This window comes from Globicephala melas, chromosome 2, assembly GCF_963455315.2.
Source record: "Globicephala melas chromosome 2, mGloMel1.2, whole genome shotgun sequence".
NCBI lineage: Eukaryota > Metazoa > Chordata > Mammalia > Artiodactyla > Delphinidae > Globicephala > Globicephala melas.
This window is the reverse complement of record NC_083315.2, coordinates 2,227,448-3,380,880: the sequence shown is the minus strand read 5'-3', so window position 1 is coordinate 3,380,880 and position 1,153,433 is coordinate 2,227,448. Positions and strand designations below refer to the sequence as shown.

Genomic DNA, 1,153,433 nt, shown 5'->3' with positions numbered 1-1,153,433 from the left:
CGTGTCCCCTGCATCGGCAGGCGGACTCTCAACCACTGAGCCACCAGGGAAGCCCTTACTTATCCTTCTTTTTTTTTTTTTTTTTTTACTTATCCGTTTTTAACTGGCTTATTTCATTTATCATAACCTCGAGATTCATCCATGTTGTAACGTGTGTCAGAATTTACTTCCTTTTTATGGCTGAATAATATTCCATTGTATATACACCATCTGTTGTTTATCCATTCATCCACTGATGGACACTTGGATTGTTTCCACCTTTGGCTGTTGTGAATAATGCTGCTATAAACACGAGTGTACAGGTGTCTGAGTCCCTGCTTTCAATTCTTTTAGGCATATGCCTAGGAGTGGAATTCCCGGGTCATATAGTAATTCTGTGTTAACTTTTTGAGGATCTGATCATGTATGTTTTTCATTGAAGTATAGTTGATTTACAATATTGTGTTACTTTCAGGTGTACAGCAAAGTGATTTCATTTTACATATATATGTATACATCTATAGTCTTTTTTTCAATTCTTTTCCATTATAGGTTATTACAAGATATTGAATGTAGTTCCCTGTGCTACACAGTAGGACCTGTTGGTTATCTATTTTATATATGGTAGTTTGCATCTGTTAATCCCAAACTCCCAATTTGTCCCTCCTCCCTCCCCTTAACTGTGAGTGTGTTCTCTATGTCTGTGAGTGTGTTCTCTATGTCTGTGAGTGTGTTCTCTATGTCTGTGAGTGTGTTCTCTATGACTGTGAGTGTGTTCTCTATGTCTGTGAGTGTGTTCTCTATGACTGTGTGTTCTCTATGTCTGTGAGTGTGTTCTCTATGTCTGTGAGTGTGTTCTCTATGTCTGTGTGTTCTCTATGACTGTGAGTGTGTTCTCTATGTCTGTGAGTGTGTTCTCTATGACTGTGTGTTCTCTATGACTGTGAGTGTGTTCTCTATGTCTGTGAGTGTGTTCTCTATGACTGTGTGTTCTCTATGACTGTGAGTGTGTTCTCTATGTCTGTGAGTGTGTTCTCTATGACTGTGAGTGTGTTCTCTATGTCTGTGAGTGTGTTCTCTATGTCTGTGAGTGTGTTCTCTATGACTGTGTGTTCTCTATGACTGTGAGTGTGTTCTCTATGTCTGTGAGTGTGTTCTCTATGTCTGTGAGTGTGTTCTCTATGACTGTGAGTGTGTTCTCTATGACTGTGTGTTCTCTATGACTGTGTGTTCTCTATGTCTGTGAGTGTGTTCTCTATGTCTGTGAGTGTGTTCTCTATGACTGTGTGTTCTCTATGACTGTGAGTGTGTTCTCTATATCTGTGAGTGTGTTCTCTATGACTGTGAGTGTGTTCTCTATGACTGTGTGTTCTCTATGTCTGTGAGTGTGTTCTCTATGTCTGTGAGTGTGTTCTCTATGACTGTGTGTTCTCTATGACTGTGAGTGTGTTCTCTATGTCTGTGAGTGTGTTCTCTATGTCTGTGAGTGTGTTCTCTATGTCTGTGAGTGTGTTCTCTATGACTGTGAGTGTGTTCTCTATGTCTGTGAGTGTGTTCTCTATGACTGTGTGTTCTCTATGTCTGTGAGTGTGTTCTCTATGTCTGTGAGTGTGTTCTCTATGTCTGTGAGTGTGTTCTCTATGACTGTGAGTGTGTTCTCTATGTCTGTGAGTGTGTTCTCTATGACTGTGTGTTCTCTATGACTGTGAGTGTGTTCTCTATGTCTGTGAGTGTGTTCTCTATGTCTGTGAGTGTGTTCTCTATGTCTGTGAGTGTGTTCTCTATGACTGTGAGTGTGTTCTCTATGTCTGTGTGTTCTCTATGACTGTGTGTTCTCTATGTCTGTGAGTGTGTTCTCTATGTCTGTGAGTGTGTTCTCTATGACTGTGAGTGTGTTCTCTATGTCTGTGTGTTCTCTATGACTGTGTGTTCTCTATGTCTGTGAGTGTGTTCTCTATGTCTGTGAGTGTGTTCTCTATGTCTGTGAGTGTGTTCTCTATGACTGTGAGTGTGTTCTCTATGTCTGTGTGTTCTCTATGACTGTGTGTTCTCTATGTCTGTGAGTGTGTTCTCTATGTCTGTGAGTGTGTTCTCTATGACTGTGAGTGTGTTCTCTATGTCTGTGTGTTCTCTATGACTGTGTGTTCTCTATGACTGTGAGTGTTCTCTATGTCTGTGAGTGTGTTCTCTATGTCTGTGAGTGTGTTTCTTTTTTGTAAATAAGTCCATGTGTACTACTTTCTTAGATTTCACATGAGTGATATATTACATTTGTCTTTCTTCATTTAGTATGATAATCTCTTGGTCTATCCATGTTGCTGCAAATGGCATTATTTCATCCTTTTTTACGGCTGAGTAATATTCCATTGTATATATGCACCACATCTTCTTTATCCATTCATCTGTTGATAGACACAGGTTGCTTCCATGTCTTCGCTATTGTAAATTGAATGATATATTTCTTGAAGTCAGTTTTTCTGACTTGAACTCCATGCCCTGGGCTCCTCCTAGCACAGCTCCTCAAGGCTGATCCTCTCTGCAACAGTGTCCTGCCTGTGTGGTCCTGTAACGCCTACACTGGCCCTGTGACCACACAGACTTAGGTGCATCTCCTGGGGTTTCCAGCAGGGCGAGGTCTGTGTCTACTGGACACGGTGCCTGGCAAGCTGAATGAATTCTCTTTGACGGCTATTTTATACTCTCCCTTTCAAGGGTTGTGGCTTTGGAACACGGCCTCTGAGAACTGTTTCCCCGTCAACTAGACTTAGTGCGGACGCAGCCTGATCTGAGTGCTCTGAGCTCAGCCCTGCCCTGACTCTGGCCCCATGGACACGGCAGCCTTGGGTCTGTCCTGGCTTCTAAGGGTGCGGGCAGAGGGTGCAGCAGGGTGCCCCGAACTGAGGCACGTGCCGGTGCTGGGCACCACTCGCTGGCCGGGGCTGGGAGCTCGGCTGGCCTGGCCCTCTGGGCTCAATGCTGCTCCAGGCTCCTGGGAGCACAAGGGCTTATGCCATCTCTCCAGAGGCCAGATCTGGAAACAATGGACCAGTCTTCTCTTTATTCCCCTTAGGGGTTTTCCCCATTTAAAAAATGATGGTAAAGTTCACAACATAAAAGCTACCATTTTAACCCTTCAGTGTCCAGCTCAGCAGTGTTAGTGCACTCACAGTGTTGTGCAACTTTCCCATCCGTTTTGGAAAGATCTTTATTTGTGCTCAGTAGAGGTTTTGCCTTTCTAAATGCTAAAGGGTTTCACGTGAAGGAGGCAGAGTGCCTCCCAGAGTGTGTGGCTCACTGGGCTGGTGAAGAGAGCATGTGGGCCACAATGGGCAGGGCGCCTTCCCTGGGCTCCTGTCACCCAGTCCTTCCTCCCCCCCACACACACTTTGTTTGCACAGTATTGGAAGTCGGTGTTCACCTCCCAAGGCTTCAGCATCGTTGAGAGGCTGCAGGAACAGTGCTGCTCTGTGAATAGTAGTGATTAATTCCCACTTTTGTCTGCAGGAGGTGGTGAGGGTTAGTTGAGCCATGGCAAAACTGAAGAGCTGGAGCTGAACGCGTTCTCATTTTTACCAAACAGTCACTATTTTAAGCTGAAAACCCGTTAGCTTTTATTTCAGTGTCATTGTTTCAGAGCGCAAGGGCCATTTCAGAAATTAAGCCGCCGCAAAGCAGAGCCTTGTTGCCTCGGGCTCTGGGAGGCCACCGAGGCGCCTGGGTCCTGCTCGCAGCTTCATCCTTAACCTTGGGCATGTGACATCTCTGCAGCTCAGGTCTCCTCTTCTGCAAAATGCAGGAAGTAGGCTCAGTGCCTGCCGGGGTCTCTCCCCGCTCCGAGGTGCTGGGACCATCTTCCTTCCCACCATCAGGGGGAATCTCTGCACAGTTGTGGACTCAGAACTGGAGGAGCTGGAAGGGTCAGAAAGGACTAATCCTGAGCCCATTTTGTAGATGAGTTCATTGTGGTTCTCGGGGAGAAGTGCCTTTTAGCTGCAGCAGATGCAGGAGCAGAAGCAAACGCCCAGAGGGAACAAGCACACCTTCTCCCTGGCAGCTGCAGGACTGTCTGCACCAGGTGGGGCAGCTCTGGGCCCAAGTTGGCTGCCCTAGGGATTCTGTTACCAAACCGAACTTGGGTCCGCTTGCCCTCGGCACAGCAAAGCCAATTTACTGACACCGGGTTGGGGTGAAGCAAGGTATAGTATTTATTGCAGGCATCAAACAAGGAGAATGGGCAGCTCATGATCAAAAGATCCAAACTCCCTGATGATTCTCAGGGGAGCGTTTTTAAAGGTCACATTTGGGGGGAGGGCTGCAGGATGCATGACTTCCTTCTGATTGGTTAGTGGTGAGGTAACAGGGCGATGTTGCAGGAATCTCAATCATCAGCCAGTTCCAACCAGTCTGGGGTCTAGTGCTTGTGGTCAGCATCCTCCCCTTGGGGGCAGGGTGTCCTTAGTTCCTAAAGAACAACTAAAAGGTACCCACCAGATTGTTACCCACATCCCTGGAGGAGGAACTAGGACCCTGTTTTGTTTCTTTTTGGCTGCGCTGCACAGCATGCAGGATCTTAGTTCCCTGACCAGGGATTGAACCCGTGCCCCCTGCAGCGGAAGCACGGAGTCCTAACCACTGGACCGCCAGGGAATTTCAAACTAGGACTCTGTTTTATCCCTGAACCATTGTTGTTACTTTTCTTTTTTTTTTCAAATAAATTTATTTATTTTATTTGTTTCTTTTTGGCTGCGTTGGGTCGTCGTTGCTGCACATGGGCCTTCTCTCATTGTGGTGAGTGGGGGCTACTCTTCGGGGGCTACTCTTCGTTGTGGTGGCTTCTCTTGTTGCAGAGCATGGGCTCTAGGCACTCTGGCTTCAGTAGTTGTGGTGCATGGGCTTAGCTGTTCCGGGGAAGACGTGGGATCTTCCCCAACCAGGGCTTGAACCCATATCCCCTGCATTGGCAGGCAGATTCTTAACCACTATGCCACCAGGGAAATCCCTGTCATTACTTTTCTTGTTTAACTGCTTTTCCTTTCTCTCTGCATTCCCTCACCTCTCTAATTAGTAACTGCTTAAATCTGCTCTTTGGAACTCAGGGAAGGCCTAGGAGACTAAAGCCTTTTTCTACAAACAAGAAATGGAGGAGCAGAGGGGCTTTTGTAGCCAGGAGGGCCCCGAGGGGTCCTGCTTGTTTTCAGTCCCGCCTTTCCTTTGACACTCCTCTGTCCTGAGGGGAGCTTGTGTAGGACAAGAAGGGGAATAAAGTTTTGTATAGAGAGGGTAATCATGAACACAGCAGAGGAACTCCGTTTTAGGGGGACTCGGGTTCAGTTCAGAGCCCCGGGATTCTCCCAGGGGCTCAGGACTGGGAGACTGGGGACCCCTGAAGTTCTCACTCCACCTCTGCCCTCAGGGCCCTGTTCTCAGTGTTGAAGGACAGCCACTGACCCCTTCTTCCTTTTCCCCGTCTTTTCTTAGGCAGGAAGCCTGTTTGGGCCCCCGGTTTGCAGGAGCCTTCCCAGGACCTAGGCCTGATGTTGATTTATGGGGACACGGCTCCCCTGTGTGTGCTGGGCAGCATCCCTTAACGGGATCTGTCACCTTCCCTAACCGCCACGCATCTGGGGCCAGAGCAGCTGCCTCTGTGCCTTTGTCTCTGCTCTCACCCGCCCAACAGCAGTGGCCCCTCTCCTCCCGCCTGCCCGGAATGAGAGCTCAGGGCCCTGCCCACCAAGTGCTCGCGGTACACACAGTTTACATGCTCACGGTACACACAGTTTACAAGAGTGACGGTAAGCAAGTGTCCTTTGTAAACAGAGAGTCGTGGGTGGTAGCATTAGCTCTTCAACATCATAATCAACTCTCCTGGTGGCCTCTTACATTTGTGTGAGGCTTTTCTTCTCCATGAAATAGGAGGAGGCCCCAGAGCTGGTGAGAGTGGAGAGCACATGTGTGGCCTTTGGTGCCTCAAACTAAAGTGCAATCCCTAGCTCGGGCTGCTGAGAATCTGGGTCCCCCTCAACACACACTTGGACGTGCACTCACAGACACACACATGCACACACACACTGCCACACACACAGATGCATACATGAACACACACATTCACATATGCACACACACACGCACACACACACACATTCACACATGCACACCCCACACACATGCACACACATGCAAACACACACACATTCGCATATGCACACACACATTCACATATGCACACACCCACATGCACATACACACGCATTCACATATGCACACCCCACACACATGCACACACATGCAAACACACACACATTCGCATATGCACACGCACACACACTCACACATTCACATATGCACTCACACACACACGCACACACACATTCACATATGCACACACACCCACAATGCACACACAATGCAACACCCACATTCACATATGTACACACCCACCCACACATGCACACACCCACACATTCACATATGCACACACACACACTCACCCACACACATGCACACACACATTCACATATGCACACACACATGAATACACCCCCCCACATTCATATACGCACACACTCATACATGCACACACCCACACACGTACACATACACACTCCCTCGCGTGTATCTCAGTGGGCTGAGCTGGGGGCCCAGGAAGCTGGTTCGTCAGCCACGTGGGTTCATGGCAGACTCAGTTGTATTTCCCTGCATCCCGGCCCCCTCCTCCTGTCAAATCTCAGAGGAGATCAGGTATGGACTGGGAAGGCCTGGTCCGGGGACTTCGGTGCTCGCAGCCCCGCCTGGGTCTGGGTGGGGAGTGAAGTCCCACCAGGGGGACGGGGTGTCTCTGAGAGCTATGTGCCCAGCTGCTGGCCCCGGTGGCCTCGTGCCACATAGGCCGATCTGCCCCGTCCTCGGTGGGTGCCAGAGTGTACCTTGGGACAGAGTTCACGACAGACACCCCAGTGACCTGCCTGCCGACTGGTCGGAACTCCAGCTGCACTGCCTCAGAAATGGACTGCAGGGTCCCCAGACACACACGTGGGGCTCGCAGGTCCAGCTTCCCACTTCCGGGCTGTGAGGCGTCGGGCAATTTATTTATTCAGCTTCCCTGAGCTTGTTTCCTCATCTGTAAAAGTGAAGATGAAAGAGCCCACCTGGCCCGGGCTGTTGATGGGATTAAAGGGCAGCACGTGTGTAAAGGGCCTGTCGTCTGGGGCTCAATACCCTGCAGGTGCAGGCAATAACATCTTCAATTCCTCGCCTCTCTGGGCAGAGGCTTTGCCCCGCGAGCAGGCTGCCGGGCCCAGCGCTGGTTTCCGCGGCGGGGCCCATGGAGCCTCAGCTTTTAGGTGAGAGTCTGAGAGGGAGCAAGCCCAGGCCTTGGGGCGGGGGCGGAGACGGCACCCAGGGCCCCCGGCTCACCCGCTTTGTCCCCCGGTCTCCGCGCTCCGGTGGGCGCGGGGTCTGAAGCCACCGGGATGTGCGGTCAGTCCCGGGTCACCCCAGGGATGTGCGCTGGGCCCGTGCCAGCCCTGGAAGGCCTCCCAACGCGGAGGTCAGGACGGAGGCCGGGGGCTCGCACCGGCTGCTCCAGGCCACCTGGGCGGGAGGCCAAAGCCAGCCCGGCTGGAGCGGGGGGGCAGGCGGGACCGAAGGGCTGAGCAGGCCCGGCGGGGAGCAGGGAGTGTGGCACCGCAGCCCTGGGCCAACGGCCTAATGTTCCCCAGGTGCTGGCGCCTCATGTCTGCGTCGGTTGTGAAGACCGTCTCTCTCCTGACCCAGCACCCAAACCACGTTGTCGGACATGCGAGGCCACGACGTGAAGTCTGGTGAGGTCCCCTTGGAAGAACCGTGTTAGAATAACACAGGTCGTTGCTAAGACCAAGCTGACAGGCAGTCTACCGCCGGGGACAGGGCGGGAAGCTGGGAAGTGGGCCGCCGCCCTGTGCTCGCCCTCCGCCGGCACCTGGTACCCGGCCGGGCTTCGCGCAGCTCCTGGCTCACGGCCTGCCCTCGTTAAGCCGAGTCCTGACTGCAGCCCCCCATCTCCCATCCCCCAAGCACAGAAGCACAGCTCTGCTGCTGTGTCCGCTCCCTCGCTTCCAGGAGGACGTGGGCACCCCGCACCCACTTACCTCGAGGGGGCAGGCAGACACAGGTGGTGACAGCGTGAAGCATTTGCTCCCTGCCGTGTACGTGAATAAATGTCACGTGTGTGTATACACTTTTTTCGTTTTATTTTAAAATTTATTTTATTTTTATTCATTTATTTTACGCCAGTGTGTCATTTTCATTGGCCCATTTCTGAACTTCACGGCCAGTAAAGTGGATCCCTTGGTTGGTATGGATGTCCCAGGGGTCCTATATGTCGTGCACAGCTGTTCTAGATGCTGAATAGTGGTTTTTTGCATTGCTCGACAACTCGAGTAGGCCTTTTATAATGTCTCCCACCAGCTACGATGCTTTATGGACCGCATGTGGCTGCTGTTCCACCACACTGCATTGCTGCTCTGCCCCTTCCACAGCTGGGAACAGAAGCCCAAGGGTAGTCTTATTACTTTGCCATTGCCACAGGCCTGGGCCAAACCCTTCCAGGTAACTGGCCATGTCCAATTCACAGGCCTGTCCCTGAGTTAATGTCCCTAAAGCCTGTGTCTGTAGTTGTTTAGGGCTGGTGGCTTGGGAGTATGCTTGTCCTTCGTAGATAATTCAGGTCCTTGCGTTCTGTCTGTGTTCACCAGCCATCCCCGTGCAGTCAGATGAGCCACGAGGATGGGGCTTCTACTTTTAAACTGGAAAGAGACTGAGTTTAACAGGATATCATCGATATTATATAGGTGATTTACAATGTTGTGCTCGTTTCTGGTATACAGCAAAGTGATTCAGTTATATATTGATATATATATATTCTTTTCATATTCCATTATTGTTTATTACAAGATATTGAATATATCAATAGTTCCCTGTGCTATACAGTAGGACCTTGTTTATCCATCCTATATATAATAGTTGGCATCTGCTCATCCCAAACTCCTAATCCATCCCTCCCCCACCCCCCTCCCCCTTGGCAACCACAAGTCCGTCCTCTATGTCTATGAGTCAGTTTCTCTTTCATAGATAAAAGTCAGTTTCTCTTTCATTTGTGTCATATTTTAGACTCCATATATAAGTGATATCATGTGGTATTTGTCTTCTCTTTCTGACTTCACTGCGTATGATAATCTCTAGGTCCATCCATGTTGCTGCAAATGACATTATTACATTCTTTTTTATGGCTGAGTAGTATTCCATTGTATATATGTACCACATCTTCTTTATCCATTCATCTGTTGATGGACATTTAGGTTGTTTCCATGTCCTGGCTATTGTGAATAGTGCTGCTTATGAACATAGGGGTGCATGGATCTTTTCGAATTATAGTTTTGTCTGAATATATGCCCAGGAGTGGGATTGCTGGATCATATGGTGGCTCTATGTTTAGTTTTTGAGGAACTCCATACTGTTCTCCATAGTGGCTGCACCAATTTACATTCCCACCAACAGTGCAAGAGGGTTCCCTTTTCTCCACACCTTCTCCAGCATTTGTTATTTGTAGACTTTTTAATGATGGCCATTCTGACTGGTGCGAGGTGATACCTCATTGCAGTTTTGATTTGCATTTCACTAATAATTAACAACGTTGAGCATCTTGTCATTGGCCATCTGTATGTCTTCTTTGGAGAACTGTCTATTTAGGTCTTCTGCCTATCCTTTTGAGTGGGTTGTTTTTTGTTACTGAGTTGTATTAGCTCTTTGTATATTTTGAAAATTAAGCCCTCATTGATTGCATCATTTGCAAATATTTTCTCACAGTCCATAGGTTGTCTTTTTGTTTTGTTTATGGTTTCCTTTGCTGTGCAAAAGCTTATAGTTTGATTAGGTCCCATTTGTTTATTTTTGCTTTTATTTCTATTGCCTTGGGAGACTGACCTAAGAAGACATTGGTATGATGTTATGTCAGAGAATGTTTTGCCTATGTTCTCTTCTAGGAGTTCTATGGTGTCATGTCTAACATTTAAACCTTTAAGCCATTTTGAGTTTATTTTTGTGCATGGTATGAGGGTGTGTTGTAACTTCATTGATTTACGTGTGGCTATCCAGCTTTCCCAACACCACTTGCTGAAAAATGTTTTTTCACCATTGTGTATTCTTGTCTCCTTTGTCAAAAATTAATTGATCGGGGCTTCCCTGGTGGCACAGTGGTTGGGAGTCCGCCAGCCGATGCAGGGGACCCGGGTTCGTGTCCCGGTCCGGGAAGATCCCACATGCCACAGAGCGGCTGGGCCCGTGAGCCATGGCCGCTGAGCCTGCGCATCCGGAGCCTGTGCTCTGTAACAGGAGAGGCCACAGCAGTGGGAGGCCCACGTGCCACACACACACAAAGAATTAATTGATCTTAGTTGTGTGGGTTTATGTCTGGGCTCTCTGTTGTGTTCTGTTGATCCATATTCTGTGTTTGTGCCAAGACCATGCTGTTTTGATTACTGTGGCTTTGTAGTATGGTCTGAAGTCTGGAAGGGTTATGTCTCCAGCTTTGTTTCCTTTCCTCAGGATTGCTTTGGCAATTCTGGTTTTTTATGGTTCCTAAAATATAAATTTTAGGATTATTTGTTCCAGTTCTGTGAAAAATGACATGGGTAATTTGATAGGGATCACATTAAATCTGTAGATTGCTTTGGGTGGTATGGCCATTTAACAATGTTAATTCTTCCAGTCCAAGAGCATGGGATACCTTTCCATTTCTTTGAATCATCTTGAATTACACTTTTATATACAAAATAAAATTATTGTGTATATCCTGTTTTTGAACCTGATCTTTTCCATTTAGCATATTGTGACTCTGTTTCTGTATCTTTGTATATAGTCTTCTATAACATAATTTTTAAAAACTGCAAAGTATTCCCTTGTGGTCTCCAAAGTGAGGCACATGCAAGACAGTCCCCTGGGGTGAGGGAAGAAAATGTTGCAACTTCCTCTGCTATTTATTTTTATCCCCAAATAAGCTGATGTCTGGACTCACCATGGTGCTGCATGCAGTCTGTGAGCCTGATGGTACCAGGTGGTGCCCATGGTCCTGGGGGAGGCTGTTCGGGGTGGGGAACCCCACAACTTTCTTTGCTTTTAGCAAACTGCAATTTACTGCAGTTTTTGATTTTTGGTTAGAGAGATCTCCAGATCATACTCTTTAATAACTGTCACAAAATGGACAGATGGCTGAAAAAGCTGCCTGCAAAGAAAATGTAGAAAGTGAGAGGAAAACAAGAAGATAACAGAATAGGTTCTTCAGTGTCTGGTATGAGCTTGTCATAGTTCTTGTTAGATGTAAGAACACCACCAACATAAACAGACCTGAAAATAAGTCAGCCTCAAACGTATCAACGTTTTGAGAGAATAATGGATATATTAGCCATTCCGTTTGTAATGGCCTTACTCTAAGTGTACCTTGAGAGCTAATAAGAATATCACCATAGGCAGGACATTAAAAAAAAAAAGGCATTGAGACTATAACGACAAATTTCACCATTTTCCACCGATGTTTAAAGACAAGAAATATTTCTGAACTTATACGTTTTGACTCAACTACTACTAATAAATGTTTAGAAGCTTAAAAGCCACTTACCAGGGTAAAACTGGCCAAAATAACACGTGGGGAAAATGTGGGGATGAACTTAAATGTAGTTTTTGCCAGAAAATACTACTGGATGATGCATAGAAAGCAGTTGCTGAATATTTGGAGAAACAAGTATTCGAACACACAACACAGTGTGGAAGTTTTGCTCTAGAGGTGGATGAAATCTCACACGTTTTCAACATGATTCGGTTACAGCATTTGCTGAGTTCTGTTTCAAAAACAAAACACATGAAGTATGTTTTTGTAAGCCAGTACAAGAAGGATAACTGAAGGATATATAGTCTCAATATTAAATACTGTTTGCGATAATGGTTAAAACAGCAACAACAAATGTTGTTCTTAGACATAGGTAAAAGAGCAGATAGAAAATAGAGCGCCCGCTTTTTTAAAAAAAAATTCATTTATTTAATTAATTTATTTTTTGGCTGCATTGGGTCTTCGTTGCTGCTCGCGGGCTTTCTCTAGTTGCGGCGAGCGGGGGCTACTCTTTGTTGCGGTGCATGGGCTTCTCGTTGGGGTGGCTTCTCTTGTTGCGGAGCACGGGCTCTAGGCACATGGGCTTCAGTAGTTGTGGCAGGCAGGCTCAGTAGTTGTGCCTCGCAGGCTTTAGAGTGCAGGCTCAGTAGTTGTGGCGCACGGGCTTTGTTGCTCCACGGCATGTGGGATCTTCCTGGACCAGGGCTCGAACCCATGTCCCCTGCATTGGCAGGTGGATGCGATTGTTATGGCAGGTGGATGGCAATGTTATGCAATTTTATTGCTGGAAAAAATGCAGTTATATATAAATACTCTCATATTTGCTCAGTTTAAAATGTGGAAACAGAAATTTCTAACTCGTTGAAAGATTTTCCCATGAAAGTTTTCGTGTTTTGGATGCCTTTGTTAAAAGTATTAAAAAAATGTAGGATGGATTAATTGACATCATAGAAATGGAAAATTTACTTAGCCCCATTCCAGAACAAATCTCTGTATGCTTAGGAGATGAGAACGAAAAATTAACTGATTTATTGTGTGCCCAATTATGCCTTCCTCCTATTTGTATCTGCCTTCATAAAAGATTACTTTCAATCATGGCAGCTTTATAACCAAGCAGAGAAATATATTGAACTTTCAACAGTTGCATCACAAAGTGGTAATTACGACGATTGAGCATGTCCCAAATCACTTGCTCTCTCAAAGCCTAAACATTGCTGTGGTATTAATGAATAAAATAAAAATTAAAATATTGCTTAGAATGCCCATATTGTATGTTTTTAAATGCACATAACATGTGTAGTACCACAGTACCCATACACAACTTATTATAAATAAATACACATTTATTTATCAGGATGTGCTCTCAAACATTATGTTTGCTAGGGGTCTGTAGCTGTTGACTCAAAGTAGAAGAGACCATTCAATCCTCTCTGATTGGGCACGTAGGTTGTTTCCCATTTTTTCTGTTTGCCACATTCCTGGCTTATTTTTCTGGGGATGGATTCCTAGAACTGGAAGTGCTTATTCAGAGACCCTATCCATTTTCAGGGAGTATTTTATATTTATTTATTTATTACAAATTGCCGGCAGAGACGGAGGAAATCCACAGTATCCGATGTGCCCACAGGCACCCGTGAGAGTGTTTCTCCCCAGCCCTGGTGGAGGAGAGGACCGTGGTCTGTCTCAGGCAGTCGTGGAGCCCAGGGGCCCCAGAGAAGGCAGCTCTGGGCAGGGAGCCTGGGTGACCTCAGACAACGGCCACCGAGAGCAGCGTTTGCCTCAGGCCTTTCCTCTCTGCCAGGATGAGCTTCCTGGGGACTTAGCGGTCCAGCTCCAGGTGGTCAGGGGGGCGGGTGCCGGCTGGTGCGGGGATGCGGTCACCTCCCTCAGAGGCGGGAGTGGGGTCAGCCAGTGAGGTTCTGTTTCTGGAAACTGTCTGTGGGATGATGACTGTTTACACGCTGCGGTGTCCAGGGATCAAACGCAGGGGGAAAGAAGCCTCCTGCACTCAGACCATGTGGAAAGCATTTCTCCCTCACAGGAGAACAAAAGCAACCTTGCCGAGGACGTGGGGCCCTGTCTGTCTGTCTGTCTGTCTGTCTGTCTCTCTCCCTCCCTCCCTCTCCCTCTCTCCCTCTCCCTGTCTTTTTGCCAACAGAGCAGAGTGGGACTTCCCACCAGAAACCGAAAAGGCCGATTTCGCAAGCAGGGTGGCCTCCCGGCAAAGTGCTGGCATTTTCTTCTCCGTTTCTGGGTAGCCTAAGTCGGCACATTGCTCCACGTCAAGCTCGTTTCTCCCTCTGGAGGCCCAGACCCCACGAAGGAACAGCCGGTCCGACGCAGGGTTCCGACCAACGTATTGAAAGCGGCTCCTGGTGGAAGGTGTCAGCCTCACCCATGGCAGGCGCCTGGTGGCCTGGATCCCCTGCGCAGGGGCAGCCTGGGCCCTGGGGGACGATGGCGCGGTCAGGGAGCCTTTGGCACCGACCCTCAGCACTCTGGCACCCACCTGTGTGCAGGGAGGGTGCTTGGGGATCCAAGGGCCAGCCTTGAGGTTGGGATGGGGGTGGATTCTGCTTCCACCTTGTCTCTGGCCTCACGGGGAGCCCTGACCTGGGGTCTCTGCAGCCACACCCCCTTCTTCCTTCCTGGGCTCTCCTAACCCCGCTGCGGCTAGAGGGGACATCTAGGGATGTGGAAAAAGCCTGGGCTCCCAGAGCGGGCTGGATGCAGTTGTGGGGTCTGAAGAGAAGGCGATTTATCTGCCCACTGGGCGCAAAGCACCTGGGGAGATTTTGACGCTTGCTTCGGGCCATTTACGTAGCCTGTCTCCAGGCAGCCAAAGAGCCTGGAAGGCAGACTGAGCGCTGTCCCAGAATAAGCAGGCGGCGCTTAAGAGGTGAGATCAATCTCTCCGCTGGGGCTCTTGACCCATCCCTCCTCCCCGGGGACCCTTCCCTAGCTACCTCCAGCGCTCCCTCATTCTCTCTCTCTCTCTCTCCCTTCACACGTACACACACACACACACACTCTCTCTCTCTCCCTCTCTCTCTCTCTCTCTCTCACACACACACACACACACACACACACACACGTTCCTGCCAGCCAGCCATCTACTTGCTTTTTCATTGGTTCATTCAGCAAACATGACGATGGTTTAAAGCAGAGGGCTCCAATCCACTCACTGCTCACAGGACCTCACAGGCGGGCAGGACTTTGGACAGAATCTAGTTCATAGCTTTGCATAAGAGGTTGATTTACAAACCTGGAGGCCCAAAAGCAACACCCCAAGCTAGACTGGGTGGGATAACCGTCCCCTCCTGGGGCAGATTAAAGTGCAGGAGGGGATGTCTACTCAGGCGGCTGCACGGAGTTCTTCTCGTGCCAAGAAGATTCCTCTCTGGATAATGCTACAGGAGCCCCAGGGCAGGCAGAGCGGGGTTTACAAATGTAAATCAGGTCATGCCTCTCTGCTGCTGAAACCCCCCGCAAAGGCTCCCGGCGGTCCAGTGGTTAAGACTCTGCGCTTCCACTGCAGGGGGCGTGGGTTTGATCCCTGGTCAGGAAGTCTTGCATGCCTCGAGGTGCGGCCAAAAATAAATAATAAAAATTAAAAAATAAAGAATTCATTGTACTTAAAATTCCAACTCCTCTGAGTACGAGGCTCTGGGGGATCTTGCCCTGCTTGCTCTGCGCACTTGGCTTCAGCCATGCCTCTCTCTCTGCTCCTGCACCATCCAGCCTGAACCCTTCACGCTGTCCTGTGCCGGGAGCCCAAGCCTGCGCGCTCCGTGAGGCCTGGCCTTGCCTATCTCCTTCGCCAGTGTACCAGGGCCGGCACAGAGCAGGTGCTCGAAGTGTTGTTTAAATGAACGTGCAGTGCCCGTTAGTGACAGGGTAGGCTCTGCTTTGAACCGGGTGGTAAAAGATTTTGGACTTTGTAGGGTGGAAAAGGATGCATCTTATTTTATTTTTCATTTTTGTTTTCTCCTGGAGTCTAGCTGGTTTACAATGTTGTGTTAGTTTCAGGTGTACAGCAAAGTGATATATATACATATATCTATTCTCTTTCAGCTTCTTTTCGAAAGGGATGCCGTTTAGCCCTTTGCCTTTTGTTCTTCTTCCGTTCCTCCTACCCCGCCTCCTCCTTTTGGCTAGACATCACCATCACCTTGCAGCTTTTATGCAGATGGTGAACCAGTCTGGCTGACTGCTGTGTGGCTGTCTCAGAGCAGCCCTGGACAAACCAAGGAGGCACCAGCTTCCTGGAGAAGCTGGATTCCAGGAATTAACCAGAAAACTAGGAGAAACCACGGGAACCCTGGGAAGCGTTTTGAATTGGCGCATGTGATGGGAAGGGAAGAGGCTGCAGCCCGGGTCAGAAGGTGGGCAGAGGCAGCGGGGCAAGAATAGACCTGGAGGCTTCTGAGATTCTCCCCTTGTCTCATGAGTGCTGAGATTGTACTGGAGTTCAAGAAACACCTGTTGCTGGGGTAGAGGAGGTTGTCCGAGACGACAGGGAATGAGGTGGGTTTAGTAAAATAAAGGAATGTATCCTGGGATGGCGGCAAGACTTTGCAGGTACCAAACCCAGTGGATTGTGTTTTGTGGATTTGGGAAGTAAGAGGATCTGCTATACTGCTGAGCTCCATCACTCTGATCTTTAAGGCTTCGAGAGTTTGTGAAAGCAGTTGCAAGTCCTGTAAACCTGAAGCCTTTGTGCTGCAGAATCACTGGAATTTTCAGAGTTTCAGATTGTGGCCAAGTTAAAGGCAGCCTCTTCCTTCTTTTGAAAAGGAATGCACCAGAATCTCAGCTTGGTCCTGGCCTCTGAGGTTCCAGGGCTGGACTGTATGTTGCCAGTTATTACTGGACAGTGTGCAAGGAAGAGGAGGAAGACGAGGGGAGGCACAGCAAAGGGGGGTCCCCGAGTTAAGCAAGCGGCCAGAGCTGTCCACGATGGTGTGGCAGAAAGGACACTGATTTCCACCTGGCCCGGACAGCTGGGCAGCCTTGCACAAGTGCCCTAGCATCTCCGGGCCGCACTCTCCTCATCTGTAAAGCCAGGGGGCTGGACGGGATTGTTTACGGCCGCTGTCGGCTCTGGCATCGGACACTTCTATCAGTCCTCAGCCCAGAGCAGTCCCGGATCTCCTCGGCTTAGATGGGAAATTAATCTCCCTTGCAGATTAAACACCTATCGATTTTTTTTCCTCTGGCAAAGGGGAATGAGACAGCTATTTCTTTTCCTGCAGATAGAAGCAAAGAAAAAAAAGCAAAATTAAATCAGGCTCCCATTCAGTGCTTTCCTGTTCAAGTCTGAACGCTAAGCATCATTGGCTCCCCCCCGGGGGCGGGGGGTGTAACTCAGACTCTGCAGCTCAGAGAAATATGGAGTTGGAAGGGTCCTGACAGACCATGCAGTCCTTCTCTCTAAGCTGAGGAATCAGAGACCCCCGGATGGGAAGTGACACGGAATCAGGTAGTGATGGAGCCTGAACTCCCGTCTAGAGAGACAGACGTCCAGGATCAGCACAGTCTGTTGGCTCTTCGCACAGACACCTTTCCAGGGCCGGTTACTAGGAGCTGCTCGGACTCTCAGATTGCTCCCTTACATATGGGCGATTAGATAATCTTGCTTGCTTTTTGCTTCTCCAATTGAAGTTTACGTTGACCTCAATTAAGCCATCAGCCTAGGTTTCGTGTACAGAGCGCGGTTTCTGGCCTGAGGGGTCTCTCCACTCTTTGTAGGGAGACGCGGCCGGTGATTGGTGGCTTCGGGGAGCGCCGGGGCGGGCGGCCAGTGGGGAGCGCAGGGAGGCGGGGCTTCCCGGGGCGGGGCGTGCGCGCGGTCGCCGTGGTTATCGCTCCCGCGGCGCCGCGCGGTGGACGCCGGTTCAGTCTCCGCCCCGGTGCCGGGCCGCTTGCAGGAGGCTGAGAGCTCCTCAACGCCGCCCGGACTCTGCAGTGGTTTTAATTTCACGGCTCCGTCCTCGAGTCTGTGCGAGCGCATCTGCATCACGTGCAGGGCTTCCCGACGGGACTCTGATGGTTGTGGCTCGAAGGGAGGCTGCTTCCTCGCAGGGCTCTCCCACCACGGGCCTGGTGGGAGAGCCCTGCGGCGCCTCGGGTGATCCCTGATGGAGCAGAAACACCACCGCTCCCCATGCGAAGGCCGTGGTCGCCCACCGGGACGCCTGCTAGGGATGCGGGGTGGGGCCTCACCTCGAGCCCCGCCCCCACTGCCTCCGCCTGTGCTTGCCACGCCCACCCTCCCGCGCGCAGGTGGGCGCTTACTGTCCCGCTCCCCCGGGGGCGGGCGCTGGAGGGACTTGAACCCCGCACCGCGCCGGGACTGAGGCAGTCTTGGGTATTTATCACCCTGCTGACCCCCAGGGCGAGGGCCGCGTCGTCAGACCACCAGGATGCTAAAGGTCAAGGCAATGAACATTCCTCAAGAACGTGGCTTCACAGCTCTTGTTCTCGGGACAAAACCTGGCAGTCAGTACTTAAGGAGAGTTTCCCTCCTATCTTCCGGCCACTGAGAGAATAAAAAACTGAAAATAAAAACGAACCTGTAAGTAGAGTGTAGACGTCAGTCTCCTGTCATCTAGGACCTGTCTTGCATCCTGAGTGAGCACTGATGTGAGGGGAGTTGGTCTGCATCCTTTGCATTCAGAGTTTGTTTTCCCTCAGATTTTTAGAGAATTCCATTTTTTCCACAAGCTCTCATGACACAGTCTAACTTATGAATTGCACCAAGTAGAAAATGGACCCGTTTGACATACATCAATTTTGCAGTTTCAAATTTCACGGAGCTGGAAGGCCAGGAACAAGGTGTGTGAGCCTTTCAGGGCCTTGAACCTCCTCTCGGTCCCACCCTGGGAAAAAATGTGCTTTCATCATTACTTCTGTGCTCGAAAACCTAAGCTGATGCCCGGTTTGGCCCTCAAGTACTAAGAACACTAAGGGCTGCCTCTACCACCTGAGGCTCTAATGAAACCAAGCAGATGTGCTGTGTTGTCCCACGTCCAGACTCAGCCCCGCCCGGAATCCCTTCCTTTCCTCATCTGATTCCTCTCCACCCTGCAAACTCCCCCTTCTCCATCCGCATCTGGTCAGTCCCGCCCTTAACGGCCTTTGCCTCATTAAGTACTGGAAGAAAGGGCCTTTCAAATGGGAGGGCTGGTCCAGTCCTGGCAGAGGGCCTCCTGTTCCCACAGGGGCTGCCCCTGCCCTTCGTGTGGTCCTGGGTTTGTGGGGCAGCGTGGGAGGGGTCGAGGAGAGAGGGGTCCGTTTGGTGTCAGTGAACGGGGTGTGAAGGTGAGGTGGGAAAGTCGAGAGAGGTGTCAGCACAGGTCAGCATCCCTAACTGCTGAGACCTGTTTGGGGTTTGTCCCAAGCTCCACAGTAACCCTGGACAAGACACCAGAAGAATTTGGAGAGCTGGGTTCTTCCCTGTCAGTTTCTGACTGGCCGCGTCTGGCCAAGGAAAAGGAGTTCGAGGGAGAGCGTGCCAGCAGTGATGGGCCACAGGCTCCGCCACTAAGGCTGACTCTGAGACCCAGGCAGGGCCAGAAATTGCAATTAGCTTGCAAGTGATGATCATTTCAGGAAAGAAAAAGGCCCCAGCGCTGGTTCCCTGTTGTCTCTCCCCTGCGCTGGCGCCCACCCAGACGGCCCTGGAACGGCCCCTCGGGCTCGCACGGACCTGCTGCTCACCTGCTGCCGCGGGGAACCACGCCCTCAGGCTGGGGGCAGGCCCCCCACGGCGGCAGGAGGAGGGCCTTCTCCCCCGGGGTCCTCGTACTTTCGGGCAGCATTTGTAGCCGGCCTCCCAAGGAAACCCTGTCGCCAAATCGTGCAGAGTTTAAAACAGGGTCGGAGACCATTCACCACCTGAGAAGCAGGTGGTCTCCGTGAGAAGGCTGGGGCGCTGAGCTAACGTCAGAGGACACAGAGCTTTTCGCCGTTTTTGGCGATGGAGAGGATCGGGTGTGTTTTCGCCTTCATCCTCATTTTGCTTGTAGGCTGTGGGTGGAAGGGCCTCCGTGACACCTGCTCTAGGGATGCCGTCCATCACTTGACGGCTCACGCGGGGCGCATGCCCTGCACGCCTCGCACCCCTCTCCTCCATTAAGTACCGGGGTCGCAGGTGATTGTGAGTGGACCCTGGCATCCAGTCAGCTTAGGGAGCCCCCCCCAGGAAGGCCTCCCCTAAGTCCAGGAAGAGAACGAGGTAAGGGCGTGGGCGGAGAAACAGGCTGGGAGGAAAGCGAGGGTTCTCTCGGGCCGGCCCAGACGCCCGGCGGCATCATCCGGGCGGGCACTGCCTTCTCCTCTGGCGGGGCTGCCGGGGGTCCTGGCGCAGGTACCGCTGCCTGCCCAGCCCATCAGGTGTCCCCGGAGACCTGCCAGGAGGGACCTGTGGGCCCGGCACAGAGAGCCGGCAAAGCCAGAGGCCATGCGGCGGGGCAGGAAGGGCTCCTGACCCGGCCGGGCTGTGGCCACAGAGCGGACGCGTAGCGTCCCTGGTGCTCCTGGAGCCTGTCCAGCTCTCGGCCGCCGTTTAAACTGTACAGGCTTCTTGTCCCCAGATGATGGGCCACCTGGGGCTTGGAGGCAGACAGACTGGGGTGAGCCCTGGCTCCAGCTTTAGGGTCTGTGGGATGTTGGGCAGGTCTGTGTAACATAAAATGTGGAAAACGAGGTCTAAGGAGACAGGGTCACCCTGTGGATTAAATGAGATGCTGCCTGTGACGTGCCTGGCGTTCAGGGGGCCGGGGGGCCCCAGCGGAGCCCCTCAGGGTCACATGCAGAAGACCGAACGGTGCTCAGGAGCTCCCTGGAGAAGGCGAGGAGCCAGCGGGGCGTCTGGAGACCTGCCTCTGGCTCAGTGGGTCACGGTCCGGGCGCGGCTGCCCCGCCTGGAGACTGGTCTCTTGCAGGTGGTTGGAGGGGCTTGGACTCCGTGACCCTCTCGGTGCCTTCCAGCTCCAACATCTTGTGATTTGTGACTCGGGGCAGAGATCAGTTTTAATGGGGTGCCACTGAAGGCTGGAAATAGCAGCAAGGGCCCGTCGGACGTCACAAAGGGGTTTCAGAGGATTTCCCCAGAGTTGGGGGGCGTTTTGTGTCAATGCACTCTGCCCTTGGAGGAGCTGTTGGTTATTTATTTTATATATATTAGAGTGTATATTTTAATCCCAAACTCCTGATTTATCCCTCCTACCCTTTCCCCTTTGGTAAGCATAAGTTTCTTTTCTATGTGACTCTATCTCTGTTTTGTAAATAAGTTCGTTTGTATCATTTATTTTAGCTTCCATGTATAAGCGACATGATATGACATTTGTCTTTGTCTGGCTTACTTCACTTAGTATGATCATCTCTAGGTCCATCCATGTTGCTGCAAATGGCGTTATGTCAGTCTTTTTTTTTTTTTTTTTTTGCGGTACGCGGGCCTCTCACTGCTGTGGCCTCTCCCGTCGTGGAGCACAGGCTCTGGACGCGCAGGCTCAGCGGCCATGGCTTACGGGCCCAGCCACTCCGCGGCATGTGGGATCTTCCCGGACCAGGGCATGAACCCGCGTCCCCTGCATCGGCAGGCGGACTCCCAACCACTGCGCCACCAGGGAAGCCTTATGTCTGTCTTTTTTTATGGCTGAGTAATATTCCATTATATATATATATAAACAACATCTCCTTTATCCGTTCATCTGTCGATGGGCATTTAGGTTGCTTCCGTGTCTTGGCTATCGTATATACTGCTGCAGTGAACAGTGGGGTGCATGTATCTTTTCGAATTATGGGTTTCTCCAGATGTATGCCCAGGAGTGGGATTGCAGGATTGTATGGTAGCTCTGTGTTTCGTTTTAGGAGTCTGCATTTTGATCAGTCCCCCACCCCCCTGCAGGTGATGCTGACAGCTACACAAGGGCACACCTTTGGGACCCCCTGGAGCACCATGTCTGAGAAACAGAGGACACACTCTCCCAAACGTCTTAGCAGCGGGACAGAAATTGCCCCTGAAGCGGCCTTTGACTCAGAGTGTCCTGGCCAGACAGACAGGAGGGCTCTGTGACCAGGTGTCGTGAGCGCTTAGCAGAACTGGCTGGGGGAGCGCTTCTGTGGGACAGCACCAGTGGGGCAGAAGGGGCTGTATGCGTTCGCCAGGGTGGCTGTTACGTAGTAGCACCGGCGGGGGGCTTAAGCACAGAAATCTATTTCCTCTCAGTTCTAGAGGCTGGAAGTCAGAGATGGAGGTGTCGACAGGGTAGCTTTCTTCTGAGGCCTCGCTCCTTGGTTTGTAAACGGCCGGCTTCTGCTGAGCCTTTCACATGGTCGTCCCTCTGTGAGCATCTGTGTCCCAATCTCCTCTTCTTTTTTTTTTTTTTTTGTGGTACGCGGGCCTCTCACTGTTGTGGCCTCTCCCGCTGTGGAGCACAGGCTCTGGACGCGCAGGCTCAGCGGCCATGGCTCACGGGCCCAGCCGCTCCACGGCATGTGGAATCCTCCTGGACCGGGGCACGAACCCGCGTCCCCTGCATCAGCAGGCGGGCTCTCAACCACTGCGCCACCAGGGAAGCCCCCATCTCCTCTTCTTATAAGGACACTGTCGTATTGGATTAGGGCCCACCCTCATGACCGTGTTTTAACTTGATCACCTCTTTAAAGACCCCGTCTCCAAATACAGTCACATTCTGAGGGGCTGGGGGGTAGGACTTCAAGCTACGAACTTTGGAGGGACACTTCAGCCTGTGGCAAGAGCACCTGGCGGAGAGGTGGGGCAACGTCACACTCCCTCCCAGACTTGTCCCGGGGCCCACCCGGCCTCTCCTGTGCCCCGGCCTCTGAGGGCCCACCTTTGCTTGGAAGGGAGCCCTGGGCTTGCTGGAACCCTCTCCTAGTTCCTGTCCCATTTGCCCTTCACAACCATGCTGTGAGCGGGCAGGGCACGTTTATCTTTATTTTGCAGGGAAACAGACGTTCAGAGAAGTTAAATGGATCCGAGGACACCACGATTGGCGCCCGGAATACTGTTCTTTCCACGGGTCCACTGGGCTCCTGCTGTGCCTTCTGCGTCCTTATCCTTGGCTTCCAGGGACTTGGGTGCAATGTCTGAGGACAGCTGAGAGCTGCAAGGGGCCCACGGGATTCCATTTCTCTTTTGCTTTGATCACCTCTCATGCTCTTGTCTCTAAAGGAACTCCTGGGAGAATTAAGCCCGTTCTGTGTCTGTAGCTAAGTGTTTTTCCCTTTTTGCCCCTATTAAAAGCACAGGGCTTGTCTCGCTCGTTAAAAAGACATGTTCCATTTGCCGTGGCGGGGATGCCGAGATAGCTGAAAAGCGGAGGAGACCAGGCTGGCTCACGTTGGGCTGGGCCGCGGGGCAGGGCCTCAGCCAAGCTGGGGATCAGTGAGCCACCTGGAGGACTCGTCCACTCCACGGGCACTGAACACGTGCTGTCCTAGGCCGCAAACAAGCACCGCCGCTGCTGCTGTCCTCGGAACTAGAAGCGGAAACCGTCAAGCAAATGGACGAGGACGTGGCAGCGTAGTGAGCAGAGTGCTGAGATGCGAGCATCAAGGTCCTCAGTAATGGCAGCGCACACAGGGCAGCAGACGGGGAGGACGGGGGAGTCAGGGGATAGGGAAGGAGCTGGGCAGGGAGTGATGCCTTCCTCAGCTGTGTGTGTGTGTGTGTGTGTGTGTGCGTGCGCGTGTGCACGTGTGGACACACACGTGCGCACACACTGGCTCTTGTGATGTCCTAGTCTGCGCTGTGTTCCCTGGAACCCGAGCCGTGCAGAGGGGAGCTCCGTGTGATTCCCAGGATTCCCAGGCCGCCCAGCTGCCCTTGGCTGGGGCTGGGCTTCTTGGAGGCCAGCTGGAGGTGCTGCAGGCAGCAGGTGGCCAGTGGGGGAGTGACCAGGACTGGTGCCATAGGGCTCCCCACCCTGTGGTCCCCTGGTTGACAAGCTCCTCTGCCTAGGAGTTCTCCCGACACATCTCTGAGTCACCGGGGGTGGGAAGGAAGGTGGAGGCATGATCTGCAAAACCCAGAAACCGGCAGCAAGTGGGCAGGCGTGGTCCCAAGCCACCAGCCTGTGCAGGGCTTGCGGGCAGCGTGACCATCTCTACTGTCGCACCCTGACTCGGGGACTTCCCCAGAGGCACGTCCTTGATGGCCTGGGCCCTCAGGACAGGGCTTTCTCCTAGACAAGGGTCCCACTAGTCACTGGGGAAGGGGTTCGCGCAGTGACAGGGCCTGGAGGTCACGTTCGGCGCCACGCCGTCAGCAGTTGCCTGGAGAGATGCAAAGCCCAGGTTGCCCAAGAGTCTTGGGCCACAGAAAAGTCCGGGCCCCTCAGTTTATAAATCGCTCTCTCTGGCCAGGCCAAGGGCAGACCTGCTTGCCTGTTGGCTTGTACACCCTTGTGCTAATCAGGGGGCGATGACAGACTCTTACGCTCTCCCAGCCAGGATCATAGGATCGGGTCTGGATCCTTGATATTGGTTTCCTCCAAAAGCCAATTCCCCATCCCAGGGCCGAATCCCCGCCCCCTGCTTCCCCATTTGGTCCAGGCTCTTCGGCCAAGGGCAGGAGAAGAGCTGCCGGGCTCAGGGGCTGCTTCTTCACCAGCCGCCAGGGAGGCTCCAGGCTGGTGACGTGGGGGGGCCCTCGCTCATCTGCCGCTTGCGTCTCCAGCCCCGCAAAGCCCCCATCCCTGCGTCAGACCAGGCTGGATGGGACCCTGCCCCCAACCCCCCCACCCGGGCGCTGGCCGGGGCCCAGAGCTGCACGTCAGGGAGAGGCCCGAGGCGGAGGGGGGCAGGGGACCGGGCAGCCTGGACGGCCGCCAGCAGACAGCTTTGTCTGTATGCTTCTCCTACCCCAGACGCCAGCTGAGGGGGAGGGGAGGGGAGACAGGCAAGAGCGGGGCGGGCTGGGCACAGCTGCGGGGTGGGCCCGCTCGGAGCTCCTGCGTCCGCCCTCCAGAGCCCGGGGCCAGGGGAGCAGATGTCTCGCCGGAGAGGCCCCCCATCAAAGCCCCCCTGCCGGCCTCCCCGCTCCCCGCAGCCCAGCGGGGCAGGCGCCGGCCTGAGGGCCGGCCTGCCAGCTGTTGGCTCCCTCGGGCGCGGGCCTGGCCCTGCCTCGTGGGTGCCAGGCGGCAGGTGCTGGGCAGGGGCCGCGGGGTGGAGGCATCAGGGATGAGGGGCTGCTGGCGGGGCAGCAGGTGGTGGGGACGAAGGGCAGCTGCTTTCTTCAGGATTCAGGCCCGGAGGGGGTCCGGAAGGCCCCCCGCCAGCAGCAGCTCCGACGTGCGCTAAATGCCAGGTGGACGAGGGCATTAAGTCTTGGCCTAAGCCTAGGAAGCCACGCCATTCCCTTTTCACTTGGAGAAACGCCCTCCAACCGCGGTCTCCCCCGCAGGCCTCAGACTTTCCCAGGACAATGCGACGCAGAGGAGGCAGCGCGTGGGTGCCGGGGGGCATTTCTCAGGCTGGTCAGGCACAGCCGGCTCTGAATCGGCCCCTGAAGCCTGCCGGGAGCCGCAGGAGAGGCTGAGCAAGTGGCCAGGCCTCTGCTGGGACCGCCCTGGCCGGACCTGCCTCAGGAGCCCTTCAGACACCTTCCCGATGGTGGGCACCGCAGCAGCTGCGGGCCGCGAGGTCGCCATGGCGACAGGCGACAGCCTGCATCCCCCCACCCCGCAGGCCGGCTCCCAGCCTCCAGCCCACCGGCTGCCTCGGGGCCTCTTTGCAGGACAGCGTTCCCTCTGGCAGCATCAGTGCAAAAGCAGGTTCTAAGTTGAGTCGCAGGGGCACAAAGGTGTCTCTGAAGGACTCTAAGCCTTTACAGATGTAAGCTATTGTCCCCGTGCTAAATAAAACCAAACTCATTGCTCAGGAGGCAATAAACATTATGATGTTACAAGGAAGCTCGCCTGGTCCGAGCAGCTGCTCTTCCTCCTGAGGGTCCCCAGGCCTGGCGACTCATGCGTTTGTTTTCTGGTGTCCTGCTGAAGATCGTTCACTTTCATTTTGTCTTCCGAGGTGAACAATGACCGATAAGCTCCCTTCTCAGAAATCTTGAGCTGTTTTAAGGCCAATCAAATCTCCTCTTCCTTAAGCTGAGCCACCCCAATTATTCTGGCTCGGGCTTTTAATGACTGAACATCTTTTTATTCTTTCAGGAGGATATTGACGTATCTGCTCAGTAAATTAACATCAGCTGACTTTTTGGGCGCTTCCAAGTCCTCCTGCCCATAGGAAAAAGGGAGAGGACGAGAGGATTAGAGGAAAGGGTGGGGGAGCCATCTCAACATTTATCAAGGTAAGAGGACCGGCACACATTTTTAAAAAAACGCATTACTTTTATCCGTTTTTTGAGGGTCTATTGCTCATATCTTTAATCATCTCTATTGCTCTTCCCTGAATCCCTTCTGGTTCTCAACGTCCTTTTCAAAGGATGTTCAGCAAAATTCCCCATTATTCTGGTCAGGGCTCAAGGAGCTACATCAAATCATGGAAGAATTACTTTCAAACCTCTGTAAGTCATACAAGCGTCCTTTATTATAGCCCAGGTATCAGGCTAGCTTGCTTTCTTTGCGTCTAGTAACACTCACTTGTTACTTCACGTGCAGCTGGTGGTCCACGGGGGCCCCTGGATTTTTGGTTTTGTTTTCTCTCTTCTATACCTGTGCCTAACTAGCAAGGATTTTTGTGTTTGTATGATCTCTCTGCCATTTTATTTAAAATAGTTTCACTGAAGCAGAATAAACACATGCAGAAGTGCTCATATAAGTGTACAACTTAAAAAGTTTTCACAGACAGGAAGAGCCCATGTAACCAACATTCAGATTAAGCGACATTACGTTGTCAACAGCCCAGAAGCCCTTCCTGTGGTCTTTTACCACCTTCACCCCCAGTCCGCCTGTGTTAACCAGTCTGCTGATTGATAATGCCATAGATTGATTTAGCCTGTTTTCATTCTTTATAAAATGCCGTCAGTGTGTGCGCAGTTCTGTGTCTGGTCCACTCATGGTGCCCTCCGTTTCCGCTCTTTTATTAAACTCACCCTTTTCATTTGTAGGCCTAGGAGGATCTAGGGACTTGAGGACCAAAGCATTTTAGCCTCAGACCTGTCAGTGTTGGCTGCAGCTAACTAAATTAGTCCCTGTGACACACCAGAGTTCTAAGTTAGTCCCTGTGACAGGCCAGAATTCTAATTTAAAATTTTACTTTAACCATTTATTGGTTATTTTATCCCTCTTTTTCCTCAAATCAACCATCTCCTCCCAGGTCATACTTTTATGTCAGGGTACTCTCAGAAGACATTGTGTGTGTGTGTGTGTGTGTGTGTGTGTGTATGTGTTACCATATAAAAAACACAGAAGGGGGTTTTAGCCCTATGGGGAATTATTTCTGCTACTATGAAGGAAATGAGTATAGAGAGCTGAGGCTACGTTTAGGGAGACCCTTAGTTCAGTGGTTCCATTCAGCGTTTAGTCCCTAGTTGTGGTTTCTCTAATACACTGTAGGCATGGCAGAGGTCGAGGCAGGGAAATGAGGGTCCTCAGTACCTTAGGGCAAAGCTTCCCAACCTTTCCCACAACACGGCACCACAGAAAATACTACTACTTACATTGCAAACTGGGCACATAGAGGAGATGTTTTTGTAGTGGTGGGTCACAAAATGCAATACAGTGTTTTACACCATTCAGATATTTACAACAGTTACATTTACGTGTATATTTATATTTAAATATATTTAGTAAATGTATGTAACATATGTATTTCTATTATTATATGGATTTATCTTTAAGGAATCGAATAACGCCTCCTTTTTCATGCCACATATAATGTTGACTTTTGTGTAGGTGATGATGTGAGTAGAATTTCAAATCCAAGCTAATTTATGTCCCATTAACCATTTTATTTTTTAAATTTAAATTTTAAAATTAATTATTAATTATTTTTGGCTGCGTTGGGTCTTCATTGCCGTATGTGGGCTTTTTATTGCGGTGGCTTCTCTTGTTGCGGAGCACAGGCTCTTGGCGCACAGGCTTCAGTAGTTGTGGCACACGAGCTCAGTAGTTGTGGTGCACGGGCTTAGTTGCTCCACGGCATGTGGGATCTTCCCGGACCAGGGTTCGAACCTGTGTCCCCTGCATTGGCAGGTGGTTTCTTAACCACTGTGCCACCAGGAAGTCCTGATACTATTCTAGAATAAAGCAGTTCTAATTTGCAGAGTGAACATGCCTTATTAGAGCGATGCTTCATCAGTTAGCTTAGACATGACTCAAAGGCACGTCACCCAGAATTGCAACAGAACTGTCCAATGTAAGTGAAGCTGGAGGTTGAGCTGAGCCTGCCCGGAGCCCCTGCCCACCCCCACGGTCCTTCTCCAGGCACATGGAACACAGGGTCCTCCAGCAGCTCATGGGCCCCTTGTCCATGAGCAGCAGCTGCAGACTTCGTGGCCTGCTGCCCAAGTCCAGGGCCAGGTGGTGGAGCCACGGGTGCGGGGCGTTGCTCTTGTGTGTGTGCCTGCACGACCATGCAGCATGCCATTGGACCCCGCTCCCCCTGGCCGCCTGCCCAGGAGCCTCTGGTGAGGTTGCTCCAGCTGCCCTGGAGGTTGGGGTCCTCTCCCGGGTCATTCCCGGAGCTCATTTGCAGCACACTCCAGTTGGCTCACCATTTGGGACCTTCTTCCTAAGATGTTTCAGTGCTCCAGAACCCTTGACCCAGTCTGTTTGGGCTCCTGTAACATCTACTCCATAGATGGAGTAAATTTTCTTCTCAGAGTTCTGGAGGCTGGAAGTCTGAGATCAAGGTGCCAGCACGGTCGGGTTCTGGTGAGGGCCTCTTCCAGGTTGCTGACTGCAACTTTTCGTCGTAACCTCATACGGCGGAAAGAGAGGATCGCGCTCCTAGGAGTTTTTTGGTAAGGTCACTAATCCCACTCATGAGGGTACCACCCTCACGACCTAATCACTTCCTAAAGGCCCCATCTCCAAATATCATCACGTTGGGAGTTAGGATTTCAACATATGAATTTCGGGGAGACACATTCAGTCTGTGGCACCCCTCCAGCAAGCAAGCTAGTGTCTGAACCAGCTGAGACCAGTAGAGCCCTGTTGGGCAACTTCTTGATCATCTATTCAAAAGCTGGTGAAAAGGTGTCTCAACATGCGTTGGGCTGAAGACCTTTACACAGGTTGCAGACAGGTGAACCATGGATTTACTTCATTGGAATAAACGCTCTGCTGCACTTTCTTTGCACTTAAAGAACGTTTTTTTCCTTGTCTCAGGCAACATGAGGTCTATGGTAATGAATAAGGCATTCTGTAGGGAATGATGGTGCTGGCAGTGTCTTATGATCGGGGAAGCGAACACTTATATAGACTATGCATCTATTCATACAAGGGCAAATCACTGCCCCCACGGTGATGGAAAGGATTCAGTGTCATCAACCTGTCACCAGGTGATTGGCTATTCAGCTCAGGGAATAATACCATTTTGGGAGTCTATTCATATATTCTTCCGATCAATCTTCCGATCTCATTCTTTCTAAGTCCTTGACTAGTTGGCCAACCCATTAGTCTCTGCTCATGAAGCAGTAGATCCATACTTCAGTCGTTTCCCCTGTAATGGGTCAGAGCAGCAAACCCAAGTATGGTGTATGTTATCCCCCAAACCCACAGGTCTATCAAATACTGTATCTCTTTCTTTGTATTAGGAAGTGCATTTTCTCACTCATTCCTGACATCTTTCAGACCCCTGGGTGCCTAGAAACTTTGCAATATGGAATGCCTCTAAACTTTCATGGGGTTTGCCTCCTGTTGCCTGAAATGCATGTATCTTACTAAGACACCTAAAATATTTGCTACTTCCTGGTCACCAGGTCCAATTTGTACAGTGTCATGAATTAAATACAGTAATGTTCTCTGAGAATCAAGATGACCAAGTTCTCGTGGACTATAGTACAACAGAGAACAAGATAGTCGATACAGCCCTGATATAAAGCCTCAGGTGAAAGTGTACTGTTGTCCCTGCCATGTGAAGGCCATCAGCTTAGCTGCTTGGAATTGAAGAAAAGCTACCTCTAGGACTGTAGCTTCATAGCAGGTGCCGGGGGTGTTTTTGATTTGTCCTAGTAAAGATATCCATCTGGAACTGCTGTTGGACTTGGCATCAGCACGTGACCAAATTCTCTATCATCTATACTCATTCTCTATGATCTATCTGGTTTCTGCCCCAGTCAAACATGAGTTAAATATTAATGTGGTCAGAATCACCACTCCTGGATCTTTTAAGTATTTGATGGTTACACTAATCTGTGCCATTCTCCCAGGGTTATGATATTTCTTTGGGTTCATTATCTTGGTAGTGGGGGGAGGGGGAAGTTCCACTTGAAAGGAGACAGTTTCCCACTTGGTCCTTCCTGCCATGATGGGCTGCGTTCCGTGGGTCAGGGAGCCACTGTGAGATTCTGTGAGTTACTAATGTATCTATTACTATTATGTATTCTGGGAAGATAACAACAGGATAGAGCTTCAGTCCTACTGAACCCACTGTAAGACAGACCTGATTTCCATGAGCTCATACTCTCACTGTGGGACCACTATGGAAATTTGAGTCTCCTGTGGTTAGCATGAGTTTAGAAACGGTATCTACTAGTCCCTGGAAGGTCTGGGTATTTCCCTTTTCCTGTTCTGTTCAACGGAGCCAGGTGTCTTTGGGGGAGGATTGGGGGAAGATTCATAGACCTATGGCTGCATTGCAGGCATGTGCTCAAAGAGACCCCTACCCCCACGCCCCACCCCAGCTCCACCCCCCAAGTCAAGGGATTCTGGGCCTTTGGGTCCGAACACTGGGGAAGTTTTGATTCTCTACTATGATTTTGCCCACCAGGCCCAGAATTTTTCTGCTTATATATGTCAAGCAGCATCTTAATAGTCCGTACATCTACTGCAGGCATAGTGACCCCATGATCAGGTAGCCAGGGCCACAGATTCCTAGAGGCCCAAACAGTCCAACGACCGCTCCAGTCTTACGTTATTGCAATGTGCACATTGTGTCTTTGAGACACCTGACCCCTCCTCTGCAGGGATCCCACTTTTTCCATTAACACCAGAGACCCTAATTCTGTTGCCGTCTTTCCCACTATCATTTCCTGCCTACAGAAAACAGCCAAGAAGAGCTTTTCAAGGAGGCCTGTGAACACTTGACAATGGAATTCTTCTGGCCTCATGAAGGGAGTTATCCTCTAGCCCTCTCAGGGAGTGTGGTTAGGTGTGGCTATGATGTTGTACAGAAGAGACCCCTCCAACATTCTTAACTACCTGAGCCTTCAAATTTCCTCTCCTTCAGAATGTTAGAAAAGTCCTCCTTCACTGCCAGCCTCTGTTGAGTCCAGCATAGCTCTGAATGCCCCTCCCTGGGGTTCACGCCAGCACATGAAATCCCGAATCTTCAGCGAGCATGACTGTATCATCAAATTCTCTCCGACCCAGTTTTAAATTTTGTCCATCTCCATCCAATGCCCTTGGAACTCCCTCCAATGAACACGCCATGATTCCTGCTGGTTTCCCTGTGAACCTTTTGGCGTACAGGCTCTCTCCTCCTGTACCAGACTTTGTCCTTCTCCATCTGGGCTATCCTAGGATACAACTCTGATTATGGGCCTGGAGACACTAAGTGTGTGGGATGGGTCCCGAGGCAACTTGGCAGCCACATCTGTCTCTGCTCCAACGTTCCAACCAATGAATCAGGGTCCCACCCTTGCAACCAGTGGAAAACATGAGAAATCTGGTGGGGTTGAAAATCTAATTGACTCTGTATGTCTGTCACCTTGTCCCCTTTATAATCAGTCCCTGGGCATATCTGCCCAGCAGGAGATCAGTAACTCCCTCAAGGCTACCATGGAGGATTTGGGGGTTTCCACCCATGTTCTGAGTTGGGCATTCAGGACCTTCACTTTGTCCCTTCTTTGTGTAGGTGTAGTCTCTGGGGCTGTCAGAAAAGCCATCCACACCACAGACCTGTAATCAGCATTGTCAGCACAGCCAAGCACTCCATCTGCCAGCATCTTGCCTTCCTTTTGCACTCTTCCAATGCACTGCTGGTGACGATTTGAGCAGCTTTGATGCCACCGTATTTTATAGATTACCTGTGTTCTATCTCCCTCTGGTAAGGGGGTTATCCCTGTACATCTCCAGTATGTGAGCAACCCCATCCTAGAACCTCACATGAGAGTTATTTTCCTCTGGGGCCATCTCTGGTACCGACGAGTTCATCAGTCAGGGTCCCAGTGGGAAAGGGAAAGCACAGTGAAGTGGGGTAACTGAAGAGGGTTTTTACAAAGAGAGATTTACAAGGTGTGAGCAGGGTAGCACCCTGGGGCTGGAAAGAGCTGGGATCCCTTGTCTTATCTAGGTCTCAGTGGTTCCCAGAACCTGGAGAGAGAGCTGTAGGTATAGGAAGAGGCCGCAGAAGAGGATCTGTGGTCTTGGGAAGGGGAATGCTGTTACTGGCAATCCTCAGCTCAAAAGGGTGAGAGCCTGGGAGGGGGACTGCGATGTTGTCAGGCCCGGGCTGGGGAGGGGAAGGGGAGGGAGAGGGACCAGCCTTTCGTCTGCGTGCTCTTCCGTGGGTACAGGAAACCTAGGGGACACTCATCAGCAAGTCACCCTGAAAATCCTCAAACTCTGTCTAGACTAGTCACCTCAAAACTGGTAGCGCACACTTCCTGATTTAAAAAAAGAAGTCACCTATTAAAGACACTTGGGGGGAAATTGGGGAAATTCTTATTAGGTAATGTTGAAGACTGAAGTCATTCTTCTTCATTAGAACGTCTTAAGAAGATGTTGAAGATGTTTTGTTAAGTGTGACGATTTCTTGTGGATGGTAGGAAAATGTCCAATTTTTAGGTGCAGTTTAAAAAATGTCATGTTGTCTGTAACATATGTTAAGTTGGTCCAGCCAAAAAGGAAAATATGTGGATGTAACATAGATGCTGCAACGCTAGCAGCTCTTTATTCTGGGTGGTGACTCTGTGGGTGGTCATTGATGTAGTCTTTTTCTGTATGTTTGAAATTTTTCAAAATAAAAAGTCAACAACATGGTAGGATTCTGTGGCCTCCCGTATCCTCAGAGAAGTGGTAGCAGATGGAAGCATTCGACAGCTCACAGCTGTTTGGCAACACGGGCGGCAGCATCGCTCACCGTGAGGTCACTGTATCAGCCTGTATACGAATAACAAGGGAGCTGGATGAAATGCAGATTCCTGGGCACCGCCTGCCTGAATCAGGTTGTCCTGTGGGTGGGGCAGAGGCATCTGCATACGGAACAGATTCCCTAGAAGAGAAGCATAAGTGTGGTCAGTTACCAGTCCAACTAAGGGTCGAGGGCGAAACATTTGGATTCTGTTTCCCACTAAATGGCTGTGTGACCTTGGGCAACTTGCTTAACTTCCCTGGGCCTCAGTGCAAAGTGGTGACCTTACATAAAAGCTACCTAACCAGAGCTACCTCGCTGGTTAGTTTAATTCCATATTGTATTTTTCTTAATGCTCTCTAAGGTGCTTTCCAGGTAAAGGTGATAAGCTAGGCGGTCAGAAAGAGTAAGTGTTGTTTATCACATACTCATTATGCGTATTTGTAAGCATGGTACGTACAACACTGGGTCTGATGCTCAGAACAGTGGGAGAGACAATGGTGACCCTCTCTTTCCAGATGAGGAAATGTGCTTGTCTAGGTTTGTGTCAGTTTCCTGCCGCTGCTGTAACAGATTACCACAAACGGAGTGGCTTAAAACTACACAAATTTGGGACTTCCCTGGTGGTCCAGTGGTTAAGGTTCCACGTGCCCAGTGTAGGGGGCGCAGGTTCGATCCCCAGATGGTTGGGAAACTAAGATCCCGCATGCTGCACAGCGTGGCCAAAGAAAAAACGACACAAATCTGCTCTCTTACAGTTCCGGAGGTCAGATGTCCTAAAATCAAATTCAGCAGTGCTGTGTTCCTTGTGGAGGCCCTGAGGGAGAATCTGTTTCCTTCCCTTTTCCAGCTTCTAGAGACAGCCGGCATGGCTGGCGAGGGCCCCTTCCTGTATCTTCAGCCTGGCAGCGCAGCATCTTCACATCTGCCTCTTGCTCTCTCTCTGACCTTTGCTTCTATTGTCACATCGCCTCCTCTGACTGTGACCCAGCTTCCCCCTTAAAGAACCCTGCGATTACACTGCCCCTGCCCCCCGAATAATCCAGGATCGTCTCGCCACCTCAAAACTCTTAATCACACCTGCAAAGTCCCTTTTGCTGTGTAAGTTGCATCATATGCTAGGCTTACACTTTAAAATCAAAATGTAAAGCAAACATCGAGGACAGGTAAAACTAATCTTGAAAAAAATCCTTAGATCAAACTTAATTCATTAAGGCCACGGGAAGCTCAAAGCTGAGAATTAACCATTAGTAGGTCTCTTTGTTTTTCAGCTGTGGCTTCTTTCCCCAGGGGAAAGTGGGGAAAATATGGTTGACTAGGAAAGGTTAATGGAACAAATAGACATTTCCCTCCCTCTTTTCCTTCCTGTTTCGCTTCCTCTGCATCCCCTCCCCCCCCCCCCTTCCTTTCTCAGGTGTAGTTAAATGCACATCCGCTCCATATTAGATCCTTCCCCTAGATGGACGCTCTGAGGGGTAATTCCGAGACTGTCCGCTGGGGGCATCAGCGGGGCATCAGTAATGGCATCTCTTCCCATTACTGTGATGAGCATGGTGTAGGTGCAGCCTGAGCGCGCCTCCCCCTGGTCCCTAGATCCCTGCCCTGGGGCTCTTCTGAAGCCTCGGCATGGGCGGCTGCTGCAAGCTGCTGTCACCCCCAGGTGTGCGATCTGGAAGCGTCGTTGTCCGGGAGGCCACTTGGATCTGTGGCGACGAGAGCCACTGGGTCACGGCTTCCCCTTCATGCCCAGGTGGACACTTGCAGAACTGGGTACCGGCATCCACCTCAGGGGACTTGATGACACATCCTCGGCCTGGCTTCCCTCCTTCCCTGTTTCCCATCCCGTGTCCTGCGCTGCTGCTTCCTGGGATCACCCCCAAGTCAGCCGTCTCGGGCTCTGCTTTGGGTGAGACAGGCGGGGACCTGGGACGCGGGACCGTTTGCTGCAGTGCTTACAGCTGGACAGACGTGTCCTCCAGCAACAGAACGCAAAGAAACTCTACGGGACGAGAAATAACTGCACACAGGCGCAGTCAGGGTAATTACGAACAGTAAGATTCAAAAAGGCCACAGGTCGACTGCCACTTCTGAGGGGCTGGGTGCACAAGCAGGGGCGTACTGCGCACGATCCTCACCAGGGCACCACCGAGGGGGTGGGCCGACCAGCTAGGCCACGCCTCCGGCCCCACCCACCGATCTGTCTCCACCCTCACCTTCTTTAAAGGAACCAGCCCGCCCTCCTACCGGCGAGCAAGGGCACGCATTACTTGCTTTCACTCCCTCCTGCTGCAGCAGGAAAGTCATGCCCGAATTCCTCATCTGGCCTCTTATCAACTGCTGTTGACTAAGGAGTCCAAGGACCCGCGTCGGTAACACGGGGGCACTGAAGGTAAGCCTCCAGGTGCGCCCCGCTAGCAAGGTGCCAGGGGCTCTTATCCTCCGTCTTAGTACCGCGAGGATCACCCTCTTCTAATCTTCACGCACCGTTACGCAGAGCAAGGGAAGCTCAGTGTTGTCCGAGCTTACGTGTCTTTGACTACCAGTGAGGCTGAGCATTCTCTTTCCGTGGAAAGATTTTCTTCCATGTTATGTAATTCCTTCTTTTATGCTTTAATTATTGAAAGTATACTTAGAATTCTGGGGTTCTGATCTCACTGTGGATTGAGAATTATTTTTTCATACATGTTGTAATTTGGGTCACGTACCCTGTTATCTGGCTACTTGGGGGCCCCTCAGAGCAGTTCTTTTTTTTTTTTTTTAACGTTTTTTGTTTTTAAACATCTTTATTGGAGTATAATTGCTTTACAATGGTGTGTTCGTTTCTGCTTTACTCAGAGCAGTTTTGCATCTGTTTCTATCAGACAACAAAGGGGGATTACCATTCTAGGGCCACACTGTTTGGAGGTCTAATTGACACGCAACATTATATCCGTCTCAGGTGTGTGACATAATGGTTCGATATTTGTATACATGTGGGCTGATGGCCACAGTGAATCTAGTTCTTGACTCCTAACCCTACCTCTGACAACCACCGATCTCGTGTCTGTAACTATGAGTGTTTTTTTTCATTTGGTTTTTAGATTCCACATATGAGTGAGATCATATGGTATTCATCCTTTTCTGTTTGATTTATTTCACTTAACATGATGCCCTCAAGCTCCATCCATGATGGTGCAAATGGCAAGATTTTCTTCTTTTTTATGGCTGGATAATATTCCACATTTTCTTTAGCCGCTTATCTGTTGATGGACACTTAGGTTGCTTCCATGTCTTGGCTATTGTAAATGATGCTGCTGTGAACATTGGGGGGTTATATATCTTTTCAAGTTAGAGTTTCTTTCAGATAACTAGCCAGAAGGGGAATTGCTGGGTCACATGGTATTTTTAATTTTTGGAGGAACCTCCATACTGTTTTCTACAGTGGCTGCACTATTTCCATGCCCACCATCAGTGTAAAAGGGTTCCCTTTTTGCCACATCCTGGCCAGCATGTTGCATTTCCATTTGCACTTGTCTCAAGAGTTTTAAGTTCTTCTTTTGATTTCTTCTTTGACCTGTTGGGCGTTCAGTAGCGTGTTGTTTAATCTCCATGTATTTGTCAATTTTCCAGTTATCTTCTTGCAATTGATTTCTAGTTTCATACCATTGAGGTTGGAACAGATTCTTGATACAATTTCAGTCTTCTTAAATTTATTAAGACTTGCTTTGTGGCCTAACATATGATCTCTCCTGAGAACATTCCATGTGCCCTTGAGAAGAGTACATGTTCTGCTGCTTTTGAATGGGAAGTTCTGTAAATGTCTGCGAAGTCCCTCTAGTCTGGTGTGTACTTTAAGTCCATGTTTCCTTATTGATTTTCTGTCTAGATGATCTGTCCATCGCTGGAAGCAGGGTATTGAAGTCCCCTGCTATTATTGTGTTTCTGTCTGTTTCTCCCTTTAGGTCTGTTATCAACCCCTTTAGAATGTAAGCTCCATGTAGGGAGGGATATTCTCTCTTGTGGTCATTGCTGGGGCCATAGCACCCAGCTTGGTATGTAGTCTGCACTCGATAAATATATGCTGAGAGAGAGAGAGAGGGAGGGAGGGAGGGAGGGAGGAGGGAGGGAGGGAGGAGGGAGGGAGGGAGGGAGGAGGGAAGGGAGGGAGGGAGGGAGGAGGGAAGGGAGGGAGGGAGGGAGGGAGGAGGGAAGGGAGGGAGGGAGGGAGGGAGGAGGGAAGGGAGGGAGGGAGGGAGGGAGGAGGGAAGGGAGGGAGGGAGGGAGGAGGGAGGGAGGGAGGAGGGAAGGGAGGGAGGGAGGGAGGAGGGAGGGAGGGAGGGAGGAGGGAAGGGAGGGAGGGAGGAGGGAGGGAGGGAGGGAGGGAGGGAGGAGGGAAGGGAGGGAGGGAGGGAGGGAGGAGGGAAGGGAGGGAGGGAGGGAGGAGGGAAGGGAGGGAGGGAGGGAGGAGGGAAGGGAGGGAGGAAGGAAGGGAGGGAGGGAGGGAGAGAGGAAGGAGGGAAGGAAGGGAGGGAGGGAGGGAGGAAGGCAGGCAGGCAGGCAGAAATGGGAGTTCCCTGACGGGGGTTCAGCATCCTCAGCTGTTACCCTGGCTCCCCAGCTTCCTCTCTGTCTCCAGCCTCCCTGCCTCCATCAGCCGCCCATTCTCCTCCCACACCACCTTCAGGTATTCTGTGTTCTCTGCACTTTTGCTGAGTCCACCAAACGCACCTCTGGGAAGCTTCAGGACCAATCACTGTCCTGTTAATATCATGCTTGGGGCTGAAACACATAAAACCCAAAGTTTGCTGTGACTTAACACAGTAACAGTTTATTTTTCACTCACATTGTCATCCAGTGTGGCCATGTTTGTAGGTGACTGTAGTGAGTTGAACCACAGCCTCCAGAAAGGTGTGTTGAAGTTCTAACCCCTGGTACCTGTAGATGTGAACTTGTTGGGAAAAAGGGTCTTTGCAGATGTCATTAAGTAAGGCTCTCGAGATGAGAGCACCCTGCATTAACTGGATGGACCCCCACTCCAATGACAAGTCCTTATAAGAAGCATGACAGGAGGGCTTCCCTGGTGGCGCAGTGCTTAAGAATCTGCCTGCCAATGCAGGGGATACGGGTTCGATCCCTGCTCTGGGAAGATCCCACATGCCGTGGAGCAGCTAAGCCCGCGTGCCACAACTACTGAAGCCCGCGAACCTAGAGCCCACGCTCTGAAACAAGAGAAGCCACCGCAGTGAGAAGCCCGCACACCGCAACAAAGAGTAGCCCCCGCTCGCCGCAGCTAGAGAAAGCCTGCACACAGCAACAAAGACCCAAAGCAGCCAAAAATAATAAGTAAAGTTTAAAAAAATTAAAAAAAAAAAAGAAACACAAGAGGAGAAGACACAGAGGAGCAGACCACGTGAAGATGAAGGTAGAGAATGAAGTCATGTAGCTGCGACCCTAGGAGCACCCGGAGGTGCAGAGGCTGGAAGTTTCAGCGAGTCCCCTCGAGAGCTTTAGGAGCGCGTGCCTCGGTTTTGAACTTCTGGCCTCCAGAGCTGTCAGACAGCAGATGTCTGTGTTTTCAGTCATTAGGTAAGTGGTCCTTTGTTAGGCAATCCTAGGAAACTAACACGGTGACCTTCCTTGTGGTCTCCCGGGACCCAGGCCCCTTCCTTCAGGGGCTGTGCTTTTGTCTAGCTACACAGAGCTGTCTCATGCTGCCCGCGCCTGGGGAAGATGACCATGCAGAAGGCGCCTTGATGTCTTAACCCCTGTAGCTGGGAGGGGGCACGCAGCCCACCGGGTGCAAGGCCGTCTGGAGAACATAATTCCCTGCTGGGCAGCCACTTTCCAGTAACTGCTTGTCACCATGAAAGGCCAGCACAAATCTTTGGTGGCATATTTATTGTACGTTCAGATCAGTGTTCAACCTTGGCCTCAGCCGTCTGCCCTTTACTATTTAGCCTGATTGGTGTCTGTCCCCCATTAAGGGAATTGATGGTAGCTGCAGGCAGATGGGTGAGGCAGAGTCCTTGAGGGCTCCTCCTTTGGCCTCTGCGATGTGAAGAAGATAATGGGTTAGAGCAGTTTTCAAAGACAGCCTTCAAAGGGGAAAGGGAGCATCTCAGAAGCCCACCTGAGCGCGAGAATTTTGTGAAACGGGAAGGGGAGGACAGCCTCGCTCATGTGGGTCCAGGGACCATGGTCTGGGCTTAATATCGCTTCCCCTCTTACCAAGAACTGAAGTCCTAGCGCTGCTACAGGGGACTCAGGGCAACTGCTGGGACCCTTCCCGGCCCCGCGCTTAGCATGGGAGGCGTGTAAGACTCAATCATTCCCGGCACCTCCTGGGCGCACCTCCTGGCCTGCCCACAGCCGCGGTCGTGTAACCCGTGTGTTCACGGGCAGGACTTGTGGGTGTGTTCACAGAAGCAGTTCTGGTTTTGGCCTCCCACTGTCCCTCTGAACTTGCTCACAGCCGCTACCCTCCTGCTGCCCTGAGTGAAAAGTTCCGGTGGGTGCCCTGACTTTTCTGAGCACTGTTAGATCATTAAAATTGCCGTGTGAACTTAAGTCCCAGACATAGCCTGGGTTCAGTCACTCCTAGAGAAGACCCGTCCAGACCCAGAGCAAAACTCCATCTTCACCCGCAGGTCACGCTCTGCTCAGCTCCCTCAAGAGGCCTCCGCTGGCCGCAGGGGAGGTCGCCTCCATCCCAAAGGCCTCCTCTTCTTTTTCCTTAGTTTGCACATCTTCCTTCCCCAGCTCGGTAACCTCTTCTGCCCTCTCCGAGGCCGTGAGGGGGATGAAGAGAAGGGGACCCAGAAGTTCTTAGTCCGGTGGTGCCTCTGACTCGCTGACACCGCTGCCTTGGCTTTTCCAGGCTGGAGTCGGCACCAGCCCTGCGCCCCCAACTGCAGGGACACATCAAGCTTCCTGACGGTCCCCTCGAAGCCTCTCCCAAGGCAAAGGGCAGAGACCTCCCCGCTACAAAGCCACCCTTGAGATGAAGGTGGGACCCACAGCACCCAACTCTTGTTGTGAGTGAAGGGGTTCGAGGTTGGGTCACCAGTTTTCAATGATCTACTTCAAAATTCTGCAAACGGCCTCAGCTCTCCATTATAACGTAGCAGTTACTATAGCTTTGGTGCCTTGGCGGAAACGTCCAGTTTCACATTCTACTACGATAAGCACCATATCAAGGTGCTACGCTAGGGGTTTTAGGAGCTTTGATCTTCACAGCCAAATTTCTAGGTGAGTGTCGTTATTCCCAATTTACAGATGAAGAAACTGAGGCCTGGTTCCTGAAAGAGCCAGTGCCAGAGTCTGAAGCCAAGTGTCTCCTGCTACGTGTGCTCCTTGCTGTGTCACACCCCTTAAAAGTGGTTGGGAGGAGGACCGTCCCCTGCACCCCTCTCTGAGGAAAGATGAAATGTGCTTGTCACAGTTGTCCTTAATCATTTATGTAATCATTTGCTGATAGTGCATTTTCCCGCCAGAATGTCGGCTCCATGAGCTCCAGACCCCTGGGTCTGTCTTGATTACAGCTGGTTCCCCAGCCTGGTCCAGCACCTGGCACCAGTGAGGGCTGCAGAAGTGTTTTTTCTATATCAGGCAGGTAGGTGCTTGGAGTGGAGATGGGCAAGGGTGGGTCTATGTGGGACATTAAGGAATCGGAGGAAAAGGGAGGAAGTAAGAGAAGAGAGGGCATTGTTTTTGTTTGTTTGTTTTGAATTTTATTTAGTTTATTTTTTTATACAGCAGGTTCTTATTAGTTATCCATTTTATACATATTAGTGTATACATGTCAATCCCAATCTCCCAATTCATCCCACCACCACCACTCCACCATTTCCCCCCCTTGGTGTCCATACGTTTGTTCGAGAAGAGAGGGCGCTGTTGTGTGAGAAGGACAGAGGGGAGGAAAGTTTAGTTTGCTTGCAGGAAAGGATGTGTCAGCAGCAGAACCATGAGGCAGAGCCTGGAGAGAAAGGTTGCAACGAGAGTGGGAGAGGCCCTCGTTCCAAGGAACTGAGGCTCAGATGGGACACCCCAGGGTGGGAGCATGGGTTTCCTGAGATGGAAACGCTTTGAACTTTTCTCTGGGCTCTACAACCAGTAAGAGTGAAATCAGCAGCAGACAACCAGGGCATCCCATGATTTGTAGAGATTATTATCTCTTGGAGGTCCCTGAATGAGATCTGCCCTGATTTGTTTTTTTTTTTAAGACAAAAAGCCTATTGAGGGCCAGCACCAGAATTCTTCTTAGGGAGGAAATTCTTTTTTGTTTGGGAAAATATCTGGACTAAGCTCTTTGGGACACAAAACGAGACTATGAAAGGCACATTTCATTTGCACAGCAAATGAAAGAGCTGTTTAAACTGGACTGCAGGAGAAGATGAAGAGAACTTGATCTCAGTGTGAGAGGCACAGAGAGGAGGGGAGAGGACACATAAGTTGGTGAAAGGCTGTGTGGCCGCAGGAAGCAGGAGGTCTCTCAAAGTGGCTGAAACCTGGGAGCTTAAATGGTCTCACATGAGGAGTGTCCTGAGGTCAGGGGTTCCGGAAGACCCAGGCTCTTCCCATATCTCTGCCCCACTGGCCTTGGCCTGGGGACTCTCCCTCCTGGTTGTGCCGTATCTGTCCAACTCTGGGAAGATGGTCCTCATGTAGCTGCATTCAAAGGCAGGGCAGAGGGCTTCCCTGGTGGCGCAGTGGTTGAGAGTCCTCCTGCCAATGCAGGGGACACGGGTTCGTGCCCCGGTCCGGGAAGATCCCACATGCCGCAGAGCGGCTGGGCCCGTGAGCCGTGGCCGCTGACCCTGTGCGTCCGGAGCCTGTGCTCCACAACGGGAGAGGCCACAACAGTGAGAGGCCTGCGTACTGCAAAAAAAAACAAAAAACAAAAAAAAACCCAGCAGGGCAGAAAGGGGAGTGGAAGAGAGCTTTTCCTTTCGTATCTTATTATTTTTACCAAGAAAGAAAATACGCTCCAGAAGCTTCTAGGAGACTACTACTGGCTAGCTCTGGTGTCCTGTGTCCACAGCTATTCCCATCCCTGGCCAAGGTCAACGTGAGGGTCGCTCAGGCACATGGTTCACCCCCTGGTCCCGTCAAAGGGCTCACCTTTGAGAAGCAGGGCCCCACGCTTGACTAAAAATGAGGTTTCATTAGATGGGAAAAGGCAGGAGGTGGCTGTTAGGGAGACATCTAATGGTGTCTGACATGCGTGAAGAGCTCGTGAGGTGGGCGCTGTGATGGGGGCGTAGCCACAGTGAATCTTCCAGTGAGAATGATGATATAAGATCGCTTGGTACACAGATGACCCTCTTCTGGGCTTTCAACAATTTGTACAGCTCCCTGTCCTCGCCAGGACCACGTGTGTGTGCCTGTGGGCACTCTGCCTGCTGGTGTTCATCTGGTAGCCGTGGTGGGCTTGCCCCGACGTTAACGCTGGCATCTACCTGATCGTCAGTGCCTGTGCTGTGTCACCCTGGGTGTGTGTAAGTCAAGGATGGTGTGACCGTCGTGTCTTGGTCAGAAAAAAGTGAGTCCAAGATTTCAGAGGTGGAGGCAAAAATGACATGACAACTGAAGCCCCCCAACGCACGTGTGAGATCTCCGGGAATGCTCTGAACACCTGCGAGTCATGGAGAAGAAGGAGAGCCAACCTTATCTAGATCTGAAGGGACGCGAAGGTTTAGCTGACCTGCAGGTCATTGCTGCTCACCACTGAGGAGGAAGTACAGGCTCACGGCCATTTCAGAGAAGACTCCAATGGGTTTCCCAGGTGTACTGTTAAGCACGCCTTCCGTGATCTGGATTCTTCTTGCTCCTTCTCTTCAGAGACCATCAAGTTTGGGGGAGGTCTGTGCAGCTTCAGCCCCTCGAGTCCCCCCCAGCCCCCCCAGCCACAGCTTGCAGAGGAGTGGAGTCCCATTTCCCTCTCCCAGCTCTGGAAAGGACAGTGGGAGCTTCCACTTGGAAGGACCCTCTGAGAGCATGGAGGCAGGAGTCAGAGGTCCAAGGCTGGGAGGATTCTCTTGAGGTTGTCAGACAGGGGTCCCTACACCAGCATATTTCCCACGAACTCGGCTCCTTCCCTAAGAGGAATTTTCGGGCACATCCTTCCTCCCGTATGAGCTTCTGAGGCACAGCTGCATTGGATTCTTGCACGTAGAGCCAAGGAGTTATTTGACGGCAATTGTGAGGAGCTCTGAACAAAACCTACAAAGACAGTTATTAAACGAATCCAGGACAAAGGCAAGAAGGGGTGTTAATTGTACCCGGCTTGACACCAGCCTAATTTCTCTGGCATCATTCTACAAGTTGAAAGTGGGTAGGAGGTCCAGCTGATACAAAGAAGAATGGCATCTAGTTATGCAGAGCAGGTGACAGCTGCTCTGAGGAACCAGACTCCTCTCCTAGCAGGCAGGAGGCAGAACCTCCCCTGAGGAGGCCAGTGCTGGGCCCCCACCTTCCAACCTCTTCTCCTCTTTGGTGGCCCCAGATTCACACAGTGTTTGGGGGAGTTGTGCTCACCCTAAGGTTAGCCAGCTCCGTGGGCTCCTTATATCTTACTGCTCCACTGTGTTGGGCTCTGTTTCCCAAGTTTACCTCATGGCCCAAGATGGCTGCTTCAGCTCTAGCACTCACGTCTGCATTCCAGCCAGCAGGAAGGAGAAAAGGGGAAGATACGGGCCTGTCTCCTCCTTTCATGACATCTGGAAATTGTACACACCACTTCTGTTAATATCCAATTGGCCAGAACCCAATCTCATGGCCTCGCACAGCTGTAAAGGAGGCAAGTTTGCCAAATGAGGCAAAGAGGCACCTGAGAGTAAAAATTATAATAAATGACAAAGGAGTCAGGAGCAGTACGACAGAATAAGCACAGGGCCTTAGGGAAGAAGGCAGCAGGGGCTCTGGGCTTAACACCAGCCTGCCCTTGGCCCATCCAGACCTGGCCCTGGGCTTTCTACAGGCCTGGGAAGCAGAAACTGAGGCATGGAAGGTATTCCCTGCCAGAAATCGGTGCCTGACATCAAGGGTGGGTTGGCAACACCTCTTTCTGCGGATTTCATGATTAGAACTTATGAGGTAATAGCATATAATAAGGTTAATCATATAAACACTGTTTTGTTCTGATAATATTTCGTCATAAATGATCATGTCACCAAGTTCAAGCTCATACTGCTGACCACATGAGAGGCCAATAAATCGGGAGACAAGTTGTTGGGGGAATGAATAGCAACTTTCTTCAGAAAGCCAGCAGACTGAGAAGACGGGGGACTGCTGTCCCAAAGACCCATCTTACCCGAGTTAGAATTCAGGTTAGAATTCAGGCTTCTCTTATACTAAAAAGGGGCGGGGTGTGGCTGCTTGTTGCAAACTTCCTGGTGCCGGAATCCTTCGTTCTTGCAGCTGCCCATGTAGGTCAGGTCATGATGTTCCTACAAACCTCCAACAAGACACATGTTATTCTCTGTTCTGCAACGTTTTATCTCTATATGAATGGAAAGGTGTTATGCCTTTAAAGGTCAGGACCTTGAGGATGGGCTATCCTGTATATTTCAGGCAATAGGTAACATTCTTAACTTGTAGCAAAAGCATAGAATACAAAAGTTAGAGTGAAAGAAACAGATCTAATATGGAGTCAGATTTGTTCTTCCCTGTCACAATAATGCTACTGGCAACCAAGTTATACCCTTCATGGTGTACGTCACACTCAGGATGCAGAAACATAAAGAGTTGTTTCCAGAAACGTTTAAAGTTTCTGTTTCCACTTCCTCTCACAAACTCCACTCTCAGCATTAGTCCATCTGTCGCCAGGGAAGTGTGTGTGTGTGTGTGTGTGTGTGTGTGTGTGTGTGTGTGTGTGTGGTGGGTTTGTGGGTGGTGCAAGTGTTGCTAGAAGGATCTCACTTCTTTAAAGGCTTCACATCTACTCTTGATTATCTCCACATGATGCTCTAATAGTGCTGCATTTATTTATATTTTTGTAAGTATTTAAAGTGTTTGTTAACTGTTATTATATTTAAAAAATTGCTTTGGCCTTTCTTAATTTTTTTTTACATGGAGAGGCTCAAAAATGGAAGTGACTCACGTCTTCCTGTGTCCACCCTGCTGGGTGTATCTTGGCATTTCCTCTCTCTGCTCAGCACCACTGATCAGTGATCTGGGTGGTGTACCGCCCTCTCTCCAGCCTTGCTCACCCTGCACCAAAGATTCTCTGCCCTTCCCTCAGCCATTTTCTTTCCACCTTCATTAGATTTTGGTGTCAGGGTTATGTGATTTATTAAGTAAATTGAGTTACTTTCCTTCCACTTTTTTGTACCCTCTGGAAAAGTTTATGTGACATAGGAGTTACTCACACATTGACAATTTAAAGAAATCTATCAGGAATTCCATCAGAGTTCCAGGTCTGCTTTGAAGGTAGTTTCTGCATAACTTTCTCAGATCTTGTTCTTTTCATGCCTTCTACGCGTTGTTGCATTGCAAAAGCTTTGGTTATTTATATTTACTAGGAGAAGCATTTTGGTTTTTGTTAGAGATTCCCAAATTTAATACCATAAAATTGTGAATAGTTTTAATCTCCTTTGTACCTTTATCTCAGATGTTTATCACTTTCTCATTCTAATTTATTAATTTTTTGTTAAAACTGTTTTCTTTATTATATTTGCCAAATGTTTATCAATTTTGTTTGTTGTCAAAGAACCAGGTTTTTAATTTACTTATTTAATTCATTTTTCTACTAATTTATTTTTTTCTGCTTTTATGTTCATTTTTAATGTATTTTCCTTATTACATTTTTTTAAAATAATAAGAATATTTAAGGCTATGATGTTGCCTTTGAGTTTAACTCTTTGTAAAAAGACTTTATTCTTTAGAGCAGTTTTAGGTTCACAGTAAAATTGAGTGGGAGGTACTGAGATTTCCCATAACTCCCCTCGCCCACACATGCATCCCTCCCCCATTATCAACATCCCCCACCAGAGTGGTATGTTTGTTACAATTGTCCAGCCTACACTGACCCATAACAGTTACCCAAAGTCCATAGTTTACATTAGGGTTCACTCTTAGTGCTGTACATTCTGTGGGTTTGGACAAATGCAAAATGACATGTATCCATCATTATAGTATCATAAGGTATTATCACTGCCCTAAGATCCTCTGTGCTCTACCTATTCATCTCTCCTCCCCTTTTATATCATCTTTGAGCCCAGCTGGTTTCAATAGTGATCTCATTATTATTATTTTTTTTCAAAATAACCTGCCATTATATCCTTCAATTTCTTCTTAAACCACTGCTACTTTGAAGAGTATTAAGGGTACTTAATACTTCTTAAACCATTGCTACTTTGAAGAGTATTAAGGTACTTGCTACTTTGAAAGTATCCCTAATCCATGGGATTAAGGTTTTAGAAATCATTGTTTTAGTGTAAAACATTGAATTTTGGATTTTTTCGTTTAAGATGACAGATGAAGGACTGAAAATTTTATGACCAAAATTTAATTAGGAGATTTTATTTTTCTTAATTCACATTTCATCAATTTTATAACTGTTTCACATAAACTCCAAAAGAATGTGCATTATGTGTTTTTAAGAGCCATCAAATAAGTCAAAATAATACCATAGTGGTCAGAAAATACACTGTGTATTATTTCAATCCTTTGATATGCATGGAGACTTATTTACTGCCCAGTTTATGGTCTACTTGCTGAATGTTTCATGTGCACTTAGAAAGAATGTACACTATAGACTTGGGAGTTGTGTTATAAAAATATTAATTACGTAAAGCTAATTGATCATGTTGTTCAAATAATCTATATTTTTACTAGTATTTTTCCCCATCAATTATTGAAAGAAGGATGTTAAAAAACCTTCCACTATCTTTGTGGCTTTGTCCATTCTTCCTTTAGTTCCTTTGATTTTTAAAAAATTTTTAAATTAAATTAAATTTTTTTTTATACAGCAGGTTCTTATTAGTCATCAGTTTTATACACATCAGTGTATACATGTCAATCCCAATCGCTCAATTCATCACACCACCATCCCCACCCCACCGCAGGTTTCCCCCCTTGGTGTCCATACGTTTGTTCTCTACATCTGTGTCTCAACTTCTGCCCTGCAAACCGGTTCATCTGTAACATTTTTCTAGGTTCCACATACATGCGTTAATATACGATATTTGTTTTTCTCTTTCTGACTTACTTCACTCTGTATGACAGTCTCTAGATCCATCCACGTCTCAACAAATGACCCAGTTTTGTTCCTTTTCATGGCTGAGTAAAACTCCATTGTATATATGTACCACATCTTCTTTATCCATTCGTCTGTCGATGGGCATTTAGGTTGCTTCCATGACCTGGCTATTGTAAATAGTGCTGTGGTGAACATTGGGGTGCATGTGTCTTTTTGAATTATGGTTTTCTCTGGATATATGCCCAGTAGTGGGATTGCTGGATCATATGGTAATTCTGTTTTTAGTTTTTTAAGGAACCTCCATACTGTTCTCCACCAATGTGCAAGAGGGTTCCCTTTTCTCCACACCCTCTCCAGCATTTGTTGTTTGTAGATTTTCTGATGATGCCCGTTCTAACCAGTGTGAGGTGATACCTCATTGTAGTTTTGATTTGCATTTCTCTAATAATTAGTGATGTTGAGCAGCTTTTCATGTGCTTCTTGGCCATCTGTATGTCTTCTTTGGAGAAATGTCTATTTAGGTCTTCTGCCCATTTTTGGATTGGGTTCTTTGTATTTTTAATATTGAGCTGCATGAGCTGTTTATATATTTTGGGGGTTAATCCTTTGTCCGTTGATTCGTTTGCAAATATTTTCTCCCATTCTGAGGGTTGTCTTTTTGTCTTGTTTATGGTTTCCTTTGCTGTGCAAAAGCTTTGAAGTTTCATTAGGTCCCATTTGTTTATTTTTGTTTTTATTTCCATTACTCTAGGAGGTGGATCGAAAAAGATCTTGCTGTGATTTATGTCAAAGAGTGTTCCTCCTATGTTTTCCTCTAAGAGCTTTAGAGTGTCTGGTCTTACACTTAGGTCTCCAATCCATTTTGAGCTTATTTTTGTGTATGGTGTTAGGGAGTGTTCTAATATCATTATTTTACATATAGCTGTCCAGTTTTCCCAGCACCACTTATTGAAGAGACTGTCTTTTCTCCATCGTATATCCTTGCCTCCTTTGTCATAGATTAGTTCACCATAGGTGCATGGGTTTATCTCTGGGCTTTCTATCTTGTTCCATTGAACTATGTTTCTGTTTTTGTGCCAGTACCATATTGTCTTGATTACTGTAGCTTTGTAGTATAGTCTGAAGTCAGGGAGTCTGATTCCTCCAGCTCTGCTTTTTTCCCTCAAGACTGCTTTGGCTATTTGGGGTCTTTTTTGTCTCCATACAAATTTTAAGATTTTTTGTTCTAGTCCCATAAAAAATGCCATTGGTAATTTGATAGGGATTGCATTGAATCTGTAGATTGCTTTGGGTAGTATAGTCATTTTCACCATGTTGATTCTTCCAATCTAAGAACATGGTATATCTCTCCATCTGTTGGTATCATCTTTAATTTCTTTCATCAGTGTCTTATAGTTTTCTGCATACAGGTCTTTTGTCTCCCTAGGTAGGTTTATTCCTAGGTATTGTATTCTTTCTGTTGCAATGGTAAATGGGAGTGTTTCCTTAATTTTTCTTTCAGATTTTGCATCATTAGTGTATAGGAATGCAAGAGATTTCTGTGCATTAATTTTGTATCCTGCAACTTTACCAAATTCATTGATTAGCTCTAGTAGTTTTCTGGTGGCATCTTTAGGATTCTCTATGTATAGTATCATGTCATCTGCAAACAGTGACAGTTTTACTTCTTCTTTTCCAATTTGTATTCCTTTTATTTCTTTTTCTTCTCTGATTACCATAGCTAGGACTTCCAAAACTATGTTGAATAATAGTGGTGAGAGTGGACATCCTTGTCTTGTTCCTGATCTTAGAGGAAATGATTTCAGTTTTTCACCATTGAGAATGATGTTTGCTGTGGGCTTGTCATATATGGCCTTTATTATGTTGAGGTAGGTTCCCTCTATGCCCACTTTCTGGAGAATTTTTATCATAAATGGGTGTTGAATTTTGTCAAAAACATTTTCTGCATTTATTGAGATAATCATATGGTTTTTATTCTTCGGTTTGTTAATATGGTGTATCACATTGATTGATTTGTGTATATTGAAGAATTCTTGCAACCCTGGGATAAATCCCACTTGATCATGGTGTATGATCCTTTTAATGTGTAGTTGGATTCTGTTTGCTAGTATTTTGTTGAGGATTTTTGCATCTATATTCATCAATGATATTGGTCTGTAATTTTCTTTTTTTGTAGTATCTTTGTCTGGTTTTGGTATCAGGGTGATGGTGGCCTCATAGAATGAGTTTGGGAGTGTTCCTTCCTCTGCAATTTTCTGGAAGAGTTTGAGAAGGATGGGTGTTAGCGCTTCTCTAAATGTTTCATAGAATTCACCTGTGAAGCCATCTGGTCCTGGACTTTTGTTTGTTGGAAGATTTCTAATCACAGTTTCAATTTCATTACTTGTGATTGGTCTGTTCATATTTTCTATTTCTTCCTGGTTCAGTCTTGGAAGGTTATACCTTGCTAAGAATTTGTCCATTTCTTCCAGATTGTCCATTTTATTGGCATAGAGTTGCTTGTAGTAGTCTCTTAGGATGCTTTGTATTTCTGCGGTGTCTGTTGTAACTTCTCCTTTTTCATTTCTAATTTTAATGATTTGAGTCCTCTCCCTCTTTTTCTTGATGAGTCTGGCTAATGGTTTATCAATTTTGTTTATCTTCTCAAAGAACCAGCCTTTAGTTTTATTGATCTTTGCTATTGTTTTCTTTGTTTCTATTTCATTTATTTCTGCTCTGATCTTTATGATTTCTTTCTTCTGCTAACTTTGGGTTTTGTTTGTTCTTCTTTCTCTAGTTCCTTTATGTGTAAGGTTAGATTGTTTATTTGAAATTTTTCTTGTTTCTTGAGGTAGGCTTGTATAGCTATAAACTTCCCTCTTAGAACTGCTTTTGCTACATCCCATAGGTTTTGGATCGTCGTATTTTCATTGTCATTTTTCTCTAGGTATTATTTGATTTCCTCTTTGAGTTCTTCAGTGATCTCTTGGTTATTCAGTAATGTATGGTTTAGCCTCCATGTGTTTGTGTTTTTTACGTTTTTTCCCTTGTAATTCATTTCTAATCTCATAGCGTTGTGGTCAGAAAAGATGCTTGATACGATTTCAATTTTCTTAAATTTACTGTGGCTTGATTTGTGACCCAAGATGTGATCTATCCTGGAGAATGTTCCATGTGCACTTGAGAAGAAAGTGTAATCTGCTGTTTTTGGATGGAATGTCCTATAAATATCAATTAAATCTGTCTGGTCTATTGTGTCATTTAAAGCTTCTGTTTCCTTATTTATTTTCATTCTGGATGATCTGTCCATTGGTGTAAGTGAGGTGTTAAAGTCCCCTACTACAATTGTGTTACTGTTGATTTCCCCTTTTATGGTTGTTAGCATTTGCCTTATGTACTGAGGTGCTCCTATGTTGGGTGCATAAATATTTACAATTGTTATATCTTCTTCTTGGATTGATCCCTTGATCATTATGTAGTGTCCTTCTTTGTCTCTTGTAATAGTCTTTAAAGTCTATTTGATAGGAGAATTGCTACTCCAGCTTTCTTTTGATTTCCATTTGCATGGAATATCTTTTTCCATCCCCTAACTTTCAGTCTGTATGCATCCCTAGGCCTGAAGCAGGTCTCTTGTGCACAGCATATATATGGGTCTTGTTTTTCTATCCATTCAGGAAGCCTGTGTCTTTTGGTTGGAGCATTTAATCCATTCACGTTTAAGGTAATTATCGATATGTATGTTCCTATGACGATTTTCTTAATTGTTTTGGGTTTGTTTTTGTAGGTCCTTTTCTTCTCTTATGTTTCCCACTTAAAGAAGTTCCTTTAGCATTTGTTGTAGAGCTGGTGTGGTGATGCTGAATTCTCTTAGCTTTTGCTTGTCTGTAAAGCTTTTGATTTCTCCATCAAATCTGAATGAGATATTTGCTGGGTAGAGTAATCTTGGTTGTAGGTTCTTCCCTTTCATCACTTTAAGTATATCATGCCACTCCCTTCTGGCTTGTAGAGTTTCTGCTGAGAAATCAGCTGTTAACCTTACAGGAGTTCCCTTGTATGTTATTTGTCGTTTTTCCCTTGCTGCTTTCAATAATTTTTCTTTGTCTTTAATTTTTGCCAATTGATTACTGTGTGTCTTGGCATGTTTCTCCTTGGGCTTATCCTTTATGGGACTCTCTGCACTTCCTGGACTTGGGTGGCTATTTCCTTTCCCATGTTAGGGAATTTTTGACTATACTCTCTTCAAATATTTTTTCTGGTCTCTTCTCCTTCTGGGACCCCTATAATGAGAATGTTGTTGTGTTTAATGTTGTCCCAGAGTTCTCTTAGGCTGTCTTCATTTCTTTTCATTCTTTTTTCTTCATTCTGTTACACAGCAGTGAATTCTACCATTCTGTCTTTCAGGTCACTTATCTGTTCTTTTGCCTCAGTTATTCTGCTATTGATTCCTTCTAGTGTAGTTTTCATTTCAGCTATTGTATTGTTCATCTCTGTTTGTTTGTTCTTTAATTCTTCTAGGTCTTTGTTAAACATTTCTTGCATCTTCTTGATCTTTGCCTCCATTCTTTTTCCGAGGTCCTGGATCATCTTCACTATCGTTATTCTGAATTCTTTTTCTGGAAGGTTGCCTATCTCCACTTCATTTAGTTGTTTTTCTGGGGTTTTGTCTTGTTCCTTCATCTGGTACATAGTCCTCTGCCTTTTCATCTTGTCTATCTTTCTGTGAATGTGGTTTTCGTTCCACAGGCTGCAGGATTGTAGTTCTTCTTGCTTCTGCTCAGTTCCTTTGATGTTTTAAATGTGTTTTCAAGATCTCTTATGAGTTGCATGCATTTGTCTTATTGAGGAATTAATCCTCTTATTATTAGGAAGGGATCCTCTTTAGTAATACTCTTTGACTAGTAATACTCTTTAACTTAATCGTCTTTGACTTAAAGAGTCAATACTCTTCAACTTAAATACTCTAGTAATACTCTTCGGCTTAAAGTCTACTTTGTTTGATAAGTATATAGCCATACCAACTTTCTCATGCTTAAAATTTGCATGGTATGTTTTGTTTTCTACCCTTTTATTTTCAACCTGTCAGTGTCTTTATATTTAACAGTATATACTTCATCTTGCTTCTGTATTCAGTCTGTCAAACTCTGACCCTTAATTGGAATGTTTAGTCCATTTTCATTAAATGTCATTATTATATGATTGGATTTATGTCTCCCAATTGAATTGGTTATTATCCATCTCATTAGTTCTTTATTCTTTTGATTCTTCTTTCCTAACTTAAAAAAACATTTTATTGAAATATGATCGGCATAGAAAAAACTGTCCATATTTAATGTACATACTTTATGAGTTTGGAGATAAGTACACATCTGTAAAACTGTGACCACAATCTATGCCTTAGACCTATCCATTACCTCCAGAGGTTTCCTCTTACCTTCTCTTTTCTTCTTCTCCTTTTTTCTTTTTTCTTCTAGGACCACTTAACATAAGATCTATACTCTTAGCAAATTTTGAAGAATACAATACGATATTATCAACTGTAGCCTTTATGCTATACAGTAGATCTCCAGGATTTATTTACCTCACATAGCTGAAACTTTGTACCTTTTGACTAATACCTCCTTGTTTCCCCCTCCCATATATTTTCTGCCCTTTTTGGGGTGTGGGTGAACTGTGTAATTGTTAGTATTCCATTTTATATCCTGTATAGACTTTTTAAATCTTTGTGATATTTCTTGTAGTGGTTGCTCATGGTCAACCTTCTAATAATACACTACTTCATGAGCAGTATAAGAATTCCATTTGCTCCAGCCCATATTTTGTGTTCTTATGCTATAAAACCCACAGTACATATTATTATTTTTGGTGTAAATGGTCAATAATGTTTTAAAAATTATTTTAAAGTATTATACACATGTATGCACATGCATATATGCATTACTACAAAGATGAAGTCTTTTATTTTAACTATTAGCATGGATATTTACCCTTCCTGCTGGTCTTCATTCCTTCCTGCAGATCTGGGATTCAATCTGTTCTATCTGGTGTACTGTTTCCCTTCAGAAAGAAATAACTCTTTAAGTCTGAAAAGTCTTTTAGCATTTCTTGCAATGTAAGTATGCTGGAGACAACTTTTTAAAGTTTTTATGTGTCTGGAAATACCTTCATTTTGACTTCATTTTTGAAGCAACTTTGTATGGGGTATAGTATTCTAGGTTAACAATTTTTTCTTTCAGTGTTAAAAAAAAACCCATACTATTGCATTGCCTTTTGCCCTCCATTGTTTCTGGTGAGAAATGACATGTTCTTTTTCTCTGGTTGCTCTTAATATTTGATTTCCAGTAGTTTGATAGTGATGTGCTGAGTTGTGGTTTTCTTTTAACTCATCCTGCTTGAGATTTGCTGGGTTTCTTGGATTTGTGGATTTAGAAGTTTACTGACCATTATCTGCCCAAATATTTTTCTGCTCGTTTCCTTCTGTCCTCTCTTTCTGAGACTCCAATTACACATACATTAAAATGTTTGATATTTGATATTGCCTCACAGATCTCAAATTCTTTGTTTTGTTCTTTTCACTCATTTTTCCTTTTGTTTCAACTTTAAAATTGCTATTGCTCTGTCTGTAAGTTTACTGTTTTTTTCTTTGCTGAGTCTAGCCTGCCATTGAGGCCATCAATTGAGTACTTTATTTGTAATGTACTTTTTAATTTCCAGCATTTCCATTTGATTCTGTTATAGTTTCTATGTCTCTAGAAATTCCTCATCTCTTCATGCACGTTTTCCACCTTCCTACTAGGTCCTTTAGCATTTCTATCATAGTTATTTTAAAATCCCTGCCTGAAAAATTTTAAATCTGTTTCAGAGATGACTGTCTGTTTCTATTGACTGTTTCTTCTTTTGATCATAAATCATATTTTCTTGATTCTTTAGGTGTCTTGTAATTTTTTATTGATGCCAGTCATTTTATATAAAATAACAACAGAGAGTGAAGTAAAGAATGTCTACCTCCAGGAAGGGGTACTAGAATTGAGGGGCTGAGTTAAAATTTGTGCGATTGGGTCTGGGTTTTATTTATTTATTTATTTATTTATTTATTTATTTATTTATTTATTTATTTATGGCTGCATTGGGTCTTCATTGCTGCACATGGGCTTTCTCTAGTTGTGGCGAGCGGGGACTACTCTTCGTTGCGGTACGCAGGCTTCCCATTGAGGTGGCTTCTCTTGTTGCGGAGCACGGGCTCTAGGTGCACAGGCTTCAGTAGCTGTGGCTTGCGGGCTCTAGGGTGCAGGCTCAGTAGTTGTGGCGCATGGGCTTAGCTGCTCTGTGGCATGTGGGATCTTCCTGGACCAGGGCTTGAGCCCGTGTCCCCTGCATTGGCAGGCACTACCTCTCAATCACTGTGCCACCAGGGAAGTCCAAAATGACAGATATCAGATTTTTAAAAAAAATTTTAATTTTTTGGCCACACCATGCGGCATACAGGGTCTTAGTTCCCTGACAAGGGATTGAACCCGTGCCCCCTGTACTGGAAGCGCAGTCTTAACCACTGGACCACCAGGGAAGTCCCTTGGGTCTGGGTTTCATTGCAGCTTTATTTGATTGGCAAATAGATGAAAATGTTTTCAGTGTATAATCAGGACTTTCCCTTCTCTAGGCCTTGGGGATCTGAGTACTGATAAGATTCTGAGAATTCTTTGTTCTTTACAGCTTCTTTACAGGTTTCTCCCACTGCTTTATAGGTTATCAGAATTTTGAGTTATGAGGCGTCCCCCTTGCTCTCTGCTCTTGCCCCAGGCTTTTTATTCTATATAGAAAGGTTTTCCCAGAGCAGTTTCTCTCAGTTACCCTTCCCTGCCTTCGTCTCTTGGCAGTTGGAAATCCAGGGCACCTCAGACTGATTTTTCTCAGCTTTCCTGCTCTGCTCCCCACTTCCTTCCCAGATTGGCTGCCTTGAACTTGGAGGGGGCCCCACATACTTCAGGCGATATCCTCCGAGATCTCCTGTCCTGCCTCTCATCCTTTGGCGCAGTGCTCTGAGGACTCAGTGGAAGCATCGGTGGTTGGGAACAGACTGACTTTGTGGCTGGGACTCACACATGTTGTTAAAAGGCTTCTGCAGTTTCAGCTGGGTTCTCTTTATCCACAACTCTGGAGGATTCTCCCTCCTCCTGACTCTTTCCTAGAGACCAGGAGTGAGAGCAGCTGTAGGTGTCTTATCTCCCTCAAATAGCTTCTTACTTTTGGTGGTTGAACTCACTTAGGTTACTTTGCATCCTCAGCTCCAAAAAACTATGGTTTTGTAGTTTATCCAGGCTGTTTTGGTTGTTAGGGTGAGAGTGAGGCTCTCTTGTGACTTTTACACCCTAATCAGAAGCAGACTCAGCACAATATATTACCATTATTGTTTAAATCTTTCGATTTACTTTATCCACTATTGGTATATCACAGATCCATTGAAATATCCCCTGGCAATTGTGTTTCTGTCAACATGTATTTGTAGTTTTCTTACATTATGTGATTTTTGCCATATTTGGCAAATAAACCTTTTGGTTATTTTGCTCAGAAAGCAATGGATTGAATAAATAAATCCGAGAATGGTTCTTTGGCACACCCCTAAACAAACAAATGAAAACCCATAAAAACAAATAATTCTCTGGCAAATTCAGTTGATTTTACCTTTGACAATATAAAATTATTTGATTCAATGATTTGTCTTAAATTCTACTTCTTCTGCTATATCAATATTGCCAGTTCTGTTTTCTCTGTATTCATGTTTCTTTTTAATCTTCATGACCACAATCTTTTTATATTTAGCACTTTTGGGCCATTTATTTATTTTTAAAATTTTATTTATTTTATTTATTTATTTTTGGCTGTGTTGGGTCTTCCCTGCTGTGCACGGGCTTTCTCTAGTTGCGGCGAGCGCGGGCTACCCTTTGTTGCGGTGCGCGGGCTTCTCATTGTGGTGGCTTCTCTTATTGTGGAAAACGGGTTCTAGGTGTGTGGGCTTCAATGGTTGTGGCACATAGGCTCAGTAGTTGTGGCTTGCGGGCTCTAGAGCGCAGGCTCAGTAGTTGTGGCCCACGGGCTTAGTTGCTCTGCGGCATGAGATCTTCCCGGACCAGGGCTCGAACCCGCGTCCCCTGCATTGGCAGGCGGATTCCTAACCACTGTGCCACCAGGGAAGTCTGGGGCCATTTCTTTTATATTTTAGGTACAACTCTTATAAGCAGAAAAATTTTAGATTTTGTTTTTCAATTTAATCTGAGGCTTTGGAGAAATTTTAGCTGTTTATGTTTATTGTCATAATTTGATGCTTAGCATGACTTTATTGATGTATTTATCAAATATTTATTGAACACCTTTCTGGAAATAAACACATGAACAAAGCAAAATCCTTGCATGTGGGGAGATCACAGTCTAGTAAGAGAGTGTGGTAACCACCACTAACAATAACTTTAACCAGGGAACATGAAAGAGTGATGTGAAAACTGGCGCGTGAAAACTTACTCCAGAGAAAAACTGATTTTAAGTTCTAGTATATTATTCAGTCGAAATGATATGAGGATACAAAACATATGCTTGTTCCTTGTTTCTTTTTATGGTTACACGGAAGACTTTCTTCCCTATCAAGTAATATGTCGTATATATAAAGGAGTTTTCTTGGATCCTGTACTTGGCGTACCATGTTTCTGGAAGAATAATTTTATCTTTGCAACCATTGGATCAGTTTAATGTTATTTCAATGTAATTTTTGCCTAGAGGTTGAGGATAAGATATGTTATAGAATACTATTTTGTAGGCCAGTGGAGTGTTTCTGCCCTAGAAAAGAAGAATCTTTTTCATGTGAATGAACACATTTCCATCAAACAGTTAAGGCCTTTCTGATTCTGGGAGGGTGGTCTGAGGAGAGAAAAGTTAAAATGTAACTACTTCAGATAATTTGCCTCTGAAGATAGAAGAAGTTGTCTTTTACAAAACTGCTGGCCGGCTGGGTTAATGGGAGGCCTAGAAGGAGATGGCATCTGATCCTCTAGCCTGCTCAGGATGGGGCAAGAGTCTAGAGCAGTGGCTCTGTCACTGTGTCTGTTAGAAGGGATGATGGAGAATGCCTTCGGCCTGGACCTTTAGACCAAGAGCCAAGGATGAGTGAGTGTGGCATCCCTGAGTCTGTCTTCTGATAGACACCCCAGAGGCTGGCTTGGAATTCCAAGCTCTGGACTCAGGACTCTGCTGTGTTTTGCAGCTGGAGAGAGGACGCTGGCAGAACTCAGGTACTTTGCTGAGAGCAGCTGGCAGCTCAGACAAGAAAAGGAACCTGGGTTTCCCCAGTCTGGAGCAGAGCCCCCTTTTCTGGGATGAACAAATCCCCGTTCTCCCCATTCCTGACCCCCGCATGGCTGTCAGTCAGGCGTGGTGGCTGCACCGCGCCTTCATGGCCGTCCTCAGCCCCTTCCACCCATCAGACGTAGGGTCACTCAGGTGTTGTACTGAAAACGAATGGACGCCCAACATTGGAGCCAGCACCGGTTTAGAGCTCACAGTTCACAGAGTGACCAAACGTGCCAGTTTGCCTGGGACAGTCACCCTCTACACTTGGTGTTTCAGCATAATTATTAATAGCTTTCCTTTTCACTCTCAGCCGTGTCCACATTTAGACAACAAATGATATGGGCACTTTAACCGCTCATCTGTGACGAGCCCCGTTCTTTAGCTTATACTGACACCTGTAGGCATGCAAAACGGCTTTGAAGAAAATGCAAACGTGGCAGGTTTTACCCATCCTCAGTCTCCAGGATTTCTGCCCACCTCCTGAATATACCGAGAGCCCTAACTGAGGGGCATGTTCTAGAAAGTGGTCCAGGCAGGGAAAGACGTCCACTGGAAGATGCTGCACGCTCCACTACTGTGAGCGTCCAAGGGTGTACTGACACTCGGAGTAACGTTTTGATCACTCCTATTGGTGACAGGAGTCACCCTCAGCTTCAGGTGAGAATATGAGCCCAGATGGCTCTGTGAGCCGCGACAGATGTTGCCCGGGTTGGGAGGTGCGATACGTGGGGCCGGTGAACCTTGAAGCTGCAGGTGTTCACAGCTGGGGAGGCTTGAGAGGAGAGTGTAGGCAGGTCGGTTTCAAGGCCCCCCGCTCCTCTGCTGGAAATCAGGTGACCCTGGGTCTCCCTGGACCAAGAAGACACGCACAGTGGAGCGCGGATGTGAGCTGTGGTACCCGAGGGCCTCACATTCTCATCTCCCTCAGGCCCCATCATGACACCTGGATTCCAATCTGAACATCAAAAACAACACGATACACTTAAAAAAAATTAAATTCCGAGGTCAGGACAGCTTCGGGCAGGCCTAATTTGTGTGCTTGGCTGTCATAATGATGGATCTGAGACAGATTAACCTGTGGGCTCCTGAGCCTAACAGCCCTGTAGGGCCCCCTCTCCCTCCACGAAACTGCCTTTAAGGGGGGCCCCTGTCCCCCCGCCCCGAGGCCACCCCTCCCGCTGCCTGACAGCCCTGAGCCAATGGCTCCTGCGCCCGGAGAAGTGAAAATAGACCGTTGTCGAGATAAGAAAGGAGGCTTAGCAGGCGTGTTTGCCCTACTCAGAGCAAATCAGGATGGGGAAGGGAAACACAGGATGTCTGACTTCCAGCTATTCTTGTAGGATTTTACTGCAGTTCTTGTTTTTGTCTTCTTCTTATTTTTTAAATGATGTTGTAAAGTCCCTGGCAAGACAGAGACCTTGGGCTTCACCAACTTCCTTCGAAAGGGCTGGCGCTGGATTCTTCCAGACTCTGAGAAAATCTTGGCCGTGCCCCCTGACCCGCATCTTGGGGATGGTGGCGGCTGAGCGGCCTGCCTCCTGGCTGTCGCTCGCTGAATGAACAGACCATAATGAGTCAATTCTCTGCCGTCTGCTATTTAAAACAACGGGTTCCTTCCTGTTTCCTACGCGCTGACTGAGACTTCTTCTGTGTTAGGGGAAAAAAAAGGAATTCCGGGATAAAGTGGGCCCTCTGCGACTGAATGAGCCATACATCTCGGCCCGCGGCGGCACAAAAGCTCCTAACTGTTTTATCTGTACAGATGGCTCTAATTTGGTGTTGGTGGCATGACTCCGTGAGCTAATTTTCCAAATACTTGGTTCATTGAAGTGGAAGAAAAAAAAAACACAAAGCCCTTTAAGCCAAACGAGACTCCCCCAGAAAACACAAGTCCTGAATGTGTAACTGCAGCGTTGCTTCCGACGGCGCAGGAGGGGGAGTGAAAACCTCCAGGCTGCATCTGAGGGCGCCCTGGGCTCCGGTTCCTTTGCCCGCCACCCCGGGGAGATCCAGGCACCCACTGGGAGTGAGGCCCGCCCCCACCCCGCTCCCGCCACGACCCGGTCCCCGGGGGAGCTGGACCGGAGAGGGCCGAATGTGGCCTCAGATGATGGGCTGGGGTCTCAGCGATGCCACATCAGGGCCTAACTCGGGCTGCTGCTCTCTTTCTCCGGCCAAGTGTAAGGATGTAGGAGGGGCGTAACGGTGGTGAGTCTCAGCCGTACCTCCCGCGGCCGCTGCCTGGCCGCTACTGCGGCCCAATGGGCACCGACACCGTGCCGCTCCGGCCGCCCGGGGGCTGGGACTTCCTGGGGGCGACAGAGAAGCTCCGGGAGTGCTCGGAACACTGCGGGGACCTCCGACCCCTCGTGCATGCAGCAAGCGCGCTGGGCCCCGTACCGGCCGCGGGGGCTTGAGATTAGTGATTCCCACCCCCAACCCGAAGGGGCAGTCATCTCACCGCCCCAGGCAGGAGGGTAGGAGTTGCACCAGGGTCTTCACTTGCCCAGGAAGCAGGCGAGGCGTCACAAAGGAGACGCTGTAGAGCCGAGTCCTGAGGAAAGGGGGTGGGACCATATTAGGTGGAAAAGCACAGAAAAGCTGTGTGTGATATGCTTAAGAAACGGGGGCTTCCCTGGTGGCGCAGTGGTTAGGAGTCTGCCTGACAATGCAGGGGACACGGATTCGAGCCCCGGTCCGGGAAGATCCCACATGCCGCGGAGCAGCTAAGCCCGTGCACCACAACTACTGAGCCTGCGCTCTAGAGCCCGTGAGCCACAACTACTGAAGCCTGCCCGTCTAGAGCCCGTGCTCTGCAACAAGAGAAGCCACCGCAATGAGAAGCCCATGCACCACGACAAGAGTAGCCCTGCTCACTGCAACTAGAGAAAGCCCGGGCGCAGCAACAAAGACCCAACACAGCCAAATATCAATCAATCAATACATTTATTTAAAAAAACAAAAAACAGTACCTACTTTATAAGAAGAAAAAGAAATGGTGACAGTGTCAGTGTCGTCTCCCAAGTGTAAATAATCGCACATGTGAAGGAATAGATGGCCGCCGTCTACATACATGTGCGTGTGTGTGCACGTGGGTGTTCACGGGGGGGGGCAGGGGGAGGAATATAGGACACAAGGCTTTGCCAGGTAGGCTGGAACCAGACTGAGAAAAACCTGTTGGCAAAGAAAAGCCTAGAAAAGTTTTCAAAGTCTCGAAATAGGTAAGAGTTGGCTAGAAGGAAACAACCAGACAGGTATTTCTAAAGCTCATCGTGGATACTGTCTGGGGAAGGGCTGGAGGGGTGCAGATGAGAAGGTGGCCGCTCGGGCTGAGGGGAGGGCAGTGGCCGTGGAGGCACAGCTAGCGGCCAGGCTGGAGCTGGACAGCAGGGGCAGCAGGGAAGGCAGGGGTCAGTGACCCTCAGACCCCTGGTTCGGGCAGAGGGAGGGGCTGGACGCGCACTGGGTGCTGAACACAGGAAGCAGCAGGGCAGGGCAAGCAAGTGGGTTCAATGTCGTTGAATCGAGGTTCACAGGGGCAGCGGGACCAAGCCCATCCCGGGGTCGCTGGGCTTGTAAACCTAGTGGAGGGCAAGGCAGGGCCCTGGAGGCAGGGCAAGGTCTCAGCAGCGGGGAGGGGAGGCCAGGAAGGAAGCCGGAACCGCCGGAGGAGACAGATGCTGGGGCCGAGCGGGGCGCAGAGCCCGCCCGGGGGTGGCGGCGGGGGCACGGGCTCCCAGCCACGGCCACGCGGCCCTCCTGCTTCTCCGCTCAGGTTTGGGCATCTGGACTCAGGGGGCTGGTGGGAGGGCGCAGGCACGGGGCCAGGGGCGGGCACGGGGAGGGACGTGTGTCCCCCCGACATGCTCACCCACACTCGGACCCCGAGGCCAGGTCCACATCCCGGGCCTGAGCTCTGGCTCCTGGTTTCAGGAGGGTCCCCCTCAATGGGGTGGGAGTGAGGGCTGGAGGGCCCAGTCTCCAGGGAAGGGCGGGCACTTTCTACCATGACTCTCTCAGGACACAGGGCTCCCCCCTTTTCTCAGGGGCGTGGAGCGCAGGGGGCAGGTCCTCACAGGGAGAGGAAAGGGGAGAAGATGGTAGTTTGGACAAAGCAGAATGGCCCGAACCAGGGGGAGCTGGGAGCCCCCGCTGCGGTGGGAGCACGCCCTTCCTCTGGCCCCACTGAAGGGCCACAGGCCTTTGCGAGAAAGGGTGACCTCGGAGAAGACTTCAAAGAATAGAAGGAGGACGGGCACCCTGGCGGGGTCTCTGCTCCCTCCCCTCCAACAGCCGGATGGGCCGCCACGTCTGGATGAGGCCGGACCACCTACTCGAGACAGGGGCAGAGTGGGTGCAGGGCTGCTCTCCAGCTGGGATGGGAGAGAGAGGTGCAGGGAGGCCACAGAGGACTGGAAGGTCAGGTCTGAGCCACCCTGGAGGCGTCTCCGGCAGCCAAGAATGAGGTCGGGGAGAGGCCGGTGGCCAGGTGGCCAGGAAAGTCCGAGGCGTGAGCCAACACCCAAGGGTTGTGTGCACAAGGAAGGGAACAGAAAGCCAGTCCTGGGATGCAGCTGTGGGCGGGAGGCTGGCGGTCAGGGTACCCCACTGAATTCACCGAGAGCCACGATCACACGCCAGTGGAGACGCTGGCCTCCTCCGTGGTCGGGGAGAAAAGAGCAAGGAGCTCTAGCTCGGTCTGGGGGATGAATAAGGGTGGAGTTAGAATGAGCTCAAAAGAGCAACGAAGCTGGTCAAGCCATTAGGCTGGTGCCTCTCGGCGACACTGGGGGCCCTCACTCTCTGATGAGAGTAGCTTAGTCGCCTACAGGACTCACTGGGCACACGTGCTCCCTGAGGAATTCCCTGCACGACGGGGGGACCTCTGCCCCAAGCTTGTGGTCTGAAGGAGAAACCCTGGATCCCTTCAGAGAGGCTGGGGGAGCCTCCCGCCCCAGGGGCCGGCACCCAGTAAGGAACCAGCACTGCTGAGGCCCCCCCAGACTGCTTCACACGTACAGGAGCCAAAAGGGCGCCCACATTTCAGGGCCTTCTAAGCCGTTTTGTGTGTGTACGTGTGGACCACTGGACCGCTTTGTCAGTTTGGTGAAGCCTATAGATATCTTCCCAGAAATGTGTGTGTTTTTTGAAAAATAAAAGGCATCTTTTGTGTGTGTGTGTTATTTTTAAATGGATAAACTAGAACACTAGATTAAAATTCATACTCAAATATAGTTATTAAAGTATAAAAATCGTGATAATTTAATATGTACACCTCTTAATTAACCCATTATTTAATAAGATATAGGGGGAGGTTTCATAACCACCATCCTTTTGAAGTAGTGATGAGTATAAGTGATATTTTGATATAGGCAAAATAACTGTATTATGATGTGAAAATATCTGATTTCTTTTACAAATACTGCCAGTACTGATGTGACTTATTGACTACACTTATTATTGAAGAAAGTGCTAAGTTTAGAGAAAATAAAGATGTAAATGTTTTTCCCATCCAGGTTCACAGTGCTCTTGAATTCTATCTAAGGCCCCTCTGGGGATGCTGGACCTCTATTAAGAGCCTCTGTTTATCGTATAAAGCCGTGGAGATTTGGGGGTCCGTATGTTCCAACAGCAGCGATAACATTAATTATCCTAACACATCCGTTGGTCTTATTTGGCCTGGAAGGGGCACCATCCCTATACAAGGAGCTCGACCTTCACATCATCTTATTGTGGAGGCTGAATAATGCCCCCCAAAAATGCCCATGTCCTCATGCCCAGAATTATGAGGATGTGACCTTATATGGCAAAAGAGACTTTGCAGCTGTGATTAAATTAAGGATTTTGAGATGGAGAGATTATTCTGGATGATCCAGATGGGCCCAAAGTTATCACAAGGAGACCAGGGACCCCCCTCCTGGTGGTCCAGTGCTTAGGACTCTCTGGGTTCAATAATCCCTGGTCAGGGAACTAAGGATCCTGCGAGCCGCGGGGCGTGGCCAAAAACAAAATAAAAAAGAAGGAAACTGGACAGGAGTGGGGATGTGATGACGGAGGCAAGAGGTTGGAGTGATGTGAGAAGAGGCCACGAGTCAAGGGACGCAGGTGGCTTCTAGAGGTTGTGGGGGGCTCCCTGAAGGCTCCAGAAGGAACTCAGCCCTGCTGACGCGTTGGTGATAGGCTTCCGACCTCCAGTACCATCATAAATCTGGGTCGTTTTAAGCCACTATGTCTGTGGTAATTTATCACAGCGGCAGGAAGCGAATACGCTTACATAAGACGCATCATCCCAAGACATTTTGTGGAGGTGCCCTGTGTGCGTGAAGTGCTGTGGTCTCACTCACAAGCTGAGCGACTTTTTACACTTTCTACTCTGTGTAGCCACCCCGGAGCCAGGATATGGAGCAGCGCGGCTCCCAGAAGCTTCCCTCAGGGTCCCTCCCGGGCAGCAGCCCCGTGGACCCCTCTTCTGACCTCAGTTCGTCTGCTGGTAAATAGGTGGAATCGTGCCTCACACACTGTCTGCTTCTTTCACTCAGCGTTGCATCTGCGAGATGCATCTTCGTTGCCGCTTCTCGATGTCCGTGTTCAGTTTAGTCCTTTTATCAGCTTGGTAGGAAATTATTTTATTTATTCATTTATGTTGAAGTATAGTTGATTTGCAATGTAGAGTTTTAGGTGTACAGCACAGTGATTAAGTTATACATACATGTATATCTATTTCTTTCAGATTCTTTTCCCTTACAGGTGATTACAGCACACTGAGTAGAGTTCCCTGTGCTACACAGTAGGTCCGTGTTGGTTATCTGTTTTATACACAGGAGCGTGTATATGTTAATCCCCAACTCCTAATTTACGCCCGCCCCCCAGGAAATTCTTACAACCTTGCCCCCAGAAAAAGGTGGAAATAGAGACACTGTCCTCTACTTCCCCAGTTTCATGGCTGCCCTGAAATGGACTCCAGCCCTCAGATCGCGTCCTCGTTCCTCCCCCCAGAGACCAGGGCCTTGCTCAGCGGCCACAGGGGTAGCTATCTGGACTTGGGTTTGTCTCCCTCCAGGACCCCTCTGACACCATTGCCTGAGCTTTTTGTGGTGAAGGTTGTCTTCAACACCAGAAGGTCCTGGGGACCTTTTATGTTCTCTGTCCTTCCTGCCGCCTCTGACCTTTCACGTAGGGTAACCCTACCCAACCCCCCGGAACCACCCTGCACTTTGTCCCCTTCTCTCTGTCCTCCATCTGAGCCCTCCCCAGGGAGTCCCCTAGTCCCTCCCCACTTTGGCAACATTTCTTTAAGGCAACAGTCACCCTGACCTTTCCAAGAATCCACCCAGAGGGTCCCTCACTCTGCGAGGTGACATCTTCATTGTATACAGCCAGGGAAGCCTCACGGTGGGGGGGGGGGTGGCCCTTCCTGCCCCCTCGCCCCCGCTCAGGGTCCCCTCTGGCCTCGGCTCTGCCTGGAGAGGGTCCTCGCTGGGCCATGGGCCCCCCAGCCTGCGGCTTCCGGTTGCCAGAGCGACTCAGTGTGGCCGCGCTGGGGGTTGGTTGGCGGGACAGCAGAAGAAGACGTTTCCGGAGCCGCAGGGCCTGGGCCCGGAGTCCAGGGGGACGGGCCTGCTGCCGGACAGGCAGTCACCGCCCTCAGCCCCCGGTCGGCACCCTCGCCCACTGGCAATTCGCTGCTTCTGTTCTTAAGATCAAAATATCCTATTCATTCCTAATAAAGCTGATGGGTGAATTCGGCCCTCGATCTGCAGTCAGGAGGGTTGCCAGTATCCCTCACCCCCTAGTTTATTTTATTGTTTAATTTTTATTTTGTTTTGGGGTACAGTTGATGTACATGTTGTGTTAGTTTCAGGTGTACAGCAAAGTGAATCGGTTATACACATACACGTATCCACTCTTTTTCAGATTCTTTTCCCAAATAGGCTATTACAGAATATTGAGTTCCCTGTGCTCTACAGTAGGCCCTTGTTGGTTATCTATTTTATACGTAGTAATGTGTTTATTTTATTTTATTTTGTTTTAAGCTTATTTATTTCTTTTTATTTTTTCCAGACGCGAAATCCAGTTTTAAACCATTTTTTTATGGCAGTGTACTTGATTTGCAACGTTGTGTTAGTTTCAGGTGTACAGCAAAGTAATTCAGTTATACATACATATATATACCTATTCTTTTTCAGAGTCTTTTCCATTATAGGTTGTTACAGGATATTGAATGTAGTTCCCTGTGCTCTACAGTTGGTCCTTGTTGTTTATCTATTTTACGTATAGTAGTGTATTTCTGATAATCCCAAACTCCTACAAGAAATCCAGTTTTAGAGCTGTGGCCGTAGAGAATTTTGCATTATTCCTAGTGTTTCTCAAGCACTTTTTTTTTATGTCCAGCATTGACAAGAGTCTATTTTTATTTGTTTATTTTCTGGCTGCGCCGCGCGGCTTGCGGCATCTCAGTTCCCTGATCAGGGATTGAACCCAGGCCACAGCAGTGAAAGCCCGGAATCCTAACCACTAGGCCACCAGGGAGCTCCTATTTTTAATTTTTAAAATTTTAATTCCATTTTTAAAGGTTACTTTCCATTTACAGTTATGACAAAACATTGGCTGTCTTCCCCGTGTTGTACTGATACAGTAGTCCCCGAGCCTGTCTTACACCCAGTAGTCTGGGCCCTCCCCTCTCCCACCCCGTGTTGCCCCGCCCCCTCCCCACTGTAATGGCTAGTTTGTTCTCTAGATCTGCCTCACTCCCTCTTTTCATTGAACTGACTCCCCGCAAACTTCCAACCGGCCCGTGTGAGAAAGAACTACGGCCTGTGATTTGAGAATACGGGTCACAACCCAAACGGGGAGACGCAGGGAGAGTCAGGGGGGCCTTTACGAGTTTTATTTAGGGGATGACGGGGGTAGAACAGAAGAAGGGAAGCAGCTCTACCCGTGGGCATCTCCCCCTCCCTCTAAGAAACTCCCCCGCGCCAGGACCACGGACAAACCCCTCCCTGGAAGACAGCCTGCAGGGTTCTGTTTCACAAGCCGCTCCCAGGTTGCAGAGGCAGGCGCCTGCCTCCTTCTGCCGTCCTCGCCTCCTGGGAGTTCAGGTGCCTTGGCCTCATCAAGGTTTCAAATAAGAAAGATTTGTCGTCCTTGCCCTCGTTAGTTCTTTTTTTTTTCTTAAAGAAAAATGAGCTCAAGAAAGAGAAGTCTGTGCATAAGAACGTCTCTAGGCCGGGCTGGAGAGGCTAGGAAGGAAAGCTACCTAGGATTCATTCTTATAAACATCATAATAAATAACACGGATTTCAACAGACGGCTATAAATAACATCTAATGTTTGCACTCAACAGTTTCAGCTCTCAGGTGATGGCCTGGGACAAGTGGCCGCCCGGTCCTGCCCTGCTGGCTCGCCGCCCGGTCACCTAAGCCTCCCTGTTTTCAGAGGTTGTTTTCTGCATCTCTCTCAGAGACTGTAGGCGCACCAGCCCCTCCCTCGCTGCCCCGGGCGATCTTGGGGACCTGCCCCTTGGTGGGAGGACATCTGACAGGGAGGCCACTGGGTTACCGGTTTCCTTCCTCAGCGACTCACAGGCCCGCAGCCTCGCAGATGTGCTCCCTGGGTTTGTTTTGATAGCTTGTTTAAAAAACAGTTCCTATCCACCAGCTGTTCAGATAATCAGATTCCAAGTGGCAACCAACTGGGATTACTATGGCGGCTGTTTACCCTGACCAGCATGGCTCAGCTGGAAGATATGGGCCTGGGTTGGGGGTCCCCTTTCTTGTGCTTGTGATTGCTGCCCAGATTGGCCGTAAGGAAGCCTCCTTTTCCGCTTTCCTCCCCTGGGAGCCCTGCGTTCCCCGGGGAGACAACGACGAGGGGCAGGGATCTGAGGGAAGCTTCGGGAACGTGGGTGTTCTTGGCATCGGTGACCCTCACCCCATATCAGACCGTTTCACCGTCAGTACTGGGACTTTGTGTCCCCACTTGTGCAGGGTTGGAGGGAAAGCCTGGCTCAGAGGTTGAGCGTGTCCTCTGAGCTCTCCCTCCGGTGCCCCAAACCTTCCAGGCCTAAAATCAAACTTCCCACGTGCCCACCCAGCCCTAGCACCCCTACCCTCTTCCCTCAGCGTGCAGACGGCACCCACTGCTCCCCACGCACCCACACCAGGCCTGCTGTCCCCCCGGCTTTCCTGTCCCTTGACCCCCAAAGTCAGGGATTTGCCAAGCCTGGCTGAGTTTCCTGGGGCCTTTTCTTCCTCTGCCTCTATGCCTTCTTTCCCATCTCCACTGCCTCTGCCCACAGGTGCCCCGTCACCTGTCCCTTTCAGGTGCCCCGTCACCTGTCCCTTTCACCGTGGCAGGAACTTTCCATCACTGTCCCAGCCATCTTTCCTCCTCTTCAACTGCACCCTCCCACCACTGCTAGGCCCGGCTTCCTAACGCTGCCCTCTGTTGTCACTTACCTGCTCAAACCCCCTTAGCCCCTGCCCGCTGTGTGCAGCTTGGAGCGACGGGACCTTGTCTGCCATCCCAGGCCCTCGGCACCCTGGTTCCAACCTCACCTGATCTCCCTCTTTTGCTCGGTCCTGCTCTCTCCCCCTGTCTTGTCAAGCTCACATCTGTGCTTTCCAGCAGGGCTGATTCCAGGGGCTGCCCCTCCCTTGACAGACTCCATGAACGCACTTCCTGGAGTTGTACGGCCTGTGTGACAAGGGGGCCTCCGGGCCTTTGCCCATGCTGCTTCCTTGTTCTGGAGGGCCGTCCTCCCCCAGTTGCCTGTGAAAGCCAAACAATTCTTCAAATGTCACTTCTTCCATGAAGCCTTCGGTGATCATCATTGCTTGAAAGGGTAGCTCATGTTCACGGATCTCTGAAAAAAAATGTACCTTACGCTTATAATTTTCTTTGTATTTCAGATTTTGCTTAGAACACAAACCTCCATAAAGACTATTGATTACTTTCCTGTATATCGTTTGCTGTGCCTAGCGCTGGGCCTGGCACATAGTAAGTGCTCCGTAAGTTTTTGTTGGACGAATGAAAGAATGAATGACTTATGTTGGGCTTGGCTCCACCCCAGCTCACTGTTCACCTCTGGTTGCATTTAAATTCAGGTACATGGCCTCTCCTCGTGCTTATTTACTACTAGAAGCAGAGAAGGATTGAGTCGAACCCTAAAGATGGTCCCTCCATTACCCAGACTCACTTAATGCGAAGCAGCGATTCTCAGGCACGTGAGTCCACAGAATACTAACTGGTCCAGTGCTTTGCAAACCATCGCTCAGAACGCTGGGCCCCAGGATATGTCTCCAGGGCACGGGGGTCCGGGGGGCAGAGGGCTGTGGATGAGGGAGCGTTGTGCCCCTGCCCCACTTCAACAGGTCAGCTCTACTTGTCTCTGTGTCACACCTTGAGGTCTGGTAGAAGCTCTATTCAACCAGAGGCCCCCCGAAATTTTTTTAGGAAAAACAGAAACTAAAAAATATATATATGTAGTTCAACCGGGTAGCCATCTTACAAGAAGTGCCTGTCCAAACGTATTTGTAAGGCCCTTAAAGCACATCCCGCAGTATCCAATCCAGAGCAGTCCCCCACTGCAAAGAGTCATCGGGTCCAAGTGGCCCCTTTGTCCAGGGAAAGAGCAGGAGGGTGGGAATCAGTGCCAGGCCTTAGCTCGGCTCTGCCACGAACAGGTCGTGTAACTTACACCAAGTGCTTTCCCTCCCTAGACTCTGCAGCTCATTTACAAGTGCAAGTGGGGGGTGGCCCCCCTTGGGAAGGCTGGGCTGCACAGTGGTTAGGGGGCGTCCCGGGTGAGCCTGATGGGGGCGGGGGCCGCTGGGAGAGGCGCACCAGGGCAGGAGTGCCAAGTGCTGGGCGCCCCGGTCTCCGGCGAGCCTGTGGATCTGGGAGGCCCACTCCAGCTCTGTCACTGAGAGACTGACTCAGCTGGCAGCCGTAGGGCCCGGTTGCCGGGGGAAATGCTGTCGGCACATTTATTCTGGGTTTGGATATTTAAAGAGCTGGGTGTGTGGCACGACATTTCGGAAGTGCTTGGGGAGGGAGGGGTTGCGGACCAGGGCTTTTTTTTTAACCGTTAGAGATATCCTGTCCTGATCTCTCGGGTCCACAAAGAGTGATTTTCTTCCCTAAGAATCGGACGTGGGTTCTGCCCATTGTGTCTACCTGGCTGTGCAGCCTGGCAGGAAGCAGGTGGCCCAAGGTGGGACCTGGCTGCCGTGGGTCCCCATCCCAGTGCCACCCTGCCCCCTGGACGAGAAGCCTGGCAGTGGCCCCCGAGGTACCGGGAAGGAGGTAGAGCGGTGGTCTGGTTCCCCAAGGGCACCTGGGCAGCGCCATCCTCCACCTGGCGTGACACGATGGAGTGGCCTGGGCCCTCAGGAGTCTTGGGGCCCGGGTGACAGCACAGGGCCCCCGGGGACGCTGGGAGCGCGGGCTTCCTCTTCCTCACGGGCTGTTTGCACTGGCTCCGGAAACGCTGGCTGAAAGCTGGGACTTTGCGTCATTTTTTACTATTTGAACGGCCTCTTTGGGCTGCTTTTAGGAAGGTGGTTCTTTTGTCCCTTTTCTCACTCAGGATGTTGTTGCCAATAGATTTCCTCACAGACGCTGTCTGCTGCCTTTGTTTTCCTTTCCAGATGCATATGGAGAAATCTTCCAGAACTGAGGCCCCCGTCAGCAAATTGCACCTGTGGTGCAGTGAGTGGCACAGGGTAATGCTTCTCTCATGACATTTATTGTTTTCATTTCTGCTCACAGAGGTCATTTTGTCCACATGCTCATGGTAGCACATTTGAGAAACAGAGGAAATAAATATAGGTGATATAGGAGGGAAATTAGTACCATCTGTAGTTCCAGCCAGAGATCTACGCTTGGCAATCTGGCGTTGGTTTTTTTTTTAATTGGGCTCGTCCTGCACACAGTGTAACGGAACTGGCGTCTCACGCCCCGCACTGTAGCGTCAGCAATGCACCCTGCCCTCGGAGCCTTGTGGGTGCAGATTACAAGCCTCTGTGGCTCTCCTTTAGCTCTGCCACCAGCAAAGCAACATCCGAGACGTTAGCCCGCGTTAAGGAGGAAGGAGGACAGGAGAGCCGCCCCGCGTGATCCGTGTTTGTATGTAGAGCTGAGACGGGTGGGATTGCGGGTGACTTTTATTCTATCATCGTTATCTTCTTTCTCTTCTAGAGTTCGCACGTTTTTCTGTAACAGACCTGAGAGTAGAGGCAGGTGATGTGATCCGAGGTGCAAGCGCAGTCCTGCCTCCCAACCAGGTGAGTTTCTTGGCTGCCCTGGGCCTCAATTTCCTCACCTCTAAAGGGTGGACGCTGATGCTACCTACCTCACAGGTACATTTTGAAGGTCAGGTGTAGGTGAAATGATGCATTAGAAGCCCAGTGAAGGCCCAGGGATGGGAACAATTGTGGCTTTACAGTATAATCCTACAAATTCTAGAAGTTACAGGATTATAGGCTGAATTATGTCCCCAAAACATTCATCTGTTGACGTCCTAACCCCTAGGAGCTCAGAATGTGAAAGGATTTGGAGACAGGGGTCTTTACAAGGGTAATTACATGAAAATGAAGTCCCTAGGGTGGACCCTAATCCCATGTGACTGGTGTCCTTAAAAGAAGAGTTGGTTAGGATGCAGACGCACATGGAGGGAAGACCACCTGAGGACACAGGGAGAAGACGGCATCTCCAAGCCAAGGAGGGAGCCTCGAAAGGAACCATCCCTGCCGACACCCTGACCTTGGACTTCCAGCCTCCGAACGGTGAGAAAATAACTTCTGTTGTTTAAGCCTCCAGCCCTTGGTCCTCTGTGATGGCCGCCCACGTGAACTGACCACAGGTCCTTAACTGGAATATCGGTGTCACCGTTGTTCATTGTCTGAATCTCCACCCTGAGGTCCTTACCATCTAAGCACGCTGCTGAGAGAGCTCGTCTGAGCAGGACACGGCCCCGGCCCCCTTCCCACTCCTGGAGCCCCTCATCTTCCCAGGGGCCCTGCTCTCCTTCTTCCCAGGACCGTCTCTCCCAGGTGACGGCTCTCGACGCCCCTGGAGGGAATTTGCTCCTTGCCCTTTCGGGAGCCTCACTCCGCCGTTTCCCGCCCAAGATGTCCCTCTGGAGGGCACATCTGCCCTTCAATGAGGTGGATTTAAAACTCTCCAAATACCAACAGGAGACTGTGTTCGAGCCTGCTCCACTGGGATCACCAACACGATGGTCTCTTAGGGTGGGTTTTTTTTTTTAATGTCTAACTTTATTTATTTATTCTTAACTTTGAAAATGTTTGGTGTGGTAAGAACACTTCACATGAGATCTACCCACTTAACAAAATTTTGTTTTTGTTTTTGATTTTGTTTCTTTGGCTGCACGGCACAGCTTGTGGGATCTTAGCTCCCTGACCAGGGATTGAACTCGGGCCCCGGCAGTGAAAGCTCTGAGTCCTAACCACTGGACCACCAGGGAATTCCCAGCAAAATTTTAAGTCTATAATCCATCATTGTTTTTTTAAATTTATTTTAATTTTTATTGACGTAGAGTTGATTTACAATGTTGTGTTACTTTCTGCTGTACAACAAAGTGCTTCAGTTATATATATATATTCTTTTCCATTATGGTCTGTTATAGGATATTGGATATAGTTCCCTGTGCTCTACAGTAGGTCCTTGTTGTTGTTTATCTATTTTTATCTATAGTAGTTTGTATCTGTTAATCTCAAATTCCTAATTTACTCCTCCACCACCCCCCTCCCCCTCGGCAACCACAAGTCTGTTCTCTATGTCTGTAAGTCTGTCTCTGTTCCGTAAATAAAGTCATTGGTGTCGACACGTATCGTGTATCATGTAAGTGACATCATCTGGTTGTAATCCACGACTGCTGACTATTGGTACAGTGTCGTACAGCAGATACTTAGAGCTCGTTCATCTCATTTGACTGAAACTTTATGCCTATCGATCAGTAATTCCCCATAATTCCCCTCTCTTTCCAGTCCCTGGCAACCAGCATTGCACTCTGATTCTATGAATGTGACCTTTTAATTTCAGATACCTCATGTAAGTGGAACCATGTCTTTCTGTGACTTGCTTATTCACTGAGAGTAATGTCCTCAAGGTTCACCCATGTTGTCCCATTTTGCACAATTTCTTTCTTTTTAAGGTTTGAATGGTGTTCCATCGTACTCCTCTATCATATTTCTTTATCTGTTCACCTATCGATGGACATTTAGGTCGCTTCCGCATCTTGACTATTGTGAGTGACGTCATAATGAATACAGGAGTGCTAATACCTCTTTGAGATCCTGAATTCAATTCATTTGGATAAATACCCATTAGTGGGATTGCAGGGTAGGATTCTGAAGATACAGAGAGGAGATCCCTGGAGCTGTGCCTGCAGTGCTTCCTCAGGTTACAAAGGCACCGCTAGCCCTGCGCTGGGAGCACAGGAAAGTGGTTGGGGGTGAGGTTATTTTTGTCTTGCAAACTGCAGGCCAGGTCTTTCTCCTGGGCCAGGGAGTTAACCAGTGCACCTCGTCTGCTAAGTCATCCCCTGTTTTCTCAGGAGACAGTCTTATAAATCTGGCTAATAACTCCCATTTCATTTCCCCAAACTCCGTTAGAGGCAAGTTATAATGAAGCTCAAATACTCGCCAGGTTATTCACGGGAAAGACCTTTGGCTTTTAAAAAATGCATTTTAGGTGGCCAGATTAATCTAGCGGCACATTACAGTGCAGCCCTGCTGAAGTTCTGCGGGAGATCCCTGGCACCCGGCATTGTACCTTGCACAGTGCTGCCAGGAGCGTGAACTATCTTTACAGGAAGAGGCGAGAATTAATATGTCAGATGGAAAAGACCCACTGGCAGCACCCGATGAAAACCCAGGACCCTCGTTCCTTGTCAAGGTTCTTCAAGGTTAGAGTCATAATCCCACGACTGAGGACCAAGCACCCTCGGCCGGCCGCTCCCCGAGAAGGGCACCGGGCAGAGCAGCAGAGAATTTACGCGCTGCCTCCCTCCATCTGGCCCTGCTCGCCTACAGCCTTGGAGAGAGGCACCTCCCTAGATGCGTAACTTACGGCAGCCACGTGGAAAACAACATGCTGATCTCATTCCTTTCATTACCTCCCTGGCAGAGCAAGTTAATCAAAAAAAAGGTATGATCGCTGCTTTGTGTTCACTTAAGAGGTTGATTTGCAATGTAAATATATGCATTTGTATGGTATATACATCAATATAAAAGTAATAATAACGATGATGGTATCTATCACTAAATGAGCTCCGGACCCTGGGGAAGGATAACTACACAGATTATCTATAACCCCACGAAGCCAACATTATTCAGTTCATTTTATTGATGGAGAAACCGAGGCTCAGAGTGGTTAAGGAACTTGCCCAAGGTCACACAGCTGCTATGTGACGGGATTCAACCTAAGTTATAAGGTAGTATTTGTGGCAGGGTGAACCAAAGCTTCTCTCTGAACACTCGGCCCCAATCCCACTTGATCCCCACCAAGGTCAAGGGAAGAACTTGGGCATGAGAGATAGACAGGCCCCTGTTCATTGTTGTGTATATGAGGAAGCTGAGGACTGTAATGGGGAGAAGATCATATCTGCCTCCAAGAAATGCAATGTTATTAAGACACAAGTAGGTTAAGAGTGAGAGGATGAAAAAAGCTATGCTATGCTAGTCAGTAATCAAAAGATAGCTGGAGAGAGAATATTAGTATCAGACAAAGCAGATTACAGAACAAATAAAATATCAGGAATTAAAAAGTCATTTCATAACGATAAAGGGATCAATTAAGCCAGGGGACATAACAATTCCAAATGTTATGCACTGAATAACAAGGCTTCAAAATACACAAAGGAGAAATGAATAGAATTGCAAGAAGAAACAGACAAACCCACAATTACCGTCAGAGATTTCAACACCACTCTGTCAATAATTAGTAGAACAAGTGGACAGAAGATCAGCAAGGATGTAGACAACCTGGGCAACCCTCCACCAACTCAGCCTGATTGACGTTTATAGATCACATCACCCAACAACAGCAGAATACACATCGCTTGTTAGTGCACACGAAGATTTACCAAGATGCATAATACTCCGGTCCATGAAACAAGTCTCAACACATCGAAAAAGATTCAAGTCATGCAAAGTATGTTCTCTGACCACGGTGGAAGTAAATCACAAATCAGTAACAGATATTTGGAAAATCTCCAAATAATTGTACATGGACTAATACATTTATAACTAACCAATGAGTCAAAGAAGAAATTATATGATCATCTCAGTAGCCATAGAAAAAGCATTTAACAAAGTCCAACATTCGTTCCCGATTAAAAAACAAAACTTTAGTAGTAGAAGGGAACTTTCTCAGCTGAATAAGAGGCAGCTACAGAAAAAAAAAAAAGTATAGCTAACATAATGAATGGTGAAAGGCTAAATCCTTTCCTTTTCTAAAGATCAGAAATAAGACAAAGATACCTGCCTTCACAACTTCTACTCAACATTTTACTGGAGTTTCTAACCAGGGAAATTAGGAATGATTTTGTTTTAAGGGACTTTGGGTCACTTGCAAAAGTAAGCCCATGTTGCAAAAGTGAAAATGTGCTATTATGTACAATTAAAAAGAAACCTTACTGACCATGAAGATGTTTCTAGGAGCAAACTTATAGCATTGTTGCTGAAATGCATGCTGTCCTCCAAGAGAACTTGTTTATTTGGAATATCACTTCTGAAGAGATTGTTTGTCAAACAAAACCAAACAAAAATAAGTCAACTTCCTTTAGACCTAATCTCTCCCGTCTATCTTCAGTGGGTCATGGGGACTCCTGGGGGCTTCTGTATTCTTATGACTTCCTGGAGAAAGGCCAGACTTTGGCCTCAAATAAATCAACAAAAATGTGTTGTGCGCCCAGCATGGAGGTGCTGATGGAAGCAGAACATTGGCTTTATCCCTGGAAGGGTTTCAGGACTCAGTGACCAGTTTCTCCTGCAAATAAGTTCCCATCTCTTGTCAGTATGACAATTAATTACCAGGCACCTGCAGGCTACGCTTAACAAGAAGTGCTGCATTTCTGCTAACGTTTTCTTTTCCAAACCTTCATTCATTTACTCATTCGACAGATATATACTGGGCACTTCTCTTGTGCCAGGCAGTCTTCTAGGTGCTGGAGATACAGGATTGAAGAAAACAGACAAAATCTCGCCTTCATGGTAGCTTGCATTCTAGCGGGAGAAACATATGACAAGCCTAATATAAATGAAGTAGATGGTATGTAAGAGGGTGATAAGGGCTCTGGAGGTGAATGAAGCTTGGGGAGGGAAATAAGAAGTACCTGCGGGTGGGGGAGGATTTGCAACGAGGGAAAACCTCATGGAGAAGGTGACGTTCAAACAAGGACTTGGAGGAGGTGGGGAGTGAGACGTCTGGATCCCAGGGCAAGGACAGCCGGGCAGTAGTAATGGCCTTGAGCTGGGAGGGCTCCTGGTCTTTTCAAGGGACACCAAGGAGGCAAAGGAAAAGACTGTCTGCACGAGTGAAGTCCTAGTCAGGTCAAATAAAGACGAGTCTTGCAAAGCGGGGTCCTCCAGGGAACCACCAGACAGCTACGGGAATAGGGTTTTGACCCTCTTCTGCCAGACGGCCGCTTTTCGCTGGGATTGAAGGCTGTTGGTTTTCAAGGCTACTGGGGAACTGGGGAGAGGGGGGACGAGAGTAAGGCAAGTTACAACACCATAAGGCTCACGGTTCTTCCTGAGATTCTGCCTTTTCCTTTTCCTAGTAAACACTCCCCGGTTGCTGCAAGCCTTTGGTTCATTTTCTGAATTCTGCAGAAGTTGATGGTGATGATTTTTGCCACAGTTCTCAGAGAGAACGTTCAGAGGTCTTTACGCCATCCTTCCCGCCGACACTACTCTAGAAGGGACACTTGAGGCTGGAAATGGACATAAACGGAGTTGACTAAGCAGGGTGCACCCAGAGTTTTCCGTGTGTGTGCAACTGTGAGAGGGGAGAAATATTTCGTTGGCCCAGGGGCCCCAGGCGGCAGGACAGTGGGAATCAGGCAGGATGGGTAGCTTGGGGCCATATCCGAACTGGCATTTGAAGCTTTTGAGGAGATAAGTGAACATGAATCTTTGAGGAAGATTAAGCTGGCAGTGGGTCCAGGAGGTGAGCTGGAATAGACGGAAGAAGACCAGTCACTTTAGGCAGAAGGGAATATTGTGTGCCTGAGAGAAGCAATGGTAGCTTGGATGGGAGAGCATCCCCAAGGAAGCTTTGGTCGATGATGGGTTATTGCGGGGTGGGGGGGGGCTTCTAAGTACTGTTGTTTTTTGGAGTTATTGACAGTGAGACACCCCGGGCCCTAAGTTTCCCTCTTGCCGTCCCAGAAATTATGTAGCTTCCAGTGGGGCCCTTTTGGCCTCACCCTCTTATACTGCTTGACCCCATTAAGGACCCTCACGTCTTGAATATCTTGAGTATCTTGCAGTTCATGGCCAGTAATTCCCCCAACAGTACTGCTCCTGTGTGGGGAAGCACAGCTGGGTCCGCATAGCCAGGCTCTACCGTAAACACACAGGAAGTTCTTGAACACTATGGGGGGCCCTCATTTCAGGAAATCAGTACGTTTGTCATCCATTTGCTGGTGGGGTCACTGTGCAGAGAAAAGAGGGGCTTGGCGCTTTGCTTCGGGGATCCCCGATAATCAGACCCTCTCTTGCAGGTACCGTGGCCCGAACGTCAGGGTTGGGGGGGAGAACACACGAGACCCAGCTGGTGCTGAGATTGCCCTGTGCCGCCATGTCTCCCAGGTAGTAGGTCCAAATCCTTCTTCAGAACATCTGGGTCTTTTCAGACAACCTGGGAAAGACCTCCGGTCCCAGGCCAGCTCCGGCCCACAAAAGTGGAAAGAATGATTTGGTCAGACACTCAGCGTTTCCCCAGGTGTGTCCCATGGAATTCTGGTCCCACAAGTGTCTCCTCACAGAGAGGTGTGACGAGTGAGAAAGTGCTTCTTCTCCATTTCTTTCTAGAAGCCACGCAGTACATGTGAGCACATCAAAGCTCGGAGAAGTCCTGCAGTAAAGGAACTCAGTGTATTTAACTGAGCATTTCCTAGTCGCCACTGACCCTGGGGCTGTTTCTCCACCCAGTTTGGGGTGAGGCCTTTAACAAGGGCCTCTTCGCCTACCCTGTCTTTCTCTGGTCCTACAGATACGGCCGCCCTCTCGCATTGATGTCCGAGGGCTTCCATCAGCGCGGGCCCCTTGAAAAAAATGAGGATTTCAGTTAAGTACGTAGCAAGTCACTCACCCAGAGGTCACAGCCCCGCTCTGCTTAATTGTCCCCCCGAATCCTGAAGGGCTTCCAGTTGCTCAGAAACTTGGAAGGCTCTATCCGCCGTCCTCCCTCAGACCTTCCTCCATGGAAAGGGGGGTAAATGGTACCAGCACTAACCTCCCAGTATCGTGGAAGTTACCTAACACGTGTTCACGCAGGAAACGTGCTCGGAACAGCTCCTGGCACCCAGCAAGCTTTCTACGCAAGGAATGCCCACGCTTTAGCCGTTATCGGGAACTTACTATTATTCTGTGATGTTAGCGTGTGGCTCTAGTATTGTTTTCTTTTTTTTTGCACAAATGGTCAAATAGTCCAAAGCAACAAGACATGACTGCAGGATGTGGGCAAACTCCCCGTCTCTGTCTGTCTGTCTGTCTGTCTTTTTATACACACACACCCACACACACTCATTTACTCTGAATTCACCGACTCCCGTTCACCTGTGTCTCAGGCCTGGGGGCCCAGTGACAGACCCGCTGAGGTATGAACTCAAAAGATGACCGAAAGCAAGAACAGAGGCTCTTTGGGGCAGATACAGAGGGGGAAGGGGCGGGGCCTGCCACCGTGCAGGACTGTGGTTCAGGGAAGGTCTCGACGGTTTTGCGGGAACAGCTCAGTGAGCTCTGGGCCAGCCCTGCCCATCGAGGGGAAGAAGCCCCTGGTCTCCCTCAATGTCTGGAGAATGAGGTGTGTGCGTTGCCTTTTAGAAAATACTGCCCCACACAGGAGGGAAAAGGATGTAAGCTCGGGAAGGACATTCTCCCTGGAGGTAAAGGCTGGGGAAGGCCGGGCTCCCTGCCTCCGGAGGAGAGGAAAGGGCAGTTTGGGAAGTGCCCAGCGCTCCCACCCTTCCCCACCGCCCCTTTACTGGAAGCCGAGAGCTGGCTTTCCCCTGTAAAGGCACCGCAGGACGGTGGGCCTTCTGCCTGTCACCAGCTAAAGAACATTTCTGAGAAAGCACAGCCTCCTTGAGGAATGGGAGAAGGGGGGAAGCCCAGGAGGCCAGGTCGAAATTTCCAAACAGAAAAGGCGTGTCCGTGACCCTCAGAGAGCAAAGAACAGGGCTAGCCGAGGAGCAGCCTGGGGAGCCGGGCTGCAGGGCAAGGCGCCCTTGTCTGTGCGCGCTCGGGACGCCCGCCCCCTGAGCCTATTTCATGACAAACGCTCCCCCCCCCCCCCCCCCCCGCCATGACGCTTCCACTTCCATTGTCACCAGCTTACGAATTAAAGATGACAAAGGAAAAACATACTTCGGTGGCTGGCCTCTCTCCAGGCAAGAGGGAAGCTTCAGTTGGAATCGCTCTGCATGGGAGGTTTCCTCTTCCTTTTACCCCGTCCCCAGGACAAGTACAGCGCCTCTGACCCTCATCAATGCCGGCCACCTAGGCCTGGAAGTTGGGCAGATGCCCATCACCCTGCCACCAAACAGAACGCAAGGGTGGGTCCCCTGTGAGCACCTGATGTCTCGCCAACAGAAAAGGGACACGTCCAGTTGACAATGGGTCACCGTCTCCGTGCCCAGGCTGGGCGGGGCAGCAGTGCCTGGAGGGCGGGCCCCATGCCGGGGAGGCTCGGCGCTCTCGAGACGCCTGCATGCCGCCGCGTTACAGCCCAAACCCTGCTGTGGTGCCCAGGGGCCTCTGGAGGTGCTCCCCAGCAGGCTGCCAGGTCTCTCACTGCAGGGCGGGGGGTGAAGATGAGCTCCCAGCTACCTCTGGGTTTACTGCTGCTCTCAGGAGGGCTTGGAGAGGACCTCAGACTGGACCCTCACTGCATCTCACAGCATCTCCTGCAGCCAGGCCCCCCCCCCGGAGCTGGCCCAGTCACCCTGGCGCCTCCAGAGAGCTGGCTGGCTCGCACGCTCTGCCCCGATTTGTGTCATTTGGTTCTGTTGGGGGAGCCTGTCCTCCGCTGAGGCTTCTGCTGGGCCGGGGCAGGGGGGATCCTGCAGTGCCCCGCACGCCCCCAGCCAGTCCCAGGGCTCTGCTCACAGAGGCTGCGTATCTCCCATCTGTTCTGGAAAAAGTTCCCGCAGGCAATCTGGGCCTGCCTGGGAAGCCAAAGCCCGGGTTTCCAGGATGGCTGGGGTCTGTCACAAAGCTCAGCTCGGTCTCTGCGCCACGACCGGGAGGCATGTGGACGCCAGTTCTTTGTGTCCGCTGGAAGAGACCGAAGGCCTGTGTGAGGAAGGGGGCCGCCCGGCTGGGACAAGCCATTTCATCTCGTCTTCCTGGAGGGTTAGGCAAGGCAGGACCAAGCCCTGGATCTTCCAGCACATTCTGTGCCTGGTGAGCACCCAGAGGCCCCAGCCACGTGGGGCCCGAGGCTGGATGCAGGGGGCCCGGGCTGAGCCGTGACCTGCGGGCCGGTGGCTTTTGTCCTCAGGGCTGGCTGACCACCTGCAGAGCTGGGCATCCACGGGCGTGGTGGGCGCCCACCTGCCCCAAGCCCAAAGCCTCCAGCGCCTTTGGTCCATATCACCCCTTATAGATAGCACTCACCTAGTCCAAGCGCTAGGTTAGACTAGGCTTAAAATAGCCACACAGGCAGCACCTGGTTTACTGCTCCCGGTCACTCACAGCCCCCTCATTGCTAAATGATCATTTTCTGTGGCCAGGTCCGCTCTTTCCAAAGCTCTCGTGCTTGAATCACACCCAAAGCTGTTTCTCTTTGGGGCCAGCTGTCGTCACGTGCTAGTAGGCAGGCCTCGTGCAGAGCAGTTTGGGAACTGTTGGCACCTTGTGTGTAAGCCTGCGTCTCCGCACTGAGTGGCCCCGGAGACGGGAGAGCTGCCGTCTATTCCTCTTTGTCCCCGGCCCCTCCCCTGGACCTGTCCCTCGGGGTTCACAGTCACGACCTGCTCTAACTCCTGGCTCTACCCCCCGTAACCAGAAGTCCCAACACTCGGGACTTGGTTTCAGGTCAGCCTCCCCACTCTGCTGGGGCCACAGCACCGGGCCTGTCAGCCACGGCGGGGTAGCGGGGGCCCCGTGTGCACGGCTGTACTTGGGTTTTCAGCAAACACTGATTCGGTGTCCGCTAGGTGTCAGGCGGTGTGTTATGTGCTGGGGACACGAGGGAAGAGCCATGGTTCCTGCTCGTGAGGCGGGAGGCCTTGAACAGAAGAGGTAGAGCTGGTCCTTTACGCTTGTTTATTATTCATTCCAGCTTTACTAAGGGCCTTTCAGGTACCAGATTCAACACGAGGACGCTCCAGGTCCGACAGGGAGTGAAGCTAATCCCTACCCCACAGGAGCTTGCAGCCCATGGGCAACGTTAGATTCAGCAATGCATACGGCCCAGGGCACCACGCACAATGGCAGAAATGTTCACAGTGGACGGGGGAGGGGGGCACCCAGGGGTCGTCTGCCGCAGAACACTCCGTCCGGAATTCTGGACATGATGCTGGAGTGGAGTTTTCAAGGGCAATGTGGTAAATCAGAGGTGGCCCCAGGGTCTTTGCACTTCCGTCACTGAGACGTAGCCTCTGTCTGTCCTAGAATCTTCGCGGGGCTAATTCGCTTGACCAGTTGGATGCAGCAGAAGTGATGTGCCGGAACTCCCAGGGCTAGGTGAGAAAAAGCCTTGCAGCATTTACTTCCAGGCTTTTGGAACTTGTAAGCAGTCTGACCGTGCTGGGGAGGTGACATGTAGGGGCTCTGACTGGCAGTCCTCGCGGGGCCTGTCCTCCCAGCCAAGGCGCCAGACATGCGAGTGAAGCCATCCGGGTCTCTCCAGACCAGCCCATCTGCTGGCTGAGTAACACTGAGTGATATCACTGATACCAGAGGAATGGAAGAATCGCTCAGCTGAGCCCAGCCCAAGTTCCTGATCGGCAACATGTAAGGTGTAAGTATGAGGCCTCGGGGCCTGCACGGCGGTGGCTGGTACCCCTGTGGTCATCCTCACATAACAGGGGCAGGGAGGGGGCTCTCCTGTCTTCCTGATCGCAGGGCTAGCACAGCCTGCGCCTCGGTTCTCCAGCCTGTCCTCACATAGGTCACCACCCTCCCTACTCCACAGTTTGGCATTCTTGCATTCACTGATTCATCCTCTGATTTGTTTGGAAGATAATAGTTTGATGTCTATTCATTACACTAAAAACAGGTATTAACCACTTGTCAGGCCCTGGGTTCAACACGTACGTGAATTATCTAATGTCATCCTCAGGACATCCCCCCATGAGGTCGTTAGTATAGCCAGTTCTGCTATAACACTCGTTTTAAAAATGAGAACTTGTTTCGACGTAATTAATATACTAGGGAACACCTCGAGCATGGTGTGAATTTTGCGTTTGCTTCCGTGTGATTTTGTCCACACGCACCCAAAGCTAGGTGAACGCAGAAGACTGCACCCAGCCGCCCTGAGCTGCACGGGGATACAAGACGCAAACACACACAGACCCCCGCCAACACCTCCAGTTACCTGGGTTCACGGCGAACAGGGAGCCACGCCCCTGCACACCAGGTGCTACTACTTTCCGTCCGATTTCAGGTAATCCTCCCCCACCTCACAACAACTCACTCACCGACACCCGCTTCCCAAGCAACTTCAGGTCTTATTCAAGGTAAAGCGCCAGACGTATTCGCAGTGGTTAGGAATTTCTAAACCACGGAACCTGTGTAAACCAGCGCTGTCATTTTTATTAGCTTTGGGTGTGTCCCTAGCCCCATTTCCCCCGTAAGCCCTGTAGTTTTAATCGTGCGATTTTGCGTAGAGGGGTGATTTCCAGGAACGCCCCTGTCGGATTGGGGCAGAACCGACTGTACCCTTATCTCCACTTTAAAGTTGAGGAAAGTGAGATTCCGAAGAGGCTGGTCCACGCTGGTAAACGTAGGACCCCAACTCAAATTCCTGGCTGAGAAGCTGGACTCCGACTGGCCCTGTGCCCCTTCCCCCGCCCCCAGGTGTTCAGCATCCTTGTGATGGGAAAGGCCAGGTGGGGGAGGAGCGCTCGGGACGCTTTCCTCACGGGTCCTTGCTCCCGGCCCCGCCCCCGGAGCAGAGGCCCCGCCCACCTGGCCGCACACCTGCCAGCACCTCCGGCGAGAAGGGAGGGCTGAGCGGCCTCTCTCCCCTCGGGCTCCTCGGCGTGCCGGGCGGGGCCTGGCGCCTGCCCGGGCCTCCGAGATGCTTCTGGAGCCCGACGGGCCTGAAGGCGAGGCTTGGCTGCGGAGAGCCGGCAGGCGGAGCCAGGCTCTCGGGCAGCCCCGCGGAATTCCAGGCACAGTCAGGACCCCCCACTTCTGATCAGAAGCCGGGAAGACGGTACCCTGCGGCCTGAGGCCATGGTAAGCTCCCCTAAGGGGAGAGTCAGACGCCGGCCCCTCCCGGCCACTCGTCCTGGATCTAAAGCTCTTCACCCTCCTTTGAGGGCTCTGTCAGGACCCCGCTTCCCTTTGACAGCTGAGCGCACACTTCCTGGGCCTCCAGGGAACCCCCTACCCCTGCCATCCGCAAGACCCTCTGTGTCGTCAGGCTCAGTGCCCTGTGCTTTCCATGCTCCTTTGGTAATGAACCGTGTCCCCTTTGTGATGACTGGGCTCCCGCGCACAGGCAGATGCCAGTTACGCACGAGCTGTGTTCTCAGGCCAGTTGTAAGTGGGCCGCTGCAATCAGAACGCGTGTTCCCGTAGAAGCTCTTAGGATGGAGGGTGGGGCCCCAGGTGAACGTCTACAGGCCTGACAACCCATAACGCGGCCGAGCGGGGCCAGAGCGCGGCTCTGAGTGCCCGGGCGCGCAGGACGGGGAGAGGAAAAGAGTTGCTTCTGCCTGAGCGCAAGAGCAGCTGTCAGAAGAAACCCAAAACATGGGAAGGGGAGGATGGAAGTGCTTCCATCTCTCCTGTAGCGTCTTCCCATTTTCTGTTACCCTCCGCGGCCCCGGGCCAGTTTTGACACATTTTCTGAAGAAATGAAATGAGAAGCGGTCGGGAGTTGTCTTCAAGCAGGCCTTCAGCTACCACGTTGAAGGGGCTTTCGATTTTTTTCCCTTTGCGTCGTAACGGACAGACTTTGGGGGGGAGACAGATTTAGATTCAAATATCTGAAGGAAGTTTATTGTTTTTTTTTAAAAACTGAAGTATAGTTGATTTACAATATTATGTTAGTTTCAGGTATACAACAAAGTATGTGTATATATTTTTTCCAGATTATTTTCCATTATAGGTTATTACCAGATATTGAATATAGTTCCCTGTGCTATACAGAAAATTCTTGTTGTTTATGTGTTTGATGTACAATATTTACCTTGTATGTGTTAATCCCTTCTCCTAATTTAGCCCTCCCTACCTTCCCTTCCCCTTGGGTAGCCATCAGTTCATTTTCTATGTCTGTGAGTCTGTTTCTGTTTTGTATGTAGATTCATTTCTATTATTTTTTAGATTCCACATGTAAGTGACTTCATAGAATTGTCTTTGTCTGATTTAGTTCACTTATTATGATGATCTCTAGGTCCATCCATGTTGCTGCAAGTGGCATTATTTCATTCTCTTTTATGGCTGAGTAACATTCCATTGTATAAATATACCACATCTTCTTAAACCAATTGTCTGTTTTGGTTTTTTTAAATAATTTTTTTAAAATTTATTTTATTTTTAGCTGCATTGGGTCTTTGTTGCTGCGCGCGGGCTTTCTCTAGTTGAGGCGAGCGGGGGCTACTCTTCGCTGCGGTGTGCGGGCTTCTCATTGCGGTGGCTTCTCTTGTTGCGGAGCACAGGCTTTAGGCGTGCGGGCTTCAGTAGTTGTAGCACGCGGGCTCAGTAGTTGTGGCTCGAGGGTTCTAGAGCACAGGCTCAGTAGTTGTGGCTCACGGGCTTAGTTGCTCCACGGCATGTGGGATCTTCCTGGACCAGGGCTCAAACCCATGTCCCCTGTTTTGGCAGGTGGATTCTTAACCACTGCACCACCAGGGAAGCCCAAACCAATTGTCTGTTGATGGACACTTAGGTTGGTCCCTTGTACTGGCTACTGTAAATAGTGCAGCTATGAACATTGGAGTGCACATATTTTTCCAAATTAGAGTTTTCACCTTTTCTGGATATGTGCCCAGGAGTGGGATTGCTGGATCATAGGGTAGCTCTATTTTTAGGTTTTTAAGGAACCTCCACACTGTTCTCCATAGTGGCTGCACCAATTTACACTCCCAACAACAGTGCAAGAGGGTTCCCTTTTCTCCACACCCTCTCCAGCATTTATTGTTTGTAGACTTTTTCATGATGACCACTCTGACTAGAGTGAGGTAATACTTCATTGTGGTTTTGATTTGCATTTCTCTCATAATTAGTGATGTTGACCATCTTTTCATGTGGCTGTTGACCATCTGTATGCCTTCTTTGGAGAGATGTCTATTTAGGTCTTCTGCCCATTTATTGATTGGGTTTTTTTTTTTTAATTGACTTGTATGAGCTGTTTGTATATTTTGGAAATTAATCCCTTGTCGGTTGCATCATTTGTAAATATTTTCTCCCATTCTGTAGGTTGTCTTTTTGTTTTGTTTATGGTTTCCTTTGCTGTGCAAAAGCTTTTAAGTTTGATTACGTCCCATTTGTTTGTTTCTGCTTTTATTTCTGTTGCCTTGGGAGACTGATCTAAGAAAATATTGCTACAATTTATGTCTGAGAATGTTTTGCCTGTGTTCTCTTTTAGGAGTTTTATGGTGTCATGTCTTATATTTAGGTCTTTAAATCATTTTGAGTTTATTTTTGTATGTGGTGTGAGGGAGGGTTCTAACTTCATTGATTTATGTGTGGCTGTCCAGCTCTCCCAACAGCACTTGCTGAAGAGACTGTCTTTCCTCTGTTGTATATTCTTGCCTCCTTTGTTGAAGATTAATTGACTGTAGGTGTGTGGGTTTATTTCTGGGCTCTCTATTCTGTTCCATTGATCCATATGTCTCTTTTTGTGCCAGTACCACACTGTTTTGATGACTGTGGCTTTGTAGTATTGTCCACAGTCTGGAAGGGTTATGCCTCCAGCTTTGTTCTTTTTCCTCAAGATTGCTTTGGCAATTCTGAGTCTTTTGTGGTTCCATATAAATTTTAGGATTATGTGTTCTGGTTCTGTGAAAAATGTCATGGGTATTTTGATAAGGATTGCATGAAATCTGTAGATTGCTTTGGGTAGTATGGCCTTTTAAACAATGTTAATTCTAAATATATGAAGGAATTTTAAATGACCCCCGAGCTGTTGGAGAACAGCATGGGCTTCCTTCAAAGATGGTGATGCGTCCCTCATGGCTGCGTGTTTGGGAGGTGCTGGAGGCTGAGGGTCATCAATTGGTCAGAAAGTGAAAGCAGTGAGGGAATGTTTTGGTTGATGGGATGTTTTGGTTGACCCACGTGGTTTAAAAAGTTTGAGCCAACATTAAAGTTTGGGAGCTTATACATAAAATATCAGATTTCTGGTGTCTGCTGAAAAATTAGAAGATCTGCCAACATGAAGCCCTCTTTTCTGCATGTTGACCAATCAGCCAGAGCTAGTGGTCTCTTTCCCTTGACCCCAGGCTGCGTCCTCTAATTCCTCAAAGTCTTTCCCACTCCGGCAGTGCATCCTCTTGACCAGGTCGGTTTAGCTCATTTCCATAGCCTGCCTGGCTAGTGCAGGCCTTGGATTTGACACCCCTGCTGTAGAGCTTCCACTACAGCACCCGCTCAGCCTTACTAGCCCTGCTTTCTAACGGGAACTGCCCACCCAGAGCCCCTGCGGCCAAGACGGCTGTGTTTTGTGTTATGTTCCACCACTTTGGACTGAGCAGTTTGGGTTGACACCGGATCCCAGGGCTATCAATTCACTGACTGATAGTGACACGTAATTACGTCCATCATGGGGCCTGGCGTGGGAAAGTGTGCTGAGCCAATCAAACTTTCCCTCTCAGCTTTCAAAACTGAGAAGTACAGTGTGAACCAGAAAGTTGGCAACGGTTTGATGTCAGGGAGAGGCCAGAGAAGTCACAGAGGGCCACGAGTAAGCTGAAAGTGGGAGGCGGTGGGAAGAAGGGGTTGGTTTTGGGAGGGATGGGAGGGAGTGTATGGCCTGAGAGGCAAGTCTAGTCACTGGTCCCCAGAGCTGTCTTGGTTCCTTAGAGGTTTTCAGCTTCAGACCCAGTTGATGTGTTTTTCTATAATAAGCTCCTATGCCCTGCACTCAGGATAAGCTCATCAGGCCACTGTTCAGGCCTCTGCTAACTGGAGAGTCTGTGGTTCTACAAATTGAGCTTAAGGGTTTACCTCCATGGTATGCGCCCCACACTGTAGGCGCATAACACGTGGTGGACAGACAGCAGGTGCATTAGGAATCGATCTCTAAGACTATTTCCTCTCCTTTGTCTTCAAGTTGACTTTTATTTTAAGTTGAAATATAGTTGATTTACAATGTTGTGTTAATTTCTGCTGTACAGCAAAGTGATTCAGTTATACATATATGTACATTCTTTTTTATATTCTTTTCCATTATGGTTTATCTCAGGATACTGAATATAGTTCCCTGTGCTGTACAGTAGGACCTTGTTGTTGATCCATCCTATAGATACTAGTTTGCATCTGCTAATCCCACACTCCCACTCCATCCCTCCCCACACCCCCTCCCCCTTGGCAACCACAATTCTGTTCTCTATGTCCATGAGTCTGTTTCTGTTTCTGTTTCGTAGATAGGTTCGCTTGTATCATATTTTAGATTCCACATATAAGTGATATCATGTGGCATTTGTCTACTTCCTCTCCTTTTGCGTCTGCAGCAAAGGTATGCATACGATTTTCAAGGCATAAACATGCAAGCATCTTAAGATCTAATTTTATTGCATTATCATATTCCCAACAAGAAAAAAAAAGCGTGTAGGTAAAGCTGCTTGTTATATACATCTGTCAGCCCTAATCAGACAAACCCCGCTTAAGTGATAGAAAACTATTCAGAGGTTGTCATCATTCTTGTGAACCTGAAGAATATTTAACTTGTTGATTAAGTGCTTAACATTACAAATGAATGCAAAACTGTCTGTCAGTTCTGGTGTGATTATTTTGGAAATGGTGTAAGTGTTCAGGTTGCCGTGACAATGAATGACCTCTGGGATATTTCAGGCTGCCGTGTTGCATCACCTTTTCTGTGGAGTTGCCGTGCGGGTTCCAGGGAGAAGAAAGGAATGATGCGTATTATAATTCATCATAAAGTCGCTGATTTGTCTTCTTTAAGCAACTGCTGTTGAAATGAGATAACGAAGAACTTCAGGCCGTAGCTGCCCCAGCGAAGGGAACTGAGGAAGGGTAAAGACAGCGTGTCACTGGGGAAAGCTGCGAGCTATGGTGGCGTCTCCCTGGCACCAGCCGAACAATCTGAAACCTGAACAGCCACGTCGATGGGGGACACACAGAGACAGAACAGCTGGGGAACTGAACGAACTTTCCACTTGGTAGCCTAGTCTCTTGGCGTCATAGAGATTAAGATTTTACTGATCTCACTGGACAATTGTTCAAACCTTTGCCACGCTCTGTTTTCGCAGATACTCGTTTCGCGTTCCCGGGAAAAAAAAAATCCACACCTGCTTAATCATTTCAAACACAATAGATAGAGGGCATTTATTACAAATTAGTGAAAAAAGCGGTCTCCCGTTTTTTGCTAGAATTTCAAAGGTTTCCTCTGTCAGAAAACCATGGCTTGGCAATTTCTAAGGATAAAGACAAATTAAAAGGAAAAACTGAGAGAGAACACATTTTATTCTCTTTTTACATTTATTTTTAATTTACGTAAAGTGCAATACAGTAAAATTTGCCCTTTGTGGTGTACAGTTGTGTGGGTTTTGACAACTGCATATGCCCACGTATTGTGTTTCCACGAGCATAATCATATGGGAAGAGTTCTACCAGTCCCAGATTCCCTTTGGAGGAGTAGCCCTTCCCTCCATCCCCACCGCTGCCAGCAGTGATCTGTCCTCTGCCTTTATAGTTTTGCCTTTTCCAGAACGTTATATAAATAGAATCATACAGTGTATAGCCTTTTCGTTTATAGTAACTTAATTTATTAACTGACTTTTGCTAAAGTTCTACCCGATATAATGTTCTGTGCAGAGAAGAAAAGTGGGAAAAATATTTGGGGGGCTGGGGGAATCTTGGAAGACAAGAACGAGGAAGTGGGGAAGTGGCCACCAGCCTCACCCACAGAATTATCTTCATCTGTGCACAGAATGTGTCTTCAAGGAGGTGAGAACCCACTGCAAAGATTTGGACACCCCAACTTAGCTCCTGTGCAGAGCTCAAAGGAAGAACCCGTGGGCTTAGCCTTTGGCTGTCTGTAACTGCTGGGATCTGACCCGGGGCTGGGTAATTAACATGTGTAATTAGCTCCTGTTTGGTTATGAGGGCAGTTGTGGTGTAGGCAGCATCAGGCTGGTGGAGAAAAGCGCAAATGAACTCTGCGGTTGTGCTCCGGAGCGGCCGCCCTTGTTATGCTTTATCAACACAGCAGCTGGATTAGCCCCGCATTCAGTTTGCTTTGCCTCATTACGATAATTGCCTTGTGAACAATGGCATGTTTCAGCGTGCTCCTCCTTACCAGGGGACAGGATTAGTTTGTACAAGTGAACCTGCTGGCGGGAGGGGCAGCTGGCTGGGCTAATATGTGGGTCTTGAGGTCGATATTACTTTTTTTTTTTTTTTTTAAGAAAGCGTTTGAATTCAGGGCTGAGTTTGGGAAGGTGAGTTTATATCAGAACTATGTTCTGCCCTCCAGTCATGCGATGCACACTGGTTGCCTTCCTGTTGGGAATAACGTGGTCAGTTGCATGATGTCCGGGGTCTGGGGCTTAGGTTCCGACTCTTCCATGCATGTGCTAGATGGCTTTAATCCCTCTGCTCTGTAGTCCTGAATTTTTATTTCTATTTATTTAAAAATTTTTTTTCATTGAGGTATAGTTAATTTACAATGTTGTGTTAGTTTCAGGTGTACAGCAAAGTGATTCAGTTACACACACGCATATAAATATATGTTCTTTTTTCACATTCTCTTCGTTATACGTTATTACAAGACATTAGAGTTCCTTGTGCTATACAGTAGGTCCTTGTTGTTTATCTATTTTATATATGGTAGTGTGTATCTATTAATCCTGAAATCCTGGTTTATCTCCTCCCTCACCCCCTCGCTATCCCCTTTGGTAACCATAAGTTTGTGTTCTATGTCTGTGAGTCAATTTCTGTTTTGTAAACAGGTCCATTTGTGATAATTAAGTTTTAAAAATCAAGTTAGATCTGCTCTACTAGAGATTCTTGGAAGGCTCGCTATACATCTAGGCCCTGTGCTGGATGTATCCACACACTCACATACGATTAGCCCCATTTTTCAGAGGAAGAGATCTATGTTCCAAGGATTCCCTTCCAGCTTTTCTGCCCCTCAAGGTTTCCCCCGTGTTTGTGGTCTCTTGATGATACTGCCCTTTCAGGAGCTTTGAGAGACACCTTACGAGATGGTCACCGTGGTGACCAGCTTCTACTCAGAGATGATGACACCTTCACAGGAGTCATACACTATATTTTGTCAAAATCCATCCTCCCAGGACACCTTCTGAGAGCTTCACAGCCACCCTGTGAAGTAGACTAAGGGCAGGGAAGCCACATCACTTGAGCTTCTTAGAGTCTCCTTAGAATGGCCGCTGCCCCAGCCTCTCCATGGGATCCTCCAGCTGTGGCTTGCAAGGAGGTTTAGGAAAGACGGCCGAGCCCTCCACCATCCTAACACACAAGGGAGTGGTCCCACCTCAGACTCTCTCGAGGGGACCTTGATCCTCACAGCAGTGAGTGAGCCACTGCCTGGAGGTGTGCTGTCCTGTGGCCCCAGCAGTGTCTGAAGCCCTCGTTAGTCTCTTTGCAAGTGGTTATTTCATGAAGACTGTGTGTGTGTGTGTGTGTGTGTGTGTGTGTGTGTGTGTGTGTAAAGTGGGAGGGAAGGTGCAAGAAAAGGGGAAAGACAGTGTGGTCTGTTCCTTGGAAAGTTTGTTGGGAAACAAAACCATGGTCATCTCAAACATGGTGACATTGGTCCTTAGGATGGACACATCCCCACTGGGCCTGATCCTTGTAGGAGTGGTGGGGCTAACCTGGCAGGAGACAAAAAGCACAGGGTCTGGGGTCAGGGAACTGTCGCCTCAGTTTCCAACTTCCACTTACCTGAGCAAGTTTCTGTGAGCCTCAGCTTCCCCATCTGTAAAATGGAGCGTGGTATGAATACCCTCGTAGGGTTAGTGTGATAAATAAAATCACACCCCTAAAGCTAGTCAGCTGAAGACCATTTGACTCCAAAATCCACGCTCTTAGGCACTAGATGGATACGAATGATTTCGTGTAATTGTATTAGATAGATGACCCTGTGGGCTCATGGGTTTCTATGACGGTGAGCTCAGCTGAGAACGAAATCCATCGAAGTTTTTTCAGTTCTGAGGGGCCGAGGATAAAGCCAGGAGGCAGCATGTGGGTGTGTAAGCGTTGTTAAAAACTGCTAATAAGCATTTCGAGTACAAGACAGCATCTTGGCTTCAACGAGGCTTCCACTTAGTAGGGCCGAGAGAGAGGTGGTCTTTTGGAGCTTTGTGACTAAGTGGTTTCTACCCAACCTCAGGCAGCAAACGGTGAGCATGTAGTGATCTGGACTGAGTATAAAAGCCTGATTATGGAGGGATCATGTGGCCTGGTTCCAGCCAGCTATTATCTAGTGGGTTTATTTATGGTTAGTCAAGTGAGAATGACAACACAGACAGCCACCCTGGGTGTGATATTATGTGAGCAGCGTGGTGTGATCCGAAACCACGTGGGCACCTCCCATCCCTCGGCTACACTGCAATGAAGCGACATAGCAATAAACAACCACAAACAACGTACACGTCCTCCCTAAGCCGTTACCCCCATGCCTGCCAACAAAACCCCTAAACCGTGGGTTTTCAATACCTGTTTATAAGAAACCTGCCAGGTGCTCTTTTAAAAAAGAATATTAAAAAATTACCTAAGTTATATGTGTTTACTATAGAAAGATGGGAAAATACGGTTACGAAAAGGAACTATAATAATAGTCGCCTTTAAGCCCCCTCCCCCTCCCCGCGAGGTAGCCGTGGCTAACATTTCGGTGTGTGTCACTTCGGGATCTTTGAAATGTACGTGCACACGTACGCAGCACATGGAGAGCCACGTGCGTATGTTTATTTATCGGAATGCGTTTGCTCCACACGCACGGTTTCTAAGCTGAATGCTTCACGTACTATCTCATGGATGTTTCCCAAGTTAGGAAGTCTTTGAGGTCCTGTGTCTCTTTATAAGGGGAGCTCCCTCCAACATTAGACATCGATCGTGTCCCTACAGAGCGTAGCCTTCCCGGCCCCCGAGTCTACCCTTTGGGTGGAGTGTGAATTCAGGGAGCTTGCGTTGGCTCTTGGAGCCCCACGTGCAAGAAGTCAGCTTCCACAGACACTGAATCAGAACCAGGGCTCTCGTGGCTGCCTCCTAAAAGTGGACTGGTCAGCTCAGCCTGCAGACACCCTGGGCCACATGTGCACATTTGCAATCCAAATAAGGCATCAGACCCTGAGCAGAGAATGGGCAGCATAGCCTGCGAGGCTGGGAGATGCTTCTTTGTCACTTCTTTGGCAAGGGACCCGGTCTTCTTACCTCCGACCTACCACAAACCTGCATCTCTATTCCCTCCGCGGGAAACCTCCAGCCTGTGGACCCAACTCGAGCGCGACTTACTAGCAACCTCTGTGTTCCTTTGCTCTTTTAATTGAGGTATAGTTGATTTACAATATTATGTTAGTGTCAGGTGTACAACATAGTGATTCAGTAGTTTTGCAGATTATACTCCATTATAGATTATTACAAGATAATGGGTGTAATTCCCTGTGCTGTAAATATATCCCTATAGCTTATTTATTTTATACAGAGTAGTTTGCGCCTCTTAATCCCCTACCCCATCCTGGCCCTCCCCCTTTCCCTCTCCCCACCGGTAGCCACAAGATTGTTTTCTATATCTATCAGATTATTTCTGTTTTGCATATATTCATTTGTATTATTTTTTAGATTCCATATGTAGTAATGTCATACAGTATTTGTCTGGCTTATTTCACTAAGCATAATAATTTTCTCCAGGTCCATCCATGTTGCTGCAAATGGCACTACTTCATTCCTTTTTATGGCGGAGTCGTATTCCATTGTGTATATGCACCACATCTTCTTTATCCATTCGTCTGTTGATGGGCATTTAGGTTGCTTCCACGTCTTGCCTATTGTAACTAGTGCTGCAGTGAACATTGGGGTGCATGTATCTTTTGAATTACGGTTTTCTCAGGGTATATGCCCAGGAGTGGGAGTGCTGGGTCGTAGGGTAGCTCTAGTTTTGGTTTTCTGAGGAACCTCCACACTGTTCTCCACAGTGGGCTGCACCCATTTACATTCCCCCCAACAGTGCAGCAGGGTTCCCTTTCCTCCACGGCCTCTCCAGTGCTTGATATCTGTAGACTTTCTGATGTGAATTCCTCTGCTCTCGAGGGCTGTCGTGCCAGGTCAGACCAGTGAGTCTTGGTGCCTTGATTCTGACACGAGCTAATCCTTGAGGTTCAGTAGAAGAGGGTTCTGATGTCATTTCGAAAGGAAATGGATGGAATTAACCACAAGTTATCAACCTGCAAAACCTAGAGATTTCAAAAGTGCTCGCCAGCAGGTAAGGGTGGACTGTTTCTGAGGTGTGGGCTGTCTTCCTGGCTCCTTGCAGGGGTTCCTCCAGCCTCCCCTGGGGTTGGGCGGGGGGCTGCCTCTCAGCCCGCCGCTGAGCCCCAGCGGTGGGCGGGGCTGTTCTCTGCTGCCACCTGGCCGTGTGCTCAGGGCTCTCGGTGGCAAGGGATGCTCGGCCGAAGCCGCCGAGGCCTGAGGAGGAAAGAATATACCGGAGGCTTCGTGCACTGGAGCCCCGGGAAGGACGGTGGTGTGGGCAGGCCCCAGGTGGCCTCGGGGCTGGGGGCCCGCCGCCCGCCTCCTGCCTCTGCTGTTCCCCGAGGGCCCATTTCATTCTCTCCGCGAGAGCATCTCTGTAGCTTCTGCCAACAGGGCCCTCGGGGCTGGGGAGGGGTGTCCGGCTGGCCTGGTTGGGGTCCCACAGCCCCGGCGGGTGGGCACGGGTACCGTGACAGCAGCCCCTCTACCGCCTCGTGGATGGAATGCAGGGAAGGGTCACCGAAAGGCAGTGGCCCTTTCTCAGAAGCGGGCAGATATAAAAGGAGATAGACTCAAGCCTTCCCAGCCAGCTTTATTTTTCAGCTCTGTGAGACAAAAGCCGCCCTCACCCTGGTCTCTCCTGGGTCCCCTTCATCCCCTGACCACCTCTGGTCACTTGCTCTTGCCTATGCTGGTTCCCAGGCCCAAAGGCCTCCTCCCCTCCCCGTTTATGCAAATCCCGCCCGGTACCCGGTATCCGGTACCCGAGGGCTGCATCTCATCAGGCAGTCAGTTCTCCCCCACCTCTTGCAGCCTCTGTGTGTCTCCTTGCCCCACTTGGAGCGACAAAGTGCCTCGCGTTCTGTTCCTTCTCCTGTTTCCCAAGCCCATCTCATCTGCACGGCCCTCGCTTGGCCCCTTGCAGGGAGAGCTGACCCCTTTCCAGCTCTGCTTCCTCGTTTCCACGACAACTTTAGCCCGTCTCACTCTGGGAGCTCTTCCGCTTCTCCTGCACACTCGCCCCTGGCATCCATCCTCCCCACCGGCCACCTCTTGGGTTTTATCTCACTCGACCTTTCAGAAGTTCAAGTTTTCAATGAAAAGCTAACCACTCTTTCTGTCTTAAACACTCTCTTCTCTGGGATTTCATGACACCAAGCTCTCTTGTTTCTCCCCACTTCAGATACTCCTAACTCAGTCTTTTTAATTTTTTTTTTTTTTTTTTTTTTTGCTGTACACGGGCCTCTCACTGTTGTGGCCTCTCCCGTTGCGGAGCACAGGCTCCGGACGCGCAGGCTCAGCGGCCATGGCTCACGGGCCCAGCCGCTCCGCGGCATGTGGGATCTTCCCGGACCGGGGCACGACCCGTGTCCCCTGCATCGGCAGGCGGACTCTCAACCACTGCGCCACCAGGGAAGCCCAGTCCTTTTAGTTTTTAAAAATATTTTATTGGAGTCTAGTGGATTTACAATGTCGTTTTAGTTTCAGGTGGACAGCAAAGTGATTCAGTTATACATATACATCTATTCATTCTTTTTTAGATTCTTTTCTCACATCCGTTGTCACAGAATATTGAGCAGAGTTCCCTGTGCTCTACAGCAGGTCCCTGTTGGTTATCTGTCTTATATATAGTAGTGTGTGTATGTTCATCCCAAGCTCCTAATTTATCCCTCCCCCGACACTTCCCGTTTGGTATCCATAAGTTTGTTTTCAATATCTGTGAGTCTGTTTCTGTTTTGTAAATAAGTTCATTTGTATCATTTTTAAAAAATTAAATTCCACGTACGAGTGATATCATATGACTAACTCGGTCTTCTTTAAAAAAAACCAGATTCCTTGTCTTCTATGACCAAGGCTCCTGCCCTCTTTCTGTCTCTTGCCGCATCACCATCACCAGTTCCATGCCAATTACGTGCCCTTGACTCCCAGATTTGTACCTCACCTGCCTCTCCTGAGCTCCAGCCATATATACCCTGCTGTCCAGTTGACGACTCGACTTGTGTGTCTCACGAAGTGTTAGCGCGATAAATAAGATCGTGTGCTAAAGGTAACCAACTGATTAACGTGCCAATCTCCAAGTTCAGACGTCCAAAAATGAACTAATTCACCAGAAATTTGCCTCTTGTCCAGGCTCCCCTCTCTGAGTAATGGTGCTTCTGTGTCCCCAGCTGCTCGTGCCAGAGTCCGGTTTGACACGGTCCTCCCCTGTGCTACCCGAATCCATCACCAGGTCCCAGCTCTGAGCTGCATCCCGCTCGCCTCTTTCTCTCTGTCACCACTGACACCTCTCATTCTTCACCACCATCCTCTCACTAAACTCTAACTCACCTGTTTTCTTCCTAGTCTCCCTTGCCATCCAGTAGCCAGGGATCTCTTCCCATCCTCCCTCTGCTCCAGGGGGGAGTTACTGCTCTCAGAAGAAAATCCCAAATCCAAACCCTGTCCTGTTCAGAGCTGATGAGATGCCAACCTCCTTCTCCAGCTTGATTTCCACACCGGCCTCCTGCCGACACTCCCAGCCGCACCGACAATCTTGTGTTCCTTCGGCCTCCCAGCCCCTTCGGCCCTCGGCCCCTCCCATGGCCTCTCCTATGCTCCTCAGTCTGGAACTTTCTTTCCTCACTCTTTTCCTGCATCTCTCAGGTCACAGCTTAGGTCACTCCTAAGAGAGGCCGTTCCCGCCCTTCCGCAAACTAAGCTGAGACTATGTATGATTCTGTGTCACAGTACTTCTCCTTTCCTACGGAGCATTAATGACTTTTTGTTCTATGTTACTTGTGTGATTGTTTTATTATATATTACTTGTGTGTCCCACTAAACGTCCCGCTTCACGAAGGCAGGGGGTCGGTCTTGTTTCCCCAGGAACGCGGTGTCTGCGCAATAAAAAAGTACTGAATGAAGGAATGAATAAATAAATACAACTACATTTTAGTATCCCCCCCAGGGACAGAGTGGTTTTTCATTGTTTTCACCCACAGCCAAGAGTTTAATAAATACTTATTGACCTCGATACTGTATTGTGAGGAAAAAAAACAAAACACAAGAGTAGCAACAACAAGAACAAGGGAAAGAATCACAGCGTTAGAAGTCTGTGTGATGGAATGAAAGTCATGGGCTCTAATATAATTAGTCTTGGCAAATGAGGGACAGGATTACACCCACAGGATCCCTGAGTTTGTGAAATAGCAATGTGCTTAATAATGTAAGTTTATTATGTTTGGGAATAGCAGATGAATTGGACGCACATCTGGGTATCTGGCATCGTGTAGACAAAAACATCTGGATGATTGGCCAAACGCTTCAACTTAACTAATGTGTTTTGGAGCTGTGTAAACAGTCGCAGAATGACTCTGAAATTATATTTCTTGGGAGGTGGCCACGTGAATAAGTGGAGAAGGAGAGTTCTCTTTCCAGAAAGATGATGGACTAAGAGACCTGAACTCCCTCCTGTCCCAAACACACAGATGTTCTGGGTAGGTGTGACCCTTGAAAATTGCACAGCTGAGATCGTGAGTCTCTGAAACAAGGAGACTGAAAATGAGAGCAACGTGGGCCCATGAACTGACCTGGGAGTTTGTTTTCGGTCCTAGTAAACCTGGGGGCTTGGGTTTGAGTTTGTTTTCGGTCCTAGTAAACCTGGGGGCTTGGGCTTTAACACGCATTTGAGGACAGGAGACAAGGTCTTGGAATCCTGAGAAAGGTCTATGTCAGGACGTTTGAAGAGCTGAACTCTCAGTGGAAAGGGGGATTAGGAGAAATCTGGCTCTTGGCACAGGGAGGAGACAAGGAAGCTGCCTCAGCTTGAGTTGAAGGAAACAGTCTCCCTAGAGAAAATTAAGCCCTGGGCTTGCCCTTGGGTTTTGGGTCCAAAACATGTCTTTACTCCACTCAGAAAACCTGCAGATATCTCTGCAAGGCTCAGGAAAACTGTGAGCAGAGAAATAAACATGCAAATCTGTCCCAGAGCGGACACCCCTGGAACGTCTACCATACTAAGTCACCCAGCAGAGGTACTCTGACAGCACTGGCCTCACTGTGCCTTCTCAGAAAATAAGCCTCATTAACGGTGAGCTCATGAGTTTAAAAAATTAGGAAACATAGAGTGAAAGAATTTGCTGTGAGCAAGAGACAGCAGACACAACAAACAGCAAGATTCCAGTCCCATGAACTCAAGCTAATAAAGGCATAATCAGAGGGGGAAAAAGGTATGGTAAAAATGCTTAAAAGCATAATAGATGGAATCAAGTCCTGGAGGGAGGATCAAGATGCTGTAAGTAAGGAAGGTTTGCAAAATAATGAAATAGGCCTTCTAGAAATGTGAAACATATTCATTGAATGAAAGTCTCAGTGGATGGATGGGACCCTGAATTAGCTCACTGGAGGAGAGAATTGTTGAACTAAAGATTAGAGGCTATGACCTAGAACACAGCACAGAGATAAGATGGCAAACGTGAAAGGGAGTTTAAGATAATGAAAATGTCCAATACAAAGCTAATAAGAGTGCTGGTATGTACTCACTGGTGGTATCTCTTAGCTAATAAGACCTAAACAGAGAGAAAGAATCAGAGGAAATATTTGAGGAGAAAATAGATGATTCGGAACTGATTAAAGACATGAATCCTCAGTGGAAGAATTCCAAGAATTCCCAAGCTGGGTAATCCCACACCTAGAGACTTCCTTGAATAACCATTAAACACTAAATAAAAGGAGAAAATCTGCAAAGCAAAGAGAGATATAAGATCACATACAATGTACCAGTGATTAGAATGACAGCAGACTTCCCAATGCCAACAGCAGAGATCAGAAGACGATAGAATGATACCTTCTTAGAGTTATACTATTAATCAAGAGTGAGGGGAAAAAATGAAAACCGTGTTAGGTAAAAATCATGTAGAGAATTTGCCACTCACAGACCTTCATTAAAAGAATGATCAAAAAATGTGTCTAAGAAGGAAGTAGATGGAAGGAAGGATAAGCATTTACTGGGTAAAAACAATAATGAAGACTTATTTGGGGACTGTTACAACGAGAAGGATTGATTCACGTGTTTCAGTGATTAGAGTGGACATCTTTGGAGGCCACTAGTCTGCCTGTCATAGTGTGCTTGGTACTTTTACTTTCAGCATCCTCGTGGGCATGTCACCGGTGGTATCTCCTTGTGGTTTTAATTTGCTTTTCCCTAGTGACCAATGATGTTGAGCACATTTTCATTTGTCTATTTGCCATTTATATATTTTCTTTTGTAAAGAGTCTGATCAACTTGTTTCCCATTTTTATTGACTTATTATCTTTTCTTTAGTGAGTTTTAAGTTTTCTTTGTATATTCTGGATTTAAGTCCAGAACAAATAAAAGTTTTATGAATATTCTTCCCAGTCTGTGGCTTGCTTTTTAATTGTTGAACACTGTCTTTTGAAAAGCAAAAGCTTTAAATTTTGATGAAGTCCAATTTTTCAAGGATTTCTTTAATGGGTCTGCTTAATTTAGCCTACCTAAAAGGTCTTAGCTTAATTCAGAGTCATAAACATTTTGCCATATGTTTTCTTCTAAAAGTTTTATAGTTTTGGGTCTATATTTAGGTCTGTGATCCGTTTGAAGTTAATTTTTGTATAAGGTGTAAGGTAAGGGTTGAGTTTCATTTTCTTGCATATGGCTATCCAATTATTCCAGCACAATTTGTTGAAAAGACTGTCTTTTCCCATTCAGTTATTTTGGTACTTTTCTCTTAAAATAATTGACCATGTACGTATGGTCTATTTGGGAGTCCCTATTCATTTCATTGTCGATACCACACTGTCTTATTTACTAGACTTTATTAGTAAGTCTCTAAATCAAAATAGTATAATTCTTCCAACTAGTTCTTTCTCAAAATTGTCATGGCTACTCTAGATACTTTGCATGTCCGTATAAATATTCAAATCAGCTTATAAATTTCTACCAAGAAAAACTCTTCTGGGATTTTATTGGCATTTCCTTGAATTCACAGATTAAATTCAACAGGAACTGACAGCTTAACAATATTGAGTCTTCTGATCCATGAACATGGCATATCTCTCCATTTTTTTAGGTCATCTTTAATTTCTCTTGGCAGTGTTTTGTAATTTTGGGTGCATTGGTCTTGAACATTTGTTGTTGTTGCTGTTAAATCTCTCCCATAAAACTTTGTACATTTTTATGCCATTATAAATGGTATTGTTTTTCAACTTCAGTTTCCATCTGTTAGTTCCAGTATTTTGTATGTTGACCTTCGTTTCCAGCAGCTTTTTTGTAGATTCTTTAGGTTTTCCTCCGTAGATGATCATATTGTCTTTATGCATTTTATTTCTTTTTGTTGCTTAGTTTCTTTGGCTAGGTACTCCAGTATAATGTTGAAGAGAAGTAGTAAGAGTGAATACTATTGTCTTGTTCCCAATCTTAGGGATAAAGCATTCAGTCATTAAAGGTGATATCCATTGTAGGTTTTCATATATGTCCTTTATCAGGTGGATAAAGTTTGTGTAGAATGGGTACTGTTTCTTCCTTTAAAGTGTATTAGAGTTCACCAGTGAAGCCATCTGGGCCTGGAATTTTCTTTGTGAGAAGGGTTATAACTACAACTTTATTTAAAAACAAACAAATACTGGGCTGTTCTGCTTATCTTAGTTTTTGAGTGGGCTTTGGAAGTTTGTATATTCCAAGGAGTTTGTCTATTTGATTTAATTTGTCTAACATATTGGTGTAAAATTGTTCATAATGTTTCCTTATTGTCCACTTAATGCTGCTGGATCTATAGCAGTGGCTTCTCTTTCATTCTTGATATTGGTAATTTATCTTCTTTTTTCTGACCACTTTGGCTAAATAATTGCCAATTTATTGAGCTTTTAAAATGACCAGCTTTTGACTTTGTTTTTCTTAATTGTTTTTAAGTTTCCTTTTTATTTCTATTTCATTGATGTTTGCTTTTTTATTACTTCTTTCCTTTCGCTTATGCTGGGCTTAATTTGCTCTTTTTTTTTTTTTTTTTTTTTGCTTTCTTAAGGTAGATACTTAGTTAGCTGACTTGAAACTTCTCTCCCTCATGAGAGCATTCAGTGCTGCAGACCTCCTCTGACTGCTGCCCTGGCTACACCTCGTAAGTTTTGTTACGCTGTGTTTCCATTTTCATTCAGTTCCAAATACTTTTTCTTTGACTTGTAAGTTACTTAGAAGTGTGTTCTGAAAATCTTGAGTATTTGATCCTACTCCAGATATATTTCTGTAATTGATTTCTAGTTGTGTGGAATTACATTGTGTTCAGATGAAGCGCTTTGCATGATTCCAATCCTTCTAAATTTATTGAGACTTACGTTATGGCTCAGAATTTGGTTTATCTTGGAGAATGATCTGCAAACCCTTTAAAATCATGTGCGATCCTGCTGTTGTGGGGAGGCGTATTCTCTAACTGATCAATTAGGTCCAGCTGGTCAATAGTGTTATCAAGTATTCTAGATAATTACTGATTTTCTGTTTGTTCTAACAATATTGAGAAAGGAGTGTTGAGATCTCCAACGATGATTGTGTACTTGTCTACATTTCCTCTCACTTCTACTAATTTTGGCTTCATGTATTTTGAAGCTCTGCTATTAGGTACATTCATATTAAGATTTATTATATCTCCATGGTGAATTGACCTCTTTATCATTATGAGATATCCTTCTTTATCTCATATAATCTCCGATAATATTTCTTTCTCTGAAATCTGTTTTACAATAACATAGCCCCTCCAGCTTTCTTTTATTTTTTTTCAAGTGAGAGAACAATGTATTAAACAGGATCTCATCCATGTGAAATTGGCAAACCAAATCATTAACATGGTATATCTGGGGGGAAAGGAGACAAAAAAGGGACTTTTGTTTTGACTATATATTTGTTATTGAATTTGAGTGTGGAGCCAGGGGTGATTTTTAAAATATCTTTTCTGTATTTTCCAGATTTCCTACAATAAACATATATTAGTTTTGTAATAAATGTCACCCTTTTAATAGTTGAAACCAGTTCATTCATCACCAGTTCACTCATCTTTATACTTCAAAGCAGCCACAAGATTAATCAGCTGAATGTTATGAGTTTATCATTTAGTCCATAAGGGAAATGGCATATACTATTATTTATAGAACGTGGTTCTCCTCTTCTGCTGTTTATCAATGTTTGCCTCACAATAACTTTTTTTTTATCGTAAGTGTATGCCTACTATTATTAGCCAGCTGACTTTTTTTTTTTTTTTTACGGTACGCGGGCCTCTCACTGTTGTGGCCTCTCCCGTTGCGGAGCACAGGCTCCGGACGCGCAGGCTCAGCGGCCATGGCTCACGGGCCCAGCCGCTCCGCGGCATGTGGGATCTTCCCGGACCGGGGCACAAACCCGCGTCCCCTGCATCGGCAGGCGGACTCCCAACCACTGCGCCACCAGGGAAGCCCGCCAGCTTACTTTTGATTACTGTTTGCATGGAGTATCTTTTCCATCTTTTTATTTTTATTTATTTATTTATTTTTAATATAAGTTTATTTATTTATTTTTGGCTGCATTGGGTCTTCGTTGTTGGGTCTTTGTTGCTGCACGTGGGCTTTCTCTAGTTGCAGCGAGCAGGGGCTACTCTTCGTTGCAGTATGCGGGCTTCTCATTGCAGTGGCTTCTCTTGTTGCAGAGCTTGGGCTCTAGGCACGCAGGCTTCAGTAGTTGTGGCACGCAGGCTCAGTAGTTGTGGCTTGCGGGCTCTAGAGCACAGGCTCAGTAGTTGTGGCGCACAGGCTTAGTTGCTCCGCGGCATGTGGGCTCTTTCTGGACCAAGGCTCAAACCCATGTCCCCTGCATTGGCAAGCAGATTCTTAACCACTGCACCACCAGGGAAGCCCCATCCTTTCATTTTTAACCTGTCCGTGTCTTTTCTAAAAATTAATTAATTAATTTACTTATTTATTTTTGGCTGCATTGGGTCTTCATTGCTGCGCATGGGCTTTCTCTAGTTGTGACAAGTGGGGGCTACTCTTCGTTGTGGTGCGCAGGCTGCTCATTGCTGTGGCTTCTCTTGTTGCAGAGCATGGGGTCTAGGTGCATGGGCTTCAGTAGTTGTGGCACGTGGGCTCGGTAGTTGTGGCTTGCAGGCTCTAGAGTGCAGGCACAGTAGTTGTGGCACATGGGCTTAGTTGCTCCACGGCATGTGGGATCTTCCCGGACCAGGGCTCGAACCTGCGTCCCCTGCATTGGCAGGCAGATTCTTAGCCACTGCACCACCAGGGAAGTCCCTCTCTCTGTGTCTTTACACACAAAGTGGATTTCTTGTAGACAACATATGGTTGGGTCTTGCTTTTTTCCCCCCCAATATGACAATCTCTGCCTTTTAACTGTGGTGTTTGGAACATATGCTTTTAATATATTTGATTATGTCATTGGATTTAAATCTATCATCTTACTATCTCTTTTCTGTTCATTCCATCTTTCCTATGTTTCTTTTTTCTCCTTATCTGTCTTCTTTTGGATTAGGTATTTTTAATGATTCCATCTTATCTCCACTTGTGGCTTATAACGTATGCCTCTTCTTTTGTGTGGTTGATCTAGGGTTTAAAATGTACATTGTTAACTTATAACTGTCTATCTTCAAATAATATTAAATCACTTCAAGTCTGGTGCAGGACATTTATAACATTACAGTCAGGTTTCCCTTGCCCACCCTTGCCCATCCTTTATGCTGTCGCTATTCTTAATTATCCTACATAGGTCATAAACCAAACAATATACTGTTATTTCTTTTATTCAGTCAGTCAACTATCAATTAAAGAAATGTTAAACATGAGAAAATCCTTTTAAATTTACCCATTTTCCCCATTATGGCCGCTTCATTCCTTTTGTGTAACCATCTGCTGTCTGGCGTCGTTACCTTCTACCTGAAGAACTTGTGTTGATGCTTCTTGTAGTATAGGTATGATGACAATTCTCTCAGCTTTTATTTGTCTCAAATAAGAATGAATGCAAGGAAGAATGAGAGGGATAAATGTAAACCTAAATATTTTACTAATTGTGATACATTTTAATATCATTTTGATGCATTTTGTATCAGACTGGATTTTTTTTTTTTTGATGTGGACCATTTTCAAAGTCTTTGTTGAATTTGTTACAATATTGCTTCTGGTTTTTTTTTTTTTTTTTTTTTTTGGCTTTTTTGCCACGAGGCATGTGGGATCTTCACTCCCTGACCAGGGATCAAACCTGCACCCCATGCATTGGAAGGCCAAGTCTTAACTACTGGACCACCAGGGAAGTCCCCAGACTGGATTTTTAAAAATCGTGTTCTGTGCTTTTTACAAGAAACATACCTAAAACATAATGACACAGAAATGTTCTCAGTAAAGATACATACTAATTAAACTTATGAAGCTACATTAATAACAGATAAAATACACTTTAAGGCAAAAAGCACTATTAGGAGTAAAGAGGTTTGTTACATAATGATCAAAGAAAAATTCAGCACAAGACATAAATCTGAAGTTTTAAGTACCTAATAATTTAGCTTCAGATCTTATAAATAAAAAATGGACAAAATTATAAGGACACATTCACAAAACTACAGTTTGGTAGGAGATTTTAACACCGTTTCCCTAGTTATTGATGAAATAGGCAAAAAATTTAAATGATATAGGGATTTGAATAGTGTAATGACAAGGCTTATATGTTGAATATAAATCTATATCTATATATCTATCTATATGTAGAGAGAACCTCAGATCCAACAATTAGAAAATACACATCTTTCATTCATGTAATTTATAAAATTTATAAGATTTATAAAAACGGAGAAAACTTTTAAAATGTTAAACATTTAATATCCCCCATGTTCTCTACAATGGAAAAAAGGAAAAAAAAATAACACAAGAAAACAAAAACCAACATTGGTAAAATTAAAAACCCAGTTCTAAATAACTAATGGTCAAAGAAAGAATCATAATAAAATTTTAAAAATTAAATTAAACTTGTGGGATACAGCTAAAACAGTTTTTAAAAATAAATCTATACCTGTAAATGAATATAATAGAAGTGGAGAAGTATAATTATTAATAAAAGAGCAACAGATTAAGTAGAAAGTGTAAGAAAAGAAATAATCAAAATGAGAACAGAAATTCACAAAATAGAAAACAAAGATAGAATTGAAAAGATTAACAAATCAAACAGCTGTTTCTTTGAAAAGACTACAAGGATAAAAATATCTCTAGCAAGGTTTAGCTAGGGAAAAAAATAAGGATACTTAACATATATATGATTATGTATATACATATATATAATCATATATACAATATATACAAAACATATATAAGCAAATTCTGTGAACAAGAACATGACAACTGAAATTAAATAGACAGTTTCCTGGGAAAATTTAACTTATAAAAATCTACCCAGTGATAGAAAACCTATCTGGGTCTATAACCCATAAAGAAAATGAAATTGAAATTAAGTATCTGCTTGATTTCTATCCTTTGTAAAAACAAAATCCACTGAGTTCTGGCAACAGTCTAAGGGACAGATACTTTCTATGTTATGCCAGTTGTTCACAGAATATTAAAATAAAGGGAAAGTCCCCCTCCAACTCATTTTATGAGATTAGTGTAACCTTGGTACCAAAACTCAGAGAGGAGTAATAAGTAAATCATTGACAACCTCAATTATGAATATTGATACAAAATTCTACATAAAATATTAGTAAAATAAACCTATCAATATACAAAATACATTATTATCAAATTCTTGGGTTTTCTGAGAATACAAGAGTCACCCACTTTAATAAATTAATCATTTCAGTAGATGCCAAAAATAAATTTTATGTAATTTAAAACCCATTCCTAACGAAAATCCTTAGTACACTGTGAATAGAAGTGAACTTTCTTAACCTAATAATCTACCAAAACCCTATGGTAAACATTATACTTACTGGTGAAATATCAGAAGCATTCCTTTTTTTTTTTTTTTTTTTAACATCTTTATTGGGGTATAATTGCTTTACAATGGTGTGTTAGTTTCTGCTTTATAACAAAGTGAATCAGTCATACATAAACATATGTTCCCATATGTCTTCCCTGTTGCGTCTCCCTCCCTCCCCCCCTCCCCATCCCACCCCTCCAGGCTGTCACAAAGCACCGAGCCAATATCCCTGTGCCATGCGGCTGCTTCCCACTAGCTATCTACCTTACTGCGTTTGTTAGTGTGTATATGCCCATGACTCTCTCTCGCCCTGTCACAGCTCACCCTTCCCCCTCCCCATAACCTCAAGTCCGTTCTCTAAGAGGTCTGAGTCTTTATTCCTGCTTTACCCCTAGGTTCTTCATGACATTTTTTTCTTAAATTCCATATATATGTGTTAGCATACGGTATTTGTCTTTTTCTTTCTGACTTACTTCACTCTGTATGACAGACTCTAGGTCTATCCACCTCATTACAAATAGCTCAATTTCGTTTCTTTTTATGGCTGAGTAATATTCCATTGTATATATGTGCCACATCTTCTTTATCCATTCATCCGATGACGGGCACTTAGGTTGTTTCCATCTCCGGGCTATTGTAAATAGAGCTGCAATGAACATTTTGGTACATGACTCTTTTTGAATTCCTTTTTAAACCAGGATAAAGATGAGGCTATCTGCCGTCACAACTTATGTTTAACATTAATCTTGAAGTTCTAGCAATAAGAAAAAAGAACTGTATTGATTGGAAAAGAAAAAAATCCTAACTAGTAATAGTTCAAGATTATACGTTTATTTGCAGATAAACTATTAGTTGAGTATGAGTATCTAAGCTGTTTAGACTATTAACTAAACTGCGGACAAACTAATGGGAGAATTCAGCAAGGTTGCTATGTAAGGCTTACGTACAAAACTTAATAGTTCTTCTATATACCTGCAATAAACTCTTAGGAAATGCAATTACAGACAATATTTTCTATAGCAACAAAAAATAGCAGTAGGATATGATGTGACAAAATAATAGGTCTTTATAAAAAATTATAAAATGTATCAAAAAATATCAAACAAGACCTAAATAAGTGAAGAGATACTGTCATGACGGAAAGGCTCAATATTATAAAGTTAATAGTTCTCCTAAATTAATTTATATATGCAGTGCAATTCCACTACTGACTGGGAATTTTCCAAATTGATCCTAAAATTATTATGGTAGAGTGGAAAAGGCCGTGAATAGCAAAGGTAGTTTTGTGGAAGACGAATGGTGGGCCAAGGTGGGGGATTGTTGTAGATACCAAGACATTGTGAAGTTATGACAATAAAGACAGTAGAAGGGGTGAGGGATGGACGAACAGACCAGCGAGACAGAAAAAGATCCCATATTTGGTAAGTAACTTGGCATTTGACAGAAGTCTCATTACCCATTAACAGAGAAGACATGGACTCTTCAATAAATAGTGCTGGGACAATTGGCTCTCTAGAGAAAAAGAAAAGTACGTTTTTATGTTACTTCAGTCCCAGATCACAGACTTGTATGAAAAGCTATAAAACTTTTAGAAGAAAACCTGCCAGAATACTTCTATGACCTCAGGGTAGGGAAGCTGTTCTTAGGATAAAAAAAAGCACAAATGACACAGGAGGGGCTTGGTCATTGGATCAAATTAGTGTTAATCCTGCATCACAAGTGAGACCCTAGACAAAAAGACACGCCACCGAGAGGGATAACGTATCCGCAGTCCCCGCGAGTGACAAAGGATGAATCCACCCCGTATAAAGGAATCATATTGTATAAATGAGTACAGTTAAGACAAATGCCTCCACAGAAAAATGAGCGAAGGATGTGACCAGACCACTCCAGAAAGGAAACCAGAGTGCTCAATGTGGAGATCTCAGCCATAGTAATAATCTGGGAAAAAAATTAAAATGGCAACAAGTTATCATTTATACCCTTCAGAAAGGCAAAGGTTAGAAGTCTGATAAAAACTGGCAAGGATGTGGGGGAATGGAAATCCCAATAGCCTGCTGGTGGGAGTATACATTAATACAATCCCAGAGGGAAGTGGGGTGCTCTTGTGTTTGAAGATGTGCATATGCTACGACTTGGCAATTCTTAAAGGAGCCATGAGCAAGGCTGTGCATGGCAGTCAGCCCTCTGTGTAGCAGAGTCATTTCACCAAGGATAATACCACGTGGTGTTTAACCTGAAACACATGGTCTAAATTACCAACCACGCTCCCCACCCCCAAATACACACTTCTTATCCCCTTGTCTTCCTTAAATGTTCTCCTGCGCACTTACCACTGCCTTAGTATATTTTTCATATATACAATACTTCATATAAATCAGAGTATATATTTTACTTATCTTTTTTATTGTTCATCTCATAGAATAGGGGTTTTGTCTCTGTCCCTTTTTTTTCAATTTCAGTACCCCGAAAGTTGCCTGCTTTATTGTAGGCACCCTATAACTATTTGTAGCAAAAATAAATAAGTGAAATTGCAAAAACATAATATTGAGTAAAAAAAGAAAGAGGCAAAAGGGTGTGGGTACCACACATGTAAATTTGAAAACACATAAGAGCACAAAGTTTGTGGCTACCTTATGTGTATGTATTAAAAAGAATTAAAACATGCATGTTCACTTCAAGATAGTAGCTCTCTCTGGGGAGAGCATGTTGGGGAGGCTTTGGAGTGGGACTTTGGTCCCATCTATAACATTGCATTTCTTAGCGAGTCCAGTGACCTGATGCAAATGTGGCAAAATGTGAACTTCTGTTATCTCCGGTGTCGGAAGCATTTTATATATATTTTTAAAGTTGCAGGTAAATAAAGAAAGAAGAGAAAGGTTATCTCCTTGTATTAAGGTTGTTCCTGGGGTTCTGACGCTAAGGCCGCCTTGGGTAGATGGAATTCTTCACGTTAACCCCTCTCCTGAAGGTCACAGACGCCACCCTAGGCCATCACGAACAGGTGTTTCTGGTTCTCTTCATGTTGAAAGATCTAATTCCGCCGTGTCTTATTTAATCAGGGCTCTCTTTTCCTGTGAGGAGAGGCCATCAAGTAACCGGAAGTGAGCCCTTCCTCGCAGTCAGCCCCAGCGGCCTGTCCCCCTCCCTAGGGCGGAAGAGCAGACACAGTCACCTCGTTGATCAGATGATGGGTGTCTGCCAGCGAAACAAGGCTGGAGCAGACACAGACATTTATTAACACAGATAAGTTTTTATTGCATTAAGAGGGAGTACTTAGAAGGCAGACTCTAGAGAGTAAAAGGATTAAGTCATCTTGAAACACTGTTCTCCTGTCACGGGGGCTAGTAAAGCATCCTCGTGGCCATCTGATTCTGACTCTGATTCCGATCCACTCAAGGGCGTGGCATGGCAGCCAATGGCGGCAAAGCAAAGCGCTCACAGGCAGTTTCCAAGGAAAGCCTCTGTTGGAGAGCGTCAGAGATCACCTACCTACAGGACAGTGCAGTGACCAGAGTATCCAGAGAATACACTACTCTGATTCCAGAGGAGGGTGACATGTAAGGTACCAGGATTTATTTAATTATTAAAAATACAATTAGAAGTGTCGATGTACTTTCCTTCCTTGATCAGTTTCTATCAATAAGGTTACACGATATTACATAAAATGTCCACCATCTTCACCGTGTCGTGGTCATTATCATCCTCATTGTACAGAAAGGTGTGAAGCTCCAGGGAGGTTAAATACTGCTGGTCGTGGAGCAGGGGCGGGACTCCGGTGCCAGTACTTCCACCCCTTTCCGCTGCTTCTGCCCCTCCCCCTCTCGCCTCCCCACCCTCCCCGACACAACACAGATCTGCGACTCTTCGATGACCAAGCGTCTTCGGCTCACATTGTGAACATGAAATTGTGTGTGAGGGATGGTTGAACATGTACTGAACTCAGATAATACTGTATAAACTGCTATTCCAGTGTTCATTTCTCTTTTCCAAGATTTCTAATTGGTTCTCTTTCCCTGTCCATCTTTTTTTTTTTTTTTTTTTGTCTTATAGACCTGGTTATTTATTTAGTCCAGGGCCCAAGCAAGGTTTACACATTACGCTGTTTTTTTTGTTTGTTTTTTTTTTAACATATTTGTTGGAGTATAATTGCTTTACAGTGGTGCGTTAGTTTCTGCTGTATAACAAAGTGAATCAGCTATACATATACATATATCCCCATATATCCTCCCTTTTGCGTCTCCCTCCCACCCTCCCTCTAGGCGGTCACAAAGCACCGAGCTGATCTCCCTGTGCTATGCGGCTGCTTCCCACTAGCTATCTATTTTACATTTGGTAGTGTATAAATGTCCATGTCACTCTCTCACTTCGTCTCAGTTTACCCTTCCCCCTCCCTGTGTCCTCAAGTCCATTCTCTACATCAGCATCTTTATTCCTGTACTGCCCCTAGATTCTTCAGAACCTTTTTTTTTTAAATTCCATATATATGTGTTAGCATATGGTATCTGTTTTTCTCTTTCTGACTTACTTCACTCTGTATGACAAACTCTAGGTCCATCCACCTCACTACAAATAACTCAATTTCGTTTCTTTTTGTGGCTGAGTAATATTCCATTGTATATATGTGCCACATCTTCCTTATCCATTCATCTGTCGATGGACACTTAGGTTGCTTCCATGTCCTGGCTATTGTAAATATGCTGCAATGAACATTGTGGTACATGACTCTTTTTGAATTATGGTTTTCTCAGGGTATATGCCCAGTAGTGGGGTTGCTGGGTCGTATGGTAGTTCTATTTTTAGTTTTTTTGAGGAACCTCCATACTGTTCTCCACAGCAGCTGAATCAATTCACACTCGTACCAACAGTGCAAGAGTGTTCCCTTTTCTCCACACCCTCTCCAGCATTTATTATTGGTAGATTTTTTGATGATGGCCATTCTGACCGGTGCGAGGTGATACCTCATTTTAGTTTTGATTTACATTTCGCTAATGATTAGTGATGTTGAGCATCCTTTCATGTGTTTGTTGGCAATCTGTATATCTTCTTTGGAGAAATGTCTATTTAGGTCTTCTGCCCATTTTTGGATTGGGCTGTTTGTTTTTTTGATATTGAGCTGCAAGAGCTGCTTGTATATTTTGGAGATTAATCCTTTGTCAGTTGCTTTGTTTGCAAATATTTTCTCCCATTCTGAGGATTGTTTATTCGTCTTATTTATGGTTTCCTTTGCTGTGCAAAAGCTTTGAAGTTTCATTAGGTCCCATTTGTTTATTTTTGTTTTTATTTCCATTTCTTTAGGAGGTGGGTCAAAAAGGATCTTGCTGTGATTTACATCGTAGAGTGTTCTGTCTATGTTTTCCTCTAAGAGTTTTATAGTGTCTGGCCTTACATTTAGGTCTTTAATCAATTTTGAGTTGATTTTTGTGTATGGTGTTAGGGAGTGTTCTAATTTCATTATTTTACATGTAGCTGTCCAGTTTTCCCAGCACCACTTATTGAAGAGGCTGTCTTTTCTCCATTGTATATTCTTACCTCCTTTATCAAAGATAAGGTAACCATATGTGTGTGGGTTTTCTTCTGGGCTTTCTTACCTTGTTCCTTTGGTCTATAAGTCTGTCTTTATGCCAGTATCATACAGTTTGTTTGTTTTTTTTTAGTATCATACAGTTTTAATGACTGTAGCTTTATAGTATAGTCTGAAGTCAGGGAACCTGATTCCTCCAGCTCCATTTTTCATTCTCAAGATTGCTTTGACTATTCATGGTCTTTTGTGTTTCCATACAAATCATGAAATGGTTTGTTCTAGTTCTGTGAAAAATGCCAGTGGTAGTTTGATAGGGATGGCGTTGAATCTGTAGATTGCTTTGGGTAGTATAGTCATTTTCACAATGTTGATTCTTCCAATCCAAGAACATGGTATATCTCTCCAACTGTTTGTATCATCTTTAATTTCTTTATCAGTGTCTTATAGTTTTCTGCATACAGGTCTTTTGTCTCCTTGGGTAGGTCTATTCCTAGGTATTTTATTCCTTTTGTTGCAATGGTAAATGGGAGTGTTTCCTTAATTTCTCTTTCAGATTTTTCACCATTAGTGTATAGGAATGCAAGAGATTTCTGTGCATTAATTTTGTATCCTGCTACTCTACCAAATTCATTGATTTGCTCTAGTAGTCTTCTGGTAGCATCTTTAGGATTCTCTATGTATAGTGTCATGTCATCTGTAAACAGTGACAGCTTTACTTCTTCTTTTCTGATTTGGATTCCTTTTATTTCTTTTTCTTCTCTGATTGCTGTGGCGAAAACTTCCAAAACTATGTTGAATAATAGTGGTGAGGGTGGACAACCTTGTCTTGTTCCTGATCTTAGAGGAAATTGTTTTAGTTTTTCATCATTGAGAATGATGTTGGCTGTGGGTTTGTCATATATGGCCTTTATTCTGTTGAGGTAAGTTCCCTCTATGCCTAATTCCTGGGGAGTTTTTATCATAAATGGGTGTTGAATTTTGTCGAAAGCTTTTTCTGCATCTATTGAGATGATCATACGGTTTTTCTCCTTCAGTTTGTTAATAGGGTGTGTCACATTGACTGATTTGTGTTTATTGAAGAATCCTTGCATTCCTAGGATAAACCCCAATTGATCATGGTGTATGATCCTTTTAATGTGCTGTTGGATTCTGTTTGCTAGTATTTTGTTGAGGAGTTTTGCATCTATGTTCATCAGTGATATTGGCCTGGAGTTTTCTTTTTTTGTGACATCTTTGGTTTTGGTATCAGGGTGATGGTGGCCTTGTAGAATGAGTTTGGGAGTGTTCCTCCCTCTGCTATATTTTGGAAGAGTTTGAGAAGGATAGGTGCTAGCTCTTCTGTAAATGTTTTATAGAATTCACATATGAAGCCATCTGGTCCTGGGCTTTTGTTTGTTGGAAGATTTTTAATCACAGTTTCAATTTCAGTGCTTTTGATTGGTCTGTTTGTATTTTCTATTTCTTCCTGGTTCAGTCTCGGAGTGTTGTGCTTTTCTAAGAATTAGTCCATTTCTTCCAGGTTGTCCATTTTATTGGCATATAGTTGCTTGTAGTGATCTCTCATGATCCTTTGTATTTCAGCAGTGTCAGTTGTTACTTCTCCTTTTTCATTTCTAATTCTGTTGATTTGAGTCTTCTCCCTTTTTTTCTTGATGAGTATGGCTAATGGTTTATCAATTTTGTTTATCTTCTCAAAGAACCAGCTTTTAGTTTTATTGATCTTTGCTATTGTTTCCTTCATCTCTTTTTCATTTATTTCTGATCTGATATTTATGATTTCTTTCCTTCTGCTAACTTTGGGCTTTTTTTGTTCTTCTTTCTCTAATTGGTTTAGGTGTAAGGTTAGGTTGTTTATTTGAGATGTTTCTTGTTTCTTGAGGTAGGATTGTATTGCTATAAACTTCCCTCTTAGAACTGCTTTTGCTGCATCCCACAGGTTTTGGGCCATCGTGTTTTCACTGTCACTTGTTTCTAGGAATTCTTTGATTTCCTCTTTGATTTCTTCAGTGATCCCTTGGTAATTTAGTAGTGGATTGTTTAGCCTCCATGTGTTTGTATTTTTTACAGTTTTTTTTTTCCTGTAATTGATATCTAGTCTCCTAGCATTGTGGTCAGAAAAGATACCTGATACGATTTCAATTTTCTTAAATTTACAAAGGCTTGATTTGTGACCCAAGATATGATCTATGCTGGAGAGTGTTCCATGAGCACTTGAGAAGAAAGTGTATTCTGTTGTTTTTGGATGGAATGTCCTATAAATATCAATTAAGTCCATCTTGTTTAATGTATCATTTAAAGCTTGTGTTTCCTTATTTATTTTCATGTTGGTTGATCTGTCCCTTGGTGAAAGTGGGGTGTTAAATTTCCCTACTTTGATTGTGTTACTGTCGATTTCCCCTTTTATGGCTCTTAGTATTTGCCTTATGTATTGAGGTGCTTCTATGTTGGGTGTAAATATTTACAATTGTTATATCTTCCTCTTGGATTGATCCCTGATCATTATGTAGTGTCCTTCTTTGTCTCTTGTAATAGTCTTTATTTTAAAGTCTATTTTGTCTGATAGGAGAGTTGCTACTGCAGCTTCCTTTTGATTTCCATTTGCGTGAAATATCTTTTTCCATCCCGTCACTTTCAGTCTACAGACTATGTGTCCCTAGATCTGAAGTGGGTCTCTTGTAGACAGCATATATACAGGTCTTGTTTTTGTATCTGTTCAGCCAGTCTATGTCTATTTAATCCATTTACATTTAAGGTAATTATTGATATGTATGTTCCTATTACCATTTTCGTAATTGTTTTGGGTTTGTTATTGTGGGTCTTTTCCTCCTCTTGTGTTTCCTGCCTAGAGAAGTTCCTTTAGCATTTGTTGTAAAGCTGGTTTGGTGGTGCTGAATTCTCTTAGCTTCTGCTTGTCTGTAAAGGTTTTAATTTCTTCATCGAATCTAAATGAGATCCTTGCTGGGTAGAGTAATCTTGGTTGTAGGTTTTTCCCTTTCATCACTTAAATATGTCCTGCCACTCCCTTCTGGCTTGCAGAGTTTCTGATGAAAGATCAGCTGTTAACTTAGTGAGGATTCCCTTGTATGTTATTTGTTGCTTTTCCCTTGCTGCTTTTAATATTTTTTCTTTGTATTTAATTTTTGATAGTTTGATTAACATGTGTCTTGGTGTGTTTCTCTGTGGATTTATCCTGTCTGGGACTCTCTGTGCTTCATGGACTTGATTGACTATTTCCTTTCCCACATTAGGGAAGTTTTCGACTATAATCTCTGCATATGTTTACACAGTCCCTTTCTTTTTCTCTTCTTCTTCTGTGACCCCTATAATTCGAATGTTGGTGTGTTTAATGTTGTCCCCGAGGTCTCTGAGTCTGTCCTCAATTCTTTTCATTCTGCTCTGTGGTAATTATTTCCACTATTTTATCTTCCAGATCACTTATCCGTTCTTCTGCCTCAGTTATTCTGCTATCGATTCCTTCTAGAGAATTTTTAATTTCATTTATTGTGTTGTTCATCGTTGTCTGTTTGCTCTTTAGTTCTTGTAGGTCCTTGTTAAAGGTTTCTTGTATTTTCTCCATTCTATTTCCAGTGGATCATCTTTACTATCATTACTCTGAATTCTTTTTCACGTAGACTGACTATTTCCTCTTCATTTGTTTGGTCTGGTGGGTTTTTACTTTGCTTCTTCATCTGCTGCATATTTCTCTGTCTTCTCATTTTGCTTAACTTACTGTGTTTGGGGTCTCCTTTTTGCAGCCTGCAGGTTTGTAGTTGCCATTGTATTTGTTTTCTGCTCCCAGTGGGTAAGGTGGGTTCAGTGGTTTGTGTAGGCTTCCTAGTGGAGGGGCCTGGTGCCTGTGTTCTGGTGGGTGAGGCTGCACCTTGTCTTTCTGGGGGGCAGGACCACATCCGGTGGTGCGTTCTGCGGTTTCTGTGAGCTTATTATAATTTTAGGTAGCCTCTCTGCTAATGGGTGGGGCTGTGTTCCTGTCTTGCTAGTTGTTTGGCATGGCCTGTCCAGCACTAGAGATTGCTGGTCATTGAGTGGAGCTGGGTCTTAGTGTTGAGATGGAGATCTCTGGGAAAGCTCTAGCTGATTGATATTATGTGAAGCTGGGAGGTCTCCGGTGGTCCAGTGTCCTGAACTCAGCTCTCCCACCTCAGAGGTTCAGGCCTGACACCTGGCCGGAGCACTGTCAGCCACACGGCTTACATGTAGATGGGTTAAATTCTCCAATCCAGAGGCACAGGGTGGCCGGCCTTCTGAGCTCCTCTCGGTCCTCCAGCCGGGTGTTGTCCTCCAGGCCTGGGTGATATGGACAGCCTGCTCTGGATCCAGGTCCAGCTGCATTCCCTAACGTCCAGAAGAAGCAGCTGACACCCCCATCCTCCCCTATCCCTGCCTCAGTTCATCACGATCCTGTCCATCTTTTCTTGTTTCATTGCTTCCTAGTTTTGTTTCAGAAAGTCTTGTTAATGTTCTTGCCTGGCCCTCCTTCATGTCTTCAAGAGCTAAACGTGCTCATGTAAATGCCTTTGGAGAGAGTGCTTCTATTCCATGCATTTGCACAGAGGAGGTTTCTCTGTTGATCATTGCTTGTGGGAGCCCTTTCTTGGGGCTCCATTTCTGGCATTCTTTAGAACTTTGTTTGCAGGGTGGCCTGGACTGGAAATTGTTTCTGATTTCTCTCTCCCTGGTTTTATGGTTGCCTCCACCGTCCACCTGAGATGGCCCGTGTCCCTGACTTGGGGCTCTGTTCCTTGGTGGTAGGAACCCAGGTGAAGCTCTCTGTGATTCTTCCTCAGCTGTGAGCATGCTTTATGGTACCAGCCACGCTCTGCCCTTCCTGCCTTACTCCCTCGAGCCAGCTCTGGTTTCGCACCAGGAAAGGGAGGCCTTCAAACCCATTCCCCTGCAGGATTGAGTTTGGCTTCCTCTGCCTGGAGCCCCACAGACCTGTGACATCAGCATTCACCACTGTGTGTCTGTTCAATTTCTAGTCCTTGTTTCTTTTGGTTCTAATCGTGACCCTGTCTTTTTTATATAAAGAAAAATTCATCTCTAAGTGTCCTGCTTAGAGAACAGAGGGGACTCCAAGGGTAAACTCACAATATCACTTTGACCTGCAGGCCCAAAGCTGCTATTAATTTCTGTTTTATTTTTTGAACAGGAATGAATGTTTTGTTTAGCTGTTTTTCCTGTCTCCTTTTATTTTTATTTCACCTAAAAGGAGAATGCAGAACATACTCCACTCCCGGTGGAAAGTCTCGATTTCTGAGGGTATTGGCAGGACGGTGTGGATTTTTTTTCAGCGTTTTATGGTAGCACATTCAGCTGCAACGGGTGGAGTCTGGCCCATTCCTGTATTAAGAGGGCTAAAAATTGGAGGAAGGGAGGGAGGGGATGAGAGCTACATTCCACGCCTTATCTTTAGCATTTACAAGAACCATATAAATGTATTCAAAACCCCTCAAGCAGGAAGAGAGTAGTAAAACCCATGTGTTCATAGGAAATTCCCGGGCTATTTGCTCTGCAGTGGGGTTTGGAAAGAACCAAGAGGTAAACAGCCAGAAGGGAGGTGGCCTGGGGGCCTAGAGGGGCCCACGGTAGCTCCCCCCGGGGCCACCATGCCGGGTCACCCCTCTCCAGCTTCTCCTGGGTCCCTGTGGATGCAGAGCGACATTTGTGAGCCAGGATGGGTTGGTGGCCTGCTCTAGGCCTGACGCCTGCATCCTTGTGTCTGGATTTTAAAGGGTCTCAGGGTTGAGCAGTTGGGGAGACTGTCTTCATACTTGGCCGCCCTCCACTTGCCACAATAAAATAGACAAATATCTGAATCTTCAGGCAGCATGGCGCAGAGCTCGAGAGCACAGACCCAGGAGTCAGGAGAACTAGGTCAGCCTCGCAGCCTGGCCACTCACTGAGCTGTGACGCTGGCTACTCAGTCTCCCTGGATCTCAGGCCCCTTGGCTGATGGTAAAATGGGGCTAAGTAGCTGGCTCAAGGGAAACCTCTTGTGAAGATTAAAGGAAGGAATGCATAGTAAGCACTTAGCATAAGGTAAATTGCTCTTATTTGCATTATTTTATCATCTGGACTCAGAAAGGCATGGCAGGCAAATTAGAAAGCCAACATTTTTGTTCCTGGGCCAAGTTCCGAGCACTAAACTCTCCCTCCCCCGAGTCCCCGCCCCAGCCCTAACCGGGATGCTCTTTCAAATGAATCTTGTAATTCTAATTGCACGTCTGTGTCTCTTAAGGCTTATTGGGTCTTGATTCCCGTTCCCAGTCTACCCGAAATGCCACTGTTTCCATTAAAGTCAATGAAAGAACACATCTCCCCAGGGACTCAAAAGCCTGCTTGCCCGGCGGCCGTGAGGGCCCTGAGCCTGGGTGAACCCGAATCTCATCACACTCCCGCCCCCACCCTCAGCCCACTGAGAAAAGACACTGTCCAAAGGAAGCACTAGTGACCACTCGGATCTGTGGGTCCCGTGCTGCAGTGCTGCCCGCCCCACAGCCTCCACCCTGGAGGAGCTACGTGGAAGGTGAGAAATTGTTCTCTCCACAAACTGCAAAGGGCCCTGTGCCTCCGTTTTCAGCGTGAACCATGTCTGTTGAGGAGAATCACAGAACTGCCTCTAATATGACTCCTGCTGTAATGGAAGCGAGGGCGAGAATATTTGTGCCTGTTTTCAAGCACATTATAGCTAGACTGTTTGTGCTCCAGGAACGTAAATATGGTTAATCTTCAAAATAGGGTTAATCTTACTTATTTATTTATTTATTTATTTTGCGTTACGCGGGCCTCTCACTGTTGTGGCCTCTCCCGTCGTGGAGCACAGGCTCCGGACGCGCAGGCTCAGTGGCCATGGCTCACGGGCCCAGCCGCTCCGCGGCACGTGGGATCTTCCCGGACCGGGGCACGAACCCGCGTCCCCTGCAGCGGCAGGCGGACTCTCAACCACTGTGCCACCAGGGAAGCCCGCATTTTGGCATTTTTAAAGAATTGATTCCAGGGCTAATTTGTATATTCCTTTGGCTTTTTTTTTTTTTTTAACTGGAGACAGAATCTCATTCATAAAATGGAGATAAAAATAATACTTCTATTGTCCTGATGAACAAAGGAAAACTATGTAGGATTTACTTGGCAAAGTGTAAAACAATAAACAAATCTTATGTTTTAAAAAATTCTCTGAGGGTGGATTAGAATTTTTAAATGGCTCCAAATCATCATGAATGAAAGCTATTAAGCTAGATGGATAATCAAACAAGGTAGTGTCGTGTAAGTGGTCCAAAACTAGGAGTGACTAATGCAATGGGGTTGACTTTCTTGGTGGTTTAACCTTGACTCTGAACGCAATTCCAGAAGGATGGCTTTCAAGATTAGAATAATGCTACAAGGCAACGCCTTTTTATTTTTTATTTATTTATTTTTTTCTGCTGCAGCATGCGGCATGCAGGGATCTTAGTTCCCCGACCAGGGATGGATGGACCCCTCGCCCCCTGCCTTGGGAGCACAGAGCCTTAACCACTGGACTGCCAGGGAAGTCCCCAGGCAGCACCTTTGAAAGACACCACTGGTGGACATGCTCTGCTTGTTAACATTGTAGCCCCATTTCCGGGTATGGGGCTTGGAGAGTGTGGGTCCCCTAAGGCAGTGACCATCCCTAATCCTTGCCCCCAGAACCTGGCACGGCAGCTGGCAGGAGACAGGTAAAGAACAGATGTTGGTTGAAAATAAAGCTTTTTCAAGGCTAAGTATGTACATATTTATAGAAATATTGATTTTTAAAATATTTTTATAAATAGCAAACAAGATTTGAAACCTTTATTTCCCTCATATCTTTGCTCTTTGTCTCAGGTTTTCAGATGACCCAGAGACGCTAAGCGCCTCACGCATAGTCACACAGTAAGCACATGGCAGGGTGAGGACCAAACCCGGGGCTGCTGCCTCCCGGCTCAATGCTCCTTGCATCCTACCTTGTTGCCCAGGACCCAGGCCAACTTCCTGGACATGTGGCCTGTGCATTCCCCCAGGGCCCCATGCTTGGTTTAATAATCTGCTATGCCTGTCTTGATATTTTTAATAACTTTCAAAAAAGGGGCCTCACCTTTTCATTTTCCTCTGGGGCCCACAAATCATATGGCTTGTCCTGCCAGGACCTTTGCGGGTATGATTTAAGGATTCCTCATGTCTCCTTGGAGGACTGTGTTCCAGAACCACGACTTTCTAATGCTCTACCTTGAGGATCAAAGACAGAAGCTGACAGCAAAGGAGGATGACCCAGGGCTCGCTCTCCTTGGCCTTGGCTTCCCTTTGGTGCTCTATTCATGGTAACTGCTTACCGGCGACGTCTTCCAGGCCAGCTCTTCCTGGGGCACCTCCCTGTGCCGGGAGGTGGCCTGGAGCAGATGCCAGCGTCAGGGTAGCTGGTGGAACAGTGAAGAATCCTCTCCTTAGGCACGAGCACTGGCTGTTTGGTATACTGCCAAGGGAGTTTAGCTATTGGTTGTGTTTATTTTCCTACTGACTCAGCTGATTTTGCAGTGAAATTCCTGAAATGAACCGTTGTTCTCCACGTTGCGTGGGGACAGCTGTTGCTTTTTGTTGTACAGGGTTGGTTTCTTTTCTGGTGGGATCGCGCCAGGTCATAGGCTCAGCTGGTGTGACTAAGCGTGGAGCCTGCTCATAAAAGCTAAGTTATCAGCTTAACCGTCTTCTTCCCTCCAAGGCTGGTCCTCGGCAGTGCTAGGAGATGGATAACGCCTGTCCACACTCTCCCCTTTCCTCTGGGCATTCCCTGACATTCTTCCTCATACATAAAGTGCCCACACGCTCAGGGCCACCACCACGGCCCCGCCTCGGCCTAGGACATTGCTCTGCATTTTCAGTATTGCTTCCCCATCGGTTTACCTGTGCTGGTCCTTATTTCCTTGGAGATCGTGCTATCTGCTACCTGACGGCGAGTGATCTGCAGCTGATGCCTTTATCCCAGTGCCTGTCTGTGTCGGCACGAGAACCACCCAGGGGCTCACCGGTGACCGTCCTCTGGGTCATCGTTGGTGGGTGCGATGCTCTTAGGGAACTGGACTCCCCAGAATTGACACATAGGACAGAGGCCACACTTCTGAGAACAGAGAGAACTTACGCATCAGAGGCCAGTCATCACTGTAACTGAGCAAGGACAGGTTGGCCTCTGGGGACACGGACCCACAGAGGTCTGTGGCAATGGCGAACAACCATGGAGTTCCCAGGGGCAGGAGAGACAGGAAACCAGTGGGTGTTGCTTGACCTATAGCAGTAAACGAGATCAGGGGGTACTAGGCAGAAGGTGATGGCGACCACGAGGTGGACATGGCCATCCCTTGCCCAGCGTCCGGGACTAAGCCTGTTCTCAGACCCAGAAGCCAGTGAAAGGGGAGGCCGGGCTTCCAGAGGAAAGACCCTGCCGCACCAGCCAGGTGTGCAGCGTGGATATCCTCTGATCTGTCCCCAGAGGAGCCGATGGCTATTCCAGAAAACACACACTGGAAGAAGGGATCAGTCAGGGTTTTGGAGGGCTTTCGGACCCATCACTCTCAGATGCATCAGTTACCTGTTGTGTCACAAGTCACCCAACACTAAATGGCTTAAAATGACAGTTATTGTTATTATGTCGCTATTTCTGTAGGTCAGGAATTTGGGGGCCTTGTGAGGCATTATTGCCAGGAAGCAGCCCTCGGCCGGGGATGAACAGGAGCTGAGCCTCAGGGGCCCGTTGGGTAACCGCGCCAGGTGCTGGCTCTCTCCCTTCCAGCCCCGTGGGCCTACTTCCTGTTGGTACCTCCTGAGATATGCCCCCCACACACTCGCACCCCTGCACCCAGCCCAAGATGCAGGCCCTCGCAGAATAGGATGAGGGCCACTCTCTCACCTGCCTGTCTTTGGGGCAGAGGAGGGCAAACCTGAGGACAGGCTGCAGGAAGAGCCCCTGGGTTTTAGCTGCCCTTTAAGGAAAGTAGTGAAAAATCAGCCCTTCCCGGGATATGCTGCTACTCAGAGTAAGGGACAGCATCGCTGTCACCCTCACCGCAGGAAACAGACCAGGGGTTGGTGACTGACTCAGAGACAGTGATGCCACAGGTTGGACACTTCAGAAGTGGATGGTACTCCAGACTGTGTGATTATGCTGACAGATGAGCCCAACAGATCCACTGTCTGGGAACGTAATGCTGGGCAGACAGAGAGGGCAGGTCAGTGACTGTGTCTGGCTCCGACTGCCCAGCAGGTCTGTGGCACACCGCAGGCGGCAGTGCTGCACATCCCATCACCTAGGATGTGCTGGGCACCTGCTGGCCTTGTGACCTAACGCGCCACCTGCAACATCAGCATCTTTCCAGCCAAGGTCTGAGTGACGTCCCAGCCACAGTCCCAAGGCAGCATCGCCCCTTGGGTCCATCAAGGGGTAGCACAGCCAACCCTCCCTCTCTCCAGCCAGGTGGCCTCCATGGTGCTTCTCCCGTGCAGGACTCCAACTCCAAGGGGATGCTCTGAGCAGGAAGGTAGGAGGCCCAAAGCTCCAAGTCCACATTGCTATCCACATGTTTTCCTGCGGAACCCGGTGCAGTGGTTCTCAGCTCGGCCCACCCAGTATTCTCATTGAGGGGCTTTTAGAAAATATATATTTGCCTGGGTCCCACCCCTAGAGATTTTAACTACATGTCCTGCTTTGAGGCACAGGCATTGCCGAGTTTTAAAAGTTCTTCAGGTGACTTAAAAAGAAGACTTTATTTTGGGATTTCCCTGGCGGTCCAGTAGTTAGGACTCCGCACTTTCACAGCCGAGGCCTTGGGTTCGATCCCTGGTCGGGGAACTAAGACCCTGTAAGCCGGCAGCGAGGCTAAAAAAAAACCCCAAACTTTATTTTGAAATAATTATAGATGCATAGGAAGTTGCAAAAAAAAGTCCAGAGAGGTGCTGTTTCCTCTTAACCCAGCCTCCCGAGTGGTAACATTTTGTGTAACTACAGTAAACTATCAAAACCAGGAAACTAACACTAGTACAACGCACAAAGTGTGTGCAGATGTCACTGGTTCTGCCAGCATTCTGCGTGTGTGCCTGTGTGTGTCTGGGCGCATCTCTGTGTGTGTAGACCACCTTGCACCAGCTAGCCTTCAGCTCTCCGCACTTCAGTTCCATTGTTTATAAAACCAAAGAGCTCAGTTCTGTTGTGTCTGAGGTCTCTTCCAGGTCCGTTGGTGAAAATCGGGCAACTTGGGTTTGGTTGCTCTGAGTCGCACGGGTAGAGCCCTGGGGTGGGTGTGGTTGGGGCATCTCGAGGGGCCTGCCACTTGCCGGTGGTGGCCTAGAAGCCTATGACCTTGACCAGTTGGTTCCTCTTGACCAAAGGGACCACAGCCTCATTGCTCATTGGCTTTGCAGGTAGAATCTTGCTTGGCAGCCTCTTGGGTGGAGGTTAGGTGCCCCCGGTAAGAAACCAGGACCTGAGTCACAGGGGCTCCAGGGAGACTCGGGAGTGTCCAGAGATCAGGAAGGCGGAGGGAGCTCCCAGGCCTTCAAGGTCAAAGGTCAAGAGTTGAGGTGCGAGTTTCAGCCCCCTCCCTGGGTAGAATTAACATTGGAGCTTCTTTGGAAACGACTTAGAAAACTGCTTTTGGAGTCAGGCCAGATGTCACTCTTTACTAGCTCTGTGACCTTGGGAAAGTTGTTGCATAGCCCTGGGCCTGTTTCCTCGTCTCTAACGGGAGGGTGACAGTGTCACTCACCTCCTGGAGGAGCTGGGGCTTAGGCAACATATAGCCCCAGTGCATGCCTGGCGTAGAGCAAGTGTCCTGCATGAACCACGTGCTGCCTTCCTCCCCTCCCCACGCTGTATTCTGATGCTTTGACATCTGGGGTCTTGCTGACCCGGAGGGACTGCCCCTCCCATGCTTAGCCAGTTCCTAGAGACAGTAAACAGCCTGGCTGCAAGTGCAGTCTTCAAATACAGACCAGCCAGTCCAGAGCCACACACCCAGCCACTTTCTTAATCGGCTCCTGCACTCGGGGCTGCTCTCGACCTGCCCTGATCACCCCGAGGCCAGGTACCAGGCAACTGGGGCAGCCCCTATGGCTCAGCCTGCGGGAGTGATGCAAGCCAGCCAATCCTAAGCTGCTTGGCTTCCCTCACCCTCCTTCCCACGGGAACCACAGTAAAGGCTCCGCCCACATTTCCCCTCCCTGGCTCTGTCTCCTGACAGGTGCTTCCCTGTGTGACCCCATGGCCCCCCATGGCACGTGTGCATCCTCTTCTTGAGAACTGTGACAAACTGTCGTTTCACCGGCAACCCCTCCTGATCTATTGGCCTGATCGTACTTCAAATTTTCTATTAATACACTGCTTTATTAGACTTTATTTTTTAGAGCAATTTTAGGATCACAGCGAAATCAAGTAGGAGGCGGAGGTCTCCCATATACCCCCTTCCTCCATACGTGCATGGCCTCCCCCATTATCAACACCCCGACCAGAGCGGTACCCTTGTTACAGCTGGTGAGCTACACTGACACATCCTGATCAATACACTATATTTTAAAACATCTAAAAATGCACACTACTAATGCTGCTTGTGTATACTTGTTTGCGTTGGTTCGTTTGTCAGTGTATTCGTCTAACCTTCCTGGGATGACAGACCCCAAAACAGAGGTAGTCCCCGCCTCGGAGGCATTCTGGGTCACCGATAGTTGGAAGCATTAGGGGATGAGAGCAAAGTGCTGGGACAGAGGCAGAGCAGGTGAGCGGCTGGCAGCCCTTCTGTAGCTCATTTTTCAAGGAGAGATCGTCAGAGATGATCAGTTTACCGGGAAAGTATAACAACTCGGAATCTTTATGTGTCTGTTTTCACCTACCAGCATCACCTTCAGATACCTAAAGCAAAAACTGACAGTCATAAGGAAAAGTCGACAGATCCACATTCGTAATGGGAGAATTCAAAATATTTCCCTCACAAAACGGCAGATCAAAATACTACCAAATAATTGGCAACAATAGAAGATCTGAACAACACCATTAGTCCATATATAGAGAGAGCCCTTTACCCAATGCTTTAAAAATAAACTTTTTTCTTCAAGTGTACATGGAGCATTTTCCTTTTTTTTAAGTTCTTTTTAAATTTCATTAATTTAATTTTTTTTCAGTTTTAATATTTTTAAATTGAAGTACACTTTATTTACAATGTTGTGTTAATTTCTGCTACACAGCAAAGTGATTCAGTTACATGCATTATATGCATTCTTTTTTATATTCTTTTCCATTATGGTTCGTCATAGGCTATTGCATATAGTTCTTTGTGCAATACAGTAGGACCTTGCTGTTTATCCATTCTGTATATAATAGCTTACATCTGCTGACCCCAACCTCCCACTCCATTCCTCCCCCAACCCCCTCCCCCTTGGCAACCACAAGTCTGTTCTCTATGTCTGTGGGTCTGTTTCTGTTTCTTAGATAGGTTCATTTGTGTCATATATTAGATTCCACATATAAGTGATATCATATAGTATTTGTCTTTCTCTTTCTGACTTACTTCATTTAGTATGATAACCTCTAGTTGCATCCATGTTGCTGCAAATGACATTATTGCATTCTTTTTTATGGCTGAGTGGTATTCCATCATATAGATGTACCACATCTTCTTTATACATCTGCTGATGAACATTTAGGTTGTTTCCATGTTTTGGCTCTTGTGAATAGTGCTGCTATGAACATAGGGGTGCATGTATCTTTCTGAATTATGGTTTTGTCTGGATATATGCGCAGGAGTGGGATTGTTGGATCATATGGTAGTTCTATTTTTAGTTTCCTGAGGAACCTCCATACTGTTTTCCATAGTGGCTACACCAACTTAAACTTCCACCAACAGTGTAGGAGGGTTCCCTTTTCTCCGTGGAGCATTTTCAAAAGCTAATCACACCTGAGGCCACCCACCCACCCTGATAAATACTAACACTTCTGTACCATCCCAGCCATGTTCTCTCAATACAGTGCAATGCAATGAGAAAACAAGATGGGAGGGGAAAATCCCCACATTTTCCATGTATTTGGAAATGTTCAAGCACTTCTAAATAATTCACGATCAAAGAAGAAATCACTTGGAAAAGAAGTAGGAGGGAGAGAAGAGGCAGACAGGTGAGGGGTCAATGGGAGCAGGTGGCTTGGGTGAAAATGGCCATGGATGAAAGAAAAATGGATTTGTGATTTGTTGAAGAGGTAAATTTGGTAGAAAGAAAGCGCACTGTGGCTCTCTCCCATCTTCCTGACTAAAGCATGGAATCTCCTTCCGATTTTCTGTGGCATGTCGGTCAGGCCTGGGGAGATGCTGGCCCCCTGGCATCTCCAGCATCTCCAGCTCAGTGTCTGGAGGCACTGAGCACAGCCTGGATCTCTCCTTCCCCCTGCCCTGCTCTGCACGGGTGTCTGTACGTTTTCCACGGCTCTGAGTCTGGGAAATCTGGTGTGTGTGGCTGAGGGACACGAGCTCCACTCATCCCCATGGTGCTTTCCTGGAAACCTGATGAAACAGTGTTATAATTAAGGTCACATCCTGACCAAGGACTTAGCAGCAGATAACTCATAGACCTGATGCCCCACCAGGTAAATATTAATGCAATGGTTATAGAATTCAGAGATCACCTAATCCAACCTCCTTAATTTACAATTATACTAAATGTTCCATAAAGATAACCATGCCAGAGTTGCTCACCACTATATTTTCAGGACTAGCACAAAGAGTAAGATACAGGTGTTCTAATTGTGTTTTCTTAGATTCTGTCTTTGTCTGCTTGACATCCATTCATCACTGGGCCAATTATGTTAACTATATTTTCTCCCCCCAGCTTTATTGAGGTATGATTAACAAATAAAAACTGTACATATTTAAGGTATACAGTGTGAGATTTTGATATACCTTGGGAAATGATCAAGCTAACTAACATATCCATCACTTCATGTAGTTAGTTTTTATGTGTGTGGTGAAAACATTTAAGATTTACTTTGAGCAAGTTTCAAGTATACAATAGAGTATTTTAGTCACCATATGGTGCATTAGATCTCCAGAACTTATTCCTCTAGCATAACTGAAACTTTGTGCTCTTTGACCAACATCTCCCCATTTCCCCCACCACCCACCTGCCAGCCCATAGCAACCAACATTCTACTCTCTAGTTCTGTGAGTTTGACTTTTTTAGCCCCACGTATAAATCAGACCATGCAGTATTTGTCTTTCCGTGCCTGGTTTGTTTCACTAAGCCTAACATCCTCCAGGTTCATCCAGGTTGTTGCAGATAAAAGGATTTCCTTTTTTTTTGTATGGCTGAGTAATATTCCAGTGTGTGTGTGTGTGTGTGTGTGTGTGTGTGTGTGTGTGATATCTTTTATCCATTCATCTGTTGATGGATACTTGGAATGGTTCCATATCTTGGCTGTTGTGAATAGCGCTGCAATGAACATGGGAGTGCAGATATCTTTTCAAGATAGTGATTTCGTTTTCTTCAGATATATACCCAGATGTTGGATTGCTGGATCCTATGGTAGCTCTATTTTTAATTTCTTCAGGAACCTCCATACTGTTTTTCATAGTGGCTGCACCAGTTTACATTCCCACCAACAGTGCACAAGGGTCCCCTTTCTCCACATCCTTGCCCACACGTGTCACCTTTTGTCTTTTGATAATAGCCATTCTAACAGATACAAGGTGATACCTTTTTTTTTCTTTTTTTTGGTTTTGATGTGTATTTCCCTGATGATTAGTAATGATGAGCATTTTTCATGTGCCTTTTGACCATTTGTATGTCTTCTTTTGAGAAATATCCATTCAGGTCCTTTGTCCATTTTTTACAGGTCATTTTTTTCTTGCTATTGAGTTGTTTGAGCTCCTTGTGTATTTTGGATATTAACTCCTTATCAGATATGGCTTGCAAATATTTTCTTTTATTCCATAGATTGTATCTTCACTCTGTTGATTGTTGCCTTTGCTGTGCACAAACTTTCTAGTTTGATACAATTCCATTTGTTTATTTTTGCTTTTGTTGCCTGTGCTCTGTTTTCATATTCAAAATATCATTATCTACACTAATGTCAATAAGCTTTTTCTCTATTTTTTCTTCCAGTAGTTTTATAGTTTCAGTTCTTAACGTTTACGTCTGTAATCCATTTTGAGTTGATTGTTGTATATGGTGGGAGGCAAGGGTCTAACTGCATTCTTCTGCTGTTGATATCCAGTTTTCCCAGCACTATCTGTTGAAGAGACTGTCTTTTCCCCCATTGTGTGTTATTGGCACCTTTGTTGAAGATCAATTGACCATAATATGTGGATTTATTTATGGACTCTCTATTCTTTTCCATTGGCCTATGTATTCGTTTTTATGTTAGTATCATACTGCTTTAGTTATTATAGCTTTATAGTATATTTTCCTGCTAAAGATTGCTGTGGCTATTCATGATCTTCTGTGGTTCTATACAAATTTAAGGATTTTTTTTTAATTTCTGTGAAAAATGTCATTGGAATTTTGATAGGGATTGCCTTGAATATGTAGATCACTTTGGGGAATGTGACTATTTTAACATTTTGATTAATTCTCTAACATGGGATATTTTTCCATTTATTTGTGTCTTCTTCAGTTCATTCTATCTGTGTTTTATAGTTTTCATTGTACAGATATTTCACCTCTGTGATTACGTTTATTCCTAAGTGTTTTAATTTTTTGATACTTACTGTAAATGGAATTTTCTTAATTTCTTTTTCAAATAGTTCATTGTTAGCATATAGAAACAGAACTGATTTTTGTATGTTGATTTTGTATCCTATAACTTTACTGTATTTATTAGTTCTAACAGTTTTTTGGTGGAGTCTTTAGGGTTTTCTATATACAACATCACGTCATCTGCAAACGGAGACAGTTTTACTTCTTCCTTTCCAATTTGAATGCCTTGTATTTATTTTTCTTGCCTGATTGCTCTGGGTAGGACTTCCAGTACTATGTTGAATAGGAGAGCATCCTTGTCTTGTTCCTAATCTTAGAGGAAAAGCTTTCAGCTTTTCACTATTTACAATGATGTTAACTGTGGGCTTGTCATATGTGGCCTTTATTATGTTGAGGTACATTCTTACTATACCTAATTTGTTGAGAGTTTTTTTTTTTTAATCATGAAAGCGTGTTGAATTTTATCAAATGCTGTTTCACCACCTATTGAGATGATTATGATTTTTATCCTTTCTTCTGTTAATATGTTGTATTGTCACATTGATTGATTTGCGTATGTTGAAACATCCTTGAATCCCAGGGATAAATGCCACTTGATCATGGCATATGATCTTTTAAATATGATGTTGAATTTGGTTTGCTAGTATTTTGTTGAGGATTTTTGCATCTATCTTCATCAGGGTTATTGGCCTGTAATTTTCTTTTCTCATAGTGTCCTTGTCTGCCTTTGGTATGAGAGTAATGCTAGCCTCATAAAATGAGTTTGGAACTGTTCCTTCCTCTCCAGTTTTTTGGAAGAGTTTGAGAAGGATTGGCATTAATTCTTCTTTAAATATTTGCTAGAATTCACCAGTGAAGCCATCAGGTCATGGACTTTTTTTGTTGGGAGGTTTTTTGGTTACTGATTCAATCTCCTTACTCACGATTGGTCTATTCAGATTTTCTATTTTTTCATGATTAAGTCTTGATAGGTTGTAGGTTTCTAAATGTTGATCCATTTCTCTAGGTTAAGCAATTTGTTGGCATATAATTGTTCATAGTACTCTTTTAATCCTTAGTACTTCTGTGGTATTAGTTGTAATATTTCCTATTTCATTTACAATTTTATTTATTCGAGGCTTCTCTCTTTTTTCTTGTCTAGCTAAATAGTGGTCAATTTTTTTTTTTCTTTTTAAAGAACGACTCTTTGTTTTATTGATCTTTTAAATTGTTTTTCAAGTCTGTTTATTTCTTCTCTGATCTTTATTTTCCATCCTTCTGCTAACTTTGGGCTTAGTTTGTTCTTTCTTTTCTAGTTCCTTGAGTTATTAAAGTTAGGTTGTTTATTTGAAATCTTTCTATTTTCTTATAGTAAGAATTTATTTCTATAAACTTTCCTTTTGGAGCTGCTTTTGCTGCTTCCCATAGTTTTTGTATGTTGTGTTCCATTTTCATTTGTTTCAAGGTAATTTTTTTTTTTTTTTTTTTTTTTTTAGCGGTACGCAGGCCTCTCACTGCTGTGGCCTCTCCCGTTGCAGAGCACACGCTCCGGATGCGCGTGCCCAGCGTCCATGGCTCATGGGCCCAGCCGCTCAGTGGCATGTGGGATCCTCCCGGACTGGGGAACGAACCCTCATCCCCTGCATCGACAGGTGGACTCTCAACCACTGTGCCACCAGGGAAGCCCTGTTTCAAGGTAATTTTGATTTCTTTTTAAATTTATTCTTTGACTCATTGATTATTCAGATGCATGCTATCAATTTTCCATGTTTGTGAATTTTCCAATTTTCCTCCTATTATTCATTTCTACTTTTATACCACTGTGATTGGAAAAGATACCTGATATGATTTCATACTTCTAAAATGTGTTAAGATGTGTTTTGTGGCTTAACCTATCATCTATCCTGGAGAGTGCTCAGTGTGCACTTGAGAAGAATGAGTATTCTGCTGCTGTTGGATGGAATGTTCTGTTTGTCTGTTAATTCCATTTGGTCTAAAGGGTAGTTCTAGTCCAATGTTTCCTTAGTGATTTTCTGTGTGGGCCATCTATGCATTGCTGAAGTGAGATATTTAAGTGCCCTTTTATTATTATATTGCTGTCTATTTATCCTTCCAGCTTATTAATATTTGTTTTGTATATTCAGGTCATTCAATGTTGAGTACATACACATTTACAACTGTCATATCCTCTTAACGAATTGACCCCTTTTTCATTGTATAATGGCCTTCTGTCTCTTATGACAGATTTTTACTTAAAGTCTATTTTGTCTTGATGTAGATTTGTCTGGTCTGCTCTGTTTTGGTTTCCATTTACATGGAACATCTTCTTCTATACCTTCCCTTTCACCCTATGTGTGGACCTAAAGCTAAAGTGAGTCTCTTGTAAGCAACATAGAGTTAAACTGAGTTTTTTAATCTATTCGTCCACTCTGTGTCTTCTGATTGGGCAATTTAATCCATTTATATTTAAAGTAATTATTAATAGGTAAGGACCTACTATAGCCACTTTGTTAATTTTAAAAATTGCTTTGTAGTTCCCTTGTTGGTTTTTTTCTTTATGATTACCATGAGGCTTACATAAAGCTTCTTATAACATTTATTATAGTCCATTTTATGCTGATAACAACTTAACTTACAACCACATACAGAAACTCTACATTCTTTCCTCTCCTTATCCTACATTTTATGTTTGATGTCACAGTTTACATCTTCTAATATTGTATATCCATTAACAAATTATTGTAGCTATAGTTTAAAAAATGCTTTGTCTCTTAACTTTTATACTACAGTTAAAAGTGATGTATGTACCACCATTACAGTACTAGAGTATTTGAATTTGACTATATTCTTGCCTTTACAATGAGTTTTATACTTTCATATGTTTTCATGTTGTTGGTTAGTGTCCTTTCATTTTAACCTGAAGAACTCCCTTTACAACTTCTTATAAGGCAGGTCTGTTGGCGATGGACTTCAGCTTTTTAATTTTTAAATTTTTTTGGTCTGGGAAAGTCTTTATCTCTTTTTAATTTCTGAAGGACAGCTTTGCTGGGTATAGTAATTTTGGTTGGCAGTTTTTTCTTGTGACACTTTGAATGTATCATCCCACTCTCTCCTGGCCTGTAAGATTTCTGATGAGAAATCCACTGATAGCCGTATAGGAGTTTCCTTGTATGTGACAAGTCACTTTTCTCTTGCTTCTTTCAAAGTTCTCTCTTTGTCTTTAACTTATGAGAATTTGATTATGATATGTTTTGGTGATGATCTCTTTATGTTTAGTCTATTTGGGGTTCTTTGGGCTTCATGGATCTGAAGCCCAGATCCAGCCCATGGATGTTCATGTACCTTTCCAGATCCAGCCCATGGATGTTCATGTACCTTTCCAGATCCAGCCCATGGATGTTCATGTACCTTTCCAGATTTGGGAGGTTTTCTTTAATTTTTAAAAATAAGCTTTCTGTCCCTTTCTCTTTCTCTGCTTCTTCTGGGACTTTAATAGTATCAGTAAATTGGTTTGCTGATGGTGTCCCATCAGCAAATTCTTGTAGGCTTTCTTTTTTTCCTGCTTCACTTCATTTTTGTTCCTCTGACTTAGTAATTTCAAGTGACCTGTCTTTGAACTTGCTGATTCTTTCTTCTGCTTGATTGAGTCTCATGTTGAAGTTCTCTGTCAAATTTTTCAGTTCAGTCACTGCATTCTTCAGCTACAAAAATTGTTTGGTTATTTTTTATCGTTTCTCTTGGTTAAGCTTCTCATTTTGTTCATGTATTGTTTTTCCGATTTTGTTTAGTTTATCTGTGTTCTCTTGTAGCTCACTGGGCTCCTTTAAGATGATTATTTTGAATTCTTTGTTAGGCACTTCATAGATTTCTGTTAATTTAGGATCAGTCATTAGTGCTTTATTTTGTGCCTTTGGTGGTATCATGTGTCCCTTATTGCCTTCTGTGTATTTGAAGAAGTAGTCACTTCTCCCAGGCTTTACACACTGGCTTTTGCAGGGAAAACTCTTCACCAGTCAATCTGTCCAGAGATTCTGGGCAGGCCAGCTGATGGGTTCCATAGGCTGGCTTGCTGCTGGATGGAGTCCTTAAGGGGCTGGCCTTTTGCCTAGGCCACTGGGTGGGTGGGCCTGGCACCTGGGTCCATTGGAGCAGCCTGGTGCCTGGGTCTTCAGGGGTGTACCTGGAACATGAGTATACTGGGATGGGCCTGGAGACTGGTCCACAGGTGTGGGCTGGGATGCTGGGTCCATGGAACTGGCCTGGTTGCTGGGGTCCACAGGGTCAGGCTTGGAGACTGGGTCTGCAGGGATGGTCCGGGAACCTGGGGCTGTGGGGGCCAGCCTGGAGCTGGGGTGGGCTTTGAGCCCGAGTCCTCAGGCCAGTTTGACATTGGGATGGGCCTGATGCCTGGGTCTACAGGGATGGACCTGGTCCTGAGTCTTTGGGGGCTGGCTTGGTACCAGGGCCCGCAGGAACAGGTATGGAGCCTGGATCCATGGAGGCTGGCCTGGTACTGGGTTAGCCTGGAGCCTGAGATCATGGTGACGGGCCTGGAGCCTGAGTCTGTGGGGGTTGACCTGGGGCCTGGGTCCATAGGGGAAGTACTGGAGCCCAGGGCCTTACATGCTGGCACAGCACCAGGGTTCACTGGGACAGGCCTGATGCTGTGGTCCACAGCAAAGATGGGTGCTCATTTTACTCTCCTTCCTCCATGAAGTGGGTATCTTTTTCCATGCTGCACTGTAAGGAGTTGGGGGAGGGCTGGCACAGAGCCTTATTCCATTCAGGCTGCTCTACCAAAATACTATAGACTGAGTGGATTATAAACACAGAAATTTATTTCTCATGGTCCTGGAGGCTGCACACCAAAATCAGGGTGCCAGCATGGTTGGGTTCTGGTGCACTGCAGAATGCTGACCTCTCTCTGTGTCCTCACGTGTTGGAAAGGGCAAGGGAGCTCTCCTGGCCCTCTTTTATAAGGACACTAATCTCACGCATGAGCGCTCTACCTTCCAAAGATCTCCCAAAGACCCTACCACCTAGCACCATCACAGGGGACATTAGGTTTCAACATACGGATCTTGGGAGAACACAGACATTCAGACCATAGTACATGGGTGATGTGAAAATGTCCTTCCTACCATCTTCATTGCATCTTTTCTTATTTCTCTGCTCTACTCAGGTGCTGTAAACTCTCACCTGGATTCCTCAGCCCTTGTGAAGGTATTTCCACGTGTGGATGCCTGTTCAGATTGATGTTTTTTGAGGGACAAGGGCTGGGAACGATTTTGCCGTCTCGCTGGTGTCACTCCTAGTGAGTACACTTTCCTACTTTATACATTCTTTTTTAAAAATTAATTTATTTATTTGCGGTACGCGGGCCTCTCACTGTTGTGGCCTCTCCCGTTGCGGAGTACAGGCTCCGGACGTGCAGGCTCAGCGGCCATGGCTCACGGGCCCAGCTGCTCCGCGGCATGTGGGATCTTCCCAGACCGGGGCACGAACCCGTGTCCCCTGCATCGGCAGGCGGACTCTCAACCACTGCACCACCAGGGAAGCCCTTTTTTTAATTTTTAAAAAATTTATTTTATTTTTGGCTGTGGTGGGTCTTTGTTGCTGCATGCGGGCTTTTCTCTAGTTGTGGAGAGGGGAGGCTACTCTTCGCTGCGGTGCGTGGGCTTCTCTTGTTGTGGAGCAGAGGCTCTAGGCGCGTGAGCTTCAGTAGTTGTGGCATGTGGGAGTTGTGGCTCTCGGGTTCTAGAGCACAGGCTCAGTAGTTGTGGCACATGGGCTTAGTTGCTTCGCAGTATGTGGCATCCTCCCAGACCAGGGCTCAAACCCATGTCCCCTGAATTGGCAGGCAGATTCTTAACCTCTGCACCACCAGGGAAGCCCCTATTTTATGCATTCTTGATACTCTGGCATTTGGGGGTCTTATAGACCCTGGGCGAGACTGCCCTTCCCAGAACTAGCCAGTTCTTAGAGCTAGCAAAGGCCTTGGGCGGGGGCACACCTTTCCCAGGCAAATCAAACAATCCCAAGTCTATCCTCAACCAGCGCTTTATCTAACTCTCACACACCAGGTCAATATTTTCTCGGCCCTGAGCCATCCCGGGGCCAGGTACCAGGCAACTAGAGACCACCCATATTGCCCAAAGCCCACTGGAATTATTCAGTCTAGTCAATCCTGAGCTCTTTATCCTACACTGCTTCCTGCAGAAGCCCCAGTACAGGCTCTGACTCGGCTTTCCCTCACTCCCGTCTTCGGCCTCCTGAGCATCCGAAGTTTCCCCTGTAGCCCTGCTTGGAGTGGTGTGTTCCTTTCTCTTGGGAAAGGTATGTAATAAACTCTTCTCTCAATGGCGTTGGCCTCTCTGTGTCTCCTCCATCAATTAAAATCCCACAGTACATTTCAGAACAGAAGGTGCCTAATAAATACACGACTGTCTCAATGAATGAAAGAGTGAACGGATGAATTGAAACTAATGTCCACAGATCTCAAGTGGCTTGTCCAAGGTCACCCGGCCAGGCAACAGTCAAAATCTGAAACCCTCTGTCTCTCAACTTTTATTTGTTGCTGCCTTCCTTTGGGACTCAGAGTACTTGCCCTGTTGGTGAACAAGGAGCTGGCATATCTAAAGAATACACACAGTCAAAACAAAACACAACTCTATCATATCGTAAATTTGATCTCTCGAAACCATTTTTTCAGGCTATCGCAAAATGAAATGTGTATTTCCTTCCTAACTGTATTTGCTTTTTCAGAATTTAAGAGGTTTTTAGGGATGATTCCTATGTTTCTTTTTAAAAGCTGTTTCGGATTCTTGTTAGTGTCCTTTGATGCATAAGAGTTTTTAATTTTGATGAAGTCCAATTATCAGTTTTAATTTATTGCTTGAACTTCTGTTGTTATATTTAAGAGACCATTGCCTAATCCAGGGTCATAAAGATTTATCCTATATGTTTCCCTCTAACAGTTTCACAGTAAAAAATTTAACATTTGTGTATGCCAGCTGTAGTGCTGTACTACTGTACTTTTCAGGGTACTGTACTATAAGATTAAAAATGTTTTCTTTAAAAAAAATTTAACATTTGGAAAATAAAATAAAATAAAGCTGTTTCGTGGAGAGGTGAATGGAGGCCCTCTTTTTCTTGCAGTAAGTTGCCCCACAGCAAGCAGAAGCTTCTAGAACTGTCCCACCAGTGAATCTTCTCAAAGGCAGTTCTTGCATCTTCCAAGTTTTTGAAGGCATTGCTATGGGACTTCAGCTGGGAGGGCTTGAAGAACAGGGTCTCTGGAATCTTTTTCATGTTGTTTCGGTGCTTTACCATCTTCTACTACCAAGGGCAGCCTGAAGGGTGAGAGTGAAAGGGAGGCAGCAGAAGCAAAGGTCTTAGAGATTGAAGACCTTCTCTTGTGACCTTTCTTCCCCTCATTGCTGCCCGACTGCAAGAAGCCCTGCAGGTTAAACCAAGGAATGACTGTAGGCTTTGGGGAACTGCTGTTCTATGAGATGATCTGAGTGGCGGAGGATGAGAGCAGGGAAATGCAAGCTAGAGACCAGGGGCTGTCTATATACTGTGACGGCTCAGAGAGGAGTCCTCACGCCAGTCAGACTTGGGTTTGAATTCTACTCGTATAACCTTAAATATGCTGACTAAGCCTCAGAACGTGCATCTGTATAATGGGACTTACAACACCCACCTTCCCCCCTTATTTTCAGAATTAGATGACATAGTAACACAGAATCAATTAAGTGCTCACCAAAAGGAAGCTGCTGTTGCATTTCTTGGGCAGATCTACAGGGAAGAGATAGTTTCACAGAAAAGGTCTTAAACGTTTGATGTTGATGTGAGCGTGGCTGGTATCTGCCCAGGGCCAGATCACCTTAAATGCCCAGGCTTGGAGACTTCAAGGCGGGGGAGAGAATTGCAAATTTGGACAGACTCGCAGAATCACTCCTTCCCGGAGCTGGGAGATCTGCCAGGGGAGGCCCAGCAGTTGCTGATCTCATTTCTGTGTTCCCTGTGTGCATCCTGGGACAGAGTTTGGCTGGTCCCCAGCTCGCACCACAGTTAATGGGATGTGCTCAGTTCTAGGAATTTGATAGTCAACACTGGACAGGCGTTACCGATCACCTATTGTGTACAGTGTGCTAGGCTTACAGAGTCTATTCTTGTCCCTCCTCATGAACCAAATGAGAAGCTGAACTTTCCTGGAAGCAAACAGGCTGGAAACTACCTGCTTCTGTCCAGGGCTGAGGTTGTCCAGAGCACTGTGGAAAAGAGTCATTGTTGATCATAAAGTCAGTGGCTCTTTGTGACTTTCCAGTACAACTTAACCAAAGGTCATTGCAAAACTTCAGGAGGAAAAGGTAGAACAAGGTGATTTTCAAAGCTGTGAGTTTCTGAGAATTAAAAAAAGTAATAATTCAAGGGTAATTTTTCAAAGATAAGTATCATCCTATTGAATTTTTTCTTATTTGCATAAATGTTGATTTTTAAACTTTAAAAACAGTGTATGCACTCTTACCATATGCAAAAATTAACTCAAAATGGAGCAAAGACCTAAAGATAAGAGCTAAAACTTCTTTCTTTTAGGAGAAAACATAGGGGGAAAGCTTCATGACATTGGAGTTGGCAACAGTTTTTTGGCTGACACCAAAAGCACAGGCAATAACAACAACAACAAAAATAGACAAACTGGACTTCCACAAAATTAAAACTTTTGTGTATCAAAGGACACAATCAACAGAGTGAAAAGGCAACCCATTGTATGGGGAAAATATTTGCAAATTATATATCTGATAAAGGATTAATATTTAGAATATATAAGGAACTCCTACAACTCAACAACAAAAAACAATTTGATCCAAAAATGGACTTGAGAGAAAGGACTTGAATAGACATTTCCCCAAAGAAGATATTCAAAGAAGACATAAAATAACCAATAAGCACATGAAAAGATGTTCAACATCATGAGTCATTAGGGAAATGCAAATCAAAATCACAAGATACCACTTCACACCCATTAGGAATGGCTATTATCAAAAAGTCAGAAGATAGCAAGTGTTGACAAGGAATGAAGAAATTGGAACCCTTGTACTTTGCTGGTCAAAGTGTGAAATGCTGTGGGAAACAGTTTGGAAGTTCCTCAAAAAGTTAAAACTGGAATTACCATATAATCCAGCAATTTCACTCCAGGTAATATACCCCAAAGAACTGAAAGCAAAGACTTGAACAGATACGTGCACACCAACGTTAATAGCAACATTATTTACAGTAACCAAAAGGTGGAAACGACACAAATGTCCATCAACAGATGAATGGATAAGAAAACATATGGTATATATATTCAATGGAATGTCATCCAGCCCTAAAAAGAAATGAAATTTTGACACATACTGCAACATGAACGTACCTTAAAGACATTACACAAAGTGAAGTAAGGCAGACACAAAGAGACAAGTATTGTATGAGTCTACTGGTCTGAGGTACCTGGAGTAGTCAAACTCCTAGGGATGGACGGAAAATGAAATGGTGGTTTCCAAGGGCTGGGATCAGGGAGATGGGAAGTTAGTGTTCAAGTGGTACAGAATTTCTGTTTGAGAAGATGAAAACGTTCCGGAGATGATGGTGGTGATGGTTGCACCACAGTGTGAATGTACCACTGAACTGTATACCTAAAAGTTATTAAAATGGTAAATTTTATGTTATGTATATTTTAACACAAAAAGAGATGAAATTCTGATATACAGGATGCAACACGGATGAACCTTGAAAGCATGCTAAATGAAATAATCCGGACAGGGACTTCCCTGGAGGTCCAGTGGTTAAGACTCTACACTTCCAGTGCAGGGGGCGCAGGTTCGATCCCTGGTCGGGGAACTAAGACCCCACATGCCAGGTGGTGTAGCCAGAAAAAAAAAAAAAGAAAGAAAAGAGCCCATGGTGTCCGACAACACACACAGTTGGGGCATAAATGACACACGGGCAATCCAGATACATTTCATTGCCTAAGATGCCATCGGCTTAGATGCATATACAAAAGGACAGATATTGTAAGATTCCACTAACATGAGGCAATGAGCATAGGCAGATTCGTAGAGACAGAGAGTAGCACAGCAGTTACCAAGGGCTGTGGGGAGAAGGGGTGCTGGGAAATTATTGTTTCATGGATTTCTGTTTGGGATGATGAAAAAGTTCTAGAAATGAATAGTGGAGATGGTTGCACAACGTTGTGAATATACTTAATGTCACTGAACTGTACACTTAAAATGGGTAAAATGGTACATTTTAGGTTGTTTCTATTTTACCACAATAAAAAAAAGTAACACGTGCTCAAGTTAAAACCATCGCACAATACAAAATAATATCAAATGAGAAGGGGACACCTTGCCTCCCTTCCTCTCTCCCCTCCTTTTACGTGTCTCTCGCGGTTCTCTCTGTAACTCTGAATCACCCGTGTATGTCTCTGTGCCTTGATTCTCCCAGTGTAGATGGTGTCTGGGCCTCCTCTCAAGGATGGATGAGGGACTGAGAGTACTTCCGTTAACTCCCATCCACCCTCTGCCTCTATCACCTGATTGTGGATATTTACACTATACTTTTGGATATTCTAGTGATTAATTTTTAGCTTTAAATAACACACTTAAAACTTTATCTTCTAAAACTTTTTTATTATGAAAATTTTCAAACATATGCAAAAATAGAAGAGTGTAGTAAGTCCCTGTGTATCTGGGACATAGCTTCTACTTGGAACCCATAACCAATCTTATTTTTTCCATATCCTCACTTACTTCCCTCTACCAATTATTTTGAAACAAATGTTAAGACATTGTATCATTTTACCTGTAAATATTTCAGTATGTATTTCTTTTTTGTTTCGTTGTGTTTTGTTTTTTTGCGGTACGCGGGCCTCTCCCTGTTGTGGCCTCTCCCGTTGCGGAGCACAGGCTCCGGACGCGCAGGCTCAGCGGCCATGGCTCACGGGCCCAGCCACTCCACGGCACGTGGGATCTTCCTGGACCGGGGCACGAACCCGTGTCCCCTGCATCGGCAGGCGGACTCTCAACCACTGCGGCACCAGGGAAGCCCAGTATGTGTTTCTTCAAAGTCAAAAAGATACAACATAATTGCAGTGCCATTACTGTACCTAAAAAAAAAAAAAAAAGGGAATAATTCCTTAATAGCCAGTTACTGTTGATATTTCATTCTCAGTTTTTTTCAGTTTGTTCAAATCAGGATCCAAATGAGGCTCTTACATTGCAATCGCTGGACACGTCTCTTTAGACTCTTTTAGTCTGTAGCTTCCTTACTCCTCTTTTGCTTCCTCTTGCAATGCAATTTGCTGAAGAAACTGCGTTGTTTGACCTGTAGAGTTTCCACAAGTCTGGCTTTTGATGATTGCATCTCAGTGATGTCATTTAAGTTGTTTTTCCCTTGTATTCCGCACCCCCCCTTTTTTTTTAAAGAATTGGCTTTTAAAATTTTATTTATTTATTTTTGGCTGTGTTGGGTCTTTGTTGCTGCACACGGGCTTTCTCTAGTTGTGGCAAGCGGGGGCTACTCTTCGTTGCGGTGCGCGGGCTTTTCATTGCGGTGGCTTCTCTTGTTGTGGGGCACGGGCTCTAGGCATGCGGGCTCAGTAGTTGTGGCACGCAGGCTTCAGTAGTTGTGGCTCGTGGGCTCTAGAGCACAGGCTCAGTAGTTGTGGCGCATGGGCTTAGTTGCTCTGCGGCATGTGGGATCTTCCCAGAACAGGGCTCGAACCCGCGTCCCCTGCGTTGGCAGGTGGATTCTTAACTGCTGCGCCACCAGGGAAGTCCCTCGTATTCCCTTTTATTTCCTATAATCTGGTGATTACAGACTTGCTCAGACTGAGATTTGATTTTATTGCAAGAATATATATAGTTCTGTTAACTTCCACCAGGTGGTACATCATATCTGGTTGTACCTTTGTAAATGATTCCCACAGCCACCGATGACCACTGCCTAGATCCTTCGATTCCTTAGGGGTCATGTTGATCTCACGGTCCTTATTCACTTGGTAGTAGGAATGCTTCTATAAGAAGAAATTTCCCCTTTGACTCTTTGGTTATCCTAAAACACAGGAAAAGCAGAAATAATTGATTGACTCTTTTAATTACTGAAAAACTTTTTTCATTACCAGTTTTGAAAATGTTGAGTGGATTCCCGGCATCCTCTAATGGTTACCTTTGAGTGCCTTTTCCTTTCAGGATCATGAAGAACCCACATTGGATTTGTTTCAAGCCATTGCATTTCAGTTCTTACTGATGTTCAAACTGTCCTGCCTTTGGCCCATGAGAACCTCTTCAGCTTTGGTCCTGAGTCTTCTTGGCCTGATTCTAAGGCTCTTTGGTAACTTCCTCATTTTCTAGGATGAGTAGATGTCCCAGGCTCCTGTGATACATTTGCTGCCCCAGGCCTGGATTAACCATTTCTCTTTTAGTAGAAAATAGTATTTAGAGATCACAGTTTGGGCATTTGAGTGCTCATTCCTACTAGTTTGGTTATTGTTAAATCTTTATTTCTAAATCCATAAAATCCAGACCATATTTGTTAACTCCCTTCCCCAGAGCCTCATTCCCAAGGGGCCTACTTGTTTTCTTCAACCTTGTCCATTTCTGTCAGTTATAAAATGACGTTTACACATCTTCAAGACTTGCAGCCTTGACATCTGCTCTGAGACTATGATTAATCTTCCTCACTTTGTCTGTAGACTGATTATAAAAACTGGAAGCCAAAACCCACCATTTGCAAAATTATAATTACGTAAATATCATCTACTGATGAGCCTCAAAACAGGATGATTAGATCTATCACAAAGGAAAATGTGTTCCTATTCCACTATGCTGGAGCTCTGGAACGAAATCTTTGCAAACTTCACGGCTGAATGGATTCTTTTTTTTTTTTGCGTTATGCGGGCCTCTCACTGTTGTGGCCTCTCCCGTTGCAGAGCACAGGCTCCGGACGCGCAGGCTCAGCGGCCATGGCTCACGGGCCCAGCCGCTCCGCGGCATGTGGGATCTTCCCGGACCGGGGCACGAACCCGCGTCCCCTGCATTGGCAGGCGGACTCTCAACCGCTGTGCCACCAGGGAAGCCCTGAATGGATTCTTTTTATAATTACAGTCAATTGCTTAATGTCATGCTCAATGTCACTTTTTATTCTGATTCATGTTTGTACTATGATGTTGTACGGCTATTTTCCCTGGAATTTCTAGCTGTTTTATTTGTTGTTGTGTTGAAGAAAGAAACATATACGCTTTCATCTGATTAAAAATTTCTAGGTTCCTAATCATAGAATTATGTAATGGAAGTCACTTGCATTTTGAAAACTTACATGGTGGAGAACTTTGGTACTTCTCATTTTAATTTTGACACACTGTTTTTCAGGCCTGTTGCAGAGTTTCAAGCTAAGATTTATTTCAGTTGCACTCCTGAGTTAACTTCACTTTTTTGTGGATCACAGATATTCCTCTCTCTCGGATTCCTATTTGCTGTGATGGCATGCATCTTCAAATACTTTTTTGTTTTTTTTTTTATTTTTGAGGTTTATGGAAGATAAACTTTCTGATTTCTTCCCACCTGAAACTATTTGATCTCCTCTTTGATCGATAGTTTGGCTAGGTATAGATTCTTAGGTCTGAAATATATCTCTCCTAGAATCGTAACTGAATTTCGCCGTTGCCTTCTAGCATTTAGTGTTGTCAGTTATAAATCTCATATCTGTCTTTGTAGCAGCTCTTGGTAGTAGACTACTCACCATCCAGTCTTCCCTTTTTCCTTCTTACCGAACCCTGATTTTGTCCAAGTGTCAAGACCATTGTTTTGCCTTCTTCCCCAACCCCAGGGGGGGACTCATGATTTATTTAAACCAATCATGATAAATCCATTCTTCACATCAGAGATTGATTTAGTAATAGGCTTTTGAATGTCTCTGCTTGAGGATTTGATGATTCTAAATTGTTGCAGCCATCCTGTGACCATGAGAACAGAATGTCAGAGACAGAATAAAAGACTAAAAGAATCTGAGTTATTGATGATGTAATCACACAGTTGAATTTACCAACCCTAAAACTATCTAACTTGATGCTTGAACAACGCGTCGGTCAGTTAGGAGCACCGACCCCAACCCCATGCAGTGGATTATCCATGTATAACTTTACCGTCGGGCCTCCCGTATCCGAGGTTCCACATTTGGGGATTCAGCCAACTGCAGATCGTGCCGTACTGTAATATTACTTAACCAAAAAAAAAATCCAAGTATAAGTGGGCCCACACGGTTCAAACCCGTGCTGTTCAAGAGTCAGCTGTACTTTACACGGTCAGAGTTTTATTTGTAAGTAGATTTTAGACTGTCTCTTAGTTTGAGGATCACTTTGCCTCTTGAAGAGATCAGATTTGTTACTGTTCATAACTCTTATTTTGAATCTTTGGCACCTCAACACGGCTGATTTTTGTGTTCAACATGAGGCATCTCAGGCCTAATGTTTCTCCGACCTCTTCTTCATGGAGGGATAAGGAACTTAAAAAAAAAAAAAGTAAAGCGTCCGTACAATAAATGTGATAGGCTTGCAGAACTGAAGAGGCTGTCGAGAGTTAATTTAGTCTGCTGCCCTGACTCTAAGCAGGTCTCATGAGAAACTACCCCGTAAAATTGCTTCATATGCTTTTCATAGACACAGAAATGTCATCACCTCCCTTTGCCGTGGTGCATTCCAGTGCGTTGATGCCAAAGAAAGAGGCACGGTTTTAGAGTTTCACCGTGAAAGAAATGGGGCGGCATTTGTCCTAGTAGAACCAGTTGTTAGTCTTAGCATGTGGAAGCATTTCTTGTTGCAAGAAAACCAGCTCATGTGCAAATTGATAACATGGAAAGATTCAGGGAAGTGAGAGTCTGAACTGCAGAAATGACTTGGTTTTGCGACAGGTTTCCTAGAAGGTTCTTTAAAACACACAGCTCACCAAATGGATTAAAAATGGAACTTCATTTCGAAAATAAAAATCCCAATTACTGCCTGTCTAATGGAGCGTTTGTTTTAAGTGACCGTGCCGTCAGATTTACAGCACCCCTCTATTAAGCGGTAGATGTGGGGAAACCTCTATTTTGGGAGTAGCACTTGCCTTTCCCCACGGGGGACTTTCCTAGGGTGGGACCTGCTCGGCTACCCTAATTCCTTCCACATGGAGGCTCCGCTATCTGCAGTTGTAAACCGTGATTCTCTGACACGCAAATCCCAGATGGTGCTTTGAATTTAAGGCCCATATTGCCTGCAGATTTCCACCACATGTGGTTTAAGTTTTTTCTGCATTGTTGCTCAATGCTTGCTCGTTGAGGGGGAAGAAAAGTAGATAAATATGTAACAAAAAGAAAAAACTCTCATAGCTCTATGATTGTTAATATTTTGAAACTGATCCTTCTAGAGGTTTTCTAGGTATATTCATTAATATGTATAACTTTCTTTTTCCTTTTTTTAATTGAATTTTTATTTATATTATAGCTGATTTACAATGTTGTGTTAGTTTCAGGTGCACAGCAAAGTGGTTCAGTTATGCATATACATATATCCATTCTTCTTCAGATTCTTTTCCCATATAGGTTATTACAGAGTATTGAGTAGAGTTCCCTGTGCTATACAGTAGATCCTTGCTGGTTTTCTATTTTATATATAGTAGTGTGTATATGTTAATCCCAAACTCCTAATTTATCCCTCCAAGTTTCCCCTTTGGTAACCATAAGTTTGTTTTTTGAAGTCTGTGAGTCTGTTTCTCTTTTGTAAATAAGTTTATTTGTATCATTTTTTTAGATTCCACATAGAAGTGATATCATATGATATCTGTCTTTCCCTGAGTTACTTCACTTAGTATGATAATCTCTAAGTCCATCCATGTTGCTGCAAATGGCGTTATTGCATTCTTTTTCATGGCTGAGTAATATTCCACTGTATGTATGTACCACATCTTCTTTATCCATTCCTCTGTCGATGGACACTTAGGTTGCTTCCGTGTCTTGGCTATTGTGAATACTGCTGCTGTGAACATAGGGGTGCATGTATCTCTTCAAATTATGGTTTTCTCTGGATATATGCCCAGGAGTGGGGCTGCAGCATCATATAGTAGCTCTACTTTTAGTTTTTAAAGGAACCTCCATACCGTTCTCCATAGTGGAGCTTTATTTTTCCTTACGAACACGGTGTTGGGCCCTGCCCTGCTCAGGGCTGCTCCCATCCTGCGTGTCACACCGTAGGCACTGCGGCTTACAGGTGACCTGGATGTACCTGTCACGAGTTACTGCTCATGAGCTGCTACTGGGCAAGGGTCCACGAGCCCATCATAGTCAACTGTGTTTATCAACATGAAGGAAAGAGCAAGGGGGCCATTGCACCCCAGAGCTACCATGTATTAAGTGCCTACTGTTTGCTCACGGAGACTGTGCCTGCGTTACCTCTGTTTCCCAGACTTACCTGAGGGAGAGTTGGTTCCCACCTCTTTGCAGATGAGGACACGAGACTTGGCTGTGTCAGGATTTAGACTCAGATAGATTTGGCCCCAGCACCTCTATTTCCTGGGGTCCCACAGTGCGTCCAGCTGGGCAGACCAGCGGCATCTGGGGTGAAGGCGGCAGGGAGGGGAAGACGCTGTCCCTGGAGGAGGATGGAGGTGGGGATGGTCTACACTTACCTGTGACGGACTGAGCGGGCGCCCGGAGGCTGCCTTCTGCTCAGCGGGAGGGGCCGCCAGTGACCAGAACTGAGCCTCAGGGGGAGCGTCTAGGGTAGGTGAGTCAAGAGGCAGAATGAGTTCTTCTGGGCAGGGTTGGCCTGGGGAAAGCCACAGGGCTGGGAAAGCTTGGTTTGCACCCATCTGCAAAGCCCTTGAGCTTGCCCAGTCCCTGAAGGCCCGTCAGGGGCCCCAAACACCATGCCTGCCTCTCTGGCCTCCCTGGGTGAGCCTCTCCCACAGTGTAGGTCTCCTTCCTGTCACGTCAGAACTTGGTGTCACGTGCGGCAGTCAGTCTCTCAAAAGGCTTTTCCTCCGCTAGAGTTAACTAAGGAGGTGCACGCACACTGTTGGGTTAATGGATATTATTGGCTCAGTATTGCTTCTCTCTCCCAAATACTTGCACTGGAACAGCGTTGCTGGAAATACAAAGATGAAGCTGCTACCTCCTCTTAAGCAGCTCATTACAGTGGGAGACATGACACATATAGTGGGCAGGACACGGGTACGAGGGGATGTGATAGATGTACGTGCCAAAGGTTATGTTGCTTTGTTGTTCTTGTTCTTGTTTTTTGGTTTTTGCCCCTGGAGAGAGGTGGCTGAGGACAGCCCTGGAAGGACATAATTGAGTGGGGCTTTGAGGGATGAATAGGAGCTGTATACCAGGCTGAGGGGTCACTGGACTGGGAAAGCAGCTCACCCAATGCCTGGACGTAATAATGGCTTCTGCCCCAGCTGGCTCAAGTAGGCAGAGGCCAGTAGGCTGGGCCAGACTACAGAGAGCCTCGTGTGACATCCTAAGCCGCCGGGGTTGTATCCCGTGGGCAGCTGCCCCATCAGATTCTAAACCGTTTTAATCAGGAGAGACTTAATCTGACTTGTGTTCTGGAAAGATATTCTTGGCAACAACGAGGAGGCTGGATGAGTCACCTGGAGAAAGCGAGGCCGTATTGCAGAGACTTGGGTAATCTGGATGCTTTCAGCAGATGCTGAGAGTGCGTTTGGGTCAAGCAGGCTTTGTCCCGGGGTTCCAATGAGAGGAGACCAGCTCGGGCCTCAGGGAGAGAAAGACAGCCTCAAGGACATGTGGGGGTGGCGGCAGGTCCCCAGGGAGGTAAGTGGGGCCGTCACCGCCACCTCAGCCCTCAGCCCCTCTTCCTCCCTCTGGGGGGCGACAGGGCCCTGACACTGCCTTCACAGTCCCTCAAAGAAACGAAGGCCTCGGGCATTCATGAATCGCAGTAAATCCTGGCCGGGGCCAGTGGCAGGCCCTGGATCCCTTCCCTGTGTTCATTTTTAATGGCCATCAAGCTTTGTGAAACTCTGTTGCCTCCGGAGGTGGGGGGCAGCACAAGAAGCAGGCCCCGAGCTGGGCATGGGTGTCCGGGTGGGCAGAAGGGCTCCGGCCCCAAGAGACAGCCAGTTACAGAGAGTGGGGAGACTTCCAGGCCAGGAGAGCCAGGGTGGGCAGGGTGTGCTGTGCCAGGTGCCTCCTGGGCAGAATAGTTGGTTTCAAAATGCAGTTACAGAGACGGTGGAGAGTCTCGGTTCAGAGCCGGGGCTGTGGAGCCAGACTGTGGGCTCAGATCCTGGCCTCGCCACTTCCTTGCCGGGTATCCTGGGAAAGCCACCTCTCTCTCTGTGCCTCGGTTTTCTCGTCTGTAATAGGGGGGCGATAATGATACCCACATCGCAGGTTTGTTGTGAGGATGAAATGAGTTGATACACCCACAGCGTTTAGAGCAGGGAGCCCCTTGCCCAGGGGCCCATTTGCTTTTCCAGAGACCCTCCTGAGGCAGGGCTCTCAGGAGGCCAACCACCCAGACCGACCCTGGCTCCCGGCTCTTCCTCCCCGCCCAGGTAGGCGCATCTGCACCCCGAGACACCACCTTCCCCCGCCCCACTTCCTGCAGATCCAAGGACCAACTGATGCCCAGATACACCCGGTCAGTGGGCGGGGGAGGGGTGGCGTGGCGCTCCCACCCGGCCGTGGAGCCTCGCCCGGCCGAGTCCCACGCAGCCCAGCCCGTCCAGCCGTACCTGGACCCTCCCCCATCCCAAACTCACCCGTCGCCTGGAACTTCAAAGTGGTTTATTCTTTTCCGTTTGCATTTGGATTCCAGGAATATTTAATGGGGCGTGTTAGAGGGAACGGCCCTACTTGCCGTCTTCCTCTCGAGATTAAACAGGTGCTCGGGCCTTCTTTAGCCAAGCTCGTCAGCTGCGGCAGCTGAGGGCCCCGGGGGCCTCTGTGGCTTTGGGGCCCCCCAAATGCTCCTCTCTCTGTTCGGGGCCTCCCCGCGACTGCCCCGCCGGCCTGGCCCAAGCTGGGCAAAGGCATCTCAGCTGTGAGGCACAAAGGAGAAAACAGGTTGCTGTCAGCAGGCACCTTTGGGGAGGGGAGGGGGAGGGGGAGGGGAGGGGAAGGGGGAGGGGAGGGGGAAGGGGGAGGGGAAGGGAGAGGGAGGGGAAAGGGGGAGGGGAGGGGGAGGGGAAAGGGGGGAGGGGAGGGGAGTAGCCAGGACCCCAGGGCCTCAGGCCCAGTACCGCTGAGCCAAACCCTTGGCTCCGTGATGGGGCTGGACCTCGAGGCAGGACCTAGAGGCTGGAATCCCCTTGGTCCCTTCCAGAACTGCCAGCCCACGCAGAGGCGACGGGGTGAGGGCTCTCCCCACCCACCCCGTGCCCCCGGGACCACCTGCACCAGGGAGCCTCTGGGAGCTGGCTCGGCCTCTGGGGCCTCCCAGGCAGTGTGTCCAAGTGAGTAGGAAACTTCCAGAGCCCAGAGATGAGCCAGCAGGGTCAGCCAGCACGCAGAGCGCTGCCCTCAGAAGACCTCGCTTCTCCCTGCCCAGGCAGGACCCTCAGGAGCCTCTAGTGGACCCTCGAGGGCCACAGGAGATCGGGACTTGCCTGCCATGGTCCCAGCAGTGTCTGTGGACTTGGAGTGCTTCCTACTGGGGGTAGGTCCTGTGTCGGCTTCAAAGCTGTCTCTACAGCGAGAGAATTCCAGTCTAGGAGATGTCAGCCCAGGCAGGATCCCCAAGGGGCACAAGGAGGCTACCTGGGGACACAGTTGCCCCTGACTGTGGCTCTCCGGACGACCCTCCCAAAGGAGCGGCCAGCCTCCGCTAAGTCCAGATGCTCCCCTCCCTTCACCTCCCAGTTCCTCTCCCCGACAGCGTGTGAGGAGGGGACGCGGAACGTGAGGACGCTGCCCGACACGTGTGCTCACACGCACATGTGTGTGCAGTCACAGTCCCTGACAACGTGACCACACTGCAGAGCACTTAGGAAACAGAAGGAGGAAACACCCCCAGTGCTGCCAGGATCTCACCTAAGAGCTGCTGACCAATATCAAGAGTATTTCTAAAGAAAGCAATACAGGTCACTAAAAATGAAAAAAATTTTAAGTGTCAAAAAAAGAGTATTTCTACTTACCCTTTTTTTCTTCTTTTTGTTTTTTTATTTTTCTACTTACCCTTTAAAAAAATTTTATTGACGTATAGTTGTTTTACAATATTGTGCTAATTTCTTCTGTATGGCAAAGTGACTCAGTTATACATATATATATATATTCTTTTTGTATTCTTTTCCATTATGGTTTATCACAGGATATTGAATTGCACAGATGCTATACAGTAGGACCTTGTTGTTTATCCATTCTGTAGTTTGCATCTGCTCATCCCAAACTCCCAGTCCATCCCTCGCCTACCCGCACCCGCCCCTTTGGCAGCCACAAGTCTGTTCTCTATGTCTGTGAGTCTGTTTCTATTTTGTAGATAAGTTCATTTGTGTCATATTTGAGATTCTACATATAAGTGATATCATATGGGGTTTTTCTTTCTTTCTCTTTCTGACTGACTTTGCTTAGTACGATAATCTCTAGGTCCATCCATGTTGCTGCAAATGGCATGATTTCGTTCTTTTTTATGGCTGAGTAGTATTCCATTGTATGTATGAACCACGTCTTTTTTATCCAGTCCTCTGTCAATGGACATTTAGGTTGTTTCCATGTCTTGGCTATTGTGAATAGTGCTGCTATGAACACTGGGGTGCATGTATCTTTTAGAATTCTACTTACCCTTTTTAATATGCAAATACTAATTTAATATGCAAATACTAAAACACAATTCAGTCATTCTTCCCCTGATCCGTGGTTTCAATTACCTGCAGTCAATCACAGTCTGAAAATATTAAATGGAAAATTCCAGAAATAAACAATACATTTTAAATTGCATGCCATTCTCAGTAGCGGGATGAAATCTGCCCAGGACATGCATCACCCCTTTGTCCAGCACATCCCACCTGTTGGTCACCTCGTAGCCATTCGGTTGTCAGATACACCGTTGTGGTACCGCAGTGCTTGTGTTTAAGTGACCCTAATTGTACTTAATATTGGCCCCAAAGCACAAGCGGAGTGATGTCGGCAATTTGGATGTGCCAACGAGCAGCCGTAAAGTGCTTCCTTAAGTGAAAAGGTGAAAGTTCTCCACTTAATAAGGAAGGCAAAAAAATCATATGCTGAGGTTGCTATGTATGGTAAGAACGAATCTTCTACCCGTGAAATTGTGAAGAAGGAAAAAAAATTCCTGCTAGTTTTGCTGTCACACCTCAGACTGCAAAAGTTACAGCCACAGTGTGTGGTAAGTGCTTTCTTAAGGTGGCAAAGGCATTACATTTGTACAATAAGATGCTTTGAGAGAGAGAGACCAGATTCACATAACCTTTATTACAGTGTATTTTTATAACTGTTCTATATTATTATTAGTTATTATTGTTAATCTCTTACTCTGCCTAACTTATAAATTGAACATTGTCATAGGTATGTAAGGGAAAAACATAGCATATACAGGGCTGGGTGCTCTCACAGGCATCCACTGGGGTCTTGGGACGTATCCTCTTTGGATAAGGGGCGGGGGATGACTGTAGAAGCTTTACTGTTTTTCTTTTTTCTTTTTTTTGGGGGGGCTGCGTTGGGTCTTCGTTGCTGCATGCGGGCTTTCTCTAGTTGCAGCGAGTGGGGGCTACTCTTTGTTGTGGTGCGTGGGCTTCTCATTGCGGTGGCTTCTCTTGTTGCAGAGCATGGGCTCTAGGCACGTGGGCTTCAGTAGTTGCAGCACTTGGGCTCAGTAGTTGCGGCACGTGGGCTCAGTAGTTGTGGCACATGGGCTTAGTCGCTTGTGGGATCTTCCCAGACCAGGGATCAAACCCATGTCCCCTGCAGTGGAAGCGCGGAGTCTTAATCGCTGGACTGCCAGGGAAGTCCCTGTTGGAAGAATTTCAGATGTAGAGTCTTAACAGGTATCACTTAAAATGAGAGATTAATATTCCAGGAAATGGATGTACAGTGGATAATAGTCCACATGTTGTGTTGGGCATTTAAGAGAGTTCTGTTTTTTCGGGGCTCCAAGCTTGGACCACATTTTAAACGGGTCTCTGGGAGAGATGAACCACAGCCTTCACGTTTCTTGTACGAGTCCAGCACCACAGACTCGGGCCACCGTCTTTCATCCCTGGGCTGAGAGTGGGGGTGAGTCAGTGCAAGCCCAGCACCCCTGCTGGGTCAGCGCAGCTGCCTCTTGGGACGGACGTTAGAGATTATTGTGCCATCTCGGGCAGGGGACACTTTCTCTCTGTACTCCCCCACCTGGGGGCCCTCTTTGTGGTCCTTGAGCTAGCCCTTCCTGCCGGCATGGGACCCTCCAGCTGTCTGTCTCCTCGATAGAGCGTGAGCCCTTGAGCACGGGGACTACGTTATGCTCATCTTTGAACCCCGCATGCCTGGGAACAGGACGTGGTAAATTCTTTTTTTTTTTTTTTAACTTTTTATTTAAAAAGTTATAGGCATATTCCAAAAAAATCTGCAAACAACAAATGCTGGAGAGGCTGTGGAGAAAAGGGAACCCTCCTGCACTGCTGGTGGGAATGGGAATTGATACAGCCACTATGGAGAACAGTATGGAGGATCCTTAAAAAACTAAAAATGGAACTACCATACGATCCTGCAATCTCACTCCTGGGCACATACCCAGAGAAAAACATGGTCCGAAAGGATACATGCAGCCCAGCGGTCATTGCAGCGGTGTTTATAATAGCTAGGACTTGTAAGGACGTGGTAAAGTCTTCACAAATACCTGGGCTGGAAGGAAGGAGGGTGGAGGGGAGGTGGGACAGTCACTTCCTCTTGCATGGTAATCGACATTTTCATGATCGAGTGATCGAGTTTTTGGGGGTGGTGGGGAGCTCTGTTTATAGCTTGCCAAGCTTTTTTCTTTTGAATTGGAAGAGTGATATAAAAAGCAGTCGCAGACAAGCCTGTCTTCACCAACCTGGGAAATGGAGAGACTGGAGGACCTCTGCACTTAGCCCCGCGGCCGCAGGAATCCCAGCGAATACCATCCCCAACAAAGGTATGTTTCTCGGGCCTCTCCCTCTTAGAGCCTCAATTTCCTAATGTGAAAATGTGAATAATAAAATCGCCCACCTCGGGGCTGTCAGTGCGGATGAACTGAGCTGCTCCCTGTCGTTCACTCAGAAATCCTGGGCACATACAAAAGGTCCAGCCCATCTGAATTGAACCAAAGTCAAAATCTGACCTTAACCCCTGTAGGACCCCAGCCAGCAGCCGTGAACAATGGGCCATGATGCGGCCATGGACCGGTTGCTGAGGCATTGCACTTCTGCCCCCATGCTGTCCAGAAAGGAGCTGTGGGAGACGGCCCTTCGAGGAGGCTGCTTTCCTTTGATCTGCACCTTCTAATACCTCTGAAGCACTTTGCCATTTTCTGCCTGGGTCTGTTCAGGGCTGTCTCCAGGTGACTGGATCCTTCCTGTTCCTGGGCAGGGCCGGCTGCCTCAGGCCATTGGGAACGAGACCTCCGGTGGGACTCCCTGGGTGGCGTTTTTTGTTTTTTTTTTTAAACATCTTTATTGGAGTATAATTGCTTTACAATGGTGTGTTAGTTTCTGCTGTATAACAAAGTGAATCAGCTATATGTATACATCTATCCCCCATATCATATCCTCTCCCTCTCGCATCTCCCACCCTCCCACCCCTCTAGGTGGTCACAAAGCACCGAGCTGATCTCCCTGTGCTATGCGGCTGCTTCCCACTAGCTATCTATTTTACATTTGGTAGTGTATACATGTCCATGCCACTCTCTCACTTTGTCCCAGTTTACCCTTCCCCTCCCCGTGTCCTCAAGTCCATTCTCTATGTCTGCGTCTTTATTCCTGTCCTGCCCCTAGGTTCTTCAGAACCTTTTTTTTTTTAGATTCCATATATATGTGTCAGCATACGGTATTTGTTTTTCTCTTTCTGACTTACTTCACTCTGTATGACAGTCTCTAGGTCAATCCCCCTCAGTACAAATAACTCAGTTTCGTTCCTTCTTGAAGCCTACGGCGGCTCCTCTCGCTGTGGGCTTCGGCCCCGAGGAAGCAGTAAGAACAGTCGCGGCAACAAAGGCCCTTTCTGACCAGTGGCGTCTCGTGATGCCTTTGGGTTGCTGCCCTTGGAGGATGCTGCGGCGTCTCTGAACTGACCGGCATGGAGTCCGGCGACATAAACAAGAACTCTACAGACTGTGATGTCGCGGGACGCTGTTGAGGATGTTTGCAAGGCAAAAATATCTGAGGTTTCAGCAAAGAGAATGCGCCGTGCTTCCTCTAAACCGGGGGTTCGCTTTTGCCCTGTGAACACCACAGCTCCTGTTACCTGATGCTTTCACTCCTTGCTTAAGCTGCTGGGGAGCTCACAGCCAAAACTGTGTCCTGCTTCCCTGCACCCGAGGCAGGACATTGAGTGTGCCCTTCTGTGAGGTCATCTAACCTTTATTTTCCCATTCATGGTCCTCTTCAGTCCCTCGAAGGTTTTGATGGCCGTTATCCCCAATAAAACCGGTTGGTACGAGGCTCACAGGATCATTTCTCGACGGTCAGCAGCCAGAACAACAAGCACCCCAGCGTCTGTCCATCCCACTGTCCGCAGCCCAAAGCGCTCGGGTTGCTCGCGGCGTATTGACATTCATTTAAAATCCTGCCCTGTCGTTTATTCCCTTTCAGTCCCACGTGGGGCTGGGCTCATTTTCACAGCTCTTCACAGGACTCAACACCGGCGGTAAAGAGGACTGAAAGGGGATCTGTGTGCTGGGCACAGTTTTGCTGAGTCAAACCGATTTTCAAAAGAAATCCTCTGAGCCTTCTGACAGCCCGTTTCTAAGATCTTCCTCCCGCCCTCTCTTGTTCCTTTCTTCTCTCTGGCCCTTCTTTCCTTCCCCTCCACACATATGTCCCCTAGTAGCTGAACACGTTACTTCATTTATTTGAGCCTCAGTGGTTTTTTTTCTTTTCATCCATGAAAGAGGGATATTAAAAAGTCATAGGATGATTAGGTGGATTAAATGAAATCATTCCTGTAAAACCCTGAGAAGCAGTAGAAGTGCAATGAATGTTAGCTCTATTCATTTAACAAACATTTATGAAATTATGTTAAATGCTGGACACACACAAACATTTCTCAAGGAAAAAGAATTCTCCGTATTTAAATGCGTGCACGAGCACACACCCATCCTCCGCCCTCCACCCCGCACAGCAGCCCAGGGGCAGCGAGGGACGGAGTTCCTGCTCGTGGTGAGGATTGTTGGACTTCTGGGACAGGCTGGGAGTGGCACCCTGCTCTGTCCTCCTCCAGAAGCCTTCAGGAGGCTGCTTTCACTACTTCTCATCTCCTTGCCTCACCTGAGTTTATGGCATCCCCCTCCTTTTTGCCTGTGAGACCCGCCGTCTCTGGTCTGGGGCTCCCTTTAAGGCCCCAGCCCTGGGCCACACGTGAGGCCGGGGAATTCCCAGGCCTGAACCCCACTGTCCACTCCCACCTAGGTGACTTCATTGTCACTACCTTTGTGCAAATCAGCCTAAAAAGGATGGGTCTCAGTGCTTCGTTTGTCCCTTTTTTCCCAATCCTGGCCCAGTGACTTTCCGTTTCCCTCTCTGCTTCTGTGGACCTGTTGTCCCTCTGGTCCCACAGGTGCTAAACGCCCTCCATCCAGTGACAGTCGGAGTGACTGATCTGGAGCTCGTTTCCTCCCGTCTTCCCCAGAGCGTGTGCAGGGCCCACCCATCAAGATGCCCGGATAACTGAAGCCATCCACCTCCACTCAGGGCCGTGCCCGGGCAGGGGCGCGGCCTGGACATCTGCGCTGTTGCTGTAATTACTTCCTGAGCGAATCCCCGGGGCTCCTCCCTGCCGCCTGCAGGGCCTCATCACCTTGACCGGCGTCTCTGTAAAGGCCTCTCTTCTCCTCCCCACCAAGACTTTAATCCTAGACTGGCCTTAGCAGTCGTTTCACCCCTGACCCTAAGAAGAGCTGTTTTCACTGAAGAACCAGACGGACGGAATCAGTTCAACTGCAGTTTGAGGGAGCTGAGTTGGCTGCTAGAAAGAACTTTCTTCCCTGAGACTCGAAGAAACTGAAATAGACTACTGACAGTGGTGATGGGATCTTTCCAAGAGAGCTCTAGGGAAGGGACTCAGAGCGGACCTCTCTTGAGACCTATTAGAGAATTGAACATCCTCCCTCAGCCCCTCCCCAATCTAAGGAGAGTTCTTGCACTTGGAAGAGACCTAGCAATCATCTATCCCAACCTCCCTCTCAGTGCCACGTTTGGGATACCTTCTCTTAGCATGAATCCTCCTTAATTGTTCATTTATTCATTCAGTCACTCATTTCACAATATCTGTGACTCACGGCATCCTATGCCCAGACCTCCAGTGTCCCAAGCACAGGGTGGGCACAGGTGACAACAGCAAGGTAGTGTCCGACTAACCCAGAAGGGTGAGAAAGTTGGATAACCGTTGTCTCCAGACTGTCAAGTTAATCAAAGCAATAAACCTCCTCGGTTGTTTTAGGGAATATTCTGCAAGAAAGGCTTTGCATTCGAGGGGACATTCTGTCTTCCAGCCAATGCCAATCAACAATGGCAACGAAACGAAGAGGTATAATCACTGCCATGAAGAAACCTCTCACGTGTGTAGCCCTGGAAGCGTGCACCGTGCAACAAAGGATCTGAAACCCTGAATTAATCTTGGTGAGTAACTCAGAGCCCAGAGAATCTGAGGCAGTCATTGCCCTTTGGGACCGTCTGCACATCAAGACATGCAGTGTGTAGCTGCCGCACTTGGAATTCAAGTCGCCCAAAACACGGCCTCAACTTAACGTTCTCCTGAAAGGCTGCGTTAGACCTTCGGAGGACCTAGCCGCTGGTAGTGCCCCCTCTACCCTCCAAAGAAGGCGAATATACAACACTGTTAAAAACCATAACACAAGCATAAGGAAGTCCAACTCCGTTCCGATTTTTCCCATAATGTCTTCTTGATGCTGTTTGTAAAATATCAAATAAGAAATTCTTGAACAAAAATGGTGGGCGTCCTGGCCGTGTTGATGGCCTGGGTATGTGCTCAGTTTGATGGAAGGTAAGCAAGCGTTGTCTGTTGTGTCCCCGTGAGAACCCTCCATTCAGTCCAGCCTGATCGTGACCCCAAGCTCAGGACCTTGCAGGCTCTTGGACTTCTTTGCACCAAGCATCCCTCTCTCTTTCTTTTCCTCCATTGTTCTTACTTTTCATCTAAGGCCCCCACTCACCTCCCAGACCAGTAGCGCCACCAACCGAGGAAGCCTCGGCTGGTTATTCCCACATGGGCAAGGCTCTCCCGCCTCTGATCTCCCGTGGAAAAAGCGTTGTCTGCGTCACCCTATATCACACCACGTGTGCCACGTCTCACATTCTTGCTTTATGCTTATAATTAACTTTTCAAGTGTGCTTGTGGTGTTTTTCTAATGAACCTATGAATCTTTGAGGGCAGGACTGAGGTCTTCTTTTCCATCTAGTGCCGCTAGGAACAGAGACAGCTCTCACATTTCAAAGATGCTTATCCCTTGAGTCAGTCCTTTCCAATGTGAGGGAGAAAGGGACTCACTTTAGAAGCAGAAATTTTCTGAAACACTGAGCATACATTTCACTTATGAAATATGGCACTAAAGGTTGGTGATTACTTGGCGCCGATGGGATGGTAAATTGAAACACACCATCAAGCACAGATTAACATGAAAGTGAAAATAAAACCTTAAATGTCGTAAAACTGTTTAGAATCTCAGTAATACGTCTTTAACCCCATTCCTGCCCCCCATCCCCTTCCACTGTAATCCACATTTGACAGTGTTATCACAAGAGCAAAATGACTCGCCCATTACCACCTCAACTCCAGCTGTTTCCTGAGATGAGTCAGCCTCCCTCTGTGGGGCACCGGAAGAGCGGGCACAGGGCAGTTGCATGTTTATGGGATGAGAGGAAGGTTGAAAGAGTCGAGAGCTTTAGATCCCTAGTACCTTTAGATCCTGGTACCACTTCTGCAGGTCAAGCTTCTCTGTGTTAAGAGCAACAAGAACCAGGAGGAAAAGCCTCAAGAGAAGTGTGAGTTTCAAGACAAGGTGGTTGCTGATGCCAGGTCTGCAGACAAGCAGCACGAGGCTAGCAAGTGGGCGTGGCTTGCAATGCTCATCGGGAAAGAGGGAAGGGGGCGGGGAGCCAGGGCACGCAGTAGATTGGGTGCGACGTGGGAGGTGAGAAAATGGAACTGGCGAGAGCAGAGGGGACAGGGACAGAAGCTTCTGGATCCTTTGCTTATTTATTCAGTTTTGGGATGGGGAGATGAGCATATTTGTAACACGACTGAAGGTTCAAGAGAAGTGATGCGAGTGATAAAACAAGCATGGCCAGCGTGGGGACTGAATTGAGGAGGAACTCAGCCAGAGACAGGAGGGAAAAGCAGCTTGCGTTATATAAGGGGCCTTTGATTATAAGTGAGAGAAACAGCTTGCGTTATCTAAGAGGCCTTTGATTATAAGTGAGAGAAACCAATTTATTCTTTATTTTTATTTAAAACAATTTTATATTGGAGTTGATGTACAATGTTGTTAGTGTCAGGTGTACAGCAAAGTGATTCGGTTATACATACATACACCTATTCTTTTTCAGAGTCTTTTCCATTATAGGTTATTACAGAATATTGAGTAGAGTTCCCTGTGCTATACAGTAGGTCCTTGTTGATTATCTATTTTATATACAGTCGTGTGTATATGTTAATCCCAACCTCCTAATTTATCCTGCCCCCACCCAATGCTTTCTCCTTTGGTGACCATAAGTTTTCTAAGTCTGTGAGTCTGTTTAAGAGAAACCAACTTAAATCAGTTAAGTTAAAAAACAAAAACAAAACAACAACAGAAGCATGGCTGGGCCTCAGGAGCTTCCAGAATGTTCCAGACTCTCCCTACTTGGCTCTCAGGCCCCCTCCGAATCCTCCTCATTCTTCTCTTGGCCCCTGCAGGTCCTCGGCTTCTTCAGTCTTCGTGGGAAACAAGGCTGAGGCTGCAGCCACAGGAGAGGCACTAGACTGACCCTCTTGGCCCCAAACCCAGAATTCTAGGGAAAGTTTCTCACTGGTCCATCCTGAGTCTGTAGGAATCCAACAGGGGTCAATAGGTTGTGCGAGGCTGTGCAGAGGCGGCCGGACGTGAGCACGTGCCCCTGTGGGGACCACGCAGATGGGGGGAAGGAGGGGCAGTCTTCCCTGAAGAGGGGCGTCTGTCGATCCGTGTAGTTCAGAGGTGGAGGGGAGTTTAGAAAGTCTGACAGGTTCGCATCTCAAGTTTGTTTTGTTTTTGTTTTTTGTTCTCAGGGAAGTTGGGGCACCTGGCAAGAATCGGGGGTGGATGGGGATTCGGGCTAGGGAAGGTTTGGAACACTACCCTGAGAAATGAGAAAGCCAGCAGGACAACAGAGCGATGTGGAGGAAGCAGTCGAGGGTAGAAAGCCTAACTGTGCAATGGGGTCCACCCAGATTTACTCACTCGAGGAACATGACTGATCACAATCTCTATTTAATCTCCCAGCATCCTGGAGCCAGTACCAATAAAAACAGATGGTTGGGCTGATCCAACGCTGGAGAGTGGAAATGCAGGTGCTTCAGGTACAGGGGGCAGAGGAGCAGAGGAGGGGGCAAGGGCTGGGGTAGGTGGAGACCTGTCCACAGAAGGGGGCACGGGGACATCATCAGGGAGGGGCCGACACTGTCGAGTCTCCGTGGTGTCCTGGTCATGGCCCTTCCCAGCGGAGATGACCCCTCAGGTTAGGTGAACGCATCCTGGTTTGCTCAGGAAAGTCCCATGTAATTATCCACGGGGCCTCTTCTCATTACGGACAGGTCCCGATTCGGATGCTGGATCGCGTGGTCAGCCCACCCCGGCCAGGCCTGAGTGACTGGGGATTATGGCCTCCTGGGGATGTCACTTCACTGTGGCTTCCAGGCCTGCTGATCTGGAAAGAGTAAGTCCTGGCTCTCAACCTGCATCACTCCTGTGGATCCCACCCAGGGAAATGGAGACTTCTGGAAGTGTCCAGTGCCTGCAGTTATGAGGTCAGAAGAGAATGAATCAGAGAAGGAAACACAGCTGCCCTGGCCTCTCCGGCTGCTCACGGGAGGGAGAGGCCCCATCAGCAGAGGCCAGAGGAGACAGCTCCCTTCCTTGTTGGCAGCAGGCTTGGAAATACCACCCAAACCCCAGCTGATTTCCCCGAGGCCACCTGATACACCCGGGCGCCTCAGGGCAAGAAGTCCCAGAAACCACGCACAGTTTGTGGCCTCCCACTTCAGCGTTTCTTGGCACAGAAGTGACAAGGGCCGTGCAGGAATCAACTTTGTTTCTGCCACAGTGGGGACTGACGTCTTGCCCGAAGTAGATTCCTCACACGTACTCACGTGACTGAGTGGATGTCTTCTCCAGCACAGACTGGAGCTGTCCTGTCTCAGAGGTGCCTCCGTTGGTGGCCGTGAACTTGGTTTGCGGACAGAAGTGCAACACTGCACCACAGGAGACGGGGCAGGTGAGGATGGGTTGGGGCAGGGTTTTTTTCCTGACCCCAGCTGGTGATCCGCTTATATCCTAAAGCAGGAGGATTAATAACCAGGGTAGGTGTATCCCTGTTAGACTGTAACTACAGATGTGGGCTTGCTGGGTGAAACAGCTAATCCTTTCTACATGTGGCTCACTCTGGAAATACGATGCCTGGGGTCGGCAAAAGAGCTCTTTGCACAGGGGCCTGCTGCTGGGTGTGGCCTCTCTCTCCTGGGCCGCGTGGACAGCTGGCCGGGTGCGTCTGTGCTCTTACCTCTCGGGTGAGCTGACTTCTCACTGGACTGGTGATGGATGGGAAGGCACGAGGCCTGTGTGTCTGTGGACCTGAAGCGGGGCAGGGTGTAGTTGAAGGAAAACGTCAGGTGTAGGAGTGGGTGGGTGCACGGAGAGCCTGGAGGGGGAAAAAAAACTCTTGGAAAAATCAAGGATTATTGCGACTGCAAGTCCCTGAGTCTTGAGGCAGCAGGAGGAGGGAAGCCAGATCGGAGCCAGCAGGCACCCAGGGGTTTACAGCATGGTATGGCTGGAGGCTGCAAAGCCACGAGACACAATTCATCAAAGAGCTGCTGCTGCTGCTAGAGCAGAGATGGAAGGCTTTCCAGGCCAGTCGGTGATGCACTCGGAGCTTTCCCCGGGGCAGCCACCTGCGGTGAGTAACAGGAGACACGTCTCCTCCCGGCGCTGAGGCCTGCGGGTCCAGAGCCCCCGGCTGCCCGGGGAGGAGGCATCCGGGAGCCCTGGGGAGGTTGGGAGGTGGGCGGGGCCTGGGCGGGGGCGGGGCCCCGGTGAGCAGGCGCACGTGACCGCCCCCTCCCTCCCCGCGTAGCCGCCGGGCGTGGCTGCGCCGTCCCGGGGCCGGGCCTCGTCCGTGACCCCGGCCCCTCCAGGGCCGCGCAGGAGGCCCCGCCTGCCTGCCCCCCGCCTTCGCGGGACCGGCCGGTCGCCTCCCCCTCCTCCCTCTCCTCACCCCTCCCGACTTTTCAGTCTGGACTGCGGGGGCCGGAGGTTAGCGCTTCTTTCCTGAGTGCTGCGTTCCAGAAACTTTTACAGATGCCCTGGCGTTCTTGGAAGACGCTGGGAGGAAATCGGAGCGTCCGACATCCCCACCCAGACGCTCCAGAACCAGAGGCGGCATCTGCCCCTGGACCCGAGGGGGCTGGAAAGGGCAGAGCGGCCAGGGGGCTCGCAAGCAGGCCTTCCTCCCCTTCCCTCTCACCTGGGTCCGTCGTTGACGCCGCCCTCCCCCACGCCGCGACCCTCTCCAGCGGGCGGGGGCGGGCCGTGCTGGGGGAGGACTCGGCCTCCCGGGCGGTCCTGGGGTTGGGAGGCTCGCATCGCCATGGCAACGAGCTCTTCCCGTGGGAATACCGAACTCCTGAATGTGCCGCAAATTGGAAAGGGACCCGCTGAGTGCCAGCTGGGGCTCTAGGCGGGCGGGGGCAGGGCTGTGTCTGCAGGGAGGCGGGGCGCGACCGAGCCTGGATGCTGGGCTGCGCGCGTTTCCTCCGAGTCAGCTGGGGCCACACACGCAGGACACGTGACGCGCGCTGCGCGCCCCCCTCCCCCCCACCGCCCGGCCTCCGGGTCGGCTGGCTGGCTTAGAGCCGCCCGGCCCAGCGTCGGCCGGCTGAGGAGGATGCCTCCCTTCTGGGGGTCTGCCCCAGTCCCCTAGCCGATGAGACCAGTAGCTCCTGATGGGAGGACAGGCGGGGTTGGCTGTGGAATTCAGTTCTACGTGGCTGAGGCCACTGGCTTCTCTTTACAAATTTTTTTTTTCAGTTTTAAAAGTTGTATCAATCATTAAAAAAGCATAATTCATTTTCTTAGTTCAGAAAGGTGTAAAGAAGGAAATGAACATGAGCCGCAATCCCCGTCTTTCCAGCCAAAGATGACCAACCACTGTTAACATTCTGCTGTCATCCTCCAGATACGCCCACACGGTCACCTAGGGAGGTACTAGTGACAAAAGTAGATTCCATGATGTTTTGTCGCCTGCGTTTTCACTTAACTTACCAAAGACATAGAAAAATCTGCAGTTATTTCTAATGGCAACATAGGGTTACTATAACTTATTAGCCAATTTGCTGTTGCTGGAAATATAAATCGCTTCCCCATTTTTACTCTTCTGCATGATGACAAACGTCCTTCTGCATACATTTTTGCACCCAGTCTGTTAGTTTCCTTAAGGTAAACTTCTAGAAGTAGGATTACTGGGTCAAAACATATGGGCATTTAAAATTTTGATGCATATTTCTGAATTATGGGTCGTGAGTGTGTGGTTTTTTCTTTTTTGAGAGCTGGTGGACTTTATTCTCGCCCCCCGCCCTGCCCCAATCGGTCTTGGGAATAACAGGGAAAAATTCCTTATACAGTCTGTATTGCCCCCTCAAAGCAAGACCTGAAACAGAGTTTGGGTGTGAATAGTTCCTTCCAGGGGCCATCCAGGAAGCGCTCTGAGGGTCAGTAATGAACGGGGAACTGCTGGGGGCCATGGGGTCCAATGCTGCCGGGGACCCTCTGGGCGACCATGCGGAACACCCCAGACTTGACCCCCATTCGTTTCTGCAGGGCATTAACTGTCCAGATGGTTTGACTTTCCCCACTGTTATTTGGAAAACGTCTGCGGGTAAATTCTGAGGAAGGCCCGGGGGTATGGCTGGAGCACCTACAGCCTCAGTTACAAATGAATGATCGCCCCTTCCCCCGAACCCAAACCAGGGGACGAGGTAATCCAGGGCAAAATTGCAAAATGGGTTAAGATTTCATCAGCCCCGCCACCTTCCCTCTCTGCTCCCTAAACCATCTCTTGGTGCCAACCGTGCCCCTGCCCCAGGCTTCCGAGGTATTTGATTCTCCAAGACACATCAAAGAGGTCTTCGAATGATTTTCTCCGCAGTATTAGAGACAAAGGCTGTTGGTTACCCTTCCAAGCATGTTTACATTTGAAGACAGGTACCAGGAACTCTTCACCAAAGGAATTGGTGATAATGTTGGCATTTCAGGCACGGTGGCAGCGGAAGCCTTTTCTGGCGGAGCACCCAGCCTGAGGCCGGTCCAGCACAGGAATTCTGCTCGTCCTCTCCTGACCTACGGCAGGTGAGAGGCAGCAGGAAGGCGGAAGTGGAGGGGTGGGGGGAGGGAGGGAAGAGTCCAGAGCCTTGCTTTGCTCACATGGATGACACTCCCTGGCATGTGGATTTCATTCTTTTTTTAATTTTTGAACTTTTTAAAAAAAATTTTTGGCCACACCATGCGGTACGTAGGATCTTAGTTCCCTTGCCAGGGATCGAACCCGTGCCCCCTGCATTGGAAGGTGGAGTCTTAGCTACTGGACCACCGGGGAACTCCCTGGCCTGTGGATTTTAGAAAATGAGGCAGGAAAGAGGAAATCAGGCTGGATCTGTTGCTGGAGGGGAGGGGAAATAAGTGAGCCGCCAAGGCAAGCGGGGTGAGACCGTTGTTAAGAAGAGGACTGAGCAGGCGAAGAGGATGAAGACTCATCTCCACTGGCTGTGGGTGCGATGAGGCACTTGAACGAGGAGCTCGTGGCCACGGTCTGCATCTTCCCTTCCTCCGGTGTGTCTGCCCTCCTTCCTCCCTGGCTGCTGCTTCTCGTGTCCATCAGGGGCTCCACTTTCTTCTGCCTGTCCCTGCAGGCTGATGCTACCTAGTGTTCTGTCCTGTACCCCTTTTCTTCTCCAGCTGCACACGCAGTCTGGGCAGTCAGCATCCCTCTGTGGCTTCTGCTGCCGCCACCGCATGCAGACACGCACAGACGCTGGCCCAGTTCGTCGGGAGCTCAGGTTCCGACTGTCCAGAAGTTGAAAGCATTCGGGGCAGTGGGAGGAATCTTGGGCCAGACACGTACTCCCTTTGGTGTGTGGTCTCTGGTTGTCACATTCGAGAGCTAGTGTCCCCAGTGGAGTTGTGAGCTGCGTGAGGACAAGGGCCTTGGATTTGACTTCCCTGATTAGCCTCCTGCAGTGCCCACGGTGGAACGGCCCTCTGTAGGTGTAGCCTGTAGGGAACGGCAGAAGAAAGCGGACCCCCTAAGGGACACTGAGAAGGGGAGCCAGAGAGGAAGGAGGGCAGACACACCGGCGGAAGGGAAGATGTAGACCGTGGTCACAAGCTCCTCATTCAAGCGCCTCATCGCACCCACAGCCAGTGGAGGTGCGTCTTCATCCTCTTCGCCTGCTCAGTCCTCTTCTTCTTCTTCTCCTCCCCCTCCCCTCCCCTCCCCTCCCCTTCCCTCCCCTCCCCTCCCCTTCCCTCCCCTCCCCTCCCCTCCCCTCCCCTCCCCCACCCCTTTCTTGCCTTGACGGCTCACTTCTTTCCCCTCCCCACCAGCACCGTTGTGGGGACCTGAGAAAGATGGGGTCCAGCACCTTCCTATGCAGCACCTTTGTTTTTTTTTTGTTTTTTTTTTTTGCAGTACGCGGGCCTCTCACTGTTGTGGCCTCTGCCGTTGAGGAGCACAGGCTATGGACGCGCAGGCTCAGCAGCCATGGCTCACGGGCCCAGCTGCTCCACGGCATGTGGGATGTTCCCGGACCGGGGCACGAACCCGTGTCTCCTGCATCAGCAGGCGGACTCTCAACCACTGCGCCACCAGGGAAGCCCAGCACCTTTGTTTTTAACGACGAGCCCCCTCCTACGGTCCACAGCCCCTAGGAACCCTCCTCTCACCACGTCGAGTAGGTTTCCTCTTCTCACTCTCTCTCCTCCCTTTGCAGTGTCTGGCGCTGTGTCCCACCTCCACCATCTTGAAACTATCCTTCCTTGGCCTCCATAATAACAGCACACCCGCTCCCCGTCCTTCTGTCCGGTGAGCTGTGTCCTTCGTCTCCTAAACAGAGTTCTCCCTGAGACTCCATCCTCTGGAGCGGCGTGAGATAGTGGAAAGAATAGAACGCAGGTTTGGGAGCCAGAGTGACCCTCTGATCCTGGGCTGTATCATTTATTGTTGGGTGATCTCTCTGAGCCTCCACTTTCTCAACTGTAAAGTGCAGATTAATCCCAAGGGTTGAAGGTACTGTAGGGAAAGGGCCTGACACAAAGTCGTGGCTAAATGCAGGGCAGCTGTGGGTGTTCTCTGCGACTCTGTCAGGCATTACACAGGCCCCTGTTGACTCGCCTCTCGCCTCTCACCTGGGGGAGCCAACACGCTCTCTCCAGCCCTGAATTCTCTCCCACATCTGGTCCCCAGTTCCACGTATCTGTAGGTGTTTCCACTTTTGACGTCCTGTCATGACCCAAGTGGTAGCCTGCATAAACCAACCTTGTCATTCTTTTTTCTCCAGAGCTCTTCCTGCTGGGTTTTCCCTGATTCAGCCGTCCACGCCGCTATTTCCCAGACTCTTGGGATCCAAAAGCTTGGGAGTATCTTTCATTCAGCTGTCGCTTTGGCCTTTCATGTTTGGAAATCGCCATGATTGTTGGTCCAGTGACTTCACATGCATCTGTGACTTCATCTCAACAGGATTTTGACATCGGCTGTTACAGAAATGAGGCCTGGAGACGCAAAATCATCTGCCCGAGGGGTGAAAAGGAGAGCGGGACTCGACTCAAAGCCTGGGCTCATCCCATTTCTTGGAGGCTCCCTCCCCGGCGTGACTGGTAGCCTGGCTGGTCTCACACCCCACTAACTCAAAATGCTGAGGTCTCTCCATCTTAAAGACAAACTGATGAACCTTTCCCAGTGCCTGTCTCCAGCTCTTAGCCCTCTCCTGCTTCCCCCTGTACATACCCGCAAGCCTGCCTTACACTCTTGGGTTCCTCAGTCACTGCAAGCTAGTGTCCGCCTCCCTGGCATGGCCCCCACCAAGTTCCCTCTGTCCCCAGGACACTCCGTGGCCCTGGCCATACCCGAGTCCTGTCTAACCCCATCACAGCCCCTCTTCCACCCAACGTGCCTCCCCTTAGCTTCTCTCCTGATTTCCTTCTACCCCTCCGGCCGTCCTGCCCTAGTGCCCTCGGCCTCTCCGGCCATCCTGCCCTAGTGCCCTCGGCTCAGCCCAGCACCTGGATGCTGCACATCCCCAGGTTTGGGGTCCAGGCCATCTGCTCTTGACAAACCCCATGTTCTCCTTGGTTGGCTCATTTCCTCATGTGGCTTCAGTGACCACCACCATGTTGACAGCTCCCCAGCCTCTCTCTCTAGCTCAGATATTTCCCTGTAGCTTGAAATCTTCATATCCCTCTGAACGTGGAGTTCTAATCCTGAATCCACCACATCCCAGCTGGGTGACTGCGATGGTTAATTTTGTGTGTCAACTTGACAGGGTGCCCAGATATTGGGTCAAACATGATTCCAGGTGTGTCTGCGAGGGTGTTTCTGGATGAGATCAGCATTTGAATCCACTGAACAAAGCAGGTGGCCCTTCCTAATATGGGGGGGCCTCATGCGATCCAAGGAATACCTGAAGAGAACAAAAGGGCTACCCCTCTGTGAGTGACGGGGGTCCTCCCGCTGACCGTGGAGCGGGGACATCGGTCTTTTTCTGCTTTTGGACTTGGACTGAAACAGTGGCTCGTCTTGAGTCTGTTGGGTTGGAACTCACACCATTGGCTCTTCTGGTGTCAGAACTTCAGACTCAGACCAGAGCTGTGCCATGAGATCTCCTGGGACTCCGGCTTGTTTTTGTTCTTGTTGTTTAAAGGTGTTTTTTTTTTTTTTTTTTAATTTATTTGTTTATTTTGGCTGCGTTGGGTCCTCATTTCATGAGGGCTTTCTCTAGTTGCGGCGAGCGAGGGCCACTCTTCATCGCGGTGCGCGGTCCTCTCTTGTGGCGGAGCACAGGCTCCAGATGCGCAGGCTCAGTAGCTGTGGCTCACGGTCCCAGCCGCTCCGCGGCATGTGGGATCTTCCCAGACCAGGGCTCGAACCCATGTCCCCTGCATCGGCAGGCAGATTCGCAACCACTGCGCCACCAGGGAAGCCCTAAAGGTGTTTTTTTTGACGTGGACCATTTTTTAAAGTCTTTATTGAATTTGTGACAATATTGCTACTGTGTTATGTTTTGGTTTTTTGGCCACGAGGCATGTGGGATCTTAGCTCCCTGACCAGGGATCAAACCTGCAGCCCCTGCACTGGAAGGCAAAGTCTTAACCACTGGACCGCCAGGGAAGTCCTCTGACTCCAGCCTGTTGACTGCAGGTCTTGGGACTTCTCAGCCCCCAAAATTGGTAAGCCAGTTCCTTATAATAAATCTTTTAGATATAGATATATAATAGATAGATAGATAGATAGATAGATAGATAGATAGATAGATAGATAGATAGATAGATAGATATAAATAGATACATCTCCTATTAGTACTTGAGTTTTCTTACTATCCTAGGGTTTACTCTATAGATCAAGGAACCAGTGAGATTTCTGTCAACTTCTAATATCCGTTCCCATTGTGCATTTGGGAAGCAGGAAAATGACCACAGGTGGGATTGTGGACCACAGTGAGGCATACATGGATTGGAGCCCTTTATTACTAGATCATCATACAACTCTAGTCTAACAGGGGCCGTAATGGTACTTTGGGTCCCCATCATTTCAAAGCCTGTATCCAACAGTCCTCAGAAGATCTGGGCAGTCTCCTTTCCCCACTGTATGGGTATCTGGGTAAATGGTCATAAGTCCCTTTGGAGGAAAGAGTGAGGTATCACGAGTGACCCAACCTTTCCTTTAGTTGATGGATGTGGGTCTGAAAACGGGCTCAGATCTGGAAACTGCGAAAAGGACTGTGACTTTGCACCGGGTCTCCTGACATCCTTGTGCTTGTTATTCTCGGCCTCTTTTGCTCACACATATGTACCAGGCAGTGACTTTGCTGCCTGTCCATCTGTCTTGCCTCTGGGAGCGCCATGTTCTATTAGTCACACCCACAGCTCCCCGCAGGTCAGGGTCTTTGGTTGCCATTCTGCCTTTGCTGCCTGTTACAATAATTTTATCCTGTTTCTCATGGTTAAGTGCTGCCACTGGCCTTTGATATTCTAGGGTCCAGTATCATCCTCATTACCACCAAAAAGCCCAGACTAAACCACGTCTCTTGTCATCGGCCCCGGACTACAGAGGGGTCACCACTGACTGAAGCATCTTAATGATGGTGGTGCTCTCCCGGCGCTCTCTCCTCAACACCTGCGCGGATGCCTGTCCCTCAGACCCTTCTGAGGGAGGGTCAGCTGGTGTGTCCGGCCTAACGGTAGATTAGTCCCAGTGCATCCATGTCTGTAGCCTTTTGACCCCTCCTTCCATGGTTGAGCACAGTGATCCTGATATTGCTTTTTCCAAGCTTGTAAGAGCCATCAGGACTTTCCTCTCTCATCCCGCCCCTAGGCCCTTGCCCATCATGTGAAATGCTTGTTCCGGGAGAATAGTTCCGTATTAATGAACGTGCCCTGACTCGGACCCTTCCCTCCGTGAGCCGGCGTTCTTCAGACGCGCCCCCAGCACACACTTGCAGCTCCTGCCCTTGCACGGTCACCCAGTCCTGCGGCTCCTCTGGTATAGAATGCTTCCCCCTTCTCAGGCCCAGTGACGGAGCCCTCACCCGGGTTCTCCTGACCCTGACCCTAGTCATTGGTCCGGTGGCCAGCAAGAAGGGGAGGGGGAGACCCTCAGAGCGCAGTCATCATTGTGGCGGCTTTTGCCTCGTTGGAGGCTGGTGCAGAATGTACGAGGAAAGGCTGCTCTCCTTTAAGGAGGTGGAGGGGCCGCTTCTGCAAACTCAGGAGGTTCAGGGGAATCTGGGGGCTTCAGGGCTCTCCAGTGCATCCACCCAGAAATACCCACTCCCCCCTTTCAGTCCCTCAGTCCCTCCCAGTCTGTATCAGGCCCCGACGTGGATGGAAGAGAGTCGCTTTTCTGAAGGTCTTGAGTTTGGTTCTCAGCTTGGTCTACCTTCTGGCTCCAGGAGATGTCTTTTAACAGTGCCAACGAAGCCTCTGTCTCTCACAGAGGCCTTGGATTAGTCATTGATTTCCCCCACGCCTGTCCTTTTCTCTTTTCAATGCCTCAGCTGATGGTCAGCAATGGCCACCAACCCCACCATCCTTTAATGACTCTTTGCCCCGTACCTCCCATGTGCCAGAGATATTGCAGTAAACTACATCTCTTTCAACCTGTATTCCCTTTCAGCTCACCCCCCAGTGAAGGTCTCAGCAATTACTCTGCTACATCAGGCCAGGGTCTTTCAGTACTCCCACTCGACCACCCGTGATGAGGGTCCTCATTGCCAGCTAGGTGGCAAGTGGTCAACTCCGGAATCACAGTTTCCTCTGGAGTGTACTCTTGGTACCAACGGTCTTAGGTAAGCATCCTTCAAGCAGAGTCTGAGACAGGGATTTGGGTTACTGTGATTTACTGAGGGAGGACTCTTAGGAGAAAGGGAGTGTAAGGGAAGTAGGGTGAGCGGGAGAGGACAAAGGCATGGAGGGGGTCTCACGTGGGACCCAGATGCAGCTTGATCTCTTGGGTAGCCCTGGGGCGTGGCCTGCACCACAGAACCAATCCCACCTTGAAGCAGAGGAGCCAGGCTTTTGCACCCTCGTGTCAGCTGGTCATTAGCTGCAGATTTCTGGAGTGGGGTGGGGCGTGCGACTCCCTGTGTAAGGTGGCCCCTGGCTCCCGTTCAGCTGAGGACAATTTTCTGGTGGTTCGCAGTTAGGTTCGCTGGCCGTGGAGTCATCCGGGCAGGACACCAACAAGTCCTAAGACGATTTCAGTAAATAACACCCAGTCCATCAGTTGCTCAAGCCGGAAAGCTGGGACTTATTTTCGTCTTCTTCCTTTTCTTCTGTTCTCAGTCCAATCGATCTCCAAGATACGTCTTTAATTTCCTAATCACCCCGGTCCCTTCTCTCTGTTCTCACTGTCACGACCCGAGTCGACACCACCGCCATCTATTGAGTATATTCCTGCAACAGCCCCGAACGGGCCTCTGGCTTATCATCTGCAGGACAGCCAAGTTCAGCTCTCTAGAATCCCCGTCTCTTCATATCACTTCCTTTATTAACCCTTCAGTGGCTCCCATCACTCTTATGATAATTTTAAACTGCTTCATGTGGCTTAAAATATCCTGCCTGACCTCGGTTCTGCTCTCCTTTCCTGGCTCAGCTCTCAGTACTTAAAACCTCAACAAGCTGACCCAAACGGACCTCTTTTAGTTATATTCAGATATGCCACACACTGTCTTTACTCTCTGTCTTTGCACGTATTTTTTCATCTGCCTAGAACACCTTTGCTACCTCTCGCTTGATTACCTCACGTGCACCTTTAAGACTCTGCCAAGTTACACTTGCCCCTGAGAAGCCCCCGAACACCTTGTACTCCAGTATCATCCCCTGCGTCATGTGGCACTGCAGTGGCCTAGATCTCCTCACTGCTGTGCTTTTCCTCTAGCACCCCTTTCCTGAATGTTTAAAGACAAGTTTCCTTCCAGTTTTCTCTTCTCTAGTAGTTTGGCAGTAATACATCCAACTTCTATCTTTAATGGTTTAGCACGAACTCACGTCTACATAAATCTCAAGCTCTGTGGCAGCAGGGATGATGCTCACATTACTTACTGCTGTGTCATCAGTGCTTGGTGTATGGATGGAGCACAGTGTGTTTGTTATGTAAAATAATAAATGAATAAAAGTATCTCATGTCCTCTTCAACTGCTGCTCTAGATGCCAGCACCTGCAACTGTGCCTTGCAGACAGTAAGTGCTTAATAAATATTTGTTGAACTCAGTGGTGAGCTTAGCTTTTTCCTTTCCATTTGTAGGACAGCTGTTCTGCCTGATTCAGGTTCTCAGCACCTGTGTCCAGAGTCACGTAGCAGAGAGTGACATCAGCAAATTGTAGACCAGGAAGTTCCAAGTTCTCATTTCCCCACAGAAACACACACACACACACACACCCCCAAACAACAGCAAAAAGAAATGGAAGCTGTCTTAAACAACTTTGCAGGAGCTCTAGAAAACAGTCAAATGTTTACAGCAACCAAGCAAATGCCCTCCAAAAAAAATCCATTCTCAAAATGGTGGGAAAATGATGTGATATTTTTACTCACTCTAGCTCCAGCCCACGTCACCCCTCCCAGCACAATGGTGATTTTGGTCTTAAGAAGGTGGCAGACCTGTTTCCAGTTTTCTTCCTCAAGCCAGAAAGGGTATACCTGGAGGAATGATGCAAGTCACTAGTCCCTGTTCCACACAACTTGAAATGCAGGCGGGTATAGCTTGTAAAAGCTACAAGGCAACTACAAACTGAAAGATATCTGGGTGGAGACATACGGTGGACCATCTAAGGTCAGGAGGAGAAGCTGAAGTTAGATGCTTTTGGAAATTAGGACATTTAAAAGTAGCCTTGTGTCCAGGAGAATTTAGAAACACATGTGCGTATTCAGGGAAGGTACATGCTCAGAAAAACCCTGAGAAGAGCTTAAGCATTTACATTGGGCTGTTCCTTAGGCTCAAAGGAAGCCTAGGTAAGTGGTGAAGGAGTGTCCCTAGAACAGAGCCAGTCTGCAAAGGCTAGGAAAGGTGGCTGTTCTCTCATTTGGGAATCTACTTTTGGTGGTTTTGTTTGTGTGTTTGGTTGAGCTCCTGGCATTTCAGGAAATCTCTGTCAAGATCCTAGCTGAACACAAGCAGAAGAAATAGAAACTTCAGTGATTACACGTGATAAGGCATATAATCTTTGCAAAAATATTTTGGAAAAGTATCATAAATGTACTACTATAGGCTTCAACAATAACCATAGGAAGAGAGGGAAGAAGGAAGGAAGGAAGGAAGAGAAAGGAGAGAGAAAACCAGCAAACCCTGAGGAAGGGGAAGAAGTAGAATCTGATTTCCAGAGTTACCACATTATAGTAGTCAAATGCACAGTTTTCAACAACAAAAAAAGAAATCACAAGGCATAAAAAGAGTCAGGAACACATGGCCCATTCAAAGGAACAAAATTAATTGACAGAAGCTGTCCCTGAAGAAACCCAGGCATCAGAATTACTAGATAAAGCCTTTAAACCAACTCTCTAGGGAAAACATGGGCAAAGAACAAAAGGAAATTAGGAAATCCATATGTGAACAAAATGAGAATATTAACAAAGAGAAAGAAATTACAAAAAGGAACCAAACAAAAATTTTTGAGCTGAAAAGTACAATAATTTATATAAAAAATTCACTAGAGGGGTTCAGCAACAAATTGGAACAAACAGAAAAAACAATCAGTGAACTTGAAGATAGAATGATTAAAAGTATTGAGTCTGAGGGCTTACCTGGTGGCGCAGTGGTTAAGAATCTGCCTGCCAATGAAGGGGACACAGGTTCAATCCCTGGCCCGGGAAGATCCCACATGCCACAGAGCAACTAAGCCCATATGCCACAACTACTGAGCCTGCGCCCTAGAGCCCACGAGCCACAACTACTGAAGCCTGTGTGCCTAGAGCCCATGCTCTGCAACAAGAGAAGTCACGACAATGAGAAGCCCACGCACCACAATGAAGAGTAGCCCCCGCTCGCCACAACTAGAGAAAGCCTGCGCACAGCAACGAAGACCCAACACAGCCAAAAATAAAAACAAATAAATTTATAAAAATATATAAATAAAAAAATAAAAGTATTGAGTCTGAGAAGCAGGGAAAAAGAATGAATAAAAATGCACGGACCATAAGGGATTTGTGGAATGCCATGAAATGCAACAACTTATGCCTTATGAGAGTTTCAGAAGAAGAGACAGAGAAAGAGGCAGAATGATTATATGGAGAACTAGTGGTTGAAAACTTCCCAAATTTGACAAAAGACGTGAATTCAAGAAGCTCCATAAACTCTAAGTAGGAAGAGCCCAGAGAGATCCATCCTGAGACACATAATCAAACTGTCGACAGCCAGAGACAGAATCTTGAACACAGCAAGAGAAAAGTAACTTGTCACATACAAGGGATCCTCAACAAGATTTTTAGCTGATTTATCATTAGAAGTCATGGAGGTCAGAGGCAATAGTATAATTTGTTTAAAATGCTGAAAGAAAAAAAAAATTGTCAACCAAGAATTATATATCTGGCTAAACTGTTCTTCAAAAATGAGGGAGAAATTAAGACATTCTCAGATAAACAAAAGCTGAAGGAGTTCATTGCCACTAGACCTGCTCTACAAGAAATTCTGAAGAGAGTCCTTCAAGTTGAAATGAAAGGACTTTAGACAGTAGCACAAAGTGATATGAGATCCCCAATAAAGGTAAATATATGGGCAAACATAAACTTCATCGTTATTGCAATTTTGGTTTGTAACTCCATTTTTTATTTTCTATCATATTTAAAAGACAAACACTAAAACTAATTATAAATCTGTTACTGGGGACACAACATATATAATAATAAAGTTAATAATCAATATCAGAGCTAATCGGATGCCCACTGGGGATCCAGAGCCAGGAAAGAAAGCAACAGAGATCAGGTTACGTGGTGCCCGGGGCTCCGTTCGCTGTGAGCTGAGCCTGTCACAGAGAAGTATGGGATGTGCTCTTCTTTGAGTTTCAAATCCCAGACAAGCTGTCCATGGCAATGGCTGCTTGTTTTATCTGTTAGGAACCGTGCACACTTTCCTTCTCCCTGGTTGACCATTCACTCCTGTGTTTGTTTGTTCACTCATTTGTTCATTTGTTGCTATCATGCATTTAGAATAAAACTCAAAGTCCTCATCACGGCTTTTCAGGCTCCTAGCTGCTCCTCCAGCCTCATTTCGTACCACTGTTCCCTCAGTCTGGCCTCCTGTCTGATCTTCACACATGTCAAACATCCTTGGGCCTCAGGGCCTTTGCATGTGCTAGGATGACTAATCTCCATGCATCTCTCACCTTCCAGCAGGCTAACCTGGGCTTGCTTTCATGCTAGCCTAAAAAGTTTCAGAGAGAAAGAGAGGACAAGGCCTCCCAAGGCCTAGGCTGGCAACTGACAGTTGGTCACCTCGGCCACCTTCTACTGGCCAAAGCAGGTCACAGGGCAAGCCCAGATTTAGGGGATGGGGAAAATGCCGAAGGCTGTGTGGTGGAGAGACTTCAGGGTGGCTGCTGGGACCCCTGCCTCCTGGTGTCCATGAGCTCGTATGATGCCCCTCTGAGGGTGAGCAGGACCTGTGCTTCTATCTACAGAATATGATAAAGGTAACAAAACATCGCTCCTATGATTAGGTTACATTACACAAGACTCCCTCTTAGCAAACAGGGGCTAGAGACTCTCCTTATGAGCTTAATGAAAGATGCAGCCGTGTTGGAGAAGCTCGCACGTCAAAGAACCGTGGGCAGCCTCTAGCACCCGGGGGTGCCCCCAGCCAACAGCCAGCACGGAGCTGGGCCCTCAGCACAGCCGAGCAAAGGAAGCCTGTCAAGACACTGAATGAGCCTGGGGGCAGATTCTTCCCCAGCGGAGCCTCCTGGTGAGGACTCAGTCCAGACTCCTGCGCATGGAAAGTCTGAGATAATAAGCCCATGTTATCTTAAGCCATTAAGTTTGTGGTAATTTGTCAGGCAGCGCAGAAAATGAATGCAGCCTGGGTTCAGCTGATAAGCAGTAGCTGAGAAATGGAGCGTCCTTAAAGGAGTCTGATGGTTCCTTCCAGCTTTACCGGGGAACCCGGAGCCCTCAGCAGGTGAGTTGCGATGGACCATGTTTGCCTGGTACTGGCTTTCTCACGTGAACTGACCTACCTAAAATTCTAGAGTGGGAACACACAGAAAGACCGTATTGATGGATGGAGCCCAGCATGGCCATTCCCTGTAGAATGGGATGTTATGAGGTCCAGACTGGTCCTCCCTTCCCACCCACAAATGCACTCAGACCCAGTTTCCAATGGAATTTCTAGGGGTGATGTGACTGGGATACCGTCTTAATCCCAGTAACCTGGAAGGCACGAGAGGAAGAGAAGCTGGTCTCAAATTTGTGATAAAACTAAATAAAAAAAGATTTCAAAATAAGTTCTGTCTTGTCACTTGCAAGCAATTAAAAGAAGATGCAATGGTTAACGAATTCTTGTTAGACTTGCTTTTATGATTAGGGAAGCACCCTTTGTAATTAGCATATTAATTGCTGATATTCATATGAGAGCTTGAAGATTTCAGTTAAAAAAAATAGATTAGGGTTTCCCTGGTGGCGCAGTGGTTGGGAGTCCACCTGCCGATGCAGGGGACACGGGTTCGTGCCCCGGTCCGAGAAGATCCCACATGCCGCGGAGCGGCTGGGCCCGGGAGCCATGGCCGCTGAGCCTGCGTGTCCGGAACCTGTGCTCCGCAACAGAAGAGGCCACAGCAGTGAGAGGCCCACGTACTGCGGAAAAAAAAAAAAAAAAAGATTAATATTATCACAATCTTCTTTATATTATCAGTTTGTGTTTTGAGAAAGAGAGATGGTGCAAGGGTAAACAGCATAGCCCCTGTTTCAAATCACAAACGTCAAATGGGCTGGATACAGATGATCGAATTTTTACTCTATGCTCCAGTGGCCGGCCTGAAGCTGATTTTGCCACCCAAGTGACAGACGAGGAGGCCATGATCGTGTTTGTCCACTGAAGCCACGGGAACAGTGCTTCCCCTACGACTCCATTGGGCTGCCTGCAGTGGTGGGATTTAACGTTTTGCCTTCTCCCGTTGGAAGGCTCTCGAAGAACAGCCCACAGTCCACGTAGGATGTGGGATCCTGGGGCACCACATGGCATCGGTTAATCAGATTCTTTCCAGAGAATTTGAAAGTGTGATGCAAAACCCAAGTCAGGGAATGTTGGCAGTTAGAATTACGAGGTTGCATTGCTTGATGAAGACAGACAAGCAGGTGCGGTCCTGGATTCTGGGCCTTTGTTTCCTCCCTTCTTTCACTGTCACTCCAGAAACCTGAGCCGATGGGGAGCACCCCAAAAAGCCACTGCAAGGAGGGAGCAAGACTCTTCCCTCCAGCACCCAAGGCAGTTCCTTCCACCGGAGAGGGGGCCAGGCCTTAACACCGACGGCCAGAATGGCAGCCGAGGGGCTTGACGTGAAAGAGCGAAAACTCAGGTTTTGCTAAAACTCACCCCAGGACTGCCTTTCCTCCAGAAACTTGACCCCGGGGCTCCCGGTGCGGCCCTGGGAGGAGGACAGGCTGCTCATATCCCGAGCTGTCTCTCTTGCAGCCAGGCCTCTCTGCCATGGAGGTCCTGCGGCCAGAGCTGAGTTCAGCACCGCGCAGGGCCGGGTTCCAGTCCAGAGGTCCGGGCCTGGTGCGCCCGTCACCTGCTGTGTGAGTGACTCACCTCCGTGAGGCTCTGAGCGGCTCTGGGCTTCAGGCTGCTCTCCCTCCTGTGGAACCCGGTCTGTTCCCGTGTCGTCCTGGGTGTGGCGTCACAGCAGAATCTCATGACCAGGAGGAAGTCTACTTTTTCTGTGTCTTACACGAAGGAGGGTTTATTTGCTGCACGTAGAAGACTCCAAATAATAGTAGCTTGAACAAGACCAAAGTTTCTTTCCCTTTGACGTCGAAGCCTGGAGGAAGGCGCTTCAGGGCAGTGTGACGGCTCCCGGGCCTCCCTAAGCCTGGCTCTCCACGACCCTGCTCAGCTGTCCAGAGGGTGTGGTTTTCAGCCTCAGGGTCGAAGGTGAGCTTCTGCTGGCTCGTCCACAACCCCAGAGCAGGATGGAGGATGCGGGAAGGAGATGCACGACCCCCACCTTTAAGGGATCTTGTCCCAGCAACTACAAACGTCCCTTCCTCACTCTCTATATGCCGGCCGTCAGCGGGCTGCAGGAAGGCAGAGAAACGTGGCCTCAAACCCAGCTAAATATCTGCGGATCTGTTATCGTGCAAGAAGCAATACATGATTACTGAGGGAACGGCACTCGGCCTCCGACATGGATTTTTCTGTTCTCCTTTTCTATACTGATTTTTTAAAATTTCAAAATACTTGCTTACAACGCATCAGGCAGTACAAAGATACATAGAGAAAAGCTCTAGGCCTCCAAGGAAACCGGACAGTGTGATGTGTATTCTTTCATGTCTTTCTTGAGAGACATGAAAAATATACAAACCTTTCTGTCTCCCCAACCACTTTTAATTTTTTTTTCAACAGAACTACATTTTAGAGATAAAATATTTTTTCTGCAATTTGCTTGTTTCCAATACATAACGAATCTGTTTACCGGTAACTGTATGTGGCTCTAACCTGTTCTTTGTGATAACTGCATAACAGCTCAAAGTATGGATTTCATAGTTGAATGCACGGTAATTTCTTCTACCATTCCCCAACAGAATATGTAGGTTATTTCCTTTTATTGTCAATAACGTTGCAAGAAACAACCTTGTACACATATCCTCAGGTATGTCTGTCTGTAAGATGCTTGATCAAAGGGGTTGTACAATGCAAGCCGCAGTCGGTTCCACGTGGTCACTTCCTGAAGACTCAGGATTCGCAGGTGGATCTGGGACCCCTGCACCACGCCCCTCGCTGCTGGAAGGAAGAGGAGAAAGGCGAAGACGGGGTGGGGGGGGGGCAGAGAAAACAGCACGATTTCTGGGAACCCGTTTCCAGGTCCAGTGCCCTGAACGTGCTTCATTCTGTCTGCTCTTGGGGAGGAAACAACGAGGCATCGTCCCTCCCGCTGCCTGAGCAGCAGATGAAGTCACGGTGCCCGCCCCACGGGGCAAACCCCCTGCTCTGGGGAGGCTGAAATGACGCTTCACAGCGTGAGGAGAACGGCCTGGGTGCCCCACGGAGGCACGGGGACCTTCCCAGCCCGGGGCGCACAGAGCCGGGGGCTCGGCGGAGGATCAGGCTTCGCCCATCCTTCCTGGGACCCGCCCAAACACCCCCTTGCCCCCGGCCAGACAAGGAGACCCAAGCTCGGGGGGCTGCGGGACCAGGCCAGGTTCGCGGGGGCAGGGTCTGGGGACCCGCGCCCACGGCCCAGCACCCCCAGCGTTCCTGTCCCTCGTAGTCCTGCCCTGGGCCAGCACCTCCGCCCTTTGTTTGGGGCTGTCCTACGCTCGGTCCAGTCGAAGGCCGCGGGGCGGCCACACAGGCCCGTGACTGATGGGGGGCGGGGCGCGGGGCGCGGGGTCGAGGAGGAGGCGGGGCCGCAGTGGGGCGGGGGCGGGGCGGGGCGGGGCGGGGCGGGGCGAGGCTCCGTCGGCTTCTCCGCGCAGCCGGGCCTTCTCTGCGGGCTGAAGGCCCCGGCGCTGGGGGGCGGGGCCTGGAGGGAGGCACCGGGCCGGCGGGGAGGGCCAACGTCCCCCACCCCCACGCCGGCCAAGGCAGGGAGGGGTCGTGCCGCACCCTCAGCCCCCTTTCACAGACGGGGGACTGAGCTGCACACCGCTAGCTAGTGAGTGACGAAGTGGGACCTTGAGCTCAGGCACTGGCCACCCCGCAACCCGCACCCTCGCTTCCTCTCGCCCGCTGGCGGCTCCTGCCTCTCCGCGGAAAGGGGAGGGGCGCCGGGGACGGCGGGCTAATTCTGTAGCCGCGTGGGCACGTTGCGGGCGTCCTGTTCTCCTGTTGGGGTGTGAACACCCCCGTTGGTGAGGACGGGTGACCGTAGGTCAGAGGGGCAGCCGCGCCCCTTCACAACCACCCAGTGCTTCCTGGATTCCTGGGATCCCCCCTCGCACCCCACCCCCACCTGAGGATGCGCACGATCGTGCCCTAGGCCTGTAACAGGCACTGACCGTAGTCTGTGCATCTTGTGTCTTCTAGCGAAATAAGTGTCACTATTGTCCACGGACAAACCAAAGTTATTAAGTGTGAATAAGGCCAGTTCAAGAAACGGCCTTCCTCACCCAGGCCTGTCAGCTCTACCTGAAGATTCTCAGCACTTCTCAGCCTGGGCTTAGCGCTCAGCCCCGCCCGGCCCGCAGAGCCGGGAGCGGGGCCAGCGCCACTGCTCCCTCACCTTTTATGCGCAAGTGGCTTTTGGATAGGAGTAAACCTGGGACACCTCGTTCCCACCAACCTACCGTCTGTTCCTCAGGAGCTTATATTTAGCTGTTGCTTTTCTCTCATTTTGGGAAGTGCTGACGTGGTGCTTTTCAGGGTGAAGACAGAGGCCTGAAGCATCTCGTATGTTTGGCTCGGCAGTTGGAAAGCTGTCGCGTCTAAGGATGTTTCTGAGTTTGGAAAAGGAGGGGAACAGGACTCTGCAGGATAGCCCTGGATGGGCGGGGCAGGGCAAGAGCTGGGGCCTGTCTTCTCCTTTGAAGTAACGAGATCGTGAGCTCCCTGAAGGGCAGTGGCCGTGTCTTATTTCTGAATCTCCAGCACCGTGCAGGGCCTGGCCCAGAAAGTGCTGGAGAAGTAGGACTGGGCAAATGCAGACAGAAGCTGAGCTCACAGGCAGGTGCCAGGCCAGGAATGACTGGGCCCAGGAACCCAGTGTCTTGGGGGTTTGGGGATCCAAGGGCGGCTGCAGCCCAAGCAGGAGGGGACCCCATGGTACCACAGCCCTGGAGCAGGCTTCTGGGGGAACTGGGGCATCAGCGGCATGTTTGTACCATGGCTTCCCAGGCTGGGCCTCCCTGGATGGGGAGGCTGCAGGCTGTGCCAGGTGAGCAGCTGTGCCCACGGAGGCCCCGTGTGCTCTGGGGCGGTGGGCAGGGAGCCCTCCTCCTGAGAAGCTGTCTGGGCTGTTTATTTCTGCAGCACCAGTTCTGCACCAGGGGCTGAAATCCACTGGTGGGGCTCACAACAGTCACCAAGATAAGCAAACAGCAGAGGAAGCCTGGGTCACAGCTGGCTCCCTTCTGGGGATGGCCCTGAAGGAGGTGTGTCGGCCCCCAAAGGGTGGTCTTATGGGAATGGGTAGAGGCAGGGAGCCGACAAAGGACCCTTGGGGTGGCTGTACACGCAGCGATTCGCGCAGCCACTTGTTATGTGTAATTAGATTGAGCTAATTTCCTTCTGTGACACAGAGCCGGAGACCCAAGCTTCCCAAAAAACACTGCCTCATTTTGCGTAAATGTCGTCGCGGCGCGGCTGCCCTGGGAAGAAAGAACATTTCTGAGATGTTCCTGGGCCCCTACATGGATTGTGTTCCTTTCCTTCGTCGTTAAAGTCAGTCTAACGCCAAGGTCTCCAGGAGCCCGCGCGGAGGTGACGCTGCATTTACGTATCAGTCCACAGATGCACAGGAAGGTGATGTTTGTGGATAAATCTAACACCTGAGTGAGGGAGGCTGAGGGCTCAGATGAGGGAGCCCCCGGGGCCCCAGCATCTCTGCTCAGGAAATTGCCACAGTCACTGATCTAGGTTTGTCCCAGAGGGGAAATGACAGAAACGGAGAAATAAACCCAGGGCAGCCGAGTTCCACTTTTCTTTTTTAAAAAATTAATCATTATTATATATTTTAGCATTTATTTTAGTTTATTTATTTTTGGCTGCGTTGGGTCTTCGTAGTGGTGCACGGGCTTCTCATAGCGGTGGCTTCTCTTGTCGTGGGGCACGGGCTCTAGGCGTGCAGGCTCAGTGGTTGTGGCTTGCGGGCTCTAGAGCGCAGGCTCAGTGGTTGTGGCGCATGGGCTTAGTTGCTCCACAACATGTGGGATCCTCCCGGACCAGGCTCGAACCTGTGTCCCCTGCATTGGCAGGTGGGTTCTTAACCACTGCACCACCAGGGAAGACCCTGAGTTCCACTTTGAGTCACCGTCCTTGAGTGACTCTGTGAAAGTAGGCAGCCCTCCGAGACTGATAAATGTTGAGGAACAAAAGAGAATGACTGTGCACTTTATTTTTTACATCTTTATTGGAGTCTAATTGCTTTACATTGTTGTGTTAGTTTCTGCCTTATAACAAAGTGAATCAGCTATACATATACATATATCCCCATATCTCCTCCCTCTTGCGTCTCCCTCCCACCCTCCCTGTCCCACCCCTCTAGGTGGTCACAAAGCACCGAGCTGATCTCCCTGTGCCATGCGGCTGCTTCCCGCTAGCTGTTTTACATTTGGTAGTGTATGTATGTCCATGCCACTCTCTCACTTCGTCCCACCTCACCCTTCCCCTCCCCGCGTCCCCTCTTCTTTGCAAGATGAGAATATGGCACAAAGACCATATTCTGGACCCCCGGGCAGGCAGCGGCAGCCTCCCCACCGTCCTGGCTCCTGCAGGCCTGGCCTCACCCTCCGCGTAGTCTCTCTTCTCCAGCTGTCTGGCTGCTGTCATCACGGGGGACCAGCTGTTGTAGACGCTCGGGTGTCCCCCAGGGCAGTGTGTGCCTGTGTCAGGCTCCCTAGAAGAATGGCCTGGCTGGAGGGACCGATGGCCGTGCCGTCGCCGGAGCCCTGCCCTTCCCCCGACGGCTGGACGCTCTGATGGCCCCTCGGAGCCTCTGTTCTTACTTGTCTGCCCTCTGGCTCTTGCAGTGACTGTGGGATGCCTGCAGGTTGGGCTCCGAGCACAGCGGCCTCCCACAGTCCTCTCCCACGTGTAGGTTTCTGGAGGTGCTGCAGTTTGCTGTGCTAGAAAGATGGATGATGGATTCAGATCTTAGGAGTGAACAGGCCAATAGGAAATGCCCGCAGCTTCCCAAGGAGGTGTCTCCGTGTCTCGCATACTGAGGACCACACACGTCATTCTGTGATGTGCTGGCGTTTCTCCACGTGACAACATTGGCCCCTGTGATGGCCACGTGCTTGTATCATCAGGAAGATGGCCTGTGGCCGTCCAGCTCCTTCCTCCACTGTGCCGCCCATGCCCCCTGCCAGGTCATCACGCCTCTGTCCTCTCCTAGTCTGGATTTCACAGAAACGTATGCATATGACTTAGGACTGGAAGGGACCTCGGGAAGTAGCTGGTATGCCTGTCATGTTACTAGTTTTACGTTGCCTTCATGTACATTTTCTCATTTCCTTATAAAGACTGTTGTCCACCCCGTGGACAGCACGGACATGGACACTGACACCAGGGTCTGGGGAGCACCAGTGACTTGAAGGTCATGCTAACTCCACTCTATGCCCTCCTTGGAGTTGCAAACCCCTGGCCCTTCTCATCCTCTCCCTCCTTGGATCAGCTCCAGCCTCCGGTGTTAAATGCCTCACCACACCTCGGTCCAGCCTTGGCCGTCCCGGGATAGGGCTGTGGGAGCAGCAGTCTGGCTCGAAGCCTCCTGACTTGAACGGGAGTTTGCGTAGCAGCAGCTGGTTCTCCTGAGCCCCGTCCCGGCTGGGAAGTCTGGAGGCCTTTGCATAAATGCCCCACCATGGGGTCCAGGGCAGGGGCAGCCCAAACGCAGACGGTCTGGAATCGTCTTTGGCCACGGGTCATCCTTGTTGAGCCTGAAACCGGCTAAGCACACGTGAAGCCCTGGTTGTAACCCTAAGTATGGCTAATGATTTCATTTTGAAATCCTCAGTCACTCATTGGCACATGTGTCCGATGGCCCATATGCCCGGGACTCTGACCAGCCTTCTCACACACACAGACTCTCCCACGGACCTCGGCTTAGTGAGGTCCGTGTGCTCGGGACACCCTCCCTGGACAGTTTTCCAGTGTGAGGATGAAATGCCCAGGACCCGGCAAGGGGAAAGGCCGTGTCTTGGGACTCTCCACTGTGGGTGTTCACAAACTCAAGATGAAAGGAAGGTCCCTTGTTCCCCCAGGCCAGGTCATCACTGACCATCTGCTCCCCGTGGTCTGACAGGGATTTAGTTCAACCTCAGGAAGTCAACTCTGCTGTCCCCCGCCCCCTGGGAGGCCAGATAAATGGTGGCAGGAAGGGCAGAGTCCAACCTGTGTTTGAAGACCTGGTCAGCCAGGAGGTCGCAGATGAAGGACACTGGTTTGTGGTGTTGCTTCCTGACGCCAGTGGGAGTGGGCCGTCTGGTGGTGGACGGTGACTAGGGCTAGCTTGGGGGTGTTAAATTCCTGGGGGGGCAGCTAAGTGAGCTGGGGGAGAGAAGCAGTTGAGGAGTGAGGCGCTTCTGCCAGCCTGGGAAGGGGTGGGGCAGTGGGGTGTGCCTCTCTGGCTGCAGAGAGCGAGGAGGGGCCGGCAGGGGGGCCAGCAGGGGCCTCAGACGTGGCTCGAAGGGAACCCGTGGGCAGTCTAAGTCGGGCGGGGACATCCCGGCCGTGCCAACACCACGCTGAGCTGCTGATTGGCAGGAGGGTGACGAGGGTCCACTTGCAGATCTCTGGCAGAGCGCTGACGCCCAACCCTCAGCCCTCGATTTACAACAAATGAGAGGAGACATCGTTGCTCCTCCAGGGCAAGGCGTCTTTGCCCAGAGCCAAGAGACTCAAGCTGGCCTTCTCCCCACATGAGAAGTCGGTGTCGTTACGGAGCCAGATGCTCTGGTCTACAAAACGTAGCCAACCTGTAGGCGGCGGGGACGCTTCTAGGGGGTTATTGAGACGGGAGACGCTTTCTAATCGTGTGCTGATGGAGAGATTCAGCTCTTCCTAACGGCTTGCAACAGCAGGGTTGGAACTCTGGCCGTCACCAGTGGCCCCTGTGTTCACAGCTTTGTGGATGGGCTTTGGAACCAGAAGGATGCTGAGGCTGGGGGAGGGGGGCCTGGGGCGGGGGAGAGACTCCTTTATGCATCAGTGGGCTGGGTGCTCCACGGAATACCTATTTCAAGGTTTCAGATACACAAGAACCTCCGCCCTCGCCGTGCCCCCCCCCACCCCCCCACCCCCCCACCTAAATCCACTCCTGCACTTGTGACCTGAGAGGCTCTGGTTCGGGCTAAGCCTTCTTTCGCTGATAGATAGTAAGGTCCCGGTGAGGCCGTGGGTTAGATCCATTTCACCTGCCTTCACTAATCAAGGTCGTTTCAAGGCTCCCTTGACCTCCAAGAAGCACGCAGCCTCAAGAGTAAGATGTTTGCCCGAGGTGTTTCCCGGGAACTTGGAGTCAGCTGACTCATCCGGCTCAGTTTAGTTGCAGCTGAGCTGGTTAAGATGGGGTGGGACCGCCGTCCTCCCAACTGGGCCTGCGCGCGCAGCCGCTCTGTTACCGTCTGAGGCTGGTAGCGGAGTTACGCCTGCGCAGAACGGCCGTGTCACACCTTTTCCTGATCACCCTGATCACCCTTTCCTCGCTCCCTGCGCAAACTCTCTGCTGCCCACTTAAGCCTCGCAGCAGCCAGGCGTGCTGTGCCTCGGACGAACGGACCTGGCTGGGGACGCCAGAAGTCCTTTCTTCCCTCTCACGGGCCTTCGCAGCTTGGAAGAGCTGGTACGAAACTTTCCAGGTGAGCTTCTGTACGGTGAAGGCGCCAGGGGGCTGGATGCGCGAGGGAAGAGGTGGCGGTCCGCCGAGGGGGTGGGAGAGCGGAGAAGGGCCACAGCCTCCACGTGATGTCCATCTAATCTCCATCGGCCTCACAGTCTGTCTGGGCTGACCTGGGCCTTGCCATGTCTCTCCTTAGGCCCAGCAGAGGTGGGATGGCATGACCCCGGGCCTCCTGCTAGACCTGCCTACACCTCAAGCCCCACTTGAAACCCCAAATGGTAAGTTGTTCCAAGGAGACCGAGGCACAGACCGTCCTCGGCTTAGGGCCGAGGTGTGCTCTGAGCGCCGTTTGTTAATGAGGTTACTTCCCTGTAGAAGCAGTGCTCTGCTCGGGGGTGCTCTGGGGTCTTGGGTCCGCCCGCAAAGGCTTGACTGAGCCACGAGGTGTCCGGTACAGTTTGGACAGTGGTCCTGGGCCCCGAGCTTTCCTCAGGAGCTCAACTCCATAGGGGCAGGAGCAGGGCCCTTCCTGGGGAGAGCTTGGGCAACGGAGTGGAGGGAGAAGGGGAAGGAAAGGGCAGGGTGTGTGTGTGTGTTGGCTGGGGTACGGGGTTGGGGGAAGCCAGTCTCACAGCAGGTGCTTGGGGCTGCTCCAGGGACAGAATTGGGCAGGATCGGAGGTGGGCCCTCCCCAGAAGGTACAGGGCAGCTCCCAGGGCTGCGGGAGGCCTGTGCCCTTCAGTGCTTCGGGATTTGGTGTCCCTTTACATCTGGTGATGATTCTTCCTACTTCAAAAAAAAGTTATAATTCACATACAGTAAAATGAAACGTTTTAAAAATTGAAGTATAGGTGGTTTACAATGTTTTGTTAATTTCTGCTGTAGAGCGAAGTGATTCAGTTATACATACGTACATTCTTTTTTTAATATTCTTTTCCATTATGGTTTATCATAGGATACTGAATATATTTCTCTGTGCTATACAATAGGACCTTGTTGTTTATCCGTTCTCTGTATAATAGTTTACACCTGCTAACCCCAATCTCCCACTCCATCCCTCCCCATCCCATCCCCCAATCCCCCTCCCCCTTGGCAACCACAAGTCTGTTCTGTATGTCTGTGATTCTGTTTCGTAGATAGGTTCATTTGTATCATATTTTAGATTCCACATATAAGTGATATTATATGGTATTTGTCTTTCTCTTTCTGACTTACTTAGTGTGATAATCTGTGGGTCCATCCATGTTGCTGCAAATGGCATTATTTTGTTCTTTTTTATGGCTAAGTAGTATTCCATCATATCAGTATATATGTACCACATCTTCTTTATCCATTCATCTGTTGATGGACATTTAGGTTGCTTCCATGTCTTGGCTATTGTGAATAGTGCTGCTGTGAACATAGGGGTGCATTTATCTTTTAGGATTATAGTTTTCTCCAGATATATGCCCAGGAGTGAGATTGCTGGATCATATGGTAACTATTTTTAGTTTTCTGAGGAACCTCCGTACTGTTCTCCATAGTGGCTGCACCAATTTACATTCCCACTGTTGTGTAGGAGGGTTCCCTTTTCTTCATACCCTCTCCAGCATAAAATGAACCCTTTCAGTGGACAGTTCTGTGAGTTTTGATGTAATGTATACAGTTGTGTAACGATGATCACAATCAAGAACATTTCATCACACCCTCACTCCAGGTACACAATAGTTTTTGTAACTGTTATGAATGATTTTACTATTTATTTCTAAATTGGCTAACATAGGTGAAGAACATTATATTAAATTTTGTGAGTTAATATTTTATCTTGCAGTATTGATGAACTCTCTTATTAGTTATAATTCCTGTTGAATTTTCTAGGTAGATTAACCATCTGCAAATAAAGACAGTTTTCTCTCTTCTCTTCAGATTCTTTTAGCTCTTATTTCCTTTTCTTGTCTCAGGATTGCCAGAGTCTCCAGATTTATATTTAGTCATGGTGATGGGAGGCATTTCTAAACTTTAAGGGAATATTTAGGCTTTTCTATTAAGTGTAATGTTTTTCTTGACTAAATATGTTGATTTTTTGATATTTAGATTTTGTGAAAATAAGAAAGTACTTTTATATTCCTAGCTTTTTGAGATTAAAAAAAAATCATCCGTGGGTGTTGAATGTCATCTGATACTCTTCTGCATTTATCATCATAATAAGCTGATATTTTTTTGCCTTTAATTCTTGGTACCTTAGCCCTTAATGTTACTGCTTTCCTGATCCTAACTTATGCTTAAATTTCTAGAATAAACTTTTCTTGCTGCTGTTGCATCATCAGTACCTATTGGATCTGATTGTCTAATATTTTGTTAGGGTTCATAAGTATAAAGGACTGTTAGCTTTTCTTGTACTCTCCTTATCCAGTTTCAGAATCAAGCATATGATGGGGATTATCTATTCCTTGGAAGTTTGGTAGATTGCACCCACGATACCTGTCTTAGTCAGTCTGGGCTGCTGTAACAGAAATACCATAGACTGGATGGCTTGAACAACATTTATTTCTCATAGTTCTGGAAGGTGGGAAGTCCAAGATCAAGGTGCCAGTGGATTCAGTGTCTGGTGAGGACCTGCTTCCTGGTTCATAGACCACTGTCTTCTTGCTTTACCCTCAAATGGCTGAAAGTGAGTGAGGGAGCTCTCTGGGGTCTGTTTTGTAAGGTCACTAATCCCATTCATGAGGGCTCCATCCTCATGACCTAATCACCTCCCAAAGCCCCACCTCCTAATACCTTCACATTAAGGGTTAGTTTCAACATATGAGTTCTGGGAGGACACAAACATTCAGTCCATAGCAATACCCTTTGTGTCTGGGTACTTTTTGGAATGTTTAATTCAATTTCCCTAATAATTATTGGTCTATTCAATATTTCTCTTTTTTCTTGTGCCATTTCAAAAGAATTTTTATTGAGTTAAAATGGACATACAACATTATATTATTTTCCGGTGTACAACAGTATGATTTGATATTTGTATATATTGCAAAATGATCATGATAAGTGTAGTTAACATCTTTCACCACGTAGTTACAAATTTTGCTTGTGATGAGGACTTTTAAGACCTACTGTCTTAGCAGCTTGTAAATATGCAACACAGGATTATTAACCGTAGTCACCGTGCTGTACGTTATTCCATCACCAATGATTGATTTATTTTATAGCAAGAAGTTTGTGCCTTTTGACCCCCTTCATCCATCTTGCCCACCTCCCATTTTTTTAATCTTATATTTTTCCAGAAATGTATTTTGTCTAGATTTTCTACATTTGTTAAAGCTGAGTACTTAATATTTTTACTATTATTATATCTCTGTTGTGTCATAGTTGATCATCTTTTTATTTCAGCGTTTATTTGATTTGCATTATCTCTTTTTTTCTTGAACAGTTGTGCCAGAGGTATATATACCTGATTAGACATATTTATATTTTGATTTGTTCCTAATAGCCAAAGCAGATCCAATGTTCCTTAAAAATTAGCCAGACCTTTCCCACCTACTGGTAGTTCTTGTTCTCTTTTCAGTTTTCAGTTTGGGGGAATTTTCCAAAAATACTTCTAAGTTTTGGGCAACTTTCCAAACCAGATAATTTCATGGGCATCACATTAAAAGGTTTGAACTATATAAATTAAATGTGGTTTAATATACTATATGATAGAAAAGATATACCAAATTCCTTATCTCACCATCCATCCCCATAATTCAGGGAGATTAGGATCCAGGGCAAATCAGGTTACTATCAAATAATCACATGGATATGAAAATTACAGCAGTGGTAGGATTTAAGGAGTGGGGAAAGGCTATGAGAGGTGATACAGGAAGCACTGACTCAATCACGACAGTCAAGGAAAGATTCTCTGAGTAAGTGATAGGAGTTAACCTGGTGAGCAGGGGGAGGAACAGCATTTCCTATAGAAGGAACAGCATGAACAAAGGTCCTGAGGCCAGGAGCCAATGAATGAGGAGAAGGACTAAATAAATAAATTCCAGGATTCCTGCAGTCAAGTCTGAAACAGTGGTGTTGGTTGTATATTTAGACAGAGAAGTGTTGAGAAAAAGTCCTGTGTTATAAACTAAAAGGGATATGCATTAAAGTTGGAAAAAACCAAAAGACAAATTGAAAGATAAAAAATCTTATTTGCATCCTGAGAAAAATAACTGCAAAGAAATATTTTTTGGAGGAGAAAAATCATTTCTTTATTTTTTAAATTTGTATGTCATATTGGAGTATAGTTGATTTACAGTGTTGTGTTAGATTCAGGTGGATAGCAAAGTGATTCATTATACATATACGTGTATCTGTCATGCCCTCAGGAAACTCTCCTCTTTCACTCACTACAAATGCCATCACAAAAATGTCTCTGGAAGGGTTAGAAATTGTTCCTACATTGATCTGAAATAATCAAAACTCAAAACGTTGCAGGTTAAAATTAAAAATAATTTAAAATGATTCTTTGGGATGAGTTAACCCAAGGTAACATGTTAGATCCAGAGTAAAATTTGTCCAGCTTTCCCATCGTTGCATATTGAAGATGAATATATTTTCAACTTATAAAATAGTATTTGATTTTCATTTAATTTGAGTAAAGAAGAACTGATTAGTTAAGTTTCAAAATGCAACAACCAGCCTTCCCCAAGAGCACAGACTCAGTGGTGTGCATACACGGACACTTCTGTCTGCATCGTGCCATATACCAACTTTTTGGTTGAAAGATAATATCCACAAACACTAAATATCTCTTGACATGAGTAAGCTTCAGGTTTGCCTAAAGGATACAAACTTCAGTTGCCCCTGAAGTGGGCAATATGTGAGTGTCTGCTACAAATCTGAACCAAAAAAGAGGCAAGGAATTGAGATGATGTAATTTACAGCTTCTTTTCCAAAGAAGTCGATGCAAGATAATTTGTTCATCTTAATGGCATTTTAGTAGATTCTTTCCATGACACATATTGCAAACCAGCACATGAAACACTGAAGAAGCCTTATTAGGACTGTGGATTTAGCAATGTGACAGACAAATTGCCTTGGTTATAAAACCTGAGATTGCTTCATTTGGTTTTGCAACATATGGAATTCTTCTCGGCAAACCACCACACATGCACCATGCCTTTGTAATTAAAACTAATGATTCCCTTTGTCACCATTTATTCCATCATTTCCTGGTGCAGAAACCTTCATAGCATCCTAGGATAAAGGCCAAATACCATAGTCTGAAATACAGCTGCTCCACGACTTCCTTCCTGGTCTTGCCATCCTTCAGGTTCTTGTAGGACCCTAATAGATAAACAGTCTATATGCTTTCCCTGAATGTAACTTGTGCCTTCCTACCTCTGTAGTTTATGAAATGCTTCCTGGAAAGTTCTTTCTTTCTTCCGTCTTGGCCTGCTGAAATCCTTGCAATTCCTTCAGAATCATCTCAGATGCACCATGCATTCTGGAAGGTTTACCTGGTCTTCCTAATTACAATATGCCTCCCAAACTGGGTTTTTCGGAACACAATTCTGTGATCGTATAAGGAGGCTGCTTCCTGGAGAGTCACAAAACAAAAGCAGCATCTTAAATGCTCTGAGAAGTTGTATAGTTGTATAGTAACAGATGGAAGCTGAACATCTGTTAATTTCTGTTCAGCTCAGCAGTTCCTAAACTTATTTGACCATGGAATTTTTTCCCCCCCAAATGGCATTCATTAACATCCCAGCGAGCTTTGAGAAATGCTAGACTGAGTTCCCAGTTCTCAGGTCCTTATTTATTCATTCACTTAGTCAAAAAATATTTATTGACAATCTACTAAGTGTAGAGAAGGCTAAAATAATGACTCAGGCTTAGAGCCTTGAGGGAAGCTTAAAGTGTAGTAGGGGAACTAAGACAGTAATGGCCGTCCAAGGTCAGCTGTGTCACATGTGCTGAGACAGGCACTGATGAGATGCCATGGAGTCTCAGGGGATGGAAAGTATTCTTTCACCCCAGGGAATATGTCCGTCTGGGTTCTTCAAGAAGCAGATTCCAAGACAGGACTAATTGTGCAAGGATTGATTAGGGGGTATCAGCTCTGAGAAAACAGGGAGGGAGCAGAGAAAACCTGGGAGAGCCACCAAGCCCACCTGCAGCCCGACCCCTGAGTGAAGGAAAGAGGAATTGAGGGTTGAGAGGAAGAGAGGGCAGCCCAAGGAAGTTCTGGCCCGGCCATCAGGAGTCCTCTACCCAGCGCCAGCCTCAGAGCTGTCCTGAGGCTCCTGTCACACTCAGTCATGGCCGGGAGCAAGCCAGGGGCAACGTGGCCTCCACACGGGGACGGCAGTGAGGTCCCGAGTGAAGCCACGAGTCTGGAGGTCAACCCTGTCATGGCGGGTGCGTGTGGTGTGTTCCCACGGCTGCAGCTGGGAATCGGGGCGGGGTGTGTGTGTGTGTTGGGGGGGGGCTTTGTTCACAGGCTGGTGCTGGTGCTTGACCTTGCTGTAGATTTAGAACTTGGGGATGGGAGGGGAGAGTGTTCCGGGTAAGATGAGCAGTAAATAACACAGAAGCAGGAAAGTATGGAATTGCCCACGGAAAACAGAGCATTTCATTTATGATTAGAATTTAAGGTATGGGACAGTTATCAGCGTGGATTCTGGGGTCAGGCAGCCTCGCTAGACTCTCAGCTGCTCCCTGAAGTTGGATAAGCCCCTTAACATCTCTTTCTTCCAAACGTGGGAATAGTGATGGGGTGCTTGTGTCATTCCAACAACAACCAATTCTCTGATCCTCTGAAATCAACTAGGTACCCTGCAATTCAATTCGATTCTGCCAGTGATGACCCCGAGTGAGCACAGACCCCAAAGGTGAGGGCTCCGTACCACTTAAGCGACTGCCCACGTTAGGAAGGCAGCTGCCAGTGAGGTCCCCAGGCAACTTGTATGTCTGCCCAGCTGGCTGTAAATTCAGGGCTTTCCACACTCCGCACTCAGCTTTGATAAGTCACTAGAATAACTCACAGAACTCAGAATGGAGCTTTACTTACAATGACCACTTTTTTTTTTTTTTTTAACAAAGGATGCAACTTAGGGACAGTCAAATGGGAGAGATGCATTGGGCAAGGTTTGGGGGTAGGGTGGGGTACAGGGCTGCCATCCTTTCTGCAGGCACAGCTACTCTCCCAACATGATCAATACGTTTACCAACCTAGAAGCTCCTCAAACCTCATCGTTCACTGTCATTGAAGCTTCGTTACGTAGGCAGGATTGATTACATCGTTGAACGTTGGTGACTGAACTCAACTTCCAGACCAACACCCCCACTGGAGGTCAGGGCATGGGGTGGACGTCCTAGCCCTCTAATAGTGTGCATGGTGGTTCTGGCGTGGCCAGCCTTGCCCTTGAAACTACCTAAGGGCCCACCTTAAATCACCTTGTTAGTATAAACACAGGTGTGGATGAAAGGGGATTGTTATGAATAGCAAAAGACACTCCGATCACTCAGGAGTAATGTAATGTTTATGTAAAATACACATAACATGAACTGTTCCATTTTAACCATTTTTAACCGTACGGTTCAGTGGTGTTAAATACATGCACATTGCTGTGCAGTCATCCCCACCCATCCATCCCCGTAACTCTCTTCAGCTTATAAAACTGAAACTCTACACCCGTGGAACAACTCCCCTTTCTCCTCTTTCCCAGACCCTGTCAACCACCATTATATTTTCTGTCCTTATGATTTTGATTAAGTAATTCCTATCAGTGGGATCATACAGCATTTGTCTTTTTTGTGACTTAGCATAATGTCCTCAGGTTCATCTCTGACATGGCATATTACAAAAGTTATTTACTTTTTAAGGCTAAGTAATATTTCATATGTATCGACCATATTTTGCTTATCCATCATCTGTCGGTGGACACTTGGGTTGCTTCCATGTTTTTAGCTGTTGTGAATAATAGTGCTATGAATGTGGGTGTGCAGATAACTCTTTGAGACTTTGCTTTCAGTTCTTTTGGGTATATGCCCAGAAATGGAATTGCTGGAACTAATGGTAATTCTATGTATAATTTTTTGAGGAACCAATATACTGTTTTTCATAGCGGCTATACCATTTTACATTTCCACAAAGAGTGCACAAGGGTTGCAGTTTTTCCACATCCTTGCCAGACTTGGTATTCTTAAAAAAAATAGTAGCCATCCTATTGGGTGGGAGGCGATACCTCGTTATAGTTTCTTTTTTTTTTTTTTTGGTACGCGGACCTCTCACTGCTGTGGCCTCTCCCGTTAGGGAGCACAGGCTCGGGACGCGCAGGGTCAGCGGCCATGGCTCACGGGCCCAGCCGCTCCGCGGCATGTGGGATCTTCCCGGACCAGGGCACGAACCCACGTCCCCTGCATCGGCAGGCGGACTCTCAACCACTGCGCCACCAGGGAAACCCTCGATATAGTTTTGATTTGCATTTCCCTAATGATTAGTGATGTTGAGCATCTTTTCGTGTGCTAATTGGCCATTCACATATCTTCTTTGGAGAAATGTCTTTTCGAGTTCTTTGCTAATTTTTGAATTGGGTTGTTTGTTGTTGTTGAGTTTTAGTAGTTGTCTATATATTCTGGATATTAATCCCTTATCAGGCATATATTTGCAAATATTTTTTTACCATTATGTGGTTTGCCTTTTTACTCTGTTGATTGTGTCTTTTGATGCATGAAATTTAACATTTTCACAAAGTCCAGTTAGTCTATTTTTCTGTTGTTACCTGTGCTTTTGGTATCATATGGAAGAAATTGTTGCCAAGTCCAATGTCATGAAGTTTTGTCCTGTGTTTGCCTCTGAAATTTTTATTTTATTTTTTTTAACATCTTTATTGGGGTATAATTGCTTTACAATGGTGTGTTAGTTTCCGCTTTATAACAAAGTGAATCAGTTATACATATGTTCCCATATCTCTTCCCTCTTGCGTCTCCCTCCCTCCCACCCTCCCTATCCCACCCCTCCAGGCGGTCACATAGCACCGAGCCGATATCCCTGTGCTATGCGGCTGCTTCCCACTAGCTATTTACCTTATGTTTGTTAGTGTGTACATGTCCATGACTCTCCCTCGCAATGTCACAGCTCACCCTTCCCCCTCCCCATATCCTCAAGTCCGTTCTCCAGTAGGTCTGTGTCTTTATTCCTGTCTTACCCTTAGGTTCTTCATGACATTTTTTTTTCTTCTTAAATTCCATATATATGTGTTAGCATACGGTATTTGTCATTTTCTTTCTGACTTACTTCACTCTGTATGACAGACTCTAGGTCTATCCACCTCATTACAAATAGCTCAGTTTCGTTTCTTTTTATGGCTGAGTAATATTCCATTGTATATATGTGCCACATCTTCTTTATCCATTCATCCGATGATGGGCATTTAGGTTGTTTCCATCTCCGGGCTATTGTAAATAGAGCTGCAATGAACATTTTGGTACATGACTCTTTTTGAATTTTGGTTTTCTCAGGGTATATGCCCAGTAGTGGGATTGCTGGGTCATATGATAGTTCTATTTGTAGTTTTTTAAGGAACCTCCATACTGTTCTCCATAGTGGCTGAACCAATTCACATTCCCACCAGCAGTGCAAGAGTGTTCCCTTTTCTCCACACCCTCTCCAGCATTTATTGTTTGTAGATTTTTTGATGATGGCCATTCTGACTGGTGTGAGATGATATCTCATTGTAGTTTTGATTTGCATTTCTCTAATGATTAATGATGTTGGGCATTCTTTCATGTGTTTGTTGGCAGTCTGTATATCTTCTTTGGAGAAATGTCTATTTAGGTCTTCTGCCCATTTTTGGATTGGCTTGTTTGTTTTTTTGTTATTGAGCTGCATGAGCTGCTTGTAAATTTTGGAGATTAATCCTTTGTCAATTGCTTCATTTGCAAATATTTTCTCCCATTCTAAGGGCTGTCTTTTGGTCTTGTTTATGGTTTCCTTTGCTGTGCAAAAGCTTTGAAGTTTCATTAGGTCCCATTTGTTTATTTTTGTTTTTATTTCCATTACTCTAGGAGGTGGGTCAGAAAGGATCTTGCTGTGATTTATGTCATAGAGTGTTCTGCCTATGTTTTCCTCTAAGAGTTTGATAGTTTCTGGTCTTACATTTAGGTCTTTAATCCATTTTGAGCTTACTTTTGTGTATGGTGTTAGGGAGTGATCTAATCTCATACTTTTACATGTACATGTCCATTTTTCCCAGCACCACTTATTGAAGAGGCTGTCCTTTCTCCACTGTACATTCCTGCCTCCTTTATCAAAGATAAGGTGTCCATATGTGCGTGGGTTTATCTCTGGGCTTTCTATCCTGTTCCATTGATCTCTCTGTTTTTGTGCCAGTACCATACTGTCTTGATTACTGTAGCTTTGTAGTATAGACTGAAGTCAGGGAGCCTGATTCCTCCAGCTCCGTTTTTCGTTCTCAAGATTGGTTTGGCTATTCGGGGTCTTTTGTGTTTCCATACAAATTGCGAAATTTTTTGTTCTACTTCTGTGAAAAATGCCAGTGGTAGTTTGATAGGGATTGCATTGAATCTATAGATTGCTTTGGGTAGTAGAGTCATTTTCACAATGTTGATTCTTCCAATCCAATAACATGGTATATCTCTCCATCTATTTGTATCATCTTTAATTTCTTTCATCAGTGTCTTATAATTTTCTGCATACAGGTCTTTTGTCTCCTTAGGTAGGTTTATTCCTAGATATTTTATTCTTTTTGTTGCAGTGGTAAATGGGAGTGTTTTCTTGATTTCACTTTCAGATTTTTCATCATTAGTATATAGGAATGCCAGAGATTTCTGTGCATTAACTTTGTATCCTGCTACTTTACCAAATTCATTGATTAGCTCTAGTAGTTTTCTGGTAGCATCTTTAGGATTCTCTATGTATAGTATCATGTCATCTGCAAACAGTGACAGCTTTACTTCTTCTTTTCCGATTTGGATTCCTTTTATTTCCTTTTCTTCTCTGATTGCTGTGGCTAAAACTTCCAAAACTATGTTGAATAAGAGTGGTGAGAGTGGGCAACCTTGTCTTGTTCCTGATCTTAGTGGAAATGCTTTCAGTTTTTCACCATTGAGGATGATGTTGGCTGTGGGCTTGTCATATATGGCCTTTATTATGTTGAGGAAAGTTCCCTCTATGCCTACTTTCTGCAAGGTTTTTATCATAAATGGGTGTTGAATTTTGTCAAAAGCTTTCTCTGCATCTATTGAGATGACCATATGGTTTTTCTCCTTCAATTTATTAATATGGTTTATCACATTGATAGATTTGCATATATTGAAGAATCCTTGCATTCCTGGAATAAACCCCACTTGATCATGGTGTATGATCCTTTTAATGTGCTGTTGGATTCTGTTTGCTAGTATTTTGTTGAGGATTTTTGCATCTATGTTCATCAGTGATATTGGCCTGCAGTTTTCTTTCTTTGTGACATCCTTGTCTGGTTTTGGTATCAAGGTGATGGTGGCCTCGTAGAAGGAATTTGGGAGTGTTCCTTCCTCTGCTCTATTTGGGAAGAGTTTGAGAAGGATAGGTGTTAGCTCTTCTCTAAATGTTTGATAGAATTCGCCTGTGAAGCCATCTGGTCCTGGGCTTTTGTTTGTTGGAAGATTTTTAATCACAGTTTCAATTTCAGTGCTTGTGATCGGTCTGTTCATATTTTCTATTTCTTCCTGATTCAGTCTTGGCAGGTTGTGCATTTCTAAGGATTTGTCCATTTCTTCCAGGTTGTCCATTTTATTGGCATAGAGTTGCTTGTAGTAATCTCTCATGATCTTTTTTATTTCTGCAGTGTCAGTTGTTACTTCTCCTTTTTCATTTCTAATTCTATTCTTCTCCCTTTTTTTCTTGATGAGTCTGGCTAGTGGTTTATCTATTTTGTTTATCTTCTCAAAGAACCAGCCTTTTAGTTTTATTGATCTTTGCTATTGTTTCCTTCATTTCTTTTTCATTTATTTCTGATCTGATGTTTATGATTTCTTTCCTTCTGCTAGCTTTGGGGTTCTTTGGTTCTTCTTTCTCTAATTGCTTGAGGTGCAAGGTTAGGTTGTTTATTCGAGATGTTTCCTGCTTCTTAAGGTGGGCTTGTATTTTTTATAAACTTCCCTTAACACTGCTTTTGCTGCATCCAATAGGTTTTGGGTCGTTGTGTCTCCATTGTCATTTGTTTCTAGGTATTTTTTTATTTCCTCTTTGATTTCTTCAGTGATCACTTCATTATTAAGTAGTGTATTGTTTAGCCTCCATGTGTTTGTATTTTTTACAGATCTTTTCCTGTAATTGATATCTAGTCTCATGGCGTTGTGGTTGGAAAAGATACTTGATACAATTTCAATTTTCTTAAATTTACCAAGGCTTGATTTGTGACCCAAGATATGATCTATCCTGGAGAATGTTCCATGAGCACTTGAGAAAAATGTGTATTCTGTTATTTTTGGATGGAGTGTCCTATAAATATCAATTAGTCCATCTTGTTTAATGTATCATTTAAAGCTTGTGTTTCCTTATTTATTTTCATTTTGGATGATCTGTCTATGGGTGAAAGTGGGGTGTTAAAGTCCCCTACTATGAATGTGTTACTGTCGATTTCCCCTTTTATGGCTGTTAGTATTTGCCTTATGTATTGAGGTGCTCCTATGTTGGGTGCATAAATATTTACAGTTGTTATATCTTCTTCTTGGATCGATCCCTTGATCATTATGTAGTGTCCTTCTTTGTCTCTTTTAATAGTCCTTATTTTAAAGTCTATTTTGTCTGATATGAGAATTGCTACTCCAGCTTTCTTTTGGTTTCCATTTGCATGGAATATCTTTTCCATCCCCTTACTTTCAGTCTGTATGTGTCTCTAGGTCTGAAGTGGGTCCCTTGTAGACAGCATATATAAGGGTCTTGTTTTTGTATCCATTCAGCCAATCTGTGTCTTTTGCTGGGAGCATTTAGTCCATTTACATTTAAGGTAATTATCGATATGTATGTTCCTATTCCCATTTTCTAAATTGTTTTGGGTTCGTTATTATAGGTCTTTTCCTTCTCTTGTGTTTCTTGTCTAGAGAAGTTCCTTTAGCACTTGTTGTAAAGCTGGTTTGGTGGTGCTGAACTCTCTCAGCTTTTGGTTGTCTGTAAAGGTTTTAATTTCTCCATCAAATCTGAATGAGATCCTTGCTGGGTAGAGTAGTCTTGGTTGCAGGTTTTTCTCCTTCATCACTTTCAGTATGTCCTGCCACTCCCTTCTGGCTTGTAGGGTTTCTGCTGAGAGATCAGCTGTTAACCTTATGGGGATTCCCTTGTGTGTTATTTGTTGTTTTTCCCTTGCTGCTTTTAATATGCTTTCTTTTATTTAATTTTTGACAGTTTGATTAATATGTGTCTTGGCGTATTTCTCCTTGGATTTATCCTGTATGGGACTCTCTGTGCTTCCTGGACTTGATTAACTATTTCCTTTCCCATATTAGGGAAGTTTTCAACTATAATCTCTTCAAATATTTTCTCAGTCCGTTTCTTTTTCTCTTCTTCTTCTGGAACCCCTATAATTCGAATGTTGGTGTGTTTAATGTTGTCCCAGAGGTCTCTGAGACTGTCCTCAGTTCTTTTCATTGTTTTTTCTTTATTCTGCTCTGTGGTAGTTATTTCCACTATTTTATCTTCCAGGTCACTTATCCGTTCTTCTGCCTCAGTTATTCTACTATTGATCCCATCTAGAGTACTTCTAATTTCATTTATTGTGTTGTTCATCATTGCTTGTTTCATCTTTAGTTCTTCTAGGTCCTTGTTAAATGTTTCTTGCATTTTGTCTATTCATTAAATGTTTCTTGCATTTTGTCTATTCAATTTCCAAGATTTTGGATCATCTTTACAATCATTATTCTGAATTCTTTTTCAGGTAGACTGCCTATTTCCTCTTCATTTGTTAGGTCTGGTGGGTTTTTATCTTGTTCCTTCATCTGCGGTGTGTTTTTCTGTCTTCTCATTTTGCTTATCTTACTGTGTTTGGGGTCTCCTTTTTGCAGGCTGCAGGTTCGTAGTTCCCGCTGTTTTTGATGTCTGTCTCCAGTGGCTAAGGTTGGTTCAGTGGGTTGTGTAGGCTTCCTGGTGGAGGGGACTAGTGCCTGTGTTCTGGTGGATGAGGCTGGATCTTGTCTCTCTAGTGGGCAGGTTCACATCTGGTGGTGTGTTTTGGGGTGTCTGTGGCGTTATTATGATTTTAGGCAGCCTCTCTGCTAATGGGTGGGGTTGTGTTCCTGTCTTGCTAGTTGTTTGGCATAGGATGTCCAGCACTGTAGCTTGCTGGTCGTTGAGTGAAGCTGGGTGCTGGTGTTGAGATGGAGATCTCTGGGAGATTTTTGCCATTTGATATTATGTGTAGCTGGGAGGTCTCTTGTTGACCAGTGTCCTGAAGTTGGCTCTCCAACCTCAGAGGCAGAGCCCTGACTGCTGGCTGGAGCACTAAGAGCCTTTCATCCACACAGCTCAGAATAAAAGGGAGAAAAAGTAGAGAGAATTAGTAGAAGTATGAGGAAAGGAAGAAGGAAAGGAGGGAAGGAAGGAAAGAAGGAAGAAAGAAAGAAAGAAAGAAAGAAAGAAAGAAGGCAAGAAGGAAAGAAAGGCAGGGAGAGAGGGAGGAAGGAAGGAAGGAGGGAAAGAAGAAAAAAAGACAGAAAGAAGATACAGTAAAATAAAATAAAGTATAATAAAGTTATTGAATTAAAAAATATTTAGAAAAAAAAGGGACAGATAGAATCTTAGGACAAATGTTGGAAGCAAAGCTATACAGACAAAATCTTACACAGAAGCATACACACACACCCTCACTAAAAGAGGTAAAGGGGGAAAAATCATAAATGTTGCTCTCAGAGACCACCTCCTCAATTTGGGATGATTCGTTGTCTAAAGGAGGGAAGGAAGGAAGGAAAGAAAGAAAGAAAGAAAGAAAAGTATAATAAAGTTATTAAAATTAATTATTAAGAAAAAATTTTTTAAAAAAACCATGGACGGATAGAACCCTAGGACAAATGGTGGAAGCAAAACTATACAGACAAGATCTCACACAGAAGCATACACATACACATTCACAAAAAGAGGAGAAGGGGAAAAAGTCATAGATCTTGCTCTCGAAGCCCACCTCCTCAATTTGGGATGACTCGTTGTCTATTCATGTATTCCACAGATGCAGGTACATCAAGTTGATTGTGGAGATTTAATCCGCTGCTTCTGAGGCAGCTGGGAGAGATTTCCCTTTCTCTTCCTTGTTCGCACAGCTCACAGGGGCTCAGCTTTGGATTTGGCCCCGCCTCTGCGTATAGGTCGCTGGAGGGCGTCTGTTTTTTGCTCAGACAGGATGGGGTTAAAGGAGCCGCTGATTTGGTGGCTCTGGCTCACTCAGGGCGGGGCGGGGGGGGCGGGGGGGGGCGGGGGGAGGGAGGGGCACGGAGTGCGGGGCGGGCCTGCGGCGGCAGAGGCCACCGTGACGTTGCACCAGCCTGGGGCCCGCCGTGCGTTCTCCCGGGGGAGTTGTCCCTGGATCCCGGGACCCTGGCAGTGGCGGGCTGCACAGGCTCCGCGGAAGAGGGGTGTGGAGAGTGACCTGTGCTCGCACACAGGCCCCTTGGTGGCGGCAGCAGCAGCCTTAGCGTCTCCCGCCCGTCCCTGGGGTCCGTGCTTTTAGCCGCAGCTCGCGCCCGTCTCTGGGGTTCGCGCTTTTAGCCGCGGCTCGCGCCCGTCTCTGGGGTTCGCGCTGTTAGCCGCGGCTCGCGCCCGTCTATGGAGCTCCTTTAAGCAGCGCTCTTAATCCCCTCTCCTTACATACCAGGAAACAAAGAGGGAAGAAAAAGTCTCTTGCCTCTTCGGCAGGTGCAGACTTTTCCCGGGCTCCCTCCCGGCCAGCCGTGGCGCACTAACCCCCTGCAGGCTGTGTTCACGCCGCCAACCCCAGTCCTCTCCCTGCGCTCCGACCGAAGCCGAGCCTCAGCTCCCAGCCCCGCCCGCCCCGGCGGGTGAGCAGACAAGCCTCTCGGGCTGGCGAGTGCCGGTCGGCACCGATCCTCTGTGCGGGAATCTCCCCGCTTTGCCCTCCGCACCCCTGTGGCTGCGCTCTCCTCCGCGGCTGCGAAGCTCCCCCCTCCGCCTCCTGCAGTCTCCGCCCGCGAAGGGGCTTCCTAGTGTGTGGAAACTTTTCCTCCTTCACAGCTCCTTCCCACTGGTGCAGGTGCCGTCCCTATTCTTTTGTCGCTGTTTTTTCTTTTTTCTTTTGCCCTACCCAGGTACGTGGGGAGTTTCTTGCGTTTTGGGAGGTCTGAGGTCTTCTGCCAGCCTTCAGTAGGTGTTCTGTAGGAGTTGTTCCACGTGTAGATGTATTTCTGGTGTATCTGTGGGGAGGAAGGTGATCTCCGCGTCTTACTCTTCCGCCATCTTCAAGGTCCCCCTCTCCTCTGAAATTTTTATTGTTTTAGGTCTTACAGTTAGGTCCTTGATTCATTTGTAGTTGATTTTGTATATGGTGTTATGTATGGGTCCAATTTCATTCTTTTGCATGTGTTTATCCAGGTTTTCTAGCATCATTTGTTGAAAAGACAACATTGAATGGTCTTGGCACCCTTGTCAAAAATCATTTCACTGTATATGTGAGAATTTATTTCTAGGCTTTCTATTTTATTCCATTAGTTTATACATCTGTCTGCCTGTACCACACCCTTTTGATTACTCTAGCTTTGTAGTAAGTTTTGAAATCAGAAGGTGTGAGTCCTCCAGTTTTGTTCTTCTTTTTTGAGACTATTCTGGCTATTTGGGGTCCCTTGAGATTCCATGTGAATTTTAGATTGGGTTTTTCTATTTTTGTAAAAAAAAAAATTGCCGTTGGGATTTTGATAGGAATTTCTTTGAATCTGTAGATTTCTTTGGATAATATGGAAATCCATGAACATGAAATGTGTTTCCACTTATTTATATCTTCTGCAGTTTCTTTCAGCAATGTTTTGTAGTTTTCATTATACACGTCTCTCACCTCCTTGGTTAAGTTAAATCCTAAGTATCTTATTCTTTTTGATACTATTGTAAATGGAATTGTTTTGCAATTTCCTTTTTAGATTGTTTATTGTTCGTGTGTAAAAATGCAACTGATTTTCGTATGTTGACTTTGTATGGTGCTACTTTGCTGAATTCATTTATTATCTCTAATGGTTTTTTTTGTGGAATTAGAGTTTTCTATATATAAGATTGTATCATTTGCAAACAGATCATTTTACTTCTTCCTTTCCAAATTAGTTGTTTTTTATTTCTTTTTCTTGCCTAATTGATCTGCTATAACTTCCAGTATTATGTTGAATAGAAGTTGTGAAAATGGGCATCATCACCTTGTTCCTGATCTTAGAGGAAAAGCTTTCAGTTTTTCACTGTTGAGTATTTTATTTACTGTGAGCTTTTCATAAACTGCTTTTATTATGTTGAGATAGTTTCCTTCTATTCATAGCTGTTTTTTTTATCATGAAAGGGTGTTTTATTTTGCCACATGCTTTTTGTACATCAATGGAGATGATTATGTGGTTTCTTCCTTCACGTTGGTGATGTGCCATATTGCGCTGATCAATTTTCATATGTTGAACCGTCTTTGCATTCCAGATGCAATAAATCCTATTTGGTCATGGTGTATAATCCTTTTAATATGCTACTAAATTCTGTTTGCTAGTATTTTATTGAGGGTTTTTGCATTAATGTTCATAGGGATATTGGTTTGTAGTTTTCTTGTAGTATCTTCGTCTGTCTTTGGTATCAGGGTTAAACTGGCCTCATAGAATGAGTTAGAAAGTGTTCCCTCTTCTACAATCTTTTTGGAAAAGTTTGAGGAGAATTGGTATGAAATTATTATTTAAAAGGTATTATAGAATTCACTACATGAAGCCATCAGGTTGAGAGCTTTTCTTTTTTGGGAGATTTTTTTTACCACTGACTCAATCTCCTTACTAGTTACGGGTCTGTTCAGTTTTTCTCTTTATTCATGATTTACTCTTGGTAGGATTTGTGTTTCTAGGAAATTTTCCAGTTCATCTAAATTATCCAATTTGTTGGGGGTACAGTTGCTCATACTACTCTTATAATCATTTTTATTTCTGTAGAATTGGTAATAATGTCCACACTTTAAATTCTGGTTGTAGTAATTATTTTCTTAGTTCATCTAATGGTTTATCAATTTTGTTGATCTTTTCAAAGAACCAACTTAAAAATTTGTTTTTTATTGAAATATAGTTGATTTCCAATGTTGTTTTAGCTTCAGGTGTACAGCAAAGTGATTCTATATATGTGTGTGTGTGTGTGTGTGTATTCTTTTCCATTATAGGTTAGTACAAGATATTGAGTATAGTTCCCTGTGCTATACCATAGGTCCTTGTTGGTTGTCTATTTTATATATAGTAGTGTGTATATTTAAATCCCAAACTCCTAACTTATCCCTCTCCACCTTTTCTCTTTGGTAACCATAAGTTTGTTTTCTATGTCTGTGAGTCTTTTTCTGTTTTGTAAATAAGTTCATTTGTACTATTTTTTAAGATTCCACATATAAGTGATGTCATGTGATATTTGTCTTTCTCTGTTAGTTCATTTAGTATGATAATCTCTTGCTGCAAATGACATTGTTTCATTCTTTTTTATGGCTGAGTAATATTCCATTGTGTACATGTACCACATCTTCTTTATCCATTCATCTGACGATGGACATTTAGGTTGCTTCCATGTCTTGGCGATCGTAAATAGTGCTGCTGTGCACATTGCGATGCACGTATCTTTTCGTATTATAGTTTTCTCCAGATATATGCCCAGGAGTGGGATTGCTGGATCGTATGGTAACTCTATTTTTACAAAGAACTAACTTCTAATTTCATTGATTTTTCTCTATTGTTCTCCTATTCTTTATGTCATTTATCTCTTCTCTAATCTTTGTTGTTTCCTTGTTACTCTTAGCTTTGGGTTTAGGTCTTATTTTTCTAGTTTCTTAAGTTATAAAGTTAGTTTGTTCGTTTGACATCTTTCTTGTTTTTAATATGTTTATAGCTATCAGTTTCCCTCTTAGCACCATTTTTCGCTGCATCCTGTAAGTTTTGGTATATTGTGGGTTTATAAAAATAATTTAAACAAAATTAAAACTTACAGAAAAGTTGCAGTGCTTCCATATATTCTTTTAACATATTTTCACCAATTATTAGCATTTTGGCACATTTTTCTTTTTGGGGGTGTTATTGAAGTATAATTGACTTACAATACTATATTAGTTTCAGGTGTACAATGTAGTGATTCAGTATTTTTGTACATTACAAAATGAGCACTGTGATAAGCCTAGTTTTCATCTGTCAGCATACGACGTTATTTCAGTTGTAATTTCTTCTTTTTCATTTCTGATTTTATTGATTTGGGCCCTCTGTTTTTTTCTTGATGAGTCTGGCTAAAGGTTTATCAATTTTCTTTATTTTTCAGAGAACCAGCTCTTAGTTTCATTGATCTTTTCTATTGTTTCTTTTTAAATTTATTTATTTATTTTTGCTGTGTTGGGTCTTCGTTTCTGTGCGAGGGCTTTCTCCAGTTGTGGCAAGCGGGGGGCCACTCTTCATCACGGTGCGCGGGCCTCTCACTATCGTGGCCTCTCTTGTTGCAGAGCACAGGCTCCAGACACGCAGGCTCAGTAGCTGTGGCCTACGGGCCCAGTTGCTCCGTGGCATGTGGGATCCTCCCAGACCAGGGCTTGAACCCATGTCCCCTGCATTAGCAAGCAGATTCTCAACCACTGTGCCACCAGGGAAGCCCTCTGTATTGTTTTTTAAGTCTCTATTTCATTTATTTCTGCTCTGATCTTTATGATTTCTTTCCTCTTACTAACTTTGGGTTTTGTTTGTTCTTCTTTTTCTAGTTCCTTTTAGATATAATGTTAGATTGTTTATTTGAGATTTTTCTTGTTCCCTGAGGTAAGCTTTTATTGCTAAAAAAATTCCCTCTCAGAACTGCTTTTGCTGCATCACATAGATTTTGAATTGTTTCTAGTGGCCCATTGGTTGTTTAGTAGCATATTGTTTAGCCTCAGTGTGTGTGTGTGTGTTTTGATTGTTGTTGTTTGTAGTTGATTTCTAGTCTTATACTTTTCTGATCTGAAAAGATGCTTGATATGATTTAAGTCTTCTTAAATTGATTGAGAGTTGTTTTGTGGGCTAGCATGAGATCTATCCTGGAGAATGTTCCATATGTACTTGAAAAGTGTATTCTGCTGCTTTTGGATGGAATGTTATCTATATACCTATTAAGTTCGTCTGATTTAATGTGTCATTTGAGGACAGTGTTCCCTGATCGATTTTCTGTCTGGGCAATCTGTCCATTGATTTAAGTGGGCTATTAAAGTTATTATTATTATTTTTAAAGTTATTATTATTGTGTTACTGTCAGTTTCTCCCTTTATATTTGTTAATATTTGCTTTATGTATTTAGGTGTTCCTACGTTGGCTGCATGTATATTTAAAATTGTTATATCTTCTTGTTGGATTGATCCCCTGATCATTATGTAATGTCCTTCTTTGTCTCTTGTTACAGCCTATGTTTTAAAGTCTATTTTGTCTGATATAAGTATTGCTACCCCAGCTTTCTTTTCATTTCCTTATGTATGGAATATGTATTTCCATCGTCTCATGTTCGGTCTGTGTGTTTCTTCACATTTAATATGAGTTTCCTGAGTGCAGTGCATTATTTGGGTCTTGTGTTTTTGTTTTTTGTCCATTCAGCCACTCCATGTGTTTTGATTGGAGCATTTAGCTCATTTACATTTAAAGTAATTATTGATGGGCAGGTACTTATTGCCAGTTTGTGAACTGTTTCCAGGTTGTTTTTGTAGTCCTTTTTTGTTTCTGTGTTTTAATTTTGTTCTCTTTCCTTGTGATTTGATGACTATCATCAGTGTTACGTTTGGATTCCTTTCTCAATTTTATTTTTGTGTATTTTTTATAGATCATTTGTTTAAAGTTCATATTTACATATATAGTATAGTTATGCAATATATTACATATAGCATATATGATTATTATATATATTGATTTTATATATATATATATAAAATAAGTTGCTGATCTCTTAAGCTTGAATGCATTCCAACAAGTCTGCATTTTTTACTCTCCTCTCACCATGTTCAAAGTTTTTAACATCATACTTTACAACTTTTTGTTTTGTGGACCCTTAACTACTTATTGTGAATACAGGTGATTTTACTAGTTTTGTCTTTAAACCTTCTGCTCTCTTTATAAGTGGTCGATTTACTACCTTTACTTTACGTTTGCCTTTTCCCATGAGGTTTTTGTTTTTATAATTTTCACATTCTAGTTGTGGTCTTTCTTTTTTGCTTAGAGAAGTCCTTTTAATGTTTCTAGTAAAGCCAGTTTTAGTGGTGCTGAACTCTTCTAGCTTTTGCTTGTCTGTAAAACTCTTGATCTCTCCTTCAAACCAGAATGATAGCCTTGCCAGGTAATGTATTCTTGGTTGTAGGTTTTCTCCTTACATCACTTGAACTTATTGTGCCACTCCTTTCTGTCCTGAGAAGTCAGCTTATAGTCTATGGGAGTTCCTTTGTATATAACTATTTGCTTCTCTCTTGCTGCTTTTAAGATTTTCTCTTTTTCTTTAATTTTGCCATTTTAATTATAATATGTCTTGGTGTGGACTTCTTTGGTGTATCTTGTCGGGCATTCTCTTTGCTTCCTGAACCTGTTTGTTTCCTTTCCCAGGTTAGGGAATTTTTCAGCTATTGTTTCTTTAAATATGTTCTCTGCCTCTTTCTCTGTCTCTTCTCCTTCTGAGACCCCTATAATGTCAATGTTAGTATGCTGGATTTTGTCACAGAAGGCTCTTAAATTATTCTCATTTAAAAAAATTTTATTGGAGTATAGTTGATTTACAATGTCGTGTTAGTTTCAGGTGTACAGCAAAGTGATTCAGTGTTACATATACATATATTCATTCTTTTTCATATTCTTTACCCATATAGGTTATTACAGAATATTGAGTAGAGTTCCCTGTGCTATACAGTAGATCCTTGTTGGTTATCTATTTTATATATATTAGTGTGTGTATGTTAATCACAAGCTCCTAATTTACCCCTCCCACCCAGGTTTCCCCTCTGGTTTGTTTGGCTTTGTTTTTGAAATCTGCGAGTCTGTTTCTGTTTTGTAAATAAGTTCATTTGTATAATTTTTAAAAATTAGATTCCATATATGAGTGATATCATATGATATTTGTTTTTGTCTGACTTCACTTAGTATGATAATCTCTAGGTCCATCCATGTTGCTGCAAATGGCATTATTTCATTCATTTTAATGGCTGAGTAACATTCCATTGTATATATGTACCACATCTTCATTATCCATTCATCTGTTGTTAGATATTTAGGTTGCTTCCATGTCTTGGCTGTTGTAAATGGTGCTGCAATGAACATTGGGGTATGTGTATCTTTTTGAAGTATGGTTTTCTCCAGATATATGCCCAGTAGTGGGATTGCTGGATCATATGGTAGTCCTATTTTTAGTTTATTAAGGAACCACCATACTGTTCTCCATAGTGGTTGTACCAGTTTACATTACCACCAACAGTGTAGGAGGGTTCCTTTCTCCACACCCTCTCCAGCATTTATCTTTTGTAGAGTTTTTTTTTTTTTTTTTTTTTGCGCTATGTGGGCCTCTCACTGTTGTGGCCTCTCCCATTGCGGAGCACAGGCTCCAGATGCGCAGGCTCAATGGCCATGGCTCACGGGCCCAGCCGCTCCACGGCCTGTGGGAATTTCCTGAACCAGGGCACGAACCCATGTCCCCTGCATCGGCAGGCAGACTCTCAACCACTGCGCCACCAGGGAAGCCCTGTAGATTTTTTGATGATGGTCATTCTGACTGGTGTGAGGTGATACCTCGCTGTAGTTTTGATTTGCATTTCTCTAATGATTAGTGATGTTGAGCATCCTTTCATGTGTTTGTTGGCAGTCTGTATATCTTCTTTGGAGGAATGTCTATTTAGGTCTTCTGCCCATTTTTGGATTGGGTTGTTTGTTTTTTTGATATTCATCTGCATGACCTCTTGTAAATTTTGGAGATTAATCCTTTGTCAGTTGCTTCATTTGCAAATATTTTCTCCCATTCTGAGCATTGTCTTTTTGTCTTATGGTTTCCTTTGCTGTGCAAAAGTAAGTTTAAGTAAGTTCCATTTATTTGTTTATATTTTTATTTCTGTTACTCTAGGAGGTGGGTCAAAAAAGATCTTGCTGTGGTTTATGTCAAAGAGTGTTTTTCCTATGTTTTCTTCTAAGAGTTTTATAATGTCTGGCCTTACATTTAGGTCTTTAATCCATTTTGAGTTTATTTTTGTGTCTGGTATTAGGGAGTGTTCTAATTTCATTCTGTTACGTGTAGCTGTCCAGTTTTCCCAGCACCACTTACTGAAGAGGCTGTCTTTTCTCCATTGTATCCTACTTTGTCATAGAAACTATCCTCATTTTTTTAAATTCTTTTTTTCTTTTTTCTGTTCAGCTTGGGTGATTTCCACTACTGTCTCCAGTTCACTGGTCCATTCCCCTGTGTCATCTAATTTACTGTTGATTCCTTCTATTGTACTTTTTAATTTCCATTATTGTGTTCTTCAGCTCTGTTTGGTTCTTCTTTATACTTTCTAACTTTTTTAAACTTCTCACTGTGTTCATTCTTCTGGGTTCATTGAGCATCTTTATGATCGTTACCTTGAACTCATTGTCAGGTAGATTGCTTATCTCCACTTCACTTAGTTCTTTTTCTCATTTTTGTCTTGTTCCTTCATTTGGAACATACTCCTCTGCCTCCTCATTTTGTCTAATTCTGTGTTTATTTCTGTGTATGTGTAATCCAGTTATGTTTCCTAATCTGGAAGAAATTGCCTTATGTAGAAGACGTTCTGTGGGGCCCAGCAGCCCACTCCCCTCTGGTCACCTCACGTAGGCTGTGTAGACTGTTATGTTGGGGTTGGTTTGACTACTGTGGGCACACTGGTCGGTGGGCCTGATCCCTGGCCCAGTTGGCTGCATGGCCCTAGCTCATGTGGAGGCTCCTGGCCTGCTCTTAGGTGGCGTGGGGTCCTGGCACAGCTGGTTGCATGGCATGGCGGGGGCAGAGCTGGTGCTGGCCTGCTGGTTGGTGGAGCCTAATCCCTGGGTGGCTGTCTGCCAGTCCTGAGGGGTCCTGGGACTGATGCCAGCCCACGGGTGGGTGTCCTGGGGCTGATGTCAGTCTGCTGGTGGGTGGGTAAGCCCCTGCTGCTAATAGGCTGGAGGGAGGATTCCAAAATGGTGCTCGTTAGCACCAGTGTCCTGGTGGTAGAACGAGCCCCCCAAAATGGCTGCTGCCAGTGTCTGTGTCCCCAGGGGGCACCAGTTGCCTCCTGCCTCTTCATGACCAACAAGTGGGTTTGACCCAGACGCCCTTCAGGTTACTGCCTCTGCGCTGGGACTTGCACTGTGTGAGATTTACTGTGTGCCCCTTATGAGTCTCTGTTTCCTAGATTCCTCCAGCTCTCCCATGCACAAGCCCTGTTGCCTTTCAAAGCCACACGTTCTGCAATCTTGTTTTCCTGGTGTAGGACCTCCAGGCTGGGAAGCCTGATGTGGGGCTCAGACCCCTCACTCTTTGGCAAGAACCTCTGCAGTTGTGATTATCCTCCCATTTGTGGGTTGCCTACCTGGCGGGTGTGGGTCAGATCATCGTGTATCTCTACCATCCCTAACGATCTCATTGTGGTTCCTTCTATGTGTCTTTAGTTGTGGAAAACCTTTCTGCTGGTCTTCAGGTTGTTCTCATAGATAGTTGCTCTGTCCATAGTTGTAGTTTTCACATGCTCGTGGGAGGGGCTGAGCTCAGGGTCTTCCTACTCCACCATCTTGGCCCCACCTCCGTCGTGTTCTCATTTTTACTCATCTCTGAGTATTTTCTAATTTCCTTTGTGATTTCTTTTTTTTTGATCCATTAATTGTTTAAGAGCGTATTTCTAAAATTTTGTGAGTTTTCCAATTTTTTAGTTACTGATTTCTAACTTTCATCCAGTTGTGGTTAGAGAAGATCCTTTGTATAATATCTATATTTTAAAATGTATTGAGACTTAACCTGTGGCCTAACATATGGTGTATCCTGGAGAATGTCCTATGTGCACCTGAGAAAAATATGTATTCTGTGGTTGTTGGGCAGAGTGTTCTGTATATCTCTGTTAGACTCGTTGGTTTATTGTGTTGTCTTCTGTTTCCTTCCTTATCTTCTGCCTGGTTATTCTATCCACTGTTGAGAGTAGAGTAGTGACGTCTCCAGCTATTATTATGGAGCTCTCTGTTTCTTCCTTCAGTTCTGTCAGTTTTTGCTTCATTTATTTTGATGGGCTATCATTTGGTATATAAATGTGGGTAATTGCTGTACCTTCTTGCTGTATTAAACGTTTTATAATAAGTAATGTCATTCTTTGTCTCTTCTAAGCTTTTCTGATTTAAAGTCTGTTTTGTCTGATATGACTATAGCCCTATCCCCTGCTCCCTTTGGGTTGCTGTTTGCACATAATATCCTTTTCCATCTTTTCACTTTCAACCTGTTTGTGTCTTTGGATCTCAAGTGATTATCCTGTAGACAGCATATAGTTGGAACATGTGTTTTTATACACATGCCAGTATCTGTTTCTTGATTTGTGAATTTAATCCATTTATATTTAAAACAATTACTTATGAGGAGGGGCTTACTTCTGTCATTGTTTTCTATATGCTTTATAGCTTCCCCCCCCAATTTGCTACATTCTTGTCATCTTCGTGTTTAGTTGATTTTTTGTAGTGAGATGTTTAAATTCCTTTCTCATTTCCTTTTATGTATATTCTATAGGTATTTTCTTTGCGGTTACCATGGGGATTACATTTAACATTTTAAAGTTATACCAACTTAACTTTATTAACATACAAACACTGCTCCTTTACAGCTCTGTCCCCACCGTTTTTGGTTGTTGATGTTACAGAATTACATCTTTATACATTGTATGCCCCCAAACATAAACCGATAATTATTTTAAATGCATTTATCCTTTATATTATGTAGAAAACAAGATTTGGAGTTACCAACCAAAGTTACAGTAGTATTAGCTTTTACACTAATAATTTTTTCTTTAAATGTGTTAATTTCTTAAACCATGTAGAAAATGAAAAGTGCAGTAACAAATCATGGTTACATTAATACTAGCTTTTATAATTTCCCATCTGTTACTTTTATTGAGATATTCATTTCTCCATGCAGCTTCAAGCTACCACATAGTGTCCTTTCATTTCACCTTGCAGGACTCCCTTGAGCATTTATTGCAGGGCAGGTCTAATGGTGAAGAACTCCCTCAGCTTTTGTTTATCTGGGAATGTCTTAATGTCGTCTTCATTTTTAAAGACAGTTTTTCAGGGTATAGGATTCTTGGTTGACAGTTTTTTCTTTTAGCACTTTGAATATATCAGCCCACTGTCTTCTGTCCTGTAAAGCTTCTGATGAGAAATCTGATAATCTTATTCAGGGTCCCTTGTATGTGATGACTTGCTTCTTTCTACATGCTTTCAAGATTCTTTGTCTTTGTTTTTTGATAGATTGATTATAATGTGTCTTGGTGTAGGTCTCTGAGTTCATCTTACTTGGAGATTACTGACCATCTTGGATGTTTATACTCATGTCTTTCATCAAGTTTGGGAAGTTTTCAGCCATTATTTCTTCAACTATTCTCTCTGCCCCTTCCCTCTCTTCTCCTTCTGGGAATCCCATGATGCATATTATGTTGGTCCACTTGGTGGTGTCCCACAGGTCCCTTAGGCTCTGTTCACCTTTCTTCAATCTTGTTTCTTTCTGTTCTACAGACTTGAAAATTTCTGTTGCCCTATCTTCAAGTTTGCTAATTCTTTCTTCTGCCTGCTCAAATCTGTATTAGAATGCCCCTGGTGAATTTTTAAACTTGTTATTGTTCTTTTCAGCTCCAGAATTTCTTTTTGGTTTCTTTTTAGGTTTTCTATATTTTCATTAATATTTCCATTTTGTTCACTGTTTATTTTCTTGGCTTTCTCCACATCATCCTTTAATTCTTTGAGTATCTTTAAGACAGTTGTTTTAACATCTCTGTCTAGTAGATTTGCCATCAGGTCTTTTTCAGGGACAATTACGTTGATTTATTTTTTCTTTTGAATGAGCCACACTTTCCTGTTTCTATGCCTTGTGATTTTTGCTGTTGTCATTGTTGTCGAATACTAGACATTTGAATCTAATGATGTAGTAACTCTGGAAATCAGATTCTCCCCTTTCCCCAGGGTCTGCTCTTTGTTATTGTTTTATTTTTATAATCTGTCTCTGAGACAGGGATTGGTCTGAGGTGTAAACTTAAGGTTTTTCTCAAGTCTTTTCTGAGCCTTGTCCTGGGCATGTGCAGTCACTTTCTAATTTTCCCCATATATTAGTTGTTTTTGAATGTCCTCATATCTGGCTCCTAAAGTGAAAAATGAATGGGGGATGGAAGTCACTTCATCCAGAAGGAGAGGGGCTTGTGACAATTGGGGGAGGAGTAACAACAGTACCTGCCGCCTCTGTGATCAGAAGCAGGAATCAGCGAACAGAGCACAGGTATCTGCTATTTGGAGCACAGCGTTCTTTTTGTCCACCCTGGATCCTGCACACTGTGTGCAAGATACTCCAGCGACATGCGTGCAGGTGCCTTTCACAGGCTGGGGTTGGGGGATAGGTAGCTGCTCCTGTTGACCAAAAATTAACTTTGGAAATTGACCAAAATTAGCTTCAATTTACTCTCCAAGTGTTCCCTTGGACACTAGTGCCCAGGGTACCAAACGAGTTACATCAGACATATTCTGCCTATCGGTAATTGTTGTCTAGGTGGGGAGACAGAGCCTGGCGCTGCCTACTCGACCATCTTCCCACAATCCTTCCCCAATATGTACATTCTTATTATGCCACAGGGCCTATCTCACAGTGCCATTATGAGGATTAAACAGGTTATAAGTATAATACAAGCATCCCAGTGTCAGACATAAAGTAAGTGCTCAGTAAGTATGAGCTACTAATTATATTAGTGGAAATTCAGGTGTAACTGCTAAGGAATTTGGCTTTTACTCCATAGGCAGTGGTCACACATGAACAGGGAGCTATAATCAGAGCTGTACTTAAGGAAGATTAATGGGCAGTATGTGAAGATGAATAGTTAGGAGAGAAACTCTTCTATTAAGCACCTACTACGTGTGCATATGCTTGAAACATTTGTACACATTTTCTCATTTAATCCTCACGAGGGAGCATATTAAATACATTTTATAAACGAAGAATCTGAGAAGTGATTCCTAACATTCTGAGATTTAAACCTAGGTCTGTCTGACTGGAAGAAATAAGTATTATGTATCGGAATAAGTATCATCAAAACAAAATAACAAGTGTTGGCAAGGACATGGAGAAATTGAAATGCTTGTGCTTTGCTGGTGGAATATAAAATGGTGTACCACTGTGGAAGACAGTTTGGTAGCTACTCAAAAAGTTTAGCTTAGAATTGCCATTTGATCCAGCAATTCCACTTCTAGGTACACACCCAAAAGCATTGAAAGCAGGAGCTCAAAGAGATACTTGCAAGTCAGTGTTCACAGGGGCATTATTCACAATAGCCAGAAGGCGGAAACAACTAGATGTCTATCAATAGATGAATGGATAAACAAGATGTAACATATACATACAATGGACTATTATTTAGCCTTGAAAAGGAATGCAGTTCTGATACATACTACAGCATAGATGAACCTTGAGGGCTTTATGCTAAGTGAAACAAGCCAGACACAAAAGGACAAACACTGTGTGATTCCACTCATATGAAGTATGTAGAGCAATTCATAGAGATGGAAAATATAACAAAGTATAATAGAGGTTAAAGAGGCTGGGGACAGGGAGGGATGAGGACTTTTGGGTACAGAGTTCCTGTTTGCGATGATGAAAAATGGGTGGTGGTGATGGTTGTGCAACATTGTGAATGTACTTAATGCCAATGAATCGTACACTTAAATATGGTTCAAATGGTAAACTTTATATTGTATATATTTTACCGCAATAAAAAAGAATATACAAGCCCCAAAGTAATAATAATAGAATATAGCGTTTTCTGAAGCTCCAGATGATTTTTAAAAAATTCTAACTTGCAATTTGCCTTGAATATGTCTGCATTTAAGAGATAGTCCCCTTCCCACCTTCTAGTACTCTAAGACTGAAAGAAGAAACCTACTCCAATAATAGAAATACTGAGTTACTGCAACACAACTCAAATATATACTTAGAACACAAGGACAGCGCTTACTACCTGTTGTTTTGATCTTTTAATTAATAAAGGAAATGGAGGCTTGGCAGCAAAAAGGATACTTTTTACAGTTTTTACAGAGGTGTATCCCCGTGTGGCCACCACACTTCCTGTTATACTTTGCATATCTGCTTTTCAGGTTCATCCACGTTGTTATATGTTACTTATTGCTTATGTGTTACTTGTTCCCGTGTATGGAAATTCTGCAGTTTGTTTAGTTGTTCCCTGGTTGATAAGATATTTGGGTTATCTCCAGTTTGGCTATTATGACTAAAACTGCTATGAACATGTTAATGCAGTTTTTGAGTGGACATATATTTTCATTTATCTTGGGTAAATACCAAGGAGTGGGCTTTCAAGGTTGTATATTAAGTATGTGTTTAACTTCATAAGACACCGACAAACTGTCTTCTAAAGCGGTTGTACTGTTTCAAATTCCCACCAGCAATGTAGGAGAGCTCCAGCCGCTCTATAGCCCGTGCGGTATTTGGTGTTACTGAGAGTCTTAAATTTTGGCCGTTCTCTTGGGTGTGTAGTGGTAGCACATTGTGGCTTTGCTTTGCCTCCCCTAATGCCTGATGATGTGGACCATCTTTCCATGTGCTCACTTCCCATTCGTATGTCTTCTTTGGTAAAGTATCTGTTCAAATCTTTTGTCCCATAAAAAAAAATTGGGCTGTCTTATTAATATAGATACATATATTTTAACAGTTTTGTTGAGATATAATTCACATACCATAAAGCAACCCATTTAAAATGTACAATTTTATGGTTTTTGTATATTCACAGAGTTATGCAGATATCACCACAATCTAATTTGGAATTTTCGACTGTCCCCAAAAGAAACCCATACCCGTTAGCAGTCAGTATCCATTCTCTCCCCACCCCCAGCCCTAATCTACTTCCTGTTTCTTTAGATTCGCCTATTTTGGATATTTCCTATGATGGAATAACAGAATATTTTATCTTTTGTGACTAGCTTCTTTCACTTAGTGTAAGGTCCTCAGGGTCCATCCATGTTGTAGCATGCATCGTACTTCATTCCTTTTTACTATGAAATAATATTCCGTTGTATGGACATACCACATTTATCTATTCATTAGTTGATTGACGTTAGGACTGTTTCCACTTTCTAGCTATTGTAAGTAATGCTGCTATGAACATTGTGTACAGGTTTTTGTGTAGACACGTTTTCATTTCTCGGGTATATAGATATACGTGTGCAAATATTTTCTCCCTCTTGAAGAAGTCTGTGTCTTCCCTCTTGATTTTCTTGACAGTATCTTTTGGAGAGCAAAATTTTAAAGTTTTCATAAATTTTAATTCATCAATTTTTTTCCTCTATGACTCATTCATCCTTTTTGTATCTTATCTAGGAAATCTTTGCCTAATCGAAGGTCACAAAGAATTTATGTTTTCTTCCAAAAGATTTATACTTTTAGCTCTTATATTTAAGTATGCAATCTATTTTGAAACAATTTCTGTGTCTGGTGTGACTTAAGGATCGAGTTCATTTTCCTGCATATGGTTATCTATCAGCAGTACGTTTTAAAAGATGATCAATTAACCATTGGATTATCTTGGCACCTTTGGCAAAAATCAATTGACTATGAATATGTGGATCTCCTCCTAACTTTTAACTCTGTATTCTTGATCTGTATGTCCATTCTTATACAGCCCTCTATTGTCCATTCAATACAACCCTGTATTGACTACTGTAGCTTTATAGTATCACTAGAAATCAGGTAGTCTAAGTCCTCCAACTTTATTCTTCTTTTCCAAAATTCTTTTGCTTACTTGAAGTCTTTTGCATTTCCATATAAATGTTGAATAAGCCTGTCAGTTTCTACAAGTATGTGGCTGCAGTTTTCACTGGAATTGTGTTGAATTAATAGATAAATTTGGGGAGGATAGGGACTTCCCTGGTGGCACAGTGGTTAAGAATCCACCTGCCAATGCAGGGGACACAGGTTTGATCCCTGGTCCGGGAAGATCCCACATGCCGCGGAGCAGCTAAGCCCGTGAGGCACAACTACTGAGCCCGTGTGCCACAACTACTGAAACCCACGTGCCTAGAGCCCTTGCTCCACAACAAGAGAAGCCACAACAATGAGAAGCCCATGCACTGCGACGAAGAGTAGCCCCCCGCTTGTCACAACTAGAGAAAGCCCACACACAGCAACGAAGACCCAACAGGCAAAAATAAACAAATTTTTAAAAAAGTAAAAAAAATAGATAAATTTGGGGAGGATTGGCACAGCAATGACATTGAATCTTCTGATCAATAAGCATGGAATATCTTTTCATTTTCATTGCACCTTTAATTTCTTTCAGCTGTGTTTTGTATTTTTCAGTGCCTGGGTTTTGCCCGTAGTTTGCTAAATTATCCCTAAATATTTCATACATTAAAAAATTAAATTTCCATTTTACCCTTACTATAAGAATATGATAGATTTTTGCATAATGACCTTATATCCTGTAACCTTGCTCTCACCTTTTCTAGATTTTTTTGTAAATTCCTTTTTTTCGACACAGACAACCAACCTGTCTGCAAATAAAAAGTTTTACTTTTTTTTCCCCGATCTGTATGCCTTTCATTTTTCTTGTCATGTTGCACCTCGTGGGACCTCCAGTACAATGCTTAATAAAAGGGTGAGAGCAGATATTATTGCCTTGTTCATAATTTTAGGAGGAAAGCATTTAATTTTTCAAAATTATTAACTATGGGGTTTTTTTGCAGGTGCCCTCTATCAGGTTGAGGAAACCCCCTTCTATTCCTAGATTGCCAAGAACGTGTATGACTTGGTGTAGAGTTTAGTCAGATGCTTCTTGTACACTATTAAGATGATACAGTTTTTCTTTTTGCTCTGTAAATATGATGTAAATATGTAAAAACTGTAAATTTTTGGTTTACAAGGTGGTGTTTGAATGCAAAAACAACCTTGCAGTCCTGGGATAAATTCCACTTGGTTGTAATGTACTTTCCTTTTGATAAACTATTCAAAATGATTTCCTAATATTTTGTCAAGGATTTTTTTTTTTTTTTTTTTTTTTTTTGCGGTACGCGGGCCTCTCACTGTTGCGGCCTCTCCCGTTGTGGAGCACAGGCTCCGGACGCGCAGGCTCAGTGGCCATGGCTCACGGGCCTAGCCACTCCGTGGCATGTGGGATCTTCCCGGACCGGGGCACGAACCCGTGTCCCCTGCATCGGCAGGCGGACTCCCAACCACTGCGCCACCAGGGAAGCCCCATTGTCAAGGATTTTTGCACCTACATCCAGGGAGCTGTTAGTGTGTAGTTTTTGTTTCTTGTAATATCATTGTCTGGTTTTCCTATCAGGTTAATGCTGCTGCTTCACAGACTAAGGCGGGAAGTGTTTTCCTCTTTTATTTTCTGGATGAGTTTGTGTAGAATTGGTACAATAACTTCTGTAAATTTTTGGTAGAATTCACCAGTGAAGCCATCTGGGCTTGGAGTCTTCTTTGTGGGAAGATTTTTAACTAGAAATTTCTTTGTGATTGGACTAATCAGGTTATCTATTTCTCCTTTAGTGAGTTTTGGTATTTTGGACGTGACATTTTCATCAAAGTTGTCAAATTCATTGGCATAAAGTTCATACTACTTCCTTTTCATCCTTTTACCCTGTAGAATCTGCAAGAAGATCTTCTCTCTCATTCTTGGTGATTTGTCTCCTTTCTTTTATTCTTTGATCTGTCTGCCTAGAGGTTTAGCAATTGTATTAATTTTTTCAAAGAATCAGATTCTGATTTCATTGATTTACTCAATTGTTTTGGTTTTCTATGCCATTGTCTTCTTTTATTATTGCCTCCTTTCTGCTTGGTTTGGGTTTAATTTTATTCTTTTCCTAATTTCTTAAGGTGGAAGCTTAGATGACTGCACCTTCTATTTTCTAATAAAAGTTTAATGTTATAAATTTTCTTACATGCACTGCTTTACTGCACATTGCAACTTCTGATGTTGCATTTTCATTTTTACTTAGTTCTTCATAATTTATAACGGTCATATTTTACCTAGAAATGTGTTGTCTAATTTCCAGTAGTTTTGCGGAGGGGGGTAGATTTTCCAGATGTATCTGTTACTGATTTCTAGTTTAATTATTTTGTAGTCAGAGAAAAACCACTTTGTTTGCAATTCTTTTGAATTTGAGGGTTGTTTTATGGCCCATAAGATGGTTTCTCTTCATGAATGTCCCATGTGTTGTTGGGGAAAAATGTGTATTGAGTGGAATGTATTTGTTCACTAGAACAGAGGAATTTATGCTTTTTTTTTAGGTTCAGAAGACAAAGACCATATTGTGGTTGTTCTAATTGATCTTAAGAGATCTGTTCTGAGTTTGCATTTTCACGTTTTCAGGGCTAATTTTAAGTTTGCACACAGATTTGAAAAACCCTTGCCCTTGCTTTTCTTTTTCACCATGTTATAAAATGTATATTGGCCTTGCTGACATTTTCTACTCATGTTACTTAAGACCAGGATTGAGTTTAAATGTAGATGGTGTAAGCTGCTCTTAAGTGAGATGTGAGGCAGGCTAGTTGAGGGCATGGCTCTTAGAGTTGGGTGGACCCATGTTCCAGTCTTTATTCTGCTACTTAATATGTCTGTGTTCATGGGCACATGGTCTTTCAATCTTGCAAGGCTTTTGTGAAATCAGCTTTGACAACAGCAGTGAAGCACCTGTGTGCATGGTACAAGTCAGGGACAAATGACACTCTTGCTGTTACGGGGCTTGGGGGAGTAATGGGAAGCATTCGCGCGGTTTCATTTTCAGAACCTGTCTGATGAACCTGGATCCCTTTCTTAGCCGTTTACCCGTATGTATCGAGAACTCTGCCTTCTTTGAGCTGCTCCTTAGTGATTATGGCACCAATGTCTCCTAAGAAGGGTTATTTACTCTTATTTTCTAACCCTATACAATGCATTTGTTTATTGGGTAGCTCTTCTCAGTGACGGGAGAAATGAGGCACCATGCTGATAGCGATCACCTAGGAACATGAGGCCGTAAGAAGGGGAGGGTCGTCCCATCAGTTCCTACCAGAGGCCTTGAATGCCTGTGTCGTGTACCATTGGGTTAAGCACCAGAAAGACGACACCTAGAAATAAGCTCGCAAATCAGAGGAGAAAGGCGACGGGAAAGGTATAGTTTACAATTTGTCTGCTATGTCGTGTTCCGTAGGGCCTGAGTAAAAAAATTATTAAATTGCTGAAATCACTGAACATACATAGAAGCAAAAGAGTAGTAAAGACAGACACAGCTGAGCCCTGTTAACGTGCAAATTATATTCTCGTTTGACCAACGTGGCGGCATGCACTTGGGCCGGGCACTCTGCCGGGCGGGTGACCCAGCGGCCGACACGGCCCGTCCTGGTGGGCGGCGTGCGAGCCACAGCATAAGGGCTGAGATGACGAGGCAGGTACAGGGGCTGTGGGAGCCCAGAGGAAAGGCACCTAATGCAGGCTTCCCGAAGGGTGAGAGGCCACGGGGTCAGGAGTGAGGGGCGAAGGGGTTCGGGAAGAGGAAGCAAGCTCTGGGGAGGCCGTTCGTTAGTTGTCACCTCTGACCTTCCCAGAAACACCCAGCCGCGGGGAAATGCACGATTTAGCAGGGAACGTCTACACCGTCCAGTCTCCCCAGACCCAGCCCAAGATACACCAAGCACAGGATGACGGTATAGTACCCCCATGTGTGTTACAGAGTTTTCCAGAGAAAATCTTGATAATGATTAAAAGAATGACCGCAAGTAAGTCAGGCTTGTTGATGCATTTTATTGTGAGATGGGGGAGTCTGGTAAAAAACTAGAAAATGACCATGGTGTAACAAGGAACTTAAAAATGAAGAGTCAGGTTTGTAACTTACATACATGAATACAGGAACAAATTGGCACAAAATGTTAAACGTTGTTCCCAACACTGTTTACATAAGGTCGCCCTAGCTTGGCTTGTAAGGAACGAGACTTCATGGTTAGACTAATCTCTTCATAAAACCGCAGAGCAGCATGCTGTTAGTCACACAGTGAATTTCAGAATTTAATAGTTTTATAGTAAAAACTGGGTAAAGGTAAAATGACTTGATTGTAGTTGTAAAACTAATACATTCCCATTTAAATTCTGTTCTACAGTCCAAGGCAAGTATAAATGTTAACATAACACTGTTAAATCAAATCTCAATGCAAGAGAACCAATTGCATCTCTACTTTAAATCTTATCAACTTTCCAAATTTTCATACTAAAATATATTATTGTATTAATACAAACTACAGTATTATACACTACACTGTGTAATAAATAAAGAAATATAAAAATAAGACACATAAATATAAAAGTTTTCTAAAACTAAAAGTACATGTCAGTTAAGAAGGGTATTAATACTGCCAGGTTTGAAGACATACAGTACAAAAATGTTGCACAGATCTATAAACTAAAAGAAATAAAATAATACTGATAGGTAAGAATCAGCTAATGTTGTTAATAAACTGGGTCCATAATAACTAACATTTGGAAACAATTATGAGCCAAATAACAATGGCAGGTCCATGTTTGAAATGCAAGTACATGGATAAAGCAGATTAGAAAATTTCCCTTTCATTTCTGTAGAGAAATTCTGAAAGTCAATTAACGCAAAATGAATACGGAGGAATTATTAAAGGGTGAAATGTCCCAGTGTTTGGCTTCTCTGACAGAGTCAGTGGTTCTGAGTTTTATTTTAGAATTTCGATACAAGAAACAAATCAACAAATGCTAGTTATTGTAGGCCACGCATGAACGGAGGCTGGTCAGAGCCTTGAAAATACTGATAAATGGCACTTAGAGCACACAGGTCTTGCTTAAGGCCAAAGGAGATACAAAGCTTCATATCACATCCTTCATATTTGTTTACCACGTACTCAAACACAATTACGAACACCGATCTCTGCTGTCCTCACCAGTATCAACACTGTTAGTCCCTGCAATCAGAGCTCAACGGCAATCTTTTCAACTCCATTTAAACCACATGAGTAAGAAACTTCAGCTCTTCTATCGGCTGCTTTCTTAAGGCTAACGATACACTTTAAATGAGAATACGCTCTACTATGACAGCTAAATATTAGAAGTTACTACCTTCTAGACTGAATTTAGAAATGGTAGTTAGCACGGTTTGGAACTGCATTATACTTCTCCGTGAAGGGAATTTTGTAGTGCAGAAGTTCTCACATTTTAAAAAACATAATAAAATACTGAAGCGGATTTAGCATATGTTTACCAATAAAAAATTATAAAATTTCTCCCAATTGTACAGCTTAAGAATAAACCAACGTTAAGAGTGATAATTAATACTGATAAAATGAAACAATGCCAGATGCTTGTCTAAGTAATCAGTTTCCTTTAACCTGTTGCATCTTTGCTTTCTGAATCATTAAGTTTTCTAATCTGCTTCATGTTACAAACTTGTTCCTAACTTTGAAAAATGCATGAAAAATTACTAGGTCTGAGGTTCAGGCACACCCGGATTTTTTTTTGTGTGTGGTTTTTTTTTTTTTTTTGGTATTTTGTATTTTTTTAAATTTTTACTTTACACAGTAGTGAACAGAAATCACAGTATACAGGTTACTGTGTTTCCGTGAAAAGCATGTATAACATAGAACAAACTTCATTACCAATTAGAATTTTCTTTCTTTCTAGAAAAACGATCAGGCTTCATTTGTTTTCTCTTCAGACACCTGCTCAGCGCCCTGGCTGACTTTGTGTTCTAAGCTGTGGGCTGGGCTTCCAGCTCCTGCGCCCTCCCTCGCACCTTCTTCGGAGTTGGCTCGCCCCTCCCCCTCGCGCCCCTCCCCCTCGCGCCCCTCCCCCCCCTGCGGTCCTCCACTTTCCTTTTCCTCCTGCAGGTCTTCCATCTCCCTCTCCTCCTCCTCCTCCTCCTCCTCCTTGTCACTGTCCTCGTCCTCCTCCCGCGTGGAGCTCTCCCTCTCGTCCGAGTCGCCCTGCGAGGGGGAGGCGCGGGCCCCCGCGTGGTGCGTGGGCGGGCCCCCAGGGCCCGCGGCCCCCGGCTCGGGCCCCTCGGCCTCCCTCTTGCAGTAGGAGTAGCGGTGGTTCATGTGCTGGGAATAGGAGCCCGAGTGGGAGAAGCGCTTCCCGCACTTGTCGCACTGGTAGGGCTTCTCCCCGGAATGCAAGCGCGTGTGCTCGATCAGGTGATGCTTGTGTTTAAACGCCTTTTTGCAGATGCCGCACTCGTGAGGTCTTTTACCTGAAAATAAGGGCACAGCTATGAAATAAGATGGCATTAAGCCGACAGGCTTCGGGGCACTTCAGGTTGGAAATGGTTATAAATTTGTTTTTCCAAAACTGCCAGGTTCACGAGCATACATACCTGTGTGTTCGTATTTATGTCTCAACAACGAGCTACTCTTCTGGAATATCTTGTCACACAAATCACAAGCATACATTCCATTTTCTGTCTTCCGCATTTTCTTTTTGGGTGGCGTGGAGTCAGAGTCGTTCTGATCTTCTACATTGGATACTCCTTCGGAGCTAGTGTCTTGCCTTTCATCCTAGAGGAGACGAAGAAGGAGGAAAACTTCCTTTAAAATTACAAGATAAATGAGAGACATAAACAAAAGCACAGATTAAAGAACGACTGTGATGTACACTTTCCACAACTTGACCAAAGCAGGCTCCAAGGGGAGGGCCAGGTGACAGGTGGGGCTGACACAGACAAAAGGGAGGGGCGCTACAGCCGCGACCGCAGCAAACCCAGGGCCAGCTGGCGCCGAGAAGGAAGGACACCAAAAAGAAGTAATACAGAACGCAGTACTAACACAGTCCACCTAGTTCCGTATGAATCGTTACTTTATGAGAAGTTGGCAGAAAGTTTTAACTTACGAGTTTGCGGAACAATCACAGGTTCGTGACTGCATCACTTACCTTCACTCTTTCATTCTGGGTTTCACTGAACAAAAATTAAGATTCTGTTTTTTAAAAAAGTGGTCTTTAAATTTTATCTTCCAGAACCTTCGAGTTTTGTGAACTAAACTCCATTGTCTCCCTATCACTCTTCTAAGGAGCAAGATGGAAACAATGTAGGAGGGTCCACATCTCTAAACAAGGACACTCGCTAGACAACGCATCTTCCGAGTTTCGGGTTAGGGATAGGGTTGGGGCCTCCTGCCGGTAGAATTCTTCTTCAGGGAGCCTGTGGAGGGATTGGGCCCCTAAGATCCTGTGTCTTTTCTGCAGTCTTCCATTGTAAACTCACAAATTTTCTACAAGTTCAAAGGTTTTCCACGTTTCTCACGGCTTTGTGAGGCGGGAGAAGCGCCGACATATTTCTGGCATTTGCGAGCTGCTAACGGTGCTAAAGGGACTCGATTTTCAACGTTATTTGATCTAGTTGGATGATTAACTGAAATGCTTGTGGTTCCCTGTTTATTATTCAAAGGCATGAAGAGTGTTTTATATACCCAAAATTTAGACTTAGTGAGAAATTTAGCCGTGTGAAAACTTTTTCAAGAGAGAAATTTAGCCGTGTGAAAACTTTTTCAAGAGTTACCACAATTACGGGAAGCCCATTGGTAGCAATAGTTAAGGAGGAGAAAGCAGCAAAACACGAGTGAGCAGGATACTGTAATTATTTTAGCTGCACCTACTTACAGCAAATATTTGGAAAAAAGATTGAATCAAATGAATACTAGAGATAAATTCAATCAGAAATTGACGGAAAGAAATGGAGAGACATCAAGGTCAGTGACATAGAAAAAGCCCGGACAGTGAGACACACACAATCACACACATTGGTTCTATCAAAACCGTCATGGATTTGGGGGGAGTTAAAGAGGAAACTGCAAACATAGATTCACAAGTATATTCCCTCATATATCATTACGATTGAACACTATTTAGTTTACAGCTTACAAAATCATTGGTAAATTCACTAGATGAATTCTTTATATACTTAATTTTTGTTTGTTTAAAGTTTTTTTTTACAAACAGAGGTGTTAACACATAAAAAGTGATAGCTAAGTTTGCCGGGTGTGAAATGTCTGTGAACAAATTCTCATTTACGAACGATCATAATCGACACAGAACGTTAACGAATTTTGGGATCTGACTAGAAAACAGAAGTCTGATTAGTAAGCATTCCAGGTTTACTTTCCTCTTCTGTCTCTAGTTTCAAACAGTCAATATTTAGCTGAGACTCATCGACCCTTTTCTCAGCAGAATAACAAAACTGCCGTTGAAAAGTACTAAGGCACACATTCATCTACTTCCTTTCAGAAATGACAGCTTAACCAGCTGCTTGGCTCTCTTGGGACTGATTTTTATTAGAAAAATTCACTGAAAAAAGTCAAACGAGCACTTGACCAGTAGAGGCCGAGGGTGTGGGCATTCTTTACCTGATTTCCGTTGGGCTGGGCCGCCCTCAGGGCTGCTTCCTGGGCCGCCGGGCTGACTGCAGTCGAGTACGTGTAGGCGACCTGGGGGATCAGCAGGGTCTGCTTGTTGGCCGCCAGAGCTCGCAAGCACGGAACGCTGTTCTGGTCGGCGATGGCCACGATCGTGGGTAACTGGGCAGTGACTGTAGGTATAGCAATATTTATGGGGTTGGCACTTGGTGGGATTACATTTACAACTGGTTCTGAGTCTGTGACACAACTGTCCTTTTGTGGCTCCTTTTTTGCACAAGACAAGTTCAAGGGTTCTTCCTGGACAGAATAAACACTGTTCTGGTAAACACTAGTGATAGTTGACCTTTCCAATAACTCTCCCTGTTGCTTTGGTAGTGAAAGATCAAGAGGTTCGACCTGTGGCTCCTCCTGTGCCCCTTCTGCCGGGTACGAGTAACCCTGTGCGTTTCCGGAGGAGGAGAGGTTGAGGGGGGATGGGGACGATGCGCTGCCTCTGGAACCGTTGACCGCGGAGCCCACTGGTAGGACGGGGGAGCCGGTTATCTTCAGAGGACTCTGGAGATTCCTCGTGCCGTCCTGGGATTCATCTGCGTTTGTGGGCTGAGGCTGGTCATCGTTCTTAGCAGGGATGTTGGCTTTGCCTGGCTCGGGAGAAGATGCCTCAGAAGACTGCACTGACGTCTGTCCCGTCTGCATCTTTTCAAACCACTTTTTCACTACATCCGGCGGTAGGTTCACTGAGTCAGCAATTTTTGAGAGCTCTTCCGCACTTGGCTGTGCATTCAGAGCATAATATGCTTTCAGAAGAGACAGGAGGTTCTTTAAAGGTGGCTGGCTGGGAGACAGGCTGCCGTCTCCGGACCCCGAGGGAGCAGAGGCCTCGGGCTTGGCACCTTCTGGCGCGGGGGGCAGATGGGGCTGGGCGGGCTGCTTCAGGTCATAGTGCTTTAGCTCCGGAAGTGCGCTGATGTCCCCTGGACAGTCGTCACACAGGAGGCAAGTGCTGTCGTTCCCTCCTCCTTCAAAGCTTTTGTCCTTCTCAGATTTAACAGTAAGATCTTCTGGTAACTTTTCACTTTTGCAACTGTTGGTGGGGACTGGATTTTCTTTTTTTAAATTCTGAGGAACAACTTGAAGTTGGCTAGGTTGTTCAAGACTGTAGTTAATGATGATTTTGGTGGTTCCATCTTGATCCACCAGAGGAAGACTGATGGCTGAAATAACAGAATGGCCACCTTGCTGGATGGATGAAGCGCTGATTGTTTCTTGTTCTTTGGATGCAAGATTGGCTTGATTATTCTCCAAAACTTGCCTGATTACATTACCATCTACTGCCACTTTAAGTACATTCTGAATATCACTTAAATTGATACTGATGGGGGACACCAACCCCACCGTTGGCAGAACAACGGCTTGCACCACACCCTGAGGAGTACTGGTTGCCTGCAAGGGGCCACCACCACTGAAAACCCCATTCTGTAAAGGGGTTGAACAGTTGATTCCTGAAGCAACCACTATGGGCTTGAACTCATAATCCACAGGCTCCGTTTTGATTTGGTTTACGGAAAGTTGTTCTTGGAAGGGCTTATTCTCTATCTTCTGCCGTATCTGTGGTCGCGTGGGACTGCCTGGTGATGCCGAGAGAGATGGTGAGGGACACTGCGAGGTCTTGAGCCCTGTTCGTGGTCGCCCGTTCACAGGCATCAGGCTGATACATTTCTTACTGCTTATGTGTGAGCTATAGGAACCGGAATGGGAAAAACGTTTCTTGCAGTTTGGGCATTCATATGGCTTCTCTCCTAAACGACAACAAAAAATTACATTCATAAATTTTTACGTATCCACGTTTTTCCTAAAACAAGCAGTATCAATTTCAAAAGAGGTTACCATGTATATTTGTAATATAATTTTATTTAGAATCATCACTTTACGTTCAAAACCTACGTAGATGTCATAAACACCAGTAAAACGTGAGTCTGAACTACGTGCTAACCAATTAAAGAATCTTCTCAGCATATGTGTCCAACATTTCTGCAAACTTTTAAAAGTTCAAATCATTCTCAAATACCAAAAAATTATATCCTACTCTTTGAAGTAATTTTTTTCTTATCCTGTTTCACCAATTTATGTAATTTTCTATACTTTATTCTACTTAACCATCTGTAGGAGAAATTAATATTAGAGGAAAGAAAAGTAAATCTCCCATAAGGCTTAGCATGCATGAACATCTCGCCTTAACTGTGTGAGTCGTGAAGATCTATCCTTCCCATATCCACAGGTTTCCTTGAAAATATCTTTTTCAATGGGAAGAAAACTTGAAATACAAGGTATTGTTAGAAGCCGTGGCTTATTAAACTGGGGTGTATGTACTTCTGGATGTATCAGGCAATGTTTTACTGGGTATGAAAAGCATCTTACAGTTTCAATTTAGCGATAGTGGTTATGGTAATTTAAAACATGTAAATATTAAGACACAGATTAGACTGTGTTGCACAAATGCAACGTTTCTGTGAAACGTTAGGAAAAAAACAAAGAAGCTTCCTGCTTACAGAGGCCTCCTTTAAGTTGCTTCCCTAGACCTTCCAGGGCACAAGGCATTTATTCTTCTTGGCCAGTAGGGATACTTGGACAGAAAATTTTGAGAAGCACTGAGCTACATGAAATATTTACATACAGCCTATTTCTTTTTTCCTTTTGCTTTAACTTATAGTTCATCATTTATAATTTAAAAGTTACTGATGCCCATTTTCAGGGAGGTAGCAAACTCCAGGTGTTGTGGGCCGTTTACCTGCACCTGTTACAGTGCAGCTCAGCAGCTCACAGAGATGCTCTTTAAAAACCTTCTTTAGATGAATGAATGGCTAATTATGAAAATTATGAAATGTGACGATGCTGATTATCTACTCAGTAGCAAAATTAAAGCTCTTTATCTCCCCCCCCCCTTTTTTTGATGTTTATAGCCACTTTATTTTTTTTAATTGATGTATAGTTGATTTGCAATGTTGTGTTAGCTTCTGGTATATTCAGCTTTATTCTTTTTTTGAATTTTTGAAATTTATTTTTTATACAGCAGGTTCTTATTAGGTATCTATTTTATACATACTAGTGTATACATGTCAATCCCAATCTCCCAGTTCATCCCACCCCACCCCCAACACATTCCCCCTTTCTTTTTAATAATTAAAAGGAAAGCAGCAGGAAAGTCAATGTAAGCTCTGCTAGTAATGTAACTTCAATGTTGTAAACTTTAAAACAAGTGCATTATATTTTCATAGAAATTTATATCTAAGAAATCAGAACTGGAAGGAATCTAATAAGCCCTCTATGTAGCCTCCTTCTCAATGAAGAGTTCATTTTGTATCATCCTTGACACTGGCTCATCTCTGCTTAACCTCCTTTATTAGAAGGAGTCTCCTGCCGCTGGACAGCTCTGTGGAGGACAGTCTCGTCTGGCTCTGCTGAGGACCGTGGGTCTGGGTTCAGATTCTGGCTCTGTCGCAGGCTGTTCTCTTAACCTTTTTAAGCCTCAGTGTTTTGGTGCATAAATGTAGGTACATCCTCGCTGGACTGTTGTAGCAGTTATGTGAGATTATATAGCAAACCTCAGTGTGCTCTCGAGAAGTGTTAGTGATTCCTTCCAAAGGCGGTGAGACAGAGGCTCAGTACTAAGCCAGAGTCCGCTGCTTGGAGCGCCTACTTCCCTGCACTAGTTTGCTTCTGATGCCACAGAATTGGGTTAACTTTTCTTCCACGAGCCAGACTTCCAAACTGATGAAGAGCTGTCACGTGTATTCTTCAATTTCCCTTGTGTACGTTGAACATATCCGGGTCTTTCACGCGTTCCTCGTGGGACGTGGTTTTTAGAACCCTTACTCGCTTGTTAACTCACCTCTGGAAATTCTCCAGTTTAATCAGTATCTTTCCAGTGGGATGCCTGAAATATGATTCATTACTCAAAATGCATCAGATAAAAATTTCCAGTGGGGGTAAAATAAGGGATATGTCCTAGTATCTCTCCTATTTTAACATTCTTAATTATTCGGTGGCATTTTTAGGTGAGCTACGCTTGTTCTCCTGCTCTCTAGGAAAATAAGCATATGTAATACAGGTTACTTCTGTCTTTACAAACAGGGAGGTAGAAGAGCACAGTGGGTACGGCAGTGGCTTTGGAGACAGGATGCCTGTGTCAGAGCCCCAGCTCTGCCATGTCCCAGCTGAGTGACTGTGGACAAAGCTAAGCTTGCTGAACCTCCATTTTCTCATCAGTTTAAAAAAAAAAAAAAAAAAAGAGGAAACGGTAGCATCCACCTCACAGGGTTATTGTGAGAACTATATGACTTAATGCATGCAAATAACTAGAGTGTGGCTGTACAGAGTTAAGTGTTCAGTAAGTGCTAGTTATCATTATGCTTATTGGGAATCACCCTGATACTTTACCACTCCTGCAAAGAAAGTCTGCAGGACAATTATTCTAGAGCCAAAGTCACTACGTTTGTTAGAAAAACTCTTGTTTCTAACTCTGACTTCATAGCTTACGGATGATAGATGAAGCACATCAGCTCGCTTACCAGTCGACCTGGGTCAGTGTTTGTAACCACTCAGCCCTGCAGGTCGTATCAGGAGGGTGTGCTGCTCAAAGTTACATGTACTGCGAACACTGACTTGCTTTTAATGGCTGGGTGGGTGTTCGGGTGCACCTGATGTAAAGGTTTTCCAGGCTAAAATGACTGTGAGGCCGTGGAACAAACCCAGGTTACTTGCTGGGAGGATCCCAGCCCAGGTGCAGGGGCTCCTTTGCACCCCCGTGTGTGGTGTGGTGGCCTTCTCACAGCTCAGTTCCCACCCATGTGTGAAGTTCACATGACGCGTGACACACGTCTCTGCATAGGGTTCATTTCATGGGTATCAGAAGAGACCAACTATCCGGGCAATTTTAGGGCATATAATCGAGGACCCTGACCCTCAAGGCCTTATGAAAACTCAGCTGAGAAAAAAAATTACAGAGGATTCCTGAAGGATATGCAGTTCATTCATTACTAGATACTCTAAACAGTGCTTTCAAAACCATCTGTGGTGAAGGATCATTTGTTTTTTCATTAAAAAAACTTTCCAATCTCCTATGGACCAATATTGTATAAAATACAATGAAATTGTCACAGCACTGTCTTGGTATACTAGTTTCTCAATGTATCTGCAATGACACTGAGTAGCCCTGCTTGAACTCTCCCCTTGGAATAAACCATCCGGGAGCCGTAGACTGGGACGGCATCCATCGGCCACCCTGGGACAATGCTTTTTCTGAATTGCACTTTGCTGAAATATCATTGGCCTCTATTGAAGAATCTTATTTTAGAGAGAAAACACTATCAAATTCTCTGCTGTATTATTTTAAGGATATTTCTCAGGATATAAATATTTTGTTCTTTATTCTTTTTTAACTTAATTTTTAACATCTTTATTGGAGTATAATTGCTTTGCAATGGTGTGTCAGTTTCTGCTGCATAACAAAGTGAATCAGCTATACGTATACATATATCCCCATATCCCCTCGGTCTTGCATCTCCCTCCCACCCTCCCTATCCCACCCCTCTAGGTGGTCACAAAGCTCCGATATGATCTCCCTGTGCTATGCGGCTGCTTCCCACTAGCTAGCTATTTTACGTTCGGTAGCGTATATATGTCCATGCCACTCTCTCACTTTGTCCCAGCTTAACCTTACCCTCCCTGTGTCCTCAAGTCCATTCTCTACGTCTGTGTCTTTATTCCTGTCCTGCCCCTAGGTTCTTCATAACCTGTTTTTTTTTGATTCTATATATATGTGTTAGCATATGGTATTTGTTTTTCTCTTTCTGACTTACTTCACTCTGTATGACAGACTCTAGGTCCATCCACCTCACTACAAATAACTCAATTTCGTTTCTTTTTATGGCTGAGTAATGTTCCATTGTATATATGTGCCACATCTTCTTTATCCATTCATCTGTCGACGGACACTTAGGTTGCTTCCATGTCCTTGCTATTGTAAATAGAGCTGCAGTGAGCATTGTTGTACATGACTCTTTCTGAATTATGGTTTTCTCAGGATATATGCCCAGTAGTGGGATTGCTGGGTTGTATGGTAGTTCTATTTTTTAGTTTTTTAAGGAACCTCCATACTGTTCTCCATAGTGGCTGTATCAATTCACATTCCCACCAACAGTGCAAGAGGGTTCCCTTTTCTCCACACCCTCTCCAGCATTTATTGTTTGTAGATTTTTTGATGATGGCCATTCTGACCGGTGTGAGGTGATACCTCATTGTAGGTTTGATTTGCATTTCTCTAATGATTAGTGATGTTGAGCACCCTTCCATGTGTTTGTTGGCAATCTGTATATCTTCTTTGGAGAAATGTCTATTTAGGTCTTCTGCCCATTTTTGGATTGGGTTGTTTGTTTTTCTGATATTGAGCTGCATAAGCTGCTGGTGTATTTTGGAGATTAATCCTTTGTCAGTTGCTTCATTTGCAAATATTTTCTCCTTTCTGAGGGTTGTCTTTTCATCTTGTTTATAGTAACCTTTGCTGTGCAAAAGCTTTGAAGTTTCATTAGGTCCCATTTGTTTGTTTTTGTTTTTATTTCCATTTCTCTAGGAGGTGGGTCAAAAAGGATCTTGCTGTGATTTATGTCATAGAGTGTTCTGCCTATGTTTTCCTCTAAGAGTTTGATAGTTTCTGGCCTTACATTTAGGTCTTTAATCCATTTTGAGTTTATTTTTGTGTATGGTGTTAGGAAGTTTTCTAATCTCATTCTTTTACACGTAGCTGTCCAGGTTTCCCAGCACCACTTATTGAAGAGGCTGTCTTTTCTCCACTGTATATTCTTGCCTCCTTTATCAAAGATAAGGTGACCATATGTGCGTGGGTTTTTCTCTGGGCTTCTATCCTGTTCCATTGATCTATCTTTCTGTTTTTGTGCCAGCACCATACTGTCTTGATCACTGTAGCTTTGTAGTATAGTCTGAAGTCCGGGAGCCTGATTCCTCCAGCTCTGTTTTTCGTTCTCAAGATTGCTTTGACTATTTGGGGTCTTTTGTGTTTCCATACAAGTTGTGCAATTTTTTTGTTCTAGTTCTGTGAAAAATGCCATTGGTAGTTTGACAGGGATTGCATTGAACCTGTAGATTGCTTTGGGCAGTATACTCATTTTCAGTGTTGATTCTTCCAATCCAAGAACACAGTATATCTCTCCATCTGTTTGTATCATCTTTAATTTCTTTCATCAGTGTCTTATAGTTTTCTGCATACAGGTCTTTTGTCTCCTTAGGTAGGTTTATTCCTAGGTATTTTATTCTTTTTGTTGCAATGGTAAATGGGAGTGTTTCCTTAATTTCTGTTTCAGAATTTTCATTATTAGTGTGTATATAGGAATGCAAGAGATTTCTGTGCATTAATTTTGTATCCTGCTACTCTACCAAATTCATTGATTAGCTCTAGTAGTCTTCCGGTAGCATCTTTAGGATTCTCTAGTACAGTATCATGTCATCAGCATTACTTCTTCTTTTCCGATTTGGATTCCTGTTCTTTTTCTTCTCTGACTGCTGTGGCTAAAACTTCCAAAACTATGTTGAATAAGAGTGGTGAGAGTGGGCAACCTTGTCTTGTTCCTGATCTTAGTGGAAATGCTTTCAGTTTTTCACCATTGAGAATGATGCTGGCTGTGGGTTTGTCATATATGGCCTTTATTATGCTGAGGTAAGTTCCCTTTATGCCTACTTTTTGGAGGGTTTTTATCATAAATGGGTGTTGAATTTTGTCAGAATCCTTGCATTCATGGGATAAATCCCACTTGATCATGGTGTATGATCCTTTCAATGTGCTGATGGATTCTGTTTGCTAGTATTTCTTTTTTTTTTTTTTTTTACGGTACGCGGGCCTCTCACTGTTGTGGCCGCCTCTCCCGTTGCGGAGCACAAGCTCCGGACGTGCAGGCTCAGCGACCATGGCTCATGGGCCCAGCCGCTCTGTGGCAGGTGGGATCTTCCTGGACCGGGGCACGAACCCGTGTCCCCTGCATTGGCAGGTTTACTCTCAACCACTGTGCCACCAGGGAAGCCCTAGCCTTTATTTTAAACTCTATTTTGTCTGATAGGAGAATTGCTACTCCAGCGTTCTTTTATTTCCATTTGCATGGAATATCTTTTTCCATCCCCTCACTTTCAGTCTGTATGTGTCCCTAGGTCTGAAGTGCACCTCTTGCAGACAGCATATGTTTCTGTATCCATTCAGCCAGTCTGTGTTTTGGTTGGAGCATTTAATACATTTACATCTAAGGTAATTATTGATATGTATGTTCCAATTACCATTTTCTTAATTGTTCTGGGTTTGTTATTGTAGGTCTTTTCTTTCTCTTGTGTTTCCTGCCTAGAGAAGTTCCTTCAGCATTTGTTGTAAAGCTGGTTTGGTGGTGCTGAATTCTGTTAGCTTTTGCTTGTCTGTAAAGGTTTTAATTTCTCCGTCCAATCTGAATGAGATCCTTGCTGGGTAGAGTAATCTTGGTTGTAGGTTCTTCCCTTTCATCACTTTAAATATGTCCTGCCACTGCCTTCTGGCTTGCAGAGTTTCTGCTCAAAGATCAGCTGTTAACCTTATGGGATTCCCTTCTGTGTTATTTGTTGCTTTTCCCTTGCTGCTTTTAATTCTTTGTATTTAATTTTTGATAGTTTGATTAACATGTGTCTTGGTATGTTTCTCTTTGGATTTATCCTGTATGGGACTCTCTGTCCTCTTGGAGTTGATTATTTCCTTTCCCATATTAGGGAAGTTTTCAACTATAATCCCTTCACATATTTTCTCAGTCCCTTTCTTTTTCTCCTCTTCTTCTGGGACCCCTGTAATTCGAATGTTGGTGAGTTTAATGTTGTCCCAGAGGTCTCTGAGACTGTCCTCAATTCATTTCATTCTTTTTTATTTATTCTGCTCTGTGGTAGTTATTTCCAGTATTTTATCTTCCAGGTCACTTATCCGTTCTTCTGCCTCAGTTATTCTGCTATTGATTCCTTCTAGAGGATTTTTAATTTCATTTATTGTGGTGTACATCATTGTCTGTTTGCTCTTTAGTTCTTCTAGGTCCTTGTTAAATGTTTTTTGTATTTTCTCCATTCTATTTCCAAGATTTTGGATCATCTTTACTATCGATCACTCTGAATTCTTTTTCAGGTAGACTGCCTATTTCCTCTTCATTTGTTCAGTGTCGTGGGTTTTTACCTTCTTCATCTGCTGTGTATTTCTGTCTTCTCATTGCCTAAGTTACTGCGTTTGCGGTCTTCTTTTCACAGGCTGCAGGTTCTGTTTTTGGTGTCTGCTCCAAGTGGCTAAGGTTGGTTCAGTGGGTTGTGTAGGCTCCTAGTGGAGGAGACTGGTGCCTGTGTTCTGGTGGGTGAGGCTGGATCTTGTATTTCTGGTCGACAGGACCGTCCGTGTCCAGTGGTGTGTTTTGGGGTGTCTGTGACCTTATTATGATTTTAGGCAGCCTCTTTGCTAATGGGTGGGGTTGTGTTCCTGTCTTGCTAGTTGTTTGGCATGGCCTGTCCAGCACTGGATCTTGCTGGTCACTGAGTTTAGCTGGGTCTTAGCATTGAGACGGAGATCTCTGGGAGAGCTCTCGCCAATTGATATTACATGGGGCCAGGAGGTCTCTAGTGGACCAGTGTCCTGAACTCGGCTCTCCCACCTCAGAGACTCAGGCCTGACACCCAGCTGGAGCACCAAGACCCTGTCAGCCACACGGCCAGGTATGTGGGGAGAGTCTTGCCTATTGGGAAGTCTGTGGTCTTCTGCCGGCATTCTGTAGGAGTTGTTCCATATGTAGATGTATATCTGATGCATTTGTGGGGAGGAAGGTGATCTCCTCGTCTTACTCCTCCGCCATCTTGAAGGTCCTCCCTGTTCTTTATTCTTAGTGATGCTTCAAGGAACAACTTTCTCTATGGACTTAGTATCAGGAAGGGTTGTGCTTTTTCCAGCAACTGATTCTTTTTACTTACAGTCAGTCTGGGTCTTGGTTACTAATTGTAGTTTTCTTACTTCCGAAACCTTAGGGTCTAATTTGTGGTCACTTCTAGCATGTGCAAAGGATTTTATATATTCCTTTTGTTCTCATGTTTACTTCATGCCTGTCTTACTTTCTTAACTTTATTTTTCTTAAATGTTTTTAAAATTTTTGCTGTATTGAATGTGTACAAGCCTCATAGTAAATAATTTTAAGAATAAGAGACATAAATACATAATGAATGGAGAGCAGAGCACAGTGGAAGTTTTGGTTCTACGATGTGGCCTAAATTTGCCTTATCTTTTAAAGCAGCAGCATACTGTTAGCTTATACAAAGCTCTTCACCATCGAAACTCCTAAAGTTTTTCTGTAGGTACTACAGCTACTAGCTCCCTACTTGATTGAGGTTGATTTTTGAATATCAACGTAGGATTCTGTGATTATTAACTTCTTGTTTCTAGACTTATATTTTAATGTTTGGTGTGATCTGTGCGTCCCAACTGCGTATCATCTATAGATCTGATAAGTCCTCTTGTATGACTGCAATAGGACCATATGACATTCACTTTGTAAGTGAATCTTACTTTAGGAAGGGATGCTTCTGAACTCATTCTACAAGGCCAGCATCAGCCTGATACCAAAACCAGACAAAGACACTTTATAAAAATCTACAAACTCACAGAAAAAGAGATCAGATCTGTGATTACCAGAGGCGGGGGGTGGGGGGGACCTGGATGAAGGTGGTCAAAAAAGGTACAAACTTCCAGTTATAAGAAGTTATAAGGTAAGTAAGTACTAGGAATGCCATGTATAACATGATAAGTATAATCAACACTGCAGCATGTTGTATATGGAAGCTGAGAGTAAATCCCAAGAGCTCTCATCACAAGGAACGTATTTTTTTGTATAATTTTGCGTCTGCATGAGATTATCACAGTAAGTTTAGTGAACGTCCATCATTTCATGATGTACGTAAGTCAGATCACACTGTACACCTTAAACTTATACAGTGCTATATGTCGATTATAAGGCCGGAAGAAAAAAGGACAGTGGTGTAAGAGGAGAAAAGGTCCATTTAATATATATATAAATATATGTTAATATATATGTATAAAATTGATGAAAACTGTTCAATGGCACAGGAGCTGAGAAGCTGAGAAACAGGATCCTATTCCAGGCTCTAAAAGACAATCTTTACTTTCCAGACACATTATAATGTGTAAAAATTTTAAACTGTATTTGTATGAGTCTTGGTTTAAGTGGTAACTTTAACATTATTTAGCCCTCAACAACCAATTCAGCACAACGTCTATAAATGCAATTCCAAAATAAAACACAGATATCACCAAGCAGCCCTCATAAGGCCACCCAACTCTACTCTTCTTGCAGGACATTTGTGAAATCTTCACAAAATAAGCGTGTGCAGACACATAATTTCCCACTCATGAGCTAACCACTGTTTTTCATTAAAATTATTTAAGTCTTAAGTAATACATCAGAATTAATCAGGAGACGAACAGAGTTCATAATGCAAATGTGGGATACTTTCTAGGTTTTGAGAGCTTTTGTGGAAACAAGTTTCTAAACAGACATAACATTTTTACCATATAGTAATGTTCATTCTGTACATAAAGCTGCAGACAATGACTAGAAGGGAAGGGTGAGAGGAGGGCGGAGCTAAGTCCCCCTTCACGCCTCAGTCCGCGCCCTGCTGTGCTGCCCTCTCCCGCTGACTCCACAGCACCCACTGCCACCTCCTGCCTCGAGTTCCATTTCTACTTCTCTCAGGTAGAGTGTCTTCATCTCCTCCTTTCCTTGTGCACATGGTACCCCGTACCCTTTATCATTCCCTTGTTAACTGTGCAGACATTCACCAGAAAGCTGAAGTGTTTTCAGGTTGTATGTCTGGTTAATGCATGCTATTCTGATGAGGAAATTTGGAGTATGTCCTATTGACTTGCTATACTTTAGTATACTTGCTATACTTTATACTTGCTATACTTTAGTCAAAGATTAAGATTCCAGTAAAATACCATTTACAAGCAGAAGATTTCTCCAGATTAGTCTTTATCCTAAAAGAAAAGCAGCATTTCTAATCGTGTGTGTAGATCGCATGTGATACTAATTTATTACCGTAATTGCTATGATATTCACCATAGACAAAGAAAACAAATATTTACCACTGTGGATTCTTAAGTGCTCTTTTAGATGGTGTTTGTATTTGAAAGCTTTTCCACATTCAGTGCACTTGAATTTACGATTACCCCCAGACTGCGTCACATGTCTCTGTAAGAAAGAATTGGTGTTTTATTTATAAAGCAAAAAGGCTTTAGAGATAAAGAACATCCAATCTACTAAAAGTAAGGTTTTGGTGATTCTCAAATTTTAACAGTCACAAAAATCTAACACTAGGAATATTACCAAAAGGAGGTTGATCATGGCAACAGAATTTTGACGTAAAGGAAAATCTCCACTTCCTAAAGGATCAGAAGTGTGAAGCAGCACAGCATTAGCACAAACACTACGCACTTCGCTAGGAACTAGAGGCCACGTCGCCTGCAGTCTGACTCACAGATAACGGAACTGCAGTCGAGAACATCCGTCATCTGTCTGTAGCACAGTTACTACGCAGAAGAAAAGGCCGGGCTTTTTCAGCACCGTAGCCTGTCTCTAGTAAGTTTGGTATTTCCAAAGTGTGCCTTAATCTGATGATTTAAAAAGCGCCCCCATGTTTTTCAGCCAGCATGGGTGGTTGTACTAGCTTTCTGCCTGGCTCACCAACCCCACTTCTGTATGCTTCGAATCTATCCTGCACCCGCTGTTACTCTCACAGAAGCACCACTGGAATTGACTTACTCAACAATTCTGCGCACAGATTTCTAGAGGATTCCTCTCCACCCCTGAACCCAGATTCTACTACTACGGACGCCAGGTTCATAGCCCCTGAGTTTCCAGGCTTCTTCGCCAGTCCCCTCTCAGGAGCCTATGTCCCAGTCGTCCAGTGGGTCCCAACCTCCTGCACATGTACTGCTCTTCGCCTCCTTGCTCTGATTTATACTATGCCTTACTTCCTGGCTCTGCTTCCCCTGAATTCTGACAGTTAAGATTCTACCCATCTGTCAAAGGCTCAGGCTCTGCTTGCTGCGTGCTCTCCCTCACTGGACTCTCCCTTCTTCTGTCCTTCGTACAGGAAGGACAGAGAATGAGCACGCACCGTGCTCTACTTCACCCAAACCCCTGGCTTTGAAAGCGAACATACGGTGACAACTCCCAAACGTCTCTCGCTCGACGTCTCCCATCCCCTCAATGCCAGGCCCTCGCAGCCGGCCGCTCCCTCGATGGTCCCCACTGGGAAGCAACTGGCCACTGTCAACAGGCCTGCGGTGACGCCTGCATTTCTCTCCTGAAGAGTCGGCCCTCCCCTCGTGTGTCTCTTACCTCTGTGAATAACCCCCTCATTGATCTGATCATCATTTAAGCCCTGAACTTCGGAGGAATCCCTGATCCCTCTCTTTCCCTCAGACCCTTGTTCAATCCCGCAGCAAGCCATCCCGCCCCCACGGTCCCTCACGATGTTGCGTCTGCCACACCGACCACCTCTGGCCTAGACCACAGCCTCTAAGTGGGCTCCCTGCTTCCTTCTTGTCTCTCTGTCTACTTTCCACCCAGGAGCCCGAGCTGCCTTAGAATTTAAAGACAAAATGCAGTATCTTTCAGTGGCTTCCCTATCACACTTATTCTCAGAAAGGTCTCCCTACCCTGTAAAAAAAGAAAAACTTTCTATCCTCTTACTCTTATTTTTTCATCATTCTACCTGCTTTTATAGCTTACATTTCGGTCACCTACTAATTAATACACGCCTTCTACTGGCAGGGACTTGGCTCATCTTTTTCACCATTGTGCCTTTAACACCTACAACAGGCCTCATACAGAATCGAAACTCAGACACTTTTCAAAGGCCAGCAAGGCAGATGGTCTGCCCTTTGGTCCTAACCTAAATTGTTCCCAATTCTGTTTCTCACATTATTACATTTATCACAGCTCCTTTCTGACGTTGGTCTGACTACATACTTCACATATAAAACCGACTACCTTTGCAAAACCCATCAGACAAATCCTCACAGAAAGTGGCCTTCACCCTCATCAGAGATCTTACAATTTTATAGCAGCATCTCCTGCTTTCCCCACCAGTTCCATCTGTCCTCTGAAGGTCCCCTCCTTTGACAAGGGCCCTCAGGGTAGAGGATGTGGGGCAGCAGAGGCAGGACGGAGCTGCTCCCCAAACATCACCTGGCAGGCCCTTTCCCCAGGGCTTGTCTATAGCATGGTCATGTCGGGACACCAGGGTGGCAAGAGCATGCGTCTGTATTGTCCCTGACAAGACTCGTGCGGGGCAGATGCGAACAGATGGGCTTTGTCTTCCGTGTGTCAGTTTTCTCCCCTCCTGGCGCTCGCTCCACCCCAAGTGCCCTGCGTGGACTGACCCACCTAAGGAGAAGCTTGGTTCTTGCTCCCTGCCTGCCACCCTCCCACACCCCTTATCTTAGTTCGTGAGTGTTGTCCCCAGAGTCCTGAGAGGACAGGCTGACCCTTCTCATCATTCTGTTGCAGTTTTCTGGTTTGGGGTAACTTGTCCTCTAGGGGATCTGTGACTTAGGTGCACACAGAGCAGACTCTCATGCACTCAGGTGGACAGATGTTCACATCCTTGGATATAAGAAACTGGACATAGCCTCAACATACCCTGTGCAGCTGAATATTTACTTGACTTTTAAATCTAGAATTAAGTAGCTAAATTTCATTACTTGCAGTTGATAGTTATCAGGATCTTATAAAAGGACAACTGGCAAAAGCTTCTTTAACTTTAACCTGTACTTAAGTACAGAGCCAACAATTTAAATATAACTTACACTTACAGGATAGTCTTGGTCTATGCTTCTAGAAATTGAGGCAAAGTGAAACAAGTAGAATAAACCATATGAAAATTGAATCTTCAGATTAAAAATGGTTTAGACTCTGAACTTTAGATTTTTAGAGGCATGCAGTTTATGTAATCAGTTGTTTTCTCTACACTGAACATTCCAGTAGTATGTATTCTGAAATCCTAAACGTAAGAGAAATATTTGTTATGGTATAAGCAAAACAATTAAATTGAGATGAAAGGGACCTACCTGAAAAAGAAAACTTAGTTACCTCTAACATAGTGTTCATATGTGCTTTTAAAATCAGAAATGACCAGATAATCCAAATGAATAATCACTTTCCTTTTCATAAGGCTGTAGACCAGACACATCCCCTAAATTTTTCAGTATATTAAAACCCTCGCCTTCTGTGGAGGGGTGAGTTTTCAGTGTGGAAATTTCGTGAATGCAGTCATTCCACTTACTTGATCTCTTCCTGATTTGTGGGAGGTCATGTGACGTTCGAGCTGGGTTCTGTACGCAAAGGTGTAACTGCACAGGGAGCAACTGAAGTTGTCTTCGTTCTTTTCATGGCGATATTTAATGTGTTCTTTCAGAGAGGTAAAGCGTTTATATCCTCTGTCACAATATGGGCAGGTGAGTAACTGGGAAAATGCATCTGGTGTTCCTGTAAAAGAAGGATCATATATTTTAAAGTTAAAACGTTAAAAAAATATTGCCAGGACAGACTGTCAAGATGGCGGAACAGTAAGACGCGGAGATCACCTTCCTACCCACAGATACACCAGAAATACATCTACACGTGGAACAGCTCCTACAGAACACCTGCTGAATGCTGGCAGAAGACCTCAGACCTCCCAAAAGGCAAGAAACCCCCCCCATGTACCTGGGTAGGGCAAAAGAATAGGGACGGGATCTGCACCAGGGGGAGGGAGCTGTGAAGGAGGTAAGGTTTCCACACACTAGGAAGCCCCTTCGCGGGCGGAGACTGCGAGTGGCGGAGGAGAGCGCAGCCACAGGGGTGCGGAGGGCAAAGCGGGGAGATTCCCGCACAGAGGGTCGGTGCCGACCGGCACTCACCAGCCCGAGAGGCTCGTCTGCTCACCCGCCAGGGCGGGTGGGGCTGGGAGCTGAGGCTCGGGCTTCGGCCGGATCGCAGGGAGAGGACTGGGGTTGGCGGCATGAACACAGCCTGCAGGGGGTTAGTGCGCCACGGCTGGCCGGGAGGGATTCGGGGAAAAGTCTGGACCTGCCAAAGAGGTAAGAGACCATTGTTTCCTGGTGCGCGAGGAGAGGGGATTAAGAGCGCTGCTTAAAGAAGCTCCAGAGACGGGCGTGAGCCGCGGCTAAAAGCGCGGACCCCAGAGACGGGCGGGAGACGCTAAGGCTGCTGCTGCCGCCCCCAAGGGGCCTGTGTGCGAGCACAGGTCACTCTCCACACCTCCCTCCCAGGAGCCTGTGCAGCCCGCCACTGCCAGGGTCCCGGGATCCAGGGACAACTCCCCCGGGAGAACGCACGGCGCGCCTCAGGCTGGTGCAACGTCACGTCCGCCTCTGCCGCCGTAGGCCCGCCCCGCACTCCGTACCCCTCCCTCGCCCCGGCCTGAGTGAGCCAGAGCCCCCGAATCAGCGGCTCCTTTAACCCCGTCCTGTCTGAGCGAAGAACAGACGCCCTCCAGCGACCTACACGCAGAGGCGGGGCCAAATCCAAAGCTGAGCCCCTAGGAGCTGTGAGAACAAAGAAGAGAAAGGGAAATCTCTCCCAGCAGCCTCAGGAGCAGCGGATTAAATGTCCACCATCAACATGATGTACCTGCATCTGTGAAATACCTGATTAGACAACATATCATCCCAAATTGAGAAGGTGGACTTTGGGAGCAACTGTAGACTTGGGTTTGGTTTTATGTTTATCTTAGTTTAGTGTTTAGAGCTTGTTATCACTGGGTTTTTTTTTTTTTTGCGGTACGCAGGCCTCTCACTGTTGTGGCCACTCCGGACGCGCAGGCTCAGCAGCCATGGCTCACGGGCCCAGCCGCTCCGCGGCATGTGGGATCTTCCCAGACCAGGACATGAACCCAAGTCCCCTGCATCAGCAGGCAGACTCTCAACCTCTGCGCCACCAGGGAAGCCCACTGGTAGATTTTTTATTGATTTGGTTGCTCTCTTCCTTTTAGATATTTTTCTTTTTCTCTTTTTGTGAGTGTGTATGTGTTTGCTTCTTTGTGTGATTTTGTCTGTACAGCTTTGCTTTACCATTTGTCCTACGGTTCTGTCTGTCTAGTATAGTTTTGAGCACTTGTTATAATTGGGGGATTTGTTTTATGGTTTGGTTGCTCTATTCTTTCTTTCCCCTTTTTTTAAATTACTTTTTAATTCATTTTTAATAATTAAAAACTTATTTTAATAACTTTCTTTTCTTTTTTCTTTTTTTCCCTCCCTTTTCTTCTGAGCTGTGTGGCTGACTGACAGGGTCTTGGTGCTCCAGCTGGGTGTCAGGCCTGTGCCTCTGGGGTGGGAGAGCTGAGTTCAGGACACTGGTCCACCAGAGACCTCCCGGCTTCACATAATATCAGTCAGCGAAAGCTCTCCCAGAGATCTCCATCTCAACGCTAAGACTCAGCTCCACTCAATGACCAGCAATCTCTAGTGCTCGACAGGCCATGCCAAACAACTAGCAAGACAGGAACAACCCAGCCCATTAGCAGAGAGGCTGCCTAAAATCGTAAGTAGAGAGGCTGCCTAAAATCATAAGTCCACAGACACCCCGAAACACACCACTGGACATGGTCCTCCTGCCCAGCAGAAAGACAAGATCCAGCCTCATCCACCAGAACACAGGCACTAGTCCCCTCCACCAGGAAGCCTACACAACCCCACTGAATCAACCTTACCCACTGCGGGCAGACACCAAAAACAACGGGAACTACGAACATGCAGCCTGCGAAAAGGAGACCCCCAAAACAGCAAGTTAAGCAAAGTGAGAAGACAGAGAAACACACAGCAGATGAAAGAGCAAGGTAAAAACCCACCAGACCAAACAAGTGAAGAGGAAATAGGCAGTCGACCTGAAAAAGAATTCAGAGTAATGATAGTAAAGATGATCCAAAATCTTGGAAATAGAATGGAGAAAATACAAGAAACATTTAACAAGGACCTAGAAGAACTAAAGAGCAAACAGACAATGAAAAACAGATAAGTGACATGGAAGACAAAATAGTGGAAATAACTACCACAGAGCAGAAAAAAGAATGAAATGAATTGAGGACAGAAGAAGAAGAGGAGAAAAAGAAAGGGATGTCCAAGAAAATACTTGAAGAGATTATAGCTGAAAACTTCCCTAATGTAGGAAATAATCAAGTCCAGGAAGCGCAGAGTCCCATACAGAAACATGTCAAGACACACATTAATTAAACTAGAAAAAATTAAATACAAAGAAAATATATTAAAAGCAGCAAGGGGAAAACAACAAATAACATACAAGGGAATCCCCATAAGGTTAACAGCTGATCTTTCAGCAGAAACTCTGCAAGCCAGAAGGGAGTGGCAGGACATATTTAAAGTGATGAAAGGGAAAAACCTACAACCAAGAGTACTCTACCCAGCGAGGGTCTCATTCAGATTCGATAAGAGAAATCAAAACCTCTACAGACAAGCAAGAGCTAAGAGAATTCACCACCAAACTAGCTTTACAACAAATGCTAAAGGAACTTCTCTAGGCAGGAAACACAAGAGAAGGAAAAGACCTACAATAACAAACCCAAAACAATTACGAAAATGGTAATAGGAACATACATATCTATAACTAGCTTCAATGTAAATGGATTAAATGCTCCAACCAAAAGACGTAGACTGGCTGAATGGATACAAAAACAAGACCCATATATATGCTGTCTACAAGAGACCCACTTCAGACCTAGGCACACATACAGACTGAAAGTGAGGGGATGGAAAATGATACTCCATGCAAATGGAAATCAAAAGAAAGCTGGAGTAGCAATTCTCCTATGAAGCAGACACAAGAGACAAAGAAGAACACTACATAATGATCAAGGGATCAATCCAAGAAGAAGATAATAACAATCGTAAATATTTATGCACCCAACATAGGAGCACCTGAATACATAAGGCAAATGCTAACAGCCATAAAGGGGAAATGGACAGTAACACAGTCACAGTAGGGGATTTTAACACCCCACTTTCACCAATGGACAGATCATCCAAAATGAAAATAAATAAGGAAACAAGCTTTAAATGATACATTAAACAAGATGGACTTAATTGATATTTATAGGACATTCCATCCAAAAACAACAGAATACACTTTCTTCTCAAGTGCTCGTGGAACATTCTCCAGGATAGATCATACCTTGGGTCACAAATCAAGCCTTGGTAAGTTTAAGAAAACTAAAATTATATCAAGTATCTTTTCTGACCACAATGCTATGAGATTAGATATGAATTACAGGAAAAAAAAAACCATGGAGGCTAAACAATACACTACTAAATAACTATAACTAAGATCACTAAAGAAATCAAAGAGGAAATCCAAAAATACCTAGAAACAATGACAGTGAAAACACAACGGCCCAAACACAACGACCCAAAACCTATGGGATGCAGCAAAAAGCAGTTCTAAGAGGGAAGTTTATAGCAATACAATCCTACCTCAAGAAACAAGAAACATCTCAAATAAACAACCTAACCTTACACCTAAAGCAATTAGAGAAGAACAAAAAAATCCAAAAGTTAGCAGAAGGAAAGAACTCATAAACATCAGATCAGGTATAAATGAAAAAGAGATGAAGGAAACAGTAGCAAAGATCAGTAAAATTAAAAGCTGGTTCTTTGAGAAGATAGGCAAAATTGATACACCATTAGCCAGACTCATCAAGAAAAAAAAGGGAGAAGACTCAAATCAATAGAATTAGAAATGAAAAAGGAGACAAGTGACACTGCTGAAATACAAAGGATCATGAGAGATTACTACAAGCAACTCTATGCCAATAAAATGGACAACCTGGAAGAAATGGACACATTCTTAGGCACAACCTGCCAAGACTGAATCAGGAAGAAACAGAAAATATGAACAGACCAATCACAAGCACTGAAACTGAGACTGTGATTAAAAATCTTCCAACAAACAAAAGCCCAGGACCAGATGACTTTACAGGCGAATTCTATCAAACATTTAGAGAAGAGCTAACACCTAACCTTGTTAAACTCTTCCGAGGGAGGAACATTCCCAAAACTCATTCTACAAGGCCACCCTCACCCTGATACCAAAACCAGACAAAGATGTCACAAAGAAAGAAAACTACAGGCCAACACCACTGATGAACATAGGTGCAAAAATCCTCAACAAAATACTAGCAAACAGAATCCACAGCACATTAAAAGGATCATACACCATGATCAGTTGGGGTTTTTCCTAGGAATGCAAGGATTCTTCAGTATACGCAAATCAGTCAATGTGATACATCCTATTAACAAACTGAAAGAGAAAAAGCTGTCGACAAAATTCAACACCCAACACCCATTTCCCTCCAGAAAGTAGGCATAGAGGGAACTTACCTCAACATAATGAAGGCCATATATGACAAACCCAAAGCCAACATCATTGTCAATGGTGAAAAACTGGAACCATTTCCTCTAAGATCAGGAACAAGACAAGGGTGTCCACTCTCACCACTATTATTCAATATAGTTTTGTAAGTTTTAGCCACAGCAATCAGAGAAGAAAAAAGAAATAAAAGGAATCCAAATCAGAAAAGAAGTAAAGCTGTCACTGTTTGCAGATGACACAATACTATACATAGAGAATCCTAATCTAAAGATGCTCCCAGAAAACTACGAGAGCTAATCAGTGAATTTGGTAAAGCAGCAGGATACAAAATTAATGCACAGAAGTCTCTTGCATTCCTCCCATTTACCATTGCAACAAAAAGAGTAAAACACCTAGGAATAAACTTACCTAAGGAGACAAAAAACCTGTATGCAGAAAAGTATAAGACACTGATGAAAGAAATTAAAGATGATACAAACAGATGGAGGGATATACCATGTTCTTGGAGAGATATACCATGTTCTTGGATTGGAAGAATCAACACTGTGAAAATGACTCTACTACCCAAAGCCATCTACAGATTCAACACCATCCCTATCAAACTACCAATGGCATTTTTCACAGAACTAGAACAAAAAATTACACAATTTGTATGGAAACACAAAAGACCCCGAATAGCCAAAGCAGTCTTGAGAAAGAAAAACGGAGCTGGAGGAATCAGGCTCCTGGACTTCAGACTGTACTACAAAGCTACAGTAATCAAGACCGTATGGTACTGGCACAAAACCAGAAATATAGATCAGTGGAAAGAAAGAACAGAGATAAACCCATGCACATATGGTCCCCTTAATTTTCATAAAAGGAACCAAGAATACAATGGAGAAAAGACAGCCTCTTCATTAAAGTGGTGCTGGGAAAACTGGACAGCTACATGTGAAAGAATGAAATTAGAACACTCCCTAACACCATACACAAAAATTAACTCAAAATGGATTAAAGAATGTAAGGCCAGACACTATAAAACTCTTAGAGGAAAACATAGGCAGAACACTCTATGACATAAATCACAGCAAGATCCTTTTTGACACACCTCCTGGAGAAGTGGAAATTAAAACAAAAATAAACAAATGGGACCTAATGAAACTTAAAACTTGCACAGCAAAGGAAACCATAAGATGAAAAGACAACCCTCAGAATGGGAGAAAATATTTGTAAATGAAGCAACTGACAAAGGATTAATCTCCAACATTTACAAGCAGCTCATGCAGCTCAATTTCAAAAAAACGAACAGCCCAATCCAAAAATGGGCAGAAGACCTAAATAGACATTTCTCCAAAGAAGACACACAGATTGCCAACAAACACATGAAAGGATGCTCAACATCACTAATTACTAGAGAAATGCAAATCAAAACTACAATGAGGTATCACCTCACACCAGTCAGAACGGCCATCATCAAAAAATCTACCAATAATACATGCTGGAGAGGGTGTGGAGAAAAGGGAACCCTCTTGCACTGTTGGTGGGAATGTATATACAGCCACTATGGAAAACAGTATGGAGGTTCCTTAAAAAACTACAAATAGAACTACCATATGACCCAGCAATCCCACTACTGGGCATACACCCTGAGAAAACCATAATTCAAAAAGAGTCATGTACCACAATGTCCATTGCAGCTCTATTTACAATAGCCAGGACATGGAAGCACTAGTCTCAGTGTCCATCGACAGATGAATGGATAAAGAAGATGTGGCACATATATACAGTGGAATATTACTCAGCCACAAAAAGAAACGAAATTGAGTTATTTGTAGTGAGGTGGATGGACCTAGAGTCTGTCCTAGAGTGAAGTGAGTCAGAGAGAGAAAAGCAAGTCCAAGTACAGGAATAAAGATGCAGACATAGAGAAGGGACTTGAGGACACGGGGAGGGGGAAGGGTAAGCTGGGTGGGACAACATGAGAGTGGCATGGACATATATACACTACCAAACGTAAGGTAGATAGCTAGTGGGAGGCAGCCGCATAGCACAGGGAGATCAGCTCGGTGCTTTGTGTCCACCTCGAGGGGTGGGATAGGGAGGGTGGGAGGGAGACGCAAGAGGGAGGAGATATGGGAACGTACGTATATGTATAACTGATTCACTTTGTTATACAGCAGAAAGTAACACACCACGGTAAAGCAATCATACGCCAATAAAGATGTTATAAAAAAATTACCAAAGCTACCACCAAGGTCCTCTGGTATGTACCAGACATTATGCTTTGTATTTGATCCTCAAAACAACACACTGATCTCCCCCTCTATTTTATAAAGAAAGACCGTGAGGCCCAGAAGAGGCTAAACAACTTCCAGATCACACAGCAGTAACGATGGAGTCAGAAGTCAGACGTGCTGTGCGACTTCTTCACTAAAACGTATTTCTTCTCTTCGTTTTCAAGGTTAATTAGAGAAAAACGACACTCTAGTTATAGTCCTTGGAGAGTAAGCAGCACATGGACTATGTCTCTAAGACTCCCTTGCAGGTAGGTGTGGCCCTGTGCCCGCGTTCAGACCAAAAGAGTCGGGGCCAGACCAGGCCTGGCCCCCTGAGACGCCCCCTGCACGGCTCTTCATGTTCTTTTTCCTCCTGAAACACACCAGCACATTTTCTGTATAGTTTTAGCTGGGTGACTATTACGATAGCTTTCAGAAAATAAGGGCATTATGGATGAACTGTTGTTTGTGGAGTGAACTAGATACTTTTTATATATGGAACCATCTAAGCCTGCCAATTCTAAAAATGTAATACTTCTTTGGCCAATTAATATTTAACTAAGAGTAGATTTCCATATTTGATGTATTTCTTCAAAGAAATAAGTTCGTAAGTGACAGCTTATTGTAAATATCATCTTCCCTTCATTTTGGATTTCTTACAGAAAAAGACCACCAAAGAAAGTTTCGGAACATTCTTCAAATGCTTCATAAACATGTGGCCCCATTATTGAAATTCAAGTCTATGTAAATTAAAAGTCTTGCTTAAGGGCAGGCCTGCAAATACTAAGCTGAGCACCTGACACTACACAGCTAAATACGCCGAAATATGTATCAAATATACAAATAAAATCACACAACCAAGACCCCCATGGTTTATGCTGTTTTTTGCAAGTCACCTGGAACCAGAGTTTTTTTCTCTTAGTGATGACTCTGGCATGACCCCCCCTTCTTTGGGGACTAGAGTAGCCACATGAGGACATTTTGGGGGGAAATCAAGTTATATTTTGTCTAGTATCAATTTCCTATTTGTACAGACAAGTGGGAAATCAACATTTGGGACACTCTCCTTGCCAGACTGTCTGTCTATCCTACTGGTCTCAGCAGCTAATGTCAGAGTCCACCGTTACAGGTGTTTGGTCATCAGTACCACAGTCACAGTGTGATTCCATGATTCAAGCTCCTTGTACTCCTGGGTCATAAGCGGTCTGCTTGCATTATTCTATTTTCTTCTTTACCTTCATTAATCCTTCCAATCAATCAGTAAACAAAATATCCATAAAATGACAAGTTTATCATATTCAAATAGCAAGTTCTTTTCATAAATCAGTATCTATTGAATGTTCATACTCATAAACCAGCACTGGAATATTATTTTTTAAAAACTCACTTTTTAGCAATGAAGACTTGTCATGTAAGGAAAAAAATGTTTCTTTTTAGAATTCCTATAATAAGCTTATGGTAGCAGTTCAATACTACTAAAAAAATCCAACCTATATCTGACCATTTTTTGAACAATAATTTCTTTATGTATCTGTGACCATGCATATACTTATTTAAAAAACATTTTAAATTTCTGTATCTTAAACTTCCTTTAGTAGGCAGACTGATACAAAACCTGTGAAAAATTTCCTGATTTGTTCCCCACTGAACCAGAATTTGTGATAAATCCATCTGTTGAAGTTTCCCTGTTTACAACTTACGACATGCAGACGGTATGTTTAATCTGTTAAAACACTAAAAACCTAAGTGCTTCTGAAGATAATCACTTTTTCTATGTAAACAGATGTTGCTGGTGTGACAGAAAATCTACTGTGAAATACTGTGTTAGCAGTTAAATTAGATTATATACCTAAAAGTAATGAATTCCTGAATTAAAAACATATTGAATAATAATTAGACAAAGAAAACAAAAAATGTTTTACTAATTCAGAACAGTTAAGGCCTCAATTTTTATGGGATTTTACTGCATTGATTTGTAACAATGGACTTTACAAAGTTTAACCTTATTTGATCTATGCAATGGAACATTTCTTTAGTTTTCATTATTTTCTTTCACTGATACTTTCTGAAACCCTCTTTGTTACACAGTTATACACATCTGCATTTAAAATGTTCTATTTCCCTTTCATATCTATGGTAAGCTACTGCTTCTTCAGGTGAAATGTTATCACATTTTCTTTAAGAGAAAAAAAAAACAACCAAGAAACAAAAGTAGAAAACGAAGGCCCAACAGGATTATAATGCCAATAACTACGGACTCTGCAAATACGCAAACAGATCAACAGAACGCATATCATTAAGCTGAAATGCAGTGTCCCCGGGGGTAATTACTTATAGTTTTCAGAAACGTGTCCTTTTGCCACACTGCAGGAAACAATTCCTAGAGTACCCTACTTCTTTTTCCTTTGTCACCAAATTAGTTACAGAAATCCTATCTATTCTGGAGTGAAAGTTCTCTTTCTGCTCTTTTGCATAGCTGATTCCTGATTTAAGGAAGGTACAGTTGACTCTTCACAATGGAATCTGTTTTGTTTTCTGTACCATCCTTCTCGATTTCATTCAAACATTTAAAAGTTGATTGATACAACACCATTTACACTAGCACCAAAAATACTTAGGCATAAATCTAACAAATTATGTATAAGATTTATTTGAGGAAAACTACAAAAGTCTGATGAATAAAATCAAAGAACTAAATAAATGGAGAGATATTCCATGTTCATGGATACTCAACATTGACTCAATATTGTCAAGATGTCAGTTCTCCCCAACTAGGTCTACAGAGTCAATGTAATCCCAATCAAGTCATTTTATGGATAATGACAGACATTCTAAGTTTATACAGAGAGGCAAGAGACCCAGAAGAGGCAACATAACATTGAAGGTGAAGAGTAACGTTGGGAGACCAACACTATCTGACTTCAAGGCTTACTATGTAGCTATAATAATCAAGAAAGTGTGGTGTTGGTGAGAGAACAGACAAATGGGTCAGTGGAACAGAACAGACAGCCCAAAAAGCAAAGGCAACTGGACATCCACATACCAAAAAAAAATGTAAACACAGACCTTACACCCTTTACAAAACTCAAAATGGATCACAGACAACAACAGGAGAAAACCTATGTGACCTTGGGTATGGTAATGCCAGTTTAGATACCAAAGGCATGAGCCATGAAAGGGATACTTGATATGCTGGACTTCATTAAATGAAAAAGTTCTGTTCCATGAAAGACAATAACAAGAGAACTAGAAGAGAATCAGAAGATAAGCCATGGACTGGGAAAACTGTTTTCAAACGACACATCTGAAAAAGGACTAGCATCCAAAATATACAAAGAATTCTTAAAACTCACTGCTAAGAAATCAAATAATTTAATTTAAAAAATGGGCCAAATCATAGCCCCCTTCCTCCTCCAACTTCATGACGGAGAATCAGGAAATCAACACTGGAACTACTGAGTTCAAGAATACATACTTGAGATTAAAGTAAACCTGGAGGACAAGATGGTGGAGTAGAAGGACCTGAGCTCACCTCCTCTCACAAAGACAGAAAAATCACAACTAACTGCTAAACCACCATCAACAAAAAAGGGCTGGAACCTACCAAAAAAGATAATTCTACTTCCAAGGACAAAGCCACAACGAGATGGTAGAGGGGCACATTCGCAATACAATCAGATCCCATACTAATTATTTTCTAGTTTGACCCACAAACTAGAAAATAACTATATCACAGAGGTTCTCTCACAGGAGTGAGAGTTCTGAGCCCCACGTCAGGCTCCCCAGTCTGGAGGTCTTGCATTGGTAGGAGAAGCCCCCAGAGCATTTGGCTTTTAAGGCCAGTGGGGCTTGACTGCAGGAACTCCACAGGACTGGGGAAACAGAAGCACCACTCTTGGAGGGCACAAATAAGGTCTCATGTGAGCTGGGACATGGGAAAGAGTAGTGACTTCATAGGACCCTGGGCGAGACCTACCTGCTGGTCTTGGAGGGGTCTGCTGGGGAGGTGAGGGATGGCTGTGGCTCACTGTGGGTAAAAGGACACTGGTGGCAGAGGTACCGGGGGGTACTCATTGGCATGAGCTGTCCTGGAGGCCGCCATTTTGACACCAAGACCTGGCCCCACCCAGCAGCCCTTAGGTTCCAGTGCTGGCACGCCTCAGGCCAAACAACCGGCAGGGTGGGAACACAGCCCCACCCATCAGCAGACAGGCTGCCTAAAGTCATCCTGAGCCACAGCCACCTCTAATCACACTCCTTGACACGGCCCTGCCACCAGAGGGACAAGACCCAGCTCCACCCACCAGTGGGCAGGCACCAGTCCCTCCCACCAGGAAGCCTGCACAAGCCCCATGACCATTCCTCACTCACCAGGGGGCAGACACCAGAACCAAGAGGAACTACGATCCTGTGGTCTGTGGGACCTCAAACAGAGAAAGTGAGACAAAATGAGATGGCAGAGGAATTTGTTTCAGATGAAGGAACAATATAAAACCCCAAAAGAATAATTACATGAAGTGACAGACAATCTACCTGAAAACAAATTCACAGTAATGATAGTAAAGATGATCCAAGATCTCAGAAAAAGAATGGAGGCACAGACCAAGAAGATACAAGAAATGTTTAACAAAGAGCTAGAAGATTTAAAAAACAAACAGAGTTGAACAATACAATAAATGAAATGACAAATACGCCAGAAAGAGTCAATAGCAGAATAAATGATGCAGAAGGATGGATAAGTGAGCTGAAGACAGAATGGTGGAAATCACTGCTGCAGAACAGAATAAAGAAAAAAGAATGAAAAGAAATGACAGCCTAAGAGACCTCTGGGACAACACTAAACGCACCAACGTTTGCATTATAGGGGTCCTAGAAGGAGAAGAGAGAGACAAAGGGCCTGAGAAAGTATTTGAAGAGATAATAGTTGAAAACTTCCTTAACATGGGAAAGGAAACAGTCACCTAAGTCCAGGAAGTGCAGAGAGTCCCATAAGGGATAAACCCAAGGAGGAATATGCAGAGACATGTTAATCAACTTGACAAAAATGAAAGATAAAGATAAAATATCAAAAGCAACAAGGGAAAAGCAACAAATAACATACAAGGGAATCCCCATAAGGTTATCAGCTGGTATTTCAGCAGAAACTCTGCAGGCCAGAATGGAGTGGCAGGATATATTTAAGTGGTGGAAGGGAAAAACCTACAACCAAGAATACTCAGCAAGGCTCTTGTTCAGAGTCGATGGAGAAATCAAAAGCTTTACAGACAAGCAAAAGCTAACAGAATACGGCACCACCAAACCAGCTTTACAACAAAGGCTAAAGAAACTGTTCTAGGCAGAAAAGAAAAGCCCATGAGAGAAAACAAGAAAATTATGAATGGGAAAGCTGACTGGTCAAGGCAAATATACAGTAAAGGTAGGAAATCATCCACTCACAAACATGCTATCAAAACCAGCAATCATGAGAAGAGGAGAGTACAATGCAGGATATTTGGAAATGCATTTGAAATTAAGAGACCAGCAACTTAAAACAATCTTGTATATACATATATAGACTGCTGTATCAAAACCTCATGGTAACCGCAAACCAAGAATCTACTTATAGACAGATCCAAAACCTATGGAGTGCAGCAAAAGCAGTTCTAAAGAGGGAAGTTTACAGCAATACAGTCATATCTCAGGAAACAAGAAAAATCCCCAATAAACAACCTAACCTTACACCTAAGCAACTAGAGAAATAAGAACAAAAAAACCCCAAAGTTAGCAGGAGGAAAGAAATCATAAAGATCAGAGCAGAAATAAATGAAATAGAGACGAAGAAAACATTAGAAAAGATCAATGAAACTAAAAGCTGGCTCTTTGAAAAGATAAACAAAATAGATAAACCTTTAGACAGACTCATCGAGAAAAAAAGGGAGAGGGCTCAAATCAATAAAATTAGAAATGAAAAAGGAGAAGTTACAATGGACACACCACAGAAATACAGAGGATCTTAAGAGACTACTACAAGCAACTATATGCCAATATAATGGACAACCTAGAAGAAATGGACAAATTCTTAGAAAGGTACAATCTCCCAGAAATGAACAAGGAAGAAATTGAAAATATGAACAATAATCACAAGCACTGAAACTGAAACTCTGATTTAAAAATTCCCAATAAACAAAAGTCCAGGACCAGATAGCTTCACAGGGGAATTCTATCAAACATTTAGAGAAGAGTTAACACCTATCCTTCTGAAACTGTTTCAAAAAATTGCAGACGAAGGAACACTCCAAAATTCGTTCTATGAGGTCAACATCACCGTGATACCAAAACCAGACAAAGATACCACAAGAAAAGAAAATTACAGGCCAATCTCATAGATGAACATAAGATGCAAAAATCCTCAACAAAAAAAAATACTGGCAAACAGGATCCAACAATACATTAAAAGGATCATGCACCATGATCAAGTGGGATTTATCCCAGGGATGCAAGGATTTTTCAGTACCCACAATTATTCAGTGTGATACACCACATTAACAAATTGAAGGGAAAAAACCATATGATCATCTCAATAGAAAAATCTTTTGGCAAAATTTCAACACCCATTTAAGATAAAAACTCTCCAGAAAGTGGGCATAGAGAGAATATACCTCAACATAATAAAGGCCATATATGACCAACCCACAGCTAACATTATACTCAGTGGTGAAAAGCAGAAAGCATTTCTTCTAAGATCAGGAACAAGACAAGGATGTCTACTCTCACCACTTCTATTCAACCTAGTTTTGGAAGTCTTAGCCATAGCAATCAGAGAAGAAAAAAAATAGCAGGAATCCAAATTGGAAAGGAAGAAGTAAAACTGTCACTGTTTGCAGATGACATGATACTATACACAAAAAATCCTAAAGATGCTGCCAGAAAACTACGGGAGCTCGTCAATGGATTCAGTAAAGTTGCAGGACACAAAATTAATGCAGAGAAATCTGTTGCATTCCTATACACTAACAACGAAAGATCAGAAAGAGAAATTAAGGAAACAATACCATTTATCAGTGCATGAAAAAAGAATAAAATACCTAGGAATAAACCTACCTAAGGAGGCAAAAGACCCGTATGCAGAAAACTGTAAGATGCTGATGAAAGAAATCGAAGATGACACAAACAGATGGAAAGATATACCATATTCTTGGATTGGAAGAATCAACATTGTCAAAATGACTATACTATACCCAAGGCAATCTACAGATTCAGTGCAATCCCGATCAAATAACTAATGGCATTTTCTGCAGATCTAGAACAAAAACCTTAAAATCTGTATGGAAACACAAAAGACCCTGAATAGCCAAAGGAATCTTGGGAAAGAAAAACAGAGCTGCTGGAGGAAGCAGGCTGACTGATACTATAAAGCTACAGTCATCAAAACAGTATGGTACTGGCACAAAGACAGAAATACAGATAAATGGAACAGGATAGAAAGCCCAGAAATAAACCCACACCCCTATGGTCAATCTATGACAAAGGAGGCAAGAATATACAATGGAGAAAAGATAGTCTCTTTAATAAATGGTGCTGGGAAAAGTGGAGAGCTACGTGTAGAAGCATGAAATTAGAACATTCTCTAACAGCATACACAAAAATAAACTCGGAATTCATTAAAGACCTAAATGTAAGTCTGGATACTATAAATCTCTTAGAGGAAAACATAGGCAGAACATTGTTTGACATAAATTGCAGTAATACCTTTTTGGATCCACCTCCTAGAGTAACGAAAATAAAAACAAAAATAAACAAATGGGACCTAATTAAACTTAAAAGCTTTTGCACAGCAAAGGAAACCATAAAGAAAATGAAGACAACCCACAGAATGGGAGAAAGTATTTGCAAATGAAGTGAACGACAAGGGTTTAATCTCCAAAACATACAAACAGCTCATGCAGCTCAATATCGAAAAAACAAACAACCCAATCAAAAAAATGGGCAGGGCTTCCCTGGTGGCACAGTGGTTGAGAGTCCGCCTGCCGATGCAGGGGACGCGGGTTCGTGCCCTGGTCCGCGATGATCCCACATGCCGTGGAGCGGCTGGGCCTGTGAGCCATGGTCGCTGGGCCTGCGCGTCCGGAGCCTGTGCTCCGCAACGGGAGAGGCCGCAGCAGTGAGAGGCCCACGTACCGCAAAAAAAAAAAAAAAAAAAAAAAATGGGCAGTAGATCTAAATATACATTTCTCCAAATATATATTTACATTTGGAGAAGTGTGTATTTCTCCAAATATACAAATGTATGTTTATCTATTTTGTTTATCTTTCAAAGAAGATATACAGATGGCCAAAAAGCACATGAAAAGATGCTCCACATCACTAATTATTAGAGAAATGAGAATCAAAACTACAGTGAGGTATCACCTCACACTGGTCAGAATGGCCATCATCAAAAAATCTACAAACAATAAATGCTGGAGAGGATGTGGAGAAAAGGGAACCCTCTTGCACTGTTGGTGGGAATGTAAACTGATACAGCCACTATGGAGAACAGTACGGAGGTTCCTTAAAAAACTAAAAATAGAACTACCATATGATTCAGCGATCCATCTCCTGGGCATATATCCAGAGAAAATCATACTTCAAAAAGGTACATGCACCCCAATGTTCACTGCAGCACTATTTACAAGAGCCAGGACATGGAAGCAACCTAAGTGTCCATCGACAGAGGAATGGATAAAGATGATGTGGTGTATATATATAGGTATATATACACAATGGAATATTACTCAGCCATAAAAAAGAATGCAATAATGCCATTTGCGGCAACATGGATGGATCTAGAGATTCTCATACTAAGTTAGACAGAGAAAGATAAATATCAAAGGATATCATTTATATGTGGAATCTAAAAAATAGTACAAATGAACTTATTTACAAAACAGAAACAGACTCACAGACTTTGAAAACAAACTTACGGTTACCAAAAGGGAAAGGCGGGGGAGGGATAAATGAGGAGATTGGGATTCACATGTGCACACTACTATATGTAAAACAGACAACCAACAAGGATCTACTGCATGGCACAGTGGACTCTACTCAATACTCTGCAATGACCTATATGGGAAAAGAATCTGAACAAGAATAGATATGTATATGTAAAACTAAATAACTTTGCTGTACACCTGAAGCTAACACAACACTGTAAATCAACTAACTCCAATATAAAGTTAAAAAAATGGGCCAAGGACTTTGTTACCTCATCAAAGAAGATATACAGATGACAAATAAGTGTGAAAAGATGCTGCACATAATGTTTCATTAGGGAAATACAAACTAAAACAGCAAGATACCACTACACACTATTAGAATGGCCAAAATCGGGAACACTGAGAACGTGAAATATTGGCCATGACGTGGAGCAACAGGAACTCTCATCATTGCTGGTGGAATGAAAAGTGGTGCAGCCACTCGGGATGATAGTTTGGCCGTTTCCTCTAGAACTAAGCATACCCTTATCATATAATCCAGCAATTGTGCACCTTGGTATTTACCCAAAGGAGCTGAAAACTTATTTCCAGACCAAAATCTGTGCACGAATGTTTACAGCAGCTTCATTCATCATTGCCAAAACTTGGAAGCAACCAAGGTGTCCTTCAGTAGGTGAATGGATAAATAAAATGCAGTACATCCAGACTATGGAATATCATTCAACGTTTAGAAGAAATGAGTTATCAATCCATGAAAAGACACAGAGGAAAGTTAAATGCATAACTAAGTGAAAGAAGCCAATTTGAAAAGGCTATATGACTATGTACTATATGACTCCAACTATAAGACATCCTGGATAAGGCAAAACTATGGAGGCATAAAAACATCAGTGGTTGCCAGGGCAAGGAGGAGGGCAGGATGAACAGGCAGAGCACAGAGGACTTCTCGGGCAGTGAACATACTCTGTGTGATACTATAATGACGGATACTTGTCATTGTACATTTGTCCAAACCCACAGAACGTACAACACCAAGAGTGAACCCTAATGCAAATTAAGGTCTTTGAGTGATTATGATGTGTCAGTGTAGGTTCATCCTTGGTTAAAAAAAAAATTACCGCTCTGGTGAGTGATGTTGATAATGGGGGGGGGGCAGGGGGAATATGGGAAATCTCTGCACCTCTGTACAATTTTGTTCTAAATATAAAACTGCTCTAAAAAGTCTTTTAAAAAAGTTGATTATTGAGCTCTTAAGCTAAATCTATCCATTAAACTGGGAACCCTGGAGAAACCAAACCAGATTTAGGATCTTAATACTTCAAATATCCTCAAACATTCCAAGCATCTTCCTAGTTCTTGGTACAGATACTGTGTAAAATTTCTTACAGGAGTATTTTCATCTGTTTCTAGTGCATGGAAGGCAGAATGACAGCATCTTTCTTTTCAGGAGAGTATGAACGCATTATTATTGTATTTCACCACTCTTTATATACTGGCTGTTCATATCAGAGAGGACCAAAGTAGATACAGGAAAACCATCTGTCTCCAAATCAGTATGTTTTGAACCAGACAGCCACGCTTTTCTTGCCAGAACAGTGGAGAATAATCAAAGGGCACTAAGGGTCACCCTAGTTCCCATTTCTACTACTTGCTACCATGTAAGTGAATGGAAATCGATGTCCAGGCACTGCCCTAAGCATTGCACATGTGGTGGCATCACACTATATACACGAGAGGCCACTGACACAATGCTATACTGTTACCATGGACAGTGTTCCGCTCGTTAAAGAGATCGCTCTCTACAGCCCCCTGCAATAAATGTTGGTTTTCAAAAGTGTTCCCGCTAGTAGAGTGGGTTCCCACATAGAGTAATGGAAGCAATAATCCTCTGGAGATGAGAACAAAGCGGCCGTGATGCTTGTTACCGTTTTCATCGTGCCCGCTGGCCTCCGGCGTGCCCTGCCTCTGGTCCTCCTCGGGCGCCTCGGGGTAGATGACTGCAGTGTCTTGTTGCTGCAGGAACTCTTCAACGTTGGGATCATGGTTTTGTTCATTTTCTGCATCTGAGTCGCATTCATCATCTTTTACTAGAAGAAACGCATACTCTATAAAAACCAACTTCACCACCAAGTTGTTACACAGTTTTCCTAAATAAGAAATTGTTTATCTTGGGAGAATAAATCTGTTCTTGAATTTGCAGGAAATATTTACAGAACATTAAAAATTTACTCGTTCTGTTCTAAGCTATTAAGAAGTCCGTTTTCATAAGTTTAAGATGTTATAAAAGTCTTGACATTGTCACGATATCCCTTGAAAGCTTTAGGGTTGTACTTCCATTCCATTTTACTGATGAACAAGACACAGAGAAGGTTGGCTGAATCCTTAGTTTCTGAATCAATGATAAAGCAAGGAAAACAGGAAAAGAGAAAAATGTAGTTCTCAAACCTCAGTCCTTCCTAGCAACCTACTGTTCATATTTAGTTGGAGTTGTGCTTGAAATCTGAACCATTCTCTGAATAACGAACTGCTCTGAAGTTCAGTTCAGTTATGTGATTTCTCAGAAAATAGCTTTAATAGTTCCCTACAGTTGGAAAGACTTCTAATAAGAGTCAAAGAGTATCAAATTGATAAAATTGCTTCCTATCTACCCTGGTATTCAGATACAGGCAGGGCTATTCTTTCTGTGTTTCTTCCTCAGTAAATGTTAATTGTGGGGTGAAGGAGAGGCATTTTCCCTGAGTCAGAAGGTTCCGAGCATTAACAGCACGTCTTCACTTGGAGAAGGCAGCCCAGAGCGTTGCCGTGTTTGCAGAGCGGGACTGGTATCCTGGGGTTCCCGTCCGTTTCCTCCCGGAGGAGGGTCTGCTCCACACTGCTGCTAACTGTCCTGGGTCAGGGTGGCCCCCGGGTGTCTCATGGCTGACCTCTTCACACACTTCAGACTGAACTCAGTTCTAAATTTATAAAGTAGCAGACTGAACTGGTGCTTAAAATGGTGGGACTTCCCTGGTGGTGCAGGGGTTAAGAACCCGCCTGCCAACGCAGGGGACACGGGTTCGAGCCCTGGTTCGGGAAGATCCCACATGCCGCGGAGCAACTAAGCCCGTGCGCCACAACTACAGGGCCTGCGCTCTAGAGCCCGCAAGCCACAACTACTGAGCCCGCGCTCTAGAGCCCGCAAGCCACAACTACTGAGCCCGCGCTCTAGAGCCCGCAAGCCACAACTACTGAGCCCGCGCACCTGGAGCCCATGCTCCACAACAAGAGAAGCCACCGCAGTGAGAAGCCCACGCACCACAACGAAGAGCAGCCCCCGCTCGCCTCAACTAGAGAAAGCCCGTGTGCAGCAACAAAGACACAGCACAGCCAAAAAAATTAATGAAGAAAAATTAAAATGGTAAATGTAAGGGCATCCTTTTGTTCGACAGTTACCAAAGCAGTCTTGCACAGGAGCAGTAACCCAACTCCTCAGGGTGGCTGCTATTAACAGACTTAGAGCCGATGACATAGTAATCATGATGACTCGTCATTTTTTCCTCCTCTTCAATGCAGCCAAGAGCTATCAATTATTTAGTATCTGCTGTACACAGCTGACCCCTGAACAACATGGGTTTGAGCTGAGTGGGTCTACTTATACTCGGATTATTTCAATAGTAAATACTATGGTACTACATGACTGTGGTTGGTTGGATCCGTGGATGTGGAACTGTGGACACAGAGGAACCTCGTGTTGCAAGGGCTGGCTGTAAATTACACACAGATTTTCCACCGCGGGGAGGGTCAGGTGCCTCTAAGGCCTGTGCTGTTCAATGGTAACTGTACTGAGAACCGTAGTTTTTAGTTGACGCCTCTGAGCCACCAAACCAGGGTTACTGGATCCGGTGGTGTGTGCGGTGGGGGGGGAGGGGGGGGAGGGGAGGCTCTTTTAAAGGGAAGCCAGTACTGTTGGTTTAAATGGAATCTACTTCCAGATCCTCAGCTTCCATGCACGGTCCTTCCTAGAATCCTGAAGGTTCTTCTTTCTACCCCTGCTTTTCACAGTCCTCTGCTCTGACTTCAAAGAGGCAGATCCCTCCCCCTCCATCCCTTACGTTAATACCGTGCATCGCCTCGGAGTGTAAAAAGCCTCCAGGTTGCCGAAGGAAAACGATTCAAAATACCGATTGGGGAAAACCTTCTTTGTTGATCAGTCAGGGCAACATAAGAGCGCTCTAGGCGTCCAGCCTTTCCTGTTTACATGGATTTCTATCAGGGATAAAGTGTGGCAATTGAAATGGGGATTATTTTGGCCCTAGTTACAAAGCTCTGAACTCAGCTATATAATATATCCAGAGGGAGTGAGAGTAATTTTCCTTTAATGATCTCACCTGTTTCATTCCCTATTATTAAAACATTCACTGCTATTCAGGAGGCTGGTGAGAGCAAAGCAAAGAGTATTCTCGAAAACCCTTCCCAGGATCTGTCATTAGCTAGAACAATAAGCACTTCTGAATAACTAAAGCAGTGCAAGTCTGTGTTATTAGGTCTTTTCAATGTAACTTCAAAGTTTCAAGTTAAACTAGATTAAACTCATGAATGAAATTTATATTTTATGTGATTTCCTATACAGAAATATAGATTTGACAGGTTACTTAAAAATATTTTTATCAGATTATATTAAAAATATTTATCTCAGTTAAATAGTCTCCACTTTTAAAATGTTTATATTTTCTATAGCCTAGTAACTATATATATGCTAGATGATGGTATGATGAGGTTTTAAATAGTATATGTTTTTCAGAATTATATAATCTGTATTTTATACACAAACCTTTCATCTTCAGTAAGTTATAAGTTTATCTACACACTGGTTGTAAAGGTACCCATTTGGAGACCAAGATTTTTATAAAGCATAACGATTAGATTAGATCTAAATAATCTTAATCTCATTACTGAATAAGCTATTTTAAAGATGTATTTATTTATACTTTATATATTCCTCATTATTTGTAACATATATTTTTCATAGAAAATATTTTATAAAATCCCTCAAAATGTGTATCGATGCATTTATTTTAATTAGAAAAATGAAGACGCCCTTTTTCTTCTGAGAGAAAGTCTGATTTGGCTGATTGGTCTAACAGTGATAACTGGTTTTACTAGTAAGGTTATTAGGTACAGATTTTCCAGAAATTGAATGAACTAAGTCTATAGCTCTAAGGTATTGATCAAAATATAGTTAATTCACATGTTAAAAGGATTTTTATTTAAAAATGTACTGACAGAAGGTACTAAAATTAGCAAGATTTCAATATCTCCAACCATTTCTGAATATATTAAACAAGGTGCCTCAAAGTGAGGGGAAAAAAGTAAGAAAAGCCAAAACAGGTATCATTAGTCCTTTGATAAGTAAGTATTGGTAAAGCCTTTTGGCATATGTCCCAGGAAAGGAGGGAGTCAATGATTCTGGTGACTGGGAAACAAATCCTTTAGGAAATTAAGTGGCTTTCCATGTTTGCTTTCAACAAAACTGAAGGAGCATTTAATAGAACTGTCAGTTGACAAGACATCAAAATATTTTTATTAATAGATAACCATAATTCTTTGCAAATCTGAATATGTAAAGAATCGAATAAATCATTTATAACAAAAATGTATTTCACCTTTTTATTTATGAGAATAAGGTTATCTCAGTGCTAAAGAAAAAAAGGAAACAATTAATGCTGAACACTTATTCTTCTAGAATAAGCAACATTGAACTACTGATATATGGGCTAATTGAAGAATACTTCAGCTCCTTTAATCTCATTTCCAGTAACATTTTTCTTTAATCAGTAGTTGACCCCTGAACAACACAGGTTTGAACTGCACAGGTCCACTTACACTGGGTTTTTTCAATACAGTAAATACTATCGTTCTACACCATCCATGGTTGGTTGTGGCCACGGGTATGGAACCGCGGACAGGGAGGGGTCCTGTGTACGGAGGGGCTGCGTACACGGGAGCACTGACTCTCAGTTATGTGTGGACTCTGACTGGGCAGAGGGTCGGCGACCCAGTCCCCATGTTGTTCAAGGGTCAACCATATTTATTACAATTTGTCATGTATGCTGTGATCAACTATGTAGGACTAATAATCATAGGATAAATCAATCCATAACGTTTTTTTAATCTTAAGAGCCGTATGGTTCCTGGGAACTTAAGAGAAACTTAGATTTCAATTTCTGTACATGTTTTTCTTGCAAGGAAATGAGAGTTGATCAAAAATATCTTCGAACAGGAAATATACACTATGTTAGCATCAAATTCTATGGGCTACATAGAATGGAAATATGAGTTCAAGGGGTAAACATTATGACATAACATTTCTGACTCTTAAAGAAGAGCTTATTCATATTTTAAAAATGAATGGTATTACACTTCTTTGGATTTCAAATATAAGAGTGATGTTAGAAATGTCATTTTTAATATGCCAGAGATTAGGCTGTAAGTACAGCTGACCCTTGAACAACTCGGGGCAGGTTACTGGTGCCGACCCTCCATGCAGTCCAAGGTCCATGTGTAACTTAGCGTCGGCCTCTGCGTACGTGGGTCTGCATCCTCGACTCAGCCAAGGCCAGACTGCAGCACTGCCGTGTTTACTATCGGGAAAAATCTGCATGTAAGTGGACCTGCACTGTTCAAACCCATGTGTTCAAGGGTCAGCTGTACTTACACTTAAAATGAAGAACTTTATATGTCCATCAGAAACTTGGGGAGTAATACACGATCCATGTGTATAATATAACATCTGGAGAATAATAACAGCACCTCTTAGGGTAGTTGTGAGAATTAAATGAATTACTACAGTATGTGCTTAGTATTGCACCAGGCACACAGTAAGTGCTGTATAATTGTCATCTATTTTCCTCAAAGCAGTCCTGGTAAGGTGAACATTAAATTGGAGCAGATGATTCAGTATTAGGAGTCTGCTTTCAAATTCTGGCGTCTTTCCAACTAAAGTACACTGTCTCCACGAACCTGCATTTACCAAGCCAATTTCAAGCTAAGACCAGACATTCCACAGTTTCACCCATAAAATTTAAAGTGTTGGGAAGTGCATGTTGTGAAAAGGTCAATTATAAAGCAAAATTCCTCGTCCTAAGACTGATAACCTTACGTGTTTAAACATTAAAGAGATGAGCAAACACAGAGAAACACATAATGATAATTTGGTTTTCTTTCAGGTGTGACAAAACTCAGAGCTAACTGTCAAAGTATAGAACTATAATCATTTGACGAAGTGCAGAATTACAGGGTTATCATCGCAGATTGGAGAAAGCAAGGAGAGAGAGACAAATGTTTAGTGTAAAGACTAAATAACATTTTTAACGTGGCCATCAGTATTTCACTCCCATCAGAATAAAGTATCCTATCTTTATCCTCCAATTTTAAAACTCTGCACAATATCAGCTATATAAACAGAAGAGGGATGCTTAGAAGAACAAAGCCTGTTTTGGGTGATTTTTCACTCTCTGAATACTAAGCTGAGACCATAGTTCTCTTCACTTCGTGAATTGCAGAAGGAAGTCAGCTACAGAAAGAAGCTGACAAAGTTCTAAACTAATGATGGTGACCTTTGTGCCAGGTTTTTGTTGACTCTGTCAGCACATTATTCCCTAGAAGTCAAGGAAGTAACAAAAGCGAAGGCGAAACATAGTTTTAAAAGTTTAACTGCTCAATAGTCTCAAACGTCTAATTTCCATCCTTCTTTGCTGAAAACTGCACTTGTCGGGGTTTCACTAAATGTCTGTCTACTCCTAACTCCCCATGTTCCAAGGAAATAATGCACAGGACTCATCGTCTTGTGGCAGAGGGTCCTGTGTTTCAGTGGCAGCTCTGGCTGATACACAGTGACTGTATCTCCCAGATGTGACTGTTTTGGCGGGGGGAGGGAAATTATGTATTACTCAGTACTTCAAACTGAAAGAATTCATTCATTTTCGTAGTGAAGAGCAAATTGTGAGGTAAAATACTGTAAACTTGGAACTGTAAATGTCTTTTTTGCTGGCATTTTGCCTAAAAGGGCAAACGATCTTTTACAGAATAACTTATATTACCCTGGTAATGTAAGTCATCAAATTTTAACATTAAATAAAAGAGTAATGAACAGCATTCTTTTGTGTTCATTCACACTATTTTACTAATAACAAATACCTCGTTTAAATATTTTATATAATGTGTGAGTTAGCCTGACAAATATTTGATAACAAGCATACCTGAATACATTATTCATGCAAGTTCAACATAACCATATTAAAGGCAGAATACAAAACCTTTGGCTGCAGGCACCATAAATTATCACATACTCCATTATTATTTAGTTAATCTGGAATGCACCTTCAGGAACAGTACAATGACTTGCTCTTTGTTTTATAGAACTGACAAGTAGGGGAGGGCTGACGCTTATATTATGGATGAAAATCTATTTTTGACACATTACTATAAAACACACTCATCTTACACAACACAAGGTAATTTATAAGGCTCTGTGGAATACTCCTAAAATGTACTGCAAAGAAAAAAAAACTATAAACGTTAAACCAAAGGAAAAAACCAAAATTTAATTAAAACTATATGATAGAAATATCTAATTTATGGTTGTATATACAGAATACAGTTATACTACTTTTAAGTACAGAATTTTGAGGAAATGTTTTAATAATCTGGAATTTATTTTTGAAGTTTACATTCTAAGACTGACTTATGAGACACAATAATTAAGTGCCTACTCTTATCATATGTAAGATCTGGATTTAAGATTTGCACTTATTCTTTTGCTTCTTAAATCTGATTTGACTCCATTACAGAGGAATAGCCTTAAGTCTCAGAGAGTATGTACTTTTAGTCACCTAGAAGCAATTTTCAACGTCATTTTGGCCTTTTTCAATCACAGTAATTACAAGAAAAATGTTTATTCTCTTGTTTGCTGTGACATGTTCACTCATCAGTGTCCATGATTCTCAGTCTGGTTTCTGGATAAGCGATTATATCTGCTTATTTTTCTCTCTCTTGTCTTGTGGGCAATTCAATGTAGAGCCTTGTAACTAATAATGAAACTCAAAATAGTTAGATCTGTATTTCTATAACTATGGTAAAAAAATTTGACAGAAGTTTAAATTATCATTCAGATACTTATTTGGGGATTATCTGTAGATTACACTTGTCATCCTGATGGATGGAAACCTGTATTACATGAATCTGTAAGCTTACGCTGTATTTGAAGAATATAGAGAGCTAACTTTCCATACAGTGTCCCACACGCCTAGGTATTTAAACATTTAAAGGGGACAAGATAAAGAGTAGGAAACAGACTAAATTCAGGACTCACAGATGCACAAACCAGTGACACAAAAGGCCTTGTTCAAGGACGACAGTGTGCATGAAAAAGGCAAGAGTTACCTGTACCTCCCACTTCATCTGCCCGAGCTTCAGGCCCCAGGATTTCTTGTCCTTCCTTTCCTGCTAAAATCAAAGAACAAAGCATTAAAATAGATCCACCTCTCACCAACATTTTAACTTCTAGAAATCTGAAAAGGAAACTTTCAGATTATATTTGGTTTGGATTTTTTCCCTTTTATAAGTATAGTAATATCTCCTAGTAAGGAAAAGCTTTTTAAAGAAATTAAGCAGATAAGTTTTACAAAACTCAGATATTTTAGTGAAGCAAAATAAGTGAAGATGTATATGTAATTCTGAACGCATACATGTCTTAGAATTACAAGCATACTAGGATTTTAGCATTTTCTTTTAGGAGAGGAGACCTACCTACAGGCAGCAGGATTCGCTTTTGCATCTCCTTCCCGAAGCACAGATTGGTACGTACTGGGCACTGCACTAGATGCCTTATCAACTCATTTCCTTTAATCTTCATAACTACCTTCTTATAAATTTAAAAATCCCACCCAAACATGAGGCTTTAAGAGGTCAGACCACCTGCCTAAGGACACACGTTGCTGGGTCGTGGAGGCGGGACTTGCGTGCAGGTCTGGCGGCTCCAAAGCCTACTTGCTACCCCACCTTGGCCCCCTCGCGAGACGGAGTCCCGGGCAAGCAGAAGGCAGGCTGGACCGAACTGCAGTGTGCCCAGAGCAAACACCTGTGGACGACACTTTTTCTTTCACTGTATTTATTCTTCTAACTACTGACGAGTAGTAATAAATGATAACAGTGTAGGTACTAATAAGCATTTTAGGTGTCTGTTATCTGTCTCTGCCACCTACATATGTTTGTAATGAACTCATAAGATCAGAGTAGATATGCACATTATTTAGGGCAAGCAGAAAGTTGGCTTTATATATTTAGGTACATTTTATTCATTAAATAGTGCACATACAAAAGATAAGTTAAAAACTGCTTTCAGAGTATGTATCATAATTATGATCAGAAGACTTACAGTCATATTAAAACACTGTGTAGTTATCTTCACTCCAATCAATCCCATTGAATATGTCAGTCAAAAATCTTGATTTACATTTCCCCTAAGTTTGATAATTGAATTGAGAAATAGAGCACTAATCAAGTAAAACGTGCTCACATTAAAGCATGTATTTCCTTAAGTGTCCCGGATTGTCGGGTGGATTTACTCAGCGGATTATCTATACTCGTTAACTGTTATGTTACTACTTAAAGATGATCATTATGTGAAAAACAGTTAAAACATGCACAGACCTCTCTAGATCAGCATAAAGACCACTGTCTAAAGTGGATAACGATGAGACTAACTTCTGCCGAAGAATTCTCATTTTGTATTTGCCATCAGCAAAATGACAATTTAAAAATCTCTGGTCAAGTGTTAACAATACTGTAGGATAAACACTAGTATTTGGTAAGTGTCTGAAAATCTCTAATGTCTTTTATTCCTCTTCCTCCAAAGCATCTACTTAAACTAAAATAAACAGTGTGCCAAGTGGGCAATTATATGATAGTAATACAGGTACTTATTATTGCATATGCGCATTCTCTATTTCTCCTCAAATGAAGATCAAAGCAGGCAGAGTTACGACTTGCTAAGGTGGAAGATAACACTGATGTTAAAGTTTAAAGTGATACTTTGGACCTTATTAATTTTACTACTTACAGTTATTATTATAGCTAATTTAAACACTGTGTGCGATTCAATTAAATTATTCACTTCTTCATTCCTTCTGCTGGAATAAAATCTAGGCTGCTTAGATGAGTACGCGGCATGTCAGAATCTGGTCCCACACTCACCACAATTCGAAACCCGGAAGTGTCCATTCTTTCCCTCATTACTGGGGCTGGAATTTTGGTTCAATGACTAAAACCATGTCAACTAATGAAAACAGAAACGGTGCTGATGCTGGGCTGTAAGGTGGGCACACTCCTCTTGCTGCAGACTGCTACCTGGGGCAGCCCCCCTACCGCCCACTGCTCTGTCCAGGGATCAGCACGAGGGTGTCTTGGAACAGGGGCTGTTCTAAATATTTCTCAAGCAGCGTTCTCCCTCATGTGTTCTGATCTTACTTCTAGTTTTAAGAAATGTATGAGGGGTAAAGTAGTTGAATCTACTTGTATATAAGACTTTCTCTCCTGTAAGACTTAATGTCAACACATTATGACTGACCCACCTAAATGCAACTCAGGAAGGAAAACTAGAATGCTGCTGAGGCTTTGGCTTTTAGTCTAAATTCCAAAGCAGATACATAAAGGAAAAACTCCTCAGTAACAAGACTTTAGTTTTTTAAAAAGGGTAAAATATAGCTGCAATAAGTCATAAACTACGACTCAGCAACAAAAAGGAACAAACTACTGATACATACAACTTCAGTGGATCTCCAAGAAATTACGGAGAGTGAAAAAAGCCAATCCAAAACGTTACATACTGTACGATTCCACTTACATAACATTACTGAAATGACAAAATGACAAAAATGGAGAAGAGCTTCGTGGTTACCAGGGGTTAAGGGTGGGGTGGAGGGGAGGAGAGGGTGGGTTGTCTGAAGGCAGGTAGGGAGCCCTGTGGTGACGGAATGCTCTGTATCTCACCTATGTCAGCGTTAATATCCTGGTGATGATACTGCACCACAGTTTTACAAGATGCTACCCCTGGGGGAAACTGGGTAAAAGGTACAAGGGCTCTCTGTATTATTTGTAGATCTAAAACTGAACTATTGGTGAATCTGTAATTATTTCAAAACTGAAAGCTTAGTTTTAAAGAAGTCAAAGGCAGATAGCACACATTTGGATCAAAATAGACAGCACTTGTGCATTCTGCCGGAGGGTGAAATTCCTAGCAAGTAAAAGTAAGAATGACAGATGCAATCGATTCTAATTAAAGATCCAGAAGCTTACCATCAATGGCAAGATAGAACAGTGCAAAGTACAGGGCTGATTTAACACACGCTCTAAATCCTAAACCTCGCATTTCTGAAATTCATACCAGGGTGTTTCTAACCATTTCACATGTTTCTGTGGGAACACTTTGTAGCAACGGCTAATAAGGCACAGTAAGTGGCTAAATGAATCAGATTTTCCTTTCCTGCTTTTGTCTCTTCCTTGATGACACACATCCACATATGCCATGCACATTTATACCTGCTTCTTCTCAAGCTGTTTTCTCTGCCACAGTGCTGTTACCCATTCATCTGAGTAACTTCTACTAATCTGATTCTTTAAAGATCAGTTCACATGTCTCTCATTTTGTAAGTCTTCCCTGACCCTGCTCTCTGCTATCCCCACCCCGCTGTTCCTATTATAGGAATACTATCCAAAAAGCAAACGCCGATAGTATAGTATAGTATAGTATAGTATAGTATAGTATAGTATAGTATAGTATAGTATAGTGTAGTATTAGTATAGTATAGTATTAGTATAGTATAGTATAGTATAGTATAGTATAGTATAGTATAGTATTAGTATTAGTATTAGTATTAGTATTAGTATAGTATTCAAACTTTATTTAGGGGTGAAACATTTGTTTCATTATGTACTTTTTCAGAACCTTTCCAGACAGTGCCATCTTCCCTTCTAATATCCTTTAGGTTCTACATATGTATTAATATGCTTTTGGTATAACTGCCCATCAATGTCACAGTAAATATAATTCACAACCTCCATGAATACCTGTTAACTTAGATAATGGTAAAAAATATATATATACATCTGGGGTCAGCTTTGGTTAAGATGGAGATAAACCACCTGTGTGTCCCACTGGATGCAGCTAGAGCACCTGGGGGGATGCAGGCAGGGGCAGTGTGAAGCCTCTGGAAGGCGAACCACAGCAGGAAGGCAGGCAGGGGAGGAAGACTGGGCCACTGAGCTGGAAGTGACCCCTCCCACCCCAGCCTGGGTTCAGGGAGGCCCAAAAGCTGGACGTCAACACTGAGGCACGAAGAGCGTGCTAAGAAAGCCCTCTACTTTAGGCTCAGGGAGCAGGAAGGGGCTCAAAGAAGGGAGAAATATGCATTTTTCCCTCTTTTGTCTTGTGTCCCAGCCCCCAGGTCATTCCACGGTGGTGGGAGAGGCCATGGGGACAGAAGGGGCCTAAGGGTACCTAAAACTCCAAGGGAAAGGGACCTTCTTCTCCAGTCAGAGGACCAGAGCCTGAAGACGGTGCACAAATGTCCACTGAGTTCCTCCTCCCTGTCTTCTCGCGGCCCTTCTTCTCGCAGTCACAGTTGCAGGAAGTACGCATCAGGTACGGCAACAAAGTCCCAGGTTTTTGTCAGAAGACTGAACAGGGGAGTCCCAAGGAACTGGAAATACTGAGGAGACGGTGGAGAGGGAGGGGCGTGGGAGAGAGACTGCACAAAGCTGTCTGTGAGCTCCAGGGTGCATCCCAAGCTTCTCATATGTGGATCTGACCACAGACTCTGAGAACTGAAGTGTGGGATAAGATCACTACTCATGTCCCAGACTGGCCACTGCATGGCACAGATCTGAAAAGCACTGCAAAGGCTTGAAAACTGAACTGATGTTGGAACCACAACCCACAGAAAGCTGCTTGGAACTTACAGCCTGATACACTGAATTGCCTGCTAAACCAAAAATACAAAAATTCTCCACAGGATTTAAATAACAACAAGGGTCTCATAAGACAATACTCAGAATGTCCAGAATACAATCCAAAATTACCCAGCGCACAAAGAACCAGGAAAATCGCAGCGCCTGTGGGAAAAGGTGATCAAAAATGGCAACACGGAGATGACACAGATGTTGAAATTATAGGACAAAGACTGTAAGCCAGCTACTGGAAAGGTGTTCCAAGAAGTAAGGCTGAACACTCCTGAAAAGAGTGGAGAGATAGAAAGTCTCAGCAAACTCTCATCAGCAAATAGAAGATATAAAAAAGAATCAAAGGAAATTTAGAACTAAAATTACAGTGACAAAAATGTAAAAAAAAAAAAAAATCACTCGATAGGCTCAATAGCAAAATGGAGATGAAAGAGGAAAGATCAGTGAACATGATGATAGAGCAATGAAAAAAAATTATCTAATCTGAAAAACAGAGAGTAAATGATTAAAGAATAATCTTGAGATGTGTAGGATAATAATAAAGTATCTTTCATGCCACGTAAGTCCCAGAAAGAGAATGACACAGAAAAAAATATTTGAAAAAATAATGTCTAAAAACATCCCAAATTTAACAAGACACAAATTAATAGATTCTAGAGTTTAACCGAATCTCAAATAGGGTAAAGCCCCCCAAATCCAGGCCCAGATCATGAGTCAAACTCTGAAAACTAAAATTAAAAAAATCTTGAAAAGAGAGAAAATGTAGCATGACTATAAAGGGAAGAATGATTCAAAAGACGGCATATTTATCATTAGAAATTAAGGATTCCGTAAGAAAGTGGAACATTTTTAAAGCGCTAAAAGAAAGAAAAGCCTCTCAACCCTAAATTCCACATCCAGTGAAAATACACTTCAGAACTGGAGGTAAAATAAAGAGATTCTTAGATAAAAGAAACCTAGCAGAGTTCGTTGACAGGAGACCTCATCTAAAAGAACTGCTAGAAGGATATCTTCATAAAGAAGGGGAAATGCTATTAGAGGGAAACTTGAAATGTCAGGAATGAAGGAGAACATAAGAAATGACAACTACATGTGACAACTACAACATGAAGGAAGGAGGGTAAAGGGACCCAGTGGGTGCAAGGTTTCTATATTTCACTTGGTAAAATAATGATTCTAAGTAGACTGTGAAAAGCATGTAACATTCAAATCTATAGAGCAAAGTAAGTCAGAAAGAGAAAAACAAGTATCGTATATTAACTCATATATGGAATCTGAACAAATTGGTATAGATGGTCTTATTTATAAAGCAGAAATAGAGACACAGACGTAGAGAACAAATGTATGGATACCAAGGGGGAAAGGGGGGGCGGGTTTGGGATGAAGTGGGAGATTGGGATTGACATATATACACTACTGGTACTATGTATAAAATAGATAACTCATGAGAACCTACTGTATAGCACAGGGACCTCTACTCAATGCTCTGTGGTGACCTAAATGAGAAGGAAATCCAAAAAAGAGGAGATATATGTATACATATAGGTGATTCACTTTGCTGTACAGCATAAACTAACACAACATTGTAAAGCAACTATACTCCAATAAAAAATTTTAAAAAACAGAGCAACTACTAAAAAAAATCTATACAAAGAGATAGTCAAAAATGAAATAAATAAGTGAAAATGTAATACTAAAACATATTCAAATGGTCCAAAAAAGACAGGAAAAGAAGAAACAGAAGAATGAAAAAACAGTGAACAAATAATATGCAATCATAAACCTAAACCCAAACACCAAAAGTTACATTAAATATAAATGGCCTAAGCAAGCCAATTAAGGGACAGAGATTGTCAGAACAGATTTGAAAAACCAAGCTCCATCTGTAGTTCTCTACAAATAAGTTATCTCAAATGTAGTGATACAGGTATGTTAAAAGTAAAAGGATGGAAAAAGATATACCATACAAACGCTAATGAAAAGAAAGCTAGGGTGAGTATTTTAATATCAAAGTAGGCTTTGGAGCTAAGAAAATTACCAGAGATGTAGAGAAACATTATAATGATGAGGTCAATTCACCAAGAAGACATAACAATCTTAAATTTGTATGAATCTAGCAACAGAGCTTCAAAATAGGTGAATGAGAGAACAGAAAGCAGAGGCAAATCCATGATTATAACTGGAGACTTCAATAGTCCTCTCACATTAATTGACAGAACAAGCAAACAGATAAAGTCAGCAAGGATATAAAGAACTAGGCAACATTAACAACTACCAGATCCAATTGACATTTATAAAACATTCAACCTAATCTTTTTCAGATGCACATAGAACATTCATGAAGACAGATCACATCCAGGATCATACAACAAAACTTAACAAATTAAAAAATATATATAATACAAAGTATGTTCTTACCATAATGAATACAAACTAGGTATCAGTAGAAGAAAGAGGAGAGAATCTCTAAACACTTGGGAAATTAACACACTTCTAAAGAATCCATGGGTCAAATAGAAAAATGAAAAACAATGTATCAAAATTTGTGGAATGTACCTAAAACACTGTTTAAAGGGTAATTTACATTATTAAATGCTTATGTTATAAAATAAGGACTCAAATCAAAATTCTATGCTTCCATGTTAGAAATGGGAAAAGAGGAGAAAAATAAACCCAGGGCAAACAGAAAGGAAGAAGTATTAAGATCAGAAATCAATAAAATTCAAAAAAGAGTAACAGAAGAAAACAATAAAACGTTCTTTGAAAAGATCAATAAAATTGACAAACCTTAAGTAAGACTGACAAAAAAAGAGGGAAGCCACAAATTCTAACATCAGGAATGAAAAGGGGATATCACTGAAAAGCCAGAAGATATTAAAAGGGTTATAAGGGACCACTATGAGTCCAAGGAGTAAACATTAAGATATACATTTCTGACTCTTAAAGAAGAGCTTATTCATATTTTAAAAAAATGAATGAAAGTATTAAATGAAGGTATTAAATTGCTATGGATTTCACATATAAGAATGATGTTAAAAATGTCATTTTTAATGTGCTAGAAATTAGATCGTTTTTGTAATTATTTACACCTAAAATGAAAAATTTTGTATGTCCATTATGAAATCTGTGAGGCAGTACATAATCAGTTTACAAAATATAAATTTGGAGGATAGTAACCGTACCTCTTAGGGTAGTTGTGAAGATTAAATCAATATAGTATATGCTTAGTACTGTACCAGGCACATAGTAAGTGCTATGTAATTGTGAGCTATTTTCCTTAAAGCAGTCCTGTAAGGTTAACATCTCTAACACACATGAATTTGAAAACTTTGAAATGGACCATTTCCTCAAAAGCCAGAAACTACTACAAGTCATCCAAGATGAGATGGTTAACTTGAATATTCCTATAACTGTTTTAAAAATTGAATTTGGAGTTTAAAACCTTCCCCCCAAACAATATAAAATTCTAGGTCCAGATGGTTTTACTTTAAATTTTTCCAGACAGTTAATGAATTACACTAAATTTAAATAATATTTTCAAGAAAATAGAAGAGAAAGGAAGACTTTCCTACTAATTTTATGAGGTCCACATTACCCTGATATCAAAATAATGTAACAATATTGCAAAAAAAAAACCCACCTATAGACCAATATCTCTCATGTACATTGGCACAAAAATCTTCAACAAAAAATTACCAAGTCATATTAAGCAATATATGAAAACACAATGACTAAGAGGGGCTTTCTAGGGAATCAATCTAAGGCCGGTTCAATACTGGGAAGTCCAGTAATGCATTCTACTGTGTTAACAGGCTAAAACTGCATGATCATCTCAATTGATGCAGAAAAATCATTTGAAAAAATTTCACATCTCTTCATGATGAAAACTCTCAGCAAACTAGAAATGAAAACTTACTCAGTTTGATAAAGAGCATCTACAACAAAGCTACAGTTAACATTAGATTTAAAAGTAAAAGATCAAATACTTCCCCCTCTAAGATTGGGGAAAAGAAAAATGTCCACTCTCACCACTCCTGACATCTTTTAATAGAAAGAAATAAAAGTTATACAGATTAGAAAGGAAGAAAAACTGTCCCAATTTGAAGAGAAGACTGTCTACATAGAAATCTCAAGGAATCTACAAAAAATTTCTAGAACTAGCAAGTCTGCAGGATACAAGGGCAACACACAAAAATGAATCATATTGCTTGCTATATAACAGCAATGAACAAATGGAAACTTAATTAATAACAAAACATTCACAATAGTTTCTCCCTTCAAAAATGAAAGACATAGGTTTTAAGTCTCTCAAAACATGTTAATGACCTGTTTTAAGTCTCTCAAAACATGTTAATGACCTGCATTTTGAAACTACAAAACACTGATGCAAGAAATCAAACAATACCTGTGCAGGACAAGAAAAAAAATCAACATACAAAAAATCAGTTGCATTTTTATATACTAACGGTGAACTGCCTGAAAGAGAAATAAAGAAAACAATCTGTTTACAACAGTGTCAAAACCAATAAAATACTTAGGAATGAATTTAACCAAGGAGGTAAAAGATCTGTACACTAAAAACTGTAAAACACTGATGAAAGAAATTGAAGAAGACACAAATAAGTGGAAAGATATCTTCTCTTCATGAACTAGAAGAATTAACATTGTTAAAATGTCCACACTACCCAGAGGTATCTGTAGATTCAATGCAATCCCTATCAAAATCCCAGTGGCATTTTTTACAGAAATAGAAAAAAAAAATCCTAAAATTTATACAGAATCACAAAAGACCTTGAATAGCCAAAACAATCTTGAGAAATAAGAACCAAGCTAGAGGCCTCACATTTCCTGATTTCAAACCATATTACAAAGCTATAGTAATAAAAACAGTATGGTACTGGCATTAAAAACACAGACTAATGGAAAAGAATCAAAGGCCCAGAAATAAACCCACGTGTATACAGTCAACTAATATTTGACAAGGGAGCCAAGAATACTCAATGGGCAAGAGATGGTCTCTTCAATAAATGGTGTTGGGAAAACTGGACAGTCACATGTAAAAGTGAAACTGGACTCCTATCTTGTATCACTCTCAAAAACTAACTAGGAATGGATTAAAGACTTCAACGTGAGACATGAAACCATAAAAATCCTGGAAGAAAACATAGGGAAGAAACTCCTTGACACTGGTCTTGGCAGTGATTTTCTAGATATGACACCAAAGCACAAGCAACAAAATAAAAAATAAACAAGTAGGAAGAAATACATCAAACTAAAAAAGCTTCTGCATAGCAAAATAAATGATCAACAAAGTGAAAAGGCAACCTATGGGGTGGGAGAAAATATCTGCAAACAGTACATCTGAAAAGGGGCTAATATTCAAAATATACGAGGATCTTATACCACTTGACAGTAAAAAAAATAAATAATGATTTAAAAATGGGCAAAGGACCTGAATAGAAATTTTTTTCAAAGCAGATCTACAGATGGCCAAGAGGTACATGAAAAGGTGTTCAGGATCACTTACCATCAGGGAAATGCAAATCAAAACTACAGTGAGGTACCACCTCACACGGGTCAGAATGGCCATCATTCGAAAGTCTACAAATAATAAATGCTGGAGAGGGTGTGGAGAAAAGGGAACCCTTGTGTACTGTTGGGCATGTAAACTGGTGCAGCCCCTATGAAAAACAGTATGGAGGTTCCTCAAGAAAATGAAAAATAGAACTACCACGTGATCCAGGAATCCTACTTCTAGGTATATATCTGAAGGAAAAGAAATTACTGTCTCAAGAAATATCTGTACTCCCATGTTCACTGAAGCATTATTTACAATAGCCAAGACATGCAAACAAAGTGTACATCAAGAGATGAATAAAGAAAATGTGGTATGTATACACATACACACACACAATGAAATAGTATTCAGCAGCAAAAAAGCAGCAAATCCTGCCCTATGCAGCAACATGGATGAAACTTGAGGGCATTATGCTGAGTGAAATAAGTCAAAGGGAGACAAATACTGCGTGATCTCATTTATAGGCAGAATCTTAAAAACATAACTCACAGAAACAGAATGCAGATTGGCGGCTGCCCAGGGCTGGGGAAAATGGGAGATGGTGGTCAAAGGGTACAAACTCCCAGTTATGAGTAAGTTCTGGGGACCTAATGAATGGCATGACGAATGTAGTTAACAATACTGTATTACAGTTCGAAAGTACTAATAAGAGAATAGATCTTAACTGTTCCCGCCATACACACAGTTGTAACTATGTGAGGTAATGGATGTGTTAACTAACCTTATTATGGCAATCATTCCATAATAAAAACATATATCAAGTCATATTGTACATCTTAAACAATGTTACATAGCAAATACATCTCAATAAAGCTGGAAAAAATAAAGATAGGGACTCCTCAACATAATAAAGATGTTAGTTCTCTCAAAATTCATCTACAGATTTAACACAATTTAAATAAAAATATCAGCAGGATTTTTTTATATATATATAAGATTATGTTAAAATTCACATGGAAAGGCAAAGAAACTATAATAGTCAAAACAATTTTTAAAAAGAAAATTAAAGGTGGAGGAATGTCATTGCCTAATTTTAAGACTTAGGATAAAGTCATAGTAGTCACATGATGTGGTACTGGCAAAGGGACAGACCCACAGACCGCCAGAACAGAGTCCAGAGACAGAGCCTCACAATATGGACATTAAGTTTTGACACAAGTGCAAATGCAATTCAACAGAGAAAGGACAGTCTTTTCAACAAACAATATCAGAACAAATGGACAACCATATCCAAAAAAATGAACCTCACCTCAACCTTGTCTCTTATAAAAAATTAACTGAAAATGGATCATAGAGCTGATAAATAAGTGAAGGACACAAAGGAGAAAATTCCAGTAATCTTGGGGTAAGCAAAGAGTTCTTGGACATGACACCAAAGCATGATCCATAAAAGGAAAAACTGTTAGAGGACCTCAATGGATCTAAGAGTTTTGCTCTGTGAAAGGCTAGGATAAGAGAATGAAAAGCTATAGGCTGGGAGAAAATATTTGCTACAACTAAAAGGATCACTCAAAACTTACAACTAAAACCCTGTTTATATAAATGCACAAAAGACACGAACAGACACTTCGCTGAAGGGGATATCCAGATGGCAAACAAACACATGAAAAATGTTCAACTTCACTAGCCATCAAGGGAATGCACAGGAGAGCGACACATGATAAAGACACACTTATTACAATGGCTGAAGTAAAAAATAACCAGTAAAACCAAGCAGTGGTGAGGATGTGCAGAAACTCCATCTTCCTGCATTACTGGCACTTTGACATTTTCTTAAAACATTAAACGTACACTTAACATTTTATTCAACAATACCACTACAAGTTAGCCTTAGAGAAATGAAAACTGTTCACAAAACCCCACACATACACCAGTGTTTACAGCTTTATTAATGATCCCCACAAACGGGGAACAGCCAAATGTCCTTCAGTGGGTGAACGGATAAACTGTGGTGCGTCCATACAATGGAACACTACTCTCCAACGAAGGGTACAGTATTTATCCTTGCAACAGGATGAATGGATCTCAAAGGCATGCAGCATGCAGGAAGCCAGACACAAAATGTGTTATGCTGTGATTTCATCTATATGACCTTCTCAAAAAACCAAAACCACAGTGACGGAGAAGAGGCCGTGGCCGCCAGGGTTTGCAGTAGGAGGAAGGTGTGACTAAAAAGGGTACAGTGAGGAGTTCTTTGCTGATGGAACTGTCCTGTGGGGTCCTTGGTCCCACAACCAAAAGGAACTGATTCCACCAATCTCCAAATGAGTGAGGAAATTGATCCTCTCCTAGGATCTCCAGAAAAATACGCAGCTCTGTCAACACTCAGATTTTAGCCCAGTGAGGTCTGTCATGGGCTTACAGCCAACAGTGCTGTAAAGCCATACATTTGTGTTGTTTAAGCCATTGAGTGTTCTGGTAATTTGTTATGGCAGCAACAGAAAACCAATCAAGTGGTTAAATAGTCTTAGAGCAAGGAGAAGAAAGAGGGTAACATCTATTTGCTGGCTAGCCAAGAAGAAGATTGTGATGTAGGGTTCGATATCAGATACCGTAGGCCTGAAAACCAAGCATCATCTAGCAATTACTAGGTCCTGGCCTTGCTGGAGGCCATGGGAATGTTTATAGTCTAGAGGGTGGGCCAAAAGGTTCCTTCAGATTTTAAGTAAAAATAAAAGACACACTTTTCATTTTCACCAAGAACTTTGTTGAACAACATAGTCACCTTTTTGTTCCACTACCTTCTGCCATTTTTCAGACAACTTCATAATTCCATCTTCCCAGAACTTTCTCTTGAGCAAAGAACTGTTCCAGGTGCCTTTTACGGTCTTCCGGGGAATTGAAATTTTTTCCATTAAGAGAATTTTGTGAAGACCGAAATAAATGGAAACCTGAAGGTGCAACGTCTGGTGAGTACGGCGGACGAATCAGAACCTCCCAGCCGAGCGGGAACAGTTTTTGCCTGGTCGTCAAAGAAACATGCGGTCTTGCGTTACCCACATGGAAGATTGTGCGTCTTCTGTTGACTAATTCTGGACGCTTTTTGTCGAGTGCTGCTTTCAGTTGGTCTAATTGGGAGCAGTACTTGTTGGAATTAATCATTTGGTTTTCTGGAAGGAGCTCAAAATAGAGGACTCCCTTCCAATCCCACCATACACACATCACCTTCTTTGGATGAAGACCGGTCTTCGGTGTGGTTGGTGGTGGTTCATTTCGCTTGCCCCATGATCTCTTCCATTCCACACTGTTGTACAGAATCCACTTTCCATTGCCCGTCACAATTTGTTTTAAAAACGTAACGTTTTCATCATGTTTCAGTAGAGAATCACATGCAGAAATATGGTCAAGAAGGTTTTTTTTCCGCTTAACTTAACGTGGAATCCAAACATCAGAGCAATTCACATAACCAAGCTGACGCAAATGATCTTCAGCGCTTCATTTGGATATTTTGAGTATGTCGGCTATCTCCTGCGTGGTGTAACGCTGACTGTTCTCAATTACTGTTTCCATTTGATCGCTATCAATTTCAACCGGGCTACCCTGGAGCACCGTCCAGCGAGAAATCTCCAGCATGAAACTCTGCAAACCACTTCTGACGCGTTCGGTCGCTCACAGCACCTTCTCCGTACACCATACAAATCTGTTTTTGCATTTCAGTTGCATATAATAAAGCATAATATGCAGAAAATGTTGCTTTTTTCTTCCATCTTCAATATTAAAATGGCTACACAAAACTTCACCAATTTTGATAAGTTTTTTTAAAAATGCATACTGATATGACAGCTGTCACAATACAATCTAACAAAATTGTTTCGAATGAAGTTAAAGACAACTATGCACTGCTAGAGCAATCTTATGGAAAAAACCGAACGCTCTGGCCAACTCAATGTAACTTGCCTATGAGAAGAAGGGAATGAAGGCTTTTATATTTAAAATATAAAAATGAAATACAAACAGATATATGAAGGAAACATAAAGATAGAAATTTAAAATAAAATTAAGATTTGGAGGTCATTAAGTCAATTAGAAAGGGGAGCATGAAACAGAGAAGAGTTCAGTGCTGACAGAAGCACCACAGAAGAGATCTCTATGGATGTATCCTATGATGAAATTACATCCTGTTCCTCTATACATGTATGTCACATATGATGTTATATTCAACGTATATATATATTTTTCTGTTGGTCTATAAGGAAAAGAAAATAGCATACTTTTCAGTCAAATAGATTTGGATTTAAATCTTGGCTTTCCATATTTAATGTTTCATCTTAACAAGATACTTAACCTTTCTGAGGCTCAGTTTCCTTACTTGTAAAATGGAGCTACTACGCTATCTCACAGAGTTGTTATAAAAATTAAAGAAAATGATGTTTGGGAAAGCAGTCAGCAGCAGGCCTGTACAGGTGCATCCACCCGGTGTTACTTCTCTGTGCTGATGTGTGGAAGTTGGCTTTACAGGTGAATGTTCATGATTGTGCCAGCCTTCCCAGCCCTCCAGTGTTTTTCAGAAAAGATGCATATCTCTCCAAACCCAAACTAGACCCGAATACAAAAGCCCGGATGAAAGGCAGAATGAGCCTGACTCATCCTTGCCCCCAAAGTTCCAGGTATGGAGACCAGCTCTGGGATAAGGCTGCCGGCAACCTGGAGCAGACCGGGAGGACAGTGACGGCCGTGCCCGAGGCCTTCAGGGACGGGACATCAGACATTCTATCAGACAGGCTAAGGCAGGGATGAAGGCCAGGGATCTGGCCAGAGATTCGACAGCACATGCACTCTGTAAGCTGAATTATTACTATGTTTCAGTGTTCCTCCTTTTGTTCTATTATTGTTTATTGAGAAAAATCTTTTTGAAAACTCCAACTTTTTTTTTTCAGATATACTAATGAAACTCAAAGAAAAGGGGGTTTTGCTTCATTTTGACCAGGATTAAAAAAAACCTTTTTGATGGATTAAAGACCTAAATGTAAGGTCAGAAACTATCAAACTCTTAGAGGAAAACATAGGCAGAACACTCTATGACATAAGTCACAGCAAGATCCTTTTTGACCCACCTCCTAGAGAAATGGAAAGAAAAACAAAAATAAACAAATGGGACCTAATGAAACTTCAAAGCTTTTGCACAGCAAAGGAAACCATAAACAAGACCAAAAGACAACCCTCAGAATGGGAGAAAATATTTGCAAATGAAGCAACTGACAAAAGATTAATCTCCAAAATTTATAAGCAGCTCATACAGCTCAATAACAAAAAAACAAACAACCCAATCCACAAATGGGCAGAAGACCTAAATAGACATTTCTCCAAAGAAGATATACAGACTGCCAACAAACACATGAAAGAATGCTCAACATCATTAATCATTAAAGAAATGCAAATCAAAACTACAATGAGATATCATCTCACACCAGTCAGAATGGCCATCACCAAAAAATCTAGAAACAATGACTGCTGGAGAGAGTGTGGAGAAAAGGGAACACTCTTGCACTGCTGGTGGGAATGGGAATTGGTTCAGCCACTACGGAGAACAGTATGGAGGTTCCTTAAAAAACCACAAATAGAACTACCATATGACCCAGCAATCCCACTACTGGGCATATACCCTGAGAAAACCAAAATTCAACAAGTCATGTACCAAAATGTTCATTGCAGCTCTATTTACAATAGCCCGGAGATGGAAACAACCTAAGTGCCCATCATCGGATGAATGGATAAAGAAGATGTGGCACATATATACAATGGAATATTACTCAGCCATAAAAAGAAACGAAACTGAGCTATTTGTAATGAGGTGGATAGACCTAGAGTCTGTCATACAGAGTGAAGTAAGTCAGAAAGAAAAAGACAAATACCGTATGCTAACACATGTATGTGGAATTTAAGAAAAAAAAAATGTCATGAAGAACCTTGGGGTAAGACAGGAATAAAGGCACAGACCTACTAGAGAATAGACTTGAGGATATGGGGAGGGGGAAGGGTAAGCTGTGACAAAGCGAGAGAGAGGCATGGACATGTACACACTAACAAACGTAAGGTAGATAGCTAATGGGAAGCAGCTGCATAGCACAGGGAGATCAGCTCGGTGCTTTGTGACCACCTAGAGGGGTGGGATAGGGAGGGTGGGAGGGAGGGAGACGCAAGAGGGAAGAGATATGGGAACATATGTATATGTATAACTGATTCACTTTGTTATAAAGCAGAAACCAACACACCATTGTAAAGCAATTATACTCCAATAAAGATGTTAAAAAAATATTTCATTCATTTTCTTCTTGTTGGTTTGGTTTCTGACGAGAAGTTGGCTGTAATTTTTAATTCTTGTTCTTCTGTATATAAAGTATTTTTCTCCTCTGATTTTTTTTCAAAATTTTACCTTGCTTTTGATTTTCTACAGTTAGAATATGATATGTATAGGCATATTAAAATATTTTTTGTTTATTTTGTAAAAAAAAAAAACCTTTTTGATTTAAAATAATTTTAGGCTTATAGAAAAGAAAAATAGCACTGAGTTCCTGTATACCTTTCAACCAGTTTCTCACATAATCACCATACTATTACGACCACCATTATAATAACATTAATGCCATACTATAACTCACGTACAGATCTTATTTGACCTTCGCCAGTCTCCCCCCTTAACGTCCTTTTCTTTTCTGGTTCAGAAATCAATTCTGGATCCCACAGTGCATTCAGTTGTCATGTCTCCTCGTCTCCTCCAAAATTTGACAATCCAGTCAGTCTCCGACAAGTCTTTGTTTTTTATGACACTGACACTGACAATTTTGAAGAGTACTTCAAAATTGCTGAGTTTAAAAAGTGATCCCACTTATTTTGTAAGATGCCCTTAATCTGATTTCTCTGACGTTTTCTAATGATTGGATTGAGGAAATACATTTTGAGCAAAACTGTCTCTGAAGCGATGTGCCTTTGTTAGTGCCTCTCACCAGTGGTGTGTGGTGTCAGCGTGTGCTACTACTGGTGACAGTAACCTTGATCACCTGGTTAAGATGCTGTCACGTTTCTTTATACTAGTTATTATGCCTTTCTTATAATTGTCTGGTGGGGAAATACTTTGCGGTTATGCAGATACGCGCTTTTCTCATTTTACTTGTACCCACTAATTTTAGCGTTCATTGATGGTTCTTGCCTGGAACAATTATTACCAAGGTGTTTGCCAAATGGCGATTTTCCATTCCCCTAATTACTTCTTAATTTACAACTGGAATTACACTGTAAGGAGGAGCTTTCCCTTCTCCCCCATGTATTAAGTATTTATATCAATATGGATGAATGGGTATTTTATTTTATAGATTATAATCCAATACTATCATCATTATTTTGCTGCCAAAACTGTTCCAGATTTGGCCATGGGGAGCTCCTTCAAGGTAGCTCTTGTGTCCTTTGATATGCCTTCATAAACTTTTTAGCACTTTCTTACTTATGTTCCAGGCTTATCTCATTTTCCCCCCCCTCAGTTCTAGAATCATTCATGCAAGGAGCCTGGGTACAGTCACTCTGCAGGAGATGGTATGCGAATCCCAGGTCTGCACACTAGATACACTCACTGCTACTGGCTCTCACTGCTTCCATGCCTCCTCAGCAGACAGAGCTGGGAGATACATATACGTACCCTAACACCTGCATATACCCATGTATAATTTTGTATTTATCTTTATAGACATAAAGAACGATGAGTTCACTCTGGTACCTCTGATTCCAATCGGACACCACAGCGTTTATTCTAGCCTCCTTTCTTCCGCTTGTTTGTAACTTCTTTCTGACAGTGAGCAATCTGGGTCTCATCATCCTCAACAAACTTCTTTGTTCAATTCCAGGGTACACTTTACATATAAAATAGTCTCAAAATAATGCATACCTCTGTGAGTAGCATTTTTATTAACTAGGGGGAAAACAGGGACGGGGGGGGGAGCGTGACACTCGTTTGAGTGTATCTTTCTGCACAGTACACCTTTACAGCCACGACAATGTCCCTGTTCCCCGCTCCACCCCCCCAAAATAAATCACTCAGCAGACAGAATAAAAAATGAAATACAAACATCAACAAAGGAACCTAACTGTATTATAAATGAATGACATCACACACTGAAGGGGGTGGGGAAGACAAGAAAGAACCTAAGTAACTTGGAAAGCAGTACTTGGAACACGCGCAGTAGAGCTGATGACAAAGGAGCTGCACACACTGCTCTCCAGGCAGCTCCTGTGTTTGGCTGGGATTTGCAGGAGGGCAGAGGGCACGGCTGAGGCTCACACTGTGGGCACAGCCCAGGCTCCTCCGCCAGGGCTGTCTCTTAACACTTAGGTATTTAGAGGCACTTAAATACTACGGTTGCATATTAGCGCAAATGGAGTGGGATCCCCTTATAAGCAGAGCTGAAAAGTACCTCCGTGGTCGTCTGGCCCAGTCTTTTCATTTTACAGACGCAAAAGAGGCGCTCGAGAGGCACAGAGTACAGTGACGACACGGAGCCGCGGGGCGGCTTTGTCCACATCGCACACCATCCTTGGTTGAAAAGTTTCCAAAGAGTAGGTCAGGCTGAATCTTGAGACATGAGGATAATTTGGCTCGATAATGCGTTATATAGTGATTGATGCACTGTTTGCACAGATTACTTATTTTATTACAACTTGTATTCAAGAAAGCCTTATTGCTATGGACTACAAGATCAGAATTTCAGATGTTTTTATTTTAGAGAAGTTTTCACTGACTTGGCATTTTTGTAAACACGTACATTTCTACAGAGTTTAAAAAACTTCAACTAGAAAAATGGTTAAGTCGCTATTACTTGGGATCACTTTTTAAACTCAGCCATTTTAAAGCATTAAGAAATAGCCAATCTATTAAACAATATTTTATACTATTGGATTAGTTTCATATACTTTTTAAAAGCTAAAAAAATGAGGGGCCTATAAAACAGGTGTCCCAAAAGTTAAGAGTGTATACATTTAAGAACGTTTAACTGACACAAGCAGGAGAATTTTTGTCTGAACCACAAGAAACTCTTGTCAGATAAGTACAACATGTTGGAACACTGCCAGGTTACACTATCTTCCCTACAAAAAAATGTCAAGTTTATAGTATTTTAAAACAACAGGGCTTAAAGAACCTAGAAATTTCGTTTTTAGAAGTGAACATGTCCTAGTTAATTTAGTATCTACAAAGACACTGTTGTGTCTCTATAATCTAAGAACTTGCGATTTCACTCCCAGATAAGAAGAGATTCTTAAAGGCGCTTACTGCATGATTAACATCTCGATAGCATATATTTTCCAGTATATTTAGACCCTTGATTTGCACTCTGCTGCAGCTGTGTATCAGTTTCATGTGCTGGTCTCTGGCACAGCTAAATGGCACTGACTGCTTTCTTCTTTACTGCTCCCCCTTTTTCTTAAAAGTCTTTAAAGTAGCTGATTGGCGTAGATGGTGTGGCTCCTGTGGCTTTCCTTCCTTGTTTTTGTTGTTTGTTGTGTCACACTGGGTAGCAGTTTATTAACAGGATGCACCAAAAAAGGAAAGAACACAGACCAGCAGTGGAGCTGGGATCCTGAGAGAAACGGTGACCAGGCAGGGGGACTGTCTGCCTCTGGGAGCGAGCTCCACTGGCCGTAACTCACGTGTTCTGCTTCTGCTCCAGGATCAGGCTGGTTTGGTCAACCAGGTCCAATTCGACAGATAATTTTTCAAATTCAGCCACAAGGACCGCCTTGAGGAGCCATAAAACAGTTCAAGGGTAGAAGTGCTCTGGACCCGAGGTCTCATTACATGAACTTTCATCTGAAGGCATGATTAAGGGCCACAATGGTAGCCAACTGAATAAACCAGTAACCGTTACTAACCTGGAACGTCATGAAGTTAAATTAATTTATTTATTCTGAACCAGTATTCCAGCACAAAGTCTTGGTGGCCTTGCACTGCTGGGCAGTGTTGCAAACCTGCTGCGCCCCTTTTCACAGATGAAATTCTGAACTCCAGCAGTGGGAAAGGGTATCTTTACGTGGTGGAAGGCCAGAGTTATCCAGACTGGAGGTTTTCAGTGGCTTATACCGATTCTTCACTTTGGTCAAAACTATTTGTCAAAAGAACGGTTTTATGTTTATTGGTTTGTTCTACTTGGTCAGGCAAGATTGTTTTGAACATGGTGTGACACACATAAACCTTTATTTACTTATTTAATTAGCTAAGGTAAAGCCTAGAAATTAGCCCTTTATGTTGGTTTAGAAATACAGTTTATTTATGAAAGGAATGTATCTCCAAATTGAGGGATTTTTCTTCAGAGGAGTTTTAAGTAGTTTTCAGTGTCTCTTTAACATACGTTCTCTAAACAATGCATGTTGAACAATAATGGCTCAAATGAAAATAGTTATGTTCAGGTAGGAATTAACGTGTAATTCTCAATACCCTATGACTTGAGTATCAAATTTACCATGAGATTTGGTCAAACAGAACTTGAGGTAGCTTGTACACAATACAAATGAGAAAGTATTGATACGTACTCTGTCTCATTAATTTTTCCTACCCACACTCATGTTGTTTGCTTTGTCATCACACGTAATTGGAAAATCCAGAAGAGGATATTCTACTGCATGTAGTCATACGTTCACTCTTGCCTTTGCGCTTTCTTCCTTCCTGATGTCCCAGGATTTCTTTTCTATCACTTCCTTTCTGTTCAGAGAGCTGCTTTTAGCCATTCATTTAGCGTAGGTGTGCTGGGGACAAACCCTCTTCGTGTTTCTTCATTTGAAAGTGTCCTGATTTCTTCTGCATCCTTGAAGGATCTCTTTTCAGGATACAGAGCTCCAGGCCGACAATTCTTCTCTTCAGCAGCTGAGGTGCCCTGTTTCTGGCTGGCTCCATGGTTTCCTATGAGCAGTCTGTCACTTAAACTGTTTTCCCCTAAAGGTAAAGGCGTCTCCTCTCTCTACCTTCAGGATTCTTTCTTTGGCTTTAGTTTTCTGGAGTTAGCCTACGATGCATCTTGGCCTGGGTTTCTTTGGATTTATCCTGTTTGGGGTGTGGGTGCGTGTCTTTTGCCACATTTTGGAAAATTTCAGCCATTAATTCTCTGAATACTTTTTCAGGCCCTTCCTCGTACTTCTCTGGAATTCTGATGACAGGCACAGCAGATCCAAAGAATTCTGATGACAGGCACAGCAGATCCAAAGAAGTCGCTTAGGCTCTGTTCTTTTTGCAGTCTGTCTCCTTCTGTCGTTCACGCTGGACGACTCTCCTGTTCCAGCTGCAACCTCGCTGATTCTCCTCGCATCCTTCCATGCGGCTACAGAGTCTGCGTGCTGAGGTTCTGAGTTTCAGTTATTGTATTTTTCAGTTCTAAACTTTCCGCCTGGTGCTCCCTCGTACTTTGTTTCTTTGTGAAGACTGTATCTTTTAGCTTGAAGCATGCTCACAATTGGGAGTTGAAGCACTTTTATCACGTGACTGCCCACGTCAGATAATTCTAGCATCTTTGTCACCTCAGTGCTGGTGTCTGTTGATTGTCTTTTCTACTTCAGTTGAAACTTTCCTGGTTCTCAGTGTGACAAATGAGTTTTGAATGACACCTAGATATTCAGCTATTCTATAGGGAGACGGAGACCCAGGATCTCCCGTGGGGAGGCGGGCACGCTCCCATCCTGGGCCGTGGCGGGGGAGGTGCGGGCTCCTCCCTCAGCCTCTGTTCTGCACCTGGGGAGAGGCGCTGCTCTTTACGGCTGAGCGGGTGGGGTCCAGGCCCCGGCCAGGCTCTCCTGATCCCGCTCAGGCTGTGAAGGGCGAGGCGCCTCATCACCGCGCTCCGCTCCACGTGGCTTCCGCTGGCCCTGCGGGCGGGGGTGAACGCCTTCAGTCTCCACCAGGCTTCCTAGCACGAGCGGGTCACCACTGCGGGCGGTGGGATGGAAGGCCAGGCTCCCGCGTAGTTTCCACGGTTACTGCTGCTGAGTGGGGACCCAAGTCCCAGCTCCCTACTTGGTCTCTGACATCACCATGGGGGGAGGTTCCTTTCAGCGAGTGTGGAAGGCTGGGCTCCCCACTAGCCTCTGCTGGTGAGGGTGGGCAGTGGGGCTGCCGTCTTCCCGTGGCTGGACTAGAGCAGGTAGTGTCCACAAGCCGCCTGCTTACCAGGTGTTGAGGTTCTGATCCACGAGGGACACATGGCTGAGAGAGAGCCCAGGGGACTCACTGCTGGGTTGTTCCTCAGGACCTGAGGCAACGAGCCTGCCTTCTTCCCTCCACCTACCTTCCAGAGTCTTCTTGTTTACATGTAGTATCCACAGGTTTTGGCTGTACTTAGCAGAAGAAACAGGGAAAAGTATATCTATTCCATCTTACCAGAAGTCTCTATAGTTCTTTTTAAAACAGTTGATAAAGGATTAAGTGATTATCTTATTTTACTACTTCCTAGATGCCTTATACATGGGCCAGCCAAGAATACTCCTTAACCTCTATTCATATTTTATATAAGAAAAGTTTAAGAAAAGGAAGAAAGCAAAGTGCCACCCAGATGGAGCTTCCAGGTTGCTCAGATTTCAAAAGTAAATTTACAAAGAGCAGAAAGAATGTCACATAACCAAGGATGAATACAGGAGTTTAGACAACATAAGGTCCAAATAGTGTCAGGAAGATAAAAAATGGAGAAGAACTAAAGCTCTCAAAATGTTAAGGAAAGCAAGGAAGGGAAAAACATTTTCTTGAAACTGATGGTATAACTGATGAAGATTAAAAATAAAAGAAGGAAAACGTCTTACGTCTTAACTCATTCACTCACTTGCAGGAGATTTCTTAAGCATCTAATACGTACTAGGCGTTAATGGTCACAGACAGAGGTCAATATGATACAGTGTGTGGCCTCAGGAGTGTTTGGTGGAACAGAGTGGTCAGTCAGTCACAGCACGATGTGGGAGAGTGACAGACAGACGCAGCTTTGCTGACACTTACTGTGTCTGCGGGGGTCAGACAATGTTTCACAGAGGAGGAGACAGACAGGACAGAAGGACGCCCAGGAGAGGGGACAGGATACGGAAGCTTAGAGGAACGGGCTGGACACAGGGCGTGGTACCACTCCAAGCCTGGGAAGACGTGGTGGAGCTGGGCCGTACCGGCCCTGGTCTGTCATGTTGCAGAGTCTGGATTCAAATCCCACAGGCAGCCAGGAACTAAAAGAATTAGTTTTGATCTTCTCTTCCAGAAAGTATGAAGTTCAAGAAGCAAAAGAGAATCAAACTCATGATAGATACGTCACTGTACGGGAACTCTTGGTCTCCTGGCTCATACAAAATTATCTTCAGAAAATATAGAAGACTTTGAAGATAAATCACTGACCTGATCACTGGTTATGATCTGTGAGTAACAGTGGAGATTAGGAGATATGGACAAAGTCATTCAATTTGCATAGTCTACCTTTGACTTTCTTTTGTAAACTACAGATCAGAGATATTTAACTTCCATCCTGAGAATGTTTTCTAGAATAGATTATAAAGGTACTATGTTGTCTGCACTTAAGAAGAAAAAGAAAACATTGACCACTAGCATTTGGAATGGGTTCAAAGAAAAAAAGTCATATAAACTGGCCTCATATCCATTTTTTAAAGTATTACTAGGAGGCATGATCTCATATGATATTTATTTTTGAAGACATGGATGGATTAAAAAATGGTTGAATAAGTTTATTTAAAAAGTGGTGGTTTAGAGAGTGATGACAACAGAAGAAAGCTAGTGCCACTAGGTGTGTCGTTGGCCCTACTCATCACACTTCTGGATGACAGAGGGAAATGGACAGGACAAAAGACAGAATCAGACTCAAAAACAGATACAAGTGGGACTGGTTCCAACAAGATTACGAGTAATAAATGTGTCATAATCAGCTCCCTCCAAACCTAACTGTAAAATGGAAGAATCCATGGGATCATCTTAAACCCCTCTTCCTCTCACAATCCTGATATAATCCATCAATAAACCCTAGTGACTCTACTTTCGAAGTATAACCAGAATTTGGTACCCCTCACCACCTTTACTTCTACTGTCCTGGTTCAAGTCACTGCCCTGGAGTATTGTAATAACTCTGTGCCGGTCTTTGTGTCCCTACCCCTGACCTCTAGGGTTTATTCTCAATACAGCAGCCAGAGTGCTCCTTGTGAAATGAAAATCAAACCACACCACGTCTCCATTCAAATTCTTCTAATGTCTCCTCATTTTAACAAGAGTACGAGTGTGTCCAGTAGCTTCTAAGACCTCTCAGTGCTCTGGCATCTCACTGCCTCTCTGGCTTCATGTCTGCGGATCCCTCCCTCCCTCCCTCCCTCTGCCCATGAGCCTGCTGGCCAGGCTCCTCAGACGCCAGGTTAAAAATCACAGTGATTCCGGGACACAGACACACTACTAAATGTAAAATAGATAACTAATAAGGACCTGCTGTGTAGCACAGGGGACTGGGAGACTCTACTCAATACTCCATAATGGCCTATATGGGAAAAGAATTAAAAAAAAAAAAAAGAATGGACATATGTAGATGTATAACTGATTCACTTTGCCGCACACCCAAAAGTAACACAACATTGTAAATCAACTATACTCGAATAAAAAAAGACTTTACTACGTTATTCTCTGAAAAATCCCACACCCTCAGTCTAATTATGGAAAAATATCAAGACAAACCCAAATTGAAGGATGTTCTGCAAGTACCTGACCAGTACTCCTCAAACTGTCAGGTCACGAGAAACAAGGAAAGATGAGAAACCGTCACAGACTGGAGGAGACTAAGGAGACCAAACCAAATGCAATGTGTGCCCTGGACTGGACCCTGGAACAGGAGGACATGAGTGGGAAAACCCGTGAGATCCAAATAAAGTCTGGAGTGTAGGTAAAAGAAGATGGAGTCTTCTGACCCATGGACATGATACACTGCTCCATGCGCTGAGGTACTTGCTAATGCCTCTGATAAGGGCTTATAATTTGTTCGTGTGCTCTTCCACATCTATTTTCATTTTTTAACTCTTGCTGACGTATAAGGATGACTTTAAATTCAGTATATCATTTGTAGTCAGCAAATTTGTCAAATTCTCTTACTAGTACTAATAATTTATCTGTAGGTTCTTTTTTATATACACAGTTGTATTATCTGTAGATAGTGAGAGGTGTTCTTTCCTTCTTAACTGCGATCTTTCTGTGTCTGTTCTGTCTTACTGTGCTGGCAGCACCTCCAGAAGAAGGCTGAGGAGAGCGGTAAATGTCCTAATCACCAAGGAAATGTTCTCATCATTCTGTCATTAAGCATGATGTCTGTGATAGATTTTACATAGACATACTTCCTTCGATCAAGGAAGTACCTAATTCATTAGTTTTTATTATATCCATTCACAGGTACTGAGTTTTAATAAACACTTTTTTTCCGTGTCTGTTGAAGTGAATTTCGAGTGTTCTCCTTAAGTCTGGGTTAAAGTGGTATTTTTAAATTTTTATATTTGTAAAGATATTTTTTTGATGTGGACCATTCTTAAAGTCTTTATTGAGTTTGTTACAATATTGCTTCTGTTTTATATTTTTTGGTTTTTTGGCCACAAGCCATGTAGGATCTTAGCTCCCTGACCAGGGATGGAACCTGCACCCCCTGCATTGGAAGGTGAAGTCTTAACCACTGGACCACCAGGGAAGTCCCTAAATTGTTTTAAATGTTACTCTGACCTTGCATTTCATACACGTACATGCATGTATACTGTATCGCTAATATCTTGTTTGGGATTTCTGTGTCTGTGCTCTGAGCAAGTCTGTAACTTTCCTTTCTTATACTTATCTGGTTTGGTATCAAGATTAGCCTCATTTAAAGAGTTGGGGAATCTTCTCTCTTACACTAGTCTTTGGAAGCACTGTCTAAAATTCTAATTATTATCTCCTTGACTATTTAGAAGAATTTACCAGTGATGTCATTTGGGCCAGTTTTCTTTGTAGAGGAGGAAAAAATTTCTCTCTCTATATATACATACGTACACATATCAAATTATCATGTAGAAAAATTTACTGTTTTTTCTTTTGGTGTACAGTTCTATGAACTTTAACACATGTAGACTCATGTGACCACCACCACAAACAGGACGCGGAGCAGTCCCGTTATCCCCGACACCCCCTGGTGCCGTCTATCCCTTCATGGTCACACTTTCCCTTTAGCCCTGGGCAACTACTGATTTGTTACCCAGCATACAGTCTGTCTTTTTGAAAATGTAAGGTATGTGGACCCGAACAGTATACAACCTTTTGAGATTGGCTTCTCTCATTTAGCATAAGGCCTTTGGGATTCATCCAAGTTGTTGCTTGACCAGCAGCCTGTCCCTTCTCATCACTGAGCAGCATTCCATTTCACGGATGTACTACAGCTTCCTTACACTTTCACCTGTTGAAGGACAATGGGTTGCTTCCAATTTTTGGAACTTATGAATAGAGCTTCTAACATCAGTGTACAAGTTTTCCTAGGGAAAATACCCAGGAGTGGGATTGCTGGGTCATGTGCTAAGTGTATACTTAACTTTATAATAAACTGCCAAGCTGCTTCCCCGGGTGGCACAGCATTTGCAATCCTACGAGTCTCAGCTGCTCCATATCTTCACCACTCCTTTGTGGTCAGGTTATAGAACTATTCCTGTTTTCCAATTCTTCCTGAGCCAGTTTTGGCTAAGAATTTCTAATATCCTGTCCCACATTTCCCCTGTAAACTTGTTAATGTCTGTAGTATCTGTAGTTATGTCCACTCTTTCATTCTTGACTTTAGCTATTTATATTTTATTTTTTCCTTGATCAATCTCATCAAAGGTTTGTAAATATTAATGTTTTCGAAGAATAAAGTTTTGCGTATGTTGATTTTTTGTACTGTAGGTTTATTTTTTTTCAAAAAAAATTTTTTTTTGACATGGACCATTTTTAAAGTCTTTATTGAATTTGTTACAATATCGCTTCTGTTTTATGCTTTGGTTTTTTGGCCGCAAGGCATGTGGGATCCTTAGCTCCCCGAACCAGGGATCGAACCTGCACCCCCGGCATTGGAAGGCAAACTCTTAACCACTGAACTGCCAGGGAAGTCCCCTGTAGGTTTATTTTCAATTTTATATTACAGTTGATCCTTGAACAACATAGGTTTGAACTGCACAGGTCCACTTACACGCTGACATTTTTTCAGTAGTAAATACTACAATACTAAGCTATTTGCAGTGGACTGAATCCATGGATGAGGAACTGCACCAACGGGGGGGACCTGCATGCACTGAGGGACTGCAGGCATGGGGGGACAGTACACATGGCGGGGACCACACACGTGGTTGGGGGAGAACTGCAAGCACGGAGGGCTGACTAGGCTGCAAGGAGGGTCGGCACCCTGACCCTCACATTGTTCAAGAGTTAACTGTACTTATTTTGTTTTCTTTTCTTTTACTTTCAAACAACTCAGTTTGCTGTTCTTTTTCTAAGTTCTTAAGATAGATGCTTATTAGTTCATTAACTTTTAGCCAGAAACTTTCCTAAAATATGTACTTAAAGCTCTAAATTTTCCTCTAGAAACTGCTTTAACCACATCCTACAAATTCTGATATAGAATATTTTTACCATTCAGTTCAAAATATTTCCTCATTTTCATTATGATCTCTTTATTGATCCATGAACATACATTCAAGTGTATTCCTTAAAACTCCCAAACATAATATTCTATGTATCTTATTTCATAGCTTAATTGTATTGTGTTCAAGGAACATGCTCTGTATGATTTTATCCTTTGAAATTTGTTGAGATTTGCTTTATGACCCCGTATATGTTCAATTTTTACAAATATTCCAAATAGCTTGAAAAAATACTTATTTTGCAATTACTAAGTACACTGTCCATATATCTTTTCAAATCTTCCGTATCCTCATTGGTTTTGTGTGATTATTCCATCAATGACTAACCAAGGCATGTTAAATCCTCAGCAATGACTGTATATTTGTCTTTTTCTCTTTGTAGATTGTCTATTTTTTCTTCATATATTTTTGAGGCCTCGTTATTAGGTACAAACACATTTAAAATAATATCTGATCAGTGAATTTAATCTTTCGCCATTATAAAATGATCCTGTTATCCATAATAATGCTTCTAACCTTCAAGTCAACATCATCTGAAATAAATTTAGCTACACCCGTTTTTTTTGTGAGTATTTTCATGGGAAATACTTCTTTTTTTTTTTTTTTTTTGCCGTACGTGGGCCTCTCACTGTTGTGGCCTCTCCCGTTGCGGAGAACAGGCTCCGGACGCGCAGGCTCAGCAGCCATGGCTCACGGGCCCAGTCGCTCCACGGCATGTGGGATCTTCCCGGACCGGGGCACGAACCTGTGTCCCCTGCATCGGCAGGTGGACTCTCAACCACTGCGCCGCCAGGGAAACCCGGGAAATACTATTTGTTTATCTATCTTTACCATGTACTTGTCATTTTCTCTGTTCTTCTTACACCTCAGACCTCTAACAAGGATTTCTCTCTTCACGCCTAAATAAGGGTCTACTGAGAACACATTTTCTGTTTTCATTGCCTGAAAGTTGTCTGAAATCATCACCTCCTTTCTTAAAAGATATCTTGTGAAGTACAGAATTCTGTATTGGCGGGCATCTTTTCACTATGTTTGGCTTCCACTGTTTTTACAGAGAATTCAGCTGTCGGTCCAACTGCCACCCTCTCAAACATAATCTGAATTTGGGGGGTTACTTTTAAGAGTTTTATTTTTGTCTTGGATAATCTGTAATTTCACCATAATGTGACTGGGGATAGATTTATTTATCCTTCTTGAGATCCACCGAACTTCTTGAATCTGTGGTCCGGTGTCCTTCATCAAGACTGAAGAAAATCTAAGCCATTATCTCTTCAAATACTGCTGCTTCCCTGTTCTCTCTTCTCCTAGAATTAAGAGTAGAAGAAACTTCTATTCTATCCTTCATGTCTCTTATCAGGATTTTTCTATCTGTCTCTCTGAGTTACATTTAGTATAAATTTCCCCCTATATTCCAATTCATTAATTCTTTCTTCAGCTCTGTTTACTTTAATGTTAAACCTATCCTTTGAATTTGAATTTCTATTATTCTATTTTTTTAATTTTTAGAAGTTTTATTTGGTTCTTAAAATCTGTTGATTCTACTGTATTTTATTCTACCACAGCAGGTAATTTCAAGTTTGCATGTGTTTTCTTTAAACATGACAGTCATTTTATAATCTGTATCAGATAGTTAAAGTCCTTATGGGTCAGTTTCTGCTTCCTTTTGTTTCTGGTAGCTCTCACTCACACTGCTGTCCTCTTGCTGAATTATCTGGGAAACTTCTACAGTGCTACGATGAAGGTATGCTCCTCCAAAAGATCTGGCTTTGCTTCTGCTTGGTGTCTATGGGTAGGGCAGCAGGTCCACTTTGGACTCAATTATGGCTTGAACTTTATCAGGCTGCCCAGTGATGTGAATCTGAGCTATAAATCAATGCATGACAGCTTGTGGTTACTGTTTCTCAGAGACAATCCTCCATTCCCCCAATCCCTAGTCAAGGCAATTTTGTTTGCTAACTCCTGAGGATGGTAGGGGTGGTAGAGGGTTTGCTTTTAGTTCATCATAGTCAGGATGTAGTCCATACTAGGGGAGGATCTGCTACTAACTCTTTGGTGGTCCAAGGCTTTGTTTCTTCTCAGAGGCCTGAAAACCACATCTTAGGTTTACCCTTGTGAGGCAAATGTCCTCGAGGCCGAAGAGTCTTCTATGCTGTGCTCTGCTGACCTCTATGGCTTCCTGTATCCACTTAGATATATAATCTGTTAATGTCTTACTATCTAGTTAGCTCTTTAAATCTTTCAAGAAGATTTCTTTCTTTATTTAAAAATTTAATATCATTAGTTATTTTCAGTGAGAACGCTGGTCCAAATAATCTATCCGAATGTATTTTCAGAAACAGAACCTCTTCATTGATTTTTTCATCTTTCTTTTTACCTCTATCTCATTCTCTTGATCTCCCCCTTTTCCAGACAAATCATTTCCTTCTTGCTTCTGTATTAAGACTTCATATCAATGACACCAATGGATCAGTTCTGGCTACCAACAGTAAATACTTAAGCAACAGCTGCTCCCCAAATTTCTGAGCTCAGTATTACAATTTAACAGGTTATCAGCCCTGCTGTTAACCAACTGTGATAATGAATAAGCAAGTTAACTTCTCTGGGTTCTACTTTCCAGAAACCTGGGAGTTATGTCAGCCTTTCTTTCTCAATTACACAGAATTACATGGAATCAACCAAATTTAATATATTTTACCCCCTACGTTTCTGTCAAATCTCTCCCTTTTATTCCCATCCCAAGGCCCACTTCTTTAGTTCCAAAACTCTCATCACTGCCTGAACTATTAAGCCTCTTTACTGAGGACACTACCTCCTGCCTCTAGACACCCCTGTTCCCAGGATTCTTTTTCCATATTGCTACCAGACTTATTTCTAAAGTACATATCAGTGCTGTTATTCTCATAGCTTCCACGATAAAGTTCAAATTCCTTGACTTAGCACATGATGCCCTTCATAGTGTTTCCCTTGTTTACTTCTCTGAGCTCATTTTCTGCCAACCCCATTTGTTCAAATCTTTGTGGTTCCATGTATGTCGTGCCTTCTGCTGCAAAACCACCTCCTGTGCCTCTCCTCTGCCTGCTGAACCTCTGCTGGTCCTTTGTAACTCAAGCCCAGCACTGTTTCACTCGGAGATCCTTCTAGGACTTCTCCTCTCTCAGGTGTAGGTGTTCCTTCCTCGTGTTTCCACATAACTCTTAAATTTACACCTACATCGAACTATAATGACTTTGTGACTTACTTCCCTCTCCCACATTAAACTGTAAGCACTTTTCACACAGAGACAGTCTTACTCCAGTTTGCAATCCCATTCCTGCAGAGCTGCTGAATGGACAGATGAGTAACGCCATAAAACAAGGGGCTGATTACGTGATTCCAGAGGTCCTCTGTTAGCTATAAAACTTGTTAACTCCTGTCACCCTGTGCCTACTCTTTGGACTCTTATCTCAGCTTCCACATTTGGTCACCCAGATTCTTGGGCCTGCATACCTGACCCATTTCCCCTGACTGTCTAGCCTGAGTTTTGATATCCTGTTGAGATGACTTCCCTGCGTTTGAATCTTGCTGGGCAGCTTCTCTTTGCCTGACCTTGAACTTGGTCCCTTCACCTGCTCCTCTCTGCCTCGGTTGATGCCCCGAGCCTGACCCCCGATCCCTCTAATTCACAACAGCTGCCACGCCCACATCCTTCTCTTTTTATCCCACTGTTGCTTAAATTCTCACAAGACAGGCTAAATAGTTTACTGGGAAAAGTAGAAAGGAGACATTTTAGAGCTGGAAGAAAAAGCACCTTCATCTGACAGATGGGGAGGAAGGTTAGACACAATGCTCACTCACTGCAAGGGCACTAGTGGGGGCTCCTGGCTTTCACAGCTCCTTCCACTCAACCATGCTTTACTTTTGTAAAGGGTTCACTCGGGGAGAAATTTAAAGCAAGTGAAAGAACCATGAGAGAGAGACAGAGAGAGGGAGGGAGGGAGAGAGAGAGGGAGGGAGAGAGAGGGAGGGAGGGAGAGGGAGAGAGAGAGAGACAGAGAGAGAGAAAGAGAGAGAGACAGAAAAAAGGGAGAGAGAGGGAGGGAGGGAGGGAGGGAGATGCTTACAAACACTAACAATATTCCCATGATTTACCTGCATTTGGGATTTTTGCACACTGAATTACCTTATAATGTTACTATACCAAAATATACTTTGTTGGTAGATTCTTCATTTGAGGTCACAGTATGAAATTAAAGATAGGTTCAATTACGTCAACAGTATAGGGAAAGCTTGATTCTGGTTTTTGAAAAACTACCAAAATTCAATATATTATATGGATCAATATATTACATGCACGTTATGGTCAAAGTAACTTTCATCTCTCCTAATAAAATAGCAATGCATCATCAAGTTTAACACAATGAAGGTATTTTCAAATTGTCAATTAGGCCCATGCATTTCCTATTAATCCCACACTGACTTTAGAATGTACTTTTTGGTAAGTAGAAGGAGACGTTCTACTGATTAACAGCAAATAAGTTACAGTTCATTTCAAACTTTTCATCCAATTTATCGTTTCAGTTAATATATTTTTTAAAAGAAGACGGAAGAGATGTGGAACATATGTATATGTATAACTGATTCACTTTGTTATAAAGCAGAAACTAACACACCATTGTAAAGCAATTATACTCCAATAAAGATGTTTAAAAAAAAAATCCAGAGAATAGAACATTACCAGAAAAACTGAACTCACCATCGTCTTCCCAGCAGCTCTTCACGTCCCCTTCCCTTGCGCTGCTCCCAGGCAGCACTGCCTGGTCTGTCGGCAGGCCGTCTTCTGGGGCGCCACCTTCACAATCTGCCGCATCCGTGATACTTTCTTCTTCCACAATGTGGAGTTTGTCTTCATCGTCTGAATCTGAATTTGTTTCTACCACAGTATTATAGTTTGTAACTGTAATACAAACAAGAAACAAATAATCAAAACCAATTAGTACAAAAGCTGGTTTTCACACCTTAGTACAAAGAAATTTTAAGAAGTACTTAAAACATTGGTGTTCAGTAATAGGTTTAGACTGTAAAATGTAAGCAGCTAATTTCTTTGATAACATGCACGCACACAGCACTTCCTAGATACCAGGTGGACAAAAAGGCAAGTAACAGTAGCCACGCTTATTAAATGCTTAGCTACGCGCACGGGCGTTTTACGGAGAGTAACTCGCCAATTCTTCCAAAAACCTTTTAGCAGTCCCATGACCACAGGATCTACCTACCGCCTACTGCTTATATCCCTGTTCTACAGAAGCGGAAACCAAGGCACAGGGAAGGTAAGTATCTTGTCCAAGACCACACATCTAGGAAGTGGCAGGGTGGGGATTTGAACCCTAGGAGTCTGGTTCCATATTCTGTGTTCTTAACCACTACATCAAACATCTTCTCCAATCATAATGAGTTTATATGACATGACGCTGCTTATGTAGAACAAGGGCTTCAAATCTTTAAAGCATTGCAATTTAAGAAAAGAGTTCATCTCTCCTAATAAAATAGAAATGCATCATCAAGTTTAACACAATGAAGGTATTTTCAAATTGTCAGTTAGGCCCATGCATTTCCTATTAATTCCATACTGACTTTAGAAAGAATCAACCAATTTAACCAAATTTCCACATAATTAAGACATGATTTAAGTAATGTTTATACGTAAGTCCATCATTCTGAAGGAAAAAAGACCATGACATTTAGTTTTCAAACGGGCACCCTTTCCACATTTTTAATGAGCTTCAATAAACTTTAACACACCAGTATTATAAAGACATATAATAATTCTGAATAACTACAGCTCACAGAACCAAAACAACTTATATAGTACAGTCAATATTTCTTCTTTAGAGTCCTTGTAGTAGTCACTCTAATGCGATAAATTATTTAGAACCTCATGGGGTATGGTCACGGGAATACCTCTTTTCAACAATTAGCCGGGTGATTCTTACTTGCTAAGATAAGTGTGAGAGGAAGGGGGAAAAAGAAAGCTTTGTTTGCGTAGCTAAGCAACAATCACTTCCAGTTATTCTTTCCATTTCTTCCTTAAATTTTCCAAGCTTTCTTGAAAGAAGATAATCACCTAAACGCTTAAAACAACATGTGTGTGTATATATATATACACACACACACACATATATATATATACACACACACATACCCCTTCTCATACACACACACACACCCAAGAACACAAAAGAAGAAACACAATCAAAAGCATGGATGTGTATGTCAAGGTGAGAACTAATAACCACGTCTCCAAAACTGCTCTGACAGACCCTGGGAAAAGCCCTCTGTCCAAGAGAGTACTGGAGTTACTCTTTTGCCCACACTGGGAATTCTTCCATATCTGAAGAATAGTGTCAAGTATTGTTGTGTCTGTAATACTTCAGTGTGAATACAGTTTCCCAGATCTTGCCCCAAGAGCAAATAGTTTTCTCTCTAGTTTTAATGTAAAAGTAATACATGTAAAAAATTCAGACAATACAAAACATGTAAAATTAGTAAAATCCCCCTCTCGCAATTTTTCCTTCCTCAACTCACTCTTTCAAGGTAACAATAACAGCAAGGTTTATTAATTACTTTATGCACTAGGCAGGCATGATACTAAGCATTTTACATACCTTATCCTATTTAATTGTAACACAGACCTCACCTTATACACATACATATCATTTAATATCAATCCTATATATAAGTGTATGCGTGCATACTTAAAATACACACACATGGGATCACATTATACTGTTCTGCCACTTAGTTTTTTGCCACTTAATTACATATCCCGGAAGCTTTTCTATGTGAGCATCTGTGGAGCTTTCCCATTTTCCTCTGGATGGGTACAGAGCATTTCACTGTAACAGACAGAAACTAACCAATCACCTGTGGACAAAATTTAGTTTGTTTCCAGTGTTTAAGTATTGTCAATAACATCATAATAAATTTTCTTGTAAATGTATCTTTGGACATTCCTTAAATACATTTGTCAGATACATTAGTAGGGGTGGAATTGCTGAGTCAAAGGAAAACTTATTAAGTAGATATGGAAACACGGGGAATTCCTTGCACTCCAGCCACACCAGGAGCAATGTAAATTGTGAAACTGTGTGTGTGGGTAAACAGCGTGATTCTCAAAGGACAGTCTGCAGTTGGGAAAGGGTTTCCCACCGAACCTTTAACTGAGAGTAAGATAGAGGTGTGTGTGTGTTTGAATGAGGGAAAGGGTTTCCCACCGAACCTTTAACTGAGAGTAAGATACAGGTGTGTGTGTGTTTGAATGAGGGAAAGGGTTTCCCACCGAACCTTTAACTGAGAGTAAGATACAGGTGTGTGTGTGTGTTTGAATGAGGAAAAGGGTTTCCCACCGAACCTTTAACTGAGAGTAAGATACAGGTGTGTGTGTTTGAATGAGGGATCTTACCGGCAAATGATGCGCAATGCTATTAGCTTTATTTTTACTGTCAAGGGCTCCTTAGTAGTAGCCTACTGAATGACTTACTAAAGTCACTGAAAGTTGGGACAGTATATAAAGGCATTTCTATGCCACAAGCTAAACTTAGAACACAGCTAGTGTTTCCTCAGGGTTAATCGATTCTGTATTCCACTAGACCTGGATGCCACGGAAGGTTCGGCTCACTGCAAAGCTCTCATCGCGCTTGGACATTCACAGACAGCTGAAATTCCTACTATTTTCTGAAGGGAGGTTTCAGTGCTTCTTCAGTGTCTTGAGTTGACCATGGGTTTATATTGGTGCTATTCTTGCCTTTTAATGAAGTATACTCCAGTTTAGTTTTATCATTATCAATTTTGTTAGCTGTAGGTTTTTTTTTGTCAACCCTAGATATTTACATGCACACTTAAGAGTATTCTAGGCTTGAAAATTTTCCAAAAATTGGGCTTTAAGACATGTATGCATTATGGTTCAAATATTTACTCGCGTGCTTCATAGTTTTCATTGAGTTCTTTTTACTCTGAGCTGTTTTATTCTGTCTGAGTCAACTGTAGCCTGAAGTCCTCTGAGAACACCTGTCACCGTCCAGGACTCTAGCAAAACTCCCTCCTGTCCCCCAGTGCAAGCTGCCATTGTGGTATGGAAGATTATAAGCCAAATGACCAAAACACAGAGACGGCAATATATTTTACTATTATCTTGTGAATTTTCCTAGAGGATGTTTTGAAGAAGTGGTATAAAACTTGAAAAATCCAGAAGAGCAATACATTTTGCTGGCTAAGATGGAAAAAAGACCGATAACTATTTTTCCAAGACTTCACACTGTCTTCTGCTTCAAAGTCACTTAGTGGAGAGAAAAAGTTGTGCAAAAGTAGTGCAAAACACTTACATTAATTATCGTAACTCAGATAACAGGCAAGCCTCCCCGTGTGTCTGGATCTATCCTGTGGTGGATCTACAGAGCTAATCTCAAAAGTACAGCCCCAGCACTAAAAAGCAAAGAGAATAATACAGGACCTTTATCAATTCTGATAGCCAATGAGAGTGTCAGTGATCTCAACTGTGCCCATCTATCTCCGTATCTCTACACTGTTGCACCCTTTGGCTAAAAAAGTAACATCTAAAGAGAGGAATATTATTAACCATCACAGGTGATCATCACCTCTTGCTTCTGAGTTTTCACTGAAATAACATTTTAAGAAAGAAAAGACAAAGGAACAGAAAAGGTAAACAGCTTTTTAAAATCTTTAAATATAATTTATAATACACAATACGAATTTAAATTTCAATAAAAATAGTAACATTTTCAATGCATTCTAGAATGGGACAAGGACACGCTGACTCTCGGTGGTGATTCCTGTTCGTGCCATTTGCTACCATCAACGCCAGGTGTAACAGCGTCTCCCGCACAAGGCGGCTGGGAGGAGCTACTGACTTAGAAACGCGCTGTGCTTATTAGAGCAGCACCTCGTAGGCAGTAAAGACTGCAGAAGTGCCTGCTGTTACCATCAGCAGCAGCAACATCTCACTGAAGCTTACAACAGTTCCTAACAAGTAGGTACTATTACAGCTTCCTTTCATAGACAAGAAAAGTAGCTGAGTAACGTGTCTGAGGTTATGTAGCTACTAAGTTGAAAAGCTGGACTCCAAACCTGGTCTGCCTGATTCCACAACCCATACACTTTTACTGCTACATACAAAGCCTGCTGACAGAAGATGGTTGCACTAATCATAAATATTTTTAAACTTGTATTTTTGTGTCTAGCCTATTCTGGGGCCCTGTAATCCCAAACTTAACAATTTGGCACTAAAAACATTTGCAAATGACTAAAGAATTTTAACCATTAGACTCTCAAAATAATATAACAAACAGTATATACCACGGGGTAATATCATCATTATAATCAATAAACTTTAAAAGACTAGCACATAGCGTATTATTTCTAGTACTGATTGCACGTAGCACCACATCAACTGTGCTAAACTCCTACGTACCTGTTTCTTAAGTAATGTACAATAATACAAGAACTAGCTAAATTAGACGAAGACAGTTCAAGAAGAGAGCAATACAATCTCAACTTCCATCACGAAGATATCTGAAGGCTTTAAAAATAGAGACCCCACCAGACACTGTCTACAGTTGCTCTGAACAGCAGGTTGGGTTCCTGCACGTTAAGCGGGAGACTAGGGGTGGGTAGGGGAGTGGGCGGTGGTCAGGTCTGACACAGGTTTTCGGTTCCTGTCCGGTGACAGCGGTGGCATGTGTCGGTTAAAGCCACAGGTAAGGCCACGTTTCGACATATTTTTGGATGTACAAAGGTGTTTTTCCTTCCAGAGGAGGGGTATTTCATGCTTAACTATGTCCCACTCATTCCTACCTAACCCCCAACACACACTCATCCGCACGGCAGAAAAGAGAGATAAAATCTCTCTTAGAAAAAGACCTAAGACTGGTCCTTAAAAACTAACAGACTCCTTCTAACAAACTCTTCCATATACATCAGTCTAACCTACTGGTATAATTTAAGAAAGACCTAGAAAAAGAGGTACACTGCACGTCTGCTCAAGATCATAGCTGGACTGGGGAGCAGAATATTTTACACGTGTCTGCACTAGGCTGAGAACAATGTGACTTAGGCGTGAGTGCATGAAACGTGGAGAGAAAGGCGGAGACCAGCACAGGTGCTTCCATTACCCCTCGACATCACTGGGACGGAAATGATGTCACGTCACGTATTTTTCTTGTCCTGAGCAGAGTCCCTGGCACACTCACTGCCTTCCACACGGTAGGTACAGAATTATTTGCTGAACTGAATCTGAGGCCACACTTTTCTTCTCAGTGAAGTCAGTGAGTATATTTAAGTGTTACTGATAATTCAGGAAAATGAAGACAAAGCTGCAGTGACAACCATATAAAGAAACTTGTAAATTAACACATGAAATAGAAAGGAGAGGTTATTTGACAATTCATAAGGTTATAGAAAACTTCTGCAAATACTACTCCAAGAGAGAGGAGCTCACGCTGTCCATAAACACTACGCTCAGTCTACACCGTCAGTATTTGTTAATCTGGCTTTTGACCTGATTTACAGATAAGATTAACTTACTATCTATATTATTTACTGCATAAAGTTATGATATAATATGCATATTTAATATCACATACAAGTAATCCAGTAAATAATGTACAATGTGTATATTATCTAATTTTATATTTAAGTCCCTTAAAAATAGGCATCACAGTGACTGTAGAGCGCTCCAAGCCCTATGAACATGTGAGGTTTTAATAAACACTAATGGTTCAGCCAGTTTTGCGGGAAGTTATTTCAATTCCTCTCTAGGTAAAATCTTTCTTAACTTAGGGTATCTAATGAACAATAATCATCGACTCTTTTTACATTTTCAAAATAATTTGAAAAACATAACTTCAGTGAAAGTCAATGATTCTGAAGTTGACCCCATGCAAAAGGGCTGGTGGTTTTCAATGCCTCCAGATACCAGCTATTAATAGACTGAAAGCTGACTTGTCTTCTCCCCTCTCTCATCACACAAAAAATACTAGGTTTCCATGGGATCCGTCTTTGGTCCTCTCTCCATCCTTAATCTGGCCCTTCCCCCATTCTCCACGGGTCCGCTGTCTATGGCCCCCAACAAGAGCCAGCCCAAGTGACCTTCCCCTTGTCCTGCCGTATCAAAACTCCCACTCATCCAGGGAGCTATTGCAGCCAGTGTTAGTACAATTCACAAAAAGGTTGGTGGAACAGTTAAACAGCAAAGTTCTCAGCAGATTAAAGTAAATTCAGTCTCACGAACAGGTGAGGAAAATATATGGACTAAAATAACTCACACTAAATTATTAATAACTAATATTTCCTTCATAGGTTAATTCTACATTTATAAAAGGATGCTTTTTAATTTACATTACTTGTTACCTCTGGAACACAGGCAGTATGACAAAATGCAAATAAAGTGTGAAAAAGAAATTAAAAATATAAACATGGAAATTATTGAGTCAAAAAGTAGAGAAGCCATATAATTGATAAATCAATCCAAAAGCCAGATCTTTGAAGTATCAGTAAAATAGACAAGTCACTAGCCCACTTAACACTAGAAAAAAATCGAGAGGCACAAATATTCGATATTAAAATGCAAATAGAGAAGTAACTCCAACTAAAAGTAATTTAAGCTACTTCCTGTATAAATATTTTGCACAAATCTAAGCAGGTAAATGTGTAAACATGGATGAAGTAACTTTTCTGGACACTGTAAATGCTTATAGCTACATCTGATAGAATTTATAAAATTATGGAAGAGAGACCAATGGTAGACAGACCATAGAATAAATTTAGGAAGTTATCAAATAGTTAACCAAAAAGTGCCAGATAAGTTTTCCCAGGTGAACTTCAGATCTTCAAAGGACTGATAATTCTGTTGCCTTTTAAAAAGACAGAGGAAAATGCAAAGAGTCCAAATTCTTTCTATGAAGCCGCATAGTAACAGTCAACTAGAATCTGAGGAACAGGGACTCCCCTGGTGGCACAGCGGTTAAGACTCCGCCTGCCAATGCAGGGGACACGGGTTCGAGCCCTGGTTCAGGAAGATTCCACATGCCGTGGAGCAACCAAGCCCTGTGCCACAACTACTGAACCTGAGCTCTAGAGCCCATGAGCCACAACTACTGAAGCCCGTGCACCTAGAGCCTGTTGCACCCTATGCAACAAGAGAAGCCACCGCAATGAGAAGCCCGCGCACCTCAACAAAGCAGCCCCCGCTCGCCACAACTAGAGAAAGCCCACGCGCAGCAACGAAGACCCAACGCGGCAATCAATCAATGAATGTCTGAGGACGAGTACACACATGCCCACTCATAAAATCAGTCTCACTGGTAATCACTGATGTAAAAACTCCAAATAAAATATACTCAACATTAAGAAATATATGAGAGTTCACTACATTAACACAGTAAAGGAGACAATATGACTTGTATAGAAACCGAAACGCTTTTGAAAAAAATCACTATTCCTTGCTGATAAATGCTTTCTCATAAAAATAAAACTGAAGTCAGTATCATGATAAACTATTATGTATTGGAGGCAATTTTAAGATAAAGATGTTTAATGTCATTAGAAGTTAGCAGTATTCTAAAAGAACAAGCTGATTTTTTAAAAGAACAAAAGAAAAAGCACAAATACTGGAAAAAATAAAGCAAAATTATTATTTACAGGTGATATGTTTCTGGAGAATGCAAGAAAAAAATCATTAAAAAACTATTAGTAATTAGAAAAATTGGTAAATGACTAATTATGAATTTAACAGAAAAAAATCAATAGCTTTCCAATAAACCAACAATAACCTGCTAAAGACATAGGAAAATAAAAATTCTATTAATAATAGCTACTCAAAGGATAACACATGAAGGAAAAAAAGAAGCCTGGAGGACAGTGGGGAGCTTGCACACCCCCACTGCGTGTGGAAAGATATGGATGAATGAAGACATCCCTCTTGGGGGTGGAATGATTTCATATTGTAAAGATTCAATTCTACCTAAAATAATCTACAAACTCAATGTAATTCTGGTCCAAATACTAACATGATACTTTAGATTCTAAATCTAGATGATTTAGACCAAATGATTCTAAAGTTTACAAGGAGAGCTAGGAGCTCAGTCTCTGGAGCCAGACTGCTTGGTTCAAATCACAGCTTCCCCACTTACTGGCCATGTTACTCAACCTTCTCATGCCTCGGTTTTCTCATCTCTAAGATGGGAATGATAACAGTATGTCCCTAACAGGGTTGGCATAATGATAAAAATAATTATATATGCAAAAAACTTAATGTATTGCATATGAGTGCTCAATACATGATGTTAGTAGTATTATTTTCTGGGAAAATAAACACAAAAATATTCAGGGAAATTCAGAAAACTAATAGTAACGGTGGTGGTAGAAGAACATGGACTAGCCATACCAGATAGGGAAAGCATCTCAAAGCTATAGAATGGAAAGACATTTTTACAGGCACAGGGACAGGCAAACGATCAATGCACTTGCATAGAATCCAGAAACAGACCCCCAAACATATGGCAGTCTTGCTAATCAGACTCCCACCTCACAACTTTAACCAAAATGAAATCTGCATGAATCAAAGATTTTAATTAACACTAATGAAACCACAGATACAACAGAAAAAAGCACAAGCAAGTCCTTCTACAGACTTGGAATAAGGAAGGCTGTTACAAACACGACGTGAAACCCATGATTATATATAGAAAAAATTCAAGTCGAAAGACAAATGACAAACTGAAAAATATCTGCAATGCATGTTATCAAAGGCTGACTTCTTTATTATACAAAGAATTCTTAAATGTCCATGAGAAAAAAGATGAACCACCCAATAAGAATATGCAAAGGTAATTCACACACACAGCAATATGAATGGCCAATAAGCATGTAAAAAAGACATTCAACCTTGCCAATTAAAAACATACCTACTTTAATCCTACATTGTTATAATATCATTACTTCTTACACACACCTTTAACTCTCCTGCCTTTCTCCGACTTCAAAGCCCCTATTCTGATTAAATCTCACTTTTCCAGACTATACCTCAGTCCCTGTTCCCTGCAAAGCCTCCTGAAAACACTGCCTACACTTGCCTCCAACGTTTCTTCCAATTTGCTCTTATCTTGTGGCTGTGAAGGATGTTTACATTGCTAAATCCATCGACAATCGTCAGGCCTCATGTTACACGACCTCCTAGCAGCATCTGACATCATCCATCACTCTATCCTTGTCAAAGCCCTCTCTTCTTTTTTTTCTTTTTCTTCTTATTTAATTAGTTTATTTTTATTTAAGAAAATGACCAATCCCAGAGCCTATATACAATAAGGAAGTAACGTGATCTATGGACATAACATGAACAGCTTGCATTTATGTAGCTTTGACTCTCCTGGTTTTCCTCCTAACCCCTTGCTGCTTTTCTGTTTCTTTCCTCCACCTCCGGGCCTCCATCTGTCTCACGGCCCCAAACCTGCTTCATATCCGAGTCCCGTTTCTCCTCGGAACTCCGGACCTGGGCGTCCACTGCCTACCTGACGCCTCCACCTGGGTGACCAAGATGCAAACCTGCTGTGTCCCAAAGCCGACCCCTGGGCCTCTTCCAGTCCCCTCACTTCAGTAAATGGCAATTCTGTTCTTCCAGTTGCTCAGGCCAAAAATCTTGGTGTCAGTTTTGACTCCCTATTTTCTCTTATATTCCACGTCTAACCTAGAGGGGATGTATCTTAAAACCCATTTGGCATCTGACCAGTTTCTGCACCCCCCTGCCCCCCCGAATATCGTTAACGGGCTCCTCTCAGGCCTTCTTACTGCTTCCTTTGCTTCCCTACGGTCAGTTCTTGGGATGGCAGCCAAGCAACCCTTCCACCACATCAGGGGGACCCTGTCACCCTTCTCCCAACTCAGCCAGTGGGTTCCCACCTCATCCACTGCAATCCATAGGCCCTTCGGGAGAGGTGCCCGCCGCTGCCGCCGCCTGGACTCCACGTGCGCCCTTGCGCCCGCTCCCTGCCCTCCGGATGCTCTGGCCAAGGCTTCTGCAGACTGCCCTAATTACAGTTACAGACCTCCTGCACCGCGAGAGCACGCCCCGCTCCTGCGACTTCTCTCTTTTTCAAGTACTTACTGCCCACTGCCGTAATACTTTACTAGTTTTTAATTGTCTCCTCTCACTAGAATGTAAAATGCACACGGGCAAGATTCTTTGGTTTGCTCACTGCTGTGCCCCCATGCATGTGCGATACTGCCCATCAGTACTAACTGTTCATTAACTCACGGTACACGCAGGGGTTGAGGAAACAGATACACGCTTTCACGTTGTTGTGTCAATTGGGCAGTGTTTTCCAAAATTTAAAACGTTTACCTGCTGATCCAGCAATTTCTTGGAATTTACCCTTTAAATGAACTTACACAGGTGTGCACATACGTATACATACGTTTCTCTGCAAACTTGTTTTTAATTACAAAAAACCTGAATAGCCACCCGAGGTATATCCATTTGTACTAATATAGAGGAGTCCTCCAAAACAGTCTGATCCCATTCCGGTAGAAAATACACAGAGTACATATACATGCACCTAAATAATGCACGACACTGCCTAGAAGGACACACACATGAAGCAATGGAGGAAGAAAGAGCGACCTGTTTTTTTTCTATTTTATTCCTTCTATAAGACTGTTTAAATGTTTGTATTACTTAAACTTTTTTTTTTTTTTTTTGGCTGTGTTGGGTCTTTGTTGCTGCACGCGGGCTTTCTCTAGTTGCGGCGAGCGGGGGCTACTCTTTGTTGCGGTGCGTGGGCTTCTCACTGCGGTGGCATCTCGTTGTGGAGCACGGGCTTCAGTAGTTGTGGCATGAGGGCTCAGTAGTTGTGGCACACGGGCTCAGTTGCTCCGCAGCATGTGGGATCTTCGGGGACCAGGGCTCGAACCCGTGTCCCCTGCATTGGCAGGCAGATTCTTAACCACTGTGCCACCAGGGAAGCCCTACTTAAATTTTTTTTTTAAAGATACAAGTTTTAAATGTGCAGGGAGAAAGTCTGAAATAATATAAGCATACTGTTGCTAGTGGTGAACATCAGAAAACTGAACTGGGGGGCTTCCCTGGTGGCGCAGTGGTTGAGAATCTGCCTGCCAATGCAGGGGACACGGGTTCGAGCCCTGGTCTGGGAAGGTCCCACATGCCACGGGGCAACTAGGCCTGTGAGCCACAACTACTGAGCCTGTGCGTCTGGAGCCTGTGCTCCGCAACAAGAGAGGAAGTGACAGTGAAAGGCCCGCGCACCACGATGAAGAGTGGCCCCCGCTTGCCACAACTAGAGAAAGCCCTCACATAGAAACGAAGACCCAACACAGCCACAAAAAACAAAAAAAACCCAAAAAAACAAAAAAAAAGAAAACTGAACTGGGATCAGGGGAAACGTTTTCTTAATATTTCTGTTACTTGAATTTTAATAACAGTAGATAGGAGGGTATGATTAGAAACAACATGAAGTGAAATCTTAAAAATAAAGGTTAAAAATAATATTTAGGAAGAAAACAAATAAGTTGTAAATATACATCCTGTAGGTTTTGAAATAAAACAACTTAAGTTCTTATTAGAAAATAACAGCTCTATTTGTCTTACATATGTGAAAGACGGCTGCCTGCTTTACAGTAAGAATAACATTCACCTTTTCTATCCATAGCTACCTAAAAGTGTGACATCACGCAAAACGAAAAAGGAAAGTGACGCTTGCAGAGAGACGTAAGTGACCACCCAGGCCTGTGCCTCCTGACCTTCCCGCCGGTGCCGGTGCCGAGGGCAGCTGCTCTCGTACTCCGCAGGCGCCCAGGGAGGCCTGTGGAGAGCACTCGCTTCGCCTTGTCAAAGGCAACTAATACTCCCAAAGCACAGGTTACAGCAACACACACACCCATCCACACAATCATATGTTAGTAGCTTCTACTGCAGGAGTTGGCATGATTCTAAGTTTTCCTCGATTTACAAAAAAGTTTTAAGACATATCTTGTCATTTACCAATCCCAGAAGGCACTTCTTCCCTGACTGGTTTTGAGACTCACCGACTTGTGGTTGAACTGGTTATGAAAAATAAGATGAAGGCAGAGGACGAGAATTTTATTCTAAATCTTTTCATGTGAGTTTTTCACGTTCCCTTCAACTAGTATACAGTGTGTTTAACTGAAAACTCCTGGCCGTGTGCTGGACACCACTGCTCACAGCTGGAAAGGAAGTCAGGAGAAATGGAACGAAACAGATTGTAACCCCAAGGATGGGTGGTCCCTTGCTTCCAGGGGGGGCAGCACACAGTAATCAAGCAGGGCTCAAGGCACCACTGGGGGACCTCGTCTTTGAAGCATTCCTGAGGGCACTGCACGTACTCATTCCCCAAGTCTAGCCTCATAAAGGAGCTCTCTTCACTTCGTTATGGACTCATCACAGAAGAACAAGAATCACAGCAGTAAGATCTGAACTGGAATTTATTCTTAATGAAGCATTAAAAACAATTTAATAGGTAACTAGATATTAGTTTTACTGAGATCTTCTAAACATTACATGTTACAAGCTTGTGAGTTATCAAAGTAGAATGAAGACTTTAGTTCTGACCTAAGTGCTCCAGAAGGTGGGAGGATGAAGACATATGTGGTCTACAGTCTCTGCTTCCGAGATGCATGCAATACTCACAAAATATGAATGATATATGTTGAATATTATGATGAGAATGTGACAGTAAATAAATGCTAAGAGTGACGTAGAAAATAAATACTATAGGATTCCCTACCTCATTGTGTCTAATCTTTTACACCTTGTTAATATGCTACAGAAATAAAATTTTGAATACTTTGGGTTTTTAATTTGAAATACATTGTCGAGAAGTTGAATGTATTTGAACTTTGTACTAAAGAATTTCTAGTATTTTCCTGTACCTGATTTATCTGAGAAGCAGTTGGAATGGTAACCATCTTCGGACAGAACCTATTCAGAAAATAAACAATATCCAGTAAACAAGATCACGTGAACTCACCACACCTAAGTTTTCATATAAACTTTATCTTAGCGAGTAAATGGCCTTCGTGGTGAAAGAAGTGGAGAATCTTGGAAAAACACACATCAATGGAAACTTTAATATCATAGACAGAAACAGACAGAGAAAGGAGTATTTTAAAAGTATTTAAAAAGACATTATGACCTACTGAATTTCTACTACTGGTGAAAAGGAAAGTTAAACTAATCAATGCCACTTACATAGTTTTGCACCCTGCCCCAAGAAGTACTAAGTATTCTATTTTTTAATTATTTATTTATTTTTTTAACATCTTTACTGGAGTATAATTGCTTTACAATGGTGTGTTAGTTTCTGCTGTATAACAAAGTGAATCAGTTATACATATACATATGTTCCCATATCTCTTCCCTCTTGCGCCTCCCTCCCACCCTCCCTATCCCACCCCTCTAGGTGGTCACAGAGCACCGAGCTGATCTCCCTGTGCTACGCAGCTGCTTCCCACTAGCTATCTATTTTACAGTGTTTTATAAGCACTGAATCAGTTAATCCTTACAAGAGCCACATGAAGAGCTACTAATATTCTTATTTTATAGATAAGGAAACTGAGACTTAGGTTATGGAACCGCCAAAGGAGACCAGTTACACTGGAGCCAGGACCCCAACCCAAGCCCACGTGGCTCCCGAGGTCCTGCCTGAGCCTACGTCTACTGTGCCCTCCCCGGAGCAGAATGCCAGGGCCAGCGAACGAGCCACACGCCCTCACAAACAAACCAGGAAGAGAGAGAGGGTCACGATGAATTATTAGACACTTCACTGACAAGCACTTAATCAAGCCTTTCTGACCTCAGAATCTAAGAAAATAAAACTTCAAATGTCCTTATTATTTGTCTTTACATCAGAATGACATTGGAAGACACAAATAACTACAAATCTCAGTTCAGAGACTGTTTTATTCTCGATTTAAATTTCCATTGCATACACCATGAATTCCAAAATCCTATATGCAGCAAATAAGGGTCTGTAGACTGTGAACATTACGGCCTCAATTACCTCTTTATCTTCACCCCTACCACTCTGCCCAAGGTCTTCTATTCCCTAGGCAACTCTGTATGTTCACGTTCCCCTTCGCCCCTTTTCCTCTACTGCCGAATTCATACTCGTCTTTCAGAGCTCACATCCAAGCCATCAACAGATCCTGTTGGTCATGCCTCTCCACGCCCTTCTCTGGATCCTGTAAGACCTACCTCGTCGGTATCCCTGTCTGTATTTACCAGTGGCAGCTAGAACGATCTTTTCAAAACATAAAAGCAGAAGATGCCACTCTCCTTCTTGAAATCTTTTAATGGCTCTGCAGCGTTCTGTCATGGCCTGCATGTTCTGCAAGTTCGGGCCCACACCTTCTTTTCCCCTCTTCTTACACATTCTCACTGGATGATCTTGCACTTGGCATGTGTCCAGGCTTCCTGCACCCCCAAGCCCTTGTCCCCGCCCTCCCCTCTGCCTGGAGTGATGCTCTGCTCCCAGCTCCTTCCTCACTGGCTCTTTTCTCCACATCTCCACCCCAAGGTCACAGTGTCAAATGATCCTTCCATGGCCACTCAACCTAACCTGCTCCACCGGGGTTCTCTCACATCATCCTATTTCCTTCACAGCATCCAATCCGTAAATGTCTAAACTGTTCAGTTACTTGTTTATTTTCTTTCCTTTATATTAGTTTTCTGTTGCTGCTGTAGCAAATTCCCACAAACTTAAGAGGTTTAAAATAACACACATTCGTTATTTTACAGTTCTGAGGTCAGAAGTCCAAGACAGGTCTCACTGGGCTAAAATTAGGGTGTTGGCAGAGCTGTGGTCTTTCTGGAGGCTCTGGGGGAGCCTATTTTCTTGTGTTCTCTAACTTCTAGGGGCTTCCCGCACTCCCCGCAGGTGACCCCCTTCTCCCTTCACAGCCAGCGACGGCCAGCTGAGACTCTCTCACGTCACATCGCTGACACTGACCCTCCTTTTGTCTCTCTCACCTCCACTTTTAAGGGCGCTTACCCCTGGGCCCAACTGGATAACCCAAAATATCTCCCTATTTTAAGTTCAGCTGATTAGCAACCTGAATTTCTTCTGCTACTTTAATTTTCCTTTGTCGTGTAACGTAATGTACTCATAAATTCTCCCTACTATACTTTCCCACTAAAAATGTAAGCTCCACGAGGGCAAAGACATTGTCTCGTTCGCTCCAAGAGCTTAGTTCCAAGCAGTACAGGGCCTCTTGAAGGCACTTCAGAGACCTGTGAATTCATTAAAATGCTACTGCTTTGGTGGAGCTCTTCTTGCCTCGTCACGACTCTTGTTTCAATCTTTGTGCTCCTTTACAAACTCTTACATTCTCTGCAATAGTGCATATCTCATGATGTTCTCATTATGTTCACATATCTCATGATGTTCTCATTATGTTCACATGCTTATATTAGGTCTTTGGTCGAGTGTGAAGTGTTCTGACAATATGTCAATAAAGGATTAAGTGCTGTGAAAGATGTCTACAATCAATGAATTTTAAAGTGAAAGAGACTTTAAAAGGTTTCAAAAAGTTTGTTAATGATTCTGTAACTGTTTTTACGGTTTCCTAATAAAGTGTGGAATATTCTAATAACGTGTCAATAAAGGATCACCCTGCTGTGAAATATATGTTAAATTAATAAATTTTAAACCTGGAAAGGATTTGAAGATTAAGTTTCAGTCCCATATTTTACACTTAAAACCCAAAGAAGCTAAGTAATTTGCCTATTTACACAAAAAAATTGTGAACCTGGCAAAAGATCCAGTGGACCTTCTATAAAAATCTACCTCCTGAGGTTGCCATGAAGATTAAATAAATACATTTAAAAGCACACAGGGACTTCCCTGGTGCTGCAGTGGTTAAGAATCCGCCTGCCAATGCAGGGGACATGGGTTCGATCCCCGGTCCGGGAAGGTCCCACACGGCGCAGAGCACCGAAGCCCGTGCGCCACAACTACTGAGCCTGTGCGCTAGAGCCCGTGCTCCGCAACAAGAGAAGCCACTGCAGTGAGAAGTCTGCGCATCGCAACAAAGACCCAACGCAGCCAAAAATAAATAAATTTACTAAAAAGGAAAAAGCACATAAATGCAGTACCTCGCACAGAGCAAGTGCTCTATAAATAGTAGGGTCAGTAAGATGCTCTTATTGGCATGATCATTATCATAAACACTATATATTTCCAATTTCTCAACGATGAAAATAACTTATGCAAAGTAGATATTCAATGAATACTTGAGGTAATGAATGATTAAAATGTAAAATACAAATGAACATGGTTAAACGGTTTTTTACATGTTAACTGCTTTCCTACTCACTTTTTTTTTTTTATGGGAAAAGGCAGGTAAAAGACAAGCAAAGCAGAGCACGCATATCACACTGACCTCTGTCGTGATGCCTTCCCCAACCTGTCCTTGTTAAAGGTACCTTCCCTCCTCCCTCATCGTCTATACCAGCAAGGTCAAAAGCGTTGCTATAGTACTACTAAGATGCTACATTATTTGCCTTATTTACTACTCTTTTGACATTCTGCACTGATGCAAAGGCAGTGGTGGGTAAAACTGTTGGTTTTGTAGCACAATTCAAAGCAATGGCAACAAACTGTATCCTTGTATCCTTTACTGCCACTCATTTCCAGCTTAAAAATAATTGCCATTTCACCTAATAATGCCTTGATGGGGGCTTCCCTAGTGGCGCAGTGGCTGAGAGTCCGCCTGCCGATGCAGGGGACACGGGTTCGTGCCCCCGTCCGGGAAGATTCCACATGCCGCGGAGCGGCTGGGCCCGTGAGCCATGGCCGCTGAGCCTGCACGTCCGGAGCCTGTGCTCCGCAACGGGAAAGGCCACAGCAGTGAGAGGCCCGCGTACCGCAAAAAAAGAATGCTTTGATGAAGTAGTAAAAATTATTTTATTAAATCTTTATTCATTAGAACATGTCTTTTAAATATTCTGTGTGACAAAATGGGATGTACACATAAAACATTTCTGCTGGATATCAAAGCATGTAATTGTTTTGAGTTGCCAGCTAAACTAGCTGCTTTGCTCATGGTACACCAATTTTACTTGAAAGAACAACTAATTATGTTTTTTCAGACTTAAGAGTTTGAGAAACATTAAAAAAAAAAAAGTAAGCCTGTCACTTAAAGGAAAACAAAAGCCCAAATTTGTTTCCAATGATAAAATTTGAGCTTTCAAATTCCAAAAGTTAGAATTTTGGAAAACATGTGAGTTTCACAGCTTCCCAATTTTAAAGACTCTTCTGAAGGGACTAGGGCTAATACTGATTTTTTTGACATGGTAAAATGAAAAGGGTCAACATTTGGAAGATCTATACAACTCAGTGAACCAATATATTCCAAATGAGTAATGCATGATGTTACAGACTCATGACTGTACAGAAGATCCATTTAAAGTTCAAGATAGACCAATGGATTTTCATGTAACAGACTACGAAATCATTATATGGTTTCCTGTTCCACTCACACTGCAACTAATGAGCTGCTGCTTGATGAGTTTTGGGGTAGTAATCAAAGAATACCCACAATTATCTGAAAAAGCTAATTCCAGCTACATAACTGTAGTTGTTCCAACTACATAACTGTGAGGCTATGTTTTAACATACTTCAACCAAAACAAATTACAACAGATTGAAGACAGAGCAGATACGTGAACCCAGCTGCCTTTACTGTTATTAAGAATCAATTAATATTTTAAGTGTTTTCAGTTTTAATTTTGAAAAGAATAAATATTAATCAACAAACCCAGATAATCAAAAGCACTTTGAGGTCTTAAAGGATTCTGAAGAGTGCAAAGGTGTCCTGAGATAAAAAAGACTTTGAAAGGTGTGCTGTTTAGTAAGGTAGCCACTAGTCACATATTATTCTTCACATTAAAGTTGAGTAAAATTATAAATAAAATATAAAGTTCAACCTCATTCGTCCTAGACACAGCTTAAGTGCTCAATAACTACATGTGGCTAGTGGCCATTAGACAGAATAGATATAGAACATTTCTATCATCACAGAAAGTTCTATTGGACAGTGCTGATCTATAAGTACACTTGGGAGGCAGTTAATCAGCATCTTACTAAACATCACTGGTATAATATTCTTTCAGTATTTTCACACCTGTTTTTAACTCTCTAAAAAGAATATATGCCTTTTGAGGGCAGGAACTAAAACACTAATATCTATACGACATGATAATGTTTTATACACATATATATTTATATTATATTATAGCCCATGACGCCTTAAATATACATTACTAGAAATAAATATGCTGAATAAGATACCTGCTGAGCCGAGTACTTACTCAGTAAGTATTTATTGAGGGTTTTACATAAGACAGACCCACGTGATTATGTTTATCATCTTTCATGTTTCAATATATTCCTGCCCAAATTTATAAGCATTGGGTCTCCACTTTTTCTCTTCTTATGGGTTTACAATAAACTACTTTGTCAAGGGTCAAGTTACGTTGTTTCACTTCATTTGCATAAATAAGTATTTAAAGACAGTCTTTTCCTTTTATTATCTATTGCTTATACTATATAGGTCTTGCAGTTCATAATCATGAACTACTAATTATGACTTTCAAGTCTTCCAAAGACTTGTGGGTGAAAAAAGGCAGTGTTTTTAAAGTTATATTAAAAGTTATAATAAACAATAAAATGATTAAACTTGTTTTGAATAAATTAGTATCACCTGGGGTTTACAGAATGCTTTTATTTCCTGTATAGCCTTGTAGGATTCCTAACTTTTTAAAATTTTAGCGTCTAATTATTTTGATTTGACAATCCTTATATCCTACTAAAAGCAGGGAATGGGATTTGTGGAAGCATATTAAAGTTAAAATTTTAAATAAATTTTGTTTAAATACACTTCTGAGATTTTTACATGCCAAGATAATTGCAAAGTACTTAGGGATACCAAAGAGCTAGAGCTGGCCTGTATTTGCCCTCTGTTACTCCTCACTTAGTAGTTAACAGATTTATAGTGTAGAGTGAACATTGCTTCCTCTTTCCTGTTTAGTTTAAAGCAGTGCTCCCTGGCAGGCATAGGAAGGTGAACAGGAGAGATACACAGGCTTCTGGCGGGTAGGTACGTCTCTGCTCAACAACCAAGATCTGTACCTGGAGCTAGGGGAGCGGTCAGCTGCTTGCACCCATACAAAAGCCCTCTGCCAATTTAGGACTCTGCATCAGCCCCTCCATACACCCCCTGAAAGATTCTTTTGGGAAAAAGAAGACAATATTTTTTCTTAAATCTACTTTCTGGGTGAGAAGTAAAAACATGATCCATAAAACTAACATACTCTTTGTACAGCGCGGAGCAGGTACTGATTTGGGGGCCTTACACAATCACCCCTCCTCCATGCAAAAGAATGTGTACCATAAGTTGAATCACAAGAATTTTTCAATAAAAGCAAATAAAAATAATTGCTATTAAATGAAGTAATTTTTGTAAACTGTAAACTTTATACTATGCTAGCTTCTAAAGCCTCTGTTTTCAATTTTGTCTTGCTATGTAAGTTCATTCTAAATAATGTTCCTGTAATTAGAAAGGGTTATGATCTAAGTAAGAGTTAACATATTTTCATAAACTGCTTTATTTTCCATATAAAGTGTTTGTGTAGCAAATTATTTTGCAAGGAACATTATAGCTAAGGGCAAAAATGTGACACTATATTGGCAGTGGTAGAAATTTTTTAAAAAGTAAAATCAGAGTTTATGGTTCAAATTGGCTTGTTAAATTTTAATATGGAAAAATTAGGAAATTTAGATAAAAGTCATATGACTACTTAAATAATTATTAAACTGAAAAAAGAGGCAATTTTTAGTAAATTCACATCATGCCACTAAATAGTAGCAATCTAAGACACTATACTAAAGGGCAGTATTTGGTTCACGTAAGGAGGCAATTCATTCATAAAAGCCATAAAAGTATAATCTAACAATGTAATAGAGGCTTTGGGGTCCAGCTGATTTGAGTTCAAATCATGGGTCAGACACTCAATGGCTGGTTGTTCTTGGATAAGTTTCCTTCTTAAGTCTTGGTTTCCTTACATGTAACACAATAATAACCACTTATAAGAGTGTTTTAAGGACTGAATTAGGCAATTTCTGTAATCTGCTTCACACAATAAAAGATGCACGGTAAGCGATTAATAAATGATCCTACACACCACACACACAGTTTCCCGAGGACGCAAATATATTTACAAGCATTTCACTTTGATTCATTTTAGTAATCCATACCTGAAATAATATGCTATTTAAATTTTTTTTTTTTTCTTTGCGGTACGCGGGCCTCTCACTGCTGTGGCCTCTCCTGTTGCGGAGCACAGGCTCCGGACGTGCAGGCTCAGCGGCCATGGCTCACGGGCCCAGCCGCTCCGCGGCATGTGGGATCTTCCCGGACCGGGGCACGAACCCGTGTCCCCTGCATCGGCAGGCAAACCCCCAACCACTGTGCCACCAGGGAAGCCCTATTTAATTTTTTTTACTTTGTCAAGTATCACTGGGAAGTTTAAATAAGAAATTAAAAGATTTAGATTTAAAAATCATATGCAATTGCCTAATAAGTGTATCAAAAACAGACCCTCAGAATCCTTTGATTCACTTTCCCTCAAGTAAGAATTCTGTCTACAGTATTCCTGACAGATTTGTTGACTTTTAAAGCAACTAGTTCAAGTTTTTTATATTGCAGATAGGGGATAAGGGGGGAGGGGGGAAGGGGGAGGAGGGAGGGGGGGAGAGAGAGAGAGAGAGAGGGAGGGAGAGAGAGATCCCTCTAGAGGAAAGAGAGAGAGAATGAGAAAGGAGGAGACTGAGATTAAGTCCTGGTAATATAGTTTGAGCCCCTGGATGGATCAATACCTGAAGTCATCACCTCTTGTACTTTGAAGTTATACAAGCCAATAAAATCCATTCCCTGCCCTCCTCCCCTCTTTTTGCTTTTGCCTACTGATTGAGTCAGATACCTAAAACTTACAACCCAAACAGTCTTTGTCAATACACTAATTATGGGTGAGAATACAGCAGGTAGGAAAACGGAGGCTTTCTTTCCACAATATCCAGTAGAATTCTTTAGTAAATGATGGATTTAGCACATTCATACTAAGGTACTGATTCCAGAGCCTGTGCCCTCAATCACATTGCTGGAGTAAATGGCAGCACTGTTACATATACCCCTGAGATGTAACAATGGAATTCCTTTCTGAATTAAGACAAGGTTGCACACACCTATAGGCATCTGTTTTGTAACCATACACTTTGACAGTTCGTAAAGAAAATCAAACAGCAACAGAGAATACAAAGATGCAAATGGTATTTTCCTATTCTCAGCAATTTAGACAAGAAGATAATTAAGACATTCTTTCTTTTTCCAGAGGTTTCTGCTACATTCATAGCAAGAGGTGTACAATTGAAAACCTATTTTCTCAGTTATACAGAAAGACTACAGCCCTGTGTTTGTACTTTAGATATGTCTCCCATCCAGATCAACGGGAAGTGCTCTGCAAAGTGTGACTGCAGACTGAGCTAAGGATTATTTAATTATATAATCTTGCCTTTTTGAGCTAAGAGACTCACCTACAAAAGGTGTTTGTATAGGGAGAAGGTAAATAAACACGCAAACTAGAGATTTCTGTTGCAGAAGGTGCTATACAATCTGGCATTAGAATTTCCAGGCATCCATCCAATTATTCACAAACAGGATATGGGTGGGATTAGCTAGTGCACCAGGAACAGTCAGATCACAGGACGTCCCAGTTGTAAAACTTCAACAACACGAGGGTTCTCTGTACTACTCCCAGGTTATAAAGTTAGACTGACTCTATAATCATAATATCTTGGTATAGTCTAAAGACTCTGGAATGAGTTACAGACATAAAACTGTCTTTCAAGAGAAGTGCTTCAGAAGGCCAAAACGAACTAGAAGTCAGTGAAATCCATAGAGAGCTCCCCAAACTGTCCTGTTTATCCCAAGTATCTCTTAACTAAGAACAGCTGTCACCCTGAGTCACTCTGGGGAACAGAGAGTAGAGACTCATGTTTTCTCTAGGTCACATGTTTTGTGTTTCAGCTGGAACCTTCAGATTGACAAGGAGTAAAACAACCCACAACGTCTCCAAACCTTACAACTCTATGCTGCGGTTTATAAACGACAAAGCACTTCAACCAGAACATCCTTAGAACAAAACAGTGAGACTGGAGAGCTGGTACTCTCATCACTTTTTAAGGAAAAGGCGTATGAAGTATAGTGAAGTTAAAAGCAAACTGCTTAAATTCACACAGAGAGTAAGTAGGAAAGTAAGGATTAAAAGCCGGTCTCTGGAGTTCTCTCCAAAGTTCCATGGTATTCCAGGAATAAATATGTCTCTTGCTAGGTGCTTTGAATTTCACATTTAACTTTTCACAAAACCTCTGTGCTGTCTATATGCATGCATCTACAACTCTGTTTGATAACTGCAAACAATTATTCCATCCTTTGGTAAGCATCTGTATTCCAATTTCTCAATATGTGGGTAGATGTTCAGCTCTAGAAAAATACACCCTTAAGTGCCATGAAAATGCAAGCTGCTACAATAATTTTTGAGACCTGCAAAAACGAAACAAGGGGAAAAGCAAGTGAAAAGTAAGCTTCAAGCCAGACAGTTTAGAAGCTTTCAAATAGGCACTATTTATATAATTCAAAATTCGTGTGAGACTGATGCTGTAGATCACCACTGAGGAAAGCGGGTCAGGTGAAGAGTTATTTAGTGGAGGAAGTCTGTCATGCTGAGAAATGTGGGGGTTTTGGGGATTTTTTTAGATTAAAGAACTTCTCAGGTTTACTGAGGAATACATACGTAGCAATTTTTCTGATGATTTCCCTAGGCTTTGTTTTCTATGAGGCCTGATGGTCCCTGCTGCACTTCTGTCAATCCCACTCTTTCTAGAAACCTCACCTCCTGGCTGGTAGGAATCACTGAGTCGTCCCATTAGAGTATATGTCAGTGCACCTCCGTGTTACCAAATGACAAAGTGCTCTGAGTCTGTGAGGATGGTGGGAAACTCATTCGGTTAATTACTGGCTTACTCAAAACTACTTAAAATCTATTCAAAATTTTAAAACACTTTCCTACAGATCCTTTTATTCTTAAATAAAAATACTGTCTAATCTAAATCTGATTAATTCAAATTCATGTCTTCTGGTCTCTGTATTTACAATTAATAAAGGTTTACTGAAACACCACCAGAAGAGGTACACAACTCTTCTTTTTCGGATACATTGTGCTTTCTCAAATTTCTTCGGGAGTACTGACATTCCTCCCAAACTAACAACTGCTGAATATCAACCTTCCAAATGTTTTCAAATTTTCTGTAATAAAAGGTTTTTTTCCCATTAAAAAAAATTAAACATTGGTTGCATTTATTGTATAGGAAAGTTGCAGGTAGAAGGCCAAGGCCGTGCTTAAGGCACAGTCCTCTGTCTGTACTGACCGTGTGATTGATAACCTACACTAAGGTTACTGTTATGAAGCATAAAATGTTGATTCATAGGCTGAAGAAGATTTAAAACATAAAATAAATCAATAAAATACTATGATTTGGTAAACCACTTTAAAGAGAAAAACCTACAGAATATATTATGCCAATAACCCACATGTCAAAAAAGAAATTCCCACCTTAGAAAAATAAAGTCCATGTGAGCAGCGTAAACGTTCTAACACGAGTTTAGCTGTCAAGTTCCAATAACCTGTCATTCACACCTCTTTAATCACTGCCACAGAGTCGATTATAAACAGCCTCATACATTTTAAAATAAGGTCATTCTGAAATGAAACAAAGAAGGTAGTAAATATTCTTGTACATAAGGAACTCAAATTCTAATGCACCACAGAACTGTGACTTGCTCAACGTTCAATCTAGAGAAAGCTCAACCACACCTTTTATTAACTATGTCAACTGTGCGCTCTGCGTAGATTCAGTGGAATAACTAAATTGCAGCACCATTTAAACCCAGAAGTTTAAAAAAAAATCCCTCCCCAACAAATTTCATTACTGAGACCGAAGGCGTTATTCATGGTATAATAAAAGTAAAATATAATAATCAATTTGTTGATCTACCTGAAACAATGCTATGCAAACTCAGGATGAAACGTCTACAAGGAAACTGTGTAGTTTCACTGAGGACACTGCTGGCTACTAATTACTCCACACAACTGATAACCTGAATGTACTCCTTCAGTGCGACTTTATCTAAACATGTGTTAGAGAAGAAGGTATAAAATATTTTAACAGAGTGGCAGAATACTTTTCAGAAAAAAATTAAAATTGAGAATAAGGAGATAAAGTACCACTTAGAAGGCAAGGATCTAAAACGATAAGCTGAAACCAATAACTGAAATGAAAGACAACAGAAACAAAAAAAACAGAAGTAACAATTTGGAATTGTATCAAGTGTCCTTCATAACAACTGGTCATCACAGAATTACTAAGTAAAATCTAAAGCATCCCCGTTACTCCAGAATGGTGCTCCACCATCACTGCACCTGCTGAAACGGGAGCAGTATGTTATTAAAATCCTGCATTTGAGAACTTTAAAGACTAACAGAATCAAAAGACTGGGCCCGAAGAACATTTGATTCCAAGTAACTATTGATACAATCAGGTTTGCGTTTAATTGACTTTTTTTTTTTTTTTTTTTTGCCGTTCGCGGGCCTCTCACTGTTGTGGCCTCTCCCGTTGCGCAGCACAGGCTCCGGACGCGCAGGCTCAGCGGCCATGGCTCACGGGCCCAGCCGCTCCGCAGCATGTGGGATCCTCCCGGACCGGGGCACGAACCCACGTCCCCTGCATCGGCAGGCGGACTCTCAACCACTGCGCCACCAGGGAAGCCCTAATTGGCTATTTTAAGATTTCCCATGAAGTTTTCAGACTAAAAATCCTAAAGTTTTCTGGATGAACAACTCTCCCGCCCGCCCCGCCATTTCTCCATTTCTTCATTTCTTCCTACAAGTGTGCCTGCTTATAGATAAAAATTACATTTGGGGAAGAGATACATTGGAGATTGGTGACTACTCAGTTCCTGAACACTGATCCTTATACATTTACATTATGCAGTAACACATCCTTTTTGGAGTATACCTACTGCATAAACTCTTGTTATCAGAATAATCTGAAAACAAGAAAGAAGTTAGAAAAACTTTTTACAATCTTAAAAAATTCCATGCATGTCCCAATTTCTACTGAATCATTAATTTCCTTCACCTGGTTTTAGAACTGCTAGCTTAAAAACATTATTTCTTGCCTAATATAAAGTCATTCACCTTCCGACTCTGTTTTTCATCCAAAACAGATTCATTTTTAAACAAAACTTTTAGTTAACTGTAGTCAGATACCTTACCTCTGACAAGGTAAGTACCCAGAGAAAATGGCTGACCATAGAGAAAACCGGGAGACTGCTTTCTGCCAATATTCCAGAAGAAGAGCTACATAGAGCTTTCTGAAATTAACTCGGCATTGTTATCCATATCAAATTCTCTTAACTCTATACTCCTATGATACAGCCATCAACATTGGATGGAATTAATTCTCACATTAAAAAGTACACTTCTGATATGGAGGTGATGTTCTTCCAAGGCCGTATGTCTAATAATGCTACTGCACTATCTTTAATGCTGCTTTTCAACAGTAAAATATATAAGGATCTTCAGTAGACAATAATCTAAAGATACTGTGACTTAGCTCTCTCTGTTAAGTATGAATATAAAATTAGTTTCCTTAGTAGTCCAAATACTATACAACCCTCAAATTCTTCTGCATTTACAACCTTAAAAATATAGTGTATATTTCAAAATTTGGGGATTTCCAAAGATAATCTTTAGTCTATCCCCCAAACCTACGGATGCTGGCATTGTCGTCCCTGCTCTTCTATTTCATATCCTCGGAAGTTCACCCGAGTGTGAAGAATTATACTGAAAACCCTTGTCTAGTGCTTCACCCTGTGCCAAGCACTTTAGTTCCCACACTTTCTGGGGTGACTGAGGGCTTCAAGACAACAGGCTTTGCCCAGCCATAACATCTTTCTGGAAGACTGGTCTTACGACTTTAAAACATGCTGGTCAGTAGCGGGGAGGGGGAGGGGAAAAAGCCGAGAACTCTATGCTAGAGTAACCAAACTAGCTCCAGAAAGGCTGGCTAGTATGTAGTTCAAATACATACCCATGGCGCCAAGTAAAAATAGGGTTATCAGGGTCACTGTCTGTATCTGAGGGAACCAGATGTGGTCACTTGAAGTCATATGGGTGGAAATATTGTGACCTGGGTTGGGGCAATGACTGATTCATCCATTTATTTAAAACATTTATTGAGCATTTGTCATAGGTCTGACACTATAGTTAAGAAAATGAATAAATCAATTTATATCACCAAGGATCTCACGAGTAGGGTAGACTAACATCTTAAATAAATAAGCTATAAAACATCACGATGGGCGTACTTGATATAAACATGTATGACCTGATAGAAAGCAAAGAGAGAAGAAGAGGATGGACAATGGGGCAGGTTTCGAGAAATGAAAATGCTTTAGCAAGGAGATGATAATGTCTAAGCTTTCTTGCTAAGCTGGTTCTTAATGGATAAACCAAGTAGATAAAAAAAGAGAGATGAAGGTCATTTCAGAAAGTGGCAAAAGGAACTGCTTCTTTCAGACAAATTCCACCAAGCTATTCCTAAGTTAGGGCAACTGCAGAGGACTGAAGGCGTTAAGTTATACACAGTATACCCGGTTTTGCTAGAGGACCGAAGGCTGAATTCAGGTGCAAATGCTACACTTAAAACGTAAGAATGTGTTTCCAGCAATATAACTTGAAATCATTGTGGGTTAATAATAACACACAGTTGCCCCAACGCACTCATGTCTGGCCCCTCTCAATAAAAGCCATGAGCGCACCCACATTCTTTGAAGGTGCCCGGGCACTCCAGGGCAACACTCCTCCATGGCTCCGTCTTCTAGACCCCCTGCACAACTGCCTAGCCCCTGGGCTGGTCAAGTTTTCCCAACCATCCTCAGGGTTCTCGCCACCATCCATGCACAGCTTACCCTACCTTGAGTGGCGGGAGCTGTAACCAATCATGATAAGATAGGGATCTTCCCCTCTCTTCCCAAATGGATCCTAGAATGGCAGGAAGTAGTATAATAGATAGCTTTTGTTTTATTCAATATCCGATAAGTCTGTGTCGTTCAGCAAGTGATTGGAAAGAAAAGAACCTGCTCTTAGTTTTGTTTTTAGGAGAAGGAAAATGGTCCTCGTCCAGTGGAAAACAACAGATACAGGGTCAAGAAACAGGCTGGCTGGCTAACAGGATGTTCTGGAAAATGTGAACATTTATGGAATGGATGAAGAGAATGGAGAAGGAACCATCGAAGATGTGGAGAGGCTAAGAAGACCACGCCTTGTGGGCGGCCAAGAGACTGGAGAAATTCACAGAGGGGCAAGTGAGGCAGGCAGGATTCTGAGTGACTCCCCTGTGTGAACCCTGCTGTGTGCGTGTGGACGGAGATATCACTCCCATTATGATACCAAGTTACATGATGAATGTGAAGGGGTTTTGCAGATATAATGAGGGTCTCTAATCAGTTGACTCTGTGTTTATCAAGAGATTATCCTGAGTGGGCCTGACTTAATCAGATGAAACCTTTCAAAGAGGGCTTAGGCCTCTGCTGAGCTCAGAAGCTCAGAGATTCAAAGCAGTGGAGACTTTCTCTCTTCTGCTGTCCCTGAAGAAGCAAAAAGCCATGTTTTAACTGCCCATGGAAAGGAGCAGCCTTCCGACAAGGACAAGGAAAGGAATTCCGTCAATAATCTGGAAGAGCTTGGAAGACGATCCTGAACTCCACGTGGGAACGTGGCCTGGCCCAGAGAGGCTGTGCCTGGACTCCTGACCCACAGGAACTGTGAGATAGTACATATGTGCTGTTTAAGCCACGACATTTGTGGTAATTCATGCAGCAATGGAAGGCTAGTCCGTTAAGTAGGGTCCCAGCTTTTCTGAAAGTGAAGGAGAACTGGAATTCAACCCTCAGGCTGTCAGGTCCCTGACACATTAGGACTTATGAGGGACTGTATCTTCAGCAAAAATATTCCAAGTACAAACCTAGTAGTACAGGTTAGAACTAGTAGGGTCTCCTGGTTCACCCAGGACATTGCAGATCCTGAGGGTGGGACAGCCAGGCTAATTCCACATGGCATCATTTGACAGGCACGAGGCCAAGCTACTGCTCATTCAGCTCGGGTCTGGCTAGCAGAGCGGCGGTCACCTGCCGGCAGACGTCATGCCTGTCTTATACACGATTCCGTATATTCAGCTCCCGGCCAGCACCAGGCACGTCTCAAACACTCAAATGTTTGTTGAATGAATGAACGACTTTCACACTGGCCAAGATGAAGAAGCAAGTCAAAATATCTGAAGCTTTATGAGGAAAAATTAGTACAAGTCAGCACCACTCTTTGTGACTTCTTAAAAATAGTCAATTTAACTCACGGTCGAAGTATGAATTATTTGAGATGTTACGACAGACAGTGATCCAGTCATCACGCAGTAAGCCCACACACACCTGCTGCGCCCGACGCTGGGCTCAGACTGAGGTCTCAACTGAGGTCTCCGTGTCCATCCTAGCTGTTCTCTCGGCCAGTTTCTACACATCACCCAGAGCAATCTTTTTAAGACAAATCATCTCGTTTCACTTCCCTGTTCAAAACCTTGTAACGGCTTCTCACGATACTGAGGATAGAAGCCCAGGTCCTCAGTGTGGCTCTCCATCATCTGGCCTCTGTCTCCCCCTCGAGCTTCTTCCCTTGTGCATATGCTACACCCCTGCCTGGAACCTTCTGCCTTTGCCCACCTCCTCCTCATCCTTCAGACCCCAGCTTAAGCTCCTACTTAAATGTCACTTCTTCAAAGCGCTCCCGATATAAATTCCCTCTTCTGCACATCAGTTATCACACAGCTCGCGTGATTCCCTCCACGACACTGGAAGCTCCATTAGGTCAGGGACTCTGTCTGCTTTGCTCAGAGAAGTACCACCAGTACTAAGCATAATTAGTACACATACTGTTGAGTACATAAGAGTAAAGGCCTAGGAGACTAGCAACCACAAATCACGAAGGCTACTGCCACCACCAGTCAGGAGCCCAGAGCCCTACCGTCACTGGAGAACGCGATTCTGAACCTCAGTGTGGGGCGGAGGCAAGCAACGGAGACAACGCCCAGCAGCCCGGTGCTCCCACAGACGCAGCAGAACGAGCCTGAAAGCACCACAACTGGAACAGAGAACTTCTCCTTCTGTCTGTCTGTAACATACTGAGCTAGAAGTTTTAAAATTTAAGAATTCCACTGCTAGGAAAACCAAAGTTTTAAAATCACTGATTTAAGGGATCTAAAATGCTTTTTTCAAAAGATGTTTTTAAGAGTAAGAAGGTATAGAATAACATTTTTAAAAATCTGATTAGTATAAATGGGAAAAAGAAAGAATCTAAATTGGGCTTAGAACAACGCTGGTAATTAAACAGGGTCACGTCATCTTTCTTTAGCTTAGAACCTGTCAGTGACTCCCCACTGCCCTCCCGACAGAATGCCAGCTCTCACCAAGGCCCGCAAAGGCTGCCCCCTTCACAACCCGGCCCCTATCAGGACCATCCCCTCACCACCTCCGGGCTCTGGCCTCGGAGACTACTTCCCCCGTGAGGCTCTCCGTTCACCACGCTCCCTCCCCAGGAGCGCTCTGGCTCCTCTGTCCTGCAGGATGCCTTCTACTCGCCTGGGCTTAGCCAGCCCTTCCCCTCAAAGGAGCTCCAGAACTTCTACCCGGGTAAGGTTAGGGGTGGCACTCTGGAGGGAGAGAACCCTGGAGACTTGTCTTACAGCTGTGTTTGCAAAACGACACACACCGTACTTTGATGGTCAGACTCAGGTGGTATAGTTTTGGGGTCTGAAGGAGAGTCTCGGGGACTAAACTGTCTTCATTCTCTTCTTGGTGCTGACACTGCTTCTACTGGAAAAGTTTGCTGGGCAGCCCAGCCCTGTCCAGGTACTACACATCACTGTGTATTTCCCTCGATCAGAGAACTTACACTGCATTGGGGTTGTCTGTCCACCCGTCTCTTCTGCTAGCTCATGTACCTGCAGGTAAGAGCACAGACTATGTTTTCATGGCTCTAGTACTAAAGTCCTATGTCTTGGCACATGGTAGATGCTCAATTAAAAAAACAGTTTTGTTTTTTTTTTTGACAGAATGAATCAAGTGTTTTATGAAAACCTGTTTGCACAAAGTACCCTATTAGGTGTTCAGAGTGGGGAACAGAGATACTGCCTGGTTAAAACTAGGAAACATAAAATATTTACAATAGCTTCAAATAAAGAAACTACCAGCAAATATGAAATAGATGATAAAAACTAGACATTTCTATTAACCAGTATTCCCATACAACTGAATTTCTAAGTGAAACACCTGCTATATAATCAAAGAGGCATTAAAGACATTGCAGTACAGTATATTTTGTTATGATGTGAATTTGACTGAAGAGTGCTGTGCACTGTCAACCTATGAAGAAAATGTGATAACCCACTAATTAACTAGAATACTCAATTTCCTGATATTGCTTTCAGAATCCAGAATAAAACGATGATCCAGATTGATGACTAAACCCAACCTAAACCTCAAACCTCACCAGGTACTTCTGGCTGTGTTTTTAAAACTTGTAAGGGAGGAAGAGGAAGAGGACGAAACACCAAGAAGTGGAAACAGACACAGACTGTGCTGAGAAGAAACGTGACCACGAAGAGACGTGTACCGAACAGCAAGAATAAGTGAGACTCGGACAACTTTGAATTCTAGGTTGAGTTTAGTTTTGATTTGCTAGTCAGTTAAGGACTATTAACACTCCTAACTTGGGAACGGAAGATATAAAAACATTGCTTAAACAAATGCATGGCACATGGTAGGTTCTCAAATGCATACGGAACAAACAGATTGAACGTATCAAAGTCTGAGCCAGGGCGAGACTGAGGCACGGATCCCAGCACGGAAGATACGGTAAACTAGGTGTGAAAAGATGAGAGTCGGGGCTGTGGCAACAGCTGCGGAACTGGACAATAATGGTTTTGCAGATTTTCTAACCGCCCAAACGTTTGCCCTGGAACTGATTTCATTAATCAGAGTAATGCCACAAATAGAAATTTCTAGGCTGTTACGGTACAATCAAGAAAATACCTGCTTCCTAGAATCATGTTATTTGGCAAGTACGTGCCGTGTTGCTGAGCCCTTGGATTAACTGTAAAATACGTAACTGAATTCATTCTTTCTATGTACTCCTGTGTTTCTCTCCGGTGCTCTAAAAATAAAATTTAGATACACCTGTAACATCTCCCAGTTTGTAAGGGGCTTTGACTCTTTGGTCAAATAATATATTTTAAAATTTGACTCAATATCCTCTAGGAAAAATGACTAAACAGTTCACAAAGAATTCAAATTCAACATTTTTAATTTCTTGTTTTCCATTTTAAGCAGACTGGTGCGTTACCATCATACAGATAACTCTAAGCTTACAGCAAGACTAGAAAATATACGTCACCACATCATCACGTGAGAATAAGAAATAATACTATATTTCTTGAATATTTTTCCTGGAATTTGTTTTTATATTTTAACAGCTTTACTGAGGTATCATTGCCATATAAAAGTTACATGTAGTTAAGCTGTACAACTTGATGTTTTTTGTTTTATTTATTTTTGGCTGTGTTGGGTTTTCATTGCTGCGCTCGGGCTTTCTCTAGTTGAGGCGAGCGGGGGCTGCCCTTCGTTGCGGTGCATGGGCTTCTCATTGCGGTGGCTTCTCTTGTTGCGGAGCACGGGCTCTAGGCATGGGCTTCAGTAGTTGTGGCACGTGGGCTCAGTAGTTGTGGCTCACGGGCTCTAGTGTGCAGGCTCAGTAGTTGTGGCGCACGGGCTTAGTTGCTCCACGGCATGTGGAGTCTTCCCGGACCAGGGCTCGAGCCCACCTCCACTGCACTGGCAGGCAGACTCGTAACCACTGTGCCACCAGGGAAGTCCCTGATGTTCTGATATATGAGAAGATCACCGCATTCAAGCTGAAGTATTCAACACCTCCACATAGTTACAATTTTGTGCCTGTGTGCGGTAAGATTTAAGATCTAACTTCTCTGCGAATCTCAAGTATACAATACAGTACTGTTAACTATCATACCCATACTGTACATTAGATCTCTAGAACTTACTTGTCTTGCATAATTGAAACTTTGTACCCTTAGACCTCCATCATCCCACTTCCCCCTACCCTCAGCTCCTGGCAAACACCATTCTACTCTCTGCTTCTAGGAGTTTGATGATTTTAGATTCCACATAGATGTGATATTTCCTTATTTTTTAAAACCTGAATATTCCATAAATAATATTCCATTTATATATTCCAATGACATTCCATATATGTATGTATTTATAACATTCCATTTATATATGTAAACATTCCGTTGTGTGTATATCACATTTTCTTTATCCATTCATATGCTGAAGAACATTTAGGCTGTTTGCATATCTCAGCTATCGTGAATAGTGCCGTGTTCAACATGGGAACGTACGGGATCTCGTTGAGATCCTGACTTCATTCCTTTGGGTATATATCCAGAAGCGAGACTGCTAGATCACATGGTAGTTCTATTTTCAAATGTTTAAGCAACCTCCATATGCTTTTCCATAGTGGTTGTACCAATTTATGTTCCCACCAGCAGTGCACAAGGGTTTCCTCTTCCTACAACCTCACCAACACTTGTGTCTTCTCTTTGTGGTAACTGCCATCTTGACAAGCGTGAAGCAGTATTCTTGGTTCTGACTTGCATTTCCCTGATGATCAGAGATGATGAGCATCTTTACATATACCTCTCAGCTGTCTGGGTTACTTCTTTTGAAAAGTATCTTTTTAAATTGGGTTATTTGTACTTTTGGTATCGAGTTGTATGAACTGATTGCTCACGTATTTTGAGTATTAACTCTCTACTGGATATGTGGTTTGCAAATATTTTTCCCATTCTGTAGTTTGCCTTTTCATTTTGTTGATTATTTTCCCACTTCCAATAATGGATAGAACATCCAGCAGAAAATTAATAAGGAATTCTTCCTTTGCTGTGCAGAAGCTTTTTAGTTTGACGTAACTCCCCTTGTCTATATTTTGCTTTTGTTGCCTGTACTTTTGGTGTCATAGCTAAAATAATTAGTGCCAAGACTAATGTAAAAGAAGCATTTCTCCTATATTTCTTCTAGGAGTTTTATAGTTTCAGGCCTTACTTTTAAGTTTTAATCCATTTTGAGTTGATTTTTGTGAATGGTGCAAGATAGGGGTCCAATTTAATTCTTTTGCATGTAGATAACCAGTTTTCCCAGTACCATGTGTCGAAGAGACTTGTCCCCTCTCCCCATTGTGTGTTCTGGGAAACTTTATCAAAGATCAGTTGACTGTAAATGCATAGGTGTATTTCTGGGTTCTCTATTCTCTTCCACTGGTCTAGGTCTAGATGTCTGGTTTTATGCCAGTCCTCTACTATTCTGATTACTAATTTCGTAATGTAATTTGAAGTCAGGCACTGTGACGCCTCCAGCTTTGTTCTCCTTGTTTGAGACTGCTTTGGCTATTTGGGGTCTTCTGTGGTTCTATATGAATTTTAGGCTTGTTTTTTCTATCTGTATAAAAACAAAATCATTGGGATTTTGATAGGGATTGCATTAAATTTGTAGATCACTTTGGGTAGTATAAACATTTTAACAATATTAGTTTTTCCAGTCCATGAATGTTGAACGTCTTTTCACTTATTTGAATCTTTGAAAATTTCTTCCATCTACGCTTTATGATTTTCAGCATATACCTTTAACCTCTTTGCTTAATACCTAGGTGTTTTATTCTTTGCATAGCTATATGTGAATGGAATTTTTTTGGTAGTTACTTTTTCAGATAGTTTGTTGTTAGTGTACAGAAATGCAACTGATTTTTTTAATGCTGATTTTGCATCCTGCAACTCTGAAGAATTTATTGGTTTTAACAGGATTTTTTTGTGGAGCCTTTAGGGTTTTCTACACGTATGATGTCATTGCAAAGAGGTAATTTTACTTCTCTTCTGATTTGGATGCCTTTTATTTCTTTTTCTTGCCTGATTACTCTGGTTAGAACTTCTATTACTATATTGTTAGCAATATTGTCCTGAGACTTAGAGGAAAAACTCTGTTTCTTCCCCATTGATTCTGATGTTAGTTCTTTGTTCTTCTTCTTCATATATAGCCTTTGTTGTATTGAAGTACATTCCTTCTATATCTACTCTGTTGAGAGTTTTTAACCATAAAAGGATTTGGATTTTGTCAAAAATTTTTTCTGCATCTACTGAGATTGATCATGTGGTTTTTGTCTTTCATTCTACTAATGTGGTAAACCACACTGGTTGATTTTCGTATGTTGAATAATCCTTGCATCCCAGGGATAAATCTTATTCAGCCATGGTGTATGGTCCTTTTAATGTGCTGTTGAATTCAATCTGCTAGTATCTTGAGGAGTTTGCATCTATGATCATCAGAGATACTAGCCTATAGTTTTCTTTTCTCGTGCTATCTTTGTCTGGCTTTAGAATCAGGGTGATGCTGGTCTCGTAAAATGAGTTTAGGAATATTCTCTCTACTTCTATTTTTTCTGGAAGAGTTTAAGAAGGGTCGGTATTAGTTCTTCTTTGAATGTTTGGTAGCATGCCTTCCGTGAAGCCATCTGGTCCACAGTTTTTCTCTGTTGGCAGGTTATTACTGATTCAATCTCTTTTTTATTGGTCTGTTCAAGCTTTCTATTTCTTCTTGATTCAGTTTTGGTAGGTTGTATGTCTCTAGGAATTTACTGATTTCTTCTGGGTTATCCAGTTGTTGGCATATAATTGTGCCTAATAGTCTCTCATGATTCTTTTTAGTTCTCTGTAATGTCTCCTCTTTCATTTCTGATTTTATTTGAATATTCTCTTTTCTTTCCTTAAACTAGCTAAGGGTGTGTCAATTTTGTTTATCTTTTCAAGAAACCAATTCTTACTTTCATTGATTTTGGGGGTAATGTTTTTATATTCTCCACTTCATTTATTTCTGCCCTAATATTTATTATTTCATTCCTTCTGCTAATTTTGGGTGTAGATTGTTCTTCTTTATCTAGGTCCTTGAGTTGTAAAGGTAGAATGTTTACCTGAGATCCCTCTTCTTTATTTTTTTAATTTTTAATTTATTATTATTTTTTTTAATGGCTGCGTCGGGTCTTAGTTGCAGCGCCCAGCCTTCTCTCTAGTTGTGGCGTGAGGGCTCCAGAGCATGTGGGCTCTGTATTTGTGGTGTGTGGGCTCACTGAGCTTCTTCAGGACAATTATTTTGCATTCTTTTAGGCATTCTGTGGCTCTCCATTCTTTGGGGGTAGGCTAATTGGAAGTTTATTCAGTTCCTTTGGTGGCGTCATGTTTCCCTGATTTTTGGTGTTCCCTGTTTCCTTGCACTGGAGTCTGTGCATTTGAAGAAGCAGTCACATTTTCCAGTTTTCATAAAGAGGCTTCCATAAAGAAAGACCTTCACCTGCAAGACGGTCTAAAGAGTAGGTGTGTGAGTGCCACTGGAAGGGTGTGCAAGAGTGCACTGCTGCACCAGGTCTAGTTGTACACAGGACATCGAGTGCAGGGGTGTATGGCAGCTCCAGGTTTCGGGGAGGGATCCAGTGGTGCAGCAGCTGAGGTCATCAGTGGCTGTGAGGGCTGGGGTCCTCAACAGTGATTCCACCCACGTCCAGTAGTGAGTGTCCTTGGCTAGGCAGGGGCTAGGGTTGGCTATGAATGCATGCGTAACCGTTGGAGTCGGCTGCAGGCATGCATGTGGCAGCGGGGGCCAAGGCCAGCTGTGTGCAGTTGTTCTGCTGTAGGGGTCATCCACAGACACACGCTCAGTAGTGGCAGCCAGGATGGTGGCAGGGGCCAGACAAGGTCGTGAGTGGGTGTGTGTAGTGGCGATGGCCAGCTGAAAGCACCTGTGCGGGGACAGAGTTGCAGAGTGTGTTCGCAGCTGTGAGGACCGACCACTGATGCACGCGTGCCAGTGAACACTGAGGCTGGAAGCGGGAGCTGGGCTGACCATGCTTGGCAACGGAAGCCGGGAGCTAGCTTTGCGTGTGTTACGGTAGCAAAATATAATAATGAGGGCGCTCGGCATGTTTAGTTATTCCAATTTTGGCTTAGAAACCTACATCACAAAGGAGAAACAGATTAAGAGCCTACCGATAGGTATACCTAAAACTAAATTATCTTTTTTCTTTTCCAAATATATGAAATATTCAATTACAACCAATCAAAAGGAACAAAAATATTTAGTCAAGACAGTCTTTAAAACTATGTATTAGTAGTAACCAGTACACCATATTTAAAATCTGGAAAAAAAAATCAGTCCTCAGATAATCACACCTCTACATAGGACACAAACTGTAACAGAGGAAATAACTTCAAACATTTCAACACATTTTTATACCAACAACGGTAAGGTGAAGCAGAAAGCCAATAAGGCATTAGCATTTATATCTAAGGTGATTACAAGTGAGTCCGGCCTTGATTAACAATTAGGTGTCTCATGCTCTGAAGCCCTCTTATATTTCTGAGTGTCAGCTTGGGTAGCCCTTAAAACACTGGGTAATTCTACGTTAACTTTATCGTTCGTGTTCACAATTGAAGAGAAATCAACACTTGTTGCCAATAATCATTCACAAAGTGTTATGAATCAAAACAACCGATCAAGATTAGTGATTCTAGGTTATCTTTAGAAGGCAAAAAGGGCAACGGATATCCCAAATACAGGTTTTACATTCAAATAGCAACTTCACTTTTCTATATTCAGAATCCCTCAAACTGTATCTACAAAACTGTTGAAGTGTCAAAGTACTGAGTAAATGGTAAAGGGCTCTCTATCAATGTCAGAAATGCAACCATAAATGGAAAATGACTGATGATTTAATGAAGTCCAATAAGACGGGACTCTCACTTTTTAAAATAAAAAAAATTTTAAAGTACAAGAGAATCTAACTTCTACTTGAGAAAAATTAAAGGTAAGGAAAAAGACGTTAAAAGAGATGTGATCTCACCACCCATCATGCTTTCTGCCCCCCAACCCCGTGAACAGAGACCTTTTTCTACACTATTAGTGTAGCTATGCTAGTCCTAGTAGTGTCAACAGCAGCCAGGATGATTAAGGTATCCTTGTCTAATTTACATAATATACATGGGCTAAATACTCCTGGCACTACTTCTCAGAAATGTAATTTCTTTATACACATGTATCACGCCAGCTGTCCTTAAGAACTTTTTTGATATTTAAGTTTCTAGAATTAAGTGAGCAAGGTAAAACAAATCTCTCTTTATAGGACCATGCTGTCTTTTCACAGAAATCATGTTCTCTCTCTTGAATAGTAATTATATTGGAAACACAGACTTCGTAGTCCATTGCTGACACTTCAGCAATGCCGACCGAGTCAAAGTTCTTTGTAAGGATGATGGGGGCAGGCAGAGAGAACAGTAAAATGATTCTGAATGAAAAACAATACAGAACTTATAAAACTGTACTGGCTAAAACCTATGACTCTGTTTCTCAATAATCTTGTTTGAATAAAGCTGGTGCGCTCATGTTAAGTTTCAGTTCCAATCTTTCATCAATGGTTAAGTGTTATGAAGTATGAGCAGTGCTTTTATCATTCTTTGCGATGTGTGCTCAGTCACTATATCAAAAACTCTAGTTGACAATGCTGCTACTATTTATAACCAAGTGAGGACTGAATTTTTCTTTGCTGAGGGATCTTGAAAGACAGAAGGGAGATAGTTGTGACAGGTAAAGCCTTGGTATAAATGTGATGAAGCCCAATATGATGTCAAGATGACAGGGATATCATGACTCAGATCATCTATATTACAGGCGGGGACGTGCAAACATTCATTCACAACTTCGAGAATCACTGAGTCATCGATGGGGATATGGAATTAGAGAGGTTGCCTTAGTCTCAGGAGCAAGTAATTTCATAACTAAAATTAGAATTAAGTATACCCTGTCTCATGTAACAACCCCTCTCACTAATTTTCAAACTTACTTTAAGATAATTACGATTTTATGGGTCCACTGTAGGACAGTGATGCTATATTTTGTTATGCCCCAATTAACCTTTTAAAACAAGTAAGGTAAAGACAGAACACTTGATAATCTATCTAATGAGAACACATTTACACATAATCCACTGTATAAATGCGAACCAAAATTTTGGCAAACACAATTCATTTAAAATTTTTTCTCTAAATTCTCACATTTTCAGTAGAGTTATGATTACCGGTCGATAAGAGAGGAAAAACAAATAACATCTGCTGACAGAAGCTCAATGACTGTGTGCTATGAACTATGCTGGGTGCTTTCAAACATTAGCTCATTTACTTTTGAAAGAGCCAATAAAGTTTTATTATCTCCATGTGACCTATCAAAAAACTGAGGTGCAGAGAGATTAAGTCACCTGCAGAAATCATATCTAGGACTGAAAAGGGTTAAGGGAAGAGAGAAAATAAAAAATGACTCACAGTTTGCTAGTCCTTGGGTACACCACTAGGAGGAAAAGGGAGTCTGGGAGGGGCCGGGGAGGAGCCTGTAGCAATGGACACACTGACGCAGAGCAGGCGACCAATGGAGCTGTTTTAGGGGCAGCTGGAAACACGGACTGGCACAGAGACCAAGACATTTTGCCTGTTCACGGTTACGAATATCAAGCTTAACGACTATAAAATTATAAAGATGTTCCGTCTACAAAGTTAAACTGTAAACAAATCTCAGTTTAAAGACACAAACCACCTCTGTATTCGTAGCAGCAGTCAGAAATGTTACAGGCAGCCTTAATTAGAGGCTGTGCTTCATCTCTCTCAAACTCTCTGTCCTGAAGGGAGACCCACAGAGGTGCCTGCTGGTGAACGACACTGTCGCTGAGCCCACCAGCCTGCTTCTGCCTCCGCTGCCTCCTCAGCTGCGTCTGTCTGTCCCGGTAAGTTTTGTTTTTGGTTTCTGCACCAGCACAAGCCCGTGACCTCTGACTCCTGAAGCAGTGCTTTCCACCCTCTACACCTGTAATCACAATGCCTGTCCTCTTTCACTGCACTTGTCAAAAGCACTTTTCCCATCATCTATACACCAACCATCTACAATTCCACCTCCTATGTAAAGTTTTTTGAGGCTAAAGCAAAAGATGCAATTTTTGCTAGACCCTTCCAGCAGAATCCAGGGTTTATTACCTGGGAAGCCCAAAATGCACTCACCACTCTGTTCTTTGATTTACGCTACTGGTCTAGTTGTTGCCTATCTTCCACATGCCTATGTTGATGCTGGATGTTTCAGGCTTATGATGGGCAGACATATATTTAACTTCATTTTTACAGGTATTAATTACCCTGTACAATGTCATGAAAAAATAATGCTTCTAATGTTGTTTATCGTCTATATAATCTAAATATGTAATCTTGTAATTATGGATAAAAATAAGTGAAATAAAAGAATTCTTGTCCATAATTTAGACTCTGTAACTTAAAAAAAATTATTAGCTCTATGACTGTTTAAAAACCTTCTCTTGCAACGTACGGCGAGTCAGCTGACTTTAGGTTGGTTTCCGTCTCTTAGTTATACTTCCAGGATGTAGAAGAGTTTCAACACCTTCACTAGGCTGAGAGCAGGACCCCTGCTTAAACCTTCAGCTTGATGCTTCCTGACAGCTGTTTCAGGATACTTTACAAACCCAGGAAAGACTTTCCTAAGGACTAATACATTTTCGACGGAAGCCAAGGAGATCTAAAATCGACCCAGTGAATCCTTAAAATTACATAAGAAGGAGTCTTAAAGAAATGTATTTTGTCCATTTTAAAATAAAAATTCCGCAAGTGTAGTCACCCTACAATGAAAATTTTGGTATTCCCTCCTCTAGCTTTAAAAAGTTAGTTCTTAACTATGTTATTGGACACTTTATAAAAGTGAGCACGTACTTTTTCTCCATCTGCAGAGAAGCCGCAGTGTTACTCCGCCCTTCTCCCCCACCTACAGCTTTTTCACAGTTTTGCTCCTAAAAGAAAGTACAATCTTATTCTAATTCATGTGGTTTTAAATATAATGAATTCTGGCTGAGGTCTGTGAATGGTTAATTCAACTTTCAGGAAATCTTATATTGGTTCACTCAGTTTGCAAGGATCCTTATGAACTGAGGCAATCCCGTCCCTCACCCATTACGCCACAGGATGACAGAACGCTCAGCTGAAAGAATGTAAAGAAAGGTTGGTTTTATGTTTTAGCTTGGTTATGCAGTTAAATGAAATCAGCAAACTTGAACAAGGAAGAGATCTGGAAAACGAGTGCAGGTGTGACACAAAGCAATATCTTCCATCTTAAATAGGCAAGTACTATGTCACTACCAAATAAAAGAAAGACACTGACAGAGTTCCCTAAAAACCGTAGTATTTGGGATTTTGAATTTCTAAATTTTCATTTCCAAAATCTTTTAAAAATAAACTTTACAAGCACTATAAAGGCAAGAAACCATCACCATGTTAGACATAATAACAACATTCAAAGGAAAAAATTACCAAGTAATAAAGTACTACACTGAGTACAAAATATCAGGCTTTACGGGTGCAGGAAAAGACTACTATGGTCTGCATAAACATGCAGTAGGTTAATTCAGGAATAAAATTCTGTAGTTCCAATCATTGGTACTTCTCAAACTGTGTATATTATGTATTTACTTGGCAAAGTCTCTACTGGAAGTCGGGCCATCTTTGATATGTCTATACGATCATTCTAACAAGCTCCTAATCTCCCTCTGCCCAATTCTCTGTTAAGTGGCTGGAGTACACAGGTGCGCACACGCAATCACTTTCAAATTAGGCTCATCTTGCACAAGTTTTCATGTCTGTAAGTCAGCCTTTTAAAAACAATCCCTATCCTGGCACTGGGAAAAGGAATGAAGAGCCAAGAATGCAGCAGAATCTCTGCTTTTTTCTCTTGTTATTTTCTGTTGCAGGATCAGCGACAGAAATTGGGAGATCCAGTGCAATGAAAACGCAGGGACCCCTGTTTGCAAAGTATTTGAAGACGGCGACAGCGGAGCATTCAGCCCAGGGCACGGCCCCTCAGCGTGCTTGGCCCCTGCGACCTTGCCCTCGCTTCGCACCCTCGCCCAGTCTACTGCCGAAGACTCACCTCCTCTCCGGTCAGCCCCTCCGCCCTCACCTCTTCCCGCCACCACGAGGCTGACTGGCAGACCACATTCTCTCTCTGTGCTGCTTCCGCCTTCAGACCGAAATCACAAAAGGAGAGAGGCAAAGGGCAAGGTGCACGGTTTAAGGTCAAATGGCCTGTGAGTGATTTTAATTGTAACCTACACTTTATAGGATAAGAACAGGATATAATAGATGCATAAAAAGATCAACTCGCTAGACAAACTATACAAAGTGCAAAGTAATACTTGAAAGCAAGCAGATGTAAACTTAGAATGTGGTCAAATATATATATTTTTTCCCCTACGAAGGTAAACCGCTCAGGTTGAGGTATGCATTTTGCTTTTAACCGGAGTATTAATCAGTTAACAGCATTTAAAAAAATATTCTCAAGGCCACAAAGTTGGTAACATTTTTAGTAAATTAATACTTGCATAGGTAAGTGCTCTGTACAGACAAGTAAAAAAATGTATAAAGGCAGATAAACAGAAGCCTACATTTACTATTAACAAAAATAACCGTTTATCCCTTCTGAAACAAGAAAGAGAATCACTATAATAAAACAGACTTTAAGAAGAGTGAAAAATGAAGCGGTTGTGGAAGAGGGTACACACAGCAATCAGAGAGGCAATGATTCACTGTATTAACATACAGCCTTCAACTATAACCGCAATCATAACATGAATTTGTTATCTCAAACACATTGTTTCTGTTCTGAAAAAGAATGAGTTTTACTATTTTTAAGTGTCCAAAAGGATAATATACTGGATCTTTCATAACTTAGGTGGAAATTTAATATAGTAAATATAGACCAATCTGTCCATAGTCAACACTTCCATATTTTATCCCTTAAAGACTTTGTGAATTTTCAGCAGTAATTTGCCTTTCATATTTTCTCCATCTATTTTAAAAGGTACTTTTATTATTTCAGAAAAGAAGACTTCTGCAAAAACATGACAGTTTTAACCATTACCGTATCATCAGCATTATCAATCTGTGTTCCTAGTTAAAGCAAAGCATAAAAGCTGTTAAGAAGTATCTAAAGTATATTTCTGAAATTTTAAAATAAATTTCATGAAAGCAAAGCTGAATATGTAATATAAATAACAGGCCAGCAAACAATCTTGAATGCCCGCAATACTGGTGACCTTTTACAGGAAGCAGGGTAAGAAGGATTCTGTAGCACGCTGTTTCTGTTATTTTGTCAGATCTAGCAGATCACTAGTCTACTCTTACTTTCAAAAATGATTTTTTATATTAGTCTCAGAAATAATGCCATTTTAAATGCAAAAAACAGAAAGGAAAGTCATCTTAATTTTACACAAATAATTCCTCTCTAATTTACAAAAGAGTAATTTTGGTGTTTAAAATAGCAGAAGAAATTAGTTCCAACTCCTTGGAAGAAGATCATTATTTGTCACTATGGTATAACCTGGTAAAGAAAGAGTCATGAGAGCCTTGCCTGGTGGTCCAGTGGTAAAGAATCTGCCTTCCAATGAGGGGACACGGGTTCGATCCCTGGTTGGGGAACTAAGATCGATCCCACATGCCGTGAGGCAACTATGCCCGTGCGCCACAACTACTGAGCCCATGCGCTGCAACGAACGAACCCACAAAGAAGACCCCGCGTGTCGTGTCGCAACTAAGACCTGACACAGCCAAAAATAAATAAATTTTTTAAAAAAGTCATGAAATTACCCTTAATGCATGCAATTCAAACATCACTAATTTTTAACTCTTTGGGGGGTAAACTAAAGCTATTTTGTTATTAGTTAAGTGTAGCGGTTCTCAAGGTCCGGTCCCTGGAACAAGAGCATCAGCACCGCCTGGGAACCTGTGAGAAGTTTCTTGGAAATTCTGGGGCCCCACCCCAGACCTACTAAGTCAGAGACGATGGGGGAAGGGTCCCTCAACCTTTGTTTAAACAAGTCCTCTGGGTGATTCTGATACAGCTGAAGCTTAAGAACCAGTGGTTGAATGTTTTCAAAACGGATTATAAGGTATTTGAGATAAAACTGTCCAAATCTTGGAGGAAAGATGACGTGAAGACAGGAGATGGTCAACTATAAGCCAAGGAGAAAGGCCTCAGAGTAAACAACCCTGCCCACACCGTGACCTCCCAACTTCTCGTCTCTAGAACTGTGAGAAAACTTTCTGTTGTTTAAGCCACCCAGTCTCTGGTACAGTACTTTGTTTTGGCAGCTCTAACTTAGAACGTAACATTAAAAAATGTTATTTTGGTGGGGAAAAAAAAACTGTCCAAATTTCATGTATGGTTTATGGATGAAGTGTCCCTAGACCACATGAATAGTGTAAGTGCAACTTAGAAGAAACAAGAAATCAATTTTACAAGTACATTAAATCTACTCTCTTCAGCAATGATGTAATCAAACTGTAAGAGAGAGCAATTAGGACTGAATGCAATGTCTTGGTCAATAACAGGTAGGAAATTTTTTAAAAGCCACCCCAAATGCTTTACGTAACAGCTGTATAATGTATCTTACGCAATGAGAAGCGCTAAATGCGCAATACGACTGAGCTGGCACCGGGTACGAAGTGCAACAGAGGAAAGAGAAAGCAATATGCCTGCTCCTTAAGGACCCTGGGAAGAAAGGCATCCATCTGAACACGTAGTTACCTTTCTTCGCTTTGAAATCAATTCCTGCATAAAATAGGTCCTCTGATCACATCAATTGGCATAAATAATATTTCCATGTTTTAAATTATTCAAAATGTATTTTCTCTTGAATACAAACAAGTCTTTCTGTTTCGCTTACAAAATACAAAGCATCAGGGTCTTTTTAAAATTTCCTTCTGATTTTTCATCTTTTCCTCTTTTGTCTTCCTGACAAACGTCTTTCTTGATAAACCAAAAAGTCATTTTCATCCATATTTTCTTATTAGTTTTGAAGCTCATGATATGTCTATATGGTCACTGTTCCCTCACTTATTACTCTTCCTTCCTCCATATGTATCCGAATAAAGAACTTTCTAGTATAAATCAAGTCAGTGAAGCACATCTACTTTTTTCAGATCCCTGAACAAAAAAAAGTTCCTAAAAGAGGCCACTGAGAAGCACAGGAACCCTCCTCTAATTAAACACCTAGGGCAGTTCTTCTGGCTCTGGCGTCAGAAAATAATAAATTTGTATACAGTATGACAATTCACTGTTATAACATTATAGAATACAATCGGTAATTTTTAAGGAGAAGAAAATTAGCGCTTCTGATTCCCAAAACATTTTACATTATACGACCTAAACTCCCTAAAAAGTGCACTTCTAGTAATTTTATTGGACTACCGTCTGAATCTAACAAATGTTTCCACAAAGGCAGCAAAAGACAGAAATTTATAGGGAAGAAGCATTTCTTTAAAAATAAACATTATTCCATCTGAGACTTGAATATGCCTAAGCTCTAGAATAAGAATTTTAAAAATTAATTCTTTAGTTCTACCAAATCATTTAAGCTACCAAAAAACTGAATATTAGAAACCCATGGTGTCTTTCTCCCTCCCTCCCTCCCTCTCTCTCTCTGTCTGTCTGTCTCGGACTCTGTCTCTGTCTCTGTCTCTCTCACTCACACACACACACACACACACACACACACACACACACACACACACACGATCCTAATTACAGGACAGGAATACAGAATAAGTACTTAATACAGGCAAGATTTTGAAAAAGTATTAACTAAGTATATATTATAATAGCAATAGCAATAACTGTTACTGATAATCGATAAAGGTTAGTGTTCACTGAATACCAGGCTATACAGTTAGTACTTCACAAACATTCTCTCTGATCCTGATGACAAGTCTGCAAACTCAGTACTGCTATTCCAATTTTACATAGAAAGAAACTAAATCACCCTCTAAAATCAAGCTTTTCATTGCAATTTGCCTAAGTTACATAGCTAGTAAAGTAGTAAAACTGATAATTGAACATGAAATGACTAATTCCAAAGCCTGCTCTATTCTCTACAGGCTACTGCTTTCTCCATAGGCTAGACTGTATTTATCACATATACTTTATGTATATACTTATATGACATTATTATATTTGTATTGCATTACATTATTCCAAATAATTTATTGGGATTTATGGTGGCTAAGATAAATAAGAACCCCAAAAGTATGTATTAAAGAAAACTCCAGAATGTTTTTTCAAAGTTTGGCCTTAAATCCAATCTTCTCTGTTCTAAATTTTGATCCATAAGAAGTTGCTCCTGGCAGAGAAAGACAAAATGCAGTGGCAGTTCTGTACTTCCTGTGTTGAAGTGTTTTGAGTATTACGGAAAGTTTCATCTCCAGCAGACTCAGGATTGGGCATTTTACGCTTTTTCATTTCTTGTAAGCCAAACTTTTTACAAAAGGGCGCTAGAAACCAATGAGAAGAAACAGTAACGGAGTTCAGATGAAACAAAAGACACAGCAATCATTCCAAAGTTGGGAGAGACTTCAGCCACCACCTAGCAGTGGCCCAACACTTGCTTCACAAGTGAGAAAGCTCAGAGCCAGAGGAGTGACCGGCTGTCCATGGTCCCCACGCGATTAATCAAACACTGCAACACTGGCCTGTCTCAGGACACAAGCCAGTGATGGGTCCACTCACAGTGAGGCTTCCTCATAAACTGAGCTCATCATTTCAGGAGGACCCCCTCCTCCAACTCAGAAAGTCCTTCTTCCTGATGCTCTATTCTTTTCCTTGGATCACTACTCCTTAGCCACTAAGGATAATACTTTGGATCAATCTTGGACAAATGTTTATTTTATATCCTTTTTATCCTACATTTATGGGAAGAGAAATCCTACTGCTTATATTTATACTTTCTTTTCCATTCTTACTGCCACCTCACTGGACAGCAACCTCTAACAGGAGGAGAATACTTTATTACTAATGAACATCAGCATTCAAAGAAATTGACAGATTTTCCATGCTCTTGGACTGGAAGAATTAATGTTAAAATGACCATACTACTCAAAGAAATCTACAAATGTAATATGATCCCTATCAAATTACCCATGACATTTCCCACAAAACTAGAATAATCCTAAAATTCATATGGAACCATAAAAGATCCAGAATTGCCAAAGCAATCCTGAAGAAAAACAACAAAGCAGGAGGCATAACCTTCCCAGACTTCAGACAATATTACAAAGCTACAGTAATCAAAACAGCACGGTATTGGCACAAAAAGAGACATATGGATCAATGGAAGAGAACAGAGAGCCCAGAAATAAACCCACACATCTATGGTCAATAATCTTTGACAAAGGAGACAAGAATATACAACAGGAAAAAGACAGTCTCTCAGCAAGTGGTGTTGGAAAAGTTGGACAGCTGCATGTAAATCAATGAAGTTGGAACAAACCCTCATCACACCATATACAAAAATACACTCAAAATGGCTTAAAGACTTAAACATAAGACTTGATACCATAAAACTCCTAGAAGAGATCGCAGGCAAAACATTCTCTGACATAAACTGTACCAATGTTTTCTTAGGTCAGTCTCCCAAGGCAATAGAAATAAAAATGAAAATAAACGAATGGGACATAATCAAACTTACAAGCTTTTGCACAGCAAAGGAAACCATAAACAAAACGAAACAACCATCTACAGAATGGGAGAAAAAAATTGCACATCATACGACTGACAAGGGCTTAATTTCCAAAATGTACTAACAGCTCATACAACTCAACAACAACAACAAACAACCTAAACGAAAACTGGGCAGAAGACCTAAAGAGACATTTCTCCAAAGAAGACATACAGATGACCAACAGGCATGTGAAAAGCTGCTCAACATCACTAATTATTAGAGAAATGCAAATCAAAACCGCAGTGAGGTACCACCTCACACTGGTCAGAACGCCCATCATTTAAAAGTCTACAAATAACAAATGCTGGAGAGGGTGTGAAGAAAAGGGAATCCTCCTACACTGCTGGTGGGAATGCAAGTTGGTGCAGCCACTGTGGAAAACAGTATGGCGGTTCCTCAGAAAACTAAAAATAGAATTAGCATATGATCCAGCAATCCCACTCCTGGGCATATATCTGGAGAAAACTATAATTCAAAAAGATACCTGCACCCCAATGTTTATAGCAGCACTATTCACAATAGCCAAGACATGGAAACAACCTAAACGTCCATCAACAGATGAATGGATAAAGATGTGACACATATATACAATGGAATACTACTCGGTCATAAAAAAGAATGAAATAATGTCATTTGCAGCAAGCAACATGGATGTAACTAGAGATTAACATACTAAGTGAAGTAAGTCATAAAGACAAATACCATGTATCACTTATATGTGGAATCTAAAATATGACACAAATGAACCTATCTATGAAACACAAACAGAATCGGGGACATAAAGAATAGACTTGTGGTTGCCAAGGCAGAGGCGGGTGAGAGAGGGATGGATTGGGAATTTGGGATTAGCAGATGCAAACTGGTATATATAGAATGGATAAACAATAATGTCCTACTATATAGCACAGGGAGCTATATTCAATATCCTGTGATAAAGCACAATGGAAAAGAATATGAAAAAGAATATATATATGTATAACTGAGTCACTTTGCTGTACAGCAGTAATTAACACAGCATTGTAAATCAACTATACTTCAGTAAAAAATAAACAAAACATTCCAAAAACGAACATCAGCAATATTATTACTCATCTACAAAGATAATGATGAAACATGCAAAACTGGATATCATACTTTAGAAACAAAATGAAATGCATCTTATGACTATAATTATTTAAAATTGTTATGCATGTAGTCAAGACAGACAATAAATATGGAAATTGGAAAACAGCAGTTATTTGGTGGTTTCATGATGGTTATTAAAAATCATTATCTAAAAAAGCAATAACTTTAACAAAAGCTATATTAGTAGGTCGACTTAGTATCCGTGTTATGCTTTCTGAAGCTTATAAACTTACAAAACATAAAATAAGGATCCTAGGGCTTCCCTGGTGGTGCAGTGGTTGAGAGTCCGCCTGCCGATGCGGGGGACACGGGCTCGTGCCCCGGTCTGGGAAGATCCCACATGCCGCGGAGCGGCTGGGCCCGTGAGCCATGGCCGCTGAGCCTGCGCGTCCGGAGCCTGTGCTCCGCAACGGGAGAGGCCACAGCAGTGAGAGGCCCGCGTACCGCAAAAAAAAAAAAAAAACAAAAAAGGATCCTGAAGAGTACAGTATGTACTATCTTTATAACTCTTCTGTAAATCTAAATTATTTCAAAATAAAAAGTTTTAAAAACAAAAAAATTCTTAGTATTGTACTAAATGACCAACACTTTTAAAGACAAAAAAATTCTTTAAAAAAAATTCCACATTGTAGCATACTCAAATAACGATCATATGTAATTTCAAATAATATTTTTTTTAGTATTCTACACTTTAAAATTGAATAAGTAAATGGTCAAAACCAAGGACCTGTTCAAAGAAGCTCTACATATGTTATAATATCAGTATATACAGTCATATTTCTAATACCTTGGTTCCATGCATGTTGTTCACTGAAATGCTTGAGTGTTTATTAAATCACCTCTGAACTACTTTTAATTTGGAGGCTATTTTTTATTTTATTTATTTATTTATTTATTTTTTGCGGTACGCGGGCCTCTCACTGTTGCGGCCCCTCCCGTTGCGGAGCACAGGCTCCGGACGCGCAGGCTCAGCGGCCATGGCTCACAGGCCCAGTTGCTCCGCGGCATGTGGGATCCTCCCGGACCAGGGCACGAACCTGCGTCCCCTGCATCGGCAGGCGGACTCCCAACCACTGCGCCACCAGGGGAGCTCTGGAGGCTAATTTTTAAACGGCATTCATTCGTTTAGCAAATATTAACCGAGCAGCGTATAACATGAACCAGGCCCTGAACTTCTATGTGCTGAGGACAAAGCAGTGAACAAAAGCAAACAAAATCCTTGCCTTTACATTCTATGTGGAAAAGGCAGAAAATAAACAGGAAAAGTAAAATCTACAGGATGGTAGACAGTAGCAGGGCTCACAAGGAAAGAACCATGAAGGGGCAAGAAGAATGGTGATGGAGAGAATTTGCAATTTTACACTGAGTGGCTGAAGAAAGCCTAAGCTGACATTTCAGTAAAAATCCCCAAGTGATGAGGGAATGAGCCACAGGTAACAGGGAAAGAGATTTGCAGGCAGAGAGAAGAGCCACTGCAAATCCTCTGAAGCAAGAACTTGCCTACACGGTCCAGGACGAGCAAAGAACCAGTATGACTAGAGCAGAGGGAGGGAGGGAGAACAGGAGCTGAGGTCTGGGAATATGCAGGCGCCTAGAGGACGAGCCTGGTAGGTGATTTATCGGGTTCTAGCTTTTCTTCTGATTGAGATGAGAAGTCAGTGGAGGATTTTCATCCAGGTGGTGACATAATATGACACATTGTAACCTAACTGCTCTATGTGCTGTATTCAGAACCGACTGAAGTAAACCACAGGCAGGAACAGGTAGACCCACTGTAGGAGGCTTCTGCAATAATACAGGCAAGACGTGAAGGGGACCTGGATCAGAGACGCAGCAGTGGAAGTGGTGATCTGTGACTGAATTCCGGATATTTTTAAGGGTGCGGACGACAGACTGGTGACAGACATCTGGGGGATGGTCAGACACGGGATGAAAGAAAGCTAGGAATCAGAGGGGGCACCAAGGCTGACCGGAAAAACGACACTGCTTTACTGAGACTCGGAAAACTCAGGAGGACGTGGTGAGGGGGCTAAGATAGGGAGTCTGGTTTACTGCAGTACGTTCTGAGCTCAGAAAATGACTTCTGCTCATGAGCAAATCGATGGTCATCTAAAACCATGGGGCTGGGTGAGGTCACCAAGGGCGTAAGTGTGAAGAGAAAAGAGGTCCAAATTCCATATGTTGATGCATTCCCAGTTTAGAGGTTGGAGAGGAGAGAAGGACCCAGCAAAGGAGACTGAAACAGAGGCCAGAGAGGTGAGCGCAGCATCTGGAAGCCAGATGAAGACCGCGGTCAATGCTGCTCCCAGGTCACGGGGGCTCAGGGCCGCAAAGCCCACCACGGGGGTCAGTGAGAAGGACGGTTCTGAAGGGGTGGCAGAGGCTACACAAGCTGAATTCCCAATGTGCGGGCAACTCTTTCAGGGAGGTTAGCTGCAAATGAAAGGACCCTGGGCAGTGACCGAAGGCAATATTGGGAACAGGAATTATTTTTAAGGTGGGAGAAAAAAACAGCATTATTTGTATGTTGATGGAAAATATCTAGTAGTGAAGGAAAAATTAACGGTGCAGGAGATGGAAGTCAGGTGTTTGATTTAAAACATTTTAAGTCAGGAGAGGAAGAGCTGTTTTTATTAACATCTTCTGGATTGTCAGACCCTTTAAGACTGATAAAGTCAACGAGTCTTCCTCCAGAAAAGATATACATCTAAACTTCTGCTCTCATTTCAGAGAGATCCAGCCTCACTGAAGCCAATCCACAGATCCCAGGGCAAGATCCTCTGAACTTAAACAGTGTAATCACTTTGTTCCTTCAGGTAATTTCACAGATAAAATCTAAATAATTACACATAATAACAAGTAAAACCTAAGTAATTAACTGATGACAAGTAAAGTAAAATTATACTTACAGATAATCTAAAAATCAATAATCCGTGTTGTTATGTCTGCTGACTTATTGAGCAATTCAAATCCTACTTACCCATCAAGACCTAAAATGAATTCTACCACATCCATCATTTCTTCTGATATCATAGCCCATAATTTTCCCCCCCTGGATTCAATGCTTCTTCAACACCATTCAATCAGTTAATCCTGTAATAATTTGCATCAACTCACTGTTTCTGTATGTTCTGAGTTTCCCAACTAGAGCACTAGTAACAAAGTCAGAAATACTTCTTGGCATCATCGCCTTCAGCTATAACACTGTTGTAAAACATGATATATATTTCATAAGTATATGTTAAACAAACTAGTTAACTTCAATGGCTTCTGAAAGTACTGGTCTGATTTCACTAGATCAATGTCGATTACAGGCAAAAATCTGAAGGAAAAAAAAAAAACCCCATGAAATGAAATGGAGTGTTTATTTTAAAAACAGTACCATCTACTAAGTGACAGAGCCCAAAGCTGGGTAAAACTCTATTAACTGAAAATCGTGATCGTGATTGCTTAGGTTTTTTTTCGCTGACATGATAAACTGCCTTGATTTTAGTTCAAACTTTATGGTCTAGATACAGCAGTGAATCCTGATTGGTGTAACAGGGGTAAACGGCCACGTCTACTTGGGATTCCACTGTCAGTGCTATACCTATTACTCCTCTTCCGGTAAAGTCTCCCAAGGGGACACCCAGTCCCGGCAGCACTGTAAAGGAGGCAAAGTTCCTTGCTCACAATTCCTATCCCACCCTTTGGCATTCCACGCTGTTAAGATCAGGTTCTTTTGTCCGTGCTCTGACACCCAGGGCCTTCCCCGTGGCACCTGCCATGGCTTGTGCTCAGGCGGCAGGTTTCACAGCATTCTCATCTTTCTTTCCTTTGCCCTCCCAAAATTTAATGAACATTTATTTCAGTCATGTTAAGTCTTGCCAAGAAAATAGGTTAATCATTTCACAGAAATAAACGCACTTTAAGGGGTGCTTATTGTGCTAATTAAAAAAAATTATGACAGAAACCTAATTTAAGCTCCAAAATACACAAACAGCTCATGCAGCTCAACACCAAAAACCAACAACCCAATCCAAAAATGGGCAGAAGATCTATAAAGACAATTTTCCAATGAACAATACGGATGGTCAAAAGGCACATGAAAAGATGCTCAACATCACTATTGATGTGATGAGAATTATTAGAGAAATGCAAACCAAAACTACAATGAGGTATCACCTCACACCAGTTAGTCTACAAATAATAAATGCTGGAGAGGGTACAGAGAAGAGGGAACCCTCCTGCACTGCTGGTGGGAATGTAAATTGGTGCAGCCACTATGGAGAACAGTATGGAGTTTCCTTAAAAAACTAAAAATAGAGCCGCCATATGATCCAGCAATCCATCTCCTGGGCACACATCCAGAGAAAATCATACTTTGAAAAGATACATGAGCCCCAGTGTTCACTGCAGTGCTATGTACAATAGCCAGGACACGGAAGCAACCTAAATGTCCAGCAACAGATGATGTATACGATGTGGTACATACACACAACAGAATACTACTCAGCCATAAAAAAGGATGAAATAATGCCATTTGTAGCAACATGGATGGACCTACAGACTATCAGACTGAGTGAAGTAAGTCAGAAAGAGAAAGACAAATATCATATGATATCACTCATATGTGGAATCTAATTTAAAAAATTATATAAATGAACTTATTTACAAAACAGAAACAAACTCACAGATTTCAAAAACAAACTTATGGTTACTGAAGGGGAAACATGATGGGGAGGGATAAATTAGGAGTTTGGGATTAACAGATACACACTACTATACATAAAACAGATAATCAACAAGGACCTACTGTAGAGCACAGGGAACTCTACTCAATATCTTATAATAACCTATAATGGAAGAGAATGTAAAAAAAAGAATATATATATAGGTATGTATAACTGAATCACTTTGCTGTACACCTGAAACTAATCAACATTGTAAATCAACTATATTCAATAAAAATTTTAAAAATCCTAACACACACACACGCACAGAGCATGAAGGCATTACAATGCCTTTCATATCATGTATATAAGAAAGTGTAAGTCTGCTTGCATATGAAATTAGCACTATTTTAGGGGGGGAGTTTTATAAGATGTGACAAAATCACTCCTACAAACACTTAGAAAGAGTATCTGATGAGATTTAGAAGTGAAGAAAGACAAGATTTACAACATTCCCTATGCAGAAGAGCTCCTTGTTACCACACTATTATGAATGAATGTAAAGTCATGCATTCACTCAGTTAATCAACTGGTATTTTGTTGTATGAAGCAGACCTATCCACAGTACCTCACACAGATCGGATACTGAATTAATTATCCCCCTCTATCACTACAACTCAAACAACAATCCATTCCCCTCAAGTGTGAGGGCTTAAAAAAGGGACCACCATCCATTTCTGCCCAAGTCGGAAACCCATGAGTTACCCTTGGTGTCTCTGTATTCTTCATCTTCTCATCTAATTAAGCCCCAGGGCCTATAAATTCTGATTCTTAAATCTCTAATACGCCCACTTCTCTTCATCCTCACTGTCACCACACTAGTGCAAACCCAAACTGACTGTGAAGCTTACAACGTCACATGTTTCCTTCCTTCCTAGGGCAGATGTGGCAGTCTCAGAAAGCGCAGGTCCTGTGGCACATCGTAATCCACATGACAGAACACACAGGGCCGTGAGAATGACCGGCAGCTACACTCAACAACACGGATGACTCTCGCAATTGTTAACGCTGCGTCTGGCTTCTTTCCTTGAAATGAGCGGAGAGGGGATGCTCCCATTTCTATAACATAAGAAGAAGAAGGTGGGGGACTTCCTTGGTGGCGCAGTGGTTAAGAATCCGCCTGCCAATGCAGGGGACACGGGTTCGAGCCCTGGTCCTGGAAGATCCCACATGCCGCGGAGCAACTAAGCCCATGCGCCACAACTACTGAGCCTCTGCTCTATAACCCGCGAGCCACAACTACTGAGCCTGTGTGCCACAACTACTGAGGCCCGCGCGCCTAGAGCCCGTGCTCCGCAACAAGAGAAGCCACCATAATGAGAAGCCTGCGCACTGCAAGGAAGAGCCCCCGCTCACCACAACTAGAGAAAGCCCACGCGCAGCAACGAAGACCCAATGCAGCCAAAAATAAATAAATAGAAAAAGAAATACTTTAAAGAAGAAGAAGATTGGCCAGAGGTCTCCTTGGGGGCATGGGGGGGGGGCAACACTGACCAGAAAGGAAAGGTGAGACGGGACTTCTGTTTCTTCACCCGGACGATGGTCTCATATGTGTATCGGTTTGTGGCGATTCATGGAACTATATACTTAGGATAGGCTCACTCTTCTAGATGTGTATTAGGCTTTAATTAAAAGTTTTAGAAAAAAATACTAACGTGATGTTCAATGTCTTCCGGCTGCTCTTAGCTAAAGCCCCAAATCTAATGTCTAATACCTAATAATGACCTGAAATATATTTCACCTTCCCCTCCCTCCATAAGCCTCTGTCTTCAACGTGCTGGCTCTCTTTCTTCCTTCATGGCTTTCACATATGCTTATTCTGCCTTCCCATTTTGTTTGACTAACTCCTAATAATGCTCAGATTCAGCTAGAATTGCATTTTTGCCAGTGAGCCTTCTCTGACTCGAGATGCACTGCTTCCCTCTGCACTGCTCCACCACAAATCTGTAGGAGACTGTACATTCTCTGAGGGCAGGGAATGTGTTTTATTTCCCACTCTATTCAATGAGTTCTTTATATATGTGATAACTGGTTGAATACATTTATTTCCTATACAAGAACATGGTAGGTAGTGGTGGCAAAGTTTCAGTCCATGAACTGCAGTATAAACAGTGAAATTGCTAAAAGAGTTTTCAATACAGGAACTTAAATGAAGTAAGAGTTAAATGCTAAATTGTTTATACACAGCAAAGACGTAAGCCATGCACGTGGGCACAGAGAGAGAAGCCACTTTTAATACAGTTCTTAAGTTTATTCACAAGTTCTACTTTAAATACAATCTATGATAATAAACTTCTGGGATAGAATTGACCATAAATAAGCTTTTACTGTCTGCATTCAGATCCCGATTATTTTTAATCTGCTATGAAAACCAAGGCTCCACCGCTGAGTGAACTGACTGAGTAGGTCAACTGTTTCAGTTTCTTTGAACACAAAGAGAATATTTAATATCTGTCTATCTCAATTTAAAAAAAAACTATAAATATTTGCAATTGTTCCTAAGAAGAATTTGAGCTTTTCTATTTTAAACACTAAATGATTTGTTGAATGAAAAGTAAAAATTTAACTCCTTATTTGTTATAATTACCCATGGTAAGTAATATAGGTGGCCTACTGATTCACAAACTGTTCTTCCTGGAAAAAAACACATTCTGGCTTTCTGAAAAGGTTACTGGCTATAAAGGCCGACAGCATAAGTGATAATCGCCTTGAGTGCTAATGCCCAAAGGAGAGAACAAAACAACACAAAACAAAACGGTCATCTATTTTGGAAATCAATGCCATTTTCTATAATGAGCTTTATGCTACAAATTTTAGAATCTTTAAGTATAATTAAATTTAAATAAAAAATACAGGTAATATCCTAAGTTGTCTTACTTTTTTCTATTCCTTTTGGGAAATAATTGCTTTCTGTGTATCATCCCTCAAGTTTCTTTTTATTCTAATATTCAGTTCATTAAAATTCATTAAATTCATTAAATCTTGAATCAGACAGACTTTACTGGCCAGTACCAGTACAAGAAAAAGATACTTCCTTTACTTTGAGAAAGAAGTATTAGTTTCCTTAATTAATATAGGCCTTACTTATCATTTCTAAAGTACTACTGTAATTTTTTTTATTTTATTGGAGTATGGTTGATTTACAATGTTGTGTTAGTTAAAAGCATCTTACAATAAAAAGAATAACCTTAAAATACTCTATCACTGAACCACAACTTGAAGCATACACAGTCTACTACAGAATTTCTTTAACCAGGGCTCAGAACCAGAAGGGGTCCCAACAATGCTCTGTGTGATGTTTATTAAGGCAATTAACTGCTTATTTAAAATAATCTGAAAATAACAAAAATAACATTCATCTATTTTTTTGAGTTTTAACTCTTTTTGAAGGGAGGATTTGAAAAGAGAAAAATAGGATTTAAATGATAATAGACAGTTCATTTTTTCTTTACTCCATCTTCAGGAATCTACCACACAGTCTCATGTACTTTACTGAGGAGTCATTTTCATGTGATGACTGGCACAGACTGCAGTCAAAGGGGGGAACAGAAGAACCTACTAGCAAGCTAAATGCTCCCATTTAGGCTGGTATTTCTCAAGTTTAATTAATTCAAGTTAACTCTTTTTCCTTCTAAAAATAAGTACAGTGTTTCTTAGAAATAAACTTTAGTTTTTATGCGTATTAAGTTTCAAACGAATGAAGGCAAGTAATATATTTTTTGAACCCCAGTTTATCAGCGAAGTGATAATGTTAGTCCAGGTCAGTGTTTGTTAACCAAATTTTTTGTTACAAAAACCCTTCAAGAATATGATGAAAAATACAGACATTCTTCCCAGCAAAAAACACATACATACAAAATTTGATTATAATTTCAGGGTGTTTACAGCCTCTCTGGAGCTCATCCAAATACCACTTGGTAAAAAGGGAGCTAGGTTATATTTAAGGTACTTTGTAGCTTTAAATTTTGGTTTCAGAAATGAGGTTAAAGTCTTTAAACAAAAGAAAGTCAGTCTTGAGAATGTGAAAACCCAAATACAATTCATTAATTTACTCACTGCTGTTAAAGATATTAGCTTGGAAAGGCTGAACACCTTATCTACATATAGATGCAGGTGTTAATTTGACAAAATAATTCATACTTTAGACATCAGAAGTTAGGTGAAGTAAGATTCTTATGTAAAGCTAGGGTATTTCTAGACATGGAAATGTGTGACATTCACAGCTTTCAAATGACAATAAGCTGTCTCCTTCCAACCCTCCCCATCACCATGTTCAACTCCTTCTTAGAGTGAGGAAGAAAAATATTACATAACGTAGGCTATATTTGAGATCTTTTAGGTGACTGATTTGAGGGAAAGGGAATACTTTCAGATCCTTAAATTTCTTATTTAAAAATAACTGTTGGATCACTGCCAGAAAAAAGAAGAAAACTTACCTGTAATTCTTGTTCTCTGAAGGAAATGCAGTAATTTTAAACACATCCACACTCTTGGGTACATTCTCCTAAGCGTGAATGGATTTGGAATGCGCCATGGCTTACACCCAACTGCTAAACTGCCAGACTGCACTGGCAGTGGCTCTCCCTGCCTGGCTGGGAATGAAGTGGAGATGTCACCTAGTCATTCACCCTGGGAGGCAGGTGCGCCCCCTAGAGGGAGTGTGGAGCTGGTGTAATTACTGTCCTTAGAGAACACGAATTATGGTCTCTTCTCTACAGCTTAAGGGGGATGGAGCCACTACTAGAGAAGTTGTTACCTGCTTCAAAAATGCCACTAAAATATGAACACTAAAAACTGGTAAAGAGTAAGAATGGAAAGCTGTTCCTATGTAAAAGAAGCCCTGAGGGGGAGCGAATGAAACTGGTATAAGAACTGACTGGTTGTTGACCAGGTTGGGATCTACTGGTCAGCTCCAGAGCAGGGCATCACAGGTACTTAAATACTTTCACCTTGGCATTTAGCAACCTAGAATTTCGTGTTAATGCTTGCCAACTTGAGAGTTATGTGACAGCTGCAGTGGAAACCAATGGTAAGAAAGTAACTCAAAACAGCCAGGACCCTAAAAACTGCTGAGATCGTCACCAAGGGTGAATTGTTTTTCATACGGTCTGATACCAGTAATGTGCTGTTAGACAAGTTCTCTTTTATAAACTCAAGCAACTAATCATTCAATTTATAAAATTTAATAAACCTTACAGTTTAATGTGATAATTTAGATTTTAAATGTTTAACTATATAAGGACTGAGTCCCTGTCATACACGCCCCTCTTTTGTCTCTTAAACATCTTAGAGAATTAGGAAGAAATGGGCTACAAATAGTTCCGGGTTGCATACTGATTTTCAGAGGGCTGTAAAACTTCTCCACAGAGGAAAAGATTCTCTATCCTCTAGTCCTGCACGTTTATAGGCAGTCTGATGTCTTCCACTCAGTGAAACCAGGGTAGGACTGCCAGATAAAATACATGACACCCACTTAAATGTGCATTTCAGATAAATATTTTTTTTTTAGTTTATACTAAATATAGCATGGGACATAATTGCTCTAAATTATTTTTTATTTATCTGAAATTCAAATTATGCTGGGCATCCTGAATTTTTTTTTCCCCCCTGTCTTCTGCTAAATCTGGACACTCTTAACCCAGGGGAGCTCACAGGGTTACCATGGACATCAGCATGGAGGAAGCTAGAATGGGCCCTCGACTCTCAGTCTTTATCTGTACCAACACGGTGGCCACAAGCCACGTGCGGCTATGGAGCGCTCGAACTGTGGCTAGTCCAATATTAAATGTTCTGTAACTGTAAAAGTCACACCAGATTTTGAACGCTTAGTATTGAAAAAGGTAAAACATCTCATAAATTTCTGTACTAATTATATGTTGAAATATTTTAGATATATTAGATTAAATAAAATATAATTAAAAGTAACTTTGCCTGTTTCCTTTTACCTGTTTCATGTGGCTACAAAGAAAACAGAAACCCTTAAAATTACACATGTAGCTTGTATCTGTGGCTTGCATTACATTTCTACTGGACGCTGCTGGGCTGCACGGCTCCAAGGAGAGGACTGGTCTAGAACTTCCTTGCTGTTCTTTCTCTAAAAAAAATCAATATTGGTAAACACAGGACTGCCTCTCTCACTTGTGTCCTGCTCTTAGAGTAGGTAGGGAACATGACCACACCAAGGAGACAAAACTTCTAGCAGGGCTGTTCCCACGGATTGGCTATTATGCTTTAAAAACAAAAACGAAACATGGCATCCAAATACTAGTGAGAGACAAATCAGAAACTTGGTCTTTGATAAGGTCTTATGTAAGTCAAAAGAAGAAATAAACCCTTGTTATGTGCGTGTGTGTATGACTAAGTATGTGCAGGTATGTACAAAAATAAAATCTCCGGGATCCCAGTCCCAGTGGAAGAATCTCTCAGTACTCTCATGTTGGGTTTTCACTCCTATATATTATCAGAATCATAGAACAATAATTTATCTTGTTGTCTAATACAAATTGAGATGATACAGTTATTAATAAGAATTATTGGGAAAAGATCTGACTTATGATGCTCTAGATACTGAAGGCAAGACCCAAAGGTCCCCAGTTTTTGTATTCATGCTATGTAAATGATGTGATATTAGACCACTGGTTCTAGAACGATGAAATAAATTTTTCTATTTAAAAAGTGTGTTGCCAATACTATAGTAAGATAAAGCTCATTTTAAGAAAGACGGGATGGGGGAGGGGGTCTTTTTAGATTAAAAAAGTTTCAGTTATAAAAAAGCTTTAGCTTAGGTAAAAAATAATAACCTGGTTAGTTATTTTTATACCCCACCTTACATTTTCAGTAGGTTTGACTTTCAATTCAAATTTTTTTCTCAACTGGCCCAAAGAGTTAATACATTTGTCTATTCTGTTCCATGCTGTTATAAAGGTTAAAAATATTCAACATGCTCTCAAATTAAAAATTCAAAGAAAATTATATATAGAGATTTTTCCCAAATACTTAATAATCTCCATTTTCACTAATATAATCTATATCATATCTACTTTGGAGATTGAAATCTTTTAAAGTCACCTGCAGTTATAATAAGCAAGACTGGTTCCAACTCCTCAACTGTATAACATACAAAAAAACTGGTTCTCAAGGTTTTTCATAAAAGGTCTCAGTGGTATTTTTACTCATTCTAACAGCAAACACAAGTGTACTTCTCCTTCTTAATATCTTTTATTATACAAATATAGGAAAAACTGCTTTGAAAAGAAAGTAAAATTATCATAAACCAAAGATAGGGCTACCAGACAAAAATCAGATTTTTCCCAAGTTTAATAGTTCATAAAAATTTCGCATCTTTTAACGTTTCCAAGATCACTTTAAGAGTTTTAATAAAAGATGAGTAAAATTGGATATGGACGGACTTAATTTCTTCATCAGCACTTTAAGTCCTCACTGACAATACAAATGTCCTGGTGATTATAATCTGAAATGTTCCATAGACATTTGGTCTCCTGGTGGTCAATTAGGATCTGACGAAAATTTTATGACCCTATACCTATTAAAGATTAAGAAGACGTTCGCCTTCACACTTTCTGAAGCTTAACAGAGATTTAAAAAATGGTTTGAGGGACTTTCTCTGAAGTAAAGGTAAGCTTCAAGAAGATCATGAAAAGCAATTCTTCAAAGCTGGTTATACCAATTTAAGCTATTAAGTCACCAGATTGCTTAAATGCTGTCCTCATGTCAAAATTCTTGAATGCAAATCTTAATACATCCAAGAAGAGGTTTTGATGAAGGATCAACTGTGGTAGTTATTAAACTGATTTAAGTGTAGACTGAAGTGGAAGACAAGTTTTACTGTAACTGGAATTTTTAAAAAACAAAACGAAACAAAAAACACCCGTACATCTCCAGGACATGTGGACTTCTCAACAAGGAGAAGCATCTCTTCCTGATGGGTGTGGGTGTCCTGCCCACAGGTGCTGCCTACGTGCTCTTCTACGAGAGAAGTAACGGTCTCCGAGCCACCATGGAGCATTCCAAACCCAGTCCTGCGTGGAGCCTGGCCCTGAGCGTGCGCTCGCTACTCGGAGCTTACCTTTAGAGAACAAGGAGGCTGACAGAAAGGGACCAAGGGCTCACCGCCCACACCTCCAAGAACACTGAAAAAGACCCGCAGCGCTCTCCTGGTGCAGGAGGGACCTCTTTTTAGTCTTCTGGTGATGGAAGTTTAAGATTTTCCTGAAGAGGAGAGAAGAGTCAAATATTACACTGAGACCATGTCATGTGGTTCAGGTTTATGTATCTAGAATACAAATGGTAGGCGCTGAAGAAATAAATTAGATAAAATCATGAGTCTTCCAAAAGCCATATTCTCTTCTTTCACAAAAAGTATCTTCCCTAAAGGATACTGCCTGCTTCAAACATTCCTCTTTAAACTCCAAACCTTAAGTGACTAGTTCAACTTCTACATTTGCACTGAACTAATAGTTGGAAGTTGAGAAAAATACAGAAAAACTCTGGGTTGCCAAATGATTATAGTTGTAAATGCCACTAAAAAAAATCAGGAAAGCTAAACTCACTGAAAAGCAATGAGTTAAAAAGAACAAATAGAAATTTTGTCCTGCCTCTATCTCTCTTTAATGACATGCATTTCCTGACAATTAACAGAAAAGTAGCCCTTTGAGTTAAATGCCACATAATCATATATGAAGCAATCTACTAAGTGTAAGCTCCTGGGGGAAAAGAATTTTGGGTGCGTTTTCTTCCTTACACAGATTATCTGCAGAGCCTTAAACAGCTCCAGGCACATACTAAGCACTAAAAAAAATCTGATAAGTAGAAAGAATATTAACCAATTAGTCAATATTCTCAAGGTTGAAACTTACACAGAACGAAACAATTAGAAGCCTACAAATGTTCCAAAGAATTTGAAAACACGTTACTTAAAAATACTATTAACAATATCAACCCCTAATCACACATCAAATAACTTGAGAATATAATGTTTTTAAAATGCTATACCTTAAAATATTTATGAGACAATGCTATAAATATATTATTTCAACCCAAATTCCTGAAAAGGAATGGAATACCTTGTTAAGGTCAGGAAATCACACATCGTACCTTCAAAACATATTACTAAATATCAAACATAAGAATATTAATGTAGAGAAAAAGAAACATGCCTTCTTAATGCTTCAGTATTAATTATTTTTCATCCTCTGAAGAGTAGGTCTACATAAACCAAGTGCTAATACGGTTATCTATATGCATAATTCTGCTTAAGTAAATCATTACCGTATTTTAAAACTGAAATCAGAAGATGCCATTCTATCGGTATGATTTTCATATATATTTTAAGTAAATCTTCTTCAATCTCAAAAAAGAAAACGTAAACAGGAAGTGCTGGATATTATTCGCTTATTTGCTTTCCTATAACTTACAGACTATTACTAAGAACAGAGATTGATTTCTTCCAGGTAGTTTTAACGACTCTTTCCAAATTTGATAAATTAGGGAGAAAACGAAGAAATGCTGAAATCAGTAACATATACAACAATCCTATTGATAAAGGAATAGCATGTATATGTTTTTTAAGTCCAAAATGCAAGGCCACTAGAAGAACAAACTATTACGAAACACCTGATTTCATTTGACCCCAAATTCCACAAATGTGGAACTGGTCCTCAAAACACACTGGACGGTGCACATGGGCATCTCATCTCAGAGCACAGGCAACCATTTAATGTACGGTCAAAACCACAGTCACACAAGACAGGTAGGAAATCTAGGATCGATGCTGACTCTGTATCAGTAAGACAATGTTTTAGCTGACAGATTACGCCTTAATTATAGTAGTAAAGAGCTTTTTGTATTTCACAAAGAGTTCAATTTAATATCTCATATCAGGGAATCAGGATTAAATGTGAAAATGAGGAAGAAATTTTAGAACAAAACTTTAGAAGCTCACTTAATTTAGAACAATTTTCCTATTTAGGTACCTTGAAAAACCTTCGAAACTAACTTTGGAGGAGAGGGGTGAAAACAGCTATGAAGAACTAAGTGTAATATGTCAAAAAGAGCTTAAAAGGGGTAAAGGAAAATACAAAGTCGGAAATTTTGCTGAAAGAAAAAGATTCCGCTACCTGGTTGAATCCCCAGGCTCAGGAGGGTGAAAAGAGGAAATCAGTTCCCCGGACAGAGGCACTGACTAGGAGGAACTCCTTTAAAATCCTGGTTCCCACTAGTGGGTAACGGATCCTTTGCCTCATTTCCACTGGCAGGAGGGATGACGTCTAAGTTGACCACATTCAGAGATTTTGTGTTCTACTCTGATTTCACTTGCAAGTATAGATTGTTAACCTATAGTAACAAGTGATTTAAGTTTCTTACACAATTGCCCTAAGCAATCTGCTTTCCCTTTTTCATCCTGACCAGTGTTTAACATAGTGGAGGACGGTTTTTGGACCCATGCTCACGGCCTACTGCTCATAGCTATTACTCAGCTCAGACCACATGGGGCTTTCCAGGCAGCTTCCTCCAATGAGATAAAACAGGTGATGTGCTTGGATGACACAGAAGCATGACACTGCTGTGAAAGGTTCTAAGCAACTACTGAAATTGAGAGGACGCAGTGAGTCGTGGACAGTATAGCCATCACTACTCCACTGCCCACACTTCATGGAATGCTGATCCGGGTTAAAAAGTAGTGTCTTCTGATACTATCCCTTATACTTTTTTACTGGCTCGAATTTCCAGTTCTCACTCATTTGTGCCCTTCGAAATCTACTGATCAGTTATCAGGGGCTGGTTCCAGTATATCCCTCCCATCAGTTCCCTCTGCAGCACTTACAACAGAACATTCTGCAGTGGTCGATGTTCTGTATCCGCTGTCCAAACGGAAGCATTAGCCATGTGTGGCTACCTGAAATGTACCAGTGTGACCGAGTGACTGAATTTTTTATTTTACTTAAGTTAAATTAATTTGTGTTTAAACTGTCACATCGGGCTGGTGGCTACCATACTGAACAGCACAGTGCGGAGTGCTGCGTTGTTTTCACTTATCTTCTAATCAGCATTTTAAAAAATCACCCATTTCCTTCAAACCTAGAACAAATATTTTAACTGTGGATATCACTTTCCACATGTACATATAGGTATATACACACTTGTAATCATGGCATATAAACTTACTAGTTTATTTTCACTCACACCTAACATTTCTCCACATTTCTAGAACTGCAATGCCCAGTAATGTGGCCACTAGCCCCACATGAGTATTTAAATTTAAATGCTGCTAAATACAATGAAAAACTCAGTTCCTCAGGTGCCCCAGCTACACTTCAAGGGCTCAGCAGCCACGTGTAGCTAACGGCTATGATATTAGTACAAATAACAGGATATTTTCATCCACACAAGAAGTTCTACTGGACAGTTGTTCTAGAGTCCTCAAAACTAGCCATTTAAAGACAACATAATATTTACACTGATGTTCTATAATTAGTCTCTAAATTGGGTACCTTTCTCTCTCTCTATATCATTAGCACAATATATATTTCCTAAATTCCTACTAGTGAAATATCTAAACATTGCTGTGACTCAGAGCATTTTTGCCTGTATCACTTCCCAGAAGAGTTTGGTATCACTGCTTATCTTGCCAAGATTAGATTTCTTTTAAGAAAATTCAGCCCCTTTAATACAATGAAAAACCTGTATCTCTAAGTCGTAATTTGCTCAAATTTATTGCTCAACTTATCAAAGTTTTTTGATAAGTGCATGGGTAAATATTTCCCCTCATATTTATTTATTTTCATATTCTTAATCTGTCATACTTTTTCTCATACGTTAGAATCCTGAAGCCTAAATTTGCATATTCTGCAATAACATAAAACTGCCACAGCTATTATCACTTCCTTTGTAACTTCTGATTTAGATATTTCCACAATCTTCAGTGATCCTTTGAATTGCAATATTTTAGTCTGACAAACATTTTTAATATTCAGGTGTATCTTTACCTTGCTGAGTTCTACTAATGCTTCAAATATGAGATGTAAAGGCATTTTCTATGCTACGTTTTAAAAAATTCCTATGGTGGTATGAAATACGGATGAAAGCCTTTTTTTGTCTTGTCACTTCTGCAGTTATACCACTATCTAATACTGGTGAATGAATATTGTTTAAGTGGCCTCTCCTATAGGGAAGGATATTAAGCTGTTGTAAGTAGATGGGACTAATTTTGGACTCCTCATAACACTCCAGTAATCCATGTTTCACAAGACAGGAAAAAAGTTTACTTTTCAGAACTCCTCTTAAGAAGGCAATTGTATTAATTTAGTAAAGTGTGTGAACAGAAGTGGGGTGAGGGTGTGGATGGTGATGTTTTGCTCAAAGGCTAAGAAAAAATTTGCTGATTATAGCACCTACTCAGTTTCTAAACCGACAAAATGCTAAATTTTTAAAAACTAGTAGAAGGGGTTGATTTCACATCTGTATTGGCACTGGCAAAAAACAGGGTGGGCAGAGAAGCAAGAAACATGAGCATTAAGTGAGGGACAGGGATCTGCATAAGTCACAGGACGAAGGGTATTTCTCTTAATTCTCACTGACCAGGAAGTCAGGGGTTCAAGGAAAATTTCTGTCTAAATCTCCAAGGAGCAGAAAAGTCTCCTCTACTATCTGGGTTACCCATCTATTCCTGCATCATTACCACTGTTGCTGCTTTAGAAAAGTTTCTGGTATGTAGTAGGGTGAGACTTCCCCTCAGTGTAGAATCACTATAAAATAAATCACTAGAAATTCTTAAAGTTAGAAGTAAACTTAGAAATCTATAAATTGCGTATAGTCAAATAATTTGCCAATATTCTCAAGATTCAGAAACAGTTTCTCTTCATTTACTTGAGTCTTAAAATGTTCTCAAATGTTTTAATAATTTCTTTCTAAAGGCTTAACATTTTTCTCAAATTTATTGTTAAGTATTATACTTTGTTACAATTCTGAGTGGGGTCTTTCTCCATTATTTTTTCAGCTGGTATAAAGATATAGTATATCCAGAACTTTATTTTTATTGTTTCTAAAAATGGCTCTAAAGCTGACTGCCATAGATTTTCTTAATCAATCATGTCATCTAAAAATGAAATATTTGTTTTATTTTTTCTTCTTATTTTGTTCATTAACAGTATTAAATAAAAATGGAGTTAGTGGTGGTTGTTGAATAAACTAATAATAAAAATGGTAATTGTTTTGCTCCTGAATTTAAGTTTATTAATCTGGCAATATTAAATCATCCCCTATATGCTACCCACCTATATGCTACTACTCTGCTCCGTGGTACTGTTCAGCTTGCTGACTTAATGAAGCATCTTATTCCTTGAAGTTCAACTTGTCACTCATTACTCAGTGGAAAGCAATATATTTAACCAAGTAGGACTTGGTAGAAAAGGTTCCCAACTCCTAAATGATCAACACTGTATATGCTGACTATATAAAGTTGTCCTAATACTGACAATGTTCATGACAATCAAATAAGAAATATCTTTATTCTATAAAAATCCTATAATTACATGGGCACTTCAGTGTTGTATGCTCTTCGTACCTAAAGTTACTCTTGGATAGTAAACTAGGTATTTAAGAGATGGTACTGAAAGTACCAGGTTTCTTTCTAGGATGAAATACTTCAGGGAAATCAAAAAGCCACAGTTTATGAGGGAAATTTCTTCTTTATAGAAATTTCAGTAATAAATAATATTACTTATTACTTTCAGTAATAAATGTAGATGGGGTAGCAGATTAAAATATTCGTTATCTTGCAAACCCTGATGACAGAACTGATTCAAAAACAATCAGCAGTGGGACTTCCCTGGTGGCGCAGTGGTTGAGAGTCCGCCTGCCGATGCAGGGGACACGGGTTTGTGCCCCGGTCCGGGAAGATCCCACATGCCGCGGAGCGGCTGGGCCCGTGAGCCATGGCCGCTGAGCCTGCGCGTCCAGAGCCTGTGCTCCACAACGGGAGAGGCCACAGCAGTGAGAGGCCCGCGTACCGCCAAAAAAAAAAAAAAAAAAAATCAGCAGTGGATGAAACCACAGAGGAAAGGGGGGAAAGTCTCCCTGGAGAGACTGGTCAGCACTGACTAATTCTAGCCTCGCAAAGAGTGCGACAAGCAGACATCACACGCTACATGACGTGATCCAGTGTGAAGGCACAGCCTCACGTTCGAAGTATTCCTGTCCACCCCACCACAAACCCAAAATCAAAGCGGAACCTGGATCTAACTAGGTCTTTTGCGCTAACTTCTAATTTGCGGGAAATTTAGAGGTCAATGGAATAAATAACTGGGAAGCCACCGAAAAAATCCAGAATAGGGGCTATTCTATGGGACAGCTTACTCAGCCTCTTTAATAAGTCACGAACAGGAAGGCAAGAAAGACGAAGAGAAGAAGGGAAGGAGGGAGGGAAGTAGGTAGTGGGGAAGAAGAGATGTTGCAAATTATGCTGCAGAGTCCAGACAACCAAGCACTACATGGATCTTGCTGGGATTCTGAACAAACAGCCCAAATGTGACGGGACAATGTTGAATCAAAAGCGGGGGGGGCTGAATAGGGAGACAGTATCAGGTGATAAATAAATGTTGTTAATTTTGTTTGATGTGATAGAGGTATTATGGTTATATTTAAGAAGTCTTTCTTTCCCTACTGTAGAGCACAGGGAACTATATTCAATATTCTGTGATAAAGCATCATGGAAGAGAACATGAGAAAGTATGTGTATATATGCACATATATGTAACTGAAGCACTCTGCTGTGTGGGAGAAATGAACACAACATTGTAAATCAACTCTACTTCACTAAAACACATCTTTTAAAGTCTTTTTTAAAAAAGAGATGACTACTGAAGAAGGCAGGAATAAAAAGACTTGAGGTCTGGGATCTGCTTTAAAATAGCTGAGAAAACAGGAAGTAGATGAAGCAACTGTGGCAAAAATGTGCTAATTGTTAAATCTGGGCCACAGATAGAGGGAGTCTCTCTTCCTTTACATGTTTGAAATTTTTCATAATTAAAACAACTCAGGCCCCCAGAAGATCATCTATTAAGCCAAACATGGTATGAGTAAAAATAGAACTATTATCTACTACCCTGCCAGACATCAAACCTTCTCACCCTGTACAAAGCAAGGGCGCAAAAGATATGACAGACTGCCCTGTGGTTGGCATGGATGTGCCCACGTTGTAAAAGATTCATTTTAAAATTAAATTTGACTTGCATATATTGTTACTGTGTGTATGTGTATTTGTAGAGAAAAAAATGGTAAATTCTAGTCCAACAATACTTTAGGAAACAAAATATCAGAGAAACAAAACAATTTGTACCCTCAAAACAAAAGATACTATGGCTTGTAGGGTACACTGAACCAATCAATGCAAAGTAAATTATTTTGCTATCTTACCTCCTTCATATCTCAATAAACTCCTGCTGCCTTCCGATTTTAATGGTACATATTACTTAGGTCTATATTTTCAAAAACTATCCCCTGATTCAAATGCCGCCCCCTTTAACCAACTGATACTCTCTTCTCTGCATGTGGCTGACTGGTCTCACCTAAGCGACAGGAGGTTGTGTGTTACAGCCTCACTGTGCTAAGTATAAAATAGCATAATATTTTACACACAGCAGGTACTCAGGTATTCAATTGAAAGAAAGATATAAGTTTAACACCCACACAGATATCTGGATTTATATGCTCCTCTTAAACATTTAAATGACTCTCTAAGGGTAAAGTATGTGGCAGAGATCCCCTGAAACCTGCCCCTCATATGTTCCACCACAGAACCTCAGTCATCATTTATCTGTCCTCACATAAAAAGTATTCTACAGCTTAAGAGAGAATTATCTACTTATCTTGTTTTCACAGCAATTAGAAACGTTTTTTTTTTAAGGTTTTGGCTGCACTTTTACTATTAATGATTGCTTAGTGATGGATAAGACTTTTTTCCACTTGATACCACAGTAAGCAAATCCTCCAAAAAAAGTTCTTTGTTAATTTTATATTCTTATAAACTTCAGTCTTCTTTCATATGATTGCGTGTTAATATTTCCTCCAGATAACTCGTAAATTTAAGTACTATCCTTGTCCAGAAATTGTTTGCATTTAATGCCCTTGTAAGATTTTCACATTTTAAATGTAGTAGCTGACAATACAGGCATTCTTAAATCTTCTATTAAAGTCTATAAAAGGCAGCTATTTTAACTCTTTGATTTTTTTAATATGAAGAATTATTCTAATTATGACTACAGTAGCATCTAGTAGTTCACTAGGCGTACCAACCAATTTCCTATGTTCACTTGGCTCGGAACCCATCGGGGCCCAGACGCCTGCCACACTAGAGCAGAGCTGGGCGATACAGGGGCCTTCAGTTAGCAGCTCCTAGCCACTCCACTCTCCTTTAGCAGGAGTAGGTGGTCTTTTATAGGATTCAGTGAGATCATCTGGTAAAGCAAGTAAGTGCATATATATAAAGCATATATAGATCATGCTTGCTTATGTCTTTTCCCTTAAAATGCTATAGTCTACTTGAATTAGTAAATTACTCTGAAAACTCATGACACCATTTATACAACTATAAATGCCCTATATTGTTGCAAAGGGCAGAGTTGGTAAGAACTGCTGTAACTATTTAAAACTGGTTTATAAAAAGTCCAGATGTGTAAAAAATAATAATTTGGTACCTGTTTGAAACGTTTACTAGAAAAAAGTTTTAATCATGTAACAAGGAAATGAGTTTGAAATTAGGCAGACTACAGGAATTTTACACTTCCCTTGTGAAGTTATGGAACAGTATGTAATTTATATGGGAATATTTGAGAGGCCCTGAAATAGTATATGTAAAAATCAATAATGTATTTTTACTTGAAGGCATCATGTAAAATACCTTGTAGAACAGAATTCTTTACTCAGTATATTTAAACATTAAAAAACGTAATGAATTCTTAGCTTTTCATTTCAATTTGGAGCAATAGCATGGACTGGATATATACCTACTGTGTGTGTACATATGCACAGACACGTGCACGCGTGCACACACACACACACACACAAATACATAACACATACATATAAAAGGAGGCGACTGAGAGCTGAGACAGCCGCATAATTCTAACAGGTTCATACATCTGAGATCCCTCTACTTATTAGTGGCAGAGCAGGAACTGGGTCTCAACTCTTCTGCTTGATGTCTAAGATCTTTCCATGGTTTTAGTCTTCCTGAGGCCTAAGCACAGTGACAGCATAATTCTTCTGGCTACCATGACACTACTGTTAGCAAGTGCTAGGTAGCTTAGTAAGTTCTCAATAACTTACTAAGTCGATTAATTCTATTCTGCTCTATTCTATTACTTATTAATTCTATTCAGCTAATTGTGGTCACTGGAAACGATACTTGTAGTAGTGAAATAATTTTCTCTCATTGAGATCTTACAATGGAAGAAATATTTCTGTATTGTAAACAAAAATAAAGACACTAGGTTATGAAATTCCTATTTTAGATTTAATTCAAATACTTCATCTGAAAATGATTCATTGAAGTACTTGCACTTATTATAATAATTAAATTGAATTAATCCACAAATATAAAATTTTTCTTTGTACTCTTTTTATCTCCATTTTGCAGATGAGGAAACTGAAGCACAGAGGAGCTATACAACTTCCCTAAGGCTGCAAAGCTTATAAGTATCTCAGTTAATACTCAAGCCCAACCAGTCTGACTCTGGAGCCCAACCTCTTAACCACCGCAGTTTGGAAATTTTTAACGTAAAACTGCTTCATATAATTGTATTAAATGATCTGTGTAATGTACAACATACAGGATAGGCTTTATGAGTTTGCTCTGCTCATATTCACATTTCTTGGTTCCTTAGAAACTTGAAGATTTTCCCACAGTAGTTTCTTGCTTTAAATAAGCTGTACAAAAGCCAAGACTATATATCAGTCCCCACTAATTTCTGAGATCCATCCTCAAAGAGTCTCTGTCCAATTTTATGTCAAAATGAATAACCTCATTTCATGAGGAAAGTAAACTGACTGAATGATGAGCATACTACAGATCAATTCTCAAGGTATCCTGAAGAACGGACTGCTTTGTTTTTTTAATGTCACAACTTGAAAGGGAGGTGGGTGTCCTTCTTTTGAGTGTATCTAGGAAAAACTTAATTTAGAAGTCATTGCAAAGACTGAATTCAACGTAATAATCTGGAGGAAAAAATTAACAACAGACAATTTGGATTTTTGCCACTTGAAAAATACTTACATTTATTTAATATTTTAAATAGCTTACATATTTTAGTAGTAAATTAGGGAAAGATCATTTCTATTATAAAAGTAAACTTTTTTGATTTTAGGTTCATACTAAATAGTATACTCTGATTCAATCTGTTTATACTATCAGCTGAATAAAGAAAAGCTAGTCCTTCCATGAGAGTTTTTTTAAAATGTTGACAGAGCAAACACAGAAAACAACTAACTTCATCAATTTTCAAACATCACTTCCCTTAGACAAGATTCTCTGTGTCCTACAGAAAAAGCGTAAACATTTAGGCATCCAAATGGTCTATCATATGTATTTTCAAAAATGTAATAAATATGTTTTAGAATAAATTATAAAAGAAACATAAATTTTATATTCTTTTCTTTCAAAAAGGAATAAAAGTTGATTAAGGAAATCATACTATCATTAAAAAATGTCTGCATGTAACAACTCAATGATATAAAGTGAGTGATGGCCTGACACCAGAATGGAAGAGGTGCTAAGGAGGACAGTGGTTATTTTATGATTGACATACTTTAATAAACTTAAATTCGGTTGAAGAAATCAGGGTCTTCATTCACTGCATGCAATCCTACAATGTTAAAGGATCCTATAAGAATTCTCCCCAGAAAATGAAATTCTCACATAAAAACACTACTTTGACAAGACTTTGTTGTAAATTCTTAAGAAATCTAAGAAAATAGAATAGTAGCATAAAAAAATTTCTCTCTCCATGGTTGGAATTTAGTCTTTCTGCATGTTTCAATTAGAAGATATTCATTTAATAAATGATAAATTTTAAAAGTTCAGAAGACAAGTCATCAGTTCATCTTAATACATAAATGTGAGCTCCCTGCTTTACTTACATGCCAGCCATACTGCTTCTACTCTCACAGCTACTTACACTTTTCCAGAGTGTTGGTTCCAGTTGCAATTTTACATTCATCTGTGTAATTTTATCTACAGTGTAATCACTGTCTACACTGCAAGTTCAAGAGCAGTCAGGAAGCACCTCTGTTTGGAATCGCACCATTTTCTTCTCAGCACTTGGCTGAATGGCTGGCACGGAGCAGAGAGTCTATATGAACCTGAATTACTAAGCAGGCGGATTAAAGGACAGATGCTGCCATCCAGAGTACTTAGTTCACTGTCAGCGTGTGAATGTTTACATGATGACAGCTGCTGTGCAGAGGTGCTTGTCACACGTGCTATTCCTGACATGCTTGTTATTAAGCTCTAGAAAACAGTTAAGAATATGGTCACATTCAACTAACATCATTTTGACACCTCTAATCGCAAAAAAAAAAAATTCAAACTATGTCAATCTCAAAAATTGTAAGTTTGACAACAGAATACAATCTACTATTAATATCTGGCCTTCATCACCATTATCCAGTTATCACAAAGCTACTATGTCCACAGACGCTAGAGTAAGCTCGGATAAACAGTGCTTTTAGACTTCAACCTTTATAAGATACTAATTCCACTCCTGTCCAAAGTTAATATAACTAATCATGGATCTGATAAGACACAGACGTCCAAATAAAGGGATATACAGGAACCAAACACAAGGAGGATAAAAATATTAAGTTTAAGGTCACCTGAAAGATATAAAAATGCAGCTAAATTTGAACTTTTTTCTCAGTGCAAATGTGTGTATGGCAAGGGAGAGATGTCTGATTTTATCAGTACAATTTGATACTGTGCTATATTGTGAACAGCTACTCTATTTTGGCTATACAAACATCTTAAGAATCTAATATTTTTCACAGAGGTATAGTAATAATGGTACATTTTAAAGGCCTAATGTTAAACTAAGTCTATTTTATTATTAGATATTATACATTCTTTCTTCTTCCCTATCACTTTATAATGGAAGTAAAAAATGAAACAGGAATCAACAGACTACTTTTTTGCAAAATTTATGACATTTACTGTAAATGAGAAACAGCTATGAAACTAACAGATAAATTCAGTTTGGTGAAAACTTTACTGAAGCAACACTGAAAATAGGCTATTTTTAAAAGACGATTAACTACAGTCAAACCACAAAAAACTGAACCTGTTAAACTGATTTTCACACTTAATACTGTTTTCTTATCAACATTAAGCATATAAAATCTTTCATAAAACGACTCCTTGCATTTATTTCATTATAAGTTCACCAATAAGCAACAGACATAGAAATTCAAACACTTGGCATTAATTACGTCCTAGATTTTAAAAGCTCTAGAATTTTAATTCAAATACAACGTGGGCTGGTAAGCTTTACACACACGCACTCGCGCACACGCTGAGTTAATGGGAAACTCTTACCATGGGTTCCCTTTGGGCAACTCGTCCCTCCACAGCTCTCTGGGTAGGCCTTCCTCTGTCGAGCAGACAGTAGCGAAATCACAACACGGCTTTTGGACGCTCCTGTCTTCAGATGGGAGTTTTCGGCCAATTGCCAGGTGAGAATTTAAACTGAAACTAAATTACCCAAACTTTATTAAGTTGCTTCCACACCCACCAACTGATAATGAACAAAGACTCTAAGCTGGAGAATTAAGTGAGTTGAGTTTGATTCACCTCCTTCCAAGCAGTCTTAACATGTTTAAGAAGTAATGCTAGGGCAAAGAAAAAAAAATCTCTTCAGAGAGCAGTTTTAAGTAAACTTCATTTGCTTCCAAAAAAGTTCCCTCAATTATTCTGTTAACCCAAGTTAACACACGATAAAGATGGTATTTATTCAATGATGTATCTATAAACTATAGAGTCACAAACTTAAATTCTGTCAAACAGTGACTCTACCTGAAAACTATTTGTAATGTTGGGAAACACTTTGACAGTATCATCTGTAGTTATAAAGTATTTATTAAATCATCAACTACTTGCAGTCCGTATCATAAGAAGTTAAAGGTTACATGCCCTGCCTGCAAGCCTCATCCTCTGTACTGAGAAGAAAAAGTATCTGGCTACCACTTCCAACAATAGTGCACAAACAACTCGGGCCCTTTTCTGCACCAGCTTAGGCTCCTTTTTTCTTAGTTATTATACCTAATCTTTGCAGTGCCTGTCAGCTACATATGATCTTCAACCATCAGGCTTTCCAATTAGGTTTTTACAGTCTCTGTCTTGACACTTCTCAAGTATTCGGCATATTACATTGCTCCCAGATGTCGCTGAGGTATACCCCAGAGTCCCAACAGCATTTCTGCCCAGCTAGAAGTTGGCCCATTTCAATAATTATTTTTTCCTATTTACAGCTTCAGCAAATACACAATAAAGCTAAAATGAGGACAGGAAAGAAAAGAAAAACACGGTCTTATTTTCCTAAAGTATTGTGTTTACTACTGATTAAAAATTGTTTCCGAATGTCAACTATAACAGGTCCGAAACTCAGTGCGCATAACTAGACAGTCATGCAGACTCAGATCGTTAACACTGACCGTGACGCGTCGCCCATCCACATTCCAGACCCGCCCTCCTCTCACATGCACATGAGGGCGTGTGCGCGCGCGCCTCTATCCCTCCTACATCCTGACAACTCTCCCCATCAGTAACCTGACACTGAGGCATTACATACAAGAGAATATAAGGTGAATAATCAATTTATGGTTAAACTAGGAGAAACTGACTTCAGAACACAAAGCCTAAAGCTTGACGAAACAGCAGTGACCCCAAACAGTTTGACATCCTAGAAACAGGCTTACTTCATTCTATCCAATAATTTTAATCCCAAATCCTCAGTAGCAATAACACTTATGAACTATTCAGAGACTAACAGAGTTCTTTCCTGGGTACTACGAGATACACAGGAAATGTTAAACTCCTTTCTCAAGGAGTTTTGTAATACACAGCTGAACATGGGGGTTAAGGAGGAGAAAACAGCTCATGAAGACATATGAATGGCTAGACTTGCAAGAAAGAAACAAGCACACAGTGGCAGCTTACATTGTTTGAAGAGACTTGTCACATGGCGGTTGATCTGAGAAGACTTTGTATCAAGAAGCATTTTTAAAAACAGAAAATATACAACCACTTTAGTTAGCCTGATGAAGCCCACAAAGCAAAACTTGATTAAATATGGACTGTGACTATGGAAGTATGCACGTCCTCACTCTGGAAAAAGATCAAGGATAAATTCCTTAGCCAATTGAAATTACACAACACGAAAATACTTGAAAAATCATGCATTCAGGATAAGAGAAGCAAAAACTCTAAATTTGTTCATGTCACTCATCCTAATGATTCCGATCATCATGGCAGTAATTTAATTTTCAGTACAAGAGACGTAATTCTGAAAAGTTACTATCAGAGTAACAAAATCATGAACCAAAAAGCAGAGAATGCAACTCTCTTGGTGTGAATAACATTATCGGTAACACACCTACACAACAAAGCTGTTTCACGGGCTTCCCTGGTGGCGCAGTGGCTGAGAGTCCGCCTGCAGGGACACGGGTTCGTGCCCCGGTCTGGGAAGATCCCACATGCCGCGGAGCGGCTGGGCCCGTGAGCTATGGCCGCTGAGCCTGCGCGTCCGGAGCCTGTGCTCCGCAACGGGAGGGGCCACAGAAGTGAGAGGGCCGCGTACCGCAGGAAAAAAAAAAAAAAAAAAAAAGCTAGTTGGTTTCACATTCTAGCAATGACGACTTGCCAGTGTGTTTATGTGCTTGCGTATAATCTTAAATATATTCAACTAGTCCACTTATAACAGTTTCAACATGTGACACCACGCTTCATTTTAATGAAGAAACAGGTCCAGAATAAGAGGACATTATTTGCCCAAAGTCACACAGCTAGTCTGCAGCAAAATCAAGACCCCTTAAGAACAAATGCTTCTTTTATTATAATCAAGGAAAGAAACAGTTATGCCTCAGAAGGAAATACAATTTTATTAGGAAGATTTAAACCTTTTAACCTCAATACTAAATCTCAAACATACACATCATTAGCCCCAGAAAAAGGCAAAGAATCAATTCGCAAAGTTAGGGGAAGAACAGTGTATGATTAATTTAAACCTGATACTCCCTCTTTATAAGCTTTAAGGCAGGCAATTAGTCTTACATCCAACTCTTACAGACTCAGAACATGGGTCTAAGGAATACACAAAATTTTATCAAAAGTTTCTATACAAAAGACAATTCGGTAGATTTTCCCCTGGCATCACATCTATTTTTATTTTACCTCCTGGCACTCTATTTATCCAGTTTTTCTTAGGATTTAAGCAATTAAATCCTAAGAAATTCTAGCAATTTAAGCACAGCACATGGACAGCATTAGAATTGAAAAGTCTTATCTTGACTGCTTGATATAACTCATCCCAACTATATATAAATCGGCAGTAAGAGAAGTTCAGAAAATGTGTAAATGGGAAATATAGAAAGAAATAGTCAAAAACTGCTTAGATTTAGTTGTAAGGATAAAAGTTGGCCACTAACTCAATTTAGCTTTGTAAAACACAGCACACTTTTTTTTTAAGTACAACTGGTATCCGAAGCCAGAGTGCTCATTAGGCAATACCTAAAATCAATCACCAAAACTCTTAGAACAGGTAACGACACCAACAAATTAGTTCCACCCACCAGCATGACACACTTCCCCTGACCAGAGTCTGGGAGACAGCCAAAGAGCGTGAAATACTCTCACCATTTATTATTAAAAATAGAATAAAATATTCTAGAATATAAAATCCAGATCTATCTTATGCTATTTAAGCAAAAAATATGTGCTTAAGGAGTTTTACTTATATTCCATTTGGTCACAAAATAACATCTCAGTATATTATATGTATCAATATATACACGTGTATATGTACGTCTATATTTATAGTAGAGAGCGGTTGAGTTGTGTCACAACTAAGACCCAACGGAGCCAAAAAAAAAAAAATTCATGCGAGTTTATTAGAATGTGTAATTTTTAAAAGTCTTCCTCAACGTGCTAAGTTTGTGTGTGTGTGTCTACTTTTTCACCAAGAATTGTGACTGGCCTCCTTAAAGCAACATAGGGTTATCTATGTTTAGGTCTAGCTGTTGAAGTATTCTATATAGGGTTAGGATATTGATATACCAATACACGTAAGAAGAAACAGCTTCTTTATATCATTCACATTATTCACAGCAATCTTTGAGAGAATAGGATTTTTTAAACCAACCAAAGAAATATGCCTCATCCTTTTCATAAATTTACCATGTTTATAGGAAAGTCATCTGGGGGGCAAGTTATTTGACTTATCTCTACCTGAGTTTCTCCATCTGAAAAATGAAGCTAACAATAGCATCTCACCTCACAGGCTTGCTGTGAACATGAGGTAAGTTAACAGCTGTCCACCGGCTGAAGGACTGCGCCAGGCACACATCAGCCTTCAAAGCCGTCACAGCCATGGTAAGCACCATGACCACCACCATCACCACCTTTGGAAGCACCTTCAAGGAGTCTTAGTAAGAAAGCAGACTAGGCCACACTCCCAGAGATCCTAATTCAGGATCACACCAAAGTCTGAAAATACGGCATTAAAGAGAAAGCAAATAAATACGCGAAGCACTGCTTGTACCGATATGACATCATGAAGACAGTATCCAGAAGCAAAATACTTTACAACAGGAAAGGCTCCAGCTTTAAGAGTCCAGTAATAGTGTTACTTCCTTCTCTAAAACACACAGAACCCACCCCCAAAGCCAAGCGTTATTTTCTAATAAGCCAACTGCTCTACAGGGTAGACAGGAATGCAGAAGTAAGTAAGGGGTCCTGGGTTCAACAAACAGTTAAAGAAGCTTAAATACTTCATTCCTTCTTGGGTACAGAGTTGCAAGCAATTTTACAAAAACTTCCTGTGAGTAAGGCAGTTACCAAACATTTGCACGCTCACTTGAGGTGGTGTTCTCTGCTAGGTATTAAGGGGGATAGAAGCACGAGATACGAAGCGTTACTGGAATCTCAGCAGGAAAATCACCTCTCATCACGGAAGTCCGGCTCCAGCTCATGAGTAGTATGTGCTCGGAGCTCAGAGAAGGGATTTTGATGGGGAAGGCTTCATAGAAAAGATCTTTGCTAGACCTTATAACAAACAAGATTTTTACAGGTAGAGATAAACTCCATTTCAGGTCGAAGAAGTGTGAGCAGGAAGCAGAAACTTGGAAAACCACCGCTATCCCAGGACAGCGCACACACCGCAAAGCACCTACACTGCACCCCGCAGAGCCTGATCATCTACCTCACTTTCTCTGCTCAGAAACCCAACCAGTCCTTCAGAAAGCTTGTATTGGCAACGGCGTGCGTAACGGGGTATGTTACGACAGTCCAACCCTGCTTTTGAAAAGGGACAGAGACGGGAATCGAAAGGGTTATTTTAATCCATCAATTGACGGTGAGGAACAAAACAGGTACTAAAGATGGTTTAAGTTTTAAGTCGGGTTTTTCCAGCAACTCTCTGTTCTGCCCTGTCAGCCTAGGATGAAGGAAATGGTAGACAGCAGAAGCCGTGGAAAGCGGACTTGGGGTGGTCTTGGCGGCAGGCGGTGAGGACTACCCCGTGGCAGCAAAGGCAGAGCAGCTCCAGCAAACACTTGGAAGCCTGCTCCGGTTTACCAGAGCCAAGCGCTCACAGCTGCTTTTTCTTGACGACACTTCAAAAGGCCTTAAGGGTGTGACTGACGAAGAAAGAAAAGGAACAACAGTTTGAGACACGGAATGCCTAAAAATGTCGATCATCTGGTCTAAAGATTATGTTCCCTATATTTAGTAGGGCACACAAACGCATTCTACTACAGTTTATGACACAGTCACAAATTCCGCCTGCCCAACAAAAACGGATCAACAGTAAAACTGCTTTATTCAGTACAAATAAACGTATCAAGTACTTGTGAACAAACCTCAATAATAAACAAAGCTCATTTATTTCACTGGAAGTGAGAATTTTTGCTTTGTTAGACTGGACTCACCTTTAAATTTCATATCATTATTCCTGAACATAAGAAAAATATAAGTCATATGTGATTCTCATTTAAACCCTACCTCACCCCACCCTCCGCCCCCTGGCCTTTTTTGGAAAGTTGTTCATAGGTAACGTTCGTAGACATCCATGATATCACATGTCTGGATCTTCTCAGTCAAGCAGGTCACATCACTGAGATGGCTCCTTAAAAGCAAAGGCTGTGCTTTTCTGGGTTTTGTCTATCAAAACTCAATGGCACTAGGGGACTTCCCTGGTGGCACAGTGGTTAAGAATCCGCCTGCCAATGCAGGGGACACGGGTTTGAGCCCTGGCAATTAGGAAACTAACAAGTGCCCAGCTCTATGTAAATACTTTTAGAAAATTATAAAATTATTTTTACCTATCCCTGGCTTTTAAAGAAAAGTGCTATATATTTTTTTCTATATTTTCTTAATTGCCTACTATGACTGTGTATTACATGTGTTACTGGGAGGAGAGGATTTAAAACATCGGAATGTACCAAACAATTTGACATCTTCCTGATCATTAATATAAAAGTTAAATAATGCTTTCAATATAGTAATGCTTTCAAGGGTCCATGACCTACTCAGACTGCTCTTTTCTTATACTCTGAGTTTTCTCTGACATCAACTGTGTCTTGTTTCTGCTGTACTTTGCTGGGAACTGGTTAAGAGAGAACCACTAAAAACAAAAAAAAAAAAAAAGAGAGAAAGAGAGAGAGAACACCAGACGCCCATCTATATAGCTCACTGGCTCCCTGCTCCCCACACATCCCGCTCTTGACTTCCCAGTTAAGCACATTCAGACAGCTGAAGCTGCGAGAAGCGTGCTCTGAAGCACAGATGAATTATTCTGGTGACAGTGAATCTCTTTTTGAACTTAAACTAAAAATCAAACCTAGATAGTTCTGTACTTTATATAATATAAAAAAAATTCCTCATTTCCTCTTTCCTTTTCTTCTTTCTTTCCTTCCTTCTCTTGGCATTTACTTTACCTAGAAATAATTCTGACCTTTTATCTTTGTATTGTGATTGCAGACCTCTATAAAGCAGAGGCTGTAACATGAAGGCCTGAGGGCTAAATATATTCTACCGTCACATTTTTCCCTGTAGTGATGGTTTTAAAAAACATTTGAGGGCTTCCCTGGTGGCGCAGTGGTTAAGAATCTGCCTGCCAGTGCAAGGGACATGGGTTCGAGCCCTGGTCCGGGAAGGTCCCACATGCCGCAGAGCAACTAAGCCCATGCGCCACAACTACTGAGCCTGCGCGCCACAACTACTGAGGCTGCGCTCTAGAGCCCGCGAACCACAACTACTGAAGCCCGCGCGCCTAGAGCCCATGCTCCACAACAAGAGAAGCCACCGCAATGAGAAGCCCGCACACTGCAATGAAGACCCGACGCAGCCAAAAATAAATAAATAAAAATAAAAAACATTTGAATTAGTTACTAACTAATTTACACACAAATCTGTATTTCAGGATACTTTTGAAAATCTGGAAAATGTGGGAACACTCAGCCTGAACACTCGCATGGCCACGATCAGGTGGAAAAGAGTACTAGCCGCTCCCCACCCCCTCACTTAGAGGAGCATAAACTCCCAAGAACCCCAGGCTCCAGATCATTTCCCTAAATGCTCTAATTCTTCCTGTCAAAGCTCTTACAGATATTTGTCTATACGACCCCGATACAACAGACTGACAGAAGCCGTAAGTACACAAAAAAATACTGCTGGCTAAGAAAACAGAGCAGTTCGTAAGGCATTCAGGCAAGCATGCTTTTAAAACTTTTCCCTTCTGAATCTTCTAATTTAATTAGGAGCCTATTTCTAGAACCAATGAGCCAACTGTAAATTCTGATCATTACAAAGGAAAAAGTGTTTCTTAATAAAATGCTATTTGAAACAAAATGGTTTAAATCTCAGTTTCAACCAACCAATCAGCAATAATAAAATCCTAAACATTCAGTCACCTTTCTAATCTGATGTTGATTAATAAGTGAACCAAGTAACATGCACTACATGGGTCCACATCGTGTACGTACAGAACTGCTTACATGCTTCACCATATAAAGAAGATGTAAAATTCTCTTTTAAACTAAGTTCTCCATAGACTACTTAATGGAATCCACCAAAGAGTAACAGGAATTAGCTCAATACACAAGTTATTTTTAAGGAGCAGTGCTTTCTCAATTACATTCTGTGTCACAGTCACTCCCTGGCATTGAGCGCAGGTCACTCAGAGGATTCTGGAAGCGACCTACAGACGGGACAGCGACAGGACTAGTGCTGCGGCCCGTCAAATCCCTAGGCCTGGTCGAACCTCCCACAGTTCACAAAGCTGCCCCTCTCCCTCCAGCTCAGCTGCTGGACCCATCATCTCCAGCCTGGTCTACGGCAGCAGCTTCTAACGACAGGCTTCTACTTGCACTGAGGTCAGACTCAATGGTTTTCAAGTGAAAACCGAATCAGGTCACCCCTCTGCTTACAACCCTTCCATGCCTTCCAATATCCTTTAGGAAAAAGGCCGAAGTCCTGAACAAGGTCGCATGATCTGCTTCCTGAATTCCTCTCCACCTTTACGCGTCCTCTTTCTGATGCTCAGCCGCACTGGAATCCTTTTAGTTCTTCTCTTGCTTTCGCAGAGGCTATTACTGCTGCCTGCAGCGCTCTGACTCATGCTGATTCCTGACAACCTCAGCCTAGAGGTAACTCGCCTTGTCCTTCCCTGACTTGCCCATCAGCACTGCCCACCACCAGTCCAGGCCGGGTTAGGTCTGCCTGCTACATACTCTCCTATCACCTTGTGACTTACTTCTCCCTTAACGCTCATCTGAGTTGCCGCTACTTTGGTCTTTTCCAAAGTTGCTGGTTTCCTGAGGACACAGACCTTAACTTCTCATTTACTGTCTTACGATATCATTTAACAGAATGCCTGGCACACACTAAGAGCATTTAGTAAATATGTGTTGAATAAATGCACCTCACTAAATTTAAGTTGAAAAGGTGGCACAGTACAGTAGACAGTACGCGCATCTGGACGTCCTGAGGAGCCGGTACGTAATCCCAGAGCTACCGCTCACTGCGCCACGAAGTCTCAAACCCTCAGATTCTTTGCCTCAGTAAGAGCAGTGTCCAACGCCCTCTCTGTCCTCCTTACGTAGTTGGGGGGAGGGAAAAAAGGAATAGTCTGTTTTCGAAATTTTACAATGCATGTATTTTTCACTTTAACACTTTTCAAATCAAGAGGAGTCTTACAGTAGACGTGAAAAGAAACTTGCCGGTTGTTACACGTCATAACACCTTGTCGCTGCCTATCCATGTGTGAACTTGGACATGATTAAGAATATACCTTTTATCTATCACCTCAATTATCTGCATTGATAGAACCACATACAGTTGAGTTTTAACTTAATGTTAACTCCCTAATTACCTCTTAAAATGCCTTTATAAAGATCGCTATAATGCAGCACTGAAATAAAAAGTTATTGTACATGCAGAGCTGCCTGTAACATGTGGCTAATTTATGTTCAGTGAAGATTTACTAAGTGATAATTCTGAGCAGGTACCAAATACCTGTCTGTGAAATTCTCCTGGATGACTTTCAAGAGAAGTTACTTAACTTCTAGTGATATGTAATATAACTACTAAAAAAAACAAAGCCACAAGCTTAATTAAATAGGAAATGGAAGCGAAACCAAAGTAATTCCTGGGTGTGCCTCAGAATTATGCTATCGACCTGAAAAGTGCTTGAGGTCAAGAGCAGCACCCCTACAGCTGAAAGAAATTCAGAATAATCCTTAGATAGAACGCTCCTCCCCCCTCCAAAATAAGTGCTTGATTTTTTCGAAAAGGAGAGTAAAAAATGCACTAAAATCAAAGGATATGTCTTACAATCGTCGTCTCTCAGAATCAAAAAAAGTAGTAATATGCATGAACATGCTCTGCAAATTAAGTGCCACAAATAGGTAATTTTAAAGGCACCCATTGTGTGCCGTGTACAAAAAGCAGTGCTTTCCATAAAACTTAGAAGCTTCTGCCATAAGTCACTTACAAAGTCAATGTTTAAAAATAAGAAGGTGAACAAGATTCCAATGTTATTGATTTTTTTAGAGGAAATGAAACGTTCCCTCTAACGTTCAAAAGACAAATACACTTGACGAAACTAAGTCCACTTCTTTTGCCCTGTTCGCACTTTCAGCACTTTCCACGTAATCCATAACCCTATCATACGTTCAATTCTTTAAAATATTCTCCTGGGAAATCTATTCTAACATCTAATGGTTATCACTGTCCAAAAGTTCTTCCTTACATCTATCTCCATTCTTCCAATTGTCTACTGTATTTAATATAATATTTTATTTGGTTTTATCTTTGTAGATACTGTTTAAAGCCAAATCAATATCCTCTTCAACCTGATCCTGAACAGCAAAAAGCAGGACTTGTGCTTTCACTTATTTTTTATAAGTGGCACTGATTTTCTGACTCTCTTACCTGGTGACCAAAACTCTGTAATGACAACATGACAGGTTGGTGGCACTGGTGACTCCCAAGACTAGAACAAACAGCCGACTCAAAGTGAATCAATCTTTGACTGTTAGCACCATGGTATCAACCAAAGCAGCCAGTATTCACATCCTTCATATAAATGGCCAGTGGAAAATGACGTATCTCTTCAGACTTCTTCCTCTGATTCGGTCTGGTAAGCCCTACAGCAAGGGACTTGTCAATCAGATCATAAACAAATTCTGGCGACCTGAAAAGACGGCGTGGGAAAGTCACACGACTTCTCTGCAAACTGGAAGGCGGATGGAATGCAGAATGATGGCAAATGGAAACAGCCGATTTGCTTAAACACTTCGACCAACCAGCAGCCCCCTACAGTGGGAACAGTCTGTACAGAACAGTTATAAAGAACTTCTGCACGAGGTAGATGCTTACATTAGAGCTATCCATTAGATGACTACTGTAAACTTTATTCAGATTAGAGCTAGCAAAATACCTTGATAAGACGGATAAGACGAGATGAATTATCACTTGTCATTTAAAAAACATACTTCCAAGGACCCTCATCACAAATACAAATATTAATCAAACATGCAGGACAGGGGAAAGGGACGTGCTGGGAGCAGCTGGTGCTCCAGCACGCCGCCGCGCGCCTCCACACAGCCATCTCATTTAACTGTCGCATGATCCTGCGGGGTTGACACTACTACTGCCCCGCCGAGAACATGGCCGCGAACAGCTGTTCCGTGATTCTCGTGTGGAGCCAGCACACGCCCCACACGTGCCCGGTGACGCCAGCTTGTGACACGTGGTAACAACGAGAGCCTACGTCCCACGAAAGAAAAGCTCGACTCCCCTGCGGTAGTCCAGGTTCCCAAGGAGGGCTGCGACAGCGCCGTCGCCCCACCCGGCAGCGGAACCACCCCCCGCCCCCCCTTGACCTGAGCTGGCCTCGCGACCTCTTCTGGCCAACGGAACGCGCAGGAATGGCTCCGGGTCGCTCCAGAATCTGGGCCTTCACCTTCCGGGGCCCTCCTCCCTGAAAGCCAGCTAACCAACTGGGAGAAGCCCGAGAGGAGCCCCCCCCCCCCGGAGAAGCCGCCCCCGCTGCAGCCTGCGTCCCGGCCGTCCTTCGAGCACCGCGACCACGACCCCGAGAGGCATCAGACTCGGCCGGGCAGCCCTCAAGGGCACGAGGGATGAGCAGCCACTGTCGCGTTAAGCCAGAGCCTCAGTGGCGTTTGCTGCGCAGCAACTGATCAGTGAAAGGCGCTCTGTCCTCTCAGGAACGCGCTTCAGCGATACAGCATCAGCACGTAGAAGGCCAGTGAAACCCCAAAATATTTGGTCTCTGGGACTAGTGAAGTAGAATTGTGAAACACCACAGTAAAGCCTAAGTTTTAAGAATTACTAAGGATCACACCTAATTTAGATCAAAAAAACCCAACATGGTTCAGCACTTAAAGTCAGTGTGAATATCACAATGTTTATGAATAAAGGTAATATTGACTGAATCTCCAAGTCCTAAAATAAGCAAATAAGAAGGTATCGCTTGAAGTTTGAAAAAGGCAAATAGGTAACACGGCAAAGTTTGGTTACATCACAATACAGCATCTAAATCAGCTTTATCAGCCTACACATTATGGATTACTGTCATATGGAGAAGAGCACACGATAAAATATGTAACACTGAATTACGCTAAACGTATTTATCTTACTTAAAAACTTATTCAAGGATAAACATTTCACTGGTGAAGTATCAGTACACTACAGAAGCAGCAAAATATCAACTAATAAATATTTCCAGTTGATGGAAGTGTGGATTACAGTCTAATATCTTACTTTAAATTTCCATCACATAAATGTAAAGTATTATTACATCATGAAATGTGCTGAATATACACAAGTTTGAAGAAATATTTTTGGATAATCTCTTAAGATATCCGGATACTAATTTATTACAAAAAATAAGTATGCAGTTGATTTATGAAAGATAGCCACCATCTCCAGTGGTGTCACCGACCAAGAGGCTATCGGGCTGTGGGAGAAATCGCTTTGATCCAGTAAAACACTGAGTCTCTTACGACTTAAATAGCAGAGAAAATAATCTAGCATAATTCCTACTTTGGTGCTGTAATAAAAGGTAGAAAAATGGAATTTCACATAAACATTTAATATTATCTTCATAATTCTTAGAAAATAAAAAATTCTCAAATGGCATGTAAAGAATTAAAACTCTGACAATGTCACAGTCATAGTGAAAACGTTTCTGAAAAACTAGAAGAAATGCAATGATTTACTCAATTTTAAAATTCAACTTTGTCTTGAGGCAGACACTATGAAAGATACTAAAGCCAAAAAGAAGAACGTGTTTTGCTAAAGAAAATGCCCCAGGCAACTTCACCTAGGGTAGGGTCTGACAACGTGTAACTACGACAATGCATAACTTCTCTGCACCTTTCTAGCCGCTACGAGAGAATATACATTTAAGACAGATTCCTCCCTTTCTCTGGTGACCCCAGTTATGCAGCTAACACTGAGGCCGCAACCATGCCCGAGCCCTTGCACATTCACACAAAGTTACTCTTTGGCTGTAAAGGATCCTTTTAAAAGAGAGAAAGCGAATAATGGGGGAGAAAGGAACTGGGGAGAAAGAAAAAGCCGCTTTTGTGCCATATGAATTATTTATTCAGTCAAGCAATGAACTCACTATTTCTACCGCTAACAGTCCATCAGGGAACTCTAAATAGTGAACTCAAAGACTAACAAAGTTTAAAAACTATCACTATTCAGTAAACTTCTGCTTTTTTTCTACTTGAAAACACTTTTAACACTGTAAATTATATTTTTCTAATTTATAAATTTTATAAATCAGAACAAAACTGTCAATTTTAAAACAGACCAGCAAATCAGCTAAAAATTTTCATCACGGGATATTAGAAACCAAACTATTTTTTGTTATTCTTAATTGAGGAAGCTAATTACAAAATGCTCATTTATCAATCTTTTAATTTTTATCATTATTTGTGTCCATTTAATAATTAAACGTCTTAAACTGGTTCAGGAAAACCTCTCTCCACTGGTGACAGTGTCATCGAGATTTACTTTACAGAAGTCTCTGCTGGGTAGTCCCGGCACTTGATGCGCACAGCCAGGCTACGGGTCAGGTTTCTCTCACAACTCTTAATGATGTCTGGTTGCCTAAATTATTAATAGAGCTTAAGTCTTCTTTGAATATAGGCAGAGTTAAGGTGGTTGCTTCTTGAAAAGAGAAATAACCAGGTTTATTCTCTGCCCAGGTCCCCTTTTCCTACATATTTGAGATCACACACAACTTCTGCCCCCTTTCTCATCACAGAATGAATAATTTACTCTAAAAATATGAAAATAGTTTGCCTTTGTGTGAATATCTGAATCTTTAACAAAATTCTCTCTTTTTTCTTTGGCTTCGACTGAGTCATTTTGTAACCTACAACCTACACAGGACACAACTTCCTTCGAAAAGTTATGTACATGTCTCCTTATACTTTCATTCTCTACTTAAAATTATTTGAAAATCCTTCTGTCTCAAGAGAAGTTGTCTACATGATGTAATTAGACTGGATCCCATTTTTCTTCTCCCGCTAAACCACCTGAAGAGTGAACCACACGTCTTGTTCCTTCGGCCCGGTGCCCTCCCTCCTCCAGGTACATCTGATACTCCCTACTCCTGCCTCCTTCCAGACAGATCACCTGGTCAGATGCCAGCACTCGTCCTCCCTGTTCAAACCCGTTTTGTAATAGAATGAGAATTAGAGCTGGGAGAGCACTTAGAATTCATCGAAGCTTATGGTGAGGAAACCGAGGCCCACACAGCTCAGGTAACTAACTCAGACATCTACATTAGCACGTGGCGGGACAGAGACTAGAAACCATGCTTCCAGACACCACCTGGTGCTCTGTGCTACGCGTCCTCACCAACCTCTCAGGAGGATTCCAAATTCATACTGGAGAGTACCGACTGACGAAGCCTTTTGCAAAGAGCGTTAGCAATATGTATTAGGAGGCTTAAAAGGGTCTGCCCAATAATTTCACTCCTGGGACTCTATATCCCAGGATAAACTGTCAAACCAACTTTATATACAAATATTCATGTCAGGTACTTATAATAAGGAAAACAATTTTCATAACGTATGTCCAATAAGAGGAGCCAGTATATCCACTAAAAGACCTATAATGGAGTAATCTGAATTGTTTATGAAAGTTTTATAAACTTTATAAAAGGTGCTTTCCTATGTTAAGTGGTATATGCGTGTGGAGGGGACAAGTTAAAAAACTCATGAATGTTTTCAAACAAATGAACCCTCAGCTCTTCACTGAGTGAGATTCGATTACATTAAGACTGACAGAAATAAGAGAAGAAGAATCTTATTTTAATAAGAGGAGGTTATGGGGGGGAGGGGAGGGAGGGAGCGAGAGATCTTCCTCTAAGAAGTACATTTGTTTTTTTTAAATCGGCATTTCACAATTCATTTTCTTTCTCTAGCACTTTATAAGGAATAAAAACCTGCCCTCATAATCACTTTAGAGTAGAAATAAAATGAGTTTCCTAAACCCTGACTAAAACCTCAAAAACTTCCTTATCTAAAGCTGAACTGCATTTTACTTAGAACCAGAATAAATACCCTCCAAGTGTTTGGAAAATTTTTAAAGTTCTCTTTTAAAGCACCAAATCTCACTTATCAAAGCTTCAAACAATCCTCAGTGGTTAGAGGCCTTTCAAAAATCACACTCTTAAAATTCTGTAAATATTGTCTAACCTTAACTCCAAGGAAAGGGCTGAATGAGCAAAAGTACAGTGTTAGGGTAGAAAAGTATTTTGTGCATCTATTAAATGGGCAGAGCAGAAAAATGTGCAAAGAATATTCACATTATTTAAGACTCAAAGGTCTGATAACACATTTACTTATTCTGTAACCTACAGTGAAAGAAAGACCTGATAACTGACATCATTAAACATGTATGGTTATACCTGAAAGACAGAAAATAGGACTTATGTGTAAGTTGACAAGATTTATTAAGTTCCTTTTACACAATAAAGAATAACCAGACTAAAAGACAGTGAAAAACTTTATCTTTTCTCTGACAGGATTTTTTTCTATGTTAGTTACTATTTCATGCCTCTCTTCAACAAGTGGTCTGTCCTTAACTAATCAAGACATAATAGTAACATTAAAATGCTTTATCCACCTCCAAAAGCGAAAAGAAAAGGGATACATGAAAGTTGTTTATATATTTACTTTTTGTTAAAAGAAATACTATTAGTCCCAAATCCATCTAATTCAAGATAAATTGTTAAGGGCAACTGTTAAAACATCTCAAAAAGTTCCTGTTTCATTCAAATTTTAAGTACTAAACTCATATAATTCTGCCTTTATTTTGGGTCTAGGGTTTCCATATATCAACAACTCTTATATGCTTTTGTCTCCCTAAAAACTATCCAGTTCCTAGAAATAACCCTAATGGAGTTGAAATACTCAAGTCAGCAAGACATTTCCCATAATTCATGTTTGTACAAAGGTCAGTCTTTCACACAAGTCAATGAATAGAGTTTTACTTCTGAAACAGTGTATAAGGAACAGTGAACAAGCTGTAAAGGTAACTAGTAGTCCTTTTGTCATATGATCCCCTATAACCTCCTCACATTTTAACAATGACTGTTCACACTTTTACCAACCAAACCCAATGAGGAAATGGTACTTTTGGCTTCAAACTAGCTCTATGATCTACACACCAAACCACCTAGCTTTCTGACGTTCTCAGAAAGATAGGTAGACAAATTCCTATCTATAAAATGACCAAATCAGCTGGATTTGTTTAAGGACCTTTCCAATTTAAAAATCTGTATTTCATTTCTCTCACTCTTTTTCAAACCCTTTTCAAAAGTGATAGTAAAAGAAAATGTTCTCACCTTTTTCTGTTAGTCTGCACAGAAAAGTCTTCTAGGATCTCCCAGCATCTTCAAAACCCTCCTTAAGATCTAGAGAAGCTGATTTCCTTACAAGATAATGATTCTCATAAACGAATGAGGCTTCTCTGCTAACAGCCTCCTTTTTTTTTTTTTTTTTTGGCGGTATGCGGGCCTCTCACTGTTGCGGCCTCTCCCGCTGCGGAGCACAGGCTCCGGACGCACAGGCTCAGCGGCCATGGCTCATGGGTCCAGCCGTTCCACGGCACGTGGGATCCTCCCGGACCGGGGCACGAACCCGTGTCCTCTGCATCGGCAGGCGGACTCTCAACCACTGTGCCACCAGGGAAGCCCAACAGCCTCCTTTTTTGATCTCCCTCCCTTTAGACTACTGGTCCCCTCGGTGTTCTGCTTAGGCAAGACAAGTCACATAACCCCCATCAGGGTTTCTCTCCCATAAAAGGTGTTAGGATTGGGGTTTTTTTGTCTTTACAGCTTTATGGGAAACATCAAGGCTTCTGGAAAGTAGTTTTGTGCAGCTGGACAACTTAGAGCATGTAAGGGTCTATATTCACCATACTGGCCAAAAAACTGGATGAACTTAGAGAAAAAGAATTAATTCTAGGTTGCTAGTCTACCTTCCTGCCACCACACAATTCTGATGAGGGAAATTAGTGCTCCTGTTTTAAGCAGCTTTAATAATAACACAATGCCCTCCCACAGCTGTTTTCATCTATCGCAATGTATGCTTTAAGCTTCAGCTAAACAGACTTAACTAAAGGAAACGACTTCAGAGCCCTGTGAGTGAAGAAACTCGTCAACAGAGATGCTGCGAACACAAGTGGCTCAGTGAGATGCTACAGGCTTGGATACTGAGCACGTCAGTGGTTAATCTGGGCTCAACCACCTCTTCAGCTTCCTTCCCCTACTCCAAAATGTTAAAATCAGAAAAACCTCTTCTGGTAGAAAATGCTTTCTTCTAGTCAAATCTTATTATCTAGAGAAATCATCAAATATTTTGATTTTCTATGTTCTCTCATATCAAAATTATTCAAGATCTCCTTTTATGTTACTAGTTTTCATTAAGTTTCAAATCGATATTTATTAAGTCTGTTAAAAGAGCTTTAATCACTAAACAACTGATTCAGCAAAACAAGAAAAAATGAGTTAAGTTCTGAACCATTCTGAGACTACGGTTCAATATGTTCAAAATAGCCCTGAACAAGCCGAAATGTCCAAGTTAGCAAGAAATCGCCCACAATTCTTGTCTAAAAGGAGGAAGAGTCTTTTCACCCAAGGCACTGAATAGAGCTTTTCTTCTGAAACAAAGTGTATGAGGTACAGCGAACAAACTGTAAAGGTAACTAGTTCTTTTGTCATATGGCCCCCCTACAACCTTTTTATATTTTAACGATTAGTGACTATTTGTAGCTTCTAATCAACTATCACCAATAAGGATGTAGCAGAAGCTTCTGCTACTGAAAGTCATGCGAGCCTAAGTATATTCTTAATTTTCAAACAGATTATCAGAACCTAAATCAGAAAGTTTAAAAGAGTAAGATTCAAGAATTTTCAATTTCATTATTGTAAAATTAAAATACTAATTACTTAACTATATTTATATTTAAGCATTTTACACTTAACAGTTGACAAACTGGCATAATTACCAGGCTTACAAAAATCCTCACAGAAAAACACACATATAATCTTTTATTATATATACTATACACATACTTGGACACATGAAAAACCTCTTATGCTATTAACTACTGTGAGGCAATCTAATCTAGCTTACTGATAAGGGAAAAGGGAGATGCCCCCAAATACAGTGCCTTGATACAGAATCCTTAACGTGTTTATGATAAAACAGGAGTACCTGGGTCAAATGGGAACCACAAATACCAACCAGCAGCCCTGGTCTGCTCTCCATTAGTGTATGGAAAGTATAGAGGAGAGGACAGCAAGCCCACCTACACTTGGCTTGCACTTCCTCCTCTGAAAGGACCATCACCCCATCCCACAGCAAGCCTCCCTAACAGAAAAAGATAAATGGGGTGGAATTATGGCAAGTTGGCTCCAAGCTCTGTTCTCCTCCTCAAGACACGTTCAGTAAAAGACTGGAGCGCACATCTGGTCTGACAAGCACTTAAGCTTACAGAGGAGGTAAAAGTGAAATCATACGTGGGGCACTCCTGGCTTCTGGGTCAAAGGTCGCTTAGCAGTATTTCAGCTGCTGCTTACTAAGACCCAAAGTAGGCCAAGCACAGAGAACCACAAAATCATGGTACATCTGCTCCAAAAGGCACCTTTGGAAATCATGGGCTCCAACCTTTTCGTTATACAAACATATTGTATAGCATATTTGATTAACTCTGAATTTCCTAAGAGCTATTACTCATCTGTCGAAAGACACACACATACATAAATAAACAAAAGGATAGGCGGGCATAACTGTCCAACCACAAAATGAAAAAAGTCTATAAATCAAAAGCTATGATTTAAATTATGTAATAAATAACAAAAATTTAGGTTTAACACAATCCTGTAATAAATTACTGGGGTTTTGTATTTTTCTAAAGGGAAATATTCAGGACAGAAATAACAATGCTATGAAAATAAATTAAAGCCTTTTAAAGCAGATGAAATATCAGGTCGAATAATCTTTTTAAAATGAACCAGAATTGACTGCTTAGGTTTACTGAAACATGCTGAAAACGTTCAACTGAAAATGTTAACTCTAATTCAGTGCTAAAATAAATTTTGCTTTTTTCTGTGCCGCCAGTGTAATGTAGAAAGCTCTCAAGAGCTTTTTGAAACAGAAGCATTCAAAGGGCCTTGGGGGAGGGGCAGGGTAAAGGGCCAGCAGGGAACTGGGGACAAATGGCCATCCACTGGGCAGTGCCTGAGGATTAGAAGAGCAAGTGCGTTTTGTTCCTGCCATTCTTGGGATGTGGACTCAACAGCCACCAAACAAAAATCCCTGATGCTACAAACACAAAAAAATTGCCCTACTACTATAAAAAGCGAGGTAGGGGTTTTTCTTTGCAGGGGAGAAATGCAACATTCAGAATTCATACTTTAAGTATGGCTGGAATGTGAGGCCAAATTTACAATTTTTGTATTTTTATTCTGAGTACTTTTGCAGCTTTCCCGCAGGACTGTCCACGTGCGGGAGGCAGTGAAGCCAATCTCTCCCTGTCTCTTCAGCAAACCAGCTCTCACCCTTATGTCCAAAAGCTGGGAGTCAAAGAAAGAAAACGGCACTCACCTCTCCACCCTCTGCGGCCCCTCATCTGCACAGAAGGGCGCCTCACCTACTGAGGACTGGGTCACTCTCTTCCTTGCCATCCAAACGTCTGCAGAGAACATCCTCCACTCCACTCCACTCCGCCCCCGAGACCTGCCCCTTGGTCACCACCCAGAACAACCCACCTTCACCTGCAACACCTAACTCCCTGACCATCCCTCCTCTCTGTCTCTCAGGACTTGGTCCCCACCACACGTCCTAGACAGTCCCAGAACGCCTCCATTCTCTACCAGCTCCGGGTCTCGGCTCACTTCCTTCCCTCCCAGCTCTGTCACTGAAGAGCATGAGTTTCTGAATCTCTCCTTGCCCAGCTTCCACCTCCGTAAAATGGGAAAGATAATATGTACTTCGTATTCACTCATTTATTCAACGAGTATCTGAGCACATTCTGCAGGTCAGGCACCGAGAATACAACTCCTGTCCTCATGGAACTGATGCTATAGACTCTCCTGGGACAACGATGGTTGTTGTGAGGATTAAATGAGTGGATACATATAAAGAATAATGCACAGCACATAATATGCAATATTTGCCACAGCTGATCATCTCAACTGCTCTAACTCCAGCACAAGCGTTTCCCCAAACTCACAGCTTTCCACTGTGCCAGAATGGTGAAAGCTCAGTCCTGGATCAATGCTACATTCTGACCTCCATCACTGGTTTAGGCTAGAGAGGGCATCACAACTGTATCGATCTGTTCTGTTAAAAATGTGGCTCACGTTACCAGTCTCAGGTGGACCCTCAGGCGGGCTCACTGATTACTTCATTTGCTCTCAGCTGATTCCTTCTCTCCTTTGTGGGGCTCCTCCTTCCCTGCTTGACTCTGAAACACTGAGATTCCCCAAGAGCCCGTCTCCTGCCCTCTTCTACGTTCTCTGCGCACAGGCGCTCCGCGCAGGGGCTCGTGATTTCAACGGCCTCTGACACGCTGGTTCTTCCAGCCCAGGATCCTCAGCCACATCCCACAGGGTCAGATTCAAAAAGCCAACTGCCTTGTTAGACCCGAAACTCAAAATGCCCCAAACTGGCTCCCTTAGCTTCGAAACTGGTCCTTACTCATCATGTATTCGCTCTGTTTGGTGTCATCACCACCCACGCAAGCACCCGGCAAGAAACCCTGGAGTCAATCTTATCTACTCCTGCCCACCACCTGCCCCGCCATTCCCAAGCATCAAGTCCTACTGAATTTACTATTAACCAAGAACAAACGCACAGAGTCTGAAATCTGTTCCCTCTTCCCCATTTCTGTTAACACCGCCCTAAAGTCCTCATCAGCTCTGATTAAGCCAACCACCTGGCCTCCCTGCCCCCCATCTTTTTCTCTTCCAATTACCATCCACGACAGCTATCAGCGTAACCCATTCATCTTGCCTGCAATCGAATCAGCGCCTGCTTCAAACTCTTCGATGGCTTCCCGAAGCCCAGAATGAGAGATGAGTTCAAGCTCCTACAAATGGCATAAAAAAGCTTTCTGTGATCTGGTTCCATAGCTCTCCACCCTCTCGGTCCCTTACTTATACTCCTACCAACACACACACCTGCGTGCACTTCCAGAACACATCTGCTGTTTCTCACCAACATGCCCTCACTCCTCTTCTCCTATTCCCTCCCCCCCACCTCCATTCTCATACACACACAGACACGTGCACAAATGCTAATTCTCTCTCTCTGATCCTTTAATATTCAGTTCAGACATTATCTCTTCCAGTAGTGCTTTCTTTGGCCATTCTTTCCATTTCTCTGTATTACAGTGACTGTACTGTATCACAAATATCTGTTTTTGTGACTCTATCCATTGTCGACTGTGAGTTCTCCTAACTGCAGGACCACAGCTCTATCCATCATTGTAACCCTAGCAATTAGCACAGTGCCTACCACACAGATGGAAATCATTAAACGCTGGTTACTTACACTGTCTAGTCTCATATCAAGAACAGCAAGTAAGTCATCAAGCGCCAGATTGTCAAATCATATAAAACTGCAAAGGAGAAGTTAGGTGATTTACTTCTCCTTTCTGAACGTTACGTGCTGTTACTAAAATGTTATGAACAAGGCTTAAAGATTAGCTGCAGCTCCAGTCAACAAAAGTAAAAAAAAAATCAGACTTTTGCGATAGTTTATCCTCCAAATGGTTTCAAGTCTGTACCAAAGGAAAAAGTTAACAATTCATACAATGTATCCCTCAGTGTTTTGACATCTGAAAGAAAGAGGTCTTGTGCCCAAAGCAGGATGTGCCTGGTAGGGGAAGAGTAAGAACATGGAGTTATAAAACCCTTGAATTTATATTGCAATTTCCATAAGCTAATATCAGATTCTCAAAAGGGTGTGACCCTCAGTGGGTGAAGAACTATCGCTCTGAAGGATCTGATTCTTCTCTCTTTACCTCTGGTGCCTTATTTCCAAATATTACTACTAGCTTCTTCACAAACCACTTACAATTGCCCAATTCTCTCTATTCACAGTCTAACTCTACCTGATTATAAGAATTTCCCAAAAGTATCATCATGTCAACATCCCTGAATCAATATTGCTGTCCCAAATTTACACATGCTACCATTAAACTTTCTTATTTTAGACTATGACTCCATCAACTCATCTTCAGAAAAAGAAAGAAAGGTCACTACCACCATTTGTGCACGTGGTCAGACCTGCAGTTAGACTACCAGGTACTTTGACCCATCCACTCTTCTCATCTCATGAATACACGGACACAAGTTTCATTTAGGAGTAAATTTAAGCAATGGCTGGAAATATATCATTTACTCATGTTACTTTTCACATTCTAGATAAAAGAAAGGGAATTACATAGTCTCATAGTCTGATAACATGCTGGCAACCTTCAGCAACAATACCCTATTTATTAAACAATGTTGAAAATGCTGGCATGTTCCCCTTAGAGATCTACTTCACATGAGCTTTTGTAGCTCAGTGGTCTGGAGCCAAGCTGCCAGGCTTTCAGGCTCACTTACTAGCTGTGTGACCTTAGGAAACAGCCTCTCTGTGTCTGTGTCCTTGGCTATAAAATGAGAATAACAATCTCCTCCTCACGGGATTTTAATACAGATTAAATGAGTTACTATTTTCTAAGTGCTTAGAATAGTGCCTGACACATAAAACTATTAAGTGTTTTATAAATAAATAAAACAAAACGGTAATATTGAATGCAAGTGCAATTTGCACCCACAAATGCAACCGCAGGAATAAAAGACATCATACATGTTTTAAGTTAGAAAAATATAAGGTAAGGCAAGGCCTTTCTCAAACTTCTTAAAATGCAGTCAATAAGTGGAAAACATATGAAAGTAGAAAACTACGTAAATTCAATGCTTAGAAAAATGTAAAAGAATTAAAGTTATCTGTACCCCTTGAAATAAATGACTACATGTTGGATGGAGTACCTCACAACCAGCATTAGAAACTGTTATGCTCTATTAGACACAAAGATCATATTAAAAACTCAAGATACCCAAAAGGATTCACTTTTCTGTTTCCAGTTACTATTTTCAATTAAATATTGACTATCAGTGATTAATTTTATAAGTAATTATTAATGGGAAATACTAAAAAACATTTCCATAAAATAAGTTTAAGGTATAAAGAATAATACAGTACATATGAGTATTCACCATCCAGTTTGGGGAAAAAAAAAAAATTACCCTTACCTCTTATATTTACTCTGTGTCCTCCCCCAAAGTAATGTTATTCACTTATCCCAAAATTCTGTATTTATCATTCCCTTTAGAGTTGTACTACGTTGGTATCCTTTAACAGTATATTACTTCACTTTGCATGTTCTTGAATTTTATATGAATGCAACCATGCTGCATATTCTTCTACGATTTGTTTTGTACCAACAGTACATTCCTCAGATGATCTAAGTTGTTGAACACAGCTATAACTCATCCATTTTCAGTAATGAACAGCATTCCATTGTATGAATATACCACTTTGCATCCTACTGTGGATTTGAGGGTTTTTTTGTTTTGTTTTGTTGTTATGAACAGTGCTGTATGGACAACTAGACACATGACCTGATATGTCTATAGAGAGATTTCCCTAAAACATACTTGGGAATGGAGACACTGGATCATAATGTATGTGCGTCTGCATCTTTATTTAATATCACCAAATTTTTTCTAGTGGGTATTTTTTCTAGCAAGTGTTCTAGTCACTCCATATTTACATGAACAGAAATATCATTTGGCTTTTAATCTTTGAGAATCTAGGAGAAATGAAATGCCTTCTCATTGCGGCATTTGGTTAATAATATGGTTTTAATATGCACTTCCCTGATTACTCATGAGGTTGAATATCTTATAATATGCTTACTGGCCAAATGACTTATTCTTTTATGAAGTACACATTTAAATCCTTTGCCCAGTCTTCTGTTACCTTTATTCCACTGCGTGGCAGATCTTTATTTGTGAATACTAATCCCTATTGTCTTTAGATATCTATTAGTGAAAAGAAATTGTTAATTTTGATGTAGTCATGTTTGCTCACCTTTTGCTCTACTTATGCATTTTTACCGTATTTATTCAGTCATTAAAATACTCTGCTCTGTTATCTTTAGAAAGTGGTGTGGTTTTACTTTAACTATGCCTTCACCTCACCTACAGATTTAGATCTATAATCCAGCCCAAGTGATTTCTCTGAATATTATGAGGTGATGCTCCAGCTCAACTTTCTTCCACTTAATTAACCAACTACCCCAATTTTTTTTTTTTTTTTTTTGCAATACGCGGGCCTCTCACTGTTGTGGCCCCTCCCATTGCAGAGCACAGGCTCTGGACGCGCAGGCTCAGCGGCCATGGCTCACAGGCCCAGCCGCTCCGCAGCATGTGGGATCTTCCCAGACCGGGGCACGAACCCGTGTCCCCTGCATCGGCAGGCGGACCCCCAACCACTGCGCCACCAGGGAAGCCCCCAACTACCCCAGTGTTTGAAAGAGCCATCCTGTCTCCACTGACTGGCAATACCAATGCTGTTACTGATGATCACGTTTCCTTAATGAGCATCTCACTATTACCCCTTGGATATTTTGTAGAATTTTCTAGTAACCTGTGTGGAGCTAGTATTTTTGAGAGAGTATTTTTCCTTTATGTTTTAAGAACATTCAGTTTTCTATCCCTTCTTGAGCCAATCAATATGAGATATATTTTTCTAGGAATTTGTCCATTTGATCTAAACTTTCAACTACAGGAGCATAAAGCTGGCCATTCCCGAAACAGCTATCGGAACACACCCCCTTCTTCATTCCAGAAGTATGCTGCTTTGTGACTTCTCTCTTCCCTTGACTAATCTTGCCAGCAGTTTTCAATTCTGTTAGTCTTTTCAAATAATCTACTTTTAGTTGCATTGTTTTCCTCTCTGGTTTACTTTTGTTTTCTATTTCACTAACTTGCATTTATTTCCTTTTTATGTTACTTGAAGTACTTTTATTCTTCTTCTAATTCTTAAGAATTCAGTTATTTTTCAGCATTTAGTCCTGTAAATAAGCATTAAAGTCTACAAGTTTCCATAAAGTACCACTTTAGCTATATCACACAACTTCTGATATACAGTATTTTATACTGTTAAATTATAAATATTTTCTAATGTTCTTTTTGAGTTTTTCTTTGGCCTAAGAGTTATTTTGTAAATAATACATCTGAATTCCCAAATATACAGGGAAATTATGTTATAGTTATTGTTATATATATTGTTATGTACTTATAGTTAATGGCACTGTAAACAGAGAATGCAGTGATGCCAATATACTGAAATTTGTTAAAACTGGCTGTATTTGACCAGAATATTATCAGTTTTTAAAAATGTTCCCCATGTGCTTGTAAATGCTATTATTAAAATCTTCTATATTTTTGTTGATTTTTCTCTGCTTATTCCAACACTAATAAGCAGAGAAATTATTTTAAATTTATTAAAAATCAATTTAAATCTCTCTTTAGTAAGGGGGACTGTTTTTAATAACTTACAAGGCTGATGGATTTGCCTGTTTTTTCTGTGGTCCTACTGTTTGCTTAATATATTTTGAAAGCATATTATCAGGTACACAGCAATTTTAAATTACCGTTCTTTTTATCTTTTTGTCATTATTTGGTGACCCTCACTGTCTAGGATACTTTTTTTCTCCCAAAGTCAACCTTACACCATATTAACATAGCCACGTAACAGAACCTTTCTTTAGTATTATCAGGCATGTCTTATTTTTATCCTTTTTATTTTCAAGTTTTTATATCCTTTTTAAAGGTATGTTTCTTATAAAGAGCACATAACTAGATTTTGTTATTTTATCCAATCTGACAATCAGCTTCTGTTAACAGGAGCATTTTTCCAATTATATGCATTTAATTTCTAATATATTTGCATTTATTACTACTACTTTATTTTGTGCTTTCTACTTGTATCCCCTTTTCTATGTTTCTTTTCTTCTTCCTTGTCTTTTTAAAAAAATTGAGTATTTTTTCTCATTCTATTTCCCTCCTCTACTAGTTTGGAAGATACACATACTATTTCTAGATTTTTATTCCTTATCTCAGAAATTTTAACATGAATATATAACTTATCAGGGTCTACAGCTTATCAGTAATTTTACCCTCCTCCCAAATTTTACAGTGTTTGTCTAAACCTACCCTTACTTATCATTTCCTGGGTTTTCTATCCTTACATCTCAGACCTTCCATCTGCAACCACCTTCCTTACCCGTGAGACTACGGTGATCAGAAACTCAGAGAACGTAACGGTGGAAGTATGACCACGACTGATAACTGACTGCTGCCTCAACCCAATACACTAAGGACAGGTGGCAACCCCAGGCTCTCACAACTCAGGTGACCATGAACAGGTGGGGGTTAGTGTGGCCCTGAACCCTGAAAATAGCCAACACCTTGCTTCCCTCCCCACATGCCTAAGGTACTTCCGAAGAACAGACTGCCGAAGTCTGCCTTCCTGCCATAAACCATTGCTGAAGTTAGTACCGTAAACTCCACACTCGTCCACTACGGATAAAAAGGAGGCGGCCGCTCCTCACTCAAAAAACCAGCTTGACGTGGTAAGAGCTAAAATTACGAAGCACTTTACAACAGTTAAGTTTTACTAATGTCACACATGGTATTACGTTTTATTGTTGTCACACATGGTAAGTTAAACATATAAATAAGGTACAAAAGGTACAAATGAATACTAGTAAGATGAGGTTAGTTTTCTAAGTTTTGATTTAAAATACAGTTTAACATATAGAGCGCAAAAGCCCCTTAATTAACATAAAATTAGGTCCAATGTGAAATACTTAGAAAACATATATAAATAAGATGGTATTTTTTACGTAAGAATTATTACCTTAGTGGATGAAACATGACAAAAGTGTGCTTTCTCAGCACGAGGTCTAGAGAAAGGCACTAGTTTTCATCTATCCTGCAGCATACAGTGAAATTTCCCAAAGAAGCCTGATTTTTGTTCGTTTGTTTAATAAGAAAAACACACACCAGTCCTACAGCTATTCTGAATCAGAAACATTCAGGTAAACAAATGTTATTTTATTTGGAATATGGAAGTTTTGTAGATGCCTAGTTATTTCCATGTAGACAGTAAAAGAGCCAGCTCACTACCAGCCTCGTCTAACATAGGGAAGCAGGTACTGGATCATGCCAGCCAAGAGAACGGCAAGCATCATCTACCTTATTTTACTAGATACCTATGGTAGGGAGCCGGTGACAAAGTACATATAACAGGTTCACGAGACAGAGCTCTACACAGACCATTAAGGAGTGCCAGGAACGATCCAGAAAACTGTCTCGTAATAATAAACGCAAAGGATTTTACATCTCTGGAGAACCATAATTCATGGCAGCAAAACCATCTTATTCCATAGGACTGTAAGTCCACAACACATTTGCATTGGTTGTGATTTACTGATTTGAAAAGAGGAAACAAATAAAAATACAAAATCCCTCCAAATAGTGCAGAGCTCAGAAGCAGCCAGCTTGGGGCACAGACTTTAGCAGTCACCTCCAACCAAGGCCACTTCCGCTTCTAGTGAAGTAAGCCTTTTATTCATAGATGCAAAGTGGTAGTGGTGACAGTCATGATGGTGGCCACACCATCAGAGCAATTACTGTGTGACTCTCTTAGTGTTATAGTATACAAGCAAAAACTCGGGAACACAGGAAAAATCAGTGTTTACTTTTATACTTTTCCCACTTTTAGTAAAGCAAGCGTATATCTTCTTGGATTTTTAATCATTTAACTTTTTTTTTTTTACTTTTTTGCGGTACGCGGGCCTCTCACTGTTGTGGCCTCTCCCATCACGGAGCACAGGCTCCGGATGTGCAGGCTCAGCAGCCATGCCTCACGGGCCTAGCCGCTCTGCGGCACGTGGGATCTTCCGGACTGGGGCACAAACCCGTGTCCCCTGCATCGGCAGGCGGACTCTCAACCACTGCGCCACCAGGGAAGCCCTAATCATTTAACATTTAATACATAAAGAGGATGATGAAGTATATAATCGTTGTCACTCTCTGCTTCAAGACCTTTGGCAATTCCCCACCACTTCCAAGATAAAAAACGATCATGGCAGTATAAAGCTTTCTTTTCATTTGCTTCCCATCTAATTGTTTAGCCTTATCTCTAGCCATTCCTCCACTCACCCTACAGAGTTTGCCCAAACATGACTTGCAGGTCCCAAAATGTGTGTGTGTGTGTGTGTGTGTGTGTGTGTGTGTGTATGTGTGTGTGTGTCTGTGTGTGTGTGTCTGTGTGTGTGTGTGAGAGAGAGAGAGGGAGAGGGAGAGGGAGAGAGGGGAGGGGGAGGGAGGGGGAGGGGAGGGGAGGGGGGGGAGGGGAGGGGGGGAGGGGAGGGGAGGGGAGGGGAGGGGGAGCGGAGGGGAGGGGAGGGGAGGGGAGGGGAGGGGAGGGGAGGGGAGGGGAGGGGGAGGGGAGGGGAGGGGGAGGGGAGGGGAGGGGGAGGGGAGGGGAGGGGAGGGGGGAGGGAGGGAGGGAAGGAGGGAGGAGGTGCTTTTGCACATACAATACCCTGTCTGGAATATTATTTTCCACATCTTTACTAAGACAACAGACACACATCCTTTAAGACGTGGCCATCCCCTCCATGTGTATGGGACAGAATATCACATCAGTTACCAAACTAAATTCTTAAGGTTTGTCTTCCTATGTTTCTTCCCTAGTACACTGGAAGCTATTCAGGGCAACATACTGTATCTTTCATCCTAAGAGTCTCACTGCCTTGCACACAGTAATCCATCATGTTCATTCTACAGATGAACACACTTGGGCCCAAATAAATTGAATTATTTTCCCAATTTCATAGGCCAATTAATGGCAGATTTAATATTAGAATCTAAGACTTCTATCTTCCAGTTCAATGCTCTTTCTGTAAGTGCACCAAAGGATACCAGATCAGAAGGAATTATGCATTAATATCTATAATGTTCAAGCCAGACACAGAGCTAAATGGAGTATAAAAAAGTGAGACCTTTACGAACAAAAATAAGATACAAGTTAGTTATAAAGAATTTTCAAGGAATAGGGATAGGTGATAAAAATAAACAGAAAAGTTAGATAGAAAAATACTATCTTAAAAATAAGAATCACATAGGAGTTAGTCCAGTGACATATAAACATTTTAGGACATGAAAAAGATAAATAATAAGTAAATAAATATATCTGTAATCAACTTCAAAGTAACTAAACATTTCTTTCCTTAAACAATATAAGGGGTAAAGTATGTAGCTAAAAATCAACAAGATCAAGCATTTACGCCTCGGTAAAAGGAAAGTAGCCTTATTTGGTGTATAAGTTACCTTTTATGGGAAAAAACTTACAGGAAGCAAGATTTTAACTTAAATAAAAAATCACCAGTCCAAGAAGAATGAACTGAAAAAAGCTCTCAATTGAGTAAAAATAATATTAACCAACTCAGATGTATACGCTTTTAAATATTATAAAATATATAAAATTTTTATCTAGTCTTTCAAGTTATCCTTGGGGCAGAGGGGAGCAGGGCAATAAAATTCTTCTCCCAGGGTTAACCTTCATTCAACACGCACTGAATGCCCACCATGTGCCGGTTCACTGAGAGGCAAGAAAGGGCGCTGGCTACAGGAGTAGAGACTCTAAATGGATTCAAATCCCGCTTCTACTGCTTATCAGCTGTGTGAACTTGGGTAAATCACTTAATCTCTTTGCCTGTTTGCTCACCTACAAAAAGGGTCTAAAAACCGTAACAGGATCACTGTGAGATGCCAATGAGCTAGTCAGATGTAAAGCACCTGGCACGCGGACAGCAGTGTAGATGCGGTAGGGCTGTGCCTGCCACATCATTACTACCACTCGACTACCCCCTGGTATGCCAGGGTGAGGAAGACAGTCTCCATCCTAAAGGAAACCAGGGTCAGATAGGGAGGATGACACAGAAACACACCATAACACAGCAGAAAAAGCACAATAATACAAGTATAAAAGATGGATCCGGGCTTCCCTGGTGGCGCAGTGGTTGAGAGTCCGCCTGCCGATGCAGGGGACACGGGTTCGTGCCCCGGTCCGGGAAGATACCACATGCTGCGGAGTGGCTGGGCCCGTGAGCCATGGCCGCTGAGCCTGCGCGTCCGGAGCCTGTGCTCCGCAACGGGAGAGGCCGCAACAGTGAGAGGCCCGCGTACCGCAAAAAAAAAAAAAAAAAAAAAAAAAAAGATGGATCCACCGGTGTAACAGAAGAGAATTAACTTTTTCTGACAAATGGAAAAGGGATCACAGAAAGCATTTCAGATGAAGAAATACCTGAGATGAACTCCTGTCCACCTTGCAAAACATACCAAAACATATGGGGTAGTGGGGAAAAAAGTGTGTATTAGGTAGAGAGAACAAAAGTACCTCCAAAGACACGGAGAAAGACCCAGACATCTGTAGGTCGGAGGGGCCACCAGAGAGAGGAAAGAAACAGCAGGGCAGGACCATAAACCAGGGCCTGGGATCTCATGCGAAGGATCTTGGTTTTGTCCTGTAAGTTAATAAAGATCCAAGGGGGGGTTTAATTGGGGTAATGACTGAATCAGACTTTTTCCACAGAGATAATTTTGGCAGCAGCCTGCGTGACAGACCAGAGGAAGGAGAAGTAACTGGCTAGTGTAAGAGTGAAGTGCTAAGCTCACTGACACCACACAGGAGTAAGAGGCCATCAAGAGAACATCCACACTCAGCTCAACTCCGGCTACTCTCTCTCAAGCATCCTTCCCGGAAACTTTAGCCTTGAACGTCTCCATGAAGTCAAAGTGTGTTCAGGACACAGAAAACTTGAAAACGCTGACTAGACACAATGGAACTGTGCTGTTTAAAAATGTATAAAACCAGGAAAGCAGGATTTGTGTTCCTCTACAATCAAGAGCGTTGGTTCTTCGGTTCTGAAAAATATTCTTAAAAACCTGCAACAGAAATTCTCATACTGAATTTTGATGAGTAAGATCAAGTTTTTGTCTCTTGCAAACTACTCAAGGCTATCTCAAGCAGGGTTGCAGATGAAGATCAAAACAAGGTAGAGACAAAAATTAACCTGAAATGGATCACAGACCTAAATGTTAAAGCTATAAACTTAAACAAAACATAGCAGCAAATCTTCCTCAACTCGGCAAAGATTTCCTAGAATACAAAAAGCACAAAGCCTAAAAGAATAAAATTATAAATTCGACTTCATCAAATGTGGTACAAGCCACAGAAAGGGAGAAAATATTTTAAATATCTATATACAACAAAGAACTTGGATCCAGAATATAAAAAGAACTCTTGCAACTCAATAATAAAAAGACAAGCAACCCAATTAAAAGTAGATAAACGATTAGAACAGATATTTCAGAAAAGAAAATACAGAAGTGGCCGTTAAGTACATCAAAAGATACTCCAACATCATTAGTTATCAGTGAAATCCAAATTAAAACCAAAAGGATACTACTACACACCTACTGGAATAGCCTAATTTATTTTTTAACATCTTTATTGGAGTATAATTGCTTTACAATGGTTAGTTTCTGCTGCATAACAAAGTGAATCTGCTATATTCCTACGTATATCCCCATATCCCCTCCCTCTTAAGCCTCCCTCCCACCCTCCCTTATCCCACCCCTCTAGGCAGTCACAAAACACCGAGCTGATCTCCCTGTGCTATGCGGCTGCTTCCCACTAGCTATCTATTTTACGTTTGATAATGCATATATGTCCATGCCACTCTCTCACTTCGTCCCAGCTTACCCTTCCCCTCCCCACGTCCTTAAGTCCACTCTCTAACATCTGCGTAGTTATTCCTGTCCTGCCCCTAAGTTCATCAGTACCATTTTTCTTTTAGATTCCATATATATGTGTTAACATACAGTATTTGTTTTTCTCTTTCTGACTTACTTCACTCTGTAGGACAGACTCTAGGTCCATCCACCTCACTACAAATAACTCAATTTCGTTTCTTTTTATGGCTGAGTAATATTCCATTGTATATATGTGCCACATCTTCTTCATCCATGGAATAGCCTAATTTAAAACGTGGACAAACGTTTGCAAGGACTGGAGCGACTAGAACTTTCATACACTGTGAAAGGTGAAATGCCACAAGCACTTTAGAAACTAGTTCGGCAGTTTCTTGCAAAGTTAAACGAACACTTACTACATGAGCCAGCAATTCTACCCAAAGAAACGTAAGCATATATTCACAAGAAAAATTGGATGTGAACACTCATATCTGCTTTATTCTACAGCAAAGGACCAGAACCAACTCAAATGCAGGCATACCTCGATTTATCGCACTTCACTTTACCGCACTTCGCAGACACTGCGGGTTTTTGTTGTTGTTTTTTTTTTTTTAACAAATTGAAGGTTTGGAGCAACCTTCTGTTATCAGATGATGGTTAGCATGTTTCAGCAACTAAGTATTTTAATTAAGGTATGCACACTGTTTTTTAAGACAATGCTATTGCACACTTAACAGAGTACAGGACAGTGTAAACATTTTATATGCACTGGGAAACCAAAAAATTCATGTGACACACTTTATTGTGATATTCATTTTATTGTGGTGGTCTGGAACCAAACTCCAAGGTCTGCCTGTAGGAAGCCCATTGTAGATGAACAGAGAAACCAATTCCATCACACAATGGAAGACTACTCAGCAACACAGAAAGAATGAACTACTGATACATGCAACAACACGATGAAAACGTTATGCTGAGCAAAAGAACACAGACAGCACATACTGTACGATTCTGTTTATATGAAACCCTAAAGCAGTAAATCCACCTTCAGGGATCAAAACCAGATCAGTGGTTGCTTGGGCAGAGGCAGGGAGGATTGACTGAGATGAGGTACAAGCAGGAAACATTCTGTATCTTGACTGTGGTGGTGGTTACACTGGTAGCCACAGGTATGTCAACACTCACCAAAATGGTACATGCATACTAGTGTATACATACAGCCTTCCTCAAGCTAAAAAACATATACTAATAGCTATAAGATGAAGCTTCAGTGTAGAATGCAAATTATACCTCAATAAAGTTTATTAACACACACACAAAACATGGTAGCGTTTTAACTTTTGTCTTAGGATTGCCTTGATCCACAAGCACAAGAACATACTATGTTTTAGGAAGACATACAACTGTCTTCTTCAATATATTCCAAACTAAATGAATGAAACCATGAAAAGTTGTGGATGCCACATTCATTAAGCTACTCAATTTTTTTTTCATCTTTTTTGGAGTATAATTGCTTTACAATGTTGTTAGTTTCTGCTGTAAACAAAGTAAATCAGCTATACGTATACATATATCCCCTTATCCCCTCCCTCTAACCCTCCCTATCTACCCTCCCCAGGTCAAGGTTCTTTGTTTTATGCAATTGAATAATACTGGGACATTACCCGTGAAGTTCAGGTCAATATTATACATAAAGTAATATGGTGAGGTCTCTCTCAATATAATGCTCTTTAAAAAAGAGTTCAAGGCCGCCTTCCTCAAGCTAAAAAACATATACTAATAGCTATAAGATGAAGCCTCAGTGTATATTACTATTCTATTACTGATTTAACAGACAGCCTTGTTCTTAAGGCCAGAACAACTAAGCAATGTTTAAGGTCAAAGTTATAGAAGCAATGAATAAATTTTATAACAACATCCTTTTAGATGGCAGTTATGTCAGCTAAAGTTAATTGTGGACAAGAGAGTAAGGAATTAGGTGTCAGTTGATGCAAGATGCATTTAAAACGAACATAATCTAATAATATAAATAAAACTTTAAGCAAACATTTACTGAATGCTTAAAACTGTGCTAAGCGCAGTGCTTCATAAACTCTAAGGTTACCATCCCCATTTTACATATGGGAGAATTCAAGCATACGGAGACTAAGTAACTTGGCCAAGGTGACTCATCTAGTAAATTACAGGATCAACCCAAACCCTTAACCACTACGTTTGCTCCCCTTCAGAAAGAAACACTATATTCAAAAAATGAACTCCAGATTCACCAGAGACCTAAATATGAAAGGTAAAACTACAAAACTATTAGAAGAAAATCAAAGAAAATATTTTTGCAATTCATGGATTAGGAAGGACTTCTTACTACCCACAAAGTCAAAAATTTGACAGATGTAAATATATTAAAATTAGGGATTTCCATACCACAGGCAAAGTCAACAGGTGATTGGGATTACTATCTCAAATACACAAGGAATTCTAGGAAATCAACAAGTAGAAACCGAGCCAAAAAGGAGGGCAAAGAGTATGAATAAGCCAGACATGGAAAGGGAAACTCAGATGGCTAGCAAGGATATGAAGAAATAATCAACCTCGCTAGTAAACAAGAAAATACATATTAAAGCAACTACAATATTCTATTTAACAACTGTCAAACTAGCCAAATGCAGATGTTGTACAATACCAAAAGCTGACAAAACTGTGAGAAAATAGGAATTTTGATGTTAACACTGGTGAAGGTAAAAAGTGGTGCAGCCGTTTCAGAAATAATCTGGCAGAATTTAGTGATATTAACTATGTGACTAACCTATAACTCAGCAATACTGTGCCTGGATGTATGTTCCCTAAGAAACTCTTCCACAGCCATTAGCAACATGTAAAAAGATGTTTTTTACAGAATTATTTGTACCCAAGAGTTGGAGTCAACCTAGGCATCCATCATTAGGGGAACTGATGAGTAATTGACAAGTGCTGACACAAACCATGAAATACTGCACAGCTGGAAGCAATGAACTAGATGTACTTGCAGGAACATGAACAGATCAGATCTCGAACAACACTGGTGGCGAAAGTAAAATATACAGCAAAATATCAGGTATACAGATGCAAAACACACAAAGAACTAGATAATTTTACAAGGAAAGAGACATAGCCAAGGACGTATATAAAACACCCTAGACTGGGTGGAAGTGAGGGTTGGGAAGGACAGGGTGGGACAGGGTGAATGGGAGTTGAGGTAGGGAATGAAGAGGGAAAGTTACAATCCAAATAATGGGAGCATATGCCTCTAAGCAGACCAAACCTACTCTCTGCACCCGAAATGTTTTAAGTGGTATTGGCACATTAACTGTTAAATTTGATGGATTTATGGGAATAGATTAGAAATCCATTTTTATGAGATGATTGAGTATTCTACACAATGCATTTGGTTTTTACTTTGACAAATTGGAAAATTCGCAGCTTATACTTCTTCATTGTTATCATCATAGATAAAACGGTCTAACAAAGGAACACCGAGCTACCGGCCTGAGAAGCTGTAACTTGGTCCAAGCAAACTAGTAATAGAACTTGGCAAAGTCCTTTTACCTCTTTGAACCTGTTTGCTTATCTGAAAAAAATGGATTTGGATGACTGTCCCGAATCCCTCCAGCTCCACAATTTTTATTTTCTTTTTTTAAATTTTTATTTTCTTAATTTTTATTCATATGAAATTATTTTCTCTCTGCTCCAACTATTCCCTCCCCTGCAATCAAAAAAAAATAAAAGAGTATCAAAAGAGATTTAGAAAAGTGATGTAGCAATAGGAATGAATAGCAACTTCATTTTTTAGGGTAGAAAGGAGAAAACATCAGAGATACAGTGATGTTCAGAGAGCCTTGGCAAGTACCTAAGTCAGAGTGACGTTAACTTGAGCCCAGGTTCAGACACTCTGTTCCGTTAAGGATTTTACTACCCACTATTCCACGCGTCACCACTGCCCCTTCTCAAAACACACGTTATAGTCTCGTATGGAGTTTCTACTTGAAGGCCCTAAATTTCAGCTTACCTATATCAATTTTCAGATTAAAAATGATGAGTCCCTAAAAGCCCTTCCATATTAAAAATGTAAGATTCCAAGAGAATGATGAATTTTTTAATCAACAAACTGGTCCCCTTGAGCATTTAATAAAAAACCAAGCATTCAATTAGATCTGTGGATTAAATGGATATAAAGACATTAAAAATAAGGGAAATTAGACTATATTGTGGCTTGGTGACCATGAATAGTAACTGAGGTATCTAAAAATTAGTGGTGTCACATTTTATAAAAAGAGAATTGATATCACAATATTTAAAATATCTCAAAAAAGCTGGAATTAGAATATACCTAAAATCTTGAAACTGGAACATTTTAAAAGAGAAAAGAGATGTCTTGCAATATTTTTAGAATACAATAATAAACATGAGAAACTGACATCATTCCCATATTTATCTTCATTCACACTGAAGTTTAAATATGGATGGGGAAGGGGAGGGGGAAGGGGAGGGGGAATTAAGAGGTCACGAAACATCTGTTCCTAATAATTCCAGCACAGATGCAGTTGTTGCAGCAAAATCGAGGATGAAGGTCCTCCAGGCTGCCCTGCTATGAGGTCTTCCACCAACAGCTACAGTGCAGACCCCAAACCCTGCACATCAAGTCCCAGGAATACACAGAGTTGACTGTAGGAGAAAAATGTATGTGTACATGGACAATTAACTGCATTCTCTATGTCTCCAGAGCACCTGTATTAAATAACAAGGAAACGTCTGACGAAATAAACGAGAGGAAAACAACTTCTTAGAGAATGAAAAATAAGAATCTAATAAAACGTTTCATAGCTTGGACTTGAATTCCGCTTTTCTGGCTGTTCCTTCTGGAATCTTTGGATTTATCTACACCTAAATGATATACTCCAAAATACGTTTTAACAAAATTAATGAAGTGAGTTGTAAAAACTAAATTTTTTTCTCTGAACACAATCCACAGGCAAACTTTACTCATTAGAGAGCACCGTGCTATTGAAGTATGTTGCCGAACTTCCAAGAAACTCCGTTTCACGTTAACAAGCAGTATAACCCATCCCATCACGTGCACAGCATACTGAAAAACTGTATTTGGTAAAATCCACGTCCTAAGAATGCTTCCTTTGCAGATACAATTCTTCAAACGCTGTCCCATAGAGATGTCTGTCAAAGGGTACAAACTTTCAATTATAACACGAATAAACTCCGGGGAACTGATGCACAGCACGAGGACACTAGTTAACAGAACTGTATGCTGTATGTGAACGCTGCTATGAGAGTAGTTTTAATGTTCTCACCATGGCGACAACAGAGTGTAATTACGTGAGGTGAAGGGTGTGTTAACTAACCTTATCGTGGCAAACATGTGCAATATACACATGTATCAAATCATCACACTGTACACCTTAAACTTACACAATGTTGTACGCCTATTACATCTCAATAAAGTTGGAAAAACTTAGAAAAAAAGCCACTGTCCCATCCAAAGGAAAGATTATTTCCTATAGCAATGCTTGTATAACAGATCACATTTAATTTTAACCAGGGTTGCTACAGAACTTTTCCTACTATGTGTATATCCATTTATTTTCTACTTTTAATATAACTAGTTTAATGATCATTTAGCTAGTTATAGGCACAACATACAGCCTTTTAAAAAGTATTTAAAAATACATTTTATTATATTTCCTAATCAGGGTATCTTTCTAACTTAAAATATTTTACTTCTCTTTCAACAATGAACTTTTGTTTTATTTAGCTTATAGCTCTATTTGAGATGGACATACATTTCCCCATTAAATTAGTGATCATACTGCAAGGATTAAGAAGCCTTTTTCAGTCCTAAATACTATTTCTACCATTTCACCAAGTCCTCTAACCTCTCATTGCACTTTCGCACACCAATGTGTATCTTCTTCTGACATCTGCATGACTTTTCTTCTCCTCCATTGCAATTCACTACAGGTAGTTAAGAGTAGCTAACGATATAATTCCACGATATTGCATCTGTGTTTACATCTGCCTCTAATCACATGCTTAGTAGTGATTTATACAGGGGAAAGCAAAAAAGGAGGGGAAAAAAACACAACTATGAGAAACAAGTTGTTATTTTAAATGTATCATTCCCAACTTGATATAACTTTCTCACCACAGGCTTCAAAGTTACTGAAATTGCAAACATAGGGTATGGCATTTCAAAAACACTGGATATAAGAAAGAAAAAAAAGTACTAACCAAATATTTCATATGCTTTTATGCTAGGATCATTTTAACAAGTGATTGGTACCTTCAATTTGTAAGACAGTTTAAGTTTTGCTCCATGCTACAACTGTATATGTCATGGCTCTGTGGTAAAGTTCCTCAGTTCATAAAAAAAATAAGTTGATAGTAACCAAACTTATTCACTACTGAACTCTAGGAATTAGAACACCACACTCAAGAACTGTGTCAGGAAATGTAAAACTATATTTACACACACACACACACACAAACACACACTCTCTCTCTCTCTCTCGAAGAACTATGACACCCTAAAATGAGAAATTCACACAGGTTTACCTGATAATTCACATAATTGCTACTTATTTCAAGATAAAGAGTATTACTGTTGCATTATGGTACTGGTGTTGGTGCATTTACAGAAATACCATTAAAAAAATATTTAGGTAAAAATACCTAAAAAACATTAGGGAAGTAAATACTTCTAACATTTGACCTAATGAAAGGCTTCTAAAAGTTTACAGTAACATTAACATAATTATATAGACACAGGCCAAAAAGACATAACTAAATACATTAAACCTCATGGAATATAAGTTACAATACCAATCTATATTTGCTGAAAAGAATTCTTTGAAAACAAGCACACAATAATTAGTAAACTACAGAGACTCTTAAATGCATTTAAAACTTCAAAACAAGTTTCATTCCTTAATTTATAATTGGTAAATTTAAAATTTATACACTACCTGATTCTGAATCTTAATCAGAAGCGGAAGGAAAAGATAAAAATCGCTAACATCTGAGTGACCGCTGTTAAATACCTTCTTCAGTAGTTGTCTGCCAACCCATGTATAGTTTTAAGTCTATCTAAGTTATGAAAAAATAATTACACAATATCACCAATTAATTTCAAATTTTCTTACCATATCCAACCATTTACATTTTTTAATGTCTAAAAATATATATTTCCAGGGATCTTACCATGAATGAAAAAGGAGATTAAAAAATATAGTAAGAATGCAAAACAAATACGGACCGATCATTACATATTCTTCTCTAAACCTAACAACATAAAACTTTCTTTAAAACAGCAGTAATACAACTGGTCTACAGCAAGACTAAATTGACAAGCAATCTCAGCTGCAAGATTTAAAAAGACCAAATTTATACAACTGTTCAAGCTAAAACAATCCTACTTCTTTCCAGTCCTAGCAGACTAGAAAATGCTTTTGCCTAATTTACCCAGGGCTAGTTTTAAATAAGGGTAAGACCCGGAATTATACTGAAGGTCCCTATCAAAGCAGAGGTCCCAAATCAACAGGAGATAGACAGATTTATGGTATACTACACCAATAATAATTTTTGTTAGCATCCTCTACTGGTGGTTTCCAAAGACAGCAAGTAGAAATGCAAATGACAGAAGATATGTACCTGCCAGTCCATCTAGAGTGAATTAATCAGTATATGGTCATTAGCAGCTAGAGTACATTTCTCAAATAGATAAATAAATAAGTAACCACAAAGAGTAGAAGTGGAAAATGAGAAGGCAGATTTTTAAAATACAGCAAACAAAGCATTACATTATAAACGGTAAAAAAAAAAAAAATCAATTTAAACCACTAACATCATCACCATAGAGTTACTACATAAGGTTTCAGGCTTTGGCCAAACCTTGCTCAACTGTTTTACCCCTGTCAAGTTACATTACTTGATGCTCCCATTAACATCCTACTCTGCAGATATATTCCAGAAAGGAAATTAAAATGTTTTACTGAAGGCTTAGCAGAAAATCTGCATGCCTTATTTTAAAATGAACAAAAAATTACTTACATATAAATTACAGTATAAAGTATCTCTATGACCACCTCCCACTGTATACATCATTTATTCCTTCATTAAAAAGATTTAAGAGTTAACATTTTCCAAGCGATTCTCTCCAATAAACAACTGCAACTTAAATATGACTGCGTTGCTAAGAAATCTTAACCAGCACCTATCATGAGGTTTCACAACACAATGGCATACAACTTCATTTTTAATTTGCAAATCATGAGGCTTAATCAAATAGCGTGGCTGTAATAATCAGCAATGGATGAAATGCATCTGAGAACAAAAAGAAATACAAGGACAGAGCCAACACTGATGAAAATGGAAGATACCTGTAATAGCACAGTGCTATCTGAAACACCTTTTGTTTTCTGAGAGTGATGCACACTGCAGACGAGACATTTTGTGCTAAACAGCCCCAAATCTGTTTCTCTAATAGTAAACACAAAGGAAAAACACTGACAGCAAGCGCGGTAAATAAATCGCTCCCTTGAGAATGAAAGCAGCAGACTGGAGGGGCTGACACGCGCAGGGGAAAACTAAACACCATCTTTTTCTACCTGCGCAAGTTGCCATTTGCTGCAGCCGTCCAGCAGCTCTCTTTCCTCCTGATTTCAAGTACCTTTCGGGATCGCTTTTTCCCCCTAAGTCAGCTGTTGATATGCCTTATGGGTGTAATATTCGTATCACAGGATCTTTAGGAGGAAAATCCATCCTTTCCTGCTCAGGTAAACATGTTTACAGCAGCTGCACAGACGCTGGGTGGTTCAGACTCACATGTCACACACATGTCGTCAGCAACAAGAAAAGCCCCTTTCTCTGGCGACGAACATTTTAAATAAGGTAAAACGCGAACAGCCCTTTCCAAACCAACTTACCTTTCATAAAGCCACAGCAGCAACAGCTCGATATAGCACACACACTATTTGACGCTAAAACAGGAAATTAAAATTGCAATAGCCTGTGCTCCGCTGCGGCCGTAACAAGTCATCTCTCCACAATGAGGACGCCCAGTATTAGTTATCGATCATAACTAACGGAGGTCTTTAAAATACAAACGTGTATTTGGATAACTAACACCGTTCATGAAAGCGGTGATTCTAATGTCGACTCGAATATATTAAAATTACGTTTACGATTGGAAGGAAACATCTTGAAACCGCCTAAAACCTTCGTATCTGCTTCGAGACAGGAAATCCCACACAAAATCTGAAATTGCCAGGAAAGGTTACAAAACCTCGCGTTTCGCATCCCAGAGGGGAGGGAGAAAAGGGGCCCAGGCGTGGGGGTGGGGCGAGCGCCGGGTAGTTCTGACTTAAACCCGCATTTCCTCATTTTCTGGCGGACACGGCGATCCCATTTCAGGCGCCTTTATTTCCCGACTCTCAGAAACTCGTTTTAAAAATAACGCAGGAACCCACACGAGCCCCTCGGTCCGCTAGGTCCGTGCAATTCCTTATATAGACTCGGCCTCAGCCGGCGGCAGGGCCGTTGCCGCCCATTATTCTCCAAACAGGTACCGGGCGGGCGGGGGCCGCGCTCCAGCCTCGGCCCTGTCGCCGCAGGAACTGTCCAGACAATACCCACCAGCAGACGTTCGTTGCCGAGCGGTGGGCGGGCGGGCGGGCACAGCGGCGCCCGAGATAAGCAGACATGCAGTCAACTTACACCGTCTCTCCCAACTGCAAAAGGCGACTGTGCAAACCACCACCACATGTTCGGGGCTCGCGCTCGCTCTCTCGTCATTATTGTTATTTTTCTAAACTCTCACGCCAGGCAGGGCGGGTGTGCGTCCCCGGCGCAACGGCACTCATCAGTAAACACCGCGGCCCGCAGCGCAGGCAGCGGCGCCCCGCGTCCGTCGGTCCGGCCGCCCCTCCCCCACCCTCCTTCCACCCGAGACCCGGAGCGCCGTCCAAGCTCCGTTCGCCGGCTTCACGCCCCGCGCGTCCGGCCCAGGTAACAACTTCCCCAAACCGAAAGAGCACAAGGGAGGCGCACGCTCGGCACCCCATCCCGGCGCGGAGGAGGCGTCCTCCCGGGCGGGGACCTGTCTGCGGTGCTTCCCGGTCCCGAGACCAGGTAACAACTCCGCAAACCCGCCGGCCCCCGCGGCTCCCGCGGCCGCAGCTCCGCGCCCGCCCCGCCCGCCCGCGCCCCCGCCGGCTCCCCGCGGGACGCGGACCGCGCTCGGGGCGCGGCGGCGGCCGCGGGCGCGGGAGAGGAAAGGCGCTTAGGCACCCGCGTCCCGCGCCGCGAAGCCCCGTCCCGCGCCGAGCGCGCCTCGCCGGCCGGTCCCAACTTTACCGCCGCCGGCCCAGCCCGTCCGCGCGCTCCGCGCCGCCCGCGCACACGCGCGCACGGACGACACGCAGCCCGCGGCCGCCGCTCCCGCCGCCGCCCGCCCGGCCGAGCCGCGGGGCCCGAGCGCCGGCGCCGGCGGGGCTGGGGCGCGCGGAAGCCACTCTACACAGGCAGCGCCGGGCACAAGTTAGTTCCTCGGCTCCGGGGCCTCGGCGCCGCGGGGACGAAACGCCGAGGGCGCCGAGGAGGAGGGGAGGGGGGCGCCGAGGGGCACAAGAGTGGGGAAAAGTGCGGAAAGAAGCAACAGACGCTCCCCCGGAGCCCAGAAAAGTGGACGCCGTGTCCCGGCCGCCCGCCTGCGCCGGGGATGCGGCGGCGGCGGCTAACGGTCCAGCGAGGCGGCAGGGGCGGCGGGAGCCGCTAGGCGGAGAGACCAGGTAAGAGACATAACGGTTCAGGGAGAGCGGGCGGCCGCGGCGCGGCTCCCGAGGCGGCGGCCCGGAGGGGGGCAGAGAGCACTACTTTCTACTTTCCCACTCCACTTGGCCCGTCCCTACCCGGCCGCCCCCAGCCCGGCTCGCCCCCCTCGCCCCCGGGGGCGCCCCAGCCGCCCGGCTCCCCCTGACTCCGCCGCTCCCCGGTCCGCTCCGCCACTCACCGTTATTGCGCCGCGGGTTCGCCTGCTTTCTGCGCTTACACCTGGGGCCATCCGCCATGATCCTCTCGCTTGTGTCTAAATGCTCGAGTCACCTCCTCCCCCTCCCTCCCTCCCCCTTCCCCCCCGCCCCTCCGCCTCCACCCCTCCCCCCTCCCCACCGCACCTGGTTTACGACACTCGCGGCTTTACGACATCACCTTCCTTACACCTAGAGCCGCTCGCTCTACGGCCGGAACCTTGTTGCTAGGGAGAGGACGGTTTGCGGCCGCTGGGGGAGCGGCCGAGTTTGCATTGAGGGGCGAGGGAGAAGTTTCCCCCAGGTGTCGCGGGTTGGGGGCGGGGGCGATGGGGATCGGTGCGGACGTGGTCCGAAGGGCGACTGGCCGTCGGAGTGAGAAAGGTAAAGTAGGAGGCTCTGAACCGGCCACACCCGCCGCGGCCGCCAGGGGCACGATCGGGTCTGGCTGATTCTCCCCGGGATCCGGTGTCCTCGGAGCTGCCCCCGGAGTCGCCGGAGCGACCTGTCCTCCCTCCTCCTCACGGGGGGCTCACGCACCCCGGGCCGCCCGGGGACGCCCCGGGATCGGGGCAGGCAGGTCCGGGGAGCGGAGAGGGGCTAGTTCGGGACACGCGGTGCCAGGGGAGAGGCCACCTGACCCCCGCACGTCTGCCTCTCTGCCCCTCCTCGGACGCACGGTTTTCCCCCGCGCGACCCGGGATGGGAAGTGACTTCAACGAGATAGAAGTCCAGCTGGAGCGACGGAGGGGCGAGGAGTTCCGCTTGCGAGCCACCTCGGCGGTAACGCGGCCTGAGTAATGCCCACGCCGGCCTGTCTCACTTCCTCCTCCGCGCCGGGCGCTCACCTGCTGTCACCTCGGCCGCCCCCGCCCCCGGCCGGCCAGATCCGAGGCTTCCAGACTTAGAGCTGAGGTTATCGACAGGCCGCGATTTAGTACCTAGACGGGCAGCTGTGGCTGCGAAGGACCTTCCGGCAAGAAACGAGGGCCGGCGGGGGCGGTCTTGGGGGCAGAGCGGTTGCGATCTTCTCTGAGTTCTTTGTACAAGTTCGGGGACTTCTGAAGGGCCACGTAGATAACACCACAAATACCAAGAAAGTCAGGTCTTAAGTGCTCGGTAGGGACTTAGCTTTCCCCTCCTCCCCGCCTTCAAATGAGGAAATGTCTTTGGGACCAACCTTACGGAATAAATGAGCCGGGCTGCACTTCGAATCGTGCAGTTCCAAGTGAACACGGTAAGAGATGACAGAGAAATTGAGGAGACCGGAGCGTGACGAAGTATGAGAAACAACCCAGTCACCTAGCACAGTGCTGTCACAGTAGGTGCTCAATAAATTCATGCCTATAATTTCTGCCGTGCCTATGGCTGGACTTTTTTATTATGTTAATCTTCTAAACACTCTCCAGACTTTTAGAAGATTCATTAATAATCTCTTCACACCTTTCAACTGAAATTTACAGCTGAAGTCTGGTAATTTAAAATTAGAAAGTTTAATCCTGAATATAGATGAAAATTCTCTCCCACGTTTGCTGTGGCATTTTGAGAAGTGAATGCATTATTTATTGGTGCGTGAAATGTGACTGTAAATATCCTTTGCTATACATTATGTCTATATGTCTGCTCCCTTCCTCAAGGCCACAACTAGAATTATCCGTCTTAATGATCATCTTAAGTACAGGCAGCCCTGCCTTTCCTCAGCACCATGTTAATTGACCTTGTACATGTGAGGACCAGAACCATGTTGGTGCTTTGCTTGGTTCAAGTGGTGCTTTTTCCCGACCCTCTTAAGAGCTGTGTGATGTTCTTCAATTTCCTTCTGCATCAGCTTGTAGACTTTATCCTTTGCTGGCATCTCCCCGCTCCCCCCACCCCAGCACACAGGCAGACACACGCACAGCTTTTTTACAGCTACCCTAATTTCCAGTCCGAAAGGAAAAAACAGAATAAAACAAAACTTTCTAACTCTAGTGCACGTTTCACGTACTTTTAAACTTAGAAAGTGTCCAACGTCTTTCTGAGGTGCCTGTCCTGACCCCCCGACTAGGCTTTCTTCGTTGTTCATCCTTACCTTGAAGTCAGAGAGACCAAGTCAAGCGATAAGCCAAGTGGAAGTCATCTTCCTTACTTTAGTGGTTACTGGTTTAGTTAGTTTGGGCCAGACTATTCAACTTCTTGCGGACAGGTACCTTTTTTGCGTTTTGTTTTTGTTTGTTCATTTCTGTGCCCTTAGCACTTAGCAGAGTACCTAGTCACAGAGCAGATGCTTGGTAGGTAAATATTTCTTTTAAAAGTGAGTATCGTTGACTTTTTCTGAATCTCTTCTTGGCTCTAACATAAGGGTTGTTTATCTGCCTTCATCACATTAGTTCTTAGGAGCAGTTGAAATCATGAATGTGAAAGCCATTTTCTGTCGTTTATATTCTGCCTTATTTTGCGGCTAATTGCTCTTGATTTTAGATTCTCCATAATCATTTCTCCCAAATGATTAATCCCGATCACTTCTGGTTTTTAAATATGCACAGGAAATATTGATGTTCCAAATTGTCTAATACAGAATTTCAATTTTGTAAAATCCTACAGTAATTAGATATAGATTATAAATTTAATATGTGGTTAATGCGCTTTATTTACTGTAATGTTCCCAAAATTATTGAACGCTAGACTGGAAAGAAAGCAGGCAAAAGTAAATCTCAAGATAGATTGCTGCTTTAAACCTGATGCGTATGTGATGGTTGCTTTCTCTCTTAAATGTAACTAAAGAATTGGAAAAAATCTTGAGAATAACTTTAGAAAAGGAATTTCTAAATAAATGTGTTAAACTTTAGGTTTATTTAGTCAATTATACCTCAATTAAAAAAAATTAGGCTCACTTTATTCAAACATGGTGGGTATACTAGAGTTTAGCATGTGTCCTGTATTGTTGTTGGTTTTTAGTAATCGTAGTGTCATTGTACAATATGTATTCAATATGTTCTCCTAGCTCTAATGTCACTGAAGTGGTAACCCTGCTTCCAGGGAGTGCTGGGATTGCACATGTTGAAGGAGAGGTAGACTGCTAAAACTGAATTCCTGTAATCTTTTCTAAATTCACAGGGAAAATGTAAATGGGTAGAACATTTTCAATATTGAGTTTTTTCTATAAATTTTTCATAAACCCCTTGCACCTGCTGTTTGCGTTTCATGTAAGATTCATGTATAAGCTAGGATAAAATTTGACATAAAATTATTTTAAGTTTAAAATGTACATACTGCACAGTGTTCCACGTGGAGCATATGATTTCCGTGTACCTCACTTCCTGAACACATTTGAGAAGTAGAACATAATGTGATTCTATAATCTTTGTTAAAGTAAGAAATCGGTTATTTTCACGGCAAGTTAATATATGTATTTCATGAAATAAGTTGACTTCGCTAACTTGTCAGGCTTTAATCTTAAAGTCTTGAGACATGTTGTCCATCAAAGGACAGCATGGAGAAGCCCCTGGAGAGCGGCCCCGCAGTCCGTGCTCAGTAGTGACTCTGGGTGTACATGGGTCACCATGCGTTGCAAGAGGGCAGTTCACCAAATTCTGTGTCACCAGATCAGGAAGGAAACAAGGCTACGGGGTGGCACAGAACCAACAGTTGTCCTGAGGACCCACACATGCTTTTCTAATGAAGCCTCCCGGGAGGTAATAATAGGGACAGGTGTTTTCCCCAAACCTCCCTGTGATTTTATTATATATTGCATCACAAAACTGTTTTTCCCTCTCTGGGGAATAAGGCTCCTATTTTTAATATAAGTCCGTGAGATGTTAACCCATGGAGCTTCTAATCTGGGGGACAGTTTTTTGGGAACATGTCTAACATAGAGAGATGTTGAATATAAATAAACGTAGAGAGAGAGATGTTTGAAGGCTGTTAATGAACATCCAAAAAGTAAAGCTGATCTTTCCGTAAAGTCATAGTGATTAAAACGATTGCATTCAAAGGCTGCCTCTACAGAAGATAGAGTAGTTTCTGTTATTGAAATCACTTGTGAACGTGAGTGGCATGTTTTTTCTTATACTTAACAACTATAGGTAGGTAATTTGTACTAGAGAAAGCAACATGCATATTTTGGATTTGAGGGAATTTTAAGAATCTACCGTGGTATCAGGGGTCTGATATCAGGTTTCTTATATTGTTTTGCTGTTTTTTCCCCTTTGTCTCAATGCATTTCTTTTCTCTGGCATCTTGGCTTATTTTTAGCAGCCGACTGGTTCTGCTGCAGAGTATTGCTATTTCTTTGACCTACAGTCCTAGCCTTCTGGATTCCACAGACCTTCAGTCATAATCACTGCCACTATTCAATCCTTTGAGTATACATGTTAAAAATATTTGCAGTCAATAACAGGTTTTAGATGTCCCACCACCGTGTTAAACTCACGTGGAAAAGTTGGCAATGAGAAACACACTGTGTTCAGACATAGCCACAACTTTAAGGCCCCTGGTCAGGCCCTTCAGAAGTTCTTTCGTCTTACGCCTCCATTTTTCTTCGCTCACTCTCTTTATCCCACTTACATTAGTAGAGCACACCTGGGCCCCTCTCTGCTCTTTCACGTTTTAATCATTCTCTTCCTCCATCTTTCTTCGTCCCAGGTCTTGCCCAGATCTGTTTGGATCGATTCCCTTTTTCTTTTTGTTCAAGGCCTTTTGAACCATCCCCACCCTGTGAAATATCAGTACTTTTCCATATTATGCTGGTTATATCCTCTGTCCCTCAAAGTCCAGTCTCTGCCTTTCTGTGCTCTGAAAGGCTGATTCCTGTGGACCACATCACCCAGGCTCCTTTGTCCTTTGGTTTCTATTTGATTTCAGCCCATTTGGAGGCATTGGCAGATGATCAGAGGAAGGAAAGAGAGAGAGGTCAGGATATTAATTTCACCTTCCCCCACACTCCCTCCTGCCTGTCTGTGGCTTTTGGCAGGCGCCTGGCTCCTCTACCTAAGGCCGTGGCTCGGGTCAGACAGTCCTGTCCCATGGCTACAGGTCTTGGCAAGTTCCAGAAACCGTGCCTTCCCTTTGTCCTTTCAGGCCTAGAGAGGGTAATGGTTTCCTCCTGCTGTGAGTCCTTGGGTACTTCATCCCTTATTGGTTCCCCTAGAGCCTGCCCACGTCCATGTAAGTAGTCTCTTCATCAAACTCTCTGCGATTTACCCTTGGGGCATGCCATCTGCTTCCTGTCAGGCCCCTGAGTAGTACACATCTAGAAATAAAATACGTTTTTAGCCTTACTTCTTTTTTTTTTATGATTAAGCATTTTTTAAAATTTTATTTATTTTTGGCTGTGTTGGGTCTTCGTTGCTGCGCGCGGGCTTTCTCTAGTTGCGACGAGCAGGGGCTACTCTTCGTTGCAGTGCACGGGCTTCTCACTGCGGTGCCTTCTCTTGTTGCGGAGCACGGGCTCTAGGCACACGGGCTCAGTAGTTGTGGCACACGGGCTCAGTAGTTGTGGCGCATGGGCTCTAGAATGCAGGCTCAGTAGTTGTGGCACACGGGCTTAGTTGCTCCGCGGCATGTGGGATCTTCCAGGACCAGGGATCGAACCTGTGTCCCCTGCGTTAGCAGGCGGATTCTTAACCCCTGCACCTTATTTCTTATTAGTCAAGAATTCTGTTTCCATCGATTACAACACTAGAGTTTGAATGTGATGTCATCACTGACAGGCATATACTCATGTTCTAATATGTGTACATGCAAAATCTGGCAGAGCTTAGGAATGTGCCGGAGCCAATGCATCGTAATTATTCAGTTACTGGTTTTGTAATGAGGGCCCCTGCCTTGGTTGACCTAAAAGTAGGAGAGACTACTTCTATATACTTAAAGCAGTGAGTGGGAGGGCATCACAGCACTGCAGTATTAAGGTAGAGGTGGCTGGTTGTCCCCATAGGTTTCTTCCCCTTTTAATAATGGAACCCGCCACACTTGTCACGTGGCCCCTGGCATGGCCGTTGCACGTACCTCGCTGCTGCTGTGCCTCTCAGTTCTGGCCCGTGAGATGTGAGTGATGCCCTGGTTGGTGAGGTCCCTCAAGAGGGAGCGGTTCACCATTCCTCAGAACTCCTCTTCTTGCTGGCTGGGATCAGACGTGCCGACGAGCGCTCCTTCAGGTTAAGGGAGGCACAGCAGCAAGACTGAAGGAGCCCGAGTCCTTGATGGTGTGGGAGAGCATTACCAGCCCTCGACTTCTGCTGCCAGAGCCCTGTTCTGGAGAGACAAGTAAACTTCGATCTTCTTTCAGCCGCCACTGTCTTCGGTTCTGTCACATGGAGCCAAGGTTAACCTTGTCCGATGTGTTGTAGGTATTGTAGGTTAGTTTCCTGTTGCTGCTATAAAAAAAATGACCACCAACTTGGTGGCTTAAAGCAACACACACGTATTATCTTACAGCTCTGGATGTCAAGAGTCCGGAGCGGGTCCTGCTGAGCTGGAATGAAGGTTTTGGCAGGATTGGGTTTTTTCGGAAGGCTCGAGGGGAGAACCCGTTTCCCGGCGTTTTCCAGCTTCTGAGGCCGCCCACGCTCCTTGACGCCTGGGCCTCCTCCATCTTCTAGGCCATCAGCCCGGGGCCGAGCCCATCAGCCCGGGGCAGAGCCCATCCCGTGCTGCCAGCTTGCTGGCTCTCTTTCTGCTCGGCTCTTCCAAGTCTGAGGGCTTTTGTGGTTAAATTAGGTCCACCTGGATCATTCAAGGTATCGTCCATTTCAGTGTCAGCTGATAACGATTAGTGAGCTTAATCCCATAGGCAGCCTTAATGTCCCTTTGCCGTATGACCTAACATAACACACAGTCTGTGCCCAGGGGATTAGGGCATAGACATCTTTGGGGGCCACTATTCTGCCTACCAGAGCATGCAAGCTCTCAGTTTCGTGATTGAGAAACATGTTTGTATCGATTAATTTGTTCATCTTTAATTGATAAGCAGCTCTAAAGCCTTTTGCTAAGTGGTCATTACGTTTTATATAACATTGAACATTGTGCCACATGGAAGTTCTAATAGTAATTCATTGGTTCATCTATTCACCTAATATTCTAGCATTCTAATGTGACAGGCACTGTGTGGGGCTAGGAATGCCTAGTACGGTCCCTGACTTCAAGCAGCTCACAGGTCTGTGGAAGAAACACACTGACAAAGAGCCTGTTACACAAGGGTCAGGTTGGTATAGTGCACACAGGAGAGACATCTGAAGTACCCTGGAGTCAAGGAAGTCTTTCTTGAAGAAGTGATGGAATTTGTCGGGAGGAGCAGGGAAGAGTGTTAAAGGCAGAAGTGACAACAGAAGTCTCCGGATGAAGGTCCTGTGCTTTGGGGCGGGGGATGGGGGGGCAGTAGGGGGTGTGAGGAGGTGGCAAATCCCATGGAGGAACCACAGCAAATAAAACCCCGCGTGCTCCCGAAAAGGCCGCAGAGGTGGGTAGGCAGGAGCCAGATCCCGGGAAGGCGCTAAGGTTTGGGGACCTTATACTGACGAATTGTAAGCCACGGAAAGGTTTTTGTAAAATCAAGGGTGTCCACGTTATATGTGTTGATTAGTGTCGTGGGTGCCGGGCATGGGGAGCGGGTGAGCAGAGCAAGCGTCAGGGGAGCTGCAGAGGTTTCTTCCTCTGGAATAATCGGTCACTGAGGAAAAACTCAGCAAGTAAAGGTGCACGTACGAGCTGTGACGATCCACATGAAGCACAGGTGAAAGAACATTTCCACAGCAAGTAGTGTAATCCTGCTGTGAAAAGCAATGCAAAGCATCATCACTATTGAGTATTTACATTATTAATAGAGTTGTTTCAGTTTGTACATTCTCACAGTGCTCTCACCAGCTCCCAGTACTGCAGTAGTACACGGCAGACCCTCGAAATTGTATACTAAATGAATGAATATTTTAAAAAAGGGTCTCCAATGTGTCTTTTAACACTTGCTTTTCTTCCCCAGTAGTATGTTTACTACAGCCTAATGCACAAAAGCTAACATCCTCCCCGTCCAGATTCTGCGGTCTTCCGATTACCTGACATATTTCCAGGGAGGCAGGATCGTTTTCTTTCCGTAGATTGCACATTCTCTCAGCAGTTTTCTGATACAACTTATCAGAATTCGTGGGAATTGGGCAACCAGCCCCACATAGCTAGTAATTCCCTCACACCCTTCAGAGCACTTCCTACCTACCACTGTTGTAGCATTTACTACCTTTACTGGGTGATTGACATCTCTCTCCTCCCAGCCTGAGCTTTTCATCTTTGTATTTCTGATACCTAAAGCAATGTCTGTCTAATGGGAAGTCCACTCAGTTAATTATGGAAAAGAGTGAAAGTTCCTGCCATTTGTGAATCATTCTGGTGGAGGGGTTTTGTGAAGAGCAAATGAGAATACTGTATGTGAAGTTTACATGGTACGTGGCACATGGCCAACAGTAAATGGTAGATAATACGGCAAAGGTAAATTCTTGGGCAAAGAGCAGAGTCAGATATTAAGAGCATAATCCACTAGAATTCCTACACAGTGCCTTTCTGTTCAGGATAAAAGCTAAGGTGATTTTTATCCCTGAAAATGTCACTTCAGGTATAGGTGGAATGATTCTAATTAAAAGGCAGAAAGAAGAGATGATATTAACATGCTGTTTGTTTAACATTAGCTGGAATATTTGTTATATTGTCTAGAGATACTGTTGGCTCCCATTAGCTATATTATCTATGGAAAATCTATCTACACAGTAAGTGAACTTCCTTCCCTAGTATGAGTAACGCTGTTTGCAATGCAGTTAGATGACGTGTGGCACTTTTTAAAAATACAGGTTAAAAATTACGAAAGGAATGTAAAAACTCTCTTTGTTTTGTTTTCTGGTTTGTGTGTAGCAGACACCAACTCAAAGTGGCCCAAGCGAAAAAGAGAGGGATTTTTAATAAGGATGTAAGTGTGTGGGCTTTTGGCCATGGAATCCGAGAGCAGGGGGGCAGCCAGGTCTCAGGAGGGAGGAGCTGGAACACCTGTAGACCTGCAGGTGGTGTCCCTCCCTTTCTCACCTCTGCGTCTCTCTTGCATCCGATTCATTTTCTTTGCAGACCTCCTGCTGGGCACGAGGGTGGGATGGACACAGGAGAGGTCTATTACGCAAGACTTGGGGTGAAAGCAGTCATCCCTACTCCTGCACCATGTTGGGATTATTCACTTTTCACATGTAGTTTATACAGTTATAATAATGCCTAGTTTTTGCCATATTCATATATAAGAACCGTGTATAATTTAGTAGTATTATACTGTTTTCACTTAACAAACACATTTTCCCAGGTAGGCACAGAACCTTTATGCTTGAATTTTTTTTTTTTTACTTAACTATAACATTCCTCAAATTGATATACTATAACTTACTAAACCAGTTATATATTGTTGAACATTTACATTATTTCCAGTTTTTTTGTTTTGTGAAGAATGGACACTATTGTATGGTTTTTGATCATTTCCTAGGGAAATATTCTCAAAACTGGAATTATTTTGTCAGTGGGAATGAACACAGTTGTATCTTTTTAAACCTATTGTCAGCATGCTTTTGAAAAGGGTTGTACGAACGTATGATGCCGCTAGAAATATATAAGAATTTGTCTCACCAAGATAAAAATTTTTGAAAGTTGGTAGCTTATTCACACTGATTGGAAACATACGAATCACTCTGTGTTTTAGAATATGTATACAGGAAGACACTTAAATGGACTAAGGAAGAACATATATGACTATATAGTAAATTCCATACTGGATTGAACCATTAATAATTCCAGCCCTGGACCTTGAGACCTATTCAAGCCCTCTCATACCTAGTGTTTTTAAAATATATGTATGTTTATTTATTTGTTTATTTAAAATTCACTTATTAGTGAAAGAACACTTTGTATTTTAGATTCTAATTAAGCTTATCACTGGATTTTTAAATAAATGTCTAGTAAAATAACAGTATTTAGAATTTTTGTGAGTTTCACATTCTCACTTGCTCTTATGAAATAATCAGTTAACTGCAAGTATCCTTTTTCTATGGGATAGCAAAGGTTAGCAATTTTGGAATACTTGAAAAAGTATACTTGGCTATCAAATAAATTAGAGCAGGGGCCTCCCTGGTGGCGCAGTGGTTGAGAGTCCGCCTGCCGATGCAGGGGACACGGGTTCGTGCCCCGGTCCGGGAAGATCCCACATGCCATGAAGCGGCTGGGCCCGTGAGCCATGGCTGCTGAGCCTGCGCGTCCGGAGCCTTTGCTCCGCAACGGGAGAGACCACAGCAGTGAGAGGCCCGCGTGCCGCCAAAAAAAAAAAAAAAATAGAGCGTAGTCCAAAGGAATTCCTAGGAATACTGTGCCATCACTTAAAAAGAATGAAGCAGCCGATCTGAAATTAAAGTCAGATAAAATGGCATGATAAAGGACAGCGTGAGTGGTTAGCTACCATTTATTGTATACACACAATTATACACACACACGGCTGTGTAAGCTAGAAAGATGACGATACTCAAAATCATGATAAAGTGATTCCATTAAAAGCTGTAAGGTAGTGATACAGCCAGCTCTTAGCCGTAGGCATAGCATGGTCTGACAGAACTGCAAATCACTGTTAGCCAATATTTTTACTTTTTATCCACATCTAGACTGTACAACTCTGGCCAGTTTCCCATTTTGCTGAATTTCCATGGCGAATTCTTAACTCAGGTGGTTTTTCTTTCTCTGTCAAGATTGCCTTCATCTGGCAAAGGGAACTTAGGGAAGGAAGAACGTTAGCAAAAGGTGGATGAACGAGTGAATGAATAAATGAATGAGATTTGAGAGTCCACACTCAGTAGTTTACTGTAGGCATAACCTTGGGCAAGTCACCTCACTTCCTTGAGCCCAAGTTCCTTCTCGGTGGGATTAAGCCTAATTTCCCTACATAAACCAAAATTCCCTACATATTCACAGGGTCTTGGTGAGTATGACGTGAGATCATGTGTGTGGACGTTATTTTGAAAACTGTTAAGACATCGAATTTTGAAGTTTTACTGTACAAACCTGTATCATTATAAAAAATTCTTCCTAAAGCCAAATATTAATGAGTTTTGAATAATTAGCTCCTTTGTATTTTATTTGAACCTCTGTAGTATTAACTCATTTCAGCAACATATACTGAGTTATTTTTAATTTCTTTCGTTTCTCTTGCTCACCCTCTAATGGAAGTGCCTTTAAACAATGAAAAGGTCAAAAACAAAATAGATGCAAAAGACAAAGTAACAAGAGGTCTGAACTAAAAAGGTGTATCAAATACTTGACGATTATGTCACAACCACCCTGATAAACTTTTGAAAAATATTTGCTTTTTATTTCTGAAGGTATTCGCAAAGGACTGGCTTTGGTTTTACGACCAGTTTTGTCTCTGAAATTGCCTGCCAGGATTTCAGCCAGCTGTCAAATGCAATTGACTTTAGTCACGTTTTTCCTTCTAGGTTACTTTATAAAGTGTTCCTACAGACCATTTTAAAAATGCCCACAAATAACACAATTATTGTTTACTCCTAACTTTGAGATTGTTTTACATTTTTGTTGTATAACTTTAGAGAATTATGTTTTTTTACCTTCAGTAGCAATATTTTAGTTATAGGTAAAGTCATTCCTATTTAAAATAGTATGGAACGCATGCACATTTGGAATCAACGTTATTCAACGTGTTTTGCTGTTACTTACAACTAGCAATTAATACCATTTTAATGTAAGCAGTTGTGGAGTTTAGTCATTTTATGTACATTGAATTAATTAGTCATTAAATAAGTATCTTTTCTCTTTAGTGGCTCAACTAATTTCCTGATTCTGCCCATCTGATATGTGCTTTTGATTGGGAAAGTCACTGACAGATATCTGTTATGGTCTTTCGGATACTGTTACAGTGATATGAAAGATCTTCTGGCAGATATCTTTATTAGCTAACCGGTGGCATATTTAGTAAATGCCAAAAGGTAATATATGAATATAAAACATCCAGTGCTCAGCAGAAACCTTATAAATGGCAGAAATGGTGACTAGGAGAAATCACTCAGAAATTGTTCGCTACCAGAAAAAGATAAAAAAACATGGACTATGTGAGAAAAATGTAATTAGTCTCGTGGGATGGTCGAATAAACTGATTCGTTCTTCCCTGTTTTATTTTATTTTCTGTACCTATAGAAGTCGTAGTAAATCAAGAGAACATATGGCCTGAATTTTTGTTTTCCTTATTCCCTAGTTTACTTATATTTTTGTCCTCCCTCGAACTTATTTTCTCCAGACTTCGGGTATGTTATGGACGTAAATCAAACCACTACAATCCACTTTGGGGGTTAATGTTGGTTGTAAAGCCCGTCCTCGTTTGCATCTGCTCCCCTTCCATTGCTGGTCAGCATCGAACTGACCAAAATATTATCAACCAGACAGAAGCGCTAGATGTTGGACAACCCATTAGCTAGAAACCCATCCCCTGGATAATTCAAGATCTATTGAAGCTCTTCCCCATATACAAACTTGTGCTGTAGTTGCATTCATTGTTGCAGTTTTCCTTTGCACAGCCTTGGAAAACACAGATCAGTGGGGTAGCAGCAAAAGACATCGTGATACCAAATAGGGAACGAGCTTAACCTCTTAATTTCCAGGCCACTTGATAGCAGATACAGTTCATTACACAGGAAAATTGCTTGATCTTGGGATAAGAGGGTGCTGGAGGTGAGGGAAAATGAGTTAGTCACCAACACAGTTCACCTTGCAATTCAGTCATTTAGATCTAACTGGAGAATGATTGCTGTCGCATTCCAGGTGAAGAATGAAAGCTTATTTCCACAATAAAATGGTGAATCATGTATCCACTGTGTCTAGATTCGAGAGCAAAAAGGAAGGAGGGAAATATCCTACGTACGCTGATGCACACTTACCAGCATAATAGAGAACGTACAATTTGTAGAGCCTTTGTAACCTATCACGATGGTTTTATCTGAGCTTTGTTACAGCACTAATAGATATTATTTCCGTCTCATATGTGTGGAAACAGAATCAGACAGGCTACCGTCACCTAGTTGATGATAGTCTAGACTGGAATTCCAACCCAGATTGTAACTACAAATCCTACGTTCAAATTCTCTTGTACTCGATAAACATTAAAGCATATCCAGGGCTTTGCCAAAACAAAGTTCTAAAGCATAAAGGAAATGTTAACATTCAGAAAAATAATTAGGAGCAGAAATATTTTGGTGAACATTTTGTTATACATCAAGCATTTCTATAAGTTTTCTCATGATGTACAAAATTTTGAATGACTTGTAATTCTTTCTCTATCCCCTCTTCTCTACTTGAGCAGTTCCATGAACACGAGACATTCTCTCTTTCTCTCATGTTTCAGAAGATCCTTTTTCCCCCCATCCGCATCCCTCCTAATCTGCTTCATTGATTTCTCTAGTCTCCAACAGCAAAGTTTTTAATCACCTTTATTTCATAATCAATTGTTCCCTGTCTTCTCTCTCATGCTCCATTATAAACTCTTTTATGATAGAGACCATGGCTGATAACTCCTGTTATAGTTGATGACTATGTCTGGAACGTATATGTATTTTTAAATATCTTCTATGATAGATAACAACCATCAATGGCTGGTATAAGAAGAGGGTCCTGATTGGAAGCTGATACAGAAGGACCGCACAACTTGTCTCAGAGTAATTGACCTGAACTTAACCCGATAGGAAGCAAAAACCTGGAAAAGGGGCAGCCCTTTTAAAATGAGCTACTGGGGATGAGGCATCACATTTTATACCATTACATGTGGTATTAGTACATCTGAATTCTGAGAGCCAAGGAGGAAAAGATTCGTTTGGGGAGCAGACGTCTTTGACATAACTAGACCAAAAGGAGGAAGACAGCAGTCAAAAGTTGAAAGATATCCATCACCGAAAACAACTTAAATTCTGAATTAGAATTTAGGAGCCCTGGAATAGAAAGGGATCTAGATTGTCCATGAAAGTGGGGACACATGACAATACAGCTTGGGAGTTACGGAGACAGAAAAAGTCAAGAATATATCTTCTAGAGTGAATACTTCTAACAGGCAAAACTAAGAGTTTGGGGGAAAAAATCTAACATCCCATTGTTGCTAGCATAACCCACAAACATAATACAAAGATTCTTTTGAAACATAATTTTAGAGTTTTTATCTTAATATGATACCTGGGGCCAAGAGTTCATAACTATGGTAGCTCCTCTTGGACCAAAAGAAATGGCCAACCGGATAACAGAATTAATTGCTGGGACTGTCGAGGTTCTGTGCCTTCAATGTGTACATTTTAAAGTAGCCAATAGAAAAATTAAGGACTGGCAGAAATACAGATGTCGGGGAGGAAACGTTTTTTCAGATAGCACAAGATGCTTCAGTTGTCATGGAAGGCAACTCCAGCAGCAGGGCCAGACCTCAAAAACACGCACCACTCGCAGCATCCTGTAACCTACTTTTTCAAACCAGGGCTCTCTGTAGGCAAAAACAAATGACTGCAGAGTAGGAAGAAATCTCAAAAGCCTACCCCCAAACAGCTTTAAAGGTAAAAGTCAAAATGTTTCGAAGTAATTGTGTCTCAACTAAGACATTACTACAAGAATAAAGATGGTTTTATATAGATGCACATACACGTAAGATGTAATGATTAAGGATTTGACAGAGTACAATGAGATAATGTATTAACTGGATGTCTAAGAGTAATGATAAAAAGATAAGGGTCTAGTCACACTATCCAAGAAGAAAATTTGGAACAATATAGATACAGGCGCCAGTAATTTTCCGCAAAGAAACATCAGCAGAGAAAGAATGCCTTTTAAAAGTCATCCAAGTCATTAACAAAGGTCTTAGAACAAAAGAAATCATAGTGAAATAGAAAGATTTCTGGGTGGAGCCAACTATTGGTTTAAGGCGTAAGAATTATTGTTCTCTCAGTATCAAGAAGGTCAGTGTGGTAAGCTCAGTACAGGAAATACTGCCGGATTGTTTTTAGAAAACTGGACAGCGCCGTGCGCCAAGTAAGATAAAACAGGTCAAATATTAAGCCCAAGATGTCAAAACATGCCATTTAACCTTATACATCTACCTTGGGACCAAGGGAGAGTGTCTAATCTTTTTAAAGAGGGACACTTAAGAAGAATTCATTTTTTTTCATTCATTTGACAGATATTTATTGATCTGCTTCTGCGTGCCAGGCACTGTTCTAAGTTGCTGGAGACGCCAAGGAACCAGACAGACAAAAATCCTTGCCCAGGAGAACTTAAGCGCTAGTGGAATGAGACAAATAATAAGCAACGAATACAATAAGCAAATTGTATGACGTGTTAGAAGAGGATTAAATGCTATGGAAAAGGAGAACGGGGTAAGAGTAGTTGGAGACGCAGAGCGGTCATGATTCCCTCTGGTAAATTACTGAACAGAATTCCAGTGCGCTGGTAACACGTTCTCAGAAAGGTGTGTGCTGGTATGGCCAGGAGGGTGTCGGGAGAGCCAGGCAGGTAGGATGTGTTCAGTCCACGATTGCTTGATTTTAACTGCTTGGTAAGTCTCGTTTGGTTCAAAGCAAGTGTCAGAGCAGAACATGTAAGGTGCGGAATTCTCATAAGAATATATAGTTTGTTACAAATGCTATAATGAAACCTGTGGTGTCTCCCATTAATTGACTCCCTAACACCTGTTCTCTTTGTTTACTTTTGTTTTTCATTATGTTAGATACCATTTCACTACTGTTTTAAAACAAAGTAAGTGAACATATGTGCAGTTTTCCTTATAAAACGTTTACCTTCTTTCCATCAGTGTTAATGATGATATAGTTGCCTGTGTTCGTGTGTTGACGAAAATAGGGCTAATGTCTTTAATTGCCGAGACGGAACATGTAGAGCTTCATCCATTTGCACAGGGCCCTGGAGAACGTGGAGGAGTTTGCTGGCTTAGGCCAGGGGCCGCAGGCTTCATGTACCTTTGCATGGCTCTTCTAATGTCATCCAAGTACGTTATCCGTGACACTAAAGTCCAAACCACATCGATGTGGGGACTTCTGCCTCCTTTCTCAACTCTTGAAAGATCATTAGAATTAGGAAGCTGATGGATTATTCTTAAACTAGTCATCATAGTTCAAAGAGCTTTAGGCTTTGACCACTGAACATCTCGCTTGATCCTGATAATAACATCATGATGTCAGGAACATTCGTTGGGAAACTGAGGCGCAGAGATGTTGTTTTCCCAAGGTCCCTCACCTAGTGGGGTGGACGTGGAGAGCACAGTGTGTGAGGCCCAGATGAATACTACACTGATCTTAAGAAGAAGAACCCCGTTAAGTTATTTAGGGTTAAGAGATTTGGTTTTGTTGTGAAAACCGGAGCAGTATTTAACAGAGCTTACCACATCTGGGTGCTGCGACGCCTAGGTGAGCCTCGTCCTTGAATGACTAAGCACCTTTCCCCGCTTTGTCCACAGTTGGTTCCTGTTTCTCAGCAGCTCAGCTTACCTCACCCCACCCCTCCTTTTCATCCCCGGGGAGCAGGGTGCGGGTAGGATCAGGACTGTTATAATCTCTAATAAAGGAAGCAACCAAGTATGCACGAGAACTTTAGTTGGCTTCTTTTAATGTTATGGTCACCTAGGATACAAACTCTAGAATTTTTTTTTTTTTTTTTTTTTTTTTTAACTTGGCCGCACCATGGGGCTTACAGGATCTTAGTTCCCCAACCAGGGATTGAACCCATGCCCTCGGCAGGGAGAGCACGGGGTACTTAACCACTGGACCGCCGGGGAATTCCCCTAGAATTTTTTAAAGAATGAAACATCTCCTGTACAGTCATTCTTAACAATTCACGATTTTTTTAAGATTGAAAAAAGTTTCAAACTGGATATTGTAAAAAATTAACATTTGCAAGTCAGTGTTTTGCTGCTTTGTATGTGATGTATGGATCGAGCCAAGATTTTAGAATTTAAATGTGTGGAATGTTCCAGTCTCAATACTCGTGTTAGTACAGAAGCCGACCTGCTAAACCCTGGGTCATTGTAGTCCTTTACTGTGTATTAATACACGTCTGGAACGTCCACGGCCATAGGCTTTGCCTCAGGTCTCTATTTCCAACTTGGTCATGAAGCTTGCAAGAGAATATCCTACCCCATTTTGTTTAGGAAACAGTGAAAAAAAGAAAAAATACTCTCCTTGAACTCTAAAGTTTTTTTCCCCGTGCTGTTCAAAAATGTTCTCAGAGGGTGTGTGTGTGTGTGTGTGTGTGTGTGTGTGTGTGTGTGTGTGCGCTCTGCTGAGGGATTGGTAAACAAGTTTAATTGCACATTGGATAACGGGATGAAATTTAACATTATCCAGCAGGAGTGCCCGACCCCACTCCCAGGTGCAAAGCATTATATTATTTATGGAGCGTCTCTAAAGATTGAAGTAACTCCCCCCGGAAAGGAGACTTAGGACCTCATTCCAGACTTCTACAGGTTTATTAGGATATTCTTCCGTATTGCTCACTGCTTTGTGTTTTTGCCTTTTCTTCTGGTTTCCTCCTTAACTGGCAATAAGGCCAGAACCAGACCCCACTGCGTATGTACTGAACCTCGCAGCCTCTCCTTCACCCAGGGACGGAAATTACCCCCTCTCCTCTGCATCACGTCCCCTTCAGCAACACAGCTGCTGCAGCATCGTGAGAGCCGGAGGTTACTTCTCAGTCCTTGTGGCAGCAGAGCTCACGGCTGACCCTCTGTCCTCCCTGAAAGACCTCCTGCACTTGGCCTTTACGAAGGCACACTGGCCTGGATTCCCTCCTGCTTTTCAAGCGACTCCTTCTCAGTCTGTCTGACTTGTTCATCTTCCTCTCTCCAGTGTCTAAATATTAAAGTGCCAGGGGTCAGTCCACGGACATCTTTCCTTCTCGGTCTGCATGCCTTCCTGAAGTGATCTCCTCTGTGTCCTTGGCTTTAGTTCTGATCTCTTGGCCAGTGGCTCCCAGATAAATATTTCCAGCCTGGCCCTAATCTGTGAACTCTGGGCTTACTTGGCCTCTCCATCTGGATGGCCAGTAGACAGGGCTGCACACTTAAACTGCCCCAAACTGAGCCTCTGGTATCAATCCCCCTCCCCCAGCCTGCTGCTCCTGCGGTCTTAATCTCTTATTTCACACAACAATAATCCCATCCTTCTAAAAGGCTCAGGCCTGAGTTAAGCTTGAGTTAACCTTGGAGTTAATCTGGACTCCCCTCATTCTTAAACCCCTTGTTCAATTTTTCAGAAAATTCACATGTTCTCCTTTCAGAATACATCCAGAATTTGACCACTTTGCATCAGTTGCCCTGCTGCCGTCTGGGCCGAGCTACCGTTATCACTCGCCTGGACCATTGAAGTCACCATTGTCCCTCATGGGGTTTCCCCTGCTTCTGCCTTTGTCGCCCTCCGGCCTGTTTCAGTAGGAGCGGTCAGAGTTACCCTGTTAAAACAAGTCAGCTCACGGTCTTCCCTCCAGCCCTCCAATGGCTGCCCCTCTCGGTAAAGTCAATCCAGATTCCGTACAGTGGGCTTCAAGGTCTGCAAGATCCGCCCACACCCCGCTCTCCAGCCTTACCCCTGCAGCCCCATCTTCACTCCTTTCCACCACACCGGCCTCCTCAGTGGCCCTTGTATGTGCCAGGCGTGTTCCTGCCCTAGAGCAGGGTAGAACCAAGGTCTCAGATTCCAAAGCCTATTCGTAAATCTAAATAATTTAATAGAGAATCTCCAGAAATCCTAAGCAGAATGTTCTCATAGAGACATAGTACCTAACTCATATACTAATTTTAAATGCTTTTGTTGAAAGGAATTCTAAACATACGCTTCATTGTGCCGGGCTGTTTCCTAACATGTGACATAAACAGTTATGGGACTGAAAAGAAAAAGATCTAACAGAGTTCTGTGATGTATGATATATACAGTCTAATTAATATAAAAGCATCTAAATGCTATCAACAAATGTTTAGTGTCTATTAAGTGCTAGCACCTACGATGCCACCATGGGTATTAAGCCCCATCTTGGGGGAGATGCAATGGTGAATGAGAGAAACAGACAGAGACAGAGAAGGAGGGAGAGGAACTGGAGAGGCCCAGGTGATTTTGCAAAAGGGACTGTCAGGTACCTTTGTCCAAAAGCGAATAGGACATACGACTGTTAAAAGAATCTGGGAATGCACGTCTTATTCAATATTATATTATCAGTTAATGAATTCATCATATTAACAGGTTGAAAGATAAAAATTGTTAGATACTCAGTAAATGCAAAAAAAAAAGCATTTGATAAAATTCAGCATTCATTTGTGATTTCAAAAAAACCCCAAACTCTCAGGAAACTAGAAATAGAAGGAAATTTACTTAATCTGACAAAGAGGACCTATAAAAATAGCTTATATCGGTCGTTGTATTTATTGATGAAAACCTTCTCACTAAGATCGGGGTGAGATAACCATGCCCATTGTCAATGTCCAATCAATATTGTGTTGAAGGTTCTTGCCAGTAAGGCAAGAAAGAGACATGAAACACAGAAGGATAGGAAAGTAAAAAGTAAAGGACATTGTTCACAGGTGATATGATTGGGTCAAAGAAAATCCAAAAAGATCTTCAGGTAAATTTTTAGAATTAATTAGAGTATTAGCAAGAAGGCTGAGTATACAATCAGTATACAAAAATCAGTTGTATTTCTCCATACCCAACAGTAAGTAAGGCCTAGAAAAAAATTAAAGATACCATATAGCATAGTTTTAAAAGCATCAAATGCCTAGGAGTAAGGTTAATAAAAGATGTACACCTCTACATAGAAAAACCATAAAACATTCTTAAAAGCAAAGCATAGAAGACCCTAATAAATGTGTGTGCATCGGAAAACTCAGTGTTGTAAAGATGTTAGTTCTCCCTAAATTCAATGAGTTTCATGTAATGAACATATTCAGACAAACCCAATAAAAATTCCAGCAGGTTTTTATGAAACTGACAAGCTGATTCTAAAATTTATATGGAAATGCAAAGGGCCGAGAATAGCAAAGAATCTTAAAGAAGAAAAAGAAGTATGGAGGAACCATGATTTACGTTAAAACAAAGTAATTAAGAGTGTGACCTGGCAAAAGGATTGTAAAAAGACCAATAGACCAGAGAAGATACTTCACAACTAATACATATACGTATATGGACTCTTGTGTTGTGACAGGTGGCATCTTTGATAAATGGTATTGAGTCAGTTGGCTACCCATACGGTAAAAGATGAAACTGCACCCTGGCTTCATACCATACACAAAAATCCATTACAAGTAGATCGTAGATATAAATATGGAGCGTTAAACATTAAATCCTGCAGGAAATGAAACAGAGGATTATCGTTAGGGTATTAGGATAGGCAAAGTTTCCGTAAACAGAACACAAAAAGCACCAACTAAAAAGAGTGATTGATACATCACATTAAATAGATTACATTCAAATTAAGAACTTACTAACACTCAGAGAAATAGAGAGTGAAAATGAAAGCCACAGAGTAAAAGGCAATATTTGCAACCTGTATAACCAAGAAAGAGCTCCTATCCAGAATATGTAAAGAACTCTTAGACATCAATAAGAAAAAGATAGATAACCAAAAGAAAAGTGGGCAAGAGACTTGAACTTCACAAAAGAGGATATCCAGATGGCCAATAAAGATATGAAAAGCTGACACCACTGCCCTTCAGGAGAATGGAAATTAACAGTTACTTCAAATCTACCAGAATGGCTAAAATAGAAAAGCCTGGCAGTACGACGTGGGGATGTGGAGCAATAGGTACCCCTATGTTGCCTGTAGGAGCGTAAATTGATACTGGTAAACTAGAAAACTATTTTGTACTATCTACTAAAACTGAGCAGAGTCATACCTTATGACCCAGTTAATTCCACTCCTTGGTGGAAATGCATACACATGTGCACATGCACCAAAAGACATGTATAAGAATGTTCATAGCAGCATATACGTAAGTAACAGTGTAAGATGTCCATTCAAGCAATGCAAATGAACTAACCGTTGTTATTCCATCTATATAATGTTAAAAATAGGTAAAACTAATCTATGGTGATAAAAATCAGAATATTGATTATCTTTCAGGAGGAGGGAGGATTTAGAAATGGAGAGGGACCAAGAGGGGGATTTTAGGGTGGTGGTAATGTTCTATTTCTTGACCTAGGTGGTAGTCATAAAGGTGTTCGCTTTGGGATAATTCACTGACATATATTAAAGTGAGTTTTCACTTTAGTATATGTCTGTTATACCTCAGTAATTTTTAAAAGATTTTTTAAAATTCCCACTGCAATATAGCAACTATTACTTATTACGTACCATTTTTACCGATTTCGTCAATTGATTTATTTCTGTTAACAATGTCCTGCAGTTCTCGGGAACAGCATTATATGAACTAATAAATATAATAGCACCTCAGGAAATTATACCCTTGGCCCGAGAAATGACTGGGTTATTTTACTGGATATTTTGTGTTAGCAAGCATGGTTACAAATAAAATTTTAAGAGGCACTTATCAAGTTAACACTTTTTCAAATAATATTTTAATTCCAAAGTAATACATTGTTCTATGGCTCCACAATTAGGCCATGCCTGTGTTTATCAATACATGTAAAATACATACGGTTTTTAAAAAATGAAATGTGATCATAACTTACATACCGTTTTGGGGTTTATTTGTGTACCTGAAATATACATGTGAAATCATTCTGTTCATTTATTTATTTTTATAAAGTACATGTTGTTATTCAAACTCAAAAAGCTATAAGAATGAAAAGTAAATCCCTCTTTACCCCTCCCCTCACCCTTCCCTGCTTCCCAGAATTAATCTTGTTCACACTTTCGTTTTTTGCATCTTTCCGTAAATTCTCTGTGTGTATGCCAGTGCAGTTTCTTTCTTTTTTTTTTTTTAACAGAGTTTGAGACCATGCTCTTCTGCAACTTAATTTTTTCATCAGTATAGTTTTAGCATATTTATGTGTTTGCATATCAGTGCATAAATAACCTGCTTTTAAATATATCTTGTTTTAAGTATAGATAACGTCTGTATCGTATTTTTAATGGTTACATAATATTCCAACATCGGGAAATTTCGTAATGTATTTAGCTTTTCTCCTACTAATAGGTATTGATATCACTTCTAGTTTTTGTTATTACAGAAGTGTTACAAGAAATATGTTTGTGTGTGTGTATGTGTGTCTTTATGTGTCTGAGAGAATATATGTATAGGAATTCCTAGGTCAAGAGTATAAATATTTTTTGACATTCCAAATAACCAGAACCACACTTTTGTGAGTAGTCTTTGAGAATTGGGTACAGCAGCATAGCAAGACATTAATTTCATCAAGAATTAAAGGCACCAAAATGGGAACCAATGAGAGTCATTTAAGGCAGGTAAGACATGTTAAATGTTAGTGGTACGAGGTTTTAGTGGAAAGGAAGACATGTGGCAGGTAGTGTTCCCTGCCCCAAAGTCACAACCACAGGCCCCATCTGAATGTCAACTATAGAATGTCAAACAACTTAACACGAATCTACAGCCAGTACTCACAAATGGAGATTGTAATACAACATAATTAAATCATCAATTTATAGTACCTAATAGTCAAGTAGGGTATTTCACTTAGATTCCTTAAATTTAGAAATTGTCTTCTCAGAGTCAGGCTACATTTGCTCTAAAAAGCCATCAGTTTTGAGTCATGCTGTTCTAAGAATTGAGTTTTTCTTCTAATGGAAAACTGTTGATCGTTTAAGTCTGTACCTACTGCTGATAGCGGTTCTTAGTTTAACACCAGGAAATGAAGGTATCAGAACCTGTTAGAAATGAAGCAGCAGACACTATATGTATTAATGTGCTCTGAAAATTGTTGGATTTAGAAAAGAATAAATAATATTTCTTCTTTACAGCTAGAAAATTCGTTCCCCGGCTCTGTGTTACTTACCTACACTGCGCGTCAAAATGAAATAAAAGGTTGTTAATTGTAAGAGAACAGAGGACATGGCGGACTCTATATACCTGGATGATGTTAGCCTTTGTGGATAATCACAGCTAATATTTGAGTGTGTGCCATGCTTGGTGCACTGATAAGTGCCCATCGGTGTCATTCCACTTACCTGTCGTGACAGCCCTGTGAGTTGGGTGTTACGGTAAGCACCGTTTTGCAGATTGGGAATAGGAAGTGTAGAAACGCTATGCCAGGCAGGAGACCAATGAGTAGCCGACCCAGTGTTCAGACTCAGAGCCCCTCCCCCTAACCGTTTCACCAGAGCTGGAGTCTCATCTGGTCCCGAACTTGTGAAGCCCAAGGCTCCACATCTTTCCTGCCTTTGCAGCACACAGCCTCAGTGGTCATGAGATTTCCCCCTGACATTGGGAAGGGGAGCTGGACAAGGGCAGAGGTTTCTCTCTCTGTGTGTGTGTGTGTGTGTGTGTGTGTGTGTGTGTGTGTGTGTCGTTTGTAAGATGGGTGTCTTCACCTTGCCTTGCCTTTTAGCATGCCTTGTTATTTTTTTGCAGAAAGCCAGATATGAGCCAACTGGCAATAGGAACTGGGTTAATCAGGCTTTTAGTGTGAGGTGTCAATCTGGCCAGGAGCTGGGCCAGGGGCTTCTGTCTCCTCTAGGGTTTTTTGGTTTTGTTTGTTTTGTTTTGGGTGTTGTTTTTCCCTCCCCTGATGTCTTTAGGTTTCCCTAAGGGCTCCTTCTTAAATAGAGCCTGTGTCTTGCAGCTCCCTTGATTGTAATCCACTGATATTACACTGGAGCCTTGTTGACGTGGTGGTTAGCTATGGGGGAGGGAAAGTGTGCTATAATCTTAATGATTAAGTCTCTGCCACTTCTCATGGAAAATTGCATAGCTGTATACTGTAGACCTGATGGTATCTGAATGAGGTGACGGCAATGTCCAGTCACACACATAAGCTGTGGTGGTACCTGGTAGGCCTGGCATGCCTGGCTGTGCCCAGTGGACCCGGCAGTGCCCAGGAGGTGAGGTGCCAACTAGTCAGGGGGCCATCGGAAGCAAGAAGGTGCTAGAGCCTTACACGATGACTAATTCTCTTCTTCGACTCTAACCTCATGGTGAAAACTGACCAGACTTGTTAAGGAGCTCGTGTGAGACAGCCCTTGTGAACTTCCAGAAGCCCTTCAGGCAGATTTGCAGAGACCTAGGGTGTTGTATTAGCAAGTGACAGAAAGATCCCCCAAAAGCAGGAGTGCCGCAGTTAGCTAGAGGTAAATTTTTAACGTTAGTATTAAAATCCATAAAATAAGAACTCTTAAACATTCTCTTATTTTTGTCTGTTTTTGCTCTCTGAAAATCCTTATTTGCCATTAATCCAGTTCTTTGATGCGACTGCAAACCTGCAGAGTAGATAGTTTAATTATCTTGGTTCAGAGCTCAGATCTGCACTAGAAGCCCGTGCAGAAGGCAGCCAAGGACGTACCTCCAGGACTTGGAGCTTCAAATGCAAGCACAGGAAGTCTCATCCTCTTTCAAAGCTCTTGGCTCAGTGGGGAGCAGGACAGGCTGAATTTTTATTTATCTTTTCTTCTGCCCCTTCCCTAAACTCCATCCAGGCTCAGTATCCTGTGGTCTTGTTAAAGGTAATGGATGTTGAAAATGTGATGTCAGTAAATGATGTTTGCAGCTATGCTTCCTTAATTTTCCCTTTGGGAAAGTTTCTGTCGTTTGTTCTGAAATAATTGTGTGTTTTGTTTTGTTTTTCATGATTGTTGACTTAGGAAGTCAGTGGCTATGTGTGGTTGCCTCCCCATCAGCCATTATTACCGTAGTTCCCAAATTGCACTGATGTGCTCTGGGGCACCACAGAGAACTCACAGGAGCACTGTGAGATATTTGACACTTTCAAGGGAAGCACTGTAACGTTTGTTGAATGCTGCATGAACTACAATTATTAAGTTGTTTGGACCTGACTACTTAATAATAAAAGCAATAAAAAAGGATCTGTAGATTCTTTCTTTTGACCTAGAGGCACCATGAGAAAATTACTGAGGCACTAAGGGCACTGTGAACAGAGGAAGTTTAGCACCTCTGCATTACCTTCTTCCCAACAACTCTTTGGGGATCCATGTGAATCTGAGACATTGGATACACCACCAGATTTGAGGGATGGTCGGCATGATCAAGCTAAATTAATCAGTGCGGTCTACCTTCCAGGCCTTCTGAAGAGGTGAATATGTGTCCCAAACCAGCCCAGTCAGAGTAAATCTCAAGTCTCGTACAATCTCCATCTCAATCTCCCTGTCTCTCTCTCTCTCTCTCTCTCTTTCTCTCTCTCTCTCTCTCTCTCTCTCTCTCTGTCTGTGTGTGTGTGTGTGTGTGTGTGTGTGTGTGTGTGTGTGTGTGTGTGTGTGTGTCTTTGGCTGAGAAAGCATGTAGCCGTTGGAGCTATTGACAACCATCTTCAGACTGCAGTGAGAGCCAAGTTTGAATGAAGTTGACACTGCATAAGATAGAGTGGAGAAACTGAAAGAAACTGGGTCCTTGGTAACATTCTTGAGCCCCTGGATCAAGCCTTGCATGAAGCCTGCTAGTTCTTTTCATTTAACTTTTCTTGCCTTATTGCACTAACTAGGATCTCTGATACAATGTTGAATATAAATGGTAGTATTGGACATCATTGTCTCATTCTCAGTCTCAGAGAGAGAGCTTTCAATAATTCACTAAGTGTTATACTTGCCGTACATTGTGTTTTGTTTTTGTAAATACTTATCAGATTAACAAAATTCCCTTTTATTTCTTGTTGCTAAGAGTTTATATCATGAATGAATGTTGAATTTTATCTTTTGAAGCAGCAGTCATTGCTGGACCTGCTGCCTCTCTCCTGGATTGCCCAACAGTGCTCTGGGCCTAGAACATTCTCTCATCTGGAGGCAGGGTTCCAAGTTGTCACTTGGCCCTTGATTCGTCTTCTTTATTAAAGAAACCTTTCCCCTGTTCTGGGTACACAGTGAACTTCCTTTTATTTCTTAAATGTGTGTCACATGGCACGTGGATAATCCCACCAATGTATCTGCCCCTTCTCCTTGGGAAGGGAGTGAGGTCTCCACCTGCAGCATGAGAGAGGTGCCTGAAGTCCATAGCCCTGCACTGGCTCTCAAGAGGGACATCCTGGCCATGGGAGACCAGCACACTCTGCAGATACTGATTTTGCTGCGTGTATTCTCCTTTCTGTGAGTAAAACATTGTTCCAACCACTGCCTTATATGCTGAGTCCTTCTTGGCGGCTTCCAACCCATAGAAGGTGGAGTAGGTTGAGGTCTGTGGGCTCCTCCTTCTCCTGGTCGGCGTTGTTATGATCTTTGCTGTCCTCCCCTTGGTGGGAATCCTCTCTGGGGATTGGTAGCTGCATCTTCCTGCTCAACATTATCAGATGCTTTTTCTGCATCTACTGAAATGACCATATCATATTTTTTTCTCCTTTTTTCTCTGTTAGTGAGGTAAATTATATGAACTAATTTTCAAACGTTATACTACCCTTACATTTCTGTAATAAACTCCACTTAGTCATAATCTAATGCTGTTTTTATACATAGCTGGATTTGACTTGCTATTATGTGCTTTAGGAATTTTGCATCTGTGTTCAAGAGAGAGATTGGTTTGTGATTTTCATGCAATATCCTTGCAAATTTCGATATCAAGATTATTCTGGCCTCATAGAAAAGTTGTGATTCATTCTGTCTTTTCTTGTTCTCTAGAATTTGTTTATTTGCGACATTTCTTCCTTACAGTTTTTGGAAAACTTTACCAGTGAAGCCATCTGGCCTTGGAGTTTTCTTCATGGGAAGGTTTTCAAAAACATGGTTAATTATTTAACATATATACGTGTGTGTGTGTGTGTATGAGTATTCAGATTTTATATTTATTCCCTTGTCAGCTGTAGTAAATTCTATTTGTAAAGAATTTGTTATTTCATCCAAACTGCCAAATTTCATGGCATAAAGTTGTACAGATTAATACCTTAATACATTCTTTATGTCTGTAAGATCTGTAGAGATGTTCATTTTTTTATTCCTGGTGTTGTAATTGTGTGCTTATTTTTTAATGATTGGTCTTGATAGGTTTTCATCAGTTTTATTTAGGGGATTTCTAACCTCGTGTTTATTATTTCCATTCTTTTATTTTTCTTAGGCTTTAAATACTTTTCTTTTTCTAGCTTCTTGATATTGAAACTTAAAACATTGTTTTCCAGCCTTTTTTCTTTGCTGATAAGTGTGTTTAAGGACATAGTTTCCAAAGTAAACCTTTAGCTGCATCCCATGAGTTTTGATATATTATTGCTTCATTATAATTCAGTGCAAAGTATTTTATATTTATTTTAATTTTCTTTTTTTCCGTGAACTATTTCATAACATAATTTTGTTGTTGTTTTGTTGTTGTTTATTTGTTTGCAGAGAGTTTGGGTTAGGATCTATTTCCAGCTGAATTCCATTGAGGTCAAAACACATCTAAGTGATTTCAGTCTTGTAAAATTTATTGAGACATTTTGTGTGACCCAGAATATGGTTGAATTTGGTAAATATTTCATGTACATTTAAAAAGACTGTCAATTCTCTCCTTCTTGGTGTATTAACTAGACCAACTTTGTTAATTATGTTGTTCAGATTTTTCTATAGTCTTCCTAAGATTTGCTTACCCTGTCAGCTACTTAGATGAGGGTATTAAAATCTACCCCTTTTATTATAATTTGGACCATTTTTGTCTTTTAGTGCTGCTAATTTCTGCTTTATATATTTTAAATCTTTGTCTTTGTGTGCAAATAGACTTAGAACTTTATATTTCCTGGTGGACTGATCCCTTTATCATTATGAAAAGTCCCTCTTTATCTCTGATAATGCTTCTTGTCTTAAAGTCTATTAATCTGATACTAGTATTACTAAAGCAGCTTTTTCCATACTTTTACTTTCAACCTATGTCTTTATATTTAAAATGTATCTTTTGTAATCAGAATGTAATTGAATTGTTTTTGTTTTTGCCCTGTGAGTCTTTTACTTGGAACGTTTAGCCCGCTTACATTTACTGTAACTGCTGACACTGTTGGGTTTAAATCTATCTGCTTCCTGTTTTCTCTCTTTGACTCACTTGTTTCATATTCTTTTTTCTCTCCTTTCTTGCCTATTATTGTACTAATCAGTTTTTTATTATTTTGTTTCTATGTGTTCATTTGTTAGGTAGTTATCCTTTAACTCTTCTTTTGTAACTACCCTAGAGATTACAATTTATATCCTTGTTTTATTACAAGATAATAAAAGTATTACTTTTGATACTTCCCAGGTAATCCATTTATCCCCCTCCTGCCTTTCGTACTATTCTTATATGCATTTTAGTTCTTTATATAGTTTAAACTCTGTAAGACATTATCACCATCGTCGTTTTGTACAGTCAATATTCAGTTGTATTTATCCAAAATGTTTACCCTTTCTCTAACTCTTCATGACTTTATGATATTTGGTGTTTTCATCTGTGATAATTTTCCTTCTCTTGGGCTACTGACAACAAATTATCTCAATGTCAGTTTTTGTTTTCTAAAAAGTCTTTATATCACCATCATTTTTGAAGGACTTTGCAGAGTACAATTCTAGATTGGCAGTTATGATTTTTCACCAGTCTTATTTATGTCATACTAACACTATCGTTTTTTGGTTTCCATTATTTCTGTTGAGAAGTTACCAAACAATCTGTGGATCCTTTTAAGGTAAATTTTTCTCTGGCTGCTTTAAATATTGTCTTTTTGTCTTTTTAAAGGCAGTTTTATTCTGGTGTGCCTGTAATATTTATCCTTTGTATTTTTCCTTTTTGAGGTTTAAAGGCCTATTGATCTGCATTTTGATGTCTTTCATCCTTTGGGATCTTCTTCTTTATCTCTTCCTGTTTTGTTTCACTCTCTCTTCCAGCTCCTAATGAGACTCCACTTACATGACTGTTGAACCTTTTCACTGCACTTCACGTGCATTTCATATTCTTGTTTCTTATTCTTGTTGTCCCACTCATTTTTTCCTCTGTTCTTTAGTACTGATGTTCTACACTGACTTGTCTTTGAGTTTACTTTTCCTTTTAATCTCTGTAATCTGTTGTTAAACCCATATGTTGAGTTCTTAATTTCAATTCTTGTCTTTTTCAGTATTTTAGTATATTTTTGTCTTTTTTCTTATATTTCATTGAACATGTTAATTACAATCATTTCAGAGCTCTTGTCTGCTAAGTCTAGTCACCAAATCTCAGAGGTCTTTTTTATCTCTTGAGTTTGGGTTGTATGATCTTTTTCTTGGCATGCTAAGTAATTTTGTATTAATTCTGGACATTGTGTGATAAGAAATCATAGAGGCTCCAGATTATGTAATCTTTCTCCAGAGCAGTTCTACCTTTTCCTCTGCTGGGCAGAGAGAGTGAAGACTGACCATCTAAACCCAATCAAGGACTGTGTGGTGTTCACAGGAGGTCACAGTCTCCCCAGATTCCTGGTGGAGGCCTCCTGTGTTCACCAGAGCCTCTCCTTCCATCTAGTCCCTAACTTTCTTTTCTTTCTTTCTCCTCAATCAGAAACTCAGATCTGATTTTTGCAGTCTTTTTTGTTCTTAGATTCTCAGTTTCCCACCTCTTGCAGCTTCAGAATTCAGCAGATGTCCTGGGGAAAACCGACCATGTGCCAACGCTGGTGCTTCATGTGCCCCTGCTCTGACTTGTTAAATTAACTTTTGTTAAGCTTCCCACGGGGTGCTGGCGTGGTTCAGCAAAAAGCCACAAGAAATCAAAATAGGGAAGTTTATCACTCACAGGTCCTGGAGGAAGTTCATGGTACGCTTTGAGGGGTTACACGGGGAGGTCAAGGCAGGGGGCAGGCAGAGAAAGAGGCAGGACCTGGGCACATGCCTTTATTAGGGTCTGTGGGCAGAGTGCTTTGGGGTTCCTGGGCTGAGATCAGATTGGTCAATTTAAACCAAAAAGAGTAAGGTTTGGTTAAGCTCCAAGGGGCACACAAAGAAGGCCTTGAGAGGCAGAGAGACTGCTGGTGGGGAAGTCATATCAGGAACTCAGGTTGCTTGTGACTCTGGGGCTGTTATCTAGGGAATGCTCTTGCACGAGGGGCTAGTGTCAGTGTAAGGCCCCTGCAGGCCCCTTGGTCAAACCAAATGTCCACGGGGGCAGTGATACCGTGCAACAGCTAAGCTATACTCTCAACGGTCCCTTTTCAGTCGAGTACTGGCCCTTCAAGTCTCTGATTTTGTGTCCCAGTGCTGCAAGCCCACCCAGAACTCTGCTGGTGTCTCTCCCCAGTAGCCCTCTGTCCAGGCAATCCTCAGACTCTAGGATCCAGCATTGGCAAAGTTTCCCAGGGAAGAAGCAGCTACAGACTCTCACCTGCTCTTTCCCTGGTTGTCCCTTTTCCAAGAGCTTCAGAGTCTCGGCCTCCCTTCTTCCTGGTTCCTTCCATTGGTCACTGATGCATTTAAATAGATGCGTGTTTTGTGCATCTCATTTTTTTCTATTTTTCTGTTTTTTCTTAGTGGGAACATTGATATACTCTAAGGTACCCCATCACATCCTGAAATGGACGTTGACTTATTTTTTCACATTAATCTTTATAACTGAACCGTGTTTTAAGGGATCCAAGCTAGCTTTGTGTTGCTGAGTGAGGTCAACTAACACCATTACTTAAGTACTAAGCACTTATTTCAGATAAGTTTCACGTACTTTAGAAGGAGTCTGGAAGTAGTTCTTACTTAAAGGAAATATTACAATATTTTTAGTGTTTGTAATCCAAACAGGACATTTCAAAAAATGTTTTCGAAATTACAAATAATTTAAGAGAAATCTCTGGACGTTTTGGGAAGGAGGTGCTAGTCAACAACATACAGAATCTGCATTATCTCTTTTCTTCCCCGTGATACCCCCTAGGATTAGGGACAGGGAAACATCTGACCCATATCAGAAAGACAGCAATTCTGCTGACTCACAGGAATTGGTCTAATGGCCAGTATCAGAAAAGCAGACTGAGAATTTTCTATCATTAGAAAGAAAGAGCCAAGAAGATAGAATTCCTCCAAACAAAGACCAAATAGGCAATGAAGGATACGCTACTGGGCTACACCACCGATCTAGGGTTAAGGGTCAGTAATAAAGGTTAGGATAAGCTGTCGCTAGCATATGTGAACAGCTAGAGAGAGAAATATAGTAGAGATCTCCAATTTGCCGTGAAGGTTATCTTTCTGAGTCTAAAGGGATCCTGTCCCTCACGTCACCCCCATCTTAATGTCCCCAAACACACATTGATATTTAAAATCAAGGTACTACACGTTTCTGGAACCACCCTGGACCTGGTAGCAGAGAGGAAGGGATCTGAGGCTGTTAAATCATCAACTTAATAGTGTCCAGTCAGTCAATTCTGCAGTGATATCCCGGACTCCCACCTGCTTCTCCCAGTTACTGATCCTTCTTTGACATTTAGAAGCCTTTCCAGCCTACTTTTCTGGCCTTACCTTCTCCTGCTGCACTGCTGGTCCATATACTCCAGCCACATGGGACCGCGTGCGTTCTGCAGATACGCCCTGGATTTGTTACACCTCTAAGCCTTTGTTTATTTGGTCTGTCTTCTTCGAAAATAGCCTCTCGTTTCATCCAACCCCTGTGCTTTCCTTCTTCCAATCTCTCTGTTTGTGGTGATCTGACTTATTTTTTAGTCCCCTCTCCCATGACTCTTTCCCAGCCAGATGTGACCTGTTCTACCTTTAGACTGCCGGAACACTTTGCTCAGGTCTCTCTTAGGACTTTTTTTTACTGTCTGCCTTGAAGACAAACTTGGTGCTCTTGTGTTTTCCTTCTTATTAGACAGTCTGTCCTCTGAAGAACAGAACTGTGATTTTTTTTTTTCAGTCCATAGAAGGGCCACTAGATTGTTACAAATACTAGTCATTGATAAATATGTGTCCAGCTAAATATAGGTGGCATGTGGTCCCCACAGCCAGCGCACAGTAGGATGTTGCCTTCTTCCAGGCCAGCTGAAGCGTGCTTCTCTGACTCCTCACAGGCCTTTAAAGACCCGCCTGATTAGGTAAGACCCACCCAGGATAATCTCTCTTCTGATTACTCAGAGTCGACTTTTTTTTAAAAAAAAACTTTTATTTTATATTGGAGTAGAGCCGATTAACCATGTTGTGATAGTTTCAGGTGTACAGCAGAGCGACTCAGCCATCCATATACATGTATCCGTTCTCCCCCAGACTCCGCTCCCATCCAGGCTGCCGCATAACACTGAGCAGAGTTCCCTGTGCTATGCAGTAGGTCCTTGTTGGTTATCCTTTTTAAATATAGATATCCCTTCCCTCCACCCTTCCCACCTGGTAACCATAAGTTCATTCTCTAAGTCCGTGAGTCTGTGCCTGTTTTGTAAATACGTTCATTTGTATAATTTCTTTTTAGATTCCGCATATAAGCGATATCATACGATATTTCTCTCTCTCTGTCTGACTCACTTCACTCAGTATGACAATCTCTAGGTCCATCCATGTGGCTGCAAATGGCATTATTTCATTCTTTTTTCATGGCTGAGTCATATGTCATTGTATATATGCACCACATCTCCCTTATCCATTCCTCTGTCAGAGTCAACTTATTATTACTTAACCATGGCAGTGATATCTCATCATATTTCCAGGTTCCATCTGTACTCAGGTGGAGGGGCACAAAGATAATGGGGGCCATTTTAGAGTTCTGCCACCCATATGCCCCTCCCTTTTCTGCATCGTTTTCTTTTTAATTTATGTATTTATTTTTTACTGAAGTATAGTTGATTTACAATGTTGTGTTAGTTTCAGGTATACAGCAAAGAGATTCAGTTATATATGCTCATATATATATGTGTGTGTGTGTGTGTGTATATATATATATATATATATTCTTTTTCAGATTCTTTTCCCATGTATAGGTTATTACAGAACACTGAGTAGAGTTCCCTGTGCTACAAAGTAGGTCCTTCTTGGTTATCTGTTTTATCTGTGGTCGTGTGTGTCTGTTCATCCCAAACTCCTAATTAATCCCTCCCACCCCCCACCTTTCTCCTTTGGTAACCAGGGCTACTTATACTTCTAGAATTCTCGTGAATATAATTAGAAAGGATTAAAACATGACGTGTAAATTGTGGAATAAGCCGTCTGTGTATATGCTTGCCTTATAGAAAAGGTAATGCAGTTTTCTTCTTCTTTTCACCCAGTTGAAAGGGCTTCAGACTTCAGGAACTATAAATAATGGTGGTGTCAAAATGGCGACCTTTGCTTTAGAACCACCTACCTGTGACTTAGAATCTCCACAGTGTTGCACAAGCTTTCAAACTTCACAATGCATTGGATGAATGGAAACGAGGCTTGAAATATCATTTTACCCAGAAACTCAGAACACTGGGAAATTGATGTAGCACAAATATTTATTAAAGTAAATTTAATTCAGAGTCAAAAATTCAGAAAGGAAATTTAATTCAAAACCTGTTGCCAATTAGGGGGAAAAAAGAAGAACCCTACATTTCCGAGTAGGCTTTTTCCCAGATCTTCATATCCCCTACATCGTCCCGTGCCCCAAAGAAGACCCGTCTCCTGCCTTGGAATCCCGCTACTCACACACACAGGGGAGAGCTCTCAGCCTCTTTGGAAATGCTTTTTCCCTCTCAAAGTGTGTTAGTTTTCTTCACTCTTTTAGGTATATGTTTTCATGAGCCTCCGTTTTAAGGCTCAAAAGAAAAAGAAAAAATCAACAACTAGTTTCAAATCAATTGCCAGTAATCTTAAAAATGCTTTATTTGGGCTTCCCTGGTGGCGCAGTGGTTGAGAGTCCGCCTGCCGATGCAGAGGACACGGGTTCGTGCCCCGGTCTGGGAGGATGCCGCGGAGCGGCTGGGCCCGTGAGCCATGGCCGCTGAGCCTGCGCGTCCGGAGCCTGTGCTCCGCAACGGGAGAGGCCACAACAGTAAGAGGCCCGCGTACCACCAAAAAAAAAAAAAAAATGCCTGCAAAATTTGCCTGCATTACATCTTTTCCTTCCCATTACTTCCCGTCTGTGCACCACCCAGGTGGGGACAACCAGCACATGTGTCCGTGACTCTCGCTCCTTTCCCAGTTCCTGCTGAGTAATGAGCCTGTCCACAGTCCCTCAGCCTTCAATGTTTACTTCTTTCTCAAGTTCTTCTTTCTAACTTACTTGCTATTCTTTTGCTTTTCGCTCTTTACTTCTCTTCCTCTTACTAAGTATCTCTCATCCTTAAATTTTCTGCTCCTTTTCTATCAGTCTGGGGCATCACAATCAACTTCCTAAATTCAGATTTTTTTTTTAAAGAGCAGAAAACTGTAATCTTTAACCATCAGATCGGAATCACCTAGTATGGCTCTAAAAGCAACTTCTTAATGTTAGTAGCATCTCTGATGAAGCTACCTACTCAGGATGAGCCCTTCTTAAATGTATTATTTTATGTGTTTATCTTTATACATGAGCATATTTACATCTTTTGAAATTAAAAAGCCTCAAAGTTCGAGCACCTGGAAATAATATATTTTTATATGTCAGTTATACCACAATTAAAAAAAAAACAAGCCCTGAAAGTCTTGTTGAAAACAATCCCCCTCACTGTCCCTCTCCACCTCCCAGACTGAGGATCCCAGGGCAGCCAAGTTCAGTCCTTTTACCTGCTTCTCCACCTTGTAAGTAATATACTTAGAATACAGTTCCTTGGTTTGTGAATTCTAGGCAGCGTCAACCTGCTGTTTTGTAGATGAGGCTATAGTTACAGTCTCACCCTCCCTCCATCACCCCGCCCCCCCATCTTCCCAATAGAGTGAAATTTCAATTTGTGGCTAAATGAGCAGTCACGGTTTACATTTACAGGACTACATAAATCTTTTCTGTTGCTCATACAGGTAGTGTACTTTGATTGTTTCCTTCTTTGTACAAGTTTTTATTCTTCCTAGAGTTCATGATTGCCCTGTTTATATTTTTATTTGCTTAGTTTCTGTGTATCTGTCGCTCTATATATTTTTTCTAATGCTGTAACATACCTGTCAAACAACTAAAAATTAACTTTTCCAAATGCCACACATAGCAAATCAATGAGTTCCCTTTCCCCCCTCTCTGGAGATTTCTCTCCCATGGCTTTCCATCTTGCCCAAACATGGACCTGCTGTCCAGGGCTGCCACACAGCTGTCATTCCGGAACATTCTTTCAGTGCCCCCTGGGAATTTCCATAGTCTCCTAAATCCTCTGTTTCCTGTATCACACGTCTTCCTTTTTCTTCATTTACTTCCTCTTTTTTTTGTGGAGCAGATGCTCTAGTACTTTCCTGAGAAAGAGAATATATAGGAGGTAAAATTTTTGAGCCTCTAAAATATTGGAGATACAGCCTCTAAAATATCGTAAAATATTGGAAATAATTAACAATTTGTCTGGGAGTAGTGTTTTAGGTGGGAAAGAATTTTGCCTCAAACCTTTGAAGAATCTTCCCCATTGTCCTCTAGTTTGTCCTGTGTTGGCAGTTGGATGCTATTTGACACCTGACTCTGCAAACGGTGTTTGCTTGCTTGTCCTTTGGGGTTAGATTTTAGGATCTTCTCTTCTTTCTGATTTTCCTAAATTTCACTGGTGCTGTGACTTGGTGTGGGTCTTTTCTTCTTTGTTGGGCTGGCCTCTTCAAATGTGGAAACTCTTTTTTTTAAAAATTAATATTTATGGCTGCATTGGGTCTTTGTTGCAGTGCGCGGGCTTCTCTTGTTGCAGAGCACAGGCTCTGGGGCGCACGGGCTTCAGCAGTTGTGGCACGAGGTCTCAGTAGTTGTGGCTCGCAGGCTCTAGAGTGTAAGCTCAGTAGTTGTGACGCACATGCTTAGCTGCTCCGCGGCATGTGGGATCTTCCCGGACCAGGGCTCGAACCCGTGTCCCCTGCATTGGCAGGCGGATTCTTAACCACTGTGCCACCAGGGAAGCCCCAAATGTGGAAACTCTTATCTTTTAATTTGGGGAGAATTATTTGTTTATATTTTCCCCTGTCCATTTTCTCTGTTGTCTCTGGGACTAGCAAATAATTTCAGTTTCTAATCACATCTTTATAGAACTGTTCAGACCATAAGGCTCATTTATGGCAAACAGTTTTCATGACTACCTATTAATTTGGAGAATGAGGCATAGGGGGAAGAAATCAAGTGTACATCTAAAGAATGTTTAGTTTATTCAATTTTTTTCTTACTCAGTTTTTCTTATGTTTCTCATTTCTCTTACTTAGTTTTTTCCTATATAAATCTTGCTTTTATAATTTTTTAAAGTGAAGAAATTCCTGTTGTTTTACTTCCTTTCCTCGTTAAACGTGAATACTTCTAACAGTGATAATGACATTGTGGTGATTGATGGTAACGGCTCCCGTTGTGGCTATCATCATGACTCAGGTTCCTCACTGTAAAATAGGATCACAATAGAATCTGCTGTCCCTTAATGCTGTTGTGAATATGAAGGGAGTGTCACACATAAAGTGCTTGGGCCAAACGCTGAACACAGTGAGTGCTCAGTAAGTAGTAGTTAACCTATTTTTATCACTATTCATGATCCAGCTTCTGTAAGGCTGGTATTGTCCCCATTTTACAGAGGAGGAAGCCGAGGCTCAGAGAGGTTAAATCACTCGTACAAGGTGACACAGCTAGCAGGGGCTCTTCCCATTTGGCTGTGTTACCAGTGGGGAGGCCTTCTTGTCTTTGCATCCATGTCCTTTTTCTACTCCCTTATACAACGCACTCACCTGCCCATCCTAAAACCCAACAGTGTGCAAGGTCAGCATTGGATCACCAAACGCTAGCGTCAGCAGACTTTCTTGAAGGCACTCAAGAAGCACGTAGAGAACTTTGCCCCAAATACGTCCAGTACCCGCTGTGTGGAGGCAAGGCCTGGAGCAAACGTTCTCCACACGTGCTGTTCCGTGACATCACGGAAAGCCTAGGGTGTGTCTCAGTTAAGACCGTGAGGATTTCCCCGTTGGTGCACAGGGTAGGATACCTGCAGCACGTGCTCCACAAGCAAGACACGGATGGCATCCTCTCCAGGAGAACAAACAGACTGGCCATCCATGTTCTTTATGACACTTCCCAAAAGAAAAGGTTCCATGTGTGACTATATAGGCAGTGACCACATTTTCCCAGTCAGGCACACAAAGTCAGTCCCTCAAACCTCACCTGAAATATCCCCACATTGTGGCCAAGCGCACTGGGGGCTGAACACCCTGCTCACCGTCAGACCTCGCCCTGGAGAGCCAGCTCCACCCCGGGCCCAGGGGCATCCTGTGTGCTCAGCACAGCTGACTGCTGTGGGTTGCCTTCTAATTTTGGAACTGGACAATGTTCTTTTTGATAAACGTGGACCCACTTTTGGACAGGCCCATTGCACTAGGCAATTTTTGCACTAGAAATAATGTAAATTAGTATGAGATGAAAAGTACCCTTGCCTCTCTCCCCATTCAAAACCTCTTAAAAGTTTTAGCAAATGGAAAAAGGAACCAGCATCGAAGGAGGTGATGGGCTGTGTTATTGTGATCCTGAAAGGAATCATGTGTCCTAGAAAGGAAAATTCCCGGGACAAAAAATTAAAGTTGCTGGAAACACAAGAAACAAGAACACACAACATTCTAAATACTGGTCCATCCATTTCCTTATCCTACCCCATCCTTTTCTCACTGCAAATCCAGTTCCTCAGGACTGCTTTCATGGTTTTGACACTAATGAAACACCCAAGAGTCTGGAAGCCAAAGAATCAGGCTGAGAGGAAGGCCATCATTTCTGGCCTCAAGGTTTGCCTTCGTGAAAATGACGGGCCACTGAGCCAGAGTGAATAGAGCGGAGAGAAGGGGCACCAGCGGGGGTCCCGCCCGCCTGGACCCCGTCCCCACACGTCCTCCTCAGTTCCTCAGCTCGGTGAGGTGGTCATTTCTGTTCTCACATTACATGTGAGGAAACTAAGGCGCTTAGAACTCACCCAGAGCGTCTAGAGGAAGAGCTGGGATTAGTCTCATGTGTAGTTTTCCAAGGACCTGCAACCCAAAGTCAGAATACTAGCTGAGTCCCTCACGGGAAAAGATCACATTAAGAAAAATGCAATCCTGAAGGTAGGCAGGGGGATGGAAAGAGCTTTTTCCATTTCGAATTCTAAATGCCACACAGCCATCCTAGTCTTAATTATAGGACAAATAATCATTATTTGTTGAAATTCTTCTGCGAGTAACAGTTCGTTAAGGCTTTTGAGGAGAAATTATTTGGGAAGTGTGTTTAACTCACTTCTACTTAAAATTCACATCAGAGCAACTGTTTTAAGTACAATGAAATGCCATTTTAATAATTTCATAATATGTTTTAGTGATGGATAGCTACTTTAAATTTACATGCCAGCGACGTAAATGGCCGTAAGTGATTTTTTTGTCATCCTAAATGAAAGGATGGTAAGTAGCTCGAGATACCAATGTGAGTATGACGCAGGCGTGCCATTTATAGTTGATTAGACTAAAAGGATGCTAATCCGTCTGTATATTTAAAACAACACCCATTGGGGAAGGAGATTGATTTGCTAGGATAAAAAGTTATTTTTTAGAATTAGAATGAACTGTAACAAGGACTTAACTTTAATAAGTATATTTGCTAAGGATTCTTAGTTTCACCTTAAGAAATGATTGTACCCTTAGAGCTGAGTGGAGTGAGATCTGGGGGGAGTCTTTGTAGGATTTCCTAGTAGACAGACTGGCAATTTCTTCTCTTCTCTGGCATAAATAAGACACTCATGAAAGCATCAGCCCTGAAAATCAGTGTTTGTATATTGACATCTACGCTCCACACTATCTTTGGTTTTACTTTTTTTTTTTTTTTTTTTTGCGGTATGCGGTCATCTCACTGTTGTGGCCTCTCCCGTTGCGGAGCACAGGCTCCGGACGCGCAGGCTCAGCGGCCATGGCTCACGGGCCCAGCCGCTCCGCCGCATGTGGGATCTTCCCGGACCGGGGCACGAACCCGTGTCCCCAGCATTAGGCAGGAGGACTCCCAACCACTGCGCCACCAGGGAAGTCCTGGTTTTACATTTTTAAAAAAGGCTCTTCACAAAGCTTTACTATTAGAAGTAGTGACATCAAAGCAGAAGTAGTTTAGCCTTGAGCAAGCAGCAGTGCAGCCTTTTAAAAATCATTATTTGTGAAACAACATGAAATTCTGTTGACTCTTCTCGCGTAAAAAAAAAAAAATTTGGCTGAAGTCTTTAAGTTACCTGCAGTGACTAGAGATGAATTAAATAACATTTTTAAAGTAAATCTGTTTTTTCACACAGCTAATTTTTCCAAGGAATGCAGGATAGATGTACAAATTGTTTTGGCCGGGTTTTGTCAGCAAAGAATCGGGTTTGTTTCAGTGGAGGATCGAGCTCTTTGATGCATATTGATTACCTTTTATGGAAGACATATTTGCAGTTAATTGTTATAGCAATATTTTAGCTGATTTGGAAGTTGATAACTTTTCTTGGGAAGAAGAAAGGATAATTTTGGATGTAAAATTAGTTTAAATGTTAATCCATAATTTATCCTTGAGTGTATTACTTTACAATTCTATGATACTTTAAAAACTGGAAAAAAAACAGAACCCAAAGCATTATCATATAGGTACCATCTTTAAGAGTCATTTCATTTTGTGTCCTTTCTGCATTTTACCAACGTTAATTGTAGGCCTGTTATGATGTGTGAAGGACAAACCTGGCAGAACATAATTTTGTCTGATGTCATTTAAAAATTAAAAGTATGTAGGATTTTAAGCTTTTAAATACTTCTCTTGGGGCTAACATTACACATATATGGATTTCATTTATTCCATCTTCATCCCAATAAGCAATAAGCTACTGAAAGCTTATTCCATATAAACCACTGAGCTGAGTCATGATGAGGTTACAGAGAGGAATAAATACAGCCCCTGCTGCATGGGGAGTGTTCATTAGGCTTATTACGTAGCTGCTGTAACAAAGAGATCCAAAATACAGTGGCTTAAATAGGATAGAGATGTATTTATTCCCCCTGTAGCAACCCATAGGTGAGTATGTCCAGGGCGATGGAGGTGTTCTGCCGCCCTGAGTGTGTGGCCTCCAAGGGGCATCCAGCCACCAAGTCTTCCAGCCAGCAGGAAGGAGACATTCAGGACAAGCAACTTGCCATTAAGGGGGTGGCTGGAGCTCACATAAATTATTTCTTCCCACTTCTGTCACCGGAGTGAATCTAGTTTTGCGGCCACACCTGAGGCGTGTAGTCTCTAATCGGCAGTGGGAACCCAGCTAGAACTTAGGGGACTCCGTCACTGAAGGGGACTCAGTAAGTAAAGGGGTCAAAATATCTTTGTTAATTGAAGTAGAGTTGATTTACAATGTTTTTTAATTTCTGTTGTACAGTAAAATGATTCTGTTTTTATATATGTGTGTGTGTGTGTGTATGTATATATATATATATATATATATATATACACACACACACATTCTTTTTTATATTCTTTTCCATAATGGTTTATCTCAGGATATTGACTATAGTTCCCTGTGCTCTACAGTAGGACCTTGTTGTTTATCCATCCTATATATGAGTTTGCATCTGCTAATCCCACACTCCCAATCCATCCCTCCCCCTTGGCAACCACAAGTCTGCTCTCTATGTCTGTGAGTCTGTTTCCATTTCATAGATATGTTCATTTGTGACGTATTTTAGATTCTACATATAAGTGATATCATATGGTGGTATTTGTCTTTCTCTTTCTGACTTACTTCACTTCGTATGATAATCTCTAGGTCCATCCACGTTACTGCAAATGGCATTATTTCGTTCTTTGTTATGGCTGAGTAGTATTCCATTGTATATATTTACCACATCTTCTTTATCCATTCATCTGTTGATGGACATTTAGGTTGTTTCCATGTCTTGGCTATTGTGAGTAGTGCTGCTGTGAACATAGGGGTGCATGTATCTTTTTGAAGTGTAGTTTTATCTGGATATATGCCCAGGAGTGGGATTGCTGGATCATATGGTAATTCTATTTTCAGTTTTTTGAGGAACTTCCATACTGTTTTCCATAGTGGCTGCACCAACTTACATTCCCGCCAACAGTGTAGGAGGGTTTCCTTTTCTACACACCCCCTCCAGCATTTGTTATTTGTAGACTTTTTAATGATGGCTATTCTGACCAGCATGAGGTGATACCTCATTGTAGTTTTGGTTTGCATTTCTCTAATAATTAGCGATGTTGAGCATCTTTTCATGTGCCTCTTGGCCATCTGTACACCTCCTTTGGAGAAATGTCTGTTTAGGTCTTCTGCCCATTTTTTTCAATTGGGTTGTTTGCTGTTTTGTTGTGGAGTTGTACGAGCTATTTGTATATTTTGGAAATTAAGCCCTGTCAGTCACATTGCTTGCAAATATTTTCTCCCATTTCGTAGGTTGTCTTTTTGTTTTGTTTATGGTTTCCTTTGCTGTGAAAAAGCTTGTTATCTGGTACTGTTTTTAAAGTCAAAAGGGTTTGCTGCTGCCTTTGGGGAAGAGACATCACTTGTGCCCAGCAAAGGGGCCTAGAACTGGAGGGTGGGTTAGCATCCTCTGCCCTCACCCCAGTCCCTTCTGAGCTGCCTTCAGGCAACTTCCCTTCTCCCCAGATGCTTGTGAAGGTCCCTCAGGGCCCCATCCTTAGCAGTAAGTTACTCTTGTTGAAAAAGTGGTTTGAGAATGGGCAATGGATGTCCTCCCAACTACCCCGCTCCCACTCCGTCCTGCCAACCCCCAAAACTTAAGCTCTTGTTGGACCAGCATTAATACCCTGGGCCCTGTAAGCATCTCCAGTGGATCTGTAGAGGGAATCGCCTCGTTTTTTGACACGCCGTGAGCCTGAGCGTCTGGGGTGATCATTTCACGTTCAAGAGAATAGACTGTGCAGGTCTGGTTTTCCTTCTTCTTCAAAGGACTTAATGAGAGCCAGGTGGAAAGTTTCTGGCCTGTGATGCTGAGCTGTACACGGGGGTCTAATATGTGCAACCCATACCCGTTCTTTGTCGTGATGATTATTCTGGGATGTTCTGAGCTTTGGGTTGGTCCTTGTCTGACCACAGAATTGCTGCATGCCCTTCAGAGGTATTTTACTATGCTCCCCCGAGCCTAGCTGTACTAGTGTTATTATATGATATCAGATTTCTCCACAAAATGCCGTTGCCATTGGCTATTCGTTTGTGCACAACAACAAGATGATTTTACTGTGCTGAGTCCATTTTGTAGTATTTGGTGACCTTCACCAGAAGTTCAGCGTTCTTGGCAGGCATCTTTCCCCTTGGCCACAGAGGAACCCTGTACTTCCCTGGATCCTTCCAAGAGATGGGAATGCAACAGCAGCAGCTGAAGATATGAAAATGACTAGGAGCAACACAGACACAAATTCAGAAAAGTACTGGGAAAGAATGGTCAGCTGAAGTAGTTCTCTTTTGACCCCGAACATTCTGTAGGAATCATTGGTAGGTTGGCTGTCACACAGCAGTTTTTTGTTTGTTTGTTTGGTGGGTTGGTTTTTTTGCGGTACGCAGGCCTCTCACTGCTGTGGCCTCTCCCGTTGCGGAGCACAGGCTCTGGACGCGCAGGCGCAGCGGCCATGGCTCACGGGCCCAGCCGCTCCGCGGCATGTAGGATCTTCCCGGACTGGGGCGCGAACCCGTGTCCCCTGCATCGGCGGGCAGACTCTCAACCACTGCGCCACCAGGGAAGCCCACACAGCAGCTTTAAACAGGAGAAAAACAACTGCCTGTGTCCTGACATGTGATTTCATATTTTAAACACAGATGATAGAGTTCTGACTACAGATTTGACTCTTAGGCCCATGTGAGTGACTACCATTATATGCTGAAATCCATGAAATAATGAGAATCTAACAGAAACTTCTAATATATATATTTTTTAATTCTGTTGAAGTATAGTTGATATAAATGTTGTGTTAATTTCTGCTGTACAGCAAAGTGACTCAGCTATACATCTGTATGTATTCTTTTTCATATTCTTTTCCATGATGGTTTATCACAGGATATTGAATATGGTTCCCTGTGCTATCCAGTAGGACCTTGTTGCTTATCCATCCTATATATACTGGTTGGCAATTGCTGACCCCAAACTCCCACTCCATCCCTCCCCCAGCCCCCTCCCCCTTGGCAACCACCAGTCTGTTCTCTATGTCTGTGAGTCTGAGAAACTTCTAATATATTTTTAATCAGACACAAATAAAACTTTAAGATTTCCCAAAAAGAAATGAATCGAGTGGGTGGATGATGTCAGCACCTAAATTTCTCTCAATGCTTTCAAAGTGGGCTTTTTCTTAATGTTTAACAACAACAAAAAAATGTTCCACTGATTGGAAAGCCAGCGCTTACTGAGATACACAGTGCCTTTGAGCGAGCGTTCCAAAAAAGTGTATACATCCTTCTGGCCTGGATCGTCCTCTCCTCGGCGTTCCCAGCTGACACAACCGCATTCCTCCAGTTACATGTTCTGTTACCCTCGAGACTCCGGCGCCGTCCCACCCAAAAGCATTAGCGTTGCTCTATTACCATAAAAGTCCGCCCTGTGAGTGCTGTGTAAGAGACAAAGCAAATGGGCTGCACCGACACATAAAAGCAGCCCCCCCTCCCGGATTGAAGAAAACGCGCCCTCCACACTCTGACTGCTGGAGTTTCTGTCTTCCCGGAAGGATGATGGCTCCTCGAGTGCAGAAAGCTTCGCCCCAGCACACAGGGATGGCCACGACCTCTGCTTCTGTTTCTCGCATTTTCCCGAAGGTATTTTAACGCACCAAATCTTAAATCTAAAGCTGTGTTTGAGATCAAGAGAAATATTTATAACATTTATGCGTTCAGTTCGTGATTCAGAGATTTATTTATAAGACCGTTGACTTGGGGACACCCCACTCTTGCCTTTAAACGGCCGAAGTGAGTCATGTTTGTACGAGGTAATTGTACCAGAAGGTACAACTAACTTGTAAGCTTCTCTTTAAGATGTCCACTCACAACCTACAATCGCTGTAAATAACAGGCTGCCAGGAATTTTGCTCGGTTTTATGGCCGTGTATCTTTATTATGCGTGCATTAGGCGGTACCCAAACAGACTTTTGTCACAGAGGGGTTCTTGGAGGAGAAGCGAGTCCCTTTATTGAAGTATCAGTATAGAGTCCTGAGGGTGTAGGACTGGAAAGATGCAACATCTCAAGGTCTCCCTCCCATGACAGGGAACGAAGCCAAGGAAACAGCTGGTGCAGAAGAGAAATAATAGATTCCGGTCGGTGGAAGGTGTACACGTACGATTCGAGCATCATTAAATCGCAGCTGCAACCCACTGTCATCATGGCGGGCGCTCCCCTCTTTAGCACCTCAGTGCCTCGTGCTGGCTGGGTCTGTGTCCTCCTGGGAGGCTCTCTGACTCTCCACTGAGAGATTGATGAAGCCCACGCCCATCTGACCCCCAGCACAATGGGAAGCTTCTTGTGGCCACAACGCCAGAGTTTCTGAGAACATCCTGCCGTTCGAATACCCATGACTTAGGAGGAAGACCTCACCAGCCAGAGCTGGTGTTGCACGAAGGAGAAAGAGTAGGAGGGGATTTGGTGTCTGAAGTCAGCTTGTTACACAACGGACAAAGGCCCGCTCTGGCCGCGTCGAGGTTTCACTGTGCCCTCGCTTCACCTGCGTTCGACTCAACCTTGCTTAGCACAGACACCTCAGCTGTGATACCGAGGCCTCCCGGTCTCCCCTGAAGCTCCCTTGACTCCTGAGCCAGACACACTTCTTTGGTGGGTTTGAGACTCAACCGGCTCTATTACCAGCCTCCTCAGGCTGCCTGTGACCCAGCCTGTTCACATTCATTCATTCATTCGTTCATCCACTCATTCTTCACTCGTTTACTCACCATTCATTCAATAATGATTTACTGTCTCCCCTGTGTGTGTCAGTCATGCTGGGTCCTGGAATGTACCTGAGAGCAAAACCCAGCCCCTGTCTTTGAGGAGTGTCCTGCCTGGCTGGGGAGATAGCCGTGAAAAGTGGCAACTTCAAAACCACATGATAACTGCTACGTAGGGGTGAGTGGATGCTACGGGGACACATCAGAAAGGTGTCCTACCTGATCTTGGGGAGCCGAAAGCACTTCCCATGAGAGCCCACGTTTAAGCCAAGCTGGGAGGGAAGAGCAGAAGACAGGCAGGAGACCTAAGGGGGAACGAAGATAAGGAGAGAAGGTACAGTATTCTATGGGGAAGGAAAGGGGCAAGCCAGAGCCTGTGAGGGCCAGGCAGATCCATGTCAGAGAAGTGTGAAGAGTTCACAATGCGGGGCGGGGAGCAGAAAGGAGAACAAGTAGCGGAGAGACGACAGAGGAGATGACGGTCCGGGGGAACCAGACGTGAAGGGCCGCATCTGCCACGGTAAGGCGTTGGAGGTAATTGGGATCAGTCAGGGGATGAACCCCATGGACCGTGTTTCCATCAGAGCAGCCGTTTCCTGATTTGTCATAAGCTCGTATCTAAGCACGCAGGCTCTATCCTGAACAGGTTAGTGGACTCTAGCCATCTGGCTGGCTTTCATGCCCTCCTGTCTTTCCACAGTTAACCAAGGCTGTGACCACAGCTCGCCCACTGTTTGCGTCCCCTGACTGGTGGCCTCGCCCAGTTTGTTGTGCCTCCTATGGTCACACGCTCTGTGCTCCATCTGGGCCCACGACACACCTACAGTGCTCCTATTTTATGCACTTTCATCAAGATGTCTCTCTTAATTTTAACTCACATTTAAATCTGAAACGTGTAAAATTATAGGAGCTTACCATTCCTTCCACAAATATTAGCGTAACTACTCTGTGCACGAGAATGCTCTAGGAGATACAGTAATGACTAAAAAGGACTCAGCCTCCAGCTTCGCGGGGTTGCAGACAGACAAACAAGACAGCAGAGGGTGACAGGTGTTACGTAGAAAATCGTTAGGAGATGATGCTTGTTCTGTAGAAAACTTAAGCAGCAAGGGTTGCTGGACCATGCTATTTTTCTGTAGGGTTGTAACATATACACACAATAGAAAAGACAGGCTACCATTACTGTAAGCCTGTCTCAGGAAGTTTTTTAATGACCTCAGGATTCAAAAATCAGAATTCACGTAACTAGTTACAAATCATAGATTTGGATAGTAATGTTATTGTCGCTTATCAATTTCAGTTTTTAAGAATCTTTCTGATTTTAATTTTATTAAATTCAGTGTATGATTATAATTTTAGCCTTGTAGTGGCATAAACAGGATTTTGCCATAATCTTATGGTCTAAATGTCCCTGATTTAAATGCTGTGACTCAATGCATTTCTGAATTAGGATTTTGCTTTAAGCAAATAGTAGTTAAGCACTTCACTGTTTATCTTGTATCTTAATTTTCCACTTGGAATGATGGGGAAACATTAGTGGTACAACCCTGTGGGCGATAGTAGGGACTTTGATAGGGAGGGACACAAGTCCTCCAATATATGCCCAGTAGGGGTGACAGGAAAGAGGACTGGAGAAGCAAGATTTGAAGAAAGAAGAGCTGAAATTTTCCAGAATTGTAAGACAGCATGAATCCTCAGATTAAAGGGACAGCCAGTAGCAAGCAGGAGGAAGAAAAATAAGTACAGTAGAGAGGTTGAAGAACACCAAAAATAAAGAGAAAAACTGTAACAGAGAAGAACAGATCTGACTCCATATTAGATCTGTTTCTTTTGCTTTAACCTCCGTGCTCCATTGCCTGTGCTTAGTCCTGCAGGCTCTGTGCCATTTTAAAAAGAATGTTGCCTGTAGCCTGAAATACATCCCATTCTCAAGGCTCTGACCTTTAAAGGTGTAACACCTTTCTGTTCATATAGAGATAAAAAGTTGTAGAACAGAGAATCACATGTGTGTGGCTGGAGGTTTACAGGAACATCGTGACCTGATCTACGTGGACAGCGGCAAAAACAAGGGATTCCGGCACCAGGAAGTTTGCAACAGCTAACCACGCCCCTCCCTCACCTGGCCTTTAATATGCTTAGCTGAGAGTTTGGGGTTTTGGGGGCGCAAGCCACCTGTCTTCTTGCACGGCCCTGTGATAAACCTCTCTCTGCTGTAGCTGTGACGTTTTGGTTTCTTTGGCCTCACTGTGCGTCAGCACACAAACGTGGGTTCGGTAGCAAAAACTTTAAAACTATCAGAGACAAAAAGCAGATTCCACGCAAAGGAGCACTCAACAGACTGACAGCAGACGTGTCATTATTACAACAGATGTGGGGAGACAGTAATGTTCTCATCACCTGAGAGAAATTAACCCTCCATCTAGCATTTTAGACTCTGCAAAACTATTAAAAATGCAAAAATAGACATTTACATACTTACAAAGATTTAGAAAGTTAACCAATCATAGACCCTCATTATAGGATATACTTTAAAAAAAAAAAGAACCCAGGAAGTATGGACCACAAGATAACAGCAAACACAGATGTTGATAGAAATAAAAGATAGTATATCAACTATTCCAGTCCCTGGGAGCTCCATCTCAAAATCAGGAGAAAGTCAACATTCTTATCAAAACAATCTATTGTAAAGACAACACAAATCAGAATGAAGCCTTTCCGATGTGGACCCAGCTGCCAGGAGGGATGAGCATTGGCCGGCCTGTGTGGTGACCCTGGGGCTCATGGTATAAGAGGTCAGGCTTGGGAGGAAGCCAGCACCTCTCAGCGGCCTGAGGGTGAGCGAGGGCCCTGTGTAACCATCCGTTTATCTTTTAGTCTTTAATAGTACAATATGATTATTAGAAAAGTTTTTGGTGTTATATTAGATGAATCTGAAGTTCTAAATAACAGTATGAAGTATTTAGTGGGAGAAGGTTAAATGCTGACCAACTTTAGACTTGGCATTAAAAACATAGGGAAGAGACTTCCTTGGGGGCGCAGTGGTTGGGAGTCTGCCTGCCGGTGCAGGGGACACGGGATCGAGCCTTGGTCTGGGAAGATCCCACATGCCGTGAAGCAGCTAAAGCTCGTGCGCCACAACTGCTGAGCCTGCGCTCTAGAGCCCGCGAGCCACAACTGCTGAGCCCACGTGCCACAGCTGCTGAGGCCTGTGTGCCTAGAGCCCGTGCTCCGCAACAAGAGAAGCCACCGCAATGAGAAGCCCATGCACTGCAACAAAGAGTAGCCCCCGCCCGCCGCAACTAGAGAAAGCCCGCGTGCAGCAACAAAGACCCAACGCCGCCAAAAATAAATAAATAAAAATAATTTTTTTTAAAATAGGGAAGAATATATTTAAAAATTTTAACAGTAGTCACCAAAAGAATAGAATCTATAGCTTCCAAAAAAGTAGCAGGGAGAAACAGGAAGACCGAAAACTTTTATCAGTCCAGCAGAAGACAGAAAAGGAGAAAATTGCAAAGGAACATGATAGTAAATTAAAAGTAGAAATGTTATGAATATGCAATGAAGCAGCAATCACAATAAATATGAGTGGATTAAGCCAGGAGTTGGCAAACCTCTTTTCTGTAAAGGACCAGATAATACTTAGGTGCTGTGGGTCACATACAACTTCTGCAGTTCTTTAAAAACCTTAAAACCATTCTTAGCTCGTGTATGGCTTGAAAGCCATACAAAAACGTATTTCAGGCCAGATTTGCCCCTTGGGAGTAGTTGGTCAACTTGTGGATTAAATTTTTATCAGACAAGAAAAGTTTTTCCATTTATATTTATTTATTTGCTTAATATTGAAGTATAGTTGATTTACAATGTTATGTTAGTTTCAGGTGTATAGCAAAGTGATTCATACACAAATATATATATATATATTATTTTCCAGATTCTTTTCCCATATAGATTATTACAAAATATTGAGTATAGTTCCCTGTGCTATACAGTAGGTCCTTGTTGGTTATCTACTTTATATATAGCAGTGTGTATATGTTACTCCCAAATTCCTAATTTCCCCCCCCCCACACCTTTCCCCTTTGGTAATCATAAGTTTGTTTTCTATGTCTTTGAGTCTGTTTCTGTTTTGTGAATAAGTTCATTTGTATCATTTTTTTAGATTCCACATATAAGTGATATCATATGATATCTGTCTTGCTCTGTCTGAATTGCTTCACTTAGTATGATAATCTCTAGTTGCATCCACGTTGCTACAAATGGCATTATTTTGTTCTTTTTATATGGCTGAGTAGTATTCCATTGTTTATACGTACCACATCTTCTTTATCCATTCATTTGTCAGTGGACATTTAGGTTGCTTCCATATCTTGACTATTGTAAATAGTGCTGCAGTGAACATTGGGGTGCATGTATCTCTTCAAATTATGGTTTTCTCTGGATATATGCCCAGGAGATGGATTGCAGGATCATATGGTAGCTCTGTTTTTAGTTTTTAAAGTAACCTTTGTACTGTTCTCCATAGTGGCTGCACCAGTAGTGTAGGAGGGGTCCCTTTTCTCCACACCCTCTCCAGCATTTATTATTTGTAGACCTTTTGATGATGGCCATTCTGACTGGTGTAAGGTGGTACCTCACTGTAGTTTTGATTTGCATTTCTCTAATAATTAGCAGCGTTTAGGTATCTTTTCCTGTGCCTTTTGGCCATCTGTATGTCTTTGGAGAAATGTCTATTTATATCTTCTGCCCATTTTTTGATTTGGATTGTCTGTTTTTGTGATATTGAGCTGTATGAGCTGTTTGTATATTTTGGAGATTAATCCCTTCTTGGTTGCATCACTTGCAAATGTTTTCTCCCATTCTATAGGTCGTCTTTTCATTTTGTTTATGGTTTCCTTTGCTGTGCAAAAGATTTTGAGTTTAATTAGGTCCCATTTATTTATTTTTATTTTCATTACTCTGGGAAATGGGTCCAAATAGACCTTGCTGCAATTTATGTCAAAGAATGTCATTCCTATGTTTTCCTCTAGGAGTTTTATAGTATCTAGTCTTACATCTAGGTCTTTAATCCATTTTGAGTTTATCTTTGTGTATGATGTTAGAGAATGTTCTAGTTTCATTCTTTTACATGTAGCTGTCCAGTTTTCCCAGCCCCATTCATTGAAGAGACTGTCTTTCCTTCATTGTATATTCTTGCCTCCTTTGTCATAGATTAACTGACCATAGGTGCATGGATTTATTTCTGGGCTTTCTGTCCTGTTCCATTGATGTATATGTCTGTTTTTGTGCCATTACCATACTGTTTTGATGACTATAGCTTTGTAATATAGTCTGAAATCAGGGCAGCTGATTCCTTCAGCTCTGTTTTTCTTTCTCCAGATTGCTTTGGCTATTCAGGGTCTTGTGTGTTTCCATTCAACTTTTAAAATTCTTTGTTCTAGTTCTGTGAAAAATGCCATTGGTAGTTTGATAGGGATTGCATTGATGGGGATTGCAATGACTGCACTACCCAAGATTACCTTGGGTAGTGTAGTCATTTTGACAATATTGATTCTTCCAATCCAAGAATATGGTATATCTCTCCATCTGTTTATGTCATCTTCGATTTCTTTCATCATCATCTTATAGATTTCACAGTATAGGTCTTTTGTCTCCTTAGGTAGGTTTATTCCTAGGTATTTTATTCTTTTTGATGTGACGGTAAATGGGATTGTTTCCTTAATTTCCCTTTCTGATCTTTCATCATTAGTATATAGAAATGCAGTGTATTTCTATGTATTAATTTTGTATCCTGCACAGACAGAAGTTTTCAGATGGGATTTTTTTTTTTAAAGCTGGCTGTGTGTTTCTCACAGGATAAGAGCCTTTAAAAACACATAAAATATTTATAATAAAGGGTGGGAAAGATACTCTATGCAGCTGACCCTTGGACAACACGGGTTTGGCCTGTGCAGGTCCAGTTATATGTGGATTTTCTTCAATAGTAAATACTACAGCACCACACGATCCCTGGTTAGTTGAGCTGAGGATGCGGAACCACAGATAAGGAGGAATAGGGAATAGGAGAACCCAACTATAAGTTAAATGTTGTCATTGTGCACTGACCCTCTGCACAATCAGGTTCACCCTGGCATCACTCACTCAAGGGTCAACTGTATTAAGCAAAAGAAAGCTGGTTGACAGACCTGGAAGCAAGGTTCCAAGTACAGATTGTTTGGGAGGTGATTCCGGGAAACACAGGTAGGGAGAAGGGAAGAGAAGGAAGCCAGTCCGAGATGTTATTCGCCACTTAGCACCATGGCCACTGGAGCTCCGCCCCCCGAGGGCTCTGAGAGTCAGAGCAGGATGTGGCTCCAGGCTTCCACCTGAGGAGCAAAGGATCTCGAGCGCTGGCTCTGGGGACACTGGCTCTTCGGCTGTCCTGTCTTGCCTTGTGGGTGAGTAGAGTGTCCTCCCATGGCCAGAAATGAAGCAGCCTTTGCACACAGAGGTGAAGCTCAGGGACTCTGAGTGGGGCAAGGAGCGCCTTCAGCTACGCCAGTACCGCAGCATCAGTATGAGTCAAGACTGAATTCAGGGCAAAGGGCACTACTAGGGATAAAACGGGAAATGACCTAAGAATAGAGGAGTAATCCACCAAAAACCAAACCAGTCCTGAGTTAGCTCAAGACCTAGCATCACAGTAGGCAAAGCAAAAAGTGACAGAATTACACGGATACATTGGAAAGTGCACAGTTAGAGCTGAAGGTTTTAAACAAACTCTATTAATAGACCAAGCAAACCAAAACGAGTAGAGAAAGCAGAAGATACCGTGGGAAATACTAAATTGTGATATAACTCAAACTAAGAATGAAAATGGGGGAACAAGTTCCGAGTCAAATGGGTTCCGCTGGGCTAACACCCAGGTGTGGGTAGGGCTGCATTCCTTCAGGAGGCTCGGTGGGGGAGACCCACTGCCTTGCCTTTTCCAGAGGTCACGTGCGAGCCCCTTCCTCCATCGTCAAAGCCAGCTGCTAACACCTTCCAAAAGGTGCTGACTCCCTTGCCTTTCTTTTTCACTTCTGAGGACCCTTGTGATTACTTTATCCTATTGGCCAAGTCCCTTTGGCCATGTAAGGTACCATATTCACAGATTCCAGGATTAGCACGTGGACTTCTTTGGGAGGGTCACCATTCTGTCTACCACACAAGCTATGTCAGCTGTTGCAAAATGTATATTCAGAGACAAAGAGACGCATCAGTGTACTCTTGAGATCAGGGAAAACATAGGAAAAGGAAACCATAGACCCATTTTATTTATTCTGAATAAAATAGTAGCAAATTAAATTCAGCAGTGTTTATGTTCAGGTTGGGTTCATTTCAGGAGCAGAGGGGTGATTTCAGAAGGGATTCCAAAATCTTTTGATGTAATATGCTGCATCAAGAGATTTTAAAAATCTCTCTGATCATCTCAGTAATTCCATGATAAGCATTTGATTTAAAAAATCAGCATTCAGCATGATTTTCTAAAGTCTTAGCAAACTAAAAAAAAAATAAATAAATCTTAGCAAACTGGAAATAGAAGACAACTTTCTATACCTAATATCCAAAACCTACAGCAATCGTGTATTGATGAAACTTTAGAAGCATTCTCATTAAAGTCAGGGACCCCCCCCCCAAAAAGGATATTTCATGTCATCGCTCCTTTCAGTAATGTACTGAAGGTTCTAGACAGCCCAACAGATGGATAAAAACATAAGATCCAAGTACTGGAAAGAAAGACATGAGGCGTATTTACATACTACAAAACCTAAGAATTCGTATTTTTCCTAGTAATGAACCCATACAAAATTCTAAAACTAATTTGAAAGCTGGTGCATATTTTTGGATAAAGCTGAGCCTAATAACGTTCCTAATAATCCATTAGAAAAGCAATACACAAAACATACTTTCTGCAATGACAACAAAAACGATAATTTACCTAAGACTAAATCCAACAAAGATGTATTTGATAATCAAAAAGAAAATACAGGGCTTCCCTGGTGGCACAGTGGTTGAGAGCCCGCCTGCCGATGCAGGGGACACGGGTTCGTGCCCCGGTCCGGGAAGATCCCACATGCCGCGGAGCGGCTGGGCCCGTGAGCCATGGCCACTGAGCCTGCGTGTCCGGAGCCTGTGCTCCGCAACGGGAGAGGCCACGACAGTGAGAGGCCCACGTACCCCCACCCCCCCAAAAAAACAAAAAAACAAAAAAGAAAATACAGCATTATTGAAGTAATGGAAGTCTCAAATAAATGGAGAAGTGCTAAGTAAAAACCGTGTTTTTGGATTGGAAGTTTTACTATAGTAAAGATAGCAGTTTGCTCCAAATTAATTTAGAAAATCAGTTTAAAATGTAATTCCATTTAACGTATCATCAGAGTTTTATATACAATTTGATAAGTGTCCTTAACATTTATATGTAGAGGAAAGGACAAGAATAGCCCCCAAAAAATCTTTAAAGAAGAGCAAGGTAGGGAAGAGATCAATACTTTTTGTAAAATTATAGTGATTAATACAAGGTGATTTTGGCACAGATATGGAGGAGGTGCCCAGTGGAATAGAATACACAAATAGAATATTTGTCAGGAGTGGCATTACTGATCAGTGGGTTAATAAAATGGTGGTGGGAACATTAGTTATCTGTATGGAAAAGATAAAATTTAATTCTTACCTCATTCCCCTGGCTGGATTAAAAACTCAGTGTGTGGAGCAGTATTTTAAAAATTCAGAAGATAGCATAAAACAATATTCTTAAGACCTGAGGATGGAGAGAGAGCATTCTTAAACAATATACAATAGCAGTCAAGGAAAGAATTGATAAATTTGACTCCTTTAAAATGTTAAACTCCTTTAAAATATATATTTTTTAATGCTATAAATAAAGTTAACATAAAACACAGACCAAAAGAAGACATTTACAATGCACATAGTTGACAAAGGATTAGTTGTCAGAGTATGTAATGATTGCCTGCAAATTAAAGAGAGAAAGAACTGACTTGATAAAAAAAAAAATAGGCAAGGTTTCTTTTTTTGGAGTGGAGAGAGATGAATAAACGGAACACAGATGACTTTTAGGACAGTGAAAATACTGTCTGACACCATCATGACGGATACAAGTTGTCATACATTTGTCCAAACCCATAGAACGTACAACACCAAGAGAGAACCCTACTGTAAACTATGAACTTTGGGTGATAATGATGTGTCAGTGTAGGTTCATCAATTGTAACAAATGTACCTCTTTGGTGGGGATGTTGATAATGTATGCTTGAGGGCAGGGGGCATACGGGAAATCTCTGTACCTTCCCCCTATCATTTTGCCGTGAACCTTAAACTGCTCCAAAAAAAAAAAAAAAAGTCTTACTTAAAAAAAAAAAATTAGGCAAAGTTATATGAGGTTGCAGTTTATAAAAGAGGATTGCCTAATGACCAATAAACATGAAAAATTGTTTCATTTTTACTGGTAATCAGAGACATGTAAAATAAAAAAGTAAGTTGCTGTTTCACATCATGAGGTTAGAAAAATATTTAAAGCCTGACAATACCACATGGTGACTTGAATGTGGAGCAAGGAGAACTTTCAAATATTTCTGTTGGAAATGTTAGTTAGTACAAAATATTTGGAGAATAATTTGACCATGTCTCTCAGAGATGAAACTCGGCATTCCCTGTGTCCCGGCATTCCAGATCATTCCTGAAGGAATTCTTGCAGATTGTTGCACAGAGGCACTTGTACAGGAATGTTCACTGTAGCGGTGCCAGTAATGGTAACAGTCTGGAAATCGTGTGAATGTCCATCAATAAGAGCATGAATAAACAAACTGTGATACAAGCAAGGGAAAAGGAACCCTACACAACTTTAAAAGAATGAACTGGAACCACGGGTAGCAACCTCTGAAAAACATGATGTAGAAGGAAAAAAAGTTGTAGAATGATACGTAGAGTATGGTGCCACTTATGCAAAGCTATAATCCTTCACAACAATGCTATATAGTGTTATGGAACTCCCTAAATAGGTAGTAGCAAAGCGCAAAAACTTACATGAGAAAGATAAATGCCAGATGACTGACAGCAACTATCATTAGGGATAGAGAGAGGGGAACAGGATCCAGAAAGGATACACAGGGGTTTCCGCTTTGTCTGCAGTATTTAATTTCACAAAAGAAAAAATGTGGAGCAAATATGGCAGTATGTCAACATTTGATGAAGCGTGGGGGTACCACTGCGCTTTCTGTTTTGATTTATGTACTTCTCAGTGCCCATTCTTTCAAAATGAGTATCTCGCATGTGCCAAACACTGTTTTAAGAACTAGGGATAGAGCAGAACCCACCAGCCTCGTAGACTGTATATTCGAGCGTGTTTAAGATATTTCCTAATTTTTAAAGGGAGAAGCAGAGCAAGAGAAAAATGAAGACGTGAAGATGAGTTTTTTGAGAAAGATTGGTTGGAACTGTGTAGATTCAGTTGTGCTTGTTGGTCATCAGTCTGTAGTCACTGGGGTTAAGCAGTCTGCTCAGTAACGTGATTTTCTCCCGTGGGATCCCACTGCCTAATTGCAGGCGGGTAGAAGAAGAGCAGTTGGGTTAGTTCAAAGGTTTTTCCAGGTAGGGAAGTGTAATTACCAGGCCGAGGTTCAGAGAGGGTTCTGGGAAGGTGACAGAGGAGGGAGCATCAGGAACCTGTCTCTGCACCCAGACAGCAATTGCACTGGCGGACTCCGTCCAGTGTAACCATCTTGGAACTCTGGAGTCCAGCAACTGCTAGTGGAAGGCTTCATGGTAAATTGTGGTTAAATGCAAATCAGTTTCAGCGCCCAGCATGGTAGCAGCTGTCCATCCTCCGTCTCTCCATCCCTCCCCCATCCCACCCCCACCCCCGGCAAGCAGCCTTGCATGTGTTCCGGGAGCAGCTCGTGTAGCTTCCGGAGCCGGGGGATCTGTGCTCTGACTGCTGGTTGCTGCTTTGATCATAAAGGTGCAGGTGAAGAGGTGAGCAGGCATTGTTGCAAGCCCGCCTCCTCTGGCTGAAGTGACTTCCAGGGCATTCAAAGGGCTGGTACCTCCTCCCTTCATTTTTCCCTTTGTACCCTTTTGGGAGCTGGACACTGAAGACTAGAATGTTCAAAAGCAACTGCATATATGGGACAATTAGAAAGTTACCACACATATCCAGGGAAAGGGAAAGGTACAGACTCAGAAAAGACCTGAGAAGACCCTAAGTTTACACCTCAGGCTGATCCTTAGCATGGAAACAGCCTATAACAACAGACAGAGAGGGGAGAGAGAGAGAGAGAAATCAGCAAACCTTGGGGAAGGGGGAGAATCTGATTTCCAGAGTTAGCACATCATTAGATGCAATGATGCATTGCATAATTGCAATGCAATTAGATGTGATTTTCTGATTTTTAAACAGAAAATCACAAGCAATACTAAGGAACAGCGAAGTATGGCCCATTCAAAGGAAAAAATAAACCAACAGAAACAGGCCCAGAGAAACACCAGATGGTAGACTTACTAGGCAAAGATTTAAAGTAGCTGCCTTAAAGATGCTGAAAGAACTAAAGGAAGATGAGAAGGAAGTCAAGGAAATGGTGTATGGACAAAATGGAGATATCAATAAAAATATATAAAATGTAAAAAGAGAGAGAGAGAAATCTGGCCAACATGTGGAAGCAGAACAAGTGTCCAGATAAGCAAAGTGTGGTATATATGTGTGTGTGGTGTAAATGATACCATGGAGTGTTATTTAGCCTTAAAAAGAAAGGAAGTTCTGACAGACGCTACAACATGGATGAACCTTGCTAAACGATGTTACGTCAGTCTGGAAGTTCAATGTTGCTCCTCTTGCTCAGTGATTTTAAAGAAATTGAGCAGTTCCAGTGTGATTTCTTTCTTTCTTTTCTAAGCTGCATTCCTGTTCCCACCTAAGGCATGCCTCTATGTACGTATCGGCTACTATGGTGTTTCAACGTGTTTGAGACATTGAACAGCATCCCTTAATTCTCTATGTTATTTGTCAGAACTGTTATTTAAAGAACGAAGTATGTGTTGCATGAAAACACGTGATTTTTTCCCTTGGTTTAAATAAACTTCAAGATAACTGGAAAAAAATTATTATAGTGAAATACGCCAGTCACGAAAAGACAATGCTATACGATTCCGCTTATGTGAAATACCTAGAGTACTCAAAATCATAGAGACGAAGGAGAACAGTCATTTCCAGGGACTGTCAGGAAAGGGGAATGGGTATGTGTGTGTGTGTGTGTATGTGTTTAACGGGTACAGAGTTTCAATTCTGCAAGATGAAAAGAGTTCTGGCGATGGATGGTGGTGATGGTTGCATCATTGTGAATGTACTTAATGCCACTGAATTGTACGCTTAAAAATAAATAAGATGGTGAGTTTTATGTTTTGTGTATGTTACCACAATAAAATAGATGGCAAGGGCTTCCCTGGTGGTGCAGTGGTTAAGAATTGCCTGCCAATACAGGGGACACGGGTTCAAGCCCTGGTCCTGGAAGATCCCACATGCCGTGGAGCAACTAAGCCCATGCACCACAACTACTGAGCCTGCGCTCTAAAGCCCGCGAGCCACAGCTACTGAGCCCACGAGCCACAACTACTGAAACCTGTGTGCCGCAACTACTGAAGCCAGCATGTCTAGAGCCTGTGCTCCGCAACAAGAGAAGCCACCGCAATGAGAAGCCCGCGCACCGCAACGAAGAGCAGCCCCCGCCCTTCACAACTAGAGAAAGCCCGCGTGCAGCAACAAAGACCCAATGCAGCCAAAAATAAATATATATATATATATTTTAATGGTGAAAAACAAGCAAAAGTACAAGGGCCAAGGGAGTTTAGTGTCCCTGCAGGAGAGTAGTTGAAATAATGGGCCATGGACTCCAAGCTGGCTGGGAGGGATGTCATGAAAAGGAGGACGTGGAGGGGTCAGTGGATGGAAGTTTCACCAAGGCTACAGGGGACCGGGTGTTTGTAGGGTTTCTTGCGCAGGCCAGCAGGAGGGACAAAATACTGCTTGGAGAGGTTTGGACTGGCGATGATATTGGAGGGGGGCTTTTCCCGCTCCCCCGCATACATCATGGATGTTTTTCCGTTTCAGAAGTCAGAGTTCTATTATGTGCATTTTAACAGAGCATTTCATTGTATAGACGTGCCATAACTTACTTAACCAATCTCTTACTGTAAATCATAGTCACACGTTGATTATTTAAGCTAATAAATTACAGTCCTTACAGAAATCCTCACCAAGCCGTCTCTGACCTTCTTGACTTGACCAGTGGAAGAAACCCTGGCGCTCCAGAGAAACTCAGGACCAAAGCTACCGATAGGTGTCCTCTCCACGAAGATGGTGGGCAGCCCAGATTCTCTGCACACTTAATCACGTCAGAGCAGAGATCAGGTTACTCTAACTTGCTCATTGATATATATGAATTAGTTAATTGATTAACTAATTGATATATATGAATTGTGTATTGATATATATGAATATATATGAATTAGTTAATTCAACAAAAATTAACTGAGTATATATGAATTGATACATATGAATTAGTTAATTGATATATATGAATTAGTTATATATGAATTGATATATATGAATTAGTTAATTCAACAAAAATTTACTGTGTCGCTTCTGTGTAAAAAGAACTGTATCAGGAACTGGAAATGTGAAAGTGCTCTCAAAGATGGAAGGCATAATTAGACGAGGATGTAAATTACTGTAAGATCAAGTTCAAGCAGCGGCAGATTTAGCATGAAGTGTGTGGTGCCTGGGCATCAGTGCCCCTCACTCCTTTCCGACCCCAGGGAGAGACCCTATCAATTCACTTACCTGGCCATACATTTTGGTAAAATTTGAAAAAGTTGAGTTTTTGTTTTTTTTTTCCACCTGTGTCTCCCTTCTTGCTTTTCCCCATTGCTGAAAAAGCCAAGGATATTTTTGAGATCCAGCAAAGGAGAAGTTGTGCTGAGGACACATCTAGCTGGGTTTTTTGAAATGTATGAGTGGGGCTCCTGGACACTGCATTGTGGAATGAACCACTTCCCACTTGCACCGGTGCAGGAGTGATTTCTAGAAACATCTCACCCCCCCCACCCCCGTGCTGATGCAGGTGCCAAGCAGTGGCTTTATCACGACAGGAGCAGGCCCCGTGGCGCTCAGCACAGGAAGTGGGTGGGCACGGAGGAGACACCAGCTGTAAAGTAAATGGAACCCAAAGCGAGTTGGTGGGAAATTCTTCTAATCAGACACATAAACCTGCAAACAGAAGATTCAGTTCACAGCAGTGCCTGGTCAAAATAGAACTTTCTGAAGCCAGGAATGCTCTCGATAACACAGCATAAATAGTTACAGTTATACACGCATCATACATTTTCTGGTTGTTGATGATGTGTAGGTATCGAGGTACAACCTGGTGGCTGTAGGACAAAGAGTGGGTACTGCGCCTACATGTGAAGTTGTATGTTTTATTTATTCCAGTTATTAACAATAGTAAAATTGTGACCAACCTTATAGAAGAAACACTGAATTATCTTTCCATTTTCTCTATAAAAAATAGTTAAGTAACTCTGACAGGTACTTACTTCATGAAAATGTGAATTTTCTTCTAGATTTTGTAATGTTTGTTTTATTCATTAACTTGTTAAAACTTGATTTTGTTGTGATTTCTTTATTTTAAACAAATAATCATTTTCACATCTAATTTTTACTAATTACTGTGATTTAGTGAATTTTAACTAATCACTTATAATTATTTTCCCCAAGGAGGTGCCCCCCCCAATTGTTTAAACTTTAGGTCCTGCAGAACTGGATCTACCCCAGGACAAATTAATGAGTGTGATAAGAGAAAAAGATAAGAGGGGCCGGAGGGCGGGGTATTGAAAAGGAAGAAGTTATTAATGACAGACGATAGAGGAAGGGTTTCAGCTAAGCTATGATTGAGTGGAAGACTTTGAATTCAGAAACATGGCGAATGGGGTTCTAAATGAAGAAGGGAATTCTTCATAGCTTTTAGATAATGTCTATCCCCAGAACCACCCACTCAGATATTCTCAGTTTGTTATTGACATATCTTCTCTACCTTCACATCCTTTCTGATTCCGCATCCCAAAGCCTTTCCGTTGATGTTTTGTGCTGATGGCTTCAAGTAACAAACTAGTGTGAATTTGGTGGGTGTGAAGGAAGAGACTTTCCCAGGATGGATTCTGGGTAGGAGTTCAAACCAAGAAGTTGGTGACAGTTCCGCATTGCCACCCAGACCCTATGACATGAATGATGCAGAAACAAAGCAGACTTTCTCCCTGCTTTTCAACTGTGGTTCAATTTGTGAACAGGAGTCAGAAACAGAAAAGCCCTGTTTTTAGGCTCTAGGCCGGAGTCGCCTTCCTTCATGAGAAGGAAGCAATAGTGATATTCAGAAGCCACGGGGAAGAAGCGTTTTCATGTGGGGCCGTGGGGCCTGGATACCGTGACACCACATCCCTGACTTGTTGAGGTCGTGCTTGTGCATGTGTGTGTGAGAAAGCAAGAGACACAGAGAGACAGAGCCTGAGACCAACCGTGTCCTGCGCAGGCTCGGGGCCCCTGAAGGAAGGGCCACTTGTCCCACCGGCAGCTCAGCCTTCACAGGTCCGGTGACTCGCCGAGCACCTCTGGGGGCCCTGGACTTTGCACGACTCAGCCCCGAGCGAGCTCACCGTGCACCTAGCTGACGTGAACCTAGCTGATATCGGCGGGGAGAGACAGCATCAGAGACACAGAGGGTCAGGGAAACGAGGCTAGAGGCAGGTGGAAACCGCTGAGGAGTTGCTGAGTCACAGGAGGAAGAGCTGAGAGCCGCGACGCCTGGAGATGGGGCTCTGGGAGCAATGACTTGGGGCCAGGACTTCCTTGCTTCGGGGGCTGAGGCCGTGGGTCCTGCTGAAATGCAGCAGCGCTCTTGTCATCCAGCCCGAGGAAAGCTGGTCATGCTGTGCTAATGCTAATGACTGTCTTGCTCTTCCAGCCCCTCGGGACTGGGGGCTGAGCTCCGGCCGTCCCACGCCAGCTCTGGCCGGCTCAGGGTTGTGTGTGTGTCACCCGGGCCAACTCTGGCCGCTCAGGGTTGTGTGTGTGTCGCCCGGGCCAGGCGTCATCCTACTGCTCCGGCAGCCTCCAGGGCATCGTCCTCCGGTGGGAATGCAGGAGACACACACTTAGCAACCGTTTGCCAGGCGTGAAACCTTAGAGTTGGGACTTTTGTATTTGCATGTAATGCAATTTCCTTCCGTACAACTGTCCTCCAAGACGGGTACAGCTATCCATTTTCCAGGTAAGTGAGCAGAGACTCAGAGGTGGTACCTTGTGTGGGTCCCATCGATGATCAACTTCACTCTGGGTTTATTCCTCTTTATCCTACTTTCATGAAATGTGCTTTCATTCATCAGAACTGGGGAGAATAATATCTACGGGATTGTTTCGAGGATCAAATGGAATCCTCACTACGAAAGTACCTGCCACGCGGTAAATACTTAAATAACAATTTCCTTCCTTCACCCTAACCTGACTTCTGCCTGGAAAACGAGCTCCGCTGACAGAATCTGGGCTTGGCGCATGCCGAGTCCAGCATCAGAGTATGTAGTGGGTTGTAATACATGTTGGATGGATGAATTAACGGTTAGTCAGTGGAAGCATTTAGGGTTTGCAAGCACCTGAAGACCATCCTTTTCCGCCTGCACTGGGCTCCTCTTGGGTCTATAATCTGAACATCAGACCTGCTCTCTTGCTGGATTTCTCTTCACTTGCAGCTGAACCTCCTCGCGCATCCTCACCGGTTCACGAGAACATGCTTGTCTGTTTTGCACGTGCCTCACTGCCGGGTCAGAGGCTCTCCTAGCTTGCCTGTACCTTTTCTTTCCGAGTTGCCATCCTGATGTTCTGGACTAAGGAGGCTGGACCAGAGAGGATGTGTTTAGCTGAGCAGGTGGTCCCGCAGGGGCAGGTCTCGTGTGGATGCAGGCGGCCCTCGGCGCTTCGACCGGGCTGAGCCAGGCCACCTGCTAGCTCAGCACCTTTCCAAATAATTAGGCAATCTACCGAGAGCCTGGAGCTTAGAATCAGAGGGAAGAGCTTTGGATGGAAGTACAAGCAAGGCTTCTGTAGAGATGCTTCCTCCTCTAGCCAACAGTTCCATTAAGGAAATTTATCACAGTGTTTTGGCAGCCTGAAGATTTTAGTTCAGTCACGGAGACGTCCAGTCATCGCTGTCGTCAGTCAGCAGATTCAAAGGCGGCTCAGAGGGGAAAAGGCAGGGCCCTGGGCCATCCGTAGGACCGAGGCACACCTGCAGCCATGCCAGGGAGGGGATGCCTGGTCCTCTGTTGAGCATCTGTTCAGGGTCGCCAGAATGATACCTGGTCAAGGTAAAAACTGCATCTGGAACTTGATTAATCTCCAACATTCATTAATCTGCAATTCTCCAAGAATTCGGAAAGGAATAAAGAAATCCACAAAGGTAGTCGCTGAAGAAGGATGTGGCGACCAGGGAATTCCCTGCTCTCGAAGCCCTCGTACCCCACAGCTGGGACCTCTTAGTGATTACCTGGAGGCTCCGCTCTGCCTCGGGCTCTGTGATCAGGTCAGGGAGAATGGAGGAACCGTTTAGGTATCAGTTTGGGGGTTCCGCATCAGGTCAGCCGTGCTCTCACGCCTGCTCTGACTTGCAGTTCAGAGTCTGGGAAGCGGATTCTCACCTCATGCTTTTTGATCAGGCGCACCTGTGAGTCAGAAGTTCCAGGCCTGCACCCTTATCTGACCCTTGCATACCTGAGCTCCTACCTGCCTCGGCATTTTCCGGACTGGAAGCTTGCCTTGCTATCTCGAGAATTTGCAGGAAGTAGACTCCTCTGTTGGTTTGTCAAGCCTAAGGTCGATTTAGCTTACTCGGAGCTGAAATCTTCCAGGACAACCTGCTCTAACCCATTGGATCAGCCAAGTTTTGTATCACGGCCCCGTCACAACTCCATGTGACCAAACCTGATGTTTGACTGCCCTCTGATCATGAAAGAGTACAGTTGGGTGGATTAACCCATCCACGCCCAACTTCTCTATCTGCGTGTAGAATCCTGGGGCGTGGGTGGAAGTAGCAGGACATCCGGGAGTCCCGAGGATATCACGGAGCATGAAAAAAAATGAACACTTCTACTTCTGAACCAAATCCTACCAACCATTCCGGGAAGCCTGGCTTCTAATTCTGCATATGTCATTCACGTCAACCTTGCAAGGTTTGGGTCCTTACCGTATGCCTTCATTTCAAAGAACCAGCCAATTAAGGATCTTAAACTGCCATGAAGCAATAAAAATTTCCCTAAACATTAACCGTACAGAGGATCACTTCCAAGACTGAGATTTTGTTATCTCATTGCGGGCATTCTAGATTAAGCCCTGGAGGAAAATCTTACTGCTAATAAGTAATCACTTGTAGTAATATGCGTTATTGCTGAGATAATAGGCTCAGTATCAATATCTTCTCATGTCGTTGTAACTGGGAAGTAAGATGGGAGAATACTGCTCTGTGTCACAGGATTGAGGAAAACCAAATGTTAATTTTCAGAGTGTCATGTTTGGTTTAAATTATCTATTCTAAAATAAAAGCATGTGTTCACCTTCAGTGCAGTGAATTCGTTTGTTACCCAGCCACATGTGATTTCTATCAAATTTCTCTCCAAAACAATTCTAAAGGATAGGACACAGAAGAACAAAAACCGTCCACAACTTATCAGTTGACAAATAATACACTGAAATTCACTAAAAGAGTGTTGATGAAATCTTCGTATTTTAAAAAAGGAGCTTCATAATAAACTTGACAATTCATATGGTGAAAGGTCTAAAAAATCTTAGATTCTTGTGTGTTTTTTCCACGCAGAGCAACTTTTCAGAATGTGTTGGTTTTTGAAAAATCCTGTATGTTGTATATATTCTGATATTTAGATATTGTCAAATCTTCAGGTGGAAAATCGCAGTCTCTGATTGATCTCCAAGGTTTGAGTTTTTAATTCACCAGAAGGGATTGCTGAAAACTGAACTGTTTTTTTCCCTGTGATTATTTTAAAGCTTACTTTAAAAAGGCATTTTTTCAAAAATAAATTTGGATGGAATGAGACTCATGAAATAATGAATCTAGGAGAATCTATGGCCACTCCAAGACTTTTGTTTCCAAAAGACTTATGGAAACAAAACTTATGATCAAGCCCCTAAGGCCATATAACTTGGTGGGGATTAATAGGGAGTGAGTCGACCATAAGTAGTCAATTCAAAGAAAGCAACTTAGTACAATGATTTTAAATCCAGGTTCACAGTTTTCCTGACAATGGATAGTCCAGGGAGATTCACAGTGGCAAAGATATAAATCTCCACTAAGGAAGCGTTCTAAAAGAAACACTAAACCAACTATATTCTGGAAAATGGGATGTTAAATAAAAAGAGCTTGCGTTTGCTGATCGTTGTAATCGTGGAACAGCATTAGTCAATGGAATATAACCCTAAAAGTATTGGATTTTCTTTTCAAACCACGGAGTAAATTTGGCTTCTGTCACTGACCAATGATCCTACCAAAGTGTCCGGGACTTGAAGGACCAATATCCCAGAGAAAAGGGATATTGCGGAAAGCTCCACATTTGGCGTCGTTTTCCTCTGACCCTATTGAAGCTTATGCTGTACAGGGCAAAGTCTAGGAAGCTAAGCAGAAAACACTGAAACACAGTGTGGAATTGTCAACAGGCTCACGGTCCTTGGGAAACAAACGTTGGATTTCAGCATCTGCCAGAAGGGGAGGGGGCCCTAGTGACCTTCCCCTGGAATCTCTGGGTTTTACGCTGAGCCTGTGGGTAAACCAAGCCTTACAAAGGCCACAAGTCCGCCTCACGTCCCCTCCGTCCTGGTTGGATTGAACTCATCTGATTCCGTTCCATTCTGGATGCCTCACAGAGGGCAGGGGAAAAGCCTCTTTGAAGAAAAATAATGGCATCCAAGGCCATAAATTTTTAAAATCACGATGTCTAACATTAAATAAAATACCAGGTGGACTCATCTGTGACTCAGCTATTGGTCAGACACATACTTAAAAATAATAAATGTTATTATGTTAAGAAACATTGAAATCAAGATAGAGAATTTTCCAGAGTACTAGATCTTTAAAAAATATCAAATGGAAATTCAAAACCTGAAAACTATAATAATGTAAATTAAACTGTAAACGGATGTATTTTATAATTAATTATATACAACCAAAGAGAGGACTAGGAAATGTGAATGATGTGATAAGCAAAACTAACCTACGTGACAATGCACCTAACTGATGGAATGTACTTTTTTTTAGAAAAGTCAACTTTTTAAAATTTTATTTATTTTATTTATTTATTTTTGGCTGGGTTAGGTCTTTGTTGCTGCGTGCACGCTTTCTCTAGTTGCAGCCGCTCCGGGGGCTACTCTTCGTTGCAGTTTCACGGGCTTCTCATTGCGGTGGCTTCTCTTGTTGCAGAGCACGGCCTCTAGGTGCACGGGCTTTAGTAGTTGTGGTGCACGGACTCAGTAGTTGTGGCTCATGGGCTCTAGAGCGCAGGCTCAGTAGTTGTGGCGCACAGGCTTAGTTGCTCCATGGCATGTGGGATCTTCCCGGACCAGGGCTTGAACCTGTGTCCCCTGCATTGGCAGGCAGATTCTTAACCACTGCGCCACCAGGGAAGCCCCAGAATATACTTTTTTCAAGTCATACATGCCAAATTTTATCAAAATTGATCATTTGCTAGGTCGTAAGTCTCAACAAATTTCAAAGGATTGAAATCATGTTCTCTTACACAGCGAAATTAAACTGAAAATAAGCAAACAGAAATAATCACTAGAAAATTCTCAAATACATGGAAGTTAAACAATTCATTTAAAAATAAACCTTAGGTCAAGAAAGAAACCCCAGTGGAGGTAAATGATACTTTGCACTGAATGAAAATGAAAATATGGCATATCAAGATATGTTGAGTGCCACAAATGTTGTGCTTATGGAAAACTGTACAACCATCAAATCCATATGTTAAAGAAGAAAGTTTAAAAAACAGTGATCTCACTATCCAGCTAAAAAGCCTAAGGGAAAAAAACCCCACAAACTCCCAGCCAAGTAAACCCAAGAATATAGGTGGAAGGAAATAATAAAGATAAGAGCGGAAATTAATGAAATAGGAACTCTAAGCACCATAGAGAAATATCAACAAAGCTGAAATTTGGTTGTCTGAAAGACTAAGTTCGTTTTCTGAAGACTGAAGAAGGAAAAAAAGAGAGCCCTTATAATCAATATCAGGAATCAAAGAAAAAGACATCACTACAGATCATATAGACATTTAAAAGATAAGAAGAGATACTGGAACTAAATTTAGGCAAGAAATTTACAACTTTTGATGAAATGGACAAATTCCTGAGAAAGTACAATTTACCACAACTGTTACGAAAAGAAAAATGGAAAATCTGAATATCCATTTAAAACTTAAATATGTAATTAAAACTTAAATTTGTAATTAAATACCTTTCCACTAAGAAATCTCAAGGCACAGATAAACTTCATTTGTGAACATTTCCAAACCTCAAGTAATATATAACACCACTCTTAAAAAAACACTTCCGAAGGGCTTCCCTGGTGGCGCAGTGGTTGAGAGTCCGCCTGCCGATGCAGGGGACACGAGTTCGTGCCCCAGTCCGGGACGATCCCACATGCCGCGGAGCGGCTTGGCCCGTGGGCCATGGCCGCTGAGCCTACGCGTCCAGAGCCTGTGCTCCGCAATGGGAGAGGTCACAAAAGTGAGAGGCCCGCATACCGCAAAAAAAAAGCACTTCCCAAGTATAGAAAAAGAGGAAAAAAATCCCAATTTATTTTTATGAGGCCAGCATAATATTGATATCAAAGCCTGGCAAGAATAGTACAAGGAAAGAGAATTATAAGCTGGTTCTTCTCATGAACAATCGAGGCATGATCCTAAACAAAATATTAGCAAATTGAATTCTGCAATTTATAAAAACAAAACCAAAAACACGTCATGAAAAGTTGGATTTATTCCAGGAATGCAAGGTTGATTTAACACTATAAAAATCAATGAAATGCAATTCACCAGATTAACTGAATAAAGGAGAAAAATTGATTATCATGTCAGATGCAGAAAAAGCATCTGATAAAATTCAAATTCCAGTAATGATTAAAAAGGAAAGAATTTACCAAAGTGGATATAGAAGGGAAGTTCCTTAATGGGATGAACAAGTATATATAAAAAACTTAGAGTAAGCTTCATACTTAATTTTGGTATGTCAGAAGTTTTCCTCCTTAAATCAGGAATAAGACAAAGATGCCTAATAGCACCATTTTTTAAAATAATAATTATTCTTTATACAGTGTTATTTATTTATTTATTTATGGGGCTGCGTTGGGTCTTCGTTGCTGCGTGCAGGCTTCTCACGGCAGTGGCTTCTCTTTGTGGAGCACGAGTTCTAGGCGCGTGGGCTCAGTAGTTGTGGCTCGTGAGCTCTAGAGCACAGGCTCAGTAGATGTGGCGCATGGGCTTAGTTGCTCCGCGGCATGTGGGGTCTTCCCGGACCAGGGCTCGAACCCGTGTCCCCTGCATTGGCAGGCGGATTCTTAACCACCGTGCCACCAGGGAAGTCCTAAATCACCATTTTTATTTAATGTTGTAATAGAGATCCTAGACAGTACAATAAGGCAATAAAAAAGTAGAATGATTAGAAAGGAAGAAATGAAGCAGTCATTATACATAGAATATTCAAAATAATCTACAAGCTATTTATAAGTTAATTTAGTAAAGATGCTAGATAAGAGAACAATACAAAAATCTTTATTTCTGTATATTAGCAATAAAGAATTAAAGGTGAAAAAATTAAATCTACCGTTTATAATAGCATCAAAAATATCATATATCTAGGATGTAACTCATGAAAATATGCAAGAGTTCTATGTAGAAAATTATAAAACATCATGGAAATAAATTAAAAATACCTAAATTGGGCTTCCCTGGTGGCCCAAAAAAAAAAAAAAAAAACCTAAATAAATGAGATTTACACCATGGTCATGGATTGGAAGACTAAAATTATTAAGATAAAAGTCTCCACAAATTGACTTATAGAGTAACTGCAAACTCAATCAGAATTTCAGCAGATATTCTTTTGTGTGGAAATCAACAAACTGATTCTAAAATTTGTGTGAAAATACGAAAGTCTAGAAATAACCAAAGTAATTTCGAAGAAAAGCTAATTTGAACTTATACTCTGATACATTAAAACTAATTATGAGGTTATCATAATAAAGTCAGTGTGCCATTCACACAAGGAGAGACAAATTGAGAAATGAAACATAACAGAAAGTACAGAAACAGACCTAAATACATAGTCATTTGATTAAATGACAAAGATGATACTGACGTGAATGAGAAAACATGGTCTTTTCATTTAGTGGTGCTAGACCAATTGAATATCCATATTGAAAAACAGAAATCGTACTCAAAATCAACTCTAGGTGGATTATATATGTAAATAAGGAAGGCAAAACCAAGAAACTTCTGGAATAAATCACAGGAGAATATCTTCATGCTTTTGAGGTAGGGAAAGACTTTTAAAAGGCACTAAATGTAATGGATAAACTGGACATAATAAACAAGTAAATAATACATAATAATTGATAAATAGGGCTACACAAAGCTAAGAAACTGTTGATCTAACAACATTAGGAGAGTGAAAAGGCAAGCTGAGAAGTCGGGATGTGATTTTTTGCAATACATGCAACCTGGAAAGGACACATATGTAAATGTGTAAAAAATATATGAAAAAATATATAAGTAAAAAACCTCTTACAAAGAAAGAAAGATAGTAGAGAAATGGACAAAATATATAGACAGATACTTCACAGAAGAAGCTATCCAAATGGCAAACAAACATATGAAGAGGTGCACAAAATCATTAGTTATCAGATAAATGCAAATTCAAATCGTAAGATACCACTGCACACCTACCTGCAGGGCTAAAATAAAAAGGACAGACAATACCAGACATCCTTTTGGCAAGGATGTGGACCAACCGGAACTCTCATATACTGCTGGTGGGTATGTAACTTGGTAAAAACCACTTTGGAAAACTGTTTAGCATATCAATAAAAGTAGACTAGACTTACACCCTAGGGGCCAGCAATGTCCCTTCTTAAAGTATTAATCAAATTGATAAATACCTAGCAAGGCTGATTAAGGAAGTAGACACTAACCATTATTACAATCAAAAAGGAGACATCAGGCTTCCCTGGTGGCACAGTGGTTACGAATCCGCCTGCCCATGCAGGGGACACAGGTTCGAACCCTGGTCCGGGAAGACTCCCGCAATCCACAGAGCAACTAAGCCCATGTGGCACAACTACTGAGCCTGTGCTCTAGAGCCCACGAGCCACAACTACTGAAGCCCGCGCGCCTAGATCCTGTGCTCCGCAACAAGAGAAGACACCGCAATGAGAAGCCTGTGCACCGCAACGAGTGGCCCCTGCTTACTGCAACTAGAGAAAGCCTGCGCGCAGCAACGGGGACTCAACACAGCCAAAAATAAATAAATAAAAAAATAAGTAAAATAAATAAGTGTATTTTTAAAGGAGACATCACTAGCGATATTTCAGAAATTGAAATTAGTACTTCAGGATATTGTGAAAAAAATTTATGCCAAAAAAATGAAAACTGAGGTAAAATGGACAATTTTCTATAAAAACACAGCTTTTCAAAACTCATATTAAGAAAAAATAGAAAATCAGAGTAGTCCTGTAATTAATAAAGATATTAAATCTGTAATTAAAAACTTTCCCACAAACAAAACTCTATGCCACATGATGTCCGTATGGCATCCCAAGTGAATTCTACCAAACATTTATTATTATTTTGAGCAACAGATAGAATTAAGAAAAAATCCATTTGATCTTACATGATGCTAGCATATTGTCTTTTAAGGCGAATGGCACTGTGCTTGTGATCTTGGAACAAGGGAGAAGGAATTTGGCCCTAGAATAAAAAATAACTATACAACCATGATAAATAGTTTATTGATTTCCAGTATTAGAATCAATCTATAGGCAAACCTCGAAATATTTAACTATTCTATCAGTAGAGGCAAAATGTACATAACATCAGCCTTGACCACGTAAAATAGGATCTATCAAAAGTGGAAGTTTAAGGGACTTCCCTGGTGGTCCAGTGGTTGAGGCTCTGCGCTTCCACTGCAGGGGGCGTGGGTTCGATCACTGGTCCGGGAACTAAGATCCCGCATGCCGTGCGGCACGGGCCCAAAAAATAATAATAATAAGTAGAAGTTTAAAATTTGTAGGAAAGGATAGAGACAGTGATATCCTCATATTGCAAAGTAACAAATCAAGGTACACCATTGCAAGTTGATGGAACACGAAAGGGAGGTTTAGATGTAGCATTTTAATTTACAAAGGTAACCAAAAGAGAGGGGAAAATTAATGGTAAAACTGTCAAATAGAGAGGAGGGAAAGGAGATAAAATAGTAAAAATGCACTTGAATTTGCTGCCCTCTGGCAACTCTTTACGTAGCATTCACAAACATTTACATAGCATTTACCTTGTATTAGATCTTATAAGTAATCTAGAGATGATTTAAAGTATACTGGCAGGCTGTGCGTAGGTTATGCAAATACTGCATCATTTTTTTATATGGGATTTGAGCATCCTCGAATTTTGGTACCCACAGCGGTCCTAGAACCAATCCCCTCCAGATACCGAGGGAGGACTGGATGGCTTTAGCAGATGAGAAAAAGATACAAATAAACATATATGTATATATACTTATAGGGTGGTCATGAGTCTTCAGTGCAATGAAGTATATAACAGTGCTTGGCCAAGAGCAGGCTTTCAGTGCGTGTCAGTTTTTCCTTTTTATTGCAGAGTCTGAACACTGATTTGGTCCTTTGCTGTGTTCTCCCTCTTTCCTCTTGCATGGTTTGGTCTGTTACCATCACATTTTTGTATTTCTGTATAGTAAGAATATTTTAACTTTCAATGAAAATTGCCTTTATTATTAAACGGCTTGCCTATTATTTTTAGAGAATTCCCGTTACTTTAAATAGTTCAGCGAGGACTTTAGGAGAGGAATCTTCTCAGGTAGAATCGTTGCCAGAACGCCTCAAAGTATTCCACGGAAGGAGTTGCTTTCCTTCCCATGGAAATAAGATCAATGCTCTGTTGCTATGGTTACTCTTCTTCTTTCATTAATGCTAAAAATCGTAGCATTAATGAAAGTAAGGAGATGTGCTGATCTTTAATGGCACGAATGTGTCATTGACAGTTTCCAGGCTACTTTTACTTACGGCGCTATTCTTTGTGTAGTGCGGCCAGTACTGTCGGACTTAACACGTAAACTCCAATTTTCAAGAGTTTCTCAAACAGCTAATATAAACCTCCATGCTTGGCAGGAACTTCCCTTAAGACGTGCCATCCATGGGCATCTTTTCTAAGTATAGGTGATCATTTAGCCTATGGCCTTCAGATTTCTACTATCTACAGCACATGAAGTAGGACCCCTTTCTTCTGGACGTTTACCAGTTTCTTGAGATTTTCACTTAATCATATGGGTTATGCTGCAGCCTGGAAATGTCTGGCTCGTATCAACTTTCTTTTCATTCTTACCTCATTACAATGTTGATTACCTGGTCATTTTAAGTGAGAACTGACAGGTACATTGGGAGGGTACCTGAGGGGATCAATCTGGACATTTACACACTAGGTCGCGAGTTGGTACGTGCGCAGCGAAGGACTGAAGGCTGATGAAATGCTGCCACTGCGAGCACATCAAGCACTGGCCTCATACAGAAAGCCAAGAAGAGGGCAGGAAAGAGAGAGAAAGTGTGATCCCGTTTATGAAGTTCAAGTTCAGGCGAAAGCTCTCTCTACTGATGATGGTCAGGTGGGCTCCCCCTGGCTTTTCAGTCCTCTGTTTAGAAATCAGCACAAGCCTAATTGTAGTTCTTTTGTAAGTGACCTTTTTTTCTCTGGCTGCTTTTAGGATCTTCTGTTTTTCTTAGGTTTTCCTGTGATTTTTCAGAAATTCATCCCGGTTGGAATTCATGGGGCTTTACTGCATCTAAGGATGGACGTCTTTCAACAACTCTGAAGCTTTCTCTGTTTGGACAGTGCCTTGTCCACACCCTGTTTTCTCCCTCTGGAACTCAAATTAGACATATGTTAAAGCTTCCAACTCTATCCCCTTCCCCCGTAAACTCTCTTTCCCATTTCCCATCCCTCTCCTCTCCAGATCTTTTTCATTTCTTTGGGTTTATCTGCCATTCACAGTTTCCTCTCCGAATCAACTGCGTCTAATCTGCTACAAAGGCAGTTCATTGAGTTTATTATATTCACTTTAAGCCTATTAAATGAGTTATTCTGGGCCAGTTATTTTCAATATCTAAAGCATTTGGGGACTTGTTTCTGTTTTGTGTTGTTTCTGGTGGATTTCACCTGTGACGGCTTCTTTCCTCAAGTGTTTCGTGAATGTTGCCTGATGGTTTGGGAAAGTTACCTGCGCAGGAATTTTCCCGGCTGGATTGGAAGCCGAGCTCCTCTGGAGAGGATTAGCCCTTGTTCCTCAGAGCCACCAACCCTGGACCATTTTAAATTAAAATTTCAACCTGAGTTTTCTGTACCACCCGGGTAGGGTGGATTTAGACTGCTGGCTTGTGGGTACGAATTCTCAGGGGGAGGAGGGGCATTTATTTTTCCCAACCTTCAGTTCAGAGTGGAGCCAAGTTTCCCTTCTGTTCCCTCCTGAATCTCAGAGTTTCCTTCTCACTCGTCCTTCCCTTAGGACTGTGGCCTAGAGGCTTCCGGATGACTAGGGGTCTCCTATTAGATCCCCCTCGGGCAGCCCTCTGCCTTACCTTCTGTCCTCTGATAGCAGAGACCATCCGAGCAGCGACTCAGCATCTCTAGGGTTTGGCCACACCCCTTCAGGGCATAAGTGGGATTTGGTGTCGGCCCACCTCCCAGGATGCCCGTTGTCACTCTCTGTAGGATTCTGCACATTCCTTGATTCAGTGCCAGCTCAGCAATGCCCCTAAATGAATGGGGTGTATCTTTCAACATTTAATCTAGTATTTCAGTTTTTAGTGCGGGAGGTCCTTCAGGGTATCTTATCAATCACACCTGTGGAAACAGAAGCCCCAAAGCCTGTTCTGTCGAGGTTGATTGTTTCCTGCTAGGTGCTAAGCCTGGAGTTGCTACAGGGCTCCAATTTCATGAGTGCATCGTTCTACAAGCAGCATACAAGTTACTACTAGAAGAAATGATTCTTTCTTACCTAACCTCAGACCTTAATTAGGCAGGTGATTGAGACTTATTTGGGGGGAACGTTTGAGTGGCAGGAAGCCTCAGGAATATGGGAGCGACATCTTCACATCTTCAATCAGCCCAAACATGCTTCACTGTTTCCATTGTTGGAACAGTGGGAAGCTTGGAATGGGGTTTATAATGCAATCATTCTTCCAAATGCATAACGTGGCACCAGTCCGAGCACTTGTAACCATCTCCAGAACGAGCAGAATGAATCCAGATTCTACTGCAACTGTCTGGCTGGTGGGAAAATGATTTGTTGATTTACAGGGAAGGATAAAGCCCATTAAAGTTATTGTTTGAGTTTGTTCTGTACATTGTCTTTCCTTTCTCTCCCTCCTCTTTATTTCCTACTTCTTCCCACAGTACATCATATTTTTATAAAAGTCACTGGTTTCAAAATTCCATTTAGAGATCGATAACAGCATTCCTAAGTCCAGCAAGATGAAACAGTACATCCCAGTTAGCTATTTTCCGGAATTAGAATCTTCTCTTTTATAAGGAATCTGTTTCTAAACAATTATTCTATGATTGTAAGCCTGGAAGGCATTCAGATTAAGAAAAAGGAAAAATAAGTATTTCGTAATAATTCTCTTAAATGGGAAATGCGTAAGACATAGTTAATGTCAATAGCATTCTGTTAAGATATGTTTTCTTTTTAATTCTTTGGGACACCTGTGAATTCACTGCCAAGCCATTATTTATAACTTACCAGTGTTCTACTCGCCCATCTCGTCCCCTTACTTCCCCACTCGCCCAAATCACCACTATCCTGGATTTTGTGTTTAATCTTCTCTTGACGTTTTTAGTTTGTAGTTTTTATCAAGTACCTTTGTATGTTTGAACAATGTATTGTTTAGTTTCATCCGTCCTTGAACTTTATAAAAAGGGTATGTAATGTTCTGAGACTTGCTCTCCAGTGGTTGCAAAGATCAGTCATGTTGTGTGTATCATTCATTGTCCCTGCTGTAGAGTATCCTGCTGTTTGAAAATACGATTCCCTTGCCAATGGTCACTGGTGTTGCTTCTAATTATCTTTTGCTATTTTGAACAGTGCTGCTAAGTACATTCTTACATCTGTCTCTGGACGCACGTCAAAAGATTTGGGGGAGTTCTTATCTAGAAGCGGAATTGTTGAATCGTAAAATGTGTAAATATTCAACTTTACAAAATAATGCCAAATTGTGTTTCAAAATGATTGCGCCAATTTCTGTCCTAATCCTTGGTGTGTAAGCGATCTGGTTCCTCTGCATACCCTTCAGTATTTGGTGGTGTTACACTTAATTATTTTTGCCGGCGGAATGGGTGAAAGCAGTCTATCCTTTATGGTCTTGATTTGTATTTCTCTGACTCTTGAAAGTTGAGCATCACTTCATATGCTTATTGGCCTTATACATTTGGTGATGTGCCAGTTCACATCTTTTGCTCAGTTTTCTATTGATTTGTTTGTCTTTTCAGTATTATTTTTTGTTGCTTTGTAGAAGACTTTAATACAGTCTTCATAAGAAACCTTTCTTTGTTATGTGTGGCAAATATAGTCTCTTAGATTGTAGTTTGTCTTTTCATTTCTTTTAAGTAATAATCTTCAGTAAACAAAAAACGAGCCCCCCGCCGCCCAAAATGTGAAACATGCATTCACCAGACAGTGAGCATTCATTTTGTGCCAACTGCTGCTACAGGCCCCAGGGATGTTGCTGGGAGCACAGCAGACCAGCACCTTCCTTCTGTGGAGCTGACTTTGGGGAGGTCCACTTTTGACTTCACCGTCCAACAATGTGTGGGAACTTGCAAAGCTATTTCAGTTTTTGTCTCTATAAATGGAGTTTGTGACTCTCAGCGCTGCCTTCCTGATGGACAAACCAGAGGCTCCTGCTGACTTTGGTGGAGGGGGCAGGACTCGCCCTCATTGTCTGTGCGTGTGGTGCGTGTCTGTGCGTGTGTGTCTGTGTGTGTGTGTGTGTGTGTGTGTGGTGTGTGTGTGTCTCTGTGTGTGTCTGTGTGTGTGTCTGTGCATGTGTGTGTGTGTCTGTGTGTGTGTCTGTGTGCGTTTGTGTGTGTGTGTCTGTGTGCGTGTGGGTGTGTGTGTGTCTGTTTTTATTTTATTTTTTATTTTATTTTATTTTAGAGTATAGTTAATTAACAATGTTGTGTTAGTTTCAGGTGTACAGCAGAGTGATTCAGTTACACATATGCTTGTTACCTATTGTTTTTCGAATTCTTTTCCCATTTAGGTTATTACAGAGTATTGAACAGAGTTCCCTGTGCTGTACAGCATGTTCTTATTAGTTATCTATTTTAAACATAGCCATGTGTACATGTCAATCCCAAACTCCTAGTCTGTCCCTCACCTCCCACCCTTCCCCCAGGTAACCGTAAGTTTGTTCTCTAAGTCTGTGAGTCTGTTTCTGTTTTGTAAATAAGTTCGTTTGTATCATAAGCAATATCATATGGTATCTGTCTTTCTCTTTCTGAATTACTTCACTTAGTATGATGATCTCTAGGTCCATCCATGTTCCTGCAGCTGGCATTATTTCATTCTTTTTTATGGCTGAGTAATATTCCATTGTATACATGTACCACATCTTTTTTATCCGTTCATCTGTTGATGGACATTTAAGTTGCTTCCACGGCCCACATTGTCTCATGGTGCCGTCACAGGCCTTTCCTTGGGGTGCTGTTCTCGTGTTAAGGACCTTATTCTGCCTTCTAGCTCCCCCAGGAAAAGCATGAGCTATCTTACAATGAGGTCCGATTCTTTGCCATGCACCACGGGCAGTGTTCAAAGAAAACAAATACCCTTAGATAATTTCAACCCAATACTCTGAGTATTGTTTCAATGTTTGCTGAACATTCTCTCGTTGAAAAAGTCTCATTTAACAACCTGACGGTGGCACAACCACAGGTGACAAATGTGACATCTCCAGGCTCTGGCATCCCCCCATCATATACGGGCATGTGTGCGCTCCAGTGAGGTAAGATGCTGCCTGAGACCCTGGGGCCGGCAAGCAGGAGCCTTAGAGTTCTCTCTTTGGAAAGATCGCCGCGTTATTCTGTAGGAAATGTCTTCTTGGCACTTACCTTGAGGATAAAAGGTGATGCTCCTCGAGTAGCTTGGGCATCAGTGAACTTTCCATATTGGATTGAATTCACCAATGGTCAGAGGTACACAGGGATGACTGAGTTCCTCCTGAGTTCCTCCTGAGCGAGATCACCCCCTGCTACAGCCTCCGCCGATAGTAAACATTTACTGAGCGTTTACCTGTATTCATGGGTATTCAGTCTTTCTGTTTTCACAGCAACCATACGAGGCAGCTGTATTTATCCTCATCCTACAAAGGGAGAGGTCAAGGTCAAGCACTTTGTCATCTTAAGGCAGGAAGGACCCCCTGCTCCATCTTGTGTCCATTGAGGGAAACCATTGACACTCCCCCGACAGTTAATCGCAGTTGGACTCAGCCTGCGAGCGGAACATCATGGCCAGGAACTTAGGCAGCATCTCAGGGGGGTGGGCGAGGGATGGCATAGCGGCAGGATGCTGCCGCGGACAAGTTATCCGATGCCAGGGGACCGCTCATCGCGGGATGGACGCCTGACCCCCCCAGCCTCACCCTTCTCCACCCTCTGAAAGGTGAAAAGAGAGACAGTGACCAAGTTTTTTTTAATTGAAAAATTTTTTGAAACCTTTTTTCAACTGGATTCTAAAGAACTCAGGGCCTTGCAAGCGTGTCCCAGGAGAGCAGGTGATGGCTGGGCTGGGAGGAAACGGTAACACGAATCAGCCTGGTAACGGCGCTGATTGGCTGTAACGGTTTCTGAAGCGCTCGCTGCCCGGGCCTTTGCCCCGCCCACTCCCAGCCTCATTAGCCTGGTGGCCTGAGCAGCGGTGCCCGGCCACCCTGCGCCCCGCTCCCTGGCCGAGCCTCCCCGCAAAGGCATAAATTCAGGGGCCCCGCACAGACGCTGAATCACGGCCCCGTAAGCGCCTGCCGAGGAGCTGCCGTCAGCCACTTGCTCTGGAACACGCTGTGTCATCTTGAGGGCTTGCTTAGCGCTAAGCAGGTTTACTGCAAGGCAATAACCACGAGGGAGCAAATGAACCTTTCCTGGACGGAAGGCACGGAGAAACTCCCCCACTTTCCTTCTTTCTGTTCGTCCTTTAGGTATTGCCATTATCCACTGCGAATAAGATTTCCTGTCGCCGCCGGCAGCCGGGAGGCCAGGGTCTCCGGCTTCTAACTGGTTTACCTAAAAGGATGCAACGTTCGGACTCTTGTCAGTTTTAATGCCTTTGGCACCGAGCGCTAGTTCCCTCTGAAACGTACGCTTGACGTTGCGGCCATAGGAAGGTGCTTTCACAGCGAGGCCAGGAGTTCTGCAGGGCTTTCCCTTTGGGTTTACTAGCATCGTCATCCGAAGTTTATGAGGTCTGTCTGTACGTGACGCCGCTCCAGATGTCACCTCTCCCTTCCACCTAGGAAGAGGTGCCAGAGTTTCTCCTCTGGGATCCTCTAATTTGTAAACGCTTTGCTGAAGATACTAACACAGGAGTATGCCAACAAGCAATGGAGAAGGTATGGCCGATAGAAACTGTTGAACTAATCGAGTGCGCTGGAGAACACATTAGGCACATAACCATCCGAACCAATTTGCAAAGAACTGGAGTTCCAGACATAGCAAAAGTGTGCCAGAGATCACGTACCCATTCGTTGATGAAATCAGGAAACGTCTGAGGAGCTGGTGAAAGCAGCTCTTTTGGCGCCCGAGGGGAGCTGCAGGGCGGGCTGACAGCGGAGACAGTGATTGCTCAGAGCTTAAGGGTGCCCAGCAAGGAATAATTATTTGATGGGGGAGTTTGGAGAAAAGCGATCAATCATGGTAGATTTTATAATCGCCAAGAACAGGATGTGGTATGTAAGCCATTCCAGGAAACGGGGTCAGAGTCAGAGCCTGGGCTGACCGTCGCAGGAGGGCAGGTATCCAGGGCTCCCAGGGAAAGAAAGGCTGCAGGGGGAAGCAGCAGAGCAGCCTGGGCCGCAGGGAACATGTCACGAGGAGAAGGCAGCCCGGATCGTTAGGGGGGCTGCCCCGTGAGCCAGGCTCCATCCAGATCCTGAGGACTGGAGGGGGCGGCAAGGGCCACAGTCCCGGATGAGCAGGGACACTTGGACGGGTTCCAGGACAGAGATGCAGGCACGAGGGAAACTTGGGCTGGGGAACGGGCATTGCCGGGGGAGAACGATTTGATGCGGGATGCCCGAGGAGGGAGCACGTTCGAGAAGGGGGCCCGGGAGGAGCAGACGCAAGAGCCCCAGTGAACGCACGTCCTCTCCAGGACGCTGAGGGGTCAGCCTGACTCGGGGTGGGGGCTTGTGCCGCGTCGAGCTGCTGCCTGAACTTCCCCCAGCCGCGGTGGCAGGGGCTTTGCCCGGGAGCCTCGGCTGTGGAGACTGGCAGCAGTAGGGGCAGGAGATGAGGCAAATCATCACAGAGGAGAGAACACCCGTCACAGGAGCAATGGGCTCCCCAGTCCCCCACCCCCCAGCACTGCCAACAGCCCCCTGGGCACCGTCTGAGAAAGACTGGAGCCCCGATGAGGCCCCCAGCACGCGGACCCAGTGAGGTCCCCAGAGCCTGGAAGTGAGAAGGTGCTCAAAGAATGGTGGAGAAATGTCAAAATGACCCAGGGGCCCACCTGCAGTGGCTCCCACTGGCCAAATCTGGGATATTTTGATCATCAAAATATATAATGATATGAACAGATTATAACTCAGTGAGTAAAAACAAGAATGTGTGAGTCCACTCACATGAGTAAATAATCAAGGCACAAGGGAAAGCCCTCCTTACAAGCAAGTGCTGATGCGTAAATGCAGAACGAATGATGGGTTTAGGAGAGTCACCGTTTGCCAATGATCCTAGTGATGACTGATTCAAGCAAGGATCATCCAAAGCTTGATGAGGTAGAGGATACTTACAGCATCTCAATGTGTCTCCCCCCAGATTCCTTGTTAATTACAAAAGGGAAAAGTAACATCGTCCCGGGGGAAACCTGATGGACTGCACTTTCACCAAGGCACCGGAGTTCGCACACTCTGCCTCCAACCCGACAGAAAATCCTTCAAACCGTATCCCGGCAAACCACCGTCGTCCCCCGCGGAGGGATCGCCGATCCCCTCCCCACTCGTGTCCCTGCTCCCCGCCCCGGCCCGTGCACCCAGAGGCCACTGTCAGCACAGCAGCCCAAGGGGTCCTGTGAAAATGGGAGTCAGATGGCGTCACTCGTCTGAACAAACCTGCAGCCCCTCATCTCACTCGCAGCCGAAGCCCAGGTCCTCAGAGTGGATGAGGGTCGGGTGCTGCGTCTGCAGCCTCCCACTGCCGCAGCCTTCGGTGCCTCAGGTGCACTCGCATCTCCGGGTCGCGGCCCTGGGGGCTGCCGCCGCCACGATGCTCTTCCCTCGACAAGCAGGTGCCTGTCGAACCTGCTCCCTCGCTCCTCCAAGGCCTGGCTCAGCCCAAACCTCTGTCGACACCGCTTTCCATGGACACTGTTTAAAATGGCAATTCCCTGCTGCCCACCCTGGGCAGTCTCCCCTGCTGTGCATCTGCTGACACTTTCTGACACACCGTGTGTTTAGTTATGTACTTTTGCTGACTGTTTCCTACACTAGCATTTGAGCTGGGAGCGATATCTCCCCGCAACCCAGAGCACAGTGGACACTTAACCCACACTTGCTGAGATGTTGAGTGGTTGCATCCCCACCGTGTGTCACCAGGGCTGTGCTCAGCGTAGCATGGGGCACAAAAGAAGAAAACCTGAACGAAACTAAACGAAAACCATTTGCCCCGGTCTCTAGCTCTCCAGAACCTGACAGTCCCGCTGGAGCAGTGAAGCGGGTCCAGACTAGCATCAGCGAGGCATCAGGTGTTCAGTGCTTGGTCCCTTGTGGCGCGCAAGCCGGCTTCCAGGAAGGGAACGTCCCGGGGCTGGCCTTCTAGACTGGGTAAGCTGGCTGCGTTTGGGGGAGAGGCAGGGAGAGTGACACCCCAGACCCAAGGAGAGATGCTGAGGTGCTTCTTCCGGAGCCCGTGGTGAGGGAGGCCACGGGGAACACAGGTGCCGGGTGGCAGAGTGTGGGTCAGGCCAGGCCGCAGAGGTATTGCGGCTCCCAGGGCCCTTCACACTCCCCACAGCTCGGCCCAGCCTGCTGTCCTGGGCCGGGATCCTCCTTAGTGTGCATCTCCTGGGAGCACACCTGCGACCGAAGAGAGGCTAGTGCCGCGTTCCTGGAAGCCATCCCAGGAGAAGTGAGCCAGGCAGGAGGAGGAAGCTGGTGCTGGTGCCACCCGAGCGGGGTACCACAGGGCACCACGGCGGCCAGGGGCCCAGCCTGCAGCAGACTAGGCTCTGAGGGCTCTCTGCTGGGACGCGGGAGCATCATGTCCCCCGGCACCCCCAGCCCGAGAGGCAGCCGCGGCTCAGAGAGCTGCAGGTGACGGGGCACCCAGAGGGGCAGCAGCAGGGACCTAGAGGCCGGACGTGGCACCAGAGCGTCAGCGCTCGTGCAGTCCACGCGTTCCACAGTAAGGAGGTGCGTACGCCGTAGACCCCATAGCAGGATTTTGGTTTGATAGAGGGGAGTGAGAATTCTCCGTGCATCACACAGTGCCTTTTGCCCAATTTAGAATTCCTGTGAAACCTGGTCCCTGAAACTTTTTTATAAAGACACGGAAAGAGCTGGCCCATCCAGTAAGGCAGACAGAGGGGACTCAACCGTCCTTCCAGCTAAAGACTCTGTAAATCAGGATCAGCATCACGGAGCCTTGAAGAGGCATTCTCCCCCGTGGTGACAGAGTGTGGAGCGAAGAAATCACGCGCCAGTAACCCCCAATTCATTCACAAGGGCAGTGGCGCTTGTAATTAGTATTCAAGTTCAATTCCATAATTTCCCGATACCAAGGTAAAGCAAAACCCACATGGCTCCTGGCTGACTGTCCATTTTCGAGAAGATGGAGAAGCAAGATCACAAGGCCGCGGGCAGCTCAGTGCCGCGGCCGCTGGCTTCCTGTGGGAATCTTGGCACAGAGGCGAGGAAAGGGGTCTGCACGCGGCTCTCAGTGTCCTGGCCGGCAGACCCTGGGGGCAGAAGCTCGGACTCCATGAGAGCCGTGTCTCCAAAGGAAGACGGGCCAGCACTCAGCCCTGCGTGCTGAGCGGGAAACGCCCTTGAACTCTGGAGGTCCGTCAAAACCATTTCCATCCGGAGCGGCCTCCCTTCCACCTGCTGGTAACTGGAGAACGCAGAGGCCCTTCTTGTTCTGGTGGATTCTTCTTGATTCCTGGACCTGCCGGGAATGCGGCTGTGGGGGCGGCCAGCCGGGCCCGAGGTGTGCGAGGCTGAGGCATTCCGACAGCTGCTCTGGGGCGGGGGCACCAGCACGTTTCAGTTGTCTCGGGGCAGTTGCTGTAGAGTTGAGTTCCCCCTCTAACCTTTAAAGCGACCCTTTATAATCCTGTTTGGGAATCCTGTGAATGAGTCAATAATCGGGACCATTCACTTAATCGAGGAGGAGGGAGGAGCCACCGTTTCATCCTTCCCTTCAGGGATGCTCTGGGAAGCTCTGTCCAGGGATCTCCCGCCTCTCTTTGGAGCTCTGTGTCCAGGGTGCCCGGAAGGAAACACTCTACTCCTTCCCCGCAGCTCTGGGCACAAAATGGGCTCCCCGATGGGGATGGCCCAGCGATGCCTGGCGGTGTGCATCAGATGTGGGCCATGGCTGGGGGCCCCAGGGGGCTTCTCCCCTCCAGGCAGCCACCCGACGCCCCAGGGCCTGGGCTGGGCTCTCCCCGCCTCTGCCGGCCTCCGTGGTCTTGGTATCGTCCATCTCAGAACCTCTGCTGCCTTGCCTCTGCCTTCACATTCGTATTCAGACAGGCATCCTCTCACTGGTCCGCACGGAAGCCCTGGGGCTGGTTCCATCAGGGAGGGCAGTGAGGCACAGAGAGGTTGCAAGTTGGCGAGGGACACGCAGCTGGCGGTGGAAGAGCTGAGGTTCAGAGTCGGGGCTTCTCTCTCCGATCCCAGGGCGCTTCCCATTTTACTCCAGGGCCGCCGCCAAAGTCTCCCAGAGAAACAGCCACTTAAAACTGCTGTCACGTATTAACAGGAAAGGGATGGGTGTTCCCCTCCCGCGTCCCTGTACGGGTCGTGGTACCCGAGGACGATTCCCACGCGGTAGGGGTGGGGGCTGGTTCCCAGGTGGAAAGATGCTGAGGGCAAGGGTAAGGGCAGCATCACTGACCAAGCTCCCATCCCAGAGCTCAGCGAGGTAGAGGCATAAGCGCTTTCTTCGGATTAGTCCTTTGCACAGCCCTACGGCTTCAGTAGTATAATCATCCCCGTTTACAGTGAAGGAGCCGAAGCGTGCTTAAACACCGTGGCCCTGGGTCCCAAAGTGGTACCAGGGGATGCAAGCCTCCAGGTCCTGCCACCCCTGAGCTACCGCTGGGGAGGTACAGGGAGGTGCAGGGCGCGGTCCTCGTGCGTGCACACGCTAGCGCAGCTCCAGCCGCTCAATGCACGCCGCGCCGTTTCTCCCCATTTTACAGGCAGGCAGCCTGAGGCACAGAGTCTCAGTAACTCGCCCAAGCGTGCAAGCCGCCAGGGCGAGCTGGGGCCCCGGCGTCGTGGTCTAACCACTCACACTTGTTGCTCCTCTGTGGACGTGGCAGGTCACACCTCGAGGTCAGGGGTGAAGGAGGATCCGGTTCTCTCGATGCCCTGTTCAGAAACCAGGTCCTGTTTGGATTGTTGATGGTGATGATTTAAAGCAGAGGGTTCGCTGTGGCAGGAACTTGAAAGAGCCTCTGCCTGTCCCGCCTCCGGAGCCGCTGAGAAGCTCTGTGCTTCTGGAACTGGGCTGGAGGGCGGTGTAGACAAACTCTCTGCTCACGGCCCCGCTGGCAGGGGGCTCCATGGGGCCGTCACCTTTAAAGAAAAGGTGAAAATGAGAGAGAAAATTGACCTGCCTCCATTTTTCTAGGGGCGTATATTTCTACGTGCTAGTTGACAAACAGAATGGCCCTGGGTCAGTGCAGTGGTTACGCGCTGACTGCTGGATAAGTGCCGTTCTCAGACGATGCTTTGGACCTGAGCTGCTCCCTACCACGGTGGGAGAGGCAGTGCCGCTCTACCTCGGTACAAAGCTCCTCCTGAAAAAAGGCAGTGGCTTTCACAGAAATCAAAGAAGGCATTCACCAGCAGCATCAATAATTAACTTCTGTTTCTTTACTGTCATCCCCCAAGGAGGGCGCTTTTAAGGGAAGATGGTCAAAAGACAACAAAGAGAGCTAGATGGTGGTGACATTACAGGAGTCCGGGACCTCCCTGGAGGAGGTGCCCCTTGCGGCCGAAAAGACATTAGTCAGGTAGACCAGCTCCAAGATCACACGATCAGTATTTGGTAAGAGCTGAAGCTGAGGCGTGTGAAGCGAGGAAGACCTCATCCTGCCCACCCGCTGCTGAAACAGCACAGAGGGCCGCGGCCAAGCTGGGTACGCCGGACAGGGGCTCAGCTGTCCTTAAATCCACCCACCCATTCCTCCCGTCCGTCAGGAGGCTTACTCAGCTACGCATGAGGCACTGCTTAAGCGCTGGAGGTGTAGCGACGAGCAAAACAAAGCCCCTGCCCGGATGGCATTTATATTTTAGTGGGTGAGAAAAAAAAGATACACGTACATAATACACTTACATACATATATAATATACTATGTTAACATACAATGTGATTAGTATATGTGACACTAATGTATCATAGTATACATTATTCTATACAATTTAATACTATTGAATGTGTTTATTAAATATTAAATAAGTATTGAATCTAAATTTAATGCAAATATTAAATGATATCTATGTTTCCTATATATGAAATCTCAGCTAGTGGTAAATGCTGGTCAGTGTAAGTGACACGCGGAACAGCCCCGCTCTACGTGCCTCTCCTGGATCTTACCGTGGAATAAAGCGGGGGGGCAAGCAGGGGTGCTACTGTTTCATGATGGATGGTGTCCGGGAAGCCACTGGGATAAGGTGACATTTGAGCAGGGACCTGAAGGAAGGACGGGAGGGCCGTGCTGATCTGGAGGAAGAAGTCTTCAGGCAGAGGCTCCAGGGGCAGAATCTCGGAGGCGGGAACAGGCGACGTGTGTGTCTGAGGGGCCGGGGGGAGGCCCCGAGGCTGGAGCAGAGGGAACGGGAGAGAGGTGTCAGCAGGTGACGGCAGGGAGGTGATGGGGCCACCATAGGCACGTCGTGGACCAGTGTCAGGATCCTGGCTTTTACCCTCAATGAGCTGAGATGCCTTGGAGGGTTATATCCCCCGAGGCGAGACAGGATCCAATCCACTGAAGATGAAACGACACAGGAGCGCTCGGACTGCCGAGGAGAAAATAGACCCAGGGCAGCAAGGGGAGCTGGGAGGCCGTTTAGGAATATCTGGCGATCATTCAGGCCAGAGATGATACCAGCTGCTGCCAATGGGCCAAGTACGACGTGACGGAGAACTGACCCCTGGGTTTAGCTGTGGGGAAGCCCTGGTGACGTGGCCAAAGGCAGTTTCAGGGGTGAGGTGTGGATGCAAGGCTGACTGGAGTGGTCCAGGAGAAGATGGAGAAGAGGAGGAAGTAACAGCAGTGGGGACACAGGGACAAAAGAGTTTGCTTTTAGAATGGGGAATAGCAAGGTGTTCGGATGCTATATTCAGGAGAGGATCCAGTAGAGAACGGAAAGGTGACTTCACGGGCACAGAAGGAGACAGATGCTGGAGAGGTGTAAGGGGACGGCTCCTCTGTCCCACTGGGGGGGCAGAGCTTAGACGCCGCCAGAGATGGTTCGCAGTTATGGAAGAGAAGGCAGTGTAGACACGCGGGGGCAGACGAGATGGCGGGGTGTGAGGAAGCACTCCTCTGACTGTCTTCTCTCTCAGTGGGATAGGAAGTAAGGTCATGTTCACGCAAAATCAGTAGAGGGTGAATTTGGTGACTTGGAGAAAGAGGATTTGGAGATTTCCAGAGAGAATAGAAATGGTGAAATAGTCTCCTAGGAGAGCGAGAGGGTGAGGGGACCACAGAATCCTCGTAGGGCCACAAAGGTCCTTCTCGAGTTTGACGTGAAACCAGTCAGGTTGGTTGTGTGTTTTTTTCCAACTACATTCAGCCCGCAGGTTCAAGTACAAAATCGGTGGAGGGCTGGATTCAACTAGAGCTAAGATTTTGCTCGGGACAGGACACAGGGAGTGAGGTCACGGGCTGTAGGGTCAGGGGACTGTAGGTCTTCGTGGGGTCAAAGCGTTGCTGGAACTGGGTAGTAGAGAGTAAACTGTAAAGACAGGAGAGTGGGTTGCTCGGAGGCAGCATGACCTCACTTGCTAATGGAAGGAAGGTGTATTGGCTTCCTCTTGCTGCTGTAGCAGGTTATCAAAATTTATTGGCTTAAAGCAATACAGATGTATTATTTTATCATTATGAGAGGTCAGCATTCTGGAGTGGGTCTCGCTGGTCTGAAATCACGGTGTGGGCAGGACTGTGTTCCTTTCTGGAGGCTCCAGGGAAGAAGCCACTTCCTGGCTCTTTCCGGCCCACAGAGGGGTCACCCACATTCCAGGGCTCAAGGGTGTCCTCCTCCGTCTTCAAAGCCACGTTCTCACGTAGCATCGTTTTCCCGTCCTCTTCTCTTGCCTCTTCCACATTTGAGAACGCCTGTGGTTACATTAGGTCCACCTGGGTACTGCAGTATACTCTCTCTGTTTAAGGTCAGCTGATTAACAACCTTAATTCTGTCTGCAACCTTTATTCCCCTTTGCCATGTAATGCAACATATTCATAGATTCTAGGGATTAGAGTGTAGACATCTTTGGGTGGCAGGATCATTACCTACACAGAAGGAGTGTAGTTACTGGTAAAGACAAGGTCTAGGTATGACCGTGGGAGTGAGTGGCTTAAGTGGGGTAGAGGACAAATCATTGGAGGAGAGAAGGTTCGGGAGATGAGAGGCTAGGGTATTGCAAGGGGTATCTGAGAGAGTACTGATATCACCAAGCATTAGAGCGGGAATAGTATTGGAGAGAATGAGAGTCAATCAGGAAATAAAAATCACCAGTGAATGGAGAGTAATGACCAGGGGATGAAGCAATTTTCATTGACAAGCTGTTGGGTGAGAGGAGGTATTGATAAAACAGATGCAGCTGAAGTTGGTGTCAAGGGAGAAGACATTTTCCAAGCTCTGCTTTTCTGGAAGATTCTTAAAAGGTAGTCAAATGACAGAGAATTTCATCAGTGCAGACTTCCTTTATTCCATGTCTCAAGGTGAGCTCTCATACTTGTACGGTATTGTTTTATATTTTTCCAAACATTTAAACATCTATTATCTCCATATATGCTCAACTGTGAGATGGAAACAGACAAGCCACGTTGTCCCTCTTTCTTCGTTTGGAAAATTAGGGATTCACTGGTAGCAAATAAGTGGAAACATTAGATCGACCGTGTGCCCATTCAGTTACTGAGCTGAGTTATTGAAGATACTGTGGAAAATACAACAAAGAATAGCATCTAGTTTCTGTTCTGTTGGGTCAAAAATCCTCTGGAGAATCTGATGAAAGATAAGAAATTCTGCCCCTAAAAAAGCGCATACACACAAAATTTTACTTACAAGTTCATGACATCCCCAGTTTCCCTGAAGTCTCAAGGGGTCTGTGTATCCCAGGATAGAAACCTCTTATCTAAATGCTGGGGTAAAGCCATACCCAGTAGAAATGGACCTAACAGCATCAGGTCACAAGGGAAGGTATGGTTAGGCACCAATTAGTGGTACAGAAAATAGGAGTTCTGAGTCCTGAAGAATAAAGCATCACTGAACTGGGCAGCAAGAGGGAGAGGAGAGAAATTGGAAATTAGCTTGGAATGTTTGGGAGACAGTCTGACCATCTGTGAAATGTGGGCAAAATGACTTCTAAGGAATATTTGTGAAAGAGAAAACTCTCGGTGAAAGCAACCTCCACCCCCCAAACATTATTAATATGGTAGATGGATTTGGTCCAGGATGAACAGTGCATAAAATTATTATTGTGATTGATTCCGTAGGGATTTCTAACTGTGTGGTAAACACTTATAAAAGGCCTCTCTATCTTTAAAAGAAAATGTTGAAGCAGAAAAAAGTAACTTTCTCCTATTCCAAGTGAGAAGGTTCTCATAAGAGCTCCTTGAATATTACGTTTTTTCCTGTGACTTTTATGTACCTTTTAAGTGTTTGTAGCTTCTTCTGCAAAAGTGATTTATGAAGACCAAACAAAAGCCTTTGTTTATAACTGGGAAGAAGGCTTCCATTGCTCCAAGAGTTGGTGTAGGGTCCCAAGGTCATCTTCTGCTTCTCTTTCCTCCAACTTTCTTTTACTTTCTACAGAACAGGAGCGGCCATGTGGCAGGGAGGAAGTAAAGTGGTTAGTACACTGTGGCTACTTTAATAGCATTTAAAGAGGAGTCAGATCTTTGCAGAACACAATATCAAGTGAAAAACAGAGGGACGGTGATTAATAATTCTAGCTAGAGCTCTGAGTTGCCGCCCTGGAATCCAGCTCTGAGGTATCACAGGGAAAAATCCTGTGCAGGACTCATCAAGGGACTGAGTTACACCAAAATGAGATCCAGGTTAGCAACGTGGAGACCGTGGAGAAACCCCCTAAAAGCAGATTCTTCTGAGCTAAATTCCCCCTGGCAGCATAGCCATCGAGAGTCATTATGAGCATCGCAGAATCATAGCATGTTAGGACCGGAAGGGATCTCAGTGTCCTCCAGTCTGACTCCATAATTGATGCTTGAGGTTCCTCTCCAGCACGGCAGCTCCTCTCTGAATAGACGTATCTGGAGACGGGCAAAGTCAGTGGTGTGCTGGTAGGTGCTTAACAACTGGATCCCCAGAGAAAAAAGAAAGACTCTGACTGGTAGCATTTGCCAATTTCCATGGCGTATATGCTCCCTCCATGGCCTATTTGAGCTTCCAACAAGACATCTCCTTACGTCGTATTTCCACCGTATTACATCCGATACAAGTAAATAACCTTAGGAACATAGGTAATAGTAAAACACAGTAAAATAATTAGAAAATGATGAATTTGGAATATTTTTACCTTTTTATGGAAGTATAATTTAATAATGATGTTGTAGGATTCAACTTATAATAATGGCTGTATGTAATAATTTGGCCAGGCTGGCTCCATCACACCGCTGACAACAGCCCTAGAAAAGGACCGAGTTCACCCTCCCTAGGAAGGCCATCAGCTGGTTCTGATCAGTGGAGACACCACCCAAGCACTCTCTTCTTGGCCTGTTCTCTCTGCCCCACTCCCACTTCTCTGTAGTTTCTTCCAACAACAAACACCGTCCACAAAAATAAACTCCAGCTGGATTAGTGACCTAAATACAGAAGTGAAATCTTAAAGAACTAGGAGATACATAGATGGATACTTTTATAAACTTGGGGCAGGATGGACTTAAGCATGATATAGAATCCAGAAACTATGGAGGAAAAAAAAAAGAAGAATGAGCAGACTTGATTTAATAATTTAAGACCTTTGTATAAGAAAATATTTCATTAGAATAAAGTTCAAGGGAATTCATAGAATGGGAGAAAATATAAGTGCCGTATCTAGCAGGTTAGTAGCCTTACTCAATAAAAAAGCTCTCAGAAACTAGTCAGAAAAGGTATATGCACCCCTGTGTAAATCACATCATTATTTACAACAGACAAGATATGGAAACGACCTAAGTGCTCATAACGGATGAATGGATAAAGAAGATGTGCTATATATATACGACAGAATACTACTCAGCCATAAAGATAAAATCTTGGCATTTGTCAAAAACCTGGATGGACCTTGATGCTATTATGCTAAGTGAAATAAGTCAGACAGAGTAAGATGAATACCATATGATTTCACTCGTAGGTGGAATGTAAAAGACAAACAAAATAAGTGAACAAATCAGACCAAACAAAGACAAACAGGTCGATACAGAGAACAGAGTAGTGGTTACCACAGAGGAAGGGGTCGGGGGTGGGATGGCAAAAGAGATAAAGGGGGTCAACCGTATAGTCACGGCTGGAAACTCAAATTTTGGTGGTGAGCTCGCTGTAGGGTACACAGAAGTAGAAATGTAACGTTGTACACGTGAAACTTACCTAACATTATAAACCAGGGTTACCTCAAAAAATTATTTAATTAAAAGCTCTTAGAAATCAAAAAGAGGACAAAAAATGCAATTGAAAAATGGGTCAAGGATATGAACAAGTAGAAACCACAGTAAAATGGTATGGCGTCTAACAGATTAGTAAATGTTAAAATGTTTGACAACCCCAGTGTCAGGGAAGCCATGGGAAACAGGCATTCACACACTGTTGATAAGAGTGTAAATCAAAGCAATTAACTTCAAGAGGGAAAACAGTAATATCTAAAATAGAAAAATAAGTTAAAACGCATATACCCCTTGACCCAGCAGTTCTGTTATGAATTTATTTAAAACTTTTAAACTGAGGGACTTTCCTGGTCGTGCAGTGGATAAAATCCACCTGCCAGTGCAGGGGACACGGGTTTGATCCCTGGTCCGGGAAGATCCCACATGCGGTGGAGCAGCTAAGCCCGTGCGCCACAACTACTGAGCCTGCGCTCTAGAGCCCGTGAGCCACAACTACCGGGCCCGCATGCCACAACTACTGAGACTGTGCTCTAGAGCCCGCGAGCCACGACTACTGAAGCCCACGTGCCTAGAGCCCGTGCTCCGCAACAGGAGAAGCCACCGCAGTGACAAGCCCACGCACCGCAGCAAAGAGTAGCCCCTGCTCGCCCCAGCTAGAGAAAGCCTGCCCTCAGCAACAAAGACCCAATGCAGCCAAAAATGAATAAATAAATAAAATTTTTTTTTAATGAGCTAAGTTCTGTGTACAAAAACGTTTGTCATAGCATGGTTGTACCTGTGTAATATTAGATACAATAAATGTTCTCTCATAGGAGACTGGTTGGAAACCTATGCGGTGGCCACAAAATATAAGGCAGTTAAGCTGTTACTTAAAGACCTTGTATGTGCAAATAAAAATGTCTCCAAGACTATAGCATTACGTGGGAAAAAGGTTCCAGGCACAGTGTTTAGAATTATTCCACTTATGTAAATTTAAAAGGACATGTGTATATATTTGTGTAGTCATATCTTTTTCTGGAAAGAAATAAAGGACACTGTGAACAGGCATTACTGTCAGGTAGAGAGACTAGAGGTTGGGAGGTGAAAGATGTTTACCTTTCATTTTCTATCTTTTTATACTTAAAAAATACCAGGTTCGTGCATCACCTTTATTCAGAGAAGAAACTCTTTTTTTCCCCCAGAAATAAATCAGGGTGTCTTAGCTTTGGCTCTCCAGAAGCAGACACCAGGACAGAGATTTGAGCGTGAGGGTTCATTTTGGTGGTGAACTTGAGAAACATGGGCAGGGAATGGAGGAGGAGAAGAGCTGGTAGGAAAGGGAAGGCTGTCGATCAACAGTGTCTGTCAATCAGGTTACCACTGAGAGCAAAGGAACGCCGAGATCCAGTGAAAGACTCAAAACGCAGTTAACCCTCCAGCGGGTGCGTGTCCATTAGCTCCTGTGGGTCACTGATTGAAGTCTGCTCTGGGGTGTTCGTTCCATGGCTCACACACAGACAGAGCAAGGTCTGGTGGCTCTGGGAAACCTCAGGCAAAGAGTCAGGACAGCCTGCCTGGCAATGGTGGGTGGCGGGATGTAGGTGAGGCACTGGCCACACCTGCTACAGAGACCACAGCCGTCGTACCAGATTCTAATATATCAATGATATGTGCATATGTGCTGACTTAGGAATCAAGTCTAGGAATGTCCCTCCTGATATACACTAACCTACCTGGGCCCTGATCAACAATATATATAGGAAGACAGGTTTTATTACAGAATTGTTTTCGATTTTTTTAATTGAAATATAATTGGTTTACAGTGTTGTGTTAATTTCTGCTGTACAGAAGTGATTCAGTAACATATATATATATATATATATATATATATATACACACACACACATATATATACACACACATTCTTTTTCATCTTCTTTTCCATGACGGTTTATCACAGGATACTGAATATAGTTCCCTGTGCTGTACAGTAGGACCTTGTTGTTTATCCATCCTATGTATACTAGTTTGCATCTGCTCATCCCAAACTCCCACTCCATCCCTCCCCCACCCCACCTTGGAGACCACAAGTCTGTTTCTGTGTCTGTGGGTCTGTTTCTGTTTCATAGGATAGGTTCATTTGTGTCATATTTTAGAATCCATATATAAGTGATACCATATGGTATTTGTCTTTCTCTTTCTGACTTACTTTGCTTAGTGATAATAATCTCTAGGTCCATCCATGTTGCTACAAATGGCATTATATCATTCCTTTTTGTGGCTGAGTAGTATTCCATTGTATATATGTACCACATCTTCTTTATCCATTCATTTGTCGATGGACATTTAGGTTGTTTCCATGTCTTGGATGTTGTGAATAGTGCTGCTGTGAACATAGGGGTACGTGTATTTTTCTGAATTAGAGTTTTGTCTGGATATATGCCCCAGAGTGGGATTGCTGGGTCGTGTGGTAGTTCTATTTTTAGTTTTCTGAGGAACCTCCATGCCGTTCTCCATAGTGGCTGCACCAACTTACATTCCCACCAACAGTGCAGGAGGGTTCCCTTTTCTCCACACCCTCTCCAGCATTTGTTGTTTGTAGACAGAATTGTTTTTAATACAAAAAATCCAACGCAAATGTGAACCAGTAGGTAATGAATCGAACACATCGTGGTGTGTCCTATGGAAGAAACCAAGAGAAAGAGTAAGGTGTATCTTGTTAACTTTCATGACAAAAATCTCTGAGGCGCATTACACTGTATAACGATGTCTGTAGCAGGTGTCATTTTTATAAAGGAAAAAACAAAACAAGCAGGTGAAAACACACACAAACTCCCAGTCCAATATATGTGCCCTTATGTGTACACAGAAAAAGATCAGGAAAGGGCTTCCCTCGTGGCGCAGTGGTTGAGAGTCTGCCTGTCGATGCAGGGGACGCGGGTTCGTGCCCCGGTCTGGGAAGATCCCACATGCCGCGGAGCGGCTGGGCCCGTGAGCCATGGCCGCTGGGCCTGCGCGTCCGGAGCCTGTGCTCCGCAACAGGGGAGGCCACAACAGTGAGAGGCCCGCATACCGCAAAAAAAAAAAAAAAAAGATCAGGAAAGATAAACAAGTTGCAGGAGTAAATGCAATTTAAAGTGTATGTTGTTGTATGTTTGAATGTCTTATTATATGATTTAATTTACTGTAAAACCCACACTGTATTGCAAGGGGGGCCAGAAATCATACATATTTCATAGATTACTGCAGAGACTAGCTGAGGTGATACATGTAAAATGTCTAGCACAGAGAACCACATGCATTCTATGTTCAGTAAATGATTGGTATCAAAGGAGACCGCTTTTCCAGCCTGAAGAGCCCTTGGGTGTAAAGTGAGGCGGACGTCCTTCATCTCCTCCCACACCTCTTGACTGGTCCATCGTTTGCGAGCCTCCTACCAGCCAGCTGTGGGGGATTATTTAGGGAAGAGGACCAAGTCCCACCCTCGTGAACTCACATTCTGCCAGGCAGGCCGTAATCAAATAAATGTGCGACAGGCCATGAGGTATCAATGCTCTGGAGGAAGATGAAGTGGGGGTGGGGTGGGGTGGGGGGAGGGGAGAGTCGTGGGCAGGGCTGCTGTTGTTTACAGATGGTCTCTTATAAAGTGGTGTTTGAGACTTTGAAGAAGAGGAGAATACTTGAGGTATCAGCTCTCCGAAAATAGGGAAGAGTGAGTGCAAAGGCCCTGAGGTAGGTGTGCTTGGCCAGTCTGAGGAAGAGCCAGGAGGCTGACGCAGCTGGAGCAGAGGGGACAGGGGAGAGGGGCCGGGTGGTCCCACAGGCAGCAGGCTGTGGGGCGTGGGGGTCTGGGCAGGCTCACGGCAAGGCAGGGGCTTCACTGAATGAGATGTGAGGTGATTGCTGGGGGTGGGGGCGGTTAAGCGGCCTGGATGTCTCAACATCACTGTGGCTGCAGTGCAGACAGTGGATGGGGAGAGGGGCAGGTGGGCAAGGGAGACGGGAGGAGGTCCTCCTTTACAGGTGGGAGAAAGAAGACCCTGGGTATGACCATGCAGTGAGGGCGGGGAAGGAGTGGAGGGGGTCACGTGAAAAAGAGTTGAAAGGTGAAAGCAGCAGAACCTGGTAATTCATCAGATGTGAATTATGAAGGCGTGAGGCCGAGGTGACGCTGAGACTGCTGAAGGTGACAGCTATGAGTAAGTCTTGAGGGAGGGGGCTCCCAGGAGCCCTTGCGCACTCAGAGCCTCCAGCCTCTTGCCCAGCCAGGTCCCCTTCTGCCTGACGCACACTTGAATTCTCCAGCTGCACCAAGTCACTGAGTTATCCAGAATGCCTCTGCCCTACTTGGCTGCTAGGAACTCTGCTTCGTCCTTCAAAACCCAGCTCAGGCATCACCGCCTCTGGGTGGCTTCACGCCACAGCTCAGCTGAATCGTGTGCTTTCCTGCATCACTCCGGGCCTCGTGCACCGTCTAGCGCACAGCTTCCCAACCAACGTGACGTAGCACGTCGGGCACGCAGATAGATCCCGGGCGCGCCCTCGGGCCTTGAGGTGTCCAGTTGGGCCTAGAGTAGCTGGAGCTCCTGGCCAGTCACCTCCAGCTGCCAACGGCACATCCGCTGACCCTAGAGGACCACACAGATGCTTCCATTTTCTGTACATGCGACGCCCTGGGGGGAAGAGGGATGCGCTAAGGTTGCTAAATTGGAACCTTTAGTCTCTGTTTCAACTGAGGCCACAAGCAATAGCTAAGATGTTCCAAAATGAGCTGCAAGCTTTGCAGGGAATGCTCGTGAAGACCAGGTTTCTGTACCTTCAGCCCACCACCCACCTCCAGACTGTACAGGGTGATGCAGACGCCGAGGAAAGAACTGCAGTGCTCAGGAGAGAATTAGGGGGAGAAGGCTACGCGGCGGGTCCCACCCGGGAGAGAATTGGGGGGAGAAGGCTACGCGGCGGGTCCCACCCGGGAGAACGGGGTGACTCCCTCAAAACTGTACACAGGGGCTTTGAGGAAGTACTGGAGGCTTAGCCTATGTCCCTGAAGCTGGCGGGACACAGTGGGCTGGAGCCTGGCTGAGTCTGGAGGGAGAGCCTGGTGGGTCAGCCACCCTGATGGCCAAGCAAGGAGAGGCGGCCGCCCGGGGACCAGCTTGCGCTCAGAGTTGGTGGGCAGGGGGCTCACAGCGTTTCCAGATGGCGGGATGAGGCCCATTCAGCAGAAGGAGGGAGCAGGGGGGCCAGGTAGAGAGTGGGGCGACCCTAGTAGGACGCGACCGTAGAGTCCAGGAGCCAAGGCAAGAGTGGAGAGTGGCCAGCCAGAGGGGATGCACCCAGCAGAAGGGGCTGCGGTGAGACCCCGGCTGGACTGGGGCCGAGCTGGGGACGGTGGGGGGGGGCGGGCTGGACGGTCTGGGAGAACCACTGAAGGCATCGCACGAGAAAGAACCTGCTGGAACTTAAGCGGGGCCGAGAGAGAGGCCGATGCACTGCCGCTGGTGGTCCTGGAGCAGCTCCCGGCTCCCTGACCTTCTCCCTCATCCCCGCTGCCTCACCCCTCTCCGCGGTAGGCAGGAATCCGAGCCACAGCTGGGGGTGGGCCAGCTGGGGGGCACCTCGCCCCTGCTGCCCTCAGCCCGCGGTCCGTGCCAGGGGGAGGGGCGAGCGAAGTTTTCCTGTGCAATGAACTGTGGAGCTTTTGATTATCACACTTGCCTGGCCACAAAAATCACCGAAATGAGCTGGTGTTCTGAGATTTAAATGACTGGGACGTTTCTCACGTCTAAATGTGATCAGGAAAGTCACGGGCCCCTGATTTTTCCCCGCTGAGAGCTCTAAGGGGAGGCTGCAGGGAGAATGCACGTCCCCGCCCGTTGCCCGCTACGGTCCGAGCTTGTCCGTCCTCACAGGTGCGCCGCTGGCCGCGTCCTCCCCCCTCTGCATCCGCTCCTTGAGGGCAGGAGCCACACTCACACCTGTCGGCTCCTAGGATTTGGGGCAGCGCTGGGCGCACAGGGGGCACCGTGGAGCTTGGGGGACGGACCCAAATGCCATCCCGTGGCGCTTCATTTCTGTTTCTTTGTCCCCAGTTTTCTCAGTTGGAGCCCCTCGCCTCTGTGCCTGGAAGGAGTTGCAGGTGTGTGTGAGGAGAGAGTGGTCACCCACAGGGCTCCGGCACAGCTCGGGGGGCCCTCAGGTGAGTCCGGCGGGGCTGACAGCCAACACCGGTTCCCTTCATCCGCGAGCACCCCTTCATCCCAGCGGCATCCCTCCCACCTCCCTGCTCGAAGTAGTTTTTTCCAGTCTCTCCCCCAGCGGACACCCCGCTTCCCCGTCACCTTATGCAGCATCACCTCTTTCTTACCTGCGCGAGTTACATTTGACATCGCTTCTTCTCCATCTTCGTTCACTGAGAATTCCACACACGTGGTGATACCGGCGTCCCTACGTCTACGTCACTACGCCTGTGTTACAGGCATCACGGCGGAATGAGGATGCAGGGACCGCCACCTGGCTTCCTCTGAACCACTGCCACGTGCGTCGTCCCCATGTCGCTCCAGACTCTGGGGACGGCCGAGCTCCGGGACCAGTCAGCCTCCAAGGTGGGACTCGATTTAGCCACGGGGCAACAGCTAAGTCATTTTGCTGAATACCCGAAACTAACGCCACATTGTAAATCAACTCTATTTCAATAAAAGCAAGTTAAAATAAATGATGGCGACAGAGTTAGGAGGTGAGAAAAATTGTCTGATGCCAAAAAGCACCTGAGCTGAACTGGAAAGAAGGTGTTTCTGAGGAACTTGGTCAGAAAACGTGGCAGGCAGTCTTCGGGCTTGGGTTGTCTGTCTGCAGCTGTGACACGTGGTCCTGACCGCCTGCACCATTATTTGGAGACTCAGGCAAGACTAAAAATGTCTAATAAAGTGTGCTTCACGTTGATAAGACTCTGGAAGCAAGAAGAGAATTGTATTGTTTAGTCTGGCAGAAATGACTAAAGCAGTCATAACTGAAAACCATGCGCCTGCTTCTTTGAGCTTTGTACACAAAACGCTCTTAAGTCCATAGGGTTTGGTAACGGGGCGATTACTTGCAGTATGTGAATGGACTGATTTCCTCTTGGCCAGAGAATACACGAGGCAGGGAGATTACCCGCCTTACGGAGTATTTGCTGTGCCCCCCTCTGTGGATGGGCCCACCGCTATCCCTTCACTTCCTCTATCGAATACAAACCCTGTCACACACCTTGCCAACCACTCCTCACCTGTGGCATCGTTCCTCGGAGGCACGCAGAGGATGGCCCAGCCGGAGGTGGGACCACAGGAGAGGCAGGAACCCCCAACCCACTCTCTCCGCATCCCAGTTCCGGGATCCAGGCCAGGCAGCACAGGGGCTCTGCCTGTGGCCCTCTCCCCTCTCAGAGGGAGGACAGGTGCGGAGTTGAGAAACCGAGGGCTACGGGCGCTCCCCTTAGCTTCTGCCCTGGCGCAGGGCAGGCACCGGGGTGCCCTCTTCCACTTGGGGTACCTGCCAGGGATTCCCAGTCCCCCCCAGGACTGCAGTCTTCTCCTTCTTCAGGCCTCGCACGGTCTCTGCTTTCCCCCAACAGAAGACCTCGGCACCATGACCTCAGGGCCACGCAGAAGATGCCTGCCCTTCCAGATCCTTCAGTGGGGGGCACAGGCTTTCATTCCTGCAGCAGAGCTTCCCCGCCTCTGTGCCAGTTGTCAGTGTATCGACAGACGGGTGCCCTCAGGTGTCGGGCACCTCGGCAGGGCCCGGAGCCTCCCTCCTCTTCGCTCTCCACGGTCCCTGAGATGTACAGGTATTACCATTCCCTGTGACAGCCATGACGTGCAGACAGTCTGAATGCAGCAGAGCGTCCTAGCGAGGAGATTCTGGTGAGGATGGGCCCAGTTCCGCCGGAGGCATCTCTGCCCCTCGGCTTTTTAGCCAGAGCATCACTACACGCCGGAGGGGCGGCTGGGTGCAGGGCTGGGGGCTCTGCCCCATGCCCAGGGCGCCGGGCGGACCTGAGCCCTATGGTCCCCACTGAGCTTTTGAAGTGGAAGGTCCCCCATTCTTCTAACCACTCCAGAATATCCTCCCTGTGGCCGCTTCTCTTTTTCTCCAGTTTCACCCAAGGGTAGAGTTGCCCTCAGCCCATCATGCCCTCGCCCTTCTCTGGCCCTGTGCTGGGAACTCAGAAGCAGGTGTGGGAGCCCGTGGCTGTGCCCTTAGCCCTGGTCGCAGGGGACACGGCCTCCCGTTAGCACGCCGCAGGAAGACTCCAGAACTGACACCCACACTCGGCTTTGGGGGGTTTACAAAACACATCCTGCCCCCCAGAATTGCAGGGATATTTTAAAATTCAAATGGGTTATATTTTCTAAGCAAGAGCTACATCGCTTTCCCCAAAGGAGTTTTCAGGCATTTGAAAAACGTTAGCTGGTGAGTCAGAAGTCTCCTTTTACTCCTTCTGTTTTCTCTGGCTCTGAAAATATATACGTATGTATACATAAGCACACGTCACGCTTGGAGGCGTATCTTCTAGGATGTAAGAGTGTGGCTGTTGGAATCCTGGTGCTTGGAAGAGATGGGTCTGTGCTCTGCATCCCAGCACAGCGTTTAGCACATTGTGACGTACGGAGCGTCTGTTCCGTACGTGCACCCTCGTCTTCCCCTGTGCTCGCTGACCTGACCCGCGAGGCCGCTGGGCTGACTTCCCGCGCTCGCGCCACGTGCTTGGAGAGTTCCCAAGGCCGGCAAGCCAAATGTTGCGGCCAGGTCATCGCCTATTTCCAGCAAAATGAGTTCATATCCATTTAGGCCCGTTTTACTGCTCTTTGTTATAACTATTGCCAAGGAGAAACGAGCAGGTTTGGGCACCACAAGGCAAAATAATATTTGAAATTTTAACATATGCTTGTTTCTTAATATTGTAAGCACCCTATTGTGACTTGGGGACTTTTTGTGTTCGTCTTCGATCCTTCTCCCACAGAGTCCGGGAGGACTGGGTGCCCTGGCCTTGGCCTTGGGATGCGTGGTCTCACTCCCCGTGCACAGAGGCGGCGTCCTTTGCGCCCGGCGGGGCTGAGTGGAGGCTCCAAGCTCGTGTGGCCTGAGACATTCCATCGCAGAGGCTCTCCTAGCAACATGGCAACGCCAGCAAACCCAACAATGACCTTTTGTCGTTAGCTCTATAAAGCCTGTGGCATGAGTCTCGCCAGAAAATTCAAAGGATATTTTGCAAGCGAAGAGCGATTTCCAGCTGAAGCTTTGAATCGGTTGCTTTTCCTCCAATCTGCAAATATCAAACTGGACCGGCACCAGATGGTCGCTTCAAGAGCAGGACGGACCCAAAGAGGTGAGTCTGCACCGTCCCAGTCCTGGCTCTGGTTAGGGAAGCACCTGTGTACCACCGGCAAGTCACTTAACTCTCTAGATCTCCACGCATGAGCAACTGCTCCTTGGCAGTGCAGGGTACTCGCTAACCGTCCAGATTCCTGGGCTGACACCCGTTCTCCTGCTGCATCAGAATCTCTGGGGCTGTGCTCCACAAACGTGACTTTCAACCAAAGGCAAATAGATGACATTGCTGAACAATCGTAAAAGTGCTTAGGTAACTAGCTTTCTAATTTGTTTACTTGGCATAAAGAGGGCCCACGCACCCTTAGAATTGGCCTGTTGTGTATATGGTAGGGAGCGTGTTTTTCTCTAATAGATTTTATAAAGGACTAAACCAACCCATTTTCTTTGCTGTTTCTGATTAGCTATCCTCTATAACAGACTATAAATCATGCACCCCTATCAGGAAAACACTTTAGAGCATGTGTTTCCAATATTGGCACTTTCAAAATATTGAATATTAATATCTGTATTTATTTATATACTGTATTGTGCTTTAGTAGGGACATATTTGAATATGTTCCTAATATTAAAAAAATGTTTTTAAAGGAAAAACGTTGAAATAAGCTTTAAGATTTTGATCAGTGAAATTTTTGGTTTAGTACTTTGCGATACAGTGAGATCAAAACCAGTTTGTAAACAACAGAGATTTACTGTATAGCACAGGGAACTGTATTCAGTATCTTGTAATAAATTATAATGGAAAATAGAAAAAGAATATATATATATGTATGTATAACCGAATCACTTGGCTGTACACCTGAAACTAACACAATATTGTAAATCAACTCCAATAAAACAAACAAGAAACAAATTTCTGATGTTGGTTTTGAATTCGCTATCTTCTATTACTTAGTTATAATAAATGAAAACATGCTTCACAAAGATACATAGATTTAAGTGGAAGAAGCACCCTTTTTCCTGCACTTACTAAATTATGATACTGATCTTTTAATTCCCTCCGCTAATTATCCCAAGGTTTCTTATGTGCTAGTAAATTTCCACTTTTTCTGAATGTCAAATTGATGTTGTTGAAAATTAGAAAGTGTGGCACTGTTTTACATTTCTAACAAACATATTTAAAACGTGATAAAATTCTTCATTTGGAACAACTGGGGGCAGGTTCGAAAATTCTGTTTCCAGAGTTTTCATGTTTGCAGATATGAGTTTTTACATGGTTTGTGACAGTAAAAGCCGTGTAAATCAGAAACATTCTCAAACATCCAGTTTCAAAATGCTCTTTCCGTAGCATGAATTTCTTTCAAAAGTTATTCCTTCCTCACTCATTTTAACATCATTTTCGCAAATGGACAGATTAAACGTATTTACTTTTTGGAAATGTCTGCCAGACTGTGTGTCAACCCCTTATAACCACACCCCCAAAAAGCCAGCACATTTGGAACATTTGTATTTGTAAAAGAATAATGACCATTTCAAATTTAATCACGTTTTTAAGCGCTTTGCCATCAGATATCTTACAACCATCCGAGGGCACAAGAGATTTTCATGGTCATTCCCCTATTTCTTTCTTTTATGACATCCGGTAGCATTTGGGGGGTCTCTGGTTCAGTGTTTTTGCTGCAGTGACATCCTTGTGACTGATGCTGTCAACGAACGTCCAGGGAGGGACCAGTTCTGGGCGTTTTCCTCGGTGTCCTTTCTTTTTTTTAATTCTGCCAAAGCTGCCACTCCATGAGTGATTATACTTATATGGATACCACCCCACTCCCACTTCTTTTTATTTTCTTTCTATCTTTATCTTCTCCTTCCAATTTTATTGAGATATACTTGACATACATCACTGTGTAAGCTTAAGGTGTACGGCATCATCATGTGACTTACATCCATCATGAAAGGATAATCGCAATAAGTTTAGTGAACATCCGTCATCTCCTACAGATAAAAAATCAAAGAAATAGAAAAACAATTTTTTTTCCTTGCGATGAGAACTTGTGTTAGGATTGACTCTCTTAACAAATTTCCTATATAACGCACAGCAGTGTTGATTCTACTTATCATGTTGTACGTTGCATCCCTAGGACTTATTTATCTTAAAACTGGGAGTTTGTACTTTTTGACCACCTTCATCTAATTAAAGAAGCCATACTTTGATGAGCACGTATCTTTGTCTGGTGCGTCTTTTCTTTGGCAGCCCATATGAAAGCACTTCTGCAGGTATTTCATTATTGAAACAATCCAGCCGCTCAATTATGGAGTCGTGTTAGAAGGCTTTCAACGTTCATTCTTGCGGCAATCAGCCCACAGTTTGTAATTTTTTCTAACACTTTGCTTGTGTCTTCTAAAGGGTTTTCTAACTAAAGAGAGCGCTTTCATTTTCCATTATTGCTTTATGTAAATTATTTCTCTGCTGCAGTTTCTCTAACAGTGTATTTGCTATTAGATAAGAAATCTCAAAAGTAGCTTCTAAATATTATAAAAATTTCGTAAATTATTTTAAAATCCTGGATGGAGAGTCACACAACCATACACTTCAAACAAAACAAGAGGCTTAGTTTTTTATATTCTGGAATTTTGATTTTAAATTGCTTGCTAACCATGATAATTTTGTTCTGTCATCTTCTAATATAGCAAAGGAACGCTATGCACTTAGGTCAGTGTTCATTGTTAACAATAATAGGTGTAAAAAGCTGTATTTCAAATAGACTTTTTGTAAGAACTCTTTAATTTGAGAGAATTTTAGATTTACAGAAGAATTGCTAAGATAGAACGAAGAATTCCCATATACCCTTCACTGCAACTTCCTGTAATGTGGGCGTCTGACATAACCATAGTAAATCCATCAAAACTAAAAAATTAACACTAATAAGGTATTATTAACTATAGACTTTATTTGAATTTCTCCAGTTCTTCCATTATTGCCCTTTTTTTCTGTTCCAGGATACCATGTCACCAAAAGAGTCAGCAGCCAATGCCACGTAATAATTTTGTGAAGATTTGTTTAGTTAAAACTAGATGATATTATTTGGCATTCCAGTTCATCAAGAAGAGCTCACTGCAAGTGTTACAAGATGCTGAAAGCAGGGGTGGCTTTGTCCCTTTCTTTCCTGCTGTGGAACCAGGACTCTGTTTTCCACTGGACCGGAAATAAGGTTGGTCTAGCTTGTCGGCCGAATTAGGGGCCAGCCTTCGTATGTTTATTAAATATTGGGGAAACGTTACTTCTTCCTTGCCTTTCCTTTTTAAAGACAAAAATTTGTATCTGTAAAAATTCTCAAATTTCCTTTCTATAGCAAATGCCCCTGCTATAAAGAGAGGGCCAGGGTCTTCTGTACCCCCTGGAGCACCCACATCCCATTTTGGGGAACACGGCTCTATATTATATTCATGCTCCTTTGGTGGTCCAGAGAGTCAGCCCTAAACTTGTGCTCATGTTCACAAGGGCTAAACTGGGAAAACTGGACACTTTCAGTGTCTTGTTCTGACATGTGCCTGAATTATGGTCTATAATAAACAATTATCGAGTAACCTATTGAGGCAATGAGTACACCCAAATAAATTTCTCCAGGAAGCACCTCTTAGACCATCGCTCAACAAATCGTTAAAACTTCTGGTACTTGTGGCAGGGTGGTGTGGGGAAAACCCGGGGGTGGGGGCTGAGGGCCGATAGCCCTGGGGCACCGTGTCAGTCACACCACAAACTTGTGTGACTGGAAATTGAATCCTCGATAGCTATGTCATTCACTTACTGAAGGAACAGATAATGTCGTGGGTACTGTTCTGTGCTGCCTGATCCCCCTTCAAGAAGGAGCGACTTCTCCCGCAGCTGCTGGGGATGTGCTAGAAGGCCCTTACCGTCGACCCCCTTTGGGGATTGCCTCAGCTGAAGAAAACTGCCTCACCCCAGGCCCGCCTCCTCCCAGGACCAGCCAGCATCCAGTGCCCGATCGATGGGGCATGAAGGCCTGGCTCCTCCTCCCATCTTGGAGCAGCTCTGAGGGGCCATCCAGTTTCTGACTCCCCAGGGGTTGGCTTTGCTGGGAATCCGTCGCAGACCAACTTCTCCCTCCATCCAATCCTGCTTCCCCCCTCGCCTCCACAGGAGCACCCCCTAACAGATGTTCTGTACACGAGTCTCAGCTCAGAGAATCTGCCTCCCAGAAGACCCACCTGCCACACAGAGAAGTCAAACAAGCCAAAACAGTGTGCAAAGGAAAATAAGCACACCTGTGCTTGCGGATGCATCCAGAGATGGTCCTGAGTGTGTGAATGTGTACGTATAAAACAAAAATACGTGTTTTGGGACTTCCCTGGTGGCACAGTGGTTAAGACTCCGCACTCCCAATGCAGGAGGCCCAGGTTTGATCCCTGGTCAGGGAACTAGATCCCACAGGCATGCCGCAACTGAGAGCCCGCCTGCCGCAACTAAGGAGCCCGCCTGCCGCAACTAAGGAGCCCGCCTGCTGCAACCAAGACCCAGTGCAACCAAATAAATACTTTTTAAAAATGTGTGTATGTATATATGTGTTGGCCATTTTCTTAGAAAAATGGTAGCATCTTATGCTTTTTTACTTATATCATATTTTAAAATCTTAAAATCTATTTTTACATAGTGATACATAAAGTTTTAAAATCACTCGGGCTTCCCTGGCGGCGCAGTGGTTGAGAGTCCGCCTGCCGATGCAGGGGACACGGGTTCGTGCCCCGGTCCGGGAGGATCCCACGTGCCGCGGAGCGGCTGGGCCCGTGAGCCATGGCCGCTGAGCCTGCGCGTCCGGAGCCTGTGCTCCGCAACGGGAGAGGCCACAACAGTGAGAGGCCTTCGTATCACAAAAGAAAAAAAAAAAAAATCACTGCCTACTATGCCATTGTATGGACACACCATGTAATGGCCACCGTTTGAGTCCGACTGTTTGCTGTGCACTCTTGCACCCTCTTTGTATTTATTCAACACGTATTTATGGAGAGCCTGTTATGTGGAGACACTCTTCTAGGTGCTATTCTCTCAGGCTTCACTTCAGCCTTAAAAAGTAGCTCCTGTGATTATCCTGATTTTACAGAGGAGAAAACTGAAGTTTAAGCAACTTGCCCAAGGTCACAGGATTAGTGAATTCATAACCAGGCAGCTGGTCTCCGTTGCTTCAGCTTTTAACCCCCCCACTAGCCCCCTCCCCAAGCCCCCTTCTGATGGGTAGTCAGGCTACATGCAGCTGGCGGCTGCTATAAGCAATGCTGCAGTGAACATCTTTTCTCATGTGTCTCTGGGTGCCGTTTCCCCACTTGTAAAAAGCGCTGAGAAGGGAAACAGGTGAGCTCATTATCTTCCCGGATATCTGTTAGCAGTCCCAGGTCATTTTAAAAGGTGCCTTTCTCCAAAATTAGGGATTTAAGGAATCAAAAAATACTACGTTCCATTCTTAATATGAAAATCTTGGGTTAAGCCTTTGAAATACTTCCATGCTGGCCCTGCGTGTTGGATGCATATTTGCAGATAGGGTAATACCTGGATTACCATCACCAGCATCCCTGGTGGGAAATGGAATGTTTTTATTAAAATTTCTCTTGTTTGCGTTTCAGGAAAGAAATGAAAGCGGATCCACAAGCCAGGTCTGGTTTTAATCAGAGCCTAATCTTTATGAGACAACGCAAGGCTGAGAATTTTTTAATCTGATATTTTGAAAGAAAAATCCGTGTTCCAAAATGATACAAACCAATCAGCCTTAGAAGAACGATGGAGAAAAGAAATCTCTTGCATAAAAGAGAAGCAGGAAATTCCAGAGAAGTTTCACAGGGAGGAGGGGAAAACCCAAGGTCTGTATCGCTATTTATGGTCTTACTTCTTCGTACAGGGTAATAATCTGGTTTTGTTGAACAACCGAAATTCAGTTGAGAGGGAATCACAGCATTCTGTCTCCCTGAAGTGAGAACATAACTGAACATATTACAAACCCACTCTGTGTCCCATGATCCATCGGCCCTTTAGATAAATATTTCGTCCTCTTCAGGGACTCTTCCCATTGTGGTCACAGATCCATCTCATATTAGATGATTTAATACCTTAGTGATTTGGAACGTCTCTGTAGACATTGCTGAACTTTTTATATTTTCATGTACCTTCCACTGATGGGGGGCAAAAGTTCCGATTGGCAGGACTTCAGGGTGGGTTGTTGAAATTTATAATCATTTTCATATAATGCTCGGCTAGAGTGGGGATAGTACAATCTCTATCTTCCAATAAGCTGCAAAACTATTAATGGATTTCTAGGTCATGTTGTTCAGGGTTAACACTCAGTGGAATATATTTTCCATTAAATATGAAAGTGCTCCAAGTACGTTTTATACGAGGTGTGTTAACTTTACTGTTTCCTGGAGTGTCTATAATTTCAAAATTAATCAAGTCTTCTTTTATGTGCTTTTGCATGAATTCTGGCTTTCTTTTGAACAGTCATAATGACTCAGAGATGGAGACTAAAAATTGGCAAGAAAAAGCCAATAAAAGCATAAAGTCCAGAGTTTCAGAGAAATGAGATTTACCAAATGATATACAGTATAGTTCCCTCGACCGGAGCTTTCAACGTTATATTTATTTGAAAGTGCCTCCTTTAGTGTTTATTTTTGCCAGTTTCATAGCAGGAATCAGATCACAAGGATTCAACGAGCAAATCAAACACCATTTTAAAATTCATCCTTGGAGCATAGGCGTGTCTCTTCTTATTCCATTGTCTTATCTCTTTCCAAAGCAAGACATTTAAATTTTTATGTGACTAAAATCGTCACACGTCAGAATACCGTAGGACCTAAAACTCCAAATGTTTTGGCTTACACATTTCAATTTCCTAACTCCACTGCAAAAAGAAAAAGAACACTGGATAAATTAAAATAGCTGGTGTCTTCCTATCGTTAGTCTTCATTTATTCCTCTTTGCGTACATCATGCGTGTTTACTCGGATAAATACAATTGCCTTTTCTTCGGTTGCTTAAATCTCTTTGTCTATGAAAAGTAGAAAGAGCTCATCCATTATTTAAGTTACTATTTCTGTAACTGAATTAATACATACATCTACCCGAGCAAAGAGGTTGGCAGAGTGAAGGTCCGCACAGAGGTTCCGCTTGAAGTCCCACCTGATCTCTGTATGGATACGTAATAGTGAAAGCACGTTGCCAGAAATACCAGGTTTTAGTGCTATGATGATTCCGTAAATGATACTGTAAAAGGAAGAGACCCTCAAATATTTTCAACATTTAAAAGGACGTTCTCCTAGTTTAAAAGATGCCTCTCTTACTCTCTTAATTCTCCAGGGCACAGAGCAGGAAGTCAGAGCTGTTACATTCTGCTTTGTTGAGTGTAGGTCAGGCTGATGTATATCGATTGCCCTGGACTTTTCAATATAAAAACTTGGAGTTTGAGCTTTCCTTCAAGTTATCAGTCCAACCTCACTCTGCCACTGCTTGGGTTCCCCCAACTTCAGTTTCCTGGCTGTGACCCCCAAGATTTACACTGGCCCCAGTGGCTGCCTCTGTGAAGGGAGGACGTGAAGCGGAAGAGAATTTCAGGGCAGCCCCGGACAGGGAGTCAGGGGAAAAACGTGAAGTTTGCGGGAAAGTAGGGTCAGGCCCTTGCCCCATAGGCCTCCACAGCTGAACCTGCGTTCGTGTATTTGTTTCATAGATGAATTGACATACTTTAAGGGAAGATGTATTCTCTTCTGAAATAGTGCCTTGTACATTGCAGCTCATGGAAGATGGCCCTCTGTAGTGGTAAAGTGAAAGCACACACACACCTGAGCTGTTGGCAACGTGTATTTTTAAAACAAATACATGGGGCTTCCCCGGTGGCGCAGTGGTTGAGAGTCCGCCTGCCGATGCAGGGGACACGGGTTCGTGCCCCGGTCCGGGAAGATCCCACATGCCGCGGAGCGGCTGGGCCCGTGAGCCGTGGCCGCTGAGCCTGCGCGTCCGGAGCCTGTGCTGCTCCACAATGGGAGAGGCCACGGCAGTGAGAGGCCCGCGTACCACCAAAAAAAAAAACAAAGAAAACCCAAAAAACCCCCACAAATACATGGTAGGGGGAATGTGGGAAAGAGACAGAGAACAGAAGAACTGCTCAGTAACAGGCGTCCTGCTGAGAGAGGTTCATTTAAGGAATTGGCCCATGTGATTGTGGAGATGGGCACGTACAGCGTTTACAGGGCAGCAGCGGGTAGGTTAGGCTGGGGCTCAGGCAAGAGTTAAGTTGCGATCTTGAGTCCAGAAGCCGCAGGGCAGGCTGGCAGGACTTGTGTGTGGAGTCTTGAGGCAAATTCCTTCTTCTCCCAGAACCCTCAGTGTCTGCTTCAGCTGATCGGATGAGGCCCACCCACATTACCAAGGGTAACTCCCTCCAACGTCAGCCGCTCGTAAGTGTTGATCGTATTGACAAAGTATCTTCACAGCAACATCTAGACTAATGTTTGACCAAACAACTGAGCCCCATAGCCAGGCTGACACATAAAATTAACCCTCGCAGTATTTTCCCCCATTATAAAGGAGGAGACTGGGGCTTGAAGAAGTTAAGAACTCGCTCGAGGTCAAACCACGAGAGTGAAATAACACTGTGCAGCCTCAGTGCTTATGCTCGTAATCACAGACCCTGGCTGCCTGCTTAGGTTACTTGCTAACTTAGGGAAGACGCTCTAAAAGAGAGGCACTTGAACCTGGTAGGTTTTGATTTAAGGCAAGGGTTTGAAACACAGGGCAGACAAGATAGGGTAACAAGGACCAGATTTACCCTCTTGCCTGAAATGACTGGAAACAGAGATAATGTATGTGAAACAAGAGTCTGAAAGACCCTGGATATCGGGTAGTAAAGGATAGCGATCCTTGAGAGACGAGAAGCAAACCGGGGTTGGGGTGGGGGGCATCCCTAAAGGAGGGTTTCCAAGCAGTGGGGCAGAGGAGGGCACCCAGGCAGGTCCCTGTGATCTCCCTAAGTTGAGGAGACAGCTGAGAGTCTGGGGAGGCCAAGGTGGCTAGAGTTAGCGGGAGAAGAGGGGGCCATGTGGAGAAAGCCTCCAGAAATGTCCAGAGTGTCTCCCCTGAGGCTTCAGCTGACAACCTATCAGCAAGCGTGTGTGAGGAAACCCCCGAGGCTGGGGAAAGAGCCACCCAAGAGATAAAAGTAAATAGTCTCCGGAGATAACACAGGGCCAGAGCAAAAGAGGCGTCGTCATTCATGGAGATCCAAGTGTGTGCCTTGGTGGTGAGGCAAAATTAGACCTGGACCACATTCTCTGTGGTTCTGCCCAACAAACCTTCACAGCAAACTTGAAAGGATTGAACCATTTCCAAGTAATTTAACTGTGCTCCGGAGTTCGGAGTTCAAGAATAGTTCAAGCAATACAAAAACAGGTAGTACCCAGCAAGGTAAAATTCACAGTGTCTGGCATCCAATCTAGATTACTAGGCATGTAGAGCAACAGAAAATTTTGACCCATAATCAGAGGAAGAAATAAGCTCATGGAAACTGATACACAGATGCCATAGGTGATGGAATTAGTGGACAAGGATATTTAATAGTTACTATATCTGTATTCAGTGTGTTCAAGAAATTGGAGGAAAGATCACGCATGATTAGCAGAGACATGGAAAATATAAGATACAAACTGAAATTCTATGAAAACTACAACATCTGAGACTAGAAACACACTGGATGGGATCAGAATAGATTAGACATGGCAGAGAAAAAGATTAGTGAATTTGAGGACTTAGCAATAGAAAGTAAATACAGTGAAACATGGAGAGAAAGACTGGAAACAATAAACTATCTGTGCACTCTGGGACAGCTTCAAGTGGTCTGATAATGTGTACTTGGAGGTCCTAGTCTCGGCAAACTAGGCATCGAAGGGAATTCTACTTGATAAAGATTATCAAAGGAAAATGTATAGCTAGCCTCCTACGTGTGGTGAAGGACCGAACACCTTCCCCTGAAGATTAGAAACAAGACAAGGATGTTCACTCACCACCTGTATTCAGTACTGGAGGTTCTAACCAGATCCACTGATAAGGCAAGAAAAAGAAAGAAAAGCCATCTTAATTGGAAAAGAAGTAAAACCTTTTTTATGCGTTGATGACATTATCATCTGTATAGAAAATCTTATGGAACCTGCGAAAAAAGGCCAAAAGAACCAATAAGTGGCTTTAGGAAGGTTGCAGGATGTAAAATCAATATACAAAGATCTGTTATTTCCAAATACTACTAATGAACAGTTCGCTATTGACATTTTTTTAAATTCCACTTACAATAGCATTAAAAAGTGTTATATTCCTAGGGATAAATCTGGCAAAACGTGATTAAGGTCTGCACATTTAAAACTATAAAACATTGCTGAGAGAAACGAAAGGCCTAAATAAATGGGGTGATTTACAGGTTTCATGGGTCAGATAACTCAATATACCGAATATGTCCAATTTCCCCCAAATTCATCTGTAGGAAAAAAAGCATTCCCAATGAGAATCCTTTTTGTATAAACTGACAAGCTGATTCTGAAATTCATTTGGAAATATAAAGAACCTAGGGAAATCAAAACAACTTTGAAAAATAGGAGGAAAGCTTTCATACTACGTTACTTTGATATTTATTATAAAACTACAGTAATTAAGATACTGTGGTATTGGCATCAAGATAGATAAGTAGATCAATGGAACAGAATAGAGTAATTAAAATAGTATGATACTGGTGTCAAGACAGACAATAAGGTCAATAGAAAAAAATGGAGAGTCCAGAAATAGACTCACATCGATAAGGTCAATTTTTTTTTTTTTTTTTTTTTTTACCTAATCCTTGGGTTTAAAGTTCAGGGCTGCAGGTAAGGGGCAGAGTGGCAAGGCTGGTACAAATGGTAACAGTGGCAAGGAACCCAGCTGTCATTGGCAGGAGCCTGTGCCAGGGTGTTGCAATGCCTGTGTCTTGCTATCCTGGCTCTCTCTTTCTGGTTTTCTTTCTTTTGGTAGGTGTCCTGTGGGATACACCAGAGACAGGTGTCAGCAGTTCTCAAAGGTCAACTTGTCTCATATGTCTCTTTACACAGGTGTAAAGGTAATTCAGAAGAAAGTACAAAGTTTTCAACTAACGCAGATGAAACAGTTGGATATTCTTATGCAAAAAATAATTCCAGTCCAATCCTGGCACTTATACGAAAAGTAAGTCAAAATAGATTGGAGATCTACCTGTAAAAACTAAAATTATAAAATTTCTAGAAGAAAACATAGGAGAAAATCTTTGTGGCCTCAAGTTAGGCAAAGATTTTTTTACATTCAACGGCAAAAGAATAATACACACACATACAAAATTGATATATTGGACTGCCTCAAAATTAAGAAATGTTGTTCAAAGGGCACTGTTAAAAAGTGAAAAGATAAGCCAGAGAGTAGAAGAAAATGCTTTTAAATCACATATCTGATAAAGAACTGGTATCCACAATATATTAATAACTCCCAAAACTCAGCAATAAGAAAACAAACAACTGTATTTTTTAAATGAGCTGAAGATTTGAACACACAATTCATCAGAGAAGATAAACAGGCAGCAAATAAACACATGGAAAGGTGCTCAACATCATTATGCACTATGGAAACGTACACTCAAACCATAGTGAGATACTGTTGTGTGCCTATTTGTACGTCTGTAGTTAAAAAGACTGACCCTGTGAATTGCTGGTTAGGATGCGAACGAACTAGACCTGTGACACACAATGTAAAATGGCACAAGTACCTGGAAAACAGTTTGATACTTTCTTAAATAGTCATAAACACACACTTTCCATAAGATCCAGGCTTTCTCCTTCTGGATATTTATCCAGGTGAGATAAATGCCTCTGTCCATACAAAGACGTGTATACAAATATTTGTAGCAGACTTGTTTGTAATAGCCTTAATTAATTAATTAACTAATGAATTAAAAGGAAACCAAGCACAATCGAAATGGTTGTATCATTAGGTGAATGGATGAACAAATTGTGGCACATCCTCACAATGGAACAGTACTTAGCAACGAAAAAGGAACGAACTGTGGACACATGGAAGGACGTGGATAAAGCTCAAAGTAATCATGCTGGCGAGGAAGCCAGAGAAAAATCAGCACAGACTGTGTGATCCCATTCATACCATAAACTGACCTCTGGGGACAGAAGGCAGGTGCGTGGTTCCCTGGATTGGGAGCAGGGGGTGGGAGAGTGATCGCAAAGGGTCAGGTGGAAAGTTTGGGGGGCTGGGCATGTTGGTCCCTTTGTGGGGCGGTTTCGTGGATGTACACGTATGTTGGCATTTCAAATTGCACACTTTTTTTTTAAAGAATTATTTATTTATTATTTATTTATGGCCGCGTTGGGTCTTCATGGCTGCGTTGGGTCTTCGTTGCTGCACGCAGGCTTTCTCTAGTTGCGGCGAGCGGGGGCTACTCTTCGTTGCGGTGCGCGGGCTTCTCATTGCGGTGGCTTCCCTTGTTGCGGAGCCGGGCTCTAGGCGTGCGGGCTCAGTAGTCGTGGCTCACAGGCTCTAGATCGCAGGCTCAGTAGCTGTGGCTGGCGGCTCTAGAGCGCAGGCTCAGTAGATGTGGCGCACGGATTAAGTTGCTCTGCGGCATGTGGGATCTTCCCGGACCAGGGATCAAACCCGTGTCCCCGGCATTGGCAGGCGGATTCTTATCCAATGCGCCACCAGGGATGTCCCCAAATTGTATACTTTTAAAACACACCGTGTACTGTTTGTTCATGATACGTGAAGCAACGTGGTGTTGGCCCTGCGACTGGAAGAGGCGAGACTGAGGCAGGAAGACCACTCAGGAAGATGCTGAGAAATCCAAATCGTCCTTACGCCTAGAACCCGCCTTACAGCAACCAGATTTACATAAATAACTCTAATATAAGCATAAGATCCTGGTCTGTTAGGGGTGAATTCATTTGTAGGAAAATAGGAGCTAGTAATGAGTTAAGTAAAGCCTAAGCCAGTACATTAGGGGCTTTGGTGCTCCTTACAAAAGGACCCCTGGTTCCTGCTGCCCCGTCACCCGTCACCTGGGTGCCTTTGTGCAGTGCACAGGCCGCACAGCCATCCACGGCAGCCCTGATCCTATAGACCACGTGGTGTGATAGAAACAGCCCTGACCGCCGAATCTTGGCTCTGCCATTAACCATACGGCCTTTGGTGAATCACCTAGAAGTCGTCATACCTTAGCTTCTTCATCTTGGATTCTGGCCCTGTGGGGCTTGGTTGAGATAAGGACTGTGGTTAGGCTTTCAAAACAGGCATGGGCCCATCAACCTGTTCTGACCAGAAGTGAGGGGAGAAAGGCTGGTCTGGAGTTCACCCAGAGAACATCCCCGGGCTCTTTATTCATCTTTATTAAGATGCGCATTAAGCTACTAAGCAGGGCTGTCTTGGATCAAACTGTGAGAGCCGCGTTCCCACTTCTGTCCCCACTGCTACCTTCTGGGGCCTTTTGTGATGAACAAGCATCACACCCGGTTCCCCGTGTCACCCCCTCAGCGGCCCAGGGCCCACTGGGAATTCCTTCCCAGAGAGGTTTGCTGCCCTGAATTCCCGAGTCAATCCATTCCTTGCTTCCATCTTCCCGTCCTTTCGGTGTGTAGATCACAGCTGGGAGGAGTGAATGTTACTAAATGGAGTCATGCTCGGGTTGGTATATACGACTAGGGCTATAGCTCTCTTAACCTTAACCTTTCAAGAGACACTTATTTTAAACGAGATGCTCATTTACTCCAAAGAATGACTTTCTAATGGTGGAATTTGGTATCAAGTAGCTAGCTCTTTGGGCATGGGATGGAAGGGGTGTCTCTCGAAACAAATCTCCACGTTTAGTGCCGCCAGATCTCCAAAACGATCTCCAAAATGCTCAGCCATTTACGCTGACTTTCCAACACGATAAGTTTCTTTCTGTATAATCATGTTTATATCTATTTCTATATATCTGCTACAAACTCTGCACGGGAAATAATGGAATCAAACGTGGATTTTTTTAATGTAAGAAACTGATACACTGATTGAAGGCTGCTGTCACAGTGTCTCAGATGCTGCTCGTGGCTGAAGTTCAGGTTGGTATGTTCCAGTCATGTAGCTCGATACACTTGTCAGTGGTCTAGAGGATGAAGTGAATGGCCGTGTGAAAGAATTTGCTGATGACACAAAAGTGTTCAGGTTGGTAAGAGCTAGGAGGGTTGTGAGGACCTTAAGGTGGCTCTAATAAACTGGATGACGGAACAAACGTGAAGACTGATAACGTTTTACAGAGAAGGCCCAAAGGCAATAGATACTGAAAGAAATCATTTAAGCTCTACATAATTTAAGCAGTACACACCGATGGACTTAGAATTTATGTTAGTTTCAAAAGGAAAAGACTTGCTGTAGGAATCAAATTAATAAAAACATTTCAGGAAAGCCATCTAATCTGCAGTGGTCCTGAAAAAGGGGCCAAAAGAGTCTAGGTATGTACTCAGAAAATGCAGGGAAAGATACAGGAAAGCATGAGGTGGTTGGGACTGGGTACCGACCTAACAAGCCCCCTTCTGCCGACTTGGTCCTGATGTGTTCCTCCTGTTACCCTCAGAAAATGAATCAGGACCTGTCTAAACCAATAGTCCCCAAAGTATGATCCCCAGACTGGCAGCAGTGGGATGACCTGGCAACTTATTAGAAATGCAAATTTATTAGGCCCCATCCCCAATATACTAAATCAGAAATTGTGGTGGAGGAACACAGCAATCTGTATTTTAGTGAACCCCCCAGAAGATTCTGATTCATGCTGAAGTTTGAGAACCACTGGTCTAAACCAGTTGTGATAAAATCCCATTCCCCTTTTTTGCCAATGAGTACATGAAGGATAAGAATGAACTCCCTTCAGGTCATTGAGATACAAGTGAAAGTCTGCTGGAGGATTTTAAGAAAGGTATTTCTCTCGGATGAAGAGAGTAAAGACATTGCAGCCTTTGGCCTTAGTTCCGTGAAGATGTGATGTTCGGAGCTTCAGCATCCATCTTGTGGCTATGAGGAGGCATGGCTGAGGACCACAGAGCAAAAAGATCATGTTTTTGTGCCACTGAATTAGCCAACCTTCCCATGACTCGACATCCAGGATGTCTGGCTATGTGAGAAAATAAACCTCACTTTTGGTCAGATATGCTATTCCTCGCATCGGAAAGCATCCCCCCAAAAGCACATGCCTTTCTTCTCCACTGTGGTAGAGAGGAAGCAAACCTGAAGAGGTAAATGTTCAGAAATAGTGAGAAAAAAAACAACAACCCAGATCTCAGCCCTCTCACCTGAACACGAGAGAGCTACGTTCCCTAACCTTAAAGCAAGTGTATTATTGAGCCTCTCCGCTCTTATATACTGTATTAATATAACAAAGATTTACTTTTCTCATAGTTATCTGTAAAGCATCTTTAGTAATAGAGCTATGTGCAAACATAAAAAATCCCTCCTGGGGTCAGCATACCATCCATCCAGTTCAGGGCTGTGTGACTGAAAGATACACTGGGAGGAAAGTTGGAAGGTGTGATCGTTCTTGATCGCAACCTTGGAAAGTTAAAGTTGCACACAGTGCACTTTCATTTCCCCCGCATCCCGTTACGAATGACCATTTATGGATCTGCTCAGCTCTTCATGTTGTTAGTCCTACTAGGAATGAAGAGGTCACGCAGTGGACGCACACCTCAACCCAAGGACCGCTTTCATGGGAAATGAAATGCCAAGACAGATGTATGGGTGGAAACCTACACTTAGAGGAGGCAGAAGGTATCTCCTGCTGACTGTGTCTTCACACCTCGGCAACACACATTCGTGGGCCTGTGAGCAAAGTCACAAGGAAGAGTGCAGAGTGCGAGACTCAGCCCAGTGAGTGCATCCTTTTCTGTACCATCCAGCTTAACCTCTGACACACTCTTAACAGTGAAGCCCCTCATGTGACTAACTGCAAACACAGGTGGGATTGTCATCATGTCCTACAGGTCAGGAAGATTGGGCTTCACAGGACTGACAGCAGGAGTTGTTCCAAAATCAACTGTCCTCCTCGGAGAATTCCCTGTCAGCTGTCAGAGAAGGCTGGCTCCGTTGAATTCAGCCCTCGAAGCGTGCAAAGGGGAGAGAAGAGCTCTCAGAGACGAAAAGCAGACCCCGCAGGATTTTACGGCTTAAGACCAATACCTTCCCCTGCCCTCGGAGCCATTAGGGAAGCCAGCAGCATCTGGGGCCCAGATGTTCTGAGCAGATCTCCCTCTGGGCAGAGGCTGGCCTAGTCTTCCCTGGAGCTCAGAGCAGGTCACGAGAGAAAGGAGTCTTGCCCCGGCCAGGGAAGTGGAAGGGCAGCTCCTGGCCACAGTCTTTTATCTAGGCTGTAGCCTTGAGTTCAAGGTTTCTCCCATTTCCTACCCTTGGAAGGCAAGGCAATTCCTGTTGCCTGGTGGAGGGGAGATAAAATGGGACAGGGGATGGGAAGAGCACTGACTGTGTGGCTTATAAAATCCCTGTGGCAGAAAACACTGTTGTGAACTCACCCAAAGCTATTTCTCAGACTCCTTGGTAGCCAGGTGGGGTCATGTGACCGAGTCTTGGCCAATGGGATGTAGGTGGAAGTGAGTGACGTGCATCACTTCTGCGCCTGGCCCAGAAAACACACCTGGGCCGTCTCGCAATCCCACTCCCCGGGCTTCTGGTCACGTGCATAGGATCCGCAGACAAACCCCCAGCTGACGGGGATGGGGGCCCACCCGATGGAAGGAGCTCAGTTCCCTCATCAGCTGCACAGAAGGCCACCTGCCTAGTGGTCTCAGATGGTGCTGGAATGCAAAATAGAGCTCTGACTGTGCTCAACCGTCTCAGAGTTTGTTGTCCTATCAAGCACTGTTTACCCTACTTAATGCAGGCTCGGGATGTGTCCCAGAGAAAGCAACTGAGAGGGTGACTGGAACCTGGGGCAGGGGTGGGGAGCCAGGGGCAGCAAATACGTTTAGAGAGATGGCTCACAACGTCCAGGTGGCATGTGGTCTGCCGCTCACTTAACGACCCTCCCTTATCAATGCTTTATGCTCTGGATGAACCTCTGTGAGGCTGCCCGGGGGCCCCTCACCTCTGGCTGGCTGTCAGGATCTATACAGACAGCCAAGGAGGCATATTAAACAGACCTCAGGCAGTTCAGGATCTGAAAGAGATTAGCCCAGGCAAATCACCACCGAGTACATTTTTCTTTTCTAGAAGACAACATTGGCGAACACAAGCCCCACCATCTCCTGAAGCCTGTGTGTTCACTGCCCTTGAACGCATCCATGTGGATGGCTGACAAGTGTAAGGACGGCTGGTGCACGTACAGCAGGTTAATAGCAATCTTCATTGGCTTGGTAATTAACCTGGGAGATTTTTTTCTATGTGAGCTCTACAGTGTTCTTATTCCAGAGATGGCAATCATTTTAGATAAATTTTTTTTTTTGCGGTACGCGGGCCTCTCACTGCTGTGGCCTCTCCCGTTGCGGAGCACAGGCTCCGGACGCGCAGGCCCAGCCGCCATGGCTCACGGGCCCAGCCGCTCCGCGGCATGTGGGATCCTCCCGGACCGGGGCACGAACCCGCGTCCCCTGAATCGGCAGGCGGACTCTCAACCACTGCGCCACCAGGGAAGCCCTAGATAAATATTTTCATGCAAAAGATTCTTCCAGATATTTTTTATGCGTGAATAACCTGATCTGAAGAAATGCAGTTCTGATGCTCAGATACTACCTCCCTTATTTTGGTATTGTGGCAAAATATACATAGCATAAATGTACCATTTTATCAATTCTTTTTTTTTTTTTTTAAAGACCATTGTTTTATTTTATTTATTTATTTTTGAGGTACGCAGGCCTCTCACCGCTGTGGCCTCTCCCGTTGCACAGCACAGGCTCCGGACGCGCAGGCTCAGCGGCCATGGCTCACGGGCCCAGCCACTCCGCGGCACGTGGGATCTTCCCGGACCGGGGCACGAACCCGCGTCCCCTGCATCGGCAGGTGGACTCTCAACCACTGCGCCACCAGGGAAGCCCCCATTTTACCAATTCTTAAGTGTACAGTTCAGCGGCATTCATTACATTCACAGTGTTGTACAACCGTTATCACTGTATATTTCCCAAACTTTCTCATCATCCCAAATAGAACCTCTCAAAACAACTAAGTAATATTTCCCCTTCCCCACTTTCTCCAGCCCCTAGTAAACTCTGATCTATTTTCTGTCTCTAGGAATTTTCCTGTTCTAGATATTCCATGTAAGTGGAATCACAAAATATGTGTCCTCTCGTGGCTTATGTTACCTAGCATAATATTTTCAAGGTCTGTCCATGTTGTATCATACATCAGAACATCATTCCTTTTTACAGCTGCATAATTTTCCATCGTATACATACACTTTGCTTATCCATTCATTTGTTGATGGACATTGGGTTGCTTCCACCTTTTGGCTGTTGTGAGTAATGCTGCTATGAAGATGGGTGTATAAGTATCTTTTCCAGTTCCTACTTGCAATTCTTTTGGGGATATACCTAGGAGCAGAATTGCCGGGTCATACAGTAATTCTACACTTAGCTTTTTGAGGAACTACCAAACTGTTTTCCATAGCAAACCTGCAAGATTTAAAAAACCCAGATTAAAGAAAAAATGTAGTAGGCTCTTGTTATGCCATGGGGATGCCTGCGTGATGAGTGCCAGCTGCGTCTGGAACCCTCATTAGCACAGAGCACAGTACCTCTTGGACCAGCTCTCTCTGGGCAATCGCATTAAAGGCTTCACACCTGAGTGACTCCTCTATCCAGAGGTAAATTGCCGAGCAGCTGATAAAGCTAAGCTTCGGAGCCCCTCACTTGCCCTGACTCCTTCCAAAGCCCTGGGAAGGGCCCTTACCATATGGTAATTTGTTTTGTTTTGTTTTGTTTGCAAAAGTAAGAGATTTGAAGCAAAATCCGTTAAGACCACTGTCTCTTTTCACTCTAACTCCCCCTTGAATTGGGTGGTGTTGGGATGCCCGTGGGCATCTGGGAGAATGTTGATGATTTATTCTGGAAGCCACTGGAAGAAAAGACTCCCAGTTTTTGAGTCAAGTAAGTCTCCAAATAGCTATTGAATGACACTGCAGGGAGCTGGGTTAAAAGAGCTTAAGATGGTTGAGACCTGGCTCCCGCCCTCCGGGAGATTCCAGACTCAACCGGGATGGGAAACACACATTAACACTTACAATAAAAGTCAGAACTTGCAAAATGCCATAACAGTGTGTGATGGGTCCAAAGCAGGGAGAGACGGCATTGAAAGTGTCTGTGAGTGGGTCCACTTGGGATGGACCTGGAGGGTACATTTCCCCCAGCAGAGAGTGGACTAGTGGAAATCAAGGCCCTAAAGGCAGGAGCGCCCAGGCTCTAAAGACATGAAACTGCAAAAGGAAATATGGGACCACGTTTTAGAGCAGGGGTCAGCCGATGTTCTCTGTGAAGGGATAAATCGTACTTTAGGCGTTTCAAGCCACGTGCTCTCCGTCACGATGACTCAGCTCCGCCGTCAGAGCATGGACGCAGCTGTAAACAATATGTAAATGAGGGGTGTGGCTGCGTGCCAATAAAATTTTATTTACGCAAACAGGCAGCAGGGCCAGGGCACCCAGCTACGGAAACTCCAGGCCGTGAGAAGCCGCTGGAAGTCTGTGAGCAGGAGAATGACATTGTAACACGACCCGAGGTGTGTATTTGTTTGTTTTTGTTTGTTTGTTTGTTTTGCGGTACGCTGGCCTCTCACCGCTGCGGCCTCTTCCGCCGCGGGGCGCAGGCTCCGGACGCGCAGGCTCCGGACGCGCAGGCTCAGCGGCCACGGCTCACGGGCCCAGCCGCTCCGCGGCACGTGGGATCTTCCCGGACCGGGGCGGGAACCCGTGTCCCCTGCATCGGCAGGCGGTCTCCCAACCACTGCGCCACCAGGGAAACCCCAGAGGTGTGTACTTGGAAAAGAAAGTTGGTTATAGGGTAATCCTTGAATCGGAGGACGTGGAATTGAGTGTGGAGATCATTGCTGAGAGGCTTTTAGAGTGTCTGGGGTCAGAGGCTGGCATTGGGGCGTTGAAAACAGGAACCAGAAGTCCAGTTTGGTAGGGCAAGGGATCTTATTCGGTGTAGAGAGAAATGGAGAGAGAGCTGGATTAAAAACGGGGCCTGGGGGGCCGGGATTTAGGGAGTCTGCAGGGAAAGCTTGTGAGCGATGAGGGGCTGTCGGGTTGGATAGGCCCCTGGATGGTCTCTGCGCTCTGGGTGGAGTCGTTGGGCAGCTGGCGCCAGGTGACTGAGACCCCTTCCTGCCGCCCAAGGCCACGTGGGGCACGGCTGCCACGGGCCCCTGTGTCACTCCCAAGGCTCCGAGCAGACAGCGCCTGGCACTCCGTGAGTCTGGCCGAGCCTGGGCTCCGGGCGAGCCACGCCCTGGATCGCTGGGCCACTAGACACCTCTGAGGACAGCCAAGGCAGAGCCATTGCCGCCCCGCCAGAGGCGGGCGGAGGCTGTGCGGAGCGACCGTGGCTGCTGGGTGGGAGGGCCCGGCTGCTTTCTCATCACACGGTGCTCCAGACAAGACAAGGCTGTGTCTCTTGGAAAGCATGTGTGCGGGGTCAGGGTGAGTCCAGAGGAGGTCAGGCCTCGTGGAAACCGCAGCAGCCAGTGAGGTTACAGAGTTCCTTAGCATCCCGGGGACTCTGTGTGCGACCCAGCGGCCCGGCAGGCACACGTATTCCGGAGACTCGAACGCATTTAAAGAGAGCAGGGGGTTCGGAAAGAAAATGTGCCGTTTCACCGCGAAAATCTCGTCATTTCTCCCAGGAACGTAATATAATACCCTCCTGGAGAAATCATCTGAAGTTTGGGTTTTTGCCTGGGTCCCGTAGCAAACCCTGTCCCCGCTGCTCTGCGTGCTGAGACAATTCAGTGGAAGAGGAGCCGCCTTAGAATTTGCCACATTTATGTTTGACAAGGAGGCACTTTACTCACTCGTTGCATGCTTTCTTGCTGAGATGCGAGCGTGAGGTTGGCAGATACTGAAAATGCTATTTTGATACGTTGCGCACTTTCTTGGGAATTTATTTTAGAAGCAGAGTAATAAGAGAAATCTTACGACGCTACCGCGTGCGGTTATTTATTTCCGAGGCAATCAATGAGGAAGTGTTAGGAAACACATTCAGAGGGATTTCAAATCTGATTCCAGTCAAGTGAGTAATCTTTCCATTTTCTTTCCATATGTTATACGATTTCTTAAAAAGATGAAATGCTAAAGAACTAAAAGGCACTCCGGAACTCAGACCCTAACTATGGATATAAGATTGTACATTTTTTCAAGGAATGAAATGGCTTTAATTATGCTGAAACACATGTTGATAGTGAAACCAAATACTGTGCATTGTGTTCATAGGCACAATATTTTATGTTATTTTAAAAATTTATTTTATTGAAGTATAGTTGATTTACAATGTTGTGTTCATTTCTGCTGTACGGCAAAGTGATTATATATATATGCATTTTTTTTATATTCTTTTCCATTATGGTTTATCACAGGATATTGAATATAGTTCCCTGTGCTGTACAGTAGGACCTTGTTGTCTATCGTTCCTGTATATACTAGTTTGCATCTGCTAATCCCCAAACTCCCACTCCATCCCTCCACCACCCCCTCCCCTTTGGCAACCACCAGTCTGTTCTCTATGTCTGTGAGTCTGTTTCTGTTTTGTAGATAGGTTCATTTGTGTCATATTTTAGATTCCACCTATAAGTGATATCATATGGTATTTCTCTTTCTCTTTCTGACCCGTCAATACTTTGCTTAGTATGATCATCTCTAGGTCCATCCATGTTGCTGCAAATGGCGTTATTTCATTCTTTTTGATGGCTGAGCCATATTCCATTGTATATATGCACCACATCTTCTTTATCCGTTCATCTGTCGATGGACATTTAGGTCGCTTCGGTGTAAATAAACTGTAAATAGACTGTTATAAGTAGGCTACTGTAAATAGAATAGGCACAATACTGTAAAATACAACTGGTGATTCCAGGCCTTTGGGCAACTCTTGCAGTTTTTTCAAGGTGAAGAGTCAGCCAGCTGGGATCCAGTCCCTTCAACTTGGTCCCAGGTGGTCTAGACCAAGTACATCCCCAGGCGTTTCAGCAGTTGAGTTTCCGTTGTACGTACACACCATGGGCTCTGCCTGTACTTGTTGGCAAAAGGGTTAAGAAGTGATTATGAGCAAAGGTTACGTGCGGGTCCTTTACGTTTCGTTCCCACCAGGGCCATCAAGGAGGAGAACAGACGAGTAGAGGAGCTTGCCTCGCTAAGTCAGGGAAGGGAAGAGGGGGGAGTGAGCTTGGTCTTCTTTCAGCCCTCTTTCTGATAAGATCCTCTTCCTGGACCGTGTTAAAGGTTATTTCGGCCTTCTGGAGGACCTGATGGAAAGGGCCAGGTGGTTGGAGATTGGATCTAGAGCAGATGCTGCTTTAATATTACTTCTCCCAATTTGGAGACCCACGGGCCTGTGGATACCTGCCCTTGAAGGCACGTCAGGAGCAAAGGTTTGGAAACCCATGGCTGCGTCCCTGTGTCTATAACCAGGTGAATGGGAGCTGGATCTCGCGATCGAGTCAGCTCCTCCCGGCTCTGCTGGGGGCAGGGTGGTCAGCAAAGTTCAGGGTGAACCGGACACAAAGGCAGCTTTGTTTGCCGTTGACCTTGGTGTGGAGAAAAGTAGCTTCCCATCCACTGAGAGCTCTCACCCACAGGCCTGCTCTGCTGATGCCGAGAGAATAACCCACCGATGCCCAGGCAAGGTGTGGCGTAGGTGAAGTTGTCTTCCTTTCTCTGCGTGTCCCTTCTGGTGCCCTTCCAGATACACTTTTCTTTTTTCTGGGACCCACGGACCGCCTGTTCTTGACCACCCCTTTCCCACCCCCGCCACCAGCTTCCTTCAGAGCTTAACCTCAGGCAAGAATCCGCACATCATCGAAAATCTCGTGGGATGTTTTCCACAGGCATCTTTTCCTCTTGGCAGAGGCCTTGGCTCAGATGGTAGAATTAAAGATTTCGTTTCCTGTTTGAGGTTTCAGGCAGCAAACTGGCAGAGGAGGACATATGAGGAACACGTCTGCACACAGATGGCCACCCAGGTTTGGCCCCAGTGTATCCACACCCTGCGCACACACGCTTGGCAATATCTGGAGACACAAGATCACAAGACAGAAACACGCTGATTCTTAGAAAAGAAATTTGGATGCAAAAATCTAGTTCATCTGTGCAGATTTCAGTGAATTACATGGTTTGGACCACAGTGCATGACCTTTAGGAACTGAAGGCAAATGGAGATAATCCCCAAGTCACTCTCAGCAGAGAGGAGGTATCTGTCTCTCTGTGGATCACAGACGCCTCCAAACACACCCCCTGGTTTTCCTCCAGTTCTGGTTTGGCCTACTTTCCCAGCCCCAGTTGACACCGCTCTTGTGGCTGTAGCCTGAGAAAGGAAGTGACCCTCTGAGATGAGAGGGTTCCCCGGTGACATCCATCCAGCTGGCCACAGTGTGGGCTTGTCTGGGGCCCACACAGGCGGGCTGTCGGAATGTGCCAAGATCAGCAATGATAAGGTCTTTGCACAGAATTCCTTCATCGTGAGGGGCAAAAAGGCTGGACTGAGTGACATATCTGAACCCAGCCCTTGCTTCTAACATCTTTGGCCAGTGGAACCAGACTACACTCAGAGAATAGTCTGGTTCAAGAGACAAAAGAAGAAATAAAAAGAAGCGGAAAGCCAAGGTCATGGCTGGAAAACTTCGCGTATTTTGCAAATCAGACCAAAGCAGCTCTATCAGCTAAAAGGTCAAACATCTTATAGATAACTTCCAAATGGCTTTGATGCTGGAAAGTGGCTCCTGCCAGAAAGCTCCACTGGGATCTATGAGCGAGGGCTTTTTTTTTTTTTTATCTATTTAGCCCTGCACACTCCCGGACTTTATCCTTATTCTCTTCTAATTGGTCTTGATGCCAAGCTCAGGGACCTAATGAAATTAGCCAGAGCAACTCTGAAGGGAAAGAAGAAAACCAACTTGTGTCTGGCATTTGGCAAAATACCTGCCCTAATTGGATACGGAGCTCCGGACCTGGTGTTGCCGGATCTTCCCACAGTGGCTCTGTAGCTGGGAGGTGGAAATTCCCATCTGATGCCCACGGGGGCTCCTTGGGCTCCCCCAGAACAGATGGTGAAGGCTTGAATCTAGTGACCTCAAAGAGGTGACTCTCCACCTGCACCTCAAACTGTCCCTACTTGATTAGCTTCAAGAAACACACGACCTGCCTTTGGAAGGAGAAATATTTGATGGGGCTGGAAAAGTGGGGAAAGGTTTCTGCTCACTTAGGGAGATGGGCTGTGCTTTCTGACGTTTATTGTTACAGAGAGCAGGGTAATGACCCCTCGGGCTGGAGGACCACCCAGGCTGCCCAGGGATGCTTGCTGACACTCCTCAACTAGTTCTGTCGTCACAGGGACCCTCCACCAACTTGTTCTAGAAGCTGACTGTCCTGACTTGCTATTCTCAGTCTCCACACTGGTGCCCTGGACCATTTGTTGTAGCTCGGATTCTCTGTGCGTGCATTAAAAAAAAAAAAAAAAAAAAAGCCACCTTGCCTTCTGTTAGTGCCCTGCTGTACGGAAACAAGGACTGAGAAAGTTGGAGGAGTTGAAGAGTAGCTTTAACTTGCACAACAGATGTTTTTGCATTTATTTTCCCCCGGGGAGGAGAGGAAATGCACGTTGTTCATTTGAGCAATTTCCATCCTTTTGGATGGCCCCTATCCCCTCGCTGTAAAATGTGCGTAGCTTCTCAACCAAATTGTATGGGATCATCTTTCTGAAGGGAGAAAACCTAGTTTGCATACTTCAGATTAGAGGGCTGCGTTCAAGTGCGTGGAAACCAGAGACTCACACTGTCCCCAGTCACAGCCGACTCGGGCCCTTAGGGAGGGTGATGCTTGACGCTTAGAGGTGGTGGCAGGAGATCTAATGACACTTGTGAAAAAAAATGTATAGCTCATTACACAATGTTTTGGAATTCTCAGTCTTTCTGAAATTTTCAGATCTTTCTTCTGCAGGTATACCAGGGATGAAACTTTCAAAGCCTGCCTCTGCACACAGGCTGTGCTCAGGCCAGCTCCCTCGCTCGTCTCAAGAAAGGGGAAGGAATCCGAATTGGGTTTTCTTTTCCTCAGCATGAAACTACCTCTGCGGCCAAACAGCTGGCGCTCGCTTCCTCAGCAAGTTCAGTTTTCCCTGGAACTCCGAGGCCAGCAGAAAACTCCGGAAACTGAAACCATGAAACCTCCAGGGTTCCCAGAGGAAACTGGACCACCCCAAACCTTTCTAAAACGGATGATCACCGACCCAATTACAAGTCAGGAAAATGGTCTCCGGGGGAATGAGTTTTCTGAGGTCTCAGAACGTTTTCCCTGCACTGAGAACATTTGGACTCAAGGTCTTGGGTTTGCATCTGGAACGGGAAGAATGCTTGGTGCCATTCTCTCCTCGGGAGGTCAGAGCACAGTGGCCCACGACCGGCCCTGCGGGCCCCAGGGCAGGCGGCAAGGCGGGGCGCGCTCCCCAGTCCTGTACCAGCTGCTGACGGTGCTCCATCCCATGACTCTCTGCAGCCACTCCAGCTGGGCAGCCACGTCACCAGCGTTTACCGCTGGGCTGGCCTTCCAGAAGCTCAATCCCATGGACTCTCGATGACAGGGATTTTCAGTGTTTAGCTAGTCAAGTTTCACTGTTTTTCTCCGGTGGATAAAAAGCCCTGACTTCCTTTGTTTCTAATTAAAGGCAGATGGGCAGCGGATTGACCTGCTCCTTCGTTTTCCCTCCGTGTGAGAGTATGGCCGAGGGCAGCCCACTTTGCCTGTCACCAATCTGTCGGGCACTTTTAAACAAGTCACCTGGTCTCTCTGCAACGCGAGAGGAACACACACTTCTCGGTTGGGGTGCTGGGCTCTTTCCCTGCTGAGTGATGTTCAGCGCTCATAAAAGCGCCCTCGAAGCAAAGCCCTGGGTTGTCCAAAGGCCCATCCGTCACCATAAGCAGATTTATCCCATAACACTTCAGGTCTTTAGAACTAAATGGAATAACTGCAAAAAATCTCTTTGGAATGAAAGGGAGAAGGCTCAAGTAAGAGCCTGAGCCGCGCGGTGAGTTAATGACCCCCCGGGAGCGCAGTCTTTTCCTACTTGGCAAAAGCTTTAACTCTGCTGGTGCAAGAAGCACAGCCTAGTAACTAGGCCACCAAACGGCAAGCTATTTGCTCGTCACTCTGTGCCTTTTCCCCCCGAAATATGCATCAACACAAGTCATGGTTCTTGTACCGCAGCTGTGGTTAATGCCGGGTCTGTCTTTCCAAATGAATCGGTGTTTAGTGAACATAAACTATGGGTTTCAGAGCTATGGGCCGGGAATGATATAACTGGAGAAGGAGTTCGCGTTTCCCGAGCACGTCCTCTGTGCTGGATACCGTGCTGACTGCTCGAGGGTCAGCTCACGAAATGCACACAAACCCGTGGAGCAGGTGACTCGGCGTCTCCACGAACCTGGACCGCGTGACCTCAGGCTGCAGCCTTCACACACGCTACCTGTCTCCAGGTGTCTTCAGCTAGTCCGATGGAGGGGACCTGCCCACGTTAGAAATCTGCTTCACTGGCTGTTCATCGAACCGGAATCCAGCGGTCGCTTAGGAAATACTAATTCCCTCTCCCGTCCTTTCCCGTCAATCCCATCTTACAGCCGTCAAGGAGGATGTATTTGGAAGAAAGACTCTTCTCCGGGTCGGGAAAGAGCAAGAGAACAATCTGTTTAAGAAGATCTTTTCCTCTACGTGGGGATTTTAAAGAGTAGGGCCTTGTCAGTTACATCTCCACGAAGCTGGGGAGAAAATGGAGTGCCTCGCTTGAGGTAAATCAAAAGAATAGAGAAATGAAAAGTAAGAGGGTAGAGCCTTTCCGTGTTTATAAAATGTGTGCGCTCCAAAATGTTGATGGCAGGTGCCCTAGGGATTCCGGTAACGATCCTTATCAGAGTCTAAAACTGAGTCACCCCCCTCAGCATGACTCACCAGCAATGTGCTCAGAGCGTCTCAGGTTTCACACACTTGGTTGGAAAAGAGCTCATCCACCTGCTGCTAAGAGAAGCCCCCTGAAGTGGTTCCCTGGGGACGCAGGGGTGACTATGTTGCTCTGCCTTCCTGGAAGCGGCTTTTTGCTCTTCTCTTCAGGAAGGAGTTCAGAAGCCAAGAGGAAGTGCTTTTTCTGCCCTAGAACACACTGAATCAGGACTGAACCCTATTCCCATTCCAGTCCCTCGGACCCATGTCCCCTGGATGAAACTATGCCAACGGTCAGCGGACGGGCTCCACGGCTGGAAGGGCGGAGGGGAGAGGTGTTGGCAGGGAGGGGCTAGAAAAGGGACTCCTGCACCGTCACACACCGGGCTTGGCCAGGTCCTTTGCAGGTCAGCACCGAGAAGTTGTTGCTCTGGGTTTTGGCCATCACTCACGTCCGTCAACCTGGGACACGTGTGGCTTTATCAGGGTACACGCTGTGTTTTTCACGGCCTTGCTGATGTCTGTACATACTCAGAAGATCCTGAAAACCAAGAGCTGGCCGCCCGCTATGAGAACTGCCCCAAATCCCAGTTTCCACTGAAGGAGATTAAAGCAAAGAGCTGTTCGGGGGCTGTGTGTGTGTGTGTGTGCGCGCGCGCGCGCTCTTTTGTTTTTTCAAACTGGTTAGCACTGTTCAAAGCGTCTGTAGGAGGCTTTTTGCTGGGAGCTGGCCCTGCAGACCGCACACGGCCACTGCACCACATCCTGCCCGTCTTTCCCAGCTCCCGGAGCCAAGCTGGGAAGTCTCTCACGACCCTGAGGCTTGGCCTGAAATTGCTACAGCTGCCTTTCCTGGGGCCTGCAAAGCACACTGATCCCTGAGCCGGGGCTGCTCTGCTCGCCTATTCTTAGCCTCGCGCCACAGACCTCTCTGAGGGCTCAGGACGTGTTTCCATCGGGGCCGCACCCGGAGGAGACCCGTGTGCTGCCAGGTCTGTGGGACACCTGCACGGGGATCCCAGCAGCAGTTCGGTGTGGTTTGTTTCAACGGCCAGAAGAAGAGAAATAAACGCCCGCCGCCGGCTCCCTCCCTGTGTCCCGAGAACAAGGGGCTGAGTTTTCTCTTCCAGCTGAGCTGAGGCCCTGGAGGGCGGCTGCGGGTGGACCGTGGTCACGCCGAAGTGCCCGAGGGGCGGGAATGGCACACGCAGGACAGCCACTCACGGAGCAACGGGTCAGGCTTCGGCGCGGAGCTGCCTCCCGGCCTGCCCTCCGTGCACGCCCCCGATCTGACCGTGCGCCACGGGCTCTGCAGAGCGGTGCTCCTGGCTTCTCCGCTCTGCGTCCTCAAGCCCCCGGGCAGACGCTACCACAGGCTCCATCACCTTGGAACGGTTGCTCTGTGGCTGTCACCCTCACCCGACGGGGCGACTTGAGGGACAGGGAACCACGTCTGTTCACTTTATCTGCATGTGTGCCTGGTGGTCCATGTATGAGGGGAGGGGGTGTGGCCATGAGGAAGGAGGCGTGGTTTGGGGTCGGCTTCCGAGGCACCGCCTGTGACACCCCCCCCCCACCGCAGGGAAAGCCGAGCAAATGAACCCACGGATGACGCGCTGCGAGAGGATGTGATGATTGAAGGTCAAAACCCAGCAAATCGCCACAGTTAGCAAACATACAGCAGCTAATTCTGGTTTTACTTGTACTTTTCCAGCTTATTTGGGTTTAAGTAAGACTCTCTGGAGTGACCGCATTCATCCATTCAGGAGACCTACGGACCCTAAACCCTGGCTGGCCGGCCCAGGCTCTACATACGCAGCCTTACGTTGTAAAACGGTGAACGCACCATCTCTGACTCGTCCCCAGTGTCAGCCGTATTCAGGCCAGAACGTCATGTCCAAAATAATCAGGCGTGACGCTAGCAATGAGAAACAACACTCAGCCGTTCACGAGCTGAGGCAGACCGTTGCCGGTCACTCAAGAGTGACGGTCCTGCAGCGACTGTGCGGTGTTCGGACCGGAGCTTGGCCACACTGACTGCTGCACGGGGCAGAGCGGGAGGGCGGTGCCCGGCCCGGCGGGGCTGCGACCCTTCCGAGGCCTGCTTTGCGCCCAGGCCTTTAACTGTCCCCGCCCCCCACCCCCCACCCCCACCCCGCGCTCGGAAGCTGCTGTCAGAGCCCGGCTCACCCTCTCTGTTTACCTTCCTCGGTGGCGGGGCCTCCCTGCCCAGCACCTCCTCTGAGCTTTGACACTTCCCTAAATGCCACTTTTCTGACCTCTTCGGCGTCTCCACGTTCCTCAGCCCACAGAGCCAGGTGCCCTGGGTCCCCACGGCACTGAGAAGGGGGCTGAGACAGTCATGAGGTGTAACCTCAGAGCCAACCCCAGAAGGCGGGCTTTCGGAGCCAGGGAGGAGGTCAGGGGACCAGGTAAGCTCAGCACAAAGGGGTGCTCCCGGCCAGGGACAGACTACAGCAGAGATGCCCCAGCCAGAGTCGGCATGAGAGCAGGTGGCCGGTGCAGGCCCGACCCCGTGCCCGGGAACAGGCCCTCGGGAGCCCGTGTTACCCCTGGCCCAGGGCAGCTCCTGACATCTTGGGCCAAGAGGGGCTTGCGGACCTACTGCCCCACGAAAAGGAGCTGATTTCTACAGAGTTCTGGAAAGATCACTAGACCAGTGGTTCACCACCCAAGGGTGTAATCAGAACTATCGTAGGAGTCTTGTTTTTTCATAATCCACACGCCAGGGCCTCTCTCTGGACCTGGCAAATCCAAATCTCGGACGAGTCTGGGGTGAGAAGAGCAGACACATGTGACTGCCCAGGTGACTCGGATACAACACCTGCCCCAAGGGGGACGCCTTCCCAGCCGGGCAGTTTTGAGGCCAGAGACCATGCCTTTTCGAGGTTTTTAAAATTTACTGAAGTATAGTAGGTTTACAATGTTGTGTTGATCTCTGCTGTACAGCAAAGTGATTCAGTTATACACATGTATGTATTCTTTTTCATGTTCTTATCCACGATGGTTTATCACAGGATATTGAATATAGTTCCCTGTGCTCTACAGTAGGACCTTGTTGTTTATCCATCCTATAGATATGAGTTTGCAGCTGCTCATCCCAAACTCCCACTCCTTCCCTCTCCCACCTTCCCTCCCCCTGACAACCACAAGTCTGTTCTCTATGTCTGTGAGGTTGTTTCTCTTTCATAGATAAGTTCATTTGTGTCATATTTTAGATTCCACATACAAGTGATATCATATATTTGTCTTTCTTTGACTTACTTCACTTAGTATGATATTCTCTAGGTCCATCCACGTTGCTGCAAAATGGCATGATTTTGTTCTTTTTTTATGGCTGAGTAGTATTCCATTGTATATATGTACCACATCTTCTTTATCCATTCGTCTGTCGATGGACATTTAGGTTGCTTCCACGTCTTGGCTATTGTGAATAGTGCTGCTGTGAACATAGGGGTGCACGTATCTTTCAGAATTAGAGTTTTGTCTGGGTAAGTGCCGAGGAGTGGGATTGCTGGATCATACGGCAGCTCTATTTTTAGTTCAGAGACCATGCCTTTTCACCTTGCACTTAGTACAGTTCCTCCCACGTAACAGACCTAAAATTGTCTTTGTTGATTGATCGAATGAATGAATATGTGAATAAATGAATAAACACTGCCAGTGACCAAAAGAATTATTGATAATGCCAACACATCAGCGAAAGAATAGAGTTTCCCACGGTGGCTTTTAGCCCCAGCTGTAAGTCAGTCACCAGTTCCCCACTCGGAACAACAGCTAAATATGACGACATGGACGTGGATCTTAGGGGCTTGTGTGGTTCGGCAGTATACAGTGTTGCTGCAGGAAACGAGGATTTGTATGAACGTCGCAGAAGAGGGCATACAACGAAAGAGGGCACTCCACTTAGCTCACAATTAATCGTATCATCTGAGGTTTCGTTCTGGCTCTGGAAACAATGGGAACCGTAATTACATGTCTAAAGCCCCAAATGGAATCCCACAAGTGTTTGACAAGGAGAACAGAAGGATGATGGAGTGCTTCACCCATCAGCCTGACCACAGGGCAGCCCTGGTGAGTCACGCTTTCAGGCCGCGGTAGGATTTCTCATTACCCTCCATTCTTCTCCCTGAGTATATTGAGCTCATAGCTGTTTGATGGATGTGACTCTGTTTGTGAATCCAGGCTGGCCTGCTGTCTTCCTGGATCTGACCCCTATGGAAGAGCCATGTAAATTAGCATGGGCCTTGGGCCAGGAAAAATGAATCCAGGCCTCAATGCAATCAAGTAAGAGGTGTCAAAGGGCAAACAGAGAGGGAAGTGTGACTGGGGCCAGGGATGCCCTCTTTTACAGGTTTCGCTACTTACCACCTGGTGATCATTTTTTGTTTCTGTTTTTGTCACTAGAAAAGTCGCAAAATGTAAGAGGAGCTGATGGAAGTCTTTCCAAATCTGTATGGGATGAGAAAAGAGTTCTTGCTGAAAGTGGGATTAAGGCATTCAGGGAGGGCTTCCCTGGCGTCAGGTCTGAGTGGGCCTACAGGCCGGGACCCCTCGCCTTGACCTCAGCACCCAGGCCATGCCTGGACAGCGCTCGCCACACTGGGTTGTTTATTCACGTGTTTTGTGGTGTTCGTCTGTCTCCCCCGTTGGACTGAGTTCCAAGGAGGCTGAGAATCACGTCTGTCTTGCCCACCTCTGACCCCAGTAAGTGGCACAGGCGTTGCAGGAATGCACAGAGATGCCAGATGCTACCCAGCCTCCCTCTAACGAGAGCAGGCTCCAGGGTTGGCCGTGCCCACGGTTCGCTGTGCGCCTGTCCTTCACAGAACCCCCTGCTGGCTGGCAGCTCTCACGTCCTGCTTGGGCGTGGGATGCCTTGAACACTCATCAGGTTTTCTTCTAGCTGCCCTGGCGAGCTGCCTGGTGAAACACCACCCAGAGAAACAGAGACAGAACGTAAGGAGCCCTGGCAAACTGGAGAAGGGAAGGCAGGGGCTGGGGCGAAGGGTGGGCTGGACCCAGAGAGTAGCAGGTCGCGAGAGAGCTGGGGGCCCAGAGGGGCTGGAGGTGGAGGGCAAGGCCACGTGGAGGGCAAGGAATCAGTGTAGGCTGAGCACGCTGGGGCGGAGACCCAGGCGCAGCAGCTCCCCGTGTCACAGGACCCCACTTCTCCGCCTGCAGAGCCCGTGCTGAGAGCAGTAACAGTAACTGGCATCCACTGAACTCTCACTCTGTGTCCTCCACAGACTCTCCCCGTGGGAGTGACCGACCCAGGCTGGGGACGGGAAATTGTCAGAGCTTAGAGGTCACAGAGGTGAGGCTTTGACATCCGGGATGGTATCGTCGTTCGGGAACTAGCAGTGTCCCAAGTCTCTGTCAGTCAGTCCCCCTCCCCTGAGGTGTGATTGTGTGTCACCGCGGAACACCTGTGATAGCACGCAAGGAACAGTGGCAGAATGGCATCCCAAACACAGGGCCTTGTGATATCCCAGGGACCCCAACACAGCGCTCACGGGTTGAGGTGGATCAGAGCCTGCCATCTAGACTGACGACCACACAGACACGAAGACCTCCTCCCCCGCAAGGAAATGTAAATGATAGAATTAGCGAGTTAGGACCCTCTGTAGGGAGAGAACAAGCACAGGCAGCCAGCAGTGTCCTGGACGAGGTGCGTCAGAGGGGCCTCTGCCTGGGAACACGCCCTCGAAGGGTGGCGGCCTCTGAGCCTCGCCATTCTGTTGGAAGCTCTTCCTTGGAGGACAAGGATGTGTCACAAGGAAGGGGCCGGGCCAGGGTGCAGGTGGACGGGCAGAAGCAGGAAGACGCGGGAGGGGAACCGTCTTCCCCTCCAGCAGTCGCAGTAATAGTAATGATGATAATAAACATTTAGATGCTATCTGCAGAGTGCATCTAAACGTGCAGTTTAACCTATAGGATGATCATGCTGGGAGCTGTTCTTTGCCTTGAGATAAGCACATTGCTTTAGTGACCCATCCGAGACCACAAAGCCAATAAGTAGCGGAGAGAGAACTCAGTACCACCAGCGTAACGTCCACCACGTGGTGACCGAGTTAATCTCGCCGGGGAATGGGATTTGGATACAAGGGCAGACCTGACGCTGTGCCCATCATCCCAGCCAGGCCCTCTCCTTCCTACCACCCGTCCTTGCCAAAGCATCTTCCTTGCTGACTCCCAGTAGAGGAAATTCTCTGTCTGGCTGTACCTTTCCAATTTATAATTCTACGTAATTTAAAATCTTTCCAATGATGGATCAGCTCTTAAAGGCAAGTCACTAGTATAGGATGTATGGCAGTAAGCACCATCTGAATGTATTGGTAACTCGCTGTGCGCAGAACGGCACGTCTAGGTGCTGGGATGGATAGAGCAATGAAATGGGCCTCAGAATATGACTGTTCATTACAACAAAAAGATGTCATTTCAAGTTCCTGAGAGAAAAGATGGACTTTATAATAAACAATGATAGAATAACTTGTCTGTTAAAAGAAGATTCAGTTGGCTCTTTGCTGCTTACCATCAACATATAGATGCATCAAATATAAAAATACAAAGCCACAGATGTCCTGGATAAAAGCATAGATGACTATTTTTATCATCTTGGAATGAGGGACTTTTTCATCCCAACATTATATTGATACAGCACATAATTTTAAATTTCATACAGCAGAAAATTACAAATAACATTTAAAGAGAAATAATAAACTGGGAAAAATATTTGCAAACTGTATAACAGACTAAGAGTTAATATCCTTACTGATCACAGGTCTTCTACAAATCAATAAAAGGAAACAAATAGCCCAATAAAAATGGGAAAGGAAACACATAAGCTTTTTACCAAAGAAGAAATGCCAAACATATAAAAATATACTCAACTCTTAGTACTAAGTATAGTGACACAAATGACTATATTGTTGTGTGTGCGTGTGTTTACCTACCAAGTACAAAGAATAAAGAGACTGAGCAAAGAATGTTGCCAGCTTGCTGGGAAATGCTTATTCTCCTGAACTGGTAGTTGGCGCGTAAACTGACATAACTTCTGGAGGAAAGTTTATTAACATATACCCAAATGTAAAATATACACACTTACCCTTAGCCCAAGAATTTCAATTCAAAGAATTCATTTATTTTTCTTGTGGTAAAAGACAGGTACTATAAAATTTACCATTTTAACCATTTAAAAATGTACAGTTCGGTGGCATGAAGTGTATTCACGTTGTTGTGCGCCCATCACCTCCATCCACCTGCAGAACTTTTTTCTCTTCCTCAGTTGAAACTCTGCACCCATTAAACACGAACTCCCCATTCCCCCTGCCCCCCGCCAGCCCCTGGCAACTGTGTCCTACTTTCTGTCTCTAGGAATTTGACGACTCAAAGAATTAATCTTAAGGAGAAAATTGTCTAAGAGCAACATATACATCCACGAAAGATGGATTCATTCAAAAACCATTTCCTGAGGACCTACTGTATGCTAGGTAATAAACAAGATAGACCAGGTTACCTGATTTACGCACAAGTCGTGATCAAGAGAAGGTAGACCGTGAACAAACGTGTAAGGAATAGAGCATTGGGTTGCCATAAAGACTCTGAAGAATAGAAACAGATTTATGTGACAGTGATTTTGGGGGGTGGGTGCTTTAGATAGGGCAGTAAGAAACAATCCTCTCAAGCACTATTTATAATAGCCAACGAATCAGAAAAACTAAGCATCCAGGCAACACCCCTGCTAAGGCGGAGAATACATCTGGCCAGATGTCAACATGTGCCAGTTCATTATAGGCCGCAAGAGACTTTCTCAGAACGAACTCCCTTAATTCAGTGTGTCTTCTGTAGAGTATTTTCCTGGAGGGCAAAAGTTTCCAACATTTGGGGATAGAAAATAATTTAGCAGGGGCGCACGCCAATGCTGCTTTATTCCGAGAAGGAATGTGTGGATGACAGTTTCAAGTGTTTGATGTCCAACCCCTCCTAAAACTGTAAACTAACAGCCAGACGGGGAAGAGGCTGATCTAAATCTTCTTTCTGTGGTTTTACGTTTGCTCTGGCAGGCTGAGCAACACGAAAAAAATTACAGTGCGTGCATGGGAAACATTCCCCCCTTTTTCTTGAGTAACTGACATGTTGGAGGGCGGGCGTGAGTTAGGGGCGATGGCGTTGCTGTGATACACGGACGATCGAAATAGCATCAAGGGCCCGGCCTATCCTGAGCCCAGGCAGGAAATTCAAGGGTAATATAACACTTCACCGTTAAGTAATGCCATTGGAATAAAACCATGTTTGGGATGACTTTTGGCTTTCACTTGGAATTTCTGTTTCATTTGCTTCCAGAAAGAACTTTCCCCCCTAACGTTCTTAACTTGCATTTCAAAAGTTTTTGTAGCTTTATAAATAGGATGTATACGAACTGGCCTTGAATTAAAGCTGTATGTCACAGAACATGCTGAAAAACAAATCCAATCCAGGACCTCCGTTTTCACTATGGGCTCCAGGGCAGCAGCTTCAGGAAATGGAAAGCGTAAGTCACAGGTTAGAGACCTCACTCTGCTACCTATTAGCCGGGTGACCCCGGGTGGATTCTTTGACCTTGGAGCCTGCAGTAGAGGAATAACAATAGTACCCGCTCAGAAGGGTTTTGTGAGGATAAAATGCAAGAGCATGAAGGCCCGGTGCTAGCTAGCAATACAGCGCTTTCCTTCTTTCCTGGGCTTCAAAACTGAGTCGGGCATGACTGCCACAGAGTAGAAAAAGACTAAAATGGAAAATCAAAATTTATTTTTGTCTGAATAACTTGGCCGTGGTTTGCTTTTCCCTGTTGGTTTTAAGCCATATTCCTCCCGTGCTGCCTCCTAGGCTGAGTTTCTGCATGATTGAAACACCATCTTCAGTTTCAAAGGAGCTCAGATGCACTGGAGCATCTCCAGATACTCGGATGGTGCAGGAGACTCAGACCCACGGCAGGAACTGGTGAAGGATCTGCAGGTATTTAACTGGGAGAAAACGCTGAGGGGACATGGGAGTTGCCTCCAAATACCTGAAGGGTAATATCATGTGGAAGAGAAATTAGATTAATTCCGCCTCTGGCTCCATAAGTGGAGACAGATTCTAGTTTTATGGATCGAAAACCTTAAAAAAAAATCAGATTGTCAAGGAAACATGCTATCTTTTTTTTTTTAACATCTTTATTGGAGTATAATTGCTTTACAATGGTGTGTTAGTTTCTGCTTTATAACAAAGTGAATCAGCTATACGTATACATATATCCCCATATCTCCTCCCTCTTGCATCTCCCTCCCACCCTCCCTATCCCACCCCTCTAGGTGGTCACAAAGCACCGAGCTGCTCTCCCTGTGCCATGCGGCTGCTTCCCACTAGCTATCTGTTTTACGTTTGGTAGTGTATATATGTCCATGCCTCTCTCTCACTTCGTCCCAGCTCACCCTTCCCCCTCCCCATATCCTCAAGTCCATGCTCTAGTAGGTCTTTATTCCCGTCTTACCCCTAGGTTCTTCTGATGTAGGGAATTCCTGAGGGATCCTATCCTGCACTTCGTGGGAGTCCTACAGGGAATTCTGCATCAGAAAAGGCTGGGTGAGCTGCCCTTTGAAGGTTCTTTCCAGGTCAGGGAGGCTGCAATTCAGGTAGCTACATAAATGCAACATTTTGCAGCAGGAACTTAAGGAAGAACAGCCCGGGGAGGTGTAAGGCACACACAGGGGCACACACATTGTGCGGACGCGCGAACTTTAGCCTTCCATAACAAAAGAACGTCATGCCACGTTAGAAAAAAAGGCCTTTAACTGCGAGAAGCGAAAACGTTCATGGTTTAGCGGATCATATTTTACAGGTTCCTGTAGACACAGGGGCCAAATGAAACCGAGCCACGGTCTTAGGCATCAAATTACACTTCACTTTTACCTTTTCCCCATGTGATTCTGACATACGTGATTAAAAATGAACCCGAACCTTTGACCTACCCATTTGGGTTTAGGGTTCCCCCTCCGTTTATTTTCTCTGTTCACCTGCAAACCTTTGCTGGTCGTTTCATAGAGACTTGGTCAACTGCTTTCAACAGCTTAACATTAAAGCCACTGAGAGCATAAACAGGAAGCTGGTGTTTAGGTGGGAGTTCCTAGGAATTTTATACCACCGACCACAGAGGCCAAGAGAGAAAGGAAATAGGAAAAACAGTGTAAATACCTGGGTGACTAATGACTTAGCGCAGCTCAGCTGGCTTTTCTGAACACTTAGCAGGAAGTCCTTCCAGGGGAAACACCCTTCACATTTTTCAGGACCCCGCAAGGCACCGAAGGGCCAGATCGGGGCGTTTGCTGGTTAGCCTGCAGACTCTGCCCACGTCTCCAAAACGCCGGCTCTATTTGCATGCGCGCTGCAGACCGCTCGCCGAGCGCCTGGGCTCCAGGCCTGGGGCTGCAAAGGCTCGGAGGGCCACCCCCTTCCCGGTTCACACGGCGAGCGCCTAAGAGGATTTAGAATCAAGTGGGCACGTTTGCAGGCCTCGCTGTGAAGAGGCAGCTGGAGCGCGGCGCAGCCCCCCGCGCCCCGGGGCTTTATTGTCCTCCGAGGGGCCGCCGCCGGGGCTCCTTTGTGCGCGGGGCCGGCCCTGTCCTCCCGCCTGGCGCCCCCGCCAGCCCCCGCCCCCCCGACGCAGACGGCTCCCTCCGGCCGCCGACCCGCCGGCTGCCGCGGTCCCCGCGCGGAGGAGCGGGCAGGGCGGCGGGCGGGCCATCTGCACGGAGACTGACGGCGGCCCCGGAAGGTCAGCGCCCCGACGACCGTCGTCTGAACAGCAGGCCACCCGGGCCTCCCAGCAACACAGGGACATCTGCTCCCCTTCATTCGGAGTCCCGGTTCCGATTTCACCAGAGGGCCCCCCTCCCGCCGACCCGGGCTCCGCGGAGGCGGGGGAACGGGGACCCCCGAGGGGCCAAGCAGACGCGCCGCCCGCGCCCCCCCCCCCATCTGGGGCCGAGCGGCTGAGTCCGGCGGGGCGGGGGAGGGGGGTCGCCCACGTGACCCAGGTGACGTCGTGCGGGGGAGGGGCGGCTGGCCGAGTGGGCGCGCGGGTCTCCGAGCTCGCGGCGCGCGGAGGCGTCCCGGGTCTGCAGACGGGGCGGACCCGGATCCCGCCCTGCGAGGAGGAGGGGTCGGGCAGCCCCGCGGACAGAAGGGTTTGGGGCTTTCCCACTTGCGCTGGGAAGAACGGCGAAGGCGCGGGAAAGTTCATAGCGAGCAGAGAGGGGCATCCATCAGGGTTCCTCGTGCAGGGCCCCGGCGGGCAGTTGTAAAGCCAGCTGTCAGCGGGCGAGGCCGGAATCTTGCCTGGACGGCTGGCACCCAGACTCGTCCTGCCTTTCCTGCTTCATATTTTGGCGAAACGATGGAAGGATGAGAGGACAGCGTTTCTGTTGAGTTTCCACCCCTAGATCATAAGCTCCCTGAACACAGACGCTGCATCTTATTCATCATTGTCTCCCCGCCTCACACAAATGTTTGGACGACGCTAGACTAATGTGCGAAGGGCTTGGGGTGTGGTCCTTGTGACCTCCGGGTCCAACTGCTGTCGTTTCCCATTTGACTGAAACCAGGGCGTTGTGGAGAATGAACTTGTGGCTGCAGGGAGGTGTTATTTCATCGCTTTGCACCCTCTTTCCTTCTTCCCTGCTTTTCCACAGACGTTTTATGGAGTGGCTCTGTGAACGAGGGAAATAAAGAAACAGGACACCCAGGCCTCAAGGTGTGGGCCGTTTGCCAGGGATGCTGTGCAAAAGTAAACAGCTAACCAGGACTCTGGGTAATGAGTGCTATTGACAGGAAATGGGGGGGGGTCCCTAAAGCCAGCTTCTAGGGAGGGAAAGGGTCTAAGCAGAGGTGGGAAGCCGGGGTGGAAGTGTACCAGGAGAAGGCCTGCTGCTGACGCCGTTCCCTCTGCATGGATCCCCCCCTCCCCAGATCGGTTCATCTCCTGTTCATTCTTTAGGCCTCGGGTGAAATGTGACTTCCCTGGTGCCTCCGTAAGAGAAGGTCTTCCTATTAAGTGATTCTGTAGCACCTGGCACTTTTTTTTTTTTTTTAAATACTCCTGACCGGTCCAGTTGGGCAATGTTCATCACCCCTGTTCTACTGTAAGCTCTGGATGCAGAAACCGGCCTTTCTGTTCGTGAACAGAGTCTGCATACCCAGCCCGGTGTTCCCTAAATAATTTGTTGGGCTGATGAATAATCAGGCTTTCCTTAAGTTAACGAGCTGCTCGTTGCTAGAGTTTCTGTTCTGGGCATGAGGGCAGGCGGTGAGCGTTCCACGCCGGTCCCCCCGGGGGGGACCACCTGGAACAGAGGAGCCGTGGTGCAGCATGTATTATTTTCGTGGTCTCATGCAGCTCGGTGATCTCAGAACTGTTTTCTGTAGAACCGTCGTGAGGTCGGGTGCTATCATGAAGTGAGCCTGAGGACAGGGCTTGAGGCGGGACAGACAGGGCTCTGCGCTGCAAGGAGTTTAGAGCCTTGACGGGCCTGCTGCCCTGTGTCCCGGCCAGGAGCATCTGCGTAACACTTCGCAGCTGGGGGTGTGGATGGAGCTAAATGGTAACTTCGCTGCCCCGGTTCCCCCATCTCTTCCTGGGCCCCGGGGCTGGAAGGGCCGGCCATGGGAGAGCCAGACAGGATTAATTTGCCCCCATCAAGGTTGGCTCCCTCATCCTGGCCTCTTGGTCACATCCTGGGACAAATCCCTCCCTTGGTTTTTGGTGATAAGGGGAGAATCGAGGTCGTGGAGTAAAGAGGCAGACCTCAGTGGCTGGTGTTGCCTGACTTAAACTCAGCTCTACCACTGCTTAGCTGTGTGACTTTGGAGGCCTTCCTTAGCCTCTCTGTGCCTCAGGCACTTTGCAATGAGAGATAATAGTATCGAATTTATGTGCTGTTATAATTTTTAAAACTCTGGTATGTACAGCTGTCCCTTGAACGACATGAGTTTGAACTGCGAGGGTCCACTTATATGCAGATTTTTTTCCCCAATAAGTACAGTACCGCACGATCAGCAGGTCGTTTGACCCGTGGCTGCTGAGTTGTGGATACAGAGGAACCTCAGTTACGGAGGGCCGACTATAAATTACGCTCGGATTTTCACGGAAGGTCGGGGCCCCTAACCCCCTGGGTAGTTCAGGAGTCAACTATATTAGAATTCTCATGATAAGCGTACATTTGACTTAAACGCTAGTAGCTGATTAATTAAACTTTGAATAGCCAACCTCCATTAGGTTAGCGTGACTACTTAAGTCAAGTGTCAGTAGAACAGATCACAGAGGACTATGGTCTGAGAGATGACATTTTCTCCGCCATTGCCTTTGGAACTCAAATGATGCCTTCTGCACTTCATCATTGCTCTTCCAGCCAAAAGGATTCTAATTCTTTTTTTTTTAATTTTTTAATTATTTTGAGATTTTTAATTGAAGTATAGTTGATTTACAAGGTTATGTTAGTTTCAGGTGTACAGCAAAGTGATTCAGTTACATATATATGTACATATATGTATATGTGTATATATATTCTTTTTCAGATTCTTTTCTCTTATAGGTTATTGCAAAATATTAATATAGTTCCCTGTGCTGTAGAGTAGAATTCCAATTTTTTACCCGTGTTGGCTGAGCTCTCCCTCTAAGTAAATTTAGTTGTGATTCCATTACCCGTTATTCTCACAGAGAGGGGCAGAGCAGCTGTACATCAAGATTCAGACATTTCGCCCGCAGTCCATTTCCCAGGACCGGTTAGTAGCCCAGTGCTGAGTTCCTCGGCCTCAGGGTGGTGATCCAGGAGACCACACTAGTTTAAACAGCAGAGACCTGCTTACAATGAAAAGTAAATAGGATCTTGCCTTGTTTGTTGCAGCTTAATTTGACCATGAAAAAAGTCAGGACTGGATTCTCAGAGAAGAAACGTTTTCAGGGGTTGTAGGTAAGAGGACAGTGGGACAATTCACACTGTTCTAAAATTGCATTTAAACCAGCCAGCCTAAAAGAAAGCTGCTTCTGGAAATTCAGAGGTGGTCTGAAAATGAGTGTAGAAATGGCTTCTTACCCACATGCGTAATACGAACAGTTTCACTCCTTCAACTGTTCATTTTCTGCAAAGGACGTTAACTTGTGCGGAGTTTGCTAGACAAGATGTTTGGCGTAAATCTGGTTCCAGATATGATCCCCGATGCATTCATGAAGCGTCAAACTTTGAAACAGGAAACAAAGGACATACTTTTCAAATATTGGCTCTATACGTAAATAGAATCTCAATGCCCAGAATGGTGTGTGGCTCAAATATCCTCACATCACATAACTCTTCCTGGCAGGGGGGGCGGGGGGGTCACTACTTAGGGATTTCTAAAGATCAAAAGATTTTCTCTAAGGTGCTCTTTTAAAAAAAATATTATTGAAGTCTAGCTGATTTACAATGTTGTGTTAATTTCTGCTCTACAGCAAAGTGACTCAGTTATACACACACACACACACACACACACACACACATTCTTTTTCATATCCTTTTCTGTTATGGTTTATCACAGGATGTTGAATATAGTTCCCTGTGCTCTACAGTAGGACCTTGTTGTTGATGCATCCTGTACGTAATAGTTTGCATCTGCTAATCCCCAAACTCCCACTCCATCCCTCCCCCACCCCCCTCCCCCTTGACAACCACATGTCTGTTCTCTATGTCCTTGAGTCTGTTTCTACTTCGTAGATAGGTTCATCTGTGTCGGATTTTAGATTCTACGTATAAAATATGGTATTTTTCTTTCTACCAAGAAGATGCTCTTACAGCAGAATCCAGTTTTAGACCTGGAGTACCTCGTGGGTACCACCTCAGTGCCTTCGGGCATCTCTTGTCCTTTATTACAGCCACTGAGGCAGGCTCTGAGCCGCTTCCTACAGGGGCCGCCTGACAGGGCCGTGCCCTTGCCCACACCTCACATCTCTGCTGAAGCTTCCAGCGTCTGCCGCGGAGCTTCTCCGGAGCCACGTGGGGCCCATGCGTTGACTAAGCCAGAAGCTCTGGGGAGTAAGTTTTGGGGGCAAACCTTTGACTGGTAGGGGCATAAGCGCTAATGGATAAACGCTTTCCTTTGGTCCCCCAGCTGCTGGGAGCGCTGTCAGATGATGGCCCTCAGCTGTTAGCCTCTGGGGTTTGCTGCAGCTAAAGGAATCTGCCTGGTGATCTGAAGATCACACCTCCTTCTAGTGACAACCTGCTTTGAAACGCCCTCTTGCCCTAATTTGGGACAACTCTAAAAGGCTGCCCCGGGTCCGGAGCTCCACATGGGCTGGCTGATGACTGTGTCACTCTCCACTTCTCCCTTTGTCTAATTCTGCTTCCCCCTTTCCCTTCACAAGTATTGAGCCTGAGAGCAGTCCTCAATCAGCTACTTCCCTGGGAACACGACCTACAACAGCCCGTGAAACTTGGGTCGTGACCAGATGAGATAATTTGTATTCATAGGCTGGTGAGGTCAGTGAACGACAGAACTTGGGTTATGAAAAGTGCTCCATCTTATTCATACCAAACTCTAATTATGAGCACCTTGCTAGTTGTCAATTGATTTTTTTTTTTTAGTTGTCAATTGATTTTGGTTAAAATATACATACAGGGAGCAAAGGGGACTCTTTCTGAGAGTTCCCAAATACTTGCAGCCTGGACACACCTCACTTCAGATGCCAGATTTCCAACTCTGCTTGCAATTCTCAGTTTGGATTTTAGCCATTTCATAAAAGAGAATGCATTTCACAGAGCTAAGTAGATGCAGACATTCCCTGGAGTTTTGACACATGGTCAGAAACTGTAGGACCTTTGTGGATTCGTATATTCATGTCCGGAATCCTAAGGTTCTCTGCCTCCTTTGCACGTATGGCTTGTTCAATCCGTTCTTGAAACGGAACCGTCCCGATCAGGTAGATGTGTAACATAATTCAGATATATGCCAAGGTTCGCATTCAGTGGGCAACTGCAGAAACTTAAAAACATTAATTTTTATAAACCTCTCTGAATATTTTCTTGACTTATGACTCCGTATTTACCCAATAGCAGCTCTGTGAATTCTGTGGAGGTGTTGGGGAACTCAGGGTTGATCAGAAAGGTAGAATCGGTGTCCCAACCTGCCATCTGTTTGCACACGAGTCCACTTAGGTCTGAGTGCCTGGACAAATCAGCAAGGCACGTTTTTCTTCCTCGACCCTTCAAGTTCAGCTCTCGTCTCATCCGCAAGAAATGTCTCATCCCATTTGGGATCCTTTGGGAAAAGAACAAGGTGGTTCCTCTGAGTTCTTTCATGACCGAAGGTTATTGATCTGAGGAAGTAGTTTAGAAACCTTCTCCGACAAGTTCGTACAACTCAGCACTGATTATACTAATTCCATACTCCAGTGCCTATTCTTCTGTACAGCCTCAGCATCACAGAGGGGACCGGTATAAAGAAAATGCCCACACGATCACTGCTGATACATGTGATGAGCCTGAATGGCCATGTCCACAGGCTGGTTCTGACAAGGATGCTGTGGAAGCTGGGCTCACCCCTTCTTTTTTTTTTTTTTTCCTTAAATTAATTAATTAATTAATTTTTGGCTGCATTAGGTCTTTGTTAGACCCATTAGAAAGCCTGCACACGGGCTTTCTCTAGTTGTGGCGAGCAGAGGCTTCTCTTGTTGCGGAGCGCGGGCTCTAGGCGTGTGGGCTTCAGTAGTTGTGGCACATGGGCTCAGTAGTTGTGGCTCACGGGCTCTAGATCGCAGGCTCAGTAGTTGTGGCGCACGGGCTTAGTTGCTCCACGCCATGTGGGATCTTCCCAGACCAGGGCTCGAACCCGTTTCCCCTGAATTGGCAGGCGGGTTCTTAATCACTGCACCATCAGGGAAGTCCTCACCTCTTCTTAGGGCTTGAGTAAAGAGCTGAGAACTTCTCCCCTTTTCATACGATCCTTCTGAGGCAAGCAAACTGGCTTTTCCACTTGATATCAAGCTTCTCAGATCTTTTACTGGAAGGGGCATGAGGGCTAATTCGTGGAGGGATGCTGACCTTGCACATGGTCCCGGTGAGCCCCACCTCCCATCTTCCCTCCCCACCCTCCTCCATGCGCAGCTCTGCTCTTCATGGTGTGCACGATCCTATCAGCTCTAAACGTCTCTGGTTAGCAGGACTGTAAGAATGAACCCCCTCACGCTCCCCAGCTTTGAGGGTTGCCCTGTGTGCTGCACTCCCGCCGTCACAGGGGCGGCAGAGGCCGGGAGCGGCGGGCGGACCGGACAGGAGAGGCCAGGAGAACAGAGCAGTTCAGGGGAGTGACGAGCCCAGGAGCTGTCAGAGCCCGAGTCAGAGCTTGCTTCTGCTGGGCCCTGTCGTTTCTCAGTGAGGTTAGGCCGTCTCCCAGGGAGATGGTCTATGGGAATATTGAACCCAGTCCTCCTGTCGGCCTCATCAATGTACATTTGGATGCCAACATACTTGCAGTTGTACTTGTGTTTGTCCTTTCCCTTGGACTTTTCCATTGAAAAAGCCACTGTTGAAAATGATAGTAGACTTTTCCAGTATTGGCACCTCTGTCATTTCAGCTCTGATGGGCCATTGTGTGGACCAGCTGTGCCCTCTGGTCAAGCCGGATTTAGCTCCTCACATAGTCACAGGTGGAACAAGGCAGCAGCCCCCAGCTGAAGTCTCTGACTTGACTCACATCCAGAACAATCTTCCTTCCTTTCTCCAGGTTGGCTGTGCATACGTGTCTAGAATGGTTCCTTGTGGCCTGTGTGTTCCAGACGATCAGGGGCATGGTTTATGTTTTCCACCGCTGTTTCCTTGGCTACTGGAACAGTGCTGGCACAGGTGACCCTCGGCTACTCTTGGCTCAGTAAATGAAGTCTGCTTCAGGTTCAAGCAGCAGCCTGGCAGGCTCCGGGCTGGGCTCTGAACGCACTACAGGGCGGAGTGACTGCATAGATGCAAGAGATCAGAGTTGGGGACGCGGGGAAGTGGAGAGACTGATGTCTGAACAGATCAGTACAGCATTTTTAAGTGCTATGAGGCTAGGGGTGGAGATCAGGGAAAGTGACCCAGAGTCCTGAGGACAGTAGGAATTGATCAATCCATCCACACTCCTCAAGCTAGCGACAGGGGCCATTTGACATCTGTTCCCCTTCCTGCACTTATCTTTTTTTTTTTTTAAATAAATCTCTTTCTTTCTTTCTTTAATTTATTTTTGGCTGCGTTGGGTCTTCGTTGCTGCGCGCGGGCTTTCTCTCGTTGCGGCGAGCGGGGGCCACTCTTCGTTGCGGTGCGTGGGCTTCTCATTGCTGTGGCTTCTCTTGTTGCAGAGCATGGGCTCTAGGTGCTCAGGTTTCAGTAGTTGTGGCGCATGGGCTTAGTTGCTCTGTGGCATGTGCGATCGAACCCATGTCCCCTGCATTGGCAGGCGCATTCTTAACCACTGTGCCACCAGGGAAGTCCCCCTGCACTTATCGTTTTAATCTAAGTTCTCCTTACTTCCCAGCCAGCCAGCCCTTCTGTGCCAGGGAAGCTGATCTGCTTTCTGTAACCCCCAAGGACTGGCTGGATACTGTCTGGCCACTTGCGTCCATGCTAGCCTTTCACTGTGAATTTATGTTCGTTACATCCCCAGAGGTTTTGCTCAAACCCAAGGGGACAGCCTTCCCTAATGAACTCTCTTCTGATTCCTTTATTTCCCTCTTACGCAGAGCTTATGCTTCTGTCTTGTACAATCACACCGGCACAGAGTGTGAGCTGGATGTCTACAGATAAAAATCGTTCAAAGAAAGGTGTCAGGATTCTCCTCAGGTATTTTTATAAGGACAGGAAAGGTAGAGCTTGTGCATTGCATTTCAATGCGGAGATGAACACCGTGGGAGGTGTCCACCTCCTTTTCCAGAGACTCCTACCCTCCCTCCCATCAAGACATAGTTCTGTATGTAAATTTAGCACTGTTTATAGATATGAATATTTGAGGGGAAATCTGGAGGGGAAGTGTATTAAAATGGGCTTTATAACCACTATCAAATTTTTCTATTTGACTCCCAACTGAGTTATAGTCTCTTTAAGAATTTATCCATCTTTGTATTCCTATAGGAGAACAGTTAAGGAAACTAATAATAACAACTTTATAATTACGTAGAGGGCGTTACAGTCCACATCTCAAGTAGATGTCACCTCCTCTGAGAAACTGTCCTGAATCTCCAGGACTCTACTATTCATTGAAACAAATCCGCAGATTAGTGAACCTGCACAGTCTGAACCTGTGTTGCTTTAGGGTCAACTGTGATTTACGTTCCATGCCTGACTCCGTAGCAGACAGACTTCTCCAAAGGGGAACTTGGCCTTTTCATTTGCAGGCTTTTGTGATCTGGCTCATGATACATAAATAAGATAAATAAATGAATGAACGGATTAATGAATGAATGAATGATATTCCCGGATTAATTATTTGATTATGATAGAAAAAAGAAAAAAGCAGATAAATCGTGCTAAGAACGGTGGGGAAAATGTTTGTGGGAGAAAGTTTGGAGTTGTAGATAAAAGCCAGTCTCTAAATTTTCCTGAGTTCCTTTATCCCTAGAGTAGATGAGAGTTCGTGGAATTAATCCGGGCCAGCACTTCCGCGGTGTTGTGAGACTCATTTAATTCCGTCCTATCTTTCCCTAAGACGTAGGAAAGAGAAAGTTCCAAGATTCACAAAAGTATAGAACCAATAGCTGCCACGTAAATGACAGAGTATCAGGTGCTTCTCTGCGTATTTTCTCCTTCATGCTTAAATGTGAATCTCTGAGTTATGCCCTATAATAATAGATCCGACTGAAAACGTGTTTCTGGAACTAATGCATAAAATATGTGCATGCGGTCTGAAGACTGAAAAATGGTTCATTCTTGGGGGGAAAAAGAATGGTATGAAAGTTACTACCACTCTTGGGAAACAGAACGTGATTCTCTACAAGGTTAGCTGATTTTATATACTGATTGCCAAACTGTTCAATAAAATATGAATACTTATTATGGCAATCCACATCACTCGTTACATATCCTGTTTCGGGGGTGATGGGCGCCTTCTTGAAGAAACGTACACTAACTGGGTAATGTCAGACATTGTGAAGTGAGTGGAAATTGAGCCTGAGGTTCTTCCTCCCTACTGGTGGCCCAACTAGACTTGAACCTCTAGGAAAAGACTAAAACTATAAACAATTCTTAGTATCCATGGTAACATGCATAAGAAGGTAATTATTTTTTCTTTACGTTCTTGAATTTCAGAGTTTAATAGCATATTATATGCGTTGCCTCAGGCCCACAGTTCCTCCAGTTGGTCATTAAGTATCAGGAAATGCCCTCCCTACCAGTCATTGTGGCTTAAATAAAGTGCCGCTTACAAGCCCGCTGAACAAAAGAGCTACAGTGTCAGCGGCAGGCACACCTTGAGTGTTTAGCGAGTTGGTGTAGGAAGCGAGGACCCTCAGAGCACCTGGCCCGGGAGCCCGGCAGTGTCCTGAGAGCAACATTCACTAGGGAACCTTTTCAGTTACGGTTAACTGGACTCAAGAAACAGCTCCATCCTTCAGGTGAACCCACCAGAAGACAGGTCCCAAGCCCACATTCTCATATGGTCACTGACTGCAGGAGCAAAGCATTCTGGGCAAATCCAACCAATGTACATTAATTCCACGTGACTACGAAGAACTACTCTCTGATAGGCCAATTAGGAAGTTGTGTTTTGTACTATTTAGCTTTTTTTTTTAAAGGAAAATTCATATTCACAACAAATCAGATAATTGAGAAGGTATAAAGGCAGAATTTACTTAGCAAAATCTATCTGATGTGAGTTCTACACAGGCAGAGTGATGACAGTGTTTTAAACGAATCCAGAAAAATCCAGTCCAAGTTGAACAAACTCCTTTCTTGATTACGGAGGCTCCTTTTTCCTTGGCCCCTGGGCACCTGGGTGTCTGACTCCAGACAGGTGCCCCGTCATGGCTTTGGTTTGCCTGCAGAGACGGCCTCAGTAAACCCGTACCCAGATGACTTGTGCAAGCGAAAGGAAAAATACGTGCTGAAAACCGAGAGCTAATCTAGGAAGTTCTAAATTTAGATGAGACATTTTCTTCCAAGAGTTTGTTTGTAAATCAGTCTTTGGAACGCAAACATTTTCCCATAAATGTGGCTGTGTAAATGTCACCCTAATGGAAATGAACAAGTACACATTAGCAAAAGCATCTTGTATCAGCTGCGTCTTTTTTCACTCTTTTCCAGCTGCGTTATGGATTAAGCAGGCCATTTTTGTGGGCTGCTCTGGGAGCTAGACTACCATGTGCAATGGTTTCTATGGGAAATTACTCCAACTCAAAAAGCTGGACGAGAGGAACTCTCCTCCCGCTGCCAAAACTTCACAGAGAACAGGAATTCTCTCCCGCGGTTCTGATAACGCCGCCCACAAGCAAGAAGGAGCAGCCCTTTTGGTGTAAGGGACATTCATAAATTGGGTGTTTGTACTTTGGGAATTGCCAGAACTTAATTTAGAAAGTACTACAGCTGTAATTGGCTGGAGTTGAACTTCACAGAGTTTAGACCAGGAAGTTGAGTAAGAAAACATAAACAGTAAAGCAAAATATAGAACCAAGATCTGAACAGAGGTAAACCCTGGAACGAAGAACTTCAGAGCAGGGCTATGGGCAAGACCAGTGTTCCTGGGCCAAACAAGGCAATGCATGCATCTCTTTACTAGGAAAAAGAGAGGAATTCAAGGGTAGCAAAGTGACGGATTGCGATGCGGATAACACCAACTCGGTTCTTCTTTTGTCTCTGTCTGTGTTGACTGTAGAAGTTAGTAAGTCCTGAACAGGCTGAGCTGCCATGAAGTCCTGTGGCCACTCTGCTCCCCGTCTGTGACCCACGTCCCAGCTGCTTGCCCCACCCCAAAAAGCTGTGAGCAGCCTAAGCCCTCCTTCTAGACAGTTCCCCAGTTGGTTTTGCTTCCAAATGACAAGCATGATAGAGAATTGTTTTTTCAGCCAGAATGAGGGGTGAGGCAGGCTGGGGGGAGGGGAGCAAACGATGGAGCCGCAACCCATGAGAAAGATGAGTTAAGAGACCGCCAGGGCCCGGAGTCCTTTTGGAAGACAGGGAGTGTAAGCCTGGGGAGCGGAGTTAAAGCAGAGCGGAAGCAGGAAGGCAGAGGAGGGCTGTGTGCGGGGCATGAAAGGATGCTTGGAATCTTCCAGAAGAAGAACAGCAAAAAGGAAAAACGTGTGTGATGAGGTCACATTTCTCGTGGTAGCTACGAGGGAGCGGAATGTAAATTCCTGAGCCAGGGCAGCAGCTGTGAGGCTCACCAGGGACTCTGCAGATGGCCGTGGCTGGGAGTCTGTGCCCAGATAACCTCAGATCCAAGGTGCACAGAGATCTCTTCGTGCTCCTGGGGAGTAACTTGGCTTCTCTCTTGTTCACCCTCCAGCTTGGGCAGCTCTGGGAGCTTGAGTTTACGCTCCCAGCTCTAGCCATGACCCCGAGGAACCACACCAGCTGGGTTGGGGTCCAAATCCCCTATGATTTTGAGGAAGTGGAGGGGGGTTCAAACACTACGTCCTTTGACATCACCTGTGTCCTATCATTTGGGGCAATTTACTCCAGTTGCCACCAAGAAAACAAAATGGCGGATGAGAGAGATTTTTCAAAGCTGCTTTTTTTTTTTAACTGAAGTATAGTTGATTTACAGTGTTGTCTTAATTACTGCATACAGCAAAGTGATTCAGTTACACATACATGCATCCTTTTTTATATTCTTTTCCATTATGGTTTATCACAGGATATTGAATACAGTTCCCTGCGCTCTGCAGTAGGACCATCCAACAATATAGGATGTTGTTTATCCATCCTATATGTACTACTTTGCATCTGCTCATCCCAAACTCCCACTCCATCCCTCCCCCAACCCCCTCTCCTTTGGCAACCACCAGTCTGTTCTCTATGTCTGTGATTCTGTTTCTGTTTCACAGATAGGTTCATTTGTGTCACAGTTTAGGTTCCACGTGTAAGTGATATCATATGGTATTTGTCTTTCTCTTTCCGACCTACTTCACTTAGTATTATAATCTCTAGTTGCATCCATGTTGCTGCAAATGGCATTATTTCATTCTTTTGTTATGGTTGAATAGTATTCCAAAGGTGCACCACACCTTCCTTATCCATTCATCTGTTGATGGACACTTAGGTTGTTTCCATGTCTTGGCTATTGTAAATAGTGCTGCTGTGAACATTGGGGTGCAGGTAACTTTTTGAATTAGAGTTTTGTCCAGATTTATGCCCAGGAGTGGGATTGCTGGATCATATGGCAACTCTATTTTTCATTTTCTGAGGAACCTCCATACTGTTCCCCATAGTGGCTGCACCAACTTCCATTCCCACCAGCAGTGCAGGAGGTTCCCTGTTCTCCACACCCTCTCCGGCACTTGTTACTTGTAGAGGTTTTAGTGATGGCCATTCTGACCGGTGTGAGATGGTACCTCATTGTAGTTTTGATTTGCGTTTCTCTAATAATTAGCAATGTTGAACTCGGAGCTGTTTGGAAATCACTTCTCGGCGTCAGTTAAGAAAAGGCCCACATAATATGCTATTTCCACTGCACCAAGACACAAAAGTGGCTGTATGCAAAGATGCTGTTGGAAGAGAAGGGGAGATAGCAGTCTGATGGTTCAGGTAGATTGAAAGCATAAGGTAAAATGCTTCGATGATAGGAGATTTTTCTGCTCCTTTGGACCTGGAATTTTAAGCATCTGTGGGACTGGTCCCTGTCTTATTTTTCAGTTTAGAGCTTTCAAATACGTTAATTTCAGAAAAACGCTTCTTGCTACTTAGTTCAAATAATTCCTCCTCAGATGAATGAAGAGAAAAGGAACAGGAGAGTCAATTTTAAAAATCCAGGACATGGAAGCAACCTAAGTGTCCATCGACAGGTGAATGGATAAAGAAGATGTGGCACATATGTACAATGGAATATTACTCAGCCATAAAAAGAAACGAAATTGAGTTATTTGTAGTGAGGTGGATGGACCTAGAGACTGTCGTACAGAGTGAAGTAAGTCAGAAAGAGAAAAACAAATACCGTATGCTGACGCATTTATATGGAATCTAAAAAAATTGGTTCTGATGAACCTAGGGGCAGGACAGGAATAAAGACACAGACACAGAGAATGGACTTGAGGACGCGGGGAAGGGACAAGTGAGAGAGTGGCATGGACATATGTACACTACCAAATGTAAAATAGATAGCTAGTGGGAAGCAGCCGCATAGCACGGGGAGATCAGCTCGGTGCTTTGTGACCACCTAGAGGGGTGGGATAGGGAGGGTAGGAGGGAGATGCAAGAGGGAGGGGATATGGGGATATATGTACACATGTAGCTGATTCACTTTGTTATGCAGCAGAGAGTAACACACCATTGTAAAGCAATTATACTCCAATAAAGATGTTAAAAAAAAAAAAAAGATGCGTCCCAAGGTAATGAGATTGTTGGAAGTCTGACTTGGTGGGAAACCCTAGCCTCTGGGCCGTGGGCCACTGCAGCCGTGCCCTGTGGCACAGCGACTTCTCAGCTTCACGATGTTTGGACAGCACAGTTTGGACACACGCATCATCAGAATATATTATTAGTCTCCTGAATATTCCACCCAGAAAGTTCACGGTTAGGGGAACCCCGCCCTTGACATCCGCCTCAGAAGGGCTTCATCAGAAGGGGTCGTTCTATGCTCTTGCGCATTTCAAAACAGGATTTGCGTCGGGCAAAAGGGATTGTATTCGCTATCCTGTCCATTATTCCTAAACCTAATTGTGTTTATTAATGTATATTATCAGAGTAATTTTTTAAGTCCTCACTGATTCGGATAGGCTGGAAGAAGGTCTTTCTGAATCGCCAGTGTCTGGGTGATGAAACCATTTAGAGCCCGCATGGAGTCTGGTTGTTTTAAGTAGTTCCACTTGACTGTTATTACACTTCCATAAGCAACAGTGACTGAGGACGCTGCGTCAACGAAAGAATGTGACTTGTCTTGACTCATCCATCTTTTGCTTCTACTCCACCTGTGCCCTTGAATGTGCCTGGGTTGCCTTCTCTGCCTCTGAGAATCATCAAGAGATGGAAAGGGGGCGGGGACCATTTGGTCAGGGGCTGGCAAACTTTTCTGTAAAGGGGCAGAGAGTAACTATTTCCACCTTTGCGGGCCCTATGGTCTCTGTCACAACGACTCAGCTCTTCCCTTGTGGCAGGAAAGCGGCCACAGATAATACAGGAACAAATGAGCAGGGCTGTATTCCGACAAAACTTTATTTATAAAAACAGGCAATACGCAGAATTTGCTGGTGGGTTTTAGTTTGTTAACCTCTGATCTAGTCCAAATTCCTCACTTTACAGATAAGGAAAAAGAAACCCGGGAAGATTGGGAATTTCCCAAAGTCACTAGATGGTTCAAAGCAAAGGTCCCAAATCTAGACATTGAAACTAGAATCCAGCTTTATTTCTACCATGCTGTATCAGTCTGTCTTATTTCATGAAGCTGCTTCTGCCCTGTAGATGGCATAGGTTTGAATCAGAAAGTGGTATTTGAGGAAATGATGCTCTGGTAACATCAGTTATTTAATAAAAAGTACTTTGAAGGAGAGATTTTTATGGGAGATTGTCACTAATTATTGACACTGCTCTCGTGTGCCACTGTTATGTTTCAAGATGGCATCAAGGGCTTCCCTGGCGGCACAGTGGTTGAGAATCCGCCTGCCAATGCAGGGGACGCGGGTTCGACCCTGGTCTGGGAAGATCCCACATGCCACGGAGCAACTAAGCCTGTGCACCACAACTACTGAGCCTGCACTCTAGAGCCCGCGAGCCACAACTACTGAGCCTGCATGCCACAACTCCTGAAGCCCGCACGTCTAGAGCCTGTGCTCCGTAACAGGAGAAGCTGCCGCAATGAGAAGCCTGCGCACCGCAATGAAGAGTAGCCCCAGCTCGACGCAACTAAAGAAAGCCCGCACGCAGCAACGAAGGCCCAACGCAGCCGAAAATAAAAATAAATAAATAAATTTTAAAAAGATGGCGTCAAAGGAGTGAAAAACTGAAAGATTGTTATTATGTCATAGGGTCTCATTTTAAGAAGGCTTTTCACTAGAGTTGATTTGAATAAGGCTAGAAAACTCGAGGTTCCCATTCACCAAAGAACAACCAGCCCCCAAAGCAGAAGTTCTTAACGTGGGATTCAGGGGGGTTCATGAAGCTCTGAAATTCACGCACTAGTTTCTGTGCGTGTACGTTTTTTTCTCAGGACAGGATACACTGTTTTCTTCAGATCCCCGAAGGGATTTGTGACCCGCCGCCAAGTTACAGGATTCTAGATGGTGAAAGATTCTTGTCCAGCCAGCCTGCCTGAAGAAAGAATAAGGAAGCTCTGATCAACCAAGTTCCTTCCTTCACATGTGCCCTCAGCGGCTGGCTCTCCGGAGGGAAGTTAGCAGGCCACCAAAAGTGTTCCAGCGGGGAAGGGAAAAGTAGTCACGATCCAGTCAACACGTGTGGACGCACAATATAATCAGTGGGGTGAATTCAGCATCAGAGGTCCCGGGAGCAGTGACACTCAAAGTTAGCGGACAGCGGTGTTGTAGGCAGGTTAGCGGCTAGCTCAGAGCAAGCCCTCCACCAGGGACTGACACGCGGAAGGCGAAATTCAACCCCCAGAGGCTGGTACGTGGGCTCAACTTCTGGCAACATGGTGGAGTGTGTTGACTCATCCACTCCTTCAGGCGCAAATACAGTGAGATCCTGGATGGAATAGAATCTTTAAAAAATTGTTGTTTAATGCAAGTTGAATTTAAAAAAAAAGAAATGGAAACTCTCATACGCCAGAGGCAAAGTGAATTCCAATCAGAATATGGTCCACTCGAGCTGAAGCCACATGGCTAGAATGTAATTCCCGCGCACAGATGAGAAACGTGGCCCCGAGGCTACTCAAAAGTAGAAGGAAGAGAGGTTTCAGCTGAAAGCCAGGACTCTTGAAGGGCTGCTGGTTTATGAGAAGGGCTCCAGGAAACTCCATCCAATGGCCCAGACAGGTATTAAGAAAGCATTGTGCCCTCTTCAGAGCTCTGAGTAGGAAAGACTGTCTACTGTGAATAATATTAACAGCCAAGGGCTTCCCTGGTGGCGCAGTGGTTGAGAGTCCGCCTGCCGATGCAGGGGACATGGGTTTGTGCCCCGGTCTGGGAGGATCCCACATGCCGCGGAGCGGCTGGGCCCGTGAGCCATGGCCGCTGAGCCTGCGCGTCCGGAGCCTGTGCTCCGCAACGGGAGAGGCCACAACAGTGAGAGGCCCGCGTACCACAAAAAAAAAAAAAAAAAAAAATTAAGAGCCAATCTTGCACTTCATATTCAGGGATGGAATCTGAATTTACATGACACACGTGGATTGGGACTCTCTAGCTGCAGAAAATATTGTCCAAACTGGAGAATGCCGGATGCCCAGTGGATACCTGCACAGAACCAGGGCACGGATCTCAGCCCATGGCACACAGCCTCCCAGAGGACGATGCTCTCCACTGAGGATGAGCTTATACAAGAAGATTACACACACACACACACACACACACCTGAACCACCATGGGAGAAACAAAACCTGAAGACGACTGAACAATCTGGAAGAGACTCTAAAGTGAACATTTAAAAAATATAAAATAAGATGTTGAAACTATTAGGAAAGAAGAAATGAATAACAACAACAAAGGTTTGAAAAAGAACCAAACAAATGATAAAAATGAGAATCATAATCACAGTGAAAACCTCCATGGACCTGGAACACAACAGTCTCTATCTAGCTGAGGCAGAAGGCAGACCTGAGGGAATCTCTCCGAATACCCCGCAGAAAGTTAGAGGCATGGAAATCTGATGTGAGTCCGCAGAAGCCCAGGGCCGCTGGGCCATGACGGCAGGACCAGCTCCAGACCCATCCAGCAGCTTCCTCCCTTCCACCCCAGGGCTAGGGGTCCTGCTGAACCGGTCAGAACTGCTTCAGGAGGGAGGGGGGCCTGAGGCTGAAGGTCTGGGGAGCTCCCGGTGCGCAAAGCTTGGGGAAGGGGGCATCTTCCTGTCGGGCCTGACGCACCTGCCATCACCTGCCCACCCAAGGTCGTCCTGTCCCGAGATTAGCTCCTCTCTGGAAAGGATGAGGGAATCATCCAGCTTCCTCTGGGTTTTCCTTACCAGGCCTGTGGTCCTCCCTCCGGCTGAGGAGAGCCTCGCCGGGGCCTTCAGAGCTTCACAGATGGTTTTCTAAAAGCCATGCTGCTCAGTGCAAGGACCTGACCCCACGGGGTTGTTGGGGGACAGTCACCAGGCCTGGGATAGATCTTGTTAGGAGCCTCCCCTGAGCAGGGTGCCCCACGAGAGTATGAACTCAAGTTCACTGACAGCCTCTCTCTGTGGAGTCCCTGGGCCAAGAGTCAGTCCCTGACCTACTGCCGGCCCGACTCCTCCACCCTGACCCCACTGACCCCTCCTGGTTCGGCCCTCAAATAGCCACCCTCTCCTGCCTGCCTCTCCCAGGCCTGGGACCACCTCGGCTTTGGCCCAGCCCCCGGCCCTGGCTTGGTCACACCCTGAGTACGACCTTTGCATAGCCAAGCAGGGTCTTTCCAGAAAGCGACCCCACTCTTTGCTTCTGTTCCTAGGTGTCCATTCTTGTTCTGAGAACCTCTTGACATACAGGACAGCATTAGAGGAAACACACTTACCCCAGGGGTCCCAGAACAACTGGATTTGGAAGTTGGAGGTGAATTTTCACAGGCTCATCGCGCAGGAGAGCCCCAGAGAGCTGGGCCGATGACGCCCACTAATGGCCCGAGAAAATAACACCATTAGCGCCGTAATGGTGCGGCGTCACCTCTGTCCTCAGGACTCCCGTTGACTGGAGAGGGACCCAGCCACCAGGTGATGTTAAGATGCCCTCTGCCCCTTTCCTTGTTCAGCGTGTACTGGTTCCAAAGTGAGTCAGCAGTCTGAACTCATCCTGGAACAAAATGAGGACCTTTGTTATCTGAAACTACTTGTGCCGTCTAACTCCCTAGACAAAGCCAAATGTCTCTTAATCAGATCACCCTAATTTCATAAGTACGTAGCACATTATCACAGCGAAGATTTTATTAGGCTACCGGAAGGTACCCTCAGAGACTGTTAAAAGGGGGGCACAAAGCATGTCAATTTAGCAGGGGGGAGGCTGAGGGTCCAGTTTCCTACCAGATGCTAAAATCCTGACTCTGGCTATCTGAACAGACCTTCCTACGAAATGATATCTCAACCCTAAATCTGTGGTCAAGATAGTCCTTATAATCCAAAATAAAATCCCAAAGAAACCTTCCCTAAACAGGCTGCTTCTGTCAAAGGATGATGAGAATCAAATGTTTCAATTCAGTTTTTGCTCCTATGTAAAAAGTCACAAGGAAACGGTGTCTGTAGTCAACAAGAATGTTCTGCACAGTTAAAAACTTGTTTGGAGGGTAGGTCTCGTATTGAATAATCTTACAACAATAACACAAAACAAAGCAAACAAAACGCGTCACAAGCAAGCAGACGGCCTGTTTCAGCTCCCTCCTCCCTCTTCCCCATCAACCGGAGCCAGTGCATTCTGGGCCTGGCCTGCACTCTTCACGTGTGCACACGACATGTTTTCCGAGGTCTTTTGGTAGGAGTGGAGCCAGAGGCCTGGACCATTTGGAGGATGGGTGGGATGCAGGGAATAGCAACGCCCTCACTGGCGAGTGCCTTCTAAGGAAGCGGTGAGGACGGAGACCCGGTCCTGCCCTGAATGGGCTGTGTGACTTTGGGCCATCGCTTAACCTTTCTGCGCCCTGGACGACTCATCTGGAAAATGAAGAGAATAGTCTATCTCAGAGTTGTTTGAAGGGTCAGTGTATAACACCTGTAAAGCACTGACCTTGTAACCAGCTACTTATTAGCGAAGTGGGCCTCCCTTCGTTGCCAGAGTCAGTACGTAATACCCCACAGCTGAGAGAGGGGTCCCCACTAAACTTCATGTGCAGAGGAGATCCGTTGTGGCCACTGAGGAAGATACAGACATTTCCAAGAATATTTTGGCATTCGGAACCAAAAGGACATATATTATTAATCAGGGAACAGGATTCTGGTGGATTCGGGTTGTAGAATATCAAGTAGGGACTGTTTAGACTGTCCTAAATGCAGGTTCTTTTTTTTAATTGAGTCGAGTTGATTTACAATGTTGTGTTAATTTCTGCTGTACAGCAAAGTGATACAGTTATACATATATATATATACACACACATATATATACATTCTTTTTTATATTCTTTTCCATCGTGATTCTAAATGCAGGTTCTAGATTAGCACCGCACTCATAGAGTTATCGAAAGCTAAATACGGTGGCCCATGTAGAGGCCATTAGCCCAGGGCTTGGTGCAGCAAAGCTCTCCGTACACATCGGCCGTGTGGTGTCCTGAGTCAGACTTACCCCGGTCCACCGCAGAGTGCGTCTTCACAGGCAAGGAATCAGGGGCCCGCGGCCATGAAGGGAGAGTTTACAGCAGACGCTGGGGTCAGCGCGGGCCCCAGGGCTGCGGGCTCCCTGGCCGGCGGGTCGCACAATAGGCCTCTCTGTTCTTCCCGTGGTATCCTGAGAGAGTGAGGGCCTTCTGACCCAGTCACAGGACGTGACTCCCTTATGGGGCAGGACTTTTACTGTGCGGCCTCCTCAGCCAGCAGGGTGGCCGGAACCTACCCGAGTAACTCCTGCCTCTGGGGACTCAGGGATGCCCTGCTGGGGGGCTTGCCCACAGCTTTTAATGATGGAGTTTTCATTTCTTTTCTTTTTTAATTAATTTATTTATATTTTACTTATTTATTTTTGGCTGCGATGGGTCTTCGTTGCTGCACGCGGACTTTCTCTAGTTGCGGCGAGCGGGGGCTACTCTTCGTTGCAGCACACGGGCTTCTCATTGCGGTGGCTTCTCTTGTTGCGGAGCACGGGCTCTAGAGCGCAGGCTCAGTAGTTGTGGTGCACAGGCTTAGCTGCTTCGCAGCGTGTGGGATCTTCCCAGACCAGGGCTCGAACCCGTGTCCCCTGCACTGGCAGGCAGATTCTTAACCACTGCGCCACCAGGGAAGCCCTGATGGAGTTTTCTTCTCCTCTCTCTCACCTGCTGCTCATACATGGAATTCATTAATTCCTGTTCATTCTTGCAAATGACCGCAGAGACCGGTGATGTGGTGTTTCTCACTTAAGAAACTCAAAGACCTTAATGATGACAGGATCCAGCCACCTGGCTTTCTTGTTTTTCTAAACAAACAAACCAAAAGGAACAGGAGGCAGGGAGGTCCCTAAAACCTATACTTAACCTGCACGTGGATCTTGGCATTATTAGGAGAAAAATGCTGATGAGCATAGAATTATGGTTCCGTTTGTTGATGAATCCGCCTTTGAAGTGGCGACTGGCATTGTACCGTTCAATTTAGAGAGGATTTTCGTGAGCATTATTGCACGTGATTGTACCAAAACCCTGTGAAGTTGGTAGGAGATTCTACAGATAAAGAAATGGAACCTCCGAGAGGACGGGTGACTTCCCAGGTACAGAGCTCAGCGGGTGCTCTGACTTTTGGTCCATCACCCAGCACCCCAGCACAGCAGAAAATGTAGGCAGTCCTGCATCCCAGCAGCCCCCCGGAGAGAGATGCAGTGAGAGCCTGGGCAGGTTATTAGAACACAATTTGAGCAGCTTGATGGGATTTAATTGTTTGGAAGTTATTCAACACGCTATTTCCAAACGCAAAAGGAGAATGCTGGAGACTGTTTCCCCAGATAATGACGCTGCCTTCATTTCGGAGAGTGCTTTCGTGTTTACAAAGCACTTTTGCAATTTTCTTATTTGATTCCAGATGCAATCTGGGATTGGCGTGAAAGGTTTCATTTTCATTAACAGTCGGACAACGTATTGGAAAGAAAAAAGATGATGGGGGTGAACAAAAGGGAGAGAGGAAGGCCTTTTTACATCACCTCCCTCCCTGCTTACCTGCACCTGCAGGCCAGGTGTGCCGATGGGCAGGGCACGGGGCCCAGAGCTGTTCTTCCTGCTTATAGGCACCACCCGCTTGCCTCTTGCTGAGGAAGCTTTCTGACCTCAGAGGGAGCCGCGTTTTGCTGCCTGCAAAGGTGTTATTGTCCACAGGGGCTTGTTTGAAACAAGCTTATGGGTGAGTCAAGGAGTACAGACGCAGCTGCTAGGAGAGGGTCTGCGGAATGCGTTGCAGGCCTGGGGGGGTCTTAAGGCCTGAGGTAAGGGTCCTCCCCCAGCTGTGGATTTAAAGGACCCCCAGGTCTAAAGCTAGCTCTTTTTTTTTTTTTTTTTTTGCGGTACGCGGGCCTCTCACTGCTGTGGCCTCTCCCATTGCGGAGCACAGGCTACAGACGCGCAGACTCCGCGGCCATGGCTCACGGGCCCAGCCGCTCCGCGGCATGTGGGATCTTCCCGGACCGGGGCACGAACCCGTGTCCCCTGCATCGGCAGGCGGACTCTCAACCACTGCGCCACCAGGGAAGCCCAAAAGCTAGCTCTTTTTTAAAAGAATCTTTAGCTAAGGGGATACCCTCCCAGGCCTTGGTTGGATGGATTTAGCTGCAAACGCTGCTGAAGCCTTCACACCAGGAGGCTCTGAGAAACAAGTGGGAAGAGATGGGGCGACTGCTGGGGCCCCAGCCGGGGCAGAAGAGCTCTGAGGGCCTGAGTGTGAGACGGGGAAGTGACGCCGTCTGCCCTCAGCGTGTCACTGTCTAGCCCTCCCACAGCCAAACTTGGTTTGGAGGTGGTGACCCCACCATTCATCCCCAGGCAGGGCTCTCGCTGTGGTCACACCCAGATAAAGGGGAGGGTGTCTCCATCCCCCCTCCCGGCTGCTTCGGACCACGTCCACTATCACTGACAACTGTTTTCTTGCTATACGTTTTGGGGACACAGACGAGCATGACTTGGTGTTTCAGAGCACACGGCAGAATCCGATTCGATTTTAGCAGATGGACACTAAAGAAACGTGCTCCATCTTGTTCCAACCAGAAGAAGCTCTCTGGGAGCGCACGCTTCCCTCTGGGTTATTGCACAGGCTTCTGGCTGGTCGTTCCCCTCCCTGTGCTTGCTCTTCTGCGGTCTGTTGTCACACAGCAGCCGGAGGCATCCTTTGAAGCGGGTCCTGGCGTCCCACTGCTCCAGCTGGTGTGACAAGCCCGCCCCCCCCCCCGCCCCCGGCCCCCCCCCGCTCGCCCATCCCCGCCACGTGGCCTCCTCGTCAGCCCTCTCACTCCATTTGAGGGGCTTTTGCTCCAGCCGTAGCCTCTGCCTAGAATATTCCTTCCCCCTGAAATTCACAGCTCCTAATGCAGCCCTCCCCATGGGCAGGGGCATCTCTGCTGGCCTGTGGAGGTGTCCCCAGGGCCCATGTCACGTCTGCCACACGGTTGCCATTCAGTTAGCCTTGGTTGGGTAAACGGATGGCATCCAGCAGGCTGCCTGCAGACGGATGGTCCTCGGTGCCCAGTGTCCCCCTCGTGTGGGAAGAGGACTCTGCTGGACACTACAAGGGGCCACATCAGCCTCCAGGCTTCTGGAGGAAGGGCCAGAAATGCTACCCAGAGGGCCTGGCTGTTGTTTCACACGGACCCGAGGCTCCGGGGGCGGGAGGGGGCTCTGGGGGCGGGAGAGGGCTCCGGGGGCGGGAGGGGGCTCCGGGGGTGGGGGAGGGCTCCGGGACAGGAGGCCAGTACCGGCCCAGGGTGGGGCAGGCAGACTCGCTCTTAACCCCTCCGCTGCAGACATCGTAGCCCGCGTCACGGGTGGCTGGAGTGCTCAGCGGGCTTGTCCCCAGTCGTCAGGGCCAGCGGGGAAGAGATCAGGGCCAGAACCTGTTATTACACACAATTTGTAGGGATCAGAGTCCAAAATAAAAATATGGGCTGGCCTCTTGTTAGGAATGTATTCAGGGGCTTCCCTGGTGGCGCAAGTGGTTGAGAGTCCACCTGCCGATGCGGGGGACACGGGTTCGTGCCCCGGTCCGGGAGGATCCCACATGTCACGGAGCGGCTGGGCCCCGTGAGCCATGGCCGCTGAGCCTGCGCGTCCGGAGCCTGTGCTCCGCAACGGGAGAGGCCACAGCAGTGAGAGGCCCACGTACTGCAAAAAAAAAAAAAAAAAAAAAAGAATGTATTCAGAATTTCAAGGTGCCGACAGCCCAGCATTAAATTGGGCTCAGGGCCCTTCCGAGGACAGACCACGCTCACAGCCTTTCACAGATCTCTCTGGGGAAAACTCCCCTCGGCAAACGTATATCACTGGCGCCAAGGTGTGCAGCCTCCTTCTTTGAGGAAGGAAGCCCAAGGGTGCAGTGGGGGACAGTGGGGGACAGTCTCAGAGAAAACCTGAAGGTACCAAAAAACGGTATGCCTGCAGTGCACAAAAGGCCCTGAGGTCACGTTGCAGGCGGGGGAGGGGGGTGAGGGTGGCAGAGCAGGTGACATCAAAGTGGCATCCGGGGCCAGACAGGGCTGATGTCCATGGACAGCCAAGACCCCGGATCATTCTCCTCTCACAACGGTGCTCCGTGTTCAGTAATGGGCGAGAGGAGCGGAAGCAGAAGACGCAACCAGAAGAAATGAAGCAGGATTGGGTCGTGCGGTGCTGGCTTGTCGGGCTGGGAAGCCCAGGCCTCTCCCCGCGGCCGCTGACGGGGGGCGTGTCCTTACGCGCCTGACAGCGCTCAGCGGGCATCCGTGGACGCTGAGGCAGGCACTACCTGCTTCCATTTGGAGGACGTGTTACAGTTTTAAAAGTGCCTTATGTGATTTCAGTGGACCCTCTCCGTAAGCCTCTAGCTTAGCCGAGTGTCGGGAAGGGCCAGAGAGGATGCTGGAACTCGGTTCTCCTGGTGCTGAATCCAGCACTTTCTTCCTTTCCTCCACGATGCTCCAGCCCCTGCTGGCTGCCATCTTCCCAGAGTCCAAGGCCAGAGACAGATGCAGGCCAGGGCATCACAGGCACATGGCAGCACGTCGCTTGATTGCCTCCAAAGTACCAATGACCTGCCAGCACAGCCAGAGGGATCTGTTGGTGACGCAGAAGACTAACCCCGCCCACAGGAAAAGGTAGACTTTCAGAAGGATCGGATGTTTCCCTCTTACAGACATTACGGGAGCTGCTTTCCGGGGTCATCCAGTAAATGTGAACGGCAGATTACGTGAACATGAGTAAAGGGATGCTATTCTGAGCGAGCATGCATTTTGAAACGGCCCATTAACCTCTTATCAGGAAGGATTCCTTCCTTCGAAACGTTGGTGGTTTCCTGCACTAAAAGCTGTGAGGATGATTTGCCAGATCACGTTATGATGTGCAGCTAACGGCTTTGCCGAAACTGGTACCCACAGATGTGAAGTCAGGGGGTTGAGTTCCATACCTCAGCCACTAACGTCTCCTCTAAAGACTGACAAGTGCAATTAGCCCGTATTAATGGAATAATCTCCCCAGGAGTTTTTTTTTTTAATCTGAAACTCCATTTGAATCACACAAAGAGAATATGCACCTTCCAATCATTTCCGTTTTAGGACAGGCACATGTTAAAAACAGCTGGCCTTATTTTTCCCCCTCTTCAAATTCTGCCAAATTCACTCCCAGGTTTCCTTTCTAAGCCAAGTTTCAGAGCTGAGCACATTTTTATGGTCTAGTTATAAACCCTAGAAAAACAAGGTTTATAGGAAATGTTGACACAACCTTAACTAAAGTGGTGCTGGCTGACACCTATTTTCAATTTGGGGATTTCTACTGGGAAAATATAAACGCTAATTCAGCAAAGGAAGCCAACGATAATAAAAGTGTTGTAGTCTTCCTGTTCACCCCACGAAGCTCGGCTTCAGGAGATGCCAGGGCGGCGTGGAGGGGAGTTAGAATGAGGACGCTCAGTTTGCGAGAGGCACCTGCAAATAGCTCAGCCCCCCAACTACTATAGACCTCGCCTGGGAATGCATGACCTCACCGTGAGTCACCGCTGCGCATGGCGGCCCAGGCGGAGGGGTGGCAGAAGATTCCGGATCTTTACGTCAAAGGTGCCTACCATCCTCCTGCGACTCACTTCCAAAGCTACCCTTGAGCTACCTTGAGGCACACCGGATTTTTCATAGGCCAGTAAGACCAACCTCCAAACATGCAGAGAAGCCCAAAAAGATGAAAGTTGGAGAAAAGGCAGGCCCCAGAGGTGGATGTTGAGTGATTTCGGCCTCAGGCTGGGGCCAGTAGCAGTGCCAGGGGGACCCAGGTGGGAGGGCAGCCCGAGACCCGGGGACAGAGGGCCAGTGACAGTTCCCGTTTCCCCAGTCCCGCTCCACAGCCCAGCTGAGAAGCACATGTGTTCCATATTTAGGCTTTGGGTGTTTTTTTGTTTTTTTTTTTTCTTCTTCTTCTCTCTTCTGAACCAGGAGGTGGGAGAAAGGAGTGAAGTTTGACTCAGGTCCAGAGATAAAGACTGACACACACAAATGGCCCATAATAGGGGGCAAAGCGAGTTAAGCCGGAGTCAATGTTTTCAAATCCTCAGCTAAGTAGACTAAACAGCACTGGCCGAGGAGCCGGCAGGGACAGCTGCCGGCCAGGCGCCCCCAGCTAGGAGAGGGGCAGCCTGCGAAGCCCCCCGGGTCCCCCTTTGTCATCTGTACAATGGGGGCCCGCATCCGCCCAGCCGTCTGGACAGTGCAGAGAGTAAGGCCGGTCCCCGGTCGGGCTCTGCAAAGCTGCGAGGCGAAGGGGGAGTGTTGCTTGGTGTTGCTTTATTCCTACTCTGGAAAACTACATTCAGAAAATAGAAGTGTTTTCAATCGAGGGAGCAATCCATCAGGATAAAGGAGAGAAAACCTCTCCCTGGCATATTTGTAATTGCTTTTTGTTCATCCTGGGGCTGATCTGGGGCTGCGTCCGCTGCCGATGACTTCGCTTTCCTGTTCGGTCTAGGACTCTACTAACGAGGCCGTTTGGGTTAATGCCCCAATTACCATCACGTATTTCTAGCCTTGCCCAGCTCACAAGGGGCCACTCACTTACATATCTTCATGGGCACAAAGTATTTTTTCGGATGATTATTTTTTTCCTCCTCAGCTTCTAAGCCTATTGGCAGAATTTTCCCAGAGTGTTTTCAAAAGCTTTCACAAGATATCCTCATAACATTGGCAAAAAGAAAAAAAAAAATAGGAAGCATACTTCAATGCTTAACTTCTGCAGGCCCTGATTTGTTTTTTTCAGGTTGAAAAGGAAGACTGAGTTTCTGGATGTACCTGTCAAGACTAAATGATTGTTCATTTCCTGTGAATTGAAAATCACGTAATAGCATGCAGCTGGGGAGCTAGCCTGGGTTTCTTGCTTCTTCCTCTTCCAGAAGCGGGGTCCATTACCAGCTGGGAAGTATTACTGTACGAATGTGCTGAAAAACTTAAGGGAAGTGAGAAGGGGAGCGTTCTCGATGTCAGCAGTTTGATGGTCTTACCTGTACCCACCAGAGAAGATTTTAACAGCAAACGTACAGAAAGATTAATTTAACTAGAAATGAGCTCAGGAGAAAAAAAAAAAAGGATTGACAAAGCCACAAAAATCTTTCTCTAGCATTGAGCTGATTAGAATGAGCCCTGCTAAAATGATGCTTGCTAGTGATGGGGTGAGTTGGAGAGAAACCATTTAAGATAATAAAATGTTTTCACCCAAGAGAAAAGGATTACTACGAATCAACATAGTCATGTCTTGCTAATGAAGTTGTTACCTGGAACCAAAAAAAAAAGAAAAAAAAAAAACCCCACATAATTTCAATGCTGAGTTTAAAATTGGAATTCAGCAAAATGTCATCCCAGACACTTACTTGAAATGCATGCCTATATCTTTTTGTATAATAAAGTTCATTCTGTGTTTCATTGCCATTATACTACTCATGGTGATTGTGTCAGACGTTAGCTGCTGAGAGATGGAGCGGACATTTACTTCAGGTGGCTCCTATTCCAAGTCATCATAACAATTAATTAGAGAAAGAGGAGGTAGGATGGGAGCAGAATTGATGCTGGGAAGGTAGCTTCTCCTGGGAAGGTAAGGAAAAGAAGGAGAGGCCAGGGCCAAGCAAAGTCACTGCCAGTGGAATGTTACAACATCGCTGCCCATTGCACCCAGACGTGTGCTTGGGAGAAAAGAGATCTGGGGTCTGAATGGAGTGTAGGGTTAATACAATGGCCCTGAATCACCTGGTGTGTGGTTCCCAACCCTGGCTGAGCAACAGGATCGCTAGTGGAACTTTTAAACATAGAACCCACTGGGTCCTGTCCAGTCCTGGGCTAAAGCTTTGCATGACTTCTCTATGTTTAAGAAATGTTTGGGGGCTTCCCTGGTGGCGCAGTAGTTGAGTCCGCCTGCTGATGCAGGGGACGCGGGTTCGTGCCCCGGTCCGGGAAGATCCCACATGCCGCGGAGCGGCTGGGCCCATGAGCCATGGCGGCTGAGCCTGCGCGTCCGGAGCCTGTGCTCCGCAACAGGAGAGACCACAGCAGTGAGAGGCCTGTGTACCACAAAAAAAAATGTTTGGGTGTTTGTTGTTGTTTTGTCAGTACATAGTGAAAATTTCATTTTATTTTTTCCAGTTTTTAAAAAAATTATAGTTGATTTACAATGTTATGTTAGTTTCCTGTGTTAGTTTCGATGATTCAGTTATACATATATGTATAAAAAGAATATATCTTCTTTTTCAAGAATGCATACATGTGTATAACTGAGTCACTTTGCTGTACAGCAGAAATTAACACAACATTGTAAATCAACTATACTTCAATAAAAAATTTAAATAAAGAAGGTATATTCTTTATCAGATTCTTTTACCCTATAGGTTATTGCAAAAGTAGAGTAGAGTTCCCTGTGCTGTACAGTAGGTGCGTGTTGGTTGTCTGTTTTATATATAGTCGTGTGTATATGTTAATGTCAGCCTGCTAATTTATCCCCCCACTCCCCGCCTTTCCCCTTTGGCAAGCATAGGTTTGTTTTCTATGTCTGTGGGTCTATTCTGTTCTGTAAGTAAGTTCATTTGTATCTTTTTTTTTTAGATTCCATATGATATCACTTATAAGTGGGATCTTCACAAATGTATGTGTTTAATAAACTAAAACCTACGATTAATTCTGAGTGCTGAGTCAGGGTTGAAAACCATGGGTAGGTGGAGGCTGGAAATAAACCAGAAGGTGAGTTTGACAGTATTGCACTTTATCTAAATCTCTCTTTCATCTTGTTTGAATCCAAGAAAGAGTTGTATGTCCTGAAGTTTATCAGATAGACATAAGATGATAAGGATGACAATAAAAGAATACCTCGCACTGGCTCTCTGGGGACTCTTGCCCTAGCTGCCAGAGCGCTTACACATGCGTGATGTCATTTCTCTCCCCTCCTCCCCTCCCTGGATGCTGCAAAGCAGGCTGTGCAAGAATCATCACCCCATCTTACAGAAAAGAAGACAGGCCACATCCAGCCGAATCCCCCAACAGTGCTAATGAGTGGGCTGAGTCCTCTGCTCTCAGGTGGCTTAATGCTCGCGGAGCAGAAAAGAGAATCCAGCAAACACTCAGCTCCCACGTTCACTGCAAATGGAGAAGTGCTCTGTGCCTTGCTTTTACCTTAAAGAGTTGGCTGGACTTCCCTGGTGACTCAGTGGTTAAGAATACGCCTGCCAATGCAGGGGACACGGGTTCCAGCCCTGGTCCGGGAAGATCCCACATGTTGTGGAGCAACTAAGCCCGTGTGCCACGACTACTGAGCCTGCGCTCTAGAGCCCGCGAGCCACAACTACTGAAGCCCGCATGCCGAGAGCCCGTGCTCTGCAACAAGAGAAGCCACCGCAAGCACAAGCCTGTGCACCGCGATGAAGAGTAGCCCCCTCTCGCCGCAACTAGAGAAAAGCCCACGTGCAGCAATGAAGACCCAACGCCGCCAAAAATAAATAAATAAAATTATTTTTTTAAAAAAAGAGTTGGCTTACATCCAGTGTGTGTGATAGATTTTTGGCTTCCCCTTTTACACAAATCCTTTCCTTAAGTGAACACCTCATGCCTCCCAGGTCTCTTCCGTTGCTTCCTGGGGTGCAGTAGAGACAGGAGACAGGGACACAGGAGGGACAGTAGGTAGCCTGCCCCACACCTGCCCCCCAGCTTCTTCCACATCCCAAGAAGGAGATGGTCCCCAGGTTAAGGATGGCAAAGAAGCTGAGAAGTCTTCCAGTCCTGTTTGGGTTATTTCCCTGCCACCTGTGTAAGCTCTTAGTAGCCTTGGGCTTATGGTTCAACTATTCCAATGGAAAGAAATAATGATCACAGCATTTGAGGCTGTTGATGTTTAGAGCCGGAAGTTACCCTCCTCTGAGGAAGGCTTTTCTGGGAATGGACTTGAGGATAAAGATGTTACAAAGCATGACACTAGAATCTAAGCTTTTGCTGATACAATTTACCTAATAATCAAGTTACTTTGCAGTTTATGATAACATAAAAAAAACCTTCCTAGATAAGATTATTTTTTGAAGACGATTATGTTTTCGTGATGTTATGATAGCTACTGCCATGGCAAAAAGTGCAGTGTTAAAGTGTGATAGATAAACAACAGGGATATATTGTGCAGCACAGGGAATTATAGCCATTATCTTGTAATAACTTTTAATGGAGTACAGTCTGTAAAAATACCGTATCGCTATGCTGTACACATGAAAATAATATAATATTGTAAGTCAACTATACTTGAATTTAAAAAAGTATGATGAATCGATCTCCTCTCAGATACTAATATTCCACAGATCAATAAAACTTAACTGTGCTTACGGGTTTACTCCATTATACAAAAATATATTTATAAAAGGTATCACTCAGGTTTTTATACATGAGTTGGCTGACCATTTTATCATATTTTATCTTCTACATGTGTGAGTTTAAAAGATTGGTGGTGTTTTAATTATGTATAATCACATCTGGTTTCCCAATAACCTATTGAGAAACACTTTTGACAGTCATAAAAAGAAATTTTCTAGAGAGCTGAATATATGGAACGTAGCTAACTTTTAAAACCAGGTCTGTAGAGCTATCTTGGGGGACAGGAAGGGCAACTATGTTTCACCCAAGCACCGACCCACTGGCCTATCACTGAGGTGTTATCTCTGGAAAGCTGGTCTGGGCTTAGCAAGCAAGTATGCCGAGACTGACTAGTGACGCCTGCCGGGGAAGAAGCGAGATCCTGGTACCATGTTTGCAATCTCTGCTGGCGGGGAGAAAGGGAAAAATACTGAAATACGTAATGAATGCCCATTTCACTGGGAACAGAGACTGTTGAGATATGTAAAGAATTCTCCCAATGGCACAGTTTTTGCCAGAGCCGAGCCCCAGTCGATAGTCTCAAATAGTTTTAGATATAAGAGCATTATTTAAAATGCTTAATGCATATCTGGGTGTCTAAAAGAGTAAGGATTATTCACTTTTCTCAACACGCTACACCGTTATGTGAAATTCTGGAATTAAGTCTGTCATCGTCACGGCGGTGAATGTCAGTCAGGATCTTCCAACTATTTAAGCTGCTCACAAATAAGGCTTTTTCCGTGAATTCCATCAGCGCTCAAGAACGTGTCAGCCTGGTCAGTTTCATTAATGTGTCGTTGCCATTGCACCCAAAGCAGTTGCCGTCTTTTCCACCGGCGATAATGGTGCCCATGTGTGATTGTGGCGCCCACAGGGAAGTCATAACGCCCATCATATTTCTGAATTCCATCTTACAGTGTTAGCGAGGATACTAGTCTAGTAATGTGGTTTCTTTCCTGTAACAAAGTGGTAATAATCCCTCTGGAGAAACTCTGAGCTTAAGATGATTAACGTTGCACAGAAATAACTTCCTTAGTGAATAAACGGTCCTTTCATCAGAGTGACTTGTCTTAAATTGCAAAATTTAATTTCAGAGGGAAGAAAGCACTCCTCAGTTATATGGTAAATACTGACATATGTAGACACACATCTTTAAGCACGTTTTCTACCAAAGTTATCATTTTAGATCACCTTCATTGTGTGTTTCTTAGTCGCAGATTATCCCTCTTTTCAAATGGACGGGCACTTAGTATTATCTATTGATTGGTCCTTGAAGACATGGGTTGACTTGGAAGGGGTTGGTGCTGGTTATTTTAGACACAGCCAGGCGGGTGGGCAGAAGCCTCTGGGAATTTGTCATTCCTTTCTATATACTCTTCCTCCTCTTCTCTATGAGCCATCAAATCCATTTTCTGGGACCCCGATCCCCACATCGTAGTTCCATATTTCCAACCGCCATTTAAACGGGACCTTCGATCATCTTGCCACGTTCTCCAAACCCGCGAGAGCCCAACCTGAGGTCTCTTGACTCATGCCCTCCTTTTCACTGAAGGCATTCTTCATACGGGGTTTTGTGTGGTTTGTTGGGGTTTTTTTTGCTTTAAATTATGAAACTAGTTTGCTTGAGCTACAGGAGGAAGCAGGGCATGATTTTTCTGAATTCATACATTACCTTTTCTGTATCCATGTCTCATTGGTCTTTGGGGGTCTCTGGGGACTGAATGCCTTTGTGGTCATGTTTTCAGAGGTGGTTGTATTCACCAAAAAGGAAAATTTCTCCGAACTGTGTGCAGAACCTCGGGCAGAATAGATGTGGGGAATATTTGGCCTTTATTCAACCCCAGAGGGCCAGCACAGAAGGTCCCCCTGGCAAACAGCCTTCGTCTCATATGGAGATATTCCAAGCTGGGTGAGCAGAAAGTGGTCGTTTGCTTTCAGCCCAGCATTTGAGCAGAGTCTTCCTTTCGAGTCTGTGTCAGGACTGCTGGTGCCTCTTCAGATCTACCCTCCCTTCTTACCAGCAATGCGCCCGATGACAGAACTCCATTTGCTAGCCTCCCTGCAGGTGGGGAGGGCAGGGGGGCACAGAGATGGACGCCGACGTTGGGGGTGGAACTTCTTCTGACTGGTCCTCAACTCCCTCCTTTCATCCTCTGTCAGCAGATTGCTGAGCCCTTAAAACTCGTCTCAGCTCACATCCATCCCTGCAACTGTGAGGCTTCGCCCTTCCAGGGGGCAGTTTGATGAAGGTTGTTAGGAGATAGAAGGGGCGGGAAATCTGGTCGCGTTAGTGCCACAGCCTATGAAACAAAAATGCAAAGGTGTCACTGAGGATCGTACTAATTTAAATCTGATTACAAACACATTGCGGAGGAAAAATTTAGGTATAATAAATCCAAGTGGGGAGATTCCATTTCACCATTATCTGCATTAACAAGGATAGATCTGTTAGCTTAATAGTTACCAGCAATAGTGCTAAGAGATGTGGTCTGGGACTTTCTGGAGTTGTCAATCTAATGGGGGAAGGCATATAAAACAGGCAGTCAGGGTGAAGATGTACAGCTGCACAGGGTGTGCACTGGCCAACTTCAGGGGACATTATTCCCATAGACTATGGTATAAATGGCCCCCCACTGTAAGGTGTGACCTGTCCAACCGTAGATGGTGACCCTTCAAGCAAAGCTGTCTAAAGTGAGCTAAGTAATCCCACTCCTGAGCATATACATCCATACAAAACTATAATTCAAAAACATACACGCACCCCATGTTCATAGCAGCACTATTGACAATAGTCAAGACATGGAAACAGCCTAAAAGTCCATCAACAGATGAATTGATACAGAAGATGTGGTACATATATACAATGGAATACTACTCAGCCATAAAAAAGGAACGAAATAATGCCATTTGCAGCAACACGGATGGACCTAGAGATGATCATAGTAAATGAAGTAAGTCAGAAAGAGAAAGACAAATACCATATGATGTCACTTATATGTGGAATCTAAAATATGACACAGATGAACCTATCTACGAAACAGAAACAGACTCACAGACATAGAGAACAGACTGGTGGTTGCCAAGGGTGAGGAGGATGGGGGAGGGATGGAGTGGGAGTGTGGGATGAGCAGATGTAAACTAGTGTACATAGAACGGATAAACAACAGGTCCTACTGTAGAGCACAGGGAACTATAGTCAACATCCTGTGATAAACCATCATGGAAAAGAAAAATAAAATGAATAAAAAATAAAGTGATCTAAGTGAACAGTGATAGGGGACATGTTGTGCACCTGACCCAGCCGAGGAAGTGGGTTCTTGGGGTAAAGGACATTACTGTTGGGACGTAAAGATCAGCCCCAGTTAGCCAGACCAGAAGGAAGATGAGCTGTCCAGGCGAGGGAGCAGAATGTCCAAGACCGGGGACAGGGGCTGTGAGGCTGAGCTGCCCGAGGAATGAGCAGGAGGGGCACCGTGGCTACTTCGTCCTGCTGGCTGTCTGGAAGCCTTCTTGCTCTGCCTTTCCAAATCCAGATCAGCTGCACCCAAACTTGATGGATTCCAGAAAAAAAAAAAAAAGGAGGAACTCCTCACCTTCCAGCTCTGTTTTCTGACTGTCTCAGCAGCATTTGTCCCCTACAGTGCGGGTGATTCAAAAGCTTAGACTAAACGCAACACTCGGGGAAGATCCCCTGCCTTCAGACAGATGGGGCCCCGAGGCTGGCTCCGTTCCCGCCACCTGTTCAACTTCATCAATTGTCAAGCCTTTTGACTCAGACAAACTCCTTCAACCTGACGGTGACACTCCACCGCTTAAAGTCTCCTATTTTAAGGCTGTGGGCATTTAAAAACAAAATGAAACATAAAAACATTTTGAGGGATAAAGTTCCAAATTCTTAGCATGGCTTACATGGTAGAGTCATCTCACATGGGGCAGGGACCCTTTCTATCTGGTCCTCTCTACTGTGCTCTGTCGTTGTATCGAAAGCAGCTTGGGGGACAGTGGCCTTGGTGCGAATGTGGTGGTGAGTCTGGAAGAGAAGCAGCTGGGTCCCCTCACACCAGACGATCCAAGCAGTACTTTTCCACGGCTGCCATTGCCGGGAACACGGCAGAGTCTCTATACATATTTGTTCTAAATAAATAAATAAATGAATAGAACATTTAAGATAAATTATATACTCAAACCACGTAATTTTTATTTTCCCATAAAGTTTCTCTTCCTGAATTGGGTGATGGTATTTCAACTTCATCTCCTTGACAGTTGATATAAGAAACATCTTCACAAAACTCATTGAGAAAACCATAATTCAGAAAGAGACATGTACCACAATGTTCACTGCAGCTCTATTTACAATAGCCAGGACATGGAAGCAACCTAAGCGTCCATCGACAGATGAATGGATAAAGAAGATGTGGCACATATATACAGTGGAATGTTACTCAGCCATAAAAAGAAATGAAACTGAGTTATTTACAGCGAGGTGGATAGACCTAGAGCCTGTCATACAGAGTGAAGTAAGCCTTTTGAACTTTTAAAGGCCACCGGGACACATCATGTATCACTCGGTGTCTTCTTTATGAAGGTCCACAGGGAAAAATTCTTTCTCAGTAGCATGAAGAGTTGTGTTTTACGTGGCTGATTCAATGGTATATTTAAGCAATTAATTAAGTACAATAATTAAGTGATTGACAATGTGATCAGAGTTCTTTTTTTTTTTTTTTTTTTTTTTGCGGTACGCGGGCCTCTCACTGCTGTGGCCTCTCCCGTTGCGGAGCACAGGCTCCGGACGCGCAGGCTCAGCGGCCGTGGCTCACGGGCCCAGCCGCCCCGCAGCACGTGGGATCTTCCCGGACCGGGGCACGAACCCGTGTCCCCTGCATCGGCAGGCGGACTCTCAACCACTGCGCCACCAGGGAAGCCCCAGAGTTCTCTTTTTTTGTATGCGTACCTGAAAGCTTGGAACCAAGTTGTGGCCCATCTTTGGCAAATGTATAGGGACTCCTACAAATGGTTTTTGTGTATTATTTCAACAAATACTGATTTTGGACCAAAACTTACTCATGGGTTAATCTTACTTTTCTTACCCTAATTCTCTTGCCCCCTGCTCACAACTTATTTTCTCTTCCAGTATAATATACATTTTAATAGATCACTTTATAGTTTTGAAGTATGGTGGAGTATATATAAATTGGTTGTTGTTTAAGGCTAAGGATGGTAACCTTGAGCTATGAGTGAACACCAGCCTGGAGCCTCACATCCCCAAACATTCCTCTTCGCCTCTGCCCTGATGCTCACACTGTTTTCTTCTTGATCTTCCAGGAGAGTCTTTTGTTTTTTTTTAATTGAAGTCTAGTTGATTTACAATGTTGTGTTAATTTCTGCTGTACAGCAAAGTGATTCATTTATACACATGTATATATATCCTTTTTCATATTCTTTTCCATGATGGTTTATCACAGGACATTGAATATAGTTCCCTGTGCTCTACAGTAGGACCTTGTTGCTTATCCATCCTATATATAATAGTTTGCATCTGCTAACCTCAAACTCCCAGCCCTTCCCTCCCCTTTGGCAACCACAAGTATGTTCTCTATGTCTATGAGTCTGTTTTTGTTTCATAGAAAAGTTCCTTAGTGTCATACTTTAGATTCCATGTATAAGCGATATCATATGATTTTCATCTTTCCCTGTCTGGCTTACTTCACTTAGGAAGATAATCTCTAGTTGCATCCATATGGCTGCACATGGGATTATTTCATCCTTTTTCATGGCTGAGTAGTCTTCCATGGCATGTATCTACCACATCTTCTTTAGCCATTCATCTGTCCATGGACATTTACGTTGTTTCCATGTCTTGGCTATTGCAAATAGTGCTGCTGTGAACATAGGGGTGCATGTATCTACCACATCTTCTTTATCCATTCCATCTGCTGGTGGGCATTTAGGTTGCTTCCATGTCCTGGCTATTGTTCCACTGGAGTCTTTACCACATTTTATGGCAAAGATGTGCTTGGGGGCCTCGCCTGCCCTGAAGCAGAGCATTTTGATTCATCCCTACTACTGTAGCCTGAAAGTAAACTCACTGTTAATTACCAAGGATCATGGGCAACCAAGCCCCCTCTCTTATTTCTTCTCCAACACCCGCCATTGCTAATTGTGGGAAACTTTCACTTTCTACTTTATTCATTCCCATCGGCTTGTAATTTGTATGGGTACACTCTCTTTATCATCAGAGGGAAAAAAGAATAAAGATGTAGGAACATCTATATCTGGGTTAACCCCTCAAATGTTTTAGTCTTGTCTTCCCAACCCTCATCATAGTGGAGTTTTAGAATTTTAACCAAGACATGTGCACACGACAGGGAGTACCAAAAGGACAGTTAGAAATTTATTTAAGTTTGGATTTGAGAATAGAAGATCCTACTGTGGACAAGTCATTCCCTCCCTCTGATGTCCTGTGTGTACTTAATAAGGACAATCAAATCAGAAAGGATACCAAAAAAAGCAGGAGTGTCCATATCAAGAATGGAATGGCTTCCATTACTAATCAGCTAAATCTGTTTATTACTAGGAAGCAAATGCATTTGACCACTGCAGCTTTAAGGGGGAATCAGAGAATCTGATACGTGGACCGTTCCATGTTCATGTGAAACCAAGAGAGTGAGCACACCTCTTATTGAGAATGATTGACGGCCCCTGCTGTGATGAGCAAGTGTGGAAAACACATGCTGCCTGGTTTTATGCATTTTGGCTGCCAGATGGTGCCTAACACCCCCCCACCCCGGAACCGTCCCTCACCCCACCCATGCCAATCCGGCCTTACCCCAAACCCTCATCCTTCCCAGGCCCCGAAATCCATCCCCCACCAGAAGCAGGGGCTGGGGGGCACTGATGTGTGAGGCCCAGGTATAAAATACAGATATCTCTTTTGCATAGTATTAGGTAAAATAAAAAGCTTAAAGTGGAAGAGTTTATTTTCTAGGACATATGTTGACAGCATCTGAATGTCATGTACCTTTTCTCTCCTACGAGAAGCTTGTATTTCTGTCTTCATCGCCAAGACAGTTCCCGGAGCGTAGTTCGTGGAACATTTACGTAATTCATGTCTGTTCGATGAATGAGCGAACGAATAAATAAGTGAATACATGATCAACCCATATAATAACCCAACAAAGAAGGAAATGAGGGGAATCTGGCATAATATGGTGTCTGTAAACCCAAGCTTTCTCCCAGCGTTCTCATCTACGCAATAGGCTGTCGTAGAATTTGTTGGAGACCCACATCAGTCTTCTCATTTCGTTATCTCTGAACTGTACCATTTTCGCCCCTTGGAGAGCTGGGACACCACTTCTCTTTTTCAAAAGATACCCGCGATGGAATTGTGATCACATTGGCAATCACTTTTCATTACCCAGATTATAATTCACCTGGTTTTATAGGCCCATCTCTCTTCAGGCTACATAGTCGTTTATCGGGCATCAAATCCTCTTTTTTAAAATATATAAAGATACACATTCTTAGTACGAAAGTCATGTAACCACCTTACCAAAAAAAGTCTCAAAAGTAGGAATGAAGGGAGGAAAAAAAATCGCCGTAAGACTAACCCTCTAATACAGCCACTTGTTAGGATTTCGGTAAATTTCCTTCTGCTACTTTCGCCCGTTCCCCATCTGCTTTTACGTAGCTTCATACGGTTGTTTCTGTATACGTGTAATTCGATTTCCTAATTTTCCGAACTAGTCGGGAAACTAGAAACAACACTATTTAGCAGAGAGAATTTAATATAAGAAATTGGTTAAACAGGTATTGGAGAACTCCAGATGTATAAGGCAGACCCTGAAATAAGAAAGGAATAATAAGTGCAGGAAGCAGCTTCCGTAACCAGGGGCTGGAGGAACAAAGGGAAGAAGTGGGTGTCATCAGACCTAGAGGCTTGGGGGAGGGGCTGCAGAACTGGGACCTCCTGGAGGGGACAGCAGCAGGGCCAGGGCTGAAAGCTCTGAGGGGAGGGGTGATGGGGCTGCTGCTGGGTGTGGGGAAAGGGCCAGAGACTGGGACCAGCTGCTGGTGGACTCAACGGCCAGCGTCCAGGTCCAGAGGGAGGGGCCCTGGTGCGTAACTGGCAAGCCAGGAAGCAGGCAGGAAGGGGCCTGCTCCTTCCCCCGACCCCTGCCTCCGATCTCCCTCTAGTGCCCCCTGTTGGTGGAGCCTAATCGGGAGGCATCCAGCAGAGCAGAAACTGAGCGTGCTGAGTTCCAGCTCCAGCAGCACAAAGCCGTGGGGGTTCCAAGATGGGGGCCAATGGCTTCACAACCAAGCCATACCTTAAGCTTTGCTTGGGGTGTTACTACGCTGCCTGCATTTTTGGTTGTTGTTGTTTTGGGGGTTTTTTGGTTTTGTTTTAATTGAAACATAGTTGACTTACAATGTTGTGTTAATTTCTGCTGTACAGCAAAGTGATCCAGTTATACAAATATGTTCATTCTTCTCCTTTTTTTTTTTTTTGCGGTACGCAGGCCTCTCACTGTTGTGGCCTCTCCCTTTGCGGAGCACAGGCTCCGGACGCACAGGCTCAGCGGCCATGGCTCATGGGCCCAGGCGCTCCGCGGCATGTGGGATCTTCCCGGACCGGGGCACGAACCCGTGTCCCCTGCATCGGCAGGTGGACTCTCAACCACTGCGCCACTAGGGAAGCCCATTCTTCTCCTTTTTTAAAAAAAAAATATTTATTTATTTATTTGGTTGTGCTGGGTCTTAGTTGTGGCTCGCAGTTTCCTTAGTTGTGGCAGGTGGGCTCCTTAGTTGTGGCACGTGGGCTCCTTAGTTGTGGCATGCACATGGGATCTTGTTCCTTGACCAGGGATCGAACCCAGGACCCCTGCATTGGGAGTATGGATTCTTAACCACTGCGCCACCAGGGAAGTCCCATGTACATTCTTTTCCATATGCATTTCCATTATGGTTTATCACAGGACACTGAATATAGTTCCCTGTGCTATACAGTAGGACCTTGTTGTTTATCCATTCTCTCTATATAATCGTTTGCATCTGCTAATCCCAAACTCCCAGTCCATCCCTCTCCCATCCCCATCCCCCTTGGCAACCGCAAGTCTGTTCTCTATGTCTATGAGTCTGTTTCTCTTTCATAGATAAGTTCATTTGTGTCATATGTTAGATTCCACATATAATTGATAGTGTATGGTATTTGCCTTTCTCTTTCTGACTTACTTCACTTAGTATGATAATATCTAGGTCCATCCATGTGGCTGCAAATGGCATTATTTCATTCTTTTTTGTGGCTGAGTAGTATTCCACTATATATATGTACCACATATTCTTTATCCATTCATCTGTCGATGGACATTTAGGTTGTTTCCATATCCTGGCTATTGTAAATAGTGCTGCTATGAATACTGGGGTGCCTGTAACTTTTTGAATTAGAGTTTTGTCTGTGTATATGCCCAGGAGTGGGATTGCTGCATCATATGGCAACTCTATTTTTACTTTTTTGAGGAACCTCCATAGTCGCTGTACCGATTTGCATTCCCACCAGCAACGTAGGAGGGTTCCCTTTTCTCCACACCCTCTCCGGCATTTGTTATTTGTAGACTTTGTAATGATGGCCATTCTGACCGGTGTGAGGTGATACCTCATTGTGGTTTTGATTTGCATTTCTCTGAAAATTAGTGACGTTGAGCAGCTTTTCATGTGCCTGTTGACCATCTGTATGCCTTCTTTGGAGAAATGCCCATTTAGGTCTTCTGAACCAGAAGATGTTGTATATAAATGCAGACACACCGTATGTCCACACACATAACACCTACAAGTTGTGCACGCATGTCTACGTGTATATTCACAAACTATTCCTTGGAGGGCTGGATTCTGCTAACACATGAGCATTTCTACTTCCTTTAATTAACTTTAAGAGGACAGATTTCTTGTAGCAGCTTGTTCTATTAAATCCAGGCAATCTCTTCTTGGTTCCCAAATTTATGATCTCTAATTTCAGCACACCTCATATTTATCAAAACCACGAGAATGAGGGCCCAGATTTCACGGTGACTTAATGGTTGTTGTAAAGAGATTTTCTTTGTTTTGTCCTCGGGCCAGGCAAGGTCGATGGAAGTCCGCCGAGCGCTTTTCTTTTTTCTTGAAGGGGATGGAAGGAAGCAGAGAAGACCAGCCACAGACCTTCCTCAGCGTGAGAGGAGTGACAGCGTGTGGGGTGTGCAGCTGTCGCTCGCTATTTTACGGTCCTTCCCAATTTACGTGCTAGTCCACAGCTGAGCCCGGGAGAAGGAAGAGGGGCCGACTCTGTGGCCGGCATCGGGTTTCAGAGCTGATGACTTTATGCCTTAAAGATAAATAAGTAGAAGCAATGTTTAAAGCCAGTTCTGAGGGACGGTCACAATTCTGCAGATATGGCGTCGATAGGAAAGAAGGGTCGTGGAAGAAAATAGAAGTAAATTCACAGGCACGCCCCTCAGAGGCCTGGAAGGAGCGGCAGATGCCCTAGAGCAGGGCTCTGGGAGGCGGGTGGGAGAGCAGAGGGGCAAAGCGGGGGTGACGCAGATCTAGGAGGGAGCCCGACTGTGCCCCTCTGTTGACAGAAAGGACGCGTTCTAGTGACACGCCAGGTTGTCAGAAACATGGGCATCGGAAGGAAGAAAAGATACAAGGAACTTAAGAACGTCCTTTGGGATGAGAGCAAAGAGGATTATTTAGAAAAAACTTCTCGAATGCTCTGGAAACATAATCGAACGAGTTAAGATGTGTAGCGTGTTTGGATAGTGAATACAATGCGTTTGCCGTTTTATTCTCAGCAGCAGCACGTGGGCCGTATGAGGAAGGGGACCGTTCAGAGGGAGGGCAGGAGGCAAAGCATGGAGCACGAGTGTGTCTGAGGTTTCGGGGCTGGGGTGGAACGGCGTGCTCCAGGCCACAGGGCACGTCCATAAGAACATGAGCCAAATACGTGCAGGCACTGGAAATAGGGTTGGCAGGGGCCCGGGCAGCCCTGAGCTGCTTCTCCTCCCAGACCCTGGAGGAAGTGGATCAGAGCCTCCCAACCTTTTCAGAGCACTCACTCCGGTGGTCCTAAAAGGATAACCAACCCCCCTGCAGCACACCTGGCCTTAGGCAGCCTCACCCCCTCTGTCACCCAGCCCTCTCCCTCCTGCCTCCCATCCTTTTAATTTGGGACCCAAAACAGTAACCGGCACACAGACCTAGAGAACAGACCTGTGGTCGCCAAGGGGGAGGGGGGACGGACTGGGATTGTGGGATGAGCAGAGGCAAACTATCATATAGAGAGAGAATGGATAAAGAGCAAGGTCCTACTGCAGAGCACAGGGAACTATAGTCAGTATCCTGTAGCAAAGCATAACGGAAAAGAATATATGTGTGTATAACTGAGTCACTTTGCTGTACAGCAGAAATTCACACAATGTTGTAAATCAGCTATACTTTCAATGAAAAACTAAATTAAAAAAATAATTTGGGACCTAAACTTTTGTTTCACACCTGAAGGTAAAACATATGAATATAAAGTATATTAAATGTAAATATTTTACATTTATATGTTTTATAAATTAAAAATATAAATTACATCTGTATTGAAATATAGATCCTGAGAGCAGGGCCTAAAACTTACATTCCCTGGGTGTAATTAATCCATCAGCAGCTGTAACCCATTCTCATTAGAACCTCAGCAGAGTGGTCAAAAGCCTGGGCTTTGGTGTCAAACAGACTTGGATTTAACTCCAGATCTGCCCATTGCCGGTGACCTTGTGCAAGTTGCTTCACCGTTACGAGCCTCAGTTTCCTCATCTGTAAAACGGGAATAATGACATCATTTACCGTGGGGATCGTTGCAAGGATCCTACCATGTATTACGAGTAAAGGAGTTAGCACAACCTACGACTCCATACGTGGGCATAGCTGTTGCTGCTACTGTTCATAAGGTGAGTGGTTTAGAAAGCAGGATGCTGCTGGCCACAGAGCGGATCAAGGGGTGAAGACAAGAATAAAGATCCTGGATGGGCGGGAGGTTAGCATGTGCAACTTCCGCCTTGTACGACAGCACCCTGTGAACATAGAGAACTTCGGTCGTTCAGCTACGTGATGCCCAGCACTGTGGCTCACGTAACTTATGCTCTCACTGTTGTTCGCGTAATGTCATTTTAAGGGAGTTTTGTCCCCAGAGGCATCCTTCATTGATGTATGGAAGCCTGGGGAAGGGAAGGGGCTGGAGATTAAGTTTTGAGCCTGTTTACTTCAATCTCAAACTTCCAAAGGTCTGTGTGAAGTCTCTGAAGAAATGAGAATTCCCTCCCAACCCAGATTATTAAATAGTGTAAATACTGCCCCTCAGAATACCTTAAGCAAAGTCATTTGCAAAGGCCTTCAAACTGGAAGGCCCATCCCCACCTCCTACTGTTGGCTCTGATCCAAAAGGCGCCCGGCACCCTCCCCGTGCTCCCAGGCTGCATCCTGAAATATTTGCCTCGGTCCGTCTTGCTGGCCACTTCCCTTCCCCACCTGGTCCTGACTGGCCAGGTCACAGCCCTAGACCTGTTTCCTGCTCCTCTGACCTGTGGTCTGATACTGCTGCCGTCAGGCTGACCTCTGGCTTCCTTCCTTAGCTGCACTGTTCACTGGTCCCTTTGTCACAGTGCTTCATGGCTGCTCGGGCCCGGGGTCCAGCCTCTCCCTGGTGCCAGTTGTCAAGCCAGAGTGCCTGCCGTCCAGGTCCACTCTGCTTCTGGGAGTGGACAATAGACCCACGTCACCTTTGTATGAAAGAATTTTGGAGCCACTTTAAAGAACTGGCTGACATTCAGACTTTAGAATTTGGTCAGCAATGAAACATCACTGTGGATCGTATAGCTGGAAAGGCCGTGTGTATATGAGAATTGACCCTCTAGGTGTGGGTGTTGTGAGCACCAGACCTCACCCATCTATAATTTTTACAAAAATTTTTGACGTATAGTTGATTTACAATGTGTTCATTTCTGCTGTACAGAAAAGTGATTCAGTTATACACATATATACATTCTTTTTTCATATTCTTTTCCATTATGGTTTATCACAGGATATTGAATATAGTTCCCTGTGCTCTACAGTAGGACCTTGTTGTTTATCCATTCTCTATATAATAGTTTGCCTCTGCTAATCCCAAACTCCTAATCCATCCCTCCCCCACCCCTCCCCCTTGGCAACCACAAGTCTGTTCTCTATGTCTGTGAGTCTGTTTCTGTTTCATAGATAAGTCCATTGTGTCATATTTTATTTATTTATTTTTTTTTTGCGGTATGCAGGCCTCTCACCGTCCCGGCCTCTCCCGTTGCGGAGCACAGGCTCCGGACGCGCAGGCTCAGCGGCCATGGCTCACGGGCCCAGCCGCTCCGCGGCATGTGGGATCTTCCCGGACCGGGGCACGAACCCGCATCCCCTGCATTGGCAGGCGGACTCTCAACCACTGTGCCACCAGGGAAGCCTGATTGTGTCATATTTTAGATTGCACGTAAAAGTGGTATCATACGGTATTTGTCTTTCTCTGACTTAACTCTGCTTAGTATGATAATCTCTAGGTCCATCCATGCAAATGGTATTATTTCATTCTTTTTTTATGGCTGAGTAGTATTCTATTATATATATATATACACCACACCTTCTTTATCCATTCATCTGTTGATGGACACTTAGGTTGCTTCCATGTCTTCACATGGCTATTGTGAATAGTGCTGCTGTGAATATTGGGGTGCATGTATCTTTTCGAATTATAGTTTTGTCCAGATATAAGGCCAGGAGTAGGATTGCTGGGTCATATGGTAGTTCTATTTTTAGTTTTTTAAGGAACCTCCATACTGTTCTCCATAGTGGCTGTATCAATTTACATTCCCACCAACAGTGCAAGAGGGCTCCCTTTTCTCCATACCTTCTCCAGCATTTATTGTTTGTAGAGTTTTTCGTGATGGCCATTCTGGCCAGTGTGAGGTGGAACCTCACTGTAGTTTTGATTCGCATTTCTCTGATAATTAGCAATGATGTCATTCATCTATAATTAAAGAACAGTAACACATGGTAGATCTTTGCATGTACAGCAGTCAATCCACTATTCAGGGAGAACTTTTAATTGGTTGCTTAGAAAAGGACAACTTAAAGATGATTTTAATGACTCCACATCAGGTGATGCAGTGCCCCAGCCATGCCTTATAGTGACTTTCCAGGCATACTGTCCACATACCGGAATATGCAATATTTTCTGAGATCATCCTCATTTACAGGTGGGGAAAGGGAAGCACAGAGGCTAAAGACATGCCCAAGGTCACAGCTTGTAAATGTCGGAGCTGGATTTGAACCTAGGTAATTGGGCTCCAGATTCCATGCTCTCAACCCTGACATTAGGCTACCTCTCAAAAGAAGAATTTCCTTCAAACATCTTGCAGTAGTAGTTATTTTTATTTGCTTGCTTTATACAATTCTTCAAGCTGGGGGTAAGTTTATAGAACAAGTGGAGCTGCCTTCTTCAAGGTGGTTACTGGCTGTTTCCAAATGCTAAAATGAATGAAGCTTTAAGGAACCATAAATACCAGGAAGTGAGATTTTTAAATCCATTGATCCAGGCATGGGACCTGCAAGCCATGAAAGACTAAATGTTACCTCAGATGTTCAATAGTTCAGGGTTCTAAGTTCTTATCCATGTTTGGGCAACTAGATATAGAAAAACCTAGAATTATCTGCTCCTGGCTTACCAGAATGCTCAATTATTGAATTTATTTTTCTTTACCGGGTCTTTTCATAAAGTGGTCGCTCTCAGCAAAATTCTCCTAGAGCCCAGATTGGTTGGTTAGTTATGTATTTATTTATTTAAGAGCAACTTTTGGTGGCCACCTGAGTTCGAACAACTTTGACCCAGTCTCCATCCAAATAATCTTTAGTGTGAGGGACCACGAGGTGCTAGCACAGCTTGCATTTGGCCCTTTGGACCGTGTTTACCGAGTCAGGAAAGTGGCCATGGGTGCTTGATGGGTTCCTAAAAGCACTGGCTCTGAAGAAAAATCAATTCCCCCAAATTTCTGGTTGAATACAGCTTTACTATCGATCAAAATGTATTCTTTTCTATTAGGACAATTACTGAGAAAAATATTTTGTGTACCTTGTCTATATTGAGTGTTATATGCACAGGGGTTGCCATGGGCATTGCGTTTGTAAAGTCGTTCCATAATTTTAAGAGAGCACCCAGGTTAGAAGCGCTCAGCTAAATGGTATATAAAGTCAGTTGAATTCTAACGACATCTACTGAGCCCCTTTGGTGCAGGATGTGGCTGGGCTAGGTGAGATGAGTTACTCAAAACTGTGTAAGATAGAGTTTTCCAGATGACTACAATATAGGTGACTAGAGCACAAAGCAAACTAAAGAGCTGCAACACCATGGAGCTCATAGAAATGATCTAACTCGAAAAGGCAACTACCTGGCAATACACTGCCACACCCCCTTCCTGTATCCAAGACAGACATTATCAATCAATCACACACTCTTTCCACTGAGCCCAGAAGCAGCCTTAAGGAAAATCATACCTACAATAAATCTCTCTCGTATTCACTTGCATTTCCTTCTTGAAAGGGACAGAAAGGAGTGGAATTATAGCTACCAAGCTGGGAACACTCACTGGGTTATGCATGCAAACACAAACATTAAACTGTCACATGTTACAGCGGTAGAGAAGACTGAGTTTTTTTTTTAGGGGGGGGTTGCTGTTTTTAAGTATCCAAGTTTTTATTATATTCACTTTAAACATTTTGGTGGCTTCATTTGCCCACTTTTGGTAATTTTAGTAAGAAATTATAGCGCCCCTCCAAACTCATTCCAATTTATTGGGGACACCTCTGTTGAGAACAGCTGCTCTGAAGGATTAAACTCCCAAGACTGTTCCAGACCAAGGTGAAAGAACAAGCTAATTAGGTCAAGTCACCTTAACACGTTGAGAAGTCACTAACCCCGTCCAAAGCAAACTTTCCCTTCCCTCCACATTCCTGACAGATGTGCATGGTCTTCCTACACTTCGATGCTTTCAACTCTTGGTCATCAAGTCAATTACAAGTCAGAGCCAGCACGTTGCGTTTATCCTTTGCAGACACCCCTCTGAAACGTGAGGGGGGCAGGCATGGCCGTGCTCCCTGGCACCTCTGTGCCTCGACCCCGTGCCAGCCTGGACAACATCTCAGAATCCTTCCCTACCCTCTTCAGGAGAAAATGCCCTCCACAAGGCAATGAGCCCCTTCACGGAGGGTTCTTGAGGGCCGGTGTCTGCCTTGTCTCCAGCATCTAACAGAGCCTGGTGCACAGCAGTGCTTAGGAAAGACGTTTGAATGAATGAATGAATGAAGAATCAGTAACACTTGCCTTATATTGAGGTGCTCCTATGTTGGGTGCATATACATTTGCAATTGTTACATCTTCTTCTTGGATTGGTCCCCTGATCGTTACGTAGTATCCTTCTTTGTCTCTTGTAACAGTCTTTATTTTAAAGTCTATTTTGTCTGATATGAGTATTGCTACTCCAGCTTTCTTTTGATTTCCATTTGCATGGAATAACTTTTTCCATCCCCTCACTTTCAGTCTGTGTGTGTCTCAGCCATAAAGAAGAATGAAATAATGCAACATGGATGGACCTAGAGATAATCATACTGAGTGAAGTAAGTCAGACAAAGACAGATATCATATAATATCGCTTATATGTGGAATCTTTAAAAAGATGATACAAATAAACTATACTTCAATTTAAAAAAAAAATCAAGAAAAGTCCCCATCGTACATCTCTGGTCCCCTTCCAGAGCTTCTCTTCAGCCACAGGCGGCCTCACCTTGCTCTCCTTACTTGCCCTTCATAGCTCTGGGCCAGCATCTCCTGCTTCCGGGATCTCCCCGCACCCTCCCCCCCTCCAATATGTCCCCTTCCCAGGCAGAGCTACCGCTCTTTCCCCAGCCCAGCATCTTCACACCCATCACCTCCCCCTAAACGGTCCCTTCGGGATCCCCCCTTCCTTCAAAAACAGCCAGAAAATTGTGAATAACAAGGAACGTTTCCCTCTCACAAAAACACTGTTCCCATCACGCACATATCTGTCACATTCCTGCTCCCCAAAAGGAGTAAGCTCTTTAAAGGCAGGGACCTCGCCTTTCACCTATAGTTCTATGTGCTCCGCGTGAGTGTGTGTGCGTGCGGAAGGGGCACTATTAATGCCAAACTCTTCGGATGTTCTTTGATTCTCAGAACAAACCTTAGTCATGTTAATACTGTGTTTGAAAATGAACGTGTTGGCAGTTAGGGGAATTAAGTTCTTACCTTGTTTCCCAACAGAGAGAAGGCCTCTTAAGACACGTGGGATTTCATGGACTTTGAGTAAGGAAACGTAAGTTTTCTTTTCTTAAGACCATAATCTAATGAGTATAAACACATTCATTTAGGCAGACTTTGTGACAGCTCTGTAATTCTTTCCAGTAACATTCAAAAAGAAAAAAGAAATTCCTATTTCACTAGCTCTTTTCTCTTACCTCTTTCTTTCTTTTTCTTTAATTTCTTTATTTCTTTCTTTATTTTTGGCTGCGTTGGGTCTTCGTTGCTACACGCGGGCTTCCTCTAGTTGTGACAAGCGGGGGCTACTCTTCGTTGCAGTGCGTGGGCTTCTCACTGCGGTGGCTTCTCTTGTGGAGCACGGGCTCTAGGCGCACGGGCATCAGTAGTTGTGGCCCACTCAGTAGTTGTGGCACGCCGGCTCAGTAGTTGTGGCTCGCGGGCTCAGTAGTTGTGACATACGGGCATGTGGGATCTTCCCAGACCAGGGCTCGAACCCGTGTCCCGTGCATTGGCAGGCGGATTCTTAACTCCTGCGCCACCAGGGAAATCCCTCTTCTACCTCTTTCAAATGTTCTCCGTCCCTGTTCCCTTCTCTTCCCTTCCCTCACCACGCCCGCCCACACACACACACACACACACACACACACACACACACGCAGAGGGAGAAGCAGAAGGAAGACGTGTTAGAATTGCAGAAAGAGAATTCCACCAAGTCAAAACTATATGATTTACAGTTGAAAAATCTATTTTTCTGTAACCATTTTCTGCTTAGAAAACCAGTTCCAATAATTCAGCTCCTTTTCAAATGGACTTTATGTTGTTTATCTCCATTCCGTCCCCTGGAACTTAATTTTTATTTGATTTTATTGACGCTGCTCGATTGGAATGTGTATTGCTGGAGCCCCCATGGAGAGCCGAGCAGGTGTGAGTAAAGCAAAACATCTTTTGTTAATAGAAGTACACCCTGGGAGTTCATGGAGACACTGTAACTTCAATTGCTTTTATGAAAATTCTGTAAATTCCCATGTTGTGAATTTCGAACAGAGCTTGGGAGACCAACAGCCTTTAATACAAGCCAAAGATACGGTTATTTCTGTGACTGAAATGAAGGTTCTGCTTTCTTTCTTCCAAAAAATTAAAGCCAGGTATTTAATTAGTATGTTGAAACTGGTAGAAAATCATATTAACTTTGAGTTTGGCTCTCGTGGAGAAAATGGAGCTCTTACTGTGATCAGCCTACAGAAGGATGACTTGGAGTTTCCCAGGTAACTTCTCCAGGTGAAGGAGAGCTCATCCCACCTTCCTCGGGCGTCCAGAATGACTTAAGAGGATTGCCCATTCCCAGCCCAAATCTTCACACATATTAATGTTTAGAAACCAAGGGAACAGGAACAGATTCCCCAAAACTCTCGGCTTAAGGGGGTGGTGTATGGTTTCTCCGTCTGCCTCTTGGACCAGCTGCCACAGAGGACCAGGGGTGAAGCCAAGCCCAGCTTTCTTCCTGATTTGGGGCCAGACTCAGACGATGTTGCCTTCTCCCGAGCTGGAAGGAAAGACGTAAGCTCGGTCTATTACAAAATTGCATGTGTCATTAGAAAAAGATGTCAGAGTGCTTTATTTAAAACTTTGTTTTCTCAGGTTGTATTGCCCAAGTGTATCTTGGCACAGACGATCTCAGCTTCAAAAATTCCAAGATATATAAAGAGGTTCACATAGCTGAAGCTATTATAGTTGGTTATATGCCACTGACACCTTTCCCCCCTTCGTTCTTGCAGAGAAGTGAAGTGATGACTGAATTTCTACTAAAAAATTTGTTCTCTCCTCCTTGCAACCGTAGGATCTATTCTTGACAGAATCATTTACTTGTTCCAAAAAGAAAAATGGGGAGTTCATAGGGATGTGGGGCCCTTGGGGATTTCTTGGACAAGACCTGCAGAGTCAAAGATTTCCACCATTCTTTTAGAAGAATGATCTAGCAGCCTGTCCTGGTGAGCTTGCCAAATTGCTCATCCTCGGCTAAGAACCACAGGCCCTTGAAAGGACTTTTTCCCCGTAGAACAATAGAGCATCACTTGACGGAAGGTAAGCACACTTGTGTGATGTCTCTGGGCGCTTTTATGGGCTGAGGATAAGCTCTTGTAAAGGGCCTGTACCACCTGCCAGGTTGACACATTCACATCCACTTAGGCTGAAAAGAAGATCACTTGTGAAGAAGAACAGACGTGCCTTTTTAAAACACAAGCCTTGCTTGGTTTTCAATGCTATTTGCTAAGTAGGTGGAGAAATAAGAAGGGCTTTGATTATTTTTTCCCCAAACTTTAGAGTGTTACGGGGCATGGCTATTCTTAAGTGGAAAGTTCTGATAGACTTGAGGACGCTTCTGTGCAACACATAAACTTCTCTGGGAACAGTCCTTCTGGGCAGGGACTTTGTCTGTCTCTTAGGAAGTCCCCAGCCCTGTTGATGACCTCAGCACAGAGAAATGTAACCAGGCTGAGTGTAGCCACGTCTGTCCCCAGGACCTCACTGTATTTCCAAGCTGCATGGCCTCAGCTTCTCACAGTTACCACAAGTAATGTTGGAATCTATTTTTGGTCCCCTTGGCCGCACTAAGAACATTTGCTAGAAAATAACAAACAGGGGTCCAAAAAACGATGTTCAATAATCTGTCAGCGGAAAGTAAGAGATCTGCCATGTTGCTTCCCCCAGGGCTTAAGATCCTGCCACCAATGCCAATTCTGAGTTGTGATTTTAATATGCCAATAAAATGGAGTGATGCCTAAGAGAAGCCATCTGGCGATGTGCGGAAGAGCAGGAAGCTATTCCCGGGCCCAGCTGTGCCTGGTATACAATTCTTGTGAGTCAGATGCTCGCTTTCTGCCCAGCTGGAGCCAAACAGCTCAGGGATAGATGGAAAAGAAGGGGAACTGCGTTAGGAGTTAGGACCCGAAGTCAAGGTGCAGAGCTGCCCTGAGTGAGTCCTGTGCCCTCAGGTGAGCCACGTTAATCCTCAGAGGCGCCCGCTCTCTCCAGCAAGATGAGAGGCTCTTCTGTCCTGCGATGCGAATCTTCCGCATCTTCCTTCGGGCTGTACCGCTCAAGGTGGCTGACCCGACTCTCCTTCCCAGCCCAGGGAGCCCAGGGAAGAGGCTAGCGGGCCCAGTGGTCAGTGTGCTGGGCTCCTGAGAAGGGCCAGGGAGCTAGGGCTTCAGAGAACACCCACACGGCACAGGAAGCCGAGACTGGGGCCTGGCTCCACCTTCCATGCAGGAAAGGAAGCGATGACCTCTCCTATCGTGGGCGTCCCAGCTGCAGGAACGGCACACCCAACCCGGATCCTATGCTGGTAAGAGTTGATATTCTCCTTACAGCACCCTCCAGCTCCCGCCTCTCTCCCCTGCTGCTGGCAGAAATGCTGGCTTGAAATGTTTGAAAACCACATGAATCGCAGTCATTTGGGGAAACATTCACAATGACGCCTAATTACCAAGTAGCACAATAGCGATTGTGTGCGTTAGGGACGTTGTAAGGGGAATGAGATCTATTCAGTTATAACCCTATGCACGGCCTGTGCGTGGATGTCCAGTCTTCAGAGTTCTGGGAAATAACTGGGCAGTTGTTCCCATTTCTCATCCAGGCACCCAGATTTCTAGAGGACAAAACCTAAGCCAGGGGTTCTCCGGTATTAACATGCAGAAGAATGGGAAAGTTTTGGAGTGGCTGTTACTATGCTGATTCCAGGGCCTCGCCACCAGGGGTGCTGGCTTAGTAGGTCTGGGGGAGAGGCTGGGGGTCTGCCTTGTCAACCAGTACACCAGGTGAGCTCAGTGCTCGTGGTCGGAGGAGATTCACCTGGGGAGATACCGACCCGAAGCCCACCCCTCTGCCGGCTGCCGTTACCTGAATGCCCGTCTCCCGTTCTAGAGCTTGCCTGGTTCTTCCTTCCTCCAGGCTCCAAGCTTAGTGAACGCCAGCTTCCTGAGCACCAGTGTGGCCGCAGAGCCAGACATCATGCCTGGTGGCTCAGGAATCACCTCCGATAAGCGAGAGCTCCAGTCTTTCCCGTTACATCCTTTAGCTGTCCCTTCGGCCTCATCACTTCCTGTATTGAGCTAAAAGTGGTACCCAGCATGTTTCTACTGTTACATTATTTGTGCTTATACACCCTAAAATTTCCTTTGGGAGAACGCCTGCTGGTTCTAACGTGGGATTCCAGAGTCTCTTTTCCCAGAGCAAAGACCCCCTCAGTCGCCCCACACATCCTGGACAATGGAAACAGGGTCCCCTCACTCCCAGGACGCAGTGAGCGGTTCCGAGGGAAGGGGCTGCCCCTGGAGGGGAGTGGCGTCTCTGTAGGCGCTCAGCCTCCAGACGGCAGTCCCCTGGGCTGCTTTTTTGCCTGAGGTCAACTAATTCTTTTTTTCCCAAGAATTCTTGGGTTTGCCCCATGGCTTTGATTTCCACCGCACCCACCTGTTTCTTGGGGTCATGGTTTTCATCCTTCTCTTGCTTCTAAGCCTTGGGATCAGCCATAAAGACCCTCCTGCTTTCCAACTCCTGAAGTCAACCACAATCCGTTCATCCTTTTGAAGTTGGAAACAGCTGGAAACAGACGGAGGGTAAAAAGAGCTGACGGAGACCCACAGATGTTAAGAGCAAAGGCTCCCAAGCAACTCTGTCCCTCAGCCTCCTCGGCTTGTAACCGGAGCCGAGGCCGGGATCATGGTCTGGACGCTCTCGGCTCTTCAGAGGCGCCTCCCTTGATGTTCAGATGGGGGGGGGGGGCTGGTCGTCCCCGTCCCTCTCTTCAACAGCCCTTCCTATCTCAATTTGTTATTTACTCATTTCGTGCTCCACCCCCCCAGTCCCAACCTCCCCAGGAGAGAAGGAAATGGGAAAATGCTAAAGATGGATTTTAGGACTCCCAAAGATCCCCTCGTACAGTCATCCCTCATCACTCCTGGGGGATTGGTTTCACGAGCCCCGCCAGTACCCAGATCCACGGATGCTCGAGTCCCTTATATAGAACGAGGTAGTATTTGCCTAGAACCTACGCACATGCTCCTGTACGTTTTAAATCACCATGTAGGTGCTCTGTCAATAGTTACTGACACAGCAGATTCCAGGTTTGCTTTTTGGAACCTTCTGGAATTTCTTCTTCTGAATATTTTTGATCTGTGGTTGGTTGATTCTGTGTATGGGGAACCCACAGATACTGAGGGCTGACAGGATTAGACATCGTCTAAGCATTAAGCCTTATTATGATGGTTTGGCCTTCATCTACCTCACTCACCGTGCTTATGTCTCAGTTTCCCTCCAGGATCCCCAGCACTTTCATTCAAACTGTAGCTCTCTTTCCCACAGCCAGAAGCAACCTGTTTCTTAGCAAGTTGCTTTGTAATTTTTCTAAAAACGTATCCGATTTAATACCATCTTGATCACATTAGATGACCCACAGTGCAAGTTAACTCCCATGCAATTGATCACTAGGAAAGGAGATTAGCAGGACCTGGAAACATGGGTTCACGATCTCTTCCTGGGCAAGGGGCACTGTTACCACAGCAACAGAATGATAACCTGTAGCAGAGAAGGAAAAATTAAACAGCCTGATTACCACCCTAGCACTAGGAACCTATAACCTGTACCTTTAAGGAAATAGATATCGTGGGCCTCTGGGAGACCCTCCCCTAGAAGCGAGGCACAGCCTCTGTGGCCCGCGCCTTGGGGCAGTAGCAGGTCCTGGGTCGCCCACCTTCACAGCAGCCCACAGCCTCCCCGATCTGTGCTGCCGCGGCCCTGCCAGCTCTGTTCTGATGTAAACGTCACCCGGGATGCCACTCACTCGTTTGCTGTGGCATTTTCTAGACTCCCCGAGAGCTGCCTAACTGGGCTCTGGAGATTATTACTCCGGGAACCAATTTTTGTTTTGATACTGCTCTGGTTACAAGGTTGCATAGTTTAGAATGGCCTGCTGTAATCTCATGTCTTCATAAACTCAGTTCCTTCAGTAAATCATTTTGCAGGGCACAAAGCTTTGTAAGGAAACACATCACCTTAGAGCCGAAACACCTGTCTTATCTTTACCTGGAAGACACATGTCAACACTTAATTTCGATGTGTCTCTATGATCTCTGTAAACGGATTGCAAGTCGTTATTTTAAGTCTTGAAGTTACCAAAAAGGTAACGTAGAGGTTCATTTCCTGGAAATGAGATGCTGTTCTAATGCCCTTTCATCCAAGGTAGCCTGGATTCAGTGTTGACTAGTTTCTAAGGTCAGGTGTAGACACCACGTAGCCTTCAGTTTCTAAGTTGCACGTTGATATCTTTATGAAACCATTTTATTTTTGTGTCCTATTCATTCACTCTCATAGTCTCTCTCCCTCTCTGTCTCTGACTTTCTCTTTCTCTCTCTCGGTCTCTCCCTCTCCCTCTTTCCTTCCTTCCTTCCTTGTCACTCTGGGAGAGGAGGGCTAATTTTATTCAAGGCTGTTTCTTAGTGACTGGTTCGTTTTCGGTTTTGTCAGTATGATCCATCATGCTAAGATAAGGGATATTTTATATTCTTGGAAAAAGAAATGAAGAAAGAAGATACACCGTATTAATAATGAACTTAGACAGATCTGTCAATATTTCGCACAGAAGGCCTCAGTTACCTTGTCATGCGACGTGTGAGTTATTTGTCCTTAGTGCTGGTGACGTCAAATCAGAAACATTTAGTTGGTGTTCATATATAATATACCACTTGCCATGAAATACATACAGGTCAAATCGTTGTTTTAACATTTATTGACCACTTATCATTTTCTTTATATACATTAGTTAATTTAAAAATCATGATAATATCTAACACATTGCAACCAATGTTGTTTTTTAAATTTATCTTATCGGAGTCTAGTTGATTTACAATGTTGCATTAATTGCTGCTGTACAGCAAGGTGATTCAGTTATACATATACATGTATATACGTATACATTCTCTTTCACATTCTTTTCCATTATGATTTATCACAGGATGCTGAAGCAGTCAATGTTGTTTTAAGGCTTGTTACATGCCAAGTATTCTTCTAAGCATTTCAGTGGTTTTAACTCATTTAATTCTCCAATCATCCCCTAGAAGATAAGTACTCTCATTATACTCATTTTTTCAGGAAAGGAGACTGAAAATGGTTATTGAGTCTAAGGTCAAACAGCTGGGACGTGGCGAAGCCAAAACTGAAAGCCAGGCATTCTGACTCCAGAGCCTGCAGGGCAGATATCCCCCCAGCCGTCACCATGCTGGCCCAGAGAGGAAAGAAACGTCATTCCCATTACACAGCTGAAGAAACTGAGGCTTGGGAAGATAACCTTGTCCAAAGTGGCAGATGTTCAGGAGTAGGACAGGGATTTGAACTAAAAACTTAAGCCCTTGACCACTTCAGTTCTTTCTGAATTTTTCTGCTTCTCTGTAATCTTTGTCTCCTGTTCCGCCATTAGACCCCCTTGTCTTTTGACTATTTTTAAGACTTCATGGGGAAAAGCCTCAGTGCTTTTCATTTATTCCTTTTGAATTTGCATATTTATCATTTATTTCTCAAGTGTATGTAGAAATAAGACTATCTGGTTTAAACAGGAAGTCTTTAGCAAAAAAGACATCACTTCGAAGGCATTCTCAGAAAAGTTCTCAAATGTGCAAACACTTTTTCTTTTCCTTTTAAAAACTCTTCTGAATTAACTTGGCAGAAGACTGGCCATTCCTGATAGCTTTGAGAATCCTCCCAATTTCTCTTTAAAATTCCATGGAAGATAAACAAAAGGATTGGCAGTGGAAACTAAAGCTGAGAAGACTGTATACAGAAGACCAGCCGGATTCTCCACGCCTGGTATCACTCCGAGGGTTTTATAGGGGAGCACGCTCTTGGATGAAGAGGCACACACTCCGAAGGCTGAACCAGAACAGGACAGATGCTCCCCAAGGGGACCGGACAACCTTCTGACTCATGCGTTCTGTTACTGTGATACATCGGGTTGGCACCAACAAGAAAAACAGACATAGTCCCCAACTTTTGAACATGTGAGAGCCACACTTCTGCCTCACATCTACCAATGTCTCCTTCCTGTTTTTGTCAGTTTCTTCAGCTACTCACCTATGGCTGGAATAGGGGTAGAAAATGGGGTGGAGGGGAGGGGGTGGGGTTTTGGAGAAACAGTTTAGGAGGTCCCAGTGGAAGAACCACTTGCAGATAAAGGGGTATGTCGTTCCCAGAAGAAAACAAAATAGGGTTTGGTGACGAAACCTAAGTGGGGTCCAGGAGATCTACCCTCAGGGAATACTAGACTTGATGAGCTGAGCTGGGTTCTACACACCAATTATAATCGCCAACCTGGAGAGGAGAGACGTGCTCGCCAGTGTCCAGACCCCCATCCCCAGGCTGGGGTATCCATCCTCCAGGTGCTGTGAGCTGAGCCCTTCTCCAGAGTTGATAGGAGCTGCCTCACCTGGAAAGGCAGGGACGATCCCACCCTCCCCCCAGGTCATTACATTCAGCCAACAACCTGCATTGTGCAAAAGGGCAGCCCCTTGTTCAAGGTGGGACAACCAATGGGACTGTTCACGCTCCAGAGCTCCCCGTGGGCTCAGGTTGAGGTTGGGCTTGAAGCTGAGTCCACGTGTTCACCTGGCTTCTTCCTCAGTCCCATCCTGGACCCCTCGGTCCCTTGCAGGTTTTACCTGCAAACACTCTCACTGAATCACTGCAAAACAGTCCCCATCTCAGGCTCTGCTTCTAGGGACACCAACCTCAGAAAATCTCCTGAACTAACGAATAATCATGTAAGTAAAGCACCCTGAATATGATGGAAATAGAGGTGACACAAAAACTTTGACACCTGTAGTTTTTTTCTAATTGTAGAGATTCCAAATTCAACTCCCAAAACTACAGAACCAGAATAGTCTGTGGCTCTTCAAAGGCACTGCCAGATTCTTTTTTGGGGAAGCTGTCCCGACTGTACTAACCTCCAACAATGTTTCAGAGCAGAGATACTAACACAGCAGCCAGCTCTCGGAACCAGCATCATTCCAGGCTCCGAAGCTTAGCGTTGTGGCTTTTCTCTGTGTCTCTTGGATTGCTAACGAGGTGGTTACACATTTCCCCGTATCTGTTTACTCATTGTAGCCCTTTCTTAGGTGCATTTCCAGTCTGAGAAGAAAATTCCATGCCAGGTTTCCAAAGGTTTCAACGCCACGAGATTAATCTCGTTGCGTGTGAGGGCTTTTCAGCTCCATGTAAGACAATTCCAAGTTTAAAAACCGGTCCAAGTCGTCAGGACTGTTTTTCCTGTGGAGAAAGGTTAAAGCAAAGCAGATGTGCAACGGCCTCCCACCTCCTTTCTTAAGCTGCATTGTTTGTCAGGGAGTGTTAACTCTTGAACCTGCACGCAAAAGAAGGCTGAAGAAATCATTTAATGATCGTTAAAATGACTTTTCATGTCATTTTCTTCATAAAAACAAGGGCACTGTATAGCCTGAGCTTCCCTGAGATAAGCGACCTCGTTGGCTTTCCTCCCTCAGCTCTCCTGGCAAACCCCCTGTTTTCCTCAGGACCTTCCTCCTTTTCTTCTCAAGTGCCCTGAATGTATGTGTTCCCCCCAAATTTCTGTCCGTGGGCCTTTCGTGGCTCCCCCTTCACCTTTTCTTTGGGTCATGAATTTGCAGCATGAAATGAATCCATCTGGGGTGGTTTTTCCTGACCTTTCCATTGCACTCAGGAGTCCAGTGGAATTCCTCAGGGTGCTCTACAAACCCAGCAGTGCTCTCCCAGCGACGGGGACCTTCACGATGAGGACACCTGGTTCGCCAGGGAATGCCACAGAGATAACATGGGTGTTTCTATGTAATTCTCATGCCACCACCTGGCCACTGACCTGGGGTGAAAGACGACTTGCTCACCACAGTCTATGTGCTTCCTGTTACGGGCACAAAACAAGTTGTTGACAAACCGAGCCCAGGGAAGTGTGTTTCTAGCCTGTGTTAAGACTTTAAGTTTCTTCGCAAGATCCAAAAATTGGGAGATTTCATATCTGATTTCTAGCTTCTCTTAGAGAAAAAGATATGCTAATATTAGACTCCAAATTCCTGCGTGAGTAGAATCGACAAAAGCCTGGTAACGGCTCCAGGTTAACAGTCCAGGTTAACACAGCCCCCACCCTTCCCCATTGCCTCAGACCTCCTCAGACTCCTTTGCCTCTTTGCTTAATATCCATCCTCCCTCATTCTGTCCTTCCATCCATCCATCCATGTATCAATCCTTCCTTCCATCTTTCCTTTTTCCTTTCCTTCCTTCCTGTACTAACCCTTTCCCTGTCAAAGAGTCTCTCCTCTCATGCTTCCTTCAACGTACCTCACCTCTTCTGTAAAGGTTTTCCTGACTGCCCAGTATCCCCACCTCCTAGTTAATCAGTGACTCTTCTCTAGCTACTCTCTCAGACATGCATATCTGCATGTATTTATCTACACATATTGGACAACCAAGATGTCTATCGAGAGACTAGCATGCAGTAGGCACTCAGCGAGGGGCTGCACGTATAAAATCAAATACAATATGGTCCTGGGCAGCATGGGGTGCACAGTGTGTGGCAAGTGTCAGGATAAAAGGTCCACAGAGTGTGGTGGAGAAGTGAGGAAAGGGCCCTCCATCTGGACCAGGCTCTCCAGAGCAAGGGACTTCCTTGATCAGAGATTTGAAGGACAAGGAGTTAATGGCTTAGCTAATAAATTGAGGAAAAGTGAATTTTAGGAAATCATAATCTGAGAAGGCACAGAAGCATAAAGGGAATTGCAATCAGCTCTATGTTGTTACAGAGGTACATTTCCTGAAGCAGCAAAAAAATGAGGCAAGAATCATTTTAACCTACTCTTTGTTCAAATCCATGGTTTCCTTTCACTCCATTTTTTTTTTTTAAGAAGATGTTGGGGGTAGGAGTTTATTAATTTATTTATTTATTTTTGCTGTGTTGGGTCTTCGTTTCTGTACGAGGGCTTTCTCTAGTTGTGGCAAGCGGGGGCCACCCTTCATCGCGGTGCGCGGGCCTCTCACTATCACGGCCTCTCGTTGTGGAGCACAGGCTCCAGACGCACAGGCTCAGTAGTTGTGGCTCACGGGCCTAGTTGCTCCGCGGCATGTGGGATCCTCCCAGACCAGGGCTTGAACCCGTGTCCCCTGCATCGGCAGGCAGATTCTCAACCACTGCGCCGCCAGGGAAGTCCTGACTCCATTCTAAGTGGTAGAATTGATTAAAGATCATGGTTAAAATACATAAAGGTGATTGTATTTTAGAAGAGAGACTTAATTTTTAACTTAAGAGACCTACATTTTTCATCTTAGTTCTGTGATTTTATGTGACTGTGGAGCCCGCTCTCGAGCTTTCTTTGGAAGCTAGAGTTTGGAAGGGATTTTGGAAACGGGAACACAATACAGGCCATTTTTAACACGAAGACTATCATGCTGCTTTGTTCTCACAAGCACAGATAGAAAGATTAAAGAGAAGAGGTTCACAAATGGTCATGACAATTGGATAGGGCTGTACAAGGACAGCTCACTTATTGGGGGTAAAATAAAAACTTGTTTTACCCCAGATTTTTCCAAATTATTTTTGGAAGTTACAGCACAATCAAATTTGATTCCCCAAATCTTCTCCTGGGGATTGTTTGGCAAATATGAAATGTAAGTGAGGAAAAATTTCCTCCCAACCTTCCAAATGGAGTTTTCTGTCATCATATCAGGAAAATATAACCTGAATTTATCTTGCAAGCAGACTAGATGTTGTTTCACCTTTTATTTTCCCCTGAAATTACTTTCAGGGATTAAGTCAGAAAGAGAAGGGCTTCCCTGGTGGTGCAGTGCTTAAGAATCCGCCTGCCAATGCAGGGGAGCATGCGTTCGAGCCCTGGTCTGGGAAGATCCCACATGCCGCAGAGCAACTAAGCCCGTGAGCCACAACTACTGAGCCTGCGCTCGAGAGCCCGGGAGCCACAACTACTGAGCCCGCGTGCCTAGAGCCCGTGCTCCGCAACGAGAAGCCACCGCAATGAGAAGCCCGCACACTGCAATGAGGAGTAGCCCCCGCTCGCCGCAACTAGAGAAAGCCCGTGCGCAGTAACGAAGACCCAACACAGCCAAAAATAAACAAATAAAAATAAATAAATTTATTTTTTAAAAAAAAAGAAGAAAGAGAGGGATTATTTTGTACCAATAATGTGTTCTCTCTATAGCTGGATTTTAGTTATCACCGCCTGAAGCATACTTAACATTAAGCACACTTTAACATTGGTGTTTAGTGCTTAAAATTTCAGGTTCCACATACAAAGTTCCAAATATATCTGCCAAATACGGCAAACCCCCATGAAAGTTATTCATTTTGAAAGTTTGAAGTAGTAGTTTCCTTGATGTTCTAAAGATAAGGACCCCTGCATTCTTTAGCCAAATACCTTGTCTTCTGATAGCTAATAAACTTCAGAATTGAACATAAGAACTTTGTCGTGAACATTCAAATATTCACAAAGGAAGGCGTGTGCTCTAGCGCTTTTCATGGGGTTGGCTACCTTGATAATGACATGAGTAGTCCTCATAGACTGCTGGGCAGGGTTTTAGATGCTCACCAGTGAGTAAATCTGATTTTTTTCCCCTGCTGAATTCTTCACCGTGAATCCAGTGTTACTGGAGAATCATCCCTGCACATTCCAATCCATTTTTTTAAGCTCATTTGTTCAGAAGAATTTTGAAAGGGCTTCAAAGATATTATTGGTTTGGTTGTAGCCCCCAAGGCTTGAGAAACGGCTTCCTTACTTCCACACCATCTTTAACCACAAGTCACGCATAAAGATAAGGTGTAACACAATGTTCTTGAGGATAATCATAAGATTCATCAGACTAAGGGGAGGAAAAAGCCAGGATTTGAGCTTTTGCAAAACTTAAAAATGTGGCATCAGCAGATAAGACCTTCTAATTCCTGACTATAGAATTCGAGAAAAAAATTCTGGAATAGCTTTGAAATATCCTCTCAAAGAAACTTTTGGGAGCCCTCAGAATGAATTGTTCCCCGAGAATTTCTCCAGCGTTGTGAAGTTTGGTCCTCCAGTGATTAAAAGGGATACTTGATACAAAATCTTTACAGCCATTACAGTTTTTCTTAATATGTTCTAATATTGTTTAATATTATATACCACAGAGAATTGCACTCTAGTAATAAGATCGACCCGTATAAAAATAAGGTTTGTGTGAATCCAATTTAAATGCCATGATAAATGAGGAGTTTGGGATTAACATATACCCACTACTCTATATAAACTAGATAATCAACAAGGACCTACTGTATAGCACAGGGAACTCTACTCAATATTCTGTAATAACTTATATGGGAAAAGAATCTGAAGAAGAATGGATGTATGTATATGTGTAACTGATTCACTTTGCTGCACACCTGAAACTAACACAACATTGTAAATCAACTAGACTCCAATATAAAATAAACATTAAATTAAAAAAATAAATAAATGCCATGATACCCACGGTGGGAACGACATAGTTCCTTTGATCCGTGTACTTAGGCACAAAAAAGTTGAACGCTTGTCGTCTGCGATAACCTGCTTCCAACCTTGACATACAAGTGAGCCTCATCAGGTTTGTGTTTTGGCTGGCATCTTCAGTTGCCTTCTAGAAAAAATTATTCCTTCTTAATGAGGAGTGTTTCCAAGAGTGCCAAGCTGGTTTTGAAGAATAAAGCGATGCTGATGGCAGAAGACGACCCCCTAGTTCCCCCTCATACCTGAGCCCAGGAAGCAAAATATTTGTTCGTTTTGTGTGTTTACCCATGTCGGCCTAACACACGCCACCGTTGAATGGAGACTTAGACAAGATTTAAAATAGTTTTATGATTCTCTGACTTTATTTGCTGTTGGGCTAACGCCATTGTCAAACAGTACAGAGATATAAAAAGAGAAAAGAATGATTCCCCTTCTCTTACCAATTCATCCTTCTGAGGTAAGTCAAGTTATGTACCCATCCTCTTCTTCATATGCTCCTGCAAATACATCTTTATATTAACACACAAATACATAGTGTTTTTACCTTATAAAAATAGCGTTATATTGCACAGTTTTCTGCAACTTGCTTTATCACTTACCAGCTTCTCATGGGGGAATCCCCCTAGACCATACAGACAAATTATTCATTTTCATTTTAAAGAACATCAAAAACTTAAGATTCTGATTCACTTTGCATTAAAATGTATTAAAATGGGGAAGGAATTTTTTAAATCATACTGTATTTCTATCTAGTAACATAAGTTTTCATTTATTGAGGTGTTTTTAGGGTGTTTTTTGTTTGTTTTGTTAGTTTGTTTTTTGGCTACACAGCTTGTGGGATCTCAGTTCTCTGACCAGGGATTGAACCTGAGCCACGGCAGTGAAAGCTCAGAATCCTAACCACTAGACCACCAGGGAACTCCGTTATTGAGGTTTTATTTACATCTTTCAAGAGGAAAAAAAGGTTTTCATGTAGCTACTGTAATTCTTTGTTAAATTTTTTTTTTTTTAGATTTTATTACTTTCATGAAAAAGCTTTTATTTTCCATTTATGTTTAAGTGGTTATCACTAGTATGGTAGATTGTACTATTCGTCATTATCTACTTCCTCCATGGTAAGAGAGGTCTGCTTGTTGGACATCATTTGCAGTACCTTCTTAGAGATGAAGCACCCATCCATCCTGTCCCCATTTGTGTTGGCCATGTGACTTGCTTTGGCCAATGAATATATGACATAAACACAGCAAACCGAAGCTTGAAATTCAAGTGTGTGATAATACTTGTCCTCTTGAGCTCCTGCTCTCTGGCATGAACATGGCCAGGTTGGGGCTACTTCTTCAGCCTAGATCCTGGAACAAGAATGCTCGTGAAGCAGACCTGCAGCCAACCCGTAGCTTGGAGCAGGGTAGCTGCCAACCATCAAGACCTGTGAAGGGTGTCATAATTTACTTTACTTTCAAGTTAAGACATTCATTTGCCCATTGCGTGGATGCTGACAGAAGACACAACTCCTAGACCAGAGACAAAAGACGGCAGCCAGAGTGAGTGTCAGCACGTTTGTGTTGGCTCCCTGAGTCTTCATTCCCATGGTGGGGACCGGATACATGCCTGAACACAAAGTCGGTTGCATCACAGGAGAGGGACAGTGAACTTGAAATCCCATCACGTCATAGCAAGCAGTAAGCAAGCCTGCTCTTTGCCCCAGAGGTAGGTATTACCTTCTCCCTCAAGGTTGCTCACTGCATACTCAACCCTGAGGAATGGCTGGGTAAAAAAAATGATCAGGGTTTTGAAGGCTTAGCATACCCAGCAGGACACATAGGGACACAAGAGGCTCATGGAAGAGTATCTCCCACCACCAACCCTCAGGCCTCATGGAATGTCAGTGAGAAATAAATGTTTGCTATTGTATCAGGGTTGTTTTGCTACAGAACAAAGTTAACTGGTGCAACAAGTACAGAGAAAAATCCATTGACATCTGTGTATTTATCTTACATCTTGCCACCATACCTTAGTCTCTTATTTAAAAAAATAATTTAGTATAGTTTCTTGAGTTCTCTAAGTATAACAACATCTTCTGCAAATAAAGTGAATTCTCGCTGCCCTCCCCCAGTATTTATGTTGATTGTTATTATTTTGTGTTCTTACCTTCAGCATTAGCCTAAGTTTCTAATTTTTGAATAATAATGGTGATAGCAAACATGCCACTCTTCATTCCAAACCTAACCTTTGATGCTTTGCTTGTGATGCTGGGGCTGGAATTTAGCAGACCGTGTTTTTGCTTTGCAAGGTGGCTGCCTGTTAAACTGTGCTGATGAAGAGTTCACTGGCAGAGAGCTCCCAGGAAGGAGAAGGAAGCAGGGATTGTTCCTTACTGTTTGTTTTCTGGTCACTTCTTATTCGCTCCCTGTTCTATGAGCGTCAACCTACCGATGCTGCTTCATCTTGACAGAGCAGTTCCTTCCCACAGCAGCAGGACAATCCCATGAACAGTTTTCTAACATGTGTAGGAACCGCCTCTTTGCACCCCCAACTCAGAGATACATGACATCTGCGTTTCATTTCCTCGAGGCCTTTCTCTAAGCTTCTAAGCTTTAATAACTCCAACTTCTCTTCTTGATCCCACTCCATCATATAGTGGTAGCTGTTTTCTGCAGTTGCTACCTCTGTGATCCCAAGTTCTCTTTTTGTTTTTAAGCTACCTTGTGACGTTGACACCTAGGTAATAATTCCTTATATTAAATTCTCTCTGCTAAAATAACTGGTGAGGTGTCCGCCTCTTGACTGACCCCTGATTGAGAAAGTAGCTATCCCTATTTATTTTCTGCTTTTAATGATGACGCTTTACCCATTTGCCTTTTAGCCCTGTAACTGCTGGGTTTTGGTTTTTGGTTGATTGTTATTGAAGTTTATCAAGTGTGTTTCTTGTATATATTGACAAATGCATTTTTTCTTTCTTGTTAATGTAAGAAACTAGACATTTTTCGCAATGTTGAACCATCCTATTCCATATTTCTGGAATAAATAGCTAATAGTTAACACATTTGTAGCACTTACTACATATGCTCCAGGCATTTTATATATATAAATTCACGTAGCAAACCTCCTTGGTCATGGCTCCTAATTACATTGCCAAATGTTTATTTAGAACTTACATTGATAACTGAAATTCAACAATATTTGGAGTTTTATCTCTTGTATTGATATGACTTGTTCCTACTATCTTATCACCTCTATCGAACTGAAAGAGCCTTGAAAATCAATGTCTTCCTATGCAGTCAGTACCTCAGTATCATGCAAGAGCGTGTGTTGATGTTTGTTGAATGATTAAACACACTTAATAGACCTAAAGTAAGTCTACCTTGTGAAAATTAGCATTTATTCTGTAACATAAATTCTGATTTCACACATTTAAAAATATTTGTAAGTAATCAAAATACATAAAAATGGATACATTTAATATTAAACTAGACTTTTCTGGGCATATGTATGCATTTCAGAACGCTAACATTTTAAGAATTATTGCTTATCCTGTCTCCTTAAATGTCTCTTCATAGAGTTTTAAAATTCTCCAACATTTTGTTAATAGCAATAATTACTGTTGTATATTTTTGAGTTACTGCATTATGTTTTGTGATGTAGATTATATCAAAATGATTCCTTTTTCCAGAAGATTAAAGACAAATTAGTAAAAGATATGCATCAAGGATTCTTAATGTATGAAACCATTTTCAACAAAATGTTTTTTATTTAAGTCAAAATTGGATTTCCACGGTTTAGGGCTTCAGGGCTTCTAAGCCATTGCTCCCACAGATTTAAGACTTGAACTGGACATCAAAGGTTATCGTGCGGCCTCTTCAAGGCACTAGCTCAAGTTTTGGTAACCGTTTTCTGTGGTTTAGCTTTGCTTGAATCCTTCCCTTCAAAGCAGCTGTTGCTATGTCATTGAGATTAAGTTTAAGGACAAGATGTGTTATTATTTATTTGTATGTTTTTTTCAGTTGTATTTTAAGGACCTTCTGTGTGCACAGGAAAGTACTGGCAGACGGGTAAGTAAAGATGTTATCGTCTACCACCAAGGATTGTGCAACATAAGGACCCACATGCAGACCCACATTTTATATAGAAATAACATTGTGGGACAAACTTTTTTTTGCAATCCCAAAGCAATAGGAAAAAGAAAAAAAAAACCTATCATAAGGAGAGGAGCACAGTGCTATATTGGCACCCTGAGGATTTTTTCCTTATTTGTTTTTGCTATTGTTGTTTTAATTCTAGGTTCTGATTTTATGTAGTTTGGGGGGTAATGACTGGGCATTTATGATCACAATCACAAAGGATCTTTTTCTCACACCCTTTCATCATGTTTGGAAGCAGTAATATAAACCATGGTAATAGAAATTATTTTACTATTATTTATTTTTTCACCTTCCCTAATACCCTAAAGTTTATAACTCTAATTTTCATGAGTAGGAATGACATATGTATGTGTGTGTATACACACACACACACACATATATATATATATATATATATATATATACACACATACATATATATCCTTTTTACTGAAACACAGTAGTTTTATAAAGCTTGGGCTGGATTTATTTGAAAAAATACTCTATTTTAATTCATTATGTAGCCTTTTTAATAAAGTCTAACTTTATTAAAGTGACCTAAAATTCATTTTATCAGTTCAATTCACTTATCTCAGCCTATGTGGTTTCTGTGTGTGTGTGTGTGTGTGTGTGTATCATCCACCTGATGGTGGCAAAAATGCTACACAGTTTTGAAAACTACAAATATAAAGAGCTATTTTGATGATCATCTAATTTTAGAAGCAAATTATGGCATAGAACTACAGTTTAATTATATTAAGTATAGTCTCCATTACTGTCCTATATTTTTATCTCAGTTTTCACTTTACCTCTGAACATAGATTCTTCTTTTCATAGGTTTTCCTGAATTATGATTTAAAGACAAGGAAATAAGAAATGCATATAGTTTATAGTGTGTTAAGTGACAGACACGAGGATCTATTTCAGGAAATTAAAATGGCAACCTGGGGGAATTTGCTTTCTATAAATTAGGTTTATTAAGAAATACAAATTTTCTCATTCACATCAATTACATAATATTTAGAAACACTAGAAAGTTGGTAGTTTAAAACTTCACACAATTGACTTAAAGAAGAGGTTTGTTCAGAGTTTTTCACCAACTCTCTGGAATGCCAGTCATAGGATAAAACATAAGACATACTATCTATTTTTTTCTGGTGCTAGCAGCCCCTTTATTGGGTGGCTTAAGAACTGTTCAGTTTTCTGTACAGTTTTTGATCGCTTTTTAATGGTTTTTTTTGTTTCATTCTTTTTAAAATGTTGATACTATTTTCACAGAAAAAAAAGAAGCATAGACCAAAATAAGAAAATTATGTTGAGCAAATGTTAATGGAAATTGACTTAGGTTTCAAAACTGAAGTGGACACTTTTGAGCTGTGAAGTTCTGAGTTTTGTTTTATTTTCATCAAAAATTCTCAGATTTTATGAGAGCAACTGAAGTCAGGAGACCATCCTGAAGGAAAAATTGGGGGGGAAAAGGTGAAAATAGAATATTTCAGTTGCACAGCAACATCTTTGCTGTTTTGAAAATAAATCTTTGCAGGTGTGTTTCCGATCTGACTTTCTTGCTCAAGGAAGAATGTTTATCATTTTCTGAATTTACCAGCAATTGGTGTGCACTGAGGGCTCATTTATTTCTTACAAAATGTCGCTAACTCACTCCTGTCCTCTTAAATTTAAAACAGCTGCTAGCCACTGGCAGGATCTAAATCTTAACAGAGACAGAATTCCAGACTCTCTGGATGCCTGTATTACACTTTTGTTAATAACGATCTCTGTCCATCAAGGTGACGACAGGACAACGTGGGGCTATACATGTTTTCTCTGTCCATATGTAAAAAGCTAAAGCTTTTATTTTGTTAACAAAAGCCCCATGATTTCATGAAATAACCCCTCTGATTATTGGTGTCATTTGATGAAGCACTATAATTTAGTTTTGCTTGAAGCCCCCTAACTTCCGAAGTTGTTTCCTTTCTAGGCAGTTATATTTTTAATGTTATCTGGGAGTTAGAGTAGCCTTATTTACTGGAAGTAGCAGAGGGATCCAAACTCAACTTTAAAAGGTGAGGCAAATTTGGGAAAAGAAACATATTCTTTAGTTTTCAATTGTTTAGAATTTTATTTTCAGATACCATTTTCACAATGTAGAATTTATAATCTCAACATTTCCTTGTAAAGAAGACAATAATTTCAACTTTTCCAATGACTACCTCACTGTTTAAAATAAGAATTTTGACATAAGCCTTAAATACCGGGATTTTCAGTCAAAGATACAATACTGCTTACTTTACCAAAAAGAAATCATTTTGTTTTTCTTAGGTTTTCTTGCAGAATGACTGTTCAAGTTCTATAAAGATAGATTCATCTGTTGTGAACAAGGCTGAAGATTATTTTCATGCATAAGATAAATCACTGGAAGAGACAGTAAAGCATTCAAAATGTACTTTATGTCCTACCAGAGAAAAATCCAAATCACTCTTCTCCACAGTGAATTCATGGTTTCCTGCAAGATAAGATCTCATCCTGTTAAGGACTTCATCTTGGAAGAAGAGAGAACATCATCTCTCAAGGGAGCTCCAGTATCATAATTCATAAAATCAAATATATCAATAAACACAGCTCTAATTTTAAAATAGCCATCCAAGTCTCTGGAACCTAGAGCCTAAACACTCGATGTTAAACTGTAGTATTTTATAATAACATAAATTTGTAAAAGAGAACAAATAATTGTTTAATTATTTAAAAGTTTTCATTCTCATGAATAAAATTTAAATGCTCAGCAATCCTTAATTACTACATTTGGAATCCCTTCCTTAGTGATGAGAATTAACTTTGCAATTTAATTTGCCGCTTTACCATGTGAAAAAGAAAGATAAAAAATAAGCCTCTTGGGAACGGGAAGAAAATTTCCAGTCTCTCACCAGCCAATCCAGTTTTTAATCAGCACTTTCTCTCTCTCGACATTATTGGCATATTCACCCCCATTCCTCCCCCAGTTCTGGTTTACAGACATAACTAACTGTACAGATCTGAGGTTTGGATTTCATTTCACCTTGAAGTGTTTGCCTAGATTTGTTTTACTGGTCAACATGGTAGTCCAGAATGCAGAAAAGATTTTAAACAAATTACAGACTCTGCTAAAGAAGATACATGATATTCTAGGTATAAGATATCAGGAAAGAAGTATAGCAAAAATTTCCAAATGTTTACTACTTTTTCTTAGAGTGTCAGGCTTACCTCTAGGTGGTCACAAAGCACTGAGCTGATCTCCCTGTGCTATGTGGCTGCTTCCCACTAACTATCTATTTTACATGTGGTAGTGTATATATGTCAATACCACTCTCTCACTTCATTCCAGCTTACCCTTCCCCATCCCCGTGTCCTCAAGTCCATTCTCTACGTCTTTATTCCCGTCCTGCCCCTAGGTTCTTGAGAACCTTTTTTTTTTTTTTTTTTTTTTTTAGATTCCATATATATGTGTTAGCATATGGTATTTGTTTTTCTCTTTCTGACTTACTTCACTCTGTATGACAGACTCTAGGTCCATCCACCTCACTACAAATAATTCAATTTCATTTCTTTTTATGCCTGAGTAATATTCCATTGTATATATGTGCCACATCTTCTTTATCCATTTATCCAATGATGGACACTTAGGTTGCTTCCATGTCCTGGCTATTGTAAATAGTGCTGCAATGAATATTGTGGTACATGACTCTTTTTGAATTATAGTTTTCTAAGGGTATATGCCCAGTAGTGGGATTGCTGGGTCATATGGTAGTTCTATTTGTAATTTTTTAAGGAACCTCCATACTGTTCTCCATAGTGGCTGTACCAATTCACATTCCCACCAGCAGTGCCAGAGGGCTCCCTTTTCTCCACACTCTCTCCAGCATTTACTGTTTGTAGATTTTTTGATGATGGCCATCATGAATGCATTTTAAAGTATTTAAATGAATGAAGTTTTTTACAAGGAAGTTTTAAGTGAACTGAGAAGTTACCAACCTAGTCTCTTAATTAGCTGAGAAAAGCTTCTTGAGAAAAATGGGGTTTAAGGAGTACAAGCTACAGAATATCTGGATCTTCTCCTTCCTGCAAACTGGGGGGTTCTTGGAGTTCAGCTGCCATCTTGGATGGAGAGGTGACTTTGAGAATGTAGATCAAGCATTGACTGAGCAACAAGATGGAAGGAGCCTGAATCCCTGGCACCACTGTGGGCGAACTTGTCCTGGACCACATATATCCAGACAGTTTTACGCATCGAGAAATAAACTTCAAATTTGTTTAAGCCTGTTATCTCAGGGGTTTTCTGTCACTTGCATCCAAACCTTATCTTGACTAATGTCAACAGCAGTGCCTAAAGTATGACTAGACAAGAGAATCTCCCCCAAATAACAGACTTATTAAATACCCACATTCTATACAGCCTCGGAGCTCACTTTAAAGTATAATTTAAAGGTGATTGAGTCTACCATTTGTGGTATAGAACAAAACGGAAACGTGATAATTAACAGGATAATTAACTTTCCTTCTCCCATGTTGTTACCTGAGAACAGAGGCCAAGGGAAGGAGAGAAACTTCTGTGACTCTCTGCTGGGTAAGCCTGTGTGCTCTGTGAATGCGATCCGTGCAACACGCACATAGGCCTGGCCATACTGTGCATCCAACCTTCTATATTGCACTTCAATTTTTCTTAAGTATTTTTCTTTTTTGTTTAAATACCAAAAAGCAATATCTTATTGGAAAAAATCTCAAATGCACAAGAAGTTTATTCTCTAGAAGACAGACATAGAAACAGTGAAAAATCTATCTATAGGGCAAAATGTAACTATTGAAAATCATTACTTCACTTAGAGCATTAGTGGATTTCTGAGCAAAGCTGTTTATTTTGCAGGTTTTATGATCCTTCTTAAGCTAGAGTCTTAAATGATCCAGCCCTTCACTCTCAAGGTCCATCATAAACTCCAGTGCCACGTGGGTAGCTTAAATAGCCCCCAGGTGGGGTTATGGGAAAACAGGGAACATCTGTGTCTCTGAACCGGGCAGCTTCACTCCAACGATGAATGCCCTGGGTGAAGAGGGGGGCTCACATCATCAGAGCCGCTGATATTTGGAAGAAGCCAAAATACTTGCTTTTTAAATGTTATCTTCTGATATTCAAGAATTTAAAAACACAACGTGGACCAAATCGAACACCTCAGTGACCTGAGCACCATCTCTAGCTTAAAGTCCAGGTGCAACTGGATCTGACCTTGCAAAATCAGATTTTAAAATTTAACTTTAATTTGGCCTCATTATATTGCTTTAACTGATTACAAACTGCCTGAACCCAACATAAAGGGTAAACAATAAATGACACTTTGTCAAGTAGAGAAGAGACATGCCGAATTAATTACCAAGGGGAACCTTCACATACCTTTAGAGCCAAATAGAACTCAACTGGGATAAAACTCAGAGAAGTTGTGACTTTGTTTTCCCAGAACAACAGGGCTTTGCGGATAATCAAAGAGTTTGGGTGATGACAGTGATGACTTTTGTCTCCTAGGTTGCACCCACCTGTCACCTGTCAGGGAGATGACATACCCTCCTCAACTGAATTCAAGAAATTTGCCCGATGCCTTTCACATTCCGGGAACTGTGTTAGGTGCTAAGGACACAAAGTTGAGCGAATCAATCTCCGTCTTCAAAGAATTCGTAGCTTAGTGGGGAGAAAGACGTATAAGCATTTATAAAGCAGTATACTGTGTGCTATTAAATCAAAGATGCTATCTGTGATAAGATAAATCATTATTGTTTTGTAAAACGAAGAAAATAATTAAATTATGTTATCCTTTCCATTTTAAGATGCATTCTGATTTGAGAGATATTTAAATGTCATGTGCTATAGAAGTTTCTTTAAGGAGCAGAGGGAAGAGATGGTTTCACCACCTGGGCAAAGCAATGAGCCCCAGGGTAGTATTTAAGGCTGAAATTGGGAGTCAGATAACTTTAAGCTACGTGACCTAGGGCAAGTCACTTAACATCACTTTTTCTCTCATCTGTAAAAGACATAAAAATAGTAGCTACTCTGAAGAGTTGTTGTGAAGGTTAAATAAAGATTTCACATAGAGCGCTGATCAGTGATTTAGATCTAAGCGCTCAAAAAAGTTGGCTGTTTTTAGCAGAGAGAGTTAATGATAGGACTTGAAGAAAGACTAGGTCTTTTCCAAGAGATAAGGGAGAAGATAGATCCCACGGAGGAAGAACAGAATACACAAAGACTTCAAGCCTGTTTCTGGAACGTTCTGCTTGACTGCGGTGCTGTGGTAGGTGAGGTTTCTTCCTTGAGGAATTCTGGATCTTTCTGACACCTTCTTCTTTCTCCTGCACCTTCTTCCCCTGCCCTCGAATCCCAACACACCCACAAGGCAGCTTGGTTCCTTCAGCTTTTCACTCAAAAGCATGCACCTGGCCCTTTACTCAGTCACGGACTTGGCCTCTCAGAGCCACACCACTGGTGACTTGCTTTCCTTTTCCCTCCTCACTCCCCCACCCCACTCTTGCCTTTGGGAGAAGCCTTTGTCCAATATCCTTTGTCTGAAAGGATTCACTGCTGTTCCCTAGTGCCTGTCAATTTCTTTCCAGGGACTTCATGCAAATAAGGGTGCAGGTGGCCTGCACTGATTTCGCAGAGTTCCCTGAGGGCTAACACCCTATTAGGGCTTTCACTCTGAACAACGTTCAGTGATCCTAATCCCCTCCGAAGCTTGGAGAAGTTACTGGATTTCTCCAAATAACTGGGCACAGAAGTACCCAGGCAAGCGGACCCTGTTCAGGGTTTTGCGATATTATGCTGCACCATCCTTCAAACAGTTATTCCTCCTAAAGGATTTTTCTTCTCGGTATTATTTCTATTAACACGGTGCCCCCTGTTTAGAAAGCAGCTAGTATCCTGAGTAAGAAACCAGCCAGTGTGTGGATTTGAGGTCATGTATCCATCCGTTCATTCCTCCACACATCTTTAGTGAGTACCTGCTCAGGGTAGGGTCCTCAGGTACCAGTAAACCTTTGAGGTTGAACAAGACCAATATTACCCCTACTCTCACAGAGCATACAGTCGAGCAGGGGAGGAGGTGAAAATCATTTCCAAGGCCCAGAGCAAAGGCAGTTTAGGCAAAGCTTCTCGGAGGAAGCTTCTGCAAAGGAGAGACCACAGGATGGGGAGAATTAGCTAAGTAAAGGGATGAGAGAAGAGAGGTGATAAAATGAGATACGAAATAGAACTTTGCAAACCGTGTCACAGCAGCCGTAAGATTGTGGGCTTATGAACATACCTCCTTCTGCAGCCCCCCAATCTCTGTCCCCAGTCTTTCTTCCACCAAGCTACCCATCTCTGCTCCTTTCTCATGACAACCTCTCTTTTTTTGGGTGTAACTCTTGTTTTGTGGCTGTTTATCATGTTGTCATTATTACAATCTTGGTTTTTGTCCTGGAGACAAGAGCCCTTCTGGATGTAGAAGTGACCTGGTTATTGTGTTGATTACCTCGACCAGATCCTGGAGCTGGGAGGGATGCAAGGGGGTTGGAATGGGATTTGGTTTGTCTTGATCTTGATTCTGAATGATGAAATATGCATAGAAGTCAGGCAAGTGGTGGTTATAATAGTGTTTCTGAAACTTTTTGAATTGAGATCCATGGTAAGAAATACACTAACATAGCAACTCGGAAAACACACACGTTACCGAAACAGTAGTTTACTGAAGCTTGTGTTTTGGGAACAATTACCCTTATTGCACGGGATACAATTTGATATTTGGGATTCTGATTAGTGTTTTTCAGGCTGGTAATCCATTAATGGGTCACAAAATCAATTTACTAGGTCACGATGAGCACCTCAAAAATGGAAATAGAAGTGCGGAGACAGGCCAGGAAATGGTGAAGAAGATACCCCTACACTGTGGTCAGTCTTTAGGAGCTAGAATTTACAGATCTTGCACTTTCCAAGTCCCTGTTTCTTGCCTTGTTACTTGAAACTCAATACAGATCAGTGGTTATGGCTGCAGATTCTAGAGTATCTTGACTCTGTTACTCAGAGGCTGTGAGACGTGTGACACTTGGTCTCCTGCACTCTGCTTGCCCCGTGTGTAAATGGGAGATAATAACAGCACTTTCCTCATCCAGTTGCAAGGATTAAATGAATTAATGCAGTGTCTGGTGCATATAAACACTCGACAAATATTAGCCATTATATTTCAACCTTTTGTTTTCCCCTAGTGTTAAGGTTCAGCTTTTCGCAGTTTGCCAATAGGACAAAAGGAACAGTTATGAAGTACAGGGCCCTGGAACCCAGCTTGCTAGGGGCAGCAGATACCAAAGTGAAACAACCACCAGGGGAAACTGAAACCCCAAGGGCCAGAGTGAAGGAAGGTCCTTAGTCCTTCCAGTGCTAACCCTTGAATGTCCAGAGATTTGTTTTGTTTTTGTTTTTCCTTAAAGAAAGCAGTTCTCCTAACAGTTCCTCTCTCTAATATCAACATACATTTGACCCCAGCTCCTGGCTACGTATCTAGATCAGATTCCAGTCTGTTACAGAAACTTGACTGTATCTGATCATGTATTTCCTCCAAATTTCTACTTGATATTCCCTGAGGTTCCTCTCCTTGTTTGGGTACGCTTCCTGCCTGTCAATCTTTTGTTGGCCGCATTACTTCTTTCCTGCATCTAGCGAGACAGGAGGCTTTTGTTTTTGTTTTGTTTTGTTTGAAAATCTTGGGGTATCAAGAGAAAAAAATTGCTAAATAATAAGATGAGAAGAAAGGAATGTCTTCTGTCATACCATCTTACAGAGGCAGAAGTATTTTGTATTGAAGAACTTTTAATGCATTTGGTGTATACTTCTTAACCATTTCCATTCCATAAAAGGACAGATGACATATACGATGTGTGGGACGCTCCCATAGGAGTATCTAGAATCTCCTTAAAGAAGGATTCCAATTTTGGGGATTTTATAAGCATGTAAATAATGAAATTTACAATTTAAAGTTTTCTTAAAATTGTTGTTTTGCAAGGAAAATATACTGTCATTTGTTCAATATGCAGAAGTTTTAAAAAGTGCTTATTTTTCTATAACTGCTCCACAGAACAAAAACCTTATTTTTGTTAAAATTGTTATCTACAAACTCTAAAAATTTCTTATGTCATTTGATAATGATCGTTAAAACCTTGTATGATATATTAAGATAAAATGTACGAATAATATCCAAATCAGAAACTTCTCTAAGCTTTAATTACTTACGTGGATTTTTCCTGAATAATACGTTTATTTCTAACCAGCCCAGATATCAGGCGTTAAAGGCTAACATTCCCCAGCATCACTCTTTCCTATAAAAATACTGCAGTATTTTCAGTGAGAGTGTAAACAAACAATTGTTTCAGGTTTTATTTACACTGGAGCTGCCGGGCAAAATTCCCTGCTTCATCTAGCTATTTGTCGTGATTCCAAGTAAGTTTTTAAAAGTGATCCTTTCTCTCTTCAGTACTTCCTCCTTAGCGTCTATTTCCAAGGCCTGTTTTTCCCATTCTTTATTTTTCAAGACATATTTGCCTGAGCCACTTTTAAGCATCAAGTTTTTTTTTCTGCCTATAAGAGTAATAATATAAGAATCCAACAAGTCAGAAATAAATGTTTAGTATATTGCTGTCGGCTTCTCGAGCCTTCCTTTTTCCTTCCACTGAGCCATCTTTGAACCAGCACTCTTCATTTTTAAGAACACAGGAAAGAGCCTAAAAAGGGGCAGAGACCCGTGGGACGGGCGCAGGAAGGTGTCGTCACGCGAGGAGGAGGTGGCGGAAAGTTTACAAGAGCGAAGAAGCGAACATCCTTGTTTGTACAGATCATCGCCTGCTAAGCTTAATAGAGGAGAACGGTAGTCTGCAAGTCGTCTCACTGAGCCAAAGCGGGAAACCCAGTAGGAAGGGTAGAGGCTAAAAACTCAAGTAATAAGGCTAGAGGAGCCGCCGGGACAGGGTGGGGCCGCCGGGCGCCCGCCTAGCCTCGAGCGGGAGCCGGAAGGGCGGGCCCTAGGGGGCGGGGCCGAGCCGATGTGGGCGGGACCAAGAAGGAGCAGGTCCGGTTGGGGCGGGGCCTGGGGCGGGGCATAATCAGAGTGGGCGGGGCCAAGCCAGGGCCTATCCAGTTGGGGCGGAGTCTCGAGGGGGCGAGGCAGGAGCAAAGGCCGGTGGGGGAGCTGACCCTGCCCGGCCGAGGGGCTCGTGGCACCTGGTGAAGAGCAAATGGCTGTTTCCTCATGTGGAGGACTTTTAAGGAACACGTGAGGGAGGGAAGGCAATGTCTGTGGAAAATCTACCTCACAACCCTGGCGTCCTGCTCCAGCCCCCGGGCGACAGCCCGCTTGCTGTGTTCCCAGGGTCTTTGCAGCCACGTGGGCCGTCTGCGCCTGCGCCCGCGCCCAGGGCTCCGCGGCGGGGCGGGGCCGCTGAGGAAGGGCGTGTCTCCCGCCGGCGCGCGGGGGGCGGGGCCGTGGGGGGGCGGGCGGCGGCGACCCGCGGCCTGACCTGCCCGGGCGCCGGGTCTCATGACGTCACCTCGCCGTGACGCGCACGCGGTAGGAAAACTGTAAGTTTCTGAGGATTCCTGCAGTTTCCCGGGCCTGCGGGGCTAGCCCGGCTGCTCGCACCCCCGGAGTCGGTGGTGGCCGTGGGTTCTGCTCCTGGGGCGGTCCGGGGAGCCGCTGAACGCGGTGACGGGACAGGTGCCCGCCCGGGCGGGGAGCGCGCCCTCCGCGGCGGGAGGGACGGGCGTGCGAGCAGGCGAGGCCGCGCCCTGGCAGCACCGGAGCGTCTCCCCTGGGGCCGATATCGAGGCCGGGGAGGGGGGAGTCCGGGGGGGAGAGGCCCCTTTCTTTCTTCCCCGATGGGGGCACTGGGTTCCCCTCTGCACATACTGAGTCAGGGGTGCAGGGTTCCTGCGGAGACACCCCGCCCCCCCGCCCGGGCTTCCTCTGGGGTCCCGCGAGCGACCAGGTGGCTGAGGCGGAGCCACTTGCAGGGATGACCACTTGCTGCCTCAGTGCCCTTTTCGCGTACACTGGAGGCGAAGCGGCCTCCGGCCTCCCTCCGAGGCAGCCCCAGGGCCGGGCGCGTCGTGAGAGCACGCGAGGTGACACTAGCATGTGACCGCGCCAGGAGAAAGCGTACAAAGGCAGTGGGCTACTCTGCGAACGTGAGGACCCGCAGCCCTCTGACAGAGGTCTCGTGGGCCGGGGTCCTTGCCGCAGGTCTGCCTCCCGCCTTCCTCCGCCCGCTCTGATCCTGGACCGCCCTCGAGCCCGACGGCCGATCTGAACGTGGTGGACGGGGGCCAAGAAAGAAGTCGCTGGAAGCGTCACCGCAGCGCTCTCGGCGATTATGAGGCCCCGCCGTGCGGGTTTGCAGAGAGAACTCTGAGCGCCCCGGAAGAGTCGCGGGGTGCTGCCGTGTCCCCTTGGAACGCCCCGCCGTCGTAGCTGCCTGCCCGCCCGGGCTTGGTGCGCCGCCGACGCGTTAGTGCTGTGCCAGCATCGTTCTCAGATGCAGGGCAGGTGCTTGTCAGGAACTTCGAAGGGCGGAGGACCAGGCACCCCCGGTGTATTTATTCAGGAGACTGAGAGATCACGTTTCCGTAGAGTCAGCTCCAGGGCCTAATACTCTTCCATCCTAGTTTGAAGGGCCTTAGACTGGGAACGCAGGGGTTCGAACCTTTGTTCTGCTCGTTACTAGCCTTTGCGTCCAAAGATGAGTCACCCAAACTTGGAACTTGAGCCTTCTCCCTAAAATGGGAGATGATGGTATGCGTAGTATCGCTCTCCTGAGGTTCAGCTGTGGTCATGAAGGTGAAAACGAGAGTACGGTGTCGTTACCAAGAAATTCACGCCGGTTCCCTAACCTGGGGAAGAGGTGTGTTGTGCTCTCAGAGTCAGGTCCTGGGTCAGAAGCGGAACTAGAGCATCAAATGAGATGATATGTCCAACCTAGTGGAGCTCACGTTCCGGCGGGGCACTGGGCAGCAAAGAGCAAGGACGTGATGTTATTTCAGACGGCGGTAAGTGCGGTGAAGCAAAGGAAGACAAGGCCAAGAGTGGGAGAGCAGGGCAGGTCGTTTCAGAGGGGGTCTGTCTGGGGACACCTCTCAAAGGGGGTGGTAGTTGAATGGATTGACGGGAGAGGAAGAGCCTGAGGTAAGAGCATGTCAGGCAGGAATAATCATAGCAGTGAACCTTGCCTGGAGCTTACTGTGTGTGAGGCCCTCGTCTAAACGCCTAATGAAGTTTTTACAGCCTTCTGAGGTCTGTATTACTATCTCCATTTTTATCGATGGGGATAGGGCCCTTGTAGGCGTGGGGCAGTGAAGATGCTCCTCGAAGCGTGATGGAAAGCCACAGGGAGGTTTGCATCACGGGAATAGCGTCTGACTTCAGTGCTCTTGGAGAGTTAGCCGGAGGGTCGTGGGGCGGGGAGTGTTGAGAGTGGGGAGGTGGGAGAGTCTGGCTGCCCCCTGGGGAGAGACGGTGGGCGCCTGCACTAGTGAGGTACTGGCGAGGTGACGGTACGTGGGCAAAGTCGTGGAAAGCTTCTGAAGCCAGGAGTGCTGGTGTGGACTTGCTAGTTGGAGGGTGGGGAAAAGGAAGAAGTGATGACTTCTCAGGTTTTAGGCTGGAACAGCTGGATGGATAGTGGCGCTGTTTCCCGAGACGAGAGAAAGGGGTTTGGGAAGAAAACCGTGCATTCTGTTTTGGACGAGTTTTAGATGCCTGACATAGTAACAGCAGTATTGGCGCTAGGAATAACAGTAAGCACCGTGTAAGCGTGAACTGTGTGCCCGATGGGGTTTTAAACATGTTTACACATGTTAATTCATTTAATCCTTATATCACAGCTGTGTGTGCCAGGAGCCCTCAGGGCCCCCACTTTACGCGGGAGAAGACAGAGGCACAGAGAGGTTCAGAGTGACCCGCCTGCTGGCACCCAGCTGGGCAGTGATGGAGCTGGGATTCAGACCCCAAGCCGTCTGACTTCCAAGCCCATGCAGTTTATCCCTGTAACGCCCTGCAAGTCGACACGTTGAGTAGGCCCTTGGGTGTATGGATGTGGAACTCAGGGGAATGGTCAGGGCTGAAGACACACGTTTGTGTTTCTTAAGAGAAAGCCCTCTTTGGTTCCTCATTAAGCCTTGATTGGCAAGGGGAGAAAGGAACACAGGCAGTTGGCGCTGTGCTAACTGGCCTTTCATTACTTGATTCCGTTCAGGCAGCCAACATCCATCCAGGCTGAGGTTCGTATCTCTTCTACTTCTCTGTCTCTGTCCCGAATCTGGTGCTTGCCATGGAGTAGATGTTAGGCATGACTTTATATGCAGGATATTGGCTGAGGTTTGGGGAGTTCAGAGATGAATAAAACATAGCTCTCTTTCTGGAGGAGCAGAGTGTGAGGAAGGACCCGTGGGGATAAAACTAGAGTGGACAGAGCGCACACTAATGAGCTCATCCTGGCCTTCTTGCCGCCCCCGCTCTGCCCCGCACGCTTGAGGGGTGGGGCGGGGCGGGGTCAGAGGAGCAAAAGAAGGCCTGAGCGGTCGCAGGATGGATTCGAGGTTCCCCAAGAGTCCTTTTCAAGAAAAGAATGACTCAGAGCCTTGCCTAGTTTACTATATTTGCATTAGTTTTATTTGGCAACCGTATAATTTTTCCCAAGTGAAATACAGTTTGATATTTGAATATCATGGTGGAGTGATGAGTTTTTCCAGTTCTGTTACATCAGTGTTGACAGGGCCAGCTGGTGAAATAAGGGAGTTGCCTTAAAATGTTGCAGCTTGCATAATAGAGGGCGATGGAGGGGTTGTGTGAAGTGTTTAGGCAGGTTTCCGCCCGGTTAAGTGAATCAGGCCAAAGTTCCACACATCGGAATGAGTTTGAGTTTCTCTGCGGATCATCCCGTTAACACTGAGCTGTATTTCTTGTCAGAGAAAGAGGATCTGGTGATATTTGTCATGAGTGGAATTGTGTGGAACAATGTGGAAACACAGGAACTTGAACCATACATACAAGAATAGGTATGTTATTTCTGTGGGTTTCTTTCAGGGCGTACTATAACCTCCATACATTTAGCACAATTTTATTACTTCCTAATGTGAGTATTTCACATCTGAACCATTGCAGATTATATATTGATAAATTTATGCCATTGTAGATTTCATGATTAATTTCAGAGCTTTTCCCCTACAACAGATAGCAGTTATATTTTGTTTAGCTTTTTTAGCTTTCAGTGGGAGAGTTGATCTGAATAACCAAGTCCCAGGACTCTAAAACAGGAATCCTCTGCAAGTGTAGAAGTGGAGATGTGCTGTCTCATTTTGCAGTTCACAAAATCTTAAATCTGCTATTGTAGCGTCCCTAAATTTAATGGAGTTGAAGTGATTATCACTATTTTTTTTAACCACAATTGCAGTTAGCTTCCTTAAGAACATTAGATATGGTATAAAGTAGAATTGCGTCTTAAGTGGCCTGTTGATGACTCAGGCTTTGTCACTTTTTAAGTTCAGGCTCTGGGACAGCAGGTTGACGATTAATTGTGTCAGGTAGCTCCCGGCAGAGGGGCAGTGATGGTCAGCCGTCCTGTTTGAAGACAACAGAAGCCACTCTTTCTAACACTGACCAGGTGAAATATAGCATCCTAGATAACTTATCCGAATTGCGTTTAAAATTTATATTTACCTAGGCAAATTTAAAAACTACCATGTTAAGAGTACCAGTGTAAGTACTGATATTATGGAAATTGTTTCTTGTAGAAAACCATGTGTCTAGCCCAGTGATGGAATGTAGTAGGCATTAAATGTAATGCTTAAAATTCTACTTCGTATGGTTTCTTTTATTTTTGCACATTACCTTCAACATATATATTATATATTTACAGTAATAGCTGAATACTAATTTGGGTAATTTTACTTAATATTTTAAATGTTTAATTTTAATAATTTAAATAGCTATGGAACACTTAATTTTGATTAATTTCATATTTGGTTGCTTAGAAATTAAAACGTCAAGGCTTGATTTTTTTTTTCTTTTTCAACGTAAACACTAACGAATAAGAATTAGTAAGTCTGGGTGGAGACTAAGCTTTAGTGACAGGCTAACCAAATTGTTAGCCCAAAAAAACTCCCAAGAAGAGAATTCTTAGAGAGGATGAGGCAAAAACAGCATGTTGATGGAAGAGATAATTGAACCATAACTCCCTACGGTACCTGTAATTCTTCTTACGACGTTACTGTCTTACAGACAGCATTCTTTTCTTGAGTTCTTATGTTGCAAAACTGTTAGTTTTTCAGACTGCATTGTAAGCCACCAGTCTATAGGGAGAGAGAGAGAGATGTAAGATAAATACGACTGGAAGGTAGTACTATGGCTGTAGCTCAGTGGATCGCAACTGGGGATGATCTTGTCCCCTCCCCAGCTCACCCTGGGGACATCTGGCAATGCCTGGAGACATCTTTAGGTGTCACAGCTGTGTGGGAGGGGTGCTGCTCTGCGCATCCAGTTGGTGGCGGCCAAGGATGCACCTACATACCCTACAGTGCACAGAGCAACCCCGACATTGAAACATGATCTGGTTCAAGTGTCAACACTGCTGCTGTTGAGAAACCCTGCAATGTATAGCTTTCTTCTTTTCCTTTTTTTCCCTGATGCTTTAGAAATTGAAGGGGTAGTTTTAAGTGGCAGACACCCAACTCGAACAAAAGATTGTGTTGAACTGCTTTTAGTTCATTGGAGAGCTGAGCCAATTTGGTGCGTTCATTGCGTGGAAAAGAATTCTTGTAGCTAATGGCCGAGTGGTTGCCAACGGGTCTGGTGTGTCGGGTATGTTCTTAGGTGTGAAATGTTTTTCTTAGTAAAGTTAATTTAATTGGAGCATTATATAATCCTGGGTTGTAACAAGTTTGTTCGTATGAATCCTCTTCATTTTTGTGGGTGTGGAATTAATTATCTCCCAGTCAAAACTCCCAGGGTTTCTCTATATTTGAAAAATCCTTTTCACATTGTCATAAATACCCCATGACGTGTGTAGGGTATGCGTTACACCACTGTTTGACAGATGAGGAAACCGACTTAGATCAAATGACTTGTCATGTGTATTATAGCAAGTTAGTGACAAAAGTAAGTCTAGGACTCAGAGGTCTGATGCTTAGGACACTTTTAAAGTTACTGTCTATCATTATCTCTTTTAATCTTTCTGACAGTCCTGTGAAATAATTCCTATTTTATAGACGAGGAAACAGGTTCAGAGATATTAAGTAACTTATTCAAGGTCACCAAACTCATAATGTAGTTTTGACTGTTTCCTCTGAGCTATACTGCCCTCCATGGATTCTTCTCTAGAAATAAATTCGACAGTTTCTGTATGAATTCACCAAATCTATGCCTAACCTAACTATGTAGGCCTCTTGGCACTGTAGGTGAGGGAAAATTCCCATCTACCCTCTCTGGGTCTCTAGCTGGGCCTGAGAATTAAACTGACATAAAACAGATTAACAGGAGAAAAACATACACATTTTATTAAACTTTTACATATGCATGGTAGCCTTCACAAGAGAATGAAGACCTGAAGAAGTGACCAGAGCAGGAAGCTTCTGCACATTTTAGACAAACGATAACTTTGTGAAGAGTTGACAAGACAAAGGGGTGTGGGCCAGGGGCAGTGAGTGGTGAGGAGGTAACAGCAAGACAAGGGTTTTACTGTAATAAGGTTGGTTTGTACAGATTCTCAGCCCCCAGTTCCCCGCCTCCGCTGATAAGAACGTCTTCCTCCTGGCACAGAGAGAGTGCCTTTCACGTGGGATTTTTATCTCTTGCTTTCAGGAGGGACAAAGGGGACTCAGCGTGGCTTTCTTGTACCTGCTGTTTCTTAAGTGCCTTTAATTCAAAATAACCAACATGCCAAAATGGCAGATCTTGCGGTGACATTCTGGTTTCCTTTAACACCTAGTCAAATGTTCATGTTAACTTGAATCAATTGGTAATTCAGTGTTCGTAATCCTACTCTGACTGGACTCGAGTGGAAACTTCACGGAGCTTTGATAAACCGTAAGGTAACACCACTTGCCATTTAGAATTTATTTTTTGAGAACGCTAAGTCCACAAGCCGTCCAAAACGTGGCCCTCAGCCGTATCTGAGTGTACTTGGGTCAGGCAGCCCTCTCGCACGATTCACTTTGCCAGTCTGATAGAGGGATTTATATTTGGGATAGGACTCCCATTCATTCTAATTTTCTAATTAGAACCTGTATTACTCTCTTCAGCCATCTTTTATGTCAAATTGAGACAGTTTTTCTTACTTTTTTCCATGCTGACCTAAACCTCAAGCTGAGTTGACTTTAGCAACAAACAAAATAACATAATGGTTGGGTTTTATTTGCCTTTCTGAAACATTTAGAGTTCATCTTACTCTAAATGAGTACATACATCATTTTTGTGAGGTGGTAGGAGCTGGTGATGGTCGCTTTATTTTCTAGACTGAAAAATTTAAGAGGAGATGATCAGTTTACCCAAGTAAACCAATCTCAAAGATAGGATTTAGAATTTAGGTTTTCAGATCTTAAAAAACCAAGCCACACTGTCATTTCTATTAGGTCAGAAAGAGTATCTACTTGAATATTTGCTCAGTTACCATATTCTTTGAAGACTATTTGATGACACTCAATTCTTGATACAAGTTCCAGTAATTGGAAATTTTAGTGTTTCATATGGTACATCCATCGGCTGGGTTTGGACCATTGATAGTGTGAGGTGTGGGTCTGGGGTTGAGAGGAGAAGGAAAGGGACCCCTTTGTTAGTGCAGCTGTGTATTGGGCTAGAAGGATTATACTTAGGCTTAAAAGGCAAAGACTCTCAACTTTCCATAAAATTGAATTATTATAACAAATATTTTTCTTAGCTTCATGAAGAAAAATGCTAATAACCAAGTAACCATAATATTTATCGTATTATTGAAGGAAGAGACCACCACTCCAGTGTAGCTAAATCGAAGCTGAATTTCATACTTGCTGAGCAAGGGGGAATCATGCCTGCAGAATATGGTCCTCACAACAGGCAGAGATGTGCTTAGGTGGGATTTTGAGGAAGCATGGAGTTTCAGGATTTTTTTTTTTCAAAAGTGAGACAATTTAAGGATTGGTTGACTTTAAACTTGGAGTTTAGGGACTGGCCAGCTTTGAGGAGCGAAGGTACTGAAGGGGGGGCAGTTCCTGATTGGCGTACTTTCTCAACTGCGTACTTAAGTGGAGATATTGAGTAGAGTTGAAGGATTGATTGATTGGGGCTTATTTAAAACCGGTTCTGTGTTTACTTGTTCCCAGCTTGGGACAAGAGCCAAGGAATAATCTTTTCCTTTCTTGAAGTTGAAGAACAGGTACTTTAAATTTTCCATGTTTATGTCAAACCTTTGTTAGCAGTGGTGCTAATATAACACTTTGATTTTGCTTTTCTTCTGAAACTTAAAAGAAAAAAAAAAAAGAGTGCAGTGAGTATCATTTGTTTCCTACCCAGTAGCCTCAGGATTCTATGATATTTGGGACCCAGGCTGTTTCAAGGATTATTTTTATATGTAGTTAAAAAGGTAATATGTGATTTATGGAAATACTTTAATGCCTTAGACATTACGGTGAAAGCTGTGTGACTTCTATGTTTACCTTTCTCTCTTGTGGGGGTGTGTTGTGTCAGATGCCTGCCACAGTTCGTCCTGATGGAAGCTGAATTACAGATCTAAAAGCTTGCTGGGTTTGCTGTTGTTAGAGGTACCTCCAGAAGTGATCTCCTTTTGAAAGCAAACTAGCAATTTTCCCTATACCAACATTTTAGAAGTGTTCACGATTATATTGCATGTCTTTTATATAAGGGAGGCTGAGTCACGTTAGTATCTGTAAATCAGTTTACCACAACTATTATATTAGAGTACCATTCATATAAAGTATTTTGGTTTAGTATTTATTTTGAAATATTTTTATGCTTCGGAATGAAATAAAGAGCTATTTATGACTATTTCTCGGAACTGTGCCAAAATGTTGGTCTTTTTCTAAATTGATCTCTCCTAGTAAGAGTTTAGTTTTAAAAATGTTTTCCTCTGGAGATGTTAAAATCAACTCAGAGGGCATTATTTATCCTAGAAGTTCAAGAAGGCAAAATGAGTTGTTGGTGTACTTTGTGTTTTGAATCGAAATTTTATTTAAAATAGCATACATGCTGTATTTACACGAAATAAGCTCATAATATTTAAAAAAGAATGGGTGCTGGGCTTCCCTGGTGGCGCAGTGGTTGAGAGTCCGCCTGCCGATGCAGGGGACGCGGGTTCGTGCCCCGGTCTGGGAAGATCCCACGTGCCGCAGAGCGGCTGGGCCCGTGAGCCATGGCCGCTGGGCCTGTGCGTCTGGAGCCTGTGCTCCGCAGCGGGAGAGGCCACAACAGTGAGAAGCCCGCGTACCGCAAAAAAAAAAAAAAAAAAAAAAAGAATGGGTGCTGTATACGTTGTGTTTACAGGCTTCTCCTACTCCCTTCCCTTTTTTAAAAAAAAATATTTAATTTATTTATTGTTTGGCTGCGTTGGGTCTTCGTTGCTGTGCGCGGGCTTTCTTTAGTTGCGGTGAGCGGAGCGGGGGCTGCTCTTTGTTGAGGTGCGCGGGCTCTAGGCACGCGAGCTCAGTAGTTGTGACTCGCGGGCCCTAGGCACGCGGGCTCTGTAGTTGTGGCGCACGGGCTACGTTGCTCCACGACATGTGGGATCTTCCTGGACCAGCGCTTGAACCCGTGTCCCCTGCGTTGGCAGGCGGATTCTTAACCACTGCGCCGCCAGGGAAGTCCCCCTATTCCCTTCCTTAACCTACAGCTTTTGTGTCTTACCTCTGCCTTCCAGATGGATATCATCATCCAGTGCTAAAGCTATAGTTGTGATTTAGATAAAGCATTTTTACGTGAAAGCTCTTTGAAACCGTGAAGCCTGATTCTCGTTTTTATTTACAGTCCAAGTTTCTGACCTGCTATGAGAGTTAACCTTAAGAGGTTAATCTTCATCTAGTAGCAAAATTAATGTTATGATGTTCCTTATGAAAGCTGTTGATTACGAAATGATACTCAAGCATATTCAATCCTCAACATTTCATTTTTACAAATTTATTCTAAATAGGTACTTAAGTTTTCTAGAAAAAAGTCTATGATGCCTGACCATGGTTACTGGGATTATTCCTGTACTACCTACTGTATGAAGTTATGATTTGAAGTGTGGTTTTTCTCTGTGCACATGCAGTGAATAGTTGGGCTTGTATTGCCTAGTGGTGTGATGAAAAAAGAATCTTAGGCTAGGTGATCTTTTGTAATAAAATGGAAAAATACAGGGTTATATGCACTTCAATAAAAGCCTTGTTTTCTGGACTTCGCTAATATACAAGATATAAAATGGTATCACGTAGGTTTAATTTGCATTTCTTTGATTACTAGTGAGACTCAGCTTCTCTTCATTCACTTGTTAGCCACATGGATTTCACCTGTGCTTGCCAGATTTAGAAAGTAAAAATACAGGACATTATAAAATTTGAATTTCAAATAAACAACAAATAATTTTTTAGTATAAGTGTATACTGTGTAGTAGTCAGGCCATGCTTATACTGAATTTTTTTCATTATCTATCTTTAATTCAGAGTTAATGGGGCAGCCTGTATTTTATCTGACCACTTGGATTTTATTTTCGGTGAATTGTCTGCTTGTCTCTTATCCACTTTTCAATTGCACTTCCTGTCTTTTTATTGTTATTTTTCAAGAGTCCTTGGCATACAATGGCTATTAAATCCCTTGGTTCTTTTTAGATGTTGCGAATAGGTAGTCCCAGTCTTTTGCCTGTCTGTTAACTTTGTCTAGAACGTCCTTTGTTGAATAACAAGTCCTTAATTTTGAGGGCCTTGTTGTTATTACTTGTTAAATTCCATCAAAATTTCCCCATGGCCAGGTAGAGCTGCACTTAAAAACACAGTCTCAGCTCCCTTACAGCAACAAAGGTTGATTTCTTCCTCATGACATGTCCGTGGCTCTGTTCCACATCGTCTGTTCCACTAAGCCAAAGGAATAGGCTTTTTGGAGACATTGCTGTTCTGTGGCAGAAGGAAAAGGATGTGGCAGAATCAGGTGCTTGGACGTGGCATGTGTGACTTCTGTTCATATTTTATTGGCCAAAGCAAATTAAATGGTTGAGCCTGAAATCAGTCAGACGGGAAGAACCGTCTCAGGTCACGTGGCCTGCCTGACATCACTGGGGTGTGGTGGTTTCATCCTCCTGTCATGAGTCAGATGACCTCAAGGTAGTTCACCTTGAATTGAGGGAAAGATGGGTCTGCCACAGAAGCCAGCAAGTGAAGGAGGAGAAAAGACAAGCTTAGTATCTATGACGGGACTGTCTTTAGTTGTGGTTGCTTTCATGTGGTACTGACTGAAGGCAAACAGACCTGTTGAATTTTTGAGAGGTTTACATTGGCAAAGATGCCACAAGTTTGGCTTGTAAAAGCCTGTGGTGGGTGTGACATTGACACCTAAAGCAACCCTTGACCCCCAAATTGGCACCAGCTGTTTGCCACGTCTTTGGAGCACATAGTTTTCCGTATCCACTTCACATATGGCTAGAAAGGATGATGGAAATTAAAAAAAAAAAGAATTTTCCAGAGGCAAAGCCAGGCTCCAGCAGACAAACTGATAAAGGAGATCCCTCCCCTTCCCCCCACAGGACAGGACTGAGTTTAACCAAGGGTCTGGCTTCCTTGGTGGAGGGGGGATTCTTCACCTTTCTTTTCCAGCTGTATCTCATCATTGGTAAGAATGTGTATTTGCCATTCTTTTCTTTTCAGAATGGGAGACTTAACTGCATTCATCTTATTTTCGTTTCGTTGTATTTTGGTTGCTATGGTGGTGGTGGAGAGCAAAAGGTTCCTGGTCTGTTAGTTTGTAGGTCACTGGGCTGGGATGGAGCCACGTTGATATCTGTTGCAGAGATTGTGCGTTGCCCAGAGATCGTAGACTCGGAGTGGAATCCAGTGATTGGATGGGCGCCCCTTTAGGAAGGAGACGACTCTTCCAGAGTCGGGAGAAGGATACCCTCTCACCTCTGACATTTAGCTCGGCCTACAGAGAAATTGTATTTCTTAGGCTCCTTGTAGGCGGATGAGGCCACATGTCTAAGTTTTGGCCAGTGGGTGGGAATGGAAACGATGAGTGCACCTTCTAAACCACATTTGTATTCAGATCTGCTGTTAGTCCTGTTCTTTTCCCCCACCCACAAGAGCAAGGTGTTGTGAGCCAGCTTCTGTCCTGCAGACCAGGGCAGTGTCCACAGGGGGTGGTGGGACAAGACAGAAGGAACCTCAGTCCCTGGACCTTCCTGAGACCACCTGTCTGCCCCCGAACTGTTACATGGGAGAGAAACAAACTCCTCTTTCATTTGAGCCATTGTATTCTTGGTTTTGTCACAGCAGATTGGCCTATATCCTAGTTAGTACAGATGGCAATGAGGTTAGCAGGAAACAAACAGGGAAAGTTAGAGTTGAAATTGTTCTTAGGGATTTTTTTGTCCAGTTGAAGTTTTTCACTTATATAGTCTTTCTGTGAAAATTTATTTTTCAAACTGCTTAGCCAAGAGTTTAGAAATAAGCTCTTTTACTGGAACCTCACTCTGACGACAATTATGATATATTCCTTTTTATTTCATATGTGTGTGTTTTACGTGTTGGTATAAAATTTTGTAGCCTGATATTTTCATGTGACACCCATTTCCTCTGCTGCTTTAGAGTTCTTGTACTTGCACAGTTAGTGTTACATAACATTCAGCTTTACCATGCTTTAATTAAAGTGCAGTTACCGTTGGCTGCTGTGGACTGAATTGTGTCCCCCCAGATTCACGTCGAAGCCTTAACCCGCCATGTCACCGTGTTGGAGATCGGGCTTTTAAGGAGGCGATTAAGGTTAAATGCGATTATGAGGGTGGATCCCGACCCTACTGGTGTCCTCACAAGAAGGGGAAGAGACACCAGAGAGCTTTCTCTGCCATGTGAGAACGCGGTGAGAAGCAGGCTTTCTGGATCCCAGGAAGAGCGCTCTGACCAGGACCCAACCGTGCTGGGCTGCCAGCCTCCAGAACTGTGAGGAAATGAAGTGATGCTCTTGAAGCCACCCAGCCATGGTGCTTTGTTACAGCAGCCCACGCTGACTAAGCCCAAGCCCGGGCTTGTAACTGCTACACCACACAGAGAGGCTTTTCTCAGATCATACAGTAGATAGCAAAGCAGACTGCCAAGAAGGGTCCAAAAGAGTCAAGCACCAAGAAAGAATAATGCCACTGAAGCCAGGAGACAAGATGTCGATGTTCAATTGACAGGTTTAATAAATTCGTAGTGGATTTTCAGCTCAGCGGTCACGTGTGTTTTGGAGAGAGCAGTTTTGTGTTTGCAGGCAAAATCCAGATCTTAGGGGGTCGAGCAGTGAATTGGGAGTGGGGAAGCAGAACCGTGAAAATAGTGAGTTCAAGCTGTCTTACGAGACACTTGGCTGCGAAGAGAAAAGGGAAAAGAGGACAAAGGCAAGAGAGAGACATAATGTCTGGGGCAGTTGTATTAGTTTTGTTTGTTCATTTGTTTTGTGATGGGAGAATTTGAGCCTTTGCGTGCAGTGGGGCAGAAGCCTGATGAGAAGGGGAAGGGGAAGATGGGGAAGGGGCAGGTGGACCCGTGACAGGGTAGATCCCTGAGGAGGTGGGCTGCCTCGCGTGCCTTCCAGAGCTCTGGCTGGGGTTCACTTCGGGCAGGAAGAAGGACATCCGCCCTCCGCGCTGCCAGGAAGGAGGTGAGAGCGGGCGTGTGGTCGGTGATCGGAGGGACGGAGGAAACGGAGGGAGTCTGACCTAATGACCTCTCTTGTTCCTGTGGAGGTGATGTTGCTTACGGAGTGTGGGGGAGGGGAGGAAGCGTGAAGAAAGTGATGGAAGCCTGGAATTGTTTCTGTCGGCTGTGAGAGAGGGACTGGATTGAGAGCCCTAAAAAAGATGGATGGGCTCCTGGTGCGGGACCGTGTGTTTGCAGAGTCCCCCGTCGGCACAGCTGGGGCTTTTTATAGCAGCGACCTCTGGGTGGCTGCGGTGTGCGAGTGAAGAAGTAGATCCTTAGGCTGGTTGAGGGGAAGGACAGGCCGGCGAGAAAGTTGAGAGTTTAGGCAAAGGAGTGATTGCAAACCTGGGTGATCAGATCCTAGGTCACAGTGGACAAGAAGTAAAGCTGAGCGCGTGGTTGATGGATCAGGTACGAAAGGAGAGGGGTTTGGGGAAAAGCTGGAGGCCTAAACGCCTTTCAGATCACGCAGGACTGATTCATTCACTCATTCCATAAATGGTGAACATCTGTCCTCCAGGCACTGTTCTCAGTGGTCTGGCTCCCAAGACCAAAACAGTGATCAAAAGAAAGTCCCCGCCCTGGTAGAGCTTCCTCCTAGGCGGGGAGGCAAATGGCAAACAGGGAAAATTTCAGACAGTAAGAAAATGTTAAAGAGAAAAATGAAGAAAGGTCAGGGGTCAGAGAGCGATAGCGTGAACAGGAAGAGGCGACCTCGGAGCAGACTCGAGCGTCATCAGGACACAGCAGTGCACGTGGGTCCGGACGCAGCCCGGGCAGAGCCCCGGCCAGGGCTCGGAGCACGAGTGAGAGGAGAGAGGCATGGTGTGTCCAGGCTGCCCTGAGGAATTAGGGTTTGGTTCAGGTGTCCTGGGAAAGACACCCACCAGTCAGAGGAGTGACGGTCTACTTTCTGACGGTTCATGTTGGCTGCTCTGTGGGAGGCTGGTTGGCAACGGAGGCCAGGGATCTGGGGAGCAAGAAGGAGAGACTGGGGCCAGCAAGCGGCATTTTGGAGTTGAAGGTTTGAGCAGTTGAGTGGTGCTGGGTGAAGGAGCCCAGGCTGTTCCTTTAAGCAGACGCACCCACTCCACAATAGGCATTCTTTTCAGTGGATAAAGGCCTGACCCTGACCCCTGGCTTATTCCACACCCTTTCCTGTTTTTGACTCTGCTCCCCACCGGCTTCATTATCCATTCTCCCCTTTCTTCCTCACCTCGTCTTTCAGATCTGATGCACATTGTTGTCTGCCTGGCCAAGACTTCCTCTAGTCTTAAGGTTTTCAGACCTTTTCGTTGCAGTCTGATTTCAGTCTTCAGAAAGTGTCCGTGGAGGCCCAGTACGTAAGACAGGTGAAGTGCAGTGCTCTGCCCACTTACAGCTCTTCTCTGATCCTCCCGGAGCAACCCTGAGATGCCTCCAGGAAACGCCTAGCCTCCCAGGTCACAGTGTGGAAAAGGCCCGCCTTGAACTGGGGTGCTGCTGCTTGCAGCCGGCGTCCCTGGGGTCACCTCAGGTCATGCTCCCCCAGCTGAGCTGTGCCTCGTAAATCCTTAGGCACCTCTAGCGAAGGGAGTGTGGGAACCTCCAGTTACAAAGTGGCGTGCTGAGGGCACTCAAAACTAGGAGGCGGGCATGTCTTCCCCAGCGTTAGCTTTACTTGCTGGCTGTCATTTAATTTACTAATTTTGCGTGGTAAAGAGGGATGAGCAATGAGTTACCGATAAGCCATGAGTTCTGTCTTTCCTTCTCAACAGATTCGTATATTGACCCTCATTAAGAATGGTAAATTTTTTTTATAACAAAAGAACATAGATGTATTATAGTTTAGAATATAACATTGGTGGGAACTCTTTAAGAGAACAAACACCAGTCTAAGAAATTTTAAGTTTGCCTGGGCCCGTTAGGGCTGGGCCTTCAGTCTTCTGAGGATTATTTGGTCCCTCTGCTCTGTACTAGGAATGCTTTGATAGACAAGGTTGGAACTGCCTTTGTAAGTTAGTGAATTTTTGTTCTGTATTTTTGTTTTTATGTTTAATGGAGCTAGTATAACTTTTTTTTGCTCAGCATGGAGTAGGAACTGGCCAGGATAGAGACTCAGGACCTTCAGGTTTTTCTGATTAAAGGTAAAACTGTGAGTATTTTCCTCTTCTAGTCAAGTTTCATTTTGACAAATGTCATTAAACTAAGCACTGCTGTATTATAAAAAGGATTTACAAGAAGCAAGGGATGGCCTATTAAGGCCAATACTCAAAAACAAGGTCGTCCTAGGCCACAAAATAAGTTTGGCACTTCGGATTTTTTGAAAAACAGGATATCGCCTACATTAAAATCTGTGGTGTTTCATCTGAGTTGAGGGTGGATCTTTAAGCATTAAGATGAAAAATTTCTTTCTTTGGATTGTTTGCTATTAAGAAATTTTTTTAGGGCTAGGGACTTTGCATAATACTGCCAAGTTATCAGACTAATGAGGGTAAGGATTTGGTTATGTTCAGGAACGCATCCTGAGCTAGGAGTCAAACAGTGCCTGCGATGTAACACTTCATAACTATTTTTTCCAGTGAATGAAGGAACCGTCTTTTATATAACTTGGAAATAACATTGTCTGATTATAGATACAAGATAGCGTCAGAGTTGAACTGGGGGAGACTTCGTGGACGTTCTGCTGCAGTGTCATCAATATACATTGATAACAATGTATATTCATAACAATGAATGAATATCAATATTCATTCATCTTTAAATGAATAAAACCAGGAGCACATCTGTAAGCTTACTTTTGAGTCAACCAGTTGTCAAGTCTGTTTAATGACATGCCAATTCTGTCTGTAAAATGGGGATACCAACACGGCATCTGTTTATTTAGTGCAAGTAGCTGCACTAAGATGAGATGAGATACACAGAGTGGGAGAAAATACATAAAAATTATATATCTGATAATGTACCTGTATCTAGAATTTATACAGAACTCTTACAGCTCAGTAGTAAAAAGGACAAATGACTCAATTAAAAAATGGGCAAATGATCTGTATAGACATTTCTTCAAAGAAGACTTACAAATGCCTGGTGAGCACATGCAACGATGCTCAGCAGCATTCGGCATAGGGGTGGGCAAGTCGGAACCACAGAAGGTAGCGTGCATAGCCACTATCCGGCTGTAACAGCATTCGGCATAGGGGTGTGCAAGTTGGAACCACAGAAGGAAGCGTGCATAGCCCCTACCCGGCTGTAACAGCATTCGGCATAGGGGTGTGCAAATCAGAACCACAGAAGGTAGCGTGCATAGCCACTACCCGGCTGTAACAGCATTCGGCATAGGGGTGTGCAAGTCAGAACCACAGAAGGTAGCGTGCATAGCCCCTACCCGGCTGTAATCAAAGATGGGCAATGACAAGTGTTAGCCAGGATCTGGGGAAGCTGGAACCTTTATACATCGCTGCTGGGAATGTATAAGGGGGCAGCCACTTTGGAAAACAGCTTGGCAGTTCTTTAAAAGGTTAAAAACGTCAAGTTACCATGGGTTACCTAGCAATTCCATTCTTAGGTATATACCCCAAAGAAATTAAAACATACATTCACACAAACACTTGTACGTGAATGTTTATCGCAGCGTTATTCCTAATAGTTAAAAAGTAGAGACAGCCCAGATGTCCATCAAATGATGACTGGATAAACAAAATGTAGTGTATCCGCACGGTGGAATATTATTCAGCAAGGAAAAAGGAATGAAGTGCTGACATATGCTGCAACATGGATGGATCTCAAAACGTTATAATACACTGTATGATTCCATTTATATGAAATGTCCAGAATGGGCCATTCCACAGGGACAGAAGTAGATGAGTAGGCTGGGGGCATTGGAGGCGGGGGGATGGCGAGTGACTCCTGATGGGCAGGGAGCTTCTGTTCAGGATGATACAAACAGTCTGAAATGGCTTTGCTGATGGTTGCACAACTCTGTGAATATACTAAAAGCAATGCATAGTGTACTTTAAAAGGGTGAGTTGTATAGTAGGTGAATTATATCTCAGTAAAGCTATTAAAAAAAGAATATATGAGGTAATATGTAGGGACATACTTTGAGCTATTTGAGAAGATCCTAGTAATATTATAGTTTGACTGTAAGGCTTTTAAGTAGTAGCAGGATGACTTAGATATGTTTCCTTGCTTGCAGGCCTGTGATTTTATGCCATGACTCAACTTTATAAGGCTGTAACTCAGCAGTATAAAATACTGAAAATGTTGAAACATAAAATGAAAACTGCTTGGCTTACTATTTTTATCTAATAGGATTTTCTGAATCAGTTAATTAGCAACAAGTAGAATGTGTCATTAAGGAGTTAGATTTTAGAATCATAAAATTTTAGAGCTGGAAGAAACTTTAAAGTCATCTATTTGAGGTTCCCTCATATTATTTTGTAAGTGAGAAAACGGAGTCCTGCAGAGGTTAAATATGATATCTTAGGTCACAAAGTTGAGTAAACTCTGGAACTGAGTCAGTGTTCTTTGGGTTGATTACTGTTGGTTTTAGTGCTGTTAATAGTATTAGCACTGACAGTACCACCAGCAGCTATTTAAGTGCTTCCTGTGTACCTGGCGCTCTGTTAGGTACTTTATGTGTGTTATCTTGGCTCATCTGCACAGCAGTCTAAGGGTGATTCGTTTCACCTGTGGATGAGTTTCCTGTTGCTGCTGTTACAAGTTAACAAAAACTTCATGCCTTGAAATAGCACAAATTTATTACCTCACAGTTCTGGAGGTCAGAAGCCCCAAATGGGTCTTACTGAGAGCTGGTAGGGCTGCATTCCTTTCTGGAAGCTTCAGTAGAGATGCGTTTTCTTGTCTGTTCCATCTTCTATAGGCTGCCCACACTTCCTTTGCTCGTGGCCTCCTTCCACTGTCCGCAGTGGCAGATTGAGTCTTTCAGATGCTGTTTCTCTGGTTCTGATTCTTCATCCCTCTTCTCCCATTAAGGACCCATCTCAGTAATCCAGGATACTCTCTTTTTTTTTTTTTTTATTTTTTTGCGGTACGCGAGCCTCTCACTGCTGTGGCCTCTCCCGTTGCGGAGCACAGACTCCGGACGCGCAGGCTCAGCGGCCATGGCTCACGGGCCCAGCCGCTCCGCGGCATGTGGGATCTTCCCGGACCGGGGCACGAACCTGCGTCCCCTGCATCGGCAGGCGGACTCTCAACCACTGCGCCACCAGGGAAGCCCCAGGATACTCTCATTTTAAGGTCAGTTGATTGGCACTTGCAATCATAAGTCCCCCTTGGCATGTAACCTACCATATTCACAGATTTCAGGGATTTGCACGTGGATATCCTTGGGGGAGGGGTCATTATTTTGCCTCCTGCAATCTGTTAATGAGAAAGATTGAGGTCCAGAGAGGTTAGCTAAGTTGTCCAGGGTCGCAACGTTAGTAAATGAAAGAGCTCATAGTTTAACCCAGGTCTGTTATTTAGCATATCTTTCGCAATGATGCGATGTTTTCTACAAATGCCATTTGATTGTTGTCTGGAAGAGAGAGTAGGATGGTTGGCAGTATTCAGATGGTAAATAGCTATTTATTCTTAAAGTAAAATCACATTTACTTTAATAATATCAAGAAATAGGCTATGGGATTCCCTGGTGGCGCAGTGGTTGGGGGTCCGCCTGCCGATGCAGGGGACACGGGTTCGTGCCCCAGTTGAGGAAGATCCCACATGCCGCGGAGAGGCTGGGCCCGTGAGCCATGGCCGCTGAGCCTGCGCGTCCGGAGCCTTGCTCCGCAATGGGAGAGGCCACAGCAGTGAGAGGCCCGTACCGGAAAAAAAAAAAAAAAAGGCTATATTACTGTGAAGTAATTAAAAGCATGGTAGAGAATTACATTTATTGATGTGGGAAAGTGTTTATGACTCCTTGAGACTTTCAGTTCGTTCCTCCCCCCCATTTCTCTCTATTCATGAGTTCCCCGTGGTCATCAGTTCCTTCCTCATCCAGGCTTCTGGCCCAGTTCCAGTTACTCGCCTGCAGACTCCCCCACCCCTTTGCACCCCTTTGATCTCCTGCCTGGCGAACACTCAGGGCTGGACGAGCCCAACTACCTGCGTGTTGGTTTCACGTTAATGGTACCTACACTCTGCAGCCTCAGAATTGCCGGTAGCCTCCCCAGGTGCCTTTTATCTCACTCCCCACAGCATCCCGCCTCCGGGCTTTCAGACCTCTCACCCCGCCCGTGTTACCTGGCGTCTCAGCAGTCCTCCGCGCAGTTGACCGCAGTTGCCCATTGCTTCATTGCGGGAACCCTCTGCTCTTGGCCTTTGTCACCCCACCCTTTCCTGGCTGCTCCTTTTCAGTCTTCTGTGTCGGCCCCTCCGCTTCTGCCTGACTGCTCGGTGAGGAGCCCTCAAGGTCTAGTCCTCTTTTTCTCCCCTCGCCCTTTTGATTTTAACTATGATCTATTTGAGTCAGTCTCCCGTGTTCATGTCTCTCGCCCACGCTCTCTCAGCCTCGGCACTAGTGACGTTTGGGGCTGGATGACAGTTTGCTGCAGGGCTGTCTTGTGCATTGCAGGATGGTCAGCAGCATCTCTGGCCTCTACCCACTAGATGCCAGTAGAACCCCTCTGTCCCCGGTGTGACAACCGCAAGTGTCACCACTCATTGCTGAGTATCTCCTGGGGGGCAAAATCACCCCAGTGGAGACCCACTTGCCAAGCCTGAAGCTCCCTTCTGAGGCTCTAAGGATAAGGCCTTTTGGCAGCTCCGTCTGCCTGTCTCCTAACAAATTTGACAGAACCAAAGTGGACTCTTGCTCTTTCTCCCGACTCGCTGCCCTCCAGCTTTCCTCTTCCACATCATGCGTGACCTTGCAGGGCACTGGAGGTACTTCGGCTTTTATTCTGAGTGAACTAGGGAGCTGTCAGAGAGTCTGGGGCTAAGAAATGATAGGCTCTCATTTAGGTCAGGTCTTTGTTGAGAACATACTGTAAGTTGGAGGGTTGAAGCAGGAAGACTAGTTAAGAATACTGCGGTGATCCAGGTGAAAAGGTAGGAGGAGCTTGTACCAGGGTGGTGGTAGAGGAGGTGGTAAGGAGTATGGTATCTTTGGTTTACGCCTTAAATATAGGTATCCCTGAGAAGAGGAATGCATGGTGGCATCATGAGATTAACATCTTTGTGTGATTTGTTTATCAAGTATTTTCTAAGATCTTGAAGGAAGCAGGATTTGGTAGATCAGAGTGAGAAGAGAGTAGCCAAAGCCGGGACCCTGTGGGGATGTTACTTGAACGAATGCAGGCCAGGTTGGGTGGTGAAATGAGAGACCCCATGGGGGAGGGTAAGCAGGGCATCCAGTACAGCCAGGCCCACCTCACAGTCTTCTCCTGGGCTGGCCCTCCCACTCTAAAACAAGTACCTATGCCAGGGCAGGTAGAAGCAATGGAAGTCAGGAGACGTGTCTTCACCAGACCTTGTGAGCAGGTTGTGGGCTGTAAGGCTCTCAGCTGAAGTGGGGTGGCAGTTGGCATTTGGGGTGGGAAGGTGGTTGTCATACAGGGTGGCCCTGCACGTTGTGGAACACTGAGGATCCCTGGTCCCTCACTGAGAGCAGCGTGTGTGTGCTCCCTCATCATGACATCTAAACCATGCCCCTGCCCTCTAAGTTCCACATTCCCATGGGGGTCGGTCACGTTCAACTGCAAACCACCACAGACTAAGCCCTTTTTATTTATTTATTTATTTAAATTTGGTAATTTATTTTCATGAATTTTTCCCTTTAAAAAAAAATTGGAGTATAGTTGATTTACAGTGTTGTGTTAGTTTCACGTGTATAGCACAGTGATTCAGTTATATATATATATATCTATATATATACATATGTAAACATATATATCCTTCTTTTTAAGATTTTTTTTATATGGACCCTTTTTAAAGTCTTTATTGAGTTTGTTACAGTATTGCTTCTGTTTTGGTGTTTTGGCCGTGGGGCATGTGGGATCTTAGCTCCCTGACCAGGGATCGAACCTGCACCCCCTGCATTGGAAGGCGAGGTCTTAACCACTGGACTGCCAGGGAAGTCCCTATATATCTATTCTTTTTCAGATTCTTTTACCTTATAGGTTATTACAAAATATTGAGTAGAGTTCCCTGTGCTATGCAGTAGGACCTTGCTGGTTGGTTATCTGTTTTATACAGAGTAGTGTATGTATGTTAATCCCAAACTCCTGATTTACCCCTTCTCTCTGCCGCCCCAGTAACCATACATTTGTTTTCTATGTCTGAGGGTCCGTTTCTGTTTTGTAAATAAGTTCATTTGTATTTTTTTTTTAGATTCCACATATAAGTAATATATGATATTTGTCTTTGTCTGACTTACTTCACTCAGTACGACAATCTCTAGGTCCATCCATGTTGCTGCAAATGGCATTATTTCTTCTTTTTTATGGCTGAGTAGTATTCCATTGTATATATGTACCACATCTTCTTTATCCATTCATCTCTCGATGGACATTTAGGTTGCTTCCATGTCTTGGCTATTGTCAGTAGTTCTACAATGAATATTGGGGTGCATGCATCTTTTTGAATTATAGTTTTCTCCAGATATTTGCCCAGGAGTGGGATTGCAGGATCGTTTGGTAGCTCTATTTTTAGTTTTTTAAGGAACCTCCATACTGTTCTCCATCATGGCTGTACCAGTTTACATTCCCACCAGCAGTGTAGGAGGCTCCTTAAGCCCTTTTTTCAATTTGAAAATTGTCTTCCATAACGTGAAGTCAAAGGGCCGTGGCATGGCAGACCCTTAAAGAAAACCTAGATATTTGATTTCTAGTTTTAGGGGCTTAGAAAGTATAGCAGTGAATATTGCCGCCAGTACTTTAAAATTAGCATCCCTTAAATGTTTTCTGTCCCCAATAGGTACCTTAAAATATTCATTCTTAACTCTTCTGTAGAGGGTGTGGGTGTCTCAGGGCCACCTCTAAAGATAGTGCACAGGACACCTGTTCCAGCTACTGCCTTCCCAGCCTTGAAGTGTGAGGGAATTTGAATAAAATAAGCGAGGAGTTGGGATGAAAGCAAATTCCCTGGCTGTATCTTAGGAAAGGGGTGGGAGTAGGGTTGGAAGAGGAAGGTTAATGGCTGTGTGTGAATGTTTATGCACGTCATGTGTTTATCAGGTCTAGCTGCTATCCAGAGCGAGGTATTTTTACAATCACATTTTAGACAGAGTAGTAGGAAATACAATGTACGACTCATCAGATTTGTGAAAGTTTGATAACTCAGAATTTGGAGCAATGAAAAACTCACCAAAGAAAAGATCATCAGTTTGGATATATGAAATTGAAGACTTGTTCACAATGGAAAAATACTATAACAGACTGGGGGAAATGCTCATATCAAGTGTGACTGAGGGTTAATATCTGTAATACCAGAGGAGTTCTCTCAAACTTAATGAGGAAAAAACTGTCAAGATTTAGGACATAGGTGGACAGAGAATTTTAGCAGGTAAGGAATACAATTAGTAATAAAAATGGGTAATCAAAGAAGTGCATTTTAAATCAGCCTTCTCTCAGAAGTACTGGAAATTAAGATAATTCCCGATTCCAGCGAGGTTTTAAGGGATTGGGGCCATTTTCTGTTTTCTGTTTCTTGTGCTGTAGCTACCCCCAGCCGCTGCCTTTGTCTCAACATGACATATGACTCTTCTGCCTCGTCCATATTGCGTCTTTCACCTCTTCCTCCTGGGCTCTGTCTTCTCTCGAGAGCAGCAACCCGATAGGAGCGGGGCATCCCACCCGACCCAGCGCTGCTGCTGAGCCGCCCTCTGAGTTGACCCCGCACCATACTGTGGTCTTGGGTGTATGAGTCAACCCCTGCCACCTGTCTGGGGGGTTCCTGAAGTTAGGGGTGGGCGATTGCGCCTCAGAGCCTGGCGCACAGAAGCTGTTCAACCACGTGGGCTCTCTCAAAATTCATAGCTGTACAGCTGAATGTCTCTTCTGAAATTCTGGCTGACAGCCAACGGTTAGAGGACTGAGTTGGACTAAGAGACCACTGCCGTGTCCCAGACAGGAGGGGGTGGCTTACATCAAGGCAGTGATGGCAGAAATGGGTGGCAAGGAGCATGTTTGGGACAGTTTCCTGTGTAGACTTAATGACAGAGTTGATGTGTAGGGGTAGGGAGAACGAGGAGTTGTAGATCGATGTTTCTTAACTTTTAGTGTGCATATGAATCGCCTGGGGATTTTGTTTAAAGGTAGCTCCTGATTCAGCAGGTCTGGGGTAGGGCCAGAGACTCTGGGTTTCCAGGAGATGAGCCGCACCGTTGGTCTGTGGACCAGTCTTTAAGTAGCAAGGGTGAGATAACTTGAGTTTCAGGCTCCAGTGCCTAGATGATGATGTCTATATCAGAAATGGGAAACACGGGAGAAAAGAAAGGGTGGGGAGGACCTGGGAGATGGAGTGAAGTCCTTGTGGGACGTTCAGGCTGAAAATTATAGACAGCTGCACACTTGGATCTTCAACTCAAGAGAAAATCAGGCCTAGAGATACAAATTTGGGACTCAGCACTTCATCAGTTATAGTAAGTAAAAGCCACAAGAATGAATGACATTACCTGCAAGAAAGAGATAAAGGTATTATTAGAAAATGTGCTTATTCCTGCTTGCGAGAATTTTAATGTTCCATTTAAGTTACTTTGTAAACCAGCAGTATGGAGGAAATTGGATAGGTGAGCCCCTGCATGTGAACAAGCTGTAGGGATAAATCCAGAAGTGGAGGAGTCTTCTTTGGAAAACCCCTTGAGTCCTTGGTAATGACCATAGATCAGGTTAAGTATTCCATAGATCAAGTTTAAAAAGCATTGGTGTACCTTCTCTTAGGAAAGTTCATTCATACAAACAAATATGTATTAAACATCTTCAAATGCCAGCCACTCCTCTGATCTCTGGGCTTAAGATAACACATAGAATGTATCCCCAACATGGCAGAGATTATGGGGGAGACTGGCAAAGTGGGTTCCATGAGTGTGATGCATGCTGTCATGGGGAAGTGGGGCAGGGCCACACGACTCAGCATGGGGACAAGGGACAGCTTTCTTGTGGAAGCAGCATGTAAACCGAGACCGGAAGTCCGAGAGGAGGTGACCACGAAGAGGACGGGAAGGGCTTGACAGTGACGACTTGGAGGGGACAAGGCTCTGCAGGTTGAAGGAGGGTGGTATGGCTGGACCACAGAGTGTGGGGAGGGAGAGTTGTGAGGGATGAGGCTGGAGAAGGGAACAGAGTCCATGATGAGGCCCTTTCCCCCCGGGACCTGGTGGAGGGTGGAGGGAGAAAACAATGTATTTTCCAAAGGAAAAAGTATTATTCTGCCTGGGGGTAGTTCAAACAATAGTCCTATGCATGTGGTTTCATAAGGCTTTTATGGACTGGCCTAGTAATGGAATGACTCATAGTAACATTGTTTCTGTAGGAAAATGTTTTGGGCTTCAAAAACTTACAATTTAACTTCCAAAAAAATTTTTTTCACCATTTCGGGACTGCTTGGATGGGCATACAACTCTAGTGCTTTTTGTTATTTGTGCTCCAATCATGCTTTCTCTGGTGTTTATCTGTGTGGCTGCAGTGTTGATTTTCCACCCTCTGATAGGAATCAAAGGAATCATTCCACAGACGGAGGAACAGGTTTAGAAAATATGTGGAAATAAAAATAGAAATCTTTTTACAAGTTGTTTTGTTTTCAGAGTGTTTGTTCTTTAAAGTTAAGGATTACTCCATAAACTATATTGTGGTGTCGTGTTGTGTACCATGAAAGTATGGAAAATGAAACTGACATGGAAATTGTAAACGGAAAGTAAGAGAGAGTGGCAGGGTTTCACTATTGAAGTCAAATGGAATGCTGAAGGTAAACTACACGGATAAAATACCTCCTTCAAAAAGACTTTAATAACCATGAGCTTAGCTTAGCCCCATCATAATTATCATCATCATTATCTTCATTACAACTATTGTTATCATTAGAAATACTAGATTTTTTTTTTTAAGCAGAAAAGAACTGTTAAGGCCAGTCCCTTTATAAAATAGAACTACATGAGCTTCATTTTGTTTAATAAGTGGAACTTTAGGCTGAAACTCCTTCAAATTCCCAGGTCTCCAGTAGGCCAAGTTAATTTCATCCACACCCATCTCGTGAAAATCTTTCTTTCTGTGTTAGTTAGAATGCTTTCCGCTGACAAATAACTGAAGACTCAACTGTGAACAACTTAAATAGTAAGTAAATTTAATGATCTCATATAACTAGAAATCTGGAAGAAAGATGGTTTTATAGTTGGTTCACGTAGCAGCTGACTGCTGTCATTAGGCTCTTGGGATCTTTCTGTCTTTCTGTTCTGCTGTCATGCTGAGTGAGCTTTTGTCCTCAAGCTTGTCCTTTCCTGGTCTCAAGATGGCAGGCAGCTTTAGCTCCAAGATCGACATCCTCATATCAAAGCACCCGAGACTGTAAGAAGAGGTGTCTCTTGTCTTGGTTCGGGCTGCTATAACAAAATGCTGTATACTGGGTGGCTTCAGCAACAGACATTTTATTTCTCACAGTTCCGGAGTCTGGGAAGTCCAAGATCAAGGTGCCTGAAGATTTGATTTTTCACGAGCTTGCAGACAACTATCTTTTTCCTGTTTCCTCGCACGGCAGAGAGAGAGCGCTCTAGGCTCCTATATTATAAGGACACTAAACCCATTTTGGGGCTCCATGCTTCTAACCTAATCTAACCCTAATAGCCTCCAAAGACCTCACCTCCAGATACCATCACATTGGGGATTAAGGCTTTAACATAGGGTTTTTGGGGGGCACAAATATTCAAGCCATAGCATCTTTCTTATGTCTTTTTTCAGAGAGAAAAAGAAGCCTCCCAGAAGACTTGACTTCACTAGCCAAATTTACACGATATATCCCATTTCTAAACCAGTCAGTGGCAAGGGATATAGAAGTCCAGTGATTGGCTTTGGCTACTCAAGATTCATGGCCCTCCAGCCTCCTCTCAGAGAAGAACGAACTTAGGATTCTGGTATCCAGGACGGAGAGTGGACTGGTGAGGCCAGCCACTCGTGTCCACCACCCCTTCCAAGGCCAGCTCCTCTGCCTGGGCTCTGAATCCTTTTTTGCACTTGGAGGACTTTATTCTGTTCATCATTTTTTCTCATCTTTATTTTTAGTCTGTCTCCTCTTTCTCTTCAAGCTTATTGAAAGAAGGGTCTGTGCGTGCTGTCTCCATTTCTTTTCCTCCAGATTATTCCGTAGATCTCCTGTAACCTGGATTCTGCTGCCCCTAATAGGAAACCTCCCCTTCTGTCATCCGCGCCCACCCAATTGCCTGGGCCTTTGCCAGTATTACCGCTAGTGTTTGGCAAGACCGGTGCTTCTCCAGGTTTAGCGTGTGCACCAGAATCGTTTGGAGGGTGACTAAAATACAGGCCCTTGGGTTCCATCCCCAGAGCTTCTAAATCAGTCAGTCTGAGCTAGGGCTTGTAGAGCTGAGCTGACTTAACCTCTCTGCGGACATTTGATATTGTTGATTTTACTACCACCTTTCTGAGTTCCAGAACTCAAAATTACTCTCAAACCTGCACTTGTTCCTTTTGTATTTTTTTTTTAATTGATGAATGGCAGTGTCCTTCTTCTCACGTAAGAAACCTGGAACTCACCGTGATTCTTTATTCTTCCTACCCCCATATACAGTCGATTTATGTTGCACACTCTGAATATCCCTCCAGTGCATCATTTCATCTCCATCCTTATTGTCTCCGCTGTAGTGTGAGCCCCATCTTTTCACCCATATTGCTGTAATGTTCTTTAAAAGTGCTTGTCCTGTCTCCAATCTCAGACTTTCTCTTATTTATACTTCATACTGTTGCAGAGTGATTTTTTTTTTTAATGCAGGTCTAATCACATTATTCCTGAGCTCAAAATTCTTTGGCCTCCTACACCTTCCAGATAAAATCCAGACTCCCTCCCACGCAAGCAGAGGGCTTCAGACCTGGGTCTCTGCCTGCCTGGCTAGCGTTTGCTTCTCTCACTTCTCTACTTTTCCTGGGCGTTAGTACCTGAACCTGCCATGATTCTGATTCTCTTGAGCTTTTGAGCCTTTGCATGTTTTCTCTTTGCCTGAAACACTTCTCTTTCTCCCTTCACTGCTTATCTTCCAGGACTTAGCTCAGGGATGCCTCTACTATCACCCTGCTTCCCTGGTCCCTTTTCTGTCCCTGGGAGTTAGATGCTCCTTTTCTGTACAGCCATGGACGTATGTAAGTTGTACTCATTTAGCTCTTAAACACACTGCTCGATTCTGGAGGTTTATTTGGTACTTATCCTCCTCTAGACTATAATTTCTTTCAGGACAAAGACTGTACTTTCCATCTGTTTCTTAATATAGTTCCTAACATAATTAGTCATTGTTTGTTGAGTGATTGAATGTTAAGGACCATTTTTAGTGATAGAAACTAGTCATAAAACCCAATCTGGAGGGCTTCCCTGGTGGCGCAGTGGTTGAGAGTCCGCCTGCCGATGCAGGGGACACAGGTTCGTGCCCCGGTCCGGGAGGATCCCACATGCCGCGAAGCGGCTGGGCCCGTGAGCCATAGCCGCTGAGCCTGCGTGTCCGGAGCCTGTGCTCCGCAACGGGAGAGGCCACAACAGTGAGAGGCCCGCGTACCGCAAAAAAAAAACCCACAAAAAACCCAGTCTGGAGAACTGAGGGCCCAATCTGGAGAACTGAGGGCCCAATCTGGGGAACAAATGGGAGGGCGACAAAAACACTGTAGGCTTTACATCTAGTTGGATTTGTTCAAGATTCTGGAGGAATTGGTATTTCTTAGAGACTGTGACAGGGCAGGGATTGGAGTTGGTGATGTATTATAGAAATCACTTTAGTGATATTCAGACTAGGTGGCCATTTTCATTTCCTTGATAATTTGGATGAAATTTGGAGATATGACTGTGAAATTTGGAGATATGAACATCCGATTCCAATGTTATAGCATATATAACGTATACCATATATACCTATGTCTATATCTATATTTATATCTATATGTAGATATAGACATATTGGTTCATTTGGTTGTTCTTTGAGAAGTTTATGCAAACTTAAAAAGCAAATTACGGTTGTCGCAAAGCTGCCATCTTTGCGATATGTAAATTTTATTTAAAAATTTTAAAGGTTAGCTTATTCATCCATTGTTCTTGAAAAACACGTATCTGCCAAGCATTTGATAGCAGTTGTATGTTCCAAGCCTGCACTGGCCATGTGCTAAATAACCACCAGCCACGTGTGGTTATTTACATTTGAATTTAAATTCGTTAGAATTAAAATCAATGAAAAATTCAGTTCCTCAGTCGTGCTGGCCACCTTTCAAGTGCTCAGTAACTGTATGGGACAGTGCAAATATAGGATATTTCCTTATTATATTGACAATAATTTAGTTAGATGATAAGCATATAACCTCAAATTCCTGTTTTTAAAAAAATCCAAAAATGTTCCTTAAAAAGTGTTTTTATTATAAAATAAAACAAAGGTATGAAAATCACCCAAATCAGATATATGATTTAATGAACTATTACAATGCCAGTAGCACCCAGGTCAAGAATTAGACCTTCATGAGTCACCCTTGAAATTCTTCCTTGTGTCCTGTGTCAATCACAGCCCTCTCCTCTCTCATAAGTAAGCGTCATCCCAAATCTTCGTAGTAATCACTTGCATTTTTCTTTTTATAATTTATGGATCCAGTTTGTTTCCTTCAACACTATCGTTTGGTTTTAACCACAGTAAAAACATTTTTATTCAGATACAATTTCCATGCTGTAAAATCAATCCATTTAAAGTATACAATTCAGTGGTTTTCGTGTCTTCTCAGAATTGTACAGCCATCACCACAGTCTAGGTTTTAGAACATTTTTGTCACACCAGGAAAAAACATGTGCCCCTTAGCAGTCATTCCTCTTCCCCACCCTCCCAGTCACCCCAGGCAACCATTAATCTATTTTCTGTCTCTATAGCTTGCTTATTCTGATTTTTCATGTAAATCAAGTCACACAACATGTGGTCTTTTGTGTCTGACTTCTTTCACTTAGTGTAACACTTTTGAGGTTCATCCGTGGCATAGCATATATTAGTATTTTATTCCTTTTCGTTGCTGAAGACTATCCCATTGTACGGATATGCCACATTTTGTTTGTCCATTGATCAGCCAATAGACGTTTGGGTTGTTTGCACTTATTGGCTGTTATGAATAATGCTGCTGTGAGCATTTACATACAAGTTTTTGTGTGGATGTATGCTTTCATTTCCCTTGAATATATACTTAGTAGTGGGAATTGCTGGGTCAAGTGGTACTCTATGGTTTAACCTTTTGAGGAACTGCGGAACTGTTAGAAAAACAGGCGACACCATTTTGCGTAACCAACAGCAATGTAGAGGGTTCCAGTTTCTCCACATCTTCAGCAATATTTGTTATTATCTCTTTTTCATTATATCCATCTTAAAGGGTATAAAGTAGTATCTCATTGAGTATCTAATTGACTGTAAATGTATTATGGTTTTCTTTTTTTAATTTTTTTAAAAAAATTATTTATTTATTTATTTTTGGCTGTGTTGGGTCTTTGTTGCTGTGCGCGGGCTTTCTCTAGTTGCCGCGAGTGGGGGCTACTCTTTGTTGTGGTGCGCGGGCTTCTCATTGCGGTGGCTTCTCTTGTTGCGGAGCACGGGCTCTAGGCGCTAGGGCTCAGTAGTTGTAGCACGCGGGCTCTTGAGCGCAGGCTCAGTTGTTGTGGCACATGGGCTTAGTTGCTGCACGGCATGTGGGATCTTCCCAGACCAGGGCTTGAACCTGTGTCCCCTGCATTGGCAGGTGGATTCTTAACAACTGCGCCACCAGGGAAGTCCCTGTATTATGGTTTTCATCTGCATTTCCCCAGTGGCAAATGACGTTGAGCATCTTCTTAATGTGTTTATTAGCCATTTGTAAATGTTCTTTGGAGAAACATCTATTCAAATCCTTTGCTCATTTAAAAATTTTAAATTATAGTTATAAAATAATGATAATTTTGATTATATAATTGTTTACCTTTTTATTAAAGGCTTACAGAAGTTCTTTATAACTGATACCAGTCCCTTTTCAGATATATGATTTACAATTATTTACTCCCATTCTGCGTTTTTTCCCCCGCTTTCTTTATATTATCATTTGCAGTACAAAATATTTTAATTTAGATGGATCCAAATTTATCTATTTTATCTTTTGTCACTTGTACTTTTGGTATCATATTTAACAAACCATTGCCTAATTCAAGACCATAAAGATTTACTGCTCTGTTTTCTTCTAAGAGTTTTATAGTTTTAGCACTTACATTGAAGTCTCTGATCCATTTTTAGTTAATTTTTATGTAAGAAAAGGTCCAACTTTATTTTTTTTGCATTTGGACATTCATTTGTCCCTGCACCATTTGTTGAAAAGACTGTACTTTGTCAATTAAATTGTTTTGGATGGCACTCTGTCAAAATTGATTATAAATGTAAGAGTTTATTTCTGAACTCTTAATTCACTTCCATTGTTTTACATGTTTGTCTTTGTATCAGTACCATAATGTGTTGATCACTGCAACCATATAGTAAGTTTTGAAATTGGGATACGTGAATCTTCCAACTCTGTTCTCCTTTTTAAAGATTGTTTGGCTATTCTGGGTTCCTTGCATATCCGAATGAGTTTTAGGATGTTTTTAAATTTCTGCAGAAAAGGCAGCTTGGATCATTATAGTAATTGTGCTGAATATGTAGACCAATAAGGGGAGTATTGATACCCTAACAATATTAAGTCTTAACAACCCATGAATGTAGCATGTTTTGTCTTTAATTTTTTCCAACGTTTTATAGTTTCCAGTGAGTGAGTCCTGTACTAGTTTTGTTAAATATTGAATATATTCCTGAGTATTTTATTCTTTTTGATGTGATTGTAAATGCAGCTCTTTTCTTAATTTCATTCTTTTATGTTTGGGTTGGTCATTGCTGTTGTATAGAAATAGAATGAATTTGTATGTTAATCTTATATCCTGCAACCTTGTTGAACCTGGTTATTTGTGTTTAATAGTTTGTTTTTTTTTTAGTTGGTTCCTTAGGATTTGCTATAAATTCATATCATCTATGAAGAGATAGTCATACTTATTCCTTTCTGGATGCTGATTTTGTTTGCTTGGTTTTCTTTCTTACCTGATTACAATGGTTAGTTACACCTGCAGTGAAATGTTGAGTAGAAATGGTAAGAAATAGAACATTGTATTCTTTTTTTTTTTTTGCGGTAAGCGGGCCTCTCACTGCTGTGGCCTCTCCCGTTGCGGAGCACAGGCTCCGGACGCGCAGGCTCAGCGGCCATGGCTCATGGGCCCAGCCTCTCCGCGGCATGTGGGATCCTCCCGGACCGGGGCAGAAACCCATGTTCCCTGCATCGGCAGGCGGACTCTGAACCACTGCGCCACCAGGGAAGCCCGAACATTGTATTCTTGTTCCTAATTTTAGGAGTGATCCATTCAGTCTTTCACTATTAAGTATAATATTAGCTGTGATTTTTTTTGTGTGTGGATGCCCTTTGTCTGGTTTAGGAAGTTCCTTTCTATTCCTGGTTTGTTGAATGAGTTTTATGACAAGACTGTTGGATTTTGGAAAATGCCTTTTCTCAATTGATATGATCATGTGCCTTTTATTTTTTCTTTTATTAATTTGGTTTGCTAATATTTTGTGGAAGATTTTTGCATCAATAGCTATAAAGAATATTGGTCTGTAGATATCTCGTGATGTCTTTGTCTAGCTTTGGTATCAGAGTATTACTGGCCCCTGGCCCCATAGAAGTATTATCTCCTTTTTTTTTTTTTTCTTTCTTTCTTTTTTTGGAAAGAGTTTGTCAAAGATTGGTATTAATTCTCATTTAAATGTTTGGTCGAATTTACCAGTGAAGTCCTTTGAGTCTGCACTTATATCTGTTGGAAGTGTTTTTAATCACCAATTCAATCTCTTGCTATAAGCCTTTTTAGAGATTCCGTTTTTTCTTCAGTTTTAGTAGTTTGTATTTTTCTAGGAATTTGTTCTTTTCCTCCAAGTTACCCACTTTGTTGTTGTACAGTTGTTCATAGTATTCCTTTATAATACTTTTTATTTCTGTATAATCAATAGCAATGTCCTTTTATTCATTTGTAATTTTTGTGTTCCCTCATTTTTTCCTTGGTCACTATAACTAAAGGGTTGTCAGTTTTGGGGATCTTTTCAAAGAAACCATTTTTGTTTTCATTGATTGTCTTTTGTGTTTTTCTGTTCTTTATTTCGTTTGTTTGCATTTTAATCTTTACTGTTTCTTGCTGCTTGCTTAGGTTTAGATTGCTCTTTTTTCTTGGTTCTTAAGATGGAAGTTCAGGTTATTGATTTGAGATCTTTCTTCTTTTATAATATAGGCATTTACAGCTATAAATTTTCCTCTAAGCACTGCTTTCTTTAGCTACATCCCATAGGTTTTGGTATATTTTAGTTTTCATTCATCTCAAGGTATTTTCTAATTTCCTTTACGATTTCTTCTTTGTTTCATTGGCTACTTACCAGTGTATTGTTTTATTTCCATGTATTTGTGAATTTCCAAAATTTCCTTCTGTTCCTGATTTCTGATTGCATTCCATTGTGGAATGGATTTTAGTCACATGATTTTAATCACTTTAAATTCTTGAGGGTTGTTTGTGGCCTAGAATATGGTCTCTTTTAGAGAATGTTTCATGTGCACTTGAGAAGACGGCCTTGTGTTGTTGGGTGGAGTGTTGTATAGATGTCTGGCAGGTCTAGTTGGCTTACACTTTTATTCCAATCTTCTATTTCCCTGTCGTTTTTTTCCTGGTTTTTCCATCTAGTGTTGAAAGGGGATAAGAAGTCTATTATCATTTTTGAATTGTTTATTTATTCTTTCAGTTCTTCTTCCTCCGTTGTTCTTGTAGCTTTACCGCCCATTTTGGCTGCTTTTCTTACAGTTGCTGTTCCATCGTGTGTCACTTTCTATCCTTTTACTTTCAACCTATTTGTATCATTGAACCTACCGTCTCCTGTAGACAGTATATAGTATATAGTTGGGTTTTTAAAAATACCCTCTGATAATCTCCGCCTTTTGATTGGATTGTTTAGTCTATTCACATTTAATATTATTGATATGGTTGGATTTACACCTGCCACTTTGCTTTTTGTTTTCCATAGGTCTTATGCCTTCTTTTGTTCTTTTTTTTTTTTTTACTGTCCTCTTTTGAAATAAGTGAATCTCTTCCAGTGTGGTATCTTAACTCCTTTAATAATTTTTAAATTATACATTTTGAATTAGTTTCTTAGTGTTTGCTCTAGGGCTTACAATATAGCTCTTAGCTTAAGAGAATCTACTTCTGATTTTTACCTACTTTCAGCAAAATTAAGAAACTCCTCTCCTGTATAGCTCTATTTCTCTCCTTTTTTTTTTGCTACTACTGTTATCTATATTACGTCTATATATTGTAGAAACCCAACAACATATTATTATAGTTTTTCTTTTATGTAAGTCTTTTAAAGAAGCTGAGAGAAGAAAGGAGAGCAGGTGCACATTTGTGGGGTTAGTTATGTTAACTTCTCTACTCTTCACCCACCTCATATATTCTGTGGGTCTCAGTTACCATCTGGTGTTATTACCCTACTCCAGCACAAGGCAGGTTTGCTCTCATCTGCTTCCTCTGTGTTACTATCATCAAATATATAAAATTTTACATGTTGTTATTAGCCCAACAATACACTTGTATGCATACTGTTTCACTGAATTGCTCTGTAAATCAGTTAAGAGAAGGGGGAGAGATATGCAATGGTAGTCTCTTTTGGAATTATGTACATAATTCTTGGCAGTCTGTCTTTTGTGTGCATTCAAACTACTGTTTGGTGTCATTTGCTTTCAACCTGAAGAACTCTTTTCAGTATTTCTTATAAAGCAGATCTCCTAGCAACAAATTCTCTCAGTTTTTGTTTTTCTGGGAATGTCTTGGTTCCACCTTCGTGGTTGAAAGATAGTTTTGCTGGATGTAAGATTCTTAATTCACAGTTTTTTATCTTCAGCATTTTGAATATTCAGTCCTACTACCTCCTGGTTTCCTCTGCTTCTGATGAGAAGTCAGCTGTCAGTCTTATTGGGGTTCCTTGTATGTGAAGAGTCATTTTTCTCTTGCTGATTTCAAGATTTTTTTCTTTGCTTCTCAACATTTTGATTATATTTTGTCTGGGTGTGGATCTCTTTATATTTATCTGGTTTGGAGTTTGTTGAACTTCTTAGATGTGTAGATTACTAATGTTTTTCATCAAATTTGGGGAGATTTCAGCCATTATTTAAAACTTTGTTCTGTGCCTTTCTCTTTTTCTGTGGTGCTCTGTTCATGTTTCTTCATTCTTCTTTTCTCCCCATTCTTCAAATTGTATATAATCTCTATCAATATATCTTCAAGCACTCTGATTCTTTCTTCTTCCAGTTCATGTCGACTCTTGGGCTCCTATAGTGAATTTTCCATTTCAGTTATTGTACTTTTTCAGTTATTGTACAATTCCAAAATTTCTATTTGCTGCTTTTTTTCTGTAATTTCCTTATCTTTATTGATATTCTCTATTTGCTGAAACATTGTCATTATACTTTTCTCTAATTCTTTATCCATGGTTTCCTTTAGTTCTGTGAACTTATTTGGAATAGCTGATTTGAAGTCTGTCTCTGTTAAGTCTAACATCTGGGCCCCTTTAGAATCAGTTTGTGTTGCCTGCCTTTTTTTCCTGAAAATGGGTTTGCTGCTTCTTTGCACATTTTGCAATATTTGTTGAAAACCGGGCATTTTAAATAACATGTAGCAACTCTGTGTAGTGATCACCTTGGGAATGGGGGTTAATACTGTTTGCTTGGTTATTTATATATATTTTTAGTGACTTGGATGAACTGACTGTGTGAAAGCTGTTACCTCCAGTGGACAACATTGGATGTCTCTACTCAAATTTATTTTCTTGTTTTTTCTTTTATCTTTACTACCCAAGGGTTACCCCTTGGTCAGATAAGCCACTCATTGGTTAAAGGCTGTGCTTATACCCTCCTAGCCAGTTAGAATTTTACTCTTTACCATTAGACGTGCATGTGGCTTGAAGAGTGCTATCGCAGTTGAAAGAGTTTAGGTATTACCCAGTCATACAGTTCATAAAGGAAAGGCAGGATAAATTCTTGAGCTTTTTCTTTGATTTAATAGTTTTTAAGAATGATTAATTGGTTCTCTATCATCTCTTGAAGATGACCAATTATTAAAAAAATTTTGAACTCTTAGAATTAAACGTTTGATGGGTTTTAATCCATTTCAGTTATTATCATTAATGAAGCTCAAATTATTCCATCTTTGGCCAGTGGGAGCCTTTTGAGATGGGCTCCTGAGTCCTAGAATTAGCCATTTCTCTAAGCAGCTCTGGTCTCTAAGGGATGCTCAATGATGCTGGATTGGCCTTTGTTTGTAGGCCTTTTCTGTAATCAGAGTTAAGAAATATATGCACATATTTAAGATAAAATAAAATACCTCACAAGGTCATATTGATGCTTCCAGTTACAACTCTAGACTACAGCGTATTTGAATCTTCCTTCTATATCTCCTTTTCTCTGTGCCAAGAGTCCTGGTTTTTCAAAGACACAAGTGATTATAGAATTAGAAAATCCCATAATTATTCATTTATTTTTATCCCGTATTACACATGCAATAGTCTCAGAATGACAACAGTAATACTACTGAAAACATTAAAAAGCATACTTTTGCTTATACTCTCACCATCTTTACAGCATTTAGGACTGGCAGTGTCTTCTGAGACACTGTTTGTTTAGCAGAATGAAATGTTTGCTTAGCAACATTTTAGAGCACCTTCTCTTTCTCAGACTCCCTGCTACAAAGGAGGAAGAGACACAACCTTGTTCTCTAAAAGCTGGGCTGTTGGGTTACGTGGTGTCATTCCGGTACAGGAAGGCATGGCCCCAAAATCTGGGTTTTTCTTCTTCTTTAAAGGTACTGTTAATGATGTAATTGCATACTTCCTAAAATAAAACTCTTTCATTTTCTGCTCTTGTCAGGGAGCAGCTTCCATTGGGTGGAGATGCTTGATACTTCCTAATCTCTGTTACCTAGTGTATTAGTCAGGTTGTGCAGAGAAATACAGCTAGCAGGGGATATATCTATATATCTATGTATGCTATCACGGCTTTTGTGGATGCACTATAGATAGATGGATGGAAAGACAGAAAAATAGGATATACTAGCTAGATAGATAGATAGGGAGAGAGAGTAGTTTTTATGTTAAGGAACTGGCTCACATGATTGTGGGAGCTGGCAAGTGTGAAATTTGTAGAGTAGGCCAGCAGGCACAAATTTTAGGTAAACGTTGATGATGTAGTCTTGAGTCCAAAATTTGCAGGGCAGCCCAGCAGACTGGAAACTCAGACAGGTTTCTGTGTTGCAGTCTTGAGGCAGAATTGCTTCTTTCTTGGGAAAGTTCAGTCTTTGCTCTTAAGGCCTTCAACTGATTGGTTGAGGCCCACCACATTATGGAGAGTAACCTGCTTTAAAGTCAACTGATTGTAAATGTTAATCACATCCACAGGGACTGTCACAGAGACACATAGACTAGTGTTAGACCAAACAGCTGGGCACCGTAGTCTAGCCAAGTTGACACATAAAATTAACCACCAAGGTTAGGTTAACCATTTAATTTAGTGCCCAAACTGAGATTCCTTTGAGAATAAGAATTACTGAAAAATAATAAAATTGTATAATTTTATTTGTTGACTAACAGATTTATTTTTATTGTATTTTAAAAACAAGTTTATTTCTGAAAAACGTTAACATATTTCCATGTTAATATTTAAAAAAAACCCAAAACATCACAACAAACATCACAACAAAATTATTTCATACTGATTTTTTTCAACTTTAAAAAGACCATAAATAGAATTCTCAGTAGAAGCCCATATACATTATTTAGTTTCTTAGTCATAATTTGTCTGTAGTACTGGGTCTCTGTATGTTTCTGAAAGGAATGTAGTTTTGAAACACAGTTGTATTGTTTTTAATTGTTTCGTAAAATTATAGTCTTCAAAGTTTCATTTTATGATTACTAAACTTGAAACTTGATTCTTTTCAGTAGTTACTAATTGCTGTAAATCATAATCTTTAAATTTGAGAATATAATATCTGTATAGATACTAAGGTACCTGGTAAGTTCAAAGCAAATTCTACTAAATTGAGGTCATTCTAAATTTTGATTTTTTTTTAGTAGTTTAACAGGGAAATATTCCAGCCCATATATTTTCACAGGTACTGTCTTTTTACTCTATTTAGAGTATCTTTATTCAATGACATTTTTACAAGAGAAAGCTTGTCAGATAAGTTGTATTTATTTAGAAGTCTTCTGAACATTTTACCAGATTTTTTTTTTGTTTTAATTTTTAAAATTTTTATTCATTTATTTTTGGCCACACTGCATGGCATGCGGGATCTTAGTTGCCTGACCAGGGATCGAACCTGCGCCCCCTGCAGTGGAAGCATGGAGTCTTAACCACTGGACTGCCAGGGAAGTCCCCCATTTTACCAAATTTAGATGCTGCTAGATTGTAAGCATTTGGAAGTCCATTTCATCCTGGTACAAAGTATAAACTTATCTAAGTAAAAAAACTGGTTCTCTGTATAAATTAAATCTGAATTAAAGATTTCCAACTGACTGAACAAAATGAAGCCAAGATTTAGAGTGCTCGGCTGAAAAAATTTCAATGCTATTGATGATTTTACTAAGTGAGTCTTAAAAGCCTCCAAGATTTCTAAGATATGTAGCAACAAGAGAAAACAGGTACTGCCATGTGGAGTAGTATTTTTTTTTTTTTTTTTTTTGCGGTACGCGGGCCTCTCACTGCTGTGGCCTCTCCCGTTGCGGAGCACAGGCTCCGGACGCGCAGGCTCAGCGGCCACGGCTCACGGGCCCAGCCGCTCCGCGGCATGTGGGATCTTCCCGGACCGGGGCACGAACCCGTGTCCCCCGCATCGGCAGGTGGACTCTCAACAACTGCGCCACAAGGGAAGCCCGGAGTAGTATTTTTTTTTTATTCAACATTATCTTTGTCACATGAGTGACAGTTTCTTTGTGTGTGTGTGTGTGTGTGTGTGTGTTTAAATATTTGTCAGTTGTGATTGTTAGACTGTCACATCTTTGGTGGATGTAATTGTGGGACGTGTTTGCTTCTACTTTGGTCATATTTTGCCGTTCACATGGTATCTCTTGACACTGATAGAAAGCTGGCATGACTTAAGTGTAAATTTCTTCTGCTAATAGAGCCAACAAAATAACAGCTGCCACTTGATTTTAACTATGTAAACAAGACACTTTGTAATCAGAACTGAGCAAGATTAAAGACTAGTCATTTGATCTAAATGAAAAGTCATGCTTTATAGAATAATATATAAAACACCTTCTTCATCTGCTTTTCTGAAATTGGTATCTTCGAGCTACTCATAGTTGGGGCAGCAGCATTTTGAATATTTTTTCCACCTCCACCGAAGACTGCAGGATTTAGCTGTCCCTCGGCCTCTCCTGTCCAAGTGCACTTCCTTTTTCTGCCCATGGTTTGGGTGCTGACTTTGAGAACGAGGTGTCAGTTATAGCCCATCCAGAGAGAGGTCTTTCACGTTCAACCACAGGTTAAATTGACAATTGGATTCACTGTGCGTGTATCTCACAGCACTCACCAAGATCCGGGCACAGCCTGGAAGTAAATGTTCCGGCTTATTATAACACTCCCGTTAAAAAAAATCGCTAGAAAGTGGAGAATCCAGGACAAATAATAAATTGCGGGGGTGGGGACACTGTGACAATGGACCTAAGTTGAGACTGTCTCAGTCAAACTGACACACATGTTCGCTTTACCAGACACGTGTCTTTTCAAAAATCTCCTAACCCCAAATTCCTGATTACTGTTTTCCCCTCACAAAGGCTGTGCCCTCAATGTGATTCACTTGTTTGTGACTACTTAGTAATTTCCACAGCATTACGCACGTGGAAAAGAATGTGAAACATTCTTATTAGTCAGTTTTATTCATTGTAGCACTTCCTTCTTTCTAGAACATTTTCTGTTTATCTTAAAACTTGTATTAAATTTTGCATGCCTTCATTTTTAAACATTTTTAAAGACATGTAATAAATTTATGGTATTGTTCTTCCTTAAATTAGTTCTTTTGTTATCTTAATAAAATATCATACAATAATTTTTAAAATTTGGGAATGAAAGGAATACAGTTGTTAACATATATTTGATAAAAATGGATTATCTGAATATGATTATGATAATACTTTATATTCTATTACAGGATTAAATTAAAAGGATTTACCATACATCTTATGACTCTTTACTGGAGCCTTGGGAGATAGGTAAGTGACAAGCATTTTTTGAAGAGAGATATTTCTGAAACATTAAATGATTTGATCTCATAGGTTCCTGACAAAGTAGACAATGGAGTATATCTTACTTCAGTGATTTACCTCTTTTTCTCCTCAGGAAAAATGGTAGAAATACCGTGTTTACATGAATGTAAGGTAACATTCTCTGGTATCCAATAAATCATATTTTCCAGGGAGTTTTAGGTTTATTTTGTATAATAATTATACAGAGAACATTGTCAATAAGAGAAACAAGTTAGGCATATTTCAAAAGTTAAAGCCCTAAAAAAATCGTTAAATGCAAAGTGGTGTCCTGGATTGTATCTTAGAACTGAAAAAAGACATCAGTGAAAAGCAGGTGAAATCCAAGTAGAGTTTATAGCTTAGTTAATAGTAAATGAACCAATGTCAGCGTCTCAGTGTTGACAAATGTACCGTGGTAGTGTAAGATGTTAACTTCAGGTGGAATTTGGTGAAAGGAATACAGGAACTCGGTAATACCTTTGCAACTCTTCTGTAAATCTAAAATTATTCCAAAATAAAAATTTTTCTTTAAAGCCAAAAAAAATCGAGATTTATTTGAAAAGTATAGTTTAGAAGTAGCTTTTCTGTGTAATACTTTGAAAACTCAAAATAATTAATTACCTTTAGAAAAACCCAGATGCCGTGCATTAGAGATGCAGGGAAATGTGTGACGATAGGTTTCACTTTTCAGTTCATGGGAGGCGTGGGATTTCATTTTCTTGACATTGGCCTGGTGCCCATGAACATCTCCTTGAGCTCGGTTACAGACCTGCTCTTTGACTCCTTTAAGGTACTTGTGTGTTCTTGGGTGGTTTAGTACTGCTCTTTCTGTTAACATAAGCAGGCCCTTCCCACGGTTCCCAGTGCACCACTTTTTTCTTTTTCTTTTCTTTTCTTTGATGTACTGTTAGGGGCAAAAAGGCCAGTGATGTGACTCCGTGGTTTGGAGTTGAGACCCTTTTAGGGTGGTTTTGTTCAGTCACATCTACTTGAGCTTCTAGGTCAGGCGCTGGACTCAGCTGACCTCTCGTTAAAGAGCCATTTCTGTAGTTGAGCTGAAATAATTGATTGCTGTCAGATAATTGAAATTGTCAGTTTCCAAAATGAACTCTGGCAGTATAACTCTTTTAAATTTCTATAAATATTAAAAGACTATAAGAAGGGACCTCCGTAGTTTGCTGAACTATTACATAACTTGTCATTAATAAAAGTAAAATAGCCCTGCCGGCCTTTAAATGGTCTCCTGCTGCTGCTGCCAACTTTAGTGATTTTAGTTAAACTTAAATTTCATGAAGGGAAATAGAAGTAGATTCTACTTAAAGGATACAGGCGTTTAACACAGCAGACCCAGGCCTGGATGACTTCTGCAGGATAGTTGTTAGGCTTGGAGAGTTCTGTTTTGCTTGATGATATTTGTTCAGAATTGGTGTTGTAAATTCTATTGGCATGAGATTGATATCTTTACTTCTTAGTGATGTAGCATAATTGTGCCAACCTTGGTAGGAAAGTTCAGAAAAAGGGAGGAGCATTTTTTCAGGACAAGTTGAAATTCCATTGATCAAATTATAGTCCACACATAAAATCAAGCAAAAAAGCTTTTTATTCTTCTGTGCTCGAAGAGCCTTGCAAGTGTTGTTTCTGGAGACATGCTTTACCACTCCGCTGGCTGACTGTTACTTTATGGTCACCTAAAGTATAAATGGGGGTAGCTAATAGGCACTGAGCGCTTTCTATGTACCAGGCACCTTGTTTACAGTGATCTCATTTAATCTTCACAAACACCTATGAGCTAGTTTGGAACTCCCATCATACATGAGGCTGGAGGGTAACAGATGTCTCCAGGGCAGCCCTGAAGGTGTGGGGCAGAAAGAGCCGATTGCCACGGTGTGCAGTACCTACAGTTTAGTACCTGGTATTGCCAGCTTCCAGGGAATCCTGAGTCTGTGGACACACGGTAAACTTCAGATTACAACAACTCTTCTGGGTAAAAGGATGTCTGATCATACCGGGTGACCTAGAGCGGACTCCCCCCGGGGTAATGGGCCTGGAGTGGAGTCTCTGCTGCCCGTCGCAGCCGTGCCCTGGCTCATCCTCTGGTTCCCAAGCACGTCAGTTGCTCTCTGTCACCTGATGAATTGCCGAACAGTCACGCATTGTGTGCTTCATTGATCAGATGCCAGGAACTCTTGGCAGCTCTGGGGAGCGTGATCTCAGCGTGCCTCCTGGTCGGCGCTGGGCAACTGCAAGCTGTTAGTGGGGGTGAGAACTTGGATCCAGAAGCCAGGACCCATGCCAGAGGCCAGGGACGGGGTAACTGAGCAGCGGGCATGTGAAATGGAGCTCTCCAGACTCCGTCAGCTGGCCAGGAGGCAGAAGGAGAGTTGCACGTGACTCTGAAAGGTGGTCTTTGAAGAAGATTATGACGTCTGGCTGTGGGTTTTGTACTTTGCAGATATAAAATACTCCCAGTTGCTTTTTGAGGAAGAATGAGAATGTTGCCAACTTACACATCATAGTGCTTGTTACAATGGGCAGAAACCACTCTCTCTGAAGCTTTTCCCCGTCAGTTCTAGCCATGTCTTTCTGTGGCCTAAATCTCCAGTCCTTCTTACACTTGAAAGCATAAAACGCACGCAGGATTACAAACTCTCCTTCTCGGTGTCCTCTTCTTCGTGGTCTCTGACGGTTGGTGTCCTTCAGGGCTCAGTCCTTGGTTGCCTTCGCTGCTTATTCTCCATGTGATCTCATGCGTCCCTCACTTTAAATACCGTGTGTCCCCCCAGTTTATTTCTTTGCCTTGATCTCTCCGATGAGCTCCAGGCTCCTATCCGTCTGCCTATCCAACGTCTCTATTCAGAAGCCCAGTAAGCATTTCAGACTTACGTATGTGCAGCGGGACGCCTGGTCTCTCTTCCCCAGACATGCCCTCCAGCTTACTCAGTGGTGCACTCAGTTGCTCGGGCCAAAACCTAGAAGTCGTCTTTGACTTTTCTCTTTGCTTCTTAACCCACATCCAGTCTATCGGGGGCTTAGATGTCTTCCTTTCAAAATATATGCCTTTGCTGCCATCGCCCCCACTGCTACTCTAGTCTAATTATATAATGTAGCTTATAATCACCATTGTAAGTTACCTAGATGACAGTAATAGCCTCCTCGCCGGCCTTCCTTATCTCTAGTCCGTGCTCCATATAGCAGCGAAAGTAGGTTTTGTTTTGTTTGTTTCGTTTGTTTGAGTTTTAATGTTAAACAGTGCCTGTCCTTCCCCTGTTCACAACCCTGCAGTGTCTGCCCACTACACTCAGGGTAAACTTCTCACCCCGTTCAACCAGGCCCTGCACGTTCTCCCTGCTGCCTTTTCGCCTGCCGTTCTCTGTGTGCTCATGTGGCTCTATAGCCACAGTTGCTTTCTTGCTGTCCCGTAAATTCTCCAAGTCCATTCGGAATTGGCTAAATCCCTCCTACCCCCTACCCTATACCCTCATCCTGACCATTTCAGCTTTTAACCTGGTGCCAGTGGAGGTAGATTTAGAGAGAAAAGTACATTTCTGAGGCTCTGTAGCACATGTAGTGGGAGAGGTCAGAGGTCACCCTAGAAGTTTTGCAGTCTCGTTGTTCCAAGTTTCTGTAATTTGAATTGCTCTCAAGCGTAAGAGGGCCTGGAGATGTAGAGCTGCAGAAAGACGTTGCTAGAATTGATGGGGAGAAGTTGCAGAGAGAGAGGTTTCTGAGGAGAGAGAACATTCTATAAGCAGTAGAAGGAATAAGTTGGTAACAGTGACATCTGCATATAAATAGACGGGCTGCTGCAGAGGACAGTGGGCTCTTTGTCACTGACGGTGTCAACTTGAGGCTGATCTACCTCCTGGGGTGTTGCAGAGGAAGATGGGCTAGAGTGGGGGAGGGGAGAGTGGTTTTTCTCGCCAGAGCTGGTCTCCCCAACTCTGAGATTATATCCGTTTTCAGAATCTTCTTTTTTCAGACGACTCCTCCTGTCTTTGTATAGGGAAGCTTTCATCCATAAATTATAAAGGTGAACTTCTAGGTGAAGTTCCCAGCATTTGAGGTGAAAGAAGAGCTCCTATCGAGGTACTCAGGTGGACGAAGTCCTCATCTAAGGCGTTTCCTTGGAGGCATTTTTCTTTCTTTCACTTTTCAATTTAAAATTTATTTAGATTGATATTAGGTCTGAAATAAATAATACACACATACACAAATTCTGTAATAGATTTTAGTTATTAAACAAAAGTGTACTGAGTCTCAGAAGTAAAGAGCATGATATTTGGAAATGGCCTTTGGTCAGAGTTTGCTAGAAATGGAAAGTTCATCCTACTCTGATGCCAGAAGCGCTTTGAGAAGGACTGACTGTGCTTCCCTGTGTCATCGACGGTGATCCAGCCATTCCCTTCTCTTCTCTTGGAAAGACAAAAATAGGATTTAAATAATAGAGAACTTTAAGTTATAAGCGCTTTTAGTTAGACCCCAGAAAGTCTATTAATGCAAATTCCAGTTTCTTATAACCACTGAACTGTGGAACTTGGAATTAGTGATACAGGAAGGAATGATTTTCAGGCACTCTGTGATACTAAAGTACTTTATACTTGATTGCTCTGGTAACTAGCGCCTAAGTAATAGGATGACACATTTAAAGATCGCCCGCAGCCTGACACAGGTGCCTGTAGCGCCAGGGTCCGGTCCAGCCCGCCCCTGTGCGTATGCTGGCGCACTATGTGAAATCACCGTTCTAATGAAGACACCGTTCTGCCTCTAAGGAAGGCCTGAACTCTGTAACATGTTTCCACCTAGAATCTCTCTGGTTTCTCTGTCTTCTCCAGGCTTCTGACTTTGCTCCCCTCTTTCCCATTAGAGCGACCTCTGTCTTTTAGATTTGACTCCTTCTTCTTCTCTTTTTTTTTTTAACGGATATTATTATTTTTTAAAAATCTTTATTGGAGTATAATTGCTCTACAATGGTGTGTTAGTTTCTGCTGTATCAAAAAGTGAATCAACTATACGTATACATATATCCCCATATCTCCTCCCTCTTGCGTCTCCCTCCTACCCTCCCTATCCCACCCCTCCAGGTGGTCACAAAGCACCGAGCTGATGTCCCTGTGCTATGCGGCTGCTTCCCACTAGCTATCTATTTTACATTTGGTAGTGTATATATGTCCATGCCACTCTCTCACTTCGTCCCAGCTTACCCTTCCCCCTCCCCGTGTCCTCAAGTCCATTCTCTACGTCTGCATCTTTATTCCTGTTCTGCCCCTAGGTTCTTCAGACGCATTTTTTTTTTGATTCCATATATATGTGTTAACATATGGTATTTGTTTTTCTCTTTCTGACTTATTTCACTCTGTATGACAGACTCTAGGTCCATCCACCTCACTACAAATAACTCAATTTCATTTCTTTTTATGGCTGAGTAATATTCCATTGTATATATGTGCCACATCTTCTTTATCCATTCATCTGTCGATGGACACTTAGGTTGCTTCCATGTCCTGGCTGTTGTAAATAGAGCTGCAATGAATATTGTGGTACATGACTCTTTTTGAATTATGGTTTTCTCAGGGTATATGCCCAGTAGTGGGATTGCTGGGTCGTATGGTAGTTCTATTTTTATTTTTTTAAGGAACCTCCATACTGTTCTCCATAGTGACTTTATCACTTCACATTCCCACCAACAGTGCAAGAGTGTTCCCTTTTCTCCACACCCTCTTCAGCATTTATTGTTTGTAGATCCTTTGTATTTCTGCAGTGTCAGTTGTTACTTCTCCTTTTTCATTTCTAATTCTATTGATTTGAGTCTTCTCCCTTTTTTTCTTGATGAATCTGGCTAATGGTTTATCAATTTTGTTTATCTTCTCAAAGAACCACCTTTTAGTTTTATTGATCTTTGCTATGGTTTCCTTCATTTCTTTTTTTATTAACTAAAGTCCATGCTTTATTCAGATTTTCTTATTAATTAATTAATTTATTTTTACATCTTTATTGGAGTATAATTGCTTTACAATGGTGTGTTAATTTCTGCTTTATAACAAAGTGAATGAGTTATACATATACATATGTTCCCATATCTCTTCCCTCTTGCGTCTCCCTCCCTCCCACCCTCCCTATCCCAACCCTCTAGGTGGTCACAAAGCACCAAGTTGATCTCCCTGTGCTATGCGGCTGTTTCCCACTAGCTATCAATTTTATGTTTAGTAGTGTATATATGTCCATGCCCCTCTCTCGCTTTGTCACAGCTTACCCTTCCCCCTCCCCATATCCTCAGGTCCATTCTCTAGTAGATCTGTGTCTTTATTCCTGTCTTACCCCTAGGTTCTTCATGACGTTTTTTTCTTCTTAGATTCCATATATATGTGTTAGCATACAGTATTTGTCTTTCTCCTTCTGACTTACTTCACTCTGTATGACAGACTCTGGGTCCATCCACCTCACTACAAATAACTCAATTTCATTTCTTTTTATGGCTGAGTAATATTCCATTGTATATATGTGCCACATCTTCTTTATCCATTCATCGGATGATGGACACTTAGGTTGTTTCCATCTCCTGGCTATTTTAAATAGAGCTGTAATGAACATTTTGGTACATGACTATTTCTGAATTATGATTTTCTCAGGATGTATATATACCCACTAGTGGGATTGCTGGGTCATATGGTAGTTCTATTTGTAGTTTTTTAAGGAACCTCCATACTGTTCTCCATAGTGGCTGTACCAATTCACATTCCCACCAGCAGTGCAAGAGTATTCCCTTTTCTCCACACCCTCTCCAGCATTTATTGTTTCTAGATTTTTTGATGATGGCCATTCTGACTGGTGTGAGATGATATCTCATTGTAGTTTTGATTTGCATTTCTCTAATGATTAATGATGTTGAGCATTCTTTCATGTGTTTGTTGGCAGTCTGTATATCTTCTTTGGAGAAATGACTGTTTAGGTCTTCTGCCCATTTTTGGATTGGGTTGTTTGTTTTCTTGTTATTAAGCTGCATTAGCTGCTTGTAAATTTTGGAGATTAATCCTTTGTCAGTTGCTTCATTTACAAATATTTTCTCCCATTCTGAGGGTTGTCTTTCAGTCTTGTTTATGGTTTCCTTTGCTGTGCAAAAGCTTTTAAGTTTCATTAGGTCCCATTTGTTTATTTTTGTTTTTATTTCCATTTCTCTAGGAGGTGGGTCAAAAAGGATCTTGCTGTGATGTATGTCATAGAGTGTTCTGCCTATGTTTTCCTCTAAGAGTGTGATAGTTTCTGGCCGTACATTTAGGTCTTTAATCCATTTTGAGCTTATTTTTGTATGGTGTTAGGGAGTGTTCTAATCTCATACTTTTACATGTACCTGTCCAGTTTTCCTAGCACCACTTATTGAAGAGGCTGTCCTTTCTCCACTGTACATTCCTGCCTCCTTTATCAAAGATAAGGTGACCATATGTGCATGGGTTTATCTCTGGGCTTTCTATCCTGTTCCATGGATCTATATTTCTGTTTTTGTGCCAGTACCATACTGTCTTGATTACTGTAGCTTTGTAGTGTAGTCTGAAGTCAGGGAGCCTGATTCCTCCAGCTCCGTTTTTCGTTCTCAAGATTGCTTTGGCTATTCGGGGTCTTTTGTGTTTCCATACAAATTGTGAAATTTTTTGTTCTAGTTCTGTGAAAAATGCCAGTGGTAGTTTGATAAGGATTGCATTGAATCTGTAGATTGCTTTGGGTAGTAGAGTCATTTTCACAATGTTGATTCTTCCAATCCAAGAACACGGTATATTTCTCCCTCTGTTTGTATCATCTTTAATTTCTTTCATCAGTGTCTTATAATTTTCTGCATACAGGTCTTTTGTCTCCTTAGGTAGGTTTTAGATATTTTATTCTTTTTGTTGCAGTTGTAAATGGGAGTGTTTTCTTGATTTCACTTTCAGATTTTTCATCACCAGTGTATAGGAATGCCAGAGATTTCTGTGCATTAATTTTGTATCCTGCTACTTTACCAAATTCATTGATTAGCTCTAGTAGTTTTCTGGTAGCATCTTTAGGGTTCTCTATGTATAGTATCATGTCATCTGCAAACAGTGACAGGTTTACTTCTTCTTTCCCGATTTGGATTCCTTTTATTTCCTTTTCTTCTCTGATTGCTGTGGTTAAAACTTCCAAAACTATGTTGAATAAGAGTGGTGAGAGTGGGCAACCTTGTCTTGTTCCTGATCTTAGTGGAAATGCTTTCAGTTTTTCACCATTGAGAATGATGTTGGCTGTGGGTTTGTCATATATGGCCTTTATTATGTTGAGGAAAGTTCCCTCTATGCCTACTTTCTGCAGGGTTTTTATCATAAATGGGTGTTGAATTTTGTCGAAAGCTTTCTCTGCATGTATTGAGATGACCATATGGTTTTTCTCCTTCAGTTTGTAATATGGTGTATCACATTGATTGATTGGCATATATTGAAGAATCCTTGCATTCCTGGAATATACCCCACTTGATCATGGTGTATGATCCTTTTAATGTGCTGTTGGATTCTGTTTGCCAGTATTTTGTTGAGGATTTTTGCATCTATGTTCATCAGTGATATTGGCCTGTAGCTTTCTTTCTTTGTGACATCCTTGTCTGGTTTTGGTATCAGGGTGATGGTGGCCTCGTAGAATGAGTTTGGGAGTGTTCCTGCCTCTGCTATATTTTGGAAGAGTTTGAGAATGATGGGTGTTAGCTCTTCTCTAAATGTTTGATAGAATTCGCCTGTGAAGCCATCTGGTCCTGGGCTGTTGTTTGTTGGAAGATTTTTAATCACAGTTTCAATTTCAGTGCTTGTGATTAGTCTGTTCATATTTTCTGTTTCTTCCTGATTCAGTTTTGGCAGGTTGTGCATGTCTAAGAATTAGTCCATTTCTTCCAGGTTCTCCATTTTATTGGCATAGAGTTGCTCGTAGTAATCTCTCACGATCTTTTGTATTTCTGCAGTGTCAGTTGTTAATTCTCCTTTTTCATTTCTAATTCTGTTGATTTTAGTCTTCTTCCTTTTTTTCTTGATGAGTCTGGCTAATGGTTTATCAATTTTGTTTATCTTCTCAAAGAACCAGCTTTTAGTTTTATTGATCTTTGCTATCGTTTCCTTCATTTGTTTTTCATTTATTTCTGATCTGATTTTTATGATTTCTTTCCTTCTGCTAACTTTGGGGGTTTTTTGTTCTTCTTTCTCTAATTGCTTTAGGTGCAAGGTTAGGATGTTTCCTGTTTCTTAAGGTAGGATTGTATTGCTATAAACTTCCCTCTTAGAACTGCTTTTGCTGCATCCCATAGGTTTTGGGTCATCTTGTCTCCATTGTCATTTGTTTCTAGGTGTTTTTTAATTTCCTCTTTGGTTTCTTCAGTGATCACTTCGTTATTAAGTAGTGTATTGTTTAGCCTCCATGTGTTTGTATTTTTTACAGATCTTTTCCTGTAAATGATATCTAGTCTCATAATGTTGTGGTTGGAAAAGATACTTGATACAATTTCAATTTTCATAAATTTACCGAGGCTTGATTTGTAACCCAAGATATGATCTATGCTGGAGAATGTTCCATGAGCACTTGAGAAAAATGTGTATTCTGTTGTTTTTGGATGGAGTGTCCTATAAATATCAATTAAGTCCATCTTGTTTAATGTGTCATTTAAAGCTTGTGTTTCCTTATTTATTTTCATTTTGGATGATCTGTCCGTTGGTGAAAGTGGGGTGTTAAAGTCCCCTACTTTGAATGTGTTACTGTCGATTTGCCCTTTTATGGCTGTTAGTATTTGCCTTATGTATTGAGGTGCTCCTATGTGGGGTGCATAAATATTTACAATTATTATATCTTCTTCTTGGATTGATCCCTTGATCATTATGTAGTATCCTTCTTTGTCTCTTGTAATACTCTTTATTTTAAAGTCTATTTTGTCTGATATGAGAACTGCTACTCCAGCTTTCTTTTGATTTCCATTTGCATGGAATATCTTTTTCCATCCCCTCACTTTCAGTCTGTATGTGTCCTTAGGTCTGAAGTGGTTCTCTTGTAGACAGTATATATATGGGTCTTGTTTTTGTATCCATTCAGCCAGTCTGTGTCTTTTGGTTGGAGTATTTAATCCATTTACATTTAAGGTGGTTATCGATATGTGTGTTCCTATTACCATTTTCTTAATTGTTTGGGGTGTGTTATTGTGGGTCTTTTCCTTCTCTGTGTTTCCTGCTTAGAGAAGTTCCTTTAGGATTTGTTGTAAAGCTGGTTTGGTGGTGCTGACTTCTGTTAGCTTTTGCTTGTCTGTAAAGGTTTTAATTTCTCCATCAAATCTGAATGAGATCCTTGCTGGGTAGAGTAGTCTTGGTTGTAGGTTTTCCTCTTTCATCATTTTAAATATGTCCTGCCACTCCCTTCAGGCTTGCAGAGTTTCTGCTGAGAAATCAGCTGTTAACCTTATGGCGATTCTCTTGTATATTATTTGTTGCTTTTCCCTTGCTGCTTTTAATATTTTTTCTTTGTATTATTTTTTGAAAGTTTGATTAATATGTGTCTCAGCATGTTTCTCCTTGGATTTATCTTATATGGGACTCTCTGCGCTTCCTGGACTTGATTGACTATTTCCTTTCCCATATTAGGGACGTTTTCAACTATAATCTCTTCAAATATTTGACTCCTTCTCCTTGATTACCATTTTGACCTCACACAAAACTGCTGTGCTGACCTAAAACATACCATTCGGATTATGTCCTGTGTTGTTATTCCTGTTTTGAATTGAGCCAGGGATCCTCCTAGGAGGAGAGATGGCCAGTGGTACCTTCTCGATGGTGAAGGTGACATGATCATGGCACACGTGTCATGCTTCTCAGTCTCTGGCACTGAGGCAGTTAGACTAATTTTTACACCTGACCTTGGCAGAAGACTAATATATCCACACTCCTTTAAAGCCAGTAATGAAATAATCAATAAAGGGAAAAGCAGTTCTCAAATGTAGTACACTTCTCTCTGTCAAATTAAAGAGGTATTTGAGCTATATACAGATGATGTTGGAAAGTTCAGGTCTTGAAATGGTCTCAGGTCCACTCAGAGCCTCTTTAGTTACTCGTTTTTCCTCTTAATAACGAGAGTAAACACATACATAGCTTACTGTGTTCTAATTGCTTTATATGTTTTAGCTAATTTAGTCCTCACAGCAGTCCTGTGAGGTATATATTGGGTGGGCCAAAAAGTGCCTTCAGTTTTTTAAGTAAAAATAAAAGACATTTTTCATTTTCACCAAGAGCTTTATTGAACAATGTATTCACCCTTTTGTTCCGCTACCTTCTGCCATTTTTCAGGCAACTTCATAATTCCATCTTCCCAAAACTTTCTATCTTTTTGAGCAAGGAACTGTTCAACGTGCCTTTTACGGTCTTCCAAAGAATTGAAAGTTTTTCCATTAAGAGAATTTGTAAAGACCGAAATAAATGGAAATCTGAAGGTTCAGTGTCTGGTGATATGGTGGATGAATCAGAACTTCCCAGTCAAGCTGTAACAGTTTTTGCCTGGTCATCAAAGAAACCTGTGGTCTTGTGTTATCCTGATGGAAGATTATGTGTTTTCTGTTGACTAATTCTGGACACATTTCGTCGAGTGCCACTTTCAGTTGGTCTAATTGGAAGCGGTACTTGTTGGAATTAATCGTTTGGTTTTCTCGAAGGAGCTCATAATGGAGGACTCCCTTCCAATTCCACCATATAGACAACATCCCCTTCTTTGGATGAAGACCGGCCTTTGGTGTGGTTGGTAGTGGTTCATTTCGCTTGCCCCACGATCTCTTCTGTTCCACATTGTTGTACAGTATCCAGTTGTCATTGCCCATCACAGTTTGTTTTAAAAATGGAACGTTTTCATTATGTTTCAAAACGTAGAGAATTGCATGCAGAAATATGGTCAAGAAGGTTTTTTTTGCTTATGTGAGACCCAAACATCAAAGCAATTCACATAACCAAGCTGGTGAAAATGATTTTCAAAGCTTGATTTAGATATTTAGAGTATGTCAGCTGTCTCCTACGGGGTATAACGTTGATTGTTCTCAGTTAATGTCTCGATTTGATCGCTATCAACTTCAACTCGTCTACCCGACCATGGAGCATCGTCTAATGAGAAATCTCCAGCACGAAACTTCGCAAACCACTTTTGACACGTTTGATCAGTCACAGGGCCTTTTCCGTACACTACACAAAGCTTTTTGTGCGTTTCAGTTGCGTTTTTACCTTTCTTGAAATAATAAAACATAATATACCGAAAATGTTGCTTTTTTTCCTGCCATCTTTGATATCAAAATGACTACACAAAAATTCACCAATTTTGATGAGTCTTTTTTTAAATGCACTCTGGTATGACAGCTGTCACATACAGTCTAACAAAGTTGTTTCCAATGAAGTTAAAGACAGCTGAGTACTACCGGAGCCATCTTACAGAAAAAAATGAACCTTTTGGCCCACCCAATGTGTATATACGTATGTATGTATATGCTTAGCAAAACTCTGTGAGGACACATGCCAAATATTAACAGTTGTTATCTTCTAAGTGATAGATTTATAGATGGCATATATTTTCATCTTTATATTTTTGGCCTTTTCCAGTTTTCAGTAGTGAGCCTGCATAATTTTCTAGATATAGTTTGTGATTATTAATGTTATTACAACTGTCAGATAACTATATACTCCAACTTAGCTCATGACAGCCTAGCCTTGGAGGAAACATTTGCTTCCTACCACCAACTTACCTCTCTTCAACCTCCCCTAGAACATCTACTCTTTCTTTTATTCTCCATAAATGTATAAGCTATTTAATGGTTTAGAGGGGCTTCATTTTAAGCCTTTACTTAGGTATCTACCCACACAAATAATAAAGCACAAGTATTTTTAAGAACAAGGGTAACAAAATAAATACTTTTTTCTATTCAATTTTTGTAAATTTTTTTGTATTCAATCCCTAAGGAAAAAAGAATCTAAATAAATACCCTTTATCTAGCCTCCCCCTCTCCTAGGAAGGTATGCTCAGTAGGTTTCTTAGAGGGAGATCAGTTCTCCTTTCAGCGTTTAAAGTTCAGTAACCAAATTTAAAAATGAAGTACCTGACTCTTACTATGGAGCAGGGAAGGAAGTAGCAAGGAGACAGGATAGAAAAGCCTGATTCATTTGAAATCTCACCTTCCTAGAGAGGTGGGTGTTGGACAGAGAAAGTATTTCTGAAATCTCCGTAGGGGGGCCCCTGAGGATCTGCGGAGCACCAAACCATGCACAGGATGAAGCCCCCAAAAGGACATCTCACGAGAAATGAAAAAGTACCAGGTCACCGTAGGTTGAGCCCTAGAGTAAAGGTTCCTCTATACAAGCCATAAACGAGCTGAAAACTAAGCCTCAAAAGAATCATATTAATCCACAGTAACAACTGTCTGCTAGAAATTCAACACTCTTTAAACAAATACAAGAAATCCAGCATTCAGCCACTTAAAATTCACAGTGAATTGCATCCAGTCAAACATCACTAGATGAAGAAAGGAGCAGGAGAAAAACCCCATAACCAGGAGCCAATAGAAATAGACCCTGAAGTGACAGAGATGATAGAAGTAGCAGATAGGTACTTTAAAACAGCTGTTGTAAATATGGCTCATGTACATACACATAATGAGGAATGAAATAGAAGATAGAAAAGAGAAAATATTAGAACAGCCAGAGATAGAAAAATATAGTAACTGAAACGAAAATTTTACTAGATGGGATTAAGTGCAGATTAGCTCTTTCAGGAGAAAAGCTCAGTGAACTTGAAAACATAGTGAGAATTTAACCAAAAGCATAGAGAGAAAAAAGGTTGAAAAAGATGAAAAGCACCTTGGTTGCCTATAGTATGATAACCATGGGCATAAGTGTAATTGTAGTCTCAGAATTTAGAGGGAGGGTGAAAGAGAAAAATATTAATGGCTGAAATTTCCCCAAATTTGAAGAAAATATAAACCCGTTGATCCAAGAAATTCAACAGAGCCCAGGCAAGATAAACAACACACACACACACACACACACACACACACACACGGTACATCAAGAAAATTGCTGAAAATTAGTGATAAAGAGAAAAATGTTAAAAGCAGGCAGAGGGAATAAAAAGATATTACATACAAAGGAATAAAGTCAAGTACGGCAGCAGACTTGTCATCAGAAACTGTGCAAACCAGGATGCAATTTAATAGCAATTTTCAAGTGCTAGAAAAATTGTCAACCTAGGATTTTACAGCCAGTAAAAATACAAAATAAAGGAGAAAAAAAATAAGGGCCAAATAAGAACTTTTTTAGACAAAAACTGAGACAACTCATGACCAGCAGACATACATTACAAGAAATATTGAAGGAAGTTTATTAGGCAAAAGATACCAGGTGGAAATTGGACTATACAAAGGGATAAAGAATGCTAAAAGTGGTTCATATGTTGATAAACAAAAAAAAATTTTCTCCCTGTTTCAGTTTCTTTAAAACATAAATGTCTCTTTAAATAAAAAATAATGACAGTGTTTATCTAGTGAGATTTATAACATATGTAAAAGTAAAATGTATGACATCAGGGCTTCCCTGGTGGCACAGTGGTTGAGAGTCCGCCTGCCGATGCAGGGGACACGGGTTTGTGCCCCGGTCCGGGAGGATCCCACATGCCATGGAGCGGCCAGGCCCGTGAGCCATGGCCGCTGAGCCTGCGCGTCTGGAGCCTGTGCTCCGCAACGGGAGAGGCCACAACAGTGAGACGCCCGTGTACCGCAAAAAAAAAAAAAAAAAAAAAAAAAAAGTATGACATCAGTGGCTCAAAGAATGGGTTGGGGAAAGGAAGCATATCATAAGGGTCTTATACATGAAGTGGTATAATATTTTTTGAAGGTAGGTTGTCTTAAGCTAAAGAGTATTCACGAAAATAGCTAAAAAAGAGTTTTAACTAATAAGAAACCAATGGTGGATATGAAGTGAAATCCTAAAAACTAATCCAAAATAAGACAGGAAAAAAGGGGAGAAGGACCAAAACTAGATGAACAAATAGAAAACTTGTAACAATATGGTAGGACAACATTCAATCATATCAGTAATCACATTAAACGTAAATGATCTACTCTAATCAGAAGGCAAAGATTGTCAAGTTGGATAAAAAACCAAGATAACCTTCAAAATAGGTTAGAAACAAAAGGGTATAAAATGTATACAATGTAAGTACGAAGTATGAGAAAACTGGAGTGGCTATAGTAATATCAGAGTGGGCTTCATAACAAGTGGAATTAAGAAGGTTAAAGAGGGACACTTCATAATAATGATAAATGGGTCAATTTGTCAAGAAGAAATAATAACCTTAAATTCCACAATACTACATTGTAAAAACACACAAAGCAGAAACTGATAGCACTGAAAAAAAAGAAACTGACAAATCTTCAATTGTAGTTGTAGATTTTAATACCCATATCAGTAATTGATGGAAAAAGTTGAAACATGATCAGGGAGGATATAGATGCACATAACAACACTGTAAACCAACTTGACTTCACTGACATATACAGAACGTTCCACTCACCAGTAGCAGAATATGCATTCTTTTCAAGTGCACATGGAATATCCACCAAGATAGCCCTCCATCTTCTAATACATAAAACAAGTCTCATTAAGTTTAAAATGATGGAAATTATGCAGAGTGTATCCTATGACCACAATATAATTAAGCTAGAAATCAATATCAGAAAGATATCTGGAAAATCCTCAACATTTGTAATTACACCACATACTTCTAACTAGCACATTGGTCAAAAAAAAGGAGGGGTGATTAAAAGATGTTTTGAAGTGAATCACAATAAAAACACATCAAAATTTCTGGGATATATGTGAAGCAGTGCTTAGGCAAATCTTTAAATGATCTAAGTGTCCACCTTAAGAAGGTAGAAAAAGAAGATCAAATTAAAACGAAAGTAAGTAGAAGGAAGGAAATAGTAAACAAAAGAACAGAAATTGATGAAATAGAAAACAGGTAAACAACAGAGATAAACAAGGAAACCAAAAGCAGGCTCGTTGAGAAAACGATTAAACCTCTAGCTATCCTAATCAACAAAAATAAAGAGGAAACACATGTTACTAAGTATAATGTCAGAATTGAAAGAGGGGACATCACTACAGATTGTACAGAAATTAAAAACATATAGAAAGAATATTACAAACATCTTTTGTACATAAGTTTGACGACTTTGATGAAATGGATACATTCCTTGGAAGGCACAAATTATGTAATGAAATTGACTTCGGAAGAAGGATAACATTAGAGTAGCACCGTATCTATTAAAGAAGTTATATTCCTGCTTAAAAACCTTCCCACACAAACAAACCAAACCAAAACCAAGAACTCCAGGCCCATACATGTTTTAACTGATGAATTCTATCAAACATTCGAAGGAGAAATAATTCAGAAAATAGATGAAAAGGAAACTCTTCCCAACTCATTTTAGGACACTAGCATTATGCTAACATCAAAACTAGGTGAAGACATTACAAGAAAAGAAAACTATAAACAAATATCCTTCTTGAACATAGGTGAAACATTTTGTGAACGAACCATTAGTAAGTCAAATCCAGCAGGATATTAAAAATGAGTTTATTCGAGGGATGCAAGATTGGTTTAACATTGGAAAATTCACTAGCATAAGTTCATCACTTTAACAGAAAAAAGCTATATGATCCTGTCAGTTACAGGAGAAAGCATTGGAGTACATTCAACAGCCATTTGTGATAAAATCTGTCAGGAAACTAGAAACAGAAGAGGATTTTCTTAACCTGACGAAAGACATCTACATGTAACTTCTAGCTGAAGTCCTATTTAAAGTCAAAAGATGGAGTGCTTTCCTCCTAAGACAGGACACAAGACAAGTATGCCCATCTCCTCCATATGTGTATCTAATACTGTAATGGAGGCCCCAGCCAGTGTAACAGGCAATAAAAAGAAACAAATGACATACACATTGGCAAGGTAGAAATAAAAGGTCTTTATTTGCAGACAACATGATCATGTATAGAGAAAATGCTAAGAAATCTCTAAAATGCCACTAGAATTTGTCATTGAATTTATTAGCAAGCTTGCAGGACGCAGAGTATATACACAAAATCAGTTTTATGTATATATACCAGCAATGAAAAATTAGAAATTGAAATTGAAAATTTATATCAAAATACAAAGGACCTATAAAAACTAAAACATGTATTTACAAGAATAATATTGGAAGGTTTTTAGTACCTAATTTCAAGACTTCCTCTACTTTTTAAAGCTCCTTCTTTAAAGCTGCGGTGATCAAGGTAGTGTTGGCCTAAGATAAACATATATATCAATGGAATAGAATAGAGAATCCAGAAATAGACCCACACATATATGGTCAGTTGATTTCTGACAGTTGTGCCAAGTTAATTCAATGGGGAAAGGATAGTCTTTTTAACAAATGGTACTGGAACACGTGGATATTAAATGTAAAAACATTAACCTCAACTCTTACTTCTTCTAGATATAAAAATAACTTGAAAAGAATCATGGATCTAAATATAAAAGACTAAAACTATAAAACTTCAAGAAAAAATTACAGGAGAAAATACTCGTGAACTTGGGATAGGCAAAGATTTCTTGGGGCCCAAAAAGGATGAACCATAAAAGAAAAATTGACAAATGGGACTCCATCAAAATTTAAAACTTCTATTCTTCAAAAGACATCGTTAAGAAAATGAAAAGGTGATCTTTAAACAGAGAGAACATATTCACAATACATATACCTGACAAATGACTTGTAGCCAGAATATATAAAGAACTCTTACAGCTCATTAAAAAGACAACCCAGTTAAAAATCTAGGCACAAGAAAATAATGAATGCAGCACAGGAAAAGGTGTTCAGCATCATTAGACATCAGAAAAATGCAAACCAAAACAATGAGATACCATTGTATATTCATCAGAATAGCTAAAATTAAAAATTAAAAGAACAAGTGTTAGAATGGAACTTTCATATATTGCTGGTAGGAAAGTAAGACGATAAAACCATTTAAACTGTTTGGCAGTGTGTTATAAAGTTAAACATTTACCATAACATACAACAATTTTACTACTAAATATTTACCTAAGAGAAATGATAACATATATTTACACACATACTTGTACATGAATGTCCATAGCAGCTTTATTCATAATAGCCTCAAGCTGGGAGCAACTTAAATGTCCATAAACTAGTGGGTGGATGAACACATTGTGGCATATATCCATGTAATAATATACTACTCAGCATTTAAAGGGAACAACGTACTGATACATACAGCAACATGAATGAATCTCAGAAACGTTATGCTGAGTTCAATAAGCCAGACACAAAAGAATACAAACTCTATGATTCCATTTACTGCCCACAATTATTATACCAGAAATGATGCTAAAAAACCCCAAAACAAACAGATTTAATCTATAGTCACAATAAACAGACATGTTGTCTGCGGCTGAGGATGGAGTGTGATTGACCTGGATGGGGCTCAAGGGAACCTTTTGGTTTGATCAGTGTGTTCTATATCTCTACAGTTTGTTTAACCAGGATGGGGCTCAGGGGAAACTTTTGGTTTGATCAGTGTGTTCTATATCTCGACTATGGTGGTGATTATATGGATATATGTATATGTTTGTAAAATTCATTGAAATGTACACATTTTACCTCAATAATGTTGTTTTGAAAAAAATTCCAAAAATTTGAAAGTTAATTTACTAACAAAACATTAACTTCTGACTAATGTTAGAAGACCTCTCTGTGTAAGGCTGAAACTGAGTTGACCTGAAAATTCCATTTAGATAAATCAGTATACACAATATAAATAAAAATATGTGAATTAAATATCCTTAAACAAGGAAAGAGAGTAGATGAATTCTCAGTGTAGTTAGCCTATGATTTGATGTATTGGAATGGGACCCTAGCATCCTTAAAATTCATTGATGTACCTTTCTAATTTCTTTAATTGATATTTGGTAGTGTCTTTGGCTCTAAGAAGAATCCAGCTAAAATGAAGTAATTACATATAATCCCCTCTTGATTTTGTTTTCTTGTTCTTTTCATTTTTTTTAACTAGAAAGAATATGTAGAAGATACTCCAGTGTCACTTACGATCTATTTTTCCTGTTAGGAATAGAACTCCTAGATTTTACCTGAGCACATACACGGCTGCCCATCCAGAAACTACATTTCTCTGCTTCTCTTGCAGCAGTGTGTGGCTTTGGACTAATGAGAGGTGACTGGTGACGTGTATAAGGTTACCTCATCAAGGACAAGCTACTTGCCCTAGACTTTCTCTTTTCTCTTTCTGCTGGCGGGGATGTTACATCAGGTATAGCAGCCACCTTAGGTCCAGAGATGGAAGCCATGTGGAAGCTGATAGAGTCATCTTGGGTCCCTGAATGATCTTGTGATGCACACCTCCCCCTGCACCCCGCATTGTGACATGAAAAAGAAAAATCTCTAACTGTGCCTACTATATTTTTGAGTCCTTTTGTTATGGTAGAAATTTTATACCCTAATACAAAATGGAAAGCATTTAAGACTTTTAAGTTTTTCTCTGTGTACTGTTTTGCCATAGCCAGTATATTTTGGTGTGTATTCTCATCTATTTATTTATTTATTTATTTATTTAGGCTGTGTTGGGTCTTCGTTGCCGCACACGGGCTTTCTCTGGTTGCAGCGAGTGGGGGCTACTCTTTGTTGTGGTGCACGGGCTTCTCATTGTGGTGGCTTCTCTTGTTGCAGAGCACAGGCTCTAGGTGTGCAGGCTTCAGTAGTTGCAGCATGTGGGCTCAGTAGTTGGGGCATGTGGGCCCTAGATCGCGCAGGCTTCAGTAGTTGCGACGCATAGGCTAAGTAGTTGTGGCTCACGGGCTCTAGAGCGCAGGCTCAGTAGTTGTGGCACACAGGCTTAGTTGCTCTGCAGCATGGGGAGCCTTCCCAGTCCAGGGATTGAACCCATGTCCTCTGCATTGGCAGGTGGGTTCTTAACCCACTGTACCACCAGGGAAGTCCCTGATATGTATTCTCAATTAAAATAATTTCTAAGCTAGCATATGATTTCATGCCAAGAGTTCTCTTTGATCCAGTAGTTATTTAGGAGAGTGTTTCTCCAATTTACAAGTTACTTTTAAAATTTAGGTACTAATTAGTAATAAATTGATACACAGCATTCTAATTTTTAAATGTCTTCATTGACTAATTTATGATCAGTTTTAGTAAAGTTTCACAGACTTTTTCAAAGAATTTGTCTTCCTTGTAAAATACTAAAATATTTATTTATTATGTTGTTTAACTTTTCTATAATTATTTTTTATCTGATCTCAAAGGGTTAAAGATGTAAATCAGTGATTTCTTCCATTAATTTTTCTTTATATTTCTCTCTTTTTTTGTTTTGCTTTGTGTGTTCATGTATTATTAACTGTCAGTATCTCAATTGAGGATTATACCTTTTATCAGAATAATATCACTTTTTTCCTAATTTATGCCTTGTGCTTTGTGTTTTAGCTGACATTAATATTGCTACTTTAGTTTATATTTCCCTATGTATCTGTGTACTTCTTATTATATTTATCCTTTCTTTGTCATTTCTTTTAGATATGTTTTCTATAAGTGGAGCATAGTTGGATTTCATAGTTGGATTTTTTAACCTAATGGGAGGAACCTTTGTCTTTTAACAGGTATTTTAACTCATTTATATTTATGGTCAAAATTGATCTTTAATTCGTTTTATTTCATTGATCTTGTTTCTTTTATACAAGTCTTTTATTTTCCATTGTGTTTTGGGCTTTTTGCTATTTGATTTAAAGTTTATCTTTGTTTAATTTGGTTTTGAATTTTGCCTGCTTTGAAATCTGCTGCTGATTATTTTTAAGTTTTTTTGAAACGTTAAATCTATGTCATACCTATAATTAAGTCAAGAATGAGATGGTATCTTTTGTCTTCCCTCAGTAGGAAATGAGAAATTTAATAAAGTTTTACTTATCTGCCTCTCAGTTTTCATTGATATCTTAGATTTTTATCTCAGACTATTATTAAATTGTAATTTTAAATAATTTGTAAAATATTTTCATTAATTTTTATAGCTATAGAAATTATGAAAACCCTAAGATTGTCACAACTTTAAATAAATTGCCATGTTTTCCAAGTATATATCAAAGTGAACCTTAAGAAAGTCATTAAAAATATGCTATTGTGCCATATTACATTACTTCTCATTTTCTTGACCTATTTCTGTATTATATCTTAAAAAGACACTTTTAGTATTGCCCACATTCAGGCCCTTTTCCTTCTCATTAGACTGGGAAAAAAGAAGAAATAGTCAAATTGAAGTTAACGTATCAGATTTTGTATTTGGAGTTTGCAATGGCAAAGTACAAGATTCAGAATATGTTTGGGATTATTGAATTACTGGATTTTATGGTGATGGGTAGGGAAGCATTACCAGTTATTGAAGAGTAAGCTTGTTTTCAGAGATGTCCCTGTCAGTTATGGTACCAGGTGGCACAGGGCATGGCATTTACATTCTCCTCAATGTTTGCTCAGTGTCAGAGGCCGTCCTTTTGCTTTGAGTCCCTGATAGAGTATTAGGATGCTCCTAGTCGTGTGCCCTTCTCAGGTGGGCGTCATCTCCATTCCCTCACTATCATAAGTGTGCTTGTGTACAGGGCTTTCCCATTTTTTTCAGAATATACTTGAGGACTATTTATGGAAGCGGCTCTTAGAGGACACGCAGCCTTGTCTTGGAAATAGTGTGGAGGAAAGAAGGCTGTAGCGGTTGCAAGGGGTAATATCTTTAAGAAAATAGTAATGTAGCTGTTACTTTGAACTGGAAGGCTTGTCTTTATTTCTCATATTTTTTTAGCAGATAATTATGTAGCTGGACTACCAAAATGCAGGGAGTGAGGGGAAGCTGCGGACAGCCTCTTCAGGATTGCGGGTCAGGGTGAAGTTCTTGGCCAGACTCCTTTCCGTGTGGCGTGTGGAAAGCAAACGGGCTGAGGAGAATGCAGGAGGACCGTTAGTCTTGCTTTGATCCTCTGTTTTCCTTTGTGACCATGGCAAACGTCTCAGTTCTTCTGGGCCTCAGGCGGGGTCTGTGCTGTGAGGTTGATGACTGTCCAAGATGCTTTCTCACTTTAAAACTCCACGCCTGACCAGGGCACCAGGGATAGCAAGGGAGTTTCCATCTGACAGAGCTTTTATTTCGTTTAAGCAAAGAAGTTAGCTTCATTTCATCTTGGAAAGTCAAGAGAAATAAATCACTTCTCTTACCACCTTGAGTAAGGAGAATTGGAAGGATCATATGTGACTCATGTATTTATGCTCCGACCTGACATTAGCAAGTGACACACGTTGTGGTGGACTGTCCCGCCATAACACCTGGAAGTAATCTAGTAATAGAATGACTCAGAGGAATGTGAAATCACCATTTTTTTCCCTGAGAAAACTAAGATATTTATCTAGACTCCCAGAAGGTTCTTGCCTTTTTCCCTGGGATGTGTGCATGTTTTGAGATTGAGGGTCCTGGGAGGTAGGCCCACTGTGCGACCTTCAGCCAGGCATCAGACTGAAGGTCATGCCGAAGATCTTTCATTGATGAGGTCCTGAGTGGTCCAAAGGCTGCTTGCCCTGAGTTTGTGTTTCATGAGGTCAGCAGTAGGAGGCCGCCCAAACAGGCTTTTTGTCCTAAGCTGAGCTGGGCATGGTCACAAGCAGGGTGGGCAGAGAGAGTTTTCAGATAATGAACATGTCACAATTGTGGAAGAGCGAGGACACAGTGCTGACTGAATGGAATCTGTACAGCAGTCAGAGGACGACTCTTTTTGAAGAAGGGCTTTGTTCTGGCTAGGTTCTGGAGGATGATTCCCGACAAAGGCTCCATCCAGAACAGTGTGGAAAAAAGATCATTGCTTCTTTTCTCTATAGTCATCACTTTGAGGACTAAAAAGTCATTGAAAAGTTTTATTTCCTGCTCTATCAAGAGCTTCTAGGGGAAAAGAAAAAAGAGAATTGTTTCATTTCAGAAATGCATTTTGTTTCAGTCAATAAAAAGTTGCTGTGAATAAGTCAAAATAACATGCAAAATAAATTCGAAACATGGATAAAAAAAGTAGGTGGTAGGCTTTTATTAACCGCCAGTGTGAGGTAGGCCCTTCTAGGGATGCAGAAACCAACGTTCGGTAACCTCTGTTCTCAGGAACTGAGCTTGAGTGAGGCAGACAGATAGATGGCTAATACTTACTATGTTTCAATTGGGTTTTTATAGAGCAGCTACTCTATGCAAGACACCGCACTAGGTGCTGAGTCTACAAGGCGAGGTAGATACAGTCCCTGTTCTCAAGATATTTAGAGTCCAGAGTGAGATGCGTCACCAGGCATGCCGAGCACCAGGTACGCGGAGGCGTACAGGAAGACATCAGTAATTAGAATGCACAGGACGGAATACACAGGCGACTGTGAACTTGCGCCAAGAGCTAAGCAGTCTCGAGGCACCGATTCCTGCAGCGGCTGCCGTAAGCTGTGCTTACGGACGTTCTGGCCCCAGAGCCACACCTTTCTGATGTTAAGGATAATAAAAATAGCCAAGAATCGCACAGTGCTTGGCTCTGTTCTAGTACTTTACACATAACAACTTATGTAATCCTTGCAACAGTCCTATCAGGTAGTGTTAATATTAGACCAGAAACTGAGGCCCAGAGCAGGTGGGTAACAGCTAGCCTGCGGTGGGTCACCACGGTGCTAGGTTGGGGCTTCTAGAATCAAGGAAGCCAGCTACAGGAGGAGCCATTGTTCAGAGGTTTGCAGATATAGCAGCTTAACATTAATGAGCCCATAGCTGAGCATATGGGAGAAAAAAATTGTTGATACATGTGCTTTCCATTTGCTAGAAATACAGATGTATATTGTTGTTGTTGAAATTGCCCTATACTAGCTACACATTATATCTAGAATTTTTATTTGAAATTATAGGAAAATAACTTTTGATCAAATAGTATTACCCATTTATTTACAGAGAAGGGCTTTCTTGAATTATAAATATATCTAAAAGAGATCGTACTGCTTCCCGCAAACACCGACTCCACAGCTCCTTGAGGTGGAGATTTCTATTCAGCCTAATGTCCTCCTGGTCAAGTAAGAGGCTGCTTTCTCTGCCTCTCATCTGTTGAAATGTCTGTCCCTGTTTACAGTACTGGAGGTCTTTAATTTATAAGCTGGATTTGTAAATTGCAGGGGCCTGGGGCTTCCCCTGGTGCGTGAACCACAGGAGGCCTGCTATTTGCTTCTTTGAGGGAGTTCGTAAGACCTTTTGTGACCTGGTTTGCCCACAGTTCATAGGCTCACATCTAGGTGATCTGAAGGAAGAAGAATGGGGTGAAAAAGTCAAAGTTATGGTTGTGAACGGGAAGGAAAGTTAGAATTTTAAAACCAGCATCAAAATGGTACAGACAAGAATTAGAAGCTAGGAAGAGCCTAGGAGGAGAGGTTTTTAATTAGAGCAACCCTCAAGACGTTGGAAATTGTTGTGACGATTTTAAATGGCCTTAAAAAGAATCAGCAACTTGACTTTCTGTATGTGGTTTATGAAATGTAAACACACACAGAATTCAAGGGGAAACGGTGATTTTTCAATGTAAAACTGTTTCGATTTATGGCTTCCTGGACATTGAAAGCCTCCTTGCACCTTGATTAAATACATTGAGTGGTTTTAAAATGTAATAAAATTGTAAGGCAGGTTTTCTTTTTTTTCTTTTTGCACAAGCAGGTATTTTCAGTGTAACAATCAGGAAGATTAGGCAATCTGTGACATAAAGCTTGAATGGTGTTACTAAATAGGGAGAAGGAGCCTTAGACCTCTTTTTGACTCTATCCACAAATAAAATAAACTTTTTCATGCAATACTGAAATCAACTATGCAGTTGAAGAAACTTATTAAGATGATACTTTGTGTAAATCTATTTTCTACTTTGCTTTACTAAAAATTTTATTTATAGAAGGAATACATAAATACCTTTTTTTTTTAAAAAAAAAGAAGCCTTACAAATCAAGGATTTAAAGGGATTAATGTTCCCTTTGACCATCACGGTCCCTGGGTCATCATTTTGCCCTTTATTCTTCCAAATCTTGTTCTGAATACTTACATGCATATATTTGTATGCCTAGAACAGATATTTATGTTTTGTGTAGATGTTAAAAAATAACCCACAGAGGGACTTCCCTGATATTTATGTTTTGTGTAGATGTTAAAAAATAACCCACAGAGGGACTTCCCTGGCGGTCCAGTGGTTCAGACTCCACATTTCCAGTGCAGGGGGCGTGGGTTCGATCCCTGGTTGGGGAACTAAGATCCCACACGCCACAGTGTGGCCAAAAACAAAAACAAAAAGACCCCATAGAATGTATTGTTTTGCTGGTTGACTCAAATATGACGTTGCATTATATCTTTTGTTTTTAGTAGTTCAGTAATGTTACTGACTGCAGCTGGTATTTACTGAATAGTTATTATGTGCTAGGCAAGATGTTTAGCATCTTTCATATAATTTTGTTTCATAATCTGCATAATAAGCTTCAGAGGTGAATAAAAGTCATTGATTTTACGTGAGTCAAATTCCACCGTCAATATGTCTCACATTTACATTAAATTACTAATGCCAGTAGTTCCATCATTGTTTAATAAGACTTCAAAAATAAAGCATTTGGAATGATTTTTTGAATTGCTAAGAATGTAACTGTTAGTTCTGTTAGATTTGTTGTTCCTGTGCTGTTGGCCTCTCCACCCAGCCCTGGGAGTGAGTGTCTCTGCTAAGCCAGAAGGCCGGGAATGTGCTCACCTTTTAGGCATGAACAGGTAGTATGTGTCATGTATGACTCATTCTAAATGAAGAACAGACAACCCCAGACATTTCCTCAGTAGTTAATGGTTTTCAAAGCCCATGCCTGTGATGATGTCCTTATTTGGGGGACAGTTACATGATACAAGTCCTAAGTGTGAGCAGGTTTGTTTTTGAAAGATGCTTTTCACTGTGCTTTTGGCCATTCCGGTCTGAGGAGTAAAGGCTGCTGTCGTAGGAACTCTGATTGTTTTTATGGGAATTGGTAGAAAAGGAGCGATGTTGGGTGGGTTGAGAGAAAAAAAGATTCTGCTTATTATGTGTACTCTGACTTTAGAGTTTGGATGAAGATATTTTCAAAATTTCCTGACAAAGTAGAAAGCTTTAATGTCTGGGCAGCTGTCAGAAGAGTTTAGATCTCAGCTCTTCTGCTCAACTAGCTGGGGAATCTTATAAAAGCCACCTATGCTGTTTCAATCAAATGATAATAATACCCACTTAATAAAGTTGTGGGGTGGAATTAACGTAAAGTGCCTTGTACAGTGTGAAGCACTGTATGAATGTGCAAATATTGGGTGATACTCTTACTGTTTTCGTCATCGGAACTGTTGTGAAGGTCGTCTGCAGTTTGCCTCTTTTACTATTGCCTCTGTCCTGAGAAATTAACCTGCTTTCCTCTGTCGTTTATTACATGGAAGGGAGTACTGTAACAGAGCTCTGTGGTCTTCAGAAGAGCAAAAGGGGCCTTACTGCTGAATCATTGAACGAATACTGAAGTACAGCCAGCATTTTTTCAGGCCTAATGTAAGAACTGAAAAGATCATCTACAGTAACTCAAGAAGCGGAGATATGCCAAAGGTCCCAATAAATATCATTTCATTGTCACCAGTACATAGTGTTTGTAGATGTATTTGGCCTTTTTGTCTTCAAGAGAAAAGTAGACAAGTATTAATTAATATCTGTCTATTTAGAAAAGTGTTTGTTACTAAATTCTGTTGGAGTGGGACCTGGTTTGAAAAAAACCATCAGAAATTATCTTGTGTTCTGGCTTCTTTTTGGCTATAAAATACTTAAATTATTCTGAAATCTCAAATAACGTTCAAAGAAGGTATGAAGTTTTTATGCTTATCAGAAGGAGACATGGGTTAAAGCGATTAAGAGGCCTTCCAAGTGAGCTCTCATTTCCAGGTGAGCAGATAGCGCCATTGAGTTTCCGTGTGGTCCACGTGGTGATGGGGAACTGATCGTTGCTTGGAAGCCCAGTCAGAAGTCTACAGTTGAAATCTCAGTTGCTGTTTGGGTGACGTGCCATGCACTGTACAGAGTCACTACTGGTACAGGTTGTTTCTTGGGGAAGCTATGTGTGCTTTGGAGGAGAGGTACATGCTGAAAACAGAGCAAAACAAAACAAAACAAATCTTTGGTTTTGTTGTTCCTTCTTCTGGATAGTTCTAAAAAGCTAACCCCTCTTCTGGATACTTCTAAAAAGCTAACCCTTTTAACTTTCATTGGTGGTTTGCTTTGTCATCTCTGTGTTCACTTTCATTTATTTCTTGACCACTATGGCAAACCATCTCTATCCTGGTTATACCAAGGGAAAAAGTGAAATCTTGTTTCAGAGTGACCTGTAAAATTCTATTCCATATTTTAGACTTAGCCCACTGGAGATATCACTTTCTTCTTCATTTTATTTCACTACCCCACCATGCCCTTAGTGTCCGAGCACCATGGGGTGGGTTGTTTGTTGTTTTTTTAATGAATCTCACACTCACCTATTTATAGAAACTGAGCATTTCCCCCTTTCCCAGAGGCAGCTGTGGCAAGAGTAGCTTGTTTGCTTGAGATGGGGACCAGCGGGGCTCTGAAGCAGCCCAGGATCTGCACAGTCACACTTGGTTCTCCTTAACTAGCAACTAGAACTATGTTAACTTGCCTTGACTATCCCTAAGCAGCTCTTTAAAAAAAAAAAAAGTTTACAATCAGTTGAATTCTCTAAGCTTCTGGCTTACAATAGTGAAAAAACTTTTACACAGAGTAGATAACGGATGGAGTAAGAATTTCTGATTCGTTTGCATGTTATTTATTGTGGAAAGAATGTTTTCCCTACAGACTGACAAGGAACAAGATGTTTAAACATAAGCCAGGGTGGAGACCTGTTTGTTTGGTCAGCTTCAGAGAAGCCACGTTTCCCTACTTATGAAGAGTCTGCCAGCTCTTCCATCCTCGCCACCCCCGCGTGATTCTTCAAGTTTCCTTGGGATTTTTACTTAGGCCTCTTGTCGGATGAGGCAGTGATAGAGTGCCTACGTGGCAATCAGAAAGGCTAAAGGCTTTTTCCTGCAGCAGCATGATTTTATCATGTCATTATGAGTTTATGCTGTGTGTGTGTGTGTGTGTGTATGTATAAAATCGCTTTTTCCCAGTCCCCTTCTGCTGTTGGCTTGTGTATTCGCATTGCTGGGTGGCAGCAGGACCCCATTTATCACAGGCGGTAGCAGTGGGTACGGAGATATGAAAGGGTTACTGTTCACATTTCCTGTGTAATTCCCTCTGATCTTACTGAGCTGTAATTCCTTTCTTGATGTTAAACATTCCCAGGCTCCTATAACCTTCTCGCCGGGTTGCACTAGCCAAGTTTGTCCCAGGTGATCATGTAGGCGGACCTCCTGTTTTTAAAGATTAGAAATCACTCCTTCGTCGGTGAGATAGGCTACATGCTCATTACTTTTCAATCCCAGAAGAAATCCCTTTGATTTGAAACCAGAACAGAGCACTAACATATTAGTTTTAAAATTCACATTTAGCAGCCAACAATCAAATTTGTTGTCAAATTAATTGTGTCGATTTAACAATCTGCCGATTGCTGGTTTAGTGAATTTCGAGGTAAATGAAAGCCCGTTGATCTAGTGAAGACTTACGTTCTTCCTTCTAAAAGCACACTTGAAAAATGGGTTCTGATTAGCGAAGGGTACATTTTGATGCCGCTGCCTTACTTTTAGCTTATGTGATTGGTAGTGTGTTTTAAGTTGCGTCAAATGTAAAGCTGCTTAGCTGAAACGGCAACATTTCTGCTTCAATTCAGTTCAGGAGGTTGTAGCTGAGCGTAGGGAGATACTTACTTTCTACTTTTTCTCTGGTTTTTAAAGTATATAGCAGCTCACTTTTATTCCACAACTTTTTAAATATACATTTTCGTGGTTGGCAAAAGGTTTTCTATTTTTGCCTTTTCCCCTTGAGTTTCGGGAGAAAATGTTACGCTCCTGTGAAGCGTCCGTATGTGTCAGCGGCTGCTGACGAATTGGTAGGGACCCGGCGTACCTATTCCAACACTGGCCTCGTCCAGGTAACGAGCTGCCCTTTAGACGCAGCCCTGGGTAAGTTTGCTCGTGTTGTTTAGAGCGCATTGCCATGTACCCACCCGTCAACTTGGGGTTTGGGGATGGATAGAATCGAAACAATGTCTCTCTGAAGGAGTTTCTAGAATAATTTAAGTTTGCTGGCCAAAGCTATTTACATGGCTGAAAGCAGTGAGATAAAATATTTTTTATGCACCTTCCCATGTGTAATATGGTTTTCCATGAAGGTGGGTGGAGGAATTTTTGGATTGATTCTGTTTGAATCTGCCTTAGGGGTCAGCATGCCTGTTGATATTTCTCATTCCCTTTTAGGCTGCCTGAGACAGCCTGTCACGCAGGTGGCTTTCGATAGAGGGTTGTTTGAATGAATGAAGTAGATTACGTTTGTAGATTCGGAAGTGTTCCGTCTGTGCGCGATTAAGCACGTGTCTAACAACGTAACCCTCTCTCCTCTTCCTACTTGGTCATAGAGAAAAAGGACATTTAGTCATAAATTACTTAAATTATAGATAGTCTGTTAACATTTCCTAAGACCAGTAAGCCCATTTATTATTCTCATGATGGGAAGATGCTTATATTTTCTCCCATATCGTTATTCCTAGGGCCATCATAAAGCACTCAGTGGTAATGTTAATTAGTGGACAGATACTTAGAGAATGCCGACGTCCACGGCATCGTGCCTGGCACTGTGTGTTCTCCAAAGACGTGTGCGACTTTGGTCCTACCACCGGGAGTCCAGACTTCTCAACACACAGGATCTGTACACTGGCCGGTTAAACAGCAACTTAAGGTCCATAAAAATGATGATGGGCTATGTGAGAGGCCTGAACGAGAACCAGGTGGCTTAGTGGAGAAGTCGTTTCACTTGAGTTAGAGAGCAGTGAGAGATTTCATCAAGGAAGCTTGAGTCGGGCATTAAACTAATGGTTGGGGTTCAGATAGGAAGGAGTGAGTCTCTTTGACATTTATATATATGGGTGATCATTATCACACTTTGTGTTCCCAACAGCGGTGAAGAAACAGCAACAAGAAACTTAAGTATACGATGGAGACCTTTCTCCATTGGTGACTTATTTGTTCCTTATTTTTTACTGAAGTGGAATTTCAAAACAGCTTCCACCAAGGACATACAGCAGCTCTTTAAGTTACCATAAGGATCCACTTCAGTAGGGAGTGTCCTCCCAAATTTCTCACCCATTTAAAATTTCAGCAGGAAGGCAGGAATAAGACACATTGAAAAATTATCATTCATGACTCCACGTTGGTGATAGAGGCCCCATCCAATCTCAGTGGCAAGTTTAACAGCTCTCACTGTTGAGTTACATCTCGATTTGAAGTCTAACATATAAGGAGATAGATCCGAATTGACAGTTCCTTTTTGCACAGATATTGGTGGTGGTAGTCACTATAGACAAATATAACTTCACAGCAGTTTTTTATTAACCCCTTAAAAGTTCTTCTACAGTAAAGCAATTGTTACATTAATATCCCAAACTCCTTTAATCCAGTTTGTTTTGGTTTTGTAAAGCAAATTTAAAAATGGGTAGAATTTTTATTGGGATCCTTGGACTGTATTTCCTTATTATTATTATTAAAAACAAATACTTTAGTGCATTTAATTTTAGAGCCAGACTTCTGTCTCTAGTTTCATCCTTTTATTGTATAAAACAGCCAAGGGAAGAATTATACAGCAAAGAAGTGAAACCAGTTTTTCTAACACAGTAAGGACGGAATCTTAAGACGGTCTGCTGACTTTCTTTTAGTCTTTTGGCCAGTAGCAAATTTATGTGGCCCTCTGCGTATGTCTGCATATGCCCATTTGTTCAGCTCTGTGGACTGAAGTGTGATAATGAAGGGGAGACTGTAGCCAGTGCTTGTTTCCCATATTTTTGTGACGATCTTGGCTTTCAGGATGTCACTAAGTGACCCACGATGAGAGAGTGTGGTGGTGGCTAATCGTATGTGAGGTGAGGGCATTTCAGTGAATATTGGCATTTTATTTAACCTAGTGTTTCCCGAATATATTTGACGGAAATGCCCACTGCCTGCCTGCCTGCCTGCCTTCCTTCCTTCCTGCCTGCCTGCCTTCCTTCCTGCCTTCCTTCCTTCCTTCCTTCCTTCCTTCCTTCCTGCCTGCCTGCCTTCCTTCCTGCCTTCCTTCCTTCCTCCGGCTTCCTTCTGTTCTTCCTTTCTTTTTTAAGAACACCTATTAAAATCTCTTGTAGAACAAGTTTCAGGAGTTGGTAGCTATAAACTTCACACACACACACGTATATATTATTCAGGTCTACTGCTTAGGTCCATTTGCTTCTTCATCTTCACCTTTTCTAGGGCATAGGATGGGATATAGAAGGAAAAAGAATAATGTTTAAGACTTGCTAGCTATTCTGATGTCATGGTTAGTGGGAAAGAGGCTGAGGCTTCTTTCTGTCTAAAGCAAGGTATGAGATTTCTCTGATGATTTATTTCAAGAGTTCCTACTCTCTGCATCTTCTATAGCTTTGAACGATCAGTTGACCAAGCGTAACAGAAGTTACCTGTGGTGGGAAGAGTAGGGTGGATTGGAGGTAAAACGAGACTTTCACTTTCTACTATAAATACTTCTGTTTTGTTTGAATTTTTCCATTAGTGTAAATTCCTTTTGTAACCTTAAAACAAAGGACAAATTAGAAGCTCTCACTAGTTGAGAGAACCTCTATTTTATGCAAGGATTGCTTACTCCAAGCTTTTGTATACACTAGCCTCTGCGGTGTTTTTAAACTCACTTTGAAAAAAGTCAAAAAATTTAAACCATGTTTTCAGAAACAAACTTATTATATGATGGCAAATCTGATTAAAGTTAATATCCCTTGCCTCCACTGTACCTTGTACATATTTCTGTTGTTGCTATTAATATACTGCACCATCATTCTCTATTTACGTACAAAATGGGGAACTGTGTCTTACTTATCTCTGTATCTTCAGCACCTAACTTTGAACCATGTCGTAAGCATTCAATAAATGTTTGTTGTTGTGGGTGTAGGGAATGAAGAGGCTTACTTTAATATTTATTCCTAGGGGAATATATTAGTGATTGTCACTTTCAAATCTTAAGAGGAATATGTTCTTTTAAAAATACCTTTAAAATATCATTTATTTTATTTTTGTGAAATGTAAATAAATACATCTGTCTTTTTTCAGAATTTAAAATGGTATTCATTAGTGCATATAACGTAAAATAAAATTTAAAATAAACGAATAAAATAACAAAGTTGGAGGACTTTGTTACTTCCCAATGTTAACACTCACTATAAAGCGACAGTAACCCAGACACTGTGACCTTGCCATAAGGATGGGCGTACGAGTCAGTAGAGTGGAATCAAGAGTCCAGAAATAAACCTTACATTTTTGGTCCATTGTATTTTGACAAAGCTGCTAAGACTATTCAGTAGGGAAAAGGTTCTCTTTTAAACAAATGGTTCTGTGGAAATTGGGTATCCTTATGCCAAAAAATGAACTTCCTCATAAAAATCAGCAATACACAAAACTTAACTCAAAGTTAATTATGGACCTAAATGTAAGAGCTGAAACTGTAAAATGTGTAAAAGAAAGCACAGAAGGAATTTCATGGCCCTGGATTAGGCAAAGAGTTGTTAGATGTAACACCAAAAGCATGTGACATAACAGAAGAAATTGATAAATTTAACTTTATTAAATTACAAGCTTTTGTGCTTCGGAAGACACTGTTAAGGAACTGAAAAGACAAGCCACAGAGAAAATATTTTCAAATCATGTCTGATAAAGGACTGTGTCTAGAACATATAAAGAACTTTAACAGTTCAATAATAAGACAAACAACTCAATTTTAAAATGAGAAAAAGAACTGAATAGATATTTCATCAAACAATACATAAATGACGAATAAGCGCATGGAAATGTGCTCAGCATCATTAGTTAGTAGGAAAATGCACATTTAAAACACAGTGAGGGGCTCCCCTGGTGGCGCAGGGGTTGAGGGTCCGCCTGCCGATGCAGGGGACACGGGCTCGTGCCCCGGTCCGGGAAGATCCCACATGCCGCGGAGCGGCTGGGCCCGTGAGCCATGGCCGCTGAGCCTGCGCGTCCGGAGCCTGTGCTCCGCAACGGGAGAGGCCACAGCAGTGAGAGGCCCGCGTACCGCAAAAATAAATAAATAAATAAATAAAATACAGTGAGATAACTACTTTGTACCCAGCAGGATGCCCATAAGTCAAAAAGACAGACGCTGTCTAATGTCTAGGATATGGAGAAGCAGGAACTCTCATGCATTGTTGGCGGGAGTGTAAAATGGTGCACCCACTTTGGTAAACAGTTTGGCCATTTCTTTAAAAATTAAACCAAGTTACCATATGCAGTGGTCAGGTTCTCCAGAGAAACAGAACGCATAGGATGTGTTTGTATGTGGGACGAAAGTTACTTTAAGGAATTGGCTCACAGGATTGTGGAGGCTTGGTGAGTCCAAAAGCTGATAGGGGAGGCTTGCAGGCCGGGAACCCAGGAAAGGAATGCAGTTTGAGTCCAAAGCCAATCTTCTGGAAAACCAGGGAGAGTCGACGTTGCTGATGAAGTCTGAAGGCCATCTTCTGGGGAGTTCCCTCTTGTGCAGAGAAGTTGGCCTTTTGTCATTTTCAGGTCTTCAACTAATTGGACGAGGCCCACCCACCTTATGGAGCCCAGTCTGCTTTACTCAGAGGCCATCAATTTAAATGTAAATCTCATCCAAAAACACTCTCCCAGAATAAAGTTTAACCAAACATCTGGGCACTGTGCCCGGCCACGTTGACACAGAGAATTAACCATTACACCATAATAACCCAGCAGTTCCACTTCTCAGAATCTACCCAAGAGAAATGAAAACATATATCCACACAGACTTGTATGCCATTGTTCATAGTACCTTTATTCATAACAGACACAAATGAGAAACAATCCAAATGTCCCTCAACCTTTACATGGATAAACACAATGTGGTATGTCCAGACACTGGACTACCACTTGGCAGTTGAAAAAGGGAAAATATTGATATGTGCTGACACATGGACGAACCTCAAAAATACTATACTAAGTGAAAGAAGCCAAATTCAAAAGACTAAAAATTGTATGACTCCATTTGTAGGAAATGTCTACGTAGAGCAAATCAGAGGAGCTTTGGGAGTGGGCCTGGGAACTGACTGTATGTGGACTCAAGGGAGTTTGCGAGGGGGTTGGAACTGTTCTAAAATTGGGTTCTAGTGATTACTGCACACTTCTGTAAATTGACTAAAACGTCAATGAACTGTACGCTTACAGCAGATGAATTTCATGGTTTGTCAGTTGTATCTCAATACTGTTAAAAAAAAAAAGAGGGGTGACAAAAATGGGACAAATAGGCTAAGGGTAGGACACACAATGCATCTCATAAAAGCTCCTTTATTTGCTTGAGGTGATTCACAGATTTTGCTCCGAGCTCTTTAAAGAGACCTCTCCTAAGGTGAGCTATGTTTTCCAGTGTTTACAATGTCAAATTTTATCAGCATCTTAGGAGAAACCTAATGATTGTACTTCAAAGAGAAGCATGTCCTTTCAGTCGTAGTGCAGCGTACTCAGCTCTGTCCTCAGCAGCGTCCTTGGAGTCAGTAACTGACAGTGCTCTTCTCCACACCTGTCTCTTAAACCTCCCTTCAGTGCAGCGTAGTGGCTGCACATCAAGGGCAGTTCACAGAACACACCAGTTCTGCTGCGTGAATGGGGAGGTGAGCGTAAGAGGACGAAGCCAAGAATGCTGCTGCTCTCGGGTGGTCCCTCTTAATCCGGACACGCGGTTAGAGAGTAAAGAATGGATGGACGGAATAGACAGATGGCAGTCCTGCAGGAGCTTTCGGTGAAAACCGAGTAACGGGAAGTTTAGCATCTCACACCCTGGCAAGTACCTAGAATGCAGTCGTTCTCAGTTACAGGTTAGATACGTGGCCATTTGCTTTAATAGCCAGCGAGGTGGGGAGATTGGCATCCTCTTAGGGAAGCTGGGGAACCTGAGGAGGGAAAGTATTTAAATAGACTGCCTACCGCCTATGCGTAGATGTGGCCTGAAGAGATACGTGCTGATGGGTTATGGCTCTCCCTGAGAAATAATTCTGGCTGTTCTCCAGTGCTTAGACTGCTTAGAACAGGGCCTCATTCTGTCTCTAAAGACAGTAGAATGTGGCCACAGACGTTAGCTTGGAATGGTGTGCTTTTCATTGTGAATTTTCACAAGTGAGGCATGCTTGTTGTAAAACATTTTTAACGATTTAATTCATATGTCCAGTATAGAATATGTAGAATAAAAAAGTAAGGTCTCCTTTCATTTCTCTATTCCCTTCTTAGCTATTTTCCTATATTTAAATATATATTTAAATTGTTTCCAGATTTTAGCTGTTATGATGCTGCAGTAAACATACTGGCACCGGGCACTCCTCTGTTTATAAAAAGATATGAGTGTACACACGCACACACACATACACACACGTGTGTGTGTGTGTTTATATGTGTGTGTGTGTATATATATATATATATATATATATACTCATATATGTTATCACCTTAGTAACAGCTATTACCTGGTCTGTACTTAATAATTTACCTTAGTACACCAGTATTTCTTTATGTTCTTTTTTAAAATCACTGGTTGAGACTACTACAAATGGTCTTAATTTTGTATTTGTAATTCTAGTCTTGTTTTAATCACGAGAAACTGTCTAAATAAGCATTTGTTAAATGAACTACAGGACAACCTGTGAGTGCATCTTTTGGCTTGATTATACGTGAAAAGTAGCTTACTTAGTAAGAAGAAAATTGTTGGTTTTAATTGCAGTAACTTAGTTGAAGTTTATTATGTTTGGAGAATTGTTTTATAGTATCTCTGAGAATGCTGGCCTTTTTTTTTTTTTTTTTTTTTTGCGGTACGCGGGTCTCTCACTGTTGTGGCCTCTCCCGTTGCGGAGCACAGGCTCCGGACGCACAGGCTCAGTGGCCATGGCTCACGGGCCCAGCCTCTCTGCGGCATGTGGGATCCTCCTGGACCGGGGCACGAGCCCGTGTCCCCTGCATTGGCAGGCGGACTCTCAACCACTGCGCCACCAGGGAAGCCCCAATGCTGGCCTTTTTATCTCTAAGAAATCATTTTACCGTATAATGAACTTTGCAGATTGCTTCTGCATAAGACCTAGGCTTAGGCTTCTGCTTCCAGTTCAGTTGTAGAGGTTAGAGGCAGGACGGTGTGGCCCCTGAAACAACCTAAGTAAATTACAAAAATCACTATTTCAGTGATCTGTTATTACATAATCAATTGCGCCAACACTGAGTGGTTTAAAACAGCAGTTGTGCTGTATAGCTCATGATTCTGTGGGTTGGGAGCTCAGGCAGTCTCAGCTGGTTGGTTTTTCTATTCCATGTTGCACTGACTGATATCACTGGATGGTGTTCATTTGTAGATGGATTGGATGCTCTGGAGGATCCAGGATATCTTACTCACATATATGGTACCTGGAAAAATGTAGAAGACTGTGTTCACATGATCTTTCTAGCATAGCCTCAGGGTAGTCAGACTTCTACTATTGTGGCTTGGGACTCCTAGAGAGACTTTTCCAAGAGATAGGAAGGGAAAGGTGCTTTAGGGGAAGGCCTAAAACTGGAAACTGGCCCCACATCAGTTCTGCCATATTGTGTTGGTCAAAGCAGTGCCGGAGCCCTCCCAGTTTCAGTGAGATGGGACATAGGCGTGGCTTCTCAATGGAAGAGGTATCAGGGAATTTGTGATCATCTTTAATCTACCACAGTTAGATTAAATCTGGCCACAAATCATTTTGCATTCCTCCTATATTCAGAATATACTCAACCCCTCCCAAGAATTCCAGAATTCTCATCCCACTGTGGCTTTACCCTCAAGCTTCAGTTCCAGCACCTTGTCATATAAGTCAGGTCCAGATGTAACTACACCAGGAAGCTCCTCTGGTGTAGTTCCTTTCAAGAGACAAGTTATTTATTCAACACATAATGGAGAAGCAGGCATAGAATAACTGAAGTAAACATTTCCACTCAAAATCCAGGAAACAAGAGGTACATAGCTTTCACTGGTTCATAGCAATTTTGAAATTCTGATGTTGTCATTTCTTTATTAGGTCATTTCTACTCCCTGGAAATGATTGTCCATGGCTCCTGGCTTCACTCAAGCAATTCTGAGTCACCCAGCTTTTTCTATACGAAATGGTTCATGTTTATAACTGGGTAGTCTTTTCAGCCTTGCTTCCTGCTTGTAGAAATTTGAGAATCCAGAAGCATCTTTTCAGTTTGTTCTGTCTCTGCTCCTTTCAGTCCAATCTGACATAATTCTTTTGAAAACTTTGTGAGATTCCTGTGTATCACATTATAATCCACTCCGTTAGACAGAAGTCACACCCACATTTGTTTTGAGATATGCTTTTTTCTACTTCAGATTGTGTGTCAAGGCACTAGAAGATGATACCCATAAGATTCTTAGAAGCTGGCTTCCCTGGTGGCACAGTGGTTGAGAGTCTGCCTGCCGATGCAGGGGACGTGGGTTGGTGCCCCGGTCCGGGAAGATCCCACGTGCCACGGAGCAGCTGGGCCCGTGAGCCATGGCCGCTGAGCCTGCGCGTCCGGAGCCTGTGCTCCACAACGGGAGAGGCCACAGCAGTGAGAGGCCCGCGTACCGCAAAAAAGATTCTTAGAAGCTTTTCTGTTTGAAAGAGTCCAAAAGGCACACCCTCAAGATTCCTAGAGGCCTTTTATCTAGTAAAGAGAGTCTAAGTAAGAGGCACACTCTTAAGATTCTTAGAACTGAACTAGATACAACTTTAAATCATTTTTCAGTCTCAATACAGTATTTTATAGTCACACTCTAGAAATTTTTATCCTGAAACCATGCTTTACTGGCAGAGCCCTAGACTTGATTTTTAGTTTGAAGCCATTTCTTACTTTTCTGTCTGGGGAGAATGGGGATGAGAAAATGTTTTATGTTTGAAAAGAGCAAGTCCTGGCTCCTCTAAATTCTGCTTGAAAATGAAACGATTCTTTTGTTAGCTCTAAATTCTGCTTGAAAATGAAAGAGTTCTTTTGTAACTCATCTTTCTCTTTGCATTCCATATCATACTTGGCTAAAAGAGACATCACTTTCAACCTTCTGCCTGGCAATCTCCTTAGCCAAGTCTGCCACTTTATTGGGCACATTTTCTCTTTTCTATTTAATGCAAGGAATAGTGTTGCAATTTTTCCACCACTGTGTAAGAGGGCTTGTCATTTCTCCATCTGTTAACATTTTCATTAATGTCCTTTAAGCTTTCATTAACAGTATTCTTGAGGCCCTTCCTGTTTCTGCTCACCACCTGGTCCCAAAGCCAATGTCACTATTTTAAGATTTTTATTACAGAGTCCCACTTCCATGTACCAGTATCTGTTATGGTTATCTAATTCTGTAACAAATTACCTAAAAACTTGTAATCTTAGAACAACAACCATTTTGTTGTACTTCACAAATTGTAGGTCAGTGAAAAGGGCAGGCTCAGATGGTGGTTATTCTTCTCCATGTAGCATCAGCTGAGGTTAGTTGGTGGCATTCAGTTAAAGGATGGGCTGGTTTGAAGAGTCCAAGACAGTTTTACTCACATTTCTGACACTTTGACAAGGATCATTCAAAAGCTATTCTTGGCTGGGGCTGTCAACCAGAGTGCCTACACCTAGCTTTTTCAGCATGACAGTCTCACTGTAATTAGACTGTGGTGACAGTAGCACAAAAGACAGGAAGGAGGAAATAGGTATCTTCTGTTGTAAAATTCTTACTTATATGTGAAGTGGTGTACTATTACTAGAAGTTAGATTGTGGTAAGTTAAAGCGCTATAGTTTAAGCACCAGAGCAACCACTAAAACTACAAAAGAAACAGGTATGTCTAATAAGCCAACAGTGGAGATAAAATGAAATACTAAAAAATATTCAGTTCCAGATAAGGCAAGAAAAAATGGGAAAAGGATAAATTTGGGCAAATAGAAAATAGCAAGATGGTTACTTTGAATTCAGTCATATAAATAGTTATATTGAGTATAAATGGTCTAAATGCTCTGAAGGTGGAGATCATCAGGCTAGATAAAAAAGCAAGACCTACTAACCACAAACTGTCCACAAGAAATCCTCTTCATATATGAACACACAGGTTATAAGTAAAAGGATTGAAAAAGATATGCCATGCAAACACTAATCATTAAGAAAACTGGACTGGCTGTATTAATATACAACAAAATAGGCTTCTGAGCGGGGAATATTACTAGTAATATTGAGAGATATTTCATAATGACAAGAGAATCAGTTTATCAAAAAGACATGACAATCCTAAATGTCTGTGAGCCCAATAACAGAGCTTCAAAATACTTGAAGCAAAAATTGACAGAACAGAAAGGATAAATAGGCAAAACTACAGTTGTAGTTAGTCTCAAACACTTCTCTCTCAGCATTTGATTTATAAGTATTCAGGCTATTAATAAAAACTAGAATCTGGAGCAACACTGTTAACCAGTGGACTTAATTGACATTTATAGAATATTGCACTCAATAATAGAGGAACACACATTCTTTTCAAGTACACATGGAATTTTCATCAAGGTAGATCATATAACAAGTCTCAATAGATTTTAAAAGATTAAAACTATACAGGATATGTTCTTTTACTATTTCTAAATTGAACTAAAAGTAAATAACAATAGAATATATAGAATTCCTCCCCCAAATATTTAGAAATTAAACAATACAGTTTAAAAAAAAACCATGGTTCCAAGAAATCACAAGAAAAATTAGAAAATATTTTTTAACTGAATGAAAAATGAAAACACATTAGATCAGTATTTATGCAGCTAAAGCAGTGCTCAGAGGAAAATGTATAGCTTTAAAATACATACATTAGAAAAGAAAAAAAGTCTAAAACCAATTATCTAAGCTTTCACCTTAAGGAGCTGGAAAAATCAAAGCAAAATGAACCCGAAGTATGCGGAAGGTAGAAAACAAGAAGTAGAAATCAATAAAATAAAATATTATAAAACAGACAAATAATAGAGAAAATTGATGAAAGCAAAAGCTGTTTTATTATTGTTTTTTACCAGATCAGGTTAGTTGGCCCTCTTTAGTGTCAGTTCAGTGCCTTCCATATATATATTCCTAGATATAAGAGGTTAAAATTGTCAGCGTCTTAGGCTCTAGGCCCAGAAACTGGTGTCTTGTCATATCCACCATATTTTATTGGTCAAATAAGTCAAAGAGGTTACCCAAATTCAAGGTTGAGGAGAGACATATACCCACTTCTCAGTGGGAGAAGTTTCAAAATATTTGTGTCACTCTTAAGCACAGTCATTTTTGAAGACCTCAGAGAGCTATGAAAACGAAGAGTGCTGAATGAGCTGAAATAGCAGAAACGGAGGAGCATGTAGGAGATGAGATTGCTAGCAGTCATCCTTCCTGAGCGTGTTTGCTGAGAATGGACACTGGCTAAGGATCAAGCTTGCTATGGAAGTGAAATTCTATAAGGGAAAGAGGAACCATGGGAATTTTGATGGTCACATAGTCTGGCATGGTGAACTGGAACCTAGGGAGGCCTCAGACACACAGCTCGTTTTCCCCATAGGTTGTTTGCTGAGCCTTGGGGCGGGATGGGAGGTTGGGAAGTTGAGCTGGAAATATGCAGTGACGTCTTCTGCAGTCCTGCAGTGCTTAGGAGACCGTCTCCATGTGATGGAGTAGGGTGCAGCTGCAATAAACACACCACTGATTTCACCTTTGAGACGTTTTACACCAGAAATAAGCTGATTAGATTGAAGTGAGCAGCTTCTCACCCTACCTGTCTAATAGAGGAAAGGATGGGCCCTCACTGGGAGAAGACAACATCAACCACAGTTTTATGGCTGTTACATTGACAGTATTGATAATAAACTAAAAAGTTAGGTGACATGTGAAAAGTAAAACAAAAAAAGTTCAAAGAAGAAGGTACAAGAGAAGCAGATCCACCAATGATACAGACTTAGGAGTTACCAAACAAAGATTTTATAGCTGTTGTAAATGTGTTAAAGGAAATAAAGGAAGAGGCTGGCAAAGTGGATGCAAAGATGGACAGCATCAATAGAAAGCTGGGATCTATCAAAAATAATCAAGTGGATATTCTAGAGCTGAGAAATACGGTATCTGAAATTAAGGTTTGAGTTTAAGAGCAAACTTGCCACAACAAAAATAACTGGAACTAGTGAACTAAAGGAAAGTTCAGTGGAAAAAAGTACAAGCTCAGAAAGAAAAAGGAATGGAAAGAAAAAAAACAGCTTAAGAGACATAGGGGATTGAGTCACTTCATCTAATGTACATGTGGTTGGAGTCCCAGGAGGAGAGAATGAGCAAAAGAAATATTTGAAAAGATAATGACCAAAGGTTTTCCAAACTGATGAAAGATAGCAATCCACAAGTTCAAGAAGCACCAGAAACTTAGTGAACCCCAAGCAAGATTAATATGAAGAAAAACACACCTAAGTACAACTTAGTGAGACTTGTGAAAACCAGCTATAAAGAGAAAAATCTTAAAACAACTGAAGGAAATAAACCACACTCCCTTCAATGGAGCAACAGTCAGATTGGTGGCTGACTGTCCTACAGACATTATTAAAATCAGATCATAAAGGAATGACATCCTTAAATTTTAAGTGCAGAAAGGAAAAATATGGCCAACGTGAAACTCTATACCCAGCAAAAAAATTTTTTTTTAATTGAAGGCAAAATAAAGATGTTTTTAGACAAAAGATGTGACACTTCCTCACAAGTAGACCCACAGTACAATAATCCTAAAGAAAGTTATTCACTCGGAAAACACGTAATCCCAAGTGAACCATAAAAGCTCAGGGAAAAATGAAGAGCATAGGGAAGCATAAATATATGAGTAAGTATAAAAGATTTCAGACCATTGAAAGCAACAATAGTAATGTTTTGTGGGGCCTTAAACATACATAGAAATGGAGTTAAACTGGTATTTTTGTCTTGCTCAGGAAGTGGTAAAAGTCAACTGTAAATCAAGAAAGTATTTATAATCTGTAAGATAATTGCTAAAAATATTACAAAAATGTTTAAACAAAAACTTCACCAAAAGTAAAATGGTATAATAAAAAATTGATTAATCAAAAAAAGAGGAATAAGTGAAGAAAAAAGAGCAGATGGAATGAATAGAAAATTTATAACAGAAAGGTATCCTTAAATATAATTAAATTACGTGTAAATAGGCTTATTCCTCCAATTAAAAAACAAATTTTTGGACTAGATTTTTTAAAAAGAAAAAAATATAGTTTGCATAAGTTATATATCACATAAAAGGGTATGGAAAACAAAGAAAAGGTACACTATACAAATACTGACCAGAAACTCTTGTATATTAATATCAGACAAAGCAGACTTTATGCCAAGAAGAATTATGAGAGATAAAGGGGGGCATTTTATAATGATAAAGGATCAATTCAGTAGGAAGACAGAACAGTTCTAAATTTATATGTTCCTAACAACATAACTTCAAAATATATAAAGCTAAAATTGACAGGACAAAAAGGAGAAGTAGATAAATCATAGTCGGAGAATTTAACAACCTTCTTTCAACCACTAATATAACAAGCAGATTTAAAAAAAAAATTTTTTTATTGTGGTAAAAGTCACATAATGTAAAGCATACTATTTAAACCATATTTAACTGTCCAGTTCAGTGGCGCTAAGTGCATTCACGTTGTTGTGCAGCTCTCACCATCATCCATCTCCCGAATTTTTCACCTTCCTAAATTGAAACTCTGTCCCCAGTAAACACTAACTCCCTATTTCCTTCCCCCCACCCCCAAGCTCCTGGCATCTACCAATGTACTTTCTGACTCTCTGAATTTGGCTATTCTAGGTGCCTCATATAAGCGGAATCAAACAGTATTTGTCTGCACCTAATGTATATTGGAATGCAGGTATTATTTTGTTATTTAAGGTTAACTTAATATATGTCCAGCAAGCAGATTTTTAACAATGAGTAAGGTGATAGACTATTTAAACAATGTGATTAATTTGACCTATTTATAGAACATTATTTGCTATTTATAGAACATTATTTCCAACAACTGCAGAATGCACATTTTTTTCAAGCATGCGTGGAACTTTTACCAGAATAGAACGTGTGCTAAGCCAAAAAGCCAATCTCAACAGATTTCAAAGGATTGATATCATAAAGTATATGTTCCATGGTGGAATTAAACTAGAAATATATAACAGAAAGATAAAAAATTTCTCAATTTGCATGGAAAATAAGCAGCACACTTTTAAATAATCCCTAGGTCAAAGAAGTACTCACAACCACAATCAGAAAATATATTGAGGGCTTCCCTGGTGGCGTAGTGGTTGAGAGTCCGCCTGCCAATGCAGGGGACACGGGTTCGTGCCCTGGTCCGGGAAGATCCCACATGCCGCGGAGCGGCTGCGCCCATGAGCCATGACCGCTGAGCCTGCGCGTCCGGAGCCTGTGCTCCGCAACGAGAGAGGCCACAACAGTGAGAGGCCCGCGTACTGCAAAGGAAAGGAAAAATCAAAAAAAAAAAAAAAAAATATATATATATATATATTGAACAGAATCAGTATCAGAACATGTGAGACACAAAGTAGAGCCTGGGGAGAATTGTACAGCTTTAAATGCATTTGTTTAAAAGGTAACATTAGGGCTTCCCTGGTGGCGCAGTGGTTAAGAGTCCGCCTGCCGATGCAGAGGACACGGGTTCGTGCCCCGGTCCGGGAAGATCCCACATGCTGCGGAGCGGCTGGGTCCTTGAGCCATGACCTCTGAGCCTGCGCGTCCGGAGCCTGTGCTCCGCAACGGGAGAGGCCACAGCAGTGAGAGGCCCGTGTACCGCAAAAAAAAAGAAAAAAAAAAAAAAAAGAAGGTAACATTAAAAGCCAGCCATCTAATCTTGCATCTCAAAAAGCTAAAAAAAGAAATGCAAACTAAATTCAGATAAACTAGAAATAACTAACAGAAAAAAGACAAAGAAAATTAGCAAAGTCAAAGGTGTTTCTTTGAAAATATTAATAAAATTGATAAACTCCTACTTAAAGAGCTCAAATTAACAATATGGTATAAAAAGGAAATATTACTAGAGATCCCAGAAATATTAAAGGATAAGAAAATACTATGAGCACCTTTATGTCAGTACATTTGACAACTTGTATGAAATGGACAAATTCCTTACCAAACTGACACTCAAAAAAGTAAAAATTGTGAATAGTATTATACCTTTTAAAGGCATTGAATCTGGGACTTCCCTGGTGGCACAGTGGTTAAGAATCCACCTGCCTATGCAGGGGACACAGGTTCAATCCCTGGTCCGGGAAGATCCCACATGCTGCGGAGCAACTAAGCCTGTGTGCCACAGATACGAAGCCTGCGCTCTAGAGCCCACGAGCCACAACTACTGAGCCTGCGCGCCCTAGAGCCCATGTGCCACAACTACTGAGCCTGCGTGCCACAACTACTGAAACATGCACGCCTACAGCCCGTGCTCCACAACAAGAGAAGCCACTGCAATGAGAAGCCTGCGCACTGTAACAAAGAGTAGCCCCTGCTCGCCGCAACTAGAGAAAGCCCACGTGCAGCAACGAAGACCCAACACAGCCAAAAACAAAAAAGGCATTGAATCCATGCTTGGAAATGTTCCCATCTCTAGTAATGTTCTTCACCTGAACTAGGTCTCAGTTTTAGGTCTCTGATGTAAAAGTTCACTGTGGCTGCTGACAAGATTTAGACTCAACTCCCCTTCCATACAGTTTCCTTCAGATTGATCTCCGTTTATTTACTTTTCATCCCATTTTTTGGAGTTTGAGGCGTCCAATTAAGTATATCACATTTCCTTCTGCCAGCTTCCGAACCTTTGAGAAGCAGACATAACTCAGGTTGGCATAAAAATGTCGACCTTATTTGTGGGGGAACTGGGTAAAAGCATCCTTAGGTCTGACTCTAGTCATCGTACCCCTTCGAATTGGACTGACCTAACTTGCCCTTCTGAGTTTGCCATGTGGATGAGAGGGGAATGTATGCAGGTTTGGGCAAGCAAGTTCTAAGAGAGGGTGAGAGACTGGTGACATGTGTGGTCAGTCTTTCACTCTCTCTCATCAAATAGATAAGGCAGAGAGAGGGAGAGGGAGAGAGAAAGGGAGAGGGAGAGAGAGAGGGAGAGGGAGAGGGAGGGAGAGAGGGAGAGAGGGAGAGAAAGAATGGTGTTTTTTCACCTGTCAACCTGGTTGGAGCCCTACTCTTATTATCCTCTTTCTCTAAGAAGTCAGATCTACCCTGTTCAGATGGAACCCCCAGTTCCACTGCCAACCTACTTCTGGGTCCTCATGTCATCTGGACCCCCTGCTCTATTTTGAATAAGTTTTTATAATTTTGATCTTACCCCCAGAATTCTTGCCTCTCCTCTGCAGAAATGTAAACCTGGCTTTCGTAGGCAGTGCTATTTTTTAACTGTACTATAACAAGTTATATTCTTTAACTTGATCAGTGCTGTCAACCAGAATCATCTCAAGATCTCAAATGCTGAAAGTCCCTCTGTTTTCCTTCCTCCTCTTCTCTGGCTAGTGTTTTCCCTTCAAAGCCTCAAATTCAGAGATTCCTTCAGTTATATACTGTCTCTCCACCTCTCTTTCCCTCCCCCCTCTCTATCACAGCAGATGGCCGTGCTATTGATCTTAACTTCCTCAACTGTACGCCCTTCTACACAATAATTTTTATCTATATCCGTCACCCATCCTTTCTTCCATTTCTAACCATAAAGAGAAAACAGTTTCTCCTCTTAACATGGCGAACTCTAACCAGACGTCTTTTCCCACCTTCTCACTAGACTTTGCTCCATTATTAACCTCTCTTCCTTTTACTGGCATTAAAAATGAAAACAACAAGTCTTGTTAAAGATTCAGCTTTCCTTTCAAACTATGCCAGGCCTCTTAGAGTAGTTAATTCCATTTCTCCATTTTCTTTAATTCCCCCAATTACTGGAAGTTTCTGTTCTCTTTTATTGCCATCCTGAAATTTCTTTCTAAGCTCACCAGCGCCTGTTAAGTTATTCTTAGCCCTCCTTCCGCCCTGAAAAGACAGGACCGGGTGCTGCCTCCTTTGCCTCTTCTTCCTCAACTTCACTGATGGACCGCAGACTTTGTGGAAAGCTCCCCTCTCAAATAAGTAAACCTTTTAGAAGGTAAGCAAACTGTCTTATTGACTTGCTGTAACAAGGGAGACCACACAGATGATTCTGAAGGACTGCCTGCTTTAGGAAATGAATTTAGGATTTTTATAGGTTGATTATAGGTTTTATAGGTTGATTATCAGGTTCTAGGGTAAGAGGTCAGAAGTGAGCTGAGTCTTTGGGTTGGTTGATTTCTTAAAGTCATGATCAATGCCCACACGCAAGGTGGTGATTGAAAGGGAAGGTCTGTGGCGGCCGAGGACACTGCGTCTGTGACTGTCCGACTGAATGCTGGTAACCGTTCCAGCCCTCGGTCTTGCATAACTGATGGCGTGGTTATTCGCGTTCTCACTTTCAAGCACGTCTTCAGTGTATTTTTGACGATTTAAATCCGTTGCAGTTGCCCTGGTTTCCCCTTACCTTGGCTATTACAGTAACAAAATAGGTCTCACCGCCTTTCGAATCTTCTCATAGTAACTCTAAAACCAGAGCCATCTTTCTAGAGTACAAATTCGAATGAGTTTTCTACTGAAAACCCTTGGTGGCTCTTTTTATGTATAAAATACAGCTGCATATACTGAGTGTAGCATTCAGCCCCTTTTCCAGTCCTCGTCAGTCTGTTGGTCTGTGGGTTTCCTGCTCCCTCCCTCCATCCTGCTTTTCCCCCTCACTCCCTGCCCCCCTTTTCTCTTCCTCACCCCCAGACTATGCTTTTATCATAGAAGTATACTGACTTTTCTGAGCTCATACTCTGTATTGTGGCCTCTGTGCCTAAAACAAAATAATTTTTGTTTCTTCTTGGAACGTTACTTGTTTCTAAACCTTACCTTTATCCGATTGTTAAAAGCCCTGTCTCTTTTCAAACTGTATTTAAATGTCACCTTTACAGAGCACGTTACTTTGCTGGGACTGTGTAGCAAAATCCTGCAGACGGGGTGACTTCAACAGCAGCAGTCTGTTTGCTCAGTCTTGGAAGCTAGTCATCTGAGATCAAGGTGTCGCAGGCTTGATTTCCTCTGAGGGCTCTCTCCGTAGCTTGCAGATGTCCGCCTTCTTTCCTTGTCCTCACATGGTCTTTCCCCTGGTGTGTCTCTTTGTGTCCTAACTTCCTCTTCCTATAGGGGCACCAGTCAGATTGGATTAGGGCCCACCCTAAAGGCCTTATTTTAATTTAATCATATCTTAAAGGGCCTTTTCTCCAAATACAGACACATCCTGATGTACTGGGGGATGAGGGCTTCGACACATGATTTTGGGGGGTTAGAAGACACAGTTCAGTCCCTAACACAGAGCCTCTGTACGTCTTCCCTGCAGTGAGGAGCCCTCCCCCAAACCCGAAGCACTCTGGACCACTTGCAGCGTTTATTGTATTTGCCTTGATGTGGGGTTTTTCGAGTTGATCTGTCTGTCTCTGGCGGTTTGTGGGTTTCCTAAGGACAGGAACTATCTCTTACTCAACTTCATCGCTCCCTGCTCTCTAGTGCTGAGTGGGGCTTGATTGTTCGCTAAATTTTAAACGATTCAGCGTAAATTGGGCTTAAATATCTAATAATATATTTTCCAGAAGTTTTAGGAGATTGACATAAAAAATATAGGAAGGGAATATGTTATACTTCCTATTTTAGAAGTCTTTGAGCATAGCTTGAGATTTTTATCTTAGGTTCTTAAATTATACATAATATAAGTAATGTCAGTTTTGTAGAACTAAATATAACTCTTTTATGATGTTTAATCATCTAATTGGCTTCTGTGAGCTACCTATCAGTTCTTTCAATTTTATTACTTCCATTACATTTGTTTTCAGGTAAAGATGAATGTCATGTCTCAACCAACACTGAAAATGTGACGTTTAGAAGACATTTGCTAAGTCGAGTCACCTCATGTAAGTCTGCTCACATCTCTCAGCATCAGCTTAATATTGATTTAAAATGTAAAGAATTAAGTTCACCACCTTTGAGGCTTTCTCAACGCTCAAATTGCTCAGAAAATCTCAGAGTCCCCTTGTATATTGAATCACTGGTCTTGGAAAATAGTGGAAAGATGATTACGTACTAAATTTCATGTGCTTATTACAAATATAATGTTTAAAATCAAGGTATTATTTTAAAACTGAGAGTAGCACTTCAAAATCGTCCTTTATTTTGTATCAAGTCTAGGCAACAAGTCCCAACTGTGTGCCAAACTTAATGGTTCTAAGACGGTTTTCCATTGTAACAAATGTTTTGTATTTCAGTTTCTTAAGTCTTTGTACGGTTTTTTAAAATATGTTCTTGATCATTAAAGGGCGATATATAGTAACTGGAACCTTAAATGGTTAACTATTTACTCAAAAAATGTAGCTTTGAAAAGTCATCTTAACCAATCCCAACTATTATAATTATCTCCTAATGGTCTTCTGTCTTCATTCTGTCTTCTATCCTGTTTTTGTTGCCAGACAGATCTGCAGGTAGAACCACTCCAATAATTTTAAAACCCTTTAATGGCTCCCCACTCACTACTGGATAGAATCCATGCCTTCCCCTGGCATTCACAGCCCTCTCCCAAGCTCCTAAAAATACCCCCCGCCTTAGCCAGCTGAGCTCTCTCCTGTTCTCTGACTTCTCGTTCTTGTCTGTGCCTCTGCGTCTCAACTTGGACTGTTTCCTTGGTGTTCTCTGTGACGTCCTTTGCTCCTCCCTTTCTGGTTTCTCTGCCGGTTGAAATCTTGGCGCAAGCTGGCCCCTCAAGGCTCAGCTCAGGTGTGGACCCCTCCACGAAGCTTTCCCTGATCACTCCAGCTAGAAGCACGAGCTCTTCCCCTCTCTGCTGGCTTCGCCCAGGATTTTGTTTTTACCACTGTTTCAGCACATTTCACCCTGCAGCTTTAGTGTGTGTGTTGATGTCTGTCTTATCTCCCACCCGAGGTTGTGAGGGCCAGAAAATCAAACCTCTTGTCTGACTTATTTTTGTCTTACACAGCATTCGGCAATAACCTTTAATAGTGCTTGGTAAATATTTGTATAACAAATTGAGAATGTGCCTGGACTTTTCTCCGATCATCCCCTTCCGTCTTTCATCCTTACAGACACATATGGTCCGTATTCATGGCAACTGTTCTCCCTCGTTGTGCCCTCCTGGCAGACCTGCACACTGCCATCTTATCCTAGGCAAACACTGACCGTCGTGTAATTAACAAGATACGGTCAGTTCCCAGCCTCAGAAATAAACTGTAGTCCCAAAGTTCATGTCTAATTCTGCTGTTTGGAATGCAGAAAGCATTTTTCCACAAAAACAATGTTATAAATAGTGGTTAGGTTTCTCAGCCAGCCCTCCCAAGACTAGTTAACCCAGAAGTACCAGTGTAGCCTCCGTGTATCACATTGTTTTGTAGAGAACCTCTAACTCTGGATATGGAAACACATCTCTCGTTCCCTAGAAGCAGAACAGTAACTTTCTGGGCAGCCTGAGCTGTAGGAGGGTCTGAGCTGGGGCTCTGGCATGGCCCCTCCCCCCATATTGGATACCCTCATACCAGCAGCTTTTTGGTTTTCAGTATTTGCATAAGGAACATTTACCGATAGGTCACTGATACTCTCATGTCTTCGGAATTGAGGGCAAGGGGACACTTGCTCTTCTCATCATCCCACAGTAGATTCGGATGGTAAATAGGGCTTCAGCTGCCCTGTCACATGGGGGTTAAGTGAGGTATTGACAGATGAGGAGTGTCTTACTACTGCTCACTTTCAGTTGTCCTGTGGGCTTATGGGAATTAAATATATAAGCATGGAAAATACTTCTCTCTATAGGAAAAACACATTTCTAGGCATCAGCTCTGTATTTGACATGACATCAGTTTTGTGGACAAGTGATTCTCATTCCTACGTGGGCGTAGTGATGCTTTGCCATGAAAAGCACCCGTGTATGTAAACAGCCCTGGAGGCTGACGGTTTCTGCTGTCAGGCTGTAAGAATAGCACTCCATAAAATTTAGAGAATTTAACATGTTCAGCATCTTATGAGCTTGGAGCACAGGAGTGAGTGTCTATTTTATGTTTAGTACTGTCCTAGATGCTGGGGACTGGGGAACGGGAACCAAAGATAATATGAAAAGTGTCCTTTCCCCTCCAGGAGCCTGAATCAGGGAGTAGAGTATGAAAGAAGCATTCGCAGTGCAAACAACATGTTGTTAATTGCCATAAAGTACTTCAGGAAGGTAGCAAACGTTCTTAGGATGATCAGAATGGCATGATTCCCCATGGTTATAAATATAGTGGTGGGATTTCATTTAGTCTTAGAGCAATGGCGAAGGCCTAAATAAAGAGCTAGGAGAGGAAATGATATTCCAGGTTGGATTAACAGCATGAACAGAGGCCTAGAGTTACAAACAGACAAGCGAAACAGCATTACTGGCTGGAACAGAAGGTTTAGTTTACGTCAGTGAAATAATAGGTGGGAAAAGGGCGCCAGTGGTTCCACCCTGGCAGTGAATAAGCGCCCATCCGTAGATCTTTTTAAACATACAAGTCCCTGGATCTTAACCCCGGAACTAATAAATAGAATTGCTGGGGCATGAGAGCTAAGCCTCTTTATCTTTTAACGCTCCCCCCGTGGTTGAGAACCACTGAATTAGAAGGAGGGGCTGAACGCAGGAGTCAGGCCTCTGTCCCTCAAGCAGTGGGGAGCCCTCAGGGGCTTCTGAGACGGGTGACATATGAGCAACGGGCGTTTGCCAAGATAAAGGATTCGTCAACTGCATGTGAATGGCAGAGAAATAAGAACCAGCTTGAGTCTGAGCAGTGGTGGTGGGAAGGCAGAGGTCACATGTGTACGTGTTCATGGATGTATGGGAGTCAGCGATGTCAGCCTTGACCTCGGCGTGATTTCTTTTATAAACCGCTTATACGACTTCACCCTCATTAGTCTGATCTGTTTTCTCTTACAACCTGGCAACTTAAACAGTAATTTCCGCCAGTTTGCATTTAATGGAAGGAGACCATTGTCTACTCATGTCCACGTCTAACTCATAATCATAAGTGAAGTTGTGTGTATGAGGAATGCGACCTGTAGCATACTCGTAAGGCGTGTACTAGCCACCCACATGTGCAGTAAGACAACCTCAGTTCTCACTGGGCAGGATTGCGCCAACAGCCGGAGTCACATGTACGATACTTACATGATTCTCTAGCATCTAGTTGAAATTGAAGCAATAGTCTAAATTATGCTATGCGCTTTAATATTTTTAGCAAGAGATTTGATAAGCGCTTCATTTTTCTGGCAGCAGACCCACGCCTGCTTCCTGACAGCAGCAGCTGCCCTTCCTCTGAGTTCATGCTTCTCTCCTGCCCACACCTCCTCCCCTCCCCTCCCCTCCGGGCCCATCCCCTGCTGGTGTCTGTGCACCACACCACACCCCATCCTCACCCGGGGGGCAGCAGAGAGGAGATTAAAGCAGTCAGAATTTCACTTCTCCTTTGCCACTGACACGGCCGGCTGACCCTGGAGTCTCACACTCCTGGCCGACGCCGGACGTGAAGCCTGCCAGCGTATCCACACTCAGAAGTCTCAAACCACGCCTTAGTCGGACATGTTTCCCATCTCTTTGACGTATTTTAAATAACTTATGTTTGGCAACAATGGGCCATGTTTATTAGATGGCAGAGAATAAATTCAAGGTGTGATGTTTTGATATGACCTGTCCCCTTTAAAAAAGGATTCAACATCATGGATTTTTAAAAAAGAACCACTCTCTTGGCTATTCTGTAACAGTACATACAGTGACAGCAGTTCCTGCTCTGGTCTTCTTTGCCTGTGGCAGTTAATTTACTCTTGTGTTATCAATATCTCCAGATCTCTTGACTTAAATTTTTATGACAACTTAGGCTTTCACTAACCATCCACATGTTTAACCAGACAATGGATGGTCTGCTCAGATTTGAGGGAGCCTGTAGGAGAAAGGGAAGCGGGGAGAACTAAAATTTGTTGAGTACCCACTCCGTGCCATGTCCTTTACGTGTCTTTTATGATCTTAACTCCATTTTACAACGGAGGAACTTGGGATTTAGAGAGGTTTTAAAAATGTATCTGATGTCAGAAGTCTAGTCAGCGATAGAACTGGGTTTTGATCCCAGGTCTGGCTATCTAACTGTTTAAGCAGACTGATCCTACAGGTCTGCGTGACTTTTATTTGTTGGGAAACATCAGTGAACTTGGAATTGGTCGGGGGTGGGGGGTTGGGTGTAAGCTTTACCTCCCTCACTAATAACCGTGACCATTTTAATGAAATTTTTTTAACACCTTTATTGGAGTATAATTGCTTTACAATAGTGTGTTAGTTTCTGCTTTGTAACAAAGTCGATCAGTTATACATATACATATATCCCCATATCCCTCCCTCTTGCGTCTCCCTCCCACCCTCCCTATCCCACCCCTCTAGGTGGTCACAAAGCACCGAGCTGATCTCCCTGTGCTATGCGGCTGCTTCCCACTAGCTATCTACTTTACGTTTGGTAGTGTATATATGTCCATGCCTCTCTCTCACTTCATCCCAGCTTACCCTTCCCCCTCCCCATATCCTCAAGTCCATTCTCTAGTAGGTCTGCGTCTTTATTCCTGTCTTGCCCCTAGGTTCTTGAGAACCTTTTTTTTTTTAGATTCCATATATATGTGTTAGCATATGGTATTTGTTTTTCTCTTTCTGACTTACTTCACTCTGTATGACAGACTCTAGGTCCGTCCACCTCACTACAAATAACTCAATTTCGTTTCTTTTTATGGCTGAGTAATATTCCATTGTATGTGTGTGCTGCATCTTCTTTATCCATTCATCTGTCGATGGACACTTAGGTTGCTTCCGTGTCCTGGCTAATGTAAATAGAGCTGCAATGGACGTTGTGGTACACGATTCTTTTTGAATTATGGTTTTCTCAGGGTATATGCCCAGTAGTGGGATTGCTGGGTCGTATGGTAGTTCTATTTTTATTTTTTTAAGGAACCTCCATACTGTTCTCCATAGTGGCTGTATCACTTCACATTCCCACCAACAGTGCAAGAGGGTTCCCTTTTCTCCACACCCTCTCCAGCATTTATTGTTTGTAGATTTTCTGATGATGCCCATTCTGACTGGTGTGAGATGATACCTCATTGTAGTTTTGATTTGCATTTCTCTGATGATTAGTGATGTTGAGCATTCTTTCATGTGTTTGTTGGCAATCTGTATATCTTCTTTGGAGAATAATGAAATTTTAATTTAAAATATTTAATGCTCTCAGCTTCAGTTTCCTCATTTATCCTATGGGGATAAAGCCTGCTTTACTGACCATTTGGGATGGTTGTGAGAATAATAAGCTAGTGAATTTCAGTATGATTTTACACGTATAAAAACCCTTGAAAGATTGAGAGATTTTTAATGAAAGCAAAAAACAAGCAAAAACCCACAAAGCATTAAATGAGATGATTTGGATAGATTTTGTGGTATTTCACTTCTTAACATTGCTCTACAAACTTTCCAAATAATATTTGTCAGTTTTGTAAGTCCCCACCACCATGGTTTGCCAAACTGCGTCACTGAATTAAACATCTCAGTGCAGCAGAGAGAGTCCTGGCTACATACCAGGTACCTCATTTCACTTACCAGAAGCAATCATTAGTTTCTATACCATATCCAACAGGTCTGAACTCTGCTAGATACTGAAATGTTCATAGCCAGTGAGGACTCAGAATGTTCTAAGTCTGCTCACTAGTCATAGACTTACTGGACTAAAGTTAATGTTAACATTCTCAGGATAATTCTTTATATTTTTGAAGTTTTTAATAAGCCTGAGTAATAAAGTCACATTTTGTAAAAGTACTTTCACAAAACTGCTCTTCAAAAGTGTTTCCGGGTTTCTGGGCAACGTTCATAGGTTACAGGATGGTGAATACTGAAAGAGAGCTCTGAGCTATTGTCATCCACTTAAACTTCTTCCACGTATACAGAGAAGAGATAAGAAATGTAGGGAACTCGTTAAGTTACAAGGACAATGTTACGAATGAAGTGGCCATGAGCCTGAGGAGTACCAAGGTCATGTCCTAGGTTTACCCCAAACCTTTACCCCATTAAAGCCCTAAGTCTCTCCTGAAAGGCAAATGCCTTAGGAAGCCCAGCTGAGACCATGGGAGAATGGTATTAGAATAGTATTCAGATGTGGATCCAGAAGACTGCACCTGTTCAGTCTTGGACCCAGAAGTGCCTAGGGCTCTTCCGCATCTGCCATGCGTCCCAGGAGGCGTCCCTAGTCCTGAGGTGCTGACTCCCACCTGACTTCTAGTGCCAGCACTGCTCTTGCTTCCTACATCTGGTGGATGGATGCCTCCAGGAAGGGAGAGGAGACACAGGAAGCAAAGTAAACGTACAAAGCAGAGACTGTCCATAATTGGGGACCATGTTTGGCTTGCACAATGTTCTTTTTAAACGCGAATTCGTTATTAACTAGCATTATTCTAACTAGTTCCTAATTGAATTTGCTGTTAATTAATTTAATGTACGAATCCAGATTTCTGGGTTCTCTTGAAAACTGTCAGATGTGGCAGCTTTAGTCCTACCTTTGCAGGTGGCTGTCGTCCGTTAGAGCTGACGAGAAGTTGCCTCAATGAGATGGGAGCCTGTGCTTTCCAGTTCTCACAGCCCCACCCCTGGCTGTTGGTTTCCTTTAAACAGAATGAAGAGGAAAGTTAAATGTTGCTTATACTGCCATTTGTGTTAAAATTGGAAATAACAGGGTGATAGGATAGCACGTTTCAGTATAAGTGAAAGACTGTGTTATTGTCCTAGGGCTGTTGTAACAATGTACCATAAACTGGGTGGCGTCAAACAACCAAAGTTTGTTCTCTCATTGTTTGGAGGCTAGAAATCTGAAATGAAGGTGTTGGCAGGGTCCTGCTCCCTCAGAGGCCTCGGGGGAGGACCCGTGTTTCCTCTTGTAGCTGCTGGTAGCCCCACGTGCTCCTTGGTTTGTGGCACCACCACTCCAGCCTCTGCCCCCGTCTTCTCTTGGCTGTCTTCCCTGTGTCCAGACTTTCCTCTTATGAGGACAGTAGTCATATTGTATTAGGGCCTGCCCTAATGCAGGACAAACTCATTTTAACTGAGTTATGTCTACGAAGACCCTATTTCCAAATAAGGTTACGTTCACGGTTACCCGGACTTAGGACTTCAGTGTAACATTTTGCAGGGGCACAATTCGACCCGTAACTGATGGCATATTTCTTGGTGGAGTGCAGAGTAATAGTTTAAGGGCAGAGGTCCCTGGAACAGGGTGCCTGCGTTCGTACTTAAAACTTGTGTGCTCTGTAATGTTGGACCAGCCGCCTACCCCTCTCAGTGACTCTCCATGCCCTCATCTGTCAAATGAGGATGATGGTACCCGCCTCACAGGGCTGAAGTGAAGACAAAGTGAGGAGATACATGGAAAGGACTTGGAACAGCGTATGGCACGTGCTAAGTTTCAATAAACTGAGCCATTATTCTCTTCACTGTTATTCACTCTTACTCATATACACAAGTTCTGTGCATGCAAGGAGTTTCCGTGTCCAAAGCTGTTATTTAAGATAGCATTATGAAGCAAGCCATGGACAAAGTAGAAATAATAGATAGAAGTGCTGCATGAAAAAAAAAAAAGCAACTTAAACCAATAAAAAAGAGAGTGAGAGAGGCTGGAATGTTAATAAGATTTACTTTTTCCTGCAAATAAAAGAATCATAATACATTAAAAATGTTTAGTCTCCTCACTGTATTGGATTACCTGCCCAGCCTCTAGATGCACTTGAAAGTGATAAAGACCCAGGCAGGAACTTCAGACCTAGAGGCTTAGATGTTGACTCTTGGGCTGGTGAGCACAGTGGCCCGGAGATAACACTGGGGAGGTTAGTCCAGGGAGAGCATCCAAGGAACACATTCCTTCTAAGTATCCCCGCCTGCCTCCTTGGAAGCATGTTATTACTGTCTGCCTCCTTCCCATAAACCCTTGCATTGAAATTATCCTGGTTTCCCGTCACTGGGCCAGAGATTGAGGCCGAATAATTCTTTACATTTAGACCCTACTTTTCTTCCAAAGGGACCAAATATTTTGAGATATATTATTTCATTTTTCCACATAGCGTTTATGTAAGACAGCCGTACAACTTGAATTTTATTAAGAACTGAGAACTCCAGTAGAGAAGGTTTAAAGAAATGACAGGACTTTCCAAAGTCCCTGGAAGAAGATTCTTCTACAGCTTAGGGCTGTTGGGTATGCAGTACTACAGAACATATATGTGCCTCAGTCTCCAAGGTAGTGCTGTCCTGAAAACATGAGACTATTCAGATAAAATCAAAGTATCTTACCTAAATGGTGAAAGGGGCATATGGGTATGATATTTACTATTTGTGATTTTGTTTTAATAAAAGAAGTTAGGCTGTTTAATTTTTGGCAAAGAAGTGGTGTTGTGTCATTCAATTAGTAATTTGGAACATTTCAATTAAATGATGAATTCATCAGGACTCCTTCAGTTGCAAATGCAAGAAAGCCAGTTCAAGCCAGCTTATGAAAATCAAAGGAACTTAATTGTTTATATAACTATGGTTTCCAGAGGTACATCTGGCGTCAGGCATGGTTGCAGCCAGGAACTCGGATGATCTCATCTGGACTCTTTTTCAGCTCTGCTGGTTTCTTTATTCGTCATTCTCCAGACAGCATGTGATCAGTGAGATGACCGGCAGTGGCTTGAGACTGTCATCTTCTCAGCTGAGCAGTCCCAACAGAAAGAGAACTTGTGGGGCTAAACACCTTGCTGCCTGCCTTAGAGAAGATGCGAATCAACCCTCCTTGACCCCGTGTGTGATGAGTCATCACTGAGGCCCAGCGGAGGGCATGATTTCCCAGTGCTTCAGTGAAGAGATGTGGTCCAGGGACTGGAAGCCCCCCTGGGGTCTTCTCATGCAGCAGAGAGGCTTTCTCCAAAGAATTCGAGGAAGGGTGGTGGGAGTGTGTGCTCAGCAGACCAAAACTGTAGTGGCCTCAGAGCGTTACAAATGGTGTGTGGTGGAGACTGTAAGTTCTGATTTTAAGATGGCAAATAGAGAACTTTCTGCCTTCTCCTATTACAAAATCCATCCAGAACAAAGGAAATAAGAAAAAAAAAATTCCGGCTCTATCTTTGATAAAAAGTAGGTGACATTAGTAACCCACAAATATGAACACAGAAGTCATATGACCCTGTGACTTAGCCAAGGACAGTGAAACACCTAAGCCCCACGAGGAGAGTAACACACCAGGAAGCAGCTTTGCCCACAGAACCCTAGGAGGTCTCTGGTTAGGCTGGAGAGGGAGCTAAGGCATCCGGTTAGAAACAGACCCCGCCCGCTGCAAGTCTGTGAAAGGACCAGTTGGACACTCGGATCCTTGTCTCACCCCAGCCAGATAACTACCTTCCCCACAGCCCAGGCAATGGAAGGTTTATTCTCTGGAGATGTTGACACTTCAGAGAATCGAGGCTCAGGGACACGGGAGCTGTGGAGGGTGGAGTCAAGTAAACATCCGCCCTGCTCTTAGGGCATCAGGGGCCAAGTTCCCAGTCAGGTGCTGGAGGATTGTCCAGAGAGCCTGATGGGTCCCAGAGAGACTTCCTATAGGGGTTCCCCACAGGGAAAGCCAGCTTGCTCCCCACTTGCTCTTCCGTGAAGAGCAAGCTTCAACAAGCTCAGCCCATAGGCAGAGCCGCCATCTTGCTTTACTAATAACTTACACTTAAATAGGGAGAGTCAGCCAAGGATCAACAGATATTTGGGAATACCTCCCATATGAAAGCAGAGATAAAGCAAACAGAAATAAAGAACTCTGAGGGGACAAAACAGCAGGGAACTTAAGAAACAAACTAATTACTATCTCTGAAAACGTGAGAAGATTTTGCATAGCAGAATCCTTTTTAAGAAGGAGAATTAAAGGAGAGGAAAATTAAAGAACAAGAAGTAACTCACAAAATTAGAAATGTGGTGGCTGAGGGGCTTCCCTGGTGGCGCAGTGGTTGAGAGTCCGCCTGCCGATGCAGGGGATGCAGGTTCGTGCCCCGGTCCGGGAGGATCCCACATGCCGTGGAGCGGCTGGGCCCGTGAGCCATGGCCGCTGAGCCTGCACGTCCGGAGCCTGTGCTCCGCAGCGGGAGAGGCCACAACAGTGGGAGGCCCGTGTACCACGAAAAAAAAAAAAGAAAGAAAAGAAATGTGGTGGCTGAAATCAGTTCCTTAGAGGGATTGAAAAATAAATTTGAGGAAGAAATAATTAGAGACACAGTCCAGAAGATTCTGTCACTCACTTATACAAGAGAAAATTTGGAGAGAATTATCAAAGAAATAATATAAGACACTTTCCTAGAACAGAAAGAAAAGATAAACGATAAAGTTTCCAGAGAAGAGAAATTGTCATATACAAAGTGTTCTGGATAAGAACAAACAAGGGACCCCTCAACATCAGTACTGATATAGAAACATAAATTGTGAAATATTCTCTTAAGGGATAATTTTTGTCATTAGAAAGCATTTCTTCTTTTACCTGAGAGTTAGTTACTGTCAAATATCTCTAGTTTCCTTAGCACATTTAAAATATTCCACTTACAAATTTTCCATTATTTAAACCTATTTAAATGTTTTATATAATCTGAGGTACACCTGAAAATTTGTGTTTCAGGATATTTTATGGTGCTTTTTTGTACCATAAATACATAAATATTTTATGTATTTTTTGATTCACTAATTCACTCAACAGATAATTGAGTGATCTTTTCTCAAGGTACTGTGGAGTTGATACTTCTTGGTTTTGTGTGATAGTCTAACATCTGGTCCATAGTTTTATAGTCAGTGATAATAAATATGACTGATTTAGAAACTCAGTGATGATACTAGGGTATGTGGTAGCAGGACCTGCAAAATACTTTTCTTTTTTTTTTTGTCCCAACATACTGTGATATCTTTTTTTTTTTTTTTTTTTTTTTGGCCGTGCCACATGGCTTGTGGGATCTTAGTTACCTGACCAGGGACCGAACCTGGGCTGGCAGTGAAAGAGCTGAGTCCTAACCACTGGACCACCAGGGAATTCCCCAAAACATATTGTGATTAGAAGTGACAAAGTTTGGGTCCTACTTTTCAAATATGTTTGGCTCTTATTTTTATACATGTATAAAACTATATTAATTGTGAGTAACAAAGTATCAGTGTAGAATATTAGTTTTTGTCTTATCTTTTATCAGTGTAGAAGACAGAGTCCTGAGTGCTAATTTTTTCCAGAAATTAGAGGCATCAAAAGTTGAAATTTAGCAAACACTTTTTTCAAATTTTAATTATTTGAAAAAATAATATTTTTAGGATTTGATGAATATTATTTTTGACTATATAACTAATAAAATGTATTATTATGGTATTTTTGGATTAAAAATCTCCTCCAAATAGCATTTTGGTTTTTAAAACATTCAGAATTTTAGGTTGTGAACGTTAAAAAAGAATTGAAATTTTAAGTGCAGTGCAGCTCCCTCCGCTTTTTGGACTAGTTTCGAAAGCCTAATGAAATGGAAGGCAAGTGTCTTTTTCCACTTAAAAATGGTTATATTTTATTTCTTAATGTACTATAATGAGAACAAAATAATATAGAAAAGTCAAGAAATGAAAAAGTGCCAGGATTCTTCTTGCCAATATAACTTTTTAGAATTGTGCTGAGTTGCTTTTGCTGTAAAAACCAGACCCAGTCTCTTATGGATTCTCTAGGTAATGACATTTTGTGGAGGACTTTGTAGTTCTTTTGGCTTAGCGAGGTCGAGAATTTTGAATTAGAATTATAAAACTGGAAGACATCCTCTTATTCATTTTACAAATGAAGGAACTGAAGTCCGGAGAAATCATGATTTATCCAGGGTCATACAGTTAACAGCGAGGGTTGGAGGAGAAACATGGCCTCCTGGCAGGCAGTTCAGTGAGTGATCTTTGTAAAAGACTCTTCGGGTTTATTCTCACCACCATCACGTTACGTGTAGTGTCCATAATTTATTGCATTAGGCCCAAGATGCAACTTACAAGTTTGTGTTTAATTTTCTGAAGCTGAGGGAACGTTTAGAATTAGGAATACTGACAGTGACCCAAAAAACTGGAATGGCAAGAAGCATTTGGAAGAACTGTTGCCTGGGGTAGAAGATGTCCCTTGCTTAGACTCCAGCCCTGCTCTCTAGAAGGAGCTCCACTGTTCAGTATTCCCTAGGACCTGAATGTCTTCTGGAAGGTTCTTCTTTGCCCATCTTCCGCCAGGGTCACGCTTATACGGACATTGGGGGAATATTCCCGCCTTGGAGGCTGTGTAACCTTTGTTTCCTACTTTATGATCATGCAGTTTTGGTGGTTAGAGCATTGTGTTAGGAGTCAGCTGGAGGCTTAGAGGCAAGGCTTGGGGGGTGGGGGGCTGGCAACGTTATTCCCTCAGAAACTTAGCTGGCTTCTGACCTCCCTCCTTGTAGTTGACTCCATATGCCAGACGGAGGGATTACGTGTCCCATCTGTCAGGGACAGTCTCAGTTTATATCCCTCGTGCAGGTTAAGTGATAATGCCCTCTTTCACTCTCAAAACTGTCCTGGGTTGGACAGTAAATTGTGTATGGTCTCTCTAGCCAGAAAAGCATGCCAGGAAGCCCCACGCCTAATTTATTCCTTTGCTTCCTGTCTCCCGTTCCCCCTCTCTCAGTGTATGGGGGCCCTTGGATGGCCATTTGAAATAGGCTTCCTGGGAAGTTCACCGACTCAGCCTGATCGGCAGCAAGGCTGACTTCCCCCTGTTCACCTGAGAAGACCTAACAGGCCATCTTTACTCAAAGCCTTTTTCAGTCTCCTCTCTTGCTGTGTAAAATCAGGAAGCGGTCAGATTTTCTAACCCTGGGAGCCTCCAGACTTTGGGATTCTCCGCTCCCTTTCAGTTCTGCTCTCAGACCTGTCACTCCTTGCCTGTGCAGATTTCTTTCTTGTAAATTCTCAATAAATGCAGCAAGTAATAACGTTATTCTGATATTGTTTTCCATCTCTTTTTCCCTGTAGGCTTAGTTAGACACTTAGTTAACACTTAGGTAGATAGCTCTGAAGCTATCTCAGGCATTTTCAAGCATTGAGGTATAATGTACACAGAGCAAAGGCACAGCTTTCGGTTCAGTGAGATTGACAGTCGTATACACCGTGTAGGCCGCCACCAAGACCAAGATACAGAGCATCTCCATTGCCCCAGACGGAGGCCGCTTTCCAGTTAGCTCCCTGGAGACAGCCACTTTTCGACTTCTTTAACCACGGTTCCCTCTTCACAAGCAGTACTTGTATTAAAAGTTTTGTGACTGTGTGACATGACTGTCCTTCTATCCTTTACTCGGTCTCTCCCTTGCCTGCTGCCGGGCTGCTAAGCAGTTGTCATATATTTTAGATTTGTTTTGTTTGGTCTGCACCCCACTTAAAGATACCATTTTTTTAATGTTAGCTGGGGAAAGCTAAGTGCTGTAGTAAGTGAACCACAAAAAACGTAACAGCTTCAACCTATTTAAAGTGTATCTATTGCTAACGAGCAGTGCACTGAAGGCGTCCTCCGTCAGTCGGTAACTGTCATTAACCTGGGCCTCTGAGTCCTCCAGTAGCTGGGGAAGGAGCAGGAAGCTACCTCACCCGCTTCTGGAAAGCCTCGACCTGAGATCTGACATTCAGCCCCATTCTTGTGGGGACAGCTATGCACAAGACCACCTCTGGTGCAAGGGAGGAGGTTTGGAAGTGTGGACTCTGGCTTGACACTACTTCTCAGTGGCAGCTCCACACCATGAGGCGGGACAGCAAAGTTTGGAGATGTTAGTTGTCTACAAGGTTAATGTCACAGCTTTTATTTTCTTTTAATAACACAGATGTTAGTTGTCTACAAGGTTAATGTCACAGCTTTTATTTTCTTTTAATAACATAATACCATATTGCTTTTCTTTTCTGTCTTCATGTTACTTCTTTTTCTCTGTGTTGTGTATTCTTTTATGCTTTTCAAATAAACGTTTTAGCATTGGAAAAAGTTTTAAAAGGGTATTGCTATCTCTATGATAGAAATGTTCAAGGCAAAAGCAATTTAGTTTCCTTAGACTATTCTGATGAAATTAAAATTATCTCTGGCTATTAGCAGATATAACTTAACTTTTAAAAGATAAGGATCCATGATATCACCATTTCTAATCAATATTGTATCAGAGATCCTAGCCGGCAGAGTAAAATAGAGAAAACCCTAAAAAAAATAAAAAAGTGTAGGAATGGAAAGGAAGAAAAACACTGTCACTGTTGGCAAATGATATAAATGTCTATGTAGAAATTTTCCAGCACTCTGCAGCTAAATTCTTAGCATTAACTAGAGAGTTGAGCAAGGTTTTTGGACACAAAGTTTTTGTGGAAAAGCCAATTGCATTTCTATGGACCAGCAAAAACAGAAACAAAACAGAGGATGTAATTTTTTAAAAACATTTTATTTTGAAATAATTAGCATCCTACATAGCCGTGGTATATCTTCTCAAACTAAGAAATTAACATTGATACAATAATATTAACTGAACTGTGGCTTTATTCAGATTTTCCCAGTGTTTCTACTGATGTCCTTTTTCTGTTTCAGGGTCAAACCCAGGTAGCTGTTATCTCTTTAGTCTACTCCAATTTGTAGCAATTTCTTGATCTTTTCTTTCTGGGACCTGACGCTTTGAAGAGTAATGGTCAGATCCTTTGTAGAATGGACCTCAATTTGGGTTTGTCTGATGTTTTCTCATGGTTATGTCTCATCCAATCAACATGACATCACTGGCGATGTTAACCTTCATCACGTGGTGTCGCCAGGTTTCTCCACAGTGGAGTTACTGTAGAAAATGCAATTTAAAAATATACAATTTACAGTAGAGGCACAGTGTAATAGCATTTGAATAAATCTAAGAAATAATATCTACAGCCTTTATTGAGAAAGTTATAAACTTTTATCGAAAGACATTAGCTACAGTCCAGTTAAATGGAGAGAAACACAGTATTAATGGATTGGAAAACTTAATGTTGCAAAGATAGTAATTCTCTCAATGCACCTAGAATCAAATTCCTAACAAATTTCGGGGGTTTTAACATTACTACTACTAGTAGTAGTATTACTCATCTTTAATGTTGTTATTTTGGTGATGCTTAACATTATAATTCTGAACTTAACATGGTAGAGGAGTGGTCCAAGAATTACAAAGACAAAGTGAAGACAAAGTGTCTTTCCTACCTATATTGTGACTTAATGTAAAATTATAATAATTAAGCCAGTGTATGATATAAAGATATACAAATTGGCCAATGGAAAGAATAGAGAATTCAGAAACAGATCCATCTATATATGGAACCTAGATTTATAACAAAACTGGTATTGTAAACCACTGGGGGAAAGGACGGGTGGGTTTTTCAGTGTATCAAGTTGGGGCAAGAGATTGCTCATATGAAAGAGCATACTGTTGGATTCCTGTGTCATATCACAGGCAAAATGGGAAATGGTGAAATTATCAGTTATAAATTAATAATTATAATTAGGCTTAATTATAAAATTAGAAGCAGAACCCAGGAAAGAACAGTTGAAGGAAAAAAACAAAGCTACCAAAGGAATGAAAACAAAATTGGAAGGCCTGGAAGGGAAAAGAGATGATACAGAAGAAGAGTGAGGTCATAGGGATTAGAGATGCGAGAAGGGAGCCAAGTCAGACAGACATTTAAAAGATGATGTAACGCCTTTGGGTTTAAAATAGCAGTGTTTACAGTATGCCAGAACTGCATCAGTTACTACCTTTCCTCATCCTTCTGAGCTGTGTGCCAGAAATCAAAAAGCGATCTATAAATTAGTTTAACGATCTATCTGCCAGCAACTCAATTACTCAATCATTTGTGGAAAGCAAAGAATTGGAAACCATCTGACTTTGAAAGGGATTTATTATCACTTTCTCAGTTTGGGAAAGTTTATTAAAAAGGCTTAACTAAGATTTATCAAATAACTGTTATATTTATTACTCTTTTACTTAGAGGCACCTTGTTTAACCCAATATGCTTAGAAAGTGTTATTTAGAAACATTATTAATTTTAATATATACTTACCAACATACAATGAGTTTTTAGAGGAATATTTCGTCTTAACATATGTTTGAAACGTATTTTTATCAAAACCTTGCAGCTATAATGTACGTCACTGAATTGAGGGAAAATGGTTGCCATTTAATCTAATTGACAAAGCTTAGTCATCAACTTTAAACTTATCTTCCAAGTCAGACTTCCTTCTGTCAGTAAAAATCCGACTTGATTTTTCAGCTCAAATAAATATGTTAATGTACGTTTCCATGACAACCATCACACAGCTGAATTCTAATTCTAACACAGACAAATAGATAAGGCACAGAGCCTTGCCACGTGTTGCCTGGATACAGTGATGCTGCTGCCTTCAAGATTTCTTTGCTTTGCGCTCCCTAAAGTCTCCCAGAGTTGAGCTGTACCTTTTACAATAGTAAGGGTTTTGGAAGGTAAGGTCCTTAAGTAAAAACACTCTCATTACTGCTTCATTCTACTCTGTACCTGATTTTGTAATTTACTAACATGGGCCCACATACTCCATTTCTTAATAAAATAGGTATGTTATACGTATGATGGGGAGTGAACAAATCCTTACTGTAGTGCTTTGATTAAAGGAGGATTTACAGGTTTGGCTTCCTGGAGGGTTTTTGTATGCCAAGGCAATGCACTAGCCGGGATTTGTGAGTGGTATGCATTTCTTTTGTAAAGTGGGAAAAGAGTGATTGTGAAGGAGGGGAAGAGGGACTGAGAAGAGGCTGGCATGGTACCTTGGCCTCAGGTACATTCCGGAAGAGGTCAGTAATAGGAAGGACGGAGGTTGAGGATCTGGAATTTGATTGCCTTTAAACGATCTGTGCCGACGTATCTCTTAGTCTTCATATAGCTCTAAATGTACCTCAATTTGTAGACCGCTGATACAGAAGACAGGCAGAACAGGTCCATCGTATATATAATTGTAGATACAACAAGACACCCAAACTAATGAAGTAAATCCAATATTTAGAGATTAAGCTTTTCTGAAATAAAAGACAACTAGAATCTGCATATTAAAGGGGCGTACTGTGTGTCTGTGCCTAGTAAAAGTGCTGGACCTCAGAGGTAAAGAACAATTCCTTTGGGGAACCAGGCACATAGGTTGAGTTTTTTTTGTAAGGGGGGAAATTATGTTGGCCTCAGATTTCAGTCAATGCAGGAAAATGGAATATACTTTAAAGATTTTGAAGAAAAGAATAGGTAACTTAGAGCTTTTTATATCTGTTTAAACAATCCTTCAAGTATAAGTCAACCAGCAAATAGTTTTGAACTTAAAGAATTTTCAAAAATGATTCCTTTGGGCCTTTATGGAGGCAATAATAGAGAACAGATTTTTTTAATCCTGGCTTTGCAGGGTAAAGACGTACTTGGAGCTGCCAGAACAGGATCTGGCAAGACTTTGATTTTCCTTATCCCAGTACTGGAAGCTTTTTATCATTCTTAATAGACTTTGACAGACAGACTCTGGGTCCTGATAATACTTTCTACGAGAGAACTTATCTATTTCTCAGGCCTTTTCTGAGAATTAGGAAAGAATCCTGGCTTTTCAGCAATCTCATCATCGATGGAAAGACCTGAGACAGGGTGTTTGAGAAGATCAACCACATAAATATATTATACTTGTTTGCATACAGGTTTGACTGTTGAACACAAGGATGAAACAATAAGTGTTCATGACACCCGTCTCCAAAGGTTAGTTCATGATGAGGTAGAGTAGAATCTTGGGCGTGGACCTTTGCTGACACTACGAATGCTGTTATAAAAAGAAAGAAAGAAAGAAAGAAAGAAAACATCTTTCTAAATAACATTGACTTTGCTTTTTTCTAGGCAAAACAACTCAGATCTGTAAAAGACCTTGTACCTTGTGTGCTTGAGTTTGAAAATCTCTGAATATGTTAGAGTTGGTGAGAAAAGTAAAATATAACATCCCTGTCCCTTTGGAATAAAACTACATAGGTTGTGAGCTGAAGTAAGAAATAAGTATCCTATATTCCTTTTTGAGAAGTATTATATTTTTTTCCAGTTGTCGAGAGGTTCGGTCCCTAAACCAAGTTTCCTACTGCCTGTACTCTGGTATTTCTATTCTTGACTTCTGTTGTTGACAACAGCAGATGAGAACAATGCAAGTGTGTAATAAGTTTATCTGCAAGAGAGTGAACTGTGCTCTTTGGTACTGATACTATAGCCAGGGTGTTGGATATTCAGGCCACGAATTGAGTTCTTCAGTTTGATTGCCCAGAGGATACCAACTCATATTCACAGAGTCAGAAGAAAGAAAGGATAGTACAGCAACTTCTTGAGTAGAAAGTGCTTATGAGAGAAATAAAAATCAATCCAGAAAAATGTATGGACATCTAGAAAACAAAAACAAAAACTGGAGTCATCTTTAGCCCAAGATCAACAATGAAAAGAAAGAGGTCAAAGGTATTTTGTTTGTTTGTTTGTTTTTTTGCGGTACACGGGCCTCTCACTGTTGTGGCCTCTCCCGTTGCGGAGCACAGGCTCCGGACGCGCAGGCTCAGCGGCCATGGCTCACGGGCCCAGCCGCTCCGCGGCATGTGGGATCTTCCCAGACCGGGGCACGAACCCACGTCCCCTGCATCGGCAGGCGGACTCTCAACCACTGCACCACCAGGGAAGCCGGTATTTTGTTTCTTACATATGTAAGTATATCTGATGAAGGATGAAAGAGTATTTGATTTGAACAAGTTACGTTTACCCAAATAGGCTATATTTCTTGTTCTTACTATAAGCAGCTCCTTGGATAAGATTCCTTCAGAAAGTGTAGAAACAGCTGACCAAAGTTGTTAAAGAGCTTAAGGCTCTATCCCTCACCCATGACTAAGTGGAGGAATTTAGAGCTTATTGCAGTGAGAAGATGTCCATCATTAAGTAAGGTAGAAAAAGGCCAGAAGCAGGAGAGGAAGAGTACAAGCTGGCCAATGGTGTTAATAAAGAAGAGGAGGGAGAGGAAGGGAGGCAGATGAGGGGAAACATGGAAGCGAAGATGGTCAAACCAAAAGGGCCTCAGACTCAGTCTGCTCCTAGTACTGATGAGGAAATCGCAGAAACAAAAAAAGTAATGAAACACTTTAAGTGAATAAGAAAATAACACGACTGATGAAGGGAAGTTGGTTCACCAGTGGCCGCCAATGTAGGAATCCACTGTGAAGGATACTAAGGAAGACGATCATGGTAGTATCAGCCCTGATAAAGCAGAAGATAGGCTTCCGGAAGAGGGTGCATTTGATCAAGAAGAGCATGGGAAGAAAGTTAAGGCAAAGCATGTGGAGAAAAGACTTCTAAAAAGTGAAACCAAAAGAGAAGCCAGCAAGAGGCAAGCAGAGGCCAAAGATGAAGGGGGGATGATGCCTTTTAGGGCTGGGTGTGGTGTGTGATGAAGGATTTGATCCATTCACTCCCAGATCCTGATAAATACAGACGTCTGAAAAATCAGACAGTGAAGATGGAAAATGAAATTAGTGATACCTGGAAGAAGCAGAGAATGAGGAAGAGGACAACAGTGAGGTGAAAGGAGTGAAACAAGTTGCAGTAGAAAGGAGGCCACATGGGAAACCTACGAGCTTTGGGATACAGGCCTGTCTTTAGCAGAGGACAAAGGGCTTGTGTTATGTCTGCTCAGAAGTCGAAGCTAAATACTTCTTGCTCTACTCTTCTTGAAACCCTTGGTTATGACTATGTGGGCCTGAAGTCAAAAAAGAGTTGGCTTTGGAACAGTGAGGTACCAAGAGTCCCATCCTTAAAAGATCAATGCAGCTTCAGATAGAAGTGGTCATATATTTAACCCCCTTCTTGCCCCATCACAGAATGTGCTTAAAGTGAGTGGATTAAAGAAACTTCCTGATCCCATTTCCAGCATGTATGCTCTTGGATTATATCCATTCCTTTATTTTACTGTCAAGTTGTGGAGTCCTTGTCCCATTTTTAGAAATTCTTGTCTTGCTTACTATTCAGAACATACTATGCTTATTCGTTTGTTTATTAAACAAAATTGCTCAGAATTTTGATGTATTTAGTATTTCCAAGAAGAGTGTGTATGATGGAGCAGCCCTATTTTGAACTGAGATTATCAATAATATGCCTATTTCCCATTTTTAATAAAAGTACAACATCTAAGAATAAAATTAACAAGAGTCATGCAAAAATTTCTACATTGGAAACAATAAAACATTATTGAGAAAAATTAAAGCAGACTTGAATAAATGAAGAAGGATGGCATGTTCGTGGATTGGAAGACTCAATTAGATGACAGTTCTCCCCAGATTGACCTATAGATTCAACTTAATCCCTATCATAATCCCACAGGCTTTTTTTTTTTTTAATTGGCAAGCTGACTCTAAAAGTTATATGGAAATGTAAAAGACTGAGACTATCCAGAACAATCTCCAAATCATAGCTGGGGGAGTTGACTTCATAACCTAACCCTAAACTACAGTAACCAAGGTAGTGTGGTGCTGCCGTAAAGATCAACAAGCCGATGGACGCAACTGAATAGAGAGGCCGGAAGAGACCCACAGTTATATGGTCGTTGGATTTCCAACCGAGACCCAAAGCAACCAAGTGGGGAGAGGAAAGGTTTTCAGTAAGTGGTGCTGGAATAACTGGATATCCATATGGAAAAAAAGAAATCTCAACTCCTACCTTGCACCGTGCACAAAGATTAATTTGAGATGGATCATGTTACTTAAATGTAAAAGCTAGAACCATTAAGGCTTTTAGAAAAACACATCAGAGAATATCTTCATGATTTGGAGGTAGGCAAAGATTTAAATGTAGAAAGCAATAACCATAAGAAAAAAATATATAACTTAGATTTTATCAGAATTTAAAAAAACAAACTTGTGGTCATCAAAAGACACCATTAAGAAAACAAAAAGATGAGCCACCGACTGGGAAAAAATACTCACAAAACCTGTATTTGTCGAAGGGCTACACAGATGATGAATTTATACAACTCCATAACAAAAACACAAAGCGGGGATGGGGACAAATGATTTGAAAAGACACTTTAGAACAACAACGCTCCGCCACAGAAGGTGTTTGAATGGCCAGTAAGCCGGTGTTCAGCATCATTAGTCGCTAGGGAAATGCAAGTTAAAACGATAGTGAGACACCCACCAGAATGGCTACAGTTAAACAGCTTGGTAACACCAAATGTTAAGGATGTAGAGCAACCGGAACTCTTACATATTGTGTGAGAGGCTTAAACGGTGCAACCTCTCAGGAAAAAGATCTGGAAGTTTCCTATAAAGCTAAACAGACACTTACCTGGTGACCCAGCAATTCTACTCCTAGGTATCTACCCAAGAAAAATGAAAATATAAATCCACAAAATAAGATGTAGACAAGAAGAACATAGCATATGGATATGTGACTTCATTCATAATAGCCAAAAACTAGAAGCAGCCCAGGTGTCTCAGTAAGAGAACGGATAAACAGACTGGTGTGTTCATAAAATAGAGTACTACTCTGAGAGAAAGAAACAGCACTGACACCAGCAACAACACGGCTGAATCCCATCATACTAACTGAGAGAAGCCTCATCCAAAAGAATACATCGTGCGATTCTCCATTTCTGTGAAGTTTTAGAACAAGCAAGGTTTGTCTGTGAGAGAAAAGAATCGGAAGCGTGGTCGCCTCTAGGGGAGGAGCAACGGATGACTGGGGAGGATCACGAAGGCACCTTTTCTGAGGTGTGCTTCTGGTGTGGGTTACAAGGTATATGCATTTGTTTAAAACTCATGGGATGGTCCACTTAAGATTTGTGCGTGTCATTGTATGTAAATTTCACTCCAAAAGAGGAAAAAGAAAGCTTAAAAAAATATCTCAAGGAGGTACTATTTTATATCCAGCAGACTGGCAATGCAGTGGGGCACCCTGACCCCTCTGACCCTCACTAGTGGTGGTGTCAGTTGGATCGACCTTGAAAAACTTTGTCATTATCTAACAACTTGTGCATATACCAACCCAGCAGTTCCACTCCGAGAGATAGAAGCTCTTGCAAACATACGTGGAGAAACGCATATGACAATGTTCCAGAAAACCAGAAAGAACTCAGATAGCCATCAACAAGAGAAGGCATAAATTGTGCCGTGTTGAAACATACCACTACTGGTGAACCTTAGGAATGTATAAGAATGCTTCCAATATGATTCCAACCAATATAATTCCATCCCAGATCTTACAGAATTTAAGATTTGATTCTTGATTTGATTAGGGATACATATGCTAACACTATAAAGGAAGGTGAGGGAAAAAATTCAAGGTGTTTGGGGAGAAGGCATGGCAAGAAGGAGTGGAATTGGAATGGGAAAGACCACAAAGACGACTTTGGAGTGACTGGTAATGTTCTATTCCCTAATCTCCACAGTAGGAAGACAGGTGTTCATGTTATTATCATTATAACTTACACATATGCAAAAATATTGTTTGGTATATATTCAATATTTAGTAATAATTTCATGAAAGATAATGTACATTTTAAATTTAATCTTTAAGAATTCTTTATTAGCAACAATATGATATGCAGGATATAAGAAGTTGGCTTTCTGATATCATTAATTCAGTCATTTGTTCAAATGTTTATTAAATGCCTGTACACAGCGTGATAGGGATGTGACATTGGTTAAGCCTTTATTTGGAGACTAAGGTTTCCGTAGCTGTATCCTAAAATGAATTTGAAAAACGACTGAAATCGAAGATGGTTACAGTCTTACATAGGCCCAGCTTTGACCTCAGTCCCCTAATGCTAGTCCAGGGGACGTCTGAAGGCACACTTTTAAGAATTGGGATGTCACTTGGACTGGTCATTGACCAGCCATTAAAGTTATCTTACAGTCGGGTCATGGAGAATGTCTCCCATAATTTATCTTCTTGAAACTTAACTATGATAAAAATTCTCAGGATGCTGTGGCTAACACTTACATCTTACTGCTCTTCTGTTGAATCTTAAGCAGTTTCAAGGTATTTATGGATTTTTCATTTTAACATCTCCTGCAAAATTTGTGAGTAATTTTCATTAAATGAACTCGCCAGAAAATAAAGATTGAACTCTGTAGCTATAATGCGGTCCTAAATTCGTAGCTTAAAATGAAAAGGGCTTACCCCAATCCTTGACTTTTTATAAGTATTCAAACATTCCTTTGAATGTCAAATAATAAATTCATAGTGCTAGATATCCAGCAAGATGGCAGTCCTGTTGCCTATATGAAGTGCTTAAATATACCCAATTGCAATTCCAAAGCTTTATTGCTTCATTTATCACAGGAAATGCCAGAGTTCTGAAATATTTTGTAAGGAAAGCTACCCTACTTGTATGAATTCTCATAGGAATTACCAAGAATATTATGCCAATTCAATCCTAAGTATTGAAGTTAGAGTTCTAAATGACATTTAATAGTATGATTTATTTTCTGTCTTAAACTTTATAGGTCACATAAACAAGATCCTATCCTTTCATATTGCTTTTTATTGTTAAAGTGTCTGAGTGATGATAAAAATCTAAGCTTAAGAACTGTCAGATGATTTATGATATTTCATTTATTTTTCAAAGGATTGGGGTGTCACCAATAAGCCTATTAGAATTGTAGGTTTAAAGTTCCTCAATTTTAAAAAAGACCAGCTGCGTAAACAAGTATGTTAGCTTTGTAATTTAATTCCGTGTGATTTTTTATAATACTTCAAAGTACCAAAGGAGGCAGTTTTTCTTAGGTCATAAATGCTTATTTATGTCATTATGATCTCAAACTTTCAAGTGCATTTCAAGATCTACTTTTTAAAATATTAATATGTTTTTATTGTGTTCTTTATAACCTCAAGACATTTCTCCTTTTGTCGACCTAAATCTGCCTTTCTTCATGGGCTGACATCAACAGCACGGAATGTGGATGAACTGGAGGAAAACTGCTTTAAAAAATTAGAATTCTGTAGTCAGGGATGGATAATCTAAACTATCTTTGCGAGTGTGCTGTAAGCACCTTAAAGCTGTTTTTTTTGTTGTTGTTGTTATTAAATTGTAAATTGGGGATAATTGTAAGTTCACATGCAGTTAAAAGAAATAACCCGTGTACCCTTTACATAGTTTCCCCCAAATGTAACTTCCAGGATACTAACATGGATACAATGCAGATCCTATTCAGATTTTCCAAGTTTTACTTGAACTCATCTGTGGATGTATGTATTTAGTTCCTGTGCACTTGTTATCACAGGTATAGCTTCTTGTGTCTACTGTAGTCAAGATACAGAGAAGTTCCATCACAAGGATTTCTCAAGGTGCCATTTTATAACTACACTCACCTACCTCCCCCACTTGCCAGCCCTGACCCCTGGCAACCACTGATCTGTCCTCTGTTTCTATAATTTTGTCATTTCAATAATGTTATATAAGTGGAATCCTAGAGTGTATAATCTTTAGTGTTGACTTCTTCATTTAGCGTAATTCCCTTCAGATTCATCCATATTCTTGTGTGTATCAGTAGTTTGTTCCTTTTCATCATTGAGTGGCATTCCATCAAAATCTATTTTGATTTTTAGTCTTCATATGTACACACACATAAAATATGAGATAATTAAAATATCAGTTTAAAAGTGGTTTAAGATATGTTACTATTAACCTATCAATTAAAATTCCAGGTAAGTTTTTAGTATCCTTTCAGTCATTTCGATTGGACTTGTCTGTGTCTTAAAGTACTAAGAGCAGATGCTTTCCCAGCTGTACACACATTTCCAGTAGGAAAAATAATGCTATTTTCTAACAATAACTCATTCTAATAAAAATTGGCAAGTTTGGAGAAAAGACAGTAGCTGATACCATGCAAGACAGGTCCTTGTTTTGATTCCAGCAGATTTACTGTTTAGTTTTTTTTTCTTTCATGTAGCCTATAGCTCATGTGCATTTCAAGATCTACTTTTCACGTAACCCCACTAGCTCTTTTCATACAGCCTATTATTATACAAGTAACTCTCCTTACCCTTGTGCCTGTGTTTGTTAATGTGATAAATAAAGCTGTAGATGTGGATGAGATCTCCTAGGGAGAGACTATAAAGTGAGACCCAATGTTTACCTTGAGGAGCTCCAAGACTTAATGGCCAAGGATGGCCGGAAAGGCAGCAGGAAAAAACCAGGGGCTTCTGGTTCGTGACAGCTAAGAGAAAAGAGGGTATGAAGAAGGAATAGCCTCCGCTGAATCTTCTTCCCCACTTTCACATGTGGTAACTGTGCTCTGAAGTCTTTCTGCATCCAGGCCTGGGGAGGATGCAGAGACCTCCAGGCCCTCGCTTCTCCAGAAGTGCTCAGTTGAGCTTGGGAGCCTCAGGGACCAATGAGAAAGAAGCTCTAGCCAGGCACACTGTGAATAAGAATAAGTGCACCTGATATTACCCCTAATTCTGGTCATGAAGACAGTTGCAGAAATCTCTTTGCATCCCTGTCATTATCACTGCCATCTATGTGTACCATAGTTGTGTGGATATATTTGGACATGGTTATCAAAATTGGAAGAAGGCATGACGTACCAGCATGACAAATGCATTTTTAGATTCAGGCCAGTGTTTCATGGTGGTTACCATGACTGCATAAGCCACAGCTCCTTCTAAAATGCCTTTACGATACTTAACTTTCTCACACGTAGTTAGATCGTACAGTTGATGTCATTACTTGGGGATGGAAAACACCCTTCTGTTACTAACACTACCTTGAAACTTAAATGTCTGAAAATGATTCGCCATGCAGTATTAAGAAGTAAAATGCTTTTATTACTTTCAATGAGAGGACAAGGCTCTAAATGTAGGTGTTCAGGGTGAAAATGAAGGAGAGTGAGTAGGACCAGGAAAAGCAAATTAGAGTAAAAAGTAATTTTCTGAAATTTATCATTTCAGGTGTTTGAGTTCTGTTTTTCTGGAAATATAAAATCTCAGCCCAGAGCCAGGAACTCTGCAGTTTAGTCAGTTAGAAACTTGTGTTGTATTTTTGGAGTCGAATTTTCCTGTTGCCCACGTAAAGATGTCAGTGAGTTAGAAGCAGCTCATGGCTACTTTGTGTGAGTTACTGAGTGTTGATTATGTGATAACCAGAACCAAAACTTAACCATGTCTTTGGATTTGTAACTTCATATAATTCAGTAGTCATTGTTTAGGTCATGTTCACATACATATACATTGAGAAATCTTAGTACTTTACTAAAGTGGTAAGCTTTTATATTATACAGTAGAATAAGGTAAATATTTTTATGGATTTTGCTTAAGATCCTAAATACTGTGCCTTTTTTTTCAGTAAATGTAGATGTAACCTTCATGCCGTACAAGTGATATTGTTTTGCATTTTTCTCTCAAGTTTGAAAATCCAGTTGTGTTTCCTGAGTATGTTGAAGAAAATCAGCAAATTTTATCTTCTACACATTTTGAGAGAAATAACTGCAAACCTTATATAAGAATAATGCAAAGATTTGATTAGAAAATGTTTGCACGCTGCTGTATCATAATTTCCATATTTGCCTCATGAGGCCTACTTTTGAAAAGTCTGCAATGGATGCTACTTCCAGAGTATAGTTCATAAATGGAGTTCCTGTATTGAGAAGTTTAGTTTTGCTATATCAGGCAGAATATGGTCTTTCTCTCAGAAAGTGCTTGGGCAACTAACTTTCAGTCTTAGTGGTTTAAACTAGCATTTCACATCTCACTGCACTTGTACTGATTTTTTTATTTGCAGGGTTTTTAAAATCCTTTCTTTTACACCATGGCCATGAGATAGATGTGATATTAATCAGGAAAGGTAGAACAGCTACATTTATTTCCTACTCTGCTCTCCTTAGAGTTCTTCAGAATAAATGTGTTTAAGGGCAAATCCGAAGTAAAGACTTCACCGTGTGTACCTCTTACCATTAGGGTGATACTAAGTGGAATGGTGAACACTTACAAAGGTAAACCAGCTAGACCTAAGTGCCGTGTATAGAGCACTGCACTCAACACAGGCCGAGCACACACTCCTTCCAGTGCACACGGCTCCATCTCCTTGACAGACTTGCCGTTAGGCCATGAAACAAGCCTCAATAAATGTAAAAAGGATCGAAAACATACAAAGTATGTTCTCTGACCACAGTAGAATGCAATTAGAAATAAGTAGCAGAAGGAAATTTGGGAAATTCACAATTATGTGAAAGTTAAACAGCATACTCCTAAATAGCCAGTGGGTTAAAGAAGAAATCACAAGAGAAATTAGGAAATACCTTGATATAAAGTAACTTAAATACAACATGCCAAAATTTACAGGATACAGCTAAAGAAATTAGAGGGAAACTTATAGCTATAAATGCCTGCTTCTTTTTTTTTTTTTTTTTTTTTTTGCGGTACTCGGGCCTCTCACTGCTGTGGCCTCTCCCGTTGCGGAGCAAAGGCTCCGGACGCGCAGGCTCAGCGACCATGGCTCATGGGCCCAGCCGCTCCACGGCATGTGGGATCTTCCCGGACCGGGGCACGAACCCGTGTCCCCTGCATCGGCAGGCGGACTCTCAACCACTGCGCCACCAGGGAAGCCCCCCTGCTTCTTTCTTTTAAAGGCCACATGTTAAATGGTTTTATTTATATGAAATTTCCAGACTAAGCAAATCCATGGAGACAGAAAGTAAATCAGTGATTTCCGGGGACAGGCAGTGGGGTAGAGTGATGGGACATTTTGGTATTAGATGGTGATGAGAGTTGTACAACTTTGTGAATATACCAAAAACCACTGAAATGTACACTTTGAAAGGGTGAATTTTACGGTATGTGAATTGTATCACAAATATAAATAAATCAATCTGAACTGAGCCCCTCCTGGGTATTCTGTTATTGTGCCCCACATGCTTTGGGTACCATATGAACACAAAGGGTGTGAACCCTGCCTTCTAGAGCTGCTAGTCTGTTGGGGGTAGTACCCCCGGTCCGGTGTACTAGACATGATCTAAGTATAATTACAATTGTGGTCAGTGACCTGAGGGAAAAAGGTACCTGTTCACTATTAACAGGGGTATCTCAGCCAGACGAGGTCAAAAGACGGTCCTCCTAAGGAAGTGATACTGCCTTGAGATCTGAAGGATGGTTTCAGGTTATCGCAAAGAAAAGAGGCGTCACAGGGAGGGGGACCAGCATGTAGACAGTCTGGACGACAGAGCCACGGTATGTTCTGGGGGTTGGAGGAAGGCCAGTGTGGCTGGGCACAGAGAGTGGGGGTGAGGGGTGCAGGAGGAGACACAGAAGCGGACCGAGGCCGGACTGTGCAGAGCCTCGTGGGCGCATTATGGCTTGTAGTGGCTTTGATTCTGGACCGCACGGCACGCTCTGTGTTACGAGAGCATCACTGTGGCCGTGTCGGTTGCAGGAGCAGGCGTGGAAGCAGGTAGAAGGGTATTCAGTGGTCTCTCAGGGGATGGTAGAGCACACCTGGAGCCAGGTAATTGGCAGTGGAACTGAGAAGAAATGGACGTATCTGAGGGCTTTTTAAGAGATAAAATTGACACGATCTGGTGAAGGCCTAGAGACGGGAAGTGAGGGAGGGCGTGTAAGGCGTGGCTCCTGGACGCTGGGCTTTTGAAAGTGAGTAGGTCAGAGGGTCGTTTCTGAGCCAGAGATTTTCCTGTCACACTTTGTATGGACAACTTCAAGTAACATGAATGTTGGTTGTTTTTTTTTCTTTTGAGAACTAGTTCTTTCTTACCAAGGCAGTCACACATTATGTAGAGCTATGCAATTTGCTGATAGCAAATATTTGGGGAAAGTTAACAATTTTTTTTGAGAAAACCAGATACATTTTTTAGTATCTGCCAGATGCATTTCGGTCTTGGGCTCTTTTGGTCTTGGAGCCTCTTTTGGCCTAGCCTGCATCTTCAGGGTCTTATAATGTACTTGGCCTTGCTGTAGAGATCATCTGTCGTTTAAATTTCCTCATTTTGATGTAAGTATTGAAAATAGACTCTGAAATAATTTTCTGGCAAGTAACTACCTTCTAATGAGGAATAACTGAAATGAATCCAGTTTTAGCAATTCTTATTTCCTTGGCCAGCCAAAGTCTTACAATGTCAAGCTCTTCAGAGATGTTTTTATTCTGCAGTTATATGGAGCAATAACAGTTTATTATAATTTCTAAAAGCCACTTTGGCAATTTAAGACTACACGGAAATAAACTTTATACCCTAAAATTTTTTTCAAATGACCTTTGAAGAGTTAGTTATTTGGGTATCCACTTGCATTTGGAATGTCAACATACAGAACCAACAGATGGGTAAAGACCTGACGAAGAAAATAGATCATGCCAATAGGTTGTGATTTAGGTTAAGTTTTACCGTAACTGTTACAAGGAAGGCCCTTCTGCTTACAGTGTTTATTGCTAATCTACCAGTAATAGACAAACCTTATAAATCTATAAATGCCACTGTGTACAGCAAAGCAGGAGGCAAATTTAAATTAGGGGAATAAAGAGTCATTTAGAGAAAGTCTTAGTGACCTGCCTTTTGCAGCCCTCTTCTGGGGCATTTTCACTAATGTTTGTTCTCATGGGCCAACACACACAGGAGGGAGTCAGCCTATTGTTCATAATTTTTCCACGAGAACACTGAAGCTTGCATCCATTTGAATCAAGTTTCCTTTTTTGTAACTAGCAATATAGGCTCAATCTAAGGATTAGCTCTTTGCTGGTAAGCATTAACTGTACGTGCTTATTCTATTGTGCATTTTAATTTCTGAGAATTGTCCTTTGAAATGGGGACTTTAAATGCAGACCTACTAGAGAATGGACTTGAGGACACGGGGAGGGGAAAGGGTAAGCTGGGACAAAGTGAGAGAGAGGCATGGACATATATACACTACCAAACGTAAGGCAGATAGCTAGTGGGAAGCAGCCGCATAGCACAGGGGGATCAGCTCGGAGCTTTGTGACCACCTGGAGGGGTGGGATAGGGAGGGTGGGAGGGAGGGAGACGCAGGAGGGAAGAGATATGGGGACATATGTATATGTATAACTGACTCAATTTGTTAGACAGCAGAAACTAACACACCATTGTAAAGCAATTATACTCCAATAAAGATGTTAAAAAAAAAGAAATGGGGACTTTAAGAACAGGGAGGGCTTTCTTGGTGGCGCAGTGGTTGAGAATGAGCCTGCCAATGCAGGGGACACAGGTTCGAGCCCTTGTCCGGGAAAATCCCACATGCCGCGGAGCGACCAAGCCCGTGTGCCACAACTACTGAGGCTGCGCTCTGGAGTCTGTGCACCACAACTGCTGAGCCCATGTACCACGACTACTGAAGCCCACGCGCCTAGAGCCCGTGCTCCGCAACAAGAGAAGCCACCGTAGTGAGAAGCCACCGTAGTGAGAAGCCCGCACACAGCAACGAAGAGTAGCCCCCGCTCACTGCAACTAGAGAAAGCCTGTGTGCAGCAACGGAGACCCAACACAGCAGAAAAAAAAGAAAGAAAAGAACAGGGAAATTTGGAGGTTAGAGGCAGTTGTGGTTAAAAGCAGAACCTAGTACCTGTCTTCAGACCTCAGCTCCACCATTTTACTAGCTGTGAGAGCTTAGATAAGTTACTTAACCTCTCTGTGCCTAATTCCTTATATGTGAAAGGGTGATCATAAAATACCCATCCCAAGGCTGTGGTGAGAATTAAATAAATTAGCACACATTTAAAATGGCTAGAACACTGTTTGGAAGATAGTAAGCTCAAAATAAATGTTAGTTGCTGCCGCTGTTGTTATATTGCTAAAATATAAAATAAATAAAATAGTAAATTAAATATAAATTAAATAAACAAATAAAGATAAAATATTAACTCTCACCTGAAAATTAAGATGTTATAACTCAGTTATGGTGGTCGTTTTTGTTGATTTTGTTTGTTGTTTGGGCTTTTTTGGTGGAGCAAGGACAAGGTTACACGGCTAGTAAGTGGTGGAAACCAGGTTTCCTAAAGAGTTGGTTTAGGTCAGGAGTTAGCAAACTATGGCTTACAGGCCAAACTGGGCCTGTTTTTATACAGCTTGCAAGCTAAGAATGTTTTTACATTTCTAAATCATTGAGGGAACATCCAAAGAAGATAATATTTTGTGACACATGAAAATTACATAAAATTCAAGTGTCTTTGTCCATAAATTAAAAAGTTTATTGGTACACAGCCATGTTTATTCATGCATATTGTCTCTGGCTGCTTTCACGCTACACCAGCAGAAAGGAGTAGCTGTACAGAGACCGTAGGGCCCATAAAACTGAAAATATATGCTAAATGGCCCGTTACACAAAACGTGTTCTATTAGTTATATTGACTGAATGAATGAACTGTCCTCCTTTGACAAAAGATGTAAGCTTGCATAAGAAAGCATATGACTTCAGTTATCCTTGTGTCCAGAACACTTTTGTTTTGTTTTGTTTTGATTTAGAAAAAGTATAATTTTCCACCTTGGTTAAAATTCTGTTGAACCTGACATACAAGTTCATGAGTAGACTTAATTCAACTGTAGTAGATGGCGTAAGTGCAGACATGCCAAAAAACATACTTCTTCAGTAAAGAGTATTAAGATTTGGATTCCTCTCAAGAATTGTCAGAACAAAAGTTCAATTGTGTGTGTGTGTGTGTGTGTGTTTAAGGGTATTTGCCATCCCATAATTCTTTTTTAAAGATTCTTGAAATAGAATTCTGAAGCAGTCTGCTAGTAAGATGGATTTTACAGTGATAACATACCTGAAGAGTACAGTGTTATAATCCCACTTCAGGAGTTACTTGTTGTTAGTTTTCTCGAGGCTTTGACTTTGTGACTCAGAGCCTCATATTTCTAAGACAGCCCAAACTGTGGAGGCTTTTGGCAATTGAGCCTAGAGAACATGGGCCTTGATTTTGTCCCACAGATCATTTAGGCAAATAACCTTTTCTTCTCTCCTTATGCTATTTTTAACTATGATGTGGATCTTTTTTGTTTTGGTTGGTTACATAATCTTTATTTAGGAAATGTTTTGCTCTTGAATATCCGTAAATCTTGCAACACCTTCTGTTTAGGTTTACATCTTTCAAAGTATATTCATCAAATGCTTTTGAACGACTTCTCCCCTGCAAGGCCCCAGGGCTAATGGGAACAAGACAGAGCTGGGCCCTGCCCTTGGAGAGTTTTGAGTTTGTCAGGTTGATAGATGTTAAATTAACATAAGTATCATCAGTGTTGGGAAAGAAGAATTAAATTGTGTACTGGATTCGTAAACTAAGGAAACCTAAACTCATCAGGGGAAGTCAGAGAATATATTGTTCCTTTGGAGTTTTTTATTTTTTAGTTTTCTGTATTTGAAAATCTGTTCTCGGCTAAATGCCTGTTACTAAGCTGAAATTATTTTGAGTTTAGCAAAAGTATTGAAATAAGAATTTTAAGAACTTACATCTAATGGCCCTCTTATTGATCTATGCACAATTTCCTAATTACTATTTATTGGTAGACATTAGATGGTTGAGTGATGAACCTCGTGCATTTGTTTTTGACAGAAAATTACTAAGTGTAATGATCACAGTAAATTTGGGATGAGGAAAATACAAAGTGAAAAAAGACTACCATTTAGTTTGTTAATTATCACTTGAAAATCAAAATATCCATTTATCCTTCTTGAACAGGAATGTTTTAAAAGTGGATTCTAGGGTTTCCCTGGTGGCGCAGTGGTTGGGAGTCCGCCTGCCGATGCAGGGGAAGCGGGTTCGTGCCCCGGTCTGGGAAGATCCCACATGCCGCAGAGAGGCTGGGCCCGTGAGCCATGGCCGCTGAGCCTGCGCGTCCGGAGCCTGTGCTCCGCAACGGGAGAGACCACAACAGTGAGAGGCCTGCGTACCGCAAAAAAAAAAAAAGTGGATTCTAGCTAGTTTTTTTTTTTTCTCTTTTGGAACAGTTTTTGTTTATAATATAAAAATAGACGGTTATATATTTTATACACACATACACTGTGTTTATGTGTATGGGTGTATATATAAACACACACACCAAAAAATGTACAAAGAAAAGAGGGAATTTTCACCAACCCAAGTCCCAAAGGTAACCACTGTTGACAATTTGATTTCTCTTGGAAATACAACTTTTTTTTTTTTTTTTTTTTTAAGACAAATAACATCAGAGCATACTCACTGTTCCACAGTTTGCTTCACTTAAGATTATTTCCTGGATGTCTTTCCCTGCCAGTGTTTACTGAGGACCACCTGCCTCTCCAGATCTACTTCATTCTTGTTGTTCTTATCACTGATAATGTTATTTTAAGTAGTCCATCCATAAGGTAAAATATTCAAAAAGTTTGTTTACAAAAGAGTGTGCAGTGGAAGTCCGCCTCCTGCCCGAATGTGCACCCCAGGTCGCTCCAGGGGCAGCCACCCTGGCAGTTTCTTATCCTTTGAAATCGTTCCTTTATTTTTATATGCCTTCCCTTGGTGAGACTAAAATTAACCCCCTGCCCAGTCATTTATAGGGAATCTGAATGCTTAGTGAATTTCCAGCAGCAACCAATTGATCTTGTAATGTCAGCGTTTAAGATTGCATACCACCGGGCTTCCCTGGTGGTGCAGTGGTTGAGGGTCCGCCTGCCGATGCAGGGGACACGGGTTCGTGCCCCCGTCCGGGAAGATTCCACATGCCGCGGAGCAGCTGGGCCCGTGAGCCGTGGCCACTGAGCCTGAGCGTCCAGAGCCTGTGCCCTGCAACGGGAGGGGCCACAGCAGTGAGAGGCCCGCGTACCGCAAAAAAGAAAAAAAAAAAAAAGATTGCATACCAAAATGAGAAAAGATTTCCCACTAGTTGTATTTCAGTTTTGAATTTCATGCCATGTGATTGTTTAGAGGCTATAATCCGTAGGTGTACAATCTTTGCCAATGTTTTAGATCCTTAAAATGTAACTGAATGTTCCCAGCAGAAGCCCCACAAGGCCTACATGCCCCAGAGCACCTCCTCCCACCTGCCCTCACCCACCCACGTATGCTGTCTCACTGTCAACGTTGTGAATTACAGACCCAGGTCTTGGGCGGCCTTGCTGCTTTCATCTCAAAGCTAACAGGGATTTATGGCTAGTCTCTGAGATGCCTACGGTTATCCTAATCTGGAACCACTTGGGTTAACTTCATACCCTCAGCTTAATTTGGGTAGTGCCAGAGCCTGGGGAGGGGAGGGGGGTGGCTGGGGGAGCGGGCAGTGGATTGAAGTGGGAGGCACTCACCTCTGCCTGAGCCAGCCTGGACCTGAGAAGCTGTTGGTTAGGGAAGCACTTGCCCTGTAACACTGGGTCTTTTGTCAACTGCTGATACTAAAGTACCTCATGAACAGAGATGGTCTAGAAACCCCTGCCTGTCTGATAAACTCACCGGAGAATGCGGGGTGATACATGTTTTGGAGAAATAAAAAGAAGTAAACCAGATCCAGTCTTCAGAGTGGCTATGTTGACATGCATATGGCCTGAGGAGCCCTAGGCTGGGACTTCCTGTTTATAGGAAGTATTTACTTCTGTGTAAAATATGTTCCTCAAAATATACGCAGATCTGTGAAAAATGCCATTGGTGGTTTGATAGGGATTGCGTTGAATCTGTAGATTGCTTTGAGTAATGTAGTCATTTTCACAATATTGATTCTTCCAATCCAAGAACATGGTATATCTCTCCATCTGTTTGTGTCATCTTTGATTTCTTTCATCAGTGTCATAGTTTTCTGTATACAGGTCTTTTGCCTCCTTAGGTAGGTTTATTCCTAGGTATTGTATTCTTTTTGTTGCAATGGTAAATGGGATTGTTACCTTAATTTCTTTCTGATTTTTTTGTTGTTAGTGTATAGGAATGTAAGAGATTTCTATGTATTAATTTTGTATCCTGCAGCTTTACTAAATTCATTGATTAGCTCTAGTAGTTTTCTGGTGGCATCTTTAGGATTTTCTATGTATAGGACCCCAATGTTCATAGCAGCACTATTTACAATAGCCAGGACATGGAAGCACCCTAAATGTCTGTCAGCAGATGAATGGATAAAGAGTGGTACATATATACAATGGAATACTACTCAGCCATAAAAAGGAACGAAATTGGGTCATTTGTACAGACGTGGATGGACCTAGAGAGTGTCATACAGAGTGAAGTAAGTAAGCAAGAGAAAAACAAATATCGTGTATTAATGCATATATGTGGAGTTCAGAAAAATGGTATAGGTGACCTTATTTTCCAAGCAGAAATAGAGACACAGAGGTAGAGAGCAAGCGTACGGATACCAAGTGGGGAAAGGGTGGGTGGGATGAATTGGGAGCTTGGGACTGACATATATACACTATTGATACTATGTATAAAATAGACAACTGATGGGAACATACTGTAGAGCACAGGGAACTCCTAATGCACTGTGGTGTCCTAAATGGGAGGGAGATCCAAAAGGGAAGGGATATATGTATATGTACGGCTGATTCATTTTGCTGTACAGTAGACACTAACACAACATTGTAAAGCAACTATACTCCAATAAAAATTCAAAAAAAAAGAAAAGAAAAAAAATATACACAGAAGTTAAGTGCATAATGCTATATAAGAAGATTCTATCACCAGAGAACTAGTAAAACATTATACAATTCCTTAATACATCATTTCTTTTCACATAGATATATGTGTAGTATAAATATTGTATCTTTGTAAATATTCTTTAATTTTATTATTTTTCTTCACAATTGAAGACGTATATGCCTGGCTAACGTCCACTGTGCTTCCAAATAGGTTAAGGATTTGCCTACTTAAAATACCCTGAATGATTTGCCTTTTTTGCCTAAATTTATGTAGGTCATAAGACCTATGCTTCTTATCACTAGTATAATCACATTTACCTTTTTAAAACTGTAAAGAAAAGCATAACAAAATTTATCATCTTTCCCATCTTTTTGTAGAACCAATCTCTAGAGCTTCTTCATCTTGCAAAACTGCAGCCCTATACCCATCAAACAACAAGTCCCCATTTTCCCTCCCCACAGCCCTTGGCAATCACCATTCTACTTTCTGTTTCTATGAATTTGACTACTCTGGTACCTCATATAAGTAGAATCACAGAGTGTTTGTCTTTTTTTGTCTGACTTATTTCACTTAGCATGTCCTCAGGTTCATCATGTTGTAGCAGGTGTCAGAGTTTCCTTCCTTTTTAAAGCTGAACACTATTCCATTGTATGCATGTACTACATTTTGTTTATCCCTCATCCATTGATAGATAACTTGGGTTACCTCTGGGCGACTGTAAATAGTGTTGCTATGAACATAGGTGTGCATATATCTCTTCGATATCTGCTTTCTTTTCTTTTGGATATATACCCAGAAGTGAAATTGCTGAATCGTATGATAATTTCTAGTTTTAATTTTTTGTGGAACCGCCATACTGTTTTTTATAGCAACTGTACCATTTTTCTTTCCCACCAACAGTACAGAAAGGTTCCAATTTCTCCAGAGCTTTGCTGACACTTGAAATTTTCTTTCTTTTTTTTTTTTTTTTTTGGTAGTAGCCATCCTAATGGATGTGGGGTGATATCTAATGATGGTTTTGATTTGCATTTCTCTCATGATAAGTAATATTGAACATCTTTTCATATGCTTTGTGACCATTTGTATGTATCTCCTTTGGACATATGTCTATTCAGCTCCTTCACCCTTTTTTTTTTTTTTTTTTTTGCGGCACGCGGGCCTCTCACTGTTGTGGCCTCTCCCGTTGCAGAGCACAGGCCCCGGATGCGCAGGCTCAGCGGCCATGGCTCACGGGCCCAGACGCTCCACGGCATGTGGGATCTTCCTGGACCGGGGCACGAACCTGTGTCCCCTGCATCGGCAGGTGGACTCTCAACCACTGTGCCACCAGGGAAGCCCCACCCATTTTTTAATTGGGTTATTTGGTTTGCTGCTGTTGTTGAGTTGTAGAGTTCTTTATATATTCTGAATATTAACCCCTTATTTAGACAAATGATTGCACATATCTTCTCCCATGCCATAGGCTGCTCTTTCACTCTATTGAATGTTTTCTTCGATGCACAGAAACTTTTGATTTTGATATGATACAGTTTGTCTATTTTTACGCTTGTTACCTATGCTTTTGGTGTCCTATTAATCACATTTACCTTTAATCTTTTGAGCGCCACTGATTTTTCTAAAAGAATAAGAGGGAAATGTAAGGAAATATTTAAATAATCATAAAACCGTTGCACAGACGTAGTTGGACACGGCTTCAGAGTGAACTGTTGGCTGCTGGGCCGCACCGTCATGCACTAGCTTAAAAAGTCGCTTCATCAGCTAATGTGACAATGTATATGAAGCCCAAAAGGCAGTTTGAGATGTGGATCTATAAAGTGTAAAGAAATGGATTTGGGGGCCGCGGTAAAGCACATGAAAACAAAGGATCAGGAAACACTGGTAATCATATCCTTTCGTTGGAATCCCTGTGTATGCACAATGAACCATTGTAGGAAGGCTTGCAAGACAAAATGTTCCTCTGTTTCCTTCCGCATTCTTCTGTTTCTCATCTTGCCTATGCGGTGATGCCTCATGGTCCGTTAACACTTCTAAGCGAATAGAGATAATTTGAAAGTTTTATTTGAAGCCTGACTTTCAAATTTAGAGCAGTAGAAGATGGTTCTTAAAATATGTAACGTCGCTTGGCTCACCTTAAATGTTAATAAACTGCTGCAGTTGATCAGCAGCACGACCATTTGACACCCAGCCAATGGTTATTGACTATTTAGACCAGCGACAATGCACAGAGTCTATAGGTGTCTTTCTGGCTGCAGTAGAGAGAGGAAGAGCCGGTTCTTAACTGGTTTTCTGTATCTTCTAAGATATTTAAAGAAACTGGAATTTAAGTGCTTTTTTTTAATCACAAGCCATTTCTCCTACAATAATGCTGCCATTGTGCCTGTTTCCCTCCCACCTGCTTTTTCTTTCTTTTGTGGTTGCTGCCCATTCATCCTTCCCCTGCTCCTTAACCCACGCGGGTGTTGCCCGCCCTTCTTCTTGCCGGATTCTCCTTCCCACCCATCCAAACTTACCATTCCGTGTCTTCAGCCCTCCTCTCTCTTCCAGCCTCTGTAGGATTAAAATGAGCCCAACGGAGTCTCTGTGGAGACCATTTCGGATTTCAGGTCACTAGTGGACACACACAGCAAATACTTCCTAAGTACCAGGTCAGGTGGCTTCCTCTTCCACCTGGTGCCCAGGTGTTGGTCAGGCAGCTACCAGAAAATCCTTAAGCTTCAGTGTTGCCTCTGGACCATCTTGTCCTGCAAACACCTAAAGAAAGCAGTTTGAGTCTTGGAAGCTTAAGCAGAAAAAAGAAGCTACTGAGACATCTACCCCACCCCCCGCCTTTATTTTCTTTTAGGTATAAATAAATGGGAATCTTTATGAGCAAGCCTTAAGTTGACAAAAGAGACAACAGAAAACAAGTGAAAACTGCCCGTGACAGATAAGCCTCTTGGCTCAGTCTCGTACCCACGTGAGGATTTTACTCCTTAAATAAAACTTTGTAGCAGATACAGAATTTTCTGCAATAAAAGTCCATGTGTGCTTGTTTAACTTTTCAGTTCAGCGTTAGGTGAATGAGAATTCAGGTTATTGAGTGGTTACTTAGTTCCGGTAGCCCTCTGGCGAATCATTTTGCAGTATGAGAGGATGCAGTCATCATATTCGAGAAGTTTTATTCATTAACAAAAGGTACCAAAATAAATTTAGCCGGGGTCACAGCGTTTAATTTAATAGTATTCCAATAATAACTGCCATAATTAGTTTCAGATTTGCCTTCCTTCCCAGAGGACGAGGATTTTTAGCTTTTTGATGCCTATTTAAAGCATGAGAATGACAGGAAAATTAATGTCACGACCTTTAGAGCCTGTTTATGGTTTTTCCATGTCATACCCTAAAGGATGTGGGGAGTAGTGTGCATCTAAAATAAACCACTTAGTACGGACAAGTAAAAATTGGGTTAATTGGGTTCACCAGATCCTCAGCTGGTAGCACCTCAGTCAAGACTCCATTTCATATTAGACAGAGGAGCACGCTTTATACACTATAAAATTATCTCTTAAACGACACCTGTTACATTCTGTGATGTCTTGAGAAGAAAAACAATTTTAAAAGGACAGTTTTTCAAATACGTAGGATTTTTTTCCTCCTATAACTTTATCTGGCTTGTCTGCCTCAATTAGGAGATCACTTTGTCTTTCCATTTTCACAACAAAAATGCACTGACACCACCTCGCAGGCCGCACTCCCTGACCCGCACACCCACTTCCTTTGGGTGACTTGGGGCAGCACTGACTATTTTTCCCTTTCTAGTCCGTCAGGGACTTCCCGTAAACAATCACTTTCTAGATCCTTGAGAGGTGAAACTTGTTTGTACTTTATTGTCAGGGTTTGTGTATTTCAACAGAGAGCAAGGGTTGTCTGTTCAACTAGAGTTGAGAAAACTATCTAGGCAAGCTGGACTCTGAAGCTTTTGGATTGGTTGGTTGAACTAATCCTGTGGCAAATTCGGCAAGTAGCGTTTTGCAAGGAGTCTCATGCGTCGCTGGGTACGTCAGTGCCGCTTCCTTGCATGACGTACGGCAGTGTCCGTAAAAATTTTAAGTTGACCCGGACATTTCTTACCCTGACTTCACCCTTCGGATGGACTTGCACGTGCCAGCTAGGCTGTGAGTATAAGGATGCAGACTGCAGCTTCGTGGGTAGGAGCAGAAGGCTGAGGACAGTCTCACTGTCAGTCGGTAGGTGGCTGGTTCATAAACTGCGGCTGCATGCAACGAAATACTCTACAGCCTTTGCAAGGAATGAAGAGGCTCCGTAAGTGCGGACACGAGAGCTCCTGAAAATGTATTAAGCGAGAACAGAGCAGCGGGTATAATCTGCTCTGATTTGGGGACGGGAGAACGGGTGATAGAGCATATTCCTACACGTTAGCTTGTGTACACACAGACTGTTGCTGAAAGGATTTCCACAAAGGTGCTAAGACTCGCTGCCTCTAAAGACGGGAGCTGGGGGGGTGTAGGTCGAGAGTCAGGCTTGTTCATTTTTCCTTCGCTTTTTCCATGTCGGAGATAAGCATTGTATGGTAACCTAAGCGATAGACCAACGCCATCAGTGGCGGCAAATAAAAGAACAATTTAGGTGATGCTGCAGAGGTAGGCGTGTGACTGGGGTGTTCCAGGGAAAAGGTGAAAGTTTATTTTAGAAGAGGAAGACATCACCAGAATCATTCGTGAAGCAGTCCACACACTCACAGGAACGTGAAAAACTATGGAGCATAGATGAAGTTAGCAGGAAACAGAGCAGAGCAGGGGGGTTTTGTTTGTTTGTTTGTTTTTAATTGAACAGTCATTGTAAAGTTAATTAATGGGATTTTAATTCAGGGCAGAAATGGTAGAGAAGAAAAGAGCTAGAGATGGGAGCAGAGGTGAGAGGAGTGGGCGCCCTGGCAGTGCTGTGGGAGGGTGGAATTCCCAAAGACAGGCAGGCGGTAGAAATAGTTGTTGAAAGGACACCAAGTGGTCTGAGGTGATGCGACCAAAACTCCCTGGTGCTCAGCAGCCGAAAACGAATGTGAGGGATCCAGAATGATCTTCAGAGTGTATCCGTTTCCTGTAAACCTGCTTAGTTTGGAGATGATTTTGTCACTAAAGGTTGACAAGAGTGGTGGAAACGATCATTTCAAAATAATGAATTAAACCCGAATGGTTAGAAACACTGCCACCAGACTGCTGGAAGGAAACAAAATGCTGACCGATTTCACAGCGTGTCTCCATATCGTGGACGTGTAAGTGACAGCCTCTTTATTTGATAGTATTTATTTTACTGTCGAGTGTCATTTCTTACCAAATGGTGCAATTCTCTTTTGAAATGCTTTCATCTTCATCATGATGATAACCTCACAGCCCAGAAGGATCCATCCTTTTAGCATTGAGAAGCCAGGCTGGAAATTCCGAAGATGCTCTGTTTGATGTAGAAAGAACCAAATGTTTTTCTTACATCTTTATCTTTTACCTTTGAATAAATAAGGGATGGAAGAATGCCCGTTTGTTAAAACTTGCCTAAATCTTGAGTCTTTTTAGACTTAACTAAAATGCACTCAGGCCTTTTAACAGGAAAGCAGCATTGTCAAATTACTTCATTTATAGATAATTTGGGGAATCATTGTTTCCTACGACTTGTTATTGATAGTTAATGACACTTAAAACAATGTTGATATATCTGAAAAGTCCCACACCTGCTACTAGAGAAACTGAAGAAACGAGGACATTTTTTACATTTACGTAAGATAATTTTTAAGTCATTTTAGGAGTGCTTCAGTCCTAAAAACACAACCAGGCAATCTGCAGAGATCAAAGGAAATTTATTACTGAAAAAATTAACTTAGTCACTTATCTGTCACTTTAAGTTATAGAAAAGTATAGTAATGGCAGAATTAATAAGCTATTCCTTCAGATTTCAAAAATCACTATTCATTTAAAAAATGACTCAGAATTTTAGAAACTCATCTATTGAAAATAAAAGATTTAAATGGTATGAAAAGTACTAGATGGAACCATGCAAGTATTGTTAAATAATTTCTAGCACTCTTATTTTTACAGGATTATTGACATTTATTCATTCAATAAGCATTTATTAAACCTTATTATAAACCAGGTACTTCTAGGTTCTGGAAGTATAAAGATAAATATGGCATTGCCCCTGCCATCAGGAAACTCACAAATTTAAGGGGAAAAATGGACAGATTTAAGCAGATGCTGCGTCCTAAGAGAGCCAGTCAAAGTGTGTTGAAAGGTAATGGACAGATCAGTAGAAATTTCTTGAATGGGCCAAGAAATTGTAGACGTTGCAGAGGCGTTGAGTAGGAATTGTCTAGCAGGGCAGGGGCGAGAAAGCTGTTCATGAAGAGCTGTGGAGGCAAACGAGAACGGCCTTTTGAGATGCAGCTGCTAAACGTAGTGGTGATAGCCACACAGGCCAGTGCGCTAAAGGCCTCGTGTGCCGGGCTGAGGAGGTCGGGCTTCATCCGTGGACAGCAGGGAGCCACTGATGGACCTGAAGCACGAGGAAAACATTTTAATGGTTAGATTTGCATGAAAAAGACCCTTTCAGGACTACTGGGTAAAGATGATAGTGGAACTCAGAGATAAAGTTAAGGAATTTTTCCAGAAAGGGCAAAAACAAAAGAGGTTAAACACGGGACTTCCCTGGCAGTCCAGTGGTTAAGCCTTCGCCTTCCAGTGCAGGGGGTGCGGGTTCAGTCCCTGGTTGGGGAGCGAAGATCCCACAGGCCTGGCAGCCAAAAAACCAAAACATAAAACAGAAGCAATATTGTAACAAATTCAGTAAAGACTTAAAAAAAAAAAGGTCCACATCAAAAAAAAAAAAAAAAGAACTTTAAAAAAAAAGAGGTGAAACATGTGAAAAGGGGAAAAAAATTGTTAACAGTCCAGGGAGGATAAACATCGGAATAAGAAGAGTTCAGGGGGAAAAGAACAGAGAAAAATAAATTAGGAAATCTTAGAAAAATAATTGAAGAAAATGTCCCAGGATCCAGAGTTTCCAGATTGAAAAGGCAAACACTTGGCAAATGGTTGAAAATAGGCTGAGAGACTTCATTGTGAAATTTCAAAACCTTGTTTCCATAGAGAAAAAAATAAAAACAGACTCATACAGAGGATCACAAATAGCTTTGGATGTCTTAACAGCAACACTAGAAACCGGAAGACAGTGGAAATTTCACCCTGGACTTCGATGCTCAGAAAAATTATTAAGCAAGATTTTTGTTGATTGAGAGATAAGAATAGAGATAAATCTTCAGCCTTCACAGTGGGACACCAGGAGGTACTGCCTAACACTGAACAATCAAGAAGTAAGATTATAAGCATGTGAGTGACAGAATGGAGGTATAAATATAAGAAGAGTCAGCTCGAAGAATTCAAAGTGCTTGTTTCTGGGGAAGATAGATGAATAAGCTCTGGGGGTCTAATGTACAGCATGGTGATTATAGTTAGTTGTGTTCTTAAAATCTGCCAAGAAAGTAGACCTTGAGTGTTCGCGCCACAATTTAAGTGTTCTTACCACAGGGGGAAAAAAAAGTAACTGTGAGGTGACGGGTGTGTTAATTGAGCTGACTGTGGTGATCATTCTACAGAATATGCATATGTCACGTCATCACGTTGTACACATTCGGTGTATACAATTTTATTTGTCAATTAATTATACCTCAATAAATCTGAAAAAAAATTTTTTTTAATTTTAGGAGGCAGGAGCTGCATTTAGGTTTCAGGTAGCCAAGTGGAGCTGTGTAATAAGCAGAGAATATTTCACCCTGGAACCTGGGAACTAGAAATACAAATTTAGAGCTGTGGTTAGAGCCTTAGAAGTTGAAGTAATCTTACAGAAAATCTGTGAAGGGGATAAGAAAAACTAGGGTCTAAGGCTAGAATATATTTTCCTGGGTAGATTTTTATTAAGTTAGAAGAATGCCCTCCTAAACGCTATACCCTGCCTAGTTCAGTCATATGTGGAACACATGTGAAAGAACAAATATCTATATGTGCTTGCACTTTACGAGGGTGAATGATTAGATCTTACAGGTGAAAATGACCTTGTTTGTATTTCTAAGTATATTCTAGTATATTCCTTTTTTTTCTTGGAAAAAACCAAATGAACTTTTTTGCCAACTCAACAGTAACCTTTTTTTTTTTTTCCTTTTGGAAGAATCCTGCAGAACTTTACTACCATATATAATACCCTGTTTTTTGAATAGTTTTTTTTTACAAAGTATTTTCAACACATAGTATTCTAAGTTTAATCCTTTCTTCAGCCAAATGGGTTAAATAGTATTATCTCTCCCTTTCTAATTCAGGGAAACTAAAAGACAAAAAGATTCAATGACTTGTTCAAGCTCACAGAAGTTTCAATTAAAAACATACATCTCCCCACTCGGTTCACGGATCCTTCCACAACTTCTTAACACATTGCACAGTTGAGGTGGGGCTGGAACATGGTCCTGAAAATGAAGGGTCAGTCTAGTCTTTTCGGGTTTTGGTTTGGGGAATAGCAGTGAATATCTGGTGAGACCACCTTAGCAATAGGTCTAAAATTAGGGGAAGTGGGACAACCCAGACTTTCTGTAACGCTCAGTAGAAGAGAAGTTGCCTTGGAGGGACTCGAACAAACTAGTCCCCCAGGACAACTCTGTAAAGCATTTTACTGTGTCAGTGACTGACATTCAGAAATATCTGAATTTAAAGAGACCCTTTTTTTAAAAAAAAACTTATTTATTTATTTTTGGGTGTGTTGGGTCTTCATTGCTGCACGTGGGCTTTCTCTAGTTGTGGCGAGCGGGGGCTACTCACTGCGGTGGCTTGTTGCGGAGCACGGGCTCTAGGCGTGCGGGCTTCAGTAGTTGTGGCTCGCAGGCTCAGTAGTTGTGGCTCACGGGCTGTAGAGCGCAGGCTCAGTAGTCGTGGCGCACGGGCTTAGTTGCTTCGTGGCATGTGGGATCTTCCCGGACCAGGGCTCAAACCCGTGTACCCTGCATTGGCAGGCAGATTCTCAACCACTGTGCCACCAGGGAAGCCCAGAGAGGCACTTTTTAATTGAACTGATTAACAGTGTTCAACCACTCAGGGGAGGAAGAAGATTGTCAAATATGTTATATTAATGCAAATATTAATATAGGCAGTTAAGAATTTTCTAAGTGGATCAAAACTCATTCTGTAGATTATCTTTCACCTTTTCTAATCCTTTTGTGCCAATTTCAGAATTTTATTATTTGTTTCTTAAATAGGACAGATTGAGATGGGAATAAGCATTTATTATAACTGAGCAAATGACTGCTACTATTAGTCAGAATCTGGGTACCATAAGATTACATTATTTTTGGAAAATTGAGCTTTAAGGTATTAGGATCCTCTCATTTATATAAAGATCTTGAGAAACTTGAGTTCCATCCATGCTGAAAAAAGTTATTTTTTTAAATCAGTGAAATATAGTACAACGACTTTAAAAACAGGCCGTTGCCTATAAAGTTAAACCACTCAGCAGTTTCACGCTAGGCAGTTTCACCCAAGAGATATGAACATGTTTATCTACACAAAGACTTGGACACAAATATTTATAGCAGTTTTATTCATGAGAGCCAAAAACTGGCAACAACTCAAATGCCCAACCATGGGTGAACGGATGAGCAAATTGCACTAGAGTCATAGGATGGAATACCATTCAGCAATAAAAAGAAATGATTTACTGGTACGTACAATAAAAGAATGTACACTGTTTGATTTATATGAAATGATAAGAAATTCTAGAAGAGGCAAAACTAATTTATGGTGACAGAAAGCATCAGTGATTGCCTGGGGCCAGGGAAAGGGGCTGGGGGTGGATCATAAGAGAACACAAGGGGACTCTCTGAGGTAATGAGGCAACTTTTTGATGTTAATGTTCTATATTTTCTTGTAATGTATCTGGGATTTGTTTTAATCGGGCATGGTAGGGTTACAGACACAGAGACAACTGCCTTTGGAAGAAGAATTTATTACTTACAGTTCCCAAGAAAGGGGGTGTGCCAGGCATTCAGGGCCACATGGGGAAGCTCCAGGGTTGGAAGTTCCAGGGAAGGCGGGATGGGAAAGCATGGCCTAGAGCCTTTATTGTGGTCTCCCTGGGAAAGGCGAAGCAGGGCAAAACAGTTTAGGATTGGCTAGTTTGAATGATGTCAGTGGTTCCAGGGTCTAAGGTAGTCCTAGCTGTCCAGTGCCTGGCCCTGGGGTGATTGAAGCCAGGGGAAATACTGGCTTGCTGTGTAAGAGTTCCATAAAGGAAGTGGTTGGGGATTTGGACTTTGCATTGAAAGATGTGCTCTCCGGAGGTGGTTTGCTATCTCTAGGATTATCTAACCCTGAAAGGGGTACTCTGTCCAGCCAGCCAGGCCCCTCATATGTCAAAACATCATCAAATGTAGAAAAAGAAGAATGTAATTCCTACATAGATATGTATACGTTTGTGTGTGTGTGTGTTTGCTGTATGTAGATTATACCTCAATAAAGCTGATTTGAAAAGTTTTTTTAAAAAAATAGTGAAATATAATGGGCGCGTGAAATTAAACAAGGTAGGAGAATTCATCCTCAAGTGCATTAAACGTTTGCAGACAATACCCAGGTTTATAAAAGAACAGAGCATCATCGAATACTTCATAGGTACAAGTTCATTCAGGCAGTTCCTTTCTTTCCCTCTCTGTGTTATGACTATTTCCTTATTACAGTAAAAGAAAGGTGGCTTTTTCACTCATATGATGTCTGGGGTTATGCAGCCTTTCTGAGGCCTTTCCTGCCATGGTGCTGAAGTATACGATGAGTGGTTCTTAGGGCTGGACAAAAAAGGCTTCAATCAGCTTCTCCTTCAACGTTTTCAGTGACAGAGTTCAGCATTTCAAATAGCAGGTAATGGAGTGGGCGTCAGAGTTGAACGTCAATAGTCATGAGAAGCTGCTTCCTCGCGTCCGGCTGAGGTTTGCTTCCTTGTAACTTGTCTCCCTTCCTGGTCTGACTACTGCCCACTGGAGTTACCTAGTGTCGCTCGAATCTTTCCTCCATGTAACTTCCCTTCAAATATTTCAAGATGACTATTGCTTTCCCCTGAATTCTCTCATTTCCCAGGTCCACTCCCTTCCCAGCTTCTCTAAATCACTTTTTCCCTATTACTTCATTCCCATTCTTTGTTTCACTGATTTTCCTTTAATTCTAGTTTCCAGCAACAAACCTTCTCTCTCCATTTCCATTGACTTGGTACACACTTGTACAGGTGTTCATGAGACAGAAAAATGGAGGAAAGATGGAGGGGAAGGGAGACTGAACGCAGCGGTGCAGGAGCGTGTATATGAATTTAGGGACCAGACACACTTGGAGAATTGGTTCTGGCTCATCCAAGTGACCTTGAGCACGTTACTTAATTTCCTTGGGCCTCAGTTTCTTGACCGTAAAGACGAGGACAGTGCTGATTCCCTGGTGAGGATAAGAAGATTGTGTGTGTGTGTGTGTGTGTGTGTGTGTGTGTGTGTGTGTGTGAGAATTACTTTGTAGGTCCAGCCCATAGCAAATACTCAGTGCAGAAGAGCTATAGTGTAGAATACAGTGGAGGGGCAGGTGTCTTCTGTAGATTCACCAACTCTGGCTCTAGCCTCAAACCTAAAATCTGTGGGACAGTCCCTGTGCAATGCTTTAAAGTCCAGAGCCACGAGATCACCATAGAATCAAAACTGAAGGAAGGCCTGGGAGAAGAACAGCTTCCCAATCAATAGGTTAGTAGCGTTACCTTCATATATAAAGAAGAGCCTGTTACAAATGACCCATAGTTAGACACCTAGAGACTTTATTACCTTTTTAAATGTTTTCATGTTTCAAGTTTTTCTGACCAATTGCATTATATTATGGCACTTATCTGAATGACAGTGTTTATTCTTTAGGAAATAGTTCCCTAGAAATAATTCCCTAATACTAATCAGTTAGTATTAAGTTCCCTTAATAATCTCGAGTAACATCCACATTGTAGCTCTCTGGATGGTGCCTACGTCCACACACAAGAGCACGCACTTAAACGCATACTCACACTCTGGGTTAATGGTAAGAAGCTTATTGAGCATAGAGCAAACAGTTTTCATTTATTCTGTAAGATTCTTTATCTAGATGTGTTTTTAGGAAACTTGTCAAGGCAGCATAGCAAAGACAAGGCAAGTTGTGCCTTAGGTTTCCTCAACTAGAAGATTTCCATTTCCAGCACCATCAAGTCGTCACTTCTCAAGTAACCAATTCACCTAATTTCCATTTTTAAATTTTCATTTTTAATCAACTCTGTTTAAATGTGACATATAAACTAAAATTAAAAGTAACCGTATGAGTGATTTATAAAGCATATTAAGTCTTGCTATAATCGATAGTATTCACTCATTGTGTTCTTTAATTTTTGTTCCTTTCCAATAGGTTTTTCTACTTAATGTACTTTTCAGCATTTAAGTAGGAAAAGCCAGGTTATAATGATCAGAGATTCTCTAGACTGTGAAGGACACAGTGGCTGCTAAATGCTGTTTCATAGTACCTTGAGTCAGGATGCCCGCTGACTTTGCTTGTGTGATATTTGAAAAATGCTAATACATCTTACATGACTTTTTAATGCATCTTCCCTGTAGAACATGTATATAATGGCCTTTTACTTCCAGCCCAATCAGAAGGTGAGATATTGTGATTACTCAGGTGTTTTCTTTAATACGCATTAGGTGTATTTATTGCCCTTTTGTTTTTCATAATTACAGTGGAATTAAATACAGTCATGCTTTATGTGGCAGAAGAAGATAACAGACTCCATTTGAGTGAATTTTCTACTTTAAGTACCAAGATATTGGGGGTGTACAGTTGAGATTATTTTACTGGTAATGCTTATCTAATATAACATTCCAAAGCAATTAAAATAAAAAGTTGATTTTTGTTTTGCTTTTTTTCAATTGCAGAGATAGTACTTGTTCATTGGGGAAACATAGCAATATGTCCATAAGCATAAGAAGGAAAGTTAAATAACAGTTTAATTCCTCACTCAGAGAGATAGCCACTTTTAACATGTGGCAGTTTCTCCTAAGTTGGTTACAGAGTGGTACAGTAACCAGCTCCTCTCATATAAAAATGTGTGGCAAACATTTTTCAACTTTTTAAATATTTTAAGAAACAGTGTCTGTAATAGTTTCATTATAAAAATATATCCTAGTTGACTTGGTGTATATCTTCAATGGTAGCCTGAAGAATTTAGAAAGATAATGCGGATGATGCTAGTGAAGATGGTAGTACATAGCTTTGCACAGTATCATGATTTTCTGAGGTGGAAGGAAGCTCTAGATGAAAAGGAATGCAGAACTTTAAGGCTCAGGGCGCATCCTGCAAAAATACCCCCCAAACGCTTTGCATGCACCGCTCTGTAGACTTTTTCCAAGCATGCATTGCTTTGTCTTTTTTTATTTTTGCCATTTTTTAGGGAAAGAAATCTAAATTTTTTTTTTGAAATTTATGTTTATTTGGTTATTAGTAAGGCTGGACATTCTAATGATTTACTAGTTTGACTTATATAAATCTGCAAGTTTTATGGAGTGCTTTCTCATTCTTATTAATTTGTTTATAACAGACCTGAGAGTGCAAGGACCATTTCTACCATATCCTTGCATAGTTGCACCTCAAAGACTGTTTGTTAAATGAGTAAGTGGGTGACTATATATCTATTGTAAATTTTCCATTTTTTCCCAATATTTGCCTTAATTTTTGACAGCTCTATTAAGGTGTAATTGGCATACAATAAATTACATGTATTTAAACTGCGATGCGGTATGTTTTGCTATATGTATGTAACACCCATGAAGCCGTCACCACAATCAAGGTAGTGAATGTATTCTTCTCACTAATAGGTGGATATATGTTCGTCGTGCCCAGCTGTAGGCCCTTCCTCCCAACTCTCTGTCTTCCTGTGCTCAGGCAACTATTAATCAGCTTTTCATTCCTACAATTTGCATTTTCTAAACACTTATAAAAATGAGGGCATAAAATATGTACCCTTTCTTTATCTGGCTCCTTTCACACAGCATGATGTTTTCGCAGATTCATCCATATTGTTGTGTGGGTCAATAATTTACTCCTTTACATTGCTGAGGAGTGTTATGTTGAATGGATATACCACAGTTTGTTTAACTGCTCACCTGTTGATGAACATCTGGGTTGTTTCTGGTTTGGGGCTACTATCAATAAAGCTGCTGTGAACATTCTTTGTACATATGCTTTCTTTTCTCTTGGATAAGTGGGAAGGAATTGCCTGGATCATATGATAGGTGTATCTTTAACTTATGAAGAAAACGCCAAACTATTTTTCAAAGTAATTGTACCATTTCACATTACCAGCAGCAGTGTGAAAGACTTCCACTTCCTCTACGTCCTTGCCAACGCCTTGGTATAGTGTTGTTGTGGTTTTTTTAATTTTAGCCATTCTAATAGATGTGTGACTTTCACTTACATTTGTGGTTTTAACTTACATTTCTGTAATAACTAAGGATGTTGAGCACCTTTTTATGTCCCTGTTTGCAAGCCATATCTTTTTTGATGAAGTATCTCTTCAGATCTTTTGCCTGTTTTTTTAAATTGCATGTTTGTTTTTTTATTATTGAGTTTTGAGAGTACTTTATTCTGGATATAGTATCTTTACATATTTATTATTTGCAATTATTTTCTTTCACTCTGCAGCTTGTCTTTTCCTTCGCTTAATAGTTTTTTAAAGAGCAGAAGTTTTAAATTTTGGAGTCCAACTTATTAGTCATTTTGTGGATTATGCTTTAGATGTCCTATCTAAGATGTATTTACATGATGAAAAGCCATAGTGTTTTAGAAGTTTTGTAGTTTTAGGTTTTACATTCAGGTGTATGTTGCCCTTTGCATTTGTATGTGGTATGAGGTATATCTCAAAGTTTTGTTGTTGTTTGTGTATGGATATCCAATAGTCCAAGCACCATTTGTTGAAGTGACTCTCTTTTCTCTACTGATTGCCCTCTGTACCTTCATGAAAAATCAGTTGGCCACATATGTATGGGTTTATTCCTAGACTCTCTAATAAGTCTTGAAATTAAAAGAGTATTATCTGTTTGTCTTATTGTTAAAAATGATTTTGGCTATTCTGGGTTCTTTGCACTTCCATGTGAATTTAAGAATAAGTTGGTTAACTTCTACAAAATGTCTATTGGGATTTTGATTAAGATTCCATTGAATCTATAACTCTGTTTGCAGAGAATTACCATTTTAACAATATTGAGTCTTCTGACCTGTGAACATGGTATATCTCTCCATTTATTTACGTCCTTAAAAATTTCTCTCATCATTGTTTTGTAGTTTTCAGTGTTTCACATCTTTTTTTCAGATTGACCCTTATTTCATATTTTTGATGTTGTTACAAATAGCATTTTAATTTCTGATTTATTGTTTCATTTCTGATTGTTACTAGTGTATGAAATGTAATTGATTTTTATATATTGATCTTGTATTCTTTAACCTTGTTAAACTCACTTAGTTATATTTATAGATTCCATTGAATTTTCTATGTAGATAATCACGCCATCTGCAAATACAGTTTATGTCTTGTTTTCCAGTGAAGATGCATTTTATTCATTTTCTGCTTTACTGCATTGGCTAGAACTTCCAATACAATATTGGTGAGAGTAGATATCCTTCTCTTAATTGTAAACTTAGAGGGAAAGCATTCACTTCTTCTCTATTGGCATGATGTTAGCCATAGGTTTTTTCATAGATGTCCTTTACCAAGTTGGGGAAGTTTCCTTCTATTCTTACTTTTCTAAAAGATTTTTTTTAAAGGAATGAATGTTGGATTTTGTCACATGCATTTTCTGCATCTATTGAGATGATCACATAGTTTTTCTTTTTTTACTTTGTTAATATGGTGAATTACATTGATTTTGAATATTAAATACGTGTACATTCCGGGGATAACCCTACGTGGTCAGGATGTGTTAATATTGTTGGATTTGATTTACTAACATCTTGTTTATAATTTTTGCAATTCTGTTAATGAGGGATATTGTCCGGAGATTTCTTTCCTTCCAGTGGCTTCTTGAGTGATTTTGGATTCTGGATAATGCTGGCCTCATAGAATTAGATACTTAGAATTCCCTCCTTTTCAGTTTTCTGGAAGAATTTGTGTATAATTGGTATTATTTCTTCCTTAAATATTATTTTTGTGTATAATTGGTATTAATTAATTGGTTTTATTTCTTTCTTAAATATTCAGTAGAATTCACCAAAGAAACCATTTGGGCCTAGAGTTCCTTAAGGGAAGATTTTTAACTAAACATTCAATTTCTTTGAAAACATAGGGCTCACTTTTTGAGTGAGCTTTGGAAGTTTGTGTCTTTCAGGGTAACTGTTCATTTTATTTAAATTATCAAATTTATTGTCAAAATGTTGTTTGTAATGAATGGACCCTTATGTCTTTTTTTTTTTTTTTGGTGGTACGCGGGTCTCTCACTGTTGTGGCCTCTCCTGTTGCGGAGCACAGGCTCCGGACGCACAGGCTCCGGACGCGCAGGCTCAGCGGCCATGGCTCACGGGCCCAGCCGCTCCGTGGCATGTGGGATTTTCCCGGACCGGGGCACGAACCCGCGTCCCCTGCATCGGCAGGCGGACTCTCAACCACTGCGCCAATGGGGAAGACCCCTTACGTCTTTTTAATAGTGGTAGTCTGTAGTGATGACACCTCTCTCATTCCTGATACTGGTCATTTGTGTCTTCTTTCTCCTGATCAGTTGAGCTAAAAGTTTATCAATTTTATATATTCTCAAAGAATCTGCTTTTGATCTAATTGATTTTATCCATTTTTCTGTTGTCCATTTCACTTATTTTTTCTCTGATCTCTTATTTCCTTTCTTCTACTTACTTTGGGTTAATTGTACTATTTTTTTATTTTTTAAGGTGGAAACTGAGGCTTGAGACCTACCTTCTTTTCTAATATAGATGCTTTTAGTGCTCTGAATTACCCCCTGTATACTGCTGTAATGGAATCATACAAATTTTGGTATGTTATGTTTGCATTTCATTCAGTTCCAAGCACACTCTAATTTTCTTTTTGATTTCTTCTTTGATCCATAGGTTATTTATAGGTGTGTGATTTAGTTAACAAATATTTGGAGATTTTCCAGATACATTTCTGTGATTTTGGCTTCTACTTTTATTCCGTTGTGCTCAGAGAATATACATTATGACTTGAATCCTCTTAAGTGTATTGAGCCTTGTTTTTATGACCCAGAATATGGTGCCTTAATAAGTATTTCGTGTGCACTTGAAAACAATGTGTATTCTGTTGTATTGGGTGGAATGTTCTATAAATGTCAATTAGGTAAAATTGGTTTATAGCGTCATTCAAATCTCCAGAGTCCTTAATGATTTTCTGTCTGCTTCTTTTATCGATTATTGGTTATTAATTATTCTCTATTTCTCCTTGCAGTTCTATCAGTTCTTGCTTTATGTATTTTGAAGCTCAGTTAGTAGGGACATAAACATTTAGGATTTTTATAGCCTTTTGATGAGTTGTCCTTTTATAATTATGAAATGACCTTCGTTATGCCTGGTAACATTCTTTGCTCTATAATCTGCTTTTTCTGATACTAATATAGCCACACCACCTTTCTTTTGACTAGTGCTAACATGATATATCTTTTTCCATTCTTTTACTTGTAATCTGTTTGTGTCCTTATATTTAAAGTGCCTTTCTTACAGGCAGCATGTAGTTGGGTCTTGCTTTTTTGTCCAATCTATCTTTTAATTGGGATATTTAGATCATTTATGTTTAATATGATTATTGATATGTTTAGGTTTTAATCTATCATCTTGCTTTTTGTTTTCCATTTATTCTACCTATTCTTTGTTCTCTTTTCCTGTTTTCCCTTGAAAACTGAGTATATTTATGATTCCATCTTTTTGTTGTTGGCGTATTAGATAAAATTCTTTCTTTCGTGATTTTAGTTGTTGCTTTGGGGTGTATAATATACATGTTTAACTTATAATCTAGCTTCCAGTGATACTATACCACTTCACCTGTAGTCTAAAGAACCTTACAATAGTATATTTACATTTCTCCCCTCTCTACATGTGTCCTGAAATTCTCATACATTTTATTTTTACATATGTTATAAACCCCACAATGCAGTGTTAATTATTTTTATTTAAACCATTATATTTTAAAGAGATTTTATTAAGAAAAAAGCCTTACATGCTTATCATGTAGTTCTGATTTCTAGTGTTGAAATCTTCCTTTCTGTATATAGATCTATATTTTAATCTAATATCATGTTCCTTCTACTTAAAGGGCATCATTTAACATTCCTGTAGTGCGGGTGGGCTTGTGATGAATTCCTTTGGCTTTTGTGTATACAAAAATGCCTTTATTTCTCCTTTATTTTTGAAAGATACTTTCTGTGAACATAGAATTCTAAATTACAGATCTTTTTTTCTTCAAGTACTTTAAAGATGCGGCCCTAATGTCTTCTTACTTGCATTGCCTCACTTTAAATCTTTCCTTTTTTCACTCGTTTTGAGCCACTTGGTCATGATATGCTTTGGTGTAGTTTTCATGTTTCTTATGCTTTAAGTTTTTTGAGCTTTTTGGATCTGTTCATAGCTTTACTCAAATTTGGAAGTTTCTGCCACTATTTTCTTAAAATAATTTTTCTGACTTTCCATCTCTCTCTTCTCCAGTTACTGATATACTAGACTGCTTAAAGTTGTCCTAGAGCCCACTGGTGATCTGTTCATTTTTCTTTTGCTCTCTTCTTCCTGAGTTTCATTTTGGGTAGTCTCTATTGCTATGCCTGCAAGTTCACTAGTATTTTCTTCCGACATGCCTAATATGCTGATAATCCTATCCAGTGTATTTTTTTACCTTATATATTGTAGTTTACATCTTTGGAAATTTTATTTGGGTCTTTTTTTATGTCTTTCCTGTCTAAACTTTTTGAACATATGAAATACAGTTATACGTCTAATGATCTTGTCTGCTAATCCTAACATCTGTGTCAGTTCAGGGTCAGTTTTTATTATTTTCTACGCTACGGCTCATATTTCCTGCCTCTCTGTATTGCTTACGCTTCTTTATTAGGTGCCAGACACTCTGGCTTTTACTTTCTTGGGTGATGGATATTTCTGTCTTTCTATAAATATTCTTGAGCCGTGTTCTAAATACACAGGTGAGACACTTGGAAACGCTTTGATCCTTTTAGGTCTTGCTTTAAGATTTGTTTTGTGAAACCAAAGAAATGTTTGATGTAGGACCAATTCTTCCCCTTTATTAAAGCAAGATTATTCTTTGTACTGTACCCAGCGTTCTGTGAATTAGGAGTTTTTTCAGTCTGACTTGTAAGAACAGACAGTATTCCTGTGAATACTTGATGGGACCCTATTCATTGCGCGCTCTCTCTCTCTCTCTCTCTCTCTCTCTCTCTCCCCAGCTCTTTTCTTCATTACTCTGGGAATTTCCACCCGCTTTCTCCCTTCCTGCACTGTAGATGATAGCGTTCACCTCATTTGTTTCCTGTCTTTCAAAGATCAGTCTTTTGTCACCTAAGGTCCAGTGTTTCGAAATATTGTTTTGTGTATTTTGTCTGTGTCTTGGTTGTTTCAGGAAGGAGGGCAAACCTGGTCTCTGTTGTTCAGTCTTGGCTGGAAGCAGAAGTCATGCCCTTTTATTTTACCTAGTTTTCTATTTTAAAAACATTTAAAATTTTCAATGGAAAAATTCATCAGTCTTTACCTTAATGGCTTCTGTCTTTGGCGTCGTGCTTAGAAACACTTTCGTGTTTGAAGGCTTACAAAAATATTTACCTGTATTTTTTCAAGGACTTTAATTGTCTTATACATTCAAATAGTTTATTAATATGGAACCCCGTATTCTAGACAATTTGGAAAGTAGCTAAAATGGAAGGGGAAACACCTGTAATTATATCACCAAGAACAAGGCTAATATCCATATTAACATATTTCCTGTCTTGCATTTTTCTGTGCCTTCGTTTTTTGTATAGTTGTTATCCTCGTGTGTATGTCATTTGGTGTGTGCATCTGGTACATCGTATCATCACCATTTTCCATGTTGTGACGGAATCTTCAAAATTGCATTTTAATGACTGAATTATGTTTCATCAAATGATTATATTGCAGTTATACTGCCTTTACTTATATTGTTAAACACTTTAGTTATTTCTTAAGCAGAATCTATAAAACATAATTATCAGGCAGGGCATTTTTAGGGAACCTTAACTGCCTACTTGCACATTTCCCTGACCCTACGAGGGCAGAGAGGCAGATACAGGGCCCTCTCAGTGTGTCATTGCTCCCTCCCCAAGCCCACACCAGTGCATTCAGTGAAAGCCTGTCTGTATAAAAACTAGAAGGAAAATAAAAACTTCAGTTTCCCAATAGTTCAGTCCATTCCTTATTACTCACATAGTTATAAATAAAAAGCTTGTAATTTATATTTTTCGTTTGTGTTAACATGGCATCTCAGTTATTTTCTAATTATTATTTGTGCTTGGTTATTTTTAGGCAAATTGTTGTTCAAGTCAAAGACATCATAATGCAGAGTGCTTCATCAGTACCACCAAAAGATCAAGGTAAGATAAGCCATGCCAGGGAAACCGGTAATGTGTGTGTCGTAAAGAGTTTTAACAAATGCATTCAACGTCACTGTCCTCCAACCATAAGGTGACTTATTTCCTGGAACTAAGAACCAAAAATCGAATTACATACGAAAGTTGATTTCTTTTGGTAAATGACTTGAGTGTCTGTGGATTCCTGGTTTATCAGACGACGTCCCCTTTACTGAGGGCAGCCCGTCTCATCCCACGTAAAACTCACAGACGCCAGCACCTCAGCTGGTAATTTAGCTGGCGCTAACAGATGCCAAATGAAGTTACAGAGCATTGGCTTTAACGAAGCAGAGTGACAGGTGTTCTAGTGAGAAGGATGTATACAGTATATGTATTCTTGCACACGTATGCGCACACAACACGCATGTAGAGAGAGGATGTTCGCTTATACATTTCTGACCTATTTCTTCCCATATACCCATTTAACAAAAAGAAACATAAAAGAAACCGTTTCCCCTCCATATGAATTTTGAAAAAGAAGATCATGGGTTTTTTTTTTTTTAGCAAGAGCTCCTGGACCTTTCAGGAAAGCCGTTTAAGGTGGAGATAGAGTCATTTCTGAATAAAGAATAACTAAATTTTCCTCAGTATAAACGGCAAAGTCTAACCTTTAAGAGGAATTCAAGTCTTTCCCTGGCCTCTACTGATTCTCTTCCCTACAGAAGGTTTGATGTGTGTGTGAGAAAAATAATGCCTTTAAATGATTCAAAACTGGGCTTCCTTAGTGGAAGGTGTAGCTGTTCGTGAAAGGAGGGCATTTGCTTTAAAGACCCCTGAACTGGAGAAAACACTCTTTGTCTGCTCTGCCAAAATGAAAGGTGGTGGCATAACTGTGAAGAGTGTGGCGTCTGTGTCTGAAAGTCATTTCTGCCCCTGCAGTGCATAACCTTGGGTACATCACTTGACCTTAACTTTCTCGTCTATAAATCCGTAAAATGAAGAAAGTAAGCCCTACGCTCTAGGTGATGTGGGGGTTGAAGGAGGTAATGCTGTAAATCACTCCGCACACGACTCCCCGCGGAGCGGGCCCTTATGAGGTGACGGCGCCTCTTGCTGTCAGGGGTGGTTATTAACACGTGGGCCCTGCCCGCCTGTGGAGGCCCACGCGGGAAGATGGGCACGGCTGCCTCCTGCTGGGGATGCCTCGCCGCCTTCAAAGGCCACGCGTGATCCAGGGGCGCTCATGGGAAGTGAACGCAGAGCAGACCCCCGGCTGGCTTCTCTTCCAGGCCCGTGGCCAGAGGGAGAGTAAGAGCCCTTGAGAATCGCACACGTCCTAGCCCCAGACACTAGGGCAAGAGAGCGGACGGGGCAGACGGGCAGGGAGAGCAGGCCCTCGCTAGAAGTTAGAAGTGTGCATGCCCGTGAGCGTTTCGGTGCGTGTCCCCTGGGAGATCTCTGCACTTGTAGCCGATCAGTGTCCGAGCTGGCCTGACCTCCGTCCCCTGAGCAGGCGAGGAGAGGTGTGGCTACTTGGAAGAGGGAGTCAGGAAAGCTGGGCCCTGGCCCGGATATAGCCCCAGCCAGCTGTGGGCCGCCAGGCCAGTTATTTTGCCCCTAAGCCTGGGTTTCTTACTAGCGAAGCCAGGATTCCTAGCCGTTCTTTCCCAGCTCTAGCAGGTTACGAGTCAGGGTGAGTAACTAAGCAACGAGCTGCTGGGTTTCTGGCTGACACAGGGAAGCAAAGCTTGTCTCCACTCACACCTCTTGCCTACTTCGCTCTCCTCAGGGTTTACTTTGTTTTGGTTTTGTGTCTGCCTCTCTGAGCTGCTGTGTAAGCTTAGTTATTACCTCTGTTGACTTGACCAAAGTAGAAGATGCCCTCACGCCTAGCGAGGATTCAGCAGCTCTCACAAACTCTGCATCAGTCTTTCCTGGGACCAAAGGTGTGTAAGCCCCAAACCCAGAATTTGACAGACAAAGAGATATAATAACTAAAAGACCTCAATTAATCGAGGGCCTCAGTGTAATAGTCACTCTACCTACAACTTGACATCCGTTGTTTTATTTAATGTTCACGATGTTCAATATAATCTTTATTTCTGTGGTTCAGGGAGATCAGGTTTTTTTTTTTTAACCAAGGTCACCAACCAGTTCAGTGACTGAGCCAAGATTTGAAGCTAGATCCATCAAAGTCCAAGACTGTTTGTCCCCTGCGTCATACTGTAAATTTATAAAGAAGATCTCTAATCTAGTTTTAGATCATCCCCCTTTTTCTTCTCTGATGAAACATTGTGCTTAATTAAATATATGAATACTTAAAGCTATTTCAATCCAAAGTAAGCAGAAATTAGAATTTGTATCGTGGGAAATTATATCAGTAAGGAAACCTATGAGGCCTAAGAATTGCCCGGTTATTCATTAATTTACTCATTTATCAATTGCTTTCTGTGTGTCCTGGATTACTATTCATATTTTTTAACAAAGAAAAATGCCAGATTTTTAAATTATGATTTTGTTTTCATTTCTTTCATCAAATGTAATCACTTATGGGACATGAGAAGTTTGCTGATCACATGTCATTCATTAATTAAATGCTGAGCGATTTATGTAATGAACTATTGATGGCTGTCTATAAATTACAGTACATTCAAATTTCAGATTTGTAAGCACATGCGCGTGCACACAGGCGCACACACGCACATTATACACGTTAACGTATGAAATTCAGGTAGGACATCACAGCAGAGTTGTGGAGCTTAAGAAAATCCATGGCATCATGTATGACACTATCTTCTAACAAAATTTCATACAGTGCAAGCAGATTTAATGATCACCAAGACAGTACTTACCAGGAACTATGCCCGGTGATATGAGGGATCCAAAGATAAATCAGACAGAAGCCTGCGCTCTTACAAGACACAAAATCCTAGTAGAACAGCAGACATGTGTGTAATTAACCAGAATAAAGCATGACAAATGCTGTACTAGACCTGAGTGTGACGTACTTGGAGAACAGTTGGTTGAGCCAGAAGTTTGAGGCTGGTCAGGAAACACGACAGGAGGTAGCGTTTGCTCAGGATGTGAGCACAAGTGTAGAAGTCAGTCAGGTGGGGTTTAGGGGTCACAGGATGTGGAGTAAAGCTAGGAAAGAACTAGAGGAAACTAATTAGAAATTCCAGTGCCTTCTATTTAAATGTTTCCTAATTTTGGATAAAGAAATTAACATTGTAACATCACTCAGATAATTTGTAGTATATTAAAAGCTTTCCATTATAATAGTGTTGTTATTATCCCTTTCTGTGTAAAAGTGTTACTTATAGAATCTCCAGAAGTTATTTTGTTACAATTTTCTATGTTCTCACGCATTCAGGATTTAGAGATAGGATTTATGGTTTTCCCATAACTTTCTTTTTTTGTTTGGTATTTTCAAATGATAAGCTAATAAAAATGTAAGGACATGTATTCTGTGTTGGAAAACAGCAAATTGTAGCAAGTGATAAACCATGTTTTGGAAAAAAAAAAAAAGGCATGAAAACAACATGATAAGGCCAACTACAGCCGTAACTTCCACTTTAAATTTGTTGAAGGAAAGAAAACCACCAGAGTGACTGAAAACGCAAAGGCATTGATTTACTTGCCAGATGAGGAAACACACAAGTGAGCAGCCTTGCCAAATGGTTCTGTTAGAGGGACAGTTTACGTTCGTTATGTGCCAGGAAGAAGTTGACTGTAGTTGTGCCAGTTAAGGATTGAAGTGAGCACCTTGGAGAGGGCAGGATGAGTGTCAAGTCCCCACACAGTTAATTAACACAAGTCCCACTGTTCATTGGTCAGAAAAGAGTCTTAGGTCCCGGGAGGGTCTGTTTTGCTGGAGCCATTCAAACCTCTTAGATACTCGCCAGCTTCGCAGTTCAGTTTTGCCATTTCCTAGGCAAGTGTGCTGTGAGTAGAAAGGTCTTAGCGGTCTTCTGACACTTTTCTCGGCTCTGTCATAACATGTGTATAGTTTAAACGTAGTTATCAAATTGTGAGCGCTGTTTTTGTCCAGTGAGAGCAAGAATAAATGGCGCTGGGCTTCCCTGGTGGCGCAGTGGTCGAGAGTCCGCCTGCCGATGCAGGGGACGCAGGTTCGTGCCCCGGTCCGGGAAGATCCCACGTGCCGCGGAGCGGCTGGGCCCGTGAGCCATGGCCGCTGAGCCTGCGCGTCCGGAGCCTGTGCTCTGCAACGGGAGAGACTACAACAGTGAGAGGCCCGCGTACCGCAAAAAAAAAAAAAAAAAAAAAAAAAAAAAGAGTAGATGGCGCTGAGAAAATGGCAGATGCTTGGAGGCATCTTACTTCTTTTGAGTAAGAAGTAGTCGGTCTTAATGACCCCCTTCAGGAACACTGCAGTTAGCTAAACGCGCTCTGTACCATGCCTACTAGCCTTCAAAACCTGTGCATTATTTAACTGTGAAGCCAATAGCCATTACTGTCTTTCATGTGAATTCAGATTTGGAGCTGTGATAAAAAAGAAGAAAAAAACCTAGATTTTCTGATTAGGTGAAATACTTTAAAAATAATCATGGCACAGCCTAAAAATATATTCTTATGTCTTAGAGACATAAAAAGCTGTACTTACATCTTACAGAAATAAACATTTTCGTATTAGTGAATATAGAATTTTTGAACTCAAGGAACACTTGGGGTAGGTAGTTAATAATGTTCTTTTTTTTTAAGTTTAGGAAAATGATCCTACTTATTTTAGACTCTTAGTATCAGTTGGGTTCTTTATGTAAACTTTTTAATGAATTTTCTGTTTTTGGCGGGCTTTTAAGCATCCTGGCATGTAGTGGTTTCTCAAATACATATTAAATTTTGTTAAAAGTGCTTTAAACTCTCAAACACTTTAAAAAAAAACATATTACTCAGGTGCTATGAAAAGATTTTAATCTTTGTTTTTTTATGAAACACCAAGCTGAAGTTGTCAAGTCTATGTGTTCACTTAACAAATATTTATTGCCTTTGGAGGGGCAATGAGCAAGGAGCAAAGGGGGAAAAAGGAAAACCAAACTAAGCTCTACGCTCTTATAGCTCAGTGTCAATGAATAAAACTGGGCTGTCTATCCAAGCAGGAGTTGACCTTTTATGAGGACTCAGCCTAAGAATGGCTTATGGTCTTGTTATCTAACTAAAGTTTCACCCTTCGAACATGGTATTGGAGATGCTTCCCGAGCTCCTTTCCTGTCTTTTGTCCTCTGCAGCCCTCTCGGTCTGGGGAAAGAACACCAAGCTAAGAGCTGGACAGCTGAGCTCTGGTTATTCTTCTGCCCTTCTTTCTAGGCTCTGTGATCTTGGCTAAATCTGTGAGCCTCAGTCCTTTCATCTTTCGAATGGGGATGTTAATTTTGCCCTGACACAGTCCAATGAGATAAGATACTGTTGATTCTCGTCACTTGCAGCCGTCACATTCTGTAAAGTCACCACAAACACTGAGTTAGCTAATACTGCACCATGGCTCCTACGGGAAATGCAGGGTTAGGTTTCCTGTGAGCCTTTGGTCATCTTCATGAGCTGTCAACACAAACCCCGGCTTTATGTGTGTTTCTGTTTAAAGACACCTCACTGAATGTATCTTGTTGATTCCTTGACATTAATTGGCCTCACAGACGCAGCATTATAACTCATGCCTGAACAAAGCTTGTCGAACACACGTATTTTTTTCCATGAGGCACATCAGACTCTTCTAATGCTTAGGAACACTGCACAGCATATCAGCACTATGCTCGAGGGCTGTTTTAAACAGTGAAATCACTAACAAAAAGGAAAAAAGTTAAATGTGGCGCTAAATAGACTGCAGAAAGGACACTTGTTTACAGTGTGGGAGCTGAAACAAGGCAGAGCACCAACTACTGCTAGGAACATGACACACACTTTTTGCCTGTGCATGTCTACACATGACCACGACAGTGCCACCAGTGTGGATTTGGGGGTTGCAAGTAAACTTTAGCAAGCAGGTGAATGCACAAATACAGAATCCGCAAATGTGGCTCAACCATGTATGAATGCCCTTTGTAAATTCATAGAGCGCAATAGAAATCTCAGAGTCAGTTACAGAATAAAAGTGCTTTCGGAACGCAGGTATAATAACTTTGTGTAAAGTTGATATGATCGGTGTCACGTTAATCAGGTAATAAGTGTATTATTTGAAAGTGACCACAAGTTCTTAGCTCAGTAAAGCTACAAAGACAACTCCTGCTGTGAACTCTGGCTCCTCAGGGCTCACATTTAATACACAGTAGCAGGGAGAAGCACTGTGACTTGTTGCTTTGCACTTAGTGGTTAAGGTGGCGTTGTGACCTCATTAAAGGCACGGAGGGCATTCCCTATGTTTTACCAAAATATTATGTTTCTAAATATGTGACATTCATATGGAAACATTTTGCTCTTAACTAGCGGTGTAAGTGCTGTTCTTGGGCTTTTGGTACCATTTTATGTTGCAGACCAAGTACAAATTGACATTTTCAAGCTGGTTTTGGTTAACTCCTTAACGTTGGAAATTGGAACTTTCCAATGTAATAACCTGCTGTATTAATATGTTACGCTGTTGACAGAAGTACAAATGGAAAACACACACATACCTACAGAAAGTTCCTTGTAGAACAAAATGGAAATGACTTGGGTGGCCTAAACCTTATCAGGTAGACCTCATATTAGGAGTTATTCTCCTATTTGAGATAAAATGCTAGAGTCTGGAATATCCTTTTTAGTAAATTCGGTTTATGAGTATCTCTGTTGTTTGAAATAGCCTGATTTCCACTGCTTAAAAAGCAGGCTACTCACCGGATCATCTCCTCTGGCCTGTATCAGTGTCACTGTAGCCACCCGGCAGCAGAGTCTGTCAGAAACTCCAATTAACCATGTAAATGTATTTCATAGCATCACATCTCACTTTGTCAGAACCCCTGCTGCCTTTCTATCATTAACATAAATGCAGGTGCAAACAGCATTTATGTACTTTGATAGGAAGCAGTTGGAGACATCTCACCGTGGGACCCAACATTTTCAGATTGTATACATCTGTTCAGATAATGTATGCGGCCCCAGCAACATGAACACAAGGATGGGAGCATCTGCCCCCAAGACCATTTGCCATATAGCAGGTGCTTACATCTTTATTTATGCAGATAGTTGGTGTGATAAGCTGAGTGGGGATAAAGGAAAGAATTTCGACGCGGTATTTAGATGTTATGCAAGCCAGAAGTATAGGCTAGGCATTTTATGTTTGTAAAAGTCTACTACTAATAGGAATGGAAATTTGTAAGTCTAGTCATGCTTTGAATGAACATCTTGTCTTTAAATTAATTGGCACCAAGACCCTAAAAACATTTACAGAAATTGCAATGTCCAACTTATATTAGAAACAGCAAGTTATTATTTTGGTTTTGATAAAGTAACTTTAAATGATTTTGAATGCATTTTGCTAAAAGTTCTGAAAGGAAAACAGTGCTCTGTTTTTTTCAAAAATTCTAATACTACTAAGAGAATCTTGTGATGATATTTCTTAAAATTGGAGAAAAAATGCAAATGTCATTAGTTTAAATATGTTATAAGATGTTCCATGAATATAAATTGAGTAAAATAAATTTCAAAGCATTAACATTTATAATATTTTTGTCAAAAAAATTTTTAATTTAAGCTGTATTCTAACATTTCCAACTAGTGATATTTAATTATAATTTATATTTTTATTAGGATAAATTACCTTTAAACACTTCATTTTCACAACTCTGTCTCATGGATCTGCCGTATTATATTCTCACAAGGGAAAAGCGTGAAGGAAACAAAAACTTATCAACCAAAAGCAAGACATTTCCAGATTTTATTTTCTATTCTCATTCACATACACACACAAGAAATCAGAATCTTGAAAGAGCTTGAACTAGATTTCATGTAGTCGGCAGTTCTCAAACATTTTAGTTTCAGGCCCCTTTACGCTCTTAAAAACTATGGAGGACTCAAAGAATATTTTTTTATGTCAGTAATGTCAAATGGGATTTACCATATTTGAGATTATAAACTGAAAAAATATGTATTTGTGAATTCATTTTAAAATAACAGTAATCTCACTACAGCTTAACATAAATAACATATTTTGTGTAATTGGCTATATTTTCCAAAGCAAAAAAATTAGTGAGAAGACTAGCATTGATTTATGTTTTTTGCAAGTCTTTAAAGTCTGGCTTCACTGAAAATGGTAGGAGTCTCCTATCTGGTCCTGCATTCAGTATGTTGTGCTATATTGTTTATGTTGAAGTATTTGAAGAAAATCCAGCTTTACAGTAACTGGAAAGGGAGGGAGTATTTTAATAGCCTTTTCAGATAATTGTGGATAATTTTCTTTGCTACTACACCAAAATGTGTCAGATAACTATACCTGAGTTTAAACGAGTCAGGTAGCAGCTTAAAGTTTAGTTGTAATGTGAAATTTGAAACCGTGTCAGTGTACTTCTTGTATTCTGTTACATTTAGGTCCATCGTGCAATGTGTATTAGAAAACAGTTCACTGAGTTACGCAGATCTTCTATATATGTCATTTTATACAATATTTTAAAAATCATATTTGTTAAAATAACCAGTAGTCTTACCTGAAAAATCACTAAGTCTAGGGAAGCTTCAATATCCTGGTGATGGATTCAAGTTGTCCAACATTCTGATGCTGCTCGAAAGCATGATTTTTATCACTGGCCATGGGTACTGCTAGATGTGACAAGGCTCGTTCATTCACGTCTGAGAAAATGTCTGCGAGGTACCCAGGTCTGAATATGTTCTCTCAACATATGTCTGTCAGATGTTCTTTCAAGTCAAGATGGTTATTCCATGAAGAGCAGCTAGTTCAGCTTCAGACCATCACATGAGCACTGTTCCTCGTGGCCACCGTCATGCCTCAATGAGCAGCGGAAGTGCTCTGGGGGGAATGAACCGTGTCATCGTACAGAATTTTTAAAAGGCCCGTAAGGATCAAGGTTTAAGAAAACTGAAATTTTATCCTGCGTTTTTGTTCTGCTGAGGGAGTATGGTGGCAAAGGATGTGGCTGCTTGGACAGTTTGCTGTCACTGCCTGAGTTCACTTTTATCCAATTACGTCCTTTGCTCCATCAATGCAACATGTGCAGAGGCCAGCAGCGTAGAAAAGGGCAAGTGACATCTTATTACGAGTATGAAAAGAGAGTGTGAGGACCCTCCCCAGGTTGGCAGACCATACTTTGAGAAACCGTGCTCTAGTCTAATCCTCCCTTGGTAAAAAGAGAAACTTAAGACCAGGAAAGGTTATGATCTCGCGCGGGCTCACTCCAGTAGTAAGTGAAAGAACCAAAGCCAGGCCTCTGTTCTCATTCTTGCATGTAATGCAACTCGTCTTGTTTACCCCGAGGAGCTTCCCCCTCACCATCCAAAAAAGGGAAATTCTCAGATGCTCTGTCAAGGTGACTGAAGGGGCAGGACTTACCACGTGAGGAATTGAGAAATTCTTTCAGCATTTTCAGACTTCTTCATTCAGTCCTAATGTTCTTCATTGACCTCAGTTTTAGAAGCAAGAGCAATAGGATTTGAAAAAAATCTGGGAAATTTATATTATAACTGAAATTATAAAAGACCTTAGTAATGATTTTTTTCCTTTCATTTTTGCTCATCATAAAAAACCTCTTTAAGTCGGTACCTAAAAGTGTTATTAAATTGATTGTGTAATTGATGCTTTAAAAAAGTTACATTTTGACATGGGCCTAGAGGGTTTGTTCATCAGAAGCTCTGTGAAAGGACACCGTGGAGTTTGGGATTAAAATATACACACGACTATATATAAAACCAACAAGTACCTACTGTATAGCACAGGGAACTCTCCTCAATAACCTATAACCACCTATAACAGAAAAGAATCTAAAAGAGAATAGATATACATGTATACGTATAACTGAATCACTTTGCTGTACACCTGAAACTAACACAACATTGTAAATAAACTGTATTTCAATAAAAAAATTTAAAAAAAAAAGAAGAGGAAGGCCACCATGGAAGAAGCCTGGCTTTTAAGCACTAGGGCACTGTGAAGGGACTCCCTCTGTGTTAATTTCCTTAAAATCTTAAACTTCCTGTAAGTCTCCAGTAGCCATGCTGTAGACTCCTGTTAGGAAAAGGAAGCGTGCGCTCTCTCCTGAGGGTTACACTCTGGTTGGAAAAGGTTAGTCAAAAGGATCTTCATTTTCCCAGCGTCGAGATGGTTGGTGTGGCACTCACAGCCACTGGAGGAGACCGACAATATAAACAGAGTCATCGCCAAACCCCTTCCTTAAGTTCGGTGTGTTGGAACGGAAGGAGAGCAGCTTTGGGGCCAGAGTGGGTTCACACCCATCTCTCACCTACCAGCTTGTGACCTCGCCAGGAAGTTTCAGTTCCTGCATCCGTGGCCCAGAGATGTTACTACCAAGAGCGGGTGGAGGATGAAATGAGATCATAGCTTAAGCACCGAATCTGACTCTTGACGGAGGGACATTTTAGTCCTTCACAAGGGGGTTTAAGGGTTTAGGATGAGGAAAGATAGAGTTAATAAGTAGAAACGGGGAGCATATACTCTACCTATGGTAAATTTTCTCACAAAGAAAAGAAAGGAGGTAGGGCAGTAGCTTGAAGAGGAGAGAAAGCCCAAGGATTATTTATGGTTGTTGGGTTTGTTTGTATAGTTTCTTGTCCAGCAAAAGCACAGGAGAAAGCAAGACAATACAGCCGAGAGCTATCAGGTCACTCATTTAGTGAATAACGTATTGCCTGATGGCCACGTACCAGACAGGGACTAGGGACCAAGGTCCTGGCAGTGAACAAAGCCAGCCCCTGCTTCCTTGGAGCTTACATTCTAGTGGGAGGAGACAGGTGATATAATGTCATTATAAACATAAGTGCTGTGAAGGACAATTAAAGAAAACAGTTGAGCGCCTGGGGTGGAGCACAGCCTTCAGGTGGGATGGTCCGGAAGGCCTCCTGAACGCCCGGGGCTCGCTGATGGTGTAGGAGCCCAGAGGCAGCGGAGGGGCCTGGAGACAAGTGTGGGTGCAGCAGGTGTTGGGAACCCCCCATTTCCTGATTCTGAGATACACATCTTCTTACCTTTTCGTGCTTTAGGACTCGGGGCATATGGTATATATTTAGAGCAATAGGGCCTCGCCCTCCTGACCCCACCCCAGGAAAAAGTAACCATATTTGTGTTGTATAATTAAAGAGGAGAGTTTAGAAGTAGGAAGCAGGGCCAGTGACCTCTCTCTTCCGCACCAAGTGTCAGTCAGTTGAAGCTGCTAAAACAAAGTACCATGGACCGAGTGGCTTCCAAACAACAGAAATTTATTTCTCAAGTTTAGAGGCTGAAAGTCCAAGATCAGGTGCCAGCGTGGTCAGGTTCTGGTGAGAGCCCTCTTCTGGGCGGCAGGCTGCCATCTTCTCAGTGTACGCTCCTGTAGCAGAGAGAGAGGAAGAGAAGTCTCTGGGGTCCCTCTTATAAGGGCACCAATCCCACTCATGAGGGCTCCACCCTCGTGACCTGATTAACTCCTAATACCATTACACTGGAGGTTAGCATTTCAATATGTGAATTTGGGGGTGGGGAGGGAAGGCACAAATACTCAGTTCATTGCAAGGTCAATGCCAAAAATCACTGACAAGAGAGAGAGCCATGGGGGAAGGGTAGGGTGGGGCAGAGGGGTGGGGCCTCAGACAAGCAGTGGGAGAAACCTGGGCTGGTCCCAGTGAGGGACTGCAGGGAGTCTGCTAGGACAAGAAGCTGACTGTGGAACCAGTCTGCAGCCTCAGACTGGAAACCTGACATTTATGATGTTGTCCAGTGTTCACAGTGGTTGGATTTCTCCAGCACCAGGCAGCAGGCAGTGGGAGTGGAAAGCATGGGGGAAGTAGGGGAACCAGGCGGGGTAAGCGCTGTGGAAAGACGCACGGCATGCCGGGAGTATCCAGGGATGATCAGGCAGGAAGCCAACTCCAGGACCAGGAGTATTTACCTAAGTACACATACCTATGTACGTGCAGAGCCTCGGGGAAAAGAGAACGCAGGTGGACTGTGTCATCACTCCATCCCCTTGGAGAAAATGGGGAGTTAACGCTTACATGTTCCTAACCTGTGGACGAGAGTGAGTGTTTCCTTCAGCCATGTCTGTAGTTGTCATCCAAAGAACAATAAAGATATTGATGGAGGAGAAGCCAGGCAGAATTCAAAGGGAAAGGAGTCCAAATTGGTCCCACAGCTTTCACACTCCGAGGCCGTCGTGGTTTTGTACCTCAGAATCTGTACAGTATGTGGGGGTTAGCTCACGGAGGTCCGGACTGGTCAGCCCCATGGGAATAACTCCCACAAGCCCGGGACCTTGGTGCCAGCAGTGCCTGGTCCTTCCTTTTCTTTCTCTTTATTTTCTTCCAAGTGTCAGTATCATAGGTGGTCTCTGTGTTAAGGTAAGATGTACCTTGATTGAGGAAGTGAGGAACGGTAAAGATTCAGCAAGCAGGAGTTTTAGGGAATAATTATCCACGTAACAAAGAGATACGCGGTGCTGTACGTTTGTACTTACAAATCATGAACTGTTTGACATAAAAGCTGAGGTGCAGAAAGACCAGAAAAAAACAAAAATGTCCTAAATCAGTGTGAGTTGTGAAGATAAAATATCTGTACAACTCTACCACAAAGCAGTGCAACCATTATTTCATTTTTTAAAATGCAGTTTGCACATTCTTTAAAGATGTCTGTTCTATATATATATACAGCAAATCTACTTTTGAAATTATGGTATAAAAATAAGAATATCTTTGTGATTCCAGTCCCTTGCTTTTAACTATCCTGCTGTTGAAACATTGTGATCTTTACCACTCTAGTTTCATAATCATGGTATTTTGACCAAAAGCAAGAACTTTCTGCACTGTCCTAGTTTAGTCGTTCCAGCTGACTGCGTGTTCTGATGTTGAAACCTTGTCTTTCCGTTCATCCCACTAAGGAAAAGGTTTTCTTCACCAACTGTCATCCCAGATATGTAACTGTTCCAACTGATATTGAAATATAAGGTGTAAACAGAAGGGGTCCATTTGTAACTCGGTGGTGGAAGATTTCTTGCCCTGAGACGTTTATGTAGCTCACTAAAGCCCTTTTGCAGGAGGTGTTTCCCTGCTCACCAGTCCTGTTGAGAAACAGCTGACTCAGAAGAAGTCGGCATCTCCTGGAAAGACAGCGCGCACAGGTATTTGTTCTATGGGAGTTAGAGTGTCGAACGAAGTGATTTGCTGCTTTCACCTTGATGTGGTCCAGTTAGCAAGGCCTTCTGGGTTTCAGCTGTGTGACTCACCTGAACATTCACAATCCGAGCAGTATTAACAGCAAAAAGAATAACGGGAGGATGGGCTTAACAAAGCATCCCTCTGGCTTGCTTTGCGTTCCTCATAGATCGTTAGCTCTTAGTCAGATTCTGGCGCTACTCAGTCATTCGCGGGCCCTCGGGTCCCCGCAGGTGGAATGAGGGGCAGCCATGCCCGAACCAGCCAAGGGTCGGGTGGGAAGAACTCTGTTCAGAAGCAGCGCTGCGGGCCTCGGTTCCTGCCGGTGGGAATCAGGAAGTGAGCTGCTTGCGGCTCTTGGACAGTCACCCGCCCCGTGTTCCTGTCTCTTAACACGGTGTGCGGGGCCACGTTGTGGCACAGTTAGAGGGGGCTGGCTCAGATGCGGGCGCGCGGTGCCACTGGGCCCTCGGCTTCCATCCGCCGCCTGGCAGGGCAGCTGACACGCACCAGCCCCGGGCTCTGGAGGAGATGGAGGGGGACGCACACGGTGCTTTCTCCGGACAGATACCTGGCCGCCTTTCTGGGTTTGTCAGAACCCTGTGGATAGGAAGTGGGAAACTCAGCTTTGAATATCTGCTTTTACCTTCAGGTGACTATTACCTTTTCATCAGTTCTCTAATAAGTGGGCTGTTGGAAAGAATCATTTGATGGTAATTGAAGTTTGGAGATATGACAAGCCATTGCTATTTCAAATTTTTTTCTCCTCCTTAAAATCCAGAGATAAAAATTATATTTTGGAGCTAATTAGGGCAATTTTGTAAAGAATTTTCCCCCTTTTGAGGGGAGGATGAAGGAGAGGAAGGAAGGTCACTGCTTTGCATTGGAATGGGACGGACCTGGGTTGTGTGGATTTGGGCATGTAATTAACTTCCTCAAGCCTCTTTTTGCCTCATCTGTAAAAGGGGACAATAATGTTTATTTGCAGAGTTTGCATAAGGATTCAATTAAAAGACCAGCATAGATTCTAGACCATAATAAGGACTCATTGCCTCCTCGTTTTCCTTTAATCCACAGTTAGATCAAATTCTCACCAACTGTAAATGTCACTCTTCAAAATAATTGTTCAGTATGCTTAACATATTAAAAACAGTCCACATTTAAAATCCTAATACTAAGTATTTGCATTGTAGAACTGTGCAAAAATTAATTTTACTGAGTGAGGCTTTTATGTTTTCAGTTTAGAAAAGTCCATGTTTAGTGCCTCAGAGTCCTGTGGGTCTAACTGTGTTACGGGTAATTCCGCAGGATTTCCAGAAATGATGAATGTCAGTAGAAATTTCGACTTACCATTTAGTGCACAGTTCTGTGAAATCTGTAAGTTAGTAGGTGACAGGTGACGGGGTTTAGATCACACCATCTGGCAGAGGCCTTGTAAATGTGTCGTGGAATAAACCACTGTTGCAACTACGTGGCCAAGAAAGCCTTCCCACAATCAGACAGCTCAGTGTTTTAAAAAACTTAATGGCATTTGCAGTTTCTCTAAACACTCCTATTGATCAAACCTCTTTAAAAAGAAAAAGAAAAGAAAACCCCTGTAGTTATTGTAGCATAACTGACCTTTATTGCAGACGGCCCTGTTTTATTTTAAAGAGCCAGTGTTGGGAGGAACGGTTCTCAGGACTGCGGTTGTGCTTCGGGGATGAGCTCTGATGCTTCTCAGGGCTGAACCTTGGGGGGTAGTGATGAACTGCCTGTCAGACGATTCGATTACTTCCCTTATCATTAGCAATTCTTATCATTAAGTAGGCAAGGAAAGTAAAAACCCGAGATGCTCTCAAGGTGTCATCTGGACACAGTCATTTACGTACGGACGCACACTTACCCATCACAGATATCCCCACGGATAACCTTTTGCAAAACGGATCCAAAAGGGAAACTTTCGTTTTCCTTTCATTCATTCAAAAAATATTTGTAAGTACCTCCTGTGTGCCAGGCCCCGAGAGCATTCAGTGGGAGATACACATGCATCCCACCCCGACCTGTACTTCCCCCGGTGGCTCCACCCCGAAGGCCACACTAAGGCCAGTTTCTTTAGTTTCCTTTGAGAGAGATTCTGTGTGTATACAGGAGTAGATCTGTGTGTGTTTCTCACTGCTTTTTTTTTTAAATCCAAGTGATAGCATACGATAAACCTCACATCTTGGAGAGTATTCCATGTCAGTCTAACTCATTCTTCTCTTCCACTGTGGCATAGTATTCCGTTGTATGGTTGGATGAGTATTAGTACCCTGTTGCTGGACGTTTTAGTAATTCCTAGGGGTTCTTCTTTCCTTCTATTTTTGTGGCCTCGCCGTCTTTCTCCTGCCTTGCTTTTCTTCTGATGCATCGTTTCATTCCCTATCACTGCATCATTAATGATTCTGGGAGGTGGGACTCAGCACCACCTTCGTGAAGACCCCACCCTTGTATGTAATCCCCAACAGATCCGGGCAGGCATGAGCAAGTTAGCTTACTGTGCAAGGCCTTGTCTTTTCACCCCACAGACTTCTCGTGACTAGCTTGTGGTTAGTGATCATGAAGCCAGTTGATACGCTCTTCTACGCCAGCACCCACTTCTTTGAATTGCAGGGAACTGAAGGATGACTCTGTGCGGCGGGCCCCGTACTTCTCACCCAGGGCCCTGTGGTCTCAGGCCACCAGGCTGCTCACCGATCAGTGTTCTCTGTTGCCGGGACAGCTGGTTACCCTAAAGAGTTTCCTGTGCTCCTGGACCACGGTCGGCCTCCTTTTCTTTTGACTGCCATTGCTCTTTGTGTGTGATTTTATTTCCACTGTAATGGACGAACTCTTGAAGATCAGTTGAAGCACATCCACTTTTTTTTTTTTTTGCGGTACGCGGGCCTCTCACTGCTGTGGCCTCTCCCGTTGCGGAGCACAGGCTCCGGACGCGCAGGCTCAGCGGCCACGGCTCACGGGCCCAGCTGCTCCGCGGCATGTAGGATCCTCCCGGACCGGGGCACGAACCCGTGTCCCCTGCATCGGCCACCAAGGAAGGCCGAAGCACATCCACTTTACATGTATCGTAATTAGCTCCCTCCCTCGCCTTTGGAATGGCTCAGTAAAGATAGTTGGTTTCATTGCTGGAAACCTTAACTGTCAGAAGGTTGCTTCCTTACACTTGGTCATAAAACCTAGGAAGCCCCTTCCCAGTGGAAGTCTTTGGGGACCTTGACGTGACCTTGACCACCGCTCGTTGCTTCAGCTGCATCTTCTCTTCTTTGTTATCTCTGCTCCTCATTGTGCGGGCGTCGCCATTCTCTGCCTCTGAGGGTCAGTTTTCTGCTTCTAGCTGTTCCTCCTCTCTTCACTCTAATCCCCGTCTTTTTCCCTCCTCGCATGTCTGTTTTCTTTAAAGCGACGTCTACTCCAGAGCTTGCTTGTTTCTGCCACTATTTGTGGGGTTCACGTCCCAACAGCGTCACTTACTGTCTCTCTTGTTAGTTCCTCAGGTGGTTCGTCAGTTGGCCTCACCTCTCCCCTTTATCTCAAAAGGTTTTGTTGTTGTTTGGTTTGGTTTTTCGTTTGTTTGTTTGTTTTTAAATCATGGTGCAAACCCATTTCCTTATGCTGGCAGTGGGCAAATTTTCAAAGTAATTTGGCATTGTTCAAGCTTGCTTTTAAGTTATGTTTTTTTTTTTTTCTTTCAGCCACTGGTCACTTTATCACAAATACCACTTACAAATTAAACAAATAATTATCAGATTTCTGAGCCCATGCCTAACCCTGTTCCAGGCCCTGAAGAGGCAGATAAACTCCCCTCCCTCGAGAAATTCACTCCAGGGGTGGGGGGGCTGCGGACCATAATGAAGTCCGTGAGCACGTGTACGGGAGAAAATTAAAACAGGAAGGCGGGGCAGGGAGCTCAGAATGGGGTACAGGTTACTGAGGCGCTCAGGGAAGAGTTCATCACGAAGAGGCCGTTTGAACAAAACTTGAAGGGAATGCTGCAGCAGGTACCGGCGGTCACCTAGGGAAGCAGTCAGGGTGGTGAGAGCGCAGGCGAGGACCAGCCCCGGGGGGGCGGTTGGCGTGCCTGGAGGCGGTGCGGGTCAGAGGGCTCCCAGGAGCCGAGGGCGCCAGGCCCTGGAGGCCCCTGCGAGGACTTGGGCTCTGGCTCGGGGACGAAGAGCCGACCGCACAGACTTGAGCAAGACAAGTGACGTGTCTTGTGCTGCGATGCGTTACTGTCACGTACTATTTCAAGAGGACCTGCGGCTAATTAAGGCCAGCATAGCCTTTCTTCCAGCTCTTCTCGCTATAAATATTGTGTGCTCGATCACTTAGGAGTATGGCCTAGACAGAAATCACCCAATGTTTCTTCTTTTTTCCCTCCCTCACCCCCGATAGGTTGTGTAGATGCAAAGACCGTTGTGATTGTTAGTGGAATTATTTAATAAGCCTTGTCCCTAGGCAGCCAAAAGCTTTCAATACTTTTAAGCTCTCTGCAGACTTTCACCAGTTCTGAGTTAGTATATTTATCAATACGTACAACTTACGTCAGTACTTCTTGCAGAAAGATGAGATGAGGCTTAACATGAAAGACGTTTAAATTTAAAGGCTGTGAACGTAGAAGTGAAAAATGAATTAAATTATGCAGGGAGATGAGGCAAAGGTAGCATATCAATTTGGGTGACTGTTGTGAGGTGATCGACCAGTCAGTTTACCCGTGAACTTCATGGTAGCAAAGCCAAAAAGGAAAAACAACAGATGACATAATTATCCTTGTCTGATGCCCCCAGACCGTAACACGACTCTTTTCCCTCTTCCTCTAATGTAAGCTACCAAAGTAAACTGGTCCGTCAGGATATATTTCAACCTTATTCCTACTGTGCTACTATTTGTTACTCGCAGAGTGTCGTTTTTGCTGAAAACATCAATTTTCTGCTAAAATTGCCACTTCACTAACTGTAGACATGAAAATCAAGGTTGATTTTTTTTTAATGTTTATTTGTCTGCTTTACCAGATTGCCAGCTACCTAAGGCAGAAATTGTATCCATTCATCTTTAGATCCTTGGTGGCCCCTAAAGAAATAGTTCTTCAGTCCTCTTCCTATGACTCCAAAACCTAACAGGCTCTGAAAACAGAAAATGTTATCAAACGTTGGGTACCAAAGCTCATTCAGAGGCAAAGCCTGAACTGAGATAAGACCCTTTAAAAACCTTCATGTTCTTCCCCCTTGTGAAGACTCACGTGTTACTCCAGAGGTGGTACGAGGTACTAGGTACTAGGTTCCCCCTTGTGAAGACTCATGTGTTGCTCCAGAGGTGGTACTAGGTTTAACTAGGGGTACTCTGCAGACTCTGCTGGGTGTTAGGTAACATCTGGCGTGAGCATCTTACTACTTTCCTAAAATTTGAAAGTGTAAATTCCAAAATACATCTGGCCGCAGTAGTTTCAGAAGAGGACTCACAGGCCTGCCACATCCACTGTCTAGAATAGTGTAGGTACCTGGTAAACGCGCGTCGAAGTGAAGCTTGACGAGCACGAGGTACTTAGAAATGGGAAGCTCCTCTGCAGCCAGGCCTTCGGAGCTTGAGGCCTCAGGGGATCAAGTCAGTGAATCAGCCCTGAGAAGCAAGAACTGTTTCCTTAATTGTTCCTCAGAGCAGTAATCACTGCTCTTCCGTCAGCCTAATAAATCTGGGGAATGTGAAGTGTTAGTCTGTCAGTTAAAGTTGTTCCTCTTGGTGTCCTGGAAGGGGCTTTTTGTGTGATTCATGTATTTTTTATGTTGTCTCTGTATCTTATCACTGTGTATCTTTTTGTTTTTCTTCCAACATGCTTGTAAGGTGTCACGTCAGCTTTTTTAATACTGGTGATTTAATTGCAAAAGCACACATAAACAGTTTGGAAGGTATGAGAAGAAATCCACAAGTCACACGGGAAAACAGCCACCAAGCCAGCATTCAGGCTGGAATGCATCCACTGTGCAGAACGAATTGGCTGCCAGTGGGTCAAACTGTGTATCCTGAAATTGAGTGGAAAAGAAGTTTGATACAAGAAACATTTGTTTCGTACCAAAGATACAGTGGGAAATAGCAAGGCAGATCCAATACGGGCTTCACGCTCACAGAGCTTAATAGGGAAAGCAAGACATTTATATGAAAGAAATAGAGTACAAGGCAGAACGTGCCAGAGGGTGGGCAGCCCGGGAGCTTGGGGGAGGGGTGGGGTCGCCCTGGCGGAATTAGGCCAGTGGAGAGGACAGACTTGTGGAATACAAGGAGGGGGAAGCCCCAGCTCTCAGGAAGCTCTGTGTTTAGTCGTAGAGATGCATAAACAGATAAATTACCGTGGAAAGTGGTGAATCATCAGTCCTGGGAGGGTGGGCAGGAGCTGACCTTCAGGCTGGGTCTTGAGGAACACGGGGTTTGCCCCCAAGGGCAGGGCTGGGTCTAGGGATGCTTCCAGGCAGAGGGAATGGTAAGATGCTTATGTGACACCAGCGTGACTTTTTATGCTGCATTGTCCTTGCAGGTGAATCAAACAGCCCTCCTGGAACGATTCAGGGTGGGAAGGGTCTGCAGGGTAAGAGTCAGTTTAGAACCATCGCTCCAAAACTTGCGCCCCGAGTCCTGGCGCCCTCCCTCTCTGACCACGCGCATCCAGGCCCCTCCCTCGGCTCGAAGGCCCTGGGGATGCCCCCCCAGAATTACGCGCTGATGCAGGTGGCCGGCCAGGAAGGGACCTTCTCTCTCGTCGCTCTGCCACACGTCGCCTCGGCTCAGCCACTCCAGAAACCCAGACTGCCTCTGCCCAAGAACCTGAAGCTGCCCATCCCCCGGTACCAACGCCCAGGACATAGCAAAGGAGCCAGAAAGAAACCGGGGTGCAGCTCCTCCGACAGGGGCTGTAGCCAAGCTCCCGCCCAAACCCAAGCGGCCCCTCCCCTGCCTGAGCACCCCGAGGCCCCGCACAAGCCCAGCCCACCCAAGCCGGCGCTGGCACCCGGCCAGGCCCCGGCCTCGCTGACCAGTGGGGGTGGCCGTGGAGACCCTGGGCCCCCAGGGACCAGCGACCACGGAGGTCGGGACCCTCCCGCCGCCCCAGCGCTGTCCACACCGGAGGAGCCCTCTGCCGAGCGGGGCCTCCCGAAGAGTTCAGGGAGAGCAGGCGTTGCAGGCAAGAAGCCCTCCAGGAAGCCTGCTGTCGCCAGGGGAGAACTTAGAGAACAGGTCGACCCTGGCAGGGCCGCGACCCATTTGTCGCCAGGCGTTACTGGAAACGCGGTTCAGGTGGTCCCTTCCATCCCCAGAGGTAAACTGCCCATCCCGCCCTACTCAAGAGCGAGGGCGTCGCAAGTTTACGAAGGCGGAGCAGCTGTGAACGCTGCGCATGCTTCTCTCCCTGGGCTCAGGGCAGCCGGTGATAAGAGCTCGTCCATCCCGGAGGGCTTCTGTTCGGCCCCCCAGGTGGCCGACAGGGCACCTGCCCCACAGGCGTCGTGGCAGAGCCCCTGCGACAGGGCCTACTGTCCGGCCACCAAAGCCGACCTCAACCACAAAACAAAACCGAACGGCGGGGCAGCCAAGAGAAGAGGAAGAAAACGGAAGGTCCCGGATGAACTTCTGACATTTCAGAGTAAAAGGAGGAAATGTGTCAGTAATAAGTGTAAAGATGGCAAAGGAAGAGCCAAAGCCGAGCCCCAGGAATCCAGGGACCAAAAACCTGGGGCTGTGAAAAAATACCGCAGCATCATGCCCAAGCCCGTCCTGGTCCTGCCGGCCCTGGCTCCCCTGGCCTCGCCCGCGGCCACGCTACAGCCCCCGGCGCCCGGCAGCCGGGAGCACGCGGCGTTCAATCACTCCCTCGCCGCCCCCAAGCATCTGGGCTGCAGGCAGGACGACGGCCCCTCCCCGAAGCCCGGCTCGGCCTTTAGAAATGGGGTCTCCGGCCTCAAGAAGCCTTCGCACGGATGCCACGTGTGCGAGCACGCCTTCCAGCCCAAGCAGCACCTCCGCGAGCGCGCCAACACGCACAGCGACAGCCGGCCCTACAGCTGCCGGCTCTGCCGCAAAGCCTACGTGCGGCCGGGCAGCCTGAGCGCACACGTGCGGCTGCATCACGGCGACTCCCGGCCCAGGAGGCTCGTGTGCTGCGAATTCTGCGCCAAGGTGTTCGGCCACGTCAGAGTCTACTTCGGCCACCTGAAAGAGGTGCACGGGGTGGCCGTCAGCACCGAGCCCTCCCCCTGCGAGCCGCAGCCGCAGCCGGGGGACTTGCTGAGGACCAGGGAGCAGACTGCCCGAGGGATGGAGGGACCGGTGGACAGGTGAGTGTGGGGATGCTTCGGAATTGAGGTCAGGGCCAGATTCCACATGCAGCAAGGTGGGTTTGGAAGACCCTCCCCCAGGTTAAGATTTCATAAGGGAGCTGCCGCCTCTTCCCCCTGTTCTGTGAAGAGTGGCCACATTCCTCTCTGGTCTCTGATCATTAGTGATTTTTGATGACTCCGCCTTCTACGAGCCAGGACACAGAGGTCCCTTTGAGGGACGCTGGGGACAGTTGGGCAAGAGATTAATTTTGCATCTGAAATATGAAAGAGTAACTTAGTGTCTATAGTTCTGGTGCTTCCGAGAAGTAATGTTCTCCAAACTCTTGGCCACAGAATGTATACCCAAAGAGCACCATTTAGCCCAGAACACGGCGTGGCAGGTGGCGGGGACTCAGCGCGGCTCTGCTGCACGGACCAGCCCCCGGGTGCGGTCCTGAGGCGCAGCACTTGCCCTGTTTCCCCGTCAGGCGGGGTTTACCGTCTCCTGTGTCCTTGTCTGTTCAGCGCTGCTTCCCAGCACCGTAAACGAGCCAGCTGAGTAATCTGAAAGACTGCCAGGCGGGTCTGAGAGTTGGAGTAAACCAGGGAAACGCCCTGGTCTGTCCACCTTGCTCTAGGTGATGGGGCGGAGGTTGCGCTGAAGGGAATGCTCGTCAGCACCGTGAAACTTAAACATTTTCCAGCACTTGAGATCCTCGGCCCCTGACCGTTCCCAGTTGTCCTAATGGTTCTAAATCCTTTCTGTTCAATTTCAGCTTGGTCTGTCATATTCATTAAAAATAAGTTACGCCTGTCCTGTTTCCTCCCGGCCTTTCTGGGGGTTTCTCTGTGTCTCTGTAGGCATTTCTGCCCCTTTTCCTGAGGTACATAGCGGCCTCCCCAAAGAAACCTCACTTCTTAATTGTTGAACGGAGTCCATGCTGAGTTTTAGCTAAGGTGTCCAGCCTGCACTGGGTGCTCAGGGAGAAGGAGGGCCCTGGGGGGCGGGGGGACAGTCGCCTCAGCTGGACCCAGCGAGTTCCTGCCGCTCTCCTGGTGCTCACGTCTGTTGCCATGGTAACCGAAGAACAGGTGGCTCCCGGGGGAGCCTCCTTCCGAAGTGGACCCTGCGGGCGTGGGAAGTGTGAGGCCCCAGGCAGCACTGACCTTGGCCTTCACGGTGGCCTCTGCCTCCCACGCGCTCTCTGCTTGCCCCTCCTTCGGCCCCTCCTCGGTGAGTGTGTCTGAGATCCCCGAAGGCCAGGAGCTGTAAGGAGAAGTTCCGCTTGTATTCTTCCATGAGATCTGATACAGACTCTTTCCCCCCTTTCCAGGGAGACCAAGTCCAGCCTGGAAGAAGACCTCCTTCTAAACCAGGCTGATGAGGTCAAATTCCAGATCAGATGTGGCCGCTGTCAGATCACTGCCCAGTCTTTTGCTGAAATCAAGTTCCACCTGCTTTACGTTCATGGAGAGGAAATCCAGGGCCAGTTGCAAGAGGAGCTCTCACCCTCCCCAGGAAGCAGGGGAGCTCAGGGAGAACTGGTTCAACAGGCTGCTCCTTTCTGGAAACATCCTGAGAGAAGAAAGCAGCTTAAGCACCGTCCCTTGGACGGGGAGCTCTGTGCAGTCCCCAGACTGAAAAAGCAGCTCTACCTCCGTCATCAGAATGAGGTGGAGATACTTGCGAAACGTGAAGGAGCCCAGCCAGGACCCAGTGAGCCCGGAGGACACCCCCAGGGCCCCGAGGGTCCCGGCCCCGACGCTGCCCTCTCCCCGCCCCGGCCTGGCTTTCGCTGCGTCCTTTGTGCACAGATGCTGGGAAGGAAGGAAGAGCTGCTCCTGCATTGGGAAGAGCGCCACAAGTGCGAGGACCCTCTGAAACTCTGGACGGTTCTCAGCACGCTCTCCAGCCAGGGAGTCATCGAACCTTCCAGCGAGACCGGAAAATGAGACAGGGAGCCGGGGGGGTAAGGGGAGGTTTTCTCTCCGCTTCCTCTGTTCCATGGTGGTGCTTAATACCAAAAATCAAGCAGGTTAGGATCAGCTTTAATGAGCACAGTGAGTTTTGTACAGTTTTATTTTATTATGAAATATATATGTATGGGGCTTCCCTGGTGGCGCAGTGGTTGAGAGTCCGCCTGTCGATGCAGGGGGCGCAGGTTCGTGCCCCAGTCCGGGAAGATCCCACATGCCGCGGAGCGGCTGGGCCCGTGAGCCATGGCCGCTGAGCCTGCGCGTCCGGAGCCTGTGCTCCGCAACGGGAGAGGCCACAGCAGTGAGAGGCCCGTGTACCGCAAAAAAAACAAAACAAAACAAATATATATATACACACACACACACATATATATGTACATATGCCCTTGATGCATATTTTTCTAACATAATGCAGTTTTATTTTAAAATTCTATGTCCTGTTAGTATCTGAGACTTTATTTCAGATTCAATAAAAAGATAAATTTGCAGATTGAAATGTAGAGTATTATAGGCTATTCTTCAAGTACGGTTTTTAGTAAAAACACGTGTTTGAGTTATTTCCTGTCTGTGTGCGTGTATGTGTCCTTTTGTTCACATGTTTTCTGTTTAAGTAGGTCGACAAATGTGGTAAACGTCCAGGTGACAACATCATTTCTGTCTCAACCCTGGCCTATTGTTGATCTTCATCAGATTCTCTAGTTTGTTTGAATATGCCGTAGAGCAGCACCTTAAACAAGGTTCTCATCTGTCATAACTGGAAGTCCGTGTTTTCAGGACTTTGATTTTTTTTAATTCATTTTCTTAAGTGCACATCCGTTGAAGCTTAGATGCTATAAGTCTGATACCTGTAGTGTTCCCGTCAAAGTCATCAGCCATTTCTTAGTACTTCAGCTAATAGAAAAACCACCTTTTTTGTTAAAAAGTTATTTTCAAAAAGTCTTTTGAGTCAGAAAATTTACAACCTGGAGAGTGAACTGGGTAGTTCAGCCCAGATGTCAGGTGTCTCAGCGGCCTTTCCTCTTCCCCAGTAACTTCAGAGGGCTGTCACTGGCTGATCAATTTTAGATGCAACTGTGCCTTTCAAGCCCGGGTCCTCTTTGAAAGTCAGGAGTAAATGATTGCCTGTTAAATTCTTGGGAAATTACCTCGAATCAGAAATGTTGCCATTTGAAGTTTCTGGCCATCCTGGCTGCAAAATCGTTTTCTCGGAATGAGGGAGTCTGAACACTTCAAGCCACTCGGGTCCCGGGCTTTGGTTGAAAGCGCCGTGCACGTGGCCAGCCCTGTTCCTGAAGCTGGGCCCGGGCATCGTCATAACATTTTTCTGTGTTAAAGGAAGTTACCTAAACGGAGGAAGACCTAAGTTCTAACTGATGAGCTAGCGGGTCTTAAATCATCTTTCTGAATGTCTCGTTTTAAAACCAAGTGTTCATAAGTACAATTTGGTTCAAATAGCGCAAAAAAAGGAAAACTCAATCCTTGGCTTTTTTGCAAATAGTTTTATAAATTTGAGAATAAGAAGGTGGGATAGAAATCTCGGAAAGATTCTGTGTGGTTCATCAGTCGATCACACTGCACCCAATCTCAGAGAGATACTATCAGACCTCCACTGTGTGAATATTTTTAGAACTCGGCTAGTCACGGAACAGCTTTACCGTTCAGCGCAGCATCTAGTTTGTTTTGGGAAGAGTGGTCTCGGAGACACTAACAAATGAGAGCTACCACGAATGCTACTTGAGTTCAAGCCATGAAACTTGACTTAAACTCTAAAGTGCTTCTTAGACCCCTCTGTCTTCAGATGCTAAGCAGTATTTCTGAAATCCTGGCCAAGAAGGCCTCGGGCAGAGGAGCGGGTCCGGTTGGAGACAAAGGTGTGGGGGGCAGAGTGCATCCACCCCGCACGTAGAGGAGAGTCCGAAGTCCCCGAGGTTGCGAGGACTCTCCCCTGTGGCCCATGTTTAATCCCATATTCTTGCAGTGAGAACAAGACAGCGAGGGCTCAGGTAGCCTCTGGAAAGAAATAGAGGGTTAGGATGGGCCAAGAGCAAAGCTGGGGAGATGCAGTTGGCTCTTCACGAAGCGCTCTGCCTGGGTCCCCTTCTCAGGACGCTCCCTGCGTTTCTCCAGGAGCAGCCCAGTGCCACCTAGGTCAGGGAGTTTCTGGTCCTTAATGACGACGCTTCTTCAGTGGGAATGCTGCAAAAAGGGACTCCGACTGGGGAGGTGGATAAAAGGGAATCGTTCAGCTAAAGAACTTCGGGAACTGCTCAAGTTGATTCCCCGGGGGGTCTTGCTTGCCAATCCTTCCGTGGGCGCAGACGTCCCAGCCTACGTAGGTGACCCACAGGCAGTGACGTGTACAAGGAGGTGCTGTGAGGCTTACTGCCCGTGAGTTGCCTTTCGAGGCCCCATTCTCCCACCGGTAAGATGGGAGCCGTGACACCCCCCCACCAAAGCATCTGTCGTGAATGGTCGATGCCACACAAATAGAGCGTGGGGCACACTTGGGCCACGGAGTAACTGGGGGCTGTTATTTATTATACCTTTGGGCAGACTTGCAAGAAGAGGTATGTGGTGCCGTAGAAGGGTAACTTAAAACAGCTCAGGTCGGCCTCACGTCCAGAATTCAAGGATAAAACCTCTGCGGAGAACCACAGACATTTGCATCTTTGCATAAAAAGTGTATTTTAATTTTTAAATAAACTGGGGTTGGGATCACATGGAGTTTGGCGTCTATTTAGTCAATACAAGAGGTAAAATTCACTAGATGATCTCTGTTCTCAGTTCCACTGTGGGCCACGAATCCCTCCCCGGGGCTGCCCTCCGCGGCCTCTGCTGGCCCTGGTCACAGCGCCCGCCCCAGTGTCCTGAACCTCACAGTGGGCTTGTCTGTTTCCCACACTGGACCATAAGCCTTTTGAGGGCAGGGACTGTGTCTTTGCTCAGCACACAGCCCCAGAGGATCCAGCCCCTGACAAGGAACAGTGTACAATATTTGTTGAAAAAATAGATACGTGAGCAAAAAACACATAAAATTGTCCCTTTCCCTTTCTATGAATAAATCCAGCTTCAGGAGCTCCCCACCTTAGAGCTAGGAAGGCACGGAGGCAGATTTGGTCTTAAGTGCAGCACGTCCATTTCACTGCATGTCTTTTGCTTCTCGGCAAGTTGTCCCAGAGCCAGAAAAATGAGGGGTTTTTTGTTTGTTTTTTTCTTTTTCTTTTGGCCCTAAATTATTTCTGAAAGTTACAGCATTTTAGATTTGTATTGTTTCATTAGCTGTCACTTTTATTCACGACCCCTTTCGTTTCTCTCTCTTTCTCTGGACCTCTTCCTGCTGGAGCTTGACCGTTCCTCTCATATGGAAAGTTGTCTGTCCATCAGCACGCCATAAATAATCCAACCTGCGTGCATTCCACTGTCTGCCCTAGCTCCATGCTCCTTCCCACCCCCCAGCTGCCCCGCTCCAGTTTTCTGTGGCCCCAGTGACATGATCGTTGGCAATAAATGCTCAGCTCCATTTATTTACTGGAATTCTCAGATCTGGACCAGTTTGCTCCATTCAAGCTGCTGACGTGTTTTGTTAGGTACACATTCTGTAGAATCTCCCCTTCGTGCTGAGCTCGGAGGAAAGGGCCCCGGTAAGGATGAACTGGGATTTAACAGGTATTTAGCTTCAACTTTATATGGACTTGCCTAACGTCAGGCAGTCAGCAGCTTATCTGGACTTGGGGTCCAATACATATCTGAACCATATTCACCTCTCCAGGGATGCTCCTTTTGGAGGTGAAATGTTTATTGTATCTCATATTTGGTCATGGTCATGTTTATCCCCATAATAAAACTATAACCGTGGTTTTGCAAGCATATTTTAAACTTGTGTTTAGGATGTTAGCTAAGTAGTACATCACATCTTCCGTGCTCTGAAGTGTGAGAATGTTTCAGTGTGTTGCCTTAACCCTAGGAGAAGATCCAGGGTCTACTGAAGGAGACCAGACGTGACACTTGTTCTGATTTTGATGTGAAGCTAAACAGGTTTGGGATTTTTTTTTTTTTCAGTGAAACTTGCTCACATGTTCAAAATCGCCCACCACGCCTTGGTCAGCTTAGCCATAAAGAATTCACCTGTAATAGGATGGCAGTACTTGCCTCTTTCAGTACATTCCACAAACAAAATTGCAAGCGGTTAGCATCACAATAGATCATGTCTTGATAAATCAGCCACTAAGTGCTACTCAAAAAAATGAAAGATTTTACCTTCTGTCATTAAGTAGGAATTTAATCTCCAGTCAGGTGTGGCAAAGAGACTGCCCACCGGGTGTTCTAAGGGCATTTGCAGAAACAGCAATGAACTTGATCTGATTATTGCCTGAGTTGTCATGCAGACCTTACCACAAAAATTTGGCCACGGAGGAGATCCAGGGGCTCAAACATACGAGCTGCAGGACCCTCCCTAAGCTCTGGCTATTTCCGGAAGTCATTGCTAAGTGTGTGCTCTTATGAGACTAATACACTGCCTTTCCCCAGTCTCATCCAAATTAAAGCACAGTGAAATTTTTCCTAAGACATTCATTGAACCAAGCCTTTCTGACAATGGTCACAACTGAGGAAAGTTGAAATATCCAGGAAGACTTAAGTCCTTTGAATGGCGTTTATTCTTTCTTGAAGTGAAGGGTGGGTAGGGCCAGCACGAGGGCAGCAGTGCCACGTCAAGACACGGCATGAGGAACTTTCCGATGATGAAAGGAAAGGCCCAGTGGGGTGCCGCAGGGTAGTGGCGAGCCTGGGTCTAGGGTCCAGGCAGCAGAATGGGATTAATAGTTTGGCACCACCTCCGTGGAACAAGCCAAATGTGACCATTTCTATCAAAATCTTTTTAAAATGCACAGACGTTTTGACCCAGGAACTCCACTTCCAGGAATCTGGCCTATAGATATTACTGCACGAGTTCACAGACAGATGTGGACAAAGAAGGGCGCCTGCCATGTCAGGAAACAAAGGATGTTGCAGCCGTCAAGCTGTCAGCCACTGCAGCTGCCCCAGACTGTGCACCCAGAGCGGATTCGGGATGGAGACACCCAGGATGCCGGCCCCAGATAGCTAAGGTGCATATCAAAGGCATCATTTCAGTGAGCCCAGACCCTTGCGTCTTCCCATACACAGAAAATTGCTAAATTCATTAATTTGAGATGTCTGGTTTTCTTTAATTAACAGTCATCATTCGATGTTCTGATGACCTGGGTTTTTTTGGCAAAAACTCCTATATATCCTGGCTTCTCCCTTCCGGTTCCTCCAAGCGATCTGAGAACCTCTCTCCCGGGCCTAAGTGCTTAGTATGTCCACCAACTAAAACGTAATTCTCAACTTCAGGGTTGTGGGTTTTTTTCAGTCGACACATATGTGAGGATGTTCAATGCAGCATTGTTTATAAGACTGAACACAAATTCAAGTATCCGTCAGAGCCGGTTTAAAGAAGCTTCAGTGCTCCAGGGGACGGAATACCGTGCTGCAGGAGAAGAGATGGGAGTTGCACCTCATGTGCTGAAATCTGTACTGTGTGCAGGAAGCAGGATGCAGAGCACGTACGGTGTGCTGTCATGTGAAAAAGAGGAAGGAAGGGTGGGCGGGAAGGGGTCGGTGTGTGCTTGTAATATGCATAGGAGTTTTCCCGGAAGGGGGCTTCAGGAAAGGGGTACCAGGAGATGGCAAAGCGGGACACTTACTTTTGCGTTATTGGAATGTTTGGCTGCATTTTATTTATTGTTTTTGGGTTGCAAAATGTCTTCACCGGATTAAGCAGTACCTGGGCTGCCGTCGTTCGGGAAGCCCTCGGCAACGCTGTGAAGGAAGGAGAAGTCGTCTGACCCCTTGAGCTTGAGCCCCTGCTGCCTGACAGTACCGCATCACAGCCCACAGGTACAAAAGTTTCATTTTGTAAAAATAATACAGTCTACATAATCATGCACTTTGCATCTTGAATGTTCTAATTTCTCCTTTTAATTCTGGCTCCCTCGCACTAAATTTATTTCATGACCCACCAGTGAGGCCCCAGTCTGAACTAGACTGCTACAGCCGTCAGACTTGTCACCCTCCCTGGGCTGTCTGTCAACCCAGGCCCTCCAGTCCCTGCCGTCAGGGCCTGAAGGAGCACCGCCTCTCTCCCCAGATTTTCATTTTATAGGCCTTCTGAAGGGTGGCCTCAAGCCAAAGGGATGACTAATGCTGGCAAGTTCTGAAGCCCTGTGGCCACTAAGAAGGCCTTTTGGTGCCTCAGTGATGCCCTGGGGGGCTCCTGAGTGCCCTTTGGAAAAGAGTGAAGGTCCCTTAGGAACCCAGAGGCATCGCCACCTGGCCCAGGCTCACCCTGAAAAGCTCTTCCAAAGTTTCAGTTGACCAGAGCTACTGACTCTGGGTTTGGGCTGGGTTTGAAATCGTCTCTCATTTCTCATCCTAATTCAAATAAAATGGTGCAGCAGAAATCTGGTCCTCTGAAGAAGATGCAGATTCTGACGGCATTGGAACCTACTGGAACCAACAGCCTTCCTCTCCCCTCTGCCCTCTCCTCCTCTCCTCGCCTGTGCTAAGAAGCCCACATCGGGCCAGGTTTTCTGAGGATGTGGGTATGACCCCCTCCTTCTCGTCCTCCTGGCCTCACTGTCCTGTCAGATGTTCTGCCATTTTGCCAGGCCTGCGGTATGACTGGGTCACAAGGGTAGAACGTGGCCGAAGAAAGGGCCACTTAGACTCCAAAATGATCTGTATCCTTCCACCATCTCCAGGGAGGGAGGCTGAAATTAGACCAAGTCTCTCACGGATGCGAACAAACTCCCACCCCTCCCATGTCCAATAGCAAAGTCTGTCTGTCACGCAGCTGTCGCTTGGCCCAGAGCACTCAACGTTAACACCTGGTTAATCACATTCTCCTGTGTGTATTCCTCGGAGGGCCCTCTCTCGCAATTTTCATGTGTTGGCTTAAATAAAATCTGTCTGGTTCCCCTTTTCATAGCAGCTTAAATCTGTCCCAAGTTGCCCAAAAAAGTGTTTATGGAACTACTCACGGGTCCTCCAGGGAGATTTCCCAATCAACACACATGCGTGAGTGCCCAGCTCATGCGGAGACCCACACCCTAGCCCACTTGGGGCCCCCCGGCTGGAAAGCCAGCCCAGCACAGAGCACCACTGGTCTGAGAAGATCCTCCGCACTTCCGGTCACATGGGGTTACCCAGGAGATGCTGTTGCCCAGCTGTACTTTTCCGTTTGCACATAGACGGGAGCATAGGACTCTTTCATTGACAGTAAGAGGCAGTAGGAGAGAAGGAAATTGGCTGTGATCGGATGTTTTCATTTTGCTTTGATTTTCATCAGTGCCCTGAAAACACTATTTCAAACATCTTCATCATCTCATACGGAAAATAATAACCTCAGTGGTATTTGTTAACTCGGAGGGCCCTTATTATCGAAGAGGGCAATCTTATGCCAGTTTCACAAAGGACTCGTGCTTTTCTGGGTCCGGTGGGATTCACTGGGGATTTCAGTCCACTCACAACTGGGAAAATTTCCCCATCATAAAATCCATTGCCAAAATGGACACCAATTGGCCTCCTGGTTGACAATCCCAGAAGTGAAGGTTCTGGGCTCCAAAACGAAGCGATTTGCTCAAGAGTTGAGACAGTAGCAGGAAATCATGCTGTCTTGACCCAAGGTTTGCTCTCTGCTGAGGATAACGGAGAGTTTGGGGCTGCAGGGCCATCAGTGTCACAAGTAATCCATTCAGAAATCGCGAAAGGCCTTCTACTATTAACAAGGAATTTAAAACAGTTTCAGCCGGACTTAAGCATACTTGGGCATTCATAGTCTTTTAACTTAGTGGGAAAAAACCACTGCGACTTAGTTGGTGGTGAAGCTGATGGAGGGGGAAGATGAAAGAGCTACTTCTCCTGAAGTGGGCGTGTTTGACCAAATTTCAGGAAAACAGCCTAATGGCTCTCTTTCTACGCCTTGTGGCTGAAGGTGTGATTTGCGTGGACCACATCAGTCTCAGGTAGAGTGAATTGGCTCGCTGCGCTGTGAGGTTGGCATTAAACCTTTCACACCCGGGCCTTCCCCGGCGGTCCAGTGGTTAAGACACCGCGCTTCCGGTGCAGGGGGCGCGGGTTCAATCCCCGGTCGGGGGGCTTGGATCCCGCCTGCAGTATGGCATGGCCAAAAAAATAAAAACTAAACGTTTCACAGCGGGCAGCCCTACGGTCCAAACTGCAGCCCATCTAGCTGAGAGCGGCCCGTTTCCTAAGTGCAGCCCGTACAGCCGGCAGCAAGCTTATCCCAATATTTTGTCACATTCAACAACATCCTCGAGAAAATGGCCTAAATGGACATTCTTTTAGAAGGCCAGAAAAATAAGATCAACAACCACTGAAAAGTCTGTGGAATCTGAAGCATGTAGAAATCGCCCCCCGGACCCCATGGGCTGTATTATTTCCCCCTTTTAAACCAATATTTATCATATAACCGCGGTTTTACAGCCAAGCCATCCTGAACATGTCCCGTCCAGGGAACACGGTGGAAATGACCCGTGTCATCTCAGGGGCTCTGAGACCCCGGCCTTGGAGCTGAGCCCCTCCCGCCCCCAGCCCTGCTCTCTCCCCTGCAGGGCGGGGCTGCCTCCCCCGCCCCCCCCCCCAGGCTCTGCTCTGCTGGCCCCGCCTCTCCATCCGTGCGCCCGTGGTCCACGTGGCCACTCACGTGGTCACTCGCAATGGGCCCGTTCCCGCGGAGGTCGCGGGAGGCTTCCTCTGCTTCCTCCTCAGACGGGGACACGCTTTTTTACGGGGCCCCGAACTGGGAGGCAGCCCTCCATTTCTCCCAGTGAGCACTTATTCTTTGTTTAGTCTCCCTTTCTGCCCGCCCTTGAGTCAAGCCTGGGGGAAGGCGCTGGGAGCCAACCCAGAAGCCCCCCAGCGGGCTCTGCTCCCGCCTTCATCACTTCTGGGTGGGCCCTCTGCACCCGCAGCTGCGGCCTGGGGGGTCGCCAACAGCGGAGTCCGCCCCCTGGCAGGCTCGCCCTCACCCCGCCTCCCAAGCCCACCCCCAGTGCGGGGGAGGGGGGGACCGGACACCCCGAGGGCCTGGCAGCAGCTGCTCCCGTCCCGTTCCAAAGCCTGCTTCTACTGCCTCGGCTTGGGATTCACGCAGATGGGCGTGGAGTGGAGTCCCGTCTTCCTGGGTGAGTTTGTTGACTGAAAAAAAAAAAGCACAGCCTGAAAGTTGCCAGTTCAGGAGTCTTACTGAGGACTCTAGCCTGGGGATCAGCCTCTGAGATCGCTCTGAGGGACTGTTCCAAAGAGGTAAGGGAGGATATATAGGAGGTTTTGCTGAAAAAAAAAAAAAAAAATGTAGTCCAACATCAAAAGATGACTGTTAATCACAAGGACAGACATCTGAGGTTAGTGATTTGAGTGCTTTTCTGTGTATGGGAAGAGGCAAGAGTCTGGGCTCATTGAAATGATTCCTTTCGTAGCATCTTCCTAGGGCCAGCATCTGACCTTCACCCTCCTGAGTGCCCCCCACCAGGGGGCAGCTGCAGTAGCTGATAGCTTGGGGGTGGGCAGCATTCACTGTTTACCGGAAGGGCAGACAACATTCTTTGTCCGGAAGTTCTCACCTCCCCAAGGAAGGCTAAAATCCTCAACTGTCAAACCTACCTTTCTAGCCCAAGAAGCACAGTTCGCTGGGTTTTGTGAACCAATGCTATCAAGTGATATATACAAAGTGCAAGTGACAAGGTACCACAGGCACAGAACATATGCACAACGCAGGTTTTCAGGACGTTGAATTAAGAGAGAGGGGGCTGAAGAACGAGACTTCAAAGGAAGCATTGAACCCGCACCTTCCCAGAGTGAAGTGGGGACGGGTGGTTTCCAGAATACAGGCCCAGATGGGCATTTGAGTGGTGTCCTCTCACTGGATCACCTGCTCTGGCTCTAGGGGCATCGGAGGGCCACTTCTGGTAAATGAAAAGCAGGCATGTGGAGACTCTGATGAATGTCTTCATTGGAATCATACTGCTGTGGAGGTCGAGGAAACCCGCGGAAGATTCTGCTTTCCTAAGTAAGCTGTGCTTCTCAAGTTCAAGGTGCTGTTTCTTTCATGAAACTTGATTAGCAACTAATTAAACGGAGGAAGGACCGTCCACAGCACAGGTGACCAACAGGGTTCCCGCTGCAGACAGGTCGAAGCAGTTGAATGTGTGAAGCCCACTGTTTGTGTGTTTCCGGGGCTGTGAAAGTGATGGCCTGGCTAAGCAACAAAAAACACAACCCTTGAACACCACGGCCAAGGCCCACCCTTCTATAAAACATGTGCTCTCTTCTCCGAAGCAGGGAGCATCACCAACTCAAAAAGCAAGCCCAGGACCGGTTTCTTCTGAGGAGGGGAGCAGAGTACGGCCCACCGACAATGGCCGATTGTGATTTATTAGTGGAGGGAAATTCGGAATTGAACTTCACCGTTGGGATTTACTTGCATTTGAAAGCGATGCAGTTAGCGGTCCATCTTTCAACACTGAAAGTATTTTGTCCACTTTTCTATCCTTCTGATGAATTAAGGGCTTATGAAAGGTGAGGGGTGGAAAACATTAGCAGCTGAAGCTCTTAGTGGATCTGCTTGCCAGTTCAGGCTGGACGGAAAAACACAGGGGCCAATTTTACATTGTTTCCCCACCAATTCCCATCAGCCGTGAACTATGATGCTTTCCTGCGTCTGCAGTGAGTGGATAATAAGAGTTCCCGGTCCTCCGGTTCTCCAAGCTGTTTTGAACGAGGTCTGCTAATTGAATTCAGTTGTTTGCAGTTTTAAATGTTCCGTATTTTCCACAGAGCAAGAATGTATTAAACTCATTTCATCTGTCATCCAAGAAGAATTGGAGCCTGCATTTTTATTACCAACTGATTCGTGTTCACCTTCATCCTCGAATTTTTTCTGAAATGTTTACGATGTAATTAAAAACAATCAAGTCAAATTATCTATTTGAATTGGTCCCTTTGGGGGAAGATGAAGGAGCAGGAAAGGTGCCTGCGATGACATCATTTTGCATCGTTGCCTTCTCACACAGAAATACATCATGTAATCTGGTCACCGAGAGCATTCTGTAATGTCACTGCTGATTTAACAATTACAGAATATTGTAATTAAACGTTCAAATGCTCTCGTACATTTTCCCATTAACAAATGATCCTGGAACTTGATTCATTTCAGTGTTTAGAAAGGTCCTGGATTTGGTAATGTTGCTTCCTGCCACGCACACCTCCAGGGAAAACTATGATCTGAATCCTGAAGTCGGACCCAATTAAACTCTTGCATCTTCCCCACTGTGGCCGTAAGACGAACCACTTTTTCAATCATGGCTCAGACAGGCTTGTCAGGTTTCTAGGGCTCCGCATGCCTACTGCCAGCCTCGAAAAAGCATTCCCTGGGAACAGTCTCATAATAGGGAAGAAAAATGATAAATCCACAAAGGCAGGAGCCACAATGCACGATGCTGGGCACAGCGCTGACTAAACATCGGGGCAGCTGGACCTGGTTAGGAGCCCGGCTGCTGGCACAAGAGTTTGCTGCTTTGCTGGGCATGAAGAGGTAGGTAGCTGAGACATCGTAGAACAGAAAATGAAACTTCTGTATTGAAACGTCAGAAGAGGAGAAAGGCTTACAACCCAATTTGCCTTGGGGCTGACTAATTACAGGGGCAAATCCTTAGATAAGATGTCACATAGGAAATTAGCAAAGCAGGAGCCATCGATCATGTCTCCTTAATTTTAAAGTTAGTTTTAACGATTCCCCAGACAATGGACAGAAATCACGGTTCATGACTTGAGTTTCTCCTCCAGAGAGTTGAATGTTGGGTAACGTTGCTCCATCTGACTTTTCCCCTGGCTTTGGTATTAAATAAACAAACACCACCAACAACGAAAACCTCGCGGCTAATTAAGATCAAGCAAATGAGTTGTCAAAAGAAAACTACCTTCTCTTCCTGGGAGGATGGTTGCCAGTCTGTTTTGCTTTGGAGGATTTGGACAGCTCTGCCCTGCTGGGCATTAAATACAAACCTCAGATTTGCTGCAAAGAATGTTGTTTTTAAGAAGGAGATTGGGGAATTCGCTGGCGGTTCAGTGGTTAGGACTCTGCGCTTTCACTGCCGAGGGTGCGGGTTCAATCCCTGGTCAGGGAATTAAGATCCCACCAGCTGCAGGCGGCCGGAAAAAAAAAAAAAAAAAAAAAGATGTTTTTTGCATTTTCCTCTCTGACCTAAAGCAGGAGGTCTCTGGCGTGTAATATAGATGCCAGCCTCTTTTATCACTTAATTTATAAAGCCATGGGACATTAGGTTCACAGGGTCAGAGGCGAGGACCAGGGCACCAGGCCATCGTGATGAGGACTGCGGGACCCTGAGCCCCTCACCAGTGCTGACACCCAGCGCCTGCACCCCGTGGAGTTGCTTCATCAGTATCAGCTCTGCTTAACCTGCCCCTTCTTTTTTCTCCTGCTGCCCATGCATTAGTACATCTTTAAGATGAGCCCAAATCCTTCTATACGTTTCCCCAAAGTTCAGCAAAGAGTGGTAGTTTTTTAAATGTGATCTGAGCAATAATTAGCTAATGCTTTCTCATTCATGCTGGTTCATTATTAGCCAAGCAGAGCACGGCAGCCCATCCTTCGTGTTTCGGGGGATGTTACATTTGATGTCACAATCCTTCTCAAGGCGCTCGCCTTCCAGGTAGCCTCCAGCACCACCACCCTGGGGTCAGAAGGGAGGTGGCCGCAGGTGTTCCGCACTGAGCAGAGCCAGCCTGGACAGGTCTGGAGCTGGACAGGCCGTGCTGTCCTCCCCATGTCTGAGCAGAGCCAGCCTGGACAGGTCTGGAGCTGGACAGGCCGTGCTGTCCTCCCCCATGTCTGAGCTATGGTGTAGGAACATTCCAGAGTGTCCACCAGCCGTGCACTGGGGTCTGAACAGAGACTGCAGTAGCACCCAACAGCCCGGGGCAGGACACAGACCATTACCCATCCACCAGGAGGGCACGGCCGGGGCATGCGGGAAAGGAAGTCGGGAGAGGCCCCGAGGGCCAGCCGGGCTGCCCAAGGCACGTGCGGAAGCTTTGCTTCTGCAGATTTTGTTCCCGGACTGGATGTTTGCAGCACCTCCAAACGCGAAGCGGCTCAGGCCACCCCACAGCCTGGAGAGCTAGGTGGACCCAACACCTGAAGCACTCGTTAAGCCCGCCCCAGTCAGCTCCTGACCTGCCAGCCACAGGTGCCATGGGGCAGAGGCTCTTCGGGGCGCCATGGGCGGGGCAGAGTTGGATGGAAGGGGTCAGAGGGTGTGGAAGAGGAAGAAAGGGGGCGGAGAAGCTGAGGGTCTCCAGCGGAAAGGGTTAGGAAGGCCTGAAGGAAAAGGCCGGTTTGGAAGGAGGCCAGCACAGAAGGACCCTTCAAAGCCCGAGGGGCTGGTCCAGGCCAGGTCCCAGGACCCAGTCTCCTGCAGCTCCTCGGCCTGCAGGGATAGCCAAGGCGAGCTCTGCCGGACTCAACGCTGTTTTCTGGAATGAGGGACGCTTGAGCTAAGCCCGGTCTCCATCTTAGTGCTTCGGGGGAAATCCCATTAGAACTTCTGAAGCGCAGTGGGATTTGTGGCTGGAGAGGGCTGGGTCCATGCGGGTTGATCTGTTTGGTGCACCTGCACCTCCCCCCTCCCCAGCCAGCCGCCAGCCAGCCCCTGCTGAAAAGCCCTGAGCTGGGCTGAAACGCGCCCTGCTGGAGACGGTGGAGGTAAAACAGGATTTAAAGCAGTGCATTCTACCGGGCAACCTTATCTGGCTTAACTGCTCTGCGTTTTCAGCTGTGTGTGGATGTGAAGGGTAATTACCATCGCATGTTACCTGAGATTACAAGGTTGTGTTCCAACTAATGACACCACGAGAACCAAGCGGTTGTTAATATTTAATCAGTCTGTGGGCTTAACAATTGGGTCAATGAGGTATGTAATTACGTAATTATAAAAGACATTTCAGATAGGAATGGCTGGTACTGGTATTAATACCAAAGGTGAGAGCTGGTAGAAATACCCCACCAGGTCGTTTCAGAAATATCACCAAAGAAGGACCTTCGAGGGGAGGGTATCCCTTAGAAAACGATGAGCACAGATGGAAGCTCGTTTCCAGCACGTGGACTTCTTCTCTTCTTTCAGGCCCCCATATGGAACATCAGGCCAGATGTTTTACTGACGTCACAGATAACTATCACTGCAGTATTTAAATGGACCCCAAGAGAAAAGCTCCAGAATTTTCTTAATTGCATTCTAAAGGTGAGCGATGTTTAGTGGCTATAGGTGCTGGTGGATTTTTGCTTCTTTGTTTATTTTTTATTTTTGGTTGGCATTCAGGAGAGACTGACCAAAAATCGGGCAGTGAAGCCCCGTGCCACCTTCCTGGGGCTGCAGCTCCCCACCCTGGGTGGCACCTGTCTGCTAAGGGAGCAGCCCACATTGTCTCTGCTGGGAGATGCTGCTGGCATCCCTGTGCTCTACCTGGGGTTCCAGTTTCTCTCTGGTGCTCGTGGCTCCTCAGTGGAAAATGCCATTTCTAACCGGGGGGCTAGGGGGCGGGGGGATGGGGGGATGGGGGCAGGCAGCCAATCAGCTGAGTGTCCCTGCTCCATGGCCTGTGCCTGCAAAACATGGCTGAGAGCCCGTTAAAGGCACCCGGCAGATGTGAGCACCCAGACTGGAGCTGCCATCGGCCAGGACAATGGCCGTCGGAGATAGGAATCCGAGTGTGTGTGTGTGTAATTTATTGTGGGAAAATCCGTATCCCTCGAGAGCCATTTGTCAACGCTGCCAACAAGCCCTCTCCCCTCGCTCCACCCCTGCATCGTTTTAGGGATCACCTGGACGCACCTGTGCCGGGGCGCAGAGGTGCGTTGCAGCTCAGGACACCCATCCCATCCCCCCACCTGGCAGCCCAGCCTCCGCCCCCTCCTCCAGGTCTTGGGGCCCCCAGCCTGTGCCTTCCCTTCTTCCTGGGCTGCGGGAAGGATGGTTCCAGAAGCCGCTTTTGCACCCTGCCTGTGTAGCAGTGTCTGTCGGCACGTTCCAGCGCTGGCTGGGAGCAGGGCCCTCCTGGCGCCCCGGTCTCCACGGAGGGTGACACTGCAGTTCCGGGAGATGCGTGATGATGCGGAGGTCGGAGGCCGCCCTCTGTGGAGGCCTTCCCCAGCCTCTCTAGAGAGAGGGCCCATCTCCCCTTGCCCTTGTGAAGCTGAATGGCCCGTCGGAAAACCGCGGGCCCAGGCGCCAGACAGACGTGGGTTTGGATGCTGGCCTACGCCGCACTGTCAGCGTGAACCAGGGGGTGACTCTCCGTCCCACGCCTTCACGTCCCCCTCCGAAGAATGGGCCGATTCCGCTTCAGTCAGAGGCTTGTGGGCAGTAAGGGGAAGCCCAGCCCTGGGGCAAATACTCTGGAGACTTGGGTTTTCTTCCCCTCAGGCTGCCTTGGGTTACTTATCGGTGCCACTGGCGGCGGTGAGTCCCTCAAAGCAAAGGAGGGGTGACTCCTTATCACACCTCTTCCAAACGGCCAGTTCGGGCATCACTTAAGGGACTGGCATCCTTTGCCCGTGGCCAGAAACCACGGTGTCCCTCTGCAGCGAGCTTCCCGAAGCTCAGCGTTTGCACCAGACAGGATGCCAGCGAGGAAGCGGGGAAGGTGGGGGGCAGGGTTGGCTAACCCAGCCAGAAAGTTCATGCAGCTGCCGCCAGATGCCCAAGTGATGATGTCACCAAGGCTCCATCGCTGGTCCCCTCCGGCTTGCTGGCTTTATTCTCCAAACAGACCTGCACGTGGGGCTGGCTCGGGCCGGGCCTTAGAGCTCACGGCCGCACAGAGCAGCCTCTCCGCTCGGCCAGCAGTGTCCAGGGGAGGACCTGGGGCCTGGCCGCGGGTCTGGGCTGTGTGCTGTCCCTGCTCAAGCCCCGGTCACCTGCCCGCTCTGGGTCTGGGACAGGGCGCAGTGAGTAGAGAGCCGCCCGCTCTGTGGAGAGAGGGCTCGCCAAGGAAGGCGTGCTGGACACAGTCAGATGTCCATCCCAGCAACCGCATTGCCCAGGCTCCCTCTTGTGTCCATGCCTCTTGCAGACGAGCAGGTTGCTTCATCCTATTGCCCAACCAGAGAGAAAGCGGGAGACGCCAGTGGGAAGGCCCTGGGTGGGGTTCGGAGGGCGGGGGAAGAGGCCCTGATTCCATGAATCTCTTTTTATGAGCGTGGCCACAGCTGTGGCGTCTCTGATTCTCCGGGGGCCCCCGGGGTGGGACTGACAGCCTCCGCCTGGAGACAAGGCCGGGCTGCGGGGACCGGGGAGCGGGGGTGAGCCTGAGACGCCTCTGCTTCCCGGGCCCGGCTCCAGCCTGAGCGGGGCCCGTCAGTCTGGTCCTTTATCTCCGATTGAAATATTTATCGGGCTGTTTCAAAGGCCACCGCGGCTCCGGCAATCTTTCCCAGCACCCTTCCGTGGGGCCGGAATCTGTCATCATGGAGCCTCGTGCTGGGCGGGGCCGCAGTGGGGCTGGGTGCTGCCTCTGAAGGGCAGCCAGGCCACTGACCCACCCAGAGGAATGAGGTCTCGAGTTCAAGGGCAACGTGCACTCTCCCTGTGCCCCTCCATCCTCACCCTCCCTCGTGTTCTGCCCTGCAGCTGGCAGCTGAATCATCCCGTGGAGGGGGCCAAACCGGGAGGGAAGGGAAGTGGGGCGCAGGGGGCTCTCGGGAACCGGGTGCGTGCTGCAGGACAGCAGAGGAGGGCTTTCTGGGGGAGGTGATGTAGACTGGGAGCCTGGAGAAGGGAAGGCGTGCAGGGAGGACGTGATGCTGACCGTGGGTGCCGGCAGGTGTGGGGGGCACTGGCGGGGGGCACTGGGGCTGGCGGGCTGGACTGCGCGCCCTCGTCTCTGTGGCAGTGGGCACCCCCGGGGGTTTCCAGATGCAGAGTCTCTGGGCTTTTCATCTTCTGGAGCCTCGGCTGTGCTGAGGATGGACAGTCAAGGGCGGGGAGAGCCCCTGGGAGGCCGCGAACTCGGGGGCCTGGACGGAGGGAGGGAAGTAGGGCCGCTCCCTTCTTCCATCAAGGCCAACGTGCCCGGGCGCGCACCTGTGCTGGGGGCTGAGCCCGGACGAGACAGGTGGGCTTCCCACCCTCAGAGGCACCCCACCCCGCCCCGGAGCCGCCCACCCCAACTTCCTGCGGAGACGAGTGAACTAACATGTGAAGTGTCCGCGCGCAGCCCTTTGCGGCTCCAGACTGGCCGGCCCAGGCTGGAGGGCGGACGGTGGGTCTAGAGGGCCGCAGGCAGGCGGGGTGCGGGGAGGGATGGGGGCGGCCTGGGGGCCACTTCCCAGGGTCCCGCTTCGGGGAGCTGAATGGGTGGGGATGCCAGCCACGCGGGGATGGTGCCAGGGGTGAGGGCTGCGGACAGGCCGGCGAGATGGACTCCCACAGGACGAGGCTGAGGTGCCCGAGGACTGCCTGCGTGGCGACGTCCTCCTCCCTGCACCTTCTCTTTCCTCCCTGTGCCCCCCTCCGTGCTGTCAGCGCCCCCCGGAAGAGCTCGGGGAGCCTGGCGGGCGTCTGCGCTCCAGCTTGGCGGCTGCGCGCGCAAGGATGCTGGGGCTGACGCGGCTGGACCAGCCCCGGCCCAGGGAAGCCACGCTTGAACCCCTGAGAGGTGAACAGGGCTGGTGGCTGGCGAGGGCCATCCCGGAGGCAGAGCAGGGAGAGCCCAGGCGGCACGCGCGCCCCCAGCCCAGCTCGGTTCCGAGCCTCCGAGCCACCAGGGCGGCACAGCAGGTGCCAGACACCGGCTCAGTTGCATCGAACACGTGCTCAGCCAAAGAGGTAAATCGTTCCAAGGATGCTGCCTCGTACTTCTCAGAAGGTAGGGCGCTGGAGCAGTCGCAGTGCTGCCTCGTTTTGCCTGGGCTCTGTAGCTCAGTTACTTCCTCCTTCGGATAATATTCCATTGAAACATGCACCGTGGCAACCCCTGCGCCGTTTATGCTCCTTTGGACTCTTTTCAGGTGGCAACTTGCCCCATAACAGGGCGGGGACGAAGGGAAGAGCTTAGACAGGGAACGGACTGGAATAGCCCACGTCAGCTGGGAGCTCACTGCAGGGGAGCCTCCGGCCATGGACGGAGCCTGAAGGACGGAGCCGGCTCCAGCCTTCCGGGGGGACTTGATTCCACAGCCCGAGGCCTCTCCCAAGCTGGTCCCCACCTGCCCCTCCCCCTTCCTCGCCTCTCTGCCTCCCCCCTCCCCCTTTCCCGTGTCACTGTGCCCATCTTCTTCCCTCCTTCCGTCTTCTTTACAGACGTTTGGACTGAAGCTGATGGTGGCAGCACCTCCTACTCCCCCGTTGACTGCAGCCTGCATCCTTACCTCCACGTGACGACGTCCTTGGACTAGATTCCCTCCAGACTTCTCCCAACCCGTAGCTGCAGCTCCCGCCTCTTCACCAGACCCAGTACCACCCCTAGCTCTCAAAAGAAGTTCTACAGGTAAACTTTCCCAAGAATTCTAGAAACATAGTAAATCCCTAGTCCCCCAAAGAATCGAGGAAACTTTCTTCAGGTCTTTGGTGGGAAATTTTCACTGCCGTAGTCAGATCATTCACTGGCTTCTCATCTCTCTCCTCATGCTAGAAAGTTAGTGCCAAGAAAGCAGTGCGTTTGCTCTACTTCACTTCTGTGTCCCTGGGGCCTGGCAGGCGCCTGGCATGAGGCAGAGCCTAATACCATCTGCTGAGGGACAGAGGAACCTCATCTTGACTTGGGTCAGGTTCAACAGCCTCATGCACTTGAGACCACGCCACCCGTCTGAGATGTGGCCCTCCACACAAAAGGCAGCGGTGCGACGCTGCCTCTGAACTTGGGTGAACGTGAGAGAATCAGAGGGAAGCCGTCCCCTTAACTTCCCATAACAAACAAAGAGACTTTGCTCGTTAACTCGGGCCATCCATTATCGGTGTCGCCGTCCCGCTCTCCTAGGCAGATAAAATGCACTTGGCAGACAGGGACGGGAGTCTGCAGAACATCTGCAGACCTTCCAGCAGGAGTTAATAAGCCACGCTAATCAGGTTAGTTCTGGGCCTTTTGCTTTAAAAGCATCATCCTGCTTTCAGTGTAGAAGACCCCGCACAGTAGGCACGCCCATCTGGGAATTCCTCTCGAAATTCTCCAGGAGTTGGTTAACGATAAACACAGCTACAGCGAGCAACGGTTCAAGGGATGGTTTCTCCGTCGCATGTGTTATTGGGTTGAACGTTTCTGCTCTGGCTTCTCGGAGTTTGTTCCTAAAAAGTATCCCCAAATATGTTGATGGAGGCAAGACTCTGAATAAAAGGAGGTCAGTCCAAAGCGGCATTTAATCAGAATCGGTCGCTTTCTAGGCTGGGGGTTGAGGGCATAGCCAGGGAAGGGGGAGAGGGCAACACTGTACTAGATTGGCAGGAACGAGCCATTCCTAAGCCCAGCTCATTTCAGTAAAAACAGGCATGAGGTGAAAGCAAGTTTGGAAACTGAATTCTCCCAACATGACTCAAGGGTTGTCTTTCGGATGCCAATTTGCAATTTGGTTTTTAATAGGTGGATGAAAGTCTAATCTCCACATGAAGAATAGGACATCCGACGTATCATGTGAGCATGAAGTGGAAAGGGGCTCTTCCCCAAAACCTAGAGAGATGTTGGAATGCATATTCTGCAGAGGGAGATAATGTCCAGTGGGTCTGTTGTATAATGCAGCTGTGTACGGGGCAGGGGCAGGGGGAGGAAATAGGATTTAAAAATACAACCGTGTACGTCAGAGACGGGTTATAAAAGCATAGGTTTCTCTTTCAGGAGCCTCTGAAGTTGGAAAGTATGAATTACATACACTCATTAAGACTTGTTACGTTAAATTCAGAGAGTAAAATTAGAAGTCACGTTAATGATCCCGCCATCCAACAACTGGGCAGCAGATGCTGGAGCTTCTGGTTAAGAGATTACATGGTTCGAGACGACGATGTGCTGTATGTGTCCCTGGCCAAGAGGAGGTGTAACAAACATATTATCAGACACAGAAAATATGCAGCCCTGGAAAAGGGACGCACGAATCGGACTGCCGTGGCGCTTTCAAAGCTGCACATTTTCCCACTAAACCGCTGTTTCGGAGAATTAGTGGCTTTTTTTTTTTTTTTTCCTTAGAACGAAGAGTTAATCTTATCCAGGTTCAGAGCCAGAAACCTGTCATGTGAAATCCCAGCGAAGACCAACATTCTTTCCAGGTTCGTTACTCGCCGTGGAGCTGAGTTTTCCAACGATGCCCAGGCTGAGTAGCTGTTAGGAGAAACGGAGCCACTTGTGGCCACTCTGGGGGGCTCGGGGGGACAGCTCTCCTGGTGTGCGGGTTCCTTTTGGGGGGGAAATGCCGCTTGGGAAGCATGAATAAGGAAACCTGAAAGACTGGGAGGGACCGGGGCGTCCCGGTTTACAGACACCAGGAGGTCACAGGTTTGGTTCCCTGCAGAGGTGCCCAGCACACTGATGGAAAGTGTCCCAGGCTTCAAGCTTCAAACCTGCTAGTTTTAACTCCTACCCCTTCCAACCATCAGAAGAGGAAGAGCTGCAAGAGAGCTGTGAACAGAGGAGTGTCCACGGGAGCGGGGAGGCTGCAGCCAGGCTCCCCATCCGGGGATGCGTGCAGGGTGATGGGCGCAGGCCGCCCTTTCCATCCTGTTCTCCGACACGAGCCGAAGGGCCGGCGGGGCAGGTGTGACACGATTCTGCTGGTTCCGTGCATCCAAGCCCTCTTCTCTTTTCCACGTTGCCTGCAGCACTTTAGTTCCTTCTTTCGGGGACCGGGCAGGGCTCCATTGCTTTTCTGGATTCCAGGGTGTACCCCACCAATTACCCGGGGTGGCTGGGAATGAAGCCACTCTGCAATGTTCTCGTATGCAGCAGTCACAGCTGCCTGACCTCGAAGGGAGCAGTGGACCCAAGAAACCAACCTTGAGGCAAAACCTGGGGGTCCACACCCTCCAGTCGTGCACCCTCGGGCCGGAAACTTGCAAACGAGGAAGCGCACGGGGGCCGGCTGGCGAATGCCTTGCTCGCCTAGCTCGCATCTGACCAGTGCCCACGGTGTGCCAGCTTCCGAGCCAGCCGCCGGGCAGAGACGTGGACCCCCGCCCCCGGGGGCTCACACCTGACACTGGGGTCCCCCCTGCTCTGAGCTCTGGGGGTGTCAGGGTGCTGCCCACCTGCCTGCCTGAACTTCCTGTCCCAGCCCGTCACCTGCCAGCCCGCGGTGGGCAGACCTCCAGCTGCCGTGTCACCTGACTGCTTCTCGGGATGCCTCCTGGTCTCCAGGCTTCCCTAGGGTCCCAGCCAGGAGAGGAGATGGTCCCCGTGTCACGGCTCAGACGCCCTGTTGGCGGTCCTCCCCGACCCTTGATGGCTGGGAGCCGCAAAGCTGGGACTAAATAGAGAGGTGCGCCTCCTGGGGACCTGGGAAATACCGGGGCGGAGACCTGCAGGTCTTCAGTCTGCAAATTGTGCATCTTAACCACGAGGGTCCCCTGTGTTTGAAGAGCGCGTTTCTCCATAAAGCGCAGGACAGGCAGGGCTTTCAGGTGACCAAACTGCATCAGCACCTCCTCGGCAGCAGGCAGGAGGTGCCCAGACGGAGCGTGACAGGAACGGGCCAGAACCCCTGCTCCTCCTGCCAAGGAAGCGGACAGATGATGAAGGCAAAGAAGTCAACTGTGCTTTATTCGAAGGGAAACCGTTACGGAGAAAGAGGAATCAGGCGAGAGGGAGAGGATGACGCGTCACGGCCGTTACGAGTAGAGTGACCCGTGAAGGTGGCACTTAGAGCACGAAGTTGGAGGCGAGGAAGCAGCTACTCGGGTATCTGGGAAGCGCACCCCCAGTGGAGGGACAAAGGCCCTGAGGTCGGAGCCCCCCGCCCTGGGCTGGAGGGAAGAGGGGCAGAGCGTAGGACACGAGGCCAGGGGTGCAGCAGGCCAGTCAGGGGTCTGAGCTCTGAGTGTGCGGGGCCTCCGAGGGCCGCAGCGGACGCACAGGGTGAGGCCTCGCCCCGTGGAGTGGGAAGCAAGGGCGGGCGCCACAGCAGCAATGCAGGAAAGGAGGCTCCTGGCCTAGGTGCCAGTTCGTGGTGGACTGGATGTGACGCGTGGAAGAAAGAAAGAAAGAAACCAGGGACCGCGTCCAGGGCGTTGGACTGGGCGCCTGGGTGCCCGGGCGGATGGGGTTGGCATCACCCAAGGAGGGGGCAGGCCTGGTGTGGGGCGATCGGGGTGAAGTGTGAGACACACATAAAGTCCACGTGAGGATGTCAGGCGGGCAGGAGTTTAGTGCAGACAGAAGGCTGGAATCCCCAGCACAGAGGCGTTCTTCAAGCCCCCAGATGGCAGCGCTCATGGGGAAGTGGGTGAGGCTAAAAGAGGCCTGAGCCCGAGCCCTGCGGGCAGACAGGTTAGACCCACTTTACCCACCAAGGTCTAGAGACGTCTCTGTCCAAGGCTGCGGAAGGGGGTCCACTTGGCCGGCCCCCAGCTCCTAGGGCCCTGGGAGACAGGCCCCCAGCCCACTTCCTCTTGTCTACTGCGCTTCTCCCAGGCCAGGAGCAGCAGTGATGGCCGGTCGCCAAGTGTCACACGGGATCAGGGTGGGCAGGATGCTGCACGCGGACGCGCACAACCCCCGAGGCTGCCAACCAGACAGCAGTGCGCAGTGTGGCCACAGGCCCAGGAACAAAGGCAGGTCGGCCACTGCACGACATCTGCAGTTCTGCACAGAACGCGCCCTGTTACGCCCTGGGGCTCGGAAGCAGCCAGTCAAATGGGCTTCCCAGCAAACCCCCAAACCCGATCTCTTTCCTAGGCCAGACCCCAAGACGAAGGTTCCAGAAGGTTCCAGAAGGTCCCTCAGTCCCTTACCCCCTCCAACCTCTCCCCACTAGGTGGCTGGGAGTTAGGGCTACATTCCCAGCTAGCATTTCCTCTACATGAAGCCACGTTTCTCAAACCCAGGCGCCTGGAGATCCCTCTAGATTCTTCGATTCCCACATTGTTCTAGAGGAAACTCTGGTCACCTCAATCCACGCTGAGAATTACTGACTGTGGAAATCCACATGTCTGGTGTTTGTTTTTGTGTTTTTGAGCCTGAGATTAGAAAGGCTTTAGGTCCTGAACCTCTTCCCCGGGGTGGGGGGGGTGAGTGGCCAAGAGTTCGAAAGCCCAGCTCTGGATTTCCGTGGCCTCTCGGTAAGGCCTTACTCCCCTCATCCGTGAAACGGGAACAATAACCGTCCCTGGTTCTCGGGGTTAAATGAGTTAGTAAGTGTCAAGTTCTTAGAATAGTGCCTGATATAAGGAGCCCTCACGCAGTCCCAGGGACCCTTATTACCCCCGCAGGAGTGTGACAAATGGACAGAGCCCTCTGCCTAGGCCAGGTTGGAGCCGTGGTCGGGAAACAGAAAGTTTCGCATTATTTAAGCCTGGCCGCGGCGCACGCCGAGGCCTGCGTCACTTCAAACTGCAGTGTGAAGGGGTCAGACGGGGACTTCCTTAGAGCGACTGAAGTTTCTCTCTGTTACACTTTAAACACAGTCTCGCCAGGTGTCCTGGGAGCAGGACGAATTAAGATAGTCTCGGCCAGTGAATGAAATCCAGGGTTTGGAATCCAAAGAGACAGAAGCCCGAGCAGCGTCAGGCAGCTGGATGGGCAGAAAATTGTCCCCTCTTGGTGTTTTCTTTTCATCCACAGACTTTCGTACGTGTCCTCGGGCATCTGTCACTCCCAGGGACCATCAGGCTTGGCTGGAGCGATGCAGTCCTTGACGCTGGGTTCTGAAGACTCAGGGAACATGCGTTCATTGCTGTTGTTTGGAAAACCAGGTGAGCTTCTGTGCGGCTCAGCCCCCCTGGGTGCCGGCTGGAGGGGACTCGGGGCGGCTGGAGTGTTTGCTCAGCCTGTGATCCCGCAGCCTTGCCTGCCCAGCCCCAGGGACCAGCTCCCTCGCAGTCGGGGGACATTCTTTCCTGGGGGCATCCCTGAATTTTCCTGGGCATCTACAACTGCAGTCAGCCGCTCACAATTCGCATTTCTGCTCCCACCTTGTAAACTTTCGCAGCCAAGCATTTGCCAGAGCCCTGGGGCCACCACCTGCGTTAGCCTCCAGCCAAGCAAGGACCTGCAGGGAGGCATAGACTTGAGGTTCTAGTTTACATTTTTTCGAATGAATGTTAAAACAAAAACATAACTACTGAAATTAAAAATGCTTGTTTGTGCAACACCAAGGTCACCCAGCTTGCCTTGGACGGACCGTCATCACACTTTGGGATGAAGAAAGTAAACATGACAGAACTGTGATCAGAGCCAGATAAATTTCATCTTTGTTACAAAATAAATTGACGAGGACTTTAAAGAATTGCCTCCTCACGGCATTCCTTTAAAACTTAATTTCTGGGGCAGTGGTTAAGAATCCACCTGCCAATGAAGGGGACACGGGTTCGAGCCCTGGTCCGGGAAGATCCCACATGCTGCAGAGCAACTAAGCCCGTGCACCACAACTACTGAGCCTGTGCTCTAGAGCCCGCAAGCCACAACTACTGAGCCCACGTGCCGCAACTCCTGAAGCCCGCGCGCCTAGAGCCTGTGCTCTGCCACGAGAGAAGCCACTGCAATGAGAAGCCCATGCACCACAACAAAGAGTGGCCCCCGCTTGCCACAACTAGAGAAAGCCCGTGTGCAGCAACGAAGACCCGACGCCGCCAAAAATCAATCAATCAATAAAAGCTTAATTTCTGTGTCCTTAGAGGAGGTAATCATGTCATTGTTCATAGAATAGTGGTTTCTGATTGTGTGTTGCATCTTTATGCCTAAACACACGTTTTCACATAAAAAAAAAAAAACCCACTGGTTTTCAAAAAAGATGCAAGAGGCTTTCACTGCCAGGCCTGCGAGGGTCCTTAAACGGTCAGAGAACCCTGTCTGAGACATGAGTACACTGAGGCTCTAGAGCAGCTGAAGGGAAGTCCACACAAGCCAAGGTGAGGCGCTATTCCCCCTGTGCCCCCCTCCTTCCCAGAAGACGCCCCTTGCTCCCTTGCCCTCTGCCGGATCCCAGCCCCGTACACCAGAGGCCTCGCTGCCACTCTCCCTGCCCTCCTGGGAGCCTCTGTACGTCCTCTGGCTTGGGCACCTCCTCCTGGCTGCTCCCCTGACCCGCCACGTCCAGTGTATCCCACGTTTACAGGCGGCTCCCTGCAGGCCACCCTAGAGACACAAAGGGGAATGAAAGCCAGTCCCAGGCTCGCACCAGCGGCACTTGGCCTCTGGGGCGACCCTCTGGCCTCAGCCTCCGCCATCACACTCTGAGGGCTGCCGAGGGTCTCTGGCAGGGCCTTCCTGGAACTGTGATTCCGGAGGTGGGAGGCCTTGGTGTCTGGCGGAGGGAACCAGACCACATGGGAAGATGTCTGCTCGGTTTCGGGGGTTTTGTTAGATGCTCCACAGCTGGGGCTCTGTTAGCTGGTCCCAGAAATTGGAGTCCGTGGAATGTCAGTGTTCCTCGAGAAGATCTATGAGAAGCAGGCCCTGTGATCAAGGCAATTTGGGCAACACTGCAGACTCTAATCTCCCTTTGGAGCACGATACCGTGCTAGCTTACGAAGGACTCCCAGGAATCCTAGAGTGGAGAAACTTGTTCAGCCCAGCGCGTCCCCATCTTATCTGATCACAGAATCCTTTCCTGGCAGACGACATCTGGAAAGGACGGAGAACACTGGATTCTCCTACGGTCCAGCTCAAAACCCCGATATCTCGTTTCCTCTGATCCGGTGGCGAGCTCTCAAAATTCGGGACAGATTGATTTTTCAGGGACGGTAACAATTTCTGATAATTGCTGCTTAGAAGCCTTCCCTCCCCCTCTCTCCCATAAGAAACTTAACCACAGGGGGAAAAAAATGAAGTTCTGGCCTCGAATGGAAGTAAACAGCTGGAGCTGATGAATTCCAGAAGCAAGTGTCCCTCTAAGCATCTATGTGAGAGAGAGATGCATGCCACGGAGGCCATGTAAATATAATTACTTCTAAGTAGAATACCTTCAACATTTCCCATTTTCCATGAGGTAGCAGGGAGGTCACGGTGAGGCCAGTCGTCCAAATATGGCTGCCGATCCCTCTGAGTCAGCAAAGTGTATTAAAAAAAAGATCTTTGGGAGAGAAATTTCTATTTTCATATTCTAGTTAAGTCTCTCCAAATGTATGGGGTATTATATTTAGAGCTGCGGTTTTCAAACTTGTTTTCAAAGCATGAAAAAAACCCCTTTCGAGGAGAATCATACTCAAAACCCCTTCCCACAAGCCCCAGGCCAGCTTCTGAGGCAGCCTCAGGAGACCCCAGGAATCCGGTCTGGACCTCAGTGCTCTGGGGCCTTGGTGCTCAGAGGTGGGCCTCAGACCAGAAACTTCTCGTCACCCGGGCGCCTGTTGGAAATGCAGCCTCTGGGCTCCACCCAGACCTGCCTTTACACTCCGCCTCCAGGGAATCTGGGTGCCCGTTAACGCGGAAGAGGCAGGTACGGGGATTTCTTCCTCGATTGGATCGTTCTAAATACCAGAATGAGGCTTCTTGAAAGTTAGTCTGGAAATGTTCGACGCCCAGCCCGGCGACCGCTCTGAGCAGGTAATCCAAGCGAGTGCTGTCTTCTCTCGCAGAATCTACTGTGTACCACTCCTCTCACAGAAATGGCAAGAGAAGAAGTGAAGGTGGCCTGGAAGGAGGCAGGAGAAGAGAGAGCAAAATGGTTCAAAGGAGAGGGTGTGAACCAGAGTGCCGGGGCTTGAACCGAACACTCCCACCAGCTCCCCGCCTCCCACCCCCGGGTGGAATCGGGAAGGTTGATTAAGGTCCTGTCCTATTATCCCCATCATCACAGGGGGGTGGGGGGTGATGGCCATGGTGAACATGATGATGGCACCTATCAAACGACTGATAAGCAGGAAGCACCTGGAATCGCCTGGGCGGCCGGTCAGGGCCGTCACTCCCGAGTCAGTAGGCTCTAGACGCGTGCCCCGGGCGGTGCTTGTAAGCACCTGGGCTGGGAGCCCTTCCCGGCCCAGGGTTCAGCTGGGGCCTCCCGGGCAGCCCCTCTGCAGGGTGGTGCTGGCAGCCGGGAGCCTTTCTGCATCGTGCTCAGAGCCTCTGCAGCCTCTCTGGTTTCTTGGCACCGTGAACCACTTGGTCTCAGTCCAGGGATTTGCTCTTATAGAAAAGAGAGGAAAAAAATAGAAAAGTTGTGGAAAACTGACACAAGGAATTAGGTCACCCTAGAAATGCTAAGACATCAGCAAAGCCCTTGATTAGGAGGATTTCATTTGGGGACCTCTGATGGCCGCCAGGCCCTGGCTGTGTAGGCAGAGAATTCCAGATGGGACAGGCAGGCGGGTGAAGGTCAAGACGATCCACCTCCTGACCTCCGCCTTTCTGCTGCCGAGGGCAAGCCGTGGGGCTGCCCCACCGGTGAGGGTCTTGGACCTGGGGTCTGGGAGTTTGGGATCCTGATGTGGTGACCGAAGCAGGCTGCCCCTCCACGTGGGATTCAGCATCGAGCTCCCCTACCAGCAGAACGCTAAGCCACCCTCCCCTCCTTCGGGGGGCCTCATCATTGGACTTTCGCTTCCTTGGTTTTGATGCCAGCGTCGTGTTCGCAGAGACGGAGCAATTGTCACCATTTGCCCTGCAAAACACCTCGAATGATGAAAGCTAGTCTTCCACTCTGCTGTAAGCCTTTAAGCCACTTACCAGACTGTTCTTACTATAAATGCATCTCTGCATAGACAGTCACCAGCCTCTGGAACACACTTACACCTTGGAGCGGCGGAATGCATTTTAATGGCATTAGTAAGAGCTGGGACCCGAGCAAAGCTGTAAGGCCCTCTCTTGCTCAGTTAAAGGCGGCTGGATGGGGCAATGGACCACCTGTCTCGCAGGAGCCGGGCTGCAGGGAAAGGGATGCTGCGACCCATGCTGAGTGAGAAGGGAGGGCTTGAAAGGAAAGGGGGCTTGTAGGTGGTGGTTGGATTTAACCGAAAAAAGAAGCAAAGGGAGAAAGGCTTGTGATGCGGTGGAATGAGCACCGGGCTTGCGATTAGCTCTGAGGCAAGTTATCTGCCTGTTTCCCCATCTGTAAAATGGGTGCAATGGTATCTATCTACTCCCGTGAAGAAGATGAAAAGGGGGTTTCCGAATCCATTAAGCACCACATCATACGGCCTCTGCTGTTGCTCAGGCACTGACTAGGAGACCGGCCCTGTGTTTGCAGCAACCCTGAAGGAAGGCAAGGGTGGCTGTGCCCATTTTACAGATAAGGAAAGCAAGACGGTTCCCTAACTTGCCCAGGGCCACGTGGCTGGCAGGCGGTGGAGCTGAGCTTTGGATGCAGGGCTGCCTGGCTGCATCTTTACTTCGGGAAGGATGTGCTGTGTTTCCTGGTGACTGTGTAACGGGACAAAGCCACACGCCTGGAAACAGCAGCCTGAGTCCGTGAACTAGCTCCTCTTCTGCACAATTGCACCCCTGTGTGGACCCCGGCCCCTCTCCAGCACCCACCACCCAGGAGCGGTGAGCTCTCTGGTCGCTTGCGGTGCTGGCCACCCTGAGCCAGGGCAACAAGGAGCCAGACTTGCAAAAGTCCTTCTCCAGAGTCCTGTGTCCGGCTGCTTAGACGGCAGGTGGGACCAGGCCTCCGAGCATCTCTGCCAGGCCCTGGCCGGCAGCCGGCGCCTCTCTGGGTCTACACTTACAGAGGGGAGAGTGCAGACCTCCCTCACATGGCTTCTAGAGCGGGACAGCCCGCTGTCACGGCAACTCCAGTCATTCCCCAAGCGCCCGCTGAGCCCGCTTACTCTAAAGGCGGTCAGTGTGAAGAGAAACCCGTCCCCGTTTTCCCTGCAAGGGTGTCGGCCGGCCACCTCCGTCCAGTCTCCTGTTCTCTAGGTGAAACCTCCCTGCCCCCTTGTCTTCGGGGCTTGTGGGACTGAGTTCTCAGAGCTACCGGCTTCCTGCAGCCCGAGCTCTCCTTGCTCTGTCCACCCACGTCCGGTCTCCATCCTTCCCAGCTCAGGGCCCAGAGAGATGACCAACCGTTCTCAGCCTCGACGGCTCGGGCGGAAGGTGGGAGCCCTGGGGGGGAGGCAGGCAGAGCTCTCGGCAGCAGCTGGCCCTACGAGAGCTGAATAATTAGGGGATTCTGTAGGTGTCAGGTTCATGATCTGGGGATGAAGATGGGCTTTTCTGTGGTTGTCCATGTTACATTGCTGATCCTTCATCTGCATTTATAGACCCCCAATTCCAAGAAAGTCTGGAAATTCTGAAAACCTGGAAATGTATCAGCCATTCCCCTTCCTGAGCCGCTGGGAACATCAGAGAACGAAGCCGCCAGCTGGACCCCATGCTCCACAGAGCGGGTGATGCTGGTTGGGAAAGGAGAGAGAGAGAGACAGAGAGACAGAGACAGACAGAGACAGAGAGAGACAGAGACGGAGAGAAAGAGAGAGAGAGGGAGAGAGAGGGAGAGAGGGAGGGAGGGAGGGAGAGAGAGGGAGGGAGGGAGGGAGGGAGGGAGGGAGAGAGAGACAGAGGGAGGGAGGGAGGAGGGAGGGAGAGAGAGAGAGACAGAGAGAGAGACAGAGAGACAGGGAGAGAAAGAGAGAGGAGAGGGAGGGAGGGAGGGAGGGGGAGAGAGAGAGAGAGGGAGAGAGACAGAGAGACGGAGAGGGAGAGGGAGAGAGGGAGAGAGAGAGGGAGAGAGAGAGAGGGAGGGAGGGAGAGAGAGAGAGGGAATGAGCTGGAATCCAGTCCAGCTGGACCCCAAAGCCCAGACTCTTTGTTCATACCTCCACCCAGCCCCTCCGTCCTGGGCTATCTGCCTGTCCAGGTCAGATGGGGAGGGGAGGGGAGGGGTCGGCTCAGCCCCCCAGGGAGCAGGGGCTCCCACCTCCTCTGCTCCCTCCCCTCCCCCTGTTAAAGTGCAATCGTGTAACTAACACATGTCAGATGAGCTCAATTTGGTAATTCTGGGCACCTGCAGTGCCGAGGGCCCGAGGGCCCGAGGGCCCATCCTGCACGGGGAGGGGCGGGCTTGGTGCGGCTGGCCCTGCCCACCCTCAGCCTGTGGTCAGGACTTTGCGACCAGGCTTGGGGGATGCTCCAGGAGCTACCGTATCCTCCCCATGTTCACGTTCCTAAGAAACCACTCTCAGATTGAGGGCTGAAAGGAAGGGGCAGAAGAGAAGAGAGCAGACGTCAGGGGAAGACGCAGGAGAAAGGAGACGGGCTGACGTGACGTGGATTCCCGTGAGCTCGAGCTTAACTTGGGTCCGATTGTAAGTTAATGCCCGCCTCCGAGATGATTTAATTAGAGGCAAATCCCACAGGCCACCTGTTGGTTTAGCTCTTTTTCCTGTCTGGTGGGGATGCTGGGACTCCCCGGGGGAACATGGAGCAATAGCCAGTGACTAGATTCTCCTGGGGGAAATGAGTGAGAAAATGTTCAACCCCAGACCCCAAACTGTTAGATTTTCGTCCCTAATTGGAACGCAGACCCTTGCGCACGCTTGTCTGCATCTCCCACGTGCGTGTTGTGTTTTCTTTATGGGGTTGGGATGGGCGGGGGAAGGCGGGCCCGGCCCTGGTTCTGCTGGCGTCTGCACAGCGTCACCCCCGAGCTGGGTGTCTCTGATTAAATCACAGTCTCCCCACTGCTTCTCCACGTCAGGGGGGGACTCGCGTCAGGCCGCTCGTGCTACATACATGACTTCACAACGGTTCACATTTCTTTTCTGCTGTTCATTCCCAAACAGCTGGAGGCCCGAGAGGGAATTCAAACCAAGTTGCCGGTGGATGGGCCCAGGGACTGATGCCATCCTACAGGCATCCCCGGGACCAGGGCACAGGACGAGGGGCTGCGATATTGGCTCGCGATGAGCCGTGGCCTCTGAGGACGGCGCCGCACCAGCCCCCCGGGCCCCTTCCTCCAAAGGCTTTGCTAAATCTACTCCTCAGAGGGTCACCCTTCCTGCCGTGACGTCCTCGCACCATCAGGTACTGTCTGGATCATTTTTGCCGTATCCACATACCACATACTGTAGTCTGCTGCTTACTCCATCCTTTTTCCTTAAGTAGACTCACGTTTTTACTTCGATAAATTAGTTTATAAGGAAACGACCTCACGTTTTTACTTCGATAAATTAGTTTATAAGGAAATGAACTACCGCCGCACTAAAGGGGAAAGTGGTATCATTTGTCAGCCGTGGAAGTTACCATTTTAAAAAACGCCATGAAAACCACGGTGTTCTCAGAATGTAGCTGCTGCCTGGGGCCGGCTCTCTGCCCCGCAGAGGGAAGGGCATCGCCGGGGGACACGCCGCGTGTTGGGGCTCCCTCTGACGTCACCAGGCGGGACGGGAAGCATCTCTCACCAGGGACGCAGGGTCCCTCAGCTGGTGTCTGGGTTCCTGATGCTGGGGCGGCTCCTTGCCGGCACCCTGTCGTGTGGCCCCCGTCCTGCCAGCCATCAGGACCTCCTGGTCTCCAGCTCCGTGTGTCCCCGAAGTCCTCCCCTCTAGAAAAGCCTCTCCTTGGCCCCGGCACCATTGCCCTGCCTTCCAGATTCTTCCTCCCGTTCACCCCGTTTGGAATTCTGCCCTTCCTCCCCGTCCTTTGTGGGCTGGTGCAGCAGAGGGCTGGGAGCTGTGTAGACATCTCCGGTCAGGAGGACCGCGGGGCCACCTCACTGACCCCAGCGTCCTGGGACGTCACCCCAGGACGGGGCTCCAGGTGCACCAGCTAGGCTGGGGTGATGGGTGTCTGTGGGTGCCCAGAGCCCACAGCTGGGTCGGTGTGGTACCAGCTGGCCGAAGGGCCTGTCGACAATCAGGGCTTGGCCTCCCGGCCTCCAGGTCCCCGGGCAGTGGGTGCCCAAAGGGCAGGCCGGCCTGGCACGGTCCGTGCTCGCAGGACTGTCCCTGTGGGTCACAGATGCGCCCCCCACAGATTCAAACCCTGCGGCCGAGTGATGCCCACGCCCCTGTGCTGCACCCGGTGGTCGGCCCGGGGGCGGGCGCTGCTGGTAGCCGGGCAGGTGTCCCCCGCTGCTGCCCCTTCCCCTGTCTCACCCTCTCCCAGGGCCCCTCCTAGCCGGCAAGCACGTCTGCTCTAAGGTTCTCATGGGTATTGTGGCATCCATCCCTCCTGCCTCCCAGGTGTGTGCTTAGCCTGGGGCCGTGCTGGAGACAGATTGTTGATTCCAAGGTGAGGATGTCGACCCGGTCCGGATGGAAGGGGTGGGTAGGCGGAGGACAGCATGCCCACCCCGCCACGGCCGCCCTCGGCTCTGGGGCTGCCCGTTTGCTCCTGCAGGCTGTGGGGCTGTGCTCCGCCTCTGAGACCCTCCCTGGGGTGACGAGGGTCCCTCGGCAAACACCTGTTTCCGATTTCTCCCAGGCTTAACCTCAGGTTGGGGCGGTGATGCCGCCTCGCTGGGATCCACTCCTGGGTGTGGCTGTGCAGTGTGTTTGCTCAGAGGGGTGGGGAAAGCCCAAGCCCACGTCCCGTGTCACTCAGGGTGGGAGACGCCGGGAAATAGAACTCACAGGGGTCGCGTCGGGGGAGACCAGAGTGATGAGGAAAGCGCAGACAGGTGCTTCCACGATGCTGAGTGACCACCCATCTCCCTGGTCCCCGTGGAGGCCCTGGGACGGGCTCCCACCCGCCTGGCGTGAGGGCGGCAAGCTGACCGGTCAGGCTTTAACCCCGGCCGTCCGACTCCAAGGCCAAGTGCTCTCACTACGGTGAGAACAGATTCCCTCTGGCACTCTTCGTGTTTTCACACCTGTTGAAGTGTGAACACTCTTAGATGAGACGAGGATGCTAAGGTCGTTAGATTCACTGCGCTTTTCCTTGTCCGACAGCTGCTTTTGCTAGACTCTCCTGGGCCCCGGGTCCCAGGCTTCCTCAGGAAAGAGAGGGAACCAAGGCCAAGCCTAGAGACACAATTCTTTTTTTTTAATTTTACCAAAGTCTAGTTGATTTACAATGTTGTATTAATTTCTCCTGTGCAGCAGAGTGACTCAGTCACACATATATATTCTTTTCCACTGTGGTTTGTCACAGGATATTGACTACAGTTCCCTGCTTTTTTTGTTTTTAAACTTTATTGAAGTATAGCTGATTTACAGTGTTGTGTTCACAATTCTTGGTCTGAAATGGAGACTTTGAAAAACAGAACAGTGCTCTCTGCCATCAGGGGCAGCAGAGCCACAGGCCTGGCCTGCGGGGCTGGATGGATCCACAAATGCTGGGGTCTTGGGGTCTATCAGGGAGATGCAGGGCGCTGAGAGCATGGGGGGTCCGCTGAGTCTCCCCCTCACAGTCACCCTCCTCGGTGCTGCCTGCCCAGCCAAAGCACCCGTGGGCTTAGCTCGGCAGTGGCGGAGCGCCTGGGGACCCTGGACAGACACGCTGCAGCCCCCAGGACGATGGGGCTGACGTGCTCGACTGCCAACCCGGGCTTTGCAGCAAGAAAGCAAACACGCCTTCAGCCGGCCTGACACATGGCCCTAAGACTTTAATAAAGCAACTCTTTGACACAAAACATAGGGATGGTTCCTTGGACCTGTTTCAGTGTATCGTGTCGCTCTTTGCTCTTGGAGATGTTACAAGCCTGTGAGGGACACAGTCCAGAGTCTAGTTTTACAAGGTTTTTGCTTAGAAGTGCAACCGCGTGTTGGCTCGGCCGACGCACAGATCTTTGGAAGAGTTTAGGGGGGAGAAAGATTAAAGTGACTCTAAAACCACAAACTATGTACAGAATGTATTACGGACTTGAATTTGCGGGTTTTTGTTCTTTTTTTTTTTTTTCCTTGCCTCCTGCAGCTTGGGGCAATGGTTTCCAGAAGAGTCTGTTGTTTGGATTTAAAACTGCTTTGTGGAAATACTCTGTTCTCCAAGGTTCTGCGGGTCACGGAACAGTTGGCCGGAGTCCTGGTGGGCCCCCGGGAGGCTGGTTCTCTGGGTGATTCGGGCAGGGCTGGGCCTGGACTAGGGGCTCCGGGAGTCCGGCCTGGGTGGGAGTGGGGCCGGCCAGGTGAGCCCAGGGGCTGAACACCAGAAGTCCAGACCTCACTGGTCTCTTGTTTTCCTGCCTAATTTCTAGTTAAAGAAAGTAGGTCCTAGGGGCTTCCCTGCTGCTTTTGTCTTGTTTTGTCCTGAAGAGTTCACACCCTAGGGTGGGCCTTAGACACAAACCTCATCACCACCCTGACCTTCTGAGCTTCCAGCTGCTTCTGAGTCCAGGGTGGTTTTGATCATGGAACACAGTGTTGCGAGACCAGACGGGGCAGGAGGCTTCCGTGGCTGGGACTGCCCCTCCCTGTGTTTCGTGGGTGGTGAGATCCCACACACAGTGGATCACTGTTGCCTATCGTCCTGGGAGTGTGTCTTGTTTCCTAATCAGAGGGCGAGCTCTGTCAAGACAGACCCCATCCCTCATAGCTCCTTTCTTTGCCCTGGTGGTAAGAGGATTCAATACAGAATATGTGGAATCTAAAATAAGACACAAATCAACATATCTACAAAACAAAAACAGACTCGCAGACATAGAGAATAGATTTGTGGTTGCCAAGGGGGAGGGAGGGTGGGGGAGGGATGGAGTGGGAGTTTGGGATGAGCAGATGCAAACTATTATGTACAGGAGGCATCAACAACAAGGTCCTACTGTATAGCACAGGGAACTGTATTCAATATCCTGTGATGAACCATCATGGAAAAGAATATGAAAAAAATATATATATATGTAAAACTGAGTCACTTTGCTGTACAGAAGAAATGAACACAACATTGTAAATCAACTATACTTCAATAAAATTTAAAAAAAAAACATAATCTGGATTTCATTGGAAGTTCCAGACCCAGCATTCCGGCCTCAGGCATCTGGCCTGGAAGAGGAATGTAAGAACAGCCGAATGCCTGCGATAAAGGCGCTGGTCCTATCTTTCTGGTGATTTTCTGGCAACCTTTAGCCAATCCTTGGCTATAAGCCTTGGCTTATAGAAGCACCACCCCCACCTCTGCCTTCGTGTTTGCATGGGGTTCTCCCTGTGTGCACGTCTGGGTCCAAGTTTCCCCCTTTTAAGGACACCGGCCATATTGGATTAGGGCCCACCCTCATGACCTCATCTACACTTAACCAATTACATCTACAATGACCCTGTTTCCAAAGAAAGTCATGTTCTGTGGAACTGGGGGTTAGGACTTCAACATATGGGTTTTGAGGGGGGTGGGAGGGATATAATTCAACCCATCACACCACCCTACCTCTTGGACCTTGGGACAGTGGGTGAATACTTCTGAACCACATTTTCTCCATCTGTGGCATTGCTGGTCTTTTAAGATTCTTTCCAGCTGCTAAGCTCAGTGATTCCAAAAGTCTGGAGCACATGATGGTCTATTTCATTCCCTTTCTTAACGGTTTTAGAGCAAGTAATTCTTTTCATTGGACGTCATTTTTAAAAGCACTTTATCTGGGCTTTAAGAAACTTATCATGGTTATTTGCATGGGTGACACTCAGTATATTTAATGACCAGTATGGGGGGCCCCAACCAAACAAAGGGCCACTGGCCGTTACAGCTGCACTGAACATATTGGTGTGTACTGATGTGTACTGGCTGGATCCCAGCCCTGGGCCTTTCTGTATTTGCTTTGTCTCCTTTTCGACTTAATCTTCTTCTTTCCAAAAAAGATTTTTTTTCTGGCTTTAAAATAGACATATAATCATTGTTGAAAATTTGGAGGACCCGAATTTTAAAAACCTAAAATACCACTTCTTAGCGATACATGATGGTATTGAAGCAGGTTTTTATGTGTATTCTTCTTTTTTCATATTTTAGCCTTGATATTCTTCTGTGCATTAAATACTTTTCGAAAATATAATTTTTATTTTTGCAAAAATTCTATCCTACGGATGTGCTATTTCCATTTTTTCAGTATTACAAATCACCCTGTCTTGAACATAATGATGTTAAGCACAGTGGTATTTAATCTTTGTGCCTGTCCTAACTGCTTCCTTAGGTGAAGCTCCGTAGCGTGGAATTACTGAACAAAAGTTTATACATATTTTAAATGTGTATTGTCAAAATGCCCTCCGGAAAGGTGGTGACGATGAACTCTCTCAGCAGTGTCTGAAATTACCTTCGTTTCCTATCGGGATATTTGCTCTTTTCTTATTGATTTGTACAAGCTCTTGTTATACTTAAGATATTGGATCTATTCCCGCACACGTGTTGAAAGTATGGACTTCACACTTCTCAAAGTAAAGGTCCATATGCCTTATCACATGAGATTCTCACAGTGTCAAGTTCCATGACTTGTACACAGAAACACCCAGTCAATAGCCACAGCATATAAAGGGATGACATCTGCCATTAAGAAGCATATGTTGTAGCCCAAGGAATTTAAACAGATACAAAAACCAAAGTGAAACAAATGCTGTAATGGAGGCATCAAATACTGTGGGATCAAAGAGGAAAGTGTGATCCGTTCCAACGAGGAGAACCTGGGAGGTCCAGTTTCATTTGGGGCTCGAGTATAATTTTTAACCAGAGAAGGAGACATTCTAGGCTGAAGGGTCAGCATAAATACAGCACATGGCGTGACAATTCCTGGTGTGTTTGAGAGAGAGAGGGGGGCGTTCACGCCTCCCAGTGCTAAGAGGACCTTGAAGGCTACAGGGCTTTATGTAGACAGTAGGACCAAGTGGAGAACACTCTGCCCTGACCTGTGTTTGGGGAGGACGGTGCTGGCAGCCGTGTGGATGAGAGAAGGGAGAAGAGAGAGACCGCTAACTTGCTTTAAAGGAAGCTTTGTGGGACTTCAGACCAAGAGGGCAGCAAGGGAGGGAAATTCAGAAATTTTGTTTCTGAGCCACTTAGTCTGGTGGCTAGAGGACAGTGTGTGTGGTGGGGCTCCTTCCCAAGGGGCCGTAAGAGGGCAGGGCTGTCTCTCTATAGCGTCACAAACCTTTGCCTTGAGACAGACAAGTTGAAATGTCTGTAAGGGAGACACCAGAGCAGGCCTTGTTACAAGTTACCCTGTTAATTTTTTCAAGTTCTTTCCACATACGGGGAAAAGAGAATCATTCAAATGGAAATCGTTGCCACCTGCTGTAAAATAACAACAAAATTAAAAGAATAGGCAAATACGGTTTTACCTGGCTGCCTGACGAAATGGGTTGAAATGCCAGGGAGGTAAAGGCAGTTGTTCTATTATTAATGGCACAGTCCATAATACTCAGCAAAATGCTGTTTTCAGGTTTAAATTTTAGTGAAGACTTTTTAATGTTTAGGCTCTAAAGAAGATCCTCTCTTTTTTTTTTGGAGATGATGTGATGGAAATGACAAAGTGGTAAATTATGAATTTCAAACGAGGGCACTTCTGGCCTCTGAGGAACAGTCCAGAATACCCCTAGATCTAGAAAAGTGTGTTGTTTTTATGGACTTCAGGTATTTCTTTAGTTACCCTTCTTCCAAACCCCCAGGGACACTGGCTCAAAGTGTCTCCTCCGGCCTCTGTCTCCCCCCCTCACTCCAGAGGGGCTGAGAAATACAGTCACGACAAGATGTAACTGACACTCAAGGCCGGTGTGTGCCAACCTGGGGAGTGGCTTTTTCTGGGGCTGGGACCCCCGTCACTAGGAGGGTGGCGTCCCAGGTGTCCTCTCTCTGTCAGAGGCCCCCTTATCTCCCTCCTCCCTTGATGCCGTGTGTCCATCCTGAAATCTCTTCCTCCTCCCCTCCCCCTGCAGCGTGTAGCGGGCAGGGACAGGGAAGTGGGTCTGGGGTCAGAAGGCTGGGATTCGGACCTGCCATTGTCATGCCAGTTACTGAACCTCCCCTGGCTTCCGGAACCTTGAACTGCAAAATGGGATCACAACGTGCCTTATCCGTTCACAGTTAAACCCACCGACGGGTGCAGTGCTGGGCACAGAAGAGGCGGGCGGGCTGTGTGGCCCCCGTTCCCAGCCTCTGCGGGGCAGGTAATTACCCTGTCGTCTGAACTTGTAGGGGACGTTCAGTTTACACTCCTGCATTACCGAGACCATCCCTGTGGGCAGAAACTCCCCCATTCTGCCTCCGGTCCCCACCGCAGTCGTCTCCCCAGCTCCCAGCTGATGCCTGAGCCCCCTGAGGCTCTACAGAGACCTTCTGCCTCTGGGTGACAGATGACTCTCTTCTCCTCTGGCCAAGGGAGGGGAACCACCGCCTAATGTTACCGAATGTGGCGAGTATTCAGATGTAGCTACCAAAGCCACTGCCTGGATCAGTTATTGTCCAGGGTTCTCGTGTATTCCCTTCTCTCCTACCCTTTCTTCATAGCCAGAAGGGGTGGAAATTCCCTAATTCATCTGTGCACTTCGAGGAGAATGAGAATGATGAACGCGCTGCGGTTCGTGGAATAAATAGCTCTTGTAAAGCCAGACTAAGTTGTGATTTGCAATACGGATTTTCCCGTCCGAGTTCTTAGAATCTGTTTCGTCAGCACATTCAGGCTCTGTGTCCAGACATACGTCAAGTGAACGGCATCACCTCCAGCCCCGCTCAGGGTGTGGGTGGGGCTTCGGTTTGTCTCGGAAGCTGGGCTGAGGGATATGCAGGGAGCAGGCTCCGGGTGGATGTGTGTGGTCGGAGAGTTGCCCGCCGACCTCCTGCTGTCTGGAGGACAGAGCCTAGTACCCAGTGGTCCCCAGGCCTCCCTCCCACCTGCATCTCAGTCCCTCCCCTCCACAGGGCTTTGCACACAGCAGCTGTGAACCGCCCAGCAGGCCTGCCTCTGGGGGGGACCACAGGTACCTCTGAGAACTCCCAGGGGACCTGGCCAGCCTGGCTGAGCAGCTGATGGTGGTGGGGGGAGGGGAGAGGTAGACAGGGAGTCAAACACAGCCTGCAAATTTTTTTTTTAATAAATTTATTTATTTTTGGCCGCGTTGGGTCTTCGTTGCTGCGTGCGGGCTTTCTCTAGTTGTGGCGAGCGGGGGCTACTCTTCATGGCGGTGCGCGGGCTTCTCATTGCAGTGGCTTCTCTTGTTGAAGAGCACGGGCTCTAGGGGCATGGACTTCAGTAGTTGTAGCTCACCGGCTCTAAAGCGCAGGCTGAGTAGTTGTGGCGCACGGGCTTAGTTGCTCCGCCGCATGTGGGATCTTCCTGGACCAGGGCTTGAACCCGTGTCCCCTGCATTGGCAGGTGGATTCTTAACCACTGCGCCACCAGGGAAGCCTGTTTACAAATTCTTAAACAAGAAAATCTGCTATAAAATAGCCCTGCTTGGCTCTAAAACAGGCGCCTCTGTAGCTCATTCTGGAATCTGTAAGATATCAAGAGCCAAGCCCCAGGACGGGGTGGGCAGGTGCGTGGGTGCTGCCTCTCCCTGGGCTACCTGCCCACGCGCCCCGTCTCCCTGGAGGGCAAGGCTGGGCTCTGAGCGCGCTGTGTGGAGGCCTCAGCCCTGCCACCTTCCTGCCTTATGGGATTCTGTGCTGAGTTGTTGGCTCCACTGGCCAGAGTGGCACGTGCCTTCCTTTGCTTTGAGATGAAATGATGCTACAGGATGCATAGAGCGACAGACGTCGTATTGGAAAAGCCACCTGTGACTTGGAGGGTTCAGGTCTGAGGTACCCACTTAATAAGTGACTTGGGAAACTCACCTTGGACCTCCCGGGCCCTTGCAGGCTCTGCTACAATCCTGTCCTCGGGATCCAAGGGCACCCTCTAAGCAGGAATATTCTTAGTGTCTCTGGCTGAGGTGCCAGAAGACCCCCTTCCCCTTGCACCACGTGCTCCACCGTCACAGCTACTTGGTCGACAGGTGACATCTGGGCAGAGACTTGGAGGCAGGGAGACGCTTTCCAGGAGGGGAATAGCCAGTGCAGAGGCTGCGGTGGGAGTGAGCTGACCCGGTGGAGAAGGGGCTGGCGGGAAGCTGGGGAGTGAGCCAGAGGGGTGGCGGGGTCCCACCTCGGGGCGCCTGAGGGCCATCGGGCGCCACCTGCTTTTGCTGGGAGGAAGGGAATGGGTGGGAATCACTGGGGGATCTGGAGCAGAGGAGAGGGCGATGCTCTGAAGACAGACGTGTGGCCTGCGTGCACGTTCACACACCGAGGTGAGCACACCCAGGCCTCAGCGTGAGCCAGTCTGAGTCGCAGGACTGCCATCCAGCAGATGTGGCAGCTAAGTGCTAGGGAAGGTCACTACTTGGGCACTTAGACAATGGTGGGACTGAGGTCACAGATGAGACAAGGCTGATGGCAGAGAATCCAAGGCACAGATCCACTTCCAAACTGCAGATGGCCAGGGTGGGAGACCCAGGCACCCAGGGGTTTCCCCGGGAAGTGCTGGGCGCCCAGCCCTCCTGTCCGGCCTGGGGCGTCCAGCCCAGAATTGCACCTCCTAAACCACGCCCTTGACATTCATGGCCATGTAACTTCATTGTTCCTGATGGCAGTAGTCTGTTTAGTTAACCTCTGGCTTCCTTTTTTCCTGGTACTTTTATACATCTGGTTCTGGTAAAATAAAAAGATTCACTCCATTTACAACTGTACTTCCTGTGCTGGCCTGGGCTTCCCTCCCCCCGCCCCCAGCTGAGGCGGACATGACAGAGCCCCTCCGGAGAGACCCTCCAGGGGCGGGACAGCGCCCGCTGTGTCCCCCGGGACATCAGAGACTGCCCCTCCCTGGGACCGGCCACCGCACCCCCTTGGAAGTCACCACTTAGGAAGGGACTTTCCAGGACACCACACTGCAGCATAGGGTTCCCTCCCAGGCTTTACCGGGACCCCAGGTGGAACAAGGCTGCCTCCTGAGAATGTGGGTTCTTGGTCCTGTGTGGGTTTTACACTGGTCCCCCTTTATCCACTGGGGATACGGTCCATGACCCCCGGTGGAGGCCTGAAACCATGGATAGTACTGAACTCCATAGACACTATGCTTCTTCCTATACTTACCCACTACGATGAAGTTTAATGTATAAATACACACAGAGATGAACAAATATAGCTAAAAGTAAAACAGAACAATTATAGTAACACAACATCTTATTGTAAAGATGTCCTGCCTTCTCCACCTGAGCTAAGCGTTTATCACCCACTGTGGCCGTAACTTTTGCAGTTTGAGGTGCAACAGCGGGACCAGCACGAATTCTCTCTTCCTTCTTCACAATTTCATGAATAGGAGATTTGTTCTGAATGTAGATCTTAGCAACCTCAGCGAGATTTCATCAGTCCTCAGAATGGCATGCAACTTAGAACATATGACTTGTTTATTTCTGGAATTTTCCATTTAATATTTTCTTTTTTAAGTTTTTGTTTTATATTGGAGCATAGTTGATTCACAATTTTGTGTGAGTCGTACACCTGAAACTAACACAACATTGTTAATCATTTAATATTTTCGGACCACGGTTGACCGCAGGTAACTACAGCCTCGGAAGGTGAAACTGTGGATAAGGGGGAAAGACTGTACTTACTGTTTCCTACCAGCCGCCGCGTTTGCTTGTGTTCAAGCAAGATGCAAACTCTTCAGTACAGGGAAGCCTCTGACCTGCAAAGGCTCACAGAGTCTGTATGTAGAAGAACAGGAAGAAGGATGCCAGAAGAAGGAGGGCCCCGCAAGGCCCGGGGAGGCCGCTCAGTGCACAGGGGCCAGGGCCGGGAATTAGGACGGGGGCTCCGGGGCGCCCGAGCTCGAGGGACACCCAGAGGAGGGCCCCCACCCCGGCCACCGGGGCCAGCCTCGGGCTCCTTTGGGTCTCCCGGTCACGTGCTCCAGCAAGATTCCTGCAGGTGCGGCGGTGGAGCCCGACCTGCACACACGCTGCCCCCTGACCACAGCGATGACCTGCCTGTGAGTCTGAGCCCTGCCTGCGCCATCCCAGCCTTTCCCACCCCCAGAGAGGACGGCACCTGTCGCACAGGAGGAGGCCACCCTGAAACACCATAACTCACAGTGCCGCCCACGCACAGGGCTCCGGACCCACGGGCCCTCGTGGATACAAAGGGGCAGTGCACACAGATGCACACACACACCCTGCACACTGTACACACCCGCACTATACACACTGTACACACTGTACACACTATACACACTGTACACACTATACACACTGTACACGCTATACACACTATACACACTATACACACGATACACACTATACACACTATACATACTGTACACTCTGTACACACTGTACACACTGTACACACGATACACACTATACACACTATACACACTGTACACACTGTACACACGATACACACGATACACACTATACACACTGTACACACTATACACGCTGTACACGCTGTACACACTATACACACTGTACACACTACACACTATACACACTGTACACACTGTACACACGATACACACGATACGATACACACGATACACACTATACACACTGTACACGCTATACACGCTGTACACGCTGTACACACTATACACACTGTACACGCTATACACACTATACACGCTATACACGCTATACACACTATACACACTGTACACTCTGTACACACTATACACACTGTACACACTATACACACTGTACACACTGTACACACGGTACACACTATACACACTGTACACACGGTACACACGATACACACTATACACACTATACACACTGTACACTACACACTGTACACGCTGTACACACTATACACGCTGTACACGCTATACACAGTATACACACTATACACACTATACACACTGTACACTCTGTACACACTATACACACTGTACACACTGTACACACTGTACACACTATACACACTGTACACACTATACACACTACACACTGTACACACTATACACGCTGTACTTGCTGTACACGCTATACACACTATACACACGATACACACTATACACACTATACATACTGTACACTCTGTACACACTGTACACACGATACACACTATACACACTATACACACTGTACACACTGTACACACTATACACACTGTACACACTGTACACACTGTAAACACTATACACACTGTACACACTGTACACACTGTACACACGGTACACACGATACACACTATACACACTGTACACACTGTACACACTGTACACGCTGTACACACTATACACGCTGTACACGCTATACACAGTATACACACTATACACACTATACACACTGTACACTCTGTACACACTGTACACACTGTACACACTATACACACTGTACACGCTGTACACGCTATACACACGATACACACGATACACACTATACACACTATACACACTGTACACTCTGTACACACTGTACACACTGTACACACGATACACACTATACACACTATACACACTGTACACACTGTACACACTATACACACTGTACACGCTATACACACTATACACACTATACACATGATACACACTATACACACTATACATACTGTACACTCTGTACACACTGTACACACTGTACACACGATACACACTATACACACTATACACACTGTACACACTGTACACACTGTACACACTACACACTATACGCACTGTACACACTGTACCCACTGTACACACTGTACACACTATACACACTGTACACACTATACACACTGTACACACTGTACACACTATACACGCTATACACACTGTACACACTGTGCACACTGTGCACACTATACACACTGTACACGCTATACACACTATACACACGATACACACGATACACACTATACACACGATACACACGATACACACTGTACACACTGTACACACTGTACACACGATACACACTATACACACTGTACACACTGTACACACTATACACACTGTACACACTGTACACACTGTACACGCTGTACACGCTGTACACGCTATACACACTATACACACGATACACACGATACACACTATACACACTATACATACTGTACACTCTGTACACACTGTACACACTGTACACACGATACACACTGTACACACTGTACACACTGTACACACTATACACACTGTACACACTGTACACACTGTACACACTATACACGCTGTACACGCTATACACAGTATACACACTATACACACTATACACACTGTACACACTACACACGATACACACGATACACGCTGTACACGCTGTACACGCTGTACACTCTGTACACACTGTACACACGATACACACGGTACACGCTGTACACGCTGTACACACTGTACACACTGTACACAGTATACACACTGTACACACTGTACACACTATACACGCTATACACACTATACATACTGTACACTCTGTACACACTGTACACACTGTACACACTATACACTACATACACCCGACACTGTACACACTGTACACACTATACACACTGTACACACTGTACCCACTATATACACACACACCACACTTCACACACACTACCCTCTGCACACACGTTCCCCACAGATACACACACATACACTCCGAACAGACACATGCCAATACACACACACACACACACACACACAAATATCCATGTCCAAAAACATGACAGCAAAGCAAAAAGATCAAAATATTCAGATTGACTAGTGTTCAAAGAAATACAGTTTTTTAAGAAATATGCAATTGGCCACATTAAACAAAGTGCTGCTCTGGTGTTGAGAACACAGGCTCTGGCGTCAGGCCGCCTGGCACGAGGTGTCACCTCCCTGCTTACGTGCTCAGTGACAGCGGGCAGGTGAGTGAACCTCTGTCCCTCCTTCAGCTCTTCTGGGATGAGGGCCTGACAGCACCGACTTCAGAGCTGGGGTGTGAGGCTTTAATAAGTAAAAGTAAGTGAGGTGCTGAGAACAGAGCCTGCCACGTGGGGAGGACCCCACACGTCCCTCTGTTGTCACCACGGTAACCGTTACGGCTGACGTGGACCATGGGCCCAGCCTGAGCCCCTCATCCCTACTGGTGGGGACGTCTCTCTGGAAGGTGATGTTAAGACACATCAACTCCTGAAAAACCGTTCCACCACGTGACCCAGTGCCTGCTTTACCCTGAGGACACAGCAGAGGGGTGCCCACAGACTTGTGTTTAAGGATGTTCCCTGCAGCACTGCTTGTAGCAAGAGAAGGAAAAACACAGACTGCCTGAGGCTCCTACACCAGGAGGTGGGTCATGGGCCACCCGCCTGGCGCCCAAGCAAGGGACCTGGACATCACCCTTTGTTCCTTCCTCACATCCAGTCCTCGGCCAAGCTCTGTCGTTTCCACCTCTTCCCTTAGGGATCTGACCGCTTCCCAGATTCACCCGTTCACGCCTGCGCTGGAGCAGGACTTCCTCAGAGCCACACCCTGCCCACCGAGGATGCCCGGTACACGCGGGGTGACGCTCTGTCCTTTCCCACCACGCTCACCACCTTGGCAATGACCGGATCCCCACTTCCTTCTCCCCCACCAGGTGGTGAGTCCCCCCAAGGGCCGGGCTGGCCGTCTCACTAAAATTGTGTCCCCAAAGCCTGGGACAGCGCCTGGCATACTCCATGTTTCCTGACTGAGGAACAAGCCAGTGAAAGAAGGCATGTGATTCAGCCTTCAAGCCATATTCTCAACAAATCCATATGGCAAAATGCTCACCATACAGCATTAGATGAGGAAAAAGCCTAAAAAACTGGATCTGTAGCATGACGTTAACGTCATTATATACAGATACATGTGTAAAAACCCAGACGAAAGCATTAAATTGTTAGCCGTGGTTATTCCTGGACATTTTAATTTTTTAATATATATATATATATATATGCCTGTCTTTTCCAGATATTTTGCAATGTCCATTTCCTTTATAATCATGAAAACAGTGGGAAAATAGATGGATACAGCACCGGATCCAGAATCTGGGGCATTAGCCATGATTGGAGTCCAGGACGTGGGTGGTTGAGGCAGCCTGCGAAACGTCCACATTTGAACTTGCCCACGATGTCTATTAAAGCATCGTTTCCAGAGCAGCTCTGTACAATCACTGGTGATTCTGCTAATAACAGGCTCCTTCCTTTCTCGTGGGGACTCATTAGGCTGAGCGCATCAGAGGTGACAGGTAGTGGTTTCAGAAAGATAACAGAAATGTTTTTCTTCTTCTTAACAGAAAATGTCAGGGTAAATGAGTTTGTTTTTTTTTTCTTCGTAAGTCATCATACTACACATTCAGGGGAATGTGGTCAGAGGCTCTTACAGGAGGACTTGTTTCTATGTCTATGTCTTTGTTTGCAGTAACTGTTGCAGGGTACCAAGGTGACAGCCCCACAGTCGGGCCATCGGAGCATCTCTAGGCCAGACCTCCCCAGGCTTGGGAATCTGCAGTCCCAGGGACGCAGCACATAGAGAGGCGGCCCTTGGATGGACCCAGGGAGGATGGAACCTCGTGGGAGGGACATTGGTTTCAAGTCTTGATCTGGACCCTGGATTTCTGCTATTGCCAGATTGCTCAGGACCTTGGTTTTTCCATCAGTCAAATTGGAACGTGTGTGCATCTCTCTGAGACAGTTGTAAGAAGCAGTGATATGTACAGCACTGCCTTTGGGGATATGTCCTCCCGACCTTCCGCCCAGAAGTCTCTCTCGAGAAGATCACCAAATGAGGAATGGAATGGAGAGAAGGAGGGCTGTTCAGCCTGGAGAAGAGTTTTTTTTTTTTTTTTAAAGGACAGGAAGTTGGAGCATAAAAGGTGTCATATGTATGCAGGATAGATTTGTCCCATGTGGCGTCCCAGAGCAGAACTGGAGCCTGGGGTGCGAGTAATAGAAAGTAAGATTTCTGCTTCCCTTAAAAAAGAATCTTCTAGGACTTCCCTGGTAGTGCACTGGTTAAGAATCCACCTGCCAATGCAGGAGACACGGGTTCGAGCCCTGGTCTGGGAAGATCCCACATGCCACAGAGCAACTAAGCCCGTGCGCCACAACTACTGAGCCTGCGCTCTAGAGCCTGAGAGCCACAACTACTGAGCCTGAGCTCTAGAGCCCGAGAGCCACAACTACTGAGCCTGAGCTCTAGAGCCCGAGAGCCACAACTACTGAGCCTGAGCTCTAGAGCCCGAGAGCCACAACTACTGAGCCCGCACACCACAACTACTGAGCCTGTGCTCCAGAGCCTGTGCTCCGCAACAAGAGAAGCCACCACAGTGAGAAGCCCGTGCACTGCAACGAAGAGTAGCCCCCGCTCACCGCAACTAGAGAAAGCCCACGAGCAGCAATGAAGACCCAACCCAGCCAAAAGTAAATAAATAAATTTATATTAAAAAAAAAAGAACCTTCTAGGAACAAAAAGTAATCCAAAGGGCTGTCCTGTAGGGCAGTACTGAGTCACCTGTCACTGTGAATATTTCACTGGGGCTGGTGATCACGGGGAAGTTTCGGGAGAGGGATTCAGCGTTAAGTTGAAGACAGGTAACCGCTAACATTTTTCCCAACTCCAAGAACCTATGTTTCTGCCATTTGGCCTTTCTGATTTTGGAACTGCTTGAAAATAATGTCTAATTCCTCCCAACCATGTTATCTAGGTCCAGCCAGAGCTGCAATGGCCAGAAGTTCCCCCTCCCCACTCGACCCGGATGTTGGAAATCTGTCATGTTTATTACTATCTCCCTCTTACATGAAGAGCTCACAATGAGTCCTGCCTTCCCAGAATAAAGGTCAGAACTCGAATTCCCAGCCTTCCCTGCAGGAAGGATAAAGGCTTGACCCCTCAAATGGCCCCATTCAAGACCTGAACTTGGAAGTGAATGACCTGGAGGGAAACAAGGTGAGGGTGGGGAGAGGAGGAGGGAGTTCCTCCTGGGGCCTCCATACTTTCTTAGAAGTGTTCTGGGTGATGGCAGAGACATCCGCCCTTCAGTGGTGGCGGCTGTTTCCCAGACACTGCAAGGTCAAGCCCTGGGACCGGAAGTTCCACTAGTGCTAGCAGAGGTGGCACGTGCACCCAGGCAGGCCTCTGGCATTAGTGGCTCCGAGTGCGGAGGCCACCGCGGTCTATCCTTGGAGCCTGCGGCCGGGGTTTGGGAACGCTCCTGGAAGTTCAGCCTCAGCTCTTACCCGCGCCCGTCCGTGACGCTGCATGTTCTAACATCACCTGAGAGAACGGCTAGATGCTCGCCTGAGTCGTTTTCTCTTTGTCCTTGGGCACACACGGGGCTGGGCTGCTGGACTGCCTTTTCCAGGCTTCCTGGCCTTTGCGTGTGGCCACATGACTGTGCTCTAACTAATGGAATGTGGGCAGAAATGAAGGACTTCCATGCCTGGTCCCAACCTCCCCCTCGTCATCCCACCCCCGTGCAGTCCTCCATGCTCTTAGCTCCCAGGATGGGGGAGAGACCCAGTGGAAGACACAAGGTCCCTAGAAGATGGTGGAGCCAGGAGAAGTGAAGGAGCCCGGGGCCCTTGAATTCCCCCGACTGGACTGTGCCCAAAATAAGCCTCTAATTGTGTTAAGCCACTTTGATTTGAGTGTTGTGTTAGGGTTAGCCCCTCCTGACTAATACACTTAAGAAATCCATTGTCTGCTCAACTAGATTTATTTTTTATGACCAAGAGCGCTGAGTGTTTCACCTCCCTACCTGGTCTGCCCTCAAGAAGTCTAATGCGAGAGACAGTCACGCCCGCGGGCAAGCTTCCCTCCGGCCAGGAGGCACCGGGCTCCACTCCCCTCCCCTGGCGATCCCCACCCTTCCTCTGGCCCAGGCCACAGAAGTCTCCCTGAGAAAGTCGGCTTCTCCTCCGCTGTGGTCTTGCCCCGCGTCTGCGACTTCACACCTAACTCCCTGCCTGACGCGGAGGGAAGTCAGGCAAGTTCTGCCCGGCGCCCCTGAACTCGGCGTAAGGAATCCTGCCTCCTCTTTATTGTAAGGCGAAGCTAGCGCTGGGTCAGGAGCCCAGAGAGCCAGCCATGAGGAAATTACCCTACGCCGGGTTAAAGTCAGGCTTTGAGTTAGCGCAGTAGATGCCCTTTGGCACGTCTGGCCCCTCCCACGCCTTAAGTCTCCCCTACCCGCCACGGGTGGGGGTGGGCCCATGGCAGCCACGTTTGTAGCATGTGACTGAGTCCTCACAGCGGATTGGGCCAGGGCTGGGCACGTGATCTAAGCGGGGCCAACCGGAGACTTCGTGCCTGAAAGCAGGAAATGCAGCCTCACCCGGGCTGCCCTGAGCCCACCTGTTGAGTGGATCGTCGTGTGTGCCAGGTAGACTGAGAAAGAGGCCTAGAGGAAGCCAGTCGAACAAAAAGCAGCAGAAATAGAGAAGAAAAGGTAAGTGAAGGAGAAACTAGGAACTTTCTGAGCCCCGTGCATCCTGGGTCGTGGGCCCACTAGCAAACCCCCTACCCGTAAGATAAGCTTTCTCTAGTTTGCATACGCCAGTTCAAGGTAGCCTGTAAAATCTAAACTGGAAGAGTCTTACCTGATACAGGAAGAAGTAGAAAAGGTCACTCCACAGATTGCCTCCTCATGGAAGCCAAGGCACCTGCTGGCTTGCCCTGAACTGGGAAACCTAAAAGTACTGGGAGCGAGGGAAAATGTGGCAGCTGGAGAGACCTCTGGGGATTTATCGTCAGCGAAACGTGCCCGACTGATTTTCCAGCCGAGCAGCCTCATGTCAGAGCCGAGCAAACGCAGGGAACCCGGGGCCGGGCGGGAGCTCTCTGGATAAGTCAGCACGTGTTGCTAGGCTGGCGACGAGCGACGCGCCTAACTCCCTGGCCCCGCCGGTCCCCGCGCCGCGGAGACGCGCGCTCCCTGCGCACACGTGCGCACTCGGCCGGCGCGGGAGGGGCTGCGGAGGCCTGGCCTCGGGGGAGACGCTCGGGCCCCGCGCCCACCCCACCCCTGCGCGGCGGGGAGGGCCCAGCCCGCCGGGCCTTTCAGAGTTAATTAGCCTTCATGCATATGGATGGTACCGCCGACTGAACGCCGTGGCGGGGTCGCGACCTGACCCCGGCGAGGCGTGCAGAAAGAAAAGACTCCTCTTCCCAGCTCGCTCCCTCACTGAAAGCCCAGCTGCCGGGCGCAGCGCCGGGGTGTGATCGCCGCCGCCCCATTTCTCCCGCAGAAGAAGCGCTTGCGGGGAGGCAGGGGGCGCTGTCCCCGGCCCCCATGAGCAGCCATCCCCCTGATCTGTCGCCGTACTGATATCAGCGCTGGGAGTTTACTCCGAAGCTTTCCTTTCCCTTGATGGTTTTCATTTCCTGTCATTTAAAGCTGCAGCCTTTATGGAATATCACATGGTTTTCGTTTACACAGGAAATCAGCTGCAGTTGTGAGATGCCGACTTACTTTTTTTGTTTGTTTTTTAATCCTCCCCCCCTTAAAAAAATTGAGAGGGAAAGGGGGAAAAAAAGCCAGCTAGCAACAGTTTGTTTTGAAATCGTTTTCCTTTTTGATCCCAAGTCCCTGTTCTCCGAAGTGGTCTGCGGTTGTACAGAAAGCAGCAGTTTCTTTCTGACACGTGGTAGTCACTTTACGTGAAGAAAGCCTAGCACCGAGAGATGCTTTTGCTTTTTCCAGGCCAGGGACGGGGGCGCGGGCGCAGCTGCGCCAGCAGCTCCGCCCCCGGGATGCGCCACTTGACCCGCCGCGATCCGCCCAGGGAGCCGCGGGCCCGGCTGTGTCCAGGAGCTGGGTTTACCCTCCTGGAAAGGTGGCACGTACTGCCCAGTTACCCATTCTGGGATCCCTCTGCTTGAACCCGAAAGGAGCAGTGTCCTGACCGACCCCCGACCCCGGACCCCCCAAGGACCACAATAGAAGTCTGTCCTCGACCCGGTCCCAACACATCACGCCAGGAATCAGAGAATCGCAGGGCTTCAAAACGGGGGTGAGGATGGTGTGGAAGAATTCGCGATTCGTTCTTTAAGCCCCGCCCTGCAGTTGCTACTGAGTTAGGAACTGCAGACTAGAAGCAGCCCCGCCCCCCAAGACCGCACTCCCTGGTTACCCTCTGCACGCCCGCCCTGAGGGCAACTAGACGGCCCTGGGCAATAGCGCCACCTGGTGCCCAGCATCCCTCCCAGCGATTCCTCGTATCCCTTTCCAGGATGCTGCACCGCCTGAAGAGATCAAGGGTGCCCAGAATGGGTTCAGGACTCCAGGGGAGCTCCCACCTGGGGTTGAAATGGCCCCTGCCTCCTCCCGTCTTGTCCCTGAAGGAGCTTAAAGCACAGGGAACAGGAGGTGCTCCTGTCTCTACAGAGGCACCCACGATAACAGACCCACTCCTTTCATGGAAGGCTGAGCCCTCAATTAAATGGAAAATGCCCTTGAAGAGATGCAATTTAGGCACCTCTTTCAGAGTGAACCAATGTGTTACCTTTTCCCAAGGGTGAGCGGGCATCTAGAGAGGCGAGAAAGCAAAGAGGCAGGAGGCCCACCCTGAGGTCCGGGAGGGCCAGAGCCAGCACTGCGGCCGCCCTTCAAGGGCCCGGGCCATCCCTGCGGTGGGACTGGGCGGAAGGGAGGGACGGCTCTGGAAGGCTGGGTACGGACAGGGCCTGCGCGCACTTCATGGGTGAGCACGGGGCCTCACAGGACCCAGGTGTCCCTCCGCGACGGCTGCAGCCCTGGCAGCTGAGACCCCTTTAACTGAGACTCAGGCAGCCCGCCCGTGACCGTCCGCACCGCCCCTCCCCCAGCCCGTAACCAGCAGCCCTCTGTGTGAACATGAGCCCCACGTGTTTACGGGCTGTCTGCGGGGACGAGAAGGGGACAGGGCTTAGTGCTGCAGCCCTTTCAGCCTCCAGGTATTAAGCTGCGTGACGTGACCCATTCTCTGAAACCAAATGTTTGCGAGGACACCCGGAAGCCACCTGGGAATTTCTCTGGGCTTCCACGGGTCAGCAGGCAGAGCTCCCCTCTGTTATGCAGGGGAGCCGCCCGCCGGCTGTCACCGCTGGCCCCAGATCGGGGTGCGCAGGCAAAGTCTGCGGCAGGCCTGTGAGCCCGGTGAAAGGAACCCTGCCCCTTTCCGCAGCAGCAGGCGGCTGTGGTCTCTGTCTGAGGCCCTGAGCTGTTTTCCTCCCAGGAAGCTGATTGGCCTCCTGCTGCCTATTACCTGACTGGGGGACTGCGGGAGTCAGTGTGGTCCTGCGTCCAGACTCTTCAGCCCCGGGGTGAGCTCCGCTGGGGAGACCAGTTCGTCCCGAGCCAACGCCCTGATTGAGTCCCTTGTGAGATGCACCTTCTTCCTCCATGTCCCACCCAGCACTCCTCTTTTTCCTGCCCTTTCTCTGGAAGTATGGAGTTTATTGGTCTCTGCACGGAGGACGGTGGGGGGAATGATCTTAATTAAGAAAAGATCCAGCTCTGGCCTGGCTGTTTCGGTTTTAGGGCGGTTGCCAGCGAGTCACGAGGACTCTCACGTGAAACCTTCTCCGCTCAGGGCTCTTTCTGGTCCCCTTACTTGACCATCTGGAAGATGGGAGAGTTTTTGGAGGGAAGTTTGGGCAAGAAAAATCAGATGCGTGAAAGCCTCTTTCTCAGCCTCGCAGCTTCTGAGGACCCCCGCATTTTTGGCCAAGAGTGGGTCCTGCCGGCCCCACGCCCCAGGCTGCCTCCCCCAGAGGAGGCCTTCCCGACTCTGGTGAGTTGGCCCCTGGACTCAATTAACATTTCAATATGTATTTATTCCTGTTGCATGAAAAAAATAACAAAAAAAATCACCTTCTGGTAAGGTGCCAGAACGAGATATATAATGATGCTGTTTACCCGCGACGGTGTCGTTCGCTGTTGTTGACAGTCAAATAAATCAACATAGTAAACACAATTTGCTCAAAAACGGCTGAGGAAAAGCAGATGGTTAGCACATTTCAGCAGGACCTGTTGGTTCAAGTCTGCACGGATGTTTAGACTCTGCGCTGCCTGCAACAGATGCTCACCTGGGTCCCCACGTGAAGGGCCCAGGCGACGCTTGCGCTGGCCCTTGGGGGCGGGGAGGGCAGCCCGCCGGCTGGGGGGCAAGCACCCAGCCCATTAACATTCACAGCCCGTGGTCGCCCAGCGCCCGGCCTTTGTGTGCCGGGAACAAGCCAGCTTTCTTCCCCGGGAGGATGGCGCCTCAGCGCCCCACGCGGCTACTGCCTTCGAGCTTTCCAGTGGCTTTGGGGGCCAGAGGGCCTCGCTTGGCACTCAGAGTGGCTGCCTCGTGGTGCTCAAAAGAGAAGAAAAAGTTATTTTTGCAGCAGGAGGAGGCTGTGGCTACCCGGTGCCAGGGAAGCCGTGGAGTAGTGGTGGGCGGGTCACTCCTGGGAGGGGACGGGACCAGCAGGTCGCTGCCATCCTAGGTCCTGGTGACCAGGCCCTGCTTCCGCCTCCAGCTCCAGTCTGTGTCTGGGGATGCCAGGGCTGTCCCTGGAAAGGGGACCCTTACCAGGGCCCCGACGGGCCCAAGAAGCTTCTGGACATGTCGGCACTGCCGGGGCACTTCTGTGTGCAGAGCCCCGGGGTGGATGCTGGAGACTTCAGGGATGGTTCAGGCGTGATTTCCCACGGGAAGGTCTAGGGTGGGAGATGCAGCGGTGTATGAAATCACCAGGAAGAGGGAGGCTCTGATGCAGGGTGGCTCGCCTGCCCGCTGCGCTGCGGCTTAGCTGTGTGACGCCGCACAGGGACCCAGAGTCGGTCTCCTCGTTCCCTAAGCGGGCTAGTTCTGAAGACGGGGTATGGTGACAGTTGCAAGCTTAGCACCACGCCCCGCATGTGCTACGTGCCCACCAAACGGCAGCCACCGTTCATCCTGCCGGCAACGTGCAAGGCGGCTGCGTGGGAAAGGCAGCATGTGCCCTGGGTCCAGGGGTAATTAGGACCTCATCCAACTGTCTGATAACTTCCTCAGACAGAGCACAGCCAAGACTTACCCATCTGCCGATTTGCTCCTGAGCGGCCCCCGACTGACCCGCCCCTTCCCCTTTGCTCCAGGCAGGATGCAGGATGGACCGCTGCACCTCTGACCCTGCTCTTGGGCCGGGCTGTCCGGGAGGCCGAGGCGAGATGGAGTTAGAAGGCTCAGGGCGGCGGGGGGGGGGGGGGGCGGGGGGGGGCGGATCTGGAGGAGGCAGGGAGAGCCTTCAGACCGGGATGCAGGTCTGACCCCTGGGAAGGGAGAAAGGGAGGAAGGAAGATGGGGTCTCAGGAGCCTCAGACACCAGTGCAGCTCTAGAAAGCTCGCCCCGGCCTGGAGGTGCTGTGTGTGAGCCTCGCCTCTGCTCTCCTGGACGGCTTGGGCAAGTCTAATAGGAAAGTCTAGTAGGGAGAGTGTTCTGGAAAGCTAGGGGCACCAAGTACCTGGCAGGAATTTATCCCTTATCTAAACATTTTAGGGTTTTTAGTATAACAGCCACTATGGTGCTAACCTGCTAGGGAAGGATGACTCAGAACCAACATCCCTTCTCTCTGTGTAGCCTTGAAAATCCTTTAGCACAAAAAGCCTACTTTCATTTTCTAGCCCAGGAGCCTGGCTCAACTGTTGGCAATTTAGTCATTACCAGCGGCCTTAGTTCTAGAACGTTCCAGAAATGGGCTCTGCGACTTTGAGCACTTTGCTAGCATAACTCTTAGGTTATCTTGTGGGGGCAGTGGGAGGGTCTGTCTGTACAAAGCTCTCCTTGCTGACGTTCATGCCCAGTTGTTTCCAGTTGATACACACCCCAGACAAGCAGCATGGCCCCTAGAACCGTACCCCGCGCCAACCTTAAACCCCCTGGAACTTCTGATGGTCCCAGGCCCTCTCTCCTGACTAGCAGAGCGCCGCACCGTCAGTACGGCACGTCATCGCCCAATGATGGCAAAAATCTCCATTGGCTGGTGCAGCTGTGGCACAGATGTCCTGCACGGCAGTTAGAACATCGCCGGTGATCGATCAGCGCTGTCTCAGAGACATGGACCGCAAGCATGGAGCCAGAAACTGCGACAGCAAGAGCCGTGCGGACCCTTCGCAGGGAAATGGTCACAGACTCAGGACCCGCGGCGGGCCCCTCCCGCCCACAAGGAAGGCCTGCACGCCGTGGATCAGGTGCTGCGTTTTGGCAGGGCCCAGGCTTGAGTCTCTGTGCCAAACTAGGGTGTGCACCCCTAGAGTCTGCTCCTGGGGATGGATGCCTGGAGTTTGTGCTAAACCCGAACCCCGCAATTTGTGGTCCTCAAGCCCTGGGTCCCGCCTCTGGCGTTTGTGTGGCGGGTGGCTGCCAGGCTCACTCAGTACGCACTGCTTTGTGAAGCCGCTCGGGCTTGCTGAGCTCTAGTTGTGGTAGGCCGCAGCCAGTTTAAAAGAAATTTCTCCCAACGAGATAGCATCCCTCCAGGGTCCCCAGCGCATGTCTCCCTGCGTTCCTTTCTGCCAGAATAGGCGGCCTTTAGGGATGACGGGCTGCCACGTGGACCCTCAAAACTCACCGAGGTTCCTGGGAGGAGGAGGATGGAGCAGTTCGCCTGCCCGTCAGCAGGAGACGCTGCAGTCCGCGCCACTGGACTTGAGCCCAGAGGGCACAGAAGAGATGGCCCAGCCGAGCCCTCATTTTGCAGGTGTGGAAACCGGGGGCAAAGCAGCGACATGACTGTCCAAGGTCACACGGCCAGAGCCGGACCACAGGCCAGTCTGATGTTTGGGTCTCACTTCCATTCACTGTGTTGTTCTACCTCATCTTTTTTTTTTTTCTTTTAATTTTATTTATTTATTTATTTTGGTTGTGCCGGGTCTTAGTGGTGGCAGTCGGGCTCCTTAGTTGCGGCAGGTGGGCTCCTTAGTTGTGGCACGTGAACTCTTAGTTGCAGCACGCGTGTGAGATCTGGTCCCCTAACCAGGGACTGAACCCGTGTCCCCTGCATTGGAAGGCGGATTCTTAACTGCTGCGCCACCAGGGAAGTCCCTACATCATCTTTTAAATGTAAATCATTGTGTGTGTTTGCGGGGGAGAGGGTTAGTACATTCTCAATTAAAGGGAAATTCTTCAATAAAATCTGACATTAAAAAAAAAAAGAGTCAGCACAAAGCCATGCCTAGATTCTGAGACCCTGAGTTGAAAGGCTCCTGACCCTGTAACATGGCAAGGGCACAGGAGGAGGACGTGAGTTTACAGACGGACAGACTCCAGGGACATTTGTCCCAGGGAGGAGGAGTCTAGGGCTTTGACTTGGCTCTGAAAGGGCTACGATTCCAGAAAGTCGGGCTTGCTCTGTCCCTGTCTCTTCCAGGGTGAGCAGAATTGCCGTACAAGTCAGAGCGCTGTGCGCTGCCCTGGATGTCGGGGTCTGCGTGGGCGCCCCCTGAGGCTGCTTGCCCCAGGGCCAATCTGAGTCAGGGACGGCCTTCTCAGGGCCCCTCTTCTGGTCCAGACCAGGTGGCAGTGTTCGTCCCCGACCTGGTCCACTCGGACTTGTCTCCCGTGGCTTCTGGTACTACGCGGAGGGCCACCTCTGGACCCCGGCCGATGTCCTGACCCCACCTGCCCCGCTCTGGTGGAAGCCCCCTTTCAAAGTCACCATTCACTGGCATCGAGCCTTCTTCCAGAAGACATCCAGGTGGACCCTGAGGAGGTCAGGACTGATCAGTTACTGGTTGTAGGGGCGAGGAGCCCCCAGCTCTGCACCCCCGAGGTCACCAGGGCCTCATAAACCCTGTCTCCAACAAAGTCCCACAGACAGCAGCACCTCGTTCATTCTGATGTTTGTTCAATACTCATTTGCACAGTAACTCTTCTAAGGGTCATCCAGTGGGGACCGTCCCTCTTAGGGCTCCACAGCTGAACATTTACTGACATGCTGACACGGAGCTTCCAGGAAAAGAAAGAATTTCAGGACTTTACGGACCAGTGAGATTCTGCACAGTTCCCCATTAAGTTTCACTCTCCCTATTTCAAGGGAAAATCGTTTTCCCAAGTGACTGGGGGAGTCAGTGCCTGGTCTGGGGTCAACCCTTCCAATGCCGGCCACAGTCCCTCTGGCCTCGTGAGCAGCTTTAATGAGCAAGGGAAGCACCAGGGCCCACAGAGCAGCTGCTGGGAGGCGAGGAAGAACGGACACCCGCGTGGGGACGGCCCCCCGTCCGTCCGTCTGTCTTCTCGCTGATGACGGCCCCAGTACCCTGCTGGTTGATGCTAAGACTCACGGAAGGCAGGTCTGGGAGCGCCTGTCATTAGACCAGCCTTTGTGGAACAGCTCCCGCCTGCCAGGCACGGTGCTGGGTGCCGGGGCCACAGGAGCTGGGAAACGGGCTGCCACCCTCGCTCTGGGCAGATGCAGGAGGGCAGCTGTCTCTGGTCCATCAGGAAGTGCCCCGGGGCAGGGGAGGTGTGGTGGGCTTTACGAAGAGCGTCCCGGGCAGACAGGGCCTCTCCAGTGAGCCTGGCAGGGTGGTGGATGCTGGCGGGCGAGGACGGGGACAGAAGTGCTGGCCTGGGCTCCTCGTCACCCCAGTGTCTGGCCAGGTCCCCGCGTGTGCACACGCCTGGCTCCTCTAGCGCTGACGTCAGTACCTGAAGGCCCACGGGGCCCGGAGGAGGTAGGAGCAGCTGCCGCGCCCTGCGCCTCCTTGGCCAGGTGTGCCACGGCGGGAACGGCGCTCCCCACGTCAGCACCTGTTCCTCCTGCCCGAGCCCCTCCTGTTGGTCGTGCAAAAGGACACGCCAGGCGCACCCCTGCCCCAGGCGAGGCGTGCATTGGGGGTGTGGCTTTTCAGGTGGGTTAACTGCGGCTGGATTATTGCGTGACCCGGGGCCGGGCCAGGAGATGCAGCGCCCAGCCTTGCCCAGGTGTCTGGACGCCTCTCAGGTTCCTCAGAGCGGCCTGGGGAACACCCCCCAACACAGGCCTTGTGGGTTAACAAACGCCATTTAAGAATGATGAGAAATGATTGATAATTAATTTCAGGAGAGTAGCCCTCGCCAAATAAGCCATTAAACGGGCTCTCGCTGGCTGTCCGTTCAGCTCATTGTCAGGCCTCCAGCACTCAGGAAAAGCAGCACCAGGTTTTAGCCAAAGTTTCCAGTCCGACTCTGCCGTTTTCGGCCGCTTTCCTGATTCCTGGGCCCCCTGATGTCCCAGCAGAGTCCACCCTGGTTCTCTGCAGACCAGGGCTGCAGGGCGTTGGTCTTGCAGGGCGTTGGGTGGGGGGCACCTTGGGTTTTTCTCCCAAGTGATCACAGGCAAAGCCCGAGAAATTCTCATTTTTATGTTTATGTCCGTCCTGATCTTTGTTCCCAGTTGTCAGGAAAGATAAGGAACAGAGATCCGAGCAGCCAGGACGTGTGCCCTAAGCCTCAGCGCTGGTCCAGGGACAGAGCGGAGCTGAGGCTGCCCAGGGACTGCGGGCCCCTGTCCTCAGAGTTGACAGTGGCACAGGGAATTCGCTGAGGTGGGTTTGCACCAGTGAGCATCTGGTGAGTGAGGGAAAGAGCTTGGAATGGGGGCGTGTGTGCCAGGGGGGTGGGCAGTGGCCAGAAGGGGGCAGCTGGGGGCGGCTGCATTTTCTGCCGCCTCTTTCCAGGCTGGCCGGTGGCTGGCTGTGCTTTTGTCGGATGCATGGCCTCGTGAGAACAGCCATGACCAGCTCACCTTGGAAGGTTGAGATGCGAGCGCGTGGGGGACAAAAGCAACCAAACCCCTCTTGACAGTGGCGTGTGGTGTCCAATGAGGGGTTTGGACAATGTAAACCCTCCCGTAAAAGGCAGGAGAGGCAGCAAGCCCTGCCGTTGAGGTCTTGGAAATTCTTCACCCAGAAAAGATTTGAGCTCTGTCCTAAAAACACGGTAGGATCTGGAAGAAGGTGTGTGGGGTTCTGGGAACAGGCTCTGGACAACACAGGTGGATCCGAGTCCCCCGGCGGCGGGTGTGGAGGAGAGTGGGCGGGTCCGGAGGGGAGCAGGTGGGTCCTGCTGGAGAGCTGGGTGAGAGCTTTGAACGGAAGACTGTGATACGATAGAAGATTTGTTCTGAAGGAAGTGATGAGATGGGAGTGTGGTCCAGGGCTCTCGCAGTGGAAGGCGTAGTGGGGGGCTGTTGCCAACCCCCATGAGTGATGCTTCAGGAGACTCTGGCCGTGGGGTGCAGGACGGATTGTTGGGGTACAGAGCAGTCTCCTCGATCTGCAACTCTGGGCTACCGGAGGATACATTATACCCCAAACAGCTGTTAGGTATTAGGCTGCAAGTGGCAGAAAAGCCCCCAGTAACAATGACTTAAGGATGGTTATTTTTTTCTCTTATTTTAAAAATTCAGGGGTAGACAGTTAAGGATTGGCTGGTTTTCCTTGGTGTCAGGGATCCAGATTGCTTCTAGCCGGTTGATCTGCAGCACATACCTTTTACTCCTAACGACTTCTCATGGTCCAAGGCAGCTGCTGCAACTCCAGCCTTCGCATGTCACTCCAAGCAACGGGAAGAAGGAGGAGATGAAGAAGGAGTATGGAAGACTAAAGATGGCCATAAATTCCTTGACAAGTCTCCCAGTGAGAAGTGGGGATCGTGCCCCCTTCCCTTGAGTGAACTCCTGTGTCCACTAGAAGGTGGCAGTAGTCATGTCGTGCCAGTTTCCAAACCCACATCTGAAGACAGTGGCAGACTACATGGCCTCTAGGAATAGTCTCTCTGGAATAATGAGCTGTCAGGTGATGCCCTTGACCACCCTGACTGCCCTGCTGGAGAGGCCACGTGTAGGGACTCTGGCTGACAGTCTCTGTTGCTCCTGGCCTTCCTGCCGTCTCCGCCTACGCGCCAGCCGTGTGGCCCCCATACACCAGCCCCCACACCAGCTGAGTGTCACCAACTGACCCAGTGGAGGAAAAAATCATATCACCCAGTGGGCTCCATCCAAGTTTTGGATCCACAAAATTGTGGAAAACAATAAAAATGATTGTTGTTTTAAACCCCCCAAGTTTGGGGGTAATTTGTTATGCAGCCATGGATAACCGGAACAAAATTTAGTACCTGGACGTGGGCTCCTGCCTCACAGAAACCTAACACATGGCCTTGGCTTTGGGATGAAGCATTGGGCAAAGCTGGGAGGACCTTGGGAAGGTCGTTAATAAAAGCCAGAAGGACCTCAAAGAGACTTGATGAGAGCTTGGAGGAAAGTGAGGAAAATATTATTTGGAGGCTGGACAGAAAGCTTAGCAACACTGTCACCCCTGGCAACATGGAAAATAGGATACGCAATGAACCCAAGGCCCTGGCTGAGGAGACGCCAGGCAGAAGACAGAACACGTCACTGGCTTCTTCCAGCTGCCTGCGATAAGCTGTATGAAGAGACAGATGGACTACGGAAATATAAAGGGACCAGGGCTTTCTGGGTGTGATAACGAAACTGTGTCTCCTTGCCGCTGTCTCCCAGAAAAAGTGACTCACAGTGAGACGTGGCTTTAGGACAAAGATAAAATCCAGGGCACTGTCTGCGTAGCATGGCCTCAGGGTGACCATCCCAAGGTGTGGCTCTAAGACTTCTTTCCAGACCTTAGAAAGATGTAAGGATATACCTTGCAGGGCTTCTAAGAGCCTTAAAGGTGGGCCTTGCAGACTTTCTCGGTTAGACAGTGGGGCTTTTAAGAGTTTTAAGGGCATTGCTCCCAACAGCTCCTGACTAAGAGCCACTGGGAGCCCCTCCCCAAGAGTAGGACTTGGCTGTAATCGGGGAACCAGAGATGTGGCCTGGATGGGTTTCCAAATTGCTGTGGACCAGCTGCTGATACAGGCTCTCTCTCCTCCCTGCTTTGCACGGAGCGTGTTACGTGGAGCTTTCCTGCCCTGATGTCACATTGTTTGTTGAATGGGTGGGTCATGGCGCTCTTTTCTCTGGTTCACAGGTCTTCAGAACAAGAGAAACTGGGCCTGAGTTGCTGTTCATGAGGAAACACCGAGATGGATCTGGACCTGCCTTGGGAAGCGCACTGCGGGACCTCGAGCCTGAGCCTGAGCCGTGACGGGGAGAGACCTTCGGGGGTCTTTGGATTCTGTGTGCAGAACGAATGTAAGTAATTCATGCCCGAGGGAGGTCTGTGGAGGGTCAAGTTCTTTGACGGTCGTGCTTGGGCCTGGATCCCAAACTGGCTGGATTTGAAGGGTGTTCACTGGAGGCGACTTTCTATTCCGGTTGAAATGCAAGCGAAAGCACAGCAGGTTGGTCCTTGGGGTCAGCACGTCAGTTCTAGAAAGCCCAGCCTGGACTCTGAGGGATGATAAATGGGCGACACTCCCCGGGGGGCTGGGGGCCGAGAAGTAAACAGGAGAGACCAGGCTCCAGGTCTGCTTGCCCGTCCGTAGCTTCCGTTGCGGCTGTAGAGGGTGCCCCTCGCTGGGGAAGGTGACACAGTCTAACAGACTCTGCTGTGACCCTCTCAGGGGTCACACGTGGAAGGACAGAGGTGGCAGGGGCCGAGGAGCCCGTGGTGAGATGTGGCTCCCTTGACAGCCCGTGAAAAATGACTGAGAAAAAGTGAGTTTTCCAGCTCTCTGGGGGTGGGTCCCGAGCTCTTTCCCGTGGGAGGTCAGAGTCCCCGGGAGGAGGTATAGCCCAGGGACGGGGTGGCCCCGTGGGACCAGCTTCCACCTCTCTGCACGCTCCCCTTGCATTTTTCTTGTAGCTCTGTGACCACGTCCAGTTTTTGCTGCTCACCCGTTCTCCTGAAGGCACGCTCACTTCTGTCTCCCCAGAAACACCTTAGAAGTGATGACTAAACCAGGCCTCCACGGTCAGGGCCCACGTGAGCCCCACTGCGGGACGGGGTGAGCAGATGCAGGAAAGGGCCCCAGATGCGTCTTTCAGCCCCTCCAGAAACTCCCTCTGCTCTGCATCTGCCGGAAGTTCTGCGTTTCTGCTTTAGGCTCTTCCGTTAAGTAACTGAACCGAATGGATTCTACTGCGCGTGATCACAATTGCCTCGAGTTAAACCATAAAAACGTTCTACTGCTTGTCTGCAGTTCGGCTGTTATAAAGAAAGTAAATGGAAGTGTACGAGTTTAAGAGCTTGGAACTAGTTTCCTCTGGGAGCAAAAGTGGCAGCTGTCAGACACCTAGCTGCTAAGTTATCACTGTGCTTCCCGTTGTAGGAACGGGGCCACCGGGGCCTGAGGCGCTGCAGACAGGGATGCAGGGAAGGAGGACGCAGGGGCTGCTCCCGGGAGCGGAAGGCTGAGGCACACGTAAGACCTGGTGCAGGGCTTCCCTGGTGGCGCAGTGGTTGGGAGTCCGCCTGCCGATGCAGGGGACACGGGTTCGTGCCCCAGTCCGGGAAGATCCCACATGCCGCGGAGCGGCTGGGCACATGAGCCATGGCCGCTGAGCCTGCACGTCCGGAGGCTGTGCTCCGCAACGGGAGAGGCCACAACAGTGAGAGGCCCACATACCGCAAAAAAAAAAAAAAAAAAAGACCTGGTGCAGGAGTCCAGGCCTTATTTTCTCTTCCTAATTTTTTCCTAAATGAGCAAATGCCCTGCTCTAGAAATGGCAAGCATTTTCCGAACGATGGTCCAGGTAGAGTCTCGCATTCCTGAGAAAGCACTTAAAACCAAACTTCAGGAGCAGATGTCGGCATTTTGGCCTCTCCTGACGTCAGTCGTTGAGGGTGCAGATGGCAGCTGACATGCTGAGTGGGCGGGGCCGGAGCTGGCCCCTCCCACCCAGAGGCATTAAAAAGCATCATCCCCTAAAATACCCACCAGGGCGATGGGCCAAGCCGGGGAAAGGTGGGCCATACATTGGAAAACACTTGTTTTCACTCCAAGTTACGCGTGGAGCCCATCCCCAGAGGGAACAAATGATCGCAGGCTGCTGTTCAGGACGGCTGGTGATGGGTGGCGGGGCCCGGGCTGCCCCGAGAGCCCTCGCCTGTAGCTCAGCCTCGCCCTGGTCTCACCAGCCTTCCCGGTGGCGCCCAGGGACCCCTGCCTGGACCACGCTTTCCGGGCCACTGGGCTGCAGGAGCAGAGCTGTGTGGGCCAGCCAGCGCCTCACCACACACGCCCCGCCCCCCCCACCCCGCGTGTCCCCCACCACTCGCTGCCTTGGTGGGCTGTCCCGTCCCTCCGGCCAGGCCATGGTGGGCAGCGCGTCCTGCCCGGAGCGGGGGCTGGACTGCAGATCCTGTTTCAGGAAGCAGCTCGGCCTCCCGCCTAATTGTAGGGGTGGGAACAGAAAGGCAGCCACAGGGCTTTCCTTTGCCAACGAAAAGGCCGGAGTTGGGTCCTCCTCCCAGCTTTCATTTCAAAGAAGGCGAAAAACAATCTGCTCATTTTGCCTGAGTGCTGCCTTCCCAGGGTGAAAATGGAGACTTTGATGTGTCTCTGCCCGCCCAGCTCTCCAGGCCACCTGCCTCGGGGGCGGCCTCAGGGTGAATCACTCACCCCTGCCACCCAGTTCCAGGGCCCGGGACAGGACAGTGCAGGAGGCAGGCACCGCAGGGCGTGGGGCAGGGGACGCACTGCACTGTGGCTCCTCCTCGGGAGGGGCCGTGGACGCGGTGCGTGGCCGCCTCCAGGTCTGCCAGGGCCCAGCTGGCCTTCCGGGAGCACCGATCTGGGCTCAGGTGGGGCTCCTGTGCATGAACGCTCCAAGAACAGCTTTCCTACTCAGGCCTCTGGAAGTGGCCGTGGGGTCTGACCTGGGGCAGAAGGAAGCCGCTTCTCTCACCCCATCAGCCCCCATGGGGCACGGCTGGGCCACAAGGCCTGCCTGACTAAGCCGGGCTGTACTATCAAAGCGGTGCTTGATTCATTAAAGCTAGAAAATTTTTAAACCCAGTCTTCCTTAAGGTTTTAAGCCAGCTTTTAACAAATCTCGCATTCATTTTTAACTTGAAACGTTTCACCCCCTTTTGAGCTGTCATCTTACCCAGCCGGTCCATTTAAAAGCTTGGAAGGCTTCGTGGATCGCCCATAAGAGTGTCAGCCTCACCCGCAGTTCAGTCCAAGCAGTTTTCCTCTCTGTCTCCCTTTCCATCCAAATGCCCCATTATCTGAAGGGAAAAAGTGACTTGGGAAATTGTCAGTGTTCCGATGTGAACTTTCCTCCAATGTACATCTGGAGGCGTGGTTCTCTGTGTGCTCCATCTTGCTGTAGGTGCCTTATGTACGTGGCACGTGGATTTTTACAGTCCAGGGCAAGCTGCCTCTTTCATCACTCAGACCAGAACATTTCAGCGAGAAGCCCTCTCTCTGTGTCTCTTCTCGTTCCATCTGGAAGACAGGCTCACGGCGCCCATTAAGGTGGGCTGCTGGCACTGCACACCTTGCCCTCAAAAGCCTGGTGGCCCATCTGGAGCACCTCCACCTCCGTCCATCCCTGAGCTGACCTGAGGGCCCAGCTCCATCCTCAGCCGCTTTGTCTCATCCCAGGCCTGCGGGTAGAGTGAGATACTTGTTCATCTGGGGTGCCCCCCAACGCCGCCCCAGGCATGTCCTTCCAGACCTCACCTCTAGACCCGAGCTCAGGTCTGTTATTCTGCTCCCGAGTCCCATCAGCACATGGCTAATCTGTTAGGATACCGCCAAGCAAATATTATACATTTCATAAAACTGTTTTTGTATCAGTGGATACTTCCACGGGAAGTGATTTTTCAGGTATGACTTGGAAGAAAACTTTATTGCTACGGAGTTAGGGAACCTTCCAAATTTAAACACACACACAGCATGAACTTTGCAATAATAGACTATTAACAGAGTCTTTGTAGAGTTTTCAATGAGTCCCCTTCCCATGTTGTCTCTGGACGATAAGCGATGGTCATTAACAACAGCTGGGGGACTTGAGTTACCGGCTGAAGGCATCCCAGGTGTGCCCCACCGTCTAGGGCCTGTACCAGACGGCTGGCCATGAGCAGCCTCGCTTGGCTTGCTGGAAACCAGTGGCGGTGTAACACTCTGACTAGGTAATTGGAAAGTTGCCCTTTGGGATCCATATATTTTAGTTTCAAGACCTTCATTCATGAGCAAGTTTATTCAATGAGGAACAGGCACGGTGGGGGGCGGGGCTTGTGCAGAGCTAAGAAAAATGTCCACCAGGCCAATTACACGCACTGGGGCCCTTTAACAGCCCTGGTGCTGGGCATGTCACGTCTGTAAGAAAGTGCATGGCATTGCACTGGTTTGCGTGTGTGTCAGTGAGTTGGGATTTCTGCGTTCACTCGGATTGATTTTTCTTTTCCTTCGTAATTTTCCTAAAAAACAAAATCAAACCTCCCGTCAGCCTTCTGGAACTTCCGGGAAGGTCCCTTTGCCGAGGAGCTCGGAATCTGTGCAGAGTTACAGGGGCAGAGCTGGAAACCCCTCTTCCGCAGCCCTGTCCGTCCTGGGCTGCGTCTGGGCGCCCACGGGCCCCCAAGGCCGCCGTGGGTGAACAGGAGGCCAGTCAGCAAAATCGGCCCAACCAGACGGAGTTTCTGTCGGTGGAGGCACGAGAAAACCTCGCTGATGGTGTGAAAGGGCAGCTACATCGTGACGGGAATGAAATTTTCCTCCTCTCCTCTAATTACAAAGAAGAAAAAAAACACACACCAAAAAAATGTTTAAAATATCTTAATATCGGTCCGTACAGCCCCAAGCCACCATCTTAAGCTTCGAAGGCCGAGTACTTTGAGGCGGTTTCCGATCGTGACTCCACCTCAGGGGGAGGTCCAGCGGTCGTGGGGACGATTCTGCTCCGGAGACGCGTCCCGCGGCCCTGCGTGCGGGGCTCATGCTAGGTGCGGAGCTTTGTAAACACGAAGGACAAACGGCCCTGCGTGGCCGGGTTGGTTTGATCGGGGAGAAGCCGTGTCCCGGGCCTTCTTCTCCACTAACCACCAGCATGGCCCTGGCTCTGGCTCCGCCCCCTCGTCAGTGTCACAGGGGACACCCCGCGCCACAGCCCTTTGGGGCTCGGACCCAAGGCCTGACCCTGATAGGGCTGCAGGGACTTGCAGACTCATCCTTCCTCACAGCTTGCTCCCTCTGGGGCTGCTTGGGCCATGGAAGGGGTGCGGACAGAGTGAGACCATTGTGGCCTCCAAGGCCTCCGGACACTGGGCTCTGTGTGGCCCCCTAGGGTGCAGGAATCTTCCATCTCTTCGGAATTCCCGTCTCTTGCGTTTCTGTGTTAACTCACTTGCACTGCCCTCGGCTGGGCCTTGAGGAGGCTGTAGGGGATGGAAGAAGAGACTTCCATGGACTGACAGGAGGGGGACCTGGGGGTCAGTGGGGGTCATTCAGCATTGGCGCTGGCCTCTTAGGCAGGTAGGAGGTCTTTAAATGGTCCCTCGTGCCTCTCATTTCGGTATCCACGGTCGCCCCAAGGTCACCCAGCGCTCACTTCTGAAGTCCTGCCTTACTGGCCGTTGCTGCCCACGGTTCGCATCCACATGGGGCGTCATCTGGGGTCTGTGCCGGATCTCCCATCATGTCCTGCCCATCTTTGCCTCTTTCCACCCTGCACCAACTCCCCAGCCTCGTGAGGCCCAGCACAGTTCTCTGAATTCTGAAAGTGAACAAAGCTCTGCTGAATCGTTTACTCTTTTTTATTTATTTAATGTATTTATAGCCACCTTTTCTAGAAGGCATTTAAGATGACTCATAAGACACAGAAAAAACAGCTAGATGGACGAATTTATTTTTTGAGTAAATGAATTCCAGTTCTTTCCAGATATGAGAATCTGAGAGTTGAGACATACGAGGTCCCTTCTGCATAAAAATACGCACGTAAAGCAGCAGTCCTGAAACATACGCCCAAAGAAGCGGTCCTGAAACATACATGCCAAAAGCCGTGGAGGGACCATATTCTTGAGTCTGTAAAGAAGGCCCGCCTCCTGGAGCCTCCCACCTGGTCATGCAGTGACTGACAGCGTTTCATGCGTGTAAATCATTTCTCCTCACTGGAGTACATGGCACTTGAAGAGGGGAATGGCCAGCTATGTTTGTGTCCACCAAAGGGCATATGCTAAAACCTAGGCCTGCAGGAGAGGTGTAATAGAAACCTTGGCCTGAATTGAGCCCAGCCCTGGACACAGTTGCCCATAAAGGCTACAGCAAACGATATAACATTTTCCTTACTCACCCCCGTAATGGGGCCAGTTGCTACGTGCCCTTAAGCCTTTTAAAATATGTGTAGCATTTAATGGGCTATCCAATCTCTGTACCAAGCCCAGAAACTGAAATTTCCTGAAAAGATAGGGTAGCTCACAGAATCTGCAGGAAGCATCAGGAATGAGACTCTGGAAACAAGGGGTCTTGGGGGGGAAGGTCATCTATGCGGACTTGGTCCCGTTGCTGCTGCTGACTTACCACTAGTGGGTCCTGCCCTTGTCACCCTGGAGTCACAAAACTACCATCACCACCGCATTCTCACCTGTCTCACGGTGTGCCTCGCTCCCTCGAGAACTAAGCCCAGGGACCCAGTCCAAAGCGAGTGACTTCACTCTGTCTTCCTGTCCAGATGTCCAGTTCCACTGCAGGCAGCCACGTCACCCTGGAATCCTTGAACCCTGGACACCCTGAACACCGTTCTAGGTAGACCCGGCCCAGTCTCCCAAGCCCTTCCCTCCATGAGCACTTGATTCCGGAGACCCCAGGCCATCATTCAGCTCTTTTCCCACTGTGGTTCAGAACCCCATCTCTGAGCAAGGGAACGGCTCTGCCCTCAGCCGGGCAACAGTCCAGGCTCCTCCCCATTTCCTCTGGAGTTTGCTTACTGGCAACCCGCTCACACTTGGCAACGTCTCCCCTGCTAGACTGTCACCCTCAGGAAGGCAGACTTGGACGGATTATCCTGCCCATCAGTGTGATACCATTGGCTAAAATATTGCCAGACAAGCAGCAGATATTGATGAACGTGTTGATTAAGTGAATGAATATATGATTTCATTAGCACTCCGTGTCGCAGAGCTACGCTTAGGAAATTCTTTCCTGGAATTCTAAAATCCTCCTTGCACGGCCAAGATTAGCCAAGAGCCACGTCTGGTTTCTTGAAGGGAACAGCAGCATCTGAAGTAGGACCCTTGGCTGCCTCTTAAAGGCTAGAGAGTAACCATCCCCCAGTTGTAACCCTCAGGCCCATCGGTGTTTCACATCAGTGATGGAGCGAGGGGTGGGTATGATTATCTGAACTCATCCAGCCTAACTTGGGGTGGGGACCCCAGACTGGGGGCCTCTTCTAACTTAGGGTCCTCTGTGAAGTGGATTCAGGACTGGCCTGGACCTACAGAATTAGGTGCAAACTCTTGGGCCTACCTGCTGAGCGATGGCCTCTGAGTGAACAACTCAGGTTTCTAAGAGGCTCAGGGTTTTGAGTATCTGAAATTGTGATGATTTTGCAGGGCACTGCTTGGCAATTTTTAGTGATAAATGACGGACTTAAGTGTTCAGTGGAGTCTTTGCTGATTATTTTCAAAGCATTGCTTAGAAATTGTCCAAACAAAATCCCCTCTGTTCCGAACACACGGTTTGTCTGCGTACAGACATTACAAATAGTGTTCACAGGAGTTTATTTGCTGGTGTCCAGCTCCTCCGTTTCTGGGGCCACTAGTGAGCCGAGTACTAGCCTAGGGACAGTGATGACGTGTTAGTGCATCTCTGTAGAAAGCGGCTTATTGGTCAGACGGATCACAGCCAGATTGGAGAGTCTTCGAAAGAGCTGACCCGAAAGGGACCTTCAGGGTCGTCCACTCCAACTTTGTTTTAATTGAACTGTATTTGATTTACAATATTGTTAGTTTCAGGTGGCAGCAAAGTGATTCAGTTATCCATACACATACCGATTCGTTTTCATGATAGGTTATTACAAGATATTGAATATAGTTTCCTGTGCTCTGCAGTAAATCGTTGTTGCTTATCTAGTTTATATTTAGTGGTGCGCCAACTTCTTAACCTAAGAGGAATTGGAGGCCCCGAGGGAGCCTTAAAGGCCTAGGCTGGGCCGGCACCTGGTTCGCCCCGCCCTGAGAGAACTTAAGCCTGTCGGTGCTGGTTCTGGCGCGGGAGGCTGAGAAGTGAACGCCACGACCGACCTGACGCCTGGATGGGTCTCAGCACCTGGGGATGTTCCTCGGTGTCTCTTCTTACGCCTTGTTTGCCCTTGGACGTGGCTGGGCCCTCTGGGGCCGAGTCTGCAGCTGGCCTTGGCCCACCTGTTCCCCCGCCTGTTTCCCGGATGCCCTGATGGCGGGGGGAGGGGCCCGGCCAGCAGCAGCACAGCAGATGGAATTCATTCCAGGGGAGCCCGGGGCGGCAAGCCCGGCCCGGCCCGAAGTGGAAACTGGTCCTCCACCAGATGGGGGCCAACTCCAGCCGCCCCACGCCTTCTTCACACGAGATGTTCTGCTTTCTTTGGAAAGTAACTTTACAAGAGCCCGTCCAGGCTGAGGCGGGGAGTTGGAAGTCTAGCATCGACCCATGGGGAAGCAGGAACAAAAGTCAAAACGGCCTAAGATCCGGTCCTTCTGCCCATTCCAGCCCCGGTCCCATGGCCTCCAGCTGGAATGGCTGAGACAGCTGGGATTTATCAGCGGCCCGACATTAACCCATTGGCTCCAGGAGTTGGGATTTCCTGAACCCAAAGCACTAATTTCTGCCATTCTTTTTACCTTTCCTCTCTGACTTCTAAGGAAGCAGGGAGCGTGTGTGGGCGAGGAGGCCAATTTGGGCAGCAGGTTGTTTCAAGTGAACTCGGCAGCTCAGGGAGGGAGGAAAATGAGCTCCAGTGGCCCTTGTTTATTGTTCCTGTGGGGTCCCCGCGTTCCTGCCCAATGCGGCCTTTCTGTCTCTGGCTTTTGGAAGACAAAACCCTAGGTAACAGGGACCCTCATCACCCCTCCCTGAACTGATTACATAAACAAACGTGGGGATCTTGGACCTCAGAAGTGACCCTCCTCCAGCTCGGGGGGCGCCGTCGGGTCCCATGTGAGCTAAGCACCCTCGTTCGGCTGGGCCCGGGCAGCCCGTGGGTGCAGGGGCGACAGAAGGGGCCCACTGCGTATGCTCTCTCACCCCCTCTTCCGAGGCTTGCCCACAGGCCCGGCCGTAGCCGGACTGTGAAAGGAAGCCGACGTGCAGCGGGACTGGAGGCCAGCTTCCACCTGGCCAATCAGCTCCAGCCTCCCCACGTGGCGGCCGGGCGGGCGCGTGCGCACACGCACACGCGAGAAGCTTAACTCAGGGCCCGGCGCGGCTGAGGACGGGGTAGTGGCAGTTTCCCGCCGCCCCTGCGATATCTTCTTGGTCTCCTGCTCACGCTGACCTTTACCCGTGAAGGTCCCCACCAGGTACGTGCGTGTTGGGTCTGCGGCCGAGTGGCTGCCGTGTAGGTAACCGTGCTATTTGCCAATGAGCTGCAAAGGTACGGAACCCAGGGGCCGCGTCTGCGCGTATCGGGCGCACAGTTCCCCCGTCCACTCTGCCGCCCCTCTCCTGCCAGCCCCTTCTCCCTGGCGGCTGCCCACCCCAGCCTGGGAGCTCAGAGGCCTCCTTTTCAGTAAGCACTCGGCTGTGGGACCCCAGCACCCTCCAAGCATCGCTCCAGAGCCCCGGGGAGGAGGGAGAGGCGCGGGGATTTGAGAGGAAACAGCTGAGTCACGGTACTAGCTTGTGGAATGGGTGGGTGGGGGGGCCTTCATTTCCTCACAATTCTTGGGGCCTTTTCTAAACTGGTATTTGGGGTCTCGGGGCGTCAGCACCAGGGGAAGGCAGCCCTCTGGAGACCAGGCCGAGGTGAAGGCAGGGGACACCCTGTCACCTGGCTGCAAGCCAGGGATAAGAAAGCAGGGAGGCCACTGTTGTCTGCACCAGCGGCCGGGAGAGAAGAGGAGGGCGGCCGGGCCCTGCCAGTGGGCCCAGAACAGGGGCTTCCGGAATGTTTCAAGTGCTGTCACAGACGGAACCCCCGACAGGCCTCCGTGCTGCCCTCCGTCTGGAAACGGTAGCGTTTGTTGTCCGAGCTGTATAGCCTTGTGTGCTGTGAAGGGCGAGTTCCCCCAGGAAGGCTGCGCTCTCAGGAGTTTATAGATTGGTCTCCTCCAGGACAGGAGCCCCTGGGCTGTTGACAAGCAGGAGGGAAGAAAGGAGAAGGAGGGTTCTGCCGTCGTATTTGGTTTCCTTTACAGTTATTCCCTGGGCGGCCCAGAGAGGAAACAGCAAAACAGTCTTAAAGAAAAGGAAGTAAATACGAGAAGGAGACTAGGATAACTAATACTCTGTCCCTTAGACCCGACTTTCACTTGCTTATAAACACCCTAAAAGACAGCCCAGATTTATTTAAACGGCTCAGATGATACATAAAGCAGTGGAGAAGCAGGTGGGACATTGCAGCTCAGGCAGGCTTGGAAACAGATGAAGGAAACCAGGCTCACAGCTGCAGGGATGGGGCGAGGAGGGGCGCTGACAGCACCCAATGCCAACAAGAGAAAGGGCACCCTTGTCGCCGGGCCAGACAGCTGCAGGGCGAGCCTTCGGGGCTGCTCCCAGAGCCGCCCTGACGGGGGATGGAAAGGACAGGTAGGGAGTTTGAGTTTCGGATCAGGCCGCTGCCCGGTGCTCTGATCCCTCGCGGGCCTCTGCTCGTTTGTATGGCGAATAAACAACTGTTAAACACGTATCACTTGGGTGAAAAGGGCCTGGCCTGCAGGCACTGGGCGCTCTGGAAGTGTCTGCGGTGGCCAGTTTGTGCTCGGTGGTGGCTTCAGGGCCACCTGGCAAAGGCGGAGCTGCGGGCGTTGTCGCCGTGGGCAGCCGGACAGCACGCTCTGCCGCCGGGGAGGGTGCAGGCCCCCAGACCCTCTGGGAGGAGGGGACAGAAAGCCCGGTCGGGGTCACCCATTTCTCCAGCAGAAGCCAGGCCCTCCTCCTAACAGGTGCGCCTGCTCCAGGGCCGCCTGCGGGCTCAGCGGCGGGGCCTCTTCCACTTTGGGTTGGAGGGCTAAGGGGCCGCTTTACCGTTTGGCAAGCGGATGGGCAGGCGTCTTCCTAAGCGGGGTCTGTCGCATCATTTTCTTGTCCTGCGGTCCCTCTGGGCACTGTCTCGGAAGCCACAGGCCGCCCTCCACAGCTGGGTGGTACAGACACGTGCCGCAGTCACATTGAACTTTCCAGAGCTGTTACGTCTCGGGGTCCTCAGCCTTTGGAAGGCACTGTCCCCTGGCGTGGGGCATCCAGCCTTGCCTTCACGGTCCCCTTCGGCGTGTCCAGTGGCTCTAGCTCCTGACGTCCGCCACAGGCCACCAGCGAGCCGTGCGGGGTCAGAGGGGGCCTGCCAGCCGCCTGGCCTCCGCCCCTGGCTCCCTCCCCTCCCCCCTGCCTCGGTTCAGGATTCCAGCTTCAGGATGGCCAGCGGGCAGCCCCGCACAGAGACGAGCCCCAGGCAGGGGCCCCCAAAGGCCGACTGGAGCTCCGTGGGCCTTGGCGCGGGCTGCGGTGCCGGCTCGAAGGGGAAGCAGGGCTTCCTGGCCCTGCCCCCTCCCGGCCTGCAGTTTCCTTCTGCTGGTTTTGTCGCCTCTTTCCACTGGCTGTGACTTCACCGTGGACACCAGCCTCCGTCAGTTGGCAAGTGGGGACGGAGCCAGCTGGCCTTCTGAGCGGCCTCATCCCCAGGGTGCTCCGGCGGCAGGGCACACTCGGCCGCGGCTTCCCCGCCTGCAGTCTGGCTCCCGGCAGGCCTGGGGCCCCCTCTGCCGGCGGCCGGCCTCCACGGCACCCGGGGCGGGGCCTCGGGAGGGCGGGCCGCCCGCAGCTCTAGCAGGGAAGCCAGCTCAGAGCTGACCTGCACCTCTCTTGGCTCCTAGGGTAACCGACGATGGGAAGGGAGGACAGAATCGGTCCAGCTGGCCATGCTTAACTGGGGACGCCTGCTTTCCTAGGCTGAACCACCAGCCTTCCGTGTGCGCGGATCGGTTTTGATGCTCTTCAGCAAGGTGGAGCTGTCTGGCCATAATGCAGGGCACAACTTCCCACGATGCTCTAATGGGCTTTATCGCTTTAGGTCAATTTTTTGTTTGCTTCTCACCCCAGAGATCGTCCTGAGATCCAGTGTAGGGCCTGGAGCCCTGCTCCCAGCGGCCGTTCGGGTTTCTGAGTACTGTGGGAGTGACTCTATGAACCAGTCAGGGATTGGTGTGTAGCTCTGGGACAGAAAGCTCTGGTCTCCCGAAATGTCGAAGAATGAAAAGGCCTGTGATCTGACAGCCCGCGGGGCCCATCACCAACTTCTCTCCAAGGCCGTCCATCCTGGGGCCTCCCACCAGGCTGCCCATCTGCATGGGCCGAGCTCTGTTAACAGCCCACCAGCATCTGCAAGCTGGAAATTTCTAGCATCTTCCTGAACACACGTCGGGTTGAAACTCTCCCCGGTGGACAGCGGTGGAGACAGGCAAGCCTCGGCCGGGCCACGCAGAATAAAAATAGCCCAGAAGGGCTTCCCTGGTGGTGCAGTGGTTGAGAGTCCGCCTGCCGATGCAGGGGACACGGGTTCGTGCCCCGGTCCGGGAGGATCCCACATGCCGCGGAGCGGCTGGGCCCGTGAGCCATGGCCGCTGAGCCTGCGCGTCCGGAGCCTGTGCTCCGCAACGGGAGAGGCCCCAACAGTGAGAGTCCCGCGTACCGCAAAAAAAAAAAAAAAATAGCCCAATGGCCCGCAGAGGGTGTTTTCTTTCGGCTGTCTGTAGGGCCGGATTTCCTGAGGAGTGGGAGTGTGAGAGGCATGAACCTCTGTCACTCGCCTCAGGAAACCCTGTCTCCCCAGATGGCGAGCAGACCCCCCCGAGGGCCCCTCCGAGCCAGGCAGAGGCTCAGCACAGGCCCCGCTGTCTGTCCGTGGGAGGCTGGGGGCAGGTGACGGGCCGGTGTCAGGGGCATGTCAGCAACCACGGCCTCTGCGTGGAGCGAGGCTTGGGACCGCCGACCCGCCTGGTGGGCACTGGGCCTGCGGTGCCCACGGCCCCCAGTTCCTCACCCCGGTTTGTGTTCATGGCATCCTTCCCTCCCAGCCTGCTTGTCCGTGGTCGGCGATGACAGCCCCATTGCCAGGACGACGGTGGCGCCGGGAAGGCCCTCCTGTCGGCCATGGGGCGCCTGTTGTCCCAGACGGGTCTCCGCGCCCCGGCCCGGCCTGAAGGCCCCTTCATCCCTGCCCCGGCCCCTGGGCCTGACTCCGCCCCGGCTCCAAACTCCTGTGTCGGCTCCCTGAGGCCTGCGCGGCCCATCTGTCCTCCTGCTCCGTGTGCCCGCCTCCTGGCCTCTGCGTCTGGCCGCTCGTCACACGGCCTTCCGTCCGTCCAGGTTCCCTCGAAGGCTCTGTATCCATCTGTCCTGCCCGATTGGAGCCCCATCTCAATGCCCGCTTTGATGAGCCCCTGTGACCCTCACGCCCCAGGCTCTGGGCCTGGCTCCCTGCTCCCCATGGGCCTTTGACAAGTTACCCCGCCTCAGGGGGTCTCAACTGGGGGGTAGCGTCGCCCCACAGGGGACACTGGCCACGTCCCGAGACTTTCTTGGTTGTCACGTGTGGGATGGTCCTCTGCTGAGTGGGGGCCCGGGATGCTGCCGAACCCCCCCGCCCCCCGGTGCACGGGGGAGCGTCCGCCCCAAATAGGGACGACGCATAGTGAGGAACCTGCCTTGGTCTCCCCACCCGTGAGAGAGGAAGGTGGTGGAAAAGGCGCCAGGACGGCCCGCGTAAAAGCAGATGAGACAGTCGATGCTCTTTGCATCCTGCCCTCCCCGCCCCTCCTGCAGTACTTCTTTTGGGGGGGGGCGTTGGTGGGAGTTAACAGCCCGCGCCGCACGCATGCTTGTGTGGGTGAGCCCACGGCGTCCTCCTGGAAACCCAATCGCACAGGGACTAGTGTGGACCCTACTTTCCGGAAGAGGAAATGGGCGCTCAGAGCCACCAGGAAGGAGCCGGAGGGCGCCCGCTCGTGGATGAGGGCTTTCCCAGCCCGCACTCGAGTCCCCGGTCTCATCACCTCGAGACAGCGTCTGGAGCAGCATTCGAAAACGGCGAGACACTGTGCAGGTGTGCTTGCGATTCTCTACCTGGAGCCCCTCCCACAGGCTCCCTGCGGAGACTCAGCCGTCCCAGCAGACGAATTCAATGTGCCTGACGCTGGCGGGTCAGGAGAGACTGTAGTGTGGCCCGGAGGCCGAGTCACCAGAACCTTGGAGAGTGCCGGAAGCTGGAGGAGGCTCCGTGGCTCCAGGGAGCCTGAGACCTAGTGAGGAGCGGCCCCTCACGGCCCACGCCTGGCCTGGCTGGCATCTCTGGTGCTTGAGTGGCACACGCGTGCTCCTGGCGGAGGGCACTGCTGGCCAGGGCCCGGGGCGGTTTGCCTTGTGGCAGCAGCACGGCGGCCAGGGCAGCAGTGCTCACCTCCAGAGTGGGGGGCGCCCCCAAGCTTGTCGGGGTGGGCAGCTCGCATCATGCTGTGACGTCCACAGCACGACTCTGTCCCTTATAGCAAGGCCAAGTTCTCTGTCAGGCACCAGGGAGAGGTGGCCAAGCTCCTTTGGGGACGCACGTCCAGGAAGATGCAAGGCCCAGCCTCACGCCATCTGCCGAACCACAGTCAGCCACTGTCTTCCTGTACGTAAAGGGCAGCTCAAGTCAGGGTGGCTCGCCTCTCGTGACCTGGCCGGCTTTGGGGAGCAGTTACTCATCTCCGTCATCATTTCCTCTTTGTTTTTCCATTTGGGAAGTAAGAGATTAAATCTGTAGGTGAAAATCTCTTTCCCAGGTTCTCCTCTGAAAATAATTCTGAGGTTAGGGACGGTTACTCCTCTGCTCTGGGCGTAATGCCCGTAAGACGAGTGACACTGACAAAACCCTCCGAGCAACACACAAGAAGCAACATAATCCTTCTGGGAAAAAACATCAACCTAATAAGAAGATAATATATTGCCCACTCCCCTGTAAATAAAATGGGCCACGTCACCTGCCCGTGAGTGATGACCAGTTTATCCAGTGTACGCTGAATAATGATTTTCCGTGGGGGCAGCAGCTCTTATGATAAAGTGTTACCGCTCTAGCTGTATTATTATAAACAACATCCAATTTATGGTGTTAGGAAGCAGTAATGTGCCACCGTCGTTTAGAACGAGCCGTAAACTCTAGGCTGTCATGTGTCTTCTGGCCTCACATTTCAAACAGTTAATATTCCTGTAACACAGTCTTGATCGCAGGACCAATTTAGAAATTACTTGTTCAATATGATGATTGAATTGCAGAGTTAGAGCTTGCCGTGGCCAAAGGTGAATCGCCACATGTGACAAACCTTGTACAGCTTCTCAGACGGAAGGAACTGTTTGAGACATTGGGGATTCTGGGTGAATTTCAAATGAGGTCCCTTCACCTTAGGAGGATGCCACGGTCTTGCCTGCCTTCCAGAGGAAGATGAGTCACTGGTGTTTTCCTGCATCCAAATACCACGGCCGTTCCCTGGGCCTGAGTCAGTCTACGGAGGCGGCAGACACACACCCAGGAGGACCCTTCACCTTGACAGATGGCAGAATCTCTCCCCTGCTCTCCCCGAAAGGTCTTAAATAAGGTCATCTTCTTCTTCCCCAGCTCAGGGAAGCCAGACGGAACTGCAGGCCTGGGGGACGCAGAACGAGCCCTAGGAGACATAGAGCTTGGAGTGATGCCCCTCTAAAATCTATGCCACCAACAACTGGGTGGAAAGAGTGACAGGTGATGGGGACATTGTCACTGACGAATAGGTTATTTTAAATACGTGGGCAGGGCCAGGCCCGAAATTTTCATCCATACCGTGTCAGCAAAAGAGCGTCGTTTTATCATTTCGTTTGCAAAACCTGTTTCAGCGTTCTGTTCACATGTAAACATGTCCTACGTTTCCTTGGTCATTTCAGAAGTGCTGTCTTTTGTGTATCTATAGGTTCCCAAGGATGGAGGTGAATTCCAAAGACGAATTTCCCTGTATCCTGCATGGCCCACTGCATCTAAAATGGAAGAGCCAAGAAGAAACCAGCCGCTCACTGGTGGTAAGTGTCTGGGGAGAGGGACACTCGTACACATGCTCGGGACGGTACGCCCTGTTAGGAAACTCGGGAAAGACAGTGTGGCCGTAAGTATCCAGACCTGCGTTCTCTGACGCAGCCATTCCACTTCCAGGAATTTATTCTCAGGAAGAGTCAGTGGAGGAGTGCTGAGCGCAGCATCCCTGCTGCTCCCAAATGCCCAGCGTGAGGGGATCTGTTCAGTGAGTGTGGGGTCATCCATCCGATGTAATGGTAAACAGCCTTGGAGACCGTGTTACGGACCACGTGGTGATCTATTGCCCAATGCAAAGGGCCACTTAAAAAGCACATCTCCTATGACCTCAATTTCATGTAAAAACGGATATCTTACACAGGCTTGGGGGGGAAGGATCGCTAAACGTTAACGCCGATTATCTGTGTAGTTGAGGGAGTGAGTGGGTGTCAGTTTTTCTTCTTGGCGCCTGGCTAAATGTTCTAGAATAGACACGCATTACATTCGTTATCAGAGGAAAAGAATCCGTGTGATCGTTGAAGCACATTTGCCAGTTGTTAGCAGAATTCTTACAGAGACTGGGAGAATTTGTATGATATACTGTGTCCCGTCAGATCGTGTTATATTATATAAAGTTCTGTCCGTCACCAGGGGATGGGTCAGGGAACTTCTTGGCCGTTCCATTTATGACCAGATGATCTGGAGAAGAAGTGGGGAAAGGAGACCTGGGGCCTGTTGAACACGGGATTTTCTAAAGAAAATCATTTATGATGACCTCACCTAGGAAAGTAGATGTAAGAAGAGTCCTGGATACCTTTTGGTTTGGAATTCACCATACATTGGAAAGAAAGTGGTCAACTTATCCCATAACATAACTTGGAATCCTGGTAGCGTTAAGCTGCCATCCACGTAAAATGGAGCAGTGAAGGCAAGACCAGTCATGCCGCCACCGCTCAGAGTGAGGTCCTGTGCGCAAAGCACCAATAAGAGAGGAGCCTGGCCAGGGCAGCTGGAGTGGGTCATCACCATCGTGGCACCGTGAGACCCAGCCCTAAGCCTCCAGTTTCCCCAGACGGAAGCCCTGGCGGGGAGGGCGAGGAGGACCGGCCCTGTGTAGGAGCAGCCGTAACACCACCTTCCTTGTCAGCCACAGTCCGTGCACCTGTGTGCGTGCACGCCAGGCAGAGCTCACCCACGTGCTGTGTGTGTGTGTGTGCGTGTGTGTGTGTGCGCGCGCCCATGCGTGTGAGCCAGCCGCCATCCTGACTGAGGTCCTGCTCTGTTCTGGCACCAGGGCCGGTGCTGTGGGTGCCCCCCCCTTTGTTCTCTGTGTCTTAGTAAACAGCCACTTCCTCTTTTCATGGTAGTGAGGGCTCAGTTCCTTAGAATCACGGGGGGAGCTTGTGTAGGGGGACATGTAACTGTATTATGCCCTCCAGCACCCAGATTCCCGTCAGCATTTCTCAACAGAGGTGCTGTTGGCACTGGAGCAACAAAAAAGTGTTGTTGCTTGGGATTGGCCCAACGCCTTACTTCAATGTCTTTAGTTTTCCGAAAGAATTCCTCCGAAGGAATGCCATTGGGGCCCTTTCTGACCCTGTGGTCCCCAAAAACGCCCTCACCACTCTTCCAAAGCCACTGCAGGAGCCATTCTGAAATCAGAGGTTTACTCCCCGCATAGAGTCGGGTCGATTCTCAAACCTGGACCCTGCTGCTCTCTCCATCTGTGCCCGCCACTCTGGGAGAGTGGCTTTGCATAGCCACCCGGTTTGTATGATGGCTTTCCTGTTTGTTATTCCTGGCTTTCCAATACCCCATCCCTCTGATGATTGGATGCATGGAACTTGTGGCCTTGACCTATTTTGTGAGGTCATAAATCTTGGAATATCAAAGATGGGTCAGGGCCCTATATTTCAACTCACTCATTCATTCAGTCAATATTTGTAAAGAACCTACTACTGTTAGTTCCTCTGTTAAGGTACAGGTATACAGTAGTGATCAGAGAAATCAATCCAACAGTCACATGACTGATACGTAATTGTAGACTGAGATGCATATTCTGAGGAAGGAAAAGAATGAGACTTCAGGGGAATTTGTTCTAAAGGACCCCCCCTAGACCGAGCAGCCAGGGAAGGTTTTTAGTGAAAGGATGCTTGAGCAGAGACCCGAAGGGGATGGCTGGTTGGAAGGGGTGGCCGTGCGTGCTGGCACTGGGTCATTCCGGATGCAGGGAAGAGGGTGTGCGAAGGCCTGTGCGAGAGCTGCCAGGCCTGGGAGGAGACGCAGAAGCCAGGGTGGGCAGAGCACAGAGGACAAGGGCATCTGAGTAGCGGCCTGGGAGGCTTGTTAGAGAATTGTTTTTCCTTTTTTTAACAATGTTGTGTTAATTCCTGCTATACAGCCGAGTGATTCAGTTATACGTATATTGTACATTCTTTTTTCCATATTCTTTTCCATTATGGCTTATCGTGGAATACTGAATGTACTTCTCTGTGCTCTACACTATACGTTGTTGTTGATCCATCCTATATATACTAGTTGGCGTCTGCTAATCCCAACTCCCACTCCATCCCTCCTCCTCCCCTCCCCCCTTGGCAGCCACGAGTCTGTTCTCTGTGTCTGTGAGTTTGTTTCTCTTTCATAGATATGTTAATTTGTGTCATATTTTAGAGTCCTCATATAAGTGATATCATATGGTATTTGTCTTTCTCTTTCTGCTTTCTTCACTTAGTATGATAATGTCTAGCTGCATCCATGTTGCTGCAAATGGCATTATTTTGTTCTTGTTCATGGCTGAGTAGTATTCCATTGTATATATAGACCACATTTTCTTTATTCATTCATCTGGCAGTGGACATTTAGGTTGTTTCCACATCTTGGCTATTGTGAATAGTGCTGCTATGAACGTAGGGGTGCATGTATCTTTTTGAATTAGGGTTTTGTCTGGATATATGCCCAGAAGTGGGATTGCAGGATCGTATGATAGCTCTATTTTTAGTTTCTTAAGGAACCTCCATACTGATCTCCATAGTGGCTGTATCAACTTACATTCCCACCAACAGTGTAGGAGGGTTCCCTTTTCTCCACACTTTCTCCAGCATTTATTGTTTGTAGACTTGTTACTGATGACCATTCTGACCTGTGTGAGATGATACCACACTGTAGTTTTGATCTGCATTTCTCAAATAGCTAGTGACGTTGAACATCGTTTCATGTGCCTTCTGGCCATCTGTATGTCTTCTGCCCATTATTTTATATTTTATTTATTTATTTATTTTGCGGTACGCGGGGCTCTCACTGCTGTGGCCTCTCCCGTTGCGGAGCACAGGCTCCAGATGTGCAGGCTCAGCGGCCATGGCTCACGGGCCCAGCCGCTCCATGGCATGTGGGATCTTCCCGGACCGGGGCACGAACCCGTGTCCCCTGCACCGGCAGGTGGACTCTCAACCACTGTGCCACCGGGGAAGCCCCTTCTGCCCATTTTTGATTGGGTTGTTTGTTTTTTGATGTTGAGCTGTATGAGCTGCTTGTATATTTGGAGATTAAGCCCTTGTCAGTCGCATCATTTGCAAATATTTTCTCGTATTCACGGGTTGTCTTTTTGTCTTGTTTATGGTTGGCCTGGCCCCTCTGCTGTGAGATGGAGGCCTATGTATGTCTCTAGGAAGGCTCTCAGAGGCCCCTTCCCAGGGCCATTCATTAGTAAGATGGTGTTTGTGATGTCTCCCTCCATGTGTGGGGGGCCCCCTTCCATTCCGAAAGTGTAGATGGTGCGGTGATTTCCAGTGCCACAAGCTCCGAGTCTCCCGACACAATTGGTTGTTGGCACTTCGGCTCAGCTCTGACACTGACACCCCAGCCTCACAGGTTAAGGGCTGCTCCCACGTCAAACACCAGTCACAAGTCCTGGGCGTCCCCTACTTCCCACCAGCTGGCTGTCAGGCGGGTTCCTGTGATTATTTGCTAGAACACCTCCGAGAACTCAGGAACACGCCGCACTCCCATTTACCAGTTTATTACAAGGGATGCGACAAAGTGAACTCCTATATGGGGAGAAACACAGGGCGAGGTCCGGAAGGCTCCCAGGCGCAGGGGCTTCTGCCCTGTGCACTGGGGGTGCTGCCCTCCTGGCACATGGCTGTGTCCACCAGCCTAGAAGCTCCCTGAACCCCATGCCATCGGGCTTTCTATGGAGGCATCATCATGTAGTGATGATCGATCATAACTCGGTCTCCAGCCCCTCTCCCCTCTCAGAGGTTGGGGATTGGGGCTGAAAGTTCTGAGCTTCTAACCACCATTCGGTCTCTGGGGACCTGCCCCACTCTGAGCTATCTGGGGACCCAACAGCAGTTGCCCCATTAGGACAAGAGATTTTCCCATCACCCAGGAAGTTCCGAGAGATGGTTCCAGCCACAAAGACCAAATAGTAGGACAAAAGACACTCCTCTCACCCCATCACTTAGGAATTTCCGGGGGTCTCTGTATGAGGAACCAGGGACAGGGACCAAATACACGTTTCTTCTTATGCTGTAGGTGGCTGGTCCACGGCTGGCCCACCCTGGAGTAGGGCAGGGGGCACTCCCGGGGAATTCTAGAACAGTCTGCAGCTGCCGCCCATCCGCCAACCTGCCCTGAGCACTACCCTTACCTGCCGGCAGGGGGAGCCCGTCTCCGACGCAGGACCCACCTCTGAGGGCAGCGGAGGCCTCGGGACAGGGAGGGGGGCGGGGTGAGGAGGGGGCCTGCTCACGCTGCGGGCTTGTGCCTTCGGAGTGTGACTGTGTCACGCGGCTGGGACCTGTGCCACCACAGGCACGGGGCAGCGGCAAGAAGGGGGCAGCGCTCGCCGCTCGCTGGCTTCTGATCTGAGCAGATCTTAGCCGCGTTACTGCTCACTCTGGAGCCCTGCAGGGAGGCAGGAGCAGCCCCATCTTACAGGCGAGTAACCGGTGGCTCCCGGACGCCTGCAGACCTGCTCAGCGTCACGGTCTAGTGGCAGAGGCGGGATACACGCCCCACCTGGTGGGCGCCAGTGTCTGTCGTGTGCGTTTTCGTGATGGTCGGGGGACAGAACCCAGACCCAGGAGCCGATCCCGGAGGCTGGCCACACCCAGACCACAGCCGGCTGACTTACCCGTAAACTAAACCAGGGCGCCGCGAGCCCGGAGATGCCGTAGAGACTCCCGTTCGCGGCTTGCAGCCTTCGCTCGGCCGCCGGGATGGAGGGGAAGTTCCTCAGCTATTTCCAAGCTCTCTTTCCGGTGTCTCTGGGACCCTATTTGAGAGGCTGCTGTGCATCGTCGTGAATGCAGGCTTTGCAGCCCTGGCACGGGCCCCTCGGGCACCGCGAGTAGGCATCTGGGCAGGGCCGGGGAGAGCACGGCGGCAGTCCACCCATGCCGCTGCCGTAGGCAAGCCTAAAGCTCCGCGTACAAAGAGCTTGACCCCCCCCCCGCCCCCGGGAAGGACGGCCCCGTGCTCCCCACACCCACTTTTCCTGCTGCCCCTCCGGCCACTTAACTCACTTTCTTTGGCCAAAGAGACCGGTGTGGGGGGGGGGGAAGCCAAGTTGTGCCCTTGGGGCAACTCCGCTTCTATTTTCAAACCCGCGGATGCTCCCACACCTGCTGAAGCGCCGTCCTCTCCCTTCCCAGCCTCTCCCACACCTCGCTCCCTCTCCGAACGCCCCCTGACCTTCCCAGGTGCACCGTGATCCGTTCTAAACAGCCGGTCCTTAAGCAACTTGTTGGGGAAAAAACAAATAACCTGACGAGCGCTTTAAACTGCTTCCAGCCCTCCAGGCCCCTCTGGACCCCCGAGGGGGACTGGACGTCTGTTTACCCATCACGGCAAACGGTGTGCACACGCCACCTTGCGACCTCCTTCTGGAAACGTTCCTTTCCGAGGCCCCCTCCATGTATGGACATGAGCGGCACGCTGGCCGTCTCCAGCGGCTCTGCAGCGGGCCGCGGGGTTGCAGCGTTTCAGGCTTTGCTTAGTCATCACAGGATGGCTCGGCGTTAGGGTTGCCTCCAGACGAGGCTATTATAAGTAGCCTTGCTGCCTTCCAGCTGTTTTTTGCACCGAGTCACCCACTGCTTAGCTGTTTAGCTTTCCTGGGGAGGGTCCTCCCTCACCGGAGCAGCAGGAATGTGCTTTAATCTCTTGGGTCCCCCTCCCTGCCCGCAGGGGTGCTGAGCCCAAGGAGAGCTTCCTAACAAAAAGAGCCACTTCGTGCGCCTCTGCTCTCTGCCAGGCCCCCGGGAAAGCACGTTCTGTGTATTTTCTCATTTAATCCTCAGGGCGTCCCTGTGCAGTACGGGCCACTGGGATTCTGATTTTATAAATGGGAAAATCAGCACTTACAGAGATCGGATAATTTCACCAGTCACATAGCCAAGTAAGCGAGCGGCAGGGCAGGGCGTGGATGTGAGCCAGGCCCCGGATCCATGCTCCCCTGCTGGGCCCATCCCAGTGAACTCATCTGTGCCTGCAGGCAGGTAAACTCCTGTGCCCTCCCAGTGCGACTGGTGGCTCGTCCCAGGCTGACCTGCAGCTTGGGAAGAACGTTCCTCACATCAGCCCCATGCAGGATCCCGTGATGGAAAGTCAGTGCCTGGGCTGCTAGTTTCAGGTAGAAGCCACCTGCGGGGGTGTCTGCCCGGGATGCCTGTCTGTCCCACCAGGTTCAGAGCGAGCTCCGTATCCCCACTCCAGCTTCTGAGCCCCCAGACTGAGTTTTCAGAACAGAAGATGTGGTATTCCTCGGGTTCCCAGGGGAGAAGGGGGGCAGGAAGGACGTGGGGTTCTGCTCGCGGGGCCCTGGGCACCTCGGGCATCTTAGAGGCAGAGGACCACAGGCGTGCCCCGTGTCTGAGAAACCCCTGAGGGCCGGCAGCAGAGGCCCTGGGGTGAAGTAGGGCTGCAGGGCCACAGCCCCAGGAGAGGAAAGGACAGCGGCTTCCTCCTCTTCCTGAAACTCCTGCCTGGTGGGGCAGCTCAGGGCAGCTGCGGCCCTGGAGCGAGTCCTCGGCGCGAGACATGGAGAAGCACGCGGCCTCCGCCCTCCTCGCCCCTCTGGCCGGCTGGTCCTAGCCACGTATGTCCCTGTCTGAGAGAAGGGGCCTCACCAAGGTGGCTCCTGCGAGACCATCGGGGCTGGAGAAGCCTTTTAGATCGCCTGACCCGGCCCGCGGCCTTCAGACAGGTGAGGATCCGCCGCTTCTCCGCGGAGGCCGCCGTGGTCCAGAGAGGCGAGTCCACGGGCTGGGGGCTGCTCGAGGCCGCACGTCCCGGGGGCCACGGCTGCGGCAGCACCACAGGCTGCACTGGCACGGCTCCCCAGCAAGCACCCGGCGTCTTTTAAGATAGCATCATTTTTCTTTCTGATTCAAAAAAACAGTCTCTCATTTTAGAAACTGTCGAAAAAGGAAAATCAAAACTGTCCGTTATCTCATCGCTTGGCAACGGTCGCCGAGGATGAACACTTGGCTCTATTTTATGTTCTTCTTCACGCACACGCTTTTCACATAATTACATTCACTTACGTAGTATTTTGTGTAGCTTGCTTTTCTCACTTACCATTATCGACATCTCCCCCAGTCATTCGGAGGTCTTTGTAAATACGCGTTTCATAACTACATATGTGTCGCTTGATATCATGCCAAACTTTTCTTAACTATTTCCTTAGACAATAGTCGCTCAATTCCAGTTTTCTGCTGTCGTTCATAATTCTGGGGCTAACATTTTCGGAGTAAGCTTTGTCTGTATTTTTGCGAACTTCCATAGTCTGGATTCCCCAGGTGTGGAATGACTGGGTCCAGGTTCTTGGTAAATTGCTCTCCAGGGCAGGTGTGTCCTTTTATACTCCTGCATCAGGACCCGCTTCACCCCTCCAGTCTGAGAGTTCCCATTAAAAAATTTAAAATATGTAATAAAATGATCAAAGCCCATCAACGTCTGCAGTCATGACTTTCTCCACGCCTCAGCTCCGTCAGTCACGCGGCTGATACGGACCATGTCCCCTATACCAGACTCTGTGCTAAGCATCTTACCTGCTTTATCTTGTGGGATCTTCCCAGCAACCCTGGCCAGGTGCTGTTACTGCCAGTGCATTGCAGATAAGAAACCTGAGACAACAGAGAGGTTCAGCAGGTTGCCCAAAGCACACAGCTGGTAAGTGGGGAGACTGCAGTTAAAGGGTCTAACTCTTACCTGCCTCCTCCACCCACCCATCCCGAATGCCAGGGCCAAGCTGGGCCCGGGTCCGGACCGCTCTGCCCGGCACGGGTCTTACTGCTGGTTCGGAGTGAGGACCCCACGAGGAGCTTCCTACCTGGTTGACTTCATGGCGTATCAAGGGCTCGGCCTGTCAGGGTCAAACCAACCGAAGCGGCCGTAGCCGTTCACACTGCCGCCAGACTCAACGCCACGCAGCGCTGGGCCGTTCGTGACGCGCTGAGCGCTCTGCGGGATGGAAGGTTGGGAGAACGTCCTCTTTCCGTCAGAAGTTTACAGATTAGTTGAGGGGTGAGCGGAAATACATAAATGGCCGCTTTATAAGATGGACTATGTAAGGGCCTTGAAAGAGATTTGAGGGTCTTGGGTGGTCAGAGAAGGGAGGGGCAGCTGGCTGGAGGGCTCCGCTGAGGAGGCGCCGTGTAAGCAGCATGAAGGGAGGGAAGAAGTTCAGTTGGCACAGGTGGCAGGCGAGGACCCCGGGCAGAAGGCCTTGCTGACCCAAGGGGTGGAAGGCTGTCGAAGAAGCGGTGGGATGTCCTGCGCGGGGAGCCGTGAGGGGCGGCGGTCGCAGACTGAGGCTCTGCTTTTCCTCTAATTGAAGTCGAGGGGATTGACAGTGTTGGGTTCATTTCTGCTGCACGGTGGAGCGACTCAGTTCCACACATTCTTTTTCATCTTCTTTTCCATGATGGTTATTGCCGGATGTTGAACGTAGTTCCCTGTGCCCTACAGTAGGACCTTGTTGTTTATCCATCCTATGTGTACTAGTTTGCATCTGCTGATCCCACACTCTCCCTCCCCCACCCGCCTCCCCCTTGGCAACCACAAGGCTGTTCTCTGTGTCTGTGAGTCTGTTTCTGTTTCGTGGATAAGTTCATTTGCGTCATATTTTAGGTTCCACGTGTAAGTGATATCATATGGCATTTGTCTTTCTGACTCACTTCACTTAGTATGATCATCTCTGGGTCCATCCATATTGCTGCAAATGGCATGATTTCATTTCTTTTTTATGGCTGAGTAATATTCCATTGTATATATGTGCCACATCTTCTTCATCCATTCATCTGTCAGTGGGCATTTAGGTTGCTTTCATGTCCTGGCTATTTTAAATAGAGCTGCAATGACCATTGTGGTACATGACTCTTTTTGAATTATGGTTTTCTCAGGGTATATGCCCAGGAGTGGGATTGCTGGGTCCTATGGTAGCTCTATTTTTAGTTTTTTGAGGAACCGCCATACTGTTCTCCATAGTGGCTGTATCAACTTACATTCCCACCACCAGTACAGGAGTGTTCCCTTCTCTCCACACCGTCTCCAGCAGTTATTGTTTGTAGACTTGTTAACGAGGGCCATGCTGACCCTGTGAGGTAGGCTGTGCTCTCGACGTGGGCTGCAGGACCAGAGGTTGTGTCGCCGCCCAGGGGGACAACACCAGATGCCCGTGGGGCTGGAGGGGAGCTCTTGAATTCAGGCGGGAGATGGAGGGATCGAACAGTGAAGGTGGATGTGAGAATTGGGAGCGGAAGGGCACTTGAGAGTCTTCGGAGATGGAGTTGACGCGCCTGGATGACGGGATGAGAAGGAGTGGCTCATGATTGCCCAGGTCCCTAATTCCTCTCTTTGCTGCCCGCCTCCGCCCCCGCCGTCAATCCTGTTGGCTCCACCTCTACCACACATCCTGGGGGTGTCAGTCCCCCCAGCTCCCCAGCCACCACCCTGGCCAGAAGCCCGTATGGCTTGTCTTCACTGCATTCACTTCCAGCGGACCTCTCAGCTGCCACAACGGCTGTGCCCACGCCCCTCCCTGTGACCAGAGTCACGGGGAATCCTGTGATTTGTTGTCTGAACCAGGACACTTTTAAAATTGGAAGGAGGCACGATGATGAATTACACCAGGCAAAAGACACAAACCAGGACTGTCCTGGGCAAACCTGGACCTACGGACTTTCTAGCCAGAGGGGTCATTTGCAGATATGAGTCACATCACGTCACTTCTCTGCCTGCCGGCTTCAGCTCTGCATGTCGTCACCCCAGACGTCCGCCCAGTCTCTGTCCTCCCTCCTCTCTGCCTCTCCCTGTGCTCTGGCCACGTAGGCCCTTCCGTTCCAAGAACTCGCAGCTGCCAGTCCCGATGCCGGAGCGCCCTCCCCTGGACCTTCATGAGGCTGGTTCCTCCCCACTAGTCACGTCTCTTCCACAGACGGCCCTCTCATGACCTTGAGGTAACTCATGCCCATCGCCCCAGTCAATTCTCCCGCACTTCATCACCACCCGAAAGTAGGTTATTTACTGACTTTTGTTTCCGAACCAACAGGTAAAGAGTTTGGAAGTTCTCACTCCCATCCTTAACGATAAGAAGCAGCTGGCCAAACTGAAAATTAACACCTTTTCTTTGACCCATTAGAGCAGCGGCCCCCAGCCTTTTTGGCACCAGGGACTGGTTTCACGGAAGACAGTTTTTCCACGGACAGGGTGGGAGGGGTGGCTTAGGCAGTCATGTGAGTGGCAGGGAGCGGCGGGGAGCGGCAGACGGAGCTTCGCTGCTCACTCGCCGCTCACCTCCTGCTGTGCGGCCCGGCTCCTAAAAGGCCGTGGACTGGTACCGTCCACGGCCCGGAGGTTGGGGACCCCTGCATTAGAGAACTGAGGTTTCTGGGAAAACCACAGCCCTGAAATCTGCAGAGAATGCAGAGAGGCACGGCTGAGAGGTTGTTACCCAAAGCCAACGCTGCTGGACCCGTGAACTGCTAGGGACACGTCAGCGGCCGTTTCAGTGACTTGCTGGAGGCTGAGTATGCACTTGTGTGAGAGCACCCAATTCCTGGGGAGTGCGGCCTTCAGGGGACGCCCCCTCCCCTTCTTCGAGCTTTACCTCCAGAAACTCCACCGGGTTGTCCTGGCGAAGGTCTAAGGCTATGGCTGAAGTGAAGGAAGAGTGGCCCTTGTGAGATATCCCAGAGTGCCCTCTGTGGCTTCACCATAGCTAGCCTTGTCCCGGGTCTGGGAAGAGCATCCCTCCCCAGGCCTTCCTGCCTCACTACACAAAAAGAAACACTTGTGAAGGTCACAGACAAGAGGCACACACCCCCTACAGGGCTGAGATTTAGCTAGAAGATGATGACGCTTCTCCCCTCCCCTCCACTTCTCCACACCAACAGGGCTCCCCGTAACAACAATGGGTTGCAGCTGAAAGGGTTACAAGACACACTCCCTCCAAGAAGGAGGATGTAGAGAAGCCCAAGATCAAGAGTGGAGACAAAAACCAGACATGGGGACCCCAGGGCGATCTAAAGTCTGTGGTGCTTATAGCTGCAAAAAACATTAAACAAAGCCAACTCCTAGACAGATTATCATAAATCCTTACAGAAGAGGCCTGTTTGCCTCAGTTTCTATTACCCAGTGCAGCACGTCCAGCTTTTGACAAAAATAATCGTAAGTTCCACCCAAAACCAAAGAAAAACAGTCTGAAGAGACAAAAGATGCATCAGAAAAGCAGACTCAGATGTAACACAGATGGTAAAAATGATCATTCAGGGAATTTAACTGTGATTAATTTGTTCAGGGCTCTAATGGAAAAAGTAGACCACATGCAAGTACAGATGGGAATGTAAGCAGAGAGATAAGGAAGACGCGAAAGGAAATGCTAGGAAGAAAAAAAAACAGGAATGAGGAGTGCCTTTGATGGATTCATCCATACACAACACAGCTGAGGAAAGAAGCAATGAGCTTGAAGATAGACCAATGGAAACTTCCCAAACTTAAATACAACAACAAAGAATTTTTTTAAAACATCCAAGGATGGAGACAATTATAAAAGGTGTGACACGCACCTTATGGGAATACCAGATGGAGAACTGAGTAGAACAGATATTTGAAGTAATAATGGCAGAGAACTTTCTGAAATTAATGACACAGCAAACCGCAGGTCCAGGAAGCTCGGTACGATTAAACTAGCTCCCTTTGTGTCTGCCGCATACTGCCTGCCCTGGCCCTACCGGGACCCCACGATTGTGTAGGCTCTCTGAGAGCATCCGTCTTCTTCATTTCTGTCGCTCTGGAGTCCAGACAGGGCCTGACGCACGGTAGGTGCTCAGTAAAGATTTGTTGACTGAGTGAAGGAGTCAGGCGGGTTTTGAGACTGGGTGCCTCCAGAGCCTGGGCGTGTGCCCTGTGATCTCCTTGGTTCCTGGTGGTCACTGTGCCACTCCTGGCACCATGGCTTCTACCTAGATGACAACAGAGGCCTCGGGACCCGTCTGCTGATTCTAGCTCTGTTTCCCTCCAATCCACGGTCCACGCTTCAGCTAGGGTGGTCTCGATCAACAAACATATCAGTCCTTTCATTTTTCTCATTACAAATCCTTCCGCAGCTCTTTATTGCATTCATGATAAAAAACAAACCAACAAAAAAACCAAAAACCCAATTCCTGGGCATGCGCACAAGACAGCTCATTATTTTACCTGCTGTCCTGGCCAGTGTCGCTGCATGCCCCAGTCCCAGTGTCACCGACCAGGGTTCTTGGCTTCCTTAATCAGTTGAAATTGATAAGAGGCCAGACAAGAAATGCAGGCAAGGGTTTACTGGGGCCCCTGCCGCAGCAGGGGGAGTGGGAACAAGTAACAGGTTCCCTCGCTCGCTCCCCAAGCGGGGAGTCTGGTGCATACCGGGCCCTGCTGCTTCAAAGGCACTGGGAAGGCCTCTGCAATGGCTTCCGCTCTGAGCTGGTTTGGTGCCTTTCATTTCAAAGCGCCCATGCCTCCCACACGACCTCATTTCTCCTCACAGAGTCCGTGCCAGGGCAGAAAGGGACAGACATGTGACAGAGGGGACGTGAGGAAATGGACCAGAGGAGAAGAGATGCTGCGGCCTGCCAGGCCCCGGAGGAGCTTGGGCAGGGAAGCTGCGGCCAGACGCCTCCCCCCCCCACCACCCCATGCTGCTGCTGGGCCCCCTGGGCTGAGGAGGAAGGGGACAGGCAGGGAGGAAGCCGAGCGCTAATTCGAAAATGCTCCCTCGTAGTCCTGACAGGTACAAAATCTATGCAAACCTGTGTTTAAGATGAATTTCCTGATCATGCCTTTTTCTCTGGTTATTCAGCAAGTTGAATAGATGATTATGACTCATTCCCCCCAAGCGTGGCTGATTAAATATTTGGTAAATAGAATTTAGCGCTTTTCACCCACAGAGAGCTTTCCTGACATTAACTAATTGCTTCTAAGAAAGGTGTCACCTTCCTTCTATGGACAGCAAACCTGGCCAAGGGGAGACACTCACAGGGGCCAGCAAAGAAAATGTGTACAGGGGACAGATGCTGAGAGCAAGACGATCCGTGGCCCACGGAACCCCCCGATTTGGGGCGGTTTCATTTAACTGTGAAATGTCTCGCCGCAGGGCTGGCCTCACGAGGTGGATTTGCTTCTGGGAAGGTTCCCTGCGCGCGGGCAGCAGGGGATGGAGAGGAGGCAGCAGCGGGATGGGAGCCCCTCCCCTCCCCTCGGGTCACCGGATTCAAGTTCTCTCGTGCTGGAAACAAAATAACCGGCAGAGATGGGGTTGCTCGGGGTCAGATAGGGCCCTGCGGGGGAGGTCTTAGCCCCAGCCCGACTCCGACCCCGACCCCCGTGCCCAAGAGCGGGCGCTGCTTTAGGGACGGTGACTCGGGGCGAGGCGGGGTGGGGGAGTGGGGGCGGGGCGGCCCGGCTCCTCCGCGTCCGCTGCGAGCGACAGCGCCACCTGCTGGACCCCCGCTCTTCGCTCCGCGCTGCGGGCCCTGGGCCAGATGGCCGCCTTCTGTCATTTCCCTACTTCCTCCCCAGGCCAGTCCAGGCTCTGAGTTCTGGCTTTTCAGCCGGAAGAATGCAATTGACACGTTATTTCAAAATTAATATAAATTAATTGGCCATTGGACCATTTGGATATAAACAGCAAACATCTCCCCCTAAGACATCACCCCTGCGTTAAATTCAGTGTTAAAGAAGAAATTTCAGGCTTGACTGGCCCTCGGGAATGAGGTCTTACCTATCCCAGGGAGCGCTGAAGCCCTTCCACCCTGGGGGCGCTGGGGGAAGCGCTCTGTCTGGGCGTGGGTTTCTGCATAGCGAGCGCTGTTTTCTCCCTTAAGCTGCGCGCCTGCTTGGGGCTGCCGGAGGGGGCGGGGGGCGATAGAGATGGCGGGCTTTGGCGCAGTTACAGGTCTGCTGTGCGAAGACCCCCCGCGAGGCCTGGCTCCGCCACCCCTCCCGCCCAGGGTCTCTATTGCCTCCTCCAAGTGCACAGAGATGAGAAGCCTCTTTTGTTCTCCGAGTCCTGAATTACTCCCCAGGCTGACAGGTCCTTTCTCCTAGAAGGCGAGGCGATTCAGCTTCTCTTTCCGCCGCTGCTGCCACGCGGGAAGCACTCGCTGGCACCCTGTCTGTTACTTCCTACAACCTCATGTGGGGTGGGTACTGCCATCGGCAGCCCCATCCTGTGGGTGGGAATAAAGCTGGGGCACAGAGAGGGGGAGGAATTTGCTCAAGGTCAATAGTTGTAAGGGGCAGGACAGGGACGGGCACCGGAGAGCCCGGGGCCTGTGCTCTTTGCCTTGGATGACCACCCCCCCGCCTCCCCCCCCCCCCCCGACCCGGGTACTGTGTTTCCAGCACCCACAGCCCCACCGGGTATCTTAGCCTCCGACATGGAAGGCAATGGGTTTGGGGGACGGGTGGGTGAATTGGGTACTTTTTTTTATTTTATTGAAGTATGGTTGATTTACCGTGTTGTGCTAATTTCTTCTGTACAGCGAAGTGACTCAGTTAGACATATGTATATATATACATTCTTTTTTATATTCTTTTCCATTACTGTTTATCCCAGAAGACTGGGTATAGTTCCCTATGCTCTACAGTAGGACCTTGTTGATCCATCCTATATATAATAGTGGGCATCTGCTCATCCCAAACTCCCACTCCATCCCTTTCTGTACCACCCTCCCGCCCCCCACACCCCCAGCAACCACAAGTCTGATCTCTCTGTCTGTGAGTCCATTTCTGTTTCATAGATAAGTTCATTTGTGTCATATTTTAGGTTCCACATATAAGTGATATATTTGTCTTTCTCTGTCTGACTTCACTTAGTATGATGACCTCTAGATCCATCCATGTTGCTGCAAATGGCATTATTTCGTTCTTTTTCACGGTTGAGTAATATTCCATTGTATATATGTACCACATCTTCTTTATCCGTTCATCTGTCGATGGACATTTAGGTTGTGTCCATGTCTTGGCTATTGTGGATAGCATTGCTATGAACATTAGGGGTGCATGTATATTTTTGCATTATAGTTTTGTCCAGATATATGCCCAGGAGTGGGATTGCTGGATCATATTGGCAGCTGTATTTTCAGTTTTCTGAAGAAACTTCATACTGTTCCCTATGGTGGCTGCACCAACTTACATTCCCACCAACAGCGTGGGAGGGTTCCATTTTCTCTACACCCTCTCCAGCATTTGTTATTTGTAGAGTTGTTAATGATGGCCATTCTGACCAGTGTGAGCTGGTATCTCATTGTGGTTTTGATTTGCATTTCTCTGATAATTAGTGATGTTGTGCAGCTTTACATGTGCCTCTTGGCCATCTGTATGTCTTCTTTGGAGAAATGTCTATTTAGGTTTTCTGCCCATTTTTCGATTGGGTTGTTTGTTTTTTTATTGTTGAGTTGTATAAGCTGTTTGTATATTTTGGAAATTAAGCCCTTGTCAGTCACATCATTTGCAAATATTTTCTCCCATTCCAAAGGTTGTCTTTTCGTTTTGTTCATGGTTTCCTTTGCTGTGCAAAAGCTTCTAAGTTTGATTAGGTCCCATTTGTTTATTTTTCTTTTTGTTTCTATTGTCTTGGGAAACTGACATAAGAAAACATTGATATGATTTATGTCAGAGAATGTTTTGCCTATGTTCTCTCCTAGGAGTTTTATGGTGCCATGTCTTATATATGTCTTTAATCCATTTTGAGTTTATTTTTGTGCATGGTGTGAGGGTGTGTTCTAACTTCACTGACTTACATGCAGCTGTCCAACTTTCCCAGCACCACTTGCTAAAGAGACTGTCTTTTCCCCATTTTATATTCTTGCCTCCTTTGTTGAAGATTGACCGTAGGTGTGTGTTTATTTCTGGGCTCTCTGTTCTGTTCCGTTGATCCGTATATTCTGTTTTTGTACCAATACCACACTGTTTTGATTACTGTAGCTTTGTAGTATTGTCTGAATTCTGGGAGAGTTATGCCTCCTGCTTTGTTTTCCCCCCTCAGGATTGCTGTGGCATTTCTGGGTCTTTTATGGTTCCATATAAATTTTTGGATTATTTGTTCTAGTTCTGTGAAAAATGTCATGGGTAATTTGATAGGGATTGTGTTAAATCTGTAGATTGCTTTGAGTAGTATGGCCATTTTAACAATATTAATTCTTCCAGTTCAAGAGCATGGGGTATCTTTCTTCCATTTCTTTGAATCATCTTCAATTTCCTTTACTAGTGCAATTTTATAGGTGCAATTTTATAGTTCTCAGCTTATAAACCTTTTACCTCCTTGGTCAGGTTTATTCCCATGTATGTTTTTTGGGGGGGGGGTGCAATTTTAAGAGGTATTATTTTTTTTTACATTCCGTTTCTGATATTTCATTTTTGGTGTAAAGAAATGCAACTGATAACTGTATGTTAATCTTGTATCCTGCTACCTTGCGGAATTCGTTTATCAGTTCTAGTAGTTTTCGTGGGGAGTTCTCAGGGTTTTCTATATATAGTATCATCTTATCTGTATATAGTGACAATTTTACCTCTTCCCTTCCAATTGGAATAACTTTTCTTTTTCTTGTCTGATTGCTGTGGGTAGGACTTCCAATACTATGTTGAATAGAAGAGGTGATTGTGGGCATCCTTGTCTTGTTCCAGACTTCAGCGGGAAGGCTTTCAGCTTTTCACCATTGAGTATTATATTGGCTGTGGGTTTGTCATAAATAGCTTTTATTATATTGAGATATGTTCCCTCTATATCCCCTTTGGTAAGAGTTTTTTCTTTTATCATGAATGAATGTTGAATGCTTTTTCTGCATCTGTTGAGGTGATCATGTGGTTTTTGTCTTTTTTGTTTATGTGGTGTATTACATTGATTGATTTGCATATGCTGAACCATCCTTGTGAACTAGGGTTGAATTCCACTTTGTCCTGGTGTATGATCTTTTTTATGTGTTGTTGGATTCAGTTTGCTAATATTTTGTTGAGAATTTTTGCGTCTATATTCATCAAAGATATTGGCCTGTCATTTTTCTTTTTATTTTTGGTGGTATCTTTGTCTGGTTTTGGTATCAGGGTGATGGTGGCTTCATAGAATGTCTTTGGGAGTGTTCTCTCCTCTTCAGTTTTTTGGAAGAGTTTGAAAAGGATCAGTATAAGTTCTTCTTTGTATGTTTGGTAGAATTCCCCTGTGAAGCCATCTGGTCCTGGACTTCTGTTTGTAGGGAGTTTTTTTTTTTTTTTTTTTTTAATTACAGATTCTCTCTCACTTCTGGTGATTGGTCTGTTCAAATTATCTGTTTCTTCTTGATTCAATTTTGGTGGGCTGTATGTTTTTAGAAACTTGTCCATTTCTTCTAGGTTGTTTATTTGTTGGCATATAATTGTTCATAGTATTCCCTCGTGATTTTTTGTATTTCTGCAGTATCAGTTGTTATCTCTCCATTTTCATTTCTTATTTTGTTTATTTGGGTTCTCTCTCTCTTTTCTTCTTGGTGAGCCTGGCCAGAGGCTTGTCAGTCTTGTTTACCCTTTAAAGAACCAGCTCTTGGTTTTATTGCTTTTTTTTCTATTGTTTTTAATCTCTATTTTATTTTTTTCCTCTCTGATCCTTATTATTTACTTCCTTCTGCTGACTTAAGGTTTTGCTTGTTCTTCTTTTTCTAATTATTTAAGTGGTAGGTTAGGTTGTTTATTTGAGATTTTTCTTGTTTTTTGAGGAAGGCTTGTATCATTATGAACTTCCCTCTAAGAACTACTTTTGCTGCATCCCATAGATTTTGTATAGTTGTAGTTTCATTGTCATTTGTCTCAAGGTATTTTTAAATTTCCTCTTTGATTTCCTCTTTGATCCATTGGTGTTTTAGTAGCTTGTTGTTTAGTCTCCATGTAATCATTTTTTTCTCATTTCTTTTTCTGTGGTTAATTTCTAGTTTCATGTCGTTGTTGTCAGAAAACATGCTTGAGATAACTTCTATAGTCTTAAAATTTGTTGAGGCTTGTTTCGTGCCCTAGTATGTGGTCAGTCCTAGAGAATGTTCCATGTGCACTTGAAAAGAATGTATATTCTGGTTTTTTTGGATGTAATGTCCTGAAAATATCAATTAAGTCTAACTGTTCTGTTGTATCATTTAGGATCTCTGTTGCCTTATTGATTCTCTGTCTGGAAGATCTGTGCACTGATGTGAGCGGGGTGTTAAAGTCTCCTACTATTATCGTATTTCTATCAGTTTCTCCCTTTATGTCTGTTCGCATTTGTTGTATTTGGGTGCTCCTATATTAGGGATATATATGTTGACAAGTGTAAAATCCTCTTCTTGTATTGATGCATTTATCATTATATAGTGTTCTTCTCTATCTTTCTTTATGGCCTTTGTTTTAAAGTCTATTTTGTCTGATATGAGTATTGCTACCTCTGCTTTCTTGTCATTTTTGTTTTCATGAAATACCTTTTTCCATTCCCTCACTTTCAATATATATGTGTCCTTTGCCCTAAAGTATGTCTCTTGTAGGCAGCATATCGTAGGTTCCAGTTTTTTTTTTTTTATCCAGTCTGCCATTCTGTGTCTTTTGATTGGAGCGTTTAGTCCATCGACATTTAAGGTAATTATTGATAGATATGTATTTATTGCCATTTTAAACCTTGTTTTCCCACTGATTTTAGACTTCTTCCTTGTCTCTCCTTCTTTTTCCTATTGTGGTTTGATGATTTTTTTAATTATACTTATGTTCTTTTCTTTTTGGTTTTGTGAATCTATTTTATGTTTTTAATTTGTGGTTACCCTGTTTTTCAAGTATGTTAATCCCTTCCTATTATCTACGTGCCTTAGACTGGCAGTCATATAAGCTCAAACACATTCTAGGAAAAAAAATTTACATTTTCTTACCCTTCTTCCCCTCACTTTATGATTTTGACGCGTCCTCTTTTACACCTTCGTGTTTGTCCTTCTGCTGTTCATTGTGGTTATCATCACTTTTCATAGAAATTTTTTGATTTGATTTTTGTTTTTTTAATCTGTGTACTGCCTCTTTTAAGTGATTTTATTTCCGATTGTGATTTCCTCTTTGGTATAGATTCTTACTTGTTTTCTGTTTAGAAAAGGCCTTTCAATATTTCCTTTAGAACAGGTTTAGTATTGCTGTATTCTTTTAGTTTTTGCTTGTCTGAGAAACTCTTTAACTCTCCTCCTATTCTAAATGATAATCTTGCTGGGTAGAGTATCCTAAGTTGCAGAATTTTTCCCTTTCAGGACTTTGAATAGACCTAGCCACTCCCTCTGGCCTGCAGCATTTCTGTAGAGAAATCAGCTGATAGCCTTACCGGGGTTACCTTGTAATTAACTCTTTGTTTTTCTCTTGCTGCCTTTAGAATCCTCTCTTTAACTTTTGCCATTTTTATTATAATATGTCTTGGTGTAGGTCTGTTTTGGTTTATTTTGTTTGGGACCCTCTGTGCTTCCTGTACCTGGATGTCTGTTTTCTTCTTTAGGTTTGGGAAGTTTTCTGCCATAATTTCTTCAAATACATTTTCGATCCCCTTTTCTCTTTCTTCTCCTTTTGGAATCCCTATTACATGTAGATTGGCGCACTTTATATTATCCCATAGGTCTCATATTGCTTTCACTTTTTTTTTTTATTTGGCTTTCTGTTGGCTATCCTGATTGGGTGATTTCCATTATTCTATCTTCCAGGTCACTTATTCTTTCTTCTGCATTATTAATTCTGCTATTCATTGCCTCTAGCTTAGCTTTCATCTCTGCAAATGGGTTTTCTAATTTTTCTTGCTTACTCATTATATCTTCTAGTTCCTTTTTACAGTAATCTGCATTTCTGTCGATAGCCTTTCTTAATTCCTTCACTATTTTCATTATCTCCTTTTTGAAATGGGTGTTTATTAAACTGAAGAGGTCTGTTTCAATGTTTGTTATTTCTGGGGAATTCTCTTGGTCTTTTCACTGGTGTAGTGGTTCCCCTGCTTCTTCATTTCACTCGTATTTCTCTCACTCTGTGAGTTCAGGAGAAGCAATTATCTACTGTGGTCTTGGAGGGCTGTTTATATTCGGGAGTGACCCTGTGTAGCTTGTGTGGGTTTAATATATTTGGCCTGAAGGCTGTTTTTTTTTTTTTTTTTTTTTTTTGGTGGTACGCAGGCCTCTCACTGTTGCGGCCTCTCCCGTTGCGGAGCACAGGCTCCGGACGTGCAGGCCCAGCGGCCATGGCTCACGGGCTCAGCCGCTCCCGGCATGTGGGATCTTCCCGGACCGGGGCACGAACCCACGTCCCCTGCATCGGCAGGCGGACTCCCAACCACTGCGCCCCCAGGGCAGCCCAGGGCTGTTTTCAGTATTGACGCCCGTCGCCTACTTCCTCAGCATGTACTGATCACTATCCCCTTGACTGGGGGTGTGCAGACGTGGTGGCTGGTGCCCAGTCCTGGGGTTCTGGGTGGCTGTGGAGGCCCAGGCCTGCCCCCGGAGCGTGCGATGGGAGTGGAAGCGGCTCTCGACCACTCCTGGAACCCGTGCAGGCAGCGTCCTGCCCTCTGCGAGTGCGTGCACAGGGAAAAAGGCTACAATGCCACCCCTTCCTTAGTGCACCCCCCAAACAATCGCGCCTGGCCTCTATGGCGGCCCATGCTTCCTCTGCCTACAGCCTCAGTTGCGGTTGCACCAGATGCCAGCCTGCCCGGGCTGCTTCTGCACAGCCAACCCAAGCCCTCTCTCTGGGTCTGACCTCCGAAGCCCGAGTCCCAGCCCCCAGCCCCCACCTGCACCGGCGGACTCGCGCCTCAGGCTGGGGAGTGCAGCGCGGCAGCGCTGTCTGTGCAGTTCTCCCTCTGCTCTGGCTGCCGCAGACCGGCCGCCGTGCTCTCCTCGGAGGCTCTGAAGCTCCCCTGTGTCCTGGCTGCTCTCCCCGTCTCCTCTTCTATAGCTTCCTCCCCCCGGGCACAGGTCCCATCCCGATTCCTTTCTTCCTTTCTTTCTTTTTTCCTACTCCGGTGCGTGGAGGTTTTCTCGCCCTTTCAGCAGTCCGAGGTCTTCCGCCAGCGTTCAGCGGGGGTTCTGTGCGACTCGTCCCACGTGTCGATGCGGCGCTGACGTATCTGTGGGGGAAGGTGAGCTCCGCGTCCTGCAGCAGCTCTACCTTCATCGCTCCCCCTGCACTGACTTCTTACAAGTAAAGGAGGAAGTAAAGTAGGGCTTTTTCTTTGGGTCAAATACTGCACCAATATATTCAATTTCCGATTATTTCAGTTTTCAACTTGACACTCCATTGTTCGCATTTGAATCATGACCTTGACCTTGACGTGTTGTTGTCCCCCTGACCCTTACTAGTCCCTCACTACACTGCTGACCTGCTGTGCACAGAGGCCTGTTTTGAGGCTTCTGGCCCTGACTCTGGGTCTGGATCTCAGATCAAGAACGGACTTTGAAAACCAATCCCCAAACCCTCCCTCTGGGCCCTGGCTGGGTGCCGCCCACCCTCTGAGGAGCACTGAGTGCTGACCTGGGCCTTCACACTGTGCCCCACGTGACCGCAGAACTTCACACACAGCCGGGTCAACATCCAGAGACCAGCGTCTGAGCGCTACTGCTGATGGGAGATGAACACGCCAAAGAGCAAATGCAGGTTTTCCCTTGGAAAAACCCCAAACGTGAGCACACATCTCTATGTTAGTTGATGTAAAGAAGAATCTGGAAGACTGTAAATCAAACCACTGAAGTACTTGTATATGGGAAGTGGTGATGAAGACACTGTCTTTGGCCAAGCTGGAGTCAGGCTACTCTGAGCCTGGCCTCGGGCATGGCCTCCAGGACAGGCCCACATGTAGCAAGATCCTCACCCTCGTTATCTGATCGGGTGTCTCCACCATCCCCCGAGGCGGCGTCTGGTCACCCTGACCTGCACTCAGCAAGAGTCGTCTGAGGTTGATATGGCCAGATCCCCCCCTTACCCTGACGTTTCCTCCTAGTGATATCCACTGATGCCCACACCCCACCTCTGCTTCTTCACTGTAAATCCCCACTCTTCCTTCTGTATCTGGAGTTGAGCCCAGTCTCTCTCCCCTTCAGCAGTGGCCCCTACACCTGTCATGATTGTTGTGAGTAACGTCTGCCGTACTGTCTTTTTTGGGGGGGGCGGGGGGGGGCACAGCTCACAGCTTGTGGGATCTTAGTTCCCCAACCAGAGACTGAACCCAGGCCTCCTGCAGTGGAAGTGCTGAGTCCTAACCACCAGACCACCAGGGAAGTTCCTGCCTTACTGTCTTGACCAGCGTCATGAGTGAGTGTTTCTTTAACAGCAAGAATAGCTGTGATTTTCCATCCCTAAATTACATATCCTTACAATGCTGACATTTTCCACGTAGATCAGTGTTCCTATTTTTCTGAAGCAGCACCCTCGTGGCATGACATCATATGCGGTAAAACACACCTACGCGCGTGCACGGCTCAGTACCTTCTAGTGCTTCTGCAAAGTTGTGCCACCATGACCAGAATCCAGCTCTAGACTGTTTCCGTCAGCCCCCCCGGCCCCCAGAAAAGTTCCCTGGGGCTCATCCCCAGTCCCCTTCACTCCCATCTCCATCTCGAGCTGCCACTCATCTGTCTGAATGGGTTTGCCTTTTCAGGAAATTCCATATAAATGGAATTGAACAATATGTGGCCTTTTGTGTCCGTCTTCTTTCATTGAATGACGTTTCTTCCCCCCCCATTTATTTATTTAAATGTTATGGAGTGTGGTCGATTTACAATGTTGTGTTAGTTTCAGGTGTACAGCAAAGCGATTCAGTTATACACATACATATATTCATTCCTTTCCAGATTCTTTTCCCATATAGGTTATCACAGAATACTGAGTAGAGTTCCCTGTGCTACGCAGTAGGTCCTTGTTGATTATCTATCCTATATATAGTAGTGGTGTGTGTATGTTAATCCCAAGCTCCTGATTTATCCTATCCCTTCCCCCCATTTTTCCCTTTGGTAACCCTAAGTTTGTTTTCGATATCTCTAAGTCTGTTTCTGTTTTGTAAATAAGTTCATTTGTATCATTTTTTTTAAAATTAGATTCCACATATGAGTGACATCATATGATATTTGTCTTTCTATGACTTACTTCATTTAGTATGACAATCTCTAGGTCCATCTAGGTCCATCCAGGTGCTGCAAATGGCATTATTTTGTTCTTTTTTATGGCTGAGTAGTATTCCATTGTATATATGTGCCACATCTTCTTTATCCATTTCTCTGTCGATGGACATTTAGGTTGCTTCCATGCCTTGGCTATTGTAAATAGTGCTGCTATGAACGTAGGGGTGCAGGCATCTTTTCAAATTATGATTTTCTCCAGATATCTGCCCAGGAGTGGGATTGTGGGATCATATGGTAGGTCTATTTTTAGTTTTTTAAGGAACCTCCGTACTGTTCTCCATAGTGACTATCAGTTTGCATTTCCACCAGCAGTGCAAGAGGGTTCCCTTTTCTCCACACCCTCTCCAGCATTTGTTTGTAGACTTTCTGATGATGGCCATTCTGACCAGTCTGAGGTGATACTTCAGTGTAGTTTTGATTTGCATTTCTCTGATAATTAGTGATGTTGAGCATCTTTTCATGTGCTTTTTGGCCATCTGTATGTCTTCTTTGGAGAAATGTCTATTTAGATCTCCTGCTCATTTTCTGACTTGGTTGTTTATTTTTTTGACATAGAGCTGTATGAGCTATCTGTGTATCTTGGAGATTAATCCCCTGTTGGTCGCTTCATTTGCAACTATTTTCTCGTATTCTGAGTTGTCTTTTTGTTTTGTTAATTTATGCTGTACAGCAAATTGATTCAGTTATACATATATTTTTTCATTTTTCTTTTCCATGATGGTTTATCTCAGGATATTGACTATAGTTCTCTGTGCTATACAGTTACCTTGTTGTTTATCCATCCTATATATAATAGTTTGCGTCTGCTAATCCCCAGCTCCCAGTCCTTGAATGATGATGTTGCTGAGGTCCGTGCATGTTGCCGTGTGGATCAGTGCTTTGTTCACTTTGCTGTTGGATAGTATTTCATTGTGTGGATGTACCACGTTTTGTTTATGTTTCTCAGCCAATGGACAGGTGGGCTGTTTACAGGTTTGGGTTATTATCAGTGATGCTGCCGTGAACATTTGTGTACTACAAGTCTCTGTGTAGACAGTGTTACTTTTTTTTTTTTTTTTTTTGCGGTACGCGGGCATCTCACTGTTGTGGCTTCTCCTGTTGCGCAGCACAGGCTCCGGACGCACAGGCTCAGCGGCCATGGCTCACGGGCCCAGCCGCTCCGCGGCATGTGGGATCCTCCCGGACCGGGGCACGAACCCATGTCCCCTGCATCGGCAGGCGGACTCGCAACCACTGCGCCACCAGGGAAGCCCAGACAGTGTTACTTTTATCATCAGAAAGCAAGAAGAACAAAAGCGAAAGGCCAAAGCGGGTTCTCAGGCTGTTTCTGGAGTGCGTCTCCTTTTACCAGAATGGGAGCTCTGCCACAAGTGGGGCTGAAGTTCTAAAATAAGGAGAGAATGAAGTGGGCTCCTGCGCAGTCTTTGACCCTGACCCTGACCCGGGCACAGCCCGAGAAGGACACACTGGGGCAATGGCTCCTGTCCTCTGGAACCTGCTTGTATTTCTGCGGGAATTTTTATTAAAAACAGTTGATGTTTTCTTCATTTGCTGCTTTTGAACTCAAGGACCTTTAAAGGGGGGAACGGATATCTGGGTGGAGACAAGATGTCACGTGTGTCCTGAGGCTCTGGAGAGGGAGCGGGAGAGGCCACAACAGTGAGAGGCCCACGTACCGCCAAAAAAAAAAAAAAAAAAAAAAAACCCAGATGGTTTGCCTTGGAGTGGCACCGGAGAAGGAGTGCAGCCCAGGTGGTTGAGTTGTTGAGATTTAGCATGTCATGTGTTCAGGTGGGGTCCTTTCCCAGGATGCAAAGGTCATGTCCTGCTACGAAGGGAAAAGGATCACAGAGCCACATACGAGAGGATCTAGTCCTGCAGGCCAGAGAGAGAGTTGGGAACAGCTCAAGAAAAGAGGCGAGAAGTAATTACGAAATGCAAGACAGGGTTCCCTGTTTACAGAGAAGAGGCGAGAGGCAGACAGAGCGCAGCGCTGGGGGACAGTGTTTAGTACCAGTGGATGTACGCGGTTTTAAAGCATTTGGGACCGTTTGGGGTAATGGGTATTGCCGATGACTCTGTGTTACTCATCACACCTACAGCAGGCTCTCCTCCGCAAGTTCTCATCACAGCCCTGGTTACTTTCTGTGCATCTAAGGATCCAGGTGACTTCCTTGGATGGTCACGACGCAGGCAGCCCTGCCTCTCTGACACTCACTGGTTGTCCTCCTGGCTCTGTGCGCCCCCCTCTGCTCCTCTTTGCCTACTACCCATGGGACACACAGTCTGAACCCCTCTCTCGACTTTTCCTTCTACATTTTTTCTTTGGAAGGTTCCACTTGCTTGGGTCGAACCTGTCATTTCTAGGTGCGTGACTGTGTTCCTTAACGTCAACTCTCTTGCTTTCCTAAGTCCACTGCCATGACGGTAACATTCGTAGCAGTGGGGATCTAGCCCTCCTCGCCAAGAATCAATCCTGGGAGGTGGGCAGTTATAGGATTGATTTCTTTTCCTTAAAAAGAGATCGAGGTGGGACAGTTCCATGCCTGCCCAACGTCACAGTCGTCAAGTGGTAGGGCCAGAGCAGGTAGAGACCCCTGACCCGGCACAGTCCTGGGGCACGGAGCGGGTGGCGCTCGTGAGTCAGCGACGGAGTCTAAGGAAATTCTGTGATCGACGTGCGAACTAAGACCAAGGCGGGTGGTGGTAACTCCCAGCGAGCTCTGTGGTCTTTGTTCAAAACCAGGGATTTGGGGTTTGACTGACGGACTGAAGTACAGTTGATTTACAGTGTTGTGTTAGTTTCAGGTGTACAGCAAAGTGAGTCAGTTATATATATTCTTTTTCTTTTTATTGGGGTGTAGTTGCTTTACAATGTTGTGTTAGTTTCTTTTTCAAATTTTTTTCCCTTGGACCTAGGAGTTTAAGAACGTAAGAGCTGGTGAGGAGTTTTTTTTTTTTTTTTTTTTTTTTGCGGTACGCGGGCCTCTCACTGTTGTGGCCTCTCCCGCTGCGGAGCACAGGCTCCGGACGCGCAGGCTCAGCGGCCATGGCTCACGGGCCCAGCCGCTCCGCGGCATGTGGGATCTTCCCGGACCGGGGCACGAACCCGTGTCCCCTGCATCGGCAGGCGGACTCTCAACCACTGCGCCACCAAGGAAGCCCTGGTGAGGAGTTTTTAACGCTTTCTAAATGCCTTATGTCTGCAATGTTTTTAAAAAGGCACTGAGCTCTTGAATTTGAGATGCAGCTACAGTTGAGGGTAAAGGGCTTCTGTTGAATGATGACTTGCAAAAATACGTTCTTCGGCATAGGACTTACAGCTTACTTTACGGGCCGAATATCTGTCTATTTAGCCTCATAGCCTCGTATTACGTCTTGCCCTGAGCTCAATTAAAAGTTACGGCAGTTAATACTGAATCGTGGCATATTGGTACTAGGTTAACATTTCCAAAAATTATTTTTCAGAAAGGAACTCAGTGTGAACTAAGCAATTCATAGTCGTGTTTATTCTGAAGCTTTTATTTTGGAGTCTTCCATCGCCGAATGACACATTTAATTTTTACAACAGGTATTAGAAATTGAGATTCATTTTAAAATTTCTACCATTTCAGCGTAAAATTGTAGATGATGTTCCAAACCAAACCATCGTCAAAAAATGCAGAGCAAACTTTTCTGTATATAAACTGTACATAATACAAGGCACTATACATTCGGGGGCGATATTAAGGTAGAAAGGTGGATTTGCACAGATTCTTAAGAGCCTGTGCCTGGAAGTATAAATTCTTTGTTCATCTTAGCACCGGAAGCAGCACTCAGAACGAGTCCGACTTAACGCTGAAGGAGGCGCCTCTGAACGTGGGTGAAGGTATGCGTTGGTGGCAGAACTAATTCAACAGAAGCAACTACCTTTTAATATTATTTTGACACCAAAAAAAAAAACCCCTTAAAAGTGAATGAATACATATTGCTTTGTTAAATACATATTTGATTTATACGGTGTTTATATAAATATATATATATTTAGAATCCACAAACTATCAAAATAACAATTTATAAAGGGAACCGCTTAAAAAGTAATAATAATAACAGGCAGCGCTTAGCAGGACCAGGAGGGCAGTGCCGTGGCCTTTGCTGAGGACCCCCTGCGTGAGCGCGCGTGGAGATGCGGATGCCTTATAAACATCGTCTGCTCAATCGTGGAAGGTGTGTTTCCAGAGAGTTTTCTGGAACATTTACAAAATACACAACTCCCAAACAAGCAGGAGAGCTGATCGCTTCAGGTTTCGAAAACGCAGATGTAAAAATATTTTTTAAAGGACTAGCCATACCCCGCTTCCAAAAACAAAACACATCCATTTTCCTGGTCCAACAGTATTGAAAGTGACAACAGAGGTTCCTCCAGCATCTCATGACTCAGAACAGACCTTTTGCTTTCTTCAGGTTCACCTGCTTCCAGGCAGGCAGTGCATTGTATTCGTCTCGGGTCATGTCTAGTGCAAACTGGAAGGAGGGAAAGAAACGCCCTGAGTGAAAGGACCCTCCGACAAGCCACGCATGCTGTGTTCAAATGCTGTCCCACCCGAAGAAGCGCTTACCTCGAAATCCTCGTCGGTGAGGTAAATCTCCAGCTTCAGAGGGTCCACGCCCTCGGGCAGGGGCCTGGCTAGGAGGTCGGCCAGCGGGTAGATGGTTTTGCACAGCTTGGCTAAGACATCCTCCACCAGGGTGATCTGATTTGAAACTTCCGTGTCCTGGAGAAGAGGAGGGGGCAGAGAGGGGGACCTCCGTGTCCCACATCTGAACACGTTTCATCATGTGCCTGAAAATATGCCCCCCTGGCCCATCCGCACCGCAGCCTGGAGACCCCGCTCAGGGAGATGAGGCTCTGAGAGGCCATCTCACCCTGCACGGCGTTTCAGATACATCAGGAAAAAGTTTAGGGACTGTCACACGAGTGAATTATCCAGAAGATGGCTAAATGTGAAGCTGAAACGCTGGAAGCATGCAAATAAATGGAACTTGCTTACAAATATTTAAAAACAGTTAACCTTAAAAGGAATTACCCCCCTCCACCTCCTCAGACCCCATCTCTTCATCCTCAATAGAAAAAGGAGGTAAGAAAATGCATCTAGAATAAGCTGGGGCTGAACTGAGGTCTTTTTTGCTTTTAAACCACTGTGTGCATTTCATCTGAACAGGTTATTCCGGGTGAACGATCTTCCTCTGTTAAACCTGGGACCCCGCAGTGGGCTACCTCCTTTGGGTGGAGGTGTGTGTGTGGGGAATGATGTGAATTCAGCTGCACTCAGACCAGGGATCGGGGGCGAGTGGCGGAGGGAACGTGTCAGAGATCGGGGCGAGCTTCTCCGAGTGCCCACGCCTCGGCTAGTTCGCCAGTGAAATGGGATAAGCAGCAGCTGGATCTTAGTGGACTGTTGTGAAAATTAAAGGCGAAGCTAAGTGCGGTGTGCGGAGCAGTGCCTGGCACAGAGCGGCCCTTAGTGAATTCTCATCACGACTTGCCCGACGGCAGACTGGCCGATGGCCTGCAGGCTGTACAGGACTCCCCAGAGCCCCCCGGCCAGCCCCCGGGGGTCTGCAGGGCACACGGGACAATGGCAGTGATTCATGTAATTGAACTCGGACCGCAGCAACGGGGCTCGTAACCCTTAGAGCTCTGAGGTGTCCTGGGTCACACGTTCATCCTGGATAGAGCCACCTTGCCATGCCTGTCGGCTCCCAGGCGGCCTGAGCCCCCATCTGTGAAGGTCAAGTCCACGGGGCTCCAGGGAGTGAGCTTAGGGTCACCAGCAGAGATGAAGCAGGCCCTCTCCGTGGTCGAGAAGCGGCACACGTTTGCTGTTTGTTTAAACTTATCCAGACCTCCTATCAAATACCCCTCCACGTCATCTCTGCCAGGGAAGTGGCCCTCCTCCTACACAGTGAGAAAGCCTGAACGGAACAAACCTGTCTCCCACGACACCAAAAACGCCCTTGGGATTGCTACTGCAAGCAGCGTTCGAAGCTCAGACACTGAGGAATTCTACATAGCGGCAGTAAGCGTCCTCTTTTCGGTGCAGTTGGAAAGGGTAACGCTCTGGCTCATAATGAGCCGCGTACCCCTCAGGACGGGCTCACCACCTCCACTCCCTGACGCAGCTGAGCAGGGACTTCCCCACGGGCTTCTCTCGCGTCCCCTCTGACCCAAGGTTAGGGTCTGAGACCCGGGGCGCTTTTGCGGTGCCTTATGTGGACTTGGAGAAGCAGCGGATCTTTAGCTAACAGGAGGAAGGGACCGCTGCTCCTAATGAATTAAATTCACCTTTGCGTTCAAGTGTTTGAACTAAGCCGTGTGCAGATTACCAAAATACTTCCACTGACTTCTCCTCAGGCCCTTCCTCTTCCTGAGCTGATTCTGCGGAGACTGGTGAACGTGTTGTGACCAAGGAAACGTGTTCCCACGTGAAATGCGATTGGCTGCTTCTCCCAGGTGAGGTCCTCCCACAGTCCGAAAGGCAGGGGGCCCCCTGGACAGGGAAGGGGCGTGCTCACCATTTCTGTGATTTCTGCAATGTCTTCTCTGTGCTCCCAGCTGGGAAACATGTTGGTGAAGGTCAGGGGCTCCAGACCGGCATGGATGAGGTAAGACTTGGGGGGCGGCTTCTTGAGGTTTTTTCCTGCGGTCACACAGAAGGCAGATGTCACAGAGCCAGCGTGGCCCCGATGGCCCTGGCTTTTCCCCTGTAATTTTTGCCCTGTTTGCATCTCTTAAGGGTTAAAATGGAAGTTACGAGTTTATAGCCCCTCCCCGCCATGATGTTTACCAAAAATGTTAATTTCATGCATGTGACTGTGCATGAAATTGCATGGGATCGACCTGACTTTGAACTTCCTGAACCCAACAGAACACTTCTGGGTCCCTGGATGGGAGAAGAGCAAGCCTCTCTCTGTGGCGTCTGGGTGGGACCGTCCCTCCTGGACTCACCTGTGAAGTATTCCTCTGATTGCCTAACCCAGCCTTGAGTTCGGTGTGAATTACCAGCTAATGGCAGCATTTTAGAAGCTACTGTAGCTTAAACATTTGGTGGGAAGTTTATTAAGTTATTGTTTATGAAAGAGCTTTCCAAGAGAAAATCAGCTGTATATATTCAGTAATACTAATCAATGAAATCTTAAAAATTCAGGTAAGACATTAATCACTGGCACCTTCATTTTATATAAGAGAACAGACGTTTCAGGTGGATGGTATAGTAGAGAAGCCATGAATTGACTACAGATCTCTCTTTTTAGGTAAAACACTAAACAGAGTAACAGATGACAGAAAGGTTGCCATTGGCCTTCCAGCCCGCTTGGGGGTGCTCTCTACTCTCCGACGGGGCTGACACTGGGTGTGGACAGTGCGCGGATGGGGCCTGGTGTCCCCCAGCATGATCGATCCTCAGTGCAGAAGGGTTTTAACCAGGCCAGGCATCCCACAACTCAGCCGTTAACCTCGAGGGTGACAGGTTAGTCGGCCTCATAATATAAAAGAGAAAAATGATATTCACTAGTTTGTTGAAGGGGGGGCACATAGGGGGAGTGGGTTACAAGGTACAAACTATGAGGTATAAAATCTGCCACCAGGGTATATGGTACAACACGGGGAGTATAGGCCAATATTCTATCATAACTATAAATGGGGTACAGCCTTTAAAAACTGTGAATCTATATGGTATACCTGTAACATACAGTATTCCACATCAACTCTACTTCAATTTAAAAAAGAGAGAAAAATGAAATCTCATTCACGGTGGCAGCTGAGAATGTACTAATCTCAAAAGTAACAAGCCTCAAAAGAGCTCAAGGGAAAGCAGTCGGCTTCAGGGCTGTCTGCCGGCTCTGTCCAGGCTGCTGGCACCCGTGGAAAGGGAAGCGTGTATCCGGGCCCCCCCCCGCCGCCGCGGCCTCACCTCGGCAGTACTGCAGAACCGTCTCCATGGCGTTCTTTCGGTCCGAGGCCCAGCGGATGCGGGCGGAGCCGGTGATCTTGTTCTCCACGGGCCACCAGCCCTGCCAGAGGTACACCTCGTGGTGATTGTCAACAAGGAAAAGTGCTGCGAGGGCGGAGCAGAGCAGACGTCTCGTCAGGGGCTCTGTCCCACACCGAACCGACGCCTCCCTCCCTGCCGCCTCGGTCAGTGCGAGAATCCGCTTGGCAGGTAAACTCGGGGCCGCAGGGAGGGTGCCCCTGATGTCTTGGCCCTTTGAACGGTGAAGCAGGAGATGCCTCGAGGCAGAGAGATGGCGTTGATGAGGGGGGCTCTTTCCTCCCTCTCCCCCCATTCCTTCCCCCTTTGCCCCTCCTGCAGCTGCCCTCTGGGGCCTGGCCGGTTGCGAAGAGTGGGACAGATGGCATCACGCTGGCCCTCGGGTCATCGGTGGTCATGCCCCACGTAGGACTGCTTGGCAGGCCATCTAAGTCCATGGTTCTTTCAGGGAGGAATGGGCTTTGGAAATCAAGTGTTGCTCCCTTTTCCCTTCAGCAGACCCTCAGCCTGACTCTTCCACGTGGTCAAGGGCTCTCACACCCGCCAGCCCAGCTCGCCTGAGTCCTTTCCTAGCCTGCACCTCAGAATTCTGTGATAATCACATGCCTGAAAAGCCCGGCGGAGGCTGCCCCCCCCCGAGCCGCAGGACGGAGAGGTGGGTAGCAGCCCCTTTTCAGACACTGGCTGATAGTTCCCCAGTATGACCCTGTGACCACGTGCACCGTCGAGGTTTTAAGGTGGTGACCGCGGCTGCCAGGGTCCGGGAAGTTCCTGGTGCCGCTCCAGGCTCTTGTAATATGAGAGCAGAGATGACGTGAGGCCAGGGCGGCCGACCTCAGCCTCAACTGCCTCTACCGCCTGGTCTCTGTGACTGTCCCACGACAAGAGCGTACAGCGTCTGCCTCGAGGTGGCAGTCACGTGGATACAGCCCTGACCTTGGAATCAGAAGACATGGGCCTTGGCCCTGCTGTGCAGCATGGCAGACACTGCTCTTTGGCTCACTCCACAGATACTCCCAACCCCCTGCTCCTTGGACTCTTGCAAGGTTCCCTTGCAGCTGGGGTGTGGCCATGGGACAGAGCTCTGGCCAGGGGGATGTAAACGGAAGTCTGCTGGGGGCTTCTGGGAAAGTTTTTGCTTTATCTGGTAAGAGAGAGACATGGCCATCATTATTGCCCTTTTCTCTACTCTTCCTTCTGCTTTGAACAGAAACATGATGGCTGGAGCAGGGGCAGCTACATGGAGACCATGAAGCAGCAAGCTGGAGGGAAGGCTGAGAGAACAGCAGAGACTCATGCCTGACACAGCTGCACTCAACCTACTCTTAACTGACGAATTTGGGTGAGTTGAGTAACTGAGGGTCAGTTTTTTACACTATAATATGTGATTGATGTCAACTTCCTTTGGGGGGGAGGTGTGAGGATTAAATGAGATAATATAAAGATTAAGTGAGATAATATTAAGTGTACTTGGCAAATTAAAAACTGCTTACTAGATGCAAAAGTAAAAAGCCTTTTGGAAGGCGTGCCTTCTGCTGGCTCAGCACGACTACCCCCTTCTGTGGGCCATACCTGGTTGCGGGGCGCTGTACAGGTCTTCCTGCAGGAAGGGCATAGAATTGACCACAGAGGGGTCTCGGGCTGGATACATGAACTCGGTGGCTGAGAAGTCGCCAGAGGAGCTACTGAGGATGAACAGGCGGGGTGTGAAGTTAAAATTTCCAGGATCTTTGAAAGAAAAGAGAACAAAAGCTAAAGACAAAATAGGCACCAAAGTAAATTCCAGGTGGATTGGAGAATTAACGTTCGTTAGACGTGAAATGATCAAAGCATTGTAAGGTGTAAAAAGAGGTGAGGTTTATCTGAGCTTGGAGGTGGGGAAGGCCTTTTTAATCATAATTACGAAAGAAGTATAATTCAAGGAGAAGAGATTTATGCATTAACAACATAAAAATGAAAAATCACATTATACAAAAAGCACCCCCAACCAAAGAAAACTAAAAGGGAAGTGACAAAATGGGAAATATGGAAACCTGTTAATATCCTTAGTAGTCTATAAAGGAAGATGATAATGAAACAATACATATCTAAAAAATGTGAAGGCACAAAGAAAACATTCACCTAAACGGAAGTACAAATGGCTAAAAAATACATATAGAAAGCATTTAACATTCTAATTTAAAACATTAGGTTATAACAGTGTTTAGATAGTAATTTCTACCATCAATCTTGGCAAACAGGAAAAAGTAATAAACTGTATGATTGTGCCGTGAAACGTACACATCTGTAAATTGCTGGTGAGAGTGGAATTTGGTGCCAGTGTTCTGGGGACATTTGCTGATCTGTAACTGTAAGGCTTTTATACTAACTTCAGCAAAGGAGATCCATGTCTAGGAATTCACCTTAACTAGAAATGAATGCAGATGATTCTTTTGAAAATTATTTGTAACTTTATTATCGTTAGAGGAAAACTGGAAAGAACTCAGCTCTCCAACTATAGGACACAGGCTAAGTAGAGAGTCGCAGATATACCCATGAAATACCCTGCAGGCATTAAAAGTCTAAATATTAAAATAGGATTTGGGAAATGGTTCACAGTAAATTAAGGGGAAAAAGCAGGTCGCAAACAGCGTGTACGAAGAACGCCGTCCAAATTTCATTTTAAAAAATAAGTATTTATTGCATAAAGAAATGTTAATTCTGGTTCCCATCTTTTGAAAGATGTCATTGTAAGGATCGTATTTTCCTTCTTAATTTCTTTGTACTTTCAAACATTTCCCACCATCACTATGCAGTACAGTTAACCCCTGAACAACAGAGGTTTGAACTGCACACACAGGTCCACTTAGTACATGGAGATTTTTCAACAAATATATTGGAAAAATTCTTGGGAGATGTGTGACACTGAAAAAAACCTGCAGACCGAATAGCCTAGAAATATTGAAAAAAGTAAGAAAATGTAGGTATGTCATGAATGCATCAAATGTATGTAGATACTAGCCTGTCCTTACATAGGCATGAGGTGATAGTTGAAATAAAATGTGTTAGTTTTCTTACTGTTTTATAGCTTCGCTTTCAGAGAATTACATTACCGTACAGTATGCCTCTCTCTAATTGGGGAAGCTGTGTATCAGCCTATCATCACGGGTGAGTGATTTTTATAAAAATGTAACAATGTTTCCAATACTTTAGTATGAAGAGGACTGTAACTGCCATAAAAATTTTATAACTGTTCATTAGTGTATAGACTGGGCTGCTGTGAAGCAATTGTATCAGTGACACTAGCTGACTGTAAAGTAATCATATTGTCGCTGCTTCGTTATACCTGTATATAGGAATTTCTTTTTCACGTTATCTTTTTTTTTGTTTGACATCTTTATTGGAGTATAATTGCTTTACAATGGTGTGTTAGTTTCTGCTTTATAACAAAGTGAATCAGTTATACATATACATAGAGGGAAGAGATATGGGAACATATGTGTATCTTTTCACTTTTGATGTCTAGTGTTAGTAATACATATAACATCTATAGTGTTTTGTATCATGTAAGAGAATATTGATGTAGGTACTGACAAATGATTCATTTCGTAAACAGATGATGTAAATTTACGGTATCGATAAATACGATACAGTAAATGTAATTTCTCTTCCTTATGATTGTCTTAATAACATCTTCTTTTCTCCAGCGTACTTTATGGTAAGAATTACAGTATTTAATACATATAACCTACAAACTGTGTGTTAACTCTCTATGTTCTCGGTAAGGTTCTTGGTCAGCAGTGGGCTGTGAGTAGAGAAGTTTGGTGGGAGTTACAAGTTACATGTGGATTTTCGGCTGTGTGTGTGTGTGTGCATGCGAGGTTGGCCCTTAACCCCCATGTTGTTCAAGGGTCAACTGTACTTTAAAAACCTACCTAGGTAAAAGTTTGGAGGCAGTACGGTGGTGTGGTCATGAGGACATCCCACTGTTATCCAACCCGGGCAAGCTGGTTAACCACCCCAGGCCTCAGTTTCCCCATCGGGGACCAGGGCAGCTTGTTGGGTTGTGAGCACTGAGTGAGGGAACATCCAGCAGGTGTTTAGACAGGGCCTGGCTCGCCTTTTTCTGACGTTATTCTGCACGTATGTCGACCTGTATCTTGTGTATTTAAACACAAGACCGACCCACTCTCTCACTTAAACCCCACTATTTCCCTGCACCCCAGATGCCGGCTGCACCGAAAGCGTCTTGTTCCAGAGCTTCAGGCTGTGCTCAGCTCGCTTCCTGGAATTCTCCCCCCTCCTTCACTTCTCTCCAAGCCACCAAGGCTACACCTCCAAGGCTCCGGTAAGTGCTGACTTCCATGGAGCCCTGTGTGATTTCTTCCTGGAGGAAGAAATCTTTCTTTTTAACTCTCCACCTCTGTCACCTGTACCTCTTTGCTGACACACACAGCTTTTCCTTGGCATCATGATCAGTCATAAGCGTTATTTAGCCTCCTTGTTGGCCCCAGAGGAGTCGGCCTGGGTGTAGCTCCCGGTGTGCTGCACAGAACACGTGTGCGTAAGCGCGCACTGAGTGAGCCGGGGCGCCGGGGGTTACCTTGGAGCATGCAGTCGTAGGCCTTCCGGTCTCTCCTCCCCAGAGCGTCCCAGAATCCCAGGGGCTCCGACCCTTCGTCACACTCGTGAATTGTCACTTTGCTGCTACTGTGCAGCCCGGCCTCCAGGGGACATCTGCACAGAGAGTCCGAGAGTTTGTGTCAGGCCCAGAAGTGAGGGCGGCACAAAATTAGATCCCTGCTAAATCTGCAGGTGGGTTCACCAGCTCGCTCCTAGAACAATTCTTGTAATGAATAAAAACACGCTCTGTGGTACCTGAGTGTGTGCAGCAGGGAGGGGTCGGCTTGGCCCTTAGAGAGGAACGTCGGATTACAGAGAAGCCGTGATGAAAACAGTCAGTGTTTTGCACGTACACACTTCCCGTTCCTCGGCCCGGGGTTGGGTGTGTCGCCTCGCACGGCCCTGGTCCCTAGATCTGGCAGCGTGACTTCAGGCGGCGGCTCATAAGTGTTTGTTATTCATTTTGTTTTTTCTCAGGGGTCCAGGGGCGAACCTGATGGGCCTCAGTGCCATGTGAGACCTGGCTGAACCCTGTCTATCATCTAGCTTGCTGGCCCTCAGCGTGATGTCGGGAGACGAAGCATCCCGCTTCACAGCTGTCCACCAGCCGAAAGGTCCCCCGCCCTCCACGTGCGCTGGGTCACGTGTGCGCCGTGAGGGGGAGCCGACCCTGACCGCACCGCTTTGGTGCCCAGAGAATGAATTTACCAGGTGGCACCTGGTGGGATGTGGCCCCGGGAGACTCTTCCTCTCCACTGTACGGGTGTCACAAGGTCCTCCCAGGTCTCAGCTCGAGGGGGCACTGGGCTCTTTGGCTGCCCGAGATGCACAGAGGCACCTGGGCAGGTGGCGGGCGGCACAGCTGCTTCTGGGCTCTCCCCGCCTTCCCCTCCCCAGGGGGGGTCCTCACCTAGCGCTGTCACGCTGTGCTGTCTCTGGGTCGTGGGCACCTGTGGGTGCCTGTCTGGGAAAGGGCAGCTGCCTCGGACGCTGGGAAACACACTTGTCCCCGAAGGAGGGGGCATTCCTCAGTCTGACACAGTGGGTGGTCTCCTAACTGTCTTTGGCTAAATGCCCTTCAACCTTCCACTGCTCCGATACAACCAGCTCTGCTCCCCTAAATGATATTTGAAATTTGCTCTCTTTAAATAGACAAGGACTCCAGGTTGACAATTCAAAAGCCAAATCACACCTTCAGAGAAGCTGCTGGGGGTCCTGTGCCTTTCACGGAGGCCAGGTAAGTCCTCAGGAAGCGGGGAGGCCCTCACGGGGGAGAGGTTTGGGCTGGACACGTGCCACATGAACTTGGACCTTCAGGGCCCCTGACCACGTGGGGCTCAGCTTCCCACGCTGAGTCACTCTGGGCACACGGGGCGTCCACGGGGACCTCAGGGTCCTTAGCCTGCACCCGGGAAGCCCTCGGGAGAGGTGCTCACACACACAGCACTCACTGTTCCTTGATTTTATTGGCCGCAGTCCTTCCGACCTCCTTCGTGTGGGCCTGGGCTTTGCATCCGTGCCACAGGTAGATGAGGGCTTTGTGGACGTTGAGGACGACCATGGACGTCCTGGACCTCAGGCTGCTGCAGTGACAGGCCACCTCCAGCAAGTTCCCTTCCACGGGCACTTCTCCGCGCACACAGTACAGCCTCCACTCGCCTGCAGGGGGCACCAGTGGCACAGTCAGGACGTGGCGGCGCAGGGAGGGGGCCTGGAGGAAGGGGAGCCTGCAGGGCAGCCCACGCCCCGCCTCCTTTCTGTGTCTGGAGGGGCAGGTGGAGGCGAGGCCAGGCTGCGGTCTTACTGAGTCCCAGGAAGCCAATTTTGTTGGAGTTATAGTTAGCAGCAGGCTGCCCAGAGTGCACGATGCAGAAAAACCAGTTTTACATAATTTATAAAGATCTAGGTAAGTCATAACAGGCATATTTTTTTAAGAGGCTCTGAAACTATGATTTCTTTTTTGTTTTTTGGATGCTGGTCAACAAAAATCTCGTAATTTAGAAGAGAAGATCACTAGTTTTTTTTTCCCCCTCCAGGATCCAGTTTAAGGTCGAGTCATCTTGCCGCCTCCTTTATGCAAAGCTGCTTTCTGAAGGCAACTCCATGGAAGGGAGGGGGAGGGAGGCACCCAGGAAGCTGATTTATAAGGCAGACATCAGGAGGCCTTCGCTGGTCAGGCCGCAGCTACATGAAGAGAGAGTTACTCTAAAGCCCACGCCTATAAAATACCTTCCCGGAGAGGAGAAGAGAGTCGAATTCCAGCAGCAAAAGTGACTCACTCTGTGCGTTGTCTTCTTCCTCCTCCCGTCTCCCGGAGTGGACCACCATCCCTCCCTGGAAACACTGCAGAAAACAGGGGGGCTCCTTGCCCTGCAGGACCTGGACCTTCCGATTTAAACACATTACAGTGAGTCACGTGTCCTGGTTTTGCAGAGTCATAAAAATAACACATGCCTGTTGTCGAAATCTGAAAAATACTGAGAAGTACAAATAAAAGCCACTGATAATACTGTGATTGATGGAGAACACTACTACAATTCTGGCGTGTAGCTCCCCTATTAATACAAAGTATTTTTCAGGTATACATTTTTCCCAAATAGGATCGCTGTTTTTTATGTTGCTTTATCCCTGGATTTTCTTCAGCTGACGTTTTTCTGTCGTCACATAAGATTCTTAACGTGAATTTTGATATTTTAATGGTAGTGTTCCACGGTACGGATATAACGTGATTAACTTAAACATGTTTTTAATAAAGAAAATCTCTCAGCAGTGAGAATGACTAATCCCTGACTTTTAATGATTCCGGGGAAAAGAACTGTCTCTTGCAGGCTCTGGTCCACTCACAGGGCCTGTCACTCAGCGGCGCCTCTGCCAGCACAACAGTCACGCATCAGCGTGAGATGCAGCAGAGTAACAGGAACGTACGTAGGGCTGAGTCAACTGACTCTCACTTTGCCAAGGTATATCCCATTAAACAAGGAAATGTTTACTGAGCCTGGCAGTCGGGGAACATTGAAAGGTAGGACACGTTTCTCACCGTGAGTTAACTTATCAATCTCAGGGCCCCCTTCTGTGTCATTAAGAGCCAGTCTGGGGCAGTGTCTTCTATTTCTGCAGTGATTTTTCCATCCGTTGGATTGATAAGAAAATTAAATGCGCCAATCAGATTAAGACTCAAAACTCTAAGGATGATTTTGAAGGCATGATAAAACATTCATTCACAGCCTTTACGAGAAAAAAAAAAAACCCCAGCTGAAATGATCCACTATGAGGAATACATTAACAACTGTTTGTCCCTGAAAGCTATTTGGAAAATATAGTCCATAGTAGAACATCTGCATTAAACACTTTTCTAGGGAAGAGGATTGATTGGTTCTTAGGAACCTGGAAGGCTGAATGAGCGTGGATCTATTTCTGGAGAAAATTCCTCTGCTCTCTTTCCTGATGTTAGTTTTAACTATTCATCCAAGATAGTAAAAGGATCTGCACAGGGTGTTATGGTCCCCAAAACCCCAGAGTTAACTCTTAATTACTGGTAATAAAGGAAGGGACAAAACATTAAAAAGAAATGCTTTCAAAACCTTGACTTGGGGTAGTGGTACCTGCCAGGCGTCATGCAGGCCCTGGGGTTATAACGGTGGGTAAGACCAGGACAGACATAGTCTCTTTCATGCTCACGGGGAAGACAAAGAATAAATAAGTAAACAAAATGAATGTTGTTTTACGTAGGGGTAAGTGCTATGAAAAAACAAAGCAGAGCAAAGGGACAGAGGAGGACAGGAAAATGGGGAGAGATGTGGATAAAACATGGAGGCGACATTCAAACAGAAACCCGAATCGTGTAAGGTTTCAGGGGGAGTGTTCCAGGCCGGGGAATCAGTGCAAAGGCCCTGGGGTTGGGGGGCGGAAAGAGGTGTGTCTAGGAACTGCAAGGAGGTGGGAGTAGCCTGACCAGGTGCAAGAAGAGGGAGGTTGGAGGGGGGTGCAGGGCTGACCCCCGGGAGACCCTCGGATGGTAGTCCGAGTGTGATGAAGGACAAGGAGGGGCACCATCTGATGTGTCCTAGGAAAATCACTCAGGCTGCTGTGAGGAACGCAGATGCTGGGCAGACTCGATGTTTACATCAGTCCCTGATATCTCCTTAGGATGGGTTTGTGTACGTGGAATCACTGGTCAAAGCGTATGAGCATCTTAAGGTTCCTAAGCCGTGGTTGCTTTCAGGATGGGTATTGCAGTTCACACTTCTCAGTGGAAGCAGGCACGGGTACCCATCCTACTGAATCCCTGCCAGCCCTGGATCTAGTCTTTTAAAAATCTCTGCCATTTGAGGCGTGGAAAATGGCATCTCTTTGTTCTAGTTCCTTGATCAGTCCAGTGGAAACTTAAAAAAAAACCACCCACGGGCTCTCTGCACTTGTTTTGTGGATTTACTATTTGCAGGTGTACTTTAAGGTCATATTGCGAGAGGTCTGCCTTCCTGGTGAGGGGGTGGGGAGATGAAAGATGAGGCAGACCCCGACATCTGGAGAAGCCAGACCAGGACTAAAGGGGCTTCGGATGATACTGTCTTCGTGTTTAGGGGACCAGGCCACACACCCTCCGGCTCCCGGAAAGGCCAGTCCCTCATTTCCGGCACATCTGCCTCCAGGACTTACCTGGGCTCCCCTTTCCTCGTCCAGCTGCACCGTCATCAGAGCCGATGTGCCCTTCTCACTCACAGTCGACTGCCGGCCTTGCCAGAAGAAGTAGACACGCTTCTCTTTGCCGGCCACCCTGACCGGGTGCTCGCCCTTCTGCCGACTTCCCACTGTGGACACACACAAGAGCAGAGCGCGGGGTGAGCAGCAGATAAAGCCCAAGGAGAGCCAGTGCCAGCTCAGGCCTCCAGGCCCTGTGAGGACGAACAGTGAAGGCGCAGCGCTGGGGAGAAAAGTCATTCACAGCTGGGGGGAACGTCGATCATGGCTTCGGAGGAGCGAGAAACCGCCTTTCTTCTAGCTAACGGATCCTGAGCCTCCAAACTGGAGAAAAATGATCTCCAGGGCCCTCCTGATACCCTAAGACAAACACCTGTCATCCTGAGGGAGGTGGCAGGCCATCCAAGTGTGTGACAGAGAAAAGTGGGGACGCCAGAGCAGGGTCAAGGGCTCCCGAAGACAGACGCATTTTCCACATGACACCATCCTTTGGCAGAAGATTAGCTGGGGGAGAAAAGACACTGCAAACGACAGCTGGGGGAGAAACGACACTGCTGAGCCAGCCTTAAGCACGAAGGGAAAAATGTAGTCTGCTAAGACTATTCTAGTAAAAAAACCGCTTTGAAGTCTCCAAGTTGTGTCAGAAAGGGGAGAGAGAAATTGCTGACCTATGGCTTTCACAAAATAATCTGGGATTTAAATGCTATCGGCCACTAGGGCTGTAGCCAGGAGTAAGGGCTGGTTCTCCTCGCTGTCTGGGACCTCGCGGGCACTGGATACCTGTCAGCAGAACACAGACCCCACTGAAGGGCAGCCACGGAAGGTTCTTTGGGCAAGTGGTCGTTTCAGATGGTATTTCAGACCCCAAACTGCAACCTTTAGGAACAGATCTCTCCAGATTTCTCTCATTTCTTCATTCAGCAGATACTTACTGAGCACCTACTGTGTGCCAGGGACTCTTCAGGATACTGGGCTATGGCGCTGAGCAAGGCAGCTCCGGAGGGTGGGAGGCGCCGTGAGGAAAAGACTGGATGTGACACGGGGCGGGGGAGGGCTGCTGTGAGTGCCTGGTGGGGGAAGACCTTTCCGAGGAGGTGCGCGAGCAGAGGCCCGAGTGGCAGCGACCATAGGGCAGAGGCTTCTAGGCCGAGTGGCATCCGGAGACTAAGTTCTCGACTCAGATGCCCGGGTGGCCCCAGGTGGGGGTCAACCCAGGGAGGATGCAGGTGGCTATGGTACCCACACGTGTTAGCAATCAAAAATAATAACTGGGGCTTCCCTGGTGGTGCAGTGGTTAAGAATCCACCTGGGGACACGGGTTCGAGCCCTGGTCCAGGAAGATACCACATGCCAAGGAGCAATGAAGCCTGTGCACCACAACTGTTGAGCCTGCGCTCTAGAGCCCACGAGCCACAACTGCTGAGCCCATGCACCACAACTACTGAGCCCACATGCCACAACTACTGAGCCTGCGCTCTAGAGCCCGCAAGCCACAACTACTGAGCCTGTGCTCTACAGCCCATGAGCCACAACTACTGAGCCCGCGCGCCTAGAGCCCGTGCTCCGCAACAAGAGAAGCCACCGCAATGAGAAGCCCACGCACCGCAACGAAGAGTAGCCCCCGCTCACTGCAACTAGAGAAAGCCCGCGCGCAGCAATGAAGATCCAACGCAGCCAAAAATAAATAAATAAATTAATTAAAAAAAAAAAAGAACTGGATCCCCTGGTTCTATACGACCTCAGTCCTCCTCAGCTCCAGTCCCACCGACAAAGTCACAGCTGTCTTGAGGTTTGTAGGTAAGAAGGAAGCTCATTGTTTTCAAGTTCTTAAGAGGTCAGGGGCCATACTTACGTGATTTTTTTGCGGGGGCCCTTTATCAAAGTCCTCTAGAACAATTTTCATAAATGATTATGAGAATTCTTCAAGGATTCTGACCAAGCTCAGCCCTTAGTGCCTTCTACTGTGAACCTGAAATGGTCAAGTTTGTGCAGTTTGAAGTGGGCAAAGTGAACAGGAACCATCCATGAATAGATGATACATGTCCACTGTTCACCTGGAAGCCACTCCATTGAAACTTCCGCTAATTTAGGTAGGAACAAACGTTTACCTTTGATTAGCAATCCCGCACTCTCACGTCAACTAGATTACTGGGGAGAGATATGCATGAAACAGACCACAGATCACAGCAGCTGACACGTATCTTGGAATTGGGTAGCACTTTGTGTAAATATACGTTCACGCTTAAATAACCAACCAATGTTTTACATCCTGACATTCAAAAATGGGCTGGTGTGTATATACCTAAAATAGGATATTTCCTTAAAAATATCCCATAAAAGTTTTCATGAATTTGCCTTGCAGTTTTCTTCAGCATACCCCAAATTTAATCCTATGTACAACTTACTTTTTGACTCATTTCTTTCGTTTTAATTTTAGCAAATTAAAGGCTAAGCTGTATAGTAACAGCTGCCGGGCTATCATCTTTGCGGCCTGGCCCCGAGGCCGAACTGAGCGTGTCGCTGCATCCCGCCATCCACCCTGCTTTCAAGAGGAAGTTCACCGCCAGCAGCTGCGTTTACGAAGTAACCGAAAACCGAGGTACGAAGAGCGAGCTGCTCTTGGCGCCGTCTTGCAGCCGGACCCCATTTACCGACCCCCTACTACAGGAACTTGGCCCCTGGATGGCGCTTCAGCGTGGCCTGACGCAGTGTCCCTGGGTGCCCAGAGCTGCCTGTCTGCTGACCCTGGGGGGACACGAGTCACACCCTGCAGCGCCTGAGGCAGCCTCTGGGGCAGGACACTGACCACCGGGGCCTCTGGGCTCCCTAGTCTGGGGGCCACAGTTCACTTCGCAAGAGCAGGCTGCCCGGCATCTGCCAACAGGGCGACTGCGCTGTGTCCCCCGGGACTGCTGTCTGCTGGGCCCGCCCCAGAGGGGCCCCGGGCTCAGCCCCGTCGGCAGGTGCGGCCCCTGTGGGGTCTGAGCAGCGTGAGGGCTGGACCAGCTGACACCGCGGGGCCGGGGCTTCCGTGACGACCACGGGGCAGCTGCGGATGCCATCGGGCCGCGCTTTTCTGCCCCCCGAGGGACGGCCTGGAATCTGAGCGCTGCCCGGCCTCACTTAATCCTCCGCAGCTGGGCTTGGTCAAAGCTGTCACTTTGCCCATTACGGTGCTGCTGGATCAGGCCGTGACGTGTACCTTGTGTTCGCCGGGGAGAGATACAGCAAGCATTTGCCTGGGTCAAATCAGCGTTTCTTAGGGGTCTCCAAGTAAACAGTCAAGGAAGACCTCAGAAACCTGAGATCTGTTTTTCAAGTTCATTCATTTTCATATCGTTTTAGTCACCCTTTCACTGACCATTACTTCTTGTTTTGTATCTAACAGCTGAGGTAAGGAAACGACTGAATTTCAAACTGTAGTGCCCAGTGTGGTTTTGTAAAACACCAAGTCCCTTCACTTCCTGTATCTTGAGGAGGACGACGGGTGCAGGTCCACGACACCGAAGGTCAGTAGATCTTTCCCCGCTTAATTCTCTCTTATTGTCTTTATGGCCACGCGGCACAGATTAGCATTCAGCTCGCCAACTGCGCACACCCTCAGCAGCCTAAACCCCCCATAGAGACCCTCTGAGAACTGCTGTCGTTTGGGGCGGGGCCCCGTTATCTGTCTGATCTTCAGGTTCAGTGCAGGAACTATGCTTTGGCTGCTGAGAACGTCAGCGATGATGATTTCCCGTAGCCTCACGTAAGTAAGCGGTCGGCTCTGCACTGAACATCGCGCACCAGATCCTAGGACCCTGCGGGCTGGGTCTTAGAAGCTCTGTTTTCCAGGTGAGAAAACCGAGGCTCAGACAGGTTAAGTCACTTTCCCCAAGTTACACAGCTGGCACGTGGGGCCTGAGAGAAGACTGAGACCCAGGCTAGAAGGCCTCGTTGGGTAAAAGAAGGGGCTTTTAGTGTCCAGCCCTGTTCTCTCCTAGCCGTGTGACTGCAGGGGGCGTTCCTTAATCTTGGTGTCCTGTTTCTCTTCTGAGAAGTTAGCAAAAGGACAGAACACATCCCGCGGAGCCTCCATGAGGCACTCACCTAGTGCGGGTGGTGAAGCCCAGAGCGGTGCCTCTAGGCCCGCAGTCCGTCTCCCCACCTGCGATGCCTGCCCATTGGCCGCTGGGCTTTCCCACAGCCGCCAGGTCCTATTCAGGGAACGGAGCTCTCCTACCCCAGCAGGAGGCAAGCACCTCTTCCATACTTGCCCACCACCACCATATGCTTCTGGAAGGCAGGGCCAGGAATATTTACTGACACCCAAAAGAAGGGTCTTATTCCTTAAACATAAGACATGACACCATAAAACTCCTAGAAGAGAACACAGGCAAAACATTTTCTGGCATAAATCGTACCAATGTTTTCTTAGGTCAGTCTCCCAAGGCAATAGAAATAAAAGCAAAAATAAACAAATGGGACCTAATCAGACTTACAAGCTTTTGCGCAGCAAAGGAAACCATCAACAAAATGAAAAGACAGCTATGGACTGGGAGGAAATATTTGCAAACGATGTGACTGACGAGGGCTTAATTTCCAAAATATACAAAGAGCTCATACAACTCAACAACAACAAAAAATAAGCAACCCAATTGAAAAATGGGCAGAAGACCTAAATAGACATTTCCCCAATTGAAAAATGGGCAGAAGACCTAAATAGACATTTCCCCAAAGAAGACATACAGATGGCCAACAGGCACATGAAAAGATGCTCAACATGGCTAATTATTAGAGAAATGCAAATCAAAACCACAATGAGGTACCAGCTCACACCGGTCAGAATGGCCATCATTAAAACCTCGACAAGTAACAGATGCTGGAGAGGGTGTGGAGAAAAGGGAATCCTTCTACACTGCTGGTGGGAATGTAAATTGATACAGCCACTATGGAGAACAGGATGGAGGTTCCTTAAAAACCTAAAAATAGAATTACCATATGATCCAGCAATCTCACTACTGGGAATATACCTGGACAAAACTATAATTCAAAAAGATACCTGTACCCCAATGTTCACAGCAGCACTATTCACAACAGCCAAGACATGGAAGCACCCTAAATGTCCACTGATAGACGAATGGATCAAGAAGATGTGGTGTGTGTGTGTGTGTGTGTATATATACACACACACACACACACACACACACACACACACACACACATACACATACACATACACACAATGGAGTATTACTCAACCATAAAAAAGAACAAAGTCATGCCATTTGCAGCAACATGGATGGACCTAGAGATTACCAAAGTAACTGAAGTAAGTCAGACAGAAAAACAAATACCATATGATATCACTTATAGGTAGAATCTAAAATACGACACAGATGAACCTATCTATGAAATGGAAACAGACTCACAGACATAGAGAACAGACTTGTGGTTGCCAGGGCGGGTGAGGGACGGACTGGGAGGTGGGGTGAGCAGATGCAAACTAGTATCTATAGGATGGATAAACAACGAGGTCCTACTGCAGAGCACAGGGAACTCTATTCAATATCCAATGACAAAGCATATATATATATATATATATATATATATATATATATAAAACTGAGTCACGTTGCTGTGCAGCAGAAATTAACACCACATTGTAAATCAACTATGTTTCAATAAGATAAATTTTCAGAAGTGTCTTACCCACAGAGATACATTAGGAAAGAAACCAAATGGCTCTAAGCCTGCAGGTGTTTGATCAGCTAACATTGGCCTCCGCCCTGCGCCCGGCGGGGCAGCCACACCCGGACGGCAACGGGGCTGGAAAGAGGTGAAGGAACTCCCTTGGCAAGTGAATCTCGGAGCGACCGAGTTGTGTCATAAACTGTCTCCTAAATGCGCCGGGCTGAGGGACACTGTGCACGGCCTGGTTCGTGCTTTCTTCTTGGCAGGAAAAAGGGATTATTTCTCCCAAATCTGCTGCTGTCCGCCCTCACTGCCTCTAGCGCAGAGCACAGCACGGAGTGTGTTGTTTCGCCACGAAGAGCACAGCACTCGTGGGAACCACGAGTAGTTCTGACCGTGTCTTTATTCCTCCAGACCCACAGAGCACGGTCAGCGCTCTCGGCCTCAGAGGAAATGCGCCTTTCATTCTGACTACGTCTTCTGGGCGTGGATTTACTGTGACGTCATGGCACTCTTTTGTTTCCGCTCTGACGCGTCGGCTCTGTGTTACTTAATGGCTTTCATTTCGGCAGCATCCAGCCACATGGTGACCGTCATGTGGGGACAGATCATCGCTTTCCTAGGAAGCCTCTGGGGACGGGGCAGGGGAGGGGCGAGGGCGGCAGAGGAACCTTACCACGCCAGTCGGCTTTCTAGAGGGAGACGTCACAGCTGCCGGCCACGGTGGGGTGTTAGGAATCTATCCACGAGGTTTACGAGGAGGTTCTCAAAGGGAATAGGCCTCGACCGGTCCTTCGCCCGCGGCTGGGGCAGACACGGCACGCGCTCCGTATCCGGCAGCCACGATCCCCGCGGCGGGGCTCGAGGGACACGCGAGTGGCTCACTCACCTGCCGTGCTCACGATGAACTTCCACTTGACCACGTAGGCGTCGCCCTCGTGGAACTGCCCAATGCTCTGCTTGGGGAGCCTGCTGTAGTCGAATTCCAGGATGTGCCAGACGTCCACCGACAGGCTGGCGACCTCCAACTGCCCGCGGTCGTCCCCTTGCACCAGGCCGTAGCCCCGGCCCACGTTGACCCCGTCCAGCACGGTGCCGGCTGTCGTCTGGGGCACCGGCACCATCCGCGTCACGTCGTAAGGCTTGACCTCTGCCCGCGGGTCGTCCTAGGAGAGAACGCAGAGATGCTCGGCAGCAGCCCGTCGCACTCCACACTGCGGCGCTGGCGGTGGGACGGCCTCAAGTACAGCGCTCAGGCTGTTTCGGGGCACTTAAAGAAAGGGGGCGTTTAGGGGACAGACAGCCACGACTGTGAACGGGCCGCCGATAAACCCGGAGCCGCAAACACGGCTGCTTTCACCTCGTGAAGTCAGAACAGGACTGGAGGCCGGTTTGCTGTCCTAGGAAAACCCCAGGAAGGCGTTTAGCATGAAGGCCCCTCTGCCGGGACCCAGACCAAGCCCTGAGGTTGGGGCTTGATCGTCCCACATACCTTGTGCTGGGCAAGTTCGCTGGCGTTCTTCTCGTTAGGTCTCTTCAGCTCCGTCCAGTCGAGAAATTTCTCTTTGAACAAAATCGTCTCGTTGTGTTCTGTGAGTCTCCCAAATATTGCCCAGTCAGGCCGCCCCTGTCCTTTTCTGTTGGGCGGGTCGGGGAGGGGAGGGGAGGGGAAAAGAACCAAGATCAGACAAGTCCTGCCGAGCCCGAGAAGTCCAAAACCAACACGTGGCGAGTGAGAGGAACGCAGAATACGTAGGCAGTAGACAGGTGAACGGTTCGCGTTCACTTATGTGACCCAATCAGTGGCGTTTTGCTATTTTAGCCCAAAGCCTTGCAGGGCTTTGTGTCCTTGGAGCTGATGTGCCTGAATGTGACCCACGGCAGGACTGGACCTGCCTGGCGTTCCAGCAGATTCTCGTGTTGGGGTCCCCTGGGGGGCAGCACGCTCGGCTGGGAGCTCAGCACAGGCAGGAGTCACGCGCGTGTCTTCCTCGCCTCCTTTACGCCACCCGTGCTCACCCGCGGGGGCTCGCCGCGTTTCCGTCAGGGTAGTGAACAGGCGGAGGAATTTATGCTCACCCTGATCCTCTCTTTTTGTAAGTCACGTTACAGTGGAGACGTCCAGTCTCCAGGAACAGGAAATTCTCCTCTGTTCCCGAAGTGAACACACTCTCGTCCATCATAAAGTGAATGTGTGCATGTTGATCTCTAGGCCACTGGACGGGGCAGCGGGCAGGCAGAGCACAAGGACGGGGAAGGAAGCAGCGTAGCCCAGTCGGGAGGTCCGAACCGCTTCGGGGTCTCAGAGTCTGACGCTGAGCTCGGAACACAGCTCGCTCAGAAATGCGCAGAGCCAAGAAGAGACGTGCCGGAGGGGGTGAGCCTGAGGTTAGGGTGTGGGTATTTCCCATCCTTCCAGACCAACCCTGGCTTGTGGACTGGGGCCATCAGACCGAGGGGCAGTGCTTCCTGGGCCCCGCGGTGGCCCCTGACGTGCTTCGTCACGTCCTGTCTGGTCCAGACCACAGTTTCTGGCATCATGGCTAAGGCACATCAAGGGGGGCTGCCCGTTTCAAAGGGGACTGAAAGGATAAAAGGCACTGTGTGCAAATACTTCCACTGCCAAGGCTCCCGGGACTTAGGAACCAAATACCAGCAACTGTGGAAAATTCAGGGCTACCCTGAAGGCTGTGGTCCTTATCAGAAAATAGCGGAGTGACTGTCTTTTGTATAAATTCCACTCGGCAGACTTGCTAAGGTGCCTATGGAAAGACACTTGGTCTCAGCTTAGCAACGCATCTTGGATGTGTGAGGTCAGGGGGCACAGAGGGCAGGTCTGCAGCAGGAGGGTGTGAAGCTGGATGCTCTCTACCTCCGTCCTGACTTGCAGGTCTGAGCTGGGCTAAGTCATGACTCCTCGGTGAAGAAGGGCGGGGTGCTCTACCTTGGCTGTACCTTCAAATCCCTGGGGGAGCTTTTAAGACGAACTGACACACAAACCCCACCCCACCCAAACTGAAAACACAGCTCCTAGGCCAGGACCGGCACATGCATTTTTTTGTTTTAAAGCTTCTCCGGTGCTTCTGATCTGGGAGATGTTGGGAGCCAGTGGGTTAGGTGCCCATTCATCTACCTTCAGATCTCGGATGATGTCACGACTAAATATAAATCGTCCATCACATAGATTTTATGCTTCAGTGTGTTTTTTTTTTTTTTTACTATACCAACTAGAACATTCTTTTTAGTCTTAGCTTTAGGCCTTACGTTTCAGTACTAATTTTATGTTAAATGTGCACTCGCTTGAAAAGGATTTGAAACCTTTTCACCTACACTGACATCCCTTTGAATTGTTTCTATAATGACAATGAATAATAAAATCAATAATTGTACTTTAAAACAGGAAACTAGGTAGGAAGGTTGAAATCTGTGTGTTAGTTCAACTGGAAACATCACAAAGCAGTTTTAATGTGCAATTTCTGACCCATTACGTGGCATATGCATGGTTTAAACGCACTTCTCTTCCTTCCTGGTAGTTAAGAGATAAAAAAACAATGATCCTTTGCATGTAAGAATTCCTGTTTTCATGACCATATTTCTGAGAGTTTTGTGCACCTTCGGCTGATTTGCCAAAATGACTTTTAAAAGTCCAGCAGACTGTCGGAAATATTATAATTACAGCCATCATTTCAATACCGCATCCTCCCTCCCCCAGAAAGGCATCACCTACTGCCAGCTAAATGGAATTCAGGGGCTGGGCTGGGAAGGTGTGAACTCAGAAAGAGACGCGTTGCTTTTGCACCTTCAGACCCACGGCTGAATTCCAGGGCCTGGCAAGCGTTTCAGGTCAGCAAGTCATTGGTTTAAACAACAGATTATATGTGACAGCAGCACCTGAATACCGCAGGTCCCATCGATTTGTTTCCTTCAAGAACTGAAATATAACAGGAGCACCTTCCAGACGACCACACCGTCCATATTTCTGTATTTCTTAGGGAAAAGCTAAAGCACTGTTCTCACTGTGAATACTCGTGGTACTGCACTGCAATCGCTTATGAAAACTAAAACCCCTGGAGGGTGAAGGCTGAACACTGTGGTGGGAGCCTCGGCTGCCCAGGGCCCCAGCGGTACCTGGGAATGAGCGGGTTGCACTCTCCAGGGTCCAGGGGGTTGATGTCACAGTTCTCGTAGTCAAAGGTTCCGTTCCATAAGTGCTTTGCCAGCTGAAAGGCTATCTTCCGTTGCGCTAATGTGACTTCTTTCCCGTGCCACACGTAAACTTCGCTCCCAAAATCAAACACCAGGACCTGGGGAAATGGCACGGAAGGACGTGTTCACTTCAAGGGCATGTTCTCGTTGAACCAGGGTCTCTAGTGACCGTGAGTCCAACAGGTGATGATTCAAATACTAACGAAGCATTCAGTACAAGCACAGCCAAGCCAGCCTCTGCCCTGTGGGGATGACTTCTGTCTTGTGGTCCTAAATGCCCAAGTTAACACCCCGCCTCCAAACACTCGGGCTGCCCAACACTTCTGATTCCTAACAGCTATTTAAGCAGGTCTTCCTCCCTGGCCCCGCCCTTCCTTCCGCCTTTCCTCCTCTGTCATTCACTCACTTAGCTCATAAGGGCCGCTTCACATGGCACTGAGGACCCAGTGATGTCTTTTCTCCCCTATACAATTCTAGGGCCCTCAAGGGCAAAGACCATACTGTACTTATTAACGTATTTACCGTCGGGCTCACTAAGTGTTTGGTGAATGAATACATGAACTCAGTGCTCTTACTGACATACCTGTTGGTTTGTTCTACTCTTTCTTCCTAGAATAATTTCTTTCTTCATTTCCAGCGATCCCAATTCTACTCAACTGCAAACTAGGCTCAATTTCACCTTCTCTTTAAAATCATTCCTGATTATTTCTTTTTCTGTGACGTTTTTTCTCCGTTTAAATTTGTCATACAATCAGTCTATCTTTGGATGACATCCTTTCTGCTAGCCTTCTACCCAACGAAATTTAAAGTCCTTTTGCGTCTTCCCGTTTTTTTTCTCAACACTCAGAATACTTAGTGGTGGGACTTCCCTGGCAGTCCAGTAGTTAGGACTCCAGCTTCCACTGCCAGGGGCTCGGGTTTGATCCCCGGTCGGGGAACTAAGATCCCCGCAAGCTGAGTGGTGCAGGCAAAAAAAAAAAAAAAAAAAAAACAACTTAGTGGTGCTGGAAATATATGTAATTTTGTAAAAATAAGTATGTGCTGCTGTGAGAGGAAAAATGAGCACATTACTTGGCAAACCCACACACTACAGACACACCTACGTCTCCTGAAACTCAAGGACTGAAAGATATTTAATGTTTATACAAAAATCAAGAGATGGGGCTAAGTCGTATTTCTATCTGGCCTAAAACAGAAAAGCCTTCAATGACCCATGCCTCCTCTGAACAACATTCGGAATTCGGTATCAGCATCTAAGATGGCAGTAACGGTTTGAAATCACAGATCGGTAGGCAGCCCTTAAAAAGATGTCTCTGCAGGTACACACTACTATATTTAAAACAGACAACCAACAAGGACCTACTGTATAGCCCAGGGAACTCTGCTCAACATTCTGTAATAACCTAAACGGGAGAAGAATGTGAAAAAGGATACATGTATATGTATACCGGAATCACTCTGCTGTACACCGGGAACTAAAAAAACACTGTGAATCAACTAGACTCCAATGTAAGATAAAAGTTAATAAAAATAAACAGATGTCTGGTGTGCCGCGAGTGCCGTCCCTGGCTAGCGTCTGTCGGTACCTACTGCCTGTTTTAGCGGGCAGCCCGGGGCCAAGGGCTTTCCTGCCGAAGGGCAGACCACTCACTGTACCTCTCTTGCCTGCAGAAGGGAGCACTTTGGAATCTTCCCCCAGTAGTCGTCATCAGGAACGAGTTTGTCATCCATTAGTCGGTAAATGCAGTTGGTTTCTATTATGGCCGTTTCATAGAGCTCATCTTCCTTTGGGTCTCCAGCAGCTTTGGGGTGAGAACGGGAAGAGGACATTATGTTTCCCACTGGAGGGAGGCTGGTTTGGGAGAAGGAAGCAGGCGAGGAGGAAAGGTAGGCAAGTCTCATTCTCTGAGACGCAGTAAACGCTTACACTGGTAACTGGTTTGGCCGCCCAGAAGCTTCCAGAAGTCTTTGGCTGCATGAGTGTGTGTGTTAATTCCTTCTTCGATAGTTTGGATATAAGTAGCTCTACAACCAAGTTCCCTCTTGGTCTGAATTAAACTTGCAAGTTCTGAGGCCTAAAAAGAGAGAGGAACACAGTTACCTGGGCAGACAAGCCCACGGTCAGAGGGAGGGGCAACGCTGAAATCAGAGTAGAGAGACAGCGTGTCTGGAAGGAAAACCTTGTGGCCACAGGGTCCGGGGGCACTGGTGGCTGGGGACTGTCTAAAAGTCAAGAAAATGGAACGGAAGGACTGGGGGTATCCATTCTTTACAGCAACACCTGTCCATCTTCAAATACAAAAGATCATTCGTGAAGCTTTTTAAGAATACCCATCCCATTACTCAGCCACATAAAAGAACAAAATCATGCCATTTGCAGCAAATGCAACTAGAGATTATACTAAGTGAAGTAAGTCAGAAAGAGAAAGACAAATACCATATGATATCACTTATATGTGGAATCTAAAGTATGACACAAATGAACCTCTCTACAAAACAGAAATTAACTCACAGACATAGAGCACAGACTTGTGGTTGCCAAGGGCGAGGGGGCGGGTGGGGGAGGGATGGAGTAGGAGTGTGGGATAAGCAGATGCAAACCATCACATAGAGGATGGATAAAAAACAAGGTCCTACTGTAGAGCACAGGGAACTATGTTCAACAGCCTGTGATAAACCGTCATGGAAAAGAAGATGAAAAAGTATATATATGTATAACTGAATCACCTTGCTGTACAGCAGAAATTAACACGACATTGTAAATCAACTCGACTTCAATTAAAAATAAATAAATAAAGGGGAAAGAAAACCCCAAATAAAAATACCCACTCCCTGGTCTCTTCCCACTAACGTCTCATTCAATAGACTCATTCAATAGACCCACAGCAGGACTTCCTAGACACCTAGGATAAACAACTTGGAAGTGATGGGCCAGTTCTTTTTCTCCACAGAAGGAAGGATGAACCAGAACTTCCAACCTGGAGGCACAGGCCAGATTCCTTTTAAAACATCCCCCGTAAGCGCTTACTAGGAGCTCGTTTCAGAGACCTTCTGGACGATAAACACGCCCATCCCCTCTCGCCTGAATGAAACACTGGACGTTTAAGAAGCCTTCTAGGGATCTGGCCACTGGAAGAACATTCTACCTGTGTCTAAAGGAGATGCAAAACGAGACCACTTTCGTTCCTCAGATACCGACCTTCGCCTTCTCTATGACGTTGGCAAACTCTCCGACCCACAGGAAGCAGTGGTGGGGGGACAGCACGAGGAAGCAGTCCCCGCTGTTGAGGGAAGAAGCGCGAGGTTCCACCAGCCGCGTCTGCACGTGTCTTCTTCCTGAGCACGAGGCACAGGGTCACCGTCTCCCCAGAGACGAGCACTGTCCCGCAGCCCCGGCAGGGCCGACCCGGAAGCACCCCGCGTCCGAAGCATCCCCGCCCCCGACTTCCCATCCTGAACAGCCTCATGTGTTCACGTGAGTTCCCATGACCCAGGGCACTTAGAGGCATAGCCTCGTCGATGACCTTCCCTGGTGGCAGGTTCCCAGAGGTCACCATGTTTCCCAGGACAATTAGCAGTGTCCCTTGACAGAACGTGAATAGATTAATTAAGGTTCCCTCCCCCAGGGACACCAGCAGACACCTCCTTTCCCCTCCCCCACTCATCTCCTGGTCTCTCTCCACTCAGCCCACCTCCTACACTTAACAGCCTCTGCGGGCCGGGGCAAGGCGAGGGCCTTCAGAGAGCCTCTGCATCCTTGGGAGTTCTCCTCTAAACCGAAAACTTGAGTCTGGAGAGGACTCAGCTCAGAGGGAAGCACTGCCTTGTGCAGGTTCCAACTCCTCCTAAACGGTTTCAATCTTTCCACAATCACACTGATGGTGTAGTCTCTGCGCCACAACGTAGGAATGGAGGCGGGTGGTGTGCACTTTTCACGGGTCTTTTAAATACACTAGAAAGGACAGTGGCCACGCAGACACACCCCGCAAACCCCCAGCGAAGCAGAGGACAGGTCATGCTTTCCTTGAGCATTAATTTACAGCAGTGCCGCCCGAGGCAGCTAAGTCACTGGGGCAGAGCCAGAGCCCCCCTGGTTGTGGGTTAGGGCTCCTTGCTACAGGGAGAGAGGGAGGGAAGGAAGAAAGGAAAAGAGATAGAGGAAGAGAGAGAGAGGGAGAGAGACAGGGAGGGAGGGAGGGAAGAGAGAGTGAAAGAAGGAAGGAAAGGAAGGAAGACAGGGAGGGAGAAAGCAAAAGAGGTTGAGAGAGAGAAAGAGAGAGGGAGGGGGGAGGGAGGAGGGAGGGGGGAGGGAGGAGGGAGGGAGGGAGGAAGGGAGGGAAGAGGGAGGGAAGAGGGAGGGAGGGAGGGAGGGAGGAGGGAGGAGGGAGGAGGGAGGGTGCTGGAGCCGCTGAGTCCCCCTGCCCCATGCTCCCTTGATCCCTTCCTCAGGAACGGCCCTCTCTCCATCCCGCTGCCCTAACTCCTGCTGACCCTGGCGAGGAGGACAGATGGAGAGAACACTCTGGTGGCTGAGGGGGTGCCTGGTGACCGCATGCAGTGTGCGGCCGAGGCCACGGGAAGCGGAGCAGCAGCAGAAGCTGAGGTTCTGGAATCAGACAGACCAGGGTTCAAAGCCAGCCCTGCTGCTCAGCCGCTGCTGGGGCCTCGGCCGCATCAGGAAGCGCTACCACGCGGGCGTAATATTTCCCACCTAGTGGGATTCTGTGACGTTGATGTGAGATGAGGTGGCACCCGAAAGCATGCGTTCCCTTCTCCCTTCGGGCAAGTAGGGGGACGTCAGGCCTCCCGATGTTACCAGACTAAAATCCCTGGTCGTGTGTCATTCTCTCTGCCGCTCTAAATACCTTTAACCTGTAACAGCATCAGCTTTTTGTAGGGCACCGCGCTATTGTTGGAATTCTGTTCCGTCAGGTTCACGCTCCGCAGGCTGACGTTGCTGAAGTTTTCTTTGCTGGCTAATCCCGCCAGGGTGACTTCTGAGAAGTTGGAGCTGGCGGACACTGGGAGGGTCAAAGGAGGAAACACAGTGCAGGGGAAGCAAGACATTCAGGAGAAATGACAGTGTTTACACCCAGCGATCGTGCATAAGTGACTCTCTCCTGTTTTCCTTTCAAGTTAATCCTGATGGGGAAAGCATACTCCGGTCTGATTAACTATGCAGTGAAGCTTGTGTTAGGAATTAAACATAGGATTGAAAGTGTAAATGCTTGCCGAAGAGTGTCACCCTGGCCATGCAGAGACAGGAATTGAGTGGCCCTGTGGACCAGCCACATCAGTATAAAATCAGGAGCTGGACTCGCGCTGCAATTCCACTAAAGCTGTTATCGTTCCTCACCGTGTTAGATGCTGAAAACGCATCCTAAGGGAGACTGTTAGACATCTTCCATCCACAGTCTTTATATGCAGAAAAGCAGGCACCTTGTAGGCATGGTTTAGTTCTCATCTTTCTCTGGAGGCTAAGTGAACAACTACATGATCTCTTGAGATCACCTGCTCTCAGATTTAAGATTGTAACAAGATGCTGGATTTTCAGTGTGGACCAACAAATGTACATGTGTCCCCAAAAAGTGGAGATACAGTTAAAGTACATAAAACTTGTGCCAAGAAACCTCTATTTCTCCAGCTCATTGTTTAAAAAACTATGCATATGCTAGAGAGAAACTCAGAAAATTATTTTGCTGGGATGAGGTTCGAACACTGAAGAAATATAACACTACCTGATAACTCGTATGGCATAGAGATTTCGTAATATCTTATTTAGTAAACCAGTTATCATGGAAAGACTCAACCACTTCATCCAAAGACTATTTCTAAAAATAAACTTTAGTAAGTAGGTTTATGAGCACTATAGGAAAATAAAAATGACAGCAAGAATCTTCCGAATAACAAGATTACGCATGCCATCAGCTCCGCTGGGAAAACCAGTCTGAGAACCGGGGAGCCCCACAGGACCAGGCAGATAAAAGCCGAAGGTTTAGCCTGAAGTGGGATGAAAACCTCGGGCCTGCTCCCACGCTCCATTCACTGCCCCATCCCACTCTCCCGACTCCCCCACAGCCCACATCCCAGCTCCAAGGAGCCCGAGGGTCCTGCCCAAAACAATGTGAAGAACACCGGTTTCTGCATTAATTAATAATGCAGAAACAGAGATTTGGGACACTTGCCCACGAGAGATCGGATCATTTGCTCTAGAATAAGATCAAGTGAAGAATTGCTGTTTGGAAGTGGGTTGAATTGCAAAGCCCAGCAACCTCCCTTTCCTCCAACCTCTTGAAAGAAAACTCAACAAAACAGGATCATTTGATGTCAGTGAATAGATGGGCCACACTGCAAGCCTTTTCGTTCCAAGCAGAGTTTCTGCAGGTGTGCACGTGTGTGTACAGACTTGCTCATTTTTCTTGCACGAGAGTCTCCGGGCGCTGTCATTGGCCTTTGCAAGGCAGGGAAAGGAGAGGACAGAGTCACAGGCTCCCCGGTTCCCGAGCGCACAGCTGGGGATGGCCCTGATACTCACTCTTTTCGACTTTCATACGCTTTGATTCCACGAAGGCCACGTTCAGTCTCTGCTCCGTGTACCCCTGGAGGAGATCTTCCCTTGCCGCCAGCATCTTCAGGGGGTTTTTGGAAGCCTGAACCCGGCGCTTGGGCCTCACCGCACGCTTGTGCTCAGCCACAGAGGATGTCAACCTAAGAGGCAGAGCAGAGCTGGTGTGGCCTGGGGCTGCAGTGTCACCCCCGCCTGGTGGCTTGCGTGTGTCTGAGCTGAAGCGGCGGGTGCCGCGATTTTAGTTCTTGACTTCGTTATAATCGTACAGTTCCTCCCCTCCCATCACCCCTCCACTGAGGATCTCGGAGGTGGGAGACTGAAGCCCATTTAGTTCCAGATGCCAGCCCACGCCTGGAGCCCCGCTCTCACCACGCCCCGTGGTCTCCAGCTGGAGGAGCGGCCAGTGCCTCTGGGGCAGCCCATCCCCCTCCTGGACAGCCCTGAAGGGTGCGGTCCTTCCCTCTCATCGCACCCACAACACGCTGATCACTACTTCTCCTGCCGGAATAGGACCACCTCTCCTCCTTTGGGCTCCAGTAAGCCCTCCGCGGATGGACAGCCAGCCACTGCTTCCTGATTTAACCCTCTCTCCACCAGACTCAGCTTCCTCTCCATGCAAGTTTCCCAGTTCCCTCCCCAAGTTCCCCACTGCCCCCCTCTGGAAAATAAGCACTATTTTGAAAAATATACTGAAATAAAAGAGGCCCACAAAACCAACTATGACCCTCACACACGCACACTCAGCTCTCTGGGGCAGAAGACCAGACACCGGGAGAGGGGTGGACCCAGTCACATGGTTTCCCAGCAGATTCCAGCTGCTTTTAATGTCTTAAGTGCATGGATCTCTGTACCTGGAGGTCCTCTTTCATACAGAACATTGTCGTGTGTGTGTGTGTGTGTGTGTGTGTGAACATACATATCAATGTATCAATGTAACCATGTAAACAATATTTGGGTGAGGAGAAGACTGGGCAATGATGGTTCACTACCAATGTATGCAGATACCCAAAATATTACCTCAAGGTGGGGAATGGCACATTGTTCGTTTTCTTAAGGCAGCAAATTGAAAAAAACTGAACACATTGAAAAATGCAAAACAGGTATCAGGAGCGGCTTAAGGAAACATTTATGATAACCACGCAGACTTCCGGAAGAGACGGGCACTCTGAAAAATTTGTGGGCAACAGATACACGTGGTGGATGGCCGTGGGGTTATTAGCTCACCCAGCACTCTCTCCCTGCTTCTCGTAAGAGCTCCTTGACTTTCCTTTGGGGGAACCATCTCCCTCCATGCCCTGTCCCCTACCCTGGCTACCCCTATCCAAAGACCACCCACTGCTGGCCAATCAGCATCTTCCATCCCCTTGGCCACAATGATGGCTGTAGGGCTGGATGCAAACCCAAGAAAATCAAGCCTGGAACTTCTTCTGGGAAGGCTGGGCAGGTCAGCAGCCTGTGCTGGCGGTGGCCAAGGAGATGGGATATAAATCCGGAGTGAGGGGTGACCATCTACCACGTGGTGACAGCCTGACTGAGAGGAAAGCCAGCCTAAAGGAACCAGGTGCGAGAGACCTCATTCTGAGCCCCTGGAACCTGAGTTCATGCCTGCGCTTTTCAAGGGGTGAACCTGTAACTCCCTCCACGCCTCTCTTCTGCTGAAGCCAGCTGGACTTGGCTTTCTTTGTGGCAATCACAACCAAGGGAATCCTAACACCAGGAACACTCTTTGGTGGTTTAGTCACGTTCCTGCATGAAGAGGGACCCTGGGACATCACTGAGAAAACCCTCAGATCTATTGATCTTATCAACGATTGCAAATTAAGTAACACGTTTCATTGATTTTCTAGTTAGCTGTACTCATTAGAGCCCAGGTGATCCAAACAGTTTGCAAAGTTGAGTAAGAATTTGACGTGTCAAATGAAGAAAAGCATAGAAATTTCTGCTAACCAGTGTTCATAAAGTCTGCAAAACAATATTTGAGTGACATGATAAACACAGTCACTTTATTTTTATGGACCAGGCATGTGGTGGGGATGCAAGGCTTTCTGCCGGAGGGGACGTCTGTCCTGGGTACGCAAGCTCTATCTAGCCCAGTGTCTGGTTCTAGAGAATTGTGATTTTGAGACGGGCTGGGACCTGAGACCCTTTGCTGCAGGGCTTACACCTGGACACACGCCTCTCCTCAAGCAACAAAATACAAAAAACGATAAGGGACTAAAAATAACTGTGCATGTGCAATTGGGCCAAATTATGGACAAAGGATACAGAAAGACCAAAAAACCCAACTGCTGCTTCTGAAGAGCAGGGAGCAAAAACAGGGTACCAGGAGCCAAAGCAGGGCACTGCCCATGCCCTATACACACACCACCACCGAAGGGGTGGGCAAGCCACCTAAGCCACGCCTCCAGCCCGACCCCTGGACCCGCCCCTGCCCTCTCCCCATATAAGGAAGCAGCTCACCCCCCTCGGGGAGCGAGCAAGGGAACCTGTTACTTGTTCTCTCTCCCCACTGCTGCAGCAGGGGTCCCAATAAAGCCCTGCCTGAATTTCTTGTCTGGCCTGTTATCAACTTCTGTTGACTGGGGGAGGCCAAGAACCTTGGCTGGTATCAGGCTGGCTGCAATGAAGTTCTATCGCAGAAGGAGGTAACAGTGAGAGAAGATTCTCGAGGAAGTGCTGTGTGGAGACCAGTGAAGGAATCCGTTCTCCAGGGGTGAAAGATGGGAAATGAGATAACTCACTTGGGGGCATAAGGATCGAAAATGACATCAAAGTCCTCGTCCAGCTCCACGGGGCTTCTCGGTAGAGCGGAATCCATGCTGCGGTAGAACTTGGCAAAGGTTTCCTCATCGTCCGGCTTCATCACCTCTTTAACGGATTTCCCGGTGACGGTGAGGACCGTTTCCTGCATCCCACCAACTACCGACAAACAAGCAAATCAATGACCTGAGATTTGTGTAAAAACATGACTCCAACTATGCTTCACTGAATCTTAAAAATGATTTTCTTCCCGCTAAGGTCCAGGAGTGGAGCAAACATGACAGGGATGTCCAGGGTTCTGTAGATGCTTCCTGGGTATCAGCTGCCTTCTCAGGAGAGGACTTCCCGTCTGAACAGAGCGTGCACTGTGAGTGCTAGGAGGGATGGAGGCTCCAGCACACCGGGAATTTCTGAACCTGCTCTTTTTGCTCTTTTGGACGCAGAACTAGCTCAGCCTCCTTCTAGATCAGGGCTTGGTGAAAACTTTTCCTGCAAAGGGTCACGTAGTAAATATTTTAGGCTTTGCACGGGAGTCTATTTGACCTGTGTTGCCCCTTACATGACCCTGCTGCTATAGTACAAAAGCAACTATTACCCATATGCTAAGGAATGGGCACGACTGTGTTCCAATAAAACTTTATTTACAAAAAGAGGAGGTGAGCTGGATTAGTTTGCCGACCCCCGGGCTAGATCACCGTTACATGTAGGTAGTAAACTCTGACTCGTTTGCATTCTTCGCCTTGCCAGCTTTGTTGTTATATTACACTTTTGTATTTCTGGTTTCAGGTGGTTGTCTGTATTATTTTCAACCTATAGGGGTCACTGTCAATAGCAGGGACTCCAGTGCTTAGTATTTGATAAATTGCAAGTACTGGACATTTTCATTAAGAGATGAGGCTATTTCTGCATGTTATTCTTTTATTATATATACTTCATGGACTTTTGTATTGAAATCTTTATTTATTCACTGGAAATTTCTTTTAGAAATCATTTGTGATTATAATAGCAGCTGCTACCTTACTGGAAATTGACATATACGACTGAAAGTTTATCAGGCCCAAGTTCACGTTGATTTCGTGTAATAATCTGCTTTCAGGGTTAAAGGCAAAATTACCGAGTCTACAATCCTGATTGGATGACATCCCAAGGGTTTATTTACTTCTTTTTCATAAATTTATTTATTAATTGATTTTATTTTTGGCCGCGTTGGGTCTTCGTTGCTACGCGCGGGCTTTCTCTAGTTGCAGCGAGCAGGGGCTACTCATTGAGGTGGCTTCTCTTGTTGGGGAGCACGGGCTCTAGGCACGCAGGCTCCAGTAGTTGTGCCGTGTGGGCTCAGTAGTTGTGGCTCGCAGGCTGTAGAGCGCAGGCTCAGTAGTTGTGGCTCACGGGCCCAGCCGCTCCGCGGCACGTGGGATCTTCCCGGACCAGGGCTCAAACCCGTGTCCCCTGAATTGGCAGGCGGATTCTTAACCACTGCGCCAACAGGGAAGTCCATCCCAAGGGTTTAGATCCAGGAACAAATGTGTTATTGGGGGCTCCCTACTGAGTTCATTACCAAGTGAACCAGAGTTTGGTAATCTAATCAATGTTGACCAATAACTTCATTTCTTAAAACCTAACAACAAAGATAATGCTTACAGTATGAACTGGTGACGTCATAATAGAAGACAATTTAGCTGAGGAGAAAAAGCAATCCGGGATTTAGAGACTCTGAGAGCAGGGCAGGTGTTCCTAGGCTTCCTGAGCTACCCACTGAAACCCGAGTCACACTGGCTACAAGCACATGAACCCAAGCTTCCCTCTGGCTCCTGGCGTGTACCTTTGTTATTCAGCCTTCTCAGAAAGGTTTCCAGCCGGTCCAGCTTGAGGTCTGATTCTAATTGCATGTCTGGTCTGGCTTCGATATCTAGGCAAGTAGAAAACACAGGTGAGAGAAGCACGGAGAGCTCTTCTGATCACAGACCTCTTGGCCCATTGGGTGCCTGGTGACTCACCTTCCAGGGGTCTGGAAACTGGCGTGGTGCCCCTCGTTCTACTGCAGATAGGGGACGCTACTGGGGTGATGGCAGTGGGGGACGCCAGACCTGCAGAGCAGACAAAGGAGCTACTGAGCATCTGAGGAAACTTCCGGAAGTTCCCAGGACCCTGAGGGACGGCCACGAGTCCCAACGGAGATCTGACAATTCACAGAATTTACACACACGCATGGGACACACATATGTGCATCTGGCAGGGACCGTGCCCACACGTGCAGGACACCTGCCAATGGAGACAGGGTTTTACTGCTTCTAAGGCCTGCAGCGGCTGTCAGGCTGCCATTCCACACTGAACCACGAAGACACGAAGGCAACCAGAATGTCCTCGAACAGATGAAACGGTGACGTCTGGAGGCTTTGGGGGCAGTGGGGGTAGCTGAAGAGAGAGTATACAGTCGTCCCTTGGTATCCACAAGGGGTTGATTCCAGGACCCCCGTGGGTACCAAAATCCACAGATGCTCAAGTCCCTTATACACAATGGCAGATTTGCATAGAGTCTACGTACACCCTCCCGTGTACTCTAGACCATCTCTGGATGCCTCATTATACCTAAGACAACGTAAATGCTGTGTAAAGAGCCGAGGTGGCAAATTCCAGTTCTGCTTTTGGGAATTCTCTGGAATTAAAATTGTTTTTTGATCACGGTTGGTTGAATTCGTGGCTGCGGAACGCGAGGATGCGGACGGTCAGTTGTTTCTGCACCATCCCCGCAGAGGATGGGGGAGACTGGGCTTGCCACGCCGGCCGGGAAGTGCCCCGCAGTGTCCCTCCCAGCTGAGAGGACATGGGGACAGTCTGGCCTTTGGGGGCGTCACTCAGAGTGTGGTCCTATTAGGCAATAATGCAGAGGGTGCTAAGCTCTGTAAGAAAGGCACAAGAGGAACCATCTGTACTGATCTGTGACTGTTGGAGGATCGTACCCATGTCAGGTGTGGCTGGGAGCTAGGGACATGCTTCCACCTGCGTCTACCAAGAAGCAGGATGGGGAATCTTTCAACGGAGAAATGGTAAAAGACACATGAGAGGGAAAGACAGACGTTCCAGCCTGAAGAAGGCATCTGATTAGAGTAAGAAACCTTAATAAAGACAAAGATGAGTATTCTTCCCTAACCTTAGGAGGGATTCGAAAGGGAAGTAAATTAGTTACAAAGAACAAAATGAGACCTTAATATTCTTTGTCTCTGTTTGTAAGAAACGAGAAACCCTTAGGTGACGTTGCCATGTTAAGTATCGCTCTGAGAACCACAAAGGGAGAATATGTAAATCACTGTCACTTACGGGAAAAAGAATCACTGAAGTGAGTGGATCTGCCCCTCCCTCCTGTGAGGTGGAGCGGGATGTGCTACAGCACAAAATTTTTAAGGAAAAATACTGAAATGCAGTTTACAACTTAAATTTTAGGTGATATTCTAGAAGTACTTCTCAACATGTACGTATACTTCCTTAATGATGTCAACAACATTTTAAAAAATTATTTCTTTACCGGAACTGCAAAGGGTTTCTATCCGTGAGAAAGTCAACTTTCTTGAAAGATGCTAAGAGGATAAGTAAACTTTGGTGTCACCGGCTGGGACCTGCCAGGAGGGTGCGTAAGAGGCACGGGAAGATTTCATGAGCACAGAGGGTCACTAACTCTGAAGCCAATAAAACAGGCCTGACTCCAGCCGACCAGGACACCAGCCCCTCGTGCTGTCGCCGCGCGCCCTGCTGCCTGTTCAGGCTGCAGTGCGGAGCTCCCAGAGGTGGACCAGCTCCTTCCTGGAGAGATTTAGGGTTCGGCCATAGTGGGGGAGGGCACACAGATTTAAATTTCACCATGTTAAACAAAACAAAGCATTCCCCACACCTCTTTTCAGTGAATTCTACAGGCAATAACCAGTCACCTGCTCTCTTCAGGAACATTTCACATCTCTCTTATTCAAAGGTGCACTCTGAGTACCTTCCTTCCAGGAGAATTCTAGAATACCACAGAAATCTGTGGCGTCCTCACTGTTATGTAGCGTCTAGGAATTAGAAAAAGGGAGACAGTCCTGGCGAGGCTGGGGAGAAGAGAGTGTTCTGGGGTGAGAGAATGAAAATCAGGGTACGGCACGCCTCTCGGCAGCTCGCAGGTACACAGTAACCGGAGGAGATGGGAAACCTCGGTGGCTGCAGAGTGGGGACTACTAATTCTTTGGCGCGTGTAGGACATTGGACGCCCTATCACTGCAAATCCAAAAGAGCGGTGACTGAGTGAAACACATCACTGTGTAGGTGGTAACGAATATTAGAAAACCAGGGTCCAGTTTTTCCATTAGATTGAAAGTACAAGAAAATTATTTCCTGAGCAAAGTCATATCGCACCCGTTAAATCAAGATCCCTGATTTATTCAGAAACACGTGAACGCGAACTCATCCACTAAGGGAGAGGAACATCTCTGACTTTACTCTCCAAACCTGCCTAAGAGCAAAGCTACTTCCTCTGACACTCCTGTGGACAAGGGCAGTGGTATCTGGTAGTAAGGGCCCGACTTCAAATAAATTACCATCTTTTCAGATGGAAGAGGAAAGAGGAAACCAAAGTGAAAAGTCATCAGGATAAAAGCCTGGGCTAGAAGCTGGCAGGTCTGAGCTCCAGTTCAAGTTCTCAGCTCGAGTTCTTCTTAACCAACGTGGGCCTTAATCTGCTTTAGTTAACATGGGGATGGGGGTCATGTAAAGTATACAGAACATATTCAAATGCCACCTCATTCTGAGAGTAAATTATCTTCTGTTATGCTTGACAATTCCAAGCGAAGTTAATAAATTTGTTACAAAGGGTTTTTCCACCAAGATCTAGGTTCATCTCAGTTCGGGGCTTTCCCCTCCCTCCTTCCCTTCCTTTCTCTCTCCCTCCCTGCCTCCCTCCTTTCCTTCTGCAAATATTTATCATGAGCCTACAATGAGCTAGGCACTGTCTTTGAGTGAGGATCCTGAAAGGTTTTGAGGAAAGCCAACTGCAAACCTAGAAAGCAGACACCAATGGAAGTTAACTCTACCTGAATGTGAAAACCTTTATCACTAAGTTAAGAAATTTGCTTAAGCCACAGCTTAGAAAATGAAGGTACGTGCACGCAGGTGAAAAAGGACCCCAGATTTTAACCATCCCCTACAGGATGTGGAGCCCCTCAGCTCTCTGGTGACTTCTAACCACGTGATTCGTCACTTTCATACATCTTTGGATTCCCCGCTGCAAATTAGTTCCAAGAGCTCAGCTGCAGGGAAACTGCCCCTCTGTAGGGAAATCTCACTCCCCTGTGGAAGTGGATCCATCCTCTGGACAGCTATTAAAACATCGCTGGAAACGGGGCTTCCGAAGCCAGGGAACTCTGGTTTGATGGAAAGAGACCTGGGAATTACCCTAAAAGGGAGAAGACAGAAACTCCTCCTTCATTGAGAAAAAGGCTTATTTGGGTGAACTGACTGCCAGATGGCAAGAAAATGGAAATAATTTCAAAGCAACGACAGGAAAGGACTAAGCTTTGTTAGCAGATTTGCAAAATTGCTTTTGAAACCTGGGCTCCATCTCCAAATGGCTGTTTTGAAACGTGACTAATTGCATTACGCGTCTGACGTCGAAGATGACGGTGTCGTAGGAAAAGGCTTTCGGTAGGAATATCTCACAAAACCTACCCAGAAAACGTGCGCACAATTTCAGTGAGAGTGAAAGCCAGAACGGACTAAGGCCTCATTTTTCACACTGAGCCCTCCCCGGCCACGTCTCCTCCGTGGGCGGGGATGGGGGGGTAGGGGGGGCGACGGAGCGCGGACACGCATCCTGACCTCGCTTCACCATCCTGCCGGCCACGGTAAACTGGGTGGAGTCGTTGGCTGCCCCTCGGCCTCTGGTCTTCCAGGCGTCCTCTCTCACGGTGATGAGATGCTTCCTCTCTTCAATCGTCATCTGGCTCTCTCGACTTTCTGTGACCCGCTGTTTACCCAGAAGAAAACAGGAGAGCAAATCACAGAGACAGAAGCGTTAGCGCGCAGCCCCCCGTGAACTGAGAAGCAGGCAGAGCGCAGCCGTGCATCGTCCCCACGCGTCCCAGCTGTTCTCGCTGAAATAGGCTGGGCTTCCCTATTTCCAGCTTGGATTAGAGATCGCCACCACCAACGCGGGAACTGTAGGTTAGAACTTTGTTTTTCACTTATTTGTTTGCAACGCTGGAATATCAAAACGATACTCTGTAAAAAGAAACAAAAACAGACTGTCTTCCTGCCATGAATTTTACAGGGTTTTAAAGTTGCTCTGTTTTACTTATCTAGTTAAACGCAGTTGACTAGGACTCTCTATCCATTATACTCACAAAGAGCACGGTGGGTCTAGAAAATCTTACCCTCTTAAGTTCACGAGGAACATGGTCAATCATAAAGGAAGGAAAGCTGATTAGGGGAGGATGTGCTATCAGAAGGCTTCCTGGAACTCGCGTGCTTTTTCCTAGAGCAACTATGTTACATGGGCAGTTAGGCAACCAGGTCAAGCCCATAAGAGTGACTTTTAAGTCACAGAATATCTGACACTGGGGCTGAGTTGTGCTATAGAGATAACCTACATACATAGTAACAGTTCTACCTAAAAAAGGCATTCAAATGCTTCTAATTGGGGTTCTGGAGATAGGTGCCTCTTCAATTTCTAAGCCGTTGGTGACACTCATTTGGCCTAAAAGGCAGAAGCTGGAGGTGGTGGATGACTTGAGGGAGACCAGGAAAGGAGGGGGATGGGCAGGAAGGAGGCCGAGGACGGAGCCGAGGACCAGTGCAGAGGAAGGGGCGTGGCCGGGAGAGTGATTGACCGTAGCAGGCTGACACCGGGCCCGGGAGGTGCTGGAATGCTGGCTGGAGAAAGTCTCCTTTCTCTCCTCCTTCACCCGTCCCTCCTTTCACTACAAAATCCCCCTGGGTATCGGGGTGGGGCACACAGGGGGAGGGCAGGAGCCGTGGAAGCTAGTGCAGAGGAAAGAAAAGCATCGTCCCTAGAACAGAAGGAGCTTCTATCTCCAGGTCCTTCCTACTCATGAGTGGTGAGATGACCCTAATTCCAAGTAATTCTCTGAATCACAGGCCCTTATAAACTATGAGGTGGACCTGCTAGGAAAACCTCATCAAAATTCAGAAAAGAGGATAAGTTTTCTTGGAAAATGAAGTTTCAGGAGTGAATTTTAATCAAATCAATAGGACACGAGCCTTAAAATATTTTCAAAAACATATAAAGTGCCAAGAAAGTTTTCTTCTCCGCAGATCCAGACATCACCAGTGCTATGGTGAGCTCAGCGAAATCTTCAGAGCCCTGGTGCCCGGGAAGTGTGGTTCATGACTCAGAAAAATGGTGTCCCCGGATCAACAATTCCATTTCCCAAGGCACCTGGATTCTCCCGCAGCTCCAGGGAGAGCGTGATGCACGGAAGCCCTGGGATGATACAGGTGTCCCAGGATTCCAAGTGTCCGGTGGTGCCAGATCTACGTTAAGGAGCACGCTTTCCACTCACCTCTAAATGATGTTGTTAAACATAACGTTTTTGCTTCTCTAGAAGTCTCACCTTAACTTTGCCACTTAGTAGGGTTGGTCTAGAGGCCCCTGATTCCCCTTATCTGACTTTAAATGGTTCTATAATGCAGTAAGATATATATATCTTATATATATGTATATATATCTTGTATATATATCATATGCGTGCGTTATATGTATGAATATACACAGTTTATTTATTCCCTTTAGAAATTAATAGAATGTATCACAAGTTGCTATTAAATTTTAGAAGTCAAAATGTGAAAACAGGCAAGATAGACATCTTCGTCTATGTACTTTTTTTTTTTTTTAGCTTAAAACTTCATGATTGTCTTGTCTTGCTTTTCCCTTCGAAGGTTTCCTTTCCTCATTTAGAGAAGGACATAATACATAGTATAGTAAGCACTGTGCCATTTTTCAGGTTTTCCTAGGTTTAGCTGATGATATTTAGGATTGACTGGGAGAGTAAGGGAGTTGGGGCATAATATGAATAGAAGCCCTACCCAGTCTATCTTTAACTCTTTCAAATATAGATCTCATGAACGTGATGCAGAAAGATGGGGAGAGAGAGAGAGGGAATGAGAGAGAGAGAGAAGGAGAAAAGAAGAAGGAGAAGAAGAAGAGGGCGAAGAAGGAGAAGGGGAAGGAGAAGGGGAGGAGAAGGCAGTGAAACAGTTGGGAGGAAAGGAGGGTCTTAGGGATGGACGGAGACTTGGTAGGACACAGCTAGAAACTGTGCAAAGGGTTGAGCTGCAAGAGTGTTTTCAGCTTACCATACTGCTACTGATGGGTTTGCCTCTGTACACCTGAGAAATCACTGTGCAAATCTCACTAAGCGTTTCTGACACAGGAGGTGATACACGAGAGAGAACTAACATGTGTGACTAGGATTAGTGCAGATCTAAGGGTAAAATTCTTCTATAAGTGGAGAGCTTCATAGATAGAAAATACTGTGACCTGACTTTTAAGTTTTCAATCTTAATTACCTCTAGTGAAACTACATGACAGGAAGAAATCACAGAATCATGTGTTAAGAGAAATAAGGTACAGTGACAAATCGTCACTTCTCAGTTTTCAAAAATGCTATCACCATTTCGAATCCTGTGCACTGTTATGGGAATTGAGCTCTGCCATCTCTTTAAGTGATTTCCATCCATCATCAGTGCCCAGAGCCTCACGTGGCCTGAACAAAACATGGAAAAAGATCTCAACTAGGTTTGGACCTCAAAGTGACTATAATCTGACCTTGTCACCCTTTCCCGGCAACTAAGATGAAAGGAAGGGAACAAGGAAAATCTTATTCTGATACAGCCCTGAGGCATGTGAGGAAGAAGAAAACGTGGGTTGAGGACTGACAAGAGACAAATAGTCCATTTAGGCAGAGCTTGTGTTTCAATGCTCTGTCTCCCTCTCTGAGCCCCTGCACTGTTGGATATCTATACCAGGGCTGCTGGAGGAAAGGATCTCCAGGAACACTGTGGAGCTAGTGCCCCATCACTGGTATGTAAAACATTTATCTGGGAAAATTGTCCAGAAGTAAAAATACAGGAATTTTAGGCCATTTTAATTTTGAAGTGATAAGACATAGATTGCCTCTGGTAAATGTTATTTTTCTTTAAACTAAAAAAGATATGGAGAGATAGTCCATGTTCATGGATGGGGAGATGCCATCTTGTCAAGATGTCAGTTCTTTCCAACTTGACTTATAGATTTGGTGCGATTCTAATCAAAATCCCAGCAAGTTATTTTGTGGGTACTGATGAACAGACAAGTTTATATGGAGGAGCAAAAGACCCAGATTAGCCAACACAATATTGAAGGGGAAGAAAAAAGTCAGAAGACTGACACTCCCCAACTTCAAGACTTACTGCAAAGCTACTACAAAAGTACCATTACTACCAAGACAGTGTGGTACTAGTGAAAAAACACAAACAGATCAAGAGAACAGAGTAGAGAGCCCAGAAATATACCCACACAAATATGCTCAACTAATCTTTGAAAGAAGCAAAGGTAATACACTGGAGAAAAGACAGTCTTTTCATAGTCTTTTCAACAAATGACTGGACATCCACAGGCAAAACAAAAGAATCTAGACACAGGTTTTGGACCCTTCACAAAAATTAACTCAAAATGGCTCATAGACCTAAATGTAAAATGCAAAACTATAAAATTTGTAGATCACATAGAAAAAAATCTAGATGAGCCTGGGTTCCGTGATGACTTTTTGGATACAACACTAAATGCATGATCCATGAAAGAAAGAGCTAAGAAGCTGGACTTCACTGAAATTAAAACCTTTTGCTCTGTGAAAGACACTGTCAAGGGAATGAGAAGACAAGCCACACGCTGGGAGAAAATATTTGCAAAAGACATATCTGATAAAGAACTGCTATCCAAACTATACAAAGAACTCTCAAAACTCAACAAGAAGAAAACAACCAATTTAAAAATGGGCAAACGATCTGAACAGACACTTCACCAAAGAAGATGTACAGATGAAAAGATGTTCAACATCCTATGTCATCAGGAAAATGCTAATTAAGACAACAAGATACTTCTACACACCTATCAGAATGGCCAAAATCCAAACCACTGACACCACCAAATGCTGGCGAGGCTGTGGAGCAACAGGAACCCTCATCACTGCTGGTGGGAGTGCAAAATGGCGCCGCCACTTTGGAAGACAGTTCAGCAGTTTCTTACAAAACTAAACATACTCTTACCATAAGATCCAGCAATCATACTCTTTGATATCCAAATGAGTTGAAAACTTACGCCCACACAAAAACCTGCAATGGATGTTTATAGCAGTTTAATTCACAATTGCCAAAACTTGGAAGCAAGCAAGATGACCTTCAGTGAGCAAATGGATAAACTGGTCCATCCAGACAAGGACGATTATTTAGTGGTAAAAAGAAGTGAGTTATCAAGCCATGAAAATACATGAGGGAAACTTAAATGCATATTACTAACTGAAAGAAGCCAATCTGAAAAGGCTATATGCTGTACGATTCTAACAATATGACATTCTGGAAAAGACCAAAACTGTGGAGACAGTAAAAATATCAGTGGTTGCCAAGGGAAGGGGTGGGGGGAAGAGGCAGGGATGAAGAGGCAGAGCACAGAGGGTTTTTGTTTTCTGTTTGGTTTTTTTTTTTTTTTGGGCCGCGCTCCACGGCACATGGGATCTTAGTTCCTCGACCAAGGATCGAACCTGCACCCCCTGCAGTGCAAGTGTGGAGTGTCAACCACTGGACCGCCAGGGAAGTCCCCACAGAGGGTTTTCAGGGCAGTGAAACTACTCTGTATGATGTTACAATGATGGATACACGTCATTATACATTTGTCAAAATCCAGAGAATGTACGACACCAAGAGTGAACCCAAATATAAATGATGGGCCCTGAGGGATGACAACTTGTCAACTGTAATGAACATGCCATCGGTGGGGTACGCTGATGATGGGGGAGGCTGTGTGGCGGGGGGGGTTAGGGGAAGTCTCTGCACTTCCTGCTCAATTTTGCTGTGACCCTAAAACTGCTCTAAAAAGTAAAGTCTAAAAAAAAAGCATACCATATATATATATATATATATATATACACACGACATGTGTATTATATAATATACGTAAGTTATATTTAAAGACTTGAGTAACATATCTTTTCTTTTAAAGTCTCACGTTGGCTTATTTAGAAGCAAACAGGCATCTCCCCCCTTAGTGATGGGACAGCAGGTCCGCTCCAGATTTCAGCCTCTTTTTTGGGGTGGACCCCAGCTGGCAATGCAGGGCTGGGCTCCCACAGACCCGCATCCCTAACTTCAGAGGAAAGGCACTAAGAAGAGTGAGGGAAAGGCCGCCTTCGGGAGAGAAACGGGGAGTTCCTGCTTGTGAAGATGCCAGATGAAGCCGGGAGGACCCAGCAGACCCTTCCTCTGGCTGAAACCCTGTGCCTCTCCCTCAAAGACCTGTTTGGCCACCACTAGTCCTAAAGGAACAGAACAGTCATGAGACTTCTAGTTGGAGGCCACCTGAGAGGCGTGGTCCCAGGGCTGGTGAGGAGACAGAAACCCTAAGAGGGGAGTGACCGGCCAGGTCCCCCAGACGGAAGGCAACTAGCACCTGGGGCTCGCGGCAAAGGGGATGCAGCCACTGTTTCTAGCTACTTTGACCCCAGGGACATTCCAAGGGGAATAACAATCACTGGTATTTTTAGCTTTAAGCATCATCACATATCATGTACCAATGTATCATATCAGCCCAGGCTAGGTCTCCCTTCTGTGGCGGGGTTCGGACGGGGTGCAGTGGAGGTGGAGAGTGGGGAAGGAGGGCTGTGGTTGCCATGCCAACAGCACCATGGCAGCTAGCTCCCATCAGGACCGCCTCTTCCATCCTGTCTCTTCCACGCCCCAAAGCACCTGGGCCACCTCCTCCTACTTTATCAAGATAGCCCCGGAGTCCTTTCTTGGGCTCCTGACTCAATTTAGGATATAAACCTTGGAGATTAAAATGGGGGACTTTCCTCTTCAACCAATTACGTGACTATGAGATGAATTAACACCATAGGTCTCCCTAGAGGTCTGAGCGAAAGTTGAGGTGTGGGTGACTGACCCTAAATATATGAAGTAGCAATTACATCTGCGCGCGCGCGCGCGCGCACACACACACACACACACACACACACACACACACAGAAATGCAGCAGGAGTTACTTCCCCGAATGAAACAAGTTTCTCCCTGCTGCTCAGAAATTGCAATGAGGCTTAATACGTGTAGGCAATTCCTCACCTGATTAATAGATACAAAAGACAGGTATTTATGGGCAGCAGCTATAGCAGGAGAATAAGTAGAAGCATATACAGGTTCCTATAGAGCAAAGCAAGAGGATTAGAGGTGAAAAGGGAAGATTTATCACAGCGGGGTGGGGAAGGGGGAGGGACAAAAACAAGGATTTCTCTCACAGAAAGTTAATTTACTCATTGCAATTTCAATTCGCTTCCCAAAAGAGTCCGTCCTCCTTATTTTTTTAGAGTGCTAACAGAAATCCCCACATAAGCACAGTAAATAGACCCAAGTCAGCTCTGTGCAGTAATTGAGTTACTGGCAAGATTACTGCAGTTTACAGAAGATATTCCGTGACATACAGGGGAACCCTGACTTCCATGGACCGTTTTAACATCGAATATAAAGTATCTTCTTCAACGTCTTTCAAGTTTTTTCATTCTACGGTTGAAACGAAATTTCAGGAAACAGGATAGCGCTCCACTCTGGATCAAGGTGGCATCTTGCCTCGGGATAAGAAAACCAAACAGAGAGGGGCACCAAGGGGAACCGTCGGGGATGAGAGTTACACGTGGCGAGGAGATCTATGCGAGAGTCAGGCTTACCCAGAGCAGATTAGAAACGGCATTATCATCTGTCAATGCTCCTTCTTCCTACAGGTTAAAACAAATAGGAGACACTGCAGAGGGCTGGAAGGGTAGGATCGGGTTACGGTGTCACAGTCATCTTCGAGAACTCTGTGCTGGGTTCCAGGAAAAGCATGCACATGCCCACACGGTCGGGTGGCACAAACACCAAGTGAACTCATCACTCGTCAGTGGGATAATAATCTTTAATTTGGGGGTCATACCAACAGCCTTCCTGGCCCTCTTAGCCTGGTTCCTTCAACTGACTTCACGCTCTTGAATTGGGATTTCGAATTTCAATGACAGAGCCAATCAGGACACGAATGTGGCGGACTGATCTTCCTAGAATTTTCAAGGACTTGTTCTGGGGACAGCACAGACCTTAGCTTGATTCACTGACCTGACACGCTGATGGAAGCAGAGCCAGATATCAAATCCTGGTCTGTGACTCAGCTGTGGACTCGGGGCTGTAACCACAAACTCTATACAGGGTTTTTATTTCCTGAAAAAGTCTGAAACACTGATGATTATCTTGACCCAAGGGCACAGGAGTCACGTCTCTGCCTTAAATACTGAAGATGCCAAAATGGGGTTGGAATTTTAACTAATGATTTGGTGCAAATACATAACTGCAATTTAGTTGAAACAAAGAGACTCCTGCCAAAGGCCTTTTCTTTCGAACTTGGCTTCATTTCATCTCTCTCACTCTTGGGATGGGATGAGCTACTCTGAAGGAAACTGTCCACGTACCATGCTCCAGTGGACACATTCCCTGCACTACAAGCCTGGCCGTACCTACAGACCAATGGGCTTTGCCATCCTTAGAACTAATTCTATGCACTACAAGGGCAAAAATGTGTAAGTCAGGTTAGCAATGCCCTAAACCACGAACAGGAGAAGGGAAGAGGCACGGCGAGAGAGAGAAAACCCAAGCTGTTCGTCGTAGGAAACGACAGGGTCCACCAGGTAAACGATTAGCACTGTTAAGCTCCAAATCGTCAATCCTGATTTCGGGGGGATAAATTTGGAAAGCAAGAAACTGATGTTAAGTGACATCAGCTCTTGAGACATAACTGATCTTTCAGAAGGGCAAGGAAAACGCTAACTAACTTAAAATCTAACCCCAAATCTATTCATGGACCAAAAGAGTATTTTCTTCCATATAGGACCCCCGGTGAGATGCGGGTTAGAGCACCGAAACTTTGTTTTGTTTTGGGACAAACCCTTTGACAGAAACAAAAACTGTTTTAGATTTTCAAGGCATCCTTTACATCATTTTTTTTTAACGTGGCCGCATGACAATCTCTAATTACTCGTGTGGCTCGCATTATATTTTTACTGGACAAGCATGGATTTTCACAGGGGAAGTGATTTATATAGAGGCCGGTCTCCATCTCCTGCTTCCTCCGCTTCTCCACAGGCTGTAACTCGTGGGACCCTGCTCACTGCACACAAAAGCTCGAGGAGGCCAAAGGGTGAAATGTTTCATAACCACGAATATGTGCATTTGATGAACTCAGAAACTGTGCGGGAAGTGATGAGCTGACTGTAAATCTAGTCCCTTGTCCCTTGGTGCAAAAGATGGAAGGTTCCAGAGCCTGTGCCCCTAGCAAGTCTAGCTCCAGCCCAGGCAGCAAGCTCCCATCTGCATGGAGCACGCGTCATGAATGTCCTTCCTTCTCCAGAGAAGCGTCTGGACACCCAGCAAGCCCTGGCCCTGTCTCGAGCACCCCCCCCCCCACCAGCTGCCCCGGGGGACTGTCTTAAGGCAGATCAGGTTCACCGCGGCTCTCCTGCTTCACCTGAGCTGGCGAAGGCGTGGCTGAAATACACGGCCTGCCCTTGGGAAACACGAAGCTAAGGGCTTGTCAGAGGCCATGGGAAGGCCACCCGACCTCAACAGAACGTGCGATTTCCCAATGCCTGCTACAAAAACTGCTGAAAACAGGTGGGCTTATTTTAACTTCAAAGAGCTTATTGTCTTGGGCTGAAGTGAACTAGGTCACTCAGCAGGAGAGTGACGGTGAGTTCACTGCTGGTGCAGAACCCGCCGCATCCGTGAGCCCAAGACACCACTTCCCACTCAAGCCAGGGGCAACCGCAGTCACCTCCTCCCATCTCTCGCCTCCTGAGAACCTCTGCCTAGTGTTAAGGCCATTCTGTTCTCACCCGCTACTCCCAGCCTCTGGGCTACCCAGCCTCGGATGATCTCTGTCTCCAAAGTGGGTAGAGCACTGAAATCGATTCCACTGATCACGAGGGCTCTACCTGGCTTTGTGTTTTGTAGCTTTACTTTTCACCGTGCCGTGCGGGACCTGCTAGGGAAGGTTTCTTTGCATCTTTTGACATGACCAAGAATGAAGCGCTGAAGTTATGTGTGAACCAATGATTTCAAATCAGGTTTTTAAATAGTTTGTGGGCAATGGGGATCAGTGATTTGAGGGACAGAGTTTTCTTTCACTTCCGGGTCTCATTCTGGAAACCCAAATTTCCTACATGGGTGCTGTAATATCCAATTAGATTTGAGAACTTTACAAATGGTTGAGCTTTAACTGTCTTTAGTCATTATCTTTAACGTCATGTCTGTCTCAAAAAAGAGAATTCAAATTGCTGTTTCAGCTTAACCTATGAAAACACAGGGGTGCCACAGGAAACAGTGTCAGAACTCTCTCCTCGCAGCCCTGTGGACACACCTCCTCTTAATGTAAGTTTCTGAACGCCTGAAGGTCACGTTCATCATTTCTGTCTTCCACGGATGCGTATTAAATTGTTTTAGATTAGAAGGGGTCCAGGTGATCATCTGGTTGTAAGTATTTTGTTTTCCTTTTTGTTTGAAGACTTTTGATCCTAGAAGCTGGCCAGTGGGGGTGTGTTACAGCGTCTACTTTGCCCCCAGCCAGCAGGTGCATTGGCAATCACCGGGCCATGCAGTGGGCAAGTCACCTTCTGCTTTCAAAGTGTGCACTGACTGGTCAAAGCTGGTCATCATTACTAGTAATTTAACAATTACATTTGCCTATGAAGAAATGCTTGCCCGTATCAACAACAGCGTATTACTTTTCCCGAAACTTGTAACGTACTTTGCCGTACCTTCTCAATAAAAGGCTTACCTGCTCATCATGAAACATGTCTTCAATTATGAAATAAGTCCTCACCGACCACAAGCATGTCCTTCTCTTGTATACTCCTGTTTTCAACCTCGGCACAGGACATTCAAGCCCGTATTTTATATGCAACTTAGAAACGGTTAGCTGTCAATGACAGTTTTTCATTCTAAAGACTTTGATAACATTGTAAAGTCAGACTTCATTTAAGAAGGTCTGAAACCCAAGTAAAAGTGCACACTTCCAAATTTAGGAACTTGCTTGCTGCTGCATTAGGTACGTGGTGCTGTTCACAGTTCTAGAACATCTCAGGACTTGACCTGGTGATCCACTGAAGCCGCTGTGGGACAGGCTTTAAGTGTGGACCCTCGTGGCAAGACAGTGCTATGCTGCCCAGGGTAGTAACCAGCTAAGTTATGCATGCTCGCCTGGTGGATGCACGTCCAAGCGTGATGTTAGTTAGAATGATTTTCCCGTGCACGGACAATGTTACCTTCTTCTTGAGCGACTGTCCCGCTTCTTGGATGTGCACGCTGCTGGTGACGGACGCTTTGCCATACTCCTGCTTCCTGTTAAGTCTGTTTCTCCAGTCTTCCTCACCACTCTTCTTCAACAGTGCTAATCTAAGGGGAAGACACGCCGACCAAAAAGAGTTCAGCACCAGCCCTTCCCGGTACCAGAACCACAGTTTAAGTCACCCAGAAGCCTTTGCCCAAGAAATGACCACAGCTGCCTAATTTGAATGAATGTCACTTATTCTGAAGAAAGTCTGTCTGGAAAAATAGTACAGATGACTATATTATGTAGATTATTATATTTTCTAAGATGGCCCCAACAGTCTTAAAATCGGATTGAAATGCAAAGCTGAAAACTGACTTTCCCAGATAAAAGAGGCAACATCATTCTACCAAAGGAATATCTCTGGTTTTTTCCTTGCCTTTGGGCTGAGAGCAGGAAGGAAAATAAAAGTAAACGTCCCCAGAGAAAAATGTGTTCGAGCGATCCCTCCTGGTCACTTGATGAATTAACATTTAATGACTAAAGCTGGATAGCAGAAATGGGTTTAAACATCTAAAGCTATTGACAATCTCTGAATATCACATGTTTTAATTACAGGTAAAAGATGATGTTAAGACGTCCTGTATTCTAAGTCCTGTTCTTTTCTTCCAAATGAACTTGGTCTTTCCAGTCTGCCTTCTTCATACAGAAACTTCTCTAGAAACCCATTTTAAAGATTATCATTTCAACTTTCCTCAGGGGAAAGCTATATACAGAAGCAGAATCTAATTAACTGAGGTTTTTACCTAACCTACTTTAGCTCAACTATGGTGTGACTTGATAAAAAGCTGCTTGGATGTTAAAATCTATGAAAGGCTATTCTCATGGACATGAGGCTCTTTCAGTCTCGGGCATTTAAGTTGGACAAACCCAGGAAAGATAAAAGGCACAAAAGTGGTGATCATTAAACTCGTTTGAGCTGATGCTCAAACCATTTAAACATTAGGGAAAACAACGACTGGACTCCTTTCCCTTATGGTGAGTCTGCTGGGCTGGGCCTTTTAAACATTCATTAATGCGTGTCCATAAAGAGTGTATTTTGAGCGACACATCAGCGCTCATTTGGCTGTTAACTCCCGTCAGGTAACCTGGTCTCCGTTCCTTACTGGTCACAGTGGGAACTGAACTAGACGGTTTCTAAGGGCCCTTCTACCGAGTGTCCTGACTCCATTAAATATCTGAATTGGAGATGGGATGAAATATATCGTACTCCACGATAAAGGTTTAGCTAAGCAAATAAGAAAACAGATTTTGCAGTAAATATGCCTCCATGTGCATCTACAAATCCATACAGAATCATACTGTATATCTGGATTTGCTCGGTCAAATAATGGAAAGCAGGCTATAAAGAACGCCCCAAGGAGTTCAAGGGGGGCAAGGGCTTCAAACTCTGGACCTCTCCCCTTTCCCGGCCTCTTCCTTTTCCTTCCCTTCCCTTCTGCTATGTGACAGCAGATAAGACCCAACATTCACTCCACAAAGCTGGTATAAGGCCGCCTCATTTACCTGTGATATTGTGATGTATAGTAAATATATACTTGGTCTTTGCCCCCTTTCCTGGCACAGAGCTCCTACAACTGCTGGAATTTCCTGAATGATGAGAGTGGTAATGCTATCTTATGTGGATGAGGTGACTTTTGGAAGCATCTAAGTGTGGGCTTGTTGCCAGGAGAACCAACCCTGTGATTAGAGGGTTGGAACTTTCAGTGCCCGCCCGCTCCCCCCCCCCCCCGCCCCGACCTCCAGGGCGGAGGAAGGGGCTGGAGATTAACTACATCATTGGCCATTGGTGATTCAGCTCAATCAGGCCTATGTAATGAAGCCTCCATAAAAGAGCCAAAAGGACAGGTTCCGAGAGTTCTTGGGATGGCAGACAGGCGGAGGTCTGGGGAGGGTGGTGCACCTCGTGAGGGCATGAAACGCCACACCATCTCCTCACACCTCGCCTGTGCGTCTCTTCCATCTGGCTGTGCCTTAGTTACCTTCTTTGATAATAAACTTGAAGTCTAGTAAATAAATATATTTCTCTGAGTTCTGTGAGCCACTCTAGCAAAGTAATTGAGTCCAAGGAGGAGGTTGTTGGAACCTCCGGTCTGTAGCCGGTTGGTAGGTCAGAAGCACAGGTGACAGCCTGGACTTGTCACTGGTGTCTGCAGAAAGGGGGAGGGACAGGGCGTTTACCCTGTGGGGTCTGATGCTGTCTCCGGGTAGACAGCAGCAGAACTGGGTGGAACTGTAGGACACCCAGCTGGTGTCAGACAATGGCTTGATGGTGAGGGAAAAAATCCACACTGGAAACTAGAGTCAGAATCTTATGTCTAAGACCCTCCTTGCTCTCATTTAGCCCCGAAGTCTATGATCTATGACGTTTGGCAGTACTCTGCATCTACAAGGGCTGGTTCATGTACTTGGAAACAGATTCTAAATTCCTTTAAGGATTTCCATCTAAATGCCAGACTATATAAAGACTACGATTTATCTTTCCTCCAATTATTCTGAGTGAGTCAGTTTTATTCTAACAGGAAAAAATAATCAAATAAAATCAAATCACGAAAAGAAATCGTGAGTATTTGCACGCTGCAGTAGAGCTGTCAAAGCGTCTATAAAGGAGACTTCCAAAAGGTAAGCATGCCAGCACCACCCAAATGAAGATGTATTTCCAATTCCTCATCTTGTGAACATGGACATTCATCTCATGGATACTCTCCTTACCGCTCAGAACCAGCTCTGACTTCACCCTTGACCTAGACCAGTAGTTATTCATCTTGGCTACCCTACCTTTGTAATCAGATTAGAGTCCAAGTGATTTCAGAGAAATTAAAAAAATCAAATGCAGCCTCAGAAGTTGCGTTTATGAAAAAGAATGCACTACGGTCTTTAAGGGCATTCTCAAAAATAAGGTCCCAAACGTCTGAAGCCATGCCAACATCATCTAAATAATCACGTGGCTACCCTGGTGGCTGCGCAGAGGAATGGAAAACTGATTTAGAAAAAGGCCAAGTATGGATCTGTAATCGCTCTGTAGTCCACCGCGTACCCACTCTGCTGACCTGCTCAGCAACCTCTAAGAAACTGGATATTGTTCCGAATGAGACAGGGGTGCACACACAGGCCAAGGATGTCACTGACCCAGGTCACCTGCATGTCACTGGGGCAGGGAGCTCTGGTTCCAACCCCGGCACATGCTGGCTTGTTTCACCAGTTGTGTGGAAGCTGACCAGGCACGTTTTCGCTCTCATGTGTTAGGAACTGCACTGTAATTCTGGCTTTTTTATATATTTCCCCCCTCTCCTGGGACAGCCTTCAAAGAATTCCTCCATTCCAACAGCCTGAAATCTTGCTATTAGATACGCTGGCAGGGTCATCCTCAGGAACTTCCAAAGACTACAGAGTAGCCAAAATAATACGGAAGAGGCGGTGCTTCAGTGGAGCCCACCTGGTATTAGGCCCAGCCGGAGCCCGCAGAGTGCAAGGGACGGAAAACAAGCAACACGCACTGAAACATACATGTATTATTCCTGTCCGCTTAGATTTCCGGCCTGGTGTTGAACAAGCTGAGGAGGGCGGGTGCCTTCTCTCCTGCGATCTCATGACGCTCCTGAGTCCCTGCAGACCACCATGCACTGCAGAGGGCTGGGGTGGGTCGGGGGCAAGCGTCTGGCCCTGCACCTACCATAAATTACTGCCTATGCAACTCAAACAGCTGTCGGCACTTTTAACGTCCACCAAGTCCAAGTGCTATTTGCAGGGCTGGGATGTTGAGCGCCTGGGCATCTGCTTAGTCTGAGGCTGAGAACCCGTGAGTTATTCACCCCAAGGCCTGGCCGGGGCCACCGTGATGGGTGCTTGCCAGGCCACTGGGGAACCGGCTCTGCCTCCAGCCACAGCCCATGCTTTCCCAGCAGGGAACACTGGCCCGAGGCGGGCTGTGTCAGCAGCAGTGCTCTGACAGCCCTGCTCCACTGCAACAGGTTTTGCAGGCTCACGGCAGCCAGGGCTGGGTCAGAGCACGGGCCGGCAAACCAAGTGCCTCTAAGACGCAGTACTCTTTTCTCCTCCCTCCTTTAAAAATGCCCCCTCATTTCAGAGAATCGCGGACACCACACAGATAAGGCTGAACAGCACGGGTTAGTCCTCAGATCAGATCTTGGCCTTGGCTGGTTTATAGGCTGCAGGAGTGAACTAATATGTCTTTTATATGAGGTCAAATCAAAGCTCGGAAAAGGAGGCAGCAAAGGAAGGACACCTCTGTCCGTAATGCCAACACAAATCCGGGGCCCTCCAGTGGCTGAAATCTCCGGGCCGCAAGGTAAGAACCTCGAGTCTGACTGGGTGGAAGGTGGGGCTCGCGGGGAACACAGGGGGACCCCAGCCAGGCCCTATAAGGCAGGAGTCTGCAGGCTCAGCCAGAGGCATGGGCGGCCTCTTCAACATTCCTGGGAGTTCAATACATCCTTACGCTCCATCAAGTTCCCGGTGGAAGGACGGCTCTTCTGCCTTTTTTAGTCATCTTCTCCCCCCGAAAATGAAAACACAGAGCAGTTGTTTCAGTAACGGTGGAAGAAAGATTTCTAAAAGCCTGATAAACTTCTAAAGAGGTGTCAAAGGTTTTATCCCTAAATAACACAAAATATATTCGATTTACCATGGTTTTCAAAGACGTGTCCCACAAGGGACAATTTAAACCCAAACCACGTAGGCAGTTATGAAACAGTGGTTTTATTAATCCAATGGGAAAAGCAGAACATATCCTTAACTTGATGTTAGTTATGATCCAAACTTGGCGCTCAAGATGTCAGAAAAGATGAAAGAAAAGGACCTTTTAGATATGTTTCCCCGACCGTCAAACATGTTCTAACATAGGAAGGTATGGAGGATTTCCTCTAATTTCTCAGTTGCTACCCTTTCGTAAGTCTTAGTTTATATCTACGAAATGGGGATAGTATTGCCTCCTTCGAAGGGCTGTCTTCAGCCCTCAATAAGGTCACACAGGGGAAATGCCTTGGGCAGCCTAGGAGCCTCGGTGGTCCTCGGTACGCAGGACTTAAGATGCTCAAGTCCTGAGCCGGAAAGAGACAGACGCACAAGATCAAGGAAGGCAGAGCCACATCCTCAGGCTGCAGCTGCTCAGAAGAAACGATGAAGGAAATTGACAAAGTCCCGTCACTACTTCTGAAGAGTCTGAAACATGAAAGTGAAATTTGAAACAAGTGATGTGAAGAACACGTGAGTTGAGGAAATTAGTACAGGAGGAGGGTGCGCTCTTCCGAGCACTGCTGTCCAGTTAGAAGTTCTGCCCTCTAACCGATGTCCCCCTGTGAGCACACGCGTCAGCTGCTGAAACGCTGACCTGAACACACGGCAGCCTTGTCACGTGTACTGAGGGGAAGAGTGGATGACCAGCCCCTGGGGGTGGTCCTGTTGGCCACGTGGCCCCAGAGGCCACTGGAATTCAACCTCTCCTTCCGCGTAATGAGGCGGTCAGAGGAATTAGAATAAGGTTTAAAAGTTCTGTTTTATGTCATCTCAAAATAGGAAAGCCCAAATGAATATAAGAAGAGCATTCTTATTTTTAATGGTCAAGTTTCATTATTTTATTTTAACAGAAGGGAGTAATAGAGACCCCCGCCCTTGGGGAAAAGCTATCGCACATGGCCCGTAAAGATATACAGCTTTAGCAAAGTACAAATAAAAGTACCATCAACATAAGGCGGGGGGGGGGGGGGTAAGATCTCTGGCAATATATTTTGTTTTGGCATAATTTATTACAAACATAAATGCTAAATAAAGTGTCCCTCCTCCTTTGTTAAAGGTACAGTCTGACAATTAAACTGAATAGCTGAAGATTTAAGAAGCATTCTCATGATCATGCTTCTGGACACGATGGGACCAGCAGCCCGTTGGATCTGTGAGAAGCGCTACCTCCCACCAGCCAGGAGGTCCGTGTGTACGCGGTCGGCTTTGAACACCCTTCCAGGCAGCTCACAGCAACCTTACAGCCACCCTTCATCTCCTCAGACACCTACAAAGCCCGGGTTAGGGAGATGCACCTCTACCACATCTCGCGTTTTTTAAAAATTACAATTTTACAGCAGGATTAAAACTGTTTCCAGAAAGAGAGAAACTAAAATTCACTAAAAACAGGCAAGTGACCCAAGAATGACTGCATAGCAGATAGGACATCTGATGAAGTTTTTTTGTCTAACAGACAGAATGTACCCCAAGATGGGGAATCTCTTTAAAAGCCTTTGAGAGAAGGGGTATATTGTTATTTTCTACTGGAATTTTACCCCAAGGATGTTTTCTGATGGGTAAAGCATCAGAACTTGTGTATAAGTGGATACTCACCATTATTTCCCTTAAATGGTACCTCGTCCTTCTCACCTAACCAGTTATCAATAGTTGGGTCTCTGGAGGGTGTGGAGAAGAAAAGGGAACCTCCTACACTGTTGGTGGGAATGTAAACTGCTGCAGCCACTGTGGAGAACAGCATGCAGGCTCCTCAAAAAACTAAAAATAGAGCTACCTTATGATCCTGCAATCCCACTCCTGGGCATATATCCAGAGAAAACTATAATTCGAAAAGATACATGCACCCCTATGTTCACAGCAGCAGTATTCACAGTAGCCAAGACATGGAAACAACCTAAGTGTCCATCGAAAGATGAATGGATAAAGAAGATGTGGTACATATACACAGTGGAATATTACTCAGCCACGAACAAGAATGAAATAACGCCATTTGCAGCAACATGGTTGCGGCTAGACATCATCATACTAAGTGAAGTAGGTCAGACAAAGAAAGACAAATATTATATGATATCACTTATACGTGGAACCTAAAAAATAATCCAGTGAGTTCATTTACAAAACTGACTCATAGAAAACAAACTTATGGTTGTCAAAGGGGAAAAGTGGGGGGGGAGGGATAAATTAGAAGTATGGGATTAACATACACACACTACTATATATAAGATAGACAAACCCTACTGTACAGCACAGGGAACTATATTGTACATCTTATAATAACCTATAATGGAAAAGAATCTGAAAAAAATGTACATGTAACTGAATCACTTTGCTGTACACCTAAAACTAACACAATATTGTGAATCAACTATACTTCAATTTAAAAAAAAAAGTGAGGTATCTGGGATCGAACCCTCTTTGAGCCAGTTTCTGTGGAGAAGACTTCATTCCAGAATGGGCCAAACTGCTTCCCTGATCCAAGTGTCACTCCCTGTATTTGGCTCCTCCCCTTTGGCCCCAACACCCACGCCTCCTCAGGCTGGCCAGTGCCGCTCAGAGCAAGAAAACTCCTGAACAGTGGAGGTGCTAAGGAGGGATCAGCGTGGGCGGAACCATACTTCTGCCAATCAAACTGGGAAATTCACGAGAACATTCCGGACCCAGTCCTCCTGTCACTCACATCCTCCGCTAAAGGCTAACACGGAAACTACAACCCCAAATACTTCACTCCGATTCTTTGTATCTGTCCCCTTTATCTCCTCTGAACCCTCCGTGACTCTTTGAATGAAATGAGCGCTCAGTGTTATTTAATCCTCAAATGTAGTCTTTCGTAGCTATTACCTGATAGGAAACGTCTAAATGCAGTGCAAAAGAGTCACCCATTTTACTTTCTGTGAAATAAACAAAACTCAGATTCTAATCCCCAGGATTTCCGTCCTAAATGTTAATTGTTATCCATTCCCTCCACATATAATTTACACTGACAAACAGTCACAAGCAGTGGACACGTTCAATTTCAAGCCATGTGTATCTGAAAGGCAAAGAGCCCAGATCTCTGCTCCCGTCACTGGCTGGTCAGAGAACCGAGTATAAAAAAAGAAAACAGAAGCACCAACAAAAGAACAGGCAAAAGCCTGTTTCTGTTTGTCTCCTCGTCTGAGTCCTGAAGCGGCATCTCCCAGCGTCAGGAAACCAGGCATGGGGATAAACGCGGTTTCCTCTCAGATGCCCTGAGGGCACAGTCCCTCTGGTAGCTGGATTCATGAGTTTCTCTCTCTGCCCATTCCTCAGATCTTTTTCTAAAAGTAAGTTGTACGACGCCCTCCCACCAGTAGAGTTCCTTCTCAATCATTAAATCTCGTTACCTTTCTTTAATGGACATGGTTTTGCTGGGAGAGTCGAGGATGCCCTCCGCCGCGGGTGCTTTGATCTCTTCAGCAGCAAACATTGCACTCGGACTCCGACAGCGCTTCTCCTGCGGCTGTTCAGAGGGGTCTTGCTGCTTCCAGGACACGGGGGCTGCGGTCTGAGCGACGGGTCTCCCGGCAGCTGCGCCTGTCTGCTCAGCAGTGAGATCCAGGAACTCTGCCGCTGGGAAGCAACGGAGCCCTGTCAGCACTTACTCCCCTGCGCAAGCATTCTTCGAGCCCTTCACCCCGACCCCGACCCCGGATGACCCGCACTTGGAGTTCAGTCCGTGGGCACATGGCAGGCTACCCAATCCACTTGGATTTATGCAAATCTAGGGCATGCTCTAGTCCCTGAGAAAACCAAACTTCCCCGTGGATGACTCCACCCAGCGACTTCTTTTGTGACAACTGGTCTTTTCCTGCGTGCGACACACAGGAAGTCGGTTTGGACTACACGCTGCAGAATGTTTCTACGCCTCCAAGACAATACTTTGACATTTCACATGGGTCAGACTCCCAAAGCAAAGCCACTATTATAACTGACACACTATCATTTTATGGAAATGCAGAAAGAGAATTACAGTCCCACGCAGCACGGCTTGCCAGTCTGCACGAGAAGGATCTAGGAAGAGAACCTGAAACCCAGAGACTGGGTTCCAGCCCTATCCCCTATATGCTCACCCAGCCCGGGACCTTTGGGGTCACCAATTTCTAAAAGGGGCCAGAAGAGCTAGGGGTTCACAAGGCTGTCGTGTCAGTTAACGCGACAAAAGTCATCAAAAACCCTTATCAAGATGTGGGAAAGCGCTTCAGGTATTTTTATGGCAGAAACGTTGATGAGTCCACCAAACAAGCCGGGTCCAAGAGGAGGGTGCGATTCACACTGGACTTTCAATCAACACTTAACACTTAGTTGTCAACTGCCTTCATAATTCAGTTAAAAGCAACCCCAAACACACGCGACCCGCCAAGCAGAAAGGAAAGGAGCAGTAAGTGGTAAGTTACCTTTCAGCGAAAACTTCCTCTTCGTGACATTCTCCACATCCACCTTCTCTTCAAAGAGCTGCCTGTCCTTCCAGTCCGGGCTCCCCTGTGCGGTGCTTTGTGCAGTGGAAAATTCCTTCGGTTCATCACCAAACTGAGCCGCGGGAGGATGGGCGAGCTCCAGGCTTCCCCTTCTCGGAACAGCATAGATGGGCTCCTTGTGGCCATTTCCTTCCCGGACTCTGCTAAGCATGGGGTAGGATGGCTCTGCTTCCTCCAAGGACCCGTACTTCGTAACACCACCATCTCCACCTGTCAAGACTCCCTTGCTTTCTGTCTCTTCAAATTCTCTCGACATTCCTTTGCTCCCACCAGCCTCTACCGAAGACTGCCAGCCCTGGGATTTCAGGATGCTTCTAACTGGAGAGTCTGAACTTTCTAGCGAAGAAGGAAACTTCTGCTCAGCGGCACCGGAGCTGTCATCCAGCGGTGGCTTTGTCCGAAGACTCCCTGCGTACATGGGGGTGACGGTAGATGCCGGGGTGGACACAGATGTGTTAACAGTGGGGCAGAAAGGGCTGAGCTTGCCACTTTGCACCTGGGAGGACACAGTTCAAAAGGAAAAGGCTGATTTAAAAACACCACCTAGGGAACTCCCTGGCGGTCCAGTGGTTAGGAACTCCGCACTCCCAATGCAGGGGGCCCGGGGTGGGGGTTGATCCCTGGTCAGGGAACTAGATCTGCAACTAAAGATCCTGCATGCCGCAACTCAGACCTGGTGCAGCCTAATAAATAAATAAACATTAAAAAATAAAAACACCGCCTATGTAAACACTGCCGTATGGATTGACGCGGATGGAGACACTACACTTGGGGCAGTTTTCCTGCTTCTCTGGGTGAGAAACCAATCCTAGACGTAGCTGTACAGATGCGTCTCGTTAATCAAATCATCTGGGTGAAAAGCAGGTCACGCGCCCTATTTTTCTCCCCGAAAGGGACCCAGCTCAGATGATTTCAGCCACGACGCGAACGAGAGAAGAGATCCATCCTCGGCATGGTTATATCCTCCTTAAGAAGGAAGTTATTACCAAGTAACGACAGGTAACGTAGTTTACAGGTAGACGCCCTAACTATACGCTAACCTCAGAGGGACACCGTGTTCCCATCTTTTAAGGACATACGTGCGAATTGGAGCTGTATCACAGGCCACCCACCTGTTCCACCTCTCCAAGCGTGACCGGTTGGGTTTGATAGCGAGCATTCCCCCTCCTGTGTCTCACGTCTAATCTGTTCCGCGTTGAAATCGCTTTTGAGACCGGCTGGGACAGTTTGTTAAACAAGGCCAACTTCTCCGCCAAGCTCAGGGTGGAGACGTCAGGGTCTCCTTGCTCAGCAGAATCTTTGCCCTCATTCGCCTGGCCTCTGGCTAACGCCTTCTGGTGAGCAGATGCCTGCAGTCTGAAAGGGGGCAAAAGTCAACCACACACAGGGAGACAAACAGAAGCCCACTGCCAAGTGTGTCTGTTAACTTTCTTCAAGGTGTCACTTCAATCGGAAAGAGCGCTTATTTTTCCGGCAGCTGGTTAGCTATTAACAAGACGACAGCGTAGGCTGGAGACCCTCACGTGGTCAATATCACACAGAGCAGACTTGCAGCTCTGAATTATTTCTAAAAATTGAATTGCCTATTTCAGGAATGAAAGTCGCCTTGGTATACCTCATCTTGGAGAGCTGAGCTGTACTGTTAGTATCAACGATAAATACGGCTAAAGGGAGTCCGCAGACATCACCTACTGCGTATTTAGACATTATCTAAAGGTCTGGTTCAGCAGGTGGTCTTTACATTTTAAATAATTAGGAAATAACACAGTCATTCTATCAACAGCGCTATCTACAACACAGGCTTTTGAGTTTCACCTGCTAAACACAAATAGCTTAATTGTAAAGATTCTCTCCCTCTTTTTAGTCTAGCATGTTCTCTCATAGGTTTCTACCTGCTTCCTGAGAGGTAGGTAAATCTGAAACTCCAGGTAACTTGCAAAGTGAAGGAAATGTCGGGGCTGATAAATCCCTCCCGCTTCCAGGTAGAGGAGAAGGCTTCTAGTTACCGGGTCAGTTCATCTTTGAAGGTCTAAGACAATGTCCCTTCTGCCACTGGAAAATCTAATTCTAAATCCAGTGAAAAATATATTCTGCCTCGACTCTGATTAACCGGCGCCTTACAAGTTGTCCCAGACGAGAGCAGTGTCAGTTTTCCAGGGCACAGCGAGGATGGGAGTGAGGGGACCTGAGTCTCGGCATCTTTCCTGAGGTCCAGCAAAGAACTAGGAATGATGGCAACCCGCTTCCCCAAAGAGAGCCCCGCTTCTGGACGAGGCCAGCTCTACTTCTGCACTGTCATTTTCCTTCTTTTAATTTTAGCTTTAGCCTTTGCATTTGGCCCAAGATAATAAAACAGAGGGGATATTTACATGCCTTAAGGACATCATTTTAAAACACCACCATTGAAAACATAACAGTAAAACAGTAAAACATCTAAGTTCAGACACTATAAACTGTTACTGTCCCAATCCCCAAATATAACGGCATTGTCTCCCTATCCATTAGAAACAGGTAGGATTGTTTCTAAACATGTATTTATGTCTAGAAGTGTTTTAAAAAAACTAGGTATTATCAGACTTTCAACATTCAGGTTAACGTCCTATTTTTCTGTTAATCTTTAGTAAGTGCTAGTGTTTTAGATGAAGAATGAAACTTTTTAGGGATGACCAGCGTTATGAAAAACAAACAAAACAAACGGATAAGTGGGTTAGTGGGATCCGAGTTCCAAGACATAATGAAAGGCCGTGGATGAAATGCTGTCATATACAGGCCGACGTGAAGTCCCCAGGGTGACAAAGCAAAATGCCCCACGTTCCCTGGGACAACTCCTTGTTTGTCAGACAAATGACAGGCATTGAAGACCTGAAGATGCACCTCTGCTCTCAGTGCGACATGCAGCTACTTCTGTCCAGTACCTGGCAGGCTGCCCGGGGCTCTTAGCTACAGTGGGACTAGGATGTCTTGTCATTACAGGGTGGGTGGCCACAGAGCACGAAGCAGGGGTAGGTTCGCTTTAAAACCAATTGCCAAAGATGGAACATTCATAAGGAGAGAGAAGAAAAGAAGCATTAAGGAAGGTGTAGTTTTCAGTTCAGAAACATTAAATCAAAAAATACTGGAACAAAATCCTTTGCTCATTTCTTAGGGAAAATCACGAAAGAACTTGAAAAGCAATTACAAACTTGGGAAATAAGAGACAGAGGTGACCAAAGTCAGTGGAATAAGAATAGGTTTTCAGAGCTTGGAAAGGACTTAGAATATTTAGAATAAGTTCCCGGTTTAAAAAAAAAAAAAAAACTTTAAAGAAAGCTAGTATTAACCAACACCAGCAAAGCAGCAGGTTGTGTCCGTGTTTTACAATGTTGTTCTAAGCTATTTTTAAAGAGTCAGGGTCCTCGTATAACCTATAAGCACATCAAAGTACATTCAGCAAGTCTGACAAGGGGATAATTTTTGCTTATATTTACTGTTTTGCTCCCAGGGGTAGTTGCTTCTTATTTTACAATAGCCGCTCAAATATTAAAAACAAAAACAAAAAACTGATTTGCTAAGAGTTCCCAATGAATACAAGATGTACTTGTCCACAAATACACAGAGAAGTGAAGGAAGTTAGGGCAGCTAAGTGAACAGCAGGTTCACAGTTGGGCTGTTGATGCCCTCGATGAGATGAACTTCATTTTTTCAGGAAGGGTGTGTATACGTGTGTGTCTGGGGGGAAAACGATTTTTAAAAAAACTGGTAAAAGTTTTCACTTTAATGGAAGCAGTAATCCCTGGAGGAATTACTTTGGGAGATTCATTCTGAACACATTGGGTCAATGCTCAAAACCTACCTCCCACGGTTTGGAAAGTTATCAAACTTCCAATTAATCTTTAAAAATTCGTGATTATTTAAAAACAAATCAAGAGAACCCTTATCTTTTTGAGATACAGACTGAAATATTTATGGCTGAAATGATACCTGGGGTTTGCCTGAAAATACTGCAGCAGGAAGTGGGATGTGGGTGAGAATACAGGTAGAGCAAGGGGGGCCGGGGGTCGTTGGCTGTAGGGACTGAGTGACGAGGACGTGAAGGCTCATGATATTACCCCATCTACTCTTCCGATTTAAATTTTCCATTGCAAAGAGATAAAAAAAATGCACAGGCAAAAAGAAATTAAACAAAATTCCTCTTCATGTTCTTCTAGGAGATACAATAGGTAACACATCCCTTTACAAAGTTCAGAGACACCAGAGCAAGGAAAATCCCTAAACACCTACTTCTCCGTGGCTTCTAACTGAACCGTCTTCCGACCTCCTCATTTTAAAAGTCTTTAAATCTTTCTTTAAAAAGAAGACCTTACAGCCAAGGCCCGAAGGCCCCAAGGGCACTTACGTGGCTGCAATGACCACCTCCTCGGTGGTGACAGGCTGCGTGTGGGATCGGTCCTGCAGACGCCGCAGCCTCTGCTCTACGGCTGCATTCCTGGAGCGGCGCTTCGGAACGTTCTTCTCGTCAAATGACTTTTCCATTTCCTGAGATTGGAAACAGTGTGGATCCTGATAAGTTGGGGGAAAGGGAGTCGGGGCTGCAGAATGTCGCGACTCTGTTCCCCTGCAGGACCTAGAGGAGGGGCACCCCGAGAGGCAGCATCGGCGTCAGCAGTGCACACGCCAGCCACACCGGAGGAGAGAAGCGCAGGTGGGCCCAGGGCCGGCGCAGGCAGCAGGCTGGCCGCGGGGCCGCCCACAGAGGTGACGGCTTCTCCGACAGCCCTTCAGCACATCTTACCCTGAAGAGCAGCCTCTTCGCAGCAACGCTCAGCCTGGCTCGCTCATCGACCTTCTCTTCATCTGTAAAAGGTCACAGGTGAAAACTGGATGTCATTAGAAAACGTAGGGAAAGCCCGTGAAACGTTTCCCAGGGCTGACCTGGAAATCCTCTGAATGTGAGAATTCTCAGATATACTAAAAATGACAACAGGCAATACTTTCCCCTTGGCGGGGGAGGCTATCCTTCTGCTTCTGAAAAGGTACTAGTTCCCACTGCAATTAACCAAACGGAGCTCCTGTCTGGGCCATAATTTTCTACTACAATATTTGACTTAAGTATAGATATTATGGAACTAAGAAGAGATTTTATGGAAGGAACTTCTCTTCTTTATTGTTAAATAGTAACAAGAAAGCAACAAGAAAAGTCTGCTTCTTCGATTCCAATCAGTTGTTTTAGTATGGTTCACGGCTCCGTTCTCTCTCTTGGCACTAAGGGAAAGTGCGTGTGAAAATCTCAACTAGGCTTTATTGTATTCACAGGAAGAAAACCTGCCAGAAAGAACGCAGTATGTTCCATCATCTCATTCTTTCCAGAAGCAAAAATCTTATGATCTAAATCTAATCTGGGTGAGATGACAAAGAAGAAAAAGACAGATACTTGCCCTCTGCAGCTGGCATTTCTGAATTTGAAGTTGACCTGGGAAAGACATTAGCAAAAAAATAATAACTAACAATTAGCTGGTGGGAGTGGAAGATCCAAGGATAAACTAAAAGTGAAAATAAAACTGCAGTTAAAGTCTCTTAAAGAATATCCCCCTGGTAGCAATTCTAGCTGTGGACACGCGTGGACAGCTGTGGACACGCGTGGACAGCTATGGACACACGTGGACAGCTGTGGACACCGTGGGCTACGTGTGCACACAGACCGGCTAGGTGTTTCACCTTGTGCAGACAAACCAGGACCAGGTACGACTCATTAAAGACGACTGATCATCACCCTTTGGACGAACCCTTTCATTTCTCTGCATCCGCATACGATAAGATTAAAAACTCACAGATAACACGCAGGTAGACGTTTATAAACTGAATATAAAATCCCTTTTCACCGTAACATCTGGTGGACGGTCCATCTGGATTCTAACTTAACAAGGGCATAAAAATTTTATACCCTTAAACGAATAACGTTTCTCACTTCTTACCATTTGAACGCAACTGAAAACTACGTGGTGATAGTGTCGTCATGGTCAACATGCTTTAAAGATACATTTACACGAGCCAAATAAATATCCCGTATAGCTTAGATGGGAGAATTACGGAGTCATCACATCCCATTGAAACAGTATCGGGACCATCCCTGGGATAGAAATTCCCATAGGATTTCTTCTAAGTTCCTAGACCAGGGAACTTGACAGACACATGCCTACCTATCTGATTCCTTTCGTTCTGCTGAGGTTATGGGTTGAGTTCTAAATCTCTCAGAAGTCTTTCTACTTTCACCAGGAGAAAAATAGCGTCTTGGTTTCCGGGACCCTCTCTCCCGTTCCACGCTGGTAGGCAAGCCAGCACCTTCGCTTGACCCCTCGACCCGTGAATGGCTTTTACAGTCGTGGGGAGAAGGTAGACAGAAGGGAGACGGGGAGACAGAGAGAGGGAAGAAAGCACAGGTTTATGCAACTCGGTGAGTCAAGGCACGAACACCGCCAAATCCCACTGCACGCCTCTCCCATGCACGTCGGGAGATGGAACATTGCGGGACCCGACACTCTAGAGCTCCCCGTTAGTAGGCGAAAGCAGACTGGTAGTCGTGGAGCCATGTCCTGGATGGTCTGCCCTGCACACACTTGTGAGCTAAGCTGGTAAGACTCAAGGCAGGACACCACACAAGTCGAGAAGTGAATTAACTCTGCCAAGGACGTGCAAGTGACACATCGGGGGGACGCGTGGACATCACCTACAGCTCGGGTCTCTCGCTGGCCCGGGCTGACTGCAGGAACACATTGCAGAGCTGGGCGACGGAGACCTTGGTGTCCAGCAGGCCCACTTCCGACTCAGCCTTGGACGCCTGCGGCTCCGGGTCGCGCTTGGAAGCCGGGGCCGTGGCCTTCGCGGCCTGCAGCTGAGGCGGGCCCGTGTAGTCAGACAGCGAGCGGGTGAGGACCTTGCGCTTCCTCATGGGCTCTGCCTCCTTCCTGTGACCTTGGGACACAGACTCGCTCTGAACATACACAACCATTTCGCTTCGGCCCATCCTCTCCGTGGGCTGCTGAGCTGGAGGCGGGCGGGCCAGGCTTTCAGGTTCCTTCTGAGGTTCCGAGGTGACTGTGCTAGCAGCGGGCTTACCCGAGTCCTCGGTTCCAGGGGGGTCTTCCTGGCTTCTCCCAGGCCCACGATCCTCCAAAGCGAAAAGCGTTTTCCTGCTTTTCTCCAGAGCTTCAGAGAAGAGCATATCGTCCTCTGCTTTTGACTCACAAATATGGAGAACCGGGGTATCTCTTCTCTCACCTTCTAGAATCTTCGAGGGGGGAGGCTTTGTGACGGTCTGGGTGGCCGACTCCACCCAGCTGTACTCGGATGCGCTTTCTGGGGTGTCCGAGGTTGCCAGCGTGATGGTGTGACTGGGATCTGCCGGCTGGACGTAGCCGTGGATGGGCTGTCGTGCAGAGCTGGCTGCCTTGCCCGAGACCCTATCGAAGGCTGAGTTCTCTGACCGAAAGGCCAGGTAATGGCCTGGCACTGGCTGGTGTCTCCTCTGAGTTAAGGACTCAGGGGCAAGTTCAGGGCTGCTGCGAGCACTCTCCTCTCTCACCAGTTTTTCTCTAACTTTAACTCTTTAAGAAAGAAAAAGGATTTAAGTGCAGTAACTGCTTAAGGGGAAGAGAGCATGTGTGTGCAGATCAGGGATGCCCAGAGAATGGAAAAGCATCTTGGGGGTGGGGGCGGGTGGAGTCAGTGTCAGAAACCCACTGCTGTTTGCCAGAGGGAGTCTGAGTTGTTTCCAAATGCCAAACTCACCCTTCCTTCTGTAAGGCTAAGAGGGGTCAGATGCTACCCTGGGAGAGAATGGATGCCTTCCGACTAGATGAATACTCAGAAGCCACAGAACGATTCATTAATAGGCACCACGGGTATGCACCAGGGCACGCTGAGGCTGGGCTATGGGTTGGTACGTGTTCCACATGGACAGGCCCAGTGTAAGGGGCAGGGACAGCTTCCAAGCGTTTACAAGCCTGCAGACCATATGTAATTTCATTGTCTCCTGCTCGACCTTGCTTACCGCTCAAAATTATATTTACATTCAGAAAAGCTTGGTGCTTGTTGGTCTGAGGTCTAAGAGAATTTTATTTGTGGTAGTTTTGCATTTATCGAAGATAGTTGTGTGCAGACCTCCGGTGTGCATATTAGACTAATTCCTACTTTCAGGAGTTAGCTCTCCACTCGTTCGTTCTACGCTTTTTGTGGTACCTTAGCTAAATCCCTTTGCCCAGCACCTATTCCCTCTTGTAAGTTAAAGCACAAACTGTAGGCATTTATGAGATACGTATTGAAAGTGATATTTCTGTGAGCCCCTTCTATTTTTGTGTATGAATATGATTAATAAAAATTGTAGATTCCCACTGAAAAAAAATTTCATTGTCTCCTGTAAATGTCAGAGCATTTGTGATTATTATTATTTTTTATTGAGCTCAAGATATATCAGACGATTACCTCTTTTCAAGCACTCAACAGTCACAAACTTTTTCATGCCATGCAGACTACATTCAATCATTCAGAAAACGTGTGACCGGTTAAGACACCATGACGTCTAGCAATTCGAGCGCTAAGAAGAACGTTAGAAAAAAAAGATATTTGTTGAAAGAATTAATGCACTGAACATTTTCTCCCCTCTGGAATTGCCATTAGGCCCTCAGTTAAAAACTAATCTAAAAAGGGAGGGCTCTGGTTGTTTCTAGAGCTATTTAAATATCTGAGAGCAAAACTGAAATCCATTTCAAAAGCTACCAACCTTTTCTTATGACTGTAGCCAAGAGCGCTGGCTGTGGGTCCCAGGAGACCTCTTTTCAAAGCCTGACTCAGCCAGTTCCAGCTGTATGGTCTCAGGTAACCTACCTGCCCCAGCTGCTTCACCTTTTAAATGGAAATAATGTGATGTCTGCAAAGTTCGCGGTTTAGTGCTTAGCAAAGAGTAAATGTCCAATAGTGCAAACTAGTTCTTGTTTTTACTTTTTTAAAATACCACATCGTGAGGAAGAAGAAACCATTCAGACTGCTTAGGAATGGATTCCTTCCTGGGGATAATCTTCAAAAAATAAAGAAATGCTTTTGAAATGGGAAAAGCGATTTCTTGGGGAACGTAAAACCTTTATTTACTCAAGATTACTCAGCAAAAATAATTGCTTCCGATATTTATTTTCTGGAAGGGACTATTTCCTTAAATGACAAAGGCACCCTGCTAAATTTGATATAAATACCTACATGTTTTTCAGCATAAGATGCAAGGTATCTATCTATATGTCATTAAAAAAAAATCAAAGACACCTAAAAGGCAGTCACTGTGAACAATTCAGAGGGGAAAGAAAGCATTCTGGGTTGTTACTCTTCCCAGAGACTAGCCAGTGCTGGATGTTTTCATATTTATAATCTTTGTTAATCAAAAGGCGGCTGAAATGTGGTTCAAGTTCTCCTGCGGAATATGTGTCCTTCTCATCAGAGACAATCTGAACGTTGCCCTTGGCCAAGAACAAAGTGACTGTCAGAAACTCAATATATGGGTGTTTTGTCCTCCCAATGACTTATTCATTCTAACTCCTGCTGCCTCTCCCTGCCCCCAGCCTTAACAATGAAACGAGAGGGGGTCTTGTCTGCTTTGAAAACCACATGCCCTAAATGTAGCTGTGCCAATGGTTGAGGGACAGGCAACACGGAAAGGAGGAGGCTGGATGGGCAGGGCGGGGCAGGGGCAGCTGCTGACAAGATAGGACACTAGCTGGTTAGCCTGGTTCAGGGGAGCAGCCCAGAGATGCTGGTTACATCGTCACTACTGCCCCTTCCTGGCAGCACGTGAGTGTGAGAAAGGAGAAAAAGCCAGAGGTGTAGCCAAAAGAGTTTCCAAAAGAGAAGCTGAGGAAAATACTATTGACATTAGTAGGGATTAGGGCAGGAGAAACAGAAAAGCAAATGATTGGAAAGTAACTTCCAGCAGCCCCTTTGGAACACATGACTTTTAAAAGTCCTGCCACCAAAAAGAGGGCAAAGGAGAGTTAGTTTCGGTGACGTGCGGGACATAAGCCAGCTGGACCAGAGATGCAGTCGCTAAACGCAAGCCGAGAGCTCGGGAGATACCTGGAAGGCCAGTTGATAAGTGAAGGTGTGTCCCCTTCGGAATCTTTCTGGAGAAACCACTCATGTTTGGGTTTCCCGGTACTATTGTGTACAAAAAACAAAACTTCAGGTAATGTCTATGAAAATGTTGACATATACACAGACTTAATTATTATAATTTAAAACTCTCAAGGCTGATTTTTCTTAAGTAAAGAATAATTCTGGCTTTTGAAAAGGTCTAAGCACGTTTTGCCATGGGGTTTCTATTCAGTTCACGGAATTTCTAGGACGTTTGGTTCAGTACTGAAATCAAGAGATTGAATAAATATATCCGAAGCCACCAAATAAAGTGTTTTTGGGGTCATTTAAAAGTATCAGGAGTCACACTCTGCCCACAAATAGCAGACAATTCTCTTGTAAGAAGCTGGATTAAAAATATCAATTAATTTATCAACTATAATTGTGTTAAGGTACACTGGTAAATAGCGAAATATAAAAATAGTGTCCATGGGCTTCCCTGGTGGTGCAGTGGTTAAGAGTCCACCTGCCGATGCAGGGGATGAGGGTTCATGCCCCGGTCTGGGAAGATCCCACATGCCGCGGAGCGGCTGGGCCCGTGAGCCATGGCCACTGAGCCTGCGCGTCCGGAGCCTGTGCTCCGCAACGGGAGAGGCCACAACAGTGAGAGGCCCGCGTACCGCAAAAAAAAAAAAAAAAAAATTAGTGTCCATGCAAAACAGTACATATCAAATAAAGGTAATAAATAAATTCAATAAGTTCATATCTTTAATTGCTATTCTATATTTTCCTTTTATATTTGTCATCGAACAATGCAGCCAACATAACAGTTACCAAATACTAATGCAAGTCCATCTGATAAATGTTTACTGAGTTCCAACTATGTACAAAGCACTGAGCTGGGCTCTGAGAAGTAGCAAAGGTGAATCAGTACCATGCCAGCCATTAAAAAACTTACACCGTGCTAGGCAGGATAAAATAGGATTTATACATTCACTCCTCAACGCACAATCGAATATAATGCAAGCCCGAACGTGACAAAGTAATAACGCCAGGCTGAAGATATCTTACCAAAAAATCATAGGCAAGGAAAACCTTGTGGTCATTATGTAGAGCAAGACACAGGAGGAATACTCAAACCACCGACCTGTACCCTCTCACAATATACAACGAAAGCATGGAAATTCTACAGGCTAGTCAAAATGTTTACCAGCTCAAAACCTTGCCAACCTACCTGTAAGAGTCCTTCAAGACCAGGCTGGAAACACATTTCAGATCAAAGTAATTTCCAAAAGAATAGAACAGAATAGAATAATAATTAAAATAAAATTCTCTTAATTTTCTAAAATCATTTTAATTTGGGTTTTGGTTTGAGCTCACAGGCAAGAACCTGTCGATCATCACTACCCTGCATTTTGCTGCGACCACTGAAATCTGTCACAACTAGGTGTGGAACTAGGTGTTCCCCAGTCTTGCTACACCCAAAGCAATGACCCCTCCACCCCTCCCCGTCTCCAGTATTATAGCCATTTAGCCCGGGGTAAATAAAAAAAGTCAGATGTATGGGAAGCCATCTTATTTCCAACAATAAAGGGTCTAATTTCTCGACATTTATTTAAACATAGGAATAGTCTGGCATATCCTCTGTGGCCCGGAAAGGAGGCAACTGATGTGGCTCAGGACACAGAGGAAGAAGAGAGAGCGATGGATGCCTGCTTTGGAAAATCATCAGTTAGTAACTCATACGCCTACATCCCAGAGTCATTTTAAGGCTCAAATGCTTTTTGTACGATAGAATGCTTTGCAAACTGTGACATATGCTATACAACTTTCTGAATATAACCTTCATTAATCAGCATAAACCTTGGTCAGTATTGCCCTAAAAAATTATCAGGCCACTTATGAGACCAATAAGTTCTCAGGATGTAATGTACAACGTGGTAAATATAATGAACACTGCTGTACTTTATATATGAAAGTTGTTAAGAGTGAATCCTAAGAGTTCTCATCACAAGGAAAAATACTCTTTTTCTCTTTCTTTGACTTTGTATCTATATGAGATGATGAGGTACACTCAGCTCACTCTGGTCATCGTTTCATGATGTGTATACGTCAAATCATGATGCTGCACACCTGAAACTTACACAGTGCTGTATGTCAACTATATCTCAGTAAAACTAGAAGAAAAAACTAAAGATAATAACAAAGACAAACAAAAGCAAACAAACTTATCAGGGGGTTGTTTAAGAATATGTTGAGGTCAGCATTTGTAAAATGAAATCATACCCAGACCTGGGGGATCTGCTGGGATCCATTTATCCATCACAACTTAGATGTGGGACTAGCCAAAAAGCCAAATAACCACTAGCATCGTGGTGGATACTCAAAGTCTGATGCTTCACATATGATAAATACAAATGTATGGGACAAGACGTAAACGAATGCGAAGGCATCACGTGGAGACCGCAGTGAGCCCTTCACAACGCTGGTCTCCTCCTTGCCTTTCCTCTCCAAGACGACACAGCACTGCACGTCTGTGAGTTCCTGGTGAGTCACCTCCCACATGTAAGGAGAGTGGGTCCAGCCTGAGCTCGCCCTAAGTCAATTCAAAGCAGGAGGGACTTGGAAGAGCATTTCTCCAAGTAAGGCTTTCAGGACCCTTGAGGTCGGCCAAGGCACTTACTAAGGTGAGGTTTTCTGCCATCAAATCCAGAAAGAAGGTGGGGCAGGTGGGGAGAGACCTAAATTTAATGAAACGTTCACTGTCCACGAGGCTGTCCTGGGCACTTGGTCTGCTCCATGTCACAGAGCGTGGCCGCTTCTCCGCCCTTCTCTGACTCACCCACTGCAGCCGGCGGTCGCCCCCTTCACCTGCCCCTCCTTCACTCCTCACCGTCCTTGTCGACTCTGCCTCCCCGCCTGCCCCTCTAAAGCTCAGGGGGCTCACGGCTCTGTCTCCTTTCCTCCTCAGTAATCAAGGCCGTGACGATCTCACCAGCTTTCACTCCCCTGCGGACCGTCTGCCAGTGGTTTCTCCCCATCCGCTCCCTCCCTTGAACTCAGGCTCTTGGGTTCATTTCCATTTGGGTACCTAACAGACATCTTAAAGTTTACATGTCCAAACATGAACTCTCGATTTCCCTCCAAACTCAGCTTGTGCTGGTGTCTTCCCTATTTCAGCCATTGGCAACGCCCTGCTCTGAGCTGCCCCGGCCAGAAAACGGAGACTCACCTTTAACTCCTGTTTCTCTCTTACGTCACATCCAAGCCATCAGCAAATCCTACTGGTTCCCTTCAAGAGATGACCTCTTTTCACGACCTCTGCTGCGTTCACGCAAGTTCAAGCCACCGCCCTCTCTCACCTAGATTACTGAGATGACCTCTTAATTATTCTACCTGTTCTCATGCTTGCCCCCCTACCAGGTCCGCAGCCACAGTAATCATCTTAAAATGGGAGGCAGATTGGTCGTTCTTTTCTTGGAAACCCTTATATGGCTGCACACGTCATCTAGAGCAAAACCCAAAGCCCTCACGATGGGCAATAGGTCCCCACTGATCTGCCCACCTCACCTGACGCATCTCACCAATGTCACCCCATCACTCCACCCCCCTCCAGGCTCCTGCCTCACTGATGACTGGGGGTTGCCTCAAACGCTCCACACATGGTGTCCACTCAGGCCTTTGCAGGGGCTGTATCTCCCTGGAACCGTCCACCTCCAGAGCTACATGGCTCGCTGCCTCTCTTTACGTAGGTCTCTGCTGCACTGCTATCTTATCAGAGAGACTTTCCTAACCACTTTATATCAAATAGCAGCCCCGATCGCTTCTTTTATTTTAATCATTACTTTTAAAATTTTAATTATTATCTATTCCTTGAAGTACAGTCGATTTATAATGTTGTGTTAAGTTCTCCTGTACAGCAAAGTCAGTTATACATATATATATATATACACATTCTTTTAAAAATTCTTTTCCATGATGGTTTATCACAGGATACTGGATATAGTCCCCAGTGCTCTACAGCAGGACCTTGCTGTTTATCCATCCTATAGGCACTAGTTTGCATCTGCTCACCCCAACCTCCCACTCCATCCCTCCCCCAGCCCCCTCCCCCTCGGCAGCCACCAGTCTGTTCTCCATGTCTGTGTCAGTCTCTTCCTTTTGATGAAAAGTATGCCCTGGCTCCCCAAAATGGTGAATTGAAGTGCAGCACTGATCTCCCTAACCCACAGGCTCCCAAACCTACGGAACATGATGGAAGTTTGGGACCAAGTTTTCCACCAGGGAGCTAGGGGAGGCCCAGGCTCAGATGAAAAGATACATCATTTTATCAAGGGACAAAATTTATTTCTGGAGCCTGGGGGCATTGTTTTGAAGACATAATAATAGCAGGTGAGTGTTTTAAAATGTGAAAAAAAAAAGAGATCACATCTGGAGAGTGGCAATGAAGCCACGGGTTCTTTTCTCTGTTTTTTAAATCTTGCCTGGATGTTGTTATTTTGTGTCTCTTAACATTATGCTTAACTCTTTTTTAATAATTACGCTCGGTTAACAAGTTAACAGTGGGAAGGATTAGTGTCATACAAACATAATGATTGAATATATGACACTACCAGCCTCTGTATGAGAGCTAAGTGAGGTCCTTACAAAGTCAAGAATCGATGTAGGTGGAGAGAGGCACAGCGGTAACGAAACTTTTTCTCTCTAGACAGGGGTAATGCTTACACATTTCCCCAATTCAACAGCCTGTGTCCTTAAAATACTACATGCAGTTTGATGTAAATTATACCTCAATTTAAAAATATATCACTGTTGGGGCTTCCCTGGTGGCGCAGTGGTTGAGAGTCCGCCTGCCGATGCAGGGGATGTGGGTTTGTGCCCCGGTCCGGGAAGATCCCACATGCCGCGGAGCGGCTGGGCCCGTGAGCCATGGCCGCTGAGCCTGCGCGCCCGGAGCCTGTGCTCCGCAACAGGAGAGGCCACAACAGTGAGAGGCCCACGTACCGCAAAAAAAAAAAAAAAAAAAAAAAAAAAAAATCACTGTTGGGACATGGAGAACAGACTTGTGGTTGCCAAGGGGGGGTGGGGAGGAAGGAGTGGAGTGTGGGGTGAGCAGAGGCAAACTATAATGTACAGGATGCATCAACAACAAGACCCTACTGCAGAGCACAGGGAACTGCATTCAATATCCTGGGATAAACCACCATGGAAAAGAGGATGAAAAAGAACGTGTGTGTGTGTGTAACTGAATCCCTTTGCTCTACAGCAGAAATTAACACAACACTGTAAATCAACCCTACCTCAAAACAATTTTTAAAAATATCTCACCACCAGGTTATAGAGTGAAGCTTTCTTGAGTAATCAAAAGGTAGAAAGAGAGTCTTCTTGGGGCAGAAGCAAGATAAACATGTTAGATAACCAATTTCATCCAGGCTCCCTCGGGGCTAATCTCAGTGCTAAACGCCAAATGCTGCGACCTCGGCCAAGAAACGGTGAGAGGACGGAGGGCTGGAGGGAAGGGTGGAGTCTGCGGCAGGGGCCGGGGTGGCCTTCTGAGGGGGGATCAAGTTTCCTGTTCCCAGATCCATTTGGTTTCCACATCTCCTGCTTGGCTTCTAATGAAGTAACCAAGCAAAGTCATGCAGGGATTCAACTGCCTTGAGACCAGCCTAGAATCAGCCTTTCGGGGCTGGAGGCTGCACTGACAAGGCCAGCGGCTCGTCAAAGCAGCCAGCGGCTTTTTGGCTCACGTATCACGATCCCCACTCACAGCTGAGCAGTATTTATGTGGACTCAAGACCACATACAAGGATTCTAAGCCCAGACAAAGTGGACAGAGCCTGGTAGTAGAAGCAAGGGCTACTCCAAGCGTACTCTGCTGATTGGGGTCACTGGTCCACAGTTAGGTGAAAGGCTTGGACCAGAATGTAAATGACCAGCCCTGAGTCCGCTGTGCAGTTCAGTGGCATCTTCTTCCCAGCACAACTTTCCTGAGGAAGGAAAGGACCCAAGACTTACATTCCTTGCAAGTCCCTTATACGTTGTGGGCTGATAAGACATCTGCAGATTGGCTGTTTCAGGCGGCACTGCTACTGCCTCTTGACACTTTATGAAGACATGGAAAACAGCAGAACATTCATTCAGAAATGACTGACGGAGCCCCTTGGTATGTGTTAGATGCTGGGAAGGAGATAGGAAAGTGACTGAGACACGGTATCTACCCTTCCTGTAAGGCTTCTACTAAAGCAATGCTATCACTGAGATCGTCCTTACCCATCTTACGGATTGGCTTAATACCAGATTCAAGGCGCCATCCTTGAACATCCCTGTCTGGGTGCGTCCGCTTTGCTGTAGGATGCTGGGCACTGAGATGCCCCTCTTCCTGAGACGTGAGGTGCAGCTGAAGCTGCATTTGTGAGACGCCTCATCTGGTTCCTGAGCTCTTTCTCTCCTTTCCCCCTTTTGGCAGAATCATCATCAACCAGAAGCCAGCCTGGTAACACTAGGGCTCCCTGCACCAATTCAAGCTACAGTTTTATAACCGTGCTGGGAAAAGGACAGTCTGACAAAGAGAAGAACAGACTGCTTCGGGAATCTAAGCACCAGAGAATGTGTAAGAGACTCCCAAAATGACTCTTAGGTTTCTCCTAAGACAGACAGAAGCTTATACAAACTTGGAGAGGTCAAGAAAGCAGGCAGATGGGAAGGTGGACTCTCTGAACGTGCTCTCATAGGTTGATAGCCCAAGGAGAATGAGATCCCCAGATGTGATCTGAGCACTGCAGAGCACAGGTGGACCAGTGCTACCTGTGCTATTGACAGTTCATGTTCATTAATGTCCCCTAAGATTGGACTAGACATTTTGGCAGTCAAATAAAGGACTTACTGTCAACTAAAAGTTCTAGGTCTGTTTCCCATGAACTGCTATTAAATCAGGTTTCCCCAATCCTGAACTTGTACATTGATTTTTTTTTCCCCTTCTAAATACAGGACTTTCTTAAATTTCATCTTGTTAGTTTCCAGCCATCGTTCCAGGTACATGTGCTCTCTCGCCTCCATGCTCATGTTCTCTCTTCCTTCTCTCTCTCTCACCCTCCCTCTAATCTCTTCTCTCTCCATCCCTCCCTCTCCCCTCTCTCTCTCTTTTGCTATCATCAAATTTATTTACACAGTCCCTCCTCCAGAAATCTGACCACCCTATCACTGGCGTCTCCCAGATCATCTGATGAAATGCCAAACAGGACCAAGCCCAACGTGGAACCAGAGACTCCATCACTTCATGGCTGGGTAACTGCAACCACCTCTTTAGTGACCTCCCTGACTGGAATCAATTCTCCTTCAGACCAATCCCCCCCAGTCCTCCAGCGCTATCTTTCTAAAGTACATCATCGAGCATACTTGTTTTAAAATCCTTCAGACACTTCCCACTGTACTGTCCACAAGAAGGCCAAATGCCTTGTCATAAGATGCTCTATGGTTGGTCCCCACCTGGCTCTCCTGCTTCATCCCGTCCCCCTCCTTCTAGGTCACCTGAAGCAGCCTCCCCTCCACGTCTGGCAAACTCACCACATCCTTAAGGACTTGGTTCAACTATGCCCGCTTCTCCAAGGGAGAAGGTTGAATACCTCATCTTGGTGTTCCCATGTCACCCAGCCTTGAGCTGTATAACCTTATCAACCTCACTGTGTTGTAGTTATATCTCCCACACTTAAAAAAAAATGACACGCCCACCCAAGGGCACAGTGCCTGGCACAAGATAGTTTTCTTAAACTACTTCAGAGCTGAAATTAACCCATAAATCAAGACTTCTGAGGTCTGGGTGGATGGACAGATACCTACTGAGTTTGAGTCCCCCCAGACTATATGTTTTCATTTTGTTTATGAGGATGAGGCCTTTAATACCTTATGTAAATCCACATAAATGGTTTCTATAATATCCCTGACCTTCTTTCCTAAAGTTTCTAACCTTCAAAGGTCAAAAACAGCAAAACCTCTTTTCCACTATGATGGAAAACAGAACTGACATTAATAACAAGAGCGGCGTGTCATGGAAAGAACTCTGACGGATTCGGAGACCTTGAATGACCGCATCATGGACTCAGCTATATGGTCTTATATAGATCATATAATCTTCAGAGGTTTTTTCATGTATAAAATAGATTTTTAAACTAAATAATCTCCCGGGTTACTTCTGGTTCTGAGAGTTTAAAATTCTTTAACATAGAATATCTGTTTTGTGGGGTCCTGGGGTGAGCCCGCTCTCCATAGGGCGGAGGTTACCTCTCGGGAGAGGGCTATAGGATTACTGTGGATGAGATGGTGACCTTGAGTGTAACCGAACTTTTTAATGATGTGGCAACTGTCTGGCAGAGGATTGTATCACCAAGAAATAAGAATTCACCCGAAGTTGTCAAAGACAGGAGTTGCTCTGGGTTTGTATCCCTAAGTATACAATATGATGACATGCTTTAACTCCCAATAACCCCTAAGAGTTAACAGACAAAAAAGTGCTTCCTGCCACCAAAAGGAAGTCAAATCCAGCCAGTAAAATTAGTTTCACCCTGTGGGTGTCCAGCTCTAATTATATAACAGCTCCTAACGATAAAACACGATTCAGCTTAGGAAGAACAGTTATTAACTTCGGCATCTCATTAAAACTAGAAGTTTATTTGCTGAAAGTTGTTTGGAAAGCTGCTAATGATTTCTTTGTATTCATTGGCAGTGAATATGTATGCTACTATTCACACACATTAGGAACGTGCAAAGGCACAAGCGCACAGGCACAACTTTACATTTTAAAATCCGGCAGACTTCTGCAGTTTTAGGACAAACCAGCTAGTATTGGGGGTGACACAGTCTTATTTCCTTCAATGGACAGAAATGGATACTTGCCAGTGAAAACAGAATAAAATGGAAAAAAATGGCAATGAGTTAACCATAAATATAGCCCGAATTTAGAAGAACACGGCAAGGACTGATGTTTGGGGATACAGGGACTGAAAGGTGAAAGCGATCCTGTGCTGATACAAAAACAGACACGTGAGAAGCACCCAGCGGTCTCTTTAAAGAGTAGATCCTCGGAGATCTCTGTTCTTATGACATTCTGCCCCGACGCAGAGTCTCTGTTAGGAACCTTCCTGCCCTGGTAGAGACAGGAGCTGAGCCAGGAACACAGATGGTCCAGAGGCAGGTGCCTTCCTCAGCATCTCTCTAATTAACCAAAACAATGAGCTTCAGGCTCTGGAGACGGTTTTTAGATGCAAACCTCTCACTGGGAGATGCCCAAACGATCAGAAATAAAGGATAAAAACTCTAATTCAAAATGATACGTGCACCCCTGCGTTCATAGCAGCACTATTTACAACAGCCAAGACATGGAAACAACCTGTGTCCATCGACAGAGGAATGGATGAAGAAGATGTGGTATATATATGTGTACACACACACACACACAATGGAATATTACCCAGCCTTGAAAAAGAATGAAACAATGCCATTTGCAGCAACGTGGATGGTCCGAGAAATTATCATACTAAGTGAAGTAAGTCAGAAACAGAAAGACAAATATCATATGACATCACTTATATGTGGAATCTAAAATATGACACAAATGAACATATCTACAAAACAGAAACTGACCTACAGACATAGAGATCGACTTGTGGTAGCCAAAGGGGAGGTGGGGAGGGAGAGGGATGGAGTGGGAATTTGGGATGAGCAGATGCAAACTATTATGTATATGATGGATAAACCACAAGGTCCTACTGTAGAGCACAGGGAACTATATTCAATATCCTGTGATAAACCATCATGGAAAAGAATATGAAAAAGAATACATACATGTATAACTGAATAACTGAGTATATGTATATGTATAACTGAATATATGTATAACTGAATGTATAACTTTCCTGTATAGCAGAAACTAACACACCTTTGTCAATCAACTAAACTTCAATAAAATTAAAAACAAAAGAAAACAAAAGAAGTTTTTTGAATTAAAAAGAAAGAAAGACTGCAGCATAATCCCCCTTCCTTCCTAGTTGGCCAGAGTCTGCACGTCACAGTGTTGCAGAAACAGACTGTTCTGGAGGATATACCCTGGCCTATCTTCCTGGCCAATGCTCCATCGCAAGGGAAGCCCAGTCTAAACCATCAGATCACCAGTGGCGGCTGCCCCCGGTCAAATGTCAGCATCAGCTCTGCATGAAACCCCCATCATCATTTTCTGGCCACGAATGATACAGTTTACTATGTGGGAGAAGGTGTGATGGGGATCCCAGTAGAGTAATAAACAAACAAACAAACAAAAACAAGGGTTTTCCAGAGCAGGTCACCTCTAGGAAATCAGGTGTGATTCTCTTCTTTCCAGTCACGTAGGAAAGTATAGACGCTCAGGAGAAGAGCAGCTGTGGGACTCGGGGTAGTGAAGGAGTCCCTTCACGCACAGAAGGAACCGAGACGGTACATCTTACTGCTTTTACTGTTAAGAGATACGCCGAGGAGCAAATTCAACAAGAGCTTTTAATTTAGGATTTCTAATAGAGCTCAGAGTTTTAAATTTTTGAATAATAATTCATAGGCCCCAGATCCCTTTGAATTTTATTCTAAAATTCACAGTGGCTGAAGTAACAAAGAATGGTTCGTATCAGTAACACCACCTCGTCAGAAAACGTAGTTTCTGAAATCCCAGACTTAACAGGATTTGGCAGGATTTGGGGAATGGTGGTTGGGAGGTGTTTTATGCTCTATTACTGATATAATATAGCATATATATATATATATATACACACACACACACACACACACACACACACATATGATGTGGTGTATATATACTGCTCTGTTACTATGTACATTCTTAGTTTGCTACAGAACAATGTTTTCACCCGACTTCCTGGGAAACTAACAGGGTTTCTGAACTGAAGACCCTGTGACTAACATACATATACATACATACATTAACATACACACATACATATGTTCTTTATCATATAAACTGGACGTTAAATAATTCTAAAATAAACTTACTACTCAGCTAAATATTGCCCTAGAGATTGTTACTGAGCTTATAATGCTTAAAAACAGTATATAGTACAGTGTAAGAACTAATGATTATTCCGTGTGTACATATATTTCTGCGTTAGCATATATGAGAATATACAAAAACTATGCATTCGCTACCTGGCTCACATTTGAAATTTAGGACACCACGGGCAGTGTTTTGATGTTATAGTTCATGAGTGATGTATTCCTATTTAATTAATGAAACAAAAAGAGCCTCTTTCTCGTGAGCACAAAATGAAACGACGGAATGGGCATGACTTAATTCAGAGATGAATAGTTCCAAATCCTGGTAGAGCTAGGTGATGAAAGAGTAAAATACAGCAGTGAGAAAAATACTCCGTTTCAGTGATAGGACAAATCCATGATTAAGTATGGCATTCAATTGTTTTGTTATTTGTAGATAATTATTTTTGGTCATTCCTTAATCTTCTAAACTTCTCTGTCACATATTTCCAGGTCAGACACCATCTTATTTTCACTTATGGTTACTGGGTCACCGAGGGTTCTCTGGTTACTGTTTCAGTTCACAAAATATTTTTTGTCTTTCTTCTCCCCAAGTGGAAGTGAGACAACAATGACCTTCTGACACCCGAATTTCCTGGCTCTAGAGAAAGGACAACTAGCAGAATGTTCATCCATTTAAATCCACCTTTAAAAGGTGAATAAATAGAATCATTGCCAAATAAATCCCAACGCTATTTTAACATCATACCTGTCACACATTCTTTTCCATCCTTTTTTAATGTAAATATATCTGAGGTATTTTCCTTACACGTATGAAATGATTTGTGTTTCTTTGCCTGTAAGTCATAGAATTGTATGCCTTGAGTGGCTTCAAAAAAAATAAGGCACATGCTTCCTTGTGAACTCCTTTACAACTTCTCAATACTTTTAAGCCTTTCTTCCATTAAAGTAAGGCGCTGTCAGGCTAAGGCTTACGAACATTTCCAGGTAACGTGCCTCTTCAAATAATCTAGAAGGAAATGGGCTCTTGCGATTTTAAGTGATATATATTTTTGAATATTGAGATTTTAACTCACAGAGAACTATTAAGAATCCTGTCATTTTACCTGGAATACTCAACATGGTTTTAATTATTATTACAACTGCTTCAAAATCTCATCTACTATATGTGATCTAGATGGCTAACTAGACACCACGATAATAAACAGTTTTCATGATATGGCACTCAGAAGTTAGATTCCTCGTTATTTTTTAACCCATGTAACCAAACTGCGATGTTAAGTTTGTCTGTCCTGCTCACACAGCCCATGAAGAGTTTGCTTTGATAGAGCGTAACTAATGCCAAAACACTGCTTCTACTACGAAAAGCAAATTTCCCAAACAACAGACTTCCCTTTCAAAGTACGAGACAATAGGTCCCTAAATTTTAAGCAGTTAAGTTCAAAGGCCGGACAAAGGCCCTCAAAATACAATCAGGACCCATACTATTGAATTCTCTTAGAAACTAATATCCCTAAATATTCTAGCATAGATGATCAAGCAAGTGGTGACAGGTCTTGAGGTCAATATACTTCAGTAACTAAAATAAGCTGCTTTAGATATATAACTGCCATATGAAGACGACCATATTTACTGCTCCGTTCCAATGTGGAATAAACAGGAGTATTTTCCAACATCCTTTTCTTTCTTCCAGAATAAATTTGCTTTATCTCGGGTTCTCATCCTTCCTCAATTCACCTGCAAAGCTAACGCTTGTTTGAACTGAAAAAATACATGTCGGAGTCTGTCTAGACAATTACCCCAAACCGTTATGTAGGATGTTTAAGTAGATTGCATTTTAATTGGTCATCACGCTTATCAGATTTAAATATCTAAACTGCACTTAAATTTAAATTTAGGTATTTAAATTGGGAAAGAAACACATATCCTCTCTGGCATCTGACCTTTTGATTTTATTCCTTTTCTGATTTTCCATAGGTTGACCCTATGACACAGCGATTTCTCCTACTGGCTGATCTTTTCAATGAGATGCTCGTATACACAGCTGTCTTCTTAGCGTGCCAATATACTTATAAAACATATGTCACAGTTATATTCAGCGTATATCACAGTCATACTTCACACCCTAAACTGAGACCCAGTGGTAACTGGTTAGTGGTGTCCTTCTGCTTGGTGACTTTAAATGACTGCAACAAAAACAATCGCCCCAAAGTCTTGGGTATGACCACAGAAAAACAAAGAAAAAGACAGTTGTTAAAGGCGAGCGAGAAACACAGTAAGAAGAAAGGTCATGAGGAGGACCTTCAAGATGGTGGAGGAGTGAGACGTGGCAATCCCCACAAATACATCAAAAATACTTCTACGTGTGGAACAACTCCTACAGAACACCTAAGACCTCACACTTCCCAAAGGCAAGAAACTCCCCACATACCGGCCATGTGGCTGACAGGGTCTTGGTGCTCTGACCGGGTGTCAGGCCTGAGCCTCTGAGGTGGGAGAGCCGAGTTCAGGACATTGGACCACCAGAGACCTCCCGGCTCCATGTAATATCAATTGGTGAGAGCTCTCCTAGAGATCTCTGTCTCAACACTAAGACCCAGCTCCACCCAACGACCAGCAAGCTACAGGGCTGGACACCCCCTGCAAACAACTAGCAAGACAGGAACACAACCCCACCCATTAGCAGAGAGGCTGCCTAAACTTATACTAAGTTCACAGACACCCCAAAACACACCACTGGAGGCGGTCCTGGCCACCAGAAAGACAAGATCCAGCCTCATCCACCAGAACGCAGGCACTAGTCCCCTCCACCAGGAAGCCTACACAACCCACTGAACCAACTTTAGCCACTGGGGACAGACACCAAAAAAAACAGGAACTACGAACCTACAGCCTGCAAAAAGGAGACCCCAATCACAGTAAGATAAGCAAAGTGAGAAGACAGAAAAACACACAGCAGATGAAGAGCAAGGTAAAAACCCACCAGACCAAACAAATGAAGAGGAAATAGGCAGTCTACCTGAAAAAGAATTCAGAATAATGATAGTAAAGATGATCCAAAATCTTGGAAATAGAATAGAGAAAATGCAAGAAACATTTAACAAGGACCTAGAAGAACTAAAGATGAAACAAACAATGATGAACAACACAATAAATGAAATTAAAAATTCTCTAGAAGGAATCAATAGCAGAATAACTGAGGCAGAAGAACGGATAAGTGACCTGGAAGATAAAGTAGTGGAAACAACTACTGCAGAGCAGAATAAAGAAAAAAGAATGAAAAGAACTGAGGACAGTCTCAGAGACCTCTGGGACAACATTAAACGCACCAACATTCGAATTATAAGGGTTCCAGAAGAAGAAGAGAAAAAGAAAGGGACTGAGAAAATATTTGAAGAGATTATAGTTGAAAACTTCCCTAATATGGGAAAGGAAATAGTCAATCAAGTCCAGGAAGCACAGAGAGCCCCATACGGGATAAATCCAAGGAGAAACACTCCAAGACACATATTAATCAAACTATCAAAAATTAAATACAAGGTAAAAATATTAAAAGCAGCAAGGGAAAAACAATTAACACACAAGGGAATCCCCATAAGGTTAACAGCTGATCTTTCAGCAGAAACTCTGCAAGCCAGAAGCGGGTGGCAGGACATATTTAAAGTGATGAAGGGGAAAAACCTACAACCAAGATTACTCTACCCAGCAAGGATCTCATTCAGATTTGATGGAGAAATTAAAACCTTTACAGACAAGCAAAAGCTAAGAGAATTCAGCACCACCAAACCAGCTTTACAACAAATGCCAAGGGAACTTCTCTAGGCAGGAAACACAAGAGAAGGAAAAGACCTACAATAATAAACCCAAAACAGTTAAGAAAATGATAATAGGAACATACGACGTAGAGAATGGACTTGAGGACACGGGGAGGGGGAAGGGTAAGCTGGGACGAAGTGAGAGAGTGGCATGGACATATACACACTACTAAATGTAAAATAGGTAGCTAGTGGGAAGCAGCCGCATAGCACAGGGAGATCAGCTCAGTGTTTTGTGACCACCTAGAGGGGTGGGGTAGGGAGGCTCAAGAGGGAGACGCAAGAGGGAGGAGATATGGGGATATATGTGTACGTAAAGCTGATTCACTTTGTTACGCAGCGGCAACTAACACAACAACGTAAAGCAATTATACTCCAATAAAGATGTTAAAAAAAGAAAAAGGTCCTGAAAGTGTGTCCCCATGACACCTGTTCAATTTATTCTTTTAAAAAAGAACACACCAAGAATTATAAAAATCAAAAAGACCAGGAAGCTTTCTGCTTCCGTAGGACCTGTGTTGAGACTGCGGAAATTAAAAAACCATAAATCGCATTATTTCTGCGGTGAGCCCAGACTTCCGCAGAGCGCCGAGAACCCCCAGATCCCAGACACAGCAGTGGCAGAGGGGACGCAGGTGTCTGCAGGTCAGCACTTACCTGGCTCGAGCCTCGGCAGGGAGTGGCAGGTCGCCTGTGGAGTGGCTCGGAGAGGCTGGCTGCCCAGGTGGCGGCCCGGGCAGGCTGTGCATTGGCTTTGGGGACCTCGGCACTTCACCGAGGGCGCAGTCTCGCCCGGAGAACGGGAAGGATGCGGAGCCCTCCCCCGCGGGGGGCAGGTCTCGGGCTGGCCCGGTGGCACTGGGCTCTTGACCTCGTCTTTGGTTTTCTACGTTGAGCAGCACCTCTGTGTCGGAAACACCATCGCGCCGGTGGAGGGCGTGGTCCTTGGACCCAGCCATGCAGCTCCTGAGCCCCGGGACCTCGGTCCTGGAGTAGGAAGCGCCCGAATCTCTGCTGGGCTCAGCAGAGCGGTCACTTCTTCCTCCCCTTTTCTCAGCCGTCTCAGGGTCCTTCCTGGACTTGCTGTATCGAGACGGAGATTCAGCGTCGCCTTCCGGGTCCAGGGTGAGCCCATACTTTTCTGCCAGCTGCCGTCTCCTCTCTGCTTTGTACCTGGCGATCCTTTCGGCTTTGGACTCTAGGCTCTGGGTGTCCATGATGCTGGAACCGTAGGGGGAGTCACCATGGATGCCCGAGGATTCTGTGCAGTGTTTGGATCGAGTCTGCTTTTCTAAGGAAGAATCCAAAGTTTCTTCCTCTTCATTTGATTGGCCTACAAGAAGATCACACACACAGATTTCAAGCAAATAATAAAATGAGGTTATTCTACTCTGTTCCGTACACGATATGCTCCGAGCGCCCAGGCTGTGAAGGTCCAATTTCTCACTTACGTGCAGCTGCCTAAAATGCTTTACCTGGGATGCTGAAGAAGTTTGAGGTCTGCAGTGAAATACATAAAGGCTGTGACGTTCAATGGCTGCATAAGCTGGGTCAAGCATGGCCGCAGCTACAGCTCAGTCCCGACAGCCCTCGCTCTAGTTCAGTGCCTATTTCCCCTTATTTACTTTTCTGCTTTTGAGTTTAATGTTTCATCTGTGAGGCCAGAGGACGAGTTCAGACTCCTCTAGAAAAGATAACAGATATTCGAACTGCTGTAATTTGACGAGTGATGGATAGTGGTTTCATGGGAAACCACACAGGATCTGATAGTAACCATAACAATAATGGCCCATGTCAACATCTGCCAGGTGTGGCTGTGTTTTTCGTTTTTTTTTTTTTTTAAGAGAAGTGGCTTTTTCCAATTATCCTCTGCATGCTTGATGTAGAAAAGGTCTACGGTGAAAACAGGAAGGTTAACCTCCAAATCACCAATAATCACTAACATACAATAATCAGTAATAAATACATGGATAATTTGCTAAACTTTTCTATACACTCTTTCTAGTCTTTTATGTGTCATTTCTTTTTATATAAGTGATTTCTTTTTTTCTATATAAAATAACTCATATTTTATGTAACCTTAATGTCCTACATAAAACATTTTTCTAAGTGTGGAAATCTTATTTTGAAGACATCATTTTAAGGTTTCATAATATTTCACACTACAGGCATTCCAGAATCAATTTAACCATTCTCATATTCCTGGGCACTGAAGTTGACTCTAACTTTTAATCCATCATATTTTCTGATTACTGTTACAAAAGATAGTTGCATAAAAGTGGAATTGCTTTATCAGTAGGTACATCATTTTAAGACACGTGCTAGACTGTCAAATTAATTTTTGTAAAGCTTGAATCGATGTACACTGGAACCTGCAATGTATGCTCTCACTAACACCGAGTGTTAATTTTAAAACTCGCCTTTGAGGATATGAAAAAGAATGTATACATATGTATAAATGAATCACTTTGCTGTACAGCAGAAATTAACACAACACTTTAAATCAACTATACTTCAATTAAAAAATTTAAGAAAGCACATACGTAATATATAAAACTATACACGAGACTATCAAATAATCACATAATAATTTATTATCTATCTGTATCTGTTGTACTTCATCTTTATATCTCTATTTTGGATTTATATAAATAGTTCCACTTTTTTTTTTTTTTTTTTTGCGGTATGCGGGCCTCTCACTGCTGTGGCCTCTCCCGCTGCGGAGCACAGGCTCCGGACGCACAGGCTCAGTGGCCATGGCTCATGGGCCCAGCCGCTCCACGGCACGTGGGATCTTCCCGGACCAGGGCACGAACCCGTGTCCCCTGCATCGGCAGGCGGACTCCCAACCACTGCGCCACCAGGGAAGCCCAGTTCCGCATTTTTAAAAATGTTTATCATGATGTCCTGTTTCTCAAAAAAAATTTTTTTAAATTAAATTAAAAATTGCCTTTGATTACTAGAAAAAGAGGACGCATGCATTTTTCAATTATTTAGTAGCCATTTGTATCATTATCTTTTTCTTCTCTGGAATATCTGGTCAAGCTTACTGCTCTATATTCTTTTGATTCACAGTGTCATTTTTATTGTTTTGTGTAAAATTTTATAGGAATATGAGCTTTTTATCTTCTTCATGGATATTTTTAAACTTCCTTAATTTTTTGTGAAGTCAAAGATTTTCTTTGAAGCACAGATGTTAATTATTATGTAGTCAAGTCAATTGACCTGGTCATTGGTGATTTCTACAGCTGTTTCAGTGTTTTGAAAGTCCTTTTCCATTCAGCTGGAACTAAATACTCACCTTTGTTTTCGTGTTTTTAATTATTCTCTTAAAATTAATTATGTGATTAATTGGACCTTATTTAGGTTTGGGTAGGAAGTGAGGAGGCGGTATAGTTCCTCCTGCTATCCCATTTTTCCCATTACTGGTTTATTAATAATTCTTCCTTTTCTTACTAACATGATGCTTCAATGATCATATAATACATGGATTAACATGTTATATACACTGGGGTTTATTTCTGGCCATATATCTTGGCACTCTGTCTACTTTTGCTTCTTCACGTATGTAAAAAAGAGTCTTAGTTCTCTAGTTTTCTGACCGCAGAAAACCAGAAACTGTAGAGACAGGCAAACTTATCACATCACGAAGGGAGACCAGCATCTCTCTCTCAGGAAGGAACCAGAAAATACCGGATATAAGAGCAGCAGCACAGAGCCACAGAGCCGCAGAGCCAGGGACGGGGAGGGCAGGAAGGGCAGTCCCGCGCGCGTCACCCTCTCCCAAGGTCACGTGGATTATCTGATGCTACAGCAACGTCTGAGTAACCAAGGAAAAGCTGTCATGTTTGACATGCTGTTCAGTATGAAACAGATACACAATGCATTTAAAGTTACACCTATTAAAATAACTTAAATAGGATGCTTGTTGCATAAACACAGAGATTAAGAGCCCCAGTCATTCGAGGTCCAGCTTTGCTCTTCCAGGCTCCCTGCCGAAAGCAACGCTGTCCTGTGCTGGGCATCTGTGCATTCTATTTAAACCTATTATAAGAGATGCCTGTCTCACTCAGCCCTTTCCCAAACAAACCTGAGGGTCTCTGACAGCTGGGGCCCTGAGCGGGTGGAGAGAGAGACACAGTTCCTGCCCTGGGATGGTCTGGGGCACGGGGGTGGAGGTGCGGGAGACAAATGACTGGTCATCAATTACCCAACTGGGGGGTCATTTCTCACTGCTGTGACACTGGAGGACCACACCTGGGGCGTGTGGCAGAGCTGACCACAGGTGTTGCTGCTGGTTTGAACAAACCCACAGATTTAATACACATTTTACATCTACACAATTCACGCTCTTGGAACATCTCATTTTCCAGGAGTGCTGGATAGAAAAGGCTGATGACGGGCCAGCGGGCCACAAGCTCACCGATGTGAGGACTGGCTGGGTCTGTGGCGCGCGTGTATCTGGGCAGGTCCTCCTCCAGCAGATGATGACTCACTAAGCCCGTGCAGCTCTGCAAGAGGATGGGCTGCGTGTCCGTTTCGATTCCTTCTAGGCGCCTGGCAATTCTTTCTTTTCTGTGCAAGACACCAGCAAAGGCGTGGTGAGCCACGGACATCAGTTCTCAGGCAACACTGGACACTGCTCTGCAAACTCTTCTACTTCCTAATTATGTACAACGAACATCTTACCTTTTCATGTCTGAAAGTTCTTTCCTCTTTGGTTCAAAGAGTTTTCTTAATTCTGCAACTAAAGTAAGACAATAAAGAAGAAAAAGATAGTCCAGTATTTAGTCGTCATGCGTTCATTTTATTCATTCATTCGTTCATGCAACATCTATTTATGGAACTCATACTTCTGTTCATGGCTCCCATGCAACAGCGATACACAAAACGGACACAGTTCCTGCAAACTGTCTTATAATGGGGGAGGCAGATGCCAGATGAGCACGTGTACACACACACACACACACACACACACACACACACACACACACACACACACACACACACACACACACACACACACACACACACACGTCACAGGCTGGTCTAAGAAGTAAAACCATGGAGTAATAAGAGTGAGTTCTATTTCATCCACGGGAGCCAGAGGGAGCCTAGCCCTGAATCTCTCTCCAGCCAGCACAAATCTCACCGTTTTTTAGTTTTATTAGGTTTAGCACAGTATTTCAAGCTTTCCATCATGCAAAACTGCAAACGTGCAAAAGTAGAGACTAAAGTACTGTGAACCCCCAAGTGCTACCAGCAAGCCGCAGCAGTCAGGAGCTCACACCACTCCTACGTCCCCCATCACTGACCTGTAAAGACCTGTAACTACCCGGTGGGGTTTCTAACGGTGCGTGACTGCACACCTTGATCAACTACAGTTGAGATTAACCCAGTTCCTATGCCTCCCCTTACAGGCTTTCCCTGGAAGGAAATGTTAACATTTGCTTCCTGGCTGTAATTCAGGTGGACGATGGAAAATGTAATGACCCCTACTCTCCCAGCAACGCTGGGAGATCAGATGAGCGTCCTACTGATGTTGCGAGGGTCTCCCGTGACGCTGGCCACAAAGATATTGCACTGAGAGGCCAAACAATGGTTTCTCTGGAGAAATGGCCCAACTTGGCAGAGAACCGAGGTCTCTCTCCTTGTGTCCTCCTCAATCACGTGCATTCGTAAGGGCTCGTCTGACCAGCTCCCACTGAGGTCCTAGGAACAGAGAGCTGCGACAGCCCTGGGGCCCACGAAACATCTGCAAGGCTGAGTCAAAGCAGAAACTCACAGGATAGGGTACGAATGCACAGAATTGAATTTTCAGCTGCTTCAATTTCCACTGGATTTTTTTCAGTGGTTATTTTTATTTTTGGCTCTGCCGCATGGCTTGTGGGATCTCAGTTCCCCGACCAGGGACTGAATCCAATCCACGGCAGTGAGAGCCCCGAATCCTAACCACTGGATCGCCAGGGAAGTCCCTAAGTGGTTATTCTTAGTAGTGAGTGAAAACCTCACATGTGCGTGCACACACGACTTTTATACTGTCCTTTGATTGTGTTCAGAGATACCAGCCATCTTTCTATTTACTAATTTATTTTTAAATGACGGCCACCTGAACAGTTAGCTGGATTGACTGTTTTCAAAGGACAGTTGGCTTCACAAGTCTGTCTGTCCAGTGGCCTTCACAGGCACCAGAGCAGCTGGGGGTGGGCGTCTGGCTTCTCGTGTTTGGTGTAGAAGGCAAGGGTTTGGTTACCATGGTACCTCCTGCCTTTGGAGGAAGTGTGGCTTAGAGCAGTGTCCCTGATCATTTACTGGGGAACAAAATAAGGTCATAAATCAAGCTATACTTTAAATGGGCCCATGAGCTTGTTAATTCTTCGTGGAAAGCTACAGTGAATCTTCTAGGAAAATAAAAAATCCCTCCAGTAAATAAGTTACCTCTCCGTCTACTCTTTCTAACAAATTAATTCTTGAGGACCAAGACCTGCCTCACTCCTACAGACACGAGACAACAGAGAAAAGAAATGGTGTGGAAGGCAAAAAGAAGGAGCAGAGAGACATCTGGAGTTTGGTTTCCCTTCTCCAAGTCTACCATTTAAAAGCAAACTTAGTAAAACGCACATGTAACATCATTACTCTGGTACACCTATTCCATGTGAAAACATGTCGGTTGTATAAAAGAGAAGGATGCTGTATTTCAATGGCTGATGTGTGTGTGCACTTTTTTCATTCCTTTCCAGGAAACAGAACACCTTCATACGGGCACGTGCAGTCCTTATTAGGCACCCCCCCCACCCCGCGTTTTGGTTGGGTTTATCATAAAACACTGGAAAAGAAGCTAATACTGAAAAATCATGGGAATTGCCCCGACTGTGGAACCATGTCATCACTCCATGTACCAGGTATAGAGACCACGGACTCTTCTATCATCGTTATCTTCTGCCAGTCCTGAATATAGTTTATTATTATTTATAATCTCCCAAAAGGTTTCCTTCCTTTAACATTTTTATATAATTTCAGACTCAGAAAAATTCAAAGACATATTTCATACGTTAACATTGGTCACTACATTTGACTGAGTTTTTTACCCTCTTTCTCTCTCTCCATATGCATATTTTTGTGTATATACACACGCACTTATTTACATATTGATCTTTCTGAATCTTTTAAGAGTAGGTTGCAGCCTGATGCCCTTTTTACCTCTAAATTTTTCAGTGCCTATTTCCTCAAAACAAGGAATAAGAATTTTTAAAAAATTAGACGTAAAAGCCGTAATTCAATTGATGGTATGCTGTGTCATGTGTATATAACTAAAACACGGTTCAGAAAACAGTGATATTCATCAACATAAATCCAGACAGAAGCTAGCACAGCTGATCTGACTTCTGTTGTAACAAATTTTCTACTTTGCTTTCAAGTGCATTGAGACTTGTACCCTTTATACCTGTGATTTTAGCTGCTGCCCTTGTCTAACAATATAGATTCTGTGAGTCTAGTTCTTCAGTTATTTCTGCTGGGCCTTGTGTTGGTCATTTTCCAAGTAAGGCAATTTAAGGGACTTTGACATCAGGGCTGTAATACTTTATAAAAAATATTTAACTGCCTCATATACTTTGCAATAGTATATAATACCAATACTCAGGATAACTGGTTCTGTTAGGGGCTTTTTTTAGGAAACGTGGTTTCTTCAGTTAGTTCTGAGAACAGGCTTTCTGGTAAAGTTATTGTTGAGTTCAGTCTCCCAAGCCTGAGTACAGCAGAATCTTCCAAAGAAATATAAGTGGCAGGGGGACTGCCAAGAACAGCTCTCTCCCTGCCTGCATTTGATACCTTAGGCCAGATCCAGAATATTCTGAAGACTTCTCTTTCTTCCCCAGGAGTAAATCCCCTTTAAGTTTTACACGTGGATGGCAGCCACTAATATAAAGACCAGCAACTTCTAAAATAAGTCATCACACACCTAGAGGAATGAGGGGGAGACCTGATGGCTAAGAGAAGGGGTTTTTTGGGGAAAATAAAAATGTTCTAAAATTGCCTCTGCCGATCAATGCACGATTATGTGAATCTAGCAAAAGCCACTGAACTGTCCACTTTAAATGGATGAATTGTACGGTATAGGAATTATGTCTCAATGAAACTGTTAAAAAAAAAAGGAGAGTCATATATTTGGTCCATTTCATAATTCCTTAATGGAAAATCTATTTTAATATGATAAGTTTTACACAGGTAAAGGGTCTTAATCCCTTGATTACCTGTTCGTGATACACAGTTAAAGGAAGTTCCTTACAGAAAAATCAATGATCATTTTAGAGCTCAATTTCACGGAAGCAAAAACCCCTCACTAAATGAACAGGAAGAGACTTCTGTAAACTTATAAACATACGTGAAACTCCATGCCATTAAAAGTCATAATCAATTCTTACTTTCAACCTGCTATTGCTAAGAACCGAGAGAATAACAAACATGGAAGTGCAAAGTTCACTGGTTATACCTGGGTCTTTGCAACCACGCCTGCCCAAACTGATAAACAGTAAAGACTGTAAAATAAGACTATGGGAATTTAGATGAAATTTAGGGGAACAGGGACTCTGACACTTTAAAAGCATGTTTTAAAGGCCTTGTTAATTTAGAAACATAAATCTGGTGAGTACATAAAGTTAATGATCTTTGATTGGTGAAAATCATGATTTTTATTACCAATATGGTAACATGTTTAATTAAACTGGTTAATAAGCTTGTGCATTTTAAAATTTTGTTATATGTAGAGTTCCAAGTCGTTGAACCTTAAGGAATCTAGGCTCTTATACTGTTCTTAATTTTTATGATCTTAATATTGTCTATTATTCATCAAGGAACTGGGGGCAGGGGAGAGAGGAAGAGGGAAAACTTTAGCTCTATATAACTTTCCTTAATCAGTCAAGTCTAAGCTATTGCTAAAATCAAGCTGTTCATTCTTATTCTTTGCTTTGATCGTCTTCATAGACTTTTACATTTGGCTCAGATTAAATTGAGTTTGTCTTTCACAAACGAACAGTCTTAAAAAATCAGAAGGGCCTTTCCATTTCATACTTGGGGTTCCAGGTGGGAACCCTTCACGGCATCTGTCCTACCCTTGACTACGTGGCTTATGACCTGACTTGAACAGTTAATGCAGAACGAATGAGATCACAATGCAGTGCATTTCACTTCGACGTACTACGGACTATCAGAATTTTCCTTCTCCCACAAAATTTCACCCGCCTCCTTGTAATTCTAGACATTCTTCTTACTTTGGCCTCCGGAGCAACACAGAATAAGCCTCCATTTCAGTTGACAGTGTTGTTAAGTACTTGAAAACTGAAAAATTTCCCTGTTTGTTTCCACCGGGCCAGATCCCTGGGGTCCTTCAACTATCCATCTTTGTCACCCTGTGTCCGGGCGTACGACCCACTCAGTTCCTCATGATACATGCGAATTTGCCAGTGGGCCTGTATAAACTGGATTTCGTTTCTATTAAAAGACTATTTTTTTCTGGTCTAATTTCTTCTGGGCTTGATCTCATGTGTTTTGTTGCTTTTTTTTTTTTTTGGTTTGGTTTTTTTCAGAATAGAAAAAAATTCTGACCTTTCACCAAAGCTGTTTCTTCTTTTTTTAATTTATTTTTTATTGAAGTATAGTTGTATAGTTGATTTACAATGTTTCAGGTGTACAGCAAAGTGATTCAGTCATATATATATATGACTTTTCAGATGCTTTTCTATCATAGGTTACTACAAGATACTGAATATAGTTCCCTGTGCTATAGGTCCTTGTTGTTTATCTATTTTATATATAGTAGTGTGTATGTGTTTACTCCAAACTCCTAATTTATCCCCACCCCCCACCCCTGCTTTCCCCTTTGGTAACCATAAGTTTGTTTTCTATGTCTATGAGTCTGTTTTGCAAGTAAGTTCATTTGTATCAGTGTTTAGATTCCACATATAAGTGATATCTGATATTTGTCTTCCTCTGTCTGACTTCACTTCGTATGATAATCTCTAGGTCCAGGCATGTTACTGCAAATAGCATTATTTCATTATTTTTTATGGCCGAGTAATATTCCACTGTATATATGTACTGCATCTTCTTTATCCATTCCTCTGTCAATGGACATTTAGGTCACTTCCATGTCTTGGCTATTGTAAATAGAGCTGCTATGAACATAGGGGTGCCGGTATCTTTTTGAATTAGAGTTTTCCTCTTTTCTGGGCATATGCCCAGGAGTGGGATTGCTGGAAAAGCTGTTTCCTCTGAAGTCAGGGTTACACAGCTCATCTGGGATGAAGACAGCTTGTGAGCTGGTACTCCCCAGCGTTAGTGTTACATTTGGTAGAAACAAAGTTCAGGTAATGTTCACATCATTCCACGGGCAGAACTAGGCACAGTGGGCTGGTGGCTGCTGCAAATATGTGACTGCATGTGCGTCTAGTCCAATGAAAATACGAATTCGCCAAATGTGTGAGAACCTACTTGGGTGAGAAGAGAGGTGCTTCCGACGCAGTCTGCACTGCTTGCCCAGTGTGCACCCCGGTTGGGAGCTGAAAGATATCAAGTGTAAATGCCTTTCCTAGCACTGGAAAGCATCAGGGGCTGGAAGCAGTGGGAAGGGGTGGAGAAGAAATGGGCAAATGAGCGGAACCCACCACCCGTGGAGAAGGTGAAAGGCAGGAGAGAGATGAGGGGAGGCTGATTCTAGAACCCCTCTCTCATCCTCTGCACCAGCCTCCAGCGAAAACCTGAGGAGGCCTAAAGTGAAAGGAGGGAACTTGTGCAAAGGTGAGGTCTAACCACGCAACAAGAGAGGTACTTTGAGGTTGATTCCTGGAAGAGACAGAAAGGTACACAGAGGAGAGCAGAGCTGGAGGTTAGCGTAGGGGCCTCCTTCAAGAAGGTCAGGTCACACAACACTTACACGCACTGTGCACTTGTCAACCATCTAGAAGCCTCACCTTTCGGGAGGGCAGCTAAAAGCTGAGCATCGATTCCTCTTTTGTGGTTAGCAAGCGGTTCTTTGTCTTCAAGCAAGAACTCTTCCTGAAAGCTAAAAATAATTCCATTAAGAAAATGTTTAAAGTCATTTTAAACCCTGGTAACTGATATGAGCCAAAACAGTGCAGAACGTAAAAATTATGCTACTGTTATACATAGTTAAACATGTGTGTGTAGATCACAAGTGAAAAGTTCTATTTGGGGGCGTTAACTGGTACCTTTTTTCAATTATTTATGATTTTGTTAATATGATTTGGGGGTGCAGCTAAATAATTACATCAGCATAGGCGGAGGCGTGGCCTAGGGGAGTGAAAACGTCGCTGCGCTGGGAGCCCGATGCCTTGGTTCAGACCGACGACCTCTTCCAGGGTCACCAAGAGCTGTCAAGCCTGGATTACTCATTCACCTCTCTGCACTACAGCCTTCCTGAAAATCAGCAACTTGTCTAGGCGATCTACATGCTTTCCTCTGGGTTGAAATCAAAGTAACAAATGCCTTCAAACAAACAAGAAATCAAAGCATGGTGAAGAGGTCTGAAAGGTTCATGAAAACTTGTCTGGGAAAAGCAAGAATCGAAAAGGGGAGACGAAGAAAGGAACTGAGCGCTTGCCTCGCACTTGCCTTCTACAGGAAGCCATCCCGGGTAGGAGCTAGCTTCACAAGACCCTCTGGGGTGTGGCCTCCTGAGCGCTGTGCCGGTGCAGGCTTAACAGCCGACTCCCTCCTCCGCCCACCCTGCCCGCAGCCCCGCAAAGCACCTGTTGGGCAGCATTGGCTGGTGGCGTAAACACTCCCCTCCCCCGGCACTGCCACTCTTCCAGCTCTCCCGTGGCTCAGTGACCTATGCACGCGGGCACACTCGCTGGGGAAGAGGGGTGCGAGCCAGTCCCAACACCCCCGAAACTACTGTCAGCCTCGGCTCCCGGATCACGAACCCGTTCGAGGCTTTGCCCATGCGGCAAGAACAGTACATGAGGCGCACATCTCGCTCAGGCTCCTCCACTGTGTGCCGTCGCCCCGAGACTCAGTACCCACAAGTTCAAGGTCTCCGTGGGGACGTGCCTGGAGCTCGGCGAGACAGAGCTGCTGCCTCGCAGGAAGAAAACGAACCTAGGGAAACAGGAAACTCATCTTCCCCAGCGACACGATCACCTCTGGAGAGGCGGCAACAGGTCTGCAAACACACCCAGCGCGAAGCCGACCTTCCCTGTTGATGGTCCCCTGTCTGTGCTTGTGCCTGGCAGGGGTGCGTATCCACAGAGGCCCGAGGGGAGACTGAGGAAGCGCTGTGCGTGCCATGTGAGGGAACGCGTGGATTACCTACATCCCATATGTAAATTAAATTAAATTTCAAGGATCGCCTGCACATTCCAAAACATGGCCATCCCATCTTCCTAGAGCCAAGCTCATGTCAAACCTTCGTTATTGCTTATAAATGTGGAATGGGAATGGGTGATGAGGGCCACGTTCACATCAAGAGCCTTGAGAATGAGCAGTGTTTGTAAACCACAGTCCAGTTGGCTTGAAGATCCTAAGACGCTTGCTGAGGTCAGAGACTTGGGATTAGCCCTGACTTCTCAAGAGTGAATCGCAATGCAGGGACGGTTCTCAGTGTTTTCTTCGGAGGTATGATGTGGTCTAAACCGGAACATTTGAACAACTGCAGAAAGGTACCCTACTTGAGGAATGGCATGCTATTTTAACTGACGGTTTAAATGCTCGGAATATCCGGATGAAGTTCTGCACTGTCTTTGGGAAATGAAAATCTCAGGGAAAAAATCCTGTATTACAATGAAATGGTGCAGCCCCTGAAACAGTCAGCTCCTGTGGCCACGACCTTGGGGTACAAATGTATTCTCTCATCTTTTCAAAAATAAACATGTGTGTTTCTAGTTTTCCCCTTTCATCTGCTCATCAAAAAGCTCAATGAAGCCGCTAATAAAGACTAAGAAACGACCCCCTACTTAAACATTCTGCTGAACTTCTACAGAGTGGGGTTCACAGGCCATCACCCTACACCCCTGGCTTCACACGCACTTACTTTCTTGAAACAAACTACAAATGTGTTTGTGCCGATGGGAAGGATTACAGGTGGTCAGAAACCAATGGAAAACCAGAGCACATTAGGAAAATCTCTCCGGCCTCCTCGCGTGGTTCACTGTAAATGCTGTTTCCGCCTGAATTCTCACCTCTCCTGCTTCCTTCCATCCTGGCTGAGTCCTGCTTCTGGTCTGGGCCTCAGTTTAAGGTGGTTTCCTTAAGAAAGAACCCTCTGACCCAAGTGTCTGTCCCACCAGAGCCGAATCTATATTATGCACCTCTGTTATTTCCTCTCATGTTATCCTGTTTTCCTATTTACAGAACATATTACAAGTGTCTCATTTTAAATTACTGATGTTTAAGAATATTTTTTAAAAATCAATAAACGTATAGGGAATGAATGAAGGAATGGCTCCAGTAAAATATTTCAGATGTCTAGTGTGACTCGCTCTGAAGTGTTTTACGTATACATCTTATACACTGTTGATGTGATGGGGCAAAGAGCGTTAGAAATATGGAGACTAATTAGAAGGGCATGCATTCAATCACATCAGTTATAAGCTTGCTTTCTCCCTCCCTTCCTTCCTTTCTTCCTCTCCTCCTTTCTTCTTTAGAATAACATATAATTGGGAAAACATCTCTCCTTATTACCTCTGCCCACCTGGCATGCACGGATGAAAATATGTGTATGTCTGCCTGCATATGAAGTATTCCATGTTTCAAGTCTCCATCTTCGAGCTAAACTTTTCTTATGGAATCCACATGTCATCGTCACATTTTGTTCTTGCTTCTGCTGCCTCTCTCCCCTATGTTCACCAAACGGCTGCTAACTTCTGAGGAAGCAGATGAGCAGGTCGAATGAATAAGGAGGATGGGTCGGAACCAAGGACCCCGACTTGAGATTGTCACAGAGCTGTGACTGACACAAGATCCCCCAAATCGACGTGCAACCAGGTTTTGAAAAAGGTCACGTCTCTGCCCTGGACTTTCGACGCCCGAGGGTATGAGGCAGCAGTGAAAATGCTTGCAAGACACGCTGGTAAAGAAGTACGGACTCTTCGTGAATGAGTCACCCCTTCTGATCACCACGGCCGGTGAGACACTTACAAAGGCCGCCCCTACCCCAAAGCCCTAACAGCACGTCCTCTTGCTTTTCTGAATCAGAGGCACCCAGAGCAGCCTCACTGGTGGGGCCCATCCTCAGCTCACACAACTGGTGACTCCAAACCTAAGCTTCGGATGCTGGCTTGCATTCTTCCTCGGCGTCACCCACTCGGGGATCAGGGGTCTCTGCCTGGACAACCTCTGTGGGGCTTGGTGGGTTGCCACAGCTCCAGGTGGGATCCTCTATTTCAGCATGAAACTGTCTCTCCATATGTAATGAAGACATGCTACAGTCTTCATTTTTTGGAATTATAATTTAAAAAGCTTCTAGTATGAAGAAACACCTTTAATATGTCTTATTTACCTTCATCTCCTCTGAAATGGAGCTCACTCCTCATGGCTAATTATTTTCATGCTTCTAGCTCTTTCCATCTGCTTCAGTAATCTAAAAAGAGCTTGCCCTTTGCTTCCATGATAATTTTTTTTTTAATGTGTCCCATTAACCTACTTAAATGCCCAGCAATAGCAACAAGGGGAAATTTTATTAAAGTGAGAGCAGGATATTCTGCTGTCATTACCTCCTATCTTTTACACAACGTGGGATACGGTATTCCAGTAACTGTTCAGTATCCACACAGTGAAGGGCTCCCCGACATCTGCTCACTCTTCTATTGCAGTTTAAGTTACAAGATAGATGAAATCCATTACCTCATATTCTCACCTCTGGTGTCTGGGTGACTAGATTTCTTTGAAGGAGGCAGGTTCTTGTATTTCCAGCCCAGTTTACACTTAGGAGCATAGCAAGGGGGCCACTGTTTTAATAGGTACACGTGAAATAACACCGTTTTAGAACGGCAGTGTCCTCTGAGTCCCTCTCCACTGGAGTGACTGACCTGCATTCATAGTTCATACTTCTCCTTCCCAACTCCCCTCCTATTGTTCCATTCTCTTGGTCACTTATTAGGTCTATTACAGCTAAACCAACCTGCTAGAGACGTATCGGGAATGAAGCTGCTGTGGTCTGAATGTTTATGTTCCCCCAAATCCGTAGGTTGAAATCCTGACACCCAAAGGTGATAATATTAGGAGGTGGGGCCTTTGGAAGGTGATTAGGTCATGACGGTGGAGCCCTCATGAAAGAGATTAGCGCCCTTATAAAAAGAAACCCAGAGAGCTCCCTGGCCCATTCCACTAAGAGCAGATACAAGAAATCAGCAGTGGGCAACCCGGAAGCGGACCCTCACCCCACCACGGTGCACCCTGATCTTCGACTTCCAGCCTCTGGACGTGAGAAATAAATTTCTACTGTTTATCAGCCACCCAGTCAACGGTAGCCTGGACGAACTAAGACATAAGCCTTAGCTTCTATTAAAAAGATGGAGAAGATGAGAAATACGGGAGATTGTGTCAAGCCCCACAAGAGTGAGATTTCATGAGTCAAGTAAGACAACCTTACTGATAACTCTGCCTCCCCACCTGACGCTAAGATGCGCACGCAATTCATCAAAGCTTTACCCCGTCCGGTGCGTTCACAAGGCCAATGCTAACATTTTCAAATGCAGAGCCAGGCTCAGCCTGACGAGGACAGTGGTGACACAACTGTTTATCCCGATGCTACTGAAATACAGACTTTTTAAGTAAAGAAACGATGTCTTACGTAACAAGCGCATCCATGTGGAATGAGGGGTAGATCTGGGTTGGGTCCTTCTAGCATAATAAAGTGTATGTTGAAAGCCACACCTGGCTGTGTAAGAGATAATTATTTTGTGCCTCTACCTGAAAATCTCAAAACCTGTTAGGGACAGCGATGTACTAGGAGGCATCTGAGATACAGCTGCCTTGTTTGGTACCAACTTTAATTTTTGTATTATCTCATATCAGTTATGATGTACTGCATCAGGTAAATCAAATTAGCACATCAGGTAAATGAAATTAGCACCCATAACATCCTGCAGCCAATGGAACTGGAGTGCAGAAAGGTTAAGAGGCCAGGCAGCAAGAACTCACCTGGACAGGGGAGTGGCTGGATGGGTGGAGGGAGGGGAGAAGAAAGGGCCGAAGGAAGGGAGAGAGAGAGGAGAACAGGCTAGATCCTTTCTTAAAAAATGAAGAGCTCCCTTCCTAGAGGGATAGACTGCGAAAAGGACATCCCACGCTTAGAGGCAGGTGTGAGACAGAAAAGATAATAGCCCTTGACAAGTCTGTAATTATAGAGATACCAGTAGCCGGTTTTGCAAATAGTTCCCATAAAAAGCATTAAACACAAAAAGAATCTTTGCTAACTGAGTGCACTAAGTCAGCTCGCTTCGCATGTTTTAACGAGTCAAACTCTGGGGAAAAAACACTTTTTTTTTTCAAACATTTAATACTCATGAATTAGGAACGTAGGAGAATAATTTCAAAAGCTCTTACAAATCTTCAAAACTTAAGATTCCTTGAGCAAAGACTACTTTACCTTGGAACTATTCTTTGACGCAGGAATCCAGCAAGGCTTAAGTTTTTCTTGTTCAAATCTAAGGGGAAAGAAATAATATAAGATTGAAATACCCACACAGTCAGTTAAGACCAAAAGAAAACACTCCAATGGGAAAAGAATTCTTCAGCCTCCCTTTGAGAGCATTTAAGAAAAAGGAAACCATGAACCAGAAATGTGAATACAAAAAGGACACCTTTATGAATCAAATTCCACCACATATATTTTACTTAGGCAAGTTTTTTTGGTTTCGGTTAATAGTAGCCAAGATACTCCATGGGTTAAAAAAAAAAAATTCTGACATAGTTCAATGCTATCATTTAAATTCTCTATGGCTACAAGAGTAACTCAAAGCAATTAAATACTGAAAAACATGGATATTATCCTCAGGAAAAAAAAAAAAAAAAGGAGGGAAAAAAATGGAACAATTTTGGTCCAGGTGACCAGGAAGGTTGAAAGTCATCACTGCCTGATCTATTTGAGATGCTTTTAAAGGATGCATGGTGGGGGGCAGGCACGTGAGGGGTTGATGAACGGGGGGCGGGAACACTTCAGGTGTGTTTTTATTGCCTTCATGAAGATCTAAATAATAACAATACATCGAATTTGCCACCTATTTATTTTTGAAGACAAGACATATATTATGTAAAGACAGCTGGTAACAATCCCATCCGGCAAAAACACACACTGAGTGAGTTGGCTAATGAAAACCAGGCACAGACAAATGCACAGCCAGCCTTGGGTAAGTAATCTGTTTTACAAGTTTTGGCATAGAGCAACGGTTTGTCCACCCAGAAAACCACAATTAGACCACTTACGGAAATTCTTTCCCCCGTGGAAATTCCTTTTACTGTTTAATATTTGGGGGCAGAAGCTTGAGGAAAAGGAGGTACAAGATATACCGGATGCCGACATGTCGTTAGTCATTAAAATACACCCTGAATCCCGGAATCTGGAAATTCCGACCAACTAGAGAAATACAATAAAATGAAATGTATATTGCCAGTTAAACATCTAGGCTTTTCTGCTAATTACACAAATATCTTTGTGTCACATTTAGAAAAAGAGAACTCAGTTCGAAAAGGTATCAAAGCACAGGGAGATCAGCTCGGTGCTTTGTGTCGACCTAGGGGGGTGGGATAGGGAGGGTGGGAGGGAGGTTCAAGAGGAAGGGGATATGGGGACATATGTATGTGGATAACTGATTCACTTCGCTGTACAACAGAAACTAGCACAGCATTGTGAAGCAATTATACTCCAATAAAGATGTAAAAAAAAAAAAAGCTATCAAATACTGTAGAAGAAAATTCCTGAATCTGATGCCCCAACTGTTCAAATCACTTCCTAATCGTGCATTTGGGCTCGAAAAGGCTTTTATAGACAATGGCTGAATTTCCAGTGTGTCTTTCAAGATAACCTAAGCTTCTCCTTTTGGTTCAATCAGTGAGCTGAATCTGAGATGTCACTTCAGTAGTTACACTGAAAGCACATCTTTTCCTCTGGGCTCAAAAGGAAGCCACTAAAAAGACAACATTTTGTCCCAAACAGTCTCCCATGAAGATTTCGTAAAAAGACAACCACCACTGCCTACTGGAAATAATTTAGTAGATAAAACATTTGGTTTAGAAAAATATTTTAGTAAAAGTACAGCACACCCAGAACTTAATCCAAAGTGTGGGCATTCCAATTTAATCTGCAGTGTTTCCTCCATAAAGGCTTTAGTGGCTTAGCAATACCTTTAACTTACAACAGAAAAAAAAAAGTCATGTTTCTCAGCAATCGCAAGATAAGCTAACTTATAAAGTCAATGAGACATTTAAGGTATCCTCTGAGAAAACCAGAGAACCGTGGAACAGGGGCATCCAAGATGAGATGGAGGATGCAAGACACTCCCGACGTTATGAAATAGACTTGCATTTCTCTCGCCTTACCTTGTTTCTCAGAGAACTTGAAAGCTCCCAAGTAGCTAGAAATCCCTGGGCTTCTGAACATGGCTGCACACAGAAAGTTCAGGGACAGAGCCTGCTCCACAGCTAATTCTCAACCAGCCACGGCCTGAGGCCTGTCTGAGCAAAACTAGGTTGAGCTTCTCCCAGCGCAGGGCTACAGCAATCAGGCACTGGTGTCCTTGACAGCATAGTAAACGCAAAGCAAGAGACTGCAGGCTAGAAGAGCTCAAACCCCGTAATCAGATTACAAGCAGAAATTAGGCCTGTGGATGCTGAAATAGACTGGATTCCAGGGATGGGACATTTATGAGGTTACTACTTCAAAGCCATGGGCAAATCACAGCTTCCGCTTAGGAGACAATGCCGTAACCTAACTACCATGGGGAGAGTCAGGACAACTCCTCCCTGCCTTAAAAACAAACAAATAAAAACAAAACCATACAAAGCCTCTCAATGTGCTGGGAAGAAGGGAAGACTCCTAACTATTCCCAGGCCGCTCCGAGCCTGGCCTTGGCTAAGTTCAATGAAATACTTTACCGAACAGGGAGCCAAAATCCCATAGTTAAGACTTAAGATTATGAACAACATATGAGTGAAATTGTGGGAAAAGGACGGACAGATATTACTAGAGGTTCAAAAATTTTAATTTGAGACAGAAGCTCTTAAGAATTACTTATTCTACTGACCCTATTTATTTTACTTTTTAAAAAAACATTTTTAAATTTATTTATTATTTATTTTTGGCTGCATTGGGTCTTCGTTGCGGTGCGTGGGCTTCTCATTGCGGTGGCTTCTCTTGTTGCAGAGCACGGGCTCTAGGTGCGCAGGCTTCAGCAGTTGTGGCTCGCAGGCTCAGTAGTTGTGGTGCACAGGCTTCAGTAGTTGTGGCTCACGGGCTCAGTAGTTGTGGCTCATGGGCCCAGTAGTCGTGGTTCGTAGGCTCTAGAGCTCAGGCTCAGTAGTTGTGGCATGCAGGCTTCAGTAGTTGTGGCTCGCGGGCTCAGTAGTTGTGGTTCGTGGGCTCTAGAGCTCAGGCTCAGTAGTCGTGGCACACGGGCTTAACTGCTTCCCGGCATGTGGGATCCTCCCAGACCAGGGCTCGAACCCGTGTCTCCTGCATTGGCAGGTGGATTCTTAACCACTGCTCCACCAGGATGTGAGAACTTCAGTTTTGTAGTAAACCCAAACCTGCTTTAAGGACATTTTTTAGAGCAGGTTTGGGTTTACTACAAAAGCGAAGTTCTCACATACTCCCCACCCCACACGTGCACAGCCCTCCCCATCTTCGACATCTCCCACCAGATGCTATATGTTACCAAGGGTGAACCTTGGTAACACTGATACATCATAATCAGCATAGTTTAATCGCAAGGTTCACTCTTGGTGTTGTACATTCTATGAGCTTGGACAAACATACAATGACACGTACCCATCATTTTCTCTGCCCTCAAAATCCTCTGCACTCTGCCTATTCATCTCCCTCTCTTGGAGACCACTGATGTTTTTATGTCTCCATAGTTCTGCCTTTTCCAGAATGTCACAGAGTTGGAATCATACAGTACGTAGCCTTTTCAGATCGGCTTCTTTCACTTCGTACGCAGTATGCACTTAAGGGTGCTCCGCGTCTTTTCATGGCTTAACAGCTCATTTCTTTTTTTTTTTTTTTTCTGCAGTACACGGGCCTCTCACCGTTGCGAACTCTTCCGTTGCGGAGCACAGGCTCCGGACGCACAGGCTCAGAGGCTATGGCTCATGGGCATAGCCGCTCCGCAGCATGTGGGATCTTCCCGGACCGGGGCATGAACCCGTGTCCCCTGCATCGGCAGGCGGACTCTCAACCACTGCGCCACCAGGGAAGCCCAGCTCATTTCTTTTTAGTGCTGAACAATATTCTGGATTATAACTGGATGTAGCACAGTTTATTTCTCCATTTGCCTACTGAAAGACATCTTGGTTGCTTCCAAGTTTTGGCAATTATGAATAAAGCTACTCTAAACACCCACTGTAGGTTTCCGCGTAGGCTATACATTTTCAGCTCCTTTGGGTAAATACCAAGGAGTGTAACTGTTGGATTTTACGGTAAGAGAGTGTGCAGTTTTGTAAGGAGCTCCCGAGCTGTCTTCCAGAGCGGCTGCACCATTGCGCCCCCCCAGCAGCGATGAGCGTTCCTGTTGCTCCCCAGCCTCTCGCCAGCATCGCGTGCTGTCAGTGCTCTGGTTCTGGCCGCTCTGATGGGTGTGTCGTGGCGTCTCACTGTTGCTTCCATTTCCATCTCCCTGATGACCTGGGATGTGGAGCATCTTTTCAAGGGCTTATTTGCCATCTGTATCTATTCCTTGGTGAGGTGTCTGTTCAGGTCTTTGGCCCAAATTTTATTCAGTTGTTTGTTTTCTTATTGTTGAGTTTTAAGAGTCTTTTGTATATTTTGGATAACAGTTCTTTATCAGATGCGTCTTTTGCAAATATTTTCTCCCAGTCTGTGGTTTTTCTAATTCTCTTGATATTGTCTTTCCCAGAACCGAAGTTTTTAATTTTAATGATGTTCAGCATATCAATTATGTTTTTCATGGATTGTGTCTTTGGTGTTGCATCTAACAAGGCATCACCATACCCAAGGTCACTGAGGTTTTCTCCTAGGTAATCTTCTGGCAGTTTTATAGTTTTGTGTTTTACATTTACGTTTATGATCCATTTTGAGTTATTTTCCATGCCGGGTGTAAGGTCTGTGTCTAGATTCTTTTTTTTTTTACACGTGAATGTCCAGTTGTCCCAGCACCACTGGCTGAAGAAACTACGTCTGCTCCATTGTTTTGCTTGGGAGTCTCTGCTCCGTTAAGTAAGAACGACTCCCTGTATCTGCCTGTGTCGTTAATCTTAGAGGCAGTGAGGGCCTCACTTTCTCCATTCCTCTGTTGACGGACGTTTAGGTTGTTTCCGTGTCTTGGCTATTGTAAATAGAGCTACTAAGAACACGGCGATGCATGTATCTTTTTAAATTACAGTTTTGTCCAGATATATGCCCAGGAGTGGGGTTGCAGGCTCGCAGGGTAGCTCTATTTTTAGTTTTCTGAGGACGCTCCATGCTGTTCTCCGCAGTGGCTGCACCAGTTGACATTCCCACACCTGCCTTTCTTTTTGCACAATGTTAGAGTACTCTCTCAGGATCACACAGCTCGTGGTGTGGCAATGCCAGGCTGGAAGTCCACACCCTCTCACTCTCCCCAGGACGAGTCCCACATTAGCCTGGGCACAAAAGAACGGGGGCCACTGCTATAAACTCGTCCTGGACTGACGTCATGGTGTCCCCCAGCCCAAGAGCCCGGGTTGCCTTAATGGGCAAAAAGATGAGTCTGACCCCAAGAAGAGGAGGCAAGCCAGCTGCTGCCTGCTTTTTACAAATCTCACATGATTTCCTGGTCTGGTTTTGGTGCTACAGATGTTCATCGAGACCAGGGCTGTTGACTCCAGACATGAGTAACTAGGGCATATCTGAGACCCAAAGCAAAGACGGAAGCCAATGTGCCTGCTGTGGGTGGGTGTCACGAACCAAGCAGGCGGCTGGTAAGTCTCTGATTTCTTCTCCCCTTCCCAAGGCCCTCACCTTATGGCAGAAGGACAAGGTACAGATGTTATTAGCAACTTTGAAGAGTGTATAAAACAGTGAGTCAGGAATTCTACTTCTGGAAATGTACCCAAGGAAGGAGGAGAAGGATAGTTACCGCCGTTGCGTTTATACACGTATAACGCTGGAACCAGCCCACACGGGGCCGTGGAGAATGGGTAAACAAATTACACAAGAAAAGCAGATCTGAAACTCCACTGGTGATCCGAACCCTTTTCATGAAATGTGAGATACACACACACACAGACATTATCAGAAAGACAATAAACATCCCAAAGCAGTAATTATCTCCCAACTCAGAGATAATTCTCTCCATGTTCTCCCCTCTCTATTTCCAAAGTTTCCACAATAGGCATGAATGGCTTCTATAATTACCAAAACAATTAAGCACAAATAAAGATGAAGGTAATAGGTCCTTCTGAGATGCCAAGGCTTAGAGCTGGCCTAAAAATCCAGGGCAAAATCATGATGGGAAGTGTGCCCAGGGGCCGATGGCACGAGGTCAAACCGCCCATTCCTTCTAAGCCTCCTGTAAGCATTTCTTGGCTATAAATGAAGCTGAGCCAGAGACTGGCCAACGCCCTCAACAACACGCAACACAGGCTTTCTCAAACTTGACCCCGGGGGGCCCTCCTTGAGACTCCTTCTGAAGTCGTCTTGTCTTTCCTGAAATGTGGGGCTATTGCGGGAAGCAAGAATATGGGTGCTGGGGGAGAGACGGGAAGAAAAGGTCCAAGATTCTCCAGGGATGTCTCGTAATGGGAGAACCCAGGGAGATGATTCTTGTTGTACAGCCGTGGACAATGTCACTAGGAGGCCAGGTAAGAAGGGTCACCTCCTCCATTGCCAAGGTCCAAAGATAAGGTGTTGGATGACAAAGGATCAACGTGTTAAACCCTGAGGGAGTGTGCTGCGTGGTCATGGCTGTGGCTAGACCGGGGCCGGCGGTCCTGTGGCGGGTTCTAGCTGAGGACATCCATGCATCCCCGCAGGACAAGGGGCAGCTGTTCTTTGGGAGTCATCACCATGGTGGACGAAATGGAAACAAAGCCAGTGAAGAGGGAAAGAGACACATACCGCACCTGGCAACTAGCCATTTTTCTACCATACCCGGTGGGATGATGGGCAGAAGCTGGGAAGACCTGGCCAGCATGCTGACAGCATGGTGGGGTGGGCGCAGTGCTGAGTGCTCTAGGGCAGCGGTCCCCAACCTTTTTGGTTTCGTGGAAGACAATTTTTCCTTGGCCGGAGTCAGGGGGGGTGGGGGAATGGTTTCGGGATGATTCAAGCGCATTACATTTATTGTGCACTTTATTTCTATTATTATTACATTGTGATATATAACGAAGTAATTATACAACTCACCATAGTGCTGACAGGAGGCGGTAACGCGAGCGACGGGGAGCGGCTGTGGATAGAGATGAAGCTTCGCTCGCTCACCCACCACTCACCTCCTGCTGTGCGGCCCGGTTCCTAACAGGCCAGGGACTGCTACCGGTCCATGACCCGGGGGGGTTGGGCACCCCTGCTCTAGGGCGCTAACTCATGTGGTTCTCCCTAGGAGATCCTACTAGTATCGCCCCCTGCAGATGAGAAAACTGAGACACGGTGTGATCTGGGAGAAATATGCAAGCCTAGATTGACCCTTTAAAACGCATCTCTAAAGGCAGATCAGCCATTCGCTGGGCAGACAGCCAAAATAAAATCAAAGAGGGAAATACAGAGGCGAGGTCATGACTCAGTGAGAAAATGATGCGCAGGCACCCTGAACGCTGGAACGTGTTATTTAATCCACGCAGGGATTTACATACTGAAAAGACCTGCAGGCATACGGCACCGGGCTGTGTGACCGCACCCTGCGTCTCTCACTGTGCTCCCTGAATTGCAACTGGGGCAGCCCCAGACCACAGGAAAGTGACCTGAAATCTAAGGCAACACGGGCGGTGTGCAATGACTAACAACTGTCCGAATACACACTGTTGTGAGGTACCAGTGCATTCCTAAAATTAAGACGTGCCACACGATTTTAACGAAATCTACCGTAAGCTACTAAGGTCGATGGCTGGGCTGACATTCCACAGTGAAGGATATATGTTTACAGCCTCCGAAAGGAGCATTCTGCACGCCAGCAGCAGCTGTAAACGGTATTCTCATTTTCTTTAGTGGATTTTATGTATGTGCACAGACTCTTAATCTGGGGCAGAATTGCCGGCCATGAGGTAATCCCATCAGCGGGGAGACCGTTGGGTCCCTTTCATTTCCCTTTTATCACATACTGGTTATTCATGCATTCCAGATGCCTCATTTTAGTGTGCACCGTGAAATGCTCTGTAAATTTTCGTTAGTGGTAATATTTAGGGCAAGTCTGCAAATAAAATTGGGTGTTGTGTGATTATGTAAGGTAATTTAATACAGGCCACGTATGCAGAGATGAAAAGGCAAAAGTACTTTCAACAATAAGAAATATTACCACTCACAGATATCTCTTTATCAGATGTGTTGAAAGAAACATGCCAGGTCTTGCCACATTCCAGAATTCTTTTTTAAAGAAAAGGCCTATTGCAATCCTTCAAAAGACTTATTAACGCTTTACACTAAACGTTCAAACAAGTAATGTTAACATTTGTTGTGAGAATTTAATCATCTGAACTTCTGGCCGATTTTGAATCTATAGCTAGTGAATCTTGCTGGAAAACGATCCAACGAGCTTAGAGAGGCTAATCCACTGTTTCTCAGAGCGAGAGAAAAATAGACAAAGGGCAGTTTCGTGTTTAAGATATACAGACAGTGGCATATTATTATTCAGCCTTAAAAAACGGCATTCTGACACATGCTATGAACATGTGTCATAGATGAACCTTGAAGACCTCATGTTCAATGAAACAAGCCAGACACAAAAGGACAAACCTTGCATGATGCCACAGAGAAGAGGGAGAAGCAGAAGAGTCAAGTTTATAGACACAGAAAGGAGAGTGTGGTCACCAGGAGCTAGGGGGAGAGGATGCTGGGGAGTTCGCGTTTAAAGGAACAAATTCAGTTGGGGAAGAAAGCAAGCCCTGGAGGTGGATGGTGACGATGGCTGTACAATGTGAATGTGCTTAAGGCCACTGAACGGTGCCCTTCAAAATGGTTAAAGTGGGGGACTTCCCTGGTGGCGCAGTGGTTAAGAATCCGCCTGCCAATGCAGGGGACACATGTTCAAGCCCTGGTCTGGGGAGATCCCACATGCCGCGGAGCAACTAAGCCCGTGCGCCACAACTACTGAGCCCGTGAGCCACAGCTACTGAGCCCACGTGCCACAACTAATGAAGCCCGAGCACCTAGAGCCCGTGCTCTGCAACAGGAGAAGCCACCGCAATGAGAAGCCCATGCACCGCAACGAAAAAAAGTAGCCCTCGCTCGCCGCAACTAGAGAAAGCCCGCGCGCAGCAACGAAGACCCAACGCAGCCAAAAATAAAATTTAAAAAAATAAAGTAAAAAAAATTTAAAAAAAGGGTTAAAGCATTAAATTTTGTGTTACATATATTTTACCACAATTTTTAAAAATGTACACTGTAGGTAAAGCACAGACAGACACAAGATGTAGGCAGGTGCTGGACGTCCAGGGCACAGTTCCCCCGAAGGGCAGGGGACCAAAGACGGATGCTGACCTGGGTCGGGGAGACACCAAGGATGTTTCTGACCCGTTAGGGCACCAACACACAAAGGGCCCTTACGTGGTGATGTGATGAATAAACAGACACTTAGGTGTTTACTGTATAAAATCTGAAGCTATCTCCTAGAACATCATAAGGTGCAGACACCCTTTCTTTAGAGCAGCAGGGGCCCAAGCCCCATCTCACTGAGGAGATACCCCATCACAGGGGAAGGACGCGGACAGGATTACAACGACCCAGGAAAGTCGGAGAATGCCGATCGCTCAATACGCACTAGTGGATGGTTTTCACATGAACAGAAAGCTAGCAGATACTGAATCATCAGATGGGAGAATTTTCTAAGAGTCTAAAAATCCAGATGGCAGACAAGTAAACACGTCAAATCCCTGTTGATATCTGATAGATCCTAACTGTTCAGGGTTATGCCAGAGTGATTTGAGGGAAACAGCTCTGAGTAAAAGAACTTCTGGGCTTCCTCGTCCTCAGAAGGGCCTCTTAATAAAGCAACACCACGGCCACCTCCACAACACTCAGTGTGAAAACCCAAGAAAAATGCAGCGATCTGCCATTCCCAGTGCCCCTAATGTTTCCCAAAGGTTATGTTAGCTGGTACCCCAAAGCCCTTGCCTAGAGTCTGAAAACAGGTTCCAATGCGTTTGCTGGTTGATTGGGGCCGGGGGGAAGAGGGGTGTCAGTGACACCTGACTGTTCATGGTGGCTTTTCCCTTGGCAAGGGTCACCGAGAAGGCAGATCCTGTGCTCACACATTGAGTGGCAATGGAAGGTCATGAGAAAGACGTCGGAAGACGTATTCTCCTCTGCTCGCAGAAATGCCTAAAGATATATTTGCACTTCTGAGTCAGTTTCACACCTGATAATAGGCAAATGATGCAAAACATGGGTGCCCTCAGAGCCACGTGGGGTGCTTGTTAAAAATGAAGACCCTCCCCCATTCCCTGGAGGTCCAGTGGTTAAGACTCTGTGCTTCCGGGACTTCCCTGGTGGTGTAGTGTTAAGAATCTGCCTGCCAATGCAGGGGACACATGTTCAAGCCCTGGTCCGGGAAGATCCCACATGCCGCAGAGCAACTAAGCCCGTGCGCCACAACTACTGAGCCTGCGCTCTAGAGCCCGCGAGCCACAGCTACTGAAGCCCACGTGCCACAACTACTGAAGCTCGCGTGCCACAACTACTGAAGCCCACGTGCCACAACTACTAAAGCCCGCGTGCCTAGAGCCCGTGCTCCGCAACAAGAGAAGCCACCGCAATGAGAAGCCCGTGCACCGCAACAAAGGGTAGCCCCCGCTCACCACAACTAGAGAAAGCCTGCACTCAGCAACGAAGACCCAATGCAGCCAAAATAAATAAATAAATAAATAAATAAATAAATAATCTTTTTTTTTTTAAAAAAAAAAGGCTCTGTGCTTCCAATGCAGGGGGAGCGGGTTTGATCCCTGGTTGGGGAACTATGATCCCACATGCTGCATGCTGTGGCCAAAAAATTTTAAAAAAGAAAAAAATATATAACAGAGCTGTAATTATATTTAAAAAAAATAAAATGAAGGTCCCCCTGCCGCAGACGATTCTGAGATGGTCGAAAGTTCGGAAACCACTGGTCCATGCCATTTGTGATGTGAGGACATAGAATCAGAGGATGAGTTTGAAGAAGGAAGGCTTCTATACGGTGACTGGTGAGCCTTACGAGTGGCGAGGAGAGGGCTGGACATGGCAGGAGGAGGGGACAAAAGCATGAGAAATGGGATGAGAACGATGCTTAAAGGAGGTGCGAGCTTAAATGGGGCCCCATCCAGGAGCTGAGAGGGGGCCCCACCAGGCCATTCAGAGGTAGGGGTGGCAATAGAGAGCCTCCTGGATTGGGATGGGGGAATACATGTGCTGTGAAGAAACATGGGAGCTGTCACTGAAGCCCAAGCAGAAAAAGAAATGTCAGGTCCCCCTTCACAGCCGGACACCAAGCTGAAATGTCACACTGCACGGTCTGCAGGTGGTGAGAGAACAAACCCTGTCTCAGGAACAGAGAGGGGCCGACCAACATCTCCTAACATGTGGCCTGTGTGCCTCTTAGCATTTCAGCCTCTGAACTGGGACTGTAGACAGTGAAATGCAGAAGCTTCTACAAACCACACTTCGGGGATTAAGAACCTCAGGACTGCGATCCCCTCCCCAACCTGGCTGCCCCCAGCGCTCCTGGGGCTTGGTCTGCGTTAGACGTGACCAGCCAGTCTTCACGTCCCGGCCACTTGAAGCCGGTGAGACAAAGGTCTTTAGACCTCTGGACCCGTCTCTTCTCACACAGGATTCACTGAGCAACTACTAGAGGTCAGGCACCAGGGCGTCGGTACCGTGAGTCAGTTCACGGTCTGGATGAGGAAATCACCTACTACATCAAGGGTGGGTGCTTGTACGTGGCAGCACAGTCCTTCTCCCCCTGGTATCTCCGACTCTTTGAAAGTTTCCCTGCTTCCTCCATTACTCCCATCAAGTACGTGCATTTGTCTTCCCAGGTACGCTACTCTTCCTGGGTCTAATGAGAGGACGTTCCACGAGCTTTAGACCAACCGAGAGCACAAGCGGAATTGAAGGAAAACAGTGCAGGGGTCCTGCGGGGACCCAGTCCCCATTAACAGAGAACCGACGACTCCGTCTTCCTCCTCTTGGCCTTCAAACCACCCAGTGATACGAGCTGAAGCATTTCCGCTGTGACAGAGCATGTAAGTAAGCACGTAACTGTAGAGTCCTAGACAAGTATAAATCATCGTATGACTTTCTACATTTAGACAGATTTGGAGTGAAGTATACTGTGGCTCCACCGTAGCTAATCACTTATTGAGGTGATTAAGGGATAATCAAACACAGTTGGTTAAAGCAGTATAATCGATGTGAGTCAGTGATTAAGTCATTTTCCTCCTCTTTGAAAAAGACAACACTTTCACTTTCCAAAACCAGTGACTATGCCTCAAAATCAAACCCCCATTTATCATTAAAGCTATATCCATATATTTTAAAATCAAATGGGAAAACTCAGTTGCCCACCCGCTAGAATTCTAACTTCCACATTCAACGTAACAAGGATGTCAAAGCTTCAAGCAATTGTCTCGGAACTTACGATGCAGTAGACTTGCGGCTTCTAATACAGAGCCTCACATTGCACGTTCTTACGGGAAGCCTCTTCCCTTCTCCCGACACCTTTGTGAGGCATAAAGAAAACGTCTCCACTTGAGAGACTTCTCTGCTCTCTCTCATCCTACACACAGTTCATCTTCTTCTCTTTACAATTTGAAGTGCAAGATATACAATGGAATATTAGCCCATAAAAAGAAACGAAACTGAGTTATTTGTAGTGAGGTGGATGGACCTAGAGTCTGTCCTACAGAGTGAAGTAAGTCAGAAAGAGAAAAACAAATACCGTATGCTGACACATATATATGGAATCTAAAAAAAAAAAGGTTCTGAAGAACCTAGGGGCAGGATAGGAATAAAGACGCAGACGTAGAGAATGGACTTGAGGACACGGGGAGGGGGAACGGTAAGCTGGGACGAAGTGAGAGAGTGGCATGGACATATATACACTACCAAACGTAAAACAGACAGCTAGTGGGAAGCAGCCGCATAGCACAGGGAGACCAGCTCGGTGCTTTGTGACCACCTAGAGGGGTGCGATAGGGAGGGGGGGGAGGGAGACACAAGAAGGAAGAGATATGGGAACATATGTATATGTATAGCTGATTCACTTTGTTGTACAGCAGAAACTAACACACCATTGTAGAGCAATTATACTCCAATAAATATGTTGGAAAAAAAATGTGAAGGGCAATCATTTTCCCCCTGGCCAATGAACTTTGTATCAAGTCCCAGGGTCTTATAACGCCCTGGCAGAGCTCAGCACCAAGATAACACGTCCCCTTTTGAAGAGGTCAGAGGTTTATGTATTAAGAAAAGTATCTCAAAGCCACAGCCCATGCCTTGAGGAGCCAATCAGCTAAGCAGGCCACAGAGATGGAAATGGACACTTTAAACAGGAAAAGAAAAAAAAAAAGGATTTCTTTAACAGGAAGGGGAAAGTCATTTCACCCTTTTCCTGAAAGACAAGAAGCAGAGGTAAGTCGATGAAAAGACGATAACAAGGTCAAACATGCCCTCTGCCCCTGCGGTGAAAGTCCACACACAGGAGCCCAATCTGACCCCAGGGGGAGGAGAGTCCCTTGTTCACAGAGGCGTCTGGTGAGCTTCTGGAGGGAGTCACCTGAGCAGGGGATGGGGCAGCTGGAACACCTGCTGTAGGTGCCCTTCCTTCTTGGTGGGTGGTCCAGCGCCTGCACCAGGTGCAGACGGGAGAGAAAGAAACGGCTTAGACCAGAGACATGAACTTGAACTCTCCTCTGGCCAAACCCGCCCCTCCCCGTCCCCCACAGCTCTGGTTCACCAGCTGCTTAAACTCAAGAACGTGAGACACCTGAACAAAAGTTTCAGTATAGAAAAGTGCCGTCTTCCCTACTTTCTAGCTACCGCATCCAGTTTTGGGGAAAAAAAAATGCAAAAGAGAAAAGATGGACTCGGCGTAAAAAGTTCCATCAAGTTAGGTATTTCCCTTGGACGCTACCATCCACCGAGGCTCATTAGACCTTATTACTGAAGAGAAACAAAGAAGATGTAAGGAACGGCATTTTGGAAGAGAAATTTCCATGGAGAGGTCATTTCAGAGCCTGTCAGTCAAACCTGCATTTTACAGGGAGCAATGGAAGTGACTGGTCCAAGGTCCTATGCCCGTTTGTGGCAGCCCCAGAACTCAGGTCCCCGCCCCCAGGACTGTCCTTTGCACGGTGCCACCTTGCTGCCCGGTGACAGCTCCCCCGTACGTGACCGCTCCCCTAGAAAGACAATAAAACACCATCAAGATCCTGACTTGCCAAAACACCCTGGACTAAAAGGAAAGCGTTAAACGTTCCCTGGTTAAGTCCATACTTCATCGAGTAAGTCCTGACACAGGACTCGACAGAACAAGCTTCACGGTAAGTGGAGCACCAGGAAAACGAGCTATGCCCCTCTGTCCTTCGGGAAGTCACCTCCTCTTTTCCAGCCACACCATAAAGTGTGTCTGCCACGGAGCGTGCCTGTTCTGACATCACCGCCCCAGAATTAATTGAGCAGTACTAGGCCGCGTCTCCAGGGTCTGGGCTCCTTACAGGACGCAGCCCACTGCCACCCGCTGCGCTGGCCTGTCCCCAGGCGCCAGCCTTCTCGGCCTGCTGGTCTGCCTAATAAGGCCGTGTGCAAGTTGACGGGCTGGCTGGCTTTTAGGTCACCTACTGTTCACCGTACAGACTCCGAGGCTCACAAGCAAAGCCAGAGCCTACCTTTGGGCAGACAAAGGGTCACCCTTTGCCAAAGCTCTTAAAAGCCTGCCCAGTTGGTCCATTTACATAATAACAGAGCCTGCTGCAGAGTCTGCCAGCCTCCAGATCTGATGGCTTTCTGAGCTAAAGGAACTTCAGCTGGGGCCTGGGGCCAGGGAGGCTGTGCAAGGGAAACCTCTTTGCCTCTGCCTTCCCCGGGCCCCTCCAGGCTCCATCAGAGAGCGCGCACCGTCTGGCTTCGGAGCAACCTCTGTGGCGTGCATCCTGACTCCCCCAGACGCCCCGACTTCAAAAACAGCTGCTGACTGTCTCCAGATAGGTTGCGTGTCCTGGGTCCTTAAAAGGGGGTCAGTGGGTCAGGTGTAGGAACAACACTTAGCATTCCGGGAAAATAAACTTCTGTATTTTCTAATAAAGAGTCTGAGCTCTGAGCCAAACCACACCTGAATACCAGCATTCCTTACTTCCATTTCTGTTCCGGTCTGGGCGCCTTGGACTTCTACGCATACAAGGACGAGACCGTGTCTGTGTGATTAATGACAGCACATTCACCCGTGGCTCCAATTTCCTTTTGCTTTTAGCCATCGGTCTGTCCTTCAGAAGGTGGTCCACCTGCTGGGTCACCCAAATCTGATACGTCCCCACAGTTTCCAACGCTACCAGAATTCCGAGTTTCACCAGGGGACTGCCGATGCGAGATAAAGAGGGGTCAGGGAGCAGGAAATAGCAAACCTGGAGGACGGGTCCCCCCCCAACCACTCGTTCACACGTGAAGCCACACATACAGCGAGATGCTGATGGATTACGGCAAAGAACACTGACCCAACAGCCACATCCCCCTTGTGCTCACGTCCAACGTGAACTTTTTCCCTGTGAACGTGGCCTCCTTTTGAATGGCTCAGAGCCCCAGTGAACACAGAGCAGCCGTCCTTTTGCTTCTCACAGGAACGGAGTTTGGAGGGGCTGAAACCAGAGTCACGAGAAACGGAGGCCTCGTCCGTGCTAAAGTGCTGGGCACGTAAATATCAGATCAAGCTTTGGTTTCCATGAATCCGGCGTTTACCTATTCAGTCCCCGGCGGTGGGGGGATTCTCTAACAGAGATATTAGGAAATTCCTGTCTAGATATTCCTGGCAAAGAGCAAGAGGGTGAGAAGGGTGATACTGAAGACGGAAAGCTTGGGCGCAGCCCTGGAAAGCGGAGTTTAAGAAAGGACCGTCCACCCCCATCGGGCCCTAACCTGCCTCTGCCCTCCTCGCAACCTGGACTCTGAAGGGACTGGCTCGCTCTCTCCTTTATGGCCTTGAAATCAGGCAAAGCAGGGGAGGGCCAGGCAGGGCCAGAGCCTGGAGGGGAGGAGAGCTGCTCCTGGATCCCCGTCACCCCTGGAAAGGGAAGGCAGCCCGAGCTGGCAACCCCTGAACCGCTTGGCTTTTGCGATTACTTTACTCCCGTGAAGCTTAATTCCCATTATTTAAGGCCCAGTGAGAGAGCCCGGCCACTGCTGCGCCCACCCCCTCCTCCCTCCAGCGCCACAGCTCTGCGGCTGTCCGATTCCGAATTAGCCCTCCACCAGGGACGAGGCCATGAAAAGAAAAAAGGCGAGAGGCCTTAGCTACCGGCCACATGCTCTGTCCACCGAGACCCCTTGCAGGGAGGACGTTGCAGCAAGAGGCTGGGGGGGCCTGGATCCACCCTGCAAAGAGTTAGGAGGCCAAACCTCAGGACCGTCGGAATGACAAACTGAAGGCTGGAGGAGAGGGAAAAAAAAGCATAAATTTCTTAAATAGTCAGCCATGACTACTGAGCCAATCTCACGATTATGCTAATTAAATGTAAGGTCATAATGAGAGAAAATCCCTCCCTCCCTGTTCCTGTGACCCTGTCCTTAACAGTGGAGACACTCCCTGACCTCGCCTCCCATGGGCACTTCTGTCTTCAGCGGGTTGTCCAACGGGTTTCCACACAAGAGATCTATTCATAGACTTGACTACGTTAGGCGAGCAGCTGACACTCGGTTTTGAAGGTATATATTTAGTCAACAGCCATGTAGCAGAACTAGAACCACTGCATTTCCCCCCTGAAATCAGCAGATGATGGATTTTTTTTTTTAGATGATGGATTTTTATCAGATCTTTTCTTGTTCAGAAGAGGAAAGAATGTTCTCTTTAACATGCACATTACAGCTGTTTTGCTATTAGACCATATATGCAATTTGATTGGGTGGCAGAAAGCGATTTGAAAATGATTAAGCACTAAAGCTTCACTTGCCACCTTTTCATAAAATACTTTATTTTTAAGCACATTATCAGGCTATTTTTATGGATATGTTTTTAACCTGGGCACACGCTTATCCCGTGTTCAGCTTAAAATATGCTGATATAGCTTTAAACCTCCTCCTGCAGTACTGATTTACTAGTCACAGTTACCCACATCCACAAGTATCAGTTCAAGTACTCACCTCTCTTTTTAAAAAAGTCATTGAAACTGGATTCCTTAACTGCACTATGTCGTCCCCTAGTGGCGGAAAGGAGTTGATGCACTTTCCCAGGAAAGCCTGAAGTCAGGACAATTTTGTTTATAGCAGCTTTAATGTCTCTAAGATATGGAAGGCTTAAATGTTAGCAAATTACTTCATTCAATTACTCAACAAATGTGCACTGAGCACCCTACAGACCAAGGCCTGTTCCGGAGGATACAGTGAGAAGGTTCCGTTCTAGCAATAAACAACTAAAACGAAGGTCTGACATAATTAACGTCCCACATGTGCAGTGGCCTTTTATTTTAATGTACATGAAACGTATGTTATGTGACCTCACTATCAAATGTTCTGAAACGCTACTGGTTTTGTACTGCAGGTTCAACCCCTGGACTGTCCTTCCCACCTGCTTTTACCTCCCTTCTTCCCAGGCAGGCCCAGAACTTTCCACCGGTGACCTCAGTAAGTATCTGAAGAAAATGACTGTGGCCTGTAAGTACCCATATGCAATCCAGACTAACAAGTCTTCGTGATCAGCGAAATAAAAGGGCTTTCACTGTTCCCAGCTCTCCTTATTATCAACTAAAATCCTGAGAGCTACAAGCTGAGGTGGTCTCATACAAAAGTCACAGGCCTAATGCAGTAATATACCACAATCATATATTCTTTGGCAGATAAACACTACAATGCCGGGGACACTGTATGCAGAATCGCGCATCTGATGGAACAATAATCATAAACTCCAAAGCGGCAGATGCTACTGCTTCATTCCTTCCATCCCTCCTCTTTTTTTTAAGCAGGCAGCGTCAGAACGAATGGTCCTAAACGTGTGAGTTCTTACAGAATGTGGGAACATTGGGTGTTACAGGACACACCAGGGCGGCAGAGAGCACGCTGATGCCACTTTGAAACCCAGGTCTTGGCTGTGTGAAGCCCACGCTGACACGGGGTCTTACCCAGCCGCATGTGGGGAAACCCAGTGCTCTCTGGGTGGCTGCTGACATCAGCCCTGGGCCCAGAGGCGGGGACGGGCAGGGTACCCGCCACACCACCCATCTCTGCTCCTTTATACCAGTCCTAGGTAGCACTCTAATGCTCAGGCATGTTAAGAGGCTTCTTGGAAACAGTGCTCATGTTTTTAAGTGCCTAAGTGCCACAGACACATATTCTCTTTTTCAACCTATTACATGTCTTCAAATAAGAAAATAAAGCCACTTGAATATTCCACGAGGAGCAAGGGAGTCCCTTAGGAGCATAAACTCTCACAAAAGCTGAGTCCAGGGAGATTCTCACTTCTGTCGAAATCCTACCCGAACTAACCCCAACCCTAACCCTAACCTGTTCAGCTTCTTCTTGCCAAGATGGTTCCAGTGAAGGGTGAGGATGCAGATTTCAACGTCAAGGGGCCCACGGTTCCACCTCTGACACTTACACAGGAAGGAGGTATGCTGCAAGCCTAACACGTGATCCAACTTAACCACACACACGGACAACCACTGTTAAAATACGCAAAGTGAGTTTTGTTGGGGAAAATGTTGTCTTGGAAAAAGTAGCCAAGTTGATTTTCAAGCGAAATCTGTGTGACAATCACACTGGAAGTCCAACCAAACTGCAAATAATTTACTTAGATGTTTCTTTCGTGGCTAAGGCCTAGGTTAAACTTCATTCTACTCACTTTGGATTCTGCCTCATTTGTTACGGCTATAAAAAGGGGTCCTGGAAATACGTTGAATTTCAACTCAGTGTCTACCTTGAAAGCAAAAAATCTCCCAGGTTTTAAATGACTGATTTGTTAAACTGAAATTTTAAATAAAAGCAAGACTTTGGATATTTGAGGTCACATTGAAAGTCATCAAGTACGGTGATCCAGGCCTAAACATATCCGAAGATTATTTAATCTCTGTGTTACGGTTACAGTTTTCGATCACAGCCGTGCTATCATCTGTGTGGTTAGAGGCACTTGCGAAAAAGGAGGGGTTCTGTAATTTTAAACTAAAACTGTATTATGATGCAACGTCTTAGAAAAATTTCACACTGTTTTAAAAGTACAAACCAGGCACACATTGTCCCCTGGTCCCCTGTGGGCTCTGCCAGGAGCCGATGGCAGTGGGAGGTAAACTGGTAAGTGCCTGAAGCTGGTCCTGAAACCTTTCCATGAAGAAGACAGGCTTCTGTCCCTGAAATTCCCCAAATATTTCAATTGGCAACCTGAGGGCTTCATCTCACGCTCTTCCTGCCCTCCAGGGAGACTCCAGGGCAAGGGAAGCCATGTGGGGCGGGTGGTCCCGGTTACCTGCCCATCACACTGAGGTTCTCAGAAACCGGGCTGCCTTCACTAACCTCTGGCCAGGCTGGTTATCCAAACCCAGACGAGCCAGACGCCTGCTCCCCTGGCCGCCCTGCTTCCTTTATCACTTGCAGGAATTCACAGCGCTTTCCACCTGCAGCCCAAACCCTCTCATGAAAGAACAATACATTATGGAACTGCCCAAATTAGCAACATGATATCTTGGCCCATGTGTCAAATTGCACTGAGAATATTTAATACTATCCACATATTAAGCTACAGTCAACATATAAATCCTATAGATTTTTTTTTTTTTAAAGACAGTATGTTGTTAAATGCATTGACTCCAAATCCTATCCCTGGAGATTCAAGAAGTCCTTTTATTCTTAATGCACACCCAGTTCTAAAGAGCTTGGCTGTCTGATCCCCCAGCCCCTGGTGAGAAGCTTCTGGAAAGTTAAGCCCACACCAGGGAGAGGGGAGGGGGAGCTGGTCGGGTGGGGGAGGACACCCTGGCGTCCCCTAAGGTTTGTCTTTGCTACCTGACAGCTGCTAACCCGGGACGTGAGCGTCGGCGCTAGATGGGCCTCCGCCTCATGGATTCTTGCACACGGGGCCCCTGGAAGCAGCCCCTCCACGCTTCTCGGGCTGAAGCCTGAGGCTGCCACAGCTGCCCGGGAAGCAGTGCAGTGAGGTTCACCCAGAGAGCTGGCCGCCCCGGGCTCGGCTGGGCAGGCGTGCAGGGGCAGTCAGGCGGGGCGCTGAGGGCACGGGGCCCCGGCAGCACCGACAAAGGATGTTACGATATTTACAAAGGACGGTGACGTTGGAACACACGGGCCAGAGCCGTCCAGTCGAGGGGCAGAGCAAGCGAGTCCCACTCATCCTTCTAACCAGTTTCTTGATGGGGGGAAGAAAAACAACTGATAATGTAAAAACAGCAAAACACGTTCTGGCGGGCCGACCTTTTAAACTCATTTTTCAAGACAAAAATACACATGGCAAGGGGGAGGCTACAGCTGGTCCTTGTTCTGCATTTCGGTGCTTCTCTGTTTCTGCCACATGGCTGGGTCTACGCCCCACCGGGACACATGCATCCTCACGTGCCTGCTTCACGCACGTGACCCTGCTGCACCCTCCACGGCCCGGCCCAGGCGCTCCTGCTGTATCCCCCAGCCATCACCCGGGCCCCTTCACCCGCGCCGGGGCAGAGGCCCCTCGGGCAGGTGGTCCCGTAGCCTGTGGACTCATCCCTGGGCAGGCCGTGCTCAGCGAAGGGTCCAGGACTCCCTCTTCCGCGGGGTTAACTGCCCTGTCTTCACAGCGATGGGTCAGGCAGTGGGTCTCACGTCTGAGTGTACACAGGCTGTGCCGTGTGACCCCTCTTCTTGGGGGAGCCCCTCCTCCAGTCAGAGCTCGGCTGTGCTGGGTGCACCCACCTGGCCTCTGTCTTTAGAAAACTCCCTTCCCGCCGGATGCAGAGCTCACGGTGGGAGCATTTCAGCAAGCCATCGGCCATGGAGAGGTCAAGGGGTCTGGGAAGTGATGCCACAGCTAAAGAGGTATCGGGGTCCGGCCAGAGGGGGTCACCCCATCCTCTCCCGCACTGCCCTCTTCCCTATCTCCTCACGTCTGGAAACCAGTTCGCACCCAGTGCTCAGCATAAACGACTAACCCCATCGTTTTCCACTGATACGGTCTTTAACTGCAGACACAGTGCTTTCAGTAGCTCATCTCACCTTCGCTGCCCCCAGCTGCACATCACCGTAAAGCATCCTCTAATTTACAACGTGCTTTAGTGCACCTGCCTTCAGGTGAGCCTGCCGCCACGATGGTGAGTATCCAGCCCCATATCACAGGTGACAAAACTGCCCTCCAGAGATGTTAAAAACACAGCGTTCGCTGAGAGATGAGGGAAACAAACAGTTAACCAGTGGGTTCTGTACATGGTGGAGGGAGGGCTGTGTGGTCCCTGCATTCCAGCTTGAGCTCTTAAAGGCAGAGATGACCAACCTGAATTGCAATCTCTCTCTCTCTCTCTCTCTCTCTCTCTATCTCTCGCTCTTGCTCTCGTTCTCGCTCTCTCGCTCTCTCTCTCGCTCTCTCTCCCTCCCTTCTCTCTCTTTCCCCCTCACTCCAGCCTCAATGGAGACTTGCAGATACCACAGAAAGGATGATCCCATGTGTTCTAAAACTCAGCAGCCACTACCTTTGGAGTGAGTGGGAAAAAGGGCCTGCAAATGTGTGTCTGGGGTGAGCGGGATAAAAACCACCGTTTCTTCTTATGAATCACGTGAAAGCCTGTTAGGTTTTATTCAAAACTGCTGCTTTGGAGTCTTGGCGATCATGGCTGTGTAGATGCTGGACTCTGACTGAGGGAAGGGAGAAGTGAGAGACAAAAGATTGAAACAAGATTCTCGCCACATTCTTCTGGTGACAGATTTGGAACACGAGCTACTAAAGCAACACACCAGCCCGGCCAACGCTGAAGGAGAACAATACTCTCTACAGCTGCCTCAGGGCACCGTTCTGAGCACAAATTTGCCTCGCCCTGCTCCTCTCAGCAGCTTTTCTTTCTTTCTTCCTTTTTTTTTTTTGTTTTAATTGATGGGAGGGTGTGGATAATCCTTGCAAACCAATATGTCATTCTGTTTAGCTTTAGAAATATTTGATCACGCTGATGTGGCCAAGAAAAAACAGTGCTCTGTAAGCAGGAATATTTCATCTCTGCCATAACTAGTTTAAGCAAGTCAGGGATGGGTCTCAGGCTGACTGTGAGGGACTGATAACCCAACACTGAGGACGATGCTTCACTCCTCAGCCTGACTTTGACCCTCAGGCAAACTCACAGGATAATAGCTGTTTCTTTTTGTCTAGCCCAGAAAATTTACAACAAGTTCTGAATCCCAACAATCTCTGTCGTTTTTTTTTCCTCCAGTGTTTGCTCAGTCTTTGTTTAAAATTTTTTTTTTCAGTCCTCTGGTGGGAAGCAAAATAACAAAACCAATTCCCAGCAGGTCACATGGACAAGAATTGGGTTTCTCACCAGAGATGAAAGACCCCTGGCCACAGGGCGAATGTAATTCACAGCAAATGCAAGTTGTTCAGCAAGTTGCGACCTTATGTGGGGTACTGTTCGTAAGTGTCCTCTTCTGTGTGGTTTGCTATGCTGAATGCAGGCAGGAGTAGGATATCACTTACATGTAGCCCATGAATGAACTGATAAAATGACACTGCAAGTGGCAGAAAAGATGCTTCACTACTTAGTACTTCGGGCTAGGCGAGGTTCTTACGAGGATCACTGAGAAATCCAGCTGAACTTCGGACATTAGTTATATATGACACAGGCTAGAAATCAGAAAGGGGCAGTCACGTTCATTTAGGACCTCAAGGTCAGGTGGCCTTTAGGGTTAGTCCTGGCTTTAGAAACCCTCTGGTTTGGTTTCTCCACTAGAGCTGAGGGCGAGACTCTTCCCAGGGTCTGGAGACGTTCCCGCCCCTGCCACACCCAGACTCACGGCCCCCGGATCTCTGGGGATCTGGTGAAGCACCCCAGGTGACTCAGGGTGCAGCCCAGGGTCAGAACCGAGGCTAACCTAACAGGCTCATGTGATGGAGGAACGTACAGGTGGGCTATGAGGGCAGCAGCAGCAAAACCAAGGCCCTAAGAACTCAGGTTCTTTTTTTAAACACCGGCATCATTTTCATAGTAAAGTTTGTTGCATGGTGGTGCATTTAAACAAATATTATTAGACAATATGCGATTTGAATTTTATCAGTCCCAGAACTTGAGGGAATAAAGGACCTCACTCAAACATTACGGACTGGAATTACGAAAAAAACACAATCAATGAGTTTCCAGTGAACCAGGGAAAGGAGCGGATGAGACAATTCCAGGTCATCCTAACTGAAATCCTACTGTTGCATTGGCATACAGCCGCCTCCTAGGGCTCCATGCTGTGAGAGCCTTTGAAGGAGCTTTTAATTAGAAGGACCGGCTGACCCAGGTTACATTAATGCATATTATGATCACGTTCTGGTTTATTTCTAACACTCAGATGGTAAGCAACTCACTTCTAGAAATCCCATATAATATAACCACAGGACGCAGGGCACCCCTGATATCTGCCACGTTCGTTCTTTAAAATCCCTTTCCCTGGCTCCATTTCTGTCATTAATATACAGTACTCATGTGCTGACTTGAAAGGTTTATATTTTGTTGCGGTTTTCATCCTCTGTATCTCAGAAACATGTTACTACAATTATATAAGTTTGTCATCCAAGGAAAATCGCTAACAACACCAGCATAAATAAGTTCCCAAGCAAAGTCATTTAAAAAAAAAAATCCCCCCTAGAGTTTTATTTGTCCACTTTGTTTTCCAAAACGCCACATGTCATGTTTTAATCTAAAACCAATGCACATATCAGACTTCCCAAAGCCCAGAGTTGGAACTAAAAGTGATTATAAAGATCAAGATGGGCTGTTCTTGATCTGTGAAAAGGATGCTTCTAAACCATTATTAGGGAGAGTTCCACTGTAATGTATTTCTCTGAAAGAGGCCATGTATTCAGGCCCGCCATGCTCTACACTTTCACCCCAGCACGTGGCCCCTTCTGGCCCCAATTTTCGGAGGGCGTTAAGCTTGAAGTATGATCTGCAAGGGAATTATGAAGGTCTTGCCCTTGGCCCATTTCAGGATTGAACCCTCAGCTTTTAGCTCTGGAGAGGTGACCAATGACGTGCCACAGATGCCACGTAATGCAAAGAGCTGCCCGGAGGTTAAAGGTCTGGGCTCTTCAGACGGACAGGAGTTCAAACCCCAGCTCTGCTGTTCCCCAGCTATGGGACTCGTAGGTCAATTATCCCCTCAACGATGGAGGCCAGAAGGTTGTTCCAAGGATGGAGGACGCTCACGTCCATAACACAGCACTCGGCTCCGTGGAGGCTGCTGAGGTACCATTACCTGGTGGCATCACCCACTGCCCCCTGCACACTCCCCTCTCCCCACCCCTCTCTATCTGCTTCTTCTCTTCCCCAACTCGTTTCTGGGGTGCACGCATGCGCACACAGGCTCCTGTCTACTTCACCACCTGTGCGTGTGAGGCCCGCTGGGATCCCTCTTCCCCAGTTTGCTTCACACTCTTCTAATTGTTTCTCTTTTCACCGGTTCCCTGCCTGTCAGGCTCACTATAAACTCCACTTAGACCAAATCAGTGACAGTGTTGGGGATCTAGGTGACGGATTTGGTTGTGTGCTCTCAAAACATGGGGCCCCTATTATTAGCTTCTATTCCACCCTTCTTGCTTTTAACAGTTTATGGAGCTATTAGCAATCCTAAACACCGACGAAAGACATGCTGTCCACGCCAACACAGTTTGGATTATTTTGCAATAACCTACAAGCAAGGAGAACACGTTGGGGTGTTTCCTGAAGTGGCCCAGACTGGTACGTCTCCCAACACCACTGCCTTGCCTGCCTTGTCTTTGCCTCCTGCCTCCACCTGCCCAGAAGGGCTGGGAGCGTCCATAAAAGGACTGGGGCAGGTTAAACGGTCACCACCAGAATGATTATTGGAAGAAAAAAATGCAAATGTTTCCACTCATGAATATAATATAAATGCTTGTGGGGGTCACGCCTCCTAAGGGAAAACCTGTAAATCGTGTGAATTTGTAAACTGCAGTTTTCCTAGCTTTGCAATGTAGTGTCGAAAGATGCAAACTGTGAAGTCTGAAAGTTGACTAAATCTAACTTTCAAGAAGGGGGGAGAGATACAAAAAAAAATTTTTTTTTTAATTATTTAAAATATTTTCATTCCTAGTAAGATGACAAGGGAGGATGTCTTCAGGGCTAGACACCTGGGCTCTGCTCAGGGTACCTTCTTGCCCTTCCTTGCATGTGCCTTTCTTTGGACTTAAATAGAAACAAGTGCTGAGCAGGACAGAGTTGCTGACACAAATGGCCTTCAGTCCCAGGTGAAGGAATAACTGAAGCAACGCCACCCACCCTGCCCTTCTAGCTCAGTCTCTCACCCCATGCAGAGAATGAAAGCATGAATAAGATTTCTAACCGTCTCCTCCTTACAAAGAAAAAAGGAAATGGAAAGGAGGAGAGAAGTTAGTAATTTTGTTTCCAGAAAGACTAAGAAACAGTCATCTTTGTCTTTCAAAGAAGGAGCTCTGTCTGGGGGTGGGGGGGTGGGGGGGTAGTGATGTCAATAAAGTAGGTGCTAATTGGCAGTTTTTAAAACGAAAATGAAAGGGCGTTCAGCAAGTAAATTCTTGAAGTCTCAACCCAAGTAAAAGACCTCTGGCTCCAGGCAGGGGGAAAAAAACCCCCAGAATCATGACATAATTTATGGCCAGACAGTTCACTGAATTTCTTCACCTGTAGTTTTGAGACATACGCGGCATTCATATTTAATAGAGCAGCTGGCTGGGCCGGGGGCAGGAGATGAAGTGACAGAGCGATGGGCAAACGGAGCAGCATTCCCCTCAGAACACTCACAATATCTTACTTAATCCAAGTACCCATCCAGGGCCGGTCTGACCACATTCTGAACAAAACAGATATTGAAAAGCACATTTAGTGGGGCACCTGAGGCATATGTTTTCAAATGACCTAACCGTTATTTTTGGATTTTTACTCAATTCATATAAAATTATACTGCTAATGGATGTCATACAGAAAGCCAGAACTTGGTCTGCAAAGGTGACTCTGGACTGAGCCCAGAGTACAGTCTTTCCAAATCCAGTTTATGTTTCTAATTTCTGCATTCATGTGATTCGAATAAAGCTAAAAAGTGGGAGAAGGTTCACAGTGAAAAAACAGTCAGTTATTAGTTTCTTGTTTGTCCTTACAGGCTTTCTGTATGCAAGCAAATATAAATAAATGCTTACTTTCCCTTTTATACCCAGATGTAAAGTACCTTAGCAATGGCCCCCTGGAGATCTTTCCACAAAGGCACACTGGACAGCCTCCTCATTTGCTACACAGGACCCCATAACTTACTTAATGAGCCCCCTATTGATGGGCACCACAGTTTCTCATCTTTTGCTCTTTGCACAAAGCTACAGTGTATAACCAGGAATGCACATTCATCTGAAGTGAACGGCCACATTGCCCCTCCCAGACACTGTATCGTTTTGTGACCCACAGCATGTGATCAAATTCTAGATCTTTGCCGCTTTGAGGTTTCACAGTCATAGGACTTTTTTACTTTGCTTACTGAGTGAATGAGGTTGGGCATCTTTTCGCGTTTTAGCATCATTTAAATTTCCTTTTTCTTTTTGTGTGTGTGCTGTCCATTTAGACGTGTTGCTGATTTTTCTACAGTGTTGTTGGTTTTTTTTAGGATTTCTGTAAGTTTACACGTTAACGTATTATTAGCCATACGTCTGTGATAAGAGTTGAGAATAGTTTTCCTAGTTTTTTCCCTCTCTTTGGTGCTTTCGTTTCACAGTGCAAACGTGTCGTTGTTGTTTTTAGAATCTAGTTGGTTTTTATCAATCTTTTATGTCATGGCTTCTGGACTGTAAGCAGTTGGAAAGATTTGCCAAATCCATGGCTATTAAAGAATTCTGTTTTTGAAAAGATGCTCATCATGCTAATTGTTAGAGAAAGGCAAATCAAAACTACAATGAGGTACCACCTCACACTGGTCAGAATGGCCATCATTAACAAGTCGACAAATAACAAATGCTGGAGAGGGTGTGGAGAAAAGGGAACCCTCCTACACTGTGAGTGGGAATGTAAATTGGCGCAGCCACTAGGGAAAATAGTATGCAGGTTCCTCAAAAAAACTAAAAAACAGAGTTACCATATGATCCTACAATCCCATTCCTGGGCATATATCTGGACAAAACTATAATTTGAAAAGATACATGCACCCCAGTGTTCACTGCAGCACTATTTACAATAGCCAAGACATGGAAGTAACCTTAATGTCCATCAACAGATGAACGGATAAAGATGGGGTATATATATATACACATATATACACACATACACAGAATGGAATATTACTCAGCCGTAAACAAAAATGAAATAATGCCATTTGCAGCAACATGGATGGAACTAGAGATTATCATACTAAGTGAAGTAACTCAGACAGAGAAAGACAAATACCATATCACTTATATGTGGAAGCTAAAATATGACACAAATGAACTTATCTACAAAACAGAAACAGACTCACAGATATAGGGAACAGACTTGTGGTTGCTAAGGGGGTGGGGGTGGGGGAGGGATGGATTGGAAGTTCGGGATTAGCAGATGCAAACTTGTATATATAGAATGGATAAACAACAAGGTCCTACTGTATAGCACAGGGAACTATATTCAGTATCCTGTAATAAATCATAATGGAAAAGAATATGAAAAAGAATATAGATAAATAATTATATATGTATGTATAACTGAATCCCTTTGCTGTACACTGGAAACTAACACAACATTGTAAATCAACTGTACTTCAATAAAATAAATTAAAAAAGAATTCTATGTTTTACTCTGGTACTTAATTTTTTTGATTTTGAAAAAACGTAAACCTACACAAAGTAGAGACAAAGCTACAATGCACTCCTTACACACCACTAGGTTCAACAATCACCAAAGTTTTGTCATGCTCGCTTCTTCTATCTCTTCTCTCTCCACAACATTATTTTAAAGCAAACCCAAGATATCAAGTCATTTTACCCCTATATATACTTCAATCGGCATTTAAAAACATTATGGACATCTTCTTGCCCAACCATCAAGATATTACCCTATGTAACAAGATTAACAAATTAGTTGGTGTCATTTAATACTCGATCTACCCTCCAACTGCCTCAAAAATGTGTCTACACAGTTGGTTTGCTCAAATCAAGATGTATCTATGGTTTAATTTTTTTAAACATTTAACTCTGTGAATATTAGATCTATTAGAAGTTTATCCTGATGTAATGGTACAATTTATTTAAAGACATAAATTTATTCATCATTTATTAATTATTCTCTCACGTGGTCACCCAGTTGTCTTAACGTTTATTTAATAGTCCTTTTTTCCCCATTGATTTTAAATGATACTTTTTTCCATTTCTTTTATTTATTCCCACATATTCTAGGGACTCTTTCTGGTTTTCTAGTCTGTTCCACTGTCTGTTCACTCACATGCCAGTGAGCGAGTGAATCACCTTTTAATTACTGAGGCGTCACAATGTATTTAATAAGTGGTGGCTCGTTTATTTACCCGTGTGAACTTTAGAATCCCCTTGCCTACCTTTTTTTCTTTTTTTAAGAGTTGGTATCTTATTGGAAATATGTTAAATTTAATAAAATTAACTTAGGAAGATTTGCGATATTCGTGATCTTGAATTATCCTATTCTAGAACACGATGCATGCCTTTCCACTTTTTTTTTTTCAAATTCTTTTTGTATTCTTTAGGTGTATTGTTCAATTTTCTACATGTAGATTTCACATATTCCATGCCAAGTTATTCCTTGGTACTTAATCCAAGGCTGTGTTGCCTCAGTAAATGTGCACGTCTCTTTCTCCGAAGTCCTTGCATGGGCCCTTGTTTGGAGGTATAGCTTTTAAGTGTCAAGGTCTGGCTCGCTGCCTTGGAAGATGCTCAAAAGCCCAGGCTCGCCTGTGCTGTGACAACCAGGCCACACCCCCGAAGCAAAGCAGGGAGCAGTTCAATTCAGGCCAAAGCCTTCCTGTCCCAACTCCCATTCCATTCGTGGGCAGGGCTCAAGGAGCTGGGGATCTGGGGAAAGCAGAAGACTGCGAAACAGCCAACTCTGGGGCCTGTGAGATTCCTTATCTCCTGCCAAGCTCGTACAGAAGCTAAACTTTCTCTAATTGGCAACTAAAAATTTGCTCTGTGATTAACAGTGCTGCAAGACAGGCACCTGCCCGATCGTTCTTCCAGGTTGCCAGGGCAGGTTATGAAAGGCCCCTGGCGGCCACCGCACAGCTCTGGACATGGCAGTCACCTCCGCAGCCAAATCCTTCTTGCTCAGGACACGGGGCTCCGTGTGCTTCCTGCTGACCTAGCGGACCTCCATCAGGATGCAGTGGTGGGGATGGAGAAAGTCGGGGCAGCCCTCGCCCTTTTCTCATGCATGTGCTGTGGCTCCCCGTGGACTTGAGGGGTGGTCCCACATGGCCCCTCCATTCCTGCAGACCTCTGTACCCAATCAGCCCTCCAGCGCAGCCGTTCCCCCTGCGCCCGCTCTGGTCCCTCCCTTTTTCTCCCTGGGGCTGTCATCGTAGTTTGGGACCCACCCAATCCCAGCCGCCTCCTGACGACCTCATCCTTCCTGCGGCCACCAGCATCTGCCCTGTCATGATGCCCAAGGTTTCCTGTGGGCAGTAAACACACCCCATTTACCTCGCCATTTAAGGCTCTCCACGGCCCAGTCAATGTCTGTTCCTTCCACCTTCCCTCCTGCCCACCAACCCCCATCGTTCCACTTATCAAAATCCTCTCCAGGGCTTCCCTGGTGGCACAGTGGCTGAGAGCCCACCTGCCGATGCAGGGGACACGGGTTCGTGCCCCGGTCCGGGAAGATCCCACATGCCGCGGAGCGGCTGGGCCCGTGAGCCATGGCCGCTGAGCCTGCGCGTCCGGAGCCTGTGCTCCGCAACGGGAGAGGCCACAACAGTGAGAGGCCCGCGTACCGCAAAAAAAACAAAACAAAACAAAACAAAACCTCTCCATCCTTTGCATCTAGGAAGTCTCCCCAGACTCCTGCTGCTCTACCTCAGCACATACGCCATCAGACCGTGACCCTTTGTGCGCCTGCCTACGGCTCCCGAGCTGCCTGGGGTAGCTCTGCAGCACCCAAAGCACTGCTCGCTCGTAAAAAGCTTCCAAGTTGCGTTTGTGCACAAAGTGATCAGCCAGTTCATACTCGCCTACGTGTCTGATCTCTACTTTCTGCTCTTTCGATATGGAATATCTCACTTTCTGCCTTTGGGGATAACACCAAGTCGCACTTACAGAACACCCACTCAGCGCCCGAGGGCGAGGCGCATCTCCATCCTGAGTCACGTGTTTGCACTGGTGTCTCCTTCTGCCTCGCCTGGATCCCTCTGACCGTAATGCTTGGTGTACTTTCGTGTGGTTACAAGGAAGCTCGTTTACCACCTTCCGTACACTGCTCCTTCCTATTTCTTTTAACGACTCAAAGCACTCAGCAGCCCCTCTTCTTAAAGGCTGTTTTAAATGTAAGGGCTGGACCCTAGGGCCGGTGCGGCTGCTAGGAACTGCGGCGGGGAGGGACCGTCAGTCAGTGTCAAGTGGCTACTCATCCCCAAGCGCCCTCATGCCAGGCAGGATGTGACAAGTCTCTTTTTAGCTCTGGCAGGCGTGTCCCTCTCACATATGACCGTTCAAATGCCACCCCTTGGTGGAGATTAAAAAATGACTTGACATTTTATGACATCCTGGGACGTTCCATAGAGGAACCGGGAGCAAGCCAAGGCCAAAGGTACAGAAGTCCTTGAGTTCAAGGGCACCTGGAGGTTAGGGTTGGCGGCCGTCAGATGAGGCTGCAAGGCGGCGGGTCCCAGCCCTGTAGCATCTTACAGGAGACGGACAGGAACATCTCAGAAGCTGGGCAACTCCTTTGAAAATGGCTGGTCGCCACCAGTCAGAACTCAGAGTGAATCCTTCAAGGTGGCTGGAGATGGCTGGCTGCCTGGGACCCCTGCACTTGGGGGCAGCCTAGAGGTTCAAGGGCACTTAAGGATATTATAAACCAAAGGGGCCATGCCAGCAACAAAGGAGAACATGTATCGCTCCACTGACACTGAGCTCCAGGAATTAGTGGGAGGGAAGGGGCTGTGGAAGGGCGTGACATCTGCCAGCAAACGTTGGTTCGTTTTTCTCCGGAAATATTCTACCTGTCTTAAGGGAAGGTTCAGGTGTTGGCAGGATTCACCTCCTCTTCTATCTACGAAAATATCAACTCTCGGCGCTCCTTCCCATTACAAGCAAAAAGAGAATCTGCTTGGACCTCGGGTGGCACGTGTGTGCCAGGTGGGCAGTGGGGTCACTGGAGCCAAGTTCCCAGGGAATCTGGAGACACAGGGACAGCACAACTCTGGCTGCAGGTCCTTAGCGGCTGATAGAAATACATGCCCTCGTTCTAGCTGTTCTCAGGGGAAGATTCTAGAGCATCCTGATGTTCCTTCACCCCTAGCTTCTCATGTGCTGATAACGACATCAGCTACCAGAATGACTGAGAGTTCTTTACCTCATATATGCAAGCGGTGATGGAGTTGGAAGGGAGCTCCTCCGTGAGCTGAATTATAGTTGAATTACTTGCAAACTGAAACATGATTCCCTACTTGAGGACTCAGGGTCTGGGAGCCATGCTGTACTCCCTTATGAGCTCTGCCCACATACGCTGCAGTTCAACAAATAATTTGCATTTCAAAGGAACTGCCCTGGAACTCTGGATCTAGTAAAAAATAAGAAGAGGATATCCTGCGTTCGCTTGGATTTTAAATGATTTTTTCCTAAGAGATGTTACACACTTAAAAAAAAAACACCCACAAAAACTTAGCAAAGGAAAATTCAATTTTCAAAATAGCTTCTGATCCTTTAGTAAGTGTGCTTTTCCTGACCACACGGCTGAGTAGAACAATGGTGACAAGGGCCCACAGCAGGTGTGTCCATTCCCACACCGGTGGGAATGGGTGGCACTGGGCCAAGATGCTGTAGAGGGAGGGACAGAAGGCCAAAGGCGGGACCACCCACCATGCTGTGCGCCACAGCACCTGGGGGAGGGTAACAGCCCCGCCCCTCAGTTATGAATAAACAGGCTGGGGTGGGGCTCAGTAAACCGTTTCTGTCAAGAGCCGCATCAAGCGATTCTAATGATCTTTCAACTTTTGAAAACAACCCCCTCGATAAATTAACTATGACCTATTCAAACTGATGCTGATATGACTCTAGCTAAAATATTTTATTTCAATTAATCCCAAATCTCCTCTGATGAATTATGCAACTATTCACTACAATTTCACATCTGAACCAAAACAAAATTCTCTTATTTTATGTGCTATTTTAAAAAGGAACCCACTAAAGGGTAACAAAATCCAGGTGATCATCTTACATATCAGTTCCAAAAACCCACCCAACTCCACATAAGCAGGAAAGTTTTCCTTTCCCCTGGTGGGATGTACACGAGTTATGACCAAGGCGTTCTGGGTGTGAACCAGCTACAGAATGCTGGTTAAATCTGACATACTGAGCACCACCTCCTGAGGAAACTGAGTTTGGAATGATCACTCAGGCATCAGAAGTAGTCATTTTCTATTACTGTTACTAAGATAACACATTTTTAAACAATTTTTTAAAATTAAAGAATATTAAATAATTTCACTAGATTTCAAGGGAAACACAGGCTCAAACCACCTACTTTTAACACCAAGGTTACAAAAATCATTGCAATAACTTTTTAGTTGAAAAAAAATCCTTACAATGTAAATTGGCGCAGCCACTATGGAGAACAGTATGGAGGTTCCTCAAAAATATAGAAGTAGAACTACCATATGATCCAGCAATCCCACTCCTGGGCATATATCCAGAGAAAACTAATAATTCAAAAAGATCCACGCTCCCCTATGGTCATAGCAGCACTATTCACAATAGCCAGGACATGGAAACAACCTAAATGTCCATCGACAGATGAACGGATAAAGAAGATGCGGTACCTATATACATATGATGGAATACTACTCAGCCATAAACAAGAATGAAATAATGCCATTTGCAGCAACATGGATGGACCTAGAGATGATCATACTAAGTGAAGTAAGTCAGACAGAGAAAGACGATATCATACGACATCACTTATATGCGGAATTTAAAATATGACATAAATGAACTTATCTACGAAACAGAAACAGACTCACAGACACAGAGAACAGACTTGAGGTTGCCGGGGGTGGTGAGGGATGGACTGGGAGTTTGGGGTTAGTAGATACAAACTAGTGTATATAGGATGGATAAACAACAAGGTCCTACTGTAGAGCACAGAGCACAGGGAACCGTATTCAATATCCTGTGATAAACCATCATGGAAAAGAATATGAAAAACAATGTATATATATGTATAACTGAGTCACTTTGCTATACAGCAGAAATTAACACAACATTGTAAATCAACTATACTTCAATAAAATAAATTTAAAAAGAAGAAAAAAAAATCCTTACAGCTTAAGGCTAACATTAAACCTCAGAGTTATCTTTGCTCTAATGAAGATTAATAATCATAATCTCTCAACAAACACGGCCATGCTGCAAGCGCTGCTTTAAGTGTCTCTGAACAACTCTATGTGCCAGGTACATTATTGTCCCCATTTTACAGATGAGAACACTGAGACAGAGGCTGAGTTACCTTCCCATGCTATTGCAGGTATGGGTGACGCTTGGACAACACGGGTTTAAACTGTGCGGGTCCACTTAGATGCAGATTTTTTTTCAGTAAATACAACACTATGTGATCTGAGGTTGGTTGGTTTCACGGATGCTGAAACTCGGATACTGAGGGCTACCTATGGGACTTGAGAATCCACGGATTTTGGTATCCGTGGCAGGTCCTGGAACCAATGCCCTGTGGATACCGAGGGAGGACGTTAGTAACTAAATGTTGGAATTTGAACCCCAGCAGTCTGGCCGCAGGGGCCACACAGAGATGCTACAGTCACACACCAGGTTTGAACTTTCAAATACATGAATCACGTTAGCAAACTTTTGAAGGTAAAGGGCAGCATCCACAGTATTTAAGGAACATACCAATTTTTACATTGCTATTATTAAAAACTACCACATCACAATGATCTTAGCGCCCTGGCTTTAGATTTAAATAAACCATTTTCCAGACATCGGCCACCTTGTTTTCAACCTTTTAAAATTATCCTAATTCAGTTATTTTAAAAAAAGTTCAAGAGTCTGTTGTCTAGCATATTTCCCCCAGCAACACACAAAGCAAATTCTGCACGGCACTGGATTAAATGACAGACTGGATTCCAGTTTTATCAGCAGTATCTTCTGGGCTTAATTACTCATTTCGTTTAAAAGCTAAAACTGATTATTCCTCCCTTGTCACAGGCGGTATAAAAACGGAACTGGTTAAAACAAAAACCCGTAATTACCTTCCTTCTGGAGAAGGCCTGAATGAGTCAGAAGTGCTAACAAAGAAAATTGTCGCTCGGGAGCTGGGCAGGTGAGGACAGCAAGCTCATTCCTCATTCGCGCGCGCGCGCGCGCGCGCGCGCGCGCGTGTGTGTGTGTGTGTGTGTGTCCCATTCAACAACTTCTTCACTGCACAAGTATTTACTGATCACCTGAAGTAACGGGAGTCCTAAATATCAGACACAGCAATACCAAATATAAGTATAAAAACATTTTCCAGACATGCTTAGAAGCACTGCCACTTGGAAATACCCAATTTTCAGGATAATTAAGAGTTCACCATTTGGACTTAGTTTTTGTGCACCATGTGAGGTTTAGATTCTTTTTGTTTTGCCTTTGGGATATTCAGCTGCTCTAAAATCATTTGCTGAAAAGGCCACCCTTACTCCATTAAGCTGCTTCTACATCTTTGTAAAAAATTAACCGGGTTCATTTCTGGGCTCTGTATTCCATTCCATCAATCTATGTGTCTATCCCACAGGACCACAGTGTGTTGATTACTGAAGCTCTATATTTCAAAAACTAACTCAAAATGGATCATGAACTTAAATGTAAAATGTAAAACTATAAAAGCTTTTGGAACAACAGGAGATAAATTTATTATTTCAAGATCTAGGACTTGGCAAAGAGTTCTTAAATTCGATACCAAAAGCACAATCCATAAATGGAAAAACTGATAAATGGAACCTTTTCAAAATGTAAAACTTTTGCTCTTCAAAAAACCCCATTAAATGTACATCAAATCAAAAAAAAAAAAAGAGTTCACCGTACTTTCATCGAGTCTAAATGTAAGTGCATGGCTTCCCTACACAGTTCGCAACACCACATCGCAGCCCACCTTCGTAAGGAGCCTCTGAAGAAGACCAAATGTAGTCGCTGTTTAAATCCTGATCAACTCGAGGTTCTTTCCACGTATAGGCTGGTGGCTTATTAGGCCTTTTCTATTTGAGGAAACTGCGTTTCTAGCTTTAAGACAAAAACAGGTAAACCTGTTCCGTAACTTTGGAGTTCAGGCGATTATGACAAGATATGCGCACGATGTTCTGAAATTAAATAAAACCTACAACAAACTGATCTACAGGACAGACCTCAGATAAATAAAACCTCACAGAGCAAACCTGTTAATTTGCCATTAGGGTTTGCCGTACTGCGTTGCTATTTTTTATGGGAAGTGCATGGCAGGTCATGCGTTTCTCTAAAGAACAGATTTTATTTTAAGTTTCAAATAATATGTTAGTAAAATCCTAAAATGACAGTACAGAGGGCAGCCAGAGTGCACCCAAGTAATGCCATTCTTCTGTGTGGTCTACACTGAGGCCGGGGTGCTGGCTGGCTCTAGAATCTTCTCTCGTGTGCCAAGGCCCTACGGGGTGGGGGGGTGGCGGCGGTGGTGGTGGTGGCGGTGGCGGTGGTGGTGGGTGTGTGTGTGTGTGTACGTGCTGCATATATATGCATGCTGTTCTCCACGCTGCTGTCTATTTAAATCTAAGTCAACTGGAGAATTAGCAAGTTCACATTAAGAAATTCTGACCAATTAGGAAACTATATTCAACACCCTGTGATAAACCGTAACGGAAAAGAGCGTTAAAGAAGAATGGGTACCTATGTGTAACTGGATCGCTTTGCTGGACACCAGAGATTGACACAACACTGTAAATCAACTATACTTCAACCAAAAACTAATAAAAGAAATTTTGCAGGCGTAACTAAAAAACTCTCCAAGAAGTATGTGAAAACACACCCTTTTCGGAGATTTCCTGGAGGAAATCCTCCTACGTGACCATGACGTGGGGTTTCTGTGTGTCCTCCGAGGTACACAGTATACTTGTTGCCAGTGGGCTCCAGATGCCAATAGGGATGAGACTTTTCTCAAATCAGTGTCTGTGCGGCTCTCCACGGAACGGAGGGGGAAAGATGGCCTGGACAGGCCAAATTTGGTAGCAGGTGGGGAATACCTGATTTAGAAGACGGACGCCTGCTTCAATATTGCACAGTCTGGCCCAGACAGAAGAGGTTTTCAAGTCCTGGAACACAGTCAATGTCACAGGCCATGTAAAGCTGGCTCAGTAACCTCCAGACTATACACAGTACAATGCCTGGGGCAGCCCACCTGGAGCCCTACGACGGCTCCCAAGGGGCTCACGTGAGCGCGAGGGCAGCGGGCTGTTCTCCTGGGGGGCTGGCTGATGCAGCCCTCTTCAGGATGCAAGACAGAAAGCTCTAGAATAAGCTCCAAACCCAATAGCTGCACCGGCTCAGATGAAGATTCAAGACCCCTGTACATGATTCTGAGGGTGGGGAGAGCTGATGGTAGAGTCTGTCATCAGGGGCCTCAGGCAGACTTCTTCTGGGTTAGCGTCTGCCGGAAGCAGAGACAAAGCTCAGGCAGACCCCAGCCCCGCACGGCCCTGCCGCTCACACAGACCCACGATGCCCGGCGCAGCCCGGACCCTGTAACCAAACCCACTCGCAGACCCCGGGGCCTCCGTGACTCACGCGTGACCATCCAGGCGCACTGGTCCAGGGAGCACCGGACCCTCTGCGGCCCTTCTCTTCCAGGTCACAGGCGTGGGCTTTCAGCAGACGCTCTAACGCAGAGCATCTGGGGCCCCCGCGTGCTTGAAGGCCCCAGAGGTCTGTAGCGGGAGGGCGGGATTCGTGCTAAAAGCGGCGACTCAAGATCCAGGCCTGAGCAGCCTAGGATGGCAACCATCACATCCCCCAGGGGAAAGAAGACCAAACAGCCTCTAGAGTCTAAACGGAGACTCTCGAGTGACAGATGCACAAAACAAACGTACGGTTACCAGGGGAAGATCGGGGGAGAGGGATAAACTGGGAGACTGGGATGGACATAGACACGCTACTATATATAAAATAGATAACTAATAAGGACCTACTGCATAGCCCAGGAACTCCACTCAATACTCTGAAACGGCCTATATGGGAAAAGAATCTAAACACGAGTGGGTACATGCAGATGTATAACTGACTCACTTTAACACAACATTGTAAGTCAACTAGACTCCAATAAAAATTAATTTAAAAATAATAAACTGAAACTAAAACTAATAATTCTTTGAATTCCTTCCTCAGAGGGCTGACAGAAAGCACTACACACAAAACCATATATATATATTTTTTTTTTCAGTCACTCATGTTTAAGTTCTTTTATATACTTCATTGGCTTAAGAATATAAATTGAAGGGGGTTTTTCAATACCAGAGAAGAAATGTCTTCACGTGGATACTGGGTCACAGTCTGTGTGAGGAAAATGAGGGATCTGGGGTAATCTGCTGGGCTGTCAAACTCTAACGACTCTTCTGACAGAATGATTCTGGTCGGGGAAAGCTAAGACTGTCCAGACGTAGGACAAATGTTTACGATCAGGGTCAAGTGTGTTTACTCCTCTTCGGCGGTTAGCATTTAGAAAAGAGCTTTGACTAAAGATGAAGTGAATGCATCCAAAGCTGATACTTAACACTCCTTGGAAGAGTCACCGACTCACAGCCACCGCTTCCAAAGCCCACCGACTCACAGGCACCGGCCGGCAGTGTAGACGGTGAGGTCCATCTTTTCACGGCAACATCTATTTTTGAAGGCCAGCACATGCACACATACAATATGATATGGTTTCCTTTTGAAAAGTCATAACAGCCAAATAATTACAACGTTTCTAAATTTAAATTTGAGTTAACCAACACCCAAGCAGGAGCTGAGGTTCGATTTTAATTTTCGCTCTACTAAAATTACACTAGACTGTCACGTACTCCCTGTCTCCTTCTTACCAGTGGCAAACTACATTCTAAACATTGTAAGTAGATACTGTGTGGCTGTCAGTCACACACAGCCACACAGACATGTACGATGCATCTATAAACGAAGATAACAGGAAAGGAAAGGTCACCAGTTCACTCTAACAACAAATGAGAATGTCGTGGCGCCTAAACAGTTAGATTCCACGTCTCAGAACATCATGATTTTTGAAAGACCGATTCTCGTATTAGCAGCGTTACCAAAGCTCTCGGAGCTGTGAAAAGGGAGGGTTTATGTCTATATAAATAGATGTCATATATATGTTTTTAAAATGATCACGGCACTCCTTCAAATCGGGAGAACTTACACGTATCCATGGCTGCACGCTAGTCCTGATCGTTAAGCTGAAGATGAAGAGGAGGTGGGAAGAGAAAAGGGAATATGGGAAAGTGGAAGTAAAATAGGAAGAAGGAAGATGAAAAGGGAAGAGGAAGAAGAAAGAAGGAAGGAAGGGGAGAAGGAAGGAAGAGAGAAGGAAGGAAGGGAGGGAGGAAGGAGAGAAGGAAGGAAGAGAGAAGGAAGGAAGGAAGGAGAGAGAGAAGGAAGGAAGACAGAAGGAAGGAGAGAAGGACGGAGAGAAGGAAGGAAGGAGAGAGAGAAGGAAGGAAGGAGAGAAGTGGGGAACAGGAAAGAGGAGGGTGAGAAGGCGGCTAACTCTCCTTATATCGTCCCTAAATGTTCACCAACTCCTCGAACAAACCAGAGAAGGTCAGGTGGTGACTCGGGTAGTGCACGGGGTTGGTTATTTTAAAGACATCCATTCAGCACAACAGCTGAGCTGAATTCTTTTTGATATATAGTCACCTGACCCAATTAAACACACGTATTCACCCACAGCGGACACAAGCATCCAGCAGGGGCCGTGACGGAGCACCCCGGCCTCTCTGGTCCTGATGTTTAATAACGGACTACCCTACATTCTTCTAAGAAACAGGTACGTCTTGTTGCACTCGTAGAGGGAAAATCACTCTGGTCTGTTTGGATATTCAATGAAAAGAAACGCAGTGGAGACTTAACTGACCCCCCCGGGTTATTCTACACATAAGGACACCGGTGTTTGCCCTGAGCTGCTCAGATGAGCCCGTCGCTGTGGGAGGGCAACAGGAGGCCCGCTTCACCCTGAGCAGAGCTTCCCGGGGGAGACAGCGAGTTCCCTGCTCTGGAAAGCTGAGGGGGCTGCTGGGGAGAGGCACCCCAGACCAAGGAGAAGAGGATGCAAAGGCAGAACAGGGAAGGCCCCTGGCGCCAGGACGGGGGCTGCCACTGTGGTCGGAGCCCGGGGTGCAGAGGGAAGGGCTCCCCAGGCTCCCCAAGGCCGTCACCCCAACCACCCGGGCTGTGGGCTCATGGGTGGGGCTGAGGGCCACGACCTTGGATGTTGGCTGGCCCTTCTCGACCTTAAAGCATCCTCCAACCCTGAATGGCCTTCCTGCGCCGCCCAAGAGTTCCCATTCTCTTTTGCTGTGGGTTCATTTTAATAGTAAAGGTTCTGGGGAAAAGCTGCACACACACACACACACACACACACACACACACAGACACAGACACACACACACAGACACACACACAAAGGTGGTATAGGTCGACACCTGGGATTTCAGGTGTGAGGCTAGGTGACTTGGGCGGGTTCACAGGCCAGCCTCCATTCTTCCCTTCCCATTCCACGTTCTCAACTGTCAGAGGTTCACAGGACGTAGACATTTGGGGGAAGATACACAGTATCATTAGCAGCCAGGCTGGTCCTCCAAAGAAACTGTTATAAACGACAAGCATCCGGCATGGTTCTCCAGGAAAGACCAAGACTTCACACAAGCCGTCATCACAGAAAAGTGTCCCCATCACACACAGCACAGCCCCGGCTCCCAAAGGACAGCTCTGGTTTGTATCCCTAAGAGTAAAAAAGTTAAAAGCAAAACTAAATCAAAAAAACTGTGTAACACTAATTTCTCACAAAACTCCATGACCTCAGGCTAAAACACAGACTCAGGAAAGATGCAGGACGCAGCCAGAGGACACGCTGGTGACATATTCGATTCCAGCCCCGTCCCCCAGGCCACTTTGGTGCTGGATTCGCAGCAAGTCCGTCCACATTGAGCGTTAAGCAAGCGGTGCCTGTGATATTAGCTTAAGGATTCGAGTTAACGCTATCAGTGATGGTGAGACTGCAAACACGTCTCTTTGGATACATAGTTCAAAACGTGCAAAGGAACATTTGAAGCGTTTGGGGCCACAAAGAACCTATAACACCACACCCTGTGTGTGTGTGCGTGTGTGTGTGTGTGTGTGTGTGCGCGTGCGCACGCACACACGAGTGTGTGCTTGCATCAGGGATGTTTATTTGTGCACTGGTGGGAAGGATGGAGAATCCATAGAAAAGTTTCCTCTGATACAATAAGCTTCAGTTTCTCTTACAAAGCGCGGCATTTTAAATGTTTCCGCTGCAATTCCAGCATCACCAAGATGCACTGAGGTTCTCCAACCTGTATCAGCAGATGCGTAAAGCGCAAATCCACTTCCCCAGACCTGCGCCGTCCACCACACAGGGCTGCTGCCGTCTGAACTAGCTAAAATCATTCAAGTTGGAAGTTCAGTCCCTCAGTTGCACACACCATTTTTCAAGGGCTCAAAGCCACCTGTGATTAGCGGCTACCCGACAGAACAGCATCCACAGAGAACATGTCCATCAACACAGAAAGTCTTACCGGACAATCATGACCCAGACCCACCGGCTGCCCTGACCGTGTTTCAGGGGCTGGATGGGCCGCCGCAGAGCTCCGGTTGGGGTCACCTGGAATTTCTGAGAGCCTCACTTTTATACAAATAATCAGGAGGAGGCTTTAGTCTCTCGAAAGACTGTGTTTGTTCTTCAGGTTTGGGGAGTCATTAGTCCCTTTCTCTTCTCCTCTATTAAATGAACTTTCACCACGAGGAACATTTTTCATATAGTTTTTGTGAGACAGTCTAACCTCCTGAAGCCTGTCCATGCACCTGTTCAAACACATCTGCTCAACAAAATCATCTCTTGCAGTGACCACCACCAGAAACACAACTTGCCTGCAGTAACAGTTCTGGCTTCACCCCGTCCTAAGTTATCTACCTGTCAGTCTTTTTCTTTAATTTGAGCTCATTAGTTATAAAAGTCATCATCAGCTCTCATATTAGCCAGAGAGATACTCTTCATAAAAATTAGCTCTGAAAACTCTCTTCGTTCAAATACCAAGGTACTTTGTCCTCCTTGAATCCCAGAGCATCCATTTACCATCTGATGTGACCACTTGGATCTGGATACGCTGTGATTCACTTTTAATGAAATCATTCTCTGGTGAAGGACAAATGTTGAAATGCTCACGGTCCTACGAACCAAGAACGCCCTTTCCAACTTGTGCAAAATTAAATGTAAAAATAGTGCCAACATACAATGTGAGCAGGAAAGCCGCTTATGTACTAGTTAGTAACACAGTCAGTGTCACCTGGCGGTAGGGTTGACCAGATGGATAATCTTAGGGAGGAAAATGCACAGAACGTTAAAGTATAGGTTGCAAAGGTTCTGCCGTCAGACAGCTCCCCTCACAGTACAATTCTTACACGATAATAGTTCATCTGTGATGCCCAAGCTCTATGTAAGCTCATTTCAAAGTCTTCAGGTAAAATGACCTTTCCTTTTAAAATTTTTTTCTAAGTTTACTAAAAAGATTCAAGAGACACAAAGTCCGAAAGTAAGAAGTCAAGCTGATTCAATGATGTATTTCTGCAACGTCCTGGTGGATGATATCAATGTCCACCTTTACCTCGGCAACGAATCAACATTTTATAGACAGCCCTTTATGACAGCAGAGGGAACACAGGTTAAAAAAAGGAGAGAGAGAGAGAGAGAGAGAGAGAGAGGTATCTGACCTGTACTTGCCTAAATTAAACAAAGTTTTTAAGAAGCTTATGAACTTTATCAGTATAAATTATAGGGGAGGAGAGAATTGCAGAAGATAGAAAATGCAAACAGTAGGCAGATAATAAACCTAAAAAGTACCTCCTTTGGGCTAGAAACAAAGTATTTTAAATTCCATCATGTACACACTTGAAGGGCACATTTAGGGTTGAAGATGAAGAGTCTCAGGGGACTTGAGTACAATGCCATTAGAACTTAAGCTCCACGACGACTGGGATTTTGGTTTTTCACTATTCTTTCCCCCAAAACCTGTACCAGTCCCTGGCACATAGTAAGTGCTCAGAAAATAACTGCTGATAGAGAAAGCGCTCAGCCTACTCCCGTCATGACCAGAAAAACTGGGTCTTGGGCATCCCTCCTGGACTTGGCCGTGACCACACTGGGGTCTCACATCAGGCGAAAAAGTAAAAGCCCTAAAGAAGATAAGACTATGTCAAGTTAGAGAAAAGACAATTTAAGTATTTAAATGAAACCAAGAGAAATGACCAGAGCTTAATCTAAAATGATGGTAGAAACTTCCAGAAAGGACTGAAGACAAAGAATGGTGATCAGGCCAACGGAGAAGGAAGAAATTGGCTGCACATTTCAGGAGCAGCAAAGTACAAGGAGAAGACCTTGTACACACATACGCGTCTCGCTCAAGACGTTTCTAACTTGTTCTCGCCTCTCTCATCTCGGACCACCACCTTCCAGATGCAGGGTTTCCTTTCCAGGGAAGGCTGGAATATTTTCAAGCTCTGAAATCTTTAGATTATAGCATCCATGTCAGTAGAAGGGGCTTTAGAAATCATCCAGTCCGGCGCTCATTTGAATGAATGAGGCTCAGAGAGGTTAAGAATGTACCCAAGGTCACACAGCTGGTTATTAAGACAAGCGTTGTCCTCACTTCCTCTGTCATTGCCCCCAAGCACTCCTCAGGGTCACACACCTTCAACGTCTAAATGAGATTTTCTTTGTCCACTCAGAGCAGGAAAAATTTTACCCGGTAGCTCTGGGAGGTGGGCTGAGGGTGGGGAGAGCACGTAGCTGGTTTGCTATCATTGCTTTCACAATATTTTCCTCCCATGTGTTCCCTGTTCCACTTTCTTCCTGCAGCTCACTTTTGAATATTTAAATATTTAAGAACTGTGAGCTGCCTGCAAGCTCTCTGAAGCCTCCGGAGAGAAGAACGGATACACATCCAAATAAATAAATTCCATCTCCACGGGAGGCTCCTGTGCTGGGGTACAAGGCATTGCAGGAAGCTCACTCATCCTGGTCTACTGCATCACAGCAATGGTTATCCAGTCACGGAAGTGTAAAATATTCAACGCTTTTGATCAAAAATGTATGAAATCGTAAAGCCAAAGGATTATGCGTGTGTGCCTGAAATGAACTTCTGGTGGAAATTAAGACCGTGAGCATAATTTGCAGAGCCGTCTACCTTTTAGTGGCTTGCCCCAGTGTTTTCTTCTAACCTGGTTCAAACGTATGGCGTCATGAGCTGCGTTAGGTATCCGACACAATACTTGCCAACCAATAACAGACATTCAAATGTCATTTGTCTTTGGGTTTCATTATGGCAACTGTTAAAGGAATAAACGAACTGCAGAATTAAATGAATACAGCTGAATTTGGTGACCATCCTAGCACATGGTAAGCTGAAATATCAGCTTCAATTTTAAAAAACTCTTTCTCTAAGAAAATCCGTATGCAAAAAGAGGACTAAAACTTTCAGAAGTTATTTTCCCTTTCATAACTGATTTCTTAATTCCATATATTTTAAGCTACTACTGAAAACCAATTGCTTTCCTACTTGGGTTTGGCTGGAGTGGCTTGTGTGTTGTTGTTGAGTGTATAACGTGTGTCCAAGTACAATACGTGTCTATTTTAAATTTTTGGTTAAATGAGATAAAATTAGACACGGTACTTTCAGAATGTACGAAAAGACCAGGGCGTAGAATACTTAAAGTGTTTGAAATCTTAAAAATATAAAGATATCAATATGATCTTTCTGTTCAGTGACTGTATATATATATATATATCTGAGCCTGAGACTTCTGCCTACTTTCCATACTCAGAACCTAACTGAAAAGTCAGAAAGAAACAAGAAGCCTCTCACTGACCAGAACAGAGTTCACCCCTCACATACTGGGTGGGAATGTAAACTGGTGCGGCCAGTATGCAAAACAGTATGGAGATTCCTCAAAAATTAAGAACAGATTTACCCTGTAATCCAGCTATCACACTTCTGGGTATTTATCTAAAGAATGTGAAAACACTAATTCGAAAAGATATATGCACCCCTCTGTTCACTGTGGCATTATTCACAATAGCCAAGATATAGAAACAACCTGGGTGTCCATAAATGGATGAATGGAGAAAGAAAATGTGATACACATACACACAAACACAAACATACAATGGAATACTACCCAGCCATAAAAAAGCATGAAATCTTGCCATATGTGAAAACTCAGGTGGACCTGAGGGTATTACACTTAGTGAAATAAGGCAGATGGAGAAAAATACAATATGATTTCACTCATATGTGGAATATAAAAACAAAATAAACAAATCAAACCAAACAAAAATAAACACATAGATACAAGAACAGAGTAGTGGTTGCCAGAAGGGGAGGAGGGGGGAGGGTGAAACGGGTATGGTGATGGATGGAAACTAAATTTTTGGTGGTGAGCATGCTATAGAGTATACAGGAGTTGAAATATATTGTACACATGAAACACAAAATATTATAAACCAATGTTACCTCAATAAGAAATAAATTTTAAAAAAACAGTTCACAAATTGGGTCAGACACTCATTGTTCGTCTTTATGCACAATTCTAGCAATACTGTGGATGTGGGATATAGACCCTAACATAGCAAGAAAATACGGTCTGAAATCCAAGTGAATATATTCCACCTGAAATGGACAGGTCATATAATTAACTCAACGTATAACGAATGGCACAAGAATTTTTATCTTAACGTGGACCCTAAGAAGGTGAGCTGTACAAACGAAGAGACAGAAAATGATTTAGAAAATAAAGGCAACCGGGGCTTCCCTGCTGGCACAGTGGTTGAGAATCTGCCTGCTAATGCAGGGGACACAGGTTCGAGCCCTGGTCTGGGAGGATCCCACATGCCACGGAGCAACTAGGCCCGTGAGCCACAACTACTGAGCCTGCGCGTCTGGAGCCTGTGCTCCCCAACAAGAGAGGCCGCGATAGTGAGAGGCCCGTGCACCGCGATGAAGAGTGGCTCCTGCTTGCCACAACTAGAGAAAGCCCTCGCACAGAAACGAAGACCCAACACAGCAAAAATAAATTAATTAATTAATGAACTCCTACCCCTCCCAACATCTTAAAAAAAAAAAAAAGAAAAGAAAAGAAAGGCAAGAGGATGGTCCAAGCACACAGCAGTCTGGTGAAGCTTAGTGCTGAGGCCAGAGTCTCGAAACTTTACTACAACCGAGATGGGATCCTCAGAGAGAGCAGCTCAGAAGGAATGCTCAGCGAGGTCAAAGCAGCGGGGAGATGAAGCAGGTCTCGGAGGGAGAAAGAGCTCCGTGCACCTGGGGGCTGTGGAGGAGTGAATGGGTGGTGAAAGAAAGAGGGGACAGGCTTCCCTGGTGGCGCAGTGGTTGAGGGTCCGCCTGCCGATGCAGGGGACGCGGGTTCGCGCCCCAGTCTGGGAAGATCCCACGTGCCGCAGAGCGGCTGGGCCCGTGAGCCATGGCCGCTGAGCCTGCGCGTCCGGAGCCTCTGCTCCGCAGCGGGAGAGGTCGCGGCGGCGAGGGGCCCGCGTACCGCAAAAAAAAAAAAAAAGAAAGAAAGAAAGAGGGGATAGCTTGAGGTCAGGACAAGTTTTACTTAGGATGCAGGAAACCTGAGTATGTCTTCAACGCGAGGAGAAGGAACCAGGAGAAAGGTAGACGTGGAAACGAGAGAAACAGGGGCAACTGTGCAAGCAAAGCATGGGGAGGGATAGCACAAAAAGCACGGAGGAGCAGAATCACCTCTTTCCTGGGAAGAAGCCTCCTTCAAACCGCCATCCGACCTGGTTGCCTCCATCTTGAGAGTAGTTTACAACCAGCTACTCAAAGCCGGTCCTCAGACCAGAGGCGTCAGTGTCACGTGGGCTCTGGCCTGCTGCCTCTCTCGCTACCCCAGCCCTAGCCAATCACACATTACAAGCTCTTGCACGTTAACAAGGTGGCAGGTGATGCCCCTGAAGTCTGGGATGAGCTGGTTTAAAGCAGTGGTTGTGAACACAGGCATTGAAATGAGACAGATCTGAGTTCAAATCCAGCTCTACCGTGACCCCGTGGGATGTGCCCTAGGGCGAGCCTCCCCAGGCCTCAGGTTTTTTCCTCTGTAGAACGGGGATAATGATACTGTTTCTTCTCAGGGGTCGTTGTAAAACTGAGATCATGCAGGGAAAGAGCGTGCCTTTGAGCCTGGCACACGGTAATGATGTTGTTTTTGTTCATCCCTTCCAGCCTACTTGGGTAACAGCTCTGTTATGTCCACGTCTGAACCCCGGTAGGGAATGAGTTCACCAAGGACGGGAAACATGCATCGGACCGGGAGATCTGCACACAGGTGTGTGACATTGAGGTGAAACACTCAACGCACTACGTGCTGACATGGGGCTGGGACACGGGCAAGTCGACGATCCCACAGCAAATAGGAAAGCACTTTTTTCGACTCTATGCATACAAAAGCCGGTTAGAAATAGGTTATGAACTTGCTTGGGATTAAAGGATAAACTTTCAGAAGAGAATAAGCAAGTTACCAGGTGAATACACTTTGAAAACCTCCTGCGTCAGGGCGTGGCCATGACAAAGTGAGACGGAGATCTCTTTGAACCCACACCCAGGTGCTGCACCCCCTTCCAAGGTCAGCAGTGCAAACCACCCAGAGACGTTTCACCGTAGGGATGAAGCTGAATTCTCGGGAAAAGTACCTAAATCAACTCACAGCACGAGACGAGTTTCTTCATTTTCGGCAAAGCTCCAATAATGAAGGGGCTGATTTCATCGTACGCACCTTAATTTCTTCTCTTGGCAAAAGCACATATACAGAAACCCCAGCAGGCTTGTAATAGGAGGACAAGTCTTTCTGCTTGTGTTATGAGATATGGGAGAAAACACAGAACTTATTAACACTGAACACCCACTTCTGTCGTGAATAATATATAACAGCAGAAGTATTTTATGGAGCTCAGTTAAGTGTCTCGACATGAAGAATCCACAGGTGATTTCAATGCATTCAACTCTAGCAACTCACACCTGTGGAACAGCCATTGGGCAGTGGGCACGGGCTAGATCCTGGGGCAGCACGGGGGCTGGGACCCAGGTGCCTTGTTGGGCACCCCTACCGAGGAAGGGAGCCTGGGACACGGTGCCAGGGCCCTGTGGGCTAAAGCACAGTCAAGGTTCCGGAACCCAGAGGCAGAAGGTCAGAGGAGGCTTCCCGGAAAATCTCACTTAAGATCACTTCCCTGGGGCTTCCCTGGTGGCACAGTGGCTGAGAGTCCGCCTGCCGATGCAGGGGACACGGGTTCGTGCCCCGGTCCGGGAAGATCCCACATGCCGCGGAGCGGCTGGGCCCGTGAGCCATGGCCGCTGAGCCTACGCGTCTGGAGCCTGTGCTCCGCAACGGGAGAGGCCACAACAGTGAGAGGCCCACGTACCGCAAAAAAAAAAAAAAAAAAAAGTCACTTCCCTGGCAAGCAAAGGCAGGCAGAACATTTCAGGGAGGGGGGCCCAGCAAAGATAGTGGCATGAAAGGCCCTGAGGGGGAGGCTGGGGAGCTGGGCTTTAGCCTCTCATCAGTGGGTAACTATGCACGTTTGGCTTTTGCTCCGATCTTGGTTTAGCAAGGTCATTCTGAGGATGGACGGATGGCGGAGAGCCTGGGGCAGAAGGATCCATTAAGGGCGACGCAGTCATCCAGGTAAAGGGACTGGGAAGCTCTCGAGGAGGTGGGGGGCAAGCGCTTCCTTTCAGACACAGACTTAGCCACCTTGGCGACCTGTGGGGAGGGTGACAAAGGGGCTGCTGGTTCAGAGCTATAAAACAAAGAAGGCTGGAAGTGCAGGAAAGGTCCGGATCGGGGAATTCTCCTGGTCACAGTGAGGCCCCGACATCAGTGTGTTAATACAAAACAGCGAGTATCCTAAAAGCCCAGGCCGCCCTGGAGTGAGAAGATGACTTCCTTTGTACACCAGCAATGAAGAGACGCCTCTGGTGGTCCCTCCCCACGCTCTCTGCAGCCTCTGACCCTGAACGCTGCAGCTCTCCGGACATCCTTGCAAAAGCCCTTTTCTTTGGATACAATTTCTGAATTGTAAAATTTTAAATGACCTCAGGTGTTGCCAAAGGTGTTCATGCTGAATTGAAGTTCAAAATCGTGCAGTGGTGTGGTGACCAAGAAACAGGATGTCCCCCAGTACAAGCAAGGGTATCTGTGTCTGTGTGTTGAGTGCAAATAATGTAAGCTGGGTGCTTTGACCAAATTTTGCTTGGAACAGTGTGCTCGGGGCACTAGAGTTAGCATGTCCCCGGGAGATGACGAGCACGGTCCCGGGCCCGACAGGGGGAAACAAGATGAGCCAACGGCCTCTCTCTGCCCATCTGTGCCACCTTCTCAGGGAGAGACAAGGATGATCTCTCCTGGCAGGACACCCCACTGCTTGGCTTCCCAAGACTTCTCCTGGTGTGGTGAGAAGAGGCAACCCTATAGGCCTAGTTTACTGATGCTTCTCCCTGGGATCGAGGGAATCATTGATACCCTGCAGTTTTTCTCAGCGGGGGACACCACCAGCATTTTGGCCAGGGCCATGCTCTACCACAGGGGACTGTCCCATATAACAAGGCATTAATAATTTTAGCCACATCCCCCCAAACGCCAGCTGTAGTTATTATGAAAAACAGAATCACCCCAAGCATTTCCAAATGCCCCTAGGGTTGTGGCACGCTAGCTGGTTGAGAACCACGGCAGTATTCACCGATGAGGTTCATCTCTATAAATATTCTGTTTTTCTACCTGATAAAAATAATGACTGCCCCTACTGGTCCATCTGACACAGTATGCAGAAACCATCTTTAAAATAAAGAAAGAAATACAAAGAAAACAAAAACAAACAAACAAAAGAAAAAAATCAAAGAACCATGTTTTTTTCAGCACAAGCAAATCACCAAAAGCTACGTTACAGAGAGACGACAGCTGTCTCTAGGGCTTTACAGGAATGATATGACATTATTTTCTTGGAGAATTAAAAATTGAAATAGAGCCCCAAATCTAGAAACTAAAGTGAGATTAAAAATTAAATAAATTCTGGAACATAAGAAGTTCTATAAATCAAGCTTAAAGGATCCGAGTCAAGGTAAAGAACCCTAAAACAAAGATCACACAAAAGGATCGCTGGTGATTTACGCTTCCCCGGGGGTTCATAATAGGCGCGACATAAGACTTGCCCTTCTGAACGTCAACCTCATACCTGTGATACAATGACTGAAGTACTGTGTATTGTGTATCATGCTTTTAATTCCAAGGCTTCAAGTGCTAACATTCAGACAGGAGGGACCTTCTAGATTCTATTGACGAAATTGTTAGTACCAACTTCGCTGTACCATAAAGTAAGTTCTTTTGTTTTTAAGAAAAAAACCCCAATCATTCCAAAACCAAGAAACATGCCCAAGGGTACTTAGAGGAGTATGCAATTACTAGCACATACTGGCAGGAACATTCCAGTGTTTGAAATCAACAAATCCTTAGGAGGCATGCTCAGACAGATGACACTTAAGAAAAAACAACTGCATTTAGATTTATAGGAAGGTTTTTCACTTACTTCAAATTTCTGTATAATCCTTGTTCCTCTAAGTTAAAGGGGGGAAGAAAATCACACTGTAATTCCTTATTTTTCTAATTAAAAAATAAACAAAACAAAACACGTTATATCCTCTAATTCGGCTTTGGCTGTCCTCAAGTATTTTCTTTGCGTCTCCTTTCAATGAATACTACTTTCAAATTCTAAACAAAAAGCAAAATATCAAAAGTGAGCCCAGGGAACACTGTACAAAACCAAGTATCACAATGCAAACAAGGCAACTGCATCTATCAGAAGTGATGATTCGGAAGAGGATAAATATAGAACGGTGCTTTCCAAATGGCGTTTGGGTGGCAAGTGCAGCAAACAGGTGAGGGCTACATCCCAAAAGTTTCTCTGAAAAAAGATCGCCAAAGTATGATCAACAAGTGTCTTCTTTTTGAAGCTGTCGGTCCCCTGGTGCCCCTGACACTGAACTTCCGCAATCTGGCCTTGGTGTGGCCATCCATTCCTGGGTAAATCCAAGTAAAACCTGAGGACACTTCAGCCTCTGAGGACGCCGTCAGAAGCAGTGGAGCAGCTCCACATGGGACGGGCCTTTTATGGCCTGAACTGGAGAGCCTTGATCCCAGATCATCTACCAGAAATAGCTCCTGAAACTCAGAGGCGCCCACGAGCTGTTGCAACAGGCCTGGCCAGCAGCAATTTCAAATGCAATGAGAACTGTCACATTGTCTTTCAGCTTGTTTTACAGAGAAACTAAAAATGCACCAGCAATCTCCCGAACGGGCTACAACAATACGGAACTGAACGGGCAAACGTTTTTCTAATTCTAGTCTTTGGGGTATAAAAGAACACATAACCAGCTCAGATATAGACTCTCAAAAAGGAAGTAACACACCTATACACGTATAAACAGTTTGCTGTAAAGGCACACGCCTCTTTACCAGTTTGCAAGTTGTGTAGACATCTATGGGTTTCTTCCCACTTCCAACAAGAGAATTTCCAATAGAAAATGAGTCATCGGAAGATAGAATTGTGCTGGAAGTAATTTCTCTAAAACAACACAAAGGTTTTGCCTTAAAACCAAAGACCACGCTCTGAATGGATGGATCTGTCTTCAGATGGATCTCAGGCTGCTCAATTCACTCAAAGACCAGAAGAAACGTAACTAATGGGCAGGGCGGGGAAGAACCATCAAGCACAAGCACTTGTTAAAAGGCTATTTATGTTTTTTACTTTATTTATTTATTTATTTTGCGGTACGCGGGCCTCTCACTGTTGGGGCCTCTCCCGTTGCGGAGCACAGGCTCCGGACGCGCAGGCTCAGCGGCCATGGCTCACGGGCCCAGCCGCTCCGCGGCACGTGGGATCCTCCCGGACCGGGGCACGAACCTGTGTCCCCTGCATCGGCAGGTGGACTCTCAACCACTGCGCCACCAGGGAAGCCCTATTTATGTTTTTTAGATACTCAAACTACTGTTGCAACTCTGCCTACAAAAATCCTTACACCTGTGGGTGTCCTTGTCGCTGGGAAGCATAACAGAACGTCTGGATCATCCTGACTTCAATATAAAGCACAAAGTTCAGAACTCTGGGCTGGGCCAAGGTTCTGCACCGCCCCCGGGGGCAGGTACCCGGCTGTTAGCTCTCAGAACAGCAGCTGCTTCAGTCAGCAGAGACCGCCCAAGCACCATCTGAATTCCTGTCATTAATTAACCCTGCAGGACGACGCCTCCTTCTAGACAGACAGTCCGGTGGCCAGGTGAAAGACGGCAGATACCCTGGGCAGCCTTCATGATTAAACACCGGCTTTGTTTTTCTCTTTCTGACTTACTTCACTCTGTATGACAGACTCTAGGTCCATCCACCTCACTACAAATAACTCAATTTCGTTTCTTTTTATGGCTGAATAATATTCCATTGTATATATGTGCCACATCTTCTTTATCCATTCATCCGATGATGGACACTTAGGTTGCTTCCATCTCCGGGCTATTGTAAATAGAGCTGCAATGAACATTTTGGTACATGACTCTTTTTGAATTATACCATATGCTAACACATATATATGGAATCTAAGGGGAAAAAAAAGGTCATGAAGAACCTAGGGGTAAGACGGGAATAAAGACACAGACTTACTAGAGAATGGACTTGAGGATGTGGGGAGGGGGAAGGGTAAGCTGGGACAAAGTGAGAGAGTGGCATGGACATATATACACTAGCAAACGTAAAATAGATAGCTAGTGGGAAGCAGCCGCATGGCACAGGGAGATCAGCTCGGTGCTTTGTGACCACCTAGAGGGGTGGGATAGGGAGGGTGGGAGGGAGGGAGACAAAAGAGGAAAGAGATAGGGGACATATGTATATGTATAACTGATTCACTTTGTTATAAAGCAGAAACTAACACACCATTATAAAGCAATTATACTCCAATAAAGATGTTAAAAAAAACTAAAACCAAAAACACTGGCTTCATGTTTTGCTCAAGGGTTAGAGACAATTTGTCAATTGTAAATAGTGCTGCAATGAACATTGGGGTGCACGTGTCTTTTTGAATTATGGTTTTCTCAGGGTATATGCCCAGGAGTGGGATTGCTGGGTCATATGGTAATTCTATTTTTAGTTTTCTAAGGAACCTCCATACTGTTCTCCATAGTGGCTGCACCAACTTATATTCCCACCAACAGTGTAGGAGGGTTCCCTTTTCTCCACACCCTCTCCAGCATTTGCTGTTTGTAGATTTTCTGATGATGCCCATTCTAACTGGTGTGAGGTGAATGTTCACTGCAGTGCTATTTACAACAGCCAGGTCATGGAAGCAACCTAAATGCCCATCGCCAGACGAATGGATAAAGAAGATGTGGCACATATACAGAACGGAATATTACTGAGCCATAAAAAGGAATGAAATTGGGTCATTTGTAGAGACGTGGATGAATCTAGAGACTGTCATACAGAGTGAAGAAAGTCAGAGAAAAACAAATATCACATATTAACGCCTATATGTGGAAACTAGAAAAATGGTTACAGATGAACTGGTCTGCAGGGCAGAAATTGAGACACAGATGTAGAGAACAAACGTATGGACACCAAGGGGGGAAAGAGGCAGGGGGGATGGTGGTGTGATGAATTGGGAGATTGGGGTTGACGTGTATACAATGATATGTATAAAATGGATGACTAATAAGAACCTGCTGCATAAAAAATAAATAAAATAAAATTCAAAAAAAAATTAAATAAAATTAAAAAACAAAAAAAAGACAATTTGTCCAAGCCACATTGTTTACTCACCTCAAGCAGACAAGCAAAGCTTCACAGTCACTTCCTAATCTCTGTCCTGGCCCTCACCTTATTTTCCCTTTGACCAATTTTGCTTTCTACTCCTTTTTAATTTTATTTGATCTTGTTTTATATATTTATATAAGCTGCTTTACATTCTTCCTGGAGCAAGCAGGGTAAAAATAAATAAAAACTTCCATGAAACAGTTGACTATCTGGGTCTTTCTTTCAAGAAAAGATAACACTGTTACTGCAACAATGCAGGGTTTTTTGTTTTTTGTTGTTTTCCTAAAAAAGATTCATTCCCACAAAAGAAACATCTAACTTTTGGATGCCTCTGAGGTTACTGGTCCCTGCAGCATCAAGCTGGCCCAGCTTAATGCACTGGAGTCTCGTAGAATAATTCTCCGAGGCTGCTTCTTTCATACCTGCTTCTTGTCTTTGTTCAAAGCCCAGTTAATTCTACCTGCGCAATCTGTTTAAATACTTTCCTCCATTTTTCTTTGTTTTTTCTTATATCGTGAAATCAGGAAACTCTTGTCATACATACTTCTTCCCAAAAACTTGACAGTCATCAGAACTGATATGCATGAGAGTAGATTTAATGATATACCCATGAAGAAAACGGAACATCACATTTTATAAATTAAGAACTAGACTTAGATCTCTCCGAGATATTTGATAAGTAACTATTCCTCATTTGCTATTATTTAATACTAGTAGGATAATAACCATATGGTAGTCTACCATTCTTTCTAGTGACTGCATTGTATCAGCTTCAGTATGACTTTTTTTTTTTTTTTTTTTTTTTGTGGTACGCGGGCCTCTCACTTGTGGCCTCTCCCGTTGCGGAGCACAGGCTCCGGACGCACAGGCTCAGCGGCCATGGCTCACGGGCCCAGCCGCTCCGCGGCATGTGGGATCCTCCCGGACCGGGGCACAAACCCGTGTCCCCTGCATCGGCAGGCGGACTCTCAACCACTGCGCCACCAGGGAAGCCCCCAGTATGACTTTTAATCTGGCTTTTGTGGGTTAATCTAGAAACCATGACTACTTATGATATTGATCTCAAGAGAAACTACATTCTATGGTACCTGTTTTATAATAAACAATGAACATGTGGAAACCAAAATTAAAACACAATGCTTTTCACAATCATGACAAAAAAATAGACATAAACTTAACTAAACATATACAGGATCTGTATGCTGAAAATTATAAAAGGCTGATGAAAGACATCCAAGGAGACCTAACTAAACAAATACACATACACTGTGTTCATGGGTTGAAGAGTCCACATAGTACAGATGTCAATTCTCCCCAAAACGATCTATAGAGTTAATGCAATTTCTATCAACATGCCCGGAAGGATTCTGGTAGATAAAGACGAGCTTATTCTAAAATTTATAGGAAGAGGCGCAGGCCTTAGAATAGCTAGAGCAATCTTGAAAAAGAAGAATAAAGTGAGAGTAATCAATGTACCCCACGTTAAGGCTTTTACTATAAAGCTATAATAATGGAATAGAATAGAGAACCCTGAAATATACCAGGCAAATATACCCAACAGAATTTTGACTTAAGGTGCCATTTCAACAAACGGTGCTGGAGCAGATGGACAGACATAGACAAAAAAACAACAACAAAAACCCAAACAAAGCAAAACAAAAAACCCAAAAACCCTTAAGTCTAATCCTTACAACTTATACAAAAATTAACCGAAGTGAATCACAAAATTAAGTGTAAAATATAAAACTATGATACTTTTAGGGAAAAAAACAGGAGAAAATCTTCACGACCTAGACAAAGTTCTTGGACTTGACCCCAAAAGCACAAGCCATGAAAAATGACAAAGGAGACTCATCGGAATGAGAAACTTCTGCTTTGCAAAAGACTGCATTAAGAGGACGAAAAGATATGCTAGGGAGTGGGAGAGAGTATCTGCAGGTTACATACCTGAGAAAGGACAACTACACAGACCATAGGAAGAGCTCTCAAAATTCAACAGCAAAAACTCCCCCAACAGTCCAATTAGAAAATAGGCAAAAGATATGAAGAGACATTTCACCAAAGAAGATGAAGGACAGGTGGCAAATAAGCACATGAAAAGATGTTCAACACCGTTAGCCATTAGAGAAATACAAATTAAAACAGCAACGAGGGGCTTTCCTGGTGGCGCAGTGGTTGAGGGTCCGCCTGCCGATGCAGGGGACGCGGGTTCGTGCCCCGGTCCGGGAAGATCCCACGTGCCACGGAGCGGCTGGGCCCGTGAGCCATGGCCGCATCAGAATGGCAAAAATGAAAACAACGGTGACCAAACCAAACGCTAGCAAGGAGAAGCGGGACACACGTCGCGGGTGGGAACAGAAAATGGCTACCCGGGGAGGCAGCTCGGCGGCTTCTTCAAAAACGAAACCTGCCAAAGCAAACTACCGTATGGCCTGGCAACTGCACCCCTGGGTATTTATTCCAGAGAAATGGAAACGTATTTTCATACAAAATCCTGAACACAAATGTTCACGGTAGCTTTATCTGCAATAACCGAAACCTGGAAACCAGCCAGATGTCTTCGATGGACGAACAATTTAATAAACCTGGCGCACCCACGCCGTGGAAGGCCGCTCAGCGATAAAACGCAACAATCTACTGATACATGCAGCAACCGGATGAATATGCAGGGAATTGCGCTGAGTGAAAGAACGCCAGTCCCCAAAGTTTAGATGCTGTGTGACTGCACTTATACCACATTCCTGAAAGATAACATCGTAGACGTGGAAGGCACATCAGAGGTTAGGGATGCAGTGACGGGGCTACGAGAGGCCAGCATGAGGGATCCTTCTCCTGTTCTACTGACTCTGCATCAAAGCCAATATCCTGGTGATGATGTCGATTTCTAGTTCTGCCAGATGTTACCATTGGGGGAAAATGGGTAAAAGGTACACAGGCTCTCTCTGTAGCAAGTCTTACAACCGCATCCGAATCTATAATTATCTCAAAATTAAGTCTAAACACTAAAAAAAAATCGACTTCAAGTGAAACTTCCAAATGCAACCCATCTGTAACTGGGTTACTTACCATAATTGTACTTTGAGTAAATCTATGTAGATTTGCCTGTCATCAAGGCCATCTGAAGAAATCCGAATTGGAAATGTTTCTTTTCCCCTACAAGAAGGGAAGTCATGGCCCCAAAGTAAAATATTTGATACAGAGTAAGAAAAGGAGAGCATTGCTTTCCAATTAAACATGTTTACTTGGCAGGTCGTCCGGATACTGAAAAGAGCATCTCTAATGCCTAGGGCCAGTCAAAGAACAGGATCCCTCCCCTTCATTTTCCGCAGTTCAATCCACCGCCAAACACGATCGACACTTGAGAAACAGTAAGAAAACAACTCTTCAGAAAGGGAAGAGACCGGGTCCTCTCAACATTTCATCCTACTACAAATACAGCAAACGGGTTTTTCAGCTCTAGAGTTTCTACAGTCTTGGAGGTGTCATTCTTGAAAATAAAAGGACAAGACCCGTGTTCGGCCTTCCAAGTGCTGGGACAGGTCATCTGAGGGTGCTTCAGTATCCTCTGTCCTCTCAGATGCTATAGCATAAAACTTAGATCCGAACATCCTGAACTGGCCCTCCTGGGGGTCACTCACGCTGGCCTTCCGTGCTAGAAAGGATCAGCCCTGGGGAAGGCCATGGCAGAGATGAGATGAAGCTTCTCTTCAGTTCACCTTAGGCGGGGAGCACAAGCCCAAGAACATCTACGCTCCCGCCTCTCTCATCTCCGCCCCCAAGCTCCTCCAGCCCACCTCCGCCTCCCAGCCCATGCCCACCTTCTTCCTCTCTCCCCTTCACTCATCGTCCGTGACCACTGTCCCCTCCGGCCCCAGAAGCCACAGGCTCCCGCAACAGGTTTACAATTGGACTCCAGCTCCCTCTGCATCCCAGGAGCTGCTCCCCCACCACGGAGCCCGCCGGTGGACTTGGCCTCTGGCCGGCGGCGTCTGACACTCTCTGACCACTTCCGGCGGCACGAGGTCTCTACCCGTCCCAGGGTGAGTTCTGCCGCGATCCTCCTGTCTCGACGGCTCCCGTTCTCCTGGCTGCGCTCGGCCCTCACCTCGCAGCCGTGACCACATCTTGCTGCCTGGGGTCCTCCCCGCCTGCCCTCCCCCATCCCTGCTCTCAACGGCCTCTCGCCAGGACTGCTGCAAGAGCCTCCACGGCCCCTCCGTCCACCGACACCTCCCCCCATCCTCCCCGCGCCTTCCAGACGCATCTCAACCGCCCAGGCTCGGCTGCAGCACGCCCGGCGGAAACCTCGCAAGCAGCCGCATCTCAACCGCCCAGGCTCGGCTGCAGCACGCCCGGCGGAAACCTCGCAAGCAGCCGTGCCCGCAGGTCTCCGCGCGGAGCCCGCTCGCACCGCCCCCTGGTGCCAGTCCCTTCTCACGGACGGAGGCTCACGTGACGAGCTTTTGCAAGTGATGTTCTTGAGTAGTAAATGTAAGCACGTTCCTGTAAAAGAGTCACTTTCACCCTCTCGTGTGCAGATGCTCATCAGAAGGGAAAAGGGACCGGGCTACAAATAAATACGTGGGCAACTGCACCTGCCCCAGAGATGATCTCACACGGACCGAGATCTGTGCTGACTGACTTCTACGGACGTACGGCTGAGAGTGGTGTGACGACTAGAAAGGGTTTTCATGTCTTGCTTTATTGCCAACCTCACATTTGGATACACCCAGGAGGCTGTGACACGGCTGGGTATCAGGCGGCGTCCGTGTGCTGGTGACAAACAGAGGGTGAGAATGGCCGGCCTGGTGGGTGAAGTCCGAAGTCCCTACTACCTCTGTGACCTGGCCCCTTCCCACCTCTTCAGCCATATGGCCCACCATCCCTCCCGCAGTAGGTGACCACGAGAAACCGCACTGACCAGGGCTGCTGGGTCCAGGCTGGTCTCGGAACGCCTTCCCTCCCTTGTCACTTCGAAAACCCCTCATCATCCTTTCCCGATGAGCCCTTCCTGACATGGTCTATGATTTCCAACCTCTAGACTGTTCGTGTCCACAGGGCAGGGGCTCCATCTGTCTCTGAATCCACAGAACCCAGGAGGGTCCGCCACTCCACACACGCAATAAATGTCTGGGACATGCCCTCAGATCTCTTTTTCTCATTTTAATTCAGCGACAACATGCGCCTCTTTTTCTCCAGGTGTGACTCATCAATTCTTAATATCCCTCTGAAGTTAGAAAGGGACAAGAAAGTGGCTCCCCAGTTTAGAAGCAGAAAGTGAAGCAGCTGGAGCCCACTCACGTGCTTTTGGGCAGAAGCCCCCTCTTCCCGCTTTCCCTCCGTGAAGCCCCTGTTTCCGAAGGAAGGAGGACGTCAGGGCATCGGTGCAGGGAAAGCAAGACAACAGAGCTCTCCGCCTGACTGCTCCCGCCTCCTGCAAAGTTCTGCTTTCTAAGAGGCAGTGAGCTCGAGCGATCAGGAGATGTATCTGTTTAAGCTGCTCATCTCCAGGGGATAAGAACAGCGAGCACGAGGGTCTGAGTTCTGTCCTCAACTCTGCTACGACGGTACCAGACTTGGAATCCTTTTCTTTTTCTCCATAGACTTGGGAACCGGACTTGGAATCCTTTTCTTTTTCTTTTTCTCCATAAACTCGGGATTTTGACATCTGCGAGTGAAGACCAGAACGTACCTGATCGTCTCCTAACACCTACACTAATACACCCCTGTGAGTCTGAGCTTGGGCTGCCTGCACCACGGACAGATAAATGTTAACCGCTGGGTAGGTTTAAAGAAAGCAAAAGGGGGGATATTATCGTTGGTTAACAATATTTTTCAACCAATAAATCACCCTCCCCCAGACAGTCTAAATCAATCAATCTCTGTCTCTCTGTCTGTCTGTCTCTCCCTCTCAAAGCTCAGGGAGAGCTTCAGTGGTCTGGATGACAATATTTCGAGCTCCAAGGTCACGTATAGGTCACTGGCTTGAGCACCAGATGAGCAGGCCAGCTCTTCTCTCCCACGCTGCTGCTTCAAGAGCGATGGGTGGAGAACCAACGCTCAGCACGAACAGAACCGCTGGCCTCAAGGTCCAGATGAAATGTGAGTTTGCCAGGGAGGGAGCTTGGCCCGTGTTTTATGAGTCCTGGCTGCAGGGAGGGGATACAGCCTCTCACAGGGCTGGACCAGCATTGCATTCCTGGACACCACGCTGAGTCCTGAGAGTAACGGGAGACGTACCAAGTGTGACATGCTCTGTTTAGGCTGCTGTGCATCTAAGAGTATGGGACTGCTGTGAATTCATCGCATGGCAGAAACGCAGAGGTGGCTTCTCAAAGGGAACACGGGCTTGGAGGGCTCCAGCCGGTGGAGGGAGGTACTCGGACACGGAAGCAGACCCAGGCGCTTGATCCTTTCCACGAGGGCTTGACATCACAAAGGTTAGCACCAAAAGTGGTTCCCTTGGCTGACCCCAAACACCAAGAGGGGACAGACAGCCCTGACTCCTGCGTGAAAACACAAAGCTTCTGCGGTCCTCCTGGGGGCCGTGTAAAGGTGCCTCTCTGCGCCGAGATGCACAAAGGAGAACCAGGGGCAAACTCCAGCCCTCAGAGGCACGCCGGGGACAGGAAGGACGGGGGTGCTTTCTCTGCAGCCACGGTCTCCCAGCCTCGACACAGTCCGACAGCCCACGCGGCCCTGGGTGGGAGCACAGCGCGTGCAATCTCCCCATCCATGGGCTTCCGTTATCACGTTCACTCCCCTTCTTTTCCGCCAGAAACACAATTCTAAGCGATGGCTGCACACTTGGGCCAACCCACAAGAGCCTAATAATCCTGTAATGAAGTGGAACCGCAGCACCAATAATTCTATCAAACTGAACCACTACGCGCGGCGGCTTCAAACGTGTCTGCGGCTCCCACTGCGGCTCCGGAACGCCGGCTCCCTGGCAGCGCACGTGGTGGCTTCCCACCCTAAGGCCGAGGCAGAGACTCTTGTTCTGGGGGCCGGGGCTACGAAGTTGAGAAGGAGAGCACCGCCTGGGCGGCTGCGTGTGGGAGAACAGGGTGAGCAGGTGGCGTCAGCCGTGCAGGCAGCGTGGGCTGGGGGGCTGAGTTCAGGGGGGAGGAACCCCTGGGGCAGAGAGATGATGCTGAAAGCTGAAAAGTTTCAAGAAAAGGAAACAAAGGAAAGATATGGGGACCCACTGACTGGGGTCTGAAACACCGACTTCATTTTCTGATATTTTCTCATTTCACGGCTCCAGGTTAAAGCCTGGTCAGTCCAGAGGCCAAAAGCTTGCTGCTCTAGGTTGACTCCCACGGTCCCACTGGGTTCTAAAAACCTGAGACTCTGTGATTCTGAGGCAAAGCACTGTGTCACAGTCACCAAAGAAAAAGGGAGAGAATTAAGAGAAAGAAAAGAAGAGTGCAATACGGACGATGGAAAGGGGTCCAAGGAGAGAGAAAGTGTGTGAGCGCCAGGCCTTCTGGAGTGAGAAGTACTAATGAGACAGCAGGGCAGGAACTAACAACACAGGGTCACCCCTCAGCTCCCTCAGATAGAGACTCGGTCTGGAGTGGATGATGCCCTCAAAGACCCTGAAGTTATCTGCCAGACTTGCTATGCCGCCGTGGACTTAGTAGCGTGTATGGGGAACTCCCTTCAGAGGATCTACTGCAAACATCTGGTAACCTCATCAGTGGGATGGAGAGCGTGCCCCGCATCAGAGTGAAGAGAAGAAACGTAGCCGCAAATACACCCTCAAAGGATGACACTTATTTAGGAGTCCTTCCAGGTTCTCCCAAGTCCCTGACTCTGCTTTACGCAGCCTACATTCCACCCCCCCCACCAGCGCCCTGAGAACGTGAATTCCAAGAGGAGAGAGATTTTTGTCTGTTCTGTAGATGGTTGTTAATTTCCAGTGCCCAGATCAGTGCCTAAGACATAGTAAATGTTCAATAAATGTTCCTTGGAGGAAAGGAATGAATAATACCTATTTTACAGGGAGAGCACCCAGAGTTGTTTTAAAAGTAAACAATTTTTTTCTTTACGGCCCGCCCCCCATTACTCTCTCCGCAGCCCCCAGTCTGGGATCACGGTCCCCGCTGGCTTTGGGAAGAGCATCCCACAAGCCCGAATTAGTTTACCTTCTTTCCACAAACCTCTTTGGGGAAGACTTTCCTCATTAGACGGGGACTAATTTCAGTGCCAAGCTCCCGGGCATCCTGATCTTTTAGCATCACTTATGCAAATCCACGGCACCTGGACCAGCGCAGGGAGGGAAGCGAACTGCGTGCTGAACCTGGACGGCAGGATCGATTTCCAGAGTCAGCCTCCTGACAGGGCCCTCCCTAAATGTTTTCTGATGATGGCCAAGTGGGCAAGCTCAGGCCTTTCTCCCCAGAAACACGATCCTGCTTTCTATACCGACAAGTATTACTTCAAATCCCTAGTGGGCAGTCCAGGATATGGAAATTATAGTAATCTAATCTTGTAGAGGAAGAAGTATGAATCATCGTTACACGGTCTGACAAAGAGCTAAGTGATTAATCCCAGGTTGCACAGAGGCTGGGGCCCATGGTGATGGCTACCCGTGGGCCACCACCCAAACAGTGGGACCCGGCCGGCAGACATCCGACAGGCAACATCACGGCTTTCATCCCAGGGGAGCACCAAGAAACAAAGGGCCATGTTCTCAGGACCACGTTGCAAAGCTCTTGATTCTTTGGAAAACTCTTGACTGTGCGCCAGAGGAGTGAGAGAATCTGGGGCTCAAAAATCTTGTCTCTCTTCTGACTCTGGTGTCACACGCTTAAGTTCTGAGGTTTACTTTTCAGTAGGAACTGGGAGGTTTGCGGAATAATGGCGTCTCAAAAAGTGACCAGACACTCCTATCCTCTCCAGGGAAAACAAAAGACTACGGTTAGGAAAAGACACCACCAACAACCAGGATGTGCTCTTCACCACATCACAGACACCTACCGCTCTGAAGGAAGGTCTTGACCTTTTCCTGAAACTTGCAAAAAGAACACTGAAGCTCCCCAGCCCCCATCAAGAAACCACAGCCCCAGGCACCCTGGGAAACTTGGTCAGGGCGCCCACAGCCCTGAGCCATCACTGGGCTTGGCGCTTTTTTCCCTCCACTTTTTCTCTTGCACAGCTGTGTTCAATTTTCTGTCCTTGGGGTTTTTAAAGGAACATTTATTCTAGGGCCAGGATTCTCCAGTTTTACGGTTATACAACTCCCTCTCAGGGCCAAAGAATGTTTGAAAAGCCTTAAGCCCAGCACAGAGAGTTAGTAAAAGTATCCAAACGAAAGTGAAATGAAAAGGCAAGACTTGTTCCAATGTCGATTCAACCTCTTGCTTGACTGCGCTGTACCTTCTGTTTGCTCTGCAAGACATTTGCTACCTATTTTTAATCAAAGTATAAGTATGGTGTGTGTGTGTGTGTGTGTGTGTGTGTGTGTCTGTCTGTTTGCGAGCAGGTAAGGAACAGAGAAGTCCAAACGTGTATTTATATTCTTCCCACGGTTACTGTTTCCTGTTCGATGGTAAATTTTATTTTAAATAAGACCTCCATCTTCAATTGGATGGAATAAAAGATCACAAAGAAAGATTCCTTGAGGATTTTTAAGGGCTTGTTTGTTTTTCCTAGTTAGAGAGCCAGACAGTACTAGGTTTTTGGTAGTAGGATAGCAGTTTAAAAAAAAAAAAAAACAACCCTAGTTTTTACTTAAACGGTGAAACTAGCGGCACTGTTAGCCGAAACGCCCTGAGTACATTACCAACATCCAAAAGCACAGACCCACACACGCGCGCGCCAACCAAACAGCGTGAGGCTCCCACCAGCCGTGAAATGCTATCCAGGCTTCCGAGTGCAGCCGAATGGAGCTGTTTCAGAGCGCCCAGCAGTCTCTTACCCGTCCGCTTCTCTTCTCTTTTCCTGTCACCTAGACTCCCACGTCTCAAAGAAATCTGCCCAAAGGCTCTGTCTAATACAGGTTCATGAACATCACTCTTTTTTTGCCCCCTGGAGTCTCCCAAAGGCCATCCGCCTGCTTGATACACACTCCCCTTGATCTGACAGATAAAGCAAAGGTCGGGCGCTGAGGCCTGAGCTATGTGACACAGCACACAGCACCCACATGAGAGGCCTGGCCGCAGCCCAAGGCAAACAAGATGATTTTGAGAAACGAAGTAATACACACAGACTCACCCTCGAGCAGAGAAAACTGAATCCGTTTTCCACCGTGGAAGGATCTGAAATGCTGTCGGTAGCACCTGCTACATACAGTCCGGTTCTCTGAAAACGATGAGCAGATACTGTAAACTAACCTTGCGACCGGATCACGATCAGAGACAAGAGGCAGGCTTCCCTCAAGGGGCCGACGTGAGCAGAGCACACGATACCTTTCCCTTTCGACCACCTTCTCCTGCTCTTTTAAGATCAAGATATCAAAAGTGCCCTTTAGCACGGCCTTACAGGCAAAATGACAGGTTAATGTTCACATGATTCCTCCCAGATAACCAGACTCTAATTCTCCCGTGATTGGAAGTTGCCGGAAGTTAGTGAACATCTCTAAACCTAGGGCAGGGGACAGCTGAAAATGCAGATTCTGAAGTCAGGGTGTCTTTGAAGTCGGTAATTTCCTCAAGTAGGACACACTTCTAATAGCATCTTCTCATAATAATCAATGAAAAACCCTGTGGATCTGTGCTCTAGAACAAAGACGCTCCTTTCAGAATAAGAATGTTTTCATGAAAGTAATACAGAAAAATTCTCCCCTCAAAATCCCCAAACACATGCTCCCTACATGTACAAGGAAACACAGCCAAACAACAATAACCACATAAAAATAATTTTTCAAACCACACATCCAAGAAAAAAAAAAAAATCTTTACAAGAAGCTATAAGCGGGGCTTGAGAAACCAGGATGTTTTCTAACATCACGCCAAGCCAGTTAGAACACACTGGGTTTTAAAAATACGGTTTTACGATAGCCCATTTACATTCCATATAAGAAAAGACAGAAATGTGGCTGCGAACGGTCAGATACAACTTTAAAATCTGCCTCACTGAAGCGTGTAGGCACACACACTCACCCCTTGTAGAAGAGAAAACAAACACCACTTGGGCTCATCCAAAATGTGCAGCCTTTGATCACGGTCTCACGATGTTTACCCAGAACGTCCAACGCGCTTTATAGCCTAAGGAGCAGTCCAAGCTCTCAACAGAAGGTTGTCACTTGAGGGACCGTGTGTCTTGAAGAGCTGTTTTCACACGATCTAAATGAATAAAGAAGCATGGGGGAAGCAATGCACTGATGCAAATGGTAAGACCCACAGTCATCGCACCTTCGAGGCGTATGAAATGCATTCCGCCTCGAGCATCTGCATGTGTGCCTTTTGAGAAAGTCACCCCCTGCTCCCTCCACCTCGCTTCAAGGACCCGCTGTAGTCTCGGGGGCCCCAATGCTGGGATCCACTGATGTCTGAAGAGATGCAAGGCAGTGATGTAGGTACAGCCAGGACTTCACTTTAGAGAGACCTGCGCTGCATCTGAAAGCCTGTGGAATGTCTTCTCTCTTTAATCTGATTTCAAATGAAGATTTTATTTATTTATCTTCAATTTTAAAAACTTTTTATTGAAGTACAGTTAATTTACAATGTTGTGTTAGTTTTTGGTGTACAGCAAAGTGATTCAGTGTATTATATATATGTATTTGTATTCTTTTTCAGATTCTTTTCCATTATAGGTTGTTACAAGATATTGAATATAGTTTCCTGTACTATACAGTAGGTCCTTGTCGGTAATCTATTTTATATATAGTAGTGTGTGTACATTAATCCCAAACTCCTCATTTATCCCTTCCCCCCCACCTTTCCCTTTTGGTAATCGTAAGTTTGTTTTAATTAATTAATTACTTTATGGCCGCTTTGGGTCTTCATTGCTGCACACAGGCTTTCTCTAGCTGCGTCGAGCGGGGTCTACTCTTCACTGAGTTGCACGGGCTTCTCGCGGTGGCTTCTCTACTTGTGGAGCATGGGCTCTAGGCATGCGGACTTCAGTAGTTGTGGCATGTGGGCTTCAGTAGTTGTGGCTTGCGGGCTCTAGAGCGCAGGCTCAGTAGTTGTGGCGCACGGGCTTAGATGCTCCATGGCATGTGGGATCTTCCCGGACCAGGGCTCGAACCCATGTCACCTGCATTGGCAGGCAGATCCTTAACCACTGCACCACCAGGGAAGTCCATAAGTTTGTTTTCTATGTCTGTGAGTCTGTTTCTGTTTTGTAACTAAGTTCCTTCGTATCATTTTTAAAGATTCCACATATGAACGATATCATATGGTATTTGTCTTTCTCTGTATTACTTACTTCACTTAGTATGATCATCTCTAGGTCCATCCATGTTGCTGCAAATGGCATTATTTCATTCTTTTTTTACGGCTGAGTAATATTCCATTGCATGTATGTACCATATCTTCTTTACCCATTCATCTGTCAATGGACACTTAGGTTGTTGCCATGTCTTGGCAATCGTAAATAATGCTGCTATGAACATTGGCCTCACTAGAAACACTTCCCTCACTGCCTGTACTGCTCTTATCCATACCCCTCCTCAATCCACTCTGGCCTGGGGTTCCCACTACCGAGCTACCCTCGTCAAGGCCACCCGAGCTCGGGGACCCCGCACTCTCCCCACTCCTGCCTGGCTGCCCCTCCTCCACCCCACCCCGTCCCGAGCTTCATTAACAATCTCTCTCTCTCCTCTCTCTGCGATCCTCTCCATGGATTTATCTATGACCTACATTCTATCTCCAGTCAGAACCACTCCTCGGAGCTCCAGCCTCACATTCAGCTGTCTACTGAACACCTCTATCTCGATACTCAACAGGGACCTCAAACTTAACAATGTCCACGACAGAACTCTCGATTCTCAAAGCTGGCCCTCCTCATTAAAAAACAAACCAAGAACAGAAAAGAAAAACGAAACACAGAAATCCCTCCTCCCCCAGTCTTTCCTCTCCTCAGAAGTTGCTAGAATTTGGGAGTCATGCTTCCTGCCCCCCTCGTCCTCACTCCCCGAATCTCATCCGTCACCAGGTGCTGACAGCTGTACCTCCAGGACACACCCCTTTCCCTTACAACATACGACAGCTTTACTGATGTATAATGCATACGCCACGCGACTCACCAATGTAAGGTGTACACGTCAACGGCCTGTAGTAGGTCCATGGAGCTGTACGACCATTATCGCAACAGTTGTAGACATTTTCATCACCCCCAAAGGAAACCACACACCCACCAGCAGTCAGTCTCGATTTCCCCTTGAACAATCCAGTCCTAGGCAAACATTGATCTACTTCACGTCTCTGTAGATTTGCCTGTTCTGGAAACTTCATATAAATGGACTCACACAGTACATGGTCACTGGTGTCTCGCTTCTTCCAGTTCGCCTATCTCCAGTATTCATCTATGCTGCAGGATGTATCCGTGTTCCATTCCTCTCTATAATCAAACAACATCCTGTCATATGAACATACAATGTTTTATTTGTTCATCAGTTAATAGACTTTGGGTTGTTTCTATTCTTTGGCAATTGTGAGTAATACTGCTAGGAGAGGCAAACTATTATATACAGGATGGATAAACAACAAGGTCCTACTGTACAGCACAGGGAACTATATTCAGTATTCTGTGACAAACCATCATGGAAAAGAATATGAAAAAGAATATATATATGTATAATCGAATCACCTTTCTTTACAGCAGAAATTAACACAACATTGTTAATCAACTAGACTTCAATAAAATGAAAAAAAAATAAAACTGCTATGAAAAGTTTTTATATAGAAAAATGTTTTCATTTCTCTTGGGTGTACACCTAGGAGTGGATATGCCAGGTCATAAGGTAAACTCTATGTTTAACTATGTTAGGAACTGCCCGACTGTTTTCCAAAGCAGCTGCTTGGGAAAGAGTCTGCATTCCTACCAGCCGCGTAGGAGAGTTCGAATTTCTCCATATCCTCACCAACACTTGTTACTGTCCATCTTTCAGAGAGGGTTATGAAGTGGGATCTCACTGTGGGTTTGATATGCATTTCCATGATGGCTGGTGATGTTGAAAATCTTCTAATGTGCTTATTGGCCATTTACATAGCTTCTTTGCCTACTTCAGGTATTTGCCTATTTTTGAATTAGGTTATTTTTTTTAATAAATTTATTTATTTATTTTATTTTTGGCTGCGTTGGGTCTTCATTGCTGCGCGTGGGCTTTCTCTAGTTGTAGTGAGAGGGGGCTACTCTTGTTGCAGTGTGTGGGCTTCTTATTGCGGTGGCTTCTCTTGTTGTGGAGCACGGGCTCTAGGTGAGCAGGCTCAAGAGTTGTGGCACACGGGCTCAGGAGTTGTGGCTCACGGGCTCTAGGGCACAGGCTCAGTAGTTGTAGCGCACGGGCTTAGTTGCTCTGCGGCATGTGGGATCTTCCCGGACCAGGGCTTGAACCCGTGTCCCCTGCACTGGCAGGCGGATTGTTAACCCCTGTGCCACCGGGGAAGCCCAAGGTTATCTTTTTATTACTGAGTTGTCAGAGATACAAGTCTAGAATACATGATTTGCAAATATTTTTTCTCATTCTGTAGGTTGTCGTTTCACTCTCTTATCAGTGTCTTTTAATACACAAAATTCTTTAATTTTTGTTGAAGTCCAATTTATTTTTCTGTTGTCACTTGTACTTTTGGTGTTATACCTTGAAAAATCATTGCATAACCCAAGGTCATGAAGATAACACCCACGTTGTCTTCTAAGAGTGTTACAGTTTTAGCTCTTATATTTAAGCCTTTGATCCATTCTGAGTTAATTTTTGTATATTGTGTAAGGTGGGGTCCAACTTCATTCTTTTGCGTGTTGATATCCAGTTGTCCTAGAACATTTGTGGAAGAGACTATTTGCCAGTGAATTGTCTTGGCACATTTGTCAAAAATCAATTACCATAAATGTTGGAGTTTATTTCTGGTCAATCAATTCTATTCCAAAAACCTATATGTCTATCTTTATGCCAGAACCACTGTCCTAATTACTGTATTAAGTTCTGAAACCAGGAAGGGTGAGTCTTCCAAGTCTGCTCTTTGTTAAGATTGTTCTGGGTCCCTTAAATTCCTATATGAACTTTAGGGCCAGTCTGTCGGTTTCTACAAGGAATCCATCTGAGATTCTGAGAGAGAGACTCTGCGTTGACTCTGATCAACTCAGGGAGCACTTCTGCCATTTTAACGATAACGTCTTCTGATTCATGAACATGGGACGTTTTTCCATTTATTCGGCACTTTCTTTAATTTTGTTCAACATTTTGCAGTTTTAAGAGCATGTTTTATACTTCTTTAACTACATTTATTCCTAAGTACAGGCACACCTTGTCTTATTGTGCTTCACTTTATTGCACTTTGCAGATACTGCCTTTTTCATATGAAGTGAAGGTTTGTTGGCAACCCTGCGTTGAGCGAGTCTATTGTCGCCATTTTCCCAACAGCATTTGCTCACTTGGTGTCTCTGTGTCACACTTTGGTAATTCTCACAATATTCCAAACTTTTTCATTGTTCCATTTGTCATTATGATCTGTGATCAGTGATCTTCAATGTACTATTGAAAAAAGATTATGACTTGCTGAAGGCTCAGATGATGGTACTTTTTAGCAGTAAAGCATTTTTTAATTAAGGCATGTACATTGTTCCTTTAGATCTAATGCCACTGCATACTTAATAGACTACAGACAGTGTAAACATAACTTTTATATGCACTGGGAACCCAGAGTATTTGTGTGACTCACTTTATCGTGATACTCACCTTACTGCGGGGGTCTGGAACCAAACCCGCAATATCTCCGAGGTATGCTTGTGTTTCATTCTTTTTCATGCTGTTGTAAAAGGAATTATTTTCTTAATTTCATTTCAGACTGTCTGTTCTAAGTGTACAGCATTCCAGTTGACTTTTGTAGACTGATCTTGTATCCTGCAACCTTTCTGAATGTGTCTTTTAGTTCTAACGGTTTAGTGGATTCCTTAGGGTTTTCCATACCCAAGATCATGTCACCTGCAAGTAGAGATGGTTTCACTTCGTTCTTCCCAATCCGGAGGCCTTTCGTATCCTTCAGTAACTGCCCTGGCTAGACCTCCCAGGAGAATACTGAGCAGAGGTAATGAGAGTGGGCATCCTTGTACTGACCCTAATCTTAGGGGAAAGCTTTCGGTCCACAATTAAGTATGACGTTAGCTGTGGGGTTTTCATAGGTGCTCTTTTTAGGCTGAAGACGTTTCCTTCGATTCCTAGTTTGTTGTTGTTTCATTTATTTATTTACTTATTTAATTATTTTGGCTGTGCTGGGTCTTAGTGGCAGCATGCAGGATCGTTAGTTGTGGCATGTGTGATCTAGTTCCCTGACCAGGGATTGAACCCAGTCCCCCTGCACTGGGAGCACAGAGTCTTAGCCACTGGACCACCAGGGAAGTCCCTGTTTTTTTTGTTTTTTTTTTTTATCTTAAAGAGGTATTGGAATTTCTCAAATTCCAAATTTGTTTGCATAACAAATTTCCAAATTTCTCTGCATGAGACACACCCGTGCGCAATTGTGCTTCCCTCTGTATTCTCTCCCTATACCATCTCCACAGCTCAGTATCACTCATCTTTCCAGGTCTGTACTTCAGGGCAGTGCTGGACCACCCTATTCAAAGTTCCCATCCACCGCTACCTCCTCCCGCGTCCACCCTCACACAGCCTTCGACGCACTCGTCATTATTGTTCTCAGTACAGATTTGCTCACCCCTCACACAGCCTTCGTCGCACTCGTCATTATTGTTCTCGGTACAGATGTGCTCACGTTTGCATAGGGTTCAGTATTTGCCAGCATGAATGCATCATTGTAATCCTCCAACAACCTTACTAGGTAGACGCTATTAACACAGTTTCACCGATGTTGAAATTGAACGAGAGGTTAAGTGTCTTGTTCAAAGTCATTAAGTTTATAAGTGGCAGACTCAGGATTCAAACTCAGGGCCCATCACTCCTGAGACCATTGTCTTAAACCTCTGGCTGTCGTGCCTATCAATAATTGCTCTCACTTGCTTCTTCCCATATTTTCTATCTAGACGCAAGCAGCAATCTCTTTATGGCTGTACTTTTAGCACCTGACACGAGCGTGGCAGGTGTTAATAAATACTTAATGAACAAATGAACACGGGACTTAGGACGCCCTATAAGAAGAGTTCCACGGGACTCTGGTGAGCCCTGCCGGCGACACCGTCCACGGAGAGTCACGAGGCTCACCCACTTCCGAGGCCCTTCAGGAAGGAAGGTTAACTTCAATGTTTCTCAAACTCACTGGAGCACAGACCCATCTTCATAGCCCTGTCTCCACTGCATTAACGGTCTAGAGCAGTGTGTTCCATGGAACACACTTTGAGAAACCCTGCCCCAGAGTGGCAGGGCAGATAGCATAGTCCCTAGAAAGGTGCTTCTGTTCCCTTCCGTGCCTGGCTCTGCCCTCCTCTAAAAAGTCTAACTTGGAGTCCCTGAAAGCTCTGTTCAAAAAGGAAACCCCAGTACATTCAGCTTTGCTTTTCTTTCACACATTGGAACACATGGCTACTAAGGAGACAGACAGATTGTTCCAACGCGTCAGATGGCTCTCCCCTCTGGATGCTGGGGGTCCCATAACTTGTCACTGAGGAACCTTTAATTTTCTCAGACCTCTGGTTTGTTGAGAGTGATTTAAACAAACTCATCCTTCACAACGTCCTTTAACCTAGTCTCAGAACTGCAGCCAAAACCAATGATGTGTCAACCACAGAACAGTTATATTTCTTTCTAAATACTTACCGTAATGTTGATGTTTAAATCATGGCTTCTGATAGAGACGGACTTCGAAACTCTCCCTGTCCCCGCTCTCCCAGTCTTCTAGCTCATGTACTCCAACTCTTCCTGCAAAAGGAGAAAGAAAAATTTCTACTCGGAAATCTGAGAAAGAAAACAGCAAACAATATAAGACAGCCACATGCGTGAGCGAGGTGAGATACATGGCTGTGATGCATCTGCTTCTAAAGAGCTTTTCCCTTTCAATTAATCAGCTTACATCGGTGACTACAAATGATAGGCAGTGGTTAGAACATCGGTGACTACAAATGATAGGCAGTGGTTAGAACATCTTTTTACACCTCTTAGAAAAAATACTCAATTAAAAATACATTTTTTATAGAGTTATCATATGATCCAGCAATCCCACTCCTGGGCACATATCCAGAGAAAACTCTAATTCGAAAAGACACATGCACCCCAATATTCATAGCAGCACTATTCACAATAGCCAGGACATGGAAGTGACCTAAGTGTCCATGAACAGAGGAATGGATAAAGAAGATGTGGCACACATACAATGGAATACTACTCGGCCATAAACAAGAATGAAATAATGCCATTTGCAGCAACATGGATGGACCTAGAGATGATCATATGAAGTGAAGTAAGTCAGACAAAGACAAATATCATGTGATGTAACTTACATGTGTAATCCTAAAAAATGATACAAATTAACTTATTTACAAAACAGAAGACTCACAGACATAGAAAACAAACTTATGGTTACCAAAGGGGAAAGAGGGAGAGGGATAAATTGGGAATTTGGGATTAACATGTACACACTAGTACATGCAAAATAGATAACCAACACGGACCTACTGTACAGCACAGGGAACTGCACTCAATATCTTGTAATAACCTATAAGGGAAAAGAATTTGAAAAAGAACAGAGATATGTGTGTGTGTGTTATATATATTTATATAAATTATATATATTTATATATATAAATTCAGTTTATATATATGAACTGGATCACTTTGCTGTACACCTGAAACTAACACAACATTGTAAATCAACTGTACTTCAATAAAATAATAGAATTTTCAAAAAAGAAAAGCAAAAACAAACAAACAAATACATTTTTTCCTTCATCTCAAACTCAGTGAATAAAATCATTTCTATGTGATCGTTCTCCAAAGCTCTGATTTTTCTCTGGTGATGAAATCTGACATCTGATAGCATCAAGACAGCAGAGCTATCTTGAGTAAATATGAGTTCTTTCTACGACACAAATTTACATCAGACCCAAACAAGGGGCTTTGGGAGAGAAGCCTTGTAACAAAGGAAGACTCAAAAAGACAGAGGAGGGTGGGTTGGAACTCATCGAGGAGCTGGATGTGTACAACGAGAGGGAAGCGACAGAGGCTCAGGTCCTTAAAAAAGAGAGAGGCTGGGTAAAGAAGTTGAGACCAGCGTAACCCATCTAGGGCGTCAGGACTGAGGGACTGACTGGGCTAGAAACTGGTCTGTGCCATTAATTCCAGGCAGAGAAAATCTTCAGCATTCATTTCCCTCAAAGGCTGGGGAAACGAGGGAAAACACCACCTGTGCTGGAAGTACAACAGAGGAGGACAGAGGGAAGGATGCACTTCCCTGTGTGATTTTCCGAACTGTGAGTAATTTGCATACAGCATGACTTCCCTGCAAGTACGCTCATTCCTCACCCTCAAAAGGCCAGCTGCTGCCTGTGTGGCACTGCAATGACTCAGCCTGGGAGAGAGGCACCATGCATGAGCAAGGCTCCAGCCTGAGATCCCGGACTAGAGAGGGAAGCCCTAGGTCTGTTAGTTAGTTAATGGTTAGTTGTTTAGCGGTTAGGCTTTGGGAAGTCTTTGGTTTTAGGGGCTAATGAGGCACCTGTTCCTCTCTCTTCCTGATGTCTAGGCAGTACTGGCTTGTATCACCTTTTGAAAACATCATCTTAGGAAAGAGTTCACTCCAGTACAAGAGGCCCTGAGCTGGCGAGCAGCCAGCGTCCTAAAGGTCAGAGCTGGTGTCGGTAGCAGGTTTGGGAAGCACATGGGAGGCGAGCTATCAGAGCCTCTTTTACCTCCTGTAGAGAGAATGGGGTTCATCTCCAGAAGCCCAGGCGGCAGTAATTTACAAGGAAATGAGCCTGTGGGGAGGCGGGGGGGGGCACAGTCGACCATTTGAAGTTCCCACAAAGCACAAAAACATTGTTACCACTGCTCCGTGAACTTCAGACAGCCCTGAACTCATGACTTGAAGCCACAAAGACGCTTGTGGTTAACATAGACCGACTATTGGGTTTAAGGAGAATTTTTTGTGCCAAAAAAATTTATTTGCCTTCCTCCCCCCAAAATCTGTTTATTATTAAAAAGCCCTGGAGACTTGGGAACTGGGCTAGACCAATGTTAGCCTGTCCTTCTCCCGAGCCTCTTCCAGGCACCAGACTGGGGAGGAAGTACCGGCTTTAGGAAGGAGACCCTCTTTCCACACTGGCTGCAAAGGAAGGGAAACTGAACTTATTTCACGAAGAAAAAAGGCCAAGAAAACCAAAAGAAGCCAGGAGACAAGGGCAGGAGAGGACATACTCATCTCTCTTTCTCTTTGGAGAGCACCCCTCTGTCCTTGGTATACAGCCCCTGGTACCCTCTAGAGCTGGGGTTCTCAATCTCGCATGTACAGAGGGATCCCCCTGGGGCTCTACTACCAGGGGGCAAGAAAGAAGAAAATCTCCAGTGGAGATCGTGAGTCCACAGACCAAGAAGGAGTTTGAAAGTCCCGTACCTGAAACACTTTCATTCTTGGAATCTGCTTTGTCTAAAGACAAAGGGAAACCTTGGTCACTAGATATTAAAACTTCAGAATACAGCATTGGCAGGAAAACAAAACAGTGTATCGCCTTAGTGCACTCATGATAACTTGGGGGAAAAAAAACAAAAGAGCAAGGCCCACAGTGAGGCAAGGGTCCAAACTAAGTGACAGGCTGAAGTTTAACTAAACTAGTCAAACCTGTATAAAAGCAGAAAAAATTCCAGAGGAGAACAGGGCACTGGAAGAATCACTATGGTTTTAGTGCAGCAGGAAGACATGTCCAGCTCAAGGTCAGATCCCGCGGGCTTGTCCAGTCTCTCCAGGGCTCTCTCCATCCTTCGAAAGCATATCTTCCTGGTCAAAAATAAACTTTCACTGGACTTTCAGATGATTATCTCTATGCAAAAACTCTGACAGGACTCTGTCACTAACTCTAGACCCACTGCATCTGGAGGGGAAATTACGGCAGAGAAAGACAGGCTTTTATCTTAACGTTTCAGAAGACAGGTCTGACAGGAGGTGCGGTGGAGGTGTACACAGGAAAGGGACATATCGGTGAGTTGTAGGCACACATTACAGTCGGCCCTTCGTATCTGAAGGGGATTGGTTCTGACCCCCTTGGATATCAAAATCCATGGATGTTCAAATGCCTTATGGAAAGTGGTATAGTAATAGATGTGGTACATATATACAATGGAATACTACTCAGCCTTAAAAAAGGATGAAATAATGCCATCTGCAGCAACATGGATGGACCTAGAGATTATCATACTGAGTGAAGTGAGTCAGACAGAGAAAGACAAATACCATATGATATCACTTATATGGGGAATCTAAAATATGACACAAATGAACTTATCTACAAAATAGAAACAGACTCACAGACATAGAGAACAGACTGGTGGTTGCCAAGGGAGAGGGGGTTGGGGGAGGGATGGAGTGGGAGGTTGGGGTTAGTAGATGTAAACTAGTATCTATAGGATGGATAAACAACAAGGTCCTACTGTAGAGCACAGGGAACTATATCCAGTATCCTGTGATAAACCATAATGGAAAAGAATATTAAAAAAAGAATGTGTACATATATGTGTATAACGGAATCACTTTGCTGTACAGCAGAAATTAATACATTGTAAATCAACTATACTTTAATTAAAATTTTTAAAAATTAAATTTAGAAAACAGAAAAATGTGGTATAGTGTTTGCATATAATCTATGCGCATCCTCCCGTATACTTTAACTCATTTCTAGATGACTTATAATACCTAATAAAATGTAAATAGTTGCCGGTATGCAGAAAATTCAAGTTCCGCTTTTTGGAACTTTCTGGAATTCTTCCCCCCACTATCTTTGATCTTCAGTTGGTTGAATCCAGGGATACAGAAGCCATGGACACGGAGGGCCAACGGCACCTAACTACCACAGTGTCAGGTGCCTCTGGGTTACAGTATTGACCAGAGTCTCGTCCCCTCACCAGGCCTCCGAGAGTCCCCTCTTACCGACTCTAGGGATGAGGTTTCCCCAGACCCAACTTTCTCTCTGGCTACTTTCTCCCGTCTTTCTCTCCCTGGATGCCTAGAGCAAGAAAGGAGGTTCTTGAAGATATTTTCCTAGAGCCATAGGCACTTCCTCCATGCTCCCCCAACAAACGTCAAGACACCTTCCAGGATTCAGCTCAGAGGGCCTCCGGGTCCTAGGAGGCTTCCCTGACCGCCTCCTTTCCTACTCAGGGACCACGCTCCCCCCTCAACTTGTGCCAAACACCTGGTTAAAACGACGACTGTAGTTCATTCTCAACCATCGTGGGCTGGTTTAGTCACAGCGATAATAGTAATAATAATAATTTTAAAATAGTAATCATTTTAATTATTTGGACATTTACAAAAAATAAATGTCTCCAAATCAGAAAAATCACGTGCCTATTAGAAGGTGTCCACTGACCGGCACTACGAAAACCTACGCACATCTGCCTGGGTCTGCGACAGTGTGGGGACAGCCCAGTTCCATCAGCCCCCAGATAGGCACTTACAATACTGGTGCCCAAGCCGAGGTGACAATCTGTTAGCGTCAATTCCAGGACCACGCAAGCCGATGGAAAAACCATTAGCAAGCGACTGGACTGGCACGAGCAGAAGCCAAGGCTAGAGGCAGACGAGAAATGACAACAGGCGTAGGGGCCATAGGAGGTGAGGCAGCAAAGATGCTGAGGGAGAGCCCCCCCCCCAAAGATCCTGGGCCCCCGGCCGCCTCTAGAAAGAGCGCAGGACCGACCGCTGGCAATGACACACTGAGGCTGCCTAGGCTTCGTTTTAATATGGAACTGGGGGTGGGTACAGGAAGCTTGGATAAAGAATAAATAATAGGCCATTTTAAGAGTACTAACAATGGTGCATTTTGTTTGTCAAGTAATTTATCAGAGATTTTGTGATCCTGAACCATTACTCTTGTACTATTTTTACACATTAGGATAACATCCATAGAACACTGAGTATTTTCCTAAATACTGGATTCTTTTACTAAGTAAATGTTGGTCATTTTCACTAAATAAGGGTATGTTAAACACATTTCGAGGTACAATTTGACTGTGCCAACTTCTTGTCCTCCAAGTACATAAGAGAACTTCTTATTTTTTTTCTCTAAAATGGACTGTGCGTTGTTATAAGCAGGTCTCTGATCTTGTATCTTTGTAGTATTTCACAGCCCCGAGTCCAGTGCTCAAGGAGATGTGGAGAGACCCACAGGAACCAGTGGGCACAGGGCAGCTCACTCCCCTGGGAGGGCGTCTGGCAATCAGCACGCCACCAGCTGCAGGAAGATGCCCACAGTCAAAATAGCAGCTGACGTGGGGACACATGAAGGAGAGGGAGCTAAAATAAGCACACAATCCGCCCTGGTGACATCCAGAAACACCACCTCCCCTCTGTCCTTGGGGACACCTTCCTATGGGGACACGCTTCCCACTTCATGGGCTTTATGCTGCCACCAGGTGGGCTTCCCATGTGTCCCATTACAGCACAGGTTCTTAAAAGGCCATGTCAGGTCCTCATGCATTTTCAAATACGCTCCTGTAAAACCCTGGGAGGTGTTCCGCTCCACAGTTCAAAGGATGCACGTGTCATCCAAAACTGCAAGTCGAAAAATTAAGTTAATGGGCTGAATTCTCCATTTTAAGTTCTCTCGTACACTTCTGTTTCAAATTCTTCGGCGTCTCCTACTACTTGCCTAAGAGCAACCACAAAATAAATAAACAAGTAGCAGACAAACCCTGAAGGAAAACTCAGCTTGCTGTCTGACAGATATATGCGCTTGGGAATATGATTTCGTATTGTTTATAGCATCCAAATATAGAGCTATGTGTCCCTCAAAATTAATCTGTTGACATCCTAATCCCCATTGTGATGGTATTTGGAGGTGGGGCCTTTGGGAGGTGATCAGGTTATGAAGGTGGGACCCTCACGATGGGACTAGTGCCCTTACAGAAGAGACACAGAGCTTGCTTCTGCTCGCTGCTCTCCTCCAAGGGAGGACACAGGAAGAAGGCGGCTGTCTGCAAACCAGGAAGGGAGCCCTAACCAGGAACTGAATCTGCCAGCTACTTGCCCTTGGACTTCCCAGCCTCCAGAATCATGAGAAATACATGTTTGTTGTTTAAGCCACTCAGTCTACGGTGTTCTGTTACCACAGCCTGATCTAAGACCTACAGTAAGACAGATAGTAAGAGCCACCTTTATATTTATGAATGATATAAATATATATACACATACATATACACACATATGTATATAGGTATACATGTATATATACACACATACACACATATATTTGTAATTATAATGACACAACATACCACGTGCCAAGTTGCAGCACACAACGCGACACTGCAACATTTCACAGCGTGCCTCAAAGGGTCTGACTATCTCCAAATGCCCTTAAATCTGAACAAACCTAAAAGTCCCCACAAGAGCACATTTTCCCAGGCAGCCCCAGGAGGCACCCTAGATGTGCAGCCGCCACAGCAAAAACAGAACTAAGACCCTTCCTAGGCTCACAGGATCCAGCACTGTTCCCTCTGCTGGAGACACGTGGGGTCTCCCAGTGGACTGGAGTGGGCTCAAAGCAACCACCACGATCATGACCCCTCTTTGGACTCCATTGACCCTTGAAATTCAGCAACTGGTGAGGGGAGATATCTTTTATCACTCTGTTGGCTTTATACGTGCATGTTTTCGTGAAAATGAGATGACGAGGCTAGGCCTTGCTCTTTCTTTCCTAAATGAACAACAAACACAAATTTAAGAACCTACTGATGTGCAAACTGTATCTGGTAAGAAAAATATATACTAAGCACTGGGGTTCACCGTCGAGCATATATGCCCATCAACCGTCATGGCAGGTAAGGAGGTGATGGGTCCTGGTGGACTCCCGGCCACCCTCCCCTCCTCTCTCTCATCTCTGGGTGCCTGTTACAGATGTGGGTCTCAAGAGCTTCAAGTATGAGGAGCCCCCTTTCAACGCCATCATTGCCTCTTATCCGTAGCACGCCGGCAGTTGTGTGTTTAGTAAGACAATGTCAAACGGCTGCTCTGAATTCAGCGATGCATCTCACAGGTTTACATCTTATAAGTCACAGCACTTACGGACATTTAAAGTAGTACCTTACGAGTCACGATTCAGCCTGCAGACGACGCTCAGATCAACACGCAGGCCACAGCAATGAAGAGAATATTGTGATAAAGTGAGCCACACGAGGCTCTTGGTTTCCCGGCGCACGTAGAAGTTATGTTTACACTACACTGCAGTCTGTTAAGCGTGCAATAGCATTATGTTGAAAAAGTGCGCATACCTTAATTAAAACATATTTTCTTGCTAAAACATGTTAACCATCATCTGAGCCTTCAGCCAGTCGTAGTAGTGACATCTAGACCACTGATCACAGATCACCATAACAGAGTAATAATGACAAAGTGTGAAATATTGCAAGAATTACCAAACGTGACAGAGACAGGAACTGAGCAAATGCTATTGGAAAAAGGCGCCCGCAGACTTGCTCAACGCAGGGTTGCTACAAACCTTCAGTTTGTAAAAAGCAAACACAGTATCTGAAATGCAATAAAGCGAGGACTGCCTGTGAATTCCTCCAGCCTCTGTGGTAACTCTGAAGGGCAGGAGAGAAGCAGGGCTGTGTCAAGGCGGGGGCCCCGCGGGCAGGCCTGCTGGGCCCACTTGCTGGCTGCGTGCTCGCCCACTGGTCCCTGGGACCACCTGCTCTAGCCCTCAGGTGGTGGCCCCCAAACACAGAGGCAACTTACTGGACCTCCCGAAAGCACAGGTCCCAAAGGGGAAAGCCAAGTCAGGTCCGGAAGAAGTTGCTAAAAGGGCTAGAAGAAACCATTTTTGTATGGGGGTGCCAACACAGAAATTAGGAAGTGAGAGAGAAATGACTGAAAATCTTGTGCCCAAACTTCCAACCCTGACCTAGTGAGCAACCTGGTGGACTCAGCCCTTCACATGGAGGACACAGAGACATCCTGATGGAGGGGACAGCACTGCTCAGAAACCACACCCTCCCCGAGCTTCCAAAAGTAAAAGAAAGAAGCAAGTGAGACCAGACAACTGAGGCCACTTAACTTGAGCTGAGTCAGCACAGTGAGGATAAGTACACACCTCTGGGGATGATCACGCCAGGTAATGCCACGAACTCTGCTGCTCAATTCAGTTACACGTATATCTGTTCTTTTTCAGACTCTTTTCCTATATAGATTATTACAAGATATTGAGTAGACTTCGCTGTGCTATACAGTGGGTCCTTGTTGTTTAGCTTTTATATACAGTAGTGTGTATCTGTCAATCCCAAACTCAATTTATCTCACTCCCTCTCTGTTAACTGAATTTTAATCATTCTTTGATCAAGTATCTAGAACCTGACATCCGTGAAAGTGTCACAAACGCATGAAAAACACACATTTTCAGAGTACTAGGGGTAAAGTTTAGTTAATAACAGTAACAGCAGTGACTAATACTCCTATAGCGCTTAACACCAGCCAGGCACTGTTCTGAGCACTGTGTACATATCAGCCATTTATCATCACTCCTCACTGCTATTGTTATCCCCATTCTACGGATGAAGAAACCAAGGCATTGAAAGGTTCCCAAGGTCACACAGGTGGTTAGTAGCAGAGTTTGTCTGCGGAGCTCTCACTCTTGACCACTACGCTATGCTTCAACAGTGATTAAACAATAATGTAAAATCTTCAAGAGAAAGAAAAGCCTTCTCACAAGATTCTGCACATTTCATGGCTGGTGTCTCCAAGCTAAATCTATATACCTTATAATAACCACAGATTTGGTTCTGACTTTTCCACCCTTCACCACTGCGGCAGTCCAAACCCAGCTTTATATCCCACATTTTGTGGCTGATGCCTTATTGCCAGGAGAGAAATAATAGGAATCTCTCCCTAGGTCTTGGGGTAGGGCTCACCTACCTTGTGCAGATGCCCCATGAGCCTGCTAAAACATGCACCAAAGCCCCACTATGGGCCATCTCTGCCCTGGAGATCAGTTTAATCTAGTTTATTACAACCAAGTCCAATAGGTACGTACTTCGTATCTGCTGGGTACAAGGCACTGCACTGGTGCGATAAGGAAAACGGAAACTCAGGCAACAAGGAAGAGCGGGAAGACTTTTAAATGAAAAGTAACTTAAAGGTCCAAGTAGAAGAAACTGGAACACAGAAGTGAGGGGAGAAGAGGGGAGAGATAAATCCCGAGGTTTCTCTTCAAGAAGGCAAAATCCGGGCTTCCCTGGTGGCGCAGTGGTTGAGAATCTGCCTGCCAATGCAGGGGACACGGGTTCGAGTCCTGGTCTGGGAGGATCCCACATGCCGCGTAGCAACTGGGTCCGTGAGCCACAACTACTGAGCCTGCGCGTCTGGAGCCCGTGCTCCGCAACAAGAGAGGCCGCGATAGTGAGAGGCCCGCGCACCGCGATGAAGAGCGGCCCCCGCTTGCCGCAACTGGAGAAAGCCCTCGCACAGAAACGAAGACCCAAGACAGCCATAAATAAATAAATTAAGCAAACTGTCAACAAGTAAAAATAAATAAACATTATTATAAAAACGCGGCAAAATCCTCTGGGCATCAGCCCTGAGGACCAGAAAGCGGCTCCGGAAACTCCCATACCTTCCTAGTGGGAAGAGAAAACAGCCACTCTGGACATCAGTTTGGCAGGTTTTTATAAAGCTAAACACATACTTACCATATGACCCAGAAACCCCACTCCTAGGTTTTTATTCAGGAAAAAATGAAAATGCATGTTCCCATAAAAACCAATACATGACTGTTATTGGAGTTTTAGTCATAATCACCGCAAATTTTAAACAATGCAAATGTCCTTCACCTGGTGAATGGATCAGCAAACTCTACATCCACAACGGAACACTTCTCAGTAATAATAAGGAACAAACTACCGATAACACACAACAGCACTGGTGCATCTCAACAGCGACAGACTGCATGATTCCATTATAGGGCATTACGGAAAAGGCAAAACCGTAAGGATAGAAGACAGATCAGCGGCTGCCAGGGGTCGGGGCTCAGTGATTACAGCGGGGCATGAGGAACATTTCAGGGGAATGAAAACTTATATTTTGATTATGGTGGTTGCACAACTGTACGCAATATTGAAACTCACAGCTGTATTAAAAAGAGTGAATTTTACTGAACGTAAATTATGAATCGATACATCCGACTTTTTAGAAGCAGCTCAGAGTAATTATGCTGACAAAATTATCTCATGGAGTGGGGCTCTTAGTATCGTCTACAAGGGTCTATGGACCATTTATCCACCTTCCTGTATGTACCCCCTCCCCCAATTTCTTCTCATATAATATTTACAGGAAGATGATTAGCTGCTCAGTGGTAGGAGAAAAAGCTCCGTTAGTCTGATAACATTTCTTAAAGTAACCTCTTAGTGTTTAGATAATTATGGGAACTCTACGGTACTAAAAATAGACATGAGTATTGGCTCTTTTTTCCTTGTGCTATATACGTGCCTGCTAATCGCTAAGGCAAGTGAGACTCCAGCGGCTCTGTCCGTGGACACATAGCCACTCTAAAGCCATTACAGCGCCAGGAAGTCAAGGTCCTTATGTCCACATGGTACCTGTGTTCCATATGTTGAACTACACTGAAGGTCGACCAAGGTCACTGCTAAGATCTTTAGGCAAGAGCTAAATCTAAGATAGACCCTGATCATTGAATCGGAAACCTTATTAGGGTAGGAAAATCAAAAACATCACTGTCCCACTGAACAACGTGACTGCTCAAAGACTTGGTCTGCATGTGCAGACCAAAAGCAATGTGAATGATTCTGGTTCTTTCCTTCATACAATACCCAGCAGATATGTCTTGACTGCCTACGTGTGTAAGGCATGAAAGATACATGTTATCATCGTAAGTCCCTGTCCTTATGGAGTTTACATTCTCTTGGGAGGGACAGATGAACTATAAATAAGTGAATGGACAAATAAACCAAGCGACGAATCAGTAAGAGACCGAATGTCCGCTACTTAGAGCCGGAAGGAAGGAAAAGCAGGGTAAGAGGCTGGGGGCTTCTCATTTAGATAAAATGGTCAGGTCTCTGCGGCGGGCACCGCTGAGCAAAGACATGGAAGAATTGGCCAGAAAGCTGGTGGGTATGTGGAGGAAGAGGGCTCGGGGCTGGGGGGGGGGGGGGCGGCGGGGAGAAGGAGCAAGTGCGAAGTTTCAAGCTTTGAGATGGGGGTGAGACTGGTGGGTGCACGGGACTAGCAAGGTGGCCGGTGTGGCCAGAGCCCAGTGACGGACAGGAAGGGTGCTGGGCAAGCCAGCAGGCAACGTCCGGCAGACACAGGTGAGCACAGATCACAGAGGCCCTGTGCCAGAGAAGGACCTGGGGTTTGATTCGGCGTTACCGGAAGGCACTGTAGGGTGTGGGCGAGGGAGAGAATGATCTTGATTTAGGTTTAAAGAATCAGCCTAGCTGCTCTGAGGAAAACACACTTTGGGGGGTAGGTAGATGGGGAAGAGGGAAAGCAGAAGCAGGGAACTTGATGGGAGGCTACCACAGCCAGGCAGGCGGAGACAGTCAGCCCCGAACTGAGTGTCAGTGGGGGAGGAGATGCAGAGAGAAGGGGCCGACTGGGCCCTGGGTGCGGGATGGCGTCGCCAACTGAGATGGAAGATGGCGATGCTGATGCAGGAGCTCAGTTCCATACACGAGAGCAGCCCCGGAGCTGCCAGGAAATGTAAATTATGTTGCTTTCAGGGAGCTCAAGAGGTGAATTAAGATAAAGAAAGGTTAACTTGACCTAAATAACATCGTACCTTATGACTACATAAGCTTTGCAGTGGAAATAACCGACTCAGGACCAGTTTAGATATTAATTTTATCTTGCAGTAGCATTCCCACTGACTAGGTAATTCACTACAGACAGCTAAGGAATGGATTTGTGTAAGAAACTAGATATAGCATTAGCGAACTTTCCAGGAAACAAAGATTTCCAGGGAAGCTAAAAGAACTTCAAAGCTTTCTGTAACGTATCACCAAGGCTTTGAAGATCCCCCTTATTTAACCCTTGCTAAAAGAAAAGAACGTCAGCAAGACTGTAGAGTATGGACATTCCTTACTAAATTTACGTTACAAAAAAGCTTTGTCTGACGGGAAAGAGAAGTCAAGTTATAAGACCCTTTAATGGGTTGACATGTTAAAGCCTTTGGAATAAACACTGTTTGTTAGATGTAATCCACATCAAAACATGTATCTGTTTCACAGATTATTTTCTTCAAGCAGTCCTAAGTTTCTGAGTTTTATGAAGTTGCATGGAACTTAGAAAGGGGCCAGAGACGGCACACAAAGGCACAGCTGGAGCATGTTTGATTCCTGCAAGGAAGAGTGAGGGGCAGGAAAGTCACCAAAGCTTAGGACGCCGTGCACGTCCCCAGAATCACATCTGTTTCATCCAAGACAAGATTCGTGCCTAGGATTCAAAACACAAGGAAAAGCTTAACGTGTTTTGGTTGGAATAACTTAGCCTGCTAACCTCCACAGCGTCTTCCAGGAAGATATCAACTCCCATCTTTTCCATCTTTTCCTCCCTCTTTCCCCCAAGTCAACCTGAAGAGCAACAGCACAGAGCCAGATGGGGAACCAGATCAAAACACACCAGGGGGCGCCGAGCATGGGGACCTCTGGAGACGATCCACACCCTTTCAATGGATTCCTGTTGGTGAGAAAATGTTTCCATCCAGTTGGAACCACCCACACTTGTAACCATCTTATGAACTTTGTCTGCTTTTGATTTTTTAAGTTTTACTCAAAAGAAATAAGCTTCCCAATGTCACCATACTCGTCCAAGCTCTCTCTCGTCAGCCAAGAGAAAAATTTCCTTTTAGTCACGTAGGGCTGGGACAGGTGGCCTAAATGGCTTCCCGGTGTCACATTTCTGAAGTTCTTTAATGGTTTTCCAGGTGTTTTCCTACCACCCTGTATCTCTCAAGATATACTCTTGGAAAGCTCTCTTCTCTAAAAAATTCACTGTTTTGCTCTAAAGGATTAAGAAATCAAATGAAGAAACTCAAAATCTCTGAATTAAGTGACTTTTCCCCCACACTATTAGCTATTTTTAAAAATAAATTTATATATTTTATTTTATTCATTTTTGGCTGTGTTGGGTCTTTATTGCTGTGCGCGGGCTTTCTCTAGTTGTGGCGAGCGGGGACTACTCTTCGTGGCAGTCACGGGCTTCTCACTGCGGTGGCTTCTCCTGTTGCGGAGCACGGGCTCTAGGCACGTGGGCTCAGTAGTTGTGGCTCATGGGCTCTAGGCACACGGGCTTCAGTAGTTGTGGCGCATGGGCTTAGCTGCTCCGCAGCATGTGGTATCTTTCCGGACCAGGGATCGAACCCGTGTCCCCTGCACTGGCAGGTGGACTCTTAACCCCTGCACCACCAGGGAAGTCTCACTGTTAGCTATTAAGGACAGGCTTTTTTCTGGCTTGTTGCTTTAAGATGTCAAGATCTATTCTGCTTTTCTAATCTGGACTTGGGATTTCCCTTCACATCACCCCTCAATGTTACACTAACCAGATGCTTCTACCTCTTTCCAGAAGACAGCCGTATTGAGACTTTACACTCTAGGCTTCTCCCAGGTCATCCATTCAGATATTTACCTTATTCCCAATGGTTCCAGACAAATCTTCTTTATTTCCTTTTTTTTTTTTTTTAAATCTCAGAGTTAACACACACACATGCCCACACACTGTCAAAGCCTCCGCCAAGACTGCTTAGTGTGGTTTTCTCCTTGGACGCGTCTACAATGACCTAAAGATGGATCACATCTGGATTCCCAGAGGTCTGCTCAGTATTAACCATGACGATGTGCAATGTCAGACAACTGGGTCTGTCTGAAGCTCCGTCATTAATCCAGTCTGCTACTGTTTCTTGGTGAGATTCTATAACCCATTTTGAAACTGTCACTGACCCACCTGTAAAGTTAATGAAACCTATAATCTCCCTCTCCTGAAATATGCTAAAGCAAAACAGTAGCTATAATGGCTGTTCTAGAACAGGGATCAGCAAACTGCAACCCCGGGGCCATATCTAGCCCACTGTCCATTTCTGTCAATAAAGTTTTATTGGCACACAGCCATGCTCATTGCTTTCCATATTCTATATGGCTGGTTTCCTGCCACAAGAGTTGAGTTGAATAGTTGTGACAGAGACCGTATGGCCCCCAAAGCCTGAAATATTTACCATCTAGCCCTTCACAGAAAGTCTGCCCACCTCTGCTTTAAAACCGACAGCTTAGAAGACAATGATTATGAATCCCACTCTGTGATTTTGCAAAGATGCTTCATTAGAATATCATTTTTCACAGGGTAAGAATGAAATGATAAAGTTACATGTAAAAGTGCTGGGACTCAGTAGGCAGTTAATACTTGTCCCTTCTAGTTGCCAAGGTCCTTCTGGACCTTCGATCTCTTCCTCTCTGCTCTGTTCTCCCTGCAGAGTTGGAATTTTCCTCCTCTTGGCATCACAAATTATTTCAATACTGGCTGTTCCGTCCTCTCGTTATCTACACACTTGTCCTTCTTCCCATCTAGAAGGTGGCTTTCTCTGGGAAGTACCATATCTGAGTTACCTTTGTTTCCCCAGGGCCTGGCACATGGCAAAATGCTAGCAAAGATTTTTTTTTTTTTCAGGGAATAAGTGAGTCAAGAAATAGCAAATGAACACTAGGAGTATCTGTAATTCTAAAAGATGCCAGGCAGAGATCATTTATAATAGATTAGTATATAGTACCAGGCTCCCCAGACTAAGTGTCACAAACAACGAGCACTTTGGTGGGCAGGGGGCTGGGGTGTCATGGATTTAAGCCTACAAGCTTGCTACCTAGGACAGCTGCTTTACTGACAAGGCAAAGGCCAAGTTAACACTCCTTCCCTGTATAGGTACAAGGAAGCTCCGAGAACCCAAAAAAGCAAAAGTGTTTACACCTGTTTACACCTAACAATTTACAAAAAAATTCTCCAACAAAACCTCTCATCTTTGAATGACAATGTAAAGTACGATATTCTTTGTCTATAACAAGAGCCTGAATTTAAGGTTTCTAATCATAAGCGATGCGCTTTAGCATCCAATAATTCCTTTGAAAAGATAGTTGTTTTGGTTTTTCATGGATTGAAATGAAGAGATTCATTTGTTTAAAAATGAATTTTAAAAATGAAGTAGGCAGTGAGGGTGTAATAGTGAAGAAATAAAGTTCTTGCCCTCACTTTACTGAAATAAGTTAACTTAGAGCTTACAACTCATTTTGACAAGATTCTTCTGAGTTATTCATCTTCCATAAGTTTTCCATTGTATTTCATAAATAACGAAGAGGGTCTCACATTTCCAAAGTAGAGACGGGTTTCCGCATTGGATTGTTTCCCATTGCTGCTGTGACAAAGTACTATACACCTGGTGGCCTAAAACAACTTTATTATCTTACAGCGCTAGAGGTTAGAAGTCTGAAATGGGTCTCACTGGCCTAAAAATCAAGGTGTCGGCAGGGCTGCATCTCTTCTGGAGGCTCCAGGGAGAATCCATGTCCTGGCCTTTTCAGTTTCTAGAGGCCACCGGCATCCTTGACTCACGGACCCTCCTTCATCTTCAAAGCAGCAAAGCACAGAGACTTTATCACATGGCATCATTCTGACACGCACTCTCCTGTGTCCCTCCATCACGTCAGAGGACCCCTGTGATTACATTGCACCCACCTGGATCATCTGGGATACTCTTCTCATCTCAAGGTCAGCTGAGACCTTCCTATTTGCCACGTAACCTAATATATGCATAGCTTCTGTGGATCAGAATATGAACCATGATTCTTTGGGGAGTCACGATTCTTCCTACCGCACACATCTTTGTAGCAATCAGTTCAACGAGCCCAGGTCACATGCATGACGCAGTGTGAAAGCTGGACACCACGACCGCTTACTAGAATGTTTCTCCTACCCTCGCGGTTCCCCGGCAGCTGCCAGAAGCGCGCCACCTCTGTGCCTGCACCAGCCCCTCCACAGTTGCCATTTCCTCTTCATCCAACCCTGCTCCATTCACCCCTCAACGCTTCTAAGAATAAAACCGACTCTTCTCCCACCTGTGCCCCCTCCAAGTGAAGGAAAACCATGCCCTTCCCTCCATCCTTCTGTTCTTGGGAGGGATCAAACCCCCTCTGTTACTGTTAATTACAGTAAACGTCATTCATATTTGATGCTCCCAGTCTACCTCCACCATGTCTTAATGCTCCACCTTCAACCCAGAGAACCCCAAAACACGCAAGCAAGAAGGCACCCCAGAGAGCAGCATTTCCAGCCCCTTCAGTCTATTAGTGAAGAAATGCTTGTGATCCCAGCAGTGAAGCCAGAGTCTGCTTATCTGTAAGACGACAGGTCTAGAATCTCACCTGAGCCCTGCATTTGTGACTCTGTATGTCCGAGGTAAGCTAAGTCACCGTTCCCTGGAGGAGTTACGTCCACAGGATGCAGCCAACCAACTCTGAGTACGGAGAACAAGCTTTTGTCCAAACAGGGACAACTACACACAGCAGAAGCCTCCAGAGCTGGGTGAGAATTCCAACGCCCTCCTTGCCCTCCGCTCCACCATGGTTCTCCCCTCACACTCAGGAAGAGGGGACCAGGAGCTGATGGGAGCTGACGGGAGGCGTGGCCACCTCCTGGCAGTGGTTTTCACAGCCGCCCACGTGTAAAATGAAAAACACCTGGCCCCACAGGTGTGCGTGGGAATGCAGGGATTCTATTGCTCCACTAAACTTCTACCAAAGTCTCAAATGTGGTGATCAGCCCACACAGCACCGCCTTGGGAGAAAGGCTGCTGATAAAGCCATCGAAGCTGCTTGAAGAAAGAAGGGCAGCCCCGATCGACGCGCCCTGTCTCCCTCCGCATCAGGTGGGTGCCCCGATCCACGCACCCTGTCTCCCTCTGCATCAGATGGGTCTTCCTTATTAAATACTTTGTTAGAAAAACAGTAACCTGAAAGGAAAAGCACTGAGTGTAGGGTGGAAGTCTTAAGAATCAACAGTCAGAAAGCAGACACTTTCTAAACACCCGTGTGTGTGAGGGATGATGTCACAGGCCAGGGATCCAGTCCCGCCTTTATCAAAGTCTGTTCAGTGGAGACTGGTGTCGAAAACTCACCACCTGGCACGAATACTCTTGAGATGAGTTTTGTCCAGGGCCCCCAGAAGTCCCTCTCCCAACAGGTGCACCTGACCTCCCTTGCTTCCTGGGGGAGGGCCCTGGTGACAGCTTCAGTGACCTGTCAGGTTCAGCCCATTGAGAAGGAAGGGGAAGGGCACTGCAGGCTGTAGGAACAGCGTGTGCGAGGTCGTGAGGTTGAGGCCACGCCTGGCATTTTCAGAAGGCATGACTAGGACATGGGGCAACCGGGTGGGGATGGAAGCCTGCATCAGAGGGCTCTCTATGCCGGCTGAGACTAGATGTCAGCCCTGAGACTGCAGCCGGAGACTCAGGCGCTAACAAGTGCCCTGAGCATCTCGGGAGAGTGACAGAGTCCAGTGCAAGTGGACAAGGGGAGGCAGAGACAAGGTGGTCGCGGCTGAGGCTCCTGACTCCCCAGCCTGCCGGTCATCACCTGCCGGGCTCGCCCCTCCAGAATCTTCCCAGGGCAGCACCAGGCTCTGCAGAGCTGCAACCCGGTGGACTTCCTGGAGGCGGGGGCGGGGCAGGGAGCAGGCAGGTGAAATTGGAAAGGGATGACATGGGGAGAACGGAGCTTATATAAGAGTGTGGAAGGGCTGGAGAGTGAGGCTCAGGGCACACGCAGCAGAGGAGGGAGGAGAAGCTGGCAGTAGGCGTGGGTCACAGAGTGAGGACTTCATAAGTAGTCGGTGATGATGAGACAGACTGTAGCTACCTTAGCACAGAGCCCGACAGGGGCAAGCGTGACCGTTTCTGAAGTGTCAGCCCAGGGGGGTGTGTGTGAGAGAGAGACCGAGACAGAGGGAGAGAGACAGAGACAGAGAGAGAGACGAGAGTCAGAGAGACAGAGAGACAGAGACAGGGCGAGAGACGGAGAGAGAAGGAGAAGCAGCAGAAGAGGAGGAGTGGGGGGAGGCGCCTAAGGCCTCGGTTCTATTTAATTCGTATCTCACGACCGGCTCAAAGGTTTCCCCCCGCTGACCAGAAGGCAACTCCTACTGTGCCTGTGGTTGAAGCCTTGGACCTACGGTGTCCTTTCCAGGTAAACTCACGTGGCACAGAGGTTCTAGAAGAGCTGCCTCCTGCCCTCCTCCTGTGACCTCCCAGGAGGGCGCGCCAACAACCAAAACGGGCCCTCAGGGCAGCTCCTCAAAGGTGTTACTCGCTTGGACTTTCCATCCGCCAGACTCCCCACCGGCTGCAGCTGCCTGTGCTCCTTTACTCACTTCAACAGGGGCGGGGCGGGGCCAGAGCCGCCTGAACCCCCATCAGGGACAGACACTGCCGCCACGTGACCCAACCACAGGCTTCCTCTCAGACCCGAGGGCAAGGCTCCGCTGTGACAACCAGCACACGCCCTTCCTGCCTTCGACCTCTCCCCCCAACTACAGCCCATCCATCAGAGACGCTTCCTGGGAGGGGCTGGTGAACACAGCAAGCACGGGCCCCACCAGACACAGTGCTGCCTCTCAGCCCCGCTTCCCTTCCACATCACGCCTGCAGGCATCCTGGAATCGCCTCAGGAGCTGACGGCTTAACCCGTGGTCGCCAAGGCAGTGGCAACACAGCGCACGCCTCCCCAGCCCCTGCGAGGGGACCAAGCACCAGTGAGCACAGACCACAGACCAGCGGCCAGTGAGGAGAGCAGCCGCTGTGTCAGCCCAGCAAGAAGTTCACGGATGAAGGGCCGGTCCTGCTGCCCCTAAGGCATGTGGGTCAGGAAGATGCAAATCGTGAGCTCGTTCAGTAAATGTTCATCAAGCGCCTTCCTTGTACCAGACACTGTTCCAGGTGCCCGGCGTCAAGTGCAGGCAAAACGGAAAGAAATCCTCTTCCTCAGTGAGTTAATATTCCAGTGGTCAGAGAGGAAACACCTCTTCCCACATACTTAGTGAAAGGAACCAAAGCAATGACACCAGGCGAGGACCGAGTGGTGCTCATACGGAAGGAAAGAGGACAACATACTTTATGCTAGAATAAGGGAGGCTTGAGGAGGAAGCAGGGGCAGAAAAACCTTGTTAAAACACAAATATGCCTTCAGAGGCTCAAACATATAGACATCTTCAAAACAGACGACCGCACTGCGCTTTCCCTTGTCTGTATGGGCCACTGCCCCGCCATTCCCCAGCAGACACTAGCGGTTCAAGGGCGGCAGAGCAGGTGGGGTTCAAAGGTCACGTTAAGGTCCTCGTAACAGTCAGGTTTATAATCGACTCCCAGCCCAGCCAAACCGACACACCCGCTTCTGACAGCTTATCATCTGTCACCTTGTCTCACCGCCCACCTGGGTGGATCCGAATTGTCATGCACCCCGATCCACCCCGCTCCCCAGGGCACTCTGGGCTCCCCAGCTGCAGCCCGAGGCCCACGTCACACAGAAGAACACCCACAGAGTCATCCTCTCCCTGGGCAGCCTTTCAGGAAATACGCTCAAGAATCAGAGGTTAAAGAAAATTACCTTTCAGTAGATGTGCAGTAATCTAGTTGAATATTTTGCTCAATTTTTTTTAATTATTATTTTTTAAGTTATTGTTTATGTTTGGCTGCACTGGGTCCTCGCTGCTGCGCGAGCTTTCTGTAGGTGCAGCGAGCAGGGGCTAGTCTTCGTTGGGGTGCACGGGCTTCTCATTGCAGTGGCTTCTCTTGTTGCGGAGCATGGGCTCTGGGCGTGCGGGCTTCAGTGGTTGCAGGATGTGGGCTCAGTAGTTGTGGCTCACGGGCTCTAGAGCGCAGGCTCAACAGTTGTGGCGCACGGGCTTAGTGGCTCCGCGGCATGTGGGATCTTCCCAGACCAAGGCTCGAACCTGTGTCCCCTGCATTGGCAGGCGGATTCTTAACCACTGGACCACCAGGGAAGTCCCTATATTTGCTTAATTTTTAAAATATGTGAATTTAACAAAACACACACACACACACACACACACACACACAGACCACTTTGCTTCCTTTGGGCCATCAATTGAGAAACTACAGAATTCCTTTTGTTTGGAACCTAGAAAACCTTGTCCCAAATCCAGCCAGGCTCCTTTCCCGGAACATCCTTGTCAGACAGATGTGCAGTTTCTATAGAAATATCTCCATCAACAGAGGTCCTCCTCCAGGCAGGGCAGCCTGTTCACTAGACAGTCAGAGGTTCAAAAATTCTCCAGATATTTCTTTACACCCTCAGCCCAGGGGCCCTAAAATTGATTTGGCTTAAAAAAATGTAGCTCAATATTAATTTAAAGATGATTTCTTTTTAGCTATAAATCCAATCATTAAGCAGAGCGATCTGAAGAAGAGGGGGAAAATAAACGGACGCGCCGAGAGCAGGAACTGTCACTGTTCATAAGGACCAAATACTGCCAAGAGAGTTTGGAAAGACGATCTTTCGGGAAACAGTAAGTGAGCCAACGGTGGTCCTGAGTTTTTGCTGTGAGTTCTGGGAAATGGGAACGAGGGCATCCAGCGAGGACTTCTGGCCTGGAGAGGATACCCAGCTTTAGGATGAGGGGGTTGGGGGAGGGGGCTGCTCCTGGGGTCCAGCCAAAGACAGGGTGGGTCTGGGGCAGGGGGCGGCAGCCGTCGTGGGGCTTAAGTGCCCTGCATCTGGGGAAAGTGTAAGGCAGCTGCCGGTGATTATGTTTTATCAAATCTATGTGTGATTAAAATGAGTCCCTACCCTTTAGCTGTCTTTCTCTAACTTCTATCTTGGAAATTCTCACATTCTCTCTCTACATGTGGGCATGTCACACAGACCAAGCCTGGGAGACGTGCCCAGGGATGCAGTCTAAGAAAAACAGTAAATTACTCAGCTGGGTCCCACCTTCATGCTCCGGTATACCTACCTGGAAAGCTTATTTTAAAACAATATGCTAAGCTTTGTTTAAAAAAAACAAACCCCACAAGTAATGAGAATAGTACGAGCTGGTTTTTGGCAACAGCGAACATCCAGGACTCCCGGTTACCCGTGTGCTGCCTTTGCAGCCGGTCGGCACAACAGCATCGCAAACACACTGTGGAATGATCAGTACTTACTTTCTATTCTGTGGCTCGAAACTCAAAAAGAATTCATCGTCCCTTCCTGGGCTTCTGCTTTAGTTTCAGGAAACGACCAGTCTCCAATGTAGCTAGAATCTGAAATATATATATATATATATTTTTTAATTGTACGATGTAACTTCTAAAGCTGAGGCATACATACGTGAGATGGAATAAATTCATTTGCCTTAAGTTAACCTCTGAGGACACCGGACTTCCCCCGACTTTATCAATATCCCTCACTCATAGGGCCTCGCACAGCGGGAAGTGAAACTGACAATTTCTGTAACAGTTTTTTTCTGCTTGACCATTTTGACCACGACTCAAATTGCCTTGATGAACCTGACTTAACTCGAAACATTTGCCTTCAGCTACTGTAAACAACCAAGTTACGCCCGATTGCAGCAACAAGGAGTCCCTTTCTCTCTCAGTAATCACGTCGCCGTTGGGACAAGTTACGTCAAAAAGCATCACAAGCTGTTCACCCGCATACGCAGGCAACCCAACACCCAGAGACCAGAGGGCAGCGAAGAGCGTCAGTTATGCTTTCTTCATCTTGATAAGAGGGAGCAAATCGAATTTTAACGGATGAACAAACTCCTATCCCCCATGGATGCACTGAAAATCTCCCAGATCTGGACTTAAAATTAAAAGTGCTGCCGTTTTTAACCACGCAGCATCCGCTAATTCAGTCTGTGGCTGCCTCACTGCGGTGAGCGAGCACATCTGCTCCTCCCTGCTGATGTCTGGTGGCTTTGTTCTCTGGACCTGGCTCACTGCAACTTCAGAAGCCAGAGGGCACCAGCACTCCCGGGTGACTGAATACGAGGTGCAGTGTGGCAGGGACAACCCTGCCTCTGAAAACGCATCCAGAACCTGGTTGTGTGTCCTTCCCAGCTTCCTTTATTTACGCCAGACTCCCTGGGATCTCGATCTGCCCTGCTGGCCGCAGCAAAAGCAATGTCCTTCCAGCTTTCCTTGCACCTCCTCCGGCTTCTCTTAGCCAGAACTTTGCCTTAGTATGTTTCTTCCTGTTTACAGTAGCAACTAAAGGCATTTAAGTGCCGCAGTGCACACAGAACTGTGCTACCAGGATGAGCAGCTCTTTTTACATAACTGTCTACCTACAGAGATGTCCCCGGTAACATGAAGCCAAAACTCTCTCCAAACTCTAAAGTACAGAGATGCTCCGTTGCCAGGATATACTGGGCAGGATATATCGAAGTATATCAAAACACGTGTACTCAATGGGTTATTATTATTGTTATTAATGGCAGTCACTAGAACAGAGAAAGATATTAAGATTACAGTAGATAGGCAAACACTTATGAGATAACACAATTGAAAAAAGCAGAATTTAAAATTGTTCCAAAGTGCTAATTACAACTCTACCAGAAGTATCATCACATATGGATGTAGCTATAGAAATTATTATATATAGATATATATTTATACATCTTATAATTATATATAGATATCTGCAAATCTATATTTAGCACAAATAAACTACAAGAAAGAGTTGGTTGATGATTATTAAATTCTAGGACTCTGAGAACAGAATGATAAAGCTGTTCCCAGGCTTAAAGTCTGCAACACTGGGGCTTCCTGGTGGCGCAGTGGTTAAGAATCTGCCTGCCAATGCAGGGGACACGGGTTCGAGCCCTGGTCCGGGAAGATCTCACATGCCGCGGAGCAACTAAGCCCGTGCGCCACAACTACTGAGCCTGCGCTCTAGAGCCCGAGAGCCACAACTACTGAGCCCGCGTGCTGCAACTACTGAAGCCTGCACGCCTAGAGCCCGTGCTCCGCAACAAGAGAAGCCACCGCAATGAGAAGCCCGCGCACCGCAACGAAGAGCAGTCCCTGCTCTTTGCACCTAGAGAAAGCCCACGCGTGAAGACCCGACGCGGCCAAATATAAATAAAAAATTTAAAAAGTATGCAACACTTCAGAATCACAGAGTCTTGTCACCAGAAGGGACATTAGCTCAACCTTTTCATTTCACAGATTAGTAAATTATACCAAAAGAAGTTAAGTGACTTATCCATGGTCATAAACCTACTTCCTGGCAGAACTGAGACCAGCATGGGGAGGTCCCCACTCATGAATCTGCCTTCTCTTCAGAACACACTGCAATGGACTCGTGCAAATACATCAGGGGCTCCCGGTTATCTGAGCGGTCACTGTCCAAAACCCCACGTGGTTAGGAGCTTTTTTAGGGAAGCACACCTTCAAAACTCTACGGTATTTCCTAATATCAAGTCATTTAAATGACTTGAATTCCCACTCAAAATTCCATCCTTGTTCACTGTCAGCATCTTTCCTGATTGCAAATCTTGCCCTCCAAACACAGAATTTCACAAGGTTAATCAAAACGGCATTAGAGAACTTCCCCAATAACAAGTGAAACAAGGGCAAGTGGGGACTGAGAAGGCGGATGTAGCAACAATCTTTAAGAAAAACATTTTAAATTGGTGGTGAGACAGGGATTTCAATACAGAAAGAGTTTAAGAGTAAGGAATCTAAAGGGCCCAAAGGAAAATGACTAGGACCTCAAATATTCCTGTAAAACTGACCATCTTGAAGATGTGATGTCAATGGCAAACGGGATTTAAAAAGTACCACGATATACTATCATACAATTTTGTCTAAAAATGTATTCCTCTCCAATCAATCAATCCTTGATTTTTGCATTGCTCATTCTAGGAGTTAGCCATGGTCAAAATGATCTTCTAAATTGTGTTAAATATAAACTAAAAGAATTATTTTCATGATATTCAGAGTTTTGGGCAAGATAAAGTCCCAAAGCTTTTAAAAATTGTTTTATGAAATTTTGGTCCCCATTTAAGTGGATTCAATTTAAATGGCCTTTTTCTGGCTCTAATTATCCTCAGATAGCAAGCACCTGCTGTAGAATCTTCAGAAATAATTTCTTAAAGTATAAATCAGTAATACGCAGGGTATTTATCTCATTTCAAGCCAAGCACACACTTTAGGAGCAGGAACTTTAGATCCAGAATATGAAATATCAGGGGACAGTGTGCTTTTAGTTTGTCCCTCTGCCATAAAAAATAATGCATTTTATATTTTATTTTATACAAAATAAAAAGGTTACAAAATTACAAATGACTATATTTGTCTCAATTCCTTTAAAAAGTGCGAAAGTGTAACAACGTATTTACCATTCTGAATTACGTAATTAAATTTTACACCCTATTTTATTTGAACATAACCATGAAAAAAGCTACATAAGGTTCTTAATAGTGGTTAATTTGCATACTCTGATTGGTTCTATCACCTGCAATTATCTGTGGTTCTGTATAATTCCTGGTCTGAACTTCACCTGAGAACAATCAAGTTGGCTGAGTTCTCCTGTGCCCAAAATGTTTATTACGTGAAAATGGTTGCTATTCAGGGCTGTTTAACATTCACTCAGATAATAAAAGGGCTTCTAGTATCATGAAAACACAAGGTTTCATTTTAGAAGCATCAATTATTCAGTGGAACGTTTTCTTCTAGAAGAAGAAAGAAAGAAAGAGAATCTTTTTTTCCATTAAATAAAACTACAATGTTCTATAGTAGAAAGATATTTTTTTCTTTTATTTTCCAAATCCGTAACAATATTAAGCATCTAAATAATCAATGACAAACACACCTTAAAGTATGTGGGATAATCAATTTGAACGATTCCCTTCTTGGAAAGTTTCTAGCTGCTGTGACCGAAATAATAAACAATTCATGAGGCAGTTTGTTTACTAATCCTGTCTCAAAGGTCAAGGTCAAAATTATTGACTCAACCTTGTTGTCAAATTTACTTTGCAAATGAGTAGGAACGTATGACTCAGGATTAAGATGTGACTAAAGCTTCCTTCCAGGCAGGACCACAAAGCTCCCAGTTCCCACAGCCATCAGACGCTGAAGAACAAAGGTGGGGCTTGAATTATTTCACCGCTGCGGTCTAAGAACAGTACAAAGAAAACTGCTCAAAATCACCTTCCCAAATACTTGAGACTCACGCTAAATCAATCAGATAAGCCCTCTGCTCTGGTCCCCCTTCCTGGAGTGGAAGCAGTGGACTAGTGGAAATTCAAGGACCAAGGGAATCCCTGCTCTACTGACTCAGGTAAGTTACTGCCAACCTCAGGGGAGAAGTCTGCCTGTTTTACTGCTCTAAACAGGAAGCGTTTGTGCAGGGAAGCTTGACCAAACCATAGGAAACAGGAAACCATGGACTGGGCTCCTTATTTTCGGCCAACTGACTTAGAAGCAGGTGTTTGTCAACATTAAAACTGCCTTTAGAAGGAAATGCACCACTAAACTTCCTATCAGCCCTAAGAGATGACGTCACGAAGATGCTAATAAACGTGACTAACCCTCCCCTGTCTGCTCAGCATCTTCCAGCCACAAGGGAGGGCGCATCCCCACACTCTCTAAGCAGGGGGACCAGGTGGGCTCAGGAATCCCACAGATTGCCTTGAAACGCTTCCTAGCTGGGGCACGTTTCCTCATCTTGCCAAACCTCTTTACTCCTCTGTAAAATGGCTACAGGAGCAAAGTCGTAAGATTCTTACTGGCTTTAAAGTGTCAAGTGTGTGACACAGTGCTTTGGACACAGAATGTTCAGATGCTTCATTATTCTTCTTTTTCCTGCTACATACAAAATAGAGTACCTTTCTACATTCTCTTGGGAGAAGCTGCCTTAGATACTGAATATTTTCTCTACTTAGAGCTGATCCTTTCCACCCAAAACTGTGACTGGGAATGTCTTTTATTACTGTGAAAATACAGAAAAAGTAATACTTCAGAATGCAGCATTCTAAAATCCTTTTCTCTAAGTTACTCCAGAAGAGAAAGGACCCTTACGATTTGGGTTTAATGATCACTAACGCTGACATAGCACCAGGCACTGCTTTCCATACGTTAACTCATTTAAAATCCATCATATCCCCATTTTACAGATCAGGAAACTGAGAAGCAACTTGTCCACATGCCAGAGCCACACAGCACCTCTGTGCTGTGTATTGATTTGGGGGGATTTGGGGAGGAAGAGTAGGGAGGGAAGAAGGAGGAAAAAAAGCAAAACAGTCTAGAATATTCTTCCCCCCTCCAACACACAAACATAGCAAAGAAGACTTTAATTGTGAAGACATCAAATACCTTCCCACTGGCTAGTTCTTCAAATAGAAATGCTTGATTTCTTATTTAAGTATTTTCCTAGGGATACTTGCAGAAACAGGAGGAAAGAGAGGGCTGGTTACCAAGCAGAATGGTGTCAGGTAGCAGCATAGAGAGAGGGACCCCTGCAGGGCTCTCAAGGTAGGAGGGTGAGAGGGGATTGTTCTAGACCTTACTGACATCTAGCACCAAATGGCTATGGTTCATCGCAACTGCACACACACAGGACACCTGTGAATTCCAGCCCGTCCTCCCACCGCTAGAAACCGTCCCCAACGCATTCTTCTTAAATATGACGCTTTCAAATGTGAGAAAAGCCAGAGGAGCGGGAGTTGCTACTGCAAGAAGTATGGGTACATATGCACGTGGCCTGTGCAAGGTCATTACCAGCATTAGTCAAATCTCCACTCATCATTCAACATGATCCCCATTTTAGAGGCACGCTCAAGGGATGGAGCGTTTTGCCCCAAGCCACCGCAGACTGACTGATAAATTCCAGCTTCTAGACGCTATGATGGACTGAGGAGTCCAGTGAGGTTTTTGAAAGGCCATCATCTCCCCGCATCGCACAGAGACACCCCCGGGAATGAAGACGGGTGAACAGTGCACCCCAGTAAGAAGAGGTATACCTACGTAAACAAGGATGGGAATAACAAACATTAATAGTTACAGTTGCTTCGTTAAGTGTTTTGCAAAACACGATTTAATGCTGTCTTTATATAACCACAGGGGAAAAGGGAAACTAAAGAAGAATTTGGAACGTGTGGGAAACCTCGAGGTGAGAGGTTGACATGAACTGCACAACGTTAGGGACAGAAACGTAAGGAAACTGAGCTTTTGGAAGTAACTGTGGATTCAGAAGAAGAGACGGCAAAAGGGAGAGAGAGGACCAAGGAGCCACTGCAGAGCCAGGCGCCTCTCTCTCCTGCAAATAACCGCACTGCTCACGGCGTTTCTGAGGCCAGCAGTTAGGAAACTACTGCATCAGAGTCGGGGGCTCAGAGCACACTTTCCGCTAGACGGTGGGCCCCTGGATTCCACAAAGTGAAGAGAGATTAGGAACGAAGACGCAGCAAAAACCAGGGGGGCCTCCGCAGCCAAGCTCCTTAGAATGTTAATTTAAAATTAAATTAACTCATTTAAAATGCTAATTTGTCATTTCAGAGGGTGAATAAGCTTGATGTCTCCCACGAGAAAACCCCGGTGCCTGAATCATCTCACTCCCCCCCAAAGGAGGCAAACTTTGAAGGGAAATAAATCCCATCGCTTGTGTTTAAAAAGCTGTTCAGGTGGCAAGGGGTGGACAGTGGAATCACATCCATGTGAGCAAATGAAAAGTTGCCTGAAGTCTCCCTCAAGCTCCGTCTCAGGATCAAGGCGGACAGAAAAAGGGTCGTTAACAGGCGATAAGGTGGGCAGGCGTCCGGCGCCCGTTGGCTGCACCATTTAAGCCAACGGGAGCCAGCCCGGCTGGAAAAGCAGTCATCAAACGACACCGCGAGACCACGGATTTGGAAGCGCTCAAGACGGATCCGAACAACTGGCGGGTGGGCCGGATTGCGTCTGAGAGCTGAATACAAGAACAGATTTTAATAACTGAACAACGGCTATGGTTTTAATGACAGGGCCGGACAGGCTGAGGCCAAACCGACCGAGGGTTTTTTCAGCCCGATTTGCTAGACTTTTTAGCGAGTGGTATTGGTGGAGGTGGGAACACTGGACGGGAAGCCAAGCAGGGCCAAATCTCCGGGCAGGAGAACGGGAGACGGTTCAAGTCCAGGCCTCGGTGTACCTGGGGTCAGGGGCACCTGCTGCGCTGTTTCCTCTGGGTACGTCGGCGGGTGAAAGTGCTAGTCTGTGAAGAGAAGACAGCAAACCAAATGAACAGTGGTTTGGGCTCGAAACCCTCCCTTTAGACAAATCAGAAACTGGAGAGTGATTTTCAAAGTTTACACGGATGGCGTCTGAGTGACCAGGCAAAGATGAAGGGAAATTTCCAAACTCAGGGGAGAACCGCTGTTTTTCTTCAAAAAGGAAAAAGAAGAAAAAGAGGACACGATGAAGAATATAAACACAGATAAAGGAAATTAATTCGCCTAAAATAAAGAGGGGCTCAAAATGTCGGCTTCTTTAGCAGATATTTGACCAAGACGGAGTGCTCACCGCATAAGACAAACTGCTGAAATCAAAAGCAATCAGGAGAGCTGGATGAAGGCGGGTCTTGAGGGGATGTCCGAGCTCTACCTTCGTCTGTGTGGGCTGGAAATTCACGGTAAAATGAAGGTCATCCTCGGTCACGTTTTTCACGGAGAGAAAGCCCTGGGATGAGTATTTTCCCCGAACACTCTAACCACCACATGACCCCAGAGGCACCTTCTCACCGAGGAGACATACCTGCATAATCTTCTGCCAACAGGAGCCTAGGAATGCCACAGGAAGAGCTCTGGGCACCTGCTCCGTGAACCCCCTGCCGCAGCCTATAAAGCAGGGAAGAAATGCATACTGCCTCCACGCTTTCTGGAAGACAGCCTCTGCCTGCTACTCTGTACCGCCCTCAGCCCCGATCACAAGTGCCTCCTTCTTGGCTATTCGGATACTTACATAAACGCAAGTTGGAGAAGCGCTCTAACTGGGCCCACGAAATCCCAAGGCTCCAACAAGCAGCAGGTCCCCCTGGGGCTGCCATTTTCCTCTTCTCTATCCTCCATCCCTCAAACACCAGGTGCCCTAACAACAGCAGGCCCATCTTCCTCCTCTCTCCCACCATCACGACCCCCCGACCCCTCACTGCAAGGATGGACCCTGCATGGCAGCCCAGCCCTCTGGGTACAGCCATGGGCGCATGACCCAGGCCAAAGGCACTGCTTTCACAGGACTTGATTAAGCAGCACAGGAAGAAAGAGGGTCTTTCTTCTTTCTTTTTGGGTCGAAGCTGTAAGAACTGCCAGCAGCCATCTTTCAGGCCCATCCCCCAGAGGGCACCTGAGCCTCGTCTGAAGCCAGGTTCACCCTTGCATTTCCCTAGTTTATAAGCCAACAAACTCCATTTTTGCTTAAGCTAGTTGGAGCTGGGGGGCGGCGGGGAGATGTGTAACCCCCAACGTTCCTCAAGAAACATGACTGTTGCTTTTTTTTTAATAGGAAAGAGAAAAATCTTATATCTAATAATATAACCAGTTACCATTTCCCACCCAGAAAGATTCTCCACATTTCAACAGAAGATAATTGTTCTCAAATACACTCGTAAAACAGTCACTTATTTTAGGCAGAAAACTGTTCGCACTTGATGCTTGAAACCTTAAAATTAAATGGTTTAATTTATTATAAGGCTCCAAGTTACCTTTTCCTACATTGTGACGTTCTAATAAATTTGAAGGATTATGTAAAATAGTTTTTAAAGAATTCTGTCAGACAGGATGTGGCGGCATCTTGAAAAACAACGAGCCACGGTGTTTCCCAGGGGACTGTCCCAGGCTAAAGCCTCATAAAGACAGGATAGAGCAAGTGCTACTTTTGGAATAAATGTCCCATCAAAACCGGAAAAGCTCCTGAAAGAAAAAAACTGCACACCCAACAGCACAAGCAGACGTCTTCTGTCTCCCTGTGGCACTCAGACATCCCGGAGGAACCTGAACCAAAACCATCCCTTGGAGACCAGGGGCAGAGACAGTGACCTCCCCGCTGGATTCTGCAGGAGGTGAACTCCTGGATGGGATGGTCACGGAGCAGCCGCCCACTACAGCCCAAGCTTCTGCACTTATCCCATCACTCACTCCCTGGACCCCGAGGGAACTACAGCCAGAATCGGGATGTTAGCTCCGATCACAAGTTGATGAGGTTGATCAGATGGGGTAGGAATAATCAATGAAGTTATTCCACTTCATAAATAAGGCCACCCTAATGGGCATCAGTCCAAGATATATCATGGTGACAGTGATAAGAAATCCCTAGACCGACAAAGCTCACAGACCTTTGCTCTTTCATGACTTTCCAATGTATTGTCTGTGGACAATCTGACCACCAGACCCATCCCTGGCTCTGAGTGGCTCCTGTCCCTGGTGCAAACCTTCAACTCGCAGCCTGACGCGGACACATTGTTTTCTGCATGTCTGCCCTTCTGGAAGGGCCCACAACTCTAGAGAAGCAGGGATGGAGTCCCCCTGATCTTGCTTCGTGGCCCAGATTCTGAGGAATTTGACAGGCTGCCTAACAAATAAATGTTCATTAAATGGATAAACATTTACTTTCACTTTGCTATTTAAAAAGAAAAAAAAAAAACAAACCAAAACCAAAAGAAATTCCAAACTTGGATCTTAGGATCTCAATCAAGATACTTCCAAAATATGAGGGGGCCCAATACAGACTTAGGGGTAATGTGAAATAATCTAGGTGTTTATTTTTAATACAGGAAAGAGCATAGTTTTTCTTAAAAAATAATAATAAAAAAAAAAACAAAGAAAAAATTTCTAACTTTAAAACAGACCCAGGATTCTTCCCCCACTTGCATGTTTTTTTATCAGTCTTTTAAAATTTCTCTGGGTTCAGTTATTGAAGGTCCTAACACTGGATTTGAAAGTAACTCAGGTCAATTCAGGGTCAAATACCAGAGACTGAGCACACCCCCTGCACAGGCTGTCTCTGCTGATAGGGAACTGTCAGCTCTCAGCCATCAACACCACCTGTTGTCAGAAACCCCCCTCTTGAAAATCGCTTCTTCCACCCCAAATGCATTCCTGTTCTCCACTCATGTGCCCTCCATTCATGACGAGTGAAGCAGAGAAAGGGCAGGAGGACAGAACAAAGGCCCCTCTGTTGGCCAGTCCTCAGGGTGCTCCAGCACCTACCGGGGCTCTGGGCTCAGAACAAAGAGCCCAGCGAGGGGCCAGTGGGGCGGACATGTGGCCCTGGGCAGGTGACCTCTGCTAGGGGAAGGGTCCAGACGTTGGTGGCCTCAAAGGGGTAGAGGGAAGCATCAGTGGGCAATCACTGGATCCACCTGCAAATAACAGAGTCCTAAAACATGGGATGTTGCCCATCCCATCTGGAAGGCCTCAGCAGCCCTGAAAAACAATCCATTCAGTGGAAAATGCCAAGTCTCTACGGGGAGGTAACTGTCAGATGTGTCCTTGACCTAGGTGTTTACTGCTTTAGACTGAATGTTTTGTCCCCCACAAATTCATATGTTGAAACCTAACCCCCAATGTGAAAGTATTAGGAGGTGGGGTTTGGGAGTTGAGTAGGTCATGAGGGTGGAGCCCTCACAAATGGGATTAGTGCCCTGATAAGAGACACCAGAGAGCTTTCTGGCCCCTTCCACCATGTGAGAACACGAGGAAAAGACAGCTAGCCATCTATGAGCCTGGAAGCGGGTCTTCACTAGACTCCGGATACGCCAGCACCTTGACCTTGAGCTTCCAGCCTCCAGGACTGCAAGAAACACATCTGTTATTTAGGCACCCAGTCTATGGTGTTCTGTTATAGCAGCCCAAACAGTCTAAGACATTTATCAACACAGAAGTTCACTGCTATTTCTTACTTCTGTGGGCTGGGCATGCCCACATTTTACCCCTAAACTGCAACCACTCTTCTCTCAACCAAATCTGTGAATTCCTATTAAGTTTTCCAGTCCACAGAGCTCACGCCACTCTGCAAATCCATAGCATCTCACAAGTGTGCGTGCGTGTTCACTTAGGAACTGAGCGTGTGCACTAACAGGTGACAGAGAATAGGCTGTGTTACAATACTTTGGAAATGTCTACACCACGTCTGCCTCACTAGCAGGGATTATTTTCTCTCTCTCTTTTTTTAATCTCCAAAGCACCTAATACAGGCCTTCATATAGAGTAGGTTCTCAATTATTTGTTCCCCAAATTCCATCTAGAATTTAATTTCTTTGGTTATTGATCATTTCCCCCCAGTTGTTCATTTCACCCACAACCAAGAAAACCATTTACTGGTGAAACAGAAAAATGAACTATTGTTCACTTTTATTTGAGGGAATAATCCTGGGACACAAACTCTTCCAATAACAAAGCCAGGATAGCAGATGCAACAACTGAATAATATTACCCTGGAGACTCAATCATTCATCCACAGAACACTCAGCTTTGGAGGGACAGTGACAAATGCACTGCCTCTGTCTGGGGAAGGGGAGGGAGGGAAGAAGATGTATGAACAAAAGTACACTGAAGTTCCACACGTGCAGTGAACGTATACACACAGGGCTCTTGCACACACAGCCGGTGCCACCAGCAATGCTCTTCATGGTATGACTGCTCCTTAGATTTCAGATTGTGGTTCAGATGACACCTCCTCCAAGAAGCCCTCCCTGACCACCAGTGTAAAGGTTTCTCCCCCCACCCCCTAACCCATTTTCCACACAGCACCCTTCTGAGCACCTAGCACATTTGTAAGCCTGGATTTATTGGTCCACTGCTCATGTCTGTCTCCCTTTCCAGTCTGAAAACTCCAGGAGGGTAGGGTCACGTTGTTCTTTGCATCCCTGCTCAGAGAAGGGGTGTGTGTGTCCAGTGGACGCTGTGAGGATACATGTGCCAGGATGGCCAATCCCACCGCCAAGGTCAAAGGTGGAGGAAGTTGGAAAAGCCGTCCTAAATCACAGACGGAGTTCATGGGAGCAAATCATCACCCCCCAGGAGCAGAGGAGATGGGCAGACCTCAGGTGGAAATCCTGCTCCCTCCTTTTACTCACATAAAATGGGTACAGCCACTGCCAATGGGGTTGTGTCAGCTCCCCTGGCACAGTGCCCGGTAGCCAGGACTCGAGCAATTACTGCCACTTCTTCCTCTCTCCTCCGGAGCCAGGTGATTTGGAAAAAAACACATACATACAAAGCACGAAATCCTCCTTGGCACAATTTAATGGACCGACGTCCCTGGCGAGGGTGGGAGCCGGGTGTGGGAGAGGTAGGCAGAAAAGAGCGAGGAGGGTTATGTGATCAGAACGTGAGCTCGAGCTCACACTGAATTAGGACTGAACCCCTCCCTGGTCGTTCGGGTAACTGCTCCATTTCATCGCTTCCTCCATCAGCAAAGATAACCCAGAGTGACTCAAGGCCTGGCCTCCTAAACCAAAAGCCATGCGCGGACACCTCTCAGGAGCCCCCAGGGGGTGCTACTTTAGCTTTTAATACATTTAAGGAGGCAACTTTTTAAAAATTCCCCTTCGTTTATACACTGGTGTTATATTTAAGTTGAGATGCTTGCAGTGAATCTGTTTAAACCATGTCCATGTGGTACCAATTTTAAACACATTAATACCTTTTGAAACGTCAGGAGAGCAGAAATGAGAGCTTTACAATTATTTTTTGAATGCATGGAACAGAAACCATGAAGTGTTAGAAGTTCTTTATCTCTGAATATTGGTAATTAAAGGAAAACATGGCGGGCGGGGGGGTCATTTTTCCTTTAATTTGCAACTTTCCCAAAGAGATATGCAGTGCAAAGGTAATGTAAGCAGCATAAATATTCATGGTCAGAAGGAAAAAGGTGTGTATGGTAAACTGAATAATTGCTCCTCCCCCCCAAGAAAAAAGACATTCATGTCCTAATCCCTGGAAGCTGTGAAGGTTACCTAACACGGCAAAGACGCTGCAGATGTAATGAAGTTAAGGATCTTGAGATGGGGAGATTATCCTGCGTTATCTGGGTGGGCCCAACATAATCACCAATGTCCTCACAGGAAGAGGCAGAGGGATATTAACTACAGAAGAAAAGGATGCGGGGAGGGGAACAGACTGGAGAGAGATGCTTTAAAAACGGAGAAAGGAACGCAGGGAAAAGCCAAGGAATGCAGGAAGACACTAGATGTTGAAAAAGACAAAGAAACAGAAGCCCCTTGGGAGGCTCCAGAAGGAACTGGTCCTGCTAAAACCTGATTTTATCCCTGTAAGACTCATTCTGGACTTCTGACCTCTGGGGCTGTGAAGGAATAGATCTGCATCGTTTAAGCCATTAAGCCTGTGGTCATTTGTTACAGCAGCCACAGGAAACAGATACAGTGTGATTGTTTGTTACTAGATGAAAAAATCCAATTTTAAAAGAATAATTATAAATTCTCACCCCCAAACACATAAACTTGTAAGTTTGACCTAATAAATTCTGGGTGCCTTTCCCTTTGCAAAAGCCAGAGCTCTGTTTCATTTCAGACAAAGACTCCTCCAGCATTAGCAAATTCAGGGGGTAGCTGGAAATCTGTATTTTATTTCTTGTTCTATTACAAAGGTATGCTTTCTTGAATCTTATAGTGTTAAGTGAGTTCTTAGATATAGTTCTTATCTCATATTAGGATTAAAATAGGAATAAAGGAGACACGCTTTTACAGAAATTCACCATACCAAACTTTAAAAATTACAGCTTATCTGCAATCTGCTCTCGTTGGGTCTCAGGCTGTATCTGTTGGCTGAATGATATACACAGAAGTTTGAGTGAGAACTCAAAACTTAATAATTTTATACCCATTGCTTTCCCTCCACTTCTGGAAACCGTTACAGCTGTAAAGGGACTACTGCATTGTGACTAACCAACGTCTGACTAATAAAGAGCATGGCATCCCTCACTTAAGAAAATGGGTAAACGTGCTAGCTGACATAATTTACCAAGACCTTACGCTATAACTCAACCTGGAAACATCTGAAGCATGTATAAACAAAATAATAAGGAAATGAAAGAGCATAGCCCCACAGTTGCTTAAGAAGAAGAATATGTAACAGTTCAAAATTCTAACAAAGAACAGAGGAAGTAAATTCAAGTGACTGAGCCACAAGGCTTTGATTGTATGCTCTGAATAGGCATCTTCTAGTGATGAAAAAGAACTGCAGGAAGTCATGACCCTTACTTGTAGTTTCCTGTTGGCAGTGCCCTCGGAATTGGAATTCAGATACTCTTCTGTGTGTACTGCAGGTAGCATAAAGCAAATGAATAAATACACACTTCCTGTTGGAAATCCAGGCTTTCAATGTGGGAAAAGGGAGATGCAAATATGGAATTAGAGAAAAGTGAGGAAGGACCACGTGAAGATGGATTGGAATGGGAGCATATCAGTATGAACTAACTTTTTTCTTACATTTACTTCCTAACTCTGTCCAGTGAAGAAGCCTAGACACTGGGACACCACCTCAGCAAAAAGCACACATGGCACAGATCCTGACTTCTAAGTACACTCCCCAAAAGGAGCCAGGCTCCACAGAGAAATGCCTGATTCCAAATCTGCAGCAATGACGGTACAAAGTGAATCCGGAACTTATACCGTCCCTTTAAACATGGAGCCATTTCATGACTGTCCCGTAAGCGGTGGAGCTTTTGGTCACCTGAAGTGGGATAACCTAATTATACCTGCCTCCCGTTGTGATTAACTGAATACACAACATCACTCTTGGACAAAAGTGTCCAAACTGAATCTCATTATTAGGAAACAATGAGACAAACCCAGAAGGTGGGACACTTGTCATGACTGTAAGTCCAGAATTTGGGAAAAAAAGACAGTTTCATGAAAAATAAAGAATGGCAATGTCACTATTCTAGATTAGAAGAGACTAGAGAAGCAACCCCCCCAAAATGCATGAACATTAATTGGATGTGGGTGGTCTGGTGCAGAGGGCATAAAAATTTTTTTTGGACAACTGGAAAAAAATTTTTAAGGAACTGTGCATTAAATAACATTATTGAGTTAATGGTAATCTTCTTCAGTGTGATAATGGTATTGTGGTTATAAGGAGACCGTCCTTATTCTTAGGAAATTCCTGAAGTATTTATTCAGGGATACATTTCATGATGCTTGCAATTTAGATTCAAATGATTCAGCAAGGAAAAAAATGTATGTGGAAAATCATTGATAAATCCAGGTGAAAAGTACACAAGATTCATTAAACTGTTCTTCACACTTTTCCGGAGGCTTAAACATTTTCAAAATTTAAAAAGTTGGAAGAAAAATTCCAAGGAAAGGAAACTTTAAATGTCTTCAAACCACATGCCATTAATTTTGCCCTAAACTAATTTCTACTAATTACTATGCTTGCTTGTTTGAAGATATTCAGGGAAGTAGTGCTAATAATAACGTCAGCTATAGCAGTTGTAGTAAAGAACCAAAGAAACAGTAGTTTACAGATAAGAAGTGCTCTTTACATAATAATTAAATGGGGATTCTAACCAATTTAAAATAATGTGGCATATTTACAAATAATAATAATCAAAGCCACTGTGCTACTTAAGTACTTTTCATTATCTCATGAATTATTATCTCATTTAGTATTAGTATTATCTCATTTACTATCATATTAAAACATCTAAGATAGGTACTATTATCATCCCCATTTTATAGATGAGGAAATTAAGACTTATAGCTAATATGTCTGTACACATATACATATATACACACATAGCTAGGCTGTGATTTAAACTCAGGTAGTCTGACCCACTAAATGACGGTAAAAACATCTTTCTTTTCAAAATGTGTAAACTTACATTAGTGAAAAAAGGAATTAGTTATCAGGAAACGAAAGATTTTGACACAGTTTTGAGACAATGAACACAACCATAAGAACATGCAACTATAAAAGAAGAACAGAATGCAGAATGCTTAGAAAAAACTACAATCTGAAAATAAAAAGAACTAATGAAATTTTAAAATAAGGAATACCAAATAAAAATGTCAACAAATGAGTTTGAGGATAAAGTTATGGGAATCTCCCAGAACATGGAGCAAAGAGATGAGAAATTAAGGAAAAGATAAAAAGACAGAGCAATAAATCCAGGAAGTCTAACGTAAGGCTGATAGCAGTCCTAAGAACCACAGAAGAGTGGGGGTAAAAGGAAGAAGAAATTATCAAAGAAATAATATAAGAAAACTTCCCAGAGCTAGACAGAGACAGAAATCTTCAGACTTGAAGACTGTGCTGGTGATCACTGCACTGCCTCTTAGCTGCCAATCCGCCCTCCATGCCCTCCTTCCTGATCCTGGAGCTGCATGTGGGAAATGTCTCTCCTTTGCCAGCTGCCATCCGGCCGAGCTTTGTGAGGGCGCTCCAGGGGTGGTACACAAGGAAGGGCTTCCCTGCCGGGTGCGTTCTTACCTGCTTACTGCTGAGTGCCCACAGGCCAGCAGCAGGTGGAAGATCCCAGGGCATCCCCTCAGCAGGTACCAGCAGCATCCTTGCAGGTGATTCCCAGCCGCTCCAGCGGGTACCCAGTGAGGTGCAGCGGCAGCAAGCCCAGGAGTGTTGCTCAGTGGGAACTTGCAGGTACCCAGCAGGTCCTGTAGGCACCAGCGGGGGCTTCCTGAAACTTCCATCACCATCCCAGGAGGCAGTAGCCCACCCAGAACTGCATGCAGAGCCTCACAGTGGGCCACAGAGCCACGCCCTCTTCAAGGGGATCCGACTCTTGGCTCTCAGGTGGACGAGGGGCAGCTGCTTCCACACTGGATCCTGCCTCAACCCTAGAGGCAGCAGCTGCTCCCTGTATCCACCATCCCTATATCCCTTACAGTTCTCTTTTCCCCTCTGTAGCTAATCCCCTGCTAACCCCTTTGCAGTTAATCCCCTGCTACTAGTCAGTAATTCTTTGAACTTTCCCTGTCCAAATTTCCGTGTGATTTTTGTCTCCTGAACAGAACCTGACCGATACACCCACTGACTACCAAACACAATAAACGAGAAAAGACTCCCGCCCAGACATGTCACTGTGAAATCACTGTGAAACTGCAGAATACTGAGGAATAAAAAGAAAGAGAGAAACTCTAGGAGCCACCAAAAAGGAAAAAAGAGTCAGTTAAAAAGATTAAATAAAAAAATCAGACCCACATATGGCTTTTCAAATCAGTAGCAATGAGGCAAGATTCTGACACTGAGAGAAGAATTGATTTTAAATCTATAAATCCACACCAATCGTCGTGAAGAACGTTTTCAAACGTGCAAGATTCAGGAAGTTTCCTTCAATCCTAGGAAGTCATGTGAGAGTATATTCCACCAAAGTGAGAGTGAAAAACAAGAAAGGGGAAATGCAGCATACAAAAATGGTAGAGCAAAGCCTGGAATTCAGAGAAAACTGACAGGCTCAGGCCCAGCAAGCAATGAGAACTTCAGTGAGTGGGCTGCACAAGGACGCAGAAAGGCATTTATTCCACGCGATAAATAAGTGAGGTAGAAGCTAGAGGGTCTGAGGGATACGGTAAAGGAGACATGAGTCTTCCCTCCATAAATAAAAAGGTCAATAAAAACTCAAGGGAAAATAAATGCCAGAAACAAAATGCAAGAAAGACATAGTACAAACGTGCCATGGTTTTGAGGGACTGGTGGAATTGAACAGAATGAACCCATCTGTAAATGACACTAGAAATTTTCTCCTTTGAGCAATGCTGTAGTTGCGATACAAGAACTACAGGGAGGGATGTGTATTCATACCATATTACTGGGCCCTGCCGCAGGGAGTACTTCCATTAACACACTCACTGTCTTGTAACCTTCAAACAACCTATGGACAAAGCAAAGGAAATACTGCCAATCAGAGAAGGCAAACATTACCAACCTCAACAATGCAAAAGTAAAGACAACGCGGAGAAAAGTCGAACGATGGACAAGGGGAAAAGAGAGGCAGACGAAAGGGTGGTGGTGCCTAGGATCCTCATCTCACGAAACTTGGCACTTGAAATAAAAGGTAGAAAGTAGATGGAACAAGGTATATAGGTTTATGAATATTAATTTTTTTAACATCTTTATTGGAGTATAACTGCTTTACAATGGTGTCAGTTTCTGCTGTATAACAAAGTGAATCAGCTATACATATACATATATCCCCATATCTCCTCCCTCTTGCGGCTCCCTCCCACCCTCCCTAACCCACCCTCTAGGTGGTCACAAAGCACCGAGCTGATCTCCCTGTGCTATGCGGCTGCTTCCCGCTAGCTATCTGTTTTACGTTTGGTAGTGTACATATGTCCATGCCACTCTCTCACTTCGTCCCAGCTTACCCTTCCCCCCCCCCCGTGTCCTCAAGTCCATTCTCTAAGTCTGCGTCTTTACGAATATTAAATTTTCAACTGCAAAGGTAACCAACAGGGAAATTCATGTAGCGATAAAACTAAGACGTTGTGCGTGCTGTGTGCGCATGTGTGGGCTCCATCCGTCACAGCCAGCGGTGTCAACAGATGAAACTCAAAGCAGATACATCAAAGAGAGCTGAGTAAGTATGCTGTTAGTTACAGAAGTAATAACCACTACCGGAGCCATCAAAATTGTGTTGCCTCTGGAGAACAAGACCCCTGTTCTTTCATTATTAGTGCTTCACAGCCATGTGACTTTTTTGTAATCACGTTCATGAATCCCTTTGCGGTTAGGGCAAGAGCTGGCAACATTTTCTGTAAATAACCAGATGGTAAATATTTTAGGCACTGGGAGCCGTACGGTTCTCCGGAAACTACGCAACTCTGCCACTGTGGCGCCAATAGACATTTGTAAATGAGTGACTGTGACTGTGTTCCAATAATACTTTATTTATACAAACCTGTGGCAAGACCGATATGGGCTGCAGGTTGTAGTCTGCAGACCTCTGATCTAGTCCAGTGTCTCCCAGACTATGTACTATAGGATGCTCCAATATATTTAAGGATCTTCCTCCACAGAGAGGGCAGGGAGAGGCTCCATGTTCACAGAGCTTAGAAAATGGTGCGTTAAACGATGCTAAGCAGTCATCTTTACCCCAGGACTTGAGTCTCTAATATGCCTATGAGCCTCTACCCAACCCAGAAGCACACAGTCTGAAGTACACACCAGGTCTCCAGTTTTCCTGAAGACACTGGAAAAACATCAAAGGCCACAGTGTTCTGTTAAACGGTTTGGGAAACAGTGTCATAACCAAATTCCTACCCTATAAAGGTGAGTAAATAAGACTCAGAGTGGCACGTTACTTGCTCAAGGCTACTGGCTTGATGGTGTCAGAAGTGGGACTGGGAGCCAGCACAGGGCACCTGCCGCCACCCCACAGGGCGTCTGCTCAGATGCCCACGGAACCAACCAGCGCAGAGCTAAGGACATCTCCATCCTGAGCAACTCTAGGGGACACACTTCAAAAGAGTGTCACTACGTTGATGCCGCAGTAATACTTACACTTCAAGAAATTGGAAGCTATGGGCTTAGATCTTATTATTTTCTTTAGCAGCACCATGAGGTGAGCTGAAGTGATCAGGCTCAACCACTGTGAGTCTGTTTCCTCGTCTATAATATGGGGGTGGGAAGAGGCGTAGGAAAAAGAGAAAACAAGGAAGAAGAATAAAATAATCTTTTTTCTCAACTTTTTAATGATTCAAGGTCATACTATTCAGCGGTACTAAGCGTACTTCATATCTTACGATGTTAAGTCACAAATAGCTGTTGATTAAGCTCTATATGACCCTACAGCAACAGTCAAAGCACAGAACGTTGCTTAGGAGATAGAAGCAAGTTGAGGATCAGAGACAAATGAAAAGGGCTTGGGAAACCTAAGGTATAATCACTCATTTTTTGTGAAGATAGTACTAAAATATGAAACAAAGCAACACAGTCCCAAACATGGAAATGTTCAGGATACAAACTGAAACAAAAACAGGTGGTCTAGGCAAGGTGGGATTGAACAGAATTGGGTATACCCACTGTGAAAATAGCATCCTGGTTCCTAAGGTGGTTTCTGAATTTTAGAATGTTTTTCAAGATCACTCTTTTCATTCAAAGCCCAACCATTCCATTTTATTCACGTCTTTCGGGTGTCGTTTCATTGTCTGTGATTGTAAATGTAGATGGAGTTCTGAAAACACTCTTAGCCACCTGAGCTACAGGGCAGCTCTCGCCTAACACCCTCATTAATGGTGTGGAAATGAAGCCTGCTCCTTCCGGAACCATGGAAACGCTGCCTCTGCTGACAGAATGTCCATCCAACCAAGTTCGGGTGAGATGGAGCCAGAGGTCAATGGTCAGTAGCCCAGGGGAGAGGAAGAACAGTAGCAGTTGACCTACAAACCTTGCTTGACCTTGTCCCAAGGTCACAACCCACAAACTGTCCCTGAGGTCGGATCTTCCCCCCCCCGAGACTTGTCCTAATGGCCTCCCAGTTGGAAGCTGGCCAACCCCTGAGCCATGGTCACTAGATCCCCCTGAGGCATGGTCACCAGATTCTTCAGAGACCACATACTGTATGACTTCCTCTGTTAAACTCCTAAATCCCTGGGTGAGGTGGGACCAGACAAGGAGGAAGCAGCTGCAGGACAAGAAAAGTGAGGCCCCTTCGGGGTGCTGGTATGAGGTCCCCACATTCCAATGCAAACAAGCCCCTGACCAGCCCTGCGCAATGCAAGAACCATGGCCACACAAGGCTACTTGAAATGTGGTGGGTACAACAGAGGAACCAAATGATACATTTTAATTAATTTTAATTGGTTTTATCTATTTTTAAAAACTGAAACAGTGTAAAATATTTTTCCATGAAACACGAATATATTACTTTGGTAGGACTCCATTTCTCTTTAAACGCTATATTGCTTAAGATGGTGTTGATGTATTGCAGTGCCTGAATCCACACATAAGTACATCACTGATCTACTTCGTGGGAACAAGATGCTTCCATTCAAATGATTTCATTTCTACACACTGCTGTCCCCTGTAATGTGTTTGTTGGAATATTTTATGCCAATAGCACAGGTGACAGTAATAATTAGGTAAATCCTAATTGGTAGCTAAATCAAAATACTTGTTTTAATTAAAATATTTAATTTAATTATTCTTCTAATTTATAAAATAAATATGGTCAAACTTTCAAATTTAAAACGAAGTCTTTGTACTGACACAAAATCAAGTGGAGATATAAAAGCTAGTACTATGATCACACAGTAAAGGATAAAAGGAACTAAAGAAAGTAAGTAAAAAATGTGATTATCAAAGACAATTTTGGGAACCGTCCTGCACTGTTGGTGGGAATGTAAACTGGTGCAGCCACTATGAAGAACGGAATGGAGGTTCCTTAAAAAGCTAAAAATAGAGTTACCAAATGATCCTGCAATTCCACTCCTGGGCATATATCTGGAGAAAACTCTAATTCAAAAAGATACAGGCACCTCTATGTTCATAGCAGCACTATTCACAATAGCCAAGACATGGAAGCACCCTAAGTGCCCACCACCAGATGAATGGATAAAGAAGATGTGGTATATATACACAAGGAACACTACTCAGCCATAAAGAGAATGAAATAATGCTATTTGCAGCAACATGGACGGACCTAGAGATTATCATACTAAGTGAAGTAAGTCAAAAGAGAAAGACAAATACCATATGATGTCACTTATATGTGGAATCTCAAATATGACACAAATGAAAAGAAACAGACTCACAGATATAGAAAACAAATTTATGGTTACCCAAGGGGGAAAGTGGGGAGGGATAAGTTAGGAGTATGGGATTAACAGATACACACTACTATATATAAAATAGATAAATACAAGGTCCTACTGTATAGCACAGAGAACTATATTCAGTATCTTGTAACAACCTATAATGGAAAAGAACCTGAAAAAGAGTATATATATATGGCTGAATCACTTTACTGTGCACCAGAAACTAACACAGTGCTGTAAATCAACTATATTTCAATTAAAAAATAAATAAAGACAATTGCAATTTGCTGTGGCACAGCAAACTGAAAAAGCCGTTTACTACAATTAGAAAAACAAAGATAATAAAGCAGACAATATTAAGAGACAGTTTCAGCAAGGGCAGTGCATTTGATGCTCAGTCTCCTTCCAACAGTCACAAAGGAAACAGCCAAAATCACAATTAAATGACCAAGAAAAAATTTTAAATGATTTTTAGCAAAACTTGAGCTTGTAACTACGGTCAGCTATAAGACATCTTAGATTCTTGAATAAAAACAAAAACAAAGGAGCATTTTTAGATGGAGAGATATGTAATGTAAAATACATTATTATTTAGTTATGGCAATGTTGTTCAAATATTATGAGAAGATAGAAAAGATACTGTTGAAAGAGTGAAGGACTTTCAATTAGCAACCAAACAATTGCCCATAGAAAACACACCATTTCTAGCAATACCAAGATAAATAAATTCAAAATTTGAAAAATCACAAGAATTTTCTTTAGCTTTAGATGAACTATGCAATATCAGAGACATTGCCCAATTAGTACTTTGAGTACGTTTTGTCTCAAAAGACTTCCAAATTCATGAAGAAATGTTGTCAATTCGTAGACTAAGAAAACTGAACTCTCATGGTGAAGGTACTTTTGAACCTTGTACATCTGCCAAAGAAGGATTTCGGCTAGATATGACAACAAAAGGTTTCTATCATGACAGACAGTACTGCTGCTATGTTGGGTCAAAAATCAAGACTTAGTAGACTTTTCTAACAGGAGACTGGCATTTCTCCTACTGCTTCATTCTACTGTATGATAATAATTTTTAGTTGGCTTTCTAAAGCACAGCCTACGAAAACCATCATGGATATTGTTGTTAAAATTGTTCAGTATAGACACATAAATGCTATGAATCACCACCAGTTTAAAGAACTGCTGGAAGAAATACATGACAATGAACTTAATGACTATGTGTTCTTTGCCAGTGATCTTTGGTTGAGTCATGGAACAGTTTTACAAAGATTCACTGTATACTTAAGCAAGTCAAGATTTTCTGTAAACAAAAATAAAAATTTAAAAATTGCTGTGTGGTTTATGTTTTCTCACAGACATTACACTGCATGTGAACAAGCTAAATTTAAAGCTCCAAGGAAAGGAAAAGCTTATTTATGACCTAGCTAGAAAGTGTGAGAATTTATATCAAAATTGATACTTTTCATAAATGAAAAATAATGGTTTTATGCATTTTCATAACTTGGATCAATATGCAGAAGATTTGATTGAAATAAAAAGCTTTATATGAATTGCCTACAATCTACAAGAAAAATTTGAAGAAGACTTTATTGAGATTGATAAATTTAGAGTTGGTTTTTAATTTTTATAATATCCCTTTGAATTTGATGTTAGTAATTCTGAGTTGGCATGAGAGTTACCAAATTCACATAACTTGAACAGACTTTAAAATTGACAAGCTTTTAGTTTCAAAAAATCAAATCAATTCTTCTAAAAAGATGAACCAGTTTTGTTAACTGAATGGCAAATAGTAAAGGAAAAGTATTTTTGACACTTGATTCAGTTATTGGAAAACTTAAGTATGTTTGAAACTTGGTTACACAAATCTACTTTTTCGACTACAAATTTTATGAAATCTAAAAACAGACCCAAGTATTTCAGATGTAGTGCCTGAATTTAGCTATGCTATAATCCTAACATATACACCAAATTTCAAGACTTAGTACAATAAAATAAAGAAGTCTCATTAACATTTTTATACTGTTTACATGTAGCAATGGTAACATTATGGGGAGATTTAAAGAGTTAAAGAAAATATATTATTAAAATTAATTTCACCTGTTTCTTTTTAATTTTTTCAATGTGACTATCAGAAAAATTTTAAATTATATACGTGGCTCACATTATATTCTATTGAATAGCTGGAGATGCGGGCTACTCAAAGTAGTCTTTTCCCAGAAGCATCAATATCATCTGAAAGTTTCTTAGAAATGCAGACTTTTAGGTCCCAGCTGAAACCTACTGAACAGAATCTGAATTTTATTGAAAATTGGTTTGGCCAATATGAAATAATAGGAAACAGATTTAAGCCTTTGCCTGAGACAAGCAAAAACAAATAACCACATCCCCACCCCTACAAAAAGACAGAGGGTGGGGGGAAAGGAAAAGAAACCAGACAAAATATATGAAATAATGGTTTTCAGGAGTCAAGACTTCAGGAAGCAAATGAGGTGAGCCTATGAGTATCCCAGCTTATTGCCTTAAGAGATTTCCTGGCCAAGACACAGAGAAAGAGAATCCAAGAAGAGCCCAGGAGATTGCCTGAGTGGAGGATACAGAACTGAGAGTCTAGGAAGACCAAGGCAGCTAGAGTCTGTAGGAAAGAGAGGAGAGCTGCACAGATATCTGCAAAAGTCACTCTTGAGTATTCAGCAGAATACTGATCACTGCATGTGTGTGGGCAAACTATCCGTGGCTGGGAAACAAACATGGATGGATTAGACGTATCACTGTCTGGTGCTCACACGGGGCCAAGAATAGTACCTATTTCCACCAGACAGATTAGAAAACCTCATAAATCAGCAGCGTTAAGTACTCAGGAAGATCTTGCCTCTTTAGTGTGAAATATTAGCCCTAGATTGAGCACTGCTCCAGTCCCACCTAACAAGCCTCAGAAGCAAGATACAAAAGAATTGCTTGTCCCCAACTAATTTAGCTACGGTCCAAAAAGAAGCTCCAGAATATTTATAGTGATACAAAAATATCCAGAACCCAAGAAGATAAAAATAACAATAACAATGTCTGGCATCCAATAAAAAAAAAAAATGCTAGGCATGCAAAGAAGCAAGAAAATCCAACCCATGCGGGGAAATATCAAACAATTGAAACTGGCCCAGAATTAAGACAGATATTAGGATTATCAGGCGAGGACACAGATTCAAGATTTTAAATAGTGACATGAATTTATAAAACACAATTAAAACACATGAAATTTATAGAGATGAAATCTATAACATGTGAGATGAAAAATACACTGGATAAGACTAATGGTAGCATAGACATTGCAGAAGAAAAGATTAGTGAACTTGAAGACAGCAATAGAAACATCTGAAATGAGAAAAGAAAAAGAGTTTAAAAAAAATTAACAGAGCATGAATGAGCTGTAGAGATAGCTCAGGCATTCTGATATACGTGAAATTCGAGCCCTCATGGCAGAGGAGGGGTAGAAAAAATATTTGAAGAAATAATGACTGAAAATATTCCAAATCTAAGAAAAATATAAGCCCCAAAAAACAAGGAGCTCAACTAACCCCAAGTATAAGATATAAATACCAAGGCACATCATAAATTGCTCAAAACCAGTGATAAAAAAAAAAATCTTAAAAGCAATCAGGTGAAAAAGAACACATCATAGAGGAAGAAAGATAACGATGATAGCAGATTTTATGTCAAAAACAATGTAAGTGACAAGACAGTGAAGCAACATCTTTAAAGAACTGAAAGGAAAAAACTGTCAATCTAGAATTCTACACCCTGCAAAAATATATTCCAAAAATGAAGGCAAATAAGGACATTATCAGATATATAAAAGTAGAAAGAACTCATTAGCAGCAGTCCTGCATAACAAAAAATGTTAAAGGAAGGCCTTTTAAGCAGAAGGAAAATAATACCAGGTAGAAATATGGATATACACAAAGGAATGAAGAACACTAGAAATGGCAATTACCTAAGTAAATATATGACTTTTTTTCTTATTATTTAAATCTTTTTAAAAGAGAAGTGACTTCTAAAACAAAGATAATAATTTATGTGGAGTTAATTACACATATAAAAGTAAAGTGTATGACAACAAAAATACAAGGGCCAAGATGGAAGTACACTATTGAAAGGTTCTTATAATATAGGAAATGTAGTATAACATCCCTTAAGGGTAGATGATTAAAGATGTATACTGTACACCCTAAAGCAACTACTAAAATAACTAAGCAAAGAGATAGAGCTAATAATCCATCAGAGGAGTGAAAATGGAATCGTAAAAAATTCTCAAATAATCCAAAAGAAAGCAGAAAAACAGGAAAAGAGAATAAAGGACAGGATAAATTTTAAAAAAAAAAGGCAAGATTACAGACTCCAAACTAATGATATCAGTAATTACATTAAATGTAAATGGTCTAAAACACCAATTAAAAGACAGATATTATCAAACTGGAAAAATAAAAGCAAGATCCAAACCCCATACTACCTACAAGAAATGCACTTTAATAAAAAGACACAAATAGGTTTGAAGGAAAAGGATGGACAAAGATATACCATGCTAACAGACAAAGGATATTTCAGAGCAAAGATCATCATCTGGTATAAAGAAAGTCACTTCCTAATGAAAAATGTCCAGTTCATCAATAGGACTTAACAATCCTAAATATCTATTCAACTTAACAAGCATGCTTCCAAACACATGAAGCAAACACTGATAGAACTTCAAGAAGAAAGGCCAATTCAAAAGAATAGTCACATATGTCAATACTGTTCTCTCAATATTTAATAGGACAAGTAGACAGAAAATCAGTAAATGTAGAAAAGATTTGAACAAGATCCTGAGGCGATCTGTATGCACATTAAGGTCTAAGAGGCACTGCTCTACCTAATCATAATGGATAGACAGTCCATATTCAGTCAACTTGTAGCAAATTTTTCTTCTGGCTTCTTACTGGTATCATCATAACTGGCACAGGCATACCTCATGTTATTGCATGTTGCTTTATTGCACTTGATAGATGCTGTGTTCTTTACAAACTGATATCGACGCAAGTGGCAACCTTACATCAATCAAGTCTATTGGTGCCACCTCTCCAACAGCATTTGCTTACTTCATGTCTCCTTGTCACATTTTGGTAATTCTTACAACATTTCAAACTTTTTCATTATTATATTTGTTTGGTGATCAGTGATCTTTTTTTTTTTTTTTTTTTTTTGCGGTACGCGGGCCTCTCACTGTCGCGACCTCTCCCGCTGTGGAGCACAGGCTCCGGACGTGCATGCCCAGCGGCCACGGCCCACGGGCCCAGCCGCTCCACGGCACGTGGGATCCTCCCGGACCGGGGCACGAACCCGCGTCCCCCGCATCGGCAGGCGGACTCCCAACCACTGCACCACCAGGGAAGCCTGATCAGTGATCTTTTGATGTTACTACTACAACTTGCTGAAGGCTCAGATGATGGTTAGCATTTTTTAGCAAGAAAGTGTTTTTTAATTAAACCATGTACATTGTTTTTTTAGACATAATGCTATTGCACACCTAACAGACTACAGTATATTGTAAACAAAACTTTTATATGCACTGGGAAAACAAAGAGTTCATGTTACTCGCTTTATTGTGGTACTTGCTTTACGGCACAGGTCTGGAACCAAACCTGCAATATCTCCGAGGAATGCCTGTATACTTCTGTCTGGCTTCCAGGCTAACCAGGAGTTAGAGGAGAAGGTAACTTTAGGAAAGCTAATCTTAAAGAATAAATCACAGAACTTAGAGAGTAGAGTTGAAAGAATCTGGATTTACTCACCTTATAGACCTAGAAATAACACGAGCTCCACCACTTAGATTTAAGTTTCCTGAGACTTAAGGTACTCATCTGTGGGACTATGTTAAGAGCTACCATGAAGTAATGTATAGACAATGCCTAGCACACAGCCTACCCCAGAATGCATGATCAGTAAACATTAATTCTTTTCCCACCAGCATGGACTAGTCAGTAAACACTCCTGGCACAGAGATTAGCTTTCCAGCTCATCTGCTTGAATAATCTCAGTAAGGATGAGGAAGGTCAAGATCTTCAACAGCAAAGCATGCCAGTATCTCTATTCTGATCACTGGATATCCTGACACACAGCTGAACTCAGCCAATACTTTTCCTTCTAACCCTCAATGAAGAGGTTTACTTTATTTACAGTGGTCACTGACATTCTTCTAACTGCTGTTGCCTTCCAACTCATAATGGATTAAGAGTGAAAGGAAGAAACTGAAGAGCTTTATAACAAAGTTTTAAATTGTGGGAAATATAATTAAAAATATTGCTATTTTAAGTATCTTTAAAAATCCCATTGGAAAATATCACTTGTTATTGACCTAATCAAATCGAGAGTGAAAAAACAGGGCTAAGAGACGACATGGAATCCAGGCCAGACCCTAGTACCTGCTTCCTTTATGATCTGAGTAAAACAGTTTTCTTTGTGACCCTTAATTTCCTCATCTAGAAAAGAAAGATAGACAAGCCCAGTTCATCATATAGAGTGCAAAAGGAATTTAAATGAGATGCATGTGAAACTATTTAAAAAAATACTTAAGTTCAAGGTATTATTATTTTCAATGATCATGGTCATTGATTGTTCCTATTAATATGGAAAATCAAGAGGTAACTGGGGGGTAAAACCTGTCAAGTATCAAGCCACTATTCTTCTTTTTAGATTTATGCACTCAATATTGTGTCAGCAAGCATAAGTTTTTATAAAGCTCAAAAATTTCCCAAATTACTACTGAAGAGATTTCTCTGCAAGTAACAGGAAGTGCAGTAACAAGAAAAAAAAGTTTGAGTAATTTTTCTAAGACTATATTACATAAAGCCCAAGAAATCAAGAAATTTTAGCTTAACACAGACCCAAACTTTCACCCAGACCCCTGTTAGAAAGTTAAGAAACACTGGCAACATCATATCTCAATAAAGCTATAGAAAGAAAGAAAGGGAAGAAAGAAGGGGGGGAGGGAGGGAGGGAGGAAGGAAGAAGGAAAGAGAGAAAGAAAAAAGAAGAAAGAAAGAAAGAAAACAGTGGCAATGGCAGTTGGAGAATGCACACATTAAAACACAGCAAAACAAAAACAAAAAACAGTGCTTTCATGTTGGACACAGATCTGGGACAATCAACGTCTTCAGCAAAAAGCAGACAAATACTTGAATCCTATTCTCTAAACCCAATGTGGACTCAAGAGCACTAAAAACTCCAATCCTACTTTGATAGCTTTATTCTTAAAATTTTACATTAGCATTGTGCTGCCTTTCTGGAATCTCCCATTACTCATGTGCCATTCAGTACAGTGTCACTGCCATTTATTTACTGGCTTAGCCCACTGGAAGCTCAATGCACCTTGGAGTCAGAAGACCTAGGTTTAAATTAAATCTCTATCCTGTCACCCGCTAGATAAGTGATTCTGACCGCAATTGGTGGTTATGACTAATGACATTAGCAATGTGAAAGTGCTCCTATATGTAGACGCTTAAATAAGCATCTCCTAAATTCAAACATGACTATTCATGCGAGTCATGCTCGTAGCACTTTAACTGAAACGTCCGGTATTCACTACCAAGACGGCATTACTCTTGGAAAGAGCTGTTTGCCCTACCAGACTATGAATGATACTTTAGGGAATAATAATAATAGTAATAATAAGAGGAACCCATCTTGAGAAAAATTATCTGAAGAGTCTTTTCATCTTTTAAATTGTCTCCACTCTCCTATCTATACAGAAACTAAGAAAAAATATTAAATCCACAGGCATCCTCATTATTTTTTTTTTTATTTTCTTTTTTGCGGTACGCGGGCCTCTCACTGTTGCGGCCTCTCCCGTTGCGGAGCACAGGCTCCGGACGCGCAGGCTCAGCGGCCATGGCTCACGGGCCCAGCCGCTCCGCGGCATGTGGGATCTTCCCGGACCGGGGCACGAACCCGCGTCCCCTGCATCGGCAGGCGGACTCTCTACCACTGCGCCACCAGGGAAGCCCGGCATCCTCATTGTTTACCTACACTGAGTGAGGATAACTAATTCGGTAAGCCTAAACACAATGGGGGCAACTCCTTCAGAGCTCATTAACTCTCCCCAGCTCTTCCTAGATTCCAAAACAATGGGGAAAGCATTTGGGAAATGGGACACCAAGATGAAACAGAAAAGCCGTTCTGGGGTAACTATTAGCAATGCGTGTGGATCCGGCAACCAAGAGAAAAAGGTTTGGGTGATGATTCTGCAAACATTGCACTTATCTTCATGAAGGAGACTTTTAGCTGAAATGGGAAGTAAGGGAGTAGAAAATGCGTACAGTCGGCCCTCTACATCTGAGTTCCGCATGTGCGGATTCAACCAATCGCGGATCTGCACATGCGGGAATCCCGAGAATACCAAGGACAGACTGTGTTGCAAACTATGCTTATGGGGCAAAAAACATATAACTGGGTTTATAAGTGTTAGTGGCTCTACCATCAGATAAAGGATACTACTACTTGAACCTAGAACCAGTGTCTATGCTCAAAATGAAAGTGGGAAGTTTTCCACAATAAATTTGCAGTTTCGTCTAAGGTTTGTTTGCGGTACGCGGGCCTCTCCCGTTGCGGAGCACAGGCTCCGGGCGCGCAGGCTCAGCGGCCATGGCTCACAGGCCCAGCCGCTCCGTGACATGTGGGATCTTCCCAGACCGGGGCACGAACCCGTGTCCCCTGCATCGGCAGGTGGACTCTCAACCACTGCGCCACCAGGGAGGCCCTAAGGATTTTTTTGTTTGTTTCCCAAGAAGCCTAGACATTAGCGATGGAACTAATTTGTTCATGGAAAAAAATAAAGTGGTTTCACTGCCTGATGTTTCCTTCCAACACCGGGAGAACCAAGTATAGAAAAAAAATGCCACATGATGAAAGCTTTTAGTTTTCTTAAGAAGTGATGAAGTTTTTTAAAAAAAAAAAAAACACAGATGTTGGGTTTACATAAATAATCAACTGAAACATTTTTCTACTATATAATTTTCTTGTCGAGCATATAATATGCTTTTCTTTTTCCTGGAAATTCAATGTCAGAACTGTATGACGATGACTGTTTTCCAACAGATAACTGGATAATTCTGGGGTCAGAATAAGAATATAAACATATATACACACACACACACACACACACACACATATATCTACATATCACATATATCTTACTTAAAAGTCTTATGTCAGATTCATTTTTAGGTATGGGAAGGAAACAGTTTAACATTGCTTGAAATAAGTTCCTTATACTTGAGGTCACGGTCTATCAGTTTTTCTAGGAATGTAGGTTCTTAGCTTTATTCTTAGAGCTTTTGGACTTAAAATCCAACAGATTAAAAATCGCAGCTCTTCAAAAAAGAAAGCATGTTTACCTCCGAATTTTCAAGCATGGAATTTTCCCCTCATGGCACAGAGTTCGGGAACAGAGGACTGTCTTTCCACTTACAGTCGTATTAAGAGCCACATCTGAAACCGGACATACAGACACAACCCTGAAGCAGACCATCCTCGTCCAAGTTTCTTCTTGAGCCCCAGAGTGATCCATCCTGAAAGGCCACCCTGGGTCCCCACAAGCTGGTCCAGTTTCCCTTTCAAGCCTCTTTTTCTCCAAGAATCATAGGTTTCACCAACCTGCCCGGCCACAGTATCCTTAAAATCACAACTGGGATTTATCAGAAATACAGACGCTTGATCCTTGAAAGCCACTGAAGATAAGAGCAGTGTCGTCTACACCACGCTGGGTGTGAAGATGAGACTTGAGGGCTCACACACAGATATGCTTCTGATGGTGGGAAGTCCCTCTTCCCTTCAACAGGCCTGAAATAGAAGCACTTTCCTCCCCCAGACACGGTTGAGAACAGCAAGGCGGACACCAGAGGCTGCTGGCTGCGACACACAGCACCACAAAAAGAGGCAGAGCGCTGTGGAGTACAGTCCCTCCCGGGCGACAATGAGCCTGGCAGCCAGTTTCTGCAAAGCTTGGCAGAGGGAAAAGGAAGGCTCTTTAGAAATACAGTTGGCGAAACACTGAGTATAAAGGACACTCTGAGAAAATGCATAATTGCAGACTCAGAGTCACTGTCTCGACCAGTACATCCTTTACGGGACAGCGGAGGAAGTCTAGACCCCCACTGGACATCCTGTAACCGCATGGCTCTCCAGGCTTTCTTCTTCCTTCGTTACATGCAGCGGTGCAGATGGACACAGAAGGAAAAGTAAACCTACAAGACGTTGACCTGGTGTCTCCTTGACTGCATAAAGTTTATGACTTGGGATCTGAATTCAAACCCAGACCTGACTACTTACTGTCTTCTCTCATTTGAGGTACTTCCCCTATCAAGGCTTCAGCTCAGAGAGGGTGCTGATTAAAAGACGCCCAGCACGTCCAGCCCGAGGCATAGAGCCCGAGGCACGGTCCCAGCCACAATGCTGCATCGCCACGCCCACCACTGCATCCTGCGTGCCTGTCACACCTGGAATGTACTTCCGTCTCACCTACAACACGTTCCCGTGGTGGCAAAGCCATCTCCGACTGTAAGCCCCATGAGGGCAGGATTCGCTCTGCATTCTCAATGCCAAGCCCGCACACACGTGCACACACACGTGGTGAACAGACGTTTGCTGACCAAACCAATGAATGAATCAACAGTCTGACTGATCACTTTCATATCTTGTTTTCTATATAATCCCAATTTAAAAAACCTTTCCCCAGGTGTTGTTATAGACAGATTACTAGATTGCGTGAAATGAACCCGATGCCCACATCAAGATTCTGCTGGACGCCGATTACAGAACATTTGTTGAAACAAAGATCCCTTGGTCTGGGTGAGTCTATAGGAACATAAGCTCCTATTCCGATGCTCTAAGCAGACTCCCCTATCTACCAGGGCAGAAAAATGGGCTCCCTTTTAATTGGGAAGGTCTAGAAGCAAACTCCATGTTGGCACAGGTAAGTATCCTTTCCCTTTGTTTTACAGAATTAAAAAAAAAAAAAAAAAAAAGGAGAGCAAGGTGCAAGGGCTCCAGGGCTCATGGGGAACACCACCTAGCAGGGGCTACACCCCAGACACTCTCCCTGCAGCCCTGGCTCAAGGCATCCTTCCCCACTGCTTCCCAACAGCCAACCCGTTCCATCGTGACCCTGAGGATACCCCTCCATGTTCGTAGCTTTGGAGAGAAAAATAAAGAGTCCCAAATCAGGGTGAATCCGTGAAGGATCTCCCCAGACCTCCTCTCCAGCATATTTTCATGGACGAGGGATCATCGCTAGGAAATACCCACCATGAGCCTCTGGAACGGCACAGACTTGAGATGACCAATCATTCAGACCTTACACACGAGCCAGACTGACCACACAGTACAAACTCAACTTCCTTTCAAGATCTTTCAGAAATATAATTTGAAGGGGTGGGGGGAGGCGGGGGAAAGCAAGTGTTAATTCTGCTCTGTGTATGTACAATTTCCATTTGCAAGGAAGAGGTTATCCAAAAACAAGCTCATGTTTCAGTGACCTTCACGGCACTGCCACGTGAAAGGAGAGCCAAAATAAATCTCAAAGCCATTACCCCCAAAGTTCAACCCTTTGAAATGCCCTGACTTGACCAGTTTCAAGACTGGTGTTTCCAAGTTTCAATTCCAAGAACCCCCCCTTTTTTTTTTTTACAAATATCTAAATAAAAACTGTGATAGCGTATATGATGTATGTCACGATTATACCCAATGCAGGTGACAGCCAAGCAGGATTGGCCTGGGACAAAGACAGAAGGGCCTGCAAAATGTGGGTCTGAAAAAATACAGGAGAAAGAATCTACTTCTCAGGCAGCACAGTCAAAGAAGGGGAGGAAGGACTGTCTATTGGAAAGGGACTAAGAAAGTAAATCTTAACAGTGCTCAGCACAAGGAAAAAAATGTGTCACTATGTGTGGTGACAGACGTTACCTAGACTTACTGTGATCATTTCGTGATACACACAAGTACTGAATCGTTAGGTTGTAGGACTGAAGCTAGTATGTCAATTACATCTCAGTAAAAAGAATTAAAAGGGTTAAAAAGGGTGGGGTCGGGGAGGGGAGGCAGGACAGGAACAAAGCCACATACACACTGGAGGCCTGGGGAAGCGCACACACAAAGGGGCAGCAGGGAGCCCAGAGGAGGGGCTGCGACAGGGCAGCAGAATCAGCGGGAGGAAAAGCCGACAGGAGTCAGCAGCAAGGACGGCAAGGGGGAAAGTCACCCCGTGTCAAAGGGCAGGCTGGCTAGTGGGGGGAAGCAATTAAACACCAATGACAGATGGAGATAAGGGCATCCCAGGCAAGGCCGGCGTCCCTAAGACACCTGACACCGAGACTGCGCGGCAACAGACCGGCAGCAGAGGAGGGGCAGGCGTCAAAGAGGAAACACAGGGTCCCAGGAGGAGCGGAATGCTGCCTAAGTTTGGGGGTGCTGTTGGAGGCATATGGGGAGCAAAACCGTGGCTGCACGGGGCACCCGGGGGAGGCCTGGGCCCGGGAGGGGCCTCACGGCTGCAGCCCCAAAGCGCATCGGCTTCGTCCTCCTGCAGGGAAGGGGCTGCCGCTTCCAGCCTCTAAGCAGCAGGATACTGAAGGCGTTACCTGGTCCCCACGACCACGAGAGCCGGCGCACTTCCCAGCGCCCCCCTGTGAAAAGGAGGACGCGGTAACTCTGACCATCCGTGAACACCTGACATCCATCAAGAACTGTGCAGCGTCCAGAGCATCAAACGGGGAGAAATACCTCGATGCAGTTAACGTGAAGTCTCCTTCTGAAAGGAGCTGAGCCGGCTGGAGAAGGACAGCAGGTCCAGTTACCATGCTGGGCCTCTGCGTGTCTGCAGGTGTGTGTGCACAGGTGTGCACGTGTGTGACGGGAAGGAGGGATGAACGTGTCAGAAAGCTGGATGGACCTAGAGCTCATCCATCAGACTGAGTGACGTAAGTCAGACACAGACAAATATCATACGATATCACTTAAGTGTGGAATCGAAAAACATGGTATCAATGTACTTATTTACAGAACAGAAACAGACTCACAGATATAGAAGACAAACTTATGGTTCCCAAAGGGGAAGGGGAGGAGGGATAAGTTAGGAATCTGGGGTGAACAGATATACACTGCTACAGATAAAACAGGTAAACATCAAGGTCCTACCGTAGAGCACAGGGAACTCTACTCAACACCTTGTAATAACCTATAATGGAAAATAAGCTGAAAAACAATAGGTTTATATCTATCTATATCTGTATCTATAGAGATATATATAAAACTAAACCACTCTGCTGCACTCCTGAAACTAACACAACACTGCAAATCAGCTACAGTTCAATTTAAAAAATAAAGGGGGAAAAAAAAGCAAGCTGGCAGCTGTGCTCGAGAGCCAAGACTCGAAAACAGAACATGATGAATAAACGATTATAACGTGCAGAGAAGTGTAATAAGGAAGAGAGTCATCCCAGGGAAAGAACCCAGCGAGGACCTGTGCAGTCGGTGCAAGTACAACAAAGTCTCCGAAGGAGAGGACTCATCCTCTAGTTTTGAGCAGGCTGACCCTTCCTAGACTTGGCCAGTGAGGGCGCTGAGTTCTGAGGCAGGACCTTGTGATTCCAGTCCTATAGCCCAGGCAGGGTTCTCAACGGCAGGCAGAGCCCGTTTCCCCTGCTGTACAATACACCCCACCCACTCCCGCCCCCGGTCATCAGCCCTGAGAACCAAACAGAGTTCCCCAGAGTCTCCAAAGAAAACGGCAGCTAAACCAACCGAAGGCCAAAACGTGGTCAAAAATCTAAGATTCCTAAGCAAGACGGATGGAGTAAAAGATATGCGAATGTGTCCATGGCGCCCAGAAGGGGATTAAAGGGCTTAGAATTGTGGGTCTAACTCAGCAACTCTGGGTCGCTGGGTGAGCTGAAGCCACAGCTGTTTCCAGCACAAGAGCCCCTAAGAGTGAGACGAGCATCGGCGTCTGAGGCTTTTGCCCGTGTCCGAGTGGTCGGGGTTTTCTTTATAACCTCTTCTAGAACAAAGGAACTGAAGCTGACTCAGTCCCTGTAAGGGGCTGGAGTTACGCTTGTAGCTGCTAGAAGCCATTCATTCACAGGAACTAGGAGGCAAGACGCTTTCGAGGGCTGGGCAGGAGTCGGGGCCAGGGGGGCGCAGGTAGAGACAGGTGTGTCTACACGCACAGGCAAGGCCTTCTCTCGTTAGTACACGTACTCAACATCTGATCAACCTTATAATGCTTCTTCTGTCTGCCTGTACCCAGACACTCCTCCTCGGCTTTATTTGAGCAGACGTGGTGACAACACCGATGCGATTACACAAAGAGCTGCCTGAAGAGGCACTTTCACACAAAAAAGACGCTGCCTCTATTACAGCCCTCAAATAGTACTTGTTTACGTCTGCTGTTTCTGAGCTGTGAGTCCTCCAGGGCTGGGCCCAAGCCCTTGTTCACCTTCAGGCCCACTGCCATGTGGACGCTCAACCTAAGATTTGCTGAAGTAAACCACCCAGTCAAAGCATCTCCGGTAAGTAACAGTAACAACTTCTTGGAAACGCCAGTTTCCTCACGGATAAGGTAAGGGGTGTGGGCAAAGCACCTCCTGGCTCTAACAAATGCAAAATACCCTAATCTTCTGAAAACAAAAGAGCACTGTCTGGACACGCATCGTAACTTTTACACATTTCAGGCAACAGAAAAATGTATGTGATTAACCTTGATGGACACGGCAATTAAAAAACACATTTAGTTTTAATATGAGACCCGTTCCTTTGTTAGTCAATGAAATAGAAAAGCGACCTAGGTTTTAAGTAGGGAAAAACTATATACACATTGGTCATCCTGAAAAAACTGTATTCGGAACAAAATGTTAATTCTGACATTTCCTTTTAAACCTTCTCCCCTGAGAGGCTCTATCGGGAATAACATTGACATAACAGAAACAAACAAGACTCTTTACGGTGGCTACAGTTTAACAAAGGCATCTGCGGATGGTTACCTTCCTCGGGGACTCTGCTCAAAAGCAGAGAACGGAGGCACAGTTGTCCCAGCAGCTGGCAAGTTCTCCCCCATATGCGGAGAAGTTGTGGAACAGCTGGGGAATGCAAGATGCTTTTGAACACGCTGCTATGTGATCCAAAATAACGCTGTCTGTTCATCTTCCCGACAATGGTAGCGACAGCCCAGCGCAGGTCTGGCGCATGCCCTACAGCTGCTTCTTTCTTCCGCCCTGGAAACTCAACAAGTAGCTACAAATGAAGCGAGATGCACAAAAGGGGAGAAACCCTGCCGCTAACCCTTTATGTGCCGTCCCCTGCTTACACGGCAGATCGCTTTGCCATGTGGGAGGACGCTGCATTTCGAACCCAAATGGAAAATCTACGTTTAGCTTTCAAGGGCAAGGTCTCCCTGGACTCCACGCCATGCCCATCCTGGTGACAACGTTCACGATCGGGTGGCGTTTAATAACATTATAAGGTCTCCAGTGCTGTCGCCCTGGGTGATTATTTAAAAGATAAATGCAAAATCGAGAACTAGGAAATAGCAACGTTCAGGGGTCTTTCATCAACAACTTGACATAGTATATTTTAAAACAACTGTTTCTCCACTTGTTGCTAAACTGAAAAGCTTCCGAGATCTTTTAACATATGAAATAGCTATCCTGGTTGTTAGCTGGTTCTGCAGCTAAACTGGACATAACCAGACCTCTCTATGTCACCTTCCAAATGTTAGTTTGGCAATTTTCAGATCATACATAGGTCACCATATTTGAGCAAACAGTTCTGAAATGTTATCTCAAACTCTCCTCCCTCCTCTGTCCATTTCGTGGCCCATCTTTAAACAGACTCCAGGCAATCTTCTGTTTTCCAAGTAATGGTCCCACTTGCCAAGGTCGGGCCAGCACAATTTTCACAGACGCAGATACTCTCTTTAGTGTTGTCAATGGCTAGTGAACGAACAAAGAGAAGACCTGCTTCCTTTTCTCCAGCTTGTTTGGTTTTGAGCTTGCTTTTTTAAGTCCTGTCATCGTGGCTATTAGGATACTGGCTTCAAATTTAAAGGAAAGAGAAATGGCTGGAGGGCTGGCCGCAAAATTACGCAGTGGTAACGCTAGGAGGAAAGCCCGATGGTTCCGGAGCCCCTTGTAAATTCCCTGGGCAACGAGACAAAGTTTTCCATCACTACCACCCCGCCTCCCACCACACAGGGACACACAGCACTTGCTGACAAGAAGGAAGAATCGCTAAGCGCATCACACTTTGCTGTATGAACCAAGAAGATGAAGTTCAACTATCAACTATTTTGCCTCTCTAGACGAGGGAAGGGAAGAAAGAAAGAGTCTGTTCTTGGACATCAACATTATTAGTTAACACTCGTTGGGCAGCTACGACCTCCTAGGCTCTGCGCTACTAAGTACCTTGTATGAATGACCAAATTTAAGCCTTGCAGCTTGAAACCAGGTGGTGCTGTGACTATTCCTGCCCTAAAAGAGCAAAGTGAAGCTCAGAGAAGCTGAGCAACTTGCCCAACGCTACAGACCTATAAACGGTGGAGGCGGCATTCGAAGCCTGCCCTTAGTCATCATGCCTCACTGTCTCCACAACTGGCCCTGCACTAGGACATTCTGAGTCAGAACTGTCATTCCAGGGTTCCAAACAACATCTTTCTTTAAGGCAATACACTTTCAGTACATTCAAGACAACACCACCGCCCCATATTATAAACTTGAGCTCAATAATGCCTAAAGATGTGGAGATGATCTCAGATGTCTAAAAGGAATTTTAGAGTCATAACCCATCAGACAGTTAATGAAGGCTGGCTGCATTTCCAAGGCATTTGAAATACACATTCAGCGTGGTGGCAAAGTCACAGAGCTTAGACAGGGTAGGCACTGCGGCTCCTTTCTGCAGGGAAGGCCCACAGAGCTCCTAGCTACACAGACCTCCTGACCCCAGGCCCACCTGCCTAATGAGACACCACACAAAGCAAAGGACAGCTGTTTCTGACTCTCTCTGGGGCTGTCAGATAATTTTAAGCGGTTTACTTGTCTTCACTATACCTTAAGCTTTAAACTAAGAGTTGGGGGACTTCCCTGGTGGCCTAGTGGCTAGGATTCTGGGCTTTCACTGCCGTGGCCCAGGTTCAATCCCTGGTTGGGGAACCGAGATGCCACAAGCTGGGCAGCACGGGCAAAATAAATAAATAACTAAAAAGAAATAAACTAAGAGTTGGTTTAGCTGAGGCCTTGAGCCACAGAACAGTCAGCCACAGGTGGAAGGTCAATCTAACCCTAATAACGAACATGATCAAACCGAACCTGGGTTTACAGCCTGCACCCTGACTCTTCAATCAGCAAAACCCGTAACAAATTTTCAGGAACGTCCTTTGGCATAAAACTGGGATGAGCAAACCTTACCCTTTGGGGCAGGAGAGACTCTTGGGCCCAGAAACCTCTTTAAGCCTGTCTCCCCACCTGTGAAATAGAAATCACCGCTCTGGAGGAGGCTGGGAGGTTTCAAAGCGAACGGTGAAGCGCTTTCCCAAGTGGACACAAGATTCTCTCAACAGAAGGCCTTTCCCTACTTCTGAAGGGAGTGGCGTCAGATAAGATAAGAAAACGTGAATTCTATCCACGGATTACCGAGGGATCAGGTTTCACACCAGACCAGAGCGCCCCAGGTTTCTCTCGGGCAGCACCTCCTCTGGGTCCAGCTCCCGCGAAATGTCTGTCGCGCAGGGGAGATGGTGCCCCTGCCATTCCAATGATAGACTCGTGCCTAAGTCTGGGGTTTGCATAACCTCGGGGGAGGGGGAGCGGGGAGGACAGGAGCTCTCTCCTTTCTCGCCGCGGTCCTCTCCCCTTCTTCGGAAATTCCAATGGCAACAAACTGTCAAGGCTGCACCGGAGCTGTACTGCCGAGGCCAGGAGCGCTTAACCCCGCACCTGACCCAGACTGCGGCCTGGACTGGAGTCGCCGGGCCGCTAACTCACAGGAATGCAACCACCGCCTTCTGGAGGTCCCCTCTGGGCGCCCGGGGCCGCCGCTGTCACCCCAGGACTAAGCCCCTCCCTTCCGGGAGCCCGCGGGGAGGGGCGTGGCCCGGCGGTCCGGCTGGGCGCGCGGCGCTGGGACCGTGCGCCCGCGGGGGCCCTGGGGCCCGGGCGGTGGGGAGGGCAGGCCGGCAGTGTCGCGGTTCTACGCACACGCGTGTCGCTCCCGGGGCCGCCCCTCCCCCGCCCCTCCTGCCCGCCTAACCGGCCGCCCCGCTAACTTCCCGAAACTCCGCGGAGGGAAATCCTGAGACAGCCGGTACCTCCGGACGGCGCGCGCCGGGGACGGAAGTGGGTGGGAGCGGCGGCCGCGCCGCGCCTTTGTTGCTGCGCCGGGACCCCGCGGGCCCACGGGAGCGCCCCATCGCGGCGGCCCGGGGATCGGTCGCCCCTCCCAGCTCGCCGACCCCGGCAGGACCGCCCGGAGCCCGAGCCTAACTGACCCCTCCTCCGGCCCCCGGAGGAGGGCGCGCCGCGGCGCGTCCTAGTGTCTGCCAGCCGGAGCCCGGCGAGGCCGATGCCCGCCCTCGGCCACCGCGCCAAGGGACGCTCCTCACCTTCTTTCCGAGCTTTCCCCAGGCCTCCGGGGGCACAATCGCCGCTCCCCGCCCCACAGCAGCTGGGCAGCCCCGACTCTCGACAGCGCCACGGCCACTCCCTGACTCCCTGCACAGAGTGAGGACCGGGTCCCCCTCCCGGGAGGATTCACCGCTCCTCACCTGGAGCCTCGCTCGAGTCCCCTCCCCTCCGCCGGTCCGCGCGACGACCAGGAGCGGGCGCCCTCTGCCGGGCCTCCCGGCCGGAGCTCCCCAGGCCGGAGTGGGTCGGGAACATGGAGCCCGGCCGAGCGCGGGGAACCCCGCGGCCACCCCTCGGGAGCAGGGGCCATTGCGCCGGGACCGTCCCGGGCCGCCAAGCCCGGGCTGGGCCCGACCTCGGGCCAAGAGGACCAGAGCTGTCCCTGAACCCCGGGGCCACTGCGCGCCCGGAGTCACCACCCCACTCGCGGGCCGGCCGGTCCAGCCCTGCCCCCGGGAGGCGTCCCCAGGAACCCGCCATCAATCGCGTGCGCACGGAAAGTCAGTTTAAAAGCCCCGGAAAGTCAGTTTCACTGTGTGAAAACAAAGTTTGGGTCCTCGTTCCCAGTAGCCCTCCTCCGCCCGAATTAAAGGGACGGAGGGGAGGGCGGAGGCCTGTCACAACCCCCGGGTCCTAGGACTTGGAAGACGCTTGGGGCGAGCTTCAGAGACAGTCGCAGCCCGGGTGGAGCCCAAGGTCGGCCGGCGCGTTGCCCCCCAGCCGGGGGGTGTGGCTGGCCCATGACTCGCTCTTTCGCCCGGGTAAACACACTTCCAGCAGGTGAGCCTACCCGCCCCCGCCTCTGCCCTGCGCCAGGTCCTGGGTGCAAGTGTGGAGGGGGACCAGGGGGAGCCGAGAGGACACCCAGGCGCGATGGGCCGCGTCCCCCGCCGAGCGCGTCCACGCGCGCGCCCCGCCTCCCCGCACTCACCTAGCCCGCGGGCTCGCCCACCTGCCGGCCGGGAGCCGGCGCACAGCTCCCCGCGGCGACGACGGTGGCGGGGGGCGCACGCTGGTCCCTGCGCGAGCTGGCTGTCGGCGAGGGAACCGGGAGAGTCTGTCCGGCGCCCCGGCGCCGCAGCTGCCCGAGCAGACAAGTTGCGAGGCGGCTCAGGGCCGAGCGGGAGCCTCCGTCCCCGAGTGCGGGCGCGCGAGTCCCGGCGCAGCGGGCGGGCGCCGGGTAGTAGTTGTAGGGCCCCCGGGTGTCGGCCGCCGGGCGTTCTGAGTGGCTCGGACCGCGAGCCAGGCTGGAGGGGCCGGCGCGACCCACCCCCTCGGCACGCGCACGCGCCGGCCCGGGGACGCGCACGCGCGCGCGCCCGGCGGCTCCGGGGCCCCGGGGCTCGCCGCGCTACCCGCGCTGCCCGCGCTGCCCGCGCTCCAGTCCCTCGTGTTGCCCGAGGGGCGCCGCTGACCTTAGAGACCCCGAGCAGGCGCCCTGAGTGTCCAGCAGATGCAGGGATAAAAGCGTCCGACGTGTGCGAAGCTTGTAGCCGCAGGCGCTCCGGGCCAGTTGTCAGGGAGACCGTCCTGGCCCCGCGGCTCACGACTGTGAAAAAGTCACGTCACCCTCCGACCTGGCCGTCTTGACGGGGGACCAACCCCTCTCTCCGTGGTTCTCACACTTCACACTTCGGCGGATCAGAATCGCCCGCCCACCTGAGCCTGGTCACGACACAGAGTGCTAGCTCCTCCCCACTTTCTCATTCTTTACATCTGCCAGGTGAGGCCAGGCAGCTGTGCAGACTAAACAGCTGAGGTGCGTGAAGTGCTTGGTAATCTGCAAAGCAGTGGCTAAATCTAAACTTGCGAAATCCACCCGTGCTACTTGTCTGTTTCACTAGCAGGTGTTCCCATTTAATCTCCCTCCAATCCCTGCTGCTTTTCCTCTGAGTGCTAAGACTTACTTTCCTGCTAGGAGGCAGCAAGCTCAGGCATGGCAGCCCCCATGGGAGGAGAGAAAGGCGAGCGCGTCAGCTTCCTAGGGCCGCCATCACAAACTGCCAGACGCTGCGGCCTAGACCACAGAAGCTTCTTTTCTCACGGATCTGGAGGCTGGAAGTCCAAGATGGAGGCGTCTGTCAGGAGGGTTGGTTTCTTCCAAGGCCTCTCTCTCCTTGCCTCGCGGGTGGCTGCCTTCTCTGTCTTGGCCTGGGCTCTCCTACGTGTCTGTGTCTAATGTTCTCTTTTAAAGACACCAGTCATACTGGATGACAGCCTACCCATAAGCCCTCATTTTAACTCCGTTACCTCTTTACAGACCCTCTCTCCAAATACAGGCACATTCTGAGGTACTAGGAGTTAGTGCTTCAACAGATGAACTTGGGGGGTCGGGGGGGGGTGCGGCAGGGCCTGGGGACGCAGCTCAACCCATAACAAACAGGGAGCGCCACTGCCCCGAAGGTCCTGGCACAGAATTTGAGCGTCAGCCTTCCCTCCTCCCTACTTATCCCTGTACCCTCCCCGTAGGCTGGCCTGTGTGTGGACTGACGCACACTGAAAGGCTGAGATTCAAAGCTGGAAGGACTGAAAATCCAGTAACAAAACGGCCCTCTTAGCTCAGGGTCCTGGGAAATACGATCAGGACAACACTGCAGTGTGTGAAATGGATATTGGAGAATGTATCAGCAATTTGGAACCCTGACCCAGCAGATATTTCAGAACCAGCCCATTACAGTTTGTTAATGCCTAAGTACAGAGTCACCCTTACCTTCGTCCTGCCTTTGTTGGAGCTATGCCATCTCCAGAAGCCTCCTGAACGAGGGACTGTTGAATAAACGCAGTAAAGACGCTTCCCTCCTCCTAGCTCCCTGGGAGAACTCTGGCAGCATCGAAGCTAGGAAAGGCAGGTGGAAGCAAAGACAAGGGCGATTTGCACGGATCCCAGGCTCACCAGACCCAGCTGATCCTCAGCAAGTCAGCAATAACCCTGAATTTGGGGCCTTCCCAGAGCCTCATTCCCAATCCTCTGCTGGTCCCAGCTTTGCTGTGTGGCTTCATCTAACACCAGGCTAGACCGCTCCCCAATCTCCAAATCCAAGTGGCTATTGGATCAGCTTGGGCACTCCAAAGTCGGTGTGTCCATCATTGAACCCTTTCCCCAGACTTTGTCTCCCCGCCTGCACCTTCGATCTGAGCGGATGGCCCAGACGCACATCCGAGACAGGACCTGCTTCAAGCCACCCGCTACTGTGTCCTTGATGCCTCACAGAGGCCTCCCCGCTTACCCATTCCCACCGCCGTTGCCCCAGCCAAGGCCCTTCGTACAGTTTCTCCTCTGGTTTTCGACACCGGCCCCCCAGATAGACCCGCTGCCCCAGCCTGCCTCTGGCCAGCATCACCCACGCTGCTCCTTTAGGGATCTTTCCCTCCTCTGGAGGCTCATCTCTGACCATTTCCCACCTGTGTCCTTCGCTGGCGCGACAGAGACCACTCACAATGCCTGCAGACTAGAGAGGGCTCCTGCCCTCAGAGCACAAACCCCTAGGACTCTCTTGGTCTAAGGAGACGGTGTCACTCCTCTTCCAGCGTCCTCCAGAGAGCCACCAGGTCTAGGAAGCCCACCCACTCCTTCCTGAATTGGGCGGGGGGTCCCCACAGCACCCCAGGTGCATCTCGGTTGTAGCAGAACATTGGCCATGATTCCTGGATCACCCTTCTGCAACCAAGAGGTCCTGGACAACAGGATCCTTATCCATTTTTGTAAGCCGAAGTCTAGGCTGCACTGAATGCTCAAAAAAAAAAAAAAAAAAAAAGTTTGCTTTAAGGAATGAATGAATTCTTAGAAATTCAGAGGATTTAGTCAAATGGCATCTGTTAGCAAGTCCCTTATTTGGAGCAAGCTTCACTTTTTCTGACAATACTTGTGAACACTCTCCCTTAAGTCACTTCCTGTTTGAATTATAGGTTCATCCTTTAGAATCTCTAATTAACTTCTATGCTTCCTAAATACCCAGGGTGCCTCTGGGGTTTTCAAGCTGCTGGTCACGGAATCAGTTTTATGGGTAGAGATGAGCATTTTTTTTTAATGAAACAGAATTAGAATTAAACACATGCATCCTGCCTAGTAAGAGTTAGTGTTGTTTTCATAAAACTTTTGTTAACTATAATTCTGAATGGTGTGTGTGTGTGTGTGTGTGTGTGTGTGTGTCTGTGTGTGTGTGTGTGTGTGTGTGTGTGTGTGTACAAGGTTGCTGTGTCGTCCAATTTATCCCTTCCTGTGGGTAATGGTTAAAAGCTGGGGCAACGCTATCTTACAGAGGGCTGGAGTTGTGCTCTCACCAGATGACATATTTTTAGAGACACTGGAAAAGGGGGTCATTAAGCAGAGAACATTTTCTGGAAAGAAATTCTGAGCCAGACTTTTAATCAAGGAATTGGCCAAGTGGAGAGTAAAACACAGGACTCCCTCTGGCACACAGTAGGTGCCCCCTAAGTGCTTTGATTGCCTGGTCTATTCATGGAGATGTGTGCGGGAAGTTCTCTTGGCTGGAATCTGTCAAGGAGTAATAAGAAATGAGATCAGTGACACAGAGCAGAGGAAGGAGGCCTGGGTTGTGGCCAGACCTTGCCCTGAGGTTTCACGAACAGGAGGTGGAGTGACATGGGATTTCCTAACCCGGCTTCCATCACGAACGTTCCAAGATCAAATGTTACGAAGCAAACCTTTGCTGAAATAAAAATACCCCTTTCCCTGGGTTAGAGTGGGAGATGTAAGTGCTCAAGGCAATGAATTCAGATGAGAAGCTGTACTTTCTCATCTCTGACCGTCAACTCGTCTGGAAAGCCTGTGGGGAGAAGGGCCTAAACGAGGCAGGATTATGAAATGAGGAGAAGCAACAGGTGGCCCTTATACAACTATAACCTCGAGAGATCTGCCCGGTGTCTCCATCCATATTAGACGCCTTTAACTGAGACACCGAGACCCAGCCCACAACTATCCGGAAGGCAAGGTCCTCACTCCCTAAAGTTTAGAAGCTGCGAAAGAAGGCTGCCGTGCAAATAAAGAACACGTATTATTGCTACTATGTTTTTTCATTGCTTGAGTCGTTCTGATTTGGGCGGATGAGAAGAATAAAAACTTGGACCGGGGGGATGGAGATAAGATCTTGGGAGGGTTGTTAACTTTAAAAAAAAATGTTAGACTTTCTTATTTTATGGCGGTAACACTGGTTTATAACATTATATAAGGTTCATGAACCCAATATTCTATTTCAATTTCAATATACCTTACAGCGTGCTCACCACCAGAAATTTAGTTTCCATCCATCACCGTAGAGCTGATCCCCTTCACCTATTTTACTCTTCCTCTTACCCCTTCCCCTCTGTTCTCTGTATCTACATGTGTGTTTTCGTTTGGTTTGTCCACTTATTTTGTTTTGTTTGTTTTTTATATTCCACATATGAGTGAAATCATACAGTATTTAGACAAGATTTTTAAAAAGAGAAACAAACAGGGTGGACCAGAGATAGCCAAAATTATAATGAAAAAGAAATTCTAGAAGACAATTTCTCTGTTCTCTTGCTTCTAAGTAGAAATACACTTGGCCATGAATATTATAGAATTATATTTTAAATTTGAAAGATGGACAAAATCTGAAAGAAATCAGACTGTCACAAGCATGAGTTTTAATAAAACTTTAAAATGGGTTCCAGATTCTTCTTTCAGCTTTTGAAAACACACACACACAACAGGATGGGTTGGCCAAAAAAATGTGGTTTCAGAAAATTCCTGGGGACTGAAATATTCTTTGATATTATTTATAACACTAGCCATGTCTCAACCACCTAAACTACCTAGATGGGTGTTAGTTGAATTTTCCCCCTAAACACAGAGAAGAATCTTTGACCATATTTCACCCTCCACTCCCAATTTTGTGTAATTATACAAGTAATAAACCCTTCTTTAATATCTTGAAAATTAGCAGTAGTTTGGGTACCAACAGGAGTATATAAATGAAGGTACTGATAAAAATTGAAAATATAGGTGGGACAGAACTAACTTAGCAGAAGTTTCTCATCTCCTTCAAAGGACCTGCTGAAAGAGGCTACGTAGTTACTTCCTTGATGCTGCTGTCTCTTTTGGAACTGCCAACTTTTTTTGCCTATGCAAATTGGTAGTAAATCTTCATTCTTTGTGTAGCTGATTTCTGCCCACTCACTACTTCACCTGTCACTTCCTCCTTTCGGCCTCCTGTTGGCTGTGGTCCATTTTCTAGTTTATTTACCTGCTTCTCCATCCTCTGAGGGTTGCAGAGCTAGCCTGCTTGGGTTCAAAGCTGTGTTACTTTGGGCCAGTTATTTAACCTCTCTGTTCCTCAGTTTCCTTATCGATAAACTGGGGGTAATAGTCCTCCTGTCCTGAGGACTTTTATAAAGAATTTAGAGAAAAAAAAAAAAAAAGAGAGAAAAAAAAAAAAAGAATTTAGAGCATGCGACTGACAAGTTAATATCCAAAATATATAAACAGCTCATACAAGTCAATATCAAAAATCAAATAACCCAATCAAAAAATGGGTAGAAGACCTAAATAGACATCTCCACAAAGAAAACATACAGATGGCCAACAGGCACACTCAAAGATGCTCAGCATTGCTAATTATTAGAAAAATGCAAGTCAAAACCACAAGTTAGGGCTTCCCTGGTGGTGCAGTGCTTAAGAATCTGCCTGCCAATGCAGGGGACACAGGTTTGAGCCCCGGTCCGGGAAGATCCCACGTGCCACAGAGCACCTAAGCCTGTGCACCACAGCCCGTGAGCCACAACTACTGAGCCCGTGAGCCACAACTACTGAAGCCTGCCTGCCTAGAGCCCGTGCTTCACAACAAGAGACGCCACTGCAATGAGAAGCCTGTGCACCGCAACGAAGAGCAGCCCCCGCTCGCTGCAACTAGAGAAAGCCTGCACACAGCAATGAAGACCCAACACAGCCAAAAATAAATAAAAAAAAATAAAATAATTTTTAAAAAGCTTTAAAAAATCCCCACAAGTTATCACATCACACTGGTCAGAATGGTTATCATCAATATGTCTACAAATAACAAATGCTGGAGAGGGTGTGGAGAAAGCGGAACCCTCTTGCACTGTTGGTGGGAATGTAAATTGGTGCAGCCACTATGGAGAACAGGATGGAGGTTCCTTAAAAAACTAAACATAGAGCCACCATATGATCCTGCAATCCCATTCCTGGGTATATATCCAGAAAAGACAAAAACTGTAATTTGAAAAGATACATGCACCCAATGTTCATAGCTGCACTATTTACAGTAGCCAAGACATGCAAGCAACGTAAGTGTCCATTAACAGATGAATGGATAAAGAAGATGTGTACATATATGTATACACACACACAATGGAATACTACTCAGCCATAAAAAGGAATGAAATAATGCCAGTGGCAGCAACATGGATGGACCTAGAGATTATCATACTAAGTGAAGTAAGTCAGACAGAGAAAGACAAATATTATATGAAATCACTTATATGTAGAATCTAAAAAATAATACAAATGAATCTATATACAAAACATAAACAGACTCACAAACATAGAAAGCAACCGTTTCCAGAGGGAAAGGAGGGTTACCAGAGGGAAAGGTTAACGGTTACCAGAGGGAAAGGAGGGGGGATAAATTAGGAGTATGGGATTAAAGATACGAACTACTGTACATAAAGTAGATAAGCTACAAGGATTCGCTATATAGAATAGGGAACTATATTCAATAGCTTTGAATAACCTATAATGGAAAATAATCTGAAAAAATATATATATAACTGAATCACTTTGCTGTACACCCAAAACTAATACAATATTGTAAATCAGCTATATCTCAACTTAAAAAAATGCTCATACTATGTGACCCGGAAATTCCAGTGAGAAAAATAAAATTTAGGATAATCCCTCGAACATGGTAAGTGGTTAGTAAACTGACTGTTGTTCTTAGTTATTGTACATGAAAACTTCACCCATCATTCTCTCAGTTAATTATTTGCACGAGAACCACTTTGGACGTTGTCAATGTCAGCAGTCTGGATACTAGGATGGCCCCTCCACGCATCATCACAAGCGTTTCACTTGTTTGTTGCAACAAATCTTTCAGCTCCTCGGGCCCTGTGCCGGACCCTTGGTAGAAAGCTATAGGCCAGCATCTTTGCATTCGAGATAACAAAGGAAACAGTTATTATTGGTAGTCACTGACAGGTGAGGTCTGAAGATGTCCAAGTTATATTTATATGGTGCCTTTCCCAATAGACTGTAAAGCCCTTGAGGGCTGACCCCCACTGTCCTGACTGGAAGGAAATTCGCTTTGCCCTGGGTTTCCTTTCTCAGTAACGCCAGGATCCCCAGAGTTGTTTAGATAATACTCTGCCCCCTGTCATCAGCTGAGCCCCTCAGGGAGCCCCTCAAAGCTGATCTCCACAACCTCCGACTTCTAGACATACCAGGGGCTGGGCTCAGGAATGGTGCCTTTGTGCTAGGACCCAAGCAGAGACACCAGAACAGAGCTGCCAGGGGGGACCCGCAGGGGCTAAATTCATGACAGAGGCATAGAAATTAGCCAGTGAAGAAAGAAAGACAGAAAACCCCAGGGAGACAGTCTATTCGCATTTCAAGGGTATTACACACGAATTATTAGTTTCATTTTTCTGCCAGCACAAAACCACCTAAGTGACCTTGAAAATACCATCCCTACCTTCTGCCTCACGGGTCTAGCGCCAGGTCCCACCTCCACCAGCCGGACGAGAGCTAGTCTGGCCCCTTCGCAGTGAGCCCGGGCTGGGCCACTCCCCACGCTCCAATGGCGGTGGACCTACTAGCACGCAGCACCATCTGTGCTTTTTGGAAAGTTTCTTGAACCCCTTACAATCTCACTCTCACCCAGAGCCCTACGCCTTAATTTAAGCCCTTTGCCTCCAGTTCTGTTCCTGGCGAGACAGCAAACGGCCTCATATCAATCGTCGCAGAGACGATATTCCTTTTGAGGGAGCTGGAACCTTCGTGTTTTTGTCCTATCACGTAGCCACTGCAGAGAGGAGATTTTTTTTTTCCCATTCCACCCCTGTTTATTAAAAACAGCCCTTTTATCCTCCTTATCAAATCTTGCCAAACTCTAAACCAGGGTTCTATTTCATGTGACAGGATAAAAAATAAGTAGTTCTCCCCTTCGCCTTGAACTGGAACAACCCAGGAACTAAAAGACTAGCCACGCAGTCAGAGGCCTACAGAGCCTTTTCCTGGTATGGGTGTGAATCGAAGATGTGCCTCTGACTCTAACCTGATCTGCCTTGGAGAAGATGATGTCAGAAGAGGCTTCACGAAACCCAACTCCAGAAAATTAAAGCCAATAGCCTTGCTCAGCCAGGACAGAAAGGGCATTGGAACCATTCAGCGGTATCACCCGACCTGATAGAAATCACAGGGTCTCGCCTACCATGCTCAGACACGGTCTGTGTACAAGAGCTGGGCTGGCACACCCAGAAGGCTTGCAGTCATGTTACAGGACTGTCTTATTTCCAGGACCCGGCCCTGGAAATTGCAGCTAAACCCCAGAGGCACATCCCTCAAGAGGCTCAAAGAGAACCAGCCAGAAATCTGTGCTGAAGATCAAAGTCTGGGGTTAATCACCGGTCTTAAGAACAGTGCTTTCTTCCAGACAGTGTAATAGATCTTTCCTGAGAGATTAAGACAGCAGCTACAGAGCCAGCCAGGAACCTGCCCACGTTGCCAGGGCCCGCGGCTGGGTGTTCGGGGCGTGGTGGCTGGGCTGGGTGGTGGACCATAGGCATCGTGCCCACCTTCCGTTGCTGCCGCTGCTGGGTTCTTGCCCCATCCCCCCCCGCCGTGATGCTAGCCATCCTGGCTCTGCCCCTCTCCCACTCCTCAAGGCCCCTCTTTCCCTCAGTTAACAGGTGGATGGTATTGGTCAGGCTGCTTTCAGCTAAGAGCAATAGACAACCCTCTTCCTGTTAGCTTAAAGAGCGAGGCTCCATTAGGAGTCACGCAGAGGGTTTTAGGATTTGCTCGGTCTGGGGACTTTAAAGTCTGTTTCCCTGCAGGCTCTTTTTGCAAGCTTCATCCTCAGGCTGGGGGCAGGAAGATGCTGCAGCTGTTTGCAGACCTCACGTCTATGCTTGACAATGTCCACAAAAAGAAAGGAAAAGTCACTCCTGGAAGCTCTTTAAGAAGACTGAGAAATGAATTTCCCCTAGGCCTCCAGGAACTTAAAGTCTGTTTGTAGGCCATTGGCTCCAATTACATGTGCTCGTTCCTAAATCAGTCACCAGCAAGAGAGGCGGAGCCCCCCTTGAGCAATTGGGCCAGCCCTGGAGTTGAGGGTATCGATCCTGTTCGTTCCCCTTGAGGCCCTGTGACTATGGGGGGAAGGGGAGAGGCCTGAACAAAACCAGGGTTCTGTTACCAAAAATTAAGGGATGGAAAGGATGCTGACTAGGTGGTTATGGTGTGCTCTGCCACCGGATATGTATTTATTATCTTTTTTAATCATCATAAATAAAAGCTATGGTAATCATTATGCTTTCCCCCAATATTCTGTCCCTCCTCCTTCTGGGAACACGGTAGCACTGAACTTCTTGACCCCCCCCCCGCCCCGTGAGGCTATGTCACCAGATCCGGCCAGTGAGCTGTGAACTGAAATGATGCGTGTGTCTTCTGGGCCAGAACATTTAATTGCCTGCCCTAGTTTCTCCAGGCAGTTCTTTTCCTCTGCCACAGGGACCAGCAATGGTCCAGATAACGGCTGTCCCATCAGCCTTGTCCTGGAGTGAGGACAGTGGAGACCAGGGCCTCCAGGCCACATGCAACGAACAAGTGGCATGATAAAGAAAAAAACACACACTTTGATGTTTGGAGATAATTTGTTACTGCAGCAAAAGCCCAGTGTATTTCAGCTGATACAGTAGCTTACATCTAATGGAGTGTTTCCCATGTTCCAGGCATGTGATAACACATTATCAGTAATTTCAATGGACAGGAGAAGTCAGGAGTGGCGGGGGCCCCTACCCACACCCCCAAGGCGACTTCACTCCTAGGCATTTCCACCAATTGGCACTTGCCTAAGGATGTATCTGAGTTCGGGTTGCTCCACCACAACAGATAAATGTCCTAAGGATTCTGGAGCAGAGAACAAGTGAGTATTGGCGCATGTGAATAGGAGTCACCAGAAAAAGATAGGAACATTCAGGTATACACGGACGCTGCGACTTCGATACGAGGAGAAGGGAAAAAGATGCCACTGGAATAAATTCTCCACAGTTCTCTTGTGTTTCTGCACACCTTGTGATCAACGCACTGATCTGCCTTTCGTTCCAACTACCTTGTCAAGGATGTTTGTGTAGCAAATAGTTTGCAGGCTAGAGATAATGCTTCCCCCAGAGCAAAGATCGGGTTTGCCTACCCCCTTGGAAGGTGGAGATAGTATCTTTCTCTGAAGCAGGGGCAAGCACACGTACTCTCCAGTATGATAGAGACAATGTCTTGCTCCCCAGCAAAGCAGGCATGCTTCATGCCCGTTATAATATGAGTCAGGCTCCTTAAGCTCCAGGCTCCCCTCCGGTAATGCAACCCACTGGGTGTGTAGCTGTCATCACCGTGTGGGAATTGACACTTTGGTGCAAACATTCTGATACACTAGTTACTGCTACTGCTGTGGGTAATAGACTGCCCTTTGTCTCTGACCCAGGAATCTTACCTCTCCTGGTGGCATTTATGGAACTGTGGCAGGCTAACTTTTTAGCCTGCCAGTGGGGTGAGTCTCAGACCCTTCATAATTCCGGACACATGTGGTTGTTTATGGACAGGTAACATTCCAAATTAAGCATATAGAGAGAAGTTAGAGAGAAACCTTTTCTATCTCAGGCATTTGCCCAGAGAAATTGATCTTCTTCCTATTAATATCCATTATTTTCCTTTCTTAAAACTGGTAGATGATTAAAAAGAGAATTTTCTCTAGAATCTTCACATCCACCTGAGAATCTAAGCAACAGCTTGTGAAAATAAACCAGAATGCTACCCAGGGACGTCATTCTCAAACTGCCTGACTGAAGGTCTGCTCTCGCAGCCCCTGCGTCTGTCTTCAAATATCAGAAAACCTTGGCACTCCAAGTTTCCAAATTGGAAGTGAAGTCTGCTCAGTGAGGATCTGATTTGAACAGAGTGTGGAATTGATTCTAAGGGGTTGGTATAAGCTTTAACATCTGACTTATAAATGTGTCACCTGCTATGTGCTGAATGAAGAAAACTTACTACAGACAACCAGGGCTCAGAGAACAATGGATTTTGCAGCGTTCTTTGCGCACAACTACACATTCCCCCCGTAGTATTCAGTGTCAAAAGTTTAAGTAGGGCTTTCCTGGTGGCGCAGTGGTTGGGAGTCCGCCTGCCGATGCAGGGGACACGGGTTCGTGCCCCGGTCCGGGAAGATCCCACGTGCCGCAGAGCGGCTGGGCCCGTGAGCAATGGCCGCTGAGCCTGCGCGTCCGGAGCCTGTGCTCCGCAACAGGAGAGGCCTTTCGGTACGAGAGAGGCCCGCGTACCGCAAAAAAAAAAAAAGTTTAAGTAATTCCTTATAAGACACCACAGAGTTATGACAGGTCATACAGGAGAGAGGGATGCAAGTATATTTTTACCTTTGCAAAAAACAAAGGACAAGATAAGACAACCTGTATGGAACTGAGACCATCCGAAGGATAATCTTTAGACCCGAGTCACTGAGTCAGACTTCAATGATTAATTTTTATAAAGGAATCTGCATTGTGTCAAGCTGCCTCTCGATCATAGATTATCTGAGTCTATGAGATGTGTTGGGGAAAACCTCATAGGATAAAAATGAATCATCCGTATGGCATTTCAGCAAGACCTCAACCCATTTATTTTCCAGTATTAAGTTCGTTCACTGATTAATTCAATCTGAACAATTTCCCGAATGCTTAGTAATGTGTTAGGCTAAAACAGATACAGTCCCTGCCCTTAGAAATGTTCTCTCGAGAAGGTTTGACTTTGAAATATGTTAAGTGCCACGAAGAAAAAGTAAACAGTGTTGTGAGAGCTTATAATAGGAGCCCTACCCACTTCTGGGAGGCTCAGGAAAGGCTTCCCTGAAGATGGGACCCTGGAGCTGAAATCTCCAGGCTTTAAAGGGATTTACTGTGCAAAGAAGTTGGGGATGGAACAGGGGTGACAGGGGGAGGTTAGAAGATTATTCCAGGCTGAGAGAACAGCATGTCCAAAGGCCTAGTGACAGATGCATCCTTTTTACTTTTAGGGCAATGAAAAGGGTCAAGTCCAAAATCTGGGACCATTTGAGCAACAGAATATATAATGATAGCAATAGATTATATCATAGAATAAAATAAATACCCACCAGGCCACAGTGATAATCAACAATCAGACAAATAAATGAACAAGAAGATAAGCTATTCTTGCAGCAGAATTCCAATTAATAAACGTAAAAAGGATAATGGACATAGAGAATCACCATTTGAAAAACACCACGGTAATAATTACTGCATGCAAGAATCATCAATTGGTGATAAAATTGGCAGGTAAAACGATGATGAGAAACATTATACTTACATAGATTCACAATGTCTCTTCTCCCCATCACTCCAATAAAGGGTAACTTTACGACGCAGACACCATCTTGACCAAGGGCTCAAAGTTAACACCACCAGTAATGAGATGTGAATATCATGTACCTCCTAATACGGTACGCTGAGAAGGACACAATATCACTTCTGTGATATTCTTCCCAAATTATTTGCAACTTGAATTTAAACATGAGAGAACATCAGACAAACCCAAACTGAGAATCATGCTACTAGATAACTGTGTTCTTCAAGATTGTCAAGGTCATAAACCACAAAGGAAGAATGGGAAACAGTTCCAGACTGGAGGCCAAGAAGACATGGCACGCACAGGCACTGAGTGATCACTGGATCCTGAACCAACTGTTGAGATTCAGGTAAGGCGTGTAGGTTAATTAATAGTATTGCATGTTTTGGACAACGAATGTTGCCTGCCATTTCAGTAAACAAAAATGCTGTTTCCAGCGATCACGCTGGCTGTGGTGAGGAAAATGAGTTCAGTTCAAGGCAGGCTGGAATACATGTGGGGAGATCAGAAACAGGTCCTTGCAAGACAGCAGGGGAGAGGATGCTGCAGGCTTGGTCTAGGGTGATGACAGCGAGAATGGACGAACATGAGGAGACTCTCGAGATATTGAGGAAGTAAAAACATAGAGTGACGTAGGCGTGGAGAAGGACCAGGTGGTGGGAGTCCAGGATGAGTACCCATGTCTGGCTCTGCCTGAAGAGAAACAGAGAAGCTATTCACCAGGAGAGAGCACACGCTGCAAAAAGAAGCGATGTGTGAGTTGAGCCTTGGATACTCTGAGTTTGATGTCCCTCTGATGGACCCGGATGGTGATGCCAGAAAAGGCATTTGGAGGTTAGGGGAGTGAAACTCAGGGGTAAAGTCTGAGGTGGAGATAACAATTGGTCGTTGAAGCAACTTGTCCCAGACTAGTGGGGGAGAGACTTTTAAACAAAGTAGTTATGATTTATTCTAGAGCGTAAAACAATTGGGTTATAAATAAAGATGTGTGTGAGCAGAAAGAGAAGTAGCTGCTAATGTCGGTGAGGGAGTACGGCTTTCTCAGAGGAGGTGCTACAGAGATGAGCTTAGAAGGATGGACAGGAGTTTGTTACACGGATGTAGAGGAATCTTTGGACAATCTGCCTGAATATTCCTGTTTCTTTAACTAGTGGGGGTCCAGCCCCACAGGCCCAGCTAACAGGCAGTGGCTGTTAGCTCCCTGGGCTCTACAAGTGGAAAGAAGGCAGTGCGTTTGCAGTTGCCCAACTGGTCTTTCTTTGCTCTTTTCCCTAACTGGGCATATTTTGAACTCCATCCATAGTGCATGCACCTCCAGAGTTTTCCTCCTTCCCCTCTTCTGCAATTCCCCTCTCGTCAAAAGCCCCCAAACCCTACCTACAGGGCACTACAGACCACTTCCCAGGTAATGGTTCTTTCAAAAATTACTTGTTGGTTCATGTGTTAACTGTTGGGTAGTGACTGACTTAGGGGCATTTCCATTTTAATGAGGATTGAAGCATTCCCATCGGAACCAGTCTTAAACTGCAGAACAACAGCATTGTAGCAGGAACTGCAGGTTCCAAAGGGCTCTTCTTCAGGGCCTCATGAGAAGTACCCATATTCCAAATGACCCCGCGTCACTCAGGACTGTTTTCCACCTCCCCACGCAGAGACATACGCTGTCCTCCCATCGGTGACTTGGCCTGAGGTCACAGCGGTTATCAGAGGGATTGGAGGGAGGATGCCTGTCTGAGGATCCATGTCAGAATCTCCGGCGATTCTGAGAAACTGCCCAGGGGATTCTGAGTTGCTCAGAGGAAGGACTTCTTTCTTCCCTCTTCCCCCAAGCTTGTGGACCACTTTCAAAAACCCTTAATTCCTCTTCCCGGGGTCAGACTAACTGAATTCGTATCTCTAGGTTGGTTAACTTACCCTGCAGGGTCACCTGTGATCCTGGCTAGCTTCTGTCTGAGCCCTTGTTCTTAGGGGAAGCCGTTTCTTAGGTAGCATTTCCAACCATACACGCTTTTCATGAATTTCTTCTGGTAGTTTCCCGAGTACTGCCAGAGACCAGTGCTTTCGCTGATGACTAAAAAAAAACCCAAAAAACAAGGACTAATTTTAGCAGAAAGTCACGTTAAAACAATTTATTAAACTAGCAGGGAGAAGTTAGCAATTGAAATGACAATAAACAGTACCATTTACAGGAGCATAAAAACCTCAAAATGCTTAGGGACAGATTTAGCAAAATAGACACAACACCCAAACAGTGAAAACTATACAATGTTTCAGAGAGAAATGAAGGACACCTGAATAAATGGAGTGAAATATTATGTTCCTGCATTGGAAGATATTGTTTTCATATCAGTTCTTTCCAAATTGATCTACAGAATAAAGGCACTCTCAATAAAAATTCCAGCAGGTTTTAAAAATATATAAATTGACAAGCTGATTCTAAAATTTATATAGAAGTGCAAAAGATCTGTAATAGCTAAAACAGTTTTGAAATAAAAGAGCAAAGTTGGAGGACTTACACAGTTGTCCCTTGGTATCCTTGGGGGATTGGTTCCAGGACACCCCATGGACACCGAAGCCCATGGATGCCCAAGTCCCTTTTACAAAATGGTATAATATTTGCCTATAATCCATGCACATCCTCCCATACACTTTAACTCTTCTCTATATTACTTATAATACCTAACACAATGCAAATGCTATGTAAGTAGTTGCCTGTGCATAGCAAATTCAAGTTTTGCTTTTGGGAACATTCTGGAGTTTTGTTTTTTTTTAAAGAATATTTTCAATCTGCAGTTTGTTGAATCAGAGGATGTGGGACCCATGGATACAGAGGGCTGACGGTACTACTTAATTTCAAGACTTAACATAAAGCTATAGAAATCAAGATAATGTGGTACTGGTGTATGAACAGATATACAGATGGAAGCAACAGAATAGAATTCAGAAATAGACCCACACATACACAGACAATTGATTTTTTTTAAATTTTTGCAGTACGCGGGCCTCTCACTGTTGTGGCCTCTCCCGTTGTGGAGCACAGGCTCCGGACGCGCAGGCTCAGCGGCCATGGCTCACGGGCCCAGCCACTCCGCGGCATGTGGGATCTTCTCGGACCGGGGCACTAACCCGCGTCCCCTGCATCGGCAGGCGGACTCCCAACCACTGCGCCACCAGGGAAGCCCCAGACAATTGATTTTTGACAAAGATGCCAAGGCAATTTAATGGGGAAATGATAGTCTCTTCAGGGCACTGGTCATATAGTCATATATATGTATTGGCAATACAAACAACAAAGTCCTTGTTTCAGAATATTTAAGAACTCTTAAAACTTAATAATAAGAAACAACTCAATAAAAAATGATCAAAAAATTTGAAGAGACACTTAATACAAGAATGGCCAGTTGGCACATGAGAAGACGCTTAAAGTCATTAGTTATAGAGAAATGCAAGTGAAAAGCACAAAAGAAACCACCGCACACCCATTAGAATGTCCAAAATTAAAGAGACACACCAAGTCCACAGCCAGTGTTGGCAAGGATGTAAAGCGATGGAACTCATACACTGCTGGTGGGAAAGCAAAACTCCGCAACCACTGTGGAAAGCACTGTGGCAGTTGCTTCTAGAGATACGCTTCAAGGGATCCACCCAGAAATCCTATTCCTAATATTTATCCAAGAGAAATGAAAACATATGTCCACAGAAAGATGTGTAGACAAATGTTCAGAGGAGCTTAATTCATAACAGCCCCAAAGTGGAAACAACCCTAATTTCATCCACAGGTGAATAGGTCAACAGATGGAGGTCTAGTGACACAACAAAATGCTAGTCAGCCATAAAAACAAGAACACGCTGTACACAGTGGCACGGATCGGTCTCAGAAATGTTATGCTGTGAAAAAATAGCCTGACACAGCAAAGAGTGTGCCCTGTATGATTTCATTTATATGAAATTCCAGAAAAGACAGATCTAATCTATAGTGACAGAAAGCAGATCAGCGGTTGCCTGGAGCTGGGGTGGAAAGACTGAGTGAGAAGCTCTGCAAGGGAATTTTCTGGGGTGCAGCCCGTGATCTCTATCTTGACTTTTCTGGTGGTTATACCTGAGCGTACAAACTTGTCAGAACTCATCACAATGTACACTTTGAAGTCGGTGCATTTTATTGAATTAAGATCATACCTCAATCACGTTGATTTGAAAGAAAAAGCATTTAGTGAGTAGAAAATACTATGCTACACAAATATCAAGTTGAGAGAAGGCTACATACAGACAGAGAGTCAGAATTCCTGGGAAACCCCAGTCTGCAAAATGCACTCACTTTCTGGGAGACGTCGGTCCTTCTCAGAGCTGCCCCACGGGCTTGGCGTGGGAGCCGGCTGACGTTCACGGCCACCTTGAGAGCCTTGCACGTGCTGGGTCATGGGAGGAGCTGGGAGCTCTGTTTCAGCCCTTGCTGGAGGACCTTGCCTGCTCTTGTCAGCTCTGCGGCCACCCTTCCCAGGACTCCCGGGATGCGCAGAAGCTCGCGCCTGCTTCTACTCAACTTTCCACCTGAGGCCCAAGTCTTCTCAAAGTTCACAGAGACAGGCAACACAAGCCTTCTGCCTTCATTTGCCCTTTTTTTTTTTTGCGGTACGCGGGCCTCTCACTGTTGTGGCCTCTCCCGTTGCGGGGCACAGGCTCCGGACGCGCAGGCTCAGCGGCCATGGCTCACGGGCCCAGCCGCTCCGCGGCACGTGGGATCTTCCCGGACCAGGGCACGAACCCATGTCCTTTGCATCGGCAGGCGGACTCCCAACCACTGCGCCACCAGGGAAGCCCATTTGCCCTTTTTTGCTCTTCTTCTCACTGCTTTTTCTTTCTCAGCTCCCAAATCACATCCTATTTCTGTTGGACTCTCCTAGCATCTCTCTCCCTCCTCGGTTCTTAGTTCCCACACCCTGATTTCGTGTCTCAATATCATGGTGACACAGCCTGTGAGAAGATTCAGGAGTTGCCCTCTGATTTCAGGGGGACCTAAGGACTCAGGAAAGGATGGATGGCCCCAGGGGAGCCAGCGGCCACCAACACGATGCCTGTCGTATGGAGACTTGAGTGAAAGCTTCCTCCAAGGAATGCCAGTTGGCCATTTGTCCAAAAGTAGCCTGTTGGAAGATGAATACACTTTTTTCTCTTATTTATTTATGTTTTTATTTTATATCAGAGTATAGTTGATTAACAGTGTTGTGTCTGTTGCAGGTGTACACACTACTACATATAAAATAGAGAACCAACAAGGACCTACTGTGTAGCACAGGGGACTCTGCTCAATATTGTAATAACTTAGATGGAAAACAACTTGAAAGTGAACACAGTTTGGATTGTTCTTTATTTCTAAGCGTAGAGTACAATCTCCTCGGCTTTGCCCACCAGGCCATCACAACGCGGTCTTGGCAGACTCCTGGAAACCCGGCCCTAGCTTGTCCTCACCCACCACCCCATCCCACTCGGTAACACTTCAAGCCTCAGCTGAAGAGTGAGCGTGAGTCCCTCCTTGCCCCCCTCTCTACCTGTCTCTGTTACGGCATCCGTCACAGAGTCCCGTGGGGACTCAGCCGCCTGGGCCTCTCCCCACAGAAACATCCAACAGCGCAGGTCAGCTTCTGTGACCCCCAAGCCTAGCACTGCTTCGGACACGTAGTAAGTGCTCGAATCTTTACATCGCGGTGCTCAGTGCTATAAGAGACACAACTGCCTAAGGCTTCGTCTGCATCTCCCGGAGCTCTCAGGCCGGAAGGCAACTGGACAGGCAGACGCAGCTGCAACCCAAGGGAAACTGCCGGGTAAGTGCTTCGTTAAGTGTCGGGCAGGACAAAGCAGCAAGGAAGAAGGCTTCAAGTCAAACTGCCGGCACAGATGTTTGAATGTACTGAATTATAAGGGCTAATTTGCAGTGAGTGGTTTCTCTGCGCCACGGACCAGCTAAGCATTTACACGACGTATCAGTTTCCCGTGGCTGCCCAAACCAAGCACCAGAAATGGGGTGGCTGGAAACCTCAGAAGCTTATTCTCTTCCAGTTCTGGAGTCCGGGGTCAGCAGGGCCGTGCTCCCTCTGCAAGCTCTAGGGGAGAATGCTGCCTCGCCTCTTCTAGCTTCTGGGGGTTGCTGGCAGTCCTTGACCTCCCTTGGCTTGTGGCTACTTCACTCCAATATCTGCCTCCGTCCTTCTTCCCCGTGTGTGCATTTATCTGCGTGTTCTCTCCTTTTCTTATAAGGAGGAGAAGACGGATTTAGGGCCCACCCTAACCTGGTATGACCTCATCTTAACTGATCACATCTGCATTCTGAGGTTCCAGGTGGATGTGAATCGAGGGGACGCTAGTTAACCCACTTCACATGCCTAAGCTCCTTTAACTGTGACCATGAACATGTGAGGTAAACGTTATTACAATCCCCATTTGATACATGAAGACATGGAGGTGTCCAGACCTTAAGTGGTGGCCCAAGGGAACATTCCAGAAACGCTAGGAATTCTGGTGTCAGAGCATTTTATCACACTGTGATTCTCCACTCTTAAGACTTAACGAAGTTTTAAAATTGTAAAATATATCGTTCATTTAAAATAGTGTATGCAAAACGAATGTACAGATTAGCGAATATTAATAAAATTAATACCCACGTACCCATCACTCAGCTTACAGAGCCGAACACCACCGGGGCCTTAGAAGCACAATCCTGTTTTATCCCCTCCACCCACAGTGTGGATCTGAGATCACCCCCTAATAAACATTCTGCGTGCTGACCTGCTGACGCCCATCTCTGAGTCAGCTCCCCGGGGCCCCGCCCCTGAGGACTGGCACCAGCAGTGGTCTAGGAAAGCACGCATTCAGGTGGGATTTTGCAGATCAACATCCCACCAGCTGCGGACGATGAAGATTCCATCCCTGTTGGCTGGTGGGTCATGAAGAGCTCTGTGAATTTACAAACGTAGTCTGGTCTCTCTGTGTCTGGGGAAAGAAATCTTCTTTGAGATACTGAATCCTGGGGGGGAAGAAGGGGGTAGGACACCAAGCCCACAGTGGGCTATTCGGTCAGTGGTTTTCACCTGAGGCTGGGGGCTCGTGGAGGGGAAGGAATTCCAGGATGGGGGACTCACCTCCCGCAGCCCCAAGTCAACCCTGATCCCCCGCCCCATTCACTCCACTGTCGGCGGCGGGGATGGAGGTGGACAGCGGGAAGGTAGGCAGGAAGGCTGTTGGAACTAGAAGAGGAGCTTTTCCAAAGACACGGATGCCCCTTTCCTGGCTGGGAAGCACGAGCTTCACCATCTCGCTTTATCAACTGGCCCTTCTCTTGAATTGGAAAAATCACCTAGGTAACATATCACTTATGTAAGTACTATAGAATACTTATCACTTAAAGCATTATTATTATTATTATTATCATCATTTATTTATTTATTTATTTTTGGCTGCCCTGGGTCTTCATTGCTGCGCATGGGCTTTCTCTATTTGCAGCGAGCGGGGGCTACTCTTCGTTGTGGTGAGCGGGCTTCTCACTGCGGTGGCTTCTCTTGTTGCAGAGCATGGACAGGCTCTAGGCACATGGGCTTCAGTAGTTGTGGCACGCGGGCTTCAGTAGTTGTGGCTTGCGGGCTCAGTAGCTGCGGCTCGCGGACTCTAGAGCGCAGGCTCAGTAGTTGTGGTTCACGGGCTTAGTTGCTCCGCAGCATGTGGAATCTTCCCGGACCAGGGCTCGAACCCGTGTCCCCTGCATTGGCAGGTGGACTCTTAACCACTGTGCCACCAGGGAAGCCCTTATTATTATTATTTTAAATCCTCTGAAAAGGCAAACATTAACCACCATCTCAGAAATATAATAATTTCAATGGTAAACAGGACATTTTTGTTCATTTTATCTTTTTTATTAGGGTGCAATTGACGTACAACATGATATTAGTTTCAGGTATATGACATAATGGTTCAATATTTGGATATATCGCAAAATGATTACCACACTAAGTCTAGTGAAGTAGACTCTGGTTAAGCAGAGAACATTCTTTCGTGTGCGATTCAGTTATACATACATATATATGTATATATTCTTTTTCATCTTCTTTTCCATTGTGGTTTATTACAGGCTATTGAATCCAGTTCCCTGTGCTATACCGTAGGACCTTGTTGTTTCTCTCTTTTATGTATAGTAGTTTGTAGAGAACACTGTTGCAATGTAGAATTAAGGTAAAGGTGTTTTCTCTTGCAAGAGTTGTTTCTGAAGAGGTCTTGGCACAAACTCCTGCAGTGTGTCGAACCCCATCGTCACACCGTGTACTGTGGATCCAGGCCACGCCAGAGGGTGAATGCTGACTCACAAACGGAAACCAAGAGAACTGCCAGCCTCTGCTGTATCAGATCAAGTCAGCTGGGAACGTGCTTTTCCTCAGTCCCGCGCGCCCAGGCCCCTGGAGGCTCAGGCAGCTAGTGAGGCTTCTTCTCTGCGTGTCAGTCAGAGGAAGGGCACAGGGACACCTTGCAGCCTGACCTCCACCACCACTGACTCACGTTCACTCAACACGTGAAAATCCAGTGGAAATAATAAATGGGTGATAGAACCTTTTACAAGAAATAGAAAATCTAGCAGGAC

The 1,153,433-nt window shown here is 44.9% G+C and overlaps 3 protein-coding genes, 2 long non-coding RNA genes and 2 pseudogenes across 44 annotated transcripts; 5 read left to right on the top strand and 2 right to left on the bottom strand.

Annotated features, from left to right (window-relative positions):
• The first annotated feature begins 25,855 nt into the window (after positions 1-25,855).
• Positions 25,856-73,200, top strand: LOC132594440 (uncharacterized). 6 transcript variants are annotated; one of them, XR_011377282.1, is made up of 7 exons: positions 25,856-25,955; positions 68,246-68,333; positions 68,441-68,556; positions 69,986-70,060; positions 70,536-70,621; positions 70,979-71,587; positions 71,737-73,200. It is a non-coding gene; the product is annotated as an uncharacterized lncRNA (long non-coding RNA). The 6 variants fall into 6 exon arrangements; XR_011377280.1 differs by lacking the exon at positions 25,856-25,955 and adding an exon at positions 35,104-35,234 and having other exon boundaries at positions 70,992-71,587; XR_011377281.1 differs by lacking the exon at positions 25,856-25,955 and adding an exon at positions 35,104-35,234.
• An 85,111-nt stretch (positions 73,201-158,311) lies between these two features.
• On the top strand, positions 158,312-164,919 carry LOC115839987 (uncharacterized). The gene is made up of 4 exons (XR_004034311.2): positions 158,312-158,912; positions 161,266-161,359; positions 163,000-163,091; positions 163,567-164,919. It is a non-coding gene; the product is annotated as an uncharacterized lncRNA (long non-coding RNA).
• Positions 164,920-217,555: 52,636 nt separating this feature from the next.
• Positions 217,556-412,311, bottom strand: ZEB1 (zinc finger E-box binding homeobox 1). The gene is made up of 9 exons (XM_030832264.2): positions 412,225-412,311; positions 295,832-296,032; positions 263,337-263,399; positions 255,842-256,003; positions 237,606-237,808; positions 234,400-234,505; positions 222,183-223,993; positions 220,160-220,340; positions 217,556-220,036 (listed from the first exon to the last, which is right to left on the bottom strand). Exons 1-9 carry the CDS (start codon positions 412,280-412,282, stop codon positions 219,477-219,479), a joined length of 3,345 nt encoding a protein of 1,114 aa, XP_030688124.1. The 5' UTR covers positions 412,283-412,311; the 3' UTR covers positions 217,556-219,476.
• Positions 411,223-909,487, top strand: ZNF438 (zinc finger protein 438). Of its 32 annotated transcripts, none has more exons than XR_009560602.1 (26): positions 624,996-625,092; positions 664,837-664,897; positions 685,569-685,651; positions 713,226-713,303; positions 769,691-769,758; positions 798,215-798,430; positions 799,126-799,241; positions 807,566-807,682; positions 811,742-811,928; positions 813,612-813,691; positions 817,197-817,327; positions 824,297-824,537; positions 851,696-851,846; positions 854,289-854,452; positions 870,321-870,426; positions 898,516-900,131; positions 900,467-900,565; positions 900,668-900,717; positions 900,981-901,259; positions 901,366-901,580; positions 901,962-902,757; positions 903,313-903,444; positions 905,182-905,249; positions 906,308-906,429; positions 907,182-907,941; positions 908,181-909,487. XR_009560602.1 is itself a non-coding variant. In XM_060291792.2 (12 exons), coding segments are annotated over exons 8-12 (2,568 nt in total). In that variant the 5' UTR covers positions 411,750-412,003; positions 507,983-508,089; positions 510,892-511,257; positions 514,197-514,408; positions 516,834-517,067; positions 664,837-664,897; positions 685,569-685,651; positions 713,226-713,301; the 3' UTR covers positions 793,302-794,032. The 32 variants fall into 32 exon arrangements, 14 of the variants coding, with proteins under 14 accessions (XP_060147776.1, XP_060147775.1, XP_060147772.1 ...); XR_009560607.1 differs by having other exon boundaries at positions 900,981-901,580; positions 901,962-902,273; positions 902,598-902,757; XR_009560621.1 differs by having other exon boundaries at positions 900,981-901,580; positions 908,181-908,610; positions 908,741-909,487.
• Positions 731,443-732,361, top strand: LOC132596844 (probable ATP-dependent RNA helicase DDX10; annotated as a pseudogene).
• On the top strand, positions 732,558-733,206 carry LOC138842294 (probable ATP-dependent RNA helicase DDX10 pseudogene; annotated as a pseudogene).
• SVIL (supervillin) lies at positions 897,579-1,000,115 on the bottom strand. 4 transcript variants are annotated; one of them, XM_060291778.1, is made up of 38 exons: positions 999,976-1,000,115; positions 998,027-998,084; positions 992,388-992,479; positions 986,110-986,167; positions 985,844-985,995; positions 982,078-982,753; positions 966,578-966,658; positions 963,193-964,065; positions 962,662-962,832; positions 961,900-961,934; positions 961,257-961,318; positions 960,861-961,000; positions 959,401-959,496; positions 957,598-957,841; positions 956,405-956,981; positions 955,355-955,580; positions 947,176-947,305; positions 936,451-936,598; positions 932,607-932,696; positions 932,432-932,518; positions 930,591-930,768; positions 927,817-927,989; positions 926,147-926,302; positions 924,481-924,617; positions 923,209-923,356; positions 922,938-923,083; positions 921,204-921,379; positions 918,568-918,712; positions 917,965-918,241; positions 911,361-911,512; positions 908,984-909,089; positions 908,156-908,363; positions 906,685-906,818; positions 903,675-903,830; positions 902,025-902,168; positions 900,628-900,752; positions 898,671-898,826; positions 897,579-898,575 (listed from the first exon to the last, which is right to left on the bottom strand). In XM_060291778.1, exons 1-38 carry the CDS (start codon positions 1,000,034-1,000,036, stop codon positions 898,489-898,491), a joined length of 6,861 nt encoding a protein of 2,286 aa, XP_060147761.1. In that variant the 5' UTR covers positions 1,000,037-1,000,115; the 3' UTR covers positions 897,579-898,488. The 4 variants fall into 4 exon arrangements, with proteins under 4 accessions (XP_060147761.1, XP_060147745.1, XP_060147756.1 ...); XM_060291762.1 differs by lacking the exons at positions 962,662-962,832; positions 963,193-964,065; XM_060291773.1 differs by lacking the exons at positions 962,662-962,832; positions 963,193-964,065; positions 966,578-966,658.
• Between the last annotated feature and the right edge of the window lie 153,318 nt (positions 1,000,116-1,153,433).

Bases quoted from the DNA above. Each gene is read 5' to 3' on its own strand.
- ZNF438 (XM_060291783.2), top strand. From the start codon at position 766,153: ATGGAATCATACAAATTTTG. The intron at 766,173-769,690 runs GTATGTTATGTT...GGTTATTTTTAG, and splicing joins ATGGAATCATACAAATTTTG to GCAAATTGTTGTTCAAGTCA. The intron at 782,997-789,571 runs GTATTTGTTCTA...TTGTCCTTGCAG, and splicing joins TGGAAAGACAGCGCGCACAG to GTGAATCAAACAGCCCTCCT.
- SVIL (XM_060291778.1), bottom strand. From the start codon at position 1,000,036: ATGTTCAGAAGCCCAGGGATTTCTAGCTACTTGGGAGCTTTCAAGTTC. The intron at 992,480-998,026 runs GTAAAGTAGTCT...AATTATTTTTAG, and splicing joins CGTCAAAGAATAGTTCCAAG to CTTTCAGGAAGAGTTCTTGC. The intron at 955,581-956,404 runs GTAACTTACCAC...GTTGCTTCCCAG, and splicing joins GAGGAAGTTTTCGCTGAAAG to CGGCAGAGTTCCTGGATCTC.
- ZEB1 (XM_030832264.2), bottom strand. From the start codon at position 412,282: ATGGCGGATGGCCCCAGGTGTAAGCGCAGAAAGCAGGCGAACCCGCGG. The intron at 220,341-222,182 runs GTAAAGAATGCC...CGTCTCCTCTAG, and splicing joins CCCAGCCCAACGGAAATCAG to GATGAAAGGCAAGACACTAG. The intron at 220,037-220,159 runs GTATGTATGCTC...CCTTATTTTCAG, and splicing joins ACATAAATACGAACACACAG to GTAAAAGACCTCACGAGTGC.